Source organism: Pelobates fuscus, chromosome 6 (genome assembly GCF_036172605.1).
Source record: "Pelobates fuscus isolate aPelFus1 chromosome 6, aPelFus1.pri, whole genome shotgun sequence".
NCBI lineage: Eukaryota > Metazoa > Chordata > Amphibia > Anura > Pelobatidae > Pelobates > Pelobates fuscus.
Window position 1 is genome coordinate 1 of NC_086322.1, and position 877,006 is coordinate 877,006.

Here is an 877,006-nt window from a genome sequence, read left to right on the forward strand (position 1 = left end):
GGATGGCGTCCTAGTGCGAGGAGAAGCAGCTCAGAGACACTGGTAACGTTTGGAGTTACAAATTGAGGGCAACGCTAGCCATTGGGCAGCGTCCCTATCTGCGGCAGCATGGAGCAGGCATGGATAGAGCCCTGCAAAGAGCACCTCAAAATGATACGTTGCTACGAGGGTGACGATTACATTGAGGAGGTAAAGAGGCGGTTGGTCTGCTATGGCCCAGACCTTACAAACGAGGTGGTCTCCACAGTAATGTGCCAGTTGAGTGCTGAGAACCGTGCGGCAATGGCATTTGAGGGACTACTGTGGAAGTTGAGGATATGGACCCCCAGTCTCAAGCAGTATGTGTTACAGGGGGCCGAAGGTGCCGTCCTTCCCCCCAGTGGCAGTGTGAACACCAGGGAGCCGAAGGTGTCGTCCTTCCCCCCCAGCGGCAGTGTGTACCCCAGGGAGCCGAAGGTGTCATCCTTCCTCCCCAGCGGCAGTGTGTACCCCAGGGGGCCGAAGGTGTCGTCCTCCCCCCCCAGCGGCAGTGTGAACCCCAGGGAGCTGAAGGTGTCGGCCTTCCTCCCCAGCGGCAGTGTGAGTTACAGGGGGCCGAAGGTGTCGTCCTTCCCCCCCAGCAGCAGTGTGTCCCACAGAGAGCAGAGACAGTTGGTCCCTCTCTCCAGCAGCAGGACAATGGTACGGGAGTGGAGACAGGCGGTCTCCCTCTCCAGCGGCAGCCTGTGTTTCAGGGAGAGGAGCACAGCACCCCCTCTCCCCAGCGGCAGCGTACCCTAACAAGGGGAGACACCAAACTCCCGGACGGCGCAGATGGGACCGTGGTCTCTGTGCCTGACCTACAGGGATGCTGGACAGCCTGTCCAGATCCCCAACTGCCCTCACCGGGACAACAGGAGGAGGGGGTAAGTACAAATTCCCCTCCCCAGCTAACTCCTAGCGTGGCACCAGGGTTAACAGAGGTGATGTTAACCCCTACTGACTTCCATGTTCCCTTGGCTACTGAGCCGGACTATGGTCGCAGTACCCCAGCAGAAGAGCTGGCAGCTGGGCAGAGTGCAGTTGGCCTCTGCCCTACCTTTGTCCCTGGTCCAGAGCCTGATGTCCTGCAGGCTACCCCAGCGGAAGAGCTGGCAGCTGGGCAGAGTGCAGTCGGCCTCTGCCCTACCTTTGTTCCTGGTCCAGAGCCTGATGTTCTGCAGGCTATCCCAGCAGAAGAGCTGGCATCAGGGCAGAGCGCCGCTGGCCTCTGCCCTTCAAGTCCCCTCAGCGTGTTACCTCATTACCACAGCCAAATACCCAGGTGCAGTAATTGTGTCTTGTGGGTGGGTCACCCTTGTACCTGTTTGTTGTGGGTGGGCTACTCTGGCACCTATTTATTGTGGGTTGGTGGATCGACTAACGGAGGCACTGACCGACAGACGGTCAGGTGACTGGTTAGTCTTTCCCCCAAAGGGGAGATGTGTGACGAAGTGCCCTTCGCCACTTTGTCCTGGAGAAGCCTGCTTGCCTGCCTCCTCCCCTGCGACTATGGCCCTGGACTGTATTGCCCTGGAAAACTTACATTTGGGCATAATGGATTTGTGTATACTGCTCCTGGCCCTTTAAATACAGTGGGGTCATTTGGTACTTGCCCTGTGTGAGCTGTGGTAACCCAGATAGCAATGCCATGGAGCCTATTCGTGTGATTAAAGACTTTGGCTCTATGGCGATTAAACTGTATTCGGTTGGTCTGAGTGCCATTCACCTAATAATGTGCACTCAGACCTGAGCTATCTGGGGATATGTGAAATGTCTGTGTGTTATGTGTAAAATGTGACTTTATGTATTTTAAAGTGTTTTATGTCGTTTTGCAACCATGTGGTTAATGTCTGCCTCTAGTCCTGGATAATTGGATTACTTCTCCAATTATCTCCAGGGCAGAAGGGAGGAAACCAGGATGCATTGTGGGGATGTTTTTTTCTGCCAGCCAGGGGGAACAAAAGATACTTTTACTAACTTTTGAACCCCTGGTCTGATTCATGCCATTTTTTAATATGTTGTTCCCCTGAATGGATTGATTGAGGATATGCATTTTTATGTGAATGTGATGTATGGTTTTAAAGTTACAGAGTATGTGTGGAAACTGTATTTTTACTGTATGTATAATAGGATTATGTGTCACACTAAGGGGAGGGGATGTGTGGGTTGCACCCGTGATACTATTGGTTATTTTATGCCTCCCCCTGGGTGTGGCCTGTATGTGTACTCATGTAATAAAAACCAGGCTGGGTGCCCCAGCACCTGAGACCTCTTCTGACCCTCAATACGTAGCCTTGTCTCGTTATTGGAGGGAACTGCTATATCACACTGGGGATTGCTATGCTCTGCATATTCCCCTGAGCTCTTAATCACTTAGCTCTTCTAAGAGCTTGTTCCTGTTACGCTCTCCTGGAGGAGAGGTCTTCCCCACACGGTCCTGGAGGACAGAAGCCGATCCAGGGTGGAAGGAAGACGGCGCGGCTCCAGTTAAGCTACGGCGGTTGTGGAGCCTGCGGTGGTTGTGGTGTCGTCTGCAGTGCTTGGAGTCCTCTGAGAGCGCTAGGAGCATCCATCAACGGAGGGTACTCGGTCGGAGTACACGGAGCTCCGTTACACGTACTCTCTGGCTTGTTAATCTGACTTTGTGTCTTTCTCCTACCCTTTGACCTCGGCTTGTTTCTCGTTATTCTGTCTTCTGGTTCCCCTTACTCGGCTTGTCTCCTGACTATTCTGTGTGTGCTTAGCCCGGCCACTCTAAGGACCGGTACTGCACACTTTCTGTGTGTGTGTCTGTGTGTGTGTTAGCGTGTTGGGTTCCCCGAATCGTGACAGTTTAATTGAGTAATAGCCACATGTGTGAATCTAGAGGCTTTTTGATAGTCTCTTAGAATGGGAACCCCCAACCCCCCCAAAGTTCACTTTTAAAGATAGCCGATTCCAGCTTATTCTTGGTGGTTTATCTAGCCATATAAATTTATTTATAAAAGATTGTGCTAGTGTCAACCAACTATCTGGGCAGGGTAAAGGGACCATTCTAAATAGATAAACCCACTTAGGAATAATATAGGACCTAATTACGTTAATATGGCCCCACCACGAGATTTCAAATTTTTTTCCATTCTTTTAATTTCTTTGCTGTATATTTAAGAAGTGGTAGAAAACGTAATTCTATAATTCTGTTCACTTCATTTGCAATTTCAATCCCTAACTAATTAATTGATAAATCTGCCCAGCCAAATTCGAATCTATTTTTGAGAATATCTATGGAAACCTGAGAAATATTCACTGCTAAAGCAGTTAATTTATTAACGTTTAATTTATACCCTGAGTACAATGCATATTCATCCATACAATTTAATAGAGCAGTCGAGGAGTTCTGTGGGACTGCCAGGGTCATTATAACGTCATACATTGTTAATTTAATAAAATCGTTTTTGACATTAAGACCTTTTATTGCCTCGTGCCTCCTTATTGCAGCTGCAAGGGGCTTAATTATCATTAAATAAAGGAGCAGTGACAGGGGGCATCCCTGTCTAGTCCCGTTTCTCATTAGAAAGTAATCCGAACTAAAACCGGCAGCCAAAACTTTTGCTGTAGGGGTCGAATATAAAGCCATTATTGCTCTCCCTATATTTCCTATTAAAACGAAGGATTTTAGGACCGCGTCGAGGTAGTCCCACCTGACCCTGTCGAACGCTTTCTCTGCGTCCAAAGACAGGATCAGGAGGGGAAACCTCCTCGACCGAGCCCAGTCCACCACATCCACCAGCCGTCTAACATTATATACCGAGGAACGTTTCGAGCTAAAACCAGCTTGGTCCCTATGGATTATATTTAACATAATCCTATTTAATCTAGCCGCAATTATTGAGTAATAAAGTTTTATATCTTCATTTAATAACGATATGGGTCTAGAATTAGTTATTAATTCTGGTGTTTTTTGTTGTTTAAGAATTGGGACTATATGTGCCTTTAGCATCTCATCAGGTACATTACCTTTTGTCATAAAATCGTTAAAGATTGCAGTCAATTTACTTGCTGAATTTTGTTTTAAAGATTTATAAAAGATGTTACTGAAGCCGTCAGGACCTGGGGTTTTATGCAATTTTAATTTATCAATGGCTCGAATAACTTCTTCTATCGTTATAGGCTCATTAAGGTTCTGAAGTTGAAGATTCGATATTTTAGGTAAATTTAATTGCTCTAGATATTTTACTAGATCCACTGGAATTTGCCTATCTGGTAAATTATATAGTTTACTGTAGAACGATTGAAAAGCTTGACCTATTTTAATTGGATCAAAAGAGTAACATCGTCTTGTATAATCTTAGTTACCCTCATCTTAATTGAGTCTTTTTTTAGTCTATTTGAGAGTAACATATCCGCCCTATTACCTTTATAATACCATGTCCTTCATAGTTTTTCTAGGGAAAAATTTGCTTTCTGGATTAACAAATCGTTTATTTTATCCTTAATGATCATCAGTTTTTAGTGAGTTCTATAGAAGGATTATTTTAATTGGCAGATTCCAGTCCATTCAGTTCTATATATAGTTGCGATAAATTTTTAGAATTTTTCTCCCAAGACCCCAATTTAATGAACTGTCCTTGGATTGTGCATTTATAAGCGCACCAAATAAGTGGTAAAGGCAGATCATCCTTACTATTTTCATCAAAAAACAAATCAGTTAATGACTTAATTTGATTAAGATATAAAGTATTTTTTAACAGACGGTCATTCAATCTCCAGTTAGATCTGATATTATTCATTCCATCATCAATAACCATAATCACTACATTGTGATCTGACCATGAGATGTTTTTGATAAAGATTTTTTTTAAGATTTTGGAGATCCCTGGATCTGAGATTATTAAATTGATTCTGGAGTATACCTGATGTGCATAAGAAAAGCAGGTGAAATCACGTTCCATAGGATGGAGAATACGCCAGAGGTCTAAAAGGCCCCTGTTTTTTAAAACATTACTAAAAATATTTGCAGAATTTCTTAAATGTTTGTTACAATGATCTCTAATTAAGCTCTTTCTGTCCAAATCCGGGTTAAGGATACAGTTAAAATCCCCTAGATAGATTACTTTGCCTTGTCTTATTCTGTCAACTCTATCAAAAAATTTTAGAATAAACTTTATTGGAGCTTGATTTGGGGCATAAATGTTAGCAATCGTATAAACCTGATTATTGATTTCACAAATTAATATGTGAAACCTACCTTCTGAATCCTCTATCTGATGAATACGTTTAAAGGCCACTTTTTTTTTTTAAATAAGTGTGGCAACTCCTCATTTTTTTTTATTACACATTGTAACGGACCGTTTCACTTACAAGAGGATAAAACCCAGTTTAGGCGATATCCCCCTTTTCCATAGACCAGCAGCTACAGCAATCACCAATCTCCCGAACTGCAAACTGTACGAATTCTGGAAACTCCCGAACTGGAAACACACGAACCCTGGAATCAGCTGAACAGGAAAAGCATACCATCCGCTTACACTCCTGGCAGTCAGCATACAATCCAATTCCCCCAAAAACGAGACGACACATCGGTTTGAGGGTCAAGCAGCATCTGAGGTCCTGGCACACCCAGCCTGGTTTTTATTACGGTTGTGCACATACAGGACACACCCAGGGGGAGGCATAAAACAACCAATCAAGTAATAGAACAACCCACACATCCCCTCCCCTCAGATAAGCAGTTAACATAATTTATTACATACAGTAAAAATACAGTTTCCACACATACTCTGTAACTTTAAAAACATACATCACATACACATAAAAGAACATATCCACACTCAATCCATTCAGGGGAACAACATATTAAAAAATGGCATGAATCAGACCAGGGGTTCAAAAGTTAGTAAAAGTATCTTTTGTTCCCCCTGGCTGGCAGTATTTTAATCTGGCTCAAACAGGAAAAGTAAAACATCCCCACAATGCATCCTGGCTTCCTCCCTTCTGCCCTGGAGATAATTGGAGAAGTAATCCAATTATCTCCCAGGTCAAAGACAAAACTCCATTACACATGTGGGGACCTAAATACAGGATTATGTTTTAAAATATATAAAGTTACTTTTTATACATTAAACACAGACATGTAACATATCCCCAGATAGCTCAGGTCTGCGTGCACATTATTAGGTGAATGGCACGCAGACCACACAAATACAGTTTAATTGCCATGGAGCCAAAGTCTTTCCCATAGTCTTTCATTATATGAATAGGCTCCATGGCATAGCTATCTGGGGGTATCACTGCTCACACAGGGCAAGTACCGAATGGCCCCACTGTGTTTAAAGGGCCAGAATGAGTGACATGCACTCTGTTAGGGCCGAATATGTTTTGTAAAAAGGCCCAATCTCCCAGGGCCATAGTCCAAAGGCAAGAGGCAGGCAAGCAGCCCCCTCCAAGGACACGTGGCGAGGTCGGTTTCACCACACACATAGATGAGGAAAAAATAAACGGGTAATCTTTAGATTTTAACCGCTGCTTGCCCATCCGCTCCCAATGTGTCTCTTGCAATCCACATATGGAAATTGCCTCCTCTTTTAAAAAATTAAGGAGGATATTTCGCTTCTGTGGTGAATTTAAGCCCCTCACATTTAATTATGCTATTTTTACCATTGACTTTCCAAATCTACTTTTAAACAATCTCCCCTGATTCCAGCATGATGATTTAAAAAAATATGACCATTAGACAGACAACAGAGTAATAAAAGCACGTACAAGTAACATTAACCCCCCTAGTCTCCTTTTCCCCAAAGGAGCAAACCCCTCCCCAATCTTGAGCATTACCTTAAAAAAGGAGTAGATCAATTATAATCAACCACCTTAGCGGTTGGAGGGAAGCAAAAAAAAAAAAAGAAAATATATTCTAGAGCTTCAATCCCCAGATTTTATATTATATGCTCTCTATATTTAGAACAGCTAAGTATCTTTATACCACATATATTGACCATTATGTATCATTTAAACCTCCTAGATTTGTCTTATTTAAACCTCCTAGTTAAGAAGTATCGTAGGGGATAATAGTAATGCTATATATCAAAAAAGTCTTCTTATCTCAACTCCCACGAGAGAGAAAAAAAAAAAACAGTCTCTATATCTCTAACCTCTATCCGTTTTATTATGTGTTACACTCATGTAGGTAGTCCTCAAACTATGTTCAACCACGTTTATTGATTTCTCCCTATGTGATCATGTAGAATTAATATTAACCTTACACTTCCCCCTTATTTACGCGTAATCATACTTCATTACATTATTAAATGTTTTTTATGTTTTGTGAATGCATTATCATATTTTTAAGTGCTTCTTATCTAGCATCAAAATTGTGACGTGTAATATCTATAAGTAATTGAGTGAGTCACGTAAAAAAATATCTTATGTATAAAGTGATCGTATGTCCAACTACTACTAAACACTCTTCATTACACTTGTGCCTTTTCCCTCCTTTTTCATCTCCTCTCATCTCCCTATATCCCCCTACTGTAAAGAGAGAATTTTTTTTTTTTTTTGGCATTGCTTCCCCTTCAAGCCAGATCATTCGTTAGTAACCATTGTTGTAACTTATCCGTAACTTTAAATAGTTCAGTTTTTTCCTTATGATGAATCTTTAATCCTGTGGGGAATATCCATGTATAGCCTATATTATGTTCTCTCAGCTTTGCCGTGTAACTGGAGTATTTCTTTCTTGCGTTTCTCGTGGCCAAGGATACATCATTAAAGACTTTTAGGTCCGCAAACTTTGAGTCCTTTAGGGATTTCGTCCTCAGTGCCGCAGAGAGTGTAGACCTACAATAACCTCTCTTGGGACATGAGGTGGAAGACTTTTTGATTTTGGTAGTCTATGGACATTCTCAAAAACAAATGGGATGTTCTCCAAATGGATGTCTAGAAAATTAAAAAGTTCAAACAAATAACCGGTTAACTGTTGATAAGAAATATCCTCCGGAATTCCCCTGATCCTGAAGTTTTTCCTTCGGGACCTATCTTCCCAGTCTACCAGTTTTGTTTCTATGAGATCTATTCTCTGCCCCAACATGTTATTTTGTACCAGCGAGTGTTCCAATTTTTCTTCGATGGACGTGATCTTTATATTCAATTTCATTATTTCATCTTTGAAGGTCATAACAATAGCCTGCATTTCACCTTTTATCTTTTCCATTTGAGTATCAAAGCAGCTATTCAAAGTAACTCTATCAATATTTAAGAAGTCAGTTGGAGAAGAAATGCAGTTTTGATTCGCTTCAACCAGGCTCGAACTCGCCATCTCCTCTCCGCCAGGCTTATTGAAATCCGGTTGACTCAATCTTCTTTCCTTCTCTTGAGATAGAAAATAGTTTGACAGGCGTTTGTCAGACTTTAATTCAGCCTTTGTTTCAGCTTTTTTGTCTGTCCTTTCTAGTGTTGGTTTTATTATCACCTTTTTTTGATGCCATCGTATGCTGGCAATAAACAAAACAAAAAAAGTTTTAAGATATCTAGTGGTCAATTAGGCTTGTTTTCCTTGTCTGTCGTTTAAGACCTTAATAGCTGGTGTGAGATTCTCACTGTAGTAGGCTCTATTTTTTTTTTTTTAGGTTTTGGGTGACTGTAGATATACCATGCCGTTATTTGAATAGGATGAGAGAGAAAAAAACAAAAAAAAAAACGAGAAAAAAAACAAACACTTTTATATCTCTTTTCCCAAGTGCAACAAAAAGCGTGTTTATCTTATGTACGCCTTCAGGAAAACTATAAACATAGGTAGCATAGATATCATAAATAGTCACCACTTGCCAAGGCCAGGGGAGCATACAGTGTAATCGCAAATACTCACGGGTCCTCTGCTTTTGATAGCGACCCAGCAGCCCAGCTTTACGTTACTGTCTCTCTTTATTCTCTCTCTCTCACCTATATTTCATTACGTCCTCCTCTTCTCCCCACCATACAGTGGAATCCTGAATATAGAGATATACTCGCGGCTAAACGCAGCTAAACAGAGTGATCATCCAATGGAGATCCGACTTTCCAACTTTCGATACAAGGTACTGGCGGAGCAAGCTTTAAGCCGCATCCCGACTGTAACGGATTGCCTGGCACCCCAACTGGGTACCTTCGTTAAAGGATGCTCCTAGCGTTTCCTGAGGACTCCAAGCACTCTGGCAGACACCACAATCACCGTATCGGAGAAGCATATGAATCCTCTCAAGCCTCTGAATGCTGTAGACAGTTGAATAGGAACCATACGAATAGGTTTGCACTCCTAGCAGTCAAACTGGAACAGCATACAATAAATCCTCCCCCAATAATGAGACGACACTTCACTTTGAGGGTTAAGCAGGAACTGAAGTTCTGGCACACCCAGCCTGGTTTTTATTATGGTCTAGCACATATAAGACCGCCCACAGGGGAGGTATAAAATAGCCAATAACATAACAGTTGCAACCCACAGATTCCCTCCCCTTAGTCTGAGAGGTAATCCAATTATACATACAGTGTAAAACATACTTTTTACACAATATTTATAACTTCTAAAATATACATGTCACAAACATAAAACATACATTTTCTTAATCAGCATACTTCAAATAGCAACACTCTCAAAAATCATATAAATCCCTCCAGTAGATAAAAAGTTAGCTGGAGGTCCCTTTATGACCGACCGCAAGCACATTTTCCTGCCCAAAACAGTCCCATAGATTTGGGCTGTGCGGTCGGTCTATTTCAGGCTGAAAAAATGACTAAGTCCCATTCGAATGAGCGTTCGAATCTTCGAACGGGACTTAGTCTCTGCGGCTGCAAAACCATTGTGGGAGAAGGTAAGGCTCAGCGGTGTTCGCGGAACTGTGTAGCCGATTTCATACCGCTGACTGCATGGAATGAACCAAGATGGCCGTGAACACGTGTCGAAGTCCCGAAATGGCGGCCACTTCGACAACTTCGACTGTGTCCGAAGTGCCATATAAAAAGTACTAATCCTTCCCCAAAGTATTTAAAGGGCCAGGAACAGCATTATACAATCCATTATGCCCAATACAGTTCTTAAAGGGTCAGTACAGTATAATAGCAGTCCATAAGCCCCAACTCAGTCCCTTAAAGGGCAATGTCTCCCAGGGGCCATAATCACTGGGCAGGAGGCGAGCAAGCAGTCCCCTCCAGGAAACTGGGGCAGACTCTGGTGCAGGGTCCAGCCTGCTACACCGACCCTTTCTTGCTGTTTGTATCAGTTTCTCCTCTGTCTTTTCGGTCCCCCCGATCTGCACAGTTTCCCGCCGCTCATCGCCTGGGATTAGAAAGGTGCTTCCTTGTTCCTGCTTCCCTCATCCGCGCGGCGTGACCACGTGCACGTCACCGCTCCACCCCCTTTCGACAGGCAGTTTATAGGACAGACAGACAGTTTATAGGACAGACAGACAGTGTATAAGACAGACAGTTTATAGGACAGACAGACAGACAGTGTATAAGACAGACAGTTTATAGGACAGACAGACAGACAGTGTATAAGACAGACAGTTTATAGGACAGACAGACAGTGTATAAGACAGACAGTTTATAGGACAGACAGACAGTTTATAGGACAGACAGACAGTGTATAAGACAGACAGTTTATAGGACAGACAGACAGTTTATAGGACAGACAGACAGTTTATAGGACAGACAGACAGACAGTGTATAAGACAGACAGTTTATAGGACAGACAGACAGTTTATGTGACAGACAGACAGACAGACGCCACGTGTCTCTGGTTCCCCTCTGTCTGTGTCACGTGTCTCTTAGTGGTCAGGTGATGTTTGTGACGTCAGAGGCCGTTTCGCTGGACGGAAGCCGTTGAGGTCGCAGCGGTTCGATCTCTGGTGATTAGCGCTCTGAGAGGTCAGACCGGAACCAATCGGGAGCCGGCACGTAAGCAAACAAGATGGCCGCCACTGGCGCAGAGTGAACACAGAGTGTACTGACAGCCAACCGAGAGACAGACCCGGGGGAGTAACCGAGAGACAGACCCGGGCGAGTAACCGAGAGAGAGAGAGAGAGACCCGGGGGGCAACAGAGAGAGAGAGAGAGAGACCCGGGGGGCAACAGAGAGAGAGAGAGAGACCCGGGGGGCAACAGAGAGAGAGAGAGAGACCCGGGGGGCAACAGAGAGAGAGAGAGAGACCCGGGGGGCAACAGAGAGAGAGAGAGAGAGACCCGGGGGCAACAGGGAGAGAGAGAGAGAGACCCGGGGGCAACAGGGAGAGAGAGAGACCCGGGGGGCAACAGGGAGAGAGAGAGAGAGACCCGGGGGCAACAGGGAGAGAGAGAGAGACCCGGGGGGCAACAGGGAGAGAGAGAGAGACCCGGGGGGCAACAGAGAGAGAGAGAGAGAGAGACCCGGGGGGCAACAGGGAGAGAGAGAGAGACCCGGGGGGCAACAGAGAGAGAGAGAGAGAGAGACCCGGGGGGCAACAGGGAGAGAGAGAGAGACCCGGGGGGCAACAGGGAGAGAGAGAGAGACCCGGGGGGCAACAGGGAGAGAGAGAGAGAGAGACCCGGGGGGCAACAGAGAGAGAGAGAGAGAGACCCGGGGGGCAACAGGGAGAGAGAGAGAGAGACCCGGGGGGCAACAGGGAGAGAGAGAGAGAGACCCGGGGGGCAACAGGGAGAGAGAGAGAGAGACCTGGGGGCAACAGGGAGAGAGAGAGAGAGACCCGGGGGGCAACAGAGAGAGAGACCCGGGGGATTAACCGAGAGAGAGAGACCCGGGGGATTAACCGAGAGAGAGAGAGACCCGGGGGCAACAGGGAGAGAGAGAGACCCGGGGGCAACAGGGAGAGAGAGAGACCCGGGGGCAACAGGGAGAGAGAGAGACCCGGGGGCAACAGGGAGAGAGAGAGACCCGGGGGCAACAGGGAGAGAGAGAGACCCGGGGGCAACAGGGAGAGAGAGAGACCCGGGGGCAACAGGGAGAGAGAGAGACCCGGGGGAAACAGGGAGAGAGAGAAAGACCCGGGGCGAGAGAGAGAGAGAGACCGACCCGGGGCGAGAGAGAGAGAGACCGACCCGGGGCGAGAGAGAGAGAGACCGACCCGTGGCGAGAGAGAGACCGACCCGTAGCGAGAGAGAGAGAGACCGACCCGTGGCGAGAGAGAGAGAGAGACCCGGGGCGAGAGAGAGAGAGAGAGACCCGGGGCGAGAGAGAGAGAGACCCGGGGCGCGCGAGAGAGAGAGAGAGACCCGGGGCGCGCGAGAGAGAGAGAGAGACCCGGGGCGCGCGAGAGAGAGAGAGACCCGGGGCGCGCGAGAGAGAGAGAGAGAGAGAGAGAGAGAGACCCGGGGCGCGAGAGAGAGAGAGACCCGGGGGCAACAGAGAGAGAGAGAGAGACCCGGGGGCAACAGAGAGAGAGAGAGAGACCCGGGGGCAACAGAGAGAGAGAGACCGGGGGTGAGAGGGGCAGACCCTGGGTAACAGAGAGAGAGAAAGGCAGACCCAGGGTTAAAGAGAGACAAATTCGGGGTAACAGAGAGATAAATCCTGGGTAACAGAGGGAGAGAGGCCGGGAGAGAGAGAGAGACAGTCACCAGTTATATAGAGATCTTGGGTACTAAGGAGAGAGATATACGTGGAGTAAAAAGGAAAGAGAGAGAGAGAGAAACACGGGGTAACAAGTTGAGAGAGAGAGACCCATGATAAGAGGCATCCACAATTAACAAGAAGAGAATAGGGGTAAGGAAAAGGAAGAAGTACAAGTTAACAAACACCAAGGGGGTTAGTAAGATACAGACACAGGGGTAATAAAGGTGAGAGATAAAAAGGTATTATCAGTCATTTTGGGTGTACTACGTAAAGGAAAAGAGGCTCATAAAAGAAATACACAGTAACGGCTAGTAAGGACTACGAGAAGTACTGGGAGTAACACCGTTAACAGTAATAATTGAGGTATAGGATAGTAAGTGGGTGGAAATAAATGCAATGCTGTTATACCGAAATAAAGTGTAAGGCATAGTGGGGTAAGTCACATACATGAGTAAACAAAGTGAGGTATCCAAGGGCAATAAATAAAACGGGTAAAGGGGACAGCAGTGGTGACAGATAATTCCAGTGTACTCAGCCATTCAGAGAATAAACATAGCACTCTTAAAAACTACATCAGAGAACAGAGCTTCCTCAACGGAAATACGTTAAAGCACAAAGGAAGAAGAACCTGTAGTGGGTCTTCCTGGGAGTAGTCAATCCAACTTCAAGTAAAGACACCAGATTTACTACAACGAGGAGCAGAGGTGTGAGTGAATAATGGAGGCTCCCACCTTGGACAGTATGATGGAGCACCATCGGTAAGATCTGGCAAAGTGTAGGCATCAGGGTGGGAGTGAGAGACAGGAGGAGGTCAGGGGGCTTAGAGGAATATGTCAAACGGGGGATCCCTCAGTGAGATGAATGAGTGTCAGTGCCTACAGTTTTCCTATACATATTCCCTAAGTGAGACTGTGGGTCCGTCTTCCACTTACTCTGCCAAATCCTTCTTTCTTCCAATATCGGAACTTTCTCTGGTATCCATGTATAACTATGAAGGAATAGGATAGCTGCGTAAAACAAATGTACATTTTATATGTAGTTTTTACAATACATGTGATTAGTGCATAGAAGCTACTAATTTACCATTCCAAAAATATGTGTGCCTGATGGCAAATGACAGTTATTTGCAGTAGTTAGCCAGTAATAAAACACCCCAATATAATTTTAAATGTGGTTGGAGCGGTCACTCCCATTATGGAGAAGGGTATGGATGTTGCGTTTGCATGTTAGATGACCTGTGGGTGGCTTGCGTGATGCCATGGCAGTGGTTTTTGTCAAGTCATGTGATGGAAGGATTATGAGATTTAATTGTGAATCAGTTAACGATCATGTAGGATGGAGCTATGAGATGACCCAATGAACTGAACAACAGTGGGTTTGTAAGAAAAAAAAGTTTTAACAGGAATATATGGAAGAGAGGTTGTTTGGGTTAGCTGTGTGAAGTAAGTCTTCTGGTTAGCCCATAGAGAAAGCAAGTTCTCATTCTGCTGTCTCTTTCACAGGTTTCCTGATGACCATATCTCCCTGCTGTTGCTACTCCTTTACTCTCCCATCGGTCTGTTTCTTCTCCTCCTTCGTATCTTCATTGGAGCCCATATATTCCTGGTTAGCTGTGTTCTTCCTGACTCCGTTAGGAGGTAAGAACTCATAGATTTATTTATAACTACACACAGGATGAAATCTGAAAAGTGTTTTCTGTCTGCTCATTTGCATTTGAGCAGGTGATTGTGAGATAATTTTGGAAGTAATATCTGCTCACTAAACAGTGTTTTCAAGTTCAAAGTTGTGATCTGTAGACAATGTATAGTAAATAGTAGTGGATTTTATTTATTAAGAGAATCACACTTTTTATGTTGATTATTTTTCTTCTTTGCATTTACACTCTGTAACCCTTTGTCTTAATGCTAAATCTTGCTACATTACTAACACAGTCATGCTTTCCTGCAGTGTTGCTCACTCAATTATGTGTTACATGCAGATTTTTGATGCGCATTATGACCTCAGTACTTGGAGTTTTTACAAGTGTGTCCGAGCCTCACGTCAGAGATAAATCAGTGAAAATATATATCTCCAATCACAGAACGTATTTTGACCACAATGTTGTGAGTCTGATCACCTCATGTGCTTCGGTAAGTGGATGCTTAGCACTTGTACATGTTTACTGTGTTCTTTGAGGGGGATGTTTCTGGCTCTTTGTTGTTGCTGGGCTCTGTGAAGGGGATGTCCTCCAAGTCTGTCACGTTGTTGACTCTGTAAGGTGGAGGTGTCCTCCAGCTCTGTCCTGTTGATGGGCTCTGTGAGGGTAAAATATCCTCCAGCTTAGTCTTGTTTGTGGATTGACAGGGGTCAGGAAGGAAGGAAGGGTGTTCCTTTTATTAGACTGTTAAATACTTTGTTTTGCATTTGTTTTTACATTTTTAATTTATCTGCTCACTTATTTGTTTGTATGTCCAGTGGTCCAATCCTTCTAGCTTTTCATCTTCGTGATATATGATTCTTCCTCCTTTCTTTGTAGCCATCTGTGTCCTGCCCGCCTGGATTCCTGTGCTGGGCCCGTGGTTTTCTAGAATTAGGAACCCCTGGAAGTCGTGCTCAGCTCAAAGAGTCATTAAAGCACTATTTGTCCCAAACAGGGAGCCCCCCTCTACTACTTTTCCCTGAAGAAGAAACCACCAATGGGAAGAAAGGGCTGCTCAATTTCAGGTATAGTGGTTCAGAGAAAAAATCTGTGACTGAAGTGTATTGACTGGTCAGATAGGTAATGTGTTCAGCCCATGGCATGAAGAGAAGTTATGTAGTTTCAATACTTCACCTTGTATGTCTCAAGCTGTAAATTATTATTATTTATAAAGCGCCAACAATTTACGCAGCGCTGTACAATGGGTGGACTAACAGACAAGTATTTGTAACCAGACGAGTTGGACACACAGGAACAGAGGGATTGAGGGCCCTGCTCAATGAGCTTACATGCTCATTGAGCAATATGACATCCACTGAGGGGCCTGTAGGCTTATGTGCTTGGCTGGATCATACCATTTAGAGAAAGAAGCAGGTGCTAGATTTATTCCTCATACAAAAGACACAGCTTAAAGGGACACTCCGGACCCTAAAGCAATTTAGCTTGCTGATGGAAGAACATTGAAGTGCAGATTTCATTCATTCATTCATTCTTTTTTTTTTTTTTTTTTTAATTCTTTATTTTTTCACACGATAGTTAAGGCAAGAATCATTCAACTTAAAGGCTTGCGCAGAGGCCCAAATACACTCGAACAGTTTTGTAATCGTAATAATGCAAAAACAGCACATAAGTACAATCCACCTTGGAAATTCTATACAACTTGCCCCCCATCGAGGGTTTTGTATTATTTATACAGCATCAGTATTTAAATTCCACACTGTTGCCCTAGTGTGTCAAAACAAGAACAGTATGACTGTGTGGCCTGCACAGAAGCCTTAGTGTAAGAGAGCAATCCTAAGAAAACTATCTTAATCGACATCTGTCTACGAGGCACGCCCATCCCTAGATTCCATGGCACCTGCCCCCCATCGGGGGATTGGTATTATGTTATACGTTTTGGTTTTCGTCTTCCGTGTTCGATTCGACAAGAGGAACAGGAACCTAGGGTCACGTGTCGGGTTAGCGGTAGCCAATGGTGGTGATACAGGAAGCTAACTCATAGCAAATGTAGAACCACCCCAGGCATCCCCGTACAGGTCACCTCAGTCAACTGACTCTAATTGAAGGTAGGTTGTAAGTCCCAGGCATGTACAATGTGTCCTAGAAGGGACCTGTCAGGAAAAGGTATCCGGAGAACACCAGGTCTCCCCCTTCCCCTATCGCTCTGATCGCTCCTGAGGAGATGTTGGTTAGACAGGCAAAATGAGGAATTAAAGATAATAAAACCTACGATAAAAAGAAAGACCTACCCCCGGAAACCGAGAAACAAGGGTGGTCGTAGAAAAAGAGGAGTAGAAAGTACAGGGAGAGAGAAGTGAGGAAGAGGTGAGGTGTCGGAACCGGGACGCGGCGAGAGCGGGACGACCAGCCAGGGCTATCGCGGGACCGGGAAAAACTCAAGGGCCCCCTATACCCCATCTTCCTGGTGGGTATGGTCTATTTACGCAGATCCTGCTACACTATTATCCCAGGGCTCCCAAAGTTTTATGAACTTCTCTGTCGTACCTTTCACTCGCGCAGTCAGATCGTCCATCGGCAGTCTCGGATCTGTGTTATCACTCCTGAAATCTCCGGACCTTCAGGAGAGAGCCAAGCTGTGGCAATAGTGCGTCTAGCCCCAAGGGTTAGTTTGTGGACCAAGGTCTGCTCCCTTTTGGTCCATCCGTCAAGGGATCTGTTCAATAAGTACACCCACGGATCTAATAGTAGGGGCTTGTTAAAGGTCTGTGTCAATAGGTCTTCAACTGCCTTCCAGAAGCTACGTAGTTTCGGGCAATCCCACCACATGTGGAGATATGTACCCCGGTTACCACATCCCCCTCCAGCAATCATCCGTATCCAATTTGTGCATCTTATAGAGTTTGACAGGAGTGGTATACCAGCGGAACATGGTCTTCCATGTTTGTTCTTGGAGGGTGACGCAGACGGAGGAATTCTTGTTAGCTTCCCATATGTCCTGCCAGTCTACTCCTTCCAAAACTTCCCCCAGATCCGCTTCCCACTGATCGGCGTAGGCCAGTCGGCCCCATTCTTTGTTCTCCGTGCTAAGGTGGGTGTACAAGAGTGTTATCATACCCTTGGGGACGGATCCCGCTCGGCATAGTTTCTCATAGAAAATCATCCTTGTTTGCGCAGCTCCCTTTCTGTGGGGTTTCCTAGCGAAATCCCGAATCTGAAGATAGCAAAAAAGTCTGTTGGTGTTAAGTGGGAATCACGTTGAAGGTCGTCAAATAGGACTATCTGCCCATTAAGGTAGAGTTGGTGAATCCGCCGTAACCCTATTCCCTCCAGGTTCCGAAATTCTCTAGGAGCCATACCCGGTGGGAATTCCCTATTCCGGAGTATCAGGGTTAAGGGGGAGGGGGAAGATGCCAGCCCGTATTTGCGATTGTTCCCGTCCCAAATGTGGAGTGAATTTTGAATGGACGGGCAAAGTGCCCGCATCGGAGGCCTGTGTTCCTTCGGGACCCACATGGTAAACTGGGGGACGTCCCACTCCATCATCTTGGACTCTATTTCCACCCATCTCCTCTCGTCTGGCGAAGAGTGCCACATCGCACCTGTGTGAACTGGGCAGCAAGATAGTAGTAGAAATAGAGGTTTGGTAGGCCCAGTCCCCCTCTATCCTTACGTCTGTAGAGGACCTGGCTAGATATCCTATGTCTCCTGTTCTGCCATATGAACACACCGATTGATCTTTGTAACGGAATCAATTGGGTTTTTGTAACTCGGATCGGCAAGGCTTGGAATAAAAACAGGATATGTGGGAGGACATTCATTTTAACAGAGTTAATCCGTCCGATCCAGGAAATAGGCTTGTCCGTCCACCTCTCTAAGTCTCCGGTCAATGTTCGAAGCATGGGGTCATAATTAGCTGGGTAGAGGCGTAGAGGGTCAGCCGTAAGTTGTATACCTAGGTACTTCAAAGCGTCTCTTACCACTTTAAGGCCGTAGGTCTCCCGGATGCGGCGAATGGCGGTATCTGGCAAGTGAATCGGCATTGCACTGGTCTTGTCCATGTTAGCCTTGTAACCCGACGTCGCGCCATACTCGCTGATGACTTCTTGTAGAGCAGCCATTGAATCCAAGGGGTTGGTGATGGTAAGGAGGATGTCATCGGCGTACGCCGAGACGGTGAAATCACTATCTCCCACCCGCACTCCCCGTATGTTTGGGTGGTGCCTTATAGCTTCGAGCAGAGGTTCCAGCGCCAACACAAATAGGAGGGGGGAGAGTGGGCAACCCTGTCGGGTACCATTAAACAGCCGAAATGGCGTCATAGGGGCTCCTGTGATCCGCACTTGTGCCCGTACGTTGTGGTACATGGCCCTCGTGGTTGTTATGAATTCATCCGGGAACCCCAGGTGTTTCAACACTGTGAACAGAAATTGCCACCGCACCCTATCAAAAGCCTTTTCTGCGTCAATAGCGACCACCAGCGTCGGTATTTTTGAGGTCACTTGCTGCCAGATCAGGTCGATGTTCCTCCGAGTGTTCTCAAACAGCTGTCTGTCCGGGATGAAGCCCACTTGGTCGGCGTGGACCAGAGAGGTGAGCAACGGATTCAGTCTGTCTGCTTGTATTTTCGCTAAGATCGTAAGATCATGGTTGATCAGCGAGATAGGCCTGTAGTTTTCCGGTACGAGTGGGTCCTTATCTGGTTTGGGTATTAATACGATTGTTGCGAGGGCCATGGTCGGATCCAGCTGGCCTCCCTGCCTGAGATCGGCAAAGAGCCTGGTCAGTGGAGGCGCTAGTTCTTCCTTAAATATTTTGTAATAGGAGCCATCGAAACCATCAGGTCCCGGGGCCTTATTGCCTTTCAAGGTGGAAATGGCTTTATATACTTCCTCCTCGGAGATATCAGCAGCAAGAATACTCACTGCCTCCCTCTTGAGTTTAGTCATCCCAAGTTTATTGAGGTATTCGAGTATGGTCCTTTCCTCATTTTCATCACTTGTCTGCTGATCTGGAGTATGGTATAATTGCTTATAGAAGTTTTCAAACACCCGAGCAATCTCATCAGGCCTCGTTTTGGTCGTACCATCTGGGTGTCTTATGGCTGTTATATGGGAACGTTCCTGTCCGGGACGCAGAGTCCCGGCAAGGAGCGAATCCATTTTATTGGATTTTTCGTAATAAGACCGCCTCGACCATACCATGGAGCGCGCCGCATCGTCTAATAACAAAGTCCGGATATCCCTCCTAACCACCTCCAATCGTTCATAGGTCAGCGTATCAGGGGCTGTTTGGTGTTTCAGTTCAAGGGTCCGCAGCCGTTCCAGCAAAGTTTCCAATCTAGCATGTTTCAGTTTCTTTCGTCTGGTAGCCAGCTTTATGAGAGAACCCCTGATGACAGCTTTGTGGGCTGCCCAGATCGTGCTCACATGAACGTCTGGGGTATCGTTTGTGTCAAAATATTCAAGAATTTCCAGTCGGATCTGTTCCCTCAAGGCGGGGTCTTGTAATAAGGACGCGTTTAACCTCCAATTCCATGGAGAGGCCACGCAGAGGCTGCCCAAAGTAATGGTCACGTCGGCGTGGTCCGACCATGAGATGTTACCGATTCTTGAGTCGACTATCCTGGGCATCCCCACTGCATTGGCTAAGAAGAAATCGATCCTTGAATACGTTCCATGCGGCGTGCCAGACATCCACCAGACCTGAGTCCGTCAAAACCGGTTGAGGAGTCGGTCTTGGCCCCCTCGGCCTTGGGACCTCGGGGTACCGTCCCGCGTGCTCCTGTCTACGGCCGGGTTCGGAGTGGCATTGAAATCCCCTCCAACATAGACCATACCGTGGGGCAATGCCGCTATTTTCTCCTGGATATTCTGCCAGTAGGCCGGGTCCGGCTGGTTTGGGGCATACACATTGATGAGATGAATCGTATGCGAATGCAAGATGCCCGAGACTATAATATACCGACCCTCCGGGTCTGCCTCTTAGGCCGTTTTCCTAAAGGGGCAGCTGGTTTTGACAAGAATGGCCACACCATTGCGTTTGCGAAACGACCTGGCTTCATAGGAACCTTTTGAAGACATGGTCCTTCAGACCAAACTTGGCCTGCTTAGGGAGGTGTGTTTCCTGTATAAATGCTAGATCTGTATGTAGCCTCTGAGTTCCTTGAACAATAAGCGACGCTTCCTAGGAGCGTTGAGACCCTTGACGTTCAAAGTAGTGAGTTTAAGTGTCATCATGTGTCACGGTCATCCCTGCTTCTGGACACCAGGACATTAGGGTCCCCGCCCCCCTCCGTATCCCGCGACCCCACCGAGATCCCCCCACGCCCCCTAGCCCCGCACCTCTTGGAGAGAGCACAAAGAAAGAGAAAAAGGAAAGGGAAAGAAGAACCAAGGCATCCAAACCCATTCGGATGCAGAGAAACACTGGTCTCACCAGTAGCCAGTGTTTTGTGGGTAGCGTGTTCCCTCATCTCCCACCACGATCAATGCGATAAGGGAGCAAGGATCCCTGAGCTCCCACTCCATCGCGCCCGCTAAGACCTATATAGACCTGGGTAGGGCCCCCTCCGGTTAGAAGTCTATAAAAGAACCGGGAAGTCTACTATTGGGTACCCCTGTTCCGTCACCGTTCTACTTCCCGTCAGTGGGGCCCAGGAAGCCGTGTCAACCCTCCGCCCGCCCAGGACTTGAGCTAAGGCAGAGCGGGTCAAACCTTGAGGGCGAGCCCCGGTGCTAGAGTCTGAAATTATCCCCTCAAGGGAGATCCCCCCCACCCGTCTGCAACCCCGTAGCGTCTATAGCAGAGCAACATGTATAGGGATCACACAGCAAATATTATATGAAATTGAAAATATGAACCCCAGCAGGAGTAAGCGCAAAACAGTAATATACATATATGCCCAACCATGGGTACAGAGCATGTAGTGTAAATACATTGATAAAGCAGCGAAGTCAGCCGCATTATGCGGCCCATGTACGGATGAGGCGCCATTGCCAAGCAGGGGGGGGGGGGATTCATTTTTATTTTTAATTTTATTTTTTTTATAGTTTAACAATTTTTATTGTTTTTGAAATTTCCAAAACTGTTCAAAACAAAATTATACATTAATAAACATCAATAGAAAAGTCCTGTCACATTAGTCCAATACCACATCGCTCATCAACCAAAATACATGCTGATACTTGAAACAAATGTTTCATCTGATAGTCATACTAGCAGTTAAAATGAAAAAAAAGTGTAGATTTCAATAGAAATTGTTACTAATATAAATTAAAGGAACACTATAGTCACCTAAATTACTTTAGCTAAATAAAACAGTTTTAGTGTATAGATCATTCCCCTGCAATTTCACTGCTCAATTCACTGTCATTTAGGAGTTAAATCACTTTGTTTCTGTTTATGCAGCCCTAGCCACACCTCCCCTGGCTATGATTGACAGAGCCTGCATGAAAAAAAACTGGTTTCACTTTCAAACAGATGTAATTTACCTTAAATAATTATATCTCAATCTCTAAATTAAACTTTAATCACATACAGGAGGCTCTTGCAGGGTCTAGCAAGCTATTAACATAGCAGGGGATAAGAAAATCTTAATTAAACAGAACTTGCAATAAAGAAAGCCTAAATAGGGCTCTCTTTACAGGAAGTGTTTATGGAAGGCTGTGCAAGTCACTTGCAGGGAGGTGTGACTAGGGTTCATAAACAAAGGGATTTAACTCCTAAATGGCAGAGGATTGAGCAGTGAGGCTGCAGGGGCATGTTCTATACACCAAAACTGCTTCATTAAGCTAAAGTTGTTCAGGTGACTATAGTGTCCCTTTAACCTAGTTACACCCCCTGGCTGTCAATCAGACAACCGGTCTTGTTACTTCCTGGTTTGGTTGGCTCAGGGGAGGCAATCTCAGAGGCAGCAATTGCCCAGAGTACCTGCCTTGCAAAGACTTCTCATTGAGCTGCATTGGTTAGTCTGTGATTGGACAGCCACAGAAAGTCTAGGCGGGGTTAACAGGGAAGGGCTTGTAAAGGCTGCAGACAAGAGATCTGCTGCTTTTACAAACTGTTTTTTATTTTACCCCCAATGAAGAAGCAATTAATTACAATACAGGCACTTATGCCACAGACTGCTACATTGCTGTACATGTTCTAATTAGACATACTATAGGTATGGTCTTCTAAAGACCGGATGCAAAATGATTTACCTGGTGTGACGGTAGTAATCAGTATCCCTGTCAAGTATTCCCTTTTTCCCAACAATAAAGTAATGCCTATAATCCACAGGGTAAAATAACGCTGGGATCGCCAAATAATCCACACATGAGCCAAAGCTTAACTCCTTAAGGACACATGACATGTGTGACATGTCATGATTCCCTTTTATTCCAGAAGTTTGGTCCTTAACGTGTTAAAGGGACACTATAGTCACCTGAACAACTTCAGCTTAATGAGGTTGTTCAGGTGAGAACTATAGCTCCCTGCAGCCTTTCTCATGTAAACACCGTATTTTCTGAGAAAATACAGTGTTTACATTGAAAGCTAGGAACACCTCCAGTTGCAGTCACTCAGAGTGAACCAGAGGGACTTCTGAGTTGATGAAGGCATAATATGCCTCCATCCACTCAGATCTGCTGTGCACGAGCATCCTGTGATTCAGTATCTCCTCCCACTGCATGCAGACACTGAACTTTCCTCATAGAGATTCATTGATTCAATTCATCTCTCTGAGGAGATGCTGATTGGCCAGGGCTGTGTTTGAATCATGCTGGCTCTGCCCCTGATCTGCCTCCTTGTGATTGGATCAGGCTATCACATGTCAGCAGACTGCTTCTTTTTCCTGAGTCTAACAGCATGCAGATTTACAGCTTCTGGCTTGAATACAGTAAGATTTTTACTATATTTATGGAGGCATGAGGGGCCCAGGGGGCTACATGGTCGTGTTAACACTACAGGGTCAGGAATACATGTAGTTGCACTGGTGACTATAGTGTCCCTTTTAATGCTGGAACAAGACTGATTTCAATTTATACAGTACAAGCTCCTCCTCTGGGCCAGGCTAGATAATTGAGTTTCAGCAACATACTAAACTCAATTATCTGCTGGCCAGAAAAAAATTACTATTTTTCACAATTTTTAAAACTATACTTTATGCACGTCATTACAATATAAAAAGCACATCACTGGGTAGCAGAGGATACTGTGAGCAACATATTCAATTTGCACAAAAATCGGTTCGGTACTTTTTGTTGCATCGTATGGAAGTTTGACCGGCTCGCCATGTGGTGGTATCCGATCCAGAGTTCCACGGAATTGGTAGTAAGAGCCGGTCCCTCGTTCGGTTGCTTGTTTGAAACTCCCGAACGCCGTTCGTATATTGTAAGTGTAAATAGGTCAGACAGGACTTCCATGGGGACCGGGTGTTAGTGCGAGTGCGATGCCGAAAACCGTCCGAGGCACTCGACAACCAAGTCCCACTGACCGTGTTCGGGAGTTTAACCTGTAACAGATCCCCCTGTTTTGCATTGGATCTGTAATATATGTTGTACCAGCCTCCTACCATGTTGCCTGGGAACCTCTACCTTTTGTTTTCCTGCCATCATCCACATTGCCCTGCACCTAAGGACAAAAACAGTTTCTGGCCCTTTAACTGTGTTGTGCAGAGAATGGGTACGTTTGATATGGCACTTCGGATACAGCCGAAGTAGTCAAAGTGGCCGCCATTAGACAATCGAACACGCGGCGGCCATTTTAATGCAGTCGAACGTGGTCAGCGATGTGTGCCGTCAAATCCCTGGAACGGAAATCAGCCACACATTTGAACGAACACCGCTGACCTGTACCTTCCCCTACTCTTCGACACTGCGGCTGGAGACTAAGTCCCATTCGAAGATTCGAACACACGTTCGAATGGGACTTTGTAATCTCTTTCATGTGAAATAGACTGCCACTCAACTAACGACCACCGCGGAAGTTTAACCCCATTTTACTTCGACAGAAGTCGAAGTGCGTTCGACTATTCAAACGCCGCCTTCGGATGGGACTTTGTTATTTTTCAAGGCAGAAATAGACCGACCACACAGCCTGAATCTGTTGAACTGTTTTGGGCATGCAAACAGGCGTGCGGTCGGTCCAAAGGGACTTTTCAATATCTCTGGAACCACTGAACCGATTTGTACGAATTTTGAATATGTTTGTCCCCAAGTTGTGTTGTTCCTAAAAATATAAGTTTTATTCCTGTGTGATGGGAAAAATAAGAAAGTTCTAAAAAAGTATACGTTTTAGCTTGGAGATAATTGAGTAGATACAGTAAGAAACTACTTGCAGGGGAGCACTGCATAAAAGCAGAATGTGTATCATTAAACATCAGTTCTACTTCACCCTCAATCTAGAGTCCTGTCTCTTATTGGGGGTAACCGCTATACAGCTATTCACACTAGCTCTTGTAAGAGCTTCTTCACTTGGTACACTGGATGCTGAGAATCCTCCTCACTGATCGGGAAAAGGACACCCTCCAGCGGTTGAAACCCCTCTGCTACACGGGGTAACCGCTACATAACCTAGGAGCCTTCAATTACTTTGCGGTTTCGTGTGGTTACATAGTGTTCCTTGCTCTAATTGCTATCCAGGGTGGTCTCTGTCCGGTAAAACAAATGATTAACCGAATGAACAAATAAAACGAATGCTTTCAAGGCACTTAAATAGCAGGGAGGGAAAACAGCCAAATGAATATAGGAGAATCCTTCACACCTGGGTCCCTTAAGATTTTATACTAGGAGACTGGACAGAGTGCTTGCTCTATTTATGTGTGGGAAGTGAGGAATTTAAAAGCCTGCAAGATAGCAAATATCTGTGTTGTCTCCCTATAAACCTTGTAAAGAGTGATTCTGTCCATCTGAGGGTGGATGAGTGAAAATCAGAGTAGGAAAGCAAAGTTACCTATGCTGAAATTATCCCATATGTAGCGAAGATAAGTATGCGAGGATGGAGTCTTGAGATGGCAAAAGAGTGTTATTTGAAGCACCTTCTTAGTAGTGACCTGTCCAGTGGTGGTCCTTATTTGTACAGCTGGTGTGTCAGTTGGTGAAATGTGGGTCAATATAACTGAATGTACACGGAGCCCATCCTCTGCAGCCTCAACTATAAGTTATAAAGCCAGGAGAATGCCGGACCCCTCTGGCATTATAGTAACACATAGGAAAGGGCACTGAAGGGCTGCAGTGAGAGGTAGAAACTCTATTTTCTGTCACGAATACAAATTTGAAGGTGAAGATGAATATGCCAGCTTGCAGTCACTTTCTCAGTGTTCTTATTGCAATAACTTATTGCAATGAACTTATTGCTCTTCCACTCACTCACTCATCCAATCACACACTTTCTTCCCCTCTTCCCATCGCACTTTGTCTGCTCATTCAATCACACACTCTGCCCCTCTGTCTATTGTTCTTCCTATTCGAAATGAGTCATTTTGGTTTTGTTTATTTTTTATAGCTCATGGGCGTTTTCTCTATCAGACTCCGTTCAGCCACTCGCTCTCCACGTCCAGCGCCCTCTCATCTCACCGGTGAGTCCCTTGCAGAGGAAATTAAACTTGTTGTTGTTTCTGTATGTAAATAGGTAAACACAGGATGCTTCATGCATGTGGAAATGGGTTATTGTGTATGTATTTTAAAGAAACCGTAATGCTTCAAAAAAGGACACTTTAGACACCAACACGTGTTAAATTGCATATTTAAGTCTCTTGTTTTCAGCATAACCCCAACCCTGTAGCCGTGCATCTCTTTTTACAAAGCCCTTCCGTAGAAGTACTGAGTACCAACACTGCTCAACCAATGAGAGATTAGTGTGAGCTGAGCTGCTGACAGGACTCCACTCCTCAGCCAATTACTGTCTCCTGTTATCTCACCCTCTAGTACTGTACCGATGGTGGAGTGAAGCTAAGGAACAGTTCTACTGGCACTCCTATCCCATTGGGCGAGTTTCGTGAAAATGCGAGGCGTGACTAAGGTGCAGCTTTATGCTTCAGCAAGAAGCAAGATATTTTTCCAGCAACTAAAGTGATTTGAATGATGAGAAAAAACAACCTTAATATAATAAAGCCAAAACCTGACAAATTCATTTCCATTGTGTTGGTGTCCAAAGTGTCCCTTTTCGTTTAGGTTATATAAAAGAAGTTGACATGTATATGGCTGTCTCCACGAGAGCTTGTGTAGAAGACAAGGACTTGCCATTTATTTATTTTTGTATACAAATAATATGGGGATACGGGTTGTTCCACAGAGCAAAGTCCAAATAAAATAGCATAGTATTTCTTCAGCACCTACTACTGTTCTTCTAGTCTTTGTATCCCAATTCCTTTTGGGTACGTTGTTGTTGAGAGGCCATGAGGGGGTGTCTCTGGGGAAGTTTTCACCTTTTTTACACAACTTTTCAAATTTGAAAAATCTAAGTATTGTATCATTTTTCTATATTTATAAGTGAATGTATTCCGTTTTTGGGAGATACTCTTTCTGGAGTTTTTTTGGCCAGTGATCATGTTTTCAAACTTACTGCATTTTGATTTGCTCAAATCACAGTGAAGTCCATAAATCCCTGGCTAGATGATCACATTAGGTTGGTTCTAGAAGCGGTTCTGATTGGGGTCTGTCTCTGCATCCTTCTGTGACTGTCCATCTACATTTATGTATAACTGGCTAATTGTTTCTCTGGCCATTTCTCCCTATCCATTATTCATTTCTCTTACAGATGGTTACAGGTTGCCCTTGGGTCATGGAACTTTTTTGGATGCTGTTTATCCCATTCACCATTTATCAAGTAAGGTACTAACAATCTGTCACTATGGGGCTGATAGGGGATTTCACTCAGGGGTGTATCTAACACTGCCAGCACCTCCTTCCACTGAAAGTACACAGACTTACTGCAGAAGAAATGACTTACCTCTTATAGTAAGAACTAAAATTACATCATTTCTTATATCTTAACTGGTCTTTGTAATTGGTATCATTGTTAGTGACCATGTGATGTCAGAACTCTCCCAGTCTCTCTGTAATATACTGACTGGTCTCAGTGCTCGTTATCAGACAGGTCTGTGTATCCTTATTAGTGACCATGTGATGTCAGAACTCTCCCAGTCTCTCTGTAATATACTGACTGGTCTCAGTGCTCGGTATCAGACAGGTCTGTATATCCCTGTTAGTGACCATGTGATGGCAGAACTCTCCCAGTCTCTCTGTAATATACTGACTGGTCTCAGTGCTCGGTATCAGACAGGTCTGTGTATCCTTATTAGTGACCATGTGATGTCAGAACTCTCCCAGTCTCTCTGTAATATACTGACTGGTCTCAGTGCTCGGTATCAGACAGGTCTGTGTATCCCTGTTAGTGACCATGTGATGTCAGAACTCTCCCAGTCTCTCCGTAATATACTGACTGGTCTCAGTGCTCGGTATCGGACAGGTCTGCATATCCTCAAATCTCTCTTCTTCCCTCTCTAAAAGTGTAGTAAATTTGTATATAGGAAGAGTGCTTGCAATATGTCTTTTTATGTATATAGTAACATTTTTAACAGCCTTTCTTGTATGTTTAATAATTCATCCTGTGTGCTTCCTGTTTAATTTGTTGGTTCTTCATTGGAAGTATTTGACGGGAATGTGTATTCCTTCCCAGTGCTAATTCATTGTTTCCCATTGTTGTAGTTTATGTTGTTACAGACAAATTCAATATATACTCATTCATTAGTAGATTGAAACTGAGGAACATTGGACTTATTCTGCTTTGCTGACAATAGAACTCTCCATTTTTAGTACACATATGCATAGTCGTACATTAACATTTGCCATGGACACACGTCTTAGTAATGCAACACGTTAAATTCTTGTAGTCTTTTCACTGTGTATTTTTGTTATAATATTTGTACTCATACCAAATGTCTAAGGTCCTATTTTACTAACCAGTTAAATCAATTATGCATTCTCTAAAAGCATCATGGTGCTGTTTTAAAACATTCTGCTTTGATATCATATATCATGTCTTTTTACATCTCTGGGTTAACAGGCCTTTCCTCGACTTTTCCCAAAGTTTGAATAGTATTACTTACTCATCTTATCTTTTTTAATATTAACACGTGCACCATCCTCTGTAGATGGCTTCCGCCAGTTTTCCGATATCCAAAAGAGTCTGATGAAGAGTTTTCTTCTCGAGTACAAAAGGTTAGTAGAATTATGGAAAGTTTGGCTGGTGATGGTCCTGTGTAATATCTTGCAGGCCATTGCTTAGTGTTGGGAGTACATGGTATTAGTTTAACAGGAGGCTATAAGCAACCTACATTCTACTCTTCCTTCTAGCTAATGGCACTTTCCATGGGGATCATCGGGACTCGTCACACTGCTGTGGACAGAGCAGAACATTTAAAGAGGATAAGACATGAATCTCCAACTCCTGCTGCAAGTGTTTCCTCTTCCACAGCAGACAGTCGCATGGTACAGCGGGTCAAAGAAGTCCTACCCCAAGTCCCGCTATCAGTGATTCATAAAGACCTGGGTGAGGGATACAAGGGTATTTAAAAACATAAAATAAAAATTTGAGGAGCTATAGTGAAGTTGAGGTTAGTATTTTGCAATAGGAGTTATAGGGAGGGTTGTACAGATTAATAGGGAGAGTTATAGGGAGGGATACATGGGGTAACGGGGAGTTATAGGGAGGGATACATGGGGTAACGGGGAGTCATAGGGAGGGATACATGGGGTAACGGGGAGTCATAGGGAGGGATACATGGGGTAACGGGGAGTTATACGGAGAGATACATGGAGTAACGGGGAGTTATACGGAGGGATACATGGAGTAACGGGGAGTTATTGGGAGGGATACATGGAGTAACGGGGAGTTATAAGGAGGGATACATGGAGTAACAGTGGGAGTTATAAGGAGGGATACATGGAGTAACAGTGGGAGTTATAGGGAGGGATACATGGAGTAACAGTGGGAGTTATAGGGAGGGATACATGGAGTAACAGTGGGAGTTATAGGGAGGGATACATGGAGTAATAGGAGGGGATATAGGGAGAGTTATATTGGGTAATAGGAGGATTTATAGGGGGGTTATAGGGAGGGTTATATGAAGTAATAGGGAGGGTTATATGAAGTGATGGGGGGTTATATGAAGTGATGGGGGGTTATATGAAGTAATAGGGGGGGTTATATGGAGTAATAGTAGGGGTTATAGGGAGACTTATATGGAGTAATAGGGGTTATAGGGAGGGTTATATGGAGTAATAGGATGAGTTGTAGGGAGGGTTATATGGAGTAATAGGATGGGTTATAAGGAGGGTTATATGGAGTAATAGGGTTATATGGAGTAATAGGGTTGGATGGATTATATGGTGTAACAGGAGGAGTTATAGGGAGGGTTATATTGGGTGATCTAGGGAGGGATACATGGAGTAATAGGAGGAGTTATAGGGAGGGTTTTATGGAGTAGTAGGATGGGTTATAAGGAGGGTTATATGGAGTAATAGGGTTATATGGAGTAATAGGGTTATATGGAGTAATAGGGTTATATGGAGTAAGGAGGGTTATATGGAGTAATGGGAGGAGTTATAGAGCGGGTTATATGACGTAATGGGAGGGGTTATATGGAGTAATGGGAGGAGTTATAGGGAGGGTTATATGGAGTAATGGGAGGAGTTATAGGGAGGGTTATATGACGTAATGGGAGGAGTTATAGGGAGGGTTATATGACGTAATGGGAGGGGTTATAGGGAGGGTTATATGGAGTAATGGGAGGAGTTATAGAGAGGGTTATATGGAGTAATGGGAGGAGTTATAGGGGGAGTTATATGGAGTTATATGGAGTTATAGGGGGAGTTATATGGAGTTATAGGGGGAGTTATATGGAGTAATGGGAGGAGTTGTATGGAGTAATGGGAGGAGTTGTATGGAGTAATGGGAGGAGTTGTATGGAGTAATGGGAGGAGTTGTATGGCGTAATGGGAGGAGTTATAGGGAGGGTTATATGGCGTAATGGGAGGAGTTATAGGGAGGGTTATATGGAGTAATTGGAGGGGTTATAGGGAGGGTTATATGGAGTAATTGGAGGGGTTATAGGGAGGGTTATATGGAGTAATGGGAGGAGTTATATGGAGGGTTATAGGGAGAGTTATATGGAGTAATAGGAGGAGTTATAGGGAGGGTTATATGGAGTAATAGGAGGAGTTATATGGAGTAATAGGAGGGGTTATAGGGAGGGTTATATGGCGTAATGGGAGGAGTTATGAGGAGGGTTATATGGCGTAATGGGAGGAGTTATAGGGAGGGTTATATGGAGTAATGGGAGGAGTTATAGGGAGGGTTATATGGAGTAATGGGAGGAGTTATAGGGAGGGTTATATGGAGTAATGGGAGGAGTTATAGGGAGGGTTATATGGAGTAATGGGAGGAGTTATAGGGAGGGTTATATGACGTAATGGGAGGAGTTATAGGGAGGGTTATATGACGTAATGGGAGGGGTTATAGGGAGGGTTATATGGAGTAATGGGAGGAGTTATAGAGAGGGTTATATGGAGTAATGGGAGGAGTTATAGGGGGAGTTATATGAGTTATAGGGGGAGTTATATGAGTTATAGGGGGAGTTATATGGAGTAATGGGAGGAGTTGTATGGAGTAATGGGAGGAGTTGTATGGAGTAATGGGAGGAGTTGTATGGAGTAATGGGAGGAGTTGTATGGGGTAATGGGAGGAGTTGTATGGGGTAATGGGAGGAGTTGTATGGAGAAATGGGAGGAGTTGTATGGAGTAATGGGAGGAGTTATAGGGAGGGTTATATGGAGTAATTGGAGGGGTTATAGGGAGGGTTATATGGAGTAATTGGAGGGGTTATAGGGAGGGTTATATGGAGTAATTGGAGGGGTTATAGGGAGGGTTATATGGAGTAATGGGAGGAGTTATAGGGAGGGTTATATGGCGTAATGGGAGGAGTTATATGGAGGGTTATATGGCGTAATGGGAGGAGTTATAGGGAGGGTTATATGGAGTAATGGGAGGAGTTATAGGGAGTTGTATGACGTAGTGGGAGGAGTTATAGGGAGGGTTATATGGCGTAATGGAAGGAGTTATATGGAGGGTTATAGGGAGAGTTATATGGAGTAATAGGAGGAGTTATAGGGAGGGTTATATGGAGTAATAGGAGGAGTTATAGGGAGAGTTATATGGAGTAATAGGAGGGGTTATATGAAGTAATAGGAGGAGTTATATGGAGTAATAGGAGGGGTTATAGGGAGGGTTATATGGCGTAATGGGAGGAGTTATGAGGAGGGTTATATGGCGTAATGGGAGGAGTTATAGGGAGGGTTATATGGAGTAATGGGAGGAGTTATAGGGAGGGTTATATGGAGTAATGGGAGGAGTTATAGGGAGGGTTATATGGAGTAATGGGAGGAGTTATAGGGAGGGTTATATGGAGTAATGGGAGGAGTTATAGGGATTGTTATATGGAGTAATGGGAGGAGTTATAGGGATTGTTATATGGAGTAATGGGAGGAGTTATAGGGAGGGTTATATGGCGTAATGGGAGGAGTTATAGGGAGGGTTATATGGCGTAATGGGAGGAGTTATAGGGAGGGTTATATGGCGTAATGGGAGGAGTTATAGGGAGGGTTATATGGCGTAATGGGAGGAGTTATAGGGAGGGTTATATGGCGTAATGGGAGGAGTTATAGGGAGGGTTATATGGCGTAATGGGAGGAGTTATAGGGAGGGTTTTATGAAGTAACAGGAGGAATTGTAAATTTTTTGTTTTTTTGATGAAATCCTTCTCTTCTGCTATCAGCCCGCACTAAATGTGTAGATACCACAATTACAAATCTTTTAGAAGGACGAGTTCCTTTTGTATCTGAAGAAGAATCGTGTGGAAGAAGTGAGGCCTCTGTTATGTCTAATCGACCCACCAAGGTAATATTCTTGTGGTACCTCTTTATTCTCTCCCAACTGTACAAAGAAAGATCCCACCTAGAGTATTGTGTTCAGTTCTATAAAGCAGGAGGACATAGAGAGGTAGTTGTAACGGATCCCCTATACTCTGGCTGGGTATATCCGCTGTAGTTCTCCCAAATACGCAGTGAAGCAGTGATTATAGCTCCCAATTCCCCAAACATCAGTCTAGACTTGATGAAGGGTAGAAACGAATGTGTTTATTATGGCCAAATGGCCCACTTTTATACAAACCAAGGATGCAGTAAAACACGCCCAGAACACTCCCACAAAATGTCCACAAATTCCTGTGTCAGAGTGACTCGGCATAAAAACATAAAGTATTAAAATACATAAATACATACAAAACAAATAGGAACCCCCACAAATTATATATTGTTGAATAGTCCTGATCTGAGCACCAAAGTTCTCCAAATAGCGCTCAGATCCATGCAGTGTAGAGAAACGCCACCGTGTGGAAGTTCTGACCGACTGCACACATGGTCCTATGCCCAAAACAATTCCAGGGCGTTTGGTGCTTTTGCTGGTCAACTTCCGGGAGCTCCTGCGGCCACAATACAGGTTGCTCTGGCTGGCTCCTAGGTAGCGTTTGTTCCCTTTAGTCTCAGACACCTTCCCTCTAAAAAGCCCTCTCCTGGTGGATTTCAAAGTGGTTCAAAACCGCGAACCAAGTTGTCCGGGAACTGCACGGTCACCTCATGTCGAAAACAGTTCCATAACATTCGCTGCTAAGTCCCGCTGAGGTGACCATGAACCCACAAAGTCCTCATGCCGAAATTAGTTCCATAGCAGTCGCAGCTAAGTACTGCTGGGACTATTCGTGGGTTTGGTTCACGCGACATGGCCGCAAGAGAGACAGCTTTCGGTTCCATTTGCGTGAAGGGAAAGTGCCAAACCAGGGTCACCCAGGGCAAGCTGATAATGGCGGTTGGGGAGATTTAACTCCCGAACAGAGTCTTTGTATATGGCCCATAGTCGGTGGGCAGGAGGCCAGCTTCTACACTCCTCCATGAATTTGTGATAGTACTTTATAGATCCTGGTAAGATCTCACCTAGAGTATTGTGTTTTGTTCAATGGAGAAGATCCCAAGAGGACATAGAGAGGTATATTAACAGTATATCATATAAAGCAAGCATGTCAAACTCACAGACCGCATGCGGCTTACAAGGACCATCTTTGCAGCCCGGCGAGCCGCGAGTGCAAGCTGAGTGTTATAGCAGAGTAGGCACTTGCTTTCCCCACATTGCAGGTGCCTACTCTGCTAACACTTACCAGGCAGGGGAGGAAGGCCAGCGAGGGAGCTCAGTGCTCCTGCTCTCTCGCGCCGTCTGTAGTGAAGCCAGCTGCCGGAATATGAAGTCATATTCTGGCACCCGGCAACCCTAAACCGCGCGAGGGAGCAAATAGAAGGACCCCAGGGAGATGCCTCACATCGGCTCCAAAAGGTGTAGGGAGCAATAAAGTAAATACATTAGTGTGTGTGTGTCTGTCTGTCGGTGAGTCTGTGTGTGTCAGCAGGAGGATCAGATTTGGCACAGGGTGGTAGTGTGGGGGGGGGGGGGGGGAGATTTAGTAGAAGGGGGTGCTGTTTTTTTTTTTTTTTTTTTTTAATACTGGACATTTTTTTTTTTTGCAGCCCACATAAACCTTAAACCTGGTTTATGTGGCCCGTACCAGACTTTGAGTTTGAATTAAATCATAATGAAAAATTAAGTCTAATGTTACAAAATGTCTTATCTTGGGAGAGGAAATAAACACATTTTTGCTCTTTCAGTCTGTTTATAAGGGTTTTGGTCGCCGGCCTCAAGACAGACATCTGTCATTGCAGGAACGGAAGGAAGCGTTATATGAGTGTGCACGGAGGTAAGTGAAAGAAGCTGCGGTAGATGTCTAGACGAGTAGACAATCTATGTAGATAGCACTTCTCTTTGCTGTAATTATTGCTCTATCCCTCTTCCTGTACCATTGCTGTAATTATTACTCTATCCCTCTTACTGTGCAATTGCTGTAATTATCACTCTATCCCTCTTACTGTGCCATTGGTGTAATTATTGCTTTATCCCTCTACCTGTACCATTGCTGTAATTATTACTCTATCCCTCTTACTGTACCATTGCTGTAATTATTACTCTATCCCTCTTCCTGTGCCATTGGTGTAATTATTACTCTATCCCTCTTCCTGTCCCATTGCTGTAATTATTACTCTATCCCTCTTCCTGTGCCATTGCTGTAATTATTGCTCTATCCCTCTTCCTGTGCCATTGCTGTAATTATTACTCTGTCCCTCTTCCTGTGCTATTGCTGTAATTATTACTCTATCCCTCTTCCTGTCCCATTGCGGTAATTATTACTCTGTCCCTCTTCCTGTGCTATTGCTGTAATTATTACTCTATCCCTCTTACTGTACCATTGCTGTAATTATTACTCTATCCCTCTTCCTGTGCTATTGCTGTAATTATTACTCTATCCCTGTTCCTGTACCATTGCTGTAATTAATATTCTATCCCTCTTCCTGTGCCATTGCTGTAATTATTACTCTGTCCCTCTTCCTGTGCTATTGCTGTAATTATTACTCTATCCCTCTTCCTGTACCATTGCTGTAATTATTACTCTATCCCTCTTACTGTGCCATTGCTGTAATTATCACTCTATCCCTCTTACTGTGCCATTGGTGTAATTATTGCTTTATCCCTCTACCTGTACCATTGCTGTAATTATTACTCTATCCCTCTTACTGTACCATTGCTGTAATTATTACTCTATCCCTCTTCCTGTGCCATTGGTGTAATTATTACTCTATCCCTCTTCCTGTCCCATTGCTGTAATTATTACTCTATCCCTCTTCCTGTGCCATTGCTGTAATTATTACTCTGTCCCTCTTCCTGTGCTATTGCTGTAATTATTACTCTATCCCTCTTCCTGTACCATTGCTGTAATTATTACTCTATCCCTCTACCTGTGCCATTGCTGTAATTATTACTCTATCCCTCTTCCTGTACCATTGCTGTAATTATTACTCTGTCCCTCTTCCTGTGCTATTGCTGTAATTATTACTCTATCCCTCTTCCTGTACCATTGCTGTAATTATTACTCTGTCCCTCTTCCTGTGCTATTGCTGTAATTATTGCTTTATCCCTCTTCCTGTGCCATTGCTGTAATTATTGCTCTATACCGCTCCCTTCAAATATCCCTTTATTGTCACTATAAATATGGCCGCCTTCTTCCATGTGCCAGTATATGACGTTACTATTTTTTTTGTCTTCTTGAATAACATGTTTTTCATATTCATCTCTCCTCTCCTCCTTTCTTCATACATGATGCACTTAACCAGAAGATACCTGGATAAGTTTGGATCACTCGGCACAGAAGAAGAGGAAGCACAGTGCTAAGGTGCCATTAACAAGCCACGGCAGCAAGGAGAGACCTTGATGTTATTGGGAGGGAAAGTGTGGGATCGCAGTTGGTGTTATCGACTCCTTTTCATGATTGAAAGGAATGATTGAAGACTCTTACTGCTCTGTGCAGAGTAAACACTATGGTTGAATCCTGCAAGGAGAAACTCTCTGTATTTGAAACATGTTTGTTGTCCATAAACTGATACGTTGAGCCAATGCTTGCAGTATGATCCATATGACATTTCCCGCACACATGTCCTAATCCTCTAATTCTGGGTCTCTAGCCAAAAACCTTATGTGGATACAAGCAGTGTGCGTATTGGCTGCTATTCTATAGTCATTGCACATGGACTCCCTACAAATTACTCTAATTTATTCTGCTCCGTGTCTATGGACTCTCTGCACAGACACATTAATAATGGGCTTAGTGTATACACACATATGAATGCTGGGCTCAGTGTACACAGACTCTGCAAAGACACACGTATACTGGACACGGTGTACACGGACTGTCTGCACAGACACATGAATATTGGGCTCAGTGTACATGGACTCTGCACAGCAAGGCCTGAATATTGGGCTCAGTGTACACGGACTCTGCACAGCAAGGCCTGAATATTGGGCTCAGTGTACACGGACTCTGCACAGCAAGGCCTGAATATTGGGCTCAGTGTACACGGACTCTCTGCACAGACACACATGAATATTGGGCTCAGTGTACATGGACTCTCTGCACAGCAAGGCCTGAATATTGGGCTCGGTGTACATGGACTCTGCACAGCAAGGCCTGAATATTGGGCTCAGTGTACATGGACTCTCTGCACAGACACACATGAATATTGGGCTCAGTGTTCATGGACTCTGCACAGATGCACATGAATACTGGGCTCAGTGTACACGGATTCTCTGCAAAGACACACATGAATACTGGGCTCAGTGTACACGGATTCTCTGCAAAGACACACATGAATACTGGGCTCAGTGTACATGGGGTCTCTGCACAGACACATTAATAGTGGGCTCAGTGTACACGGACTCTGCATAGACACACATGAATACTGGGCTCAGTGTACACGGACTCTCAGCACAACAAGGCCAGAATACTGGGCTCAGTGTACGCGGACTCTGCACAGACGCGCACATGAATAGTGGGCTCAGTGTACGTGGAATCTCTGCACAGCAAGGCCGGAATACTGGGCTCCGTGTACATCCCATTTCCTTTGCAGGAATGCAGCCTTAATTAACGGAAGCAATTGCTTTGTTGAATTAGGGATCTGCTGTGTTGTTTTAAATGGGGCAGTGCTTTATTAATGTAATACTTTTTTTGAAATAAAAGATGATTTCCATTGTCTGCACCTATTTCCCCATAGTATTTGACACTCCCCATGATGTGCATTGTGTTTCTAGCTGCATATCATACAAACAGCTGGCTGAAGGGCTCTCCTGTTTTAATGATCTAAAATGTGTCCCATAAAATAACCTTTTATATTTAAAGTTTTTGCTGCAGCTAATTCACAGGCGAGCAGAAGCAGTGAGCTCCTCTTTACACCTGGGGAAAAAAGCTTCACTAATCAGGTGTCTCTGATTCTAGTGCATCAACATCCTGCAGGGTATTATTATTATTATGATATTTATATAGCGCCATCAAATTCCGCAGCGCTTTACAATGAGTGGACGAACAGACATGTAGTTGTAACCAGACAAGTTGGACACACAGGAACAGAGGGATTGAGGCCCTGCTCAGTGAGTTTACATGTTAGAGGGAGTGGGGTATAATGACACAGTAACAGAGGGATTGAGGGCCTGTTTAGTGAGTTTACATGTTAGAGGGAGTGGGGTATAGTGACACAGTAACAGAGGGATTGAGGGCCTGCTCAATGAGCTTACATGTTAGAGGGAGTGGGGTATAGTGACACAGTAACAGAGGGATTGAGGGCCTGCTCAGTGAGTTTACATGCTAGAGGGAGTGGGTATAGTGACGATTGAGGACCCTTCTCAGTGAGTTTACATGTTAGAGGGAGTGGGGTATAGTGACACAGTAACAGAGGGATTGAGGCCCTGCTCAATGAGTTTACATGCTAGAGGGAGTGGGGTATAGTGACACAGTAACAGAGGGATTGAGGGCCTGCTCAGTGAGTTTACATGTTAGAGGGAGTGGGTATAGTGACACAGTAACAGAGGGATTGAGTGCCCTGCTCAGTGAGTTTACATGTTAGAGGGAGTGGGGTATAATGACACAGTAACAGAGGGATTGAGGGCCTGCTCAGTGAGTTTACATGTTAGAGGGAGTGGGGTATAGTGACACAGTAACAGAGGGATTGAGGGCCTGCTCAGTGAGTTTACATGTTAGAGGGAGTGGGGTATAGTGACACAGTAACAGAGGGATTAAGGGCCTGCTCAGTGAGTTTACATGTTAGAGGGAGTGGGTATAGTGACACAGTAACAGAGGGATTGAGTGCCCTGCTCAGTGAGTTTACATGTTAGAGGGAGTGGGTATAGTGACACAGTAACAGAGGGATTGAGGGCCCTGCTCAGTGAGGTTACATGCTAGAGGGAGTGGGGTATAGTGACACAGTAACAGAGGGATTGAGGGCCTGCTCAGTGAGTTTACATGTTAGAGGGAGTGGGTATAGTGACACAGTAACAGAGGGATTGAGGGCCCTGCTCAGTGAGGTTACATGCTAGAGGGAGTGGGGTATAGTGACACAGTAACAGAAGGATTGAGGGCCCTGCTCAGTGAGTTTACATGTTAGAGGGAGTGGGGTATAGTGACACAGTAACAGAGGGATTGAGGGCCTGCTCAGTGAGTTTACATGTTAGAGGGAGTTGGTATAGTGACACAGTAACAGAGGGATTGAAGGCCTGCTCAGTGAGTTTACATGTTAGAGGGAGTGGGTATAGTGACACAGTAACAGAGGGATTGAGGGCCCTGCTCAGTGAGTTTACATGTTAGAGGGTGTGGGTATAGTGACACAGTAACAGAGGGATTGAGGGCCCTGCTCAGTGAGTTTACATGCTAGAGGGAGTGGGGTATAGTGACACAGTAACAGAGGGACTGAGGGCCCTGCTCAGTGAGTTTACATGTTAGAGGGAGTGGGGTATAGTGACACAGTAACAGAGGGATTGAGGGCCCTGCTCAGTGAGTTTACATGTTAGAGGGAGTGGGGTATAGTGACACAGTAACAGAGGGATTGAGGGCCTGCTCAGTGAGTTTACATGTTAGAGGGAGTGGGGTATAGTGACAGTAACAGAGGGATTGAGGGCCCTGCTCAGTGAGGTTACATGCCAGAGGGAGTGGGGTATAGTGACACAGTAACAGGGATTGAGGATCTGCTCAGTGAGCTTACATGCTAGAGGGAGTGGGGTAAAATGACACAAAAAGGTAAGGATAGTGTTAGACTAGTGACAGTTGCAGAAGAGGAATCAGTCAGGAGCTATTAACAGTTTAATATAAGGATATAAGGGAAATGTACAGAGCCAAATGCCCAGCGTCCCAGGACGTATTGACCTTTGTCGGCAATTTTCAATTTAATTTTAGTCGTATTTTTGTCATCTGATTTGTTTTAGTCAACTAAATCTCCAGTAGATTTCGGTCAACACGACTAAAGTCTAATGGGTTTAGTTAAAGCCTCTAATCTGTCTTTTTGCTGCAAATTTCCATTTAGTTTTAGTCTAGTTTTAGTTAACTAAATCCCAAAACAATTTAGTCAACTAAAATTGTTAGTAGACAAAATTAACACTGGTCCCAGGCAGGTTGCCAGATCCCCTCCTAGAGATTTGGACTGTGAGTGTTATGTGCATTTGTGAAAGAGGCTGCGAGCTGCCTGCTGAGTGTTCCTGTTTGTGTGTCTGATAGTATGTTTGTGTGTATTAATTTGCTCCCATGCTGCTTCTCCTTTGGCAGGTTCAGTTCATTAATGACGAATTTACATTGTAGAACACCAAAAGAAGCAACCATAAAATGAGGACATCACACATTTATCCAACTGTATAATTGTTAGAATGCACAGTGTGAAAACGCTATTGTGAGACCAGATATGAGTGGCACTGTGCACTGGCAGAGGTTGGCAGAGTACACGCTGTAGGCCTGACACCCGCTTGAAGAAAACTAACTGCTATTCAATCTATAACAGTGAAAAAAGTTTTTGGGTTTTTAAATGCACGCTATTGTGAGACCAGATATGAGTGGCACTGTGCAGTGGCAGAGGTTGGCAGAGTACACGCTGTAGGCCTGACACACACACTTGAAGACAACTAACTGCTATTCAATCTATAACAGTGAAAAAAGTTTTTTTGTTTTTAAATGCACGCTATTGTGAGACCAGATATGAGTGGCACTGTGCAGTGGCAGAGGTTGGCAGAGTACACGCTGTAGGCCTGACACACACGCTTGAAGACAACTAACTGCTATTCAATCTATAACAGTGAAAAAAGTTTTTTTGTTTTTAAATGCACGCTATTGTGAGACCAGATATGAGTGGCACTGTGCACTGGCAGAGGTTGGCAGAGTACACGCTGTAGGCCTGACACACACGCTTGAAGACAACTAACTGCTATTCAATCTATAACAGTGAAAAAAGTTTTTTTGTTTTTAAATGCACGCTATTGTGAGACCAGATATGAGTGCCACTGTGCAGTGGCAGAGGTTGGCAGAGTACACGCTGTAGGCCTGACACACACGCTTGAAGACAACTAACTGCTATTCAATCTATAACAGTGAAAAAAGTTTTTGGTTTTTAAATGCACGCTATTGTGAGACCAGATATGAGTGGCACTGTGCACTGGCAGAGGTTGGCAGAGTAGACGCTGTAGGCCTGACACACCCGCTTGAAGACAACTAACTGCTATTCAATCTATTCTGTGCACTGGCAGAAGTTGGCAGAGTAGAGCAGACTGATGTTCTAGCCCTAAAAAGGGCTTTTTGGGGTGCTGTCCTTACAGCAGAGATCAGATGAGTCCTTCAGGACTGTAGTGGACACTGAATACACTAGCCTAGCTAATGATTTCCCTATCAAATCAGCAGCAGCTACACTTTCCCTCCTCTCACTAAGAATGCAGCTTCAGAATGAATCTAAAATGGATGCTGTACAGGAGGTGGGCGGGTCTGGAAGGGAGGGTCTGCTGCTGATTGGCTGGAATGTGTCTGCTGACTGTGAGGCACAGGGTCAAAGTTTACTCAATGATGACGAATAGGGGGCGGATCGAACCGCGCATATGTCCGCCCACCGCGGCGAACGCGAAGACGCTATGTTCGCCAGGAACTATTCGCCAGCGAACCGTTTGGTACATCACTACTCCTCACACCTACCACAGGCAGTTCCGCAACACCAAAAAGAAAACGGGTGCCAGGCAGTCACTGCAGCAGAAATCCTCAAAAAAAAATTTGTTGGAGCATTTTTATGAGGGACTAGACCAAAAAGACAGGGAGTGGTTGAAAGACCGACGGCCCAGCGACCTCAGCGAAGCAGCGAGACTGGCTGATGAACACCGAGACACTCAGGTTCAGGAATCCAACAACTCCCGAACGGTAACCCGTACCGAACCTAGAGACACGTACCGAACCAGCCCACAAACAGAGTTTCGTATGCCCGTGCCGAAAGGACCTACTCGGTACACCGGACCACCCAGCCACTACCACCTAGAACGCGCTCGCCCCACCTGCTTCAAATGCAAGCAGCCGGGACATCTTATTGCTAACTGTCCCCTCAACAACAACTACCCCTCACGGAATTACAATTCATCCCCTTTGGGAAAAACCCGCCCACCTCACGCTTTCTGTTTTGAAAGAGTATTGGGTCCCCTACATGAAGCCAACCCCATATATGCCACGAACGACAACCGACAGCACCACAGACGAGGTATTGCTGGAGGGCCACCCCACGCAGGGGTTAAGAGACACAGGGGCCACTATCACCCTGGTACAAGGCCGACTGGTTCCAGAGCATAAGCGCTCTACGGACACTGTCGCTGTCAGGGTGGCTGGAGGCGACATTTACAAACTACCAACGGCCAAAGTGCATTTGGATTGGGGTGCAGGGAAAGGACTTGTGAGGGTGGGAATTATGGATAACTTGCTGTCAGGGTACCTGTGGTCTCTACCTCCGAAAGAGGTAGAGACTTAGCTGTTCCTCCATCCAGACGGTCTGATGGCTCCCTTCCCCGCGGTCTATCCGGTCATGCTAGGCCGGCCGCGAGGGAGTGACTGCCTTTTACAGCATCTAGGCAGGAAGTAGTCATCAGGACACTCCCCCGGAACAACCTGTCAGTCAATGGCTGCAGGACCAATCAGGACGCCTTGGAGGCATGGTTACTGCTCTGAACAGGGTATTTAACAGAGCTTCTTTCATTAGCTCATTGCCCTGTCGTGGTTCTAGCTTGTTCTAGTCACTCAGTGCTTGTGTATTCTATTATCCCTTTTGGTTTTGACCCGGCTTGTTTACCTTACTCTGCTTATCTCTGTTACCCTTGATTCGGCTTGTCTCTCGCTTACCTGTCTTCTGTTACCCTCGACCTCGGCTTGTCTTTGACCATTCTATACTGTACTACTTACGTTAGTCCGGCCATTCTAAGGTCCGGTATACGTATCTGGCTACTGTTTGTACTCTGCGTGTTGGATCCCTGTCCCGATCCTGACATTACGACAGGGCCAATGGATCCTGCAAGTACAAACAGTCAGCTGGCTGCTCCTGATCCTAGGTTTGAAGCCATGGATCACAGAATGGATCAGATGGCGCTTGCGCTACAGGCTCTATTAGCTTGTGCCAATAACCCACCAGAGGAGATACGTAATACCCCTGTTTCTCCTGTCGGTTCAGGTCTAGAGGTAGCCACAGTGGGTGCTTCTTCTCACATTACCCCCCCAGTACGCTATGGTGGGGCTCCTGAGAAGTGTCGTGGTTTTTTAAACCAAATTAGTATCCACTTTGAATTGCAACCTCGCTCTTATCCTACAGATAGGGCAAAAGTAGGATTTATTATCACCCTACTCATTGAGAAAGCTCTGAGATGGGCCAACCCACTATGGGAGAACGATAATCCATTAGTTTATAACTATAACGCATTTGTAGCTGCTTTTAGAAGAACATTTGACCCTCCAGGTAGAAAGGTTAATGCAGCCAGATTACTGTTGCGCCTGAGACAGGAGAACCAAACACTGGTGGATTATGCACTAGAGTTCAGGTCTCTGGCGGCAGAAATCAAGTGGAATGAGCAGGCGTATATGGATGTATTTTTGAATGGCCTATCTGATGTAATCCTTGATGAGGTTGCTACCAGAGAACTCCCTGAGAATTTAGAGGATTTAATTTCGTTCATCTCTCGTATAGATGAACGTCTAAGAGAGAGACAGAACACTCGAGAGAGGAACCAGAGACCTTCTTTTAGGTTAGCTCCCGCTGTTCCAAGTCCTGACTCCACGATATCTTTGCTTACTGAACCTATGCAGACAGGGTATACCCGCCTCTCTGAGGAGGAAAGACAAATACCAGACCTTTACCTAGACTTAAGGGCAGTGTTTGACAAGAAGAATGCCGATTCTTTGCCTCCACACAGGTCATTTGACTGTAAGATTAAGCTTCTACCCGGCACTATGCCTCCGAGGGGCCATGTATATCCTTTGTCTGTTCAGGAAAACTCGGTTCTAGAGGAGTATATTCGGGAGAATTTAGAAAAGGGATTCATCAGGAGGTCTTCTTCTCCGGCCGGGGCTGGGTTCTTTTTCATTAAGAAGAAGGATGGCACGCTGAGACCTTGTATCGATTACCGAGGCTTGAATAAAATAACTGTCAGAAATGCCTATCCTATCCCACTGATTACCGAGTTATTTGATCGTCTTAAGGGCTCCAAAATCTTCACCAAGTTAGATCTCAGAGGGGCTTACAATTTGGTGAGAATCCAGCAAGGTCACGAGTGGATGACGGCATTCAATACCCGGTATGGCCATTACGAATACACTGTTATGCCATTTGGACTATGCAATGCTCCTGCAGTATTTCAAGATTTTATTAATGAGGTACTTAGGGAGTTTCAGCATGATTGTGTTATTGTTTACCTGGACGACATACTAATACACTCTAAGGAGATTGAGACTCACCATAGACAGGTCAGAAAGGTATTACACAAGCTGCTGCAACATGGTCTATATTGCAAATTGGAGAAGTGCAGTTTTGATCAGTCTCAGGTAGACTTTCTTGGATACGTGATTTCTGGGGAGGGTTTTAAAATGGATCCTGTAAAACTTCAATCTATTTTAGACTGGCCCTTGCCCAAAGGACTCAAGGCTATCCAAAGGTTTATTGGTTTTTCCAACTACTATAGGCGCTTCATTAAAGGATACTCCTCTATCATTGCGCCTATTACCAATATGACCAAACAAGGGGCTGATACTAAGTTCTGGTCTAAGGAAGCTCTGGGTGCTTTCAAGACTCTCAAGGAACTTTTTGCCTCGGCTCCCATTCTAGTCCATCCTGATACGACTCTGCCTTTCTTGCTCGAGGTCGATGCCTCTGAGACAGCAGTTGGGGCTGTTCTGTCTCAAAGGTTAGGGGTGGATAAACCGTTACACCCTTGTGGTTTCTTCTCTAAGAAATTTTCTGGGCCTGAGAGCAGATATGACATCGGGGAAAGGGAACTGTTAGCAGTCATTAAAGCCTTAAAGGAGTGGAGACATTTGTTGGAGGGGACCCTACACCCTATTACGATTTTGACGGACCACAAAAACTTGTCCTATATTGGGGAGGCTAAGCGCTTATCCTCTAGACAAGCTCGTTGGTCCTTATTCCTGACTCACTTCAATTATGTACTGACTTACAGACCTGGTTCTAAAAACTCTAAAGCCGATGCATTATCTCGCCAATATGAACCTTCTACTGTACCTGAACCAGTTCTTTCTTCTATAGTTCCGAAATGCAATATCATTGCTAATACGAATCTCAGGATTCATTCTCCATTACTGGCCGAGATCATTAAGTTGCAACATCTAGCACCTAAACAGACTCCTGCGGGCCGTCATTTCGTTCCTCCTGCTCTTCAACTGGAACTTTTACAGTGTTTACATAATAGCAAGATGGCGGGACATCCTGGTATTCGCAAAACTTACGCGTTGATCTCTAAGGACTTCTGGTGGCCTGCTTTACGGAGGGATATTGAGGAGTTCATCGCTGCATGTGAAGTTTGTACTAAAACCAAACAACCCCATACGCTTCCATGTGGATTCCTGCAACCCTTGGAGGTTCCAGAAAAACCATGGTCCTGTTTGGCCATGGACTTTATTGTCGATCTACCTATCTCTAAAAGACAGACTGTTATCCTCACCGTGGTTGACAGGTTTACTAAGATGGCACACTTCATTCCCCTGCCTAAACTCCCGTCTTCTCCCGAATTGGCAGAGATATTCGCTAAGGAGATTTTTCGCCTACATGGGATACCCTCTCAAATTGTATCGGACAGAGGCTCCCAATTTGTTTCCCGCTTTTGGAGGTCCTTCTGCTCTCAACTTGGTATTAAATTAAACTTTTCTTCTGCCTATCATCCTCAGTCTAACGGAGCTGCTGAACGTACCAACCAGAAAATTGAACAATATTTACGATGCTTTGTTTCTGAACACCAGGATGATTGGGTCGGTTTGATTCCTTGGGCGGAGTTTGCACACAACAATCTCGTTTGCGATTCTACTCATTCAAGCCCCTTCTTCATGAATTATGGTTTTCATCCGTCTATTCTTCCTTCGGATTCCCCTTCCCAGGGGGTGCCGTCGGTTGATGTTCATGTTGCCAATTTGAGGAAGTTGTGGGATCAAACTCGACAAATCCTTGTGCACAACTCTATGTTGGTCAAGAAACACGCTGATAAACGTAGAAGGGCGGCTCCGGTCTTTGTTCCAGGTGATAGGGCATGGCTGAGCACGAGGAACATCCGTTTAAAAGTGCCCTCCATGAAGTTCGCTCCTCGTTATATTGGACCCTACAGGGTGCTGACCCGTATCAATCCAGTTGCGTATCGTTTAGCTCTTCCTAATACCTTACGCATCCCAAACTCGTTTCACGTTTCATTGCTGAAACCACTCATATGTAACAGATTTTCCTCCACAATAGCCCCTCCTTGCCCCGTTCAGGTGGAGGGTCAGGAGGAGTATGAGGTTAACTCTATTATTGATTCTCGAATCTCCCGGGGGAGAGTACAATATCTGGTTGATTGGAAGGGATATGGTCCTGAGGAGAGGAGTTGGGTACCTCAGGAGGATGTTCATGCTCCCCGTCTCTGCAGGGCGTATCACTCTCGCTTCCCATCTCGTCCCGGTTCATTCCGCCCGGTGGGCGTATCTGAGAGGGAGGGTACTGTCAGGGTACCTGTGGTCTCTACCTCCGAAAGAGGTAGAGACTTAGCTGTTCCTCCATCCAGACGGTCTGATGGCTCCCTTCCCCGCGGTCTATCCAGTCATGCTAGGCCGGCCGCGAGGGAGTGACTGCCTTTTACAGCATCTAGGCAGGAAGTAGTCATCAGGACACTCCCCCGGAACAACCTGTCAGTCAATGGCTGCAGGACCAATCAGGACGCCTTGGAGGCGTGGTTACTGCTCTGAACAGGGTATTTAACAGAGCTTCTTTCATTAGCTCATTGCCCTGTCGTGGTTCTAGCTTGTTCTAGTCACTCAGTGCTTGTGTATTCTATTATCCCTTTTGGTTTTGACCCGGCTTGTTTACCTTACTCTGCTTATCTCTGTTACCCTTGATTCGGCTTGTCTCTCGCTTACCTGTCTTCTATTACCCTCGACCTCGGCTTGTCTTTGACCATTCTATACTGTACTACTTACGTTAGTCCGCCCATTCTAAGGTCCGGTATACGTATCTGGCTACTGTTTGTACTCTGCGTGTTGGATCCCTGTCCCGATCCTGACAGTACCCCCCTAGGTACCCCAATGGCATCTATGTAAACATGTGGGTCAAAACTGCCTTTTACTGGGGTTTCCCGTTTGGCTCTGGCTGATGTGTGTGCCGGACTATGAGTGTCAGGATGATTATCAGAAATAATGTGGATGGGCATGATGACTTTGACTAAGGAACACTCTCCCCACCACTCAGACTCCAGTCTAGACCTTAATTGTAAATCCCCACACAACCAGTAAATATCTCCTAGTGATCTAGTATGGTGTTGTAACAGGTGCACAGGAACAGTTCTGTAAGTGGCACAATAACCTTTGGAAAAGTTACCCATGAATCTACCAATCCCATCATACATGGTGTAGCAAGTGTAATTACCTTTATAGATTGTAATTCCATCTGGGGGTTTAACACCTCCTACTAGGATAGGGTACTCTGCTGTCCATGCTTCGCAGAGGGACCTGTTAAAATCATAGCGGTAGGCAAAAAAGGCTCAAGAAACACTTCTATTTCTAAAGGGAGGATTAGGGGAACGGTGCCAAGGTGAGGTCGGGCACCACCACATACATAACATGCGGTTCGATTATGCTTATTGGCATTATATCTCATCCACTCTAACCACAAATTAATGTCATTAAATCCAGTTTCAGCGGCCATGGTATCTTCAAAGGTAGGGTTAGCAATGGCCATCATGTCTCTAAAGGACTGGATGTGTGGTTTCAGCGGATTTGGGACCATATGTACAGCCCATTGCCACTCTGGAGAGTGACACATATCATTGAGGTAGAAATGTCCTAGTTTATTGTAGGAACCCCTTCTCCAGTACATTCCCATTACATATTGGCCAGCATCCTCTGGGCCAGGATGTTCAATATTTAATACTAATTTCATAGGTGTACTTCCTCCAGGCTTTCTTAAAGTCATTCTTTGGAGGAGGGATCTACCATGATCATCTACTTTTGATAAAGCACTTTTTGGTTTGTAACCCCAGGCAGGCCCGGTATTCCATCGCGCCGCCCCCCAATGATCACAATTATGCCCCCATTGGTTATCAACTACACAAATGTAGGGGTCTTTTGTTTGCGGTATGTCTTTATAAATGGCTTGAATCTGTGATTTAGGGAATGGGCAATCTACAATATCACAGTAATCAAAGGTAAAGGTGGCCACACGGGTACATGATGAATTATACCAGAAGGTGTACCCACTAGCATCTTTAGTTATGGCCACCTGCTGGGCTTTAAGAAGGCCAATCAAGGGGATTAGGTACCAGAAGTACATGGTTGTGCGGAATCAGCTTCTTCTGGAGCAGGTGTCTTTTTGCAGTGAGAGGCGTGAATCCAATGTGGCCTACCAGCCAGCTTGACAGAGGTAGCGGTGATCAGGAGAACTTGGAATCAAATCTTGGTTCCAGAGTGTGTTTTCGCACAAATTTCTTGACTAGGACCCAATCACCGGGTAGCAGACCATGGTTGCCTGTGTCAGAATCAGGATCACTACTCTGTGGGTGGTAAGGGGTGTGAAAAGCAAGAGTTACTCCTAGGGCAGTCCAAATTTCTTTGGTAACTGATGCTGTGAAGGCCGGACCTTGGTCACTTTCAATGACTTCTGGCAATCCGAATCTACACACAATTTCTGTAAGTAGACGTCGTGCTGTTGTTTTGGCGGTAATGTTAATCACTGGGTAGGCTTCTGGCCAGCCTGAGAACATGTCCACTATCACTAGTGCATATTCGTAATTGCCGCTCTTTGGCATCTGGATATGATCTATCTGGATTCTTTGGAATGGATACATGGGCTTAGCCAGGTGCTTCGAGGGGACTTTAGCTGTTTTTCCAGGATTACATTTGGCACAGATGACACAAGCTTTACAGTAGTTATTGGTTAGCGTGGGAATTCCAGGAGCTTCGTAGTACTTTTGTACAAGAGCATTCATCAGATCTTTTGATAAGTGTGCAGGGCCATGTGCCCATTGAACAACTGCTGGGTACAAACTCTTAGGGAGACAGAATCTGAGGTTGTTGTAATATACTCCATCTTTTAGGACTGCTCCTTTCTTCTTCCATTTCTGTATTTCCTCAGGGGCTACTGCAGCCTGTTGTTCTCGTAAGATCTTTAGGTCGGTTGGAAGGGTTTGCAGAGTGAATATTGGAGTTTCTTCTTTTCTTGGAATTTCTTCTTTTCTTGGAGTTTCTTCTTTTCTTGGAATTTCTTCTTTTCTTGGAATTTCTTCATTTCCGGACACTCTTCTTTCCACTTCCTGTGGTCCTCTTGCAGCTTGCTCTGCAGCTTGATCAGCTAGATGGTTGCCCTTTGCTTCATCTGAGTCCAACTTCCCATGTGCTTTTATCTTCAAAACAGCCACTTCTTCTGGAAGTAGGAGGGCATCCATCAGCTCCTTGATCGCAAAACTGTGCTTGACTGGTGTACCGGCAGTAGTAAGAAATCCTCTTGTTTTCCAAATCACTCCGAAGTCATGAGCCACGCCCAGTGCATATCTTGAGTCTGTATAGATATTGGCACGCTTTCTTTCTGAAATTTTACATGCTGAAGTTAGAGCTTGTAATTCAGCTTCTTGTGCAGACTTTGTTGATGGTAGTGATGATGATTCAATAATTTCATCTGTTGTGGTGACGGCATATCCTGTATGATATTTTCCTTCTTCATCAGCATATCTGGAGCCGTCCACAAACAGGGTGATGTCAGGGTCTGTTAGTGGATCCTCATGCACAGTTGGTAGATGTATGGTTTCCACTTTCATCTGTTCAAAGCAGTCATGGGGGGTTTCTGGGTCATAGTCATGCTGTATGACCAGGTCTTCAAATTCTTCTTCCAGAAAGTAACGTGGCCATGCTCTTATATGTTCACGTTCAGTTGATGGATACTTGGCAACGCCTATTTCTTGAAGTTGTGAATCATTCATGGTGGCCCATAATTTTGCCATGGGCCCAAGATCACCCCATGACTTAGTCTTTGACTTGGTTACAGGGACATGTGGAATGGCTGTGTCCCAATGATGGTACAGATGTTCAAGTTCATGTGGCAGTTGGACTTAAGCCATGCTGTTACCTTCAGTATCATAGTAGAAGTCCTGTAAAGTGAGTGTTATCTCAACCAACTGGAAAAGTTCATCCTCATAGCGAGGTTCAGGGTTGATGGTTGGCTTGTACCACATGGTGCAAAAAGCATATTCAGGCCCGTCACAGGGAGGCAAGTTGGGTAGCAGTTTTGCCAGGGTGTGTGTAAGAAGTAGGACATATCCTTTGTCCATGATGAATCCATAATAGGTACCCCCCTCAGGGAGTGGCAGAAGAGTGGACGGGTTGAGAACCTGGCATCATTGGAGGGTGACTGTTGTCAGGCAGTAGAAGATGACACTGGAGTCGAAGGTGTCTGGCAGCTGTGACATGTTTGATTTGGACTTGGTTGATTATCGCAGAAATGTCATGAGGTGCCGAAACAGTAAGAGGGTGACCAAGAACTAGGTCCCCAGTACAGTCAATAAGTTCTTGAGCTGCGAAGACAGCACGAAGGCAGGAAGGGGTGCCTCTGGCTACGATATCCAGTTGACAGGAGAAGAACCCAATAGGCCTCTGACGTCCGCCAGGACCATGTGGTTGAGTGAGGACGCCTGTAGCATGGCCTTGTCTTTCAGACACAAACAACTTGAAAGGTTTGTCATAATTTGGTAGGCCAAGAGCAGGGGCAGAGGCAATTGCTCACTGAAGAGTATAAAAGTTGTCAAGTGCCTCTGGTGACAGGCAGAAGGGGTCCGATTTGAGAGCATCATACAAGGGTTGCATGAGCAGAGAGGCCTCAGGGATCCAGGCTCTGCAGTATGAGATGAGGCCTAGAAAAGCATGTAGGGATTTTGTGCTCTTTGGAGGTGGAATGGCCAACACTGCCCTGACACGGTCACGTGTGAGGTGTCTGGTGCCATGTGACAGGCAGTGGCCTAGGAAGATCACAATAGGCTGGCAGAATTGAAGTTTGATGAGAGACGCTTTACATCCTTGATCTGCAAGATAACAGAGGAGATCCAGAGAGCATTTTTCTATTGTGGGAACATCATCTCCACAAAGGAGCAAGTCATCTACATATTGGAGTAGGACAACCTCTGGATGGTCAGACTGCCAGGGGTCAAGGATGATACTTATTGCTTTTGCAAACTGGCTTGGGGAATTCTGTGCCCCTTGGGGCATAACAGTCCATGTATATTGTTGTTTTTTCTCGTGTGAAGGCAAAGAGGTATTGACAGCTTTGTTCCAGGGGAACACTGAAGAATGCATTGGCTAGGTCAATCACCGTGAAGTATTTGGCAGAAGTTGGAACGCCAGAGAGGAGTGTGTGCGGATTTGGCACAATTTGGGGTGTCCAGGACTGTTGCCTCATTTACTGCTCTGAGGTCCTGGACCATTCGGTATTTCTCTGGTTCACCCTTGGGTGTCTTCTTTTTCACAGGAAATAAAGGAGTATTACATGGAGATTCACATTTAACAAGAGCCCCTTTCTCCAGCAGTGCTTGGACTTGCTTGGTAATGGCTGCTGCTTGGGCAGGTTTCAATGGATATTGAGACTTTCTTGGTAGCTTTGCCCCTGGGATAAGTTTGACCACCACTGGTGGGACTTTCAGATGGCCTATATCTTCTGGGCCTGATGACCACAAGGTCTTCGGGACAGTGTTCATTAGAGATGCAGGGAAATTGTCTCTCATGCCTTCTGCATAGCCCTGTGGAGTCTCTAGGTGAAGCATCAGAGGTAAGGAACACAAGGCTGAGGTATCTGAATCAGAGAGGGCTGAAGACAATTCCACTTGGCCATCAGGTGTGAAAGTGATTGATGCCTGTAGGCGGGAAAGTACATCAGCACCTAACAGGTTAATGGGACATGTGGATGACACCACAAAACGGGCAAGCAGACTAGGGCAGCTGCCAACCCGCAAAGGAGTAGTTAATGGGCTTTGTCTTGGAAGACCATCCACGCCCACACAGGAGACATCAATATTGGACAAAAAGGAAGAATCAGGCAGGTCTTGTTCTCGCAGAACACTTCGGGCTGCACCTGTATCAGCAAGGAATGTGGTGGGGTGGCCTTCAATGGGTAAAGTAACAGTGGCTAATGGCCCCCCTTGTTCCCCTGCAGATACTGCCATAACAGGGGTTAATGATACAGGCTTGCCAATATCCTAGTCTTCCTGGGCTGAATCAGGTGAAGGAGGTGCTGGGGCCTTTATGACAGATTTAGGCCTGTTTGATCTTTGGGGCTTAAGGGGTGCAGGACAGTCACTCCTAAAATGGCCTTTTTCTCCACAGTTGAAGCAGATCCCATCTGCGGCTTAGTACCTTTGGGGATGGGTGGACGTGAAACCATAAGGGGAGTGGGATGAGGTCTCCTTGGAACCTGTGCGGCTTCTAAGCCTCTGGCAACTAGGAGCAGCTTATCAAGGGGAACCACTCTATACTCTGGGCGGGCAGCAATAATACCCTTACGTATAGAGTCCATGATGCCTTGGACAAAGGCACCGGAAAGCATCTTAGCGTGTATTTTATTACTGAGCTCAAACCCTAGGTCAGTGAACACTTGAAAAAGTCTAGCATGAAATCTTTCTACAGTTCCACCTTTCTCCTGAATAATGTCGTTAAGGCCTGCTGCTAAATCTGCAAGCTTACTGGTTTGGGTTCAGTGAGGAAATGGCGGCCATGTTGGATGTGGGCATAGTGTGGGCAGGTGTAAAAGGGGCTGGCTGCGTGACTACGGGAGGCACAGGGGAGATGGATGAATAGGGCAGAAGTGACGTCAGTTTGGGAGCGTACGTGACTGTAGATTATGGTAATTAGGTGGAGGTCACGGGACTGGCTGTGCCAACCTCCTTTTGTGCTAGGCTGACATACTTTCTTTTAGGGTGTTTCAACTTTAAAATCAGAGAAGCAACATTCTGTCCGGCAAAATTAAATACTAAAATATGGACAGACTCTCTAGAAACATGTACTTTAAGATAGCTTGATGAAAAAATAGACTCACGGAATTCAAACAATTTACCTACAGCCATTAATCACTTTTCCTCTTCACAATCTAACTTAACAACTTTGCATATTCCCTCTATCCACATTGCATAGTATTGCAACAAATCACACTTGCCTTTACATTTTTAACTCGTCCAAATAATTCTCTATTCCTGCATCAGATTCACTTTCCTAACCTTCGTAATCAACACTGAGCTACATCCCCGACTCCCTATCTTATACACCAGTCTTGGAGAAAATACTTTGCACCGCGAAAGGAAATACAGCCTCAGAAATGTGGAATGTATTCTTGTGAGCTAGTCTCCCACACGATCCTCACTGTCTTAAGAAACAAATCATGCCTCCCCCCCCCCCCTCCCTCCCCCCTCGCGTCTCACAGAAGGCAAGGAGGGAGGGGCGGGGGAGAGAGAGAGAGAGACTGTAAGCACGAATCTCTTTAACCATGTCAGTGCTGGAAGGACAGTTACGTTACAATTATTGCAAGCAAAGAGACACAAAAATCAATCTCTTCCTCAACCCAACCTTCCTGCTGAATAACTCTTGCTACTCTTCTCTGTCAGTAGTCTGCGCCAGCTCTCTGGCTGTAATCTACCACATGAAGGTACAGCAATTCCACACACTTTAGCAATCTTATCAACTTTCTTAACCATCTCTTCCCCTTCTCTATCCTCTACCACATCACACGCAAGCCACCCCTTACTGGGCTTTCCTAATTTCTGTCCCAGATCCTCTATATGAGGCATCCCAGATATAGAGAGAGACAGAGAGAGAGAGACAGGAGGGGAAAGTGTAAATAGTACAGAGAGTAAGACAAAAGTAAACACAGGAATCTGTGTGACAGACAATTTAAGACATTTCAAGTAAAATACAGTGCATGCATCACAGTTCAAATAAGTTCAACAGTTCAAACAGGGTTAACAAAAATCTTACACGTGTGGCAAAAGCCACCTAACTCAATCCCGTAGTACACCTGCAGACCCTCCCGCAAGTACCACTACCACGTGGTGATGGAGACAGCAATACCAGCCTGAATCCACCTGCCACAAAAGTTAAACTGGAACACTCAGCGTCAGCGCTCGAGGCTGCAGTGTTCCACCTCTCTGCACACAACAAGCAGAGTAAAGTGATGTCCAATGAGGCTAGCAGTCAAAGTGACACTTATGGGAAACCCCCAGGAGGCAGTGAGTCTACACCCCTCCACAGGTTCCCCCCCTCTTTTTCCTTACTGCCGTAGCTACTCGGCACCTAAAAAAGGGAAAACAGGCAAACAGAAGATCCCCAGGAAAACTTCCACAGATCCACCCCCCTTTTTCCTTACTACCACAGCCACGTGGTACCTAAAAGTGGTAAACAGGCAAATAAACAAATAAAACTACCCGGGCACTAAAAATAAGGACAAATCAGTAAGAGCACTCCCAGGTAACAGATAGTCAGTATGTGCAGGTAAAAGTAAATATCAACAAGTAAGGTGTGGGGTCCCTGGGCAAGATATTACCTGACTTTGATGACCTCTAGGGAGCCGATCACAGACTGGGGCAGGTCAATCCCAGGGGCTGGAACATACCGGGGTGCTGCAGACTCAACCGTGTAATCAGAGGTGATCAATCTCCTTCCGTCCCCCAGGATTAATCCGCTCCACGTCTTTCTCGGACGGCTGCTCTAGCAGGGCATAACCCAGGCCGCACAGTTGGACGCCAGCTGATAAGGATTCTTTTAAGCAAACAAAGAAGTTTGAATGACTATCTGTTCCTGTCCAAATTAGAGATGTTTAAATTGCGTATACGCAGAAGTAAATTCACACTGACACACGGAGTTCAGGTTAAAAGCACTTCAGGAAATTTATTAGCATCTGAACAAAAGCAGGCTTTGCAAGCTCTTTTAAAGGCAAAATTACATCATTGTAAAATCAAGATAAAAAGTAAGGAAACATTGTCGATTGGCTAAGAGAAGAAGTGGTTAGTTAAATGCCCTCCCTGTTGGGTGTTACGTCTTACATCATAACTGACGTCATAAAGTTCTCCTCCAGATTTCAGCGACATCTTGCTAGCACGAGGAGTTCTCTCGATGGGAGGGGGCATTTTGGCAGCTATCCATAATGAGTAGCTGGTACCTTTAGTCTTTCAAGGTTAGTATCCTCAGTATTCTCAAGGCCTCTTTGGCAATTATACACTCTATCAATACTATCTGCTACAGTGTGTTCTTTGAATCAGAAGATTCTAGCATTTTCTGCTGACATGCTGTTTCTATGAACAAAGGAATCTTGTAAAGTTTAAACTACGAGGCATGAGAGCTGAATATGAGAATATAGTATTAAAAGGGGCCCAGTAAGGATTATATAGTTTATAAGGGGCCTAATAATGGATATACGTTATAAGGGGTTAATAATTCTACAACATTATCAACCAAGTAGATGATGGAAAAGAGCACCCGATTGCCTACATCAGTCGAAAGCTTCTGCCACACGAAGTTAGCTATGCCGCAGTGGAGTGTTTGGCTCTGGTGTGGGCACTAAAGAAATTGACTCCCTACTTGTATGGACAAGAGTTCAATCTGGTTACAGACCATAACCCGTTAGTATGGCTCAACCGGTTCGCCGGGGATAATGGCCGACTTTTACGCTGGAGCTTATCTTTACAACCGTTTAATTTTACTATCACTTACGTATCCGGGAAACAGAATGGCAATGCCGACGGGTTATCGCGGCAAACCAACCTCAGTCCAGCATAATGCCTCAGTCTGGACAGCCTTAGTCTGCCCCGAAAAGGAGTCAGACAGTGTCTGCCAGAGTGTTCCACAAGGAGGGAGCATTGTTACAAGGACTCTATAGATTGTTGCAACCTAACCTCTTTTTTTAAAAAAACCTTTTCTACCATACAGCCAAGACAGAGTGGGAGGTCCATGTAGGGACCCCGACCCGCCGGGCGCCCCGACGAACACCAAGCCCCTCCTCCCCCCCTTCTTTCCACCCCCCATCCTCGCCCAAACCTCCTTCCACCTCACATTGTACCAACCATACAGTACATAGTCATAGACAATGACCACGACTCATAAATCTATCTAGAACCACAGACAAGCCGTAAAAGGCTACCCAGCTAGACAGCGGAAGAACAGGCAGACACATTAGGGGAAGCTACTATAGTGACCGCTCTTGGATACACCACGGCCACCACACGCACATGAACCTGCTCGAAATCCTAGATGGACTAACCTCAACAGGGTTGACGAAAAACTTCCTTTCACAGCTTGCAGAGTAAGGCAATAAAACTTTAGCTAGCAGTTAACAACTGAAATAACCCTTTCAATGCTGGTTAGACCTCCTAGGTATTTAAGATCTATTCTCATGTAATTTTTAATAAAATAACATCTAAACCAGTTCATTAGTCATTTCCTGGAACCATCCAATAAGAGTAATCTACCATGTTCTATAAGCAGAATTTTAACTTGCCTAAAAATATATTTTATCCTATTTTAGAGCAAATCAATAAACCTGGATAAATACAACGGTATACTAATATGTGATGTAATCACACTTTAATATATAATTATCATTAATCCCACCTGCGGAATGGGATGCTATAACTATATATATTCTTTATTAACTAAGATTTCTAAATATCGAAATCTGACCGTGATTTATCCAGTCCTATATCATGCTATTAGAATTTCTTTTTATTAATTTAAATTAATTAAATGAAACCAGTATAGTTACCAGTTGCGTAGATATCTCATCAGATGCTCTTAGGTAGTCTCAGAAATGTGTTTGTCATGGGTCTCTCTGCATGGAAATGTGTGTAAGTATTGCTTGAATGCCCTGGAGTGGATATCAGTCATGGATTTCTCTTTCAACTCTGACTCCTCTGACTGCTTCCTGACTTGCTCACTCCGACTGCTCACCTCGACTTGCTTGACTTCCTTTGCTTCATTTCACTTCCCCCCCTCTCTCCCTTTGTTCTAATTTTTGAAGGGAAAGATTTTCTGTTCGTCACTAGGTGATAGACCAATAGAAAGACTGGAGGTGTAGTTACCTTCCAGATAGCAATTTAAGTATTCGGTCTATAGAGGGCAGTATCGTCTAACAAAACATTCCTATCCAGGAAAGAGTTAACTTTTCCTGGTGGCTATTTTAACGTTATTTAGCTTATCTTTATGGCTAATATAATTTAAGTTTACTTGTCATTTCAAAGCTTTTGTCCAGACAGAGTGTCGGCAAATTCTGCTGTAATTCCTAAAAATGACAGTTATAAACTAAGTTTGACCCCTAACTTACAATGGGACCTTGTAAAATATCGAAAGTAAAATTAAATTATTTAATCTTCTCTGTCACAAATGTCTGGGTTTAGAATGATTCTATTCCATTACATCTAGACAGTCTTCTATCCATCCCCCTGCTCTCATTGTATCACTTGGTTTGTATATACAACGCATTCTTAGGGTCAGGTTAAGGTTAGTTACAGAAAGAGTAGAATTTTGTGTCTTTGTTAGTTTGAAAATAGCCCAAAATGGAGTCTGCTCTGTTCAGAGTGACTCTGACAATATACATTTTAATTCCTATCATAGCACAAAATGTCTGCCGATATAAATATCCTGACATAACCCATAGTGATTATCTAAGCAACGATTAATTTAGCTTATGAATAAGCACTATGGATGTTACCAGACAGATTGTGCAATCACATCATTTCCACTGACACAGGCCTGTGCGTGGAATGAACATTTTTGTATATCCTTGTATCTGTAAGAGTTTTGAACTTTGCACTTAGTGCAATCAATCATAATATCATTAATATCATTGTACACCCAATAACAATCTTAAAATGGATGAACCAGTCAACAAGAGCAATAAGGTCAGTATCTAGCTCAGAGAATTTAAATGTATCCACAGAAATGTTATCTTTTCTGATTGACATTTGGATAGTGGGGTTGGGCTTATGGTCCAGCAAGAACTTTAGATTAGGATCTAGAGGGATATCTAGATTCTGGAAGGGATCCACCATCTCAATAGCACTTTCGATGACGTCAGTGTACACCGGGTATAGCGTAATGTCACCGATGGTGATACGAGAGTCGTGGGGTACCTTGATCAGTGAGACAGGTACTGGTAAGGCAATTACTTTATTAGTCACCTGGTCCCTGCGAAAAACACTCATGTTTTTAAGACACGTGCTTACCAACCATTTATCTTTTACTAAGATAGCTTGTACTAACGCATTACTGTCGGTTTTAGACATAGTTACTTGACATGTTTCAGAACCATGTTTAAAGTACTCGATCCCACACAACGCATTGGTAGAATCGTACACAAAAGGTTTTCCATCACATTGGAAATTATTGTCTTTGAATTTTTCACAGTCATTCAAAATGGGTATTGAATACCAATCTGGTACCCATGGTTGAAAAGCCAAAACATCTGGGGTTTGGACTTTTACATGGATATTTTCCTTCCATGTACCGACATTATAAATTGTTTTCATTTGAAAAATGTTTTTGGGCGTTACATATGGTATGGCCAATAAAAAGCAAATCTCCATACGTTCCGGATCAATTAAGAGAGGTATAGCGCTCCCCATCTCAAAGGCCAGATTTAATTGCATAGGCTCAATTGTTTCTCCATCCACATTGGCAAGCATCGCATGAACAATATCCTTGGATACAAAATACAGAGGTATGCGTCCCCCTGCCAATTTGATCATTCCGGTTTGCACTTCGTCAAGAAAAGCAAGTGTGTGGAACAATATTGGGTCATGCAGAAATAGAAGTTCACGCTTAAATAAGTCATGACTTTGGTGCAACTCAGTGGATTTGGCAATTAACTCTGAATGCAAATTTGTTGTAACAACTGTGTCTTGCACAATAGTTAACACGTCTTGGAGAAGTGTTCTTTGCTGGTTTATCACCTGCTGAATATCGTTAATGTGTTGCTTTAGCGCATAGATTTCCATATCCAGTTTTTGGACAGTAATAGAGTTGGCTGCAGACATTCCACTTGCAACAACTGCACCGACAGTGGCACAAATTAATGCAACAATTATGGCGGTGAGGAACCTTTTGGGTTGGTTGCTTATCGAAATAGTACTGGATACAAATGGTTTCCGGGCTTGCTCCAGGATGTTTCGCACACGGTCCTGTGCTCTTTGGAGGTGCATCTGGTACCAAGTCTGTAACTCAGGAAGCTGCATCGAAGAAATGTTGTATGCCTTCTCGATGGAAATCTTGGGGTCCAAGCTGACGAACACTCTTCTCTGTCAAGATGAACCCTGGTGTCTCTTGAATCAGGATGCCGGAGGATGGTCCCATCTCTGCGATCGGGTCGGTCCGTAGCTCTTGGCACAGGAGCAGTACGATCCAGAAACGCGCCACATCCTTCTTGGACATCGTTCGACAGTCATGGATCAGGAACTCGTTTCAGACTTATCTACTAATGATTCAAGGTTTGTTAAGCATACAAACTTATAACAGTGTGACATCACTTGGCCTAGGACAACACATTATTACGATTCATCAACATATGTATTCTCTCTAATTCTATTTTTATAACTTCATCCTTCACTACATTTATTACTGACTCCTCAGCAATATGCCTATAGCAGTTAAACAAGCTGGTAACCTGCTTAGAAAATGTAGTTATTGGATGGCAAGGAAATGGTTAATGACATGAACGTACATGAGATCATGGCACATCACAACATTTCACATCATACTATACCACGTGAATCAAGCATTCATCCATGTTAGTCGTTCACCCTTCTGCACCCGAATCCACACCTATAATCCTTAATTGAGATTTAGGATGACAAGCACGCAACTGGTTAATGTGAACCCACTTTTCAATAAAATCACCATCCTTAGGAATGTTTATCTTGTACGCTACTGGGGAAATTTTGTCAATGATGACATATGGCCCTTTCCAAGAAGGTAAAAATGTATTTTCCTTAACTTGATTTCGCGCAAAGTTATACAGATAGACTTGATCTGTTATCTCATATTCCTTTTTCGTGGTTTTTAAATCGTAATAGGTCTTAACTCCTGTCGCTGCTTTTTCTAGATTATTTTGGGCAAAAGCAAACGCATGCTGTAAATGCTTGCGCAAATCTTCAATATACTGATGCGTAGTGGCAGCATTGATCTTTTTTATGATCCGAAGTACGATATAGTAAATGCTGTGGTAAAACCATATTTCTTCCTGTCATCAATTCAAAAGGTGACAATTTGGTAGCAGTGCTAGGTGTAGCTCTAATCGCCATTAAAACTAGGGGCAATTTAATGTCCCAGTCTTTACCAGACTCCTTAACATACTTCTTCAGAATATTAACGATAGACTGGTTATATCGCTCTACCCCCCGCTAGATGTAGCGCAGTATGCAATTTGTAGCTTTCGTTTAACACCTAGAATGTTCCACATCTTACCCATTACTTCGCTGGTAAAATGACTACCTCTGTCTGACTCAATTCTTTGAGGCAGACCGAACCTGGAAAAGACATCGTTAATCAGCAAAGTGGCGCACACGGTACTCGTGTTCTGTTTACAAGGCAAACACTCTATCCACTTTGTGTACATAGATGTAACGGTTAACATGTATTTGTTACTTCTTGAAGATCTTGTTACAGGACCTATAAAGTCAATTTGAATTTCAGACCAGGGTAATGACACCCCCCTCTTCTGAAGTGGTGCACGGTGGGTTGGACCATGGGGTTGATATTGTGGACAAATCAAGCATCCCTGACAGTATGTCTTAACATCTCTTAACATGTGTGGCCAATATGCATAATCACGCAATATCTCATATGTGATCTTATCACCACGATGCCCAGATGTAGGTGCATCATGTGCGTGTTGGAGCATTAACCCTCGGTATACAGTTGGGACTACCCATTGTTGAATACCATGTTTAGAAGTTCTGACCAGCAACCCATCCATGATACTAAATTGGACTTTATATCTCATCAAGATTCGTAAATCTTCATTATCTTTGCAATCCTCATCTGTGATGGGATTGGCAGTAGGGTCTTCTATATGTTTATAGAATATGCCTATGACGGGATCGTTCTATTGACTGGTAATCAGGTCCTCACTAGGAGCTTCTTGACTCCATTGCACGACATTTAAGTCGGCTTTGTCTCTAGCCTGATGTCTAGTTATGGCTGCAACATGAATTGAACCCATAAGATCATCAATGTTTAGGGTTTCACCATGGATAGCTGCTTGTTTTGCCAGTGAATCGGCTAAGTCATTACCATCCTTGTCTATACCTTCTATTTTAGAATGGCCTTTGGTTTTCTTCCAATATATGGTTAAACCATTTTCCTTAACCAGTTCATCGATTTTGCTAAACAATTTCCCATGTTTAACAGGTTTGTTATTGCTTTTCAGCATTTGGTTACATTTCCAGCTAGGCAGATATTCAACGAAACTGTTGCGAACATAGTTGGAATCAGGTATAATAATGAATTCTTTGATACCATATTCTATTACCATTTGAATGGTCTTATATACTGCACAGAGTTCGGCTATCTGACTGCTTTTGGGACCAATATTGTATCCTATAGATACATTAGGATAATCACATGTCCAGGCAATTCCGATACCTGCAACTAACTTCCGTTCAGCACTAGCGACGTGGTGTTATGAACAACCATCAATGTATACCCACGGTAGTGGTCGACAGTATTACTCGTCATAAACTTTATAAGGGGATAGCAATTGCTCTTCTAGGAAGTCATCTCCGGTGTCATTATCATCCAGAGATGGAGCAGTACAGTCATGCAATTCTGCTAAACCTTGGGCAAATGGGCTTCTCTTATTATGTTTATAACGGACTTCTAATGGCCATCCCTGTAAGGATAGAGTCCATGCAGTAATCCGACTATTAGAGAGATTACCGTCTCTAATTCTTTCACTCTGCAAATACTGTAGAAGTTGGTGAGCTGTTTCTACAATTATTTTCTCACCTTGGATATAGCTACGAAAATTTTGTAGTGCCCAGACAGTCAACAATAACGCCTTCTCACACGTGTTGAATTTAACTTCTTGCTAGCATATGCAATAACTTTGTTTAAACTGTCCTGCTTCTGATACAGAACAGCACTTATGCTTAAATCGGTATATCCTGTCTCCAGATAGAAGGGTTTACCCCCCTCTGGGTATGCTAAACAGGGTGCCTGAGTAAGCTTGCTCCTCAGTTCACTTACCGCTTGGTCCTGAGGCTCCCCCCAGTTCCAGGTAGTTTCCTTTTTAAGCAGGTGTAAGAGTGGTTTCGTTATTTCTGCATAGTTATCTATAAATTTACGGGAGTAGTTAGTCATACCAAGAAACAATCTTAATTCCCTGATGTTTGAAGGTGTTTTAGCCTTAATTACAGCTTCAACCTTCTTCCTCTGGGGATTTAATCCTTCAGAAGTTACCTCATGTCCGAGGAAATTGACATGGGTGCGACACCATTGCGCCTTTTGTAAAGACAGTTTAATCCCTGCCTCTCTTAACTGAGTGAGAACATGTCTAATCTCTATGATATGCTTATCAAAGGAAGTGTTTTTTAGCAAGACATCGTTGACATATGATAGCGTTCCTCTCTCGAGTGCGTCAGGCATAGCTTTACGCATGAACACAGCAAATTCATGACCAGAGTTTATGTAACGAAGGGCATACGGGTTCAGGTATACTGCTGCTTTCCAAATGTGAAGGCCAATTTGTATTGGTCTTCATCATGGACTGTTACAGTTTAATATCCCTGAGCACAGTCAATAGCAGTGAATATTTTGGATCCCTGCATTTGTACCAAACATTAGTCTATGTATGGCAATGGCCAACCAGACATATAGATGCGTTTATTTAGCTGTCGTAAGTCAGCGCATAAACGCCATTGTCCATTAGGTTTCAGAATCCCCAAGATCGGATTATTATACGAACTGTGTGTGGCGAAACCGACCTCGCCACGTGTCCTTGGAGGGGGCTGCTTGCCCGCCTCTTGCCTGCTGACTATGGCCCTTGGGAGATTTGGCCCCTTAAATACAGTATTTGGGCATATTGTATTTTATTGTGCGGCTACTGGCCCTTTAAGCACAGTGAATGGACTTAGTGAAACTTTTTGGACCCTTCCTCTTCCCCTCCCCCGGATCCATTGTTCTCCAGCAGGGTGTTGTCCCAGGGACACTGCCAGACCAGTGGGAACTGGTCTGAGCAGGAAAAGCCATGCTTGCAAGTGAAAACAAAGGACTTCGACCTAACTGTTAAACCCCTGAACCTATTCAAGTTAATTTTGGATATGTTTGTCCCCAAGTTATACTGGTTAAAATAATATAAGTTTTATGTATGTACGATGTTAACTCAGAAAGTTATAAAAATTTATAAAAAGTGTAACTTTTCAGCTTGGAGATAATTGAGTAGATACAGTAATTGACTCAATTGTCTCCTAAGCAGAGGGGAGGAATAGGCTGGGTGTGTTTCTATTGTCCCATTGTGTTTGATTGGCTGCTGTACTTGCATTGTATGTGTTGTAATGTGTTTATTGGTTGTTCTGCAAAACCCTGTGGGCAGTACTATGTTTTGTGGATTGTGAATGAAAGAGGCTGTATGTGCCAGTACAGGGAGTTCCTGTTTTAACCCTCAAAGTGAAGTGTCGTCTCATTCTTGGGGGAGGATTTATTGCATGCTGTTTCAGTTTGACTGCTAGGAGTGCAAACCTATTCGTATGGTTCCTATTCAACTGTCTACAGCATTCAGAGGCTTGAGAGGATTTATCTGCTTCTCAGATTCGGTGATTGTGGTGTCTGCCAGAGTGCTTGGAGTCCTCAGGAAACGCTAGGAGCATCCTTTAGGAGCATCCTTTAACGGAGGTACCCAGTCGGGGTGCCAGGCGATCCGTTACATTGGTGGCAGCGGTGGGATGGCGTCCTAGTGCGAGGTAAAGACACTGTTTGGATTTACAAATTGAGGCCAACGCTAGCACTCGTGCAGCGCCCCTGGGAGCAGACAAGTATGGAAGGCCCTGGCTCTGGAGATGATTGGCTGGACGAGGTGAGGCAGCGAGTGGCTGAGTATGGGGATGATGTACCCATGGAGACACGCCGGGTGATTTGGAACAAGGTCATGGCCGAGCGAAACACAAGGCTGGGCCGAGAATTCCGGCTGGCGAAAGAGAGGAAGTATGCTCAGCAGCAGGAGCGTTACAGCAGCCGAGTAGAGGCTGCATCTGAGGAGGTTAGCCGTCTTTCCCTGAGGCGGCGGGAGGAACCCGAAGTGGGGGTCCTCATAGACTGGTCCTGTGAGGAACCACAACAGGCAGGTAGAGATGGGACCGAGGTCTCTCCACCGGGCCCACTGGGATGCTGGGCAGCCGGCCCAGATCGCCAGCAGCAGCCGGAGTTGCCAGGTGGGGAAGCAGGTGGCCCTTACTCACAAATGTTGAGGGGCCTCACGGACTGGTCCTGCGAAGACCCACAGATGGCAGGTAGAGATGGGACTGCGGTCTATCTACCGGCCCTACAGGGATGCTGGGCAGTCGGCCCAGATCCCCAGCGGCAGTCTAGCACACCAAGAGGAGACAGTAAGCCCCACAACAGTGCAGATGGGACCGCAGTCTCTGTACCTACACCACTGGGGATAAGGACAGTCTGTCCTGATCCCCAACAGCAAGACAAGGTATTGGAAGGGGAGGCAGTCGGTTTCCCCCTCCAACAGAGAGAGCGTCAGGGAGAGGAGCCTGTTACCCCCTCTACCCAGCGGCAGTTTACAGTGCAGAGAGAGGAGTTTATTACCCCCTCTCTCCAGCGGCAGCATAGCCCACCAACGGGAGACAGTAAGCCCCTCACCAGCGCAGATGGGACCGTGGTCTCTGCGCCCTGCCTACAGGGAGTACAGAGGGTCAGCCCTGCTACCCAGCGGCTGGGAGTGTGTAAGGGAGAGGAGGTTGTTGCCCCCTCTCCCCAGCGGCAGTCTAGCACACCAAGGGGAGACAGTAAGCCCCACAACAGTGCAGATGGGACCGCAGTCTCTGTACCTACACCACTGGGGATAAGGACAGTCTGTCCTGATCCCCAACAGCAAGGCAAGGTATTGGAAGGGGAGGCAGTCGGTTGCCCCCTCCAGCAGAGAGAGCGTCAGGGAGAGGAGCCTGTTACCCCCTCTCCCCAGCGGCAGTTTACAGTGCAGAGAGAGGAGTTTGTTACCCCCTCTCTCCAGCGGCAGCATAGCCCACCAAGGGGAGACAGTAAGCCCCTCACCAGCACAGATGGGACCGTGGTCTCTGCGCCCTGCCTACAGGGAGTACAGAGGGTCAGTCCTGTTCCCCAGCGGCCGAGAGTGTGTAAGGCAGAGGAGTTTGTTGCCCCCTCTCCCCAGCGACAACCTAACCCACCAAGGGGAGATGTGGAGCCCCACAACCGTGCAGATGGGACTGTGGTCTCTGCACTTGCAGCGCAAGGGGTGGGGACGGTCGGTCCTGTCCCCCAGCCACAGAGCGGTGTATCCAGAGGGGAGACAATCGGTCTTCCCCTTCCACAACCAGGCTCAAACCAGGCTACTTCCATGGTAGCGCTGGCACCAGGGCAGAGTACAGCTGGTCTCTGCCCACTCAGCAACCCACCAAGGCAGCCTACCAGTTTCCCACACAGCCGTGGTGAGGCACCTGGACCGGGACAAGTTTATCTCTTACTCAGGTGTAGTAACCATTTATTGCGGGTGGGCTGTACTACTGTTTGTGCTTCGTGGGTGGGTTGCTGGACTAACCAGGGCACTGACCGACAGGAGATCAGATACCCTGTTAGTCTGGATGGTAAAGGGGAGAAATGTGGCGAAACCGACCTCGCCACGTGTCCTTGGAGGGGGCTGCTTGCCCGCCTCTTGCCTGCTGACTATGGCCCTTGGGAGATTTGGCCCCTTAAATACAGTATTTGGGCATATTGTATTTTATTGTGCGGCTACTGGCCCTTTAAGCACAGTGAATGGACTTAGTGAAACTTTTTGGACCCTTCCTCTTCCCCTCCCCCGGATCCATTGTTCTCCAGCAGGGTGTTGTCCCAGGGACACTGCCAGACCAGTGGGAACTGGTCTGAGCAGGAAAAGCCATGCTTGCAAGTGAAAACAAAGGACTTCGACCTAACTGTTAAACCCCTGAACCTATTCAAGTGAATTTTGGAAATGTTTGTCCCCAAGTTATACTGGTTAAAATAATATAAGTTTTATGTATGTACGATGTTAACTGAGAAAGTTATAAAAATGTATAAAAAGTGTAACTTTTCAGCTTGGAGATAATTGAGTAGATACAGTAATTGACTCAATTATCTCCTAAGCAGATGGGAGGAATAGGCTGGGTGTGTTTCTATTGTCCCATTGTGTCTGATTGGCTTCTGTACTTGCATTGTATGTGTTGTAATGTGTTTATTGGTTGTTCTGCAAAACCCTGTGGGCAGTACTATGTTTTGTGGATTGTGAATAAAAGAGGCTGTATGTGCCAGTACAGGGAGTTCCTGTTTTAACCCTCAAAGTGAAGTGTCGTCTCATTATTGGGGGAGGATTTATTGCATGCTGTTTCAGTTTGACTGCTAGGAGTGCAAACCTATTCGTATGGTTCCTATTCAACTGTCTACAGCATTCAGAGGCTTGAGAGGATTTATCTGCTTCTCAGATTCGGTGATTGTGGTGTCTGCCAGAGTGCTTGGAGTCCTCAGGAAACGCTAGGAGCATCCTTTAACGGAGGTACCCAGTCGGGGGGCCAGGCGATCCGTTACACTGTGCACCGGACGTATAATAAGGAATTGAGCATGACCTGCCAGATCTACAAATTCAACATAGTCCCTGTGGAGAGAAATGGTTAAAACATCACCTTCCAGAGAGACATTCTGGATCCTCTCTGGAGCAACTCTTATGGAATGCTCATCTACAGGTGCGATTGCATCATTCACCTGCAGGATAGTCACGTCAGGTGAAAATGTACCTCTATCGAGTCAGGTCTTTCTTCTATCACATGGCAGTTACGTTCAGATTGAACATGTGATTTCTCATAGGTTATAGGAACCTTAACTTGTGACCATACAATTCCATTCACACAGTCAATAATTGTGTTAAGTCTTCTGAGTATGTCTATACCCAGAATCAGTTGGTCATAGGGGAGACTACCACTATCACCGGGTGTCTAAAGGTTTTGTTACCTATTTTAAACTTTAACCAGGTATTGCCAATAACATGAAGTGCATTTCCTCCTACACTCAATAGAGCATTGGGGAAATCTCTTAGCTTCAGCTTATCCGTTGCTAAGTCCATTACCTGCTGGAAGTAGGTATTGGATAAGATAGTGGCTTGTGAACCAGTATCTATTAACCCTTTGAAAGGCTGGGGTAGCGAATCCTGTATTTCTACAGACATGTAGTACCTTCCTTCATGTTCTTCTAATTCACATAAGAATTTAGAATGTGTCAACATATTACTTGTTTTCCATACATTACCGGTCACAGCAGTAGTTTCTTTTCAAATAATTTTTATTAAAGTTTTACATATTTGTATAACAACAAGAATATAAACATTGTATTGGGGGTAGGAAGGGAAGGGGAACTTGGAAATGGAAAAGAATAACCATCCATTATTAAAATAGGCATAACAGTGTATATGGCAAAAAAAAAAAAAAAATAATAAGTTTTACATCAATGCACTCTAATAATAAATATGTCAAAGACCATATGCTGTTTTGATTTTTTCTTCCCACTTATCCCAATTGTATTTTAATATTGGGAAACCACGCATATTAGCTCTATGTGATAATTCGTGTGCCTTGTTTTCTAGAATCAAATTAAAAACTTCCCTGAGAGATGGCACATCTTGGGACTTCCAATGTCTAGGTAAACAGGATGTAGCAGCGATCAAAATGTGACCTATGATTATTTTGTCCGATCTATTAATGGACTCCGGGAGTTTTTTTAATAAGGCTAGTTCCGAGGTTAAAATGCTAATGGTTCTGTCCACTTTAATAATTAGGTCGTGAATCAATTTTCAATATTTAGTTAATTTAGGACAGAACCACCAAATATGGGCCATATTGCCCACACCCCCACAATCTCTCCAACACCGGTCAGAATACATATTTTTCATGTTGTGCAATCTAGACGGGGCCAGGTACCAGCGATATAAAATTTTATAATGATTTTCAAAGTGGTCGGTGCAATACGAAATACCTTTTAAAGCTTTAAAAAAACCGAACCATTCTTCTAGATCGTACTGGGCACCCAACTCCGCCTCCCATGACAACATATGTTTTAATTTTACTAGGGGCTTGGCGTTATAAAACGAGTAGCATAAAGATATTATGCCTTTACTAGTGGGGCTGCATAAAAAAAGCTCTCTAATGGGGACATCTCAAGCATTTATTATTTTTATCTGTTTCAGGTACCTTATATAGTTCTTTCAATTTGTCAATGATTAACATACATTCCAATTCACATACATTCGTTAATCCATACTTAAGTTTCAATTTTTCCAAAGAAAGAATAGCATTGCCGTGAAAAAAATTGTCAAGATTAGTTATAGAGCATTCCTTCAACAGTTCTGTTTTTAAAGATGGAATATAATCCTTCAATAGCTCAATAGGCATTGCTCTGTATAAGCTGGGAGAATGATCATTTTTAAAAACAATATCCCAGGCCTTAAGTGTAGTCTTGGTAGATAAAAATAACTTTGTAATTCCAGGTCTTTTCTTAGGATTTAACCAAGGTAATTCTGACAATCTAACCGGTAAAATTTTTGATTCTTCTATTTCCATCCATCTGGGTTTATCAACCTGATTATTAAAGCTCACAGCCACTGCAGCGTTAGTGGCGAATAATATTTGCGGATATCGGGAACACCGATACCGCCATTCGATTTGTGGTGCTGCAAGGAAGTGAGCTTCACTCGAGCAGGCTTGTTCCCCCAGATGAACTTCATCATTGTCGAGTGAACTTTATTAAAAAATGATAATGGGATGGACAAAGGGATGGTCCTAAAAAAATATAGAATTTTTGGAAGTATCGTCATCTTAACAGATGCGACCCTCCCCAGCCATGAAAGTTCCATTCCGCCCCATCTCTCCATCTCCTTTTGTAGGTCCGACCATGCTTTCCTCAAGTTGTGATTATGCATATTTACCAAATTTTTGCATAAATTAATGCCAAGATACTCCATATAGTCAGCTCTCCAATCAAATAAATATAATTTCTTAAGGGCATTGGTTTCCGAATTTTTTAAATGAAATGGAAGGGCCTGAGACTTAGACTCGTTTAATTTGTAGTACGATATCTCGCCAAATTGAGTTAAAATGTCTTTGAGGTGGCTCAAAGATTCTTTTGGGTTTTTGACAGCTAGAATTATATCGTCTGCAAACAAGCCAATTTTGTGTGCGGATTCTTTAACAACAATTCCTGCAATTTGAGGTTTTTTTTCTAATTAGTTCAGCCAGGGGTTCTATTGCTAGAACAAATAAAATTGGAGACAGCAGTAGTTTCTATCTGTACTGAGGAATGCTCAGTCTTACCCACAGGCCCATCCTTTTTAGGGATATCTTGAACTGTCAAGCGGGAACTAGTGGTCGGCATCTCATCAGTTAACCTTTTCAGGTCTGGATCCTGGAAACTAGTGGTTGCTGGGGCTACTTTAGCCTTTGGCTGAAATGAAAAAACAGAGGAACACGTTGCGCCTCCTTCACCCGGAAATGAAGTGACAGGATAGGCAATAGGTTTCCTAACACAACTATTGTTTGCTTGGCTGTTAGTACCTGGAAAGGAAACAGGGTTAGGCATTACATCTACGGATAACCTAGCCTGTTTAGTCACTGTAGCTATATTTGCTGCGGCACTTGTTGTTGCTGCTGCAGTTGCACAGGTGTCTCTGTAATTTGAGCTGTCCCTAAAAAAGGATTGATAGCAAAGACTTGGTTAATCTTTGTTATTTCCTCCATTAATTTGCCCATCTGATCTGTCAACTGACCAACCTGACGACGCAAATTATTTCCCCCATTGCCGTTTTGTCTTTGCCCATTAGAATTTGGTTGGGATGGCTGAGACTGTTGGGAGTTATTGGAAGCAGATTGGTTATTTCTGTTTCCATATCTCCTATTTCCCTGAGGATTCCTTCTCCATTGGGAATTGCCTTGGTTTTTATTAACCCAGGGGCGTTTATTCCCATTGGCATTGGACTTTTCAGAGTTACTGTCAGAGGAGTTTACAGAATTGCTTCTGGCGTTTTCCTGTTTCTGAGGTTTTGGAGTTTTCAAAACCTCAGTGTAATGATATTGATGTTACAAAGTGTTGGAGTCCAGTAGCCAGATCAGCAATGTTTTCTGCCAGAGGTAGCCACTCGTTACCCAGGTGGTTGAGCCCCTGAGCCTTGAGTGGCCTTCTGGTCTTAAGCAGAGATGGGAGACTGGAACAGAGAGATGATAATCGTAGTGAGGCAAGCCAAGGTCAGTGGGAAGGAGAAGCAGCAAAGTCAAAACGGTCCAAAATCAGCAACAGGTAGGAGAAACAGGAACAAGCTTGATTAGAGAGTACAGGAACCACAATAATCTGGCAAAGGTACAGAGACAGGAAGTGGCTTTTATAGGCCAAGAACCAGACACATGACCAGACACAGCTGAAGAGACTTGTCACTGATACCAATGCTTATAGAGTCAAGGTTACCAGATCTCAGGTACATTTGCAAAAGGCAGGCTGGTGTACTGGTAAGGAAGAGGTTTAGCAGCATGTAAACCAGGGTTCAAAACCCAGCAGCGTCAGTTCCTCACACTCAGAATAGGTCCTCTTTTTCTGTTGGGTTTCTAAACCTAACTGAATTTTAGTCTCTGACACCATTTTATCACCAGGTTTCTTAACCTTTGGCTGATTTTCGTCATGTGCATGGTGTATAGTATACAATTTCATGCACTGACTGACTAGCCATTCTAATGGTAACTTACAATCGTAATCTCTTGTGAGATTCATTTGTATGTTTACCGGCATGGCATGAAAATACAGATCTTTGAAGTCTGTACTTTCATACCTGGGTTTTCTTTGGGCCACGGAGTATGCATTCTTAAGAATTATTAAAAATTCTCTGGGGCTTTGATCTGGACAGCACTTTAAGTTATAAAGCACTTTCTTTGCAGAAGCAATGGTTTTATACTTACCATATTCCATGATTATCTCATATTTCATCTTGGACCAGGACATTAACTATATAGCTTGAAGACTTTCTAGATAAACACGGCACATTGAATCAAAGGTCCTTGTGATGAACCATTTCTTATGGATTGTCATCATACATGCCCAATGAATTCATTGCTCTATCACAATTTTCCAGATGTTCAGATATGTTTCCTGAACCTCTAGAAAATTGTGGGACAGTCTCTCTAAGGAATTTAATAACCTTTGGCGTTTCATAGACAGTATTTTACGATCTCTGTTTCTGTTTCTTTTTGGTAGACGTCTATGCGATCTGTCTGCTGAAGAGGAATTAGACCCGTACAACAGTGCAGATGGCATATCAGTCACATGGCCTTCAGAGTGGACAGTGCAATCACTTTCACTCCCATCACTCTGAGCTTCTCGTTCACTGTCACAATTCTGATCAGCATCAGAATCCTGCCAGTGAACGGAACCATGTCTGTTTTCATTCCTGAGTCTGATTCCCTCTGTCAAGTTTGGCCAGGACAGTCTTTTCAAACTGTACTGCCCAAGATTGCCAAGAATCTACAGGTGTTTTCTCAGAATTACTCACATCTTTTCTTAGAGACTGTTTTATGAAAGCCTGGTCTGGTGTGGGAAAATCATAACAAGGAGGGGATTTACAGATAGTCTTTTCTTGCCTTTTTGTGCAACTTTTTGGCACACAATGATGGCTGCTAACTTCACTGTCTGATTTCTGACTCTCCTCTTCATACTCATCCAATTGCATTTTAAACTGATTTATTTCCTGTGCACATTTATCCGTCAAAGCTTTCATTTCTTTTTCATGATCAGTTTTTTATGCTCAGCAAGTAAATCTTGGTATTTCCCATCTTGAATGCCAAATTGTTCACTGTACGTGTCCAATTTGGTATTCAATACCTTGTTTTCATCTAACGCCTTAAGAAGTGCTGTTATAAAAAAAGGCCAAGAGTGTATGATCATCGCCATTTTCCTTTCTATGTTAGTTTGGCTGCCAATTTCTTTAAGATATGTTAATATGTGTTCATCACTTAGAATGGTGTTTAGCTTCCCATTCTATGCCTTTCAACCAAACTTCATAACTTGAATCATTTTTCATATGTTTATGAATATGGACTAAAGCATTTTTTCTTAGGTCTTCAATAATTTCAGCATTGTCTGATACAGATGCGTCACTGGCCTTGTTTTATACACTGATTTAATCTCAATACAAAACTCTTTTCTATATCAAGATTAATATTGCATGAATTACACCAATATCATTGTATATGGAATATAATTTCTACTTAAACGATCTCAGCACCGTGCCTCCAATTTGTGGGGATATTTATGGGATAAAAATAGTAAACAGTTGAGAATTGCCCACTATTTCAATTCTCAGATCCCAAAGATTCATTATCATGTAAGTGAAATGTATTCCATATAAATAAAATCACAATTTGTTATAAAAATAGATGCAATTTATTGTGACAAATTAAATAATAATAATATGTAACATGCGTGATAATAATCAATGAATATTCAGTATGACATAATATGCAATACAATATGGCAATGTAAATAATACGTTCCAATGGTTAACAGCCTTAATTGTCAAGACAAGATTTATGACGGTACTTCACAGAGAGAACGAAAGTGAAACTAACACACAGAGAAAAACTTCCTTTCACAGCTTGCAGAGTAAGGCAATACAACTTTAGCTAGCAGTTAACAACTGAAATAACCCTTTCAATGCTGGTTAGACCTCCTAGGTATTTAAGATCTATTCTCATGTAATTTTTAATAAAATAACATCTAAACCAGTTCATTAGTCATTTCCTGGAACCATCCAATAAGAGTATTAAACGAAGAGTGAATATATTAGAGACTCACCCGGAGGTGAGACTCATAAACTGGGTTTAATACAATAGATACTGAATAACTTAATACAAATGAAAATGACTAAACCAGACGCACTGTATATTGATGCGGTATCTATATTAATCTAGTAGGTAACTTCAAATATGGGGTATTGGGTTGTAATCAAAATACTTTATTATGTTCTCAACAGAACAGAAAATCAAAAAGAAACCACAATTCCCTAAAGGATTACCAAGGAAAATAGATACAGTGTAAAAAGAAGATAGAGTATTGAGGCTGGAGTGATAGTGGTAGATTCTCTAAACAGTGAGAAAATAGAGAGTCCACCAATATATAGATGGTACACTTATAAAGATGGTACCATTTAAAGTACAACTCCTAATTATAGAGTCTCCTAAATACAACACCTTCAATGGTGTATTAGGCTATCAATGTTGGATCCGAGGATCTATATACAGATACAGCCACAGTAAGGCAGAAAAGAAAAAAGGAGAAACAATAATATATCCCTACAGCTCCTAAGAAAACACCTTCGAGGGTGTTCTATGCTGTCCCTAGGAGTAAAGAGGAGAAAAGAATAATACTGCTCCAAATGTCTACAATAGATTACTTCTAAATAGCATCAAACTGTGCTGTCTGGACAAAAAAGTAAGGTGAACCAAATCAAAATTAACCACCTAGTGTTCCCATAGTGTTGCGTGAATAGTTAAAAGAAATAAACCCGACGCGCGTTTCGGTGCTTTCAAAGGCACCTTCGTCAGGGGCTAACTGTACCTCGTCCAAGACATGGCTTTTATATCCTCTTATTGCCGCCAAAAAACTGTAGTAGCCCCACACTTACCGGATCCATCGGCAGGTGAGTCCGGGGGCGTGACGTGGGCGGGAGAGGCAGAGCGAGCGTCCGCCTATCACCTCTATGTGTACGTGTGACGTCTAATGCATGTGTCCAGCCCCACGTGGGTATAGAGGGGCGGGATCCGAAGGCAGAGAGGAGGAGGGTCAGAGAAGAGAAGACACTCCTCCATTCTAATTCTCTGTCTGTACGGAATATGTGGAGGCGTGTTGTGGGCGGGAATATAAGCCGTGAATGACGGCTAAGATAACTCCTCAAAGCTGGCTACCGCACACTTTGTCATGTTACTTGATTAGAAAAGTTGATAAATGATATGTAGTACAAAATGAATGTTTAGATATATATCTCTAGAGAAATATGTATTATGATGATGCCTTCAAAAGCACACATTAATTATTGAATGGTATTGCCTATACTAGATATCGAATATTTGCTTTGTATAGAGCGAAATTTTAGATTTGAGACCCAAGCTGCATCTCTTTCTATTCATCTTCTAGAAGGGTATTGCATAATATTGATAAAGTAGGGATGCCAAAAATGGATCCTAATTAGCAACATGAAGCGGTGTAGCTGTCTCATGTGTCTCAACAGGTATGCAATACTTGAGTATTCATTCTTTTGCCAAGAGGCTATTGTCTTGAGGTATTGCATATTGTTGATGGGGTGGGAATATCCCACTTAGATCCCAATTCATGTCTGGTATGTTTCAATACTTGTAGAATCATTAGATATTTATTCTTTACCAGGTAGATATACTAGTGGCAGAGATATTTCTCTAATTGCTAAGTATCGGAATGAGGAGAGACTAAAATTAGTCTAAAAAATATATATATATAGAGGTATCCGTCTTGGAAATACATGAGGACTGTGAACAAACTAAATAAAAATAAAATTGTGAACGTTTAAAGAAAACTCAAAAGAGTCATTATCATATAATTGTAAATAAATTCTCAGTGACATATATATTGTATAGATGGTATTAATAGTCAGAGATCACTAATAAAAGGGGAGTAGGAAAATCCTTCGTTTAGACCGCTCGGTGATAGAGTGCTCAGGCGATAAATCCAAAAGCACTCTCTTCTCCTGAGGAGCTTATTGAGGTTTCCCCTTTGGTCAAGCTTAACCAATTCAATCCCCAGGAATTGAAGGACTTTATGGTCACCTTGATGGAAGTACTTCACATGTCTAGAAACCGTGGTTTCAATATGCCTCTTGGTTTTAATGGAATTGATATGTTCCAAAATCCTTCTTTTAAAGGGCCTGAAGGTCTTTCCAACATAAAGTTTATTACATTGACATTTTATTAAATATACTAGGCCTTTAGAATTGCAATTAAAGAAGGAGTTAGGGTAGAAAGTTTCCAACTGAGTACTATTATGGAAACTTTTGGAATCTTTGCAAATAAAATTGCAAAATCCAATAATTGTAATCTACCATGTTCTATAAGCAGAATTTTAACTTGCCTAAAAATATATTTTATCCTATTTTAGAGCAAATCAATAAACCTGGATAAATACAACGGTATACTAATATGTGATGTAATCACACTTTAATATATAATTATCATTAATCCCACCTGCAGAATGGGATGCTATAACTATATATATTCTTTATTAACTAAGATTTCTAAATATCGAAATCTGACCGTGATTTATCCAGTCCTATATCATGCTATTAGAATTTCTTTTTATTAATTTAAATTAATTAAATGAAACCAGTATAGTTACCAGTTGCGTAGATATCTCATCAGATGCTCTTAGGTAGTCTCAGAAATGTGTTTGTCATGGGTCTCTCTGCATGGAAATGTGTGTAAGTATTGCTTGAATGCCCTGGAGTGGATATCAGTCATGGATTTCTCTTTCAACTCTGACTCCTCTGACTGCTTCCTGACTTGCTCACTCCGACTGCTCACCTCGACTTGCTTGACTTCCTTTGCTTCATTTCACTTCCCCCCCTCTCTCCCTTTGTTCTAATTTTTGAAGGGAAAGATTTTCTGTTCGTCACTAGGTGATAGACCAATAGAAAGACTGGAGGTGTAGTTACCTTCCAGATAGCAATTTAAGTATTCGGTCTATAGAGGGCAGTATCGTCTAACAAAACATTCCTATCCAGGAAAGAGTTAACTTTTCCTGGTGGCTATTTTAACGTTATTTAGCTTATCTGTATGGCTAATATAATTTAAGTTTACTTGTCATTTCAAAGCTTTTGTCCAGACAGAGTGTCGACAAATTCTGCTGTAATTCCTAAAAATGACAGTTATAAACTAAGTTTGACCCCTAACTTACAATGGGACCTTGTAAAATATCGAAAGTAAAATTAAATTATTTAATCTTCTCTGTCACAAATGTCTGGGTTTAGAATGATTCTATTCCATTACATCTAGACAGTCTTCTATCCATCCCCCTGCTCTCATTGTATCACTTGGTTTGTATATACAACGCATTCTTAGGGTCAGGTTAAGGTTAGTTACAGAAAGAGTAGAATTTTGTGTCTTTGTTAGTTTGAAGATAGCACAAAATGGAGTCTGCTCTGTTCAGAGTGACTCTGACAATATACATTTTAATTCCTATCATAGCACAAAATGTCTGCCGATATAAATATCCTGACAGGGTATATAATAATTGGTGATCTTATTCTGGGTATATAATAACTGGGGATCTTATTCTGGGCATATAATAACTGGGGATCTTATTCTGGGTATATAATAACTAGCGACCGTATTCTGGATATATAATAACTGGTGATCTTATTCTGGGTATATAATAACTGGGGATCTAATTCTGGGTATTGTGGCAGGATGGCCAGGCTCTTCACAATAAACTTCAAGTGCAACAGTCAGGATAATATAGTACTGCAGTTTATTGTCACTTTCCACAATTTATACAAGGTTGTGCTCTCCCACAAAATAAAACAAAAAGAAAATAAATCCTACTCCAACTTGGAGACTTACTAAACAACAGTGTTACTAACTATCCAACTGGCCAGCTAATCTAGTTCCCAGTTTTAAACAAAATTAAATACAGCACTTTTAGCAGGTTTCACACAGTACCTTTTACTCAGTCTCAGCCTTAACTGCCTCCTCTCTCCCAGCTGTTAGACTCCCTGATGTCTTCAGAGGCTAACCTTTTAAAACCCTAGGGCTGGTTAATTACATTCACCTGGTTGATAACATTCAAGGGGTGACTCCCCCCAATTATCCCCATCATGCTGGGAATAGAGATCGCTCCAATCTATTACTCACATAGAAAGCCTCTCTGACCTTGCCACATATCCTCCCCCCAGCTTAACACTGGTGTGTGAAGCGGCCTTAGCCGAAAAGTCATGCACTCTAGATAATGCATCCGCGTTAGCATGCAGTAGACCAGCCCTGTGCTTTACAAAGAATTTAAATGGTTGCAGAGAGAGGAACCAACGGGTGACCTTAGCATTCTTGTCTTTATTGTTCTGCATCCACCGTAGTGGAGCATGGTCCGTGATGAGGGTGAAAGATCTGCCCAACAGATAATATTTCAATGTTTCTGTTGCCCATTTAATGGCTAGACACTCTTTTTCTACTGTCGCATAGTTTTGCTCTCTTGGCAGTAACTTGCGACTTAGAAATAGCACTGGGTGTTCTTCATCACCAATCATCTGAGATAGTACCGCCCCCAGGCCTACATCGGACGCATCGGTTTGCAAAAAGAAATGCTTCTTAAAATCTGGGGCTACCAAAACGGGTTGCATGCATAGAGCTGTACGCAAATCTGTAAAAGACGTTTCTGCATTATCATTCCATTTTACTGTATCTGGTGCCTTTGCTTTAATCAAATCAGTGAGAGGGGCAGCTCGGGTTGCAAAGTGGGGAATGAAGCGTCTATAATAGCCAACTAATCCTAAGAAAGCTTTAACCTGTTTCTTTCTTAGAGGGCGTGGCCAATTTTCAATTGCCTCAACTTTAGTCGTTTGAGGCTTAACCAGTCCTCTCCCTACAGTATAGCCAAGATATTTGGCTTCCATACAACCAATGGAACATTTGGAGGGATTAGCAGTAAGACCAGCTTTCCTTATGCTGTTTAATACTGCTTCTACCTTTTCCAAATGGGAGACCCAGTCTTGGCTATAGATGACTACATCATCTAAGTATGCCGAAGCATACCTGGAGTGAGGTCTTAGCAGTTTGTTCATTAACCTCTGAAAGGTTGCTGGGGCTCCATGAAGCCCGAATGGTAAGACCGTATACTGGTATAGACCCTCAGGGGTCACAAACGCAGTCTTCTCTTTAGCTGATTTTGTCAGCGGGATCTGCCAATATCCTTTTGTTAGGTCTAGAACACTTAGAAACCTGGCCTGTGCCAGTTTCTCAATAAGCTCGTCCACTCGGGGCATAGGATAGGCATCAAATTTAGAGTGTTCATTAAGTTTTCTAAAATCCTTACAAAAACGCACTGACCCATCTGGTTTAGGTACTAAAACTATGGGGCTAGACCACTGGCTATGTGACTCCTCAATAACTCCTAGTTCAAGCATTTTGCTACTTCCGTTTGTATCGCCCCCCTTGTGGCCTCAGGAATTCTATAGGGCTTTAATTTTACTGTAATTCCTGGTTCTGTGATAATGTCATGGAAGATTTCGCTAGTTCTGTCAGGAATGCTAGAAAATACATCTTTATTTCTGGATATCATTTCTTTGGCTTCCATCTGCTGTTCAGGGGTGAGATCAGCGCATATACTAATGTCAACAATTGGGGATTTGTCTACAGCAATCATACAGCTTTCCCTATCCTTCCAGGGCTTTAATAAGTTTATATGGTAAACTTGTTCAACTTTCCTACGATTAGGCCTGACTATTGGAGAAATTTGTGTAATGCGCTCTTTGAGTTGATCTACATAGTGAATCACATTCTTTCCAGGTACTGTTTGTTCTTCCCATTCTTCCTTTGCTATATCCAATAGACCCCTTGGGTGTCTACCATAAAGGAGCTCAAAAGGGGAAAACCCTACAGAAGATTGGGGAACCTCCCGAATAGCAAACAGCAAGTATGGTAAGAGAGTGTCCCAATTTTTTCCATCTCGACCTACAACCTTGCGCAACATGTGTTTTAGGGTTCTATTGAATCTTTCTACTAAGCCATCGGTTTGAGGATGGTACACTGATGTCCTCAAGGCTTTTATTTGCAATGATTGGCATAGCTCTTTCATTAGTCGGGACATAAAAGGGGTACCTTGGTCAGTTAAAATCTCTTTTGGTAACCCTACCCGAGAAAATACCTGGAGCAATTCCTTTGCTATGGTTTTGGAAGCAGTATTGCGAAGCGGAATAGCTTCTGGATAGCGTGTGGCATAATCCAATACAACCAGAATGTACTGATTACCCTTAGCTGACTTTTCCAATGGTCCCACCAAATCCATAGCAATTTGCTCAAAAGGGGTTTCAATTATAGGCAATGGGATTAGGGGTGCTCTTAAGTTAGGTTTTGGGGCTGCTAGTTGGCAGTCTGGGCATGAGGAACAGTACCTCTTGACCTCTTCATATACCCCAGGCCAGAAAAATCTCCTTAGAATCCTTTCCTGAGTTTTTTCAACCCCCAGGTGCCCCCCAAATAAGTGAGAATGAGCCAGATCTAACACCTTCCTTCTGAAAGATCTCGGTACCAAAAGCTGTTCAATCTCTAGCCCCTCATCTTTGATAACTCTATAAAGCAAGTCATTTCTAAGAATGAAACGGGGATACATCTCTCTGGATTTCCCATCAACCATAGTACCATTAATTTCTATAACTTGGTTACGGGCATTTTGCAATGTTAAGTCATTAACTTGTTCCCTTCCAAATTGACCTGAACCAATGCCCAAGTCCTCAATATCAACCTGTTGTAGGGTTTGGACATGGGGTTCAATCAATATTTCAGTTGAAGGTGTGGAATTAGTACTTGGACTAGGTAAGACCACACCTTCATTACTCTTCGCTTCATTAATCAAAGCCATTTGTAAATTCATAGTTCCCCTATGCTTATCTTCCCTTCGTTCACGCCTTGACTTGCGCCTTTTACATTGATCATAAAACAAGTCAGGGTGTGTAAATGGAAAAATACATAGAGGGCTCTCACTGCTGTATATCTTTCAACCAGGGCCACCATTGAATCATAAGTGGTAGGGCTACCCTGTCCTGCCCACTGTCGCAGACCATGGGGTAATCCTCGCAAGAACCGATCCAAAACTAATGTCTCAATTATTTGTGCAGGTGTTGAACTCTCTGGTTTTAACCATCTCCTTGCCAGATGAATCAAGTCAAACATTTGTGACCTGGGTGCCTTCTGTTCCAGGAATTTCCAATTGTAGAACCTTTGGGCCCGGATCACTGGAGTCACGCCAGTCCTTGCAAGAATCTCTGCTTTAAGAACCTCATAGCTTGCAGCCGCCTCTTCCTCTAGGTCAAAGTAAGCTTTTTGAGCATCACCAAGCAGAAAAGGTGCAACTATGCCAGCCCATTGAGCATGAGGCCATTGCTCTCTGATGGCAGTTCGCTCAAAAGCAATGAGATATGCTTCCACATCATCTTGCGGCGTCATCTTTTGCAGATACTGATTTGCACGTATTGGCTTTGAACCGCTGCTTTGCTCCTCTCTGGTAGTTTTTGAGAGTTGCTGCACAATCTCCTTCAGGACAGTCCTGTCCTCTTGCTGTGCCTGCAACACAGCCCCCATTTGAGCAGTTATCAGCCGGTTAGCTTCCTGTTGCACTGTAGTAGCATGCAGCAGGGCCTTTAACACATCCTCCATGTAAATACAGGGTTCAAACAGCTAATCCCACTTCTGACACCACTTGTGGCAGGATGGCCAGGCTCTTCACAATAAACTTCAAGTGCAACAGTCAGGATAAAATAGTACTGCAGTTTATTGTCACTTTCTACAATTTATACAAGGTTGTGCTCTCCCACAAAATAAAACAAAAAGAAAATAAATCCTACTCCAACTTGGAGACTTACTAAACAACAGTGTTACTAACTATCCAACTGGCCAGCTAATCTAGTTCCCAGTTTTAAACAAAATTAAATACAGCACTTTTAGCAGGTTTCACACAGTACCTTTTTCTCAGAGTCTCAGGCTTAACTACCTCCTCTCTCCCAGCTTTTAGACTCCCTGATGTCTTCAGAGGCTGACCTTTTAAAACCCTAGGGCTGGTTAATTACATTCACCTGGTTGATAACATTCAAGGGGTGACTCCCCCCAATTAACCCCATCATGCTGGGAATAAAGATCGCTCCAATCTATTACTCACATAGAAAGCCTCTCTGACCTTGCCACAGTATATAATAACTAGTGATCTCATTCTGGGAATATAATAATTGGTGTTCTGTTCTGGGTATATAATAACTGGTGATCTTATTCTGGGTATATAATAACTAGTGATCTTATTCTGAGTATATAATAATTAGTGATCTTATTCTGGGTATATAATAACTGGTGATCTTATTCTGGGTATATAATAACTGGTGATCATATTCTGGGTATATAATAACTGGTGATCATATTCTGGGTATATAATGATTGGTGATCTTATTCTGGGTATATAATAACTAGTGATGTCGCGAACCCGAAATTTTCGGTTCGCGAACGGTGAACGGGAACTTCTGCAAACGTTCGCGAACCGGCGAACCGGGCGAACCGCCATTGACTTCAATGGGCAGGCGAATTTTAAAACCCACAGGGACTCTTTCTGGCCACAAAAGTGATGGAAAAGTTGTTTCAAGGGGAATAACACCTTGACTGTGGCATGCCGGAGGGGGATCCATGGCAAAACTCCCATGGAAAATTACACAGTTGATGCAGAGTCTGGTTTTAATCCATAAAGGGCAGAAATCACCTAACATTCCTAAATCGCAATGAATATGGATTCACACCTGACATATGACATATTGGCACCTGGCAGGTATGGATTGACACCTGTCCTCAGAGCCCCTGATAGACACTGACACAGAGCAGAATAGGGACTGTTCCCCTTACATAGGGTCACTTGGCAGGTATGGATTGACACCTGTCCTCAAAGACCCTGATACACACTGACACAGAGCAGAATAGAGACTGTTCCCCCTACATAGGGTCACTTGGCAGGTATGGATTGACACCTATCCTAAGGATCCCTGAAAAACACTGACACAGAGCAGAATAGAGACTGTTCCCCCTACATAGGGTCACTTGGCAGGTATGTATTGACACCTGTGCTCAAAGCCCCTGAAACACACTGACACAGAGCAGAATAGGGACTATTCCCCCTACATAGGGTCACTTGGCAGATATGGATTGACACCTGTCCTCAGGGACCCTACTGTCCTCCCCCCCTGGCCCCCACCCCTGCGCGGTGGGTGGGGGCCATAAATCACAATGGGGTGACCTACTGTCCTCCCCCCCGGCCCCCACCCCTGCGCGGTGGGTGGAGGCCATAAATCACAATGGGGGGACCTACTGTCCTCCGCCCCCGGCCCCCACCCCTGCGCGGTGGGTGGGGGCCATAAATCACAATGGGGTGACCTACTGTCCTCCCCCCCGGCCCCCACCCCTGCGCGGTGGGTGGGGGGCATAAATCACAATGGGGGGACCTACTGATAGGAGTGGTGTACTATTCTTATCAGTTTAATACCTTTCGCGTCTCCTATCAGTGGACGTGTATATGACAATTTGTATGGTTATAGCAGCGATTTCTGTAACAGGGAGATGGAAGAAGATGCTTGGTTGGTCCTCTTACTTCAAATTTGGGGCACTGCGCGGGAAATCTAATGTGCCACCAGATAGGAGTGGTGTGTTTAGTATTATTCTTATCAGTTTAATACCTTTCGCGTCTCCTATCAGTGGACGTGTATATGGCAGACATTTTAGGAACCGCACACCTGGGACCCGAGCAAGGTCACCTCGTTCAACAGGCGACAACATTTGTCCCTGGAAAACTATCCTGGACATTATGTTTTTTGACCTAGGCGACTTCTCTTCTCAGTGACAATACCTCCTGCTGCACTGAAGGTCCTTTCTGACAGGACACTTGAAGCGGGGCAGCACTATCAGCACTTTGCCGATATCCAGTTGCTGCGGAGTCAGCCACTTTTCCACCTGTGCGTTCAGGGCAGACAGGAGTGCTTGTCCGGTGTGACTCTCTGCTTTCAAGCAAGTCAAACCCAAGATGGCGTGACACTGCTGTATCCGGGATGTGGAATAGTACCTGGGGAGCTGGGGGAGTGCCGTTGATGTGGAGCAAGACGCAGCAGCAGAAGAGGACTCAGCCGAGGAGGTTATGGAAGAGGATGGAGTAGGAGGAGTAGAGGAGGTGGCAGCAGGACTGCCTGCAAGTCGTGGCAGTGTCACCAACTCCTCTGCAGAGCCACGCATTCCATGCTTGTCAGCCGTTAGCAGGTTTACCCAATGCGCAGTGTAGGTGATATACCTGCCCTGACCATGCTTTGCAGACCAGGTATCAGTGGTCAGATGGACCCTTGCCCCAACACTGTGTGCCAGACATGCCATTACTTCCTTTTGCACAATCGAGTACAGGTTGGGGATTGCCTTTTGTGAAAAGAAATTTCGGGTACCTTCCACTGCGGTGTCCCAATAGCTACAAATTTTTTGAACGCCTCAGACTCCACCAGCTTGTATGGTAAAAGCTGGCGGGCTAATAGTTCGGACAAGCCAGCTGTCAGATGCTGGGCAAGGGGTTGACTTTGTGACATTGGATTCTTACGCTCAAATATGTCCTTGACAGACACATGACTGTGGGCAGGGGCGGACTGAGAACCCTCAGGGTCCCCGGGCAAAATAAATCAAGGGCCCCCTTACATGCCCCACCCGCGTTGCCGCAAGCCCCACCCTTGTCCCGCCTCCATGCCCCGCCTCCAGCCACACCCTACACAATCTTTAGACACAAGGAACAAAAGTGCAATATGTTCTAAACAAGTGTCACCTAAAATATTTTTAGAACACACACACACATATATATATATATATTTTATTTTAAAAAGGGTGCCCAAAAGGTAGATCCCAAGATGTTTTTAAACTACAGCTTCTACAATGCTTTGCCATTCTAAAGGCATGCAAAGCATCATGGTTCTACAACATCTGGGTATCTACCTTTTGGGCACCCCTGCTATAAACTATACAAAATCCAGTACACTCACTCAGAAGCTTAAAAGTTTTTAAAAATATAATTGTTTTTAAAAAAAACACAGGAATGAAGCAAAAATAGAGGTACTCTAGCTACAGTATACGATCATCTGCATCAGCTTGTCACAAAGTCAATGTGTCCCATAATGTAAGCTCATTTAAGAGACTGCAGATTCCAGGTTTCATATCAGTGGCGTACATACCAGGGTCGCAGGGGTCGCGGCTGCGACCGGGCCCGGCCCACCAGGGGGCCCGGCCGCCCCTGCGACCCGGTATGTACGCTCTGGGCCAGCCTCTTCTCCTGGGGGGCCCAGGAGCCGGCCACCTCCGGGCCCCCCGAGGCTGGCCCTGCTTACACCCGGCGGCCGGCGGGTGCGCGAGGGAGCACTCTCCCCTGAGTGCTTCCTCTTCAGCTCCCTCGCGCACCGCACTGATACCAGAGCCGGAAAGATGATGTCATCTTCCGGCGCCGGTATCAGTACGCGGCGCGCGAGGGAGCTGAAGAGGAAGCACTCAGGGGAGAGTGCTCCCTCGCGCGCCCGCAGGACCAGCCAGCCCGCCGGGTGACCGCCCCCCCCCCAGGAGCCCAGCAGCACCACTGGACCCCAGGGAATCCCCTCAGCACTCCAAAAGGTAAGGAGGCTGGGGGGGATTAAATAAAAAAAAAAACATGTGTAAGTGTAAGTGTGTGTGAGTGTTATTATGTGTGTGTGTGTGAGTGTTAGTGTGTGTGTGTGTGAGTGTGTTAGTGTGTGTGTGTGAGTGTTAGTGTGTGTGTTAGTGTTAGTGTGTGTTAGTGTTAGTGTGTGTGTGTGTTAGTGTGTGTGTGTGTTAGTGTGTGTGTGAGTGAGTGTTTGTGTGTGTGTGTGTGTGTGAGTGAGTGTTAGTGTGTGTGTTAGTGTGTGTGTGAGCGTGTGTGTGTGTTAGTGAGCGTTAGTGTGTGTGTGTGTTAGTGTGAGTGTTGGTGTTTGTGTTAGAGTGTGTGTCTGCTAGTGAGTGTCAGTGAGTGTGTTACTGTGTGTGTCTGTTACTGAGTGTGTGTGTGTTAGTGAGTCTGTTTGATGTCTGTTAGTGAGTGTGTGTTTGTCAGTGAGAGTGTATGTTTTGTAAGTGAGTGTGTATGTATGTCTGCCGCTGAGTGTGTCTTTGTCAGTAAATGTGTGTGTCTGTTAGCTAGTGTGTATGCATTTGTTCGTGAGAGTGTGTGTGTCTTCAGCACGTACCTTTCTCCAGCGCCGGACTCCCATGGCGCTGGGGATCCCTCCGCCTCTCAGCTCCGAATGCGCATGCACGGCAAGAGCCGCGCACGCATTCAAACCGCCCATAGGAAAGCATTACTCAATGCTTTCCTATGGACGTTCAGTGTCTTAAAATGGCGGAAGCGCCTCTAGCGGCTGTCAGTGAGACAGCCACTAGAGGCTGGATTAACCCTCAGTGAAACATAACAGTTTCTCTGAAACTGCTATGCTTTCAGCTGCAGGGTTAAAACTAGAGGGACCTGACACCCAGACCACTTCATTGAGCTGATGTGATCTGGGTGTCTGTAGTGGTCCTTTAAGTGTGTGTGCATCTGCATGCAGTGGCGTACATACCGCGGTCGCAACCCCTGCGACCAGGTGCCCACCGCCATGTGTTGCTGCCCCGGCCCGCGCAGAGTAAGCGCGAGGGGGGGGGGCCCACGGATCAATTTTCGCACCGGGGCCCCATGGGTCATGTGTACGCCACTGTTTCATATATATGTGCTCCGTGAATGTTATAGGTGATTTTATATTTTTTTTATTTTATATGTTTCTAACAAAAGTTACTGTAATGCATGGCTTTATAAATTTGTTTGGAATCTAGGAGTCAACTAAAAGTTAGGAGCCAGTCTTTTTTAAACGAAGAAAGCTTCATTTTGAACATGAAAAACACAATTCTTAAGGGGACGCTATAGTCATCAGAACCACTGCAACGTAATGTAGTTGTTCTGGTATCTGTAGCATGTCCTTGCAGGATTTTTAATGTAAAGACTACCTTTTCAGAGAAAAGACCGTGTTTACATTGCTGTCTTGGGACGCCTCTTGTGGCAGTCACTCACGCTTAGTTTCAGCCTCTGCATGGAGGCGCTGAATGTTCCCAATAGAGATGCATTGATGCTGATTGGCGCAGAACAGCCTTTTCTGCACATGCACAATATCCTCCTAAAGCCTATGGGAAAGCATTGACTTAAAGATTGATGATATCCGCCATGGAGGAAGGACCAGCCATAGGGTCGGGACCAGCTGCGGCAAAACAGGCAAAGCGTAAGAAAAAAGGTGAGTAAAAACACATGGCGACCTGGGATTTGTCGAGCCCTGCTCTAATAGAAAAATACATTAAGTGTATAAATGCACTGAAGCACAGATAAGCTCCCCTAAGGAGATTCTTATCCCTGAAATTCCTCGATCTCACAACAATGGACAAACAGCAGGAAGTGAAGTAGACTGATCTACAGGGACCTGGAGAGGGGTATATCTAACAGAGACCCTCTCAGTGTCCTTTAGAGAGTGTGTTAGAAAGAATCCCCTCCAGGCCCCATTAGAGACTACAATGGAGTCTAATGGAGCCTGGAGGGGGGTCTCTCCAACACTCTGGTTCCTATTCACAATATAGCAACACAACATAGCTCGCTGATACCTAGGCCAAGTTGGCTTAGTGGCTGCGGCTGGCAGGCTGTGGGCTTGCTGGCTCCGGCTGGCAGGCTGTGGGCTTGCTGGCTCCGGCTGGCAGGATGTGGGATTGCTGGCTCCGGCTGGCAGGCTGCACCTGGCAGGCTGTGTGCCTACTGGCTTTGGCTGGCAGGTTGTGTTGTTGCTGGCTGTAGGCCTGTGGCTTGCTGGCAAGCCCTGTGGCTTGCTATAGGCAGGCTGGCTGGCAGCCTGTAGTGGCCGGCTGCTGGGCTGTGGGTGCCTGTGGCCGGCTGCTGGCCTGTGGGCGGCTGCTGGCCTGTGGGCGGCTGGGCTGCTGACCTATGGGCGGCTGCTGGCCTTTGGGCCGGCCGGCTTGTGGTGGCCGGCTGGCGGCTTGTGGTGGCCGGCTGGTGGCCTGTGGTGGCCAGCTTCAGGGCTGTGGGTGCCTGTGTCCGGCTGCTGGGTTGTGGCTGGCTGCTGTGGCCGACCTGTCGCCGGTTGCTGGCCTGTCGGCGGCTGGGTAGTTGGCCTGGGGCCTGTGGCTGGCTGGCTGGCTAGTTGGCCTGGGGCCTGTGGCTGGCTGGCTGGCTAGTTGGCCTGGGGCCTGTGGCTGGCTGGCCTGGGACCTGTGGCTGGCTGGCCTGGGGCCTGCTGGCTGGGGCCTGTGGCTTGCTGGCTGGGGCCTGTGGCTTGCTGGCTGGGGCCTGGGGCCCTGTGGCTTGCTGGCTGGGGCCTAGGGCCCTGTGGCTTGCTGGCTGGGGCCTAGGGGCCTGTGGCTTGCTGGCTGGGGCCTGTGGTCCTGTGGCTTGCTGGCTGGGGCCTGGGGCCCTGTGGCTTGCTGGCTGGGGCCTGGGGCTGGGGCCTGCTGGCTGGGGCCTGGGGCCTGCTGGCTGGGGCCTGGGGTCTGCTGGCTGGGGCCTGGGGCCTGTGGCTTGCTGGCTGGCCTGGGGCCTGTGGCTGGGGCCCTGTGGCTGGCTGGCCTGGGGCCTGTGGCTGGGGGCCTGTGGCTGGGGCCTGTGGCTTGCTGGCTGGCCTGGGGCCCTGTGGCTGGGGCCTGGGGCCCTGTGGCTGGGGCCTGGGGCCCTGGGGCTGGGGCCTGGGGCCCTGTGGCTGGGGCCTGGGGCCCTGTGGCTGGCCTGGGGCCCTGTGGGTCTGTGGCTGGCCGGGGGCCTGGGGGTCTGTGGCTGGCCAGGGGGTATGTGGCTGACCTGGCTGGTTGCTGGGCCTGTGATGTGAAGATGGCCGACCCATGTGGATTCCGGTCCCGTGCAGGCGGCGCCCGTCGACATCATCGCGTCACGTAGTGACGTCGACGCGCCTCCGCGCACAGGACCGGGCCCCTCCTCCTCCTCCTCCTCCTCCTGATACAGCAGTAAGTATATTACAGCGCCGGGCCCCGATCTCCACACTGAAAACATTATGTGCACGGCTGCGGCGGGCCCCCCTCCCGGCCAGGCCCTCGGACCACGTCCGAAGTGCCCGACCGGTCAGTCCACCCCTGACTGTGGGCAGATGAGCGGGAACTGCTCAAGGCGAGAGACGGAGTGGCGGATGGTTGAGAGGGGGCAAAGAGGACAGCAGTGGTTGACATGGCTGAAGATGCTGGACCAGGAGGAGGATGGCGGCTTAGAGTAGGCGTGCTGCTTGTACTCATGTGTTGATCCCATAGGCGTTTGTGATGTGAGATCATGTGCCTACGCAAAGCAGTTGTACCTAGGTGGGTGTTGGACTTCCCAACTCAGTTTCTTTTGGCACAGGTTGCAAATGGCATCGCTGTTGTCAGAGGCAGACACACAAAAAAAATTCCACACTGCTGAGCTCTGCAATGACGGCATTCTGGTGGTGGACACAGCATGCGTTGATTGGCGTGCTGTCGGGCTGACCCCGGGGGCCGATGCATGGTGTCTGACTGTGCCACTAGCTCCTTGCGACGACCTCCCCCTGCTTCCAACTCGTCTCCTCCTCCTCCTCTCTGTCTCCCCATCTGAACTTTCGCCCTGTTCTTCTTCTTGCCGAGCGGGCACCCACATGACATCCATGGACACATCGTCATCATCAATTCAGCAAAGGAAGCAGCAGCGGGTACAACATCATCATCATCACACCGTACGTCCATGTGTGTAATGCTGCCTGCCTGAGACATATCCCTGTTATCTACATCTGGCAATAATGGTTGCGCATCACTCATTTCTTCAAATGGATGTGTGAATAACTCCTCTGACATACCAAGTAAAGCGGCTGTGGTGCTAGTTTTGGTGGTGGTGGCAGGTGGGTGAGTGGTATCTTGAGAGGTGCCTGAAGCTAAGCTGGAGGAGGATGGTGCGTCAAGGTTCCGAGCGGAGGCTGTAGAAGATTGGGTGTCCTGTGTTAGCCAGTCAACTATGTCCTCAGAACTTTTCAAGTTCAGGGTACATGGCCTCTGAAAACTGGGCATTATTCTAGGGCCAAAGGGAATCACAGCACCACGACCACGATGGCCCCTGCGGGGTGGCCTGCCTCTGCCTGTCATTTTTTGGGGGATTAGTGGTACTATGCGTGCAAGCTACTGTGATACCAGATATGAGTGGCAATGTGCACTGGCAAAGGTCTGCAGAGCACACGCTGTAGGACTAATAAAAACCCGCTTTAAGGACACTGACTGCTATTAGCTAACACTGGAAACCTTTTTTTCTTTGTAAAAGCACGCTATAGAGACACCAGATATGAGTGGCAATGTGCACTGGCACAGTTCTGCAGAGCACACACTGTAGGCCTGACACACCCGCTTGAAGACAAGTAACTTCTATTCAATCTATAACAGTGAAAAAAGTTTTTGGGTTTTAAATGTGCGCTATTGTGACACCAGATATGAGTGGCAATGTGCACTGGCACAGTTCTGCAGAGCACACGCTGTAGGCCTGACACACCCGCTTGAAGACAAGTAACTGCTATTCAATCTATAACAGTGAAAAACTTTTTTGGTTTTAAATGCACGCTATTGTGACACCAGATATGAGTGGCAATGTGCACTGGCACAGTTCTACAGAGCACACACTGTAGGCCTGACACACCCGCTTGTAGACAAGTAACTGCTATTCAATCTATAACAGTGAAAAAAGTTTGTTGGTTTTAAATGCACGCTATAGAGACACCAGATATGAGTGGCAAATTACACTTGCTGAGGTTGGCAGAGCACACACTGAAGGCCTGACACACGCTTTAAGGACACTGACTGCTATTAGCTTACACTGGAAACCTTTTTTTCTTTGTAAAAGCACGCTATAGAGACACCAGATATGAGTGGCAATGTGCACTGGCACAGTTCTGCAGAGCACACACTGTAGGCCTGACACACCCGCTTGAAGACAAGTAACTGCTATTCAATCTATAACAGTGAAAAAAGTTTTTGGGTTTTAAATGCGCGCTATTGTGACACCAGATATGAGTGGCAATGTGCACTGGCACAGTTCTGCAGAGCACACGCTGTAGGCCTGACACACCCGCTTGAAGACAAGTAACTGCTATTCAATCTATAACAGTGAAAAACTTTTTTGGTTTTAAATGCACGCTATTGTGACACCAGATATGAGTGGCAATGTGCACTGGCACAGTTCTACAGAGCACACACTGTAGGCCTGACACACCCGCTTGTAGACAAGTAACTGCTATTCAATCTATAACAGTGAAAAAAGTTTGTTGGTTTTAAATGCACGCTATAGAGACACCAGATATGAGTGGCAAATTACACTTGCTGAGGTTGGCAGAGCACACACTGAAGGCCTGACACACGCTTTAAGGACACTGACTGCTATTAGCTTACACTGGAAATCTTTTTTCTTTGTAAAATCACGCTATAGAGACACCAGATATGAGTGGCAATGTGCACTGGCACAGGTCTGCAGAGCACAGGCTGTAGGCCTGACACACCCGCTTGAAGACAAGTAACTGCTATTCAATCTATAACAGTGAAAAAAGTTTTTTGGTTTTAAATGCACGCTATAGAGACAACAGATATGAATGGCAAATTACACTTGCTGAAGTTGGCAGAGCACACGCTGAAGGCCTGACACACGCTTTAAGGACACTGACTGCTATTAGCTTACACTGGAAACCTTTTTTTCTTTGTAAAAGCATGCTATAGAGACACCAGATATGAGTGGCAATGTGCACTGGCACAGGTCTGCAGAGCACAGGCTGTAGGCATGACACACCCACTAGAAGACAAGTAACTGCTATTCAATCTATAACAGTGAAAAAAGTTTTTTGGTTTTAAATGCACGCTATTGTGACACCAGATATGAGTGGCAATGTGCACTGGCACAGTTCTGCAGAGCACACACTGTAGGCCTGACACACCCGCTTGAAGACAAGTAACTTCTATTCAATCTATAACAGTGAAAAAAGTTTTTGGGTTTTAAATGTGCGCTATTGTGACACCAGATATGAGTGGCAATGTGCACTGGCACAGTTCTGCAGAGCACACGCTGTAGGCCTGACACACCCGCTTGAAGACAAGTAACTGCTATTCAATCTATAACAGTGAAAAACTTTTTTGGTTTTAAATGCACGCTATTGTGACACCAGATATGAGTGGCAATGTGCACTGGCACAGTTCTACAGAGCACACACTGTAGGCCTGACACACCCGCTTGTAGACAAGTAACTGCTATTCAATCTATAACAGTGAAAAAAGTTTGTTGGTTTTAAATGCACGCTATAGAGACACCAGATATGAGTGGCAAATTACACTTGCTGAGGTTGGCAGAGCACACACTGAAGGCCTGACACACGCTTTAAGGACACTGACTGCTATTAGCTTACACTGGAAACCTTTTTTTCTTTGTAAAAGCACGCTATAGAGACACCAGATATGAGTGGCAATGTGCACTGGCACAGTTCTGCAGAGCACACACTGTAGGCCTGACACACCCGCTTGAAGACAAGTAACTGCTATTCAATCTATAACAGTGAAAAAAGTTTTTGGGTTTTAAATGCGCGCTATTGTGACACCAGATATGAGTGGCAATGTGCACTGGCACAGTTCTGCAGAGCACACGCTGTAGGCCTGACACACCCGCTTGAAGACAAGTAACTGCTATTCAATCTATAACAGTGAAAAACTTTTTTGGTTTTAAATGCACGCTATTGTGACACCAGATATGAGTGGCAATGTGCACTGGCACAGTTCTACAGAGCACACACTGTAGGCCTGACACACCCGCTTGTAGACAAGTAACTGCTATTCAATCTATAACAGTGAAAAAAGTTTGTTGGTTTTAAATGCACGCTATAGAGACACCAGATATGAGTGGCAAATTACACTTGCTGAGGTTGGCAGAGCACACACTGAAGGCCTGACACACGCTTTAAGGACACTGACTGCTATTAGCTTACACTGGAAATCTTTTTTCTTTGTAAAAGCACGCTATAGAGACACCAGATATGAGTGGCAATGTGCACTGGCACAGGTCTGCAGAGCACAGGCTGTAGGCCTGACACACCCGCTTGAAGACAAGTAACTGCTATTCAATCTATAACAGTGAAAAAAGTTTTTTGGTTTTAAATGCACGCTATAGAGACAACAGATATGAATGGCAAATTACACTTGCTGAGGTTGGCAGAGCACACGCTGAAGGCCTGACACACGCTTTAAGGACACTGACTGCTATTAGCTTACACTGGAAACCTTTTTTTCTTTGTAAAAGCATGCTATAGAGACACCAGATATGAGTGGCAATGTGCACTGGCACAGGTCTGCAGAGCACAGGCTGTAGGCATGACACACCCACTTGAAGACAAGTAACTGCTATTCAATCTATAACAGTGAAAAAAGTTTTTTGGTTTTAAATGCACGCTATTGTGACACCAGATATGAGTGGCAATGTGCACTGGCACAGTTCTGCAGAGCACACGCTGTAGGACTAATAAAAACCCGCTTTAAGGACACTCACTGCTATTAGCTTACACTGGAAACCTTTTTTTCTTTGTAAAAGCACGCTATAGAGACACCAGATATGAGTGGCAATGTGCACTGGCTCAGGTCTGCAGAGCACAGGCTGTAGGCCTGACACACCCGCTTGAAGACAAGTAACTGCTATTCAATCTATAACAGTGAAAAAAGTGTTTTGGTTTTAAATGCACGCTATTGTGACACCAGATATGAGTGGCAATGTGCACTGGCACAGTTCTGCAGAGCACACGCTGTAGGACTAATAAAAACCCGCTTTAAGGACACTGACTGCTATTAGCTTACACTGGAAACCTTTTTTTCTCTGTAAAAGCACGCAATGGTTGCGCATCACTCATTTCTTCAAATGGATGTGTGAATAACTCCTCTGACATACCAAGTAAAGCGGCTGTGGTGCTAGTTTTGGTGGTGGTGGCAGGTGGGTGAGTGGTATCTTGAGAGGTGCCTGAAGCTAAGCTGGAGGAGGATGGTGCGTCAAGGTTCCGAGCGGAGGCTGTAGAAGATTGGGTGTCCTGTGTTAGCCAGTCAACTATGTCCTCAGAACTTTTCAAGTTCAGGGTACATGGCCTCTGAAAACTGGGCATTATTCTAGGGCCAAAGGGAATCACAGCACCACGACCACGATGGCCCCTGCGGGGTGGCCTGCCTCTGCCTGTCATTTTTTGGGGGATTAGTGGTACTATGCGTGCAAGCTACTGTGATACCAGATATGAGTGGCAATGTGCACTGGCAAAGGTCTGCAGAGCACACGCTGTAGGACTAATAAAAACCCGCTTTAAGGACACTGACTGCTATTAGCTAACACTGGAAACCTTTTTTTCTTTGTAAAAGCACGCTATAGAGACACCAGATATGAGTGGCAATGTGCACTGGCACAGTTCTGCAGAGCACACACTGTAGGCCTGACACACCCGCTTGAAGACAAGTAACTTCTATTCAATCTATAACAGTGAAAAAAGTTTTTGGGTTTTAAATGTGCGCTATTGTGACACCAGATATGAGTGGCAATGTGCACTGGCACAGTTCTGCAGAGCACACGCTGTAGGCCTGACACACCCGCTTGAAGACAAGTAACTGCTATTCAATCTATAACAGTGAAAAACTTTTTTGGTTTTAAATGCACGCTATTGTGACACCAGATATGAGTGGCAATGTGCACTGGCACAGTTCTACAGAGCACACACTGTAGGCCTGACACACCCGCTTGTAGACAAGTAACTGCTATTCAATCTATAACAGTGAAAAAAGTTTGTTGGTTTTAAATGCACGCTATAGAGACACCAGATATGAGTGGCAAATTACACTTGCTGAGGTTGGCAGAGCACACACTGAAGGCCTGACACACGCTTTAAGGACACTGACTGCTATTAGCTTACACTGGAAACCTTTTTTTCTTTGTAAAAGCACGCTATAGAGACACCAGATATGAGTGGCAATGTGCACTGGCACAGTTCTGCAGAGCACACACTGTAGGCCTGACACACCCGCTTGAAGACAAGTAACTGCTATTCAATCTATAACAGTGAAAAAAGTTTTTGGGTTTTAAATGCGCGCTATTGTGACACCAGATATGAGTGGCAATGTGCACTGGCACAGTTCTGCAGAGCACACGCTGTAGGCCTGACACACCCGCTTGAAGACAAGTAACTGCTATTCAATCTATAACAGTGAAAAACTTTTTTGGTTTTAAATGCACGCTATTGTGACACCAGATATGAGTGGCAATGTGCACTGGCACAGTTCTACAGAGCACACACTGTAGGCCTGACACACCCGCTTGTAGACAAGTAACTGCTATTCAATCTATAACAGTGAAAAAAGTTTGTTGGTTTTAAATGCACGCTATAGAGACACCAGATATGAGTGGCAAATTACACTTGCTGAGGTTGGCAGAGCACACACTGAAGGCCTGACACACGCTTTAAGGACACTGACTGCTATTAGCTTACACTGGAAATCTTTTTTCTTTGTAAAATCACGCTATAGAGACACCAGATATGAGTGGCAATGTGCACTGGCACAGGTCTGCAGAGCACAGGCTGTAGGCCTGACACACCCGCTTGAAGACAAGTAACTGCTATTCAATCTATAACAGTGAAAAAAGTTTTTTGGTTTTAAATGCACGCTATAGAGACAACAGATATGAATGGCAAATTACACTTGCTGAGGTTGGCAGAGCACACGCTGAAGGCCTGACACACGCTTTAAGGACACTGACTGCTATTAGCTTACACTGGAAACCTTTTTTTCTTTGTAAAAGCATGCTATAGAGACACCAGATATGAGTGGCAATGTGCACTGGCACAGGTCTGCAGAGCACAGGCTGTAGGCATGACACACCCACTAGAAGACAAGTAACTGCTATTCAATCTATAACAGTGAAAAAAGTTTTTTGGTTTTAAATGCACGCTATTGTGACACCAGATATGAGTGGCAATGTGCACTGGCACAGTTCTGCAGAGCACACACTGTAGGCCTGACACACCCGCTTGAAGACAAGTAACTTCTATTCAATCTATAACAGTGAAAAAAGTTTTTGGGTTTTAAATGTGCGCTATTGTGACACCAGATATGAGTGGCAATGTGCACTGGCACAGTTCTGCAGAGCACACGCTGTAGGCCTGACACACCCGCTTGAAGACAAGTAACTGCTATTCAATCTATAACAGTGAAAAACTTTTTTGGTTTTAAATGCACGCTATTGTGACACCAGATATGAGTGGCAATGTGCACTGGCACAGTTCTACAGAGCACACACTGTAGGCCTGACACACCCGCTTGTAGACAAGTAACTGCTATTCAATCTATAACAGTGAAAAAAGTTTGTTGGTTTTAAATGCACGCTATAGAGACACCAGATATGAGTGGCAAATTACACTTGCTGAGGTTGGCAGAGCACACACTGAAGGCCTGACACACGCTTTAAGGACACTGACTGCTATTAGCTTACACTGGAAACCTTTTTTTCTTTGTAAAAGCACGCTATAGAGACACCAGATATGAGTGGCAATGTGCACTGGCACAGTTCTGCAGAGCACACACTGTAGGCCTGACACACCCGCTTGAAGACAAGTAACTGCTATTCAATCTATAACAGTGAAAAAAGTTTTTGGGTTTTAAATGCGCGCTATTGTGACACCAGATATGAGTGGCAATGTGCACTGGCACAGTTCTGCAGAGCACACGCTGTAGGCCTGACACACCCGCTTGAAGACAAGTAACTGCTATTCAATCTATAACAGTGAAAAACTTTTTTGGTTTTAAATGCACGCTATTGTGACACCAGATATGAGTGGCAATGTGCACTGGCACAGTTCTACAGAGCACACACTGTAGGCCTGACACACCCGCTTGTAGACAAGTAACTGCTATTCAATCTATAACAGTGAAAAAAGTTTGTTGGTTTTAAATGCACGCTATAGAGACACCAGATATGAGTGGCAAATTACACTTGCTGAGGTTGGCAGAGCACACACTGAAGGCCTGACACACGCTTTAAGGACACTGACTGCTATTAGCTTACACTGGAAATCTTTTTTCTTTGTAAAAGCACGCTATAGAGACACCAGATATGAGTGGCAATGTGCACTGGCACAGGTCTGCAGAGCACAGGCTGTAGGCCTGACACACCCGCTTGAAGACAAGTAACTGCTATTCAATCTATAACAGTGAAAAAAGTTTTTTGGTTTTAAATGCACGCTATAGAGACAACAGATATGAATGGCAAATTACACTTGCTGAGGTTGGCAGAGCACACGCTGAAGGCCTGACACACGCTTTAAGGACACTGACTGCTATTAGCTTACACTGGAAACCTTTTTTTCTTTGTAAAAGCATGCTATAGAGACACCAGATATGAGTGGCAATGTGCACTGGCACAGGTCTGCAGAGCACAGGCTGTAGGCATGACACACCCACTTGAAGACAAGTAACTGCTATTCAATCTATAACAGTGAAAAAAGTTTTTTGGTTTTAAATGCACGCTATTGTGACACCAGATATGAGTGGCAATGTGCACTGGCACAGTTCTGCAGAGCACACGCTGTAGGACTAATAAAAACCCGCTTTAAGGACACTCACTGCTATTAGCTTACACTGGAAACCTTTTTTTCTTTGTAAAAGCACGCTATAGAGACACCAGATATGAGTGGCAATGTGCACTGGCTCAGGTCTGCAGAGCACAGGCTGTAGGCCTGACACACCCGCTTGAAGACAAGTAACTGCTATTCAATCTATAACAGTGAAAAAAGTGTTTTGGTTTTAAATGCACGCTATTGTGACACCAGATATGAGTGGCAATGTGCACTGGCACAGTTCTGCAGAGCACACGCTGTAGGACTAATAAAAACCCGCTTTAAGGACACTGACTGCTATTAGCTTACACTGGAAACCTTTTTTTCTCTGTAAAAGCACGCTATAGAGACACCAGATATGAGTGGCAATGTGCACTGGCACAGTTCTACAGAGCACACACTGTAGGCCTGACACACCCGCTTGTAGACAAGTAACTGCTATTCAATCTATAACAGTGAAAAAAGTTTGTTGGTTTTAAATGCACGCTATAGAGACACCAGATATGAGTGGCAAATTACACTTGCTGAGGTTGGCAGAGCACACACTGAAGGCCTGACACACGCTTTAAGGAGTATAAACAAGGTAATATGGTGAGAGCAAATATTAATACACCAATTAGAAGATAAATAGAGTATATAAAAACAGGTAATATTACCAACAGTCTTGAATGTCCTAAAAATATAAAATAGAGGACATAGTATAGCCTGTATAAAATAGTGACACTAAAATAACTTTTAGAATTGTCCACTCACGTGGTGCTGAGCCTTAGACAGCGGCTCAGACTTCAAGCGCCTTTATAATGATATCGTGGAGACCGCAATGCTGGTTAAAATGATCTCTGTCAAAATCCCCTCGTACAAATTTGGTAAGAGCCAAGTCGGGAAATGCAGGAACAAATTTTATTAACAAAGCATAAAATGGGATCTTCCAAGTATTTGCACTGACGCGTTTCGACCGTTATGGTCTTTATCAAAGTGCTATGTGATCAAACCACAATTTACGGTTTAAATACACTTACAAACATCAAAATTTAAAAAAAGGCGCGCATTGTAATTTCTTCGTCGGTCTACTTCCGGCTTCCGGTTATGATTCGTCCTCATCTAATTTCCGGCTTCCGGTCACGTTGCGTGTCACGGGGTGTTTCCGGGTCAGCGGTCAAGTCCCCTTTGCGTTCCAGCAGAGGCTCCGATCCCGGTCAGCGGAAGTAGTAAAATTTCTCTAAATTGTCTTTTAGATCATGTCCATAACATAAATAAACAGTATAAAAGACATTCATTTGGTAGGTGTTTATCCATTCTTTATATCGTTGTTTGGAATATAATAAAAGAAAACTTTTCCTAACATTGGACTCTTTCATATACATAGGACTATAAATAATATCTTGGTCATATATTTTAAAACAGACAATTCCACAAATTAAAAAATGTGGTACATCCAAATATAGTATAAATACATAAAAACTCAATAAGAGAAAGAACGAAAGGGAATAAAAAGGAGAGAGAATATATGAATATTAAAACTAGTTTTAGGAAACCTGAAATGCATGTAATAACATATGATATAAAAATTATAAAAATTAATATCATAAAAAAGGAAGAAAGAAATTCATATCATAGAAATTCAGAGCACAGGCTGTAGGCCTGACACACCCGCTTGAAGACAAGTAACTGCTATTCAATCTATAACAGTGAAAAAAGTATTTTGGTTTTAAATGCACGCTATAGAGACACCAGATATGAAAAGCAAATTACACTTGCTGAGGTTGGCAGAGCACACGCTGAAGGCCTGACACACGCTTTAAGGACACTGACTGCTATTAGCTTACACTGGAAACCTTTTATTCTTTGTAAAAGCACGCTAAAGTTACACCAGATATGAGTGGCAATGTGCACTGGCACAGGTCTGCAGAGCACAGGCTGTAGGCCTGACACACCCGCTTGAAGACAAGTAACTGCTATTCAATCTATAACAGTGAAAAAAGTTGTTTGGTTTTAAATGCACGCTATAGAGACACCAGATATGAGTGGCAAATTACACTTGCTGAGGTTGGCAGAGCACACGGTGAAGGCCTGACACACGCTTTAAGGACACTGACTGCTATTAGCTTACACTGGAAACCTTTTTTTCTTTGTAAAAGCACGCTATAGAGACACCAGATATGAGTGGCAATGTGCACTGGCACAGTTCTGCAGAGCACACCCTGTAGGACTAATAAAAACCCGCTTTAAGGACACTGTCTGCTATTAGCTTACACTGGAAACCTTTTTTTCTTTGTAAAAGCACGCTATAGAGGCACCAGATATGAGTGGCAATGTGCACTGGCACAGGTCTGCAGAGCACAGGCTGTAGGTCTGACACACCCGCTTGAAGACAAGTACCGTATATACTCGAGTATAAGCCGAGTTTTTCAGCACATTTTTTGTGCTGAAAAAACGGAACTCGTCTTATACTCGAATTAATAGTCTGTATTATGGCAATTTGCATTGCCATAATACAGACTGAGGGAGAGGGGGCTGGCAGAGATCTTGCTTACCCGTCCTGCAGCTCCTGTCAGCTCCCTTCTCCTCTGCACCGTCCGTTCAGCATCTCGGTCAGCTCCCAGTGTAAGTCTCGCGAGAGCCGCGGCTCTCGCGAGACTTACAGTGTGAGCTGACAGTAGAGCTGAACGGACGGCGCGGAGGAGGAGAGAGCTGACAGGAGCTGCAGGACGGGTAAGTAAGATCTCTGCCAGCCCCCTCTCCCCCCCCACTGAACTGCCAATGCTGGACCACCAGGGAAGGAGCCCCCCTCCCTGCCATGTATCAAGCAGGGAGGGGGGGACGAAAATAAAAATAATAATTAAATAAAAAATAATAATAAGAAATAATAATGAAAAAAATATATTAAAATAATAAAAAATAATAAATAAAATAATAAAATTGCCCACCCCCCCACCACTGCAACACACACACACACACACACACACACACACACTGCACACTGCACACATACACACACACTGCACTCATACACATACACACACACTGCACACATACACACACACACACACACTGCACACATACACACACACTGCACTCATACACACACACACTGCACTCATACACACACACACTGCATTCATACACACACACACTGCACTCATACACACACACTGCACACATACATACACACACACACACACACACTGCACACATACACACACACACTGCACTCATATACACACACACATTGCACTCATACACACACACACTGCACTCATATACACACACACACACTGCACTCATATACACACACACACACACACACTGCACTCATATACACACACACACGCTGCACTCATATACACACACACACACTGCACTCATATACACACACACACTGCACTCATATACACACACACACTGCACTCATACACACACACTGCACTCATACACACGCTGCACTCATACACACGCTGCACTCATACACACGCTGCACTCACACACACACTGCATTCATTATACACACACTGCATTCATTATACACACACTGTAAATAAATATTCAATTAATATATATTTTTTAGGATCTAATTTTATTTAGACATTTACCAGTAGCTGCTGCATTTCCCACCCTAGTCTTATACTCGAGTCAATAAGTTTTCCCAGTTTTTGGGGGTAAAATTAGGGGCCTCGGCTTATATTCGGGTCGGCTTATACTCGAGTATATACGGTAACTGCTTTTCAATCTATAACAGTGAAAAAAGTTTTTTGGTTTGAAATGCACGCTATTGTGACACCAGATATGAGTGCCAATGTGCACTGGCACAGTTCTGCAGAGCACACGCTGTAGGACTAATAAAAACCCGCTTTAAGGACACTGACTGCTATTAGCTTACACTGGAAACCTTTTTTTCTCTGTAAAAGCACGCTATAGAGACACCAGATATGAGTGGCAATGTGCACTGGCACAGTTCTACAGAGCACACACTGTAGGCCTGACACACCCGCTTGTAGACAAGTAACTGCTATTCAATCTATAACAGTGAAAAAAGTTTGTTGGTTTTAAATGCACGCTATAGAGACACCAGATATGAGTGGCAAATTACACTTGCTGAGGTTGGCAGAGCACACACTGAAGGCCTGACACACGCTTTAAGGACACTGACTGCTATTAGCTTACACTGGAAACCTTTTTTTCTTTGTAAAAGCACGCTATAGAGACACCAGATATGAGTGGCAATGTGCACTGGCACAGGTCTGCAGAGCACAGGCTGTAGGCCTGACACACCCACTTGAAGACAAGTAACTGCTATTCAATCTATAACAGTGAAAAAAGTTTTTTGGTTTTAAATGCACGCTATAGAGACACCAGATATGAGTGGCAATGTGCACTGGCACAGGTCTGCAGTACACAGGCTGTAGGCCTAATAAAAACCCGCTTTAAGGACACTGAAAGCTGACACTGGAAACCTTTTTTTCTTTGTAAAAGCACGCTATACAGACACCAGACATGAGTGGCAATGTGCACTGGCACAGGTCTGCAGAGCACAGGCTGTAGGCCTGACACACCCACTTGAAGACAAGTAACTGCTATTCAATCTATAACAGTGAAAAAAGTTTTTTGGTTTTAAATGCACGCTATTGTGACACCAGATATGAGTGGCAATGTGCACTGGCGCAGTTCTGCAGAGCACATGCTGTAGGACTAATAAAAACCCGCTTTAAGGACACTGACTGCTATTGGCTTACACTGGAAACCTTTTTTTCTTTGTAAAAGCACGCTATAGAGACACCAGATATGAGTGGCAATGTGCACTGGCACAGTTCTGCAGAGCACACACTGTAGGCCTGACACACCCGCTTGAAGACAAGTAACTGCTATTCAATCTATAACAGTGAAAAATGTTTTGGGGTTTTAAATGCACGCTATAGAGACACCAGATATGAGTGGCAATGTGCACTGGCACAGGTCTGCAGAGCACAGGCTGTAGGCCTGACACACCCGCTTGAAGAAAAGTAACTGCTCTTCAATCTATTACAGTGAAAAAAGTTTTTGGGTTTTAAATGCATGCTATAGAGACACCAGATATGAGTGGCAAATTACACTTGCTGAGGTTGGCAGAGCACACTCTGAAGGCCTGACACACGCTTTAAGGACACTGACTGCTATTAGCTTACACTGGAAACCTTTTTTTCTTTGTAAAAGCACGCTATAGAGACACCAGATATGAGTGGCAATGTGCACTGGCACAGGTCTGCAGAGCACATGCTGTAGGCCTGACACACCCACTTGAAGACAAGTAACTGCTATTCAATCGATAACAGTGAAAAAAGTTTTTTGGTTTTAAATGCACGCTAATGTGACACCAGATATGAGTGGCAATGTGCACTGGCACAGTTCTGCAGAGCACACGCTGTAGGACTAATAAAAACCCGCTTTAAGGACACTGACTGCTATTAGCTTACACTGGAAACCTTTTTTTCTTTGTAGAAGCACGCTATAGAGACACCAGATATGAGTGGCAATGTGCACTGGCACAGTTCTGCAGAGCACACACTGTAGGCCTGACACACCCGCTTGAAGACAAGTAACTGCTATTCAATCTATAACAGTGAAAAAAATTTGGGTTTTAAATGCACGCTATAGAGACACCAGATATGAGTGGCAATGTGCACTGGCACAGGTCTGCAGAGCACACACTGTAGGCCTGACACACCCGCTTGAAGACAAGTAACTGCTATTCAATCTATAACAGTGAAAAAAGTTTTTTGGTTTTAAATGCACGCTATAGAGACACCAGATATGAGTGGTAATGTGCACTGGCACAGGTCTGCAGTGCACAGGCTGTAGGCCTAATAAAAACCCGCTTTAAGGACACTGACTGCTATTAGCTTACACTGGAAACCTTTTTTTCTTTGTAAAAGCACGCTATAGAGACACCAGATATGAGTGGCAATGTGCACTGGCACAGGTCTGCAGAGCACAGGCTGTAGGCCTGACACACCCGCTTGAAGACAAGTAACTGCTATTCAATCTATAACAGTGAAAAAAGTTTTTTAGTTTTAAATGCACGCTATTGTGACATCAGATATGAGTGGCAATGTGCACTGGCACAGTTCTGCAGAGCACACGCTGTAGGACTAATAAAAACCCGCTTTAAGGACACTGACTGCTATTAGCTTACACTGGAAACCTTTTTTTCTTTGTAAAAGCACGCTATAGAGACACCAGATATGAGTGGCAATGTGCACTGGCACAGGTCTGCAGAGTATAGGCTGTAGGCCTGACACACCCGCTTGAAGACAAGTAACTGCTCTTCAATCTACTACAGTGAAAAAAGTTTTTGGGTTTCAAATGCACGCTATAGAGACACCAGATATGAGTGGCAAATTACACTTGCTGAGGTTGGCAGAGCACACGCTGAAGGCCTGACACAGGCTTTAAGGACACTGACTGCTATTAGCTTACACTGGAAACCTTTTTTACTTTGTAAAAGCACGCTATAGAGACACCAGATATGAGTGGCAATGTGCACTGGCACAGGTCTGCAGAGCACAGGCTGTAGGCCTGACACACCCGCTTGAAGACAAGTAACTGCTCTTCAATCTATTACCGTGAAAAAAGTTTTTTGGGCTTAAATGCACGCTATAGAGACACCAGATATGAGTGGCAAATTACACTTGCTGAGGTTGGCAGAGCACACGCTGAAGGCCTGACACACGCTTTAAGGACACTAACTGCTATTAGCTTACACTGGAAACCTTTTTTTCTTTGTAAAAGCACTCTATAGAGACACGAGATATGAGTGGCAACTGTCAAAGTACACAGGCAGGGGTCTGCAGAGCACACGCTGAAGGAGACGTGACACCCAGACGCTTGCAGACAACTAAATGCTCTTCAATCTATTACAGTGAAAAAAAATTATTTTTATTTTTAAATGTAAAGCGTAAGCTATTGTGACAACATATATGAGTGGTGGCACTGACTGGGCAAATGGGCACAGCATCCACTGAGCCTGACACAGAAGCTGGCAGTCAGGCAGGCAACTGCAATTACATTACACAAAAAAAAATAATAAAAAGCAGACTGATGTGCTAGCCCTTAAAAGGGCTTTTTGGGGTGCTGTTCTTACAGCAGAGATCAGATGAGTCCTTCAGGATTGTAGTGGACACTGAATACCCTAGCCTAGCTATCAATTTCCCTATCTAATCAGCAGCAGCTACCCTTTCCCTCCTCTCAGTAAGCATGCAGCTTAAGAATTAATCTAAAATGGATGCTGGGAGGGAGGTGGGAGGGTGTGGAAGGGAGGGTCTGCTGCTGATTTGCTGGAATGTGTCTGTTGACCGTGAGGCACATAGTCAAAGTTTGCTCAATGATGACGAATAGGGGGCGGATCGAACCGCGCATGTGTCCGCCCGCCGTGGCGAACGCGAACACGCTATGTTCGCCAGGAACTATTCGCCAGCGAACAGTTCGGTACATCACTAATAATAACTGGCGATCTTATTCTGGGTATATAATAACTGGTTATCATATTCTGGGTATATAGTGATTGGTGATCTTATTCTGGGTATGTAATAACTGGTGATCTTATTCTGGGTATATAATAACTGGCGATCTTATTCTGGGTATATAATAACTGGCGATCATATTCTGGGTATATAATGATTGGTGATCTTATTCTGGGTATATAATAACTGGCGATCTTATTCTGGGTATATAATAAGTAGTGATATCGCGAACACTAAATTTTCGGTTCGCGAACGGGAACTTCCGCAAACCGGGAGGAACCGCCATTGACCTCAATGGGCAGGCAAATTTTAAAACCCACAGGGACTCTTTCTGGCCACAAAAGTGATGGAAAAGTTGTTTCAAGGGGACTAACACCTGGACTGTGGCATGCCGGAATGGGATCCATGGCAAAACTCCCATGGAAAATTACACAGTTGATGCAGAGTCTGGCTTTAATCCATGAAGGGTATAAATCACCTAACATTCCTAAATCACAATGGATATGGATTGACACCTGACATATGACATATTGACACCTTGACATATGGAATGACATTTGTCCACAGAGACCCTGATACACACTGACACAGATCAGAATAGGGACTATTCCCCCTATATAGGGTCACTTGGCAGATATGGATTGACACCTATCCTAAGGATCCCTGATACACACTGACACAGAGCAGAATAGGGACTATCCTAAGGATCCCTGATACACACTGACACAGAGCAGAATAGGGACTGTTCCCCCTACATAGGGTCACTTGGCAGATATGGATTGACACCTATCCTAAGGATCCCTCATACACACTGACACAGAGCAGAATAGAGACTGTTCCCCTTACATAGGGTCACTTGGGAGATATGGCTTGACACCTGTCCTCAGAGACCATGATACACACTGACACAGAGCAGAATAGAGAATGTTCCCCCTACATAGGGTCACTTGGCAAATATTGATTGCCACCTGTCCTCAGAGACCATGATACACACTGACACAGAGCAGAATAGAGACTGTTCCCCCTACATAGGGTCACTTGGCAGATATGGATTGACACCTGTCCTCAGAGCCCCTGATACACACTGACACAGAGCAGAATAGAGACTGTTCCCCCTACATAGGGTCACTTGGCAGATATGGATTGACACCTGTCCTCAGAGACCATGATACACACTGTCACAGAGCAGAATAGAGACTGTTCCCCCTACATAGGGTCACTTGGCAGATATGGATTGACACCTGTCCTCAGAGACCATGATACACACTGACACAGAGCAGAATAGAGACTGTTCCCCCTACATAGGGTCACTTGGCAGATATGGATAGACACCTGTCCTCAAAGCTCCTTATACACACTGACACAGAGCAGAATAGAGACTGTTCTCCCTACATAGGGTCACTTAGCAGATATTGATTGACACCTGTCCTCAGAGACCATGATACACACTGACACAGAGCAGAATAGAGACTGTTCCCCCTACATAGGGTCACTTGGCAGATATGGACTGACACCTGTCCTCAGAGACCATGATACACACTGACACAGAGCAGAATAGAGACTGTTCCCCCTACATAGGGTCACTTGGCAGATATGAATTGACACCTCTCCTCAGAGACCATGATACACACTGACACAGAGCAGAATAGAGACTGTTCCCCGTACATAGGGTCACTTGGCAGATATGGATTGACACCTGTCCTCAGAGACCATGATACACACTGACACAGAGCAGAATAGAGACTGTTCCCCCTACATAGGGTCACTTGGCAGATATGGATTGACACCTGTCCTCAGAGACCATGATACACACTGACACAGAGCAGAATAGAGACTGTTCCCCCTACATAGGGTCACTTGGCAGATATGGATAGACACCTGTCCTCAAAGCTCCTTATACACACTGACACAGAGCAGAATAGAGACTGTTCTCCCTACATAGGGTCACTTAGCAGATATTGATTGACACCTGTCCTCAGAGACCATGATACACACTGACACAGAGCAGAATAGAGACTGTTCCCCCTACATAGGGTCACTTGGCAGATATGGACTGACACCTGTCCTCAGAGACCATGATACACACTGACACAGAGCAGAATAGAGACTGTTCCCCCTACATAGGGTCACTTGGCAGATATGAATTGACACCTGTCCTCAGAGACCATGATACACACTGACACAGAGCAGAATAGAGACTGTTCCCCGTACATAGGGTCACTTGGCAGATATGGATTGACACCTGTCCTCAGAGACCATGATACACACTGACACAGAGCAGAATAGAGACTGTTCCCCCTCTCATAGGGTCACTTGGCAGATATGGATTGACACCTGTCCTAAGGATCCCTGATACACACTGTCACAGAGCAGAATAGGGACTGTTCCCCGTACATAGGGTCACTTGGCAGATATGGATTGACACCTGTCCTCAGAGATCATGATACACACTGACAGAGAGCAGAATAGAGACTGCTCCCCCTACATAGGGACACTTGGCAGATATGGATTGACACCTGCCCTCAGAGACCATGATACACACTGACATAGAGCAGAATAGAGACTGTTCCCCCTACATAGGGTCACTTGGCAGATATGGATTGACACCTGTCCTCAAAGCCCCTGATACACACTGACACAGAGCAGAATAGAGACTGTTCCCCCTACATAGGGTCACTTAGCAGATATGGATTGACACCTGTCCTCAGAGACCATGATACACACTGACACAGAGCAGAATAGAGACTGTTCCCCCTACATAGGGTCGCTTGGCAGATATGGATTGACACCTGTCCTCAGAGACCATGATACACACTGACACAGAGCAGAATAGGGACTGTTCCCCGTACATAGGGTCACTTGGCAGATATGGATTGACACCTGTCCTCAGAGATCATGATACACACTGACGCAGAGCAGAATAGAGACTGCTCCCCCTACATAGGGACACTTGGCAGATATGGATTGACACCTGCCCTCAGAGACCATGATACACACTGACACAGAGCAGAATAGAGACTGTTCCCCCTACATAGGGTCACTTGGCAGATATGGATTGACACCTGTCCTCAAAGCCCCTGATACACACTGACACAGAGCAGAATAGAGACTGTTCCCCCTACATAGGGTCACTTAGCAGATATGGATTGACACCTGTCCTCAGAGACCATGATACACACTGACACAGAGCAGAATAGAGACTGTTCCCCCTACATAGGGTCACTTGGCAGATATGGATTGACACCTGTCCTCAGAGACCATGATACACACTGACACAGAGCAGAATAGAGACTGTTCCCCCTACATAGGGTCACTTGGCAGATATGAATTGACACCTGTCCTCAGAGACCATGATACACACTGACACAGAGCAGTATAGAGACTGTTCCCCGTACATAGGGTCACTTGGCAGATATGGATTGACACCTGTCCTCAGAGACCATGATACACACTGACACAGAGCAGAATAGAGACTGTTCCCCCTACATAGGGTCACTTGGCAGATATGAATTGACAGCTGTCCTCAGAGACCATGATACACACTGACACAGAGCAGAATAGAGACTGTACATAGGGTCACTTGGCAGATATGGATTGACACCTGTCCTAAGGATCCCTGATACACACTGTCACAGAGCAGAATAGGGACTGTTCCCCCTACATAGGATCACTTGGCAGATATGGATTGACACCTGTCCTCAGAAATCATGATACACACTGACACAGAGCAGAATAGAGACTGTTCCCCCTACATAGGGTCACTTGGAAGATTTTGAATTGCACCTGTCCTCAGAGCCCCTGATACACACTGACACAGAGCAGAATAGAGACTGTTCCCCCTACATAGGGTCACTTGGCAGATATGGATTGACACCTGTCGTCAAAGCCCCTGATACACACTGACACAGAGCAGAATAGAGACTGTTCCCCCTACATAGGGTCACTTAGCAGATATGGATTGACACCTGTCCTCAGAGACCATGATAAACACTGACACAGAGCAGAATAGAGACTGTTCCCCCTACATAGGGTCACTTGGCAGATATGGATTGACACCTGTCCTAAGGATCCCTAATACACACTGTCACAGAGCAGAATAGGGACTGTTCCCCGTACATAGGGTCACTTGGCAGATATGGATTGACACCTGTCCTCAGAGATCATGATACACACTGCCACAGAGCAGAATAGAGACTGCTCCCCCTACATAGGGACACTTGGCAGATATGGATTGACACCTGCCCTCAGAGACCATGATACACACTGACACAGAGCAGAATAGAGACTGTTCCCCCTACATAGGGTCACTTGGCAGATATGGATTGACACCTGTCCTCAGAGACCATGATACACACTGACACAGAGCAGAATAGAGACTGTTCCCCGTACATAGGGTCACTTGGCAGATATGGATTGACACCTGTCCTCAGAGACCATGATACACACTGACACAGAGCAGAATAGAGACTGTTCCCCCTCTCATAGGGTCACTTGGCAGATATGAATTGACACCTGTCCTCAGAGACCATGATACACACTGACACAGAGCAGAATAGAGACTGTTCCCCGTACATAGGGTAACTTGGCAGATATGGATTGACACCTGTCCTAAGGATCCCTGATACACACTGTCACAGAGCAGAATAGGGACTGTTCCCCGTACATAGGGTCCCTTGGCAGATATGGATTGACACCTGTCCTCAGAGATCATGATACACACTGACACAGAGCAGAATAGAGACTGCTCCCCCTACATAGGGACACTTGGCAGATATGGATTGACACCTGCCCTCAGAGACCATGATACACACTGACACAGAGCAGAATAGAGACTGTTCCCCCTACATAGGGTCACTTGGCAGATATGGATTGACACCTGTCCTCAAAGCCCCTGATACACACTGACACAGAGCAGAATAGAGACTGTTCCCCCTACATAGGGTCACTTAGCAGATATGGATTGACACCTGTCCTCAGAGACCATGATACACACTGACACAGAGCAGAATAGAGACTGTTCCCCCTACATAGGGTCACTTGGCAGATATGGATTGACACCTGTCCTCAGAGACCATGATACACACTGACACAGAGCAGAATAGAGACTGTTCCCCCTACATAGGGTCACTTGGCAGATATGAATTGACACCTGCCCTCAGAGACCATGATACACACTGACACAGAGCAGAATAGAGACTGTTCCCCCTACATAGGGTCACTTGGCAGATATGGATTGACACCTGTCCTCAAAGCCCCTGATACACACTGACACAGAGCAGAATAGAGACTGTTCCCCCTACATAGGGTCACTTGGCAGATATTAATTGACACCTGTCCTCAGAGACCATGATACACACTGACACAGAGCAGAATAGAGACTGTTCCCCGTACAAAGGGTCACTTGGCAGATATGGATTGACACCTGTCCTAAGGATCCCTGATACACACTGTCACAGAGCAGAATAGGGACTGTTCCCCCTACATAGGATCACTTGGCAGATATGGATTGACACCTGTCCTCAGAAATCATGATACACACTGACACAGAGCAGAATAGAGACTGTTCCCCCTACATAGGGTCACTTGGCAGATTTTGAATTGACACCTGTCCTCAGAGCCCCTGATACACACTGACACAGAGCAGAATAGAGACTGTTCCCCCTACATAGGGTCACTTGGCAGATATGGATTGACACCTGTCGTCAAAGCCCCTGATACACACTGACACAGAGCAGAATAGAGACTGTTCCCCCTACATAGGGTCACTTAGCAGATATGGATTGACACCTGTCCTCAGAGACCATGATAAACACTGACACAGAGCAGAATAGAGACTGTTCCCCCTACATAGGGTCACTTGGCAGATATGGATTGACACCTGTCCTAAGGATCCCTAATACACACTGTCACAGAGCAGAATAGGGACTGTTCCCCGTACATAGGGTCACTTGGCAGATATGGATTGACACCTGTCCTCAGAGATCATGATACACACTGCCACAGAGCAGAATAGAGACTGCTCCCCCTACATAGGGACACTTGGCAGATATGGATTGACACCTGCCCTCAGAGACCATGATACACACTGACACAGAGCAGAATAGAGACTGTTCCCCCTCTCATAGGGTCACTTGGCAGATATGAATTGACACCTGTCCTCAGAGACCATGATACACACTGACACAGAGCAGAATAGAGACTGTTCCCCGTACATAGGGTCACTTGGCAGATATGGATTGACACCTGTCCTAAGGATCCCTGATACACACTGTCACAGAGCAGAATAGGGACTGTTCCCCGTACATAGGGTCACTTGGCAGATATGGATTGACACCTGTCCTCAGAGATCATGATACACACTGACACAGAGCAGAATAGAGACTGCTCCCCCTACATAGGGACACTTGGCAGATATGGATTGACACCTGCCCTCAGAGACCATGATACACACTGACACAGAGCAGAATAGAGACTGTTCCCCCTACATAGGGTCACTTGGCAGATATGGATTGACACCTGTCCTCAAAGCCCCTGATACACACTGACACAGAGCAGAATAGAGACTGTTCCCCCTACATAGGGTCACTTAGCAGATATGGATTGACACCTGTCCTCAGAGACCATGATACACACTGACACAGAGCAGAATAGAGACTGTTCCCCCTACATAGGGTCACTTGGCAGATATGGATTGACACCTGTCCTCAGAGACCATGATACACACTGACACAGAGCAGAATAGAGACTGTTCCCCCTACATAGGGTCACTTGGCAGATATGGATTTACACCTGTCGTCAAAGCCCCTGATACACACTGACACAGAGCAGAATAGAGACTGTTCCCCCTACATAGGGTCACTTAGCAGATATGGATTGACACCTGTCCTCAGAGACCATGATAAACACTGACACAGAGCAGAATAGAGACTGTTCCCCCTACATAGGGTCACTTGGCAGATGTGGATTGACACCTGTCCTAAGGATCCCTAATACACACTGTCACAGAGCAGAATAGGGACTGTTCCCCGTACATAGGGTCACTTGGCAGATATGGATTGACACCTGTCCTCAGAGATCATGATACACACTGCCACAGAGCAGAATAGAGACTGCTCCCCCTACATAGGGACACTTGGCAGATATGGATTGACACCTGCCCTCAGAGACCATGATACACACTGACACAGAGCAGAATAGAGACTGTTCCCCCTACATAGGGTCACTTGGCAGATATGGATTGACACCTGTCCTCAGAGACCATGATACACACTGACACAGAGCAGAATAGAGACTGTTCCCCGTACATAGGGTCACTTGGCAGATATGGATTGACACCTGTCCTCAGAGACCATGATACACACTGACACAGAGCAGAATAGAGACTGTTCCCCCTCTCATAGGGTCACTTGGCAGATATGAATTGACACCTGTCCTCAGAGACCATGATACACACTGACACAGAGCAGAATAGAGACTCTTCCCCGTACATAGGGTCACTTGGCAGATATGGATTGACACCTGTCCTAAGGATCCCTGATACACACTGTCACAGAGCAGAATAGGGACTGTTCCCCCTACATAGGATCACTTGGCAGATATGGATTGACACCTGCCCTCAGAGACCATGATACACACTGACACAGAGCAGAATAGAGACTGTTCCCCCTACATAGGGTCACTTGGCAGATATGGATTGACACCTGTCCTCAAAGCCCCTGATACACACTGACACAGAGCAGAATAGAGACTGTTCCCCCTACATAGGGTCACTTAGCAGATATGGATTGACACCTGTCCTCAGAGACCATGATACACACTGACACAGAGCAGAATAGAGACTGTTCCCCCTACATAGGGTCACTTGGCAGATATGGATTGACACCTGTCCTCAGAGACCATGATACACACTGACACAGAGCAGAATAGAGACTGTTCCCCCTACATAGGGTCACTTGGCAGATATGAATTGACACCTGTCCTCAGAGACCATGATACACACTGACACAGAGCAGTATAGAGACTGTTCCCCGTACATAGGGTCACTTGGCAGATATGGATTGACACCTGTCCTCAGAGACCATGATACACACTGACACAGAGCAGAATAGAGACTGTTCCCCCTACATAGGGTCACTTGGCAGATATGAATTGACACCTGTCCTCAGAGACCATGATACACACTGACACAGAGCAGAATAGAGACTGTTCCCCGTACATAGGGTCACTTGGCAGATATGGATTGACACCTGTCCTAAGGATCCCTGATACACACTGTCACAGAGCAGAATAGGGACTGTTCCCCCTACATAGGATCACTTGGCAGATATGGATTGACACCTGTCCTCAGAAATCATGATACACACTGACACAGAGCAGAATAGAGACTGTTCCCCCTACATAGGGTCACTTGGCAGATTTTGAATTGACACCTGTCCTCAGAGCCCCTGATACACACTGACACAGAGCAGAATAGAGACTGTTCCCCCTACATAGGGTCACTTGGCAGATATGGATTGACACCTGTCGTCAAAGCCCCTGATACACACTGACACAGAGCAGAATAGAGACTGTTCCCCCTACATAGGGTCACTTAGCAGATATGGATTGACACCTGTCCTCAGAGACCATGATAAACACTGACACAGAGCAGAATAGAGACTGTTCCCCCTACATAGGGTCACTTGGCAGATATGGATTGACACCTGTCCTAAGGATCCCTAATACACACTGTCACAGAGCAGAATAGGGACTGTTCCCCGTACATAGGGTCTCTTGGCAGATATGGATTGACACCTGTCCTCAGAGATCATGATACACACTGCCACAGAGCAGAATAGAGACTGCTCCCCCTACATAGGGACACTTGGTAGATATGGATTGACACCTGCCCTCAGAGACCATGATACACACTGACACAGAGCAGAATAGAGACTGTTCCCCCTCTCATAGGGTCACTTGGCAGATATGAATTGACACCTGTCCTCAGAGACCATGATACACACTGACACAGAGCAGAATAGAGACTGTTCCCCGTACATAGGGTCACTTGGCAGATATGGATTGACACCTGTCCTAAGGATCCCTGATACACACTGTCACAGAGCAGAATAGGGACTGTTCCCCGTACATAGGGTCACTTGGCAGATATGGATTGACACCTGTCCTCAGAGATCATGATACACACTGACACAGAGCAGAATAGAGACTGCTCCCCCTACATAGGGACACTTGGCAGATATGGATTGACACCTGCCCTCAGAGACCATGATACACACTGACACAGAGCAGAATAGAGACTGTTCCCCCTACATAGGGTCACTTGGCAGATATGGATTGACACCTGTCCTCAAAGCCCCTGATACACACTGACACAGAGCAGAATAGAGACTGTTCCCCCTACATAGGGTCACTTAGCAGATATGGATTGACACCTGTCCTCAGAGACCATGATACACACTGACACAGAGCAGAATAGAGACTGTTCCCCCTACATAGGGTCACTTGGCAGATATGGATTGACACCTGTCCTCAGAGACCATGATACACACTGACACAGAGCAGAATAGAGACTGTTCCCCCTACATAGGGTCACTTGGCAGATATGAATTGACACCTGTCCTCAGAGACCATGATACACACTGACACAGAGCAGAATAGAGACTGTTCCCCGTACATAGGGTCACTTGGCAGATATGGATTGACACCTGTCCTAAGGATCCCTGATACACACTGTCACAGAGCAGAATAGGGACTGTTCCCCGTACATAGGGTCACTTGGCAGATATGGATTGACACCTGTCCTCAGAGATCATGATACACACTGACACAGAGCAGAATAGAGACTGCTCCCCCTACATAGGGACACTTAGCAGATATGGATTGACACCTGTCCTCAGAGACCATGATAAACACTGACACAGAGCAGAATAGAGACTGTTCCCCCTACATAGGGTCACTTGGCAGATATGGATTGACACCTGTCCTAAGGATCCCTAATACACACTGTCACAGAGCAGAATAGGGACTGTTCCCCGTACATAGGGTCTCTTGGCAGATATGGATTGACACCTGTCCTCAGAGATCATGATACACACTGCCACAGAGCAGAATAGAGACTGCTCCCCCTACATAGGGACACTTGGTAGATATGGATTGACACCTGCCCTCAGAGACCATGATACACACTGACACAGAGCAGAATAGAGACTGTTCCCCCTCTCATAGGGTCACTTGGCAGATATGAATTGACACCTGTCCTCAGAGACCATGATACACACTGACACAGAGCAGAATAGAGACTGTTCCCCGTACATAGGGTCACTTGGCAGATATGGATTGACACCTGTCCTAAGGATCCCTGATACACACTGTCACAGAGCAGAATAGGGACTGTTCCCCGTACATAGGGTCACTTGGCAGATATGGATTGACACCTGTCCTCAGAGATCATGATACACACTGACACAGAGCAGAATAGAGACTGCTCCCCCTACATAGGGACACTTGGCAGATATGGATTGACACCTGCCCTCAGAGACCATGATACACACTGACACAGAGCAGAATAGAGACTGTTCCCCCTACATAGGGTCACTTGGCAGATATGGATTGACACCTGTCCTCAAAGCCCCTGATACACACTGACACAGAGCAGAATAGAGACTGTTCCCCCTACATAGGGTCACTTAGCAGATATGGATTGACACCTGTCCTCAGAGACCATGATACACACTGACACAGAGCAGAATAGAGACTGTTCCCCCTACATAGGGTCACTTGGCAGATATGGATTGACACCTGTCCTCAGAGACCATGATACACACTGACACAGAGCAGAATAGAGACTGTTCCCCCTACATAGGGTCACTTGGCAGATATGAATTGACACCTGTCCTCAGAGACCATGATACACACTGACACAGAGCAGAATAGAGACTGTTCCCCGTACATAGGGTCACTTGGCAGATATGGATTGACACCTGTCCTAAGGATCCCTGATACACACTGTCACAGAGCAGAATAGGGACTGTTCCCCGTACATAGGGTCACTTGGCAGATATGGATTGACACCTGTCCTCAGAGATCATGATACACACTGACACAGAGCAGAATAGAGACTGCTCCCCCTACATAGGGACACTTGGCAGATATGGATTGACACCTGCCCTCAGAGACCATGATACACACTGACACAGAGCAGAATAGAGACTGTTCCCCCTACATAGGGTCACTTGGCAGATATGGATTGACACCTGTCCTCAGAGACCATGATACACACTGACACAGAGCAGAATAGAGACTGTTCCCCGTACATAGGGTCACTTGGCAGATATGGATTGACACCTGTCCTAAGGATCCCTGATACACACTGTCACAGAGCAGAATAGGGACTGTTCCCCGTACATAGGGTCACTTGGCAGATATGGATTGACACCTGTCCTCAGAGATCATGATACACACTGACACAGAGCAGAATAGAGACTGTTCCCCCTACATAGGGTCACTTGGCAGATATGGATTGACACCTGTCCTCAGAGACCATGATACACACTGACACAGAGCAGAATAGAGACTGTTCCCCCTACATAGGGTCACTTGGCAGATATGAATTGACACCTGTCCTCAGAGACCATGATACACACTGACACAGAGCAGAATAGAGACTGTTCCCCCTACATAGGGTCACTTAGCAGATATGGATTGACACCTGTCCTCAGAGACCATGATACACACTGACACAGAGCAGAATAGAGACTGTTCCCCCTACATAGGGTCACATGGCAGATATGAATTGACACCTGTCCTCAGAGACCATGATACACACTGACACAGAGCAGAATAGAGACTGTTCCCCGTACATAGGGTCACTTGGCAGATATGGATTGACACCTGTCCTAAGGATCCCTGATACACACTGTCACAGAGCAGAATAGGGACTGTTCCCCCTACATAGGATCACTTGGCAGATATGGATTGACACCTGTCCTCAGAAATCATGATACACACTGACACAGAGCAGAATAGAGACTGTTCCCCCTACATAGGGTCATTTGGTAGATTTTGAATTGACACCTGTCCTCAGAGCCCCTGATACACACTGACACAGAGCAGAATAGAGACTGTTCCCCCTACATAGGGTCACTTGGCAGATATGGATTGACACCTGTCGTCAAAGCCCCTGATACACACTGACACAGAGCAGAATAGAGACTGTTCCCCCTACATAGGGTCACTTAGCAGATATGGATTGACACCTGTCCTCAGAGACCATGATAAACACTGACACAGAGCAGAATAGAGACTGTTCCCCCTACATAGGGTCACTTGGCAGATATGGATTGACACCTGTCCTAAGGATCCCTAATACACACTGTCACAGAGCAGAATAGGGACTGTTCCCCGTACATAGGGTCACTTGGCAGATATGGATTGACACCTGTCCTCAGAGATCATGATACACACTGCCACAGAGCAGAATAGAGACTGCTCCCCCTACATAGGGACACTTGGCAGATATGGATTGACACCTGCCCTCAGAGACCATGATACACACTGACACAGAGCAGAATAGAGACTGTTCCCCCTACATAGGGTCAATTGGCAGATATGGATTGACACCTGTCCTCAGAGACCATGATACACACTGACACAGAGCAGAATAGAGACTGTTCCCCGTACATAGGGTCACTTGGCAGATATGGATTGACACCTGTCCTCAGAGACCATGATACACACTGACACAGAGCAGAATAGAGACTGTTCCCCCTCTCATAGGGTCACTTGGCAGATATGAATTGACACCTGTCCTCAGAGACCATGATACACACTGACACAGAGCAGAATAGAGACTGTTCCCCGTACATAGGGTCACTTGGCAGATATGGATTGATACCTGTCCTAAGGATCCCTGATACACACTGTCACAGAGCAGAATAGGGACTGTTCCCCCTACATAGGGTCACTTGGCAGATATAGATTGACACCTGTGCTCAGTGATCATGATACACACTGACACAGAGCAGAATAGAGACTGCTCCCCCTACATAGGGACACTTGGCAGATATGGATTGACACCTGCCCTCAGAGACCATGATACACACTGACACAGAGCAGAATAGAGACTGTTCCCCCTACATAGGGTCATTTGGCAGATATGGATTGACACCTGTCCTCAAAGCCCCTGATACACACTGACACAGAGCAGAATAGAGACTGTTCCCCCTACATAGGGTCACTTAGCAGATATGGATTGACACCTGTCCTCAGAGACCATGATACACACTAACACAGAGCAGAATAGAGACTGTTCCCCCTACATAGGGTCACTTGGCAGATATGGATTGACACCTGTCCTCAGAGACCATGATACACACTGACACAGAGCAGAATAGAGACTGTTCCCCCTACATAGGGTCACTTGGCAGATATGAATTGACACCTGTCCTCAGAGACCATGATACACACTGACACAGAGCAGAATAGAGACTGTTCCCCCTAGATAGGGTCACTTGGCAGATATGAATTGACACCTGTCCTCAGAGACCATGATACACACTGACACAGAGCAGAATAGAGACTGTTCCCCCTACATAGGGTCACTTGGCAGATATGGATTGACACCTGTCCTCAGAGACCATGATACACACTGACACAGAGCAGAATAGAGACTGTTCCCCCTACATAGGGTCACTTGGCAGATATGAATTGACACCTGTCCTCAGAGACCATGATACACACTGACACAGAGCAGAATAGAGACTGTTCCCCCTACATAGGGTCACTTAGCAGATATGGATTGACACCTGTCCTCAGAGACCATGATACACACTGACACAGAGCAGAATAGAGACTGTTCCCCCTACATAGGGTCACATGGCAGATATGAATTGACACCTGTCCTCAGAGACCATGATACACACTGACACAGAGCAGAATAGAGACTGTTCCCCGTACATAGGGTCACTTGGCAGATATGGATTGACACCTGTCCTAAGGATCCCTGATACACACTGTCACAGAGCAGAATAGGGACTGTTCCCCCTACATAGGATCACTTGGCAGATATGGATTGACACCTGTCCTCAGAAATCATGATACACACTGACACAGAGCAGAATAGAGACTGTTCCCCCTACATAGGGTCATTTGGTAGATTTTGAATTGACACCTGTCCTCAGAGCCCCTGATACACACTGACACAGAGCAGAATAGAGACTGTTCCCCCTACATAGGGTCACTTGGCAGATATGGATTGACACCTGTCGTCAAAGCCCCTGATACACACTGACACAGAGCAGAATAGAGACTGTTCCCCCTACATAGGGTCACTTAGCAGATATGGATTGACACCTGTCCTCAGAGACCATGATAAACACTGACACAGAGCAGAATAGAGACTGTTCCCCCTACATAGGGTCACTTGGCAGATATGGATTGACACCTGTCCTAAGGATCCCTAATACACACTGTCACAGAGCAGAATAGGGACTGTTCCCCGTACATAGGGTCACTTGGCAGATATGGATTGACACCTGTCCTCAGAGATCATGATACACACTGCCACAGAGCAGAATAGAGACTGCTCCCCCTACATAGGGACACTTGGCAGATATGGATTGACACCTGCCCTCAGAGACCATGATACACACTGACACAGAGCAGAATAGAGACTGTTCCCCCTACATAGGGTCAATTGGCAGATATGGATTGACACCTGTCCTCAGAGACCATGATACACACTGACACAGAGCAGAATAGAGACTGTTCCCCGTACATAGGGTCACTTGGCAGATATGGATTGACACCTGTCCTCAGAGACCATGATACACACTGACACAGAGCAGAATAGAGACTGTTCCCCCTCTCATAGGGTCACTTGGCAGATATGAATTGACACCTGTCCTCAGAGACCATGATACACACTGACACAGAGCAGAATAGAGACTGTTCCCCGTACATAGGGTCACTTGGCAGATATGGATTGATACCTGTCCTAAGGATCCCTGATACACACTGTCACAGAGCAGAATAGGGACTGTTCCCCCTACATAGGGTCACTTGGCAGATATAGATTGACACCTGTGCTCAGTGATCATGATACACACTGACACAGAGCAGAATAGAGACTGCTCCCCCTACATAGGGACACTTGGCAGATATGGATTGACACCTGCCCTCAGAGACCATGATACACACTGACACAGAGCAGAATAGAGACTGTTCCCCCTACATAGGGTCATTTGGCAGATATGGATTGACACCTGTCCTCAAAGCCCCTGATACACACTGACACAGAGCAGAATAGAGACTGTTCCCCCTACATAGGGTCACTTAGCAGATATGGATTGACACCTGTCCTCAGAGACCATGATACACACTAACACAGAGCAGAATAGAGACTGTTCCCCCTACATAGGGTCACTTGGCAGATATGGATTGACACCTGTCCTCAGAGACCATGATACACACTGACACAGAGCAGAATAGAGACTGTTCCCCCTACATAGGGTCACTTGGCAGATATGAATTGACACCTGTCCTCAGAGACCATGATACACACTGACACAGAGCAGAATAGAGACTGTTCCCCCTACATAGGGTCACTTGGCAGATATGGATTGACACCTGTCCTCAGAGACCATGATACACACTGACACAGAGCAGAATAGAGACTGTTCCCCCTACATAGGGTCACTTGGCAGATATGAATTGACACCTGTCCTCAGAGACCATGATACACACTGACACAGAGCAGAATAGAGACTGTTCCCCCTAGATAGGGTCACTTGGCAGATATGAATTGACACCTGTCCTCAGAGACCATGATACACACTGACACAGAGCAGAATAGAGACTGTTCCCCGTACATAGGGTCACTTGGCAGATATGGATTGACACCTGTCCTAAGGATCCCTGATACACACTGTCACAGAGCAGAATATGGACTGTTCCCCCTACATAGGATCACTTGGCAGATATGGATTGACACCTGTCCTCAGAAATCATGATACACACTGACACAGAGCAGAATAGAGACTGTTCCCCCTACATAGGGTCACTTGGCAGATTTTGAATTGACACCTGTCCTCAGAGCCCCCGATACACACTGACACAGAGCAGAATAGAGACTGTTCCCCCTACATAGGGTCACTTGGCAGATATGGATTGACACCTGTCGTCAAAGCCCCTGATACACACTGACACAGAGCAGAATAGAGACTGTTCCCCCTACATAGGGTCACTTAGCAGATATGGATTGACACCTGTCCTCAGAGACCATGATAAACACTGACACAGAGCAGAATAGAGACTGTTCCCCCTACATAGGGTCACTTGGCAGATATGGATTGACACCTGTCCTAAGGATCCCTAATACACACTGTCACAGAGCAGAATAGGGACTGTTCCCCATACATAGGGTCACTTGGCAGATATGGATTGACACCTGTCCTCAGAGATCATGATACACACTGACACAGAGCAGAATAGAGACTGCTCCCCCTACATAGGGACACTTGGCAGATGTGGATTGACACCTGCCCTCAGAGACCATGATACACACTGACACAGAGCAGAATAGAGACTGTTCCCCCTACATAGGGTCACTTGTCAGATATGGATTGACACCTGTCCTCAAAGCCCCTGATACACACTGACACAGAGCAGAATAGAGACTGTTCCCCCTACATAGGGTCACTTAGCAGATATGGATTGACACCTGTCCTCAGAGACCATGATACACACTGACACAGAGAAGAATAGAGACTGTTCCCCCTACATAGGGTCACTTGGCAGATATGGATTGACACCTGTCCTCAGAGACCATGATACACACTGACACAGAGCAGAATAGAGACTGTACCCCCTACATAGGGTCACTTGGCAGATATGAATTGACACCTGTCCTCAGAGACCATGATACACACTAACACAGAGCAGAATAGGGACTGTTCCCCCTACATAGGGTCACTTGGCAGATATGGATTGACACCTGTCCTCAAAGCCCCTGATACACACTGACACAGAGCAGAATAGAGACTGTTCCCCCTACATAGGGTCACTTAGCAGATATGGATTGACACCTGTCCTCAGAGACCATGATACACACTGACACAGAGCAGAATAGAGACTGTTCCCCCTACATAGGGTCACTTGGCAGATATGGATTGACACCTGTCCTCAGAGACCATGATACACACTGACACAGAGCAGAATAGAGACTGTTCCCCCTACATAGGGTCACTTGGCAGATATGAATTGACACCTGTCCTCAGAGACCATGATACACACTGACACAGAGCAGAATAGAGACTGTTCCCCCTAGATAGGGTCACTTGGCAGATATGAATTGACACCTGTCCTCAGAGACCATGATACACACTGACACAGAGCAGAATAGAGACTGTTCCCCGTACATAGGGTCACTTGGCAGATATGGATTGACACCTGTCCTAAGGATCCCTGATACACACTGTCACAGAGCAGAATATGGACTGTTCCCCCTACATAGGATCACTTGGCAGATATGGATTGACACCTGTCCTCAGAAATCATGATACACACTGACACAGAGCAGAATAGAGACTGTTCCCCCTACATAGGGTCACTTGGCAGATATGGATTGACACCTGTCGTCAAAGCCCCTGATACACACTGACACAGAGCAGAATAGAGACTGTTCCCCCTACATAGGGTCACTTAGCAGATATGGATTGACACCTGTCCTCAGAGACCATGATAAACACTGACACAGAGCAGAATAGAGACTGTTCCCCCTACATAGGGTCACTTGGCAGATATGGATTGACACCTGTCCTAAGGATCCCTAATACACACTGTCACAGAGCAGAATAGGGACTGTTCCCCATACATAGGGTCACTTGGCAGATATGGATTGACACCTGTCCTCAGAGATCATGATACACACTGACACAGAGCAGAATAGAGACTGCTCCCCCTACATAGGGACACTTGGCAGATGTGGATTGACACCTGCCCTCAGAGACCATGATACACACTGACACAGAGCAGAATAGAGACTGTTCCCCCTACATAGGGTCACTTGTCAGATATGGATTGACACCTGTCCTCAAAGCCCCTGATACACACTGACACAGAGCAGAATAGAGACTGTTCCCCCTACATAGGGTCACTTAGCAGATATGGATTGACACCTGTCCTCAGAGACCATGATACACACTGACACAGAGAAGAATAGAGACTGTTCCCCCTACATAGGGTCACTTGGCAGATATGGATTGACACCTGTCCTCAGAGACCATGATACACACTGACACAGAGCAGAATAGAGACTGTACCCCCTACATAGGGTCACTTGGCAGATATGAATTGACACCTGTCCTCAGAGACCATGATACACACTGACACAGAGCAGTATAGAGACTGTTCCCCGCACATAGGGTCACTTGGCAGATATGGATTGACACCTGTCCTCAGAGACCATGATACACACTGACACAGAGCAGAATAGAGACTGTTCCCCCTACATAGGGTCACTTGGCAGATATGAATTGACACCTGTCCTCAGAGACCATGATACACACTGACACAGAGCAGAATAGAGACTGTTCCCCGTACATAGGGTCACTTGGCAGATATAGATTGACACCTGTCCTAAGGATCCCTGATACACACTGTCACAGAGCAGAATAGGGACTGTTCCCCCTACATAGGATCATTTGGCAGATATGAATTGACACCTGTCCTCAGAGATCATGATACACACTGACACAGAGCAGAACAGAGACTGTTCCCCCTACATAGGGTCACTTGGCAGATTTGGATTGACTCCTGTCCTCAGAGCCCCTGATACACACTGACACAGAGCAGAATAGAGACTGTTCCCCCTACATAGGGTCACTTGGCAGATATTGATTGACACCTGTCGTCAAAGCCCCTGATACACACTGACACAGAGCAGAATAGAGACTGTTCCCCCTACATAGGGTCACTTAGCAGATATGGATTGACACCTGTCCTCAGAGACCATGATACACACTGACACAGAGCAGAATAGAGACTGTTCCCCCTACATAGGGTCACTTGGCAGATATGAATTGACACCTGTCCTCAGAGACCATGATACACACTGACACAGAGCAGAATAGAGACTGTTCCCCGTACATAGGGTCACTTGGCAGATAAAGATTGACACCTGTCCTAAGGATCCCTGATACACACTGTCACAGAGCAGAATAGGGACTGTTCCCCCTACATAGGATCACTTGGCAGATATGAATTGACACCTGTCCTCAGAGATCATGATACACACTGACACAGAGCAGAACAGAGACTGTTCCCCCTACATAGGGTCACTTGGCAGATTTGGATTGACACCTGTCCTCAGAGCCCCTGATACACACTGACACAGAGCAGAATAGAGACTGTTCCCCCTACATAGGGTCACTTGGCAGATATGGATTGACACCTGTCGTCAAAGCCCCTGATACACACTGACACAGAGCAGAATAGAGACTGTTCCCCCTACATAGGGTCACTTGGCAGATATGGATTGACACCTGTCCTCAGAGACCATGATACACACTGACACAGAGCAGAATAGAGACTGTTCCCCCTCTCATAGGGTCACTTGGCAGATATGAATTGACACCTGTCCTCAGAGACCATGATACACACTGACACAGAGCAGAATAGAGACTGTTCCCCGTACATAGGGTCACTTGGCAGATATGGATTGACACCTGTCCTAAGGATCCCTGATACACACTGTCACAGAGCAGAATAGGGACTGTTCCCCGTACATAGGGTCACTTGGCAGATATGGATTGACACCTGTCCTCAGAGATCATGATACACACTGACACAGAGCAGAATAGAGACTGCTCACCCTACATAGGGACACTTGGCAGATATGGATTGACACCTGCCCTCAGAGACCATGATACACACTGACACAGAGCAGAATAGAGACTGCTCCCCTTACATAGGGACACTTGGCAGATATGGATTGACACCTGCCCTCAGAGACCATGATACACACTGACACAGAGCAGAATAGAGACTGTTCCCCCTACATAGGGTCACTTGGCAGATATGGATTGACACCTGTCCTCAGAGACCATGATACACACTGACACAGAGCAGAATAGAGACTGTTCCCCGTACATAGGGTCACTTGGCAGATATGGATTGACACCTGTCCTCAGAGACCATGATACACACTGACACAGAGCAGAATAGAGACTGTTCCCCCTCTCATAGGGTCACTTGGCAGATATGAATTGACACCTGTCCTCAGAGACCATGATACACACTGACACAGAGCAGAATAGAGACTGTTCCCCGTACATAGGGTCACTTGGCAGATATGGATTGACACCTGTCCTAAGGATCCCTGATACACACTGTCACAGAGCAGAATAGGGACTGTTCCCCGTACATAGGGTCACTTGGCAGATATGGATTGACACCTGTCCTCAGAGATCATGATACACACTGACACAGAGCAGAATAGAGACTGCTCCCCCTACATAGGGACACTTGGCAGATATGGATTGACACCTGCCCTCAGAGACCATGATACACACTGACACAGAGCAGAATAGAGACTGTTCCCCCTACATAGGGTCACTTGGCAGATATGGATTGACACCTGTCCTCAAAGCCCCTGATACACACTGACACAGAGCAGAATAGAGACTGTTCCCCCTACATAGGGTCACTTAGCAGATATGGATTGACACCTGTCCTCAGAGACCATGATACACACTGACACAGAGCAGAATAGAGACTGTTCCCCCTACATAGGGTCACTTGGCAGATATGGATTGACACCTGTCCTCAGAGACCATGATACACACTGACACAGAGCAGAATAGAGACTGTTCCCCCTACATAGGGTCACTTGGCAGATATGAATTGACACCTGTCCTCAGAGACCATGATACACACTGACACAGAGCAGAATAGAGACTGTTCCCCGTACATAGGGTCACTTGGCAGATATGGATTGACACCTGTCCTAATGATCCCTGATACACACTGTCACAGAGCAGAATAGGGACTGTTCCCCGTACATTGGGTCACTTGGCAGATATGGATTGACACCTGTCCTCAGAGATCATGATACACACTGACACAGAGCAGAATAGAGACTGCTCCCCCTACATAGGGACACTTGGCAGATATGGATTGACACCTGCCCTCAGAGACCATGATACACACTGACACAGAGCAGAATAGAGACTGTTCCCCCTACATAGGGTCACTTGGCAGATATGGATTGACACCTGTCCTCAAAGCCCCTGATACACACTGACACAGAGCAGAATAGAGACTGTTCCCCCTACATAGGGTCACTTAGCAGATATGGATTGACACCTGTCCTCAGAGACCATGATACACACTGACACAGAGCAGAATAGAGACTGTTCCCCCTACATAGGGTCACTTGGCAGATATGGATTGACACCTGTCCTCAGAGACCATGATACACACTGACACAGAGCAGAATAGAGACTGTTCCCCCTACATAGGGTCACTTGGCAGATATGAATTGACACCTGTCCTCAGAGACCATGATACACACTGACACAGAGCAGAATAGAGACTGTTCCCCCTAGATAGGGTCACTTGGCAGATATGAATTGACACCTGTCCTCAGAGACCATGATACACACTGACACAGAGCAGAATAGAGACTGTTCGCCGTACATAGGGTCACTTGGCAGATATGGATTGACACCTGTCCTAAGGATCCCTGATACACACTGTCACAGAGCAGAATAGGGACTGTTCCCCCTACATAGGGTCACTTGGCAGATATGGATTGACACCTGTCCTCAAAGCCCCTGATACACACTGACACAGAGCAGAATAGAGACTGTTCCCCCTACATAGGGTCACTTAGCAGATATGGATTGACACCTGTCCTCAGAGACCATGATACACACTGACACAGAGCAGAATAGAGACTGTTCCCCCTACATAGGGTCACTTGGCAGATATGGATTGACACCTGTCCTCAGAGACCATGATACACACTGACACAGAGCAGAATAGAGACTGTTCCCCCTACATAGGGTCACTTGGCAGATATGAATTGACACCTGTCCTCAGAGACCATGATACACACTGACACAGAGCAGAATAGAGACTGTTCCCCCTAGATAGGGTCACTTGGCAGATATGAATTGACACCTGTCCTCAGAGACCATGATACACACTGACACAGAGCAGAATAGAGACTGTTCCCCGTACATAGGGTCACTTGGCAGATATGGATTGACACCTGTCCTAAGGATCCCTGATACACACTGTCACAGAGCAGAATATGGACTGTTCCCCCTACATAGGATCACTTGGCAGATATGGATTGACACCTGTCCTCAGAAATCATGATACACACTGACACAGAGCAGAATAGAGACTGTTCCCCCTACATAGGGTCACTTGGCAGATTTTGAATTGACACCTGTCCTCAGAGCCCCCGATACACACTGACACAGAGCAGAATAGAGACTGTTCCCCCTACATAGGGTCACTTGGCAGATATGGATTGACACCTGTCGTCAAAGCCCCTGATACACACTGACACAGAGCAGAATAGAGACTGTTCCCCCTACATAGGGTCACTTAGCAGATATGGATTGACACCTGTCCTCAGAGACCATGATAAACACTGACACAGAGCAGAATAGAGACTGTTCCCCCTACATAGGGTCACTTGGCAGATATGGATTGACACCTGTCCTAAGGATCCCTAATACACACTGTCACAGAGCAGAATAGGGACTGTTCCCCATACATAGGGTCACTTGGCAGATATGGATTGACACCTGTCCTCAGAGATCATGATACACACTGACACAGAGCAGAATAGAGACTGCTCCCCCTACATAGGGACACTTGGCAGATGTGGATTGACACCTGCCCTCAGAGACCATGATACACACTGACACAGAGCAGAATAGAGACTGTTCCCCCTACATAGGGTCACTTGTCAGATATGGATTGACACCTGTCCTCAAAGCCCCTGATACACACTGACACAGAGCAGAATAGAGACTGTTCCCCCTACATAGGGTCACTTAGCAGATATGGATTGACACCTGTCCTCAGAGACCATGATACACACTGACACAGAGAAGAATAGAGACTGTTCCCCCTACATAGGGTCACTTGGCAGATATGGATTGACACCTGTCCTCAGAGACCATGATACACACTGACACAGAGCAGAATAGAGACTGTACCCCCTACATAGGGTCACTTGGCAGATATGAATTGACACCTGTCCTCAGAGACCATGATACACACTGACACAGAGCAGTATAGAGACTGTTCCCCGCACATAGGGTCACTTGGCAGATATGGATTGACACCTGTCCTCAGAGACCATGATACACACTGACACAGAGCAGAATAGAGACTGTTCCCCCTACATAGGGTCACTTGGCAGATATGAATTGACACCTGTCCTCAGAGACCATGATACACACTGACACAGAGCAGAATAGAGACTGTTCCCCGTACATAGGGTCACTTGGCAGATATAGATTGACACCTGTCCTAAGGATCCCTGATACACACTGTCACAGAGCAGAATAGGGACTGTTCCCCCTACATAGGATCATTTGGCAGATATGAATTGACACCTGTCCTCAGAGATCATGATACACACTGACACAGAGCAGAACAGAGACTGTTCCCCCTACATAGGGTCACTTGGCAGATTTGGATTGACTCCTGTCCTCAGAGCCCCTGATACACACTGACACAGAGCAGAATAGAGACTGTTCCCCCTACATAGGGTCACTTGGCAGATATTGATTGACACCTGTCGTCAAAGCCCCTGATACACACTGACACAGAGCAGAATAGAGACTGTTCCCCCTACATAGGGTCACTTAGCAGATATGGATTGACACCTGTCCTCAGAGACCATGATACACACTGACACAGAGCAGAATAGAGACTGTTCCCCCTACATAGGGTCACTTGGCAGATATGAATTGACACCTGTCCTCAGAGACCATGATACACACTGACACAGAGCAGAATAGAGACTGTTCCCCGTACATAGGGTCACTTGGCAGATAAAGATTGACACCTGTCCTAAGGATCCCTGATACACACTGTCACAGAGCAGAATAGGGACTGTTCCCCCTACATAGGATCACTTGGCAGATATGAATTGACACCTGTCCTCAGAGATCATGATACACACTGACACAGAGCAGAACAGAGACTGTTCCCCCTACATAGGGTCACTTGGCAGATTTGGATTGACACCTGTCCTCAGAGCCCCTGATACACACTGACACAGAGCAGAATAGAGACTGTTCCCCCTACATAGGGTCACTTGGCAGATATGGATTGACACCTGTCGTCAAAGCCCCTGATACACACTGACACAGAGCAGAATAGAGACTGTTCCCCCTACATAGGGTCACTTGGCAGATATGGATTGACACCTGTCCTCAGAGACCATGATACACACTGACACAGAGCAGAATAGAGACTGTTCCCCGTACATAGGGTCACTTGGCAGATATGGATTGACACCTGTCCTCAGAGACCATGATACACACTGACACAGAGCAGAATAGAGACTGTTCCCCCTCTCATAGGGTCACTTGGCAGATATGAATTGACACCTGTCCTCAGAGACCATGATACACACTGACACAGAGCAGAATAGAGACTGTTCCCCGTACATAGGGTCACTTGGCAGATATGGATTGACACCTGTCCTAAGGATCCCTGATACACACTGTCACAGAGCAGAATAGGGACTGTTCCCCGTACATAGGGTCACTTGGCAGATATGGATTGACACCTGTCCTCAGAGATCATGATACACACTGACACAGAGCAGAATAGAGACTGCTCCCCCTACATAGGGACACTTGGCAGATATGGATTGACACCTGCCCTCAGAGACCATGATACACACTGACACAGAGCAGAATAGAGACTGTTCCCCCTACATAGGGTCACTTGGCAGATATGGATTGACACCTGTCCTCAAAGCCCCTGATACACACTGACACAGAGCAGAATAGAGACTGTTCCCCCTACATAGGGTCACTTAGCAGATATGGATTGACACCTGTCCTCAGAGACCATGATACACACTGACACAGAGCAGAATAGAGACTGTTCCCCCTACATAGGGTCACTTGGCAGATATGGATTGACACCTGTCCTCAGAGACCATGATACACACTGACACAGAGCAGAATAGAGACTGTTCCCCCTACATAGGGTCACTTGGCAGATATGAATTGACACCTGTCCTCAGAGACCATGATACACACTGACACAGAGCAGAATAGAGACTGTTCCCCGTACATAGGGTCACTTGGCAGATATGGATTGACACCTGTCCTAATGATCCCTGATACACACTGTCACAGAGCAGAATAGGGACTGTTCCCCGTACATTGGGTCACTTGGCAGATATGGATTGACACCTGTCCTCAGAGATCATGATACACACTGACACAGAGCAGAATAGAGACTGCTCCCCCTACATAGGGACACTTGGCAGATATGGATTGACACCTGCCCTCAGAGACCATGATACACACTGACACAGAGCAGAATAGAGACTGTTCCCCCTACATAGGGTCACTTGGCAGATATGGATTGACACCTGTCCTCAAAGCCCCTGATACACACTGACACAGAGCAGAATAGAGACTGTTCCCCCTACATAGGGTCACTTAGCAGATATGGATTGACACCTGTCCTCAGAGACCATGATACACACTGACACAGAGCAGAATAGAGACTGTTCCCCCTACATAGGGTCACTTGGCAGATATGGATTGACACCTGTCCTCAGAGACCATGATACACACTGACACAGAGCAGAATAGAGACTGTTCCCCCTACATAGGGTCACTTGGCAGATATGAATTGACACCTGTCCTCAGAGACCATGATACACATTGACACAGAGCAGAATAGAGACTGTTCCCCCTAGATAGGGTCACTTGGCAGATATGAATTGACACCTGTCCTCAGAGACCATGATACACACTGACACAGAGCAGAATAGAGACTGTTCCCCGTACATAGGGTCACTTGGCAGATATGGATTGACACCTGTCCTAAGGATCCCTGATACACACTGTCACAGAGCAGAATAGGGACTGTTCCCCCTACATAGGGTCACTTGGCAGATATGGATTGACACCTGTCCTCAAAGCCCCTGATACACACTGACACAGAGCAGAATAGAGACTGTTCCCCCTACATAGGGTCACTTAGCAGATATGGATTGACACCTGTCCTCAGAGACCATGATACACACTGACACAGAGCAGAATAGAGACTGTTCCCCCTACATAGGGTCACTTGGCAGATATGGATTGACACCTGTCCTCAGAGACCATGATACACACTGACACAGAGCAGAATAGAGACTGTTCCCCCTACATAGGGTCACTTGGCAGATATGAATTGACACCTGTCCTCAGAGACCATGATACACACTGACACAGAGCAGAATAGAGACTGTTCCCCCTAGATAGGGTCACTTGGCAGATATGAATTGACACCTGTCCTCAGAGACCATGATACACACTGACACAGAGCAGAATAGAGACTGTTCCCCGTACATAGGGTCACTTGGCAGATATGGATTGACACCTGTCCTAAGGATCCCTGATACACACTGTCACAGAGCAGAATATGGACTGTTCCCCCTACATAGGATCACTTGGCAGATATGGATTGACACCTGTCCTCAGAAATCATGATACACACTGACACAGAGCAGAATAGAGACTGTTCCCCCTACATAGGGTCACTTGGCAGATTTTGAATTGACACCTGTCCTCAGAGCCCCCGATACACACTGACACAGAGCAGAATAGAGACTGTTCCCCCTACATAGGGTCACTTGGCAGATATGGATTGACACCTGTCGTCAGAGCCCCTGATACACACTGACACAGAGCAGAATAGAGACTGTTCCCCCTACATAGGGTCACTTAGCAGATATGGATTGACACCTGTCCTCAGAGACCATGATAAACACTGACACAGAGCAGAATAGAGACTGTTCCCCCTACATAGGGTCACTTGGCAGATATGGATTGACACCTGTCCTAAGGATCCCTAATACACACTGTCACAGAGCAGAATAGGGACTGTTCCCCATACATAGGGTCACTTGGCAGATATGGATTGACACCTGTCCTCAGAGATCATGATACACACTGACACAGAGCAGAATAGAGACTGCTCCCCCTACATAGGGACACTTGGCAGATGTGGATTGACACCTGCCCTCAGAGACCATGATACACACTGACACAGAGCAGAATAGAGACTGTTCCCCCTACATAGGGTCACTTGTCAGATATGGATTGACACCTGTCCTCAAAGCCCCTGATACACACTGACACAGAGCAGAATAGAGACTGTTCCCCCTACATAGGGTCACTTAGCAGATATGGATTGACACCTGTCCTCAGAGACCATGATACACACTGACACAGAGAAGAATAGAGACTGTTCCCCCTACATAGGGTCACTTGGCAGATATGGATTGACACCTGTCCTCAGAGACCATGATACACACTGACACAGAGCAGAATAGAGACTGTTCCCCCTACATAGGGTCACTTGGCAGATATGAATTGACACCTGTCCTCAGAGACCATGATACACACTGACACAGAGCAGTATAGAGACTGTTCCCCGCACATAGGGTCACTTGGCAGATATGGATTGACACCTGTCCTCAGAGACCATGATACACACTGACACAGAGCAGAATAGAGACTGTTCCCCCTACATAGGGTCACTTGGCAGATATGAATTGACACCTGTCCTCAGAGACCATGATACACACTGACACAGAGCAGAATAGAGACTGTTCCCCGTACATAGGGTCACTTGGCAGATATAGATTGACACCTGTCCTAAGGATCCCTGATACACACTGTCACAGAGCAGAATAGGGACTGTTCCCCCTACATAGGATCATTTGGCAGATATGAATTGACACCTGTCCTCAGAGATCATGATACACACTGACACAGAGCAGAACAGAGACTGTTCCCCCTACATAGGGTCACTTGGCAGATTTGGATTGACTCCTGTCCTCAGAGCCCCTGATACACACTGACACAGAGCAGAATAGAGACTGTTCCCCCTACATAGGGTCACTTGGCAGATATTGATTGACACCTGTCGTCAAAGCCCCTGATACACACTGACACAGAGCAGAATAGAGACTGTTCCCCCTACATAGGGTCACTTAGCAGATATGGATTGACACCTGTCCTCAGAGACCATGATACACACTGACACAGAGCAGAATAGAGACTGTTCCCCCTACATAGGGTCACTTGGCAGATATGAATTGACACCTGTCCTCAGAGACCATGATACACACTGACACAGAGCAGAATAGAGACTGTTCCCCGTACATAGGGTCACTTGGCAGATAAAGATTGACACCTGTCCTAAGGATCCCTGATACACACTGTCACAGAGCAGAATAGGGACTGTTCCCCCTACATAGGATCACTTGGCAGATATGAATTGACACCTGTCCTCAGAGATCATGATACACACTGACACAGAGCAGAACAGAGACTGTTCCCCCTACATAGGGTCACTTGGCAGATTTGGATTGACACCTGTCCTCAGAGCCCCTGATACACACTGACACAGAGCAGAATAGAGACTGTTCCCCCTACATAGGGTCACTTGGCAGATATGGATTGACACCTGTCGTCAAAGCCCCTGATACACACTGACACAGAGCAGAATAGAGACTGTTCCCCCTACATAGGATCACTTGGCTGATATGGATTGACACCTGTCCTCAGAGACCACGATACACACTGACACAGAGCAGAATAGAGACTGTTCCCCGTACATAGGATCACTTGGCAGATATGAATTGACACCTGTCCTCAGAGATCATGATACACACTGACACAGAGCAGAACAGAGACTGTTCCCCCTACATAGGGTCACTTGGCAGATTTGGATTGACACCTGTCCTCAGAGCCCCTGATACACACTGACACAGAGCAGAATAGAGACTGTTCCCCGTACATAGGGTCACTTAGCAGATATGGATTGACACCTGTCCTCAGAGACCATGATACACACTGACACAGAGCAGAATAGAGACTGTTCCCCCTACATAGGGTCACTTGGCAGATATGGATTGACACCTGTCCTCAGAGACCATGATACACACTGACACAGAGCACAATAGAGACTGTTCCCCCTACATAGGGTCACTTGGCTGATATGGATTGACACCTGTCCTCAGAGACCACGATACACACTGACACAGAGCAGAATAGAGACTGTTCCCCGTACATAGGGTCAGTTGGCAGATATGGATTGACACCTGTCCTAAGGATCCCTGATACACACTGTCACAGAGCAGAATAGGGACTGTTCCCCCTACATAGGGTCACTTGGCAGATATGGATTGACACCTGTCCTCAGAGACCATGATACACACTGACACAGAGCACAATAGAGACTGTTCCCCCTACATAGGGTCACTTGGCTGATATGGATTGACACCTGTCCTCAGAGACCACGATACACACTGACACAGAGCAGAATAGAGACTGTTCCCCGTACATAGGGTCACTTGGCAGATATGGATTGACACCTGTCCTAAGGATCCCTGATACACACTGTCACAGAGCAGAATAGGGACTGTTCCCCCTACATAGGGTCACTTGGCAGATATGGATTGACACCTGTCCTCAGAGATCATGATACACACTGACACAGAGCAGAAAATAGACTGTTCCCCCTACATAGGGTCACTTGGCAGGTATGGATTGACACCTGTCCTCAGAGACCATGATACACACTAACACAGAACAGAATAGAGACTGTTCCCCCTACATAGGGTCACTTAGCAGATATGGATTAACACCTGTCCTCAGAGCCCCATTTACACACTGACACAGAGCAGAATAGAGACTGTTCCCCCTACATAGGGTCACTTGGCAGATATGGATTGACACCTGTTCTCAGAGACCATGATACACACTGACACAGAGCAGAATAGAGACTGTTCCCCCTACATAGGGTCACTTGGCAGATATGGATTGACACCTGTCCTCAGAGCCCCTGATACACACTGACACAGAGCAGAATAGGGACTGTTCCACCTACATAGGGTCACTTGGCAGATATGGATTGACACCTGTCCTCAGAGACCTAATTGTGTAATAATGGTATCTATACCATACTATTATATAATTACCTATTGTATAATATTGGCAGGGGCAAGGAAATTCCCTCTAAATAGATGGGTATAGGCAGAGAGTATGGAGACCGGAGTGATAAAGTGTCAATAAGGTGATATAAAGTTAAATGTATCACAGACACACAGCCACCCTTTCTCTTAGCTAGTTTCCAGAAATGCTGGATAGGTAGAAGGGCTATAAAGACCCAGAGAGGTCTAAGAAGAATCCTCTAAACTAGCCCTAATCTCCTTAAACACCTTCAAGGGTGTTCTAAGCTAAAGCTCAATCTAAACGTTTAGATGACTGCCTGATTTCCCATCACAGATGCTGGCTAGGAATAACAGTGTGCAAGACAAAGAGTGGGTCTAAGTGCCCATAGTGCAGTAAAGTGTCCCTAGTGAAGTGAAAAAGAGAATAACGAGCTGGCGCCCAAGAGTATAACGAGCTGGCGCCCTATCAGGGGACGTGTATATGGCATCGATTTTAGGAACCGGGAGATGGAAAAAGATGCTTGGTTAGTCCTCCTACTTCAAATTTGGGGCACTGCGCGTGCAATCTAATGTGCCACCAGATAGGAGTGGTGTGTTAAGTAGTACTATTCCTATCAGTTTAATCCCTGTTATGTGCCTTTTTTTTGGTTTGGTGTTTGAAGCCACAGTGCAGCACCAGAGGGACGAAAAATTAGGCATGTACACATGCCTGAAAAATTAGGTATTGTTGCAGCCGCTGCTGTAGCAGCGGCCATAAAAATTGATGTTTGTTTCCCAGGCCGAAAGTGCCCTAAAGCATTGCGGCTTGAACCCTAGTTGGTGGCGGATAAGTCACGCAAGTCAACCGGCATTCAGAGCTAAAATACAGCAGCGTGTGGACCATTTTTAGCCCAAGGCAGCTCATCTCATCAGGCCTTTTTTAGTCGAATGTATCGCCCACTGTCAGTCCCTTCGGGATCCATCCCTCATTCATCTTAATAAAGGTGAGGTAATCTAGACTTTTTTGACCTAGGCGACTTCTCTTCTCAATGACAATACCTCCTGCTGCACTGAAGGTCCTTTCTGACAGGACACTTGAAGCGGGGCAGGCCAGAAGTTCTATCGCAAATTGGGATAGCTCAGGCCACAGGTCAAGCCTGCACACCCAGTAGTCAAGGGGTTCATCGCTCCTCAGAGTGTCGATATCTGCAGTTAAGGCGAGGTAGAAATAAATTTCATCCGGGTACCTTCCACTGCCGTATCCAAATAGCCACAAATGTTTTGAACGCCTCAGACTCCACCAGCTTGTATGGTAAAAGCTGTCGGGCTAATAGTTCAGACAAGCCAGCTGTCAGACGCTGGGCAAGGGGGTGACTTTCTGACATTGGCTTCTTACGCTCAAACATGTCCTTGACAGACACCTAACTGTGGGCATATGAGCGGGAACTGCTCAAGGCGAGAGACGGAGTGGCGGATGGTTGAGAGGGGGCAAGGAGGACAGCAGTGGTTGACGTGGCTGAAGATGCTGGACCAGGAGGAGGATGGCGGCTTTGAGTTTGTGTGCTGCTTGTACTCATGTGTTGATCCCATAGGCGTTTGTGATGTGCGATCATGTGCCTACGCAAAGCAGTTCTACCTAGGTGGGTGTTGGACTTCCCACGACTCAGTTTATTTTGGCACAGGTTGCAAATGGCATCGCTGTTATCAGAGGCAGACACACAAAAAAAATGCCACACTGCTGAGCTCTGCAATGACGGCACTCTGGTGGTGGACACAGCATGCGTTGATTGGCGTGCTGTCGGGTTGACCCCGGGTGCCGATGCATGCTGTCTGACTGTGCCACTAGCTCCTTGCGACGACCTCCCCCTGCTTCCAACTCGTCTCCTCCTCCTCCTCTCTGTCTCCGCATATTAACTTTCACCCTGTTCTTCTTCTTGCCGAGCGGGCACCCACATGACATCCATGGACGCATCGTCATCATCAACCGCTTCACTTGTATCTGACAACTCAGCAAAGGAAGAAGCAGCGGGTACAACATCATCATCATCATCACACCGTACGTCCATGTGTGTAATGCTGCCTGCCTGAGACATATCCCTGTTATCTACATCCTCTGGCAATAATGGTTGCGCATCACTCATTTCTTCAAACGGATGTGTAAATAACTCCTCTGACATACCAAGTGAAGCGGCTGTGGTGCTAGTGTTGGTGGTGGCGGCAGGCGGGTGACTGGTATCTTGAGAGGTGCCCGAAGCTAAGCTGGAGGAGGATGGTGAGTCAAGGTTCCGAGTGGAGGCTGTAGAAGATTGGGTGTCCTGTGTTAGCCAGTCAACTATGTCCTCAGAACTTTTCAAGTTCAGGGTACGTGGCCTCTGAAAACTGGGCTTATTCTAGGGCAAAAGGGAATCACAGCACCACGACCACGATGGCCCCTGCGGGGTGGCCTGCCTCTGCCTGTCATTTTTGGGGGGATCAGTGATACTATGCATGCAAGCTGCTGTGAGACCAGATATGAGTGGCACTGTGCAGTGGCAGAGGTTGGCAGAGTACACGCTGTAGGCCTGACACACCCGCTTGAAGACGAGTAACTGCTATTCAATCTATAACAGTGAAAAAAGTTTTTTGTTTTTAAATGCACGCTATTGTGACACCAGATATGAGTGGCAATGTGCACTGGCAGAGGTTGGCAGAGTACAAGCTGTTGGCCTGACACTCGCTTGAAGGACACTGACTGCTATTAGCTTACAGTGAAAAACTTTTTTTCTTTTTAAAGGCACGCTATTGTCACACCAGATATGAGTGGCAAAGTGGACTGGCAGAGGTTGGCAGAGTACACGCTGAAGACCTGACACACCAGCTTGAAGGACACTGACTGCTATTAGCTTACAGTGAAAAACTTTTTTTCTTTTTAAAGGCACGCTATTGTCACACCAGATATGAGTGGCAAAGTGGACTGGCAGAGGTTGGCAGAGTACACGCTGTTTGCCTGACACACCCGCTTGAAGACAAGTAACTGCTATTCAATCTATAACAGTGAAAAAAGTTTTTTGTTTTTAAATGCACACTATTGTGACACCAGATATGAGTGGCAAAGTGGACTGGCAGAGGTTGGCAGAGTACACGCTGAAGGCCTGACACACCAGCTTGAAGGACACTGACTGCTATTAGCTTACAGTGAAAAACTTTTTTTCTTTTTAAAGGCACGCTATTGTCACACCAGATATGAGTGGCAAAGTGGACTGGCAGAGGTTGGCAGAGTACACGCTGTTTGCCTGACACACCCGCTTGAAGACAAGTAACTGCTATTCAATCTATAACAGTGAAAAAAGTTTTTTGTTTTTAAATGCACACTATTGTGACACCAGATATGAGTGGCAAAGTGGACTGGCAGAGGTTGGCAGAGTACACGCTGAAGGCCTGACACTCGCTTGAAGGACACTGACTGCTATTAGCTTACAGTGAAAAACTTTTTTCTTTTTAAAGGCACGCTATTGTCACACCAGATATGAGTGGCAAAGTGGACTGGCAGAGGTTGGCAGAGTACACGCTGAAGGCCTGACACACCAGCTTGAAGGACACTGACTGCTATTAGCTTACAGTGAAAAACTTTTTTTCTTTTTAAAGGCACGCTATTGTCACACCAGATATGAGTGGCAAAGTGGACTGGCAGAGGTTGGCAGAGTACACGCTGAAGGCCTGACACCCATACGCTTGCAGACAACTAACTGCTATTCAATCTATTACAGTGAAATTTTTTATTTTTTTTTAAATGCAAGCTTAAGCTATTGTGACACCAGATATGAGTGGTGGCACTGGGCAAGTGGGCACAGTATCCACTGTGAGCCTGACACAGAAGCTGGCAGACAACTAACTGCTATTCAATCTATTACAGTGAAAAACTATTTTTGGTTTTTAAATGCAAGCTTAAGCTATTGTGACACCAGATATGAGTGATGGCACTGGGCAAGTGGGCACAGTATCCACTGTGAGCCTGACACAGAAGCTGGCAGACAGGCAACTGCAATTACATTACACACACAAAAAAAAGTAGACTGATGTTCTAGCCCTAAAAAGGGCTTTTTGGGGTGCTGTCCTTACAGCAGAGATCAGATGAGTCCTTCAGTACTGTAGTGGACACTGAATACACTAGCCTAGCTATCAATTTCCCTATCAAATGAGCAGCAGCTACACTTTCCCTCCTCTATCTAAGAATGCAGCTTCAGAATGAATCTAAAATGGATGCTGTACAGGAGGTGGGAGGGTCTGGAAGGGAGGGTCTGCTGCTAATTTGCTGGAATGTGTCTGCTGACCGTGAGGCACAGGGTCAAAGTTTACTCAATGATGACGAATAGGGGGCGGATCGAACCGCGCATGTGTTCACCCGCTGTGGCGAACGCGAACACGCTATGTTCGCCAGGAACTATTCGCCAGCGAACAGTTCGGTACATCACTAATAATAAGTGGTGATCTTATTCTGGGTATATAATAACTGGCGATCTTATTCTGGGTATATAATAATTGGTGATCTTATTCTGGGTATATAATAACTAGTGACCTCATTCTGGGTATATAATAATTGGTGATCTTATTCTAGGTATATAATAATTGGCGATCTTATTCTGTGTATATATTAACTGGGGATCTTATTCTGAGTATATAATAATTGGTGATCTTATTCTGGGTATATAATAAATATTTGTTCCTGGTGAATAGTATATAATAATTGACATTGTCATATATAATAATAGCGGTGTATACTATGTAATAATATAATAGGATATAATAATAGCTGAAGTGGAAATCAATCAATAAATTGATTATTTTGTGTATCTGCCCCTGGCCAAATTAAGAAACAATGCCTGCACGCTCCCTGAAGTAATTCACACCAGACACAAGTTTCAGGTTAATGAAGAACTTGAGGAATGTTTATTCAGGGGCAGGCGACCCCTTATAAAGCACAATTACATCATAAGCATTGTCAGAGATAACATAGAATTATAAATCAGTAATTGGTTAAGTGTTAAGTGGTTCATTCAAAGCACGTCCTACTGGGTGTGCCATCTTATGTCATTACTGTCGTCATGAAGTTCTCCCCCGGATTCCAGCACCATCTGGGAAATTAGAGTGTTTGGTTGATGGGTGGGGTACTCCTGAGTGACATCTAGTGGTCATTTTAGTAATTTATTGAATAATACTGATTATAACTAAATGGAGTAAATAGGCATTTTACTAACTAAAATTAGGGTAATATTCAATTTCCACAACAATAGCGGTGTATACTATATAATAATATAATATGAAGATATAATAATAGCGGTGTATACTATATAATAATATAATATTAAGATATAATAATAGCGGTGTATACTATATAAAAATATAATAAGAAGATATAATAATAGCGGTGTATACTATATAATAATATAATATGAAGATATAATAGCGGTGTATACTATATAATAATATAATATGAAGATATAATAATAGCGGTGTATACTCTATAATAATATAATATTAAGATATAATAATAGCGGTGTATACTCTATAATAATATAATATGAAGATATAATAATAGCGGTGTATACTCTATAATAATATAATATGAAGATATAATAATAGCGGTGTATTATATGAATATGAAGATATAATAATAGCGGTGTATACTATATAATAATATAATATGAAGATATAATAATAGCGGTGTATACTATATAATAATATAATATGAAGATATAATAATAGCGGTGTATACTATATAATAATATAATATGAAGATATAATAGCGGTGTATACTATGTAATAATATAATATTAAGATATAATAATAGCGGTGTATACTATATAATAATATAATATGAAGATATAATAATAGCGGTGTATACTATATAATAATATAATATGAAGATATAATAATAGCGGTGTATACTATATAATAATATAATATGAAGATATAATAGCGGTGTATACTATGTAATAATATAATATGAAGATATAATAATAGCGGTGAATACTATTTAATAATATAATATGAAGATATAATAATAGCGGTGTATACTATGTAATAATATAATATTAAGATATAATAATAGCGGTGTATACTATATAAAAATATAATAAGAAGATATAATAATAGCGGTGTATACTATATAATAATATAATATGAAGATATAATAATAGCGGTGTATTATATGAATATGAAGATATAATATAATATGAAGATATAATAATAGCGGTGTATACTATATAATAATATAATATGAAGATATAATAGCGGTGTATACTATGTAATAATATAATATGAAGATATAATAATAGCGGTGTATACTATATAATAATATAATATTAAGATATAATAATAGCGGTGTATACTATATAATAATATAATATGAAGATATAATAATAGCGGTGTATACTATATAATAATATAATATGAAGATATAATAATAGCGGTGTATTATATGAATATGAAGATATAATATAATATGAAGATATAATAATAGCGGTGTATACTATATAGTAATATAATATGAAGATATAATAATAGCGGTGTATACTATATAATAATATAATATGAAGATATAATAGCGGTGTATACTATGTAATAATATAACATGAAGATATAATAATAACGGTGCATACGCTATAATAATATAATATGAAGATATAATAATAGCGGTGTATACTCTATAATAATATAATATGAAGATATAATAATAGCGGTGTATACTATATAATAATATAATATGAAGATATAATAATAGCGGTGTATACTATATAATAATATAATATGAAGATATAATAATAGCGGTGAATACTCTATAATAATATAATATGAAGATATAGTAATAGCGGTGTATACTATGTAATATGAAGATATAATAACAGCGGTGTATACTATATAATAATATAATATGAAGATATAATAATAGCGGTGTATACTATATAATAATATAATATGAAGATATAATAATAGCGGTGTATACTATATAATAATATAATATGAAGATAATATTTTTGTTGTTTCCGTTTTGCCCATAACAAAGATGGCGGCCGCTGTTTGTCTCATTGTTCGCGAGTGATAAAGTTTCAGAGTTTTCCCCTAGTGTTTGAACACTATGGCCGCTGCCATCTGTCTGTCAGTGAGAAGGAGAGATATGAGGCTTTGGGGAGCCAGACCCCGAGTGTTCAGCAATGGGTTCCTGGCCAAGATATCGGGGTTCAGGAGGCCGGGTGGCAGTACAGGGGGGCAGAGCATGACGGCTGGGGTACAGAGGACGGGGGAAATTCGGGGTTCAGGGGGACAGGACCTGCTTTCAGACATAGCTCGAGGTTCAGGGGTGCAGAGCATGTCCCCAGTTAGACATTGGGGTTCAGGGGTGCAGGGCATGTCCCCAGGTAGACATTGGGGTTCAGGGGTGCAGAGCATGTCCCCAGTTAGACATTGGGGTTCAGGGGTGCAGGGCATGTCCCCAGGTAGACATTGGGGTTCAGGGGTGCAGGGCATGTCCCCAGGTAGACATTGGGGTTCAGGGGTGCAGGGCATGTCCCCAGGTAGACATTGGGGTTCAGGGGTGCAGGGCATGTCCCCAGATAGACATTGGGGTTCAGGGGTGCAGGGCATGTCCCCAGATAGACATTGGGGTTCAGGGGTGCAGGGCATGTCCCCAGATAGACATTGGGGTTCAGGGGTGCAGGGCATGTCCCCAGGTAGATATTGGGGTTCAGGGGTACAGCTGATGGGTTTAAGAGCATCCAGCTATTTTGGTAAGCATGCCATTGATGCAGAAGGCAGGAGGTGTATGGAGGTGGAGGAAATTCTGGATAGCCATTGGGGTACAGGGGTTCAGTGTGAATATGAAGAGCACAATATGGGCTCAGAAGATGCGTGTTTCTCAATCCAAAGAGTGGAATCAGGAGTTGGTAGATGGAGCAGTGCATGGACACTGTATGCTGGCGTGATGCTAGGGGTTGGTTTTGGCTTCTGGGTGTGGAGCCGAGGACTCCCTGGAGCTACGGATGTGATGGCAGCTAAGCCGTATGAAGACCAAGAAAAGGTCACCCCCTCACCTGGAGCCCGGACGAGCTTCAACTTTATAGCTGACGTGGCAGAAAAAACTGCACCCGCTGTGGTAAATATAGAGATCCTTGGGAGGTGAGTGATTTAGGAAGTGGAAAACAAACATCTCTCAAGGATAGCCCCACACCCCCATATCTGTTTAAGTCTATTCATGAACCATGCATCAACATACGTGTGTGTCTAGCAGATCTGTCATGTTTACCTGGACACGTGTAAGTTGTATGAATTGGGCTGCCTTCCAGGTTTCACTATTAAACCATTTAATAATGTTTGACAAGGTACTTGGGGTCCACCTCCTCTGGAGTCTGTCACTACTGCAAGGATCTTCCATTCTGTCAGAGCAGGCAGCGGCTAGCATCAGGTGGAACCCAGGTAAGTTGTCAAATGGTTCCCAAATAGTTTGACTGCTTACCTGTGAGGGGCACTTCAAGGTCAATAACCTCTAAAGTGGGTTGTAGTGGTTATGGTGCTTGCCGTCTTTGATTTGATTTCCTCCCTGTATCTTTTCAGTTTGTATATGCAGTGCCTTCCATATGTTTCTCAGCAGTGATCTGTAACGGGGACTATGGCAGCCATAGCTGTGTTATACAAAATCAATATACTGGCTAATTCTCAAAATTGCTGTTTCTATTTTGTCTGAATCCACAGTTTCTAAATAAAGTTTTGGTATTATAAATCTAAATCCGATTCTCTAAGTATTTGTTTTGTCAATGTATGATGTAGTGTCTGAAAAAGTTTGTATTTCTTGGTGGTAACCTACCAGGGGCCATGACCAAGGCCTCTTATTGTTGACTGGTGAGCTGTGTTATATCATAGCCTTTTTAGTCTACAGGGAGCTTCATGGTTTGTGTAACTTCGGTAGTGTCAGGACGAACTAGTGGCCCAACACGCAGAACTAAGTCAAACTTTAGAAATAAACCGTAACAACGTATTACCGGGCCTTAGAATGGCCGGATTTAAAGGACCACTATAGGCACCCATCTCAATTAAGTGGTCTGGGTGTCAGGTCCCTCTAGTTTTAAACCTGCAGCTGAAAACATAGCAGTTTCAGAGAAACTGAGGGTTAATCCTGCCTCCAGTGGCTGTCTCATTGACAGCCGCTAGAGGCGCTTCTGCGATTATCACTGTGAAAATCACAATGAGAAGACGCTGGATGTCCATAGGAAAGCATTGAGTAATGCTTTCCTATGGGCGGTTTGAATGCGCGTGCGGCTCTTGCCTTGCATGCACATTTGGAGTTGTCGTTAGCAGAGGGAAGAGAGTTTCTCAGCGCTGAGGGAGCCAGGCGCTGGAGAAAGGTAAGTGGCTGAAGAGGGTTTTAACCCCATTCAGCCCAGCCGGAGGGGGGCCTTGAATGGTGGGAGGGGGACCTAATGACCCTATAGTGCCAGGAAAACCTTAAAGGGGTGAGTTTGCTACACGGAGCGAACCATATATTTTCAGACAATGTGTGGTGGAATCTCGGTAAAAATAAATTTAGTAGGCCGAGATTGCCACGTGGTATGTGCACGTGCATATGTTGATGTATCGGTTGGTTGCACGTGGCAACGATACAATCAGTAGTGTAAGGAGCATGTGTAGGAATACAGGATATACGAGTATTCCCCCTCCTCCATTGTGCTGGGCAAGCCAAGTGGTCAAACAGGAAGTTAGTCTTTGTTCTGTTGATTGGGTTAGAGTACATGTAGGTGGAACTGATTATAGGAGGAGCTATATGTCTATATAAGGGACCTACACTGTACGATCAGGACTCAGATTTTAGCTGTTTTTGGTGACATTAGTCCCTCTGAGTCCCGGTCGGTGAATCGAATAAAGATCTCTTCCTTCCTGAAGAAACCTGTGTGCTTGGCTTCCGTCAGTTTCTTCGGTATCATTTGGTGCATTGGCCGGGAATCTCATCGTTCAACGGTAGCTGAGAAACAGAGGCGTGAGACGGTCTATCTTTGCCCATGCTCTCTACGGCTGCACCCCTGAACTTTTACGTGGACCTCCCTTCGTCTCGGCGCCACTGGTCTGTTGTCCAGGAGATCATCGGCCTCTGCGTAGTAAGTGCTGGGGTGCCCCTGTCGATGAGTGTGAACTCAGGTTCAGGAACGAGGAGGTAAGACGACTACTGTTTTAGACGGTGGACCCACTGGGGTATTGGATACCGATTGTGCGGTAGGCCCATAAGGGGTTTGTATCTGGAATTGTGTATGGAATTGGCCCCCTCAAGTTGAGGGAAGGAGCGAAGGCGCACCGCTCGTAATTAAACGCCCTGTAGTCAGCTCGTTTAATCTTGGTTTGGAGTCAGGCTGGGTCCTGTGTAAATAGCCCAAGCCGGACACCGGTGTCTTGTCTAGACTAGCGTATCTAGGGTGTATATTTTGTTCGCTAGGTCGGAGGGACCGGGAGACTAAGCGGAGCCTGCTATATATTCTGTCCGCTAGATCTCAACCTATCTTGGCTAAGTGGGAAGGCGTGTAAATCTGGAACCCACTAGACAATTGATAGAGTAGATAGACTAAGAGGGTTTTGTGTAAATTCCGCCCTCTAGTTCGCTATATGTGGTGCTTGGGCAGCGACGGCTAACCAAAACGGATGTAAATAGTTTTAGGTAGTCCCTCGAGGTACTGGCCAATAGATTAGTTGGGAAACTGTAAATGTGTTAAAAATTATTGTAGTAGAGTGTATATCTTGCTAGATAGCGTGATCTCTGCCGTCTAGCGAGAGTGTGAATAGTGTGTAACTGTATCATAGTGCACGGTACCATAACCATGTATTATTACTGATGCTGTAAATAACCACTAATAACTGTTGTTTATGTTGTATGTTTAACATCATAACCACTACTAACTGAACTGTGACTTTAAAAATTGTACTTTAACCAATACCGTACTAACCGTACTATAACTACTGTTTGTAAAGACGATGTTACTAGGGCATGTTATAGACGGGTAATTTAAATACTGAGAATTATAACGTGGGTGATTGTATAGTTTCACCAAAAGGTACAGTAATAGTTATTTAGTGACTGGTGTAACAGCTGTGTGTGTACGGGAATTCCCTGTATGTTTTGTTGTGTACATTTGGCCTAGTAACCGTACCACGTGGTGCTGTTGCCAAGGGGAAGGGTGTGACCGTTGGAAGTGTGTTTGTTTTGCTTTTATTGGAGACGACGCTCCGTTGCTAAGTATGGGTGCGTCGGATTCAAAGATGATTGATCCCTTAGAATGCATGTTAAAGAACTTTAAAAAGGGATACAATGTACATGATTTTGGAGTAAAGATGTCCCCAACACGCCTGACTACTTTATGTAGTAGGGAATGGCCTACCCTGGTGGCTGCATGGCCTCCACGTGGCCGTCTTGATCCTAATCTGGTGCAGCGCGTACACGTGGCTGTATCGGGTAGGCCTGAAATTTACGGCCAGTTTCCGTATATTGATTGTTGGAAGCGGGCCGTAGATGACTTGCCAAAATGGATCAGGGTATGCAACGAGGAGCAATGTCGCCTCCTGTTGGCCAGAACTTGTTTGTCCACCAAGATTACGCCCATTCTGGACACGCCCCCTGAGTCAGAGATCCCCTTGCCACCCTCTTACTCCTCCTCTACAGGAAAAGGAAGAGGAGGCGCAGCTAGTAATACTACTCCCCTTGCTCTGTTGTCTCCACCTACCCCCTCCTCTAGCTCAGAGTCTAGCCCACTTGCTTTAAACCCTCCCCTTCCGGTACCTACCCCTATTAACCCCACCTATCCAGATTTGGCGTCATTTCTGGTTCCTGGTCAGGCTCCTCCCAGCCCGGCCCGGAATATTCTACTTACTGATCTTCCCCTCAGTAAAGAAAAAGCGTCCCCTTCCCCTCGTCTTACTACCCCTCGACCGGAACCCATAACTGACCTTCCTCAACGAAGCCCCATACTAACCCGACAACTGACCGGTACCCTCCAACCCCGACATTATCAAATGCCTCTCCGACTGACACCGGGCCCGACACATATTAACGGAGAGGGCCAGTTACAACATGCTGATCCCGTATTTGTCTATGTTCCCTTTACTACTACTGATTTATTCAACTGGAAGACCCATAACTCCTCCTACACAGATAAACCTCAAGCCATGACAGGTTTGATTACCTCTATAATCCAGACGCATAATCCCACTTGGGCTGATTGCCAGCAATTACTTATGACATTGTTTAATAACGAGGAAAGAACTCGGATAAATCAGGCGGCAATTAAAGCGCTTGAAGAAGTGGCCCGTACTCAAAATCAGGCCAACCCGGCAGCATGGGCCGCCGCCCATTATCCAAACACAGATCCGAATTGGAATGTTAATGGCGCAGATATGGCCCGTTTAAGAGCTTACAGGGACGCCATTATTGCTGGCATGAAAGCCGGAGGGAAAAGGGCGATCAATATGTCAAAGACGGCTGAGGTATTGCAGAAATGTGATGAGTCGCCCAGTGCCTTTTATGATCGATTATTGGAGGCATACCGGTTGTATACCCCCTTTAATCCAGAGGCTCCTGAGAATTCCCGGATGGTTAACTCTGCCTTTGTCAGCCAGGCCTATGGAGATATAAAGAGAAAATTACAAAAGTTAGAAGGGTTTGTAGGGATGTCTATAACTCAACTAATGGAGATAGCAAATAAGGTTTATATGAATAGGGAGACAGAGACGAAAAAGGAAGCAGTAGCTATCGCGGGTGTAGATAGAAGGGAAAAGGAAGTGTATAGGGGAACTGAGAAAAGCGAGAATAAGTGGAATAGGGAGCCTTTAAGTAGGAACCAATGCGCATACTGTAAGGAAGAAGGGCATTGGAGAAGTGAGTGTCCACTGAGGGAACAATATGAGAGAGATAGAACAAGGGCAGGATATAGTAATAATTATAGAGGCAGAGCGAGAGGAGGCCCTGGAGGAAATGGTGGGAATAATAGAGGAAGCGTTCATGGGGATAGGTATTACCCAGCAGCGCAGAGACCCCGAGAAAGAGAAAATAGAGACTTTGTGGGTTTGGCTGACACTGTTATGGATGACTATTGATACCGACCGGGCTCCATCCCCCTTGGCCGAGCGGAGCCTATGGTCGATGTAGCAATAGGGGGAAAAAGGAGTTCTTTCATGATCGACACTGGTGCTGAACATTCTGTGGTGACTAACCTAGTCGCTCCTCCTTCAGGAAGAACTATCACCGTAATAGGAGCAACTGGGAGGAGTGCTGCTAAACCGGTTCTTAAAAGTCGACTCTGTATACTGGGAGGCCACGTAGTAAAACATCAGTTTCTTTACATGCCTGAATGTCCAGTCCAACTTCTAGGACGAGATTTGTTATCGAAGTTACAAGCACAGATAACATTTCTGCCTAACGGAACGATATCCTTGAAGTTTAATGGACCCTCCGGTATAATGACAATATCAATACCGAAATAAGAAGAGTGGCGACTTTATACAGTGTTGACCAGCCAAAACCCTAGGAGTGATGAATCCTTGTTTAATATACCAGGAGTGTGGGCAGAGTAACCCACCAGGACTTGCTCGCAATATCCCACCTATACGGATTGAACTAAAACTTGGGGTTTATCCAGTGAGCCTAAGACAATACCATATTCCCCAAAAGGCTAAGAAGAACATCCAATCCTATCTGGATAAGTTCATAAGGTATGTTATCCTAAAATTCTGTACTTCCCCCTGGAACACCCCATTGTTGCCTGTTCAAAAGCCTGGGACAGATGAGTATCGACCTGTGCAGGACTTGAGAGCAGTCAATGATGCGGTAGTAAGTATACATCCAGTTGTGCCCAATCCATATAACCTGCTTGCCTTAATTCCGGGCAGGGCTACTTACTTTACGGTTTTGGACCTTAAAGATGCCTTCTTTTGCCTACGAATTGCTACAGAAAGCCAGTGTATCTTTGCATTCCGATGGGAAAATGCTGTAACGGGCTCGAAACGCCAGATGACTTGGACAAGATTGCCCCAGGGGTTTAAAAATTCACCTACCCTATTTGGATCAGCATTAAGTCAGGACTTACTAGACTTCAAGTCCATCCCAGGAGAATGTGTATTCCTACAATACGTAGATGATTTGTTGATAGCGGCAGTTACAAAAGAGAGATGCCAGCAAGCAACATATGATTTACTGCACATTCTTTGGAAGGCAGGATACAAGGTGTCCAGGAAGAAAGCTCAGTTGTGTCAGCCAACTGTCAAGTATCTGGGATTCCATATCTCTGAAGGTCAAAGGATAATGGGGCCAGAGAGAAAAGAAGCTGTATGCCAAATACCAACACCCAAGAATAGAAGACAAGTGCGAGAGTTCTTGGGGGCAGCAGGCTTCTGCAGGATATGGATTCCCAGTTATGCGATATTGGCGAAACCCCTCTATGCAGCTATAAAAGGCACAGAACACGATCCCTTCCTGTGGACCATCGAACAGCAGAAGACATTTGAGGATGTTAAGGCATTGATGAGCGCCCCAGCATTAGGTCTACCTGATCATACACGTCCATTCTACTTATATGTACACGAGCAAAGAAGGATGGCTGTGGGAGTACTGACACAGTACTTGGCAACGACCTGTTGCATATATGTCTAAACAACTGGATGCAGTGGCCAGTGGTCTTCCACCTTGTCTAAGAGCCGTAGCTGCCGCCGCCTTGCTGGTAGCCAAAGCTGACAAGCTCACTCTGGGTCAGGAACTCTACGTGCGAGTCCCGCACGCAGTACAGACGTTGCTAGACTATAAAGGCAATCATTGGTTTAGCAATAGCCGTATGACTAAGTATCAAGCCATGTTATGTGAGAACCCGAGAGTGCATCTTGAAACTGTCAATACCTTGAACCCAGCTACTCTTTTGCCACAACCTACTGAGAGTCAACATGATTGCCTGGAGGTGATGGATGAAGTGTTCTCAAGCAGACCGGACCTTCGTGATTTTCCCATCCAGAACCCCGATGTCCAGTACTATATGGACGGCAGTAGTTATGTGAAAGAAGGGATTCGCTACGCAGGATACGCAGTGACAACCATAGACTAGGTGATAGAAGCTCTGCCATTATCAAAAGGAACATCGGCACAGAAGGCAGAATTAATCGCACTCACACGAGCGTTACAATTGGCTGAAGGATTGAGGGTAAACATCTATACGGACTCCAAGTATGCGTTTTTAACCACTCATGCCCATGGAGCCTTGTATAAAGAAAGAGGACTACTGAACTCAGAGGGTAAAGAAATCAAGTACGCAGCTGAGATATTACAACTATTGGAAGCCGTATGGGAGCCGAAGGAAGTTGGTAGCATACATTGTCGAGCGCATCTGAAAGGTGATGGTGATATGGTGAAAGGAAATCGGATGGCAAATAATGCAGCCAAGCGTGCCGCTGAATCGGGGCAACAGGAATATGTGGAGTGTATAGCTGCTCTCATACCGACCCCTCTGTCTCAGTGGACTCCAGTTTATACAGCTCAAGAAGAAGAGTGGTTAAAGACTGAAGCTGGAAAATACTTGGAAAATAATTGGTATCAGTTAGAAGATGGAAGGATAGTTATTCCAGCATCGCTAGCTGAAGAAATTGTCCAGATCTATCACAATGGGACACATTCCGGGAGAGAGAGTATGGAAGAATCTCTTAGGAAGCATTTCTACATACCAAGATTGTCCAACTTGACTCAAGCCATTGTACGAAGATGTGTGTTATGTGCAAAAAACAACGCAAGGCAAGGTCCAGTGAGACCACCGGGAGTCCAGTACATGGGAGGGCTCCCTATGTCCGATCTCCAAATAGACTACACGGTAATGCCTAAATCCGGCGGACATCGTTGCCTACTAGTAGCTGTGTGCACCTACTCAGGATGGGTAGAAGCATGTCCCACTCGTACAGAGAAAGCAGGAGAAGTTTTGCGATTTCTGTTGCGGGAAATAATACCCCGATATGGACTACCATGTTCTATAGGATCAGATAATGGTCCAGCCTTTGTTCACCAGTGCCTACAACAACTGACTCATATGCTTGGTATTAAGTGGAAACTTCATACGGCATATAGGCCTCAGAGTTCTGGGAAAGTGGAAAGGATGAACAGAACTATTAAGAGCCAATTGGCAAAGATGTGTCAAGAAACCCAACTCAAGTGGAATGTTATTTTGCCAATAGCTCTGTTGCGCATTCGTAGTACACCTACTAGAAGGATGGGTCTCTCACCTTTTAAAATTATGTATGCGCGTCCACCTCCCGTACTTAGTAACTTAAGGGGGGATTTGAGTCAGTTGGGAGAAGGAATTACCCGGCAGCAGGTTGTAGAGTTGGGTAAAACTATGGAGGAGGTACAGAAATGGGTACAAGATAGATTACCTGTGAATATTTATCCACCTGTTCATTCTTATCATCCAGGAGACCAAGTTTGGATAAAGGAGTGGAACAGTGTACCGTTGGGGCCAAAGTGGAGGGGTCCTTATGTTGTTCTTTTGTCTACCCCAACAGCTATAAAGGTGGCCGAAGTGACTCCGTGGATTCATCACTCCAGGGTTAAACCAGCAGCAGCAGATTCTTGGCAAGTTACATCAGATCCTGAGAATCCCTGCAAGATCCGGTTGAAGAGAGTGACCCAGTTGGATTGAAAGTGAGTTTTGAGAAGAGTTCTGTTACAAGGGCACATCAACAAAAATCTACAAGTAGGTGTTTTGAGGGCCACAATAAAGCCTGACCACCTGCCTACGTATCATAGCCAGAGTGTCTTGAAGGGATCTCTGTGAAGGAAAGTGAGGATCAGAAGGACTCTATTCCCTGCAGCCCTCACATCCTGGAAGCTGAGGTGCCATCGCTCGGTCGAAGAGTTAGGAAGAAGATGTCAGGAGTGATGTGTTTTAATAATATATTTGTGACAAAAAGGCTTTTGTCACTGGGTCTGCATGTGACACACTGCCCTGCCCCCCTATCTCTTGGAGGAGCCGGATTGCTAGCCTCTTACCCTGGGATGCTGGCCCGTTAAGTCATGGGGTCTTAAGGCACTTGGGACAGAGCCCTCTGTCTCTGGATCACATCATTCGCCTTACTTGCTTGGATTGTACATGTCCCCTGTTACACTCGTATGTGGGTTCGTGCAGTTTAATTTCCATTACAGCTGGTGAACTTAAACTTTACTCAACGTTATTGAGAACTGTGTTCGTGAGATCTGAGCGCTATTCGCCTATAATATGCGCTCAGATCCAAGCTATCTGGGGGTGTGTGGAACATGGGGACTTCGTTCAGCGAAACATGAGTTATTGATTTTAATACAGTTTTGTTAAAAGGTAAAAAGCACATGTTTCTCTCTGCCCGGAGATAATTAGGTTCTCTGCAACCACTTAAGCTAATTATCTCCAGGATAGAGAGGAGGGGTTACACTCTTCCTGTGGGTGTGTATAAGAATTGTACTGTATACTGATTGGTTCTGCATATTTTGTTACAGTCCTCCACAAGGTCCCATGTGGGAGTTCCTTGCTGGGAGACCATCATAAAAGGGCTGATTTTGGCCATCAATAAACACATTCGTTTTACCCCTTCATGAAGTCTCGACTCATGTTTGGGGAATTGGGAGCTATAATCACTACTTCACTCTTTTCAGCTTGGATTTCGGGAGACGCTACAAGGATCAGCGCTGCACGGATAGCAGGATCCTTTACACTGGTGGCAAGCGGCGGGATTTTCTCCCGAATGGATATACAGAACCGAATCAAGTAGTGAATAGCATCCTAGCGACACCGGTACCATGGATTTATAATTAGGGCAACGCTAGTATCCGTACAGTGCCCCTGGCTACAGCAGCATGGAATCGGCTAGTTCCTGGACAGCGTTCCATGAGGAGGTGCACCCGGATTACAGGGATGCAGCCCGGAAAGGCGTATGGCACGAGGCCATGGAGGACATGCAGCGACAACGTAGCGAGAGTCTCCCCAGCGAGGAACAGAGGTTGCGAATGCGATTGGCGCTGCGAAAGCCTCTGCTGGGGGAGCAGCCCCTGAAGGAGTGGGTGTCGGAGCTCGAGACCCTGGTATGGCAGGAGACCTGGTTAGAGGACGCATACCAGGCACTATGGTGGGACACAGTGCGGCAGGCTCCCTGGACTGAGGAATACCACAGACCCGAGAGTGAGGATTACAATGGCCCTGGTCTATTATGGGAGTCCTTTGACGAAATGGATTTTGGGAACGCGGGAGAGTCCAGATTCTGGGACCTTATGGACTACAGGAGAGACCTACACGATTGGCCTCCCGAAAGGGGGGTGAGAGCAGATCTAACATTCCTGGTCAGAAGGGAGTGGGAGCTGGAGCAGGACTACCAACATCTGCTCCGCTTGATCCACTCACAGCCTAACCTGCAGCACTACCACTGGCAAGACCCGGCTGAGGTACACCCGGCTCCGCTACCAGCTGCAGAGGTAGGGGGGACCTCATAGACTGGTCCGGGGAGGATCCACAGTCGGCAGGTGGAGATGGGACCGGGGTCTCTTCACCGGTCCTGCAGGGATTTGGGAGCCTAGTCTCCATTCCCCAGCGGCAGTGTGTCCAGCAGGGAATAGAGAGCCCAGTCTCCTTTCCCCAGCAGCAGGACACTGTATTAGGAGTAGAGACCGTCGGTCTCCAGCAGCAGAGCTGTACAGCTAAAGGGAAGACAGTCGGTCTCCAGCAGCAGAGCTGTACAGCTAAAGGGAAGACAGTTGGTCTCCAGCAGCAGAGCTGTGCAGCTAAAGGGGAGACAGTTGGTCTCCAGCAGCAGAGCTGTGCAGCTAAAGGGGAGACAGTTGGTCTCCAGCAGCAGAGCTGTGCAGCTAAAGGGGAGACAGTCGGTCTCCAGCAGCAGAGCTGTGCAGCTAAAGGGGAGACAGTCGGTCTCCAGCAGCAGAGCTGTGCAGCTAAAGGGGAGACAGTCGGTCTCCAGCAGCAGAGCTGTGCAGCTAAAGGGGAGACAGTCGGTCTCCAGCAGCAGAGCTGTGCAGCTAAAGGGGAGACAGTCGGTCTCCAGCAGCAGAGCTGTGCAGCTAAAGGGGAGACAGTCGGTCTCCAGCAGCAGAGCTGTGCAGCTAAAGGGGAGACAGTCGGTCTCCAGCAGCAGAGCTGTGCAGCTAAAGGGGAGACAGTCGGTCTCCAGCAGCAGAGCTGTGCAGCTAAAGGGGAGACAGTCGGTCTCCAGCAACCAGGCTTCAACCAGACTACTCCCGTAGTAGTGCTGGTACCAGGGCAGAGTACCGCTGGTCTCTGCCCACTCAGCCACCCACCAAGGCAGCCTACCAGTCCCACACACAGCCGTGGTGGCCTGGACATGGACAAGTTTTTCCCTCACTCAGGTGTAGAAACCTGTTATTGTGGGGGGGCTGTACTGCTGTTTCTGTTTTGTGGATGGGCTGCTGGACTAACAAGGGCACTGACCGGCAGGAGGTCAGATACCCTGTTAGTCCGTTTGGAAAAGGGGAGATGTGTGACAAAAAGGCTTTTGTCACTGGGTCTGCATGTGACACACTGCCCTGCCCCCCTATCTCTTGGAGGAGCCGGATTGCTAGCCTCTTACCCTGGGATGCTGGCCCGTTAAGTCATGGGGTCTTAAGGCACTTGGGACAGAGCCCTCTGTCTCTGGATCACATCATTCGCCTTACTTGCTTGGATTGTACATGTCCCCTGTTACACTCGTATGTGGGTTCGTGCAGTTTAATTTCCATTACAGCTGGTGAACTTAAACTTTACTCGACGTTATTGAGAACTGTGTTCGTGGGATCTGAGTGCTATTCGCCTATAATATGCACTCAGATCCAAGCTATCTGGGGGTGTGTGGAACATGGGGACTTCGTTCAGCGAAACATGAGTTATTGATTTTAATACAGTTTTGTTAAAAGGTAAAAAGCACATGTTTCTCTCTGCCCGGAGAAAATTAGGTTCTCTGCAACCACTTAAGCTAATTATCTCCAGGATACAGAGATGGGATTACACTCTTCCTGTGGGTGTGTATAAGAATTGTACTGTATACTGATTGGTTCTGCATATTTTGTTACAGTCCTCCACAAGGTCCCATGTGGGAGTGTCCTTGCTGGAAGACCATCATAAAAGGGCTGAGTTTGGCCATCAATAAACATTCATTTTACCCCTTCATGAAGTCTCGACTCGACTGTTTGGGGAATTGGGAGCTATAATCACTACTTCACTCTTTTCAGCTTGGATTTCGGGAGACGCTACAAGGATCAGCGCTGCATGGATAGCAGGATCCTTTACAGTATTTGTGTGTTTTTAATTATTCAGGAAGGTAGAGGTACCGACACACCAGGCTGTGAGGTTTGCATTAAGACTACGAAAACCGGCAATCACATTTCCCAGACCCTTATTTGGCATTCCCAGTATGAGTGTAAAGGATATGTATCTAAGTGTAGATACTTAGGCATAGATTATAGTGTATACCATTTAGGAGCAGGAGAACCTAAGTGTTTTAGCCCTGAGTATCAACCCCGTACAATTTGGTTGACTATTCGGAATGGAGACTCACAGGGGACCCTGATAAATAAGACCATACTAGAAACCGTGCATTCTCCAGGTGTTTTGCTATTTGATGCATGTAAGGCGATATCAGGTGGTAAAAAAACGTGGAATGTATGTGGCGATCTTAAATGGGAAAGAACGTATGGGTCTAATGATAAGTATATTTGCCCCAGTAGTAAGCATAAATAGCACAGTCAGTAAAAAAGGGGGACACAACTTTTTTTAGATACATAAATGAGAAAAGAAAAGTAAAACAAGGATTAGTTAGATTAAAAACAAAAGAAGGAAGGTATGTAGATGAGGATAAAGGTCTAGCTGACTGCCTCAATGAATATTTTTGTTCGGTATTTACAGCTGAAAATGAAGGAAAATGAAGTAACCAATCATTGATAACAGGAGTAGTCCCAGAAGATTGGAAGTTGGCGAATGTTTTGCCCATTCACAAGAAAGGTAATAGGGAGGAGTCGGGCAACTATAGGCCAGTAAGCCTTACTTCAGTAGTGGGGAAAGTGATGGAAACCATGTTAAAGGATAGGATTGTTGAACATCTAAAAACACATGGATTTCAAGATCAGAGACAACATGGGTTTACTTCAGGGAGATCATGCCAAACTAATCTTATTGATTTTTTTGATTGGGTAACTAAAATTATAGATCAGGGTGGTGCAGTAGACATTGCTTACCTAGATTTCAGTAAGGCTTTTGACACTGTTGCACATAGAAGGCTTATCAATAAACTACAATCTTTGAGTTTGGATTCCAATATTGTTGAATGGGTAAGGCAGTGGCTGAGTGACAGGCAACAGAGGGTTGTAGTCAATGGAGTATATTCGAAGCTTGAGCTTGTCACCAGTGGGGTACGTCAGGGATCTGTACTTGGACCCATTCTCTTTAATATTTTTATTAGTGATATTGCAGAAGGTCTTGATGGTAAGGTGTGTCTTTTTGCGGATGATACTAAGATATGTAACAGGGTTGATGTTCCAGGAGGGATAAGCCAAATGGCAAATGATTTAGGTAAACTAGAAAAATGGTCAGAGTTGTGGCAACTGACATTTAATGTGGATAAGTGCAAGATAATGCATCTTGGACGTAAAAACCCAAGGGCAGAGTACAGAATATTTGGGATTTAAGGGTAATTATTTCTGATAACTTATAGGTAGGCAGACAATGTAATAGAGCAGCAGGAAATGCTAGCAGAATGCTTGGTTGTATAGGGAGAGGTATTAGCAGTAGAAAGAGGGAAGTGCTCATGCCATTGTACAGAACACTGGTGAGACCTCACTTGGAGTACTGTACACAGTACTGGAGACCATATCTTCAGAAGGATATTGATACCTTAGAGAGAGTTCAAAGAAGGGCTACTAAACTGGTTCATGGATTGCAGGATAAAACTTACCAGAAAAGGTTAAAGGATCTTAACATGTATAGCTTGGAGGAAAGACGAGACAGGGGGGATATGATAGAAACATTTAAATACATAAAGGGAATCAACACAGTAAAGGAGGAGACTATATTTAAAAGAAGAAAAACTACCACAACAAGAGGACACAGTCTTAAATTAGAGGGACAAAGGTTTAAAAATAATATCAGGAAGTATTACTTTACTGAGAGGGTAGTGGATGCATGGAATAGCCTTCCAGCTGAAGTGGTAGAGGTTAACACAGTAAAGGAGTTTAAGCATGCGTGGGATAGGCATAAGGCTATCCTAACTATAAGATAAGGCCAGAGTCTAATGAAAGTATTTAGAAAATTGGGCAGACTAGATGAGCCGAATGGTTCTTATCTGCCGTCACATTCTATGTTTCTATGTAAATATATAGATCCAAAATGCCCAAATAAAGAATACAATTATTGTCCGTATTGGTCCTGTGTGGGGTGGGCTACCTGGGGACAGACAGTAGATAAGGATATGATCGTCACTAAGTTGCCTACCAAGCCATATTGTAAGTCTAGGGAGTGTAACCCAGTCCATATACTTATCAATGATCCAGAACTATTCAAGATAGGTTTGGGAACTTATTTGGGTTCCAGATATCTGGAACAGGTTTGGATCCTGGGACAATATTATTTATAGGAATAGAGACCGATACTGTGGCAACCCAGACCCATCAGGTCTTTCATTCCTTCTATGAGGAGATGAGTGTGGAAAATAAGATCCCCCATAATGCGAAAAACTTATTTATAGATCTAGCCGAGAGTATTGCTGGTAGTCTTAATGTAACCAACTGCTATGTGTGTGGAGGTACTAATATGGGAGACCAATGGCCATGGGAAGCAAAGGAGGTAATGTATTCCGGTTCTGAGACAGATGAACAGTTGATATCTTCTCAAACTGATTATCAAGTGAGTGTTAGAGGTAAATCTGAGTGGCGATTAAAGACCTCCTTTATAGGTTATGTTTGCATAGCAAGCAAAGGAATAATGTTTAATACATCTGTAGGAGAATTGACTTGTCTAGGGCAAAAAGCTTAAAATGATGATACAAAAGATACAGCTTGGTCAGCTTCAAATGTCTCAGAACTACCTAATCCGTTTGCAATTTATACCAATTTAAAGGATGTGTGGTTTGACCTATCTGCTACATCTAGTTGGAAAGCCCCAGCAAATTTGTACTGGATCTGTGGTAGGAAAGCCTATTCGGAGTTACCACAGGACTGGGAAGGGGCATGTGTATTAGGTATGCTCAAACCATCCTTCTTCTTGTTGCCAATTGAAACAGGAGAGACTTTGGGAGTTAAAGTATATGATGTAAATCATAGAAAGAAAAGGGGACCTCTAGAGATAGGTACCTGGGAAGATAATGAGTGGCCTCCCCAGTGTATTATAGATTATTATGGGCCAGCTACGTGGGCAGAGGATGGTACTTATGGATACAGAACCCCAATATACATGCTTAACCGTATCATAAGATTACAGGCAGTGGTTGAGATAATTACCAATGAAACATCACAAGCGCTTAATCTCCTAGCAAAGCATAACACTAAGATGAGGACAGCCATTTACCAGAATAGATTAGCCTTGGATTACCTATTGGCAGTAGAGGGAGGTGTATGTGGGAAGTTTAATCTAAGCAATTGTTGTCTTCAAATAGATGATGAAGGGCAAGCAATAGCTGAGCTTACTAGCCATATGGTTAAACTGGCACATGTGCCTACTCAAGTATGGAAAGGGTATAATCCGAGTAGTTGGTTTGGTAACTGGTACGAGCAGCTTGGAGGACTCAAGGCACTGGTAGGTGGAGTCATGCTAATCTTGATGCTTTGCCTCCTCCTGCCGTGTCTGATTCCTTTGGTAGTTAGGTCTGTGCAGAGCATTATAGAGAATATAGCAGAGAGAAAGGCCGCTGCACAGATAATGGCTGTTTGCAGGTACGAGGCTTTAAATCAAGGAGAACACGTACAGGAAGAGGAATGCTGAGGGGTTCCTATCTCTAGAGAGTCACAAAGTCTAGTCTGGTTTATGGCAACTTGAGGTGTAAGCAAACCCTGATTTAAGTGATGCATATGGGATTATGAAATATCAGAAGCATCAAAGGGGGGAATGTGGTGGAATCTCTGTAAAAATAAATTTAGTAGGCCGAGATTGCCACGTGGTATGTGCACGTGCATATGTTGATGTATCGGTTGGTTGCACGTGGCAACGATACAATCAGTAGTGTAAGGAGCATGTGTAGGAATACAGGATATACGAGTATTCCCCCTCCTCCATTGTGCTGGGCAAGCCAAGTGGTCAAACAGGAAGTTAGTCTTTGTTCTGTTGATTGGGTTAGAGTACATGTAGGTGGAACTGATTATAGGAGGAGCTATATGTCTATATAAGGGACCTACACTGTACGATCAGGACTCTAGCTGTTTTGGAGACATTAGTCCCGGTCGGTGAATCGAATAAAGATCTCTTCCTTCCTGAAGAAACCTGTGTCCATCTCTCTGTGCTTGGCTTCCGTTAGTTTCTCCGGTATCAAATGCATAACAGTGGTATGGCGGTTATGACATGCACACTTTTTTGTTTTAATTGAGTATAACTTGCTAGTCGGGTACATCTAACAAAAACTTAAATTACGTTTAGTCACTCGAGAGGCTTAAAAGACCACTATAGTGCCCCCCCCCCTTATTGTTATTTAGGGCCCCCACCCGCTGCGCAGGGGTTGGGGCTGGATAGTATTTTTTTGTTTTTGAACAGTAGGTCCCCCCCTCCCCCCCCGATTGTCCATTATGGCCCCCACCCACGGTTCAGGGGTGGGGCCAAAGTTTTTTTTTTTTTTTTACACAGTGAACAGCCTGTTAAGTAGATATGCCTCTACTCGCGTCATAGCGAGTAGGGGCATTCGGGAGATTTTAATCTTCCTTCTGCTATTATGGGGGTCATATTGACCCCCATAGAGTGAGGGATGACATGGGGGGCTTATGAAGTGGTGGGGAGCACAGCCCCCTGCCGCTTCTATCTTTACATATTACAAGGAGGGAGCTGCGTGCCGGTAGCTCCCTCCTTGTAATAAACTGAACGAACAAACAAACACTGATATTCAGTGTTTGTTTGTTGGTCTGATATTTCCATTCATTCATTCAGCTTTCTGACGACTGAATGAATAGATGAAATTCCCGTTTTCATGTGCGGGAATCTCACCGCACTATCTAGTGTGGGCAGATGACTTGTCCCACAGGGACATAATCTTCCCACACAAAGATGGCGGCACCCTGAATATAGATCGGGGCAGAAAAGAAAGAATAAAAAATAGGTAATAGGGGCATTTGGGGGTGGCTAGGGGGTCAGTTAGATGTAGTGGAGTCGGGAGGGGAGTTAAAAAATAAATAAATAAAAATTAAACGGGATTCGGTTATGACAGTGCCGCTTTAACAAGGCGAAGTTCTTAAACAGAGATGATGCAATCTATTAATACTTGACAAGTGATGTAGTTTGCTAACGAGTTATGACTATTGTGAGTATGTTCAGGTGCTATTAAAACAGGCTGGGTCGGAGTAGTGATAAGTATGAGCCCTGTGGCCCATGCATGGTAGGTTAGGGGGGTGGATATATTAGATGATGTCCGGTGATCCGGTGGCTATGTTGCCCTCTGTGAGCAAGGGGGTGCTGAATGCAGCCAGCCAAGGTTTCAATAAGATCAAAAAGGTAACATTAGGGAAGCAAAATGATGATCTGAGTACTCGAGCATATTCCGAATGAGACCCAAAAAGCACAGCCAAATAAAAAAATTTAAACCTGAGAAAAAGATACAAGATTTTGTGAGAGTGTGAGTTCTCTTCAGTGGGGAGGCTGGTGGTGATAATGCAGTTCCCAAATTTAGGTGGTGATAGCTGCGTATGCAGAAGCCTCGTGTTTATAGGCACAAACGGTATGGCTGTTGCTGGGTTCCAATGGTGTCCCGCTGGGGTCTGCTCTGTTTGTCCGGTAGGTAGCAAAGAGTCCGTGGGCAGGTTGAGCTTTTGCAGCAGTGTAGTGGCTCCTTGTAGGTCCGTGATGGAGTGGACGGCGTCGTCCCTCAGGACCTGCAATGCTCAAGGAGAGCGCCAGCGGTAGCTGATGTCGTGCTGTTTGAGCAGTACGACATCAGCTAAGGGACTTTAACTTGTGGCTTGGTGAATTGTGTCGGGAGCCAGGATTTGGCTTCATTTCTCATGGTAGCTCTCTTTGGAATGGAAATAAACTGTACAAAAAAGATGGTTTGTATCTTTCTCAAAAGGGAACAAATGTTCTCCGTGAGCAGTTCAGAGGTTTTGCTAGGATGGATTTAAACTAGGAGGGGGGGAGGGGGGGGGGCTAAAGGGTGATAAAGCATCAATCCAATTGCCCCCCAAAACAAGGACAGAAGGTGCCTGTAGCAAGTGTGTTAAAAAATTATAAACTTAGTCATGTCTACAAATGCTCGCAGTTTAGGGAATAAGATACATGAACTTGTTGCAATAATGGCAACTGATAGTGTAGATTTAGTCGCTGTTACTGAGACATGGTATAATGAGAAAAATGACTGGGACATAGCAATACCAGGGTACTCTTTATATAGAAAAGACACGGAAGGCAGGAAAGGGGGAGGGGTGGCCCTGTATGTGAAGGATAGCATTAAATCTAGCCTAATAAAGGTTAGTGAGACGAACCTAGAGTCCGTTTGGGTTACGTTAGAATTTGGTAATCACACAGTAATTCGTGTAGGTGTGATTTATAGGCCCCCAGGACAAATTGAAGAGTTAGATAATCTACTAGTTGAGGAAATAGCTAAAATGACAATGAAGGGGGAAATTATCATCATGGGTGACTTTAATCTTCCTGATGTGAACTGGAAAACCAAAGTAGCTGCTTGTGCCAAGAGCACACATATTCTAAACTCCCTACTGGGATTGTCTCTAAAACAAGTCGTTGAGGAACCAACTCGTAAAGAGGCCATACTGGATTTAGTGTTAACAAATGGAGATTTGGTATCAGATATTACTGTAGGTGAAAGTTTAGGATCCAGTGATCATCAGTCAGTGTGGTTTAATATAAGAACAGTGACTGAGTCACACCACACAAAAACAAAAGTTTTAGACTTTAGAAAAACAGACTTTTCTAAAATTAGAATATGCGTAAAGGAGTCATTATCAGACTGGAGCAATTTAAATGGAGTGTAAAAACTGGTTTGGAATTGTCACAGTTAAATCTTCTTAATTTCTTCTTGTCTTCAGTTGATTGATATATATACGTCTTTTGTATATATAGTCTTGGGCCAAATGCTCGCCATATTAATATATGTCTATATTAATAAAAGTACTATTACGCAATCTGACTTACGGTTTCTTCAGGTTTATTCTTAGTTACGGATACATAATAAAACAACAAAGGATGTTACAGGATAATGGATGTTCAACAGCAGATGGTAATTGCTGGACTCCTGACGTCCTTACATCTTTACATCGAGAGAGAGCCAGAGAGAGACCAGAGCCAAGAGAGAAGAGAGAGAGACCTTGTGTCCCTCTGTTACTATATAGAAGTGCCCATACTGACGTCAGAGCATACTCTTGCCATATAAGGACAAGACCCCCAAATTCACATTCCAGAGCTCTCAGACAAAGAAACCCTTGTGACTTATACCATCTGTTACTTTTGTCAATCCACACATCCATATATAATCAATAGAAACGTAGAATATGCAATATTGGAGTCCAAGAGAAATTGGATTATTTAAAAGTTGCACTGCTGAAGGCAACAGAAAATTGCATTAGGCTTGTCAGTAAAAGCAATAAAATCAAGAAACCACTGTGGTACTCTGCAGATGTGGCCAAAGTAGTAAAAAACAAAAAGTTAGCATAATTATAAAAAAATAAAAATAATTATAAAAAACCCCAGAGTGAGGAAGACAGAATGACCTATAAGATTAGGCAGAAAGAGGCTAAGCAAGTTATAGGAGCTTCCAAATCCCACACAGAAGAGAAAATAGCACAGTCAGTAAAAAAAAGGGGACAAAACTTTTTTTAGATACATAAATGAGAAAAGGAAAGTAAAACAAGGATTAGTAAGTTTAAAAACAAAAGGAAGGTATGTCGAAGAGGATAAAGGTCTAGCTGACTGCCTCAATTATTATTATTATTATTATTATTATTATTATTTTATTTATATAGCGCTAACAAATTCCGTAGCGCTGTACAATGGGTGGGCTAACAGACACATAATTGAGATCAGACCACTGGACGTACAGGAACAGAGGGGGTTGAGGGCCCTGCTCAATGAGCTTACATGCTAGAGGGAGTGGGGTATAGTGACACAAAGGGTTAAAGTAGGGGGATTAAATAGTTTGTTAGAATATTTTTGTTCGGTATTTACAGATGAAAATGAAGAAAATTGACCTCAGTTAAGAAAAAGGACAAATTAGTCATTTGTTACATGTGCGTTTACAGAGGAAGAGGTTCTATTTCAACTGTCAAAACTAAAGACAAATAAGTCAATGGGACCTGATGGAATACACCCAAAGCTATTAAATGTCAGGGTACTCACCTGTGAGACAGACGGCAAGACGTGGTCGCTCCTGGAATTCCCAACAGGGGACTTGAACCGGGGTACTTGTCTATCCCAGCCCTGCTCTCTACCTCTGAGCCACAGCGGCTTTACCTGAGACTTCTGATTCCGGCCTTGTTCATTCTGGCTTGGCTACTACACCGGGGGCTGCACCATGACTTGCCTGCTTCTCACCTGACTCTGATCTCCATTAGCAGGGTATTTAAACCCAGCCTCGCCCTGCACTCATTGTCAAGTCTTTGATCTTTGTTCCTGTGTCGTACCAGTGTTCCTGTTTATTCTGCTTCGTGTATTTGACCTCGGCTTGTGACTACGTTTATTCTACCTCTGGCATCCTTTGACCACGGCTATCCCTCGACTATCCTGCTGGTTCTGTCCTTGCCTGTCCTGCGAATTTGGTACTGCATCCTGCACAGCCCCCGTGCACAGACCCACAGGCCAGGTGAATTCTTACCTGACCACCTCGGCCTGTGGCTATCTGCAAGGGTGAGCGTCATATCTGCGCTACAGACTCCCAACTCAGGTAAGACCCTGACAAAAGACTTGACCAATATGGAGTCCGCAGAAATGTGCTCACCCTCACTCCAGCAACTGTCCAGCCTGGCCCAGATTGTTTCGGAGTTGCAGCAGGAACTTTTATCTCTTAAAGGCGCAGTACATCCAGCTCCGGAACCCTTTGTCATCATGCCCGACAGATTTGATGGTAACTACACGTCCTTCCAGTCATTCAGGATGGATTGCGAGGTATTGTTCTCCTTAAAGCCTCGAACTTACGCCACGGATTTCATCAGGGTCAGAGCGGCTATCAACCTGTTGTCTGGACGCATTAAAGCTTGGTCTTACCAAATGTTGCAGAGGAAGAGTCCTGTCCTTGTCAGCTGGGAGTCCTTTATTATTGCTTTGGACTCACAGTGCAGGATCACTAAGCCCAAGCCAGCTCCAACTACTAAAAAATCGCGGAGTCTACGTCACCACACCCCAGTGATACCCTCTTATGATCCAGTTCCCAGGAGAACTCCAGAGGTATCCTGTGTTCAACTTGATCCTGAGGAGCCTATGCAAATTGGACGTGTCCACTGCAAAGTCACACCGGGAGAGAGGGACCGAAGGAGAAGCCATGGTCTGTGCTTTTACTGTGGAGAAGGTGGACACTTCATCACGCTTTGTCCTGTTCGCCCTCCTAGACCTCCTGCTCCAGAGTCGTCTGCCTTTACTACCAAAGTTGCTTCCTGTATTACCACCACTACTTCCTACCCACTTGAAAAGGATTTACCTAAGGATTGTGTCATTGCTTCTAATGGCACTACGGTCTGTAAAAAAGACTTGGAAGTGTTCGAAAAAGCACTGCTAGCTGCGAGCACTGTCCCTTCCGAAGTTGTGGAAGTTTTTGTCACCCCTACCCGGAACCTAGACCGATCGTCCGCTGTACCAGAAACTGGTACTGGGAAATCCCGAGCTAATCAGGGATCCCATACTGAGGACTTTCACTATGGGGACTCGACGGATTCTGAGAGTGACTCTGGAGAGACGGATTACTTCGATGAGGAGCCTGCTTACGCCCAGAGGTCGTTTTTGAAGGGGGAGGTACTGTCAGGGTACTCACCTGTGAGACAGACGGCAAGACGTGGTCGCTCCTGGAATTCCCAACAGGGGACTTGAACCGGGGTACTTGTCTATCCCAGCCCTGCTCTCTACCTCTGAGCCACAGCGGCTTTACCTGAGACTTCTGATTCCGGCCTTGTTCATTCTGGCTTGGCTACTACACCGGGGGCTGCACCATGACTTGCCTGCTTCTCACCTGACTCTGATCTCCATTAGCAGGGTATTTAAACCCAGCCTCGCCCTGCACTCATTGTCAAGTCTTTGATCTTTGTTCCTGTGTCGTACCAGTGTTCCTGTTTATTCTGCTTCGTGTATTTGACCTCGGCTTGTGACTACGTTTATTCTACCTCTGGCATCCTTTGACCACGGCTATCCCTCGACTATCCTGCTGGTTCTGTCCTTGCCTGTCCTGCGAATTTGGTACTGCATCCTGCACAGCCCCCGTGCACAGACCCACAGGCCAGGTGAATTCTTACCTGACCACCTCGGCCTGTGGCTATCTGCAAGGGTGAGCGTCATATCTGCGCTACAGACTCCCAACTCAGGTAAGACCCTGACATTAAAAGAGCTTAGTGGTGTACTAGCAAAACCATTAACAGATTTATTTAACCAATCATTGTAAACAGGAGTAGTCCCAGAAGATTGGAAGTTAGCGAATGTTGTGCCAATTCACAAGAAAGGTAATAGGGAGGAGTCGGGCAACTATAGGCCAGTAAGCCTTACTTCAGTAGTGGGGAAAGTGATGGAAACCATGTTACAGGATAGGATTGTTGAACATCTAAAAACACATGGATTTCAAGATCAGAGACAACATGGGTTTACTTCAGGGAGATCATGCCAAACTAATCTTATTGATTTTTTTTTGATTGGGTAACTAAAATAATAGATCAGGGTGGTGCAGTAGACATTGCTTACCTAGATTTCAGTAAGGTTGTTGACACTGTTCCACATAGAAGGCTTATCAATAAACTGCAATCTTTAAGTTTGGATTCCAATATTGTTGAATGGTACCTCAGGGATCTGTTCTTGGATCCGTCTCTCTAATATTTTTATTAGTGATATTGCAGAAGGTCTTGATGGTAAGGTGTGTCTTTTTTGCTGATGATGCTAAGATATGTAACAGGGTTGATGTTTCAGGAGGGATAAGCCAAATGGCAAATGATTTTGGTAAACTAGAAAAATGGTCAGAGCTGTGGCAACTGACATTTACTGTGGATAAGTGCAAGATAATGCATCTTGGACGTAAAAACCCAAGGGCAGAGTACAGAATATTTGAGTCCTAACCTCGATATCTGAGGGAAGGGATTTAGGGGTGATTATTTCTGATGACTTAAAGGTAGGCAGGCGATGTAATAGAGCAGCAGGAAATGCTAGCAGAATGCTTGGTTGTCTAGGGAGAGGTATTAGCAGTAGAAAGCGGGAACTGCCATTGTACAGAACACTGGTGAGACCTTGGAGTATTGTACACAGTACTGGAGAAAACAAGAGGACATAGTCTTAAGTTAGAGGGGCAAAGGTTTAATAATAATATCCGGAAGTATTACCGTATTTATCGGCGTATAACACGCACCTCATTTTTAGAAAGAAATTCCAGGAAATTTCCCCCCCTCCCATAGTATTCCCCCCCCCCCTCATCCCATAGTATTCCCCCCCCCCCTCATCCCATAGTGTTCCCCCCTCATCCCATAGTGTTCCCCCCTCATCCCATAGTGTTCCCCCCTCATCCCATAGTATTCTCCCCCCCCTTTCCATAGTATTCTCCCCCCCTCCCATAGTATTCCCCCCCTCCCATAGTATTCCCCCCCTCCCATAGTATTCCCCCCCCCTCCCATAGTATTCTCCCCCCCTCCCCTCCCATAGTATTCTCCCCCCCTCCCATAGTATTCTCCCCCCCTCCTATAGTATTCTCCCCCCTCCCCTCCCATAGTATTCTTCCCCCTCCCATAGTAATCTCCCCCCTCCCCTCCTATAGTAATCTCCCCCCTTCCCTCCCATAGTATTCTCCCCCCCTCCCCTCCCATAGTATTCTCCCCTCCCCTCCCATAGTATTCTCCCCTCCCCTCCCATAGTATTTCCCCCCCTCCCCTCCCATAGTATTCTCCCCTCCCCTCCCATAGTATTTCCCCCCCTCCCCTCCCATAGTATTTCCCCCCCTCCCCTCCCATAGTATTTCCCCCCCTCCCCTCCCATAGTATTCTCCCCCCCTCCCTTCCCATAGTATTCTCCCCCCCCCTATAGTATTCTCCCCCCTCCCCTCCCATAGTATTCTTCCCCCTCCCATAGTAATCTCCCCCCTCCCCTCCTATAGTAATCTCCCCCCTCCCCTCCTATAGTAATCTCCCCCCTTCCCTCCCATAGTATTCTCCCCCCCCTCCCCTCCCATAGTATTCTCCCCTCCCCTCCCCTCCCATAGTATTCTCCCCCCTCCCCTCCCATAGTATTTCTCCCCCCTCCCCTCCCATAGTATTTCCCCCCTCCCCTCCCATAGTATTTCCCCCCCTCCCCTCCCATAGTATTTCCCCCCCTCCCCTCCCATAGTATTTCCCCCCCTCCCCTCCCATAGTATTTTCCCCCCTCCCCTCCCATAGTATTTCCCCCCCTCCCCTCCCATAGTATTTCCCCATCCCATAGTATTTCCCCCCCTCCCCTCCCATAGTATTTCCCCCCCCTCCCCTCCCATAGTGTACTTCCCCCCCCTCCCCTCCCCTCCCATAGTGTACTTTCCCCCCTCCCCTCCCATAGTGTACTTTCCTCCCCCTCCCCTCCCATAGTGTACTTTCCTCCCCCTCCCCTCCCATAGTGTACTTTCCTCCCCCTCCCCTCCCATAGTGTACTTCCCCCCCTCCCCTCCCATAGTGTACTTTCCTCCCCCCTCCCCTCCCATAGTGTACTTTCCTCCCCCTCCCCTCCCCTCCCCTCCCATAATTACTTACCTGTCCTGAAGCGTGGGCCGGCTTCACAGCGCGCACCGCGGTACAGGAACTTTAATTTAAGGTTCCGGTTTCCGGCGGGACTGAAAGGAAGTGTGCACACTATTGTGCACACTTCCTTTCAGTCCCGCCGGAAACCGGAACCTGAAATTAAAGTTCCTGTACCGCGGTGCGCGCTGTGAAGCCGGCCCACGCTTCAGGACAGGTAAGTAATTATGGGATATCGGCGTATAACACGCACCCACGATTTTTCCCCTATTTTCAGGGGAAAAAAGTGCGTGTTATACGCCGATAAATACAGTACTTTACTGAGAGGGTAGTGGATGCATGGAATAACCTTCCAGCTGAAGTTGTAGAGGTTGACACAGTAAAGGAGTTTAAGCATGCGTGGGATAGGCATAAGGCTATCCTAACTATGACAAAATGCCTTTTGTCACTGGATTTTTTGGTGACAAGCTGCCCTTTGCCCCTGACTGTTGGAGGAGACTGATTGCCAGCATCCTGACTATGTCCCTGGTTTATATTGCCCTTTTCAAACATTATTTGGGGTAATGGATTTATATTGTGCTGCTGCTGGCCCTTTAAGAACTGCATTGTGGCTTATGGACTTGTACTGGAACATGCTGTCCCTTTAAGAACCATCTGGGGACACATTGAGACTTTGTGTGACTTTGTATGCCCCTTTAAATCTGTGTCCCCATGCCTATTTGGGCCCCTTTAAGACTGTGTCCCCAGTGTCCCCAGACTTGTTTGGGACACTGCGCCTTTAAGACGGTGTCCCCAGTGTCCCCAGTGTCCCCAGACTTGTTTGGGACACTGCTCCTTTAAGACGGTGTCCCCAGACTTTGGAAATAACTTTAAATGTCTTTTTCCCTTATGGTTCAGTAATTGGGGCTTACCGAGCCATTCACTGTACAGGCGGACCACCCAGAAGTGGAAGTGTGCAGGCAATTTACCTCCCAGGCTGGGAGCCTGCTGTAGGTAAATTGCCGAACGCTGGGTGGACGCAGTTCGTGCAAACCAACACGTGGCGGCGGCCATCTTTTTTTCATTCAATGCCGTCGGCGGTGTGTGGAGCCAAATTCATGGAACTGAAATCGCCTACACAGTTCCGCGAACACCGCTGAGCCTTACCTTCTCCCACAATGATTTTGCAGCCGCAGAGACCAAGTCCCGTTTGAAGATTCGAATGCACGTTCGAATGGGACTTAGTCATTTTTTTCATCCTGAAATAGACCGACCGCACAGCCCAAATCTATGGAACTGTTTTGGGCAGGAAAATGTGCTTGCGGTCGGTCATAAAGGACTTCCGTCTAACTTTTTATGTACTGGAGGGATTTGTATGATTTTTGGTTATGTTTATATTTAAAGTATGCTGATTATGAATATGTATTTGATGTAAATATGATGCATATTTTTAAAGTTACAGTGTATGTAATAAAAGTGTATTTTTCCTGCCTGTGATAAATTACATTAACCCATTGTGTTCAGTAATTATATCACAGGCAGAGGGGAGGGATTGTATGTTTGTGCTGGGTGTGTTTTACGGTTTGCCTGTAAATTATTGGTTGTACTGTGTTCCACCCTGTGGGATGTCCCCTTGCATGGGGACTTGCATAAAATAGGAGATCATCTTGTACCTTTATGAAGTTTCGGGTCATGTTTGGGGTATTGGAGAACTACACTTTGGGGATTGCTATAATCACTATACTCCCCAGGGTATAATCACTAAGCTCTGCTAAGAGCTTGTTCCTGTTCCTGCTCTCTGGAATTCGGAGAGGTCGACCTACTGGAAGCTGGACCCTGGTCTTGGGTCCAGAGTGGGTGGAGACGGCGAGACCCCAACCAAGCTGCGGCGGTTCGTGGGAGTCTACAGTGGTATCTGGCGGAGTGCTTGGAGTCCTCGGAAAGCACTAGGAGCATCCATCAACCGAAGGTACCCGGTCGGGGTGCCAGCGGTTCCGTTACACTAACTATAAGATAAGGCCAGGGACTAATGAGAGTATTTAGAAAATTAGGCAAACTAGATGGGCCGAATGGTTTTTATCTGCCGACACATTGTATGTTATTTCACATCCATATGGTAAAATCCTTTCCTATGCCATTCACCCTACCCCTTCTGTCATCTGACCTCTGTGGGGATCCCAGCTTCAAAAGATGTAACCCCTTTGTAACGGATCGCCTGGCACCCCGACTGGGTACCTCCGTTAAAGGAGGCTCCTAGCGTTTCCTGAGGACTCCAAGCACTCTGGCAGACACCACAATCACTGTATCGGAGAAGCATATGAATCCTCTCAAGCCTCTGAATGCTGTAGACAGTTGAATAGGAACCATACGAATAGGTTTGCACTCCTAGCAGTCAAACTGAAACAGCATACAATAAATCCTCCCCCAATAATGAGACGACACTTCACTTTGAGGGTTAAACAGGAACTCATTGTGTTGGAACATACTGCCTCTTTTATTTACCATCCACAAAACATAATACTGCCCACAGGGTTTTGCAGAACAACCAATAAACACATTACAACTCATACAATGCAAGTACAGCAGCCAATCAGACACAATGGGACAATAGAAACACACCCAGCATATTCCTCCCCTCTGCTTAGGAGATAATTGAGTCAATTACTGTATCTACTCAATTATCTCCAAGCTGAAAAGTTACACTTTTTATACATTTTTATAACTTTGTGAGTTAACATCGTACATACATAAAACTTATATTATTTTAACCAGTATAACTTGGGGACAAACATATCCAAAATTCACTTGAATAGGTTCAGGGGTTTAACAGTTAGGTCGAAGTCCTTTGTTTTCACTTGCAAGCATGGCTTTTCAAACGTGTTCCCACTGGTTTGGCAGTGTCCCTGGGACAACACCCTGCTGGAGAACAATGGATCCGGGGGAGGGGAAGAGGAAGTGTCCAAAAAGTTTCAGTAAGTCCATTCACTGTGCTTAAAGGGCCAGTAGCCTCACAATAAAATACAATATGCCCAAATACTGTATTTAAAGGGCCAAATCTCCCAGGGGCCATAGTCAGCAGGCAGGAGGCGGGCAAGCAGCCCCATCCAAGGACACGTGGCGAGGTCGGTTTCGCCACACCCTTTTGACCTCTATACAATCAAATTAACCCCCTTTGACATTGACAATACCATCTCTGCCAGGCCGGCAGGTCCTTAATGCACTATGCAGATTACATTAAAGGACAATATTCAATAGTGCAATAACAAATTATGCACTCCCTCTCCAGCTGCCTCCGTTCTGCAAAGCCGGCCCTTTCCTCCACTCTCCCACAGGCGACCAGGCCCCCTACGCCACCCTCCCATAGGCAACTGGCCCCGTCCTCCGCTCTCCAGCTGCTGGCGACTGCATGCTCCCTCGTTTCCTCAACTGACCGGGTCACAAATCCCAGGTGCCAGGAGAAAATTCCTAGTCGCCATGGCAACCTGGCACCTGGGATTTGTCATGCACTGTCACAGAGATTCATTGAATCAATGCAGCTCTATGGGGAAAGTTCAGCGTCTCCATGCAAAGCAATAAGACTCTGAACGTAGGTGCAGCACTGTCCCAGGAAGCACCTCTAGTGGCGTATGAGTGACTGCCAATAGAGGTGTTACTAGGCAGTAATGTAAACACTGCCTTTTTTCTGAAAACCTATAGGGACAGGCAGTAGACACCAGAAAAATTCCATTAAGCTGTATCCTATACATTGAACTGTTGTGGTTCTGGTAATTATAGTATCCATTTAAGAACTGTATTTTTGTTGCTGAAAATGAAACTTTGTTAGTTAAAAAAAAAAAAAAAAAAACTTGCTCCTAACTTTTTTAGCTGGCTCCTAAATTCCAAGCAAATTTGTCAAGCCCTGATTTTAAAGACAGAAATGGCCTTCTTTTTAAGCTTTATATGTGCTGCAAGCCCCTTTATAAGGATCACTGTTAATTGACACGGAAGGTGGGTTGCTGCGTGTTTTATTAAAATCGACATAGTGTGTACATAGTGTCTGACATGTTTAGAATTGTTTCACCAGCACAGATGTGATAATTCTGCATAGTCCTAAAACTCCTCCTGCTTCATATTCCGCAGACACCCCTTCTCCCGGCAGGAAGTTCAAATCTCCAGTGGCTCAGGGTTCCTCATTTCTTCTGATGGTCTCATTGTAACTAACGCTCATGTGGTGGCCAACAGGAGTCGAGTGAGGGTTAAACTGTTCAATGGGGAGTGCTACGAGGCTACAGTTCAAGATGTGGATCCTGTGAGCGACATCGCTACCCTTAAAATCAGTCCGAAGGTATTGTTACAATTTTATTGTACATGCAAGTAATGCAGCTCAGCCATATGACTGATAGATCTGATAAATTATAGACCGTGTCCTCTTGAGTTGCAAGGACACCTCTAGTGACTTTCACTCAGACAGCCACCACAGTCGCTTCCTGTTGTGATCCTGCAATCTTTACAGTATGACATTCAGCGTCTAAATGCTACAGATGCATTGAACGGACGCATCTCAAAGTGGAGATGCTGATTAGCGTAGTGCTGCAGCCCCTCATTGCTTCCCTATAAATTGGATTGTCAGAGATCCTCAGAAATAAAAATCTCTGCCGGGCAGTGCAGAAGCTGCGATGAAACCATAACGGTGTTGGGTAGAAGGTGAGTAAGCACTTTAACTATTTCAGAGCGATCCAGAAACCTAAATAGCACAGACATCATTGTAATGTTAGGTGTGCAGGCTTGTGTTTCTTTATTTATGTGCTACTTTTGGATAGATAAAATAGAAATAAAAAAACATGTAATCCATGCTCAAAAGAAGGAAAAAATCTAAAATGTCCTGGCTACAGACTGACTAGGGGCTGTGTCGTCTTTTCAGCCCATGTCTCCAGTATCTAGAAGTAGATCTTGAAAAAGGATTTTATTTCCTCCAGAATAAGGAGGAAGGTCTAGTTTGTCCTTGTAACGGACCCCCTATACTCTGACTGAGCATATCCGTGAAGAATCTCCCGAAATACCATAGAAGAGGTTGTAGTAATTATAACTCACAATCCCCCAAACATGAGCCAAGACTTCATGAAGGGATAAAGCATTGTGTTTAATGGTAGCCACAGTTGGCTTTTTATGCAGGTCCCCATGCAAGGGGCACTCCCCACTGGACCTGAGAGGGGACAGCAGTACAAAACAATTACCCAATGACATTGGCTCTCAGGTCCAGGACACTCCCCCATAACATAGGATAATCCCTCCTCTGTATCTGGGAGGTAACTGGGTTAAGTAATGTATTAAACTCCATTATCTCCAGGTACAGAAAACATTAACTTTTTCACAAAATTCCAAAAACACTTTAAAATACATATCCCCATAGTCTACACATCCCGAGATAGCTGGGATCTGAGCGCCCAACATATCCTAAAAGTGCTCAGATCCCACGAACATAGTCAAATCGCTAGTGGGGTGAAGATTTGACCGACCGCTCTTGAGATGTTTGCCCAAAATAGTTCCATAATTTCAGAGGTAGCGGTTGGTCTGGTTCGAGAGCAATTAGTCGACTAAAAAGGTGAACGGGTCACCTGGCTAATGGGCTGTGTTTGTTCAGGAGATCCAATCGAACAAACTTGTCTAACAGCGCTGTCCTGACTTGCCACGAACAGAAGCAAGCGTTCAAAGGGTTTCACCGGTGTTTGGGCAGTCGAGTGGCCGCCTCAGAGTTCCAGGCACTCGACGATTAAGTCCCACTGCCTGCTTTCGTGCGACAAGATGGCCGCCGTTTTCTCCACCACAGCCAAGCCAAATATGGGTTTTGTCACAGTCCTTGGCTGACTTTCCAAGGTCAGTAAAGTCTCCTAGAAGGCTAAAAGTTGTTTGTTTTTTCTTTTCATTTTTCTTTTCCTTTTCATTCTGCATTCATTGTTGTGGTGTACAGAATGGAATAGCTCAGGGAGATTTCGCTGTAGGATGAGGAAATAAAACATTGGGGCACTGTAACAGATGCTTTCCCACCTTTCAATTGCTTGTTATCTGGTTTAAAATGGTGGGGATTTTCTATATTGTGTGGCTGGAATTAAATTAAATGTATTGATTATCCAGGTTGTATGTCCTCCCCCCCCTCCCTTTCCTGTTTTATCGTTTTCCCATTGATACAGAAGACTTCCATATCAATTCAAACTATCTGCCCTTTAAATCTCCCATGTGGTCCTCATATGTATGTGTAGTTATATGTAGTGTAGTTGGTTACTATCCCAACTCCATACTGCTATTGGTTGGCTTGGGATCTGCAGTGGAATTAGTATCCCAAGTCTATACTACTATTGGTTGACTTGGGATAAGTAGTGTGTGGCTAAGATGCCTCTGCCACGTGTTCCTGGAGGGGCCTGCTGGCTAGCATTGTGGCTAAGGACTATGGGCCACGTAAAAAGACTTTGTTTGTGTGGTTTCCCTGGACTGTTCGGGAACCGAACAAACTCACAAACTAAAGACCACCCGGAATGCTTGTTAAACCCTATTGACACCTTGTAACAATTTTCACCGCAGTGTTCTAATTGTTCGTCTTGGTGTCCGCCGTTTGTATGCCAGAACACGTGGTGGCGGCCATCTTGTTCGCACGAATGCAGGCAGCGGTGTTTGGTCATAGAGTGCATGGAACTAAAATCGGACACTCACCTTGCGAGCACCGCTGAATTTTTATTCCTGTCCTGCGTTCGGTACTTTACATCCTTGAAGAACACTGTTCGGTGAAATCGTTCAAATAGATTTACTTGGGTCCAGAGTTGGCGGAGAAGGCAAGACCCCAGCCAAGCTGTGGCGGCTAAGGGGCTACAGTGCTTATGGTGTCCGGTGGAGTGCTTATAGTATCTCGGGGATAACTAGGAAGCGTGATTTGGCGGAGGTAGTCCACCGCATAATGTAATTAGTTAGGATCCCAAGTCCATACTGCTATTTGTTGGCTTGGGATATGTAGTGAGATTAGTTGCTATCCCAAATCCATACTGTGATGGAGCCTCCGCCAAGTCCTCTTCCTTGCTGCTTGCAGGGAACCTGAATTGCATCTGCCCCATTCGCTGCAGCTTGACTGGGGTCTTTCTGGAGCTTTTGCACTGGACCAGCCCTTTTTGCAGGAGAGGGAACCAGGGCCTGCGAGGCCAAAAGGGTGCTATCAAGATGAGACACCAGCTCTTTTCTCATTCTTCTCAGGATGGAAAAAATCATTCTCCCTGCTGAATTGCCAAGGGCTGGATAGAGCATCTCTCCCTAGGGCTAGAGGGTCGGTGTCCTTCGTAACGAACTCTGCAGGTGAATTGCTGCGAAGCCAGTCGGGTGTCGTTGCACCCATAACATTAGGCGTTGCATAATTTCCATCATTCTGCGGCTCTTGGTTCCACCCTGATGGTTGATAGAGGACATTATTGTTGAATTGTCTGTCCTTATCTTCACCCATTGGTATTGGACTTGTGAAGAGAAGTGTCTCAGGGACTTGAAAACTGCTAAGAGTTCCAGCAGATTGGAATGTATGTTGCTTGATGGAAATTCCCATTCTTCTTGAGCGAAGTTGTGAACACAATGGGCGCCCCAACCCCATTGGCTGGCATCCGTCGTCACCACTACCCACGAGATTTCCCCCAGAGGGAAGCCTTTGCTTAAGCATTTTTTTCTCTAGCCACCAAATCAGGGAATTGTGTACCAATAACGGAATCCTGATGGGTTGGTAGGTTCTTTGATGGAAATTCTCTTGGAATTACCTCCTTCTCCACTGCGCCCACCTGGTCATTCCTATTGTGGAAGATATGGATCCGAGCAGACTCATCGCTTTCTTTGCTGAATATTTCAGCTATCTGTTTCCTGAGTCTCAAAATTCTCTCCAAGGAGAGCTGAACGGTTCCTGCCAACGTGTTGAAGCAAGCTCCCAGTTATGTCATAGACTGAGTCGGACAGAGATGGCTTTTCTTGACCTTTATCTTCCAGCCGTGATGTTGTAAGAACAGAAGGCTGATGATGGCATGAGAGGATAATATCTCTTTGTCGTCTCCCACAATCAGGATGTCGATAATGGAAGATAGAAATGCCCTGTTTTCTTAGTTCTACAATGAGAACCACCAGTACTTTGGTGAAAGTCCTCGGGGCTGTGCTGAGTCCGAAGGGTAGTGCTCTGAATTGGAAATGGCCCCCTTTGACTGCGAACCTCGGGTATTTCTGATGCTTCTGAGCAATGGGGATATGGAAATAGGCATTCAACAGAATTATCGACATCATCCATTGATTGGGGAAAACTGTTTTGATGATGGATTGCAAGGATTCCATCTTGAATCTGCGGATGTGTAAGTGTTGGGTCGTTTGTGTAGGTCTAGAATGAGGATTTTCTGGTTAGGAAGAGGTGCTAGTAGAAACTGTGAGTTCTTTCGGATGCTGGGACCCTCATTATAACTCCTTCTGTTTGCAATGAGGAAATAGTCTTCAAGGGCGATTCTTTTTCTCAGTGTCTCCTGGCAATTTTGTGACTTGAAAGGATCTTAAGTTTTTTTTTTTTTTTTATTCCAGAAAATATCCTCTCCGGATGATATCTAGAACCCAATTGTCGCTTGTGGATTCTTCCCATGCCATCTGGAACTGAAGTAAGCTAGCTCCGACAACTTTTTGGAAGAGGAAGTGCTACGGGACCGCCCTCCTCTACTGCCAGACTGACCACCTCTCCAGGATTGAAATCTACTGTGACAGAACGGTCTTTCTTTGGGTTATGTTTCTCCTCCCTCCATTCGTCTGTTTGTTCAGTTATTTCTTTGCCCGTACAGCCCCCTTGTTTCCCTGCATTGTTTCCCGAATGGCTACCGATTACACGACCGGGAAGCAGGCGTGTGCAGTCAATTGACCACCCAGTATCTGCGGTTAACCGCGGCTTAATTGACTTTTACTGGGTTACACATAGCCGCCACATGATGGTGTTATGGAGCTCCCTGGGCAGCCAGCGGTGCTCTGCCCAGCTTCAGTACACCAAAAGCAGACACTTTTCCTTCCAAGCACCGCTGAACTACCAGCCTACGGGTCTTCAGCTCCGTTCGTGAACCGAACGGCGGAGCATTCGGGACTTTGAGTTTTATATTGCAATCTATGTGAAGGGACCCAGATAGCTATGCCGTGGAATTAATGACTTTGGCTCTATGGCGATTAAACTGTATTCGTGTGGTCTGAGCGCCATTCACCTAATGTGCGCTCAGACCTGAGCTATCTGCGGGCATGTTGCATGTCTATACTTCTTGTAACAGTTTTAACACTTTCCATTTTAACAGTAATTTCTATCCTGTTGTCCCCACATGCATAATGGCGATTTGCCTTTGTCCTGGGAGATAATTGAATTCTCAATTATCTCCAGGGCAGAGGGTAGGAAGCCAGAATGCATTGTGGGGATGTATTGTGACTGTATGTCCTAATCTGATACCTGTCTGTTCTTTGTTACAGTCTCCCATTTGGTCCCCTAGGGGAGTGTTCACCAAGTGGGAGACCTGCATAAATACGGGTAGGTAGCCCTCATTGAAGCCAGATCTTGTTTTACCCTCAATGCAGAGCTTGGTCTCGTGATTGGGGGGATTTACTATACGCAGATAGAGACTGATTGCTGGGAACGTAACCCACTTGGATGCTGTATCGGTTTGTCTGTTAGCAGCGATTCGTGGGATTACTGTTCGGGAGTTTGGAATATTACTAAGTATGCTGTTCGGGAAATAGGCGCATTCCCCTGGTTCCAATTCGGGAGTTTGGGGTTCTAAAGTAGTAGTGCCTGTATCTCTGCAAGGGGAAACTTTCCTAAACGGCGATTTCACTGCTTTAGGCCTGGAGTTTCTTAACATCTACCCCATTCCTTTCCTGGTTTATAAGATCTGCTATCTCGAAAGGAATTGTGGCGGGATTGCCTAAACTGTGAATTGCCTTGTTTCTTTTGTGTGTGGATGTGCCTTCTTGGATGTGTTTTCCCTCTTTCCTATGCCTTCTTCTATAATTTTGCCTATAAAATCCTACACTACACCTTTTGACCGACCGGGGGGTGCTCCGGCGCACGGAGCCCCGTGCGCTGGACCACCCCGGCACCTCAGTTAGAACGTTTACTTAGAATGTTAACGCCTCGCTAACGAGGTGTGAAAACCACAGATCGCAAGGGAATGAGCGCCGTGTGCTTGCCTTGGCTGGCTGCCGGTTCATATTACCGAATGCCCACCGGGGGAGCATTCGTCTCCCGAACGGCCTGTGTACGCTGTCTTTGATCCTGGTGTCGGGGATCACCCTACCCGCTCCCAAAGGAGCTGTAATCACTCCTCCCTTCCCTTGTCCTACCCTTAGTCCCTCACCTGGGAGCAATGAGGTTACGCGTCCTCCTGTATGTGTTTTGTGTTGTGCTGGATGGAGACCCCCTGCTGGGGTCTGTGCATAAAAAAACTGTGTGTCCAATAAACATTGTCAAAAGTTGTATCCTGGAACTGTCCCATCCTGTTACTGGGGAAATGGGTCTGACCTACTCTAACCAAAGGGGATAACCAGCCAGGTTAACCAGGTCCCGCTACAGGAATAATACTCCCTTCTGGCACAAAAGGGCCCCTGGGTTCAAGGGGCAAAAAGGCTTTTTTACCTTCGGCGGCTCTTTTGATGCAGTCATCCAGGTTTCTGCCAAATAACATGTCACCATGGAATGGCAGGGAACATAGACTGTTTTTGGAGTAAGCATCAGCCGATCATGACCTGAGCCATAGTGCTCATCTAGCGGAGATCGAAAAGGTCATATTTCTGGAGAGGTTCCTGACTAGATTAACTGCAGCCTCAGATGATAAATCAATAGCAACTTCATAATTCTCAAGCTATCCAATATGGAGGGCCGGCTTCTGCCGTTCTTAATATCATCCTTCCAATTCTTCCATCCATACTTTCAATGCTCTGGTCACCGATGTGAGAGCTACAGCAGGATGTAGGCCAGTACCAGAAGCTACGTATGATTTGGAAAGATTGTACTCCATCTTTCTGTCCAACGGATCCTTGAAGGACCCCGCATCATCTACTGGTAAAGTGGTTCGTTTAGCCAGTCTAACCACTGCTGCATCAACCTTAGGGGCAGAATCCCATGTTTCAGTGTCCTTGGCTTAAATGGATAGCCTATCAAATTTTCCTTTTGCAGAGGATCTCCTGTCCGATCTGACCATTCCTCTTTAATAAGGTCACTTATGGTCTTATGGTCTTATGGACCGGGAAAGTAGCCCTTTTTCTCCTGAGATCAGAGAAATGGCTTTACGAACCCAGGATATCAAATATCCACTTCCGATGGTTCTATGACAGAGATAGGCAACCTTTGGCACTGCAGATGGACTACACATCCTATGATGCTTTGCAAACATTATGGCTGTAAGAGCATTGTGGGAGATGTAGTCCACAACATCTGGAGTGCCGAAGGTTGCCTATCCCTGTTCTAGGAAGTCTGGAGCTGGTAGTGTATCCTGCTCTGAGGAAGAAGCCAGGTCTCTCAGGGAAGCTGTATCCATAAACTCCTCTCCAGAGTCACCTGGAGAATAATCGGAAGGTTCTGAACATCTAGGTTGTTTGTAAGCTTTCCCAGCCTCTTTGATACTTAATGTATTACATAATGTCAGGTGTGGGTTGAGATGGCCTTGCAGCTGCTGATAGCTTGAACAGAGACAGCTCCCCTCCAGAGTTCTGTTGTCACAGGATTCACATTGCATCCTTTTGGGCGACTTCCCTTTGGAAGATCCTGAAGCTCTGGTACCTTTAAAACTAAATATACATATAAGGACTCTGTGCTCTTTTATTTAAACATTCTTAAAACAGAAGAACCGAAGAAGATGACTTACCTATACTGCTTAGATTGTGACCTATTTTATGACCTGTGTTGAGAAGGGGAGTCCGAATTCCTCGAGCTTGAGCATACTTCATCCATCTAAAATTGGAAGTTTTGAAAGAATCTCAAATCGAAATTCCAAAAGAGGAATATCAGAACTAATTTACCTTCAAGGAAGGATCCAAAGAAACCATAAGGGATAAGTGGTGAGTATTGGAGTATGAATCGCTATCTGCAAAATCCAAGTAACGAATTCCGAGGAAAATTGAATCCTGGCGCTTTAAATAGGCGTCTGACGTCATGAGGGAAACCCAACTCGCGAATGCGTACATGCTGAGATACCAAACGCAGTGCGTTAGCAAGAAAAAAAACTAGCGCACCTGAACAGGCATGAACGCCTTAGTTTAGTTTTTGGTTAGTTTTGGTAGATGGGATTGTGAGAATGTAGTAATCGTCTACTTTTGTGAGTTGTGAGATTTTAAGGCTGTGTGTGATATCTCCTTGACAAACCACGGTAAATTCCCTAGGTCTTAGGAACCCATAAAAAGCTAAATAGATAGCAGACTTGATCACCAGGTTTGTGTTGGGATCAAATGGGGATTCGTCAAGGAGATTGCTAAGTAATCTAAAGATAGGCCCATCTATCGGAAGTCTGGTGGTAAGTGGAACCGAAACTTTAGAAATACCCTTTAAGATTTTGCTGATGGGGTATGATGACAAAAAGGGGGTGTTGTTAGGGAAATTTGTGAGGCTGTGATGCTGCTGTCAGGGTACCTGTGGTCTCTACCTCCGAAAGAGGTAGAGACTTAGCTGTTCCTCCATCCAGACGGTCTGATGGCTCCCTTCCCCGCGGTCTATCCGGTCATGCTAGGCCGGCCGCGAGGGAGTGACTGCCTTTTACAGCATCTAGGCAGGAAGTAGTTATCAGGACACTCCCCCGGAACAACCTGTCAGTCAATGGCTGCAGGACCAATCAGGACGCCTTGGAGGCGTGGTTACTGCTCTGAACAGGGTATTTAACAGAGCTTCTTTCATTAGCTCATTGCCCTGTCGTGGTTCTAGCTTGTTCTAGTCACTCAGTGCTTGTGTATTCTATTATCCCTTTTGGTTTTGACCCGGCTTGTTTACCTTACTCTGCTTATCTCTGTTACCCTTGATCTGGCTTGTCTCTCGCTTACCTGTCTTCTGTTACCCTCGACCTCGGCTTGTCTTTGACCATTCTATACTGTACTACTTACGTTAGTCCGGCCATTCTAAGGTCCGGTATACGTATCTGGCTACTGTTTGTACTCTGCGTGTTGGATCCCTGTCCCGATCCTGACATTACGACAGGGCCAATGGATCCTGCAAGTACAAACAGTCAGCTGGCTGCTCCTGATCCTAGGTTTGAAGCCATGGATCACAGAATGGATCAGATGGCGCTTGCGCTACAGGCTCTATTAGCTTGTGCCAATAACCCACCAGAGGAGATACGTAATACCCCTGTTTCTCCTGTCGGTTCAGGTCTAGAGGTAGCCACAGTGGGTGCTTCTTCTCACATTACCCCCCCAGTACGCTATGGTGGGGCTCCTGAGAAGTGTCGTGGTTTTTTAAACCAAATTAGTATCCACTTTGAATTGCAACCTCGCTCTTATCCTACAGATAGGGCAAAAGTAGGATTTATTATCACCCTACTCATTGAGAAGGCTCTGAGATGGGCCAACCCACTATGGGAGAACGATAATCCATTAGTTTATAACTATAACGCATTTGTAGCTGCTTTTAGAAGAACATTTGACCCTCCAGGTAGAAAGGTTAATGCAGCCAGATTACTGTTGCGCCTGAGACAGGAGAACCAAACACTGGTGGATTATGCACTAGAGTTCAGGTCTCTGGCGGCAGAAATCAAGTGGAATGAGCAGGCGTATATGGATGTATTTTTGAATGGCCTATCTGATGTAATCCTTGATGAGGTTGCTACCAGAGAACTCCCTGAGAATTTAGAGGATTTAATTTCGTTCATCTCTCGTATAGATGAACGTCTAAGAGAGAGACAGAACACTCGAGAGAGGAACCAGAGACCTTCTTTTAGGTTAGTTCCCGCTGTTCCAAGTCCTGACTCCACGATATCTTTGCTTACTGAACCTATGCAGATAGGGTATACCCGCCTCTCTGAGGAGGAAAGACAGCACAGGAGAAGAGAGGGTTTGTGTATGTATTGTGGAGCCAAGGGTCATTTACTCTCGAACTGTTCTAACCGCCCGGGAAACGCTCGCACCTAAGTCTCTCTAGAGGACAGGCCTTGGGTGTTTCTATTTTGTCCTCTACTCCTGATTATAAAGATCACAGGCTTCTACTACCAGTTTCCTTAACTTGGGGGAAGGAAGTAGTAAGGGCTATGGCATTGATAGATTCCGGTGCTGCTGAGAATTTTATCGACCAAGCCTTTGCTAGTAAGAACAATTTCCCGTCCCAGCTAAGGGAGACACCTTTGGCCGTTGAGGCCATAGATGGTAGACCACTACTAGACCCTGTTATCTTTCGTGAGACCATACCCATTAATTTAAATGTGGGTATCCTACACGTGGAGAATTTATCTCTTCTGCTCATTTCGTCTCCTTCCGTTCCCATAGTTCTGGGGTACCCATGGTTGAAAAAACATAACCCTATTATCGATTGGGAGTTAGGAGAGATACTCTCGTGGGGCAAGGGCTGCCAGGATCGGTGTTTGTGCAAGGTTTCTCCATTAGCTAATATTAACATACCGGAGAATCCTACTCAGTCCACAGAAAGACAAATACCAGACCTTTACCTAGACTTAAGGGCAGTGTTTGACAAGAAGAATGCCGATTCTTTGCCTCCACACAGGTCATTTGACTGTAAGATTAAGCTTCTACCCGGCACTATGCCTCCGAGGGGCCATGTATATCCTTTGTCTGTTCAGGAAAACTCTGTTCTAGAGGAGTATATTCGGGAGAATTTAGAAAAGGGATTCATCAGGAGGTCTTCTTCTCCGGCCGGGGCTGGGTTCTTTTTCATTAAGAAGAAGGATGGCACGCTGAGACCATGTATCGATTACCGAGGCTTGAATAAAATAACTGTCAGAAATGCCTATCCTATCCCACTGATTGCCGAGTTATTTGATCGTCTTAAGGGCTCCAAAATCTTCACCAAGTTAGATCTCAGAGGGGCTTACAATTTGGTGAGAATCCAGCAAGGTCACGAGTGGATGACGGCATTCAATACCCGGTATGGCCATTACGAATACACTGTTATGCCATTTGGACTATGCAATGCTCCTGCAGTATTTCAAGATTTGATTAATGAGGTACTTAGGGAGTTTCAGCATGATTGTGTTATTGTTTACCTGGACGACATACTAATACACTCTAAGGAGATTGAGACTCACCATAGACAGGTCAGAAAGGTATTACACAAGCTGCTGCAACATGGTCTATATTGCAAATTGGAGAAGTGCAGTTTTGATCAGTCTCAGGTAGACTTTCTTGGATACGTGATTTCTGGGGAGGGTTTTAAAATGGATCCTGTAAAACTTCAATCTATTTTAGACTGGCCCTTGCCCAAAGGACTCAAGGCTATCCAAAGGTTTATTGGTTTTTCCAACTACTATAGGCGCTTCATTAAAGGATACTCCTCTATCATTGCGCCTATTACCAATATGACCAAACAAGGGGCTGATACGAAGTTCTGGTCTAAGGAAGCTCTGGGTGCTTTCAAGACTCTCAAGGAACTTTTTGCCTCGGCTCCCATTCTAGTCCATCCTGATACGACTCTGCCTTTCTTGCTCGAGGTCGATGCTTCTGAGACTGCAGTTGGGGCTGTTCTGTCTCAAAGGTTAGGGGTGGATAAACCGTTACACCCTTGTGGTTTCTTCTCTAAGAAATTTTCTGGGCCTGAGAGCAGATATGACATCGGGGAGAGGGAACTGTTAGCAGTCATTAAAGCCTTAAAGGAGTGGAGACATTTGTTGGAGGGGACCCTACACCCTATTACGATTTTGACGGACCACAAAAACTTGTCCTATATTGGGGAGGCTAAGCGCTTATCCTCTAGACAAGCTCGTTGGTCCTTATTCCTGACTCACTTCAATTATGTACTGACTTACAGACCTGGTTCTAAAAACTCTAAAGCCGATGCATTATCTCGCCAATATGAACCTTCTACTGTACCTGAACCAGTTCTTTCTTCTATAGTTCCGAAATGCAATATCATTGCTAATACGAATCTCAGGATTCATTCTTCATTACTGGCCGAGATCATTAAGTTGCAACATTTAGCACCTAAACAGACTCCTGCAGGCCGTCATTTCGTTCCTCCTGCTCTTCAACTGGAACTTTTACAGTGTTTACATAATAGCAAGATGGCGGGACATCCTGGTATTCGCAAAACGTACGCGTTGATCTCTAAGGACTTCTGGTGGCCTGCTTTACGGAGGGATATTGAGGAGTTCATCGCTGCATGTGAAGTTTGTACTAAAACCAAACAACCCCATACGCTTCCATGTGGATTCCTGCAACCCTTGGAGGTTCCAGAAAAACCATGGTCCTGTTTGGCCATGGACTTTATTGTCGATCTACCTATCTCTAAAAGACAGACTGTTATCCTCACCGTGGTTGACAGGTTTACTAAGATGGCACACTTCATTCCCCTGCCTAAACTCCCGTCTTCTCCCGAATTGGCAGAAATATTCGCTAAGGAGATTTTTCGCCTACATGGGATACCCTCCCAAATTGTATCGGACAGAGGCTCCCAATTTGTTTCCCGCTTTTGGAGGTCCTTCTGCTCTCAACTTGGTATTAAATTAAACTTTTCTTCTGCCTATCATCCTCAGTCTAACGGAGCTGCTGAACGTACCAACCAGAAAATTGAACAATATTTACGATGCTTTGTTTCTGAACACCAGGATGATTGGGTCGGTTTGATTCCTTGGGCGGAGTTTGCACACAACAATCTCGTTTGCGATTCTACTCATTCAAGCCCCTTCTTCATGAATTATGGTTTTCATCCGTCTATTCTTCCTTCGGATTCCCCTTCCCAGGGGGTGCCGTCGGTTGATGTTCATGTTGCCAATTTGAGGAAGTTGTGGGATCAAACTCGACAAATCCTTGTGCACAACTCTATGTTGGTCAAGAAACACGCTGATAAACGTAGAAGGGCGGCTCCGGTCTTTGTTCCAGGTGATAGGGTATGGCTGAGCACGAGGAACATCCGTTTAAAAGTGCCCTCCATGAAGTTCGCTCCTCGTTATATTGGACCCTACAGGGTGCTGACCCGTATCAATCCAGTTGCGTATCGTTTAGCTCTTCCTAATACCTTACGCATCCCGAACTCGTTTCACGTTTCATTACTGAAACCACTCATATGTAACAGATTTTCCTCCACAATAGCCCCTCCTCGCCCCGTTCAGGTGGAGGGTCAGGAGGAGTATGAGGTTAACTCTATTATTGATTCTCGAATCTCCCGGGGGAGAGTACAATATCTGGTTGATTGGAAGGGATATGGTCCTGAGGAGAGGAGTTGGGTACCTCAGGAGGATGTTCATGCTCCCCGTCTCCGCAGGGCGTATCACTCTCGCTTCCCATCTCGTCCCGGTTCATTCCGCCCGGTGGGCGTATCTGAGAGGGGGGGTACTGTCAGGGTACCTGTGGTCTCTACCTCCGAAAGAGGTAGAGACTTAGCTGTTCCTCCATCCAGACGGTCTGATGGCTCCCTTCCCCGCGGTCTATCCGGTCATGCTAGGCCGGCCGCGAGGGAGTGACTGCCTTTTACAGCATCTAGGCAGGAAGTAGTCATCAGGACACTCCCCCGGAACAACCTGTCAGTCAATGGCTGCAGGACCAATCAGGACGCCTTGGAGGCGTGGTTACTGCTCTGAACAGGGTATTTAACAGAGCTTCTTTCATTAGCTCATTGCCCTGTCGTGGTTCTAGCTTGTTCTAGTCACTCAGTGCTTGTGTATTCTATTATCCCTTTTGGTTTTGACCTGGCTTGTTTACCTTACTCTGCTTATCTCTGTTACCCTTGATCTGGCTTGTCTCTCGCTTACCTGTCTTCTGTTACCCTCGACCTCGGCTTGTCTTTGACCATTCTATACTGTACTACTTACGTTAGTCCGGCCATTCTAAGGTCCGGTATACGTATCTGGCTACTGTTTGTACTCTGCGTGTTGGATCCCTGTCCCGATCCTGACAGCTGCACACCCGTGAGGTATAGTTTAATTGTATTGTGGGAAAGTTTTAAATATAAGTGGCAAAAGGAGGCAAAAGCCACCATAGTTTGGGTAGAGAAATCACCTTGCAATCCGAATTCAGCTGTGAATTTATTGAAAACGGTAAGTGACCTACTGTAGGTGATAGTTGTGTTAGGTGATAGTGCTTTGTGCGTAAGAGTCCTAGCGTGGTGCATAAGTGTGTTCAATCCAGGATTAACTCGTGAAACCTCGGTTTTCTGGATGGTTGATGGTGGGCTGATAGGAGTGCCTGGAAGAATACCTGCAATTGAGATCAAGACAGAGCATCAGTGGCCGTGTTGTGAATACCCGGGATGTGAAAGCAAATTTAAGTGGAACTGGACGGTTGCCAGCCAGGTCAGCTTGCGAATCAGCCGCATAATGGTAAGGGAGGAAGAGCGCCCCTTGTTAATGATATCGCAAGCTGACGACTTGTCGGAATAGCATTTTACTGCCTTGCCGGACCAGAGATGACCCCAGGTGTGTGCGGCCGCCATGATGGGGTAAATTTCAAAAAGGGCTGAAGTCTCTCTCTAAAACCCGTCAAGGCATCCGTCTCATCGGGCCAGTGACCCCTAAACCGAATATGGCTGGGAAACCCATGTTGGCTGCAGCGTCAGTGTAAATGCATGGAGATACCGTTCCACTCAGTCAAAAACTTCCCCCACATGATTAGGTCAGCTTTGGCGTGCTGGTCCAACGCAATTGGGCAGGCGTCCGGTACCCCGTGAAGCAGACAAAGAAGCCTGGACACAAAAGACCTTCCCTGCGGAATGATGCGCATCGCGAAATTCAGGGACCCCAATAAGGACTGAAGTTCTTTCCTGGTGCATACATCATTCCGCAGGAACATGTCTATCTCCCCTCTCAGGCGGACCAGTTTGTCGGGGGGAAGGCTGGCGCGGAAGGTACCAGAGTCCAGCTCTATCCCCAAGAAAGTAAGTTTAGTAGTGGGGCCAATCGTTTTAGAGGGAGACATAGGTACCCAGAGTATGGAGAAAAGTGCTGAGGATATCAGTGGGTGTGCGTGCGCTCGGTTCTATTATGAGGAAGTCATCCAAGTAATGAATGACGGCGTGACACCTGAGAATGTTCAGAAGCAGCCAGCATAGAGTTTCTGCGAAAATATCAAACAGTTTAGGGCTGCTTCTGGACCCGAAAGTGAGTCACGTGGAAAAATAGTACCTGTTAAGCCATTTAACACCGTGCAAGTGCCAAAGTGATGGGTGCATGGGCAGTAATTTGAATGCATTGGTTATGTATTTACTAAGCCAAGCGTTGCTACCAGTTGAAATGATGGTTTGTATAGCGTCGTCAATTTTTACGTACTGTAGTGAGAAGTCGTCTGCGGGAATGAGTGCATTAATGCTGGGAACAAAAGAAGAGTGCGGTGCTGATAAATCGATAATCATGCGCTTTTTATTCAAGTATTTGTGTACAGCTATGCCAATGGGCTTAGTGCGCCGGGAGGAAAACTGTGTCACAAACGCACCCTACTCCAAGAGTGTGTGTGACGTAGTTGTGATGGTGAAAGGGTTAAAGTACACTATTTGTCTTCACTAGACAGGAAATAATGACAAAATCCCTCTTTTTAACACCACCCACACTTAAACATAATGATATAACTATTACTATCCCACCAAGTCTTACTTAGTACAATAGTTAAGGAATTATAAAAAGTACTAACTAGTCTCTTCAGGTAACGTGATTCTTAACCAGACAAAGGCAGAACTTAATAAATTAATGTTTATTATGAACAAAGAATAGTCACAGTGCATATAACAGTATATGATAAACAAGTTATTTACACCAACAACAGATAAAAACAAAAAGGAATAGCAGTAGCGGAATAGCATTATAATCACGGTATATCCACTGGTAGTCAGGAAAGAAAAACCAGAAAACACAGGCAGCATAATAATAATCCCCCTTCACCAAGGAAGATCACACCAAGTCTGGGAGCCAACTGTCTTCAAAAGCAATAACAACTCTGCAACCTGTGCCATTTACTACACAAATTACATTAAAAGATAATATTCCAAGGGTGCAACAATAAATTATACACCCTTGCCGTGACAAGGAGATAGAGGTCCTTTATGGAGATAGAGGTCCAGTTCCTCTCTCCTGTGGGGATATACCGAACAGATGACATCACGGTATATCCCGAAAGCCAAAACGAAATTGGGAATAGATAGCTTTTTGTTGAGCCTAGGGTCTCTGGTTTTAAGAACCACCAAAATATCCCCAAAGTTATAAGCCCTGTTCTCCAGCACGTCTTGGGAGGCTATAAGCAATGACACCAGACACGCGTCCTTCCCATCCAGGATTTCTTTCCTAATGGAGTCTGGGACGGAGTGAGCTGGTGACACAAAAGGAGACGTATCTGAGGCAGGAGCTGAAGGGAGAAGTATAGGGGTGGGTGTTGGTGCCATAGGTACTGCAGGGGTGAGGGCTGAGAGGACAGGAAGGTTACCTGGGGAGGCTATAGCACTTTGCTTAACTGGCTGTTCAAGGTCTGCAGGTTGGCCAGGATTGCCGCAAGGGCACCTTGCTTAACTGGCTGTTCAAGGTCTGCAGGTTGGCCAGGATTGCCGCAAGGGTGTCCTGGGTGGCTGTGCCAGCGCCAGATGGTTGACCTTGAGAGCTAGTGCCTGGCCTAGGCTCAGGGCCCGGGTTGGTCAAAAGTCTGTAGAGTTCCACCTTACGAGCCGTAGCATGAAAGGGGATTCCCCTAAGCCTAAGTTTGGTCATAATTTTTGGAATAGTCCATGCTCTCAAAGACGTAGAGGTAGAAGGGGCGAGAGGTACGCCTGGAGACTCGGGTCTGATAGGAGTGAATGGTATCTCATCGGTAGGCAACTCGTCAATGGGAGATGTATCTTGATGTATCTTGCGACATTCTAGAAATTAATTTGATTTAGTAGGGGAGTGTGAGAAAATTGACACAAAAAGGGGGGAGCAGGGGGGAATTCCTCGGGTGAACTGGACTGTAAGGCTATTGCCGAAGCAAAAAACTTAACTTTGACTAGTGACAGATGAGGCCCTACTAGTGCCAGGTGGCGGTAAGAGGCTCTATCTATGATTTGGCCGAGGTAAGTACGTTGCCACAGATGTGGTGGCGGGATGTTGGCCTCTCGATGACCTTTAAAAGATTCAAAACGTGTGGCCGTGGAAAGTGAGGCTCTGACTACGGCCCTGTAGAAGAGCGAATGAGGCGTTTAACTATGATTTGGACGTGGGGCCGTGTTGAGGTGGGAGATGGCTTTGCGGGGCCTGTAAATGCCTCGGTGAGCTAGGTCTGGAGCCCAGACCCTGTGAGCCAGTTCACGTACCATCTATGGGATAAATTGGCAAATTATGTAATGGGTGGATACTAACCTTCATAGTGGTTATGTAACAGAGTAAACTTGCAGAAGCCAGACACAGAGAGATGGATGCAGGTTTTCAGGAAGTAAGAAGTCTTTATTAACATTACGATCGGGCCTCAGATGAACTAACGTTCCAAAACAGGTCTGAGGGACAAATACATGGAGTACATGCTTTTTATAGAACTATAACTCCTCCCATTAATGGCTCCACCCGCACGTACCCTTAACCAATCGGTGGACAGGATTTGGATTTCCTTATATGGGCAGACCACATATCTCATCTGAAACAAAGTAGAAAGAAAGGCAATTTCAGTTCCTGCATTCCTGCACATGCTCAGTACATTGATGACAGTATCTTAGCTACATGTAACTAACTGATACAACATACACATATGCCACGTGGAAGCCTACTTAATTTACATTTCACCGAAATTCCATCACATTCCCCCCCTTTGATGCCTCTGATACAAAATTATTCCAGATGCATCACCAATCATAGTTTACCAACACCTCTCAAGTAGCCATTGGACCAGAGCAGACATTGTAAGCATCTTAGCATCATCACAAACTCCTCCAGCATTCCTCATCATGAATATGTTCTCTTTGGGCTAGGGATTCATATCTATAGACAGCCATTACATGAGCAGCTGTCTTTCTTTCTATAACAAAACAAGGAATAGAGTCAGCGCTAATCAGGAAGGCAGCAGTCCCAAACAGGGACTCCCTCTAATGTCCCTGGAGATAAATAGACAAAGCAAGAAAATGGGGGATGGGTCTGCGCCACTGGGTACAACAGATAATGATATTAAGTCCAATGGGATCTATATCGTGTGTCCAAAATTCTACTTAATACGGTATCCAGAAGATGTCAATGACATGGAAGATAATCCAATTTTGTAAGAAATAGAAGAGTTCTTACTTACAGTTGACAGAGCTTAATCCAGCTCTGGTGTGAATGGCTTGCAGCGGTATTATCCCCGCTTGCAGGATATACGGCAAGTGTCCTCTTCTATGTAGTGGCAGGTAACCAAATGGGAAATAAAAATGGAAACAATAATGGTGCAGTATGTTCCACACATGCGATAAAAGATATAAAATATAATAGATACACTCACATTCGGTAGAGCTTCAGCTAGCTCTAGTTTGATAGGCGTGCAGCGGTATAATCCCCGCTTAGAGGATATGGGATGAGTGATCTTGACACGAATATCAATAGCTCGGAGAGAAGATAAAACAGCGATAGTGCTCTCAATAAAATCTTTAGTGATAAAATAAAACAATAAAATATACTCACAATATATAGGGCAGACTGACTGCTCTATGTAACAGCGTAGGTGGTATAATCCCCACCTAGGATTCTTTGGAGTATTATATCCAGGAAGTAAAAAAATAAAAAATAAAAATAAAAGAAGTATAAAATATATATAAAAAGGCCAGGTAGTAGTAAAGTAGTGGATACTTTTACTGTTTTTATATACTGTTAATAAAAAGATTTTGGTCATTTTTACATTGTAACCATCATCTTTTACTACTACCTGGCTTTTTTATATATATTTTATACTTCTTTTATTTTTATTTTTTATTTTTTTTACTTCCTGGATATAATACTCCAAAGAATCCTAGGTACCGCTGGTTGCTGTTGGGAAGGAGGACCGGTTGTCTCTTCCCGGGCCTCATTGATGAGTCGCAGGTAATCCCCCTCCAGGTTCCATTCTTTGGCGACCAAATACTGTAGGTCTGCCTCGAGGTCAATAGCGCTAGGGAGCCCCAGCATGTCTTCTCGGTCGTAACACAGGTCCCAAAAACGAGAGTCGGTCGCTTTCCCAAAGTCCTCATCGTCAATATTATCCCAAAATCGGCCAAGGTCAGTGTAATCTCCGCCTTCTGGGAACTCATACTCTGCCATCTCGGGGACACACTGAGCTGCGTACCATTGTATCGCCTGGTATGCGTCGTCTAGCGCCAGTTCTGCATATACTAGAATCTCGAGTCTAGTCACCCACGCTTCTTCGGTCTGTTTTCTCAGGAGGGGCATCCGCTCTGCCATTCGAGCCAGGATTCGCTGCCTTCTGCTGCGGCACCGATCCCCTCGCGAATACTGTACTTCCTCTAGGGCTTCGTCCCACAACCTGGCTCTGACAGCCTCTCTGTACATCAACATGTCCTCCTCTGAGACTGCTCCAGACCCCAGGACGTAATCGTTCAATCTATCTTGAAACTTCTCCTCCATTTTCTGAGTTCCTTTGTAGATAGGGTCGCTGTACGGGTACTAGCGTTGCCCTCAATTTGTAATCCAGGAATGGTGTTGTCTGTAGCTGTCCCTCTGGTTGTAGGAACGATCCCGCCGCTTGCCACCAATTGTAACGGACCGTTTTGCTCAAAAGGGGATAAAAATCGTTTAGGCGATAATCCTCTTTTTTCCTAGACCAGCAGCTACTGCAAGCACCAATCTCCCGAACTGCAAACTGTACGAATTCTGGTAACTCCCGAACTGGAAACACACGAACCCTGGAATCAGCCGAACAGGAAAAGCATACAATCCAATTCCCCCAAAAACGAGACGACACATCGGTTTGAGGGTCAAGCAGAATCTGAGGTGCTGGCACACCCAGCCTGGTTTTTATTGCAGTTGTTACAAATACAGGTCCGCCCACAGGGAGGTATAAAACAACCACTCACACATCAGTTACATCCCACATATTCCCTCCCCTTATCCTGAGAGGAAACTCAATTATACATACAGTTAAAACATACTTTCTACCCAACTTTCATAACTCTAAAACCATACATCACATTCACATAAAAATACATATCCACAATCAATCCATTCAGGGGAACGACATATTAAAAAAATGGCATGAATCAGACCAGGGGTTCAAAAGTTAGTAAAGTATCTTTTAAAACCCCTGCCAGATTGTTTTTCCGGCTCAGACCGGTTTTACAGAGCCCTCTCCATTGACAGACTCCATTGAGCACATGGGGACACAAAGACAGTAAAACACTTTAAAATACATAGTGTCACCTTTTACACATAACACACAGACATTTCACATATCCCCAGATAGCTGGGATCTGAGCGCACAAAACTACCGAATAGCGCGCAGATCCTATTCACACAGTTCAATTGCCATGGAGCCGAAGTCTTTAACTACACGAATGGGCTCCATGGCATAGCTATCTGGGTTAACACATTCACATAAAGTCTGGTCCATAGTCCAAAGGCAAGAGGCGGGCAAGCAGCCCCCTCCAAGGACACGTGGCGAGGTCGGTTTCGCCACAGTAGTTAATATACACCCAGTTGTACCCAACCCTTACAATCTGCTTGCTTTGATACCAGGTGGAGCAACCTACTTCACAGTTCTAGACCTTAAGGATGCTTTCTTTTGCCTTCGAATTGCTGCTGAGAGTGAACATATCTTTGCTTTCCAATGGGAGGATGCTGTTACAGGTTCAAAGCGTCAGATGACCTGGACCAGACTACCTCAAGGGTTCAAGAATTCACCTACCCTATTTGGATCTGCATTAAGCCAGGATTTGCAAGATTTCAAGTCTATCCCAGGAGAATGTGTACTACTTCAATATGTGGATGATCTATTGATAGCGGCTGTTACTAAAGAGATATGCCAACAAGCCACTTCTATGGAGAGCAGGATACAAAGTATCGAGGAAGAAAGCACAGTTATGCCAGCCAAGTGTTAAATATTTAGGATTCCATATATCCGAAGGTCAAAGAATGATGGGACCTGAAAGAAAAGAAGCAGTGTGTCGGATATCTATACCTAAGAATAGAAGACAAGTGCGAGAATTCTTAGGAGCGGCAGGATTCTGCAGGATATGGATTCCTAATTATGCAATATTGGCGAAACCTCTATATGAAGCTGTGAAAGGAACAGAATATGACCCCTTTTTGTGGACCTCTGAGCAACAGAAGGCATCTGAAGATGTTAAGAAAGCACTTATGAGTGCCCCAGCCCTAGGTCTACCAGATCACACGCGTCCTTTTTATCTGTATGTACATGAGCAAAGAAGAATGGCTGTGGGAGTATTAACTCAATACTTGGGATCATGGCAAAGACCGGTAGCTTACATGTCCAAACAGTTGGATGCAGTGGCCAGTGGTCTTCCACCTTGTCTGCGAGCAGTGGCTGCTGCTGCCCTACTGGTAGCAGAGGCTGACAAGCTCACCTTGGGTCAGGAACTCCATGTGCGAGTACCTCACGCAGTACAGACCCTATTGGATTATAAAGGAAATCATTTAGCAACAGTCGAATTACCAAATATCAGGCTATGTTGTGTGAAAATCCAAGAGTACACCTAGAAACCGTCAACAATTTGAATCCAGCTACCCTTTTGCCTCTGACTACTGAAAGTCAACAAGATTGTTTGGAGATAATGGATGAAGTGTTTTCAAGTAGACCTGATCTTCATGATTTTCCCATCCAGAATCCGGACATTTAGTATTATACTGATGGTAGTAGTTATGTGAAGGAAGGTGTACGTTATGCAGGATATGCGGTAACGACTATAGATAAAGTGATAGAAGCACGGCCACTGTCAAAAGGGACATCAGCACAGAAGGCGGAACTGATTGCATTAACTAGGGCTTTGCAATTAGCTGAAGGGTTGAGAGTGAATAGCTACACTGATTCAAAGTATGCTTTTTTAACCACCCATGCACATGGAGCATTGTATAAAGAAAGGGGATTGTTGAATTCAGAAGGAAAAGAGATCAAGTATGCGGCTGAGATACTCCAACTGCTAGAGGCGGTATCGGAACCCGAAGGAAGTCGGTATTATACACTGTAGGGCACATCTGAGAGGTGATAGTGATGTCATCAAAGGAAATCGCATGGCCGAGCAAAACATGTCGCTGAATCTGGGCAAGAGGAATACGTGGGATATATTGCAGCCCTTGTACCGGCACCTCTGTCTCAATGGACTCCAATATATGCAGCCCAAGAGATGGAGTGGTTGAAGACTGAAGCTGGGAAATATCTGGAGAATAACTGGTATCAGTTAGAAGATGGAAGAATAGTTATTCCGACATCTCTGGCTATAGAGATTGTTTAAAATTTCCATAATGGTACACATACTGGAAGAGAGAGTATGGAAGAATCTATTAGGAAACATTTCTACATACCAAGGTTATCTAAACTTACTCAAGCCATTGTTCGGAGATGTGTTTTGTGTGCCCAAAATAATGCAAGACAAGGTCCTGTCAAACCCCCTGGAGTTCAATATATGGGAGGACTCCCAATGTCAGATCTGCAAATAGATTACTCAGGCTGGGTAGAAGCTTGTCCAACTCGTACAGAAAAGGCAGGAGAAGTTGTACCCAGATATGGACTTCCGTGTTCTATCAGATCAGACAATGGTCCAGCCTTTATCCATCAGTGTTTGCAACAATTAACTCATGTGCTTGGTATCAAGTGGAAACTTCATACAGGCTGTAGACCTCAGAGTTCTGGGAAGGTGGAAAGGATGAACAGAACAATAAAAACCCAGTTGGCTAAAATGTGTCAGGAGACTCAGCTCAAGTGGAATGTCCTTTTGCCAATTGCTCTGTTGCGGATACGTAGTACGTCTACCAGCAGAATGGGTCTGTCTCCCTTTGAAATTATGTATGGGCGTCCACCTCCCATACTTGGTAATCAAAGGGGGGACTTAAATCAGTTGGGTGAAGGAATTACTCGACAGCAGGTTGTAGAGTTGGGTAAAACTATGGAGGAAGTGCAGAAATGGGTGCAAGAGGTTACCGGTGAACATATATCCACCTGTTCATTCCTATCAACCAGGAGATCAAGTGTGGATAAAAGAATGGAATATTGTTCCATTAGGTCCAAAGTGGAGGTCCTTATGTTGTTCTTTTATCTACTCCAACAGCTGTAAAGGTGGCAGAGGTGACTCCGTGGATTCATCATTCTAGGGTTAAACTAGCATCAGACTCTTGGCAAGCTATCCCAGATCCTGAGAATCCTTGCAAGATCCGGTTGAAGCGTGCAACTCAGTCGGAGTGACGAGGAGATATTGGGACATTTAGAGTAACAACAGATATCAACAAGTAGGTGTTTTGACTGCCATAATAAAGCCTGACCACCTGCCTACGTGTCATAGCCAGAGCGTCTCGAAGGGATCTCTGTGAAGGAAAGTGAGGATCAGAAGAACAACATCCTTGCAGCCCTCACAAACGGGAAGCTGAGGTGCCGTCACACGGTCGAAGAAAAATGAGGAATTATGAAATGATGTGTTATATTGTGTGTTTAAGTATTTGTGTGATTTTTCAAGAGTACAGACATACCGAATTGCGGTAGTTGCATTAAGACTACTAAAACAGGTAACCAAATATCCCAAACTCTTATTTGGCACTCACAGTATGAATGTAAGGGATCTGTATCTAAATGTAGATACTTGGATATTGATTACAGTTTGTGCAAGCCAGTATCAGGAGAGTCTAAATGTTTCGATCCCCAATTCCAACCCCGTACAATTTGGTTGGTAATTAGGAATAGTAATTCCCAGGGAACTCTAATAAATAGGACTGTGATAAATACCATACATTCTACGGGTGTTCTGCTATTTGATGCATGTAAGGCGATTTCTGGTAGTAGAAAACCTTGGAATGTATGTGGTAATCTTAAATGGGAACGAACTTATGGGTTTAATGATAAAAACTTATGTCCCAGTAAAAGATCTACTGATCCTGATTGCCCAAATAGAGATTATAATTTTTGTCCCTATTGGTCTTGTGTAGGGTGGGCAACATGGGGGAAAAACAGTGGATCAAGATATGATTATCCAAAGGTTGCCTACCACACCATATTGTAAATCTATGGAATGTAATCCGGTCCATATGACCATCTCTAATCCCCAGCATTTTATTGACAAATTTGGAAATCTATTTGGGTTCCAAATACATGGCACAGGAGTAGATCCAGGAACGATAATATATGTAGGACTTGAAACTGAGACAGTAGCAACTCAAACTCATCAGGTTTTTCATTCCTTCTATGAGGGGATGAGTGTTGAGGATAAAATTCCCCATAAAGTTAAGAACCTATTTATTGATTTGGCTGAGAGTATTGCGGGTAGTCTTAATGTAACTAATTGCTATGTATGTGGAGGTACTAATATGGGAGACCAGTGGTCATGAGAGGCAAAGGAAGTATGGTACCCTGACTCTGAGACATATGAACAACAGATACCTTTTCAGTTTGATCATCAAGTAAGTACTAGAAGTAAATCGGATTGGCGGTTAAAAACCTCCATTATAGGTCATGTGTGTTTAGCCAGGAAAGGGCCATTGTATACCACACCTGTTGGCGAGTTAATATGTCTAGGACAGAAAGCCTATAATGCCGATACTAAAGATACTACTTGGTCAGCTTCAAATGTCTCGGAGCCTACTAATCTGTTTGCCAGTTACACCCATTTAAAAAGGTATGGTTTGACTTATCTGCTACATCCAATTGGAAAGCCCCAGCAAATTTATATTGGATCTGTGGTAAGAAAGCATATTTGGAGTTACCACAAGATTGGGAAGGGGCATGTGTATTAGGTATGCTCAAACCATCCTTCTTCTTGTTGCCAATTGAGACAGGAGAGACCTTGGGAGTTAAGGTTTACGATGTAAATCATAAAAAGAAGCGAGCATCCTTGAATATAGGTAGTTGGGAAGATGAGTGGCCTCCCCAACGAATTCTTTTTTAATATTTCTTACAATTCCCTTCAGTGGTTAAAAAGTTAGTTGGAAGTCCTTTGTGAGCAACTGATCTGGCAGGGTCCCTAGGACAACGCCCTGCTGGAGAACAATGGGGGGAGTGGGGGAAGCATGGATTCAAAGGGGCAGAAAGTGTCCCAAAATCCAATAAGCCCAAACAATGTTTATAAAAGGCAAACTCTCCCAGGGGCCATAGTCAGAAGGTAGGAGGGAGGCAAACAGGCCCGTCCAAAAACCAGTGGCGAGGTCACTTTCGCCACAAGTATAGTTAAATAATACAGTGACAATTGGTAGAATAAATGAGGTGCAGTGTCTTCCAAGCTTCAGGCGATATCTCAAACTTTTCTGGATGAGATACAAATGAAATTTCTCTCATTTTCTGTTGGCTGGTTAGGTAGATAAATATTAATGTTGATTTATACTATTGTATTTTGCTCCCCCTCCATAACTTCTTTGATGTGGTATTTATTTTTCTCATACTACCAAGCACTGCAGCTTCTTAATTTTCCCCCATGTCTTTCCACAGGCCCCACTTCCGACCCTAAAGCTGGGCCGCTCCTGTGATGTCAGGCAAGGGGAATTTGTGGTGGCAATGGGCAGTCCATTTTCACTGCAGAATACAATCACCTCGGGTATTGTAAGCTCTGTTCATCGAGGCAGCCGGGAGCTGGGCCTATCTAGTAGAGACATGGACTACATACAGACGGACGCAACCATTGATGTAAGCGATACGTTAAAAATGTAGGGGCTACCAATGGTGACACGGTGCGTGTGGCAGTGTTTTCATGTTTGGTAGTAATGGTGACGGAGCGTGTGGCAGTGTTTTCATGTTGGGTAGTAATGGTGACGGAGCGTGTGGCAGTGTTTTCATGTTTGGTAGTAATGGTGACAGTGCGTGTGGCAGTGTTTTCATGTTTGGTAGTAATGGTGACAGTGCGTGTGGCAGTGTTTTCATGTTTGGTAGTAATGGTGACTGAGCGTGTGGCAGTGTTTTCATGTTTGGTAGTAATGGTGACGGAGCGTGTGGCAGTGTTTTCATGTTTGGTAGTAGTGGTGACGGAGCGTGTGGCAGTGTTTTCATGTTTGGTAGTAATGGTGACTGAGCGTGTGGCAGTCTTTTCATGTTTGGTAATAGTGGTGACTGAGCGGGTGGCAGTGTTTTTATGGTGGGAAATACTGGTGACGGAACGTGTGGCAGTGTTTTCATGTTTGGTAGTGATGGTAACGGAGCGTGTGGCAGTGTTTTCATGTTGGGTAGTAATGGTGCGTATGGCAGTGTTTTCATGTTGGGTAGTAATGTTGACGGTGCGTGTGGCAGTGTTTTCATGGTGGGTAGTAATGGTGACGGTGCGTGTGGCAGTGTTTTCATGTTGGGTAGTAATGGTGCGTATGGCAGTGTTTTCATGTTGGGTAGTAATGTTGACGGTGCGTGTGGCAGTGTTTTCATGGTGGGTAGTAATGGTGACGGTGCGTGTGGCAGTGTTTTCATGTTCAGTAGTAATGGTGACGGAGCGTGTGGCAGTGTTTTCATGTTCGGTAGTAATGGTGATTGTGCATGTGGCAGTGTTTTTATGTTTGGTAATAGTGGTGACGGAGCGCGTGGCAGTGTTTTCATGTTGGGTAGTAATGGTGACTGTGCATGTGGCAGTGTTTTCATGTTCGGTAGTAATGGTGACGGAGCGTGTGGCAGTGTTTTCATGTTCGGTTGTAGTGGTGACGGAGCGGGTGGCAGTGTTTTCATGTTTGGTAGTAATGGTGACGGAGCTGTGGCAAACGCAGCCACTTCTAGACTGTATTGTAGAAAGGTTGTCTGTACTATGTGCTGTGTGTATTTTGCTATGTGTACTGTGTGGTATATGTAACTTTACTGTGTATCTGGGATTATGGTAATTCGCCTGCTGGCAGCCGTAAGCTGCCAGCATGCGAGCACTTCGTTCGACGAACAGCGGCTATCCGGGCTGTTCGTAGAACGAATGCGGGCTCCCCTGATAGACCACACACTTAGAGGCGTGTGGCGCTTGTTAACCGATTGCAACAATGTTGCAATCAGTAATTAGAGGCTCTCCTAGGTGGCCGTCGTTCGGCTACCGACCATGCGGCGGTCGGCCATCTTGGATCGTCTATTCTTCAGCGGTGTTTGGTCGTCGAGCGCCTGGAACCGAAATCGGCTACTCGATGACACGAACACCGCTGGACTTCCAGACCGTTCGGGAGCCCGGTGTTCGGTAGGATCGTTCCCCTAAGTGCAATCGGCAGATTGAGGGGAACTTCCATGTATAACTGTATTTGTTGCGGCGTTCGGTCAGTTCAGCTGGGAACTGAGCGGTATTCTCTCAAAAGATGCGCTCAGCCCCCAGCTATCTACCGAACGTTCGGTTAACTCTGTATACCGAATAAAACTCAAACGGTATTTTAAAGTAAATTGTCAGTTTTGCTGCACGATGGGATAATTCACTTAAGCGTCCATTTTAGTGGGAGTATCCTTCTCGTGCAGCAAGGCCTGTTGGGAGAATTATGTTGCATGATGGGATAAATCCCCTGGAACCTCTGTAAGGAAACCATGGGGAACTGTATAAATATGCAAGCTTGTGAATAAAGCCAGTTAGTTGACTCCCAAACTGTGTTTCGTCCGGTTATTGGGAGGATTGGGATATTGCCTTACTTTTCAGCGCTGACTGTGGATTTACCTGTAATACCTGCGGAGATCGTGGACTCTAATACTGCCCTCCGCTACAGGAGCGTGTGGCAGTGTTTTCATGTTGGGTAGTAATGGCGACGTTGCGTGTGGCAGTGTTTTCATGTTTGGTAGTAATGGTGACTGAGCGTATGGCAGTGTTTTCATGTTTGGTCGTAATAGTGACGGTGCGTGTGGCAGTGTATCATGTTGGGTAGTAATGGTTACGGTGCATGTGGCAGTGTTTTTATGGTGGGAAATACTAGTGACGGAGCGTGTGGCAGTGTTTTCATGTTTGGTAGTGATGGTGACGGTGCGTGTGGCAGTGTTTTCATGTTGGGTAGTAATGGTGACTGAGCGCGTGGCAGTGTTTTCATGTTGGGTAGTAATGGTGACGGTGCGTGTGACAGTGTTTTTATGGTGGGTAGTAATGTTGACGGAGCGCGTGGCAGTGTTTTCATGTTGGGTAGTAATGGTGACGGAGCGCGTGGCAGTGTTTTCATGTTGGGTAGTAATGGTGACGGAGTTTGTGGCATTGTTTTCATGTTGGGTAGTAATGGTGAGGGTGCGTGTGGCAGTGTTTTCATGTTTGGTAGTAATGGTGACGGTGCGTGTGGCAGTGTTTTCATGGTGGGTAGTAATGGTGACGGAGCGCGTGGCAGTGTTTTCATGTTGGGTAGTAATGGTGACGGAGCATGTGGCATTGTTTTCATGTTGGGTTGTAATAGTGAGGGTGCGTGTGGTAGTGTTTTTGTTTGGTAGTAATGGTGACGGAGTTTGTGGCAGTGTTTTCATGGTGGGAAATACTGGTGACGGAGCGTGTGGCAGTGTTTTCATGTTTGGTAGTAATGGTGACGGTGCATGTGGCATTGTTTTTATGTTGGGTAGTAATGGTGATGTTGCGTGTGGCAGTGTTTTCATGTTCGGTAGTAACATGTGGCAGTGTTTTCATGTTGGGTAGTAATGGTGACAGTGCATGTGGCAGTGTTTTCATGTTGGGTAGTAATGGTGACAGTGTTTGTGGCAGTGTTTTCATGGTTAGGTGTAATGGTGACGGTGCTTGTGGCCGTGTTTTTATGTTGGGTAGTAATGGTGACAGAATGTGTGGCAGTGTTTTCATGTTTGGTTGTTATGGTTCACATGGCTATGCTGACTTTACGTTGCAGTTTTTGGTATCGGGTAGTAATGGCGATGTTTTGAGATATATTTGTGTGCGTGGTGCCTGACTGTGTATGGCATGTTCTGTGCACGGTGCGTGACTGTGTATGGTATGTTCTGTGCGTGGTGCGGGACTGTATGGCATGTTCTGTGTGCGGTACTGTATGTGGTATGTTCTGTGTGTGGTGTGTGACTGTATATGGTATGTTCTGTGCGGGGCTGTATATGGCATGTTCTATGCGGGGTGCGTGACTGTATATGGCATGTTCTCTGTATATGGTATGTTCTGTGCGCGGTGTGTGACTGTATATGGCGTGTTCTGTGCGCGGTGTGAGACTGAATATGTCATGTTCTGTGTGGTGTGTGACTGAATATGGCATGTTCTGTGCGCGGTGTGTGACTGTATATGGCATGTTCTGTGCGCGGTGTGTGACTGTATATGGCATGTTCTGTGCGCGGTGTGTGACTGTATATGGCATGTTCTGTGCGCGGTGTGTGACTGTATATGGCATGTTCTGTGCGCAGTGTGTGACTGTATATGGCATGTTCTGTGCGCGGTGTGTGACTGTATATGGCATGTTCTGTGCGCGGTGTGTGACTGTATATGGCATGTTCTGTGCGCGGTGTGTGACTGTATATGGCATGTTCTGTGCGCGGTGTGTGACTGTATATGGCATGTTCTGTGCGCGGTGTGTGACTGTATATGGCATGTTCTGTGCGCGGTGTGTGACTGTATATGGCATGTTCTGTGCGCGGTGTGTGACTGTATATGGCATGTTCTGTGCGCGGTGTGTGGCTGTATATGGCATGTTCTGTGCGCGGTGTGTGACTGTATATGGCATGTTCTGTGCGCGGTGTGTGACTGTATATGGCATGTTCTGTGCGCGGTGTGTGACTGTATATGGCATGTTCTGTGCGCGGTGTGTGACTGTATATGGCATGTTCTGTGTGCGGTGTGTGACTGTATATGGCATGTTCTGTGCGTGGTGTGTGGCTGTATATGGCATGTTCTGTGCGCGGTGTGTGACTGTATATGGCATGCTCTGTGTGCGGTGTGTGACTGTATATGGCATGTTCTGTGCGCGGTGTGTGGCTGTATATGGCATGTTCTGTGCGCGGTGTGTGACTGTATATGGCATGTTCTGTGCGCGGTGTGTGACTGTATATGGCATGCTCTGTGCGCGGTGTGTGACTGTATATGGCATGTTCTGTGTGCGGTGTGTGACTGTATATGGCATGTTCTGTGTGCGGTGTGTGACTGTATATGGCATGTTCTGTGTGCGGTGTGTGACTGTATATGGCATGTTCTGTGCGCGGTGTGTGACTGTATATGGCATGTTCTGTGTGCGGTGTGTGACTGTATATGGCATGTTCTGTGCGCGGTGTGTCTGTATATGGCATGTTCTGTGTGCGGTGTGTGACTGTATATGGCATGTTCTGTGTGCGGTGTGTGACTGTATATGGCATGTTCTGTGTGCGGTGTGTGACTGTATATGGCATGTTCTGTGTGCGGTGTGTGACTGTATATGGCATGTTCTGTGCGCGGTGTGTGACTGTATATGGCATGTTCTGTGTGCGGTGTGTGACTGTATATGGCATGTTCTATGCGGGGTGTGTGACTGTATATGGCATGTTCTGTGTGCGGTGTGTGACTGTATATGGTATGTTCTGTGCGCGGTGTGTGACTGTGACCTGTAATATGACACTGGGCTGTGTATGTGTCGAGGCGTATTGTCTGCTCACCTTGTGATTTAATCACTTGTGTTTTATTTCAGTTTGGGAACTCAGGAGGTCCTCTGGTCAATCTGGTGAGTTAAGACATGTCCCTGTGAAATAAGAATGTGGGGGCTTCAAGCCTAATCTTTCATTGGATATTTGTTTCCAGGACAATGTAGTCTGACTCGCTGTAGACTGGGCTGGCAAGTAGTGGTTTTAAGTTTCAGACCTAGAAGTTGTCCTCTGATATTCCTGCTCCACTAGCTCTTCCATAGCTATAGATTGCTTCACACTGCCCCTCCTGTAATAATATATTGTGACATCATTCTTTATACTGTCCATCCTGTAATAATAGTGTGACATAATTCTGTGCTTTAATCTCTATACTTCCACCTACTGTAATAATTATACTGTGACATCATTCTGTGCTATAATCTTCATACTGCCCCCTCCTGTAATAATATAGTGTGACATCATTCTGTGCTATAATCTTTATACTTCCACCTACTGTAATAATTATACTGTGACATCGTTCTGTGCTATAATCTTCATACTGCCCCCTCCTGTAATAATATAGTGACATCATGCTGTGCTATAATCTTCATACTGCCCCTCCTGTAATAATATAGTGTGACATCATTCTGTGCTATAATCTTTATACTGCCCCCTCCTGTAATAATATAGTGTGACATCATTCTGTGCTATTATATTTATACTGCCCCCTCCTGTAATAATATAGTGTGACATCATTCTGTGCTATTATATTTATACTGCCCCCTCCTGTAATAATATAGTCTGACATCATTCTGTGCTATTATATTTATACTGCCCCCTCCTGTAATAATATAGTCTGACATCATGCTGTGCTATAATCTTCATACTGCCCCCTCCTGTAATAATATAGTGTGACATCATTCTGTGCTATTATATTTATACTGCCCCCTCCTGTAATAATATAGTCTGACATCATTCTGTGCTATAATCTTCATACTGCCCCCTCCTGTAATAATATAGTGTGACATCATTCTGTGCTATTATATTTATACTGCCCCCTCCCGTAATAATATAGTCTGACATCATTCTGTGCTATTATATTTATACTGCCCCCTCCTGTAATAATATAGTCTGACATCATTCTGTGCTATAATCTTCATACTGCCCCCTCCTGTAATAATATATTGTGACATCATTCTGTGCTATAATCTTCATACTGCCCCCTCCTGTAATAATATAGTGTGACATCATTCTGTGCTATTATATTTATACTGCCCCCTCCCGTAATAATATAGTCTGACATCATTCTGTGCTATAATCTTCATACTGCCCCCTCCTGTAATAATATAGTGTGACATCATTCTGTGCTATAATCTTCATACTGCCCCCTCCTGTAATAATATAGTGTGACATCATTCTGTGCTATTATATTTATACTGCCCCCTCCCGTAATAATATAGTCTGACATCATTCTGTGCTATTATATTTATACTGCCCCCTCCTGTAATAATATAGTCTGACATCATTCTGTGCTATAATCTTCATACTGCCCCCTCCTGTAATAATATAGTGTGACATCATTCTGTGCTATTATATTTATACTGCCCCCTCCCGTAATAATATAGTGTGACATCATTCTGTGCTATTATATTTATACTGCCCCCTCCCGTAATAATATAGTCTGACATCATTCTGTGCTATAATCTTCATACTGCCCCCTCATGTAATAATATAGTGTGACATCATTCTGTGCTATTATATTTATACTGCCCCCTCCTGTAATAATATACTGTGACATCATGCTGTGCTATAATCTTCATACTGCCCCCTCCTGTAATAATATAGTGTGACATCATTCTGTGCTATTATATTTATACTGCCCCCTCCTGTAATAATAGTGACATCATTCTGTGCTATTATCTGTATACTGCTAACTAGTGTTCATATTAAAAGATACATATGTGTGTGCCGGCTACCATTGGATCACACAGAATTGATTGCTCAGTGTGTGCTGTGAAAATGGGTAAATGCAGAATTTATTGCTCAGTGTGTGCCGGTGACCATGGGTATGACCAAGCTTGATAAAAATTCACTGCTCATATTTTCCGTGGGGTAACTCACTGATGCCTTTTTAGCAAAATTAACATTCTCTAGTCTGTTTCAGGATTGCGAAGTTATTGGGATCAATACTATGAAGGTTACACCTGGAATCTCGTTTGCTATCCCGTCTGACAGAGTGCAAGATTTCTTACAGAAATACAAGAGTCAGAGTTAAGAGACTTTCGGTATTGTGGTGTAAGAGAGAGGACTCTGGTTGTGTAGTGGGAGACAGAGAGGGGTCTGGTGGGGGGAGAGGGGGGTTAATGGGGTAGGGGTCCGGTGTTGAGGGGGGGGGGGGCATTAGGGGTCTTGTGTGGAGAGGATCGGATAGGGGCTAGTGTGGGAAACTCAGTCTGTTCGATTGATTATATGGGGTGTTAAAGAAGGGTCTAGTTTGATGGTTGCAGAGAGAGTTTGGTACAATGGGCTTGCTGAGAGATTTGGGACTGCTACTACGGGCAGTGTTGAGGGGAGAGGTCAGGACACACAATTTTACCTCTGTCATCTCTTTCTCTCCCTTAGGCTCCTGGCTTAACTCCTCCCACAGGAAACGTCAGTACATTGGGGTGATAATGGTGACCCTGTCTCCCAGGTAGGGGTTGGAGAATCTGTGTTTTTAGGGTAAATTATTGCTGCCTTGACCAGCTTTGTCGAGGCATCCAGAGGGTCCATGTCTGTTCCCACAATGAATAAAAGAAGGTGCTGGACCAGGTCTTATTCACAAAACCTTATGAGTCTTATCCTCTTCTCCGCATTAAAGCCACAGACCGGAACAAGCAATTCTCAGAAAAGTCACAGTTTTTATTGCCATTCTCAGGGATGAAAATGCATTGAAAAAATAGCAAAAATGAACATAGCAGTACCGTTTGTAAGAAGTAGGTGGCAAAATAGTCTATGCGTTTCGTACTAATGACTTTGTCAAGACTATCGTATACTCAGCCCAAGTTTGTCTTCCCTGACACTGACACCCACATCGTAATATGTACTCTAACTAGCTGTGTAATGACTTCACAAGCCTTCGATTTGCAGTTTGTTTGATACTGCCTCTGTCTTGATAGTGAGAAAAATAGGGCTGCGCCAATTTCTATGACAAAATATAATGAGCAGTGAAAATCACAACATGAAATAAGTAAAAATCACAACACCTAAAATAATAAAAAAAATACAAATATCGGTAAAAAAAAAAGGCCAATAAAAAGGATCTTACTCAGATTAAATATAGAATAAGGTGCTTAACCCCTTAAGGACCAAACTTCTGGAATAAAAGGGAATCATGACATGTCACCCATGTCATGTGTCCTTAAGGGTTAAACAGGAGCAATATCCTCAGTGTCTTTTTCCGGATGAATCCACTCACAGACAAAAACCAAATAAAAAGAACCAATAGTGCAATATGAACGGTCCAATATGTATATAGATAAAATAAAAGCTCACATTTAGTAGAGCTATAGCTAGCTCTAGTGTGAAGGGAGTACAGCGGTATAATCTCCACTTATGGAATATATTGTGGGTTTCTGCCGTCTGGGGTCTGGTCCACACTCAGGAAAGAGGGTAAAAAGAGACAACTAATAGTGCTCACTGAATAAAAACAACAGTATATATAATAACAAGAGCAGGCTAACTGCTCCTTGGTAACAGCACTGGTGGTATCCCATCCTAGGCTTGCTGCCCATCTGTAAATTAGCGCTTACTCTCCTTTTTCTTTTTTTCTTCTCTGTCTCGATAGCATCCTGGCTGAGTTGAAATTCCGAGATCCTGGGTTTCCTGATATACAGCAGGGTGTCCTGATCATGAAAGTGATTACTGGCTCCCCAGCAAATCAGTGAGTAGCGATGGGGAAATGTTTACCAGATATATGTAACACTGCGCCTGCCGCTCTGTCTTGCCTTTCTACCTGAACTTTCTAATGTCACACTTGCGTTCCTGCCTCTGACTGGCACTTTCTGCCTCGCTTCCAGCCCTGCGCTTCCCGCTCTCTCCCTTGTTTTCTGCCCTGCACTTCCCATTCTCTGCCTCGCTTCCCGCCCTGCGATTTCCTCTCTGCCTCGTTTTCTGCCCTGCTCTTCCTGCTCTCTGCCTCGCTTCCCGCCCTGCGATTTCCTCTCTGCCTCGTTTTCTGCCCTGCTCTTCCTTCTCTCTGCCTCAATTTCTACTGCGATTTCCGCTCTCTGCCTCGCTTTCCGCCCTGCGGTTTCCGCTCTCTGCCTCGCTTTCCGCCCTGCGGTTTCCGCTCTCTGCCTCGCTTTCCGCCCCGCAGTTTCCGCTCTCTGCCTCGCTTTCCGCCCTGCAGTTTCCGCTCTCTGCCACGTTTTCTGCCCTGCTCTTCCTGCTCTCTGCCTCGCTTGCCGCCCTGTGGTTTCCGCTCTCTGCCTCGCTTTCCGCCCCGCAGTTTCCTCTCTTTGCCTCGCTTTCCACCCTGCGATTTCCGCTCTCTGCCACATTTTCTGCCCTGCTCTTCCTGCTCTCTGCCTCAGTTTCTACTGCGATTTCCGCTCTCTGCCTCGCTTCCCGCCCTGCGGTTTCCGCTCTCTGCCTCGGTTTCCGCCCCGCAGTTTCCGCTCTCTGCCTCGCTTTCCACCCTGCGGTTTCCGCTCTCTGCCACGTTTTCTGCCCTGCTCTTCCTGCTCTCTGCCTCAATTTCTACTGCGATTTCTGCTCTCTGCTTCGCTTCCTGCCCTACGCTTCCCGCTCTCTCCCTTGTTTTCTGCCCTGCACTTCCCATTCTCTACCTCGCTTCCCGCCCTGCGATTTCCGCTCTCTCCCTTGTTTTCTGCCCTGCACTTCCCATTCTCTGCCTCAATTTCTACTGCGATTTCCGCTCTCTCCCTTGTTTTCTCCCCTGCTCTTCCTGTTCTCTGCCTCAATTTCTACTGCGATTTCCGCTCTCTGCCTCGCTTCCTGCCCTGCGGTTTCCGCTCTCTGCCTCGCTTTCCGCCCTGCAGTTTCCGCTCTCTGCCACGTTTTCTGCCCTGCTCTTCCTGCTCTCTGCCTCGCATCCCGCCCTGCGGTTTCCGCTCTCTGCCTCGCTTTCCGCCCCGCAATTTCCGCTCTTTGCCTCGCTTTCCACCCTGTGATTTCCGCTCTCTGCCTCGTTTTCTGCCCTGCTCTTCCTGCTCTCTGCCTCAGTTTCTACTGCGATTTCCGCTCTCTGCCTCGCTTCCCGCCCTGCGGTTTCCGCTCTCTGCCTCGCTTTCCGCCCTGCAGTTTCCGCTCTCTGCCACGTTTTCTGCCCTGCTCTTCCTGCTCTCTGCCTCGCTTCCCGCCCTGCGGTTTCCGCTCTCTGCCTCGCTTTCCGCCCCGCAATTTCCGCTCTTTGCCTCGCTTTCCACCCTGTGATTTCCGCTCTCTGCCTCGTTTTCTGCCCTGCTCTTCCTGCTCTCTGCCTCAATTTCTACTGCGATTTCCGCTCTCTGCCTCGCTTCCCGCCCTGCGGTTTCCGCTCTCTGCCTCGCTTCCCGCCCCGCGGTTTCCGCTCTCTGCCTCGCTTTCCGCCCCGCAGTTTCCGCTCTTTGCCTCGCTTTCCACCCTGCGATTTCCGCTCTCTGACACATTTTCTGCCCTGCTCTTCCTGCTCTCTGCCTCGCTTTCCGCCCTGCAGTTTCTGCTCTCTGCCACGTTTTCTGCCCTGCTCTTCCTGCTCTCTGCCTCGCTTCCCGCCCTGCGGTTTCCGCTCTCTGCCTCGGTTTCCGCCCCGCAGTTTCCGCTCTTTGCCTCGCTTTACACCCTGCGATTTCCGCTCTCTGCCACATTTTCTGCCCTGCTCTTCCTTCTCTCTGCCTCAATTTCAACTGCGGTTTCCGCTCTCTGCCTCGTTTTCTGCCCTGCTCTTCCTGCTCTCTGTCTCGCTTCCTGCCCTGCGATTTCCGCTCTCTGCCTCGTTTTCTGCCCTGCTCTTCCTGCTCTCTGTCTCGCTTCCTGCCCTGCGGTTTCCGCTCTCTGCCTCGTTTTCTGCCCTGCTCTTCCTTCTCTCTGCCTCAATTTCTACTGCGATTTCTGCTCTCTGCTTCGCTTCCTGCCCTACGCTTCCCGCGCTCTCCCTTGTTTTTTGCCCTGCTCTTCCTGTTCTCTGCCTTGCTTTCCACCCTCTGACTGCCATACTCTGCTTCCTCCTGTCTTTAGTGTCAGCTCTTGTAGCATCTGCAGTCTGTCTGCTTTTGTTCACACCTATCCTGCTACTCTTTCTTGGCCCCTTCCCTTCCTGCAGCTCCTGAAATTGGCGACTTTGCATTTGTTGGACACTGCACATTCAGGATCATAGCACTATGACCACTTCAAAACATGAAAGTTAAAATAGTGCTTTGAGTAACCCATTTAAAAATCACTTACGTACTGGTTGTGGCCTTCTATTCGTGCTGTATACTTCTTCTCACTCTAAATCACTTTTCAGATTTCTGCGATTGTTTTTTTTCTTCAAATCTACAATTTGTAATCCCATCCCCTTAGCCACAGCCCTCTTTTCACAAAGCAACTTGTTTATTAGATGGTCTCGGAGTATGTACTCCGCTTAGCCTAAGGGAAATCCGTGTGAGCTGGACTGTCATGACTCCACCCCGAAGCGAATCCCTGTTCTTTGATTATCTGCCTCCTTTCCCTTAGTACACCTTTAATATCTAATACCAATAACCCAAGGGCAGTGATTGGAAGGTGAGCTCCACCCCCACAGCCAATCAGCAGAACATTTTTGAATTATGGGGGTGGAGTTGAAAGTTGCAAAACAATTTAGTTTTTTTTTTTTCTTTAGTAAATCGAGAACTGAATGTGGAGATAAAACAAAGCATGGATGTAAAGGCATTGAAGTTATGTTGATGCCCAGAGAGTTCCTTTAACAGATATACAGTGACTATCCAGTGCAGAGCGTGTATCTGTGTATCTGTGTATCTGTGTATCTGTGTATCTGTGTATCTGTGTATCTGTGTATCTGTGTATCTGTGTATCTGTGTATCTGTGTATCTGTGTATCTGTGTATCTGTGTATCTGTGTATCTGTGTATCTGTGTATCTGTGTATCTGTGTATCTGTGTATCTGTGTATCTGTGTATCTGTGTATCTGTGTATCTGTGTAGAAATGACTATATTATTCGATATTTTGTTGCATAGTTCTTGCTTTTTTGTGTACTTTTCATTCGGCAGATGGGACTGCCGAACAGAGACCACCCCTGGCTCACTTAACTTCAAAGCCGGCATCACTTTCACCCTCTATGTGTGCGGTCAGCGTTCGTACTGTCGAACGCCACGTGGCAGAGAAAACCGCGGCCATCTTTTTTTCGCCAAACAAAGGCAGCGGGACTTGGTCGTCGAGTGTCTGGAACTAAAATCGGACACTCGACTTCCCAAACACCGGTCTCCATCATGCGAACGCTGGAACTAGTGATACCGATTAGCTAGGAGAGCGCTATTCGGTACAAATATACACACGAATGAGGGGAACAATCGCTGCTAGGAGCCAGGGGAATTCATTCGGTACTTTTATGCATTTCTTCCCTTTTTCTGAAGTGACCGGCAAAACCACACGAACCTCTGGAACTATTTTGGGCAGTCCGCCCCCAGTGGACCGGTCACAAAGGACTTCCATACTTTTTGCGAACCCCTGAACCGATCCGGGTGAAATTTGGATATGTTGGTCACCCGAATCGGGGCTATCAGGGGATATAGTATTTGTGGGGATACCCCAGGTATAAAGGGGTGTTCCATAAATTGGGGAAAATAGTGAATTTTCAGCCTGGAGATAATTAGGTTGTTACTATATCAGACCTGATTATCTCCAGGACTAGGGGAGGGAACTGCCTGTTTGTATTGGGTGTGTTTTATATTTTTACTGTTCGGGATTGGATAAATGTTACTCCTCCCTGTGGGATGTCCCCTTGCATGGGGACCTGCATAAAAAGCCATGTGTGTGAATAAACGTTAGTTCTGCTTGTATCCTGAACCTGGACTCTGACTGTTATTTGGAATTCGTATGCTGTAACAAGGGAATTATCTTATGCAGCTGTTATATTCCGTATGGATTTCGTTCCTGTAACTACCGAACCGGACTCTCGCTACCTTAGGCTCTGACCGTCCGGGAGGAAACTACCGAACTCGGTTTGGTTAAACTTGGTTTTGTGTGTGTGTGTGTGTGTGTGTGTGTGTGTGTGTGTGTCTCCTTAAGTTTGAGTTTACATATAATGTTCTGATTCATTTTTGTTTCATCCTTTACCTCTTTTTCAGGGCTGGACTGAAGCCTGGGGATACGATCCTGGAGATTAATGGCCAGAAAGCTGTGTCTTCTGCAATCATATATGATGCTGTTAACTCTCAGTCTAAACTCTCAATGATTGTAAGACGTCGGAATGAGACGTTCATGGTCAATGTCATCCCCGAGACGGTGGAGTGAGGAACAGTCAATATATGTATCCGATCTTTGAAGGTGCACCACGAATTCTCTTCCTTGTGTCTTGATTATTGACTAATGAATGAGCAGCAAACTCCTGCTGTTGGTGATGGTCTCTTTAATGTGTTCACAAAGCATGATTCTGTGCTCTCTCCAGGTGCTATTGGTCATGGCAGCAACATTAGAAGGAATGCTCCTGTCTTCCCATGGAGGGTATGCTGTCTCTCGCACGATTCTCTGGCCCTAAACAGAGTTTAACTTCTTTAAGGCAGTGGGTTTGTGGCCTCTGTGTCTGTTATTGACTGGAGAAGGTCCTAATAGGAGAGCAGTGTTTGAGCTCTCGGTCTTCTTCCTCTTCATATATATTAAAGGGTCTCATTCAGGGCTTGGCTTGGCAGTCCATCCTCTGTAGGCACTGGCCAGCTTGATGAGAAGCTATCACAAACCAAGCAAGTAACAAGCGATCGGTGTGAGAAAAATAAATCTCCAGTGAATAGAAAGAGATCAGGAAAGGACACAAAAGACCGAATGTGACTGTGGTTGCCACTCTTCCTTCAATAAATTCTGTGTTTTTATTGTATGCATTTATAGGAGAAACCAATGCATACAATATATGTATATATTTAGGAGTCTAGCCAGCTCCTTGGTTTTGCACCCCTCCCTGTCACAGGTGCCTCATCTCAGGACCCTATTTAGCCTTGTACTGCAGAGAACTCGAGATGGAAGGATTTCCCCAAGTGAGTAGCTCATTTAGCAGACAGTCGCACCTGCCAAAGATGGGGTACATTGACGTTGTGGCAGGCTTATGCAATGTATGATCATATATAGTGTAACTAAACCCCCATTATTTTTTACCTAGATTAGATGTTTTCAATAAAACTGTCAAAATTGGTCAGCACCAAAATAGCTGTTTAGTAGATAAAGGAGTGCGCTGGATTTTCATTTTTACTTTATTGTATGCATTAACATGTTTTATTTTCATTTGCACATTTTCAAGTGAGCGATGGAGTTAACCAAGAGGGATACGCAGGTTCCCCTCTGTCCTCCGTCCAAGCCAATGTCAGTGATAATAAGCCAGTGACTAGATCACTGCTGCCCCCCACCCGTTCCCCTCATGTAGAATGATGTTAACTTGTGTGCTTCCAAGGATTGTGTGGCATAGGTTCCAGTACGGTATCAGCACCACACATCTCTCCAATGAGATGAAAATGCTCTAGATTCCCCAGTGTGTATACAGGATGTCTTGTGCAACCCTTCAGAAACATAAACCACTTAAAGTTATTGGTTTACCAGACCTGGAGCATGCACGAAGGTTCATTATCCTCATTCTGTACATTGACAAGAAAAGTGCGTAATGCTTAAAGATGACAGAATCTGTAGATTTCAGGCCGAGGTGCAAGCACAGCCTTGATCTTATTGCTTCCCATTACTATTAACACCTTACCTGCTGGACAAGAGATATGGAGGATGCAACAGAGCTCCTGTAGTCCGACTGAGTACCTCCGTCCAATTTGCTTCCTAGCTGCTATCAGCGATCTTTGAGCGCTTCAGACCCAATCGCTGCAGCTTATTATTATTATTGCCATTTATATAGCGCCCACAGGTTTTGTAGCGCTTTCCAATATTATAAGAGGGGGGATTTAACAAAAATGTGGACAAGGTAACTCCCTAAAGTCTAAGTATAGTTGGGACTGTTCTACTTCCAGTTACTTCAAGTCTGCATTGTTATATTCATATTCCAGGGTTCTATCATTACCGACTGCGGATGGTTAGTATTAGACTGTAAATATTCAATTGGAGAATCTAATTCTTTTTAATCCACACCAGAACATATCGATGTATCCAGGACTCACCTGTGGAGTTATTTATTGAACAAGACTCCACAAATAAATCACTGATGGATCCATTCGTCCGCTTGTGGATTGTAAGGAGTTAGATTAGTTCCAAATTTTTAACAAGTCGAGTTTACAAATAACTGTAGGTTTTGTAATTGTCCATTGCCCTGAGGGATTAGTGCAGGTTGATTGCTAGGCTGGGATATAGAATGAGGGATTAGTGCAGGTTGATTGCTAGGCTGGGATACAGAATGATGGATTAGTGCAGGTTGATTGCTAGGCTGGGATACAGAATGATGGATTAGTGCAGGTTGATTGCTAGGCTGGGATACAGAACGATGGATTAGTGCAGGTTGATTGCCAGGCTGGGATACAGAATGATGGATTAGTGCAGGTTGCTTGCTAGGCTGGGATATAGAATGAGGGATTAGTGCAGGTTGATTGCTAGGCTGGGATATAGAATGAGGGATTAGTGCAGGTTGATTGCTAGGCTGGGATACAGAATGATGGATTAGTGCAGGTTGCTTGCTAGGCTGGGATACAGAATGATGGATTAGTGCAGGTTGCTTGCTAGACTGGGATACAGAATGATGGATTAGTGCAGGTTGCTTGCTAGGCTGGGATACAGAATGATGGATTAGTGCAGGTTACTTGCTAGACTGGGATACAGAATGATGGATTAGTGCAGGTTGCTTGCTAGGCTGGTATACAGAATGATGGATTAGTGCAGGTTGCTTGCTAGGCTGGGATACTGAACGATGGATTAGTGCAGGTTGATTGCTAGGCTGGGATACAGAATGATGGATTAGTGCAAGTTGATTTCTAGGCTGGGATACAGAACGATGGATTAGTGCAGGTTGCTTGCTAGGCTGGTATACAGAATGATGGATTAGTGCAGGTTGCTTGCTAGGCTGGGATACTGAACGATGGATTAGTGCAGGTTGCTTGCTAGGCTGGGATTGAGAACGAGGGATTAGTGCAGGTTGATTGCTAGACTGGGATACAGAATGAGGGATTAGTGCAGGTTGCTTGCTAGGCTGGGATACAGAATGATGGATTAGTGCAGGTTGATTGCTAGGCTGGGATGATACAGAATGATGGATTAGTGCAGGTTGATTGCTAGGCTGGGATACAGAATGATGGATTAGTGCAAGTTGATTGCCAGGCTGGGATACAGAATGATGGATTAGTGCAGGTTGCTTGCTAGGCTGGGATACAGAATGATGGATTAGTGCAGGTTGATTGCTAGGCTGGGATACAGAATGATGGATTAGTGCAGGTTGCTTGCTAGGCTGGGATACAGAATGATGGATTAGTGCAGGTTGCTTGCTAGGCTGGGATATAGAATGATGGATTAGTGCAGGTTGCTTGCTAGGCTGGAATACAGAATGAGGGATTAGTGCAGGTTGCTTGCTAGGCTGGAATACAGAATGAGGGATTAGTGCAGGTTGCTTGCTAGGCTGGGATACAGAATGATGGATTAGTGCAAGTTGATTGCCAGGCTGGGATACAGAACGATGGATTAGTGCAGGTTGATTGCTAGGCTGGGATACAGAATGAGGGATTAGTGCAGGTTGCTTGCTAGGCTGGGATACAGAATGATGGATTAGTGCAGGTTGATTGCTAGGCTGGGATACAGAATGATGGATTAGTGCAGGTTGCTTGCTAGGCTGGGATACAGAATGATGGATTAGTGCAGGTTGATTGCCAGGCTGGGATACAGAATGATGGATTAGTGCAGGTTGCTTGCTAGGCTGGGATACAGAATGATGGATTAGTGCAGGTTGATTGCTAGGCTGGGATACAGAACGAGGGATTAGTGCAGGTTGCTTGCTAGCCTGGGATACAGAATGATGGATTAGTGCAGGTTGCTTGCTAGGCTGGGATATAGAATGATGGATTAGTGCAGGTTGCTTGCTAGGCTGGAATACAGAATGATGGATTAGTGCAGGTTGCTTGCTAGGCTGGGATACAGAATGATGGATTAGTGCAAGTTGATTGCCAGGCTGGGATACAGAACGATGGATTAGTGCAGGTTGATTGCTAGGCTGGGATACAGAATGATGGATTAGTGCAGGTTGCTTGCTAGGCTGGGATATAGAATGATGGATTAGTGCAGGTTGCTTGCTAGGCTGGAATACAGAATGATGGATTAGTGCAGGTTGCTTGCTAGGCTGGGATACAGAATGATGGATTAGTGCAAGTTGATTGCCAGGCTGGGATACAGAACGATGGATTAGTGCAGGTTGATTGCTAGGCTGGGATACAGAATGATGGATTAGTGCAGGTTGCTTGCTAGGCTGGGATACAGAATGATGGATTAGTGCAGGTTGCTTGCTAGGCTGGGATACAGAACGAGGGATTAGTGCAGGTTGCTTGCTAGCCTGGGATACAGAACGGGGGATTAGTACATGTTTTTACCAGCCCTTTGCTGCATGCCCAAGCCTGGGTCTAACACTGCGCCTGAGGCCAAGCAAGGCAGGTTCACTGAACTGTACAGAAACATCAGTAAACCTGCCTGAATTTCACTTTTATTAAGTGAGGAAACCATATTTACAGTTTACGATATTCAGCACATTGTCTGATCATGTCCTATAACCTGTATATTAAATGGACAAAAAAAGGGGTGTGAGACCGACCAATCAGTGTGCTGAAAAATATACATATTATATTACATTGTATATATTTACAATACACTGATCGTAAGCAGTTTTTACTCACTATTTAGTGCACAAATCAATGGGAAGAACCTATAGAAGGAAAACCAGGAGGAACCGTAAAATAAAATAATCTCTTTTTAGATTAAATATATAGATTTATGTTTTCCTGACCCTCCTTTTCCTGCGCTGTTGCTTACTTTTCAATTGTGAATAAAATCAACCTTTGCTGACTGTCCCCTTAGCCATCAATCCTCACTTGGCTCCGATTCATGACCCCGAACATGTTCGATATTGCATGTTCAGGTGCATTGCCTTTCAAAAACATAGTCCCAAAACAAAGTCTAATATTAACCCCACTGAACCTGAACAGTCTGTAATGTCATTAATAGACTATCTTTACAACAGAAGATTCACAAGATACAATTTGGGGAAAAAATAAACTATACTCCTCATTGAATTCTATGGTTTTACATATCAGGGCATAATAACAATCATTCAGTATCTACAAAACATGACATTACAACGTGTCTTGATTTATTTAACAAAAATAACAATGTGTGAAAGTCCATCCTTACTGCTTCCATAGGAATTAAGAGGCTAAGTAGCAGACAGGTGTAGCTAACCAAATACCTTTGATTAATTAATCATCAGCCAGTGTGACCACCTCTATAAAAGACAATGTTTTAGCAGTTTGCTGGTGTGGTCATTAAGGTGTGTGTTAACACAATGCCAAGGAGGAAAGACCTCAGAAATGTTCATAGAGAAGCAATTGGTGCTTCTCATCACACTGGGAAGGGTTATAAGGTCATTTCCAAACCTCTTTCTCACTGTAGAATGATTTAGTCAAAAGTAGAGTGGACATCCAAGCAAATTCACCCGAAGGTCAGACTGTGCAACGCTCAGACAAATTGCAAAACCCAAGAGTTACATCTCAGACTCTTACAGGCCTCAGCATGTCAAAGTTTATGACAGTATATTTTGAATAAGACCGAGGAAGTAGGGTTTACTTGGAAAAGTTGCCAGGAGAAAGCATCTTCTCTCAAACAGAACATGCCAGCCCGACTTACATTTGCAAAGTTGCATCTGAACAAACCACCAGACTTATGGAACAATGTCCTTTAGACAGAAGACCAAAGTGGAGATGTTTGGCCATAATGCACAGTGCCATGTTTGGCGAAAACGAAACACAGCATATCAACACAAACTAAAATACAAAACAAAAGAAACCGCACTAGAGAAACCAATACTAAAAAGGGGCAGCAGATATCAACACAAACACCTCATACCAATAGTCCAGTTCGGTGGTGGAGTGATAATGATTTGGGCTTGCTTTGCACACCTGAGAACCTTGCAGTCATTGAGTCAACCATGAGCTCCTCTGTATTCCAAAGTATTTTAATGCTAAATGTGAAGCCATCTGTCCGACAGCCCAAGCTTGGCCGAAATTGGGTCATGCAACAGGGAAACCGCAAAAAAGAAAAGAATCAAGGTTATGGCAATGGCCCAGTCAAAGTCTAGACTTTAACCTGATTGAAATGCTGTGGTGGGACCTTAAGAGAGCTGTGTATAAAGAAATGCCAGCAAACCTCAATGAACTAAAACAACGTTGTAAAGAAAAGTGGGCCAAAAGTCCTCCACAACGAGGTGAGATACTGATAGTCACAGAAAACGATTACTGCAATTTATTACTGCTAAATGTGGTTCTAAAGCTATTGAATCATAAGATGTACTTCGTTGTTTTCATATGACTTGGCTTTATTTTTGTTAAATAAATGATGACACGGTGTAATATGTCATGCGTAGTTGTCCATCTGAGGTTGTATTTACCCAATTTTAAGACCTGCTAAGGAACAGATGATTCTTATGTCCTGATATGTAAAACCATAGAATTTTAAAGAGGGTGTACTTTCCTTTTCCTGTGACTCTATGTAAGCTACCTCTTGATATATAGATACTAAGCCAGCCTTGACTATGAGCTCCATCAAACAAGCAATGAACCCTGATCGCCAGAAAAGACATCCCTGTAACTTTCTCTTATCTCCCAAATTCCCAGCCCTGTCTTTACGGTTCTTCTGTTCAGTGATTTTGTACCCAGTGTGACTCCAGGTTAGAAACCAGACAATAGTTTACAGATTTTAGACCAATCAAGTTATAGAGCAAATGTTTACTTTTATTGAGTGATGTACATGACTGCAGATCATGTGAATGGCAACATGTAACAGCTCATGGTATATTGACAAACCACTCCAAGATGTGCCAGCATTGCTGGAATATGGTGCACGTGTCTGGAAACATGTTGGCACATGTGAGTTTCTGTGTCATGTCTGTTTCATAAATCACAGCAGCTTCCCAAACTGTGTAAGCACCAATCATTGAAGATACATGCGGGTACCTTCGGAACAACACATATGGCAGCAATTTATTGAAATGGAACTCTATGTGCAGACATATGGGCATCTCCACAGTAACTCTTCATATCTACATTCGAGTCGCTGTGTTTGTTGTTTCAAGAGAAGGACAGGAAAACTATTAAACAATGAAAGAGAGAGGGACAGGAATTATTAAACAATGTAAAGAATATCTACCAGTTCCATAAAATGGGCTGAGATTAATAACATAATTCTTCCATCAAATTCCAGTCTGAGAAAATGTGACTTCTGCTTGTCACCTTTAATCATCAGATTTATATCATGGTCTCTCCTGGTTTGCTCCCTCTATATGCCAGAAGCTTTTTTTGATAAACATTCAGGCCTTTTCTTAGGATTATCCTCTGGTTTTGTTCTTATTTGAGTGTTCCATTCCTCAGCTCTAACTTGAGTGCTCAGCCCAACATGCCACCTAGTCTGACTCTTCTTATTCAAGCAGTCTTAAAAGGTCCTTGCGGTCCTTCTAAATGAGACTGCCGGGGTTGTCAGGAGTTAACTTCTTCCACTCTTATTTCCTTAGTCTGATATGATGTGCCATATATCTTGTCCACTGTGGCTGCAAAGCAGAGGATTGGCAGTTTGTGCCAACTGACGAACAAAGGCCAACACGTACTGTGTGCTGCTTCCAGGTCCATGTGAATGATGATAATGTCAAAACTGGGCTCCTATTATTCCTGTGCCTCCATTGTCACAAGAGATCAAACAGCCCATCCAGTAGAGGGGTAATATTTGGCATAGAAACATAGCACCGGCTGAAGAGTATGCTGCTAACTCTGAATTTGATTCACTCAACCTGTTTAGGAAACATTCTCCAAAACGTCACAGCTTAGGTGCTATGGCCTACATTTTGCAATTTGAATTAGAGGGTTAGATGTCTAATAGCATTCAGTGGCACAACGCACACCCTTACTGTAGAGGTGCTCTTGTTATGGTCACATGGTAAGAGAAGCAGCCTGAGAAAGATGTGCAGATCACATGTATCAGTGGAGTATAGCCACCTCTGAGATACATTATGTTTGTATGGAGGATGGAGATAAGAGCAGTTAGTCACTAAGAGGACACAATAAATACCACTCTATTGAATAAGTCTGTTAGCAGCAATTGGTGTATATACAGCTGTTATACATTCAGTCGGCATGTACGGATACTCTGTAAGGCTATATGCTTCAATGACTTTCCTTTTAAGGATTCAGGACAAAGAGGTTAACAACATAATCTTGTTAAAATACACGTGGTAAGTTTATTTAAGTTAACACAGCGATCTCCTTGTCCAAACTTGGAGTATGAAAACCAGTTGTGTCAAATTGATAGCTTTAAATAAATATCCAGCTGTCACTTGAAAAGGATGATGGACGTGAAGACAGAATTAAAGCTGGTGCCATGTTAAGGTGTGGACCGACTGTCACTTAGAGGGGATTTTGGTGGAAACTAAGTCATGGAGGAAAAGATAAGTTGTGACTTTGATACAATATGAGGCTGCATTTTGTCAGGAAGATCGATGGTGGTTTGTTTGAGTTAGGTGATGGCTTGTGTACTCGTAACCTAGAAATCATTTTGAAATGAGCTGAGCGATAGTCTTATTTATATATAGGTGCCTTTTTAGGAGGCGACCTGAGGTGTTAGGGTTTTTTTACACTTCATGGTTCATACTGGCAGCAATGGTTTGGATTTATTTGAGAAGGCACTATGTTAATATTTTAATGACCTAGAAGATCATGCTTAGATACAACCTATACAGGAACTTATATGAACCGAGTATTAAAGTATGGGGCCATGTTATAGGCCTAGCTAGGACTACACAGAGAGATGGAAATGCTAAATTCAGGAATTTGGGATACATTTGGCCTATTTCCTTTGTATAGGACAGTACTGTTAAATCTTGTATTTTGTGGGTAATTTGGAAGAATGTAGGATCTGGGTCAGATGGAGATGTCCAGGATGTTATATGATCTGGTTATTGAGCTGGCCTCTGTATTGCTCAAATTTTTTATTCGCTTCTTCACTAAATGCATCACCTGAAACAGAGTAACAGATACGTTAATCAATACTAGCAATAAATATATAAATCGATCAGTATCACACATTAAATGTCACACAATATATCACACCCTGTAATACTCTCAATATCACCACCCCATCTACTATCCTGCCAATGTTGTAAACACCTATCCTCACTCTATTATCATAACACATTATGTGCCCTTACCAAGATGACAATTGTGTATCCAGATTCGGTGTCCATCGTATTTACAGTTACATTTCATGGCATTATTGGTGAAATCACTTTCTGCCACTTCATAATTTGGGTTAATGACAACCTACGGTGAGAGAAGAAAAGGGATGTGAGAGAGAGGATAGCAAAGAGGTTGGATAGTATAGGAAAGAAGCAGCCATAAGAACTGAGTAGCCTGATATAAAAATAAGTATGGATAGCAGAGGAGGAACCCAGCATGCTGCTGCAGGTTTATGTAGGGGTTAGGTTACATGGAGTTTGGGATGTTGTCCACCAGTGAAACTGTTTAGGTACAATTAAAAAATAAATAACATCTCCTCAGGTGCATTATTAATGCAGAATTTACACTTTTACAAAATCAATGTTAGCTTTATTTGTAAATGGCTGGAAGGGATTCTCTAAACCTAAAATTTTGTTGCACTTGACCACAAATGTTGCACTGGATGAGCCAGACTAGAGATATGGGGAATTGAATGAATCTAACCACGGATACGGGGCGTTGAATGACTCTAACCACCGATATGGGGCGTTGGCTGAATCTGACCACCGATATGGGGCGTTGGATGAATCTGACCACCGATATGGGGCGTTGGATAAATCTGACCACCGATATGGGGCGTTGGATGAACCTGACCATAGATATGTGGCTTTGGATTAGCGTGACCAGGGATGTGGCAGTGCATGAACCTGGGGTGTTGGATACGCCTTACCACAGCAGGTATGGGGCATGGGATGAACGTTGGATGAAACTGACAGGAGATGTGGCGTTGGATGAACCGGACCATAAATATAGGGTCTTGAATGAACCTGATTACGGCAGATATGGGGCATTGGATGAACATGACCAGAGATGTGGCACTTTATGCCAAGGATGAGGCTTTGGATCAGCAGGACATGAGGGTGTGGATTTTCTTACCTGAAGAATGTAATTCCCAGGTTTAACATCGGTGATATCAATCCACTGACAATCAATATCATGGCGGTATAAATCCCAGCATCCCACTGTGATCCCCTGCTCTCCGAAGTTGGCACATTCATATCTTTTACTGACCACTGTAAAGACAGGGTGTGTGGAGGTTTAAGAAAGAGAATAGAACTGATGAATAGTTGTTTATAAATGAAGAGCTCGTAAGAGTTCCCCTCGCATTTATTCTAGTCTCTCATGTACTTTGCATTATAACACTGCAATAAGTGGAGCAGTGTTCCCCAACCCAGTCCTCGTGGACCACCAACAGTCCAGGATTTATGTGTATCCCTGTTTTAATCCAATGGAGGTACTGACAAAATCTAAGCTGTTGGTGGTCCATGAGGACTGGGTTCGGGAACACTGTTACAGGGGATCAAATACTTATTTCACTCATTGACATGCAAATAAATGTACAACTTTTTGACATAACTCTAGAATAATAAATTAACAGAATTAAAGAAGGACTCATACCAGGTTGGGGGGAGGAGGTTTCAATGGTTTTTTTTTATATGGTTTTGTGTGACTTTCTATTGAGAGGATATAAAGGGTGCAAATTTTAAAAATGTATGTCTTACAGGGTTACTCCCTAAACACTGTATTTTGTCCAAGTGAATCAAATCTGGTTAAAGTGACCGTAATATGACTGCATTGGCAATTTTAGGCGCTAGCAGCCAGCAGGCAAAAAAAAACGAGGCCACTACATTCCAGAAGTCAAAAATAAAATAAGTAAAATTCCTCTGGGGATCAGTGAGACTCACATTTCTTTCTAAACATTAAAAACTAGTGATTGGACAGCCATCCCATGGGGAAGCGGCCTGTGCAATAACAGGAGGGGGCATTTTTATTTATTATTTTTTCTTCTTAGGGAGGCCCTTTGTTGATCATGGATAACCGACTGAATAACAGAAGAATGAGAGGAAAGAAGACCTCTACCTTTAAGTATTTAGTGTTAGATTTGTTTGGTCCCCTTCTCTCAACAATTATGTGTGGGGCCACATCATCCCTCCCCCCCCCCCCCCCCTCTCACCCCTCTTTATTTTAAACATTAGGGCCCCACATGGCTAGCAACTGCTGCCACATTATTAACCTTCACACTGCCAAGGGTTTGTAACTATTAAACCACTAACTGATAGTGCTGCTAGTGGGCTAACCATTCTTAAAAAATAATCCTGTCCCAGAGTTGAAGCATTCAGTCCAGATTTCAACTGTCAACAATATCTACATTTTGCAGTCCCAATGGCCCTGTACCCAGCTGGATGGTTTTGCCCCATTATGCACCGGCTATTCTAACTTGACTCCTTATAGTTATAGTTACATAGCTGAAAATAGACTTGCGTCCATCAAGTTCAGCCTTCCTCACATCTGTTATTGCTGTTGATACAAACAAAGGCAAAAAATCCCAGTTTGAAGCGCTTCCAATTTTGCAACAAACTAGGAAAAAATTCCTTCTTGACCCCAGAATGGCAGTCAGATCTCTCCCTGGCTCAAGAAGCTGTTAACCCACAAATTATAAAATGATATCCTTGAATATTATGTTTTTGGCAGTATTCACACAGTTTCTGTTTAAACATCTGTATAGATTCTGATAAAACCACCTCTTTGGGCAGAGAATTCCATATCCTTATTGTTCTTACTGTAAAAATAACTTTTCCTTTGCCTTAGAATAAATCTTGTTTCTTCCAGTCTAAATGCGTGACCTTGTGTCCTATGAATAGTGTAGCGGGCCCTGGGTAACCCGGCTGGTTATTCCCTGTAAGAATAGGTCAGACCCATTTTCCCAGTAACTGGACGGCACACAGTTCCCGGATACAACTTTTGACAATCTTTATTTGGGCACACATCTTTTTATGCACAGACCCCTGCAGGGGGTCTCCATCCCATACAACACAATCCCAGGCAGAAGAGGGCTGGGTGACAGATAACCATCTCCCGCTCTGGGAGATACTAACAGGACGCATGAATACACATTACATACAGGGGGGTGAACTTTGGGGCTCGGCGCCCCGGGACAGGAAGGGGGTACAGGGTTAAAACATATTGATAAATAGCCCCAGGTCCCACCTGGGATAGAAACATAGAATGTGACGGCAGATAAGAACCATTTGGCCCATCTAGTCTGCCCAATTTTTAAAAATACTTTCATTAGTCCCTGATCTTATCTTATAGTTAGAATAGCATATCCCACGAATGCTTATGCTCCTTTATTGCAAAAAGCGGGGAGATCGGATGTACAGAGTCCGAGATATCAGCATCCAAAGTCTGGGGCTCGAGGCTCTGTACATCCCCGAAATTAGTTCCAGGGATTTGCTTGGTTTAGTCCGGCGAATTTAAACTTCGTTTCTAAACCAAGCAACAGCCAATAGGCTGAAAGGGCGCCAACCAAATCGTGCCAGTCAGCACTCGGGGGAGGAAGGAGTTTCACCGCCCAATCTGACAAAAGGGTGCAAAACTAGATTATGCCAATTGGCGTTAGAGGAGTAGAGGGGTTTCGAAAGGGCACAAAACCCGATTGAACAAATCTGCTGAAAGGCGCAAAACCAATCGCGCCCAAGGCAAGAGGGGCTTCGCCGCCCAATCATATGAAAGGGTGCGAAACCCCGTTTGAACGGACGCCCCGCAGCGTCCAATCAGTGTCTGCTCGCGCCAAACCAACCAGGAGAAGGGCGTGAATCAAGTTTGAATGGGTGCTCCTTCTCCTATTGGTTAGCACGGACTTCCATGCGGCCAGCGGGAGCCTGCAGCCGTAAGACCGACTCACAGCTCCAGAGATTCCCTGCTGGCGTGTGTCCCTCTCTCCGGTGGATACCCCCTTCAGGTATCTGCCGGAGAGAACGTTCTCCTGGGCAGCTACGAGCCTAGCCTTGTAGCGGCCAGGTAGGGGGTTAACAGTGATTATAGCTCCGTTGGGGAGCAAGGAGGATGACTCCCGACATGGGGATCGAAGACAGTGTGCTTGGCCGGTTTGGCAGACGAATGCGCCCCATAGTGGGCGTTCGTGATACAAACTGGTGGCCACACAGGGGAAGCACGTGCTGCTTGTTCCCTTGCAGTCTGCGGTTTTCACACCTCGTTAGCGAGGTGTGGACATCCTAACTAAACGTTCTAAATGGGGTATCAGGAGTAATGGAGCACCCCCTTGTGGTTAAAAGGTACTTTGCAGTATTTAAAGGGACACTATAGTCACCTGAACAACGTTAGCTTAATGAAGCAGTTTTGGTGTATAGAACATGCCCCTGCAGCCTCACTGCTCAATCCTCTGCCATTTAGGAGTTACATCCCTTTGTTTATGAACCCTAGTCACACCTCCCTGCATGTGACTTGCACAGCCTTCCATAAACACTTCCTGTAAAGAGAGCCCTATTTAGGCTTTCCTTATTGAAAGTTCTGTTTAATTAAGATTTTCTTATCCCCTGCTATGTTAATAGCTTGCTAGACCCTGCAAGAGCCTCCTGTATGTGATTAAAGTTCAATTTAGAGATTGAGATACAATTATTTAAGGTAAATTACATCTGTTTGAAAGTGAAGCCAGTTTTTTTTTTTTTTCTTGCAGGCTCTGTCAATCATAGCCAGGGGAGGTGTGGCTAGGGCTGCATAAACAGAAACAAAGTGATTTAACTCCTAAATGACAGTGAATTGAGCAGTGAAATTGCAGGGAATGATCTATACACTAAAACTGCTTTATTTAGCTAAAGTAATTTAGGTGACTATAGTGTTCCTTTAAGGTAAAAATTTATAGAAAGGGAGAAGATTACCAAGGGAACACACATTCCAGGAGGGCACATCCACACATAATAAAAGGGCAATTCACAGTTAGGCAGTGGTCCTGCCCCAAACAGTCCTATGTATGAATAGATTTCCACATGGTTTGTACTGGCTCCGAATATATTTGTATAATGCGATCATATCCCCTCTGAGGCGCTATTTTTCTAATCAGATTTCAATTTGTTAAACTCTCTTCTTAAGTAAAATCTTCCATTCCTTTTATTAATTTGGTAGCCCGCCTCTGCACTTTTTCTAGCACTATGATATCCTTCTTTAGAACAGGTGCCCAAAATTACACAGCATATACAAGGTGTTGTCTTACCAGCAATTTATAAAGAGGCAAAATTATATTCTTATCCTGAGAATTAATGCCCCTAGTTATACATGACAAAACCTTACTGGCCTTAGCAACTGCAAATTGACATTGCACATTGTTGCAGAATTTGTTGTCTATTACAATTCCCAAATCCTTCTCGTGTGTGGTTATCCCTAATTCACTACCATTTAGGGTGTAAGTTGCTTGTGCATTCTTAACCCCGAAGTGCATTTGTCTACATTAAATTACATCTGCCATTTGCGTGCCCAGTCTATCTAAATCCCTCTGCAGCAAGGTACTATATTGCTCACATTTTATTACTTTACAAAGTTTTGCGTCATCTGCAAACACTGAAACATGGCTTTCAATGCCTATTTCTAGATCATTTTTGAATGTTAGATAGAAGCGGACCCAGAATAAAACCCAAAGGGAGACCACTTACTTCTTTTGTCCAGCTTGAAAATGTACCATTAATGACAACTCGTTGTACTCTATCCTTAAGCCAATGTTCTACCCAAGAACAAGAATAATCATCTAGACCAATTTCTTTTAGTTTGAAGACTAACCTATTGTGAGGAATCATATCAAATGCCTTGGCAAAATCCAAGTAGATCCCATCCACTACAACACCCTGATCTATACTTCTACTTACTTACTTCGTAGAATGCAATTAGGTTATTCCTTGTGTATTGATCTTTCTTCAGATTCTGATATTCTGTTGTGTCTATTCCTATCTTGTCTAGTCTATGTATTATTTTAAGAAAAATATAAATATTCTACAGTTGTGATTGACAACAAGTGTTGCAGTAAGTGGAGGATTAATTTCAAAAAGAGAGAAAAAAAACAAGTCGCAAGAGATTTCTGAGAATGGATAACAGCTCACTTAGCCTGCCCTTCGGTGGGACCCCGCTCAGTTCGTCTGGGGTTGCTGTATCTCTCGTGCAGAGAGAGCCGGCCTGTATTTCGGATCTGTTCTGCCCTTTTGAGCGGATTCAGTCTGAGATGCATGGCCTGGTTCTCTCTGTAATGGCACAAGATGGGCTAAAACCAGCTTGAGAACTGAGCAGGGACCCACCAAAGGGCAGGTTATTTGAGCTAATGTCCATTCTAAGCACTCTCTTGCGACTTGTTTTTTGCATTCATTTGAAAAATATCTATTCTTTGAGACCAAGAGACTGACCTGGTCCCCTGGTTTTGGGATGTGGCCAAGACAAGGGTACTGGACACTTTCTGGCTCCTTTTGTAGCAGAACAGGGGATCGACTGTTCCTGGTCAAAAGCTAATCAGGGTTACTTACACTCCTGACAATCCGAATCCTCCAGGCAGAAGCTTGCCTTGTGTCCTTCAGCCACTTTGGTGCCATTGGATGTGAGAAGGTCATAATGAGTGAAAATGTCCATGCTGTGATAATGCCTACAGGGAAAATATGCGTCTGCAAATTGGCTTGTTAAACACACAGATCTGCACAGAAATAAACAAGGACAAGTTTAACATACAATTACAGTCAGGTCCATAAATATTGGGACATCGACACAATTCTAATCTTTTTGGCTCTATACACCACCACAATGGATTTGAAATGAAATGAACAAGGTGTGCTTTAACTGCAGACTTTCAGCTTTAATTTGAGGGTATTTACATCCAAATCAGGTGAACGGTGTATGAATTACAACAGTTTGTATATGTGCCTCCCACTTTTCAAGGGACCAAAAGTAATGGGACACATGGCTGCTCAGCTGTTCCATGGCCAGGTGTGTGTGTTATTCCCTCATTATCCCATTTACAAGGAGCAGATAAAAGGTCCAGAGTTCATTTCAAGTGTGCTATTTGCATTTGGAATCTGTTGCTGTCAACTCTCAATATGAGATCCAAAGAGCTGTCACTATCAGTGAAGCAAGCCATCATTAGGCTGAAAAAACAAAACAAACCCATCAAAGAGATAGCAAAAACATTAGGTGTGGCCAAATCAACTGTTTGGAACATCCTTAAAGGACCACTCTAGTGCCAGGAAAACATACTTGTTTTCCTGGCACTAGAGTGCCCTGAGGGTGCCCCCACCCTCAGGGTCCCCCTCCCGCCCGGCTCTGGAAAGGGGAAAAGGGGTAAAACTTACCTTTTTCCAGCACTGGGCGGGGAGCTCTCCTCCTCCTCTCCGCCCCGTCGGCTGAATGCGCACGTGTGGCAAGAGCTGCGCGCGCATTCAGCCAGTCGCATAGGAAAGCATTTACAATGCTTTCCTATGGACGCTGCGTGCTCTCACTGTGATTTTCACAGTGAGAATCACGCAAGCGCCTCTAGCAGCTGTCAATGAGACAGCCACTAGAGGATTAGGGGGAAGGCTTAACCAATTTACAAACATAGCAGTTTCTCTGAAACTGCTATGTTTATAAAAAAAATTGGGTTAACCCTAGCTGGACCTGGCACCCAGACCACTTCATTAAGCTGAAGTGGTCTGGGTGCCTAGAGTGGTCCTTTAAAAAGAAAGAATGCACCGGTGAGCTCAGCAACACCAAAAGACCCGGAAGACCACGGAAAACAACTGTGGTGGATGACCGAAGAATTCTTTCCCTGGTGAAGAAAACACCCTTCACAACAGTTGACCAGTTTAAGAACACTCTCCAGGAGGTAGGTGTATGTGTGTCAAAGTCAACAATCAAGAGAAGACTTCACCAGAGTGAGTACAGAGGGTTCACCACAAGATGCAAACCATTGGTGAGCCTCAAAAACAGGAAGGCCAGGGGGCCGGGCCGGACTGCCGAGCTAGCTGGTCGCAAACAAGAGCAGCTCCTGCAAAACAACAACAATTAAGCTGAAAAACCATGTCTAATCACCTTCAAACTGACCACCAGCGACAGTACCCAGAGCACAGGGACTGCTGGACCCTGGGAGAGGCTGGCTTATCGAGCTTCAGTCCCTGGGAGGAGATAACCTTACTGCCACAAGCAGGGCCTTCTCCGGCGGTGAGTGGGGCGGACGGCCGCTGCCCCACTATCCTGCACCACAGTACCCAGCTTGAGGCCCCGTTCCCCCCCCCTTGGACCGGTGGGGGTGATCCCAGTCCTGACCCTGTGGCCCTACTCAAGACAACACAAATGGAGCCAGGAGCGGCCTCCAAGATGGCAGGCGCCATGTCTGCGAGAGGCAGGAAGAAGACCTGCACCATCTTCGTGCTCGCGGCAGACAGCAGGGCTCCAACACCCCATCCCTACAACAGAGAGGGGCAGACAAACCACCACCTACCCCTGCACCACACATGCCGCAGTCGAGCGGCACAAGCGACCCCAGCGGATCATGGCGACCGCACTAGGGGGAAGGAATGTTGCGCCACGACCACTCCCGCCCGGGAAATCAGAGCCTGCAACCAAGCGAGCTACCTCCGCACGAGGACCCATCTCACACTCAACTCCCACCCAGTTAGCAACACCGCGACCCAGACAACGGCAAACTCAGGCGACCAAAGCCGAGCTACCAGCCAGGCCTGACACCAGCCCCCAAACGACCGACAGAAGCAAGTTTCACAACGGGCGGCGGCCATCCCAGAGAACCCAGCGAGGATCCCACAGAACAGCATGGATGGTCTGACGGACGCTCGTTTCCTGCTACACAGTACTAGCAGAGCAGGTATCGGTTAAATTGGGGACTCCCCCGTCTGTGTGGGCTCGGGACCACCCTGAAGCCAGCCTTCCCCACGGAGAAAACCCGGGTAACCCCTCTGATACACCAGGGTGCCAGAACTCTTATAGCGACCTACTTAAGTCACACGTGCAAATTATCTAGCATTCTGTTTTGTGTGGTAACCCTATGCACACGTAGTTTACACGGCACTTACAAGCACACACTCACATAGATATCGCTGCCCTACAAGCAACGCACAAACCAGCACACCGCATCCACACAGCAGCACGTCTTATGACGCCAAACGTACTTAACCAAGTGAGAACCTGTATGCATGGGCGTAGGAACCCAAAAAAATCTGGGGGGGATAGCATTTTTACTCGCCGGGTATATTCTTATTCCGTAAACTAGGAGTTGTTTATCCCATTGTACAGCGCTACGGAATTTGCAGTCGCTATATAAATGATTAAATAATAACATTAAAGGGTCACTACAAGGAAGGGGTTTTACTTACCCGTATACAGCGCTGGGATCCTCCTGATTAGAACCACCCCTACCCTTCCCATGAATATTAGAACCACCCATACCCCTTCCATGCACAAAAGAACCCCACCTACCCCTTCCACGCATTTTAACCCCCTACCTCTTCCATGCATATTAGTACCCCCTAACCACTTCCATGCATATTAGTACCCCCTAACCCCTTCCATGCATATTATAACCCACCCTACCTCTTCCATTCATATTAGTACTCCCCTAACCCCTTCCAATAATTTTTCTACCTCCCCCCTCCTCCCATCCATATTAGTAGCCCCCCCTAAACCCTTCCAATTATTTTTCTACCTACCCCTCTCCCCCTATCCTTATTAGTAGCCCCCCTAACAATTTCCAATTATTTTTCTGCCATGTTAACTAACGCCAGTGCTGGAGTGCCGCCGTGTTTACATTAAAAGGTCTGCAGGGACAGGCTATAGACACCAGAACCACTACATTAAGCTGCAGTGCTTCTGGGAACTATAGTGTTTCTTTAATGTGAGGTAAATTAGAGATTAGTGCCACGAATAATATGCTAGATTTCCTACTTACAACCAGATGAGGATGATGATGGGCTCTAGCTGCAGTCTGGCTCCACTGGTCTGGTGTAGAACAGGCTCTCTGGAGGCTGTTTGTAACTGTGGTCCCAAAAATCAATGTTCTGTGAGTACGGGAATCAGCTCCATTTTTTGGGGGCCCTTTACACAGCTCAAGGTCTGGGTCCCAGGGTCCACCTTCACGTTCCACCAATGAGTGGAGTGTGTAGGGGATGTCCTGATATGTGTGTAAGGAATGCATTGTGTGAATCTGTGTTTGTATGTGTAAGGGCTGCAAGGTGTGATTCTGTGTATGTACGGGATGCAGTGTGTGCGTCTGTAAGGGGTGCATTGAGTGTGTGTACGGGGTGCATTGAGTGTGTGTAAGGAATGCATTGTGTGTTTCTGTGTGTGTAAGGATTGCATGATTGTGTGTGTGTGCACGGGGTGCATTGAGTGTGTGTAAGGATGAATTGTGTGTTTCTGTGTGTGTAAGGGTGGCATGTTTGTGTGATTGTGTGTGTGTGTGTGTGATGGATGTCAATCTCTCTCCCTCGTCACTCTCTTTCTTCCCCTCCCTCCCTCGTCACTCTCTTTCTCCCCCTCCCTTGTCACTCTCTCTCCCCCTCCCTTGTCACTCTCTCTCCCCCTCCCTTGTCACTCTCTCCCCCCTCCCTTGTCACTCTCTCTCCCCCTCCCTTGTCACTCTCTCTCCCCCTCCCTTGTCACTCTCTCTCCCCCCCTTGTCACTCTCTCTCCCCCTCCCTTGTCACTCTCTCTCCCCCTCCCTTGTCACTCTCTCTCCCCCTCCCTTGTCACTCTCTCCCCCTCCCTTGTCACTCTCTCTCCCCCTCTCTTGTCACTCTCTCTCCCCCTCTCTCCCTCCGTCCCCCCCTTGTCACTCACTTTCTCCCCCCGTTTCTTTCTTTCTCCCCCCTCCCTCCCTGTCCCCCTCCCTGTTTCTCTCCCCCTCCCTCCCTGTTTCTTTCTGCCCCCCTCCCTGTTTCTTTCTCCCCCTCCCTGTTTCTTTCTCCCCCTCCCTGTTTCTGTCTCCCCCCTCCCTCCCTGTTTCTTTCTCCCACCTCCCTGTTTCTTTCTCCCCCCTCCCTGTTTCTGTCTCCCCCCTGTTTCTTTCTCCCCCCTACTCCCTCCCTGTTTCTTTCTCCCCCCTACTCCCTCCCTGTTTCTTTCTCCCCCTACTCCCTCCCTGTTTCTTTCTCCCCCTTACGCCCTCCCTGTTTCTTTCTCCACCCCTCCCTCCCTGTTTCTTTCCCCCCTCCCTCCGTTTCTTTCTCCCCCCCTCCTCCCTGTTTCTTTCTCCCCCCTCCCCCTCCCTGTTTCTTTCTCCCCCCTCTCCCTCCCTGTTTCTTTCTCCCTCCTCTCCCTCCCTGTTTCTTTCTCCCCCCTCTCCCTCCCTGTTTCTTTCTCCCCCTCTCTCCCTCTGTCCCCACCTTGTCACTCACTTTCTCCCCCCCGTTTCTTTCTTTCTCCCCCCTCCCTCCCTGTTTTTTTCTCCCCCCTCCCTGTTTCTTTCTCCCCCTCCCTGTTTCTGTCTCCCCCCTGTTTCTTTCTCCCCCCTACTCCCTCTCTGTTTCTTTCTCCCCCCTACTCCCTCCCTGTTTCTTTCTCCCCCCTACTCCCTCCCTGTTTCTTTCTCCGCCCCTCCCTGTTTCTTTATCCCCCCTGTTTCTTTATCCCCCCTCCCTGTTTCTTTATCCCCCCCTGTTTCTTTATCCCCCTCCCTGTTTCTTTATCCCCCCTCCCTTCCTGTTTCTTTATCCCCCTCCCTCCCTGTTTCTTTATCCCCCCCTCCCTCCCTGTTTCTTTATCCCCCCTCCCTCCCTGTTTCTTTATCCCCCCTCCCTGTTTCTTTCTCCCCCTTCCCTGTTTCTGTCTCCCCCCCTGTTTCTTTCTCCCCCCTACTCCCTCCCTGTTTCTTTCTCCCCCCTACTCCCTCCCTGTTTCTTTCTCCGCCCCTCCCTGTTTCTTTATCCCCCTCCATGTTTCTTTATCCCCCCTCCCTGTTTCTTTCTCCCCCCCTCCCTCCCTGTTTCTTTCTCCCCCCTACTCCCTCCCTGTTTCTTTCTCCCCCCTACTCCCTCCCTGTTTCTTTCTCCCCCCTACTCCCTCCCTGTTTCTTTCTCCCCCCTACTCCCTCCCTGTTTCTTTATCCCCCCTCCCTGTTTCTTTATCCCCCCTGTTTCTTTATCCCCCCTCCCTGTTTCTTTATCCCCTCCTGTTTCTTTATCCCCCCTCCCTGTTTCTTTATCCCCCCTCCCTCCCTGTTTCTTTATCCCCCCTCCCTCCCTGTTTCTTTACCCCCCCCCCTCCCTCCCTGTTTCTTTATCCCCCTCCCTGTTTCTTTATCTCCCCCCCTCCCTCCCTGTTTCTTTATCTCCCCCCCTCCCTCCCTGTTTCTTTATCCCCCCTCCCTCCCTGTTTCTTTATCCCCCCTCCCTCCCTGTTTCTTTATCCCCCCTCCCTCCCTGTTTCTTTCTTCCCCCCTCCCTCCCTGTTTCTTTCTTCCCCCCTCCCTCCCTGTTTCTTTCTTCCCCCCTCCCTCCCTGTTTCTTTCTTCCCCCCTCCCCTACCTGTGTTGTAGCGTGGCCCAACCTTGTACTGTCCGCGGGTACAGGGAGCTTTTGTTTCCTGTATCCGGCGGACTAACAGGAAGTGCACACTCAGTGTTCACTTCCTTTTAGTCCGGCCGGGTACAGGAGACAGATGCTCCCTGTACCGGCGGACTATGCAGGGCTCGCCCACGCTGCATTGAGGGAGTGACAGGAGGGAGCGCTGAGCGCTTCCCTCCTGTCAGCCCCTCTCCTCTGGCTGCGCCCGGGCAGAGCTGCAGCCGCCTGAGGCTCTCTGCAGAGCGCTCGGGCGGCTGCAGCAAAAGGGGGGCCGGCGGAGCTGGGGGGGATTTCCCCATTACCTGTCCCCCCCCGCATGATTTGCTGGGGGGGATGCGTCCCCCCCATCCCCCCCGGTTCCTACGCCCATGCCTGTATGACTGTAACACTGGCCTAGTTGTGCATTGACAGCTATGACTTGAGGCTGCTACACAAGACTGTATATCTCTCATTAATACATGGACCAACGACTGACCTAGCCTTTTATGCAAACAGAGTGCAATTCATGTTTAAAGCTGCAGATGCTGTCATGGCTCTGCTTGCATGTTGTTAACTCACGCACAAATAAAATAAAGAATTTAAAAAAAAATCAACATCTAAAAAAGCCTTCACAGTTCTGGAACAACATCCTATGGACAGATGAGACCAAGATCAACTTGTACCAGAGTGATGGGAAGCAGGGCCGGCGCTACCATAAGGCGGCCCAGGCGGCCGCCTTAGGGCGCACCGGCCCTGGGGGCGCAAAATCAGGCTGACCGGAAGGAGGGAAGCGCACTGCGCTCCCCTCCAACCGACGACCTTTTGTAGCGTGGCCGAGCGCCCGGTTCTGCGGGCGCGCGAGGGAGCACTCTCCCATGTGTGCTTCCTCTTCAGCTCCCTCGCGCGCTGCATACTGATACCGGAGCCGGAAGATGACGTCATCTTCCGGCGCCGGCATCCCTACGCGGTGCGCGAGGGAGCTGAAGAGGAAGCACACATGGGAGAGTGCTCCCTCGCGCCCGCCCGCCAGCCCGGGAGACAGCCAGCCCGGGAGACAGCCACCAAGGGAGACAGCCAGCCAGGGAGCCAGCCAAGGAGCCCAGGAGCCTAGCAGCACCACTGGACCCCAGGGAATCCCTTCAGCACTCCAAAAAGGTAAGGAGGCTGGGGGATTAAATTAAAAAAAAAAAACATGTGTTAGTGTTAGTGTGTGTGTGTGTCTGCTAGTGAGTGTCAGTGTGTGTGTCTGCTAGTGAGTGTCAGTGTGTGTGTCTGCTAGTGAGTGTCAGTGTGTGTGTCTGCTAGTGAGTGTCAGTGAGTGTGTCTGCTAGTGAGTGTCAGTGTGTCTGTCTGCTAGTGTGTCAGTGTGTGTGTCTGCTAGTGAGTGTCAGTGAGTGTCAATGAGTGTCTGCTAGTGAGTGTCAGTGTGTGTGTCTGCTAGTGTCAGTGAGTGTGTCTGCTAGTGTCAGTGAGTGTGTCTGCTAGTGTCAGTGAGTGTGTCTGCTAGTGTCAGTGAGTGTGTCTGCTAGTGTCAGTGTGTGTGTCTGCTAGTGAGTGTCAGTGTGTGTCTGCTAGTGAGTGTCAGTGTGTGTCTGCTAGTGACTGTCAGTGAGTGTGTCTGCTAGTGAGTGTCAGTGAGTGTGTCTGCTAGTGAGTGTGTCTGCTAGTGAGTGTCAGTAAGTGTGTTACTGTGTGTCTCTTACTGAGTGTGTTTGTGTGTGTATTAGTGAGTCTGTTTGATGTCTGTTAGTGAGTGTGTTTGTCAGTGAGAGTGTATGTTTTGTAAGTGAGTGTGTATGTATGTCTGTCGCTGAGTGTGTCTGTCAGTAAATGTGTGTGTCTGTTAGCTGGTGTGTATGCATCTGTTCGTGAGAGTGTGTGTGTGTCTTCAGCGTTTACCTTTCTCTAGCGCCGGACTCCCTTGGCGCTGGGGATCCCTCCGCCTCTCAGCTCCGAATGCTCTTGCCGCGCATGCATTCAAACCGCCCATAGGAAAGCATTACTCAATGCTTTCCTATGGACGTTCAGTGTTTTAGAATAGCGGAAGCTCCTCTAGCGGCTGTCAGTGAGACATCCACTAGAGGCTGGAATAACCCTCGGTGAAACATAGCAGTTTCTCTGAAACTGCTATGTTTTCAGCTGCAGGGTTAAAACTAGAGGGACCTGACACCCAGACCACTTCATTGAGCTGATGTGATCTGGGTGTCTGTAGTGGTCCTTTAATTGTGTGTGCATCTGCATGCACTGGCGTACATACCGCGGTCGCAGGGGTCACATCCCTGCGACCAGGTGCCCGCCGCCATAATGTCTATATGCCTGCATGTATGTCTCTGTCTGTGTCTGTATGTCTGTATGATTATTTCTGTGTTTGTATGAACCTTATTTTGAACGAGGGTGGGGGGCACCAAAATGCATCTTCGCCTGTGTAACTAAAAATCCTAGCACCGGTCCTGATGGGAAGAGAAGAGTATGGAGAAGGAAAGGAACTGCTCATGATCCAAAGCATACCACCTCATCAGTGAAGCATGGTGGTGGTAGTGTCATGGCGTGGGCATGTATGGCTGCCAATGGAACTGGTTCTCTTGTATTTATTGATGATGTGACTGCTGACAAAAGCAGCAGGATGAGTTCCAAGCAGGAACTGAAGACAGTTGCAGTAGAGGCCTGGCAGAGCATCACCAGGGATGAAACCCAGCGTCTGGTGATGTCTATGTGTTCCAGACTTAAGACTTCAGGCTGTAATTAACTGCAAAGGATTTGCAACCAAGTATTAAAAAGTGAAAGTTTGATTTATGACTGTTAATCTGTCCCATTACTTTTGGTCCCTTAAAAAGTGGGACTCATATACAAACTGTTGTAATTCCTACACCGTTCACCTGATTTGGATGTAAGTACCCTCAAATTAAAGCTGAAAGTCTGCAGTTAAAGCACATCTTGTTTGTTTCATTTTATTTCATTTCATTTGGTGTACAGAGCCAAAAAAATTAGAATTGTGTCGATGTCCCAATATTTATGGACCTGACTGTATGTCACCCTGCAGTGGTACAGGACAGACTCCGTGTTCCATAGCTTCCTTCTGTCTGTGTCACCCTGCATTGGGAGGGACAGACTCCGTCTCCCATCGCTCCCTTTGTCTGTGTCACCCTGCAGTGGGAGGGACAGACTCTGTGTTCCATAGCTCCTTCTGTCTGTGTCACCCTGCAGTGGGAGGGACAGACTATATTTGTCCCATAGCTCCCTTCTGTCTGAGTTTGTCCCTCCCGCTGCAGGGTGACACAGACAGAAGGGAGCTATGGGACACGGATCTGTCCCTCTCACTGCAGGGTGACAGTGTCCCATAGCTTCTTCTGTCTGTGTCACCCTGCAGTGGGAGGAACAGACTCCGTGTCCCATAGCTCCTTCTGTCTGTGTGACCCTGCAGTGGGAGTGACAGACTCCGTGTCCCATAGCTCCCTTCTGTCTGTGTCACCCTGCAGTGGGAGTGACAGACTCCGTGTCCCATAGCTCCCTTCTTTCTGTGTCACCCTGCAGTGGGAGGGACAGACCCCGTGTCCCATAGCTCCTTCTGTCTGTGTCACCCTGCAGTGGGAGGGACAGACTCCGTGTCCCATAGCTCCTTCTGTCTGTGTCACCCTGCAGTGGGAGGGACAGACTCTGTGTCCCATAGCTCCTTCTGTCTGTGTCACCCTGCAGTGGGAGGGACAGACTCCGTGTCCCATAGCTCCTTCTGTCTGTGTCACCCTGCAGTGGGAGGGACAGACTCTGTGTCCCATAGCTCCCTTCTGTCTGTGTCACACTGCAGTGGGAGGGACAGACTCTGTGTCCCATAGCTCCTTCTGTCTGTGTCACCCTGCAGTGGGAGGGACAGACTCTGTGTCCCATAGCTCCTTCTGTCTGTGTCACCCTGCAGTGGGAGGGACAGACTCAGTGTCCCCTAGCTCCCTTCTGCCTGTGTCATCATGTTATTACAAGAGGTTTTAAAGCCAGAGTTAGAACCATACAATAAAAAGAGGGCAACACACAGAATGTGATAACATATGGCAGATGTGATTTTAGAAAAGTGAGAAGACCCATGATTCCACTCAGTTATCATTATTGTTACATTGTAACCAGTGTCCAATAAGATTTGTCTTCTTTTCCTCTTGTTTTGTGGCCTCCACTTCAAAAATGAAAACCTTCAAGTCTCCCCCATTATAGGTGCAGGGTGTGTATTATTGTTATTTGTGTAATGTTAGTGTGCTCTTCTGTCCTGCTGGCATTCTCTACCAACTAGGTGGGCTTGGTTGTAGAGACTGTGCAGCGCCACCTAGTGGTTGTGAAAGATCTTGCAAGCTTTTGCAGCGCCACCTGTTGGTTGCAACAATTATGTGCACATCTAAACGGCAAGGCTAGTTTGCATATTCAGATAGATTTGCATTTTATGGTTTCTGCAGGCAGTATTTATTGTTAGTCTATGTCTTCCCTATTAATATTGTATTGTATTATTATCAGTGCCTGTATAATTCCTTATCTGATTTTGTTATATGTAGTTAGCTGAGTGTGTCGCAATAAGTGTAATGTAATGTGGATAGGGTCTAGTCCTGAGTGAAAAATAAAGTATAATGTATTAGTTCCATTGGGAACTGTGTCTCCTGTCTGGTTTGGTCAGGGATCCCAGTAACAGTTTTTGGACCTATTGGCTGGCTGCACTGATCTCTGATCTAAGGGACGTGTTGAGAAAAAACTAGGTCTGAGAGTCACAAGTGCCTTTGTTAAGGCAGAAGCTTGAGACAACCTAGGCAGAGGTGTGGATACTTGTCTGGGAGAGGAACAGAAGATGCAAAGGCAAAGAGGACAATACCTTGCTAGAAGGAGAAAGCTGCGGCCTGGTCTGGTGGAAGATGTCCTCAGAGACCTCAGTAAAGCTTCAGCAACTGGGTAGAGTGGAAGCTGACCTGGTGGAGGTACTTAGTTGGAGTACAGGAGCTCAGCTAAACAATGCTTTCTCCCCTAACATCCCCTTCTCTCTCAATATTGCCCAATTCCCTTCTTTCTGTAACCCCCACTCCACTACTATAACTGCTTGCTATTTGCTTAAATTCTTCCCAGCATATTTTTGTTGTTAAACTTCAGCCTATATTGTCCTATTAACTAAAATTCTCATTTGAAGTTCTCGTCAGCAGTGGCGGCTCTAGACTTTGTGAGGCCTTAGGCGAAACTCAAACACGAGGCCCCCACTAACACCTAAAGTTAAAAATAGGGGTTGCATTGTGTGTATAAGGTGCTGTCGTTGTATTTAAGGACAAGCTTGCAGCGCTGGATACAGAGAGCTAGTGTCTGTATTCATTGTTCAGAGGCTTGCTGTGTTGCGGCTCCCTGTGCCGCTGCATTGTGATCTCTCTGACTGTAGTTATGGCATAATATGCAAACTAACTTAATTTGCAATAAACCAATTTAATTAGCAATTATGCCAAATGTTTATACATGACTGAGGGGTATGGTTACATAGCCTTGCAGTCGTGTATACATAAGTGCCGGTGTATGTATATATGACTGTATCTGACATTGTCTACCTAGGTGTGACAGGGTTTGGGGTGAGTGTTGCACAGTTGGAGTACAGGATTGTAAGGGTTTATGTAATAAGGTGAGTGTGGCAGGGTGAAGGGGGTGAGTGGGACAGTGCAAGAGAAGGTGAGTCTGACAGGGTTGATAGGGGGGTTAATGCAATAGGGTAGGTGTGGCAAAGCAAGGAGTATTGTATGGTTGCAGTGGGTGAGAGTGACAGGATTAGGAGGGGTTATGTAAGTTTGGCTGGGTGTAGGGGCGACAGTGTGTGGGGACTGAAAGTGTTTGGGAATGGTGATAGTGTATGTGAAGGGGGTGTCAGTGTGTGTGGTAATGATAGGGTATGGGTGGGGAATGACAAGGTGTGTGGTGGAAGACTGTGACAGCGCGTGTGTGTGGGAAAGCTGTGATTGGGTGGGTGACAGGGTAGGGGGCTTTGATAGGGTAGGGGAGCTGTGACAGGGTGGGGGGCTGTGAAAGAGTGGGGGCTGTGAGAGAGTGGGGGGCTGTGAGAGGGTGGGTGACAGGGTAGGGGGCTTTGACAGGGTAAGGGGTGGTAGGGGGGCTTTGACAGGGTAAGGGGTGGTAGGGGGGCTTTGACAGGGTAGGAGGTGGTGGGAGACTGTGACAGGACAGGGGGTAATGGGGGGGCTGGAGCAGGAGGTCGTGGGGCAGGTGGTGGAAAGGTGGGCTGTGACAGGGTAGTGGGGTGGTAGGAGGACAGTAGGAGGGCAGAGGGTGGTAGGTTTCCCCTGGGGCAGGGGGGTTATGACAGGGCAATGGGTGGTAGGGGGGCTGTGACAGGGCACGGGGTGGTAGGAGGTCAGAGGGTGGTAGGACAGTGACAGGGTAGTAGGAGGGCAGAGGGTGGCTGGGGCAGAGGGTGGTGGGGTGGCTGGGGCAGAGGGTGGTAGGGTGGTAGGGTGGCTGGGGCAGAGGGTGCTAGGGTGGCTGGGGCAGAGGGTGCTAGGGTGGCTGGGGCAGAGAGTGGTGGAGTGGCTGGGGCAGAGGGTGGTAGGGTGGCTGGGGCAGTGGTGGTAGGTTGGCTGGGCAAGGGGTGGTAAGGTGGCTGGGGCACGGGGTGGTAGGAGGGCAGAGGGTGGTAGGACAGTGACAGGGTGGTAGGAGGGCAGAGGGTGACTGGGGCAGAGGGTGGCTGGGGCAGAGGGTGGTAGGGGGGCTGGGGCAAAGGGTGACTGGGGCAGAGGGTGGTAGGGAGGCTGGGGAAGGGGTGGTAGGGTGGCTGGGGCAGAGGGTGGCTGGGGCAGAGGGTGGTGGGGTGGCTGAGGCAGAGGGTGGTGGGGTGGCTGGGGCACAGGGTGGTGGGGTGGCTGGGGCAGGGGTGGCTGGGGCAGAGGATGGTGGGGTGGCTGAGGCAGAGGGTGGTGGGGTGGTTGGGGCAGAGGGTGGTGGGGTGGCTGCGGCGGCTGGGGCAGACGATGGTGGGGTGGCTGAGGCAGAGGGTGGTGGGGTGGCTGAGGCAGAGGGTGATGGGGTGGCTGGGGCAGGGGTGGCTGGGGCAGAGGATGGTGGGGTGGCTGAGGCAGAGGGTGGTGGGGTGGTTGGGGCAGAGGGTGGTGGGGTGGCTGCGGCGGCTGGGGCAGACGATGGTGGGGTGGCTGAGGCAGAGGGTGGTGGGGTGGCTGAGGCAGAGGGTGATGGGGTGGCTGAGGCAGAGGGTGGTGGGGTGGCTGAGGCAGAGGTTGGTGGGGTGGCTGGGGCAGAGGGTGGCTGGGGTAGAGGGTAGTGGGGTGGCTGGGGCAGAGGGTGGTAGGGTGGCTGGGGCAGAGGGTGGCCGGGGCAGAGGGTGGTGGGGTGGCTGAGGCAAAGGGTGGTGGGGTGGCTGGGGCACAGGGTGGTAGGGTGGCTGGGGCAGAGGATGGTGGGGTGGCTGGGGCAGAGGGTGGTAGGGTGGCTGGGGCAGTGGTGGTAGGTTGGCTGGGCAAGGGGTGGTAAGGTGGCTGGGGCACGGGGTGGTAGGAGGGCAGAGGGTGGTAGGACAGTGACAGGGTGGTAGGAGGGTGGTAGGGTGGCTGGGGCAGAGGGTGGTAGGGGGGCTGGGGCAGAGGGTGACTGGGGCAGAGGGTGGTAGGGAGGCTGGGGAAGGGGTGGTAGGGTGGCTGGGGCAGAGGGTGGCTGGGGTGGCTGGGGCAAAGGGTGGCTGGGGCAGAGGGTGGTGGGGTGGCTGGGGCAGACGATGGTGGGGTGGCTGAGGCAGAGGGTGGTGGGGTGGCTGGGGCGGCTGAGGCAGAGGGTGGTGGGGTGGCTGGGGCAGAGGGTGGTAGGGTGGCTGGGGCAGAGGGTGGTAGGGTGGCTGGGGCAGAGGGTGGTAGGGTGGCTGGGGTAGAGGGTAGTGGGGTGGCTGGGGCAGAGGGAGGGAGGGTGGCTGGGGCAGAGGGTGGTGGGGTGGCTGGGGCAGAGGGTGGTGGGGTGGCTGTGGCAGAAGCTGGTAGAAGGGCAGGGTGGGGAGCGGAGGCATTAATACTTTAGGATTAACTTATTCCCTGGTGGTCCAGTGGGCAGCCAGGCTATATCCCTGGTGGTCCGGTAGACTCCCTTTATGGTCTGCAGCTCCGCCGGGTGCAGAGCTGCAGACCACGTGGTGAGTCTAGTCTCGCGAGCTCAGCCAGTAAGAGCGTTGCCGTGGTAACCCGCGGCAATGCTCTGATTGGGTGAGATCAAGAGACCCCCTCAGTCTGCAGCTCTGCACTCGGCGGAGCTGCAGACAGGCTGGCTCTCCGGGGCAGGCATAGGAGGGGCCTCGCACCCGGCGGCATAAAGGGAAAGCCGCCGGGCCCCCTCCTGTGTCGGGTCCTCGGTCTCTGACCGAGGACCCGATCTGTCACACTGCCCTAAGGCGATTTAGGCTGCCGCGAGGCCCCCATCAGCGCGAGGCCATAGGCGGCCGCCTCAATCGCCTAATTAGAGAGCTGCCTTTGCTCGTCAGTCACCATATTATTTCTTTGGACATAAAGAACCACGTCTTTCTAAGTTTTATGTCCACCACACGTGCCCCCTGTACACTCTGTAGAATGCCCACTCTTTACCCATGGCACTCGTGCCAAACCCAGGAGTGTCTCCCAGCCTTGGGTCTGAAGTCTGCTCGTCCATTGTTGTGAATCTGGGAGGAGAATCGCAGGAGGCGGCGGTGTCCGTAGGGCCAGTTGGCATTGCGAGCTGAGCTGGATAGGCAATTCTCCTCGGCTGCGCAGTACAACATGTGTAATGGACGATCTTCGATATATGCGGTTTCTTGGACCAATGCAGCATGTAGCACTAGATCAGATGCAGCTAAGGGGAAGAGCAGAGAGCTGTTAGAATTATTACACTACACCCATTATTTACCATGTACAGCCACCATCACTATCTCCATGAACTTAATCCAGCAAATTACCCTGCAATCTCTCCCGCATTCCTACTGATAACCTTCTATTCTATATTAGCAATGTGTATCCAGTCCATCCCTCTGCTTTGTGTCAAGTGATTGGCTATGAAATCTCACTTTGCTCCTTGCAGCATGTTACAGGAACCTGCACGGATTAATGCGTGTATTACTCCAAGGGAGCATCTGGGGTGGGGAGGGCGAAGGACGTATGTACAACCCTGGGAACAGATTATGGCAAATGTACAGGCTCAGCAACTTGTAAAATGTATTTATTATGTTCACATTCAATTTTCTAACTGTATGCATAATTTGTAATACTTTTTAGTTTCAAACTCATATTATCATGAGCCGTTCAGATTCGGCAAATGTAGGGATCATAAACAATACATATTAACCCCTTAAGGACGAAGGCAGTTGTACAAAACTAAATGTAAACAAAACCTCAAATTTGCACCATATGTCTGGTTAGCCATAATTGACGTTTCATATTAATTACACCAACTTTTTATATATATAATTTTGTTCAGGAGAAACGGGGTGTAACGGACCGTTTCAGCAGACAAGGGGTTAAAATCCGTTTAGGCGATATGCCCCTTTCTGAGACAGGCACAGCTACTGCAGAACACCAAACTCCCGTACTGGATACAAAATAGCACTCCAACTCCTGAACTGGAACCTCACGAATAGCTGCTAGCAGACGAACAGGAAAAGCATACAATCAGCTTACACTCCTGGCAATCAGTCTCTAACAGCATACAGTGAATCCCCCAAGAACGAGACAAGGCTCTGTGTTGAGGGTCAAGCAGTGGTCTGAGGTGCTGGCACACCCAGCCTGGTTTTTATTACAGTCTTGCAAATACAGGACCGCCCACAGGGAGGTATAAAATATCCAATAACATATCAGTTACACCCCACAGATTCCCTCCCCTTATCCGGAGGAGTAACCCAATTATACATACAGTTAAAACATACTTTTTACCCAACTTTCATAACTCTAAAACCATACATCCAATTTCAATAAAAATTACATATTTGAACTCAGCGTACGTTAAACATAAACACTCTCAAGAATCATACCAATCCCTCCAGTGGATAGAAAGATAGTCGGAGGTCCTTTATGACCGACCGCAAGCACATTTTCCTGCCCAAAACAGTTCCATAGATTTGGGCTGTGTGGTCGGTCAATTTCCTGCAGAAAAACGGCTAAGTCCCATTCGAATTGTTGAACGTACTTCGTCTTTAACCGAAGTGTCGAAGTGGAGGCGATGGTAAGGGTCAGCGGTGTTCGACTAAATTAAAATGGCCGCCGCCACGTGTTCCTTTGTCGAATGGCGGCCACTTCGGCAACTTCGGTAACTTCGGCTGCATCCGAAGTGCCATATAAAAAGTGCCAATCCTTCCCCACAGTATTTAAAGGGCCAGAATGAGTGACATACACTCTGGTATGGCCGAATACTGTTTTTAAAGGGCTCAATCTCCCAGGGCCATAGTCCAAAGGCAGCAGGCGGGCAATCAGGCTTCTCCAATGCAATTGCAGAACTGAAAGGGATGATATAAACTGACACCATACAAGTCCCTATTCTAATTCAGCCATGCACTCTGCTGCCTCACCTGGTCTAATTTGTAATTACATAAAAGTCACTTGAGTTTACAATTTGTTATAGGGTAAATACCCGTATATACTCGAGTATAAGTTGACCCGAATATAAGTCGAGACCCCTAATTTTACCCCCCAAAAATGGGAAAACGTATTGACTCGAGTATAAAACTAGGGTGGGAAATGCAGCAACTACTGGTAAATTTCTAAATAAAATTAGATCCCAAAAAAATTACATTAATTGAATATTTATTTTGTGTATATAAAGTGTCTCCCTGGACAAATAGGGAAGGGGGAGCATGACTGCTGCCCAGGATAGTGGGATGGTACAAGGGGAGCAACAATGTTGCAAAGATAGAAGGATTCATAAGGGGGGAGCAGGGGAGGAGACTTACCAGTCAGAAGGAGATTGTCAGTCACCCTGGTTTAATTTACGTTCGGTTTTGGGAAAAGAGGATATTCTGGGACAGAAGTTGGACAAAGAGGTGTCCTTGGGCCGCATGGCAGGACCATTTTCGGAGCCCCCGTTTTCTAACCTGCGAGTGTCCCCCCTGGGCTTGGTCCCTAAAAAGGAGCCTGGGGTCTTCCGTCTCATTCACCACCTGTCCTACCCAGCCGGCGGGTGGGTGAATGACGATAATGATAAAGAGGTGTCGAGGGTGCGTTATGCTTCATTCAACAGGGCCCTGGAGTTAGTGAGAGACGCAGGGTCAGGGGCATTGCTCGCAAAATCGGACATTGAGTCGGCTTTTCGTTTGCTTCCGGTTCACCCTGACTGTTTCCACCTCATGGGTTGTCAATTTAATGGTTTGTTCGTTTATGACATGTGTTTGCCCATGGGGTGTGCTATCTCCTGCTCCTATTTCGAGATGTTTGCGACATTCTTGGAATGGGTGGTGTCACAGGTGTCGGGTTTGTCCACGTTGACCCACTACCTGGATGATTTTTTGTTTGTCGGGTCGGGAGCTTCCAACAACTGTGCGGTGTTGTTGAGGGCGTTTCGGCAGATCACGTCAGAGTTTGGAGTACCGGTGGTGGTAAGTAAGACGTTTGGGCCGGTGGGTAAGTTGGCTTATTTGGGGATCGAGATTGACTCTGGTGAAATGGTCTTTCGATTACCAGATGAGAAGCTGGGGCAGTTACTCTGCCTTATTGACCGAGTTAAGGGCTCAAAAAAAGTACAGTTGCAGCTTATGCAATCGCTTTTGGGTTACCTGAACTTTGCTTGTCGTGTTCTGTCCATGGGCCGTGCATTCTGTCGACGTCTGTCCTTGGCTACGGTGGGGGTTAAACAGCCATTTCATTTTTTTCGTATTACCAGTAGGCTGAGGTCGGACTTACAGGTGTGGAGCGCCTTCTTGGGTACGTATAATGGTCATTTTTGTTGGTTGCATTCAGAGGTGTCTAACTGTGAGCTGGACCTGTTTACTGACGCATAGGGGTCCATAGGTTTTGGGGCCTGTTTTCAGGGGCAGTAGTGCGCGGCGGAGTGGCCGGCCAACTGGCGGGGTTCGGAGCTGATGGGTAATCTGGCGTTTCTAGAATTGTTCCCCATCGTGGTTGCAGTCGAATTGTGGGGTGCAGGCTTGGTGCACAGGAAGGTAATGGTTCACACGGACAACATGAGTGTGGTCCATGTGATCAATCGTTCCACGTCTGGGTCCCCTCCGGTTTTGGCATTGCTCAGGCATCTAGTGCTACTCTGTCTTCAATGTAATTTGTGGTTGGTAGCCAGGCATGTGCCGGGGGTAGACAATGTCATTGCTGACTCTCTTTCTCGGTTCCAGTGGGACCGTTTTCGGGAGGCGGCGCTGACGGGAACCCCGTGTCCGCCTTACTTGTGGGACCTGGTTTCGGACATTTGAGACGATTGATTCGGGGGTCCTTATCGGAGTAGTCTTGGAGGGCTTACTCCGCTGTCTGGGATCGCTGGTGGGCCATGAGTAGGCACGGGGATGTGGCGTCTGACTCCGGGAGATTGGCCATTATGCTGTCGTTCTTGGAGTCGTAGTGTGCCGCAGGTAGGTCGGCTGCAGTCGCTGAACAATCGTTGGCTGCTCTCTCCTTTTTATTTAGTTTTTTAGGTTGGTCGGATGTCACCAAGGCTTTCTGCGTGTCCCGTATTCTAAAAGGGTGGAAAAAGCGTCGCGTCCCCGACAAAAGGCGGCCGATATCTGGGGCCATGCTGCTTAAGCTGTTGGAAGTTCTCCCGGAGGTGTGTAGCTCTACATACGAGGTACTGTTATTTAGAGTGGCATTCTCATTGTGCTTCTTTGGGGCGCTGCGTATCGGTGAGCTAGTGGCCCCCAGGGCGAGCTCCGTGTCAGCGTTGAGGCTTTCCAATGTCTCAGTGACGCCGGAGTGCGTGACTCTGGTGATTCGGCGGTCTAAGACGGACCAGGCAGGTATGGGAGCAAGGGTTCGTATCGGGCTTACTGGGGGTGTATTTTGTCCGGGGTACTTGTTGCGGGCATACCTAGGTGCCAGGGTTGGCTCGGATGGCTCGCTGCTGGTCCATCTTAATGGGTCCTCACTGAGCCGTTTCCAATTTGCGAGCCTCTTGCGGAGTTGCATTGTCAGGTTAGGTGGGGACCCCAGGTGGTATTCCTCACATTCCTTTAGAACTGGAGCGGCGACTCAGGCGAGCAAACTGGGTTTCCCGAAGGAGGCACTTATGCGCCTTGGGTGCTGGGAGTCAGGGCAGTTCCAGCTTTACGTGCGCCCTCATTTGCTGTGATGATATGCCTCTGTAGACATGTAAGTTTAACCGTTATTCTTTGTTTTGTAGGCCAAGTTCCTCGTTATGTGTGGATCCTGGGGCATTCATATATTTACTGGGCGGCTAGGAGGGCGGAGGAAAGATTGCATGGCCGTAATTTGGGGCTCCCGTTTCAGGAAGTTAGGGTACGTTGGCGGGGATTGAGGGGGTTACGTTGGGATCAAGTGTACGGGGAGTGCGAGCAGCTGAGTCGCTGGCCCAGTGACGCTGATATTGCATGCGGGCGGGAATGATGTTGGCCAACGGAGGTCGGTGGATCTCATTCACGACATGCGTCATGATCTAGCGCGCTGTTTTGCGCTTTTTCGTGACTTAACTTTGATCTGGTCAAAGATAGTGCCCCGTCCAGTGTGGAAGGTGGGAGGTTATGGAAAGGCGTTTGAACGCTGTAGACTTAAGATTAATGTGGCTATTTTGCGCTTTGTACGTAGTTTGGGCGGAATAGTGGTTAGACACTTTGAATTGGAAGGGAATAATTCGGATGTGATGCGTCAGGATGGGGTTCATTTGACCCCCATTGGGCTGGACATATTTAATGTGGGGCTGCAGTCGGGCATTGAATTGGCGCTGTCTGCGGGGGGGCACGAAGCCGGCGCAGGTCAGGCTGCGGCAGGTCGGCTTCGCAGTGGCGGTTTTCCCTGGACAGCGGAAGCGGAAAGGAAAGGAGTATGACGCAAGGTCACCTTGGGGAGACGAGAGTCGGCGCAAGGCTGATGGCTAGCGACGGCTGTGTTGGGCTCTTGGCAAACAGAGGAGGAGAACTGCCTGTTGGGTCCTCACCCAACAGCTGGCAGGAATTAAGAATTATGTTATATTGTTTAATAAAGCTGTGGCCGTTGCCCTTATCCACTTAAAAGGTGTCCAGTGTTTTATTTGGGGGCAACGGTGGGATGGTAATGGGTCAGCAGTCATGAATGCAGTGTGTGTATATAATGTTGAGTGTGTGTGTGGCGAATGTAATCTTGCCACTGGTTTTTGGAGGGGCCTGTTTGCCAGCCTCCTGCCCTGCGACTATGGCCCTTTAAGGAACTGAGTTGGGGCTTATGGACTTATATGATACTGTTACTGACCCTTGAAGAACTGTATTTGGGCATAATGGATTTTTATAATGCTGTTTCTGGCCCTTTAATTACTTTGGAGCAGTGTTGCAACTTTAAATTGGCACTTCAGATACAGCCGAAGTAGTCAAACAAACACGTGGACGGCGGCCATCTTTGTTCATTCGAACGAGGTCAGCGGTATGTGTAGCCAAATCCATGGAACTGAAATTGGCTACACATTTCAACGAACACCGCTGACCCTTACCTTCTCCTGCACTGAGTTTTCAGCCACAGAGACTAAGTCCCGTTCAAAGATTCAAACACACGTTCGAATGGGACTTAGTCATTTTTTCAGTGTGAAATTGACCGACCGCACAGCTCAAATCTATGGAACTGTTTTGGGCAGGAAAATAAAGGTCATAAAGGACTTCCAGCTAACTCTTTAACCCCTGGATGGAATTGGTTGAATTTTTGGATATGTTTGTAAGTAAAGTGTGCTGAGTTCGAATATGTAATTTTTATTAATATTGGATGTATAGTTTTAGAGTTATGAAAGTTGGGTAAAAAGTATGTTTTAAACTGTAGGGATAATTGGGTTACTTCTCAGGCTGAGGGGAGGGAATCTGTGGGATGTAACCATTGTTTGATTGGCTAATGTATAATTGTCGGTGGGCCTCTCCCTTGCAGGGGAGAATTGCATAAAAGCAGAGTGTGTGTCATTAAACCAGAGTTCTTCTTCACCCTCAATCCAGAGTCCTGTCTCTTATTGGGGAAATTGCTATATCACTACAAGGGATTGCTATGCTCTGCATGCTCCCTTGGATAATCACTTCTAAGCTCTTTTAAGAGCTTGTTCCTGTCTTGCTCTCTGAAGGAGTCTACGGTGGTTATGGTGTCGGCTGGAGTGCTTGGAGCCCTCAGGAAGCGCTAGGAGCATCCTTCAACGGAGGTACCCAGTCGGGGTGCCAGGTGATCCGTTACAGTGTATGAGTGCAGTGTGTGTGTATGAGTGCAGTGTGTGTGTGTATGAGTGCAGTGTGTGTGTGTATGAGTGCAGTGTGTGTAGTGTGTGTGTATGAATGCGGTGTGTGTGTGTGTGTGTGTATGAGTGCAGTGTGTGTTTGTGTATGTGATGCAGAGTGTGTAACCTTGGTGGGGGTGGGCATTTTTATTTATTTTTTTAATTATTATTATTTTAATATTACATTTTTTTTATATTATTAATATTTGTATTTTATTTTAATATTATAAAATGTTGTAATATTTTATTATTTAAATTTTTATTTATATTTTTTTCATCCCCCCTCCCAGCTTGATACATGGCCAGGGAGGGAGGCTATATTACTCCCTGGTGGTCCAGTGGATGGGCTGTGCAGGAGGGGGGCTGGCAGCGAGCTGTTACTTACCTTTACAGCAGCTCCTGTCAGCTCCCTTCTCCTGCGTTCCGGTCAGCTCCACTGTAAGTCTCGCGGTCTGAGCCCCATTTCATATACCTCTGCTGAACACTTGAGCAGGGGTTCTAATAATGATATTTGTTCTGTTTATTTAGTATGTTGGCTTTCCATTTTGAAATAGGAGCTTTCAAGCCTGGTTTGTTATAATGGATCACTAATGCCTCGTTTCCACTGAGCGGATCGGTTCGGTACGGTTCGCTATTTTTGGTGTTTCCATTATGAATTTAGTCCATACAAGCGAACCGTACCGATCCATTCAGGGTCCTGCTTCAGATGTAGGGCCATAGGAAATGGATCGGTTCGGTTAGGGCGGAGCTACTATACAATCCATTGATTGGTGGACAGGAAGAGCATTTTTTCTTTTTTTTTTTTGACAATCTTTATTTTTATTTTGTTTTGGATAGCATAGCAAGAGGTATTACAACCATAGCAAGTAAAAACATGACATGAGTACAGTTCACCAAACTTATAACGGGTGTACATCAGAAAGTCCAGGGTAGGAAGATTTAGTTAATGGGAGACTTCATAAGATATTACGTGTGCCATATACGCATTGCTGCTTATACATAACTTGTTAACCCCTTGTACAGTCAAGGTGGTAGGGCTTTCGTAGAGCTTTTGCCGGAGTCCCCTGCGCGATATTCCAGGCTATTAGGGTGTCTGCGCAATGTTAATGATACAAAGTTATAACAAGCAGGAACAGAACATGAGTACACTTCACCAGTCTTAGAACAGGGGTATGTCGGAAATTCCAAGGGTAGGAAGTTTTAGTTAATAGGGGACAGCATAAGATATTGAGTGCGCGATATATTCACGGCTGTTTATACATAGCTTGCTAACCCCTAGTACAGTCAAGATGGTTGGGTTTTTGTAGAGCTCTTGCCGGAATTCCCTGCGAAGTATTTCAGGCTATCTGGGTTTCTATGCAAGGTTTATGATACAATGTTATACCGTTATGAAGCCGCATGCGGCTCTCAGCCTATTTCAATTTGATTCAGTGTCACAATTCACACCAGTAGTTCCCCCCAGTAACATGTGGGACTATCCGTGTATCTGTAGTCAATCTACGTGCCAGCTTCACAGTGACATGGGGCCATCATGAAGATGAGCGTCAGAAGGGTATGTTTATCCGGTCCATGGGGGCTGAAACATGACAGTAAGTGGTAGTAAGTCAAGTCGGTGGGGGTGTGAATGTCTACACATTGACGTGTCTGTGAGTCCGTCCCTCGGGACGGTCGAGAGCGCTTATAGTTCGTGCCAAGTATGGTGCAATATGGTGCGGCAATCAAGGGGGTAGTCTCTACGGGGGAGTTAAGGAGTCTGACTGTCGGGGCTAAGGGGATGGGAGGATGGAGAGAGGGAGGGTGAGGGTAGGGAGGGTCGGGATGCCTGTCTCCCGCTCCCCGCACCGGCGGCCGATAAATGCCACAGCCATGGCGTCCAGACTTGAGTACATTTTTCTTGTCTCTCCTGTAGGGCCGCCGTAAGGGACTCCATCGTATATATATCCCCCACCCTGTCCATCCACTGCCGGAGTGTAGGCGCATCCCGCTGCTTCCACATTGTGGGGATCAGTGACGTGGCTGCCGTTAGCAAGTGTTTTATCAGGGATTTTTTATAGGCAGCAAGCGTCATGTCTGTGTGGTGAAGGAGCATGGAGAGGGGTTGGAGCGGTAGTGTAATATCCGTGATCTGTTGAATGGAATCCCTGACCGCTGACCAGAAGGGTATAATCTGAGCATTTTTTCTAAACCCCGCATGGCCCTGAAGGTCTGACTTGCATTGGAAACGCTCACCAGAATGGGCTGGTCCATTCTAAACCTTCCAAACTGTACCAACCCGAACCGATCCGCTCAGTGGAAACGAGGCATAAGATTCACCTTTATTGTCACTGTACCATGAACAAACAAGGGCACAGTTATTCAGAAGTAATTTAAAATACTATTGTAAAAGATGTAGTGTAAGTTTTACAATAATACTTGATACCACCAATTCCTGCAACCAATTTCCAGCCTAAAAATACCTCGACATTATGATAGTGCCACCATAAAAAATCCAACACACAACCCAATCTAAGTAAACATTAAGTGCCGTTCGGATAATAAATACCCAATCCTTAATCACTTTATGTCCCTGTTCACTGGGAGGTCGGCTGCAGACTACGGGCTTTGTTCGGGTTAATCACTATGTCCTCGTTCACTGTGAGTCGGCTACAGACTACGGGCTGTGTTTGGGTTAATCACTATGTCCCCGTTCACTGGGAGTTCGGCTACAGACTACGGGCTGTGTTTGGGTTAATCACTATGTCCCCGTTCACTGGGAGTTCGGCTACAGACTACAGGCTTTGTTCAGGTTAATCACTATGTCCCCGTTCACTGGGAGTTCGGCTGCAGACTATGGGCTTTGCTTGGGTTAATCACTATGTCCCCGTTCACTGGGAGTTCGGCTGCAGACTACGGGCTTTGTTCGGGTTAATCACTATGTATGTCCTCGTTCACTGTGAGTCGGCTACAGACTATGGGCTTTGTTCAGGTCAATCACTATGTCCCCGTTCACTGGGAGTTCGGCTGCAGACTATGGTCTTTGCTTGGGTTAATCACTATGTCCCCATTCACTGGGAGTTTGGCTACAGACTACAGGCTTTGTTCGGGTTAATCACTATGTCCCCGTTCACTGGCAGTTCGGCTGCAGACTATGGGCTTTGTTCGGGTTAATCACTATGTCCCCGTTTACTGGGAGTTCTGTGGCAGACTACAGGCTTTGTTTGGATTAATAACTATGTTCCCGTTCACTGGGAGTTTGGCTCCAGACTATGGGCTTTGTTTGGTGTGACAAACTGCCATTTGTCACTGGGCATTGGAGAGGACTTATTGCTAGCCTCCTGCCCTGCGACTATGGCCCTGGAAGGTATTGCCCTTTGAGACTTGTATTTGGGCCCAATGGATGTTTGTATGCTGTTCCTGGCCCTTTAAATACTTGGGAGCGGTGTTCCAACTTTTGAACTGGCACTTCGAATGCAGTCGAAGTGCCGAAGCCGTCGAAGTGGCCGCCATTACAGTCGAACACGTGGCGGCGGCCATTTTAATCCAGTCGAACGCAGTGAGCTGTACCTTCCCCTACTCTTCGACACTTCGACGATTCGAACGGCGCCTTCGGATGGGACTTTGTAACTTTTCAGGGCAGAAATAGACCGACCGCACAGCCTGAATCTGTGGAACTGTTTTGGGCAGGAAAATGTGCTTGCGGTCGGTCATAAAGGACTTCCAGCTAACTCTTTAACCCCTGGATGGAATTAGCTGAATTTTGGATATGTTTGTAAGTAAAGTATGCTGATTATTAATATGTGGTTTTTATTAATATCGGATGTATAGTTTTAAAGTTACAAAAATTTATATAAATGGATGTTTAAACTGTATGTTATAATTGGGTTGCCTCTCGGGCTAAGGGGAGGGAATCTGTGGGAGGTAACCATCGTGTGATTAGGTAATGTTTAATTGGATGTGGGCGTCTCCCTTGCAGGGGAGAACTGCATAAAAGCAGAGTGTGTGTAATTAAACTAGAGACTTCTTCTTGACCCTCAATACGTAGCCTTGTCTCGTTATTGGAGGGAACTGCTATATCCCACTGGGGATTGCTATGCGCTGCATACTCCCTTGAGCTTTAATCACTTGTTATTGTGCCTGTTACGCTCTCCTTGGAGGAGAGGTTTTTCCCACACGGTCAGGAAGCGCTAGGAGCATGCGTCAACGGAAGGCGTCCGTTCCATTCGGGTTAATCACTACGTTCCTGTTCAGTGGGAGCTTGGCTGCAGACTACGGGTTTGTTCGGGATACTCACTCTCTGAGCAGATGACACCTGCAGCATGTCTTGTTCCCGTGTTTTTGCAGCTGACAGTTCCATGGTTCGAGCACTGCTGTAGTGACATTTCATTGCCCGAACACCGAACACCACTCAGAACCATCTGCGTCACATTACTGGCATCCCAGTACCAGGTTTCCTAGGGTACATGGTAGGGGTAAGAAAAAAAAACAAAAACATAATACCGGCACTGTGAACATATTCTGCTCCCCAAACATTTACAAATAACCCCTAAATTAGTGATATCACCATTAATACTACTGGTATCTATTAATACAACTCCATATAATCCTCCCTGTAACTTCTCCTATTACTCCATATAACCTTTCTATAAATTCTTCCTATTACTCCAAATAACCCCTCCTATAACTCCAAATAACCCTCCCTATAAACCATCCTATTACTCCATATAACCCATCTTATAACTCCTCCTATTACTCTATATAACCCTCCCTATAACTCCTCCTACTACTCCATATAACCCTCCCTATAACCCCTCCTACTACTCCATATAACCCTCCTTATAACCCCTCCTATTACTCCATATAACCCTCCTTATAACCCCTCCTATTACTCCATATAATCTCCATATAACTCCTCCTATTACTCCATATAACCTTTCCTACAACTCATATTACTCCAAATAACCCTCCCTATAAATCCTCCCATTAAGCCATATAAGCCATATAACTCCTCCTGTTACTCCATATAACCGCCTTATAACTCCTCCTATTACTCCTTATAACCCTCCCTATAACTCCTCCTATTACTCCTTATAACCCTCCCTATAACTCCTCCTATTCCTCCATATAACCTCCCTATAACTCCTCCTATTACTCCATATAACCTCCCTATAACCCCTCCTATTACTCCATATAATCCTCCCTATAACTCTTCCTATTACTCCATATAAACCTCCCTATAACTCCTCCTATTACTCCATATAACCTCCCTATAAATCCTCCTATTACTCCATATAACCCTCTCTATAACCCCTCATATTACTCCATATAACCTCCCTATAACTCCTCCTATTACTCCATATAACCTCCCTATAAATCCTCCTATTACTCCATATAACCCTCTCTATAACTCCCCCTATTACCCCTCCTATTACTCCATATAACCCTCCCTATAACTCCTCCTATTCCTCCATATAACCTCCCTATAACTCCTCCTATTACTCCATATATTTCTCCATATAACCTCCCTATAACCCCTCCTATTACTCCATATAATCCTCCCTATAACTCCTCCTATTACTCCATATAAACCTCCCTATAACCCCTCCTATTACTCCATATAACCTCCCTATAACTCCTCCTATTACTCCATATAACCTCCCTATAAATCCTCCTATTACTCCATATAACCCTCCCTATAACTCCTCCTATTACCCCTCCTATTACTCCATATAACCCTCCCTATAACCCCTCCTATTACTCCCTAAAATTCCTCCTATTACTCTCTCTATAACTCCTCCTATTGATTTCAGTAACTGATATATAATTTTGCTCCATCCCTTCTCCTTCATTTCTTGTGTTCCATACATACCGTCACTGCATGCAGCGAGTACCCCAAGCCGAGCTGACGACATGCCACCATAGCTTCTTTAGTTGTCCAACCGTCACTGCACAAGTATCCCCAAGATGCTCCCAGCTTCACCTCCACACGCCCCTCAAACTGTGTGCGCCCCCCGACAATACGTATCTGTGAGGGTAGCCTGCTAGGTTCAGCCAGGGTGCAGCAATCATAAAGCCATGACACAGGGGGCAGTTGTAAGTTAGGAAGGGGTGCAATTAGTAAACAGGCAGGAGGCAAGTTCAGGGAAGAGGACTCGGCCAGGCAGCAATCACAAACAGCGGAGTAAGGAGAATCCAGCAAAGATATTGATGGGGGGAGAGCTATAACATTGCAAACATAACTGGTAAACTAAGCTCACACACAGCAAGCATTCACACTCTACCAAGCTCACACACCACAAACACTAACACTATACCAATCTCAAATCCCTGCAAACACTCTTACTATACCAAGCTCACACACTGCAAACACTCACTATTCCAAGCTCACACACCACAAGCATTCACACTCTACCAAGCTCACACACCACAAACACTCTCACTATACATAGCTCAAACACCACAAACACTAACACTATACCAATCTCAAATCCCTGCAAACACTCTTACTATACCAAGCTCACACACTGCAAACACTCTCACTATACCAAGCTCACACACCGCAAGCATTCACACTATACCGAGCTCACACACCGCAAGCATTCACACTATACCAAGCTCACACACTGCAAACACTCTCACTATACCAAGCTCACACACCGCAAACACTCACTATACCAAGCTCACACACCACAAACACTCTCACTATTCATAGCTCACACACCACAAACACTCTCACTATACATAGCTCAAACACCACAAACACTAACACTATACCAATCTCAAATCCCTGCAAACACTCTCACTATACCAAGCTCAAACACCACAAACACTATACCAATCTCAAATCCCTGCAAACACTCTCACTATACCAAGCTCACACACCGCAAGCATTCACACTATACCAAGCTCACACACCGCAAACACTTTCACTATACCAAGCTCACACACTGCAAGCTATCTCACTATACCAAGCTCACACACCACAAGCATTCACACTATACCAAGCTCACACACCGCAAGCATTCACACTATACCAAGCTCACACACTGCAAACACTCACTATACCAAGCTCACACACCGCAAACACTCTCACTATACCAAGCTCACACACCGCAAGCATTCACACTATACCAAGCTCACACACCACAAGCATTCACACTATACCAAGCTCACACACTGCAAACACTCTCACTATACCAAGCTCACACACCGCAAACACTTTCACTATACCAAGCTCACACACCGCAAACACTTTCACTATACCAAGCTCACACACTGCAAGCTATCTCACTATACCAAGCTCACACACCACAAGCATTCACACTATACCAAGCTCACACACTGCAAGCACTCTCACTATACCAAGCTCACACCGCAAGCATTCACACTATACCAAGCTCACACACAGCAAACACTCTCACTATACCAAGCTCACACACCGCAAACACTTTCACTATACCAAGCTCACACACAGCAAACACTCACTATACCAAGCTCACACACCGCAAAAACTTTCACTATACCAAGCTCACACACAGCAAGCATTCACATTACACCAAGCTCACACACCTCAAACACTCTCACTATACATAGCTCACACAGAAAGAATTCACACTATGCCAAGCTCACACACCACAAACACTAACACCATAATAAGCTCACACAAAACAAGCATTTACACTATACCAAGTTCACACACAGCAAGCATTCACACTACACCAAGCTCACACACACCGCACTTTCATTATACCAATCTCACATCCCTGCAAACACTCTTTCTATATCAAGCTCACACACAACAAGCATTCACACTATGCCACAAGATTTGGGCATTCCAGTTACATATACAGTCTGAACATGAGTTCAAAATGAATGGGACCAGCTAATAACCAGGATGGAGTTGGTATAATCTCTACTCTTCCATTACCCCATGTTCTGTGGAGGGCTAAGCGATGAAGTTGGGTTCTCTAGGACCAGCTAGTAACCAGGAGGGAGTTGGTATCATCTCTCCTCTTCCAATATCCCATGTTCTGTGGAGGGCTAAGCGATGAAGTTGGGACCAGCTAATAACCAGGAGGGAGTTGGTATAATCTCTCCTCTTCCATTACCCATGTTCTGGGAGGGCTAAGCGATGAAGTTGGGTTCTCTAGGACCAGCTCATAACCAGGAGGGAGTTGGTATAATCTCTCCTCTTCCATTACCCCATGTTCTGTGGAGGGCTAAGCGATGAAGTTGGGTTCTCTAGGACCAGCTAATAACCAGGAGGGAGTTGGTATCATCTCTCCTCTTCCATCAACCCATGTTCTGTGGAGGGTTAAGCGGTGGAGTGGAGTTCTCCCGTTCCGTCCCCCTGTAAGCAAAGGACCTGTGCCCTGCAGGACTCATCTTAGTTCACCCTTTTGAGCAGGGCATCAGAAGATAAACATGTGGGTTTCTCCAAGACCCATGGTAAATTATTATTTCACCAATGGAGGAAACCATAAAGAAATTAAATGAATTAAGCAGCGATTCTCACAAACCACATATAGATAAGAGATTATAAAAAAGAGTGGGCAATCCCCTGCTTCATGCATACTTTGATCTCATGAATACAGAAAGCAGATGACCAGCCTAATAGCACAGGAGGTGCCAGCTTCTATCACTCCTGCGTACAGACAAGGCTAAGCTCCATTATAGAAAATAATGTCAGTTATAGAGCACAGAACGGGAATACTGAGCTCACACATAGAAAGCACAGAACGGGAATACTGAGCTCACACATAGAAAGCACAGACCAGGAATACTGAGCTCACACATAGAAAGCACAGACCGGGAATACTGAGCTCACACATAGAAAGCACAGACCGGGAATACTGAGCTCACACATAGAAAGCACAGACCGGGAATACTGAGCTCACACATAGAAAGCACAGACCGGGAATACTGAGCTCACACAGAGAAAGCACAGACCGGGAATACTGAGCTCACACAGAGAAAGCACAGACCGGGAATACTGAGCTCACAAAGAGAAAGCACAGACCGGGAATACTGAGCTCACACATAGAAAGCACAGACCGGGAATACTGAGCTCACACATAGAAAGCACAGACCGGGAATACTGAGCTCACACAGAGAAAGCACAGACCGGGAATACTGAGCTCACACATAGAAAGCACAGAACGGGAATACTGAGCTCACACATAGAAAGCACAGACCGGGAATACTGAGCTCACACATAGAAAGCACAGACCAGGAATACTGAGCTCACACATAGAAAGCACAGACCGGGAATACTGAGCTCACACAGAGAAAGCACAGACCGGGAATACTGAGCTCACACATAGAAAGCACAGACCGGGAATACTGTGCTCACACAGAGAAAGCACAGACCGGGAATACTGAGCTCACAAAGAGAAAGCACAGACCGGGCATACTGAGCTCACACATAGAAAGCACAGACCGGGAATACTGAGCTCACATAGAGAAAGCACAGACCGGGAATACTGAGCTCACACATAGAAAGCACAGACCGGGAATACTGAGCTCACACAGAGAAAGCACAGACCGGGAATACTGAGCTCACAAAGAGAAAGCACAGACCGGGCATACTGAGCTCACACATAGAAAGCACAGACCGGGAATACTGAGCTCACACATAGAAAGCACAGACCGGGAATACTGAGCTCACACAGAGAAAGCACAGACCGGGAATACTGAGCTCACACATAGAAAGCACAGACCGGGAATACTGAGCTCACAAAGAGAAAGCACAGACCGGGAATACTGAGCTCACACAGAGAAAGCACAGACCGGGAATACTGAGCTCACACATAGAAAGCACAGACCGGGAATACTGAGCTCACACAGAGAAAGCACAGACCGGGAATACTGAGCTCACACATAGAAAGCACAGACCGGGAATACTGTGCTCACACAGAGAAAGCACAGACCGGGAATACTGAGCTCACACAGAGAAAGCACAGACCGGGAATACTGAGCTCACACATAGAAAGCACAGACCGGGAATACTGAGCTCACACATAGAAAGCACAGACCGGGAATACTGAGCTCACACAGAGAAAGCACAGACCGGGAATACTGAGCTCACACATAGAAAGCACAGACCGGGAATACTGAGCTCACAAAGAGAAAGCACAGACCGGGAATACTGAGCTCACATATAGAAAGCACAGACCGGGAATACTGAGCTCACACAGAGAAAGCACAAACCGGGAATACTGAGCTCACACATAGAAAGCACAGACCGGGAATACTGAGCTCACACATAGAAAGCACAGACCGGGAATACTGAGCTCACAAAGAGAAAGCACAGACCGGGAATACTGAGCTCACATATAGAAAGCACAGACCGGGAATACTGAGCTCACACAGAGAAAGCACAAACCGGGAATACTGAGCTCACACATAGAAAGCACAGACCGGGAATACTGAGCTCACACATAGAAAGCACAGACCAGGAATACTGAGCTCACAGATAGAAAGCACAGACCGGGAATACTGAGCTCACTCATAGAAAGCACAGACCGGGAATACTGAGCTCACATAGAGAAAGCACAGACCGGGAATACTGAGCTCACACATAGAAAGCACAGACCGGGAATACTGAGCTCACACATAGAAAGCACAGACCGGGAATACTGAGCTCACACATAGAAAGCACAGACCGGGAATACTGAGCTCACACATAGAAAGCACAGACCGGGAATGCTGAGCTCACACATAGAAAGCACAGACCGGGAATACTGAGCTCACACATAGAGAGCACAGACCGGGAATACTGAGCTCACACAGAACGGGAATACTGAGCTCACACAGAACGGGAATACTGAGCTCACACAGAACGGGAATACTGAGCTCACACATAGAAAGCACAGACTGGGAATACTGAGCTCACACATAGAAAGCACAGACCAGGAATACTGAGCTCACACATAGAAAGCACAGACCGGGAATACAGAGCTCACACAGAGAAAGCACAGACCGGGAATACTGAGCTCACACATAGAAAGCACAGACCGTGAATACTGAGCTCACACATAGAAAGCACAGACCGGGAATACTGAGCTCACACATAGAAAGCACAGACCAGGAATACTGAGCTCACACATAGAAAGCACAGACCGGGAATACAGAGCTCACACAGAGAAAGCACAGACCGGGAATACTGAGCTCACACATAGAAAGCACAGACCGTGAATACTGAGCTCACACATAGAAAGCACAGACCGGGAATACTGAGCTCACACATAGAAAGCACAGACCGGGAATACTGAGCTCACACAGAGAAAGCACAGACTGGGAATACTGAGCTCACACATAGAAAGCACCGACCGGGAATACTGAGCTCACACAGAGAAAGCACAGACCGGGAATACTGAGCTCACACATAGAACGCACAGACCGGGAATACTGAGCTCACACAGAGAAAGCACAGACCGGGAATACTGAGCTCACACAGAGAAAGCACAGACCGGGAATACTGAGCTCACACATAGAAAGCACAGACCGGGAATACTGAGCTCACACATAGAAAGCACAGACCGGGAATACTGAGCTCACACAGGGAAAGCACAGACCGGGAATACTGAGCTCACATAGAGAAAGCACAGACCGGGAATACTGAGCTCACACATAGAAAGCACAGACCCGGAATACTGAGCTCACACATAGAAAGCACAGACCGGGAATACTGAGCTCACACATAGAAAGCACAGACCGGGAATACTGAGCTCACACAGAGAAAGCACAGACCGGGAATACTGAGCTCACACAGAGAAAGCACAGACCGGGAATACTGAGCTCACACAGAGAAAGCACAGACCGGGAATACTGAGCTCACACATAGAAAGCACAGACCGGGAATACTGAGCTCACACATAGAAAGCACAGACCGGGAATACTGAGCTCACATAGAGAAAGCACAGACCGGGAATACTGAGCTCACACATAGAAAGCACAGACCGGGAATACTGAGCTCACACAGAGAAAGCACAGACCGGGAATACTGAGCTCACAAAGAGAAAGCACAGACCGGGCATACTGAGCTCACACATAGAAAGCACAGACCGGGAATACTGAGCTCACACATAGAAAGCACAGACCAGGAATACTGAGCTCACACAGAGAAAGCACAGACTGGGAATACGGAGCTCACACATAGAAAGCACAGACCGGGAATACTGAGCTCACACATAGAAAGCACAGACCGGGAATACTGAGCTCACACAGAGAAAGCACAGACCGGGAATACTGAGCTCACACATAGAAAGCACAGACCGGGAATACTGTGCTCACACAGAGAAAGCACAGACCGGGAATACTGAGCTCACAAAGAGAAAGCACAGACCGGGCATACTGAGCTCACACATAGAAAGCACAGACCGGGAATACTGAGCTCACATAGAGAAAGCACAGACCGGGAATACTGAGCTCACACATAGAAAGCACAGACCGGGAATACTGAGCTCACACAGAGAAAGCACAGACCGGGAATACTGAGCTCACAAAGAGAAAGCACAGACCGGGCATACTGAGCTCACACATAGAAAGCACAGACCGGGAATACTGAGCTCACACATAGAAAGCACAGACCGGGAATACTGAGCTCACACAGAGAAAGCACAGACCGGGAATACTGAGCTCACACATAGAAAGCACAGACCGGGAATACTGAGCTCACAAAGAGAAAGCACAGACCGGGAATACTGAGCTCACACAGAGAAAGCACAGACCGGGAATACTGAGCTCACACATAGAAAGCACAGACCGGGAATACTGAGCTCACACAGAGAAAGCACAGACCGGGAATACTGAGCTCACACATAGAAAGCACAGACCGGGAATACTGTGCTCACACAGAGAAAGCACAGACCGGGAATACTGAGCTCACACAGAGAAAGCACAGACCGGGAATACTGAGCTCACACATAGAAAGCACAGACCGGGAATACTGAGCTCACACATAGAAAGCACAGACCGGGAATACTGAGCTCACACAGAGAAAGCACAGACCGGGAATACTGAGCTCACACATAGAAAGCACAGACCGGGAATACTGAGCTCACAAAGAGAAAGCACAGACCGGGAATACTGAGCTCACATATAGAAAGCACAGACCGGGAATACTGAGCTCACACAGAGAAAGCACAAACCGGGAATACTGAGCTCACACATAGAAAGCACAGACCGGGAATACTGAGCTCACACATAGAAAGCACAGACCGGGAATACTGAGCTCACAAAGAGAAAGCACAGACCGGGAATACTGAGCTCACATATAGAAAGCACAGACCGGGAATACTGAGCTCACACAGAGAAAGCACAAACCGGGAATACTGAGCTCACACATAGAAAGCACAGACCGGGAATACTGAGCTCACACATAGAAAGCACAGACCAGGAATACTGAGCTCACAGATAGAAAGCACAGACCGGGAATACTGAGCTCACTCATAGAAAGCACAGACCGGGAATACTGAGCTCACATAGAGAAAGCACAGACCGGGAATACTGAGCTCACACATAGAAAGCACAGACCGGGAATACTGAGCTCACACATAGAAAGCACAGACCGGGAATACTGAGCTCACACATAGAAAGCACAGACCGGGAATACTGAGCTCACACATAGAAAGCACAGACCGGGAATGCTGAGCTCACACATAGAAAGCACAGACCGGGAATACTGAGCTCACACATAGAGAGCACAGACCGGGAATACTGAGCTCACACAGAACGGGAATACTGAGCTCACACAGAACGGGAATACTGAGCTCACACAGAACGGGAATACTGAGCTCACACATAGAAAGCACAGACTGGGAATACTGAGCTCACACATAGAAAGCACAGACCAGGAATACTGAGCTCACACATAGAAAGCACAGACCGGGAATACAGAGCTCACACAGAGAAAGCACAGACCGGGAATACTGAGCTCACACATAGAAAGCACAGACCGTGAATACTGAGCTCACACATAGAAAGCACAGACCGGGAATACTGAGCTCACACATAGAAAGCACAGACCAGGAATACTGAGCTCACACATAGAAAGCACAGACCGGGAATACAGAGCTCACACAGAGAAAGCACAGACCGGGAATACTGAGCTCACACATAGAAAGCACAGACCGTGAATACTGAGCTCACACATAGAAAGCACAGACCGGGAATACTGAGCTCACACATAGAAAGCACAGACCGGGAATACTGAGCTCACACAGAGAAAGCACAGACTGGGAATACTGAGCTCACACATAGAAAGCACCGACCGGGAATACTGAGCTCACACAGAGAAAGCACAGACCGGGAATACTGAGCTCACACATAGAACGCACAGACCGGGAATACTGAGCTCACACAGAGAAAGCACAGACCGGGAATACTGAGCTCACACAGAGAAAGCACAGACCGGGAATACTGAGCTCACACATAGAAAGCACAGACCGGGAATACTGAGCTCACACATAGAAAGCACAGACCGGGAATACTGAGCTCACACAGGGAAAGCACAGACCGGGAATACTGAGCTCACATAGAGAAAGCACAGACCGGGAATACTGAGCTCACACATAGAAAGCACAGACCCGGAATACTGAGCTCACACATAGAAAGCACAGACCGGGAATACTGAGCTCACACATAGAAAGCACAGACCGGGAATACTGAGCTCACACAGAGAAAGCACAGACCGGGAATACTGAGCTCACACAGAGAAAGCACAGACCGGGAATACTGAGCTCACACAGAGAAAGCACAGACCGGGAATACTGAGCTCACACATAGAAAGCACAGACCGGGAATACTGAGCTCACACATAGAAAGCACAGACCGGGAATACTGAGCTCACATAGAGAAAGCACAGACCGGGAATACTGAGCTCACACATAGAAAGCACAGACCGGGAATACTGAGCTCACACAGAGAAAGCACAGACCGGGAATACTGAGCTCACAAAGAGAAAGCACAGACCGGGCATACTGAGCTCACACATAGAAAGCACAGACCGGGAATACTGAGCTCACACATAGAAAGCACAGACCAGGAATACTGAGCTCACACAGAGAAAGCACAGACTGGGAATACGGAGCTCACACATAGAAAGCACAGACCGGGAATACTGAGCTCACACATAGAAAGCACAGACCGGGAATACTGAGCTCACACATAGAAAGCACAGACCGGGAATACTGAGCTCACACAGAGAAAGCACAGACCGGGAATACTGAGCTCACACATAGAAAGCACAGACCGGGAATACTGAGCTCACACATAGAAAGCACAGACCGGGAATACTGAGCTCACACAGAGAAAGCACAGACCGGGAATACTGAGCTCACACAGAGAAAGCACAGACCGGGAATACTGTGCTCACACAGAGAAAGCACAGACCGGGAATACTGAGCTCACAAAGAGAAAGCACAGACCGGGCATACGTAGCTCCCTTATAACATGCTTGTTTTTTTCACATATATATTGTTAAATCAAGAAAATAGTAAAACTGGCATGCATTTCAGTAACACATACTGCAATGGTTCATTAGGCAATACTGAAACCCAGCTCCTAATACGAAGTCAGTCTCTTATACCCAGACCCTGCCTGCACTATACCTACTTGTAAAGCACTGCTCACATAGCCCAGTCCTATTTGCTGACACACAGTTGCTGCTTCCATGGTCCCCCAGCCTTCTCCACAAATCAGGCCCCAGCGTTCGGATCCTCGGGGGCCATACAGAACCTCTACACGCCCCTCAGTACGGGTGCGTCCACCTGCCAAGCGGATCTGTGATTTATAAAATGAGGATCTCTTATATCGTTTTTTTTTTTTTTAGCATAAAATTAACAAATACAACAATGTTTTTCCTACTCCAGTTTGACAGAGTCAATCCCTCCCACTGCAGGGTGACACAGACAGAAGGGAGCTATGGGACATGGAGGCTGTCCCTCCCACTGCAGGGTGACACAGACAGAAGGGAGCTATGGGACACGGAGTCTGTCCCTCCCACTGCAGGGTGACACAGACAGAAGGGAGCTATGGGACACGGAGTCTGTCCCTCCCACTGCAGGGTGACACAGACAGAAGGGAGCTATGGGACACTGAGTCTGTCCCTCCCACTGCAGTGTGACACAGACAGAAGGGAGCTATGGGACACAGAGTCTGTCCCTCCCACTGCAGTGTGACACACAGACAGAAGGAGCTATGGGACATGGAGTCTGTCCCTCCCACTGCAGGGTGACACAGACAGAAGGGAGCTATGGGACACGGAGTCTGTCCCTCCCACTGCAGGGTGACACAGACAGAAGGGAGCTATGGGACACAGAGTCTGTCCCTCCCACTGCAGGGTGACACAGAAAGAAGGAGCTATGGGACACAGAGTCTGTCCCTCCCACTGCAGGGTGACACAGACAGAAGGAGCTATGGGACACAGAGTCTGTCCCTCCCACTGCAGGGTGACACAGACAGAAGGAGCTATGGGACACGGAGTCTGTCCCTCCCACTGTAGGGTGACACAGAAAGAAGGAGCTATGGGACACAGAGTCTGTCCCTCTCACTGCAGGGTGACACAGACAGAAGGGAGCTATGGGACACGGAGTCTGTCCCTCCCACTGCAGGGTGACACAGAAAGAAGGAGCTATGGGACACGGAGTCTGTCCCTCCCACTGCAGGGTGACCTTGGAGGGGGCTGCTTGCCCGCCTCTTGCCTTCAGACTATGGCCCCTGTTCTTTTTCCCTGCAGAAAGGCTGGTTTGTGCCTTTCTGCGGACTGTTAAAGCCATGCTACCCCAGATAGCTATGCCATGGAGCCCAGCCGTATACTGAAAGACTGTATGAAAGACTTTGGCTACATGGCGATTGAACTGTATGTATGTGATCTGAGCGCCATCCGGTAATAATGTGCGCTGAGATCTAAGCTATCTGGGGATAGGTAGAATGTCTGTTTTTTTATGTAATAAATGTAACCTTGTGTATTTTATTGTATTTTACTGTCTTTTTACTGCCATGTGCTTAATGGAGTTTTGCCTCTGTCCTTGGAGATAATTGGATTACTTCTCAATTATCTCCAGGATAGAAGACTCTGTGGAACTGGTTTTGGGCAGAAAAGCCATGCTTCATTTGGTCACAAAGGACCTCGATCGACCAATTTGGATGATTTTGACATATGTTTGTATTTGGAGTATGCTGATTCTGAAAATGTTTTATGTGAATGTGATGCATACTTTCAAAGTTATGAATATTGTGTAAAAAACTGTATTCCTCTGCCTGTGATAATGAGATTACCCATCGTGTTCAGTAATCCTATCACAGGCAGAGGGGAGGATTTTGTGTGGGAGTATCTGTGTGTATTGTACGGATAAGACCTCCTAAAAGATAGCTTACAGCAGTTAAAGGTAGAGTGTGATCAAGGACACACCAGGGTCAGAGGCTCCACTATCGTTGGATAACATCAAACAAGTTGGTGCAGGCAGCATACAATGTACAACCAGGACAAGCCAAGGCTGCGAACACAGAGATTAGAATTATCAGTTTAACTAGCCAAATTCAGGAAAGCTAGCAAAGCCTCTCGGTGATTTACCAAACGGCAATGAGCCATATGAAGCATGAGGGAAGCAAGAGTCCACAATTCCCACACTGGATCTACTCGACATGGTCCAACATATTATCCAAATGGATTAGGTGATGGCGAGTCATGGATCATTCTTAGCAGGCCATAGGATGGTTGGTTTCCTCTACATCTTGTTGCACCACATGAAGGAGTGAAGGCCAGTAGAAATGCTTAGTGACCTTAGTAAGACACATTCTTCTTATCACTCTGATGGGTCATTGTTTGCTTCTCCATTCTCTAACAGACATAACTTCTATTTCTCGCTTTTGGTTTGCATTTACAATCCATGTGACAAAAGACATAAATGTCTATTACACAGGTAGAGAGAGAGACGGCAAGCAGACTGGTTAAGATGAAACCCACAGGCTCAGTCACGCTGTTTCCGGATCTCGCACGCAGACTATACTGCAATTATTTCATGGTTGTTCTTGGAGAAAACAAGTACTTAGGTGGTTATTTATTCAAGTGGATAAAAAAAAAGGAGGGGGCGGGGCCTGACTTGCAAACTGAACGGTCGCTTGGCAGAGGAGCTCCCAGCGCCAAAGCGACTTTTGGGAAAATGCCTGCTGATTTGATGCCAAAAAAGATGCCGGGGTACGCTACCCAAGCTGGGGGCACCCTGGTGAATCGCCTGATACCAGACACAAACATTTCCCACAAGCACAAACCTGAAGTAACCCACGGCGACTTGCGGTGGACGGGGATGGGGGGAGGCGGCCGCTCCCCTCGCCTCCAAGCCGGGGGTGCTGAGCCACTGATCACCCGCTACCCCCCCTCAGGACCGGTGGGGGTGATCCCGGTCCAACCTCGCCAGACGGCTTGGCAAAAGCAGACGCAGAAAACGGAGCCCCACAGGCAACTCCTAGCCACACAGGCCCACAAAATGGCGGACTCCACGTGCGACCACAATGGCGGTAGAGAGGGGACCAACATCCTGACACGGCTGGACGCCATCTTCAACGCCTTTTGGGAGAAACTGGCACACAGAGAGCGGCAGGGCAACATGCCAGCGAACCTACCCAGAGAGAGACCCACATGTACCAGCTACAGCCGCGCTGTCTCCCACCCAAAGGTAACCACAAGATGGCGCTGCCGCCATCGACGGAGACTTCTCCCGCCCGCTCGTAAGAGACTGAAACAAGCAGTGATGGCAGCCCGCAGGGACATACAGGCTCCAACCAAACCCCACATGAAACCAAGACATGTTAAGCAACCTCCGAGAGGTAGGCTCCTATCACGATACCAGAACCTGCCAACAACACGGGGAGATCCAGCCTACAAAACACCAACTACCCGCAACGCAACTACAAGTACCTATGGCAATAGGAGAACGGGCCCAACACCGGAACTAACACAGCAGAACTTTGCCCTACCCCAGCAGGACTTACATGCCCTACTAAAGCACTTACACCTCTGCAGCCTCCCATCGCAGGGCATCGGCTAAGCAGCATACAGAGATGACCGCAACCACCAAAGGACACTCGCGGCAACCACATCACATGGTGCCCGATAGACATACAGAGACATATTAAAGAAATATTGCTTTACTCAACCCTGAAATAGACACGCTTACCTTACCTATATATCAAATCCATATTATCCTGGGGTTTCCTACTCTGCCAATACGTCCCATGCATAAGAATAGCCTGTAAAGTGCATAGTAATGTGCCCTGCAATCACAGCTAGTATTATAGATCACACTATTGAACCTGTTTTCACCTTGTTTAGTTTTTACGTGCCAGACTTAGCCAGGAATGTTTAGCCTGTACCAAACTTAGTGAGCCATGTAGAGACGGCTCCATACTCTCGAATCATTTGTAAGACAAGCGACATTTTATTATTTTATTATTATTATTTTATAATTATTGTTTTTTTGTTGTTGTGTTTTTAACCTTCATGCCTAGTTCGCTTCTCTGAGTTACCAAAACGTGATCCACAGCTCAGACATGAGGAACTAGCCTGTACTCCCTGGTTACCTATTTTAATCGCATTGCATTCTCACCTAGCGTAGCACATTTAAACTTACATTAACGGCATGACCGTGCGTAGCCAGACACTGTGATAGAAGTGTTAAGCTCAGCTATGTAATTTTATGTCCTAGCCTGCTTTACTGTTATTGTGCCCACTGGACGAAGCTTGTCTGCTAGCCAGGAAAGTAGCCTTTTGTTTTTATGAAGCCCGAGAGAAAACCTTGTTTACTTATCTGTTTAAAAAATGTGTGCAGTACCTCTATTTCCACAAACTTGTTTGACCCCTTAAGGACCAAACTTCTGGAATAAAAGGGAATCATGACGTGTCACACACGTCATGTGTCCTTAAGGGGTTAAACAATGTTACCCACTCTACTTGTTATTGCTGTTGTGGCACAACAGGTGACTGTATTAACTGAATGCACCAAAAAATAAAGAATTTAAAAAAAAGGAACAATGACCTCCCTTGTATGTTTAATGTAGCCGTCTGCATACATTGCACAAAGAAACTGTTTAACTGTGTATTTCCTAAATCACAAAGGCAGCTGCAAAGATGAATCATATTAGGATGAAAGTTATTTAGCAGGATGCGTTAACTGTAAAAGTGGTCTGAAAAGCAGCAGCTTGAGCGATGAGTTTCCAATGGAATATGGTGGCATCTGACCAGTTTCCGAAGATACTGATTTGCAGGAGCTTCAGACACAAATTGCTGAATTACTTAATGTGTCAAAGTAACAGGACAAGCATGAAAAAAACTGCACCGACAAAGAAGAAGAATGGATGCAATCACGAAGCTTGCTTACACAAGAGGTGCTAAATTGACAGATTTTCCTCTCTAGTCGGTCCTCTCACACCTCACCTCTCTGCCAGTCCTTAAATTGGCTTCCTGTATCCTATAGGAGTCAATTCAAAGTGCTAACCCATACCTATAAAGCTCTGAACAATTCTAGCCCCTCTTATATCTCCTCACAGATCCATTGGTATGCCCCTTCTCGGTCTTTCCGCTCTGCCCGTGACCACCTCCTGTCCGCCTCTCGCACCCATACAGCCATCTCACGCTTGCAGGACTTCTCGTGGGCGGCTCCCTTCCTATGGAATAGCCTGCCTACCCCCATCAGACTCTCCCCTAGTCTTCAATACTTTCAGAAGTGCCTTAAAGCCCATCTGTTCAGGAAAGCTCCCAGAATAACCTCTACCTCACATACCTGTCTCTTGTTCTCTCCTAAAGAGCAGCACTTTACTCTCTCCTCCAGCTCGGCTTTACTCCCACCTTATTTGATTGATATTTCCTGTCCTAACGTGTCTTATACCCCACCTGCTATAGAGTGTAAGCTCGTTTGAGCAGGATCCTCTTCAGCCTATCGTTCCTGTTTTCTTGTAATTGTCCTCATAATATTGTAAATCGCTACAGAATCTGTTGGCGCTATATAAATGGCGAGAATAATAATAATAATAATAAATGCTACAAATATATATCTTAAAAGGGAGCTCAGGACTGACTCAAAAGCTCAGTGATCCATTCAAATAATGCACATTGTCAAAGTCACAATACTGGAATTTATATAGGAATGCCATCCTAAAATCCATGTATCCATGATCACCCCCAGAAGACAGGAGCAAAACGTGGACCCCTTGGCAATGGAGCCAAGTTATATGGCGCCATGGGTCAGCTGCTGTCTATATCTGGATGGGTGTACATTTTAAGAATCTTTGTTGACACAAATTGTCAGGGTATTTCCAATGGCAGACATTTTGTGGTAAGATAGAAATTAAAAATTTATACTGTAAGTCACCACTTAACAGATGTGACTCCATTTTGTAACAAAAATTCAAAGACAGACACACGTTTGTTTTCTCTGTAACGCAATTCATTCAAACCCTAAGCCACCAAATGTGGCCAACATAAGCATTGACCAGAGATAAGGCTCTCTTACAAGAATTAATATCTGCAAGGGGGGGACGGGGGGAAGCGCTATATATACACACAAACATATCCATATAGACTAACGATAATTATGTACACATGTACGCAGGCGACACGGTAATCTATGCAAGCAAATCCGATCTACCGCAGCTTGAGGCTGTGCTCCAAGACCAGTTTACAGAGGTAGAAAAGTGGATCGCAAAAAACAAACTCTTCCTAAACACTGACAAAACTGTGACAATGATCTTTGGAACAGTACCTAAATTACACAAATTACACCATTGCCACCTATCCATCAAAACTAATTCAAATAGCACACTGAACGCAGTCCACTATTTCAAATACTTAGATTAGGGTCTAACAACATACCCATCTTTTGGCCTCCACATAGAAAAGCTTGCATCTAAACTTTATCCAAAACTAGGTGCCCTGTACAGAAGCAAATCCTGCCTAAGCCCTACAGTAAAGGGAAAGATTGTACAGCAAATGCTGATGCCAATCATTGATTATGGGGATGTAGTATATGCACCTGCATCGCAATCCCACATTAATAAACTCAACACATTGTATAACTCGTTCTGCCAATTTGTGCTACAATGTAATTACAGGACCCACCATTGTGACATGCTAAAAGAACTAAACTGGCTGTCGCTGGAATCCAGACGCACCCTTCATCTTTCCAGCCTTGTGTTTAAGAGCTTTTCTGGGAAACTCCCGCCCTACCTGAGCAGAATGCTTTCCCCAGCTGTTCCCACCTCCTATAACCTCCAATACGGTACCAACACTTTACTTAGTCTACCTCAATACAAAAAGAAAGCAGCCCGATCCTCCTCCTCCTACAGAGCGCCGCAATTATGGAACGACCTCCCGCACACTTTCAAATCTTCCCTAATCCTAAAGTCCTTTAAGAGATCCCTCTCTACATACCTCAAAACAGAATGCACCTGTCATGGTTGATTATATATTTCCTACCTGTTTTATGTTAAAGTTTGTATTTATTGTGTATTAATATTGTTTTTGTATTTTATTGTACCCTAATTGTATCAATGCAATGATGTGTTGACCCAGGACATTCTTGAAAACTGTAAAATATTTTCCTTTACTGGTAAAATATTTTATAAATAAATATATTTTATAAATAAATACATAAATGTTTATCATAGATAAATAGTACCTATGTTAATAATATTGAATATTCATTATTATTATTAAACTAATATTAGCTGAATGTGTGTAAAAGACATATGTTTTAAGGCCGTAAGGCCTGTATTTGTGGGAGGAGTTAAGCGTTCCATATAAACGCTACTCCCCCCCTTCCTACCTGCCGTACACACGCTGTTCACTCAGTGACAGCCAGACTTCCGGTCCTCACTCAGGCTCCTCCGGTCCTCGCCTCTTCCGGTCCTCGCCTCTTCCGGTCCGGCTTCCTCTCCGTTCCCCCCGCTCCTCCTTTCGGGCAACTAACATGCGAAGGCAAGGTAATCAGCAAATAGCCGCGCTCGGGCTATTTGCTGTTCGACAAACCTCCAGCCGTACTATCAGCGGTCCGGCTTGCCTGCTAACCGTGAGTCTCATTCCGGTCCCCTCCACATCGCTGTGGTCTCATGGGGGACCGGAACACACATGTCGGGGATATGATTGCTTGGAGCAATTCTCTTGCACTCTTTAGGACAATGTATTTATTATTTCAATTTATATTTTTTATCTGTTGGTGAGCCTGAAGTTCTTTGGTCCTTAATTGGGATTATGGGAGTTGTAGTTTATCCATGTGATCGTTTTGCAGAGTCTCAGTTGATTACCCGTGTAATAGATCCTATTGGTTAATTTGGCGGTACTGCAGTGTATCAAAGACCGGAACACAGTACCACACACATAGTATTGCCATTAGTTATCTTTGAAATGCAGATTTGGTCAAATGATGTCATGCAATGTATTTATTACAGCGGAGGATTCCATGACACCGAGGTGTAACTGTGGACCTGATTTGTGAATAATATCTGCTTTTCATCTCACCTCTACATATTCTGTGTATATTTTAATTCACATAATTCTTAATGCGTTTTGTGAGATCACTGTGGGTATGAGCATTGCCAGAACTTCCCAAGGTCACAGCTAGGTGGTACTGGACTGCATACCGGCGCTTCGTCCTGAGCCCAGAGCCTTGTGTCAGCTCACACTGCCTGTACTGATATTACTGGGGTACAGCCCAGAATGGCACTCTGCAAGCGAATATAGTGGCACATTAAATCTTCCCAGGGACCACCCACGCTCCCCTCTCGCCAGCACCTAGGCGGTCACTTTCAATCACCCGTCTGGGGGGTCGGGGTCCTACACACCCCCCACCCCCTCACCCCTTCACGGACTCATTAATTTCCGGTCCAAACGTTAATCTTGCTATGGTTATATATATTAATCCACTTGGGTTAAGACTCGTGTTGTTATAGAGGCTATGCTTTTCTACAGAGAGGGTAAAGGAAGGGATGCCAGTAATTTTATTATATCATGCACGACATATTGGCTACGTAAATTTTCACTCCTACTTTCCATAATGTTTTTCGTATATCAGCGCAATATTTCTAAATCGGAGGTTTGGGCATACTTTCCATTATGTTTTAATGTATCAGTGCAAAGTCATAGTTTATTCGGCTGGTATCTCCACCTAGTGGTTTGATGGTATTTGCTGTTTTATTCTGTATAATGTGTAGCTTCTCTGCCGTCCTGTTTTCAGGTTGTTAATGGTGTTTCTTCTATTGGTGCATCCCATGTAATACCACTAAATGCCTGACGCTATGCATGTACTGTTTTATTGGGTCAAGTTAATCTAACTAACTAAACACTGTGTATATGTTGGATTTGTTTTATCTCCCAGATTACGCTTACAATTATGCAACTCCTGTTATACATGCATCGAATTACCTCAGGTTCAGGCGTAACCGCCATTTGACATTCCCCGCTGATTTCTATTAATGTTGCATACTGTCATTTGTTACCATTAGACAATCACTAGGTCGCTATTATCGCCTATTTCTATCAGGTACAATTTTGTTTCATCCACACTACAAACAACTGCCTCGACAAGGCCACGTTGTTACACGATGAGGTATCGAACCGACAATCACAGTTACTATTTGTTTCATTTTGTCATCTGCTAGCAGTAGACAATTACTGGTTCACTATTACTGTTTTAATGTATCAGTGCAAAGTCCTAGTCATTCGGCTGGTATCTCCACCTAGTGGTTTGATGGTATTTGCTGTTTTATTCTGTATAATGTGTAGCTTCTCTGCCGTCCTGTTTTCAGGTTGTTAATGGTGTTTCTTCTATTGGTGCATCCCATGTAATACCACTAAATGCCTGACGCTATGCATGTACTGTTTTATTGGGTCAAGTTAATCTAACTAACTAAACACTGTGTATATGTTGGATTTGTTTTATCTCCCAGATTACGCTTACAATTATGCAACTCCTGTTATACATGCATCGAATTACCTCAGGTTCAGGCGTAACCGCCATTTGACATTCCCCGCTGATTTCTATTAATGTTGCATACTGTCATTTGTTACCATTAGACAATCACTAGGTCGCTATTATCGCCTATTTCTATCAGGTACAATTTTGTTTCATCCACACTACAAACAACTGCCTCGACAAGGCCACGTTGTTACACGATGAGGTATCGAACCGACAATCACAGTTACTATTTGTTTCATTTTGTCATCTGCTAGCAGTAGACAATTACTGGTTCACTATTGCCGCCTGTTTCTATCTGGTATAAATGTGTTTTCGTTCACATTTCCTACAATTGTTACACAATTGGCCTTTGTTAAACGATTATCACCTGTTTCTATCAGGTTTGGTTTCATTGTGTTTCCTAACAACTGCCTCTACTAGGCCACGTTGTTACATGTTTGGGGTACGGGGGCTTGATTCCTGCCTTGCCTCGTCAGGCCACGGCTCCACTCCACAACTCTTCATTCGTACTCACTACCCGTAACAATCGTTTTGTTACTCACTACCTTGCTAATTTCACCCTCCTCTCTCCGTCAGCTGCTACGACGTTTTCTCGGCACAACGCCTTCATTTCATCTCCTTTCAGGTTTATATAGTAACCATCACGAGAATCTTCAGCACCCTCAGGGTCTATCGATACTGCACTATCAGCTATATCTCCATAGTACTTCACTATACTGCACATTATTTTCCTTCCCTCGACTTCAGTTCCTTCTTCTTTCTTCCTCCTTTCTCTCCCTTCGTTTCCTCTGTCTCTATCTGGGAATATCCGGGTATCTATCATTTACTACAACTTGGGTTTCCAAGCACGTTACGTTACCCCCTTATCAAGCCCCCGTCTAGGGTCAGAGAACTGGCTATCTAGGGTTAGGAGCTGGCCTTAGCTGTACACCGTAGCTGGTCCCGCGAGGCCAACTCCCCAATCTCAACACAGAGATTTTCGCCCCTCGGCCCAAATCATAGTTAGTGCCTCGCATTCACCCACCTATCGGGTTTATAGTTAGGGCCTCACCTGACACGGCCACACGTTTTTGGATCTTTACTGTCACCGAGAGGCCACCACCCCGCCACCACGCTAGTGGCTCGAGCCCCACGCCCAAATCATAGGTAGAGCCTCTCACCAGCCGCTTGGCTACTAGCAGGGCCTCACTTGTCACGGGGTAGTGAGCTTTTCGCTTCGGCACTAGTTAGCCAGCCAGTTCTATTTTACTTAACCATATTGTTGTTGTTTGAGTTCATTGTTGTTGTCATGTTCTTTTTCAGGATGTCCTACAAACGCAACGTCAGACGAGGGATTGCAGCATTTTCGTGTCTATTAGGGCCGACTATCCATGAGTCGCTCAGTCTCGTACCTCACCCAACTCACATCTCTCAGGCATAATCTGCATTTTGGCATCCCCTTCCGGTCACTCGGCTGTTGGGGCTCGACACAAGTTATCATCTAGTACATTATTCGTTTGCTCTAAGATACATATAACAGAATCGTGACATTCTTCCAAGAATCAGTGGAGCAGGACTTCCACAGGCATACTGATCACCCTGTAGTCTTTTCTACTTTTTTGCCACCTTTTATTCGAACCTTCATACGTACATGATCGCACTATTCCGAACTGACATACACGTTTCCGACAAGCCTTTCAAACCATACCCCATTTTTTACACAAGATATCAAAGATAATTGGTTTATCGCTTCACAGTAACGTACGTACACAGATGGGAATACCGGGCAGTATCAGACTCCCAAAACCAGCATTCGCGCCACACAACCAGGTCTTAAATCTATGTGCCTGCAACCATACAAGGGTTCGGGAACCCTACAACTCCACGATCACAACTAATCAGACAGGTAAGTCATGTCTCCCCAAGGAAAATTTAAGAAGGTACAAACACTACACCGCGTCACGTCAACATTCGAACCAGACAATCGAGACACTTGACCTACTAATCACTCCCTATCTACTTCTAAATACGATTCTACATTCACATTCCGTCATTAGAGTAAGTAGGACCACTGGCTGCTATTTTCACATCCATTCTATAAGAACGACATCCAGTAGCAGTACGCCGGAACAAACATTAGAGGCACTAGGAATCGGCTATATATTATACAGGAACATTCCCAACGCAGGAGTAGCAAGACATGGATTTTATATAGTGCTATAAGTGTGTTTTTCTGGCATTTCCTTTTGCCCTCTTTTTCAGGCCTACCCTCTACGTCGGTTCCGGCACACCAGACCGACTTAATTCCAATCACAAGGTACTTCACTATACGATATTAACCGACCACAAGTTTTAAGGCCGTAAGGCCTGTATTTGTGGGAGGAGTTAAGCGTTCCATATAAACGCTACTCCCCCCCTTCCTACCTGCCGTACGCACGCTGTTCACCCCACCCACCTCTCCCTCTTATACAATTCATTCAGGGGGGCCCTCTTTTTCAGGCCTACCCTCTACGTCGGTTCCGGCACACCACACCGACTTAATTCCAATCACAAGGTACTTCACTATACGATATTAACCGACCACAAATATATATATATCACATGCTGTCACATTACAAATACACATATGTGGCAGACCGCCTGGCACCCCGACTGGGTACCTCAGCCAATCTTGCTTCCTAGTAGCACGAGTACTATAAGCACTGCACCAGACACCATAACCACTGTAGCCCCCTCTTAGCCGCCTCTTAGCTTGGCTAGGGTCACCTTATGCTAGACATTCAGTTTTAATCCAAACTGGTTTTCTGGATATTGCAATGGTTACTTTAATTAAACTTTATTACTTGACTTTCAGTTTGCTCCAACTGTTTGTATTAATATTGCTATGGTCACTTTAGTTAGATTTTTAATGCTAGACATTCAGTTTTAATCCAAACTGTTTCTGGATATGCATGGCCACTTTAGTTACACTTTATTAGCTTGTCCAGCATTTTTTACCTAAACGTTTTCATTATTTTGCACTTGCCTTCCATTTGGACTTGTATAGTGTGATATTCTCCCCGTTACCCTTCCCCCGAATTAACCCTGTATTTTCTGCTTTATTCGCCTGTTTGGTTTTCTGTTGCTGGCACCTTTTCTTTCCTATACTTTACTCTGGTCTCGCACTGATCGCAGCGTTTTACCGCGATCGCTGTGTTTTACCGCGAGCACGCTTTTTTATTCACTGGAACTTCAGGGCAGGTCTCTGGGGTTGTCGGGGGGACTCTGTTCCATACCGGTCGGGCCGCGATCGTATCCTCTATCGCGGGCCACACAGCACTTTTGCGCAAACGGTGGCCATCTTGCATCTCACGGCACTCGCGAGATTCACGTCGGCCATGTCGTTTAGCCAGTTCGTGATTCCCATGAACTGGCAGCTAGATCTGTACTGTTTAAAATATTTTTCCTGTGAAATAAAAGTTTTACAAGTACTTTTGAGCTCAATACTGTTACATGTCATGGGCATGTGGAATAAAGGTTTTATATGTACCTTTTCTGGAAGATTATGAATGGACTGTTCACTGCTGAGCTCTATACTGTCAGATTTCATTGGCATGTGAAATAAAAGATTTAGATGTAACTCTGCATGAATATGTAGGACTGATATATAGGGGACGCAGTACTCATGTCTGCTGGCAGTTTGCTCTATTCTGTTCTATACAATTGACATGTTGAATAACAGTTTTATTGTACGTCTGGAGGATTATGAATGGACTGTTCCCTGCTGTGGGCATATAGTGGATGCATTACTCTATCTGCTGGCAGGGAAATTAAATAGAGCTGATAACTTACTCAGCTCCCTACTCCCACTGGACCTCACAACCACTGGATACACTCCTTCCCCACAGGGATACACCTCCCAGGACACAGTAGTGGAGGCACATAACAGAGTGATTAACACTCCCTTACGCTGGGTGACCCCCAAGCGTGGCAGACATCTCTCCAAAGTGACGTGGTACAGGGGTGACCCCCCCTTACGTTGGGTGACCCCCAAGCGAATCTGGTTCCTGTCCTAGTGACATACATATACTGGGGTGAACCCCCTACGCTGGGTGAACCCCAAGCGAATCTTATTCCGTTCCTTGTGACATACATATACTGGGGGAAACCCCCACGCCCTAGGACGGGCTCATATCCATGGAGTATATGGAGTATCTGTTGCTGTATGCACAGACCAGGACACACTGGATACATGTATATCGACAGAGCCAGGAAGGAGTAGGACTTCCCTCAATATCCCCGACCGATTTTCAGGCGAGGATTAAGGCCGCCATGGCAACTTCGGGTGAAGAAGTCCTCTCCAATATGCTGGCTAACAACCCATCCGACAGAGCGGGTACCAAGGCACAAGCACCAATGGAAGCTAGAGATACCGACAACGTTAGGTCGGACACCTTATCATCTAAACACCATTGGAAGGGCTACAACGCGGCTTCTCCAAAGCGGAAAGGGAACACCCCGACTTAGCGGAGCCGTCTCTCAGAACGTCCTGTCCATTAATCATCTCAGGCTCCATCATCAGGGGACGAGGACTTCATCCCTCCCCCTTCTCTGGAGATCATGAAAGAATGGAGAGGAGAAGAGTCTCCATCTGAAGAGGTAAAGTGACAAGACCTACCTAGCAAGAAAGGTTTTTCTTTGGCACAATGGACACTCTTGTTTTGACTCACGCACCATCCGACACCCAGGGTCATCCAAATTGGGTTTACCGGGCACACTTTGCCCACTTCTGGCTCAGGAGGCCTATGGGAAAAGAAGTCAGAGACAAGCTCAGGGTGGAATGCCCACGCCCTCTATGACCGAACAAGATAGTCCTCACCATGGAGCTTGGTATCACTGTGGTGATATTTATGTCCCGATCAGGCCGGGGTCCATGTAAAGGTGTAGGATGAAATACTGGACATGATCAGCCCCGGGAAAAAATTCTATACTATGCGGACCTGACCCCACCCAAGACTCACCTCTAGAAGCTCATGATGTGAGGGAATGGGTGCAAAGGGCAATATGTAGGTTGGGGAACGCAAGGCAGACAGGTACACAGTACGGCGCAAAGCAGCCCGATTAAAGATGGATTTCAAACCTCCACTTAGGCAGCTCGGGAGAGAGCGCTCTCGGGCAGCCACGAGCCTGGCCTTGTAGCTCCCGGGTAGGAGAAATAGTGATTATAGCTCCGATGGAACCGATTCGGGGATCTGAAACTGTGCGGCAGGCCCGTTTGGGAAACTATTGCTTCCCCTGGTGGGCGGTTGGTTATACGAACCAGCGGCCACCCAGGGGAGCATTCATTAATGATTTACTTTGCAGTTTTAGAACGTTCTAATAAGCATTCTACAAAACGGGTTCCGTTTGTATGAACTCTCCCGAACAGGGAACAGGCAAAACTCACTAACATACCTAACCAATAAAAAAGGAAAGCACACAATACAATAGATAAACACACAAATAAGAAGTGGGCATGGTGCTTAGTGGCGGTGTCCCACCACAGACCCCAGGCTGGGGGTCTGTGTATAAATTGTGTGTACCTTGTCCTGAATAAACCAGATTACTCCCAGCATTAAATCTTGGCTGATGTATGGGGAGGGGGGGAAGCTATATCACACTACTCATCTATAATCAGTGAAGATGGCGCTGACAGAGATCAGGAGAAGGGGAAAGAGCATCCTTGGCAGCGAGACTCGTATCCCTATAAGAGTGGCCACCACAGAGAAATTCTCATTTTATTACCTCTGCTGTGCAACTCCAGGGGTCCAATATGTCCCAATATATTATCTCCCGACAATATAATCACTCAGCAATGTAGTTACATTCACAGCAATAACACACACTCACTACATCCACATTCCATCCAAAGATTTGCTAACTGAGGAATAAAGCAATGGGAGACAATACTGACCGTCCGCTCGTAACCCATGTAAGGGGAGTTACATTTCACAGCTGCATCCTCTGTGTGCTTGCAGTCTTCCTCTGTAATGTTCTTGTACTGACAGTCCCATATCGAACTTTCCAGCCCAGTACATCGCACCTCATTCATGTGGATAGGCCCCATCCCTGTGTAATGTCACAGATCAGTCATTATAGGAATCTCTAATGTTTACAGCAAATTAAAAACATTTCCCTTGGGAAAATGGGAGACAGAGTCGGGAAAATCATTCATGGAAAGTAGAGAACATCAGACAAGGAAAGTAGGTGATAAAAAAACAGAGGAGGGAGACAAGAGACATAAGGCTTTGTATCTGAGACAGAGGAGGGAGACCAGAGACAGAAGGCATTGTATCAGAGACAAAGGAAGGAGACCAGAGACCGAAGGCATTGTATCAGTTACAGAGGAGGGAGACCAGAGACAGAAGGCATTGTATCAGACACAGAGGGGGGAAACCAGAGAAAGAAGGCATTGTATCAGAGACAGAGGAGGGAGACCAGAGACAGAAGTCATTGTATCAGAGAGAGGAGGTATACCAGAGACAGAAGTCATTGTATCAGAGACAGAGGGAGATCTGAGACGGAGGGAGATCAGAGACAGAAGGCATTAGATCAGAGACAAAGGAGGGAGACCAGAGACAGAAGGCATTGTACAAGAGACAGAGGAGGGAGACCAGAGACAGAAGGCATTGTATCAGAGAGAGGAGGTAGACCAGAGACAGAAGGCATTGTATCAGAGAGAGGAGGTAGACCAGAGACAGAAGTCATTGTATCAGAGAGAGGAGGTAGACCAGATACAGAAGTCATTGTATCAGAGACAGAGGAGGGAGACCAGAGATAGAAGGCATTGTATCAGAGACAGAGGGAGATCAGAGACAGAAAGCATTAGATCAGATACAAAGGAGGGAGACCACAGACAGAAGGCATTGTATCAGAGACAGAGGAGGGAGACCACAGACAGAAGGCATTGTATCAGAGACAGAGGAGGGAGACCAGAGACAGAATGCATCGTATAAGAGAGAGGAGGTAGACCAGAGACAGAAGGCATTGTGTCAGAGACAGAGGAGGGAGACAAGAGACAGAAGTCATTGTATCAGAGAGAGGAGGGAGACCAGAGACAGAAGGCATTGTATCAGAGACAGAAGGCATTGTATCAGAGACAGAGGAGGGAGACCAGAGACAGGAGGCATTGTATCAGAGACAGAGGAGGGAGACCAGAGACAGAAGGCTTTGTATCATAGACAAAGGACCAGAGACAGAAGGCATTGTATCAGAGACAGAGGAGGGAGACCAGAGACAGAAGTCATTGTATCAGAGACAGAGGAGGGAGACCAGAGATAGAAATCATTGTATCAGAGAGAGGAGGTAGACCAGAGACAGAAGGCATTGTATCAGAGAGATGAGGTAGACCAGAGACAGAAGGCATTAGATCAGAGACAAAGGAGGGAGACCAGAGACAGAAGGAATTGTATCAGAGAGAGAAGGTAGACCAGAGACAGAAGTCATTGTATCAAGGACAGAAGGCATTAGATCAGAGTCAAAGGAGGGAGACCAGAGACAGAAGGCATTGTATCAGAGACAGAGGAGGGAGACCAGAGACAGAAGTCATTGTATCAGAGACAGAGGAGGGAGACCAGAGATAGAAGGCATTGTATCAGAGACAGAGGAGGGAGACCAGAGATAGAAATCATTGTATCAGAGAGAGGAGGTAGACCAGAGACAGAAGGCATTGTATCAGAGAGATGAGGTAGACCAGAGACAGAAGGCATTGTATCAGAGAGAGGAGGTAGACCAGAGACAGAAGGCATTGTATCAGAGAGAGGAGGTAGACCAGAGACAGAAGGCATTGTATCAGAGACAGAGGAGGGAAACCAGAGACAGAAGGCATTGTATCAGAGACAGAGGAGGGAGACCAGAGACAGAAGGCATTGTATCAGAGACAGAGGATGGAGACCAGAGACAGGAGGCATTGTTTTAGAGACAGAGGAGGGAGACCAGAGACAGAAGCAGTGGTGTATTTTGGATTTGTGCTGCCCTAGGCACGACTAAATTTGGGCACCCCCAAAATCTAAATTTCACCCCCCAATTTGTGTCAATGCCACTTTTTTGACTGACAGACACATGCCCTCATAGATACATGCACTGATATACACTCACTGACAGATACACAGTCATTGGCACACACATACAGTCATAAGCACACACTCTTTAACCAACACACACTTTCACTGACAGACACACACTGACACACCCACTCACTGACAGGCACACACTCTCAGATACATATAAAATGTCATACACATACTGACACACACTCACAGGCACACCTATTCTCACTGAAAGACACACAAACGTTCACTCACTCACAGACACACACCGACAGCTATACTTACTCACTCACTCACAGTAAGGTGGACAGCCCCAGAACACAAGGCAAGCAAGGCATTTGTCTGGGAGCTTGGGTGGCATTTTTTGGCGCCCCCCCTGAAAGTGCCGTCCAAGGCAAATGCCTTGTTTGCCTTGTGGTAAATACACACCTGGACAGAAGGCATTGTATCAGAGAGAGGAGGGAGACCAGAGACAGAAGGCATTGTATCAGAGAGAGGAGGGAGACCAGAGACAGAAGTCGTTGTATTAGAGACAGAAGGCATTAGATCAGATACAAAGGAGGGAGACCAGAGACAGAAGTTATTGTATCAGAGACAGAGGAGGGAGACCAGAGACAGAAGGCATTGTATCAGACAGAGGAGGGAGACTAGAGACAGAAGTCATTGTATCAGAGACAGAGGAGGGAGACCAGAGACAGAAGACATTGTATCAGAGACAGAGGAGGGAGACCAGAGACAGAAGGCATTGTATCAGAGACAGAGGAGAGAGACCAGAGACAGGAGGCATTGTATCAGAGACAGAGGAGAGAGACCAGAGACAGAAGGCATTGTATCAGAGACAGAGGAGGGAGACCAGAGACAGAAGGCATTGGATCAGAGACAGAGGAGGGAGACCAGGGACAGAATGCATTGTATCAGAGACAGAGGAGGGAGATCAGAGACAGAAGGCATTGTATCAGAGACAGAGGAGGGAGACCCGAGACAGGAGGCATTGTTTTAGAGACAGAGGAGGGAAACCAGAGACAGAAGCCATTGTATCAGAGACAAAGGAGGGAGACCAGAGACAGAAGGCATTGTATCAGAGAGAGGAGGTATACCAGAGACAGAAGGCATTGTATCAGAGACAGAGGAGGGAGACCAGAGATAGAAGGCATTGTATCAGAGAGTGGAGGCAGACCAGAGACAGAAGTCATTGTATCAGAGACAGAAGGCATTAGATCAGAGACAGAGGAGGGAGACCAGAGACAGAAGGCATTGTACAAGAGACAGAGGAGGGAGATCAGAGAAAGAAGGCATTGTATCAGAGACAGAGGAGGGAGACCAAAGACAGGAGGCATTGTATCAGAGACAGAGGAGGGAAACCAGAGACAGAAGTAATTGTATCAGAGACAGAGGGAGATCTGAGACAGAGGGAGATCAGAGACAGAAGGCATTGTATCAGAGACAGAGGAGGGAGACCAGAGACAGAAGGCATTGTATAAGAGACAGAGGAGGGAGACCAGAGACAGAAGGCATTGTATCAGAAACAGAGGAGGGAGACCAGAGACAGAAGGCATAGGATCAGAGACAGAGGAGGGAAACCAGAGACAGAAGGCATTGTATCAGAGACAGAGGAAGGAGACCAGAGACAGAAGGCATTGTATCAGAGACAGAGGAAGGAGACCAGAGACAGAAGGCATTGTATCAGAGACAGAGGAAGGAGACCAGAGACAGAAGGCATTGTATCAGAGACAGAGGAAGGAGACCAGAGACAGAAGGCATTGTATCAGAGACAGAGGAAGGAGACCAGAGACAGAAGGCATTGTATCAGAGACAGAGGAAGGAGACCAGAGACAGAAGGCATTGTATCAGAGACAGAGGAAGGAGACCAGAGACAGAAGGCATTGTATCAGAGACAGAGGAGGGAGACCAGAGACAGAAGGCATTGTATCAGAGACAGAGGAGGGAAACCAGAGACAGAAGGCATTGTATCAGAGACAGAGGAGGGAGACCAGAGACAGAAGGCATTGTATAAGAGACAGAGGAGGGAGACCAGAGACAGAAGGCATTGTATCAGAGACAGAGGAGGGAGACCAGAGACAGAAGGCATTGGATCAGAAACAGAGGAGGGAGACCAGAGACAGAAGGCATAGGATCAGAGACAGAGGAAGGAGACCAGAGACAGAAGGCATTGTATCAGAGACAGAGGAAGGAGACCAGAGACAGAAGGCATTGTTTCAGAGACAGAGGAAGGAGACCAGAGAAAGAGTTTGATCACAGAGAGAAGCGAAGAAATTAATGTTCAATGGGCTACAAAAGAGATAAGGTGTTAGGATAAAGGCTAGAAAGGTCAAAGAGACAGTAGGAGAATTGAATATCAAATGAGACATGAGAAACAGTTGATGGAATTAGATAGAAAATGGGCAACACGTGGTGACCGACAGAGTCACGGTGATAGGAAATATAGCAACTTGCAGGAAAACAGTTATATCAATGCGAATGTAGACCTTGATTTAATTAGTTTTAACCAGAATCAGAAATAATCACAATCTTTTAGAAATACATTTTTAAATGATTTATCTATAAATACTCCCAAAGACTTTATTAGTGACTTCGTAACAGATTGAGTCATTTCCGACTCAAACTAATTAAACTGAGGCCTTAATGCTTACATCGATCTCGACTCAAAGGACAACTGTCATCTAAAAACTATTTTTAATATAAACAAAAAATCACCTATTTGTGAAAGGAATTGGATTTTTCTTAAACAAGTAAATTTAAAAAATGAGAAAAAAAATCCATACTTTTAGTATACGACAGAATCCTTCAGCCATATACATACACCTTGCGTCAGACGGTGTTTCAATGCAACCGTTATTGGGTCAGACGGTGTTTCAATGCAACCGTTATTGGGTCAGACGGTGTTTCTATGCAACCGTTATTGGGTCAGGCTGTGTTTCAATGCAACCATTATTGGGTCAGACGGTGTTTCGATGCGACCGTTATTGGGTCAGGCTGTGTTTCAATGCAACTGTTATTGGGTCAGACGGTGTTTCGATGTGACCGTTATTGGGTCAGGCAGTGTTTCGATGCAACTGTTATTGGGTCAGGCAGTGTTTCAATGCGACCGTTATTAGGTCAGACGATGTTTCAATGCGACCGTTATTAGGTCAGACGATGTTTCAATGCGACCGTTATTGGGTCAGATGGGGTTTCAATGTGACAGTTATTGGGTCAGGCAGTGTTTCAATGCAACCGTTATTGGGTCAGGCTGTGTTTCAATGCAACCATTATTGGGTCAGACGGTGTTTCGATGCGACCGTTATTGGGTGAGGCGGTGTTTCAATGCGACCGTTATTGGGTCAGACGGTGTTTCGATGCGACCGTTATTGGGTCAGGCTGTGTTTCAATGCAACCGTTATTGGGTCAGACTGTGTTTCGATGTGACCGTTATTGGGTGAGGCGGTGTTTCAATGCGACCGTTATTGGGTCAGATGGGGTTTCAATGTGACAGTTATTGGGTCAGGCAGTGTTTCAATGCAACCGTTATTGGGTCAGGCGGTGTTTCAATGTGACCGTTATTGGGTTAGACCAGGTTTCAATGTGACTTTTATTAGGTCAGATGGGGTTTCAATGTGACAGTTATTGGGTCACTCCACAGAGGGGCTGGGGAAGAGGAAAAATACATACAAAAGGGTTGGAGGAGAAACCGAGGCACAAAGGGGCTGGGGGAGACACACAGAGGATAAGTGGAAAAAGAAACACAAAGGGGAAGTGGGAAAAAAAAAGACACACTGTGGCAAATGCAGCCACTTATAGATCCAAACTGTATTGTTAAATCGAAATGTATAATTTTCCTGCTATGCTCTGTATCTTGCAATGTTACAGCACACGAATACCGCTAATGTTAAGCCTGGGTACCCACGAACAGTGAATCACCGCACTGTTCGCGGGATAAGCAAAGTACCGAATGGGAGACCACCCATAGTAGGTCGTGTGTCTCCGATTAAGTACTTTGCAACATTGTATCGAAGTTAATTGTGGTTTGTTGCGGGTGGCCGCCATTCATGTACCGAACACGAGGCGGCGGCCATCTTTGTTAGCGGAAAGCCAGCGAGGTTGTCGTCGTCGAGTACCTAGGTTAGTCGAGCAGCCCACCCACAGTAAACAGTTCACACAGTAACCCCCCCACAATAAATGGTACTGGCCTGTAGGTTCCAGGTTGTAGTGGGACAGTTCAGCCTCCTCGGTCTCCCTGGCGCAGCTAGGCAGACAGCTGGGGTTACTTGGGGGGCAGAGGCCAGCGGCGCTCTGCTCTGCTGCCAGCTCTTCCGCTGGGTTAGCCTGCGGTAAATCAGGCTCTTGACCACGGAAAAAGGGAGGCTAGCAACACTCTGCCCGGATGCCAGCTCTTCAGCTGGAAGGGGGTCAGTGGATATCGTAGGCTCATCCACTGCCCCCAGGACCCGGTCGGGATGTAGCAGGGGAGGGGAAGGCTTGCTTACCTCCTCCTGGTATCCCTGCGGGGAAGGTTGGGGATCTGGACCGCCCGTTGAGCATCCCTGTAGGACTGCGGTCCCATCTGTGCCAGTGTGGTTAGGGTTGTTTTCCCCCTCACCCGGTATCTCCTGCTGCGGTGGGAGGGGGAGGCCGGCTGCCCCCACTCCCCAGGACGCTGGTTGCTGTAAGGTGGAGGGATCCACCATCACCTCCTCCTGGAACTCAGGCTGCCACTGGGAAGAGAGACTGGTTGTCTCCTCTACCTGTGAGATGCACTGCCGCTGGGGATCTGGGCTGGGTACCCAGCATCGCTGTAGGGCCGGTGGAGAGACCTCGGTCCCATCTCCACCTGCCATCTGTGTGTGTCTCCAGGACAAATCTATGAGGTCCACTACCTCAGGTACCTCTGGCTGGTGGAGGAGAGGGAGGCCGGTTGCCTCCACTCCCCACGTCGCTGGTTGCTGTAAGGTGGAGGGATCCAGCATCACCTCCTCCTGGAAATCAGGCTGCCGCTGGGAAGAGAGACCGGTTGTCTCCTCTTTGGCTAAACAGCCCGGTCGCTGGGGGGCAGGACCGACCATCCCTACCCCCTGTGCTGTATGTGCAGAGACCACTGCCCCATCTGCACAGTTGTGGGGCTTACTGTCTCCCCCTGGTACATTAAGCTGCCGCTGGGGAGAGGGGGTAACCAGCTCCTCTCCCATACATACTTCCAGCCGCGGGGAGGGAGACCGACTGTCTCTGCTCCCAATACAGAGTCCTGCTACTGGGGAAAGGAGACTGGGCTCTCTATTCCCGGTAGGACACTCTGCCGCTGGGGAATGGAGACTGGGCTCCCAATTCCCTGTAGGACACTCTGCCGCTGGGGAATGGGGAATGGGCTCCCAATTCCCTGTATATCACACTGCCGCTGGGGATCTGAGCCGACCGCCCAGCATCCCTGTAGCTCACCTTGCCGCTGGGAAGGGAGGACGCTGCTGTAACGGATCGCCTGGCACCCCGACTTGGTACCTCCGTTAATGGATGCTCCTAGTGCTTCCTGAGGACTCCAAGCACTCTGGCAGACACCACCATCACCGAATCCGAGAAACCTTTTAAATTCTCCCAAGCATATGAATGCTGTAGACCATTGAATAGGAACCATACGAATAGGCTTGTACTCCTAGCAGTCAACTGGAACAGCATGCAATAAATCCTTCCCCCAATAATGAGACGACACATCACTTTGAGGGTAAAACAGGAACTCTGGACTGGCTCATCCAGCCTGGCTTTTATTACAATAATCCACATACAGGCCACACCCAGGGGGAGGCATAAAATAACCAATCACATACATGGTTCCGCCCACACATCCCCTCCCCTCAGATAACATTAAACCCAATTATCCAGTACACTTTTCCAGCCAAGTTCTGGATGTACCCCAAAAACAGGGGGTACACCTTTAAATCCAGCATCGCTGGATAGCCCCTATTCAGGGGGGAAACATATCCAAAATTCAAGTCATTCGGATGAACAGTTCGGCAGATATGGGTTTCCAAAGATTTGACCGACCGCATGGGTAAAGTATCCGAAAACAGTTCCATGCATTTTGGCCCTGCGGTCGGTCACAAACAAGGGAATGAAAACAGACGAATTGCCTGTGTTATAGAGCCTAGAGAGGGTTTGAATGAATTCCCTTGTTTGTGGGGTTCTTTCTACCGAACGGCTGGTCATTCGGTAGTTTCTATACGAATTCCTGGAAGTATGGAGGTCTCAGCGGTGTTTGCCTAGTCAAGTGTCCGATTTTAGTTCCAGACACTCGACGGCAAAACACCGCTGTTCGGTAGTTTAAGATGGCCGCCGCCACGTGTTTGTTTCCCGAATGGCGGCCACCCAGAGGACAAAGAATACATTACACTGATTGCCAATTACCCGTTTGCAACATTGTTGCAAACTGTAATTGGAGGCACACTTATTCCTGGGTGGTCTGGTTGTTCGGTAGTTTCACTCAATATAATGAATGGAGTGATTCTACCGAACAATCAGATGAATGCTGCATACGTATCACCCAGGTTAAACTTAACACATGAATACATATACAATATTACAGGCAGCACACTAGAACATGCTTCACAGTCTTAAAGGGACAGTAGTCCCAAAAGTCCCAATGTGTCCATAGATGCTGTTAAAAGGGCCAGTAGCAGCAATATACAGTACAATATGCCCAAATATAAATCTTTAACTGTACCAATTTTCCAGGGGCCATAGTCAGCAGGTAAGAGGCAGGCAGCCAGGCCCCTCCAATGCCCAGTGGCGAGGTAGGTTCCGCCACAGCTGCTCTCCTCTCCCTGCAAGGTACACTGCTGCTGGGGGACAGGACCACTTGTCTCTGCCCCCTGTAACTCAGCCTGCCGCTGGGGAATGGAGCTTGGGCTCCCAATTCCCTGCAATACCGGTGGAGAAACCTTGGTCCCATCTCCACCTGCCACCTGGGGTTCCTCCCAGTAAATCTCAACAATATCTTCCCAGCTAAATGGGTCTGGAACTGGATCTGTCACCTTGCTGTCCTGCTGAATCTTCTCAATGGAGTGGAAGAGACCTCGGTAGTCCTGCTCCAGTTCCCACTCCATGGTTGCTAGGTGAAGCAGGTCTTGCCCTACCTCATGGGGGTCATCCCAGTCATGCCTAGCCTCCCTTGTGTAGATAATGTCCTGAAGTCTGGTCTGCGCAGGGCTCCCGAAGTCCGTCTCTGCAAAGGACTCCCAAAACAAGCCAGGACCATCAAACTCCTCTCCCTCTGGCTTGTCATGCTCGGCTGTCCAGGGTATATACTGTGCCATATACCACCAGAGTGCCTGGTAGGCATCTTCCAGCCAAATCTCCTGCCATACTCGGAGCTACAATTCCTTCACCCATTCCTCCAGGGGCTGCTCTTCCAGGAAGGGCATCCGCAGGGCCACTTGCTTCTGCAACCGCTGCTCTTCACTGGGGAGACTCTCACCCCGCTGGTATTGTACATTATCCAGGGCCTGGTACCAGATGCTTTTCCTTAATGCATCCCGGCGATCCAGGTCCTCCTCCTCGTATAACACTGCTGGTTCCATTCTGTTGCTTTTAGAGTCGCTGTACTGGGACATGCGTTGCCCCCACTTGTAAATCCAAAGAAATAGTGTTTCCTGTAGCTGTCCTTCTGGCTGTAGGAACGATCCCGCCGCTTGCCACCAATTGTAACAGCACCCCCAATCTTAAAAGGGTTAAACCGCCGTTCAGTAGATCTTCCCCTTCCAGATATACAGGCACAGCTACTGCAGAACACCAAACTCCCAAACTGGATACAAAATAGCACTCCGAACTGGAACCTCACAAATAGCTGCTAGCAGACGAACAGGAAAAGCATACATCAGCTTACACTGCTGGCAATCAGTCTCTATCAGCATACAGTGAATCCCCCCCAAGAACGAGACAAGGCTCCGTGTTGAGGGTCAAGCAGAGGTCTGAGGTGCTGGCACACCCAGCCTGGTTTTTATTACGGTTGTGCACATACAGGACACACCCAGGGGGAGGCATAAAATAACCAATCAAGTAACAGTACAACCCGCACATCCCCTCCCCTCAGATAAGCAGTTAACATAATTATTACATACAGTAAAAATACAGTTTCCACACATACTCTGTAACTTTAAAACCATACATCACATTCACATAAAAATACATATCCACAATCAATCCATTCAGGGGAACAACATATTAAAAATTGGCATGAATCAGACCAGGGGTTCAAAAGTTAGTAAAAGTATCTTTTGGGCCCTGGCTGGCAGCATGGCAAAATCTGGCTCACACAGGTTTTACAGAGGCCTCTATCCTGGAGACAATGGGGGGAAGTAATCAAATTATCCAGGGATAGAGGCAGACTCCATTGAGCACATGGTTACACAAAGAAAGTAAAACACTTTAAAATACATAAAGTTACTTTTTATACATAACACACAGACATGTAACATATCCCCAGATAGCTGGGATCTGAACGCACAAAACTACCGAATAGCGCGCAGATCCTATTCACACAGTGTGGCGAAACCAACCTCGCCACTGTGAACTGGAGAAGCCTGGTTGCTAGCCTCCTGCCCTGCGACTATGGCCCCTGGACATATTGCACTGTAAAAACTATATTTTGGCATGTAATAGTTTATATTACTGCTACTGGGCCTTTAAGGGCCATCCGTGGACCTATTGGGACTTTTTGGGATACTGTACCTTTAAGACTGTGGAGCATATTACAGTAATACTGCCTTTAATCCTTTAATATCATGTATGTATTTATATGTTGAGTTATCCTGGGATATGTATGCAGCATTCCCCTGATTGTTCGGTAGAATCACTCCATTCATTATATGGAGTGAAACTACCGAACAACCAGACCACCCAGGAATAAGTGTGCCTCCAATTACCGGTTGCAACAATGTTGCAAACGGGTAATTGGCAATCTATGTAATGTATTCTTTGTCCTCTGGGTGGCCGCCATTCGGGAAACGAACACGTGGCGGCGACCATCTTAAACTCCCGAACAGCGGTGTTTTGCTGTCGAGTGTCTGGAACTAAAATCGGACACTCGACTAGGCAAACACCGCTGAGACCTCCATACTTCCAGAAGTTTGTATGGGAACTACCGAACGGCCGGCCGTTTGGTAGAAAGAACCCCACGAACTAGGGGATTCATTCGAATTCCCCTTAGGCTCCATAACCCAGGCAATTCGTCGGTTTTCATTCCCTTGTCTGTGACCGACCGCAGGGCCAAAATGCATGGAACTGTTTTCGGATACTTTACCCATGCGGTCATAGGCGTGCGCAGCCTATTGCATTAGGGTGTGCACCCTAAAGCACAAACACACGCCGCATGTATATGTATATATGTATATATATATATATATATACACACACACACTATATACATACACTGCTGTGTGTGTGTGTGTGTGTGTGTGCTGTTAGTGTGCTGTGTGAGGGTGGTGTGTGTAAGGGTGCTGCTGTGTGTGTGTGTGTGTGTGTGAGGGTGCTGGTAGTGTGCTATGTGGGTGAGGGTGTTTGTGTGTGTGTGTGAGGGTGCTGTTTGTGTGTGAGGGTGTTTGTGTGTGTGTGTGTTAGGGTCCTGTTAGTGTGCTGTGTGTGTGAGGGTGCTGTTTGTGTGATGTGTGTGTGATGGTGCTGTGTGTGAGGGTGCTGTTTGTGTGATGTGTGTGGGTGTCGTGTATTTCTGAGGGTGCTGTTTGTGTGTGTGTGTTTGCGAGGGTGTTGTTAGTGTGCTGTGTGTGAGGGTGTTGTGTGTTTGTAAAGGTGCTGTGTGTGTTTGTGAGGGTGCGGTTAGTGTACTGTGTGTGTGAGGGTGCTGTTTGGGTGCTGTGTGTGTGAGGGTGCTGTGTGTGTGCTGTTTGTGTGAGAGTGCTGTATGTCTGTAGGTGCTTTTTGTGTGTGGGTGATGTATGTGTGTGTGTGTGCTGTATGTTTGGACAGATTGTGGAGGTGGGGGCAGATTAGTAAATGTCCCCCCTCGCTTCTTACCTTATGTAGGGAGGGGGGATCCTTGCTGCCATGTGCCATCCCTGGTGGTCCAGTGGAGAGTGAACTCTAGCCTGCGGGGCTAGAGTTAACTCTCGTGAGATCTGAGCATTGCCGCGGCAACGCTCAGATCTCGCGAGAGGAACCTGGCGGAGCTGCTGTCTAGCGCTCCCCGGGTCCTCTCCTGCCTCCCTTCATGCTGCTGTGGGCCGGTGAGGTAGATCTTTGATCTCCCCGCAGGCCCATGGAGGCTTAGAGCAGAGCCGACACTCAGCGCCGGTTCTGCGTGAGCCGACAGGGGAGAATAAAGTCCTGGGGAATAAAGTGTGGGAACCAAGATAAACACCCCCCCAAAAAAATAATATACACTCCAGTGTGTGTATGTATATGTGTGTGTGTGTGTGTGTGTATATGTATATATATATATATATATATATATATATATATATATATATACATACATACACACACACACACTCACAGACACACTCATACATTCACAGACACACATATTCACATACACTGACACACATACACATTCACAGACACACACACACACACACACATTCACAGACACACACATATTCACATACACACATTCACAGACACACACACACACATACACACAGTCACAGACACACACACACACACACAGTCACAGACACACACATTCACACACACACAAATTATAATTTTTTTAATTAAAAAAATGTCCACCCAGCCTCCCTACCTGGAGTGCTGGCGTGGACTTGTCCCTGGGGTCCAGTGGGTCAGGCGGCTCTCTCCATATCAGCCGCGGCGAGGGAGCTGTGTGCTGTCTGCTCCCTCTCGCCGCGCGGGCTGTCCGCTGTAGCTGGGAGCCGGAATATGACGTCATATTCCGGCTCCCAGCATCAGCAAGCGGCGAGAGGGAGCAGACGGCACACAGCTCCCTCGCCGCGGCTGATATGGAGAGAGCCGCCCGCCCATCCCCTCTTGCCCCCCCCTCCCATCCATGACAGGGGGGACATGGGGGGAGGAAGGGGGGCATTGGGGGGCGCTGAGTGCCTGCAGGAACGGCGTTCCTGCACAAAAAAAGTGCAGCAACTCCGTTCCTGCAGGATTCAATCCATAGGCGTGCCGCGGGGATTAGGGTGTGCCCAGGCACACCCGGCACACCCCGTGCGCACGCCTATGCATGCGGTCGGTCAAATCTTTGGAACCCTATATCTCCCGAACCGGTTATCCGAATGACCTGATTTTTGGATATGTTGTCCCCCTGAATAAGGGCTATCCAGCGATGCTTGATTTAAAGGTGTACCCCCTGTTTTTGGGGTACATCCAGAACTTGGCTAAAAATGTGTACCGTATAATTGGGTTTACTGTTATCTGAGGGGAGGGGATGTGTGGGTTGAACCATGTATGTGATTGGTTATTTTATGCCTCCCCCTGGGTGTGGCCTGTAAGTGTACAAGTGTAATAAAAGCCAGGCTGGATGAGCCAGTCCAGAGTTCCTGTTTTACCCTCAAAGTGAAGTGTCGTCTCATTATTGGGGGAAGGATTTATTGCATGCTGTTCCAGTTGACTGCTAGGAGTGCAAGCCTATTCGTATGGTTCCTATTCAACTGTCTACAGCATTCAGAGGCTTGAGAGCATTCATATGCTTCTCAGATTCGGTGATTGTGGTGTCTGCCAGAGTGCTTGGAGTCCTCAGGAAGCGCTAGGAGCATCCTTTAACGGAGGTACTCAGTCGGGGTGCCAGGCGATCCGTTACACACAGTTCAATTGCCATGGAGCTAAAGTCTTTCCCATAGTCTTTCATTATATGAATAGGCTCCATGGCATAGCTATCTGGGGGTATCACCGCTCACACAGGGCAAGTACCGAATGGCCCCACTGTGTTTATGGCCAGAATGAGTGACATGCACTCTGTTAGGGCCGAATACGTTTTTTAAAAGGGCCCAATCTCCCAGGGACCATAATCACATGGCAAGAGGCTGGCAAGCAGTCCTCTCCAGGCCCAAGTGGCGAAGGGCACTTCGTCACAAGGATTTATCACCATTTCTATGATATTGACAATTTTACTCTGCCTGCGTTATGTCTGTATCTTTATATATTTTTTGTTTTCTTTTTATAGATTGGAGCTACAGTGGTCTTTTGGACTGTGGTACTTGTGACGTTAGAGTGCTGGAGTATATTAAATCGATTGGAATGTATCATCATATACGTTGAATTGATTTATGTCGCTGTTATGACGACTCATTGTGTACATATTGTGATCCTTGTTTGTAGATAGCATGGTCCTCTAGGGTAAACAACAGGCACAGTCCTTTGGCTTTCTTATAATCCAGGCAACTTTATTGTAAATCCACACAGGAGACAGCAGTAAATGAAAACATAAATCCCTTTAAACAAAAACCTAGCTCGTCTGAGCACTAACTAATATCAGGTTCCCTATCTCTCAGGGGTTAAACTAAACAAAACAATATTGGTTTCACCAACCTAGAGTCTTTGTCCACTCTCAGCACTCCAGTATTTAGCCAACCTGCTGCTCCCAGCCTTTCAGAGAGAAACAAAACATTCTCCCCTTACCTGCCTAGCAGGGAGGGGTTTATTCTCACTGCTGCAGCCGATTACCTGCAGCTGAGCAGTAGGTTGGAGACAGTCCAAAAACCCTGGCCTGGATCTATGTCTTACAAGAAAAACCGCTAAACTGCGGATTGGAGCATTGGCCCACCCTTCTCTCCAATGCTCCACCCCAGGGGCCCATAACTAAATAATCATTCTGGTTATATACACAGAATCATACTCTCCCCCTGGGGTTAAAAATCATATGCCTCTCTGAACAATTCTGTCGAGATATAGACTCCCTCACAGATCACCCCATTCACCTTATCACAATATACAGCTATGTATTTCATATTATAGTGAATTTTGTGAATATAGATTGTGTCTTATGATTATTTATATATTTGATATACTGACGGTGTTGAGCGATGGTACCCATGACTATGAGAGCTTTTTTGCCATGAATAGTGTTTTTCTGTGGGTGGTATGATTTTGTTCATCGATGCCATGTTTAAGCGGCTGGTATGGGTATAGTCAGTGTACAGGTTAATGAAGATGATGTAGTTAAGGATTTTTCTGACACAACATATGTTTATGATGGATTCTTTTACACAATAATGTATACTCGTGATGAATTTTCTTAATATGTTGTTATATTTCTATATTGATAATGAATAGCCTCTTAATATGCGGATCACATTGTATTATATTATCTTGTGTAGAATATGAATAATTTTTTATTTTTTTGTGTAAATAATCATGATTGCTATGTTTGTAGATATACTATGTAATTATTTTTTGAACTGATGTACATTGTATAGCCAAGTGATTAACATGTATTATATGGCGAATTATTTTGTATTACGCTAACATTGTCTATTTGCCACCTGTAGCAATTTATTAATCACACTTGTGGTGTTTGTTGAATTAAATATCCTTTTTTTTTTGCACATTATTTTTAGATTTTTTTTTGTGTGTGTTTTGTTTTATAGTATTGGTGGGAGTTATTTTTATATATAGGTTCACTGATTATAACTTATCTGGTGGACCTAGTATTATTTATTCTTTATTCATTTATTATTCTACTAGTCCTCTTTGACATGTATATATGTAATACATAGTTGGTATATTTGTATGATGGATATGGAGTATAATCTGTAACATGTTCATATGGTATCTAGTACTTGTTAGAATGATGATGACTTATTGTTTGAGCATTAGTTGCCATCCACAGTGTGTGGGTGGCCTTTTTTGTACTGTAAGGTACCTCAGTGGTTGAGAATTTAATAGCTGTTATGCTGTTGCGTCCGCACAAGCGCTTTGCCTAAATGCGCATGCGCAAACGAGGTGATGCTGCGCGCATGCGCAGCGTTTAGTACAGTGCGCAGTACTTATTATAGTGCGCATGCGCGGCAATTGCTAGAGTGCACATGCGCGGACTTTCTTTGCGCGCAGCGATGGGTATGACGCGTGTAGGGCGTAGCAGATACGGCGTTCGTATGCCAGTAAGTAGTATGGCGATTATAGACGCCAGTTTTAGTATATGATACACTTACTGTTGATTTATGAACTAATGGTTATCAGAATTTGTATGTTTAATATCATTTTAGGTTATATATCCTATTTTTACTCTGTGAATATATTTTTTTTACTACTAATCTTTATATCACTGTTATTAGTAGAATTTTGTGCCAACACTTGAGTTGATGATGTCACTTCCGGTGCTGGTAACAACGTTATGCTGATGGCCATCAGCTGTAAGAGGGCTTTAAAAGCAGACACATTTGAACATGGATACAGGTACCCTTGATAAAGGCAGCCAGTTGGTGCCGAAACGTTGGGGGGTTTGGTGACTGGTGTTTCTGTCTTGTGGCTTGTAAGGAATTTTTCTTGGTTATTTACCATTGTCTTATTATATTTGCCCTTGCTTCTGTCATTGTGTTTATTTATTTTTCTTGTAAATGTTTTTGGTACTTTTTGTATATAATAAAATTACGTTGTTTGCGATTTATATAGTGTGCATCCTATATTCTATAGATATTTGTGCATTTGAAACATTTAAGGGAGTGTTCATATGGTTTGCACCTGGCTTTTGTTATATTATTTTGTCTCTCCATGTGCTTTTGTTTTGCGTTTAAACTAGAAAGCTCTAGGAAAGAAATGAGGTCAGGAAAGAAAAGATCTATTAACCTATAAAACTGAAAGTAGTACAGATATCCAGGATGTTCCATTTATCTTTAACTATAATATAAATCATTATCAAATCAGCCAGATCATTAAAAAATATTGCCCGATCGTACTACAGGATCCAGCCCTGAATCAAATTCTTCCCACCAAACCTAGGATGATTTATAGAGGCGCAAAAAATCTTAAGAATACCCTAGTACGAAGCTCCTTGAAAGAACACAACCATTCCTCAACTATATTTAACAACGAGGAGGGTTTTCATGGCTGTGGTCAGTGTACAGCCTGTAAGAAGTCCGGTTGCACCCGAAGAGTGATCAAAGATATAAAATGAAGAAGATCAGACAGTTTATAACTTGTTACACTAAGAATGTGGTCCATCTCCTGGTCTGCCCATGTGGATTAAAATATGTGGGTAGAACGATTAGACCTCTACATACCAGGATTAGAGAACATATTGACAAGATTCAAACTGGCTTTGAACAGCACAGTGTCTCCAGTCATTTTAAACAATTTCATGATCAGAAACCAGAAGGCTTAAGCTTTATAGGGATTAATAAGGTGAATAAAAATTGGAGAGGTGGGGATTTTATAAAGAGAACTTGGAAAAAGTGAGATGGAATGGATCTATAAGCTTAATACACTAATTCCCCATGGCCTTAACTCTGACTTTGAGTTATGCCATTTTTTATAAATATATCATTTTTGGTTTCTTATATTTAGGTTTAACACATTTAATTTTTTTATTACTTGTAAGCTCATTTTTTATTTTATTTTTTAGTAAGCCCCAGGTTATATCCCCATTATTGTAATCGAATTAAAGGAATAAGACATTAATGTTATTATTATTATTATTATTATTGCCATTTATATAGCGCCAACAGATTCCGTAGCGCTTTACAATATTTTGAGAGGGGTGGGGGGGGGGATGTAACAATAAATAGGACAATTACAAGAAAACTTACAGGAATAATAGGTTGAAGAGGACCCTGCTCAAATGAGCTTACAGTCTATAGGAGGTGGGGTATTAGAAACATTAGGATAGGAAATATCAGGTAGGAGTGAAGCAGAGCTGGAGGAGAGAGCAAAGCACTGTCCCATAGGAGAGAGCAAGAGACAGGTATGTAAGGGAGAGATTACTCTGGGAGGCCATACGCTTTCCTGAAGAGATGGGTTTTTAGGCCCTTCTTAAATGATTGAAGACTAGGGGAGAGTCTGACGGCAGTAGGCAAGTTATTCCATAGGAGAGGAGCCGCCCGTGAGAGGTCCTGCAAGCGCGAGTTGGCCGTACGGGTGCGAGCAGCGGTCAGGAGGTGGTCGCGGGCAGAGCGGAGGGTACGAGGAGGGGCATACCTCTGGATCAGTGAAGAGATATAAGAGGGGCTGGAATTGTTCAGTGCTTTAAATGTATGGGTTAGCACTTTGAATTGACTCCTATAGGATACAGGGAGCCAATGTAAGGACTGGCAGAGGGGCGAGGTGTGAGAGGACCGACTGGAGAGGAAAATCAGTCTAGCTGCAGCATTCATTACAGACTGTAGCGGGGCAATACGGCTTTTGGGGAGACCAATCAGGAGAGGGTTACAGTAATCCATGCGGGAAATTACTAGAGCATGGACAAGCTCCTTGGTAGCATCTTGCGTAAGAAAGGGGCGGATGCGGGCTATGTTTTTGAGTTGGAACCTACAGGGCTTGGCAGCAAACTGGATGTGAGACTCAAAGGTGAGACCAGAGTCAAGTATGACGCCAAGACAGCGCGCTTGTAGGGATGGACTTATGTGGATATCACTGACTTGAAGGGAGAGTGAGAGAGGAGGATCAGTATTAGGAGGAGGAAAGACAAGGAGTTCAGTTTTAGAGAGGTTAAGTTTGAGAAAGCGTGTCGACATCCAGTCAGAGATGGAAGAGAGGCAAGCAGTGACACGTTGCAGGACGGCAGGGGAGAGGTCCGGTGAGGAGAGGTATATCTGAGTGTCATCAGCGTACAGGTGGTAGTTGAATCCAAAAGAGGCAATACGTTTTCCAAGAGAGGCAGTATAAAGAGAAAATAGAAGGGGACCAAGGACAGAGCCTTGGGGAACTCCAACCGAGACAAGGCGAGGGGAGGAGGTATCCTTGGAAAAGGAAACACTAAATGAGCGTTGGGAGAGATAGGAGGAAAACCAAGAGAGGACAGAGTCACAGAGACCGAGTGATTGAAGAGTTTGAAGGAGGAGAGCATGATCAACTGTGTCAAAGGCAGCAGAGAGGTCAAGGAGAATTAATATGGAGTAGTGACCTTTGGATTTAGCGGAGATTCAGTCAGTCACTTTGATAAGAGCGGTCTCAGTAGAGTGGAGAAGGCAGAAGCCAGACTGAAGAGGGTCAAGGAGTGAGTTGGAATTAAGGAAGTGAGACACACGGGTAAAGACAAGTCTTTCCAAAAGCTTTGATGAGTAAGGTAGCAGGGATATGGGACGATAGTTAGAGGGGGAGGACGGGTCAAGAGATGTTTTTTTCAGGATAGGTATTACAGTGGCATGTTTAAGGTCAGCAGGAACAGTGCCAGAAGAGAGAGAGCAGTTAAAGATGTGTGTTAGGATAGGCACAAGACAAGGGGAGAGAGATCTGATGAGGTGAGATGGGACAGGATCAAGTGGGCAAGTGGTGGGGCGAGAGGAATGGAGAAGTGCAGCCACCTCTTGTTCAGTAGCTGGGGAGAAAGTCTGAAGGGTAGGGAAAGCATGATTTATGTGTGGTTGAGAAAGAGAAAGGCAAGGAGGGCAGAATTGTTTCCTTAGCTGTTCAATCTTGTCAGTAAAGTAACATGCAAAGCTATCAGCTGTAAGGTTAGTTTAGGGGGTGGCCACAACAGGGCGGAGAAGGGAATTAAAGGTGTCAAAGAGACGTCTGGGATTGCGGGAGCATGAACTAATGAGAGAGGAAAAGTAGGACTGTTTGGCGAGGGCAAGGGCTGCGCTGTATGAAAGCAACATGAATCTATAATGAAGATAGTCTGCCTGGGTGTGGGACTTCCTCCACCGTTCAGCACAGCGGGAGCAACTCTGCAGATAGCGTGTTGATTTATTATGCCAAGGCTGGGGTCGTGTTCTGCTCGAGGTGCATGTTTGGAGTGGGGCTGCAGTGTTCAAGGCAGATGTGAGGGTAGTTTTATATGTGGAGATGGCCAGTGAGGGACAGGAGAGGGAAGGGATGGATAGCAGTTGTGAATCAATGTCAGCCGACAGCTGCTGGAGGTCAATAGAGTTAAGGTTCCTCCTGAGCTGAGGGGGGTTAGGCTGAGGTTGTTTGGTGAGGGGGTAATTGAGAGCAAACGATAAGAGGTGGTGATCAGAGAGAGGAAATGGAGTGTTGCAGATATTAGATAATGTACATGAATAAGAGAAAATAAGGTCGAGGGTATTGCCAGCTACATGAGTGGGAGAATTAGCCCACTGCAATAGTCCAAGGGAGGAAGTAATTGAAAGTAGTTTAGAGGCTGCTGGGGTTAAAGGTGGGTTAATGGGAATATTGAAGTCTCCAAGAATTAGGGATGGAATGTTGGAAGAGAGGAAGTAGGGTAGCCAGGCAGCAAAGTTGTCAAGGAAGAGGAGAGGGGAACCAGGGGGACGATAGATAACGGCAAAGTTAGCAGAGAAGGGTTTGAATGAATTTCAAATGATGGGAAAGAGAGGGAAGGGGGGGTGGGCAGGGTTTTAAAGGAGCAGTGGGGTGAGAGAAGAAAACCTACACCGCCACCTTTAATCTCCGCTTGTCTTGGATTGTGGGTAAAGTGAAGACCACCAAAGGACAGTGAGGCAGTGGTAGCAGTATCCGAGGGAGAGAGCCATGTTTCTGTTAGTGCAAGTAGGTTTAGGGAGAGTGAGATGAATAGGTCATGGATGGAAGTAGATTTAAAGGTGCTGCACACAGAGCGTGCATTCCAGAGGGCAGCTTTAAAAGAGGAATTATAGTGAGAATTACATGGAATGGGTATTAGGTTGTTGTGGTTTCTGGTGTTTGAACCAGGTGGCCGAGTAGTGGAGGGACCAGGGTTTGGAGAGACATCACCAGCTGCTAGGAGTAGTAGGATGGAAAGGAAGAGGAGGTGCGAGTAAGAGTTAAATGTTGGGGATGAGAGCTTGTATTTAAGGGATTTAGGAGGGGTGTGTGGAGAAAGGCTGGATAAATATGAGTAAAGTGCATGTGATGAATACAGAGATGAGGGGAGCAGGGAGGGAGCAATGAAGATGGTGTCAGCAGGAACAGGTAGGTAAAATGATAGAGAGATTTTAATGAAGAGGGAAGTGAGAGAGAAAGTGAAAAATAGAAGTGAGAACATTAGTAGGAGAGTAGGTGCTGTGTTTTTAAGAGCTGTGGTTAGGAGGGTTAAGGGTTAAAATAGCTATACTCACACAATACCTCTTTGAGTGTGGAGGGCTTGGTGGACATAATTGGTTTAACAGGAAAGCTAGGTAATCTGAGCAATCTATAAATGTAATGATTACCGTGGGAAGCAATCATCCAGAAATGCTACCTCTGCTTATGGCAAGTCCTGCTGGGTTGTGTGCTGGGAGTCCTGGGTGTAGCTGTTTCAATATTGAATGGGGCCCAGGCTCTGCTTATGGCAAGTCCTGCAGGGTTGTGTGCTGGGAGTCCTGGGTGTAGCTGTTTCAATATTGAATGGGGCCCAGGCTCTGCTTATGGCAAGTCCTGTAGGGTTGTGTGCTGGGAGTCCTGGGTGTAGCTGTTTCAATATTGAATGGGGCCCAGGCTGTGCTTATGGCAAGTCCTGCAGGGTTGTGTGCTGGGAGTCCTGAGTGTAGCTGTTTCAATATTGAATGGGGCCCAGGCTCTGCTTATGGCAAGTCCTGCAGGGTTGTGTGCTGGGAGTCCTGAGTGTAGCTGTTTCAATATTGAATGGGGCCCAGGCTCTGCTTATGGCAAGTCCTGTAGGGTTGTGTGCTGGGAGTCCTGGGTGTAGCTGTTTCAATATTGAATGGGGCCCAGGCTCTGCTTATGGCAAGTCCTGCTGGGTTGTGTGCTGGGAGTCCTGGGTGTAGCTGTTTCAATATTGAATGGGGCCCAGGCTCTGCTTATGGCAAGTCCTGCAGGGTTGTGTGCTGGGAGTCCTGGGTGTAGCTGTTTCAATATTGAATGGGGCCCAGGCTCTGCTTATGGCAAGTCCTGTAGGGTTGTGTGCTGGGAGTCCTGGGTGTAGCTGTTTCAATATTGAATGGGGCCCAGGCTCTGCTTATGGCAAGTCCTGCAGGGTTGTGTGCTGGGAGTCCTGGGTGTAGCTGTTTCAATATTGAATGGGGCCCAGGCTGTGCTTATGGCAAGTCCTGCAGGGTTGTGTGCTGGGAGTCCTGAGTGTAGCTGTTTCAATATTGAATGGGGCCCAGGCTCTGCTTATGGCAAGTCCTGCAGGGTTGTGTGCTGGGAGTCCTGAGTGTAGCTGTTTCAATATTGAATGGGGCCCAGGCTCTGCTTATGGCAAGTCCTGTAGGGTTGTGTGCTGGGAGTCCTGGGTGTAGCTGTTTCAATATTGAATGGGGCCCAGGCTGTGCTTATGGCAAGTCCTGCAGGGTTGTGTGCTGGGAGTCCTGAGTGTAGCTGTTTCAATATTGAATGGGGCCCAGGCTCTGCTTATGGCAAGTCCTGCAGGGTTCAGCACACAAACCTGCTTATGGCAAGTCCTGCAGGGTTGTGTGCTGGGAGTCCTGGGTGTAGCTGTTTCAATATTGAATGGGGCCCAGGCTCTGCTTATGGCAAGTCCTGCAGGGTTGTGTACTGGGAGTCCTGGGTGTAGCTGTTTCAATATTGAATGGGGCCCAGGCTCTGCTTATGGCAAGTCCTGCAGGGTTGTGTGCTGGGAGTCCTGGGTGTAGCTGTTTCAATATTGAATGGGGCCCAGGCTCTGCTTATGGCAAGTCCTGCAGGGTTGTGTGCTGGGAGTCCTGAGTGTAGCTGTTTCAATATTGAATGGGGCCCAGGCTCTGCTTATGGCAAGTCCTGCAGGGTTGTGTGCTGGGAGTCCTGGGTGTAGCTGTTTCAATATTGAATGGGGCCCAGGCTCTGCTTATGGCAAGTCCTGCTGGGTTGTGTGCTGGGAGTCCTGGGTGTAGCTGTTTCAATATTGAATGGGGCCCAGGCTCTGCTTATGGCAAGTCCTGCAGGGTTGTGTGCTGGGAGTCCTGGGTGTAGCTGTTTCTGTATTGTATGGGGCCCAGGCTCTGCTTATGGCAAGTCCTGCAGGGTTGGTGCTGGGAGTCCTGAGTGTAGCTGGTTCTGTATTGTATGGGGCCCAGGCTCTGCTTATGGCAAGTCCTGCAGGGTTGTGTGCTGGGAGTCCTGGGTGTAGCGGTTTCTGTATTGTATGGGGCCCAGGCTATAAAGGAGAGAATCTGGGGTTAGATAAAGCAGATGTTGATGTTGACATCCTTTGTACCAAGGCAGCACTTTTGGCATCTTTTATACCAATATGGAATACTAAGAAACAAATTTGAAACTACAGAATACAGATCCCAGATTATGATTTAATGGGAGTTCCAACATCTTCCATACCAAATATATTATTTTAAAAAATAAATATATATGGGAATGAACCTAAGGAATGCTTTATGTTAAGAATCTCCATGCTACTAATTCTAATTAAAAACAAGTGAGGTTAGAGCTACTAATATAGTGAACAGGCAGCAACCTTATAGAGGGTAACCCTCTAACCCTCTATATGTGAAATATGCAGTAAAAAGAAAGAAAGGTTGCGCCAAAGAAGAAAATAAGTAAAAAAAAAAAATATATATATATATAAAAATAGTAAAAAATCGTAAAAAATTATTATGAATAAAAAATGGGTAAGTTCCAATAATAAAATGAATATAGTCACTAATTCCGCTGTGGGGGTATCTTCTCTTGTTGTAGTGGTTCACACCGTCTCGTGATATGGAAAACACAAAAAGAGACGACCAATCGTGCGGAGTGTATATAATTAATATAACGGTGGTAATAATATATATGTCACACTCACATTTGGATGAGCTATAGCCAGCTCAGGATTTGTAAGCATATAGCGGAATAATCCCCGCTTACAGGATGTATTGGTGCTTGTCCTCCAGGGGGTTTGTCCAACTCTCAGGAGAAGAAGGAGATACAAACAGCAGATTGTGCTCTCTGATGATATTTTAAGGTGGTAAATAAAATGAGATAAAATATACTCACAAGTAAAGTGCAGGTCACACTGCACTTTGGAAATAGCGTTGGTGGTATAATCCCCACCTCAGGATATGTAGTATAAAATGCCAGGAAAAAATATAGTAATAGTAATATTGTGCAAAAAATGATAGTGGTATAAATATATAACCAAAACATTTTTATTTTATAAATAACACAATATATATATAAACATTTAACGCGTTTCACCGCTTGGGCTTTATCAAAAATAGAATAACATATAACCTGGCACATAAAGAATATATATAGATACACTAGTACTTTAAAAAATGGCGCCAAAATGACATCATTACTTGGTAGCCAATCAGAATCAAACATTGTTCATGTAAAAAATCAAATATAAAATTATAATTAAAACATTAAACAAAAGTATTTTTCTTTAATGGGCTATACATCCCAATCATTTAGGATAGATTAAACTTTAAAACGAGGTTTAGAAACGTAATTTAAATTAGTTAGTAAAAATGACGCGTCACGTGACTCGCATAGCACCTTGGGAAATGTAGTGCGGGAGTCACGTGATCGGCATCTAATGAGTGACGGGGGGACAGAAGGGATGGCCGATGGGAGATGAGGTAGTGCAGCCGACCTATTTGTGGGCGGCATGCACTACATGGAAAGCGAGATGAGAGTGCAGCACGTGACCCGCGGCCAATAGGAGGATGGTGCGCAGGTCACGTGATCGGCAGATCGGCACAAGGGCGTATGGGGAATGTAGTTTAGAACGCCCTTTCGTCTGTAGATTAATGTAATAGGTTAAAAGAGAACAGGATAAGTAAAATGATTACAACATACAGTGACAGATTAACACATAATATATATACAAATAAGTAAATAGTTATAAAACACATAATTAATATAAAAAGGAGACAGGATAAGTGAATTAATTTGTCTATGGGTAAATGCATCATACAGTATCAGATAAGTCACATAATAAATATACATATAGGAGAAACTAAATATGACAATATAAATAAGTGGTGAGCATGTATATATAAAAAAAACTAATCATAAGGTACATAAAATTGGCAAAATAATTTAAAATATTTTAAAACATTTTAAGAACCACATATTAGAAGGGATAATTAACGATATGTCACGGACCTTAGAGTGGCCAGGCTAAGCACACACAGAATAGTCAAGAGACAAGCCGAGTAAGGGGAACCAGAAGACAGGATAACGAGAAACAAGCAGAGGTCAAAGGGTAGGAGAAAGTCACAAAGTCAGTATAACAAGCCAGAGAGTACGTAACCAGAAAACACAAGTTCAGAATCAATACTAGTAAGCAAAGACCACAACAGGGCACTGAGAGACAGGAATGGTAAGTATATATATCCTTGCCTTAATTCTGATTGAATAACTTCCAATCAGAATTAATAAACACACGTGGGGGATATCTATACCCCCCACTGTGATTGTTGCATTGTCGCTTTAACGCCGGGTCACGTGAGTGACCCTGGCGTACTGATATCAGTGCCGGCTCCCTGCGTGCAGCGTTAGACATGCTGCCGCTGGGAGGAGGAGAAGAAGACGCGAGCGGCGTGTCAAGGGGAGAGGACGCCGCTTGCCGACCGGTAAGGGGAGGGGGGACCGCGGGCAGAGACGGACCGAGGGTGAGTGCTGCGAGAGGATTGCAGCCTCCCCTCACCGCTGCCCGCGAAGCCCTGACATAACCACCCCCCCTCGAGGACCGCCCAGAGGGCGGGAAGCCGAAGGCTTCAAAGGAAACCACGCATGAAAGGAGCGGATCAAAGAGGGTGCGTCCAAGTCAGAGACAGAAACCCACGACCGCTCCTCAGGGCCGTAACCCTTCCAATCAACTAGATACTGCAAGCGACCTCGAGAGAAACGAGAATCAAGGACTGGAGCAATTTAAATGGAGTCCAAAAGAAATGGGATTATTTAAAAGTTGCACTACTGAAGGCATAAGAAAATTGCATTAGGCTTGTCAGTAAAAGCAAAAAATTCAAGAAACCACTGTGGTACTCCGCAGATGTGGCCAAAATAGTAAAAAACAAAAAGTTAGCATTTAGTAATTATAAAAAAAACCATAGTGAGGAAGACAGAATGACCTATAAGATTAGGCAGAAAGAGGCTAAGCAAGTTATAAGAGCTTCCAAATCACACACAGAAGAGAAAATAGCACAGTCAGTAAAAAAGGGGGACAGAACTTTTTTTAGATACATAAATGAGAAAAGAAAAGTAAAACAAGGATTAGTTAGATTAAAAACAAAAGAAGGAAGGTATGTAGATGAGGATAAAGGTCTAGCTGACTGCCTCAATGAATATTTTTGTTCGGTATTTACAGATGAAAATGAAGGAAAGGGACCTCTGTTAAAAAAAAGGATAAATAAGTCATTTATTACACGTGAGTTTACAGAGGAAGAGGTTCTATTTCAACTGTCAAAAGTAAAGACAAATAAGTCAATGGGACCAGATGGAATACACCCAAAGCTATTAAAAGAGCTTAGTGGTGTACTAGCAAAACCATTAACAGATTTATTTAACCAATCATTGATAACAGGAGTAGTCCCAGAAGATTGGAAGTTGGCGAATGTTGTGCCCATTCACAAGAAAGGTAATAGGGAGGAGTCGGGCAACTTTAGGCCAGTAAGCCTTACCTCAGTAGTGGGGAAAGTGATGGAAACCATGTTAAAGGACAGGATTGTTGAACATCTAAAAACACATGGATTTCAAGATCAGAGACAACATGGGTTTACTTCAGGGAGATCATGCCAAACTAATCTTATTGATTTTTTGATTGGGTAACTAAAATTATAGATCAGGGTGGTGCAGTAGACATTGCTTACCTAGATTTCAGTAAGGCTTTTGACACTGTTGCACATAGAAGGCTTATCAATAAACTACAATCTTTGAGTTTGGATTCCAATATTGTTTAATGGGTAAGGCAGTGGCTGAGTGACAGGCAACAGAGGGTTGTAGTCAATGGAGTATATTCGAAACTTTGGCTTGTCACCAGTGGGGTACCTCAGGGATCTGTACTTGGACCCATTCTCTTTAATATTTTTTATTAGTGATATTGCAGAAGGTCTTGATGGTAAGGTGTGTCTTTTTGCGGATGATACTAAGATATGTAACAGGGTTGATGTTCCAGGAGGGATAAGCCAAATGGCTAATGATTTAGGTAAACTAGAAAAATGGTCAGAGTTGTGGCAACTGACATTTAATGTGGATAAGTGCAAGATAATGCATCTTGGACGTAAAAACACAAGGGCAGAGTACAGAACATTTGATAGACTCCTAACCTCAACATCTGAGGAAAGGGATTTAGGGGTGATTATTTCTGATGACTTAAAGGTAGGCAGACATTGTAATAGAGCAGCAGGAAATGCTAGCAGAATGCTTGGTTGTATAGGGAGAGGCATTAGCAGTAGATAGAGGGAAGTGCTCATGCCATTGTACAGAACACTGGTGAGACCTCACTTGGAGTATTGTACACAGTACTGGAGACCCTATCTTCAGAAGGATATTGATAGCTTAGAGAGAGTTCAAAGAAGGGCTACTAAACTAGTTCATGGATTGCAGAATAAAACTTACCAGGAAAGGTTAAAGGATCTTAACATGTATAGCTTGGAGGAAAGACGAGACAGGGGGGATATGATAGAAACATTTAAATACATAAAGGGAATCAACACAGTAAAGGAGGAGACTATATTTAAAAGAAGAAAAACTACCACAACCAGAGGACATAGTCTTAAATTAGAGGGACAAAGGTTTAAAAATAATATCAGGAAGTATTACTTTACTGAGAGGGTAGTGGATGCATGGAATAGCCTTCCAGCTGAAGTGGTAGAGGTTAACACAGTAAAGGAGTTTAAGCATGCGTGGGATAGGCATAAGGCTATCCTAACTATAAGATAAGGCCAGGGACTAATGAAAGTATTTAGAAAACTGGGCAGACTAGATGGGCCGAATGGTTCTTATCTGCCGTCACATTCTATGTTTCTATGTTTCTATGTTACACACAGAGAAACACACAATGCATCCATTACACACACACACAATGCAACCCCCACACAAAGACAATGCATCCTTTGCACACATACACAGAAACTGACAATGCAAACACACACACACTGCTTTTCTTACATACACACAGAAACACAATGCATCTCTTACACTCAATGCACACACATACAGACACACACCTTGCATCCCTTATGCATACAAACACAGATTCACACAATGCACCCCTTACACACAACCAGAAACACATAATACATCCCTTATACACAAATACACACTGCTTCCACTAAGAGGCCCCCAAAAAATGGAGCTGCTTCTAATTCTCCCAGAACATTGAATTTTGTGACCACAGTTGCAAACAGCCTCCAGAGATCCTGTTCTACACCAGCCCAGTGGAGCCAAACTGCAGCTCATCATCATCCTCATCTAATTGTAAGTAGGCAATCTAGTATATTATTAGTGACACTAATCTATAATTTACCTCACATTAAAGGGACACTATAGCTTAATGAAGTGGTTGTGGTGTCTATAGCTGGTCCCTGCAGGCTTTTTAATGTAAACACACACTGTGTGCAGCACTGGCGTTAGTTCATATGGCAGATCGTATGGGTGGGGCATTGTGATGTCACATGGGGGGGCGGCAAATTTATATTTTGTCTAGGGCGGCAAAAATCCTTGCACCGGCTCTGATCCTGGGCAGGTGCACCAGTCTACTGATTGCACTGATTGCACTGCAATCTGATTGGAGGTGCACTGATTGCACTGCACTCTCCTCATGCCCAGACCCGTCTTGACCGCAGTGCAAGTGCCCTCTGCCCTCTGCCCCTAATTTACAGTGGCTCACACTCACAACAAGCAGTGCCTGGAGCCCTTTGCAGAGACGAAACAAAGAGGTTCTGCGGCAGCTGGCCGTCCTGCAAGCATTACATTAAACAGCTGTTCCCCATGCAGCCACAGGTGGCGTTGTGCTGGGAGACTGTGATTACTCTTCACTTCCTCCCAGCCTACAGAGCAGCACATGGGGGAGAGAGAGGAGGAGGCATGATTTAATCTTACAATAAATCCTCTAAGCAAACCTTTATAAATTTGGGGGGATCAGCTCTGTTTCCACAGTTTATTGGTGTTTACTCTGATGTCTGTATTAATATTGAGGGATGTCTAAATAGTAACGTCAGTGTGTGTCAGCAGGGCCAGCCGTTGGGGTGGGCAAGCTGTGCGGTCACGCAGGGTGCCATGACAACAGAGGCACCCGGCAGCCAACACAGCTCACAAGTTGGGTACACCAGCATATTTAATTTAAACGATTCGCTGGTGGTCCACTGGTGCGCACCAGCAGTAGGTGCAGTCAGATCATATCCTCTCCCTCGTGGTTCCGGCGCTCAGTTAGTGAGTCAGAGCACAGGCTCAGAGATTCTCAGCCTGTGCTCTGACAACATTGACAGTCAGAGCCGTGAAGGAGCGGGTATGGCAAAGAGCTACTGATTAGCATAACATCAATATCCGTTATAAAACCAGAAAAAGGTGGGCATGGATGGTGAACTGATTTGGTGGCACAATGGGCCACTTGACTGGTTTTGCCCCCCAGGCCTAAGGCTGCCAGCCCTCCCCTGCTAAACTCCCTACTGGGATTGTCTCTAAAACAAGTCGTTGAGGAACCAACTCGTAAAGAGGCCATACTAGATTTAGTGTTAACAGATGGAGATTTGGTATCAAATGGAGTCCAAGAGAAATTGGATTATTTAAAAGTTGCGCTGCTGAAAGCAACAGAAAATTGCATTAGGCTTGTCAGTAAAAGCAAAAAATTCAAGAAACCACTGTGGTACTCCGCAGATGTGGCCAAATTAGTAAAAAAAACTAAAATTTAGCATTTAGTAATTATAAAAAAAAAACAGACTGAGGAAGAAATAATTATCTATAAGATTAGGCAGAAAGAGGCTAAGCAAGTTATAAGAGCTTCCAAATCGCACACAGAAGAGAAAATAGCACAGTCAGCAAAAAAAAGGGGACAAAACATTTTTTAGATACATAAATGAGAAAAGGAAAGTGTAACGGCACCCCGGGCATAAAAGGGGTTAAACGCCGTTTAAAGGATATTCCCCTTCCATATACATAGGCAGCTACCAAAGACACCAATCTGCCGAACAGGAAACCATATGAATGCCGTAAACAGTTGAACCGGAACCATACGAATGATGTAAACAGCCGAATAGGAAAAAACATCCGAATAGGTTTACACTCCTAGCAGTCAAACTTGAACAGCATACAATAAATCCCCCCAAGAACGAGACAAGGCTCCGTTTTGAGGGTCAAGTAGGAACAGACAGAGCTGTGGGTTTATTGTTTCATATACACATTCTTACACATTAGTACCACCCACAGGGTTTTGTAAAACAACCGATAAACACGTACAATACACTCAGACACTCCCACATAAAATCCTCCCCTCTGCCTGTGATACAATTACCTTACACAATGGGTTAATGTAATTATCACAAGCAGAGAAATACAGTTTTTCCACATTATTCATAACTTTAAATAAAAGTATACATCACATTCACATAATCAGCATACTCCAAATAAAACATATGTCAAAATCATCCAAATTGGTCCAGTGGTTCAAAAGATAGATCGAAGTCCTTTGTGACCAAATGAAGCATGGCTTTTCTGCCCAAAACCAGTTCCACAGAGCCTTCTATCCTGGAGATAATTAGGAAGTAATCCAATTATCTCCAAGGTCAGAGGCAAAACTCCATTGAACACATGGCAGCAAAAGACAATAAAATACATAAAAATATATAACTGTGCAGCTATTGCATGAAACAGGTACATATCCCCAGATAGCTTAGATCTGAGCGCACATTATTACTGAAATGTGCTCAGATCACATACATACAGTTCAATTGCCATGGAGCCAAAGTCTTTCACATCGTCTTTTGTTATACAAATGGGCTCCATGGCATGGCTATCTGGGGTATCACTGTTCAAATAAGGCAAGTACCGAATTACCCAGTTTCCGTGTCTTTGCAAGGGAAAATCAAGCGTTTCAACATGGGGCCATAGTCTAAAGGCAGCAGGAGGGCAACAAGGCTCTTCCAATGCAAAGTGGCGAGATTGGTCTCGTCACAGAAAGTAAAACAAGGATTAATAAGATTAAAAACAAAAGAAGGAAGGTATGTAGAAGAGGATAAAGGTCTAGCTGACTGCCTCAATTAATATTTTTGTTCAGTATTTACAGATAGAAATGAAGGAAATGTTAGGAAATGTTAGGAAAAAGGACAAATGAGTAATTTGTTACATGTGAGTTTACAGAGGAAGAGGTTCTATTTCAACTGTCAAAAGTAAAGACAAATAAGTCAATGGGACCTGATGGAATACATCCAAAGTTATTAAAATAGCTTAGTGGTGTACTAGCAAAACCATTAACAGATTTATTTAACCAATCATTGATAACAGGAGTAGTCCCAGAAGATTGGAAGTTAGCGAATGTTGTGCCAATTCACAAGAAAGGTAGTAGGGAGGAGTCGGGCAACTATAGGCCAGTAAGCCTTACTTCAGTAGTGGGGAAAGTAATGGAAACCATGTTAAAGGATAGTGTTAAGACCTGCAGGGGTGATGGTGCTGCGGTCCCTTGTTCCTTTTCCAGCTGCTGAGTATAAGTGATCATAGCTCCAGCAGGGGGTAGAGATGAATACAGCTTCCCGACAATCCTTCCCAGTAGTTAGAGTATCCTTTCCCCAAACATGAGCCAAGACTTCATGAAGGGTGTAACAGAACTAAAGCTTTATTGAAACAGGCTGGCTTTTATGGGGATCCTCATGCAAGAGGACCTCCCAAAACAAACAAACATATCACCAATCACTGTACAGTATTTTCTTAATACACGCCCTTCCTCTGCCTGGAAGATAGTGAGATAAGTTAAATCAATTATCTCCAGGCAGAGGGCTCACATTTTACCCAAACATTGGAACACCCCTTTCCCCACAAGGTATCCCCACAAAATACATATCCCCTGATAGCCCCGATCTGGGAGGCAAACATATCCAAATTTCACCCAGATCGGTTCAGGGGTTCTTAAAAAGTGTCGAAGTCTTAGTTTACCGACCACACACGAGGCTCCTGCCCAAAACAGTTCCACGAATTCAGTGTGTGGGGTCGGTCAATTGGGGAAAAAGGCGAAAGCGGTCAAAATACCGAAAATACCCTCCTGGCTCATAGGAGCGATTGTTCCCCTTGTTCATACAAACATAACTACCAAATGCCGCTCTTCTGGGTGTTCGGCAAGTGGGAGAACCGGCCGTTCGGTAGTTTTCAGCGGTACTTCGCACGGTCGAGTGTCCGATTTTAGCTCCAGACACTCGACGACCAAGTCCCGCTGACTCGCCTCGTGCAAACAAGATGGCCGCCGTTTTCTTTTCCTCGTGGCAATCAGCTATACGAACAGCGGCCACTCAGGGAACACTTAATTGTCGGTGCTTCAGATCACAACAAGCAAGGAGGGAGGTCGTGGTTCGGTAGTTGCAAACTGCCGAACGAATAATCCACTATAGGCAGAAAAGGGAAATTAAATACACACAAAATAGAAGAAAGGTCAGCTGAGGTCTCTTTTCTTCACATTACTCCCCCTTAGTTCCATGGGTCGGCATACCCGCCTAGACCCTGCCGGGTTGGCTAGGGGATGTCCGGGTGGTAGCATTAAGAGTCCAAGTCCGTCTGACGGGAAAGTCCATCCGCATTACCATTCTGTTTGCCCGGACGGTACTGCAGTGTAAAATTGTATGGTTGCAACGCTAAACTCCAGCGTAGCAACTGGGGATTGTCTCCAGAGACTCGGTTGAGCCAAATGAGGGGGTTGTGATCAGTTAGTAACGTAAAGGCTCGGCCGTAGAGGTATGGTTGGAGCTTCTTTAAGGCCCATACCAACGCCAAGCATTCCTTTTCCACGGTGGCATAGCTGACCTCCCGAGGTAGTAACTTCCGACTGAGGTATGCCACCGGGTGTTCCATGCCATCTTCCCCCACCTGGCTCAGCACGGCTCCCAGCCCAAACATGGAGGCATCTGTGTGAACGAGAAATGTCTTATTAGGGTCTGGGGCCGCCAATACTGGAGCTTTGCTCAGAGCTGTCTTAAGACTTTGAAAAGCTGCTGCACACTCCGGGGACCACAATACCTGCTTGGGTAGGGCTTTTTTGGTTAGATCGGTGAGGGGCTTGGCTAGAGTGCTATACTCGGGGACAAACTTGCGATAGTACCCTGCTGTGCCTAAGAAAGCTAGGACCTGGGTCTTAGTGCGGGGTTGGGGCCAATTTGCTATGGCCTCTATTTTGGCGGGCTCGGGCCGCTGCTTACCCGAACCTACCCGATGCCCTAAATACTGGACTTCTGCCATGCCCACATGGCACTTCTCGGGTTTCAGGGTAAGGCCGGCTTCCTGTAACTTGCTAAATACCGAAGCCAAGTGTCCCAGGTGAGCTTCCCATGTGCCGCTGTAGATGGCGATGTCATCCAAGTAGGCACATGCGAAGTCCTGCATTCCTTCCAGAAGTCGGTCCGCCATCCGTTGAAATGTAGCCGGGGCATTCTTCATCCCAAACGGCATAACCTTAAATTGGTATAGCCCGAATGGGGTGACGAAGGCTGACTCAGGAGTGGCGGCCGGGTCTAGTGGAATTTGCCAATAGCCTTTACACAGGTCTAGGGTAGTCAGGAAGTGTCCACTAGCCATGCGATCGAGCAATTCGTCGATCCGTGGCATAGGGTAGGCATCCGTGATTGTCCTGTCGTTCAGTTTCCGGTAGTCAATACAGAAGCGAGTCGTGCCGTCTCGCTTCGGTACTAACACTACCGGAGACGCCCAGGGACTTTGGGAAGCCTCAATAACCCCTAGTTCGAGCATTTCTTGGAGTTCCTTCCACATGCTCGTGCGTACTGCTGCTGGGATACGATAGGGCTGCTGTCTCAAGGGGTTTTCCCTCTGGGTCTCTACCCGGTGTACTGCGGCGGACGTGTATCCGGGTAGAGAGGAGAATAGCCCACCGTATTCCTGTAGCAGGTGCTTAGCGTCTGCCTGCTGGGGGGGGTCTAGCTTGTCTCCTAACCCCACTTGTTCTACCGTCCCGGGGTTAGCTGCTAGTAGGTCCGGTAAGGGGAGTCCCTCACTGTCGTCCGTGGATGGGGCGCATATGGCAGCCACATCTTCAGAGCGTCCGTGATAGGGTTTCAACATGTTTACATGAAAGGCCCGTCTTACCCTTTCATCCGAACATTTGGCCACGATATACGTGGTGTCACTAATCTTCTCTACTATTTTAAATAGCCCCTGCCAGGCTGCCTGGAGCTTGTTCTTTTTGGATGGTCTGAGAGATAGTACCCTTTGCCCTATTTCCAGGTTCCTATCTCTTGCCCCGTGGTCATACCATTGTTTCTGACGCTTCTGGGCCGCCCGCAAGTTCTCCCGAACGGACTCGGTGAGAGCTTGCAGGCGGTCCCGAAACTCCAGCACGTATGGCAGGACTGGGACTCCCTCCTCTCCTGTGTTGCCCTCCCAGTGCTCTCGTATGAGGTCCAGGGGTCCCCGAACTTTTCTCCCGTAGAGGAGTTCGAAGGGGGAGAACCCAGTGGACGCCTGAGGAACTTCCCGGTAGGCAAACAGGAGGTGAGGTAGAAACTTCTCCCATTGACCGTAGGACTCTGTGAACGCTGTGAGCATTTGCTTAAGCGTGCCGTTAAACCGTTCACAGAGACCATTTGTCTGTGGGTGATAGGGGGAGCTAAATAAGGGTTTAACCCCGCAGCTCTGCCACAACTGTTGCGTTACAGTTGCCGTGAACTGGGTCCCTTGGTCGGAAAGTATTTCCCGGGGGAACCCTACTCGGGAAAAGATCTTAACTAGGGCCTCTGCCACCGTCTCCGCCTCAATGTTGGAGAGTGCCACCGCCTCAGGGTATCTGGTGGCATAGTCCACCACCGTGAGTATGTAGCGCTTCCCGGAGGAGCTGGGTTTGCTGAGAGGCCCCACCAGGTCTACTGCTACCCGGTAGAATGGCTCGTCAATTATAGGTAGGGGTCTTAACTTGGCCCTAGGGTGATCCCCCCTTTTCCCTATTCTTTGACAGGTATCACAGGTTCTACAGTAGGACTGCACATCGGTGGATATCCCTGGCCAGAAGAACGTCTGGGTAAGGCGGTCCTTAGTCTTTTTGATACCCAGATGTCCGGCTAGCGGGATATCATGGCTGAGCCTTAGAAGCTCTGCCCTGTATTTCCGGGGTACTACCAGCTGCCTTTTTATCACTTGTGCTGCCCCCCTCCCCACTCCCCCGGTAACCCTGTACAGCAACCCCTTATCCCATTGGAATCCCTCGTGGTTATTCCCTTCTCTGGGTGTCCCTACTGCCTTCCTGTAACCGGCTAAGGTGGGGTCTGTTTGTTGGGTTTGGCCAAAGTCTTGGGGGGTACCCCAGAAGGGGATAGGGTTAGGGGTGACTACGGGGTTTTCAGTTCCTACCTGTGGTTCCTCGGAGTGTGTTGGTCCAGCTCGGCGGGCTTGCGCCCTAGGGGTCACTGCGCAGGCTCCAGCAGGTTCGGATTGTACCAGCTGTGAAGTCAGGCACCCTAAATCATTCCCCAACAAAACGTCCGCTGGTAGTCCCGCCATAATGCCTACTTCCATCGGCCTGTCACCATGGCCCCAATTTAGCTGTACCCGAGCAGTGGGTATCTTGTGGATGGCACCCCCGGCCACTCGTACTGCTACAGTCCTGTTGGTGCGGGCCTTGGCAGCTACGGTGTGTGGTTTTACCAGTGTAAGGGTGGCGCCCGTGTCTCGGAGCCCCTCTGCTTCTTGACCGTCTACGGTGACCAACTGTCTGTGGTGGACTCGGTTGTCGATTTCAGCTTGGGCTAGGTCGACCTCATGTAGTACAGCCCACTGTTCGGAGTCGGGTGCTGGCTCTCCCACAGGGGTGTGCTGATAGTGGTGAGCGGCCGCCCTCGGGGTTTGTGGGGGCCGTTCCCAGCTGGTTCGGCTCCGCTGAGGGCAATGGCTCTTGTAAAGCCCGGTGTAACGGATCGCCTGGCACCCCAACTTGGTACCTCCGTTAATGGATGCTCCTAGTGCTTCCTGAGGACTCCAAGCCCTCTGGCAGACACCACAATCCGAATCCGAGAAACCTTTTAAATTCTCCCAAGCATATGAATGCTGTATACAGCCGAATAGGAAAAACCATACGATAGGTTTACACTCCTAGCAGTCAAACTGGAACAGCATACAACGAATCCATCCCCCCAATAATGAGACGACACATCACTTTGAGGGTAAGACAGGAACTCTGGACTGGCTCATCCAGCCTGGCTTTTATTTCCAACTCACACATACAGGCCACACCCAGGGGGAGGCATAAAAGAACCAATGACATAGATGTTACCTCCCACACATCCCCTCCCCTTAGTGTGACACATAATCCCATTATGCATACAGTGTAAAATATACTTTTACACAACTTTCATAACTTTAAAACCATACATCACATTCACATAAAAATACATATCCACAATCAATCCATTCAGGGGAACAACATATTAAAAAATGGCATGAATCCGACCAGGGGTTCAAAAGATACTAAAAGTATCTTTTGTTCCTTTCTGGCTGGCAGAAAAACATCCCCACAATGCACCCTGGTTTCCTCCCTTCTGCCCTGGAGTTAATTGGAGAAGTAATCCAATTACCCAGGACTAAAGGCAGACTCCATTAACCACATGGTTGCAAAACAACATAAAACACTTTAAAATACATAAATTCACATTTACACATAGCACACAGACATTTCACCTATCCCCAGATAGCTGGGATCTGCACGCACAAAACTACCGAATAGCGCGCAGATCCTACTCACACAGTACAATTGCCATGGAGCTAAAGTCTTTCCCATAGTCTTTCATTATATGAATAGGCTCCATGGTATGGCTATCTGGGGTATCACATTCCCATAAAGTCTGGTCCATAGTCCAAAGGCAAGAGGCGGGCAATCAGCCCCCTCCAAGGACACGTGGCGAGGTTGGTTTCGCCACACTTCTCCCCTTTACCCCCCAGACTAACAGGGTACTTGACCTCCTGCCGGTCAGTGCCCTTGTTAGTCCAGCAGCCCACCCACAAGACAGAAACAGCAGAGCAGCCCACCCACAATAAACAGTTACTACACCTGGGTGAGGGAGAATCTTGTCCAGGTTCAGGTGCCTCACCACGGCTGTGTGGGGGACTGGTAGGCTGCCTTGGTAGGTTGCTGAGGGGGCAGAGACCAGCGGTACTCTGTCCTGTTGCCAGCACTACCACGGGAGTAGTCTGGTTGGAGCCTGGTTGCTGGAGACCGACTGTCTCCCCTTTAAATACACCGCTCTGCTGCTGGAGACCGACTGTCTCCCCTTGAGTTACACCGCTCTGCTGCTGGAGACCGACTGTCTCCCCTTGAGTTACACAGCTCTGCTGCTGGAGACCGACTGTCTCCCCTTTGGATACATAGCTCCGCTGTTGGAGGGGGAGACCGACTGTCTCCCCTTTGGCTAAGCAGCCTTGTTGCTGGGGGACAGGACTGACTGTCCTTACCCCCTGTGCTGTAGGTGCAGAGACCACAGTCCCATCTGCACAGTTGTGGGGCTTACAGTCTCCCCCTGGTACATTAAGCTGCCGCTGGGGAGAGGTGGTAACCAGCTCCACTCCCATTAGAACACTCTGCCGCTGGGGAGAGGTGGTAACAATCTCCTCTCCCATGCATACTTTCAGTCTTTGTGGAGGGAGACCGACTGTCTCTCCTCCCAATGCAGTGTCCTGCTGCTGGGGAAAGGAAACTGGGCCCTCTATTCCCTGCTGGACACTCTGCTGCTGGGGAAAGGAGACTGGGCTCCCAATTCCCAACAAATAAAACTGCCGCTGGGGAGGGAGGACGGCCCCTTTAGCTCCCTGTAACTTGGGCGCAGAGTCCACGGTCCCATCTGCGCTGGTGTGGGGCTTACTGTCTCCCCTTGGTGCGCTAAGCTGCTGCTGGGGAGAGGGGGTAACAAACTCCTCTCCCTTACACACTTTCAGCCGCTGGGGAGCAGGGCTGACCCTCTGTACTCCCTGTAGGCAGGGCGCAGAGACCACGGTCCCATCTGCGCTGGTGAGGGGCTTACTGTCTCTCCTTGGTGAGCTGCGCTGCCGCTGGGGAGAGGGAATAACAAACTCCTCTCCCTTACACACCTTCAGCCGCTGGGGAGAGGGGATAACAGGCTCCTCTCCCTGCACCGTAGACTGCCGCTGGGGAGCAAGAACGGCACCTTCAGCTCCCTGTAACGCACACTGCCGCTGGGGATCTGGGCCGACTGCCCAGCATCCCTGTAGGGCCGGTAGAGAGACCGCAGTCCCATCTCCACCTGCCATCTGTGGGTCTTCCCAGGACCAATCCGTGAGGCCCCTCATCATTTGTGAGTAAGGGCCACCTGCTTCCCCACCTGGCAACTCTGGCTGCTGCTGGGGATCTGGGCCGGCTGCCCAGCATCCCGGTGGGCCCGGTGGAGAGACCTTGGTCCCATCTCTACCTGCCTGTTGTGGTTCCTCACAGGACCAGTCTATGAGGACCCCCATTTTGGGTTCCTCACGCCGCCTCAGGGAAAGATGGCTAACCTCCTCGGATGCAGCCTCTACTCGGCTGCTGTAACGCTCCTGCTGCTGAGCATACTTCCTCTCTTTTGCCAACCGGAATTCTCGGTCCAGCCTTGTGTTTCGCTCAGCCATGACCTGGTTCCAGATCACCCGGCGTGTCTCCATGGGTATATCATCCCCATACTCGGCCACTCGCTGCCTCACCTCGGCCAGCCAATCATCTCCAGAGCCAGAACCTTCCATACTTGTCTGCTCCCAGGGGCGCTGCACGACTGCTAGCGTTGCCCTCAATTTGTAAATCCAAACAGTGTCTCTGAGCTGCTTTACCTCACACTAGGACGCCATCCCACCGCTGCCACCAATGTAACGGATCGCCTGGCACCCCAACTTGGTACCTCCGTTAATGGATGCTCCTAGTGCTTCCTGAGGACTCCAAGCCCTCTGGCAGACACCACAATCCGAATCCGAGAAACCTTTTAAATTCTCCCAAGCATATGAATGCTGTATACAGCCGAATATGAAAAACCATACGATAGGTTTACACTCCTAGCAGTCAAACTGGAACAGCATACAACGAATCCATCCCCCCAATAATGAGACGACACATCACTTTGAGGGTAAGACAGGAACTCTGGACTGGCTCATCCAGCCTGGCTTTTATTTCCAACTCACACATACAGGCCACACCCAGGGGGAGGCATAAAAGAACCAATGACATAGATGTTACCTCCCACACATCCCCTCCCCTTAGTGTGACACATAATCCCATTATGCATACAGTGTAAAATATACTTTTACACAACTTTCATAACTTTAAAACCATACATCACATTCACATAAAAATACATATCCACAATCAATCCATTCAGGGGAACAACATATTAAAAAATGGCATGAATCCGACCAGGGGTTCAAAAGATACTAAAAGTATCTTTTGTTCCTTTCTGGCTGGCAGAAAAACATCCCCACAATGCACCCTGGTTTCCTCCCTTCTGCCCTGGAGTTAATTGGAGAAGTAATCCAATTACCCAGGACTAAAGGCAGACTCCATTAACCACATGGTTGCAAAACAACATAAAACACTTTAAAATACATAAATTCACATTTACACATAGCACACAGACATTTCACCTATCCCCAGATAGCTGGGATCTGCACGCACAAAACTACCGAATAGCGCGCAGATCCTACTCACACAGTACAATTGCCATGGAGCTAAAGTCTTTCCCATAGTCTTTCATTATATGAATAGGCTCCATGGTATGGCTATCTGGGGTATCACATTCCCATAAAGTCTGGTCCATAGTCCAAAGGCAAGAGGCGGGCAATCAGCCCCCTCCAAGGACACGTGGCGAGGTTGGTTTCGCCACACCCGGGTTGATTGGACTGGTGACATACCGGTGGAGGTTTCCGGACAAAACCAGGCTGGGGTGTGGGTGGTCTGGGGTTGGTCACAGGTCCTGGTGGTGGAGCACTGGACCTTACCAGAGGACGGTTCCCACCAGCTTCCCCCTTTCGGCCTTCATGATGCTCGTCCGCCAGCTTGGCTGCGGCTTCGATGGTAGCCGGCTTTCGGTCTCTGACCCAATCCCTGGTGTCTGTCGGGGTGTGTTCAAAAAAATGTTCAAGTAAGAAGAGTTGTAGTACCTCTTCCAATGTGGTGGCTAGGCAGCCTTGTATCCAATTTTGGGCTGCTCGATACAGCCTAAAAGCCCACTCAGTGTAGGAGTCTCGGCCCCCTTTCCGTAAGGCCCGAAATTTCTTTCTGTAAGTCTCTGGGGTCACGGCATATCTAGCTAGCAGAATTTCCTTTACCTTGGCATAGTCATGTATGGCTGTGTCAGGAACTGCTCTGTAGGCCTCGGCTGCACGGCCCGTGAGCTTGCTGCTTAAGATCGATGCCCATTGCTCTGATTCCAGACCCTCCAAAGCGCATTGACGTTCGAAATCCTGTAGATATGCGTCAATCTCTGTTTCTCCGTCCGCAAAGCTTTTAAATGCAGCATAGTTAATTTTTCTCCGCTGCCCTCCATTTATAGATCCTGTTAGTGATACATTGTCTGCTTGGTTCAAGCTGGCCTGTAGGGCACTGCGCTCTGCGTTCACTTGTGCCAGGATTTGCGTTATCGCCTCCGGTGGTGGGTTCGGCCCATATAAATTTAGCCTCCACATCACCTTCCGCTGGAACTCCGCTTCCTCTCGGCTGACGTCCGTCACGCTGCTGGTTTGGTCGCCCTCCATTAGTTCTGCTATGAGGGTAGCTTTTCTCTTGTTGCTTGCCACCTGGCCTCGGGCTTCCAGTAGATCTTGTAGCGTCGTCTTTTTTAGTTTCTCGTACTGCTGGGCCATTCATCAGTTGTCTTTCTGCGTTCCATTCAATCCCGTCGCTTGCCACCAGTTGTTAAGACCTGCAGGGGTGATGGTGCTGCGGTCCCTTGTTCCTTTTCCAGCTGCTGAGTATAAGTGATCATAGCTCCAGCAGGGGGTAGAGATGAATACAGCTTCCCGACAATCCTTCCCAGTAGTTAGAGTATCCTTTCCCCAAACATGAGCCAAGACTTCATGAAGGGTGTAACAGAACTAAAGCTTTATTGAAACAGGCTGGCTTTTATGGGGGATCCTCATGCAAGAGGACCTCCCAAAACAAACAAACATATCACCAATCACTGTACAGTATTTTCTTAATACACGCCCTTCCTCTGCCTGGAAGATAGTGAGATAAGTTAAAGGTTAAATCAATTATCTCCAGGCAGAGGGCTCACATTTTACCCAAACATTGGAACACCCCTTTCCCCACAAGGTATCCCCACAAAATACATATCCCCTGATAGCCCCGATCTGGGAGGCAAACATATCCAAATTTCACCCAGATCGGTTCAGGGGTTCTTAAAAAGTGTGGAAGTCTTAGTTTACCGACCACACACGAGGCTCCTGCCCAAAACAGTTCCACGAATTCAGTGTGTGGGGTCGGTCAATTGGGGAAAAAGGCGAAAGCGGTCAAAATACCGAAAATACCCTCCTGGCTCATAGGAGCGATTGTTCCCCTTGTTCATACGAACATAACTACCGAATGCCGCTCTTCTGGGTGTTCGGCAAGTGGGAGAACCGGCCGTTCGGTAGTTTTCAGCGGTACTTCGCACGGTCGAGTGTCCGATTTTAGTTCCAGACACTCGACGACCAAGTCCCGCTGACTCGCCTCGTGCGAACAAGATGGCCGCCGTTTTCTTTTCCTCGTGGCGTTCAGCTATACGAACAGCGGCCACCCAGGGAACACTTAATTGTCGGTGCTTCAGATCACAACAAGCAAGGAGGGAGGTCGTGGTTCGGTAGTTGCAAACTGCCGAACGAATAATCCACTATAGGCAGAAAAGGGAAATTAAATACACACAAAATAGAAGAAAGGTCAGCTGAGGTCTCTTTTCTTCACAGATAGGATTGTTGAACATCTAAAAATAAATGGATTTCAAGATCAGAGACAACATGGGTTTACTTCAGGGAGATCATGCCAAACTAATTATTGATTTATTATTGATTTTTTTGATTGGGTAACTAAAATAATAGATCAGGGTGGTGTAGTAGACATTGCTTACCTAGATTTCAGTAAGGCTTTTGACACTGTTGCACATAGAAGGCTTATCAATAATTTGCAATCCTTAAGTTTGGATTCCAATATTGTTGAATGGGCAAGGCAGTGGCTGAGTGACAGGCAACAGAAGGTTGTAGTCAATGGAGAATATTCGAAGCATGGTCTTGTCACCAGTGGGGTACCTCAGGGATCTGTACTTGGACCCATTCTCTTTAATATTTTCATTAGTGATATTGCAGAAGGTCTTGATGGTAAGGTGTGTCTTTTTGCGGATGATACTAAGATATGCAACAGGCTTGATGTTCCAGGAGGGATAAACCAAATGGCAAATGATTTAGGTAAACTAGAAAAATGGTCAGAGTTTTGGCAACTGACATTTAATGTGGATAAGTGCAAGATAATGCATTTTGGATGTAAAAACCCAAGGGCAGAGTACAGAATGTTTGATAGAGTCCTAACCTCAACATCTGAGGAAAGGGATTTAGGGGTGATTATTTCTGATGACTTAAAGACAATGTAATAAAGCAGCAGGAAATACTAGCAAAATGCTTGGTCGTATAGGGAGAGGTATTAGCAGAAAGAGGGAAGTGTTCATGTTATTGTACAGAACACTGGTGAGACCTCACTTGGAGTATTGTACGCAGTACTGGAGACCGTAGCTCCAGAAGGATATTGATACTTTAGAGAGAGTTCAGAGAAGGGCTACTAAACTGGTTAATGGATTGCAGGATAAAACTTACCAGGAAAGGTTAAAGGATCTTAACATGTATAGCTTGGAGGAAAGAAGAGACAGGGGGGATATGATAGAAACATTTAAATACATAAAGGGAATAAACACAGTAAAGGAGGAGACTATATTTAAAAGAAGAAAAACTACCACAACAAGAGGACAGTCTTAAATTAGAGGGGCAAAGGTTTAAAAATAATACCAGGAAGTATTACTTTACTGAGAAGGTAGTGGATGCATGGAATAGCCTTCCATCTGAAGTGGTAGAGGTTAACACAGTAACACCTCTAACCTGCGTGGGATAGGCATAAGGTTATCCTAACTATAAGAAAAGGCCAGGGACTAATACAAGTATTTAAAAAAAAAATGGGCAGACTAGATGGGCCAAATGGTTCTTATCTGCCATCACATTCTATGTTTCAATCCACTATAATTCCAATCTAGTCCATTGTTCCGACATAGATTTGATTGATGCAATACGTTTTTGATGATTATCGTTAACCGTTATTTGATTTATTTTTCCTAACTCAATTTCCAAATAGCTGAAAGAGGTTTGCAACCAATCAAATGTATATCTTGATTGCAAATTCTCAACAGTCCCATGAGACATGCCACATAAGCCTGTGTCTTATTTAGATGATTTTTTATAAAAGGAAACCTCCCCATATTCTTTCAACAAAGTCATTAATGCTGGGAGAGAGGTTTTAGGTTTGGTAATACTTAATAGGATATCATCAGCGAATAAAGCTAATTTATTATAACTTTTAAATGTACAGAGCCCCATTATTTTTTTTGACTGTTTAATCTTGTATACTAATGGTTCTAACACTAAAATGAATATGAGCGTGGATAACAGACATCCTTGTCAAGTACCATTGTGAAGGCTAAAGTCACAGGCAAATGAGCCGAGTAAAAAACACTTCGTGCTTGTGGTGGGACTGCTGGCTGTCCGTGAATTACCCTCTTCTATATTCGTAGATTCCCCAGTATAAAATATGTGTGACCCCTTTCCCTAAGTGTCCCCCCGTAGGTACTATGTTTTAATGTGTGCAACTATTGTCCAGTTGGTATCTCCCAGAGCGGGAGATAGTTATCTGCTGTAAGTTATCCCCCACCAGCCTGAGACTGAGGAATTTGTACTGAATGAATGGAAACCCCCTTTGGAGCACTTCTATAATGGACTTCCGGCCGAAGTACAAGAATGGGTGAGAGACCGGCAACCCAAGACTTTAACCAAGGCAGCCCAGCGGGCCGATGAGTATGCAGATACCCGGCGGGCCCAACGCCCCACTACTTTTCTGAGCCATCGACCACCCCTGAACCCGGCAGCCCCGACCTACCCACTCCCACGAAAAACACCAGCACCTGGGCCAAACCTGAGGGGACATCACTGCCACCAACCCAACGGCCACCTCAGAAGCCGACCCCAGCTTGTCCACCCAGGCCCCACGCGCAGCAGCCCACTGCTATCAGGCTGCCCCCTCGTACCCACTGATCCCCAGTGAAGATGCCTGGCCCATCCTGCACGAAGCAGACCCACTTCAAACTGTCAATGACAACAGGGCTCATCACAGGGAGCCAGTCCAGCTGATCAGGCACACTGTTCAGAGGCTACTGGATTCCGGGGCCACCCTGACTCTGGTACAAAGCCAGCTTGTCGCAGAGGCAGAGAAGAACAGCGGAACAGTCGCTGTCCGAGTAGCAGGTGGGAAAGTGTACTGCCTGTCCACAGCCGATGTCCACCTCAACTGGGGACACGGAGACAAGTAGGTGGAGGTTGGGCTCATGGATGGACTACCTGCAGAAGTACTACTCGGCAACGACCTGGGCCACCCAACCTCCACCTATGTGCACCCCCAGACCCGGGAGGAGACCTACCCTGTGATGACCAGGCATCAGGCTCGAACCACTCGGCACGGCTCACAGTCTGAGGCTCAGGTAGGCACACATACCCCTTCCACTACCCCGACTCCCCGCAGCTGCCCCATAGACCCTTTTCCTGTATGCACCCCTGCAGGAAGACTTCCTGTGCAAGCTCCTTGACCTCGGTGCCCAGTGGTCTTCCCCTTGCCCTGGGATACCCCCGCTGAATTTAGGAGGGAGGGAGCCTCTGACCCTACCCTCCAGGCTTATAGGGCTGCCACTGGCCAGGTGGGGATGGGGAAAGGTTTTTCTTGGAGGCAGGCTTACTGTACCACACAGCAGAAAAAGGAAATTTAGGGACAGCTCCTACTACCACCATGCAGTTGGTGGCATCCAGGAAATATCGGCATGAGCTGCTGAAGATAGCTCACGATATCCCCCTGGCAGGGCATTTGGGAAGGGGCCATACTGAGTATCGGATCACCCAAAGCTTTTTCTGGCAGAGCATCTTGAAGGATCTGAGGCAGTATTGCCAGACCTGTGATGTCTGCCAGCATGTGGGAAAGCGGGGCGATCGGCACAAGGCCAAGCTCCAGCATCTCCCCATCATCAAAGACCCGTTGGGCAGAGTAGCTGTCAATATCATAGGTCCCCTGACCATTGTGGACTAGGCGACTCGGTAGCCCAAGGCTACCGACTGTGGCTGAAACCCCGTTGTGAGTGTTCTCCCGGATGGGTTTTCCCCGGGAGATCCTCTCGGACCAGGGCACCCAGTTTACTGCTGAGATGATCCACCAGCTATGGAAGTTATGCAGCATTAAACCCATCTTAAGCTCCCCAAATCACCCCCATACTAATGGTCTGTCCGGGCACTTCAATAGCACGTTGAAGCAAATGCTCCGTACCTTTGCAGAGACTCGCAAAGACTGGGAGAGATTCCTGACGCATCTCCACATAGACTTAAGATAAGGCCAGGGACTAATTAAAAATATTTCGAAATATTAGGCAGACTAGATGGGACGAATGGTTCTTATCTGCCATCACATTCTATGTTTCTATGTTTCCTGTTCGCCTATCGGGACTCCAGGAATCCACAGGATTCTCCCCGTTTGAACTAATGTTCGGGCGGAGGGTTAGAGAGCCCCTAGACCTTGTCCGGGAATATGGGGAACAGGAAGGGACCCCCATCATCCCATATGTGCTGGAATTTAGGGACCGGCTGGAGGAACTCACTCACCTGGTGCGTGGGAATCTCCAGGCAGCTCAGAGGCATCCACGCACGTGGTATGATCGGGGAGCCAGGAGCCGTAGCTTTCAAGTCAGTCAGAAGGTTTTGGTTCTGAAACTCAGCCGACATGATAGGCTACAGGCTGCCTGGCAGGGCCCATACCGGGTAGTGGCACGAAAGTGTGACACTACCTATGTGATAGGCCCGTGCCTGGGTTCCGGAGTCTGACACCTGTTGCATGTGAACATGCTGAAGCCCTACCATGAATGGACAGAGGATGTAGCAGCAATATGTGCTCCAGCCTCGGAAGATTTCAATAATCTTCCCCTGCCTGACCTCCTGGAGGATGGAGCTCAAGCCGGGTCCATAGATGAGGTTCACCTAGGGGACCGCCTAACTGAGGAGGAACGCAGACAGACACAGCAGATGCTGTCCGCGAGGAGAGAGACATTCTCCAACCTGCCCAGGTATACCACACTGGCCACACACCGGGTGGAGACCCCCAACCAAACCCCTCTACGGCAAACCCCATCTAATGGATCATCTGGCACCCCGACTGGGTACCTCCGTTGACGGAAGCTTCCTAGCTGACACTGAGGACTATAAGCACCGCACCGAACACCACAACCACCGCAGACTCCACAACCGCCGTAGCTTAACTGGAGTCTCGCCGTCTTCCTTCCACCCTGGATCAACCTCTGACATCCAGGACTGTGTAGGGGAGACGTCTCCTCCAGGAGAGCGTAACGGGAACAGCTCTTAAAAGAGCTTAGTGAGTAGAGCCCAGGGGAGTATACAGAGGTGTATCTATCATGAGGCAAACAAAATGCCTTGTTTGCTTAGTGATAGTTACACAATAATATGCCAAATATGTATTTATTTTTTTGCCGGAGTCCGTTCCTTCACTGTGCGAGCGGCATCGCCGGCGCCGCATAGTGAAGGAGTTAAAGAACTTACTTGCTCCTCCTCCTGACTCCCTCCCGACCTCCTCTGCCTTTTACGGACGCGCGTTGCCGTTGTGACGTCACACGGAGGCAACACTAGGGTGAGCCTTATCTCTTCCAGCTGCAGAGCGGTGCTGCACACGGTTACCGTGAACACTGAGCCCAGGCCCCAATGCACTGATCACGGAGCCTGCTGTCTACCGGTCTTCAGAACTGTAAGTACTTAAATTACAGTAATTCACTTAAAATAAATTACTTAGTTGTTTTATGGGGTAAGGGGGCTGGGTGGTTAGAGGGGGGGGGATTAGGTAGGGGTTAATACTGATCTCTAGCTGCCCATTGTTTAAAAAAAAAAAAAAACAAGTAATCTGTAAAATACAGTGTGGCGAAACCAGCTTCGCCACTGTGAACTGGAGAGGCCTGGCTGCTGGCCTCCTGCCCGCTGACTATGGCCCCTGGACGTGTTGCACTTTAGAAACTATATTTGGGCATGTAATAATTTATATTGCTGCTACTGGCCCTTTAAAATCAGCGATGGACATTTTGGGACTACTGTCCCTTTAAGACTGTGAAGCATATTCTATTGTACTGCCTGTATATTGTATATGTATTTATGTATGCAGTTAACCTGGGTTATATATATATATGCAGCCTTCATCTGATTGTTCGGTAGAATCACTCCATTTATTATATTGAGGAAACTACCGAACAACCAGACCACCCAGGAATAAGTGTGCCTCCAATTACCGTTTGCAACAATGTTGCAAACAGGTAATTGGCAATCCATGTAATGTATTCTTTGTCCTCTGGGTGGCCGCCATTCGGGAAACAAACACGTGGCGGCGGCCATCTTAAACTACCGAACAGCGGTGTTTTGCCGTCGAGTGTCTGGAACTGAAATCGGACACTTGACTAGGTAAACACCGCTGAGACCTCCATACTCCCAGAAATTCGTATAGAAACTACCGAATGTCCCGTCGTTCGGTAGAAAGAAACATACGAACTAGGGGATTCATGCGAATCCCCCTTAGTCTCTATAACCCAAGTAATTCGTCTGTTTCATTCCCTTGTTTGTGACCGACCGCAGGGCCAAAATGCATGGAACTGTTTTCGGATACTTTACCCATGCGGTCGGTCAAATCTTTGGAACCTCATATCTCCCGAACCATTCATCCGAATGACCTGATTCTTGGATATGTTGTCCCCCTGAATAAGGGCTATCAGGGGATACCTGTTTTGGAGGTGTAGCATATGTATTTGGGGTACATCCAGGAATTGGGGAAAAGGGTGTACGGTATAATTATGTTAAGTGCTAATCTAGGGGGAGGAAATGTGTGGGAGGTACATCCATGTGATTGGTTAAATTCATCCTCCCCCTGGGAGTGTCCTGTATGTACTTGTTTGTAATAAAAGCCAGACTGGGTGTCCCAGTCCAGAGTTCTTGCTTAACCCTCAAAGCGATGTGTCGTCTCGGTCTTTGGGGGAATGGGATTGTATGCTGACTGCCAAGAGTGTAAGCCGATGTCTGCTTTTCTTGTTCAGCGGTTCCAGTGTTCGTGTGGTTCCAGTCGGGAGAATGGTGTTTGCAGTAGCTGCCTGTGCATCTGGAAAGGGGATTATCGCCTAAACTGGGTTTTATCCTCTTGTATGCTGAAACGGTCCGTTACATACAGTATTTATACAACCATTTTATTTAATGTATTTGTGCTAATTTCTGTGCTGTTGGAGGGTGGGGGGGAGGGGAGAGAGTGAAGGGCAGTATTACACAATATTTTAATTTTTTTTTATACCTATACAGGTTGTGTAAATTACACAATCTGTATAGGTATAAAAAATATATATATATATATATATATATATATATATATATATATATATATAAAGATTGTGTAATACTGCCCCAGAAATTAGCACAAATACATTAAATAAAATGGCTGCCTGTATCATTATTCTAAAAATTAAAAAAGCACAACTTCTGACATAAATACTTTGTATTTTACAGATTACTTTTTATATATTTTTTATGCATATGCAAAGTAATCTGCAAAATAGTGACATTGACATTGTGCTAAAAATCAAACTTGGAATGTGCATTGTTTATTTTTTTGTTAAATAACTTTTAGATGATACAGACTTTTTATTTCATAAATTTTTGATGATTCTTTTTCTTCTTTATATTCAAGGGACACTATAGTCACCAGAACCACAACAGCTAAACGTAGTAGTTCTGGTGTCTATATCATGTCTCTGCAGGCTTTTTAATATAAACACTTGCTTTTCAGGAAAAAGGCAGTATTTACATTACTGCCCAGGAATACCTCTAGTGGCCACTCATCAGACGGCAACTTGAGGTGCTTCCTAGTCCAGTGTTGCACAATGTGCAGCACTGGCATTCACGCTGAACACTCCATATAGAGGAGATGCTGATTGGTGCAGCGCAGTGTTCTGCCACGCATGCGCAATACCCTCCCAATGCTTTCCTATGGGAAAGCAGTGGGTTGGCTGATATATTTTGTGTGGGAAGGCGAGATCCAGGGGGCCTAAATAAATTCTTGCCCAGGGTCCAATCAATACTAAAGATGGCCCTGCCCCTTGCACTTGCCGCTCTCTCTCTGCTCTGTCCCTGCTTCCTGATTAATGTCTTACTGTTGCCATGGAGAGCAGACAGCAAGCCGACCTCCCACGAGAAGCAGCATGTTCCTTCACAGCCTCCTTCCATTATAGCCGGGCAGCACGTGCTACGTCTGCTGATTTTCACTGACGCTATGGCGGTTGATTTTCATTGACACTATGCCTGTTTATTTTTTTTTCTATTTTCTTTTTTTTTTTTATTCGATACATTTTTATTGTTTGAGAAGTTTTACATAATACAATAAATGCTTTGGTTTAGCGAGATAACATTGAGATTACAATTTACAGTATATCGTAGTTTGTAACACAGTATGAAGATATTACATAACAATAAGTACAGAACATAAAATATTACTAGAATATTGTTATAGAAGTGCTTTAAGATGGGAGAGACTAAGCAAGTATAAAGTTTTGTAATAAAAGAATAATCAAAAGAGTAATTAAAAGAGTGAACAAAGCCTCTTGATTTAATTCAAGATTGGTATTATACCGTTAGAAGGATGTTTTGTAGGAAGGATGTTTTGGAGAACCAAGATTTAAAATGATGTGGAGTATTGGTTTGGGGGGGGGGGGGGGGGTGCGGGGTTGTATGGATTGAGTGTTATCAAGATAAAGTGGTCTAACTACAGTGGTAGATAGATCTGGACGATAATCACAGATGATGCAATAATTGGTTCCTTTCAACTCAAGCTCACTCAAAGAGGGGAGGTGAGGGTTTAAGGATTTATAACTATTGTGATGGCCACGATATTAGAGTCGATGACTTATAGGTATGATTTATGCCTTTGTAAAAAGTAGTGGTAGAGATGTGTGCGAAATGAGGAGTTTTTTTTTTTTTGTGTTAAGTGTGATTGAGAGTGAACATATTTGAGCCAAGGGTCCCAAATGGACGTGAATTTAGCAAATCTCCCTGTTTTGGATGAAATTCCCTCCATTAGTTTAGTATCTTCCACTTTCATGATCCATTCCCTAATTGAAGGGGATTGAGTTTGTTTCCAGTATTTGGGAATTAATTGGGAAGCCGCCATGACCAAGTTGCGAAACAATATTAACTCCATTGACTTTAGTTCAAGCGGTGGAAGCAAAAAGATATAGTGCTCCGGGCTACAAGAGAAGGTTTTATGAAATATTAACCGAATGATTATATGGATTCTCTTCCAAAATTTATGTATCGTTGGACATTGCCACCAGATATGTGCGTGATGGGCGTTTGGAGACTTACATCTCCAGCAAAGGTCTGGTGTCGAGGGGTAGAATGTATTAAGTTTGGCTGGTGTATTATGCCAGCGTGTCATTTTTTTGTAATTACATTCTTGGGCATGGGTTGAAATAGTGGATTTATGTATTGAGGTAAAAACGTTTTTCCACTGTAGATTAGTGAGGTTAGTATGAAGTTCTTCTGTCCATTTTAGTGTAAAAGTGGGTAGAGTTTGTGTGTATGCCTCTTTAATTATCGAGTAAAATGCCGAGAGAGTTTTTATCCTTGGGGGATGTGTGGTGCATAGTGATTCAAGTTTAGTAAGTGGTCTATTGCCCGCTGGTAGTAGTGAATAAGACTGGATGAAGTGTTTGAGCTGATCATAGAAGAAGAGTTGAATCCCTGTATGTGAGTCAGATAAGGTGATTTCCTGTAGGGGTTTGAGTTTATTTCCAGTTATTGCCTCGCTTAACTTCAAGTAAGGACCTTTAAATTTAAAGCCCATTTGTTTCCCTGATGTTCCTTTGTGGAAGAGAGGGTTTAGTGTTAGAGGGTAGATAGGCGAGGGGAAGGGAGAAATATTTGTTTGTTTCCTCAGTTTGAGCCAGATGTGAAATGTAGGAGATATCGTTGGATGTTTATTAAGTTTTTCCGCGGATCGGTGGTCACTTTGAAGCCAAGGATAGACATGAAGTGGAGTGTCCGTGAAACTGTTTTCTAGAGTAACCCATTGGAGTGTTGTGTGGGGCCGATTCCACTCATAGAATCTTTGCAGATGGGTCGATTTGTAGTAGGTTTCTATGTCTGGGAGATTAAGTCCCCCCTGTTCCCGTTTTTTAATCAAGGTTTGATATGCTAGTCCGGGAGGTTTGTGGGCCCATATGAATTTCAGGAATAGAGACTTAATGGTGGTGAAGAATTTAGTTGGAATTTTGAGCGGAATGGTTTGGAGGAGGTAGAGGATGCGCGGTAGGATGTTCATTTTAAGGATATTAACACGACTTAGTAGGCCGAAACAGGGTTTGTGCCATCTATTTAGGTCTTTCGTGATGGAATCTATCAATGGAGGGAAGTTAATCAAGTAGGTGTTATCAAGTTTGTTGGGAATGTGTATTCCTAAGTATTTAATTGATTTGGTCGTCCAGTTAAATGAGAATTTGGACCTAATTAGTTTATTCATCAGATCTGACGAGAAAATAGGCATTAGGTCACATTTTGTAAGATTGGCCTGAAAAAATGATAGTTTGCCGTATGATTCCATTTAAGAGATTATGGCGGGAATAGTCTTAAGTGGGCTTGATATAGTGAAGAGAAGATCGTCTGCAAATGCTGTGACTTTATAAATTTGATTTTTGACTTGAATTCCCTGAATTAGGTTATTGTCTCGAATGCCCTGGAGGAAAGGTTCAAGAACTAGAATAAACAGTAGTGGGCAACCCTGTCTTGTGCCATTTGTTATATTCACTATTTTTGATAATTGACCATTGATTCTCAGTTTTGCTGTAGGTTTAGAGTATATCATATTGATCCACTCCAATCATCTGTCACCAAAGTTTAAGTATTTCAAAGTATGTTTCAATAGTGTCCAGTTAACTCTGTCGAAAGATTTTTCGGCATCAATGGCTAGTAGAGCACTTTGTGTCTTGTGTGTAAGGGCCCAATGGATAATGTTAATAATTTTTGTGGTATTGTTTTTAGCTTCCCTACCAATGACAAATCCAGCTTGATCGGGGTGAATAAGTGTCGGCATAATGGGTTTAAGTCTATTTTCCATAATTTTGGTCAGAATCTTTAGATCAATATTGATAAGAGAAATTGGTCTGTAATTACCACATATGGTTGCGTCTTTTCCCGGTTTCGGAATTATTGAGATGGTGGCCTCGAGAGCCGAGTTTGGGATATGGGATGCAATATGTGGCATGTTGTAAGCTGTAATAAAGGATTGTGCTAGAATGTATGATAAGTCTTTGTAGTATTTCCCTGTAAAGCCATCAGGACCTGGACTTTTACCTAGGGGAAGAGATTTGACTGTGGCGTAAAATTCCTCTGTAGTTATAGGGCTATCTAAGAATGCAATTTCATTACTTTAGTATGTTTAATTCTTGTCTTTAGAAATTCTAGTATATTTTCTGATGTAGGTTTTGTGTTTGAGAGGTTGTATAATTGGGAATAAAATTTATGGAAAGAGTCTAGAATGTCTGACATATGGCAAGAAAGGGTACCATCATCTTTTCTGATTTCTGAAATGAAGGAGGATTGTCTTTCTAATCGTATAGTATTAGCAAGAAGTTTACCTGCCTTGCCGCCTTGGGAGTAGTACATATTTTTCGTTAGAGATAGCTTGCGTTTGGCATGTAAGTGTAGAATAATTGTCAGCTCAGAGCGTTTGAAAGTAATTTGTGGTCATCTAATGAAAGAGATTGTTTGTGGGTGCATTCCAGTTGTTTAATGTCTTTGGTGAGTTGTTCTATTTTTCGTTCCCTATTCTTTTTAAGAATTGCCGCTGTTTTTATCAGTTCCCCTCTAATAACTGCTTTGTGTGCTTCCCATGTCATTATCGGAGTTGTGTCTGGATGGGTGTTTTCGATAAAGTAGTTTGATGCTAACTTTCGCAACCTGGTCAAGGTCTCCCCATCGTTCAGAATTAAGTCATTACGTTTCCATTGGGAGAAAGGTGCAGTCGCTGCTGGGATGGAGATAGTTAGTGTCATAGGGGCATGGTCTGACCATGTGATCGGGCCATAAGCAGAAGATTGTATGAGAGGAAGATATCTATGTTGTAGGAATATGGTGTCAATCCTAGAGTAGGTACCTGCGGGATGGGAGTAAAAGGAATAGTCTTTTTGTGTAGGGTGTACGGCTCTCCAACTGTCGTAAAATTGAGCCTCGGAGAGAGAGTTTTTAAATAGAATTCTTGTTTGAGATTGATAGTCTCTGGATTTGGAGGTGGTATCAAGATTCTCATCTAGAGGAATATTGAAGTCGCCTCCCATTATGAGAATTCCATCTTGAAACATTGTGAGTTTATTTAATATTTTTGTAAGGGAATGATTCTGTTTTTTGTTTGGAAGGTATATGTTCGCCAAAGTGAACTGAGTATTACCAATTTTGCCCCTAACGAACACAAATCTTCCGGAGTCATCTGCCAGATGTTCCTGATACGTGAAGGGTAAGTGCTGACCTATTAGAATTGCAACTCCTCGAGATTTGGACTCGGAGAAATGGCTAAAGTAACCCAATGGATAGTCTTTGTTGCGCAGTTTGGGGGGGGGAGTCTTTTCTAAAATGTGTTTCTTGTATAAACACTATATGCGCTTTGTTCCTCTTAAAGTCTGTAAGTGCAACGGATCGCTTTTCAGGGGTATTTAAACCTCTTGCATTTTGTGTAAGAATGTTTAAGGTAGTCATGATTACTTCGGTTGACTAAGATATTTGAGGGGAAATGTCAGTATTTCCCAAGAGTGGATTAGTAGTTATCTATAAGGTTGAGAGGTAGGGGAGTGAGGCGTGATTTGAAAAGGAATTATTTAGAACTCTTGGCTAGATTTCAGGTGTTATAAACTTGTTACATCCGTAGGATGTTACCTAGAGTGTCTGATTCAGTGAGTCTCTGGTAAGTCAAATCTAGTAGTCTCTTACCATGAGAGTCTGTGGAGTTTGAGGTAGGTTTACGATATCTTGGTTCTCCAGGGTACAGGTTGTCTCCCAAATGGTTCTTTTATAGAGTGCAGTGTGGTATATATAGTTATGCAATGAAAAATTAATACAATAAAATTAAAATACAACAATATATAACGTAGAGAAAAAAAAAGAGAAATAACTTATACTGTACAAGAATTATTAACAGTTTCTATCAGAATAGAAAGCTTTGCTAATTTGTGGATAGTATCTCAATGCTGGTGAGTTGAATCTCTGCTTGTTTGATAGCTAGGTATCTATTTGTCTCGCTAGAAGTGGTCTTAATAAGACCTAGTGGAAGGGAAAGACAAAGCGTAGGAGGGGGAAAATTTGAGAGGTTCAGGATGGAAGGGGTAAAACGGGAGGAGATAATACAGAAAAAAGGAGGGGAAGGTAGAATTGAGGTATGGGGAGGTTAGTATTGAGTTTCCCTTACGGGTATGTAGTTCAGTCTCGACGCTAGAGAAAGAACCAATGCGTATTAGGGGTCGTGAGTTTGCACTGGAGCTAAAGACCCAAGTTACAATCCAATTTCTTAGCTAGTTGTAGTGGAGAATAACAGCGTAGGTGCATTTTAATTCCCTCTCTAACTAGTGAGGAGTGAGGAGTTACTGTGAACCTATTCTAGGACTATGAAGGGGGGAAGAATAGTTCTGGTAGGCTGTGTTGGTTTTTTTTTTTTTTTATTTATAGGAGGAAATGTTGTGTAGGGTGATGGTAGGGGGAGGAAAGCTCTGAGCTTTTTAAGTCGAGTGTACTCGTATATATTAACCACAAGATTACCAAAGAGAACTTAGTAACTGATGTGTTTTGAATGAGGCATTGTCATATACCTTCAACGCAAGTATATAGTGATTTCCCTTAGAGTAGTAAGAACTATGTTAGATTAATCGCTGTTTACCAACTATCTATCTGGAGGGTCCCATGATTTCGCTAGTAACCGCCTCGGTAAGGCGCTATAAGGCATACTAACCTCAAATTATTTGGTATTTATTGTTTAACATAGAGTTATATTGCTATGGTTGGTAATGAGCGAGAAATGAACAAAATGGTTAGTGAGTCAATTTTCTCTACCAATTAAGATAGGTAATATCGATAGAAACTATTGTAGATCAACCAACAAGTTTTCAACATTTCTGGATTAGGAATTGTGGAGTAAACATAGCTCAGAGTAAAATCAATTTAAGATGTATATTAACATTAGTGCTAGATTCCTCTTAATGCAGTTTGTCTAGTGGAACTTTTACTGCTGGAATGTCTAAGATACGTTAACTTTGACAAACACGTGGTAATACAGAAGCATCTTACTACTATAGCATAGATTATTAATAATAATATTGTGTAGAATTTGACAATAACATGTCATTTAACCCCTTAAGGACCAAACTTCTGGAATAAAATGGAATGATGACGTGTCACACACGTCATGTGTCCTTAAGGGGTTAACTTACTACTGCAATATTAAGTCGGAAAAAACATGGTAAATAGTATCAGACAATTATACGACCTGTGGAGTTAAGTCCTCTTATGCCTCTATCAGAGTAGCTTGGAGGTGAGTAATAAGTGCGAACCGTGGGAAAGCAATTCCCCTGAAATAATAAGAGGATTGTCTCTGAAGACGATAAGATAGTCTCATAAGAAAATGTCTAGGTTCAGGTGAGTGGGATATGACGTTATTTAGGCCTGTTAGGTATGTGGTGAAGTTATTTTGTTGAGCTTCAGATAAAGCTTCTCACTAGCAGAGAGGTTGAAAAGTCCTCGATGAATATTTTGCGGTTATCAATTGGATCCGTTGTCTTGCGTGCGTTGCTTCCGTGGAGTGTTTTCTGTAGGGATTTTACCCTGCCTCTGGTTTGGAGAGAGAAATCTTTGGCCTGGACGTCTCTTCCTTGCTGGGGTAGACCATTTTTGTCGCTGAGTTGGATGGAGTGAGTCTTGATTAGGCGGCGGTGTATTCCAGTCTACAACGGTTGTGTTGGGGAGGTCTAGAGCTCGGAGGAAAGGTGTTACGTCTAGGAATGACGAGATAGAATGGATGATTCCTTTGATGGAGACAATTAGTGCAAAGGGAAATCCCCATCGATATCTAATATTTCTCTGTCGGAGCAATTCTGTAACCGGTTTTAGGGCCCTTCTAGCTTGAAGGGTATACCAGGACAAGTCGGGAAATATTTGTATAGGATTGCCATGAAAGAGCAGAGGTTGTGTCATGTCTCTAATGGCTTTAACTATATTATCCTTAACATTGTAGTAGTGTAATCTACAGATAATGTCTCTTGGTGAGTCCTGTGATAGACCTCTCGGACGAAGAGATCTATGGGCTCTATCTAGCAGGATTAGATTGTCTGCAGGGGAATCTAATATTAGGTTGAAGAGTTCAGAAAGCATTAGAGTTATATCCTCACCTTGGGCCTCCGGTATCCCTCTGATTCGTAAGTTATTTCTTCTTCCCCTATTGTCGAGATCATCGATATGTCTCTGGGAAGATGCCCAATTTAAAATTTGTGAGTCTAGGGTTGTTGCAATGTTAGTAATTTGAGCTTGCATTACATCCTTTTCTTCTTCCAGATCTGAGACCCGTAGATTAAGCTGTTGGACGTCGGTGCCCATCTCTTCCAGTTTGGATTGGAAGGAGGACTCTATTTTCCCCAGCGTTTGTTGAATCTGCTGGATATCGGCCTTCGATGGTAAGTTTTTAATCAATATTCTGATGTCTGTTTCATCTTGTTTGTCCGTTGGTTGTGAGTTTTCGGAATAGCAAGGGCTACGTGACAGGGAATCCGAAGGAGATTCCGTGTCCGCCATATTCGAGGTCGCGGCCGCGGCCTCAGACATGCGGTCCGAGTTGTCTTTGAAATAACGGGTTAATGATCCCGATTTAGTTGAGAGCGTCTTCCCTGAATTACCTTGAGGGTTTTTTTGCTGTTTAGGGTTGCCCATGGTTTGAGATTTTCTCCGATTGCTGTGGATTAACTTTGGGTCAGGAGCAGAGGGATTAATGTGCGTCCATTAAGCTCGGCAGTTAGCCACGCCCCGATGCCTGTTGATTTTCATTGACGCTATGACGGTTGATTTTCACTGACGCAATGTCAGTTGATTTTCATTGACGCTATGCCTATTGATTTTTATTGACGCTATGCCTATTGATTTTTACTAATGCTATGTCGGTTGATTTTCACAGCATTGGTACTATCCTTAGCAGCCATGAGTGACGGGCGAAAAAGGCTAAGTGGAGCAGGTTACTGAAAAAAAATCAAAAATTAGGCGTGAAAAACAAGCCAGGGAGTTTGAACAGACAGGAAAAATTAAACTATTTTTCTCAAAACCTGTGGCTTCTTCTAATACTGAGCAGGGTGAGGAGGTAGTTGAAGATTTAACTGCTGACACCTGTGAAACTGATGTACTTGCTACATGCAGTTATGCTACTTCACTAGCTACCAGTAGTACTAGGATTGCCAGAGAAACGGAGACTTCTGAATCAGGTCCTTCGAGTTCAGTAGAATTTGATGATCCTGTTATACAAATAGGAGTGAGCTCTGAACCTGCTGAATGGGTTTTAAATGATTGCACCAGAGACCATGTGGCTAAACATGGAATAATTCAAAATGAGAATCTGGACTTTACACAGTCGAGAAGGCTTTATGCTGACCATTCTAGATTGCTAACCAAACACCTTTTTGAAAAAGAAAACTTTAATGGAGAGAAACAAAAAAGGAGCTATTTGGTTTACTCCAAAAGCAAAGGAGTAGTGTTTTGTGCCCCATGTCGTTTGTTTGGTGGCAAATCCCAGTTGGCAGAAAGTGGCTTCAATGACTGGAAAAATGGCACGGCTCGATTAAATGAGCACGAGCGTTCAGCTGAACACAAATCCTGCGTGCTATGTTTAAAATCAAGAGCATGTACACTGGGGAGAATTGATGAAAGTCTTACCAAGCAGCGGTCTGATGAAATTCAATATTGGAGAAATGTTTTAAAAAGAGTTGTTGCTGCAGTTAAGGCACTTGGCACTCGAGGACTTGCTTTCAGAGGGAAAGATGACCGTTTGGGTTCCACACACAACGGAAACTACATGATGATGTTGGAATTCCTGTCAGAATTTGACCCATTTATAGCAGAACACATTGCCAATTACGGCAATGCAGGAAAAGGAGTCACATCTTACCTCTCATTCACTACATGTGAGCAGTTTATTCAGCTTATGGCAGATTCTGTTACAAAGCAGATAGTTAAGGAGGCAAAGGCTGCTAAATATTACTCTATCAGTGTTGATTCAACACCTGATAGCTCCCACACGGATCAGCTGGCCTTCATCTTAAGGTATGTCAAGGAAGATGGCTTACCGGTTGAGAGCTTTCTACGTTTTATTCCAAATCCTGGACATAAATCAGAACAACTGGCTGAAGTGGTCCTCACCACTCTGAAGTCATATGATCTTGATATTTCCAACTGTCGTGGTCAATCATATGACAATGCAAGCAATATGTCTGGCCGTTATAGAGGATTGCAAGCAAGAATTCTGGAAAGAAACCCACTTGCTGTGTATATTCCATGCTCTGCACACTCTTTAAATTTAGTAGGGAAGCATGCTGCTGAAAGTTGTCCAGAAGCCTGTTCATTCTTTGGTCTCCTACAATACCTTTACATTTTTTTTACTGCTTCCACTCACAGATGGGAGATTTTACAAGAACATCTATCATCTGTGCCAAACACTCTAGCGGTCAAGAGATTATCTGACACATGGTGGTCAGCCAGGGAAGATGCCTGTCGAAGCTTGAATCGAGATTGGACTCAAGTAATCGAAGCCTTAACAAAAATTAAGGAAAATACCGCTGAGGCACCAGGAACATGCAAGGAAGCTGAAGGTCTTCTGAATAAAATACGACGTCTGGAGACTGCACTTATGAGTGGTTTGTGGGGTACTATCCTGGATAGATTTGGTGCAGTTAGCAAAAAACTCCAAAGCATTGATGTTGGAATTGTAGGGGAGCGGTATGAGTCACTGATCCAGTTTTTTTTCTAGAAACCAGAGATATATTCCCGACTTTCGAAGCTGCTGCAATGGAAAAATCAGTTGTGAAAGGATTATGAGACTAAGAGGAAAGGTGCACAAGCAAGGAAAGGTTCAGCAACTTCCAGCAAGACACAGGCAGAGGAAGCCCAAGAACATTTTCGCATTAACACCTTTTATGTTATTTGTGACAACTTGGTTGCTGAACTTATGAGAAGAAAAACAGCATATGACTTGGAAAGTTTAAATTCATTACTGATTTATCAAAAACTGAGCCATCAGCAATATCACAGCATGCAAACAACCTTTGTTCTTCTTACAGCAAAGACTTGGAACAGGAGTGTTTTGTTGATGAGTGCCTCCACTTTCGTTCATACCTAATATGCTCTTCTGCAGAAGATACCTCTGTTCTGGCGATGTCCCGAATGATAAGAGAGAGGATTGCAAAGTATTTATTTAAATGTGGACATTGCTCTCAGAATGTTTTTGTGTACTGCAGCAACGGACTGCTCAGCTGAGCGTTCTTTCTCGACTTTGAAGCGAGTGAAGAACTACTTGCGAACCAGAATGGGGGAGGAAAGATTGAACTCCCTGGCAGTGTTGGCAATAGAGTCTGAACTCACAAAATCTTTGGACTATGAAGAGCTCATCAACAGCTTTGCCACACAGAGAGTTTGGCTTTAGTTTACAAAAATGATTTAGATCCAATAGTCTAATATTCAACAGTTTGCACTTATTTAAGTCAGAAATGTTTACAGTTTTATTTGTTGTATTCAACAAGTTGCATTTCAGTTTAATATATTTATATATTTTTCATTAAAGTTAATAAAAACCTCATGGTGTCAGTTTCAGGATGGATTGATTGATGTAAGTAAATGGCGTGTGAAAGTCTGTGCTATGGCTGAAGTAGTGTAATAGACTGGATGTGTTGATATGTCCAGTGGCATTGTCTTGTATGAATGATACATGGTGTCTGCATGTCCAGTAACAGCTGTTGAAGCCTCGGTGCTGTTACTGCTCATGTGGACTGACCACGTGCTAATTCAAACAATTTGAGTGTCTGTGATCAATATAGTATAGTTGACCTGGATGACTGATATTTGTAAAGTGGTTGAATTTACACTTTATATTATTATATGTAAAGATTCTCTTAAAATAATAGATGCAACATTTGGTACAGAAAACACAAAATATTGGCCCTCGTTATTCACGAATACAGAAAGGAAGATGTGAAGCTCTAACAGGAGAGGGTGGAGCCTAAAGAGGAAGGGGTGGGGTTTGCACAGGAAGGGGTGACTCTTAAACAGAAAGGGGTTTATCCTTGACAGGAAGGGGTGGGTCAAATTCATATTAGGGGGGTGCCTGAGTTTAGTCTCGCCTAGGGCAGCACAAAACCAAGATACACCACTGGGAGTATACAAAGTATGGCAATCCCCAGTGTGAATATAGCAGTTCCCTACAAACACAAGACAAGGCTACGTATTGAGGGTTAAGCAGAACTCTGGTTTAATGAGCACAAAGGCATTCCTTATATACACATTTTCCCCACAAGGTTATCACCCACGTGGACCTTGTGGAGCACAGGACACAAAGTCACTAAACCAATAGAAACAATAATTAACATAGTAACACTTCCACATACAGTCAGCAAGCCATCCCCTCTGCCTGTGATATAATTAAGCTAGCTAATGGAATAGCTTAATTATCCACAGGCAGAAAAAACATACATTGGTAGATCCCCCTAGCAGCCGTCACCCCATTTGGTCTGTACCAGTTCAAGGTAATGCCATTTGGGATGAAGAGAGCCCCAACCACTTTCCAAAGGATGCTGGATCGGTTGTTGGACGATGGCCAGGACTATGCCTGTGCATACCTGGGCGATATCACCATATACATGTAGGAGCTGTACTAGACCGGATTAGGGAGGCCGGATTAACTATAACTCAGCAAGTGCCACCTAGAGTTGGCAGAAGTACAGTACCTGGGACACCGGGTGGGGTGTGGGAAGCAAAAGCCTGGGCCAGCCAAGGTTGAGGCAGTAGATAGTTGGCCCGTCCCCGCCTAAGACCCAGGTGATGTCTTTTCCTAGGGACAGCTGGCTATTATAGAAAGTTTGTCCCCAATTACATTGCCCTGGCCAAGCCCCTCACAGACTTGACCCGCAAATGACTTGTCAAGAAAGGTAGCATGGACCCCAGAGTGTAAGCAGGCATTACAAGCCCTTAAGGACGCATTGGTAAATGCCCCTGTCCTGGCTGCTGCTAATCTGAAAAAACCTCTCTCGTTCACAGAGATGCCTCCATGTTTGGATTAGGAGCGGTGCTGAACCAGGTCGGAGACGATCCAGTAGCTTACCTCAGCAGGAAGTTATTGCCCCAGGAGGTGAGCAACGCTGCCATTGAGAAGGAATGCATGGCGGTGGTGTGGGCACTCAAGAAGCTACAGCCTTACCTCTATGGACAGCAATTCCCCCTGCTCACGGATCACAACCCGTTGATGTGGCTTAACTGGGTCTTGGTAGACAATGCCCTATCCATTTCAGACCCAGTAAGCAAAATGCGAATGATGACGGGTTGTCCTGACAGACTGCCCTAGAGAAGTGATCCATGAGCACTCGCCCGGACATCCCCAAACCGATCCGTTGGGATCAGACTGTGTATGCCGGCTTGTTGTTAAGGGGGAGCTGTGTAGCAGGACCATTGGCGGTCCGTGAATTGCCCTCTTCTATATTCGTAGATTCACTATTATAAATTATGTATTACCCCTTCCCTTCCCAGGGCACGGAGCGCCTAAGTGTCCCCACTGTATGTACTATGTTTTAATGTGTGTAACTATTGTCCAGTTGGTATCTCACAGAGCGGGAGATGTTATCTGTTGTAACACATCCCCCACCAGCCTGGGACTGAGTAATTTGTACTCAATGAATGGAGACCCTCTGTGGGCGTTTGTGCATAAAAGAAGCCTGTTTTCAATAAAGATTATCAGAATTGTACCTCCAGAACTGTGTCTCGTCCCGTTACTGGGGGGATATGGGTCTCTTTGTATTTTAAATGGTTCCTAATCGGCAGAAGTTAGAGGAAGAAAACTGTTGGGTTACCAGGTGGTCCGCTACAATGCATTTAAAAATTGAGACAGAATCAAATCTTTAAGGTAGCATATATGTATTAATTGGTCAAATGCCTTTTCGGTCAAAAATAATGTGGGTGTCACGGCAAGGGTACATAATTCATTGTTGCACTATAGAATATTGCTATTTAATATAACTTGTGTAGTGCATCAATATTTTGGCCCCTGGGTAGAGGACACATGGCAGAGAGAAATTGCTCTTTTGATGAAAAGGGGCTTCTGCAAAGTGTGAAAAAGATTGCCTTTTAGATCTATCAAAGGCCCTGAAAGGTGAGACATTTTACACTTGAGCTGCCTGCATGTCTAGTTTCAATGTAAACTAACTGACTTTGACCATATGGCCTGAAACTCTCAATTGATAGTTCAATCCTTTAATATGTTAATGGTCATTAGCCTTGTTCTAGTATCATATCCAGGAAGGAAAAAACATTCATATTTACCCCACAGAATAATAATTTACCCTCATTTTTGTTATATTTGGAATGTGACAACCACCATCTTCTAAACAAGCCCAAACATGAGTGGCCTGACTTGACCATAGGGGAAGGAATTGTGATGTCAATCCTATTAGATTGAGGGTGGGGCGTGGATTGGGAAAATAACAAATTCATGGATTATTTCTTTATTATTTCTGTGGCAGGTACATAAAAGAAGATAGAGCCAAATGTTTCCATTTGGATTGACGTTGGTCTGGAACAATGGAGATGGTCACCCATTATTTCTATAGGTACGCCTTAACTCCACACCTGGGCAAGACTTGATAATCCACATGGTGCATATCCAATAATTTGGAGGGGTGTTGGTGTACTTGCTTGGGGCCAAGACCCAATTTTGAGTGAATCACCATAATCCTTCCTTGCCAGAGACCCCCTGGGCAGACATTTTACTTAGAAAACCTAAGTAAGTCTGTGTTTTATCCTTTTTGTTTTTATCTGTTGTTGTTGTAAATCAAGCATGTCAAACTCATGGCCCACGGGCCCCATGCGGTCCACAAGGACCATCTTTGTGGCCCGGCGAGCCACGAGTACATGCTGGTGTTATAGCAGAGTAGGCACCTGCTTTACCCACATTGCAGGTGCCTACTCTGCTAACACTTACCCGGCCGGGGAGGATGGGACGGTGGATGCAGCAAAGGAGCTCAGCCTTCCTGCTCCAACCTGCTCCCTCCCGCGCACCTTCTGAAGTGAAGAGGGGCGCCGGAATATGACGTCCAATACCGGCACTCTGTATCACCAAACCACGCGACGGAGCAGTGAGGAGCAGGAAGGGCCCCAGGGAGAGGCCCCACATCGGCTCCATAAGGTAAGGAGCAGTAAAAAAAAAAGTATGTGTGTGCAAGAATGTGTAAGTGCGTGTGTCTGTCAGTGTGTCTGTCTGTCAGTGTATGTGTCTGTCTGTCAGTGTGTGTGTGTGTGTGTGTGTGTGTCTGTCAGTCAGTCAATACAATACAATACAATACAAGCCCCTCCCAGGAATCTCTGGGCCTGGGAGATAATGGAGTTCAAGACTGTTACGCTAATTATCTCCCAGGAACAGAGAGCCCAACACAAAACATAAAAGAACCCCAAAACATAATAAAAACATACAGTAACCCCACATGCAGTATAGGGGGAAACACCGCCAAAGTTCTGATTGGCTGCACATATGGTCCTAGCCCCAAACAGTTCCAAAGCAACTTTCGGAAGCTCCAGCGGGCAAAATTTAAGGTGCTCCGTCTTGCTCCCAGGGAGCGTTTGTTCCTCTTAGTCTCAGGCACCTTCCCTCCAAAATGTGCTCTCCTGGCAGGTTGCCAGTGGTTCAAAACAATGGACCAAGTTGCCAGAGAACCGCCAGAGAAAAGGTCACCTAGCTGAAAACAGTTCCATAAGATTCACAGCTAGTGCACACGAAGTTCTCATGACGAAATTAGTTCCATAGCGGTCATGGCTAAGTACCGGTGAGGACAGTTTGTGGATTTATTCATGCAAACGGCCGCCAGGGAGCTAACATTAAGTTCAATTTGTGAGAATGGAAAGTTCCGAACCAGGGGCACAGAGGGAAAGCTGTTAAGGGGTGGCTGTGCAAGGTAACTCTCGAACAGGGTCTCCGACCCGGACCATAGTCTGAGGGCAGCAGGGCAAGCTTCCACACTCCTTCAGGAGTTTGTGGCAAACGTCTGTGGAAAAGAGCGTTTGTCACATGTTCATTAACAAATTACCTCATTCCTTATCTTTGCTATATTGGATCTACAAGTATTGGTATAATCACCCTATTTCATACATCAAATATAGTTCAAAATTCATTGTGATGGACTATATTGTCACTACCTTATATCCTTATAGCTATAACACTTAAAGGGAAACTCCAGTGCCAGGAAAACAATCCGTTTTCCTGGCACTGGAGGGTCCCTCTCCCTCCCACCCACCAATCCCCAGTTACTGAAGGGGTGAAAACCCCTTCAGTCACTTACCTGAGGCAGCGGCGATGTCCCTCGTCGCTGCCTCCTCCTCCGCGCCGCTCCTCCGTGCCGCTCATCCGATTTCAATCTATGCAGGATAAAACCTCACTGCTAGCCACAATCAGGGGGAAAACCCCATTAACTTTTGAAGGCGCAATCATTAAGGTGTTTCCAGACCTCACGGAAGGTACACTCTCCTGGCGCAGAACACTACAACCGCAACTGCAACGCTACGCAAAGCGGACATAGCATACAAATGGGGGAACCCAAGAATGGTTATTTTTACCCACAACGGAGTCACACACAAAGCCCATAACCCACGAGAACTAGAGGCTCACGTACGTTCATGCCACTGTTAATCCTATGTTTAACTATGCAAGCACGCTGTTGTGGTGTCTGACTATGCTTTGTAATAACCTGCACGACAAAAATAAAGAATTAAAAAAAAAAAAAAAGTTAGCTGGCGGTCTCTTTTTGACCGACCGCATTCACATTTTCATGCCCAAAACAGTTCCATAGATTTGGGCTGTGCGGTCGGTCTATTTCAGGCTGAAAACATCGCCGTATGCAAAATCATTGTGGGAGAAGGTAAGGCTCAGCGGTGTTCGCAGAACTGTGTAGCCGATTTCAGTTCCATGAATTTGGCTCCACACACCGCTGACCGCATTGAATACAAAAAGGATGGCCACCGCCACGTGTTTGTTTGCCCGAACGGCGGCCCCCCAGCGTTCGGCAATTTAACTACAGCAGGCTCCCAGCCTGGGTGGTAAATTGCCTGCACACTTCCAGTTCTGGGTGGTCCGCCTGTGCAGTGAATGGCTCGGTAAGCCCCAATTACCGAACCATAAGGGAAAAAGCCATTTAAAAGTTATTTTCAAAGTCTGGGGACCTGGGGACACAGTCTTAAAGGGGCCTTGTCCCAAATAGGTCTGGGGACACAGATTTAAAGGGGCATTGTCCCAAATTTTCTCCATGCCCCAAAATGGTTCTTAAAGGGCTAGCAGCACCAAACAAATCCAATATGCCCAAATTTTGTACTTAAAGGCCACATCTTCCCGGGACCATAATCACTGGGTAGGAGGCGGGCCAGCAGCCCCCTCCAAGAATACATGGCAAACTCCATTAAAGGGGTGAGTTTGCTACATCGACATCATAGGTCCCCTAGCCAAGCCTAGTCCCTCTGGGAAGAAGTACATTCTGACCATCGTGGACTACGCGACTCGGTCCCTGTGTCCTGTTAGTATCTGCCAGAGCGGGAGAGTGTAATCTGTTTCCCAGCCCCTTCCTGTATGTGTTTTGTGTTGTGCTGGATGGAGACCACCTGTGGGGGTCTGTGCATAAAAAGCTGTGTGCCCAGTAAACATTGTCAAACGTTGTATCCTCGAACTGTGTCCCGCCCTGTTACTGGGGAAATGGATCTTACCTGCTCTAACCAAAGGGGATAAATAGCCAGGTTACTCAGGTCCCGCTACAGAGAACTTATTGGAACGTCTGACCATTCCATTGTCATTCTTCCAAGTTGAGGTTTGGTTGTGATTTGTTCATTATTTGCACTTTCTTTGCATATAAAATTCCAGGATTGCAGTATTTTCCAGACATGCAGCATGGCATTCCTCCAGATTAATCATTTTGTTGGGTAACCCCAGCAATATGAGAAAGTGTGCGCTCAGGCACTGTCCCTTCTGAAAATGTTCTTTCCAATGTGCAGACAGATAAATCTGCATATAGCGATATTGCTTGGAATGGTTCAGGAAAGGTTTTCCATTTTCTTGCAGACTGCATTAATTTTTCTTTCGTTTGGAAAAAGTGAAGCCGAATTATTGTATTTTTCGGGATACAGTCTAGCAGATTTCTGGGCTTTGACAAATTGTGCACTCTGTCCAAATGCCATTCTTTTTCTGGCAGTTTAGGAACCACAGTTTTAAGCAGAGCTTTGAGATAAGATGACAGGTCATCCTCTATAACAGTTTGGTATTCCTCTGATCCTCACGTTGTTGCGGCATACTCTGTCTTCTACGTCAGTGTGGTAAATGCTCCTTTGTCATGAACATAAAAGTACTCCAAAACATAATAAAAACATTAAAAAAAAAAAAATAGCCCTGATCTGATCATCCAAGTTCTCCAAATAGCGCTCAGATCCATGCAGTGTAGGGGAAACACCACCATGTTAAAGTTCTGACCGGCCGCACACGTGGTTCTATGCCCAAAAGTTCCAGGGGGTTTGGTGCTTTTGATGGTCAACTTTTGGGAGCTCCTGCTCTGCCTGTCTCTCAGGTAGCGTTTGATCCCCTTAGTCTCAGGCACCTTCCCTCCAAAAAGCGCTCTACTAGCGGATTTGCTTCAAAACCCAGACCAAGTTGTCCGGGAACCGCACAGTCACCTCATGCCAAAAACAGTCCCATACGATTCATGGCTAAGTCCCGCTGAGGTGATCGGGGACCCACAAAGTCCTAATTTTAGTTCCATAGCGATTGCTATGGACTAAGGACCATTCGTGGGTTTGGTTCATGCGAACGGCCGGCAGGGAACTAGCATTCGGTTTCATCCGTGAGAAAGGAAAACCTAGGGAAATGGCGGCTGGGCAGGGTAACTCCCAAACTGTGTCTCTGACGTGGACCATAGCCGGTGGGCAGGAGGCCATCTTCCACACTCCTCCAGGAGTCTGTAACAAATGTTTGTGTGAAGGAGCGCTTGTCACAACCCTAGAGGACTTTGGGGTTCCCGTTCATCTTGGTCCGGTGTTGTGATTCCCTTGCTGACCTGCCAGGAGAGCACTTTTTTGGAGGGTAGGAGTTCGAGACTGTGAGGAACAATTGTTCCCTGAGAGCCAGGAGGAGCACTTCGAATTTCATGCGCAGAAGCCCCAGACAGTTGACCGGCCAAAGCACAATATACTCTGGAACTATTTTGTGCATGGACCACGTGTGCAGCCGTTCAGAACTTTACCCCGGTGGTGATTTCACTACACTGGATGGATCTGAGTGCTATTTGGACAACTTGAGCCCTCAGACCAGGGCTATTTGAGGATATAGGACAGTTATGTTTTAACTATGTTTTGTTAAACTTTTCGGTTTGTTTGTCTCTCTGTATCTGGGAGATAATTAACTTACCAGTCCTTGACTCCGTTATCTACCAGACATAGAGGTCTGATCGGGGATTGAATTGTATTGTATGGAGACACCATGCTGGGGTTCTGTGCATAAAATGCAGAGTTTTGCTGAATAATGTCAGTTGTACTTCCAAAAATGTAGGTAGTCCAGTTACTGAGGGGTGGGGGGAGGGAATAGAGCTATTTTCACTACCCTGTTCCAGGAAGGAGAAGTGCCAGGAGGACCCCAATCGAGCCCTGGCGACTGGGGCAGCTATGTTTGCTAGCTTGAATGTCTTTCAGTCCCCCTCTACTTGGAATAGTTTTAGCTTTCGCCGTTAGTTTAAAACTATTGGAGGTAGTTCTGTCTTTTAGACTGCATTTTGGCACTTTATCAAAGTTACACTTTTCTGATATTCAATACAAACCATTGTCTGGAACCTTTTCAAGTGAGTTTGCCACGAGATCTTGGAGGGGCCTGCTTGCCAGCCTCCAGCCCACAGACTATGGGCCCTGCAGGGAAACCTGTAAAAGACTACTGGACTTGACCAACTGTTAGCACTGATTTCCCTTTGAACTGTTTTGGGCATGGGGCCATGCTTGCGGTCAGTGAAAACTATGACTTCCAGGAAATTCCTGAAACCCTGAACTGATCTGGGTGATTTTTAGATATGTTGTTCACCCAGATCGGGGCTATCACGGGATGTTTATGGGGTTTTGTGTGTTTTTAAGGAACTTTTGGGGGTTTCATAAAATTGTATGTTTTTTCTGTGCTTGGAGATAATTAGGTTAGATTAGTACAGTTCCTGATTCAATTATCTCCCAAGCACAGAGGAGGGATTCTATTGTTTGTGTATGGGAGTGTCTCACTGTATGACTATGTTTTTATTGGTTGATCACTTTGTGCCCAACAAGGTCCACCTGGGAGTGTTGGGAAACTTGCATAAAAGGCCAGTGCGCCTCCATTAAAAGCTATTCCAGCTTATACTCCAAAACTGTGTGTCGTCCTGTTATTGGAGGGAAATAAGATTTTGCTCCTGTGTCTGCTGTTCCAGCTTGCAGGAGATTCAACAGGGAAAGTCCTTGTGAGGACCAGAGCTAATTCCCCATTCGGTTCAAGAGCTCCCTGGACTGAGTGTCGTCCAGTGCCTGGGTGTATCAGAGCTCCAGGAAGGAGGTGGCGGTTCCAGGACCCCAGTCAAGCCAAGGAGACTGAGGGCAAGAGTGCTGAGGTTTTACCCACTGTTCCAGCTAGGAAGCGGTCCTTTGGCGGAGGTACCCAGTTGGGGTACCAGGTGATCCGTTACCCTGTTCATAAACATGGACTATACATAGGACACAAGGTCACACATTTAGACTGGAAGAAAGGAGATTGGGTATAAGGCAAAGTAAAGGTTTTGTTTTGTTTTTACAGTAAGAACAATAAGGATGTTGAATTCTCTGCCTGAACAGGTGGTTTTATCAGAGTCTATACAGATGTTTAAATGGCAATTGGATAAATATTTACAAAAACATAATATACAGTGATATCATTTTTAGTTAGTAGGGTAATAGCTTCTTGACCCACGGAGATATTAGACTGCCATTTTGGGGTCAAGAAGGAACTTTTTTCCTAGTTTGTTAATTGGAAGCGCATCAGACTGGTTTTTTTTGCCATCTTTTGGAACAACCGCAAAAACAAATGTGAGAAAGGGTGAACTTGGAGGCATGTCTCCTTTCAGCTACGTAACTATGTAAGTTGAATAGAGATGGTTAGAGGGGAGATATAGAAGGGTATAGTTAGTATATTTAATGCAAAGCTGTTCAGATGTCTGAGAGGAGAATAGGTAAACCTACTAAAGACGTAGTAATATCGAACATCTTACCTTGACCCATACGAGCTCCAGTCAGAGCCTCCTTGGCACTCCCAAAACCCAATTCTCGACACACCACACTCGCTGCCTGAAGGTCCCATCGATCATCACAAACTGTCCCCCATTGACCATTTTTTAGGATCTCCACACGCCCTTCTCCGGGACGTGATCCACCCTTAAGCCTGATAGTCTCCTGTGAAAATACAAAAATCTGCCTGAGGACTTAATCTGGGCTAAATGTTGGTGCCATTAAAATTTACTCTAACTAGTGAAGCATGGTGTCACCAGGGATGGTGTGATGGTGGAGCAATGAGATTATATTATTCTTCATCAGGTTCAGTGGAATGCTGATGTTTTGTGGATATGCCTTGGTCCATGAGGAATGTACTGGAGTCAAACACAAGTTTTGGAAATACATTGTTCAGACCATGTCTGTGCAATCTTTGGTTTTGTAATGAAATCATGATCAAATGCTACAAATCCAATCGATTTGCCCACTGACAGAACTAGCAGACAGTGGGCAAACAAGTAAAAAAACAAATTAATAAACTGCATATGGGAATCAATATTTATTATGCCATATTCCCCCAGCTGCCACGTAATATGGTTTAGTTTTGATATGCAGTGGAAATTCGGTAATTTTTACCAGAATTTGGCCAGATGGACAGCGTTTAGAGAATAACCCCGTGTATTCAAAGTGAAATTAAAATTTGACACAAAAACATTTAGCCTAGCTAAATGTTTCCAATGTATCTACTTTGGCCGGTAACTTGAAATTGACTTTGAATTACCAACAATTGTCATTTTAGTATGTACAATAATTTTATTGTTGGAAGTCATGCAAATAATATCCGTACATTTGCCTTGCACATTGTTTATCACTATTTTTGTTGTACAACACTGAAGTGGTCATGGTTTTTGGTACCCTAACCCTTTAACTACATTCCTTTTCACTGATGATGTCAGCAGCTCCCCCTGCTGGAGGCTCTACATTGCTTTATTACAAAGTGCCACCAAGAATGGAAAATATGGAATAAATTGTGGCAAGATAAGACTAACCTCCCTCTGGGCGGTCACTTTTTTCTTTTTATTGGATAGAAGTGATGAGGAAATTGCATGTCCCATACTACAGCTCACTACAACTGGAGAGCCATCACATGTGCTGGAGCTGTTCACTTTGTAGAAGTCCATAGGGCAGAGAGACAGGTGGACCTCAGAACCGGTACACTGCACAGAGTGCAGGCGGAAAGCTGGTTTCTGCCGCTCTAGATACAATCTATGGAAGAAAAATGGCAAACAGATAACAGAAAGGAACGAGCAAAGATTTTAAACACTGATGAAAAATAGTGCAGAGCAAAGAAAATCATACATGAAATGCGGGGGCAGAGCGCGGATTGCGGGCCGGGTTGAAGAGCATGGAGGGTGAGCAAAGGGCAGAGTGCACTGAGAGGACAAAGCTCAGAGTACAATGAGATCAGAGTACTGTAAATGCATGCAGATCATATTCTGTACAAGATACCATGTTTGGCACACTTTGCTCCACATGCCTCCACTCTCACCACCACAGAAACCCACCACACTCCGCCAATACACTGCTCTGCAAGAAACCAGCTCCCACCACAGTCGCCGCCACAGAAACCCACCACACTCCGCCAATACACTGCTCTGCAAGAAACCAGCTCCCACCACAGTCACCGCCACAGAAACCCACCACACTCCGCCAATACACTGCTCTGCAAACCACCAGCTCCCACCACAGAAACCCACCACACTCCGTCAATACACTGCTCTGCAAGCCACCAGCTCCCGCCACAGAAACCCACTGTGGCGAAAGTAACCTCGCCATTTGTACTTGGAGAGGCCTGCTTGCCAGCCTCTTGCCCTGTGACTATGGCCCCTGGGATATATTGCCCTTTAAAAACACTATTTGGGCATATTGGATTTTAAAGGCACTGTTTCTGCCCCTTGGACTTTTAACTGGATATGTTGTTCATCCAGATCGGTCCTGTTTTATGGACTTAGTTTGACTGTTTTATTCCCCTCCTAGAACACCAGTTAAACCCTCCAGGCACCCAGACCACTTCTGCCCATTGGAGTGGTCAGGGGCGGATTAAGAGCCCAGTGGGCCTGGTGCTGACAATTATGAGGGGCCTAAGTACAGAATCTTATCGACCAAAAACACTAAAACAGACATACCTCCCAAGCATTATGTATCTGGTGGAGATGTTGCCGGAGGGAAACTCATAGGATGCAGCTTTAGAAGATTCTCTTAAAATGTGCTAAACTATCTCTATAAATGATGCTTTCATCTTTCAAGTAAATCCATACTACCTAACAGCAGTGTCAAGCGAAGCAGTAAGTCAATGGGCGGTGTAAAAGGGCGGGCCAGTGACGCGGATCATGTAACCAGAACTTCCGAAAGGGCCGAACATGCCCAAAAAGGAGGCGTGTCTGCCCAAAGAATTGGAAGTCTAGTCTAGCATGAATACATGTCAGGCTGCCTGCCAATCATGCATGCTGGCCAACAGCTTCCTGAGCTTGGCATAAATGCATCTAATGATGCGCTATCTCTATGCTTTCTAAGGACTAGTATTCGCTGGTCCACTTCTATCCTAACCTTCTTACTAGAAGGAAGAAGCTCCTGGTATACAGTCTGAGACAGAGAAAAGGTGGATGTAGTGAGTGTATTATTTATTTATTTATTTATTAAAAATTCTTAAACGCAGTCTTATTACCCATAGGGTCTCGATGCGCATACCAGCAATAAAACAGACAAAACAATATCCAGCAAACAACAGCATTATAATCACATGCATTTGAACCAGGTTAGAAGAAAGGGAACATGGCACAGTGAGACCAAAGTCAGCATTACCTTAACTAATTTCATTTCAGTTAGTCCACACAAGTTTTGTTCCTCTACATCCCTCTTAAGTTTCCATTAGTGATGTCCTGAACGGTTCGCTGGCGAATAGTTCCTGGCGAACATAGCATGTTCGCGTCCACCACCGCGGGCGAACACATGCGATGTTTGGTCCGCCCCCTATTCTTTATCATTGAGTAAACTTTGATCCTGTACCTCGGTTTAGGGCATTTTGGTCGCATGCATTTTGGTCGCATGCATTTTGGTCGAGGCAATCTGGTCGCCATGCATTTTGGTCGCATGGCATTGTGATTGCATGCATTTTTGTCGCCATTTTTACCATAAAAAAAAATATTTTTTTTATTGGTTTTGAACACATTTTAAGGTTGAATATAGTTAGGGAAGTAGTTTTGACCCTATAATTAATTTTGATTGTTTCAGAATTTAAATAAAAAAAAAACTACACATTTACTCCCCTTTCCCCTTATTACCTTACTTTGCAGGGGGGAAGAGGGAGCAAGCTGCTGATCATCCCTGGTGATCCAGTGGGCTAGTGATGTGGTCTGTACCTCCGCAGGGTACAGACCATGCCTTCCTCTCGCGATCTCCGATATTTTCAGAGCGTTGCCATGGCAACGCTCTGAAAATATCGGAGATCGCGAGAGGGCTGCCCTGCGTGCAGCCTGGAGGCGCTGTGCTCTGTATCCAAAATGGAACGGAGCACTTCAGAGCCTCTCTCCAGGCTAATCTGTTGTGCTTGAGCCGGCAGGGGAGATATTTTGATCTAACCCTAACCCTAACCCTAACCCTATCCCTAACCCTATCCCTAACCCTAACCCTAACCCTAACCCTTACCCTAACGCTTACCCTAAGATATTGACACCTTATATTACCCAAATGACACCTTATATCAAAATGCGGCCAAAATGAATGGCGACCAAATTGCATGCGATCAAAATGCACAAACAGTGTAATTCGACCAATTTGTCACGACCAAAATGCATGCGACCAAATTGCATGCGATCAAAATGCTTGATATGCTGTACCTCACAGTCAGCAGACACATTCCAGCCAATCAGCAGCACACCCTCCCTAGCAGACCCTCCCACCTACCGGACAGCATCCATTTTAGATTAATTCGGAAGCTGCAACCATTTTTTTTTTTTACATTTTTTTTTTTTTTTTTTTTTTAGTGCATATAAATGTTACAAGTAGATACTACCCCCAGACACTCTGTGTTACTGCAGATACTCCCCCCAGACACTCTGTGTTACTGCAGATACTCCCTCCAGACACCCTGTGTTACTGCAGATACTCCCTCCAGACACTCTGTGTTACTGCAGATACTCCCCCCAGACACTCTGTGTTACTGCAGATACTCCCTCCAGACACCCTGTGTTACTGCAGATACTCCTTCCAGACACCCTGTGTTACTGCAGATACTCCCTCCAGACACCCTGTGTTACTGCAGATACTCCCTCCAGACACCCTGTGTTACTGCAGATACTCCCTCCAGACACCCTGTGTTACTGCAGATACTCCCTCCAGACACCCTGTGTTACTGCAGATACTCCCCCCAGACACTCTGTGTTACTGCAGATACTCCCCCCAGACACTCTGTGTTACTGCAGATACTCCCTCCAGACACCCTGTGTTACTGCAGATACTCCCTCCAGACACTCTGTGTTACTGCAGATACTCCCTCCAGACACCCTGTGTTACTGCAGAGTCTCCCTCCAGACACTCTGTGTTACTGCAGATACTCCCTCCAGACACTCTGTATTACTGCAGATACTCCCTCCAGACACCCTGTGTTACTGCAGATACTCCCCCCAGACACTCTGTGTTACTGCAGATACTCCCTCCAGACACTCTGTGTTACTGCAGATACTCCCTCCAGACACTCTGTATTACTGCAGATACTCCCCCCAGACACTCTGTGTTACTGCAGATACTCCCCCCAGACACTCTGTGTTACTGCAGATACTCCCTACAGACACTCTGTGTTACTGCAGATACTCCCTCCAGACACTCTGTGTTACTGCAGATACTCCGCCCAGACACTCTGTATTACTGCAGATACTCCGCCCAGACACTCTGTGTTACTGCAGATACTCCGCCCAGACACTCTGTGTTACTGCAGATACTCCCTCCAGACACTCTGTGTTACTGCAGATACTCCCTCCAGACACTGACACAGAGCAGAATAGGGACTGTTCCCCCTACATAGGGTCACTTGGCAGATATGGATTGACACCTATCCTAAGGATCCCTGATACACACTGACACGGAGCCCTCCATGGGTGAAGATGGATTTTTTTTTTTGCGCTCGTTTTTTTTTTTTCTTTTTTTTTTAAATTGTGTCGGTTCTTATGGCTTTTTATTTGGCCTTTTTTGGGGCTGAAAAAAGAAGATTTTAGAAAAAAGAAGCAGTCAAATGGTAAGTTTAATTTTTCTTTACAGGTTAGTTATTTTATTCCCCCTTCACTATTTTTTAGGGTGAGGGGGGTAGGTAGGGGGTAACTATTTTTGGGGTGGGGGGGTGGGTGAGTAGGGGCTTGAGGACCCCGAGTCACCTTTGATTGGGGGGGGGGGATTTTTATTTAGGGCCCCCACCCACCACTAAGGGGTGGGGGCTGGGGGGGGACAGTAGGTCCCCCCTTATTGTTTTTTTTAGGGCCCCCACCCACTGCTCAGGGGTGGGGGCCAGGGGGGGAGGACAGTAGGTCCCCCCCCAGTGTGTATCAGGGTCCCTGAGGACAGGTGTTAATCCATATCTGCCAAGTGAATAGAGACTGTTCCCCCTACATAGGGTCACTTGGCAGATATGGATTGACACCTATCCTAAGGATCCCTGGGATATATATATACTCCCTCCAGACGCTCTGTGTTACTGCAGATACTCCCCCCAGACACCCTGTGTTACTGCAGATACTCCCCCCAGACACCCTGTGTTACTGCAGATACTCCCTCCAGACACCCTGTGCTACTGCAGATACTCCCTCCAGACACCCTGTGTTACTGCAGATACTCCCTCCAGACACCCTGTGTTACTGCAGATACTCCCTCCAGACACCCTGTGTTACTGCAGATACTCCCTCCAGACACTCTGTGTTACTGCAGATACTCCCTCCAGACACCCTGTGTTACTGCAGATACTCCCCCCAGACACCCTGTGTTACTGCAGATACTCCCTCAGACGCTCTGTGTTACTGCAGATACTCCCTCCAGACACTCTGTGTTACTGCAGATACTCCCTCCAGACACCCTGTGTTACTGCAGATACTCCCTCCAGACACTCTGTGTTACTGCAGATACTCCCTCCAGACACTCTGTGTTACTGCAGATACTCCCTCCAGACACCCTGTGCTACTGCAGATACTCCCTCCAGACACTCTGTGTTACTGCAGATACTCCCTCCAGACACCCTGTGCTACTGCAGATATCCCTCCAGACACCCTGTGTTACTTCAGATACTCCCTCCAGACACCCTGTGTTACTGCAGATACTCCCCCCAGACACCATGTGCTACTGCAGATACTCCCTCCAGACACCCTGTGCTACTGCAGATACTCCCTCCAGACACTCTGTGTTACTGCAGATACTCCTGCCAGTGGTGGCTCATCAAAATAAATCAGGAAAATTCCAAACCCCAAGGTTGAATACGGTGAATAGGCTACAGATGGCCACTCCCATCACCCAAGGCCGAGTTCTTCAACAGTGTTACCCCTAAATGTCAGTCCTCTGCCTCTTCCTAGGAAAATGTTCAAGATGCCAATACAGTGCCTGGCTGAAAGTGATAGTAGCTGCTGCCTACAGCCTGAGACCAGATCCCATAATTCCCCAACTGGGACTGGGGTTTAGAGTTTACAGTCTGCCGATCCACTGTGGATTGTTATACTAGAAGAATGGCTGCATTAGAGGGTCGAGGGGTCTATGCTCCAGCTCTGAAATCACAGCTGCGGCATGCCACTTGCACCACTTGTGTCAGCGCCAGCAGGCAGTAGCGGTCAATGCGGCATCTATGTATTCTATGTCTATGTGGGCCCCCATCAGGACACTATAGAGTCAGGAAAACCGCTTTGTTTTCCTGACACTATAATGATCCTTTACGTTTTCTATGGCTACTTAACCCAATTATCTCCACGATAGAGGGGAGGGATTTTACTGTTTCTGTGGGAGTGATTAACATTGTGAAAAAAGGTCCATGTGGGAGTATACCTTGCTGGAGGACCTGCATAAAAGGCTGAGCTGGGGCCACCATTAAACAGACCGTTTTTACCCCTTCATGAAGTCTGGGCTCATGTTTGGGGGATTGGGAGCTATAATTCACAGCCAGGTATAAAACATAATTTAATATGAATAATATTTTAAAGAATGGGAGGAAATAAGATTTTTTTTTTTATTTCTGCATGACATTTTAACTGAATGTCATAATACTGTTTGCTTTTACTGCAATAAAACACATATATGTATTCAGTGATGTCTCACGTGTATAACAGTACCCCCTATGTACAGATTTTATGGTGTTTTGGGAAGTTACAGAGTCAAATATAGCATGTTACATTTTTCACATTGAAATTTGCCAGATTGGTTATGTTGCCTTTGTGACCGTATGGTAGCCCAGGAATGAAAATTATGGCATATCATTTGCAATAGTAGACAAACCAAGTGTGGTGGAATCTCGGTAAAAATAAATTTAGTAGGCCGAGATTACCACGTGGCATGTGTACGTGCATATGCTGACGTATCGATCAGTTGGTTGCACGAGGCAAGATACGATCAGTAGTGTACGGAGCATGTGCAAGAATACAGGATGTAGTATTCCCCCTCCTCCATTGTGCTGGACAAGCCATGCGGTCAAACAGGAAGTTAATTCTTATTTGTATTGATTGGTTAAGAGAATGTGCGGGTGGAACTTAATATGGGAGGAGTTATGTACCTATATAAGGAGCCTGCACTATTGTCCGGGGCTCAGAACTTGCTGTATTTTGGTGACGTTAGTCCCTCTGAGTCCCGATCGGTGATCCAATAAAGAATCTCTTCCTTCCTGAAGAAACCTGTGTCCATCTCTCTGTGCTTCGCTTCCGTCAGTTTCTCCGGTATCATTTGGTGCATTGGCCGGGAAGCTCATCGTTCAACGGTAGCTGAGAGGCAGAGGCGTGAGACGGTCTATCTTTGCCCACGTTCTCTACGGCTGCACCCCTGAACTTCTGCGTGGACCTCCCTTCGTCTCGGCGCCACTGGTCTGTTGTCCAGGAGATCAACGGCCTCTACGTGAGAAGTGCTGGGGTGTCCCCGTCGATGAGTGTGAACTCAGGTTCAGGAACGAGGAGGTAAGACAACTGCTGTTTTAGACGGCAGGACCCACTAGGGGTATACCGATTGTGCGGTAGGCCCAAAGGGGTTTGAATCTGTGTATCTGCCCCCTCTGTCGGAGGGAAGGAGCGAAGGCGCACCGCTCGATCGAACGCTCTTTAGTCAGACCGTTTGATTTTGTTAGTCAGGCGGGGTCCTGGTGTAAATAGCCCTAGCCGGACACCGGTGTCTTGTCTAGACTAGCGTTCTAGGGTGTATATTACGTTCGCTAAGTCGGAGGGACCGGGAGACTAAGCGGCGCCTGTGTAAATTCGGTTCGCTAGCTCTCAACCTATCTGGGCTAAGTGGGAAGGCGTGTAAATTTGGAACCCACTAGACTTTTGATAGTGCGACTAAGAGGCGCCTGTGTAAATTCGGTTCTCTAGCTCGCTATATGTGGTGATTGGGCAGTGTGGCTAACCAAAACGGGTGTATATAGTTTTAGGTAGTCCATTCAAGGTACTGGCCAATAGTTTAGTTGGGAATTGTAAATGTGTTAAAGATTGTTTAGTAAAGTGTATATCTTGTTAGATAGCGCAAGCTCAGCCGTCTAGCGAGAGTGTTAATAGTGTGTTGCTGTATTATAGTGCACGGTACCATAACCCTGTATATTTACTGACACTGTATATAAGTACTAATCATTGTCGTCCATTGCATGTTTAACACCATAACCACTAATAATTGTATTGTGACCTTAACTTGTGCTTTGACCTATGCTAACCGTACTGTAACCGCTATTTGTAAAAGACGATGTTACTGGGGTGTGTTATAGACGGGTAATTCGTATATAGAGAATTATAGCGTGGGTGACTGTATAGTTACGCCAAAGGGCATAATATTGATTATATAGTGACTGGTGTAACAGTTGTGTGTGTACGGGAATTCCCTGAGTGTTTATTGTTATTGTGTACGTTTCACTTGGTAACCGTACCACGTGGTGCTGTTGCCAGAGGAAACGGGTGTGACTGTTGAATAGTACGCGTGTATAGTATTCGTTGTCGACGACGTTCCATTGTTAAGTATGGGTGCGTCGCAGTCAACGATTCCGGATCCCTTAGGTTGTATGGTGAAGAATTTTAAAAAGGGATTCAAAACTTGTGATTTTGGGGTTAAAATGTCTCCTGTACGTTTGGTCACTTTGTGTACTAGGGAGTGGCCTACTTTGGTTGCGGCATGGCCGCCACGTGGCAGTTTGGATCCAACTCTGGTACAGCGCTTACACGTGGCTGTATCGGGTAGGCCTGAACTTTACGGCCAGTTTCCTTATGTTGATTGTTGGAGACAGGCCATAAATGACTCGCCAAAATGGCTCCAGACATGCCACGAGGAGCAGTGTCGCCTCATGGTAGCTAGGACTTGTTCGTCCACTAGGACTGGTGTTAGGCCCATTTTGGACACGCCCCCTGAGTCCGAGGTCCCTTTGCCGCCCCCTTACTTTCCGTTAAGAGGAAGTGACGCAAATGCAGGAAGTCCTGCAGCCCTCCCCTCATTACCCCCATCCACTTCCGCTTCCTCCTCCAGTACAGGATCCACCCCCCCTCGTACTAAATCTCCCCTTCCGGAATCAGAACCAACCCCCATTAAAAACGAATATCCTGATTTGGCGCCACTTCAGACTTCCGGTCAAGCTTCATCTAGCTCGGCTCGAAGTGTTTTATTTACAACCTTTTCCCAAAACCAAGCTCCCCATACCCTATTTCTCCCCGACTGGAACCTATGACTGACGCCCCTCCACGTAGCCCCATACAGACCCGACAGTTGACCGGTGCCCAACAATTAAAACACTATCAGATGCCTCTTCGTCTGAATCCTGGGTCAGCCTATATCGATGCCGCAGGCCAAATGGCACATGCTGACCCAGTCTTTGTATATGTCCCATTCACGACAACCGATCTTTTAAATTGGAAGACCCACAATTCCTCGTATACTGAGAAACCACAAGCTATGACTGATCTGTTCACCTCAATAGTACAGACACATAACCCGACATGGGCTGATTGCCAGCAGTTATTAATGACTTTATTCAACAATGAGGAAAGGACAAGAATTAATCAAGCGGCCATTAAAGCACTAGAGGATAAAGCCCGTACTTTAAACCAAGCCAATCCATCAGCATGGGCCGCAACACATTATCCCAACACCGATCCCGATTGGAATGTAAATGGTGCTGATATGGTTCAACTCAGAGCCTATAGAGACGCTATAATTGCTGGCATGAAAGCCGGAGGAAAGAAAGCTATTAACATGTCGAAGACAGTTGAGGTGATTCAGAAAAGCGATGAAGCGCCCAGTGTCTTTTATGACCGATTATTGGAGGCATACCGCTTGTATACCCCCTTTAATCCGGAAGACGCAGACAATTCCCGAATGGTGAACTCCGCCTTTGTCAGCCAAGCTTACGGAGATATTAAGCGCAAGCTACAAAAGTTAGAAGGGTTTGTAGGTATGTCAATCACCCAACTAATGGAGGTAGCGAATAAGGTTTATATGAATAGGGAAACAGAAAGTAAGAAAGAGGAAGAGCGCAAGATGCGTAGAAAGGCTGATATGCTAGCGGTAGCAATCGCAGGCGCAGATAGACGGGGCCCAGATAGAGGCGATAGTAGATGGAGTAGGGAGCCTTTGAGTAGGAATCAGAAGGGCATTGGAGGAACGAATGTCCGCAAAGAGAGCAGTACGAGAGAGACCAACCCAGGGCAGGCTACGGAAACTTTAGAGGCAGAGCGAGAGGTAGAGGAGGCCCCGGAGGGAGTAATGGTAATAGAGGGAGTAATGGGAACAGAGGAAGTGTTAGGGAAGACAGGTATATTCCAGCAGCGCAAAGGTCCCGCGATAGAGAAGGTAGGGACTTTGTAGGATTGGCTGACACGGTCATGGAGGACTATTGATACCGACCGGGCTCCATCCCCCTTGGTCGAGCGGAGCCTATGGTCGATGTATCAATAGGGGGAAAAAGGAGTGCGTTCATGATCGACACTGGTGCTGAACATTCAGTGGTGACTAATCTAGTTGCTCCTCCATCTGGAAGGACTATTACTGTGATAGGAGCAACTGGAAGAAGTGCTGAAAAACCGGTTCTTAAAAGTCGACTCTGTACATTGGGAGGCCACGTAATAAAACATCAATTCCTTTATATGCCTGAATGTCCAGTCCAATTGCTGGGACGTGATATGCTATCAAAATTACAAGCGCAGATTACGTTCCTACCAAATGGAACAACATCTTTAAAGTTTAATGGACCTTCAGGTATCATGACATTATCCGTACCAAAGGAAGAAGAGTGGCGACTTTATACAGTGTTGACTAGCCAAAACCCTAGGAGTGATGAGACATTATTTAACATACCAGGAGTTTGGGCAGAGAACAACCCACCAGGACTGGCCCGCAATATTCCACCTATAAAAATTGAACTAAAACTTGGGGTTTATCCAGTGAGCCTAAGACAATACCACATCCCGCAGAAGGCTAAGAAGAACATCCAATCCTATCTGGATAAGTTCATACGGTATGGTATCCTAAAATTCTGTACTTCCCCCTGGAACACCCCATTGCTGCCTGTTCAAAAGCCCGGTACAGATGAGTATCGACCTGTGCAGGACTTGAGAGCAGTCAATGATGCGGTTGTTAGTATACATCCAGTTGTACCCAATCCATATAACCTGCTTGCTTTAATTCCGGGCGGGGCTACCTACTTTACAGTCTTAGACCTCAAAGATGCCTTCTTTTGCCTCCGAATTGCCGCAGAAAGTCAATGTATTTTCGCTTTCCAATGGGAGAACGCTGTAACGGGCTCAAAACGCCAAATGACTTGGACAAGACTGCCCCAAGGGTTTAAAAATTCACCTACCCTATTTGGTTCAGCCCTAAGTCAAGATCTACTGGATTTCGAGTCCATCCCTGGAGAGTGTGTATTGTTACAATATGTAGATGACTTGTTGATAGCAGCAGTTACAAAAGAAATCTGTCAGCAAGCAACGCACGATCTACTACACATTCTCTGGAAGGCAGGATACAAGGTGTCTAGAAAGAAGGCTCAGTTGTGTTTGCCAACTGTCAAATATCTGGGATTCCATATCTCTGAAGGTCAAAGAATTATGGGGCCAGAGAGAAAAGAAGCTGTCTGCCAAATACCAATACCCAAGAATAGAAGACAAGTGCGAGAATTCTTGGGGGCAGCAGGCTTCTGTAGGATATGGATTCCCAGCTATGCGATACTGGCAAAACCTCTGTATGCAGCTATAAAAGGTACAGAGCACGACCCCTTCTTATGGACCCAAGAACAGCAAACGGCATTTGAAGATGTGAAGAAGGCTTTGATGAGTGCCCCAGCATTAGGTCTACCTGATCACACACGACCATTCTACCTGTATGTACACGAGCAAAGAAGAATGGCTGTGGGAGTATTGATACAGTACTTGGGATCATGGCAAAGACCTGTCGCCTACATGTCTAAGCAATTGGATGCAGTGGCCAGCGGACTTCCACCTTGTCTAAGAGCCGTAGCTGCAGCCGCCCTGCTAGTAGCTGAAGCCGATAAACTCACTCTGGGTCAAGAACTTTATGTACGAGTCCCACATGCAGTACAGACGTTGCTGGATTACAAAGGAAATCATTGGTTTAGTAACAGCCGTATGACCAAGTATCAAGCAATGTTGTGTGAAAACCCCAGAGTGCATTTAGAGACTGTAAACACCTTAAATCCAGCTACCCTTTTGCCACAACCTACTGAAAGTCAACATGATTGTTTGGAAGTAATGGATGAAGTATTCTCAAGTAGACCAGATCTTCGTGATTTTCCCATCCAGAACCCCGATGTTCAATATTATACCGACGGCAGTAGTTATGTGAAAGAAGGGATCCGCTATGCAGGATATGCAGTAACAACAATAGACAAGGTGATAGAAGCTTGGCCACTGGCGAAAGGAACATCAGCACAAAAGGCAGAATTGATAGCACTGACACGAGCGTTACAATTGGCTGAAGGTTTAAGAGTGAACATCTACACGGACTCCAAATATGCGTTTTTAACCACTCATGCCCACGGAGCTTTGTATAAAGAAAGAGGACTACTGAATTCAGAAGGCAAAGAAATCAAGTACGCAGCTGAAATCCTACAACTATTGGAAGCAGTGTGGGAGCCGAAAGAAGTCGGTATCATACATTGTCGAGCGCATCTGAGAGGAGATGGTGATGTAACTAAGGGAAATCGGATGGCAGATAGTGCAGCTAAGTGTGCTGCTGAATCAGGAAGACAGGAGTATGTGGGGCATATAGCTGCTCTTATACCAACTCCACTGTCCCAATGGACTCCAGTTTATACAGCTCAAGAAGAGGAGTGGTTAAAGACTGAACCAGGAAAGTATTTGGAGAACAAGTGGTATCAGCTAGAAGATGGAAGAATAGTCATACCAGCATCACTAGCGGTAGAAATTGTCCAAAATTATCACAACGGGACACATTCTGGGAGAGACAGTACTGAAGAATCTCTCAGAAAACATTTCTACATACCAAGATTGTCCAACTTGACTCAGGCCAATTGTACGAAGATGTGTAACGTGTGCTAAAAATAATGCAAGACAAGGACCAGTAAAGCCACCAGGAGTCCAGTTTATGGGGGGACTCCCCATGTCCGATCTACAAATAGACTTTACAGTGATGCCTAAATCGGGTGGACATCGTTACCTGCTGGTAATTGTGTGCACCTATTCAGGCTGGGTAGAAGCATGTCCTACTCGTACAGAGAAAGCAGGAGAAGTTGTGAGATTCCTGCTACGAGAAATAATACCCCGATATGGACTACCCTGTTCTATAGGATCGGACAATGGTCCAGCTTTTGTTCATCAGTGCCTACAACAACTGACTCATATGCTTGGTATAAAGTGGAGGCTTCATACTGCATATAGACCCCAGAGCTCTGGTAAGGTAGAGAGAATGAATAGAACTATTAAGAACCAGTTGGCTAAAATGTGTCAGGAAACCCAACTTAAGTGGAACGTTCTTTTACCCATAGCTCTATTGCGAATCCGCAGTACCCCTACCAGAAGGATGGGCCTCTCTCCTTTTGAAATCATGTATGGGCGACCACCTCCCGTACTTGGTAACTTAAGGGGGGATTTGAGTCAGTTGGGAGAAGGAATTACCCGGCAGCAGGTTGTAGAGTTGGGTAAGACTATGGAGGAGGTACAGAAATGGGTACAAGATAGATTACCTGTGAATATTTATCCCCCTGTTCATAGTTATCATCCAGGAGATCAAGTGTGGATTAAAGAGTGGAATAATGTACCGTTAGGGCCCAAGTGGAGAGGTCCTTATGTTGTTCTTTTGTCTACCCCTACAGCGATAAAAGTAGCCGAAGTGACTCCGTGGATACATCACTCCAGGGTTAAACCAGCAGCAGTCGATTCTTGGCAAGTTACAGCAGATCCAGAGAATCCCTGCAAGATCCGGTTAAAACGCACTATTCAGTCGGAGTAACGAGGAATTATTGTGGATTACAAATTTTATTATTTTTGGGATTTGGTGCGTGAGTGAGAAGGCCATAATAAAGCCTGTCCGCCCACCGACGTATAGTTTATAAGCCAGGGAAAGTCTCGAAGGGACTCCTGTGAAGACGAGCAGAACTCCATTCCCTGCAGCCCTTACATCCTGGAAGCTGTGGTGCCTTCGCACGGACGAAGACTGAGGATGACGGCGAAAGATGTGTTTTTGATAGTGTTTATTTATGTGTGTTTTTATATTCAGGAAGGTAGAGGTACCGACACTCTTAGCTGTGAGGTATGCATTAAGACTACGAGAACAGGTAACCATATTTCCCAAACCCTAATTTGGCATTCACAATACGAGTGTAAAGGAGATGTATCGAGATGTAGATACTTAAATATAGACTATAGTGTGTGCCATTTAGGAGTAGGAGAACCTAAGTGCTTCAGTCCGGAGTATCAACCTCGTACAATTTGGTTGACTCTCAGGAATGGAGATCCTCAGGGGACCCTAATTAATAAGACGGTGTTAGAATCCGTACATTCTTCGGGTGTTCTGCTATTTGATGCGTGTAAAGCGATATCAAGTGGTAGAAAGCCGTGGAATGTATGTGGGGATCTTAGATGGGAGAGGACGTATGGGTCTAATGATAAATATATTTGTCCCAGTAGTAAAAATAAATATGTGAGTCCTAGATGCCCAAATAAAGACTATAACTTTTGCCCATATTGGTCTTGTGTGGGGTGGGCGACTTGGGGACAGACAGTAGACAAAGACATGATAGTGACTAAGTTGCCGACTAGCCCATATTGTAAGTCTATGGAATGTAATCCCATCCATATACTTATAAATAACCCCGATAAGTTCTTAGACAAATATGGCAATTTATTTGGGTTTCAGATATACGGGACGGGTTTAGATCCTGGGACATTATTGTTTATAGGGATAGAGACTGATACGGTATCCTCCCAAACTCATCAAGTATACCATTCCTTTTATGAAGAGATGAGTATAGATAATAAGATCCCCCCTAATGCTAAAAACCTGTTCATCGATTTAGCCGAAAGTATTGCCGGTAGTCTTAATGTTACCAACTGCTATGTGTGTGGAGGTACTAACATGGGAGACCAATGGCCTTGGGAAGCAAAGGAGGTAATGTCCGGTTCTGAGGCAGTTGACCAACTAATATCTACACAAGCCGATTATCATATGAGTGTTAGAGGTAAATCTGAGTGGAGATTAAAGACCTCCATCATAGGTTATGTTTGCATAGCAAGGAAAGGAATAATGTATAATACTTCTGTAGGAGAATTAACTTGTCTAGGGCAAAAAGCTTATGATGATGATACAAAGAATACAACTTGGTGGTCGGCTTCAAATGTCTCAGAACCATCTAACCCGTTTGCTAGATACGCCAATTTAAAGGATGTGTGGTCTGACCTATCCATCACATCTACCTGGAGAGCCCCAGCAAATTTGTACTGGATCTGTGGTAAGAAAGCCTATTCGGAGTTGCCACAGGACTGGGAAGGGGCATGTGTGTTGGGTATGCTCAAACCATCCTTCTTCTTGTTACCGATTGAAACAGGTGAGACTTTAGGTGTTAAAGTGTATGATGTGAATCATAGGAAGAAAAGGGGACCCATAGAGATAGGCACCTGGGAAGATAATGAATGGCCTCCCCAGCGTATCATAGATTATTATGGGCCAGCCACGTGGGCAGAGGATGGTACCTTTGGTTACAGAACCCCTATTTATATGCTCAACCGAATTATAAGATTACAGGCGGTGGTTGAGATTATCACTAACGAAACATCACAAGCGCTCAATCTTCTAGCGAAGCATAACACCAGGATGAGGACAGCAGTCTACCAAAATAGATTAGCCTTGGATTACCTTTTGGCAGTAGAGGGAGGTGTATGTGGGAAGTTTAACCTGAGCAATTGCTGTCTTCAAATAGATGACGAAGGGCAAGCAATAGCTGAGCTTACTAGCCATATGGTTAAACTAGCGCATGTGTCTACTCAGGTATGGAAAGGGTATAATCCAAGTAGTTGGTTTGGTAGCTGGTATGAGTGGTTTGGAGGGCTTAAGGCAGTGGTAGGTGGAGTCCTACTGATTTTAATGTTGTGTCTACTCCTGCCGTGTCTTATACCCTTAGTAGTTAGGTCTGTGCAAAGCCTGATAGGAAATATAGCAGAGAGGAAGGCTGCTGAACAGATAATGGCGATTTATAAGTATAAGGCTCTAGATCAGGGAGAACCAATGCAGGAAGATGAGTGTTAAAAGATTCACATCATAAGATAAGTCTGGTCTGGTTCAAGGTAACTTGCGGTGTATGCAAACCAAGGTTAAGTGATGCCTCAAGTAATTGTGAAATATCAAGAGGCATCAAAGGGGGGAATGTGGTGGAATCTCGGTAAAAATAAATTTAGTAGGCCGAGATTACCACGTGGCATGTGTACGTGCATATGCTGACGTATCGATCAGTTGGTTGCACGAGGCAAGATACGATCAGTAGTGTACGGAGCATGTGCAAGAATACAGGATGTAGTATTCCCCCTCCTCCATTGTGCTGGACAAGCCATGCGGTCAAACAGGAAGTTAATTCTTATTTGTATTGATTGGTTAAGAGAATGTGCGGGTGGAACTTAATATGGGAGGAGTTATGTACCTATATAAGGAGCCTGCACTATTGTCCGGGGCTCAGAACTTGCTGTATTTTGGTGACGTTAGTCCCTCTGAGTCCCGATCGGTGATCCAATAAAGAATCTCTTCCTTCCTGAAGAAACCTGTGTCCATCTCTCTGTGCTTCGCTTCCGTCAGTTTCTCCGGTATCACAAGGTATTGCAAATGGGGTATGTCCGGTCTTTTTTAGTAGCCATTTGGTCACAAACACTGGCCAAAGTTATTGTTAATATTTGATTGTGTGTGAAAAATGCAAAAAACTAATCTGAATGCTAGTTTTGGCCAGTGTTTGTGACTAAGTGGCTACTAAGAAAGACTGGGCATGCCCCTTTTGAAATACCTTGGGTTGTCTACTATTGCAAATGGTATGCCATCATGGGGGTAATTCTCATTCCTGGGCTACCACACGGTCTCAAAGGCAACGTAACCAATCTGGCTAATTTCAATGTGAAAAAACTGAAACGCAAGCCTTATATTTGACTCAGTAACTTTTGAAAACACCATTGTAGCAAACTCACCCCTTTTAAGGGAGTTTGCCATGAGCTTTTGGAGGGGCCTGCTTGCCCGCCTCCTGCCCTGTGACTACGGCCCCTGTGATGTATTGCCCTTTAAGAACATATTTGGGCATAATAGATTTTTATTGTGCGGCTACTGGCCCTTTAAGCACAGTGAATGGACTTTTATTGGACTGTGTATGCCCCTTTAAGAACCATCTGGGGACATATTGTGACTTTTGGGAACAATGCCCCTTTAAGACTTTGTCCCCAGATGTTAAAATCCTTTGTTCATTGCTATTTCCCACTTGGTTCAGTAAATGGGGCTTACTGAACCAGGTACACCACAGGCGGACCACCCAGAAGTGGAAATGTGCCATCAATTTACCTCCCAGGCTGGGAGCCTGCTGTAGGTAAATTGCCGAACGCTGGGGGGCCGCCGTTCGTGCAAACAAACATGTGGCGGCGGCCATCTTTGTTCATTCAATGCGGTCAGCGGTGTGTGTAGCCAAATCCATGGAACTGAAATCGGCTATACAGTTCCGCGAACGCCGCTGAGCATTACCTTCTCCCACAATGATTTTTTTGGGACTTAGTCATTTTTTCAGTGTTAAATTGACCGACCGCACAGCCCAAATCTATGGAACTGTTTTGGGCAGGAAAATGTGCTTGCGGTCTGTCATAAAGGGACCTCCAGCTAACTTTTAAACCCCTGGATGTAATTGGCTGAATTTTGACTATGTTTATAATTAAAGTGTGCTGAATAATAATATGTTTTTTTGAATATTGAATGTATAGTTTTAAAGTTATAGTACATGTGTAAAAACTTTATTTCTCTGCCAGTGATAATTACATTAACCCATTGTGTAAGGTAATTAAATCACGGGCAGAGGGGAGTATTTTGTCTGTAATTGCTGGGAGTGTCTAGGTGTATTGTACGTATTGATTGGTTGTTTTACAAAACCCTGTGGGCAGTACTATGTGTGCAAAATGTGCATAAAAGCAGTGTCTCATTAAAAGCTTCAGTTCTTCTTCACCCTCAATTTGGTGTGTTAAACGGGGAGTTTGGTCTGTCACTGTGAAGCGGGCGTAACCCTTACACTACCTGATCGATACAACATCATACCTGATGTTTTAAAGCACGTTATTCCAAACAATTTAGGAATGTTAGGTGATTTATGCCCTTTATGGATTAAAACCAGACTCTGCATCAACTATGTAATTTTCCATGGGAGTTTTGCCATGGAACCCCCTCCGGCATGCCACAGTCCAGGTGTTAGTCCCCTTGAAACAACTTTTCCATCACTATTGTGGCCAGAAAGAGTCCCTGTGTGTTTTAAAATTCACCTGCCCATTGAAGTCTATGGCGGTTCGCGCGGTTCGCGCGGTTCGCCCCATTCGCGAACATTTGCGGAAGTTCCCATCCGCCGTTCGCGAACCGAAAATTTTGTGTTCGCGACATCACTAGTTTCCATACTTAAGCAAGAGTATGTGCATCCTTTCTTGGAAAAAAAATTACAGGCCTTACTAATTTGCATAACTAATTATGTATGCGTGGCATTACATGATGTAAATCACAAGGAGTGACAGAGAAAATTCTGTGAAATCCTCAAAAAACTACTAAGTTTGATTCTGCTGTATAGATGGATTGCTCCCAGTATTCCCATGTTACCCAGTGTCCCCATGTCGCCCAGTGTCCCCCAGTGTATGTGTCCCCATGTCTCCCAGTGTCCCCATGTCGCGAGGTGACACTGTGAGACATGGGGACACAGACTATGCATCACAATGTCTCTGTATCCCCATGTCTCTGTGTCCCCATGTCTCCCAGGGACACTGAGAGACATGGGGACACCGACACTGGGAGACATGGGGACACTGAGACACTAGGGATACTGGGAGACTAGGGACACTGAGACACTAGGGACACTGGGAGACATGGACATACAGACACTAGGGACACTGGGAGACATGGGAACACTCAGAAACTAGGGACACTGAGACACCAGGGACACTGGCTGGGAGACATGGGGACACTGAGACACTTGGGGACATTGTGTTCCTAGTGTCTGTGTCTCCATGTCTCCCAGTGTCTCTGTTTCCCCATGTCTCAGTGTCCTGATGTGTGTCTGTGTCCCCATGTCCCCTAGTGTCTCAGTGTCCCCTAGTGTTTCAGTGTCCCCATATGTGTGTGTGTGTGTGTGTGTATGTGTCCTTGCCTCAGTGTCCCCATGTGTGTCTGTGTCCCAGTGTCTCCAAGTGTCTCAGCATCCCCAGAGGTCTCCATGTCTCCCCATGTCTCATAGTTGCACAGAAAAGAGATTGGGGGCACACCCGAAAGATGCATTATGCAAGAAAGGTGCTGCCGCAGTGACCAAAATTCATACAGAAAAAAATAGTTACGGCGCACTCAGACTTGTAAAAATTAATAACTAAGAAAGCTACTATAAAACTCCTAAGAGAATAAATATGGGGATTCAAGCACCAACACTTTAATTGTTTAGTTGTTACACTGTTTTTAATTGCTTTTATCACTCTTTATTGTATACTCACTTTGCTCTTACAAAGCAATTAATTCAATACACTGTAGCTTGTGTTTAGCACCAGTACTATTTAATTTGTCTCCCACATTTTGTAATTAGCGTAGGACCCACTGATATTGGGGTACTTTGAAGCAGTGGTGGGCCATATGGCCATATGGTGGAACTAAATCCCCATATTTATTCTCTTAGATAGGCATTTTCTAGTCGCTTTCTTAGTTATTAATTTTTACAAGTCTGAGTGCGCCGTAACTATTTTTTCTGCATGTCTTATAGTGTCCCCTAGTGTCTTAGTGTCCCCATGTCTCCCTGCAGCCTTTACCCCATCCCTCACTTCTCTGAGCTGTAGGCTGTCTCTGCAGGCTGGAAGCTGCTCTCTGGACTCTTTGTGCTGTGTAGCTGCTCCCCCAGCGGATCAGTGAGTAGAGCAATGCAGGTATATGCTGTAAATTCCTATCCCTGCCTCTCTCCATACACAGTGACCCCTGCTGGCCGGTAATGGTAGTGCAGAGTAATCTCTGTTTATACTGAGAAAAATACCGGCATTTGTATTGCCGGTATTACTGCAATATCAGCACTGGCCAGGCAGCCTCAAATAAATAAATACCGGCCATGTGAACAACCCTAAGAGTAGTGTAAATCAATGGGCCTGCAGCTCCATCAGCCCCTATGTTAATCCGGCCTTGGGAGTGGTCTGGGTGCCAACTCCCACTTCCCTTAACCCTGCAAGTGTAATTATTGCAGTTTTTGTTTTATAAACTGCAATAATTACCTTGCAGGGTTAACTCCACCTCTAGTGGCTGTCTACTAGGGATCAGTCTTGCCCACTGGCCGACGTAATGCAGAGGAGGAGCGGCGGCGGAGTAAGAAGCAACGACGTGGATCATGTTGCTGCCTCTGGTAAGTGACTGAAGGGGTTTTCCCCCCTTCAGCAACCGGGGATTGGGAGGTGGGAGGGAGAGGGGATCTGCAGTGCCAGGAAAACGGATTGTTTTCCTGCCACTGGAGAGTCCCTTTAATACCTTGTTACATTTAAACACCGTCTGACCCAATAACTGTCACATTCATACACCGTCTGACCCAATAACTGTCACATTCATACACCGTCTGACCCAATAACTGTCACATTCACACACCGTCTGACCCAATAACTGTCATCGTCAAACACTGTCTGACCCAATAACTGTCATCGTCAAACACTGTCTGACCCAATAACTGTCATCGTCAAACACTGTCTGACCCAATAACTGTCATCGTCAAACACTGTCTGACCCAATAAATGTAATTTTGTTTTCCTCAGAGCAGGAGTGGTTTTACTGCATGAATACTGTTGCTTTGTGTGCCAGTAAACAGATCTCTACCCAGCATTAAGCCTCGGCTCATGTGTGGAGGGTTATGCTAAGCTTGTGTCTACACTCTGCCCGGAAGGATTATTCGCTAACTACTGGGAGAAAGGGAACCCGTCAGAGAAACCCACAACACTCAGCAAATCCACTGCTCTGCAAGCACCAGCTCCCACCACACTCACCGCCACAGAAACCCACCACACTCCACCAATACACTGCTCTGCAAGCCATCAGAAAACACCATAATGCTCTGCAAGCCACCAGTTGTTCACAATGTTGATTTTGTTGTAGCTCTGTATCAGACATTCGATATTCTATCCTCCAAAAGGGGAAACATTAGTAAGCGACGTGTGATTTCAGTTTACCGGCTATTGTTCTTTATTTCCTTTTGTTTGGGGGTTTGTTTAGGAGGGGATCTGTGGGGCACAGAAGGGACCAAATCACAACTTGCCCTATATCAGGAGTAGTAACAGCAAATTATGGTAATTCACAAGATACTATGTTACTGAGCTAACTGAACAAATACTCTCACCAGGGTAACATAAATACCATGTAACTGGTATAACAATACACAGGCTGTAATGAAGTTAAACGATTTAAGATACAATGTAGCATTCGCCATTTCCAGTACAATACCAGCTTTAATACGGACACATCCCCAACCGCAGGGGCCCATCATAGCTCTATCTGGGTGAAAGGGGACCCTAAAATAAGAGCTGCTGGTGGTTGTGACCAAGGGATTGGAGGCTCACCTGAGATACACTCTGAAACAAGTGATATTATTACTATTATTTTATTATTTATATAGCACCGTCAGATTCCGTAGCACTGTACAATGGGTAGAACTCAAACAGCAAGTTCAGAAGCTAGCGAGACTGCGTTCTCTCAGCAGCTACACACAGCTTTAAAATGTCATATTGTAGGACGAGTCTCATTGGCATAATCTCCACACTGCCTTATATACAGGGACAGTTTACTTTCAGGGTCATGAAAACCACAACCCCAGAGAAGATATAGCAGTCACAAGAGACTTAGGGGTTAAATATGCCATTATAGCCTAACCCTCAAGCCTGGTCTAATCTGCATGGTTAGTAAATTCTAATTATACAAAGTGTATGATTTCCCAACATGTATCACATTATATATGATGCCATATATAGGTCTTCAATTTAATATTTTAGGATACACTTTTATGCTTTCTTCAAAATATTAAATCATGTTTTATCCAAAGATATAAGAGGCCCTGATATGATATTACCTAGATACAGCCTTTCTAACTAGACACAAGTGATTATAAACCAGTGTTCTGACACATTACACAGAACATTGATTTTGTTATTATAGCCATTTGTTTAGACTGTTTGTTTACAGATAAGTAAAGGAACACTGTGGCCCCATCTCAATGAAGTTGCTATGATGTCTGAAGCCACTGGGCTCTGGCTAACCTTTGTGATCCTATGAAAACTTCAGACAATTTATTGTATAGTCCACTTCAGGAGGCAGCATTAGAAACAATACATTGCAAACTTTATCCTATGTGGTCTGAGCTCTTACTAAAAGATACCTACTACTATAAAGGTTTAAACTAAATAATACACAGGTTTTACGGACCTTATAGAATGTCAATATGCTGCATTCTAATCCTCTCCTGCTGCTTAACCTGCTGCTTCCAGCCCTCAAACAAGAAACAAAACAAGACTCTCCCTTACCTGTCTACCAGGAAGAGATTTATTTACTTATTGATGCTAAGTAGTTGCCACTGAGCAATGGGTTGCAGTCAGTCTGAACTCCTGTCCTGGACTTTATTTCAATTGTCTATTAACTGCGGAGTGGAGCAGTGGCCCACCCTACTCTCGAATACTCTACCCCAGGGCTCCAAATCTATATTTCTCATTAGGACTATTCTCTCTGGGAGTTAAACATCATACACCTCTCTAAAAGTATCTAGAGAAAAGATATACTTCATCACAGACAACACAATACGGCTTATCACATCTCTCAGTGTTAAACTGCATTAAAATGGTTTAACATGGAAGCTCTGTCCCCGGGTACCCATCATACCACCTGCTCTCTTTATAATTTGATAATAGGGAAGTATTCCTTGGGAATTTGCAGAGCATCCACTATCTTGGAATGGGTGTTGCATCGTTCAGCTCTCTCTTGCTTACAAGTTTAGTTGGGCACAAAGAGCCAGGAATGGATATACAGATTCAGGCCGAGATGACTCCCAAAGGCCGGGGGGAAAACAGGGACTTCAGCAAGTTCTTTCAGACTCTCATGAGATTGTGGGTTGAGAGATTGGATAGCAATCTTGGCTTGTTGTAAAGAAGGCTGCAGGTCTGCCCAGATATGAATCCATCAATGCCAATTGGAGATTCGCAAAGAGTGCTCACACACCGAGCCGTCAAGTTTGCAGACCAACAAGAAGTATTGTAGCATCATCAAATTCTATCAAAGAATCTCCAAAGGATGCAAGTTTCCACTTTTCCCTCACTTTAGGACATTTTAAAATTAGGATATTAGTGGGATCGGACAGGGATGGAGTGACTGCAATCTGGGCACAAGGGCACAATTAAGCCCTCTTGACAATTTAATGAGTCCATTCTGCGCTCTAACCACCATTTTTTTGCTTACATTCCCAACTGCACCCCTTACCTTCCCCAAATTCCCACTTGTGCTTCTCATCCCATTCTCAACTTTACTTGTCCTAACATGTCCATTTCCTCTAACTATATAATTCCCAACTTCTTTGTCCTCCCCTTCCTTATGCCACTCCCTTATGCCAATTTGACCCGCCATTTGTGCCTCTCCCCTTGTAACTCATTTAAGTCACCTATTGTGTCTCTCTGCTTGTGCTTCCTATTTCTCTTGCTATATGCCCCACACCTCACCCGATGTCCCTCACTCCCTGCTCCACAACTCACTTAATTACTTTCACTCTGTGTCTCCAGCACTTGTGTTAGATCCAACACATCCCACCTCTTGACCCCTATCTGACCCAACTCGCCTCACGTCATCATACTTTGTGACAGAGTCGACACAAGGCAGTGAGGCTGCTAGCTAAAGTGAGGCTGTGATCTTCATATAGTGCACAGCAGACTGTGTGTGGAAAGACCCCATACCCGACAGCATATTTGGCAGCTAGGCAGACCTACTCTTCATGTTGGGCTCATGTTTTGTGCCCCTGCACTCATGTTAATCCTGTGTCATATACTGGTTATTTATTGTCTAATGTTTCTGCATCAATAGCATCCAAGGGACAAGGGTATGATTTCTACATACAACACTCAGAAGTAAAAGGGACACTAGATCTGTGTGAATGTTCCTGTAGGTTTAACCGAACCGTGCAATGAAAAACATTGTTGTTCTGCATTGCAGGATTTAAAAGTCAAGTGAGGTCTCACCAGTGTTCTGTACAATGGCATGAGCACTTCCCTCTATCTACTGCTAATACCTCTCCCTATACAACCAAGCATTCTGCTAGCATTTCCTGCTGCTCTATTACATTGTCTGCCTACCTTTAAGTCCTCAGAAATAATCACCCCTAAATCCCTTTCCTCAGATGTTGAGGTTAGGACTCTATCAAACATTCTGTACTCTGCCCTTGGGTTTTTACATCCAAGATGCATTATCTTGCACTTATCCACATTAAATGTCAGTTGCCACAACTCTGACCATTTTTCTAGTTTACCTAAATAATTTTCCATTTGGCTTATCCCTCCTGGAAGAGACAAGACTCTAGATTGAGGGTAAAGTAAGAACTGGTTTAATGAGCACTCAAGCCTTTCTTTTATACACGTTTTCCCACAAGGTTACCACCCACGTGGACCTTGTTGGGCACCGAAAATACAAACTCAACAACCAATAGCTTACAGTCACACAGTTAAACACTCCCATTCATTACTGTAAATTTATCCGCTCTGCTTGGGAGATAATTGAGTTAATTGCTGTATCAACTCAATTAACTCCAAGCGAAAAATACACTTTTTCTTCACTTTTTATAACATCAAAATTATCCATTCAATTTTCATGAAACTTACATTTTCAGAACAAGCATAATTAGGGGACAAATATATAAAAAAATCATGCGACTCGGTCCCGGGGTTCGGGAGATAGATGAAAGTCTCTTTTGACCGACTGCACGCATGTTTTCATACCCAAAACAGTTCCACAGATTCAGGCTGTGCGGCCAGTCTACCTTCCCCTTTAAATAAAGTATAAATTTCACGAAATGGATCCGTTCGTACCTACGGTAATTAGATACATCTTGTTCGGGAGTTTGTTCTCCAGAATTAGCACTCTGTTCATATGGATTTAGCCGAACGCACGGAAGGTAGAAGTTTCAGGGGTGTTCGTGGAAATAGTAGCCGAAAATAGACGACCAAACACCGCTGAGCGCGTTCGGCTAAACAAAATGGCCGCCGCCACGTGTTTGTGCAGACGAACGCTGACCACCCTGTTGATCAATTAGAATGTTGGGGTGTTCGTGGTTTGGGAGGTGTTAATACGGTCAGAGAGGTTAATGGGTGCCATACTCCTGTTCTGGGTGGTTGGTCGTTCGGCAGAAAATTTGTGATTCGAACGGCTCTTAGCACAATAAAGGTCTTTTGATTTTACACGAACGGTTTTAAACGAACAGATTTTCCAAGTTTTAGAAATCAGCGACAGAGGGTCTGTCACAATGAGTCTGCACAAAACTGCAATCCTGTTTTCAGCAAATCACAGGTTGAGTGAAAACTAACACAAACACTGTGTATGCCAGCTGCAGTTAAGATCTGTAATGTACCCTCAGCTACCTGGTAGTGTGTGGTACGGTAGGTTGTTGCGGCCAACATAATAGGTGTATATGTAGGAGCACCCTTAGATGTATGATAGGTCTGTTTTACCAACGAGATAATAGGAGAATAAGTAGTGGCACCTTTAGATGTGTAGTAGGTTGGTGTCACCAACAAGGTAATAGGTGTATAAGTAGGGGCACCTGTGACAAAATGGCTTTTGTCACTGGGTTTGCATGTGGCAAACTGCCCTGCCCCCCTGTCTCTTGGAGGAGCCGGCCCGTTAAGTAATGGGGTCTTAAGGCACTTGGGACAGAGCCCTTTGTCTCTGGATCACATCGTTCGCCTTACTTGCTTGGATTGTACATTTCCCCTGTTACACTCGTATGTGGGTTCGTGCAGTTTAACTTCCATTACAGCTGGACTACGGCTGTTCGTACCGACAAACAAACTGCCGAAGGGCCGACCACCCGGTCTGCGGAGTGTGCTGCTTGTTAGCCACCCAGAAGCTGCAGTTAACCGCAGCTTAATTGTCAAATGCCTGGGTGGCCGACGTTCGTTTGCCGAACACGTGGCGCCGGCCATTTTAAATCGCCGAATACTCAGCGGTAGTTTGTCGTCGACGCTCTGGAACTCTTTTCGGGTACATTTGCACGGACAGCTGGTGAACTTAAACTTTACTCGACGTTATTGAGAACTGTGTTTGTGGGATCTGAGCGCTATTCGCCTATAATATGCGCTCAGATCCAAGCTATCTGGGCGTGTGTGGAACATGGGGTCTTCGTTCATCGAAACATGAGTTATTGATTTTAATACAGTTTTGTTAAAAGGTAAAAAGCACATGTTTCTCTCTGCCCGGAGATAATTAGGTTCTCTGCAACCACTTAAGTTAATTATCTCCAGGATAGAGAGGAGGGGTAAGTTAATTATCTCCAGGATAGAGAGGAGGGGTTACACTCTTCCTGTGGGTGTGTATAAGAATTGTACTGTATACTGATTCTGTATATTCTGTTTCAGTCTTCCACAAGGTCCCATGTGGGAGTGTCCTTGCTGGAAGATCATCATAAAACGGCTGAGTTTGGCCATCAATAAACACAGATCGTTTTACCCCTTCATGAAGTCTCGACTCATGTTTGGGAGATTGGGAGCTATAATCACTACTTCACTCTTTTCAGCTTGGATTTTGGGAGACGCTACAAGGATCAGCGCTGCACGGATAGCAGGATCCTTTACAGCACCTTTATATGTGTGGTAGATCAGTATTACCAATGAGGTAATAGATGTGTATATGTAGGGGCACCTTTAGATGTGTAGTAGGTCGGTGTTACTACCGATGTAACAGATGTACCACTAATAAACATGGCAGACTACAATAGGAAATGAGTTCAGACACTGACTGTATCCGCAGCTACCCAGTTATCAGGGAAATTCAGGGCAACCTGTAACTTCCAGGACTATTTCCACACAACATAGATATGTGCAATATCCGGGTGGTTTGTGGTCCCTTTGTGGTTGTGACAAACGCTCCGAGCCGCCACTAGTAGCCTTCCCTGGTACCTGAGACTAAGGGGAACAAACACTACCTAAGAGCCAGGCGGAGCACCCTGTATTGTGGCCACAGGAGCTCCCGAAAGTTAACCGGCAAAAGCACCAAACACCCTGGAACTATTTTGGGCATAGGACTGTGGCAAACCTAGCCACTTCTGGACTGCAGTTATTAAAGGTTGTCTGTAGGCTGAATATGTACTGTGTATTTTAACCTGTGTATGTACCGTATTGTGGCCGTTCGCATGCTGGCAGCCGTACGCTGCCAGCATACAAATCCCTCTGTTTGACGAAACCCGGCTATCCAGGCCGTTCGCCATACGAATGAGGGCTCCCCAGGTAGACCACCCACTCACCAGTCGTGTGGCACCAATTAACCGATTGCAACATTGTTGCAATCGGTAATTAAGGGCTCTCCTAGGTGGCCGTCGTTCGGCTACCGACCATGCGGCGGTCGGCCATCTTGGATCCTTTGTCTCTGCAGCGGTGTTCGGTCGTCGAGAGCCTGGAACTGAAAACGGCTACTCAATGATCGGAACACCGCTGGACTTCCAGAGCATTCGGGAGTTCCGCGTTCGGCACATTCTGTTCCCCATAGATGTTCGGTACTTTTAAACCGAACTCAATGTTTTAATGTATTTTGTGCGGCGTTCGGTTAGTTTAGCTGGGATCAGAGCGGTATTCTCACTAAATGTGCCCGCCGACCCCAGCTATCTACCGAACGGTCATTCGTCTAAAAGCGAGTAAAGATGTATAAAATATGGATTTCTGTATAAATTGCCGGTTTTGCTCCACGAGGGGATAATCCACTTAATCGTCCATTTTAGTGGGAGTATCCCTCTCGTGTAGCAATGCCTGTTGGGATAATTACAATGCCCTATGGGAGAAATCCCCTGTAACAGCTGTAAGGAAACCCCTTGCAAGGGGAACTGCATAAATATGGAAGTCTGTGAATAAAGCAAGTTAGTTGACTCCCAAACTGTGTTTCGTCCGGTTATTGGGAGGATTGGGGATATTGCCGTGCTTTCTACTCTGACTGTGGATTTCCTGAGAATACCAACGGATATCGTGGACTAATATACTGCATTCCGTTACAAGGACCACATGTGCTGTCACGATTCGGGGAACCCAACACGCTAACACACACACAGACACACACACAGAAAGTGTGCAGTACCGGTCCTTAGAGTGGCCGGGCTAAGCACACACAGAATAGTCAGGAGATAAGCCGAGTAAGGGGAACCAGAAAACAGAATAACGAGAAACAAGCCGAGGTCAAAGGGTAGGAGAAAGTCACAAAGTCAGTATAACAAGCCAGAGAGTACGTAACCAGAAATCACACGTTCAGAATCAATACTATAAAGCAAAGACCACAACAGGGCAGGGAGGAACAGGAAAGGTAAGTATTTAAACCAGAAGGTTAATTCTGATTGGATAATTTCCAATCAGAATTAACAATCACACGTGGGAGATATCTAAACCTCCCACTGTGATTGAGGCACTGTGCCTTTAACGCCGGGTCAGGTGACTGACCCCGGCGTGTTACAAATTGGGCCATCTCCCAGCGTGCAGCGTCATGCATGCTGCCGCTGGGGGACTTGGAGGAAGACGCGGGCGGCATCCGTGGCTGGGAGGATGCCGCCCGCCGAACACATGGCAGGAAGGGGACCGCGGACGGCTGGAGGGTGAGTGCCGCGAGCGGACTGCAGCCTCCCCTCACAGCCGCCCGCGGGATCCTGGCATTACCCCCCCCCCCCTCAAAGACCGCCCAGAGGGCGGGAAGCAGAAGGCTTCAAAGGAAACCGGGCATGAAAGGAGCGGACCAAAGAGGGAGCGTGCAAATCAGAGCTCGAAACCCAAGACCGCTCCTCAGGGCCGTACCCCTTCCAATCCACCAGATATTGCAGCCGACCCCTAGAAACACGAGAGTCGAGAAGGGCAGCCACCTCGTACACGTACACCTCGTACACGTCACTGCGCCAGGGGAAACGGGCCGCCTGAGGGGACGAGAGAACCGGTTACACAGCAAGGGTTTCAAAAGCGAGACGTGAAACGTGTTCGGAATACGCATGGAAGGAGGCAGGTCAAGGGAGTAGGAAACGGGGTTAACCCTACATAACACTTTGTAGGGACCAAGAAATCTGGGAGCAAACTTCATCGAGGGAACCTTGAGACGAAGGTTCCTGGAGGACAACCATACCCTATCACCCGGAACATAAGAAGGGGCCGCAACCCTACAGCGATCAGCAAACCTCTTCTGAGCAGCTGCTGAACGAGACAGCGCAACATGGACCTGATCCCACATCTTCCGCAAAGAGGCGAGGTGCTGGTCCAAGGCGGGCATTCCCTTGTAGGAGAACGCACCGGGAAGGACGGAAGGTCGAAACCCATATGCAACCTCAAAAGGACTTAAGCCAGTAGACGAGTGAGACACCGTATTCCTGGCAAACTCAGCCCACGGAAGGAGGTGAGACCAGTCGTCCTGGTGCGCATTAGTGAAGCAGCGCAAATACAATTCCACAGACTGGTTAGCACGTTCGGCTGCACCATTAGATTGCGGGTGATAGGAGGAAGTGAACGACAAGGAGACCCCCATCTCAGCACAAAAGCCCCTCCAAAACCGAGAGACAAATTGAGGACCCCTGTCAGACACGATATCCTGAGAAACTCCATGCAAGCGGAACACTTCTTTGGCAAACACCTGGGCCAACTGAACCGCAGAAGGAAGCTTTCTAAGCGGAATAAAGTGCGCCATTTTAGAGAACCTATCTGTCACAGTCAATATCACTGTCTGACCATTAGAAAGAGGAAGGTCTACAATGAAATCCATGGATAAGTGGGTCCATGGTTTCTTTGGTATAGACAGAGGCAAGAGTAGACCCTGGGGTCTCACATTAGGGGACGTACACTGCGTACAGACCCGACAAGCCTGTACAAAATCTACTACGTCCTGCTTAAGTGAAGGCCACCAGAACTGTTGAAGGAGGCCCTTAAAGGTTTTGGTTACCCCCGGATGACCAGCAGTTTTGGCGGTGTGAAATAAAGTTAACAGCTTTTTTCTGTCCTTTGTTTTAACATATAGTTTACCAGCCGGCGTCTCAGGGGGTGCTTGGGTTTGGTATGTCTTAACACTATCAAGAAAAGGAGACGAAACAACCAAACGGGTAGCAGCTATTATCTGAGACGCAGGAACAATAGGTACAGGAGTCGGGTTAACAAATTCTAAAGGTTCATGCTGTCGGGAGATAGCGTCAGCTTTGGCATTACGGCAACCAGGCCTATAGGTAATGACGTATTGGAAACGTGAAAGAAATAGAGACCATCTAGCCTGCCGGGCAGATAACCTTCTAGCGTCCGCTATATAGGAGAGGTTTTTATGATCAGTAATAACCATGATTTTGTGTCTAGAACCCTCTAATAACTACCTCCATTCCTTAAAAGCTAACACAATAGCTAGTAGTTCCCTGTTCCCAACATCATAGTTCTTTTCTGGACCGGACAACCTTTTTGAAAAGAAACAACAGGGATGGAGGGGTTCGTCATGCGATAACCTCTGTGACAGTACTGCTCCCACACCCGATTCAGAAGCGTCTACTTCCAAAACAAAGGGGAGAGAAGGATTAGGGTGGTGCAGTACTGGAGCAGAGGCAAATGCCTTTTTGAGAGTTTCGAAGGCCTTAAGAGCTTCGGGGGTCCAAACTCTAGGGTGTAGACCTTTTTTAGTCAGCTTCGTTATAGGAGAGATAAGGGGTGAAAAGTTCTTTATAAATTTCCTATAATAGTTGGCAAATCCTATAAAACGCTGGATAGCCTTAAGTCCTTGGGGAAGTGGCCAGGACAGTATGGCTTCCAATTTAGCAGGATCCATACTGAAACCCTGTTCAGTAATTATATATCCAAGGAATTGCACAGAGGTTTGATTGAACAAACATTTTTCTAACTTACAGTAGAGTCCGTTCTGTAATAATTTCTTGAGCACCATCCTAACATGATTATGGTGTGACTTCAAATCAGGGGAATACACAAGTATGTCGTCAAGGTACACCACGGCACAGACATGCAAAAGATCCCTAAGGACATCGTTTATGAGGTCCTGAAACACAGCAGGAGCATTACACAGTCCAAAAGGCATGACCAGATATTCGTAATGCCCACTGCGCGTATTAAACGCTGTTTTCCACTCGTCATTCTCCTTTATACGGACGAGGTTATAAGCCCCCCTGAGGTCTAATTTGGTGAAGAACTTAGAACCTTTCACACGATCAAACAACTCAGTGATGAGGGGGATAGGGTAGGCGTTTTTAATCGTTATGTTGTTCAAACCCCTGTAGTCTATACATGGCCTCAAGTCGCCCTCCTTCTTTGCCACAAAAAAGAAACCAGCACCAGCAGGAGAGGAGGACCTTCTAATAAAACCTTTACTTAAGGATTCCCGTATGTACTCCTCCATGATATGGTTTTCTTTCTCAGAAAGAGGGTAGACCTTACCCCTAGGGGGCATAGTACCCGGTAACAGGTTTATGGCACAGTCATACTCCCGATGTGGGGGTAGCTTATCTGTCTCCCTTTTTTCAAAAACCAATGCAAGGTCTGCATATACAGAAGGGACAGAAACAGAAAGTGGTTTAGCCGTGGGCACATTGAGTGAACAAACAGGACGTACATGAGCCATACAGTCTCGTTGACAAGATTCCCCCCAGGAGAGTATATCCAAACAACCCCAGTCGAGTACCGGGTTGTGCTTAACTAACCAGGGAAAACCCAGAACGATGGAAGCAGTAGGGGAGTCAATTATTTGGAAGGTTAACCTTTCCTTGTGCAAAGCACCCGGAAAGACATAATGATTGCTTGGGTTTCATGGATTACCAGAGGTTTCTCAAGCGGTCTACCATCTATGGCCTCAACGGCCAAGGGTGTGGCCTTTTGGATCAAAGTCAAGGTTGCGGTTTTGGCAAAGTTCTCATCCATAAGGTTGTCTGCCGCACCTGAATCGATCAAGGCTTTAGTTGTTATGGTGGTTTTATTGACCAAAAGAGAAACCGTAATAAACGGTCTGGAGATGGACACATGAGGGGACAAAGTCATAACACCCGAGGCCGACCCCTCTCTAGGCCTTAGGTGCTGTAGTTTCCCTGTACCTTAGGGCAGGCGTTACAGTAGTGCCCCCTCTTTCCACAATAAAGGCATAACCCCTCCCTTCTACGGTACGCTCTTTCAGCCTCAGTTAACCCCGTAGCGCCCAACTGCATGGGTTCAGGGGATGGTGGCCTAGGAGCGGGTAGTGCTAGTAATGCAGTACTGGGTAGAGCAGGTAACACCCGTGTATCCAGCCGTCGTTGACTACGCCTCTCTCTAATACGGTTATCAATAAGGATCACATAGTCTATAACATCATCCAAAAGAACAGGCAATTCCCTGGATGCTATTTCATCCAGTATGTAAGCGGCCAAACCTTCCTGAAAGGCTGTTACGAGGGCATCATTGTTCCAAACCACTTCAGCTGCTAGAGTGCGGAATTCAATAGTGTAATCCGCTACAGATCTATTACCCTGTCGTACCCTAAGCAGAGCTTTGCCAGCAGAAGCAACCCTACCGGGTTGATCAAATGTGCGTTTAAAAGCGGTCAAAAAATCTGCAAAGGACATTGGGGAAGCATTCTCCCACATGGGATTAGCCCATGCTAAAGCTCTCCCTGACAGGTGGTTTATCAAAAAGGCTATTTTAGATCTGTCAGTGGGATAGGAACGTGGATTCATCACCAAATGGATGTCAATTTGGTTGAGGAAACCACGACACAATGCTGGGTCACCGCTGTAGCGCTGTGGCGGCGTCATATGCACTACATGGGCAGGATCGGGTACCGGAGTGTGAATGGGCTTGGGCACAGCAGCAGCAGCCTCCTGAACGGCAGGCTGCAAGTGTGCAGTGCGAGCCAGTATGGTTTGCAAAGCTTGAGCAAACTGATCCATACGGTGGTCCAAGCCATCCATTCTTGCCTCCTGATTATCTAGGAGCTGTGGTATGTCAGCAGGTTCCATTATGGCCCTGTTGTAATGTCACGATTCGGGGAACCCAACACGCTAACACACACACAGACACACACACAGAAAGTGTGCAGTACCGGTCCTTAGAGTGGCCGGGCTAAGCACACACAGAATAGTCAGGAGATAAGCCGAGTAAGGGGAACCAGAAAACAGAATAACGAGAAACAAGCCGAGGTCAAAGGGTAGGAGAAAGTCACAAAGTCAGTATAACAAGCCAGAGAGTACGTAACCAGAAATCACACGTTCAGAATCAATACTATAAAGCAAAGACCACAACAGGGCAGGGAGGAACAGGAAAGGTAAGTATTTAAACCAGAAGGTTAATTCTGATTGGATAATTTCCAATCAGAATTAACAATCACACGTGGGAGATATCTAAACCTCCCACTGTGATTGAGGCACTGTGCCTTTAACGCCGGGTCAGGTGACTGACCCCGGCGTGTTACAAATTGGGCCATCTCCCAGCGTGCAGCGTCATGCATGCTGCCGCTGGGGGACTTGGAGGAAGACGCGGGCGGCATCCGTGGCTGGGAGGATGCCGCCCGCCGAACACATGGCAGGAAGGGGACCGCGGACGGCTGGAGGGTGAGTGCCGCGAGCGGACTGCAGCCTCCCCTCGCAGCCGCCCGCGGGATCCTGACATGTGCGGCCAGTCAGAACGTTAACAAGGTGGCATTTCCCCTACACTATATTGATCTGAGTGCTGTTTGGAGAACTTGGGCGCTCAGATCAGGGCTATTTAACAATGTATAGTTTGTGGGGTCCCCTAGTTCGCAAATCATGTTTAGGCTTGATTAGAAGATTGTGTTTGTCCTATTCTAAATTTGATACAAATGAGCCTTAAGTATTTATTTGTGGGTAGGTATTAATGCCTCTTTTGGATATGATATTGGAACACAAGGCTTGTTCATATCAAAGGACTCCTTATCTAAGAGGTAATTAAGACATACGGCAAATGAGAGTTAGTTTATACTGAAACTAGACTTCCAGGGCACTTATGTGTGACTTCTCACACCTTACAGAGTAACTCTGTTGGGGTCCCAGCTTCAAAGAGGAATTTAGGTTGTAAGCTCTGACCTCCCATGCAATCAAATTAGCCCCTTTTGAAATTGACAATACTACCTCTACCAGGCAGCCAATTCATATATGCACTACACAAATGAATTGTATACCCTTGCCGAGACACCTCCCCCAGATGAGAGACGCAGTGGGAGAAGGCTCTCATGCCTCTACCTTGAATATTGGCACTTGTTCTTTTTTTGCCTTCCCACCCACTGCGCTCATGTAGTTCTAAGGGAAAGGAACCAATGAAGGGATATTTCGGCAAAGTGTGCGCTCAGATCCAAGATATTCGGTGATATTACTTTTGTGCGGTTCCGAAGTTATTAAAATGTACTTTTGAGGTGTTTTTCAAATTGTATGCTTTTCTGTACCTGAGAGATAATGGAGTTTGTACAGTTCCTGACTCAATTATGTCTCAGACACGGGGGGGGAGTTTGTGTGTAATGGTATGGACCATGATTCATTAAAATGAGTTGAGTTGTACTCCCAGAACTATGTTTCGTCTAGTTACTGGAAGGGGAAAGGCTTTAATCACTGCTCTGCACCTTGTTCCAGCTCTTGGAGGATTCAGCGGGGAAAGTCCTTGTAAGGACTAGAGCTCCCAGAACAGTGTGTCATCCAGTCCCTGAGAGGGAATAGAGCTAGTCCCCTATTCTGCTTCAGGAGGACCCCAGTCAAGCCACTGCAACTGGGGCAGAAGCGCTGAGGTTTTCCCCTCTTCCAGCTAGGAATCGTTCCTTGGCGGAGGTACCCAGTCAGGGTACAGGGAGCTCTGCTACAGTGGTATTCTAATAGCCCTTGGTGAAGGCTTTTGTATCTAGCTAGCAATAGGACAGACAGCCACAAATGAGGTTGGAGCTTCCTCTGTTGTCCAAACCAGGCATTTATTGCATGAGGCGTGTGAGACATGAAATAACCTAACTGAGACTTTATTCATCACTGTTAGCCTATATTAGGGTTTGAGCTCCCTCTGCTGGAAAAACCTGTAATGAGAATAGAGTGAGTGATATGAAACTGTGAACTCTTTATAAAATTTAGGGTTGAGCCCATTATTTCTGTGGCAATAAGTCAGTCACAGACCCTGTCTTCTCTGGAGAACAGAGTCTAACTATCTACTTTTACGTTTTCTATGCCTAAGAGGGTATCAACCAAACTTTTGTGATAAGGACCACCAAGGCTGAAACAGATGCCTGGGGTTGCTCTATCATTTGCACAGAGATGACTTGTCTGACATTTAGGTTCTGGATTGTAGGTGCGATGAGTCTCCCATGTATAGAATGCCTCTAATGGCACATTGCATGAGACCAGAGCTGGACCTAAAAGACCGGCAAGCTAATGGAGTTGTTTTCCACTTCATATTACAGGGGAAGATGGAAAAAAATATTGTCCAAAAAAGTCATATGATTCTGATGAGAAGAAAGATCGATTAAGAAACTATCATATTAAAACAGTGCAAAACAATCCTGAATGGGTAAAGAAGGAATTCACAGGTTATAGACAATAGTAATGCAGACGAGGAATTAGAAAATAAATTTCAGTTAAAAGGGGAAGAGTTTTTGAATAAGAGTTCAATTAATAACTCACAGATTATGGTAATAGAGGGCATGATTGGAGAGGTTAGGAATTAACTCACAGATTATGGTAATAGGGAGCACGGGTGGAAAAATTGAGGATTACCTTGCAGATTATGGTAATAGGGGGCACGGATGGAGAGTTTAGGAATTAACTAAAAGGTTATGGTAATAGGAAGCAGGGGTGGAAAGGTTGAGAATTAACGTGCAGATTATGGTAATAGGGAGAATGGATGGAGAGGGTAAGGAAAAGATAACAGATTATGGTAATAGGTGGAATGGATGGAGAGGGTAAGGGAAAGCCAACATATTATGGTAATAGGAGGAATGGATGGAGAGGGTAAGGAAAAGATAAAAGATTATGGCAATAGGGGGTATGGTTGGAGAGGGTAAGTAATAACTCACAGATTATGGTAATGGGGGTACGGATGGAGAGGATAAGACATAACTCACAGATTATGGTAATAGGGGGCACAGGTGGAGAGGGAGAGAAATAACTGACAAATTATGGTAATAGGGGGCACAGATGGAGAGGTTAGAAATTAACTCACAAATTAGGGTAATATGGGGCAGGGTGGAAAGGTTAAGGATTAACTCACAGGTTAATGGTAATAGGGGGCAGGGGTAGAAAGGTTAAGGATTAACTCACAGGTTAATGGTAATAGGGGGCAGGGGTAGAAAGGTTAAGGATTAACTCACAGGTTAATGGTAATAGGGGACAGGGGTAGAAAGGTTAAGGATTAACTCACAGGTTAATGGTAATAGGGGGCAGGGGTAGAAAGGTTAAGGATTAACTCACAGATTATGGTAATAGGGAGCAGGGGTGGAGAGGTTAGAAATAACTCACAGATTATGGTAATAGGGGGTACGGATGGAGAGGGTAAGGAATAACTCAGAGATTGTTGTTGTGGCAAAGTTGCCCTCGCCACAAGCTCCTGTAGGAGCCTGCTTGCAAGCCTCCTGTTATTTAGGACTATGGGCCCTGCTAAGAGGCTAATAAAATACATTGGTCCATGGAATTCCCTTGGATTGTTAGGGTACCGAACCAACCCATAAACTGCGGACCACCTCTGAGCTTACTGACCCTTGTTAACCTCTGCTGACACTTAAATCAGTGTATGTTCTAATTGTATGGCTGGGTGGCTGCCGTTTGTATGCACGAACGCGTGGGAACTGTTGGCGGCCATCTTGTTCACAAGAATGCTGGCATCAGTGTTTGGGCGTCGATCGCGTGGAACTAAAATTGGACACAAACTCCCGAACACCACTGAACTTTGCCGAACGCCTGCTTCTTCCCACACGTCAGGACCATACAAACAAATGCTACCAATCAGCCAGAGTGTGCATTCTGTATTTCTTTCACATGGAACTCCCGTAGTTGACCGTCCAAAAGCACAAAACACCCTGGAACTGTTTTGAGCATAGGACCATGTGTGCGGCCGGTCAGAACTTCCACACAGTGGCATTTTGTCTCTGTTCGTGGGATCTGAGCGCTTTTTGGAAAAGTGCACAGATCCAGGCTATCCAGGGATGTATAGGCTGTGGGGGTTCTTATATGGGAAATATGTATTTTATGGTTTTTCATATTTGTTATGTTTTTTTGCTGAGTCACGATGACAATGCATTTTGTGGACATTTTGTGGGTGTGTTTTGGGGAGTGTCTACTGTACCAGATTCTGTATAAATGTGAACCATTTGGCTGGGAACAGATCTTCACCCTTCACTAAGCCTCGGATTGTGTTTGGGTGATACCGCGGTTACCCCTTCGGCGACACCTATAATCACTGGCAGCTATAATCAGCCTGGAGCTGATCCCAACTGGAACGGGCGACCACAGGTGCTATTAACCCATCTTCAGGAGAGTATAACCGCCACAATAGTATTAGGGGGCACAGATGGAGAGGGTAAAGAATAACTCAGATTATGGTAATGGGTGCACAGATGGAGAGGAAAAGGAATAACTGACAAATTATGGTGATAGGGGGCACAGATGGAGAGGTTAGAAATGAACTCATAGATTAGGGTAATAGAGGGCAGGGGTGGAGAGGTAAGGGATAGCTCACAGATTATGTTAATAGGGGGCACAGATGTAAAGGTCAAGGAGTAATTCACAGAGTATGGTAATAGAGGGCATGGATGTAGAGGTCAAGGAGTAACTCAAAGATTATGGTAAAAGGGGGCAGGGAAAGAGAGGTCAAGGATTAAGTTGCAGATTATGGTAATAGGGAGCAGGGGTGGGGAGGTTAAGCAGTAACTCAAAGATCATGGTAATAGGGGGCACGGATGGAGAGTGTGACAAACTCCCCTGTCCAAGTGAGTTTGCCACGAGTTCTTGGAGGGGCCTGTTTTGGCCAGCCTCCTGCCCTGTAACTATGGCCCCTGGGTTCATTCCTGATTTAAACCTCTGTTTTTCTTTTTGGACTTGTATGGCCACACTTCGAACTCCAGAAGCTGCATTTGAAAACGTGGCGGCAGACATCTTGTTTAATCAAATGCGTCCAGCGGTGTTTGGTCGTCGAGTGTATGGAACTAAAAATTCGGTATTGTGTGTGCACTTTGAATCCACAAAGTAGACAGACTGCACAGCCTAATTCTCTGAAACTGTTTTGGACATGGAACCATGCGTGCGGTTGGTCAAAATGTGACTTCCAGGAAATTCCTGAATCCCTAAACTGATCTGGGTGATTTTTGGATATGTTGGTCCCCATATCAAGGCTATCAGGGGATGTAACATTTGTGGGGATATTATGTGTTTTAGGGTACTTTTGGGACTTTACAGAAAAGTATGTTTTTTCTGTGCTTGGAGATAATTTTCTGTGCTAGGAGATAATTACTGATCCAATTATCTCCCAAGCAGAGGAGTGGGAATGTGTGCTGTGTGTGGCAGTGTCGTGCCTTGTAACCTTATTGTTCTTGGTCTGTGACATTGTAAATCAGTCCACCATCAGGTCCATGTGGGCGTGCCCCTTGCATGGGGGTTGTCATAAAGGCACAAGTGTGGCACCATTCAAACCTATTCCAGCTTACACTCCAGAACTGTGTGTCGTCCTGTTATTGGAGGGAAGGAAGATTTAACTCCTGTGTCTGCTGTTCCAGCTTGCAGGGGATTCGATGGGGAAAGTCCTTGTAAGGACTAGAGCTCCCAGGACTGAGTGTTGTCCAGTGCCTGGGGGTGTCTACAGCCAATTCCCCATTCAGCTCCAGGACAGAGTGGTTCCAGGGCCCCAGTCAAGCCACGGGGACTGAGGGCAGAAGTGCTGAGGTTTGTCCTCTGTTCCAGATAGGAAACGGTCCTTGGCAGAGGTACCCAGCCAGGGGTACAGGGAGCTCCATTACAGAGAGATTAGGAATTAACTCACAGATTATGATAATAAGGAGCAGGGGTTGAAAGGTTGAGGATTAATGTGCAGATTATGGTAATAGGGGGCATGGATGGAGAGATTAGGAATTAACTCACAGATTATGGTAATGTGACTTTTGTGGGATTTTCATGTGTTTTGGGGGTACTTTTGAAGTATCATTATATTGCATGTTTTCTGTACTGGGAGATAATTTACTTTAGATGTGTACTTTGCAGCAGTCTCCTCTCAGGTCCAACGGCGAATGCCCCTGGGATGTGATTTAGGTAACCCCTTGCATGGAGAGTTGAAGAAAAGACTGTGTGTGGCTCCCAATAAATCAGTTCACCCACAGCATAGAGCCTCATCTCATGCGTTGTGGAGAAAACTATACCTGCTATAATAACTTGCTATAATGCTCTTTGGATTGCTATACAGCTATACTCTCTTGGAGGAGAGGTCTTCCCACTGGGAGCCGATCTAGGTGTTGGTCCAGGGTGGGAAGGGATGGCGAGACCCCAGCCAAGCTGTGGTGGCTAAGGGGTCTACAATGCTAATGGTACTCTGTGTTACTAGGAAGCAGCGATTAGTGGAGGTACCCAGTCGGGGTGCCAGGCGATCCACCACAAAGAGGTCAAGGAGTAATTCACCTAGTATGGTAATAGGGAAAATTATTGCCTCTTTTGGATTCCACTACCACCTGTATGCTGATGACACTCCGATATACCTCTCCTCCCTGGACTTCTCCCCTGCCGTCCTGCAACATGTCACTGCTTGCCTTTCTTCCATCTCTGACTGGATGTCCTCGTGCTTTCTGAAACTCAGTCTCTCCAAAACTGAACTCCTTGTCTTTCCTCCTCCTAATACTGATCCTCCTCTCTCGCTCTCCCTTCAGGTCAGTGATAGCCACATAAGTCCATCCTTGCAAGCACGCTGTCTTGCAAGCAACCAATATAGCTTGGTTGCTTCATCTAAGTGCTGCTTCTAAGTGTGTGGTTGGAGATATTCTGGAGAGTTTTACAGAAGCTTCAACTGTCTAAGAGTTGTGCTAAGAGTTTTTCTTTTCTACTGTTACAGGTAAGGTTCGTCTGTAGGAAAAGGTTACTGATTGCACAAGGTTTGAATTCCTGTTGGTAACTGGTTAGGGCATTTGATTTGATTAGCTAATTACTTGCTATTGATTGCTGGTTAATTAGCGATTGTTTGCAAATAAGCATAGGCCTACCCAGGTGTTAAACATTCCTAGTGGGTGGTGATTTTAGGAGTTATATAAGGGTTGTTGTCATTAGTTTGGCTAATATAGCTTGGTTGCTTCATCTAAGTGCTGCTTCTAAGTGTGTGGTTGGAGATATTCTGGAGAGTGTTGCTACAAAGTGTGTGATTGGAGATATTCTGGAGGTAAACTGGAGGTGATCTGAGGTATTCAGGAGGACAAAAAATGTAAGATTTGTTTGATTTAAATTATTCGCCTCATTGGAATGGCAGACTTAGTTCAGTGTAATAGTTGTTATGCATTTGTTTCACGTTTCACTTTTTGGAGATTTGGATGCTGTCTAATCTGTAGACAGTTCTCTATATTGCGGCAGGAGATTGTATTTTTGAAGTCTGAGATTTGTAAAATATCTGGTAAATAGTGATGTCGCGAACATAAAATTTTCCGTTCGCGAACAGCGAACGCGAACTTCCGCAAATGTTCGCGAACCGCCATAGACTTCAATAGGCAGGCAAATTTTAAAACCAACAGGGACTCTTTCTGGCCACAATAGTGATGGAAAAGTTGTTTCAAGGGGACTAACACCTGGACTGTGGCATGCCGGAGGGGGATCCATGGCAAAACTCCCATGGAAAATTACATAGTTGATGCAGAGTCTGGTTTTAATCCATAAAGGGCATAAATCACCTAACATTCCTAAATTGTTTGGAATAACGTGCTTTAAAACATCAGGTATGATGTTGTATCGATCAGGTAGTGTAAGGGTTACGCCCGCTTCACAGTGACAGACCAAACTCTCCGTTTAACGCACCGCAAACAACCGCAAACAGTCCATTTGCACAACCGCAAACTCCCCATTTGCACAAGGTTGGATACCAAGCTAGCCATGTCCCGTTCCTTGTCCTCACTGATGTCATTGAAGGTCTCTTCCTCCACCCAGCCACGTACAACACCAAGGGTCACAGAAAGGTGACAACAAGCCCCCTGTATTTTTTTTTTTAAATGTACACTACTGTTACACCAGATATGAGTTGCACTAGTGTGACACTGTGCCCTGGAAGGCTCTGAAACGCACACGTGTGAAGGAAACTGACTGCTATTATTTCACAGTCAAATTTCTATTTTTTTTTATATTAATGTACACTACTGTTACACCAGATATGAGTTGCACTGGTGTGACACTGTGCCCTGGCAGGCCCTGAAACGCACACGTGTGAAGGAAACTGACTGCTATTATATCACAGTCAAATTTTTATTTTTTTTTTTAAATGCAAGCTATTGTGACACCAGATATGAATGGTGGCACTGGGACCACCTTAAAAATATTGGATATCGCTAAAAATCATGATCACCATATACTTTCTCTACAAACCTCTAAAACGAACCAAACTACTCATCCATCCGCTATACCACTTTATCCCACCTAGAACCAGTGCCCAGTTAAAATACTTGACTCTTACTTACCCACAGGGGCCTGGCCCCTGACGAAGGTGCTTCTCTCTAGCACCGAAACGTACGTTGGGCGTTTTTCTTCTCATATTATGTATATGAGCACTGGGCAGTGGTGCTCATATACTGGGCAATAGGAGTCGGGCAACTATAGGCCAGTAAGCCTTACTTCAGTAGTGGGGAAAGTGATGGAAACCATGTTAAAGGATAGGATTGTTGAACATCTAAAAACACATGGATTTCAAGATCAGAGACAACTTGGGTTTACTTCAGGGAGATCATGCCAAACTAATCTTACTGATTTGTTTTGATTGGGTAACTAAAATTATAGATCAGGGTGGTGCAGTAGACATTGTTTACCTAGATTTCAGTAAGGCTTTTGACACTGTTGCACATAGAAGGCTTATCAATAAAGTGCAATCTTTGAGTTTGGATTCCAATATTGTTGAATGGGTAAGGCAGTGGCTGTCACATATCCATCTGAGACTTTTCCTTCCCCTGGTACTCAGCGTCCGGAAGCTTGCAATCCTGACTGCCTCAGCATACAGTCTGGCGCCGGCCGCTGCACATCCACGGGCGGAAATAACCCCGCGGTCCCAAAATGCCGGTCTGACCAATGGGAAAGGGAGGATGGGTATAAAAACCTAGTCTGACCTCCACTCCACTGTCGTGGTTTCCCTTGTGGTTGTCCGAGAGCGCGTTCCTGTTTATAGTTTTCTACCTGGTTTTTGACTTTGGCTTTGCTTATTGACTCCTCTGTATTCTGGTATCCTGACTCCTGGCTTTCCTCATTGCTGCTTCCCTTTCTGTGTTCCCTGACCTCGGCTAGTATTTTGACTATTCTATGTACGTTAAATCCGGCCATTCTAAGGACCGGTAATACGTTACTTATTTGTCATCCAAGCTATACAGTTCTACGTGCTGGATCATACAGTAATCCTGATATTACGACAGGGCCATAGATCCTGTAGAATTGTGTCAGCACATAGCTGCCTGCGAGAGGAAATTAGAGGAGAATGATCGCCGCATGGATCAATTAGCTCAGGCTTTCAGTACGCTTCCCGCTAGAACGGCGCATCTGCAGCCTGCAGTGTCTCCTCCTATAGCACCTCTACAGTGCGTACCTCCACCCACTGTTAATAGGACTCCCAGCATCTCCTTATCGCCATCCCTACATTTTGATGGCAATATCCAGGAATGCAGGGGTTTTCTTAATCAGGTGGAGTACCATTTTGAGGCCTCACGGACAGAGCAAAAATTGGTTATCTAATGAATCAATTAAAGGGCAAGGCCTTTGCCTGGGCTAATCCGTTGTGGGAGAGTAATCGGAGCATTAATTACCAGGAATTCCTTGCTGAATTCAAGCTCATGTTTGAGCCGTTGGGTAGAGAGGATGACGCCTCCACTGCCCTAATGCACATCAGACAAGGTAACTGGTCTATCTCGGGTTATGCTATTGAATTCTGTACCTTAGCTTCCGAGGTAGACTGGACTAACAATGGGTTAATCTCAGCATGATGAGATAGCCGCTAAAGAATTACCAAAGAGTCTTAACGAATTTATTACGTTTGTCATGCATATTGATAATAGGTTAAGACTCAGAGAAGTCACCAGAAGCAAGACCAGACGTACGGCTATGTCCCTAGCACCTCAATTCTCTAACCTCAATTGTCTAACCTCCCTGTACAGTCCGAACCCGAACCTATGCAGTTGGGGGTCACTAGACTGTCGGAGGCCAAAAGACAGTATAGGAGAAAGGAGGGGTTATGCCTATATTGCGGTAGAAAGGGACATATGATAACTGATTGCCCAGTGCGTCCGGAAAACTTCCGCACCTAAGAACCATAAGGGGGCAGGTCTTAGGTGTGATGGGGTTGTCCTCTAACAAAAACAAAAGTAGATTCCTCCTTGAAGTATCTATTTCCCTTGATAACAAGAAGTTTTCTTGCAGTGCCCTAATGGACTCAGGAGCTGCTGGAAATTTTATTGATGTCCAGTTTATTAGGGGTAATGAGATACCGGTCAGGGAGAGACCTAAGCCGCTAGCTGTAGAGGCTATTGATGGTAGACCACTCGCACAACCGCTTATAACCCGCGAAACTGTCCCTATAACGGTCTCTATTGGGGCCTCCCATAGGGAGGAGATGACGTTTCAGGTTATTACTTCTCCATCATGTCCTATCATATTAGGGTTTCTGTGGCTGAGTAAGCACAATCCCTATATTGACTGGGCTAATGGGGAGATATTAGAATGGGGTAAAGCGTGTATGGGGAGATGTATAAAACCAGTAATAAAGAGTTTGGGTACTATTGACCTTCCCACTACCACTCCCCAAACTCCTGGAGTTCCCATACAATACCGAGAACTTCAGGAGGTGTTTAGCAAGGCTCAATCCGATGTATTGCCTCTCCACAGAGCATATGACTGTGCCATTAACCTGTTTCCAGGTGCTATGCCACCTAAGGGGGCAGTTTATGCTTTATCTCCCCAGGAGAGTTAAATAATGGAGGAATACATCAAATAATCTTTGAGCAAAGGGCACATAAGAAAGTCATCCTCACCAGCTGGTGCAGGATTCTTTTTTGTTTCGAAAAAGGGTGGTGAGTTATGCCCTTGCATAGACTACAGTTCTACGTGTTCCCTGACCTCGGCTAGTATTTTGAGTATTCTCTGTACGTTAAATCTGCCATTATAAGGACTGGTAATACGTTTCTTATTTGTCATCCAAGCTATACAGTTCTACGTCCTGGATCATACAGTAATCCTGATAGTGGCTGAGTGACAGGCAACAGAGGGTTGTAGTCGATGGAGTATATTCGAAGCTTGGGCTTGTCACCAGTGGGGTACCTCAGGGATCTGTACTTGGACCCATTCTCTTTAATATTTTTATTAGTGATATTGCAGAAGGTCTTGATGGTAAGGTATGTCTTTTTGTGATGATACTAAGATATGTAACAGGGTTGATGTTCCAGGAGGGATAAGCCAAATGGCAAATGATTTAGGTAAACTAGAAAAATGGTCAGAGTTGTGGCAACTGACATTTAATGTGGATAAGTGCAAGATAATGCATCTTAGACGTAAAAACCCAAGGGCAGAGTACAGAATATTTGATAGAGTCCTAACCTCAACATCTGAGGAAAGGGATTTAGGGGTGATTATTTCTGAGGACTTAAAGGTAGGCAGACAATGTAATAGAGCAGCAGGAAATGCTAGCAGAATGCTTGGTTGTATAGGGAGAGGTATTAGCAGTAGAAAGAGGGAAGTGCTCATGCCATTGTACAGAACACTGGCGAGACCTCACTTGGAGTACTGTACACAGTACTGGAGAACCTATCTTCAGAAGGATATTGAAACCTTAGAGAGAGTTCAAAGAAGGGCTACTAAACTGGTTCATGGATTGCAGGATAAAACTTTCCAGGAAAGGTTAAAGGATCTTAACATGTATAGCTTGGAGGAAAGACGAGACAGGGGGGATAGGATAGAAACATTTAAATACATAAAGGGAATCAACACAGTAAAGGAGGAGACTATATTTAAAAGAACAACTACCCCAACAAGAGGACATAGTCTTAAATTGTAGATTATGCTAGCTTTAGTGTACCTATAATCTTAATTTTATAAGGCGAGTATTTGCTTAAGTCTCTCTTTACTAGAACTCCACAGCAGCAGAGAAAAAACAACCAATCAGAAAAAACAGAACAAAAGGCAGAAATGGGGAAGAAACAAAGTCCTAGATACGATGAATACAACAATGTCCACCATCTGAGAAGAACTGTCAAACCGGATAACGATGAAGGACTGTAAACTGAAACGATAGAAAAAACAGAATCGAACAGGTTGGTTAGCCAATGAAATGTACTCTGAACAAACATGTAGGTACCCACTGTAGCAACCAAAATTACCTTAATATGTAGATATCCCAACCCTACTTATGAAAAAACAGACATAAGAACAGGTGACAGGTAGAAGGGACAACAAGAAGAGTTGAATACGTACCTGATGAACCCAAACTATTAATTTAAACAAGGGAGCGATAAGAATGGGTGGGAAATACTCGCCTCCTGTCATTAATAAAATTAAGATTATAGGTACACTAAAGCTAGCATAATCTACAATTTTATAACATGACAGGAGGCTTCGTATCTGCTGTTTTAACGCTCAGCCAACAAATCCAACGCTGTTTGTTTCGCTGGTACCTATTCTGGGATATACTAGAGCAATCCTAACTGGACCTTCCATCAGCGAGAAGTGACATTAGACAGATCGACGATCATGCCAGCTGTCGAGGCACCCCAAAATACGGAAAAGACATCCTCCACTGGTAGATCCATTGTATGTGGGGTTGTGACCTGTTTCCTAGTGACCGATCCATGAGCTGCCAAATTAGACATTTTCCTGTAGGTATAAAATGCCAAAGGTCATTTGCGGAACTAGGGCCGCGGGGAGAAACTGCCACCAGGTCTCGACTCTTGATGTGGCAGATGGCTCCTCCGTTCGTGCCAGGGTCACCAGGTGATGTGGCCCTGCAGGCAAATCTCCAACCTCCAGTAATGCATCGAAGTCTACCTGTAACAGAAACAGAGTAGGGACATTTCGTTCCCACACGACCTAACCGGTGAGTTGTCTCATCCAATAATGATTTTATTATGCAGGCAAGGGTGCGGTCAAACTAGCTGTATCCTAAGTGATTCTAGTACTCCAAATGGATTGCGTAACCCGCGACCGCGGTAGAGAAGGAACTCCTGAAGGACGTCCAATGAGGGTCCCAATTGAGCTTGTGTAGTGAAACGGTGGTCAACCATCCTTGGCATCGTGAATCCCGGGAATATCCAAACGGAGAGAAACGTAACCAGGGGTGAGGTCTCCATCCATCTATATTGTCAATGAGCAGTAAGATGTCCGGATCCCATGGTAATTGGGACCTGTATAATAAAGAAGAGTCCTCAAGTGCTGTAGTCAGAGTGTGAAAGAATCCGATTACTCGTTTGTATGATCCTGTTCCCTGTCCGACCTGTCAAGATCCGTGTAGGAGCTTCTGGTCTGCACGCCACCTACAAGATAGGGTCTCACTGTATTATGCCCTAGGTCCCTGAACTTCTGACCATCCGGGCACATATCTCCAAGAATAGGCCCTAGGTCAAAGGACCCAGAAAAGTGAATTTGAGAACCGAAGTCGAGGCATCCCAATAAGAAACACCTCCTATCTAGCCTGGAGTCCCGCAAACTCATAGCGTTCCCTACTACGCAGGCAAGACCCAAAGTCTCTTCACTGACGACAGGTGACTCCAGAGAGCAGATATAACGAAAAACAAGGATCTAGCTCCAAACGTCCGAAGCAAGCATTGTCCAGTTTGGGAACATCGTCAGCCATATCCAAGCCTGCTACACAACCTGTGCAGTACTCCAGCGGTAGGTTGTGTCCCGCTAGCGACGTCTATGTAGGAGCCGGGGACACACAGGGTTCCTCCATAGAGTCCAAGTAATTCTTCTTGATGGTAGTTGACTAGGTGGGTTAGGAAGAACCCAAACCAAGATGGTTCCCGTGGGGAAGTAGAGTATAGAAGGAGGGTCCTCCAAATCTGACTCACGCTCTCCAGAATATGTTCTCAGGTGCATAGCGGCAGTCTTGTCATCTTATCTTCAAGATAGTTAATGACCAGGGAATCTGGTCTTTCCACGCGATCCATGTGTACGGTGCACCCGCAGACCGGGTTGAGGGTCTTCCCTAGTCTTGTTACCCGAGTACGCTAGTGCACGTTGGCTCTATGAAGGCCTCAGGAACTCCTGTCACTTTGACATGTGAAAATTGTTGGCGCAGTTTGTTCGCAATGGTCTGTATAGCCTAAACAGAGTGCGATTGCATGTCTGATATAGCCTCGATGGTACCAAAACCTACACTGAGGCTCATCCGTTAGCCGTACCGTCTCCAGGAGTACATTAAAAAGAAATGGTGTAGGGTCACCAATAAAATGAGTTAATCTTGGGAGCTGAACCCAAGATGGCCAGTTCACACAGCCCCGATATTGTCCCCTAAAGTCTCCGGGGTGCGAGTAAACAAGCGGGGAATCACCCCCAGTAGTACCTCTGAGAGTATTTCTCGCGTGGGATATAGTAGATCTGGATCCATTATAGGAGGTGAAACGGAGGAATCCAGTCTAAGCATGTATACCCTGCATGATCAGGCCGCCCTCAATAACAAAATCGGTAGCACCGTTGTTCGATCTAGTGGAGAGATTCTCTCCCCTTGTCCAGTTGGTATGAGGCATCGTCTCCCAGCATACCGGTGAGGTACTGTACCCCTGTACCAGAGTTGAGGCCACAGCGTTAAACTCGGTATGAGGTACGGACCTTCATATTGAATGGAATGTAGGAGGGACGCCCCTCTAAGCAGTCCTCGTTGCTCTGTACAGGTACAAGCCTGTGTGATGAAATGGATGACACCCTAGTGCGTTGGTGTATGAGGGAGAGCCTCATTTTCTAATAATATAACCGAACTTCGTGTCAACATCCGGCTGATAGTCTGAGTGGGCCGCACCCGTTAATAACAAAATTAGAGTCTAAATCCGTGTACGGATTCTTCTACGCGAGTGTGACACACTTAAAAACATGTCCTCTGTATCCCCCTCAGTGTTGGGCAGAGGTTGAGCCGCGCCCTCTAGTAAGGAATCAGTGTCCAGTTCCGTATATGAGAGGGGTACGTTCTTTACTCGTGCAAATAAAAATATCAGTCTCGGGTCCAGGTGAGGAAGGGCTGCACCCTCTTTTAATCCAAACTAGAGTCCATATAAGACTCAGGGTGACCAACTGCAGGGGTTCACCATTTAATAACATCAGCGTACAACTGAGGTCCTGAGGGGGTTCCCTCTCTGACCACGAGACCTCTCTCTGAATCACTCACCTGAGAGGTGGGTCAACTGGTAGTAAACCAGACTGATGGCAGATGGAGTAGTAGACAAACTCGGGCCATGCCCGTCTTCAATAACAGAAAGGGGTGATGCGAGAATGCAACCTCTGGAAATGATGATGGAATCTACCAACGGACCGCCCGGATCCCGTGCACGCGCACGGGGTCCAGGAGGACCGTTGGTAGTCTGAGGAAAGCTGGAGACGTTCTCCGCAATCCACAAGAGCCCGGGAGGTCGGAGGAGGTCAAGTCAGGCCTCTCGACGACCCGAGCGATAGGAAAAATGGAAAGTACGAAAACAAAGAAACGATAATAATAATGATAAAATAAGATAAATAAGATAAAGGTAAATACGTACCTCGGAGAAGGTAAACAGTAGACCGGAAAAGCAAGTCAAGTAAAACTCTGCAAAGGGGCCAGAGATTAAACATGATGCAGGAATAACTACCGATACCAAAGATGGATACCGGAAGGCAGTTAAACGATAAGTTGCTAAGGACAAGGAAACACCGTGCTCCCCTGTTGGCGTGTGAGCACTGGTCCCTGCCTGTGCGAAAAACTTCTCCCTGGAGATGTGCCACCGTTGGGTTGACGTAAACCGTGGTTGCATGCCCGGGAAAACGTCATAAAAACCTTGCCCCTGAGGGCATGAGGTTTAGGACCTTCACCCTTCCAATCATACTCTGGTGCCCATATAGTGGTGTCCTCCTGGATGGTATGGCAGCAGTGCTTGTCAGGACACCCACCCATCTCCATGTCAATAATGGGCACTGAACTTCCTCCGTGTTATACTCCCAGGCCTGCAGCCAAAGGGGTTCGGGCACAGATAGCATTCAGTCACTATAAAGAAACTAATCTGACATGCTTTCAATGGCCTGTATACATTAAACTTGTAGCACAATTGTTTGTGAGCATATTTATTTCCATGTACAGATTTGTGCTGTAGCTGAGCACTGAGCCGGATGGAGGCCGACCTCCAACGAGCAATGTACTGATGGGGGAGGGGCTGCGAGCGGTTGCCCTCTCCCCCAGTCGGACACACACGAGGTCCGCAGGCGGAGGCAGCCGCAGTGAAGCGGCCGCGCAGGAGAAAGATCCTGCTGGGTACTCGTGCTCGCTCGCGAGTACCCCTGGGACCGGGAAGAACACACGGGACCCACGCGGTCAGCGGGCAGAGACGGCTGCGGCGAAGCAGCCACGTGGTGCAAGAAAATCCGGCCGCCGGGTGCTCGTGCCGCACGCGAGTACCCCCGCGACCGGAAAAGTACATGGGACCACCGGAAAAAAACTCCTCGGTCCCTGAGCTCGGGGGATCGAAGGAGGCAGATGAAGTCAGCCTCCTGAAGCCCCCCCCGAGCGGCACACACACCGCTAGGCAAAGGCGGAAGATACATATTACAAAAACGGGTACAAACCAAAAAAGGAAAACGGACGGGGGGAACAAGTCCAAGGAAAGACAGCAAGGACCCTAAAAACCCCTCACAAACCACACAATAATAGGTAAATACAGTGATAACCTGCGCTCTCTCCTTAATCCCTATGTATTTTTAAACAAATGGAGGTTTTTTAGTACATACAGAGTCTGATATCACATCCTCCCACCATTACTATGTACATACAGAGTTTCTGATCTGACCACTGAATGAATTAGAACAGCATGCGATCATAGACACCGTCTCTGTGCTCTCCAATAGAGCATTGCCACACATCTACAAGGCTAAGGCTGGGTTGCACTAATAAAGGCCTGGCCACGCTACAAAAGCGGAGAAGGGTACTTACTGCTCTGGGAGGAACAGGGATGGGAACAAATGGTGCAGTGCATGTAGGGAGAGGGATAGGGATACAGGGCTGGGGCTGATTATGAAGGGAGAGAAGGAAAGGGTTGGAAAACCGGATATGTCTAATCTTGGCCCCAAGTCTTTATTTGATTGCAGCCCTGCTAGTAGTCACGATTTACTATAAAAACTGTGGCTTCATTGGACAATGTAGGCCAGAAAGGCTGAAATAAAATAATACAATTTTCTTATGAAAAATGTTCATCTCAAACAGTGAAAATAATGTTCAACATATTGTGCTATTAATTGCTGCATAATATATTTTACTTGTGACAATCTGTCCTTTGGCAGAACTACCGTCTTTCTTATGGGAAAACGCAGCATCTCCCCTTCCACACGTCACAGACCTACCTTCAAGAAGATGCAACCAGATTTCCCAGTCTTCCAGAAAAACCTCTCCAGAAGGCAATGGGGTCACAGATGGAGAAAATAAAGATTAACTCACAGAATTAGAGTATGGGGGCACAGGTGGGGAAGTGAGAGTGACTCACATATTAAAGGGAAACGGTCACTCTGGAATTTACAGAATTGAATAAAATATTGAAAGTCACCTAGAACTTATGTTGAACTTTTTTCTTTTTTTTTTTTTTTAACAAGATGCTGTTTTATGTTTAAATATATATCAGAGATTTAGCAAATTACATCATAATACAGCTAAGACAAGGCACAGTCAGGGCACACAATGCAAATGAGGAGATATTGAAACATTGTTTCATTTCTAATCCTCTCGGTCTGCTCTTTCTATGCTGACTGCCAGGTATAGCGTTTATAACAATGATTGACAGGGAGCTAAGGTGGAGTCACCCAGCTGTAGAGTTCTACATTTAATTTTATTATACAAATCACACCAATATATATTTATTTAATGTATTCATTAGTAAAACTAATATTAAAAATCTGAAAACTCCTGGGTATTTAACAGCTTTCCTTAAATACAGTTGGAGCGGAGATGAAGTTAAGGAATAATTCATAGATTAAGATAGTGGGCACATGTTGGAATGTTAAAAATCACAGATTAAGACAAAAGGGGGAATAGATGGGGAGGCTACAGGATAACTCACAAATGTTAAGTGATATCTCACAGATTATGATAATCAGTTTGGCAATGTTAAGGAATATCTCACAGATTATGATAATCAGTTTGGCAATGTTAAGGAATATCTCACAGATTATGATAATCAGTCTGGCAATGTTAAGGAATATCTCACAGATTATGATAATCAGTTTGGCAATGTTAAGGAATATCTCACAGATTATGATAATCAGTTTGGCAATGTTAAGGAATATCTCACAGATTATGATAATCAGTTTGGCAATGTTAAGGAATATCTCACAGATTATGATAATCAGTTTGGCAATGTTAAGGAATATCTCACCGATTATGATAATCAGTTTGGCAATGTTAAGGAATATCTCACCGATTATGATAATCAGTCTGGCAATGTTAAGTAATATCTCACAGATTATGATAATCAGTTTGGCAATGTTAAGGAATATCTCACCGATTATGATAATCAGTCTGGCAATGTTAAGTAATATCTCACAGATTATGATAATCAGTTTGGCAATGTTAAGTAATATCTCACCGATTATGATAATCAGTCTGGCAATGTTAAGTAATATCTCACAGATTATGATAATCAGTTTGGCAATGTTAAGGAATATCTCACCGATTATGATAATCAGTTTGGCAATGTTAAGGAATATCTCACAGATTATGATAATCAGTTTGGCAATGTTAAGGAATATCTCACCGATTATGATAATCAGTTTGGCAATGTTAAGGAATATCTCACAGATTATGATAATCAGTTTGGCAATGTTAAGGAATATCTCACCGATTATGATAATCAGTTTGGCAATGTTAAGGAATATCTCACAGATTATGATAATCAGTTTGGCAATGTTAAGGAATATCTCACAGATTATGATAATCAGTTTGGCAATGTTAAGGAATATCTCACAGATTATGATAATCAGTTTGGCAATGTTAAGGAATAACTCACCGATTATGATAATCAGTTTGGCAATGTTAAGGAATATCTCACCGATTATGATAATCAGTTTGGCAATGTTAAGGAATAACTCACCGATTATGATAATCAGTTTGGCAATGTTAAGGAATATCTCACAGATTATGATAATCAGTTTGGCAATGTTAAGGAATATCTCACCGATTATGATAATCAGTTTGGCAATGTTAATGAATATCTCACAGATTATGATAATCAGTTTGGCAATGTTAAGGAATATCTCACAGATTATGATAATCAGTTTGGCAATGTTAAGTGATATCTCACAGATTATGATAATCAGTTTGGCAATGTTAAGGAATATCTCACCGATTATGATAATCAGTTTGGCAATGTTAAGGAATATCTCACAGATTATGATAATCAGTTTGGCAATGTTAAGGAATAACTCACCGATTGTGATAATCAGTTTGGCAATGTTAAGGAATAACTCACAGATTATGATAATCAGTTTGGCAATGTTAAGGAATAACTCGTAGATTAATATAATGAGGGGCACAGATGGGGAGGTTAAGGAATAACTCAGATTAAGATAATGAAGGCACAGATAATAAACTATAATTAGTAAAAGGGTTGTGAAGTTTATTGCATGCTCCTTTTACTAAAAAGAGCTAAAATGAATAAACTGTCCCACCCTGTACAGTTACCTGGGTTTGAAGGCCACCTTTGGAGGGCGTTTTACAGCCACTTGTTTTTTAACATTTCTGTAAAAAAATTATATTCAGATTATCTAAGAGTTCCGTAAAATAATTAGTGTAGCAGAATAGAGGACACAACTACACTTATTCCCTTTGTTCGTCTGTCCGTCCGTAAACCCCTCCAGAAGGCAATGGGGTCACAGATGGAGAAAATAAAGAATAACTCACAGAATTAGAGTATGGGGGCACAGGCGGGGAAGTGAGAGTGACTCACATATTAAAGGGAAACGGTCACTCTGGAATTTACAGAATTGAATAAAATATTGAAAGTCACCTAGAACTTATGTTGAACTTTTTTCTTTTTTTTTTTTTTTAACAAGAGGCTGTTTTATGTTTAAATATGTATCAGAGATTTAGCAAATTACATCATAATACAGCTAAGACAAGGCACAGTCAGGGCACACAATGCAAATGAGGAGATATTGAAACATTGTTTTATTTCTAATCCTCTCTGTCTGCTCTTTCTATGCTGACTGCCAGGTGTAGCGTTTATAACAATGATTGACAGGGAGCTAAGGTGGAGTCACCCAGCTGTAGAGTTCTACATTTAATTTTATTATACAAATCACACCAATATATATTTATTTAATGTATTCATTAGTAAAACTAATATTAAAAATCTGAAAACTCCTGGGTATTTAACAGCTTTCCTTAAATACAGTTGGAGCGGTGATGAAGTTAAGGAATAATTCATAGATTAAGATAGTGGGCACATGTTGGAATGTTAAAAATAACAGATTAAGACAAAAGGGGGAATAGATGGGGAGGCTACAGGATAACTCACAAATGTTAAGTGATATCTCACAGATTATGATAATCAGTTTGGCAATGTTAAGTGATATCTCACAGATTATGATAATCAGTTTGGCAATGTTAAGGAATATCTCACAGATTATGATAATCAGTTTGGCAATGTTAAGGAATAACTCGTAGATTAATATAATGATGGGCACAGATGGGGAGGTTAAGGAATAACTCAGATTAAGATAATGAAGGCACAGATAATAAACTATAATTAGTAAAAGGGTTGTGAAGTTTATTGCATGCTCCTTTTACTAAAAGGAGCTAAAATGAATAAACTGTCCCACCCTGTACAGTTACCTGGGTTTGAAGGCCACCTTTGGGGGGCGTTTTACAGACAGTTGTTTTTTCACATTTCTGTTAAAAAATAATATTCAGATTATCTAAGAGTTACGTAAAATAATTAGTGTAGCAGAATAGAGGACACAACTACACTTATTCCCTTTGTTCGGCTGTCCGTACACCCCCGTTTGTTTACCGAACCCCCTCTCTGTGTGGCCCTTGTTCGCACCTTCAAAAATCTGATTACCCCAGCTGTTAAACACAAATTGATCATTAAAGAAAGTGTTTCTCCTGTGTGGCTCCCAAGCAGTTAACGACAGTGTGGAACCGTTTGATACGTGACACCCGCGAACACCGGGGAAACTAGTACCGCTAGTCATGAGAACAGTTATGAGAACGGCGTTCAGAAGGCATGAACTACCAAACTGGGGTAGCATTCGCTCCCTAACAGCCAGGGGATGGATTCATCAGTGTTTGTGCGAGATCCACCGAAAAATGACCGGTCATTGCCTTGTTTTCTCTGGAATGGTTTTGGGGCATCACCTCGTGGCCGACCAGTCAAAACTTCATTCGAATGGCATTCACGAACCAACAAAGTGATCTGAGTGATATTTTAGCAAGGTTTGCACTCGAATTCAATCTATTTGGTGATATGACTTTCGTGGGGTTACGAAGTTATTACAATTTATGTTTGGGGTGTTTTAGAATATTGTATATTTTTCTGTATCTTAGAGATACTGGAGTTATAGTTTTTTCTCATGCAATTATCTCTCAGGCACAGAGTATCCTGGGAAGAAAATCCCTGCATTTTTGATATGGAGACCCAATGTAGGGGTCTCTACATAAAAGCCATGTGTCACCAAAATAAAATCAGTTGACTCCCAGAACTATGTGTCGTCTAGCTGCTGGGGGGAGAAAGCGTCTTGGAGGGTTATTCCTATGCTAGGTATTGGAGCTCTGCTACAATTAGCTTACTCTTGTTGACCACTGCCTGCCAGCATTACCATACAAGGTTTATACACATTGAGCTGGGTTTCAGGGAGTGAAAGTAAGGTTTAAAAAAGTACGTGACTACTTGTGGCGGACTGCCTCGTACCCAGACTGGATACCTCCGCCAATCACGCTTCCTAGTAATTACCAAGTGCCCTAAGCACTGCACCGGACACCATAAGCACTGTAGCCCCTTCGCCGCTGCAGCTTGGCTGGGATTTGCCTTCTCCGCCCACCCTGGACCCAAGTCCTGGATCCAGCTCCCAGTGGGTAGACCTCTCCTAATCCAGAGAGTACTGTAGGTATCACTGTAATTATCGCCAGTATCTCCTCACGAATAACCAACCAAGCGTAGTATATATTCTAAACGTGGAGCTTGTTTCCCTGATCCAGACGAACAAGTCCACCGAACAGTGCCCTTCCAGGATCTACCGAACCGAACGCATGCAATGATGGAAGTTCAACGATGTTCGGGGGTTCGAGTGTCCTATTTTAGTTCCATGCACTCGACGACCAAACACCGCTGCCTTCATTCGTGTGAACCAGATGGCAGCCACCACGTGTTTGTGCATTCGAACGGCAGCCATCCAGACCAACACTTAGAACACTGCAGTTAGAATCGTTACAAGGAGTTAATAGGGGTAAACAAGCCTCCCAGGTGGTCGGTAGTTCGTGAGTTGGTTCGGTTACTGAACAGTCCAGGGAAACTACCCGAACCCAGGCTTTTTACATGGCTCCTTGGGCAGGAGGCTAGCCAGCAGGTCCCTTCAGGAACACGTGGCAGAGGCATCTTTGCCACACTACTGTTAATGGACAAGACTATATTGGAAATAGCAATTGTTAAATGTCAGCTTAAAAGTAAAACCTGTTGCAACTCATCAAATAACCTTTCTAACCTTTGGTTACAGAAATACATGTTGGTTGCTGAATAAGAAATATCGTGTTTAGCTGATGTAATCTTGTCATGTTACTTTTGCTGACCCTTAATACACTGGTAGTAGCCCAATTTGAAACACGTTGTCTGTGTATCACTGAACGTCTCTCCCCGAACGTTCGATCCAAAAGTGAGGGGCATGGAACGCTTTGCCCAGCAGTGTAATTTGATGCCAACATGGAGAGATGTCAAATTATTGTAGCACGCCATGTATCATGGAGCCACAGTGGGTATGTAGTCTTATATTGTCACTAACAATTAAAGCAACACTCTGGGCACCATTACAGCTTCATGTCAGTGAAGTTATTAAAGTTCCTGGAGGTCCTGAGCACTTTAACTTAAGGGGTTACACTGTTTAGGAATGGTTTAACCACAAACTTGTGTAGACAGTACCCCACATTAAAATATGCTGGAACACAAATCTATCAAAATGCTTCTTTTACGGTGTAGTCACTCGCTTCACAGCCTGAGGTTTGTTTTCACAGAGTGTGGCTGTGTAACAATATGAAATGATGGGGGAATGGAATGGTGACCAGACTCCTGGCCGATTATGTCTTCCTCAGATCTTCTCTCAGAGATGACAGTGGTTGTGCAATCGAGCATTGGCTCCCAGATGTTTCCAAGAGACCAAAAGAATTTTCTTTACTGTTTGAATCATTGGATGATCTATTTTAAAGCATTCTCAAAGGAATCTTAATCTCGGATTATTTCAAAGTAAACAACATTGGGTTTCGTAGAATTTTGTTTATCAGAGGCCAGGATGTCATTTTATATCATCCTGAAAATTATAGACATGTTGGCATAAGAAACGGGATTAAATAACCCATAAATGCAGATATTTTTTTGTCTTTTTCATTTGATGAAGAAACAGCCTGTAGGCCAAAACACGTATAACATTATATGATTTAATTGGTTTCTGAACACATCCATTATTCTCTGAAGGAATGAGAGGGATTCAGGGTAAAATATATCATTAACCTCCATATTGTGATAACTGGGGTATGGCCTAGGTTGTGGCCCTTTCGGTATCCTCTGAAAATAATGAGGAGCTATGTTTTAAACAGCGTTTTAAATTGACAAGTTGTTATGGTTAGTCATTGTGACGAGAGCAACCAAGCCTGGTTGCCCGCCTGCTGCCTTTGGACTATGGCCCTGGGAGATTGGGCCCTTTAAAAACCGTATTCGGCCCTAACAGAGTGCATGTCACTCATTCTGGCCCTTTAAATACAGTGGGGTCATTCGGTACTTGCCCTGTGTGAGCGGTGATACCCCAGATAGCTATGCCATGGAGCCCATTCATATAATGAAAGACTATGGGAAAGACTTTAGCTCCATGGCAATTGAACTGTATGTGTGTGGTCTGAGCGCCATTCAATAATATGCGCTCAGACCTAAGCTATCTGGGGATATGTTGCATGTCTTTATTTTATGTAGTAAATGTAACCTTGTGTATTTTATTGTATTTTATGTTTTTTTTGCAACCATGTGCTCAATGGAGTCTGCCTCTATCCCTGGATATAATTGGATTATTTTCCCATTGTCTCCAGGACAGAGGGCTCTGTAAAACCGGTCTGGGCCAGATAGCCATGTGCAAGCCAGGGCCCAAAAGATATTTTACTAACTTTTGAACCCCAGGTCTGATTCATGCCATTTTTAATATGTTGTTCCCCTGAATGGATTGATTGTGAATATGTAATTTTTATGTGAATGTGATGTATGGTTTTAGAGTTATGAAAGTTGGGTAGAAAGTATGTTTAACTGTATGTATAATTGAGTTTCCTCTCAGGATAAGGGGAGGGAATATGTGGGATGTAACTGATATGTGATTGATTGTTTTATACCTCCCTGTGGGCGGTCCTGTATTTGAAAAGACTGTATAAAAACCAGGCTGGGTGTGCCAGCACCTGAGACCACTGCTTGACCCTCAACACGGAGCCTTGTCTCGTTCTTGGGGGGATTCACTGTATGCTGTTGGAGACTGATTGCCAGCAGTGTAAGCTGATGTATGCTTTTCCTGTTTGTCTGCTGGCAGCTATTCGTGAGGTTCCAGTTTGAAGTGCTATTTTGTATCCAGTTCGGGAGTTTGGTGTTCTGCAGTAGCTGTGCCTGTCTCAGAAAGGGGATTATCGCCTAAACGGATTTTAACCCCTTGTCTGCTGAAACGGTCCGTAACAGTCATTTTTTAATTAGTCTTGGATATTAGAGATTTGTATTTCAATGATAAGCCATTTACCATGATTAGCATGATTTTTTCAGAAGAATCAAATTTCTTACCAGGTCAGTTTTTCACCTTTCTTTGTCTCAAACCATGTATGGTTTACCCATTAAGAATTTCAGTCGTGAGACAATCAGATCTAAATAATTTGTTAACTTCATTTTGTAAACTTTCGTTTTACGTTTCAGCATTAATTAGATGGGGTCTGTCAGTTATTCCTGGGACCCTTTCTACAGTGCTGCTTTTACATTTAACTATTTTCAGGTTAGAGGAAGGTTAGACAATATTCTAAGACAGCTAACTAGTATTCTGATATTAATTAATCTGATATTTTATTTTAGAACTATTATCATACTGTTATGAATGTTATATTTTAAATGAACACTCCGCGGGGTTGGACCTGACCTCATGTGAGCTCCGCAAAAAAAACACACAATTAAACCAAATCCCCTTTTAGTTGCAGTACGAGTCCCAATAGCCCAAAGGACCTCATGCAATAAACTGCTAGAAATCGTATTAGCTGCACTAAATACGATATGTAACACTGGGACGAGCCGTGTAACGGCGAAACGCGCGTCGGGACTTTTACCTTTCATTTACTAGCTAGCTATGGAGTTCGAGACTAGGGACCAGGGCCAGATTAAGAGCCCAGTGGGCCTGGTGCTGACAATTATGACGGGCCTAATTACAGAATCATATCGACCAAAAACAGTAAAACACTCCCAAGCGTCATGTATCTGATGGAGATGGTGCTGGAGAGAAAGAAAACAGCAGCTATAAGAAAACACATACCCTAGGCTAATCTCTCTCTAATTTATGTTTTCATCTTTCAAGTAAATCCATAACCCCTAACAGCAGTGTCCAGTCAAGCAGGAAGTCAATGGGCATGGTAAAAGGGTGTGCCACTGACACAAATCACGTAACCCGCCAAAAGGGGCGAACATGCCCAAAAAGAGGACATGTCTGCACAAAGAATAAGAAGGCCAGCCTGGCATGAATGCATGTCAGGCTGCCTGCCAATCATGCAGCTGGCCAACTAAGGGCATACTATGCAGACAGCACCCTGAGCTTGGCATAAATGCATCTAATGATGCACTCACTCAACGCTTTCTAAGGACTGTCCCTTGGAACTCGCTGGTCCACTTGTCTCCTTACCTTCTTACTAGCAGGCAGAAGCTCCTGGTATATAGTCTGGGACAGAGAAAAGCTGTATGTAATGAGTGTAGAAGAAAGGGAACATGCCATAGTGTTAGAGAGACCAAAGTCAGCATTACCTTAAAGGATCACTATAGGGTCACGAACACAAACATGAATTCATGACCCTATAGTGTTAACATCACCATCTAGCCCCCCTGGGCCCATCATGCCTCCATAAATATAGCAAAATCTTACTATATTCAAGCCTGAAGCTGTAACTCTGCATGCTGTTTGCCTCAGAAAAAAGCAGTCTGCTGACATCATTAGAAGTGGTGGCCTTATCCAATCACAGTGCTTCTCCATAGGATTGGCTGAGACTGACAAAGAGTCAGGTCAGAGCCATCATGATTCAAACACAGCCCTGGCCAATCAGCATCTCCTTAGAGAGATGAATTGAATTAATAAATCTCTATGAGGAAAGTTCAGTGTCTGCATGCCGAGGGAGGAGACACGAATGTTTGGATGCATTTTAGGCAGCCATGACCCAGGAAGGATCTCTAACAGCCATCTGAGGAGTGGCCAGTGAAGTTATCACTAGGCTGTAATGTAAAGACTGCATTTTCTCTGAAAAGACAGTGTTTATAGCAAAAAGCCTGACAGTAATGATTCTACTCACCAGAACAAATTCAATAAGCTGCAGTTGTTCTGGTGACTATAGTGTCCCTTTAACTATATTCACTGTCAGCCAGTCCACACAAGTTTTATTTCCATACATCCCTCTTAAGTTTCCATACTTAAGTAAGAGTATGTGAAAAGTAGTTAGGGTTGCCACCTTTCTTGGAAAAAACATACCGGCCTTACTAATTTGCATAATTAAATATGTATGGGTGACATCACATGATGTAAATCACAAGGAATGACACAAGAGAAAATGCTGTAAAATCACCAAAAAACTACTTAGTTTGATTCTGCTGTATAGATGGATTCCTCCCAGTGTCCCCCATGTCTCCCATTGCCCTCATGACTCAGTGCCCCATGTGTTGATTACTCCAGGTCTCAGTGTTCCTATGTATCAGTGTCTCATTGCCCCATGTCTCCCAGTGTCCCCTAGTGTCGTGTCCCTAGGTCTCCCAGTGATCCTATGTATCACAGTGTCTCAATTCCCTATGTCTCCCTGTGTCCCCATGTATCCCAGGGTCCCCATGTCACTAGGACACTAGGAAGATGGGGAGACCTGGGGACACGGGAAGACCTAGGGACACGGAGACACCAGTGACACTGGGAGACTAGGGGACTCTGGCTGGGACACATGGGGACACCGGGAAAATAGGGGACACTTGAAGACATGGGGACGCAGACACCAGGGACACAGACACTAGAGACACTGGCTGGGGGACATGGGGACATTGAGACATGGGGACACTGAGACACCATGGCCACAGACACTAGGGACACTAGCTTGGAGACATGGGGACATTGTGACACTTGAGGCACTGAGAGACATGGAGGCACTAGGAGACATGAGGACAGTGAGACACTGGCAGACTGGGGGCACTGGGAGACTAGGGTGCACTGAGACACCAGGGACACTAGCTTGGAGACATTGAGACACTTGAGGCACTGGGAGACATGGAGGCACTAGGAGACATGGAGACAGTGAGACACTGGCAGACTGGGGGCACTGGGAGACTAGGGGTCACTGGGAGACTAGGGACACTGTGTCCCTATGTGTGTGTGTCATGTCTCCCAATGTCCCTTAGTGTCTCAGTGTCTGCCATAATGTCTCCCAGTGTCCCTTAGTGCCTCAGTGTATGTCTCCTTGCAGCCTTTCCCCCCATTCCTTACTTCGCTGAGCTGTAGGCTGTCTCTGCAGGGTGGATGTTGCTGTCTGGACTCTGTAGCTGCACCCCTGCAGATCAGTGAGTAGAGATAGGCAGGGAGGAATATGCTGGAACTTCCTATCCCTGCCTGTCTCCACATACAGCGACCCCTACTGGCCAGTGCTGGTATTGCAGAGTAATCTCTTGTTTATACTGAGAAAAATACCGGCATTTGTATTGCCAGTATCACTGCAATATTGGCACCAGCCAGGCAGCCTCAAATACTGGATGTGCCAATAAAATAAAAGAAAGGTGGAATCCCTAAGAGTAGTGTGTGTGTGTGTGTGTGTGTGTGTGTGTGTGTGTGTGTGAAAAATTTTTTTTAATTTTTTTTTTTTTTTTTAAATCAATGGGCCTATTCCATGGGCCTGGGCCTGGAGCTGCAGCTCCATCAGCCCCTATGTTAATCCGGCCCTGCTAGGGACAGATAGGAACTTATACCAATAACTCTCCAGTTTTTTCTAGCTTAAGTAATTTGACACTTGTACCGTTTCTGAGTTTCTAGCCGCAGGGACGCTTAGCTAGCAACATCATTTAGCTACATTTGGACACTTGGAGCTAGACAGACTACTTTTCTCTCCAGTGTTACATATCGTATTTAGTGCAGCTAATATTACGATTTCTAGCCGTTTATTGCATGAGGTCCTTTGGGCTATTGGGACTCGTACTGCAACTAAAAGGGGATTTGGTTTAATTGTGTGGTTTTTTCCACTGAAACTTTCTCCGGGGTGGTGTAATAATCTGGGTTAGAGGATTCCCTCTTGGGATAACAGACGTTTATATTATTTTAGTATGGAAATGCTTCCATTTGATTTTGCTTTTCATTCCTCTACCTAATCCACCTAAGTTGCTATTAGATTCAGGCAACCCAGCCTCTTTATTAAATATAGACGGACTGCTGACTGCAGCCCCTCACTTTATGTTGTTAAATTAAATATTGTTTGATACATAAATGATTTTAATGTTTTTTCATTAACCCCTTAAGGACACATTACATGTGTGACATGTCATGATTCCCTTTTATTCCAGAAGTTTGTTCCTTAAGGGGTTAAAGGTTATATTTTAAGTTACTACTACTAGATGTGTGTGTATGTGGGTTGCTACTATTATACTAGTTCCATGTTAGGAAGTTGAGAATGACATATCCCTTTTGGTAACTCTCCTCCTGAACTTTAGTGAACTAGTACTTTTTCGTTCCTTCCTTTGCAAGTGGGAACATGCATGCATCAGTTTACAAGAACTGAAACCACAATTCCCCGCATTAAAGTTATTACAAACCTGAGATTTACCAAGAAATACAATATCCCTACCCAGTTTGTCTTTTAACCCTCTAGTAGATTTAGGAAAGTTAGAGGTAGATAGATTTTGTTCTATTTCTGCTGTGTTTGGGCAGAAATTAGTATGATGTGCTGTTGATGCACAAACTGCACAAGCTGGAGGCCTGAGGCCTGCAAAATGCCAGCAGAAATCAGTGTCCAATTTGCTCCAATTAATGCTTAAATTGAACTGAGCCAGAGCTGCAGCCACCTTTGCAGAAAAGGAACAGTGGTAATCATAAAAAGCAGTACCACCGTATTTGTGCCCCAGGTCCACCATCTTGTGCATGTATGCATCTAGCTCTGCTCTTTTCCCTGGGTATACCGAGCAGTAAACATCCCTATAGATCCCAAAACCTAGAAGAAATTCAGGGATGTTTAATTTTTTGTTCAGCCTCGGGTCTCTTGCTCTTAGCACAACTGATATATCCCCATATGCAAATGTCCTATTCTCTAGGACATCCTGGGAGGCTATGAGCAATAAAACCAGGTTTACATCCTTGCCTTCCAGAATGTCCTTTTTGAGATGAGCCGGGACAATGTGTGAAGGGTTAATGGCTTCAATAATTGCAATGGATTCCAATGAATTACCGGGCATAACGTCAGCAAGAGGTTGACTGGCGACAATTGTAATTGTAGTGGACTGTTTAGCACCACTTGCTTCCAATTTTTCCAGTCTATCACTAATTGTGCTGATGGATGACATAAGAGAGGTCATCATGGTGTGAAATGCTGGCAATTGTTTGGCACTTGGGCCTTCCCCTGCATCAGAGTTGTCAGTGGTAGTGTTTAAGAGTCTGAACAACTCTGCCTTCCTAGCAGTAGCAGGGAAAGGGATGCAGCATCTTCTAAGTTCTGCAGTGAGACGTGGGATGGTCCATGATCTGAGTGAAGAAGGACTATTAACGTCTGTTCCAGGAACAGGGGTATCAGGCCTAGCGGGTGTGCAGGGTAGCGAGAGTTCCTCAGGGATATCAGGAGTATTAGACATAACTGAAAAATATAAGGTATCTTTAATCAATCACTCTGAAATGAATGGGTGGGTACTGGTAAGGCTAGCTAAATACCAAGCGGCGAAACAATTATACTTTGTGATAGTGACCGATGAGTCCCTACTAATTGCCAAGCGGCTTGAGAGGCTCTACCTATGCGTGGGCCCGAGGGGAGAGTATGAGGCCACCGAACGTTGTGGCAGGGTGTTGGCCTCTCGGTGATAGTTTAAAGCATAAGATAGAATGGGAGTGATAGGTGAGGCCCTCTCTATGCAACTTTGCGAGGCAGCTAGCTATGATTTGGCCCGAGGGACGTATTCTTCCGAGTATGAGGATGGGGTTGTTGGCCTCGCGGGACCACTAGTTTATGGATTAAGACCAGAAAATTCAATACCTAATTGGGTTACTTTAACAATAGGACCAGTACCCCTCAGAACATGGAAAGTAATGTTTTTTGGCTTAGTACCTGATATGTGAGTCAGTAAAGGTAAACCGGCGACTGAAAATGTATCGGGATGTTTACCTGTGAACATGAGATTGATATATAAACATCTGACTGTAATGCAGTAGTTTTGGCCAGATCGTGGGCCCTAAAATAAGCAACCTACCCAACACTCTGCAGAGGGTAGGTTAAATGAAAAAGAAGATGATGGCTTCATGCTTGTAAAAGCTGCCGTCCGCGTATAATAACCTAAAAGAGTAAATTTATACATTTACCTATTTTTAATGTGTATAGTTGGACTTTAAAATTGAACCTAATAAATTCCAACCAACCTATAAGGTAAATACAATAAACACAGGTGTCCGAAATCACAATTCTTAGTGCGGACCCCTGGAATGAACCTGTGGAAAAATGTCAGGAAAATCAGGACACATCACCCGTGTTTAAACATTATATTAGTATAATTTATAAGTGACTGTAATAATGTTTGTAACCAGTAGGGGCAAAATCCCTTGGAGTACCGTTTTAAATTCATGCTGTTGTATGTAATCCCTGAAAGAAACTAGATAGAGTATCCGAATGTATACATCCTAAGTGTAATTCGGAAACCGAAATGGCAATACCATATCTATGTAACCGAATGTTATCGTTCGTTAGTTTAAGACATGTGAATCATGTGAGTAAAGTACAAGATTTTAAGCCGAACGGTATATTGTGCGAAAACGAAAAGAACCGAGCGTTGGTTTAAACGAATGGGGCTCCGCCGTGTAAAGCTAGGAAGTTTTGCGGCAGTTGCTTTAAGGCGGGCCTGACTTACAGTTTTCCCCGCAGTATCGTAGCGAAAATGGGCTGTGCAGACGCCGGTGACGGGGAGGAGACCCGGGGAAGCGCCGGACCAGGAGACCTCGAGAAAACAGGTAAGGAAAATCCAAGATGGCGGTCTGAACCGGAAGTAAAACGTTTCAGACTCGCCAGACCAGCTACGGTAAGGTGGGAGTTGATTGGCAGCCCTTTTAAAGGGGAACCAAGCCCCTCCCACAACTACAGGCCAAGCCTTCAAATATATACATATATAATTCTATTTTTTTTTTATTAACACTAACCTTTATTTTTTTTATTTTATTTTACACTAGCAGGGAGACTGCCTGTCAGGCAGACACTAGGACACCTATTGTGACCATGTGACCGCTCTGTTGAGCGATCACATGGCCCCAGGAGTCCTAATCCTCCATGGGGAGACTGCCTGGGCTGCTGGCAATCTCCCCACACCGGGAGCACCGCCGATCGCCGCCAGGGGAATGACGGCGATTGGGTAAGTACATCTTACCGTTGTGACGGTCCAGGACTGTCAGCGGTCGGCAAGTGTAAAATACCCATGACGGTCCTGAACCATCCACGGTCGCGAAGGGGTTACAAAAGTATAATATTTTATACAACTCTGCACAATGTTATTTTTTATTTCTTTTTTTTAATCTATTGCTACTCACTGTTACTCCATCGTTACTCACTATATTACTTTGTAACTTCATTGTTACTCATTCTGTTACTCCATTGTTACTCACTATATTACGTTGTAACTTCATTGTTACTCATTCTGTTAGCCTTTTACTCCATTGTTACTCACTCTGTTACTCATTATGTTACTCCATTGTAACAACCCCTGGATGTTGGACTAAGTTAACATCCCCAGGATGTATTTGAAAACTAGAGTAATCTGAATGTACCTTTCCTGGTTAAATATGTTATTATTATTGTTGTTACTCACTCTGTTACTTTGTGACTCACTCTGTTACTCAGTTACTCCATTGTTACTAATTATGTTGCTCAGTCTGTTACTCCATTGTAACAGAGTGGAGTAACACTGTTTGCGGTTAACAGCCAGAGTTGGTTGGTGTTCGGGGAGGTATAAGTGGGGAACCACACATCATCCATTCGGTAAACGAACAATGGGGGTACGGACAACCGAACTCTGTTACTCCATTATTACTCACTCTGTTACTCACTCTGTTACTCACTCTGTTACTCCATTGTTACTCACTCTGTTACTCACTCTGTTTTTTAGTCTGTTACTCAGTCTGTTACTCCATTGTTATTCACTCTGTTACTCCATTGTTACTCGCTCTGTACTCACTCTGTTACTCACTCTGTTACTCCATTGCTACTCACTCTGTTACTCGCTCTGTTACTCACTCTGTTACTCACTCTGTTACTCCATTGCTACTCACGCTGTTACTCACTCTGTTACTCACTCTGTTACTCCATTGCTACTCACGCTGTTACTCACTCTGTTACTTGCTCTGTTAATCGCTCTGTTACTCCATTGCTACTCAGTCTGTTACTCACTCTGTTACTCCATTGCTACTCACTCTGTTACTCAGTCTGTTACTCGCTCTGTTACTCCATTGCTACTCACTCTGTTACTCACTCTGTTACTCCATTGCTACTCACTCTGTTACTCGCTCTGTTACTCACTCTGTTACTCACTCTGTTACTCCATTGCTACTCACGCTGTTACTCACTCTGTTACTCACTCTGTTACTCCATTGCTACTCACGCTGTTACTCACTCTGTTACTTGCTCTGTTAATCGCTCTGTTACTCCATTGCTACTCAGTCTGTTACTCACTCTGTTACTCCATTGCTACTCGCTCTGTTACTCAGTCTGTTACTCGCTCTGTTACTCCATTGCTACTCACTCTGTTACTCACTCTGTTACTCCATTGCTACTCACTCTGTTACTCGCTCTGTTACTCGCTCTGTTGCTCCATTGCTACTCAGTCTGTTACTCACTCTGTTACTCCATTGCTACTCAGTCTGTTACTCACTCTGTTACTCAATCTGTTACTCCATTGCTACTCAGTCTGTTACTCACTCTGTTACTCACTCTGTTACTCCATTGCTACTTGCTCTGTTACTCACTCTGTTACTCGCTCTGTTACTTGCTCTGTTACTCCATTGCTACTCACTCTGCTACTCCATTGCTACTCACTCTGTTACTCGCTCTGTTACTTCATTGCTACTCAGTCTGTTACTCACTCTGTTACTCCATTGCTACTCACTCTCTTACTCACTCTGTTACTCCATTGCTACTCACTCTCTTACTCACTCTGTTACTCCATTGCTACTCACTCTGTTACTCAGTCTGTTACTCACTCTGTTACTTGCTCTGTTACTCGCTATGATACTCCATTGCTACTCAGTCTGTTACTCACTCTGTTACTCGCTATGTTACTCCATTGCTACTCACTCTGTTACTTGCTCTGTTACTCCATTGCTACTCACTCTGTTACTCACTCTACACTCTGTTACTCCATTGCTACTCACTCTGTTACTCACTCTGTTACTTGCTCTGTTACTCCATTGCTACTCAGTCTGTTACTCACTCTGTTACTCACTCTGTTGCTCCATTGCTGCTCAGTCTGTTACTCACTCTGTTACTCACTCTGTTACTCTATTGCTACTCACTCTGTTACTCGCTCTGTTACTCGCTCTGTTACTCCATTGCTACTCAGTCTGTTACTCACTCTGTTACTCACTCTGTTACTCCATTGCTACTCACTCTGGTACTCGCTCTGTTACTCGCTCTGTTACTCCATTGCTACTCACTCTGTTACTCGCTCTGTTACTCACTCTGTTACTCCATTGCTACTCACTCTGTTACTCACTCTGTTACTCGCTCTGTTACTCCATTGCTACTCAGTCTGTTACTCACTCTGTTACTCACTCTGTTACTCCATTGCTGCTCAATCTGTTACTCGCTCTGTTACTCCATTGCTACTCACTCTGTTACTCCATTGCTACTCACTCTGTTACTCAGTCTGTTACTCCATTGCTACTCGCTCTGTTACTCCATTGCTACTCAGTCTGTAACTCACTCTGTTACTCCATTGCTACTCAGTCTGTAACTCACACTGTTACTCCATTGCTACTCAGTCTGTTACTCAGTCTGTTACTCACTCTGTTACTCCATTGCTCCTCACTCTGTTACTCACTCTGTTACTCCATTGCTCCTCACTCTGTTACTCAGTCTGTTACTCACTCTGTTACTCGCTCTGTTACTCCATTGTTACTCAGTCTGTTACTCGCTCTGTTACTCGCTCTGTTACTCCATTGCTACTCCGTCTGTTACTCAGTCTGTTACTCACTCTGTTACTCCATTGCTCCTCACTCTGTTACTCACTCTGTTACTCCATTGCTACTCACTCTGTTACTCAGTCTGTTACTCACTCTGTTACTTTCTCTGCTACTCACTCTGTTACTCCATTGTTACTCAGTCTGTTACTCGCTCTGTTACTCACTCTGTTACTCCATTGCTACTCAGTCTGTTACTCGCTCTGTTACTCGCTCTGTTACTCCATTGCTACTCACTCTGTTACTCAGTCTGTTACTCGCTCTGTTACTCCATTGTTACTCAGTCTGTTACTCGCTCTGTTACTCACTCTGTTACTCCATTGCTACTCAGTCTGTTACTCAGTCTGTTACTCAGTCTGTTACTCCATTGCTACTCAGTCTGTTACTCACTCCGTTACTCCATTGCTACTCAGTCTTGTTACTCAGTCTGTTACTCGCTCTGTTACTCGCTCTGTTACTCCATTGCTACTCAGTCTGTTACTTGCTCTGTTACTCACTCTGTTACTCCATTGCTACTCAGTCTGTTACTCAGTCTGTTACTCCATTGCTACTCACTCTGTTACTCGCTCTGTTACTCCATTGCTACTCAGTCTGTTACTCGCTCTGTTACTCGCTCTGTTACTCCATTGCTACTCACTCTGTTACTCGCTCTGTTACTCCATTGCTACTCAGTCTATTACTCGCTCTGTTACTCGCTATGTTACTCCATTGCTACTCAGTCTGTTACTCGCTCTGTTACTCGCTCTGTTACTCCATTGCTACTCAGTCTGTTACTCACTCTGTTACTCCCTCTGTTACTCGCTCTGTTACTCACTCTGTTTCTCCATTGCTACTCAGTCTGTTACTCGCTCTGTTACTCGCTCTGTTTCTCCATTGCTACTCAGTCTGTTACTCGCTCTGTTACTCGCTCTGTTACTCCATTGCTACTCACTCTGTTACTCACTCTGTTACTCACTCTGTTACTCCATTGCTAGTCAGTCTGTTACTCGCTCTGTTACTTTATTGCTACTCAGTCTGTTACTCGCTCTGTTACTCACTCTGTTACTCCATTGCTACTCAGTCTGTTACTCACTCTGTTACTCACTCTGTTACTCCATTGCTACTCAGTCTGTCACTCACTCTGTTACTCCATTGCTACTCGCTCTGTTACTCACTCTGTTACTCGCTCTGTTACTTGCTCTGTTACTCCATTGCTACTCACTCTGTTACTCCATTGCTACTCACTCTGTTACTCGCTCTGTTATTCGCTATGTTACTCCATTGCTACTCACTGTTACTCACTCTGTTACTCACTCTGTTACTCCATTGCTACTCACTCTGTTACTCGCTTTGCTACTCGCCCTGTTACTCCATTGCTACTCACTCTGTTACTCGCTCTGTTACTCGCTCTGTTACTCCATTGCTACTCAGTCTGTTACTCGCTCCGTTACTCACTCTGTTACTCCTTTGATACTCACTCTGTTACTCGCTCTGTTACTCCATTGCTACTCAGTCTGTTACTCACTCTGTTACTCACTCTGTTACTCCATTGCTGCTCAGTCTGTTACTCGCTCTGTTACTCCATTGCTACTCAGTCTGTTACTCGCTCTGTTACTCACTCTGTTATTCCATTGCTACTCAGTCTGTTACTCAGTCTGTTACTCAGTCTGTTACTCCATTGCTACTCACTCTGTTACTCAATTGCTACTCAGTCTGTTACTCGCTCTGTTATTCACTCTGTTACTCCATTGCTACTCACTCTGTTACTCACTCTGTTACTCGCTCTGTTACTCCATTGCTACTCAGTCTGTTACTCGCTCTGTTACTCACTCTGTTACTCCATTGCTACTCAGTCTATTACTCGCTCTGTTACTCGCTCTGTTACTCCATTGCTACTCAGTCTGTTACTCGCTCTGTTACTCCATTGCTACTCAGTCTGTTACTCGCTCTGTTACTCGCTCTGTTGCTTGCTCTGTTACTCCATTGCTACTCAGTCTTTTACTCACTCTGTTACTCGCTCTGTTACTCACTCTGTTACTCTATTGCTACTCACTCTGTTACTCGCTCTGTTACTCGCTCTGTTACTCCATTGCTACTCAGTCTGTTACTCACTCTGTTACTCACTCTGTTACTCCATTGCTACTCAGTCTGTTACTCGCTCTGTTACTCATTCTGTTACTCCATTGCTACTCAGTCTGTTACTCGCTCTGTTACTCCATTGCTACTCAGTCTGTTACTTGCTCTGTTACTCGCTTTGTTACTCCATTGCTACTCAGTCTGTTACTCACTCTGTTACTCCCTCTGTTACTTGCTCTGTTACTCACTCTGTTACTCCATTGCTACTCAGTCTGTTACTCAGTCTGTTACTCACTCTGTTACTCGTTTTGTTACTCCATTGCTACTCAGTCTGTTACTCACTCTGTTACTCACTCTGTTACTCCATTGCTACTCAGCCTGTTACTCGCTCTGTTACTCATTCTGTTACTCCATTGCTACTCAGTCTGTTACTCGCTCTGTTACTCCATTGCTACTCAGTCTGTTACTTGCTCTGTTACTCGCTTTGTTACTCCATTGCTACTCAGTCTGTTACTCACTCTGTTACTCCCTCTGTTACTTGCTCTGTTACTCACTCTGTTACTCCATTGCTACTCAGTCTGTTACTCAGTCTGTTACTCGCTCTGTTACTCGTTTTGTTACTCCATTGCTACTCAGTCTGTTACTCGCTTTGTTACTCCATTGCTACTCAGTCTGTTACTCGCTCTGTTACTCGCTCTGTTACTCGTTCTGTTACTTGCTCTGTTACTCACTCTGTTACTCCATTGCTACTCAGTCTGTTACTTGCTCTGTTACTCGCTCTGTTACTCCATTGCTACTCAGTCTGTTACTCGCTCTGTTACTCCATTGCTACTCAGTCTGTTACTCGCTCTGTTACTCCATTGCTACTCAGTCTGTTACTCGCTCTGTTACTCGCTCTGTTTCTCCATTGCTACTCAGTCTGTTACTCACTCTGTTACTCCATTGCTACTCAGTCTGTTACTCGCTCTGTTACTCGCTCTGTTGCTTGCTCTGTTACTCCATTGCTACTCAGTCTTTTACTCACTCTGTTACTCGCTCTGTTACTCACTCTGTTACTCTATTGCTACTCACTCTGTTACTCGCTCTGTTACTCCATTGCTACTCAGTCTGTTACTCACTCTGTTACTCACTCTGTTACTCCATTGCTACTCAGTCTGTTACTCGCTCTGTTACTCATTCTGTTACTCCATTGCTACTCAGTCTGTTACTCGCTCTGTTACTCCATTGCTACTCAATCTGTTACTTGCTCTGTTACTCGCTCTGTTACTCCATTGCTACTCAGTCTGTTACTCGCTCTGTTACTCCATTGCTACTCAGTCTGTTACTCGCTCTGTTACTCCATTGCTACTCAGTCTGTTACTCGCTCTGTTACTCGCTCTGTTACTCCATTGCTACTCAGTCTGTTACTCGCTCTGTTACTCCATTGCTACTCAGTCTGTTACTCGCTCTGTTACTCGCTCTGTTGCTTGCTCTGTTACTCCATTGCTACTCAGTCTTTTACTCACTCTGTTACTCGCTCTGTTACTCACTCTGTTACTCTATTGCTACTCACTCTGTTACTCGCTCTGTTACTCGCTCTGTTACTCCATTGCTACTCAGTCTGTTACTCACTCTGTTACTCACTCTGTTACTCCATTGCTACTCAGTCTGTTACTCGCTCTGTTACTCATTCTGTTACTCCATTGCTACTCAGTCTGTTACTCGCTCTGTTACTCCATTGCTACTCAGTCTGTTACTTGCTCTGTTACTCGCTTTGTTACTCCATTGCTACTCAGTCTGTTACTCACTCTGTTACTCCCTCTGTTACTTGCTCTGTTACTCACTCTGTTACTCCATTGCTACTCAGTCTGTTACTCAGTCTGTTACTCACTCTGTTACTCGTTTTGTTACTCCATTGCTACTCAGTCTGTTACTCACTCTGTTACTCACTCTGTTACTCCATTGCTACTCAGTCTGTTACTCGCTCTGTTACTCATTCTGTTACTCCATTGCTACTCAGTCTGTTACTCGCTCTGTTACTCCATTGCTACTCAGTCTGTTACTTGCTCTGTTACTCGCTTTGTTACTCCATTGCTACTCAGTCTGTTACTCACTCTGTTACTCCCTCTGTTACTTGCTCTGTTACTCACTCTGTTACTCCATTGCTACTCAGTCTGTTACTCAGTCTGTTACTCGCTCTGTTACTCGTTTTGTTACTCCATTGCTACTCAGTCTGTTACTCGCTTTGTTACTCCATTGCTACTCAGTCTGTTACTCGCTCTGTTACTCGCTCTGTTACTCGTTCTGTTACTTGCTCTGTTACTCACTCTGTTACTCCATTGCTACTCAGTCTGTTACTTGCTCTGTTACTCGCTCTGTTACTCCATTGCTACTCAGTCTGTTACTCGCTCTGTTACTCCATTGCTACTCAGTCTGTTACTCGCTCTGTTACTCCATTGCTACTCAGTCTGTTACTCGCTTTGTTACTCCATTGCTACTCAGTCTGTTACTCGCTCTGTTACTCGCTCTGTTACTCGTTCTGTTACTTGCTCTGTTACTCACTCTGTTACTCCATTGCTACTCAGTCTGTTACTTGCTCTGTTACTCGCTCTGTTACTCCATTGCTACTCAGTCTGTTACTCGCTCTGTTACTCCATTGCTACTCAGTCTGCTACTCGCTCTGTTACTCCATTGCTACTCACTCTGTTACTCGCTCTGTTACTCACTCTGTTACTCGCTCTGTTACTCCATTGCTACTCAGTCTGTTACTCGCTCTGTTACTCACTCTGTTTCTCCATTGCTACTCAGTCTGCTACTCGCTCTGTTACTCCATTGCTACTCAGTCTGTTACTCACTACTCCTCTGAGATTACTTTGTTATCTGATCACATTCAGTCTCTATATGTCTCTGGATTCTTGTTGTGCGTTCTGTCTCCAGCACTTTACGTGTACACTCAATCCTGTATATGAGGACTTGCTCAGCTTCACTCACACTCACGCTGCTAGACACACATGGAATATCCTCACATTTCTTACTTGTAAAAGTTTTTGTTGAGTTTCTTATCAGATGGAAATCCCAGCATGCCGCACACCACTCGGCTGTTTTTCACGGTCCAGCCCGCATCACACACCTGCTCCCAGCTGTCTTTGTGCTTGACCTCCAAAATTCCTTCAGCTACTGGAAGTCGATTCTTTGCACCCGATACTGCAGGGCGTAGACGTATCTCTTCTACCTGTCTCTGTTCTGTCTGCAGACAAAGGCACGCAAAGTGTCAAATGTTTATGTTACTCGGCAATGTGATGCCCATATCTCCTAACTTCAGTCTCTCTCTTGAGTCACCCTACAGTGGGAGGGATAGACTGTGTCCTATAGCTCTATTTTGTCTGTGTCAGCCTGCAGTGGGAGGGACAGACTCCGTGCCCCATAGTTACATAGCTGAAAAGAGACTTGCGTCCATCAAGTTCAGCCTTCCTCACATGTGTTTTTGCTGTTGATCCAAAAGGCAAAAAAAAAAAAAAACAATTTTGAAGCGTTTCCAATTTTGCCACAAACTAGGAAAAATTCCTTCTTGACCCCAGAATGGCAGTCAGATGTCTCCTTGGATCAAGCAGTTATTACCCCACTAATTAGAGATTATATCCCTGTATGTTATGTTTTTGTAAGTATTTATCCAATTGCTCTTCATGCAGAGAATTCCATATCCTTATTGCTCTTACTGTAAAAAGTAAACTTTTCTTTGCCTTAGATGAAATCTCCTTTCTTCCAGCCTAAATGTGTGACCTTGTGTCCTATGTATAGCCCTGTTTAGAAATAGATTTTCAGATAATGCTTTGTACTGGGCCTGAATATATTTGTATAATGTTATCATATCCCCTTTGAGGCACCATTTTTCCAAACTAAATATTTTTATATTTATATATATAACATTTTTTTAACCTTTCTTCGTAATTTTTTTTAACCTTTCTTCGTAATTAAAATGCTCCATTCCTTTTATCAATTTTGTAGCTTGTCTCTGCACTTTTTCTAGTGCCATGATATCTTTCTTTAGAACAGGTGCCCAAAATTGCACAGCATATTCAAGGTGTGGTCTTACCAGCGATTTATAAAGAGGCAAAATTATATTTTCATCCCGAGAATTTATGCCCCTATTTATACATGACAAAACCTTACTGGCCTTAGCAACTGCAGATTGACATTGCATATTGCTGCCTAATTTATGGTCTATAGCAATTCCCAAATCCTTCTCGTGTGTGGTTATCCCTAATTCACTACCATTTAGGGTGTAAGTTGCTTGTGCATAACTTTGCATTTCTCTACATTACATTTCATCTGCCATTTTAGTGCCCAGTCCCCCAATCTATCTAAATCCCTCTGCAGCAAAGCAATATCCTGCTCACATTTTATTACTTTAAAGAGTTTTGTGTCATCTGAAAACACTGATACATGGCTTTCAATGCTCATTTCAAGATCATTTATAAATATGTTAAATAAAAGCAGTCCCAAAACAGAACCCTGAGGGACACCACTTACCACTTTTGTCCGAATATACTCCATTGATTACAACCCTCTGTTGCCTGTCACTCAGCCGCTGCCTCACCCATTCAACAATATTGGAATCCAAACTCAAAGATTGTAGTTTATTGATAAGCCTTCTATGTGCAACAGTGTCAAAAGCCTTACTGAAATCTAGGTAAGCAATGTCTACTGCACCACCCTGATCTATAATTTTAGTTACCCAATCAAAAAAATCAATAAGATTAGTTTGGCATGATCTCCCTGAAGTAAACCCAAGTTGTCTCTGATCTTGAAATCCATGTGTTTTTAGATGTTCAACAATCCTATCCTTTAACATGGTTTCCATCACTTTCCCCACTACTGAAGTAAGGCTTACTGGCCTATAGTTGCCCGACTCCTATTGCCTTTCTTGTGAATGGGCACAGCATTCGCCAACTTCCAATCTTCTGGGACTACTCCTGTTATCAATGATTGGTTAAATAAATCTGTTAATGGTTTTGCTAGTACACCACTAAGCTCTTTTAATAGCTTTGGGTGTATTCCATCAGGTCCCATTGACTTATTTGTCTTTACTTTTGACAGTTGAAATAGAACCTCTTCCTCTGTAAACTCACATGTAATAAATTACTCATTTATCCTTTTTCTTAACGGAGGTCCCTTTCCTTCATTTTCCTCTGTAAATACTGAACAAGAATATCCATTGAGGCAGTCAGCTAGACCTTTATCCTCTTCTACATACCTTCCTTCTTTTGTTTTTAATCTAACTAATTCTTGTTTTACTTTCCTTTTCTCATTTATGTATCTAAAAAATGTTTTGTCCCCTTTTTTTTACTGACTGAAAAATGCAATAATTACAGTTGCAGGGCTAAGGGTAGTGGGAGTTGGCACCCAGACTAATTCTGCCCATTGGAGTGGTCTGGGTGCCAACTCCCACTACCCTTAACCCTGCAACTGTAATTATTGCAGTTTTCAGTCCTGGAGTGTCCCTTTAAAGACAACTCATTGTACTCTATCCTTAAGTCAATGTTCTACCCAAGAACAAGAATAATCACCTAAACCAATTTCTTTTAGTTTGAAGACTAACTTATTGTGAGGAACCGTATCAAATGCCTTGGCAAAATCCAAGTAGATCACATCCACTGCCACAACCAGATCTATACTCCTACTTACTTCTTCGTAGAATGCAATTAGGTTAGTTTGACATGACCTATGTTTCATAAAGTCATGCTGATTACTGCTAATATAGATCTTCCCAATGAATTCCTGAATATTATCCCTTAATAGCCCTTCAAATATTTTGAAAAATCTTGAAAAATTACATACAGAGGTTCACTTATTTCTCCACTTAGCTCCTTAAGTACTCGTGGGTGAATACTGTCAGGCCCGGAGCTTTATTTACATAAAATTTCTCTAAGAGCTGTAGCACCTTGTCTCGAGTTATCCAGTCACAAGTTAACTGCAAGTTTTTTGCAGCAATCATTTGCATATCTCTTTGTGGCGAAACTAACCTCGCCCCCAGTTTATGGAGAAGCCTGATTGCCAACCTCCTGCCTCATGACTATGGCCCCTCTCATCAGCCCATGCTAAACTTAAATCCCATGGCGATTTGACAGTGTTTGTGGCATCTGAGCCCTGTTTGGATATATTGAGCGCTCAGATCCAAGCTATCTGGGGATAGGTTGAATGTGGGGGTTATGTTCAGTATGATAGGAATTATGTATTTTTGTGTATTTTTGCTGTTGTTGTGAATAGAGATATTTTCGGTACCTGGAGATAGTTGACTTACCACACCCAGTTAAGCCAATTATCTCCAGGATAGAGGACTCTGTGGAACAGGTTTGGGCTGTAAAGCCATGCTTGCAGTGATCACAAAGGACTTTCAACCTAACTTTTAAACCAATGGAAGAAATTGCCTGATTTTTGAGTATGTTTGTATTTGGAGTATGCTGATTCTGCAAATGTAATTTTATGTGAATGAGATGTTGTAACGGCTACCCAGGTAGTGAGAGGGTATCAGCCGTTGGTGACGTCCTTTTCCCTGCAAGCTGCTGTGTCAAAGTAAAGTTGGTATAATCCCATTCACAATATCCAGATGGAGAGTCAGGTTCAGCTGTAAAAAGAGCCGAGTAATATTCCCAAATAATCCCCTTCCAAGAACGAGACGAGGCTACGTTTTGAAGGGTCAAGAAGAACTCAGGGCTGGAACACCCAGCCTGCTTTTTATTAGAGTTGCATACAAAAAGAACACACCCAGGGGGAGGCATAAAATCACCAATCATATACATGGTACAACCCCCACGTCCCCTCCCCTCAGATAACCATTTTACATAATTAACACATACAGTATTTCACCCAAGTTCTGGATGTACCCCAAAAACAGATGTACAGCTTTAAGTATCCCCAGATAGCTCTCGTCCAGGGGAACAACATATCCAAAGATTAGTCTATTTGGATAAATGGTTCGGGATTTATAGGGTTCCAAAGTTTTGATCGATCGCACAGACCAACTAGCCGAAAATAGTTCCATAAGTTTTGGCCTTGCGGTCGGTCCTCGTTCGTACAGTGAAAGTGTATGAAATTCGTGCCATCCAGTCAAATCTCTGTGGTCGCTAGAATCCCCATAGTCTGTTAAGTCTTTCTACCGAACAGCAGGGCGTTCGGTAGCTTTGTCACGAATCCCCGGTGCTATGGAGGTCTCAGCGGTGTTCGCCTGTTTTTAGTTCCAGACGATTGCTGGCAAACACTGCTGTTTGTGCGTAAGATGGCCGCGAACACGTGTAAAGTCCCGAAATGGCGGCCACCTATACTAAACACAGTGGATTCGTGCGGACCCATACGAACGGCTGAAAATAGAACTGGGAGGTAAAATAACCCTTAATTACCAGCAGGGTGGTCCGGTGTTCGGTAGTTTGATCCATTTATTTATAAGTTGCATTTCTACCGAACGGATGATAAAAAAATACAATTCCCTTGATTAGTCCACAGACACCAGGGAACTGCAACGATCTGTTACAGATGTATACTGTTAAAGTTATGAACATTTTGTAAAACTGTGTATTTTCCTGCCTGTGATAATTACGTTAGCCCATTGTGTTCAGTAATTATATCACAGGCAGAGGGGAGGATTTTGCTGGAATGAATGGGAGTGTTTATCTGTGTTGTATATTTTGATTGGATGTTCCACAAAACCCTGTGGGTGGTACTATTGTGTAATATAAGGCCAATAAAGACACAGCTCAGTCTGTTCCTGTTTTGACCCTCAACATAGAGCCTTGTCTCATGATTGGGGGGATACGACTGCATCTACACTGGGGGATTGCTATTCTCTGTATACTCCCCTAGCTATATTCACTAAGCTCTTTTAAGAGCTTGTTCCAGCTTCACTCTCTGCAGGAAGAGAGGTTCAGTCTGCAGTGCTTATGGTTTTCCTGTTCGGCGGATTGGTGTATTCAGTAGCTGCCTTTATATCTGGATGGGGAATATTTACTAAACGGCTTTTAACCCCTTTTATGCCCGGGGTGCCGTTACAATTGGTGGCAAGCGGCGGGATCATTCCCACAGCCCAGAAGGACAGCTACAAGGTAACACAATTTTCCTGGATTTATAATTGAGGGCAATGCATGTCCCAGTACAGCGACCCTGACAGCAGCAGGATGGAACCAGGCTGGACTCAGACAGCGGTTCCATATGAGGAGGAGGACCTGGATGGTCAGGATGCATTAAGAAAAGGCATCTGATACCAGGCCCTGGATAATGTACAGTACCAGGGGGGCGAGGGTCTCCCCAGTGAAGAGCAGCGATTGCAGACGCGAATGGCACTGCGGATGCCCTTCCTGGGAGAACAGCCCCTGGAGCAATGGAGGTAAAGCAACTAGAGCACCAGGTATGGCAGGAGCTATGGCTAGAGGATGCCTACCAGGCACTCTGGTGGTATACGGTTCAGTATACACCCTGGGCAGTGGAGCACGATAACCCGGAGGTAGAGGAGTTTAATGGCCCTGGCTTGCTGTGGGAGGCGTTTACAGAACCTGACTTTGGGAGCCCTGAAGAGACCCGGTTCGATTATATTTTTGACTGGAGGTAGGGTATGCAAGAATGGGATGACCCCCACGAAGTGAGACCAGACTTGGTACACCTCGCAACCCTTGAGTGGGAACTGGAGCAGGATTACAAACATCTGTTCCACTCCATCGAGGATACCCAGCAGGAGAGCATCGTCCAGAGCCCTTCAGCTGGGAGGATATTGTCGAGGTGTACTGGGAGGACCTCCAGCTGGCCAGTAGAGATGGGACCGAGGTCTCTCCACTGGCCCCGCAGGGAGAGGAGAGCAGCATCCTCCCTCCCCAGCGGCAGGGTGAGCTACAGGGATGCTGGGCGGTCGGCCCAGACCCCTAGCGGCAGTGTGAAGTGCAGGGAATAGAGAGCATCGTGTGGGGGTTCTGTTCAGTATGATAGGAATTATGTATTTTTGTGTATTTTTGCTGTTGTTGTGAATAGAGATATTTTATGTACCTGGAGATAGTTGGCTTACCACACCCAGTTAAGCCAATTATCTCCAGGATAGAGGACTCTGTGGAACAGGTTTGGGCTGGAAAGCCATGCTTCAGTTGGTCACAAAGGACTTCGACCTAACTTTTAAACCAATGGAAGGAATTGCCTGAAACGGCTTTTAACCCCTTTTATGCCCGTGGTGCCGTTACACTCTTGCCATAGGATCCTCATTAATATATACTGAAGAAAAATAGTTATTTAAAATGTCTAACTTTTCCTGGTCTTCATTAACTAACAGACCCATCTCTGTTTCCAGTGTGCCTACACTTTCATTTTTTGTTTTTTAGAATTGATGTACTTGAAAAAAAAATGTGGGGTTGGTTTTGCATTCTTTGGCGACCAATTTCTCATTTTCTAGTTTAGCCACTTTAATTGCCTTTTTGCAAGTATTATTGGCTTCCTTATATCTTATGTAGGATGCCTCTGATTTGTCCAATTTAAATGCTTTAACCCCTTAAGGACACATGACGTGTGTGACACGTCACGATTCCCTTTTATTCCAGAAGTTTGGTTCTTAAGGGGTTAAATGCCCTTTTCTTATTTTTAATCTCTTGTTTTACTTCTCTACCAAGCCACATTTGTTTTAATTTGTTTCTTTTATATTTATTACCCAATGGTACATACTGTGAAATGTACCTTTCTAATATTTGTTTGAATAGTTTCCACTTATCCTCAGTGTTTTTTATTACTAAGGAGTTTATGCCAGTCGATATGCTGTAGAGCTGCCCTAATCTTATTAAAATTGGCTTTTTTAAAATTATACGTTTTAGTATACCCCAAGTGCTTTTGCTTTTTTGAGTTTATTTGAAAAATTACCATATTGTGATCACAATTTCCCAAATGCTCCCCTACTTGAATGTTGGTTAAAAGATTAACATTGTTTGTTCTAACGAGATCCAGACAAGCATCCTTTCTAGTTGGTCCTTGTACCAGTTGTGACATAAAGGTGTCCTTTAACACATTTAAAAACCTGATTCCCCTAGCTGAAGTACTAGTTCCTCTATCCCAATTTATGTCCGGGTAATTAAAATCTCCAATAATTAACGTGTTACCCCAATTTGCAGCTTCACCAATTTGCTCTAACAGCAGTTCTTCCTCATTAATATTTACATTTGGTGGTTTATAACATATCCCAACCAATAGTTGGTTTCCCCTTTTTTCCCCCAAGCAGATATCTACCCATAAAGCTTCCACATTTTCCTCGTCACACTCCACATGCCTAAAATTTGGCTTTAAATCATGGTTGACATACAAATATACCCCACCACCCTTCTTGTTTTCCTTCTCCTTCCTAAATAACGTGTACCCATTTAAGTCAACTTCCGAGTCATGTGTCTCATCCCACCATGTCTGTTATGCCTATCATATTGTTTCTGTTTGTGTCACCCTGCAATGGGAGGGACAGAGTGTGTCCCATAGCTCCCTTCTTGTCTGTCACCCTGCAGTAGGAGGGACTCACTCTGTCCTAGAACTCTTGTATAAAAGTGCATTTACCTCTATAGTATTTGGCTCAATGAACCCTGGGATTCGTTCATCCTTGCAGATTACACCAGCATCCTCTTCGTGCGTACAGTCGCTGTTACCCCACCCTCGCGAATTACAGTCAATGATACTTTTCTCACTCCCAGAGCATATCACATTGTCCAACCAGATCCGGCCTACAAGGGTTAAAAAAATAAGGATCAGAGATTAAACAATGACAAAGTAATATAACATTACAATGACAACATATGCTATAGTGCTCATGTCAGTCACTCAGCCACCACACGCACACCAGGGCACTAAGAGGGGCCCCAATCTGGTACCCACCTAGGGTCCAGGGCATGGATCCAGTAGGCATTATCTCACACAGTATATGTAGTATTGAGTATTATAGGTGCGCACTATAATTATAACAAGTGGCAGCAGTAAATCAGCCAAGGATTTTCAAAAACCTGGTATAAAAAACTGAATACTACAAGCTCTAATAATAATACTCAGTTATTAGCTTAGAACACCCACGAAGGAGTTTTCTGGGAGATCTAGGGCTCAGAACTTTAGCAAGTGGGAGTTTTTCATTGGCTTTGTTTGTCTGCTATTTACCCCCCACCCCCCTCCCTTTTTAAGGTGGATTATTGATACCTTATCTTTCACAGCTAAAGACATCTACATAGGTATTAACTCTATCCACTGCTTATTCTACTAGTTCATTTCTGGGAGTATATTACGTGTCGCCACCTGTCCTCTTCCTACATTTTATTATGGCTCTCTATTATTTGATCACTTACAAGTTCACTGTTTAGTGAATCTTCCCAACCTCTATATCTCTATACCTTTGTAGCCAAGCTTTATCTGAGAGAGAGAGAAAGAGAAAAAGAGAGAGAGGGAGAGAGAGAGAGAGAGAACCTCCTTTCCCAGCTCTTCACGTTGTATCCAGTTGTATTTTTAGGTTTTGGTTTGAATAAAGCTTTATTTTTCTTTTAATACTTGAAGCCTTTGACCATGTTTATGAAGCTACATTTGGTATCCCCACTGGACAGTATCTCAGACTACGGCGTAATTGTACAGATGTACTGGATTTCCAACTGAAAGCCAAAGTCCTGAGACAACAATTTAAAGAGAAGGGGTATCCAAATAAGTGCCTCAAGAGGGCCTATAAAAGGGCATTGATAACCGATAGGATGGACCTATTGACAGAATCACCCTGCCTTAAAAACATCACTAAGAAGATGATTAGGGTGATAGGGACTTTTGACACCGGCTAGAATGAGGTCAAACGTTCCATACAAAAATTCTGGCCTATCCTTTTAAAGGACATCCATCTTAAAGATGTATTGAGCCCCCAAGCCACTATAACGGCCCGGAGAGGCAGGAACCTTAGGGACATCTTAGTCCCCAACCATTTTACGATTAAACAGAATCCAAAATCAACATGGCTGGGACATAGGGTTCCGGTAGGCTCATATGCCTGTGGCAAATGTGTGGCTTGTAGATACATCCTCAGAGACTCTAAAAGAATAAGTAACAGTGAAGGCAAACAGACCTTCCAGATATCTCACTTTTTCTATTGCAATTCGATAGGGGTAATATACCTTCTCACTTGTAGCTGCAGGATGATGTATGTGGGTAAAACTTTTCGGGCTTTTAAAGAGTGCATCAAGGAACATGTCAGGTCCCTAAAAAAACATTTAGACACCCCAATTTCCAGACATCTAAAAGAAAGTCATGGTGGGTCCTCTAAGGATATACGGTTTTGTGGCTTGGAACTAGTGAAGCGCGAACAAAGACGAGGCGATTTTGACAAAATCCTACGTCAAAAAGAATGTAGGTGGATCTATAAACTTAACACTTTAAACCCAAGAGGTCTCAATGAGGGGTTTTCCTTTTCCCATTTTATTTGATATATAAAGCATTAATTTGTATATAACTTGTAATTTATAATTTGTGTTTGTATATACTGTGTGCTCTTTCCTTTCCTGTCATTTTTGTATTACTGGCAATCACTATTTAGTGTCTTTATTATTAGTGATCATCCCTCTGTACACATTTTTTGGTAGTAGTAACATCTTAACACCAATATCTTGAATCTAGGACCGTTATATATATAGTTTTTATTGAGGGTTCTTTCCTCCCCCCCCCCCCCACCCCCTTCTCCCCTTTGTTCATTCAATGTCCACATTGATGGGGACCGTACCTTTTGGTTGCCATCGCTATATTCATTCCCTATATTCCCTTTGGAATTACCCATTATACAGATAATTTACCTCTACGGTCACTAATTATGGAATGATTATATATAAGTTTGCCCAATAGGGGAGCAACATACTGTCTCTGCATTTCCATCACAGCTTTTACCATGATAGAGATTTGCATTTACAATTACCCACACAGTGAGTAGCGATCTACATCTTTTTACACGAGACACTTTGTGTCTGAGCCATGTTGTGAACAGGAGATCTCGCCTCCTGTGTGGGAGCGATCACATGCCTGTTATTTTGATGTGACTGGATAGATTTGGATCTTCTGTGGTATGCCGTGTCTATGTGTGGAGAGGTGTTTGTGCAACACATGGTGTGGATGGCGAGCGTCCATCTGCATTTCATTATATTGTGGGTTTGTTTCTCGTTCCTCTTTTTCTGTTTTCGATATGCAGATGGACGAGATATATAGGGCTTAGCGATGGCCCCCCGTTTTGAGACGCCCCTCCCCCTCCCCGCTGGGATTGGCTCGGATTGGGGAGAGGATGGTGAACTCAATTCGGACCAGCGCGGTAATCCTTAGAAGGCATGGATTGGAGGACTATTAAGGGGAGGAGTACTTAGATCCCTTTATAAACAGGTCAGCGATCACTCACTGGTTAGCTCTTGAGAAAGGTGTTTTGAAACGCCGAAACGCGCGTCGGGCTTGCATTTGCCGATGCATTCACTTTGATTGATTTTTTATTTTACCTACCTGGGCTCCCATGATGTCTATACCGGTTCTATTATGCACTAAGGGTTGAGGGACATTATTAGGCTGCCTCGAAGCAGCAGCTTAGTTGGCTGTGGGTTAGACAGTTAGTCTAGGGCATATACAGGCTTGGTGTTACTCTTTATCCTCAAGTTTAGGCTGGGAGGTTTACTGTTTTCCCCTAGTCCTTTTCACTACATGGAGGGGTAATCTATCAGACCCCCAGTAGGCTCTCTAGGACTCTCCTGGACACCTGTACTAAGTGACTACTGAATACCCCTCTTTCCATTTAACACTTTAGCTGCTGCTTGGCACCTTTTATCCCCCACCCTCTATTTATGCTATTGTAGCAAGTATTTATATTATTTTCTGCTAGAACCGGATCAGACCGTGTCTCCACCTTATTTAGAAGTTGTGGATGCTGTTTATTTGATCTTCTTTAAAGGTCTTTCTATACCCATCCATTTTGCTCCTTTATACATGTCTAGGTGGCTATATAGGAGCATCTTTCCAGGTTTTTAATAGGTTTGGTTTCTTTTCACTTTAACACTTCTACGGTGTACCTATTACTATAATTTTGCTTTTGGTAACTTTGTTACCAACCATTATTATTTTGCATTTGTTCAATAAAGGTTCTTTACCATATCTATGTGACTATTTACTTAAAGGGAGTAGTTTGCAAATGGGAATGGACTCCATCCACCTTTAGTGGGTGGATCTCCTTTTTCCCATTTTCTTTTTTCTTTTGTATTTCTACCCACCCGGGGTTATGCCCCTACTACTCCCTGTAACCTTTCTAGAGGTTCGGTGGGTACTTATCTCACACCCTGACCTTTTCTCTCTTTTTTATGAAGCTACATTAGTTAGCGTAGTATTACTCTATTCCCATTTCTATTATACCAGATAGGAATCCCCTATTTCCAGGTGATTCCTCATTATTTTTATAGGAAAATTCTAAGGGTAGAGAGGTACCAAAATAGATAATCTCCGGAGTGGGGATTAACCCCTAGTGCAAGGAAATTGCACCAAAAACTGAACAACAAAGGGGGAGACAGGAGAAATGGAAAGAGGAACTATGGTAAAATATCCAGGAGAGTGTGAGTCCCTAAAGAGGGAAGAGGACAGTAAGTGATAGAGGATGTATGTACCACTTTAAGGAGATATACAATTTCACTTTTAATACAGATATGTAAAACCACAAAGGCACATGCTATATAAATTATATTAATATAAAGAAACTAGTGAATCAACGTAAATACAGAAAAACACTATATGCCTGGTGATCATTCGTAACCGAATAGGAATAGTCGTCAGGGTAATAGAAAAAGTGTATACTGTTGCAAAAGGCACTGTGCTAGTGGTATTGGCGTATTTAACCAGACCGTGTACAGTTATATGGAGAGAGGTCCAAAACAAGTGACTAGTATCGTTTTGAGGGCTTCAGAGATATATATGACGAAGGCAATGTGTATATAGTGGGTACAGTACAGCAACAATGATAGGTTGATGAATAAATAGCTGGACTGACTACCAAAATTCCCTAAGTGCTAGTGTCTTCAAGGGCACCCCTTAAATAAAGCCTGCAATAGCCCTAGCGTTGGTTTGTAAGAACCTCCCGCCAAAATCCTGCATAGGAAGCAGAGTGTATAAAAGACACTGCTCCCCAGAAACACTATAACAGTAGGTATAATGCCAAATAATAACGGAGATGATTGTCAGCTCCTAGCAAGCTAAATTGCATGTGATAGTGCAGTAAGGTACATGTCCGCTCATATCCAAGTTATATCCAAGTGTCTTGTGCGGTGCTTATAGTAATTGGTGATACTAAGAAGCAAAGATTGGCGGAGGTACTGAGTCGGGGTGCCAGGCGGTCCACCACAGGGGCCACTAAACCTAGTGTCCCCCCTCGATCCCCACCCATGAGTGGAGGGGTGAGGCCCTAAATTAGCCCCCCCCCCCCCTAATCTCACACAAGGGCCCCTAACCCCTGCTCATGAAAGGGGGCCGGACAATAGGTCCCCCCTATTGACATTCAGGGTGGGGGCCGAGGGGGGACATTGTCATTAGAGCCCCCATCCGCCGCTCATGGTTGGGGGGCAGGGAGTGGACAATAGGTCCCCCTATTGTCATTTAGGGCCCCCACCCACCACTTATTGGTGGGAGCCGAGGGGGGACAAAAGGTCCTATGGTCACTAGAGCCTCCACCCGCTGCTCATGAGTGGTGTCTCTGGGGGTGGACAATAGGTCCCCCTTATTGTTATTTAGGGGCCCCACCCACCACTCATGGGTGGGGGCCGGGGGAAGGGGGAAAATAGGTCCTTCCCCCTATTGTCACTAGAGCCAGTGATTTATTTAGTATCTGTGCTGCCCTAGGCATGATGGAACTTGGGCACCCCCTAATTTACATTTGCCCCACCTATTCCTGTTAAACAACTAACACACACTTTGACTGACACAATCAGTGACTCACTGACATACACACACAATGACGCAGACACACATTCACTGACAGACACTCACTCACAGACAGACACTCACTCACAGAGAGACACTCACTCACAGAGAGACGCACACAATCACTCAGAGACACAGACGCCCTCGCTGGCACAATCACTCAGAAACAAACACATTCACTGACAGACACACACTCACTCACTGACAAACAGCCACACCGTGACAGACATACACCCACAATCACTCAGACACACACTGACAGCCAGACGCACACAATCACTCAGACACACACACTGATAGACACACAACCCCCCCAAACATTAGATTTTAGATTAAATCCACCCAGACTCCCTACATTTGGAAGTGCTAGGTGGATTTTTATTTTACCTGGGGTCCAGTGGTTCTTCTTGCAGGGAGGGAGGCAGGTGGTTGAGCGGCTAAAAATCCATGACGTCATGTTCAGGCTCCTGGCATCACTCTGCAGCGCGCGAGGGAGCTGAGCAGAGGGCTCACTAATACGTGCTCCATCACCGGCGCCCACCCGCCTGGATTTCTTGTTAGCCGAATGCCGCCACACTAACAAGGTATTTGGGGGCGTCGTTTTTTGCCGCCCCCTGGAAAGTGTCAAATGCCTTGTTTGCCTCGCGGCAAATACTTCCCTGACTAGAGCACCCACTCGGGTGGGGCCGAGGGGGGGACACTAGGTCCCTCATTTAGTTAGTGGACCCTAGTCGATGTACCCACCATTACTGTTATAGGTGCCCCACTGGGGGGACTTGATTAGAGGCGTGAGGGGGTCTTTTACACAACTGTTTAGTAAACATGCCCCTACTGCCCCTATAGCGAGCAAGGGCAGAAGGGAGATTTTATTCTCCCTTAATTGCTGATACTAAGTAATCTGCAATCAATGTTGATCTTTCAGCCATTTAATAGATAGGCCCATAATTCCCACGGTATTATGGAGCTATCTACTAAGCAGTTGCGAGATGCAGCCGCAGCACAAACAAGATCAAAATTTCATTCATTCGAATATAGTGCTCATTCTGGTAGGACGAAATTCGGTAGTTTCGCCAGCATTCGAACGCCGAATGAAGCACAGGAGGATAAACTTTACTATGTAATACACTGGGGTCCAATAAGCAAGCATTACTATGTAATTGTCACGTCCTGCTCTGTTCTGTGGAGATGTCTGGCCTTGGCTTCTGGTATCCAGTACTCTTTTTGCTAGTCTGCTGGAGATGACTTTCTCATTCCTGTTCAGTCTGTCTGATTTCTGTCTTGGAGGGGGTCGATCTGCTAAGCAGTTCGGTGGTCTCTGCAGGTGTCATCTTTTTCTGCTTCTTGTTCTAGTTCCTGTTTCGGCATGCAAGAGTTCCTTTATCTGGACCAGTCTGCTGGAGATGGCTTCCTTACTTTTGTCGTGAAGGAGGTCGATCTGCTAAGCTGTACGGTGGTCGCTTCAGGTGTTCTCTTGTGATGCTTGGTTCCTGTTTCGTAGTAGTGCTCCTTTTCTGGTGGTTCCTATGCAGGAGGCCTTTCGTCCAGCGGGGGACCCTTGCCTTTGTGGAAGTCAAGGGGACTTCGTTGCAGGATCCGCTCGCCATTCCTGGTCTCTGCCTGAGAGCTGTTTGGGGCATCTGGAGTTCGCTCCTTAAGAGGGGCGTTAGGTCACAACCTGCTCTGATTCTGTTTCCTGGTAATGCTTCTGTTTTTGAGTGGACCTTCTTTCGTTGCTGGTGGTTCCTATGCAGGAGGCCTTTCCGGTGGGGGATCGTTGCCTCCGTGGAAGTCAAGAGGACTTCGTTGCAGGATCCGCTCACCATTCCTGGTCTCTGCCTGGGAGCTGTTTGGAGCATCTGGAGTTCGCTCCTTAAGAGGGGCGTTAGGTCACAACCTGTTTCCTGGTAATGCTTCTGTTTTTGAGTGGACCTTCTTTCGTTGCTGGTGGTTCCTATGCAGGAGGCCTTTCCGGTGGGGGATCGTTGCCTCCGTGGAAGTCAAGAGGACTTTGTTGCAGGATCCGCTCACCATTCCTGGTCTCTGCCTGGAAGCTGTTTGGAGCGTCCGGAGTTCGCTCCTTAAGAGGGGCGTTATGTCACGTCCTGCTCTGCTCTGTTCTGATGTCTGGACTTGGCTTCTGGTATCCAGTACTCTTTTCGCTATTCTTGCTTAGTTTTCTTGGTTTTTGGTTTTCTATTCTATGTCTGGTTTTCTTTATGCTGGGATTTCTGGGTTCATTCCTGTAATCCATCACTGGGATTCCCAGTCTCCAGGTTTCATTTAAATGTTTGTTTTATGTTGCCACACCCGTTTGTTTTCCATCATTCACTCTGTTTCAGTGTTCCTGCAGGCAGCTCCTCAAGGCTTCTGCCCTTTCTTGCAAGTAAGTGCTATATATGTCTTTTGGTTGTTTTAGCATACATTAGGCAGTGTAGGACCTGACAGATATGGGTTCTGGACACCGGACCGCCACCCTGACAGTAATATAGTGCTACGTGTTAACAAGGTATTACACCGGGGTCCAATAAGCATTACTATGTAATATAGTGCTACGCGTTAATAGGATATTACACCGGGGTCCAATAAGCATTACTATGTAATATAGTGCTACGCGTTAATAGGATATTACACCGGGGTCCAATAAGCATTACTGTGTAACATAGTGCTACGCGTTAATAGGATATTACACCGGGGTCCAATAAGCATTACTATGTAATATAGTGCTACGTGTTAATAGGAAATTACACCGGGGTCCAATAAGCATTACTATGTAATATAGTGCTACGCGTTAATAGGATATTACACCGGGGTCCAATAAGCATTACTATGTAATATAGTGTTACGTGTTAATAGGATATTACACCGTGGTCCAATAAGCATTACTATGTAATATAGTGCTACGTGATAATAAGATATTACACCGGGGTCCAATAAGCATTACTATGTAATATAGTGCTACGTGTTAATAGGATATTACACCAGGGTCCAATAAGCATTACTATGTAATATAGTGCTACGTGTTAATAGGATATTACACCATGGTACAATAAGCATTACTATGTAATATAGTGTTACGTGTTAATAGGATATTACACCGGGGTCCAATAAGAATTACTATGTAATATAGTGCTACGCGTTAATAGGATATTACACCGGGGTCCAATAAGCATTACTATGTAATATAGTGCTACGCGTTAATAGGATATTACACCGGGGTCCAATAAGCATTACTGTGTAACATAGTGCTACGCGTTAATAGGATATTACACCGGGGTCCAATAAGCATTACTATGTAATATAGTGCTACGTGTTAATAGGAAATTACACCGGGGTCCAATAAGCATTACTATGTAATATAGTGCTACGCGTTAATAGGATATTACACCGGGGTCCAATAAGCATTACTATGTAATATAGTGTTACGTGTTAATAGGATATTACACCAGGGTCCAATAAGCATTACTATGTAATATAGTGCTACGTGTTAATAGGATATTACACCGGGGTCCAATAAGCATTACTATGTAATATAGTGTTACGTGTTAATAGGATATTACACCAGGGTCCAATAAGCATTACTATGTAATATAGTGCTACGTGTTAATAGGATATTACACTGGGGTCCAATAAGCATTACTATGTAATATAGTGCTACGCGTTAATAGGATATTACACCGGGGTCCAATAAGCATTACTATGTAATATAGTGTTACGTGTTAATAGGATATTACACCGGGGTCCAATAAGCATTACTATGTAATATAGTGCTACGTGTTAATAGGATATTACACCGGGGTCCAATAAGCATTACTATGTAATATAGTGCTACGTGTTAATAGGATATTACACCAGGGTCCAATAAGCATTACTATGTAATATAGTGCTAAGTGTTAATAGGATATTACACCGGGGTCCAATAAGCATTACTATGTAATATAGTGCTACGTGTTAATAGGATATTACACCAGGGTCCAATAAGCATTACTATGTAATATAGTGCTACGTGTTAATAGGATATTACACCGGGGTCCAATAAGCATTACTATGTAATATAGTGCTACGTGTTAATAGGATATTACACCGGGGTCCAATAAGCATTACTATGTAATATAGTGCTACGTGTTAATAGGATATTACACCGGGGTCCAATAAGCATTACTATGTAATACAGTGCTACGTATTAATAGGATATTACACCGGGGTCCAATAAGCATTACTATGTAATATAGTGCTACGTGTTAATAGGATATTACACCAGGGTCCAATAAGCATTACTATGTAATATAGTGCTACGTGTTAATAGGATATTACACCATGGTACAATAAGCATTACTATGTAATACAGTGCTATGTGTTAATAGGATATTACACCGGGGTCCAATAAGCATTACTATGTAATACAGTGCTACGTGTTAATAGGATATTACACCGGGGTCCAATAAGCATTACTATGTAATATAGTGCTACGTGTTAATAGGATATTACACCAGGGTCCAATAAGCATTACTATGTAATACAGTGCTACGTGTTAATAGGATATTACACCGGGGTCCAATAAGCATTACTATGTAATATAGTGCTACGTGTTATTAGGATATTACACCGGGGTCCAATAAGCATTACTATGTAATATAGTGCTACGTGTTAATAGGATATTACACCATGGTACAATAAGCATTACTATGTAATACAGTGCTACGTGTTAATAGGATATTACACCGGGGTCCAATAAGCATTACAATGTAATACAGTGCTACGTGTTAATAGGATATTACACTGGGGTCCAATAAGCATTACTATGTAATATAGTGCTACGTGTTAATAAGGTATTATACCGGGGTCCAATAAGCATTACTATGTAATACAGTGCTACGTGTTAATAGCATATTACACTGGGGTCCAATAAGCATTACAATGTAATACAGTGCTACGTATTAATAGGATATTACACCGGGGTCCAATAAGCATTACTATGTAATACAGTGCTACGTGTTAATAGCATATTACACTGGGGTCCAATAAGCATTACTATGTAATATAGTGCTACGTGTTAATAGGATATTACACCGGGGTCCAATAAGCATTACTAAGTAATATAGTGCTACGTGTTATTAGGATATTACACCGGGGTCCAATAAGCATTACTATGTAATATAGTGCTACGTGTTAATAGGATATTACACCAGGGTCCAATAAGCATTACTATGTAATACAGTGCTACGTGTTAATAGGATATTACACCGGGGTCCAATAAGCATTACTATGTAATATAGTGCTACGTGTTATTAGGATATTACACCGGGGTCCAATAAGCATTACTATGTAATATAGTGCTACGTGTTAATAGGATATTACACCATGGTACAATAAGCATTACTATGTAATACAGTGCTACGTGTTAATAGGATATTACACCGGGGTCCAATAAGCATTACAATGTAATACAGTGCTACGTGTTAATAGGATATTACACTGGGGTCCAATAAGCATTACTATGTAATATAGTGCTACGTATTAATAAGGTATTATACCGGGGTCCAATAAGCATTACTATGTAATACAGTGCTACGCGTTAATAGGATATTACACTGGGGTCCAATAAGCATTACTATGTAATATAGTGCTACGTATTAATAAGGTATTATACCGGGGTCCAATAAGCATTACTATGTAATACAGTGCTACGTGTTAATAGGATATTACACCGGGGTCCAATAAGCATTACAATGTAATACAGTGCTACGTGTTAATAGCATATTACACTGGGGTCCAATAAGCATTACTATGTAATATAGTGCTACGTGTTAATAGGATATTACACCGGGGTCCAATAAGCATTACTAAGTAATATAGTGCTAGGTGTTAATAAGGTATTTCACCAAGGTCCAATAAGCAAGCATTACTACGTAATATAGTGCTACGTGTTAATAGGATATTACACCATGGTACAATAAGCATTACTATGTAATACAGTGCTACGTATTAATAGGATATTACACCGGGGTCCAATAAGCATTACAATGTAATACAGTGCTACGTGTTAATAGGATATTACACTGGGGTCCAATAAGCATTACTATGTAATATAGTGCTACGTATTAATAAGGTATTATACCGGGGTCCAATAAGCATTACTATGTAATACAGTGCTACGTGTTAATAGGATATTACACCGGGGTCCAATAAGCATTACTAAGTAATATAGTGCTAGGTGTTAATAAGGTATTTCACCAAGGTCCAATAAGCAAGCATTACTACGTAATATAGTGCTACGTGTTAATAGGATATTACACCAGGGTCCAATAAGCATTACTATGTAATATTGTGCTACGTGTTAATAGGATATTACACCGGGGTCCAATAAGCATTACTACGTAATATAGTGCTACGTGTTAATAGGATATTACACCAGGGTACAATTATGCATGACAATGCACTATCTCATGCTGCAAAGAATACCTCTGCATCAATGGCTGCTATGGGGATAAACATGAGAGAAAGTCATGGTGTGGCCTCCATCCTCCCCTGACCTCAGTCCTATTGAGAAGCTTTGGAGCATCCTCAAGCAAATGATCTATGAAGGAGGGAGGCAGTTTACATCCAAACAGCAGCTCTGGGAGGCTATTCTGACATCTTGCAAACATATTCAAGCAGAAACTGTCCAAAAACTCACAAGTTCAATTGATGCAAGACTTGTGAAGCTGCTATCAAATAAGGGGTCCTATGTTAAAATGTAACGTGACCTGTTAAAATGTTTAACCCCTTAAGGACACATGACATGTGTGTGTCAGGATCGGGACAGGGATCCAACACGCAGAGTACGAACAGGAGAGATGTACGTATACCGGACCTTAGAATGGCCGGACTAACGTAAGGAGAAAGCAAAGAATGGTCAGAGACAAGCCGAGGTCGAGGGAACGAGAGAACAGGTAAGCGAGAGACAAGCCGAGGTCAAAGGATACGAGAGGTAAACAGGAACGATAGTACAAGCCGAGTCAAAACCAAATAGGACAATAGACATAAGAGTTAAATTAGAAAAGTAGAACCAAGTACTCGTACCCCAAGTTTGAGGAGGAGACGTGTCCAATTGAATAGAACACTCTCTCTTCTCTATATGGAGCGAGTATATATGAAGCAACCCATATTAACAGTATACGTAAATAGTTTCTTAAAATATAACCTTTAATAAATCATTAAAACTCAGTATCAAAAAATGTAGATAAGTAGAAAAAATATAAATAATAATCTAAAAAAGGCTGTAATCAACAGGCCATTAATATGTTACTGAAAGGGCTAAATAGCCTCAGTCTGATTGCAGCCGCGGTGGTTATAGGTAGAGGAAAAAATAGTTATTATAGTTATAAAATGATCAAAACATAAGCGTAAACACAATCCTCATACCCCAAATTCGCCACCCTGGAGGTAAAAAACCAAAACCAAATATAGGTTTTAACCTCCTCCTGTGTGCTGCAAAAAATGTCACAGCAGCTAGGACACCTAAGCAATAGTCTGTAAATAGCGTTAACACATAGGGCTGGATAGTGACCAGGAGAAATCCTGATCGAAACTTCAAAGTCCCTAGATGAATTACGATAAGTTTAGTTAGCTTAGTGTCCCTGCCGCCGGTGAAAAAGAGACTGCGTTCTGGTTCAATTCAATTATTCGAGAGTACACTGGAGAGTTAATTCAAAGAAACATCCTGTCGGTCCCTAGTTTCAAACTCTTTAAATAGACTACGATAATTAATGAACAGGCGTCCCTTTGCTAGAAAGTATACTGGAGGATATTATCAAAGAAAAACTTCTGTCGGTCCCTAGTTTTAAGCTCCATATCTAGCTACGATAAGACATTAATAAATAATCAGGCGTCCCGACGCGCGTTTCGCCAATACTTGGCTCGTCCAGGGGAACCGGGTTACTGACTGGTGGTAGTTTAAATATCCCTCCCTTCGTTTCCATTGGTCAATTGTTAGCCAATACTGGAAGGGGAGGGGCTGGGAGTAAGTGAGTTGTTAGTTTAACCCTTTGTGACCGGGTACAAATTCGGCACTCCAACCGACATCAGTAAAAATTACTGTAACACTGTAGAGGTAAATAGTGACAGTATTGTCCATTAGGACAAAGAGCGTCCACCTTATGTGCAGTTTCTCAAAAAAGATATTTAATAGCAGTAGTTGTGTATATAGTATATTTGTATATATACACATAGACAGACACTAAGAGTGTAGTGTCCTTATGCATCATAATGTCTAATGTTAATAAAATGGCATGCAGTTAGATTAGACTTGGAACTGTGTTTTCTGAGTACATCAAAGGATTGATTGATTCATAAGTCGACCACACATATTAGATACAAATACATTCTCATGGGGACCCAGTGGAACACTCTGGATCTCAGTATATTCCTTGATAATGGAAGGGTACATTGGTTTGTAGGATATAGGGCTTATGTGAGCATAAATGGTGGATATAATTTGGAAAGGAAAAACGAAATCACGTTTGTAATGCTGCAAACAAATGCAGAAGTCACATTTCCAACATCCACTGCCTAGATTCATGCACAAACTCCAGTGGAGATTAACCCCTCTCTATAAGGACAAAGGTGAAGGTAGAAAAACCAAATTAGTAATGCTGCAGGAAAATGTAAAAGTCACATTTTCAACATCTACTAGTTTAATTCATAAACATATTCAAAAGGAAATAGACCCCTCTCTCTGTCTATCTACAGTTTCTTAGGAATGAATAAAAGGGGTGAAATTAAATTCTTCATTAAGTCCTCTAGGGTATAGGGTCTGAAATGAATAGATCCAGCGAGACTCAGCCTTTAGCAGAGATATATTAATATCACCCTTTCGATGGTTAAGAGCCAGTTGTTGTATCACCTGGAACTTCAAGACTTCAGGTTTAGACGCATGGTTAATTCTAACGTGTTTCGAGATCGGAGTTTCAATGTGTAAATTGGTAATGGAATTAATGTGCTGTAAGATGCGTCTGCGTAGTTGCTGATAGGTTTTTCCTATATACTGTAGCCCACACTCACATGTTATTATATAAATAACATTGGTGGAGCTGCAGTTAATGAACGCATTGATGGTTATCTCTGTTGAAGTTCTTTTATTCCAGACGGACCTAGTGGGTGAAATAAAATTACAGGCTTTACAATGGCCGCATTTGTAAAGACCTTTGGTTGTTAGCCAGGTGGAAGTAGGAGGTGTTTTCAAACTGGGTTTCAAGTGACTATGCGTTAGTATGTCACCAAGATTGTTTGCTCGTCTACAAGTCATAGAGGGTTGTTTCGTGATGGTCTTGCTCAAACTGGTGTCATATTGTAGTAACGGCCAGTTTCTGCTTAAGACTTGTTGTGCTGTGTTCCAGTGTTTATCAAAAGTTCCTATAAACCTTGTCAAACTAGGGGTGGTACTTGGTTCCCTAGGTGGTCTATGTAGGCTTTCCGATCTATCTACACTTGTGGTCCTTTGGTAGGCTCTTTTCAGGATTCTGTTGGGGTAACCCAATGACTTAAATCTAGTTCTTAACTCTTTCGCTTCTTTCTCAAAGTCCTCCTGGTTTGAACAGTTTCTCTTAGCTCTTAAATATTGGCCGTATGGAATGTTGGCCTTTAGATGAAAACTATGCAGCAAACTATTTGTTGCTGTTGGTTGCCTAAATAGCGATGTGCTTACATCCCCATTTTCATGTATGTTGATGTTCAAATCCAGGAAGACCAGGTGTTTTTCGTCAATAACATGAGTGAGTTGAAGGTTAATATCGTTGTGATTGAGTTCATCAACCAGCTGTTTAAATTGTGAGAAAGAACCTGACCAAAAGATCAGGATGTCATCTATATAACGAAACCATTTGTATATAGATGGAATGTAATTCGAGTTTGACACATTAAACACAATTGTCTCCTCCCACCATCCCAAAAAGAGATTCGCATAGCTGGGTGCACAAGATGAACCCATGGCTGTGCCCCTTGTTTGTAAATAATATTTCCCATTAAAGGTGAAATAGTTGTGTGTTAGCACGAACCGGAGCAGAGTCAGAATAAAGGTTTGCTCTTGTTCTAGAAAGGTTCCAGATTTTTCAAAAAAATAGGCTACTCCAGCTATACCATTCTCGTGTGGGATGTTGTTATATAATGCCACTACATCCAGGCTAGCTATAGAGGTATACGGGGGCACCGTCAGATTCTCTAGAACAAGAAGAGTCTGTTTTGTATCACGTATATAGGATTTTAGTTTCTGCACCAGTGGTTTTAGTATCTTATCTAGGAATTTACGAGCTCGTTCGGTCAGACTATGATTACCAGAGATAATTGGTCTCCCCGGAGGTTTGTGCATATCTTTGTGCACCTTGGGGAGACAGTAAAAGGTTGCTATGGTTATATTGGATTGTGCAACAATGTATTTGAATTCATTTTGGGTGATTATTTTGTCTGTTAGAGCTATCTGTGCAAGCTGCTGTAATTCCTTAAAGAAAACCTTCGTTGGGTCATCCTTGAGTACCTGGTATGCAGATGTATCAGATAGGTGTGCCATACACATATCCACATACTGTTCCCTTTCCATGAGAACAATATTGCCCCCCTTGTCGGAGGATTTTATAACTATGTTGTCTTGTTGTTTGTGCATCTTGTACCCCCATTTCTATGCACAAATCCAACTACCAATAGAGACCCACATGGAGAAAAATAAAATCATAAATCTATCTAACTTTGAATTGAAACCGAGGCATTTTTCTTTACTGTCTAAGGGGCTATCGTTTATACCAACCCCAACGTATAACATGTTCAATTGGGCCAAAGACGTGAACTTGTTTGGACGCAAACTGGCCCTACATGCTTATCATGAAAAGAGAAGTCTGAAAAATCTTAAAGAATTAGGCCTGACCCCTGGGGGGCAATATTGTTCTCATGGAAAGGGAACAGTATGTGGATATGTGTATGGCACACCTATCTGATACATCTGCATACCAGGTACTCAAGGATGACCCAACGAAGGTTTTCTTTAAGGAATTACAGCAGCTTGCACAGATAGCTCTAACAGACAAAATAATCACCCAAAATGAATTCAAATACATTGTTGCACAATCCAATATAACCATAGCAACCTTTTACTGTCTCCCCAAGGTGCACAAAGATATGCACAAACCTCCGGGGAGACCAATTATCTCTGGTAATCATAGTCTGACCGAACGAGCTAGTAAATTCCTAGATAAGATACTAAAACCACTGGTGCAGAAACTAAAATCCTATATACGTGATACAAAACAGACTCTTCTTGTTCTAGAGAATCTGACGGTGCCCCCGTATACCTCTATAGCTAGCCTGGATGTAGTGGCATTATATAACAACATCCCACACGAGAATGGTATAGCTGGAGTAGCCTATTTTTTTGAAAAATCTGGAACCTTTCTAGAACAAGAGCAAACCTTTATTCTGACTCTGCTCCGGTTCGTGCTAACACACAACTATTTCACCTTTAATGGGAAATATTATTTACAAACAAGGGGCACAGCCATGGGTTCATCTTGTGCACCCAGCTATGCGAATCTCTTTTTGGGATGGTGGGAGGAGACAATTGTGTTTAATGTGTCAAACTCGAATTACATTCCATCTATATACAAATGGTTTCGTTATATAGATGACTTCCTGATCTTTTGGTCAGGTTCTTTCTCACAATTTAAACAGCTGGTTGATGAACTCAATCACAACGATATTAACCTTCAACTCACTCATGTTATTGACGAAAAACACCTGGTCTTCCTGGATTTGAACATCAACATACATGAAAATGGGGATGTAAGCACATCGCTATTTAGGCAACCAACAGCAACAAATAGTTTGCTGCATTGGCAAAGCTATCACCCTTTTCATCTAAAGGCCAACATTCCATACGGCCAATATTTAAGAGCTAAGAGAAACTGTTCAAACCAGGAGGACTTTGAGAAAGAAGCGAAAGAGTTAAGAACTAGATTTAAGTCATTGGGTTACCCCAACAGAATCCTGAAAAGAGCCTACCAAAGGACCACAAGTGTAGATAGATCGGAAAGCCTACATAGACCACCTAGGGAACCAAGTACCACCCCTAGTTTGACAAGGTTTATAGGAACTTTTGATAAACACTGGAACACAGCACAACAAGTCTTAAGCAGAAACTGGCCGTTACTACAATATGACACCAGTTTGAGCAAGACCATCACGAAACAACCCTCTATGACTTGTAGACGAGCAAACAATCTTGGTGACATACTAACGCATAGTCACTTGAAACCCAGTTTGAAAACACCTCCTACTTCCACCTGGCTAACAACCAAAGGTCTTTACAAATGCGGCCATTGTAAAGCCTGTAATTTTATTTCACCCACTAGGTCCGTCTGGAATAAAAGAACTTCAACAGAGATAACCATCAATGCGTTCATTAACTGCAGCTCCACCAATGTTATTTATATAATAACATGTGAGTGTGGGCTACAGTATATAGGAAAAACCTATCAGCAACTACGCAGACACATCTTACAGCACATTAATTCCATTACCAATTTACACATTGAAACTCCGATCTCGAAACACGTTAGAATTAACCATGCGTCTAAACCTGAAGTCTTGAAGTTCCAGGTGATACAACAACTGGCTCTTAACCATCGAAAGGGTGATATTAATATATCTCTGCTAAAGGCTGAGTCTCGCTGGATCTATTCATTTCAGACCCTATACCCTAGAGGACTTAATGAAGAATTTAATTTCACCCCTTTTATTCATTCCTAAGAAACTGTAGATAGACAGAGAGAGGGGTCTATTTCCTTTTGAATATGTTTATGAATTAAACTAGTAGATGTTGAAAATGTGACTTTTACATTTTCCTGCAGCATTACTAATTTGGTTTTTCTACCTTCACCTTTGTCCTTATAGAGAGGGGTTAATCTCCACTGGAGTTTGTGCATGAATCTAGGCAGTGGATGTTGGAAATGTGACTTCTGCATTTGTTTGCAGCATTACAAACGTGATTTCGTTTTTCCTTTCCAAATTATATCCACCATTTATGCTCACATAAGCCCTATATCCTACAAACCAATGTACCCTTCCATTATCAAGGAATATACTGAGATCCAGAGTGTTCCACTGGGTCCCCATGAGAATGTATTTGTATCTAATATGTGTGGTCGACTTATGAATCAATCAATCCTTTGATGTACTCAGAAAACACAGTTCCAAGTCTAATCTAACTGCATGCCATTTTATTAACATTAGACATTATGATGCATAAGGACACTACACTCTTAGTGTCTGTCTATGTGTATATATACAAATATACTATATACACAACTACTGCTATTAAATATCTTTTTTGAGAAACTGCACATAAGGTGGACGCTCTTTGTCCTAATGGACAATACTGTCACTATTTACCTCTACAGTGTTACAGTAATTTTTACTGATGTCGGTTGGAGTGCCGAATTTGTACCCGGTCACAAAGGGTTAAACTAACAACTCACTTACTCCCAGCCCCTCCCCTTCCAGTATTGGCTAACAATTGACCAATGGAAACGAAGGGAGGGATATTTAAACTACCACCAGTCAGTAACCCGGTTCCCCTGGACGAGCCAAGTATTGGCGAAACGCGCGTCGGGACGCCTGATTATTTATTAATGTCTTATCGTAGCTAGATATGGAGCTTAAAACTAGGGACCGACAGAAGTTTTTCTTTGATAATATCCTCCAGTATACTTTCTAGCAAAGGGACGCCTGTTCATTAATTATCGTAGTCTATTTAAAGAGTTTGAAACTAGGGACCGACAGGATGTTTCTTTGAATTAACTCTCCAGTGTACTCTCGAATAATTGAATTGAACCAGAACGCAGTCTCTTTTTCACCGGCGGCAGGGACACTAAGCTAACTAAACTTATCGTAATTCATCTAGGGACTTTGAAGTTTCGATCAGGATTTCTCCTGGTCACTATCCAGCCCTATGTGTTAACGCTATTTACAGACTATTGCTTAGGTGTCCTAGCTGCTGTGACATTTTTTGCAGCACACAGGAGGAGGTTAAAACCTATATTTGGTTTTGGTTTTTTACCTCCAGGGTGGCGAATTTGGGGTGTGAGGATTGTGTTTACGCTTATGTTTTGATCATTTTATAACTATAATAACTATTTTTTCCTCTACCTATAACCACCGCGGCTGCAATCAGACTGAGGCTATTTAGCCCTTTCAGTAACATATTAATGGCCTGTTGATTACAGCCTTTTTTAGATTATTATTTATATTTTTTCTACTTATCTACATTTTTTGATACTGAGTTTTAATGATTTATTAAAGGTTATATTTTAAGAAACTATTTACGTATACTGTTAATATGGGTTGCTTCATATATACTCGCTCCATATAGAGAAGAGAGAGTGTTCTATTCAATTGGACACCTCTCCTCCTCAAACTTGGGGTACGAGTACTTGGTTCTACTTTTCTAATTTAACACTTTATAGGGGTTACCCCCCAATTATCGTTAGCAACCTGACACTGTCTCTCTACCTGTGTCTCTTTTTCATTTCAATAGACATAAGAGCACTGAGGAACCAGACAAGCTAGAACCACGACAGGGCAATGAACCATTACACACATCCCTCTTTTATACCCTGGTTCTTAAATTGATGACTCCGCCCTTGCCGAGCCCTGATTCGTTGTTCCGAACTAGATTGACAGGTCGGGATGTGATTGCCGTCATGACGTCGGCTCCTGAGCGTCGTGTCATAAAAGGAAGCGGGGCTATCGCGGCCGGCGTGAGAATGACTATGAGAGCTGTGAGGATTGGATGAATCAGCCCCCCTGAGAGAACGGCCGTCGGGAAGTCTAACCTCCTCCGAGGTAGAGACTTCAGGTACCCTGACAGTACCCCCCCCCTCAGAAACGCCCACCGGGCGGAAGGAACCGGGGCGAGACGGAAAGCGAGCATGAAAAGCCCTGAGGAGGCGAGGAGCATGCACATCTTCCTGGACCACCCAAGACCTTTCCTCAGGACCATATCCTTTCCAGTCAACAAGATATTGCACCCTCCCCGAGAAATCCGAGAATCGAGGATGGAATTGATCTCATACTCCTCCTGACCCTCAACCTGGACAGAACGAGGGGAAGGCACAGTGGAGGAAAATCTGTTACACACCAAAGGCTTCAATAAAGAAACATGAAAGGAGTACGGGATGCGTAAGGCAGGCGGAAGAGCCAGACGATATGCAACAGGATTTATACGAGACAGAACCCTGTAAGGGCCTATGTAACGAGGAGCAAATTTCATGGAAGGAACTTTCAAGCGGATGTTTCTGGTACTCAACCATACCCTATCACCCGGAGAGAACACAGGAGCCACCCTTCTGCGTTTGTCAGCGTGTCGTTTGGACACCATGGAATTATGAATAAGGATTTGTCGAGTCTGATCCCACAACTTTCTCAGATTGGCAACATGAATATCAACCGACGGTATCCCCTGGGAGGGGGAGGCCGACGGAAGAACGGAAGGATGAAAGCCATAATTCATGAAAAAGGGGCTAGAACGAGTAGAATCGCAAACACTGTTGTTGTGCGCAAACTCCGCCCAAGGAATCAGACCGACCCAATCGTCCTGGTGTTCAGAAACAAAACAACGCAAGAACTGTTCAACCTTTTGGTTGGTGCGTTCGGCAGCCCCATTGGACTGGGGATGATAGGCAGAGGAAAAATTTAATTTGATACCAAGCTGAGAACAGAAGGATCTCCAAAACCGGGAAACAAATTGGGAACCTCTATCAGAAACTATTTCAGAAGGAATCCCATGTAAACGAAAAATCTCCCTCGCGAAAATTTCAGCCAATTCGGGAGAAGAGGGCAATTTGAGCAGAGGTACAAAATGAGCCATTTTGGTAAACCTGTTGTAACGGATCGCCTGGCACCCCGACTTGGTACCTCCGTTAATGGATGCTCCTAGTGCTTCCTGAGGGCTCCAAGCACTCTGGCAGACACCATAATCACCGAATCCAAGAAACCTTTAAATTCTCCCAAGCGTATGAATGCTGTAGACCATTGAATAGGAACCATACGAATAGGCTTGTACCCCTAGCAGTCAACTGGAACAGCATACAATAAATCCTTCCCCCAACAATGAGACGACACATCACTTTGAGGTTAAAACAGGAACTCTGGACTGGCTCATCCAGCCCGGCTTTTATTACAATAATACACATACAGTCCACACCCAGGGGGAGGCATAAAATATCCAATCACATACATGGTTCAGCCCACACATCCCCTCCCCTCAGATAACATTAAACCCAATTATCCGGTACACCTTTTCAGACAAGTTCTGGATGTACCCCAAAAACAGGGGGTACACCTTTAAATCCAGCATCGCTGGATAGCCCTTAATCAGGGGGACAACATATCCAAAATTCAAGTCATTCGGATGAATGGTTCGGAAGATATGGGGTTCCAAAGATTTGACCGACCGCATGGGTAAAGTATCCGAAAACAGTTCCATGCATTTTGGCCCTGTGGTCGGTCACAAACAAGGGAATGAAAACAGGCGAATTGCCTGTGTTATAGAGCCTGGAGAGGGTTTGAATGAATTCCCTTGTTTGAGGGGTTCTTTCTACCGAACGGCGGGTCATTCGGTAGTTTCCATACGAATTTCTGGAAGTATGGAGGTCTCAGCGGTGTTTGCCTAGTCAAGTGTCCGATTTTAGTTCCAGACACTCGACGGCAAAACACCGCTGTTCGGTAGTTTAAGATGGCCGCCGCCACGTGTTTGTTTCCCGAATGGCGGCCACCCAGAGGACAAAGAATACATTACACTGATTGCCAATTACCCGTTTGCAACATTGTTGCAAACTGTAATTGGAGGCACACTTATTCCTGGGTGGTCTGGTTGTTCGGTAGTTTCACTCAATATAATGAATGGAGTGATTCTACCGAACAATCAGCTGAATGCTGCATACATATCCCAGGTTAAACTTAACACACAAATACACATATAATATTACAGGCAGTACACTAGAATATGTAGCACAGTCTTAAAGGGACAGTAGTCCCAAAAGTCCCAATAGATGCTGTTAAAAGGGCCAGTAGCAGCAATATACAGTACAATATGCCCCAAATAACCCAGGGGCCATAGTCAGTAGGTAGGAGGCTAGCAAACAGGCTTCTCCAGGGCCCAGTGGCGAGGTTGGTTTCGCCACACCTGTCAATTACTGTGAGGATAACCGTATGTTTTTTAGAAACCGGTAAATCAACGATGAAGTCCATAGCCAGACAAGACCATGGTTTCTCAGGAATTTCTAGGGGGTGCAAAAGCCCACATGGAAGCGTATGAGGTTGTTTAGTCCTCATACAGACATCACATGCCCCGACGAATTCCTTAAGATCCTTACGTAACGAAGGCCACCAGAAATCTTTAGAAATCAGAGAACATGACTTGCGTATGCCAGGATGTCCGGCAAATTTACTGTTATGAAAACACTGCATAAGTTCCAGTTGGAGTTTAGGAGGAACGAAGTAACGGTCCCCCGGAATAGGTCCGGGTGCCAGATGTTGTAACTTCTTGATCTCATCCAGCAACGGAGAGTGAATCTTGATGCTAGTGCTGGCAATAATATTACGCTTGGGAACTATAGAAGAAAAAACCATATCAGGCATAGTAGAAGGTTCATGTTGGCGGGACAATGCATCGGCCTTAGAATTCTTAGAACCAGGTCTATAAGTGCGCACATAGTTGAAATGAGTAAGGAACAAAGACCAACGAGCCTGCCTGGCAGACAATCGCTTGGCTTCCCCTATATATGACAAATTCTTGTGATCCGTCAAAATAGTAACCGGGTGTAAAGTCCCTTCCAACAAATGTCTCCACTCCTTTAAAGCCATAATTACCGCTAACAGTTCCCTGTCACCAATATCATACCTGCTCTCAGGCCCAGACAATTTCCTGGAAAAAAAACCACATGGATGCAGTGGTTTATTCAAACTTAACCTTTGGGACAGAATAGCGCCTACACCTGTCTCTGAGGCGTCTACCTCGAGTAAGAAAGGCAAAGATGTGTCTGGATGAACTAATATCGGTGCTGAGGCAAACTGTTCCTTGAGAGTACTGAAAGCAACAAGCGCCTCCGGAGACCATGTCTTAGTATCAGCACCCTGTTTAGTCATGTTGGTAATAGGAGCAATAATAGACGAGTACCCCTTAATGAAGCGCCTATAGTAATTCGAGAATCCGATAAACCTCTGAATGGCCTTGAGTCCCTTGGGCAATGGCCAATCCAAGATAGATTGGAGTTTAACAGGGTCCATCTTAAACCCCTCTCCAGAAATAACGTAACCAAGAAAGTTTACCTGAGATTGGTCAAAGCTACACTTCTCCAATTTGCAGTACAACCCATGCTGTAGGAGTTTATGCAATACCCTTCTGACTTGTTTGTGATGAATCTCAGGTTCTTTAGAGTGTATTAGTATATCATCCAAATAAACTATAACACATTCATGTTGAAATTCCCTAAGGACCTCATTAATCAAGTCCTGGTATACAGCAGGGGCATTGCAAAGCCCGAAGGGCATTACCGTGTACTCATAGTGGCCATACCGGGTATTGAAAGCCGTTTTCCATTCATCACCCTGCTGAACTCTCACCAAGTTATAAGCACCCCTCAGATCTAACTTGGTAAAAATCTTAGAACCTTTCAGGCGATCAAATAGTTCAGTAATTAGGGGAATCGGATAAGCATTTCTGATCTTGTTCAAGCCCCGATAATCAATGCAAGGCCGTAGTGTGCCGTCTTTTTTATCTACAAAAAAGAAACCGGCTCCGGCTGGAGAAGAGGATCTCCTAATAAAGCCTTTGTCTAGATTCTCCTGAATGTACTCCTCTAAGACTAAGTTCTCCTTAGTGGATAGAGGATATACATTGCCCCTCGGAGGCATAGTACCAGGTAGGAGATTAATCTTACAATCAAAGGACCTGTGTGGGGGTAAAGTATCAGCCTTCCTCTTATCAAAGACTGCCTTTAAATCCTGGTACTGGGAAGGTATCTGTAAATCTGTGGGCTTGTTAGAGTTACTAGGTGTGTCCACTACGCACAACGGTGAGACTTTCTGTACACAACCTTTCTGGCAACCCTGACCCCAAGAGACTATTTCACCTTGTTCCCAATCAATAGTAGGGTTATGCTTTTTAAGCCAGGGATACCCCAAAACTATAGGAACTGAAGGGGATGAGATAAGCATGAGAGAAATCTCTTCCTCGTGTAAAATACCAATGGTTAACTTAACTGGCATAGTGTCAGGGTACCTGTAGTCTCTACCTCTGATGAGGTGAGAGACTTAGACGTTTTTCCTCCCAAAAAGGTTGTTTCTTCCGTTCCTCGCGGTCCACTCGGCCATTTACACGCCGGCCGCGAGGGATCCACTTCCTTTTATGACGCGACGCTCAGTAGCCGACGTCATGACGCCAATCCAGCTCGACCTGTCAGTCAAGTCCTGTACACTAATCAGGACTCGTCGGGGGTGTGATTACCTCCTAGAGCCAGGGTATTTAATAGAGCTTCCCGCATTTGCTCATTGCCCTGTCGTGGTTCTAGCCTGTCTAGTCACTCAGTGCTCTTGTATTCTAGTTGTCTCTTTGGTTCTGACCCGGCTTGTTTGTATTACCCTGCTTATCTCTGTTACCCTTTGACTCGGCTTGTCTCTCGCTTACCTGTCCTCTCGTTCCCTCGACCTCGGCTTGTCTCTGACCATTCTCTACTTACTCCTTACGTTAGTCCGGCCATTCTAAGGTCCGGTATACGTACCTAACAACTGTTTGTACTCTGCGTGTTGGATCCCTGTCCCGATCCTGACATTACGACAGGGCCAATGGATCCTGCAGGTACAAACATTCAGCTTGGTCCTTCCGATCCTAGGTTTGACGCCATGGACCACAGAATGGACCAGATGGCTCTAGCGCTACAGGCGTTGTTATCTCGTTCTAATAATCCTCCAGAAGAGATGCGTACTACTTCTATCTCCCCTGTGAGTTCAGGTCTAGAGGTAGCCACTGTAGGTGCTTCTTCCCGTATTACACCACCTGTACGTTATGGTGGTTCTCCTGAGAAGTGTCGTGGTTTTTTAAACCAAATCAGTATCCACTTCGAATTACAACCCCGCTCCTACCCTACAGATAGGGCGAAGGTTGGATTTATTATCACATTACTCGTTGAGAAAGCTCTGAAATGGGCCAATCCATTGTGGGAGAATGATAATCCGTTAGTATATAATTATAATGCCTTTGTAGCTGCTTTTAGAAGAACTTTTGACCCTCCTGGTAGAAAGGTCAATGCAGCTAGATTACTGTTGCGCCTTAGACAAGATAACCGAACACTTGTGGATTATGCACTAGAGTTCAGGTCCTTGGCAGCAGAAGTTAAGTGGAATGAACAGGCTTATATAGACGTATTTTTAAACGGATTATCAGATGTAATACTTGACGAAGTTGCTACTAGAGAGCTTCCTGAGAATTTGGAGGATTTAATTTCTTTTATTTCTCGCATTGATGAACGCTTAAGAGAGAGGCAGAACACTCGAGATAGAACCTGTAGGTCTTCCTTTAAACTAGCTCCCTCATTTCAAAGTCCTGAGACCAAAACCTTACTTTTTCCAGAACCTATGCAGATAGGCAATACTCGCCTCTCAGAAGAAGAGAGACAGTACAGGAGAAGGGAGGGGTTGTGTATGTACTGTGGAGTCAGAGGTCACTTACGCCTAAATTGTCCTAATCGCTCGGGAAACGCTCGCACCTAAGTTTCTCTAGAGGACAGGCCTTGGGTGTTTCTATTTTGTCCTCTACTCATAATTATAAAGATCACAGGCTTCTGCTACCCGTTTCTTTAACTTGGGAGAAGGGAGTACTAAAAACTATGGCATTGATAGATTCCGGAGCTGCTGAGAGCTTTATCGACCAAGTTTTTGTTACCAAACACGCTATTCCATCCCAGTTAAGGGAGACGCCCTTGGCCGTTGAGGCCATAGATGGTAGACCTTTAGTTGAGCCTGTTATTTTTCGTGAAACCATACCCGTTAACTTAACTGTTGGTATCTTACACGAGGAAGACATATCTCTATTACTCATTTCATCTCCTTCTGTTCCCATAGTCCTGGGGTATTCTTGGTTAAAGAAACATAACCCTGTTATTGATTGGGAATTAGGGGAGATAGTCTCATGGGGTCAGAGTTGTCAGGAGAGGTGTTTACGGAAAGTGTCGCCGCTTTGCGTAGTTAACACACCGACTAATTCTACCGACTCTACAGATGTACAAATACCGCCTCTGTACCTGGATTTAAAGGCGGTATTTGACAAAAAGAATGCCGATACTTTACCTCCACACAGGTCCTTTGATTGTAAGATTAATCTACTTCCTGGTACTATGCCTCCCAGGGGCCATGTATACCCTTTGTCTACTAAAGAGAACTTAGTCCTAGAGGAGTATATTCATGAAAACCTAGACAAAGGATTCATTAGGAGATCCTCCTCCCCTGCCGGGGCTGGGTTTTTTTTTGTTAAAAAGAAGGATGGCACGCTGAGACCTTGCATTGACTACCGAGGTTTGAACAAGATAACCATTAGAAATGCCTACCCTATTCCTTTGATTACCGAGCTCTTTGATCGTTTAAAGGGTTCCAAGATTTTCACCAAGTTAGATCTCAGAGGGGCATATAACTTGGTGAGAATTCAGCAGGGACACGAGTGGATGACGGCGTTCAATACTCGATATGGGCACTATGAATATACGGTAATGCCTTTTGGTCTCTGCAATGCACCGGCAGTATTTCAGGACCTGATCAATTAAGTTCTTAGGGAATTTCAACATGACTGTGTTATTGTATACCTGGATGATATACTTATACATTCTAGAGAAATTGAGACTCACCACGGACAAGTCAGAAGGGTTTTGCGCAAACTCCTTCAACATGGCTTGTACTGCAAATTGGAGAAATGTAGCTTTGATCAATCCCAGATAAACTTTCTGGGTTATGTGATTTCTGGGGAAGGGTTTAAGATGGATCCGGATAAACTCCAGTCCATTTTAGATTGGCCTTTACCTAAGGGTCTCAAGGCCATTCAGAGGTTTATTGGATTCTCCAATTATTATAGGCGCTACTCTTCAATTATTGCTCCTATTACCAATATGACCAGACAGGGGGCTGATACTAAGAATTGGTCTACTGAAGCTCTTCTTGCTTTCAAAACTCTCAAGGAACTTTTTGCTTCTGCACCAATTTTAGTTCACCCTGATACGACCCTGCCTTTCCTGCTGAAGGTAGACGCTTCAGAGACAGGTATAGGTGCTATCCTGTCCCAAAGGTTAGGTGTGGATAAACCATTACATCCATGTGGTTTTTTTTCCAAGAAATTATCAGGACCTGAAAGCAGATATGACATTGGTGACAGGGAACTATTAGCGGTTATCATGGCTTTGAAGGAGTGGAGACATTTATTGGAAGGGACCTTACATCCTGTTACTATTTTGACGGACCACAAGAACTTGTCCTATATTGGGGAGGCCAAGCGATTGTCCTCCAGGCAAGCTCGTTGGTCTTTATTCCTCACTCATTTCAATTACGTGCTCACTTATAGACCTGGTTCTAAGAATTCTAAAGCCGATGCTTTGTCTCGCCAATATGAACCTTCTGCTATATCTGAGCCGGTTTTGTCTTCTATAGTACCCAAGTGCAATATTATCGCCAACACGAGTCTCAAAATCCACTCTCCGTTGCTTGACCAGATCAGGAAGTTACAGCATCTGGCTCCTAGACAGACTCCTGGGTCAAGACATTTCGTTCCTCCTGAACTCCAACTGGAACTCTTACAATGTTTTCACAACAGTAAGGTGGCCGGGCATCCTGGCATTCGCAAGACATATTCCTTGATCTCTAAAGATTTTTGGTGGCTTTCTTTACGGAAGGATATTAAGGATTTCATCGGAGCATGTGAGGTCTGTACGAAGACTAAACAACCTCATACGTTTCGATGTGGTCTGTTACAGCCCTTGGACATTCCAGAAAGACCTTGGTCCTGTTTGGCTATGGACTTCATTGTAGATTTGCCTGCTTCTAAAAGACAGACTGTTATTCTCACGGTGGTTGATAGGTTTACTAAGATGGCTCATTTCGTGCCCTTACCTAAACTTCCGACTTCTCCTGAATTGGCGGAGATATTCGCGAGAGAAATTTTTCGCTTACATGGGATACCTTCCGAAATTATTTCTGATAGAGGCTCCCAATTTGTTTCACGTTTTTGGAGATCCTTCTGTTCTCAACTAGGCATCAAATTGAATTTTTCTTCTGCCTATCACCCTCAGTCTAACGGAGCTGCTGAACGTACCAATCAAAAGATTGAACAATATTTACGTTGTTTTGTTTCCGAACACCAGGACGATTGGGTCGGTTTGATTCCTTGGGCGGAGTTTGCTCACAATAATCTCGTTTGTGATTCTACTCGTTCTAGCCCCTTTTTCATGAATTATGGCTTTCATCCTTCCATTCTTCCTTCGGTCTCTTCTTCCCAAGGGTTACCGTCGGTTGATGTTCATGTTGCCAATCTGAGGAAGTTGTGGGATCAGACTCGACAAATTCTCTTGCATAATTCCATGTTGTTCAAGAAACACGCTGATAAGCGCAGAAGGGCGGCTCCAGTTTTTGCCCCAGGTGATAGGGTATGGTTGAGTACAAGAAACATTCGTTTAAAGGTTCCTTCTATGAAATTCGCTCCTCGCTACATTGGCCCTTACAGGGTTCTGACTCGAATTAACCCAGTTGCGTATCGCCTAGCTCTTCCATCTGCCTTACGCATCCCTAACTCCTTCCATGTTTCCTTGCTGAAACCGCTAGTTTGCAACAGATTTTCCTCCACCGTTTCCTCTCCTCACTCTGTTCAGGTTGAGGGTCAGGAGGAGTATGAGATCAACTCCATCATCGATTCTCGAATCTCCCGGGGGAAGTTACAATATCTTGTTGACTGGAAGGGATATGGTCCTGAAGAGAGGACTTGGGTTCCTCAGGAGGATGTACATGCTCCTCGCCTCCGCAGGGCTTTTCACTCCCGCTTTCCATCTCGTCCCGGTTCCTTCCGCCCGGTGGGCGTTTCTGAGAGGGGGGGGTACTGTCAGGGTACCTGTAGTCTCTACCTCTGATGAGGTGAGAGACTTAGACGTTTTTCCTCCCAAAAAGGTTGTTTCTTCCGTTCCTCGCGGTCCACTCGGCCATTTACACGCCGGCCGCGAGGGATCCACTTCCTTTTATGACGCGACGCTCAGTAGCCGACGTCATGACGCCAATCCAGCTCGACCTGTCAGTCAAGTCCTGTACACTAATCAGGACTCGTCGGGGGTGTGATTACCTCCTAGAGCCAGGGTATTTAATAGAGCTTCCCGCATTTGCTCATTGCCCTGTCGTGGTTCTAGCCTGTCTAGTCACTCAGTGCTCTTGTATTCTAGTTGTCTCTTTGGTTCTGACCCGGCTTGTTTGTATTACCCTGCTTATCTCTGTTACCCTTTGACTCGGCTTGTCTCTCGCTTACCTGTCCTCTCGTTCCCTCGACCTCGGCTTGTCTCTGACCATTCTCTACTTACTCCTTACGTTAGTCCAGCCATTCTAAGGTCCGGTATACGTACCTAACAACTGTTTGTACTCTGCGTGTTGGATCCCTGTCCCGATCCTGACACATAGTTTCACGAGAAATAACAGGATCTGATAAAGGTCTACCATCTATGGCCTCAACGGCCAAGGGAGTCTCCTTTAACTGAGATGGGATAGAGTGGTTCTTGACAAAGGTTTGATCAATAAAGCTTTCAGCTGCTCCGGAATCTATTAATGCCATAGCTTTAAGTACTCCCTTTTCCCAAGTTAAAGAAACCTGTAATAGTAACCTATGATCCCTGTAATCATATGTAGAGGACAAAATAGAAACACCCAAGGCCTGTCCTCTGGAGAAACTTAGGTGCGAGCGTTTCCCGGACGGTTAGGGCAATTTAGGCGTAGGTGACCTCCTACTCCACAATACATACACCGACCCTCCCTTCTCCTATATTGTCTTTCATTCTCTGAAAGGTGAGTGTTACCAATCTGCATAGGTTCTGGGAGAGCTAGAATAGTAGATTCAGAATTCTGAAATGCGGGAGTTAGTCTTAAGGAAGGTCTATAACCATTATCACGAGTGTTCTGCCTCTGTCTCATGCGTTCATCTATACGAGAAATAAATGAAATTAATTCCTCTAAATTTTCAGGAAGATCCCTTGTGGCAACCTCGTCTAAGATCGCATCTGATAATCCATTCATAAATACGTCCATATAGGCTTGTTCATTCCACTTGACCTCTGCCGCCAAGGATCTGAACTCTAGCGCATAATCCACAAGGGTTAGACTATGCTGTCTAAGACGTAATAGTAATCTAGCTGCACTGGCCTTTCTCCCTGGGGGATCAAAAGTCCTCCTAAAAGTAGTAATAAACGCATTATAGTTATAGACTACTGGATTATCATTTTCCCACAAAGGGTTAGCCCATCTAAGAGCTTTGTCAATGAGTAGCGAGATTATGAATCCAACCTTTGCCCTGTCAGTAGGGTAGGCGCGGGGTTGTAATTCAAAATGAATTCCTATCTGGTTTAGGAAACCTCGACAGGTATCCGGAGAACCGCCATACCGTAAAGGGGAAGTAACACGGGAAGAAGTTCCCACTGTGGCTACCTCTATGCCTGTGTTAGCAAGAGAGATGGATGGAGTACGCATCTCCTCTGCTTGATTACTCGGATGGGATAGTAATGCTTGCAGCGCTAGGGCCATTTGGTCCATTCTATGGTCCATGGCTTCAAACCTCGAGTCAGGAGAACCAAGCTGAGCGTTTGTACCTGCAGGATCCATGGCCCTGTCGTAATGTCAGGATCGGGACAGGGATCCAACACGCAGAGTACGAACAGGAGAGATGTACGTATACCGGACCTTAGAATGGCCGGACTAACGTAAGGAGAAAGCAAAGAATGGTCAGAGACAAGCCGAGGTCGAGGGAACGAGAGAACAGGTAAGCGAGAGACAAGCCGAGGTCAAAGGATACGAGAGGTAAACAGGAACGATAGTACAAGCCGAGTCAAAACCAAATAGGACAATAGACATAAGAGCACTGAGGAACCAGACAAGCTAGAACCACGACAGGGCAATGAACCATTACACACATCCCTCTTTTATACCCTGGTTCTTTAATTGATGACTCCGCCCTTGCCGAGCCCTGATTCGTTGTTCCGAACTAGATTGACAGGTCGGGATGTGATTGCCGTCATGACGTCGGCTCCTGAGCGTCGTGTCATAAAAGGAAGCGGGGCTATCGCGGCCGGCGTGAGAATGACTATGAGAGCTGTGAGGATTGGATGAATCAGCCCCCCTGAGAGAACGGCCGTCGGGAAGTCTAACCTCCTCCGAGGTAGAGACTTCAGGTACCCTGACAGTGTGACATGTCATGATTCCCTTTTATTCCAGAAGTTTGGTCCTTAAGGGGTTAAAAAGTTAAAATGTTGTTAGAGGTTTGATTGAAATAGCTTTTGATTTCAGTAAATATGCTGCAAACACAACAAATGACAATTTTCAATTCTTTACAACCTATAAAGTGTTTTGAAACTTATTGTGCGTAATAATTTGGAACAGTGCATTGTAAGTTTTTTATGTTTCAAAAAAATACTGTTATGATTAGGAGGTTTGTTCAATAAAATTTGAATTGTACATGAATTTGAATAGTTGATAACATGAGAATTATGCTGACTGTTATTTACATCAATTATTTAGGTAAATGAGAAAAATATCATTTGCATAATAATTTGGAACAGGGTGTATGTAATAGAGTGCTATGTAGTAATGTGATATTACACCGGGGTCCAATAAGCAGTAATATGTAATAAAGCAGATATCAAATCATACCAAGCATGCACTCCTTCTAAGGACACAATTTCTATCTGTGACATAAAAACACAGGATGTCTTGAAGTCTCACCTACTCCCTTGCCATACTTGGCACTATGTGTCCAGCCCGTTGCTTCAGTAAATCCAAGATGACGACACAGAATGTGTGCATTCTCCATGGTAAAATCATCATCACAAATAGTGCCCCATTCCTGGTTGTAGAAGACCTCCACCCTGCCTTCATTGTGCTTACGAGGATACCCAGCCAGACGGAACTTGATGCCATGGTTCTGATTTGGGGAACGGGTAGTAGGCAGTGGGGTCTGTTGGGCCCAGCACACTGTCAGTAGTATCCACAGACTGGCAGAGAGGTGAAACATGATTAACGACCCTGAGAACAAAACAGTCAAAAGTTAAAGGATAGAGAGAGTCATACATTATAAGATATCTCTGTATGTTATTACATCACTCTATAACTCATCATGTTATTATATCATTGAATGCTATTACATCACTCAAAAACCCATCATGTTTGAGGCGGCCACCCCGAGAGAATGGATGTTCAAGTGGTGTTCACGTGGTCGAGTGCCCGACTTGAGTTCCATGCACTCAGCGACCAAACACCGCTGTATGTGTTCACAGCTAAAGATGGCGAAAAGGGTCAATGAGCAGCACATGCCTGCCCTGGGTGGTCTGGCTGTTCGGTAGATTGTTCGGTATACGAGATAGATAGGTCTGAGGTGTTCGTTTACCGAACTATACAATGTACAATACAATGTAACAAATAAAAATTAACAGTTTGTAACGTTAGGCTAGGTAATCCGTCATAATGTTATTATATCACTGAATGCTATTACATTACTGTGACGAAGTGCCCTTCGCCACTTGAGCCTGGAGAGGACTGCTTGCCAGCCTCTTGCCATGTGATTATGGTCCCTGGGAGATTGGGCCCTTTTAAAAACAGTATTCGGCCATACCAGAGTGCATGTCACTCATTCTGGCCCTTTAAACACAGTGGGGCCATTCGGTACTTGCCCTGTGTGAGCGGTGATACCCCCAGATAGCTATGACATGGAGCCTATTCATATAATGAAAGACTATGGCAAAGACTTTGGCTCCATGGCAATTAAACTGTATTTGTGTGGTCTGCGTGCCATTCACCTAATAATGTGCACGCAGACCTGAGCTATCTGGGGATATGTTACATGTCTGTGTTTTAATGTATAAAAAGTAACTTTATGTATTTTAAAGTGTTTTACTGTCTTTGTGTAACCATGTGCTCAATGGAGTCTGCCTCTATCCTGGATAATTGGATTACTTCCCCCCATTGTCTCCAGGATAGAGGCCGCTGTAAAACCTGTGTGAGCCAGATTTTGCCATGCTGCCAGCCAGGGCCCAAAAGATACTTTTACTAACTTTTGACTAACTGATTCATGCCAATTTTTAATATGTTGTTCCCCTGAATGGATTGATTGTGGATATGTATTTTTATGTGAATGTGATGCATGGTTTTAAAGTTACAGAGTATGTGTGGAAACTGTATTTTTACTGTATGTAATAATTATGTTAACTGTTTATCTGAGGGGAGGGGATGTGTGGGTTGTACTGTTACTTGATTGGTTATTTTATGCCTCCCCCTGGGTGTTTCCTGTATGTGCACAACCGTAATAAAAACTAGGCTGGGTGTGCCAGCACCTCAAACCACTGCTTGACCCTCAACACGGAGCCTTGTCTCACTCTTGGGGGGATTCACTGTATGCTGTTGGAGACTGATTGCTAGGAGTGTAAGCTGATGTCTGCTTTTCCTGTTCGTCTGCTAGCAGCTATTCGTGAGGTTCCAGTTTGGAGTGCTATTTTGTATGCAGTTTGGGAGTTTGGTGTTCTGCAGTAGCTGTGCCTGTATATCTGGAAGGGGAAGATCTACTAAACGGCGGTTTAACCCTTTTAAGATTGGGGGTGCCGTTACAATTACTCTATCGCTCCTTGTGTTATTATATCAGTAAATGCTATTACATCACTCTATCGTTCTACTCTATAACTCATCATGTTATTGTATCACTGTACATTATTACACCGCTCTATCACTTCTTGTGTTATTATACCACTCTATGCTATTACACTACTCGATCATTTGTCATGTTATTATATCACTGTACGTTATTACACCACTCTAACTTCTTGTGCTATTATATCACTGTATGAAACATGTTTATACAATGTGTGCATGTATGTTACTACACTGTACACTATTACACTGCTATATCATATAATTATTAATAATAATAATCCGTCAGCCAGAGTTCCAGTTATCACACAAGATGATTGACTGACTTATTATTTATAACCAATCATCCTGTGTGATAACTGGAACTCTGGCTGAGGGATTATTATCACACAGGATGATTGGTTATAAATAATAAGTCAGCCAATCATCTTGTGTGATAACTGGAACTCTGGCGGACAGATTATTATTATTTATAACCAATCGTTGTGACGAAGTGCACTTCGCCACTTGGTCCTGGAGAGGCCTGCTTGCTAGCCTCCTGCCCTGCGACTATGGCCCCTGAGAGATTGTACCCGTTTAAACCAGCATTTGGGCTTATGGACTTTTAATGTACGGTGCTGGCCCTTTAAAAACAGTGTATGGACATACTGAAACATTTTGGACACTTCCTCTTCCCCTCCCCCGGATCCATTGTTCTCCAGCAGGGTGTTGTCCCAGGGACACTGCCAAACCAGTGGGAACACGTTTGGGCAGGAAAAGCCATGCTTGCAAGTGAAAACAAAGGACTTCGACCTAACTGTTAAACCCCTGAACCTATTCAAGTGAATTTTGGATATGTTTGTTTCCCCAAGTTATACTGGTTAAAGGACCACTCTAGGCACCCAGACCACTTCAGCTTAATGAGGTGGTCTGGGTGCCAGGTCCTTCTAGGGTTAACCCATTTTTTCATAAACATAGCAGTTTCAGAGAAACTGCTATGTTTATGAATGGGTTAAGCCTTCCCCCTATGTCCTCTAGTGGCTGTCTCACTGACAGCCGCTAGAGGCGCTTGCGTGCTTCTCACTGTGAAAATCACAGTGAGAGCACGCAAGCGTCCATAGGAAAGCATTGTAAATGCTTTCCTATGCGACCGGCTGAATGCGAGCGCGGCTCCTGCCGCGCATGCGCATTCAGCCAATGACGTCGCAAGGAAGAAGGAGAGGAGGAGGAAAGCTCCCCGCCCGGCGCTGGAGAAAGAGGTAAGTTGAACCCCTTCCTCCCCCCAGAGCCCGGCGGGAGTGGGTCCCTGAGGGTGGGGGCACCCTCAGGGCACTCTAGTGCCAGGAAAACGAGTATGTTTTCCTGGCACTAGAGTGGTCCTTTAAAATAATATAAGTTTTATGTATGTACGATGTTAACTCACAAAGTTATAAAATGTATAAAAAGTGTAACTTTTCAGCTTGGAGATAATTGAGTAGATACAGTAATTGACTCAATTATCTCCTAAGCAGAGGGGAGGAATATGCTGGGTGTGTTTCTATTGTCCCATTGTGTCTGATTGGCCGCTGTACTTGCATTGTATGAGTTGTAATGTGTTTATTGGTTGTTCTGAAAAACCCTGTGGGTGGTACTATGTGTGGAAAACCTGCATAAAAGAAGGCCCTTCTTCTTCACCCTCAATCTAGAGTCCTATCTCTTATTGTGGGAATTGCTATATCACTACAAGGGATTGCTATGCTCTGCATGCTCCCTTGGATAATCACTTCTAAGCTCTTTTAAGAGCTTGTCCCTGTCTTGCTCTCGGAAGGAGTCTACGGTGGTTATGGTGTCGGCTGAAGTACTTGGAGCCCTCAGAAAGCGCTAGGAGCATCCTTCAACGGAGGTACCCAGTCGGGGTGCCAGGTGATCCGTTACAATCATCTTGTGTGATAACTGGAACTCTGGTTATAAATAATAATAATCCAACAGCCAGAGTTCCAGTTATCACACAAGATGATTGGTTATAAATAATAATAATAATACGACAGGCAATCATCTTGTGGGATAACTGGAACTCTGGCTGATGGATAAACTACTCATCTCATACACCTACATAGTAGATTACAGGAGATGATCCGTTGCCAGAGCTATGAATGAGAAGCTCCTAACAGAGCCACTAAACACCCAGCGACAATTTATCTTATATTAAAGGACCACTATAGGTCTGGGTGTGCCAGGTCCATCTAGGGTTAACCCTGCCTGCTGTAAACATAGACAGCCTCATTGACAGCCGCTTCTCACTGATTTTAACAGCGAGAAGACGCCAGCGTCCAGAGGAAAGCATTAAAGGACCACTATAGTGCCCTGAGGGTGCCCCCCGCCGGGCTGAAGGGGGAGGAAAGGGAATAAACACTCACCTTTCTCCAGCGCCGGGCTCCCTCGGTGCTGGGGACTCTCCTCCCTCTTCTGATGTCATCGGCTAAATGCGCATGCGTGGCAATAGCCGCGCGCGCATTTAGCCAGTCCATAGGAAAGCATTCTGAATGCTTTCCTATGGACGTTGGCGTCTTCTCACTGTGAAAATCACAATGAGAAGCGCGGAAGCGCCTCTAGCGGCTGTCAATGAGACAGCCACTAGAGGCTGGATTAACCCATTCTCTGAAACTGCTATGTTTACAGCAAAAAGGGTTAAACCTAGATGGACACCTGGCACCCAGACCTCTTCATTAAGCTGAAGTGGTCTGGGTGCCTATAGTGGTCCTTATAAGAAATGCTTTCCTATGGACTGATTGAATGCGTGCGCGGCTCTTGCCACACATGCACATTCAGCGGATGACGTCGGAAGAGGGAGATTTCCCCAGCGCTGAGGGAGCCCGGCGCTGGAGAGAGGTAAGAATTTAACCCCTTCTTCCCCCTTCAGCCCGCTAGGAGGGAACCAAAGACCCTATAGTGCCAGGAAAACAAGTTTATTTTCCTGGCACTATAGTGGTCCCTTAAGCAGCTTTTACCTGGACTATCCCTTTAAGAGGGTAATTGTTTTAGGAATTATGGTGATTACTAGCTATCACAGGGCTTTATAAATATACATTCTCCCATTATTTAATATGAACAGTCTTCTATTAAAACCAGCTTGGATAAACATCACTTGGAATATTTGGACAACGTCAATGTCCCAGCAATAAATAGCGACCAATCCATGCAGAGCAGAAAACGTCGAACATGTTATTCCAAGCAGCAATTCAATGATCAGTGAGTGCGTGTTTCCTGGGATTCCAGCGCCTGGAGCAGGCACACAGAGGGGGCATTATTTGATGAGGGGTGGAAACAGCCAACATATGTGGCAACTGGCTCTTTAACTCCCAGAGTTTGTTTGTGGCTCATTCATTCCAAGACCTGAATTCCATTCACAGACTAGCATTAACCCATTCATTCCATCCATAGACAAGCATTAACCCATTCATTCCATCCATAGACAAGCATTAACCCATTCATCCCATCCACAGACTAGCATTAACCCATTCATTCCATCCACAGACTAGCATTAACCCATTCATTCCATCCACAGACTAGCATTAACCCATTCATTCCATCCACAGACTAACATTAACCCATTCATTCCATCCACAGACTAACATTAACCCATTCATTCCACGATCTGAATTCCATCCACAGACTAGCATTAACCCATTCATTCCATCCACAGACTAGCATTAACCCATTCATTCCATCCACAGACTAACATTAACCCATTCATTCCACGACCTGAATTCCATCCACAGACTAGCATTAACCCATTCATTCCATCCACAGACTAACATTAACCCATTCATTCCACGACCTGAATTCCATCCACAGACTAGCATTAACCCATTCATTCCATCCACAGACTAGCATTAACCCATTCATTCCATCCACAGACTAGCATTAACCCATTCATTCCATCCACAGACTAACATTAACCCATTCATTCCACGACCTGAATTCCATCCACAGACTAGCACTAACGCATTCATTCCATCCACAGACTAACATTAACCCATTCATTCCATCCACAGACTAACATTAACCCATTCATTCCACGACCTGAATTCCATCCACAGACTAGCACTAACGCATTCATTCCATCCACAGACTAACATTAACCCATTCATTCCATCCACAGACTAGCATTAACCCATTCATTCTGTGACCTGAATTCAATCCACAGACTAGCATTAACCCATTCATTCCACGACCTGAATTCAATCCACAGACTATCATTAACCCATTCATTCCATATACAGACTAGCATTAACCCATTCATTCTGTGACCTAAATTCCACCCACAGACTAGCATTAACCCATTCATTCCATCCACAGACTAACATTAACCCATTCATTCTGTGACCTAAATTCCATCCACAGACTAGCATTAACCCATTCATTCCATTGACAGACTAGCATTAACCCATTCATTCCATCCACAGACTAGCATTAACCCATGCATTCCACGACCTGAATTCCATCCACAGACTAGCATTAACCCATTCATTTCACGACCTGAATTCAATCCACAGACTATGATTAACCCAATCATTCCATATACAGACTAGCATTAACCTATTCATTCTGTGACCTAAATTCCACCCACAGACTAGCATTAACCCATTCATTCTGTGACCTAAATTCCATCCACAGACTAGCATTAACCCATTCATTTCACGACCTGAATTCAATCCACAGACTATCATTAACCCATTCATTCCATCCACAGACTAGCATTAACCCATTCATTTCACGACCTGAATTCAATCCACAGACTATGATTAACCCATTCATTCCATATACAGACTAGCATTAACCTATTCATTCTGTGACCTAAATTCCACCCACAGACTAGCATTAACCCATTCATTCTGTGACCTTAATTCCATCCACAGACTAGCATTAACCCATTCATTTCAAGACCTAAATTCCATCCACAGACTAGCATTAACCCATTCATTCCATCCACAGACTAGCATTAACCCATTCATTTCACGACCTAAATTCCATCCACAGACTATCATTAACCCATTCATTCCATATACAGACTAGCATTAACCCATTCATTCTGTGACCTAAATTTCATCCACAGACTAGCATTAACCCATTCATTTCACGACCTGAATTCAATCCACAGACTAGCATTAACCCATTCATTCCACGACCTGAATTACATCCACAGACTAGCATTAACCCATTCATTCCATCCACAGACTAGCTTTAACCCATTCATGTCACGACCTGAATTCAATCCAGACTAGCATTAACCTATTCATTCCATCTACAGACTAGCATTAACCCATTCATTCTGTGACCTAAATTCCATCCACAGACTAGCATTAACCCATTCATTCTGTGACCTAAATTCCATCCACAGACTAGCATTAACCCATTCATTCTGTGACCTAAATTCCATCCACAGACTAGCATTAACCCATTCATTTCGCGACCTGAATTCCATCCACAGACTAGCATTAACCCATTCATTCCATCCACAGACTAGCATTAACCCATTCATTCTGTGACCTGAATTCCATCCACAGACTAGCATTAACCCATTCATTTCACAACCTGAATTCAACCCACAGACTAGCATTAACCCATTCATTCCATCCACAGACTAGCATTAACCCATTCATTCCATCCACAGACTAGCATTAACCCATTCATTCTGTGACCTAAATTCCATCCACAGACTAGAATTAACCCATTAATTCCGTGACCTAAATTCCATCCACAGACTAGCATTAACCCATTCATTCTGTGACCTGAATTCCACCCACAGACTAGCATTAACGCATTCATTCTGTGACCTGAATTCCACCCACAGACTAACATTAACCCATTCATTCTGTGACCTAAAGAGGATGATGAGTGTAAAGTTATAAAACTGGCCCAGTTTGTATTTTGAAAACTATCTGAGCCTAGCAAGGAGTGTTGAAGGACCATTGTCAGAAAGGTACTGTGGCGAACGTAACCTCGCCACAGGCTCCTGGAGGAGCCTGCTTGCCAGCCTCTTGCCACAAGACTATGGGCCCTGCAAAAACTGTAAAATACATTTTGAAAGACTCAGTTCGATTTGGTTCCCTGTGCTGTTCGGGAACCAAACAGATCCACAAACTAGAGACCACCCAGGAGCTTGTTAAACATTGTTGACACCTTGTAACGATTCTGCCAGCAGTGTTCTAAGTGTTCGTCTTGGTGACCACCGTTCGTATGCCCAAAAACGTGGTGGAGGCCATCTTGTTCCTGCGAACGCAGGTAGTGGTGTTTGGTCGTCAAGTGCGTGGAACTGCGTGGAATCGGACACTCGACCTCACGAACACCGCTCAACTTCCATCCCACCTGCGTTCGGTACTTTACATCCTGTAATGGCGCTGTTTGGTGGAACCGTTTGTCTGAATGAGGTAAACAAGCTCCACGTTATACTTATGGCTGATGTTCAGTATTTTGGTCACATAGAACTCCCAAACGGGACCGGCCACAACCATTTAATTCATGGAACTGTTTTGGGCATAGGACCATAAGTGCGGGCAGTCAGAACTTTACCCCGGTGACGATTCGGCTGTGTTCATGGAATCTGAGCACTTTTCGGATATGTTGAGCGCTCAGATCCAGGCTATCCGGGGGATGTATAAACTATGGGGGTTCCTATGTGGGAAATATATATCTGTTTTGAATATTTTGTACTTTGGGGGGTCTACATCCAGTCAGTTATAGTGTATACCAAATGGTTGGACATGGGGAGTAAGGAAACTGAGTCCTGCACTATAGGGGGGGTCTACATCCAGTCAGTTATAGTTTATACCAAATGGTCGGACATGGGGAGTAAGGAAACAGAGTCCTGCACTATAGGGGGGTCTACATCCAGTCAGTTATAGTGTATACCAAATGGACGGACATGGGGAGTAAGGAAACCGAGTCCTGCACTATAGGGGGGGTCTACATCCAGTCAGTTATAGTGTATACCAAATGGACGGACATGGGGAGTAAGGAAACCGAGTCCTGCACTATAGGGGGGTCTACATCCAGTCAGTTATAGTATATATCAAATGGTCGGACATGGGGAGTAAGGAAACCGAGTCCTGCACTATAGGGGGTCTACATCCAGTCAGTTATAGTATATACCAAATGGTCGGACATGGGGAGTAAGGAAACCGAGTCCTGCACTATAGGGGGGTTTACATCCAGTCAGTTATAGTGTATACCAAATGGACGGACATGGGGAGTAAGGAAACCGAGTCCTGCACTTTAGGGGGGTCTACATCCAGTCAGTTATAGTGTATACCAAATGGACGGACATGGGGAGTAAGGAAACCGAGTCCTGCACTATAGGGGGGTCTACATCCAGTCAGTTATAATGTATACCAAATGGACGGACAAGGGGAGTAAGGAAACCAAGTCCTGCACTATAGGGGGGTCTACATCCAGTCAGTTATAGTGTATACCAAATGGACGGACATGGGGAGTAAGGAAGCCGAGTCCTGCACTATAGGGGGGTCTACATCCAGTCAGTTATAGTGTATACCAAATGGATGGACATGGGGAGTAAGGAAACCGAGTCCTGCACTATATGGGGGTCTACATCCAGTCAGTTATAGTTTATACCAAATGGACGGACATGGGGAGTAAGGAAACCGAGTCCTGCACTACATCCAGTCAGTTATAGTGGACTGCACTACATCCAGTCAGTTATAGTGTATACCAAATGGTCGGACATGGGGAGTAAGGAAACCGAGTCCTGCACTATAGGGGGGTCTACATCCAGTCAGTTATAGTTTATACCAAATGGACGGACATGGGGAGTAAGGAAACCGAGTCCTGCACTATAGGAGGGGTCTACATCCAGTCAGTTATAGTATATACCAAATGGACGGACATGGGGAGTAAGGAAACCGAGTCCTGCACTATAGGGGGGGGGGTCTACATCCAGTCAGTTATAGTGTATACCAAACGGATGGACATGGGGAGTAAGGAAACCGAGTCCTGCACTATATGGGGGTCTACATCCAGTCAGTTATAGTTTATACCAAATGGACGGACATGGGGAGTAAGGAAACCGAGTCCTGCACTACATCCAGTCAGTTATAGTGGACTGCACTACATCCAGTCAGTTATAGTGTATACCAAATGGTCGGACATGGGGAGTAAGGAAACCGAGTCCTGCACTATAGGGGGGTCTACATCCAGTCAGTTATAGTTTATACCAAATGGACGGACATGGGGAGTAAGGAAACCGAGTCCTGCACTATAGGAGGGGTCTACATCCAGTCAGTTATAGTTTATACCAAATGGACGGACATGGGGAGTAAGGAAACCGAGTCCTGCACTATAGGGGGGTCTACATCCAGTCAGTTATAGTGTATACCAAATGGACGGACATGGGGAGTAAGGAAACCGAGTCCTGCACTATAGGGGGGTCTACATCCAGTCAGTTATAGTTTATACCAAATGGACGGACATGGGGAGTAAGGAAACTCTTGAGTCCTGCACTATAGGGGGGTCTACATCCAGTCAGTTATAGTGTATACCAAATGGACGGACATGGGGAGTAAGGAAACCGAGTCCTGCACTATAGGGGGGTCTACATCCAGTCAGTTATAGTTTATACCAAATGGACGGACATGGGGAGTAAGGAAACCGAGTCCTGCACTATAGGGGGGTCTACATCCAGTCAGTTATAGTGTATACCAAATGGACGGACATGGGGAGTAAGGAAACCGAGTCCTGCACTATAGGGGGGTCTACATCCTGTCAGTTATAGTTTATACCAAATGGACGGACATGGGGAGTAAGGAAACCGAGTCCTGCACTATAGGGGGGGGGGTCTACATCCAGTCAGTTATAGTGTATACCAAACGGATGGACATGGGGAGTAAGGAAACCGAGTCCTGCACTATATGGGGGTCTACATCCAGTCAGTTATAGTTTATACCAAATGGACGGACATGGGGAGTAAGGAAACCGAGTCCTGCACTACATCCAGTCAGTTATAGTGGACTGCACTACATCCAGTCAGTTATAGTGTATACCAAATGGTCGGACATGGGGAGTAAGGAAACCGAGTCCTGCACTATAGGGGGGTCTACATCCAGTCAGTTATAGTTTATACCAAATGGACGGACATGGGGAGTAAGGAAACCGAGTCCTGCACTATAGGAGGGGTCTACATCCAGTCAGTTATAGTTTATACCAAATGGACGGACATGGGGAGTAAGGAAACCGAGTCCTGCACTATAGGGGGGTCTACATCCAGTCAGTTATAGTGTATACCAAATGGACGGACATGGGGAGTAAGGAAACCGAGTCCTGCACTATAGGGGGGTCTACATCCAGTCAGTTATAGTTTATACCAAATGGACGGACATGGGGAGTAAGGAAACTCTTGAGTCCTGCACTATAGGGGGGTCTACATCCAGTCAGTTATAGTGTATACCAAATGGACGGACATGGGGAGTAAGGAAACCGAGTCCTGCACTATAGGGGGGTCTACATCCAGTCAGTTATAGTTTATACCAAATGGACGGACATGGGGAGTAAGGAAACCGAGTCCTGCACTATAGGGGGGTCTACATCCAGTCAGTTATAGTGTATACCAAATGGACGGACATGGGGAGTAAGGAAACCGAGTCCTGCACTATAGGGGGGTCTACATCCTGTCAGTTATAGTTTATACCAAATGGACGGACATGGGGAGTAAGGAAACCGAGTCCTGCACTATAGGGGGGTCTACATCCAGTCAGTTATAGTGTATACCAAATGGACGGACATGGGGAGTAAGGAAACCGAGTCCTGCACTATAGGGGGGTCTACATCCAGTCAGTTATAGTTTATACCAAATGGACGGACATGGGGAGTAAGGAAACCGAGTCCTGCACTATAGGGGGGTCTACATCCAGTCAGTTATAGTGTATACCAAATGGACGGACAAGGGGAGTAAGGAAACCGAGTCCTGCACTATAGGGGGTGTAACGGATCAACTGGCACCCCGAAAGATGCTCCTAGCGCTTCCAGAGGACTCCAAGCACTCCACCAGACACCATAAGCACCGCAGGCTGCAGCTATCTCCCTTCAGAACGAAGCAGGAACAAGCTCTTACAAGAGCTCAGTGATTCTAGCAAGGGAATATGCCTAGCATAGCAATCCCTTGTAGCAGATTCCCCCAATAAGAGACAGGACTCAAGTTGAGGGTAAAAATAGAACTCTCTGGCTGCTAGCTTGCAGCCCTTTTTATTAGGTGCTCCCATGAAGGGGAGGGACACACACAGTAACGTACATTAACCAATCATACAATAGTTACATCCCACACATAGCCCTCCCCTCTACCTGTAAACTAATTATCTGTACACACAGGGAAATACAATTATCATAGGTAGGGAAAATACAGTTTTTACACAACATTCATAACTCCCAAAATATACATCACATTCGCATAAAAATACATATTCACAATCAATCCATATAAAAAAATGGCATGAATCAGACCAGGGGTTCAAAAGTTAGTAAAAGTATATTTTGTTCCCCCTGGCTCAAACAGTAAAAGTAAACCATCCCCACAATGCATCCTGGCTTCCTCCCTTCTGCCCTGGAGATAATTGGAGAAGGAATCTAATTATCTCCAAAGACAGAGCCAAACTCCATTACCCACATGGCAGACAAAAAGACAGTAAAAGACATAAAATTACATACTGATACATTTAGTACATAAAAACACACATTTCTACATATCCCCAGATAGCTTTGATCTGACTGCACATTATTAGATGAATGGCACTCAGATCACACGAATAAGCCTTTCTGCAGGGAAAATAAACAGTTTAACCTGCAGGGCCATAGTCCAAAGGCAAGAGGCGGGCAAGCAGCCCCCTCCAAGGACACGTGGCGAGGTCGGTTTCGCCACAGGGGGTCTACTCTTTTTAAAAGTTCCTGTGGTGATGGAGCTGAATTTGATATTTTGGGAATATAATGAATTGTGTCCCCTCTGCACAGCTAGACATAATGTGAGTTACGCTGTCCTCCCCTTTATTTCACCTTAATACTTTATGTACCTTTTCTTTTATTCTCTGTACAGAATTTAATTGCATAATAAACGGTTTATTCTAATATCAAACAATAAAGAGTTAAAATGCAAATAAAAATCATGTTTCTGCTTTAATAAATAATTTTAGGGGCTCATTATTATCATATTTAAAGCACCAACAAATTCCACAGCGCTGTACAATGGGTGGACTAGTATTTGTAAAACCAGACGAGTTGGACGCACAGGAACAGAGGGGGTTGAGGGCCCTGCTTACATGCTAGAGGACTGCTGATGAATTGTGCACGCAGGACATGTCTACACTAAAATAAATAAGAGTACTAGTGAGTGGAGCCCACATTTTGATGCTGAATAGGCCTCTGTGTGTACAGTTGAGCCGACCATCCCCCTGTACATAAGGAAACTATTAGGCTGGACCCTCACAGCCCAGCCAGAAACCTCAGGGCACACTTTAATGAGACGTACCAGGTATCCAAGAAAGAAAAAAACTGAGGCTTTGATCAGGTCACGTACACAAAAAGCAGAAAAATGAAACTGCTATTGGGATGTACATAAAAGCTGGATCTAATTACATTCACAAAGAGAGAAGAGTATGAAACAAATACTACTGAACTGGTTAGAGGAGGGCCCTGGGCACATACCCACCCTGGCCCTTTACAATGTGAGCTGGATAGAGGAGGGCCCTGGGCACATACCCACCCTGGCCCCTTACAATGTGAGCTGGTTAGAGGAGGGCCCTGGGCACATACCCACCCTGGGCCCCTTACAATGTGAGCTGGATAGAGGAGGGCCCTGGGCACATACCCACACTGGCCCCTTACAATGTGAGCTGGTTAGAGGAGGGCCCTGGGCACATACCCACCCTGGGCCCCTTACAACATGAGCTGGATAGAGGAGGGCCCTGGGCACATACCCACCCTGGCCCCTTACAATGTGAGCTGGATAGAGGAGGGCCCTGGGCACATACCCACCCTGGCCCCTTACAATGTGAGCTGGATAGAGGAGGGCCCTGGGTACATACCCACCCTGGCCCCTTACAATGTGAGCTGGATAGAGGAGGGCCCTGGGCACACACCCACCCTGGCCCCTTACAATGTGAGCTGGATAGAGGAGGGCCCTGGGCACATACCCACCCTGGCCCCTTACAATGTGAGCTGGATAGAGGAGGGCCCTGGGCACATACCCACCCTGGCCCCTTACAATGTGAGCTGGATAGAGGAGGGCCCTGGGCACATACCCACCCTGGCCCCTTACAACGTGAGCTGGATAGAGGAGGGCCCTGGGCACATACCCACCCTGGCCCCATACAATGTGAGCTGGATAGAGGAGGGCCCTGGGCACATACCCACCCTGGGCCCCTTACAATGTGAGCTGGTTAGAGGAGGGCCCTGGGCACATACCCACCCTGGCCCCTTACAATGTGAGCTGGATAGAGGAGGGCCCTGGGCACATACCCACCCTGGCCCCTTACAATGTGAGCTGGATAGAGGAGGGCCCTGGGCACATACCCACCCTGGGCCCCTTACAATGTGAGCTGGATAGAGGAGGGCCCTGGGCACATACCCACCCTGGCCCCTTACAATGTGAGCTGGATAGAGGAGGGCCCTGGGCACATACCCACCCTGGACCCTTACAATGTGAGCTGGATAGAGGAGGGCCCTGGGCACATACCCACCCTGGCCCCTTACAATCTGAGCTGGATAGAGGAGGGCCCTGTGCACATACCCACCCTGGCCCCTTACAATGTGAGCTGGATAGAGGAGGGCCCTGGGCACATACCCACCCTGGCCCCTTACAATGTGAGCTGGATAGAGGAGGGCCCTGGGCACATACCCACCCTGGCCCCTTACAACATGAGCTGGATAGAGGAGGGCCCTTGGCACATACCCACCCTGGCCCCTTACAACGTGAGCTGGATAGAGGAGGGCCCTGGGCACATACCCACCCTGGCCCCTTACAATGTGAGCTGGATAGAGGAGGGCCCTGGGCACATACCCACCCTGGCCCCTTACAACGTGAGCTGGATAGAGGAGGGCCCTGGGCACATACCCACCCTGGTCCCTTACAATGTGAGCTGGATAGAGGAGGGCCCTGGGCACATACCCACCCTGGCCCCTTACAATGTGAGCTGGATAGAGGAAGGCCCTGGGCACATACCCACCCTGGCCCCTTACAACGTGAACTGGATAGAGGAGGGCCCTGGGTACATACCCACCCTGGCCCCTTACAATGTGAGCTGGATAGAGGAGGGCCCTGGGCACATACCCACCCTGGGCCCCTTACAATCTGAGCTGGATAGAGGAGGGCCCTGGGCACATACCCACCCTGGCCCCTTACAATGTGAGCTGGATAGAGGAAGGCCCTGGGCACATACCCACCCTGGCCCCTTACAATGTGAGCTGGATAGAGGAGGGCCCTGGGCACATACCCACCCTGGCCCCTTACAACGTGAGCTGGATAGAGGAGGGCCCTGGGCACATACCCACCCTGGCCCCTTACAATGTGAGCTGGATAGAGGAGGGCCCTGGGCACATACCCACCCTGGCCCCTTACAATGTGAGCTGGATAGAGGAAGGCCCTGGGCACATACCCACCCTGGCCCCTTACAATGTGAGCTGGATAGAGGAGGGCCCTGGGTACATACCCACCCTGGCCCCTTACAACGTGAACTGGATAGAGGAGGGCCCTGGGTACATACCCACCCTGGCCCCTTACAATGTGAGCTGGATAGAGGAGGGCCCTGGGCACATACCCACCCTGGGCCCCTTACAATCTGAGCTGGATAGAGGAGGGCCCTGGGTACATACCCACCCTGGCCCCTTACAATGTGAGCTGGATAGAGGAAGGCCCTGGGCACATACCCACCCTGGCCCCTTACAATGTGAGCTGGATAGAGGAGGGCCCTGGGCACATACCCACCCTGGCCCCTTACAATCTGAGCTGGATAGAGGAGGGCCCTGGGCACATACCCACCCTGGCCCCTTACAACGTGAGCTGGATAGAGGAGGGCCCTGGGCACATACCCACCCTGGCCCCTTACAATGTGAGCTGGATAGAGGAGGGCCCTGGGCACATACCCACCCTGGCCCCTTACAATGTGAGCTGGATAGAGGAAGGCCCTGGGCACATACCCACCCTGGCCCCTTACAATGTGAGCTGGATAGAGGAGGGCCCTGGGCACATACCCACCCTGGCCCCTTACAATCTGAGCTGGATAGAGGAGGGCCCTGGGCACACACCCACCCTGGCCCCTTACAATGTGAGCTGGATAGAGGAGGGCCCTGGGCACATACCCACCCTGGCCCCTTACAATGTGAGCTGGATAGAGGAGGGCCATCAGCACATACCCACCCTGGGCCCCTTACAATGTGAGCTGGATAGAGGAGGGCCCTGGGCACATACCCACCCTGGCCCCTTACAATGTGAGCTGGATAGAGGAGGGCCCTGGGCACATACCCACACTGGCCCCTTACAACGTGAGCTGGATAGAGGAGGGCCCTGGGCACATACCCACCCTGGGCCCCTTACAATGTGAGCTGGATAGAGGAGGGCCCTGGGCACATACCCACCCTGGCCCCTTACAATGTGAGCTGGATAGAGGAGGGCCCTGGGCACATACCCACCCTGGCCCCTTACAATGTGAGCTGGATAGAGGAGGGCCCTGGGCACATACCCACCCTGGCCCCTTACAATGTGAGCTGGATAGAGGAGGGCCCTGGGCACATACCCACCCTGGCCCCTTACAATGTGAGCTGGATAGAGGAGGGCCCTGGGCACATACCCACCCTGGCCCCTTACAATGTGAGCTGGATAGAGGAGGGCCCTGGGCACATACCCACCCTGGCCCCTTACAATGTGAGCTGGATAGAGGAAGGCCCTGGGCACATACCCACCCTGGCCCCTTACAATGTGAGCTGGATAGAGGAAGGCCCTGGGCACATACCCACCCTGGCCCCTTACAATGTGAGCTGGATAGAGGAGGGCCCTGGGCACATACCCACCCTGGCCCCTTACAATCTGAGCTGGATAGAGGAGGGCCCTGGGCACATACCCACCCTGGCCCCTTACAATGTGAGCTGGATAGAGGAGGGCCCTGGGCACATACCCACCCTGGCCCCTTACAACGTTAGCTGGATAGAGGAGGGCCCTGGGCACATACCCACCCTGGCCCCTTACAATCTGAGCTGGATAGAGGAGGGCCCTGGGCACATACCCACCCTGGCCCCTTACAATGTGAGCTGGATAGAGGAGGGCCCTGGGCACATACCCACCCTGGCCCCTTACAATGTGAGCTGGATAGAGGAGGGCCCTGGGCACATACCCACCCTGGCCCCTTACAATGTGAGCTGGATAGAGGAGGGCCCTGGGCACATACCCACCCTGGCCCCTTACAACGTGAGCTGGATAGAGGAGGGCCCTGGGCACATACCCACCCTGGCCCCTTACAACGTGAGCTGGATAGAGGGGGGCCCTGGGCACATACCCACCCTGGCCCCTTACAACGTGAGCTGGATAGAGGAGGGCCCTGGGCACATACCCACCCTGGCCCCTTACAATGTGAGCTGGATAGAGGAAGGCCCTGGGCACATACCCACCCTGGGCCCCTTACAATGTGAGCTGGATAGAGGAGGGCCCTGGGCACACACCCACCCTGGCCCCTTACAATGTGAGCTGGATAGAGGAGGGCCCTGGGCACATACCCACCCTGGCCCCTTACAATGTGAGCTGGATAGAGGAGGGCCCTGGGCACATACCCACCCTGGCCCCTTACAATGTGAGCTGGATAGAGGAAGGCCCTGGGCACATACCCACCCTGGCCCCTTACAACGTGAGCTGGATAGAGGAGGGCCCTGGGCACATACCCACCCTGGCCCCTTACAATCTGAGCTGGATAGAGGAGGGCCCTGGGCACATACCCACCCTGGCCCCTTACAATGTGAGCTGGATAGAGGAGGGCCCTGGGCACATACCCACCCTGGCCCCTTACAATGTGAGCTGGATAGAGGAAGGCCCTGGGCACATACCCACCCTGGCCCCTTACAATGTGAGCTGGATAGAGGAGGGCCCTGGGCACACACCCACCCTGGCCCCTAACAATGTGAGCTGGATAGAGGAGGGCCCTGGGCACATACCCACCCTGTCCCCTTACAATGTGAGCTGGATAGAGGAGGGCCCTGGGCACATACCCACCCTGGCCCCTTACAATCTGAGCTGGATAGAGGAGGGCCCTGGGCACATACCCACCCTGGCCCCTTACAATCTGAGCTGGATAGAGGAGGGCCCTGGGCACATACCCACCCTGGCCCCTTACAATCTGAGCTGGATAGAGGAGGGCCCTGGGCACATACCCACCCTGGCCCCTTACAATGTGAGCTGGATAGAGGAGGGCCCTGGGCACATACCCACCCTGGCCCCTTACAACGTGAACTGGATAGAGGAGGGCCCTGGGCACATACCCACCCTGGCCCCTTACAACGTGAGCTGGATAGAGGAAGGCCCTGGGCACATACCCACCCTGGCCCCTTACAACGTGAGCTGGTTAGAGGAGGGCCCTGGGCACATACCCACCCTGGCCCCTTACAATGTGAACTGGATAGAGGAGGGCCCTGGGCACATACCCACCCTGGCCCCTTACAATGTGAGCTGGATAGAGGAGGGCCCTGGGCACATACCCACCCTGGCCCCTTACAACGTGAGCTGGATAGAGGAGGGCCCTGGGCACATACCCACCCTGGCCCCTTACAATCTGAGCTGGATAGAGGAGGGCCCTGGGCACATACCCACCCTGGCCCCTTACAATGTGAGCTGGATAGAGGAGGGCCCTGGGCACATACCCACCCTGGCCCCTTACAATGTGAGCTGGATAGAGGAGGGCCCTGGGCACATACCCACCCTGGCCCCTTACAATGTGAGCTGGATAGAGGAGGGCCCTAAGCACACACCCACCCTGGCCCCATACAATGTGAGCTGGATAGAGGAGGGCCCTGGGCACATACCCACCCTGGCCCCTTACAATGTGAGCTGGATAGAGGAGGGCCCTGGGCACATACCCACCCTGGGCCCCTTACAACATGAGCTGGATAGAGGAGGGCCCTGGGCACATACCCACCCTGGCCCCTTACAACATGAGCTGGATAGAGGAGGGCCCTGGGTACATACCCACCCTCGCCCCTTACAATGTGAGCTGGATAGAGGAGGGCCCTGGGCACATACCCACCCTGGCCCCTTACAATCTGAGCTGGATAGAGGAGGGCCCTGGGCACATACCCACCCTGGCCCCTTACAATGTGAGCTGGATAGAGGAGGGCCCTGGGCACATACCCACCCTGGGCCCCTTACAACATGAGCTGGATAGAGGAGGGCCCTGGGCACATACCCACCCTGGGCCCCTTACAATGTGAGCTGGATAGAGGAGGGCCCTGGGCACATACCCACCCTGGCCCCTTACAATGTGAGCTGGATAGAGGAGGGCCCTGGGCACATACCCACCCTGGCCCCTTACAATGTGAGCTGGATAGAGGAGGGCCCTGGGCACATACCCACCCTGGGCCCCTTACAACGTGAGCTGGATAGAGGAGGGCCCTGGGCACATACCCACCCTGGCCCCTTACAACATGAGCTGGATAGAGGAGGGCCCTGGGCACATACCCACCCTGGGCCCCTTACAATGTGAGCTGGATAGAGGAGGGCCCTGGGCACATACCCACCCTGGCCCCTTACAATGTGAGCTGGATAGAGGAGGGCCCTGGGCACATACCCACCCTGGCCCCTTACAATGTGAGCTGGATAGAGGAGGGCCCTGGGCACATACCCACCCTGGCCCCTTACAATGTGAGCTGGATAGAGGAGGGCCCTGGGCACATACCCACCCTGGCCCCTTACAATCTGAGCTGGATAGAGGAGGGCCCTGGGCACATACCCACCCTGGCCCCTTACAACATGAGCTGGATAGAGGAGGGCCCTGGGCACATACCCACCCTGGCCCCTTACAATGTGAGCTGGATAGAGGAGGGCCCTGGGCACATACCCACCCTGGCCCCTTACAATGTGAGCTGGATAGAGGAGGGCCCTGGGCACATACCCACCCTGGCCCCTTACAATGTGAGCTGGATAGAGGAGGGCCCTGGGTACATACCCACCCTGGCCCCTTACAACGTGAGCTGGATAGAGGAGGGCCCTGGGCACATACCCACCCTGGCCCCTTACAATGTGAGCTGGATAGAGGAGGGCCCTGGGCACATACCCACCCTGGCCCCTAACAACGTGAGCTGGATAGAGGAGGGCCCTGGGTACATACCTGTCAGGGTACCTGAGGCCTCTACCTCTAAGGGAGGTAGAGACTTGGTGGTTTATCCGTCCAGGCGAGCTGTTTCCTCCGTTCCTCGCGGTTCATCCAGACACTTAAACACCGGCCGCGAGGAATCCACATCCTTTTCTAGCAGGACGCTCAATACGTGACGTCATGACGCTATCACGAGCGACCTGTCACTCAAGTGTCCGATATCCAATCGGCACTTGTCAGAGGCGTGCTTACCATCCGGAGCCAGGGTATTTAAGCTTACTTCTCTCTTCAGCTCATTGCCCTGTCGTGGTTCTAGCTTGTCTAGTCACTCAGTGCTCTGGTATTCTAGTTTGCTCTATTTGGTTTTGACTCGGCTTGTTGTACTTCCCTGCTTCTCTGTTCTCCCTTGACCCGGCTTGTCTGACTATTCTCTATTTACTCTCGGTACGTTAGTCCGGCCATTCTAAGGCCCGGTATACGTACCTTTCCACTCTTTGTACTCTGCGTGTTGGATCCCTGTCCCGATCCTGACATTACGACAGGGCCAATGGATCCTGCAGGTACAAACAGTCAGCTTGGTTCTTCTGATCCCAGGTTTGACGCCATGGAGCATAGGATGGATCAGATGGCTCTAGCACTACAGGCACTTTTGTCTCGTGCTAGTAACCCACCTGAGGAGACACGTACTCCTTCTATTTCTCCTGCAGTCTCAGGTCTAGAGGTAGCCACTGTAGGTGCTTCTTCCCGTATTACCCCACCAGTACGTTATGGCGGGTCACCGGAGAAGTGCCGTGGTTTTCTGAACCAGATTAGCATCCATTTCGAATTACAACCCCGCTCTTATCCTACAGATAGAGCGAAGGTTGGATTTGTTATTACTTTACTCATTGAGAAAGCTCTGAGATGGGCCAATCCTTTATGGGAGAATGATAATCCACTAGTCTATAATTATAATGCCTTTGTAGCTGCGTTTAGAAGAACTTTTGACCCTCCTGGTAGAAAGGTCAATGCAGCTAGATTACTGTTGCGCCTTAGACAGGACAATCGAACACTTGTGGACTATGCACTAGAGTTCAGGTCCTTGGCGGCAGAAGTTAAGTGGAACGAACAGGCTTATATAGATGTGTTTCTGAATGGGTTATCAGATGTAATTCTTGACGAGGTCGCTACTAGAGAACTCCCTGAGAATTTGGAGGATTTAATTTCTTTTATATCTCGTATTGATGAACGCATAAGAGAGAGGCAGAACACTCGAGATAGGACCCGTAGACCCTCCTTTAAACTAGCGCCTACCTTTCAAAATTCTGAGTTCGAGGACTTACGTATTTCTGAACCTATGCAGATAGGCAGTACTCATCTCACAGAGAGAGAGAGACAGTACAGAAGAAGGGAGGGTTTATGTATGTATTGTGGAGTCAGAGGACATTTACGCCTAAATTGTCCTAATCGTTCGGGAAACGCTCGCACCTAAGTTTCTCTAGAGGACAGGCCTTGGGTGTTTCTACTTTGTCCTCTATTCACAACTACAAAGAGTTCAGGCTTCTGTTACCCGTTTCTTTGAGGTGGGAGAAGGGAGTAGTAAAGACTATGGCACTAATCGATTCTGGAGCTGCTGAGAGCTTTATAGATCAGGGTTTTGTTGCCAAGCATGCTATCCCATCCCAGTTAAAAGAGACACCACTGGCTGTTGAGGCCATCGATGGTAGACCGTTACTTGAGCCTGTTATTTTCCATGAGACCATACCGATTAACTTAACTGTTGGCATCCTACATAAAGAGGATATATCCTTAATGCTCATTTCTTCTCCGTCTATTCCCATAGTCCTGGGGTACTCCTGGTTGAGGAGACACAACCCTATTATTAATTGGGAGTCAGGGGAGATAGTTTCGTGGGGAAAGAATTGTCAAGAAAAATGCTTGCGGAAGGTCTTACCTCTCGGATTAACTAACACATCGACTACCTCTGACAATCCTACAGAGACACAAATTCCGCCTCAGTATCTAGATTTAAAGGCAGTATTTGACAAAAAGAAAGCCGATACCTTACCCCCACACAGGTCCTTTGATTGCAAAATTAACCTACTCCCTGGTACCATGCCCCCCAGAGGTCATGTATACCCATTATCTACGAAAGAGAACTCAGTTCTAGAGGAGTATATTCACGAGAATTTAGACAAGGGATTCATCAGGAGGTCCTCCTCCCCTGCCGGGGCTGGATTTTTTTTTGTTAAAAAGAAAGATGGTTCTTTGAGACCTTGTATTGATTATCGAGGCTTGAATAAGATAACCATTAAAAATGCCTACCCGATTCCCTTGATCACCGAACTCTTCGATCGTTTGAAGGGCTCTACAATTTTCACCAAGTTAGACCTCAGAGGGGCATATAACTTGGTGAGAATCCAGCAGGGACATGAGTGGATGACGGCATTCAATACTCGCTATGGTCACTATGAATATACGGTTATGCCTTTTGGGTTATGCAATGCACCAGCGGTATTCCAAGATCTGATAAATGAGGTTCTTAGGGAATTTCAGCAAGAGTGCGTCATTGTATACCTAGATGATATACTCATTCATTCTAGTGAGATTGAGACTCATCACAAGCAAGTCAGGAGGGTTTTGCACAAGCTTCTCCAGCATGGCTTGTACTGCAAGTTGGAGAAATGTAGCTTTGATCAAACCCAGGTAACCTTTCTCGGCTATGTGATCTCTGGGGAGGGATTTAAGATGGATCCGGATAAGCTCCAATCCATTCTAGAGTGGCCTTTACCCAAAGGACTTAAAGCCGTACAGAGATTTATTGGTTTTTCTAATTATTATAGGCGCTTTATTAAGGGCTATTCTTCCATTATCGCACCTATCACTAATATGACCAAACAGGGGGCTGATACTAAGAATTGGACTACTGAAGCTCTCCTTGCGTTCAAAACTCTCAAGGAGCTTTTCGCTTCCGCTCCAATTTTAGTTCACCCCGACACTTCTCTGCCTTTTCTACTTGAGGTAGACGCATCAGAGACCGGTTTAGGTGCTGTCCTATCTCAAAGGTTGGGGGTTGATAAACCATTACATCCATGTGGATTTTTCTCTAAAAAATTGACCGGTACTGAAAGCAGATATGACATTGGTGACAGAGAATTACTAGCGGTTATCAAGGCTTTGAAAGAGTGGAGACATTTATTGGAAGGTACATTACATCCTGTTACCATTCTAACTGACCACAAAAATTTGTCTTATATCGGAGAGGCTAAGCGGTTGTCCTCCAGGCAGGCTCGTTGGTCGTTGTTTCTTACCCATTTCAATTACGTTCTGACTTACAGACCTGGGTCAAAGAATTCTAAAGCCGATGCGCTATCTCGCCAATATGAGCCCTCTGCTTCAGTTGAACCACTTATGTCCTCCATTGTACCCAAATGCAATATTATTGCTAATACCAGTCTCAAAATTCATTCTCCGCTACTTGACCAGATCTTGAAGTCACAACATCTAGCTCCCGGAAATACTCCTGAGGGAAGAAACTTTGTTCCTCCTGAACTTCAACTGGAGCTCTTACAATGTTTTCACGAAAGTAAAATAGCTGGTCATCCTGGTATTCGCAAGACATACTCTTTGATATCCAAGGATTTCTGGTGGCCTTCACTTCGAAAAGATATTGAGGAGTTCGTCGCAGCTTGTGAAACTTGTGCCAAGACTAAACTACCTCATACATCTCCATGTGGCCTGTTACACCCCTTGGACATTCCTGAGAAACCTTGGTCCTGTTTGTCCATAGACTTTATCGTTGATTTGCCTGCTTCCAAGAGACAGACTGTTATTCTCACGGTGGTGGATAGATTTACTAAGATGGCCCATTTCGTGCCATTACCTAAACTTCCGATGTTACGGTTGCCTCCAGGCTGGCTGGAAGTTGGACCGTAGAAATGGATGCTCCTAGCGCTTACCAAAGGACCATCAGCACCGCAGCCACCATAAGCACTTCAGACTCCACGAACCACCGCTGCTGGGCTGGTATCTCGCCGTCTGCTCTGCGCCCTGGACCTACGACCAGGCTCCAGGTTCCAATAGGCGAACCTCTTCCTTCTGTCGAGCGAAGCAGGATCAGGAACAAGAGCTCTTACAAGAGCTCAGTAGCTAAGGGAGTATGCAGAGCATAGCAATCCCTGTAGTGATTATAGCTGTCCCCTACAAACATGAGTCGAGGCTGCAAGTTAGAGGGTCAGAAGAGGTCTGAGGTGCTGGAACACCCAGCCTGGTTTTTATTACCATTTTGAAAATACAGGACCACCCACAGGGCGGGACAAAACAACCAATCATACACGTACATCATTAAAACCACTCCCAGTAATTACACACAAAATCCTCCCCTATGTCTGTGATATAATTATGCTACACAAGGGATTAACATAATTATCACAGACAGTAAAAATACAGTTTTTACACAACATTCATAACTCCCAAAATATACATCACATTCGCATAAAAATACATATTCACAATCAATCCATTCAGGGGAACAACATACTCAAAAATCATACGAATTGGACCAGGGGTTCAGAAGTTAGTAAAAATGTGCATTTGACCTTCTGGAAGCATGGTTTTACAGGGCCCTCTATCCTGGAGACAATGGGGGGAAGTAATTCAATTATCCAGGACTTGAGGCAGACTCCATTAACCACATGGTTGCAAAACAACATAAAACACTTTAAAATACATAAAGTCACATTTTACACATAACACACAGACATTTCACATATCCCCAGATAGCTAGGATCTGAGCGCACAAAACTACCGAATAGCGCGCAGATCCTATTCACACAGTTCAATTGCCACGGAGCTAAAGTCTTTCCCATAGTCTTTCATTATATGAATAGGCTCCATGGCATAGCCATCTGGGGTATCACCGCTCACACAGGGCCATAGTCATAAGGAAGGAGGCTGGCAAATAGGCTTCTCCACAATCCAGGGAAGCAGGGCAATTTTTCATTTAAAGGGCCAGTTACAAATAGCGATTTGTAACACATCTCCCCTTTTGGAGGGAGACTAACCAGGCACCTGACCTTCTGTCGGTCAGTGCCTAAGTTAGTCTCGCAGCCCACCCACAAATAAACATTGGCAGAGAAGCCCCCCCACAATAAATAGTACTGGCCTGTAGGTCCCAGGTTGTAGGGTAAACATGCAGCACTCGCTGCCTTCCGGGTGCAGCTGGGCAAATAGCTGGTAGTACTTGGGGGGCAGAGGCCAGCGGCACTCTGCCCTGGTGCCAGCGCTTCTGCTGGGGGAATTGGGGCATAGTCCTGCCCGGGGGCAAAGGGAACTGTTAACCCTGGGCCCAGGTTAGAAGTTAGCTGAGGAGGGGGGAATTGGCTTACCTCCTCCTCCTGATACTCCTGCGGCCGTTGAGAAGGGAGGTCGATGCTCTCCGCTTCTTGTGGAACATGCTGCGGCTGGGGAGAGAGACCGGTTGTCTCCTCTCCCTGGAAGGCATACTCCGGCTGGGGAGGGTGGTCGATGCTCTCCCCTCCCTGTAGCTGGGTCTGCCGCTGGGGATCTGGGCCGCCTGCCCAGCATCCCTGTAGGGCCGGTAGAGAGACTGCGGTCCCATCTCCACCTGCCTGCTGGGGGTCCTCCCAGGACCATTCTATGAGGCCTGCTGCCTCGGGTATCTCTGGTTGGGGTTGGGGAAGGAGACCGGTTGTCTCTTCCCTCTGCACGGTGCACTGCCGCTGGGGAGGGAGGTCGCTGCTCTCCTCTCCCTGTAACTCAGGCTGCCGCTGGGGATCTGGGCCGCCTGCCCAGCATCCCTGTAGGGCCGGTAGAGAGACTGCGGTCCCATCTCCACCTGCCTGCTGGGGGTCCTCCCAGGACCAGTCTTTGAGGCCTGCTGCCTCGGGTACCTCTGGTTGTGGTTGGGGAAGGAGACCGGTTGTCTCTTCCCTCTGTACAGTGCACTGCCGCTGGGGAGGGAGGTCGCTGCTCTCCTCTCCCTTTAACTCACGCTGCCGCTGGGGAGGGAGGTCGTTGCTCTCCTCTCCCTGTAACTCACCCTGGGGTTGGGGATCTGGGCCGCCTGCCCAGCATCCCTGTAGGGCCGGTAGAGAGACTGCGGTCCCATCTCCACCTGCCATCGGAGGTTCCTCCCAGTATACCCCTACGATGTCCTGCCAGCTGAAGGGCTCTCGACCTGGCTCTGCTGCTGTGCTCTCCTGGGGTACCTCTGGATGCTGTGGAGGAAGGGGACCGGGTGTCTCTTCCCGGGACCCATCGATGAGGTGCTGGTACTTCCACTCAAGGTCACATTCGTTGGTGACTAGGTACCGCAGATCTGCCTCTAGGTTAATAGTTCTAGGGAGGCCCAGCTTGTCTTCCCGGTCATCAAACAGGTCCCAGAAGCGTGAATCTGTAGCCCTACCAAAGTCATCATCGTCCATATTCTCCCAGAATAGATCAGGGCCATCGTAATCCCCACACTCTGGGAATTCATACTCAGCCATCTCTGGAGCGAGCTGAGTTGCGTACCACTGTAGCGCCTGGTATGCGGTGTCGAGCCACAGTTCGTTGTATACTAGTTTCTCTAGTTTAGCTACCCACACTGGAAGGGGTTGTTTGCCCAGGAAGGGCATCCGCTCTGCCATTCGAGCCTGGATTTGCTGCTCTCGGCTGATACTACGATCTCCTCGCCAACGTTGAACTTCCTGTAGGGCTTCTTCCCACAGCTCAAATCTGGCCTCATGTCTGTACCCACACATCTCCTCTTCTGAGACTTCCCCATCTCTCCAGGATAGGAAGCCATGCAATCTGTTGAGGAACCTCTCCTCCATTTCGGCTGCTGTGCACGGACTGGCTGGCTCCATGCTGCTCAAGGTAGGGACGCTGCGCAGTGGCTAGCGTTGCCCTCAATAACTCTCATACGATACCAGTGCTGTTGGGGTGCTGCTCCTTGCGCTAGGACGCCATCCCACCGCTGCCACCAAATGTTACGGTTGCCTCCAGGCTGGCTGGAAGTTGGACCGTAGAAATGGATGCTCCTAGCGCTTACCAAAGGACCATCAGCACCGCAGCCACCATAAGCACTTCAGACTCCACGAACCACCGCTGCTGGGCTGGTATCTCGCCGTCTGCTCTGCGCCCTGGACCTACGACCAGGCTCCAGGTTCCAATAGGCGAACCTCTTCCTTCTGTCGAGCGAAGCAGGATCAGGAACAAGAGCTCTTACAAGAGCTCAGTAGCTAAGGGAGTATGCAGAGCATAGCAATCCCTGTAGTGATTATAGCTGTCCCCTACAAACATGAGTCGAGGCTGCAAGTTAGAGGGTCAGAAGAGGTCTGAGGTGCTGGAACACCCAGCCTGGTTTTTATTACCATTTTGAAAATACAGGACCACCCACAGGGCGGGACAAAACAACCAATCATACACGTACATCATTAAAACCACTCCCAGTAATTACACACAAAATCCTCCCCTATGTCTGTGATATAATTATGCTACACAAGGGATTAACATAATTATCACAGACAGTAAAAATACAGTTTTTACACAACATTCATAACTCCCAAAATATACATCACATTCGCATAAAAATACATATTCACAATCAATCCATTCAGGGGAACAACATACTCAAAAATCATACGAATTGGACCAGGGGTTCAGAAGTTAGTAAAAATGTGCATTTGACCTTCTGGAAGCATGGTTTTACAGGGCCCTCTATCCTGGAGACAATGGGGGGAAGTAATTCAATTATCCAGGACTTGAGGCAGACTCCATTAACCACATGGTTGCAAAACAACATAAAACACTTTAAAATACATAAAGTCACATTTTACACATAACACACAGACATTTCACATATCCCCAGATAGCTAGGATCTGAGTGCACAAAACTACCGAATAGCGCGCAGATCCTATTCACACAGTTCAATTGCCACGGAGCTAAAGTCTTTCCCATAGTCTTTCATTATATGAATAGGCTCCATGGCATAGCCATCTGGGGTATCACCGCTCACACAGGGCCATAGTCATAAGGAAGGAGGCTGGCAAATAGGCTTCTCCACAATCCAGGGAAGCAGGGCAATTTTTCATTTAAAGGGCCAGTTACAAATAGCGATTTGTAACATCCGACTTCTCCTGAATTGGCGGAGATTTTTGCAAGAGAGGTTTTTCGCCTACATGGGATTCCTTCAGAGATTGTTTCTGATAGAGGCTCTCAATTTGTCTCACGTTTCTGGAGATCCTTTTGTTCTCAAATGGGCATCAAATTGAACTTCTCCTCGGCCTATCACCCTCAGTCTAACGGAGCTGCTGAACGTACCAATCAAAAGATCGAACAGTATCTGCGTTGCTTTGTTTCCGAACACCAGGACGATTGGGTCGGTCTGATTCCTTGGGCGGAGTTCGCACACAATAACCTTGTTTGCGATTCAACTCGCTCTAGCCCTTTCTTCATGAACTATGGCTTTCATCCTTCGATTTTTCCTTCGGTTTCCTCTTCTCAGGGGATACCGTCGGTTGATGATCATGTCGCCAACCTGAAGAAATTATGGGATCAGACTCGGCAAATTCTGTTACATAGTTCCTCGTTGTTCAAGAAACACGCTGACAAGCATAGAAGAGCGGCTCCTGTTTTTGTTCCTGGGGATAGGGTATGGTTAAGTACTAAGAATATTCGACTAAAAGTTCCATCTATGAAATTTGCTCCTCGCTACATAGGTCCTTACAGGGTTCTCACTCGTATCAATCCGGTTGCGTATCGCCTTGCTCTGCCATCTGCCTTACGCATTCCTAACTCTTTTCATGTCTCCTTGTTGAAACCTCTTATTTGCAACAAATTCTCCTCTAAGGTCTCCTCGCCTCGTCCTGTTCAGGTGGAGGGTCGGGAGGAGTACGAGGTAAGCTCCATCGTTGATTCCAGAATTTCAAGGGGAAAATTGCAATATCTGGTCAACTGGAGGGGATATGGTCCTGAGGAGAGGAGTTGGGTACCTCAGGAGGACGTTCATGCTTCTCGCCTTCGCAGAGCATTTCACCTCCGCTTCCCATCTCGCCCCGGTTCCTTCCGCCCGGTGGGCGTATCTGAGAGGGGGGGTACTGTCAGGGTACCTGAGGCCTCTACCTCTAAGGGAGGTAGAGACTTGGTGGTTTATCCGTCCAGGCGAGCTGTTTCCTCCGTTCCTCGCGGTTCATCCAGACACTTAAACACCGGCCGCGAGGAATCCACATCCTTTTCTAGCAGGACGCTCAATACGTGACGTCATGACGCTATCACGAGCGACCTGTCACTCAAGTGTCCGATATCCAATCGGCACTTGTCAGAGGCGTGCTTACCATCCGGAGCCAGGGTATTTAAGCTTACTTCTCTCTTCAGCTCATTGCCCTGTCGTGGTTCTAGCTTGTCTAGTCACTCAGTGCTCTGGTATTCTAGTTTGCTCTATTTGGTTTTGACTCGGCTTGTTGTACTTCCCTGCTTCTCTGTTCTCCCTTGACCCGGCTTGTCTCTCGCTTATCTGTCTTCCCGTTCCCTCGACCTCGGCTTGTCTCTGACTATTCTCTATTTACTCTCGGTACGTTAGTCCGGCCATTCTAAGGCCCGGTATACGTACCTTTCCACTCTTTGTACTCTGCGTGTTGGATCCCTGTCCCGATCCTGACAATACCCACCCTGGCCCCTTACAATGTGAGCTGGATAGAGGAGGGCCCTGGGCACATACCCACCCTGGCCCCTTACAATGTGAGCTGGATAGAGAAGGGCCCTGGGCACATACCCACCCTGGCCCCTTACAATGTGAGCTGGATAGAGGAGGGCCCTGGGCACATACCCACCCTGGCCCCTTACAACGTGAGCTGGATAGAGGAGGGCCCTGGGCACATACCCACCCTGGCCCCTTACAATGTGAGCTGGATAGAGGAGGGCCCTGGGCACATACCCACCCTGGCCCCTTACAACGTGAGCTGGATAGAGGAGGGCCCTGGGCACATACCCACCCTGGCCCCTTACAATGTGAGCTGGATAGAGGAGGGCCCTGGGTACATACCCACCCTGGCCCCTTACAATGTGAGCTGGATAGAGGAGGGCCCTGGGCACATACCCACCCTGGCCCCTTACAATGTGAGCTGGATAGAGGAGGGCCCTGGGCACATACCCACCCTCGCCCCTTACAACGTGAGCTGGATAGAGGAGGGCCCTGGGCACATACCCACCCTGGCCCCTTACAACATGAGCTGGATAGAGGAGGGCCCTGGGCACATACCCACCCTGGCCCCTTACAACGTGAGCTGGATAGAGGAGGGCCCTGGGCACATACCCACCCTGGCCCCTTACAACATGAGCTGGATAGAGGAGGGCCCTGGGCACATACCCACCCTGGCCCTTTACAACGTGAGCTGGATAGAGGAGGGCCCTGGGCACATACCCACCCTGGCCCCTTACAATCTGAGCTGGATAGAGGAGGGCCCTGGGCACATACCCACCCTGGCCCCTTACAATGTGAGCTGGATAGAGGAAGGCCCTGGGTACATACCCACCCTGGCCCCTTACAATGTGAGCTGGATAGAGGAGGGCCCTGGGCACATACCCACCCTGGCCCCTTACAATGTGAGCTGGATAGAGGAGGGCCCTGGGCACATACCCACCCTGGCCCCTTACAATGTGAGCTGGATAGAGGAGGGCCCTGGGCACATACCCACCCTGGCCCCTTACAATGTGAGCTGGATAGAGGAGGGCCCTGGGCACATACCCACACTGGCCCCTTTCAATGTGAGCTGGATAGAGGAGGGCCCTGGGCACATACCCACCCTGGCCCCTTACAATGTGAGCTGGATAGAGGAGGGCCCTGGGCACATACCCACCCTGGCCCCTTACAATGTGAGCTGGATAGAGGAGGGCCCTGGGCACATACCCACCCTGGGCCCCTTACAATGTGAGCTGGATAGAGGAGGGCCCTGGGCACATACCCACACTGGCCCCTTACAATGTGAGCTGGATAGAGGAGGGCCCTGGGCACATACCCACCCTGGGCCCCTTACAATGTGAGCTGGATAGAGGAGGGCCCTGGGCACATACCCACCCTGGCCCCTTACAACGTGAGCTGGATAGAGGAGGGCCCTGGGTACATACCCACCCTGGCCCCTTACAATGTGAGCTGGATAGAGGAGGGCCCTGGGCACATACCCACCCTGGCCCCTTACAATGTGAGCTGGATAGAGGAGGGCCCTGGGCACATACCCACACTGGCCCCTTTCAATGTGAGCTGGATAGAGGAGGGCCCTGGGCACATACCCACCCTGGCCCCTTACAATGTGAGCTGGATAGAGGAGGGCCCTGGGCACATACCCACCCTGGCCCCTTACAATGTGAGCTGGATAGAGGAGGGCCCTGGGCACATACCCACCCTGGGCCCCTTACAATTTTAGCTGGATAGAGGAGGGCCCTGGGCACATACCCACACTGGCCCCTTACAATGTGAGCTGGATAGAGGAGGGCCCTGGGCACATACCCACCCTGGGCCCCTTACAATGTGAGCTGGATAGAGGAGGGCCCTGGGCACATACCCACCCTGGCCCCTTACAATGTGAGCTGGATAGAGGAGGGCCCTGGGCACATACCCACCCTGGCCCCTTACAATGTGAGCTGGATAGAGGAGGGCCCTGGGCACATACCCACCCTGGCCCCTTACAACGTGAGCTGGATAGAGGAGGGCCCTGGGTACATACCCACCCTGGCCCCTTACAACGTGAGCTGGATAGAGGAGGGCCCTGGGCACATACCCACCCTGGCCCCTTACAACGTGAGCTGGATAGAGGAGGGCCCTGGGTACATACCCACCCTGGCCCCTTACAATGTGAGCTGGATAGAGGAGGGCCCTGGGTACATACCCACCCTGGCCCCTTACAATGTGAGCTGGATAGAGGAGGGCCCTGGGCACATACCCACCCTGGCCCCTTACAATGTGAGCTGGATAGAGGAGGGCCCTGGGCACATACCCACCCTGGCCCCTTACAATGTGAGCTGGATAGAGGAGGGCCCTGGGCACATACCCACCCTGGCCCCTTACAATCTGAGCTGGATAGAGGAGGGCCCTGGGCACATACCCACCCTGGCCCCTTACAATCTGAGCTGGATAGAGGAGGGCCCTGGGCACATACCCACCCTGGCCCCTTACAATCTGAGCTGGATAGAGGAGGGCCCTGGGCACATACCCACCCTGGCCCCTTACAATGTGAGCTGGATAGAGGAGGGCCCTGGGCACATACCCACCCTGGCCCCTTACAACGTGAACTGGATAGAGGAGGGCCCTGGGCACATACCCACCCTGGCCCCTTACAACGTGAGCTGGATAGAGGAAGGCCCTGGGCACATACCCACCCTGGCCCCTTACAACGTGAGCTGGTTAGAGGAGGGCCCTGGGCACATACCCACCCTGGCCCCTTACAATGTGAACTGGATAGAGGAGGGCCCTGGGCACATACCCACCCTGGCCCCTTACAATGTGAGCTGGATAGAGGAGGGCCCTGGGCACATACCCACCCTGGCCCCTTACAACGTGAGCTGGATAGAGGAGGGCCCTGGGCACATACCCACCCTGGCCCCTTACAATCTGAGCTGGATAGAGGAGGGCCCTGGGCACATACCCACCCTGGCCCCTTACAATGTGAGCTGGATAGAGGAGGGCCCTGGGCACATACCCACCCTGGCCCCTTACAATGTGAGCTGGATAGAGGAGGGCCCTGGGCACATACCCACCCTGGCCCCTTACAATGTGAGCTGGATAGAGGAGGGCCCTAAGCACACACCCACCCTGGCCCCATACAATGTGAGCTGGATAGAGGAGGGCCCTGGGCACATACCCACCCTGGCCCCTTACAATGTGAGCTGGATAGAGGAGGGCCCTGGGCACATACCCACCCTGGGCCCCTTACAACATGAGCTGGATAGAGGAGGGCCCTGGGCACATACCCACCCTGGCCCCTTACAACATGAGCTGGATAGAGGAGGGCCCTGGGTACATACCCACCCTCGCCCCTTACAATGTGAGCTGGATAGAGGAGGGCCCTGGGCACATACCCACCCTGGCCCCTTACAATCTGAGCTGGATAGAGGAGGGCCCTGGGCACATACCCACCCTGGCCCCTTACAATGTGAGCTGGATAGAGGAGGGCCCTGGGCACATACCCACCCTGGGCCCCTTACAACATGAGCTGGATAGAGGAGGGCCCTGGGCACATACCCACCCTGGGCCCCTTACAATGTGAGCTGGATAGAGGAGGGCCCTGGGCACATACCCACCCTGGCCCCTTACAATGTGAGCTGGATAGAGGAGGGCCCTGGGCACATACCCACCCTGGCCCCTTACAATGTGAGCTGGATAGAGGAGGGCCCTAGGCACATACCCACCCTGGGCCCCTTACAACGTGAGCTGGATAGAGGAGGGCCCTGGGCACATACCCACCCTGGCCCCTTACAACATGAGCTGGATAGAGGAGGGCCCTGGGCACATACCCACCCTGGGCCCCTTACAATGTGAGCTGGATAGAGGAGGGCCCTGGGCACATACCCACCCTGGCCCCTTACAATGTGAGCTGGATAGAGGAGGGCCCTGGGCACATACCCACCCTGGCCCCTTACAATGTGAGCTGGATAGAGGAGGGCCCTGGGCACATACCCACCCTGGCCCCTTACAATGTGAGCTGGATAGAGGAGGGCCCTGGGCACATACCCACCCTGGCCCCTTACAATCTGAGCTGGATAGAGGAGGGCCCTGGGCACATACCCACCCTGGCCCCTTACAACATGAGCTGGATAGAGGAGGGCCCTGGGCACATACCCACCCTGGCCCCTTACAATGTGAGCTGGATAGAGGAGGGCCCTGGGCACATACCCACCCTGGCCCCTTACAATGTGAGCTGGATAGAGGAGGGCCCTGGGCACATACCCACCCTGGCCCCTTACAATGTGAGCTGGATAGAGGAGGGCCCTGGGTACATACCCACCCTGGCCCCTTACAACGTGAGCTGGATAGAGGAGGGCCCTGGGCACATACCCACCCTGGCCCCTTACAATGTGAGCTGGATAGAGGAGGGCCCTGGGCACATACCCACCCTGGCCCCTAACAACGTGAGCTGGATAGAGGAGGGCCCTGGGTACATACCCACCCTGGCCCCTTACAATGTGAGCTGGATAGAGGAGGGCCCTGGGCACATACCCACCCTGGCCCCTTACAATGTGAGCTGGATAGATAAGGGCCCTGGGCACATACCCACCCTGGCCCCTTACAATGTGAGCTGGATAGAGGAGGGCCCTGGGCACATACCCACCCTGGCCCCTTACAACGTGAGCTGGATAGAGGAGGGCCCTGGGCACATACCCACCCTGGCCCCTTACAATGTGAGCTGGATAGAGGAGGGCCCTGGGCACATACCCACCCTGGCCCCTTACAACGTGAGCTGGATAGAGGAGGGCCCTGGGCACATACCCACCCTGGCCCCTTACAATGTGAGCTGGATAGAGGAGGGCCCTGGGCACATACCCACCCTGGCCCCTTACAATGTGAGCTGGATAGAGGAGGGCCCTGGGCACACACCCACCCTGGCCCCTAACAATGTGAGCTGGATAGAGGAGGGCCCTGGGCACATACCCACCCTGGCCCCTTACAATGTGAGCTGGATAGAGGAGGGCCCTGGGCACATACCCACCCTGGCCCCTTACAATCTGAGCTGGATAGAGGAGGGCCCTGGGCACATACCCACCCTGGCCCCTTACAATCTGAGCTGGATAGAGGAGGGCCCTGGGCACATACCCACCCTGGCCCCTTACAATCTGAGCTGGATAGAGGAGGGCCCTGGGCACATACCCACCCTGGCCCCTTACAATGTGAGCTGGATAGAGGAGGGCCCTGGGCACATACCCACCCTGGCCCCTTACAACGTGAACTGGATAGAGGAGGGCCCTGGGCACATACCCACCCTGGCCCCTTACAACGTGAGCTGGATAGAGGAAGGCCCTGGGCACATACCCACCCTGGCCCCTTACAACGTGAGCTGGTTAGAGGAGGGCCCTGGGCACATACCCACCCTGGCCCCTTACAATGTGAACTGGATAGAGGAGGGCCCTGGGCACATACCCACCCTGGCCCCTTACAATGTGAGCTGGATAGAGGAGGGCCCTGGGCACATACCCACCCTGGCCCCTTACAACGTGAGCTGGATAGAGGAGGGCCCTGGGCACATACCCACCCTGGCCCCTTACAATCTGAGCTGGATAGAGGAGGGCCCTGGGCACATACCCACCCTGGCCCCTTACAATGTGAGCTGGATAGAGGAGGGCCCTGGGCACATACCCACCCTGGCCCCTTACAATGTGAGCTGGATAGAGGAGGGCCCTGGGCACATACCCACCCTGGCCCCTTACAATGTGAGCTGGATAGAGGAGGGCCCTAAGCACACACCCACCCTGGCCCCATACAATGTGAGCTGGATAGAGGAGGGCCCTGGGCACATACCCACCCTGGCCCCTTGTAACGGAATGCAGTATATTAGTCCACGATATCCGTTGGTATCTTCAGGAAATCCACAGTCAGAGTAGAAAGCAAGGCAATATCCCCAATCCTCCCAATAACCGGACGAAACACAGTTTGGGAGTCAACTAACTCGGTTTATTCACAAGCAGCGTATTTATGCAGTTCCCCATGCAAGGGGTTTCCATACAGATATTCCAGGGGATTTCTCCCAACATGCATTGTGACTTTCCCAACAGGCCTCGCTGCACGAGAAGGATACTCCCACTAAAATGGACGATTAAGTGGATTATCCCCTCGTGCAGCAAAACCGACAATTGACATTAAAATACATAATTCCCGTAATATTCGGTACTTTAGAATAACCGAACGTTCGGTAGATAGCTGGGGTCGGGGCGCACACTTTGTGAGAATACCGCTCCGATCCCAGCTGAATTGACCGAACGCCGCACATAATACATTTAAACATCAAGGTGAGTTTAAAAGTACCGAATAAGTACGGGACACATAATGTACCGAACGCGGTACTCCCGAACGCTCTGGAAGTCCAGCGGTGTTCGGATCACTGAGTAGCCGTTTTCAGTTCCAGGCTCTCGACGACCGAACACCGCTGCAGAGACAAAGGATCCAAGATGGCTGACCGCCGCATGGTCGGTAGTGGATCGACGGCCACCTAGGAGAGCCCTTAATTACCGATTGCAACAATGTTGCAATCGGTTAATTGGTGCCACACGACCTGTGAATGTGTGGTCTACCTGGGGAGTCCACATTCGTACGGCGAATGGCCAGGATAGCCGTGTTTCGTCGTACGAATGCTTTGTATGCTGGCGGCATACGGCTGCCAGCATGCGAACGGTCACAGTATAATACACATACAGTCAACGGGACACGTTATACATTCAGCCTACGGACAACCTGCAATGAATATAGTTCAGAAGTGGCTAGGTTTGCCACAATGCTCCCCCAGAACCAAGCCGGCATACACAGTCTGATCCCAACGGATCGGCTTGGGGATGTCCGGGAGAGTACTCACAGATCACTTCTCGAGTTCAGTCTGTCTGGATAACCCGTCAGCGTTACCGTTTTGTTTTCCTGGCCGGTAATGGATAGTAAAGTCAAAGGGCTGCAGCGCCAAGCTCCAGCGCAGCAGCCTGGCATTGTCTCCAGACACACGGTTTAGCCACACTAACGGGTTGTGATCTGTGAGTAAGGAAAAAGGTTGTCCGTACAGATATGGCTGCAACTTTTTAAGGGCCCACACCACGGCCAGGCATTCTTTCTCGATGGCGGCGTAGCTCACTTCCCGGGGTAGTAGCTTGCGGCTTAGATAGGCTACGGGGTGTTCTCCGCCATCGGCTCCCACTTGGCTCAGTACTGCCCCCAATCCAAACATGGAAGCGTCTGTGTGAACAAGAAATCTTTTAGTTGGATCAGGAGCAGTTAACACAGGAGCATTAGTGAGAGCAGTCTTGAGTTGTTGGAATGCCTGCTCACACTCTGGGGCCCAGACAACCAGTCGGGGAAGGTTCTTTTTGGTCAGGTCCGTTAGGGGTTTGGCCAGGGTGCTATAGTCGGGGACAAACTTCCTGTAATAGCCTGCCGTCCCTAAGAACGCCAGCACCTGGGTCTTAGTCCTGGGGGTAGGCCACTTTGCTACGGCCTCAATCTTAGCTGGCTCAGGCCTCTGCTGCCCACATCCTACACGGTGGCCCAGATACTGTACCTCGGCCATACCTATGTGGCACTTGCTAGGTTTTAGGGTTAACCCAGCCTCCCCAATGCGATCTAGGATCGCCCCGATGTGGTGTAGGTGGTCTTCCCAGGTCTGGCTAAAGATGGCTATGTCATCTAGATAGGCACAGGCATACTCCTGAAAACCGTCCAGTAGCCTATCTACCTTTCGCTGAAAGGTAGCCGGAGCGTTTTTCATCCCGAAAGGCATGACCTTGAATTGGTACAGGCCAAACGGGGTGACAAACGCCGACTTGGGGATGGCGTCACCGGCTAGAGGAATCTGCCAGTACCCCTTACACAAATCAATGGTAGTGAGGTACTGGCCCCGTGCCATCTTATCTAACAGCTCGTCTATCCGGGGCATCGGGTAGGCATCAGACACCGTTTTGTCATTTAGCCTCCGGTAGTCGACACAGAATCGGGTGGTGCCATCCTTTTTAGGTACCAGGACTACCGGCGATGCCCAGGGGCTATCGGAGGGTTCGATAACCCCTAGCTGCAGCATTTCGTCTAGTTCGGCTTTCATATGGGTACGGACTGATTCCGGAACCCTATATGGAGCCTGGCGCATAGGTAGCTGTCCCGGGGTCTCTACTCGGTGGGTGGCTAACGGAGTGTACCCAGGTAAATTGGAGAAGGTAGTCCCTTTGGCTACAATCAGCGCCTGTACCTGGGCACGCTCCTGGGGGCTTAGCCGCTCCCCCAGCTGGACTCCCCGGGAAGGCTCTATCTGTTCCTCGGGTTCTAGTAGGTCAGGTAAGGGTAGGTTCTCCTGATCCTCTAAGGAGGAGGCACAGATTGCCGTCACATCCTCGATCCTCTCATGGTAGGGTTTGAGCATGTTCACGTGGAGCATGCGTCTCTTCCCTACCCCTGAGCAGGGGCCGATCACATAGGTAGTGTCGCATCGCTGCTCCACTATCTGGTATGGGCCTTGCCAGATGGCCTGCAGCTTATCGGTGCGGACGGGCTTTAAGATCAAGACCTTCTGTCCCACCTGAAAGCTGCGGTCCCTGGCTCCTCTATCGTACCAGCGTCGCTGGCGTTGCTGGGCCGCTTGGAGGTTGGTGTGTACAGCCTGAGTTAGCGCCTCCAGACGGTCCCTGAACTCCAGGACGTATGATATGATAGGGGTTTCGTTAGTGGGACTCTCCCCCTCCCAGTGTTCCCTAATCAAATTCAAGGGTCCCCGCACCCTCCTCCCAAATAGTAGCTCAAACGGGGAGAATCCTGTTGACTCCTGGGGAACCTCTCTATAAGCAAAGAGTAAGTGAGGCAGAAACCTCTCCCAGTCTTTGTGGGTCTCCCCGAACGTCCGAAGCATCTGCTTCAGCGTCCCGTTGAACCGCTCACATAGCCCATTGGACTGGGGGTGGTAGGCGGAATTAACTATTGGCTTAATGCCACACACCTTCCACAGATGTTGGGTAACTTCGGCCGTAAATTGGGTACCTCGGTCTGAGATGATCTCTTGGGGAAACCCTACTCGGGAAAATACCTTCATTAAGGCTTCCGCTACGGTCTCAGCGTGGATATTAGAGAGAGCTACAGCTTCGGGGTACCTGGTGGCGTAGTCCACTATAGTTAGGATATATCTTTTGCCAGAGGGACTGGGTTTTGGCAAGGGCCCTACGATATCCACCGCTACTCGGCTGAAGGGTTCTGCAATGATGGGTAGGGGACATAGCCTGGCCTTGTGGCGATCCCCTCGTTTACCTACCCGCTGGCAGACGTCGCAGGAGGTGCAATACTGGCGCACATCCTGAGAGATCCCGGGCCAGAAGAAGGCATGGGTCAAACGGTATCGGGTACGGGTCATCCCTAGGTGTCCTGACAAGGGAATGTCATGCGCAATTCTCAGCAGCTCCTGTCTATATTTCTGGGGTACCACTAGCTGTTTATTAGTTAAGGTGACAGACCCCCCCACATCTTTTGCCGTGACACGGCATAGCAACTCTTTCTCCCAGATGAACCGCTCCCCCTCTAGCCCTGCTTGGTCTGTTTGGGCCCGGTCCCTATATACTTGGAGGGTGGGATCGGTCTGGACTTCGGTCGCAAAAGTCGTCGGGGTATCCCAGGACATGGGGGTCAGTTGGGGAACAGGGTCTCTTACCTGAGCCTCAGAGTGTATCGGTGTAGCCGTGGTGCGAGCCTGTTGTCGGGTGGTTACGGGGTGTGCCTCCTGGTACGGAGCCTGGGGAATAAAAGCGGAAGTCATTTGGCCCAAGTCATTCCCCAGCACAACATCTGCAGGTAAATTCTGCATCAGCCCCACTTCCACAGTTCCCTCTCCCACACCCCAATCCAAATGAACCTTGGCAGTGGGTAGCCGGTATACTGCTCCCCCTGCCACCCGTACTGCCACTGAGCCGCCAGTGTGGGTTGCGCCTGGTACCAAATGTGGTGCAACCAAAGTTAGAGTGGCTCCTGAATCCCGGAGCCCTTGTACCTCCTTCCCCTCCAGGGTTACTAGCTGACGGTGATGTTGTCGGTTGTCGGTGGCCCGGACCGACATTACCTCATGCAGCACCCCTAGGGGCTCCTCAATTTGAGCACTCAGCAATTCTTGGGTGGCGGGGGCTACCTGGTAATGGTGCGCAGCAGCCCTGGGTGCCAAATTTTGTCGCACTTGATTCCAAGCTTGCCGGCTCCTGTTTTGGGTGCACTCTCGAGAAATGTGCCCCCACTGTTTGCAGGTGTGACACTGAATGTTAGCCCGGCCGTTGTATCGGGAGGGGGGTGGTGGAGTATTCAGTGCTGGCCGGTGCAGGGGTACGGTGGGGCTGGTAGGGGTAAAATTATTGGGTGTCCCTGTAATCCGAGGGAGAGTCTTATTTTGGGCACCGTGATGCCTCCTGGCATCAAAATGCTGATCCGCCAATTTAGCGGCTTCGGGTAGGGTGAGTGGTTTACGGTCCCTCACCCATTCTTGTGCTTCCGGGGACAAACCATTAAAAAACTGTTCCAGCAGCATTAACTGCCTCAACTCCTCCATGTTTGTAGCGTTGCTGGCCTGTATCCAGCCTAGTGAGGCTTGGTCCAGCTTGTGCGCCCATTCTGCATGTGAATCTTTCTCAGGCTTGCGCAAGCCCCGGAATTTCCGCCGGTACGCCTCTGGGGTAATAGCATACCTCTCTAAGATCGCCCTCTTTACCTTAGGGTAATCTTTGCTGTCCTCTCGGGGTACAGCACGGTAGGCTTCAGCTGCCCTACCCGATAATTTGCCTGCCAGCAGCGGCACCCATGTGGCGGGTTCCAGATCGTGCAAATCGCACAGCCGCTCAAAGTCCTGCAAATACCCATCGATTTCGTCCTTTTCTTCACAAAACGCTTTAAATGCGTGATGTGGGACTTTGGGCTTTACCTGTCCGTAGGTGGAGGCAGTAACAGACTCTGCCCTAGGCGGTGTTGCTGGTGTGCTGGTTGCCATCAGATAATCCTGTACATCCGATATCATCACGGTCATTATTTCCAGCGGTAGTGGTTGTGGTAGGAACGCCAACCTGGTCCGTAGCTCTTTTTGGAATGGGGTCTCTTCCATGGCTGGTGGGGGTGTAGCGCTGCGGGCTTGGTCTCCCTCCATCAGTTCTGCGATCAGCACAGCCTTAGATTTGTTGCTGGCTATCTTACCCCTGGCTTCCAATAGTTCTTTTAAAGTCTGTCGTTTCAGTATGGTATAATCAATCTCCATACGAATTGCCCTTGCTTTCCTTGTTCGGTAGTTCCAGTTTACACGAACGCTGCTTTTCGGCTGTAAGGTTCGGATCCCGTCGCTTGCCACCAATTGTAACGGAATGCAGTATATTAGTCCACGATATCCGTTGGTATCTTCAGGAAATCCACAGTCAGAGTAGAAAGCAAGGCAATATCCCCAATCCTCCCAATAACCGGACGAAACACAGTTTGGGAGTCAACTAACTCGGTTTATTCACAAGCAGCGTATTTATGCAGTTCCCCATGCAAGGGGTTTCCATACAGATATTCCAGGGGATTTCTCCCAACATGCATTGTGACTTTCCCAACAGGCCTCGCTGCACGAGAAGGATACTCCCACTAAAATGGACGATTAAGTGGATTATCCCCTCGTGCAGCAAAACCGACAATTGACATTAAAATACATAATTCCCGTAATATTCGGTACTTTAGAATAACCGAACGTTCGGTAGATAGCTGGGGTCGGGGCGCACACTTTGTGAGAATACCGCTCCGATCCCAGCTGAATTGACCGAACGCCGCACATAATACATTTAAACATCAAGGTGAGTTTAAAAGTACCGAATAAGTACGGGACACATAATGTACCGAACGCGGTACTCCCGAACGCTCTGGAAGTCCAGCGGTGTTCGGATCACTGAGTAGCCGTTTTCAGTTCCAGGCTCTCGACGACCGAACACCGCTGCAGAGACAAAGGATCCAAGATGGCTGACCGCCGCATGGTCGGTAGTGGATCGACGGCCACCTAGGAGAGCCCTTAATTACCGATTGCAACAATGTTGCAATCGGTTAATTGGTGCCACACGACCTGTGAATGTGTGGTCTACCTGGGGAGTCCACATTCGTACGGCGAATGGCCAGGATAGCCGTGTTTCGTCGTACGAATGCTTTGTATGCTGGCGGCATACGGCTGCCAGCATGCGAACGGTCACAGTATAATACACATACAGTCAACGGGACACGTTATACATTCAGCCTACGGACAACCTGCAATGAATATAGTTCAGAAGTGGCTAGGTTTGCCACACCCCTTACAATGTGAGCTGGATAGAGGAGGGCCCTGGGCACATACCCACCCTGGGCCCCTTACAACATGAGCTGGATAGAGGAGGGCCCTGGGCACATACCCACCCTGGCCCCTTACAACATGAGCTGGATAGAGGAGGGCCCTGGGTACATACCCACCCTCGCCCCTTACAATGTGAGCTGGATAGAGGAGGGCCCTGGGCACATACCCACCCTGGCCCCTTACAATCTGAGCTGGATAGAGGAGGGCCCTGGGCACATACCCACCCTGGCCCCTTACAATGTGAGCTGGATAGAGGAGGGCCCTGGGCACATACCCACCCTGGGCCCCTTACAACATGAGCTGGATAGAGGAGGGCCCTGGGCACATACCCACCCTGGGCCCCTTACAATGTGAGCTGGATAGAGGAGGGCCCTGGGCACATACCCACCCTGGCCCCTTACAATGTGAGCTGGATAGAGGAGGGCCCTGGGCACATACCCACCCTGGCCCCTTACAATGTGAGCTGGATAGAGGAGGGCCCTGGGCACATACCCACCCTGGGCCCCTTACAACGTGAGCTGGATAGAGGAGGGCCCTGGGCACATACCCACCCTGGCCCCTTACAACATGAGCTGGATAGAGGAGGGCCCTGGGCACATACCCACCCTGGGCCCCTTACAATGTGAGCTGGATAGAGGAGGGCCCTGGGCACATACCCACCCTGGCCCCTTACAATGTGAGCTGGATAGAGGAGGGCCCTGGGCACATACCCACCCTGGCCCCTTACAATGTGAGCTGGATAGAGGAGGGCCCTGGGCACATACCCACCCTGGCCCCTTACAATGTGAGCTGGATAGAGGAGGGCCCTGGGCACATACCCACCCTGGCCCCTTACAATCTGAGCTGGATAGAGGAGGGCCCTGGGCACATACCCACCCTGGCCCCTTACAACATGAGCTGGATAGAGGAGGGCCCTGGGCACATACCCACCCTGGCCCCTTACAATGTGAGCTGGATAGAGGAGGGCCCTGGGCACATACCCACCCTGGCCCCTTACAATGTGAGCTGGATAGAGGAGGGCCCTGGGCACATACCCACCCTGGCCCCTTACAATGTGAGCTGGATAGAGGAGGGCCCTGGGTACATACCCACCCTGGCCCCTTACAACGTGAGCTGGATAGAGGAGGGCCCTGGGCACATACCCACCCTGGCCCCTTACAATGTGAGCTGGATAGAGGAGGGCCCTGGGCACATACCCACCCTGGCCCCTAACAACGTGAGCTGGATAGAGGAGGGCCCTGGGTACATACCCACCCTGGCCCCTTACAATGTGAGCTGGATAGAGGAGGGCCCTGGGCACATACCCACCCTGGCCCCTTACAATGTGAGCTGGATAGAGAAGGGCCCTGGGCACATACCCACCCTGGCCCCTTACAATGTGAGCTGGATAGAGGAGGGCCCTGGGCACATACCCACCCTGGCCCCTTACAACGTGAGCTGGATAGAGGAGGGCCCTGGGCACATACCCACCCTGGCCCCTTACAATGTGAGCTGGATAGAGGAGGGCCCTGGGCACATACCCACCCTGGCCCCTTACAACGTGAGCTGGATAGAGGAGGGCCCTGGGCACATACCCACCCTGGCCCCTTACAATGTGAGCTGGATAGAGGAGGGCCCTGGGTACATACCCACCCTGGCCCCTTACAATGTGAGCTGGATAGAGGAGGGCCCTGGGCACATACCCACCCTGGCCCCTTACAATGTGAGCTGGATAGAGGAGGGCCCTGGGCACATACCCACCCTCGCCCCTTACAACGTGAGCTGGATAGAGGAGGGCCCTGGGCACATACCCACCCTGGCCCCTTACAACGTGAGCTGGATAGAGGAGGGCCCTGGGCACATACCCACCCTGGCCCCTTACAACGTGAGCTGGATAGAGGAGGGCCCTGGGCACATACCCACCCTGGCCCCTTACAACATGAGCTGGATAGAGGAGGGCCCTGGGCACATACCCACCCTGGCCCTTTACAACGTGAGCTGGATAGAGGAGGGCCCTGGGCACATACCCACCCTGGCCCCTTACAATCTGAGCTGGATAGAGGAGGGCCCTGGGCACATACCCACCCTGGCCCCTTACAATGTGAGCTGGATAGAGGAAGGCCCTGGGTACATACCCACCCTGGCCCCTTACAATGTGAGCTGGATAGAGGAGGGCCCTGGGCACATACCCACCCTGGCCCCTTACAATGTGAGCTGGATAGAGGAGGGCCCTGGGCACATACCCACCCTGGCCCCTTACAATGTGAGCTGGATAGAGGAGGGCCCTGGGCACATACCCACCCTGGCCCCTTACAATGTGAGCTGGATAGAGGAGGGCCCTGGGCACATACCCACACTGGCCCCTTTCAATGTGAGCTGGATAGAGGAGGGCCCTGGGCACATACCCACCCTGGCCCCTTACAATGTGAGCTGGATAGAGGAGGGCCCTGGGCACATACCCACCCTGGCCCCTTACAATGTGAGCTGGATAGAGGAGGGCCCTGGGCACATACCCACCCTGGGCCCCTTACAATGTGAGCTGGATAGAGGAGGGCCCTGGGCACATACCCACACTGGCCCCTTACAATGTGAGCTGGATAGAGGAGGGCCCTGGGCACATACCCACCCTGGGCCCCTTACAATGTGAGCTGGATAGAGGAGGGCCCTGGGCACATACCCACCCTGGCCCCTTACAACGTGAGCTGGATAGAGGAGGGCCCTGGGTACATACCCACCCTGGCCCCTTACAATGTGAGCTGGATAGAGGAGGGCCCTGGGCACATACCCACCCTGGCCCCTTACAATGTGAGCTGGATAGAGGAGGGCCCTGGGCACATACCCACACTGGCCCCTTTCAATGTGAGCTGGATAGAGGAGGGCCCTGGGCACATACCCACCCTGGCCCCTTACAATGTGAGCTGGATAGAGGAGGGCCCTGGGCACATACCCACCCTGGCCCCTTACAATGTGAGCTGGATAGAGGAGGGCCCTGGGCACATACCCACCCTGGGCCCCTTACAATTTTAGCTGGATAGAGGAGGGCCCTGGGCACATACCCACACTGGCCCCTTACAATGTGAGCTGGATAGAGGAGGGCCCTGGGCACATACCCACCCTGGGCCCCTTACAATGTGAGCTGGATAGAGGAGGGCCCTGGGCACATACCCACCCTGGCCCCTTACAATGTGAGCTGGATAGAGGAGGGCCCTGGGCACATACCCACCCTGGCCCCTTACAATGTGAGCTGGATAGAGGAGGGCCCTGGGCACATACCCACCCTGGCCCCTTACAACGTGAGCTGGATAGAGGAGGGCCCTGGGTACATACCCACCCTGGCCCCTTACAACGTGAGCTGGATAGAGGAGGGCCCTGGGCACATACCCACCCTGGCCCCTTACAACGTGAGCTGGATAGAGGAGGGCCCTGGGTACATACCCACCCTGGCCCCTTACAATGTGAGCTGGATAGAGGAGGGCCCTGGGTACATACCCACCCTGGCCCCTTACAATGTGAGCTGGATAGAGGAGGGCCCTGGGCACATACCCACCCTGGCCCCTTACAATGTGAGCTGGATAGAGGAGGGCCCTGGGCACATACCCACCCTGGCCCCTTACAATGTGAGCTGGATAGAGGAGGGCCCTGGGCACATACCCACCCTGGCCCCTTACAATCTGAGCTGGATAGAGGAGGGCCCTGGGCACATACCCACCCTGGCCCCTTACAATCTGAGCTGGATAGAGGAGGGCCCTGGGCACATACCCACCCTGGCCCCTTACAATCTGAGCTGGATAGAGGAGGGCCCTGGGCACATACCCACCCTGGCCCCTTACAATGTGAGCTGGATAGAGGAGGGCCCTGGGCACATACCCACCCTGGCCCCTTACAACGTGAACTGGATAGAGGAGGGCCCTGGGCACATACCCACCCTGGCCCCTTACAACGTGAGCTGGATAGAGGAAGGCCCTGGGCACATACCCACCCTGGCCCCTTACAACGTGAGCTGGTTAGAGGAGGGCCCTGGGCACATACCCACCCTGGCCCCTTACAATGTGAACTGGATAGAGGAGGGCCCTGGGCACATACCCACCCTGGCCCCTTACAATGTGAGCTGGATAGAGGAGGGCCCTGGGCACATACCCACCCTGGCCCCTTACAACGTGAGCTGGATAGAGGAGGGCCCTGGGCACATACCCACCCTGGCCCCTTACAATCTGAGCTGGATAGAGGAGGGCCCTGGGCACATACCCACCCTGGCCCCTTACAATGTGAGCTGGATAGAGGAGGGCCCTGGGCACATACCCACCCTGGCCCCTTACAATGTGAGCTGGATAGAGGAGGGCCCTGGGCACATACCCACCCTGGCCCCTTACAATGTGAGCTGGATAGAGGAGGGCCCTAAGCACACACCCACCCTGGCCCCATACAATGTGAGCTGGATAGAGGAGGGCCCTGGGCACATACCCACCCTGGCCCCTTACAATGTGAGCTGGATAGAGGAGGGCCCTGGGCACATACCCACCCTGGCCCCTTACAACATGAGCTGGATAGAGGAGGGCCCTGGGTACATACCCACCCTCGCCCCTTACAATGTGAGCTGGATAGAGGAGGGCCCTGGGCACATACCCACCCTGGCCCCTTACAATCTGAGCTGGATAGAGGAGGGCCCTGGGCACATACCCACCCTGGCCCCTTACAACATGAGCTGGATAGAGGAGGGCCCTGGGCACATACCCACCCTGGCCCCTTACAACATGAGCTGGATAGAGGAGGGCCCTGGGTACATACCCACCCTCGCCCCTTACAATGTGAGCTGGATAGAGGAGGGCCCTGGGCACATACCCACCCTGGCCCCTTACAATCTGAGCTGGATAGAGGAGGGCCCTGGGCACATACCCACCCTGGCCCCTTACAATGTGAGCTGGATAGAGGAGGGCCCTGGGCACATACCCACCCTGGGCCCCTTACAACATGAGCTGGATAGAGGAGGGCCCTGGGCACATACCCACCCTGGGCCCCTTACAATGTGAGCTGGATAGAGGAGGGCCCTGGGCACATACCCACCCTGGCCCCTTACAATGTGAGCTGGATAGAGGAGGGCCCTGGGCACATACCCACCCTGGCCCCTTACAATGTGAGCTGGATAGAGGAGGGCCCTGGGCACATACCCACCCTGGGCCCCTTACAACGTGAGCTGGATAGAGGAGGGCCCTGGGCACATACCCACCCTGGCCCCTTACAACATGAGCTGGATAGAGGAGGGCCCTGGGCACATACCCACCCTGGGCCCCTTACAATGTGAGCTGGATAGAGGAGGGCCCTGGGCACATACCCACCCTGGCCCCTTACAATGTGAGCTGGATAGAGGAGGGCCCTGGGCACATACCCACCCTGGCCCCTTACAATGTGAGCTGGATAGAGGAGGGCCCTGGGCACATACCCACCCTTGCCCCTTACAATGTGAGCTGGATAGAGGATGGCCCTGGGCACATACCCACCCTGGCCCCTTACAATCTGAGCTGGATAGAGGAGGGCCCTGGGCACATACCCACCCTGGCCCCTTACAACATGAGCTGGATAGAGGAGGGCCCTGGGCACATACCCACCCTGGCCCCTTACAATGTGAGCTGGATAGAGGAGGGCCCTAGGCACATACCCACCCTGGCCCCTTACAATGTGAGCTGGATAGAGGAGGGCCCTGGGCACATACCCACCCTGGCCCCTTACAATGTGAGCTGGATAGAGGAGGGCCCTGGGTACATACCCACCCTGGCCCCTTACAACGTGAGCTGGATAGAGGAGGGCCCTGGGCACATACCCACCCTGGCCCCTTACAATGTGAGCTGGATAGAGGAGGGCCCTGGGCACATACCCACCCTGGCCCCTAACAACGTGAGCTGGATAGAGGAGGGCCCTGGGTACATACCCACCCTGGCCCCTTACAATGTGAGCTGGATAGAGGAGGGCCCTGGGCACATACCCACCCTGGCCCCTTACAATGTGAGCTGGATAGAGAAGGGCCCTGGGCACATACCCACCCTGGCCCCTTACAATGTGAGCTGGATAGAGGAGGGCCCTGGGCACATACCCACCCTGGCCCCTTACAACGTGAGCTGGATAGAGGAGGGCCCTGGGCACATACCCACCCTGGCCCCTTACAATGTGAGCTGGATAGAGGAGGGCCCTGGGCACATACCCACCCTGGCCCCTTACAACGTGAGCTGGATAGAGGAGGGCCCTGGGCACATACCCACCCTGGCCCCTTACAATGTGAGCTGGATAGAGGAGGGCCCTGGGTACATACCCACCCTGGCCCCTTACAATGTGAGCTGGATAGAGGAGGGCCCTGGGCACATACCCACCCTGGCCCCTTACAATGTGAGCTGGATAGAGGAGGGCCCTGGGCACATACCCACCCTCGCCCCTTACAACGTGAGCTGGATAGAGGAGGGCCCTGGGCACATACCCACCCTGGCCCCTTACAACATGAGCTGGATAGAGGAGGGCCCTGGGCACATACCCACCCTGGCCCCTTACAACGTGAGCTGGATAGAGGAGGGCCCTGGGCACATACCCACCCTGGCCCCTTACAACATGAGCTGGATAGAGGAGGGCCCTGGGCACATACCCACCCTGGCCCTTTACAACGTGAGCTGGATAGAGGAGGGCCCTGGGCACATACCCACCCTGGCCCCTTACAATCTGAGCTGGATAGAGGAGGGCCCTGGGCACATACCCACCCTGGCCCCTTACAATGTGAGCTGGATAGAGGAAGGCCCTGGGTACATACCCACCCTGGCCCCTTACAATGTGAGCTGGATAGAGGAGGGCCCTGGGCACATACCCACCCTGGCCCCTTACAATGTGAGCTGGATAGAGGAGGGCCCTGGGCACATACCCACCCTGGCCCCTTACAATGTGAGCTGGATAGAGGAGGGCCCTGGGCACATACCCACCCTGGCCCCTTACAATGTGAGCTGGATAGAGGAGGGCCCTGGGCACATACCCACACTGGCCCCTTTCAATGTGAGCTGGATAGAGGAGGGCCCTGGGCACATACCCACCCTGGCCCCTTACAATGTGAGCTGGATAGAGGAGGGCCCTGGGCACATACCCACCCTGGCCCCTTACAATGTGAGCTGGATAGAGGAGGGCCCTGGGCACATACCCACCCTGGGCCCCTTACAATGTGAGCTGGATAGAGGAGGGCCCTGGGCACATACCCACACTGGCCCCTTACAATGTGAGCTGGATAGAGGAGGGCCCTGGGCACATACCCACCCTGGGCCCCTTACAATGTGAGCTGGATAGAGGAGGGCCCTGGGCACATACCCACCCTGGCCCCTTACAACGTGAGCTGGATAGAGGAGGGCCCTGGGTACATACCCACCCTGGCCCCTTACAATCTGAGCTGGATAGAGGAGGGCCCTGGGCACATACCCACTGTGGCGAAACCAACCTCGCCACTGGGCCCTGGAGAAGCCTGTTTGCTAGCCTCCTACCTACTGACTATGGCCCCTGGGTTATTTGGGGCATATTGTACTGTATATTGCTGCTACTGGCCCTTTTAACAGCATCTATGGACATATTGGGACTTTTGGGACTACTGTCCCTTTAAGATTGTGAAGCATATTCAAGTGTAATGCCTGTAATATTATATATGTATTTATAGATGTGTTAAGTTTATCCTGGGTGATTTGTATGCAGCATTCTGATTGTTCGGTAGAATCACTCCATTCAGTATATTGAGTGAAACTACCGAACAACCAGACCACCCAGGAATGAGTGTGCCTCCAATTACCGTTTGCAACAATGTTGCAAACAGGTAATTGGCAATCAGTGCAGTGTGGTCTTTGTCCTCTGGGTGGCCGCCATTCGGGAAACAAACACGTGGCGGCGGCCATCTTAAACTACCGAACAGCGGTGTTTTGCCGTCGAGTGTCTGGAACTAAAATCGGACACTTGACTAGGCAAACACCGCTGAGACCTCCATACTTCCAGAAATTCGTATGGAAACTACCGAATGACCCGCCGTTCGGTAGAAAGAGCCCCATAAACAAGGGAATTCATTCAAACCCTCTCCAGGCTCTATAACACAGGCAATTCGCCTGTTTTCATTCCCTTGTTTGTGACCGACCGCAGGGCCAAAATGCATGGAACTGTTTTCGGATACTTTACCCATGCGGTCGGTCAAATCTTTGGAACCCCATATCTCACGAACCATTCATCCGAATTACTTGAATTTTGAATATGTTGTCCCCCTGAATAAGGGCTATCCAGCGATGCTGGATTTAAAGGTGTACCCCCGGGTTTTGGGGTACATCCAGAACTTGGCTGAAAAAGTGTACCGGATAATTGAGTTTAATGTTATCTGAGGGGAGGGGATGTGTGGGCTGAACCATGTATGTGATTGGTTATTTTATGCCTCCCCCTGGGTGTGGCCTGTATGTGGATTAGTGTAATAAAAGCCAGGCTGGATGAGCCAGTCCAGAGTTCCTGTTTTACCCTCAAAGTGATGTGTCGTCTCATTATTGGGGGAAGGATTTATTGTATGCTGTTCCAGTTGACTGCTAGGAGTACAAGCCTATTCGTATGGTTCCTATTCAATGGTCTACAGCATTCATATGCTTGGGAGAATTTAAAAGGTTTCTCGGATTCGGTGATTGTGGTGTCTGCCAGAGTGCTTGGAGTCCTCAGGAAGCACTAGGAGCATCCATTAACGGAGGTACCCGGTCGGGGTGCCAGGCGATCCGTTACATTGGTGGCAGCGGTGGGATGGCGTCCTAGTGCGAGGTAAAGCAGCTCGGAGACACAGTGCGTTTGGATTTACAATTGAGGGCAACGCTAGCAGTCGTGCAGCGCCCCTGGGAGCAGACAAGTATGGAAGGTTCTGGCTCTGGAGATGATTGGCTGGCCGAGGTGAGGCAGCGAGTGGCTGAGTATGGGGATGATATACCCATGGAGACACGCCGGGTGATCTGGAACCAGGTCATGGCCGAGCGAAACACAAGGCTGGACCGAGAATTCCGGTTGGCAAAAGAGAGGAAGTATGCTCAGCAGCAGGAGCGTTACAGCAGCCGGGTAGAGGCTGCATCCGAGGAGGTTAGCCGTCTTTCCCTGAGGCGGCGGGAGGAACCCGAAGTGGGGGTCCTCATAGACTGGTCCTGTGAGGAACCACAACAGGCAGGTAGAGATGGGACCAAGGTCACTCCACCGGGATGCTGGGCAGCCGGCCCAGATCCCCAGCAGCAACCAGAGTTGCCAGGTGGGGAAGCAGGTGGCCCTTACTCACAAATGTTGAGGGGCCTCACGGATTGGTCCTGGGAAGACCCACCAATGGCAGGTGGAGATGGGACTGCGGTCTCTCTACCGGCCCTACAGGGATGCTGGGCAGTCGGCCCAGATCCCCAGCGGCAGTGTGCGTTACAGGGAGCTGAAGGTGCCGTTCTGGCTCCCCAGCGGCAGTCTACGGTGCAGGGAGAGGAGCCTGTTATCCCCTCTCCCCAGCGGTTGAAGGTGTGTAAGGGAGAGGAGTTTGTTATTCCCTCTCCCCAGCGGCAGCACAGCTCACCAAGGGGAGACAGTAAGCCCCTCACCAGCGCAGATGGGACCGTGGTCTCTGCGCCCTGCCTACAGGGAGTACAGAGGGTCAGCCCTGCTCCCCAGCGGCTGAAAGTGTGTAAGGGAGAGGAGTTTGTTACCCCCTCTCCCCAGCAGCAGCTTAGCACACCAAGGGTAGACAGTAAGCCCCACACCAGCGCAGATGGGACCGTGGTCTCTGCGCCCAAGCTACAGGGAGCTGAAGGGGCCGTCCTCCCTCCCCAGCGGCAGTGTGATTTGTTGGGAATTGGGAGCCCAGTCTCCATTCCCCAGCGGCAGGCTGAGTTACAGGGGGCAGAGGTAGTTGGTCCTACCCCCCAGCAGCAGAGTGATATGCCGGGAAGGCAGTGTGAAGTGCAGGGAGAGGAGAGCAGCGTCCTCCCTCCCCAGCGGAAGGCTGAGTTACAGGGGGCAGAGGTAGTTGGTCCTACCCCCCAGCAGCAGCGTGATTTTTTGGGAATAGAGAGCCCAGTCTCTATTCCCCAGCAGCAGGACACTGAATTGGGAGGAGAGACAGTCGGTCTCCCTCCACAAAGACTGAAAGTAGGCATGGGAGAGGAGATTGTTACCTCCTCTCCCCAGCGGCAGATCATCAATGGGCAGAGTGTTCTAATGGGAGAGGAGCTGGTTACCACCTCTCCCCAGCGGCAGCTTAATGTACCAGGGGGAGACTGTAAGCCCCACACCTGTGCAGATGGGACCGTGGTCTCTGCACTTCCAGCACAGGGGGTAGGGACGGTCGGTCCTGCCCCCCCACAACAGGGCTGTTTAGCCAAAGGGGAGACAGTCGGTCTCCAGCAACCAGGCTCCAACCAGACTACTCCTGTAGTAGTGCTGGCACCAGGGCAGAGTACCGCTGGTCTCTGCCCACTCAGCAACCCACCAAAACAGCCTACCAGTCCCCCACACAGCCGGGGTGAGGCACCTGGACCTGGACAAGTTTTTCCATTACACAGGTGTAGTAACCATTTATTGTGGGTGGGCTGTACTGCTGTTTCTGTTTTGTGGGTGGGCTGCTGGACTAACAAGGGCACTGACCGGCAAGAGGTCAGGTACCCTGTTAGTCTGTTTGGAAAAGGGGAGAAATGTGGCGAAACCAACCTCGCCACTGGGCCCTGGAGAAGCCTGTTTGCTAGCCTCCTACCTACTGACTATGGCCCCTGGGTTATTTGGGGCATATTGTACTGTATATTGCTGCTACTGGCCCTTTTAACAGCATCTATGGACATATTGGGACTTTTGGGACTACTGTCCCTTTAAGATTGTGAAGCATATTCAAGTGTAATGCCTGTAATATTATATATGTATTTATAGATGTGTTAAGTTTATCCTGGGTGATTTGTATGCAGCATTCTGATTGTTCGGTAGAATCACTCCATTCAGTATATTGAGTGAAACTACCGAACAACCAGACCACCCAGGAATGAGTGTGCCTCCAATTACCGTTTGCAACAATGTTGCAAACAGGTAATTGGCAATCAGTGCAGTGTGGTCTTTGTCCTCTGGGTGGCCGCCATTCGGGAAACAAACACGTGGCGGCGGCCATCTTAAACTACCGAACAGCGGTGTTTTGCCGTCGAGTGTCTGGAACTAAAATCGGACACTTGACTAGGCAAACACCGCTGAGACCTCCATACTTCCAGAAATTCGTATGGAAACTACCGAATGACCCGCCGTTCGGTAGAAAGAGCCCCATAAACAAGGGAATTCATTCAAACCCTCTCCAGGCTCTATAACACAGGCAATTCGCCTGTTTTCATTCCCTTGTTTGTGACCGACCGCAGGGCCAAAATGCATGGAACTGTTTTCGGATACTTTACCCATGCGGTCGGTCAAATCTTTGGAACCCCATATCTCACGAACCATTCATCCGAATTACTTGAATTTTGAATATGTTGTCCCCCTGAATAAGGGCTATCCAGCGATGCTGGATTTAAAGGTGTACCCCCGGGTTTTGGGGTACATCCAGAACTTGGCTGAAAAAGTGTACCGGATAATTGAGTTTAATGTTATCTGAGGGGAGGGGATGTGTGGGCTGAACCATGTATGTGATTGGTTATTTTATGCCTCCCCCTGGGTGTGGCCTGTATGTGGATTAGTGTAATAAAAGCCAGGCTGGATGAGCCAGTCCAGAGTTCCTGTTTTACCCTCAAAGTGATGTGTCGTCTCATTATTGGGGGAAGGATTTATTGTATGCTGTTCCAGTTGACTGCTAGGAGTACAAGCCTATTCGTATGGTTCCTATTCAATGGTCTACAGCATTCATATGCTTGGGAGAATTTAAAAGGTTTCTCGGATTCGGTGATTGTGGTGTCTGCCAGAGTGCTTGGAGTCCTCAGGAAGCACTAGGAGCATCCATTAACGGAGGTACCCGGTCGGGGTGCCAGGCGATCCGTTACACCCACCCTGGCCCCTTACAATGTGAGCTGGATAGAGGAGGGCCCTGGGCACATACCCACCCTGGCCCCTTACAATGTGAGCTGGATAGAGGAGGGCCCTGGGCACATACCCACCCTGGCCCCTTACAATGTGAGCTGGATAGAGGAGGGCCCTAAGCACACACCCACCCTGGCCCCATACAATGTGAGCTGGATAGAGGAGGGCCCTGGGCACATACCCACCCTGGCCCCTTACAATGTGAGCTGGATAGAGGAGGGCCCTGGGCACATACCCACCCTGGGCCCCTTACAACATGAGCTGGATAGAGGAGGGCCCTGGGCACATACCCACCCTGGCCCCTTACAACATGAGCTGGATAGAGGAGGGCCCTGGGTACATACCCACCCTCGCCCCTTACAATGTGAGCTGGATAGAGGAGGGCCCTGGGCACATACCCACCCTGGCCCCTTACAATCTGAGCTGGATAGAGGAGGGCCCTGGGCACATACCCACCCTGGCCCCTTACAATGTGAGCTGGATAGAGGAGGGCCCTGGGCACATACCCACCCTGGGCCCCTTACAACATGAGCTGGATAGAGGAGGGCCCTGGGCACATACCCACCCTGGGCCCCTTACAATGTGAGCTGGATAGAGGAGGGCCCTGGGCACATACCCACCCTGGCCCCTTACAATGTGAGCTGGATAGAGGAGGGCCCTGGGCACATACCCACCCTGGCCCCTTACAATGTGAGCTGGATAGAGGAGGGCCCTGGGCACATACCCACCCTGGGCCCCTTACAACGTGAGCTGGATAGAGGAGGGCCCTGGGCACATACCCACCCTGGCCCCTTACAACATGAGCTGGATAGAGGAGGGCCCTGGGCACATACCCACCCTGGGCCCCTTACAATGTGAGCTGGATAGAGGAGGGCCCTGGGCACATACCCACCCTGGCCCCTTACAATGTGAGCTGGATAGAGGAGGGCCCTGGGCACATACCCACCCTGGCCCCTTACAATGTGAGCTGGATAGAGGAGGGCCCTGGGCACATACCCACCCTGGCCCCTTACAATGTGAGCTGGATAGAGGAGGGCCCTGGGCACATACCCACCCTGGCCCCTTACAATCTGAGCTGGATAGAGGAGGGCCCTGGGCACATACCCACCCTGGCCCCTTACAACATGAGCTGGATAGAGGAGGGCCCTGGGCACATACCCACCCTGGCCCCTTACAATGTGAGCTGGATAGAGGAGGGCCCTGGGCACATACCCACCCTGGCCCCTTACAATGTGAGCTGGATAGAGGAGGGCCCTGGGCACATACCCACCCTGGCCCCTTACAATGTGAGCTGGATAGAGGAGGGCCCTGGGTACATACCCACCCTGGCCCCTTACAACGTGAGCTGGATAGAGGAGGGCCCTGGGCACATACCCACCCTGGCCCCTTACAATGTGAGCTGGATAGAGGAGGGCCCTGGGCACATACCCACCCTGGCCCCTAACAACGTGAGCTGGATAGAGGAGGGCCCTGGGTACATACCCACCCTGGCCCCTTACAATGTGAGCTGGATAGAGGAGGGCCCTGGGCACATACCCACCCTGGCCCCTTACAATGTGAGCTGTATAGAGAAGGGCCCTGGGCACATACCCACCCTGGCCCCTTACAATGTGAGCTGGATAGAGGAGGGCCCTGGGCACATACCCACCCTGGCCCCTTACAACGTGAGCTGGATAGAGGAGGGCCCTGGGCACATACCCACCCTGGCCCCTTACAATGTGAGCTGGATAGAGGAGGGCCCTGGGCACATACCCACCCTGGCCCCTTACAACGTGAGCTGGATAGAGGAGGGCCCTGGGCACATACCCACCCTGGCCCCTTACAATGTGAGCTGGATAGAGGAGGGCCCTGGGTACATACCCACCCTGGCCCCTTACAATGTGAGCTGGATAGAGGAGGGCCCTGGGCACATACCCACCCTGGCCCCTTACAATGTGAGCTGGATAGAGGAGGGCCCTGGGCACATACCCACCCTCGCCCCTTACAACGTGAGCTGGATAGAGGAGGGCCCTGGGCACATACCCACCCTGGCCCCTTACAACATGAGCTGGATAGAGGAGGGCCCTGGGCACATACCCACCCTGGCCCCTTACAACGTGAGCTGGATAGAGGAGGGCCCTGGGCACATACCCACCCTGGCCCCTTACAACATGAGCTGGATAGAGGAGGGCCCTGGGCACATACCCACCCTGGCCCTTTACAACGTGAGCTGGATAGAGGAGGGCCCTGGGCACATACCCACCCTGGCCCCTTACAATCTGAGCTGGATAGAGGAGGGCCCTGGGCACATACCCACCCTGGCCCCTTACAATGTGAGCTGGATAGAGGAAGGCCCTGGGTACATACCCACCCTGGCCCCTTACAATGTGAGCTGGATAGAGGAGGGCCCTGGGCACATACCCACCCTGGCCCCTTACAATGTGAGCTGGATAGAGGAGGGCCCTGGGCACATACCCACCCTGGCCCCTTACAATGTGAGCTGGATAGAGGAGGGCCCTGGGCACATACCCACCCTGGCCCCTTACAATGTGAGCTGGATAGAGGAGGGCCCTGGGCACATACCCACACTGGCCCCTTTCAATGTGAGCTGGATAGAGGAGGGCCCTGGGCACATACCCACCCTGGCCCCTTACAATGTGAGCTGGATAGAGGAGGGCCCTGGGCACATACCCACCCTGGCCCCTTACAATGTGAGCTGGATAGAGGAGGGCCCTGGGCACATACCCACCCTGGGCCCCTTACAATGTGAGCTGGATAGAGGAGGGCCCTGGGCACATACCCACACTGGCCCCTTACAATGTGAGCTGGATAGAGGAGGGCCCTGGGCACATACCCACCCTGGGCCCCTTACAATGTGAGCTGGATAGAGGAGGGCCCTGGGCACATACCCACCCTGGCCCCTTACAACGTGAGCTGGATAGAGGAGGGCCCTGGGTACATACCCACCCTGGCCCCTTACAATGTGAGCTGGATAGAGGAGGGCCCTGGGCACATACCCACCCTGGCCCCTTACAATGTGAGCTGGATAGAGGAGGGCCCTGGGCACATACCCACACTGGCCCCTTTCAATGTGAGCTGGATAGAGGAGGGCCCTGGGCACATACCCACCCTCGCCCCTTACAATGTGAGCTGGATAGAGGAGGGCCCTGGGCACATACCCACCCTGGCCCCTTACAATGTGAGCTGGATAGAGGAGGGCCCTGGGCACATACCCACCCTGGGCCCCTTACAATTTTAGCTGGATAGAGGAGGGCCCTGGGCACATACCCACACTGGCCCCTTACAATGTGAGCTGGATAGAGGAGGGCCCTGGGCACATACCCACCCTGGGCCCCTTACAATGTGAGCTGGATAGAGGAGGGCCCTGGGCACATACCCACCCTGGCCCCTTACAATGTGAGCTGGATAGAGGAGGGCCCTGGGCACATACCCACCCTGGCCCCTTACAATGTGAGCTGGATAGAGGAGGGCCCTGGGCACATACCCACCCTGGCCCCTTACAACGTGAGCTGGATAGAGGAGGGCCCTGGGTACATACCCACCCTGGCCCCTTACAACGTGAGCTGGATAGAGGAGGGCCCTGGGCACATACCCACCCTGGCCCCTTACAACGTGAGCTGGATAGAGGAGGGCCCTGGGTACATACCCACCCTGGCCCCTTACAATGTGAGCTGGATAGAGGAGGGCCCTGGGTACATACCCACCCTGGCCCCTTACAATGTGAGCTGGATAGAGGAGGGCCCTGGGCACATACCCACCCTGGGCCCCTTACAATATGAGCTGGATAGAGGAGGGCCTCTCCATGAAGCTCTTCCAGTCATAATGTTGGCAAAATATCAGGGAAGATCCACAACATCTGGAGTACCTACCCCTTGACTAGAATGTTGGCATATATGTTAAACAGACAGAAACAGACAGAATGGACAGACGGTAAAGGTGTCTGGGTGTAAAGACGGAAAAGGTGTCTGGGTGTAAAGACAGATTGTATCTGGATGAAAAGATATAGAATGTGTCTGGATGGAATGATGGAGAGTGTGCCTGGATGATAACATGAAGGATGTCTGGACGGAAGGATACAGAATGTGTCTGAACGGAAGGATGGGAGTGTGTCTGGATGATAATTTGAAGGATGTCTGGACAGAAAGATATAGAATGTATCAGACATTCTTCATATTTTCATCCAGATGGAAGGATAGAGAGTGTGCCTGGATGATAATGTGAAGAATGTCTTGATGGAAGGATGGAGAATGTGTGTCTGATCGGCGGTGCAGAGGAAAAAGTTTCCAGAAAATGTATTTGCAGATCTGAATAAAAAAAAAAATGAGATACAAAGAATGCAGACAGCATGTTTCCATATGACTAGCCATGTCAAGAAATATCAGAAGAATCTGTGACTCAGGGATCGGCTACAGCGCTCTGTGTGTTTAGAGAACAGTCTAGGCATTGAGACCGTGACCGAACGATGGAGAGAAATAAATGGGAGGAGAATCCATTCATTTCCATCTGAGGGACGGACAATAAGATTATTAACCCCATCCCTACCAACGCTGTGTATACCCATAACAGACAGTCTGAAATAAATAGCAATAAAAGAGAGAGGAACTGACAGACAGAAAGAGTGTAGGAGAATGGATAGAGAGACAGAGGAACTGACAGAGAAACAGAGAGTTTGCTAGAGATTTGAGTGATTATAGTTGTTCGCATAGTTCGCTAGTTCGTACTATCCCGAAAGCTCAGTAGATCGTGGTTAAAATCAAGCGCTTCTTCGTTCGCATACCCAAACATCAGTCAAGACTTAATGAAGGATACAATATTACTGTATGGCAACGCGTTATGGATATTTAATATTGTGTTCTTTTATATACGGTATATTAAAGTATTTTTTGGTCATTTTATTGTGCCAATTACCTTTTTTATAGACACATAATCTTTTTTTACCCTGGCTTTTTAGTATTATCTTATTCACGTTTTATTGGTTTTATGTAAAACCTTTGAAATACATCTTTGGAAGTTTCCTGTACCTAAAGAAATCCTTAGGTGGGGATAAATCCACCCACGCTGTCATCACAGAGCAGTTGGTCTGCTCTTGTCTTGTAAGTACATTCTTTTATTATTTTATCAATATTACTATACAGTGTGCACTATTGGTTGTCTCTTTTTATCCGAGAATTGGACACTAGTGACAGAGAGGAATCCATTTATATCCCACAAGCGGGGATTAAACCGCTGTATGCGCTTCACCCCAGAGCTGGTTATTAGCTCTGGTAAATGTGAGTTTTATATTATTACTCTTTTACGTCTACATTTGAATTTTACATACTGCACCATTGGTTGCCCTTCTCTCTTTTTATCTTTCACATAAAGCGGATCCTCTACAATAGTAGAAGACCTCACCACCAAAGACCATCTGTAAGGATAAAATATTTGGACTTTTTCCTTTTAACTGGACTTTTTATTACTGATTGTGGCGCAGCCTTTTTTATTGTTTTCACTTGTCTTATTCTAAAGGGTTTGAGGGATTCCTTTTAAGGTTGCTGCCTATAAGTTAAGTAAGCGCTGTCTCATTCTTCCATTCTTTTAATATCTAAATAATGCTCAGATCCCACAAACACAGCCAAATCGCCACCAGGGTAATGTTTTGACCGACTGCACACGTGGAGTCTGCCCAAAATAGTTAAAGAATAATAGTTGTAGCGGTCGGTCACTTTCAGGAGTTCCAAAACAAGCAAAAAGTCGAACGCCCCCCCTGGCTCATAGGTAGTGATTGCTCATCTGGTTCGTGCGAACAATCCTACCGAACAGAGCTCTCCTGGCTTGTCGTGAGATGAAGCAGGAGTTTGTACAAAATTAACAGCGCTCGCGGGGTCGAGTGTCCGCGGGGCCGAGTGTCTGCTGCCTGCTTTCACGAGACTATACACCGAGAGAACACAGAGAAAGTACTTAAGTTTGTGGTTACTTTGAAGTTAAATGAGCCAGGGGATGGTCGGTGTTCAGTAGATCAATCTACCAAATGCAGGTAAAATAACTGGGACAAGGAAATACAGGGTTTTGTCACAGGGGGACAGAGAGACAGAGAGAGCAGGGAAGAGGGGGATAGAGAGACAGAGGAACTGACTGAGAGAGAGAAACAGACAGAAACAGAGTGTCTGTCTCTCTACCCCCCCTCTCCCACAGAGGAACTGAGAGAGAAACAGTGTGGGAGAGGGGGAAAGAGAGAGAGGCAGGTACAGAGGAACTGACAGAGAGATACTGTTTCTCTATCCCCCTCTCCCACACTTTCAGAGACGGGGGGGGCGGTTCTTACTTCCCACCCACGCTCCCACTGTGGTCCTTATCCCCCCCTCCCCCAGTGGTCCTTATCCCCCCACGTGGTCCTTATCCTCCCCCTCCAGTGGTCCTTATCCCCCCTCCAGTGGTCCTTATTCCCCCCCAGTGATCATTCCCCCCCTCCAGTGGTCCTTATCCCCCCCCCAGTGGTCCTTATCCCCCCTCCAGTGGTCCTTATCCCCCCCAGTGGTCCTTATCCCCCCAGTAGTCCTAATTCCACCCCCTCCTCCCCCAGTGGTCCTTACTCCCCCTTCCTCTGTGGTCCTTACTCCCCCTAGTGGTCCTTACTCCCCCCTCCCTCTCCCTCAGTGGTCCTTTTACCCCCCCTCAATGGTCCTTATCCCCCCATCCCCAGTGATCCTTACCCCCCCCCTCAAGTGGTCCTTATCCCCCCCATCCCCCAGTGGTCCTTACCACTGGAGGGGGGAGAATAAGGACCTTCTCTCTCTCCCTCAGTGGTCCTTCCCCCCCCTCCCCCAGTGGTTCTTATACCCCCATCCCCAGTGATCCTTACCCCCCCTCCAGTGGTCCTTATCCTCCCCCATCCCCAAGTGGTCCTTATCCTCCCCCCCTCCAGTGGGCCTTATCCCCCCCCCCCCCCCTCCAGTGGTCCTCATTTCCCTCCTCCACTCCCCCAGTGGTCCTTACCCTCCTCTTTTGTTCCTCCTGCCAATGTAGCGTGACTTCTGTTTCCTGTACCCCGCCGCTGGTGGACTGAAGGGAAGCGCTCACTGAGTGAGTCACTCAAATCCGGCCGCCCTCCATACAGCAGTGCTGCGCTGCCTACAAATTGGTCCAGTGGTTCAAAAGATAGATCGTAGTCCTTTGTGACCAAATGAAGCATGGCTTTTCTGCCCAAAACCAGTTCCACTGAGTCTTCTATCCTGGAGATAATTGGAAGTAATCCAATTATCTCCAAGGACAGAGGCAAAACTCCATTGAACACATAGCAGCAAAAGACAATAAAATACACAAAAATATATAACTGTGCAGCCACTGCATAAAACAGGTACATTCAACATATCCCCAGATAGCTCAGATCTGAGTGCACATTATTACTGAATGGCGCTCTGATCACCCACATACAGTTCAATTGCCATGGAGCCAAAGTCTTTCCCATAGTCTTTCATTATACGAATGGGCTCCATGGCATAGCTATCTGGGGTATCACCGCTCAAACAGGGCAAGCACCGAATGACCCGGCTTTCATGTCTTTGCAGGGGAAAATCAAGCGTTTCAACATGGGGCCATAGTCTAAAGGCAGGAGGCGGGCAACTAGGTTCCTCCAATGCACAGTGGCGAGATTGGTCTCGTCACAGCAGATGTGAGAGATAGGGGGCTACCATGTATTAGGGGGCTACCATGGATTATCATACTGTTAACGTCTGCTTATTTGTTACATGGGATTCACTGAACATCTGAGACCCATGTGGTCTACTGCAAGCACTGACACGTATACCCCATCTGATAATAATTAAATATCAGCACATACCTACTGCAAGCACTGACACATATACCACATCAGATAATAATTATATATCAGTACATACCTACTGCAAGCACTGACACATATACCCCATCTGATAATAATTATATATCAGCACATACCTACTGCAAGCACTGACACATATACCCCATCTGATAATAATTATATATCAGCACATACCTACTGCAAGCACTGACACATATACCACATCAGATAATAATTATATATCAGCACATACCTACTGCAAGCACTGACACATATACCACATCAGATAATAATTATATATCAGCACATACCTACTGCAAGCACTGATACATATACCCCATCTGATAATTATATATCAGCGCATACCTACTGCAAGCACTGACATATACCCCATCGCACTGACACATATACCCCATCTGATAATAATTATATATAAGTACATACCTACTGCAAGCACTGACACATATACCCCATCAGATAATAATTATATATCAGCACATACCTACTGCAAGCACTGACACATATACCCCATCAGATAATAATTATATATCAGTAGATACCTACTCCAAGCACTGACACATATACCCCATCTGATAATAATGATATATCAGCACATACCTTCTGCAAGCACTGACACATATACCCCATCTGATAATAATGATATATCAGCACATACCTTCTGCAAGCACTGACACGTATACCCCATCAGATAATAATTATATATCAGCACGTACCTACTGCAAGCACTGACACATATACCCCATCTGATAATAATTATATATCAGCACGTACCTACTGCAAGCACTGACACATATACCCCATCTGATAATAATTATATATCAGCACATACCTACTGCAAGCACTGACACATATACCCCATCTGATAATAATTATATATCAGCACATACCTACTGCAAGCACTGATACATATACCCCATCTGATAATAATGATATATCAGCACATACCTACTGCAAGCACTGACACATATACCCCATCTGATAATAATGATATATCAGCACATACCTACTGCAAGCACTGACACATATACCCCATCTGATAATAATGATATATCAGCACATACCTACTGCAAGCACTGACACGTATACCCCATCTGATAATAATTATATATCAGCAGATACCTACTGCAAGCACTGACACATATACCCCATCAGATAATAATTATATATCAGCATATACCTACTGCAAGCACTGACACATATACCCATCTGATAATAATGATATATCAGCACGTACCTACTGCAAGCACTGACACATATACCCCATCTGATAATAATTATATATCAGCACATACCTACTGCAAGCACTGACACATATACCCCATCTGATAATAATTATATATCAGCACTGACACATATACCCCATCTGACCCGGCTTTCATGTCTTTGCAGGGGAAAATCAAGCGTTTCAACATGGGGCCATAGTCTAAAGGCAGGAGGCGGGCAACTAGGTTCCTCCAATGCACAGTGGCGAGATTGGTCTCGTCACAGCAGATGTGAGAGATAGGGGGCTACCATGGATTAGGGGGCTACCATGGATTATCATACTGTTAACGTCTGCTTATTTGTTACATGGGATTCACTGAACATCTGAGACCCATGTGGTCTACTGCAAGCACTGACACGTATACCCCATCTGATAATAATTAAGTATCAGCACATACCTACTGCAAGCACTGACACATATACCACATCAGATAATAATTATATATCAGTACATACCTACTGCAAGCACTGACACATATACCACATCAGATAATAATTATATATCAGTACATACCTACTGCAAGCACTGACACATATACCCCATCTGATAATAATTATATATCAGCACATACCTACTGCAAGCACTGACACATATACCACATCAGATAATAATTATATATCAGTACATACCTACTGCAAGCACTGACACATATACCCCATCTGATAATAATTATATATCAGCACATACCTACTGCAAGCACTGACACATATACCCCATCTGATAATAATAATATATCAGCACATACCTACTGCAAGCACTGACACATATACCCCATCTGATAATAATGATATATCAGCACATACCTACTGCAAGCACTGAAACGTATACCCCATCTGATAATAATTATATATCAGCAGATACCTACTTCAAGCACTGACACATATACCCCATCAGATAATAATTATATATCAGCATATACCTACTGCAAGCACTGACACATATACCCCATCTGATAATAATGATATATCAGCACGTGCCTACTGCAAGCACTGACACATATACCCCATCTGATAATAATTATATATCAGCACATACCTACTGCAAGCACTGACACATATACCCCATCTGATAATAATTATATATCAGCACTGACACATATACCCCATCTGATAATAATTATATATCAGTGCATACCTACTGCAAGCACTGACGCATATACCCCATCTGATAATAATTATATATCAGCATATACCTACTGCAAGCACTGACACATATACCCCATCTGATAATAATGATATATCAGCACTGACACATATACCCCATCTGATAATAATTATATATCAGCACATACCTACTGCAAGCACTGACACATATACCCCATCTGATAATAATGATATATCAGTACATACCTACTGCAAGCACTGACACATATACCCCATCTGATAATAATTATATATCAGCACATACCTACTGCAAGCACTGACACATATACCCCATCTGATAATAATTATATATCAGTACATACCTACTGAACTCCACACACATATACCCCATCTGATAATAATTATATATCAGCACATACCTACTGCAAGCACTGACACATATACCCCATCTGATAATAATGATATATCAGTACATACCTACTGCAAGCACTGACACGTATACCCCATCTGATAATAATTATATATCAGCATATACCTACTGCAAGCACTGACACATATACCCCATCTGATAATAATGATATATCAGTACATACCTACTGCAAGCACTGACACATATACCCCATCTGATAATAATTATATATCAGCACGTACCTACTGCAAGCACTGACACATATACCCCATCTGATAATAATTATATATCAGCAGATACCTACTGCAAGCACTGATACATATACCCCATCTGATAATAATTATATATCAGCACGTACCTACTGCAAGCACTGACACATATACCCCATCTGATAATAATGATATATCAGCACATACCTACTGCAAGCACTGACACATATACCCCATCTGATAATAATTATATATCAGCAGATACCTACTGCAAGCACTGACACATATACCCCATCTGATAATAATTATATATCAGCAGATACCTACTGCAAGCACTGATACATATACCCCATCTGATAATAATTATATATCAGCACATACCTACTGCAAGCACTGACACATATACCCCATCTGATAATAATGATATATCAGCACATACCTACTGCAAGCACTGACACATATACCCCATCTGATAATAATTATATATCAGCACATACCTACTGCAAGCACTGACACATATACCCCATCTGATAATAATTATATATCAGCACATACCTACTGCAAGCACTGACACATATACCCCATCTGATAATAATGATATATCAGCACATACCTACTGCAAGCACTGACACATATACCCCATCTGATAATAATGATATATCAGCAGATACCTAGAGAAAGAATTATATGTACGATATATCCTAAGATGAATACCATGTAATAGTAATTGGAAGCACAATGCTAAGTGCCTAGTTATAAGTGACATACAGCCTATATAATGATAATGCCATATCAAGGGATACAAACTAATCAGAATTTCTATTAAGAGGGCTATACATATAATTATTTTATATATTTCACAGATATATGAATATTTACATTAGATGGTTAAATGTTACACTGTGTACGTGGATTTTTTTTTCTGCCTTCACATCTGATGTCACTTATCTGAGTACACTAGCGTATAGTATATTGTGTGGCATATACTAGAGATTATTACCACAATTTCTTCACAACAGATGTATCGTTACTCCATACTAGTCATTCCTCCCTAGCTGTGTGCTCGCCTCGATGGCATAGTCACCCCCCTAACTGTGATCCCACTGAGAGTATACTCACCTCCCCACCCTCCCCCCAGCTCTGTGATCCTACTGCGGGTATACTCATGATCCCCAGCTCTGTGATCATAGAAACATAGAATGTGACGGCAGATAAGAACCATTCGGCCCATCTAGTCTGCCCAGTTTTCTAAATACTTTCATTAGTCCCTGGCCTTATCTTATAGCTAGGATAGCCTTATGCCTATCACACGCATGCTTAAACTCCTTTACTGTGTTAACCTCTACCACTTCAGCTGGAAGGCTATTCCATGCATCCACTACCCTCTCAGTAAAGTAATACTTCCTGATATTATTTTTAAGCCTTTGTCCCTCTAATTTAAGACTATATCCTCTTGTTGTGGTAGTTTTTCTTCTTTTAAATATAGTCTCCTCCTTTACTGTGTTGATTCCCTTTATGTATTTAAATGTTTCTATCATATCCCCCCTGTCTCGTCTTTCCTCCAAGCTATACATGTTAAGATCCTTTAACCTTTCCTGGTAAGTTTTATCCTGCAATCCATGAACCAGTTTAGTAGCCCTTCTCTGAACTCTCTCTAAGGTATCAATATCCTTCTGAAGATACGGTCTCCAGTACTGTGTACAGTACTCCAAGTGAGGTCTCACCAGTGTTCTGTACAATGGCATGAGCACGTCCCTCTTTCTACTGCTAATACCTGTCCCTATACAACCAAGCATTCTGCTAGCATTTCCTGCTGCTCTATTACATTGTCTGCCTACCTTTAAGTCATCAGAAATAATCACCCCTAAATCCCTTTCCTCAGATGTTGAGGTTAGGACTCTATCAAATATTCTGTACTCTGCCCTTGGGTTTTTACGTCCAAGATGCATTATCTTGCACTTATCCACATTAAATGTCAGTTGCCACAACTCTGACCATTTTTCTAGTTTACCTAAATCATTTGCCATTTGGCTTATCCCTCCTGGAACATCAACCCTGTTACATTGCAAAAGGTCTCGATGGTAAGGTATGTGTTTTTGCTGATGATACCAATAAAAATATTAAAGAGAATGTGTCCAAGTACAGATCCCTGAGGTACCTCACTAGTAACAAGACCTTGCTTCAAATATACTTGTAATAAAATTGCTTCCTTGTTTCTTTTTCCATGTTTATTAGGTAACTAAAATAAGGGATTTTCAATAAAAAAATAAATTAAAAAAATCAATAAGATTAGTTTGGCATGATCTCCTTGAGGTAAACCCATGTTGTCTCTGATCTTGAAATCCATGTGTTTTTAGATGTTCAACAATCCTATCCTGTAACATGGTTTCCATCACTTTCCCCACTACTGAAGTAAGGCTTACTGGCCTATAGTTGCCCGTCTCCTCCCTATTGCCTTTCTTGAGAATGGGCACAACATTCGCTAACTTCCAATCTTCTGGGACTACTCCTGTTAACAATGATTGGTTAAAACAGGGGTCCTCAAACTATTTAAACAAGGGGCACATTTCACGGTCCCTCAGACACTGTTGGGTGCCGGACTATAAAAAATATGAACAAACTCCTATGCACACACATACATAGATAAACAGACAGACACAGACACACACACACATACATATATACTGACATGCACACATACATTTTTTTTACAATTCCTAAATGCTAACTTTGTTTACTATTTGGGCACATCTGCGGAGTACCACAGTGGTTTCTTGAATTTTTTGCTTTTACTGATGTGGCGGAACCCACCTCGCCATTGGACATTGGAGGGGCCTGGCTGCCTGCCTCTTACCTGCTGACTATGGCCCCTGGAAAATTGGTACACTTAAAGATTTATATTTGGGCATATTGTACTGTATATTGCTGCTACTGGCCCTTTTAACAGCATCTATGGACATATTGGGACTTTTGGGACTACTGTCCCTTTAAGACTGTGATACATATTCTAGTGTACTGCCTGTAATATTATATGTGTATTAAGTTTAACCTGGGATATGTATGCAGCATTCAACTGATTGTTCGGTAGAATCACTCCATTCATTATATTGAGTGAAACTACCGAACAACCAGACCACCCAGGAATAAGTGTGCCTCCAATTACAGTTTGCAACAATGTTGCAAACAGGTAATTGGCAATCCATGTAATGTATTCTTTGTCCTCTGGGTGGCCGCCATTCGGGAAACAAACACGTGGCGGCGGCCATCTTAAACTACCGAACAGCGGTGTTTTGCCGTCGAGTGTCTGGAACTAAAATCGGACACTTGACTAGGCAAACACCGCTGAGACCTCCATACTTCCAGAAATTCGTATGGAAACTACCGAATGACCCGCCGTTCGGTAGAAAGAACCCCATAAACAAGGGAATTCATTCAAACCCTCTCCAGGCTCTATAACACAGGCAATTCGCCTGTTTTCATTCCCTTGTTTGTGACCGACCGCAGGGCCAAAATGCATGGAACTGTTTTCGGATACTTTACCCATGCGGTCGGTCAAATCTTTGGAACCCCATATCTCACGAACCATTCATCCGAATTACTTGAATTTTGGATATGTTGTCCCCCTGAATAAGGGCTATCCAGCGATGCTGGATTTAAAGGTGTACCCCCGGGTTTTGGGGTACATCCAGAACTTGGCTGAAAAAGTGTACCGGATAATTGAGTTTAATGTTATCTGAGGGGAGGGGATGTGTGGGCTGAACCATGTATGTGATTGGTTATTTTATGCCTCCCCCTGGGTGTGGCCTGTATGTGGATTAGTGTAATAAAAGCCAGGCTGGATGAGCCAGTCCAGAGTTCCTGTTTTACCCTCAAAGTGATGTGTCGTCTCATTATTGGGGGAAGGATTTATTGTATGCTGTTCCAGTTGACTGCTAGGAGTACAAGCCTATTCGTATGGTTCCTATTCAATGGTCTACAGCATTCATATGCTTGGGAGAATTTAAAGGTTTCTCGGATTCGGTGATTGTGGTGTCTGCCAGAGTGCTTGGAGTCCTCAGGAGGCACTAGGAGCATCCATTAACGGAGGTACCCAGTCGGGGTGCCAGGTGATCCGTTACAACTGACAAGCCTAATGCAATTTTCTGTTGCCTTCAGTAGTGCAACTTTTAAATAATCCAATTTCTCTTGGACTCCATTTAAATTGCTCCAGTCTGATAATGACTCCTTTACACATATTCTAATTTTAGAAAAGTCTGTTTTTCTAAAGTCTAAAACTTTTTTTTTTTTTGTAAATATAATTTTTATTAACGTATTTTCAATGTCTTTACAATGAGAGGTAAGCAAGAAGGAATAGGACTCGCAGGTCCCTGGAAACAGTAACAAGTAATAGTTGCTGGTGGGCTCACAGTCCCCAATAATACTATAGAGACTCGCAGGTCTCGTTCTTTTGTGATCGATGTGTTTAGAGTCGTTTTTCATTAATTATCCTGATGGTGAGACTCGCAGGTCTCTTACTGTACTAGACGTTCGTGGATGCGCAGATCCAGTTGGTGACAATTACAGTTTCAGGTATGTATAATGTTCAGGAGCCCTGGGGCTCTAGGTTAATGTCGTGGATAGACATCTTTAGCTTTCTATCGTGATCTTTGACATCCTAGCATTCTAAGATTCTACCCCCTTCTTCCTTAACAGTAGGTAGTTGTATTTGGTAGGTCATGTCTCAGCTGGGTTAGCCAGGTGAGTTCCACTTTATGTCATACCCTTAGTCCAAGTTCGTTAATCCACTTCAGTGATTGACCCGTGTGTCCCTTTTTGTAAGTGTGGAGGGTGTCTCTTTCCATTGTCTCTAGCGTGTGTTTAGTGTGTTTTCGGCTGTGTCTTAGCGGTTGGTGTCTGTTTTCCACCTCGCCATGGTTGTGTGGCGTTGGTGGTCTGCGTCTTTATTGTGAGCCGTGGTGTGTTTGATACCCTCCACTGATATGCGTTCTTAAATGTGCCATACGGCACCCTATCGTGGTTGTGTGTGATAGTGCTATCGTCGGGCTATTGTATTTCCCTGTGTCGGTTTCGTGTCCTGGTTTTGTGGGGGCGTATCTGAGTACGGGAGGTTGGGTTTCCCTGTCTATGATGGTCTGTTTGTCTCCGCCAGATCGGGCCTTCGGTTCGTCCAGGGTAGTCCCCCGTCCCTTTCTCTGGGTCTCTAAGGGTGCGGTCTCTAAGTGTCCACGGCGTTGCAAGTGGCCTCTGGGGTGTCTTTGTGTCGGGTAGCATTGACCTTCGGTGTGTTCATACTGTTAAGTGGGGTCTGTCGGTGTTTTCTCTTTAGGAATGGGGGAAGGGTAGGCAGGTGGGGATGGGGTGGTCCGGTCCGTCGTCAGTCAGTAGTCCTCCGTCTCCCTGGGTGTTTAATTCCCGTTTTTAAGTTGAGTTCTGGAGGTGAGCGTCGGTGATTGTCCTGAGGTCTTGTTGGAATTTCGGTTTCGTTGTCTCTAGGATCCAGTATGTCCATATGTCAGTGTATGTCGTCGGGGCAGTATTCGTCGTCAGTGTGAGTTCCTCTATTATCCTTAGTTCCTCCATTTGGTTGAACCAGGACAGTAGTGATGGTGTCACAGGTTTCTTCCAGAATTGGGGGAGTACTCGTTTGGCTACATTTAGTATCCTGATAGTCATGGATTTTTTATATTTTGAGTGGGGAACTGGTGTATGGTGTAGGAGCATCGCGGCCGGTTCCAGGGGGGGTGGTCGTTCTGTGAACTTCCCTAGCATTTTGTGTATTCCCCGCCAGTATGGGGTGATCAGTGCGCAATCCCACCAGATATGTTTCAGTGTGCCTTCCTCTCTTTCGCATCTCCAGCACAGACTGGATAGACTTGGGTTCATTCGGTGTAGGAGATGTGGTGTCTTATACCAGTACATCAGGAGTTTGTAGGCCGTTTCCTGCGTTTTACTGTGTGTGGAGCAGTGGTGTGTTAGGTAACATATCGATTCCCATTCCCCTTCCGTGAGTGTGATTCCTAGGGCTGTTTCCCAATTACCCATGAAACGGGGTGGTTCGGTCGGGAGTTCCGACTGTAGCATGGAGTACAGAGAGGATATCCCGTGTGGGAGTGGGTCCGGTTGTGCGCTGATCCTCTCTATTGTGGTATATTCCCTGCCAAGCGCTGGCCCCTGTGGCAGGGTGTGAATGTAGGCTATTAGTTGGGCATAACGAAAGCAGTGCATAAAGGTGGGGGGCGTGTCCTCTAGCATATCTGTTAGCTGTTTGCAGACCCCACCCTGTAGAGTGTGATGTAGGCGCGGGGATGTGCTCGGAATGATGTTTCTGAGAGCCCGTGGGTCTAGACCTGGGGGAAAGTCTTCGTTATGTGTCAGAGGCATTAGGGGGGATGGGTATGGAGACAAGTTCCCCTGTCGTTTGGCCTTCCGCCATACTCCCAGGGTGTTTTTCGTATATACGGACATGACATGTCCTTCCGTCTGGTCGCGTCTCCATGGGAGTCCCGCGATCGGTCTACCTGCCTCCATCTCTTCTACCGTCTTCCACAGCTTGTGGACCCCTTCCTTGGACCATTCTACAACCCTCTGTAGGTGTGTGGCCATATAATAAAGTTGAAAATCCGGGAGGGCCAGTCCCCCTTTGTCCTTGGGTCTGGTCAGTATGGAGAATTTTGCCCTAGGTTTCCCCCCGCCCCATATGTAACTGGTCATTTCTTTCCTGAGCGTGATGAAGAAGGGTCTCGGGATTACAGTGGGGATGGCTTGAAAAAGGTACAAGAGGCGCGGGAGGAGGTTCATTTTTATGACCTGTACTCGCCCTAGCCACGAGATATGGGGGTATGACCATTCCCGCATGTCTCTCTGAAATGTCTGTAGAATGACCGCAAAGTTGTCCCTAAACAGGTCTTCTGTGCGTTTGGTTAGCCAGATTCCAAGATATTTAATCTTGTCCTCGGCCCATTGAAAGGGGAAGCTACTTCTCAGGGTTTCCGCTCTCGTGTGGGGTACGCTAACGTTTAGGATATACGATTTTCCGTAGTTAATTTTCATATTTGATAGGTCCCCGAATGCCTGTAGTTCTCTCATTATGTTCGGTAGTGTGATGACAGGGTTGGTCACCACAAAGAGCAGGTCGTCCGCGTAAGCCGCTACCTTGTGGTGCACTGGGCCTGTCGTCAGGCCGGTCACGTCTGCGTTGTGTCTGATGTGTGTGAGAAACGGCTCCAGTGCCAGTGCGAACAGGAGCGGCGACAGGGGGCACCCCTGTCTGGTGCCGTTATGGATGGTGAAGGCGTTAGTCAGTGCCCCATTGACTAGTACCTGGGCAGTGGGCTCTCGATATAGAGCTTCTATCCATTGCCTTAAGTGGGGGCCCAGTCCCATGTGTGCGAGCGTCTCAAAAAGGTACTCCCAGCGTACTCTGTCGAAGGCCTTCTCCGCGTCCGTGGACAGCAGGAGAAGGCCTCCAACGGCCTTCCCGCCGCCGTGCATGAGGGTGAGTGCCCTGATGGTGTTGTCTCGGGCCTCGCGCCCCGTCACAAATCCCACCTGATCAGGGTGGATCAGAGATGGGATGTGCTTCGTGAGGCGCGTGGCGAGGACCTTCGCTAAGAGTTTGACGTCGCAGTTAATTAACGAGATGGGTCTATAGTTCCCACAATGTTCCCTGTCTTTGCCCTCTTTGGGTATAACAGTTATGTGGGCTGTCAGGGCCTGCTTGGGGATATGTTCCCCGTCCCGTACCGCGTTGAACGCCTCTACCATTGGTGGAAGTAGCTCTTCTGCGTATGTCTTATAATATTTCACCGGCAGGCCGTCTGGCCCTGGGCTTTTACCGGGTTTGGTGTTCTTGACTGCTATCGATTGCTCCTCTATTGTGATGGGCTCGTCTAGCGTTTCGGCGATTTCTGCGTCTAAGGTCGGCATTGGGTACCTCGTCAGGTATGTTTGGATCGCGTGGCGAAGGCGGGCCTTCGCCGGTTCGGTCTGTGGTTGCGGGAGGGTATATAGGTCCGTGTAATATGCGCGGATTGTGTTCATGATATCCGATGGGAGTCGGTGTAGGGTCCCCGTTTTGTCCCTGATCCTGTCTATATATGTGTGTAGCCTCCTTTTCCGCAGCATAGCAGCCAGAAGCTTGCCGCTCTTATTCCCGTGTAGGGTAAAGAAAGCTTTATGTCTCGCAGCGTCTCTGTGGTGTTTAGAGTGGATTAGCGTAGCTAACTCTCTTCTGAGTTGTAAGAGTCGGGATTGGAGTGTGTGGTCTGGGTCGAGTTTGTTTTGGTCGTCTGTGTTGTGAATTTCTTCGAGGAGGCGTGCCTGTCTCATTTCAGTTCTTTTCTTTATAATCGCCCCTTGTTGAATGTAATGTCCCCGTATTACGGATTTGTGCGCTTCCCATCGTACTGTCGGGGATGTGTGTTCGGCAGTGTTAAGGGATAAGTAGTCTCTAATTTTGTCGCCTATATGGGTTACGACCTCCGTGTTAGTGAGTAGATATTCGTTTAGTCTCCATTTCGGGGTAGTGGGGCGAAAAAGTGGCGATTTTAATTTGAGGGTGACTGGTGCGTGGTCTGACCAAGTCGCCGTTCCAATCGTGGCTTCGGTGACTAGGGAGAGGTCGTATTGTGTGGTGTATATGTGGTCTATCCGGGAGTATGAGTTATGTGGGTGGGAGAAGAAGGTGAAATTCCTTGTATCTGGGTGGTGGGCTCTCCAGCAGTCAACCAGGCGGTGATTGCGGAGTAAGGTTTTAATGTTTTGCCGTTGTTGCGTGGGAATATGGGAGGAGCCTGATGATGTGTCCCATGTCGGGTCTAGTGCGATGTTGAAGTCCCCTCCCAGTACGAGGGTCCCCTCTCTGAACTCGATGAGTTTGCGGAATGTTTGCTTGAGGAAGCGGTAGTGTCGTGTGTTGGGGGCATAAACTGTCGCGAATGTGTATTGGCGCTCGGCTATTTTCCCCTTAAGGAACAAGTATCTGCCCTCCTCATCCGTCATGCATGCTCCCCCCTGGAACGGCACGCTTTTGTGTAGTAGGATCGCTGTTCCCCTAGCTTTACCCCCGTGATAGTCACTGTAGTAGCCTTGTGTGTAGTGGTGGTTAGTAAGTTTGGGTCTGGTTCCCTTTTTAAAATGTGTTTCCTGTATCATAACTATTGAGGCCCTCTGCTTGTGAAAGTCCCTTAGCGCTCCGGATCTTTTCTCCGGTTTGTTTAGTCCCTTTGCGTTGATAGTGATGACGTGTAGGGGTGCAGGTGTCAGGGCCATGTCTCTCGTCATGTGTGTATCGGGGAGCGTCTCGTCTAGTTCCTAGTCTCTCTTGTATGGGAGGTGTAGTAGAAGTACGTGTGTCGTGGTCGGTAGGGATGTCCGGAGTCAAGTATGGGTGGTAGTAGGGTGTACGGGGGGGGGAGGTAGGGTACAATAAAGGGTATGTCTCGGTCTAGTGACCGCTAGGTGTAGACGTCGGGGAGTCACAGTCCGCGGCACCACCTGTGGTGCACGTGGGTTGCTCACCGTTTGGTCGGCGTCTCTCCTACTAGGCGTAGGTCGGGTGTCCGGGCGTCAGTGTCGGCGTCTCAGTGACATGTCCCCTGGTGTCCCTGTGCGGCTCTGAAAAGGTGATTAGATGGAATGTGTTCGGCTTCCCCGTCTCGAGGTGTTCCTTTCTATGGGTTTGTGCGTGTTGGTCAACTCACGTACGTAGCATGTCCGGTCGCTACTGTTAAGTGTGGTACAAACAACGGTATTAGCATTATATCATTCAGTACAACAAGTATAAACAGTTAACTAGCATTTCAAACATTATTTTTGCAACAATGGAAGGACATCAAGAGTGTCGCTGCCCCGCTCTCCCTCGGTCCCCCCGGCTGAGCTAATTGGTGTGTCGTGTCTGTTTTCTTCCTGGCTATTATCCCTCTGACACATCTGTTGGTTGGGGTCCCCGCCCCAGGTGGGCCCCGCCGGTGCCACCGCCCGCCCGCTCCCCGGAGTTCATCACAGGGCAGGCGGGTGGCAGCAGCCGGGCCCAGCCAGTGCTCAGGGCCCCCCTCAGCTTATGGTAAACATCGCATTTGAAATTATGAGACATCACATTGCTTACTATTCCCCCCCGCTACTCCCCTCCCCCCCAGTGAGAGCCTCAGCAATGCCTATTGAGTCCGTTAGGTTACCCTACTCCACTGAGCCGTGGAGCCCGTGATGTGTGCTCGGTCTCTGTAGCTTCTTCGTCTCCGTAGGGGGTCGGGTCTCTCTCTGGAGTGGTTAGTGGCTGCGTAGCGGGATCAATTTGGTGTGTCCGAGGTCTCTGTTTTCTCAGGTCGGTGTTAGGATTGAGTGCTCAGTTTGTTAGTGGTGCCGGTGGTGGGCCTCAGGATGGGGGGTTCAAAGTGCTCAGTCCTTTACATGTTGGCGCCTGAGGGGCGCGTGGTTTGTTGCCTTGTTCTCCGAGGTCTCGGTGGTTGCTGCGGCCTGGTCTGCGTGTCGGGTGAGAAGGTGTAAAACGCCATCGGGTCCGGCCAAGGCAGGTGTATCTGTGGCAGTTGAAGTTCCCGTACAATGTCTCTGAGGTCGTCTTCGCTCTTTACCATGTAGGCGCCTGTATTTGTAGTGATTTGTAATCCGGTAGGGAAGCTCCAACGGTATCTAATTTTGTTGGCTTGTAATACTCTCGTGAGGGGGCGCATGGCCCTGCGGTACGCTAGGGTTGCCGGTGATAAATCAGGGTAAAGTTGCAATTCCGCGCCTTTGTGTAGTATTTGCCTTTGATCTCTGGCGGTTCTCAGGATATCTTCCTTAACTTGGAAGTGTAGTAGGCAACAGATGACGTCCCGTGGGGGGGACTCCGGTGGGCCTCTGGGCCTAAGTGCCCTGTGCGCCCTGACGAACTCGACGGGTGTATTGGGCGGCCTCAGCAAGAGGGCATTAAATATTTCCGTGAGAGTTTCACGGATCGGTGTGGTCTGGTCCAGTTCTTCGGGTAAGCCCCGGATTCTGAGGTTCTGTCTTCGCCCTCTATTATCTAGGTCTTCCATATGGAGGGCCATTTGGCGGAGCTGTGTTTCTTGCCTTTTTAGGGTGTCTGCGGTTGCATTCTGCGCTGATATGACATGATCGCAGTCTGCCTCTAGTTGTGCCACTTTGCTGTGTATCCCCTGTAAGTCTTCCCTCAGGGCCTGCAATTCCCCTGCAATTGATTTGTGGAGGGCCTCATTGGCCTCTTTGAGGTCCGTTTTCGTGGGCAGGCTGCTCAATATAGTCGCCCAGTCCAGCTGGGGAGGGGGTGGGTCGGGTGGTGTAAGTACCTGCTCGAGGTGTCCGCCGCATGGCAGGGCCGCATGGCTTGTGCCTGATGTTTCCATGTCCCCTGAGGCCTGAGCGGCCTGTTCCGTTTGGGCCGTGAGGAATCTGCGCATATTCGCAGTTTGAGTCCCCCTCGGGGTGTCGGTGGTCGTGGTGGCGTGTTGGGACCGGTGATTTTTCCCCATGTTGCTAGTGTTGAAGCTGGTGAGACGGGATTTTTATCGTAGCCTGCAGGGAGCTCCTGGTTCACGCCGCCATTCCGCTCGGCGCTCAAGCCACGCCCCCCAAAGTCTAAAACTTTTGTTTTTGTGTGGTGTGACTCAGTCACTGTTCTTATATTAAACCACACTGACTGATGATCACTGGATCCTAAACTTTCACCTACAGTAATATCTGATACCAAATCTCCATTTGTTAACACTAAATCTAGTATGGCCTCTTTACGAGTTGGATCCTCAACGACTTGTTTTAGAGACAATCCTAGTAGTGAGTTTAGAATATGTGTGCTCCGGGCACAAGCAGCTATTTTGGTTTTCCAGTTCACATCAGGAAGATTAAAAAGTCACCCACAATGATCACTTCACTTTCCTTTTCATTGTCATTTTAGCTAGTCGATTATCTAACTCTTCTATTTTTCCTGGGGGCCTGTAAACGACTTACTGTGTGATTACCAAATTCTAAACGTAACCCAAACGTAACCTCACTCGCCTCACTAACTTTTAATTAGGCTAGATTTTATGCTATCCTTCATATACAGGGCCACACCTCCCCCTTTCTTGCCTTCCCTGTCTTTTCTATATAAAGAGACATGGTATAATGAGAAAAATGACTGGGACATAGCAATACCAGGGTACTCAGTAACAGCGACTAAATCTACATTCTCACTTGGCATTAAACACACTCGCTACAGTTACTTTCTGTTCTTGGTTTGGGGGGGGGCTTGATGTTTTATCACCCTTTTGCCCCCCCCCCCCACTCTGCTCCCTTCCTCCTAGTTTAAATACATCCTAGCAAAACCTCTGAACTGCTCACTGAGAACATTTGTTCCCTTTTGAGAAAGATGCAAACCATCTTTTTTGTACAGTTCATTTACATTCTAAATAGAGCTTCTATGAGAAATTAAGCCAAATCCTTGCTTCGACACCATTCACTAAACCATAAGTCAAAGTCCCTAATATGCATCTGTAGCTGAGCCCTAGTCCTGACCCGGACTTTCCTCAGCTGTATCAGAAGAGTAGAAATCAGGAACAAGATACTGCCAAGTAAAAAGACCACCTCCTCCCCAGTAACTGGACGACACACAGTTCTGGGAGTACAACTGACTTTATTCTGCCACACGCAGCTTGTTATGCACTGGCCCCTAGCATGGGATTTTCACATCAAGAACACAGGAGTTTATTCCCAAGATCCTTTGTGTTTGAGAGATAATTGAGCTCAAGTCAGGATAATTTAATTTTCTCTGAAATACAGAAACTTATATACATATTTTAAAATACATGAAATGAATACAGTAACCCCACAAAAATCATACCCCCGAATAGCCCTGGTCTGAGCGCACAACATATCCAAAAAGCACTCAGATCGGTTTGGCAGAACAAAATTGCTGTTCGAATAAACTTTTGACCAACTGGCCACGAGGTGATAGCCAAAACAGTTCCAGAGGATTGGGAAGGATGGCCTGGTCGGCTTTCGGGTGCTTCTGTGCTCCCACTGGCTTTTATGGAGCGAATGATCCCCGGCAGTCAGTAGATCATATCACCTGAACGTCGTTGTCTAGGTGGTCGGAAAGTTAAATAGGCAGCGGTAAGAACTCCGCCCGGGTTTGCAGACTCGCGTGGCCGAAAATAGTTCCAGGCATTCAACGACCATATAAAGCTGCCTGCGTTTTGAGACAAAATGGGAGCCACCCAGGGAAAGCACTCAAGCTAATCTGTCAAGTTGTTAAATTTGTGGTTAACAGCCAGGGGAGGCCGGTCGGTGTACGCTGAGGGATAAAAAGGGGAACCACACACCAATCATTCAGGAGACGACCTGGGGGTTACAGACAACCGAACACAAGGGAATGTAGTCTGCTACAGCATCCGCCTGTCGTTCTGAGTGTTATGCACAGGCAGAACTTCAGAGAATAACAGTGTGGAAGCAACCTGCCGTATATCATTGGCAAAAACACTAAAAACTTCCTTTACCTCTAAAACCTCATTACAAGCCAAGTCATTTGTCCCTAGATGGACAACTACAACCAATTCCCCTTCCTGCTTTGCTTGCTTAACCATATCAATAATACGTCTGTCTCTGCGAGCAGTAGCTCCAGGAAGACATCTTACAAGGCCCCCTATTTTCCAGCTTCACACCTCTTATGATAGGATCCCCCAACAACTGCTTTCTATCAGGCCGCACCTTATCCTTTCCGTTCTTGGCTGCAGTCTTGCACAGCTTTGACATAGAGAATAGTGGTTCCACAATCTCTGTGCCAGAGCTGGTCTCCACAACACCAGTACACTTTTATCCACAACTCTAAGTCTACCAGATCAATACGAACGGCCACCCAGCCAACCGTTTAAAATGTTGCGGTTAGAACTTGTTAACGAGATCAATAGGGTTAATGAGCTGCACACTCCACTTACGGGTGGTCCAACTGTTCGGCATAAGAACAGCACAAGTATAATCCGTTCAGTAAATCCTATATACCGAACCAGACAAGGGAAAAAGTACGAACAAAGCCTTTCCATAGTCCTGAACCAAAGTCTAACACATGGGCCATAGTCCTGAGACAAGTCCTGTACATTATAACGCTCCCCATTAGCACATTCTCCCCTGTTCTGTACATTATAACTCTCCCCATTAACAAATTCTCTCCTGTTCTGTACATTATAACTCTCCCCATTAGCCCATTCTCCCCTGTTCTGTACATTATAACGCTCCCCATTAGCCCATTCTCTCCTGTTCTGTACATTATAACGCTCCCCATTAGCACATTCTCCCCTGTTCAGTACATTATAACGCTCCCCATTAGCACATTCTCCCCTGTTCAGTACATTATAACGCTCCCCATTAGCACATTCTCCCCTGTTCAGTACATTATAACGCTCCCCATTAGCACATTCTCCCCTGTTCTGTACATTATAACGCTCCCCATTAGCACATTCTCTCCTGTTCTGTACATTATAACGCTCCCCATTAGCCCATTCTCCCCTGTTCTGTACATTATAACGCTCCCCATTAGCACATTCTCCCCTGTTCAGTACATTATAACGCTCCCCATTAGCACATTCTCCCCTGTTCTGTACATTATAACGCTCCCCATTAGAACATTCTCCCCTGTTCTGTACATTATAACGCTCCCCATTAGCACATTCTCCCCTGTTCAGTACATTATAACGCTCCCCATTAGCACATTCTCCCCTGTTCTGTACATTATAACGCTCCCCATTAGCACATTCTCCCCTGTTCTGTACATTATAACTCTCCCCATTAGAACATTCTCCCCTGTTCTGTACATTATAACGCTCCCCATTAGCACATTCTCTCCTGTTCTGTACATTATAACTCTCCCCATTAACACATTCTCTCCTGTTCTGTACATTATAACTCTCCCCATTAGCCCATTCTCCCCTGTTCTGTACATTATAACTCTCCCCATTAACACATTCTCTCCTGTTCTGTACATTATAACTCTCCCCATTAGCCCATTCTCCCCTGTTCTGTACATTATAACGCTCCCCATTAGCCCATTCTAACCTGTTCTGTACATTATAACTCTCCCCATTAGCCCATTCTCCCCTGTTCTGTACATTATAACGCTCCCCATTAGCCCATTCACACCTGTTCTGTACATTATAACTCTCCCCATTAGCACATTCTCTCCTGTTCTGTACATTATAACTCTCCCCATTAGCCCATTCTCCCCTGTTCTGTACATTATAACTCTCCCCATTAGCACATTCTCCCCTGTTCTGTACATTATAACGCTCCCCATTAGCACATTCTCCCCTGTTCTGTACATTATAACTCTCCCCATTAGCACATTCTCCCCTGTTCTGTACATTATAACTCTCCCCATTAACAAATTCTCTCCTGTTCTGTACATTATAACTCTCCCCATTAGCCCATTCTCCCCTGTTCTGTACATTATAACGCTCCCCATTAGCCCATTCTAACCTGTTCTGTACATTATAACTCTCCTCATTAGCCCATTCTCCCCTGTTCTGTACATTATAACGCTCCCCATTAGCCCATTCACACCTGTTCTGTACATTATAACTCTCCCCATTAGCACATTCTCTCCTGTTCTGTACATTATAACTCTCCCCATTAGCCCATTCTCCCCTGTTCAGTACATTATAACGCTCCCCATTAGCACATTCTCCCCTGTTCTGTACATTATAACTCTCCCCATTAGCACATTCTCTCCTGTTCTGTACATTATAACGCTCCCCATTAGCCCATTCACCCCTGTTCTGCACATTTGAACGCTCCCCATTAGCCCATTCACCCCTGTTCTGTACATTATAACGCTCCCCATTAGCACATTTTCCCCTGTTCTGTACATTATAATGCTCCCCATTAGCCCATTCTCCCCTGTTCTGTACATTATAACGCTCCCCATTAGCACATTCTCCGCTGTTCAGTACATTATAACGCTCCCCATTAGCACATTCTCCCCTGTTCTGTACATTATAACGCTCCCCATTAGCACATTCTCCCCTGTTCTGTACATTATAACTCTCCCCATTAACACATTCTCTCCTGTTCTGTTCATTATAACTCTCCCCATTAGCCCATTCTCCCCTGTTCTGTACATTATAACGCTCCCCATTAGCCCATTCTAACCTGTTCTGTACATTATAACTCTCCCCATTAGCCCATTCTCCCCTGTTCTGTACATTATAACGCTCCCCATTAGCCCATTCACACCTGTTCTGTACATTATAACTCTCCCCATTAGCACATTCTCTCCTGTTCTGTACATTATAACTCTCCCCATTAGCCCATTCTCCCCTGTTCAGTACATTATAACGCTCCCCATTAGCACATTCTCCCCTGTTCTGTACATTATAACTCTCCCCATTAGCACATTCTCCCCTGTTCTGTACATTATAACGCTCCCCATTAGCACATTCTCCCCTGTTCTGTACATTATAACTCTCCCCATTAACAAATTCTCTCCTGTTCTGTACATTATAACTCTCCCCATTAGCCCATTCTCCCCTGTTCTGTACATTATAACGCTCCCCATTAGCCCATTCTCTCCTGTTCTGTACATTATAACTCTCCCCATTAGCCCATTCTCCCCTGTTCAGTACATTATAACGCTCCCCATTAGCACATTCTCCCCTGTTCTGTACATTATAACTCTCCCCATTAGCACATTCTCTCCTGTTCTGTACATTATAACGCTCCCCATTAGCACATTCTCCCCTGTTCTGTACATTATAACTCTCCCCATTAACACATTCTCCCCTGTTCTGTACATTATAACTCTCCCCATTAATACATTCTCCCCTGTTCTGTACATTATAACTCTCCCCATTAGCCCATTCTCCCCTGTTCAGTACATTATAACTCTCCCCATTAGCCCATTCTCTCCTGTTCTGTACATTATAACTCTCCCCATTAGCCCATTCTCCCCTGTTCAGTACATTATAACGCTCCCCATTAGCACATTCTCCCCTGTTCTGTACATTATAACTCTCCCCATTAGCACATTCTCTCCTGTTCTGTACATTATAACGCTCCCCATTAGCACATTCTCCCCTGTTCTGTACATTATAACTCTCCCCATTAACACATTCTCTCCTGTTCTGTACATTATAACGCTCCCCATTAACACATTCTCCCCTGTTCTGTACATTATAACTCTCCCCATTATCCCATTCTCCCCTGTTCTGTACATTATAACTCTCCCCATTAGCACATTCTCCCCTGTTCTGTACATTATAACTCTCCCCATTAGCACATTCTCCTCTGTTCTGTACATTATAACGCTCCCCATTAGCACATTCTCCCCTGTTCTGTACATTATAACGCTCCCCATTAGCACATTCTCCCCTGTTCTGTACATTATAACGCTCCCCATTAGCACATTATCCCCTGTTCTGTACATTATAACGCTCCCCATTAGCCCATTCTCCCCTGTTCAGTACATTATAACGCTCCCCATTAGCACATTCTCCCCTATTCAGTACATTATAACGCTCGCCATTAGCACATTCTCCCCTGTTCTGTACATTATAACTCTCCCCATTAGCACATTCTCCCCTGTTCTGTACAATATAACGCTCCCCATTAGCACATTCTCCCCTGTTCTGTACATTATAACGCTCCCCATTAGCACATTCTCTCCTGTTCTGTACATTATAACGCTCCCTATTAGCAAATTCTCCCCTGTTCTGTACATTATAACGCTCCCCATTAGCACATTCTCCCCTGTTCTGTACATTATAACGCTCCCCATTAGCACATTCTCTCCTGTTCTGTTCGGTTAACACAGTAAAGGAGTTGGTTAACACAGTAAAGGAGTTTAAGCATGCGTGGGATAGGCATAAGGCTATCCTAACTATAAGATAATGCCAGGGACTAATGAAAGTATTTAGAAAACTGGGCAGACTAGATGGGCCGAATGGTTCTTATCTGCCGTCACATTCTATGTTTCTATTATAACTCTCCCCATTAATACATTCTCCCCTGTTCTGTACATTAAAACGCTCCCCATTTTCACATTCTCTCCTGTTCTGTACATTATAACGCTCCCCATTAGCACATTCTCCCATGTTCTGTACATTATAACGCTCCCCATTAGCAAATTCTCCCCTGTTCTGTACATTATAACGCTCCCCATTAGCACATTCTCCCCTGTTCTGTACATTATAACGCTCCCCATTAGCACATTCTCTCCTGTTCTGTACATTATAACTCTCCCCATTAATACATTCTCCCCTGTTCTGTACATTAAAACGCTCCCCATTAGCACATTCTCTCCTGTTCTGTACATTATAACGCTCCCCATTAGCACATTCTCCCCTGTTCTGTACATTATAACTCTCCCCATTAGCCCATTCTCCCCTGTTCTGTACATTATAACGCTCCCCATTAGCACATTCTCCCCTGTTCTGTACATTATAACGCTCCCCATTAGCCCATTCTCCCCTGTTCTGTACATTATAACGCTCCCCATTAGCCCATTCTCCCCTGTTCTGTACATTATAACGCTCCCCATTAGCACATTCTCTCCTGTTCTGTACATTATAACGCTCCCCATTAGCACATTCTCCCCTGTTCTGTACATTATAACGCTCCCCATTAGCCCATTCTCCCCTGTTCTGTACATTATAACGCTCCCCATTAGCACATTCTCCCCTGTTCTGTACATTATAACTCTCCCTATTAGCCCATTCTCCCCTGTTCTGTACATTATAACGCTCCCCATTAGCACATTCTCTCCTGTTCTGTACATTATAACGCTCCCCATTAGCCCATTCTCCCCTGTTCTGTACATTATAACGCTCCCCATTAGCCCATTCTCCCCTGTTCTGTACATTATAACGCTCCCCATTAGCACATTCTCTCCTGTTCTGTACATTATAACGCTCCCCATTAGCCCATTCTCCCCTGTTCTGTACATTATAACTCTCCCCATTAGCTCATTCTCCCCTGTTCTGTACATTATAACGCTCCCCATTAGCACATTCTCCCCTGTTCTGTACATTATAACTCTCCCCATTAGCCCATTCTCTCCTGTTCTGTACATTATAACGCTCCCCATTAGCCCATTCTCCCCTGTTCTGTACATTATAACTCTCCCCATTAGCACATTCTCTCCTGTTCTGTACATTATAACGCTCCCCATTAGCACATTCTCCCCTGTTCTGTACATTATAACGCTCCCCATTAGCACATTCTCCCCTGTTCTGTACATTATAACGCTCCCCATTAGCCCATTCTCCCCTATTCTGTACATTATAAAGCTCCCCATTAGCACATTCTCTCCTGTTCTGTACATTATAACGCTCCCCATTAGCACATTCTCCCCTGTTCTGTACATTATAACTCTCCCCATTAACACATTCTCTCCTGTTCTGTACATTATAACTCTCCCCATTAGCACATTCTCCCCTGTTCTGTACATTATAACGCTCCCCATGAGCACATTCTCCCCTGTTCTGTACATTATAACGCTCCCCATTAGCACATTCTCCCCTGTTCTGTACATTATAACGCTCCCCATGAGCACATTCTCCCCTGTTCTGTACATTATAACTCTCCCCATTAGCACATTCTCTCCTGTTCTGTACATTATAACGCTCCCCATTAGCACATTCTCCCCTGTTCTGTACATTATAACGCTCCCCATTAGCACATTCTCCCCTGTTCTGTACATTATAACGCTCCCCATTAGCACATTCTCCCCTGTTCTGTACATTATAACGCTCCCCATTAGCACATTCTCCCCTGTTCTGTACATTATAACGCTCCCCATTAGCACATTCTCTCCTGTTCTGTACATTATAACGCTCCCCATTAGCACATTCTCTCCTGTTCTGTACATTATAACGCTCCCTATTAGCAAATTCTCCCCTGTTCTGTACATTATAACGCTCCCCATTAGCACATTCTCCCCTGTTCTGTACATTATAACGCTCCCCATTAGCACATTCTCTCCTGTTCTGTTCGGTTAACACAGTAAAGGAGTTGGTTAACACAGTAAAGGAGTTTAAGCATGCGTGGGATAGGCATAAGGCTATCCTAACTATAAGATAATGCCAGGGACTAATGAAAGTATTTAGATAACTGGGCAGACTAGATGGGCCGAATGGTTCTTATCTGCCGTCACATTCTATGTTTCTATTATAACTCTCCCCATTAATACATTCTCCCCTGTTCTGTACATTAAAACGCTCCCCATTAGCACATTCTCTCCTGTTCTGTACATTATAACGCTCCCCATTAGCCCATTCTCCCCTGTTCTGTACATTATAACGCTCCCCATTAGCACATTCTCTCCTGTTCTGTACATTATAACGCTCCCCATTAGCACATTCTCCCCTGTTCTGTACATTATAACGCTTCCCATTAGCCCATTCTCCCCTGTTCTGTACATTATAACGCTCCCCATTAGCACATTCTCCCCTGTTCTGTACATTATAACTCTCCCTATTAGCCCATTCTCCCCTGTTCTGTACATTATAACGCTCCCCATTAGCCCATTCTCTCCTGTTCTGTACATTATAACTCTCCCCATTAGCACATTCTCCCCTGTTCTGTACATTATAACGCTCCCCATTAGCCCATTCTCCCCTGTTCTGTACATTATAACGCTCCCCATTAGCCCATTCTCCCCTGTTCTGTACATTATAACGCTCCCCATTAGCACATTCTCTCCTGTTCTGTACATTATAACGCTCCCCATTAGCCCATTCTCCCCTGTTCTGTACATTATAACTCTCCCCATTAGCTCATTCTCCCCTGTTCTGTACATTATAACGCTCCCCATTAGCACATTCTCCCCTGTTCTGTACATTATAACTCTCCCCATTAGCCCATTCTCTCCTGTTCTGTACATTATAACGCTCCCCATTAGCCCATTCTCCCCTGTTCTGTACATTATAACTCTCCCCATTAGCACATTCTCTCCTGTTCTGTACATTATAACGCTCCCCATTAGCACATTCTCCCCTGTTCTGTACATTATAACGCTCCCCATTAGCACATTCTCCCCTGTTCTGTACATTATAACGCTCCCCATTAGCCCATTCTCCCCTATTCTGTACATTATAAAGCTCCCCATTAGCACATTCTCTCCTGTTCTGTACATTATAACGCTCCCCATTAGCACATTCTCCCCTGTTCTGTACATTATAACTCTCCCCATTAACACATTCTCTCCTGTTCTGTACATTATAACTCTCCCCATTAGCACATTCTCCCCTGTTCTGTACATTATAACGCTCCCCATGAGCACATTCTCCCCTGTTCTGTACATTATAACGCTCCCCATTAGCACATTCTCCCCTGTTCTGTACATTATAACGCTCCCCATGAGCACATTCTCCCCTGTTCTGTACATTATAACTCTCCCCATTAGCACATTCTCTCCTGTTCTGTACATTATAACGCTCCCCATTAGCACATTCTCCCCTGTTCTGTACATTATAACGCTCCCCATTAGCCCATTCTCCCCTGTTCTGTACATTATAACGCTCCCCATTAGCACATTCTCCCCTGTTCTGTACATTATAACGCTCCCCATTAGCACATTCTCCCCTGTTCTGTACATTATAACGCTCCCCATTAGCACATTCTCTCCTGTTCTGTACATTATAACGCTCCCCATTAGCACATTCTCTCCTGTTCTGTACATTATAACGCTCCCTATTAGCAAATTCTCCCCTGTTCTGTACATTATAACGCTCCCCATTAGCCCATTCTCTCCTGTTCTGTACATTATAACGCTCCCCATGAGCACATTCTCCCCTGTTCTGTACATTATAACGCTCCCCATTAGCACATTCTCTCCTGTTCTGTACATTATAACTCTCCCCATGATCACATTCTCCCCTGTTCTGTACATTATAACTCTCCCCATTAGCACATTCTCCCCTGTTCTGTACATTATAACTCTCCCCATTAACACATTCTCTCCTGTTCTGTACATTATAACGCTCCCCATTAACACATTCTCTCCTGTTCTGTACATTATAACTCTCCCCATTAGCCCATTCTCCCCTGTTCTGTACATTATAACTCTCCCCATTAACACATTCTCTCCTGTTCTGTACATTATAACTCTCCCCATTAGCCCATTCTCCCTGTTCTGTACATTATAACGCTCCCCATTAGCCCATTCTAACCTGTTCTGTACATTATAACTCTCCCCATTAGCCCATTCTCCCCGGTTCTGTACATTATAACGCTCCCCATTAGCCCATTCACACCTGTTCTGTACATTATAACGCTCCCCATTAGCCCATTCTCCCCTGTTCTGTACATTATAACGCTCCCCATTAGCACATTCTCCCCTGTTCTGTACATTATAACGCTCCCCATTAGCACATTCTCCCCTGTTCTGTACATTATAACGCTCCCCATTAGCACATTCTCCCCTGTTCTGTACATTATAACGCTCCCCATTAGCCCATTCTCCCCTGTTCTGTACATTATAACTCTCCCCATTAACACATTCTCTCCTGTTCTGTACATTATAACTCTCCCCATTAGCCCATTCTCCCCTGTTCTGTACATTATAACGCTCCCCATTAGCACATTCTCCCCTGTTCTGTACATTATAACGCTCCCCATTAGCCCATTCTCCCCTGTTCTGTACATTATAACTCTCCCCATTAACACATTCTCTCCTGTTCTGTACATTATAACTCTCCCCATTAGCCCATTCTAACCTGTTCTGTACATTATAACTCTCCCCATTAACACATTCTCTCCTGTTCTGTACATTATAACGCTCCCCATTAGCCCATTCACACCTGTTCTGTACATTATAACGCTCCCCATTAGCCCATTCTCCCCTGTTCTGTACATTATAACGCTCCCCATTAGCACATTCTCCCCTGTTCTGTACATTATAACGCTCCCCATTAGCACATTCTCCCCTGTTCTGTACATTATAACGCTCCCCATTAGCACATTCTCCCCTGTTCTGTACATTATAACGCTCCCCATTAGCCCATTCTCCCCTGTTCTGTACATTATAACGCTCCCCATTAGCCCATTCTCCCCTGTTCTGTACATTATAACGCTCCCCATTAGCACATTCTCCCCTGTTCTGTACATTATAACGCTCCCCATTAGCCCATTCTCCCCTGTTTTGTACATTATAACGCTCCCCATTAGCCCATTCTCCCCTGTTCTGTACATTATAACGCTCCCCATTAGCCCATTCTCCCCTGTTCTGTACATTATAACGCTCCCCATTAGCACATTCTCCCCTGTTCTGTACATTATAACGCTCCCCATTAGCACATTCTCCCCTGTTCTGTACATTATAACGCTCCCCATTAGCCCATTCTCCCCTGTTCTGTACATTATAACGCTCCCCATTAGCACATTCTCCCCTGTTCTGTACATTATAACGCTCCCCATTTGCACATTCTCCCCTGTTCTGTACATTATAACGCTCCCCATTAGCCCATTCACCCCTGTTCTGTACATTATAACTCTCCCCATTAACACATTCTCTCCTGTTCTGTACATTATAACGCTCCCCATTAGCACATTCTCCCCTGTTCTGTACATTATAACGCTCCCCATTAGCACATTCTTTCCTGTTCTGTACATTATAACGCTCCCCATTAGCACATTCTCCCCTGTTCTGTACATTATAACGCTCCCCATTAGCACATTCTCCCCTGTTCTGTACATTATAACGCTCCCCATTAACACATTCTCTCCTGTTCTGTTCATTATAACGCTCCCCATTAGCACATTCTCCCCTGTTCTGTACATTATAACGCTCCCCATTAGCACATTCTCTCCTGTTCTGTACATTATAACGCTCCCCATTAGCCCATTCTCCGCTGTTCTGTACATTATAACTCTCCCCATTAACACATTCTCCCCTGTTCAGTACATTATAACTCTCCCCATTAGCACATTCTCCCCTGTTCTGTACATTATAACTCTCCCCATTAGCCCATTCTCCCCTGTTCTGTACATTATAACGCTCCCCATTAGCACATTCTCCCCTGTTCTGTACATTATAACACTCCCCATTAGCACATTCTCCCCTGTTCTGTACATTATAACGCTCCCCATTAGCCCATTCTCCCCTGTTCTGTACATTATAACGCTCCCCATTAGAACATTCTCCCCTGTTCTGTACATTATAACGCTCCCCATTAGCACATTCTCCCCTGTTCTGTACATTATAACGCTCCCCATTAGCCCATTCTCCCCTGTTCTGTACATTATAACGCTCCCCATTAGCACATTCTCCCCTGTTCTGTACATTATAACGCTCCCCATTAGCCCATTCTCCCCTGTTCTGTACATTATAACGCTCCCCATTAGCCCATTCTCCCCTGTTCTGTACATTATAACGCTCCCCATTAGCCCATTCTCCCCTGTTCTGTACATTATAACGCTCCCCATTAGCACATTCTCCCCTGTTCTGTACATTATAACGCTCCCCATTAGCACATTCTCCCCTGTTCTGTACATTATAACGCTCCCCATTAGCCCATTCTCCCCTGTTCTATACATTATAACGCTCCCCATTAGCACATTCTCCCCTGTTCTGTACATTATAACGCTCCCCATTAGCACATTCTCCCCTGTTCTGTACATTATAACGCTCCCCATTAGCCCATTCTCCCCTGTTCTGTACATTATAACTCTCCCCATTAACACATTCTCTCCTGTTCTGTACATTATAACTCTCCCCATTAGCCCATTCTCCCCTGTTCTGTACATTATAACGCTCCCCATTAGCCCATTCTCCCCTGTTCTGTACATTATAACGCTCCCCATTAGCCCATTCTCCCCTGTTCTGTACATTATAACGCTCCCCATTAGCCCATTCTCTCCTGTTCCGTACATTATAACTCTCCCCATTAGCCCATTCTCCCCTGTTCTGTACATTATAACGCTCCCCATTAGCACATTCTCCCCTGTTCTGTACATTATAACGCTCCCCATTAGCCCATTCTCCCCTGTTCTGTACATTATAACGCTCCCCATTAGCACATTCTCCCCTGTTCTGTACATTATAACGCTCCCCATTAGCCCATTCTCCCCTGTTCTGTACATTATAACGCTCCCCATTAGCACATTCTCCCCTGTTCTGTACATTATAACGCTCCCCATTAGCCCATTCTCCCCTGTTCTGTACATTATAACGCTCCCCATTAGCACATTCTCCCCTGTTTTGTACATTATAACGCTCCCCATTTGCACATTCTCCCCTGTTCTGTACATTATAACGCTCCCCATTAGCCCATTCACCCCTGTTCTGTACATTATAACTCTCCCCATTAACACATTCTCTCCTGTTCTGTACATTATAACGCTCCCCATTAGCACATTCTCCCCTGTTCTGTACATTATAACGCTCCCCATTAGCACATTCTTTCCTGTTCTGTACATTATAACGCTCCCCATTAGCACATTCTCCCCTGTTCTGTACATTATAACGCTCCCCATTAGCACATTCTCCCCTGTTCTGTACATTATAACGCTCCCCATTAACACATTCTCTCCTGTTCTGTTCATTATAACGCTCCCCATTAGCACATTCTCCCCTGTTCTGTACATTATAACGCTCCCCATTAGCACATTCTCTCCTGTTCTGTACATTATAACGCTCCCCATTAGCCCATTCTCCGCTGTTCTGTACATTATAACTCTCCCCATTAACACATTCTCCCCTGTTCAGTACATTATAACTCTCCCCATTAGCACATTCTCCCCTGTTCTGTACATTATAACTCTCCCCATTAACACATTCTCCCCTGTGCTGTACATTATAACGCTCCCCATTAGCACATTCTCCCCTGTTCTGTACATTATAACGCTCGCCATTAGCACATTCTCCCCTGTTCTGTACATTATAACGCTCCCCATTAGCACATTCTCCCCTGTTCTGTACATTATAACGCTCCCCATTAGCACATTCTCCCCTGTTCTGTACATTATAACGCTCCCCATTAGCACATTCTCCCCTGTTCTGTACATTATAACGCTCCCCATTAGCACATTCTCTCCTGTTCTGTACATTATAACGCTCCCCATTAGCACATTCTCCCCTGTTCTGTACATTATAACTCTCCCCATTAGCCCATTCTCCCCTGTTCTGTACATTATAACTCTCCCCATTAGCACATTCTCCCCTGTTCTGTACATTATAACGCTCCCCATTAGCACATTCTCTCCTGTTCTGTACATTATAACGCTCCCCATTAGCACATTCTCCCCTGTTCTGTACATTATATTTCTCCCCATTAGCCCATTCTCCCCTGTTCTGTACATTATAACGCTCCCCATTAGCCCATTCTCCCCTGTTCTGTACATTATAACGCTCCCCATTAGCCCATTCTCCCCTGTTCTGTACATTATAACGCTCCCCATTAGCACATTCTCCCCTGTTCTGTACATTATAACGCTCCCCATTAGCCCATTCTCCCCTGTTCTGTACATTATAACGCTCCCCATTAGCACATTCTCCCCTGTTCTGTACATTATAACGCTCCCCATTAGCCCATTCTCCCCTGTTCTGTACATTATAACGCTCCCCATTAGCACATTCTCTCCTGTTCTGTACATTATAATTGTCTCATAAACCGTATATCTCCTATTCTGTACATTATAAATGTGCCCCATTAACACTTCCCCGCCTCTAACTTACAGTATACTTGTCCCCACTAAAACTCTCCCCTCAAATTTCCGCGTCCTTCTCTCACCTTTTCCACGCATGGTTCTTTTCTTCTGTTTTTGGTGTTCCTGATACGTTTTTACTCCCGGTATCCTAGCTTCCGTCTCCTCCTCTGCGTTTATCTAATTCCGGGATTCCCCTTTGTAGTACTGGATGGTCCCTCTCCTGGCTGTACCTCTCCTGCCTCCCTATGGTCCCTCTCCTCTACTAGATCTGCTCCCTCTGTTTTTATGCCTGGACCTCCTCCTTTCCTGGATGTGGCTGGTCCCTTTGCTCTCCTGCTTCCGGCTAGTTCCTCTCTTCTCCTGGCCGGATACCGTCCTGTCTTTTGCTTGGCCCTTTCTCCCCTAGCTCTGGCTAGACCCCAATCTCTCCTGGCTCGGACTGGGCCTTCTCCTGGCACTGATCACACACTTTTCTGGATGTAGCTTTATCCTCTACCATGTACTGGCCAGATTCTGTTTTCTTGCTGCAAGCTGGACCCTCTCCTGGCTCCGACTGGCCCTTCTTTGTCTCCTAATACTTTCCCATAGCTCTCCTTCTGTGTAAGCTGCTCTCTCTTTCCCTCAGGATTTAAAGCAAACACAGAATGAGAAGGGGGGCTGTGTCTGTCAGTGTGTATGTGCAGAGTGCCACATATACAATTATAGTGAAAAGGACAAACACCTAATCAAATATACACATCAGGACACAGAGGGCTGCCCACAGCCCAGCAGAAGGAATGTGTCCACATCTGTCTTCCAGATTCCAGCTATCAGAGAGTCTAACCCCAAGTTGTTATTTATAGGCCAGATGTTATTAACTAAGTCAGGTGGGGGTAGAACAGGGTTAATTAGTAGCAGAAATAAGCTTCTTTCTACCAACTCGCATCACTCCCATCACGGGAGGACCTTTATAGTGACGAGATACTGATGAAAGACTCCCAGAATTAGAAAACAGGCATTAATTACGTCATTATTTAATAAATGTTTTTCATGGTGTGTCTTTGGTTTAACGCCAGGATGGAATTGCACTAACGTGCAGGGATTACTTACTGTAGCAAGTCCACAATGAACGTAACAGCTGCGTTTACACTATAGAAAGGAGAAGGAAGAATTGTTCAGATACAGAACACGTAATGGACACCCAAAGCAGTTTAGATTGCTCAAAGTGCGAAGACTGTCCTTTTTTACTCATTTTACAAAAAGTGCTGATTTCCCCCTAGAATTAAGCCCATTAGCACAGGGCCTTTAGCACCTTCAGTTCCTGTGTGTCCAACTTGTCTTTTTGCAACTGTTCGTTAATCCACCTATTGTGACAGTCGGTCGGACTCCCCAGCGGCAGTGTATTGTAAAGGGAGAAGAGGCAACCGGTATCTCTCCCCAGCGGCAGCATACCCTACAAAGGGGAGACAATTATCTCCTGGACGATGCAGGAGGGCCCATGGTCTCTACACCCAACCTACAGGGATGCTGGCCGTCCTATCCAGATCCCCAACTACCCCCCCAAGAATACCAGGAGGAGGAAGTAAGCAATGTCTCGCCTCCCCAGCCAAGTTGCATCCAGGCTACCCCAGCCGAAGCGCTGACATCGGGGCAGAGCGCAGCTGGCCGCTGCCCCCCAAGCACCCACAGCGTCTTGCCCGGTAGCAATGGAGGGATCACCTGGCGCAGTAAAGGTGTGTTGTGGGTGGGCTACTCCTGTACTGATTTATTGTGGGTGGGCGTATCGACTAACTCAGGCACTGACCGACAGGTCAGATACCTGGTTAGTCTCCCCCCCAAAGGGGTGATGTGTGACAAAATGGCTTTTGTCACTGGGTTTGCATGTGACAAACTGCCCTGCCCCCCTGTCTCTTGGAGGAGCCGGATTGCTAGCCTCTTACCCTGGGATGCTGGCCCGTTAAGTCATGGGGTCTTAAGGCACTTGGGACAGAGCCCTCTGTCTCTGGATCACATCGTTCGCCTTACTTGCTTGGATTGTACATTTCCCCTGTTACACTCGTATGTGGGTTCGTGCAGTTTAACTTCCATTATAGCTGCACTAAGGCTGTTCGTACCGACGAACAAACTGCCGAAGGGCCGACCACCCGGTCTGCGGAGTGTGCTGCTTGTTAGCCACCCAGAAGCTGCGGTTAACCGCAGCTTAATTGTCAAATGCCTGGGTGGCCGGCGTTCGTTTGCCGAACACGTGGCGGCGGCCATTTTAAATCGCCGAATACTCAGCGGTAGTTTGTCGTCGACGCTCTGGATCTCTTTTCGGGTACATTTGCACGGACAGCTGGTGAACTTAAACTTTACTCGACGTTATTGAGAACTGTGTTCGTGGGATCTGAGCGCTATTCGCCTATAATATGCGCTCAGATCCAAGCTACTGGGGGGGTGTGGAACATGGGGACTTCGTTCAGCGAAACATGAGTTATTGATTTTAATACAGTTTTGTTAAAAGGTAAAAAGCACATGTTTCTCTCTGCCCGGAGATAATTAGGTTCTCTGCAACCACTTAAGTTAATTATCTCCAGGATAGAGAGGAGGGGTAAGTTAATTATCTCCAGGATAGAGAGGAGGGGTTACACTCTTCCTGTGGGTGTGTGTAATATTTGTAAAGTACAGTGATTGGTTCTGTATATTCTGTTTCAGTCTTCCACAAGGTCCCATGTGGGAGTGTCCTTGCTGGAAGACCACCATAAAAGGGCTGAGTTTGGCCATCAATAAACATTAATTTTACCCCTTCATGAAGTCTCGACTCGACTGTTTGGGGAATTGGGAGCTATAATCACTACTTCACTCTTTTCAGCTTGGATTTCGGGAGACGCTACAAGGATCAGCGCTGCACGGATAGCAGGATCCTTTACACTATATATGGGGGGGTGCCGGGTTACTATGTATGGGGGGGGTGCAGGGTTACTGTATATGGGGGGTGCAGGGTTACTGTATATGGGGGGGTGCAGGGTTACTATATATGGGGGGTGCAGCGTTACTATATATGGGGGGTGCAGGGTTACTATATATGGCGGTGCAGGGTTAATATATATGGGGGTGCAGGGTTACTATATATGGGGGTGCAGGGTTACTGTATATGGGGGGGTGCAGGGTTACTATATATGGGGGGGTGCAGGGTTACTGTATATGGGGGGGTGCAGGGTTACTGTATATGGGGGGGTGCAGGGTTACTATATATGGGGGGGTGCAGGGTTACTTTATATGGGGGTGCAGGGTTACTATATATGGGGGTGCAGGGTTACTATATATGGGGGGGTGCAGGGTTACTGTATATGGGGGTGCAGGGTTACTGTATATGGGGGTGTGCAGGGTTACTATATATGGGGGGTGCAGGGTTACTGTATATGGGGGGGTGCAGGGTTACTGTATATGGGGGGTGCAGGGTTACTATATATGGGGGGGTGCAGGGTTACTATATATGGGGGTGCAGGGTTACTATATATGGGGGGTGCACGGTTACTATATATGGGGGGGTGCAGGGTTACTGTATATGGGGGTGCAGGGTTACTGTATATGGGGGGGTGCAGGGTTACTATATATGGGGGGGTGCAGGGTTACTTTATATGGGGGGGTGCAGGGTTACTATATATGGGGGGGTGCAGGGTTACTTTATATGGGGGTGCAGGGTTACTATATATGGGGGTGCAGGGTTACTATATATGGGGGTTGCAGGGTTACTGTATATGGGGGTGCAGGGTTACTGTATATGGGGGGGTGCAGGCTTACTATATATGGGGGGTGCAGGGTTACTGTATATGGGGGGTGCAGGGTTACTATATATGGGGGGTGCAGGGTTACTATATATGGGGGGTGCAGGGTTACTATATATGGGGGTGCAGGGTTACTATATATGGGGGGGTGCAGGGTTACTTTATATGGGGGTGCAGGGTTACTATATATGGGGGGAAACAAGCAACTTTCTCCCAGGAGCCAGGTTACACCCACCTCACTGTACACAAGGTAGAGACCCCTGGACAGACCCCCTTACGACACCGTATCCCTGAAGCAGTCCGAGATGGAATGCGGAAGGAGATACAAGAGATGACCCAGCTTGGGGTCATCGAACCCTCTGACAGCCCTTGGGCTTCGCCTGTAGTCCTAGTACCTAAGAAAGATGGGACCACCCGGTTCTGTGTGGACTACAGGCAACTCAACGAGCGGACCACCACTGACGCCTACCCGATGCCCCGGGTAGACGAATTACTAGATCGTATTGCCAGGGGACGTTATCTGACCACCATAGACCTATGTAAGGGCTACTGGCAGATTCCCCTGGCCGAGGATGCTATCCCCAAGTCGGCATTCGTCACCCCATTTGGCCTGTACCAATTTAAGGTCATGCCTTTTTGGATGAAGAATACCCCGGCTACCTTCCAACGGATGGTGGATAGACTCCTGGATGGCTTCCAAGAATTTGCCTGTGCATACTTGGACGACATAGCGATCTACAGTGGGTCCTGGGAGGAACACCTGGTACACATAGGGGTGGTACTGGATAAGATTCGGGCCGCCGGCCTGACATTGAAGCCAGAAAAGTGCCATGTAGGTATGGCAGAAGTACAGTACCTGGGTCACCGAGTGGGATGTGGGAACCAGAGACCAGAGCCCGCCAAAGTGGAAGCGGTGGCTAACTGGCCCACACCCACTACTAAGACCCAGGTATTGGCCTTCTTGGGGACAGCAGGGTACTACCGACGTTTCGTTCCTGACTACAGCTCTATTGCTAAGCCCCTGACAGACCTGACGAAAAAGAATTTGCCTAAGCAGGTCCTGTGGTCCCCGGCTTGTGAAGCTGCGTTCCAGGCACTGAAACAAGCTCTCGTGAATGCCCCTATCTTGGCTGCCCCAGTCCCTAACAAACACTTTCTCGTTCACACAGATGCTTCCATGTATGGACTGGGGGCTGTGTTAAGCCAAGTTGGGGAAGATGGAGGAGAGCATCCTGTCGCATACCTCAGCCGAAAATTACTACCCAGAGAAGTGAGTTATGCGGCAGTTGAGAAAGAATGTTTAGCCCTAGTCTGGGCATTGAAAAAGTTAAGTCCCTACTTGTATGGGCAAGAGTTTTCCCTTGTAACGGATCATAACCCCCTCGTTTGGCTTAACCGGATTTCAGGTGACAATGGGAGACTGCTAAGATGGAGCTTGGCATTGCAACCTTACAACTTTACTATTAGCTACAGACCCGGTAAGCTGAACGGAAATGCGGATGGCTTATCCCGGCAAACAGACATATCCACCACCTCTTAGTCCGGGCATCCCCAAGTTGACCCGCCACAGGGTCAAGCCGGGTCTGCCGGAGTGTTCCACAAGGGGGGAGCCGTGTGACAGAACCATCCGTCTGTCTATTTCTTTGGTGGATTCGACTATTTTGTGCCATCCGTCTAAATGACTGATTTGATATATTATGAAGCATGTTTTACCGTTCCAGCCTGTTTCCAGCCGTTCGCATCATTTCGCACGAACTCCATGTATAACATATAGGTGGCCGCCATTTCGGGACTTTTGCACGTGTTCGCGGCCATCTTGCGTGCGAACAGCGGTGTTTGCCTGTGAACGCATGGAACTAAAAACGGATACACAAACAGGCGAACACCGCTGAGACCTCCATGCGCCCAGAAATTTGTGCTGGAACTACCGAACGACGGGCCATTCGGTAGTTACACGTAATCAGCTATGGGGAATCCAGCGAACTCGGAGATAGTTGTGGATGATGAGAATTTCGTATAGTTTTAACAGGCGAACGGAGACCGACTGCAGGGCCAAAACTTGTGGAACTCTTTTCGGCTAGAAAATCCGTGCAGTCGGTCAAAACTTCAAACATCCATAACTCCCGAACCCCACAACCGAATGGGCTGGAATTTGGACAGAGTGTTCCCCTAACCAAGACCTTTCAAGCGGTGCTGGACTTAAAGGTGTACCCCCTGTTTTTGGGGTACATCCAGAACTGGGGTAAAATATTGTACGTTATAATTGTGTTATGTGTTTATCTGAGGGGAGGAGACGTGGGGGTGTTACCCTGTGTATAATTGGTTGTTTTCATCCTCCCCCTGGGAGTGTCCTGTGTGTGCCTTTTCCTAATAAAAAGCAGGCTGGGTGTTCCAGTCCTCAGATCTTGTTTGACCCTCAACACGGAGCTTCAGTCTCGTTATTGGGGGGATTCTTATTCACGCTTAAGGACTATTTATGGGAAACTTATGCCGCTTGGTGGATATCGTTTTTCGGTTGTTAGCGGCAGTTCGTGGAGTTCGGTTCGGGAACCTGAGTACATTCACGGATCCCGTTCGGGAGATTACCGCTTCCCCTGGTTATGGTTCGTGGATTATACATTATACGAACAAAGACTTGATACGGTGAGAGGGGAAGGTGGACTAAACGGCGATTTACTTATTAAGACAAAAGGTGTCTTAACATGGGGGGTGCAGGGTTACTGTATATGGGGGTGCAGGGTTACTGTATATGGGGGGGTGCAGGGTTACTATATATGGGGGGTGCAGGGTTACTTTATATGGGGGTGCAGGGTTACTATATATGGGGGTGCAGGGTTACTATATATGGGGGGTGCAGGGTTACTGTATATGGGGGTGCAGGGTTACTGTATATGGGGGGGTGCAGGGTTACTATATATGGGGGGTGCAGGGTTACTGTATATGGGGGGTGCAGGGTTACTGTATATGGGGGGGTGCAGGGTTACTATATATGGGGGTGCAGGGTTACTATATATGGGGGGTGCAGGGTTACTATATATGGGGGTGCAGGGTTACTGTATATGGGGGTGCAGGGTTACTGTATATGGGGGGTGCAGGGTTACTGTATATGGGGGGGTGCAGGGTTACTATATATGGGGGTGCAGAGTTACTGTATATGGGGGGTGCAGGGTTACTATATATGGGGGTGCAGGGTTACTGTCTATGGGGGGGTGCAGGGTTACTATATATGGGGGGTGCAGGGTTACTATATATGGGGTGCAGGGTTACTATATATGGGGGGGTACAGGGTTACTATATATGGGGGTGCAGGGTTACTATATATGGGGGGGTACAGGGTTACTATATATGGGGGTGCAGGGTTACTGTATATGGGGGGTGCAGGGTTACTATATATGGGGGGGTGCAGGGTTACTGTATATGGGGGGTGCAGGGTTACTGTATATGGGGGTGCAGGGTTACTATATATGGGGGGGTGCAGGGTTACTATATATGGGGGGTGCAGGGTTACTATATATGGGGGTGCAGGGTTACTGTATATGGGGGTGCAGGGTTACTGTATATGGTGGGTGCAGGGTTACTGTATATGGGGGGTGCAGGGTTACTGTATATGGGGGGTGCAGGGTTACTATATATGGGGGGGTGCAGGGTTACTATTTATGGGGGTGCAGGTTTACTATATATGGGGGGGTGCAGGGTTACTGTAACGGACCGTTTCAGCATAAAAGGGGATAAAACCCAGTTTAGGCGATAATCCCCTTTAGATAGACCAGCAGCTACTATAAGCACCAATTCCCCGAACTCCCAAACTGCACGGATTCACCAACTCTCGAACAGCAGACACACGAACCCTGGAAGCAGCCGAACAGGAAAAGCAATACGAACAGCTTACACTCCTGGCAGTCGGCATACAGTCAAATTCCCCCCAAGAATGAGACAACACTTCAGCTTCAGGGTTAAGCAGGAACTCTGGACTGGCACATCCAGCCTGGCTTTTATTTCCATCTCACACATACAGGCCACACCCAGGGGGAGGCATAAAAGAACCAATGACATAGATGTTACCTCCCACACATCCCCTCCCCTTAGTGTGACACATAATCCCATTATGCATACAGTGTAAAATATACTTTTACACAACTTTCATAACTTTAAAACCATACATCACATTCACATAAAAATACATATCCACAATCAATCTATTCAGGGGAACAACATATTAAAAAATGGCATGAATCCGACCAGGGGTTCAAAAGTTACTAAAAGTATCTTTTGTCCCTCCTGGCTGGCAGAAAAACATCCCCACAATGCACCCTGGTTTCCTCCCTTCTGCCCTGGAGTTAATTGGAGAAGTAATCCAATTATCCAGGACTAGAGGCAGACTCCATTAACCACATGGTTGCAAAACGACATAAAACACTTTAAAATACATAAAGTCAAATTTTACACATAACACACAGACATTTCACATATCCCAAAAAGTCCCAATAGGTCCACGGATGGCCCTTAAAGGCCCAGTAGCAGTAATATAAACTATTACATGCCCAAATATAGTTTTTACAGTGCAATATGTCCAGGGGCCATAGTCGCAGGACAGGAGGCTAGCAACCAGGCTTCTCCAGTTCACAGTGGCGAAGTTGGTTTCGCCACAGTTACTATATATGGGGTGCAGGGTTACTTTATATGGGGGTGCAGGGTTACTATATATAGGGGGTGCAGGGTTACTGTATATGGGGGGTGCAGGGTTACTATATATGGGGGGGTGCAGGGTTACTATATATGGGGGGGTGCAGGGTTACTGTATATGGGGGTGCAGGGTTACTGTATATGGGGGGGGGTGCAGTGTTACTATATATGGGGGGTGCAGGGTTACTTTATATGGGGGGTGCAGGGTTACTATATATGGGGGGTGCAGGGTTACTATATATGGGGGGTGCAGGGTTACTGTATATGGGGGTGCAGGGTTACGGTATATGGGGGTGCAGTGTTACTATATATGGGGGGTGCAGGGTTACTTTATATGGGGGGGTGCAGGGTTACTGTACATGGGGGTGCAGGGTTACTGTATATGGGGGGGTGCAGTGTTACTATATATGGGGGTGCAGGGTTACTTTATATGGGGGGTGCAGGGTTACTTTATATGGGGGGGTGCAGGGTTACTATATATGGGGGGTGCAGGGTAACTGTATATGGGGGGTGCAGGGTTACTATATATGGGGGGGTGCAGGGTTACTATATATGGGGGGTGCAGGGTTACTTTATATGGGGGGTGCAGGGTTACTATATATGGGGGGTGCAGGGTTACTATATATGGGGGGTGCAGGGTTACTGTATATGGGGGTGCAGGGTTACGGTATATGGGGGTGCAGTGTTACTATATATGGGGGGGTGCAGGGTTACTTTATATGGGGGGGTGCAGGGTTACTGTATATGGGGGTGCAGGGTTACTGTATATGGGGGGGTGCAGTGTTACTATATATGGGGGGTGCAGGGTTACTTTATATGGGGGGTGCAGGGTTACTTTATATGGGGGGGTGCAGGGTTACTATATATGGGGGGTGCAGGGTTACTGTATATGGGGGGTGCAGGGTTACTATATATGGGGGGGTGCAGGGTTACTATATATGGGGGGTGCAGGGTTACTGTATATGGGGGTGCAGGGTTACTGTATATGGGGGGGGTGCAGTGTTACTATATATGGGGGGTGCAGGGTTACTTTATATGGGGGGTGCAGGGTTACTTTATATGGGGGGGTGCAGGGTTACTATATATGGGGGGTGCAGGGTTACTATATATGGGGGGTGCAGGGTTACTGTATATGGGGGTGCAGGGTTACTGTATATGGGGGGGTGCAGGGTTACTATATATGGGGGGGTGCAGGGTTACTTTATATGGGGGTGCAGGGTTACTTTATATGGGGGTGCAGGGTTACTATATATGGGGGTGCAGGGTTACTATATATGGGGGGTGCAGGGTTACTGTATATGGGGGTGCAGGGTTACTGTATATGGGGGTGTAGGGTTACTATATATGGGGGGGTGCAGGGTTACTATATATGGGGGTGCAGGGTTACTATATATGGGGGGTGCAGGGTTACTGTATATGGGGGTGCAGGGTTACTGTATATGGGGGGGGTGCAGGGTTACTATATATGGGGGGTGCAGGGTTACTGTATATGGGGGGTGCAGGGTTACTGTATATGGGGGTGCAGGGTTACTATATATGGGGGGGTGCAGGGTTACTATATATGGGGGTGCAGGGTTACTATATATGGGGGTGCAGGGTTACTGTATATGGGGGTGCAGGATTACTGTATATGGTGGGTGCATGGTTACTGTATATGGGGGGTGCAGGGTTACTGTATATGGGGGAGTGCAGGGTTACTATATATGGGGGTGCAGGGTTACTGTATATGGGGGGTGCAGGGTTACTATATATGGGGGTGCAGGGTTTCTGTATATGGGGGGTGCAGGGTTACTATATATGGGGGGGTGCAGGGTTACTATATATGGGGTGCAGGGTTACTATATATGGGGGGGTACAGGGTTACTATATATGGGGGTGCAGGGTTACTATATATGGGGGGGTACAGGGTTACTATATATGGGGGTGCAGGGTTACTATATATGGGGGGTGCAGGGTTACTATATATGGGGGGTGCAGGTTTACTGTATATGGGGGTGCAGGGTTACTATATATGGGGGTGCAGGGTTACTATATATGCGGGGTGCAGGGTTACTGTATATGGGGGTGCAGGGTTACTATATATGGGGGTGCAGGGTTACTTTATATGGGGGGTGCAGGGTTACTGTATATGGGGGTGCAGGGTTACTGTATATGGGGGGTGCAGGGTTACTGTATATGGGGGTGCAGGGTTACTATATATGGGGGTGCAGGGTTACTGTATATGGGGGGTGCAGGGTTACTATATATGGGGGTGCAGGGTTACTGTATATGGGGGTGCAGGGTTACTATATATGGGGGTGCAGGGTTACTGTATATGGGGGGTGCAGGGTTACTATATATGGGGGTGCAGGGTTACTGTATATGGGGGTGCAGGGTTACTGTATATGGGGGTGCAGGGTTACTATATATGGGGGTGCAGGGTTACTGTATATGGGGGTGCAGGGTTACTATATATGGGGGTGCAGGGTTACTGTATATGGGGGTGCAGGGTTACTATACATGGGGGTGCAGGGTTACTGTATATGGGGGGTGCAGGGTTACTATATATGGGGGTGCAGGGTTACTATATATGGGGGGTGCAGGGTTACTGTATATGGGGGTGCAGGGTTACTGTATATGGGGGTGCAGGGTTACTATATATGGTGGTGCAGGGTTACTGTATATGGGGGTGCAGGGTTACTATATATGGGGGTGCAGGGTTACTGTATATGGGGGTGCAGGGTTACTGTATATGGGGGGTGCAGGGTTACTGTATATGGGGGTGCAGGGTTACTGTATATAAGGGTGCAGGGTTACTATATATGGGGGTGCAGGGTTACTGTATATGGGGGTGCAGGGTTACTATATATGGGGGTGCAGGGTTACTGTATATGGGGGTGCAGGGTTACTGTATATGGGGGTGCAGGGTTACTGTATATAGGGGGGTTGCAGGGTTACTGTATATGGGGGTGCAGGGTTACTGTATATGGGGGGTGCAGGGTTACTGTATATGGGGGTGCAGGGTTACTATATATGGGGGGGTGCAGGGTTACTGTATATGGGGGTGCAGGGTTACTATATATGGGGGTGCAGGGTTACTGTATATGGGGGGTGCAGGGTTACTGTATATGGGGGGTGCAGGGTTACTGTATATGGGGGGTGCAGGGTTACTGTATATGGGGGTGCAGGGTTACTGTATATAGGGGGGTTGCAGGGTTACTGTATATGGGGGTGCAGGGTTACTGTATATGGGGTGCAGGGTTACTGTATATGGGGGGTGCAGAGTTACTATATATGGGGGGGTGCAGGGTTACTATATATGGGGGTGCAGGGTTACTATATATGGGGGGTGCAGGGTTACTATATATGGGGGTGCAGGGTTACTGTATATGGGGGTGCAGGGTTACTGTATATGGTGGGTGCATGGTTACTGTATATGGGGGGTGCAGGGTTACTGTATATGGGGGGGTGCAGGGTTACTATATATGGGGGTGCAGGGTTACTGTATATGGGGGGTGCAGGGTTACTATATATGGGGGTGCAGGGTTTCTGTATATGGGGGGTGCAGGGTTACTATATATGGGGGGGTGCAGGGTTACTATATATGGGGTGCAGGGTTACTATATATGGGGGGGTACAGGGTTACTATATATGGGGGTGCAGGGTTACTATATATGGGGGGTACAGGGTTACTATATATGGGGGTGCAGGGTTACTATATATGGGGGGTGCAGGGTTACTATATATGGGGGGTGCAGGTTTACTGTATATGGGGGTGCAGGGTTACTATATATGGGGGTGCAGGGTTACTATATATGGGGGGTGCAGGGTTACTGTATATGGGGGTGCAGGGTTACTATATATGGGGGTGCAGGGTTACTTTATATGGGGGGTGCAGGGTTACTGTATATGGGGGTGCAGGGTTACTGTATATGGGGGGGTGCAGGGTTACTGTATATGGGGGTGCAGGGTTACTATATATGGGGGTGCAGGGTTACTGTATATGGGGGGTGCAGGGTTACTATATATGGGGGTGCAGGGTTACTGTATATGGGGGTGCAGGGTTACTGTATATGGGGGTGCAGGGTTACTATATATGGGGGTGCAGGGTTACTGTATATGGGGGTGCAGGGTTACTATATATGGGGGTGCAGGGTTACTGTATATGGGGGTGCAGGGTTACTATATATGGGGGTGCAGGGTTACTATATATGGGGGGTGCAGGGTTACTGTATATGGGGGTGCAGGGTTACTGTATATGGGGGTGCAGGGTTACTATATATGGTGGTGCAGGGTTACTGTATATGGGGGTGCAGGGTTACTATATATGGGGGTGCAGGGTTACTGTATATCGGGGTGCAGGGTTACTGTATATGGGGGGTGCAGGGTTACTGTATATGGGGGTGCAGGGTTACTGTATATGGGGGTGCAGGGTTACTATATATGGGGGTGCAGGGTTACTGTATATGGGGGTGCAGGGTTACTGTATATGGGGGTGCAGGGTTACTGTATATGGGGGGTGCAGGGTTACTGTATATGGGGGTGCAGGGTTACTGTATATAGGGGGGTTGCAGGGTTACTGTATATGGGGGTGCAGGGTTACTGTATATGGGGGGTGCAGGGTTACTGTATATGGGGGTGCAGGGTTACTATATATGGGGGGGTGCAGGGTTACTGTATATGGGGGTGCAGGGTTACTATATATGGGGGTGCAGGGTTACTGTATATGGGGGGTGCAGGGTTACTGTATATGGGGGGTGCAGGGTTACTGTATATGGGGGTGCAGGGTTACTGTATATAGGGGGGTTGCAGGGTTACTGTATATGGGGGTGCAGGGTTACTGTATATGGGGTGCAGGGTTACTGTATATGGGGGGTGCAGGGTTACTATATATGGGGGGTGCAGGGTTACTATATATGGGGGGTGCAGGGTTACTGTATATGGGGGTGCAGGGTTACTGTATATGGGGCGTGCAGGGTTACTGTATATGGGGGTGCAGGGTTACTATATATGGGGGTGCAGGGTTACTATATATGGGGGGTGCAGGGTTACTGTATATGGGGGGTGCAAGGTTACTATATATGGGGGGTGCAGCGTTACTATATATGGGGGGTGCAGGGTTACTGTATATGGGGGTGCAGGGTTACTATATATGGGGGTGCAGGGTTACTGTATATGGGGGGTGCAGGGTTACTATATATGGGGGGTGCAGCGTTACTATATATGGGGGGTGCAGGGTTACTGTATATGGGGGTGCAGGGTTACTGTATATGGGGGTGCAGGGTTACTATATATGGGGGTGCAGCGTTACTATATATGGGGGGTGCAGGGTTACTGTATATGGGGGTGCAGGGTTACTATATATGGGGGTGCAGGGTTACTGTATATGGGGGTGCAGGGTTACTATATATGGGGGGTGCAGGGTTACTATATATGGGGGGTGCAGGGTTACTGTATATGGGGGGTGCAGGGTTACTATATATGGGGGGTGCAGGGTTACTATATATGGGGGTGCAGGGTTACTATATATGGGGGGTGCAGGGTTACTGTATATAGGGGGGTTGCAGGGTTACTATATATGGGGGGTGCAGGGTTACTGTATATGGGGGTGCAGGGTTACTGTATATGGGGGGGGTGCAGGGTTACTGTATATGGGGGTGCAGGGTTACTGTATATGGGGGTGCAGGGTTACTATATATGGGGGGTGCAGGGTTACTATATATGGGGGTGCAGGGTTACTGTATATGGGGGTGCAGGGTTACTATATATGGGGGTGCAGGGTTACTATATATGGGGGGTGCAGGGTTACTATATATGGGGGTGCAGGGTTACTATATATGGGGGGTGCAGGGTTACTATATATGGGGGGTGCAGGGTTACTGTATATAGGGGGGTTGCAGGGTTACTATATATGGGGGTGCAGGGTTACTATATATGGGGGTGCAGGGTTACTGTATATGGGGGTGCAGGGTTACTGTATATGGGGGTGCAGGGTTACTGTATATGGGGGTGCAGGGTTACTGTATATGGGGGGGGTGCAGGGTTACTGTATATGGGGGTGCAGGGTTACTGTATATGGGGGTGCAGGGTTACTATATATGGGGGGTGCAGGGTTACTATATATGGGGAGTGCAGGGTTACTATATATGGGGGGTGCAGGGTTACTATATATGGGGGTGCAGGGTTACTGTATATGGGGGTGCAGGGTTACTATATATGGGGGTGCAGGGTTACTATATATGGGGGGTGCAGGGTTACTATATATGGGGGGTGCAGGGTTACTGTATATGGGGGGGTGCAGGGTTACTGTATATGGGGGTGCAGGGTTACTGTATATGGGGGGGGTGCAGGGTTACTGTATATGGGGGTGCAGGGTTACTGTATATAGGGGGGTTGCAGGGTTACTATATATGGGGGGTGCAGGGTTACTGTATATGGGGGTGCAGGGTTACTGTATATGGGGGGGGTGCAGGGTTACTGTATATGGGGGTGCAGGGTTACTGTATATGGGGGTGCAGGGTTACTATATATGGGGGGTGCAGGGTTACTATATATGGGGGTGCAGGGTTACTGTATATGGGGGTGCAGGGTTACTATATATGGGGGTGCAGGGTTACTATATATGGGGGGTGCAGGGTTACTATATATGGGGGTGCAGGGTTACTATATATGGGGGTGCAGGGTTACTATATATGGGGGGTGCAGGGTTACTATATATGGGGGGTGCAGGGTTACTGTATATAGGGGGGTTGCAGGGTTACTATATATGGGGGTGCAGGGTTACTATATATGGGGGTGCAGGGTTACTGTATATGGGGGTGCAGGGTTACTATATATGGGGGTGCAGGGTTACTGTATATGGGGGTGCAGGGTTACTGTATATGGGGGGGGGGTGCAGGGTTACTGTATATGGGGGTGCAGGGTTACTGTATATGGGGGTGCAGGGTTACTATATATGGGGGGTGCAGGGTTACTATATATGGGGGGTGCAGGGTTACTATATATGGGGGGTGCAGGGTTACTATATATGGGGGTGCAGGGTTACTGTATATGGGGGTGCAGGGTTACTATATATGGGGGTGCAGGGTTACTATATATGGGGGGTGCAGGGTTACTGTATATGGGGGTGCAGGGTTACTGTATATGGGGGTGCAGGGTTACTATATATGGGGGTGCAGGGTTACTATATATGGGGGGTGCAGGGTTACTATATATGGGGGGTGCAGGGTTACTATATATGGGGGGTGCAGGGTTACTATATATGGGGGGTGCAGGGTTACTATATATGGGGGGTGCAGGGTTACTATATATGGGGGTGCAGGGTTACTGTATATGGGGGTGCAGGGTTACTATATATGGGGGTGCAGGGTTACTATATATGGGGGGTGCAGGGTTACTATATATGGGGGGTGCAGGGTTACTATATATGGGGGGTGCAGGGTTACTATATATGGGGGGTGCAGGGTTACTATATATGGGGGGTGCAGGGTTACTATATATGGGGTGCAGGGTTACTGTATATGGGGGTGCAGGGTTACTATATATGGGGGTGCAGGGTTACTATATATGGGGGGTGCAGGGTTACTATATATGGGGGGTGCAGGGTTACTGTATATGGGGGGTGCAGGGTTACTATATATGGGGGGTGCAGGGTTACTGTATATGGGGGTGCAGGGTTACTATATATGGGGGTGCAGGGTTACTGTATATGGGGGTGCAGGGTTACTATATATGGGGGGGGGGGGGTCAGAGTTGGGGAGTTAAGGGGTTAATGGGGGGAGGGGCTGAATTTAAGAAGTTGCTAGTTCTGATTTGTTTCCGGGTTAAAGGTCACATTCCTGTCTGCTCTCTCTCTCTGACTGTCTAACTGACTGTCTATAACTGAATACCATCTCTGACTGTCTATCTCTGACTGTCTATAACTGACTTCCACCTCTGACTGTCTATTGGTTCTTGTGTATAGCTGTTTAACATTGCTGACTTTTTGGAAGGGTTTTTTGGGCGTAATAGTCTGTAGCAGTCTCTTGAAGACTGTCTAAGATTGCTGACTGTCTCTCCAGAGCTGCAGGATGAGCTCCAGTAGAGGAAGACTTGGGCCTCTCCGCACCCTCCCGCGTGCCTTACTCCTTGACGTGGCTCCTCCTGGGTGGGCTTTGATAGCCAAGGAGCTGTCTGAAGCTCTTAGTAACACGTTCAGTGTGAGTGCTGCCTTCACACAGCCCCAGAGACTGCTGAGTATCTACACTGTGCGAGAGCGCCACCAGTGCCTGCTGCCTCTGTTGGTAAGACCCTGGGAGAGAGAGAGACCCACACTGAAAGCAGACCCTGGGAGAGAGAGAGATACCCAGACTGAAAGCAGACCCTGGGAGAGAGAGAGATACCCAGACTGAAAGCAGACCCTGGGAGAGAGAGAGATACCCAGACTGAAAGCAGACCCTGGGAGAGAGAGAGATACCCAGACTGAAAGCAGACCCTGGGAGAGAGAGAGATACCCAGACTGAAAGCAGACCCTGGGAGAGAGAGAGATACCCAGACTGAAAGCAGACCCTGGGAGAGAGAGAGATACCCAGACTGAAAGCAGACCCTGGGAGAGAGAGAGATACCCAGACTGAAAGCAGACCCTGGGAGAGAGAGAGATACCCAGACTGAAAGCAGACCCTGGGGGAGAGAGAGATACCCAGACTGAAAGCAGACCCTGGGAGAGAGAGAGATACCCAGACTGAAAGCAGACCCTGGGAGAGAGAGAGAGAGAGAGAGACCCAGACTGAAAGCAGACCCTGGGAGAGAGAGAGAGATACCCAGACTGAAAGCAGACCCTGGGAGAGAGAGAGAGATACCCAGACTGAAAGCAGACCCTGGGAGAGAGAGAGAGATACCCAGACTGAAAGCAGACCCTGGGAGAGAGAGAGAGAGAGAGACCCAGACTGAAAGCAGACCCTGGGAGAGAGAGAGAGAGACCCAGACTGAAAGCAGACCCTGGGAGAGAGAGAGAGAGAGAGACCCAGACTGAAAGCAGACCCTGGGAGAGAGAGAGAGATACCCAGACTGAAAGCAGACCCTGGGAGAGAGAGAGAGATACCCAGACTGAAAGCAGACCCTGGGAGAGAGAGAGAGATACCCAGACTGAAAGCAGACCCTGGGAGAGAGAGAGAGATACCCAGACTGAAAGCAGACCCTGGGAGAGAGAGAGATACCCAGACTGAAAGCAGACCCTGGGAGAGAGAGAGATACCCAGACTGAAAGCAGACCCTGGGAGAGAGAGAGATACCCAGACTGAAAGCAGACCCTGGGAGAGAGAGAGATACCCAGACTGAAAGCAGACCCTGGGAGAGAGAGAGATACCCAGACTGAAAGCAGACCCTGGGAGAGAGAGAGATACCCAGACTGAAAGCAGACCCTGGGAGAGAGAGAGATACCCAGACTGAAAGCAGACCCTGGGAGAGAGAGAGATACCCAGACTGAAAGCAGACCCTGGGAGAGAGAGAGATACCCAGACTGAAAGCAGACCCTGGGAGAGAGAGAGATACCCAGACTGAAAGCAGACCCTGGGAGAGAGAGAGATACCCAGACTGAAAGCAGACCCTGGGAGAGAGAGAGATACCCAGACTGAAAGCAGACCCTGGGAGAGAGAGAGATACCCAGACTGAAAGCAGACCCTGGGAGAGAGAGAGATACCCAGACTGAAAGCAGACCCTGGGAGAGAGAGAGATACCCAGACTGAAAGCAGACCCTGGGAGAGAGAGAGACCCAGACTGAAAGCAGACCCTGGGAGAGAGAGAGAACCCAGACTGAAAGCAGACCCTGGGAGAGAGAGAGATACCCAGACTGAAAGCAGACCCTGGGAGAGAGAGATACCCAGACTGAAAGCAGACCCTGGGAGAGAGAGAGACCCAGACTGAAAGCAGACCCTGGGAGAGAGAGAGATACCCAGACTGAAAGCAGACCCTGGGAGAGAGAGAGAGACCCAGACTGAAAGCAGACCCTGGGAGAGAGAGAGAGATACCCAGACTGAAAGCAGACCCTGGGAGAGAGAGAGATACCCAGACTGAAAGCAGACCCTGGGAGAGAGAGAGATACCCAGACTGAAAGCAGACCCTGGGAGAGAGAGAGATACCCAGACTGAAAGCAGACCCTGGGAGAGAGAGAGATACCCAGACTGAAAGCAGACCCTGGGAGAGAGAGAGATACCCAGACTGAAAGCAGACCCTGGGAGAGAGAGAGATACCCAGACTGAAAGCAGACCCTGGGAGAGAGAGAGATACCCAGACTGAAAGCAGACCCTGGGAGAGAGAGAGACCCAGACTGAAAGCAGACCCTGGGAGAGAGAGAGACCCAGACTGAAAGCAGACCCTGGGAGAGAGAGATACCCAGACTGAAAGCAGACCCTGGGAGAGAGAGAGACCCAGACTGAAAGCAGACCCTGGGAGAGAGAGAGATACCCAGACTGAAAGCAGACCCTGGGAGAGAGAGAGAGACCCAGACTGAAAGCAGACCCTGGGAGAGAGAGAGAGAGAGATACCCAGACTGAAAGCAGACCCTGGGAGAGAGAGAGATACCCAGACTGAAAGCAGACCCTGGGAGAGAGAGAGATACCCAGACTGAAAGCAGACCCTGGGAGAGAGAGAGAGAGAGATACCCAGACTGAAAGCAGACCCTGGGAGAGAGAGAGATACCCAGACTGAAAGCAGACCCTGGGAGAGAGAGAGATACCCAGACTGAAAGCAGACCCTGGGAGAGAGAGAGATACCCAGACTGAAAGCAGACCCTGGGAGAGAGAGAGATACCCAGACTGAAAGCAGACCCTGGGAGAGAGAGAGATACCCAGACTGAAAGCAGACCCTGGGAGAGAGAGAGAGATACCCAGACTGAAAGCAGACCCTGGGAGAGAGAGAGAGATACCCAGACTGAAAGCAGACCCTGGGAGAGAGAGAGATACCCAGACTGAAAGCAGACCCTGGGAGAGAGAGAGAGACCCAGACTGAAAGCAGACCCTGGGAGAGAGAGAGATACCCAGACTGAAAGCAGACCCTGGGAGAGAGAGAGACCCAGACTGAAAGCAGACCCTGGGAGAGAGAGAGATACCCAGACTGAAAGCAGACCCTGGGAGAGAGAGAGAGACCCAGACTGAAAGCAGACCCTGGGAGAGAGAGAGACCCAGACTGAAAGCAGACCCTGGGAGAGAGAGAGACCCAGACTGAAAGCAGACCCTGGGAGAGAGAGAGACCCAGACTGAAAGCAGACCCTGGGAGAGAGAGAGATACCCAGACTGAAAGCAGACCCTGGGAGAGAGAGAGAGACCCAGACTGAAAGCAGACCCTGGGAGAGAGAGAGAGACCCAGACTGAAAGCAGACCCTGGGAGAGAGAGAGATACCCAGACTGAAAGCAGACCCTGGGAGAGAGAGATACCCAGACTGAAAGCAGACCCTGGGAGAGAGAGAGATACCCAGACTGAAAGCAGACCCTGGGAGAGAGAGAGAGACCCAGACTGAAAGCAGACCCTGGGAGAGAGAGAGAGACCCAGACTGAAAGCAGACCCTGGGAGAGAGAGAGATACCCAGACTGAAAGCAGACCCTGGGAGAGAGAGAGATACCCAGACTGAAAGCAGACCCTGGGAGAGAGAGAGAGACCCAGACTGAAAGCAGACCCTGGGAGAGAGAGAGATACCCAGACTGAAAGCAGACCCTGGGAGAGAGAGAGATACCCAGACTGAAAGCAGACCCTGGGAGAGAGAGAGATACCCAGACTGAAAGCAGACCCTGGGAGAGAGAGAGATACCCAGACTGAAAGCAGACCCTGGGAGAGAGAGAGATACCCAGACTGAAAGCAGACCCTGGGAGAGAGAGAGATACCCAGACTGAAAGCAGACCCTGGGAGAGAGAGAGATACCCAGACTGAAAGCAGACCCTGGGAGAGAGAGAGATACCCAGACTGAAAGCAGACCCTGGGAGAGAGAGAGATACCCAGACTGAAAGCAGACCCTGGGAGAGAGAGAGATACCCAGACTGAAAGCAGACCCTGGGAGAGAGAGAGATACCCAGACTGAAAGCAGACCCTGGGAGAGAGAGAGATACCCAGACTGAAAGCAGACCCTGGGAGAGAGAGAGATACCCAGACTGAAAGCAGACCCTGGGAGAGAGAGAGACCCAGACTGAAAGCAGACCCTGGGAGAGAGAGAGACCCAGACTGAAAGCAGACCCTGGGAGAGAGAGAGAGAGAGAGACCCAGACTGAAAGCAGACCCTGGGAGAGAGAGAGACCCAGACTGAAAGCAGACCCTGGGAGAGAGAGAGACCCAGACTGAAAGCAGACCCTGGGAGAGAGATACCCAGACTGAAAGCAGACCCTGGGAGAGAGAGAGACCCAGACTGAAAGCAGACCCTGGGAGAGAGAGAGATACCCAGACTGAAAGCAGACCCTGGGAGAGAGAGAGATACCCAGACTGAAAGCAGACCCTGGGAGAGAGAGAGAGAGAGATACCCAGACTGAAAGCAGACCCTGGGAGAGAGAGAGAGAGAGATACCCAGACTGAAAGCAGACCCTGGGAGAGAGAGAGATACCCAGACTGAAAGCAGACCCTGGGAGAGAGAGAGAGAGAGATACCCAGACTGAAAGCAGACCCTGGGAGAGAGAGAGATACCCAGACTGAAAGCAGACCCTGGGAGAGAGAGAGAGATACCCAGACTGAAAGCAGACCCTGGGAGAGAGAGAGATACCCAGACTGAAAGCAGACCCTGGGAGAGAGAGAGAAACCCAGACTGAAAGCAGACCCTGGGAGAGAGAGAGATACCCAGACTGAAAGCAGACCCTGGGAGAGAGAGAGACCGGGACTGAAAGCAGACCCTGGGAGAGAGAGAGAGACCGGGACTGAAAGCAGACCCTGGGAGAGGGATACCCAGACTGAAAGCAGACCCTGAGAGAGAGAGATACCCAGACTGAAAGCAGACCCTGGGAGAGAGAGAGATACCCAGACTGAAAGCAGACCCTGGGAGAGAGAGAGATACCCAGACTGAAAGCAGGCCCTGGGAGAGAGAGAGATACCCAGACTGAAAGCAGACCCTGAGAGAGAGAGATACCCAGACTGAAAGCAGACCCTGGGAGAGAGAGAGATACCCAGACTGAAAGCAGACCCTGGGAGAGAGAGAGATACCCAGACTGAAAACAGACCCTGGGAGAGAGAGAGATACTCAGACTGAAAGCAGACCCTGGGAGAGAGAGAGATACCCAGACTGAAAGCAGACCCTGGGAGAGAGAGAGATACCCAGACTGAAAGCAGACCCTGGGAGAGAGAGAGATACCCAGACTGAAAGCAGACCCTGGGAGAGAGAGAGATACCCAGACTGAAAGCAGACCCTGGGAGAGAGAGAGATACCCAGACTGAAAGCAGACCCTGGGAGAGAGAGAGATACCCAGACTGAAAGCAGACCCTGGGAGAGAGAGAGAGACCCAGACTGAAAGCAGACCCTGGGAGAGAGAGAGAGACCCAGACTGAAAGCAGACCCTGGGAGAGAGAGAGAGACCCAGACTGAAAGCAGACCCTGGGAGAGAGAGAGAGACCCAGACTGAAAGCAGACCCTGGGAGAGAGAGAGAGACCCAGACTGAAAGCAGACCCTGGGAGAGAGAGAGAGAGACCCAGACTGAAAGCAGACCCTGGGAGAGAGAGAGAGATACCCAGACTGAAAGCAGACCCTGGGAGAGAGAGAGAGACCCAGACTGAAAGCAGACCCTGGGAGAGAGAGAGAGAGACCCAGACTGAAAGCAGACCCTGGGAGAGAGAGAGATACCCAGACTGAAAGCAGACCCTGGGAGAGAGAGAGAGATACCCAGACTGAAAGCAGACCGTGGGGGAGAGAGAGAGATACCCAGACTGAAAGCAGACCGTGGGGGAGAGAGAGAGATACCCAGACTGAAAGCAGACCCTGGGGGAGAGAGAGATACCCAGACTGAAAGCAGACCCTGGGAGAGAGAGAGATACCCAGACTGAAAGCAGACCCTGGGAGAGAGAGAGAGATACCCAGACTGAAAGCAGACCCTGGGAGAGAGAGAGAGATACCCAGACTGAAAGCAGACCCTGGGAGAGAGAGAGAGATACCCAGACTGAAAGCAGACCCTGGGAGAGAGAGAGAGATACCCAGACTGAAAGCAGACCCTGGGAGAGAGAGAGAGATACCCAGACTGAAAGCAGACCCTGGGAGAGAGAGAGAGATACCCAGACTGAAAGCAGACCCTGGGAGAGAGAGAGAGATACCCAGACTGAAAGCAGACCCTGGGAGAGAGAGAGAGATACCCAGACTGAAAGGAGGGGAAGGGATGGCAATTGAATTGAAAATTAGAGACAGCTATTGGAACTCTAAAAGAGTGTTAGCAGCAGCATCTGTGAGTGTCTGATAAGATTTAGAGTGACGGGCTCTGAGTCCTCCTCTGTGCGTGTTAGAAAGGTAAGTGGAATTTCAGAGATAATGTGCCATGTAAAATAACTGATCTCTCTCTCCACAGAAAATTAGGGGTAATCTACCTCGGTTACTTAGCTGTCTCTCAGAACTGCGCTCTCTACCTCGAGATGGATCCTGTGGACCCTGGAGTGGTGCAATGGCACTGGCTGTGCTGGACTCTCTGCAACAGAACAAGCAGTGGATGCAGCACAATGTTCCAGGGGCAACTGGACACAACTGCTTCATGGAGGTGACAGACTTTTTTTTAACTATGGAAGACGGCGTCTGTCCATTTAATTGCAGAGTGACACAGACAGAAGGAGCTATGGGACACAGTCTGTCCCTCCCACTGCAGGGTGACAGACAGAAGGGAGCTATGGGACACAGTCTGTCCCTCCCACTGCAGGGTGACACAGACAGAAGGAGCTATGGGACACTGAGTCTGTCCCTCCCACTGCAGGGTGACACAGACAGAAGGAGCTATGGGACACTGAGTCTGTCCCTCCCACTGCAGGGTGACACAGACAGAAGGAGCTATGGGACACTGAGTCTGTCCCTCCCACTGCAGGGTGACACAGACAGAAGGGAGCTATGGGACACTGAGTCTGTCCCTCCCACTGCAGGGTGACAGACAGAAGGGAGCTATGGGACACAGTCTGTCCCTCCCACTGCAGGTTGACACAGACAGAAGGGAGCTATGGGACACTGAGTCTGTCCCTCCCACTGCAGGGTGACACAGACAGAAGGAGCTATGGGACACAGAGTCTGTCCCTCCCACTGCAGGGTGACACAGACAGAAGGAGCTATGGGACACGGAGTCTGTCCCTCCCACTGCAGGGTGACACAGACAGAAGGAGCTATGGGACACGGAGTCTGTCCCTCCCACTGCAGGGTGACACAGAAAGAAGGGAGCTATGGGACACAGAGTCTGTCACTCCCACTGCAGGCTGACACAGACAGAAGGGAGTAATGGAACACAGAGTCTGTCCCTCCCACTGCAGGGTGACACAGACAGAAGGGAGCTATGGGACACTGAGTCTGTCCCTCCCACTGCAGGGTGACACAGACAGAAGGAGCTATGGGACACAGAGTCAGTCCCTCCCACTGCAGGGTGACACAGACAGAAGGAGCTATGGGACACGGAGTCTGTCCCTCCCACTGGAGGGTGACACAGACAAAAGGAACTATGTGACACAGTCAGTCCCTCCCACTGCAGGGAGACAGACAGAAAGAGCTATGGGACACAGAGTCTGTCCCTCCCACTGCAGGGTGACACAGACAGAAGGGAGTAATGGAACACAGAGTCTGTCCCTCCCACTGCAGGGTGACACAGACAGAAGGAGCTATGGGACACAGAGTCTGTCCCTCCCACTGCAGGGTGACATACAGAACGAGCTATGGGACACGGAGCCTGTCCCTCTCACTGCAGGGTGACACAGACAGAAGGAGCTATGGGACACAGTCTGTCCCTCCCACTGCAGGGTGACACAGACAGAAGGGAGCTATGGGACACTGAGTCTGTCCCTCCCACTGCAGGGTGACACAGACAGAAGGAGCTATGGGACACAGAGTCTGTCCCTCCCACTGCAGGGTGACACAGACAGAAGGAGCTATGGGACACGGAGTCTGTCCCTCCCACTGCAGGGTGACACAGACAGAAGGAGCTATGTGACACAGAGTCAGTCCCTCCCACTGCAGGGTGATACTGACAGAAGGAGCTATGGGACACGGAGTCTGTCCCTCCCACTGCAGGCTGACACAGACAGAAGGGAGTAATGGAACACAGAGTCTGTCCCTCCCACTGCAGGGTGACACAGACAGAAGGGAGCTATGGGACACTGAGTCTGTCCCTCCCACTGCAGGGTGACACAGACAGAAGGAGCTATGGGACACGGAGTCTGTCCCTCCCACTGCAGGGTGACACAGACAGAAGGAGCTATGTGACACAGAGTCAGTCCCTCCCACTGCAGGGTGATACTGACAGAAGGAGCTATGGGACACGGAGTCTGTCCCTCCCACTGCAGGGTGACACAGACAGAAGGAGCTATGTGACACAGAGTCAGTCCCTCCCACTGCAGGGTGATACTGACAGAAGGAGCTATGGGACACGGAGTCTGTCCCTCCCACTGCAGGCTGACACAGACAGAAGGGAGTAATGGAACACAGAGTCTGTCCCTCCCACTGCAGGGTGACACAGACAGAAGGAGCTATGTGACACGGAGTCTATCCCTCCCACTTCAGGGTGACACAGACAGAAGGGAGCTATGGGACACGGAATCTGTCCCTCCCACTGCAGGGTGACACAGACAGAAAGGAACTATGGGACACGGAGTCTGTCCCTCCCACTGCAGGGTGACACAGACAGAAGGAGCTATGGGACACTGAGTCTGTCCCTCCCACTGCAGGGTGACACAGACAGAAGGAGCTATGTGACACAGAGTCAGTCCCTCCCACTGCAGGGTGACACAGACAGAAGGGAGTAATGGAACACAGAGTCTGTCCCTCCCACTGCAGGGTGACACATACAGAAGGGAGCTATGGGACACTGAGTCTGTCCCTCCCACTGGAGGGTGACACAGACAAAAGGAACTATGTGACACAGTCAGTCCCTCCCACTGCAGGGAGACAGACAGAAAGAGCTATGGGACACAGAGTCTGTCCCTCCCTTCTGCAGGGTGACACAGACAGAAGGGAGTAATGGAACACAGAGTCTGTCCCTCCCACTGCAGGGTGACACAGACAGAAGGAGCTATGGGACACAGAGTCTGTCCCTCCCACTGCAGGGTGACAGACAGAACGAGCTATGGGACACGGAGTCTGTCCCTCTCACTGCAGGGTGACACAGACAGAAGGAGCTATGGGACACAGAGTCTGTCCCTCCCACTGCAGGGTGACACAGACAGAAGGAGCTATGGGACACAGAGTCTGTCCCTCCCACTGCAGGGTGACACTGACAGAAGGAGCTATGGGACACTGAGTCTGTCCCTCCCACTGCAGGGTGACACAGACAGAGGAAGCTATGGGACACTGAGTCTGTCCCTCCCACTGCAGGGTGACACAGACAGAAGGAGCTATGGGACACAGAGTCTGTCCCTCCCACTGCAGGGTGACACAGACAGAAGGAGCTATGGGACACAGAGTCTGTCCCTCCCACTGCAGGGTGACACAGACAGAAGGGAGCTATGGGACACGGAGTCTGTCCCTCCCACTGCAGGGTGACACAGACAGAAGGGAGCTATGGGACACGGAGTCTATCCCTCCCACTTCAGGGTGACACAGACAGAAGGGAGCTATGGGACACGGAGTCTGTCCCTCCCACTGCAGGGTGACACAGACAGAAAGGAACTATGGGACACGGAGTCTGTCCCTCCCACTGCAGGGTGACACAGACAGAAGGGAGCTATGGGACACGGAGTCTGTCCCTCCCACTGCAGGGTGACACAGACAGAGGAAGCTATGGGACACTGAGTCTGTCCCTCCCACTGCAGGGTGACACAGACAGAAGGAGCTATGGGACACAGAGTCTGTCCCTCCCACTGCAGGGTGACACAGACAAAGGGAGCTATGGAGACGGAGTCTGTCCCTCCCACTGCAGGGTGACACAGACAGAAGGAAGCTATGGGACACGGAGTCTGTCCCTCCCACTGCAGGGTGACACAGACAGAAGGAGCTATGGGACACTGAGTCTGTCCCTCCCACTGCAGGGTGACCGACAGAACGAGCTATGGGACACTGAGTCTGTCCCTCCCACTGCAGGGTGACAGACAGAAGGAGCTATGGGACACTGAGTCTGTCCCTCCCACTGCAGGGTGACAGACAGAACGAGCTATGGGACACTGAGTCTGTCCCTCCCACTGCAGGGTGACACAGACAGAAGGAGCTATGGGACACACAGTCTGTCCCTCCCACTGCAGGGTGACACAGACAGAAGGGAGCTATGGGACACGGAGTCTGTCCCTCCCACTGCAGGGTGACACAGACAGAAGGGAGCTATGGGACACGGAGTCTATCCCTCCCACTTCAGGGTGACACAGACAGAAGGGAGCTATGGGACACGGAGTCTGTCCCTCCCACTGCAGGGTGACACAGACAGAAAGGAACTATGGGACACGGAGTCTGTCCCTCCCACTGCAGGGTGACACAGACAGAAGGGAGCTATGGGACACGGAGTCTGTCCCTCCCACTGCAGGGTGACACAGACAGAAGGGAGCTATGGGATACGGAGTCTGTCCCTCCCACTGCAGGGTGACAGAGACAAAAGGGAGCTATGGGATACGGAGTCTGTCCCTCCCACTGCAGGGTGACCGACAGAACGAGCTATGGGACACTGAGTCTGTCCCTCCCACTGCAGGGTGACAGACAGAAGGAGCTATGGGACACTGAGTCTGTCCCTCCCACTGCAGGGTGACACAGACAGAAGGAGCTATGGGACACACAGTCTGTCCCTCCCACTGCAGGGTGACACAGACAGAAGGGAGCTATGGGACACGGAGTCTGTCCCTCCCACTGCAGGGTGACACAGACAGAAGGAGCTATGGGACACAGAGTCTGTCCCTCCAACTGCAGGGTGACACAGACAGAAGGAGCTATGGGACACAGAGTCTCTCCCACTGCAGGGTGACACAGACAGAAGGGAGCTATGGGACACAGAGTCTGTCCCTCCCACTGCAGGGTGACACAGACAGAAGGGAGCTATGGGACACGGAGTCTGTCCCTCCCACTGCAGGGTGACACAGACAGAAGGAGCTATGGGACACAGAGTCTCTCCCTCCCACTGCAGGGTGACACAGACAGCAGGAGCTATGGGACACAGAGTCTGTCCCTCCCACTGCAGGGTGACACAGACAGAAGGAGCTATGGGACACACAGTCTGTCCCTCCCACTGCAGGGTGACACAGACAGAAGGAGCTATGGGACACACAGTCGGTCCCTCCCACTGCAGGGTGACACAGACAGAAGGAGCTATGGGACACGGAGTCTGTCCCTCCCACTGCAGGGTGACACAGACAGAGTGAGCTATGAGACACGGAGTCTGTCCCTCCCACTGCTGGGTGACACAGACAGGAGGAGCTATGGGACACGGAGTCTGTCCCTCCCACTGCAGGGTGACACAGACAGAAGGAGCTATGGGACACAGTCTGTCCCTCCCACTGCAGGGTGACACAGACAGAGTGAGCTATGAGACACGGAGTCTGTCCCTCCCACTGCAGGGTGACACAGACAGAAGGAGCTATGGGACACGGAGTCTGTCCCTCCCACTGCAGGGTGACACAGACAGAAGGAGCTATGGGACACGGAGTCTGTCCCTCCCACTGCAGGGTGACACACACAGAAGGAGCTATGGGACACGGAGTCTGTCCCTCCCACTGCAGGGTGACACACACAGAAGGAGCTATGGGACACTGAGTCTGTCCCTCCCACTGCAGGGTGACACAGACAGAAGGGAGCTATGGGACACGGAGTCTATCCCTCCCACTGCAGGGTGACACAGACAGAAGGGAGCTATGGGACACTGAGTCTGTCCCTCACAGATAGAAGTGAGGACATTTAATGAGTGTACTCCTCTTTCCTAGGTTACTGTAGTATCCACACGTTTAGGCGGTGAGGTGGTCGCTGAGTTGGACCTTGGGCTGAAGGATGCTGATCTGGGATTGCTGCAGAGATTACTAGTTGTCCAGATTTGTAATACAACCGGAGACACAGTCAGTGACAGCTGTCCCGAGTCAAGGACAGGTTTGAATTCTCAGAAGCCATTTCCATTGTTAATTCCAAGTTTACTAGTCGGTCCCTACTCATGTTAGTGTCTGTCACTACTGTTAGCACAGGAGCAGCCAGTCACTAATTAGCAATTACTGGCTTCCATTATTCTGTAACCATTACTTAGTGACCGGTTCCTGACTAGTTTCCAACCTGTCACTACTGTTGGACAGATGGATGCGGGCATTGTGTCTCCCCCATGCTGTGTATATACGGCTTCCATTGTGTGTGTGTCCCATGCTGTGTATATACTGCTTCCATTGTGTGTGTCCCATGCTGTGTATATACTGCTTCCATTGTGTGTGTCCCCCATGCTGTGTATATACTGCTTCCATTGTGTGTGTCCCCCATGCTGTGTATATAGTGCTTCCATTGTGTGTGTGTGTCCCATGCTGTGTATATACTGCTTCCATTGTGTGTGTCCCATTCTGTGTATATACGGCTTCCATTGTGTGTGTCCCATGCTGTGTATATAGTGCTTCCATTGTGTGTGTCCCCCATGCTGTGTATATACTGCTTCCATTGTGTGTGTCCCCCATGCTGTGTATATACGGCTTCCATTGTGTGTGTGTCCCATGCTGTGTATATACTGCTTCCATTGTATGTGTCCCATTCTGTGTATATACGGCTTCCATTGTGTGTGTCCCATGCTGTGTATATAGTGCTTCCATTGTGTGTGTCCCCCATGCTGTGTATATACTGCTTCCATTGTGTGTGTCCCCCATGCTGTGTATATAGTGCTTCCATTGTGTGTGTCCCATGCTGTGTATATACTGCTTCCATTGTGTGTGTCCCCCATGCTGTGTATATAGTGCTTCCATTGTGTGTGTCCCATGCTGTGTATATAGTGCTTCCATTGTGTGTGTGTCCCATGCTGTGTATATACTGCTTCCATTGTGTGTGTCCTATGCTGTGTATATACTGCTTCCATTGTGTGTGTCCCATGCTGTGTATATAGTGCTTCCATTGTGTGTGTCCCATGCTGTGTATATAGTGCTTCCATTGTGTGTGTCCCATGCTGTGTATATAGTGCTTCCATTGTGTGTGTCCCATGCTGTGTATATAGTGCTTCCATTGTGTGTGACCCATGCTGTGTATATACTGTTTCCATTGTGTGTGTGTCCCATGCTGTGTATATACTGCTTCCATTGTGTGTGTCCCCCATGCTGTGTATATACTGCTTCCATTGTGTGTGTCCCCCATGCTGTGTATATACTGCTTCCATTGTGTGTGTTCTTATGCTGTGTATATACTGCTTCCATTGTGTGTGTGTCCCATGCTGTGTATATACTGCTTCCATTGTGTGTGTCCCCCATGCTGTGTATATACTGCTTCCATTGTGTGTGTGTCCCATGCTGTGTATATACTGCTTCCATTGTGTGTGTGTCCCATGCTGTGTATATAGTGTCCCCCATGCTGTGTATATACTGCTTCCATTGTGTGTGTGTCCCATGCTGTGTATATACTGCTTCCATTGTGTGTGTCCCATGCTGTGTATATAGTGCTTCCATTGTGTGTGTGTCCCATGCTGTGTATATAGTGATTCCATTGTGTGTGTGTCCCATGCTGTGTATATACTGCTTCCATTGTGTGTGTGTGTCATGCTGTGTATATACTGCTTCCATTGTGTGTGTCCCATGCTGTGTATATAGTGATTCCATTGTGTGTGTCCCCTATGCTGTGTATATACTGCTTCCATTGTATGTGTCCCATGCTGTGTATATATGGCTTCCGTTGTGTGTGTCCCATTCTGTGTATATAGTGCTTCCATTGTGTGTGTCCCATGCTGTGTATATACTGCTTCCATTGTGTGTGTCCCATGCTGTGTATATAGTGCTTCCATTGTGTGTGTCCCATGCTGTGTATATACTGCTTCCATTGTGTGTGTCCCCCATGCTGTGTATATAGTGCTTCCATTGTGTGTGTGTCCCATGCTGTGTAAATACTGCTTCCATTGTATGTGTCCCATTCTGTGTATATAAGGCTTCCATTGTGTGTGTCCCATGCTGTGTATATAGTGCTTCCATTGTGTGTGTCCCATGATGTGTATATAGTGCTTCCATTGTGTGTGTCCCATGCTGTGTATATACTGCTTCCATTGTGTGTGTGTCCCATGCTGTGTATATACTGCTTCCATTGTGTGTGTGTCCCATGCTGTGTATATGGCTTCCATTGTGTGTGTGTCCCATGCTGTGTATATATGGCTTCCATTGTTTGTGTCCGATGCTGTGTATATATGGCTTCCATTTTGTGTGTGTGTGTGTTTGTGTCCCATCCTGTGTATATACTGCATCCATTGTGTGTGTGTCCCATGCTGTGTATATACTGCTTCCATTGTGTGTGTGTCCCATGCTGTGTATATGGCTTCCATTGTGTGTGTGTCCCATGCTGAGTATATACTGCTTCCATTGTGTGTGTGTCCCATGCTGTGTATATGGCTTCCATTGTGTGCGTGTCCCATGCTGTGTATATATGGCTTCCATTGTTTGTGTCCGATGCTGTGTATATATGGCTTCCATGGTGTGCGTGCCCCATGCTGTGTAAATTGTGCATTGATTTTGTGTGTGCCTGTGTCCCATGCTGTGTATATACTGCTTCCATTGTGTGTGTGTCATGCTGTGTATATACTGCTTCCATTGTGTGTGTGTGTCCCATGCTGTGTATATACTGCTTCCATTGTGTGTGTGTCCCATGCTGTGTATATACTGCTTTCATTGTGTGTGTGTCCCATGCTGTGTATATACTGCTTCCATTGTGTGTGTGTGTCCCATGCTGTGTATATACTGCTTCCATTGTGTGTGTGTCCCATGCTGTGTATATACTGCTTTCATTGTGTGTGTGTCCCATGCTGTGTATATACTGCTTCCATTGTGTGTGTGTGTCATGCTGTGTATATACGGCTTCCATTGTGTGTGTGTGTGTCCCATGCTGTGTATATACTGCTTCCATTGTGTGTGTGTGTGTGTGTCCCATGCTGTGTATATACTGCTTCCATTGTGTGTGTGTGTCATGTTGTGTATATACGGCTTCCATTGTGTGTGTCCCATGCTGTGTATATACTGCTTCTATTGTGTGTGTGTGTCCAATGCTGTGTATATACTGCTTCCATTGTGTGTGTGTGTCCCATGCTGTGTATATAGTGCATTGATTGTGTGTGTGCCTGTGTCCATGCTGTGTGTATATACGGCTTCCGTTGTGTGTGTCCCATGCTGTGTATATACTGCTTCCATTGTGTGTGTGTCCCATTCTGTGTATGTACTGCTTTCATAGTGTGCATGTCCCATGATGTTCTGTGGCTCGATAGACCGCTAATCTAATGCTCCGTGTCCTGAATATTCATTAGGTCTGTCAGTATGTGACACTGAGGTCCGTTTGATTTCTGGAGACACTTTGAGTATTGAAAGTTTCTTTAAGTCCTGGCTTTTTGAAAGTTGTCCTGAGAAAGAGCAGCTTCGTGTAATTGTGCCCAGCGGAGACACACCTTGTGAGTACTATTATTTTACTTTATTCCATTCTGGACAAAAATACTCCTAATTGAAATGTTTGCAAGATTTGTAAATTCAGCATAGCCTAATCTCGTTACATAATCCAACCAAAGAGTCCAGGTCCAAATGCAGTTCTCTGAGCTTCCCCTTATGGCCGCAATCAGGAACTCCATATTGTAACTATCCTGGTATAGTCAGAGATTCCTGGCCTAGTCTGTTAGTCTTTCTGCCCCAGCATAGTCATCGTCTGTCTAGCATAGACAGAAAGTCATGGCCTAGTCAGAGTTTCCCAGCACAACGTATTAGTAGTTCTGTCCCAGCATAATCTGTGTGTCCAAGAATAGTTTGTGCTGAGATTCTATACAACTCTTTTTATTGCCACCAACTAATTGTCATTCTTTAACTGCAGTGTGTTTAATTTGTGACGTTCAGCAGCGGATTATAAACACAGAGATTTTACACCAGGCACAAGGACAAGACTGCGCTCTGAGGGCAAATCAAAGAGATTCCCCTCAGGAAAAAGTCACCCAAGTCATGCGTGTGCTCAGGTATAAAGGAATGATACCACAACTTTCTAGCTAGAGAATAAGGTGCCAAACATTAGGTAGAAACACAAGACATCAAACTTTCTGGGTCCCAGTGTCTCCAAGTTGACATAGCTATATAGGTGTAGCAGACAACGGGTAACTCGACTAGTTACCGCTAATTCTCTTCTCAGCCAGACTGGGACCCCCAGTAAGCAGGCGAGACATAGTTCTGAGAGTAATCTGGTTTATTCAGGAAAGGCACATTGAATTTATACACAGGCCCCCAACAGGGAGTCTCCATACAAAATTACACAAACCCCTCCCAGGCGTCCCTGTATCTGGGAGATAATTGAGTCAAAGACCGGTAGCTCAATTATCTCTCAGTTACAAGGAACCATGCAGAAAATACATGAACCCCCCCCCCCCCCAAAAAAAACCCTGAAATTACACAGAAATTCCTAGTCGGACTATACTTACTTGGATTTTTTTTTCTATGGCAAGTTCATATACGAGCAAAAAAGAAGGCTGGGGAACCGGTCTTTCTTGCTTTTATATGTTGACTATAGTGTCCCTTTAAGAATGTCCTAATAGAAGAGACAGATTGAGGATGGAGGCAGTGCAGGGGGAAAAAGGGCAGAAATCGGGGACAGGTTGTGGAAGGACTTTGGAATGGTTAGAGATCATGGAAGGACACTTAGTTTAGCAGAGAGAGAAACTGAAGTAAAGGTTGTCGAAGAAGCGGTGCACCAGCAACATAACCTAGTAGGCCTGTCCCAGACAATTCCATATTGGTCCGATTCTTTTTATCCAGGGCTGTGTCGAATCAAGGAGTCTGTGGGTCATTGCTGTATGGCCTTCCCACAATCCTGCTCCCCACCACATGCTGGGAATTGGACTGGGATCAGCTGGAATCGAATCAGGAAGAGTTTTATGCTTTGTGTCATTGTTTGCTGGTCAGTTTTCCTTTACATTATATAACCAGGGGACAGGTCACTGATGTTACTGACTGACTTTAAGCAGCTGTTTCTTTTTGTGTCTCTCAGTCCCAGGAGCTGTCTCTCCTTGCATGCAGTACCCAGAGATCCCTCACACCGCTTCCTCCTGTCATGCCTCACTTCATTATTTCTGCATCAGACTCACCAGCTCTTCTCCTTCGTTCGGTTGCTACCAGAGAACTTGTCCTTCCACTGGAGACTGCTCGTATTAGTTGCCCTTTGCCAGACAATACTCTGCACACAGTCCAGGTACTAGAAGCTCTTCCTAGTGATGGAGTAATATCATAGTAGAATAATACCCTGAGCTCAGTCCAGGTACTAGAAGCTCTTCCTAGTAATGGAGTGATATAGTTGATAAATAATACCCTGAGCTCCGTCCAGGTACTAGAAGCTCTTCCTAGTGATGGAGTAATATTGTAGATAAATAATACTCTGCGCACAGTCCAGGTACTAGAAGCTATGCCTAGTGATGGAGTAATAGCGTAGATAAATAATACCCTGAGCTCAGTCCAGATACTAGAAGCTCTTCCTAGTGATGGAGTAATAGCGTAGATAAATAATACCCTGAGCTCAGTCCAGGTACTAGAAGCTATGCCTAGTGATGGAGTAATATCGTAGATAAATAATACCCTGATCTCAGTCCAGATACTAGAAGCTCCTCCTAGTGATGAAGTAATATCGTAGATAAATAATACCCTGAGCTCAGTCCAGATACTCGAAGCTCTTCCTAGTGATGGAGTAATATCGTAGATAAATAATACCCTGAGCTCAGTCCAGGTACTAGAGGCTATGCCTAGTGATGGAGTAATATTGTAGATAAATAATACTCTGGGCTCAGTCCAGATACTCGAAGCTCTTCCTAGTGATGGAGTAATAGCTCAGTCCAGGTACTCAAAGCTCCTCCTAGTGATGGAGTAATAGCATAGATAAATAATACCCTGGGTTCAGTCCAGGTACTAGAAGCTATGCCTAGTGATGGAGTAATATCGTAGATAAATAATATCCTGGGCTCAGTCCAGATACTCGAAGCTCTTCCTAGTGATGGAGTAATATCGTAGATAATTAATACCCTGAGCTCAGTCCAGGTACTAGAAGCTATGCCGAGTGATGGAGTAATATCGTAGATAAATAATACCCTGAGCTCAGTCCAGATACTCAAAGCTCTTCCTAGTGATGGAGTAATAGCGTAGATAAATAATACCCTGAGCTCAGTCCAGGTACTAGAAGCTATGCCTAGTGATGGAGTAATATCGTAGATAAATAATACCCTGAGCTCAGTCCAGATACTCAAAGCTCTTCCTAGTGATGGAGTAATAGCGTAGATAAATAATACCCTGAGCTCAGTCCAGGTACTCAAAGCTCCTCCTAGTGATGGAGTAATAGCATAGATAAATAATACCCTGGGTTCAGTCCAGGTACTAGAAGCTATGCCTAGTGATGGAGTAATATTGTAGATAAATAATACCCTGAGCTCAGTCCAGGTACTAGAAGCTATGCCTAGTGATGGAGTAATATCATAGATAAATAATACCCTGAGCTCAGTCCAGATACTCGAAGCTCTTCCTAGTGATGGAGTAATAGTGTAGATAAATAATACCCTGAGCTCAGTCCAGGTACTAGAAGCTATGCCTAGTGATGGAGTAATATCGTAGATAAATAATACCCTGAGCTCAGTCCAGGTACTCGAAGCTCTTCCTAGTGATGGAGTAATAGCGTAGATAAATAATACCCTGAGCTCAGTCCAGGTACTAGAAGCTATGCCTAGTGATGGAGTAATATCGTAGATAAATAATACCCTGAGCTCAGTCCAGATACTCAAAGCTCTTCCTAGTGATGAAGTAATAGTGTAGATAAATAATACCCTGAGCTCAGTCCAGGTACTAGAAGCTATGCCTAGTGATGGAGTAATATCGTAGATAAATAATACCCTGAGCTCAGTCCAGATACTCGAAGCTCTTCCTAGTGATGGAGTAATAGCGTAGATAAATAATATCCTCAGTTCAGTCCAGGTACTCAAAACTCCTCCTAGTGATGGAGTAATAGCATAGATAAATAATACCCTGGGTTCAGTCCAGGTACCAGAAGCTCTTCCTAGTGATGGAGTAATATCCTAGATAAATAATACCCTGAGCTCAGTCCAGGTACTAGAAGCTCTTCCTAGCGATGGAGTAATAGCGTAGATAAATAATACTCTGCACACAGTCCAGGTACCAGAAGCTCTTCCTAGTGATGGAGTAATATCGTAGATAAATAATACCCTGGGCTCAGTCCAGGTACTAGAAGCTCTTCCTAGTGATGGAGTAATGTCGGAGATAAATAATACCCCGACCTCAGTCCAGGTACTCAACGCTCTTCCTAGTGATGGAGTAATAGCATAGATAAATAATACCCTGGGTTCAGTCCAGGTACCAGAAGCTCTTCCTAGTGATGGAGTAATATCGTAGATAAATAATACCCTGAGCTCAGTCCAGGTACCAGAAGCTCTTCCTAGTGATGGAGTAATATCGTAGATAAATAATATTCTGGGCTCAGTCCAGGTACCAGAAGCTCTTCCTAGTGATGGAGTAATATCGTAGATAAATAATACCCTGGGCTCAGTCCAGGTACTAGAAGCTCTTCCTAGTGATGGAGTAATATCGTAGATAAATAATACCCTGAGCTCCGTCCAGGTACTAGAAGCTCTTCCTAGTGATGGAGTAATATCGTAGATTGTAACGGACCGTTTTGCATACAAGAGTTTAAAAACCGTTTAGGCGATATTCCCCTTTCCAGATGCACCGACAGCTACTGTAAGCACCAATCTCCCGAACTGCAAACTACACTAATTCACCAACACCCGAACAGGAAAAGCATAAAATCAGCTTACACTCCTGGCAATCAGCATACAATCCAAATCCCCCAGTAACCGGACGAAACACAGTTCTGGGAGTCAACTGATGATTTTATTCACAGCTCCAGTATTTATGTGGTTCCCCATGCAAGGGGTTTCCTTAGTTACATTACAGGGGTATTACAGTAGTGGACTACATGGGGATCTAAAAATACAGAGCATTTCTCCCACCATGCACTGCTGTACGAGAGGGATACTCCCACTAGAATATCCTGTTAAGTAGATTATCCCTCCGTACAGCAGAACCGGATTTTAATATAAAAATACATAACTTTTGCTTTATTCGTGTATTTATAATGAATGACCGTTCGGTAGATAGCTAAGGTCTGAGCGCATACTTCGTGCGAGTACCGCTCAGATCCCAGCATAAATAACCGAACGGCGCACGAACACATACTTTAAATCACATTCTCCTCAAAGTACCGAACACCAATTGGGGAACACAATACTAAAAGACCGGAGCTCCCTGAAAGTCCAGCAGTGTTCGCGCCATCGAGTAGCCGATTTTAGTTCTAGGCGCTCGACGACCTAACACCGATGGGCTAACAAAGGATCCAAGATGGCCGACCTCCGCGTGGTCGGTAGCCGAACGACGGCCACCCAGGAAAGTAATTAACAACCGATTGCAACAATGTTGCAATCCGTTAATTGGAGCCACACGGCCCTCTGTGTGTGGGCTCCTGTTCAGTACTTGATTCGTTTCACGAACAGCAGGTAAAGTTGCTGTTCGTGAAACGACCATATGAATGCTCTATATTACAACATTACAGGCATACATTTAAACACAGCATTCCAGCGGCTTTTTACAGACAACCTTTAAAGATACAGCAATATGATCTAAAGTGGCTAGGTTTGCCACATAGATAAATAATACTCTGGGCTCAGTCCAGGTACCAGAAGCTCTTCCTAGTGATGGAGTAATAGCGTAGATAAATAATACCCTGAGCTCAGTCCAGGTACTAGAAGCTCTTCCTAGTGATGGAGTAATATCGTAGATAAATAATACCCTGAGCTCAGTCCAGGTACTAGAAGCTCTTCCTAGTGATGGAGTAATATCGTAGATAAATAATACCCTGAGCTCAGTCCAGGTACTAGAAGCTCTTCCTAGTGATGGAGTAATAGCGTAGATAAATAATACCCTGAGCTCAGTCCAGGTACTAGAAGCTCTTCCTAGTGATGGAGTAATATCGTAGATAAATAATACCCTGAGCTCAGTCCAGGTACTAGAAGCTCTTCCTAGTGATGGAGTAATATCGTAGATAAATAATACCCTGAGCTCAGTCCAGGTACTAGAAGCTCTTCCTAGTGATGGAGTAATATCGTAGATAAATAATACCCTGAGCTCAGTCCAGGTACTAGAAGCTCTTCCTAGTGATGATGTAATATCGTAGATAAATAATACCCTGAGCTCTGTCCAGGTACTAGAAGCTCTTCCTAGTGATGGAGTAATATCGTAGATTGTAACGGACCGTTTTGCATACAAGAGTTTAAAAACCGTTTAGGCGATATTCCCCTTTCCAGATGCACCGACAGCTACTGTAAGCACCAATCTCCCGAACTGCAAACTACACTAATTCACCAACACCAGAACAGGAAAAGCATAAAATCAGCTTACACTCCTGGCAATCAGCATACAATCCAAATCCCCCAGTAACGTGCGAGTACCGCTCAGATCCCAGCATAAATAACCGAACGGCGGACGAACACATACTTTAAATCACATTCTCCTCAAAGTACCGAACACCAATTGGGGAACACAATACTAAAAGACCGGAGCTCCCGAACGGCCTGAAAGTCCAGCGGTGTTCGCGCCGTCGAGTAGCCGATTTTAGTTCTAGGCGCTCGACGACCTAACACCGATGGGCTAACAAAGGATCCAAGATGGCCGACCTCTGCGTGGTCGGTAGCCGAACGACGGCCACCCAGGAAAGTAATTAACAACCGATTGCAACAATGTTGCAATCCGTTAATTGGAGCCACACGACCCTCTGTGTGTGGGCTCCTGTTCAGTACTTGATTCGTTTCACGAACAGCAGGTAAAGTTGCTGTTCGTGAAACGACCATATGAATGCTCTATATTACAACATTACAGGCATACATTTAAAAACAGCATTCAAGCGGCTTTTTACAGACAACCTTTAAAGATACAGCAATATGATCTAAAGTGGCTAGGTTTGCCACATAGATAAATAATACTCTGGGCTCAGTCCAGGTACCAGAAGCTCTTCCTAGTGATGGAGTAATAGCGTAGATAAATAATACGCTGAGCTCAGTCCAGGTACTAGAAGCTCTTCCTAGTGATGGAGTAATATCGTAGATAAATAATACCCTGGGCTCAGTCCAGGTACTAGAAGCTTTTCCTAGTGATGGAGTAATATCATAGATAAATAATACTCTGCGCACAGTCCAGGTACTCAAAGCTCTTCCTAGTGATGGAGTAATGTCGTAGATGAATAATACCCTGAGCTCAGTCCAGGTACTAGAAGCTCTTCCTAGTGATGGAGTAATATCGTAGATGAATAATACCCTGGGCTCAGTCCAGGTACTAGAAGCTCTTCCTAGTGATGGAGTAATATCATAGATAAATAATACTCTGCGCACAGTCCAGGTACTCAAAGCTCTTCCTAGTGATGGAGTAATGTCGTAGATGAATAATACCCTGAGCTCAGTCCAGGTACTAGAAGCTCTTCCTAGTGATGGAGTAATATCATAGATAAATAATACTCTGCGCACAGTCCAGGTACTCAAAGCTCTTCCTAGTGATGGAGTAATGTCGTAGATTAATAATACCCTGAGCTCAGTCCAGGTACTAGAAGCTCTTCCTAGTGATGGAGTAATATCATAGATAAATAATACTCTGCGCACAGTCCAGGTACTCAAAGCTCTTCCTAGTGATGGAGTAATGTCGTAGATGAATAATACCCTGGGCTCAGTCCAGGTACTGAAAACTCTTCCTAGTGATGGAGTAATATCGTAGATAAATAATACCCTGGGCTCAGTCCAGGTACTAGAAGCTCTTCCTAGTGATGGAGTAATATCATAGATAAATAATACTCTGCGCACAGTCCAGGTACTCAAAGCTCTTCCTAGTGATGGAGTAATGTCGTAGATGAATAATACCCTGCGCTCAGTCCAGGTACTAGAAGCTCTTCCTAGTGATGGAGTAATATCATAGATAAATAATACTCTGCGCACAGTCCAGGTACTCAAAGCTCTTCCTAGTGATGGAGTAATGTCGTAGATGAATAATACCCTGGGCTCAGTCCAGGTACTGAAAACTCTTCCTAGTGATGGAGTAATATTGTAGATAAATAATACTCTGCACACAGTCCAGGTACTCGAAGCTCTTCCTAGTGATGGGGTAATATCGTAGATAAATAATACTCTGCGCACAGTCCAGGTACTGAAAACTCTTCCTAGTGATGCAGTAATGTCGTAGATGAATAATACCCTGAGCTCAGTCCAGGTACTCGAAGCTCTTCCTAGTGATGGAGTAATATCATAGATAAATAATACCCTGGGCTCAGTCCAGGTACTATAAGCTCTTCCTAGTGATGGAGTAATATCGTAGATGAATAATACCCTGAGCTCAGTCCAGGTACTCGAAGCTCTTCCTAGTGATGGAGTAATATCATAGATAAATAATACCCTGGGCTCAGTCCAGGTACTATAAGCTCTTCCTAGTGATGGAGTAATATCGTAGATGAATAATACTCTGCAGACAGTCCAGGTACTCGAAGCTCTTCCTAGTGATGGGGTAATATTGTAGATAAATAATACTCTGCACACAGTCCAGGTACTAGAAACTGTTCTTAGTGATGGAGTAATGTCGTAGATGAATAATACCCTGGGCTCAGTCCAGGTACTGAAAACTCTTCCTAGTGAAGTGGTAAAATCGTTGCTCATACTAGATAGGGATTAACCATAGATACATTACGAGATGGTGACAAAGGCAGGTAAGGTGGAACATTTGATTGAAGTGATATCCAAAAAAATAAAAATCATTTTTGATTCCTACGTTTTTTTTTTTTTGTTTTTTTTATTCTTTATGTTTGTTGCGCACACATTAACAAATAGTTTCAATACGCCACGACAGTGGTAGCATGAGTTATAGGGTTTCAACATACAATACATATTGTGACATTTGAAATTTCTCCAACAAGGCATTCGGAGGTTGTTCCTCCTAGAGCGGTTCTCCATATCCTCCAGGGCCATTTCAGAGTCCACCATATGTCTTGTATTGTGATTCACTCTGTCGATCAGGTCATTATGGGCCCGAGATGAATCATCCATGCGCTCCTCCAGGCGCGCCGTGCGCTCTTCCAGAGCCCCGATGTCAGCTTGGAGGACAGCAGTAGATCTTGCGATCTTCCCCGCCTGGTATGTCTTGACTTCGGCGAGTTTTGCCAGGACAAGGTCCTGGTCTGTAGGGGATGTCCCGGTTGCTGCACGAGGCGAGCCCTGTGGAGAGGCTCCGTCGCCATCTTAGGTCCTGGCCCTGCACGGCCTGTAGGACTTTAGGAGGTCGAGAACGGTGCCCCCGGACTCCGTGACCCGCCTCAATTGTTTCTTGGGGTCTTTTTTGTCCATGTTGGGTACCCCAGGGGGGGGATATTCTGCAGAAATGGTCGCTTTTTGTGGCTTTTGGGCGCTAGGGTTGCGGAGCTCTAGCAAGGCACGTGTATTCCCATCGACGGTCAGACCACGCCCCCTCGGCACAGTTTTAAAAGATTAAACATTCATGACTAACTGCTACTTGTAGGGTTATGCGTCATTATTAAGATGGGAGTATTACAATCTGCATAATATTATAACTAGCTAGAGCTGTGACATGCTTAATATCCTATAGGTTCAAAAACAGGTGGTAGCTATATCTCAGTGGGTTCATTGTAAATTCTCTAGGTTTCTGTGCGATAAACATTTCAATGCTTGGCCTGATCGTGTCTGAAATTGGAGGATGACATCTCTCGGTGCGTCCGCTGGGGCTTTGGCGGCTCTCGGGATTCGGTAGACCCCATCTGTTAGGACTGTCTTAGCCTGTTGCGGTGTGTGTAAGAAGGTGAGGAGTCATCCGATATATCCAGGTAAGTCGTCCTGGGTCACTCTCTCGGGGACCCCCCTTATCTTTATGTTCCGTCTTCTGTGTCGGTCCTCCACCGCGTCCATGCGGGTGGTGAGCAGAATCTGGGTGCGGTGCAGCTCCGCGTTTTGGGCCTCCAATTGTAAGCACCTTGCATTAAGGTCTTGCGAGTCCGCCTCTGTCTTCTTTACTCGGCACTCCACGGTGTGAAACTCTTCCCTCAGTACCGCTATGTCCGCTGCGAAGAGGGAGAGGATGTTGCATAGGAGGGCTTTTATGTCTCCCTTGGTGGAGGGCAATTTGTTGTCTTCATCTGAGGATGTGCTGTGTAATCCCCCTGCACCGGGGAAGTCGTCCAGCTCATCGAGGATCTGGTCTCCAGAGGAGGCCGAGGCCGTGTCGCCATCTTGGATTAGCGCGGGAACTACTGCAGCCTTTGCAGGGCGGAGGAGAAGGGCTCCGATATCGCGAGCCCCCGCCGGTTTTGCAGCCCCTTGGTGTTTGGACTTCTTACCCATCTTAAGGTAGTCTATTTTATCTTTAAGATTATCGAGTTTCGGTCCGTTAATTTGCGATTTGCAAGCTTTTGGCTGCGGAGCTCTGTTGATGCACGTCTGCTTCAGTTGGCTGTTGGCTCCGCCCCCCTGATTCCTAAGTTTTAATCAGGTTTCTTTTCATATCAGCAAACTGTCAATAATACCCTGCAGATTATTATAACTTTTGCCAAAGACACAAGCAAACCTTATCTTAAAGAAAGATAGACAGACTTAGCGAGAGAAAATCTGATGCTAAGTTTGTATTGGTTGAGGGGTAATTAGGGCATAACCCAAAATAAAGATACTGAGAAAGATTAGAGTGGGCTTGCAGGGAGCAAGACCAATACTAATCCTATTACCCTGGTTGAAAATTACTGATTACGTATTAGGCTTGGTGCCTTAATTAATAAAAACACAAACTTTATTAAATCCCTATACGGATAGATAAATCACACAAAATATTAAATAAAGTAAAAGTGACAAAATAATGTGCACAAAAAGAAAGCAAAAATAAATAAAATTGAAAGACACACTAGCTAATAGACCCAATACAGTCTTGCAAAGAGTTGCAATAGTCAAAGGTACATGGCTGTGTCTAGCTAGAAGTGTAGTTTGGAATATTTATCCCGGAAGGACAGTATAAGAGATATAAGTATGATCTAAAGTATAGTGAATAAATGAATTGAAATTCAAAAATGTATATAAATATATCTCTTAGTCGTACTGCTAAGTGTGGGTTTAATATTGGACTTTCCATTGAAGCCTTGGCAGCTGGTCCTATTTTAATCAATTACATTTATTTTTGCTTTCTTTTTGTGCACATTATTTTGACACTTTTACTTTATTTAATATTTTGTGTGATTTCTCTACCCATATTGGGATTTAATAAAGTTTGTGTTTTTAATAATTAAGGCACAGAGCCTAATACCTGATCAGTCAATTTTAACCAGGGTAATAGGATTAGTATTGGTCGTTCTCTCTGCAAGCCCACTCTAATCTTTCTCAGTATCTTATCTTAAAGAAATCCTTTAAAAATAAAAAGCCTTTGCACATCTTTATTTTTCTTCTTTTATTTTTGTGCTCTAGCTTGAAATCTCATTTCTCCAAGTGCCACTATTCTTTGAGATGGTGATTGTGATAGATGATCTAATTATTTTAGTGACTATGGTATTCTATCACAATTTTCACATTCTAACTTAGACCTTGATTTAGATTTTTTTGGGATAAGCTTATCTGATTATCACAAATAGATAAAATGGAGAGTACAAGCGCTTATATACGTAGTGTTATGTCTTGGGTAATTCAGAAAATGTTTTGAAAATTTTTCGTGAGCTGCTATACCACCGTGCTTATCTTTCTATCAGAAATTGTGGAGAGAAGGAATATCAGGTGTAGCGCTCTAATAGTAGTGGATATACTGGTGTATAGAAAAGACTAGATATACCTTAAGTGGTCATATGCACTTATATGCAGCCCCAATGTATTCAGATATACCTTAACCCCTTAAGGACACATGACATGTCTGACACGTCATAATTCCATTTTATTCCAGAAGTTTGGTCCTTAAGGGGTTAAATAAAAAACACAAATATACAGAACATAGTGTAACCTGTATACAATAGAATACTAGAAAATAAGAGGACGAACAGTGAGCATACAGTATTATCTATTGGACTATAGCCGAATAAGTGTTACTCTGATTATATATATTTTTTATATTAAATGTTTAATTATACTTTTTACAAATAAATTATATTTTTTACATTTACGGCTTTTATTTTTACCTGCTTTTACAAAGAAGGAATGTGGTCCTTAACCACATACATCCTATGAAGTGAGCCGATATATTGGCTCAGGGTTTGTGAGTATATAATAATTACCTCATAATATATACCCAGTCTACAGACTGTACTACGCTATATTTTCCTCCTATACTTATTATCTAGGATACAACCCCTGGAGAAATTTGGACTTAAAGGAGGGTGAGGGTCGCCTCTACGGACCCAAAGGCGCATATACCTGAGCTAGTGTTTTAGCTCAGAAAAGTGTTAGCATTCTACACATTTATTTTCTAGTATTTTATTGTATACAGGTTACACTATGTTCTGTATATTTGTGTTTTTTATTTAAGGTATATCTGAATACATTGGGACTGCATATAAGTGCATATGACCACTTAAGGTAAATCTAGTCTTTTCTATACACCAGTATATCCACTACTATTAGAGCGCTACACCTGATATTCCTTCTCTCCACATTATCTGATTATCACAGTTAGAAAAATTTTTTCAAATGATTTATCTACTGTAGACACTATTAAAGTCTATGGGATTAGGATTATTTAAACAGTGTGACAGAAACTGTAGCGGACCACGGGTAACCTGACTGGTTACCTCCGCTAATACCTGTGACGAAGTGCCCTTCGCCACTTGTGCCTGGAGAGGACTAATTGCCAGCCTCCTGCCATGTGACTATGGTCCCTGGGAGACTTTGCCAGTTAAAAAGACTATTTGGGCTTATTGGCTTTTAAAAGACTGTTTCTGCCCTTTGATTCCATGGGAGCATGTGTCTCTTCCCCTCCCCCTCTAATACCTATACCATTGTTCTCCAGCAGGGTGTTGTCCCAGGGACAGTGCCAAACCAGTTGAACCGAGCTGTTCTGTCCCAAATACGACTTATATCTAACTTTTGAACTACTGGAGGGAATTGTATGATGTTTGGGTATGTTTATAATTAAAGTGTGCTGAGTTCGAATATGTGATTTTTTTATGTTTGTGGCATGTATATTTTGGAAGTTATTAATATGTTGCATAAAGTGTATTTTTCCTGCCTGTGATAAATTACATTAACCCATTGTGTTCAGTAATGATATCACAGACAGAGGGGAGGGATTGTATGTTTGTGCTGGGTGTGTTTTACGGTTTGCCTGTAAAGGATTGGCTGTACTGTGTCCCACCCTGTGTGATGTCCCCTTGCATGGGGACTTGCATAAATGCCAGTGTGTGGTCATTAAAATCAGATCATCTTGAACCTTTCTTGAAGCCTTGGCTCATGTTTGGGGGATTGGAGAACTACACTCTGGGGATTGCTATAATTACTATACTCCCCAGGGTATGATCACTAAGCTCTGCTAAGAGCTTGTTCCTGTTCCTGCTTTCTGGGGAAAGAGAGATTCCCCCACTGGAAGCTGGATCCTGGCCTTGGATCCAGGGTGGGTGGAGACGGCGAGACCCCGGCGCAGTTGCATCGCTGGAAGTGGGGTCTGCAGTGCTGATGGTGTCGGTTGGAGTGCTTGGAGTCCTCAGCGAGCACTAGGAGCATCGATTGGCGGAGGTACTCAGTCGGAGTGCCAGCGTTCCGTCACATTTGGTGGCAGCGGTGGGATGGCGTCCTAGTACGAGGACCAGCAGCTCGGAGACACTGGTAACATGTGGAGTTACGGATTTATATTTGAAGGCAAAGCTAGTATTCGTACAGCGCCCCTGTTCACAGCAAACATGACCTATCGCTTTGAGGGTGACGATTACAGGGAGGAGGTCAAGAGGCGGTTAACCAGATATGGCCCGAATCGTTCGACAGATACAATTCTGGCAACCCTGCGCCAGTTTGCTGAGGAGAATCGAGCGGCATGGGAATATGAGCTTCGATTGCGGAGATTGGGGCTGTGGCCAATTGGTCCCCCTCCCCAGCGGCGGCCTGAGTTCCAGGAGGAGGTGATGGTAGATCCTTCCACCGTACAGCAACCATCGCCCCGGGGAGGGGAGGCAACCGGCCTCCCTTTCCAACAGCAGCCAGAGGTGAGCAGCCTTATAGAACAGTCCTGGGAAGACCCACAGATGGCAGGTGGAGATGGGATCGAGATCTCTCCACAGGGATGCTGGGTACCCGGCCCAGATCCCCAGCGGCAGTGCATCTCACAACCAGTCTCTCTCCCCAGCGGCGGCCTGAGTTCCGGGAGGAGGTGATGGTAGATCCCTCCGCCGTACAGCAACCAGCGTCCTGGGGAGGGGAGGCAACCGGCCTCTACAACAGCAGCCAGAGGTACCAGAGGTGGGTGACCTCATAGACTTGTCCTGGGGACACACACAGATGGCCAACGGAGATGGGACAGAGGTCTCTCTGCCGGCTCTACAGGGATGCTGGGCAGTCGGCCCAGGTCCTCAGCGGCAGTATACTATACAGGGAGAGGAGACAACCGGTCTCCCTCCCCAGCGGCGGTCTGAGTTCCAGGAAGAGGTGATGGTAGATCCCTCCACCTTACAGCAACCAGCGTCTTAGGAAGTGGGGGCTGCCGGCCTCCCTCCATGTCTAAATCTCCAATGTTTATTGCACATATTAGTACTTAGTTATGTCTCCTCTTGTTTTGCCTTGCATCTCTGGTCTTGTTTTATTTTGTCTTGTATTTTCAGTTCATGTACTGTCCAGTCTTGCCCTATTCATGTTTCCCTCATGTCTTGTGTACATGTTCTGGGTTCTGCTTTCTGTCCTGCTCCGGTTCTGGGTTCTTCTAGTCTTGTCTTGTTTTCTTGTTAGGTGCCTGTCCTAGTCTTGCCTTGTTTCTGTACTGGATACATATTTGCTGCAGAGCCTCCCTATCCACTTCCTGGGAGGTCTGCATATCATCAAGCTCCTAGCTCTTGGGATCCGCAGTAGCTGCATCAGGGCCCTGGTATGTGGCCACACAAACGCTGAGACTCCCTTCATCATCATCAGGCACTCAGGGTTCCCGGTCTCCATACCGCCACCCGTGACAGATCCTGAGGCCCATTTTTGTGCAATTAATCCACGACCATCACCTCATGTTGCAGCATGATAATGCACGCCCCCATGCTGCAAGGATCTGTACAAAATTCCTGTAAGCTGAAAACATCCCAGTTCTTGCATGGCCAGCATACTCACCAGACATGTCACCCATTGAGCATGTTTGGGATGCTCTGTGTGACAGATCCATCTGTATGACTAGTATTGCTGGTTCGTCTGTTTTGCCTCCCTTCGTGGAATTACCTGTCTGTATGCCCCGGTTCGTTTTATTACAGCATTATACCGAACAAAACTACCGAATGGATGGCCACCCAGAAGAGAAGTGTGCTGCTGGTTAACCTCTTGGCCCCAATTAGAATGTTGTGGTTAACCGCAGACACCTCTTCATTCTAACCGTATGCAGGGTGGTCGTCGTTCAAGGCGCACAAGGCGGCGGCCATTTTAAACACGCGAAAGACCAGCGGTGTTTGATGAATATCTTATGGAACTATAAACAGACACTTTTCCTAACGAACACCGCTGAAACTACCGATCGCCCTTCTTTTTCGTCGAGGCATGCGAACACCGGTCCGTTCGGGAGTTTGGATGATACGAATGGACTTAACCCAGATAGCCATCCCATAGAGTCAATCGTATACCGAAAGACATATGAAAGACTCCATGGCGATTGAACTGTATGCATTGGATCTGAGCACTATTCGGTAGTAATATGCAGACAGATCCAGGCTATCTAGGGATACTTTACACGAATCCAATGTATTCGGTATTTGTACAGTTATGTATTTTTATGTGTTTTTCATATACCATGTAAAATGGCGGTTTGCCTCTATCCTTGGAGATAATTGGATTTATTCCCAATTATCTCCAGGATAGATAGGAGGAATTTACTTGTATAAAGGGGAGTGTTTAAACCTGGGCCACTGTGATTGGCTACTGTACAATATATGTCTCAGTCTTCCATCTGGTCCCCTAGGGGAGTGTCCAGCATAAATACCGGGCAGGTATCCCTCATTAAACAGATTCCTGTTTTATCCTCAAGACGGAGCTTGGTCTCGTGTTTGGGGGGATTGCTACTTGGAAGGATTTATTTAGCCTGTTTTAGCCGTGGAAGGAGTTCGGGTGATTTTGTGTTTGTGGATTTACCACATTCCCTTGCACTCCGTTTGGGAGTTTGGCGGTCTGCTGTATAGAGCCTGTGTCTCTGGAAAGGGGGAATATCGGCTAAACGGCGGTTTCATCCATTTAAGCTGTGAGTGTCTTAACACTCTGGATCGGCGTATATGACAGCGTGTTCCAGGTCCTGCCAATATACACCTACTTCGCACAGCCATTGAAGAGGAGTGGACCAACATTCCACAGGCCACAATCAACAACCTGATCAACTCTATGCAAAGGAGATGTATTGCACTGCGTGAGGCAAATTGTGGTCACACCAGATACTGACTGGTTTTTGGACCCCACCAATACAGTAAAACTGAACATTTTAGAGTGGCCTTTTATTGTGGCCAGCCTAAGGCACACATGTGCAATAATCATGCTGTCTAATCAGCATCTTGATATGCCACAACTGTGAGGTGGATGGATTATCTCAGCAAATGAAAAGTGCTCACTAATACAGATTTAGACAGATTTAGACTTAGATCTTTGAGTTCAGCTCATGAAAAATGGGGGCAAAAACAAAAGTGTTACGTTTATAATTTTGTCCAGTGTAGATTCGTGTTCACAAGTGCTGGGAGGAAGGGATCTGAGATGTCTAAATTGAGGAATGTTCTTTCCCACCTGCAGTCACCACTCGGTTTGCACTAGCAGATATTTGAAGTCCCACTGGGACTCCTGATAGGCCAGAGCCTGTTTGACTTTGGCAGCCTTGAATGCCATGCATTCAACCCATGACCCCTGATATATTAAATTCTTCAAATAAACACTCTTCGGATGGCCACTGGAGGGGATTCCTAGCTCAGGGCAACACAGTAGGCAGCCTTGCCGTTCAGCGTCCCCATGCTCTGCATGGAGATGCTGAATTTTCCTCATAGAGGAGGTCCTGATTGGCCAAAATGCATTTGGCCCCGTCCCCTGCCGGTTTTAGCCAATCCAATGCTTTCGCTATAGGAAACATTGGATTCGCTAAAAATCGGCCATTTGATGATGTCACAAAGGAGGGTGGAGCCGGCGCGGCAGGTGGGCTAAAAGGGGGGGTAAGCCACCTATATGGTGGGTATAGCACTATAGGGTCAGGAATACATGTTTGTAGTTAAGAAAGTTAAAATGTACAGAGCTGGAGATAAAAATTGTAAAGCAACTTAAAGGGATTCAAAGCTGTATTCCTAGCACTATAGCTACCTCTGCCTTGCCCCACACCCACCGCAGTGAATAAAGGGTTAATCGTGTGTGAGTCACGGCTAGGGTGGCAGAAACAGAAGTGATTTCCCTCGTCACCAAAACAACATTATCTTAATGCACCACAACATTAGTAGTAATGTATGACAGGTAAGGTAGAATCTCAGTGGAAAAGCAAAATTAAACGTAGGTTCCTTCACCGTTTCTGTGTCACTGACAGAGTGCGAGCTGTGTGGGAAGCTAATAACTGGGATAGCTCTGGGTACAATGTAGAGGACTATAGGGAGGCAGTAGAAGATCTCTCAAACCATTATTTAATAAGGTACCGATGAGAACTTGCAGACAGGGTTAATCCAGGTAGGATAGGTATTTCCAGGATCATGTTGTGTGTGCAGGAAGCCAGCAGTCAGATCTTTAAATCAAGCAGACTTCATTTTAACAGATTGTAACTTATACAGATTAAGGTTTAAAAATTATTTTACAGATAATATTGCATACAGTTCAAAATATATCAGCTGTGATCCCCATCTGGTAACTAATGAACCCCTTCATCACTGAGCCTTCTTCCAAATGCTGTGCATTCATACACATGCCTTTTTAGGATTTGTCTGTGTTTGTTCCACCATAATTTCAAAAGTTCCCTCTGTATCCATTGATAATATCTCTATTATTTTTTTGAACCGACGATACTCTATATACAGTTGCAAGAAAAAGTATGTGAACCCTTTTGAATTATATAAATTTCTGCACACATTGGTCATAAAATGTGATCTGATCATCATCTAAGTCACAACAATAGACAATCACAGTCTGCTTAAACTAATAACACACAAAGAATGAAATGTTGCCATGTTTTTATTGAACACACCATGTAAACATTCACATTGCAGGTGGAAAAAGTATGTGAACCCCCAGACCAATTACATCTCCAAGAGCTAATTGGAGTGAGATGTCAGCCAACTGGAGTCCAATCAATGAGATGAGATTGGAGGTGTTGGTTACAGCTGCCCTGCCCTGCCCTATAAAAAACACACACACCAGTTCTGGGTTTGCCTTTCACAAGAAGCATTGCCTGATGTGAATGATACCTCGCACAAAAGAGCTCTCAGAAGACCTACGATTAGGAATTGTTGACTTGCATAAAGCTGGAAAGGGTTATAAAAGTATCTCCAAACGCCTTGCTGTTCATCAGTCCACGGTAAGACAAATTGTCTATAAATGGAGAAAGTTCAGCACTGCTGCTACTCTCCCTAGGAGTGGCCGTCCTGTAAAGATGACTGCAAGAGCACAGCGCAGACTGCTCAATGAGGTGAAGAAGAATCCTAGAGTGTCAGCTTACAAAAGTCAATGGCAAATGCTAACATCCCTGTAAGTGAATCTACAATACGTAAAACACTAAACAAGAATGGATTTCATGGGAGGATACCACAGAGGAAGCCACTGCTGTCCAAACAAAACATTGCTGCATGTTTACAGTTTGCACATGAGCACCTGGATTTTCCACAGCAGTACTGGCAAAATATTCTGTGGACAGATGAAACCAAAGTTGAGTTGTTTGGAAGAAACACACAACACTATGTGTGGCGAAAAAGAGGCACAGCACACCAACATCAAAACCTCATCCCAACTGTGAAGTATGGTGGTGGGGGCATCATGGTTTGGGGCTGCTTTGCTGCGTCAGGGCCTGGACGGATTGCTATCATCGAAGGAAAAGTTAATTCCCAGGTTTATCAAGACATTTTACAGGAGAACTTAAGGCCATCTGTCTACCAGCTGAAGCTCAACAGAAGATGGGTGTTGCAACAGGACAATGACCCAAAGCATAGAAGTAAATTAACAACAGAATGGCTTAAACAGAGTCCTGACCTCAACCCGATTGAGATGCTGTGGCATGACCTCAAGAAAGCGATTCACACCAGACATCCCAAGAATATTGCTGAACTGAAACAGTTCTGTAAAGAGGAATGGTCAAGAATTACTCCTGACCATTGTGCACGTCTGATCTGCAACTACAGGAAACGTTTGGTTGAAGTTATTGCTGCCAAAGGAGGTTCAACCAGTTATTAAATCCAAGGGTTAACATAATTTTTCCACCTGCACTGTGAATCTTTACATGGTGTGTTCAATAAAAACATGGCAACATTTCATTCTTTGTGTGTTATTAGTTTAAGCAGACTGTGATTGTCTATTGTTGTGACTTAGATGATCAGATCACATTTTATGACCAATTTGTGCAGAAATCCATATCATTCCAAAGGGTTCACATACCTTTTCTTGCAACTGTATTAATATATTTTTTCAAAACTAATTTATTTTTTTATCCCAAAGTTTTGCTCATATTAACTGCCACAAAACTAGTGCAGCTAAGGAAAAATAACCCCAAATAGATCCACTTATTAGCTTGTTCAAATAGCGCCTGGATTGCAGAATCTGTGCCAAAGCAACAAAAGCTTATCCAAGTTCCTTTGTGTCATGTGCATTCTCCATTTTGGGTAGGAGTTCATAGTTACATAGTTACATAGCTGAAAAGAGACTTGCGTCCATCAAATTCAGCTTTCCTCACATATGTTTTTGCTGTTGATCCAAAAGAAGGCAAAAAACCCAGTCTGAAACGCTTCCAATTTTGCAACAAACTAGGAAAAAATTCCTTCTTGACCCCGAAATAGCAGTTAGATGTCTCCTTGGATCAAGCAGCTATTACCCCACTAATTAGAAATTATATCCCTGTATGTTATGTTTCTGTAAGTATTTATCCAATTGCAGTTTAAACATCTGTATGGACTCTGTTAAAACCACCTCTTCAGGCAGAGAATCCCATATCCTTATTACTCTTACTGTAAAAAAACCTTTTATTTGCCTTAGATGAAATCTCCTTTCTTCCAGCCTAAATGTGTGACCTCGTGTCCTATGTATAGCCCTGTTTATGAATAGATTTCCAGATAATGGTTTGTACAGGCCCCGAATATATTTGTATAATGTTATCATATCCCCTCTGAGGCGCCGTTTTTCCAAACTAAAGAGATTTAAAAATTTTTACCTTTCTTCGTAACTAAAATGCTCCATTCCTTTTATCAATTTTGTAGCTCGTCTCTGCACTTTTTCTAGTGCCATGATATCCTTCTTTAAAACAGGTGCCCAAAATTGCACAGCATATTCAAGGTGTGGTCTTACCAGCGATTTATAAAGAGGCAAAATTATATTTTCAGCACGAGAATTTATGCTCCTATTTATACATGACAAAACCTTACTGGCCTTAGCACCTGCAGATTGAAATTGCATATTGCTGCCTAATTTGTTGTCTATTACAATTCCCAAATCCTTCTCGTGTGTGGTTATCCCTAATTCACTACCACTTAGGGTGTAAGTTGCTTGTGCATTCTTGACCCCGAAGTGCATAACTTTGCATTTCTCTACGTTAAATTTCATCTGCCATTTTAGTGCCCAATCCCCCAATCTATCCAAATACCTCTGCAGCAATATCCTGCTCACATTTTATTACTTTACAGAGTTTTGTGTCATCTGCAAACACTGAAACATGGCTTTCAATGCTCATTTCAAGATCATTTATAAATATGTTAAAAAGAAGCTGCCCTAAAACAGAACCCTGAGGGACACCACTTACCATTTTTGTCCAGCCTGAAAATTTACCATTAATGACAACTCATTGTACTCTATCTTTAAGCCAATGTTCTACCCAAGAACAAGAATAATCATCTAGACCAATTTCTTTTAGTTTGAAGACTAACCTATTGTGAGTAACCGTATCAAATGCCTTGGCAAAATCCAAGTAGATCACATCTACTGCAATACCCTAATCTATACTTTTACTTACTTCTTCGTAGAATGTAATTAGGTTAGTTTGACATGACCTATGTTTCATAAAACCATGTTGATTATTGCTAATAACAAAGTTCTTCCTAATGAATTCCTGAATATTATCCATTAATAGCCCTTCAAATATTTTCACGAGGAGGTAGAACTCTAGCTAGACTGCAAAATCAGGTCGATCTGGGGTATGCCCTACCGACTTGCAATCCATGAGAAGACTACCAGGTGAAGCCTATATTCTCCTGGAAGAATTTCTGTTCTGCAATCCATCCGAAATCCTTCCACAGCTAGAAATAAATGAAAACGCTGTCCCAATAGTAAATCCCTCCACAAACGAGACACAGCTCTGTCTTGAAGGTCAAACAGGAATGTGTTTAATGGGGGCTACCTGCCTGGTATTTATGCGGGTCTCCACAAGGTGGACACTCCCCTAGGGGACCTTGTGGAAGACTGTAAAACATATTGGACAGTAGCCAATCGCAGTGGCTTCAATATAAGCCCTTCCCATTTTACCCATAAATCCTTCTTCTCTATCCCGGAGATAATTAGGAAGAAACCTAATTATCTCCAAGGATAGAGACCAACGCCTTTTTAAAACATAATAAGAAAAATACAATAAAATACATAAAGCCAGAAATACCGATTGCATATGGTTCGTGTAATGTATCCCCAGATAGCCTGGATCTGAGTGCATATTCCTACCGAATAGCGCTCAGATCCGATGTACACAGTTCAATCGCCATGGAGTCAAAGTCTTTCATAAGTCCTTCGGTATACGAATGACTCCATGGGACGGCTACCTGGGTAAAGTCCATACGAAGGATAGAAAGTCCCAAACTAACCGGTGTTCGTACGCCTCAACGAAATAGAAGGTGGGCGGCAGCTTCCAGTGGTGTTCGTCAGATAAAGTATCAGTTTTTAGTTCCATAGGATTTGCACCGAACACCGCTGATTCTCCTCGTGTCCCAAAATGGCCGCCGCCTCGTGGTCGGCATACGAACGACGACCACCCGTACGAATGGAATGGAGAGGTGTCTGCGGTTAACCGCAACGTTCTAATTGAGGTCAATGAGTTAACGAGCAGCACACTCCTCTCCTGGGTGGCCGTTTGTTCGATGGTTTCAATCGGTATTAGGGGAAACATACGAACAAGGGCATACGGACAGGAAATCCACGAAATCAAGGCAAACAGACGAACCAGCAATATAAGTCTATACAGATGGATTTGTCACATGGCTCCCCCCTTGTGGGACACTCCGGCAGACCCGGCTTGGCCCTTTAGCGGGTCAACTTGGGGATGACCGGATTAGGAGGTAGCAAGAACGTCGGTTTGCCGCGACAACCCATCTGCATTCACATTCTGCTTACCGGGTCGGTAGCTGATGGTGAAGTTATACGGTTGTAGTGCTAAACTCCACCGCAGCAGCCTACCATTGTCTCCTGAGACCCGGTTAAGCCAGACAAGGGGATTGTGGTCCGTCACAAGGGAAAATTCCTGTCCATACAAATAAGGGCTTAACTTTTTCAATGCCCAGACCAGGGCCAAGCATTCTTTCTCCACTGCCACATAACTCACTTCTCGGGGTAACAGCTTTCTGCTGAGATATGCGACAGGGTGCTCTCCTCCATCTTCCCCGACCTGGCTCAGCACAGCCCCCAGTCCATACATGGAAGCATCTGTATGGACGAGAAAATGTTTGTTAGGAACTGGGGCAGCCGGGACAGGGGCATTCACGAGAGCCTGCTTAAGTGCTTGAAATGCAGCTTCACAAGCTGGAGACCACAGGACCTGCTTAGGGAGATTTTTCTTTGTCAGGTCAGTCAGGGGCTTAGCGATAGAGCTGTAGTCAGGGACAAAGCGTCTGTAGTACCCTGCTGTCCCTAGGAAGGCTAATACTTGGGTCTTAGTGATAGGTGTGGGCCACTTAGGTACTGCCTCTATCTTAGCTGGCTCTGGTCTCTGGCTCCCACACCCCACTCGGTGACCCAGGTATTGCACTTCAGCCATGCCTAGATGGCACTTCTCTGGCTTCAATGTCAGGCCAGCGGACCAAATTTTGTCCAGTACTACCCCTACATGCACCAGGTGTTCCTCCCAGGACCCACTGTAGATCGCAATATCATCCAGGTATGCACAAGCAAATTCCTGGAATCCATTGAGGAGCCTATCCACCATACGCTGGAAGGTAGCTGGGGCATTCTTCATCCCAAATGAAGATACCTTAAATTGGTACAAGCCAAATGGGGTGACGAAGGCCGACTTGGGGTTAGCGTCCTCGGCCAGGGGGATCTGCCAGTAGCCCTTACACAGGTCTATGGTGGTCAGATAGCGTCCCCTGGCAATGCGATCTAACAATTCGTCTACCCGGGGCATCGGGTAGGCGTCAGTGGTGGTCCGCTCGTTGAGCCTCCTGTAGTCCACACAGAACCGGGTGGTCCCATCTTTCTTGGGCACCAGGACTACAGGGGAGGCCCAAGGGTTATCGGAGTGTTCGATGACCCCAAGCTGGGTCATCTCCTGTATCTCCTTCTGCATTCCTTCTCGGACTGCTTCAGGGATACGGTACGGGGGCTGTCGCAGGGGGTTCTGTCCATGGGTCTCTACCTTATGTACAGCTAGGGTAGTGTAGCCGGGCTCTTGGGAGAACGTCGCCTGCTTCTCCCACAGAAGCTGTCTTGCCTGTCCCTTCTCTGTGGGGCTTAACCTGTCCCCTAGCTGTACAAGGCTAGTAAGGTCGGTCTGGGAGTCTCTTTCTAGTAGATCAGGAAGGGGTAAACTTTCTGGGTCGTCTGCAGCCGGGGCACATACTGCAGCTACATTCTCGGGTCGCTCCTGATACTCCTTTAGCATGTTCACATGAAAGGATCGCTGGATCCTTTCATCTGAACAGCTGGCTATAAGGTAGGTAGTATCACACACCTGAGCTAATACCTTATACGGGCCCTGCCAAGATGCTTGCATCTTGTTCGCCTTCACAGGTTTGAGCACTAGCACTTTCTGCCCAACCTGGAAGACCCGCTGTCGGGCACCCCGATCGTACCATTTCCTCTGTCTCCCCTGGGCCACCTGGAGATTCTCTCTTACCATCAGAGACAGTTTCTCCATGCGGTCCCGGAGTTCCAGGACATACGGTACTATGGGGGTCCCTTCCTGCTCTGTCTCCCCCTCCCAGTGGCCTCTAATGAGATCTAGGGGTCCGCGGACCCTTCTCCCATAAAGCAACTCAAAGGGGGAGAACCCAGTAGATTCCTGAGGCACCTCTCTGTAAGAAAACAACAGATGAGGCAAGAATCGCTCCCAGTCTCGGCAAGTGTCAGAAAAGGTCCTCAACATCTGTTTGAGGGTGCCATTAAATCGCTCGCAGAGACCGTTAGTCTGTGGATGGTATGGGGAACTAAGTATCGGTTTAATGCCGCATACCCTCCACAGCTGCTGGGTGAGCACAGCGGTAAATTGGGTTCCCTGGTCAGAGAGAATCTCTTTAGGGAACCCGACCCTAGTAAAAATCCTAACCAGGGCATCAGCAACTGTCTCTGCCTCTATGTTAGACAGCGCTACTGCCTCTGGATAGCGAGTGGCATAGTCCACCACGGTGAGAATGTATTTCTTACCGGATGGACTAGCCCTGGCCAGTGGACCCACAATGTCAACGGCTATGTGGGCAAAGGGCTCCCCAATGATAGGCATAGACATAAGCCTAGCTCTTGGGTGGTCCCCCCGCTTTCCTACCCGTTGACAAGTGTCACACGTACTACAATATATCCGCACAGCCTGATTAAAACTTGGCCAAAAAAAGTTCTGCATGATCCTGTAGGCTGTGCGGCGGGACCCTAGATGTCCAGCTAACGGAACATCATGCCCTATCCGCAGAATCTCCTGCCGGTATTTTGCGGGCACCACCAGCTACGGGTATTTTGCGGGCAACACTCTTCTGGGACGGCTTAGGGATCCTATATAACCTGTCCCCCACCCACTCATACCGTTCCCCATCTACTCCTTCCTCTCCAGTATCTGCTCTGTCCCTATACTTCTGGAGAGTGGGATCTGTCTGGGTTTCTCTCCCAAACTCCTCTGGGGAATCCCAGCTAACCAAAGTCTGCCCTGGGGTATCAGTCGGGGAATCTGGGCTTACCTGGGTCTCAGCAGCAGGTGGGCTGGTTCCAGCAGCACGGGTCTGAGCACGGGTAGTTACTGGGTTGGCCTCAGCAGGTCCCATTGGAGCATACGCAGAAACCAAAGGGGCCAAATCATTTCCCAGCAAAACGTCAGCAGGCAAAACCTTCATAACCCCCACATTCACATGTCCAGAGCCCACTCCCCAGTCCAAATGAACCCGGGCAACAGGTAGACAGAACACGGCGCCTCCTGCTACCCTCACTGCTACAGTATTTCCCGTATGTTGGTGTTCCGAGACAAGGTTCTTTTGGAGCAGGGTCATAGTAGCTCCGGTGTCTCTCAGACCAGTGACCACTTTACCATTCAGCTTAACGGTCTGTCTGTGCTGTTGGCGGTTGTCCTGCTGGGCTGCTTGTACTGGGTCTGCCTTGTGTAGGATACCCCAAAACTCCTCCTGCTCAAAGCAGTGAGCAGAAGGCTGAGGTGGCTACTGGTCTCCGCCGGCTGGTCTTCTCCAGGACTGTGCTTGGTTGGCATTATTCAATGGGCACTCTGGTCTCTTGTGCCCCAACTGCTTGCATCCATAGCACCGGATCTGCTGCGAGTAATCCCGGGCGTTGAACCGGGCTGGCTGCCCATAGTTGTTTGCTGGTGGCATTGTGGGGGTACGTTGCGCTGGGGGGTGATACACGGTAGTGGTTGGAGGTGCTGCCGGTTTGTATTCCACTTGAGTAGGGACATTGGCTGCTGTCTGGTCTAGCTTTCGTGCATCCGTGTATTCATCGGCCAGACGAGCAGCTTCAGGCAAGGTAGCGGGTTTGCGGTCCCTAACCCACTCTCTGGCTCCTGCAGGTAACCGGTCAAAGCAGTGTTCTAGCAGAAATACTTGCAGCACCTCTTCCACAGTTACCGCTTGGCACCCTGCCATCCAGTGGGCTGCTGTGCGGTGTACCCTGCATGCCCACTCCACATAGGAGTCGCCAGCCTGCTTGTTCGTGTCCCGGAATCGCCTCCGGTACGCCTCAGGGGTAACAGCGTATCAGGCCAAAAGGGCATCTTTTACTGCCCGGTAACTTGTAATTTCCTCCTCTGGGATGGCCCGAAAAGCCTCACTGACCCGGCCGGATAACTTCCCAGAGAGGATAGTAACCCATTCTTCTGCGGGCACCTGGTGTAAGGCACACTGCCTTTCAAAATCAGCCAGGAACCCGTCTATCTCTCCTTCAGTCTCAACAAAATTTCTAAAAGCAGCAAATGGTACCTTTCTCCTTCCATTATTATTATAAGGTACCTCTGCTGCTGCAGCTCCTCTTCCCTGGAGCGCCTGTTGTGCTGCTACTGCGGCTTGCACTTGCACCACAATATCCGCTGCAGGGTTGGGGCCAAAGTGTGCCAGCCTTATCTGGACTGCCCGGTTAAACTGTATCTCCTCGGGTGTTAAATCCAGCAGGCCAGGCACATTAGCTCTCTCCATTCCCTGTGCTGCATCCATCTCCAACAATATAGTAATAATCTCCCTTTTCTTGAGATTACTCGCTGATCGTCCTCTGCGTTCCAATATATCTTTAAGGGTAGCACGCCTTAATTCTTCATACTGCATTTCCAATCTGCAGTTTTAGTCCAGCCGATCGTCAAACTCCCGAACGGAGCGTACGAACATGGCAACTCCCGATCAGCAATCCATCCGAAATCCTTCCACAGCTAGAAATAAACGAAAACGCTGTCCCAATAGTAAATCCCTCCACAAACGAGACAAAGCTCCGTCTTGAAGGTCAAACAGAAATGTGTTTAATGGGGGCTACCTGCCCGGTATTTATGCGGGTCTCCACAAGGTGGACACTCCCCTAGGGGACCTTGTGGAAGACTGTAAAACATATTGGACAGTAGCCAATCGCAGTGGCTTCAATATAAGCCCTTCCCATTTTACCCATAAATCCTTCTTCTCTATCCCGGAGATAATTAGGAAGAAACCTAATTATCTCCAAGGATAGAGACCAACGCCATTTTAAAACATAATAAGAAAAATACAATAAAATACATAAAGTCAGAAATACCGATTGCATATGGTTCGTGTAACGTATCCCCAGATAGCCTGGATCTGAGTGCATATTCCTACCGAATAGCGCTCAGATCCAATGTACACAGTTCAATCGCCATGGAGTCAAAGTCTTTCATAAGTCCTTCGGTATATGAATGACTCCATGGGACGGCTACCTGGGTAAAGTCCATACGAAGGATAGAAACTCCCGAACTAACCGATGTTCGTACACCTCAACGAAATAGAAGGCGGGCGGCAGCTTCCAGCGGTGTTCGTCAGATAAAGTATCCGTTTTTAGTTCCATAGGATTTGCACCGAACACCGCTGATTCTCCTCGTGTCCCAAAATGGCCGCGCCTCGTGGTCGGCATACGGACGACGACCACCCGTACGAATGGAATGGAGAGGTGTCTGCGGTTAACCGCAACGTTCTAATTGAGGTCAATGAGTTAACGAGCAGCACACTCCTCTCCTGGGTGGCCGTTTGTTCGATGGTTTCAATCGGTATTAGGGGAAACATACGAACAAGGGCATACGGACAGGAAATCCACGAAATCAAGGCAAACAGACGAACCAGCAATATAAGTCTATACAGATGGATTTGTCACATGGCTCCCCCCTTGTGGGACACTCCGGCAGACCCGGCTTGGCCCTTTAGCGGGTCAACTTGGGGATGACCGGATTAGGAGGTAGCAAGAACGTCGGTTTGCCGCGACAACCCATCTGCATTAACATTCTGCTTACCGGGTCGGTAGCTGATGGTGAAGTTATACGGTTGTAGTGCTAAACTCCACCGCAGCAGCCTACCATTGTCTCCTGAGACCCGGTTAAGCCAGACAAGGGGATTGTGGTCCGTCACAAGGGAAAATTCCTGTCCATACAAATAAGGGCTTAACTTTTTCAATGCCCAGACCAGGGCCAAGCATTCTTTCTCCACTGCCACATAACTCACTTCTCGGGGTAACAGCTTTCTGCTGAGATATGCGACAGGGTGCTCTCCTCCATCTTCCCCGACCTGGCTCAGCACAGCCCCCAGTCCATACATGGAAGCATCTGTATGGACGAGAAAATGTTTGTTAGGAACTGGGGCAGCCGGGACAGGGGCATTCACGAGAGCCTGCTTAAGTGCTTGAAATGCAGCTTCACAAGCTGGAGACCACAGGACCTGCTTAGGGAGATTTTTCTTTGTCAGGTCAGTCAGGGGCTTAGCGATAGAGCTGTAGTCAGGGACAAAGCGTCTGTAGTACCCTGCTGTCCCTAGGAAGGCTAATACTTGGGTCTTAGTGATAGGTGTGGGCCACTTAGGTACTGCCTCTATCTTAGCTGGCTCTGGTCTCTGGCTCCCACACCCCACTCGGTGACCCAGGTATTGCACTTCAGCCATGCCTAGATGGCACTTCTCTGGCTTCAATGTCAGGCCAGCGGACCAAATTTTGTCCAGTACTACCCCTACATGCACCAGGTGTTCCTCCCAGGACCCACTGTAGATCGCAATATCATCCAGGTATGCACAAGCAAATTCCTGGAATCCATTGAGGAGCCTATCCACCATACGCTGGAAGGTAGCTGGGGCATTCTTCATCCCAAATGAAGATACCTTAAATTGGTACAAGCCAAATGGGGTGACGAAGGCCGACTTGGGGTTAGCGTCCTCGGCCAGGGGGATCTGCCAGTAGCCCTTACACAGGTCTATGGTGGTCAGATAGCGTCCCCTGGCAATGCGATCTAACAATTCGTCTACCCGGGGCATCGGGTAGGCGTCAGTGGTGGTCCGCTCGTTGAGCCTCCTGTAGTCCACACAGAACCGGGTGGTCCCATCTTTCTTGGGCACCAGGACTACAGGGGAGGCCCAAGGGTTATCGGAGTGTTCGATGACCCCAAGCTGGGTCATCTCCTGTATCTCCTTCTGCATTCCTTCTCGGACTGCTTCAGGGATACGGTACGGGGGCTGTCGCAGGGGGTTCTGTCCATGGGTCTCTACCTTATGTACAGCTAGGGTAGTGTAGCCGGGCTCTTGGGAGAACGTCGCCTGCTTCTCCCACAGAAGCTGTCTTGCCTGTCCCTTCTCTGTGGGGCTTAACCTGTCCCCTAGCTGTACAAGGCTAGTAAGGTCGGTCTGGGAGTCTCTTTCTAGTAGATCAGGAAGGGGTAAACTTTCTGGGTCGTCTGCAGCCGGGGCACATACTGCAGCTACATTCTCGGGTCGCTCCTGATACTCCTTTAGCATGTTCACATGAAAGGATCGCTGGATCCTTTCATCTGAACAGCTGGCTATAAGGTAGGTAGTATCACACACCTGAGCTAATACCTTATACGGGCCCTGCCAAGATGCTTGCATCTTGTTCGCCTTCACAGGTTTGAGCACTAACACTTTCTGCCCAACCTGGAAGACCCGCTGTCGGGCACCCCGATCGTACCATTTCCTCTGTCTCCCCTGGGCCACCTGGAGATTCTCTCTTACCATCAGAGACAGTTTCTCCATGCGGTCCCGGAGTTCCAGGACATACGGTACTATGGGGGTCCCTTCCTGCTCTGTCTCCCCCTCCCAGTGGCCTCTAATGAGATCTAGGGGTCCGCGGACCCTTCTCCCATAAAGCAACTCAAAGGGGGAGAACCCAGTAGATTCCTGAGGCACCTCTCTGTAAGAAAACAACAGATGAGGCAAGAATCGCTCCCAGTCTCGGCAAGTGTCAGAAAAGGTCCTCAACATCTGTTTGAGGGTGCCATTAAATCGCTCGCAGAGACCGTTAGTCTGTGGATGGTATGGGGAACTAAGTATCGGTTTAATGCCGCATACCCTCCACAGCTGCTGGGTGAGCACAGCGGTAAATTGGGTTCCCTGGTCAGAGAGAATCTCTTTAGGGAACCCGACCCTAGTAAAAATCCTAACCAGGGCATCAGCAACTGTCTCTGCCTCTATGTTAGACAGCGCTACTGCCTCTGGATAGCGAGTGGCATAGTCCACCACGGTGAGAATGTATTTCTTACCGGATGGACTAGCCCTGGCCAGTGGACCCACAATGTCAACGGCTATGTGGGCAAAGGGCTCCCCAATGATAGGCATAGACATAAGCCTAGCTCTTGGGTGGTCCCCCCGCTTTCCTACCCGTTGACAAGTGTCACACGTACTACAATATATCCGCACAGCCTGATTAAAACTTGGCCAAAAAAAGTTCTGCATGATCCTGTAGGCTGTGCGGCGGGACCCTAGATGTCCAGCTAACGGAACATCATGCCCTATCCGCAGAATCTCCTGCCGGTATTTTGCGGGCACCACCAGCTACGGGTATTTTGCGGGCAACACTCTTCTGGGACGGCTTAGGGATCCTATATAACCTGTCCCCCACCCACTCATACCGTTCCCCATCTACTCCTTCCTCTCCAGTATCTGCTCTGTCCCTATACTTCTGGAGAGTGGGATCTGTCTGGGTTTCTCTCCCAAACTCCTCTGGGGAATCCCAGCTAACCAAAGTCTGCCCTGGGGTATCAGTCGGGGAATCTGGGCTTACCTGGGTCTCAGCAGCAGGTGGGCTGGTTCCAGCAGCACGGGTCTGAGCACGGGTAGTTACTGGGTTGGCCTCAGCAGGTCCCATTGGAGCATACGCAGAAACCAAAGGGGCCAAATCATTTCCCAGCAAAACGTCAGCAGGCAAAACCTTCATAACCCCCACATTCACATGTCCAGAGCCCACTCCCCAGTCCAAATGAACCCGGGCAACAGGTAGACAGAACACGGCGCCTCCTGCTACCCTCACTGCTACAGTATTTCCCGTATGTTGGTGTTCCGAGACAAGGTTCTTTTGGAGCAGGGTCATAGTAGCTCCGGTGTCTCTCAGACCAGTGACCACTTTACCATTCAGCTTAACGGTCTGTCTGTGCTGTTGGCGGTTGTCCTGCTGGGCTGCTTGTACTGGGTCTGCCTTGTGTAGGATACCCCAAAACTCCTCCTGCTCAAAGCAGTGAGCAGAAGGCTGAGGTGGCTACTGGTCTCCGCCGGCTGGTCTTCTCCAGGACTGTGCTTGGTTGGCATTATTCAATGGGCACTCTGGTCTCTTGTGCCCCAACTGCTTGCATCCATAGCACCGGATCTGCTGCGAGTAATCCCGGGCGTTGAACCGGGCTGGCTGCCCATAGTTGTTTGCTGGTGGCATTGTGGGGGTACGTTGCGCTGGGGGGTGATACACGGTAGTGGTTGGAGGTGCTGCCGGTTTGTATTCCACTTGAGTAGGGACATTGGCTGCTGTCTGGTCTAGCTTTCGTGCATCCGTGTATTCATCGGCCAGACGAGCAGCTTCAGGCAAGGTAGCGGGTTTGCGGTCCCTAACCCACTCTCTGGCTCCTGCAGGTAACCGGTCAAAGCAGTGTTCTAGCAGAAATACTTGCAGCACCTCTTCCACAGTTACCGCTTGGCACCCTGCCATCCAGTGGGCTGCTGTGCGGTGTACCCTGCATGCCCACTCCACATAGGAGTCGCCAGCCTGCTTGTTCGTGTCCCGGAATCGCCTCCGGTACGCCTCAGGGGTAACAGCGTATCAGGCCAAAAGGGCATCTTTTACTGCCCGGTAACTTGTAATTTCCTCCTCTGGGATGGCCCGAAAAGCCTCACTGACCCGGCCGGATAACTTCCCAGAGAGGATAGTAACCCATTCTTCTGCGGGCACCTGGTGTAAGGCACACTGCCTTTCAAAATCAGCCAGGAACCCGTCTATCTCTCCTTCAGTCTCAACAAAATTTCTAAAAGCAGCAAATGGTACCTTTCTCCTTCCATTATTATTATAAGGTACCTCTGCTGCTGCAGCTCCTCTTCCCTGGAGCGCCTGTTGTGCTGCTACTGCGGCTTGCACTTGCACCACAATATCCGCTGCAGGGTTGGGGCCAAAGTGTGCCAGCCTTATCTGGACTGCCCGGTTAAACTGTATCTCCTCGGGTGTTAAATCCAGCAGGCCAGGCACATTAGCTCTCTCCATTCCCTGTGCTGCATCCATCTCCAACAATATAGTAATAATCTCCCTTTTCTTGAGATTACTCGCTGATCGTCCTCTGCGTTCCAATATATCTTTAAGGGTAGCACGCCTTAATTCTTCATACTGCATTTCCAATCTGCAGTTTTAGTCCAGCCGATCGTCAAACTCCCGAACGGAGCGTACGAACATGGCAACTCCCGATCAGCAATCCATCCGAAATCCTTCCACAGCTAGAAATAAACGAAAACGCTGTCCCAATAGTAAATCCCTCCACAAACGAGACAAAGCTCCGTCTTGAAGGTCAAACAGAAATGTGTTTAATGGGGGCTACCTGCCCGGTATTTATGCGGGTCTCCACAAGGTGGACACTCCCCTAGGGGACCTTGTGGAAGACTGTAAAACATATTGGACAGTAGCCAATCGCAGTGGCTTCAATATAAGCCCTTCCCATTTTACCCATAAATCCTTCTTCTCTATCCCGGAGATAATTAGGAAGAAACCTAATTATCTCCAAGGATAGAGACCAACGCCATTTTAAAACATAATAAGAAAAATACAATAAAATACATAAAGTCAGAAATACCGATTGCATATGGTTCGTGTAACGTATCCCCAGATAGCCTGGATCTGAGTGCATATTCCTACCGAATAGCGCTCAGATCCAATGTACACAGTTCAATCGCCATGGAGTCAAAGTCTTTCATAAGTCCTTCGGTATATGAATGACTCCATGGGACGGCTACCTGGGTAAAGTCCATACGAAGGATAGAAACTCCCGAACTAACCGATGTTCGTACACCTCAACGAAATAGAAGGCGGGCGGCAGCTTCCAGCGGTGTTCGTCAGATAAAGTATCCGTTTTTAGTTCCATAGGATTTGCACCGAACACCGCTGATTCTCCTAGTGTCCCAAAATGGCCGCCGCCTCGTGGTCGGCATACGGACGACGACCACCCGTACGAATGGAATGGAGAGGTGTCTGCGGTTAACCGCAACGTTCTAATTGAGGTCAATGAGTTAACGAGCAGCACACTCCTCTCCTGGGTGGCCGTTTGTTCGATGGTTTCAATCGGTATTAGGGGAAACATACGAACAAGGGCATACGGACAGGAAATCCACGAAATCAAGGCAAACAGACGAACCAGCAATATAAGTCTATACAGATGGATTTGTCACATGGCTCCCCCCTTGTGGGACACTCCGGCAGACCCGGCTTGGCCCTTTAGCGGGTCAACTTGGGGATGACCGGATTAGGAGGTAGCAAGAACGTCGGTTTGCCGCGACAACCCATCTGCATTCACATTCTGCTTACCGGGTCGGTAGCTGATGGTGAAGTTATACGGTTGTAGTGCTAAACTCCACCGCAGCAGCCTACCATTGTCTCCTGAGACCCGGTTAAGCCAGACAAGGGGATTGTGGTCCGTCACAAGGGAAAATTCCTGTCCATACAAATAAGGGCTTAACTTTTTCAATGCCCAGACCAGGGCCAAGCATTCTTTCTCCACTGCCACATAACTCACTTCTCGGGGTAACAGCTTTCTGCTGAGATATGCGACAGGGTGCTCTCCTCCATCTTCCCCGACCTGGCTCAGCACAGCCCCCAGTCCATACATGGAAGCATCTGTATGGACGAGAAAATGTTTGTTAGGAACTGGGGCAGCCGGGACAGGGGCATTCACGAGAGCCTGCTTAAGTGCTTGAAATGCAGCTTCACAAGCTGGAGACCACAGGACCTGCTTAGGGAGATTTTTCTTTGTCAGGTCAGTCAGGGGCTTAGCGATAGAGCTGTAGTCAGGGACAAAGCGTCTGTAGTACCCTGCTGTCCCTAGGAAGGCTAATACTTGGGTCTTAGTGATAGGTGTGGGCCACTTAGGTACTGCCTCTATCTTAGCTGGCTCTGGTCTCTGGCTCCCACACCCCACTCGGTGACCCAGGTATTGCACTTCAGCCATGCCTAGATGGCACTTCTCTGGCTTCAATGTCAGGCCAGCGGACCAAATTTTGTCCAGTACTACCCCTACATGCACCAGGTGTTCCTCCCAGGACCCACTGTAGATCGCAATATCATCCAGGTATGCACAAGCAAATTCCTGGAATCCATTGAGGAGCCTATCCACCATACGCTGGAAGGTAGCTGGGGCATTCTTCATCCCAAATGAAGATACCTTAAATTGGTACAAGCCAAATGGGGTGACGAAGGCCGACTTGGGGTTAGCGTCCTCGGCCAGGGGGATCTGCCAGTAGCCCTTACACAGGTCTATGGTGGTCAGATAGCGTCCCCTGGCAATGCGATCTAACAATTCGTCTACCCGGGGCATCGGGTAGGCGTCAGTGGTGGTCCGCTCGTTGAGCCTCCTGTAGTCCACACAGAACCGGGTGGTCCCATCTTTCTTGGGCACCAGGACTACAGGGGAGGCCCAAGGGTTATCGGAGTGTTCGATGACCCCAAGCTGGGTCATCTCCTGTATCTCCTTCTGCATTCCTTCTCGGACTGCTTCAGGGATACGGTACGGGGGCTGTCGCAGGGGGTTCTGTCCATGGGTCTCTACCTTATGTACAGCTAGGGTAGTGTAGCCGGGCTCTTGGGAGAACGTCGCCTGCTTCTCCCACAGAAGCTGTCTTGCCTGTCCCTTCTCTGTGGGGCTTAACCTGTCCCCTAGCTGTACAAGGCTAGTAAGGTCGGTCTGGGAGTCTCTTTCTAGTAGATCAGGAAGGGGTAAACTTTCTGGGTCGTCTGCAGCCGGGGCACATACTGCAGCTACATTCTCGGGTCGCTCCTGATACTCCTTTAGCATGTTCACATGAAAGGATTGCTGGATCCTTTCATCTGAACAGCTGGCTATAAGGTAGGTAGTATCACACACCTGAGCTAATACCTTATACGGGCCCTGCCAAGATGCTTGCATCTTGTTCGCCTTCACAGGTTTGAGCACTAACACTTTCTGCCCAACCTGGAAGACCCGCTGTCGGGCACCCCGATCGTACCATTTCCTCTGTCTCCCCTGGGCCACCTGGAGATTCTCTCTTACCATCAGAGACAGTTTCTCCATGCGGTCCCGGAGTTCCAGGACATACGGTACTATGGGGGTCCCTTCCTGCTCTGTCTCCCCCTCCCAGTGGCCTCTAATGAGATCTAGGGGTCCGCGGACCCTTCTCCCATAAAGCAACTCAAAGGGGGAGAACCCAGTAGATTCCTGAGGCACCTCTCTGTAAGAAAACAACAGATGAGGCAAGAATCGCTCCCAGTCTCGGCAAGTGTCAGAAAAGGTCCTCAACATCTGTTTGAGGGTGCCATTAAATCGCTCGCAGAGACCGTTAGTCTGTGGATGGTATGGGGAACTAAGTATCGGTTTAATGCCGCATACCCTCCACAGCTGCTGGGTGAGCACAGCGGTAAATTGGGTTCCCTGGTCAGAGAGAATCTCTTTAGGGAACCCGACCCTAGTAAAAATCCTAACCAGGGCATCAGCAACTGTCTCTGCCTCTATGTTAGACAGCGCTACTGCCTCTGGATAGCGAGTGGCATAGTCCACCACGGTGAGAATGTATTTCTTACCGGATGGACTAGCCCTGGCCAGTGGACCCACAATGTCAACGGCTATGTGGGCAAAGGGCTCCCCAATGATAGGCATAGACATAAGCCTAGCTCTTGGGTGGTCCCCCCGCTTTCCTACCCGTTGACAAGTGTCACACGTACTACAATATATCCGCACAGCCTGATTAAAACTTGGCCAAAAAAAGTTCTGCATGATCCTGTAGGCTGTGCGGCGGGACCCTAGATGTCCAGCTAACGGAACATCATGCCCTATCCGCAGAATCTCCTGCCGGTATTTTGCGGGCACCACCAGCTACGGGTATTTTGCGGGCAACACTCTTCTGGGACGGCTTAGGGATCCTATATAACCTGTCCCCCACCCACTCATACCGTTCCCCATCTACTCCTTCCTCTCCAGTATCTGCTCTGTCCCTATACTTCTGGAGAGTGGGATCTGTCTGGGTTTCTCTCCCAAACTCCTCTGGGGAATCCCAGCTAACCAAAGTCTGCCCTGGGGTATCAGTCGGGGAATCTGGGCTTACCTGGGTCTCAGCAGCAGGTGGGCTGGTTCCAGCAGCACGGGTCTGAGCACGGGTAGTTACTGGGTTGGCCTCAGCAGGTCCCATTGGAGCATACGCAGAAACCAAAGGGGCCAAATCATTTCCCAGCAAAACGTCAGCAGGCAAAACCTTCATAACCCCCACATTCACATGTCCAGAGCCCACTCCCCAGTCCAAATGAACCCGGGCAACAGGTAGACAGAACACGGCGCCTCCTGCTACCCTCACTGCTACAGTATTTCCCGTATGTTGGTGTTCCGAGACAAGGTTCTTTTGGAGCAGGGTCATAGTAGCTCCGGTGTCTCTCAGACCAGTGACCACTTTACCATTCAGCTTAACGGTCTGTCTGTGCTGTTGGTGGTTGTCCTGCTGGGCTGCTTGTACTGGGTCTGCCTTGTGTAGGATACCCCAAAACTCCTCCTGCTCAAAGCAGTGAGCAGAAGGCTGAGGTGGCTACTGGTCTCCGCCGGCTGGTCTTCTCCAGGACTGTGCTTGGTTGGCATTATTCAATGGGCACTCTGGTCTCTTGTGCCCCAACTGCTTGCATCCATAGCACCGGATCTGCTGCGAGTAATCCCGGGCGTTGAACCGGGCTGGCTGCCCATAGTTGTTTGCTGGTGGCATTGTGGGGGTACGTTGCGCTGGGGGGTGATACACGGTAGTGGTTGGAGGTGCTGCCGGTTTGTATTCCACTTGAGTAGGGACATTGGCTGCTGTCTGGTCTAGCTTTCGTGCATCCGTGTATTCATCGGCCAGACGAGCAGCTTCAGGCAAGGTAGCGGGTTTGCGGTCCCTAACCCACTCTCTGGCTCCTGCAGGTAACCGGTCAAAGCAGTGTTCTAGCAGAAATACTTGCAGCACCTCTTCCACAGTTACCGCTTGGCACCCTACCATCCAGTGGGCTGCTGTGCGGTGTACCCTGCATGCCCACTCCACATAGGAGTCGCCAGCCTGCTTGTTCGTGTCCCGGAATCGCCTCCGGTACGCCTCAGGGGTAACAGCGTATCAGGCCAAAAGGGCATCTTTTACTGCCCGGTAACTTGTAATTTCCTCCTCTGGGATGGCCCGAAAAGCCTCACTGACCCGGCCGGATAACTTCCCAGAGAGGATAGTAACCCATTCTTCTGCGGGCACCTGGTGTAAGGCACACTGCCTTTCAAAATCAGCCAGGAACCCGTCTATCTCTCCTTCAGTCTCAACAAAATTTCTAAAAGCAGCAAATGGTACCTTTCTCCTTCCATTATTATTATAAGGTACCTCTGCTGCTGCAGCTCCTCTTCCCTGGAGCGCCTGTTGTGCTGCTACTGCGGCTTGCACTTGCACCACAATATCCGCTGCAGGGTTGGGGCCAAAGTGTGCCAGCCTTATCTGGACTGCCCGGTTAAACTGTATCTCCTCGGGTGTTAAATCCAGCAGGCCAGGCACATTAGCTCTCTCCATTCCCTGTGCTGCATCCATCTCCAACAATATAGTAATAATCTCCCTTTTCTTGAGATTACTCGCTGATCGTCCTCTGCGTTCCAATATATCTTTAAGGGTAGCACGCCTTAATTCTTCATACTGCATTTCCAATCTGCAGTTTTAGTCCAGCCGATCGTCAAACTCCCGAACGGAGCGTACGAACATGGCAACTCCCGATCAGCAATCCATCCGAAATCCTTCCACAGCTAGAAATAAACGAAAACGCTGTCCCAATAGTAAATCCCTCCACAAACGAGACAAAGCTCCGTCTTGAAGGTCAAACAGAAATGTGTTTAATGGGGGCTACCTGCCCGGTATTTATGCGGGTCTCCACAAGGTGGACACTCCCCTAGGGGACCTTGTGGAAGACTGTAAAACATATTGGACAGTAGCCAATCGCAGTGGCTTCAATATAAGCCCTTCCCATTTTACCCATAAATCCTTCTTCTCTATCCCGGAGATAATTAGGAAGAAACCTAATTATCTCCAAGGATAGAGACCAACGCCATTTTAAAACATAATAAGAAAAATACAATAAAATACATAAAGTCAGAAATACCGATTGCATATGGTTCGTGTAACGTATCCCCAGATAGCCTGGATCTGAGTGCATATTCCTACCGAATAGCGCTCAGATCCAATGTACACAGTTCAATCGCCATGGAGTCAAAGTCTTTCATAAGTCCTTCGGTATATGAATGACTCCATGGGACGGCTACCTGGGTAAAGTCCATACGAAGGATAGAAACTCCCGAACTAACCGATGTTCGTACACCTCAACGAAATAGAAGGCGGGCGGCAGCTTCCAGCGGTGTTCGTCAGATAAAGTATCCGTTTTTAGTTCCATAGGATTTGCACCGAACACCGCTGATTCTCCTCGTGTCCCAAAATGGCCGCCGCCTCGTGGTCGGCATACGGACGACGACCACCCGTACGAATGGAATGGAGAGGTGTCTGCGGTTAACCGCAACGTTCTAATTGAGGTCAATGAGTTAACGAGCAGCACACTCCTCTCCTGGGTGGCCGTTTGTTCGGTGGTTTCAATCGGTATTAGGGGAAACATACGAACAAGGGCATACGGACAGGAAATCCACGAAATCAAGGCAAACAGACGAACCAGCAATATAAGTCTATACAGATGGATTTGTCATAGGCGTCCCTCAAGTCTATAGAAGGCATCCTATCTTATCTTTTGATGCTTTTAAAGATAGTCTGTAAGGGTTCCATTTTGAACGTTCTCACGTCGAGCATGGAGTTCACTCCTTTTAAGTTCAGGATTTGACGCTACTTTGGGAGAAGCTTTTCCAAAAGGAATTTCTAGAATACTCCCTTCCTGGTTTATAGCTTCTGCTGTCCCGAAATGATCCATCCTTGAAGCACTTAGTCTTCCAGTAAGAGAAAAAAGTATTTCTTCTTTCTTGTGGCAAAAAAAGCTTTTTTGCCATCTACAGCCTTTTGTATGGCGTCCTCCAGAATCTCACCGAATAATAAATCCCCCTGGAACAGAAGGCCACACAAAGATGCCTTGGAGGCATAGTCGGCTCCCCATAAATGAAGCCATATGGCCCTTCTAGAGACCACAGACAGGGCTATGCCTTTAGCAATCATGCGAGTGATGTCTAAAGAGGCTTCTGAGCAGACTTTTGTAGCAAGGCTGAAGTCCTTGAGACTTTACAGTTCCCTGCTGACTCCACGGTCAATGTTCTCCTCCAGATTTGCGAGCTATACTCTTAAGGCCCTTAGAGCCACTGCAGGATGGAGGGAGGTACCTAGGGCTAAATAAGATTTCATGAGATCCCCACCCATACGTTTTTCCATAAGTTCTCTAAGGTAGCCCATGGAGTCAATGGGGTGCATAGTTTTCTTAGCCATATGAATCACGGCAGCATCTATTTTTGGGACTGAGTTCCACACTTTGCAGTCAATGGCCAAGTAAGGATATATCCTTGTGAACTTATTTTTTAAGGTGGGTTTTCTTTCCGGCTTCTTCCATTCTTGAAGGATCCCTGATTGAAAAATGCACTGAGAATGTTGGCCTTTTAGGCTTTAGGTCCTCAAAGAACCTGTCAGCCTCTCTCAACTCCGACTTCTCTTCCGTGAGACTAAGAGTGTCCCTGATAAGGGTTGTGGCGGGACCGCTTGCTGTTCGTGAATTGCTATGTGTCATTCTCTGGGTTGTCCCTGTGTTGTGTTATATTCCTGTGTTTTACCTGCTCCCCGTTCTGGAGAGCCAATATGAACGAGTTCCGTTTGCCTCCCAAACGGGGACCACCACGACACCTCATTTAGAATGTTGTCTTAGAATGTTCACACCTCGTAACGTAAACCGCAAGGAAAGTCATTAATGAGTGCTTCCATGGATGGCCACCGTTCGTGGGCCCTGCTGTCTGCCACCAATTTATTTTTTTTTGCCCCCTGGGCCCGCCGGTGCTGCGGCTGCACCGGGAGCCCACACACTAAGAGGGCCCGGTCGTGCGCTGTGGCCCTTTAACAGCGCGACCGGGCCCCATTGTTTTACCGCAGCAGGCTGGGAGGAAGTGACTGCCGTGAGTCACTTCCTCCCAGATAGAATGAAGCCGCGCGGGATGGAGGAGGAGGCCGTCAGGAGGGAGCTGGAGTGCAGGAGCCTCACACTCCCACTGACCTCAGCCTGCCACTGGACCCCAGGGAACCCATAAGGTAGGCTGGAGGGTGTGTGTGTGTGTGTGTCAGTATGTCTGTGTGTCACTATGTCTCTGTGTTTGTCAGTATGTCTGTCAGGGCCTTTGTGTGTGTCAGTATGTCTGTCTGTGCATGTCAGTATGTCTGTCTGTGCATGTCAGTATGTCCGTCAGTGTGCGTGTCAGTTTGTCTGTCAGTCTGTCAGTGTGTCAGTATGTCTGTCAGTGTGTAAAAATGTAAACTTTTCATGTGTGTCAGTATGTATGTGTGTGTCAGTATTTGTGTGTGTCAGTATGTCTGTGTGTCTTACTATGTGTGTATGTGTGTGAATATTTCTGTCAGGGTGTCTGTGTGTGTGTCACTATGTCTGTGTGTCATTATGTCTGTGTCATTATGTCTCTGTGTGTGTCAGTATGTCTGTCAGGGCCATTGTGTGTGTCAGTATGTCTCTGTGTGTGTCAGTATGTCTGTCTGTGCGTGTCAGTATGTCCGTCAGTGTGCGTGTCAGTTTGTCTGTCAGTATGTCAGTGTGTCAGTATGTCTGTCAGTGTGTAAAAATTTAAACTTTGCATGTGTGTCAGTATGTATGAGTGTGTCAGTATTTGTGTGTGTCAGTATGTCTGTGTGTGTCTTAGTATGTCTGTGTGTGTCACTATGTGTGTGTGTACGTCTGTGTTTGTGTATCAGTATGTCTGTCAGTGTGTGTCAGTGTGTATCTCTGTTGTCAGTATGTATATCTGTGTATCTGTATTTAGTATATCTATGTTTCTCTATGTGGTCTGTGTGTATCTGCATGTGTATCTGCATGTCTGTATGTGTGTCAGTGTGTGTATCTGTATGTTATCATTGTATGTATTTGTATATAGTCAGTGTTTTTATCTGTGTATGCATGTGTGTCAGTATATGCATCAGTGTGTCTGAGTATCCATATGTGTCAGTGTTTGTATATATGTCTATGTATGTGTATGTGTGTCAGGTTGTGTATCTGTGTGTCTGTATGTGTTAGTGTGTGTATCTGTGTCAGTCTGTATCTGCATGTGTGTTAGTGTGAGTGTCAGTGTTTATGTCTGTGTATCTGCATGTGTTTCTGTGTGTGTGTGTGTGTGTATCACAGTGTGTGTGTGTGTGTGGCAGTCTATGTGTACATGTGCATACATCTCATCATTCAAATCGCCAACACTACACACAAGTACACCCCTGCATTCAACCTTCAACACTACATACAAACACAGTCCTGCATTGAAACATCAACAATATATAAATACCAAAAATATATATAAACACACCCCAGCATTTAAAAAAACAAGCAAAAAAGCCTACACATAGATGCATGCTTGCATTCAAACACCAACACCACATACAAACACACCCCTACATTTAAACAAACATACTCCATACACAAACATGCTTCCATTCAAACACACAAACACAACTCAGTGCTAAATACGACTCTGCAAGCATGGGAAAATGGTTGCGCTACTGCGTTGGGAAGTGGAGAGCGTGATTGCATGTCAGGGAGTGGGGGTCAGGGGGCCCCATCAAATTCTTGCCCAGGGCCAAATGAATTTTAAAGATGGCACTGTTCCTGTCACACGCACGGGACCCTGGGAGGGGACACTGAGTGGCGGGAACAGGGGACAAAGGAATTCCTTCAGCTGACCTCTAGGAGGGGGAGGACCCTGGGGAGGGGACATTGTCCGTATGAGTGACCCACCCTTGCATGGGAAAGTATAAAGCCAAGTGAGGCCAATAAAGTTGTTGTTGTACCCCTGGAACTGTGTGTCATCCAGTTACTGGGGAACATGGGTCTCTTAGTTTATTTATAGCGGGGTTAGCCAGTCGGGTTACCCAAGGCCCGCTACAACTGGTGGAAAGCGACGGGATCATGCGTCTGAGACAAACAGACCCATGGCCCATATGTCTCTAAAACGAACAACATTACAAGATTTGTGTAACTCCTGTCAATTGTAACAAGGCAGAATTGACTGCTGCACTCATGGAAGATGACCTCACGCACAATGAGGCAGCTACCCTCCAGCCAGGGGCCGGAGAAGAGGATGATGTACACAAGGAAGTGGCCCGGCGCCTGACATACCCTCCGAGGAATCCATGAGTAGGATTTTTTCTGAGGTGCAAGCCCATGTCCTTACCAAGAGGAATGGGTCGACCCTCACAAACCCAGATGGAAGGAGGGCAGAGCAGAGGTCGCCGGGAAGCACAGCACCTCCGGCCCGCAAGCTACCGTACAATGCTTACAGAGAATTGAAGTAGAAGTAGAAGTAGGACTCGTGGACCAACTCCCTGTCGAGGTGCTACTCGGCAACGACCTGGGACCCCTCATCTCCACCTTTGTGCCCACTTCACACCCCGCAGAGAGCTACCCCGTCATGACCTGGAAGCAGTCTCGCACCACCAAGGGCGGCTCACACTCTGAGGCTCACCCTTCCCACCCCCCAAGGTCCTGTAGAAGGCTCCGTAGGCGAGTCCCCCGTGTCCCTTAGGGAGGGGTCCCTATGGGCGCAATTCCTGCTCTTACCCTCGGGCCACCAGCACTAGTTACCTGTCCCCAGAGCCCCGGGATCCTACCCCTGCCCCGGTCCCGATCCACTGGGATACCCCAGCAGTATTCGAAATGAAGGTAGCATCTGACCCAACCCTACAGGGTTATAAAGACAAGACAGCCACGGGGGAGGTAGGGAAGGAGGGGGAGCGTACCTCTGGGAGGGGGGGTGGGGCAGCTATATTGCATAGCTGAGAAAAATGACCTAGCTACAGCTCCTACTACCAAGCAGTTGGTGGCACCCAAGAAATATCAGTATGAGCTGCTGAAGATAGCTCACAATATTCCCTTGGCAGGGCATTTGGGAAGGAGTCATACGGCATTTCAACTTACCCAAAGCTTCTTCTGGCCAGGCATCTCCAAGGATCTGAGGCAGTACTGCCAGACCTGCGATGTCTGCCAGAAAGTGGGAAAAGGGGCAACCAATACAAGGCCCCACTCCATCCCCCACCCATTATTGACGATCCGTTCGGCAGAGTAACTGTCGATATCATAGGTCCCTTAGCTAAGCCTAGTCCCTCTGGGAAGAAGTACATTCTGACCATCGTAAACTATGCAGTAGCCCTGAGCAATATTCGGGCAGAGACTGTGGCTGAAGCCCTGATGCAAGTGTTCTCCTGAATGGGCTTTCCCCAGAATATCCTCTCGGACCAGGGCACCCAATTTACTGACGAAATGACCCACCAGCTGTGGAACTTATGCGGCATCAAACAGATTCCCCTTACCACCCCCAGACCAATGGCCTGTGCGAGCGCTTCAATGGTATGTTGAAGCAAATGCTCCGTACATTTGCAGCGACTCGCAAGAATTGGGAAAAATTCCTGATGAATCAATTAAAAGGTAAAGCTTTAACTTGGGCCAGTCCATTATGGGAGAGTAATAGAAGTGTGGCACACAATTACCAGGTGTTTATTACGGAATTCAAACTTACGTTTGAACCTTTAGGCAGAGAGGAGGACGCCTCTACTGCCCTGATGCATATCAGACAAGGGAACCGGTCTATCTCGGAATATGCCATAGAATTTCGTACCCTAGCTTCCAAGGTAGACTGGACTTACAGTGGGTTAATCTCTGCATTTAAAAGGGGACTATCTGAAACTATGCTTGATGACATTGTTGCCCAAGACTTACCCAAAAAGCTTAATGAATTTATCACTTTTGTCATGCAGATTGATAATAGATTGAGAACCAGAGAAGCTACTAGAAACAAGACCAGACACATGAATATGCCTTTAGAACCCCACTTCTCCAAACCTATTGTCCCTGAATTTCCTGTACAGTCCGAATCCGAACCCATGCAGTTGGGGGTCACTAGACTGTCGGAAGCAGAAAGACAATATAGGAGAAAAGAAGGCCTATGTCTATACTGCGGTAGAAAAGGACATATGAGAAACAATTTGTGACATACGTCCGGAAAACTACCGCACCTAAGCACCTTGAGGGGACAGGTCTTAATGGAAACATCCTCTGGAAAGGTTAAAAATAGGTTTCTCCTTGATATATCTACTGCCTTTGAAAAGAAGAACTTTTCATGCAAAGCCCTGTTGGATTCAGGTGCCGCTGGAAACTTCATCGACGTTCAATTTGTTAAAGGTAATACTATACCTATCAAGGAGAGACTATCACCCCTAGCTGTTGAAGCTATTGATGGGAGACCACTCTCACAACCATTGATAACGCATGAAACCTTACCCATTAATATTTCCATTGGTGCTTTACATAAGAAAGAGATTACATTTCAGGTTATTGCATCCCCTTCCTGTCTGATCATATTAGGCTTTCCATGGCTTAACAAGCATAACCCTCATAATGATTGGGCTAATGGGGAAATATTAGAATGGGGTAAGGATTGTTATGAAAGGTGTATATTGAATGTCGCCAAAAGAGTGGACACTATGGAATTACCCACTAGTACACCTCAAAACCCGGAAATACCTATACAGTACAAAGACATTAAAAAAGTATTCATCAAAACTCAGTTGAATACTCTACCTCCTCACAGACCATATGACTGTTCCATTAATTTACTACCCGGCGCTATGCCACCTAAGGGCAGTCTATGCTCTGTCACCTCAGGAGAGTAGAGTAATGGAGGAATATATTAAGGATTCATTGAATAAAGGCAACATATGAAAATCATCCTCGCCTGCTGGGTCAGGATTTTTTTTGTATCTAAAAAGGACGGTGAGTTGCACCCATGTATCGATTACAGGGCATTGAACAAGATCTCCATTAAGAACGCCTACCCCATTCCTCTTATTGCTGAATTATTTGATAGACTCCAAGGCGCCACAGTATTTACTAAGCTTGACCTTAGAAGTGCTCACAAATTAGTGAGAATCAAGGAAAACCATGAGTGGAAGACTGCATTTAATACCAGAAGTCGACACTATGAATATCTAGTGATGCCATTCGGGTTGTGCAATGCTCCAGCGGTTTTCCAAGATTTCATAAATAATGTACTCGTTTGTCTTGGTCTATCTGGACAATACCCTTATATATTCTCCTAAACCTCCAGTCTCACCACGATCACGTTAAACAAGTTCTGCAGACCTTGTTAAAAAATCAACTATATTGTAAATTAGAAAAATGCATCTTTGACCAATCTGAAGTACAGTTTTTAGGATATAGTATCTCTGCCTCAGGGTTTCGGATGGATCCTAAAAAGCTGAAATCGGTTCTACAGTGGCCTTTACCCACTGGGTTGAAAGCCATTCAAAGGTTTATTGGTTTTGCCAATTACTACAGAAGGTTTATAAAGGGATTTTCTTCAGTAATAGCCCCCATCACCAATATGACACGCAAGCAGGTTAGCAGTACAATATGGTCTAAGGAGGCTATAGAAGCCTTTGAAACTCTCAAACAGCGGTTTGCCTCCGCCGACATATTGATGCATCCTGACACCAGTAAACCATTCATACTGGAGGTTGATGCATCAGAGACAGGGGTAGGGGCAATTCTCTCCCAGAGGGAGAGCCAGGATACTCCATTGCATCCTTGTGGTTACTTCTCTAGAAAGTTGTCTCCTGCCGAGTGCAATTATGATATTGGCAATAGGGAATTGTTGGCCATTATTCTAGCTCTCAAGGAGTGGCGACATCTTTTTAGAGGGTCACAAAAACCTGATCACAAAAACCTGGCTTACATAGGAGACGCTAAATGATTGTCTTTTAGACAAGCAAGGTGGTCTCTGTTTCTTTCTCGCTTTAATTTTCTTATTACTTATAGACCTGGTTCTAAGAATGTCAAGGCCGACGCCTTATCCAGACAGTTTGATACTGAGTCTATACAAGAGCAGGAAAAGTCCCATATCATTCCCCTGGAATGTATCATTGCTTCCACTATCCTTTCATTGTCCTCTCCGCTACTGGGCTCCATCATGGAGGCTCAGTCTCAGGTGCCCTGCGGTAAACCTCAGGACAGATTGTTCGTTCCATTAGGGGAAAGGGTTAATATCATAAATGTATTTCACAACAACGTTTCTGCTATCATGAGATCATTTTGGTGGGATTCCCTCAGGAAGGATGTTAAGGAGTATGTGCAGGCCTGTTCTGTTTGTGCGGTTTCTAAAGTTCCTCATAAACTCCCTTCTGGCTTGCTGCAACCTCTTCCCATTCCTGAGGTTCCGTGGTCCCACTTGTCCATGGACTTCATTGTGGAACTTCCTAATTCTAAAAGTTATACCACAATACTCATGGTTATGGACCATTTTTCTAAAATGGCTCATTTTATCCCACTCAAGAAATTGCCATCATCTCAAGACCTGGTACTAATCTTTATACGAGAAATTGTCCGTCTGCATGGCATTCCTCGCAATATAGTATCAGATAGAGGTTTGTGTCCTGGTTTTGGAGGGCTTTCAGTAAACAATTAGGGATTGAATTGTCTTTTTCATCCTCTTACCACCCCCAGACTAATGGTACAGCTGAGAGGGCTAGCCAGTTCTTGGAATTATATTTGCGTTGTTTCGTTAATAGCATTCAAGACAATTGGTCCGAATTACTACCATGGGCCGGGTTTGCTAGGAACAATGCTGACCATGACTCCTCTGGACATAGTCCATTTTTTTGTTAATAATGGCCGACATCCTACTGTCCTCCCGGCTGTTTTTTCGGACACGGCAATTCCTGCTTTGGATGACCGTCTTGCTTCTATTCGTGATACCTAGGTCAAAGTTCACTCCGCACTGGAGACTGCTGCTGACCGATTTAAGCATTATGCTGGTAAACGGCGAGGTTCCAACCCTGTTTACCAGGTGGGTGAGAGGGTTTGGTTATCGTCACGCAACATCAGGCGTAAAGTCCCTAGCATGAAATTTGCTCCTAGCTTCATTTGGCCTTTTCGTGTCCTTGGAAGACTCAATCCCGTTTCATACTCTCTGGCCCTTCCGGCCTCATTGAGAATTCCTAACATCTTTCATGTCTCTTTACTCAAACCTCTTATTTGAAATAAGTATACTGTCCCAAGTGTCCCTCCTCCTCCCTTGGTTGTTTCTGGACACGAAGAGTATGAGGTCTCTTCCATAATTGATTCCAGGTTTTCTCAGGGCACTTTGCAATACTTGGTGGATTGGAAAAGTTATGGACCGGCCGACCGTTCTTGGGTTCTGGCATCTGATATACATGCTGGCCACAAGATGACGCAAGATTAATTACATTTACTGTCCTGACAGGAAAAGTTGTGCCGAGCAACATTACTGTCCTCACAGGAAAAGTTGTGCCGAGCAGCAATCAAATCCACAGGAGGGTTTGTGCTGAGCAGCAATTATGCAAATGGGGACCTGGTAACTGCCTTTTTGGGTCAAAGGCCAATTACAGCCTATCAGCCTAAGCCCAGTTCGCATCCTGCTCAGTGCCCTGTCGTGGTTTCCCTTGTGGTTGTCCGAGAGCGCATTATTGATTCTGGTTATTCTGGTATTTTGACTTTGGCATTGTTTTTGACTTCGCTGTTTTCTGGCATCCCTGACCCCTGGCTTTTCCTTATTGTTGTGTCTCTTTCTGTGTCCCTTGACCTCGGCTATTCCTGACTCTCCTTTGGTACGTTAGTACTAAGGTCTGGTATACGTTACCTATTAGTCCTCTGTGTTACACAATTCTGTGTGCTGGATCATACTGTAATCCTGACATGAGGTCGGTCAAAACTATGACTTCCAGGAAATTCCTGAACCCCTGAACCGGTCTGGGTGATTTTTGGATATGTTGTTCACCCAGATGGGGGCTATCAGGGTATGTGACTTATGGGGTTTTGTGGGGTTTCATAAAATGTTATGTTTTACTGTGCTTGGAGATAATTAGGTTAGATTAGTACAGTTCCTGATTCAATTATCTCCCAAGCACAGAGGAGGGATTCTATTGTTTGTGTATTGGAGTGTCCCACTGTATGACTGTATGTTTTTATTGGTTTGTTCTTGCATAAAAGGCCAGTGTGCCTCCATTAAAATGATATTCCAGCTCACATTTTAAAACTGTGTGTCATCCTGTTATTGGAGGGAAAGAAGATTTACTCATGTGTCTGCTGTTCCAGCTTGCAGGGGATTCAAAAGGGAAAGTCCTTGTAAGGACTAGAGCTAATTCCCCATTCGGCTCCAGGAAGGAGTGGTTCCAGGGCCCCAGTCAAGCCATGGTGACTGTGGGCAGAAGTGCTGTGGTTTGTCCCCTGTTCCAGCTAGGAAGCGGACCTTTGGCGAAGGTACCAGTACAGGGAGCTCCACTACATAAGGTAATGCCGTTCGGGATGAAGAACGTTCCGACCACTTTCCAGAGGATGGTGGACCGGCTGTTAGATGGCCTCCAGGACTTGGGATGAACATCTGGTTCATGTAGGAGCTGTACTGTATTGGATTAGGGAGGCAGCATTGACCCTGAAGCCCAGTAAGTGCAACCTGGGGATGGCGGAGGTACAATACCTGGGACCCAGAAGCCTGAACCAGCCAAGGTGGAAGTGTTAGCTAGCTGGCCCCGTCCCCTCACAGGACCCAAGTGTTGGCGTTCCTAGGGACGGCCGGTTACTGTAGGAAATTTGTCTCCAACTACAGTGCCCTAGCTAAACCCCTTACCGACCTGACCAAAAAGACTTTGCCCAGGCAAGTACACTGGACCCCAGAGTGTGAACAGGCGTTCCAATCAATTAAGGACGACTTGGTAAATGCCCGTGTCCTGGCTGCTCCTTATTCCCGAAAACTTTTTCTTGTTCACACAGATGCCTCCATGTTTGGGTTAGGGGCGGTGCTGAGCCAGGTCATGTCACGGTGTCTGATCGGCACCTCAGTGTGACCGCACATGATCGGTGCGGTCACACTATCGCAGTGCCCGATCGCCACCACAGTGTGGCCTTGCCTGATTGTTGCGGTCGCACTAAGGGAGGGAGAGTTTACCTACCTCACCCCCAGAGCCTCTCGCTCCATGCAGTTTGTGGATCGGCGGTCGGGTCCAGCATTTGGAGCGTCGCCGTGCGCTGCAAGACGGCGTTAATTAATAACGTGCCTACAGTGACATCACTAGTGATGTGAATGTGAATGTGCATGTGCGGCGTCACATTTTAGCTGTGTAATGGGACCCAAATCAGCCAATAGCAGGATTTACTTAGTTATTTAAACCCAAACCTGCAGTTGTTCAGTGCCCTGTCATGGTTTCCATCCTGTTGGTTATCCGAGAGCGCGTTCCTGATTCTGATTATTGGTTTTTGATCTTCGTTTGACTTCCCGTATTTCTGGTATCCCTGACCCTTTGGCTTTGTTCTTTCCGTATTTGTTCTTTTCTGTATTCCTGACCTCGGCTCGTGACTGTTTATTCTATTTTGTTAATTACGGCCATATATACGCCCGGTAATACGTTGTTACTGTTTGTATTTGTTACGTGTTTTACTTAATTCTGCCTGTTGGGCCACTGGTTCGTCCTGACATTACAACAGTGACATGGACCCTGCAGAGTTAAGTCAACACATGTTGGCTTGCGAAAGAATGCTGTAAGATAATGATCACCGTATGGATCAATTCGCCCAAGTCTTTCAGACATTGTTGGCCCGTACTGCTCACCTCCAACCCTCATTTCGGTGGTAATGCTCAGGAATGCCATGGTTTTCTTAACCAAATCAAGAACCACTTTGAGGCCTCCCCCACCTTCTTTCCTTCCTATAGATCCAAGATTGGTTATCTGATGAATCAATTGATAGGGAAGGCATTAACCTGGGCAAATCCTTTATGGGAGAGCAACAAGTCTATCGCATATGATTATGCGGTATTCCTAGCTGAGTTCAAGCTAATTTTTGAGCCATTAGGTAAGGAAAAGGATGCGGAAAAACCCTCATGCGTATAAGACAAGGCAATCGCTCTGTTGCTGATTATGCAATTGAGTTCCGTACCCTCGCCTCAAAGGTGGATTGGACAAACAGTGGCCTAGTCACCACTTTCGCTGAAGGCCTGTTTGATACCATTCTAGATCTCGTTCCCTACAATTACTAGCATTAACTGAAACATGGTTCTCTCCCTCTGACACTGCTTCCCCTGCTTCTTTATCCTTTGGTGGTCTTCAATTTCCCCACAACCCAAGAAACTCTGAAAATAAAGGTGGGGGTATAGGGTTTCTGCTCTGACCTCACTGCTCCTTTAAACATCTACCCACTCCTCCTTCCCTCTCTTTCTCATCATTTGAGATTCATTCAATCCGCCTTTTCAAACCCATCTCTGCTAACATTGCGGTTATCTATCGTCCCCCTGGTTCCCCACTTCTCTTCCTTGAGCACTTTGCTGCCTGGCTTCCTTACTTCCTCTCCTCTAACATTCCATCTGTAATTCTCTGAGACTTCAACATTCCCATTAACCCACCCTTGACCCAGCAGGCTTAAAACTACTTTCTATTACCTCCTCCCTTGGGCTATCACAGTGGGCTAATTCCCCCCACACATGTAGCAAGCAACACCCTAGACTTTATTTTCACTCATGAATGTACAGTCTCTAACATCTGCAACACTCCATTTCCTCTCTCAGATTATGATTTCCTATCATTTTCTCTCAATAGCCCCCTCCCCCAACAACCTCAGCCTAACCCACCCTCAACTCAGAAGGAATCTGAGTTCCATAAACCTCCAGCAGCTGTCAGCTGATATCGATTCCCGACTATTATCCATTCCTGCTTACTCACGTCCCTCACTTGCTATCTCCTCATATAACCCTACCCTCACCTCAGCCCTGGACGCTGCAACCCCTCTCCAAATACGCACCTCGAGGAGAATACGCCCCCAAACGTGGCACACTAAATCAACACACTACCTGCAAAGATGCTACCGTTCTGTTGAACGCTGCTGGAGGAAGTTTCACACCGAGTCAGACTTTCTACACTACAAATTCATATTGCTCTCATACAGCACAGCCCTTGCCCTTGCCAAACAGTCATGCTTTTCTTCTCTTATTAGCTCATGCTCTCGCAATCCCAGGCATCTCTTTGATACCTTTAACTCTCTTCTTTGCCCTGCTGCAGCCACCCCCCAAACTAACCTTACAACCGACAGTTTTGCATGCTACTCTACTGACAAGATTGAGCAGCTAAGGAAAGAATTCTCACCACCTTGCCCCTCACTTTCTCAACCTCACCTGGATCACGCCTCTCCAACCTTTCCGACCTTCTCCCAGGCTACTGAACAAGAGGTGGCTGCGCTTATCCTTTCCTCTCGCCCCACCACTTGCCCGCTTGATCCTGTCCCGTCTCACCTTATCAGATCTCTCTCCTCTTAACACCCATCTTCAACTGCTCGCTTTCTTCTGGCACTGTTCCTGCTGTCCTTAAACATGCTACTGTAGCACCCATCTTAAAGAAACCATGTCTCGACCCATCCTCCCCTTCTAACTATCGCCCTATATCCCTGCTCCCTTTTTCCTCAAAGCTTCTTGATAGACTAGTCTTCACCCGTCTAGCCTGATTTCTAGACTCCAACTCTCTCCTTGACCTTTTAAGTCCGGCTTCCGCCCCCTCCACTCTACTGAGACTGCCCTTAACATTATCACAGCTAAATCCAAAGGTCACTACTCCATACTAATTCTTCTTGACCTCTCCGCTGCTTTTGACACTGTTAACCATGTTCTCCTCTCGTGGTTTTCCTCTTATCTCTCCCAACGCTCATTCAGTGTCTCCTTTTCTAATGATACCTCCACCATTCATCCTGTCTCAGTTGTAACGGAACTCCCTGTACTCCGACTGAGTACCTTCCATTGATGAACGCTTCCTAGCCTGCGCCGAGGACCACAAGCACTGCACCGGACACCACAACCACCTCAGACTCCACAACCGCCGTAACTTAACTGGAGTCTCGCCGTCTTCGTCCACCCTGGATCAACTTCTGTCCTCCAGGACCGTGTGGTGAAGAGCGTAACAGGAACAAGCTCTTAAAAGAGCTAAGTGATTAAAGCTCAGGGGAGAATGCAGATCATAGCAATCCACAGTGTGAGTATAGCTGTCCCCTCCAATCACGAGACAAGACTACGTGTTGAGGGTGAAGAAGAACTGTCTGTACAGCCTCTTTTATTCACATACAGCCTCTTTTATTCACATTCTACAAACATAGTACTGCCCACAGGGTTTTGAAGAACAACCAATCAACACATTACAACACAGCTAACACTCACATTCATTACATCAGAAATCCTCATCTCTGCCTGTGATACAATTATCTCAACACAATAGACTAACTTAAATATCACTGGCAGGAAAATACAGTATTATAAAACATATCACAGGGACCCCAAAACATGCAATAACCCCATAATATATATCCTCGGAACCGGGGGGATCTGGGTGAACCACATATCCAAAATTCACCCAGATCCGTTCAGTAGTTTGGAAGATACGGTTTAATGCAGATTCCGCAGAACATATACAGGCTAAATGAAAAATAATTACTGTTACATGTGTCCCCTGTTCTGTAGTATAAAACTACTGAACGATGTCTTTGTGCACCAAATACCAGCGAGATGGCACCGTGTAGAAAAGTCAAAACAGTGTATGTGAGTTAAAATGGCCGCCATACATTGTTCTCACCATGTGCTTCATCCATTGTTCTCACCATGTGCCTCTGATACATGAAATGGTGGCCACCCAGTAACTCCACAGTTTGTCTGGTAGTCTATCCAGCCAAACCAACAGATGAAACACATAGGGAACAGTGCAACAAACGAAGGGAATCATAAAAAATATGGACAATAGTCATATTTGTGCACAATCTCCAGTTTTGTCACAGGGCACAAATAGTGTTTTCAAATGCCATATATCCCAGGGCCATAGTCAGAAGGTAGGAGGCGGGCAAGCAGCCCCCTCCAAGAACACGTGGCGAGGTCTGTTCCGCCACAGCTCTGTCCTTGGTCCTCTTGTATTTTCTCTTTACACTGCCTCTCTTGGCAAACTTATTACCTCTTTTGGACTCCAATACCACCTGTACGCTGATGACACCCAGATATATCTCTCCTCCCTGGACCTCTCCCCTGATGTCCTGCAACATGTCACCTCTTGCCTTTCTTCTATCTCTGATTGGATGTCCTCCTGCTTTCTGAAACTGAATCTTTCCAAAGCAGAACTTCTTGTCTTTCCTCCTCCTTATATTAATCCTCCTCTCTCGCTCTCCCTTCAGGTTGGTGGTACCCATATCAGCCCATCCTTACAAGCACGTTGTCTTGGTGTTACTTTTGAATCTGGCCTCACCTTTTGAGCCTCACATCCGGTCTGTTGTCAAATCATGCCAATTCCACCTCAGAAACATCGCCCGCATCCGCCCCTTTCTTACACAAGATACTACTAAAGAGCTTGTCCATGCTCTAGTAATCTCTCACATGGACTATTGTAACTCTCTCCTAATTGGTCTTCCCAATAGCCGTATTGCCCCACTATAGTCTATAATGGATGCTGCCGCCAGACTGATTTTCCTCTCTAGTCGGTCCTCTCACACCTCACCCCTCTGTCAGTCCTTACATTGGCCTCCTGTATACTATAGGACTCAATTAAAAGTGCTAACCCATACCTATAAAGCACTTAGCCCCTCTTACATCTCCTCACAGATCTAGAGGTATGCCCCTTCTCGGTCTCTCCGCTCTGCCCGTGACCACCTTCTGTCCGCTGCTCGCACCCGTACGGCCAACTCGCGCTTGCAGGACTTCTCGCGGGCAGCTCCCTTCTTATGGTATAGCCTCCCTTCCACCATCAGACTCTCCCCTAGTCCCCAATCATTTAAGAAGTACCTTAAAACCCATTTCTTTAGGAAAGCCTATGGCCTCCGAGACTAACCTCTACCTCACATACCTGTCTCTTTCTCTCTCTTAAAGGGCAGCACTCTACTCTCTCCTCCAGCTCTGCTTCACTCCCACCTAATTTGACTGCTACTTCCTGTCCTAATTTGATTTGTTCCCCACCTCCTATAGACTGTAAGCTCGTTTGAGCAGGGCCCTCTTCAACCTATCGTTTCTGTAAATGTTCTTGTAATTGTCCTATTTATAGTTAAATCCCCCCTCTAATAATGTAAAGCGCTACGGAATCTGTTGGCGCTATATAAATGGCAATAATAATAATAGATGAGGTTGCTGCCAGAGACTTGCCAGGAAAACGAGTATATACCTGTTACAAACTGCCCTTTGAATGACAAATTGCCCTGCTTCCCTGGGTTGTGGAGAAGCCTATTTGCCAGCCTCCTTCCTCATGACTATGGCCCCTGGGAGATTGTGCCCCTGAAAACTTCTGGACTTTTACTGGGTGTGTATGGCCCTTTAAGAACCGTCTGGGGACATATTGTGACTTTGTTGAACAATGCCCCTTTAAGACTATGTCCCCAGACCTGTAAAATAACGTGTTCCTGGCTTTCTCCCACTTGGTTCAGTAAATGGGGCTTACTGAACCAGGTACCACACAGGCGAACCACCCAGAAGTGGAAGTGTACAGGCAATTTTCAGCTGCAGAGACTAAGTCCCGTTCGGCAATTCAAACGCACGTTCCAATGGAATTTTTCTGCATAAAATTGACCGGCCGCACAGCCCAAATCCATGGAACTGTTTTGGGCATGAAAATGTGCTTGCGGTCGGTCATAAAGGACTTCCGTCTAACTTTTTATCAACTGGAGGGATTTGTGTGATTTTTGGTTATGATTATATTTTAAAGTTATAGTACATGTATAAAAACTGTATTTTTCCTGCCTGTGATAATTATGTTATGTATTGTGTACCATAATTATATCACAGGCAGAGGTGGAGGAGTTTGTGTGTAATTGCTGGGAGTGTTTTCTGTAATGTACGTGTGTTAATGGCTGTTCTGTAAAACCCTGTGGGTGGTCCTATCTAAGGGAAACCTACATAAAAGAAAGCCCTTTGGGTGCCAATAAAACAGAATGACTTGACCCTCTAACTTGCAGCCTCAACTGTAGGGGACAGCTATAATCACTACAGGGATTGCTATGCTCTTCATACTCCCTTAGCTACTGAGCTCTTGTAAGAGCTCTTGTTCCTGATCCTGCTTTGCTCTACAGAAGGAAGAGGTTCACCTACTGGTCATAGGTCCAGGGTGGATAGCAGATGGCGAGATCCTAGCCCAGCAGTGGCGGTTCATGGAGTCTGCAGTACTTATGGTGTACACTTACACAGTAGTTATGGTGTCTACGGTGCTGATGGTCCTTTGGTGAGCGCTAGGATCATCCTTTCTTCGGTCCAACTTCTAGCCAGCCTGGAGGCAACCGTAACAATAACTTATATGATACAGATAGATAGGCTAAGAGAGAGGTCAGAAACAAACCGAAAATAAATAGCACTTTTCTCGATCCCCACTTCTCTAACCCGTTTGTTCCCAAACCCCCTATTGTAGCTGCTGAACCTGAACATATGCATTTGGGAGTTATGAGGTTATCTGAAGCAGAGAGACAAATCAGGAGGAGTGAGGGTCTGTGTATATATTGTGTCAAGAAGGGACATATGAGGGTAAACTCTCGCACCCAAGTACCATTCGGAGACCGGCCTTAGGTGTTATGTATATGTCCCCCACTATGCCTCTTTCAAGACTTCTCCTTTCTGTTACCATTCTGTTACACAACCTTGAGGTCAATTACAACGCCCTATTAGACTCAGGAGCAGCAGAAAGCTTTATTAATGCTAACTTTGTGTCCACACACAAAATACCTCTAAGGGAGAGTTCAACACCTTTGGCCTCTTAGGAATCCGCTCATTACCCATGAGACCTTACCTGTTTCATTGCAAGTAGGGGCCTTGCAATAAAGGAACACATCACTTTTCAGGTTATCTCCTAACCCTCTTGTACCATTCTACTTGGTTTTCCATGGCTAATCAAACATGATCCATGTATAGATTGAAGGAAAGGGGAGATACTAAAGTGGGGGGATGTTGAAAACCTATAACAAAAGAATTGGGTACAATCAATGTTCCTACTGCCTCTCCATTGTCCACTATGGTTCCCTCCCAATATGGGAATGTAATGAAGATCTTATGATTGTCCGATAAATCTATTACCAGGTACTGTAGCCCCGAAAGGGAGAGTTTATACCCTGCTTCCCATTGAAAGGAAATTCATGGAGGAATATATACAGTATGTTTAAACTAAAGGTCATATACACAGATCCTCTTCCCCAGCAGGAGCAGGGTTTTTCTTTGTTTCTAAAAAAGAGGGTGATCTGCGGCCTTGTATTGATTACAGGGCGCTTAATAAAATCACCATGAGGAACGCTTACCCTATACCACTTATTTCAGAATTATTTGACAGGTTAAAAGTGGCTAAGATATTTACTAAACCAGATTTAAAGGGACACTATAGTCACCTGAACAACTTTAGCTTAATGAAGCAGTTTTGGTGTATGGAACTGATACCGGAGAAACTGACGGAAGCCAAGCACAGAGAGATGGACACAGGTTTCTTCAGGAAGGAAGAGATTCTTTATTCGATTCACCGACTGGGACTCAGAGGGACTAATGTCACCAAAAAACAGCAAAGTCTGAGCCCTGATCATACAGTGTAGGTCCCTTATATAGGCATGTAGCTCCTCCCATAATCAGTTCAACCTACACATACTCTTATCCAATTAACCGAATAGAGACTAAATTCCTGTTTGACCACATGGCTTGCCCAGCACAATGGAGGAGGGGAAATACTTGTATATCCTGTATTCCTACACATGCTCCTTACACTACTGATTGTATCGATGCCACGTGCAAGTGCACATACCACGTGGCAATCTTGTCCTAGTAAATTTATTTTTACTGAGATTCCACCACATTCCCCCCTTTGATGCTTCTGATATATATAATAATTCCAGATGCATCACCTAATCATCGCTTACTTACACCTCAAGTTGCCATGAATCAGAACAGACCTTGCGACTCCCTAAAGATACGAATCCCTCAACATTCCTCTTCCTGTACTAATTCTCCCTGATTTAGAGCCTCATACCTATATATAGCCATTATCTGTGCAGCAGCCTTTCTCTCTGCTATATTCTCTATAATGCTCTGCACAGACCTAACTACCAAAGGAATCGGACATGGTAGGAGAAGGCACAGCATCAAAATTAGCATGACTCCACCTACCAATGCCTTAAGTCCTCCAAACTGCTCATACCAATTACCAAACCAACTACTTGGATTATACCCTTTCCATACCTGGGTAGGCACATGTGTTAGTTTAACCATATGGCTAGTAAGCTCAGCTATTGCTTGCCCTTCATCATCTATTTGAAGACAACAATTGCTTAGGTTAAACTTCCCACATACACCTCCCTCTACTGCCAATAGGTAATCCAAGGCTAATCTATTTTGGTAAACGGCTGTCCTCATCCTTGTATTATGTTTCACTAGGAGATTAAGCGCTTGCGATGTTTCATTGGTAATTATCTCAACCGCTGCCTGTGACCTTATAATACGGTTGAGCATATATATTGGGGTTCTATATCCAAAAGTACCATCCTCTGCCCACGTAGCTGGCCCATAATAATCTATAATACGCTGGGGAGGCCACTCATTATCTTCCCAGGTACCTATCTCTAGGGGTCCCCTTTTCTTTCTATGATTCACATCATATACCTTAACTCCCAAAGTCTCTCCTGTTTCAATAGGCAACAAGAAGAAGGATGGTTTGAGCATACCTAACACACATGCCCCTTCCCAGTCCTGTGGTAACTCCGAATAGGCTTTCTTACCACAGATCCAGTACAAATTTGCTGGGGCTTTCCAACTAGATGTAGCAGATAGGTCAAACCACACATCCTTTAAATTGGTGTAACTTGCAAACGGGTTAGGTGGTTCTGAGACATTTGAAGCTGACCACCAAGTTGTATTCTTTGTATCATCATCATAAGCGTTTTGCCCTAGACAAGTCAATTCTCCTACAGATGTATTAAACATTATTCCTTTCCTTGCTATGCAAACATAACCTATAATGGAGGTCTTTAATCGCCACTCAGATTTACCTCTAACACTCATTTGATAATCAACTTGAGAAGATGTTATCTGTTCAATTGTCTCAGAACCGGAATACATTACCTCCTTTGCTTCCCAGGGCCATTGGTCTCCCATATTAGTACCTCCACACACATAGCAGTTGGTTACATTAAGACTACCAGCAATACTCTCGGCTAGATCAATAAACAAGTTCTTAGCATTATGGGGGATCTTATTCTCTACACTCATCTCCTCGTAGAAAGAATGGAAAACCTGATGAGTCTGGGCTGCCACAGTATCGGTCTCTATCCCTATAAATAATATTGTCCCAGGATCCAAACCTGTCCCATATATCTGGAACCCAAATAATTTTCCGAACCTATCTATAAACTGTTCAGGATTATTAATAAGTATATGGACTGGGTTACACTCCATAGACTTACAATATGGTTTGGTAGGCAACTTAGTAACAATCATATCCTTATCTACTGTCTGTCCCCAAGTTGCCCACCCTACACAAGACCAAAATGGACAATAATTATAATTCTTATTTGGGCATTTTGGATCTATATACTTGTTCTTACTACTGGGGCAAATATACTTATCATTAGACCCATACGTTCTTTCCCATTTAAGATCCCCACATACATTCCACGGTTTTCTACCACTTGATATCGCCTTACATGCATCAAATAGCAGAACACCCGAAGAATGTACGGTTTCTAGTATTGTCTTATTTATTAGGGTCCCCTGTGAGTCTCCATTCCGAAGGGTCAACCAAATTGTACGGGGTTGATACTCTGGACTAAAACACTTAGGTTCTCCTACTCCTAAATGGCATACACTATAATCTATACCTAAGTATCTACACTTAGATACATATCCTTTACACTCATATTGTGAATGCCAAATAAGGGTCTGGGAAATATGATTACCTGTTTTTGTAGTCTTAATGCAAACCTCACAGCCAGGTGTGTCGGTACCTCTACCTTCCTGAATAATTAAAAACACACATATATACATTATAAAACACTCCTGACATCTTTGTCCTCATTCTTCGACCGTGCGATGGCACCTCAGCTTCCAGGGTGTAAGGGCTGCAAGGAATGGAGTCCTTCAAGTCCTCTCTTCCCTTCACAGAGGTCCCTTCAAGACACTCTGGCCATGTAACGTGGGTAGGTGGTCAGGCTTTATTATGGCCGTCAAAACACCTACTTGCTGATCTCTTTGTTTACTCTTGAAGTCCCAATATCTCCTCGTCACTCCGACTGAGTTACACGCTTTAACCAGATCTTGCAGGGATTCTCTGGATCTGGTGTAGCTTGCCAAGAATCTACTGCTGCGGGTTTAACCCTGGAGTGATGAATCCACTGAGTCACTTCAGCCACCTTTATAGCTGTAGGGGTAGACAAAAGAACAACATAAGGACCCCTCCACTTTGGCCCCAACGGTACACTGTTCCACTCCTTTATCCAAACTTGATCTCCTGGATGATAACAATGGACAGGTGGATAAATATTCACAGGTAATCTATCTTGTACACATTTCTGTACCTCCTCCATAGTTTTACCCAACTCTACAACCTGCTGCCGGGTAATTCCTTCTCCCAACTGACTCAAATCCCCCCTTAAGTTACCAAGTACAGGAGGTGGACGCCCATACATAATTTCAAAAGGTGAGAGACCCATCCTTCTGGTAGGTGTACTACGAATGTGCAACAGAGCTATTGGCAAAAGAACATTCCACTTAAGTTGAGTTTCTTGACACATCTTTGCCAATTGGTTCTTAATAGTTCTGTTCATCCTTTCCACTTTCCCAGAGCTCGGAGGCCTATATGCCGTATGAAGTTTCCACTTAATACCAAGCATATGAGTCAGTTGTTGTAGGCACTGGTGAACAAAGGCTGGACCATTATCCGATCCTATAGAGCATGGTAGTCCATATCGGGGTATTATTTCTCGCAACAGGAATCGCACAACTTCTCCTGCTTTCTCTGTATGAGTAGGACATGCTTCTACCCAACCTGAGTAGGTACACACAACTACTAGTAGGTAGCGATGTCCGCCGGATTTAGGCATTACCGTATAGTCTATTTGGAGATCGGACATAGGGAGTCCTCCCATATACTGGACTCCCGGTGGTTTCACTGGACCTTGCCTTGCGTTGTTCTTGGCACATATCACACATCTTCGTACAATGGCTTGAGTCAAGTTGGACAATCTTGGTATGTAGAAATGCTTCCTAAGAGATTCTTCCATACTATCTCTTCCGGAATGTGTCCCGTTATGATAATTCTGGACAATTTCTTCAGCTAGCGATGCTGGAATAACTATTCTTCCATCTTCTAACTGATACCAATTGTTCTCCAGGTACTTCCCAGTTTCAGTCTTTAACCACTCTCCTTCTTGAGCTGTATAAATTGGAGTCCATTGAGACAGAGGGGTTGGTATGAGAGCAGCTATACGTTCCACATACTCCTGTTTTCCTGATTCAGCGGCACGCTTGGCTGCATTATCTGCCATCCGATTTCCTTTTGTTACATCACCATCACCTTTCAGATGCGCTCGACAATGTATGATACCAACTTCTTTCGGTTCCCACACGGCTTCCAGTAGTTGTAATATCTCAGCTGCGTACTTGATTTCTTTACCCTCTGAGTTCAGTAGTCCTCTTTCTTTATACAAAGCTCCATGGGCATGAGTGGTTAAAAACGCATACTTGGAGTCCGTGTAGATGTTCACCCTCAAACCTTCAGCCAATTGTAACACTCGTGTGAGTGTGATTAGTTCTGCCTTCTGTGCCGATGTTCCTTTTGACAATGGCCGAACTTCTATCACCTTGTCTATGGTTGTCACTGCATATCCTGCATAGCGAATCCCTTCTTTCACATAACTACTGCTGTCCGTATAGTACTGGACATCAGGGTTCTGGATGGGAAAATCACGAAGGTCCGGTCTACTTGAAAACACTTCATCCATCACCTCCAGGCAATCATGTTGACTCTCAGTAGGTTGTGGCAAAAGGGTAGCTGGATTCAAGGTATTAACAGTATCTAGATGCACTCTTGGGTTTTCACAAAACATAGCTTGATACTTAGTCATGCGGCTATTACTAAACCAGTGATTGCCTTTATAGTCTAGCAACGTCTGTACTGCGTGCGGGACTCGCACGTAGAGTTCCTGACCCAGAGTGAGCTTATCAGCTTCGGCTACCAGCAGGGCGGCGGCAGCTACGGCTCTTAGACAAGGTGGAAGACCACTGGCCACTGCATCCAGTTGTTTGGACATATATGCAACAGGTCGTTGCCATGATCCCAAGTACTGTGTACTAAAGGTGTTTTTGCACGGCACTCAAGGCTGCTAGAGCCAAACAGGCTCTGGCCTATCAGGAGTCTCAGTAAAACTTCAGATATCTGCTAATACAAAAAGGTGGTGAAGGACAATCCTCAATTTATGCATTGCAGCACGTAGAGGAAGTGATCTCAGATCATTTCCTCCCAGCACTTGTGAATGGGAATTCACACTCTAGTAGAGCAGCCCACAGCTGCTGTTGCAGCTCCTGTCCTTGACCTGTACCTGGCAAGCCTGGTCCCCACTGGAACCCAGGGAAGCCACCCACACTGCTAGATATACACAGAAATGCAGAATAAACCTCCCCTCACACAAATAATACAAACAACCTACAAGAAAAAATTCATACACACAATCCGCACAAACGTAACCCGCTAACAATCCACATACATGCACACAACCCAACATGCAGCCTCTCACATGCAATACCACAAACAACCCCACACATACACACAATGTGAAATATCCATCCCCACACACAATTCCACGAGCAGCCACCATACACAGCCCACATTCATGGGTATCATATACGATACCACAAACTACTAATGAACATATACAATACAATAGCTCATATACGCACAAATACAACGATACAAAGCAATTACAGTAAAAATAACACAAGCAGAATACGGCAGCATAGACACCTCAATTTAAAAAAATAGGACCGGCACGCTACGGGACATCACAAACTTATATCGGCACAGTGCTGCTAAAAGGTTGCCTACCCCTGCCCTATAAGCTTCCTTTTCCCTTCTATCTACGCCTGCGATAGCTACCGCTAGCATATCCGCTTTCCTTCGCATCTTTCGCTCTTCCTCCTTCTTTGTCTCTGTCTCCCTATTCATATAAACCTTATTTGCTATTTCCATTAGTTGGGTTATGGACATCCCTACAAACCCTTCTAACTTCTGTAGCTTGCGCTTTATATCTCCGTAGGCTTGGCTGACAAAGGCAGAGTTAACCATTCGGGAATTCTCAGGAGCCTCTGGATTAAAGGGGGTATACAACCGGTATGCCTCCAATAATCGGTCATAAAAGGCACTGGGCGATTCATCACATTTCTGTAATACCTCAGCCGTCTTAGACATATTAATCGCCTTTTTTCCTCCGGCTTTCATGCCAGCAATAATAGCGTCCCTGTATGCTTTTAAATGGGCCATATCTGCGCCATTGACATTCCACTCCGGATCAGTATTTGGATAATGTGCTGCTTGAATTTACCTCATTGTAAATCAATGTTTTAAAATAATAAACAGCTAACAGCTGCGTGATCTATCCATTAACATAATTGTACAAACTACAGCCATCGAGTCACATTCAGATTCAACTTTATTGTCATTGTACAAACAGTCACTGAGAATTGAAGAAAGGAGATTTCACAGAGTTAAAGGTTATTTACAGTAAAATCAATAAAGAAATTGATTTCATAGAAATGAATTACTGAACACAAGACTAGTATTTGAGTATTGTTTAGCAAGGGGACTTAGCACCAGCATGGTCTGAGCTGAGATCGTACGTTTGCCTAATCCAATATGATACACCTTGATGGGTCGGATTGTTTTTTCCTTAATCATGGGTGTATCCATGGGTTATAAACTGTCAGGAAGTAGCAATCGAGCTGCTTCTTTTTTATTTTATGCAATCTCCAGATACATAGATATTGTAAGTTATTTTTTTCCATTAAACTCTGCAATGCTTTAACTTTTTTTCTGTATAGAATGCTCTACGCTGTCTCCCTGTGGAATCCGTGTATAACCCGCTATTAGCGAGCTCCAATCTATATCAGTACCTTCAGCATGTCCCCAACCAGCCAAGTAGACAGCAGGGGCATGTAAGACACATGACATCATCACGTGGACAAGTGGTCGGAGGGCCCAACATGAGGCAGGTGAGGTATGCTCACATCATACACTAAAAGTGTCACGTGTCACAATTGCTCTGTTAAGTCTTTTGGTGGCTTTGGGTTTGGCCTTATATACAAACCATAAAGTGCACCCAACACTATGTTTAAAAGCTTAAAGGTATATGAAATAATGACAGTGCCTCAATGTAATGGAAGGTTCCAGGACATGAAGTAATGATAGTGCCTCCATGTAGTGAGAGATCCCAGGACGTGAAGTAATGACAGGGCCTCCATGTAGTGAGAGATTCTAGGACATGAAGTAATGACAGTGCCTCCATGTAGTGAGAGATCCCAGGACGTGAAGTAATGACAGGGCCTCCATGTAGTGAGAGATTCTAGGACATGAAGTAATGACAGTGCCTCCATGTAGTGAGAGATCCCAGGACGTGAAGTAATGACAGGGCCTCCATGTAGTGAGAGATTCTAGGACATGAAGTAATGACAGTGCCTCCATGTAGTGAGAGATCCCAGGACGTGAAGTAATGACAGTGCCTCCATGTAGTGATAGATCCCAGGACGTGAAGTAATGACAGTGCCTCCATGTAGGGAGAGATCCCAGGACGTGAAGTAATGAGAGTGCCTCCATGTAGTAAGAGAGCCCAGGACGTGAAGTAATGACAGTGCCTCCATGTTGGGAGAGATCCTAGGACGTGAAGTAATGACAGTGCCTCCATGTAGTGAGAGATCCCAGGACGTGAAGTAATGACAGTGCCTCCATGTAGTGAGCGATCCCAGGATGTGAAGTAATGAGAGTGCCTCCATGTAGTAAGCGATCCCAGGAAGTGAAGTAATGACAGTGCCTCCATGTAGTGAGAGATCCCAGGACGTGAAGTAATGACAGTGCCTCCATGTAGTGATAGATCCCAGGACGTGAAGTAATGACAGTGCCTCCATGTAGTGAGAGATCCCAGGACGTGAAGTAATGAGAGTGCCTCCCTGTAGTAAGCGATCCCAGGACGTGAAGTAATGACAGTGCCTCCATGTAGTGAGAGATATCAGGACATGAAGTAATGACAGTGCCTCCATGTAGTAAGCGATCCCAGGTCGTGAAGTAATGACAGTGCCTCCATGTAGTGAGAGATCCCAGGACGTGAAGTAATGACAGTGCCTCCATGTAGTGAGAGATCCCAGGACGTGAAGTAATGAGAGTGCCTCCATGTAGTAAGCGATCCCAGGACGTGAAGTAATGACAGTGCCTCCATGTAGTGAGAGATCCTAGGAAGTGAAGTAATGACAGTGCCTCCATGTAGTGATAGATCCCAGGACGTGAAGTAATGACAGTGCCTCCATGTAGTAAGCGATCCCAGGACGTGAAGTAATGACAGTGCCTGCATGTAGTGAGAGATCCTAGGAAGTGAAGTAATGACAGTGCCTCCATGTAGTGAGAGATCCCAGGACGTGAAGTAATGACAGTGCCTCCATGTAGTGATAGATCCCAGGACGTGAAGTAATGACAGTGCCTCCATGTAGTGAGAGATCCTAGGACGTGAAGTAATGAGAGTGCCTCCATGTAGTGAGAGATATCAGGACGTGAAGTAATGACAGTGCCTCCATGTAGTGAGAGATATCAGGACATGAAGTAATGACAGTGCCTCCATGTAGTGAGAGATCCCAGGACGTGAAGTAATGAGAGTGCCTCCATGTAGTAAGCGATCCCAGGACGTGAAGTAATGACAGTGCCTCCATGTAGTGAGAGATCCTAGGAAGTGAAGTAATGACAGTGCCTCCATGTAGTGAGAGATCCCAGGACGTGAAGTAATGACAGTGCCTCCATGTAGTGATAGATCCCAGGACGTGAAGTAATGACAGTGCCTCCATGTAGTGAGAGATCCTAGGACGTGAAGTAATGAGAGTGCCTCCATGTAGTGAGAGATATCAGGACGTGAAGTAATGACAGTGCCTCCATGTATTGAGAGATATCAGGACGTGAAGTAATGAGAGTGCCTCCATGTAGTAAGCGATCCCAGGACGTGAAGTAATGACAGTGCCTCCATGTAGTGATAGATCCCAGGACGTGAAGTAATGACAGTGCCTCCATGTAGTAAGCGATCCTAGGACGTGAAGTAATGAGAGTGCCTCCATGTAGTGATAGATATCAGGACGTGAAGTAATGACAGTGCCTCCATGTAATGAGAGATCCCAGGACGTGAAGTAATGACAGTGCCTCCATGTAGTGAGAGATCCCAGGAGGTGGATTAATGACAGTGCCTCCATGTAGTGAGAGATCCTAGGACATGAAGTAATGACAGTGCCTCCATGTAGTGAGAGATCCCAGGACGTGAAGTAATGACAGTGCCTCCATGTAGTGATAGATATCAGGACGTGAAGTAATGACAGTGCCTCCATGTGAGAAATAATACACTGCATAGAATAATTAATTGCATGGAGTCACGCTGCATTAAATATTACATTGCATCGACACACATCATACAATAACACACTGCATGGAATTACATACTGCATGGAGTAACTCCAAAGAATAAATCATTGCATGGAGTCACACTGCATGGAATAATATACTGCATAGATCAGGGCCGTCTTTAATATTGACCCGACCCTGGGAAACCATTTTCTTGGGCCCCCTGGACCCTGCACCCACCCACCCCATGCCATCTACCCCAAAGCAGTGGAAGAACTAAAGTAGAAAGTGCCCTAATGCAAGATTTTTTTTGGGCTCCTCTAGCGCAAGAATGGCCAAAAGGTAGATCCCTATCTGTCGTACAACTCTAACAATGCTTTGACAGCTGGGGCTCTACCATTTCCCCATGCTTGCAGTGTTGTGTTTATCACTGAGCAGTGTTTGTGTGTTTGAATGTCACCATGTTTTTATGGAGTATTTTTGTGTGAATGTAGGGGTGTGTTTGTATGTATGTATGTGGTGCTGGCGTTTTAATGTAAGTATGCATTTATGTGTAGTGTTGGTTTTTGAATGCAGGGGTGTATTGATATTTAATTTTGGTGTAAAATGCAGAATTGTGTTTGTATGCAGTGTTGACGTTTCAATGCAGGAGTTTGTTTATATGTAGTGTTAAAGTTTGAATGCAGGAGTGTATTTGTGTGTAGTGTTGGCGTTTGAATGTTAAGATATATGCACATTTACACATACCCTGCAACATACACACACTGTGATACCCGTACACACACACAGATATACACTGAAACACTTGCAGATACACAGATATACACACTGACACACATGCAGATACAGACACACCAATACACATACAGACAAACAGATACACAACCTGACACACATGCAGATACACAGACACACAGATAAAAACACTGACACACATGCAGTTACTCAGACACGCATATTATACAAATTAACCTCTGGGCAACCCTATACAGCATATAGCCTTAAGTGGCTAGTTTTGCCACATTGACAACATATAGATACACACACTGACAACATACAGATACACACACATACGGATACACAGACACATATACTGTCAGACATACAGACATACATACACTGACAGACTTACTAACACAGAAAGACACATACATGGGCAGACATAGTGACACACACACAAACACGTACATTGACAGACATACTGGCACAGACAGACACATACACTGGCAGACATAGTGACACACGCACACTGACAGACATACTGACACACACATAAACATACACTGACAGACATGCTGACATACACAGAGACACATACAATGACAGACATTGTCATGATGTGCGCTGCTCTGTTCTATGTCTGGACTTGGCTTCTGGTATCCAGTACTCCTTTTACTATTCTTGTTTAGTATTTCTTGGTTTTTGGTTTTCTATTCTGTGTCTGGTTTTCCTTATTGCTGGGTTTCTGGGTTCATTCTTATATTCCGTCCCTGGATTTCCCAGTCTCTTGGTTTCATTTAAATGTTTGTTTTTTTGCCACACCCGTTGTTTTCCATTTTCCCTTTGGTTCCAGAGTTCCTGCAGGCAGCTGCTCAGGTCTTCTGCTCTTTCTTGCAGGTAAGTACTATTGGTCTAGTATGGTTCTTTTAGTGAACATTAGGCAGTGTAGGACCTGCCGAATATGGGGTACATTGGCGTTGTGGCAGGCTTATGCAATGTATGATCATATAGTGTAACTAAATCCCCATACTTTTCTCATTAGTGCTTAGTTATGCCTTCTCTTGTTTTGCCTAATATATCTTGTCTTGTTTTAGTTTGTATACCCAGTCCATGTACAGTCCTATCCAGTCTTGCCCAAGTTATGTTCATGTTTTCCTCATGTCTTGTGTATATGTTCTGGGTTTAGCTTACTATCCTTCTCTGGTTCTGGGTTCTACTAGTTCTGTCTTGTTTTCATGTTTGGTGCCTATCTCTAGTCTTGCCTTGTTTCTAGTACTGGATACATCTCAGTATATGTCTGCTCTGGCTTCCACTAGCTGCTACAGGGTCTTGGTTTGTGGCCGCACAAACGCTGGTGCTCAACACCAGGGGGCGTGCGGTCACCCTGCTCCAGACCCTGCTATTCTACTTCCACACTGTGACTCCTACTCGGATCATCAGGCATATTGGGTCCCGGTCCACGCGCCGCCACCTGGACACTGTGTCTGGGTTCCGGGCACCGGACCGCCACCCTGACAGACATACTGACACACACAGACAAGTACACTGGCAGACATACTGACACACACACTGACAGACATAGTAACACAGACAGACACATACACTGGCAGACAAATTGACACACGCACACTGACAGACATACTGATACACATAAATATACACTGACAGATATACTGACATACACAGAGACACATACAATAACAGACATACTGACACACTCAGACACATACACTGGCAGACATACTGACACACACACACACACACACACTGACAGACATTCTAACACACACACACAGCCACTTTCATAGACATACTGATACAAACTTGAACTTTTAAACCCGCCCTGCTGTTTCCTACCTTGTAGGGTGGTTTCCTCACGGTCTACACTGGTGGCTGATGCTGCTGGGAGTTTGACTCTCAGCTTCAAGCAATTAAAGTTCTCCTACGTATAGCTGGTCCACCCAAATACTAGTCGAGACTGAGTCAAGGGTGAAAAGGAACTGGTTTATTTAGACCAAGTTCCCTGCTTATATACACATCCTCCAGCATGGGGTCTGCATTCAATACAAGACAAGTCCCTCCCAGAGATCTCTGTGCCTGGGAGATAATTTAGTTAAAGACCCTGTAACGGATCGCCTGGCACCCCGACTTGGTACCTCCGTTAATGGATGCTCCTAGTGCTTCATGAGGACTCCAAGCACTCTGGCAGACACCACAATCACCGAATCAGAGAAGCATAGGAATCCTCTCTAGCATATGAATGCTGTAGACCGTTGAATAGGAACCATACGAATAGGCTTACACTCCTAGCAGTCAACTGGAACAGCATGCAATAAATCCTTCCCCCAATAATGAGACGACACTTCACTTTGAGGGTTAAACAGGAACTCTGGACTGGCACATCCAGCCTGGCTTTTATTTCCATCTTACACATTTAAGCCTGCCCACAGGGGAGGTGTAAAATATCCAATAGCATAGATGTTACCTCCCACACATCTCCTCCCCTTAGATTAACACTTAACCCAATTACACATACAGTTAAAACATACTTTCTACCCAACTTTCATAACTCTAAAACCATACATCACATTCACATAAAATACATATCCACAATCAATCCATTCAGGGGAACAACATATAAAAAAATGGCATGAATCAGACCAGGGGTTTAAAAGTTAGTAATAGTATCTTTTAAAACCCCTGTCAGCATGACTTTCCAGCTCAGACCGGTTACCTCCCACAATGCCTCACAATCCCTCCCCTCTGGCCTGGAGATAATTGAGGAAGGAATCTAATTATCTCCAAGGACTGAGGCAAAACTCCATTACCCACATGGCAGACAAAAAGACAGTAAAATACATAGAATTACATACTGATACATTTAACACATAAAACACACATTTCTACATATCCCCAGTTTAACCGAACACATAAATACCTACATAATATTTAAGACAGTATTACTGTGATATGTTACAAAGTCTTAAAGGGACATTATTCCCAAACGTCCCAATATGTCCACGGATGATTCTAAAATGGCCAGCAGCAGCAATATAAACTAAAACATGCCCAAATATAGTTCCAACGTACCAATTTTCCAGGGGCCATAGTCAGCAGGTAGGAGGCAGGCAGCCAGGCCCCTCCAATGTCCCGTGGCGAGGCGGTTTCCGCCACAGACCCGTAAGCTAATTATCTCCCAGGAACAGAGAGGCAAACACAAAACATAAAAACATAAGAGTACCTCAAAACATAATAAAAATATACAGTAACCCAAAGAGCATCCCCAAATGACCTGATCTGAGCACCCAAGTTGTCAGAATAGCACTCATATCCATACATACTTGAAAACATTGAATAATACACTGTAAGGAGACTGTGACTGACTGCCTGGTACCCCGGCTGGGTAACTTTGTCAGGCTCGCTTCCCAGCTCACCACCGGAACACCTCACTTTGGCTGGGGTCTTTCCGTTGCTTCCCACCCTGGAACAGGGGCCTCGGGAAAGCTTCAAGTGATTAAGCTCTACCGGAAAGTAAAGCTGGTCCACTCAAGCACTAGTCCAGACTCAGTGATGGGTGAAAAGGAACTGGTTTATTTAGGCCAAGTTGCCTGCTTATATGCACAACCCCCAGCATGGGGTCTCCAAACAATACAATACAAGTCCCTTGTGACAAACTCACTATTTTCCCTGTGTTAAGACATTTCCCTGCTTAGATTTTGTATACTATGTTCCCCGAACCACATTCACATTTCCCCAGTTAGGAAGCTGCAATCTACCGAACACCGTCAACCCCCCTGGCTCATTAACTACAAACTAACCACAAACTTAAGTGCTCTCGCTGCGTGGCCGATGTTCATATAACCGAACAACACGTGCTGCAGAAAATGGTGACACTTTTGTTGCACGAATGCAGGGAGCAGGACTTGGTCGTCGAGTGTCTGGAACTATAAGTCGGACACTCGACCTCGCAAACTCCTGTGATTTCATTCAAACTCCTGCTTCTATTCCTGACAAGAAGGAGAGCGATGTTCGGAAGGATTGTTCACATGTACTAGGCGAACAATCGCTATCTGTGAGTCAGGGGAACCGTTCCAAAGTGACCGACCGCTACCACTATTTCTCTGGAACTAATTTGGGCAGATGCGACGTGTGCGGTCGGTCAAAACTTTACCCTGGTGGCGATTCGACTGTGTTCGTGAGATCTGAGCGCTATTTGGATATGCTGGGCACCCAGATCCAGGCAATCCGGGGATATAATGCTTTTGGGGGTTAGATATATGTGTTATGTGTATTTTTAATATTTTATGTTTAATAGTGTGTAACTCTAGTGCCTGGGAGATAATTAGTTTAAGAAAAGTACACTAAATTATCTCCCAGACACAGAGACTCCGGGATGTGTTGTGGGAATGTTCTGGGTGTGTTTTACCATGTCTTTGATTGAGACCTCATGCTGGGGGTCTGTGTATATAAGCTGGCCACTGGGCCATAATAAACCAGTCTTCTTGTACCCTTCATCAAGTCTTGGATAATGTTTGGGTATACCAGAGCTTTAATCACTGCTTCACTTGGGACTTGGGAGAATTACAACAGATATACTCAGTCGGAGTATAGGGGATCCATTACACCCCTCTCAAAGATCTCTGTGCCTGGGAGATATTTGAATTAAAGACCGGTAAGCTAATTATCTCACAGGAACAGGGAGCCAAACATAAAAACATAAAATTAGTTACATTTGCGAGAAAGGAAATGCCGAACCAGGGGCACAGAGGGAAAGCTGCTAATGGCGACTGGGCAGGGTAACTCCTGAACAGGGTCTCCGACCTGGACCATAGTCGGTGGGCAGGAGGCCAGCTTCCACACTCTGCCAGAAGTTCGTGGTAAACGTCCGTGAAAAAGAGCGTTTGTCACAGAGACACACTGTTTAGTATGATACACTGCTTAGACTAACACACCACATGGAGACACACACAGCATGAAGATACACACTCTATGGAGACACTGCATGGAATAATACACTGCATAGAGTGACACACTGCATAGAGTAACACACCACATAGAGACACACACTGCATGGAGATACACAACGCATGGAATAGTACATGACGAAGAGGTACATCAAATAAAAGAAAACAGTTGTTCAGTTATTTGTAGAACCCAGAAATTTCCACCTGACGGGTGCGCTTATACAGCCTAATAATATGATGGATGTATCAGTCATTGAGCCTGGAATCACTCCCCTTTTTACCTTATTTTAGGTTGCAGTCAGGCAAAGTAAAGCCAGGGCAACAGTGGCACCTCTCTCTCTGGTGTCTCCAACTTCCTATACGTCCATTACATATTGTGAAGACAAACCGAAACATGGGAACACCGTCCACCAGGACAAGAAGGACTTCCTATCTGATGTCTAAGCAGTGCCTTCTGTACAACACGTTTATAGTTGGGTTTTTGTCCAGGCTGTAGCATAGCCAAGGTCCTGATCAACTGCAGCAAGCATCCCCTACCCCCAGACACGTCCATCAAACGTTCCCCAAGAAATTCTCCACTGACTCATATCCTGCCATATCTCCTAATCTAGTGCCTGACAATTTACATCAAACAGTATATATAGTTATTGGGACAATCCTCACTACTCCTGACATATAGAATACTATCTTTTAATATTGCTATATAACTGTTTGATAACTGCTAATACCGTCTCTGCACAGTTAAATTCCTGACATAGTGTATTTATGGTAGTATTACATAGTGTGTGTTTATGGTAGTATTACATAGTGTGTGTTTATGATAGTATTACATAGTGTGTGTTTATGGTAGTATTACATAGTGTGTGTTTATGATAGTATTACATAGTGTGTGTTTATGGTAGTATTACATAGTGTGTGTTTATGGTAGTATTACATAGTGTGTGTTTATGGTAGTATTACATAATGTGTGTTTATGGTAGTATTACATAATGTGTGTTTATGGTAGTATTACATAGAGTGTGTTTATGATAGTATTACATAGTGTGTGTTTATGGTAGTATTACATAGTGTGTGTTTATGGTAGTATTACATAGTGTGTGTTTATGGTAGTATTACATAGTGTGTGTTTATGGTAGTATTACATAGTGTGTGTTTATGGTAGTATTACATAGTGTGTGTTTATGGTAGTATTACATAGTGTGTGTTTATGGTAGTATTACATAGTGTGTGTTTATGGTAGTATTACATAGTGTGTGTTTATGGTAGTATTACATAGTGTGTGTTTATGGTAGTATTACATAGTGTGTGTTTATGGTAGTATTACATAGTGTGTGTTTATGATAGTATTACATAGTGTGTGTTTATGGTAGTATTACATAGTGTGTGTTTATGGTAGTATTACATAGTGTGTGTTTATGGTAGTATTACATAGTGTGTGTTTATGGTAGTATTACATAGTGTGTGTTTATGATAGTATTACATAGTGTGTGTTTATGATAGTATTACATAGTGTGTGTTTATGATAGTATTACATAGTGTGTGTTTATGGTAGTATTACATAGTGTGTGTTTATGGTAGTATTACATAGTGTGTGTTTATGGTAGTATTACATAGTGTGTGTTTATGGTAGTATTACATAGTGTGTGTTTATGGTAGTATTACATAGTGTGTGTTTATGGTAGTATTACATAGTGTGTGTTTATGGTAGTATTACATAGTGTGTGTTTATGGTAGTATTACATAATGTGTGTTTATGGTAGTATTACATAGTGTGTGTTTATGGTAGTATTACATAGTGTGTGTTTATGGTAGTATTACATAGTGTGTGTTTATGGTAGTATTACATAGTGTGTGTTTATGGTAGTATTACATAGTGTGTGTTTATGGTAGTATTACATAGTGTGTGTTTATGGTAGTATTACATAGTGTGTGTTTATGGTAGTATTACATAGTGTGTGTTTATGGTAGTATTACATAGTGTGTGTTTATGATAGTATTACATAGTGTGTGTTTATGATAGTATTACATAGTGTGTGTTTATGATAGTATTACATAGTGTGTGTTTATGATAGTATTACATAGTGTGTGTTTATGGTAGTATTACATAGTGTGTGTTTATGGTAGTATTACATAGTGTGTGTTTATGGTAGTATTACATAGTGTGTGTTTATGGTAGTATTACATAGTGTGTGTTTATGGTAGTATTACATAGTGTGTGTTTATGGTAGTATTACATAGTGTGTGTTTATGATAGTATTACATAGTGTGTGTTTATGATAGTATTACATAGTGTGTGTTTATGATAGTATTACATAGTGTGTGTTTATGATAGTATTACATAGTGTGTGTTTATGGTAGTATTACATAGTGTGTGTTTATGGTAGTATTACATAGTGTGTGTTTATGGTAGTATTACATAGTGTGTGTTTATGATAGTATTACATAGTGTGTGTTTATGATAGTATTACATAGTGTGTGTTTATGATAGTATTACATAGTGTGTGTTTATGGTAGTATTACATAGTGTGTGTTTATGGTAGTATTACATAGTGTGTGTTTATGGTAGTATTACATAGTGTGTGTTTATGGTAGTATTACATAGTGTGTGTTTATGGTAGTATTACATAGTGTGTGTTTATGGTAGTATTACATAGTGTGTGTTTATGATAGTATTACATAGTGTGTGTTTATGGTAGTATTACATAGTGTGTGTTTATGGTAGTATTACATAGTGTGTGTTTATGGTAGTATTACATAGTGTGTGTTTATGGTAGTATTACATAGTGTGTGTTTATGGTAGTATTACATAGTGTGTGTTTATGGTAGTATTACATAGTGTGTGTTTATGGTAGTATTACATAGTGTGTGTTTATGGTAGTATTACATAGTGTGTGTTTATGGTAGTATTACATAGTGTGTGTTTATGGTAGTATTGCATAGTGTGTGTTTATGGTAGTATTGCATAGTGTGTGTTTATGGTAGTATTACATAGTGTGTGTTTATGGTAGTATTACATAGTGTGTGTTTATGATAGTATTACATAGTGTGTGTTTATGGTAGTATTACATAGTGTGTGTTTATGGTAGTATTACATAGTGTGTGTTTATGGTAGTATTACTGCCAAACAGTTTATTGCCTTGTGTTAGTTTTACGGTTTTAAAGTTTTATTTTAATTAAAGTTTGATTTGCAAGATAATAACATTAAGATACTCTGGTGACATAAGAAAAATGATAAAGGTACCCCGAATCTTAAATGAAAAAGAAACAAAGGATTGTACATTAAGTATATTTACAGTGACATTGGTGGAAGGTGGACATCAGAATAAAGGTAGGGGTTAAATACGGGAAAATAACAAATAAAAGGAGTGATGGGACAAAATGAATACATATTAGTGTGAGTTATGGCCATAGTGTGATCAGCACTGTTCAGGGAAGGATGTATCGTGTGTTGTTGAGTTAAGCAAGATCCAGTAATCTAATTGAAAAGTGTCCTTTTTAATATTTGTATTTTTTTCTGTATTTTTTTTCTTACCATTTGATGTTTTCTTTCTTCTAAAATCTTCTTTTTTTTAGCCCCAAAAAAGGCCACATAAAAATCCATAATAACCGACGCAATAAAAAAAAAAAAAAAAGAGCGCAAAAGAAAAAAATCCATCTTCACCCAGCGAGGGCTCTGCAGGGCGGGGGAAGGCTTATAAAGCCTTGCACCGCCCTGCAATTAGGCTCAGAGCACTCTGATTGGTGGGTTTAAGCCATCCAATCAGAGTGCTCTGACAGGTAAATGAAGAGACTGACAGGTAAGTCTCTATATTTACCTGTCACAGCACTCTGATTGGTTGGCTTGAAATCCACGAATCAGAGTGCTCTGTCATTTTACACAGCTTGGGAAAGTTCTTTGGAACTCTGATTGGTAGATTAAGATTCATGAGGTACCTCTCTGTATGTAAACAACAAGTGAGGTAGGAATCTCTCCCAGTCTCTGCAGGCGTGAATAAGGGTCCTCAGAATCTGCTAGAGGGTGCCATTAAAGCGCTCGCAGAGACCGCTAGTCTGGGGGTGGTAAGGTGAGCTTAACAGGAGCTTAATATTGCACACCTTCCACAACTGCTGGGTGAGCACCGCGGTAAACTGGGTTCCCTGGTCAGAGAGAATCTCCTCACCCCACCCTAGTAAAGATCTTAACCAGGGCATCAGCTACTGTCTCTGCTTCAATATTGGACAGCGCTTCTGCCTCTGGCTAACGAGTGGCATAGTCCACCACGGTGAGAATATGCTTCTTCCCGGATGGACTAGCCCTGGCCAATGGCCCCACAATGTCAACGGCTACTCAGGAAAAGGGCTCCCCAATAATAGGCATGGACATAAGCCTTGGGGTGATCCCCCCGCTTACCTACCCGTTGACATGTGTCGCACGTACTACAGTATAGTCGCACAGCTAGGTTAAAATTGGGCCAGAAGAAATTTTGGGTGATCCTATGGGCTGTGCAACGGGACCCTAGATGTCCGGCTAACAGTACATCATGCCCAATTCGCAGAATTTCCTGCCGGTATTTTGCAAGCACCACCAGCTGTCTCTTCTGCGAAGGGGCATTACTTCTCTGGGATGGCTTAGGCATCCTTTACAGCCTATCCCCTCCCCATTCATAGCGCTCCCCATCTACCCTCTCTTCCTGAGTACCTGCTTTAATTCTATACTTATGCAGGGTCAGGTCCTCCCGGGTTTCCCTCCCAAATGCCTCTGGGGTTTCCCAGCCTATGGGGGGCCTGATCTAGGGTACAGCTTGGGGAAGATAATCTTACCTGGGTCTCAGCAGCAGGTGGGCCGGTTCCAGCAGCATGGGTCTGAGCACGGGTAGTAACTGGGTTGGCCTCAGAGGGACCCATCGTGGCGTATGCAGAAACAAGCAGGGTCAAGTCATTCCCCAACAGGAAATCTGCCGGCAAATCCTTCATCACCCCCACATTCACATGTCCCGAACCAACCCCCAATCCAGGTGTACACAAGCCACAGGTAACCTGAAAACCGTGCCTCACGCTACCCTTACGATTACGGTGTCTCCGGTATGCTGGCTCTCTGAGACAAGGTTCTTTGGAAGCAGGGTCATGGTGGCGCCAGTGTCACGTAATCCGTTGGCTACTTTCCCATTGACCCTGACAGTTTGTCTGTGCTGTTGCCTGTTATCTCGATGGGTCGCTTGTACCGGATCTGCCTCGTGTAGTATGCCCCAGCATTCTTCCTCCTCAATGCAGTGGGCAGCAGGCAGGGGTGTGCGGGAATTCCCCCCTGCTGGCTTTCTCCAGGACTGCGACTGCCTGGCTGGGTTTAATGGGCAATCTGGTCTCTTGTGCCCCAGCTGTTTACATCCAAAACACCGGATGGGTTGGGAGTAATCCTGGGAATTAAATCGGGGCTGTTGGGAATAAGCAGCCGCTGGCAGTGGTGCTGTAGAACAATATACCGGTGGTTGGTAGGCGGTAGCTGGAGGGGGTGCTGCTGTTCGATACTCCAACAGAGCGGTTGTCTTGCCCACAGGGTTATCCAGCTTGGGAGCGTCTGTGTACTCGTCCTCCAGGCGAGCAACTTCAGGCAGGTCCCGGACCCATTCTCTGACTCCTGAGGACAGCTTGTCAAAGAGGTTCTCCAGCAAGAACAGCTGCAGCACCTCTTCCCCTGATACGTCTTGGCATCCAGTGACCCAGTGGGATGCCATGCAGTGTAGGCGGCATGCCCACTCTGTATATGAATCCCCAGCCTGTTTGTTGGTGTCTCTGAAGCGCCTCCTGTTTGCCTCCGGTGTGACAGCATACCTGGTCAAAAGAGCTTCCTTCCTTAGTAATATCCTCGTCTGGGATGGCCCTGAACGCTTCGCTGGCCCGGCCGGACAATTTCCCGGACAAAATGGTAACCCATTCCTCTGCGGGTACCTAGTGTAGGGCACATTGCCGTTCAAAATCGGCAAGGTACCCATCAATTTCTCCTTCTGCCTCAATAACATTTTTAAAAGCAGCAAAATGTACCTTTTTATTTTCCACTGGGGTTGCTGGGATTTCAGCTGCTGCAGCACCTCTTTGCTGTAGTCGACTCGCCTCCAAAGCTGCTATAACCCGGTCAATAATGTCCACTGTAGGGTTAGGACCATAAAATGGCAGTCTTAGGTTAACAGCCCGATCAAAACTTGCCTCCTCGGGTGTTCTGTCCGTTATGCTGGGCCTTTCAGTTATATTGGCTCTTTCAGTTCCGTTGAGTGTTTTGGCTCTATCTATTTCGACTAATTCAGCGATAATGTCCCTCTTCTTACGGTTGCTGGCTGGTCGGCCCCGGTTTTCCAATAAGTCCTTAAGGGTAGAACGTTTTAACCGTTCATATTGCGCTTCCATTTGCTTGTGTTCTATTGTAGCTGTCCCTCTGGGCTGTGAGAACCATCCCGCCGCTTGCCACCAATTGCAACGACACCTCCGGGTATACAAGGAGTTAATGCTGTTTAGGATGTTCCCTTCCTGAATGCGAAGGCAGCTAACGAATACTCCAACCAGCCGAACAGGAATCATACGAACACTCTCCCCTCCAAACAGCCGAACAGTAAATCCATACAAATCAATTCCCCCATGTACGAGACCAAGCTCCGTATTGAGGGTCAGCAGAGATCTGGTTTAATGGGGCTACCTGCCCGGTATTTATGCAGGTCTTCCACCAGGTGGACACTCCCCTAGGGGACCTGGTGGAAAACTGGGACAATAATAATACAGTAGCCGATCACAGTATTACAGGCATAAACACTCCCCTTTAGCTGTAAAGAACCCTCCTCTCTATCCTGGAGATAATTGTGAAGTAATTCAATTATCTCCCAGGATAGAGGCAAAACTCCATTTTACACGTGGCAGTAAAAACACATGAAAACTACCGAATGCACTAGGTACAATTAACGTATCCCCAGATAGCTTAGATCTGAGCGCACATTATTACAGAATGGCGCTCAGATAACATACATACAGTTCAATCGCCATGGAGTCAAAGTCTTTCACATAGTCTTTCGTTATACGAATGGGCTCCATGGCATAGCTATCTGGGGTAAGTCCATTCGTGCAGAAAAAGTACCGAACGGGCCGGCGTTCATATGCTGGATGAACAGAAGAAGGGAGGTTGGCGGCTTCAGCTGTGTTCGTGAGAAATAGTGTCCGTTTTTAGTTCCATGAAATCGTCGACGAACGCCGCTGGGCATTCGTATGTCCAAGATGGCCGCCGCCTCGTGGTCGGCATACGAACAATGACCACCCAGTCGACATTCCACAATTAGGAAGTGTCTGCGGTTAACCACAATGTTCTGATGAGGCCAAGAGGTTAACAAGCAGCACACTTCCATGCTGGGTGGCCGGCCATTCGGCAGTTGTTCGGTAAAAGAGCAAATAAACGTAGGGGCTGTATGGACAGGGGAAATAGCCGAACAAACAGACGAATGGAGCAAAATAAAAGTAATTCATAGACAGATAGTATGGATAAACACCGATAGTGTGTGCAGATACCAGGAGCTGGTCTAGAATATGGCTGAGATAAGTGTCACGGTAATATACCCCAACACGCAGGAATAGTTCAATAGTCAAGAGACAAGAAACCAGGGTTCGTCTTACCGGACCTTAGAATGGCCGGACTAGGACGAGTAAGAAAGACAGAGTCTAGAACAAGCCGAGGTCAAGGGAACTGAGAGACAGCGTAACGTAGAACAAGCCGAGGACTGGTACACAGAGGACAAAACAGCGGATAAGCAAGCAAGGATAAGGAGAGAGCGGAGTCAGGAACAAAGCCAAGGTCAAGCACCAAAAAACCAACTGAACGATACAAGCACTAAAGGGAACTGGACAGAAACCACGATAGGGCAAGGAGCAAGGGAAACAGGTGAGTATAAATACCCTAAAGTTCACTTTGATTGGCCCTTGTCATATCCACGCCCCCAAAACGTGAGTGTATGGGGAACGTGGCATGACAGGGGCCAATGGGAGACTGATTCTAATTTAGTCTCCCACTGTCCCTTTAAGAGCGCGCCCGAGACGCGCGGCGCGCTCTTAGTGTCGGGCGGGACACGTGACCGCTTCTCGCGGTCACTGCCCGCCTGACTGATCTTATCGTTGGCTGAGCCGCGCGCGGCTCGTGCAGGAGCAGGACCGCGCGCGGCGAGAAGAGAGGACCCCGGCCGGCCCCTGGAGAGGGTAAGTACCGCTACAGTACCCCCCCTGAAGACACGCCCACCGGGCGGGGAGGAGCAGGCCTGGCAGGAAAACGAGCGTGGAAAGAACGCACAAGGCGAGGAGCGTGAACAGCGTCAGCGGAAATCCAACTGCGTTCCTCAGACCCATAGCCCTTCCAATGTACCAGATATTGGAGGCGACCCCGAAGCAAACGAGAGTCAATTACAGCCGCCACTTCAAACTCCTCATGGCCCTCCACAGAAACCGGAGGAGGAGGAGGGACATGCCGAGTATAACGGTTGCACAGGAGGGGTTTTAACAAGGAGGTATGAAACACGTTAGGAATGCGTAGATTTTTAGGAAGATCCAATGCATACGAGACAGGATTAACCACATGCAAGATACGAAAAGGACCAATAAAACGAGGGGCCAACTTCATAGAAGGCACACGAAGACGAATATTGCGAGTAGAAAGCCAAACCCGGTCTCCCACAGCATAGGATGGAGCCGCCCTGCGATGCTTGTCTGCCTGAACCTTCTGGCGAGCAGCTGAAGCCACCAAAGAACACTGAACCTGCTCCCAAGTATTACGTAGACTAGCCAAATGTTCGTCCAGAGCTGGCATGCCCTGTAAGGAGAATGCAGCTGGAAGAACCACGGGATGCCGGCCATAAACAACGTAAAAAGGGCTGTTACCGGAGGATTCATGAGCAGCATTATTACGAGCAAACTCAGCCCAAGGAAGAAGGTCAGCCCAATTGTTCTGATGGCGGGACACGAAACAACGAAGATACTGCTCTAGAGATTGGTTGGCACGTTCAGCAGCTCCATTAGACTGGGGGTGGTAGGCGGAAGAAAACGAGAGGGAGATACCCATCTCTGTACAAAACGTTCTCCAGAATCTGGAGATAAACTGGCTACCCCTATCGGACACGATCGAAGTGGGAATACCATGCAACCGAAACACCTCCCTGGCAAAGATAGAGGCAAGTTCCTTGGATGATGGCAATTTGACCAGAGACACAAAATGAGCCATCTTAGAAAAACGATCCACAATCATCAGGATGACAGTTTTACCATTAGAGGGAGGTAATTCATCAATAAAATCCATGGATATATTGGACCACGGCTGTAGCGGAGAGCCGATCTTGCACAGCTATTCTCCACTAGAGATTCCAGTGAGGCTCAGGAACAAGGTGATGTTAAGTCCATAGGCAAGGTTTCCAGCAGGTAAAGTAATACAGCAGTATCCCCATCGCAATCCCAATAACTGGACGACACACAGTTTCAGGAGTAGACTGACAAGCTTTATTCCACAGTTCCTTATAAAGCCCTCTCCCATGCAAGGGAGGAGGTTCTATCACTTAAGACATTATCCAATCTCTAAGTAGTAACCTCCCACAGATCTCCTCCCCTCCTCTAGCATCATAATCCCCTTATTGTGTACACAGTTTTCCCCGAGTTTTGGATGTACCCTAAATACTTGGGGTACATCCACAAATCCAACATCCCCAGATAGCTCTATTCTGGGGGACCAACATACTTAAAAATTAGCCCATTCGGATGAATGGTTCGTGAGATATGGGGTTCCAAAGATTTGACCGACCGCATGGGTAAAGTATCCGAAAACAGTTCCATGCATTTTGGCCCTGCGGTCGGTCACAAACAAGGGAATGAAAACAGGCGAATTGCCTGTGTTATAGAGCCTGGAGAGGGTTTGAATGAATTCCCTTGTTTATGGGGCTCTTTCTACCGAACGGCGGGTCATTCGGTAGTTTCCATACGAATTTCTGGAAGTATGGAGGTCTCAGCGGTGTTTGCCTAGTCAAGTGTCCGATTTTAGTTCCAGACACTCGACGGCAAAACACCGCTGTTCGGTAGTTTAAGATGGCCGCCGCCACGTGTTTGTTTCCCGAATGGCGGCCACCCAGAGGACAAAGACCACACTGCACTGATTGCCAATTACCTGTTTGCAACATTGTTGCAAACGGTAATTGGAGGCACACTCATTCCTGGGTGGTCTGGTTGTTCGGTAGTTTAATTCCCTTGTTTTATTTGAATGATTCTACCGAACAACTAGAGGAATACAATTCTTTACATACATTTAACTGTCATTATACCCGGATACCATGCTTTCTATACATGTACATACACATTAAACCAGCCATATGACCAAATACACTTATTCTCATACATGTCGTGGGACAGCCCGGTACCAATCCGCTACAACGGCCTCTCGGGTATGGGCAACGGATGCAACAACCCACAAGGAACTCTGTGGGAGGACTTCATACTGGCACAAGTGCTACAGGCATTAACGTAATCGGTGACGTCCTTGCGCAAGGAAGCCCACCAGAAATATCTAGAAACTGCTGAGAATGTCTTAGAAATACCAGGGTGTCCAGCAGTTCTAGTGTCATGATATAATGACAAGATGTCTCGTCTCTCCGGTATATCAACGAATAGCTTATCAGCAGGCCTCTCCCCAGGAGCCAAGTTTTGTTTAGCCTGAATAGCTTGTAAGAGAGAAGACGAAATAGAAAGAACAGTAGTAGCTATTATTCTGTCAGGCGGAATGACAGGGGTAACATCGACCTCGAGTTTGTCAGTAGTCTCGAATTGTCTGGACAGAGCGTCAGCTTTAGTATTACGATCACCCGGTCTGTATGTGATTATGTAATTAAAACGAGACAAAAACAGAGACCACCTGGCCTGCCTAGAAGACAATCTTTTTGCTTCACTAAGGTAGGAGAGGTTTTTGTGATCCGTTAAAATGAGGATGGGATCCCTAGTACCCTCTAGCAGATGTCTCCATTCCTTGAGCGCCAAAATGATAGCAAGGAGTTCACGATTGCCTACATCATAATTCCTCTCTGCTTTGGACATCTGTCTGGAAAAAAAGCCACAAGGGTGTAACGGCTTTTCAGGTGAATCTCTTTGAGACAAGATAGCACCTACCCCTATCTCAGAAGCATCAACTTCAAGAATAAAGGGCAGTGAAGGGACAGGATGCTGTAAAATAGGAGCAGAGGCAAATGAAGCCTTCAGGAATTCAAAGGCCTCGAGTGCTTCTGGTTTCCAGACATGAGTATTACCATCCTTCTTGGTCATTCTGGTTATAGGTGCTACAATGGCAGAAAACCCTTTAATAAAACGCCTATAATAATTAGAGAACCCCAGAAAACGCTGAATGGCTTTCAAACCCTGAGGTAGAGGCCATTCCATAATGGCAGACAGTTTCTTGGGATCCATACGAAAACCCTTGGCAGAGATTATATAACCCAAGAATTGGACTTCAGATTGATCAAATGAACATTTTTCGAGTTTGCAATAGAGACCGTTAACCAGAAGAGTTCTCAACACTAATTTAACATGCATGTGATGAGTCTGTAAATCAGTAGAATAAATTAATATGTCGTCCAAGTATACTATAACGAATGTATGTATATATTGACGTAGGACATCATTAATAAATTCTTGAAAAACTGCTGGGGCGTTACAAAGACCAAAGGGCATCACAGTATATTCGTAGTGGCCACTCCTGGTATTGAATGCGGTCTTCCACTCGTGATCCTTTTTGATACGTATGAGATTGTAAGCACCCCTAAGGTCCAATTTAGTAAAAACTGTGGCCTGTTTAAGCCTATCAAATAGTTCTGTGATCAAAGGTATGGGGTACGCATTTTTGACGGTGATTTTATTTAGGCCCCTATAGTCAATACAAGGCCTTAATTCGCCATCTTTCTTAGATACAAAGAAGAAACCCGCCCCTGCCGGGGAAGAGGATCTTCTTATAAATCCCTTCTCTAGAGATTCCTTAATATATTCCTCCATAACCAGATTCTCCTGAGGAGATAAAGGATATATTCTCCCTTTGGGAGGCATCGTACCAGGTAATAAATTAATAGCACAATCGTAAGGCCTGTGAGGTGGCAATTTTTCAGCCTCCCTTTTATCAAAAACAGATTTAAGAGACAGGTACTGAGGGGGTATGACCGTAGGCACGGGAGGAATATTAGTAGAATTCAAAGGGGTGATTTTAACAATACAAGACTCTTGGCAAGAATCACTCCAAGAAACTATTTGTCCTGACTCCCAATCAATGGTGGGATTATGAGTACGTAACCAAGGATACCCTAACACGAGGTGAGAGGAAGGAGAAGTAATGATCTGAAACCGAATGGTCTCAGAGTGTAACACCCCTGTAGACATATGTAGTGGAACAGTTTCATGTGTGATAACTGGAGAGCATAATGGTCTACCATCTATGGCCTCAACGGCCAAGGGTGTCTCCTTCTCTCTGGTGGGTATGTTATTCTCCTTGACAAAACTGGAATCAATAAAGTTTTCGGCCGCTCCGGAATCAACCAGGGCTAGTATATTCCCTGCTATGCAGTTACTACCAAGGTGCAGTGAAACAGGGAGAAGTAATTTATTAAGAGGCAAATGTGAGGACTGTGATGTCACACCCAAGGCCAGTCCTCTATACGGTCTTAGGTGCGATAGTTTCCCGGACGCACGGGACATTCTTGTCTCATATGACCCCTCCTACCACAATAAAGACAAAGTCCCTCCTTTCTCCTATAAAGCTTTTCAGCGTCAGTAAGTTTGGCAACCCCTAACTGCATAGGTTCCTCCTCAGAACCTTTAGATCCCTCGGGAGTCTCAGCTCTAGGGGAGTTAACGGGAACAAAACGTCTATTTCCGGACCTGGTATATAACCTGTCACGGATCCTGTTATCTATATCGATAAGATAGTCAATCAGGTCCTCCAGGGGTACAGGGAGGTCCTTAGCTGCTACCTCATCCAACATAGTTTCAGACAGACCTTCCATAAACGCAGTAGTAAGCCCATTATTAGTCCAATCTACCTGTGAGGCAAGGGTACGGAACTGAATAGCATAATCGGCTACAGATTTAGATCCTTGCTTAATTCTCATTAATGCCCTGGCGGCATTTTTTGACCTTTTAGTCGTGTCAAATGTTCTACGAAACGCTGTGAGGAAGCTGGTGAAGTCGTGTACCATAGGCCCATTAGCCTCCCAAATAGGATTTGCCCATTCTAGTGCCTTATCCGTAAGCTGGTGCATAAGAAAACCCACCTTAGATCTATCAGTGGGAAATGAACGTGGGTACATTTCAAAGTGGAACTCCACTTGATTAAGGAATCCCCTACATGTCTTAGCGTCCCCTCCATACCTAGGTGGCGGGGTTAGATGTGCTGAAGCATTAGGCATATTAGCTGTGTCTGGTATAGGGTTTACAGGAGGCGCAGGTACAGGTACCGGAGCTGATCTGGATAACAGTGTCTGGATGGCTTGAGCCATTTGATCCATACGGTGATCCTGTTCTGCGAATCTAGCCTCGTGAGTGGCCATCTGTTGTCCTAAACCTGCGGGGTCCATGGCCCTATCGTAATGTCACGGTAATATACCCCAACACGCAGGAATAGTTCAATAGTCAAGAGACAAGAAACCAGGGTTCGTCTTACCGGACCTTAGAATGGCCGGACTAGGACGAGTAAGAAAGACAGAGTCTAGAACAAGCCGAGGTCAAGGGAACTGAGAGACAGCGTAACGTAGAACAAGCCGAGGACTGGTACACAGAGGACAAAACAGCGGATAAGCAAGCAAGGATAAGGAGAGAGCGGAGTCAGGAACAAAGCCAAGGTCAAGCACCAAAAAACCAACTGAACGATACAAGCACTAAAGGGAACTGGACAGAAACCACGATAGGGCAAGGAGCAAGGGAAACAGGTGAGTATAAATACCCTAAAGTTCACTTTGATTGGCCCTTGTCATATCCACGCCCCCAAAACGTGAGTGTATGGGGAACGTGGCATGACAGGGGCCAATGGGAGACTGATTCTAATTTAGTCTCCCACTGTCCCTTTAAGAGCGCGCCCGAGACGCGCGGCGCGCTCTTAGTGTCGGGCGGGACACGTGACCGCTTCTCGCGGTCACTGCCCGCCTGACTGATCTTATCGTTGGCTGAGCCGCGCGCGGCTCGTGCAGGAGCAGGACCGCGCGCGGCGAGAAGAGAGGACCCCGGCCGGCCCCTGGAGAGGGTAAGTACCGCTACAATAAGGTGAATATCTGGATATGAAAGTGAGTAGGTGTGCAATGGTACTGTGCCTTTAAGAGGGAACTGATGTTTATAAAAGGTAAAAGCAAGATAAATAGATATACTTAAAACGCATATATAGGATATATCTGGATAAGAAATCGGTATTTTATAGACATATAATACATAAAATGAATGAATAAATGAATAAGTGAATGGATGAAAAAAAACTGTGCAGTGCCTCTATTACTGCTATGAAACAGAAAGTGGCTGGCACTTGTACTAAATAGTATACTCTGTGTCTTAAAAAGATACAGATGGAAAAAGTACACAATGGGAATATAATAGCGATACAGTATGTGGAACTGTAAGCTAACAATTGTTACAATGCAACAGCAGTACTAAAAAGCAATGGTTCTGAAACTGGATGGGAATAAAAAAGTTTCCTAGACAAAGAATAAAATATATGAAAAAATAGGTATTGTTAAAAAATATGCATCAGGAGAAATTCATACAGATGTTACCAGTCAATATTGAAGTCAGAATTATTCAGAGACCTTCGAATTGTACTCGGATGGATGTAGATTACATTTCTTGCCGCTTGTGATAATACCGCCGGTGAGGACAGCGTGTTCATACAGCATGCGTCCCTGCGGGAGCCTCACTCTGGAGGAGCGTGTGCTGTAGGCGGCTCCGATTCAGCAAAGAAAAAACCGACCGGTCCTGTAGGAGTACTGGCTTCAAATGATGTACGGATGCTGGGTCTGTATCCTGATGTGTGTCCAATAGGTGAACCCCTACTTCTTCAGAGACGGATGGAGAACCATTGCTTCGGTAGTGCTTTATATACATGTCCTACTAACTGATTAATGTGACTTTTTATGCAACTAATAAAACATCAGATAAAAGCATTTTGCATATTATACGTTGTGTGTAAATACAATAACATTGTATATGAACAATAAATACAATAATAGATGAATTGCCGAATAAAAATAGAAATAAATAATAATAATAATACAAATTACAATAAAAAAAAAAGAGATACATAAATACAGAGAATAATGATACCAATTTTTACATACAGGATATGATTCCCTAAATATAAAACCGTGTTTGTCAGTTTGTATAGCAGCAATCCATAAAAGAGCATTAAATAGACGAAAGTACAGGCAGATATATGCAATCTGTAAAATTCATAAAATGATTGAAGATAAAAATCGGGTTAAAATCGTTAATGGTAAATTTCATTTAGCCGGCATAATAATTACAATGTTATAGAGAAAAAGAAAAAAAGAAAGCAGAATTGCTAAGAAACAGAGCAAAGTTGCGTAAAATATTTATGTGTAAACATGATGTGACGTTCTTAAAATCTATGAACTAATCTATGTTAGTATAGTGTGTGGGAGAGAAAAAAATAAATGTATAAACCATAGAATAATACTGTGATATACAGTATACGGAAAAGATAAACTAAATAGAATAAATTGCTGGTAGTGGGTTACTGGGATAAGTCCGTGTTGGTGATGAATATGTGGATCCCTAAACCTTATGAACGTGAGTAGTGTAAGAAAAGTGTGCTACATTTGTATATACCTAAAGCATAGTGCCTAAAGGTAGACTTAAATATTGACATACAGTACCCTAATGGGTAACAGAAAATATGTGAATAAAGTATAAATATGTGTTCGATACAATATAAAATATTAGAAGTTGGACATTACGTTCGAACAAGTATATATGTTGGTGTTTTGAGATATAGCGAATATACACAAAGATAGATAAATTGAATATATACAACAAAATATATACAACGAAATTGGAAATGCACAATGTATATATATATGTGTGACACGAGACTCATAAATGTACTACATGAAACATATGAAAAAAAAGGAGAAAAATAAGGGGAAAAAAAGGGGAGGAGAAACCTTAAGAACGAGAAACAGGAAGAATGTCTGCTAATTAAAACTCTATGTAATAACCTAGGTGATAAAAGCTCAGAGGAATATGGGGATTAGTCCAGAGATATATGGGACTGAATAGTGATATATATACAGGCAAGTCTATATAAATATATTGACAGAAGGAGAAGATATAGGTAAAGACTGAGATGCATATAAGTATAAATTCAAAAGAAAATTATAAAAATGCATTTAATTCAAAATCTATATTCAGTCCTTTGGGGGCTAGGGTATCTAGCTCAAAAATCCACCTAGCTTCTGTCTGATCAAGTAACTTATCGATACTGCCTCCTCTCCAATGGACGTTAACTTTTCTATGGCTGTGAACTCTAATCCTGTAGGATCTCCCCCATGTATCTCCTTAAAGTGTCTGGAGAGGTTATGGGTGAGGAGTCCTTTCTTGACATTCCTAATGTGTTCTGCAATACGTACTTTGAGTGGTCTTTTTGTACGTCCAATATAATGTTTTGGGCAAGGGCACGTAATTAAGTAAATGACTCCCAAGGTGTTACAACTCATGTTGCTCTTGATGTTATATTCTTCTTGTTTGCTTAATGATGTGAATTTGGTGGTTAATTCCTCAGTTGAACTGTTGTTTTTGCATGCTAAGCACATCTTTCGACAGTCACGGATCAGGAACTCGTTTCAGACTTATCTACTAATGATTCAAGGTTTGTTAAGCATACAAACTTATAACAGTATGACATCACTTGGCCTAGGACAACACATTATTACGATTCATCAACATATGTATTCTCTCTAATTCTATTTTTATAACTTCATCCCTCACTACATTTATTACTGACACCTCAGCAATATGCCTATAGCAGTTAAACAAGCTGGTAACCTGCTTAGAAAATGCAGTTATTGGATGGCAAGGAAATGGTTAATGACATGAGCGTACATGAGATCATGGCACATCACAACATTTCACATCATACGATACCACGTGAGTCAAGCATTCATCCAGGTTAGTCGTTCACCCTTCTGCATCCGAATCCACACCTATAATCCTTAATTGAGATTTAGGATGACAAGCACGCAACTGGTTAATGTGAATCCACTTTTCAATAAAATTACCATCCTTAGGAATTTTTATCTTGTACGCTACTGGGGAAATTTTGTCAATGATGACATATGGCCCTTTCCAAGAAGGTAAAAATTTATTTTCCTTGACTTGATTTCGCGCAAAGTTATACAGATAGACTTGATCTGTGATCTCATATTCCTTTTTCGTGGTTTTTAAATCGTAATAGGTCTTAACCCCTGTCGCTGCTTTTTCTAGATTCTTTTGGGCAAGGGCAAACGCATGTTGTAAATGCTTGCGCAAATCTTCGATATACTGATGCGTAGTGGCAGCATTGATCAAATTATGATCCGAAGCACAATATAGTAAATGCTGTGGTAAAACCATCTTTCTTCCTGTCATCAATTCAAAAGGTGACAATTTGGTAGCAGTGCTAGGTGTAGCTCTAATCGCCATTAAAACTAGGGGCAATTTAATGTCCCAGTCTTTACCAGACTCCTTAACATACTCTTTCAAAATATTAACGATAGACTGGTTATATCGCTCTACCCCCCGCTAGATGCAGCGCAGTATGCAATATGTAGCTTTCGTTTAACACTTAGAATGTTCCACATCTTAGCCATTACTTCGCTGGTAAAATGACTACCTCTGTCTGACTCAATTCTTTGAGGCAGACCGAACCTGGAAAAGACATGGTTAATCAACAAAGTGGCGCACACGGTACTCGTGTTCTCTTTCAAGGCAAACACTCTATCCACTTTGTGTACATACATGTAACAGTTAACATGTATTTGTTACCTCTTGAAGATCTTGTTACAGGACCTATAAAGTCAATTTGAATATCAGACCAGGGTAATGACGCCCCCCTCTTCTGAAGTGGTGCATGATGGGTTGGACCATGGGGTTGATATTGCGGACAAATCAAGCATCCCTGACAGTATGTCTTAACATCTCTTAACATGGGTGGCCAATATGCATAATCACGCAATATCTCATATGTGATCTTATCACCACGATGCCCAGATGTAGGTGTTTCATGTGCGTGTTGGAGCATTAACCCTCGGTATACAGTTGGGACCACCCATTGTTGGGACTACCCATTGTTTAGAAGTTCTGACCAGCAACCCATCCATGATACTAAATTGGACTTTATATCTCATCAAGATTCGTAAATCTTCATTATCTTTGCAATCCTAATCTGTGATGGGATTGGCAGTAGGGTCTTCTATATGTTTATAGAATATGCCTATGACGGGATCGTTCTATTGACTGGTAATCAGGTCCTCACTAGGAGCTTCTTGACTCCATTGCACGACATTTAAGTCAGCTTTGTCTCTACCCTGAGTCTAGTTATGGCTGCAACATGAATTGAACCCATAAGATCATCAATGTTTAGGGTTTCACCATTGATGGCTGCTTGTTTTGCCAGTGAATCGGCTAAGTTATTACCATCCTTGTCAATACCTTCTATTTTAGAATGACCTTTGGTTTTCTTCCAATTTATGGCTAAACCATGTTCCTTAACCAACTCATCGATTTTACAAAACAATTTCCCATGTTTAACAGGTTTGTTATTGCTTTTCAGCATTTGGTTACGTTTCCAGCTAGGCAGATATTCTACAAAACTGTTGCGAACATAGTTGGAATCAGTTATGATAACAAATTCTGTGATACCATATTCTATTGCCATTTGAATGGTCTTATATACTGCACAGAGTTCGGCTATCTGACTGCTTTTGGGACCAATTTTGTATCCTATAGATACATTGGGATAATCACCTATCCAGGCGATTCCGATACCTGCAACTAACTTCCGTTCAGCACCAGCGACGTGGTGATATGAACAACCATCAATGTATACCCACGGTAGTGGTCGACAGTATTCCTCGTCATAAACTTTATAAGGGGATAACAATTGCTCTTCTAGGAAGTCATCTCCGGTGTCATTATCATCCATAGATGGAGCAGTACAGTTATGTAATTCTGCTAAACCTTGGGCAACTGGGCTTCTCTTATTGTGTTTATAACGGACTTCTAACGGCCATCCCTGTAAGGATAGAGTCCATGCAGTAATCCGACTGTTAGAGAGATTACTGTCTAATTCTTTCACTCTGCAGATACTGTAGAGTTTGGTGAGCTGTTTCTACAATTATTTTCTCACCTTGGATATAGCTACGAAAATGTTGTAGTGCCCAGACAGTCGACAATAACGCCTTCTCACACGTGTTGAATTTAACTTCAACAGGTGACAAAGTCTTGCTAGCATATGCAATAACTTTGTTTAAACTGTCCTGCTTCTGATACAGAACAGCACTTATGCTTAAATCTGTATATCCTGTCTCCAGATAGAAGGGTTTACCCCCCTCTGGGTATGCTAAACAGGGTGCCTGAGTGAGCTTCCTCCTCAGTTCACTTACCGCTTGGTCCTGAGGCTCCCCCCAGTTCCAGGTAGTTTCCTTTTTAAGCAGGTGTAAGAGTGGTTTTGTTATTTCTGCATAGTTATCTATAAACTTACGGGAGTAGTTAGTCATACCAAGGAACGATCTTAATTCCCTGACGTTTGAAGGTGTTTTAGCCTTTAGTACGGCTTCAACCTTCTTCCTCTGGGGATTTAATCCTTCAGAGGTTACCTCATGTCCGAGGAAGTTGACATGGGTGCGACACCATTGCGCCTTTTGTAAAGACAGTTTAATCCCTGCCTCTCTTAACTGAGTGAGAACATGTCTAATCTCTATGATATGGTTATCAAAGGAAGTGCTTTTCAGCAAGACATCGACATATGATAACATTCCTCTCTCGAGTGCGTCAGGCATAGCTTTATGCATGAACACAGCGAATTCATGACCAGAGTTTATGTAACTGAAGGGCATACGGGTCCAGGTATACTGCTGCTTTCCAAATGTGAAGGCCAATTTGTATTGGTCTTCATTATGGACTGGTACAGTCCAATATCCCTGCGCACAGTCAATGGCAGTGAATATTTTGGATCCCTGCCTTTGTACCAAACATTGGTCTATGTATGGCACTGGCCAACCAGACATATAGACGTGTTTATTTAGCTGTCGTAAGTCAGCGCATAAACGCCATTGTCCATTAGGTTTCAGAATCCCCAAGATTGGATTATTATACGAACTGTGCACCGGACGTATAATGCCCTTTTCCTTTAAATTCTGAATGATGTCTTGTAGATGTAGATGGGAGTCTATATTGTTTGATAAATACAGGTGGTAAATTTGGATCAGTTTGTATTCTGGCTACGTGGAGGTTAGTTAACCCACAGTCGTAGGAATCTTTGGCAAAAATATCTTGGAATTCCAAAAGGATTTCCTTTAGCTCAGCATCGTTGGAGCAACCACCAGCTAATGATATTTGCTCTTCTAGCCTTTCCTGAAATCCTGGAAAGATTTCAGGCTGGCCTATCTCATAAGCTTCTTCAAGCCTAGAAGTTAGGTCAGTTCGGTGTTGACTTACTGTAGCGGAGTAGAGGTATTATCCAAGGTATCTCTGCTGGTAGACAGGAAAGGCAATCCAAACAGGTACAAGACAGGTAGCGTAGTTACAATCCCTTCCCTCCAAGAACTAGACGACACATAGCTTGGAGGTCAACTGAGGTTTTAATCACACACTTCCAGTATTTATGGGATTTCCCATGCAAGGGGTTTCCCTACAGACAATTCTAGGGTTATACAATAGGGGACTACATGGGAAACTGAACAATCTGGATATTTCTCCCAGCAGCCCCTGCTGCACACGAGGGATACTCCCACTAGAATATACAGTTAGAGGACCACTCTAGTGCCAGGAAAACATACTCGTTTTCCTGGCACTATAGTGCCCTGAGGGTGCCCCCACCCTCAGGGTCCCCCTCCCGCCCGGATCTGGAAAGGGGAAAAGGGGTAAAACTTACCTTTTTCCAGCGCTGGGCGGGGAGCTCTCTGCCTCCAATCCTCCTCCTTCCGCCCCGTCGGCTGAATGCGCACGCGCAGCAAGAGCTGCGCGCGCATTCAGCCGGTCGCATAGGAAAGCATTTACAATGCTTTCCTATGGACGCTTGCGTGCTCTCGCTGTGATTTTCACAGTGAGAATCACGCAAGCGCCTCTAGCGGCTGTCAATGAGACAGCCACTAGAGGATTTGGGAGAAGGCTTATCCATTAATAAACCCATTAATAAACATAGCAGTTTCTCTGAATTCATTAAGCTGAAGTGGTCTGGGTGCCTAGAGTGGTCCTTTAAGTGGATTATCCCTCGGTGCAGCAGAACATATAATTTACATTAAAATGCATAACTTTTATAATATTCGTCTGATTTAAAGGAATGGACGTTCGGTAGATAGCTGGGGTCTGAATGCACAATTCATGAAAGTACCGCTCAGATCCCAGCATAAAAAACCGAACGCCGCACGAAACCAGCATTACATTCAAGTTACATTCAAACTACCGAATAACTGCAGGGAACCACTTTACCGAAGGACCAGGGCTCCCGAACGGCTTGGAAGTCCAGCGGTATTCGTGCCGCCGAGTAGCCGATTTTAGTTCCAGGCGCTCGACGACCAAATACCGCTGGGCTAACAAAGGATCCAAGATGGCCGACCGCCGCGTGGTCGGTAGCCGAACGACGGCCACCCTGAATCCTCTCAATTTACCGATTGCAACAATGTTGCAATCCTCTCAATTTACCGATTGCAACAATGTTGCAATCCTCTCAATTTACCGATTGCAACAATGTTGCAATCCTTAATGAGAGCCACACGACCTCCTGAGGGTGGTCTCTATTCGGCACTTTGTTCGTTTCACGAACAGAGATGGAATTCACTGTTCGTGGAACGATTACATGAATGCCGACGGGTTTTTATGCCGCCCGCATGCGAGCGCCGTAGACCTGTAATACATTTTACACACGCTTACCCTTGGTTCTTAAAGTGGTACATACATATTAAAGAAAATACAGTTTTAACGTGGCTGCTGCTGCCACAATGCTCCCCCAGAACCAAGCCGGCATACACAGTCTGATACCAACGGATCGGCTTGGGGATGTCCGGAGGAGTACCCACAGATCACTTGTCCAGTTCAGTTTGTCGGGATAACCCGTCGGCATTTCCATTGAGCTTTCCCGGGCGATACTGGATGGTATCTGTGAGTAGCGAAAAGGTTTGTCCATACAAATATGGCTGCAGTTTCTTGAGGGCCCACACCACGGCAAGGCATTCCTTTTCGATGGCGGCGTAGCTTACTTCTCGGGGTAAAAGTTTTCTGCTTAGGTAAGCTACCGGATGTTCGCTGCCATCTGCTCCGACCTGGCTCAGTACTGCTCCCAATCCAAACATAGAAGCGTCTGTATGAACGAGAAAGCGTTTAGTTGGATCAGGAGCAGCAAGAACAGGTGCGTTAATAAAGAGCAGTTTTCAATAGTTGGAATGCCTGTTAACACTATGGGGCCCATACTAGTAACTTAGGGAGGTTCTTGCGGGTTAGATCGGTGAGGGGTTTGGCCAGGGCACTGTAATTGGGTACAAACTTCCGATAATACCCTGCGGTACCTAAAAATGCTAGTACCTGGGTTTTAGTGCGGGGGGTTGGCCATTGAGCTACAGCCTCTATTTTGGCCGGTTCTGGCTTCTGGTGGCCACTGCCTACTCGGTGTCCTAGGTATTGGACTTCTGCCATCCCTATATGGCATTTACTGGGTTTAAGGGTTAACCCTGCCTCCCGGATACAGTCTAAGACGGCCCCAATATGGCTCAGGTGATCAGTTCAGGAATAGCTAAAAATTGCTATGTCATCCAAATAGGCACACGCGTATTCCTGAAACCCATCTAGTAGTCGGTCCACCATCCTCTGGAAGGTGGCTGGGGCATTTTTCATCCCAAATGGCATGACCCTAAACTGGTACAGGCCAAATGGGGTGACAAATGCCGACTTGGGGATGGCGTCCTCGGCTAACGGGATTTGCCAATATCCCTTGCAAAGGTCGATGGTGGTTAGATATTTACCTCTGGCCATTTTGTCTAATAACTCGTCTATCTGGGGCATGGGATAGGCGTCGGATACTGTTTTATCAGTCGTTCCATCCCGCTTCGGCACTAGTACCACTGGGGATGCCCATGGGCTATCTGAAGGCTCAATTACTCCTAACTGCAACATTTCCTTAAGCTCTTTATACATATTTCCCATAACTGCTTCTGGAATGCGGTAGGGTGGCTGACGGAGAGGTGTTTGGTCTGGGGTTTCCACCCGGTGGGTGGCTAACTGGGTATATCCGGGGAGGTTGGAAAAGGTAGCTCCTTTTTCCCTAATTAAACTTTGGGCCTGAGTTTTCTCCTGGGGATTCAAGCGCTCTCCTAACTGTACGGCGGCTAGATCCTCCTGTTGGGTTTCCCTGGTGAGAAGGTCAGGTAGGGGTTATCTGCGTCATCTGCGGCCGAGGCACAGATGGCGGATACCTCCTCTGTGCGCTCGTGGTAGGGCTTCAGCATGTTCACATGGAGCATGCGTCTGCCACGGCGCATGGGCCAATTATATAGGTGGTATCGCAGATTTGCTCTACCACCTTGAATGGGCCCTGCCAGGAGGCCTGCAGCTTTTGGTAGTAGGGACGGGTCGTAGTATTAATACCTTCTGACCGACCTGAAAGCTGCGGTCCCTGGCTCCCCTATCATACCATCGGCGCTGTCGTTGCTGGGCCGCTTGGAGGTTGGTACGTACAGCCTGGGTTAAAGCCTCCAAGCGGTCCCAGAATTCTAGCACATAGGGTACGATAGGAGTACCATTAGTGGTCATTCCCCCCTCCCAGTGTTCTCTGATTAAATATAGGGGGCCCCTCACTCTCCTTCCGAACAACAATTTGAAAGTTGAGAACCCCGTGGATTCTTGGGGGACTTCCCTGTAGGCGAACAGTAAGTGGGGTAAAAACCGCTCCCAGTCTTTTTGTGTGTCTACGAACATTCGGATCATTTGTTTCAGCGTTCCGTTGAAACGTTCACAGAGACCATTAGACTGAGGGTGGTACGGGGAGTTAAGGATAGATTTCACCCCACATACTTTCCAGAGCTGGTGAGTGACCTCTGCCGTGAATTGGGTGCCTCTATCCGAAATAATCTCCCGGGGTAATCCCATGCGGGAGAATATGCGCATAAGGGCATCCACTACGGTCTCGGCATGTACATTGGTTAGGGCTACCGCTTCGGGGTATCTAGTGGCGTAGTCCACTACAGTCAAGATATACTTCTTGCCGGAGGGACTAGGTTTTTTCAGCGGTCCTATTATGTCTACCGCTACTCTACTAAAGGGATCTTCTATTATGGGTAGGGAGTGGAGTTTGGCCTTGTATCTGCCCCCCCTTTTCCCGACTCTCTGACAGGTATCACAGGTATTGCAATAGTGCCTAATATCCTAGGATATCCCTGGCCAGAAGAAATTTTGCGTCAGCCGATGTTTGGTTCGGCTGATTCCTAGGTGACCTGACAGTGGTTTGTCGTGGGCTATTCGCATTAGCCTCTGCCTATACTTCCGAGACACAATTAGCTGTTTTATGGGAATGGGAATAGATCCAGCTACTATTTTCTCAGCGTACCGGTATAATAACCCTTTATCCCAAGCATATCTCTCCCCTTCTAGGCCTGCCTGGTTCTTATCTATTCGGTCTTTGTAAACCTGCAGGGAAGGGTCTAGGGCGACCTCGCTACCAAATTCTAACGGAGCATCCCAGGGTAGGACAGTGTGATTAGGAGGGGCCGGGCTTACCTGAGCCTCAGAGTCAGTGGGTGGTGCCGTGGTGCGAGCCTGTTGACGGGTGACGACTGGGTAAGCTTCCTGTGGGGTTGGTCTTGTAACAAAAGCGGAGGTTAGCTCCCCCAAGTCATTTCCCAAAATAACATCCGCAGGCACGTCTTGCATCACCCCCACTTCCACTTGCCCTGCCCCTGCTCCCCAATTCAAATGTAGTTTGGCAGTGGGGACTTTGTAAATGGCTCCCCCTGCCACCCGTACTGCTATATAGTCTCCCGTGAGATGTTCCTTTGCAACTAGGTGGTTCCGGACCAAAGTGATGGTGGCCACCGAAATCTCTCAACCCTTCCATCCGCTTTCCTTCTATATGGACCACTTGTCGATGACCTTGGCGGTTGTCTGAGGCCGCTTGCACCGGGTTCACTTCGTGGAGGGTGCCTAGTGGTTCTTCCATCTGTGTGGGGGTGGAAGACTGGACAAATGCTCCTGTCTGATAGCAGTGTACTGCTGCTCTAGGGACAGGTGGTTGTCCTTGGTTGGGCCATGATGGTCGGGCCCTGTTTCGGGGACAATCTCTTTGTACATGTCCTAGTTGGTTGCAGGTATGGCATCGGATATGTGCCCGGTTGTTGTATCTGGGAGGCTGCTGATGGTAGGCCCCTCCTGGCCGGGGAGGGTCGACCACGGTAGGTCGGTGGATATTTGGCTGAGGAAATACTTTATGTGATGGGCGCTGCTCCCGCCTAGTGTCCTGGTGCTCGTCAACTAGTTTAGCGGCTTCTTGTAAGGTACAGGGTTTACGATCCCTTACCCAGTTCTGCAGTTCTGGGGATAATCTCTTGTAGAACTGTTCCAATAGCAACAATTGCATGATATCCTGCTGGGTGGTGGCTTGTGCTGCCTCAACCCACCCGGTGGCTGCTCGCTGTAGGCGATGTGCGAACTCAGCGTGTGAGTCCTTCTCCTGCTTTCTCAGTTCCCGGAACTGAAGTCGGTATGCCTCAGGTGTAATGGCATATCGTGCTAGGAGGGCTTGTTTTACCTTCTGGTAGTCCCTGCTGTCCTCCTCAGACACAGCTCTGTACGCTTCTGCTGCGCGGCCTGATAGGTTACCAGCTAGCAGGGGTACTTGATCGTGAGGGCTGATCGCATGCAGTTTGCATAACCTTTCAAAGTCCTGCAAATAGCCATCAATGTCGCCCTCTGTGTCCGTAAAGGCTTTAAAAGCTTGGTAGGGAATCTTTGCTTTCCCTGGCAGGATGTGAACAGGCGTTGTGGCTCCTTCCCCCGCTTGCTGGTTCATCTGCGACCTTCAAAGCAGGATGTATTCCTGCACATCTGTATAAACCCTGTCAGCCATCTGGTCGGCTAGGGCTGGTGGAAATAAAGCCATCCTGCTCCTACATTTCTTAGCAAATTCGGTTTGCTCCTCCTCCCTTGGAGGTGCTGCAGCAGCTGCGGCTCTGTCTCCTTCCATGAGCTCTGCAATTAGAACAGCCTTTGCTTTGTTGCTTGCTATTCTTCCTCTCGCTTCTAATAATTCCTTTAATGTGTTCCGTTTCAAAAGGGTATAATCCGTTTCCATTCACCAGCTGTTTGTGTGTTTCTCCGTATTCCCGAACTCCGGTTTCATCCGAATGGTTTAACTCACGGATTGTTGTTTCTTTCTTTTCTGTTCGTTTAAATTCCTGCCGAACGCTTCTTGCTGTGTAGTTAAGATCCCGTCGCTTGCCACCAATTGTAGCGGAGTAGAGGTATTATCCAAGGTATCTCTGCTGGTAGACAGGAAAGGCAATCCAAACAGGTACAAGACAGGTAGTGTAGTTACAATCCCTTCCTTCCAAGAACTAGACGACACATAGCTTGGAGGTCAACTGAGGTTTTAATCACACACTTCCAGTATTTAAGGGATTTCCCATGCAAGGGGTTTCCCTACAGACAATTCAGGGGTTATACAATAGGGGACTACATGGGAAACTGAACAATCTGGATATTTCTCCCAGCAGCCCCTGCTGCACACGAGGGATACTCCCACTAGAATATACAGTTAAGTGGATTATCCCTCGGTGCAGCAGAACATATAATTTACATTAAAATGCATAACTTTTATAATATTCGTCTGATTTAAAGGAATGGACGTTCGGTAGATAGCTGGGGTCTGAGCGCACAATTCGTGAAAGTACCGCTCAGATCCCAGCATAAATAACCGAATGCCGCACGAAACCAACATTACATTCAAGTTACATTCAAACTACCGAATAACTGCAGGGAACCACTTTACCGAAGGACCGGGGCTCCCGAACGGCTTGGAAGTCCAGCGGTATTCGTGCCGCCGAGTAGCCGATTTTAGTTCCAGGCGCTCGACGACCAAATACCGCTGGGCTAACAAAGGACCCAAGATGGCCGACCGCCGCGTGGTCGGTAGCCGAACAACGGCCACCCTGAATCCTCTTAATTTACCGATTGCAACAATGTTGCAATCCTTAATGAGAGCCACATGACCTCCTGAGGGTGGTCTCTATTCGGCACTTTGTTCGTTTCACGAACAGAGATGGAATTCACTGTTCGTGGAACGATTACATGAATGCCGACGGGTTTTTATGCCGCCCGCATGCAAACGCCATAGACCTGTAATACATTTTACACATGCATACCCTTGGTTCTTAAAGTGGTACATACATATTAAAGAAAATACAGTTTTAACGTGGCTGCTGCCGCCACACTTACCTTTTCTCTTTGGTCGTTATACTCTTGTGATTCCTGCTCATTGAGCGGATGATCGAAGGTGATTGATGCTTGTTCGATTTTACACAAGCCTTCTTCGACGTTGAAGGGATACACAGATAGGATAGAGAATAATCCTTCTGGGGAGGAATGGAATATTTGATCGACAATTTCATCCTCAGTTAAGTATTCTTCAGGGATGAGGCCTATAATTTGGTTTTGGAAACCAAATGTATAGTACTCAGCATCCAATGCTAGACCTAATAATGTTCCTTTTGGTAAAGTAACACTATTGGGTGTAACATTGTTGACCATTACATAGGTGGGATTCTTACCAATACTTACCATTGGTGTATGCGTTACCACCATCCCTAATTGTTGTATCCTGTTGGATAAACAGATTAGGGCATCAGAGTTTTCTAATCTCTGACCCTCCTTGACCTGTAGGGGTAAAAGAAAGTTACTTGTCCCTTGTGGAATGGTTATGTCATCAGGCACTTGGATACTTACCGCATATGGGAGTATTTGTCCTGATTTCAGGGCGTTTTCCTCATGTAGGTATCCACAAGGATTACCTTTTAACCTTGTCCACAAGTTGGAATTAATCAGGTCAAGGTGTATGGCAAAGCGATGTATGACATCATTGCCAATGTAAACCTGATAGCGAGGTTCGTCTATCACTAGGAATAAATGTTTAACTGTCTTATTTCCGATGGAAATAGATAGTAAACATTTTGCTATTACATTGTGACTCTCTTATTCGCCATCCAGGCGTCTGTACTTTCATACCTGGGTTTTATTTGGGCCACGGAGTATGCATTTTTAAGAATTATTAAAAATTCTCTGGGGCTTTGATCTGGACGGCACTTTAATTTATAAAGCGCTTTCTTTGCAGAAGCAATGGTTTTATACTTACCATATTCCATGATTATTTCATATTTCATCTTGGACCAGGACATTAACTGTATAGCTTGAAGACTTTCTAGATAAACACGGCACATTGAATCAAAGGTCCATGTAATGAACCATTTCTTATGCATGTCATCATACATGCCCAATGAATTCATTGCTCTATCATAATTTTCCAGATGTTCAGATATGTTTCCTGAGCCTCTAGAAAATTGTGGGACAGTCTCTCTAAGGAATGTAATAACCTTTGGCGTTTCATAAACAGGCATCGTTAATTTACGATCTCTGTTTCTGTTTTCCCTGTGTCTGGGTAAACGTCTATGCGATCTGTCTGCTGAAGAGGAATTAGACCCGTACAACAGTGCAGATGGCATATCAGTCGCATGGCCTTCATAGTGGACAGTGCAATCACTTTCACTCCCATCACTCTGAGCTTCTCGTTCACTGTCACAAACCATGTCTGTTTTCATTCCTATCATCTTGAACTGGAATCTCCCTGTAACGGACCGTTTCAGCATAAAAGGGAATAAAATCCGTTTAGGCGATAATCCCCTTTTTGAGAGACAGGCACAGCTACTGCAGAACACCAAACTCCCGAACTGGATACAAGATAACACTCCGAACTGGAACAGCTGAACAAGAAAAGCATACAATCCGCTTACACTCCTGGCAGTCAGCTTACAATCCAATTCCCCCCAAGAACGAGACGACACTTCATTTTGAGGGTTAAACAGGAACTCAGGACTGGCTCATCCAGCCTGGCTTTTATTTCCAACTCACACATACAGGCCACACCCAGGGGGAGGCATAAAATAACCAATAACATAGATGTTACATCCCACACATACCCTCCCCTTAGTGCGACACATAATCCCATTATGCATACAGTTTAAAATATACTTTTACACAACTTTCATAACTTTAAAACCATACATCACATTCACATGAAAATACATATCCACAATCAATCCATTCAGGGGAACAACATATTAAAAAATGGCATGAATCCGACCAGGGGTTCAAAAGTTACTAAAAGTATCTTTTGTCCCTTACTAGCCGCATGGCAAACCAGTTTAGAAAGGTTTTACATAGGCCTCTATCCTGGAGACAAAGAGGAAAGTAATCCAATTATCCAGGGCTAGAAGCAGACTCCATTAACCACATGGTTACAGAAAGACATAAAACACTTTAAAATACATAAAGTTACTTTTTATCCATAACACACAGACATTTCACATATCCCCAGATAGCTGGGATCTGAGCGCACAAAACTACCGAATAGCGCGCAGATCCTATTCACACAGTACAATTGCCATGGAGCTAAAGTCTTTCCCATAGTCTTTCATTATATGAATAGGCTCCATGGTATAGCTATCTGGGGTATCACATTCCCATAAAGTCTGGTCCATAGTCCAAAGGCAGCAGGCGGGCAACCAGGCTTCTCCAGTTCACAGTGGCGAAGTTGGTTTCGCCACAATTCTCCCCTTTACCAATTAGACTAACAGGGTACCTGACCTCCTGCCGGTCAATCCCCTGGTTAGTCCAGCAACCCACCCACAAAACAGGAACCGCAGAGCAGCCCACCCACAATAAACAGTTACTACACCTGGGTGAGGGAGAATCTTGTCCAGGTTCAGGTGCCGCACCACGGCTGTGTGGGGGACTGGTAGGCTGCCTTGGTGGGTTGCTGAGGGGGCAGAGACCAGCAGCACTCTGTCCTGTTGCCAGCACTACCACGGGAGTAGTCTGGTTGGAGCCTGGTTGCTGGAGACCGACTGTCTCCCCTTTGGATATATCGCTCTGTGGCTGGGGGACAGGACCGACCGTCCCTACCCCTGGTGCTGTAAGTGCAGAGACTACGGTCCCATCTGCACAGATGTGGGGCTTAACATCTCACCTTGGTGGGTTAGGCTGCCGCTGGAGAGAGGGTGTAACAAGCTCCTCTCTCTGGACGGTAAACTGCCGCTGGGAGGGGGGTTAGCAGGCTCCTCTCCCTGCCACTCTCTCTGCTGGTGGAAAGGGAGACCAGCTGTCTCCCCTTTAATTCTCTTGTCCTGCTGCTGGGGTGCGAGACTGACTGTCTCTGCTCCCTGCAGGACACACTGCCGCTGGGGAGGAAGGACGGCACCTTCTGCTCCCTGGGTTACACACTGCCGCTGGGGAGGACGGACGACACCATCAGCTCCCTGGGGTACACACTGCTGCTGGGGAGGAAGGACTGCACCTTCTGCTCCCTGGGTTACACACTGCCGCTGGGGAGGATGGACGACACCATCAGCTCCCTGGGGTACACACTGCCGCTGGGGAGGAAGGACTGCACCTTCTGCTCCCTGGGTTACACACTGCCGCTGGGGAGGATGGACGACACCATCAGTTCCCTGGGGTACACACTGCCGCTGGGGAGGAAGGACTGCACCTTCTGCTCCTTGGGACACACACTGCCGCTGGGGAGGACGGACGACACATCAGCTCCCTGGGGTACACACTGCCGCTGGGGAGGAAGGACGGCACCTTCCGCTCCCTGGGGTACACACTGCCGCTGGGGAGGAAGGACTGCACCTTCTGCTCCCTGGGACACACACTGCCTTCCTGGCATATCACTTTGCTGCTGGGGGGCAGGAACAACTACCTCTGCCCCCTGTAACTCAGCCTGCCGCTGGGGAGGGAGGACGCTGCTCTCCTCTCCCTGCACTTCACACTGCCCTCCTGGCATATCACTTTGCTGCTGGGGTTGCTCACAGGACCAGTCTAGGAGATCTGCTACCTCGGGTACCGCTGGTTGCTGTTGGGAAAGAGGACCGGTTGTCGCTTCCCGGGCCTCATTGATGAGTCGCAGGTAATCCCCCTCCAGGTTCCATTCCTCGGCGACCAAATACTGTAGGTCCGCCTCGAGGTCAATAGCGCTAGGGAGACCCAGCATGTCCTCTCGGTCGTAGTACAGGTCCCAAAAACGAGAGTCGGTCACTTTCCCAAAGTCCTCATCGTCAATGTTATCCCAAAATCGGCCAAGGTCAGTGTAATCTCCGCCTTCTGGGAACTCATACTCTGCCATCTCGGGGACACACTGAGCTGCGTACTATTGTATCGCCTGGTATGCGTCGTCTAGCGCCAGATCTGCATATACTAGAATCTCGAGTCTAGTCACCCACTTTTCTGTGGTCTGTTTTCTCAGGAGGGGCATCCGCTCTGCCATTCTAGCCAGAATTTGCTGCCTTCTGCTGCGGCGCCGATCCACTCGTGAATACTGTACTTCTTCTAGGGCTTCGTCCCACAATCTGGCTCTGGCCATATCTCTGTACTTCATCATGTCCTCCTCTGGGACTACTCCAGACCCCAGGCGTACGTAACTGTACACTGTATCTTGAAGCTTCTCCTCCATTTTTCCGAATTCCTTCGTAGATAGGGTCGCTGTACGGGTACTAGCGTTGCCCTCAATTTGTACTCCAGGAATTGATGTTGCCTGTAGCTGTCCCTCTGGTTGTAGGAACGATCCCACCGCTGCCACCAATTGTAACGGACCGTTTCAGCATAAAAGGGAATAAAATCAGTTTAGGCGATAATCACCTTTTTGAGAGACAGGCACAGCTACTGCAGAACACCAAACTCCCGAACTGGATACAAGATAACACTCCGAACTGGAACAGCTGAACAAGAAAAGCATACAATCCGCTTACACTCCTGGCAGTCAGCTTGCAATCCAATTCCCCCCAAGAACGAGACGACACTTCATTTTGAGGGTTAAACAGGAACTCAGGACTGGCTCATCCAGCCTGGCTTTTATTTCCAACTCACACATACAGGCCACACCCAGGGGGAGGCATAAAAGAACCAATGACATAGATGTTACATCCCCTCCCCTTAGTGTGACACATAATCCCATTATGCATACAGTTTAAAATATACCTTTACACAACTTTCATAACTTTAAAACCATACATCACATTCACATAAAATACATATCCACAATCAATCCATTCAGGGGAAAAACATATAAAAAAATGGCATGAATCCGACCAGGGGTTCAAAAGTTACTAAAAGTATCTTTTGTCCCTTACTAGCCGCATGGCAAACCAGTTTAGAAAGGTTTTACATAGCCCTCTATCCTGGAGACAAAGAGGAAAGTAATCCAATTATCCAGGGCTAGAAGCAGACTCCATTAACCACATGGTTACAGAAAGACATAAAACACTTTAAAATACATAAAGTTACTTTTTATCCATAACACACAGACATTTCACATATCCCCAGATAGCTGGGATCTGAGCGCACAAAACTACCGAATAGCGCGCAGATCCTATTCACACAGTACAATTGCCATGGAGCTAAAGTCTTTCCCATAGTCTTTCATTATATGAATAGGCTCCATGGTATAGCTATCTGGGGTATCACATTCCCATAAAGTCTGGTCCATAGTCCAAAGGCAGCAGGCGGGCAACCAGGCTTCTCCAGTTCACAGTGGCGAAGTTGGTTTCGCCACACTCCCTCTCAAGTTTGGCCAGGACAGTCTTTTCAAACTGTTCTGCCCAAGATTGCCAAGATTGTTTGGCAATGCCAGGAGATAGAGAATTCTGTTTCACAAACGATATTTCTGAATTACTCACGTCTTTACTTTGAGACTGTTTTATGAAAACCTGGTCTGGTGTGGGAAAATCATAAAAAGGAGGGGATTTACATTTAGTCTTTTCTTGCCTTTTTGTGCAACTTTTTGGCACAGAATGGTGGCTGCTAACTTCACTGTCTGATTTCTGACTCTCCTCTTCATACTCATCCAATTGCATTTTAAGCTGACTTATTTCCTGTGCATATTTATCCATCAAAGCTTTCATTTCTTTTTCATGATCAGCCTGATGAGTTTTATGCTCAGCAAGTAAATCTTGGTATTTCCCATCTTGAATGCCCAATTGTTCACTGTACGTGTCCAATTTGGCATTTAGTAACTTGTTTTCATCTAATGCCTTAAGAAGTGCTGTCATAAAAGGCCAAATTGGACACGTACAGTGAACGCCATTTTCCTTACTATGTTCTTTTGTCCAGCATTTTCTTTAAGATATGTTATTATGTGTTCATCACTTAGAATGGTGTGTTTAGCTTCCCATTCTATGCTTTTCAACCAAACCTCATAGCTTGAATCATTTTTCATATGTTTATGAATGTGGACTAAAGCATTTTTTCTTAGGTCTTCAATTATTTCAGTATTATCTGATACAGATGCGTCGCTGCCGCTGGCCATATTTTTATACAGTGATTTAATCTCAATACAAAACTCTTTTCTATATCAAGATTAAATTGCATGAATTACACCAATATCATTGTATATGGAATATAATTTCAAATTAAACGATCTCAGCAGCGTGCCTCCAATTTGTGGGGATATTTATGGGATGATAATAGTAAACAGGTAATATAACAAAGTGTTCTGTGTTATCAGGCGCTTCACATAAATTATAACAAGTGCTCTAATGTTACAGCTGCTCCCACACAAAAAACAGAACTCTCCGATCCTGTCGTGATTCAATGTGAAGTGATACACTAATTTACATACACAGTATGAACTAGTGAAAGTGTGTAGCGCTCAATTTTGTGAACTTACTCCACAGGAAATCCCTCAGAGTATGAAAGGTTGATAATGTGGTTTAGAGCCTATTAAGGATTGGCTCTGATCACTTTCGCCTTGTGTCCTTTTAGGTGACACACACCTTACTCTCCAAGTAAAATTTGTTCCTCAAAGAGAAAGAGAGACAGGGAAAAATCGCCCTAGTGTTGAAATCCTCAATGAAATATGACAGCAAATATTAGCACATAGGTGAAGATTGCTTCTCACCTGAGAGAGAGCCTGTGACCTGGCTCAAAGTAAATCAGCATGTGAGTCCTTTTAGGGATGACTCCTTCCCTCTTTGATAGGATGGAAAATGCACCAGATATGTATTCCAATAAAATAACTATTTATTACATAAACTCTAAAATCAAATGATACATACAAAATATGGTGAATCCGAAACGCGTTTCGCCGGTTCCGTCCCTAAAAGGACTCAAGTGAATGCACCAAACTCCGGAACTGCATACAAGGGAATAAGGTAGCACTCCAAACTCCCGAACCAGAACCTCACGAATAGCTGCTAGCAGATGAACAGGAAAATCAGACAATCGGCTTACACTCCTGGCAATCAGTCTCTATCAGCATACAGTAAATCCCCCCAAGAACGAGACAAGGCTTCGTGTTGAGGGTTAAGCAGTGGTCTGTTTAATGAGGGCTACCTGCCCAGTATTTATGCAGGTCTCCCACCTGGTGGACACTCCCCTAGGGGACCAAATGGGAGACTGTAACAAAAGACATTTTAGGACATACAGTCACAATACTTTCCCACAGTGCATCCTGGCTTCCTCCCCTCTGCCCTGGAGATAATTGAGAAGTAATTCAATTATCTCCCAGGACAGAGGCAAGACTCCATTATGCACGTGGTGAACACAAGATACAATATTACTTTAAAATACACAAAGTTACTTTTTGCACATAAACCACAGACATGTAACATATCCCCAGATAGCTCAGGTCTGAGTGCACATTATTAGGTGAATGGCACTCAGACCACACGAATACAGTTTAATCGCCATGGAGCCAAAGTCTTTAAATAGGCTCCATGGCATTGCTATCTGGGTTAAAACATTCCCCCAACATAAAAAGTCTGTAATCACACTAATATATAATTAATCTTTTCCATCTGCAGAATGGAATGGTTATAACTATATACTTCTTAGTTAACTAAGATTTCTAAATATCGAAATCTGATCGTGATTTATCCAGTCATATATCATGCTATTTTTAAATTAATTTAGATTAATTAAATTAAACCAGTATAATTACCAGTTGAGTAGACATTCTCATCAGATGTTCTCAGGTAGCTAAGTGTCAAGAAATCTTTCTTTCTCGCTCTGACTCTGCTTTTCTTTCTGACTCCTTGTCTTTCTTCTCCCCTTGCTTACTCCTTTGCTTCCTTTGCTTTCTTTGTCTTAACTTTTAAAGGGAAAAATGATCTGTTCGTCACTAGGTGATAGACCAATAGAAAACTGGAGGTGTGGTTACCTTCCAGAAAGCTATTTAAGTATTTGGTCTATAGAAGGCAGTCTCGTCCCACTAAACATACCTATCCAGGAAAGAGTTACCTTTTCCTGGTGGCTATTTTGATGTCATTTAGCTTATCTTTATGGTTATCTATAACTTAAGTTTTCTGTCAGTTCAAAGAGTTTCTTCGGCTTTCTTCAGACTGTGTGTCTCCAATTCCTGCTGTAATTTCTAATATGACAGTTCGTAAACTAAGTTTCACCTCTAAATTACAATGGGATCTTATACAATATCGAAAGTAAAATTAAATTATTTAATCTTCTCTGTCACAAATGTCTAGGTTTAGAATTTATTCTATTCCATTAGCATTTAGACAGTCTGTCCATCCCCCGTTATCACTTGTTTTGTATATACAAACATTCCTAAGCTCCCAGCTCAGTAGTTAGCGTTACAGAAAGGATAAACATCTTGTGTCTTTTGTTAGCTTAAAAATAACAAAATGGAGGGGGGCGGGGCCTGGCTGCTGGCTGAACAAGACGCAGGGTGAGGGAGCTCCTCAACCCTACAGCCTTTTCTGTACGAAAAAAGGGCAATCAGCCCCAAAAATCACTCAGCGAGAACATACCTCGACTCAAAAGCATGCAGTGGAGAAGAGGGCACCTTGCGGCCTACCAATGGATACCGGGCGGGAGGCGCGGCTGGCCTCCTGTCCACTAATCGACTCGCAGGCAGCCTGAGTCTCGCTTACCCCCCTCTGGCCCGGTGGGGGTTATCCCGGCCCCCGCTGGGACACATGCTGAGGTCCTCCAGGGCCATTATGAGCTACCCACACGACAACCAGAATGCTGCGCAAGGGCGCCCAAGATGGCGGATGCGGCTACAACCCAAATAACGACGCAGCATCAGGCCGACCTCTCCGACCCACTCAGCCACTTTGAAGCGCGACTGGATGCAGCCTTTGAAAAATTCTGGGCCAACCTAATGAAGCGGATGGATAGAGTGCCCCCTGCAACGTCGCCACAGGTGAGAACGCAGGCACTCGGCGATAAGAGGCGCGAGAGACCCCCAAAAGGCAACCCGACCACATTAAAGGCACACCACGCTACCTTATGCCCTCCCAGGCCTAGAGCCAACCGGGGAGCACCCCCGAAGCACAAACCACATTCGCGGAAGGGAGCAATACGCCAAGCTCAACGTGGAAAAGATTTCTGCAATCTCCCGGCTGGGAAGAATTTGGACTCAAGGAGGACCCAAGTTCGTGGCACCATAGTGCAGGCTCTGAAACAGGCCTGGGGCAAGGGGAGTACCTCGCTCACGATAAACAGCATGGCTCACCACAGTGGACTATACACGTCTGTGCGATAGATGCCTAGCCAGGGCATCGGCTAACTCTATGAATCCGGAGCTGACTGCAGGCCAAGATAAGTAACCGGACAGGGACTCTGATCTAGGACTGTGGACCCAGCGGCATACAAAGCATGCAATTTTGTTTAATTTTGCACTGCAAAATATTTGTTTGCTTTATTTAATGCTATTTTAGATGCATAATCACCTTAGTTAAGATTGTATAATCTGCTTCAGAACACTTAGATAGAAATGTTTCATCCTGTACTAATCGACAACTCAGCGACATTTGTTTATGTTTCTGTTTTTTCTGTATGTATAATCTTACTTACGCACCATACAAAAAAAAGCGCACAACTTCTTGACCTTTTCTGCATATACCTGTGACTACAATTGTGAAATGCATATGTCTTTTCTTGAGCTTGTACTTAACATTGCGCTTCCAAAAATAAAGAATTAAAAAAAAAAAATAACAAAATGGAGTCTGCTCTGTTCAGAGTGACTCTGACAATATACATTTTAATTTCTATCATAGCACAAAATGTCTGCCGATATAAATACCCTGACAATACAATTTAGATTAATTCTGAAGCTGCATTTTTTAATTTTTTTTTAGACAGGAAAATGTGTTATATTTGAGCATGCTAGGCTGAACGTGCCCAACCAGCGCGAGGCCTTAGGTGGGCGCCTAAACCGCCTAATTAGAGAGCCGCTTGTGACGTGCAAGCTACACCCTAAACATGACAGCCATCTTTCACAACAATGTACTGCTATATACTCATACCCTCAGTGCAACTAGCCATAATATACGCATGTTCAGCCTAGCATGTTCAAATATAACACATTTTCCTGTCTAAAAAAAATAAAAAATGCAGCTTCAGAATTAATCTAAATTGTATTGTCAGGGTATTTATATCGGCAGACATTTTGTGCTATGATAGAAATTAAAATGTATATTGTCAGAGACACTCTGAATAGAGCAGACCACCAGGGAGCCCACTGGACCACCAGGGACTAAAGGTAGGCTCTCTCACCCCCCACCACACTCAGCCTCCCTACCACCCTCAGCCTCATCACCCTCCCTACCACCCTCAGCCAGCCTCACCACCCTCCCCACCACCCTCAGCCTCCCCACCCTCCCTACCACCCTCAGCCTCACCATCCTCCCCACCACCCTCAGCCTCCCTATCACCCTTAGCCCCACCGCCCTCAGCCTCACCACCCTCCCCACCACCCTCAGCCTCCTCACCCTCCCTACCACCCTCATCCTCACCACCCTCCCCACCACCCTCAGCCTCCCTATCACCCTCAGCCTCACCACCCTCAGCCTCCCTACCACCTTCAGCCTCCCCACCACCTTCAGCCTCCCCACCACCCCACAACCCTCACCACCCTCCCTATCACCTTCAGCCTCACCACCCTCCCCACCACCCTCAGCCTCACCACCCTCCCCACCACCCTCAGCCTCCTCACCCTCAGCCTCACCACCCTCCCCACCACCCTCAGCCTCCCTATCACCTTCAGCCTCCCCACCCTCCCCACCACCTTCAGCCTCCCCACCCTCCCCACCACCCCACAACCCTCACCACCCTCCCTATCACCTTCAGCCTCACCACCTTCAGCCTCACCACCCTCCCCACCACCCCCAGCACCCCACAACCCTCAGCCTCAGCACCCCACAACCCTCAGCCTCAGCACCCCACAACCCTCAGCCTCAGCACCCCACAACTCTCAGCCTCAGCACCCCCGACCACCCTCAGCCTCAGCACCCCCACCACCCTCAGCCTCACCACCCCCCAATACCCTCAGCCTCCCCACCCTCCCCTCCACCCTCAGCCTCACCCCCTCACCACCCTCAGCCTCACCACCACCCTCAGCCTCACCACCCCCAACCCCCCACCACCCTCAGCCTCACCACCCCACCACCCTCAGCATAACCCCCCCTCACCATCCTCACCACCCTCAGCATCACCCCCCCACCCCAACCACCCACAGCATCACCCCTTCACCATCCTCAGCATCACCCCCTCACCACCCTCAGCCTCACCCCCTCACCACCCTCAGCCTCACCCCCTCACCACCCTCACCCCCTCCTTCTCACATCACCCCCTCCTTCTCTCATCACATCACCCCCCTCACTCTCACATCACCCCCCTCACTCTCACATCAACCCCCCTCACTCTCACATCAACCCCCCTCACTCTCACATCAACCCCCCTCACTCTCACATCAACCCCCCTCACTCTCACATCAACCCCCCTCACTCTCACATCAACCCCCCTCACTCTCACATCAACCCCCCTCACTCTCACATCAACCCCCCTCCTTCTCACCATCACCCCGCTCTCCCTCTCACCATCACCCCCCTTTCCCTCTCACCATCACCCCCCTCACACCATCACCCGCCATACACACAACACACTTCAGTCTTAGACAAAAACGCAAACATGCTCACAGAGACATACATTCTCACACACAAGGATACTCTCTGTCAGACACACTCTCAGGCACATAAACTGTGGTAAACTGTGCATCAATGTGTATATGTGACACTTTTTTGTTAGTGGGGCCTCATGTTTGAGTTTCGCCTAAGGCCTCATAATGTCGAGAGCCACCTCTGTTGCATGTTATCAACTGTGTATTTATATCAGCAGCTCCACCACTAGTTATAAATCAAGTGTGAGTCGCCCCATGAGATGAGACTAGTGAATAACATAATACATGAACGGTTAAGGTAAAGGCATGTAAAGAACTACGACAATAAACTCTTTAGGAGGTGAAAAAATGGCATGTTTAAACGCTTGCTACTTTACGATTAGTTAATGTGCAGAGAGCAGTTCATGTGATCAAAGGCATGGTGTGGAGGATCGGCTATAGTGGGACATGCTTGGCAGGCTGCTGTTTACTGCTTGTGCTCATCCGATCCCTTCTGGGCGCCAGGTGCAGACCCTGGGAGTCCCTGATACCTGGAACAACAAAGGCAAGTCTCTGGCTGAGTGCCGGGTTCGAGGCTTGAGGTGGTGGAAGCTTGTTTTGTAGGGTGGTCGGATCTGTCCCAGTGGTGCTTCACGTCCAGTGCGGGATTGTGGGGGCTTAAGGTGGAGGCGAGTGCTTGACGTGGGGCAGGCTCTGCATTTCTGTTTGTGCCTCCGGTCCCGTCTTCGACGCCTTTTGCGTTGGTGGATTTTAATGGGGACTGCTTCGCTTAGCTGTGGTGGAGCTTGTTGGGGCTTCCTGCTTGTTATTTGCTTCCAAAATTGATTAAAGAGTCTGTCCAGCTTAGACTCAATATCCTGCCATGCTTTGCTGGTACCAGGAGGACACGCGGCTGCCGCCATATTGGGAGAGTCGCAGATGAGTATGTCAGCCTGGGCGGCTGTGCTCTGTGCGTCCATTAGCTCCAGACAGCCTCTCAGGGGTGGACCGGGATAACCCCCACCGGTCCAAGGGGGGGTAACGGAGCTCCTGCCGGGAAGTAGCTGCTCCTGGGCATCCCAGGATCGGGAGATCGGCCGCCTCTTCCGCCCGGTGAGCACCAGGCCACACTTGCCACGCGGAGGTAAGTTAGACTCTGTCGAGTTGCTGACCGCGATTAAGCATGTCTGGTCGGTCAGGTAGGAGCAACATTGCTGGGTCCATGGGCGTCCACGGGGGGGGGGCAAGAGGGGGCACTTGCCCCCCCCTTGGATTTTTCAACATGCCTCCTCCCCCAGGGTCAGCTGCTGATTGAGCCGGCAGGGAGATCAAAAGATCTCTCTGACCGGTGAAGTATCAACCCTACCACCCTTATCCTTTATAGAGCCAGACCTGGCAGTGTTGGAAGTCTCCCTGCCAGGTCTTGCTCTCTGTGTGCAGGGAGGAGAGCTCAGAGCTGAATACAAGGAGGAGATAGGGAGTTACATCCCCTCCTCCTTCTGCAGCATGCTGTGTGCTCCCAGCACCTGTAGGAGGAGCTGCTCGCAGGAGGAAACCCTGTGGGCAGGATTACTGCAGAGGCATGCTGCTCAGGGGCTGGTGGAGAGAAGAGACTGAAGTAATAGGTAAGTTTAAACAAATAAAAGTGGGGGCTTGAGAAGGAAGAGATTAATACATGATGAATGGAGGCAGAGGTACAGCTGGGGGTGTGTAGTGTAGTGAGAAAGTAAGTGTTGACAAAGACAGGTGTGTGGGGTAAATACTCATATTCTGTATATATATTTACCACACAGATAGTACCACAGCAGTTATCAGTTTCACATAGCTCAGTTCACTTTTTAGTGAACCAGGCTATGTTCAGTTTTAGGCAGAGCCACAGTCCAGGGCTCTCACCTGGTCCTAAGCCCACACTATTGCCACTTGGCACCCTCTACAGCCCCTAACCCATCACTATTGCCACTACGCACCCACTACAGCCCCTAATCCCCTTTTATTGCCTATGATCCCCCACTACAAGTCCTGACCCCTGCACTACAGGTCCTGACCCTCATCACAGGTCCTGACCCCCTTACTACCCCTCACCTTTCACCACAGGTCCTGGCCCCTCAGCCTTTAAACCCACACTACAGGTCAGGACCCCCCTACTACAGACCCAGACCCACCGCACTACTGGCCCTAACCCCCCCCCCCCCCCCACTACAGTGAGCTTGTCTGTAAGTAAGCTTGTGTGTGTCTGTGAGTTTTTCTGTAGTGAGCATGTGTGTGTGTCAGTGAGTTTGTCTGTAGTGAACATGCATGTCAGTGAGCGTTTCTGTAGTGAGCATGTATATGTGTGTTAGTGAGCTTTTCTGTAGTGAGCATGTGTGTCAGTGAGCTTGTCTACTATAAGCATGTGTATGTATGTCAGTGAGCATGTGTGTGTCAGAGAGCATTTCTGTAGTGAGCATGTGTGACAGCGAGCTTTTCTGTAGTGAGCATGTGTGTGTCAGTGAGCTTGTCTGTAGTGAGCGTTTGTGTGTGTGTGACAGTAGGCTTGTCTGTAGTAAGTTTGTGTTTGTATACCAATGAGTTTGTCTGTAGTAACCATGTGAGTGTCAGAGTTTGTACTAACTGTGTGTGTGTGTGTGTGTGTGTGTGTGTGTGTACCAGCAACCTTGTCTGTGTGTGTCAGTGAGATTGTCTGTCATTGAGCCTATAAATGTGTATCATTGAGCTTGTGTTTTTATGTCAATGAGCTTATATGTATCAATGAGTCTGTCTGTCTGTGAAGCTGTGTATCAATGAGTCTGTGTGCTTCTGTCAGTGAGATTGTCTGTCTGCATATGAGTATGCTTACTGTATAATTAATTTTTTTACACTGACAGAACCAATGTTTTGAATTAGAAAAAGAAACATACCAATAATATCTATCAATATATATATATATATATATATATATATATATATATATATTTTTATTTTTTTATTTTTTATATTATTTACATATATACACACACATGGCCCCCAGCAGCACCCCATTTAAGCATGTTTAGGTGAGTGCAACCATCCCCCCATGTTTCCTATATATATTTGGGAGTCTAGCCAACTCCTTGGTTTTGCACCCCTCCCTGTTACAGGTGCCTCATCTCAGGTCCCTATTTAGCCTTGTACTGCAGAGAGCCTCAGATGGAATTTTTTCCCAAGTAAGTGGTTAATCTCATAAGAGCAGACATTAGACTGTGAGAGTAGGACCTGCCAAAGATGGGGTACATTGACGTTGTGGCAGGCTTATGCAATGTATGATCATATAATGTAACTAAATCCCCATTTTTTTGCCTAGATTAGGTGTTTTTAAAAAAAACTTTTACAAACTAATAAAATCTGTCAACATTGAAGTTGCTGTTTAGTGGATAGGAGAGTGCGCTGGATCTTGTGTATTGTTTATTGTATACACACACATATATTTATATATATACACACACACAATATGACTTATGGGGCTGGCACACATTTTTTTCCAAGGCTGCTTTGTAACCCCAGTCCGGCCCTGGAAAAAAGGGGCCGAGCATGGATGTCATTACAATTATGCACCTTCCCTGGAAAAATTCCTGCGGACGCCCATGGCTGGGTCATCCCCTTCTGGGGTGAAATTCGCTTGTTGATAGCTGCTTAAAGTGAGATATTGAGGGAGCTCACACGAAGTGCGTCTTTCCTCCATGACAGCTAGGCCCCGCCCCCCGGAAGCTGCATTCTTAGTGAGAGGAGGGACAGTGTAGCTGCTGCTGATTTAATAGGGAAATCGATAGCTAGGCTAGGGTATTCAGTGTCCACTACAGTCCTGAAGGACTCATCTGATCTCTGCTGTAAGGACAGCACCCCAAAAAGCCCTTTTTAGGGCTAGGTCTGCTTTTTTTTTTTTCCTGTGTAATCTAATTGCAGTTGCCTGCCTGCCAGCATGTGTGTCAGGCTCAGAGCGTATACTGTGCCCACTTGCCCAGTGCCACCACTCATATCTGGTGTCACAATAGCTTGCATTAAAAAAAACAACAACAACTTTTTTGACTGTAATATAATAGCAGTCAGTTTCCTTCACAGATGTGCGTTTCAGGGCCTGCCAGGGCACAGTGTCACACCAGTGCAACTCATATCTGGTGTAACAGTAGTGTACGTTAAAAAAACAAAACTAGAAATTTGATTGTGAAATAATAGCTGTCAGTTTCCTTCACACGTGTGCGTTTCAGGGCCTGCCAGGGCACAGTGTCACACCAGTGCAACTCATATCTGGTGTAACAGTAGTGTACATTTAAAAAAAAAATACAGGTGGCTTGTTGTCACCTTTCGGGGACCCTTGGTGTTGTACGTGGCTGGGTGGAGGAAGAGACCTTCAATGACATCAGTGAGGACAAGGAACGGGACATGACTAGCTTGGTATCCAACCTTGTGCAAATGGGGAATTGCGGTTGTGCAAATTGACTGTTTGCGGTTGTTTGCGGTGTGTTAAACGGGGAGTTTGGTCTGTCACTGTGAAGCGGGCGTAACCCTTACACACCTTGATCGATAAAACATCATACCTGATGTTTTCAAGCACGTTATTCCAAACAATTTAGGAATGTTAGGTGATTTATGCCCTTTATGGATTAAAGCCAGACTCTGCATCAACTATGTAATTTTCCATGGGAGTTTTGCCATGGATCCCCCTCCGGCATGCCACAGTCCCCTTGAAACAACTTTTCCATCACTATTGTGGCCAGAAAGAGTCCCTGTGGGTTTTAAAATTCGCCTGCCTATTGAAGTCTATGGCGGTTTGCCTGGTTCGCCCATTTGCGGAAGTTCGCGTTCGCCGTTCGCGAACGGAAAATTTTATGTTCGCGACATCAGTATTTATGACTTCACTTTGGCCAGAAGAAATTTAGTATGCATTACTTCCTTTCTCTCTTTTTCTTTCTCCTTTTATTTCCACTTCCTTTCCTTCTTTTACCAACTTACTGGTTAATATTTATATCGGTTGAGTCAACTACTGTGGCAAACCTAGCCACTTCAGACTGTGCTGTTTTATGTTTAAAGAAAGTTGTCCTAGAAAGCTGGTCTAATTCTATTATTTTCTGTATGCATTGGTAACTGTTATAAAGAGCATTCGTATGCTAGCAGCGTAGTTTCACGAACAGTGACTTTACACACTGTTCATGAAACGAATAAAGTACTGAATGGGAGCCCACACACAGGGGGTCGTGTGGCTCCCATTAACCGATTGCAACATTGTAGCAATCGGCTGCTAATTGATTTCCCGGGTGGCCGTCGTTTGGCTACCGACCACGAGGCGGCGGCCATCTTGGATTTTCCTTTTGCCCAGCGGTGTTTGGTCATTGAGTGCCTGGAAATAAAATCGGCTACTCAACGGCGCGAACACCGCTGGACTTCCAGGCCGTTCGGGAGCGCCGGTCTTTCGGTATGTTGTTCTCAATAATGTATTCAGTATTTTTAAGACGAATGTATATTAAAGTATGTTTCGTGTGGCGTTAGGTTATTTATGCTGGGTTCTGAGCGGTACTTTCACAAAGTGTGCGCTCAGACCCCAGCTATCTACCGAACGGTCATTCGGTATAATCGCACGAATAATGTTAAAGTCATGGATTTTTGTGTAAAAGGCCGGATTACTTTCTGTACCAGCGGAGATATTGGGATTTAATATTGCAGCTCCGCTACAACTACAAATATCAGTATTAGCCAGTTGCAGAATATTTACTAGTGAAAAGAGAGTGAACCACCTCACTTGAACTCTCCTGAGCTACTCAAATTGATGTGGTTAGCTCTTCAACTTAAAAAAAAAAAACACAGCGGATAAAACATAAGAAGTAGCACAGTCATTAAATTAAATTGCATTGACCTGGCTAGGTATTTGATGTAGTATAGTTCTGGTAACCTTGACCTGGATAGCAGTGGCATCTCCAGGATTCATACTTCGTGGGGGCACATAAGGGGTGTAACGGCACCCCAGGCATAAAATGGGTTAAAAGCCGTTTAGAGGATATTCCCTTCCAGATACACAGGCAGCTACTCAATACACCAATCTCCCGAACAGGAAACCATACGAATTATCCAAACTCCCGAACCAGAACCATACGAATGCTTCTAACAGCCAAATAGGAAAAAACATATGAAGGGTTTATACTCCTATCAGTCGAACTGGAACAGCATACAATAAATCCCACCCCCAAGAACGAGACAAGGCTCCATGTTGAGGGTCAAACAGTGATCTGGTTTAATGGGGCTACCTGCCCGGTATGTAAGTCTTCCACCAAGTGGAGTGCACAGTGACCAATCACAGACATACATAGTGAAACACTCCCACTAGTACAGTACAATCCCTCCTCTCTACCCTGGAGATAATTGGGAAGTAATACAATTATCTCCAAGGATAGAGGCAAAACTCCATTACACATGTTATCAAAATTACATAAAAATACAAAATCTTACAAATACCGCATAAAACATATACGTTCAACATATCCCCAGATAGCATAGATCGAAACGCACATTATTATTATTATTATTATTATTATTATTATTATTATTATTATTATTATTGCCATTTATATAGCGCCAACAGATTCCGTAGCGCTTTACAATATTTTGAGAGGGGGGGATGTAACAATAAATAAGACAATTACAAGAAAACTTACAGGAATAATAGGTTGAAGAGGACCCTGCTCAAATGAGCTTACAGTCTATAGGAGGTGGGGTATTAGAAACATTAGGATAGGAAATATCAAGTAGGAGTGAAGCAGAGCTGGAGGAGAGAGCAAAGCACTATCCCATAGGAGAGCAAGAGACATTACCGAAAGTCTTTCACGTAGTCTTTCATTAGACGAATGGGCTCCATTGCATAGCTATCTGGTGTAGCACTGTTCACACAGAGAAAATACCGAATGGACCGGCGTTCAGATAAATGCAGTAGGAGGGAGGTCGGCGGCTCAGCGGTGTTCGTTAATATAAGTGTCCGTTTTCAGTTCCACAGTTTTGTAGCTGAACACCGCTGGCTGTTCGGCAGTTTAAAATGGCCGATGCCAGGTGTTCGTCTATACGAACAACAGCCACCCAGCGTTCGTCAATTAAGCTGCGGTTAACCGCAGCTTCTGGGAGGTAAATTACTGGCACACTCCATACCCAGGTGGTCCGGTCATTCGTCTGTTTGTTCGGTAGATTCAATCTACTGAACGCCCGGACAGAAAGGCACGAACAAGCCTTTCTGCGGGATAAATTAAGCTTTTTAATACGGGGCCATAGTCCAGGGGCAGCAGGCGGGCAACCAGGCTTCTCCAGAACATAGTGGCGAGGTTGGTTTCGCCACAAGGGGCCAGGGACAAAAGTATGTTTAAAATGTGTGTATATATATGTGTGTGTGTATGTGCATATATATATATATATATATATAATATATATATACATACATGCACAGGGCTTGACAAATTTCAGACATTTCACCCTGGCGCCTGGCATTTGTCGGTTCTTTGCTAAGCCGCGCAGGATACATTAAAGATGGCTGCCGCGGGGAGCATGGAGATGGTGTGCAAGGGAGCAGTAACCTTCCTGCAGTTCCTCTCTGCTTCCTCGCGCATGACGTCACTCCGGTCCCGGCATCACTACAGAGAGCACGCAAGGGAGCAGAGAGAAACTGCATGAAGACTGAGAGGAGACACACTGGACACCAGAGAAAGATCCACTCAGCTCTCCCAGAGGTAGGGAGGCTAGGTGGATTTAAATTAAAATAAAAATAGCAATTTGTGAATGTGTGTGTGTCTGTCACTGTATGTCAAGGCAATGAAATAAATTCTCCAGGCACTCAAGGTGTTAAAGCCGCAGGCAGTTTTAATGAAACAAAAAGAGTAGCAACGTTTCGACCTACAATGAGGTCTTTGTCAAGCTAACTAACATAGATAGTATGGTGAGAGCAAACTATATACACCAAGTATAAAACAGATAGGATGTATAAAACAGGCAATATTTGTCTAAATGTCCTAAAAATATAAAATAAAGAACATAGTTTAGCCTGTATATAATAAACAAGTAAATATAGGTATAAAATTGCCCACTCACGTTGTGCTGAGCCGTTAAAAGTGGCTCAGACTATAGGCGCCTTGTAAAATATTCCTGGAGACTGCAATGCTAAAAAGCAGATCAAGTTGTTCACTGTAAGAATTTCCCTTGTGTCGTTGGATAAATGCCAAGTAGGAAAGTGCAGGAACAAAAAGACTTTATTTGCATAAAATAGCATTAAATGGAATCTCCCAAATATATTGCACTAACGCGTTTCGACCGTTATGGTCTTTATCAAAGTGCTACAGTGTTAAACAAACTTTACATTTAAATATCTTCGAAAAAGGCGCGCTGTAGTTTCTTCGCAGCTAACACCACAAAGCAAACATGAGTGTATATAAAGCATTCAGTGCATAAAAAGGTCAAACAATAATTCACTTAGGTAAATATAATTAACACAAGTAATTAACATAAATCATACAAATCACAAAAAATATCTATAAAAGCAACAATCCTTGACTTACCTCTGTGTGTCAGAGTAGGGAGAGACAAAACAGATCTTAGTGAGGAAAAACTAAAATAAAAGAAACAAGTAAAAAAACTAAAAGAACGGTAAGCGAAGCAACAAAGACTAATTTCCGATTAAGTGGAACGCAAATGAGTATTTCCTATACTTTGGAACGCAAAGGGATGGCGCAGGCGCAGTCTAAAAAAAGAATAATTAGTAAAGAACAGACAAAGGACGTTCGTACGATAATACGCATAAGCAGCACTAGATACTCGTATGCACATGCGCACGAGAACAGGAAACAAGTCATACGAATCTACAATTAGACTGCGCATGCATCTCTAGGTACTCTGCCGAACGGAGAACAATATTCATATGAGTATGGCCGAAAGTAGATATATGAAATATTAATAGTTCACTGAAGACTATGATCATACATACGAGCGGCACTAGTTGTTTGTACGCACATGCGCACGAACGCACAAGAAATACATATGAACGTCCAATAATCTATGCGTATGCGTCCCCAGGAAAACCACCAAACAGGAATGAATATATGCAGCTGAAGCCAGGCATAAAAATGAAAAATGAATAGATCCTCAGGTCGCTGGATATAAACCCAGAAACGCGAGTATCGACTGGAAAAATATATCAGTAATAAAGGAAGAATAAGTATCAAAGGGTTTGTGGTCATGAATAGAAACAAAACTAATCAAGCCAAATGGCTACCTCCTGTCTTATACCCTCTCAGATGCATATACTCAGACTCTGGACTTTAATATGATCGGTGTGGTCCAAGTCTGGGACGTATAAGAAATGCAAAAGAGGATTACCTAGAACCCACGGTGTCTAGGTCCATTCAAGGAAAATGGATAAACAAATTGAACATCCACTTACAGTATTATGATGTTCTAGTCACCTTAATAGGGTGAGTAGAGGTTGCAGTCTGAATAAAGAGACTGAAAAAGGCTGAGAACTAGAAGGTATACTATTCCATTGATAGGAATGTAACCATTTATCTCATATAGTATATAATGAAGTTGTTCAATAGCAAACAGTGTTGTCGTTAATGGTAAATTTTCAAGCTGGACAGAGGTGGCAAGTGGTGTTCCTCAGGGGTCTGTTCTGGGACCCCTTCTATTTAACATTTTTATAAATGATCTTGAAGACAGCATTGAAAGTCATGTTTCAGTGTTTGCAGATGACACAAAACTTTGTAAAATAATACAATGTGAGCAAGATATTACTTTGCTGCAGAAGGATTTAGATAGACTGGAGGACTGGGCACTCAAATGGCAGATGAAATTTAATGTTGAAAAATGCAAAGTTATGCACTTCGGCGTAAAGAATACACAAGCAACGTATACCCTTAATGGAAGCGAATTAGGGATAACAACACACGAAAAGGACTTGGGAATTGTTATAGACAACAAACTATGCAACAATGTGCAATGTCAATCAGCAGTGGCCAAGGCCAGTAAGGTATTGTCATGCATGAAAAAGGGCATTCATTCTCGGGACGAGAATATCATTTTGCCTCTCTATAAATCACTGGTAAGACCACATATTGAATATGCTGTGCAATTTTGGGCACCTGTTCTAAAGAAGGATATCATGGCACTAGAAAAAGTGCAGAGGCGGGCTACAAAATTAATAAAAGGAATGGAATATATCAGCTATGAAGAAAGGTTAACAAATTTAAACCTATTTAGTTTAGAAAAACGTCGCCTGAGAGGGGATATGATAACATTATACAAATATATTCGGGGCCAATACAAACCATTGTGTGGAAATCTATTCACAAACCGGACTTTACATAGGACACGAGGCCATGCGTTTAGACTGGAAGAAAGAAGATTTCGTCTAAGGCAAAGGAAAGGTTTTTTTACTGTAAGAACAATCAGGATGTGGAATTCTCTGCCTGAAGAAGTGGTTTTATCAGAGTCCATACAGATGTTCAAACAGCTACTAGATGCATACTTGCAAAGACAGAATATTCAAGGATATAATCTTTCAATGTAGGGTAATAACTGCTTGATTCAAGGATAAATCTGACTGCCATTCTGGGGTCAATAAGGAATTTTTTGTCCTAGCTTGTTGCAAAATTGTGCTTCAAACTGGGTTTTTTTTTTTTTTTCTCTTTTGGATCAACAGCAAAAAACAGGTGTGAGGAAGGCTGAACTTGATGGACGCAAGTCTCTTTTCAGCTATCTAACTATGTAACTATGTAACTATGTAACTATGATTAGTTATACAGTAGCCAATAATGCAGAAAAAAGAGAAAGGTAAGGGCTGCGCCTAGTGAAAAACTAAATAAAAACGTCCAGATAAAATAAGTGCATAAAAAGAGAGAGTCTTATCTCAAAACGTCTGATAGAATCGTGTAATACGATGGTGTTCAGTCCGGGACGATTTTTCTTTATTAGGTTCTCCTTATTAGGTTCTTCCTTGTGTCTCAGCTCATATATGAAAGACAAGAAGAATATATAGGAGGCCAAATAGTGTAGTATGCTAGGCACTGGATGAGATGAAAATTTAGAAATCTTGAATGCAAACTCACATTTAGAGGAGCTAGAACCCGCTCTGGTATAACAGGCGTACAGCGATTTTGATCCCCGCTTATAGGATGTGAAGTAGATATCCTTAGTCTGTAGTATGTTTCCTCGGTCCGTAGTATGGTAGACACTCGGGTAGAGAGAAACAACCAATAGTGCACACTGAGTTAAAAGCTATTAAATAAAATAATAAAATAAAATAAAATGGATACTCCTATATGATAGCGCTGGTGGTATAATCCCCACCTAGGATTACTTGGAGTCCGATAAAATATGCCAGGTAAAAAATGGATAAGTATTTATAAAAAGATAAATAGTAAAAATATATGCTTTAATTATAAAATACACAAATATTATAACCATAAACGCGTTTCGCCAACACAGCGTTATCAATATGGGTAAAGTAGCCAATAATGCTGGTAACAGATAAGTACCAGCTGGACTTCAAAATAATAATAATAGTGCTCTAATCTTTATATATGTGACGAAGTGCCCTTCGCCACTTGGGCCTGGAGAGGACTGCTTGCCAGCCTCTTGCCATGTGATTATGGTCCCTGGGAGATTGGGCCCCTTTAAAAAACGTATTCGGCCCTAACAGAGTGCATGTCACTCATTCTGGCCCTTTAAACACAGTGGGGCCATTCGGTACTTGCCCTGTGTGAGCGGTGATACCCCCAGATAGCTATGCCATGGAGCCTATTCATATAATGAAAGACTATGGGAAAGACTTTAGCTCCATGGCAATTGAACTGTGTGAATAGGATCTGCGCGCTATTCGGTAGTTTTGTGCGTTCAGATCCCAGCTATCTGGGGATATGTTACATGTCTGTGTGTTATGTATAAAAAGTGACTTTATATATTTTAAAACATAATCCTGTATTTAGGTCCCCACATGTGTAATGGAGTTTTGTCTTTGACCTGGGAGATAATTGGATTACTTCTTCAATTATCTCCAGGGCAGAAGGGAGGAAGCCAGGATGCATTGTGGGGATGTTTTACTTTTACTGTTTGAGCCAGATTAAAATACTGCCAGCCAGGGGGAACAAAAGATACTTTTACTAACTTTTGAACCCCTGGTCTGATCCATTTTTTTATATGTTGTTCCCCTGAATGGATTGATTGTGGATATGTATTTTTATGTGAATGTGATGTATGGTTTTAAAGTTACAGAGTATGTGTGGAAACTGTATTTTTACTGTATGTAATAATTATGTTAACTGCTTATCTGAGGGGAGGGGATGTGTGGGTTGTACTGTTACTTGATTGGTTATTTTATGCCTCCCCTGGGTGTGTCCTGTATGTGCACAACCGTAATAAAAAACAGGCTGGGTGTGCCAGCACCTCAGACCATTGCTTGACCCTCAACACGGAGCCTTGTCTCGTTCTTGGGGGGATTCACTGTATGCTGCTGGAGATTGATTGCTAGGAGTGTAAGCTGATGTCTGCTTTTCCTGTTCGTCTGCTAGCAGCTATTCGTGAGGTTCCAGTTTGGAGTGCTATTTTGTATCCAGTTCGGGAGTTTGGTGTTCTGCAGTAGCTGTGCCTGTCTCTCAGAAAGGGGCATATCGCCTAAACGTATTTTTACCCTTTTCTGCTGAAACGGTCCGTTACAATATACAAATACTCTGTTCTCTATCATGTAAAGCCTTTAGTAGAAACAACAAAAAACATGTTAAAGGGACACTATAGTCACCTGAACAACTTTAGCTTAATGAAGCAGTTTTGGTTTATAGAACATGCCCCTGAAGCCTCACTGCTCAATCCTCTGCCATTTAGGAGTTAAATCCCTTTGTTTATGAACACTAGTCACACCTCCCTGCATGTGACTTGCACAGCCTTCCATAAACACTTCCTGTAAAGAGAGCCCTATTTAGGCTTTCCTTATTGCAAGTTCTGTTTAATGAAGATTTTCTTATCCCCTGCTATGTTAATAGCTTGCTAGACCCTGCAAGAGCCTCCTGTATGTGATTAAAGTTCATTTTAGAGATTGAGATACAATTATTTAAGGTAAATTACATCTGTTTGAAAGGGAAACCCGTTTTTTTTTTTCATGCAGGCTCTGTCAATCATAGCCAGGGGAGGTGTGGCTAGGGCTGCATAAACAGAAACAAAGTGATTTAACTCCTAAATGGCAGTGAATTGAGCAGTGAATTTGCAGGGGAATGATCTATACACCAAAACTGCTTTATTTAGCTAAAGTAATGTAGGTGATTATAGTATTCCTTTAAACCTCAGACTAGAAAAAATGACAGGAGGAAAAAGGAACAAAGTGATTACAATAAAATTGTGCTACTGTGCAGAGCCATACTTAGAGTGTTGGCTACCTGCACGTGGTGATAAGTGCCCTAAAAGTGAGAAAAAGTGAAGGAGTGAACCCTCAACCCGACGCGCGTTTCGGTGCCAGAGTGATGCACCTTCGTCAGGGGCTGAATCTGTTCTGACCAAAGGGTCTCTATAAATACCTAAGGTTCTACTGCAATTCCAAGGATTGGACCAATCGGGCGTCGGAATTCATCTGTGTTTGAGCGCCAAAATACCGGCGTAATCATATGCTAATGAGGTCTATGAATAACCCAATCAGGATGCGACCTTCCTGGATAGGGGAATGATCTCGGTTTGAAGAGGAGATTAACCCTATGTCGCCCTAATCGCTTGGTCATAGACACAGTTGATAGAAAGACATCTTCAAATAAAATATATGAAAATTGTGACAAATGTTCGTTAGTCCGGCTCTAACAAGTGTATCCAATGTTTAGTTACCCATGCCCTTATGTGTATCGAGGATAACTAATTCAAACATTGTAATCACAGTCTTATGCTAGGTTGGTAACGTACCACTGATACGAGTGGTCGTGCCGTCAGAAATCCGGGAGGATGACAGGCTGTTAGATTTAACTGTTTCGCCGTCAGATGGTTGCACATTGTAAATTGTAACCAAGTTCTGAACTTTAAACAATAGTGTTTAAGATTGCATCCAACTTGTGTAAATGCATTTATTATAAAGTCAATGCAGAAAGAACCCTTCAATTGCCGTGTCCTACATGTTGTTAGGTCAGGTTATCGAGGACCGAAAGGTATAAAGGGTCCTGATTATACAAAATAATTAGATTGAATTCTTTTCAAGGTTGTATCGGTGTTCAGAACTAATCGGCACATAAACAAATTATGTTTATGATTGTGCAGAGTGATGAAATTAGCACATGTCACATTCTATTCAAAATTGACGATGTCATCTTAGTCAATTGGCCACCATTAGGGTCCTGATTATGCAAAGAGATTAAATTAGCACTTGTCGCTTACTATTCGAAGTTGTAGCCATGTTTAGAATTAATCAGCATATAAACACATAATGTTATTGATTGTATCAACAAAACTGTGCATATGAATTTATTTAAAAGTAAATACCAGGATGCCATTCAATTGCCGTATTCTATGGATTATGAAGTCAGATTATCATGGCCCAAAGAGTATATAGGGTCCTAATTATGCAGGATAAAAGGGTTAGCACGTGTCACTTTCTATTCAGCCTTGAAGATGTCATGTTGGACAATTGGCCACCATTAGGGGGCAGCAGAGAACCTTAAAGGGTATATGGCCCTTAATTATAAATGTGAATGAAATGATATCTAATAACTTATTTACAATATTTACAAAAATATAAGAATCGCGTCCTTATTAAAAATAAATAAAAATGGAGGTTTAATCAGAAATAAAGGGGGTATAGGAAAAACCCTCGTTCAGGCCCAGGGGGGATATAGTCTTCAATTTATAGATCCAGAAGCTTTCTCGCTGTAGAAGCTTTTTGTCTGGGTCCCCTTTCTTGGGCCCATTGTGATTCTTTCTATCCCATTAAAGCGTAAACCCTGTGCAGAGCCACCATGTAGAATTTTCAGATGTCTTGAGATTAGTGTATCTGTCTGTCTAGATGGACTGACAGAGTTTACGTGTTCCAAGATGCGGGTCTTAAAATGTCTGAAGGTCTTACCCACATATTTTAGGTTACAGCTACAGGTGATAGGGTATACTAATCCTTCTGTTTGGCAGTTGAAGAATGTTTTAGTTGTATAAGTTTCTGTGTTGGTCGAGTTGGTAAATGATTTAGATTGCTTCCTAATGAATTTACAAGCTTTACAACGGCCACACTGGAACGTACCGGTAGCGGGGGATTTCAGCCAAGTGTTAATAACATTGGGTGAAGGCAGGTGACTAGGTACTAGAATGTCTTTGAGGTTCTGTCCTCTTCTCGCTGTGAGTGACGCAAATGGTGTCAAGACCTCTTTTAAATGAGGATCTTGATAGAGTAGTGGCCAGAATCTTTCCATTGTCCTTTTTACTCCATCCCATCCTGACTCAAAGGTCCCAATGCATCTAATGGTGCCTTGGTTATGACCCTGAGGTGGAGTATCGGTCAACAGTTCAGTTCTCTCTGTAAGTAGTGCCCTATGATATGCTTTTTTGAGGCATTTATTTGGGTATCCTTTGGCTCTAAAATGGGACCTGAGAGTTTGGGCTTTCGACTTAAAGTCATCCTGCGAGGAACAGTTCCTTCTTAATCTTAAGTATTGGCCTGTTGGTATCCCTCTTTTCAATGCCGGAGGGTGATAACTCCCCCAGTTAAGAAAGTTGTTCGTTGCTATCGGTTTTCTGATTAGTAGACGTAGTCTCAAGAGTGATGTCCAAAAAATTCAATTTTTGACCTCCGACTTCATACGTGAGACTAAGGTTAATGTCATTGACATTCAACTCATCCACAAACTTGTGGAACAGGTCCTCCATCCCTGTCCAAACAATCAGAATATCGTCAATATAACGTTTCCATAAGTTGACGTATTCTGTGTATTTAGCGAGTGTTTGGCTAAAGACAATGTTTTCTTCCCACCATCCCAGGTGAAGATTGGCATAGGAGGGGGCACAAGTTGTTCCCATAGCTGTTCCCTTCACCTGGTGGTAGTAACTGCCTTTGAACAGGAAATAGTTGTGAGTTAAAATAAAGTATAGCAGTTTAAGAACAAAGTCATTATGTTCTTTAAGATTTGGATCTCTCGTATCTAGAAACATTTTGACGTGTCTCATCCCTATATCATGAGTAGTGTTGTCGCGAACCCGAAATTTTCGGTTCGCGAACGGCGAACGCGAACTTCCGCAAATGTTCGCGAACCGGCGAACCGCGCCAACCACCATTGACTTCAATGGGCAGGCGAATTTTAAAAACAACAGGGACTCTTTCTGGCCACAATAGTGAAGGAAAAGTTGTTTCAAGGGGATTAACACCTGGACTGTGGCATGCCAGAGGGGGATCCATGGCAAAACTCCCATGGAAAATTGCACAGTTGATGCAGAGTCTGCTTTTAATCCATAAAGGGCAGAAATCACCTAACATTGACACCTGTCCTCAAAGCCCAGCCCTGATACACACTGACACAGAGCAGAATAGAGACTGTTCCCCCTACATAGGGTCACTTGGCAGATATGGATTGACACCTGTCCTCAAAACCCCTGATACACACTGACACAGAGCAGAATAGGGACTGTTCCCCCTACATAGGATCACTTGGCAGATATGGATTGACACCTATCCTAATGATCCCTGATACACACTGACACAGAGCAGAATAGAGACTGTTCCCCCTACATAGGGTCACTTGGCAGATATGGATTGACACCTGTCCTCAAAACCCCTGATACACACTGACACAGAGCAGAATAGGGACTGTTCCCCCTACATAGGGTCACTTGGCAGATATGGATTGACACCTATCCTAATGATCCCTGATACACACTGACACAGAGCAGAATAGAGACTGTTCCCCCTACATAGGGTCACTTGGCAGATATGGATTGACACCTGTCCTCAAAACCCCTGATACACACTGACACAGAGCAGAATACGGACTGTTCCCCCTACATAGGGTCACTTGGCAGATATGGATTGACACCTATCCTAATGATCCCTGATACACACTGACACAGAGCAGAATAGAGACTGTTCCCCCTACATAGGGTCACTTGGCAGATATGGATTGACACCTGTCCTCAAAACCCCTGATACACACTGACACAGAGCAGAATAGAGACTGTTCCCCCTACATAGGGTCACTTGGCAGATATGGATTGACACCTGTCCTCAAAACCCCTGATACACACTGACACAGAGCAGAATAGGGACTGTTCCCCCTACATAGGGTCACTTGGCAGATATGGATTGACACCTGTCCTCAAAACCCCTGATACACACTGACACAGAGCAGAATAGGGACTGTTCCCCCTACATAGGGTCACTTGGCAGATATGGATTGACACCTATCCTAATGATCCCTGATACACACTGACACAGAGCAGAATAGAGACTGTTCCCCCTACATAGGGTCACTTGGCAGATATGGATTGACACCTGTCCTCAAAACCCCTGATACACACTGACACAGAGCAGAATAGGGACTGTTCCCCCTACATAGGGTCACTTGGCAGATATGGATTGACACCTATCCTAAGGATCCCTGATACACACTGACACAGAGCAGAATAGGGACTGTTCCCCCTACATAGGGTCACTTGGCAGATATGGATTGACACCTGTCCTCAAAACCCCTGATACACACTGACACAGAGCAGAATAGAGACTGTTCCCCCTACATAGGGTCACTTGGCAGATATGGATTGACACCTGTCCTCAAAACCCCTGATACACACTGACACAGAGCAGAATAGAGACTGTTCCCCCTACATAGGTGTAGCGGATTGGTACCGGGCTGTCCTACAACATGTATGGGGATAATTGTATTTGGTCATATTGCTAGTTTAATGTGTGTGAACATGCATAGAAATCATTGTATCCGGGTATATTGGCAGTTGAATGTGTGTAAAGTACTGTATTCCTCTGGTTGTTCGGTAGAATCATTCGAATGAAACAAGGGAATGAAACTACCGAACAACCAGACCACCCTGTGTAAAGTGTGCCTTCAATTACCTATTCGTGCAGTGTGGTCTTTGTCCTCTGGGTGGCCGCCATTCGGGATACGAACACGTGGCGGCGGCCATCTTAAACTACCGAACAGCGGTGTTTTGCCGTCGAGTGTCTGGAACTAAAATCGGACACTTGACTAGGCAAACACCGCTGAGACCTCCATACTTCCAGAAATTCGTATAGAAACTACCGAATGACCCGCCGTTCGGTAGAAAGAAACTCACGAACTAGGGGATTCATGCGAATTCCCCTTAGTCTCTATAACCCAGGCAATTCGTCTGTTTCATTCCCTTTTCTGTGACCGACCGCAGGGCCAAAATGCATGGAACTGTTTTCGGATACTTTACCCATGCGGTCGGTCAAATCTTTGGAACCCCATATCTCACGAACCGTTTATCCGAATGGGCTGATTTTAAAATATGTTGTTCCTCCAGACTAGGGCTATCTGGAGATATTGGATTTGTGGATGTACCCCAAGTATTTAGGGTACATCCAAAACTTGGGTAAAACTATGTACATGATAAGGGGATTATGATGCTAGAGGAGGGGAGGAGATGTGTGGGAGGTTACTGTTCACAGATTGGATAATGTCTTAAGTGATAGAACCTCCTCCCTTGCATGGGAGAGGGCTTTATAAGGAACTGTGGAATAAAGCTTGTCAGTTCTACTCCTGAAACTGTGTGTCGTCCAGTTATTGGGATTGCGATGGGGATATTGCTGTATTACTCTACCTGCTAGAAACCTTGCCTGTGGACTTATCATCACCTTGTTCCTGAGCCTCACTGGGATCTCTAGTGGAGAATAGCTGTGAAAGATCGGCTCTCCGCTACAATAGGGTCACTTGGCAGATATGGATTGACACCTGTCCTCAAAACCCCTGATACACACTGACACAGAGCAGAATAGGGACTGTTCCCCCTACATAGGGTCACTTGGCAGATATGGATTGACACCTGTCCTCAAAACCCCTGATACACACTGACACAGAGCAGAATAGGGACTGTTCCCCCTACATAGGGTCACTTGGCAGATATGGATTGACACCTGTCCTCAAAACCCCTGATACACACTGACACAGAGCAGAATAGAGACTGTTCCCTGTCCACAGAGACCATGATACACACTGACACAGAGCAGAATAGAGACTGTTCACCGTCCACAGAGACCATGATACACACTGACACAGAGCAGAATAGAGACTGTCCCCCCTACATAGGGTCACTTGGCAGGTATGGATTGACACCTGTCCTCAAAGCCCCTGATACACACTGGGGGGAGCTACTGTCCTCCCCAACCCCTGCACGGTGGGTGGGGGCCATAAATCACAATGGGGTGACCTACTGTCCTCCCCCCCTCGGCCCCCACCCCTGCGCGGTGGGTGGTGGGCATAAATCACAATGGGGGGGCCTACTTTCCTCCCCCCGGCCCCCATCCCTGCGCTGTGGGTGGGGGGCATAAATCACAATGGGACGGACCTACTGATAGGAGTGGAGTATTGTTCATATCAGTTTAATACCTTCCGCGTCTCCTATCAGTGGACGTGTAAATGGCAGAGATTTTTAATTGTTGAATCACCTCCCCTTTTTAGGCCAAGGTGGGAAGATGCTTAGACCACTGGTATATTGGTGCCATCTTGGAGGATTTTAATTTTTGGTTTGGTTTTTGAAGCCACAGTGCTGCACCAGTGGGCCTAAAAATTAGGCATGTACACATGCCTGAAAAATTTGGTATTGTTGCAGCCGCTGCTACAGTAGCAGCGGGCAGAAAAATTGATGTTTGTTTCACAGGCAGAAAGTGCCCTAAAACATGGCGGCTTGAACCCTAGTTGGTGGCGGATAAGTCACGCAAGTCAAACGTCATTCAGAGCTAAAATACAGCAGCGTGTGGACCATTTTTAGCCCAAGGCAGCTCATCTCATCAGGCCTTTTTTAAGCGAATGTATCGCCCAGTGTCAGTCCCTTCGGGATCCATCCCTCATTCATCTTAATAAAGGTGAGGTAATCTAGACTTTTTTGACCTAGGCGACTTCTCTTCTCAGTGACAATACCTCCTGCTGCACTGAAGGTCCTTTCTGACAGGACACTTGAAGCGGGGCAGGCCAGAAGTTCTATCGCAAATTGGGATAGCTCAGGCCACAGGTCAAGCCTGCACACCCAGTAGTCAAGGGGTTCATCGCTCCTCAGAGTGTCGATATCTGCAGTTAAGGCGAGGTAGTCTGCTACCTGTCGGTCGAGTCGCTCTCTGAGGGTGGATCCCGAAGGGCTGTGGCGATGCATAGGACTTAAAAAGGTCCGCATGTCCTCCATCAACAACACGTCTTTAAAGCATCCTGTCCTTGCCGGCGTGGTCGTGAGAGGAGGAGGAGGAGGATGACTTCCACCTCTCCCCCTGTTAGATTCCCGTTGTGCTGTGACATCACCCTTATACGCTGTGTAAAGCATACTTTTTAATTTATTTTGCAAATGCTGCATCCTTTCCGACTTGTTGTAATTGGGTAACATTTCCGCCACTTTCTGCTTATACCGGGGGTCTAGTAGCGTGGACACCCAGTACAGGTCGTTCTCCTTCAGCCTTTTTATACGAGGGTCCCTCAACAGGCAGGACAGCATGAAAGACCCCATTTGCACAAGGTTGGATGCCGAGCTACTCATTTCCCGTTCCTCCTCCTCACTGATGTCATTGAAGGTATGTTCTTCCCCCCAGCCACGTACAACACCACGGGTACCAGATAGGTGACAACGAGCACCCTGGGATGCCTGTTGTGTTTGGTCTTGCTCCTCCTCCTCCTCCTCAAAGCTACAATCCTCCTCTGACTCCTCTTCCTCACAATCCTCTTCCAGCGTTGCCGCAGGTCCAGCAAGCGATGCTGATAAGGCTGTTTCTGGTGGTGATGGTGACCACAACTCTTCCTCTTCCTCTTCACGCTCATCTACAGCCTGATCCAGCACTCTTCGCAGGGCACGCTCCATGAAGAAAACAAATGGTATGATGTCGCTGATGGTGCCTTCATTGCGACTGACTAGGTTTGTCACCTCCTCAAAAGGACGCATGAGCCTACAGGCATTGCGCATGAGCGTCCAGTAACGTGACAAAAAAATTCCCAGCTCCCCAGAGGCTGTCCTAGCACCCCGGTCATACAAATATTAATTAACAGCTTTTTCTTGTTGGAGCAGGCGGTCGAACATTAGGAGTGTTGAATTCCAACGTGTAGGGCTGTCGCAAATCAAGCGCCTCACTGGCATGTTGTTTCGCCGCTGGATATCGGCAAAGTGAGCCATGGCCGTGTAGGAACGCCTGAAATGGCCACACACCTTCCTGGCCTGCTTCAGGACGTCCTGTAAGCCTGTGTACTTATGCACAAAGCGTTGTACGATCAGATTACACACATGTGCCATGCACGGCACATGTGTCAACTTGCCCAACTTCAATGCCGCTATCAAATTTTTGCCGTTGTCACACACCACTTTGCCGATATCCAGTTGCTGCGGAGTCAGCCACTTTTCCACCTGTGCGTTCAGGGCGGACAGGAGTGCTTGTCCGGTGTGACTCTCTGCTTTCAAGCAAGTCAAACCCAAGACGGCGTGACACTGCCGTATCCGGGATGTGGAATAGTACCTGGGGAGCTGGGGGGTGCCGTTGATGTGGAGCAAGAAGCAGCGGCACAAGAGGACTCAGCCGAGGAGGTTATGGAAGAGGATGGAGTAGGAGGAGTAGAGGAGGTGGCAGCAGGACTGCCTGCAATTCGTGGCGGTGTCACCAACTCCTCTGCAATGCCACGCATTCCTTGCTTGTCAGCCGTCAGCAGGTTTACCCAATGCGCAGTGTAGGTGATATACCTGCCCTGACCATGCTTTGCAGACCAGGTATCAGTGGTCAGATGGACCCTTGCCCCAACACTGTGTGCCAGACATGCCATGACTTCCTTTTGCACAATCGAGTACAAGTTGGGGATTGCCTTTTGTGAAAAGAAATTCCGGCCGGGTACCTTCCACTGCGGTGTCCCAATAGCTACAAATTTTTTGAACGCCTCAGACTCAACCAGATTGTATGGTAAAAGCTGGCGGGCTAATAGTTCGGACAAGCCAGCTGTCAGACGCTGGGCAAGGGGGTGACTTGGTGACATTGGCTTCTTACGCTCAAACATGTCCTTGACAGACACATGACTGTGGGCAGATGAGCGGGAACTGCTCAAGGCGGGAGACGGAGTGGCGGATGGTTGAGAGGGGGCAAGAAGGACAGCAGTGGTTGACGTGGCTGAAGATGCTGGACCAGGAGGAGGATGGCGGCTTAGAGTAGGCGTGCTGCTTGTACTCATGTGTTGATCCCATAGGCGTTTGTGATGTGAGATCATGTGCCTACGCAAAGCAGTTGTACCTAGGTGGGTGTTGGACCTCCCACGACTCAGTTTCCTTTGGCACAGGTTGCAAATGGCATCGCTGTTGTCAGAGGCAGACACACAAAAAAAATGCCACACTGCTGAGCTCTGCAATGACGGCATTCTGGTGGTGGACACAGCATGCGTTGATTGGCGTGCTGTCGGGCTGACCCCGGGTGCCGATGCATGCTGTCTGACTGTGCCACTAGCTCCTTGCGACGACCCCCCCCTGCTTCCAACTCGTCTCCTCCTCCTCTCTGTCTCCCCATCTGAACTTTCGCCCTGTTCTTCTTCTTGCCGAGCGGGCACCCACGTGACATCCATGGACGCATCGTCATCATCAACCGCTTCGCTTGTATCTGACAACTCAGAAAAGGAAGCAGCAGCGGGTACAACATCATCATCATCACACCGTACCTCCATGTGTTTAATGCTGCCTGCCTGAGACATATCCCTGTTATCTACATCCTCTAGCAATAATGGTTGCGCATCACTCATTTCTTCAAACGGGTGTGTGAATAACTCCTTTGACATACCAAGTAAAGCGGCTGTGGTGCTAGTTTTGGTGGTGGCGGCAGGCGGGTGAGTGCTATCTTGAGAGGTGCCTGAGGGCTAAGCTGGAGGAGGATGGTGCGTCAAGGTTCCGAGCGGAGGCTGTACAAGATTGGGTGTCCTGTGTTAGCCAGTCAACTAAGTCCTCAGAACTTTTCAAGTTCAGGGTACGTGGCTTCTGAAAACTAGGCATTATTCTAGGGCAAAAGGGAATCACAGCACCACGACCACGACGGCCCCTGCGGGGTGGCCTGCCTCTGCCTGTCATTTTTTGGGGGATTAGTGGTACTATGCGTGCAAGCTACTGTGAGACCAGATATGATTGGCAATGTGCACTGGAACAGTTCTGCAGAGCACACGCTGAAGGAAGGACTGACAGAGCCGCTTGAAGACAAGTAACTGCTATTCAATCTATAACAGTGAAAAACTAATTTTGGTTTTAAAAGCACGCTATAGAGACACCAAATATGATTGGCAACTGTCAAAGCACGCTGGAACAGGTCTACAGAGCACACGCTGAAGTAGGCCTGACACCCAGACGCTTGCAGACAACTAACTGATCTTCTATTACAGTGAAAAAAAATTATTTCTTTAAAATCTAAAGCTTAAGCTATTGTTAAAACAGATATGAGTGGTGGCACTGACTGTGCAAATGGGCAAGGCATCCAACCTGACACAGAAGCTGGCAGGCAGGCAACTGCTCTTCTATTACAGTGAAAACAAATTATTTATTTTAAATGTAAAGCTTAACCAATTGTTAAAACAGATATGAGTGGTGGCACTGGGCAAGTAGGCACAGTATCCAATGTGAACCTCACACAGAAGCTGGCAGGCAGGCAACTGCTCTTCTATTACAGTGGAAACTAAAGTTTGGTTGTAAAAGCACGCTATAGAGACACAAGATATGAGTGGCAACTGTCAAAGTACGCTGGCAGGGTTGTGCAGGGCACACGCTGAAGGAAGGCCTGACAGAGCCGCTTGAAGGACACTGACTGTCTGCTATTAGCTTACACTGGAAACCTTTTTTCTTTGTAAAAGCACGCTAAAGAGACACCAGATATGATTGGCAACTGTCAAAGCACGCTGGCACAGGTCTGCAGAGCACACGCTGAAGTAGGCCTGACACAGAAGCTGGCAGGCAGGCAACTGCTCTTCTATTACAGTGAAACAAAATTATTTATTTTAAATCTAAAGCTTAACCAATTGTTAAAACAGATATGAGTGGTGGCACTGGGCAAGTGGGCACAGTATCCAATGTGAACCTCACACAGAAGCTGGCAGGCAGGCACCTGCAATTACATTACACAGGAAAAAAAAAAAAAGCAGCCTGATGTTCTAGCCCTAAAAAGGGCTTTTTGGGGTGCTGTCCTTACAGCAGAGATCAGATGAGTCCTTCAGGATTGTAGTGGACACTGAATACCCTAGCCTAGCTATCAATTTCCCTATCTAAACTTTCCCTCCTCTCACTAAGCATGCATCTTCCGAATGAATCGAAAATGGATGCTGGGAGGGAGGTTGGAGGGTGTGGAAGGGAGGGAGTGCTGCTGATTGGCTGGAATGTGTCTGCTGACCGAGAGGCACAGGGTCAAAGTTTGCCCAATGATGACGAATAGGGGGCGGATCGAACTGCGCATGTGTCCGCCCGCCGCGGCGAACGCGAACACGCTAATTTCGCCGGGAACTGTTCGCCGGCGGACAGTTCGGTTCATCACTAATCATGAGGGATTGAACTGTACAGACCCTCAACATCCAGACTACAGAGTATTGCTCTGGGTGGTATAGTCATATCCTTAAGGATGTTGAGGGTCTGTTTGGTATCCCTCAGATAAGAGGGGAGGGTCTTTACTAAATCCCGAAGAATGAATTCTACATACTCACTGCAGTTCTGCTTGAGGTTGTTCCTGCCGGAAACAATTGGTCTACCTGATAGTGTAGCTTGCTGTTTATGGATCTTTGGTAAAGCATAGAACGTTGCTATTGTAGGTTTCTTGTTGAACAGGAACCTGAACTCCTCATTGGTGATTAGATTGGAATGAAGTGCCTCATCTAAGATATTTTTTAGTTCCTTCAGATATTTAGTTGTTGGGTCAGAGCTCAAAATTGTATATGTATTTTTGTCATCCAGAATTTTACATGCCATTTGAATGTAGTCATTCCTATTCATGACTACAATGTTACTGTCATGGAGTAACACTTCTGGGTTCTGCACTCAGCTGTGAGGAGCCGGACCCCGCCCCCCTCTGACACAGCTCTGACAGTATTTAGGGAGACTGGGCCAGAGGGAGGGTGCTTGGTGATTGATTGTTTGAGCTAACGTGTGAGCTGCCTCTGTGGGCTCCACAGACTCAGCTACTGGGAGCTACTTCCACCAGACTTACCTCTCCACAAGCTCAGACAAGCCGTTCCAGCCTTTGAGCAAATGCAAGGATTGCTGCAGGCCATAAAGGATTACTGGAGAACGGATACTTTGCTACTTTACAAGTGGACCATATGTCTGGACTATTGGAGGACTACCCATATTAACCTTAAGTATATCTTTCAGCTAATTATCTGCAATATCATTTATTAATGAACTATCGCTTGCTTACTCAAATCTTTATTGCTACAAGTTACTAATCTCATGAAGGACAACTCCCATCATGCTTATTCACTATGAACTGTTCTTGCTTTGCAAATATCCTTAGCTAATTGATTATTGTTCCTATTGAAGATTATTCTCATGAACTAATGTTACTTAATGAAGAAATACTTAATAATGAACTTTGTGTTGTTGATTACTTGCACTTCTTCTTATTGGATTATTGCCTAAATGCAATTCATTAAGTTTAACTCTTATTAAAACTTCGGTTGAATCAAGTTACCAGTGATTCTCTCTTTTCTTAAAGCTACAGTATTGATACTTAAGGATTCTCCATTTCTTCACTATTGTAATTGGGGAGTTTACAAGCTGCAGTTGAGTTCCAATCCAAATCACCCCTAGTAGCGTAACAGAATCACCAAGCCAAAAAATGGAACCAGCAGAAGTGAATTCCCAAATTACCTCATTAACCCATAGAGTTGAAATACTCACACAAGGCATGCAGGATTTGCAAATTGCTAATGAAAGACTTCTTTCTTATATTAGAGAAATGCAAAATAAAGTTACACATTCTTCAGGTGACCCTGCTGTCTGCAATCCTGAAAAATGTTATGGAGATCGCTCTAAATATAGAGAATTTCTGAATTCATGCAAATTGTTGTTTACTCTTAAACCTAGGGCGTACCCCTCAGACAGGATTAAAGTCTGTTCAATGATTTCCTATTTAAGGGGTGAAGCCATGTCCTGGGCACATACATTTCTGGAAAATGAAGATCCTATTTTGGATTCTTTGGATAATTTCGTTGAAGCAATGTCAGTACTATATGAGGACTCTAATAAACAAACTACTGCTGAAATTACTATTAGATTATTACAACAAAGAAATCGTCCTGTGGAGGATTATATAGCTGAATTTAAAAGATGGGCTTCAGAAACCCAATGGAATGATATAGCTCTACGTAATCAGTTCCGTTTAGGATTGTCTGAAACAATTAAAGATGAATTATCTAGAACCATTCTTCACCCAACGCTTGATACATTAATTCAACTCTCTATCAGTATAGATAGAAGAATCAGAGAACGAAAAGCTGAAAAGGCTCTCTCTAATTCATTTTGTAAAAAACCCAATCCAGCTTTGCGCATGTCTACTAAACCCTTGCAACCAAGTGAAGCTATGGAAGTTGGGTTTGTCAGGGGACCTTTATCTATTGAAGAAAAAAACAACAAGAAGAAATGTAAATCTCTGTATGTACTGTGCTTCTAAGGAACATCTTTTACAAGAATGTCCTCTTCTAAAACGCGCTAAGGAAGGAAGGCTTAAAATTAATACCGCAATTCTGAAAACACTTCAATTAAGTCAAGAAACCCCAATACCAGAACAATACTCAGATTATTCCGATATGTTTAGTAAAAAAGAAGCTGAAATTCTCCCTCCTCGTAGAATTTATGTGTGGCGAAACCAACCTCGCCACTGGGCCCTGGAGAAGCCTGTTTGCTAGCCTCCTACCTACTGACTATGGCCCCTGGGTTATTTGGGGCATATTGTACTGTATATTGCTGCTACTGGCCCTTTTAACAGCATCTATGGACATATTGGGACTTTTGGGACTACTGTCCCTTTAAGACTGTGAAGCATATTCAAGTGTACTGCCTGTAATATTATATATGTATTTATAGATGTGTTAAGTTTAACCTGGGTGATTTGTATGCAGCATTCTGATTGTTCGGTAGAATCACTCCATTCAGTATATTGAGTGAAACTACCGAACAACCAGACCACCCAGGAATGAGTGTGCCTCCAATTACCGTTTGCAACAATTTTGCAAACGGGTAATTGGCAATCATGTAATGTGTTCCGTGTCCTCTGGGTGGCCGCCATTCAGGAAACAAACACGTGGCGGCGGCCATCTTAAACTACCGAACAGCGGTGTTTTGCCGTCGAGTGTCTGGAACTAAAATCGGACACTTGACTAGGCAAACACCGCTGAGACCTCCATACTTCCAGAAATTCGTATGGAAACTACCGAATGACCCGCCGTTCGGTAGAAAGAGCCCCATAAACAAGGGAATTCATTCAAACCCTCTCCAGGCTCTATAACACAGGCAATTCGCCTGTTTTCATTCCCTTGTTTGTGACCGACCGCAGGGCCAAAATGCATGGAACTGTTTTCGGATACTTTACCCATGCGGTCGGTCAAATCTTTGGAACCCCATATCTCACGAACCATTCATCCGAATTACTTGAATTTTGGATATGTTGTCCCCCTGAATAAGGGCTATCCAGCGATGCTGGATTTAAAGGTGTACCCCCGGGTTTTGGGGTACATCCAGAACTTGGCTGAAAAAGTGTACCGGATAATTGGGTTTAATGTTATCTGAGGGGAGGGGATGTGTGGGCTGAACCATGTATGTGATTGGTTATTTTATGCCTCCCCCTGGGTGTGGCCTGTATGTGGATTAGTGTAATAAAAGCCAGGCTGGATGAGACAGTCCAGAGTTCCTGTTTTACCCTCAAAGTGATGTGTCGTCTCATTATTGGGGGGAAGGATTTATTGTATGCTGTTCCAGTTGACTGCTAGGGGTACAAGCCTATTTGTATGGTTCCTATTCAATGGTCTACAGCATTCATACGCTTGGGAGAATTTAAAGGTTTCTTGGATTCGGTGATTATGGTGTCTGCCAGAGTGCTTGGAGTCCTCAGGAAGCACTAGGAGCATCCATTAACGGAGGTACCAAGTCGGGGTGCCAGGTGATCCGTTACATTATGATTGTCCTATTGATCTTATTCCTGGTGCTCCCATTCCATTTGGTCACATCTATCCACTTTCTGAAAAAGAATTGGGAATTCTTAAGGAGTACCTTGATGAAAATCTCCGTAAAGGATTCATACGACCTTCTACATCTCCTGCTGCCTCAGGGATCTTTTTTGTAAGAAACAAAGATTAAACTATACGTCCTATAATTGATTACCGTGCTTTAAATAAAATTACAGTAAAAAAACGCTACCCTCTACCTTTGATTTCTGAACTAATTGAAAGATTATGCACAGCAACTATTTTTTACTAAACTTGATCTCCGAGGAGCTTATAACCTAATTAGGATCAAAAAGGATGATGAATGGAAGACGGCTTTCCGTACTAGATCTGTCCTGTTTGAATATTTGGTTATGCCATTTGGACTCTGTAATGCTCCGGCTACTTTCCAACACTTTATTAATGATATTTTCACAGACCTCTTGGACACTTGTGTCATTATCTATCTAGATGATATATTAATTTATCTGATAACCTTAAAGATCATAGGAAACATGTACGCTCGGTGTTATCCCGATTAAGAATTCACAAACTATATGCCAAACCAGAAAAATGTTTATTTGAAGTTAAAGAACTTAATTTTCTTGGCTATATTACTTTGCCTTATTCAATAAGAATGGATGATTCCAAAATAAAATGCATTCTTGACTGGCCTACACCCTCATCCATCAAAGATGTCCAGAGATTTCTTGGTTTTGCAAATTTTTACAGAAAGTTTATCAAGAATTTCTCTGATGTAGCCCAGCCTCTCCATGACCTTACCGGAAACAAACATCCCTTTAGATGGAATAACAATGCCCAAGAAGCCTTCGATGAATTAAAAAACAGATTTACATCTGCTCCTGTTCTACACCTTCCAAATCCTTCATATCCTTATGTCCTAGAAGTAGATGCTTCTGAAAATGCTATTGGAGCAGTTCTTTCTCAGCAAAAGAACCCTCAAGATTCTCTCCATCCTGTCGCTTCTCTCTCAAGATCCTTAACCTCAGCAGAAAAGAACTATCCTATTGGAGAAAAAGAATTCTTAGGTATTAAAGTAGGTTTTGAGAATTGGCATCACCTTATAGAAGGAAATTAAATTCCTATCATTGTTTACACTGACCACAGGAATCTAGAATACCTCCATTCAAATAAAACTTTGTCTTCCAGGCAAATAAGATGGAACCTTTTCTTTGATCGGTTTAATTTTCAAATAGTTTTAAGACCTGGATCTCGTAACAAAAAAGCTGATGCTCGTTCCAGAATTCCATTTAATCCTGCTTCAGAAAAGAAAACCTTTTCAATATTATCAAACGATAAAATTATTGGACTTACAACTACTATATTGGATGAACTGAAACAATTATCTCACAAAGAACTTGAACTACCTTCTACTCCTAAATTGGTCAAAAAAGATGGAATCTTTTATTTCAAAAATAGAATTTACATTCCTCTAAAACTCCAAAAGAACCTTTTTAAAATTAATTCATGATTCTCACCTTGCTGAACATTCTGGAATAAAAAAGACTCTTGAACTCTCTACTAGACAATATTGGTGGCCTCGTCAAGACAAAGCCATTAAAGCCTATGTTAAGTCTTGTCCAGTATGTCAAAGGTCCAAAGTGGAACGTCACCTTCCTTCATTGTTTAATCAATCAAAGAAAAACCTTGAAAGTTCTATGTTGTTAAATAAAAGGAATTATGATATTAAAAGGAGAGCTCCTCCTAAATATAAAATTGGTGACACTGTTTGGCTATCTTCAAAAAATATTTCTACTAACCGTCCTTCTAAGAAACTAAGTCCTTGCCAGTATTTTACCTTGTGATTAAGGACCCTGTGACTTATTTGATTCTAAGGCACTGTTTCTGCCTCTGGGATTTATACTGGAACAGATTCAAACTTTCGAAGTTGTAATTCGACTACAGTCGAAGTAGTTGAAGCTGTCAAAGTGGCCGCCATTCGCGATTCGAACACGTGGCGGCCAGCTTATTTGGTTGAACGTGTTCAGCGGTGTTTTGTCGTAGAGTTCATAGAAACATAGAATGTGACGGCAGATAAGAACCATTCGGCCCATCTAGTCTGCCCAATTTTCTAAATACTTTCATTAGTCCCTGGCCTTATCTGATAGTTAGGATAGCCTTATGCCTATCCCACGCATGCTTAAACTCCTTTACTGTGTTAACCTCTACCACTTCAGCTGGAAGGCTATTCCATGCATCAACTACCCACTCAGTAAAGTAATACTTCCTGGTATTATTTTTAAACCTTTGTCCCTCTAATTTAAGACTATGTCCTCTTGTTGTGGTAGTTTTTCTTCGTTTAAATATAGTCTCCTCCTTTACTGTGTTGATTCCCTTTATGTATTTAAATGTTTCTATCATATCCCCCCAGTCTCGTCTTTCCTCCAAGCTATACATGTTAAGATCCTTTAACCTTTCCTGGTAAGTTTTATCCTGCAATCCATGAACCAGTTTAGTAGCCCTTCTCTGAACTCTCTCTAAGGTATCAATATCCTTCTGAAGATACGGTCTCCAGTACTGCGTACAATACTCCAAGTGAGGTCTCACCAGTGTTCTGTACAATGGCATGAGCACTTTCCTCTTTCTACTGCTAATACCTCTCCCTACACAAGCAAGCATTCTGCTAGCATTTCCTGCTGCTCTATTATATTGTCTACCTACCTGAAGTCATCAGAAATAATCACCCCTAAATCCCTTTCCTCAGATGTTGAGGTTAGGACTCTATCAAATATTCTGTACTCTGCCCTTGGGTTTTTACGTCCAAGATGCATTATCTTGCACTTATCCACATTAAATGTCAGTTGCCACAACTCTGACCATTTTTCTAGTTTACATAAATCATTAGCCATTTGGCTTATCCCTCCTGGAACATCAACCCTGTTACATATCTTAGTATCATCAGCAAACAGACATACCTTGCCATCAAGGCATTCTGCAATATCACTAATAAAAATATTAAAGAGAATGGGTCCAAGTACAGATCCCTGAGGTACCCCACTGGTGACAAGCCCAAGCTTCAAATATACTACATTGACTACAACCCTCTGTTGCCTGTCACTCAGCCACTGCCTTACCCATTCAACAATATTGGAATCCAAACTCAAAGATTGCAGTTTATTGATAAGCCTTCTATGTGCTACACTGTCAAAAGCCTTACTGAAATCTAGGTAAGCAATGTCTACTGCACCACCCTTGATCTATAACTTTAGTTACCCAATAAAAAAATCAATAAGATTAGTTTGGCATGATCTCCCTGAAGTAAACCCATGTTGTCTCTAATCTTGAAATCCATGTGTTTTCAGATGTTCAACAATCCTATCCTTTAACATGGTTTCCATCACTTTCCCCACTACTGAAGTAAGGCTTACTGGCCTATAGTTGCCCGACTCCTCCCTATTCCCTTTCTTGTGAATGGGCACAACATTCGCCAACTTCCAATCTTCTGGGACTTCTCCTGTTATCAATGATTGGTTAAATAAATCTGTTAATGGTTTTGCTAGCACACCACTGAGCTCTTTTAATAGCTTTGGGTGTATTCCATCAGGTCCCATTGACTTATTTGTCTTTACTTTTGACAGTTGAAATAGAACCTCTTCCTCTGTAAACTCACGTGTAATAAATGTCTCATTTATCCTTTTTCTTAACTGAGGTCCCTTTCCTTCATTTTCATCTGTAAATACCGAACAAAAATATTCATTGAGGCAGTCAGCTAGACCTTTATCCTCTTCTACATACCTTCCTTCTTTTGTTTTTAATCTAACTAATCCTTGTTTTACTTTTCTTTTCTCATTTATGTATCTAAAAAAAGTTTTGTCCCCCTTTTTACTGACTGTGCTATTTTCTCTTCTGTGTGTGATTTGGAAGCTCTTATAACTTGCTTAGCCTCTTTCTGCCTAATCTTATAGATCATTCTGTCTTCCTCACTCTGTTTTTTTTTATAATTACTAAATGCTAAATTTTTGTTTTTTACTTTTTTGGCCACATCTGCGGAGTACCACAGTGGTTTCTTGAATTTTTTGCTTTTACTGACAAGCCTAATGCAAGTTTCTGTTGCCTTCAGTAGTGCAACTTTTAAAGTCACCCATAATGATAACTTCTCCCTTCATTGTCATTTAAGCTATTTCCTCAACTAGTAGATTATCTAACTCTTCAATTTGTCCTGGGGGCATATAAATCACACCTACACGAGTTACTGTGTGATTACCAAATTCTAACGTAACCCAAACGGACTCTATGTTCGCCTCACTAACCTTTATTAGGCTAGATTTTATGCTATCCTTCACATACAGGGCCACCCCTCCCCCTTTCCTGCCTTCCCTGTCTTTTCTATATAAAGAGTACCCTGGTATTGCTATGTCCCAGTCATTTTTCTCATTATACCATGTCTAACTCTATGTGTCGTCTAGTTGTTTGGGAGGGGAGGAAGTGTCTTGGAGGGTTATACTGCTTCTTTCAGCTTCGAGGAGGGAATAGCGGAGATACCTACCTAGGTATTGGAGTTCCTCTACAATTAGTGGCAAGCGGCGGGATACTAGCCTCGCGGCGAAAGGAAGCAGCGGTTCGTATGTATTTGGTCATACTAATAGAATCGTGAAGCAGCAGTTCATACGCAAGCAGCGGTTCGTATGCAGTTCGGTTATACGAATTAAACCGTGAATGGTGACTAACTATGCGGTGTGGCAGTCTGTCAAGGTATGACCGCCATGGATACCCTTTACCGCCATGGATACCCTTTACCGCCATGGATACCCTTGGATACCCTTTTCCCATAATAATAATAATACGCCAATAATTCATAGGTTAAAATATCGCCGGTATCACAACCCCCCACACATGAGCCAAGGCTTAATGCTGTGGAAAGACTGATTTTAATGGAGAACAGGCATCAAATTTATACAATCAGTAAACTCTTCCTCTGGACCTGGGAGATAATGGAGTCAGAGAATGTACTAAACTCAATTATCTCCAGGCACAGAAAAAGGTACAATATTACCACACCCCAAAAGTACCCCCAAAATACATGGGAACCCCACACATCCCTGGGTAGCTTGGATCTGGGTGAACAATATATCTGAAAATTACCCAGATCCGCTCTGAAGTTTGCAATCAGCACTGCAGGGACGATATGACCGGTCTGTCATGAGGTCCGGAAGCCCAGAAATAGTTCCATGGAAATTGTGGCAAGAGCCGGTCTCCGTTTGTGAGGTTCTACATGAAAACCACATAAGATATAGTCAAGCTGGTTCATGGAGAATGCTCCCTGTGTTCGGTATTCTGGAACTCCCAAACGCCGTTCACCTAGATGAATGAGAACGGAGAGTAGATCCATAGACACCGGTGTTCGTGAGAATGCCTGGAAAAATTAGTTCCAGGCACTCGGTGACCAGGTCCCGCTGACAGCGTTCAGGAGACAAGATGGCCACCATCCATTGTTCCAACCACATGTATTCGTACATACAAAATGGTGACCACCCAGTGAAGCATTCTATTAATGATTTCCTCTCTGGTTTTGGAACAAGATACATAATGTTCTAATTGGTCTCGGTTCGGGAACCGAACAAAATAACAAACTAAACTGGTTAGAAACCAATGGAAATAGCCGAACAGTGATGGGGTATTCCTTCACATGCAGCATTGAAGCAAAAACATTGACAGAGTTGCTGAAAGCAAGAGGGCACATAGCCAGCAACAAAACAAAGGCTATAACAGAGGGAGGCTGTTCCCAAAAAAAATGGAGACGAAATTTAATAGGGAAGTGAAACGCTGGCTAGCTTTCTACGGTGAGAATCCCCCGATGGAGATAATCACAACAACATTTGCCCAAGTAGATACCTACATATCAGCACAGGTGGAACGGGAGAACCAACTTCGGTTAGCCAAACAATGTGCCCTGAAAGATTGCCAGCTTCCACAACCACCGCAGAGGTCAAAACAAAGATTTCCCATGACGCTTTTAAAAAGTTTATAGAAATGGAGGAAGATATAAACGGGTTCCTGCAAGACATTGAGCGGCAGTGCCGCTTGTATCAAGTGTCACCAGCAGATTTGGTGCGCATCTTGGCTAGTAAACTTTCTGGCAGAGCAGCCAAGGCATATGTACGGGTCAAGGAAGTAATCTTGTCAAGATATGCCATTACACCCAAAGCCTACAGGAGACACTTTTGGGAGATGACTCACATGCTGGATGCAGGGGGCAGCCCTAGCATGGTTCCAAGCATGCCAGGCCAAAACCAGGAAAGAGGTCACACCGCTAATCCTGTTGGAAAAGTTTTACAATGGACTGAGTCCAGAGGTACAGGAGTAGGTAAGAGACCGGAAGCCCACCACCCTAACTGAAGCAACCCGCCAAGCTGATGAATACCAGGATGCTCACAGGCAACAGTGACCCAGTATCAGGCCAATGCCCAGACCCCTGAGCATCAACCCGGGGCTGCCAGTAGAGCAAAAAGGAGGGCACAAGCACCCCAACACCCAGCACGCCGCGGACTACAGTGACATCGGTGAAAACAGTTCGGACACTACCAGAGAAACTGTGCCCAGAGAAGAAGCCAAGCTTCAGGGATTCGAACAGGGTCATATTCTCCAGCATGGGCAGCAGGCCACTACTATCCCGCTCACATACAGCAACAACCTAGCCTCAAACCAATGCTCAGGCCCTGAAACACCCACCCTGCACCACAACTACCATGAGGTGGAGATTTCCTCCAAATTGCAGGTTGCCCCCTCCAGCATGGATAATGATTACACAAGTTCAAATCCAATGAGGAGCAATGGGGTACCCTTCACGGAGCCAACCCGGTGCAAGACACTACAGAGAACTGACTGCACCATCGCCAGTCTGTCCAGCTGAACAGAAAGCCAGCTCAAGGTCTCCGAGACACAGGAGCCACCCACACCTTGGTCAAACGACACCTGGTTCCAGATGCCACCCGCAACAGAGGTTCAGTAGCTGTACGGGTAGCAGGGGGAGCAGTACACTGGCTACCCACTGAGAGGGTCCACTTGAATTAAGGTGCCGGGTTGATGTGGGGTTGATGCAGGAGCTCCCCACCAAGCCTTGCTGGATAACGACCTAGGCCAGTTGACGTCAGGGTTCCTGCCGTTGCAGACCCCTAACGAGACCTAACCAGTCACAACCAGGTCCTAGGCCCACAGCACGGAGGACCACTTGCATGATGAGGTCCTGGCGCTTGAATGTCAGGATGGGCCGCGGTATTGAGTCAGGTCAGAGATTAAGGCGAAGAAAACCCAGTAGATCATCTGAGCAGGCAACTTCTCCCCAGGGAGGTGTGCAATGCCGCTATCGAACAAGAATGCCTGGCTGTGGTGTGAGCATTAGAGAAACTCCAGCACTAATTGTAAGGACAGCAGTTTACTCTTCTCACGGGTCATCTCGACAGACGGAACTAGCAAAGTGATTCATGAGTACTTCCCGGACATCCCCAAGCCGATCCGTTGAGGATCGGACTGTGTATGCCGACTTGTGGTTAAGGTGGAGCAGTGTAGCGGAATGGATGCTCTAGTTATACTTTTTTATTCTCTTTTGTTCAGCTGTTCATATACTCCCGTTCGTTTACCGAACAAACTCTGTGTGGTACCCTCATTCGCATCTTTTAATTACTGACCACCCCTGGCTGTTAACCACAAAGTGGTTATTAGCGCAAGTGTTTTCCCTGTGTGGCCATCGTTCCTATAACCGAACACACGTGTTCAAACAATTGGCAGTCATTTTGTCGCCCGAACGCGGGCAGCGGTACATGATCATCGACAGCGTGGAACTATTTTTGGATACACAACCCCGCAAACACCTGGGAAACTGGTACCGCTGCCCATCACACTTCCCGAACAGTTAGGAGAATGGCGTTCAGGAGGCAGAAACTACCAAACAGATGGAGCATTTGCATCGTAATAGCCAGGGGATGGGTTTATCAGTGTTCGTGCGAGAACCCCCGAAAGATGACGGCCTTGTTTTCTCTGGAACTGTTTTGGGGCATCACCTCGTGGTTGCCTGAACCAATGCTGCACCTCGAGCGTTTACCTGGGAGATACTTTGGGATTGGGAATGTGCCGCAATTCTAGTGAATCATCAGTCTGGTATCGCTCAGTCCCCTGACCACTGATCAGAGTGCTATTTGGACAGCAAGGGCACTCATGACGAGCTATCCAGTGATAGATAATGTGTGCGAGTGCTGTCCTCCCCAGAGCCCCCAGGAACCGATCTTGAGAGACTGGTACTAATCAGCCACATGCCTAGAACTCGGTAAAACTTTAACACACTGCAGCTCGGGCGCAGTGTCTGTGATCAGGACACAATTTGGACAGTAAGGGTACTCGGTGATGAGCTATCCAGGGGGATATGTAACGTGTGGGGGTGCTGTTCTGAGGGAAATTATGTACATCTTGCCTTTGTCTGTGAGGGTACAGCAGGGAGTCTACCTTGTCAGATGTAGTGGAACCCTAGACATAGTGGTGCCGGGAAGAAACTATTGTAAGGCCAATTGCATTGCATGAAGGGCCCCCTGGAATGGGAACCCACGTTTCTCTCTATAAATATAAATACTTCTACCCCCTAGGTCTCAACTAATGTGTGGGGGAAAAGCTATAATCACTGTTCTACAGGAGCAGAGGTCTCCAGAGCTGTAATCCCTACAAGGAGCTATAACCTCTGCTGAGAACTAAAACCACCACAGGGAGCTATAACCACTGCAGCCCTATCCATGAAAGCCCTATCCAGCTTTGGTGACTGGGTCTGGAGCGCTCTAGATTCCCCTGGTAATAGCAAGGAAACCAACCCAACAGAAGTACTTAGTGTAGCGGATGGCACTGGGCTGTCCTCAGAATTATGTGTATTCGTATGTTTTCGGTAAAATTTTGCCATGTGTATGCAGCATTCGAGTGAAACTACCGAACAATCAGACCACCCCAGGAATAAGTGTGCCTCCAATTACCGTTCGCAACAATGTTGCAAACGGGTAATTGGCAATTCGTGCAGTGTGTGCTTTGTCTTCTGGGTGGCCGCCATTCGGGAGACGAACACGTGGCGGCGGCCATCTTAAACTTCCGAACAGCGGTGTTTTGCCGTCGAGTGTCTGGAACTCGAATCGGACACTCGGTTAGGCAAACACCGCTGAGACTTCCACACTGCCGCCAATTCATGTAAGAACTACCGAACAGCTCCCCGTTCGGTAGAAAGAACCCCACAAACAAGGGGGTTTACCCGAATCCTCCCCAGTCTTCAAAACCCAAGCCATTCGTGTGCTTCATTCCCTTTTTCTGTGACCGACCGCAGGGCCAAAATGTATGGAACCCTTTTCGGCTCTTAACTCCAGCGCGGTCGGTCTTTTTATTACCTCCAGGAATTTCCCGATCCCCTGGTCCGATCTGGGTGATTTTTGGATATGTGTCTCACCCAGATCAGGGCTACCAGGGGGTGTAATATTTAAAGGGGTAACACTATGTTTAGGGGTACATTCAGAAAACCAGGGGAACTGTGTCCTGCATAATGGGATTATGTGTGGGTGGCAACTCGTGTATGATTGGTGTATTGTGTAATTACTGTAAATCCCTCCCTTGCATCGGAGAAAGCTTTAAAATAAGGTTGAGTGATTAAAAGTTGAGTTCTGCTCCTGATGCTGTGTGTCGTCCAGTCATTGGGATTGATATTGGAAGATTGTTGGATTGTCTTGCCTGCTGGAATTATTGCCTTATGGATCTATAATACTTGTTCCTGAGCCTCACTGGGATCTTGAGTGGAGATAACCTGTGGAATATCAGCTCTCCGCTACAGAGGGCTCTGTTACAGACTGCTTAAATCTTGGTTTCAATCGTGTTTCTTCTGTGTACATGGACATTAGGTCTAAAAACCTACCTGGTTTGGAAATATGTAGAATTCCATTGAAAGCTTGTATTGCGGTTTAAATATTTAATAGACTCTTTAATAAAGTCTACATTTCTTGTCATTGTAGCAATTATACTCAATATGCAGAATATCCAGAAAGATGAAGACCAAGAAAAGGTTCCAAACCGGTTCTTAGAATGGCCAGATAGAGTAAATAAAAGATATAATGGGAACGTCCAAACAAGCCACGATGAGGGGAGGCCAGAAAATCAGAGAAAACGAGAGTCGAGGAAACCAGAGAAAAAGAGTAATTTATTACAGACAACGGTACACTCTATTGGGACACTCTACGAATCACAACAAGGCACTGTGCATTGGGCTAACTGTATTATTCTACCTGTATATGTTTGGGGCTCCTTAGAGCTCTAATGACATTGTAACGGACACCTTCCATTGACGGATGCTCCTAGTGCTTCCTGAGGACTCCAAGCACTGCAGACGACACCACAACCACCGCAGACTCCACAACCGCCGTAGCTTAACTGGAGTCGTGCCGTCTTCCTTCCACCCTGTAAGAACCTCCAGCCTTCAGGACCGTGTGGGAAAGACCTCTCCTCCAAGGAGAGAGTAACAGGATCAAGCTCTCAAAAGAGCTAAGTGATTAAAGCTCAGGGGAATATGCAGCGCATAGCAATCCCCAGTGTGAATATAGCTGTACCCTCCAATCACGAGACAAGACTACGTGTTGAGGGTCAAGAAGAACTCTGGTTTAATTACACACTCTGCTTTTATGCATATCTCCCCTGCAAGGGAGACGCCCACATCCAATTAAACATTACCCAATCACACAATGGTTACATCCCACAGATTCCCTCCCCTTAGCCTGAAAGGTAACCCAATTATAACGTACAATTTAAACATACATTTTACCCAACTTTCATAACTCTAAAACCATACATCCAATATTAATAACAGTTACATATTATTAATCAGCACATTCCAAATACAAACATACCCAAAAATCATTTTAATCCGCCCAGCTGTTCGGGAGATAGGTATAAGTCCTTTATGACCGACCGCAAGCACATTTTCATGCCCAAAACAGTTCCATGGATTTGGGCTGTGCGGTCGGTCTATTTTACTCCGAGAAAACGACTAAGTCCCATTCGAACGAGCGTTGTTTAAAACCGAACAAACTACCTAGCATATTCTTACCCTGGAGCTTGTTTCCCTTGTTCGTGGGAACGTTTCCACCGAACAGTGTCCTCCTAAGTGTTGTAGAACCGAACGCAGGCGATGCTGGAAGTCCAGCGGTGTTTGGGAGTTTCTGTGTCCGTTTTTCATTTCCATGAACTCGATGACCAAACACCGCTGCCTGCGTTCATGCGAACCAGATGGCCGCCACCTTGTGGTCATCCATAGTAAATGCAACCACCCACACAAACACTTAGAACATTGCGATGGAAATGCTTAACAAGCTCCCGGGTGGTCTCCTGTTTGTGCGGCTGTTCGGTACTCAAACCATATAATGCAAATACACGAATGGAGGCTTTTACAGGGCCCATAGTCTGTGGGCAGGAGGCTTGCAAATCGTCTTCTTTCAGGAGCTTGTGGCAAACACACGTGGAAAGGGGAGTTTGTCACAGGATATACAATGGAAAAACATATTTGTGGAAAGGCCGAATAAACACTACAGTTGCAAGAAAAAGTATGTGAACCCTTTGGAATGATATGGATTTCTGCACAAATTGGTCATAAAATGTGATCTGATCATCATCTAAGTCACAACAATAGACAATCACAATCTGCTTAAACTAATAACACAAAGAATGGAATTGATGACTTGCATAAAGCTGGAAAGGGTTATAAAAGTATCTCCAAAAGCCTTGCTGTTCATCAGTCCACGGTAAGACAAATTGTCTATAAATGGAGAAAGTTCAGCACTGCTGCTACTCTCCCTAGGAGTGGCCGTCCTGTAAAGATGACTGCAAGAGCACAGCGCAGACTGCTCAATGAGGTGAAGAAGAAACCTAGAGTGTCAGCTAAAGACTTACAAAAGTCACTGGCAAATGCTAACATCCCTGTTAGGGAATCTACAATGCGTAAAACACTAAACAAGAATGGATTTCATGGGAGGATACCACAGAGGAAGCCACTGCTGTCCAAACAAAACATTGCTGCATGTTTACAGTTTGCACAAGAGCACCTGGATGTTCCACAGCAGTACTGGCAAAATATTCTGTGGACAGATGAAACCAAAGTTGAGTTGTTTGGAAGAAACACACAACACTATGTGTGGTGAAAAAGAGGCACAGCACACCAACATCAAAACCTCATCCCATCTGTGAAGTATGGTGGTGGGGGCATCATGGTTTGGGGCTGCTTTGCTGCGTCAGGACCTGGACAGATTGCTATCATCGAAGGAAAAATGAATTCCTAAGTTTATCAATACATTTTGCAGGAGAACTTAAGGCCATCTGTCTACCAGCTGAAGCTCAACAGAAAATGGGTGTTGCAACAGGACAATGACCCAAAGCATAGAAGTAAATCAACAGAATGGCTTAAACAGAAAAAAATACGCCTTCTGAAGTGGCCCAGTCAGAGTCCTGACCCATGGCCGGCGCTACCTGTTAGGCGGACTAGGCCAGGAGCGCCGGCCCCCCTCATGCTGCAGCCGCCCGAGCGCTCTGTAGAGAGCCTCAGGCAGCTGCAGCTTTGCCCGGGCTGGTGCGTCCATGAGGGCGCACCGCCCGGGCGCAGCATGAGGAGAGGGACTGACAGGAGGGAAGCGCTCAGCGCTCCCTCCTGTCACTCCCTCACTGTAGCGTGGCCGAGCTCTGTATGGTCCGCGGGTACAGGGAGCATCTGTCTCCTGTACCCGGCTGGACTAACTGGAAGTGCACACTGAGTGTGCACTTCCTTTTAGTCCGGCCGGGTACAGGAAACAAAAGCTCCCTGTACCCGCGGACCATACAGCGCTCGGCCACGCTACAATAGAGGTGGGGGGAGAAAGAGAGGGGGGAGAAAGAGAGTGGGGAGGGAGAGAGGGGGGAGAAAGAGAGTGGGGAGGGAGAGAGGGGGGAGAAAGAGAGTGGGGAGGGAGAGAGGGGGGAGAAAGAGAGTGGGGAGGGAGAGAGGGGGGAGGGAGAGAGGGGGGAGAAAGAGAGTGGGGAGGGAGAGAGGGGGGAGAAAGAGAGTGGGGAGGGAGAGAGGGGGGAGAAAGAGAGTGGGGAGGGAGAGAGGGGGGAGAAAGAGAGTGGGGAGGGAGAGAGGGGGGAGAAAGAGAGGGGGGAGAAAGAGAGTGGGGAGGGAGAGAGGGGGGAGAAAGAGAGTGGGGGTGGGGAGGGAGAGAGGGGGGAGAAAGAGAGTGGGGGTGGGGAGGGAGAGAGGGGGGAGAAAGAGAGTGGGGGTGGGGAGGGAGAGAGGGGGGAGAAAGAGAGTGGGGAGGGAGAGAGGGGGGAGAAAGAGTGGGGAGGGAGGGAGGGGGGAGAAAGAGTGGGGAGGGAGGGAGGGGGGAGAAAGAGAGGGGGGAGGGGGGGAGGGAGGGGGAGAAAGAGATTGACATCCATCACACACACACAATCATGCAACCCTTACACACACAGAAACACACAATGTATTCCTTACACACACTCAATGCACCCCTTGCAGACGCACACACTGCATCCCGTACATACACAGAAACACACCTTGCAGCCCTTACACATACAAACACAGATTCACACAATGCATTCCTTACACACATATCAGGACATCCCCTACACACTCCACCCCCTGTGAACAAACTCATTGGTGGTACATGAAGGTGGACCCTGGGACCCCGACCTTGAGCTGTGTAAAGGGCCCCCAAAAAAGGGAGCTGCTTCCCGTTCTCCCAGAACATTGATTTTTGTGACCACAGTTACAAACAGCCTCCAGAGTTCCTGTTCTACACCAGACCAGTGGTGCCAGACTGCAGCTAAAACCCATCATCATCCTAATCTGGTTGTAAGTAGGCAATCTAGCATATTATTCGTGGCACTAATCTATAATTTACCTCACATTAAAGGGACACTATAGTCCCCAGAACCACTGCAGCTTAATGTAGTGGTTCTGGTGTCTATAGCCTGTCCCTGCAGGCCTTTTAATGTAAGCACGGCGGCACTCCAGCACTGGCGTTAGTTAACATGGCAGATCATATGGGTGGGGCATTGTGATGTCACATGGGGGGTGGCAAACTTTACTTTTGCCTAGGGCGGCAAAAATCCTTGCACCGGCCCTGTCCTGACCTCAACCCGCTTAAGATGCTGTGGCATGACCTCAAGAAAGCGATTCACACCAGACATCCCAAGAATATTGCTGAACTGAAACCGTTCTGTAAAGAGGAATGGTCAAGAATTACAGGAAACGTTTGGTTGAAGTTATTGCTGCCAAAGGAGGTTCAACCAGTTATTAAATCCAAGGGTTCACATACTTTTTCTTGCAACTGTATATAAGAAACATATTCACATGTAAAGCATGTAACTTTTCAATGGTTTATCAATAATAAAGAAGTGGAGTAAAGTGGATTAATATTTTATTAGTGGATTGCTTTACACTCGGTGCTCGAGTGTCACTGCATGGCGGGACAGCTCCCTTCGCCCCTCATTAGATTGTAGGGACATGTGATAATAAGGCACTCAGTAAGATAGAAGAATAATGTCAACAGGTTGTAAGGCAGCCTGAGCTTTTTATTAAGGTTTTCTCACGATTACATTCTGCTTAGTTATTTTGTATTGTTTCTCCTACAAATTAATAGTCATATTGGGGTTTAGGGCATTACCTTTTTCTGGAAAAATATCATTAAGACTCTGATTTTGTAGATAAAAATGTCTTACAATTATATCATTCACTTAATTCAAGTGAACAGTAGGTCGGATTTTGAAAGACACAAGAAATAGCTGCAAACTAACACCAAAATAACTTTACCAACAACTTGGCAGAATTAAACCAAGGGTGGAATGCAGGTACGTTGTAGTATGCAGAGATGTATTAGATATGGGTTTCATACAGTAAAAGGCACAATCTCTCCCTGGGGCAGTGTCACATAGACACATCGAGGGCACAGTATGTGTGGGCAGTATCACACAGCAAGTGGCACAGTAACTTCTGGGGGTGGTGTTACACAGTGAGGGGCACAGTAACTTCTGGGGATGGTGTCACACAGCAAGAGCGCAGTAATTTCTGGAGGCAGTATCACACAGCAAGGGGCACAGTAACTTCTGGAGCCAGTATCACACAGCAAGGGGCACAGTAACTTCTGGAGCCAGTATCACACAGCAAGGGGCACAGTAACTTCTGGAGGCAGTATTACACAGCGAGGGGAAAAGTATCTCCTGGAGACAGTATCACACAGCAAGGGGCACAGTAACTTCTGGAGCCAGTATCACACAGCAAGGGGCACAGTAACTTCTGGAGCCAGTATTACACAGCAAGAGCGCAGTAATTTCTGGAGGCAGTATTACACAGCGAGGGGCAAAGTATCTCCTGGAGGCAGTATCACACAGCAAGGGGCACAGTAACTTCTGGAGCCAATATTACACACTGAGGGGCAAAGTATCTCCTGGAGGTAGTATCACACAACAAGGGGAACAGTATCTCCTGGGGGCAGTGTCACACAGCAAGGGGAACAGTCTCGCCCTGGGGCACTGTCACAAAATCACTCATATGGGGGCAATGCATACTGATGGACATTGTTTATGAGAAGTGTCGATTGTCACATTTCATTTTCAACAATAACAGTAAATATATATTTTTCACAGAACTCCCATGTCCTCATAGATGGATGTCTGGCGATTTTCATCTACACACAGCTCTTTCTCAGGACATCCTAAGGATTGGCTAGCCTGGGTTACAGGTTGAGGATACAGCGGAATTGGTTTGGTAGGAAGTGTAGCTGGTGGCAGAACATGAGGTTTTGATGGGATTGGCAGGCCTGGCACCCCTGAAGCCTTGACAGAGTGAGGCAGAGTTTTGTTTGGAAGTGGCAGGGCTGGAAGAGATGGAGGTTTTGTCGGTAGTGGCACAGAGACTGGGGTTCCAGGTGTGGATGTGGTACACTGTGGATTTGCTGGTGATTGCAGTTTTGATGATGCACCTGGTTTTTGTATCTGACTATACAAAGGTTCTATGTGGCTGCTGTTATTGTTGTTACTGTTGGATGAGATGCTATGAGACTGTGTGGATGTTTTATCAGTCTCAGGTTCTTTTCCTATAGTTTTGAGTAAGGTCACTCCTTGAGGTTTGGGAGCAGGAACTGGTTTTGGACCAGATCTATTTCGTGGCTGAACACGCTGTCCTTGGATATTTGGCACGGAGTAATCATCTGTAACTGGGTTATAGGGGTACTCATAGCGAAGCTTTTCATCACTAGCCTGTTTCATCCAGGCACCTTTTTCCATTCGTACCTCCGAGTACAACTGTGGAGGTTCAGAAGATTGGGCAATCCCTTCTGGCTCATCATAAATGTGCTCCTCAGATGTGGGACGAAAGGTGGAATTAGTTTGTAGTTTTGGCGAGACCACTCCTACCACCTCATACCCAACCTGCTCATAGAGATCTGAGTAAAGAGGGGAGACCCCACTCATGTCTCTGTTTGTAATTTGTCCTTTGACACTGTCAACAGGATCTGAGTATAAAGGGTCAAATACAGGTTTTACACCTCTCACAGAATCCTTAGGTTCAGAATACACTCCCACCAAGTCATCTGTGTCTCCACCCGAGTGGTGACTAGCAGATTTAGAGACAGGAGAGCGAGGGGGAGTGTTGGAGACTACAGGTTTTGATCCAAAAGCAGAAGGTTCAAGAAGGTGCTGTGGTGCAGCAGATTTGGCCATAGGTGGATTAGGAAGGGTTCGACCTTTGACTGGCTTCTCCTCTGGCTCTTTCCTTGATATCACATTTTTTGTCTGCACCTCAGACATTGTTGATTCTAGCCCATGGGAAGCGTTTTCTGCAAAGACATCAGTGTCCAGTATTGAACAGCTTAGTCTATTCTCTGTTCCCTGCTGAGCACGGATGGAAGATTCTACTCTTTGAAATATCTCATGACCCTGAGATGTCTCAAAAGTAAAGTTGCCTGGACCAGATGAACAACGTCTACCTGCTTCAAATGAGAACATAACCTGTAAAGAGAAGATGGAGAAGATAAATAGAAGATGCTTACAATAATAAATAAAATGTTAGCATACCATACTTCCTCCTGTCTTTTTTTTTAACTGGCCATTTCACTCCATTTCTGTCTCTTCCCCAAATATCTTCACTTGTTGCTTTTCCTTGAATTCATCATTCAGAAATACTACTACATTGTTACACATATTACTGCAAAGATTTCTAACTTTACCATTCATCCACATCATCCTCCATTCTTGTCTGATCTCACGCACTCTGCTCTTTTCAACTTCTCTCAAACTCATCCATTATACCTTGTAACTGTACCAATCTCTACCAGATGATATCCTGTATTATACTACCTTATCAGAAACTATTAGTCACCTAGCTAACATATTTCCTGACCTTACCATACACTTTAATGTTACCCTTTCCTTCTTGCTGTCCTCTATCGACCTTTAATCTCCAGAGGCCACTTCTACCTGACGCCTACTTTCCTTATTACTCGCATATGCAGGTTCACATTTTCTTTCACTTCCCAATACCCAGCTGACAGTTTTTGTTGTATACTCTCACCTTATCTCTCCCATATCTGCGCAGTAGTTTATAGGGCCACGAGTACAGAGATTGTTTTGTGTTTGGGTCTATTAGTATCAGACAATCGACCTCGGCTCGTAAGATATAGGAACCTCTCAGCGAACAACGCTCGGCAGCTTCAGTCCTTTGCACAGTGACCAGGAACTCGCACACTGGGTCAAACAAACAATAAAACACAAAGCAATATTTTTTTAGGAAACCTGAGCCATTCTCCCCATCAAACTATGGCACTTTCCACACCAAAATAAATGGGTCTTGGACTCCAACCACCCTCTAACTCTGTTTCTGTTCCAACCACAACCACTCCATCTACGCATCTGGAACCCTGCCCATAATTAGAGATCTTGAACATTAGATTATCATTATACATTGTTATTATGGATCATTGCACTGCACTGATGTCCTCTCTATTTATTAATATTGGTCCTCTATCTCAATTTATTAATATAGATCTCAGTAATTTGGAGAGATGTCGGACTCAATTTTCTAAAATCTGGAAAGCTCAGCTCACCTTCCTCTCGCGAGACATAAATACTGTTGACAGCCATCTCTAACGGAACATCCACCATGTCCTCAGATTTCTTTTCTTGGTTGGATTTACAACCATTGAGATTATTCTGAAAGTGTGAAGAGAAATAAAGTTAATAACCTCATGCAATTTATCAAGAAAGATTATCAGGAAAACAAGAACCTGAAATTACAGAACTAGAAAAACTAGAAAAAAAGTGGGAGGGGAAAACTGCTAAATGAAGGACGATGAAAGCAATGAAGGTAAAAATAAATAAAAGCAAATGGAAAGGGTGGGGAAGGATTGAAGGGTAAAAGCGAGAAATGGAGAGAGTAGGTGAAAAGGGAAGAGAGGTCAAAGAGAAGAGGAACAAGATGGGAAGGAAGACAGGTGGAAGACAATGTGGAAAAATGAACTGAAAGAAGAAAGGGCACGAAAAACAGGGACGTGAATGAATGGGGGTAATAATAAGGTAGTGGAAGAAATATGGAGGAAAGATGAGGAGGAAGGAATACAAAATACTGGAAGGAGGTAGAGAGAAGAAGTGACTATGGAAAAGGAAGAATGGTAATACAGAGTGAGAAGAAATAAGAGAAAAAAATATAAGAAGAAATAAGACATCAGAAAAGGAAGAAAAAGGAACACAATAACGGAGGAATATAAAAAGGGAAGGAAAGACAGGAATGGAAGATGGGAGGAATCAATTTATATAAGTTCAGAAAATCCCAGAGAGCAAGATACGACATAATGGGTTTTTATCAGAAATTCACACAATCCCGCCACACAATTTGTGTCACCCTACAATATTATGAATGCCTAAATACTCCACGATCTGCTCCTGCAATATAAATACCCTATCAACCCATAATATCTATATGTAAATATCTCTTCACCACTCAATCTCTATACCCCATCATCCCAAAACACCTCGACAGTATAAAAACCTTCCACCTCACTATACCCCATCATCCAAAAACACCTCGACAGTATAAAAACCTGTCACCTCACTATACCCCATCATCCCAAAACACCTCGACAGTATAAAAACCTTCCACCTCACTATACCCCATCATCCAAAAACACCTCGACAGTATAAAAACCTGTCACCTCACTATACCCCATCATCCCAAAACACCTCGACAGTATAAAAACCTGTCACCTCACTATACCCGATCATCCCAAAACACCTCGACAGTATAAAAACCTTCCACCTCACTATATCCCATCATCCCAAATCACCTAGACAGTATAAAAACCTTCCACCTCACTATACCCCATTATCCCAAAACACCTCGACAGTATAAAAACCTGTCACCTCACTATACCCGATCATCCCAAAACACCTCGACAGTATAAAAACCTGTCACCTCACTATACCCCATCATCCCAAAACACCTCGACAGTATAAAAACCTTCCACCTCACTATACCCCATCATCCCAAAACACCTCGACAGTATAAAAACCTGTCACCTCACTATACCCGATCATCCCAAAACACCTCGACAGTATAAAAACCTTCCATCTCACTATATCCCATCATCCCAAAACACCTCGACAGTATAAAAACCTGTCACCTCACTATACCCCATCATCCCAAAACACCTCGACAGTATAAAAACCTGTCACCTCACTATACCCCATCATCCCAAAACACCTCGACAGTATAAAAACCTGTCACCTCACTATACCCCATCATCCCAAAACACCTCGACAGTATAAAAACCTGTCACCTCACTATACCCCATCATCCCAAAACACCTCAACAGTATAAAAACCTGTCACCTCACTATACCCGATCATCCCAAAACACCTCGACAGTATAAAAACCTTCCACCTCACTATATCCCATCATCCCAAAACACCTCGACAGTATAAAAACCTGTCAACTCACTATACCCCATCATCCAAAAACACCTGAACAGTATAAAAACCTTCCACCTCACTATGCCCCATCATCCCAAAACACCGACAGTATAAAAACCTGTCACCTCACTATATCCCATCATCCCAAAACACCTGGACAGTATAAAAACCTGTCACCTCACTATATCCCATCATCCCAAAACACCTCGACAGTATAAAAACCTTCCACCTCACTATACCCCATCATCCCAAAACACCTCGACAGTATAAAAACCTTCCACCTCACTATTCCCCATCATCCCAAAACACCTCGACAGTATAAAAACCTTCCACCTCACTATATCTATACCCCATCACCCCAAAACACCTCGACAGTATAAAAACCTGTCACCTCACTATATCCCATCATCCCAAAATACCTCGACAGTATAAAAACCTTCCACCTCACTGTACCTCATCATCCCAAAACACCTCGACAGTAGAAAAACCTTCCACCTCACTATACCCTATCATCCCAAAACACCTCGACAATATAAATACCTTTCACCTCACTGTACCCCATCATTCTAAAACACATCGACAGTATAAAAACCTTCCACCTCACTATATCCCATCATCCCAAAACACCTCGACAGTATAAAAACCTTTCACCTCACTATATCCCATCATCCCAAAACACCTCGACAGTATAAAAACCTGTCACCTCACTATACCCCATCATCCCAAAACACCTCGACAGTATAAAAACCTTCCACCTCACTATATCCCATCATCCCAAAACACCTAGACAGTATAAAAACCTTTCACCTCACTGTACCCCATCATTCTAAAACACCTTGACAGTATAAAAACCTTCCACCTCACTATACCCCATCATCCCAAAACACCTCGACAGTATAAAAACCTTTCACCTCACTATATCCCATCATCCCAAAACACCTCGACAGTATAAAAACCTTTCACCTCACTGTACCCCATCATTCTAAAACACCTCGACAGTATAAAAACCTTCCACCTCACTATACCCCATCATCCCAAAACACCTCGACAGTATAAAAACCTGTCACCTCACTATATCCCATCATCCAAAAACACCTCGACAGTATAAAAACCTTTCACCTCACTGTACCCCATCATCCCAAAACACCTCGAGAGTATAAAAACCTTCCACCTCACTATATCCCATCATCCCAAAACACCTCGACAGTATAAAAACCTGTCACCTCACTACACCCCATCATCCCAAAACACCTCGACAGTATAAAAACCTGTCACCTCACTATACCCCATCATCCCAAAACACCTCGACAGTATAAAAACCTTCCACCTCACTATACCCCATCATCCAAAAACACCTCGACAGTATGAAAACCTTTCACCTCACTGTACCCCATCATCCCAAAACACCTCGACAGTATATAAACCTTCCACCTCACTATACCCCATCATCCCAAAACACCTCGACAGTATTAAAAACCTTCCACCTCACTATACACCATCATCCCAAAACACCTCGACAGTATATAAACCTTCCACCTCACTATACCCCATCATCCCAAAACACCTCGACAGTATAAAAACCTGTCACCTCAATATACCCCATCATCCCAAAACACCTCGATAGTATAAAAACCTTCCACCTCACTATATCCCATCATTCTAAAACACCTCGACAGTATAAAAACCTTCCACCTCACTATACCCCATCATTCTAAAACACCTAGACAGTATAAAAACTTCCACCTCACTATACCCCATCATTCTAAAACACCTCGACAGTATAAAAACCTTCCACCTCACTATACCCCATCATCCCAAAACACCTCGACGGTATAAAAATCTTTCACCTCACTATATCTCATCATCCCAAAACACCTCGACAGTATAAAAACATTTCACCTCACTGTACCCCATCATCCCAAAACACCTTGACAGTATAAAAACCTGTCACCTCACTATACCCCATCATCCCAAAACACCTCGACAGTATAAAAACCTTTCACCTCACTGTACCCCATCATCCCAAAACACCTCGACAGTATAAAAACCTGTCACCTCACTATACACCATCATCCCAAAACACCTCGACAGTATATAAACCTTCCACCTCACTATACCCCATCATCCCAAAACACCTCGACAGTATAAAAACCTTCCACCTCACTATACCCCATCATCCCAAAACACCTCGACAGTATAAAAACCTTCCACCTCACTATACCCCATCATCCCAAAACACCTGAACAGTATAAAAACCTTTCACCTCACTATACCCCATCATCCCAAAACACCTCGACAGTATAAAAACCTGTCACCTCACTATACCCCATCATCCCAAAACACCTCGACAGTATAAAAACCTGTCACCTCACTATACCCCATCATCCCAAAACACCTCGACAGTATAAAAACCTTTCACCTCACTGTACCCCATCATCCCAAAACACCTTGACAGTATAAAAACCTGTCACCTCACTATACCCCATCATCCCAAAACACCTCGACAGTATAAAAACCTTTCACCTCACTGTACCCCATCATCCCAAAACACCTCGACAGTATAAAAACCTTCCACCTCACTATACCCCATCATCCCAACACACCTCGACAGTATAAAAACCTTCCACCTCACTATATCCCATCATCCCAAAACACCTCGACAGTATAAAAACCTTTCACCTCACTGTACCCCATCATTCTAAAACACCTCGACAGTATAAAAACCTTCCACCTCACTATACCCCATCATCCCAAAACACCTCGACAGTATAAAAACCTTTCACCTCACTATATCCCATCATCCCAAAACACCTCAACAGTATAAAAACCTTTCACCTCACTGTACCCCATCATTCTAAAACACCTCGACAGTATAAAAACCTTCCACCTCACTATACCCCATCATCCCAAAACACCTCGACAATATAAAAACCTTCCACCTCACTATACCCCATCATCCCAAAACACCTCGACAATATAAAAACCTTTCACCTCACTATATCCCATCATCCCAAAACACCTCGACAGTATAAAAACCTTCCACCTCACTATATCCCATCATCCCAAAACACCTCGACAGTATAAAAACCTGTCACCTCACTACACCCCATCATCCCAAAACACCTCGACAGTATAAAAACCTTCCACCTCACTATACCCCATCATCCCAAAACACCTCGACAGTATAAAAACCTTCCACCTCACTATACACCATCATCCCAAAACACCTCGACAGTATAAAAACCTTCCACCTCACTATACCCCATCATCCCAAAACACCTCGACAGTATAAAAACCTGTCACCTCACTATACCCCATCATCCCAAAACACCTCGACAGTATAAAAACCTTCCACCTCACTATACCCCATCATCCCAAAACACCTCGACAGTATAAAAACCTTTCACCTCACTGTACCCCATCATCCCAAAACACCTCGACAGTATATAAACCTTCCACCTCACTATACCCCATCATCCCAAAACACCTCGACAGTATTAAAAACCTTCCACCTCACTATACACCATCATCCCAAAACACCTCGACAGTATATAAACCTTCCACCTCACTATACCCCATCATCCCAAAACACCTCGACAGTATAAAAACCTGTCACCTCAATATACCCCATCATCCCAAAACACCTCGACAGTATAAAAACCTTCCACCTCACTATACCCTATCATTCTAAAACACCTAGACAGTATAAAAACCTTCCACCTCACTATACCCCATCATTCTAAAACACCTCGACAGTATAAAAACCTGTCACCTCACTATACCCCATCATCCCAAAACACCTCGACAGTATAAAAACCTTCCACCTCACTATACCCCATCATCCTAAAACGACTCGACAGTATAAAAACCTTCCACCTCACTATACCCCATCATTCTAAAACACCTCGACAGTATAAAAACCTTCCACCTCACTATACCCCATCATCCCAAAACACCTCGACAGTATAAAAACCTTCCACCTCACTATACCCCATCATCCCAAAACACCTCGACAGTATAAAAACCTTCCACCTCACTATACCCCATCATCCCAAAACACCTCGACAGTATAAAAACCTTCCACCTCACTATATCCCATCATCCCAAAACACCTCGACAGTATAAAAACCTGTCACCTCACTATACCCCATCATCCCAAAACACCTCGACAGTATAAAAACCTGTCACCTCACTATACCCCATCATCCCAAAACAACTCAACAGTATAAAAACCTGTCACCTCACTATACACCATCATCCCAAAACACCTCGACAGTATATAAACCTTCCACCTCACTATACCCCATCATCCCAAAACACCTCGACAGTATAAAAACCTTCCACCTCACTATATCCCATCATCCCAAAACACCTCGACAGTATAAAAACCTTCCACCTCACTATACCCCATCATCCCAAAACACCTCGACAGTATAAAAACCTTCCACCTCACTATACCCCATCATCCCAAAACACCTCGACAGTATAAAAACCTTCCACCTCACTATACCCCATCATCCCAAAACACCTCGACAGTATAAAAACCTTCCACCTCACTATACCCCATCATCCCAAAACACCTCGACAGTATAAAAACCTTCCACCTCACTATACCCCATCATCCCAAAACACCTCGACAGTATAAAAACCTTCCACCTCACTATACCCCATCATCCCAAAACACCTCGACAGTATAAAAACCTGTCACCTCACTATACCCCATCATCCCAAAGCAACTCAACAGTATAAAAACCTGTCACCTCACTATACACCATCATCCCAAAACACCTCGACAGTATAAAAACCTTCCACCTCACTATACCCCATCATCCCAAAACAACTCAACAGTATAAAAACCTGTCACCTCACTATACCCCATCATCCCAAAACAACTCAACAGTATAAAAACCTGTCACCTCACTATACACCATCATCCCAAAACACCTCGACAGTATAAAAACCTTCCACCTCACTATACCCCATCATCCCAAAACAACTCAACAGTATAAAAATCTGTCACCTCACTATACCCCATCATCCAAAAACACCTCGACAGTATAAAAACCTTCCACCTCACTATACCCCATCATCCCAAAACACCTCGACAGTATAAAAACCTTTCACCTCACTGTACCCCATCATCCCAAAACACCTCGACAGTATATAAACCTTCCACCTCACTATACCCCATCATCCCAAAACACCTCCACAGTATTAAAAACCTTCCACCTCACTATACACCATCATCCCAAAACACCTCGACAGTATATAAACCTTCCACCTCACTATACCCCATCATCCCAAAACACCTCGACAGTATAAAAACCTGTCACCTCAATATACCCCATCATCCCAAAACACCTCGACAGTATAAAAACCTTCCACCTCACTATACCCCATCATTCTAAAACACCTCGACAGTATAAAAACCTTCCACCTCACTATACCCCATCATTCTAAAACACCTAGACAGTATAAAAACCTTCCACCTCACTATACCCCATCATTCTAAAACACCTCGACAGTATAAAAACCTGTCACCTCACTATACCCCATCATCCCAAAACACCTCGACAGTATAAAAACCTTCCACCTCACTATACCCCATCATCCCAAAACACCTCGACAGTATAAAAACCTTCCACCTCACTATACCCCATCATCCCAAAACGACTCGACAGTATAAAAACCTTCCACCTCACTATACCCCATCATTCTAAAACACCTCGACAGTATAAAAACCTTCCACCTCACTATACCCCATCATCCCAAAACACCTCGACAGTATAAAAACCTTCCACCTCACTATACCCCATCATCCCAAAACACCTCGACAGTATAAAAACCTTCCACCTCACTATACCCCATCATCCCAAAACACCTCAACAGTATAAAAACCTTCCACCTCACTATATCCCATCATCCCAAAACACCTCGACAGTATAAAAACCTGTCACCTCACTATACCCCATCATCCCAAAACAACTCAACAGTATAAAAACCTTCCACCTCACTATACCCCATCATCCCAAAACACCTCGACAGTATAAAAACCTGTCACCTCAATATACCCCATCATCCCAAAACACCTCGACAGTATAAAAACCTTCCACCTCACTATACCCCATCATTCTAAAACACCTCGACAGTATAAAAACCTTCCACCTCACTATACCCCATCATTCTAAAACACCTAGACAGTATAAAAACCTTCCACCTCACTATACCCCATCATTCTAAAACACCTCGACAGTATAAAAACCTGTCACCTCACTATACCCCATCATCCCAAAACACCTCGACAGTATAAAAACCTTCCACCTCACTATACCCCATCATCCCAAAACACCTCGACAGTATAAAAACCTTCCACCTCACTATACCCCATCATCCCAAAACGACTCGACAGTATAAAAACCTTCCACCTCACTATACCCCATCATTCTAAAACACCTCGACAGTATAAAAACCTTCCACCTCACTATACCCCATCATCCCAAAACACCTCGACAGTATAAAAACCTTCCACCTCACTATACCCCATCATCCCAAAACACCTCGACAGTATAAAAACCTTCCACCTCACTATACCCCATCATCCCAAAACACCTCAACAGTATAAAAACCTTCCACCTCACTATATCCCATCATCCCAAAACACCTCGACAGTATAAAAACCTGTCACCTCACTATACCCCATCATCCCAAAACAACTCAACAGTATAAAAACCTTCCACCTCACTATACCCCATCATCCCAAAACAACTCAACAGTATAAAAACCTGTCACCTCACTATACACCATCATCCCAAAACACCTCGACAGTATATAAACCTTCCACCTCACTATACACCATCATCCCAAAACAACTCAACAGTATAAAAACCTGTCACCTCACTATACACCATCATCCCAAAACACCTCGACAGTATATAAACCTTCCACCTCACTATACCCCATCATCCCAAAACACCTCGACAGTATAAAAACCTTCCACCTCACTATACCCCATCATCCCAAAACACCTCGACAGTATAAAAACCTTCCACCTCACTATACCCCATCATCCCAAAACACCTCGACAGTATAAAAACCTTCCACCTCACTATACCCCATCATCCCAAAACACCTCGACAGTATAAAAACCTTCCACCTCACTATACCCCATCATCCCAAAACACCTCGACAGTATAAAAACCTTCCACCTCACTATACCCCATCATCCCAAAACACCTCGACAGTATAAAAACCTTCCACCTCACTATACCCCATGTGGCGAAACCAGCTTCGCCACTGTGAACTGGAGAGGCCTGGCTGCTAGCCTCCTGCCCGCTGACTATGGCCCCTGGACATATTGCACTTTAAAGACTATATTTGGGCATGTACTAATTTATATTGCTGCTACTGGCCCTTTAAAATCAGCAATGGACATTTTGGGACTACTGTCCCTTTAAGACTGTGGAGCGTAGTACAGTAATCCTGCCTTTAATACTTTCATGTAATGTATTATGTGTCCTCTGGGTGGCCGCCATTCGGGAAACAACCACGTGGCGGCGGCCATCTTAAACTACCGAACAGCGGTGTTTTGCCGTCGAGCGTCTGGAACTAAAATCGGACACTCGACTAGGCAAACACCGCTGAGACCTCCAGACTTCCAGGATTTCGTATAGAAACTACCGAATGGCCCGCCGTTCGGTAGAAAGAACCCCTCAAACAAGGGAATTCATTCAAACCCTCTCCAGGCTCTATAACACAGGCAATTCGCCTGTTTTCATTCCCTTGTTTGTGACCGACCGCAGGGCCAAAATGCATGGAACTGTTTTCGGATACTTTACCCATGCGGTCGGTCAAAACTTTGCCTGCTCATAACTCCCGAACCCCTGGTCCGATCTGGGTGATTTTTGAGTATGTTGCTCACCCAGATCAGGGCTATCAGGGGATACCTGTTTTAGGGGTGTATCATATGTATTTGGGGTACATCCAAGAATTGGGGAAAAGTGTGTACTGTATAATTGGATTAAGTGTTAATCTAAGGGGAGGAAATGTGTGGGAGGTACATCCATGTGATTGGTTAATTTCATCCTCCCCCTGGGAGTGTCCTGTATGTACTTGTTGGTAATAAAAGCCAGACTGGGTGTCCCAGTCTTTTGTTCTTGCTTAACCCTCAAAGCGATGTGTCGTCTCGGTCTTTGGGGGAATGGGATTGTATGCTGACTGCCAAGAGTGTAAGCCGATGTCTGCTTTTCTTGTTCAGCTGTTCCAGTGTTCGTGTGGTTCCAGTCGGGAGAATGGTGTTTGCAGTAGCTGCCTGTGCATCTGGAAAGGGGATTATCGCCTAAACTGGGTTTTATCCTCTTGTAAGTGAAACGGTCCGTTACACCCCATCATCCCAAAACAACTCAACAGTATAAAAACCTGTCACCTCACTATACCCCATCATCCCAAAACACCTCGACAGTATAAAAACCTTCCACCTCACTATACCCCATCATCCCAAAACAACTCAACAGTATAAAAACCTGTCACCTCACTATACACCATCATCCCAAAACACCTCGACAGTTTAAAAACCTTCCACCTCACTATACACCATCATCCCAAAACACCTCGACAGTATAAAAACCTTCCACCTCACTATACCCCATCATTCTAAAACACCTCGACAGTATAAAAACCTTTCACCTCACAATCTAGATGACAATTTTAAACTTAAACAACAAAACAAAACAACAATTCAATTTATGTATATATATATAAAATTATACAAATAAGATAAAAAACAAAATAATAATATCAAAAATATATATAAAATAATCAATTTGAAAAATAGTAACAATAATAAATATAAAATAAATGTAATTTACACTATGCAGTTATGTGTACTGACCAGGTATTTACTACAATCCATAACTAACAATATTGAGGGAACATTTTTAAAGTTAATTGGTTATGTTTTTTATTTTTTATCCATATAGGTGTTAGCCACCTTATTAGTTTTGCAAAGGTATCTGCCACTTTAATAGTTTCACAGAGGCGTCTATCACTGGAAATAGATTTGTAGACAAGATGTTTGTCACTTTAATAGATTTATAGAGGAGTCTATCACTTTAATAATTCTGCAGAGAAGGGGTTTGTCCTCTTAACGGATTTATGGAGGAGTATGTCACTTTAAATAGATCTGCAGACAAGGTGTTTGTTATTTTAACAGACATGCAGATACCATATAATGGTGTCTGATCACGAAATTTTGTCACATTATAATTTTTTATTAAAGTAATTAATGGTGTCTATATATGATATACTAATTCATCTTTCTCTTTTTTTAGAGATTAATTGCATTTTCATTCATGTTTTGAGTCTTTATTGATTATTTTAAATGTATGAGGATGTCTTTGATTGAGTTAGCTGTGTAATGATAACTGAGCATGTGCGGACTGCCTTTGGAACGCACGTGGAACGCAAGTGGAACGCGGAAGTGAAAGAGAACGTCCACTTCCGGTTCCGGCGTTTGGAAAAAAGCGCTCGTTTTTTAGGCATTGAAATGCCGAAAATAGAATCAGCTGGATGACACCATCCCTGGACCAATGAAGAGTTGCCCAGAGGACACCCCCACACTTTGGACCAATGGGACATTGGGATTAGCCCTATTTATAGTGATTATTGTTAGGGTGAGTAGGATGTGTATTTTTTTACAATCTGCAATATTGCTGGTGATTTCTTTTATTGTGCGGTCCCTGATGAAGTTCCTGTGTTGAACGAAACGCGTTGGACCTATTGCTGCACTTTTATATTTTATCTTTATGGTGTTCTTCCACCTTTTAAAGAGAATACAATTACGAATATTTTCTACTACTACTCACCTGGAGTCCTGTGTCCCATTGGCTGCTCGACATTTGCAAAGGATACCAGTATCCCCCCATATCTTCTGGGGTGGCATCTTGAATGCTCTTTTATCTCCACTATCTCGTGAGTGCATCCATTTAAGCGCACTATTCACTGTATATACTGTATCACACTATTGTTTTTTTCTTTGTATGTTCCCTCCATAGACTGTACAGCCGTATCCCATTTCTGCTTGTAATTTTAAACTTAAGGCTTACAAAAATGTAAAATAAATGTAAAAATAAAATGCAGCAATGTATGTTTATGCAGTATCAGTGTATGTAAACGCAGAGATGTATTTATTTATACAAAACGTGTGTAAACACAGGGGTGTATTTTCACGCAGTGTCAGTGTGTGTAAACTCATGGGTGTACTCTTATCAGCATTAAAACCACTGACAGGTGAAATGAGAACACTGATTCACTCCCAGCCAGATCAGAACAGGAAACAATGAAACAATCAATCAGGCCTTAGACATAAAAGGTTCCTCATCTCTCCATACCCAAGTTTTTGTTTTTTCTGTCCTAAGTTGGACAAACAGGAATTTATGTTCTAAAATACATTTTCTTTCTTTGGCTACCTCCCATATCTACCATGGGTATACCAGATGAAGTCCAGCCTCCCTTCGCCTGAAATAAAAACTTCCTGAATATCCTGTTCAGCAATTCCTCCTACAAACTTATTGAGTTTGTGTTTCTTCTGTGTGCTGCCCAGTGCCTCAAATATTTTGAAGGTATTTACTAACTTTTATATTCTGCTGGTTTAAAACTACTTTGTAGTTTAGTGGTTCTTAGGTGACTAGTACTTTGATATGTTTTTACAGCATAGCTTCTCCCTCTGCCAAAATTTCATTTGGGGGATCCAAAGGGAGCCAAATGGACCAATAATATAGCTATATATGGCCTTTTTCTATGTTACAGCCACAGCAAATCTCATGAATCTGCCCCTCAGAAGCATAAAGAGAAAACCAACAGATGTGCCCACTGCAACCTTAATGCCCCGGACTATGCTTTCAGAATTCTGGACTCTTGTTCAGTTAATATGTTAATCCTGCTGATCTGTCATACTTTGAGAATTCCTGGAGAAAAATCAGAGATCTATGGATCAGACAGATACTTTGAAGCTTTAAAATTAAATAGACGTGCTTTTTTAGTTCGCTCAGCTATTAAGGAAATGCTCTATCAAGAGTGGAAGAGACCAAAAAAAAAAGATTGCCATTAAGAATAAAGCAGGCCTGGACTGGCCATCGGTGGGCTGCAATGACCATGGGCTGAGGCCGGAAGGGGAGATCACAGGATCTCCCCTGTCGGCCCATGCAGAGCCGGCGCTATCTGAGCGCCTGCCCTGCTGTGTGCCTTCATGGGCCGCTGGCTGGGGAGGGAGGGCGGGAGGGAGGCCGGAGAGGGCCCCGAGAGCTCTACCCAAAAACATGGCAACATTTCATTCTTTGTGTGTTATTAGTTTAAGCAGACTGTGATTGTCTATTGTTGTGACTTAGATGATGATCAGATCACATTTTATGACCAATTTGTGCAGAAATCCATATCATTCCAAAGGGTTAACATACTTTTTCTTGCAACTGTACCAGATAATGACAAGGTGCCTGTACACCGTGTTTAGGAGGGTGTAGATTAGATTTCTCCTGCATTCAGCTATTACCGTATATACTCGAGTATAAGCCGAGTTTTTCAGCACATTTTTTGTGCTGAAAACCCCCCAACTCGGCTTATACTCGAGTCACTGTCTGTATTATGGCAACTTACATTGCCATAATACAGACTGGGGGCTGTGGGGGCTGCAGAGCGTTTACTTACCTCTCCTGCAGCTCCTGTCAGCTCCCTTCTCCTCCGCACCGGTCCGTTCAGCACCTCTGTCAGCTCCCAGTGTAAGTCTCGCAAGAGCCGCGGGGTCATAGTGCGGCTCTCGCGAGACTTATAGTGTGAGCTGACAGGGGAGCTGACCGGACCGGCGCAGAGGAGGAGGGAGCTGACAGGAGCTGCAGGAGAGGTAAGTAACAGCTCTGCCAGCCCCCTTCCCCCCCCCCCCACTGAACTGCCAATGCGACTGGACCACCAGGGAAGGAGAGCCCCACTCCCTGCCATGTATCAAGCAGGAAGAGGGGATGAAAAAAATAATAATCATTTAAAAAAAAAAAAAAAAAAATATAACCAAAAAAATTAAAATAATAATTAATAAAATAACAATAATCAAAATGCCCACCCCCACCAACACATACACAAACACACACTGCATCACACACACACTGCACTCATACACACACACACTGCACTCATACACACACTGCACTCATACACACACACTGCACTCATACACGCACGCACTGCACTCATACACGCACGCACTGCACTCATACACGCACGCACTGCACTCATACACGCACGCACTGCACTCATACACGCACGCACTGCACTCATACACGCACGCACTGCACTCATACACGCACGCACTGCACTCATACACGCACACACTGCATTCATCCGCACACACTGCATTCATCCGCACACACTGCATTCATCCGCACACACTGCATTCATACGCACACACTGCACTCCTATACACACACTGCATTCATACGCACACACTGCATTCATTATATACACACACTGTAAATAAATATTCAATTAATATAATTTTTTTAGGATCTAATTTTATTTAGAAATTTACCAGTAGCTGCTGCATTTCCCACCCTAGTCTTATACTCGAGTCAATAAGTTTTCCCAGTTTTTGGGGTAAAATTAGGGGCCTCGGCTTATATTTGGGTCGGCTTATACTCGAGTATATACGGTACATTATTGCCAACACAATTTTACGGATAGTCCATTCTCTGCATAGTTCTAACCAGGCATCTATCTATATATTATATTTAGTGTTTCTCTCTAGCTTCAATTACAGGATTTGATCCCTGGAATCTACCTATTTACTCTTACTACTGGCAGATCCGTGTGGCTATTCTGTTTTGGGCTTCCCAGCTTTTTAAAGAAGGTGTATTCTCACTTTGTTTTCTTCACTTTATGTGGCTTTTCACTATCACAACTGTTATTTTTGTTTGTATGTTCATTCAGCTCTAATACAGGTTATACCATGTATATATGAAGTTTTAATTCTGAAGAGATATCCGGTTGTGGAGTGAATGCCCACCTGTCCGTTGTCTGGAGGGGTGGTCACTCCACTCTAGTCCTTTATTTTTGTTAGTTCCAATTTGAAGCTGTGTGATTTGACTTGTTACATGTTACATACAATTCAACTGATATAGTGGTTACAAACTGACTTTGGACCACTGGGGTGGTCTGTGCATATTTCAGGCCATCTGTCACTACACAGACTCTAATACAATGTCTCATAGAATATCTTGTTATGTTATTGTAGTCTCAAGGTTGTCGCACTGACGTTGCCACACATCTACTACAATCGATAGGCCTTGCCCTGAGAAATACGAAGCTTCCACATTGGGTTCTGTCTAATTGCCCAGGTAGGCCCGGTACTCCTTGAGCTTCTTTTGTATTATGGTTTCATTTTCTGACTCAGACATGATTCTCCCTTCCACATACCCTTAGATGCACTACTAACTACTGAACCTTAAAACCTTTTGGCGTACAAGTTCAATTTCAGTTGATAATGGTACGTTTCGCCCATTGGCTTATATGGGAACTTCCCTGATTTGTCAGTCTGTTAGACTAGAGAAATTACTGGCTGTTAGGAAAATAGGTTCCATATTTAGCTTTCTCAGTCCTTCTAGACCCTATACTAGGGGTCCCAAGAGGCCAACACCCATCCTCATACTCTGAGGTCCAACGGCCAACGGCCGCCTCACAAGTTACATAGACAGGGCCTCACTCGTCACACCCAATTCTATTTTCTCTTTATGTAACAGAGAGGCCAACATACCACCACTTCATTCTGTGGTAAATAGGCCTTCAGTCCAACTCCTAGCCGCTTGGCATTAGTAGGGCCTCACCTGTCACCCCTTAGTGAATGTTTTTTCGCCACTTGGCACTATTTAGTACCCTGGAGACGAGATCCTAATTTCAATTCTCATTTTTAGTATGTCACAAGTTCCAGAAGGGGGAGATGAGCTTTCACTCCCTAGCACCCCAGCTAGGTCAGTTCACCATCTTGGAGGCGTGAATCGGCCAGTCCTTCATCTATCAGATCTTGGACTATACCACGCATTCAAGCCGAACTTAGAAGAAGAAGCATTCCTGGCTACTGCCAGGAAATCAGAATTATTTAGATTAATGCAGACACACACCGACAACTCTGGCGCAGGGGAAGGGTATAGCGGGAACATCAACATGCCAACAGACCATGATGAATTCTCTTCTATCATCCATGGGCCAAATTAGAGATAGGATTGACTGATTAGAATCTGGCCAATTGGCAACAAACCCAACATTGTCTGATGCTACATCTCTAGAAGCTGCTAGGGCTATATTACAGGGTAATGTAGTTGTCCCTATATCCCAGATTGATACACTCATGATTACACCAGCACATATGGTGCCTCCTCAAATCCTCAAGATATCCTGGGAGGTAAGGATGTGAATTTGGTCTCACTTCTGATTGCTTCCCAGGATATCATAGAGAATATAACGTATGCTTATGGGGACCTATCGGTAGTCCTCAAAGCCAGAGATCCCATACTCAGTAAAAAAAACTAACCATTCCTGAATTTGTACTGGCGTTTGGGATCTATAGAGATGTGGTATGTACCAACTTGCCACAGAGGAAAGAGGAATTTGATACTTATATGCATAAGCTGGTGGACCTGGGGCACAAATAGGGTGGATATGCCTTCTATGACTATCATAGTTAATTTTAGGCTAAAGCAGCAGCAACTCTGGCCAAGTTTAATATAGTCATTAACTGGAGTAAACTAGATACAGAGTTGTGCTGTGTGTTCCTCAACCTCCGACGCAAGAAATCTCTGTCCTAATGATGCCTCTGGTTCCGGCCAACAAAACCCTTGCTTACCAGCCAGGTCAGAGAAAGTCAAAGGATAAACATAGCCAATTGTGTTCCTTGGCAAATCCCAAATATGTAAACATTTTAATGCGGGTGCTTGTGTGTTCAGTGCCTGTAGGTTATTGCATATCTGTATGCTATGTTTCCGAGCACATTCCAAAACAATGTGCCCCAATAAACTACATTCCAAACAGTATTTCACAACTGTTAACATTATTAATTTGTCTCAACTGCTAACATCATACCCATCTCTGCAATTAGTGGATTTCTTGATTTCAGGGTTTTCTGATGGGTTCCACACTAGTATCTTAGCCTTACCGACCAGAATTTTGGAATGTAAAAATGTACAGTCAGCTATAAATGAACCAGGTTCTGTTGATACACTGTTGCTACACGTGTTCAATCAAGGGTTTATCCTAGGCCCCTTTCCCACACCCCCCCTTTCTACTTGGCGTAAAAACCCAATAGGTATTTTATGGGTAAACACTCACACCACCCAGCCAGAAACAACAAAATCGCGATGTTACATACGTTGTTTACCCTTGTACTAGCCTAGATAACACAAAATGTACATACCAACTAGATTGCAAACAGTATGTACGCTGCATGCAAACTTGCACCAAAAATAAAGAATTTAAAGAATAGAAAAGAGGCTGATTATAGATCTGTCCGTGTCATGTTACATGATATTGTTTTATTATAATGTACTGTTTCTTTAATGTTCATCTTAAGTTTGTCTCTTGGGCCACTCCATAGTTTGCATGATGCTTCAGATTCTCCCCTCCCCCTTTCCTGTTCCAGTGTATTCTATGCTGTACATCTATATGTGACTTGTGATATCTCTCCTACCTGTATGGAAGAATCGTTCTTTTACCTGTTGTGACTGCACATTCTACAGATCATACGACGAATAAACAGTGCCAGATCTTCTTACATGTGAGTTGTGACTGAGTAAACTATCTGGGAAGGTGATTTGGTATGGATAATCGCATAAGGGCAATGAGCGCCATGTGCTCCTGAAAACCACATTCATAGCCTTTGCAGCCGTTCCAGAATAGTCCGCACCTCACTCCTCCACTATCCCCAGTTTAAATTCTTCAATACCATCCGAAGAATTCTCTTTACAATACGCCACGATTTATAATGCGGTTCAAGCTATTATATCAGCCAGGTTGGGGCATGGTTGAGCAAGACAGACATTTTCAATGGCTTTAAGTTACTCCCGATTCACCCTTCATTTTGGCATCTCCATGGTATTAAGTGGAAAAAAACAGTATTACTTTTCAATAGGCTAACATTTGGTTCTAATAGTAGCCCAAACATTTTTGACACTTTTGCCGATGCCTTATGCTGGTTACTCCTTAACTCATGTAGATGTCCATCAGTACTTCACTATCTTGATGATTTTCTCACCGTAGAGATTAATGCTAGTCCATCACATAGTCTACAAGATGCCTTACAACTATTTGAAAGTTTGGGCCTCCTGGTTTCTTCTTCCAAAACAGAGGGTCCCGCGGCTTCCACCGGCTTTGCAGCAATTTGTGGAGTCCAATGGCTATGGGGCTGTTGGCCGCCCGAAACCAAAGCATTGGATTCCTTTTACCTGACCTCTGCATTATTTGAAATGTACTATATTGTGTCCGTGGCAGCGACATGGGGTCGTTCCTGGTCTGGACAAACTGTTCAATGTTTTTCTGACGATCAGGCGACTTGTCATATCATTAATAAATGCCGCTCCCCTTCTCTCATTATCATGAATTTCGTTAGACGCTTAACTTGGCTAGCGGCCACTCATCAATTCTTCATATGTTGTACAAATGTTCCGGGTGTTCACAACACGGCTGCTGACCATTTGTCCCGCTTCCGTTTTCAGGAATTCCTCCAACTACACCCCAATCCCTCACCAATGGCAACTCTGGCCCCTCAATTTCAAGACCTTATCTGGGATTAGGCTGACTCCTAGCTCATGGCAGAATGCTATCGCAATGCGCTCTGTCAGAAAACATACAAAGGGCTTTCAATATTGTCATGAGATTTACTAGGGAATTTCATGTGGTAGATATTTTCATGATGGAATCTTTAGTGGCCTTCACTTCTTTTTGCCACCTCAAATTACATCTAGCTACTACATTCCTCAACCAGAGAAGGAATTGGACAAGCATTAGAAAATGTAGCATTTTGATCTTCTATGTTGTAGGATGTTATTGTTGATTGAATACAGTATTTTGGAATGCATCCTTTTTGCCCACTTTATTTACAGGTCTACCTATCCGTTGGTTTCAGCACCCCACAACCTCTACGTGTATCATAAGGTATCGAGTACAAGATACGTCTTTATTGCCCTGAGCACAAATGTAAAAGCAGAGCCTGGAGTTGTGGGAGGGGCTAGTGCTGATATAAGGACTCCCCTATCGGTACTAGACTCCTCCTCGGTATCACTCCGTTTCGTGTCCCTGTAGCAAAATCCACCTGGCTGTCCAGCATATTTGGAAAACAGAAAATCTACAATACAATAATAACAGAGAAACACATAGTGCAATAATGTTGCAGCAATTTAAAGATGGAAAGTAAATGCAATAATCACACTCACAAACCAAAATTGATTGTAGGCGTATCATAAACTTCAGGACTTGTGGAGCATCATGGCAAATATGAAGGAGAAAAAATATAAAAAATAATAGTGCAGAGTATCTTAGTCAAAATAGACACTTTAATAAACATATACACTTACAAAATTGAAGTGGAAAAAAGGCACATCATTAAATTCAATCACAGGATCCCTGGAGTCAGGAACACCGGACGAGCATTATCCAGAATATAAAACATATGGAAATAAAAACAAAGTAAAAATCTGCACTAAATAGAAGAGCCCTACGCGTTTTGTTCAGTAACCTGAACATCCTCAGGGGAAAATAAAACTCCTTGTCAGCATGAGAGTCCTTCAAGTCCCAATCTTCTTTTAAACTCATCTGATTATGGCGCGCGATGTATCCAGGCCTATCGGCAACACACTTCCGGGTTCGTCGCTTTCAGTACTTCCGGGTGCATCCATATGGCGTCACCGGAAATGCGGTTCTAGCCTCACTCTCGGACCGAAACCGGAAGTTGTGATGCGTTCCATTCGGCAGTTTGCGTTCCACCACGCATGTGGATTTTGATTTGGTCTGTTTTCTTTAGGACATTATGGTCTTGTCTTTTTAAGACATTTTTAACTGTATTTTCTTTTGCTGCTGTTTTTAAGTTGTCTTTATTTTATTTTATTTTTGGGATGTTTTTACAATTTAAATGTGTAGGATAAGGTTTGTTGTTGCTTGATATTGTGTTAATCACCAATATGTGTGATATTGGATTGATATTGGATATGTTAACTTCCGTTTCTTTGTATTATGGCTCTTCTTCCGCCCTTATGATGAGTGGTGGAACGCAAACTGCCGAATGGAACGCATCACAACTTCCGGTTTCAGTCCGAGAGTGAGGCTAGAACTGCATTTCCGGTGACGCCATACGGATGCACCCGGAAATACTGAAAGCGATGAACCCGGAAGTGTGTTCCCGATAGGCCTGGATACATTGCGCGCCATAATCAGATGAGTTTAAAAGAAGATTGGGACTTGAAGGACTCTCATGCTGACAAGGAGTTTTATTTGCCCCTGAGGAAGTTCAGGTTACGAAACGCGTAGGGCTCTTCTATTTAGTGCAGATTTTTACTTTGTTTTTATTTCCATATGTTTTATATTCTGGATAATGCTCGTCCGGTGTTCCTGACTCCAGGGATCCTGTGATTGAATTTAATGATGTGCATTTTTTCCACTTCAATTTTTTGTTTATTAAAGTGTCTATTTTGACTAAGATACTCTGCACTATTATTTTTTATATTTTTTCTCCTTCATATTTGCCATGATGCTCCACAAGTCCTGAAGTTTATGATACGCCTACAATCAATTTTGGTTTGGGAGTGTGATTATTGCATTTACTTTCCATCTTTCAAATGTTTTTCTATGTTATTATTGTATTGTAGATTTTCTGTTTTCCATATCATTTTGAGGACTGTGAAGAGTCCTTATCTACAGTACTTGTAGTACAAGGGTAATTGTTTTTAGAGTTTTTTTTTTCTCTATCTATTGCCCACTTAGTGTGTGTCTATTTCCACGTTTTGGTGTATCTGTACATTTTTTGTCCAGCATATTTCACTTCCATTGTTTTCCCCATAGACTTTCAGGGGATACCATATTTAGGGGTGTACCTTATGTATTTGGGGTACATCTAGAACTTGGGGAAAATTGTATACCTTTTTAATTATGTTAAATATTTATCTGAGGGGAGGAGATGTGTGGGTTGTACCTTGTACCCGATTGGTTATTGTAATAATTATGGTGGGTGTCTCCCTTGCATGGGAGGATTGCATAAAAGCAGGGGTTGTGTGATTAAAGAGCAGTTCTGCTCCTGATACTGTGTGTCGTCCAGTTATTGGGAAAGGTGATGGGATATTCTTGGATTGCCTTGCTGATTGTGCCTGCTACTCTATTGGATTTACTACTTGTTCCTGAGCTATTCTAGGATACCAGCGGAAATAGGCTGTGGGAGACCAGCTCTCCGCTACAGTCCCTCTCATCACTCCCCCTTTTAAATGACTTATTTTATTCTAATTACCTTCCTTGGTGGGCCCACTTTATTTACAGGTCTACCGATACGTCGGTTTTGGCACACCACAACTGAACGTTGTATACCTCTACGTGTATCATAAGGTATCAAGTACAAGATACAGCTTTATTGCCCTGAGCACAAATATATATATACTACAGCACATTAAGACCCAGATACACACTAGATCCTTTACCCAACTCTGGATCATCTAATCTACACACACACACACATACAAAACTAGATCTCAATATACACTCTCAATCCTCTATACACACACACACACACACACACACACACACACAATCTCCTATACACACTCTGGGTACTTTACACACTAGATCCCCTACACACACACTGTACCACCTACACACAATACATTCCTGACATACAAACGCTGGATCCCCTATGCACACACTAAATTCCTTGTAAGCAAACACATACTACATTCTCTAAACAAACACTCTCTACAACCCCTATTACGACACTCACTGCCAGGGGAATGAAGCCGCCATTTACTGAATAATCCCCTTTCTCCAGAAATGCAGTTTTAATCCAGCCGATCGTAAAAACTCCCGAACGGCGCATACGAACGCGGCAACTCCCGATCAGCAATTCACTCGAAATCCTTCCACAGCTAGAAATAAAGAAAAGTACTGTCCCAATAATAAATCCCTCCACAAACGAGACCAAGCTCCGTCTTGAAGGTCAAACAGAAATGTGTTTAATGGGGGCTACCTGCCCGGTATTTATGCGGGTCTCCACAAGGTGGACACTCCCCTAGGGGACCTTGTGGAAGACTGTACAATATATTGGACAGTAGCCAATCGCAGTGGCTTCAATATAAGCCCTTCCCATTTTACCCATAAATCCTTCTCCTCTATCCCGGAGATAATTAGGAAGAAACCTAATTATCTCCCAGGATAGAGACAAATGCCATTTTAAAACATAATAAGAAAAATACAATAAAATACATAATTTCAGAAATACCGAATGCATATGGTTCGTGTAACGTATCCCCAGATAGCCTGGATCTGAGTGCATATTTCTACCGAATAGCGCTCAGATCCGATGTACCTAGTTCAATCGCCATGGAGTCAAAGTCTTTCACAAGTCCTTCGGTATACGAATGACTCCATGGGACGGCTACCTGGGTAAAGTCCATACGAATGATAGAAACTCCCGAACTGACCGGTGTTCGTACGCCTCGACGAAATAGAAGGCGGGCGGCAGCTTCCAGCGGTGTTCGTCAGATAAAGTATCCGTTTTTAGTTCCATAGGATTTGCACCGAACACCGCTGATTCTCCTCGTGTCACAAAATGGCCGCCGCCTCATGGTCGGCATACGAACGACGACCACCCGCACGAATGGAATGGAGAGGTGTCTGCGGTTAACCGCAACGTTCTAATTGAGGCCATTAGGTTAACTAGCAGCACACTCCTCTCCTGGGTGGCCGTCCGTTCGGTAGTTTCAATTGGTACTTGGGGAAACACATGAATAGGGGCATACGGATAGGAAATCCAACGAAATGAAGGCAAACGGACGAACCAGCAATATAAGTCTATACAGATGGATCTGTCACAACCCCTACACACTACCTCTCCTATATACACGCTACATCCCCTATACACACACTCGCCCCTAGCCACACATTACACAACAAACACGAATTAAATCAACCTATTTACACAATACCACACCACAATCGTCTCACTCTACACACACACACACAATCCCACAAGCAGGCCCCAAACACATGCACCATACACTTTCCTGGCCCTTTTGTCCTCTGGTATCCCATTTATAGAGACATCAGAGACAAGTTAAAAGCAAACACAGCGCAAGCATGTTATTAAATTTGCTTGTGCTGCGCAGAACAAATACAGGGCCTTTTTCCCATGCTAGAGCTCTTCTGCGGGGCTCTGCACATTGAACCAATGTGCTCACTTTGAGAGGGGGCCGCTGTGATTTCATTTTTTTCCCAGTCCGGGCCTGGAATAAAGCCTCTACAGCAGTGGTTCACAAACTTTTTAGGTTCAAGGCGCCCTTAACATTTAGTTTTTTTATTCAAAATGTTGACAAACATACATAGTATACATAGACAACACTACAGAATTGAGTTGAGTTAGAAGACAAATCTACTAATACATGTTTCCATACCACAACTATACAGCGTTCTTTAAGAGCACACACATAATTCACAAAAAAAACCAACAAAAAACAATATTACAAATAAAAGAACCCTGATCAGACCAAGAATATCATGCTTATCTGGTTTATTAGGGCGTAATTCTCTCTCTCTCTTTTTTTTCTTTCTATAGAAAGGGTTATGAAGCAGAGACTGTAATATATATTTACACACTCTTATTAAGACATTTTTTATTCGAGGGAATGTACAATTCTTGAACAAGAAAATTATATATTTTTAACCACTTATCATATAGTTCTTGTTTATTATAAGAGTGCAAATGGTACTAGATAAGTCTCTCTCCATACGTAATTGGTATATTAATTGATCTGGTTTTTTGTTTTTAAGGAAGACTATTTCTAATGCCTGGCTATTATGATTTTGGTTGCTGATAAACGGTGCATAGCTAAACACCTTAAAGGAGTTGATGCTAAATCCCACTTGAGATGTAATAAAGCCACTTCTGGTTTCTATTTTAAGTCTATATTTACTGTAAATTTAAACAAACTATACGCCCAGGTCCATAGTGGTTTAACCATTTTGCAGTGCCACCAGATATGTAGAAAGGAACCATCTAAAACACCACATCACCAACAATTTGGGTACATCTTGGATATTTGATATGGTGTCAGGTACCATTTATACATGTATGTACGTAGCGGGGAATGTGGTGCGACTAAGAGTAAGGAGACTACCCCACTTATCCCCCCAATAACGACAGACAACGAATATTGGATGAAACAGGCCACAGCATTTATTAAACTTACAACTGTAGGACTCATCCGAACTTTATTCTTTTCCTTTAATTCAAATATAAATAAACATATAAATATATACATATACATACCATAATTAACATATAAATTACACTTATTGCCCTACAGCCTCCAACTTAAATAACCGTCCTTGCCAACGAACTTAACCAGGTGCCTATGCACCAAAACTTTACCCACTGGTGTCTCGCCTCCCCCCTCGTCCAAACCAAAAATTCCCATCATCTTAAATGCTCTACCACCAGCCAGCTTTTTGCTCGGTGGGCACGTCCTAGGGGAGGTTGAGACCCACCATGTCCATCTCCTGACATTCCATCTGGTCCCCAACCCTGTTGGCAAGGACACGCTCCCCGCCACAAACCCCGCTGTTTTAAACCTAAAATCAGCGGGGAGCCCCACCAAAACCAACCAGGCCTGTTCCACCACTTCCTGCATGGCATGACGAAAAAAGGTCTAGCCCGACCTTCACCACCCAGAAACACAGTAGCTGCCACATGCGCGAAAACACCCTGTGGCAAACCAAAATCCCCTTACCTTCAAACACCTCGAAAGGCCCTCCAATTTTGCTTCATACGGCAGCGTACCATGCACTGATTATGGGCCCGCTGCCAAAAGATACGGGAAATTACCTTTTTTTTTTTTTTTTACATATTATTATTATTTATTATTATTATAATTTTTTTTTTTTTTACTGCTGTTGTTATAACATACGACAAGTCCTGCATAACACATCCAGAACTTATTATAATAATCTCTATAACCATAATCTCTCTTCTTTTCTGAAACCAAAACGTTAAACATAAATAACCATAACTAAACATATATAACTTAACACACAGGGTCATACAGTGAACCCAACACCACGCATCACGAAAAAACTAAAACACGCACCAATAACCTTTTAGGGGCAGACGCCAAACACCACCTTGGTATCGTCCCAAGCTCAATTCCCGCCAGGTGGATAACCCGAACATTAGGGACAGGTGGGACAGCTGAACCTGCTCCGGGAGGAGCCGAACACATTTCACCAGGAAAAGGACATCCAGATATTATCTGTTTTCCAAGTGCACCCTGGGAATTGTTACTCGTACCCAAGGAAACAAATTCCACAAAACCAGCATTACTTCACTGAGACATCTCACCATACCCCCTCCCGGTTCTTTGCGCCACGTGCGTGACATACCCATCCTAAAAGCCTCCAAGGCAGCGCTAAACCGAAAGGAATGCCACAAGATTCCTTGCCGACAATCCCCAGAACCATCAGACTTGAGCGAAAGACCCAAAAAATTGGGAAGGGGAAAGAAAAAATCCCATCCGCATAACCCAAAAGAGGGCCCGTGCATACTGGGCGCAGCTCACAGTTCTCTACAAAGGAAAAGTGCAACAGCCGAACCGCCATACCCTTCCCGAAAAACATCCAACCTGGATTGTCAAATACTTATAGTGATATGACCCGCAGGGCGCCGAATGGTGGCAAACAATACCCCACCACCATGGCCTACTAGGAATCACCAATACCCCAACATGCACGGCCCCCAGGAGCATAACGTCCAGGTGGCCGTGGAAACTGATCCACGGACCCATTCCGTCACTCTGCCAGACTGAGCGACCATGAGTCCACCGGCAAGGCGTCCCCACCAGATCCGCCTGTGAGGCGATTGCCCCTTAAGCAAGTGAACCACTGGAGGGAAGGAGGCTGTGAGACGAGTAATGGCTTGAACAACCCCTAAATTGTCACATTGAAACACTACCCTTAGATCCTTAAAATGTGACCGCCAGACCTCCCCCACCACCAAAATGGGGAAACGCTCCAAAAAGGCTACATTCTTTGTGAGCCCTGAATGGCCCCAAACCCCACCGCGCCAGCCGCGTCCATAAATAGGTGGAGGTCGGCGTTAGAAACCTCGGGCCTTTGCCAGGAGGACCGACCATTATATGCAGCTAAGAAGGAGTCCCAAACCGACAAAATCTCCCGCAGCGGCCGACTGAGTCGAATGAAATGGCGAGGCACGGAGAACCCAGCTGTCGCAGCAGCCAGACACCAGTTAAAGACCCGCCCCACGGGCATGATCCGACAGGCAAAATTCAGCTCACCCAGGTGCGACTGCAGGCAGTGCAGCTGAATCTCGTGCCGCCCCATGGCAAGGCCCCCTCGCCCCGCCAGCCTTGAATCACATTCAAAGGCAAGCGGCAGTCCCCCGCCAAAGGGTCAATCTCAATGCCCAGAAAGCTGAGACAAGTGACCGGGCCCACCGTCTCGCTGTGTGCCAACGGGATCCCAAACTAATGGAACACCTCACCCAGAACCCGTCGCAGCAGCGCACAGGCTGTCGAATTGGCGGGACCCACACAAATGAAATCAGCGAGGTAGTGTAGCAAGGAGTCTATCCCAGTCTCCTCCCTCACCACCCAGTCCAAGAACATGCTGAAGCATGCAAAGTAACAACAGAATATGGAACTACCCACAGGGAGGCACATATCCATGTAATACATGCCTACAAAACACAGCCCAGAAGATGGTGACATTCCGGGTGCACCGACAGTAGACGGAAGGCCGAATCCACATCAGCCCCACACAAGGCCCCAGGGCCCATGGCCCTGAACATGTCAACTGCCACGTCAAAGGATGCATAAGATACCCGGCAGAGTTCCCAAGAGATGTCGTCAATTACCAAACCCCCCCCCCCCCCACCCGGGGGTACGATAAATGGTGAATCAGACGGTATGTGTCCAAATCCCATGCTCAACCCATCCAGTAGGATGCCAGCCGCCCGACGATTCCTATAAACTGGTGAGCCAAGGGCGTATCGCGCTCATGACCCCTGGCGCCATCGCACTCTGACCCCAAATCCCCTATCTCGCCAACTTTACCCCGCTTGAAGCAGTGGGAGGCGGAATGGGCTCCCCCACAAGTGGAACATTCGTGCTGGAAACGGTAAGATGCCCCCCATTTGCAGTGACTGTCGTTGAATTTCAACAACAGCCCGGCCTCTGATTCGCGGCCGGTGAGGAGGAGGACCCTCCCCATCGCCCCCCTGAGAAAGGCCGAGAACCCACCCTGCTGTGTGGCCGGGCAGGTCACAGTGGAGAGCAAGAGGCCAATGTCAATCTGTTCCCACGAAATTGAGGTGCGCACCGCCAACCGTTGACGGAACTGCTCGTTATATTTCCACCACCCCAGACCGCCATACGTACGACAAGCGTTCCAAATGGTATCTAGGTAGCAGAATAATGCGGAGCACTTCTGCGGAGCCCTTTCCCCAATTACACTGGCCAGGATTGCAAACGCGCAAATCCAATTCGCGCAAATTTTAGGGATCTTTCGGTACTGGTATGTCTCCTTGTGGTTTTTTTTTTTTTTTGATTCCTACCCGTCCTTTTCCATGAAAGGAGGAGCCTCCTCCATGGGAAGGAGGGAAAAATCTCAACAAAGTCTCCCCTCCAAAGTTTTTCACGAATCTCCTGTTGAAGGTGCAAGCCCAAGGGCCCTGACCAATACATAGGCGGACTCACACGAAATGGCAGCAACACCCGGGGGGTCACCTAATGCTAGGGACCCCCCAGCAACAGCAGGCGCTGTGGCACCCGACGCCATAGCAGGGGTGCCAGCATGCCTGCCCACTCCGGGAGAGGGTAACCCCGTGACCCTAGAAACAATCAAAACCCCCTGTGGCTGCAGCGCCTGGGACCACACTAACCGAAGCTGACCATCTAATGGGGGGGACCCTACCTGCTTTCGCACCCTGCTCCCTTTATTTATTTATTGATTTATTTTTTTACATTTCTTTCATTTATTTTAATTTTTAAATTTTTAATTTTTTTAATTTTTTTTTGGCCGATCAAGAAAACCCCTAAGCCCTGACAGAAACCCCCCAGCGAGGAACCCCCGGACTGAAAAGAAGAAACATTAGTGAACTCATCAGCCGATGCCCGAGGAACCTCCCGCGGCAAAGGAAAATGAAGATGATCCAGGCAGGACAGAGTTAATTGCATTTTCAGCCCTGCTCAGCCTTGCAGCAGCACCAGGCGCCATCTGCTGGACGGTTCCAGGAACTGCAGCCAGATCCTGTGTGAAGAGCCGTGGAGAGGAGCTCACACCCTGCAGAGGAGTGCAGCCGAGGTGAGTACCCAGGGGGGGACATAGGGACCAGGAATAGGGACATAAGGGACAGTTGGAGACAGAGAGCCAGGAGGGGGCTTAGAGAGAGGAGGGACACCCAGCACAGCAGGAACAGGGGAGGAGGAGGGAGGGAGACAGAGAGAGAGCACAGAGAGAGGAGAGGGACACAGACCAGCAGCAACAGGGAGGAGGAGGAAACACCAAGGCAGGGGGGGACTCCAGAGGGAGAGAGGACAAGGGATGGCACCACGGGGAGGGGGGAATTGTGGACAGAACCCGGGGAGAAGAGGGGGACCCCCCGGCCGACCCTCATCCCCAGAGGAGCCATCAGAGCCCAGGGAGGACCCCCCTCAACCCCCCAGCGGCAGCACAGCTGTGCCCCACGTGGCCCTGAGGGGCCCACTCACCACCACCGGCCTGGCTCTGGATCTGCCGTGCGCTGACCACGTGGGGGCTGGGAAGGCCTCCCAGACCCCCCAGGATCCTCAGCAGGTCTTCTGGCCCCCCTGGCCCGCTGTCCAAGGCCGGGGGATGGCAGATGATGCAGGCCGCGTGTCAGACAGAGCAGATGGAGCTGACACGTGGCCTGGTAGTGCCTTGGGCCTGGGCTCCAGCTCCCATACTGGGCCCGAAGGGGGGGATCAGGGCTGTAGCCGCGTGGGAGGCCCCAGGAGAGGTCTGACCGCGGGGGGTGATCCCACACCGGCGGCCACAGCTTGGAGGGGAGCACATGGCTCCTGAAGGTGCCTGCCGCCAACCAGGGCAGCAGCAGCTCTGAGGGCAGCAGGAGTGAATCCACAGCCATCCCTCAAGCAGGAAAAGTCACCAGGCCCAGGACAAACAGGAGCAGAGGCAGGGGAGGGGTTTGCTGGCCAGAATCCCAAAAGGCACTGAGGTAAGATGATCCCTGCCCCACTATAAAACCATAACCACTCCCCTAAACACATATAGCCACACCCCCAAACACACAGCCACTCCCCTAAACACATACAGCCACTCCCATATACACATACAGCCACACCCCTATCCACATACAGCCACGCCCATATCCACATACAGCCACTCCCCTAAACACATACAGCCACGCCCATATCCACATACAGCCACGCCCATATCCACATACAGCCACTCCCCTAAACACATACAGCCACGCCCATATCCACATACAGCCACGCCCATATCCACATACAGCCACTCCCCTAAACACATATAACCACTCCCCTAAACACATATAGCCACGCCCCTATACACATACAGCCACGCCCATATCCACATACAGCCACTCCCCTAAACACATACAGCCACGCCCATATCCACATACAGCCACGCCCATATCCACATATAGCCACGCCCCTAAACACATACAGCCACTCCCCTATACACATATAGCCATGCCCCTAAACACATACAGCCAATCACTAGCACCATCCCCACACTCCTACATGTGCCTCTGTCCGTTTAGCTGTGCTGACTCCCCAGGGTCTTTATCTTAAATTGACATTCACCAAGTTTAAACAATGAATGTTTTCTTGAATGGCTTTGAATGAACGGCACCATTCCTTTTCAGTTATTTCCAAATCGAATTAATGTTTCCATTTGTATAAAATCTTTAAAGGTTTATTGTTAATGTAATATATTATTTTGTTAGCTTTTGAAGTCACACTTTTTTTACTTTTTTCTATGAGAATATGGTTTCTGTTAGATTAGTAAATTGTATTCAAATTTCTCAATAAGGCCTTACTTAGAAAAAAAATTATTCGTAAACAGTACAAAGCTCTTTATTAGGAAGTTGGAATTTAGACATAATTTCTTTGCTTGTATTGTCGGGGATAGCATTAATGATTTATTATATAATTTGATCCGTGTCTTTTTTTTTTTTTTTCTTTTAATTCTTTATTTTTGTTGTGCAGGTAGGTACACAGTTATCACAAACGCCACAACAGCGTATATCAACATACATCAACATATAAAAATAATATTGATACCGGAGAAACTGACGGAAGCCAAGCACAGAGAGATGGACACAGGTTTCTTCAGGAAGGAAGAGATTCTTTATTGGATCACCGATCGGGACTCAGAGGGACTAACGTCACCAAAATACAGCAAGTTCTGAGCCCCGGACAATAGTGCAGGCTCCTTATATAGGCATATAACTCCTCCCATATTAAGCTCCACCCGCACATTCTCTTAACCAATCAACACAAATAAGAATTAACTTCCTGTTTGACCGCATGGCCTGTCCAGCACAATGGAGGAGGGGAATACTATATCCTGTATTCTTGCACATGCTCCGTACACTACTGATCGTATCTTGCCTCGTGCAACCAACTGATCGATACGTCATCATATGCACGTACACATGCCACGTGGTAATCTCGGCCTACTAAATTTATTTTTTACCGAGATTCCACCACATTCCCCCCTTTGATGCCTCTTGATATTTCACAATTACTTGAGGCATCACTTAACCTTAGTTTGCATACACCGCAAGTTACCTTGAACCAGACCAGACTTATCTTATGATGTGAATCTTCGACACTCATCTTCCTGCATTAGTTCTCCCTGATCTAGAGCCTCATATTTATAAATTGCCATTATCTGTGCAGCAGCCTTCCTCTCTGCTATATTTTCTATCAGGCTTTGCACAGACCTAACTACTAAGGGTATAAGACACGGCAGGAGTAGACACAACATTAAAATCAGTAGGACTCCACCTACCACTGCCTTAAGCCCTCCAAACCACTCATACCAGCTACCAAACCAACTACTTGGATTGTACCCTTTCCATACCTGAGTAGGCACATGCGCTAGTTTAACCATATGGCTAGTAAGCTCAGCTATCGCTTGCCCTTCGTCATCTATTTGAAGACAGCAATTGCTCAGGTTAAACTTCCCACATACACCTCCCTCTACTGCCAAAAGGTAATCCAAGGCTAATCTATTCTGGTAGACTGCTGTCCTCATCCTGGTATTATGCTTCGCTAGAAGATTGAGCGCTTGTGATGTCTCGTTAGTAATGATCTCAACCACCGCCTGTAATCGTATAATACGGTTGAGCATATAAATAGGGGTTCTATAACCAAAGGTACCATCTTCTGCCCACGTGGCTGGCCCATAATAATCTATAATACGCTGGGGAGGCCATTCATTATCTTCCCAGGCACCTATCTCTATGGGTCCCCTTTTCTTCCTATGATTCACATCATACACTTTAACACCTAAAGTCTCACCTGTTTCAATAGGTAACAAGAAGAAGGATGGTTTGAGCATACCCAACACACATGCCCCTTCCCAGTCCTGTGGCAACTCCGAATAGGCTTTCTTACCACAGATCCAGTACAAATTTGCTGGGGCTCTCCAGGTAGATGTGATGGATAGATCAAACCACACATCCTTTAAATTGGCGTATCTAGCAAACGGGTTAGATGGTTCTGAGACATTTGAAGCCGACCACCAAGTTGTATTCTTTGTATCATCATCATAAGCTTTTTGCCCTAGACAAGTTAATTCTCCTACAGAAGTATTATACATCATTCCTTTCCTTGCTATGCAAACATAACCTATGATGGAGGTCTTTAATCTCCACTCAGATTTACCTCTAACACTCATATGATAATCGGCTTGTGTAGATATTAATTGGTCAACTGCCTCAGAACCGGACATTACCTCCTTTGCTTCCCAAGGCCATTGGTCTCCCATGTTAGTACCTCCACACACATAGCAGTTGGTAACATTAAGACTACCAGCAATACTTTCAGCTAAATCAATGAACAGGTTTTTAGCATTATGGGGGATCTTATTATCTATACTCATCTCTTCATAAAAGGAATGGTATACTTGATGAGTTTGGGAGGATACCGTATCAGTCTCTATCCCTATAAACAATACTGTCCCAGGATCTAAACCCGTCCCATATATTTGAAACCCAAATAAATTACCATACTTGTCTAAGAACTTGTCGGGGTTATTTATAAGTATATGGACTGGGTTGCATTCCATAGACTTACAATATGGGCTGGTAGGCAACTTAGTCACTATCATGTCCTTGTCTACTGTCTGTCCCCAAGTTGCCCACCCCACACAATACCAATATGGGCAAAAGTTATAATCTCTATTTGGGCATCTAGGACTCACATATTTATTTTTACTACTGGGACAAATATATTTATCATTAGACCCATACGTCCTCTCCCATCTAAGATCCCCACATACATTCCACGGCTTTCTACCACTTGATATCGCCTTACATGCATCAAATAGCAGAACACCCGAAGAATGTACGGATTCTAACACCGTCTTGTTAATTAGGGTCCCCTGAGGATCTCCATTCCTGAGAGTCAACCCAATTGTACGAGGTTGATACTCCTGACTGAAGCACCTAGGTTCTCCTACTCCTAAATGGCACACACTATATTCTATATTAAGGTATCTACATCTTGATACATCTCCTTTACACTCGTATTGTGAATGCCAAATTAGGGTTTGGGAAATATGATTACCTGTTCTCGTAGTCTTAATGCATACCTCACAGCTAGGAGTGTCGGTACCTCTACCTTCCTGAATATAAAAACACACATAAATAAACATTATCAAAAACACATCTTTCGCCGTCATCCTCAGTCTTCGTCCGTGCGAAGGCACCTCAGCTTCCAGGATGTAAGGGCTGCAAGGAATGGAGTTCTGCTCATCTTCACAGGAGTCCCTTCGAGACTTTCCTGGCTTATACACTATATGTCGGTGAGCGGACAGGCTTTATTATGGCCGTCTAAACACTCACTTCACCAAATCTCTGTAACAATAAAATTTGTAATCCACAAAGTTCCTCGTTACTCCGACTGAGACGTGCGTTTTAACCGGATCTTGCAGGGATTCTCTGGATCTGCTGTAACTTGCCAAGAATCGACTGCTGCTGGCTTAACCCTGGAGTGATGTATCCACGGAGTCACTTCGGCTACTTTTATCGCTGTAGGGGTAGACAAAAGAACAACATAAGGACCTCTCCACTTGGGCCCTAACGGTACATTATTCCACTCTTTAATCCACGCTTGATCTCCTGGGTGATAACTATGAACTGGGGGATAAATATTCACAGGTAATCTATCTTGTACCCATTTCTGTACCTCCTCCATAGTCTTACCCAACTCTACAACCTGCTGCCGGGTAATTCCTTCTCCCAACTGACTCAAATCCCCCCTTAAGTTACCAAGTACGGGAGGTGGTCGCCCATACATGATTTCAAAAGGAGAGAGGCCCATCCTTCTGGTAGGGGTACTGCGGATTCGCAATAGAGCTATGGGTAAGAGAACGTTCCACTTAAGTTGGGTTTCCTGACACATTTTAGCCAACTGATTCTTAATAGTTCTATTCATTCTCTCTACCTTACCAGAACTCTGGGGTCTATATGCAGTATGAAGCCTCCACTTTATACCAAGCATATGAGTCAGTTGTTGTAGGCACTGATGAACAAAAGCTGGACCATTGTCCGATCCTATAGAACAGGGTAGTCCATATCGGGGTATTATTTCTCGTAGCAGGAATCTCACAACTTCTCCTGCTTTCTCTGTACGAGTAGGACATGCTTCTACCCAGCCTGAATAGGTGCACACAATTACCAGCGGGTAACGATGTCCACCCGATTTAGGCATCACTGTATAGTCTATTTGTAGATCGGACATGGGGAGTCCCCCCATAAACTGGACTCCTGGTGGCTTTACTGGTCCTTGTCTTGCATTATTTTTAGCACACGTTACACATCTTCGTACAATGGCCTGAGTCAAGTTGGACAATCTTGGTATGTAGAAATGTTTTCTGAGAGATTCTTCTGTGCTGTCTCTCCCAGAATGTGTCCCGTTGTGATAATTTTGGACAATTTCTACCGCTAGTGATGCTGGAATGACTATTCTTCCATCTTCTAACTGATACCATTTGTTCTCCAAGTACTTTCCAGGTTCAGTCTTTAACCACTCCTCTTCTTGAGCTGTATAAACTGGAGTCCATTGAGACAGTGGAGTTGGTATTAGAGCAGCTATATGCCCCACATATTCCTGTCTTCCCGATTCAGCGGCACGCTTAGCTGTACTGTCTGCCATCCGATTTCCCTTGGTTACATCACCATCTCCTCTCAGATGCGCTCGACAATGTATGATACCGACTTCTTTCGGCTCCCACACTGCTTCCAATAGTTGTAGGATTTCAGCTGCATACTTGATTTCTTTGCCTTCTGAATTCAATAGTCCTCTTTCTTTATACAAAGCTCCGTGGGCATGAGTGGTTAAAAACGCATACTTGGAGTCCGTGTAGATGTTCACTCTTAAACCTTCAGCCAATTGTAACGCTCGTGTTAGTGCTATCAATTCTGCCTTTTGTGCTGATGTTCCTTTCGCCAGTGGCCGAGCTTCTATCACCTTGTCTATTGTTGTTACTGCATATCCTGCATAGCGGATCCCTTCTTTCACATAACTACTGCCGTCGGTGTAATATTGAACATCGGGGTTCTGGATGGGAAAATCACGAAGATCTGGTCTACTTGAGAACACTTCATCCATTACTTCCAAACAATCATGTTGACTTTCAGTAGGTTGTGGCAAAAGGGTAGCTGGATTTAAGGTGTTTACAGTCTCTAAATGCACTCTTGGGTTTTCACACAACATTGCTTGATACTTGGTCATACGGCTATTACTAAACCAATGATTTCCTTTGTAATCCAACAACGTCTGTACTGCATGTGGGACTCGTACATAAAGTTCTTGACCCAGAGTGAGTTTATCGGCTTCAGCTACTAGCAGGGCGGCTGCAGCTACGGCTCTTAGACAAGGTGGAAGTCCGCTGGCCACTGCATCCAGTTGCTTAGACATGTAGGCAACAGGTCTTTGCCATGATCCCAAGTACTGTGTCAATACTCCCACAGCCATTCTTCTTTGCTCATGTACATACAGGTAGAATGGTCGTGTGTGATCAGGTAGACCTAATGCTGGGGCACTCATCAAAGCCTTCTTCACATCTTCAAATGCCGTTTGCTGTTCTTGAGTCCATAAGAAGGGGTCGTGCTCTGTACCTTTGATAGCTGCATACAGAGGTTTTGCCAGTATCGCGTAGCTGGGAATCCATATCCTACAGAAGCCTGCTGCCCCCAAGAATTCTCGCACTTGTCTTCTATTCTTGGGTATCGGTATTTGGCACACAGCTTCTTTTCTCTCTGGCCCCATAATTCTTTGACCTTCAGAGATATGGAATCCCAGATATTTGACAGTTGGCAAACACAACTGAGCCTTCTTTCTAGACACCTTGTATCCTGCCTTCCAGAGAATGTGTAGTAGATCGTGCGTTGCTTGCTGACATATTTCCTTTGTAACTGCTGCTATCAACAAGTCATCTACATATTGTAACAATACACACTCTCCTGGGATGGACTCGAAATCCAGTAGATCTTGACTTAGAGCTGAACCAAATAGGGTAGGTGAATTTTTAAACCCTTGGGGCAGTCTTGTCCAGGTCATTTGGCGTTTTGAGCCCGTTACAGCGTTTTCCCATTGAAAAGCGAAGATACATTGACTTTCTGCGGCAATTCGGAGGCAAAAGAAGGCATCTTTGAGATCTAAGACTGTAAAGTAAGTAGCCCCGCCCGGAATTAAAGCAAGCAGGTTATATGGATTGGGTACAACTGGATGTATACTAACAACCGCATCATTGACTGCTCTCAAGTCCTGTACAGGTCGATACTCATCTGTACCGGGCTTTTGAACAGGCAGCAATGGGGTGTTCCAGGGGGAAGTACAGAATTTTAGGATACCATACCGTATGAACTTATCCAGATAAGATTGGATGTTCTTCTTAGCCTTCTGCGGGATGTGGTATTGTCTTAGGCTCACTGGATAAACCCCAAGTCTTAGTTCGATTTTAATAGGTGGAATATTGCGGCCCAGTCCTGGTGGGTTGTTCTCTGCCCAAACTCCTGGTATGTTGAATAAGGATTCATCACTCCTAGGGTTTTGGCTAGTCAACGCTGTATAAAGTCGCCACTCTTCTTCCTTTGGTACGGATAATGTCATAATACCTGAAGGTCCATTAAACTTTAAGGATGTTGTTCCATTTGGTAGGAACGTAATCTGCGCTTGTAACTTAGATAGCATATCACGTCCCAGCAATTGGACTGGACATTCAGGCATATAAAGGAATTGATGTTTTACTACGTGGCCTCCCAATGTACAGAGTCGACTTTTAAGAACCGGTTTTTCAGCACTTCTTCCAGTTGCTCCTATCACAGTAATAGTCCTTCCAGATGGAGGAGCAACTAGATTAGTCACCACTGAATGTTCAGCACCAGTGTCGATCATGAACGCACTCCTTTTTCCCCCTATTGATACATCGACCATAGGCTCCGCTCGACCAAGGGGGATGGAGCCCGGTCGGTATCAATAGTCCTCCATGACCGTGTCAGCCAATCCTACAAAGTCCCTACCTTCTCTATCGCGGGACCTTTGCGCTGCTGGGAAATACCTGTCTTCCCTAACACTTCCTCTATTCCCATTGCTCCCTCTATTACCATTACTCCCTCCGGGGCCTCCTCTACCTCTCGCTCTGCCTCTAAAGTTTCCGTAACCTGCCCTGGGTTGGTCTCTCTCGTACTGCTCTCTTTGCGGACACTCATTCCTCCAATGCCCTTCTTCCTTGCAATATGCGCACTGATTCCTACTCAAAGGCTCCCTATTCCATCTACTATCGCCTCTATCTGGGCCCCGTCTATCTACGCCTGCAATCGCTACCGCTAACATATCTGCCTTTTTACGCATCTTGCGCTCTTCCTCTTTCTTACTTTCTGTTTCCCTGTTCATATATACTTTATTCGCTACCTCCATTAGTTGGGTGATGGACATACCTGCAAACCCTTCTAACTTTTGTAGCTTGCGCTTAATATCTCCGTAAGCTTGGCTGACAAAGGCGGAGTTCACCATTCGGGAATTATCTGCGTCTTCCGGATTAAAGGGGGTATACAAGCGGTATGCCTCCAATAATCAGTCATAAAAGACACTGGGCGCTTCATCACTTTTCTGAATCACCTCAACTGTCTTCGACATATTAATGGCTTTCTTTCCTCCGGCTTTCATGCCAGCAATTATAGCGTCTCTATAGGCTCTGAGTTGAACCATATCAGCACCGTTTACATTCCAGTCGGGATCGGTGTTAGGATAATGTGTTGCGGCCCATGCTGATGGATTGGCTTGATTCAAAGCACGGGCTTTATCCTCTAGCGCTTTAATGGCCGCTTGATTAATTCTTGTCCTTTCCTCATTGTTAAACAAAGTCATTAATAACTGCTGGCAATCAGCCCATGTCGGGTTATGTGTCTGAACTATTGAGGTGAACAGATCGGTCATAGCTTGTGGTTTCTCAGTATACGAGGAATTGTGGGTCTTCCAGTTTAAGAGATCGGTTGTCGTGAATGGGACATATACGAAGACTGGGTCAGCATGTGCCATTTGACCTGCGGCATCGATATAGGCTGACCCGGGATTCAGACGAAGAGGCATCTGATAATGTTTTAATTGTTGGGTACCGGTCAGTTGTCGGGTTTGTATGGGGCTACGTGGAGGGGCGTCAGTCATGGGTTCCAGTCGGGGAGAAATAGGGCATGAGGATGTGGGAGCTTGGTTTTGGGAAAAGGTAGTGAATAAAACACTTCGAGCCGAGCTAGAAGAAGCTTGACCGGAAGTCTGAAGTGGCGCCAAATCAGGATATTCAGATCTAGTGGGGGTTGGCTCTGATTCCGGAAGGGGAGATTTAGTACGAGGGGGGGTGGATTCTGTACTGGAGGAGGAAGCGGAAGTGGATGAGGGCAATGAGGGGAGGGGTGCAGGACTTCCTGCATTTGCGTCACTTCCTCTTAAAGGAAAGTAAGGGGGCGGCAAAGGAATCTCGGACTCAGGGGGCGTGTCCAAAATGGGCCTAACACCAGTCCTAGTGGACAAACAAGTCCTAGCCACCATGAGGCGACACTGCTCCTCGTGGCACGTCTGGATCCATTTTGGCGAGTCATTTACGGCCTGTCTCCAACAATCAATATAAGGAAACTGCCCGTAAAGTTCTGGCCTACCCGATACAGCCACGTGTAAGCGCTGTACCAGAGTTGGATCCAAACTGCCACGTGGCGGCCATGCCGCAACCAAAGTAGGCCACTCCCTAGTACACAAAGTGACCAAACGTACAGGAGACATTTTAACCCCAAAATCACAAGTTTTGAATCCCTTTTTAAAATTCTTCACCATACAACCTAAGGGATCCGGAATCGTTGACTGCGACGCGCCCATACTTATCAATGGAACGTCGTTGACAACGAATACTATACACGCGTACTATTCAACAGTCACACCCGTTTCCTCTGGCAACAGCACCACGTGATACGGTTACCAAGTGAAACGTACACAATAATACAATAAACACTCAGGGAATTCCCGTACACACACAGCTGTTACACCAGTCACTAAATAATCAATATTATGCCCTTTGGCGAAACTATACAGTCACCCACGCTATAATTCTCTATATATGAATTACCCGTCTATAACACACCCCAGTAACATCGTCTTTTACAAATAGCGGTTACAGTACGGTTAGCATAGGTCAAAGCACAATTTAAGGTCACAATACAATTATTAGTGGTTATGGTGTTAAACATGCAATGGACGACAGTGATTAGTACTTATATACAGTGTCAGTAAATATACAGGGTTATGGTACCGTGCACTATAATACAGCAACACACTATTAACACTCTCGCTAGACGGCTGAGCTCGCGCTATCTAACAAGATATACACTTTACTAAACAATCTTTAACACATTTACAATTCCCAACTAAACTATTGGCCAGTACCTTGAATGGACTACCTAAAACTATGTACACCCGTTTTGGTTAGCCACACTGCCCAAGCACCACATATAGCGAGCTAGAGGACCGAATTTACACAGGCGCCTCTTCGTCGATAACTATCAAAAATCTAGTGGGTTCCAAATTTACACGCCTTCCCACTTAGCCAAGATAGGTTGAGAGCTAGCGAACCGAATTTACACAGGCGCCGCTTAGTCTCCCGGTCCCTCCGACCTAGCGAACGTAATATACACCCTAGAACGCTAGTCTAGACAAGACACCGGTGTCCGGCTAGGGCTATTTACACCAGGACCCCGCCTGACTAACCAAATCAAACGGTCTGACTAAAGAGCGTTCGATTGAGCGGTGCGCCTTCGCTCCTTCCCTCCGACAGAGGGGGCAGATTCCATACACAAATAACCCCTTATGGGCCTACCGCACAATCGGTATACCCCTAGTGGGTCTGCCGTCTAAAACAGCAGTTGTCTTACCTCCTCGTTCCTGAACCTGAGTTCACACTCATCGACGGGGACACCCCAGCACTTCTTACGTAGAGGCCGATGATCTCCTGGACAACAGACCAGTGGCGCCGAGACGAAGGGAGGTCCACGCAGAAGTTCAGGGGTGCAGCCGTAGAGAACGTGGGCAAAGATAGACCGTCTCACGCCTCTGCCTCTCAGCTACCGTTGAACGATGAGTTTCCCGGCCAATGCACCAAATGATACCGGAGAAACTGACGGAAGCGAAGCACGGAGAGATGGACACAGGTTTCTTCAGGAAGGAAGAGATTCTTTATTGGATCACCGATCGGGACTCAGAGGGACTAACGTCACCAAAATACAGCAAGTTCTGAGCCCCGGACAATAGTGCAGGCTCCTTATATAGGCACATAACTCCTCCCATATTAAGCTCCACCCGCACATTCTCTTAACCAATCAACACAAATAAGAATTAACTTCCTGTTTGACCGCATGGCCTGTCCAGCACAATGGAGGAGGGGAATACTATATCCTGTATTCTTGCACATGCTCCGTACACTACTGATCGTATCTTGCCTCGTGCAACCAACTGATCGATACGTCAGCATATGCACGTACACATGCCACGTGGTAATCTCGGCCTACTAAATTTATTTTTACCGAGATTCCACCACAATATGACAGTGGCTAGCGTCGCACATTTATTATAATTTTTTTTTCTATACGTAAGCAGGGGTTACAATTATTGCCTATATAATATATTGTTAAGGTTACAATTACATGCTGGAAACAGTTGGATGTCTAACGTGCAGCACTTTCTCAAGTGATGCAAGGGTGAGTGTGCTCTCAGCACCTATGGGTCAGGGTGCAATAGTTGCCTCTCTGGTCACCCGGTGGAGCTAGGAGCGTGTTAGAGAGGCTTGAGTCCCCTTTCACTGACACCTGGGTCGGTTATAATGATTGATTTCTCTAAGGATTATAAAGGGGATTGTGGGGGGGGGAGAACAAGTAAAAAATAGTTCGCACCACCCTATGTGACCCACGTATGCTTACTAATGCACTACTAAGTTATGCTACCTGAGTTAATCATTACCTAACGTGGTTTAGCGCTGTATGTTAACCAATTTGCTCTCTTCATTTATAAGCAAAATATACTAACCTGTCCACACAGTCACCATTATATGCATGTAGTGATGTTAGAACTGTATTAAGTTTAACTAATATTACTCAAACGACTGGTCTCATGTTCTGGCTGTCTAGACACACGGCACATCAGGCTCACATATTGCAGTCACACTGGCTTAACTAACCAAGCATCGTCACATTTTGTGTACCTAACTAGCTTGGATGTAGGCTATGTCATTTTTGCTAACCCTTATTTGCTACGGTTTTGCTTACCGTATGTTCAAACACATAGTTTTTCTCTTATTAAAAAAAAAAAAAAAAAAAAAAAAAAGAGGCATTACTAATCTGGAAATGTGACACATTACTGATGTATTAATCCAAAGCTGTAACCCATTCTAACATTTTCCCTGTTTTCTCTCCCGTACCCTATCTCATATGCCTTCAATAAAAAACAGATTGACAAAAAAAAATAAAAAAATAGTTTGCACATACATCAATGGAGAGGATATGCACATACCGTATGTCTAAAGTAGTGTGCAACAGTCAAAGTCAAAAAAAGTATAATGTTACTTATAAGGGCTTGAAATCAGAGTCCGATATCATAGTCCTAAATGTTGTTGGTGACAGAGAGTTCATGGCACCGATGCAGATGCTTTTTCTCCTCTCTGGGCTGCCAGTACAAAGGGTCGCTCTGTGGCAGGGTTCCAGGCTGTAGTTGTAGTCGGCTTGTTAGGTTCTGCTGGGCCTGGTGTCTGCCGTCCCAATGCGAGCTGCTGCAGGATGTCAGGTATTTCGGTAGCTTCACGTAGTTTCAGATGACCAGTGTCTCTGGGTATAATCAGAGCTTTGGGTGCGCCCTAGCGGTAGGGTATATTATGTGCCAAGAGTTATGTGGTCAGGGGCCGCAAAGACCGTCTCCAGTCCATGGTGGCCTTAGACAGATCTGGGTAATAGGTCAGTGAGTGGCCCTCAAAGTGGAAAGGTGTCTTATTGCGCACGGCCACCATGAAAGTCTGGCGATCTCGGCCTTGTTGAAGTCTTATAATTACATCGTTTCCCTTTTCTGGTGTCCCAGTTTGCGGTCTGGAGATGCGGAAGCAACTGTCCAGTGGCATTCCTTTGGCCTGTTTGGCCGTAAAGAGCATGGTGAGCAATCTGCAAAATAAGTACGGCAGTTCCGCAGTCTCCATCGCTTCAGGTAGGCCTCGGATTTTCAGATTCTTCCAGCGCCTCCTGTCCTCTAGCGCCGCCAAATTGTCTTGTTGCTGCCTTTGTGTCTGTTGTAGGGCAGAAATTTGTTGCTCCATTGAGTTCAGTCAGGATTCCTGTGCGGCGGTATTAAGCTCCGCGTTTTGCAGGCGGGCTACCACTCCGCTGATCTCAGCTCGGAACACGCCTATGTCGGCCGCAATATTGCGGCGTAGTTCACCCAGCATGTCTTTGAGCTTTTCCTCTGTAATGCTAGATTTCGTGGGCAGGTGAGTCGGTCCGCTCACCGCCCCAGCGCCGTAGTCGTCCTCTTCCGACTCTGGCCTCACTAAATGAGTGGTATAGGCCTTCCAGCTGTGGCGCCATATCAGGCCTCTGGTGGTTTTGAGGCCTCCGCAGGAGTTCTCCGATGTCCACGGTAGATGGAGGTCTGTCCGGCCTCGATTTTTTTGTTTCGCCGCCCCATGCCTATCCTAGAGCAGGCAGCTGCCCAGGTAGCCGTGAAAAATGTTTTTTTTCCTCCGTTTTTATGATTATTTTGCAAGTGTCTCTCGGAGCTCGAGACATGTGCGTCCGCTCGGTATGGCTGCTAGCTCCGCCCCCCGATCCGTTTCTTTTTTACCACTATTAAAACATAAATATAATTCAAGTCTATCTATTCCTAATTCTTCAGATTCTATTATATACCACATCTAATTTTTTGAAGTATCGGCTTGCAACTTATATACATTGTCATAAACGCACTCTACCCCTAGGGTGACGTAGTTGTGGTGGTGAAAGGGTTAAAGTCCACTATTTGTCTGCACTAGACCGGAAATAATGACAAAATCCCCCTTTAACAACACCCACACCTAAACATAATAATATAACTATTACTATTTTAACGCTGCCACCACCAAGAAAATTCATAAATGGGGTGCCTTGGTCCCCCAGGTAAACGTAATAATAAAAACCTACCAAATACACCTTAGCACAATATTTAAGGAATTGCAAAAATACTAATTTGTTTCTTCAGGTAACGTGATACTTTATCAGACAAAGGCAGAACTTAATAAATGAATGTTTATTATGAGCAAAAAATAGTCACAGTGCATTCAAAAATATAGATGACAATCAAAATTAGTTACACCAACAACAGAAAAAGCAAAAGGGATAAAATAACAGAGTCCTAGTCACTCAGCTCTTCAAAGTAAGACTTCTGCCCCAAGGGGTCTTTGGTAGGGAAGATGGTGACACTTAAAAATTAGATATTGGCCCCAAGCAAGTACACTGCCCACTTCAGTCTCATTAGAGATATATCCTGTGGATTACCACGCCTTACCCAGAGGTGGAGTTAAGGCGCAACTATAGACACATTAAGTGACCATTCCCTTGTGTCCAGATCCACATTAACCCAAATGGAAACATTTGGCTCTATCTTCTCTTATGTACCTGCCACAGAAATAGTAATTGCATCTGTGAATTTGTTATTATTTTCCCATTTTATAGAGAAGTTGCACACCGTACTTGCGACCCAATATGGCGGACATCACAATTCCTTCCCCTTTGGTCAAGTTAGGCCACTCATGTTTGGGCTTGTTTAGAAGATGGCACTTGTCACATTCCAGATGTCATGCCTTAACTATGGTATCCTCTTACTTCCTGGTTCCACGGAGCCTAGCCACACCCCTTTATGACACGGTCTGCCTATTTAATCTGACTGCACCAGCTGATCAGGGCTGGATTATTGAACTACGTTCCTTACTCACAACCCGGCTACAACTTCGTTGTGAAAGCCTCTGCTACCAGACCGGACTGAAAGACTCTGCAAAGTTCCCTTCACCTCTCCTCATCCACGACTAAAGATTAAACACTCTTCATACGCCTCTGAGGAGATCTCGGGAACCAGTGTTCTATGTGCCGGAAGCTAAGTAAAACCAATGTGATAAGAGTTGCATCTAAAAGCTGTTATTACCTGTCTCCAAAAGTCCTTCGGTAAAAACAATCCCGTTACAGCTAACTTCAACTCATACTTCATATCAGTTATCTGCATCTGTCTTGCTTCAGTTAAAGTATGGAACAGCTATTGTAATTACTTATCACCTAAACCGTTAACTCTACTAAGAGACTCTTTATTGATTCAGTGTCTGCAATTTACTACCGTTTACTCCTTAAAGCTACAGTGCCTGTAACTGTGGACTTCAGTTATCATTTACTCCTTAAAGCTACAGTGCCTGTAATTGTGGACTTCAGTTATCTTTTACTACTTAAAGCTACAGTACCTGTAAATTGGAATTAAAGTCTTTTCCTTTTACTTTCGTTAATAAATATTCAACTATACGAAATCTGCAGTTGTGTTCCTTCATAACAAATGTTTAAACGTGACACCAGATATAACAAAAATTAGGCCTAATTATTATTCTGTAGGGTAAATGATTTTTTTCCCCTTCCTTTGCAGATGATACTGGAACAAGGCTAACATATAACAGAGATTGGCTCATCAATTACAAGGTACAGCCAAATAGCTGAAGCCAGCTAGACATTCAGGCTTTTTAACAGTGTAGGATCTCGCACCATGCATAGCCTTGATGAATTCATATACATATATTGTAAAATCCTTTTCACATTGCCATTCACACTACCCCTTCTGTCATGTGACCTCTGCGGGGGACCCAGCATCAAATGATGTAACCCCCTTTGACCACAATAGCATAGTGTAATAATAAATTATGCACCCTTGCCGTGACATACATGACCAATTTTGTTGGCAGAATAACATGGTTTTATATCTGGGTAATTTAAACCCCCTTGTTTATATCTCCTCAAAAGAACCATAGAGCTTATTCTAGGTTTTTTACCCTTCCAAATACATGACTGGAAACCGGATTGTATCATACACAACCAACTCTGTCATTTGGAATGGTAACATCCTGAACAAGTAGGACCATTTTGGAATAATGTAAGCATTTATCGTGTTGATCCTACCTGTCCAGAAAGATTCTAGTAGTAGCCATTCTTTTAAAGACTTGTTGGTGTATCTTATTAGGCTGAGAACTTTTATTGCCATTGTATTTTCAATCGGGGCTGAAATTGTTACTCCTAGATGTTTAAATTAATTTGTTGTCCAGGTAAGATTATATTTTTCCCTAAGCAATTGATTTTGATACATTTCATTTATAATTCGACACTTCGCCATATTTATCTGTTCCATGGAAGAGACAATTCTGGGGATGTTAATGACTGCAAAATATCCGTGTAAAGGGAGATTTTTGATTCTGTCTTTAGTAGAAAATCCTTTTATAGTTTTATTTGATCTAATATTAAATGCCAAAGGTTCCATCGATAAAACAATGAAGGGGGAGCAGGGGACATCCCTGCCTAGTTCCATTGTGTAGATTAAACCGTACTGCAGAAATATTAGCGCCTACTGTTCTAGCCATAAGTTCCGAGTACAATGCCATAATAGCATTGTGAATCCATCCCTTAAATCCGAAGAAATTGAAAACTATATCTATAAAATTCCAGCTGACCCTGTTAAATGCATCTATTGACCGGGTCAGCAGTGGAAGTTTATAATGACCTGATTGTTCCAGAACATCTATAATTCTTCAAGTACAGTTTTCTGCAGTTCTTCCTGGAATTAAACCTACTTGGTCAGGGTGGATTATTTTATCAATTATACGTTTTTTTATTCTTGCTGCTAAAATTGATGCATATAATTTCATGTCTACATTTATCAGAGAAATAGGTCTATAATTACTCACATTGGTTTCATCTTTGGTTTGAATATAGGTAAAAGATTAGCTTGCAGTAATTCTTTAGGAGTAGTGATGTCCTGAACGGTTCGCTGGCGAATAGTTCCCGGCAAACATCGCGTGTTCGCCACGGACGGTGAACATATGCGATGTTCGGTCCACCCCCTATTACTGTTTAAAGAAAAAAAAAGGGTCCACCCTCCCTGAGCGGGTGGGGGCCCTAAAGTAAAAAAAGTGGGGAGGGCCTATTGTCCTCCCCCCTGGCCCCCACCCCTGAGCGGTGGGTGGGGGCCCTAAACACAAATTGGGGGGGGACCTAATGTCCTCCCCCGGCCCCCACCCCTGAGCGGCGGGTGGGGGCCCTAAATACCAATAGGGGGGGACCTATTGTCCTCCCCCTGGCCCCCACCCCTGAGCGGCGGGTGGGGGCCCTAAATACCAATAATGGGGAACCTATTGTACTCCCCCCTGGCCCCCACCCCTGAGTGGCGGGTGGGAGCCCTAAATACCAATGGGGGACCTATTGTCGTCCCCCCCCCCCGGCCCCCACCCCTGATCGGCGGGTGGGGGCCCTGAAAAAACACCCCCTCCCCCCCCCAAAAAAAATTATCCCCCTTCCTACCCCCCTCACCCTAAAAATAATGAGGGGGGGACATTTAACTAAGAACCTGTAAAAAAAAAAAAAAATAACTTACCATTCGATGTTTTCTTTCTTCTAAAATCATCTTTTTTCAGCCCCAAAAAAGGGCAAATAAATATCCATAATAACTGACGCAAAAAAAAAAAAAAAAAACGAGCGCAAAAAAAAATCATCCATCTTCACCCGGCGAGGACTGAGCTCTGCAGGGTGGGGGAAGGCTTATAAAGCCTTGCCCCGCCCTGCAATTAGGCTCAGAGCACTCTGATTGGTGGGTTTAAGCCATCCAATCAGAATGTTCTGACAGGTAAATGAAGAGACTGACAGGTAAGTCTCTACATTTACCTGTCACAGCACTCTGATTGGTTGGTTTGAAATCCACCAATCAGAGTGCTCTGTCATTTTACACAGCGTGGGAAAGTTCTGTGGAATTTTCCCACGCTGTGTAATTTGACTCATAACACTCTGATTGGTGGATTAAGTACAGGGGAATATTCACTAAGTACCAAACATTGTTATATAGGGGAATATTCACTAAATACCAAACATTGTTATATAGGGGAATATTCACTAAATGCCAAACATTGTTATATAGGGGAATATTCACTAAATTCCAAACATTGTTATATAGGGGAATATTCACTAAATGCCAAACATTGTTATATAGGGGAATATTCACTAAATGCCAAACATTGTTATATAGGGGAATATTCACTAAATACCAAACATTGTTATATAGGGGAATATTCACTAAATGCCAAACATTGTTATATAGGGGAATATTCACTAAATGCCAAACATTGTTATACAGGGGAATATTCACTAAATGCCAAACATTGTTATATAGGGGAATATTCACTAAATGCCAAACATTGTTATATAGGGGAATATTCCCTAAATACCAAACATTGTTATATAGGGGAATATTCACTAAATACCGAACATTGTTATATAGGGGAATATTCACTAAATAGCAAACATTGTTATATAGGGGAATATTCACTAAATACCGAACATTGTTATACAGGGGAATATTCACTAAATGCCAAACATTGTTATATTGGGGAATATTCACTAAATACCGAACATTGTTATATAGGGGAATATTCACTAAATGCCAAACATTGTTATATTGGGGAATATTCACTAAATGCCAAACATTGTTATATAGGGGAATATTCACTAAATACCAAACATTGTTATATAGGGGAATATTCACTAAATACCAAACATTGTTATACAGGGGAATATTCACTAAATGCCAAACATTGTTATATAGGGGAATATTCACTAAATGCCAAACATTGTTATATAGGGGAATATTCACTAAATACCAAACATTGTTATATAGGGGAATATTCACTAAATGCCAAACATTGTTATATAGGGGAATATTCACTAAATGCCAAACATTGATATATAGGGGAATATTCACTAAATACCAAACATTGTTATATAGGGGAATATTCACTAAATGCCAAACATTGTTATATAGGGGAATATTCACTAAATGCCAAACATTGTTATATTGGGGAATATTCACTAAATGCCAAACATTGTTATATAGGGGAATATTCACTAAATTCCAAACATTGTTACACAGGGGAATATTCACTAAATACCAAACATTGTTATACAGGGGAATATTCACTAAATTCCAAACATTGTTATACAGGGGAATATTCACTAAATGCCAAACATTGTTATATAGGGGAATATTCACTAAATTCCAAACATTGTTATATAGGGGAATATTCACTAAATGCAAAACATTGTTATACAGGGGAATATTCACTAAATACCAAACATTGTTATATAGGGGAATATTCACTAAATGCAAAACATTGTTATACAGGGGAATATTCACTAAATGCCAAACATTGTTATATAGGGGAATAGTCACTAAATACCAAACATTGTTATACAGGGGAATATTCACTAAATGCCAAACATTGTTATATAGGGGAATATTCACTAAATGCCAAACATTGTTATACAGGGGAATATTCACTAAATGCCAAACATTGTTATACAGGGGAATATTCACTAAATACCAAACATTGTTATATAAGGGAATATTCACTAAATGCCAAACATTGTTATACAGGGGAATATTCACTAAATACCAAACATTGTTATATAGGGGAATATTCACTAAATACCAAACATTGTTATACAGGGGAATATTCACTAAATGCCAAACATTGTTATACAGGGGAATATTCACTAAATACCAAACATTGTTATATAAGGGAATATTCACTAAATACCAAACATTGTTACACAGGGGAATATTCACTAAATACCAAACATTGTTATATAGGGGAATATTCACTAAATGCCAAACATTGCTATATAGGGGAATATTCACTAAATTCCAAACATTGTTATATAGGGGAATATTCACTAAATGCAAAACATTGTTATACAGCGGAATATTCACTAAATACCAAACATTGTTATATAGGGGAATATTCACTAAATACCAAACATTGTTATACAGGGGAATATTCACTAAATGCCAAACATTGTTATATAGGGGAATATTCACTAAATGCCAAACATTGTTATATAGGGGAATAGTCACTAAATACCAAACATTGTTATATAGGGGAATATTCACTAAATACCAAACATTGTTATATAGGGGAATATTCACTAAATGCCAAACATTGTTATACAGGGGAATATTCACTAAATTCCAAACATTGTTATATAGGGGAATTGTTATACAATGGCTGGTTTAAGCCAATCAGAGTGTCTTTGTCATTTTACACAGCGTGGGGAGATTCCAAAGAACTTTCCCACGCTGTGTAAAATGACAAAGAGCACTCTGATTGGCTTAAACCCACAAATCAGAGTCTTCTTGGCCTAATTGCAGGGCGGGGCAAGGCTTTATAAGCCTTCCCCCACCCTGCGTAGCTCAGTCTGCGCGGAGCACTCCATGGGTGAAGATGGATTATTTTTTTGCGCTCGGGTTTTTTCTTTTTCGTCGGGGTTTTTTTTTTTGTGCCAGGTTTTTTTTTGCGCTCGGGTTTTTTTATTTTATTTTAAGTTCGTCGGGTATGATGGCTTTTTATTTGGCCTTTTTTGGGGCTGAAAAATGAAGATTTTAGAAAAAAAGAAGACGTCAAGTGGTAAGTTTAATTGTTTTTTTTTTACAGGTTAGTTATTTTATTCCCCCCTCACTATTCACTATTTTTCGGGTGAGGGGGGTAGGTAGGGGTTAGGTTGTATTTGGGTGGGGGGGGGGGGGTGTGACTAGGGGCTTGGGACCCCTAGTCACCTTGATTGGGGGGGGATTTTCATTTAGGGCCCCCACCCGCCGCTCAGGGGTGGGGGCCGGGGGGGACAGTAGGTCCCCCCCTTATTGTTTTTTTAGGGCACCCACCGCTCAGGGGTGGGGGCCGGGGGGGAGGACGGTGGGTCCCCCCCCACCATTATTATCTAGGGCCCCCACCCACCACTCAGGGGTGGGGGCCAGGGGGGTAGGTCCCCCCCACCATTATTATCTAGGGCCCCCACCCACTGCTCAGGGTTGGGGGCCGGGGGGACAGTAGGTCCCCCCCTTATTGTTTTTTTTAGTCCCCACCCACCACTCAGGGGTGGGGGCCGGGGGGGTAGGTCCCCCCCACCATTATTATCTAGGGCCCCCACCCACTGCTCAGGGGTGGGGGCCGGGGGAGGACAGTAGGTCCCCCTCCTCTTTATTTAGGGCCCCCACCCACCGCTCAGGGGTGGGGGCCGGGGGGGACAGTAGGTCCCCCCCTTATTGGTTTTTAAGGCCCCCCACCCACCGCTCAGGGTTGGGGGCCGGGGGGAGGACAGTAGGTCCCCCCCACTATTATTACCTAGGGCCCCCACCAACTGCTCAGGGGTGGGGGCCGGGGGGAGGACAGTAGGTCCCCCCCTCTCTTTATTTAGGGGCCCCACCCACCGCTCAGGGGGGCAGTAGGTTTTTTAGGGCCCCCACCCACCGCTCAGGGGTGGTTGCCGGGGGAAGGACGGTAGGTCCCCCCTACCATTATTATCTAGGGCCCCCACCACCCACTGCTCAGGGGTGGGGGCCGGGGGGAGGACAGTAGGTCCCCCCGCTCTCTTTATTTAGGGCCCCCACCCACCGCTCAGGGGTGGGGACATTTAGGGCTTTTTTGTGGGTTTTAAAATTCGCCTGCCTATTGAAGTCTATGGCGGTTCGCCGGGTACGCCCGTTCGTATAAGAAATGAGGAAGGAAGGCCCTACCTTTAATCAATCTAAGGATAAAAAGGATATGCAAACAAAAAGTATAACTTGTAAAAAAAGGGAGATCTACTAAACGATGCGTTTTCTTTTTCTTTAATCTCTGCACTTGGTAGCACTTTTTTATTTTTGTTACCACTATGGTTATTGATTTTAGGTGTTTATTTATTTATAATTTTAGTAGTCTAACTAGTGGTTAGACCACGGTGTCGAGGTAACTTTAAGGGTGAATTGAGAGATTTATTTTTTTGTTTTTATTTAATTTAATTTGTAATTTTTTTTTTTTGTGTGAGGCTTTTCATCTGCGTTTAGATCCGATTACCCGGTCCCTTGTTCTCTGGGGACCCTGTGCCTCTTCTCTCTCCCTAACCTCGTTTACACTACCTTCCTGTCAGTCGGACACTAGGAGAACTGGAACTTAGATGCTAGCTAGTACTCCAGACAATTGATCCCATGGGCACCGTTTAGTAGATCTCCCCTTTTTTACAAGTTATACTTTTTGTTTGCATATCCCTTTTTATCCTTTAATTGATTAAAGGTAGGACCCCCCTTCCTCATTTTTTATACCAGTGGAGCTCACCTGATGTTGGTTTCCCCTTGTGGGACTCTATACATCACCTACTCCTATTTCCTACATAATTTGGAGGGTTACCCCCTCATTGGAGCTCCCTATTAGGTGGTTACAGTGGTGCAGCTCATGAGCCCTTGACTTGTATCCGGACTCCTGACCTGCACTCTGTTTACTTTATTTCTTCATTTTGGGTATACTATTTCCTTTTTTCATAGTTTTATAGTAATGATTACTAAACCCGTCCAGGCCAGGGGTTTTAAATGCTTCATATCTATCCATTTCTCTTTCTACGTCTTCAACTTTAAACTTGGTATTTAGAGCGGTTAAATCTAAATGAGATAGTTTAGGAATATTCGTGTCTGCTAAATATCCCATTATTTTAATCTCTTTCAGGATTCAGTCCAAGATTGTATAAATTACTATAATATTTATTAATGGTTGCGCATCACTCATTTCTTCAAACGGATGTGTAAATAACTCCTCTGACATACCAAGTAAAGCGGCTGTGGTGCTAGTTTTGGTGGTGGCGTCAGGCGGGTGAGTGGTATCTTGAGAGGTGCCTGAAGCTAAGCTGGAGGAGGATGGTGCGTCAAGGTTCCGAGCGGAAGCTGTAGAAGATTGGGTGTCCTGTGTTAGCCAGTCAACTACGTCCTCAGAACTTTTCAAGTTCAGGGTACGTGGCCTCTGAAAACTGGGCATTATTCTAGGGCAAAAGGGAATCACAGCACCATGACCACGATGGCCCCTGCGGGGTGGCCTGCCTCTGCCTGTCATTTTTTTTGGATTAGTGGTACTATGCGTGCAAGCTACTGTGAGACCAGATATGAGTGGCACTGTGCAGTGGCAGAGGTTGGCAGAGTACACGCTGTAGGCCTGACACACCCGCTTGAAGACAACTTACTGCTATTCAATCTATAACAGTGAAAAAAAATATTTTGTTTTTAAAATCAACGCTATTGTGACACCAGATATGAGTGGCAATGTGCACTTGCAGAGGTTGGCAGAGCACACGCTGAAGGACTGACACCCGCTTTAAGGGCACTGACTGCAATTAGCTTACAGTGAAAAACTTTTTTTTCTTTTTAAAGGCACGCTATAGTGACACCAGGTATGAGTGGCAAAGTGCACTTGCATAGGTTGGCAGAGCACACGCTGAAGGCCTGACACCCGCTTTAAGGACACTGACGGCTATTAGCTTACAGTGAAAACCTTTTTTTCTTTTTAAAGGCACGCTATAGTGACACCAGATATGAGTGGCAAAGTGCACTTGCAGAGGTTGGCAGAGCACACACTGAAGACCTGACACCCGCTTTAAGGACACTGACTGCTATTAGCTTACAGTGAAAACCTTTTTTTCTTTTTAAAGGCACGCTATAGTGACACCAAATATGAGTGGCAAAGTGCACTTGCAGAGTTGGCAGAGTACACGCTGAAGGCCTGATACCCGCTTTAAGGACACTGACTGCTATTAGCTTACAGTGAAAACCTTTTTTCTTTTTAAAGGCACGCTATAGTGACACCAGATATGAGTGGCAAAGTACACTGGCAGAGGTTGGCAGAGTACACGCTGAAGGCCTGACACCCAGACGCTTGCAGACAACTAACTGCTATTCAATCTATTACAGTGAAAACATTTTTTTTCTTTTTAAATGCAAGCTTAAGCTATTGTGACACCAGATATGAGTGGTGCAAGTGGGCACAATATCCACTGTGAGCCTGACACAGAAGCTGGCAGGCAGGCAACTGCAATTACATTACACAGAAAAAAAAAAAAAGCAGACTGATGTTCTAGCCCTAAAAAAATTTTGGGGTGCTGTCCTTACAGCAGAGATCAGATGAGTCCTTCAGGATTGTAGTGGACACTGAATACCCTAGCCTAGCTATCAATTTCCCTATCAAATGAGCAGCAGCTACACTTTCCCTCCTCTATCTAAGAATGCAGCTTCAGAATTAATCTAAAATGGATGCTGTACAGGAGGTGGGAGGGTCTGGAAGGGAGGGTCTGCTGTTAATTTGCTGGAATGTGTTTGTTGTCCGTGAGGCACAGGGTCAAAGTTTACTCAATGATGACGAATAGGGGGCGGATCGAACCGTGCATGTGTTTGCCCGCTGTGGCGAACGCAAACACGCTATGTTCGCCGGGAACTAATCGCTGGCGAGCAGTTCGGTACATCACTACATATCAATCAGTATTGACAGCACAAGGGTGATCTAAACTATATCAGGCGGGTGGTTTTAATGTTGTGGCTGAACAGCGTATTTTTATACAGGGTTTGTAAATGCAGTTGTTTGTTTTTATACAATGTCTTTGCATGTAAACAGAGGGGTTGATTTTTTTTTTACAATGTCATATTTACATTTTTCAATAATTGCCATAAGTGGGCCATTTTGCCTATGGAATAAAAGGAGTGATTCTGTCAACCTACACTTTGTTGCTCTGAGCAACTGGCCCATGCAGACATTAAAGCACTCGTGTGGCCCTGACTCTATTGGATTCTGGCACTAGAGCCTGGCCGGTCCTGCTGTGGAATAGATGATAGGGGCATTGGCAATCACAATTTTGCACATTTACATGTCATACCTCAATCTGTTTTTCCCAGAAAGAAATGCCTGATGCACAGTTCTGAATGCCCACTGCCTGGTTCTACATATCCTAAGTGTTGGGAAGTAGGACTTCTACATCTATGAACCTCATCACGGACAATCTTCCTTCGCAATATAAATACCCCATCACCCCACAATCCATTTCTCAATATAAATACCCAATCACCTCACAATCCGTTCCACAGTATAAATACCCCATCACCCCAATCACCCTGCAATATAAACACTACATCACTCCAGTCTCCCCCTCTATTTAAATATAATCCTGTTAGATCAAGATTATCCAATGAGAGTTCAGACTGTTTCTTCTAAATCAGCTCTGCCCAAATAGAACACAAAGAGAGTTATTCAATAACGTGAGAACTCAAAAAGAATTTCAAAGTTAAAGCCAAAGCACCCAAACTGGAATCAAAGCTGGTTTAGAGAACATTGTAGGTAGAACATCACAGATATTGATGAGGACTCACCGGAAAGGCAACCTCACTAAGCTTCTGGATCCACTCATTGGAGAATAAGCGCTCTGTGGATAAGAGGATGGTTTTGTCATTGGTTTCCAGTGTGAATGCAGTCATGTTTTCTTTGTGGCCATTCTCTGATGGAGCTGGTGCGACACAGACACATTCGGCCAGACGAACAATTTTCCGATCAGCAGCACGGCGGTTGAGGAACTTCTCGCCGGCGACAGTACCGTCCTTCCAATCATAGAATTCCAAACGTGCCACCCCAAACGGAGAGTCAGGGTACAGGAGAACATAACACCGCTTCCATTTCTGTCAACACAAAAACATTGGAATTCATTCATTATTCATATATTCATAAGACCAATATCATAAATGAACTTTAAATATATACTGTTGGAGTAATTAGTGACACCTTCTCTCCTGCCTGAATGACAGTGCAAAGACCCTATGGGACTTCCAGAACCAGACAGACAAGCCAGGCCAACCAACCCACCAGACATCGTGGTGGTAGACCTGCAACTGAAGCCTGCAGTGGTGGTGGATGTGACAATACCGAGCGACCATAACATCAGGAAAAAGGAACATTCTGTGAGCTTTGAAATGGCGGTTTAGTGAATGAGCGAGTGCGCTGGATCTTGTATGTTGTATGAATTGGCCCCAGCAGCCAATGTATGCATGTTTAGGTGAGTGCAGCCCTCATGGTTTCATATATTCAGGGCCGGCCTTAGGGGTGTGCGAGCTGTGCGGTCGTACAGGGCGCAATGGAGCAGGGGGCGCCATGTGGCCGACACATCTCACACATGGCCGGGATAATTAAAAAAAATAAATAAATTGTGGCGGGGAGGGGCTTACCTGCGGCGGGGCTAAAAGTGCCATGTAACTGCTGCAGGGGAAACAGGAGTCCCTGCTTCCCCACCAAACAGTCTCCAGGAGCTGCACTGCCTCCACAATGAACTCCACAGGTGAACTCCACTGTGTGATTGTCAGTGTGACTGTCTGTGTGTAAGTGTGTGTGTCTGTGTGACTGCCTGTGTGTGTCTGTGTGTGTGTATGACTGCCTACATGTGTGTGCCTGCCTGCGTGTGTGTGCCTGCGTGTGTGTGACTGTGTGTGTGTGTGTGTGTGTGTGTATATGACTGTATACCTGTGTGTGACTGTCTGCCTGTGTGTGTGTGACTGTCTGCCTGCGTGTGTATGACTGCCTGTGTGTGTGTGTGTGTGTGTGTGTATATAACTGTCTACCTGTGTGTGATTGCCTGTGTGTGTGTGTGTGTGTGTATAATTGTCTCCCTGTGTGTCTGCCTGTGTGTGTGTATGACTGTCTGCGTGTGTATGACTGCCTGTGTGTGTGTGTGTGTGTGTATATGACTGTCTACCTGTGTGTGTCTGCCTGTGTGTTTGTGTAACTGCCTGTGTGTGTTTGTGTGACTGCCTGCCTCTGTGTGTGTAGATGTCTTCCTGTGACTGTCTGCCTGTGTGTGCGTGACTGTCTGCCTGTGTGTGCCTGACTGTCTGCCTGTGTGTGCCTGACTGTCTGCCTGTGTGTGCCTGACTGTCTGCCTGTGTGTGTTTGTTTGGCTATCTGCCTGTGTGTGTGACTGCCTGCATCTATGTGTGTGGATGTCTTCCTGTGTGTGTATGGCCGTCTGACTGTCTGCCTGTGTGTGTTTGTCTGACTGTCTGCCTGTGTGTGTTTGTTTGGCTGTCTGCCTGTGTGTGTGTGTGACTGCCTGCCTCTGTGTGTGTGTGTGACTGTCTGCGTGTGTATGACTGCCTGTGTGTGTGTGTGTGTATATGACTGTCTACCTGTGTGTGTCTGCCTGTGTGTTTGTGTAACTGCCTGTGTGTGTTTGTGTAACTGCCTGCCTCTGTGTGTAGATGTCTTCCTGTGACTGTCTGCCTGTGTGTGCGTGATTGTCTGCCTGTGTGTGCGTGATTGTCTGCCTGTGTGTGCCTGACTGTCTGCCTGTGTGTGCCTGACTGTCTGCCTGTGTGTGTCTGACTGTCTGCCTGTGTGTGTGACTGCCTGCATCTATGTGTGTGGATGTCTTCCTGTGTGTGTATGGCCGTCTGACTCTGTGTGTGTGTGTGTCTGACTGTCTGCCTGTGTGTGTTTGTCTGACTATCTGCCTGTGTGTGTTTGTTTGGCTGTCTGCCTGTGTGTGTGACTGCCTGCCTCTGTGTGTGTGTGTGTGTGTGACTGTCTGCGTGTGTATGACTGCCTGTGTGTGTGTATATGACTGTCTACCTGTGTGTGTCTGCCTGTGTGTTTGTGTAACTGCCTGTGTGTGTTTGTGTGACTGCCTGCCTCTGTGTGTAGATGTCTTCCTGTGACTGTCTGCCTGTGTGTGCGTGACTGTCTGCCTGTGTGTGCCTGACTGTCTGCCTGTGTGTGCCTGACTGTCTGCCTGTGTGTGTCTGACTGTCTGCCTGTGTGTGTGACTGCCTGCATCTATGTGTGTGGATGTCTTCCTGTGTGTGTATGGCCGTCTGACTCTGTGTGTGTGTGTGTCTGACTGTCTGCCTGTGTGTGTTTGTTTGGCTGTCTGCCTGTGTGTGTGACTGCATGCCTCTGTGTGTGTGGATGTCTTCCTGTGTGTGTATGGCCGTCTGACTGTGTGTGTGTGTGACTGTCTGAGACTGTCTGCCTGTGTGTGTGTGACTGTCTGCCTCTATGTGTTTGGATGTCTTCCTGTGTGTGTATGGCCGTCTGACTGTGTGTGTGTATGACTGTCTGCCTGTGTGTATGTGTTTGTTTGTCTCTCTGCCTGTGTGTGGATATCTTCCCGTGTGTGTGTGTGGGGGGGGGGGGCTATCTGCATGTAAGTGTGTGTGTGTAAGACTGTATGTGTGTGTAAAACTGTATGTGTGGCTGTCTGCCTGTAATTGTGCGTGAGTGTGTTTATCTACCTGTAACTGTGTATGTGTGTTACTGCCTGTATCTGTGTGTTTCTGCCTGATCCTGTGTAGCGACTGTGTGCATGTGGTGGATTTGACTGTGTGCATCTGACTGTGTGCACATAACTCTGCAAAAATATACACATGCATACACACACAGGCTTAAATGCATGTTTTTATCTGAATAAAATAACCATCACACACTGCCAATAAACCCAGCACAAATATCACCTACAACCAACACACGCATATAACACAAAGTTAATCCACCCACTACAAATATCACACACAGCCAACACAATGCATACATATCACACACAGTCATCACACCTACTATCACATACACAGACAACACAAACATTACATCATACATGGCTGACGGGGGGAGGAGAGGGCGGGGAGGGCGCTGTGAAGATTTTTCGCCGCACAGGGAGCCTAAAGCCGGCCCTGTATATATATATATATATATATATATATATATATATATATATATATATATATATATATATATATATATATATATATATATATATATATATTACAGGTGCCTCATTTCAGGAATTTCTCAGGTAAGTGGGTGAATCTCATAAGAGCAGACATTAGATTGCTAGAGTAGGACCTGCCAAGAATGGGATACATCAACATTGCGGCAGGCTTACGCAATGTATGAACATATACTGTTTCTAAACCCCCATTATTTTTGACTAGGTGAGGTGTTTTTAGATAAAACCATTACATTCTGTGAGACTTGAAATTGCTGTAGTGGATGAGTGATTGTGCAATACACACACACTTGCTCACCTCTCAGATAAGTGCTGTCAGGATTGGCCTGACCCAACACATAAACCTAGGTATATGCAGGGAGTGACCAGGCTTGCACTGCGATTATAGCCAGAAAGTCTGCAAGCAGACACAGAATAAACATTAACAAGCAGAGTTCAGGTATTACAGAGGTTCACAGAAACAAACGTAGGTGAGAAAACAGAATAATACGCAATATACAATGCACTCAGGGCAAGATAACAGGAATTATATTGTAACGGATCTTCGGGCACCCCGACTGGGTACCTCCGTTGAAGGATGCTCCTAGCGTTTCCTGAGGACTCCAAGCACTCTGGCAGACACCACAATCACCGAACCGAAGAAGCATATAAATCCTCTCAAGCATATGACTGCTGTATACAGCCGAATAGGACAAACCATGCGAATAGGTTTCCACTCCTAGCAGTCAAACTGGAACAGCATACAATAAATCCTCCCCCAATAATGAGACGACACTTCACTTTGAGGGTTAAGCAGGAACTCCAGATGTATTCACACACTGTCTTATAAAGGATTCTCCCATGCAAGGGAGGGATTTACAATACATCAATCACGCAATGGTTACATCCCACAGATTCCCTCCCCTTAGCCTGAGAGGTAATCCAATTATGCATACAGTTTAAAACATACTTTTTAACCAACATTCATAACTCTAAAACCATACATCCAATTCACATAAAAATTACATATTCAAAATCAATCCATTCAGGGAAACTGTCAGGGTACCTGTGGTCTCTACCTCCGAAAGAGGTAGAGACTTAGCTGTTCCTCCATCCAGACGGTCTGATGGCTCCCTTCCCCGCGGTCTATCCGGTCATGCTAGGCCGGCCGCGAGGGAGTGACTGCCTTTTACAGCATCTAGGCAGGAAGTAGTCATCAGGACACTCCCCCGGAACAACCTGTCAGTCAATGGCTGCAGGACCAATCAGGACGCCTTGGAGGCGTGGTTACTGCTCTGAACAGGGTATTTAACAGAGCTTCTTTCATTAGCTCATTGCCCTGTCGTGGTTCTAGCTTGTTCTAGTCACTCAGTGCTTGTGTATTCTATTATCCCTTTTGGTTTTGACCCGGCTTGTTTACCTTACTTTGCTTATCTCTGTTACCCTTGATTCGGCTTGTCTCTCGCTTACCTGTCTTCTGTTACCCTCGACCTCGGCTTGTCTTTGACCATTCTATACTGTACTATTTACGTTAGTCCGGCCATTCTAAGGTCCGGTATACGTATCTGGCTACTGTTTGTACTCTGCGTGTTGGATCCCTGTCCCGATCCTGACATTACGACAGGGCCAATGGATCCTGCAAGTACAAACAGTCAGCTGCCTGCTCCTGATCCTAGGTTTGAAGCCATGGATCACAGAATGGATCAGATGGCGCTTGCGCTACAGGCTCTATTAGCTTGTGCCAATAACCCACCAGAGGAGATACGTAAGACCCCTGTTTCTCCTGTCGGTTCAGGTCTAGAGGTAGCCACAGTGGGTGCTTCTTCTCACATTACCCCCCCAGTACGCTATGGTGGGGCTCCTGAGAAGTGTCGTGGTTTTTTAAACCAAATTAGTATCCACTTTGAATTGCAACCTCACTCTTATCCTACAGATAGGGCAAAAGTAGGATTTATTATCACCCTACTCATTGAGAAGGCTCTGAGATGGGCCAACCCACTATGGGAGAACGATAATCCATTAGTTTATAACTATAACGCATTTGTAGCTGCTTTTAGAAGAACATTTGACCCTCCAGGTAGAAAGGTTAATGCAGCCAGATTACTGTTGCGCCTGAGACAGGAGAACCAAACACTGGTGGATTATGCACTAGAGTTCAGGTCTCTGGCGGCAGAAATCAAGTGGAATGAGCAGGCGTATATGGATGTATTTTTGAATGGCCTATCTGATGTAATCCTTGATGAGGTTGCTACCAGAGAACTCCCTGAGAATTTAGAGGATTTAATTTCGTTCATCTCTCGTATAGATGAACGTCTAAGAGAGAGACAGAACACTCGAGAGAGGAACCAGAGACCTTCTTTTAGGTTAGCTCCCGCTGTTCCAAGTCCTGACTCCACGATATCTTTGCTTACTGAACCTATGCAGATAGGGTATACCCGCCTCTCTGAGGAGGAAAGACAGCACAGGAGAAGAGAGGGTTTGTGTATGTATTGTGGAGCCAAGGGTCATTTACTCTCGAACTGTTCTAACCGCCCGGGAAACGCTCGCACCTAAGTCTCTCTAGAGGACAGGCCTTGGGTGTTTCTATTTTGTCCTCTACTCCTGATTATAAAGATCACAGGCTTCTGCTACCAGTTTCCTTAACTTGGGGGAAGGAAGTAGTAAGGGCTATGGCATTGATAGATTCCGGTGCTGCTGAGAATTTTATCGACCAAGCCTTTGCTAGTAAGAACAATTTCCCATCCCAGCTAAGGGAGACACCTTTGGCCGTTGAGGCCATAGATGGTAGACCACTACTAGACCCTGTTATCTTTCGTGAGACCATACCCATTAATTTAAATGTGGGTATCCTACACTTGGAGAATTTATCTCTTCTGCTCATTTCGTCTCCTTCCGTTCCCATAGTTCTGGGGTACCCATGGTTGAAAAAACATAACCCTATTATCGATTGGGAGTTAGGAGAGATACTCTCGTGGGGCCAGGGCTGCCAGGATCGGTGTTTGTGCAAGGTTTCTCCATTAGCTAATATTAACATACCGGAGAATCCTACTCAGTCCACAGAAAGACAAATACCAGACCTTTACCTAGACTTAAGGGCAGTGTTTGACAAGAAGAATGCCGATTCTTTGCCTCCACACAGGTCATTTGACTGTAAGATTAAGCTTCTACCCGGCACTATGCCTCCGAGGGGCCATGTATATCCTTTGTCTGTTCAGGAAAACTCGGTTCTAGAGGAGTATATTCGGGAGAATTTAGAAAAGGGATTCATCAGGAGGTCTTCTTCCCCGGCCGGGGCTGGGTTCTTTTTCATTAAGAAGAAGGATGGCACGCTGAGACCTTGTATCGATTACCGAGGCTTGAATAAAATAACTGTCAGAAATGCCTATCCTATCCCACTGATTACCGAGTTATTTGATCGTCTTAAGGGCTCCAAAATCTTCACCAAGTTAGATCTCAGAGGGGCTTACAATTTGGTGAGAATCCAGCAAGGTCACGAGTGGATGACGGCATTCAATACCCGGTATGGCCATTACGAATACACTGTTATGCCATTTGGACTATGCAATGCTCCTGCAGTATTTCAAGATTTGATTAATGAGGTACTTAGGGAGTTTCAGCATGATTGTGTTATTGTTTACCTGGACGACATACTAATACACTCTAAGGAGATTGAGACTCACCATAGACAGGTCAGAAAGGTATTACACAAGCTGCTGCAACATGGTCTATATTGCAAATTGGAGAAGTGCAGTTTTGATCAGTCTCAGGTAGACTTTCTTGGATACGTGATTTCTGGGGAGGGTTTTAAAATGGATCCTGTAAAACTTCAATCTATTTTAGACTGGCCCTTGCCCAAAGGACTCAAGGCTATCCAAAGGTTTATTGGTTTTTCCAACTACTATAGGCGCTTCATTAAAGGATACTCCTCTATCATTGCGCCTATTACCAATATGACCAAACAAGGGTCTGATACTAAGTTCTGGTCTAAGGAAGCTCTGGGTGCTTTCAAGACTCTCAAGGAACTTTTTGCCTCAGCTCCCATTCTAGTCCATCCTGATACGACTCTGCCTTTCTTGCTCGAGGTCGATGCCTCTGAGACAGCAGTTGGGGCTGTTCTGTCTCAAAGGTTAGGGGTGGATAAACCGTTACACCCTTGTGGTTTCTTCTCTAAGAAATTTTCTGGGCCTGAGAGCAGATATGACATCGGGGAAAGGGAACTGTTAGCAGTCATTAAAGCCTTAAAGGAGTGGAGACATTTGTTGGAGGGGACCCTACACCCTATTACGATTCTGACGGACCACAAAAACTTGTCCTATATTGGGGAGGCTAAGCGCTTATCCTCTAGACAAGCTCGTTGGTCCTTATTCCTGACTCACTTCAATTATGTACTGACTTACAGACCTGGTTCTAAAAACTCTAAAGCCGATGCATTATCTCGCCAATATGAACCTTCTACTGTACCTGAACCAGTTCTTTCTTCTATAGTTCCGAAATGCAATATCATTGCTAATACGAATCTCAGGATTCATTCTCCATTACTGGCCGAGATCATTAAGTTGCAACATCTAGCACCTAAACAGACTCCTGCGGGCCGTCATTTCGTTCCTCCTGCTCTTCAACTGGAACTTTTACAGTGTTTACATAATAGCAAGATGGCGGGACATCCTGGTATTCGCAAAACTTACGCGTTGATCTCTAAGGACTTCTGGTGGCCTGCTTTACGGAGGGATATTGAGGAGTTTATCGCTGCATGTGAAGTTTGTACTAAAACCAAACAACCCCATACGCTTCCATGTGGATTCCTGCAACCCTTGGAGGTTCCAGAAAAACCATGGTCCTGTTTGGCCATGGACTTTATTGTCGATCTACCTATCTCTAAAAGACAGACTGTTATCCTCACCGTGGTTGACAGGTTTACTAAGATGGCACACTTCATTCCCCTGCCTAAACTCCCGTCTTCTCCCGAATTGGCAGAGATATTCGCTAAGGAGATTTTTCGCCTACATGGGATACCCTCTCAAATTGTATCTGACAGAGACTCTCAATTTGTTTCCCGCTTTTGGAGGTCCTTCTGCTCTCAACTTGGTATTAAATTAAACTTTTCTTCTGCCTATCATCCTCAGTCTAACGGAGCTGCTGAACGTACCAACCAGAAAATTGAACAATATTTACGATGCTTTGTTTCTGAACACCAGGATGATTGGGTCGGTTTGATTCCTTGGGCGGAGTTTGCACACAACAATCTCGTTTGCGATTCTACTCATTCAAGCCCCTTCTTCATGAATTATGGTTTTCATCCGTCTATTCTTCCTTCGGATTCCCCTTCCCAGGGGGTGCCGTCGGTTGATGTTCATGTTGCCAATTTGAGGAAGTTGTGGGATCAAACTCGACAAATCCTTGTGCACAACTCTATGTTGGTCAAGAAACACGCTGATAAACGTAGAAGGGCGGCTCCGGTCTTTGTTCCAGGTGATAGGGTATGGCTGAGCACGAGGAACATCCGTTTAAAAGTGCCCGCCATGAAGTTCGCTCCTCGTTATATTGGACCCTACAGGGTGCTGACCCGTATCAATCCAGTTGCGTATCGTTTAGCTCTTCCTAATACCTTACGCATCCCGAACTCGTTTCACGTTTCATTGCTGAAACCACTCATATGTAACAGATTTTCCTCCACAATAGCCCCTCCTCGCCCCGTTCAGGTGGAGGGTCAGGAGGAGTATGAGGTTAACTCTATTATTGATTCTCGAATCTCCCGGGGGAGAGTACAATATCTGGTTGATTGGAAGGGATATGGTCCTGAGGAGAGGAGTTGGGTACCTCAGGAGGATGTTCATGCTCCCCGTCTCCGCAGGGCGTATCACTCTCGCTTCCCATCTCGTCCCGGTTCATTCCGCCCGGTGGGCGTATCTGAGAGGGGGGGTACTGTCAGGGTACCTGTGGTCTCTACCTCCGAAAGAGGTAGAGACTTAGCTGTTCCTCCATCCAGACGGTCTGATGGCTCCCTTCCCCGCGGTCTATCCGGTCATGCTAGGCCGGCCGCGAGGGAGTGACTGCCTTTTACAGCATCTAGGCAGGAAGTAGTCATCAGGACACTCCCCCGGAACAACCTGTCAGTCAATGGCTGCAGGACCAATCAGGACGCCTTGGAGGCGTGGTTACTGCTCTGAACAGGGTATTTAACAGAGCTTCTTTCATTAGCTCATTGCCCTGTCGTGGTTCTAGCTTGTTCTAGTCACTCAGTGCTTGTGTATTCTATTATCCCTTTTGGTTTTGACCCGGCTTGTTTACCTTACTTTGCTTATCTCTGTTACCCTTGATTCGGCTTGTCTCTCGCTTACCTGTCTTCTGTTACCCTCGACCTCGGCTTGTCTTTGACCATTCTATACTGTACTATTTACGTTAGTCCGGCCATTCTAAGGTCCGGTATACGTATCTGGCTACTGTTTGTACTCTGCGTGTTGGATCCCTGTCCCGATCCTGACAGGAACATATCAAAAAATGGCATGAATCAGACCAGGGGTTCAGAAGTTAGTAAAATATCTTTTGGGCCCTGGCTGGCACATGGCTATCTGGCCCAGACCGGTTTCAGAGTCTTCTATCCTGGAGATAATTGAGAAGTAATTCAATTATCTCCCAGGACAGAGACAAGACTCCATTATGCACATGGTGAGCACAAAGCATTAAAATACTATAAAATACAGAAAGTTACTTTTTATACATAAAACACAGACATGTCACATATTCCCAGATAGCTGGGATCTGAGCGCACAAAACTACCGAACAGCGCTCAGATCCTATTCACACAGTTCAATTGCCATGGAGCCGAAGTCTTTAACTACACGAATGAGCTCCATGGCATAGCTATCTGGGTTAACACATTCACATAAAGTCGGGTCCATAGTCCAAAGGCAAGAGACGGGCAAGCAGCCCCCTCCAAGGACATGTGGCGAGGTCGGTTTTGCCACATATATATACCCTGTACTTGGTTGTGATTGGTCACAGAGGGCTATGATGTCACACACACTAACTGACATTATAAAAGGGGACCAATGGGAGAGTCCAAGGTCATTAGATTGTAAGCTCACGGGCAGGGCCCCTCTACATCGGTCTGTTCTTATTGTGTTTTGTCTTTTTCCCAATTGTACAGCGCTGCAGAATTTGTTGGCGCTTTATAAATGACAGTAATAAATAAATAAATAAAAATAATGAGGCACGAGGAAGCTAGGGATGAGCGAGTGTGCACCGAACACAGAAGAGACATCACTTCAATGATCACATGGTCCCGCGAGGGACAGGAATTGTGACAGGCACGTTGCTCAGTAGTGATGTCGCGAACACAAAATTTTCGGTTCGCGAACGGCGAACGGGAACTTCCGCAAACGTTCGCGAACCGGCGAACCGGGCGAACTGCTATTGACTTCAATAGGCAGGCGAATTTTAAAACCCACAGGGACTCTTTCTGGCCACAAAAGTGATGGAAAAGTTGTCTCAAGGGGACTAACACCTGGACTGTGGCATGCCGGAGGGGGATCCATGGCAAAAATCCATGGAAATCCATCCATTACACAGTTGATGCAGAGTCTGGTTTGAATACATAAAGGGCATAAATCCCCTAACATTCCTAAATCACAATGGATATGAATTGACACCTGACATATGACATATTGACACCTTGACATATGGATTGACACCTGTCCTCAGAGACCCTGAAAAACACTGACACAGAGCAGAATAGGGACTGTTCCCCCTACGTAGGGTCACTTGGCAGATATGGCGTGGTCATGGGAGGAGGAGGATGACTTTCACCTCTTCCCCTGTTAGATTCCCGTTGTGCTGTGACATCACCCTTATACGCTGTGTAAAGCATACTTTTAAATTTATTTTGCAAATGCTGCATCCTTTCCGATTTGTAATTCGGTAACATTTCTGCCACTGTCTGCTTATACCGGGGGTCTAGTAGCGTGGACACCCAGCACAGGTCGGTCTCCTTCAGCCTTTTTATACGAGGGTCCCTCAACAGGCACGACAGCATGAAAGACCCCTTTTGCACAAAGTTGGATGCCGAGCTACTCATTTCCCGTTCCTCCTCCTCAGTGATGTCAATGAAGGTATGTTATTCCCCCCAGCCACGTACAACACCACGGGTACCAGATAGGTGACAACGAGCACCCTGGGATGCCTGTTGTGGTTGGTCTTCCTCCTCCTCCTCAAAGCCACATTCCTCCTCTGACTCCTCTTCCTCACAATCCTCTTCCAGCGTTGCCGCAGGTCCAGCAAGCGATGCTGATAAGGCTGTTTCTGGTGGTGATGGTGACCACAACTCTTCCTCTTCCTCTTCACGCTCATCTACGGCCACTCTTCGAAGGGCACGCTCCAGGAAGAAAACAAATGGTATGATGGTGCCTTCGGTGCGACTGACTAGGTTTGTCACCTCTTCAAAAGGACGCATGAGCCTACAGGCATTGCGCATGAGCGTCCAGTAATGTGGCAAAAAAATTCCCAGCTCCCCAGAGGCTGTCCTAGCACCCCGGTCATACAAATATTCATTAACGGCTTTTTCTTGTTGGAGCAGGCGGTCGAACATTAGAAGTGTTGAATTCCAACGTGTCGGGCTGTCGCAAATCAAGCGCCTCACTGTCATGTTGTTTCGCTGCTGGATATCGGCAAAGTGCGCCATGGCCGTGTAGGAACGCCTGAAATGGCCACACACCTTCATGGCCTGCTTCAGGATGTCCTGTAAGCCTGTGTACTTATGCATAAAGCGTTGTACGATCAGATTACACACATGTGCCATGCACGGCACATGTGTCAACTTGCCCAAATTCAATGCCGCTAACAAATTTTTTCCGTTGTCACAAACCACTTTGCCAATATCCAGTTGCTGCGGAGTCGCCCACTTTTCCACCTGTGCATTCAGGGCGGACAGGAGTGCTTGTCCGGTGTGACTCTCTGCTTTCAAGCAAGTCAAACCCAAGACGGCGTGACACTGCCGTATCCGGGATGTGGAATAGTACCTGGGGAGCTGGGGGGTGCCGTTGATGTGGAGCAAGACGCAGCAGCAGAAGAGGACTCAGCCGAGGAGGTTATGGAAGAGGATGGAGTAGGAGGAGTAGAGGAGGTGGCAGCAGGCCTGCCTGAAAGTCGTGGCAGTGTCACCAACTCCTCTGCAGAGCCATGCATTCCATGCTTGGCAGCAGTCAGCAGGTTTACCCAATGCGCAGTGTAGGTGATATACCTGCCCTGACCATGCTTTGCAGACCAGGTATCAGTGGTTAGATGGACCCTTGCCCCAACACTGTGTGCCAGACATGCCATTACTTCCTTTTGCACAATTGAGTACAGGTTGGGGATTGCCTTTTGTGAAAAGACATTTCGTCCGGGTACCTTCCACTGCGGTGTCCCAATAGCTACAAATTTTTTGAACGCCTCAGACTCCACCAGCTTGTATGGTAAAAGCTGGCTGGCTAATAGTTCGGAACAAGCCAGCTGTCAGACGCTGGGCAAGGGGGTGACTTTCTGACATTGGCTTCTTACGCTCAAACATGTCCTTGACAGACACATGACTGTGGGCAGATGAGCGGGAACTGCTCAAGGCGGGAGACGGAGTGGCGGATGGTTGAGAGGGGGCAAGGAGGACAGCAGTGGTTGACGTGTCTGAAGATGCTGGACCAGGAGGAGGATGGCGGCTTAGAGTTTGCGCGCTGCTTGTACTCATGTGTTGATTCCATAGGCGTTTGTGATGTGCGATCATGTGCCTACGCAAAGCAGTTGTACCTAGGTGGGTGTTGGACTTCCCACGACTCAGTTTCTTTTGGCACAGGTTGCAAATGGCATCGCTGTTGTCAGAGGCAGACACACAAAAAAAATTCCACACTGCTGAGCTCTGCAATGACGGCATTTTGGTGGTGGACACAGCATGCGTTGATTGGCGTGCTGTCGGGCTGACCCCGGGTGCCGATGCATGCTGTCTGACTGTGCCACTAGCTCCTTGCGATGACCTCCCCCTGCTTCCAACTCGTCTCCTCCTCCTCCTCCTCTCTCCCCATCTGAACTTTCGTCCTGTTCTTCGTCCTGTTCTTCATCCTGCCGAGCGGGCACCCACGTGACATCCATGGACGCATCGTCATCATCAACCGCTTCACTTGTATCTGACAACTCAGCAAAGGAAGCAGCAGCGGGTACAACATCATCATCACACCGGACGTCCATGTGTGTAATGCTGCCTGCCTGAGACATATCCCTGTTATCTACATCCTCTGGCAATAATGGTTGCGCATCACTCATTTCTTCAAACGGATGTATGAATAACTCGTCTGACATACCAAGTAAAGCGGCTGTGGTGCTAGTTTTGGTGGTGGCAGCAGGCAGGTGAGTGGTATCTTAAGAGGTGCCTGAAGCTAAGCTGGAGGAGGATGGTGCGTCAAGGTTCCGAGCGGAAGCTGTAGAAGATTGGGTGTCCTGTGTTAGACAGTCAACTATGTCCTCAGAACTTTTCAAGTTCAGGGTACGTGGCCTCTGAAAACTGGGCATTATTCTAGGGCCAAAGGGAATCACAGCACCACGACCACGATGGCCCCTGCAGGGCGGCCTGCCTCTGTCTGTCATTTTTTTTTTTTGATTAGTGGTACTATGCGTGCGAGCTACTGTGAGACCAGATATGAGTGGCACTGTGCACTGGCAGAGGTTGGCAGAGTACACGCTGTAGGCCTGACACCCGCTTGAAGACAACTAACTGCTATTCAATCTATAACAGTGAAAAAAGTTTTTTGGTTTTAAATGCACGCTATTGTGACACCAGATATGAGTGGCAATGTGCAATGGCAGAGGTCTGCAGAGCACACGCTGTAGGCCTGACACACCCGCTTTAAGGACACTGACTGCTATTAGCTTACACTGAAAAACTTATTTTTCTTTGTAAATGCACGCTATACAGACACCAGATATGAGTGTCAAATTACACTTGCTGAGGTTGGCAGAGCACACGCTGAAGGCCTGACACCCAGACGCTTGCAGACAACTGACTGCTATTAGCTTACAGTGAAACACTTTTTTTGTTTTTAAAGGCACGCTATAGTCACACCAGATATGAGTGGTGGCACTGACTGGGCAAATGGGCACAGTATCCACAGTATCTTGTCCCAAGTTGGTGGAAGTTCCCCAAGTCAGGAAAATTTCCATGACGTGTGCACTTGCTTTTAGTTATGGCCTTCTATCTTTGCCAAATTAAGGGAGGTCCTAAATTGATTTAAATTGATTTAAAGTAGACAAGTTACTTTTTCATATATGAACTATGGTGACTCTAAAATGATGACACTTAAGGTATAAATAAGTGTACTTTTAAATGTTAACAAACAGAGGAGAGACTTGGAGACAGACGCTGCTCCATCTTAAAATGACCGAGAGGCTGACATGATGACATGTTCAGAAGGGTATGTTAACCTATTAATGATATTTGCAAGCATTTAATTTCATCTTATAAACTCTGCTATAACGGATTTTATATGTCTATATTTATATTTTTATATAATAAATATCTAAAAGACAAAACTATTGCTTCCAATCCTTATTTATATTGTATTTTCAATTATTTATATATGTTAAATAGAGGATCTCTTACACTAACTATATAAAATTATGGCTAAGATATCTGTATGGTTAGCCCTACTAAGTTCTATGCTTTAAGACATTATAGTGGTAAATAAGGGAACCGCCAGCGGTTACAATAGTGAGTCTGCCCTTTCGTGCCCCCCCCCATAATACACATAATAGGAACCTTCAGCAGTCACAGCAAAAGTTAGTAACTGTGACAGATCCATCTGTACAGACTAGTATTGCTGGTTCATCTGTTTGCCTTTATTTTGTTGGATTTCCTGTCCGTATGCCCCTTTTCGTGTGGTTCCGGAATACCGATTGAAACTACCGAACGGACGGCCACCCAGGAGAGGAGTGTGCTGCTGGTTAACCTCTTGGCCCCAATTAGAACGTTGTGGTTAACCGCAGACACCTCTCCATTCCATCCGTATGGGTGGTCGTCGTTCGTATGCCGACCACGAGGTGACGGCCATTTTGGGACACGAGGAAGATCAGCGGTGTTCGGTGTCGATTCTATGGAACTAAAAGCGGACACTTTATCTACCGAACACCGCTGGAAGCTGCCGCCCGACTTCTATTTCATCGAGGCATAAGAACACCGGTCCGTTCGGGAGTTTTGTAATGTACGTATGGACTTCACCCAGATAGCCGTCCCATGTCGTATACAATCGTATACCGAAAGACTTGTGAGAGACTTTGACTCCATGGCGATTGAACTGTGTAGATCGGATCTGAGCACTATTCGGTAGAAATATGCACTCAGATCCAGGCTATCTGGGGATACGTTACACTAACCATATTTATGTATTTTAATGTATTTTTCATATTGCATTTAAAATGGCGATTTGCCTCTATCCCTGGAAATAACTGGGTTTCTTCCCAATTATCTCCAGGATAGAGAGGAAGGATTTATGGATAAAATGGGGAGGGCTTACACTTAAGCCACTGCGATTGGCAACTGTTCTATATGTGTTACAGTCTTCCACAAGATCCCCTAGGGGAGTGTTCACCTTGTGGGAGACCTGCATAAATACAGGGCAGGTAGCCCCCATTAAAGCAGATTCCTGTTTGACCCTCAAGACGGAGCTTGGTCTCATTTGTGGGGGGAATTATTACTGGGAAAGCGCTTTTCGTTATTTCTAGCTGTGAAAGGAGTTCGGCTGATTTTATGGTCGGGAGTTGCCGCGTTCACGTATCCTCCGTTCGGAGTTTGACGGTCGGCTGTACAGAACCTGCGTTCCTGGAGAAGGGGATTATTTACTAAACGGCGGCTTCATCTATCTGGCGGTGAGTGTCGTAACAGTAACCAAACCTCTTAATCATCAGGGTGTCATGAAATCAGGAATGACAGACCAACCCCCCCCTCCCACGTCCCCCCAGAACCCTGCTTTCTGTGGAAACTTGTGTTAAAAACACTCCCCCTCACCCAACAAGTCCCTTGAGCTCCCCACGTGATGGCATCGCCAGGGCGAAAGGAAGGTAATTAAATTAAAATAAGAACAGCAATAGAGGGTGTGGCGAAAGTAACCTCGCCATTGGTACTTGGAGGGGCCTGCTTGCCAGCCTTTTGCCCCAAGATTATGGGCCCTGCAAAAAGACATGTTAAGTGACTTCCATGGAAAAACCAAACCCCTGAACTGATCTGAGTGATTTTTTGGATATGTTGGTCACCCAGGATATGACTCTTGTGGGGTTTCCATGAATCTTGGGGGTACTTTTAGGGTGTTTGTAAATTGTGTGTTTTTCTGTACATGGAGATAATTATCTCTCAGACACAGAGGTGGAGTATGTTGAACGTATTGCTTGTCTGTGCCTCTCCCCCTCTTGCTGTGGTAGTTTTTCTTCTTTTAAATATAGTCTCCTCCTTTACTGTGTTGATTCCCTTTATGTATTGAAATGTTTCTATCATATCCCCCGGTCTCGTCTTTCCTCCAAGCTATACATGTTAAGATCCTTTAACCTTTCCTGGTAAGTTTTATCCTGCAATCCATGAACCAGTTTAGTAGCCCTTCTCTGAACTCTCTCTAAGGTATCAATATCCTTCTGAAGATATGGTCTCCAGTACTGCGTACAGTACTCCAAGTGAGGTCTCACCAGTGTTATGTACAATGGCATGAGCACTTCCCTCTTTCTACTGCTAATACCTCTCCCTATGCAACCAAGCATTCTGCTAGCATTTCCTGCTGCTCTATTACATTGTCTGCCTACCTTTAAGTCCTCAGAAATAATCACCCCTAAATCCCTTTCCTCAGATGTTGAGGTTAGGACTCTATCAAATATTCTGTACTCTGCCCTTGGGTTTTTACGTCCAAGATGCATTATCTTGCACTTATCCACATTAAATGTCAGTTGCCACAACTCTGACCATTTTTCTAGTTTACCTAAATCATTTGCCATTTGGCTTATCCCTCCTGGAACATCAACCCTGTTACATATCTTAGTATCATCCGCAAAAAGACACACCTTACCATCAAGACCTTCTGCAATATCACTAATAAAAATATTAAAGAGAATGGGTCCAAGTACAGATCCCTGAGGTACCCCACTGGTGACAAGCCCAAGCTTCGAATATACTCTATTGACCACAATCCTCTGTTGCCTGTTACTCAGCCACTGCCTTACCCATTCAACAATATTGGAATCCAAACTTAAAGATTGCAGTTTATTGATAAGCCTTCTATGTGCAACAGGGTCAAAAGCCTTACTGAAATCTAGGTAAGCAATGTCTACTGCACCACCCTGATCTATTATTTTAGTTACCCAATCAAAAAAATCAATAAGATTAGTTTGGCATGATCTCCTTGTAGTAAACCCATGTTGTCTCTGATCTTGAAACCCATGTGATTTTAGATGTTCAACAATCCTATCCTTTAACATGGTTTCCATTACTTTCCCCATTACTGAAGTAAGGCTTACTGGCCTATAGTTGCCTGACTCCTCCCTATTACCTTTCTTGTGAATGGGCACAACATTTGTCCCAGAGACACTGCCAGACCAGCTTAAACTGGCTGCTTTGTCCCTCCTCAATCTCCCATCAGCCCTTGCTATTGTCTGACCCCACCCTTCCTTGTACTATAGTGCTCTATGTAACCTATTGTAGGTAAATGAGGCTGTTGGGGGTTTAAATGTATGTATAAATTGTAAGTGCTGGCTTGCATTAAACAGACCTGCTTTACCCCTTCATGAAGTCTAGGCTCATGTTTTGGGGATTTGGGAACTACACTTGGGGGATTGCTATAATCACTATACTCCCTTGAGTATAATCACTAGCTCTTCTAAGAGCTGCTCCTTCTACGCTTTCTGGAGGAGAAGAGGTCTACCCACTGGGAGCTGGATCCTGGTCTTGGGTCCAGGGTGGGTGGAGGACAGTTAGACCCCAAAAAGCTGTGGCGGTTCGTGGGGTCTACAGTGCTTATGGTGTCTGGTGGAGTGCTTGGAGCCCTGGGAAAGCACTAGGAGCATCGATTGGTGGAGGTACTCGGTCAGAGTGCCAGGTGGTCCGTCACAGAGGGTTTTGGAGTGTGATGGGTCACTGAGTCCCAATCTATAAACGGCTTCCTGAACCTCCCATGCCCCTAGTCCCCTTTTCTCCTCGCCCCTTCCTACTCCCCTACCTTCTTCTTCCTCCCTCTGCTATTCTATTCCCCCCAACCTTCCTCCTTACTGTCTTCTATCATTGCCCTCCTCATTCCAATCCCTTCTATTCCTGTACCTTGCTACTCCTGTCCCCGCCCTTCTCTCTCCACACTCTCTTCGTTCCTTTACTATTGTTGGATTGGATCCCCCCCATTACCTCCTTTCTCTGTCCCCCCCCCCCCCTTTGGTGCACGTGATGCCCAACTCTCCCCTGGGGTGCACCATATGTCGCCCTCATGTCAACGTGTCCCTACCCAGCTTCCCCCTGTCCCAGCAACCAGTTGGAGAGGTAGGTCCCACTCTAATCACTCTAGAGTCCCCCTCCCCCAAATTCTATCTGACTAAAGCTGTGGTCCCTGCGTTCCGGACAACACCCTCTGCCTATGCAGGGGAGTGAGGGGCTCATAGTAACTTCCGCCCCCAAACATATGAAACTTTGTGAGCTCGCCTTCGGGTCCCGTGGGCCATTCCTCGAGTCCTCCCACTCTCTCCTGCAACCATGCGCATACCCAAAGCATCCCCATACGCACAAGTAAGCCAGGTACATTAGTCACAAGTAACATGAGGAATTCGCCATGTCCCAAATATCCCTCCCAAATAAAACCACAGGACACCCTCACCCCACGCTCCTGTACTAGTCCCCTCAGGTAAACCCTGAGAAGCTTGCAGGCAGTGATGAAGGCCCGTCCAGGCCGCCGCTGTGTAGTGAAGAAAAAAAAGGGGGGGGGTACGAATAGGTTTTTCCCTCCCGTTTGCTGAGCAGGCCGCCTCTGGCTGGGTAGAGTCCCAGAAGGCAGTAGTGTCCAACCAAGGCCCCATTCAATGGGGACGTCATGTAGAGCCCCCAAACATCCCCCACCCCAAAGAACTCCTATGCAGGTAGTGACCCTTTAGAAGCAAGTTCCTCCACCAAGCTTTGCCATCTCATGCCACAAAATGAATAGAAAAAGGAAAAAAAAAAAGAAATTTAAAATTAAAAAGGGAGCACAGACTTCCACGCGGAAGTGAACCAAGAGATCATTGAATACTTTAGGAATAATACTTTGCCTGAACTTACACCCTTAACCACATGGCAAGCACATAAAGCAGTGGTTAGAGGAACTTTCATTAGCAGGGCGTCTTACCTTAAAAAGATGAGAGACCAAAAATATATAGGTTTATTGAAAACACTACGAGACTTACAGAGTGCCCAATATCTCAAACCGACAACAGAACAAGCTAAAGAAATAACTGAAACCACGAAACAAATTAACGAGATACTTTTGGAAAGTACAGCTTATACGATCCACAAACTAAAAATGTGTAATTATACACAGGGCAATAGAGCTGGAAAAGCTCTAGCATCTTTGTTGCGGCAAAAACAAGCACAGTCAAAAATGTCCTATTTACATAGCAGCACTGGAGGGAAAATATATGAACCTCACGAAATTCTTGCAGAAATGGCTGACTTTTATAACTCATTATATAATATACAAGGGGACCCGCAGACGCATCAACCGACCGTGACCGAAATACAAAGCTTCCTATCCAAAATAACCTTGCCGAACCCAACAGTAGACCAACAAAAACTACTTAGCAACCCCATAACTCTACCGGAAATCTTACATATAATAAAAACATTGCCCCAAGGCAAATCACCAGGCCCAGACGGTCTAACCAACTCCTATTATAAAGCATTCGGACACACTATAGGGCCACAACTAGTGAACACATTTAATCATATAATAGCTGAGGGAACAATGCCGCAAGACATGTTGATGGCACATATAGTAACCCTCCCCAAACCAGGCAAACCACCAACTAAGCCACAGAACCTGCGACCTATATCCTTGTTGAACACGGATACTAAGATTTTAGCCAAACTATATGCCACGCGAGTAACGAACATGATACCAGAGATAATCAAACAGGACCAAGTGGGCTTTGTAAAAGGCAGACAGGGAGCAGATGGCACCAGCAAACTATACAATTTGATGTACTCTAAACAACTACGGGAGGAACCCAGTGTATTCCTGTCACTGGACGCAGAGAAAGCGTTTGACAGGCTGCACTGGAACTTCCTAAAAGAAACATTGCGGAAATTCCACTTCCCGCAGCAGTTTCTAAACTTAATCTCGGCATTATACTCTAAGCCATCTGCCTGTGTAACGAATAGCGGTTTTGCGTCAAAGCCCTTTGGTATATCTAATGGAACGCGGCAAGGTTGCCCATTGTCGCCGATATTATATATTCTAGCCTTAGAACCGCTGTTACAAGCTATAAGAGAGGAAAAATCGATTACGGGCATTGTAAAGGGCGGGAGAGAATACAAAATAACAGCGTTTGCGGATGATGTAATGCTATCACTGACCAAACTGCTAATATCTATCCCCTCGTTCAACACAATACTACTAAAATACAGCGCCTGCTCTTTCTATAAATTAAATGTTACTAAAACGCAAGCTATGTGCTTACACTCAACAACGGAGATAGACAACAAACTACAACAATCCAATGCCTTCGAGTGGAGGCAGGATCATCTCAAGTTCCTAGGAGTCAAATTTACAAAATACACGCACAAAATATTTAAATCAAACTATGTCACACTTATCCAAACAATAAAAAAACAACTTACGAGCTGGAAAAACAAATATATATCCTGGACGGGTAGAGTGGCGGCGGTGAAAATGATGATCCTTCCCAAGCTTCAGTACTTATTTCGTACCCTGCCTATACAACTACCAACTACATATATTAGAGAAGCGCAGACCATTATTAACTCCTTCGTATGGACATATAAAAGGTCTAGAGTGGCAGCAAATATACTATACCTACCACAAAAAAGTGGAGGCATGGGTCTCCCAAACCTAGATTTATATTATAGGGCAGCTATCATCAGTCCCCTGATATCTGCGTTTCATTCATATGCCACACCACCTTCCTGGGTACAACTGGAGGCCACATACACAGAGGGTTATGAAATCACTACGGTAGCAGGGATAAATAAACAACACAGACGGAAATTTCGGAACATGCTCCCCGTGACCGCGTTGACACTAAAAGAATGGGATAGATATACAAAAGTCCTCAATCTTAATAGAGTAGTCCTGCCGACAATGCTACTCCGATCTTTCGACTTGCTGATACCACAGCTAAATATACGCGGTTGGGCCAGCCGGGGGTTGACACACGTACACCAACTCATGGACGTAAAGGAACAAATCCCTTTCGGCATATTACAAAAGGAATATAACCTCCCTCTCACGGCCGAATTCGCGCACAGACAAATAACCTCTTGGATTAAGACACATAGAGGGCCAACACTCACAGATACCACAAAGGGGCACATGCGAAATCTGGTACACATATGCGGAACAACTACAAAACCGCCGGGCATAATCTCAAACATTTATAACAGTTATACCCCCACAACAGCGATACGGAACATGAGCGTTATAAAAAGGTGGGAGAAGGATATAGGGAAACAACTACCAGAAGACACTTGGCAGAAAAGTTTCACAGCTAATAAACATTTCACACTCAGCACGTCCCAAATAGAAATGTCGAAAAAAATGCTCTACAGATGGCACATGGTACCTACAAAGCTGAAATACATAGACCCTAACCACACAGGGGCATGTTGGCGATGCGGACACGATATGGGAGACGTCCTGCACATGTGGTGGACGTGCCCGGCCATAGTAAAAATATGGGCAGATGCTCACTCACTAATACAAACTATAGGTCACACAGATATACCGCTAACACCAGAAATTTTTATTCTGCAACACATCCCGCCACACCTACCTAAACCCCTAAAATATCTTCTCTTTCACATCACCATAATGGTAATCACATCTATAGCTAAAGCCTGGCTGCAAAAAGAACCACCAACAATAGAAACAAGCATAATGAGGCTAGACACGATTAAATCCTACGAATGCACCATGAGATCATACAGAGCTCCACGAAAATTCTGGGTCGAAGCGTGGGAAATGTGGGACAAACATAGAAACCCCCAGACCTAAAACGAACCAAAACACAAAGAATTGGGCAATATAGGGCACAAAAAAGAGAGGATACCAAACCCATCACAAACTAAGAGACAATGTAAAGAATTAGGCAACGCACTCTCGGGGAACAAAACTGTACCCCCCCCCCTCCCCCCCTCCATCCAACCTCCCCCCCCTCACTTCCCCAGTTCATAGGGAAAAATATGTTCATTCTAAGTTTAAAAAAAAAAAAGGTACAACTAAAAATCCAAAGGCTCATCTAGCTGTAACATAGAGTGCCCTAGATTGCCGGACAGTAAAGACATGAACAACAACCGCAATGAAAGTCAAGAAAAACAATGACATGACCAGGCACTGTGACGGACAATGCTAGGGTTATGAACTGCTCCCATCTTACAAGGCATTTCTGTTTATAATAGAGAGTTGAAAATGATATGATTGATGCAAGCTAGTTGGTACACTTAAACCTTTGCATAAGATGGAAATGTAAGATAATGGAATGTACGACCAACGCAAAGGTTCCACTACTTAGCTATATCCTGGGCCTCACGCGCTATGTGAAGATATATCCATTGTGTTTATTGTACTCCATGTAAAGAATACGTCTTGTATTTGTACCTTGAAAAATTGCATAATAAAAAAAAAAAAAGGGAGGTGAAGCAGGATGAAGGGCTGGAACCTGCATCTTCGGGTTGAAGTGCTCAGCAGGGCGGTGCAAGTAGGGTCAGGCAAGTGGGGTCCATAATATAAATTAATTCCTCAGGCTCCGGGCACCGTCGTGGTGGAGAGCGGATGCCTGGGAACTCCAAGGGGCCCAGCACCCAGTCAGCGACACTGATGGTAGCTAGTCCCAGCTCCTCCAAGAATTGAGGGACCTCCCCCGGCCATCTAACGGAGGCGCAGCCATGCTGATGTCCCGCCAGTAGTGCGAAGGAAAGCCCCACTTGTAGGATATGTTGCGTTCTCGCAGGGCTGAGGTCACAGGCCTTAGGGCACACCGCACTTCAAGCGTGAGAGGTGAGAGATCGTTATATAAGGATAGCTGTGCTCCCAAGTTGGCCTATCACGGGCCCTCCTCATTATGGCGTCCTTGATCGGGAAGAAGTGCATACAGCATACAAGGTCTCTGGGTATATTCTCTTCTAGGTTTGATCTTGTGACCCTGTGGGTCCTTTCAAACAAACTGTGCTGGCGCTGTCGCCGGTAGGAGTACTCTGAAGAAACCAGACAGCGTCCCAGTCTACTTCGGGTACCCCACATACCCTGATGTTACATTGCGGGCCTCTGTTATCCACATCATCTAACTGACGTCTCATGGCCAGCAGCATGTCCCCCTGTGGGGCCACCACCACGTCCGAGGCTGCAATTCAAGCTGTCTGGGCCTCAGCCGCATGCTCCAGTGTGTGTATGCGGCCCTCCTGCATGCTCACCTCAGTTCGCGGTCCTGCCACCTCTGCCCGCACCGCCTCCTGGATCGTGGAGGTAAGTGGCTGTACAACATTCTTGCTGGCCATAGCTGCAGCCATGTTCCTCAGCTCCTCACCGATCCTCTCAAGTGTCATTATTTCAGAGCCCGCCAGGGAGGCAGGTGAGGTCGGTGCCATCTTGTGCCGGTCTGTGTATATAGGAATCTGTCCATAGGTCTGGAGTGAGACCCGGACTGGGATCCCCTCGGGGTCTGGGGAGGCTCCAGGCTGCGAGTGCGTCCCATGGGAAGCTGTGTGGCTGCTGTGCGAGTGCTTTACATGGGGTGGTTGAAGCGGAGCTCAAGGGATAGGCGGCCATCTGGGTCGGAGCCCAAACCACGCCCCTTTCTAATACTATTGTGTCAAAGAGGAGCACTGGAACCTAATGCGCATGCACAGCGAGCACCTTGCACTCATTCACACTTCCTTACAGGACATTTAAATTACATTTTCTGAGTATTACGGATGTTAGCTCGATGTGATAACATAAAAATAAGTTTTATTCCGCTTGATATATGCCTTAACATACATGTACTGCGTGATTGAATGGTTTAGACAATAATGCTCTAATTGTGTGTTTTATTGGTAATAAGTATGCAGGCAGTGTACAGCAGCAGTAGAATGGATTCTGTATAACAGGAGATATATATTCATCGTCTATCAACTGGAGACACGCACAGGAATGTTATCATTAATATGTATACGGGTGTGGGTATGTAATTATATTTCATGAGTGTGTGAAACTGCTTAATCTGAAGTGACTGATATTATAATCAACGCCAAACCCCAAGCTCGCCAAACTTCATTAATTCTTCTTGATCTGACTCATTAAATGCTATGGATGAGGTGCTTGTCCTGAACGTTCATGACTTGGTTTTTGCCCTGTTTCTCCTTTAACTTCTCCCTAAACGCAGCTGTTCTGGTTCTCCTTACATTCGGAGAATCCCACATTCTATTTGGCAAACTCCATCCTGATTTCACATAACACTGCTGCTCTCGGCAATCTAATTCTTCTTTTGGTAATAGGAAACCAAAAGCAGAATTAAACACAAAATGGAGAAATAAAGTAAACAGAGTGCAGGCCATGGGCTCATGAACTGCACCACTCTAACCACCTAATAGGGAGCTCCAAAGAGGGGGTAATCCTCCAAAATATGTTGATAATAGGAGTAGGTGATGTGTAGAGTCCCACAAGGGGAAACCAACCTCAGTAGAGCTCCACCGTATAAGAAATGAGGAAGGGAGGCCCATTGTTTGTATCCGGACTCCTGACCTGCACTCTGTTTACTTTATTTCTCCATTTTGTGTTTAATTCTTCTTTTGGTTTTTCCATATATGCCAAGGACATCTCTCAGCATTAGTGTTCACTTTGTTCTCTCCTTCGCCCCAAATAGCCATATTTACTAATCCTTTCACTTAACCGCATTAACCCCTTAAGGACCAAACTTCTGGAATAAAAGAGAATCATGACGTGTCACACACGTCATGTGTCCTTAAGGGGTTAATGCTATTGTAACATGATGCAACCACTGTTTATCTATCCATGTCCTCCTGTCCAGAATACTCCACTTGCGCAGCCTCAGCAATAACCTTTTTTAATCCATTACAAACACTCACAGCTCTCCTATCTCGGTCCTTAAAATGCATTCCTCCATCATTTGGGAGTAATCTTAATAGTCACTTAGAAAGCCACCTGTACATGTCAAACTACATCCCCTCACTAATCAGCAAAACATCTTATGCCACCATCAGGACAATGAAATTCATGGAATTTGGCCACCCCCACAACTCCAAACCCAATCTACAGAGCTCACCCTATTTGGCCTTCCTAAGTTCTCTGTCCTTTAAAGTCAATCTTATCTACAAATTATGTGGATGTCAAGTTCTTCGCTATAAGACCGGAAATATTTATTATTATTGGAGCTGAGGTGTTTCAGGTGCATAAAATTCAGGATACAGTCATTAAATCTCCATAGACAAACAATGGGCCATAGTGACTTAAATAAACCTGGCAGTGTCAGAGCATGTCACCTTCGCCTCAAGACACTTGTGCTATTATTGTGAAACCACAAAGTGGTGGACCACGTATACTGACAGTGGCGGGTTGAGTGCTGAAGGACTGTGTGAGCATTCAGCTGGAACAAGGGAGCGCATGGAGCTTGTAGACCTGCCTTTCATGATGAATATGCTTATTGCTACAGGAAAAGATACTAACAAGCACTCAAGAAATGGATCAGTGCTAATATATCAATGGGTAGGCAGCAACCACAAGAAAGGGGATCCCTCTCACCTTTAAACAAAAACCATAAATGTACAAAGATAAATAGGGGCTGCGCCACATGGAGTAATGTAATGTCAATGACAGTGTGACGAAATGCCTTTTGTCACTGGATTTTTAGGTGACAAGCTGACCTTTGCCCCGGGCTGTTGGAGGAGCCTGATTGCCAGCCTCCTGCCTCATGACTATGGCCCTGGGTTGTGTGTCCCTTTACAACCATTATTTGGGCTAATGGAATTATATTGGACCATGCTGGCCCTTTAAGAACCGTCTGGGGACATATTGAGACTTTGTGTGACAATGCCCCTTTAAGACCACCGTCCCAGTGTCCCCAGACTTAGTTAAAATATTTTGTTCCTATCTATTTTCCACTTGGTTCAGTAAATGGGGCTTACTGAACCAAGTAACACACAGGCGGACCACCCAGAAGTGGAAGTGTGCAGGCAATTTACCTCCCAGGCTGGGAGGTTACTGCAGGTTAATTGCCGAGCGCTGGGTGGCCGCTGTTCGTGTAAACGAACATGTGGTGGCGGCCATCTTTTTTCATTCGAACGAACTGAAATCGGCTACACGTTTCACCGAACACCGCTGACCCTTACCTTCTCCTACACTGAAGCTGCAGAGACAAAGTCCCGTTCGAAGATTCGAACGCACGTTTTTTCTGCATGAAATTGACCGACCGCACAGCCCAAATCTATGGAACTGTTTTGGGCAGGAAAATGTGCTTGCGGTCGGTCATAAAGGACTTCCACCTAACTTTTTTTTTTTTTTTTATTCTTTATTTTTGTTCGTGCATAAGGGTAACAGGCAAATTTGTACTGCCACAATAGCTGGAACAGTCAAGTCTTAATCACATGGCATTAATGACATTGCACTTTTTTTTTTAAGTAGTTATGTAAACAAGATAATATCGTAAGCTTAGTAGTGATAGCAAATTAAAGACTTAGACATAGACATAGACATAGACATAGACATAGAGAAACAGTTATGTGTCCTATTAACTTTGCACAGTTTTATGGGTTAATACAGGAATGTAGGAGCATGCTAAGTCTATTGAGGCTATGGAGTGTTATGCAGGCTGAACATTGTTATTATACATAGCCCTATAGAGTGTGTAGAGGTTGTGCTTTGTTAAAAGTTTGGCACATGTTTATACTAGTGTTGTTAGTCGATAGGCATACAAGAGAATTGCAGTGGGTTAGCGTGTGAGTTGCAGAGCATAGCATATGAGCATGGGAGTAACACTATATTTCTCAGGGGAACAAGAAAATGTCCTTAGTAGCAGGTAGGGACTTTATGAGGCATTGGGTGAATGACTTTTTGTCAAATGTCCAGGTCAGCCAACACCTGCCAGGGGTTTGTCACAGCCATATGTTTTGCCGCCTCTCGGGGGAGCGAGTGGACCAAACACTCCCGTTCGTTGGGCAGTGAGTTGGCTCCGTGCTGCCTCTAGGTTTCCTGGTGGCTTGGAGTGGTGAGTGTTTGGGAGTCCTGTGTGTGCCTTTAGACCCGGAGGGTTGCTGTTCTGAGACGGAACCTGCCTGATTGTGCTAGGCCGGTTCTTAGAGAGGACTTTTTGCGGGTGAGAGGGGTGGTGATGGGGCAGCCCTGGAGATCTTCTCTGTTGAGGCTTTGGGCAACTCACCAGCGGTCTAAAAGTCGGGCGCTGGAGCTTTCGGCGTTTCTTCCGCCTCTCACTCCCTGCTGTCTCGATCTTTCTCGGCTTCCACACCGGAGCTGCAGGCTGCTGTGTAATGTCCTTTGCGGCTAATGCCGGTGGGACTTGTGTCCGGGTGTCTCTGCGGCTGGTGAGTTTGGCCCAAAAATCGCTGAATAGGCGGTCTAGCCGCTCCGACAGTGGAGGCAAGCTGGGCTTGGATGCTGAGATCCACGTGGTCTCCGCCATGTTGTGAGTCGGCGGTCTGGCGGTGCAAGGCGGCTGAGCTCGGTTTCTCTGTCCTGATCCACATGCTCTGGTTGCCGGGATATCCCTCACCGGCAGGGGGGGGGTTGAGAGTGTTCCGAGGAGACCTCCTTTGTTACAGGCTGCAGTCGGCTGAGGGATCGGCCGTCTCCCCCTGAGTAGGCCGCAGGTAGGCCTCAGGTCCATCCCCTGGAATCGGTTGCATTTTGTGATCCCAGGCACGGTTATGCATTGTCTGGATATTAAGCCCCAGTGTCTGGGGTGTAAAGGCATTGAATTTGCAGGTTTTGCAGCGATTTTGCTCGTTTTTCAGGCTATTTAGACAGGAGCTCTGCTGAGGTGCGACCACTCAGCTTGGCTGTCAAGCTCCGCCCCCCTAACCAGACCTCCACCTAACTTTTTATGTACTGGGGGGATTTGTCTGATTTTTGGTTATGTTTATATTTAAAGTATGGTGATTCTGAATATGTATGTTTTATGTGAATATGATGCATATTGTTAAAGTTACAGTGTATGTATAAAAAGTGTATTTTTCCTGCCTGTGATAAATTACATTAACCCATTGTGTTCAATAATTATATCACAGGCAAAGGGGAGGGATTGTATGCTGGTGCTGGTGTGTTTTACGGTTTTCCTGTAAATGATTGGTTGTACTGTGTCCCACCCTGTGGGATGTCCCCTTGCATGGGGACTTGCATAAAAGCCAGTGTGTGGTCATTAAAAGTTCAGATCATCACGTATGCACCCACCCTAATCCCACACCTCTACAACCTCTACAACGCAACCCTGGAAGGCGAACCCCTACCACCGGACATGTTACAGGCCAACGTATGCCTTCTTCCGAAACCCAACAAAACGCTCATAGAACCGGCACACTACCGACCGATCTCTCTCCTTAAAGTGGACATTAAACTGCTCACCAAACTCTTAGCGGACCGCCTCAACCCATTTCTACCCCGGCTAATCCACCCAGATCAGGTAGGCTTCATACCAACAAGACAGGCAAGCGACAACACCAGACGTACATACGACCTCATATGGACAGCCCACACAAGACGGATCCTGACGCTATTCCTCTCACTTGACGCTGAAAAAGCTTTCGACAGACTGCTCTGGCCCTTCCTGTTCGCGACCCTCGAGAAATTCGGATTCCCGCAAAGCTTCCGGAACGCCCTACAGGTACTATACGCCACACCACAAGCCCACCTCTTACTCACGCTTACTCAACCCCCCACCTTCACGATCCACAACGGCACGCGCCAGGTATGCCCACTATCCCCAGTCCTCTTCGCACTTTCCTTAGAACCGCTCCTACAAACCCTTAGACTCAGCCCGGACATTACTGGCCTCAAAATACGCGAAGAAGAATACAAAACGGCGGCATACGCAGATGATTTGCTCATCACAATCACCAAACCAGAGACCTCCCTGCCACCACTTCTACAGGCCCTGGAAACATATGCAGCTGTGTCGGGATATAAACTAAACATCGACAAGACAGAAGCCCTACCTATACACATCAACCCCCCCCCACAACAGCAGCCATCCAAGATAAGTACCCCCTCAAGCTAAACTCCACCCACATACAATACCTGGGGGTCATCCTTCCAGTAGACCTCTCCCAAAGCTACGCACTGAACTACACAACCACAATACAAAAAATAACCCATGACATATCCACCTGGCAAAACATGCCGATATCTTGGCTGGGTAGATTAGCATCAGTCAAAATGAATGTACTCCCTAGGCTCCTATACTTGTTCCAAGCCCTACCAATCCCAATTCGGAGAGCCGACTTTAAACTGCTACAAACCACAATCGACAAATTCATCTGGTCCAACCGATGCACCAGAATCAAACGGCAAACCCTATACGTGCCCAACAGAGCCGGGGGCCTAGGCTTACCACACCTTACCCATTACTATCAGGCAGCCCAATTAACACAGGGCCAAAACTGGCACGCCCCATATGGGGTCAAACGATGGGTGGACCTGGAACATGACATCTTCGGCAGAGACTTCCCCTCCCTATATATCTGGCTACCAAAATCCGCGAGACCCCACCCTGCCCCGTACTTCCCCAGCTATACTAAACACCATAAACGTCTGGGACAAAACAACGCAAAAAAGTGGTCTCACAACACAACCCTCGCCGCTAACCTCGCTACTTCGCAACACACAATTCCCACCGGACATGACACCCAAAGACTTCGCCCGCTTTGAAGAAACCGGCCTCACCCTACTACACCACTTCTACAGAAACCAACAACCAATACCTTTCGCAGACCTCCCACAGACCACACCATACCGCACTTTCGACGTGATCCGCCATATCCAAATCAAAAGCTTCCTAGAAACACCGGCAATTAAACAAGCAGGTACCAAAGCACTCACACCCTTTGAAAAACAGTGCATACAATCACCAACACAAAAAGGCCAAATATCCGCACTCTATACGCACATTATCCAAGACGTTAAAGACGGAGCCCTTATATATGTGTTGGCTTGGGAGAGGGATATAGGCCCGGCAGTAGACCCAACCGACTGGGCCGAAATCTGGGAGGCCACAGCCTCCATCTCAATATGCGTCAACCACAAGGAACAGGCATACAAGATGCTGATGAGATGATATCTCACCCCCCTAAAGCTCAAACAGATGGGCAGGTCAGACACAGACGCAGGCTGGAAGGGATGCGGACAAAAGGGTACATACCTCCATATGTGGTAGGACTGCACCCCCACAGCACAACTCTGGCAACAAGTAGCATCCATGGTATCGAAAATCCTCCACACAGATATACCACTAGACCCCTGGACATGGCTCTTATCCAAACCTCTAACAAACACACCCAGGGCCCAAAACAAATTAATAGCCAAAATAGCACTGGCCACCAGGAGAGCCATAGCGGAAAAATGGGGCAGCCCCGACACCCCATCAATAGACATAGTCCACCGCAAGATAAAAGATGCAATTAAAATGGACGAAATGTCTGCACTGGTCCACGACACGACCACACACTTCCATAGAAAATGGGACCCATGGTTCTACGAATTCCCACTCCCCACCTAAAACACATACAAACACACCCCACATAAAGTCACTCTTTAGACACCCCACCTACAAACACCACATAGTACCACAAACCACTCCCTTCAGCCCCAACTCCCCCGCCCACAACCGCAGCGACACAATCCCAAGGATTCGAAACTACTCACGACAGCCACAACAAAGATAAACAATACGCAATATCTCCCTGGAGACCGATCAAAACCCCCAAACTAGGATACACCACAACGCACCTAAAGAGACTGACCCCAAACGAGGGACCGTGAGGCCGCCGCAATGGCACGTCCTCCACTAACACACAACAAAACCTCTACGACACAGGACAAAACGAACAAACCCATAACCCAGAACTACACGGAGCACCCAGAACATACACACATGCACACAAGGGAACCAAAACGGATAGGGCAACACCACCCGCGGGCCACTAAGCCTGGGCACCACCCGACAAGTAGCGCAAAGCACTCACCAACTAGGACACCACCACACACAAAAACCCACGTAGGCCAACACACCCTCTGTTCCAAACGGATGCACCGATATACAACGATCCGGAACGAAAAAGAAAAACACAAAGGGAAATGTATGCGATAGTGTACCCTACCTCCCACCCTTATTCCTTTCTGTACCCCACCCCAAACCCTAGACAATGATGACAGACATGTAAAACTGTTAAGCTTGATAAATTGTCATGTTAAAACATACCTGCTCTGTGAAACATGTACTAATTATGCATCCCCAAGTTTTCTTTTCTGTACCCCAACCCCAAGCAACAAAATCTTTCAAAATAAAGAATTTATAAAAAAAAAAAGTTCAGATCATCTTGGACCTTCATGAAGTTTCGGCTCATGTTTGGGGGATTGGAGAACTACACTCTGGGGATTGCTATAATCATTATACTCTCCAGGGTATAATCACTAAGCTCTGCTAAGAGCTTGTTCCTGTTCCTGCTCTCTGGAATTCGGAGAGGTCCACCTACTGGAAGCTGGACCCTGGTCTTGGGTCCAGAGTGGGTGGAGACGGTGAGACCCCAACCAAGCTGCGGCGGTTCATGGGGTCTGCAGTGGTTATAGTGTCTGGCGGAGTGCTTGGAGTCCTCGGGAAGCACTAGGAGCATCCATCAACGGAAGGTACCCGGTCAGGGTGCCAGCGGTTCCGTTACAGACAGGAAGTCCAGAGGTAAAAAAATAAAACCTTTAGGTTCACAACAGATGATGTCTTTATGGTATATTCAACGGGAGATGTGAATTCTTAAAGCTTGGTAATGGTATTCTTAATCAGTCTCTCCGATATTCGGTCATATGAAACGGAGAGAAGAAGAGAGAAAGGACCTAATATGTATGCAATATATATCGTATTAAGTTCTTATGGTGAAATAATAATGCACTCACATTTGGCAGAGCTATAGCCAGCTCTAGCGCTTGTAGTTGTACAATCCCCACTTTGGGATATACTGTAGGTATCCACAGTCTTTGGGTTAGCTGGAGCGCAAACGACAACAAAAGTAGGGGGGCAATAATAGTGCTCCTAATAACATAAAAAACAAGTGTAAAAAGATATATAAAATATATGATGTATAGCACGCCATCACTGGACTCTTTTATGTAAAGCACTCCGTCACCGGACTCTGTAATGTATAGCACGCCGTCACTGGACTCTGTGTGATGTAAAGCACGCCGTCACTGGATTCTGAGTGATGTAAAGCATGCCACCTATTTTTTGCAGCATAGCCCAGAAAATGGCATCCAGCCTCTGCAAGACATGCTGCATGGTATTGCGCTGGGCAGAGGGGTGCAAGCCATGTGCCATTGGGGCCTGAGTAAGTGCATTGGCCATCTTGGGTCGCCGTTCTCAGTCTAATAATGGCTGAAAACTGCAGGGAGGTCCTGCAAAAGGTAGTCTGTAGCTCACCAGTGGAGATCGGGATAACCCCCCGCCGGTCCAAAGACTGCATGACCGGTGCGTAAGTGAGAGGAGCATCCGTCTCCCCCCAAATCCACTTTAGGTAGACCGTGACACAGCGCGCTGGGCTACCGGCAGTAACTGGCTCGAGTGGGGTGTCAATCGATTCGCTGAAGCACCCACGATGTGGGCAGTGTACCGAGGTGAGTTTTGAGGCTTAATTGCCAGTGATTTCACCTCTGTTTTGGAGACTTAGACAGGAGCTCACGCCGCACCCGTCCGACCAGCTCAAGGTTCAGGCTCCGCCCCCTGAAGACATTTTTTGAGCATGACTGTGCCCCTATGCACAAAGAATGGGATTTGCTATATAGCTGAAGGATTTAATTTAGACTTTGCATTGTGTCTGTGTTAATTTTTGCCAATTCAACTTAAAGAGCACTTATGAGTTCAGGCACTTAATGAGAACGTCTGGCTTGCAGTCAGGATTTTAGTTCATCCCAGAAGTCAGAGCACCATGTAGGCCATTCCAGGTCAAACTTGTTAAAGCCCTAGCCTATGTTTTGCTCCCCCTGGTCTAGCCTATATATTGTGTTGTCAAAGCCACCTCTGATACCACTAGAAGCCACCTCTGATACCACTAGAAGCCACCTCTGATACCACTAGAAGCCACCTCTGATACCAGTCTGAAGTCCAGGAGATAAAGGTCTTGACTGCGTGTACAAATCAGTACAGGCGGGGGGCGGGGCCTGACAACCAAGATGGCCGGTCGCACTTACTGAGAGCTCCAGCACCAGTGGGCACAATTAAGCTCTTACTGACCCACATAATGCAGACAGCAGCTCACGGTGCCCAGGAAGTGACACAGAACCGAACGAGGAACGTACAGATACCTGTCATGTCCCGATACGGTACGAGACTGTCAGCACCGGCCATGCGGCCTAACCCGGAGGGGGGCCTAGCGCCTGGGGGAAGCGGCCGATCCCCCGGCGTGGAACACGCTCACACCCGAGAACCCAGCACAGCCCTGCTACCCCCCCCTATGGACCGGCGGGGGATATCCCGGTCCTCGCTGGGGGCGATTATCCCCACAACTAAGCCTGTAACTCACCAGAAACGCAGTACCTCCAAGGCTGCCACCATAACGGAGCCTGAGCAACCCGAGATGGGGGCAGAGAAACTGACCGATAGCTACACTGAACAAGCAGATTACTCGGCACGGCTAGAAGCGATCTTCGAAGCTTTCTGGCACAAACTTGAACAGCGCATGCAGCATCACCCTGATAAAAAATACGGTGTCAGCTCATCAAAGCACCCACGAGGCCGATACAAAATGGCCGCTGTACACCAGCTCCAGCGCCCACAGGGCCAACGAAGCCGCCCAACCCTACACGGCAAACAGAGGCCCCAAGCATCTGCCCGGAGAGGTAAACCTCCCTCTGAACGAGGAACCCGACGGGACCACAGTCAGCCCCAATGCCCGCACACCTTAGGGGACTCCAGGGAACCGGAGCCCCAGAAGACACACGGCACCGCCAAGCTGAAAGGAGCAACCCAAGGTCCCGGAGCAGCGATCCCTGCACGAAGTGGGACAGGGAGATCAGATTGGTCATTGTACCACCGCTACAACCTTTCAAGTTACCTGACGGGAACTGATCTACGCCGGAACCCTGCACCGTTAGGAAGATGCAGAGCGGACACATCCCCAGCATGGCCCGCAAGAGGGGTCGGCTGACCGGCGCAGGAAGCAGCCGCTCACAACACGAGCAGAGCCCAGAGACACTCAGGACAAACTCAAGATGCAGAGCGCAACCCCCAGAGAGATATGTAACGATAACTATGTACCACTGACTAATCAATATGTGCCCATAATCACTATGTGCCTACGAATAGTATGTTATACATGCCGATTTTAGCACGATCCTAATATCTAGCTATTTGCCTTGTTGTGTTCTGCAATCTCTACCCAATCCCGTTGGATAGCACTATGTTTCAGCCAAATGCGTTAACAGATGTTCAAACACTAAGTTACGTCTAAACAATCTTTACCCTATCTCGCAAATCAGTCTTCATGCTAAAGCACGCTAAGCGAGGTCCTTATCTTTACCTGTAATATGCCTGTCTCTACAACGTGAACCCATTTTGCTAACATAAAACCGTACCTCTAATGTGGAAATACTCTTATTAGTTCTAACATGCTACTAATTCCCACAGTTACCGCAATAATTTAACCTTGTTTGCATGACTTATACGTCTATATCAATGTAAAGCGAAACCTTACTGTTATGTTTCTTAAGCCTGAAAAAAAAAAAAAAAAAGTGCCAGATAAGAATGTACCCCGCATGCTTGCGTGGAAAGCCTGAGGATTGCCTTTGGGGTACCTCATGCCTGCCTGTAATTTTAACGTGCACTACAAAAATAAAGAATTAAAAAAAAAAAAAAAAAAAAAAAAAATCAGTACAGGCAAGAAAAAGGTTTCCGCTTTCATTTCTTTTAACTCATATATGAGATCACTGACTCGTGGAATTGGAATGTAGAGTGAATGTACAGTTCCAGCTTAATCATGTGCCAGGTGTAAAGCCTTTTTTAATCATATATCCTGTCCTAACGTGTCTTATTCCCCACCTCCTATAGACTGTAAGCTCGTTTGAGCAGGGTCCTCTTCAACCTATTGTTCCTACATGTTTACACCTCGTACAGTTGTCTGAACTAATTAACATATTTTGTTTTAAAAGAACACAACAACAGAGAGTTCAATGATACAAATTTTAAATAATGATTTAAATAGATAAAATTAAGCTTATATTTATTAGTATCTCCAACAAATGCAATACATACACACAGACTCCTGAACACATTCACACACCGACTGCTTAGTCCATACACACACACTGACTGCTAAATACACACAGTCTGCTGAATACATACACACACACTGCTGGATACACATACAGACTGCTGAATACATACACAGTCGGCTGAATACATACACACAGTCTGCTGAATACACACACACAGACTGCTGAATACATACACAGTCTCTTGAATACATACACACACACACACTGCTGGATAAACATACGGACTGCTGAATACACACACACACACAGACTGCTGAGTACACAGTCTGCTGAATACATACATACACAACTACACACACACACACACACACACACACACACACACACTGCTGAATACATATACACACACACAGTCCGCTGAATACACACACACATACTGCATTGAGGGGTGCAGTGTATGTGTTTTTGTGTAAGGGTGTGGAGTGTGTGTGGGTGCTGTTTGTGAGGGGTGCTGTGTGTGGGGGGGGTAGGTAAATATACATAAAAAATATATATATATATATATATTAAATCTGTATAACCCCTCCCTTCTTCTTACCTTTGGTGAAGGAGGGGGGGACACAGCCAGCCCTGGTAGTTCGGTAATGGTAAGTATGTGTCTGGGAAGCAGCTCTCCTGTCCTCCCGCGCGATGCTGTGTGGAGCGTTGCCATGGTAATGCTCGGCAACGCTCAACCCAGATTGCTTGCAGGCGGACAGGAGAGCTGCTTCCCAGATCCCTCCCCCTGCTTCTGGTCCTCCCGACACGGAAGCAGAGTAGGCGCCTACTGTTTTGGGCAGAAAGCCAGCGGCTCCCTCCCCCTGGCCGCGTGCCCACAGAGAGGGCCCGGCGTGACGCGTGCTATAGGTTCGCCATCACTGGCATTGACTATAAATGATCTCAAACACAATCCAGAGTTTGTGGCGGTATTTCTATGCTGTGTATCTTACATTTCTTAACTTAAATATTACACTATATATAACTTCTCTATTTTTATCTGTTTCCTCTATTTTATTGCTCATCCCTTCATATTGTGTTTCATTTATTACCTCAGAGTTTGCTTCAGCATTTCTTTACAGAGTGATTTTCTGTTTTGGGTTAAATATTCCCCTTAGTAGCAGTGTTATTCTGCTTATTTTTATTGTTTCAACTATTTTATTTCAGATCAGTGGCTTCTACCTATTTTTATAATTGGTATAATGTAAATATTATCCAAATTTAAAAAAATTAACAGATTTCTTCTAGTCAAACTGATTGTTTCCTTTGTTTTATTATTTTAGTTATCATTTGGCCATATATTCAGCCATATTGGGTGTGACAAGTTTTGCCTCAGCTGCCATATTGTTTTAACCCCTTAGTGCAGTGCCCCCCAACCTTTTTATCGCCGCGGACCGGTAAACGTTTGAAAATTTTTCCGTGGCCCGCTTGTTTTGATTTAATAAGACAAAAAAAAAAAACAGTCACATATATTAAAAAAACACACAGACACATACATAGTGAGAAAATCACAAACACAGTCACATAAAGACAGACTCAAAATTGTTGGTTCAGGGTCCCACACATACGCAGACTGAATGTATATAGCATGTTCATGTGAGAGTTAATAAAAATGGGGTACAGATGAGGGTATGTGACAGACAGGATAGGTAGGTAGTGTTACACCAGCAGACTAATGCTGAGGTAACACCACCTATACTCAGCAGCTTCTTTCCCAGTCACAGACTGGGGGAGTTTCTGTGGCTGGGAACTCAAGGCTGTATTTCAGTCTCCTACCTACCTTGTCCCAAGCTGCCTCTGCTTCCATGCAGTGCCCCTTCTCTCTGGTGCCCGATCACAAGTCTCCTCTGCCCTCTGTTATGGCGCCAGTAGTGTGTGCATGGGGGCAGTGTTTGTGGGGCAGTGTGTGTAGTGTGTGTATAGGGGCAGTGTTTGTGGGGCAGTGTGTGTAGTGTGTGTATGGGGGCAGTGTGTGTAGTGTGTGTATGGGGGCAGTGTTTGTGGGGCAGTGTGTGTAGTGTGTGTATGGGGGCAGTGTTTGTGGGGCAGTGTGTGTAGTGTGTGTATGGGGGCAGTGTTTGTGGGGCAGTGTGTGTAGTGTGTGCATGGGGGCAGTGTGTGTATGGGGGCAGTGTTTGTGGGGCAGGTGTGTATGAGGGGCAGTGTTTGTGGGGCAGTGTGTGTAGTGTGTGTATGTGGGCAGTGTTTGTGGGGCAGTGTGTGTAGTGTGTGCATGGGGGCAGTGTGTGTATGGGGGGTAAGGAGGGTAGGGAGGCTTTTTTATATTTTTTTATGTAATTAAAATTAATATATTCATATCTACACACACTTCTTACCTTTACTGGGAGGAGGGGGGACATTTCTTAGTCCCTGGTGGTCCGGTGGTGGTGAGATGAACTCTAGCCCAGTTACAGGGCTAGAGTTCACTCTCGCGAGATTTGGAGCGTTGCCGTGGTTACCGCGGCAACGCTCCAAATCTCGCGAGAGGAGGACCCGGAGGAGCTGCAGGTAAGAGCTCCTGGGTCCTCTCTCCCTCCCCTGCCGGCTGCCAGCACAGTGCCTGCGGACCGGGGAGGGAGATCTCTGATCTCTGATCTCCCCTCCGGTCCGCAGGCACATTGCAGGGCTGGCACTTTGGCACTGCCAGCCCTGCACTAGCCGGCAGACTCGCACACCCCTGGGCAGCCCGGTACCGTTTGATCCACGGACCGGTACCGGTCCGCGGCCCGGGGGTTGGGGAACACTGCCTTAGTGGCCAATTTTCTTACCGTTAAGGACCAGGACTTTTTTTACATTTCTGCTGTGTTTGTATTTAGCTGTAATTTTCCTCTTACTAATTTACTGTACCCACATATATTATGCAACGTTTTTCTCGCCATTAAATGGTCTTTCTGAAGATACCATTATTTTTATATCATGTAATTTAGTATAAAAAAAAACAAAATGATGGAAAAATAAAAAAAAAAACAACACTTTTTCGAACTTTGACTCCCAAAATCTGTTCCGCATCTACAACCGCCAACAAACACCCATGCTAAATAGTTTCTAAATTTTGTCCTGAGTTTAGAAATACCCAATGTTAGCATGTTCTCAGCTTTTTGGAAAGTTATAGGGCTATAAGTACAAGTAGGACTTGGCTATTTCCAAACCATTTTTATACAAAATGAACACAAGTTACATTGTAACCCTGATATCTGTCAGGAATCCCCGAATAACCATTCACATGTATTTATTTATTTTTTTAAAAGAAGACAGCCCAAGGTATTAAACTTGGGGTATTTTGACTCTTTTCATGCAACCATTATACCACCAATCTATGCCAAATTATATATATATAAAAAAAAAAAAAATTGGTGATTTTGTTGACAGACATAGCAATTTAAGAATACATGTACGGATAACTTTAAGGGTTACTGTAGCGGAGAGCTGGTCTCTCACAGACTATCTCCGCTGGTAATCCAAATAAGGCTCAGGAACAAGTAATAAAACCCAAGAGAATAATATCCACGATTAGTAAAGTAATCCAAAAATATCCTACACGTTTCCCAATGAATGGACAACACACAGCATTAGGAACAGAACTGAGGTTTAATTTCACATGCCTGCTTTTAAGCAATTCTCCCATGCAAGGGAGACACCCACAGTAATTAATACAGTAACCAATAAAATACATGTTACCTCCCACACATAATCCACTTAATCCATGTACAGTATTTCCCCAGTTTCTGGATGTACCCCAAATACATGGGGTACACTCCTAAATAGTGGATCCCCTGATAGCCCTGATCTGGGTAAGTAACATACTCAAAAATCACCCAGATCGGACCAGGGGTTCGGGAGTTATGGAAGAGTAAAGTTTTGACCGACCGCACAGGTAACAGTAGCTGAAAATAGTTCCATAACTTTTGGCATTGCGGTCGGTCTTGGTTCATGGGTATAAACGGATGAAAATACTGAATGAAATGGCTGTTGCTTCCCTTAATGTGAATCCCCTTGTTTGGATGAGTCTTTCTACCTAACACCGGCTCGTTCGGTTGTTTCCGCACTAAGCTATGGAAGTCTGGAGGTCTCAGCGGTGTTTGCTTAGTCGAGTGTCCGATTTAGGTTCCAGACACTCGACGACCAAACACCGCTGTTCGGGAGTTAAGATGGCCACTGCCACGTGTTCGTATCCCGAATGGCGGCCACCTATAGAACAAAGTACCGATTGCCAATTAGGGGTTTGCAACATTGTTGCGAACGGTAATGAAAGGCACACTTATCCCTGGGGTGGTCTGATTGTTCAGTAGTTTCACTTGTATAGTAAACGGAGTGATTTTACCAAACAATCATATGAATGCTGCATACAATGTGAATATATGGAATAAGCAATACACGAAAGCATATTAAAATACACAAATTTTGAGAAGAGCCTTAATGCAATCCGCTACACTGCTCCCCCTTGCCCACAAGCCGGCATACACAGTCTGATCCTCCACGGATCGGCTTGGGGATGTCTGGGGTTGCTCATGGATCATTTTTCCAAGTCTGTTTGTCTAGACAACCCGTCGGCGTTTCCGTTCTGTTTCCCCGGATGGCACTGGATGTATGAAGTCAAATGGCTGCAGCGCCAAACTCCCTGGCAGTGTCCCCTACCACCCGGTTCAGCCATACCAACGGGTTGTGATCCGTGAGCAAGGAAAATGGCTGTCCATACAAATACGACTGTACAAACCAGTACAAACCATTATCTGGAAATCTATTCATAAACAGGGCTATACATAGGACACGAGGTCACACATTTAGGCTTGAAGAAAGGAGATTTCATCTAAGGCAAAGAAAAGGTTTTTTTACAGTAAGAGCAAAAGGGTATGGAATTCATTGCCGGAAGAGGTGGTTTTGTCAGAGTCTATACAGATGTTTAAATTGCAATTGGATAAATACTAAAAACATAACATACAGGGATACAATTTCTTTTTTTTAAATTTGCATTTTATTAGCTTTTGCACATAAATCTTACAACGTGACCAATATATATGTAGAGTAAAGTATAGTAAAATAAAATATAAACATTTGCAATGCTGGGTATGGGTCCATATCACATATAGCTAAACAACACTTCATGTTAAGGAGATATGATACTAGGTTAAAATATGCTAGTTTTACTTGTAATGTCTAGGATTAAAGTAAAGTGTCTCTAGATTGTAGTTGTGTCTTCGGTCTCTCGTCATTGATCGTAGGCTTGTTTTGCCGTCCTCGCATTGTAGGTTTGCGCTGGAACTCTTCAGGTAGTGTTCCTCGAGCCCCGTAATTTTTGCAATGGAAGGGTCTTCACTACTGCAGATTCCAGTCTCCACCGTGGTGCGGTGTGGCCCTGAGTCGTAGGGGTCAGTATGTCGTGCCCCTTGGGGTCTGCTCGTTTCTTTGGTGTAGGCTCCGGTTGTATTTGTTGTCGTCTGTCTGTTAGTGCATTAAGGCTGCGGAGGAAAGGTTCTGGGTCCTCGGAGGAAGTGAGGGTGACCTGTCCTGTTCCCGACATTGCCAAGAGTGACCCGTCCGCTCCCCATCTGTACTTCACGGAATTGTCTCTTAGTCTCTTTGCTATGGGTGCCAGTTTCCTCTTCTCTACCAATACTGCAAAAGGGAGATCGCTGTATATCGCCAGTGTAGTGTTTTCGTAGTGTATGGTTTGTAATTCCCTGGATCTGGCCATGATCGCGGCTCGTACCGCTATGTCTCTTGTGAGAGCGATTGTGTCTCTCGGGGCGTCGCTAGGTGCTGCAGCGGACTTTTTCACCCTGAATGCTGCTTTTATGGCGGGTGAGGTTGCTTCACTTTTGATTCCCAGAGCTGCTATCGAGTTCCTGGCGAACTCCAATAAGTGCTCCCCTTCAACAGCCTCTGGGATACCCCTAATACGGATGTTCCTTTGTCTGTGTCTGGTTTCGAGCAGTGTCATTGCCCGTTGCATCTGGCGTACCTGAGTGGTGAGTTCCGCTATTTGGCTGCTGTTGCTTTGTATGTGGCTGTCTCTGGCGGTTTCTCTCTCCTCCACCTCTTTCACTTTTTGTTGTATAATCCCCATTTCATTTTGTGTCTCCGCCAGATCTGCCTTCCAGATCTTCCTCAGGTCCTTTAGCAGGTTCTTAATGTCCCCTTTAGTAGATGGGGATGAGTCTTCTTCTGACTCCGAGGTGTGGGGGGTCTCCCCCTGTGCGGATGAGGGAATCGATTCCTCTCCCTCCTGAGAGTCTTCCGAGGCTTCTGGGTCTGTGTGGGCTTCGGGCGCCATCTTGGGCTGCAGCCGCGGTTCAGGCCTGCTGAAGGAGAGCCTGATATCAGGCATACGCGGGGGTTCGGGTCGTGCTCTTTGACGATTCTTGCGGCCCATTTCGTTCTCTGGGGGTTCGTGGGTCTCTTGCTGTGAGTAAAGTTTGTTTTTTTATCGGCTTTTCTTTCTTTTTTGTGGGTTCCTGTCGGAGCTCCACAGATAGACGTCTGGTTCAGTGCTCTGCCGGCCACGCCCCCCCCAGGGATACAATTTCTAATTAGTGGGGTAATAGCTGCTTGATCCAAGGAGACATCTGACTGCTATTTTGGGGTCAAGAAGGAATTTTTTCCTAGTTTGTTGCAAAATTGGAAGCGCTTCAGACTGGGTTTTTTGCCTTCTTTTGGATCAACAGCAAAAGCATATGTGAGGAAGGCTGAACTTGATGGACGCAAGTCTCTTGTCAGCTATGTAACTATGTAACTTCTTCAGGGCCCACACCACAGCCAGGCATTCCTTCTCAATGGCGGCATAGCTTACTTCTCTGAGTAATAACTTGCGACCGATGTAAGCCACTGGATGTTCTCCGCCATCGGCCCTGACTTGGCTCAGTACTGCCCCCAATCCAAACATAGAAGTGTCTGTGTGGACAAGAAAATGTTTAGTTGGATTGGGAGAGGCCAAGACAGGGGCATTTACAAGGGCATTTTTCAAGTGTTGGAATGCCTGCTCACACTCCGGGGTCCAGGTTACTTGGCGGGGAAGATTCTTACGGGTAAGGTCAGTAAGGGGCTTGGCCAGGGCGCTATAATTGGGCACAAACTTTCTATAGTACCCTGCCGTCCCTAGAAACGCTAACACCTGAGTCTTGGTCCTCGGGGTGGGCCATTGGGCTACGGCCTTTACTTTGGCAGGCTCTGGCTTTTGCTTCCCAAGGTACTGAATGGCGGCCACCCATAGAACAAAGTACCGATTGCCAATTAGGGGTTTGCAACATTGTTGCGAATGGTAATGAGAGGCACACTTATCCCTGGGGTGGTAGTTTCACTTGTATAGTGAACGGAGTGATTTTACCAATCAGCCGAATGCTGCATTCAATGTGAATACATGGATTAAGCAATACACAAAAGCATATTAAAATACACTAATTTTGAGGACAGCCTTAATGCAATCCGCTACAGTTACTTCCAAAGAACACCGTAATATGTGTTCAGCAACATCTCTTGAGTACAGTGATACCCCCAGTGTATAGGTGTGTCTCTGGGGGCTAAAAGACCTTATTTGGAGGGTGTGCATTCCAGTTTTCCAACTTGGAATTTTCACAGCCGGACATCATGCACCCAGGTCCTATTTGGGACATTTTTGAAGTCGGCCAATGTAATATACCCCCCCATCAAACCATATATTTTTAAAAAGTAGACACCCTAGGATATTTCAAATGGTGGTATTTTAACTCTTTCCATGCACTAATTCTACCACCAGTCTTAATCAACCTTTTGGGTAGTCATTTTTTTGTGTTATTTTTTCTCACATTGTACTTTAGGCATGGATTCTCATCTCCTGTTATGTGTTACTGAAAAAGAACACCCCAATATGTGTTCAGCAACATCTCCCAAGTACAACAGTGCCCCCAAGGTTTTATGGGGTTTTGCAAACTTACAGGGGTCAAATGTAGGGCTTTCTCATTTTCCATGTTTGCACATTGAAATTTGCCAGATTGGTTTGCTGGGCCTATGTTGCCTTTAAGACCATATAGCAGCCCAGGAATGAAAATTAACCCCTGTGGCAAAACCAACCTCGCCACTGGGCATTGGAGAATACTGATTGCCAGCCTCCTGCCATGTGACTATGGCCCCTGGGATGTATTGCCCTTTAAGGAACTGATTTGGGGCTTATGAACTTGTATTGGACTGTGTATGGCCCTTTACCTGCAGTTTTGGCATGGCACTTCGGATGCAGCCGAAGTGCCAAAGTAGTCGAAGTGGCCGCCATTAGAAAACCGAACACATGGCGGCGGCCATTTTGATTCATTCGAATGCAGTCAGCGGTGTGTGCCGTGAAACTCATGGAATTTAAATCGGCTACAGAACGGCACGAACACCGCTGAAGTTTTACCTTCTGTAGCGGTTACCCCGTGTAGCAGAGGGGTTTCAACCGCTGGAGGGTGTCCTTTTCCCCATCAGTGAGGAGGATTCTCAGCATCCAGTCGTGATCCAAGTGAAGAAGCTCTTACAAGAGCTAGCGTGAATAGCTGTATAGCGGTTACCCCCAATAAGAAACAGGACTCTAGATTGTAGAACTCAGGTTTAATGACACACACTCTGCTTTTATGCAGTGCTCCCCTGCAAGGGAGACGCCCAAAGGCAATTAAACATTAACCAATCAGACAATGGTTACAACCCACAGATTCCCTCCCCTCTGCTTGGGAGATAATAGAGTTTCTTATTGTATCTACTCAATTATCTCCAAGCTAAAACTTATACTTTTTTATGCATTTTTATAACTTTCTGATTTTTCATCACACAGGAATAAAACTTATATTTCAATGAACAACACAACTTGGGGACAAACATATTCAAAATTCGTACAAATCCGTTCAGGTGTTCCAGAAATATTAAAAAGTCTCTTTGGACCGACTGCACGCCTGTTTGCATGCCCAAAACAGTTCCACAGATTCAGGCTGTGCGGTCGGTCTATTTCTGCCTTGAAAAATAACAAAGTCCAACCCGAAGGCAGCGTTCAAATAGTCGAACGCACTTCGACTTAAGTTTCAGCGGTGGTCATTAGTTAAGTGGCAGTCTATTTTACACGAAAAAGATGACAAAGTCCCATTCGAACGTGCGTTCGAATCTTCAAACGGGACTTAGTCTCCAGCCGCAGTGTCGAAGGGTAGGGCAAGGTACAGGTCAGCGGTGTTCGTTCAAATGTGTGGCTGATTTCCGTTCCCGGGATTTGACGGCACATACCGCCGCCACGTGTTCGATTGTCTAATGGCGGCCACTTCAACTACTTCGGCACTTCGTCTGTATCCAAAGTGCCATATCAAACGTACCCATTCTTTGCACAACACAGTTAAAGGGCCAGAAACAGTCTTTGCTCTTAGGTGCAGGGTGTAACGGACCGTTTTGCTCACCAGAGGTTAAAAACCGTTTAGGCGATATTCCCCTTTCCAGATGCACAGGCAGCAACTGTAAGCACCAATCTCCTGAACTGCAAACTCTACGAATCCTGGAAACAGCCAAACAGGAAAACCATACGAAAGGGTTACACTCCTGGCAGTCAGCATACAATCCAATTCCCCCAATAACGAGACGACACTTCGGTTTGAGGGTTAAGCAGAATCTGACTTCCCTGGCACATGCAGTCTCTTTTATTTCCAATCCACAACCACAGTACAGCCCACAGGGTATTACAGAACAACCAATCAATCCGTACAATACACACAGACACTCCCACACAAAATCCTCCCCTCTGCCTGTCATATGATTACTGAACACAATGGGTAACCTCATTATCACCGGCAGTGGAATACAGTTTTTACACAATATTTATAACTTCTAAAATATACATGTCACAAACATAAAACATACATATTTCATAAGCAGCATACTCCAAATACAAACATATGTCAAAATCATCCAAATTGGTCCATTGGTTCAAAAGATAGATCAAAGTCCTTTGAGACCAAATGAAGCATGGCTTTTCTGCCCAAAACCAGTTCCACAGAGTCTTCTATCCTGGAGATAATTGAGAAGTAATCCAATTATCTCCAAGGACAGAGGCAAAACTCCATTAGCCACATGGCAGACAAAGGACAATAAAAGACATAGAAATACAATAAAATACACAAGGTTACATTTATTACATAAAATACAGACATTCTACCTATCCCCAAAGAGCTTAGATCTAAGCGCACATTATTACCGGATGGCGCTCAGATCACATACATACAGTTCAATCGCCATGGAGCCAAAGTCTTTCATACAGTCTTTCAGTATACGGCTGGGCTCCATGGCATAGCTATCTGGGGTAGCATGGCTTTAACAGTCCGCAGAAAGGCACAACCAGCCTTTCTGCAGGGAAAAAGAACAGGGGCCATAGTCTAAAGGCAAGAGGCGGGCAAGCAGCCCCCTCCAAGGACACGTGACGAGGTCAGTTTCGCCACACAGGGCAATGTGGATGATGGCAGGAAAACAAAAGGTAGAGATTCCCAGGCAACATGGCAGGAGGCTGTTACAACATATATTACAGATTAAACGAAAAACAGGGGGATCTGTTGCACTTTCCCTGGAACTAATGCATTCGACAGTTCATTCGACAGTTCGACAATTCAAATGGTTGTCGTTAGTCTGTTTGAACTGACTTTAACATGGGAAATAGACCGGCCGCACAGCCTGATTCTCTGGAACTGTTTTGGGCATGAAAATGTGCTTGCGTTTGGTCAAAGGTGACTTATATCTATCTCCCGAACGGCTGAACGGATTCGAATGATTTTTGGGTATGTTTGTATTTGAAATATGCTGATTAATAATATGTGACTTTTATTAATATTGGATGTGTAGTTTTAGAGTTATGAAAGTTGGGTAAAAAGTATGTTTTAAACTGTACGGCTAATTGTGTTACCTCTCAGGCTAAGGGGAGGAGATGTGTGGGATGTAACCAGTGTGTGATTGGGTAATTCATAATTGTCTGTGGGCATCTCCCTTGCATGGGGGAATTGCATAAAAGCAGAGTGTGTGTGTGGCGGAACCAGCCTCGCCACTGGGCATTGGAGAAGACTGATTGCCAGCCTCCTGCCCTGTGACTATGGCCCCATGTTGAAATGATGATTTTCCCTGCAAAGACCCGAAAGCCGGGTCATTCTGTACTTTCCCTATGTTAGCAGTGTTACCCCAGATAGCTATGCCATGGAGCCCATTCGTACAACGAAAGACTATGTGAAAGACTTTGGCTCCATGGCAATTGAACTGTATGTATGTGATCTGAGCACCATACAGTCATAATGTTCACTCAGATCTAAGCTATCTGGGGATATGTTGAATGTACCTGGTTATGCAATAGCTGCACAGTTATATATTTTTATGTATTTTATTGTATTTTGCTACCATGTGGCTAATGGAGTTTTGCCTCTGTCCTTGGAGATAATTGGGTTACTTCCCAATTATCTCCAGGATAGAAGACTCTGTGGAACTGGTTTGGGCAGAAAAGCCATGCTTCATTTGGTCAAATAGGACTTTTCCTTAACTTTTTAACCCCTGAACCGATTGCCCTGATTTTTGAGTATGTGTATATTTCAAGCATGCGGAAAATATATGTTTTATGTGAATGGCATGTATATTTTGGAAGTTATTAATATTTTGTAAAAACTGTATTTCTCTGTCTGTGATAATTATATTCAGTAATCATATCACAGGCAGAGGGGAGGATTTTGTGTGGGAGTGTCTGTGTGTATTGTACGGATTGATTGGTTGTTCTGTAATACCCTGTGGGCTGTACTGTGGTTGTGGATTGGAAATAAAAGAGATTGCATGTGCCAGGGCAGTCAGATTCTGCTTAACCCTCAAACCGAAGTGTTGTCTCGTTATTGGGGGAATTGGATTGTATGCTGATTGCCAGGAGTGTAAGCTGATTGTATGCTTTTCTTGTTCAGCTGTTTACAGCATTTGTATGCTTGAGAGCATTTGTATGCTTCTCCGGTTCGGTGGTTGTGGTGTCTGCTGCAGTGCTTGGAGTCCTCAGGAAGCGCTAGGAGCATCCTTAAACGGAGGGACCCAGTCGGGGTGCCCGTCGATCCGTTACACAGGGCTTGCAGTCTGTCTAGTTCGTTAGTTCACAATAGAACAGAAATACGAATGCAACCAGTTTGTATGTATACTTAGTCTGTGTCTCTTATTCGGGAGTGTGGTTCCACCAAATGCCTCTCTTCTCAAGTGAATCCAGTTGAACGAATGAAGAGATAGAAGTCCCACCGCTGTATGTATTCGCGGCTAAAGATGGCCCCCGCCACGTGTTCGCAAATACGAACGACGACCACCCAGCCGATCACCCATTAAGTTGCAGTTTAGAGGTGTTAATAGGGGTAATGAGCTGCAAACTCCACTTACGAGTGGTCCAACTGTTCGGTAACTGAACAGAATAAGTACAATCAGTTTGGTACATCTCAGACAAGTGAAATCTCTATGTGTACGCTCTCTGCACTCGGCAGTGTATATATATCACAGTACTGTGTACGCTCTCTGCACTCGGCAGTGTATATCACAGTACTGTGACGCTCTCTTCGCTCGGCAATTTCAGACAAGTGAAATCTCTATGGTTAAGGTGCTAAATGGGCTACAATGCTTATGGTGTCTAGTGCGGTGCTTATGGTACTCGGTGATACTAGGAAGCGTGATTGGCAGAGGTGCCAGGCAGTCCGCCAAAGTGTTCATTTATGATGGGAAAAAACACATAGTAAATATTCCAAAACGGCCTCTGTGACACAGGATTTGTGTGACCCAATTAGGGTGACCCAAATATCTTTCAATTAGTACTTTGTCATGTTCTGGTACACTGTGGAGACGCCTTTTATCTTTAAGTATCACTTAGTTCTATCATTGTAGATTAAGGTGACCCTTGTTATCATACTCAAGAAGGGTGAGGTGACCTGTTACCTTTCAATTTAGCTTTATTCTATCATCGCGGAATAAGGTGACCCTCATGATCATAATCTAGAGGGGTGAGATGACCAGTTATCTTTCAATGTATGCTTTGTTCTATCAAAGAGGAGTAAGGTGATCCTCGTTAACATACTCGAGAAGAGTGAGGTGACCAGTCATATTTCAATGTATGATTTGTTCCATCAGAGTGGAGTAAGGTGACCTTTGTGATACGCGAGAGTGGTGAGGTGACCTGTTATCTTTCAATCAATGCTTTGTTCTGTTGGAGTTGATCCCCCATTATATTTCAATGTATACTTTGTCAGATTTGGGAGGCATGATGATATCCTAGTTATCCTTCAATAACTGCTTTGTGTCTTATGTGGTTGTGAAGAGACCTGCATTGTCTTTTAACAAACTCGTTGTCCTGTTCTGATGATCTGATTAGGTCCCGTTAGCGGTCAATGAACGCTTTGTCCTACTGAGGAGATTGAGTAGATCCCTCTTATCTACATTGTTTGAGGCTACAGACAGTGAGCAGATTACATTACCCTTGGAGTCTGCTCTTGTTCCATATTGTAAATCTCACCATTAGACATTCAGATTAACCTTTGGGCATTTAATTGTGGATATACTCTTCCTCTTTTGGCAGTTCCTCACTATAAGAGGAACCATCTCATTATAGGAGCTGACACTCACAATGATCAATGTTGGATTAACCATATCATTGCAGGATCAATGTAAGGTTAAAGAAGATTTAAAAAAAAAAAAAAAAACATTTACTGATATGGGGTACATTTTTATATGTAAGAAAAACACACAAAAAAAATGCAGTGCAAACCTGTTCCCAACTCCACCACAGCCCAGTCATACTGTGTCTCTTGCAGAAACCCGATCTCAGACACCGCCTCCCCCACTGCCCTATCATACTGCGCCTCTTAGTGAAAAACCGATCTCAGACACCGCCTCCCCCACTGCCTTCTCATACTGTGCCTCTTACTGAAACAGACACCACCTCCCCCACTGCCCTCTCATACTGCGCCTCTTACTGAAACCCGATCTCAGACACCACCTCCCCCACTGCCCTCTCATACTGTGCCTCTTACTGAAACAGACACCACCTCCCCCACTGACCTATCATACTGCGCCTCTTAGTGAAACCCGATCTCAGACACCGCCTCCCCCACTGCCCTCTCATACTGTGCCTCTTACTGAAACAGACACCATCTCCCCCACTGCCCTCTCATACTGTGCCTCTTACTGAAACAGACACCACCTCCCCCACTGCCCTATCATACTGCGCCTCTTACTGAAACCCGATCTCAGACACCACCTCCCCCACTGCCCTCTCATACTGTGCCTCTTACTGAAACAGACACCACCTCCCCCACTGCCCTATCATACTGCGCCTCTTACTGAAACCCGATCTCAGACACCACCTCCCCCACTGCCCTCTCATACTGTGCCTCTTACTGAAACAGACACCACCTCCCCCACTGCTCTATCATACTGCGCCTCTTACTGAAACCCGATCTCAGACACCACCTCCCCCACTGCCCACTCATACTGCGCCTCTTACTGAAACCCGATCTCAGACACCACCTCCCCCACTGCCCTCTCATGCTGCGCCTCTTACTGAAACAAACACCACCTCCCCCACTGCCCTCTCATACTGCGCCTCTTACTGAAACCCGATCTCAGACACCACCTCCCCCGCTGCCCACTCATACTGCGCCTCTTACTGAAACCCGATCTCAGACACCACCTCCCCCGCTGCCCACTCATACTGCATCTCTTACTGAAACCTGATCTCAGACTCCACCCCCCCCCCCGCTGCCCTCACATACTGCGCCTCTTACTGAAACCCGATCTCAGACTCCGCCTCCCCCTCATAGTGCGCCTCTTACTGACCTCAGACACCATCTCCCCCGCTGCCCTGCCATACTGCGTCTCTTACTGAAACCTGACCTCAGACTCTCTGTAATGGGATAGAGGACCTAACTACACTTTTATTCCCTTTGTTTGGCTGTCTGTACCTCCCCCTTGTTCGTTTACCAAACAACTTTGTGTGGTCCCCTGATTCGCAAATCATGTTTGGGCTTCAGTAGAAGATTGTGTTTGTCCCATTCTAAATATAGAGTATTGATCTGTGGGTCGCTATTGGTGTCCCTTTTTGATATGATATTGGAACACAGGGCTTGTTCACATCAAAACGACTCCTTATCTAGGAGGGAACCAGGACATATAGCAAGTAAGAGCATTAGTTTATACTGAAGCCAGACTTCCAGGCCACTTGTGTGTGACTTCTCACACCTTGCAAAGTGGCTCTCTTGGGGTCCAGCTTCAAAGAGGAATTTGGGTTATAAGCTCTGACCTCCAATACAATCAAATTAGCCCCTTTTGAAAAAAAAATTTGGGGTGTTTTAGAATATTGTATATTTTTCTGTAGAGCATCCTGGGAGGAAAAGCCCTGTATTATTGTATGGGAGAACCTATGTAGGGATCTATGCATAAAAGCCATGGGTGGGCAAAATAAAATCAGTTGACTCCCAGAACTACGTGTCATCTAGTTGCTGGGGGGGAAAGTGTCTTAGATTATTATACTGCTTCTTTCAACTACGAGGAAAGAATAGCGGAGATATCTATGCTAGGTCTTGGAGCTCCGCTACACTCTCATACTGCACCTCCTAATGAAACCTGACCTCAGACACCCACTTCCCTCTCATATTGTGTGTGGCAAACAGAACCTCGCCACGGACGCCTGGAGGAGTCTGTTGCCAGCCTCCTGCCTCAGGACTATCGGCCCTACAATATACCTTGTCTAACACACTTTAAACGGCCCTGTTCGTGTGGTTTGGGTTATATGGTTCGGGAACCACCAGGGAGCTTGTTAAGCCTAACTGACAGTTTGTAAAAATTTCCACTGCAGTGTTCTAAGTGTTCATCTGGGTGGCCGCATTTCATATTAACGACCACAAGGTGGTGGCCATCTTGTTCCTGTGAACGCAGGCAGCGGTGTTTGTGCATCAATCTCCGGGAACTATAATTGGACACGGAAACTCCTGAACACCACCGGACTTCCATAATCGCATGCGTTCGGTTCTATACAACTTAGAGCACTGTTCGGTGGAAACGAACTTGATCGACCGTTAGCACTGATTTCATGGAACTGTTTTGGGCAAAGGACCATGTGCACGGTCGGTCAAATTGTGATTTCCATGAAAATCCCGAACCCCTGAACCGATGTGGATGATTTCTGGATATGTTGGTCACCTAGATCAGGGCTATCAAGGGATGTGATTTTGTAGTGTTTCCATGTGTTTTGGGCGTACTTTAGAGGTATTGTTATATTGCATGTTTTCTGTACTAGGAGATTGTTACAAAGCTGTTACAAACACAGATTATGTTGGTTCTTTTGTTATGCCATGGCTTTGGTACTTGAATTCTGCACCCCTCTCCCGAATGGATTATATACCCCGGTTCGTTAAATGAACAACAGACCACCCGGCTCCTGGCGTGTGCCGCCACTTAACCCCGGTCACCTCTCAAACTACCGAACGGTCGACCACCCGGCTGGGAGAGTGTGCCACCAACTGATCACCCAGGGAGCTGCGGTTTGCGGTTAACCGCAGGCTAATTGACGGCCCCAGGATATATCCGTTGGTGCCTTATCTCCCGATTAAACTACCGAAAGGGTCACGACGGGGACCACCTTCAACCTGGCGTGTGGCCTCAATGAGAATGTGGAATGTTCTGCAAGTTAAGTGCCCCTTCACGGTGGGCTAAATTTGTATCCCGAACAGCGACGACATCCAGGCAGAGAGCGGGGATTCGTGCACAACTCTGGCCATAATTAGTTCCACGAGTTGACGCCGAGGTCCCACTGCCTATTGTTGCACCCAAAAACATGGCCGCCATCTCAAACCTGCGACCAAATATACGAACAGACTTTACCACGACGAAATCCATCATAGGGTTCGTGAGTTTGGGGTGCTATTCGGTGAACTAGTTCACACAGACCAGAGCTACAAAATGAATGGTGAAAGTACCGAAGTATATACTAAAATGTTAGTTATGTATTTTTAATCTGTTTTCTGTGTGTAAAATAAACGTGGGTTTTGGGCGCTTGGAGATAATTGTATTACCCTAACCATTGGATTCATTATCTCCGAGCTGGGCGGTAGCAAATTCAAATGATACACTGTATTCTCATTGGTTGATCCCTTATGTTATCCATGTATCCCATCAGGTCCAGAGGGGGCTGTCCCTGGACCTGAGATTTTGCATAAATATCGATCCCTGTGTGTCATTAACCCCTTAAGGACCAAACTTCTGGAATAAAATGGAATCATGACGTGTCACACACGTCATGTGTCCTTAAGGAGTTAAAGCCAGTTCTTGTTTGACCTTCAAATTGCAGCCTCGACTCGTTTTGTGGGGAAAGAGTATCCTAGCTGTACAATAGCTAGTGGGATTGTTCTACACTTGCAGGATCCTTCTGGGTGTCGAGCTAAAGTGGCTTCTCTCTCTCTCCAAGCTGGGATCCAGACTATCCAAGCGGTCCAGCTTCCAGCTAGCCTGGGGGTAACCGTAACAGAGATCATTTCATTTAGATGTTTGCTTGCTACTAATTCTCTGTCAGGTCCAGCGGGGAATGCCCCTGGAATGTGATTTAGGAAACCCCTTGCATGGGTAGTTGCATAAAAGGCAGTGTGTGGCTCCCAATAAATCAGTTCGTCCCCAGCATAGAGCCTCGTCTCGTATGTGGGAGAAAGCTATGCCAGCTATATCCCTGCTCTTTGGATTGCTATATCACTAGCTCTTTTAAGGGCTATACAGCTATACTCTCTTGGAGGAGAGGTCCTCCCACTGGGAGCTGGATCCAGATGTTGGTCCAGGGTGGGAAGGGATGGTGAGACCCCACCCAAGCTGCAGCGGCTAAGGGGACTACGTTAATTATGGTGTCCGGTGCGGTGCTTATAGTACTCGGTGATACTAGGAAGCAGTGATTGGCGGAGGTACCTAGTCGTGGTGCCAGGCGGTCCACCACACTGCACCTCTTACTAAAACCTGACCTCAGACATCGCCTCCCCCGCTGCCCTCTCATACTGCCCCTTTTACTGACCTCAGAGATCGCCTCCACCGCTGCCCTCTCACACTGCGCCACTCACTGAAACCTGACCTCAGACACCGCCTACCCCACTCATACTGCGCCTCTTACTGTTACTTTCCCCACCTCCTCTGCTGAAGTCCACAGTTGGCTCATTAGCTGAGTGTCAGCTTATCACCGGAAGCCCTAACCAGTCGTCTTTCTGTGGCGGATGCCATGTAATAAGTCAAACGATACTTATACTGGGGAGTGCTTCAACATTACACTCTGTGTTCATTTAATAATACTATAAAACGTACATTTGCAATGTAGGCTTAGTTTCAATATGATGAAATGTAATTTACTGCTGGCAAAAATAAATCATTAAACTTGGCTCAACTTTTATCATTTACTAAAGGAGTTAGAAATACTACTATGACAGACTGCCTGGCACCCCAACCGGGTAACTCAACCAATCACTGCTTCCTAGTACTTGCGAGCACCATAAGCACTGTACTGGAACACCATAACCACAGTAGACCCCACAAACTGCCGCAGCTTGGTTGGGGTCTCTCCGTCCTCCACCCACCATGGACCCAAGACCAGGATCCAGCTTCCAGTGGATAGACCTCTCCTAGTCCAGAGAGCATAGCAGGAACAGCTCTTATAAAAGCTAGTGATTATATTTAGGGGAGTATTGTGATATAGCAACCCTCAAACATGAGCCAAGACTTCATGAAGGGGTAAACAAATCTGTTTAATGGCAGCCACACTGGCCTTTTATGCAAGTCCCCAAGCAAGGTGAACACCCACATGGACCTTGTTGAGGACAGGGACACAAACCAATAATAACACATTTACAATGTAAGGCACTCCCACACATTATGGAAGTAATTTATTTGTCCGACCGTGCACATGGTCCCATGCCTAAAACAGTACCAAAGAATCAGGGCTAATGGTCGGTCTCTCTGTCTGGAGTACAAAAGTACATACTTCACATGAACAGAGCCTTTTAAAGTGCATTGGGCAAGGTATATTGCAGGACCCATAGTCCTGAGGCAAGAGGTTGGCCAGCAGGCCCCTCCAAGAACCCGTGACGAGGTTCAGTTCATCACAGGGTAGGAGGCTGGCAAACAGGCCCCTCCCAAAGCCAGTGACAAGGTTACTTTCATCCCAACTACCCTATAGTGTCCCTAGCTATACATTGATCCCCCCCCCCTCATTTACCAAATAAATAAATAAATGATTACTTACCTTTTTCCACTCCATGACCTGCGCCACTAATGTCCAATCCTATGCTCCTCATGGCATGTGCAGTTTACTTTAAACTCCTCATAGGAACCCATTTAGTCAATGCTTTTCAATGTGGCTACCACATCATGTGACTGAGTTTTTTCCAGTCAGCACAGTGGTAGCACCTGGAGTGGCCATCATTCGGAAATGCTGACATACTGACAGCCACCAGTGGTGGACTTACCCCCTCTGTGATGAACCCACTATTAATCATCTATTGCGTAGAGTTCTCCAAGTTTCCCTGAACTCAAATGCTTTTCCCTGGTTCGGTATTCACCATCTTCCAAACACCGACCACCCCCGGCTCGTTAACTTAAAAGTAACCACAGACTTAAGTGCTCTTTCTGGGCGTCCGCCATTCGTATAACCGAAAACAAATGCTTCACAAAATGGTGGCCATTTTGTCTGCCGAACGCAAGCAATGGTACTTTGTCATCAAGTTAATGGAACTCTGGTTCGGCTACCTGACCTTGCAAACCCCGGGAAAGATTGTACCCCTGCTTATTCCGTTCCCAGACAAGTCAGAAGAGTGCTTTTCGGTGAACAGACACTCCCGAACAAAGATCATTCGCTCCCTTGGAGCCAGGGGGAACCTTCATTTGTTTTCGTATGGGAACTCCCGAAATTTGATTGACCGCTGCCTATTTTTCTCTGGAACTATTTTGGACAACAGCCATGAGCATGGTCAGTCAAAAAACTTTATCCTTGTGGAGATTCGGCTAGAATACATGGATCTGAGTGCTATTTGGACAACTTGAGTACTCAGATCCGGTCTATCCATGGATATAATACTTGTGGGGGTTCCTAGTTATACAATATGTATTTTGGGGTGTATTTTTGTAATAATTTGTACCTCTAGTATCTGGGAGATAATTAGTGTAAGCCAAAGCAAACTCACACAGGTCAATATACAGGTATTTAGGGCAATACGATGCTGTATACTGACATTATGGAGGTACAGGTCAATGTACAGGTATTTAGGGCAATACGATGCTGTATACTGACATTATGGAGGTACAGGTCAATATACAGGTATTTAGGGCAATACGATGCTGTATACTGACATTATGGAGGTACAGGTCAATATACAGGTATTTAGGGCAATACGATGCTGTATACTGACATTATGGAGGTACAGGTCAATATACAGGTATTTAGGGCAATACGATGCTGTATACTGACATTATGGAGGTACAGGTCAATATACAGGTATTTAGGGCAATACGATGCTGTATACTGACATTATGGAGGTACAGGTCAATATACAGGTATTTAGGGCAATACGATGCTGTATACTGACATTATGGAGGTACAGGTCAATGTACAGGTATTTAGGGCAATACGATGCTGTATACTGACATTATGGAGGTACAGGTCAATATACAGGTATTTAGGGCAATACGATGCTGTATACTGACATTATGGAGGTACAGGTCAATATACAGGTATTTAGGGCAATACGATGCTGTATACTGACATTATGGAGGTACAGGTCAATGTACAGGTATTTAGGGCAATACGATGCTGTATACTGACATTATGGAGGTACAGGTCAATGTACAGGTATTTAGGGCAATACGATGCTGTATACTGACATTATGATATACGGTATATGAATGTCTAGGAGTACATTGCCATAATTCGAGGGCTTACCTTTCCAAACTTGTTCTGTTTGACATGAAGCTGTCCCTCTTTTATGGGTTTATCTGTCCCTGGCATGATGTTCCCCAAGTCGTCCTCAGACGGTCTCTTTTCCGAGAGATTTGATCAGATCCGGCTACGATATGTTCCCATCAAAAATGAAATGTCTGCAAGTCTCCCCAGAACCCTCACATACCTCTTCTCTGATCCCGTCTCTGCTGCCTCCTGTCTGTCTCTCTACTCCTAACCTACCTCCTACCTGAGCCTGTCTCCTGTGTCCTCACTTGTCTGTCCCACCTGAGCCTGTCTCCTGTGTCTCTCCTCCTAACTTGTCTGTCCCACCTGAGCCTGTCTCCTGTGTCTCTCCTCCTAACTTGTCTGTCCCACCTGAGCCTGTCTCCTGTGTCTCTCCTCCTAACTTGTCTGTCCCACCTGAGCCTGTCTCCTGTGTCTCTCCTCCTAACTTGTCTGTCCCACCTGAGTCTGTCTCCTGTGTCTCTCCTCCTAACTTGTCTGTCTCACGTGTCTCTCCTGCCCCTTCTGAAGCTGGCTGTTACCTCTATCTCTCCCCAAACCCACCTATCTCTGTTCTCTGAGATTGTCACTTACCTGTCTGTCCTTTTAACCGTCTCTATAACCAGTCTCTCCCATAGAATGTCTCTCTTACTGTCTCTGGATAGCTCTGTGTGTTTCTTCTCTCCCTCTATGTCACTGATGTTGCTTTCTGTGTATTAGGATGTCTGTATCTCTTGCTCTGTCTCTTTAGCTATCTGCCAGGGTCTCTCTTTTAATGTCTCTCTGTCAAAGGATGTCTCTTTCAATCTCTCTTGATGTCTCTATCTCAATTTCTGCTTTTTTTTTAACTTCCTCCTCAGGCAATTTCCTGTAAAACTCACATTCTCCCCAGTGTGTCCCTCCCACAGCCTGTACCCTGCCCCCGTCACCTTATACAGAGCATACAATACTTAATACAGAGCACACTGCCACCCCATACCTAATACAGAGGACAATGCTCCCACTCACCTTATACAGAGCACAATGCTCCCCCTCACCTTATACAGAGCACAATGCTCCCCCTCACCTTATACAGAGCACACTGCCACCCCATACCTAATACAGAGCACAATGCTCCCACTCACCTTATACAGAGCACAATGCTCCCCCTCACCTTATACAGAGCACAATGCTCCCCCTCGCCTTATACAGAGCACAATGCTCCCCCTCGCCTTATACAGAGCACAATGCTCCCACTCACCTTATACAGAGCACAATGCTCCCACTCACCTTATACAGAGCACAATGCTCCCCCCTCGCCTTATACAGAGCACAATGCTCCACCTTGCCTTATACAGAGCACACTGCCACCCCATACCTAATACAGAGCACAATGCTCCCCCTCACCTTATACAGAGCACAATGCTCCCCCTCGCCTTATACAGAGCACAATGCTCCCCCTCACCTTATACAGAGCACAATGCTCCCCCTCGCCTTATACAGAGCACAATGCTCCCACTCACCTTATACAGAGCACAATGCTCCCCCTCACCTTATGCAGAGCACAATGCTCCCCCTCGCCTTATACAGAGCACAATGCTCCACCTTGCCTTATACAGAGCACACTGCCACCCCATACCTAATACAGAGCACAATGCTCCCCCTCACCTTATACAGAGCACAATGCTCCCCCTCGCCTTATACAGAGCACAATGCTCCCCCTCACCTTATGCAGAGCACAATGCTCCCCCTCGCCTTATACAGAGCACAATGCTCCACCTTGCCTTATACAGAGCACACTGCCACCCCATACCTAATACAGAGCACAATGCTCCCCCTCACCTTATACAGAGCACAATGCTCCCCCTCGCCTTATACAGAGCACAATGCTCCTCCTTACCTTATACAGAGCACAATGCTCCCCCTCGCCTTATACAGAGCACACTGCCACCCCATACCTAATACAGAGCACAATGCTCCCACTCACCTTATACAGAGCACAATGCTCCCCCTTACCTTATACAGAGCACAATGCTCCCCCTCGCCTTATACAGAGCACACTGCCACCCCATACCTAATACAGAGCACAATGCTCCCACTCACCTTATACAGAGCACAATGTTCCCCCTCACCTTATACAGAGCACAATGCTCCCCCTCACCTTATACAGAGCACAATGCTCCCCCTCACCTTATACAGAGCACAATGCTCCCCCTCACCTTATACAGAGCACAATGCTCCCCCTCACCTTATACAGAGCACAATGCTCCTCCTTACCTTATACAGAGCACAATGCTCCCCCTCGCCTTATACAGAGCACACTGCCACCCCATACCTAATACAGAGCACAATGCTCCCACTCACCTTATACAGAGCACAATGCTCCCCCTTACCTTATAGAGAGCACAATGCTCCCCCTCGCCTTATACAGAGCACACTGCCACCCCATACCTAATACAGAGCACAATGCTCCCACTCACCTTATACAGAGCACAATGTTCCCCCTCACCTTATACAGAGCACAATGCTCCCCCTCACCTTATACAGAGCACAATGCTCCCCTCGCCTTATACAGAGCACAATGCTCCCCTCGCCTTATACAGAGCACAATGCTCCCCCTCACCTTATACAGAGCACAATGCTCCCCCTCGCCTTATACAGAGCACAATGCTCCCCCTCGCCTTATACAGAGCACAATGCTCCCCCTCACCTTATACAGAGCACAATGCTCCCCCGCGCCTTATACAGAGCACACTGCCACCCCATACCTAATAGAGAGCACAATGCTCCCACTCACCTTATACAGAGCACAATGCTCCCCCTCACCTTATAAAGAGCACAATGCTCCCCCTCACCTTATACAGAGCACACTGCCACCCCATACCTAATACAGAGCACAATGCTCCCACTCACCTTATACAGAGCACAAGGCTCCCCCTCGCCTTATACAGAGCACAATGCTCCCCCTCACCTTATACAGAGCACAATGCTCCCCCTCGCCTTATACAGAGCACAATGCTCCCCCTCGCCTTATACAGAGCACAATGCTCCCCCTCACCTTATACAGAGCACAATGCTCCCCCTGACCTCATACAGAGCACACTGCCACCCCATACCTAATACAGAGCACTTTGCCACCCCATACCTAATACAGAGCACAATGCTCCCCCTTACCTTATACAGAGCACAATGCTCCCCCTTACCTTATACAGAGCACAATGCTCCCCCTCGCCTTATACAGAGCACAATGTTCCCCCTCACCTTATACAGAGCACAATGTTCCCCCTCACCTTATACAGAGCACAATGCTCCCCCTCGCCTTATACAGAGCACAATGCTCCCCCTCACCTTATACAGAGCACAATGCTCCCCCTCACCTTATACAGAGCACAATGCTCCCCCTGACCTTATACAGAGCACACTGCCACCCCATACCTAATACAGAGCACAATGCTCCCCCTTACCTTATACAGAGCACAAGGCTCCCCCTCACCTTATACAGAGCACAATGCTCCCCCTCGCCTTATACAGAGCACACTGCCACCCCTCACCTTATACAGAGCACAATGCTCCCCCTCACCTTATACAAAGCACAATGCCCCCCCTCACCTTATACAAAGCACAATGCCCCCTCACCTTATACAGAGCACAATGCTCCCCCTCGCCTTATACAGAGCACACTGCCACCCCTCACCTTATACAGAGCACAATGCTCCCCCTCACCTTATACAGAGCACAATGCTCCCCCTCGCCTTATACAGAGCACACTGCTACCCCATACCTAATACAGAGCACAATGCACCCCCTCACCTTATACAGAGCACAATGCTCCCCCTCACCTTATACAGAGCACAATGCTCCCCCTCGCCTTATACAGAGCACAATGCTCCCCCTCGCCTTATACAGAGCACAATGCTCCCCCTCGCCTTATACAGAGCACAATGCTCCCCCTCGCCTTATACAGAGCACAATGCTCCCCCTCGCCTTATACAGAGCACACTGCCTCCCTCGCCTTATAAAGAGCACACTGCCACCCCATACCTAATACAGAGCACAATACTCCCCCTCACCTATACAGATCATACCATACCTAATACAGAGCACACTGCTCCATCTCACCTTATACAGAGCACACTGCCACCCCATACCTAATACAGAGCACAATACTTCCCCACCCCTAATACAGAGCACAATACTTCCCCTCACCTTATACAGCGCACACTACTCCCCTCACCTTATACAGAGCATACCATACCTAATACAGAGCACACTGCTCCCTCTCACCTTATACAGAGCACACTGCCACGCCTAATACAGAGCACAATACTTCCCCTCACCTTATACAGAGCACAATGCTCTCCCTCACCTTATACAGAGCATACCATACCTAATACAGAGCACACTGCTCCCTCTCACCTTATGCAGAGCACGCTGCCACCCCTAATACAGAGCACAATGCTCTCCCTCACCTTATACAAAGCACAATGCTCCCCCTCACCTTATACAGCGCACACTGCCTCCCTCGCCTTATACAAAGCACAATGCTCCCCCTCACCTTATACAGAGCACACTGCCACCCCATACCTAATACAGAGCACAATACTTCCCCTCACCTTATACAGAGCACAATACTCCCCCTCACCTTATACAGAGCATTCCATACCTAATACAGAGCACACTGCTCCCTCTCACCTTATACAGAGCACACTGCCACCCCTAATACAGAGCACAATGCTCCTCCTCACCTTATACAGAGCACAATGCTCCTCCTCACCTTATACAGAGCACAATGCTCCTCTTCGCCTTATATACAGCACAATGCTCCCCCTCACTTTATATACAGCACAATGCTCCCCCCTCACCTTATACAGAGCACAATGCTCCCTCTCACCTTAAGCAGAGCACACTGCCACCCCATACCTACTACAGAGCACAATACTTCCCCTCACTTTATGCAGAGCACACTACTACCTCTCACCTTATACAGAGCACAATGTTCCCTATCACCTTATACAGATCAGACTACCACCCCTAATACAGAGCACAATCCTTCCTCACCTTATACAGAGCACACTGCCTCCCTCGCCTTATACAGAGCACACTGCCACCCCATACCCAATACAGAGCACAATACTCCCCCTCACCTATACAGATCATACCATACCTAATACAGAGCACACTGCTCACCTTATACAGAGCACAATGTTCTCTCTCACCTTATACAGATCACACTACCACACCTAATTAGTGATGTCCCGAACGGTTCGCTGGCGAACATAGCATGTTCGCGTTCGCCACCGCGGGCGAACACATGCGATGTTCGGTCCGCCCCCTATTCTTTATCATTGAGTAAACTTTGACCCTGTACCTCACAGTCAGCAGACACATTCCAGCCAATCAGCAGCACACCCTCCCTAGCAGACCCTCCCACCTACTGGACAGCATCCATTTTAGATTAATTCGGAAGCTGCAACCATTTTATTTTATTTTTTTACAATTTATTATTATTTTTTTCAGTGCATATAAATGTTACTGCAGATACTCCCCCCAGACACTCTGTGTTTCTGCAGATACTCCCTCCAGACACCCTGTATTACTGCAGATACTCCCTCCAGACACCCTGTATTACTGCAGATACTCCCTCCAGACACCCTGTATTACTGCAGATACTCCCCCCAGACACTCTGTGTTACTGCACATACTCCCTCCAGACACTCTGTGTTACTGCACATACTCCCTCCAGACACCCTGTGTTACTGCAGATACTCCCTCCAGACACCCTGTATTACTGCAGATACTCCCTCCAGACACTCTGTATTACTGCAGATACTCCCTCCAGACACTCTGTGTTACTGCAGATACTCCCTCCAGACACTCTGTGTTACTGCAGATACTCCCTCCAGACACCCTGTGTTACTGCAGATACTCCGTCCAGACACTCTATATTACTGCAGATAATCCTTCCAGACACTCTGTGTTACTGCACATACTCCCTCCAGACACTGTGTTACTGCAGATACTCCCTCCAGACACTCTGTGTTACTGCAGATACTCCCCCCAGACACCCTGTGTTACTGCAGACACTCCCCCCAGACACCCTGTGTTACTGCAGATACTCCCTCCAGACACTCTGTGTTACTGCAGGTACTCCCTCCAGACACTCTGTGTTACTGCAGATACTCCCTCCAGACACCCTGTGTTACTGCAGATACTCCCTCCAGACAACCTGTGTTGCAAATAATCCCTCCAGACACTCTGTGTTACTGCAGATACTCCCTCCAGACACTCTGTGTTACTGCAGATACTCCCTCCAGACACTCTGTGTTACTGCAGATACTCCCTCCAGACACTCTGTGTTACTGCAGATACTCCCTCCAGACACTCTGTGTTACTGCAGATACTCCCTCCAGACACCCTGTGTTACTGCAGATACTCCCTCCAGACACCCTGTGTTACTGCAGATACTCCCTCCAGACACTCTGTGTTACTGCAGATACTCCCTCCAGACACTCTGTGTTACTGCAGATACTCCTTCCAGACACTCTGTATTACTGCAGATACTCCCTCCAGACACTCTGTGTTACTGCAGATACTCCCTCCAGACACTCTGTGTTACTGCAGATACTCCCTCCAGACACTCTGTGTTACTGCAGATACTCCCTCCAGACACTCTGTGTTACTGCAGATACTCCCCCCAGACACTCTGTGTTACTGCAGATACTCCCCCCAGACACTCTGTGTTACTGCAGATACTCCCCCTAGACACTCTGTGTTACTGCAGATACTCCCCCCAGACACTCTGTGTTACTGCAGATACTCCCTCCAGACACTCTGTGTTACTGCAGATACTCCCTCCAGACACTCTGTGTTACTGCAGATACTCCCTCCAGACACTCTGTGTTACTGCAGATACTCCCTCCAGACACTCTGTGTTACTGCAGATACTCCCTCCAGACACCCTGTGTTACTGCAGATACTCCCTCCAGACACTCTGTGTTACTGCAGATACTCCCTCCAGACACTCTGTGTTACTGCAGATACTCCTTCCAGACACTCTGTATTACTGCAGATACTCCCTCCAGACACTCTGTGTTACTGCAGATACTCCCTCCAGACACTCTGTGTTACTGCAGATACTCCCTCCAGACACTCTGTGTTACTGCAGATACTCCCTCCAGACACTCTGTGTTACTGCAGATACTCCCCCCAGACACTCTGTGTTACTGCAGATACTCCCCCCAGACACTCTGTGTTACTGCAGATACTCCCCCTAGACACTCTGTGTTACTGCAGATACTCCCCCCAGACACTCTGTGTTACTGCAGATACTCCCCCCAGACACTCTGTGTTACTGCAGATACTCCCTCCAGACACCCTGTGTTACTGCAGATACTCCCTCCAGACAACCTGTGTTGCAAATAATCCCTTCAGACACCCTGTGTTACTGCAGATACTCCCTCCAGACACTCTGTATTACTGCAGATACTCCCCCCAGACACTGACACAGAGCAGAATAGGGACTGTTCCCCCTACATAGGGTCACTTGGCAGATATGGATTGACACCTATCCTAAGGACTGATACACACTGATACACTGATCCCTGATACACACTGACAAAGAGCAGAATAGGGACTGTTCCTCCTACATAGGGTCACTTGGCAGATATGGATTGACACCTATCCTAAGGATCCCTGATACACACTGACAAAGAGCAGAATAGGGACTGTTCCTCCTACATAGGGTCACTTGGCAGATATGGATTGACACCTATCCTAAGGATCCCTGATACACACTGACACAGAGCAGAATAGGGACTGTTCCCCCTACATAGGGTCACTTGGCAGATATGGATTGACACCTATCCTAAGGATCCCTGATACACACTGACACAGAGCAGAATAGGGACTGTTCCCCCTACATAGGGTCACTTGGCAGATATGGATTGACAACTATCCTAAGGATCCCTGATACACACTGACACAGAGCAGAATAGGGACTGTTCCCCCTACATAGGGTCACTTGGCAGATATGGATTGACACCTATCCTAAGGATCCCTGATACACACTGACACAGAGCAGAATAGGGACTGTTCCCCCTACATAGAGTCACTTAGCTGATATGGATTGACACCTATCCTAAGGATCCATGATACACACTGACACAGAGCAGAATAGGGACTGTTCCCCCGACATAGGGTCACTTGGCAGATATGGATTGACACCTATCCTAAGGATCCCTGATACACACTGGGGGGTGACCTACTGTCCTGCCCCCGCCCCCACCCCTGCGTGGTGGGTGTGGACCATAAAAATAATGAGGGGGGGGGCTACTGTCCTCCCCCCAGCCCCCACCCCTGCACGGTGGGTGGGGGCCATAAATCACAATGGGGGGAGGACCTACTGTCCTCCCCCCGCCCCCACCCCTGTGTGGTGGGTGGGGTCCATAAAAAAATGAGGGGGTGGACCTACTGTCCTCCCCCCGGCCCCCACCCCTGCGCGGTGGGTGGGGGCCATAAAAATAATGAGAGGGGGGACCTACTGTCCTCCCCCCTGGCCCCAACCCCTGAGCGGTGGGTGGGGGCCCTAAAAAAAACAATAAGGGGGGGACCTACTGTCCCCCCCAGCCCCCACCCCTTATAATAAAATAACTAACCTGTAAAGAAAAATTCAACTTACCATTTGACGTCTTCTTTTTTATAAAATCTTATTTTTTCAGCCCCAAAAAAGGCCAAATAAAAAGCCATAATAAAAACCGACGCAATAAAAAAAAAAAAAAACGAGCGCAAAAAAAATAATCCATCTTCACCCATGGAGGGCTCCGCGCAGACTGAGCTCTGCAGGGCGGGGGAAGGCTTAAAACCAGACTCTAGGACAGTAGGTCCCCCCCTCATTATTTTTATGGCACCCAACCAACGCGCAGGGGTGGGGGCGGGGGGAGGACAGTAGGTCCTCCCCCCATTGTGATTTATGGCCCCCCACCCACCGCACAGGGGTGGGGGCCGTTGGGGAGGACAGTAGGTCCCCCCCTCATTATTTTTATGGCCCCCACCCACCACGCAGGGGTGGGGGCAGGGGGAGGACAGTAGGTCCCCCCCAGTGTGTATCAGGGTCCCTGAGGACAGGTGTTAATCCATATCTGCCAAGTGACTCTATGTAGGGGGAACAGTCTCTATTCTGCTCTGTGTCAGTGTGTATCAGGGATCCTTAGGATAGGTGTCAATCCATATCTGCCAAGTGACCCTATGTAGGGGGAACAGTCCCTATTCTGCTCTGTGTCAGTGTGTATCAGGGATCCTTAGGATAGGTGTCAATCCATATCTGCCAAGTGACCCTATGTAGGGGGAACAGTCCCTGTTCTGCTCTGTGTCAGTGTGTATCAGGGTCTCTGAGGACAGGTTTCAATCCATATGTCAAGGTGTCAATATGTCATATATCAGGTGTGAATCCATATCCATTGTGATTTAGGAATGTTAGGTGATTTATGCCCTTTATGGATTAAAACCAGACTCTGCATCAACTGTGTAATTTTCCATGGGAGTTTTGCCATGGATCCCCCTCCGGCATGCCACAGTCCAGGTGTTAGTCCCCTTGAAACAACTTTTCCATCACTATTGTGGCCAGAAAGTCCCTGTGGGTTTTAAAATTTGCCTGCCCATTGAAGTCTATGACGGTTCGCCGGTTCGCAAACGTTGCGGAAGTTCGAGTCCGCCGTTCGCGAACCGAAAACTTTGTATTCGCGACATCACTATTCAGGAGCATATAAGAAACATTAAAAATGGCTTTGAAAAACACAGTTTGTCTATGCACTTTAAACAACATCACAATCAGGATCCAAAACAATTAAATTTTATTGGTATCCAGCTGGTCAAAACAAACTGGAGAGGGGACGATCTTATTAAAAAAAATGGGACAGGTAGAGATGAAATGGATTTTTAACTTAAACACACTAATTCCAGATGGCCTCAATAATGACTTTGAGATATGCCATTTTATCTAAAAATCGCTCTCTATCTGTCCCTTTAAGAAACTATTCGTTTTACTTTTTTAAACTTTTAAATACTAAATTTTAATTAGAATTATTGGAAATTAACTACACACTTAGGGGAGTGATTCCATGCCTAGTACAAAAACTGAAAATGAATATTGATCATGAAATATATGCACTTTTCTGCACATTGAGTATTGACGTTATTAAGAATGCTAATAATTTAAGTAATATAAGATATTAATTTTATATCAATTTTTAAAAAAATTGACAGAAACCGTAACAAAAACAAATGTAATTCATTTTTATTGACTATATCACTTTAACTTTTAATTGACAATGATTAATGAAATCAATATACAATGAATAGGGAAGAAATTCATTCTGCAATATATGTATTCGCTATAGATACTGTTAAGAACAAGTATGGAACTGTATGAGAAGATACTAATATGTACCTATGTTTTTTCCTTCCTCTTTTCTCTGTTTTATTAATTGTCTCTATTATGTGCTGAGCACAATTTAAAAGGGTGGAATATGTATGTATTTAACTTAGGGTGATGGGTGTCGGCGAACGAACCTGTTCTGACACTTTTTTTTTTGCTTGAGGGTATGTGCCCACAAGCAAGATGGCTGCAATGACAGCGGAAGTGATCATAATCACCCTGATGAAAGGAAGGTGAGGAAATTGACCTCACAAGAAGCTAAATCCGGATTGGAGGATGGGATGGGAGGACCGCCCACTCGATGAAGAAACCGGCATATTTAAAAAGCAGCATGACGTAGTGTGGGAGAAACGCGTCTCGGGACTGGAGCTAATTACTGGGACATTCTTTATCTTATATAGAAGCAACTGGATATCTTTATTTAACCCCTTTTGGACACATGATGTGTGTGACATGTCATGATTCCCTTTTATTCCAGAAGTTTGGTCCTTAAGGGGTTAATTCTATGTTTTTGTTTTTCTATTTAAAGTTGCAATAAATGTATGTATTTTAAACCAAGCCCCATCAGCTTCTAACTTCCTCTTGCTGCTAAAGAAGGGCAGGTGCCCCCCTCTAGAGGTACCCAGGTCTATCATCCGGAGCCAGGTTCTCATTGGTGAGCACAACCATAACCACTGTGTTTTTTACTTTGGTTGAAACGTAATACACTAGGAAGTCTCCCTTTCTCTCTCCTTTGAGGAAATCCATTCCAGTTAAAGGGTGCAGTGTCTCCATACGATACTACTGTGCACGTGATTTGAGCCTGTCCCTTTAAGGCTCTGATCAATGTGAGTTTGACTATTTGAATTATCACCAAAATATATTATCACCTGTGGATTTACACTATATTGTGTTTCCTTTATATGTACGGATATTCATCTGAGATTTAACCCCATTTTAGGGTAAGTTTAGAGTCTGGACGTTATATCCAGATTGTACTAAGCTCACTTTGGTTCATTACTATAATTAGTGGGGATAAGAGAGTATCCACTAGAGTGTGTAGCTGCTTATAGTAGAAGGATCCAAAGACCCCCTGATAATTATAACTTATCATAAAAATCTGAAATATATCGGGAAAGCTAAAAGAATGTCATACAGACCGGCTAGATGGACTCTTTTTCTTTCCCATTTTAATTATGTTATAACTTATAGGCCTGGTACTAGGAACGTAGTTTGAGACGGAGGAAGAACAGGAGCAAGAGAACACTCCTATTATCCCTCCTGAATGTATTTTGGCTTCCACTGTCCTTTCTTTGTCCATGCCTCTTCTTGGTGTCATAATCGCGGCACAACCTCAGGCATCAAGTACTAAACCTTCAGGTCTCCTGTTCATTCCTGAATCAGAAAGAAGAACGATTCTTACCATGTTCCATGATAACATTACAACTGGGCATCCAGGTACACGCAAAACCATTTCAGCAGTAACCAGACAGTTCTGGTGGCCCTCCCTTAAGGACGATGTTATCGCTTATGTCAATACTTGCCAGACTTGTGCTGTCTCTAAGGTTCCGCACAAATTGAAATGTGGGTTGTTACAAACACTGCCTGTGCCTCTTATTCCATTGTCTCATAAAGCCATGGACTTCACTGTGGAGTTGCCTGTCTCAAGGGATATAACACTATACTTATGGTCATAGATCGCCCATTTCATCCCGCTTAACAAATTACCTTCCTCACAAGACCTTGCTCAGATTTTCAGTAAGGAAATTGTAAGGTTACATGGGGTTCCTCAAAACATCATTTCTGACCGGGGTTCACAGTTCAATTCTCGATTCTGGAAATCTTTTTGTATGTAATTGGATATCGAACTGTCCTTTTCTTCATCTTATCCCCAAACCAACGGTGCAACCGAAAGGGCAAATCAGTCTCTGGAGGTTTTTCTAAGGTGTTTTCATTAACGATACCCAGGATTATTGGTTTGACCTCTTGCCCTGGGCAGAATTTGCCCGGGACAACACTACGCATGACTCTTCCAAGCTTAGTCCTTTTTATGTTGTATATGGTTTCCACCCTTACCTTCGGTGTTCTTTGATACCAATATCCCCACTTTGGATGAGCATCTGACCTTTATGAGGAAAACATGGGATCAGTTACATGCTGCCGGTTTTAAGCTGCATGCTGATAAAAGACGTAGTGCTGCACCTTCTTATCAAGTAGGGGACAGGGTTTGGCTGTCCACTAAAAACATTAGACTCAGGGTGCCCTCTATGAAGTTCGCTCCTAGATACATTGGTCCCTTCCATTTGTCACATAGGATCAATCCGGTGTCATATCTTTTATCGTTTCTTTATTGAAACCGCTTATCTCCAATACATACACTGCTCCTTCCGCGTCTCCTCCTCCCTTGGTGGTTGCGGGTCAGGAGAAATACGAAGTCTGTTCTATTTGGACTCCAGGTTCTTTGCAATATTTGGTGGATTGAAAGGGTTATGGTCCTGAGGAAAGCTCATGGGTTCCTGCTGTTGGTATTCATGCTAGACGCCTCCTTCGCTTTGCCAGATTCCCTGATAAGCCTGGTTCTGCCTGCCCAGGACGCAATGTGACCGTATCTGATAAAAGGAGGAAGAGGTTACTCACCTTACCTCCAGCGCCTCTCCATCTGCACAGCTCCTATGACAGTGGCCGGGTCTAGTGTTAGGAAGGATGCTGGCCGTCGCAAGGCGGCGCTATTTGACGTAAGGCTTGATTTTCCGTTTTTTCACATTGAATTTTGCCAGATTGGTTATGTTGCCTTTGAGAGCTTATGGTAGCCCAGAAATGATAATTACCCCCATGATGGCATACCATTTGCAAAAGAAGACAACCCAATGAATTGCAAATGGGGTATGTTCAGTCTTTTTTAGAAGCAACTTAATCACAAACACTGGCCGAAGGTATCGTTCAGAATAGTTTTTTGCATTTTTAACACCAAAAAATATATAAATGCTAACTTTGGCCATTGTTTATGACTAAGTTTCTACTAAAAATGACTGGACATACCCCATATTGAATACCCTGGATTGTCTACTTTAAAAATAAATAAATGTACATTTGAGGTGTGATTCATAGATTTATGACAGATAACAGTGTTACAATGTCACTATTGATACATTTAAAAATATATATATTTTGAAACAGCATTGTCCTACTTGTACTTATAGCCCTATAACTTTCCAAAAAAAAAAACTAAGAACATGCTAACATTGGGTATTTCTAAACTAAGAAAAAAATGTAGAAACTGTTTAGCACAGGTGTTTTTTGGCGGTTGTAGGTGGTAACAGATTTTGGGGGTCAAAGTAAGAAAAAGTGTTTAAAAAACAAAACAAAAAACTTTCATCATATTTTATCATTTTTGAAAGTAAATTATATAATATAATGAAAATAATGGTATTTTTAGAAAGACCATTTAATGGAGAGAAAAACGGTATATGTGTGTGGGTACAGTAAATGAGCATAGGCGTGCGCAGCCTATTGCATTAGGGTGTGCACCCTAAAGCACAAGCACACGCCGCATATATATATACACATACACATACATACACACATACACACACTGCTGTGTGTGTGTGTGTGCTGTTAGTGTGATGTGTGTGTGACGGTGCTGGTAGTGTGCTATGTGGGTGAGGGTGTTTGTGTGTGCGCGCTTGTGAGGGTGCTGTTAATGTACTGTGTGAGGGTGCTGTTTGTGTGTGTGTGTGTGTGTGTGTGTGCACTTGTGAGGGTGCTGTTAATGTACTGTGTGTGAGGGTACTGGTAGTGTGCTGTGTGTGTGTTTGTTAGGGTCCTGTTTGTGTTTGTGAGGGTACTGTTAGTGTGCTGTGTGTGTGTGAGGGTGCTGTGTGTGGGTGCTGTATGTGTGTTGGTGCTGTGTATGTCTGTGGGTGCTGTATGTGTGTGGGTGCTGTGTATGTCTGTGGGTGCTGTGTATGTCTGTGGGTGCTGTATGTGTGTGGGTGCTGTATGTGTGTGGGTGATTGTGGGGGTGGAGGTGGGGGTACATTACTTGCTACCCCCCTCCCTTCTTACCTTTTGTAGGGAGGGGGGATCCTTGTTGCTGCTGATTCCATCCCTGGTGGTCCAGTGGAGAGTAAACTCTAGCCCCTCTGGGGCTAGAGTTCACTCTCGCGAGATTTGAGCGTTGCCGCGGCAACGCTCATATCTCGCGAGAGGAACCCGGCAGAGCTGCCGGCAATAGCTCCGCCGGGTCCTCTCCTGCCTCCCTCCCTGCATGTGGGTCAGTGAGGAGGGAGGCTGAGAGCAGAGCCGGCGCTCGGATAGCGCCGGCTCTGCATGAGTCGACAGGGGAGATCCTGAGATCTCCCCTGCCGGTCTCAATATACATAGGCGTGCCGCGGGATTAGGGTGTGCCCAGGCACACCCCGTGCGCACGCCTATGTAAATGAGTAAGAGAAAAATGACAGCTAAACACAAACACCACAGAAATGTAAAAACAGCCCTAGTCCTCAACGGTAAGAAAATTGAAAAACGGTCTGGTCACTAAGGGGTTAAACCCAAACCTGCAGCTGTTAAGTGCCCTGTGGGGGATTCCATCCTGTTGGTTATCAGAGAGTGCATTCCTGATACTGTTTAGTGGTTCTTGATCTTGGCTTGACTTCCCGTATTTCCGGTATCCCTGACCCTTTGGCTTTATTCTTACCGGATTTGTTCCTTTCTGTATACCTGACCTCGGCTCGTTATTGGTTATTCTTATACATTAAATTCAGCCATTTTAAGGCCCAGTAATACGTCCTTACGGTTTGTTATTTGTCCGTGTTTGACTTAGTTCTGCGTATTGTGCCACTGGTTTGTCATGACACATTTGTTACAGATGGGAAGGAGACATGCTCTATACAGTTGTGCCCAAAAGTTTGCATACCCGGCAGAAATTGTGACATTTTGGCAGTGATTTTGAAAATATGACTTTTTTTTTTTTGCATGATCAAAGTTTTTTATTGAAGGAGAGTGATCATATGAAGCTATTTATTATCATCTAGTAGTTTGTCTCCTTTTTAAATCATAACAGAAATTACCCAAACGGCCCTGATCAAAAGTTTACGTACCCTTGAATGTGTGGTCTTGTTACAGACATAAAAGGTGACACACACACACACACACGTTAAAATGGCAATTAAAGGTTAATTTCCCACACCTGTGGCTTTTTAAATTGCAATTAGTGTCTGTGTATAAATAGTCAATGAGTTTGTTAGCTCTCACATGGATACACTAAGCAGGCTAGATAATGAGCCATGGGGAGCAGAAAAGAACTGTCAAAGACCTGCGTAACAAGGTAATGGAACTTTATAAATATGGAAAAATATATAAAAAGATATCCAAAGCCTTGAAAATGCAAGTCAGTACTGTTCAATCACTTATTAGGAAGTGGAAAATTTGAGGATCTCTTGATACCAAGCCGAGGTCAGGTAAGACCAAGAAAGATTTCAGCCACAACTGCCGAAGAAAAACCCACAGGTAACCTCAGAGAAATACAGGCTGCTCTGGAAAAAAAGATGTAGTTGTTTCAAGGAGCATAATATGGCGATACTTGAACAAAAATGAGATGCATGGTCGAGTTGCCAGAAAGAAGCCTTTACTGCACCAATGCCACAAAGCCCAGTTACCCAATATGCCCAACAACACGTTGACACGCCTCACAGCTTCTGGCACACTGTAATTTGGAGTGACGAGACTAAAAAAGAGCTCTATGGTCACAACAGATTGTGAGCTTTAAAGGTACTGGGAATCTTGTGAAAATTGATGGCTGATGAATGTAGCATGTTATCAGAAAATACTGGCAGACAATTTGCATTCTTTTGCTAATACCTTGTGAGAGTCAGACACAGATATAGTGGTGGAGGACAAAGCGAAGAGTAATATGGAGCCGGTACAGTGACTACACGTGGTATTTACTCAGTTTATTAGAATCACACAAGCTTATATACAGTTATGCAATAGAGAGAGATAAAGAACGTTGACTTGACGGCCTATCTGCTCCTAGTAAGATCCATACTGAACAACGTACGCTGTACACCCCGTATGGTCCACATGGAAAGCCAGTCTGCTGCTAATAGGATCATGGAATGCCACAAACACTATGGCTCCCTGGCACTCAGGGTCCGTCCGTCCCGATCGATGCAGAAGTTATAGTTTCTGGGATTGTCCAGAGCTGCCTCTATTCTCTCAGACAGGTTATCAGCTGTAATGAAGGTCTTGGAGATTTCCTTAAAGAGACAAATAGTAACGGCAATTAAAGTGAGCCAGGCAAGGAATGATGGAGGTAATTTCTGCTCCATTTCTAAAGCTAGGGGGGCTGTCTGTACAGTCAGGATTGAGGCAGGCAGAGTAAAATGGCATGGGGAGTCTGTAGACACAAGGTCGAGGCAGGGAGGGTAAGATGGAGTCTGTAGACACAAGGTCGAGGCAGGGAGGGTAAGATGGAGTCTGTAGACACAAGGTCGAGGCAGGGAGGGTAAGATGGAGTCTGTAGACACAAGGTCGAGGCAGGGAGGGTAAGATGGAGTCTGTAGACACAAGGTCGAGGCAGGGAGGGTAAGATGGAGTCTGTAGACACAAGGTCGAGGCAGGGAGGGTAAGATGGAGTCTGTAGACACAAGGTCGAGGCAGGGAGGGTAAGATGGAGTCTGTAGACACAAGGTCGAGGCAGGGAGGGTAAGATGGAGTCTGTAGACACAAGGTCGAGGCAGGGAGGGTAAGATGGAGTCTGTAGACACAAGGTCGAGGCAGGGAGGGTAAGATGGAGTCTGTAGACACAAGGTCGAGGCAGGGAGGGTAAGATGGAGTCTGTAGACACAAGGTCGAGGCAGGGAGGGTAAGATGGACACACATTTGGGGTAGTATTACCAGACAGTATTACCTGAAGTTCATCGATTTCCTGCTTCTTTTTCTGGATGAATTCCTGCATGGCGACTTGACGCTGTTGCACAGACAGCTCGTGCTGTAATCGAGCTGCTTCTCCCTCCTGTTTCAATCTCTCCAGCCTGGAGAGGTGTATACATTTACACACTGCAATACCACACAGTCAGAGCAACAAGTACAGACAAGGAGTAAATAACAGACAGGAATACAGAGAATACACATGTAGAAATATAGAGATTTCTAAGTGAGCTAACATAGATCAGCATGTATAACACCCTCTGGATTTATAATGCACTGACTCCAGACTGAGAACTTCTTGTATTGCACCAAGAGGAACGAGGTGAACCAGCACTACAGTGAGAGGATCAAACAGACTCCCATGTACAAAGAATTAGACCACGGGATGGTGGACGACGCAGACTGCCGTGCACAGAGAGCGGAAGACGCAGACTGCCGCACACAGAGAACGGATGCTCCTTCCCACAAACGTTTGACACGGACTCCTGGAGGAGAAACCGGCCTCCTGCCCACCGACTATGGTCCAAGGTCTATGACACACGGTTTGGGGTTAACCTGCCCAGACGCCATTAGCAGCTTTCCCCAAGTATCCTTGGTTCGGCACTTTCCCTTCTCACTAATGTAACTGAACGCTCGCACTCTGGCGGCCGTTCGCATAAACCAATCAAATGAATGGTCCTCATCGGTACTTAGCCACGACTGCTATGGAACTAACTTTGGCATGAGGACTTTGTGGGTTCTCTGTCACTGCAGTGGGACTTAGCCGCGAATGTCAGAACGGTTTTCGGCATGAGATGATCATGCAGTTCCCGGACAACTTGGTTCATTGTTTTTAACCACTTTTTAGAGGGAAGGTTGTGGCGAAACAGACCTCGCCACGTGTCCTTGGAGGGGGCTGCTTGCCCACCTCTTGCCTTTGGACTATGGACCCGACTTTATGTGAATGTGTTAACCCAGATAGCTATGCCATGGAGCCCATTTGTGTAGTTAAAGACTTCGGCTCCATGGCAATTGAACTGTGTGAATAGGATCTGAGCGCTATTTGGTAGTTTTGTGCACTCAGATCCCAGCTATCTGGGGATATGTGACATGTCTGTCTTTTATGTATAAAATGTGACTTGTGATGTATGGTTTTAGAGTTATGAAAGTTGGGTAAAAAGTATGTTTTAAACTGTATGTATAATTGGATTACCTCTCAGGCTAAGGGGAGGGAATCTGTGGGATGTAACCATTGCGTGATTGATGTATTGTAAATCCCTCCCTTGCATGGGAGAATCCTTTATAAGACAGTGTGTGAATAAATCTGGAGTTCCTGCTTAACCCTCAAAGTGCAGTGTCATCTCATTATTGGGGGAGGATTTATTGTATGCTGTTCCAGTTTGAGTGCAAACCTATTCGTATGGTTCCTATTCAACTGTCTACAGCATTCAGAGGCTTGAGAGGATTTATATGCTTCTCAGATTCGGTGATTGTGGTGTCTGCCAGAGTGCTTGGAGTCCTCAGGAAACGCTAGGAGCATCCTTTAATGGAGGTACCCAGTCGGGGTGCCAGGTGATCCGTTACAAAGGTGCCTGAGACTAAGGGGAATAAATGCTACCTGAGAGCCAGGCAGGCACACCATATTGCAGCCGCAGGAGCTCCCGAAAGTTGACCAGCAAAAGCATCAAACGCCCTGGAACTGTTTTGGTCATAGGACTACGTGTGCGGCCGGTTAGAACTTTAACACAGTGGCATTTCCCCTACACTGCATGGATCTGAGCGCAATTTGGACAACTTGGGCGCTCAGATCAGGGCTATTGGGGGATGTATTATTTGTGGGGTTATTGTATGTTTTTATGAAGTTTTGGGGTATTTTTTGTGTTTTCCTCTCTGTTCTTGGAAGATAATTGGCTTAACGGTCTTTAACGCTTGTGTTGAATACAATGGAGACTTAAAAGGCCAAGTTTGGCTCATTAAAGTCAATTGTAGTCCCAGAGCTATGTGTCGTCTAGTTACAGGGAGAAGAAGGGCTATAATTACTGCTCAGCACCTTGTTAGAGCTCGAGAAGGCTTCGGCGGGGAAAGTTCTTGTAAGGACTAGAGCTCCCAGGACTATGTGTCGTCCAGTCCTTGGGAGGAATTAGAGGTAGTTCTCTATCCTGTTCCAGGACGGAGAGGCTCCAGGAGGACCACAGTCAAGCCACGGCGACTGGGGCTGAAGAGCTGAGGTTTTCCTCAGTTCCAGCTAGGAAGTAATCCATGGCAGAGGTACCCAGCCAGAGTACAGGGAGCTACACTAAAGGGACCACACGGACTGCCACGCACGTAGAGGGGATGATGCGGACTGAGAAGAGATAAAGCCTCCCACTGTATACCAAGCCACGTGCTGCATAGAGATAGAGAACAAACTTGCAATTACAATAAGAGTAAGTGAAGTGCGCCTCTAAGAACCCTGCACTTTACCAACAGCAACAGATTCCTCTTCAATGAACGTAACACCCCACATATGGCACTAACCTCCTGTGTAAGGCGATCCGGTTCTGCTCTCTGTTCCAATCCATCAAAGCTTTATGCTCTTCACTCTCCAGGCGATGGCGCTGTTCAGCCAAAGATCCCACCTGGTCCTCGTATCTGGTCCTTAAAACTTCTTCTTTGCATTCTGCTCTGTGCAGGGAAAGTGGCCACCAAGATGTTTGTAAATAACTCATTTAAGATACATGAGGATGTTTACTAAATCCACTATTGAACAGAATGGTCAGAAAAACAGCAGGATTTAAAAACTTCCCAAAATATTTTTCTGTTAAATTGCGGCTTTAAATAATGTAAACATGGTCCATTGATGTTTGCTGTAATATACCCACCTGACAGCACCCAGAATCGTTCTGTATTGATGGTATCGCTGTTTCACATTCAGCAGTTCCTCCACACATACTGGAGGAGGGTATTTAATACGCAACGCTTTGGACTTGGCAGGAGGGTCTGTGCGAGATTTCCGGCCCCTTAAATGAGGTAAACATGGAGTTGGCTTTACCTGGAGAATGTGGGAATGTCGGAAATATCTCAACATGTTGAATCCCAAATGGGAATGATGCCAGATCACGAGAACCCTGTGGATAGAGTGAAACCAACCAAGAGTTGAAATGCTGCTCTGTGTACTAAACATATAAAAAAAACCATCATATTCTACAATACATGCCTGTAAATCACGTTACGGATAAGGGGTCATATGGGGCAGAGAGAGGCCGTGAGAGGGGTCATATGGGGCAGAGAGAGGCCGTGAGAGGGGTCATATGGGGCAGAGAGAGGCCGTGAGAGGGGTCGCGTGAGGCCCTTACGTCTGGCAGTGGGGTCGCGTGAGGCCCTTACGTCTGGCAGTGGGGTCGCGTGAGGCCCTTACGTCTGGCAGTGGGGTCGCGTGAGGCCCTTACGTCTGGCAGTGGGGTCGCGTGAGGCCCTTACGTCTGGCAGTGGGGTCGCGTGAGGCCCTTACGTCTGGCAGTGGGGTCGCGTGAGGCCCTTACGTCTGGCAGTGGGGTCGCGTGAGGCCCTTACGTCTGGCAGTGGGGTCGCGTGAGGCCCTTACGTCTGGCAGTGGGGTCGCGTGAGGCCCTTACGTCTGGCAGTGGGGTCGCGTGAGGCCCTTACGTCTGGCAGTGGGGTCGCGTGAGGCCCTTACGTCTGGCAGTGGGGTCGCGTGAGGCCCTTACGTCTGGCAGTGGGGTCGCGTGAGGCCCTTACGTCTGGCAGTGGGGTCGCGTGAGGCCCTTACGTCTGGCAGTGGGGTCGCGTGAGGCCCTTACGTCTGGCAGTGGGGTCGCGTGAGGCCCTTACGTCTGGCAGTGGGGTCGCGTGAGGCCCTTACGTCTGGCAGTGGGGTCGCGTGAGGCCCTTACGTCTGGCAGTGGGGTCGCGTGAGGCCCTTACGTCTGGCAGTGGGGTCGCGTGAGGCCCTTACGTCTGGCAGTGGGGTCGCGTGAGGCCCTTACGTCTGGCAGTGGGGTCGCGTGAGGCCCTTACGTCTGGCAGTGGGGTCGCGTGAGGCCCTTACGTCTGGCAGTGGGGTCGCGTGAGGCCCTTACGTCTGGCAGTGGGGTCGCGTGAGGCCCTTACGTCTGGCAGTGGGGTCGCGTGAGGCCCTTACGTCTGGCAGTGGGGTCGCGTGAGGCCCTTACGTCTGGCAGTGGGGTCGCGTGAGGCCCTTACGTCTGGCAGTGGGGTCGCGTGAGGCCCTTACGTCTGGCAGTGGGGTCGCGTGAGGCCCTTACGTCTGGCAGTGGGGTCGCGTGAGGCCCTTACGTCTGGCAGTGGGGTCGCGTGAGGCCCTTACGTCTGGCAGTGGGGTCGCGTGAGGCCCTTACGTCTGGCAGTGGGGTCGCGTGAGGCCCTTACGTCTGGCAGTGGGGTCGCGTGAGGCCCTTACGTCTGGCAGTGGGGTCGCGTGAGGCCCTTACGTCCGGCAGTGGGGTCGCGTGAGGCCCTTACGTCCGGCAGTGGGGTCGCGTGAGGCCCTTACGTCCGGCAGTGGGGTCGCGTGAGGCCCTTACGTCCGGCAGTGGGGTCGCGTGAGGCCCTTACGTCCGGCAGTGGGGTCGCGTGAGGCCCTTACGTCCGGCAGTGGGGTCGCGTGAGGCCCTTACGTCCGGCAGTGGGGTCGCGTGAGGCCCTTACGTCCGGCAGTGGGGTCGCGTGAGGCCCTTACGTCCGGCAGTGGGGTCGCGTGAGGCCCTTACGTCCGGCAGTGGGGTCGCGTGAGGCCCTTACGTCCGGCAGTGGGGTCGCGTGAGGCCCTTACGTCCGGCAGTGGGGTCGCGTGAGGCCCTTACGTCCGGCAGTGGGGTCGCGTGAGGCCCTTACGTCCGGCAGTGGGGTCGCGTGAGGCCCTTACGTCCGGCAGTGGGGTCGCGTGAGGCCCTTACGTCCGGCAGTGGGGTCGCGTGAGGCCCTTACGTCCGGCAGTGGGGTCGCGTGAGGCCCTTACGTCCGGCAGTGGGGTCGC

General features: G+C 46.1%; 6 protein-coding genes across 16 annotated transcripts; 3 read left to right on the forward strand and 3 right to left on the reverse strand.

Annotated features, from left to right (window-relative positions):
• The first annotated feature begins 12,411 nt into the window (after positions 1 to 12,411).
• AUP1 (AUP1 lipid droplet regulating VLDL assembly factor) lies at positions 12,412 to 36,940 on the forward strand. The gene is made up of 11 exons (XM_063457480.1): positions 12,412 to 13,332; positions 14,077 to 14,211; positions 14,553 to 14,703; positions 15,090 to 15,277; positions 25,698 to 25,770; positions 26,952 to 27,025; positions 28,348 to 28,414; positions 28,550 to 28,745; positions 32,029 to 32,150; positions 33,965 to 34,053; positions 35,522 to 36,940. The coding sequence occupies exons 1-11, from the start codon at positions 13,292 to 13,294 to the stop codon at positions 35,577 to 35,579; spliced, it is 1,194 nt and encodes a 397-aa protein (XP_063313550.1). The 5' UTR covers positions 12,412 to 13,291; the 3' UTR covers positions 35,580 to 36,940.
• Positions 36,941 to 140,931: 103,991 nt separating this feature from the next.
• Positions 140,932 to 210,413, forward strand: HTRA2 (HtrA serine peptidase 2). The gene is made up of 8 exons (XM_063457492.1): positions 140,932 to 141,973; positions 171,000 to 171,204; positions 196,569 to 196,763; positions 201,650 to 201,682; positions 203,749 to 203,854; positions 204,207 to 204,276; positions 205,411 to 205,506; positions 209,891 to 210,413. The coding sequence occupies exons 1-8, from the start codon at positions 140,937 to 140,939 to the stop codon at positions 210,054 to 210,056; spliced, it is 1,908 nt and encodes a 635-aa protein (XP_063313562.1). The 5' UTR covers positions 140,932 to 140,936; the 3' UTR covers positions 210,057 to 210,413.
• A 6,686-nt stretch (positions 210,414 to 217,099) lies between these two features.
• On the reverse strand, positions 217,100 to 554,636 carry LOXL3 (lysyl oxidase like 3). 10 transcript variants are annotated; one of them, XM_063457482.1, is made up of 17 exons: positions 553,958 to 554,636; positions 462,195 to 462,494; positions 429,789 to 429,952; positions 422,264 to 422,475; positions 402,025 to 402,081; positions 369,973 to 370,023; positions 348,904 to 349,120; positions 347,857 to 348,037; positions 277,768 to 277,922; positions 262,504 to 262,671; positions 252,758 to 252,913; positions 251,183 to 251,342; positions 240,138 to 240,381; positions 225,550 to 225,665; positions 220,124 to 220,260; positions 219,181 to 219,292; positions 217,100 to 218,989 (listed from the first exon to the last, which is right to left on the reverse strand). In XM_063457482.1, exons 1-17 carry the CDS (start codon positions 553,968 to 553,970, stop codon positions 218,916 to 218,918), a joined length of 2,517 nt encoding a protein of 838 aa, XP_063313552.1. In that variant the 5' UTR covers positions 553,971 to 554,636; the 3' UTR covers positions 217,100 to 218,915. The 10 variants fall into 10 exon arrangements, with proteins under 10 accessions (XP_063313552.1, XP_063313551.1, XP_063313555.1 ...); XM_063457481.1 differs by lacking the exon at positions 402,025 to 402,081 and adding an exon at positions 403,177 to 403,233; XM_063457485.1 differs by lacking the exon at positions 402,025 to 402,081 and having other exon boundaries at positions 553,958 to 554,635.
• Positions 554,637 to 570,174: 15,538 nt separating this feature from the next.
• Positions 570,175 to 658,260, forward strand: M1AP (meiosis 1 associated protein). Of its 2 annotated transcripts, XM_063459752.1 has the most exons (9): positions 570,175 to 570,564; positions 576,778 to 576,963; positions 582,287 to 582,446; positions 585,814 to 585,954; positions 586,365 to 586,503; positions 587,294 to 587,435; positions 587,526 to 587,726; positions 649,277 to 649,447; positions 657,797 to 658,260. In XM_063459752.1, exons 1-9 carry the CDS (start codon positions 570,352 to 570,354, stop codon positions 657,947 to 657,949), a joined length of 1,506 nt encoding a protein of 501 aa, XP_063315822.1. In that variant the 5' UTR covers positions 570,175 to 570,351; the 3' UTR covers positions 657,950 to 658,260. The 2 variants fall into 2 exon arrangements, with proteins under 2 accessions (XP_063315822.1, XP_063315824.1); XM_063459754.1 differs by lacking the exon at positions 649,277 to 649,447.
• An 81,739-nt stretch (positions 658,261 to 739,999) lies between these two features.
• On the reverse strand, positions 740,000 to 855,541 carry DOK1 (docking protein 1). Its single transcript, XM_063457493.1, has 6 exons — positions 854,994 to 855,541; positions 854,709 to 854,948; positions 797,728 to 798,030; positions 743,350 to 743,455; positions 742,818 to 742,990; positions 740,000 to 742,255 (listed from the first exon to the last, which is right to left on the reverse strand). Exons 2-6 carry the CDS (start codon positions 854,772 to 854,774, stop codon positions 740,888 to 740,890), a joined length of 2,016 nt encoding a protein of 671 aa, XP_063313563.1. The 5' UTR covers positions 854,775 to 854,948; positions 854,994 to 855,541; the 3' UTR covers positions 740,000 to 740,887.
• Positions 855,542 to 871,031: 15,490 nt separating this feature from the next.
• MRPS26 (mitochondrial ribosomal protein S26) lies at positions 871,032 to 875,137 on the reverse strand. Its single transcript, XM_063459755.1, has 4 exons — positions 874,872 to 875,137; positions 874,528 to 874,674; positions 872,012 to 872,135; positions 871,032 to 871,358 (listed from the first exon to the last, which is right to left on the reverse strand). Exons 1-4 carry the CDS (start codon positions 875,075 to 875,077, stop codon positions 871,230 to 871,232), a joined length of 606 nt encoding a protein of 201 aa, XP_063315825.1. The 5' UTR covers positions 875,078 to 875,137; the 3' UTR covers positions 871,032 to 871,229.
• Between the last annotated feature and the right edge of the window lie 1,869 nt (positions 875,138 to 877,006).

Bases quoted from the DNA above. Each gene is read 5' to 3' on its own strand.
- AUP1 (XM_063457480.1), top strand. From the start codon at position 13,292: ATGGAGGCTCCCACCTTGGACAGTATGATGGAGCACCATCG. The intron at 25,771-26,951 runs GTGAGTCCCTTG...TTTCTCTTACAG, and splicing joins AGCGCCCTCTCATCTCACCG to ATGGTTACAGGTTGCCCTTG. The intron at 28,415-28,549 runs GTTAGTAGAATT...TCTTCCTTCTAG, and splicing joins TTTCTTCTCGAGTACAAAAG to CTAATGGCACTTTCCATGGG.
- HTRA2 (XM_063457492.1), top strand. From the start codon at position 140,937: ATGGCCGCTGCCATCTGTCTGTCAGTGAGAAGGAGAGATATGAGGCTT. The intron at 204,277-205,410 runs GTAGGGGTTGGA...CTGTCTCGATAG, and splicing joins ATGGTGACCCTGTCTCCCAG to CATCCTGGCTGAGTTGAAAT. The intron at 205,507-209,890 runs GTGAGTAGCGAT...CCTCTTTTTCAG, and splicing joins ACTGGCTCCCCAGCAAATCA to GGCTGGACTGAAGCCTGGGG.
- LOXL3 (XM_063457482.1), bottom strand. The intron at 422,476-429,788 runs GTAAATGCACTT...CTTTGTCTGCAG, and splicing joins TTGAGCCAAATACTATAGAG to ACAGAACAGAGACAGGTAGA. The intron at 252,914-262,503 runs GTAGGTATAGTG...CTACCCTCACAG, and splicing joins ATGTGAGCAGTGCTTTACAA to ATACGTATTGTCGGGGGGCG.
- M1AP (XM_063459752.1), top strand. From the start codon at position 570,352: ATGAGCTCCAGTAGAGGAAGACTTGGGCCTCTCCGCACCCTCCCGCGT. The intron at 585,955-586,364 runs GTGAGTACTATT...CTTTAACTGCAG, and splicing joins GCCCAGCGGAGACACACCTT to TGTGTTTAATTTGTGACGTT. The intron at 586,504-587,293 runs GTATAAAGGAAT...CTTTTTATCCAG, and splicing joins CAAGTCATGCGTGTGCTCAG to GGCTGTGTCGAATCAAGGAG.
- DOK1 (XM_063457493.1), bottom strand. From the start codon at position 854,774: ATGCCAGGGACAGATAAACCCATAAAAGAGGGACAGCTTCATGTCAAA. The intron at 743,456-797,727 runs GTGAGTCCTCAT...TCACACTTTCAG, and splicing joins TTAGTGAGGTTGCCTTTCCG to AATAATCTCAATGGTTGTAA. The intron at 742,256-742,817 runs GTGAGAGTATAC...TTCTCTTTACAG, and splicing joins GCAGATATGGGAGAGATAAG to GTTATGTTCTCATTTGAAGC.
- MRPS26 (XM_063459755.1), bottom strand. From the start codon at position 875,077: ATGTTGAGATATTTCCGACATTCCCACATTCTCCAGGTAAAGCCAACT. The intron at 874,675-874,871 runs GTGGGTATATTA...TTCCCTGCACAG, and splicing joins ACGATTCTGGGTGCTGTCAG to AGCAGAATGCAAAGAAGAAG. The intron at 871,359-872,011 runs GTAATACTGTCT...TGTCTCTTTAAG, and splicing joins AGGAAATCGATGAACTTCAG to GAAATCTCCAAGACCTTCAT.